General features: G+C 32.5%; 31 protein-coding genes, 11 long non-coding RNA genes and 3 pseudogenes across 166 annotated transcripts; 29 read left to right on the forward strand and 16 right to left on the reverse strand.

Annotated features, from left to right (window-relative positions):
- Positions 1-338: 338 nt before the first annotated feature.
- Positions 339-72,724, reverse strand: LOC148599617 (uncharacterized). Of its 5 annotated transcripts, none has more exons than XM_088557639.1 (16): positions 72,545-72,724; positions 60,385-60,608; positions 38,405-41,117; positions 37,117-37,246; positions 34,853-34,932; positions 34,083-34,322; positions 12,717-12,875; positions 12,069-12,221; positions 11,583-11,666; positions 10,489-10,634; positions 10,098-10,212; positions 6,123-6,218; positions 5,510-5,668; positions 4,650-4,769; positions 3,935-4,033; positions 339-3,387 (listed from the first exon to the last, which is right to left on the reverse strand). In XM_088557639.1, exons 3-16 carry the CDS (start codon positions 41,093-41,095, stop codon positions 3,265-3,267), a joined length of 4,395 nt encoding a protein of 1,464 aa, XP_088413765.1. In that variant the 5' UTR covers positions 41,096-41,117; positions 60,385-60,608; positions 72,545-72,724; the 3' UTR covers positions 339-3,264. The 5 variants fall into 5 exon arrangements, with proteins under 5 accessions (XP_088413765.1, XP_088413766.1, XP_088413764.1 ...); XM_088557640.1 differs by lacking the exon at positions 72,545-72,724 and adding an exon at positions 66,843-66,998; XM_088557638.1 differs by lacking the exon at positions 72,545-72,724 and adding an exon at positions 66,839-66,991.
- A 7,136-nt stretch (positions 72,725-79,860) lies between these two features.
- Positions 79,861-94,753, reverse strand: LOC148599618 (dnaJ homolog subfamily B member 11-like). The gene is made up of 10 exons (XM_088559645.1): positions 94,647-94,753; positions 93,163-93,319; positions 91,546-91,637; positions 90,857-90,992; positions 90,178-90,320; positions 89,537-89,619; positions 88,193-88,250; positions 87,547-87,658; positions 86,490-86,649; positions 79,861-85,488 (listed from the first exon to the last, which is right to left on the reverse strand). Exons 1-10 carry the CDS (start codon positions 94,724-94,726, stop codon positions 85,412-85,414), a joined length of 1,098 nt encoding a protein of 365 aa, XP_088415771.1. The 5' UTR covers positions 94,727-94,753; the 3' UTR covers positions 79,861-85,411.
- A 17-nt stretch (positions 94,754-94,770) lies between these two features.
- LOC148599619 (microspherule protein 1-like) lies at positions 94,771-120,147 on the forward strand. Its single transcript, XM_088559641.1, has 13 exons — positions 94,771-94,985; positions 99,191-99,492; positions 99,985-100,029; positions 100,495-100,575; positions 107,673-107,782; positions 109,377-109,485; positions 111,097-111,235; positions 111,664-111,739; positions 114,336-114,364; positions 114,792-114,884; positions 115,651-115,733; positions 117,763-117,978; positions 119,789-120,147. Exons 1-13 carry the CDS (start codon positions 94,880-94,882, stop codon positions 119,873-119,875), a joined length of 1,476 nt encoding a protein of 491 aa, XP_088415767.1. The 5' UTR covers positions 94,771-94,879; the 3' UTR covers positions 119,876-120,147.
- LOC148599620 (uncharacterized) lies at positions 100,613-105,402 on the forward strand. The gene is made up of 2 exons (XM_088559640.1): positions 100,613-101,561; positions 102,064-105,402. The coding sequence occupies exon 2, from the start codon at positions 102,081-102,083 to the stop codon at positions 105,027-105,029; it is 2,949 nt and encodes a 982-aa protein (XP_088415766.1). The 5' UTR covers positions 100,613-101,561; positions 102,064-102,080; the 3' UTR covers positions 105,030-105,402.
- Positions 120,148-121,544: 1,397 nt separating the features above from the next.
- LOC148599621 (uncharacterized) lies at positions 121,545-125,274 on the reverse strand. Of its 2 annotated transcripts, XM_088559643.1 has the most exons (3): positions 125,198-125,274; positions 123,766-123,827; positions 121,545-122,667 (listed from the first exon to the last, which is right to left on the reverse strand). In XM_088559643.1, exons 2-3 carry the CDS (start codon positions 123,818-123,820, stop codon positions 121,562-121,564), a joined length of 1,161 nt encoding a protein of 386 aa, XP_088415769.1. In that variant the 5' UTR covers positions 123,821-123,827; positions 125,198-125,274; the 3' UTR covers positions 121,545-121,561. The 2 variants fall into 2 exon arrangements, with proteins under 2 accessions (XP_088415769.1, XP_088415770.1); XM_088559644.1 differs by lacking the exons at positions 123,766-123,827; positions 125,198-125,274 and adding an exon at positions 123,609-123,731.
- Positions 125,275-130,444: 5,170 nt separating this feature from the next.
- On the forward strand, positions 130,445-160,518 carry LOC148599622 (uncharacterized). 2 transcript variants are annotated; one of them, XM_088557186.1, is made up of 22 exons: positions 130,445-130,462; positions 130,832-130,933; positions 135,275-135,483; positions 136,394-136,471; positions 136,838-136,985; positions 137,951-138,065; positions 140,162-140,255; positions 140,617-140,694; positions 141,727-141,881; positions 142,322-142,359; positions 142,961-143,066; positions 143,561-143,725; positions 144,910-145,054; positions 145,723-145,839; positions 149,022-149,073; positions 149,625-152,408; positions 154,171-154,274; positions 155,069-155,136; positions 155,902-156,080; positions 157,021-157,080; positions 158,159-158,292; positions 160,061-160,518. In XM_088557186.1, exons 1-22 carry the CDS (start codon positions 130,447-130,449, stop codon positions 160,223-160,225), a joined length of 5,112 nt encoding a protein of 1,703 aa, XP_088413312.1. In that variant the 5' UTR covers positions 130,445-130,446; the 3' UTR covers positions 160,226-160,518. The 2 variants fall into 2 exon arrangements, with proteins under 2 accessions (XP_088413312.1, XP_088413313.1); XM_088557187.1 differs by having other exon boundaries at positions 157,024-157,080.
- Positions 160,402-162,384, reverse strand: LOC148599623 (uncharacterized). The gene is made up of 3 exons (XR_015917656.1): positions 161,852-162,384; positions 160,910-161,241; positions 160,402-160,480 (listed from the first exon to the last, which is right to left on the reverse strand). It is a non-coding gene; the product is annotated as an uncharacterized LOC148599623 (long non-coding RNA).
- A 6,689-nt stretch (positions 162,385-169,073) lies between these two features.
- On the forward strand, positions 169,074-194,071 carry LOC148599624 (uncharacterized). Of its 7 annotated transcripts, XR_015917573.1 has the most exons (22): positions 169,075-169,451; positions 172,738-172,946; positions 173,736-173,813; positions 174,879-175,026; positions 176,468-176,582; positions 177,125-177,218; positions 178,088-178,165; positions 178,769-178,923; positions 179,573-179,610; positions 179,992-180,097; positions 180,835-180,999; positions 181,355-181,499; positions 181,768-181,884; positions 182,862-182,913; positions 184,341-185,942; positions 186,385-186,488; positions 187,075-187,142; positions 188,017-188,195; positions 189,090-189,149; positions 190,671-190,906; positions 191,718-192,579; positions 193,843-194,071. XR_015917573.1 is itself a non-coding variant. In XM_088556972.1 (21 exons), the coding sequence occupies exons 1-21, from the start codon at positions 169,355-169,357 to the stop codon at positions 194,005-194,007; spliced, it is 3,912 nt and encodes a 1,303-aa protein (XP_088413098.1). In that variant the 5' UTR covers positions 169,074-169,354; the 3' UTR covers positions 194,008-194,071. The 7 variants fall into 7 exon arrangements, 4 of the variants coding, with proteins under 4 accessions (XP_088413098.1, XP_088413099.1, XP_088413102.1 ...); XM_088556972.1 differs by lacking the exon at positions 191,718-192,579 and having other exon boundaries at positions 169,074-169,451; positions 190,671-190,807; XM_088556973.1 differs by lacking the exon at positions 191,718-192,579 and having other exon boundaries at positions 169,074-169,451; positions 189,093-189,149; positions 190,671-190,807.
- Positions 194,072-213,184: 19,113 nt separating this feature from the next.
- Positions 213,185-240,978, forward strand: LOC148599625 (uncharacterized). Of its 2 annotated transcripts, XM_088557995.1 has the most exons (12): positions 213,185-213,303; positions 214,457-214,571; positions 215,306-215,739; positions 225,084-225,255; positions 226,834-227,006; positions 227,634-227,682; positions 228,063-228,398; positions 230,884-231,195; positions 232,216-232,251; positions 233,375-233,425; positions 235,532-235,570; positions 236,546-240,978. In XM_088557995.1, exons 2-12 carry the CDS (start codon positions 214,490-214,492, stop codon positions 239,557-239,559), a joined length of 4,698 nt encoding a protein of 1,565 aa, XP_088414121.1. In that variant the 5' UTR covers positions 213,185-213,303; positions 214,457-214,489; the 3' UTR covers positions 239,560-240,978. The 2 variants fall into 2 exon arrangements, with proteins under 2 accessions (XP_088414121.1, XP_088414122.1); XM_088557996.1 differs by lacking the exon at positions 233,375-233,425.
- A 3,371-nt stretch (positions 240,979-244,349) lies between these two features.
- Positions 244,350-261,766, reverse strand: LOC148599626 (uncharacterized; annotated as a pseudogene).
- A 58,898-nt stretch (positions 261,767-320,664) lies between these two features.
- Positions 320,665-342,219, forward strand: LOC148599627 (A disintegrin and metalloproteinase with thrombospondin motifs 1-like). 7 transcript variants are annotated; one of them, XM_088557039.1, is made up of 19 exons: positions 320,667-320,848; positions 327,194-327,402; positions 327,764-327,841; positions 328,119-328,266; positions 328,654-328,762; positions 329,681-329,774; positions 330,011-330,088; positions 330,591-330,745; positions 331,233-331,270; positions 331,582-331,687; positions 332,778-332,942; positions 333,128-333,272; positions 334,089-334,205; positions 335,021-335,072; positions 335,769-337,400; positions 337,909-337,982; positions 339,424-339,456; positions 340,885-341,014; positions 341,926-342,219. In XM_088557039.1, the coding sequence occupies exons 1-15, from the start codon at positions 320,758-320,760 to the stop codon at positions 335,969-335,971; spliced, it is 1,788 nt and encodes a 595-aa protein (XP_088413165.1). In that variant the 5' UTR covers positions 320,667-320,757; the 3' UTR covers positions 335,972-337,400; positions 337,909-337,982; positions 339,424-339,456; positions 340,885-341,014; positions 341,926-342,219. The 7 variants fall into 7 exon arrangements, with proteins under 7 accessions (XP_088413166.1, XP_088413165.1, XP_088413163.1 ...); XM_088557037.1 differs by having other exon boundaries at positions 337,909-339,456; XM_088557035.1 differs by having other exon boundaries at positions 338,877-341,014.
- Positions 342,220-371,522: 29,303 nt separating this feature from the next.
- On the forward strand, positions 371,523-533,746 carry LOC148599628 (dipeptidyl peptidase 4-like). Of its 21 annotated transcripts, none has more exons than XM_088559853.1 (24): positions 371,523-371,630; positions 502,904-503,018; positions 508,720-508,815; positions 510,562-510,659; positions 511,237-511,314; positions 512,124-512,176; positions 515,806-515,884; positions 516,301-516,421; positions 517,706-517,866; positions 518,559-518,659; positions 518,946-519,069; positions 519,931-519,969; positions 520,388-520,513; positions 521,942-522,084; positions 523,784-523,965; positions 524,627-524,725; positions 525,188-525,263; positions 525,908-526,102; positions 526,553-526,607; positions 527,431-527,545; positions 528,022-528,080; positions 528,390-528,462; positions 529,232-529,305; positions 530,326-533,746. In XM_088559853.1, the coding sequence occupies exons 1-24, from the start codon at positions 371,538-371,540 to the stop codon at positions 530,491-530,493; spliced, it is 2,523 nt and encodes an 840-aa protein (XP_088415979.1). In that variant the 5' UTR covers positions 371,523-371,537; the 3' UTR covers positions 530,494-533,746. The 21 variants fall into 21 exon arrangements, with proteins under 21 accessions (XP_088415979.1, XP_088415978.1, XP_088415976.1 ...); XM_088559852.1 differs by lacking the exon at positions 371,523-371,630 and adding an exon at positions 411,217-411,377; XM_088559850.1 differs by lacking the exon at positions 371,523-371,630 and adding an exon at positions 424,014-425,269.
- A 4,792-nt stretch (positions 533,747-538,538) lies between these two features.
- Positions 538,539-551,615, forward strand: LOC148599629 (epidermal growth factor receptor-like). 2 transcript variants are annotated; one of them, XM_088558620.1, is made up of 6 exons: positions 538,539-538,583; positions 538,767-538,875; positions 548,509-548,617; positions 549,734-549,898; positions 550,551-550,753; positions 551,300-551,615. In XM_088558620.1, the coding sequence occupies exons 3-6, from the start codon at positions 548,520-548,522 to the stop codon at positions 551,434-551,436; spliced, it is 603 nt and encodes a 200-aa protein (XP_088414746.1). In that variant the 5' UTR covers positions 538,539-538,583; positions 538,767-538,875; positions 548,509-548,519; the 3' UTR covers positions 551,437-551,615. The 2 variants fall into 2 exon arrangements, with proteins under 2 accessions (XP_088414746.1, XP_088414745.1); XM_088558619.1 differs by lacking the exons at positions 538,539-538,583; positions 538,767-538,875 and adding an exon at positions 544,405-544,564.
- Positions 551,616-558,978: 7,363 nt separating this feature from the next.
- Positions 558,979-580,157, reverse strand: LOC148599630 (solute carrier family 35 member F5-like). 3 transcript variants are annotated; one of them, XM_088558621.1, is made up of 13 exons: positions 580,047-580,157; positions 576,940-577,246; positions 575,560-575,697; positions 574,949-575,011; positions 573,594-573,666; positions 572,182-572,241; positions 570,656-570,792; positions 569,313-569,482; positions 568,137-568,303; positions 566,601-566,760; positions 564,939-565,029; positions 563,996-564,156; positions 558,979-563,386 (listed from the first exon to the last, which is right to left on the reverse strand). In XM_088558621.1, exons 2-13 carry the CDS (start codon positions 577,042-577,044, stop codon positions 563,329-563,331), a joined length of 1,383 nt encoding a protein of 460 aa, XP_088414747.1. In that variant the 5' UTR covers positions 577,045-577,246; positions 580,047-580,157; the 3' UTR covers positions 558,979-563,328. The 3 variants fall into 3 exon arrangements, with proteins under 3 accessions (XP_088414747.1, XP_088414748.1, XP_088414749.1); XM_088558622.1 differs by having other exon boundaries at positions 580,020-580,151; XM_088558623.1 differs by lacking the exon at positions 580,047-580,157 and adding an exon at positions 577,651-578,097.
- A 146-nt stretch (positions 580,158-580,303) lies between these two features.
- On the forward strand, positions 580,304-595,825 carry LOC148599631 (tubulin polyglutamylase complex subunit 1-like). 4 transcript variants are annotated; one of them, XM_088558625.1, is made up of 11 exons: positions 580,309-580,470; positions 581,388-581,478; positions 582,934-583,064; positions 585,301-585,333; positions 586,077-586,140; positions 587,474-587,589; positions 589,147-589,282; positions 590,176-590,233; positions 590,625-590,708; positions 593,159-593,200; positions 595,689-595,825. In XM_088558625.1, the coding sequence occupies exons 1-11, from the start codon at positions 580,404-580,406 to the stop codon at positions 595,704-595,706; spliced, it is 840 nt and encodes a 279-aa protein (XP_088414751.1). In that variant the 5' UTR covers positions 580,309-580,403; the 3' UTR covers positions 595,707-595,825. The 4 variants fall into 4 exon arrangements, with proteins under 4 accessions (XP_088414752.1, XP_088414751.1, XP_088414754.1 ...); XM_088558626.1 differs by lacking the exons at positions 593,159-593,200; positions 595,689-595,825 and adding an exon at positions 593,874-595,682 and having other exon boundaries at positions 580,304-580,470; XM_088558628.1 differs by lacking the exon at positions 593,159-593,200 and having other exon boundaries at positions 580,316-580,470.
- A 1,073-nt stretch (positions 595,826-596,898) lies between these two features.
- LOC148599632 (uncharacterized) lies at positions 596,899-608,607 on the reverse strand. 3 transcript variants are annotated; one of them, XM_088558631.1, is made up of 6 exons: positions 608,491-608,607; positions 603,538-603,631; positions 598,305-598,537; positions 597,775-597,975; positions 597,507-597,576; positions 596,899-597,059 (listed from the first exon to the last, which is right to left on the reverse strand). In XM_088558631.1, the coding sequence occupies exons 3-5, from the start codon at positions 598,534-598,536 to the stop codon at positions 597,533-597,535; spliced, it is 477 nt and encodes a 158-aa protein (XP_088414757.1). In that variant the 5' UTR covers position 598,537; positions 603,538-603,631; positions 608,491-608,607; the 3' UTR covers positions 596,899-597,059; positions 597,507-597,532. The 3 variants fall into 3 exon arrangements, with proteins under 3 accessions (XP_088414757.1, XP_088414755.1, XP_088414756.1); XM_088558629.1 differs by lacking the exons at positions 603,538-603,631; positions 608,491-608,607 and adding an exon at positions 599,604-599,636; XM_088558630.1 differs by lacking the exons at positions 603,538-603,631; positions 608,491-608,607 and adding an exon at positions 599,533-599,612.
- Positions 603,627-607,381, forward strand: LOC148599633 (uncharacterized). The gene is made up of 3 exons (XR_015917997.1): positions 603,627-604,498; positions 605,037-605,135; positions 606,626-607,381. It is a non-coding gene; the product is annotated as an uncharacterized LOC148599633 (long non-coding RNA).
- Positions 608,608-609,542: 935 nt separating the features above from the next.
- Positions 609,543-615,534, forward strand: LOC148599634 (uncharacterized). Its single transcript, XR_015917996.1, has 4 exons — positions 609,543-609,669; positions 613,677-613,750; positions 614,172-614,291; positions 615,240-615,534. It is a non-coding gene; the product is annotated as an uncharacterized LOC148599634 (long non-coding RNA).
- Positions 615,535-617,861: 2,327 nt separating this feature from the next.
- LOC148599635 (uncharacterized) lies at positions 617,862-625,382 on the forward strand. 2 transcript variants are annotated; one of them, XM_088558639.1, is made up of 4 exons: positions 617,866-618,051; positions 618,722-618,802; positions 623,351-623,434; positions 624,593-625,382. In XM_088558639.1, exons 1-4 carry the CDS (start codon positions 617,988-617,990, stop codon positions 624,688-624,690), a joined length of 327 nt encoding a protein of 108 aa, XP_088414765.1. In that variant the 5' UTR covers positions 617,866-617,987; the 3' UTR covers positions 624,691-625,382. The 2 variants fall into 2 exon arrangements, with proteins under 2 accessions (XP_088414766.1, XP_088414765.1); XM_088558640.1 differs by lacking the exon at positions 618,722-618,802 and having other exon boundaries at positions 617,862-618,051.
- A 2,084-nt stretch (positions 625,383-627,466) lies between these two features.
- Positions 627,467-644,751, forward strand: LOC148599636 (uncharacterized). Of its 6 annotated transcripts, none has more exons than XM_088558635.1 (6): positions 630,688-630,832; positions 634,067-634,176; positions 636,337-636,429; positions 636,681-636,821; positions 640,052-640,144; positions 643,197-644,751. In XM_088558635.1, the coding sequence occupies exons 2-6, from the start codon at positions 634,089-634,091 to the stop codon at positions 643,322-643,324; spliced, it is 543 nt and encodes a 180-aa protein (XP_088414761.1). In that variant the 5' UTR covers positions 630,688-630,832; positions 634,067-634,088; the 3' UTR covers positions 643,325-644,751. The 6 variants fall into 6 exon arrangements, with proteins under 6 accessions (XP_088414764.1, XP_088414763.1, XP_088414761.1 ...); XM_088558633.1 differs by lacking the exon at positions 630,688-630,832 and adding an exon at positions 632,249-632,370; XM_088558634.1 differs by lacking the exon at positions 630,688-630,832 and adding an exon at positions 632,395-632,481.
- A 6,008-nt stretch (positions 644,752-650,759) lies between these two features.
- Positions 650,760-657,692, forward strand: LOC148599637 (uncharacterized). Of its 3 annotated transcripts, none has more exons than XM_088558442.1 (4): positions 650,760-650,956; positions 652,790-652,882; positions 656,721-656,801; positions 657,567-657,692. In XM_088558442.1, exons 1-4 carry the CDS (start codon positions 650,902-650,904, stop codon positions 657,644-657,646), a joined length of 309 nt encoding a protein of 102 aa, XP_088414568.1. In that variant the 5' UTR covers positions 650,760-650,901; the 3' UTR covers positions 657,647-657,692. The 3 variants fall into 3 exon arrangements, with proteins under 3 accessions (XP_088414568.1, XP_088414569.1, XP_088414570.1); XM_088558443.1 differs by having other exon boundaries at positions 650,764-650,956; positions 652,790-652,886; XM_088558444.1 differs by lacking the exon at positions 650,760-650,956 and adding an exon at positions 651,413-651,611 and having other exon boundaries at positions 652,790-652,886.
- A 10,518-nt stretch (positions 657,693-668,210) lies between these two features.
- Positions 668,211-709,585, forward strand: LOC148599638 (uncharacterized). Of its 42 annotated transcripts, none has more exons than XM_088557241.1 (13): positions 668,238-668,254; positions 685,250-685,395; positions 686,473-686,506; positions 686,755-686,877; positions 687,292-687,372; positions 692,016-692,081; positions 693,106-693,141; positions 694,768-694,848; positions 695,104-695,202; positions 699,213-699,287; positions 699,587-699,649; positions 700,230-700,265; positions 700,656-701,770. In XM_088557241.1, exons 2-11 carry the CDS (start codon positions 685,354-685,356, stop codon positions 699,634-699,636), a joined length of 687 nt encoding a protein of 228 aa, XP_088413367.1. In that variant the 5' UTR covers positions 668,238-668,254; positions 685,250-685,353; the 3' UTR covers positions 699,637-699,649; positions 700,230-700,265; positions 700,656-701,770. The 42 variants fall into 42 exon arrangements, 36 of the variants coding, with proteins under 36 accessions (XP_088413369.1, XP_088413370.1, XP_088413355.1 ...); XM_088557231.1 differs by lacking the exons at positions 668,238-668,254; positions 686,473-686,506 and adding exons at positions 677,932-678,350; positions 678,850-680,886; XM_088557250.1 differs by lacking the exons at positions 668,238-668,254; positions 686,473-686,506 and adding exons at positions 677,958-678,350; positions 678,850-680,886 and having other exon boundaries at positions 685,250-685,305; positions 686,758-686,877.
- A 10,495-nt stretch (positions 709,586-720,080) lies between these two features.
- On the forward strand, positions 720,081-723,720 carry LOC148599639 (uncharacterized). 2 transcript variants are annotated; one of them, XR_015917667.1, is made up of 4 exons: positions 720,081-720,386; positions 721,017-721,077; positions 721,626-721,770; positions 723,345-723,720. It is a non-coding gene; the product is annotated as an uncharacterized LOC148599639 (long non-coding RNA). The 2 variants fall into 2 exon arrangements; XR_015917666.1 differs by having other exon boundaries at positions 720,084-720,386; positions 721,675-721,770.
- A 1,183-nt stretch (positions 723,721-724,903) lies between these two features.
- LOC148599640 (2',5'-phosphodiesterase 12-like) lies at positions 724,904-735,626 on the reverse strand. Its single transcript, XM_088557223.1, has 8 exons — positions 735,387-735,626; positions 732,208-732,824; positions 730,695-730,834; positions 730,202-730,382; positions 726,804-726,939; positions 726,260-726,415; positions 725,747-725,861; positions 724,904-725,203 (listed from the first exon to the last, which is right to left on the reverse strand). The coding sequence occupies exons 1-8, from the start codon at positions 735,588-735,590 to the stop codon at positions 724,938-724,940; spliced, it is 1,815 nt and encodes a 604-aa protein (XP_088413349.1). The 5' UTR covers positions 735,591-735,626; the 3' UTR covers positions 724,904-724,937.
- Positions 735,627-739,939: 4,313 nt separating this feature from the next.
- LOC148599641 (uncharacterized) lies at positions 739,940-754,661 on the forward strand (annotated as a pseudogene). Its single transcript, XR_015917713.1, has 6 exons — positions 739,940-740,026; positions 741,376-741,539; positions 746,039-746,177; positions 747,393-747,597; positions 749,289-749,525; positions 751,572-754,661. The product of XR_015917713.1 is annotated as an uncharacterized LOC148599641 (transcript).
- Positions 754,662-763,683: 9,022 nt separating this feature from the next.
- LOC148599642 (uncharacterized) lies at positions 763,684-779,524 on the forward strand. Its single transcript, XM_088557264.1, has 8 exons — positions 763,684-763,766; positions 765,212-765,336; positions 766,598-766,762; positions 767,706-767,825; positions 771,551-771,689; positions 772,507-772,715; positions 773,112-773,210; positions 774,346-779,524. Exons 2-8 carry the CDS (start codon positions 765,226-765,228, stop codon positions 774,514-774,516), a joined length of 1,014 nt encoding a protein of 337 aa, XP_088413390.1. The 5' UTR covers positions 763,684-763,766; positions 765,212-765,225; the 3' UTR covers positions 774,517-779,524.
- Positions 779,525-780,536: 1,012 nt separating this feature from the next.
- LOC148599643 (NEDD8-conjugating enzyme UBE2F-like) lies at positions 780,537-792,362 on the reverse strand. 2 transcript variants are annotated; one of them, XM_088559288.1, is made up of 7 exons: positions 792,232-792,362; positions 789,072-789,176; positions 788,182-788,345; positions 787,262-787,364; positions 786,127-786,185; positions 785,206-785,268; positions 780,537-783,156 (listed from the first exon to the last, which is right to left on the reverse strand). In XM_088559288.1, the coding sequence occupies exons 2-7, from the start codon at positions 789,172-789,174 to the stop codon at positions 783,103-783,105; spliced, it is 546 nt and encodes a 181-aa protein (XP_088415414.1). In that variant the 5' UTR covers positions 789,175-789,176; positions 792,232-792,362; the 3' UTR covers positions 780,537-783,102. The 2 variants fall into 2 exon arrangements, with proteins under 2 accessions (XP_088415414.1, XP_088415413.1); XM_088559287.1 differs by lacking the exon at positions 792,232-792,362 and adding an exon at positions 791,142-792,087.
- Positions 792,363-792,421: 59 nt separating this feature from the next.
- Positions 792,422-801,744, forward strand: LOC148599644 (vacuolar protein-sorting-associated protein 25-like). Its single transcript, XM_088559289.1, has 6 exons — positions 792,422-792,574; positions 795,421-795,566; positions 796,583-796,636; positions 797,402-797,493; positions 798,373-798,448; positions 801,563-801,744. Exons 1-6 carry the CDS (start codon positions 792,534-792,536, stop codon positions 801,673-801,675), a joined length of 522 nt encoding a protein of 173 aa, XP_088415415.1. The 5' UTR covers positions 792,422-792,533; the 3' UTR covers positions 801,676-801,744.
- A 2,114-nt stretch (positions 801,745-803,858) lies between these two features.
- Positions 803,859-815,700, forward strand: LOC148599645 (uncharacterized). Of its 4 annotated transcripts, none has more exons than XM_088559286.1 (5): positions 803,859-804,029; positions 806,427-806,506; positions 808,553-809,646; positions 811,861-812,322; positions 814,049-814,440. In XM_088559286.1, exons 2-5 carry the CDS (start codon positions 806,484-806,486, stop codon positions 814,225-814,227), a joined length of 1,758 nt encoding a protein of 585 aa, XP_088415412.1. In that variant the 5' UTR covers positions 803,859-804,029; positions 806,427-806,483; the 3' UTR covers positions 814,228-814,440. The 4 variants fall into 4 exon arrangements, with proteins under 4 accessions (XP_088415412.1, XP_088415410.1, XP_088415409.1 ...); XM_088559284.1 differs by having other exon boundaries at positions 803,860-804,029; positions 808,564-809,646; XM_088559283.1 differs by lacking the exon at positions 803,859-804,029 and adding an exon at positions 804,038-804,185 and having other exon boundaries at positions 808,564-809,646; positions 814,049-815,700.
- Positions 815,701-818,954: 3,254 nt separating this feature from the next.
- Positions 818,955-826,602, forward strand: LOC148599646 (uncharacterized). Its single transcript, XM_088559291.1, has 6 exons — positions 818,955-819,105; positions 822,713-822,761; positions 823,111-823,196; positions 824,401-824,509; positions 825,427-825,500; positions 826,528-826,602. The coding sequence occupies exons 1-6, from the start codon at positions 819,039-819,041 to the stop codon at positions 826,539-826,541; spliced, it is 399 nt and encodes a 132-aa protein (XP_088415417.1). The 5' UTR covers positions 818,955-819,038; the 3' UTR covers positions 826,542-826,602.
- Positions 826,603-828,289: 1,687 nt separating this feature from the next.
- Positions 828,290-836,897, reverse strand: LOC148599647 (neuronal acetylcholine receptor subunit alpha-3-like). Its single transcript, XM_088559292.1, has 6 exons — positions 836,783-836,897; positions 836,022-836,155; positions 833,186-833,230; positions 832,125-832,237; positions 831,311-831,843; positions 828,290-830,517 (listed from the first exon to the last, which is right to left on the reverse strand). The coding sequence occupies exons 1-6, from the start codon at positions 836,832-836,834 to the stop codon at positions 830,150-830,152; spliced, it is 1,245 nt and encodes a 414-aa protein (XP_088415418.1). The 5' UTR covers positions 836,835-836,897; the 3' UTR covers positions 828,290-830,149.
- A 5,257-nt stretch (positions 836,898-842,154) lies between these two features.
- LOC148599648 (uncharacterized) lies at positions 842,155-848,372 on the forward strand. 2 transcript variants are annotated; one of them, XM_088557505.1, is made up of 2 exons: positions 842,155-842,291; positions 843,449-848,372. In XM_088557505.1, exon 2 carries the CDS (start codon positions 843,486-843,488, stop codon positions 844,023-844,025), a length of 540 nt encoding a protein of 179 aa, XP_088413631.1. In that variant the 5' UTR covers positions 842,155-842,291; positions 843,449-843,485; the 3' UTR covers positions 844,026-848,372. The 2 variants fall into 2 exon arrangements, with proteins under 2 accessions (XP_088413631.1, XP_088413632.1); XM_088557506.1 differs by lacking the exon at positions 842,155-842,291 and adding an exon at positions 842,422-842,544.
- Positions 848,373-849,127: 755 nt separating this feature from the next.
- On the reverse strand, positions 849,128-916,854 carry LOC148599649 (disco-interacting protein 2 homolog C-like). 6 transcript variants are annotated; one of them, XM_088557496.1, is made up of 39 exons: positions 916,665-916,854; positions 899,936-900,022; positions 892,130-892,213; positions 888,820-888,945; positions 886,271-886,483; positions 884,515-884,655; positions 882,489-882,547; positions 881,406-881,463; positions 880,994-881,067; positions 880,320-880,443; positions 878,624-878,718; positions 877,612-877,722; positions 877,058-877,087; positions 873,971-874,094; positions 873,381-873,484; positions 873,079-873,181; positions 872,457-872,521; positions 871,656-871,749; positions 870,464-870,583; positions 869,872-869,986; positions 869,374-869,513; positions 868,913-869,049; positions 868,244-868,324; positions 867,627-867,839; positions 866,836-867,067; positions 866,087-866,199; positions 865,358-865,438; positions 864,667-864,690; positions 863,044-863,167; positions 862,218-862,399; positions 861,672-861,833; positions 860,874-861,004; positions 859,960-860,051; positions 858,949-859,025; positions 857,977-858,147; positions 857,247-857,366; positions 856,187-856,261; positions 854,892-855,190; positions 849,128-854,529 (listed from the first exon to the last, which is right to left on the reverse strand). In XM_088557496.1, the coding sequence occupies exons 1-39, from the start codon at positions 916,747-916,749 to the stop codon at positions 854,277-854,279; spliced, it is 4,719 nt and encodes a 1,572-aa protein (XP_088413622.1). In that variant the 5' UTR covers positions 916,750-916,854; the 3' UTR covers positions 849,128-854,276. The 6 variants fall into 6 exon arrangements, with proteins under 6 accessions (XP_088413622.1, XP_088413624.1, XP_088413625.1 ...); XM_088557498.1 differs by lacking the exon at positions 916,665-916,854 and adding an exon at positions 913,215-913,790; XM_088557499.1 differs by lacking the exon at positions 877,058-877,087.
- LOC148599650 (uncharacterized) lies at positions 915,209-930,350 on the forward strand. 2 transcript variants are annotated; one of them, XM_088557503.1, is made up of 8 exons: positions 915,209-915,359; positions 919,602-919,689; positions 920,274-920,355; positions 921,568-921,688; positions 922,304-922,432; positions 923,148-923,209; positions 925,392-925,497; positions 926,507-930,350. In XM_088557503.1, the coding sequence occupies exons 3-8, from the start codon at positions 920,336-920,338 to the stop codon at positions 927,221-927,223; spliced, it is 1,155 nt and encodes a 384-aa protein (XP_088413629.1). In that variant the 5' UTR covers positions 915,209-915,359; positions 919,602-919,689; positions 920,274-920,335; the 3' UTR covers positions 927,224-930,350. The 2 variants fall into 2 exon arrangements, with proteins under 2 accessions (XP_088413629.1, XP_088413628.1); XM_088557502.1 differs by lacking the exon at positions 915,209-915,359 and adding an exon at positions 916,943-917,071.
- A 22,240-nt stretch (positions 930,351-952,590) lies between these two features.
- On the reverse strand, positions 952,591-963,953 carry LOC148599651 (uncharacterized). Of its 6 annotated transcripts, none has more exons than XM_088557922.1 (3): positions 963,884-963,953; positions 960,288-961,086; positions 952,591-955,770 (listed from the first exon to the last, which is right to left on the reverse strand). In XM_088557922.1, the coding sequence occupies exons 2-3, from the start codon at positions 960,946-960,948 to the stop codon at positions 954,242-954,244; spliced, it is 2,190 nt and encodes a 729-aa protein (XP_088414048.1). In that variant the 5' UTR covers positions 960,949-961,086; positions 963,884-963,953; the 3' UTR covers positions 952,591-954,241. The 6 variants fall into 6 exon arrangements, with proteins under 6 accessions (XP_088414048.1, XP_088414042.1, XP_088414047.1 ...); XM_088557916.1 differs by having other exon boundaries at positions 963,845-963,913; XM_088557921.1 differs by having other exon boundaries at positions 963,787-963,909.
- A 4,019-nt stretch (positions 963,954-967,972) lies between these two features.
- Positions 967,973-969,975, forward strand: LOC148599652 (uncharacterized). The gene is made up of 3 exons (XR_015918217.1): positions 967,973-968,120; positions 968,925-968,999; positions 969,747-969,975. It is a non-coding gene; the product is annotated as an uncharacterized LOC148599652 (long non-coding RNA).
- Positions 969,976-975,149: 5,174 nt separating this feature from the next.
- Positions 975,150-976,372, forward strand: LOC148599653 (uncharacterized). Its single transcript, XR_015917946.1, has 3 exons — positions 975,150-975,319; positions 975,701-975,817; positions 976,165-976,372. It is a non-coding gene; the product is annotated as an uncharacterized LOC148599653 (long non-coding RNA).
- A 2,540-nt stretch (positions 976,373-978,912) lies between these two features.
- LOC148599654 (uncharacterized) lies at positions 978,913-983,310 on the forward strand. Its single transcript, XM_088558510.1, has 4 exons — positions 978,913-978,989; positions 980,319-980,441; positions 980,700-980,822; positions 981,368-983,310. The coding sequence occupies exons 1-4, from the start codon at positions 978,959-978,961 to the stop codon at positions 981,463-981,465; spliced, it is 375 nt and encodes a 124-aa protein (XP_088414636.1). The 5' UTR covers positions 978,913-978,958; the 3' UTR covers positions 981,466-983,310.
- A 13,601-nt stretch (positions 983,311-996,911) lies between these two features.
- Positions 996,912-1,002,053, forward strand: LOC148599655 (uncharacterized). Of its 3 annotated transcripts, XR_015917799.1 has the most exons (4): positions 996,912-997,144; positions 997,502-998,894; positions 999,365-999,769; positions 1,001,646-1,002,053. It is a non-coding gene; the product is annotated as an uncharacterized LOC148599655 (long non-coding RNA). The 3 variants fall into 3 exon arrangements; XR_015917798.1 differs by lacking the exon at positions 999,365-999,769 and having other exon boundaries at positions 996,935-997,144; positions 997,505-997,624; positions 1,001,646-1,001,924; XR_015917797.1 differs by lacking the exon at positions 999,365-999,769 and having other exon boundaries at positions 996,944-997,144; positions 997,502-997,624; positions 1,001,646-1,001,924.
- LOC148599656 (uncharacterized) lies at positions 1,000,595-1,020,089 on the reverse strand. 2 transcript variants are annotated; one of them, XR_015917796.1, is made up of 3 exons: positions 1,019,932-1,020,089; positions 1,016,733-1,016,846; positions 1,000,595-1,000,723 (listed from the first exon to the last, which is right to left on the reverse strand). It is a non-coding gene; the product is annotated as an uncharacterized LOC148599656 (long non-coding RNA). The 2 variants fall into 2 exon arrangements; XR_015917795.1 differs by lacking the exon at positions 1,000,595-1,000,723 and adding an exon at positions 1,012,969-1,013,432.
- A 16,530-nt stretch (positions 1,020,090-1,036,619) lies between these two features.
- LOC148599657 (uncharacterized) lies at positions 1,036,620-1,040,481 on the reverse strand (annotated as a pseudogene).
- A 38,900-nt stretch (positions 1,040,482-1,079,381) lies between these two features.
- Positions 1,079,382-1,109,897, reverse strand: LOC148599658 (uncharacterized). 8 transcript variants are annotated; one of them, XM_088558536.1, is made up of 4 exons: positions 1,109,769-1,109,891; positions 1,108,254-1,108,394; positions 1,106,058-1,106,134; positions 1,079,382-1,081,672 (listed from the first exon to the last, which is right to left on the reverse strand). In XM_088558536.1, exon 4 carries the CDS (start codon positions 1,081,146-1,081,148, stop codon positions 1,080,153-1,080,155), a length of 996 nt encoding a protein of 331 aa, XP_088414662.1. In that variant the 5' UTR covers positions 1,081,149-1,081,672; positions 1,106,058-1,106,134; positions 1,108,254-1,108,394; positions 1,109,769-1,109,891; the 3' UTR covers positions 1,079,382-1,080,152. The 8 variants fall into 8 exon arrangements, 7 of the variants coding, with proteins under 7 accessions (XP_088414662.1, XP_088414660.1, XP_088414661.1 ...); XM_088558534.1 differs by having other exon boundaries at positions 1,108,254-1,108,398; positions 1,109,769-1,109,883; XM_088558535.1 differs by lacking the exon at positions 1,108,254-1,108,394 and adding an exon at positions 1,106,987-1,107,084 and having other exon boundaries at positions 1,109,769-1,109,870.
- Positions 1,109,898-1,116,922: 7,025 nt separating this feature from the next.
- On the reverse strand, positions 1,116,923-1,124,022 carry LOC148599659 (uncharacterized). Its single transcript, XR_015918009.1, has 2 exons — positions 1,123,593-1,124,022; positions 1,116,923-1,119,324 (listed from the first exon to the last, which is right to left on the reverse strand). It is a non-coding gene; the product is annotated as an uncharacterized LOC148599659 (long non-coding RNA).
- Positions 1,124,023-1,132,118: 8,096 nt separating this feature from the next.
- On the forward strand, positions 1,132,119-1,134,468 carry LOC148599660 (uncharacterized). The gene is made up of 3 exons (XR_015918157.1): positions 1,132,119-1,132,354; positions 1,133,802-1,133,909; positions 1,134,319-1,134,468. It is a non-coding gene; the product is annotated as an uncharacterized LOC148599660 (long non-coding RNA).
- A 14,047-nt stretch (positions 1,134,469-1,148,515) lies between these two features.
- On the forward strand, positions 1,148,516-1,152,345 carry LOC148599661 (uncharacterized). The gene is made up of 3 exons (XR_015917944.1): positions 1,148,516-1,148,675; positions 1,149,416-1,149,526; positions 1,151,815-1,152,345. It is a non-coding gene; the product is annotated as an uncharacterized LOC148599661 (long non-coding RNA).
- Positions 1,152,346-1,153,433: the final 1,088 nt, after the last annotated feature.

Here is a 1,153,433-nt window from a genome sequence, read left to right on the forward strand (position 1 = left end):
ATTTTTTAAAACCAGATCCTAATTTTACCTTAGCAACAAACAATTAGGCCACCACATTATCTTCAACAATGGGCAAAATCCATACCATAAAGCAAATTGTCTTTACTGTTAAGCAGTCTCTTGCTTTCCTTATCTTCAGTATTATTTTGTTTGTTTTTTTTCTTCTGTTGGCTACATTATGTATGTATATTGTTTCATGTTCAGGCCATATACATTGATTTTTGATGTATCTAAATCATCCTGTATTTGAGGCTTTGTATTTGTTTAATGATATTTACCAATATGTAAAAATTGAGTTAAAGAATTTGGTTTTACTTAGTTTATTCATTTTCAATTTTAACAAATAATTTAAAACAACTTTTATGTATAAAAATACAATTTGACAAATTACAATTACAATGTACAAATCACAATTACAATGTACAAAACAAATAACACTGTACAAAACAAATTACAATGTACAAAACAAATTACAATGTATTTATATTGTACAGAACAACTTTAAGCACTGAACCAAAAATTTACAATGTACAAACTTAAAATAAATTAAGTTATTTACAAAATTTTGCAATTATTACAATTTACAAAATAAATAAAAGACACTCATTACAGGGACTTGAGCAAAAAACTATCACAGATAATAACACAATAAAACAAGAAATATGTAAGCGATGGCTCACTAGTGATACCCCTGCTTTCAATCATGACGGAAGGAAAATAAAGTCCTTGGTAAACGGGAAGTTGTTGTAAAAAACAAAATTACGAAAATGGATCCTGTCATATGGCATACATACAGGAAGAATGTGTTTAAATTTTAAGCCACTTTGATGAGTGGTTGCTGAGAAAACAATGGCGGAAAATATTGTTACAGACAGAAACATACACGAGGGTAAATGGTTAACCCTCCCACTCCTTCGGAGGTATTAAAAAGGTGGAAGAAAAGTATTTCACATCAAGATGTAAAACTTTATAATGGAAATTCATGATACATAAGAAATTTCATTTCACAAGTTTTTGACTTGCTCAGTTTGAATGTGAATGAGAAAATTGTTGGATTATCTCCCTTTAAATGAATCCAACTACAGTACAGAAAACCAAGCTAGATTTCATGTTTTTGTATATATTTGTATTGATATCAATTTAACTTATCTATAAGGGAGGTAGACCTCGGGTAAGGGACATACTCTTGAAATCAGTGATATGTATGTATCATATTTAATTTCACCAAAGCCTATCAAGCTTTCATTTGAAACAGAATAAAATCAGTCCAAGTTACTTTGATGCGTACAAGAGATTGTGGTAAAATGCTGAATACAAACATTCAAATGATTTGTAAGAGTTATGTTCCTTATCCGAGGTCTACCTCTTTCAGGGGAGTTGTATTTCAAACAAATTGAAACTGATGCACAATAATAAAAAACTAAGTTGGTCTGCTAGTATATAATTAAGGCATCATAAACTTGCATGTATTAAAAATTAAAGAAAAAAAAGCAAAAAAGATTTTGTATTTTGTATGTTAAGACAATTATAATTTCAATATCAGGCATTGTACTGCTATGGATGGTAAAATTGTTGAAACTACATTTTAGTAAAAGTTTGGGCCATTAACTGGATCAAACTCATGACCTCAACTCCTGGATCTGCTAATGAAGACAATGTATTAAAGGAACTGTTATTTAATACTTACATTTTTAAATGCATCTATCATAAAAATAAGTTAGCCTAAATGCAGGATTTCATCTGATCATAAATTGTAAAAGTTCACGTTTTAAATGCATTTATATAAAAACATGTTTGCACATTTCTCATCTCTACTTTTTCTATGAATTTTAATTTATGAATAATTAATGTTAATGTATTGAAATACTTTTAAAATAAGTACAAAAAATAAATGCATGCTTGATTTGTACTATAAGCAAACCTAAATACAGATCTATTTTAAGGAATTTTAATGTATAATGTCAAATGAAATGCTGTTTATTACTGTACTGCACATTTCACAATCGTACCTGCATGCTAGACTCACTGAACTCATTTAAACTCAACATGATCACAGAATGGTGTACACAGTAATCTGACAATCACATCATCTTCTTAGGCAACATAACTGGCTTAAGACTCTTAGCTGAACAAATTTCCTAATCTCAGATATTATTGCCTGGCTTTTATGCACAATACGGTTTATAGACTATAGTTCTATTACCTATGTTTGTGCATCCAAAAATACTTTCCACATCAATATTTGCCCAAACACTTTCCTTTAGCAATAAATCAAACCAAAACACTGATTTTTTCTTCCACTATCATTCTAATATCTTGAGGCTCAGTCTTTTTGCGAATATCTTGTGTCATCTCTATTGTAAACATATTTATTTTCTCTGTTCTTAATTATCAATTTTGCTAAATGAATATATTTGCATGTTTCAATTATAGAGATTTTTGAAAAATTATTATCACTTCAAGGTGTAAAAATAAATTTCAAAAATATTGTTTTTGGTGCTTATCTGAACACCACAACATGACAAAAGTAAGTAGCACTCCAGCAAAGAATCATGCAAAATGTGATATATGGTTGGAAAGCCTACATATTTTTATTTTTGATATCTTGTTTAAAATGCTTTAGTAAACAGAAATTAACATTTGGTTTTTTATATAACGCATGCTCATAGGAGACAAAAATTGTATAGAATGCACTGTAGATTTCAAAAGTAAGGGAGATAACTCTGTAAATGCCACTCAAATACAATAGAATCTATTGGATTTTCAATGTTGATTATCTCCTAAGAGCAGACAGATTTGAATGAATAATTACACATTTCACAATACAGACCCATAAAACAACTTAATTACAAAAATAAAAATATGTAGCCTTTTTTGGGGCCGAGTGTATCACATTTTTCAGATTTTGCATGATTTTTTTTACTAAGACTGCTACTTAATATGTTTACAATACTTTATATCCGCTGATGTAATGACAACAAATGACTGCTATATGACCATAGCCACAATGACCTTAAAAATTATTTGTCTTCTTCACATGATTCACCATAATTGTCAATATTAGTGTGACTGGATAATGACAATATGACTTGATAGTCGATCCTTGATGAAAAAGTCTAGTATTTCCTCTCAATGCTTCATAAAGAACATGAAACTAGAGTTCGTCATTCTAAACCTCACCATATGTATGACCACGATTAAATATCAAACATCTTCTACTGACGTTCAGTAAACAAAATGAAATGGGAGTTCCATCATTTTGAATCAGACCATGTGTTTGATCATGATATTTGGTAAAGCGTTCCGTCTCTTCCTCCATGTTGCTAGATTTAATGTCTGCTGTTTTACATTTTGTAAGAAAGACTTCAGTTCCTTCAGATCATCACCCTACATAAAAAAACATTGAATTTATAAGTCAAGCAATCCCAAGTGGTGGATTCAGAGGTTACAAAAGGAATAGTTACGCTTAAAATTGAAAAGAAATTATATTTTTTGTTACAAATCTTGATTTTCCATAAATTTTACCCAAAATATTTTGCACCAGGCTCCCCTCCACATTTACTTTTCAACCAATCTTTTCCCCCATTTACAACATGTAGCCTAGCATGAATTCCAGAATCCACTTGCTCTCTTAATAAGATCACAGTTATTAATCTTTCAACAAATTTGTCTCCATATTTGCTCCATTTTAGTAAGTTAATGTTGTGACTTTTATAAAGAAAAGTTATAATAAGATTTAGTTGCCCTGTGTCACTTTCAAATTTGGCAGGCATGTGGGTAAACACTTATTTCTAATACCAGGCACATTTATTTCTTATCAAAATACATTTGTACATTAATGAGGTACATGTATTACAGTTAACCATTATTTTACAAGGTCTCTATGGCAATTGATACTCTCAGATTGTCTTGCAATTTTGAAATCGTAACTTACCTTAAATAAACAAGGCTCTTGACTTAGATCAGAGAGTTCAAAGGCTGACTCCATGTCTGGATCCACACTGACTACACATCTATTTAACATGAAAGGCTCCTGTAAATAAAGTAAAAAAAAACTCAATTAATACTTTTATATCTGCCACTTTTGAATTTTTTATTGAATTTATAAACTTTGTACAGAAAAATTTTCAAGTAACAATAATCATAGTTTCATCTCCACATTAATTTTGAAATGCATTAATTATTGTTCACAAATTAGCTAAAATTTACTACAATTAAATCCTTTTTTCCCCTGGAAAACCTATATCAAAATTGTTGGATATGTGATATACATACCCTAAATGTTTGGTATTTGGTAAACAGGCATACCCTAAATGTTTGGTATTTGGTAAACAGACATACCCTAAATATTTGGTATTTAGTAAACAGACATACCCTAAATATTTGGTATTTGGTAAACAGACATACCCTAAATGTTTGGTATTTGGTAAACAGACATACCCTAAATATTTGGTATTTGGTAAACAGACATACCCTAAATGTTTGGTAGTTGGTAAAACCTGACATACCCTGAATGCTTGGTATTTGGCTAAATCTGTCACACACCCTGAATGTTTGGTATTTGGATAAACTGACATACCCTGAATGTTTGGTATTTGGATAAAACTGACATAACCTGAATGTTTGGTATTTGGATAAAACTGACATACCCTGAATGTTTGGTATTTTCCATTCTTCTCCTTGATTAATACTACTGCAGCCTGAATAACTCTTGTCTTCTTGGCAAACAAAAGATTATCATCTTCTACCTCTGATAAATCTGTGTCACTCTGAAAACATGGAATGAAAAGAGTAGATTTAAATCATTTAAATGACCTTATATGGAAGAAGCATCTACAGTGATACCTGTTTAAACACAACTCCCTTTGGATCATTTTAGACAGGTGTTTTCTTAAATAGTGCAAAGGTTAAAATACATTTAAACTTAATTGAAGGGACTCAAACAAGTATACGGCTAAGAATGTTCACTGCTCTGTTTAAGAAAAATAAAGATTTCAAAGTGTTGTGAAATCTTTAAAGATCTTATAGTTATGTGCTAAACAATTGGATGGGTCAGTTTTTGAGATTAAAGCATTTGAAATTTTGGTGGGAAAAGGTTTTGTCTTAAAAGGTATTACCGATTAGAAATAACAAGGATTTTATAAAAACTCCCTAAATAACATTTTAAGGTGTTTTTAATGAAATTGTGAAAGTGACAGTGGGGGTCACAGGGCAAAAAATATCAATGCTATGAAATGGATAAAACCAGAGGAATCCGAAAATCTTACAAAAATGGCTGAACATGAGCAGTGAACATCCTTAAAACAGGTTTTCTGATCATTCAGGATTCATTTTAGACAGGGTTCACAGTGAAGCATTTATTTTTTTTTACCTTAACATACTTTATCATGAATGTGCTGAATCAAATTGTAGTTTGTAAGTTTGTATATAACAAGACAAAGTAGAATAAAATGTATGTTGAATAAGGGTTACAATCTACTCAATCAATCAACACTGAATGTTTATTTACCTGTCCTAAAGTCAGAAGAACACAATGAACAGTGGTAAACTTCAAAGATTTCAAACGTCTAGCAGCCCATGTTTGGTCTGAGAGTGCTGCTACCTGCAGACGACACATGACAACATCACAGACTTCCTTCCTGTTCCAGCCTAATACCTCTATGGCGACCTGGTAAAAAGAATTTAAAGTGAATTTAGGGTCACTTAAAACAGTATAATTTAATAAAATGAATATATTGTCACTGTAGCCCTTAAAATCAGTATCTACTGCTATATGAATATTTTTGATTTTTGATCAAGGCCGATCTTGAATTTTTGATACAGATAATTTGTAGCTTTTGTAGTTATTTTTTAAACTGAAAAATAAGTATCAATCCCTACATTTTGTCTACCTTTTTGAGCCTTTTTAGACTTTATTAACAGTGGCCATCTTGGATTTCTTAATGTGATGTTGCACATCTTAATCTGGCCCCTTGTCATGCATTGTAAATTTAAATGTCATTCCGTTATGGCTTTAATCCTGTGTTGACAATCTTATGTTACTCGAATAAAATTTGATTAAGTGGATAATAGATACTGATCAAAGTGGAATAGGGTGGTCAATTTCTTTCCTTTCTTCATACCTTATTGACCTCTATCTTTTCTGTTATTGATATTCTTTGATAAATGCTTTCTGAAATCTTTCTTTTCAACTTGACTGTTCCTCCGTGCTTTGTTTTCTGAAAAAAAGTCATTTTCATATTAAATCAATTGATTAAATTCCAGTTATGTTAACTATTGCACTAATTACAGAAAAAAATATATGAGATAAGAAACATGCCATATAACAAAAAAAAATACATGAAGTAACAAACAAGACCCATGAACAGACAGATACATCTTAATATAACCATGTCACTGTGTTACAATTATCATGGCTTTCCTTCTCTGAAATCTTTAGCACTACTAGTAAAAGCCAAAGAAATCAATATTCATAGCCAGTCAGACAGACAGACAGACATACAGACGAACAGATAATAAATGCTTTTCACTCTCTATTGTTTTAGTGGGTCAATTCAAAGTCTTATTTCAGGTACTGTTATTCAAAACAATATAAAAAAATGTCAAAGAAACAAATCTATTTTCCAATTACTAATGATTTGAAGATCATTGAACAAGATTTTATCACAGACAGACAGACAGACAGACAGATAACAGATAACAGATCATGGCTATACTACTTTAGAAGTTATTTTCTGAATTTAAATTGATGGCAGAAAGAAACTGACTTTATTTGACAGACAGACAGACAGTAAAGCTATTTGCTCCCTATTGCTGAAGTGGGTCTATGAAAAGTCTCATTCCAGGTTACAAAGCCAGACAGACAGACAGAAAAGCTATTTGCTCCCTATCGCTGAAGTGGGTCTATGAAAAGTCTCATTCCAGTTTACACAGCCAGACAGACAGACAGACAGAAAAGCTATTTGCTACCTATTTTCGAAGCGGGTCAATAAAAAGCCTCATTCCAGGTTACACAGCCAGACAGACAGACAGAAAAGCTATTTGCTACCAATTGTTGAATTGGGTCAATAAAAAGTCTCATTCCAGGTTACATACGTCATTAAAAAAATATCAAAATGTCAAAGGCATTACAAATCTATTTTTGATTTTTATGACTTGAACATCACAGAAGAAGACAGTACCAAGAAATAGATAAATATTGGGAATTGTATTTTAAATCTGTTTCAATGTTAGAAACTTTATCTTTATTGCAAGTCTGAAGGTTAATATCAGGTTTATGTCTAAAATAAGAATCTTTATTGAAAACTTCATAGAAATGAAATATTTTCTTTTTTTTAAATTGAAAAAAAAAAATAAGTTGTTCAATTAGTCATTGGATACTTTTATAGAAAGTATATCAAATGGAAAACAATAAGATTTGAATTTTTGAACTACTTGTAAATAAATGATTTGTCCTTCAACCAAAATTAAGAATGTTGTACTGGCAATTTTGGATGTACTAGCTTATACAAGCATGCACAAAAAATGTGCAAGCTGTATTAAAAGCAAATAGCATGAAGATTAATACTTTTAAAAAGTTTAAACATCAACTAAAAAAACTAACCAAACTAACCAGACTTATTTCAAACTAGAAAAAAGATTGGATTCTGTGAAACAGAACAAATATACAAAAGAGACCCACATACAAAATAGTAAATACTTTCAGAGATTATGCAAAAGGTCTTCAACAAGTGTAAAAAAAGTCTTTAAGTAGGCTTCAAAAAGCCTAAACAATAAAAAAAATTAAAGTCCACTGTGACAGGACAATGACATGTACTTCTCCAAAATAAACAAAAAAGTAAAGACTCATTAATGACTAACATCTGCTGTGAGGTTAGTTCTTTAGGGCCTTAACCATCCCCTTTAATGTAAGGTAAAAAAAAAATTGAAAGAACAAACATTCACATCATAAAATTCCCTCAATAATACATTCAAATCTCCCCATAATACCACAACATACACCATATATGAAAAAAGAGATATCCACTTAAAGGTCTTAGTGCTTGTAAACCATTAAGTTATCTCCCCTTGCAAGCATACCTGTATATATTATCAAACCTTTTAATGTTTTATCAAAGTTAATTTGAATGGTTTAGGATAATATGCCCAAGTTGAATTGATCAATTGATCCAGCTTTACGAAGTGGTTACAAGGGCAGACAGACAAACAGAAATGAAAAAATCTTTTGATCTTTGTTTTAATGGAGATATAAAAACAAAATTCTATCGGATCGAAGACTTGAGTCAGGACACTAATATGGCAAATGTGACTAAATCAAGTGATAATAAAAAGTTCAGACAAGAGGACAAATCAATGTGTAAATTACGATAATTAAGTACATCACTGAACATAGTGCTAATTCCTATTGTTCAGGGCTAATCTCAATCCTCAAAAGGAGAAGGAGAAGTATGTGCTAATCAGATAGATTACAAAAGTGCAATGACAATATAGCATCAAAGGTGAAAAGTGTTTGTTTATATATAGCATGTGTATGATTAAAGTATACTCAGGGCTGGTCTGGACATTTTGATAAGGAGTGGTACCAGCTGGTACCACCCCATAAAAAAAGGGGTGCTACGACATTATTTGCCATTATTTATCAATTTTACATGTGAAAATGACAAATTTTTCAATAAAAAGGGGGCAGTGTTCTAGGATTTTTCAGAAATTGAGGTTTCCCTGCAAAAAATCCATATAAAATCAACTTTTTTACTGTCAATGACTGCTTTACTAACAAAACAAATCCTTACAGCACATGAAGTTTTCAACTTTCCACAGGAAAGTGTAATTAAGTACCTAACTTTCCCTGACCCAAATTTCACTTGCCTTGGGTAACGGGAAATAGTAATCCTAGAACACTGGGGGTTGCCAACCCCCAACATCCCTCTTTTGGATCCCCCGCTGATACTTCTTTACTTGGATATATACACCATAACAAGAGGCTCCCAGGAGCCTGAATTGCTCACCTGGTTGAATTTTGTCTTTCAAGGGCAGTAAATTTAAGAAGAATTTCTATCATAGTTTTCAAGATATAAGCTGAAAACTGTAAAAAAAAAAAAAACCCAAAACCTGTCATTTTTCCCTTTTCAAGGGCAATAACTCTTACAAGGAATCGTCGGACAACTTTTATCCCTAAAGACTTTTGTAGTCCTAATAATATGGATCATTTCAGCTATTGAAAGAATTTGGCTAAAACTAACGGTTTTGGATATGTGCGAAAAACTACTGTCTGACCCCAATGTTCTATTTTTAGTAATGGCAGCCATGTTTTCAACATATCAAAAATCCCCACATCAGTCCTATGCAGGATACCCAAAGGAACATTCATATCAAGTTTGGTTCCAACTGGTCATGTAGTATCAGAGGAGAAGATTTTTGAAAGAAATAACATAAAAAATAGCAAAAAATGTTGAAAAAGGGTAATAACTCCAACATGGCTAAACGGATTAAATTGAAAATTTGACCACAGATAGATCTCATCATGCTGAATACTTTTACCCATGTCAGAATTTAGTTAAACCTAACAGTTTTGGAGATATATGTGAAAACCACTGTCTGCCTCCTATGTTCTATTTTTAGTAATGACGGTCATGTTTTTCGATGGATCAAAAATCCCCACATCAGTTCTATGCAGGATACCCCAAGAAATATTCATTCCAAGTTTAGTTCAAATTGGTCAAGTAGTGTCAGAGGAGAAGAGTTTTGAAAAATTATTTACGACGATGTGATATATTTTAGTCATCATTCATAGTTCATCAAAAAACGTTTTGAAACTGAATAAAATTTTATTGCCTAGGGGCTTCAAAAGTAAAACTTTGTGGGGTAAAAGTCCTCAAAAATTCATGATTTTATGCATAAAAATTATGTCTAAATTTATGCTATCTTTGAACCACAGGTGGGTATGGTAATAATATCAGTATTTTCTCTTATGGCCATTATGAGGACTGTAACAAGTCGAAGGATCATTAAAATGTTTTTACACTATAAAACATCTACCTCTGTGAAAATAGTAAAAATAACAATTTTAAAAGAGATGGAGTTTAAATACTTATACTTACAGAGTTGATATGATCCAGAATATCTTCAATTTTGAGCTTAGCTTCCATAAGGGCACTTTTATCAGTATGATCACCTGAAGTAAACTTGTATAATCGCTCCAATAAAAGAGGGTATCTAAAAAAAACAAAAAAACTATTAAGTTGCAGGAGTTTCTTTTCAAGGTATACCACTACTTATTCCATATAGTCAAAAATGGGAAAGTCCAACAAAACAGGCAGTAACCAATATTGCTTAAAAACTATGCAGAATTGTTCTTTGTACATGAGGAAAAATGTGGTAGGAATCCTCCTCAGCAGCATAAATACTAAACTAATCTAATTATTCTTTGTACGTGAACAATGAAGAAAGACTCAGAGGCATCTTCCTCAGCAGAATAAATATACAACTTACCTCATAATTCTTTGTACGGGAACCATGAGGAAAGATTTGAGAGGCATCCTCCTCAATAAAGGGTTTTCGTCCTGAGACACTTGTAAAAAGATTCTCAGTAGTTCCTTTTCTTTCTCTAGCTGCTCCAATAGCACCACTGCTTGACCCTACAATTAAAAGAATTAATCTATGCAATATTTTAGGAAGATCAAATCTTATACAAATATTACAGGAATGTATAAATCACCTTACAAAATGTTACCATATGCTACTATGGATTGAATCCTACCTTAACCAGAGGGTAACAGTGCAGTGGCTAACAAATTAATGCCTTTGCCATGTCAATTCAAAGTGCCACACAATGCCACACAAATATTAAATGACATACAACATATGGTAATCATATGAAACAAATGAAAAATCATAAACATATGTTTCTGTTTACATAAGATTATTGCATGATTATCATATGATAAATAATATCATGTTTTCCACAAACATAATTAATGACTATAATATGTTTCCTTGCCAAAATTAATATATGAGAATTTTATAATAATCATGTGACTAACGTATGTTTCCTTGCCAAAATTAATATATGAGAATTTTATGATAATCATGTGACTAACATATGTAAATTATCATATGAATCAATAACCATATGATTATGAAAGGTGGCACATTTGGAGGTGTAATATTTTCAAGAAGGTATGTAGGTTGTCCATACATCTACCCCCAAATCATCTTCTTTCCTTGAATGACTCTAACAAAAATAACTGATATAAGCTTTTATAAAACACAGTATTTCAGTTTACTACCAACGGTAAAGGTGAATTAGGTCATCTAGGCGCTCATTATTGCAGGTAGAATTTTTTTAGTTGTTTTACGTTTCAAACTTCAGAAGAAAACAATAAGTAGCCATACACGTTTTCAAGTTACAAAGAACTGCCTTGTATAATTTAAATGGTTTAGCATCTTTAAAACACAGTACCACTTTAATTCATATATGACATATGTGTTACGAAAGAAAACATTTAAAAAATTTTTTTTTCCAACCAGCCTCTATTATCTGGCCTGTATAAATATATGTCTAAACTCTCGTAAATACAACGTACCTGATTAACACAGTAATTTTCAAAGGCTAAGATCAGTGACGATGAGTCTAGAAACAGGTTTCCAATACTGACTGTTCTCAAGTTCTGTGAAGACAAAATAATAATAAGAATTAATTAGATGGTGTAAGTCATTTTTTGAAATTGTTCAAAACATAGTACTTTTTTCAACAACCAAAAGTTCCACAAAAATATTCGCAGCTTTCTAACATATTCTGTGCCACTTGCTTGGGTCAGGTTAAACTAACAATGAAATATCAGATCCCATGATTAAAAGTCTATCATTCAAACTATCATGACCACCAACTCGACTTACAGTAAATAATTCATATATGGTAAGCACTTTCATCATGACAATCAAGTCTTTAGCACTAGAAGATTTGAAAATATTAGTTGCAATCATGTGACTTCCTGAAAAGTATCGCAGATACTGCACAGTAAAGGAAACCAGAAGAAAGTCTAACTGGTTCCCATAATGATTTTACTTACCTCATCACCTTTCTTGGTTGCCATGTCAACAGCAGACTGGAGCTTCTTGACAAACTGTGTGTTGACATGAACCAGTTCATCTAGATTTAGAAAGATCCCTTCCAGGTGTTCCATAGACAAAAGTCCAGCCGACTTGATGGGCTTGTAAAAATGCTGAAAAGAAGCAAGCGTATGAGGCCACTAATAAAGTGTTCGTTTCCTCTAATCCTTGAAAATATGTTCAAAACTATTCTAATTTCCAGATATTTAGATTTTCTCTCTGAGTCATCTTTGTCAACCAATTGATAACATAAAGATGCACATGTTGTGCTATGTATACCCTACTTTTACAGGAATTTGATATTGGAGAGTAAATTGCAATATATGCAGTTTCTATATGAGCAAAAACCAAATTTGAAACCAATCCATTTATTGGGAGTTGAGATTTTTTGTGATAAAAATTCTTTCTATTATTCCATATAGTGGATAATGGTGAACTTGTACTGAAAGTTGATATTAGACAGCACTCGAAATCACATAAAATGTATTCCCTATCAATATGAAGCCAAACACCAAACTTGAAATCAATACATCAATTGTGAGTCAAGATCTGCAACAAATTTCAGACAGATGGACATTGAGTAAGAGTTTAATTATGCAAAAATATACCTCTTTTAAGATAGCTAAATCTCTTCCATAACTCTCTTCTGTTTCCTTTATCTCCAGAATGATTTCCTTCCTCTCAATACTTCTCTTTTCACATTTGGCACAAATATTTGTTCCATTGTTGTTGTCATAGCAACCACATTCTTTGCAGCCACTAGAAACCTGGAAAAAAGAGAGGCCACTTCAGAAGGAGATTGGTGTAAGAGGTCAAGTTACTTTATGAGCCAACTTGGCATTGCCTAATGAACCCTAAAAACAATTTAAGGTATTATCCAAATTTGGATTTACTTTGGTTCCTACCAATTAGGGGGGGGGGGGTAAGGAAATGACAATCACCTGATGTTTAATAAAAATTCAAATTTTCCTGTTTAACGGATTTAGACCTGGGGTAAGGTCTGAAATCAGTGATGTGTTTGCATCATATTTATTTTTATCAAAGCCTATAATTCTTTCATTGAAACAGAATGAAATAAATTCAAGTCACTTTGATGCTTAGATGAGATTGATGTAAAATGCTTTACACAAACACTCCTATGATTTGTAAGAGTTATGTCCTTTATCCTAGGTCTACCCCAGTAATTGAAAAGTTAATAATCTTAAGATTATCATTCGATCAAAGAACGACAAACTCCATCTCTCAATAATTGCCATTGTATGGGCTGTAAATTAATACCATTTGAATCTGATCCAAGCTTGAATACAATAGTCAATCGATAAGGAAAATGTCATTATTTATACTTTATGAGATAATCATGCCACTATAGGTATAGTATTCTCAATTATTACATTTATCCTTTAGCTTTTATAAATCCTCAAAGCAGTATTTGAAAATTTCTTTAAGCGTTGCAAAATTTTGAAGTACAAGTTATGGTAAAAATCAAGTCAAATGAAAATAATTAGTCATCAAAATGTGGAAAAGTTAAAGATTTTGACAGAGTTATCTGCCCCTAAAATGTTTACTTGTAGTCGTTTTTCAATGAAAATATAACTCATTTCACCACAACTCTATGGAAAATTGTTTCATTATTCTTTTATGCTGACAGTACAAATAGTTAAATTACTCTCAGAGTTTTAAGTTATTTCATATCATGTTTCACCCACTGCCTGAATTTTACAGAAGCTGATACCTGCTAAAAAGAACCAACATAATGTATCAAGGTAGTAATCAACTATAATTAATGCTTCATAATCATAAATTCTAGATTATTTTTAATAATAGTTTAAAGATTTGATTTTTTTTTCGAAATGAAGATCAATAATATCCTGCATGATGTCAATGGCACTCTATCACGTTAAAAATGTCACATGCATTCGATTATTTCTAAGGAATAATTTCCCGACTCACACTTCTGCTCTCAAAAAACATATCTTTAGTTACTATGATCAAAGAAGAAAAGAGACATCACACATTTGAAAAATTGTGCACATCTGAACCGGTTATAATGTTGTATAAATGGTTATGATGACTTTCTGTCACGATATTATTCCATTTTTTAATTGTATATATACCTCACACCAGACATGATGACAAAGATGAAATATCCTCTATTAATATTCAGACTTTATTATAATAACATCACAGTGTTTGGTTAACACCTTTCAGCTGTAATATAGCAGGTATATTTTCTTTTCATGATATTATATTTAATTTTGTTTATACAAGAAATACAATATCATAAAGCAGAAAACAAATAAGACATCTGAAACAATTATATGCAATGAATTAGGATGTAAGTCTTTTGGATAGCAGATCTCTTGAGCAGTATTTAAATGACTGACACTTAGTTGACCTTGAACTCAATGAGACCTTATGTGCTTAGTAGGGGAGCTAAACTGTAGTGAAACTGGACTTGGTAGAACAAAAGAATTTTCTTTGGGGTAGTGTATATTGAGTATGCTCCATGCATTGTAATACATTATCCCTCAGTTTTCATGAAAGGTTCTGTACACAGGTCTTATGTCTTTTTCATACCAAACGAATAAATTCAGTAGTTTGAGTGAAGTTGCTATAATGACAGTATGCTTCAGACATGCACTTTTGTAAACTAAGATCAAAGAGGCATAACTCTCATACAATTTCGGCAATCAACATTTTCTAGTACAATGTAATATGCACAACCAATACTTAACTTCTTTCTACATACCAATTTTCATGAAATTCTATTTTATGCATGGTTTGAGAGGAGTTGAGATGACAAAAACAAGACTAATGGATGGAAAAATGGAGAGATTGACATATTCACACTGGTTTTAACAATAACTTTCAAAGTAGCTGTAGAGCATCAAAAAAAAAGAAAAAAAAATAGATTAGAACTAGAAATTACTATTTCGAAAATTTTAAGTTAACAAAAAACATCAAGATATCGTTTATCAATATCTTCATAGGAAAAAACCTAAAACCACAGCAGACAGACAGGCAGATCAATGTAAGGAATGAAAGTGTAAAAGAAATAACATATACCCAGTAATAAAAATACTTGAATTAAGGAGTAGACCTAGGGTAAGGGACACAATTGTTAAAAACCATTGGAACATTTGTATTCAGCATTTTATATCAATCTTATGTAAGCATCTTATTAACTTGGATTCATTTTATTCTGCCTCAGACAAAAGCTTGAGAGGCTTTGGTGAAATTGAATATAATACAAACATATCACTGATTTCATGAGGTATGTCCCTTACCCTATGTATACCTCCTTAAGTGAACCATGTCTAGATCAATCACATATTCTAAAAGGAGGATTCATTCAGGTGATAAAAAAATATGTTGAAATATACTAAAAGGGACTTCCGACAATCATGTTTAGTGAAGAAAGGTTTCATCATAGACTTGTTCCCTCACTGCGTCATCTAAAATAAAAGTGTGGCAGTTAGGAGATCACGTCAAAATAAAACTGATGCCAAATTCTCACCAAATCAAATTTCAACAGAAATTTAACTGAACTACCCACACATGTACAGCTTGTGTTATTTTGCTGTTTTCAGTATTCATTGTGGAAAGGGCAAACATCCAGGGGAAAATCCAGAGATTTTGATCAGGTAGTCTAGAAAAAAAGGGGGATCCAGGCTATCATTTCCTCATTTATGTATGAATTTAGCAAAAAATGTGTAACAAAAAGAGAGGATTTCCAACTCCTAAATATATTGATATTTTTGGCAATGTTCATGTATTGTTTTTTATCCTGCAACTACATTTTTTAAATAAATTGAAATAAATTTGTCAAAATTTTTCTTTTTTCTTTAAGCAATTTTTGGGTGGTTGGCAAGGAAACCTTGAAACTAGTTACCTGTTTTTTGTTTTGTTTTTGATAATGCTCATAACTGAAAATTTATGAAGAGATGATATTATGCAGTGGAAGAGTAAAGCTTTGCTTTATTTGACCCCCTTATTTTGTATAGTATAAGGTTTATTGCAGAATAAACTAGAATGTGCCTGTTGTACAAAGACAAGAACAAATGTTTCCAAAACAAGAGGTCTTGCACTATAGATATTACATAATAATAAAATATACCAAGTAAGCTTCCATTTAATTATTAATTAACTATTTTTATTATGTAATTCATCCTATTAACAGATGGATTATGAAGATATTACCTATTAAATTTAAGATTTTGCCATAAGCAGTGTAGTAAAGTCACTCTTCTGGTAAAGAAATAAGGTTAATAAGTCTCCTAAGATTTCTGAAGTCATTCTGACATTTACAAAGGAGACTGATTTGGCTAATTAAATGTAATACAAATATCAGACCAACATCAATCACACATCAAAATATTCCCATTGGATAAAATTTATTCCAAGAGTCTCTTGATCTCACTTCAGTAGTTGTTCAAAATGCAAATATTGGAATTCCTTGAGGACAAACTACTCATTCTTTTGAACGAAACTTTAAAGAGAGAAAAAATGTATATGTAATTTTTACACAGAGTTTTTAGCATAAAAAAACATGATGTACTTTAATTAGCTATTGATAAAATACTTTACCAGAACTTTGTACCCTCTTTGGAAGTACTCAAGTTAAATCATAGATTGTGTTTTTTTTTCTGTATTTCCAGTTAAAAAAATGTACTTTATGAGTGCTTTGATATGAAAGCAATACATTGATAAGTTCACAGCCCCTAAAAAAACAATAACTGGAACAAAATCTTTAAAAAGATCTCTTACCTAACTATCATACATGTAAATAATAAGCTGCTTTGAAAACCTCAAATTTTCTAAGAAAAAAACACATTGAAGCACTGAACCATAATGCGGAACTAAAAAGCAAAATGATTTTACAAAGAAAACATTAAAAACAGCAAAACAAAAATGTTGAATAAGGGCAATAACTCCAACAAGGCTTCATAGATTAAAATGAAAATTTTACAACAGATAGATTTCATCATGATAAACACTTTTACTCTGTAAGAATTAAGCTAAAAACAATTTTTTTTAGATATATGCCAAAAACTTTTGTCTGACCCTATTTTCTATCCTTAGTAATGGCAGCCATGCTTTTAATGAATTAAATAATTGCCACGTCAGTTGTCTGCAGAAACATTCATACCAAGTTTTTCGCTAACTGGTCCAGTAGTTTCAGAGGAGAAGAGTATTGAAAAAATGTTAATAAATATGATAATGATAGACACCAAGTGATGGCAATAGCTCACATATTAATACCTAGATTATAAACTGTCACCAGGTCAGAAGTACTTTGATATAAAAAAAATGGGATTAATGTCCACAGAATTACCTAGACCATTAATTGTCTTATTTCTAGTTTAATCATCAAATCATTGTTCATGTAGAGTTCAGAGTTGTTAATGCCAGCTTACTTCAATTCTCATGTTTCACATGACAGGTGCCAATTTTTTTTATATTTAAGATAAACACTGTAAACATGTACAGTTTTATTTATTCCTATTTTATTTTTTGCTAAAATGAACCTAAGCATTCATTATATTAAGAACCAATTAATTAATCTGAATTAGACACAGTCCCAATGATAGAGGTGAATTGTCCTGCAGAAAAACCCACCATACAAAGTGTTTTCAGTCCTCATACTGTCTAGCCAATAATTTTTGCAGGGTGCTAATCTCTGTGTATTTTAGTGGTCTGTCTAAATATGCCAAGATAAATACATCAAAATATTTAATTATAGCTGAATTATTTAATGTTCATTATGAATCCACCAAAATTAGAATTGTCAAAATTGTATACTTCGATCTTTGCCTCAAAAACTAAATTTACACCCACCAAAATAATCTGCCATACAGTTTGCTCTATTTTTACATAACTCTAGTCAGTACTGTATAAAGACCTAGACCTAGCTGTATATCTTTACAATACCATAATTCATCTCCCATTTTAATCAACCAAATCAAGAAAGATAACTCTTGCAAAGTACCAATTTAGAAACACAATTAACAATAATAGTGCAACAAACATTACAACCCAACAACAACTTCAAAAGACTGATGATGTGGTTTGTAACTGAAATAAAGGTGATTTTGGTGGTTTTCTTACATTCACTGACTGCTTCAAGTCCTGTCTGATTTTTATAAAGACTGGTACTTAAATCAGTCTTGTTAAAAACATAATTAAATGATTGCTCAAATACAAATATCCTTAAAAACAGTCCATTTTTGAATATACTGTAAGTTTGAAATTTTTGCTTGTATTCATGAATGTGATTTAGTTATTTTAGGAAAATGTATTCTATTGGGTGTGATGATAAGAATCTACAATTAGTAATTGAATTAAGACCCAAAAACATTTTCTAATTTTTTACAGTCAGATATATCTAAAATATGACTTGAAAGAAAAACAGACATACACACAGACACCAGGGGAGCATCCAGAAATTTATAAAGGGAAGAGAGAAGGGTTTTAAGGCATTCATTTAATAATTTTTGACCACATTTTTGCACAAACATTACAATTTTTTTTTTAAATAAAAGGTTGTGTGGGGTACATCACTAGGAATCCCAGGCCTCTAGTGCATATGCTACAAGAAAAATGATAAAGACAAAGTCAAGGAGAAGGAAGTAAAAACATGGTTTACTTACAATGTACTCTTGTTGATGAAAAAAAACCATTTCAATGATTTAGTATGTATTGTCCTTATATACCAAGTCCAATTCATTCATTGCAAGTCTGCAGAGAAACATATATTTCCATACTATCTTTAAATTTATAATCACTATTGAACATTTTCAAATCAAAATTTGTGAAGATGTTTATGTTTGAAATGTCACAGTTACAATTAGCAGCCCCTGTTGTCAAAGTGTGAGCAACTGCACCTTATTCAGTTCGGCAAATTCCACTTGTGCTTCCACATGCAGTACTATCGAATGGGCAACTTATAGTGAGGAAATTAAATCAAGATATTTTTCAAAATGAAATGCATTAAATATACGATGTATTCATCCAGTTCTCCACTCAATAATTAAGTTCTAAAATTCTAGCTTTATAGTGACATCAAATATACATTTTGTATATAGTTTTAAAAGTTACTACATCCAATGATCAAAGTCCTCCGTTTAATTTGAATCAATGTATGCTTCTAGCTATACTCTTATAACCTCTTTTAAAAGAATCCTCCAATTTATACAAGTTCCTTGCTCAATTATAAATCAAGATATCATAATCAAGAAAATACGCTCTCGCAGATCAAAACAGCAAAATACACTATCCCTTTCCTTCCGCAATTCAAAACAGTATTTTTATAAACAACAAATTTCACACGTTTGTTCAGAATATAATCATCGACTGTCTACCTGTATTTTCATCAGCAATACGAGTTCAGCTACAAAATATCCAATCACGTAAGCATCTATTGAAGACAACAACAAAAGCTCATCTTCATAGAAAGCAATTATCATCTCCTAATGTCTTCATTTTATTGATAAATCAATACATGAATAAATATGGTACAAAATTACAAGGTGTTATTGAAGGTACATGTAGTATATATTTTATTTTATTTTGTAGGATATACATGTATAAATACAGTAACAGATCCAGAAAAAGCAAAAAAAAGGGGGTCCCACAAACTGGCCAAGGGACCAACAAACTGACCTAAGGGGGCCAATGAACTGGCCTAAGGGGACACAAACTGGCCAAAGGGGTCCAACAAACTGGCCTAAGGGGTAAAAAAATGGCCCAAGGGAGGCACTCAAGTGATTTCCAGTTTTTTCCTCATAATTAATCAAACTTTTCAAGCATAAGGGAGGGCCTGGTCCAAATCCCCCATCAGTTCCACCTATGACAGTAAATTCAGAAATCACAATATAAAATTTATTACCTGAATGTCTTAATCTTGTGTGGTAAATTCTGAAATTCCAGGAACTCATTGCAAGGATTCGAAAATTTTTTAATTTTGTGACTGGATTAATCAAAATAAAAATCAATGTAGAATTCGTCATTACTATTAATAGACAAGAATAAAAATACAAAAAAATTATTTAGATTTGGTACATATAATAACAGACAACATAAACAAGTTCCCAACACTCGTTAAATCTAGGCATTCTTCATTAAATCTAGCCATTCTTCGTAAAATCTAGGCATTCTTCGGCACTTGTGATAATATTCCTGTGGTCCTTTTCATAAAAAATCATAACAGTAAAATTAGTTGTAAGTTATGACGTCACAATACTTTGATTTACTATGACGTCATAACTTACGTCTAGTTTTACACTTCAGATATTTTGTGAAAAGGACCACAGGCTATTACTAATCATATTCTACATGAACAATGTAAAAAATTAATACCCTTCACACTCCCGCTTTCAATTATGATAAAAGGAAAATAAACAAAGTCTTCGGGGGAAAACTTGAAGTTGTATTTAAATTTATTCCAAAAATGAATCCAACCATATGGCATACCTATAGGAAGAATGAAAATTTCAAGCTGCTGTGATGAGAAAATGCTGAGAAAAGTGTGGCAGAAACAATTGTTACAGAAAAGTGGACAAGGATTAAACAGTATACTCCACTCTCCTTTGGAACAGGGGTATGAATATATGATGCATTATGTCTATATACAAATGGAGTGGTTGTTTGGTCTACTTTGTTCACTTAAAAGCCACAGGAACACAAGGAATGCTGTCTTATGAATGCTTTCCACTTGCCTATTATTTATGTATCCAATTCAATTTCCAGAAGAAATCAAAACTTCAGATTAGGGGAAAAGTAAACACATAAATTATAATAAATTGTTGAACAGAACAAGGCCAAAAATATTTTTTTAGGGGGGGGGTTCAAGAAAACCATGCAAAAACAGAGATTTTTCCAATGTTATAATTTTTTAGGAGGAAGTTTTGCATACATTCAAGCATTCCTACAAAAACATATTTTTTCTTCCTTTTTAGTGGATTTGACATCTCCCCTGCCTTGAGTTATAACACAAAAAAAATATCTAACATAATTTTTTTCCCCAAAATTTCATGTGATTTTCACATAAATTCAGCAAACAAAATCTGCAATAAAGTTCACATGAAATTCCAATAAATGAAGCCTTCACATGAAATTCATTTTAAATGAACTTCACATGAACATGGTCGTGCTAGGCATACCCCCATTTGTATATGATGTTGAAATGAAACAGAGACCATAATCATTTACAAAATATTTCCCATCAATATGCAGCAACACACCAAATTTGAAATCAATCCATATGTTGGGAGCCTACATTTTGGTGACGAAATATTTTTCTCTATCATTCCAAACAGTGAAAAATAGCAAAGTCCCATGAAACAGGAAGTTGATATCAGACAGCATCCAAAATCACTGACAATGTATGTCCAATCTCTATATTGCCACAACTAAATTTAAAATCAATCGATCCATTGGGAGCAAAGACAGTTGCCAAAAAATTTGAACAGGAATGCTTATTGACATTGTAATTTTGATATACCATCAAATCGTTGAAATATAAAATATATAAATCACATAAACTTCATGTGAAGTTCATGTGAATTTTAATAAGCTCAATTCATGAATTTCATGTGAACAATACTTGCCTGTGTATGCCATGAGTAATATAAAATTGAACTTCAAAGATAAAAGTAGTAGTAAATTCAGTTTTTACTTCAGTACAAACATTCTTTACTTAAATCAGATTTAAGAACTACTTCATTCAAAAAACTTCAAATGAAATTTAATATTAGAGAAGAAAAGCCAGATTGCGGGAAGGCAATCTAATTTGCTGGTGAGACAACTTGAGTTCAAGTTTACTATAACCATAGAAATGATTGCTAAACAAACTGTCGTTTTGTACTGAAGTAGTAGTCATTGTAAGAATTATGCAAAGAGTAATCAAGGGAACCAAGGTTATAGCGGTAATCAAAAGAATGTAATCCAGGGACAAAGACCAGACATGGAAAACAGACAATTACACAACAAAGAACATAAAATAACTAAAATCAAACTCTGTAATATGTGATACACTCCAAAAAAGGCTACTCATTTTTGTTTTTGTTATTTAACTGTGTTATAGGTCTTTATAATGAAATATATAATCATCCATTCAAATCTGCCTGCTCTTAGGACATAACCAACATGGAAAATCCAATAGTTGCTATTGTATTTAGTGTCATTTACATGGTTATCTCCCTTAATTTTGACTTCTACAATACATTCTATATAATTTTTATCTCCTTTGAACAAGGGTTACATGTATATGAAAGTTACTTTCTGTTTACTATGACATTTTATACAAAACATCAAAAATAAAAATAGGTAGGCTTTCAACCATGAATCACATTTTGCATGATTCTTATGTGGCATGCTACTCTATGATCAAGAACATTTGATATGACAAATTCTAAAGATTGGGCAAATTCAATATCAAATAAAAAGAAACCATTTATTTTGGCATTTCCTAATTTACCTCAAATTTACTGGAAACTGGTTGATATAATAAGCATGGAAATTGTGAATATGTTTAAGAGACAAAAAGCTCCACTGGGAAGAAAAATGTCAGCTCAAGCCCATTTATGGGTCTTCATTGATAGACGAGGAATCCACAGGGCAGGCTGCAGCTTTGCTTTATACTAAGTCTGAAGTATTTGTGAAATTCTGTTGATGTATGTTAGAACATAAAGACATTTCAGATGCTTCCCCATCACTGCCTCATTCTAAAATTTTCAGACAATATAAAAATGGAAGTTTCACCAGAAGAATGTACATGTGTAAGTAATTCATTTAGATCATGTGAAATCCAACAGATATTTCTACTTTATCTCTGATTGTGAAACTAACAGATATTTCCACTTTATCTCAGATTGTGAAACCCAACAGATATTTCTACTTTATCTCGGATTGTGAAACCAAACAGATATTTCTACTTTATCTCAGATTGTGAAATACGAAGATATTTCTACTTTATCTCAGATTAAGTTATAGCAGGAAAAATCTGATTGCATGTAAAATTTTGACTGCATCTCGCACAACTTTAATTTGTTTTCTTATAAGGATATCAAAATTTGTCAAAGCGGCTGCACAAATTAATTTATTTTTATTAATTTTTAATGTTTTTTTTATCCTTTTACAAGTCTTTCCAAATATTTAAGCTGCACTTTGATAACAAATCTTAATCAATGCAGTTTTTTTTTATTTCATGAATCTTTCCAGTCTATAGTGTAATCATTTCCAAGAAATCTTTAAATGACTTCTACACTGCCTGACTGTTATGAATAGTTGTACCTTAATACCATTTACTCCATCACATTTCAAACATTCTTTGATTGAATAACTTTTCATTTTAATTACAATATGTAAACACTGCAAATAACGTGATGGTGTGTCACATGTCGAAAACCTTACTGGCCGATAGCAAAGCTTATAAAGAAATGATGCACTTCCCTGCTAATTCTTAACATGTAATGATAATGGATTGCTTCTAAATGAATAAAGTGACGATTGTGTGACTAAAGACAATTTTTTCACGCCTTATTAAGTATTAAATCTGTGACATATTTATATGGAAATAGATACATAGATTCTCTATCAAAAATGACTCCATTTTTGGGGTGTTTAATATTAGTACTTTCAAGACAGGCGCTAAATATTCCAAAATTAAAACAGCTGCAAAATTTCCCAACTTACAGTACCAGATTCCTGACAGAAACGGAGCACAGTACCACTATTGCAAATTGTTTTGTGAAGTCAATGTTGAATGAGAACATTTTGAATTTCTACAATAGATTCCACATTAGCTAGACATATTAGTGATGCCCCCACACTGCAGGTCAATACGTCGGTTTAGCCATAATTCTCGAAGTAGGACTATACTAGAAACAACTATAGTGTTGGAAACACAGATGATGCCTTACCATATGAAAGATTTGTCTATTGACTATAATTGAAACAACTTTGTACTGAGCTGTTAAGCTGCTAAGTAGACTTTCTATCAATCTTTCATAAATATATTTATATGCAAGACGAAAATATTTTGGAAAGTCTTATACTTAAAACATAGAATTGGTTCACCTAATGCTGTTTTGAATCAAATATTACCATATCACATAATTTTGAGGTATCACACAAGTTGGTTCAAGTGTTTTAAAATGAAAAATTAGAATTTTTCAAAATATCAAAGGGAGTTAACCAACAATGTTGTATCTACACTTTTACAAAGTTACATTTAAATTCGTGGAAGCATTTTCCAGTTGCTGTACAAAAACTCAATCCCCCCTTTGATAACAATAAATTACTCTAACACAAATACAAAAAAGTGGAAATTTTTAAACAAAATTAAAGGGAGCTTACCAGAGCTTAAAGATGTCTATACTTTCCCATAGTTTCATTTTAATTGATAGAAGCATTTTCGAGTTACTGGGCAAAAACTGAATCTACCTCCTTTTGTGAATAAATTTCTGTAACTCATATAAGAAAAATTGGATTTTTTCAAAAAGAAAAAAAAATGATAAATTGATAAATACACTTTTCCAAAGTTTCATAATAATTGGTGAAGGAGTTTTGGGGTTATTGTGGGAAAACTAGAAGACACCACCTTCTTTACAAGCAGATTCCAATAACTCAAAAACAAAATATTGGATATAAAAAAAAAAAAAACAAAGGGAGCTTGCCACTATGGATAAATATACACTCTGATTAACAATATAAATATTAGCAATATAAATAGCTATGGTTATCTTGGTGACGTCAATAACAGAAGGAAGCAAAATAATGAAATCCGGAGCAGATCTTATCATAATGGTACATATAACACAGCTACCAGATGCGAAAACATGCAGCTAAGTATGATTCTTTGTAAGAATCAGGCAAAATGGTCAAAATCTGAAGCATGCATGTTAAAAATCCATTATCAACGCAGCTTTCTCTTTATTAAATGACTAACATTCTGAATCACTGCAAATGTTTAGAGCATTTTCATTACAATGTTAAAAAATTGAGGTTACTTTGGATTTCATTTCAATGAAATTATAAGTCATTTTTCAAAGTGATTTAATTAGAAAATCTGGCTTTTATTCCTTGATTCTGATAGTAAAATTATGCCATCAAAATGTACCCTTTTATTTTCTACAGTGTTTCATTCTCGGCATGATTTTTACTGAGACTAACACACAAATTTTACTGAGACTAACACACAAATCTAAAAGTGTGGAAATATCACACTATATTCCATAAAAGTCAAATATTAAATTTCCTTAACTGGTTCCCTAATGATAATAAACCAGTCTGGTTAGGAGATTATTTTTATATTCTGGTTAACTTAGTACTGCATCACGCCTCATATTTAAATAATTAAGACATGAAATCCTTCATCATGCTATTAGGGCATATGTTATAAAACACAAAAATTCTATGTCAACATTAATCAATGAAAAAATTGTTTAGATAAAATTTGTAAGGTTTAGTGTCAAACAAAAGGTTCCCTTAGTTCCCTGAAATGGAATTGCTCCTCTTATTCAAATTAGATCATAACTATTATATTTGAAGATTTGGAGGCAAGAATCCTGCTTATGGCATCAACAGTAAACTCAATTTTCCACCATCAAATCCAAGATTGACGCCTTGATCTTATTCTTGAAATACAATATGTTTATCTCCATTCGTTTATGCAACTGTTAAATAGATCTGTGAAAATAACAATTTAAAAAAAAATCTATGTAATTAAATCTGAAGATGTGTGAAAAAAATGGAAATCATGGAACTGATGCCCTGAAATTTACAGTGTTGCCCATTGAAAATAAAATGTAAAAGTCCATAGAACATGCACTTCGGTTTATCCTCAGCATGGAAAAATCAAGTTCAGAAATCACTTTAGCACAGCAAAGTACTGATTTATGGAGTGATTAACACATTATTTTTTTTATTTGTCATGACAAAACATACCATACTTAAAAGGGCTCTCAGCATTTTTCTTTGTTTTAAAACAAATAAATGCCTTTGAAGGCTTCTTAGGAATTCACAAAGAAAACAAAGAGAAAACTAGCAAAATTAAAAAAACAAGAAGATTATCACCAGGTGCATTGGAAGGGCCCCCTTTACAAAAATATTTTTTATAAATGTTATACAACTGATGGACAATACTCAGAAACCAATTCAGTTTCATAAACAATCAGGCAACTTTTCTATTTATCATTGTATTATAAACACATATAAGGAAAAATTTGGGGCTCCAGTATAGTAGAGTTCCTTTTCATAAATCTGCAGATTCCCCACTGGACTCAACAATAAGACCTTTTAAATTGTTCACAGGACTTGGAAACATCAATTATGTAGAGGCTGTTGCTGATATGTAATAAATGCTAAAAGTAGACAATCATGGGACATTTATCAACACACTGGATTGTTGTGGTCATTAAAGATTGAGGTAAAGGCCATAGCAATCAATCTGTCATTGACTTTTTTATATAACTGTTTGTTAAGGCCAAAAAAATATAATATGTCTGTTTCCTGTTACCCTACTTACCCTATTTTTGTGTGACATTTTGGCTCAAGCACAGTTCTCAACCTCATTAACTCAATTAAAAATGATTTTGAAAAGTAAAATAATTTCCCTACCTACCTACTCTACTTGATTCCTGCTGGTAGCAGGAATCAAGACTATTATATATTTGGCCTAAGAGTCACCTATCATGTGTCATGATGTAACTGTTATGAAATAGAAGTCTCCTGCCCATATGCGATTTGATATTGAAGTCTCGTGATTCAATACTGTGGCAAATTTCTGTGACACAATTTGATATGACCTAATCTCAATGGCTTTAAACTTAATAGCTCACCATTTTCAAAATGATTAATGCATTAGTTTTTTTTTAGGAGTAAATTTAGATTTGTAATTTGCTTCTGAAGCAATATATTTCATTTCAGGCCAAGAATAAGTAGTTCTTGGTTTACAATACCTCTCAACACATATACCAGTGACATCCTGTTGCCATTAGATTTATAATATTGGTACTGTGCTAAATAAACAGTACTGTCAAAGCAATTTTTGCTCTGTTGGTACAGTCTCTGAACTGATTTGGGCAATAATTTGACATATTGATGGCTAATGATTGACTGATTAATCAGTAGCTGATGGCTGATCTGATTGCAGTTTTCTGCTGTAACACTGCATTTTGATGGCAGACAGACAGGCAGACAGACACATAAATGCCTTGTACAATGTATTTCTATCTATTCCCTGACGCAGTTTACGGAGGACCAGACAAAAACAGAAAAAATGGTATTCAAAAACCATGCAAACAATATTACTTTTGTTTTGATATGGAGTTTGTAAGTTACATGAAGAAACAAAATAATTCATCTGCTTTTAGAAATCGCTGTACAGAAAAAAAATTCTGAAAACAATTCCTTTGGTTGGCCTAAAATTAGGATGTTAAGGCCATAACTTAATCTGAAAAGAAAATAATTGTGCCAATGTCATTTTTTGATGACATTAAATTCCAAATATAATTAAAGGCTTTCAACTCTGTGAGATTACTTGTCATGGAAAGGGGTAATGTCTATAAAAACATTGACATTGTATCTTTTTTTCAGGCAATGGAGTATTACTACATATAAAATAAAGTATGGGTAAATGAACACCTAAATGATTTAAGACAATGATAGTTTTTTTTTCAACATTAATATCTAAAAGGAGAAAGGATGAAAATTCCTTATACACTGGCAAAATCAAGGGTGATTATCCAGAAACTGTACGAATCAGGAAAAGGCCCCATGCTCTCATTTGCTCATTTCTGTCCAAATGTTGCAACAGAATGGGAGCCTCTAACCTCTGGAACCATTTTTCCTTAGATCCACCACTTGCAATACTTTCATTTTGAAATTGGATTTTTCTCTATACATTTTGAACTGCTAACTAACACTATACTGAAATAAGACCTAATTTTAAGTAGCACTCTAGCTAAGGATCATGCAAAATGTGATTCATGGCTAAAAAGCCTACATATTTTTAGTTTTGATATTTTGTTTAATATGTCATAGTAAACAGAAATTAACCTAAGGTTTTTCATAAAACCTGTGCTCTTAAGAGATAACAATTATATAGAATGCACTGTAGATTTCAAAATTACGGGAGATAACTCTGTAAATGACGCAGAAATACAATAGAATCTACTGGACTTTCAATGTTGATTATCTCCTAAGGCAGGCAGATTTGAATGAATAATCACACATTTCAGACCCATAAAACAACTTAATTACAAAAATAAAAATATGTAGCTTCTTTTGGGGTGTATCACATTTTTCAGATTTTGCATGATTCTTACAAAGACAGCTACTTAATAGTTCAATTAACATTGTAATTTCTCAATTAAAGTATTTTTTTTATGGCAAAAAAATATGTCTCCCCCGTTTGAAAATTCAAAGGGGTAGTTTAATACCCAACAAAAAAAATTCTGTTAATATGCTCAGCTATAAATCATGTCCTAACTGCATACAATATTTATGAAATATGGTGCAGTAGTTCCAAGGAATTGCTCTTACAAAATTGTGATGGACAGACAGACAGATGAAAAGAACAAAAACAATATGCCTTTACAGCAAAGTGGAGAGAGACATTATAAATAATATCGCTTTTGTTTAATAGGAAATATTTTACGCACTTAATAAAATCAGATCTCAAAAACTAATGCTATATTTCTATATCCCCTTCCTGTACTAATTGCAACTTAAAAGGCTGTTAGAATCTTAAAAATAAGAATTGATAAAGAAGATTAGTAAGAAACTGGGTAAAACTGGAGAGAAATGAGAAAATGTCATGTTTAAACACTTCAAAGATAATATCTTCGTCAATAACCATAGCAACTTGTCACGTTCACTTATTGCGTTTTCTATACAAGAAATAAATAAGAGGTCTCAGAATTGTGACAGAGCCTAATAAGGAAGATAAGTCATGTGCAAAGTTACCAGTACCAGTAATGATTTCAGTCCAAAATTTCAGAAAACTTTCTATGATCTTTCAATATTTTGGCAAATTTGACAATTTGCAGGCGTGGTCCAAGTGAGGGCGTAGTTGGCAAATGCCCCAAATGTAATAAATGTATCGTAATCTGCTGAATATAGTATTGAATATAGCAATTTGTTATATTCATTTATTAAACATGTTATAATTTGACTTCCTTTTATACTGATTCTCATAAATACGCCCCCTCCTTAAAATCCTTGCTCCAACCCTGTTTGACTACTCAAAACTAGACAAAAACAATTCGCCAGTTTCTTCATATTCAGGATTAATCCAGGATAACCAAGACTAGTGATCCAATTTCAAGTTTTTCCCCATTACAACTGCAATTTAATCTAACCATCACAAAACTGTAAATTCTCACAAATGTCATATTACTATACTCAAATGTCTTCATGTATGGCCTCTGTTTATAACAACAATAATCAGGCATCAGAGGATGGAAGACCAGTCCTTCAGAAGTGTAGAGAAGTCAAACAGAATTCATTTGCTCCAACTGAAACTTTCAGATATATGATTGGTTGGTTGTATATGAAATTTCTCATATGCACTGACAAGGTATGTCAAATGGTTTCAGTTTTCTTGACTGAGATTTTTTATTTGCTCTTGCATAGGTTTGTTAAATATAGGTTTTGAGTTAGATAGTCAACAAGAAAAGATATACATGTACTTATCTTATCAAAATAACATACATGTAACATTGCTTAATATATGCATACTTGTCTTTATCAAAAACAACAAAAAAATAAAAACAATGTTGTTAGGGACAAATTCAAAATGAGGCAAAAGTAAGTGACATGAGATAAAAGTGTTAACACAGTCATCTAATTCAGTCATAATTCAATCTTAAGGAGATAGACCTAAGGTAAGGTAAGGGACACAACTCTTAAAAATCATTGAAATGTTTGTATTCAGCATTTTACATCAATATCATGTAAGCATCAGACTAACTTAGATTTATTTCATTCTGTTTCAAGTGAAAGCTTGATAGGCTTTTGTGAAATTGAATATGATACAAACATATCCCTGATTTCAAGAGTTATGTCCCTTACCCCAGGTTTACCACCTTAATATGAAATCAGACTGCTCTGAGAAAGCTGAGTAAAATATTGTGAAAATTTGTGAAGGAATGGCCAAGTTACTTTGTATGTATGATTTTAGTTACCATATGTTCTTTCTTGTGTATTTTTGTTTTCCATGTCTGGTCTTAGTCCCTGGATTACATTCTTTTGATTACTGCTATAACCTTGGTTCACTTGACTATTCTCTCAAATCAATGAGTGAATACAATAGCTATATACAAGCAAGTTCAAGGAAAGATGTGCCAAGCAAAAAAAACCTTTCATAAAATGGGGAAAAAATTATTTTGCTTGAAACCTTGATTTTTCACAAATTCTACCCCCAATTTTTCTTGCATCACTTCAAGCAAACCTTAATTCTATTGATTACCCCCTAACTTGAAATCCTGGATCTGCCCAATATACAGGTATACAGAGCCCAATCACACACCAGCAAATATTACAATTCTTTTTCATGGCAGCACACAAAACCTTTTATTAGACTTCTGATTTCTATATTACCTAGTATTCAGCAATAGGCTGAAATATTAATAGTTTTTTTTAGATATGAATGGATGTTTATTTTAAGAGTAACCAAGATTTGAGCAGGAATCAAAAGAATATATTCCTAGAATAATTTAAAGGCTAGACAGAGAAATTAGACACATGATATAACCAAACTAACAGGTACAAAGAAACAAAAGTAAATGAGAAACCTGGACTCCACTTAAGACTGTGAGAATGGATCAGGTGCACTGATAGGGTTAGCAAACTCTAAAAAATGTACATGAAACCTTAACCACTAAATGTAACTTCCAGAAACAACATATAATAGAATGAGTCTTTGAATTATATAATTGTTTTAAACTAGAAGCCAAATCTGTCAAAAATCTTCAATTTAATATGTTGCCTTACAAGGGCAATGATCTCCTCTAAGGAATGGTTACAGAAGTTTGACCCCAAAAAGACCTTTATAGACTTTGTAACAGGGAAAATTCAATTTATCAAAAATGAATGTTTTCCTGTCTATTTCAGAAATCAAGATAGAAGCTAAAAACCTGTGAAATATGATTTTTCAATGGATAAATACTCCTATGAACAGTGTGAGACATTTGTACACTTAAGGCCAGTAGTCAGAATTAAAGATAAAATAGTGGGGGTGGGGGGGGGGGGTTCAGGGGTAAGTTTCACATAATTTCTGGACAACTTAAATAATGCTCAGTTAATTTTAAGCTGATTTTCATTACCTGTAGTAAGATGTTTTACACTCTTTACTTTCTAGAGAATGGGGGTCCTTATAATCCCAGAACTAACATTCACCAATTGAAAGTTTCTACCTTTCTTAACATATTTTTTTATTTGGAAGCAAAAGCAGTAAACATCCCCCATGTGTAAAACATACCAAAATTTGCTATTGGTATTTGATTAAGTCAAAAATAAATAATTTCAGCAGCTAAAATGGAAAGTAATCACAAAATTACTGAACTGATACAATCTAAGCAGTAGTCAAAGGGAATAGCCTAGAAGGGAAATAAATTGCAATATCAGGGTAAAAACAAAAAACTGGAAACAACCACATTGGTCCTGACATGGTACAGGCATTTCAAAATGAAATGTGGGTTGAACCAGGTTTTATAGCACCTTAAACCTCCTTGCTGTATTATCGTTAATTATTTCAATGCAAATGGTCAGCATCAAATTGCCATCAGTAAAAATCAGTAAAACTGACTGAGGATTAGTTCCTTTGACACCATTACTTGTTAACTCAGTGTTTACTTATGCACTAATCAAGTACATCACACTACATGCCATATAGTAGAGAATACCTAATGATCACCCATAAACATGTCATTGAGCTATCATGCTGTCATTCAGAAACCAGGCATGAACAAAGTTCAGAGAAAATGAATTTTTCTAAGACTTCCTTCAGTCTTTCCTTTTATACAACCAAACCAATTAGTGTTCTACCATATGGTTTCATGTGACATATAAAATCTTAATCATGATAATATATCCAGGGAACCCAAGCAGTAATTGGATAGACTAGGTTAAACTCGTGACAAGTTCAAAGTCATGTTTGGGAAATCTACATTAAATAAGAATTGTTTACCATTAACAGTAAAATTTAACTGCAAATTAGTTCTTGCTAATATAGTAAACATTGTAATATGCATGGATCCAGGCACATTTCGGCAAAACACAAGCAAGAAAAAAACATTTCATCTTATCTCCAGACCTTTGTATTCTGAATAAAACTTTCAAAAATTACTTGACTGCAATTTTAGCTTCTTTCATATCACCTTAAATTTAAATGAGTAAACATACAGTGAGCACATGATGATTTAAATGAGTAAAAATGCAGTGAGCATATTGTGATTTAAAAGAGTAACCATTCAGTGAGCACATGATATTTACATGAGTCAACATTCAATGAGCACATGATGGTTTAAATGAGTAAACGTACAGTGAGCACATCAATGATTTAATTGAATCTAATCATTGAGCACATCCATGATTTAAATGAGTATATTCAGTGAACACATTCATGGTTGGGAAGTGAAAATTTGGGAAAAGAAATACATTTGAAAATATTACAATTTGATATAATAAATGATAACATTATAAAATTTCATGTAAAAAAAAATGAAAAAAAATGAAGAACTTGCAGAAAACAGCTGCAGTATGAGTACCTGATAATAAATAGTAAAAACATTCAAGACAAGCCAGTTGTCTGCAGAATCATTTCGTTGTTGGATTTTGTGAAATATATTTTTAGCCCGTGTGTGACCATAGCTAAAGTCAAAGTTCTAAGAAAACTACAGTACTCTTTTCACAAGCCAGTCTTTTAAATATCTTGTACAATTACCAAACAAAATCCTTTTGTGAAGTTTCTTCTGCTAATGAGTTCTTCCAGGTACTAAATATTAAAAGGATTTACTGAGTATAACTAGATATAATGAGATATTGACAGTCAGCTGTGGAAAGTCTTGTGTCTTTACTGAACATGTGACATTGACACCACTGGTATGGTGAAAACAAAGCAAAAGATTTTACTGAATACTGTAAACCCCAAAATTTTTCTGCTGTCTTTTCGCAGTTTCTGTGATTTAACTACTTCAGTGCAGTTTTAAATTTGTGATTTTTTTCCATAATCATATCAAAATGTTCTTTAAAGTCAATATTCATTTCAGTTTAATTTTGGAGTAATAAAAATCTTACCACAAAAACAAAACTGTCACAAAGATTTCATTTTACAGTAAAAAATCTTGAATTTTCACTCACTTATAAGAATCAAAATATAAATTAATTAATGATTTAAAAATCTAAATTGATAAATCAGAATGATTAAGCCATCCTTGTTTTAACTATAAAAAAAAAATTGTATGCACTATGTTGATACCAGAACCCATCAGGACTTTTAGGTCCTACTTTGAATATACACGAGTGCTACCTGGTCAAAATTGTACACTTTTAGATACGACTGCATATAGATTTAATTATTTGACAGAGGATACATAAATGTACATGTCCATATACCCAAGTAAAAGTTTCATTGAAATGCATAAAGTGCCGTAATTACATGTAATAGAAACTTTTGGCAGTCTGTCCTTGACCGCCATCAAATGGTTTCCAAGGAGTTCCATCCACAATTAGTGTGACCAAACAGATGGACAGACACCAGTATTTCTATGTCCCCTTCCGAGTAGCAAAGGGGTACAACAAAAGTTGAACATATAAGTCAACCCTTTAAAACTAATTTCATAATTCAGAGGCCATTTTTAATTAAACCAGAAATGATGAGAGTATTTGTTTCACATTTTTCATAGATAGAAAAACAATAATGAGGGAGGTGGGTTTTTTACATTAATGACATGGCAGTAAAAAAGACTTACTTTAGAATAAGGAATTCTGGGACTTTTAGGCTCACACCTAATTCCACTTCCTCTGTCCTTATGCACAGAATCAGTGAGGACTTCCTCATGGCAGAAGATACTACTGCTGGTACTGAACAGGGTACTAGTAGGACTAGGAGGGTATTCATGGCCAGTAACTCCGCTGTCAGTGCTGATGTCACTCAGTCTGTGTTGTTTTTTGGTTTCTTTTTCCCAATCCTGTTCCGAAATCAAAGAGCTCTGAAACAATTTTAAAAGATACAATCACAAGCGGTAGAACCAAGGCAAGGGGAGGGTACACATTGATGGAAACTCTAATTTTCTAGGTCAAGACCAGAAAAAAAAAATAACAATCTTGTTTCCTGATACCAGCAAGAAAAATATAGTGTAGGTAGGTGGGTAGGAAAATTATTTTATTTTCCAGCAATATTTTACATTGCATTAATTGGGAAACAACCTAGACTTTAACTGTGTTTGAGATAAAATGACAATAAAATGTTTTAAGGGTTGACACAGGATAAGTTAGCAAGAAATAGACATGTTATTTGAGAATACACATGATCAAATCTAGACCCCTAACATTTTATGAAGTTCTCAATCCACCCCTAAACTACTGTAATCAAAGTCAATGTATAGTCATTTTTTACATTTATGTATAAAAATACAGTCAAATTAAAGTCTGAGAAATATTTATTTGTGTAATTATGTACAAATTTAATTTTAAGGGAAATGATTCGAAAGTTATCTACAAGTTTTAGGTCAATACAAACCTCCTCTTCCTCTACCTCTTCCAAGCTGATTTCATCTATTTCAAAAAATTCCTCTTTCGTTGCAGGACACCTGGGTTTAGCTGTTGATAAACAAACAATGTGTAGATAAAATCATTTGTTCTGTATAATACAGATTTGGCCGTGAAAACCTTTGACAAAATATTTATTTGGTTGAAGTATATTGGAATTGTGGGCATAGCATGAGTCTAATGTTAGCCCATTTTTTACTTATATTCTATTTTCTATAGTATTATATAGACCAAAACAAAAAACAAAGCCAGGAATATTTATGTTTCATATTTTTTTTTAATCAAATAACATGGCCTCTCTGAGGCCTCCTTCATTTTGTTTCTTAAGTAATATGCCAGAACGAACTTATTTTCAAACTAAATATCACAATATTTGCCTAGAAATTGAAATAAAAATTAAATTAAGGGTTATTTAATTTTTATATTTAATTATTTAATAAAGTCTTATTTAATTTTATTTAATAAAATTAAATAAGACTATTTTACTAATGAAATTTTCCCAATTTGTCAATAAGTAGCTAAAAAACTATCTATTTACTAAATAAGACAAATCAGCAGTTAGGGCTGAAAAAAAGTGTCTCAGATGGGAAAAGATTAATTAGCTATTCGTAATTGTTTGCAAAAATTGTAACTACACATTCAACATTCTTCATTTTATACATTAATTTTATTATTCCAAATTTTCCAATAAAAAATTATGCCTATTTTCTTTCTTGATAAACAAGGATGGAAAGTTTCCCAAAGGCCAATGTACAATAGCAATGCCTAGGGAAAAGGGAGATAATTCAAATTTCAGACATAACTGCCTTCTATGAAGTTTTTACTATAAGAAACTGATTTCTGAATACATATTCAGTGTCCATTGGATCAGATTGATACAGGGAAAATAACGTCAACTTATAGAAGGGTCTGAAAAATTCCCAAGTTCGAGTCCCGCGGAGGGAACAACAAAAAATTTGCTTCGCAAATTTGACAGTTCTAACATCGTTGGGAATTTTTCAGACCCTTCTATAAGTTTACGTTATTTTCCCTGTATCAATTTGATCCGATGGAGCAGTGTAGAGAATAGAGTCGTCACATTCTGAGACGTTGTATAATATTGATTTGTTGTGACATGCATCATTAATTTGATCCTCTATCCTACATAATAACACCTAGATGAACTGTCCTGTACTACCATACATCGTGTACTAAGTTACAGCCCTAGATTAATCCTACGAGGAGGAATCACCTGGCCAGCGAAAGCTATATTTTTATATAGCCTAGCTGGCCGAGTGGTCTAGGGCGCTGGACTTAGTGCAGGCGGTGTTGCCATAGATGTCACAGCGGTACGAGTTCGAGTCCCGCGGAGGGAACAACAAAAATTTGCTTCGCAAATTTGACAGTTCTAACATCGTTGGGAATTTTTCAGACCCTTCTATAAGTTTACGTTATTTTCCCTGTATCAATTTGATCAGATGGAGCAGTGTAGAGAATAGAGTCGTCACATTCTGAGACGTTGTATATATACAAAATAGTAAAATTGAAAAAGGTTACTGCAAAGAAACAGAATTTTATATGCTGACCATGAAAAATACTTAAAATGCCTTTTTATTTTTGTAGGATCAGAAATTCTTGCATTTATTTGAAAGCACATGTTATTAATTTTTAGTATTTTTGAAATGAAGTCAAATATGGTGTTACGAAATCATAACTGAAACAAATTCAAGAATAGGGAAATAAAAATGAAGAGGAGAATTCTTTAACAGTCATATGACAAATGAATAATTACTGTCCTATCATTATAATACTTTAATATCAATCTGTGCCATTTCTGATTGGACAGAGTACATGAATTAGAGCAAAAATATCAAAAGACAGCCTTTTTTATTTATTAGGCCGAGACCTAATATTTTCTTCAGTCTCTTTTAAAAAAATTTTGACATTTTCAGTGAAAATGTGGTCATCTGAAATGTCAGACATAACCGAAATGTATACTGTAAACATATTAATTTTTGCTATTTTTGCAGTGAATAGAAAACTGTGAAAAATAGTACACACGAAAATTGATTTTTAACTCTTTTTAACTCTAATCATTTATTTTGAAACCGCGAAAATTGATACCCGTGAATATGTTCCCTAGACGGAATCTGCGAAAATTATCAAGCATGAAAATGAATATGTTTACAGTATTGAAATTATGCATCAATTCTACCCTATTATTGCAGATTTAACCTGGTTTCTATAAACATGTACCTGAAGGAAGGTGCGGGGAACCAGTAAATGGATCACTCTTATATGGTCGCTCTTTTCTTTCCCGTCGTTTCTTCAGGGCATCTGATGTTGTACTATCGCAAACATCTGAAGTTGATCGAACCACAGAATTCTGGAAAAGAAAAAGAGAATATTTTCACTGCAGTGTGTACATGATGAAGTAATTAATGGAGATCAACAGAGTACCAGGCTGATTGAAAGCATGAAAACATACATTTTATACTGTAAAACAAATTTTCTGTATATACACACCAAATTTCAGACAGTGTTTTTCTAAAATACTAAAAATAATAAAATTCACAAAACACAGAAAAAAATATATATCCTTCCATATTTCATTGTTATGGAAATTTATATTTCAGATAATTCATGACCACAGTTTTTCTACAACAAAATTTTCAGTAATCCAACTTATATTCCAGAATTCTTATTTACATGTTGCAGGATATCAATTTAATTTTGCTTCTACTTATTTCAGGGCAAAAAACTCTGTAAACAGGCATTTTAGGGACATATTTACAGCCATTTATTACGGCAATATTTTGTTAATCACGAAAATAGCCATAGTCAAAGTTAGTTTTTTTGCTTACAAAAAATGTATGTCCCCAATTCCTAAATCCAAAGGGGAAAAAGTCTCAAATATTCAATGTATCATAAACTTCAGGTAATACACACAACAATATATCAAGTCCTAACAACCTACAAAGTTTCATGAAATTTTGTACAGTAGTTTCCAAAAAGTAGTGCTTACTAAAAATTGACAGACAAATAGGCTGGGCAAAAACAATATGTCTTCCAACCAAGTGGGAAGAGACATAATAAATCCCTGGTTAAAATATCTTTGTCTATAGTATATTTAAGTAGCACTCCAGATAAGAATCGGGCAAAATGTGATTCATGGTTGGAAAGCCTACATATTATTATTTTTAATATTTTGTTTAGAATGGTATAATTAACAGAAATTAACAAGTGGCTTTTCATAAAACTCCTGTTCATAGGAGATAGAAATTATAAAGAATGATAAAGGATTCAAAATTTAAGGAGACAAATCTGTAAATGACACTGAAATGAATTAGAAATAGTTGGATCTTTAAAGTGGATTATCTCCCAAGGGCAGGCAGATTGGAATGAATAATTATACATTACATTGTATAGATCTATAAAGCAACTTAATAACAAAAATAAAAAAATGTGTAGCCTTTTTTGGGGTGTATCACATTTTACAAAATTTGCATGATTCTTAGAGAGATTACTACTTAATCAGATATACCTTTGTATCTTCTTCTACCATTGAGTTCTGCTGAGTAAGATAAGTTTCCACTTTGGTCGAAACGAAATCAGTACTGCAAGAAACACACTGCTCTCTGCCAGAATCAGAATTGGCTGCATCCACCCCTGGACTAGAGCATGCACTTGTATGGCTGGTCTTAGAACTCTCATCAAGTTTATCTGAATTCTCATTCCAGAATTCTACATTTGAAATAGCACTGGGGTTAATTCCCTTAGAATCTAATTTGACAATGTTGTTGTCAGTGAACACTGACCTAGGTGAAATCCTTTTTACTGATGAAATTATATTTGAATTACTAAGCACTGATACTGTATCTACAGAAAAACTTTCTGGTATTTTATAAACTTTATCTTTTTCCATTTTTTCAGTTTCAGACTTGTTAACTTCAACAACACTAGAGTCATCAGAATTATTTAAACACTTTTCAACAGAATTCTTGTCCTGATCTAGAGTAAATTGAATAATATGACTGTTTGAAAAGTCAAAGGAAGTTAGGCTTACTGCTGATGAAGGATTACTACCAGAGTCAAAGGCTGAGGCACTTAGCAGAGGGCTATAACTTGATGTGAAATTCTCACAACTACGGACAGCTTTAATATCTAATGGAGGGGGTTTTGTTTTCAATTTTGATTTCTCCAACATTTTGTCAATATCAGCACTATCACTGTTTATTTTAAGCTGAGAGTCTGACTGACTCCGTACAAATGGTTTCTTCTGTCCAATTTTTCTCTTCCTTGAAGCACGTAAAATTGTTCTTTGTTTTGCTGGTTCTGAATCATGTTTAGGGGGTAAACTGGAATCAGAGATCTTTCTTGTGTTTGAGACAGGTTTTAGTGGTGGACTAGGTTCGGACCCTGACACAGATCTCACTGGTAGACTTTTACCTGCAGAATCTGGAATTTTGGGCAATATTCGAGGACGCTGCGGTTTATCAGTCTTACACTTTGGAAAATCTCCACCCTCAGCCTTTTGTTTATCTTTCAGCTGCTTATGTGAGTTTACAGGCTCAGCTGTGCTTAGAATTCTTTCTGGAATTTCATTGGGATGAAGTTTAGGTATAATTTGAATTACTTCCCTTTGACTATTTTCCAACATTTCATTTTGCTGACAAGTGTCTGCTGGTTGATTGTCATTGTTTATCAAATTGTCACGTCGTTTTAATGCTGCCATGATTCTTGTATTCGTAGATGAGTTTGTTAGATCTTCATGATTCTGTAGATATCGCTCTTTAATTCTCTGACAGCGAGAATGTGACCTACTTTTTCTCCTTTCATTTTCTAGTCTATTTTTATCACAGTTTTCACAATTACTTTCATTTTCTTCATTTTCAGCACTTTCCTCAGGAATTTCCATAAATTGTCTAGACATTTTGAACTCATGGAAGCTTGGAATTGAAAATTTTTGTCTACCGCTACTTCGGACTTTACCTAAACTGCTATCTAATGATAATCTACATATATTCTCACTGTGTTGGCTTTCAACATTATCAGCACTGTCCTGATCATTTGTATTTTCTGTTGAATAGTCTGTTTCACAAACAGTATTACGTCTTGACCTAAATAATCTTGAATTTTCCCATTCACCTTTGATTTTGTCATCATTAAAAGATAAAGATGCATTGAGATTTACATTATTTTCATTAAAATCATGATCATCAAAGTCTAGCTGAGAAAGATCTAAATTTGACAATGCCTTTTTCAGACCTGTGCCACGTCCCTGTCGCATTGAAATTTTATCAATCAAATTTTCATGCTTAGAAAGATATTTCTTGAACAAGTCACTGCTAAGCATAACTTCTACTCTTGAAGATATTGGAACTTTTGACACACTGTGTGGTCTACATGATTCTGGCCGAGGTGGTTTTCCAGAAAGAGTTGTCTTTCCATTGCATGCAACATTTTTCCTGCGTAACAAAACACGGCTTTTTGACCCATTCTTATTATCAGCCTCCCCTTTATTTTCCTTTTTTCCTGATGGTTGAGTTTCCTTTTCCAATTGTTTCATATCATTAGCTTCCAATTTGTGTTCATTGCCACTTTTAGGGGATGTATGTTTACAGTCATTTAATGAGTTTTCTGATTGTAAAATTTCAAGAGCCTTTTCTACCATGTCATCAAAGTCAATATTTTCGCTTTGCCTCTTTTCTTTTGTATTTTCAACAGGTGAATGCATGTGCTGCAGATTCAAGTCAACATTTTCAAATGATTTTGGACAGTTACGTATATTTTCCTCTGAAGACATCTCAATTTCCTTCATAGTTCGTACAGCATGCTGATTTTCAGATTGTATACTTTCTAAATCTTCAGGCTGAAGACCAGCGACATCATCAATATTAGCACTATTCGAGCTCTCTTCAAACATTGTCTCCTCCTCTAATTTATTCATATCAATTCTCTTCTTTCTTGCTTTTATGATCGGTGAACCACAATCTGGCTCTTCTAGACTACCAATACTAGAAACAGAGGTTGGATAGTCACTGCTACTTTCATATCTATCAATTAATCTGCTCGGTTCACAGTTTCTGAACTTATCTAAATGAGAGATTTCAAGTCCACTCTCACGCCCTGTGGATTTTGATGCAACTGCTGCAATAAATGCTACATCTAGGCCACTGTCACGTCGAGAACTTTTCTGCCCATGGCACATTCCCTCATAATCTTCATCTTCCATTTCTGATTTAGGGCCATTTCATCTGAAAAAAAAAGTATATCGATACAATAATAATGATAAAAGAGTTTAAAATCTGTCCTACATTTTTTTTAGTTTTATACAATCTAACTTAGTGACCTTTAATTCCAAATTGATAAATAGCATAGAAGATCAAGGGTTTAAAGTTTGTTTTAGGAACGAAAGGTCCTGGACTTTTTGCAACCTAAATGAAATGCCCATCAAAATAAAGGTCATAAATAAGAGTAAGTGTTAAGTAAGAGAGGTCCAGGATCTAGCTTGGTCCTGTATCAGAAATTGAGGATCGTGACTTGGATCAGTGTTCATTTGAATACATGAAGATATAGACAGCCTATAATTTTTGGGACAATATAAAATTATCGAGTATTGAGATGAGATTCTTGATCCCCAACCAGTGAAATGACTACCTGTATATGTAGAGATAAAACAGAATTAAAAAAATCTGATACCAATAATAAGTACCAAAAAACTACAGTTAAACCTGTCTAACAAATTACAGTCAATCCTGTCTAACAAACTACAGTCAAACTTGTCTCACAGACTACAGTCAAACCTGTCTAACAAACTACAGTCAAACCTGTCTTAAGTGAACTTTGGTCACATTAGACAGGTGGTCTTTATATACAAGTCAAAGTTACAAAAGAATACTACAATCATAGTCTTTAAGACAGTTTATTGCTGAATACAGATAACCACTTGGATGGGGTGGACTGTAGAAGTCTACCATCTGCACAAAATATGAAAATCTTCTGTCTGTCTGTCTGTTCACAAGTTGGATAACTTAAACACACTTTGAAGGTTCAGTTTTTTTGTCTTCGACTAAGACCGAGTAAATAATGAAGCTCCGTGTCTCTTTCTTTTATTATTTCTGGTTTTCTTCTTAAGAAGGGTCTAGCATATTATGTGTTCTAGCACAGCTCATTGTAAGGTTGCATAAGTATCTCACTGATGATCTTTGATGTTGTCTACTGACATTCCATGATGTTTCCTAATGAGTTCACAATTATTTTGCAATATCTAAACCTTTTTCCATTAATAATCTTAACAGAACACTTCCATGTTGCTTTTTTTTTATCCATTTTATACGTAAATTTGTTTTTTTTCTTTTCAAATGAATTATCATTTTTTGTCAATGAACATGTCATTCCCATAAAAGTACATATACATACTGCAACTTTAAATAAACATCAATTCAGTAACAACAAATCATGACCCTTAATCTCATATCCATTAACTAATCTTAAGATCTTGTTTCTTTTCATAACCAATTAAAGTATTACAGTGACTCTGATGCTTAAACACAATACTAGAATACTAACATCGATGAAGGATTTATTGGTATCAAATCTTTAAACTCAGAACAATAGCAAACATATTGATAAAGTCAAGATATAGGTTATCTATCAATGGCATGAGGAATTTGTTATATTGTTCCAGATATTGTGTTTAATTAGGCCGAAGATTGGTCAATTTACTGGTCCAGTTGTCTAAAAGTTTGAAAATGAGGCTTCAGTACTATATATAATACTCAGTTACATTTTAAAGTACATCAGTACATTGAGGAATTCATACTGTGATGGAAAATAGGACACTATTGCCCTACCCACTGGTACTTACCTAAAAAAATCACTAATATACCCTTTATAGTACATGGACAGAAGCGGATCCAGGATTTTTAATTAAGGGGGGTGGGGAGGGTGCACAGTTAAAATTTTTTGGGGGTTTAATTTTTTAAATATTTTTCTAGAGTGGGTGCAATGTAGATGTCTTTTGTGGTGAAATTAGCAAGAAATTAAAGTTTCAACCTAAAACCGCCTCAACCTACTCCTGACAACCCATGCTTTGCAAATTTTAGGGGGCCGCACGTCTGCCACGCCCCCACCTGAATTTGCCCCTGATGGATGATTTTTGTTTCAGATAAGTGCCTGTGTTCCTCTACTCCCTCCAGACTACAATAAATGTAATCTAGCTGTCACTCCTTGGAACAAGAAGTTTTACCCAGAAACAAGATGAACACCCATACAGTAAACATAAAATGCTAATAGTTTTATGGTTCAAGTCAAAAGCAGTCCATGCTTTTCTCATGCCTTAAAAGGGGACAAAAATTAATTCCATCATTTGTTCAGTTTAACTGCATGGTACTAAGAGTACTAATTTATTCTGGTACGTTAGAACTTTAATAATAATGAAAAGATACAAATGACCACCACTAAACATATTGGCTACAATAAAGTCATCTATCAAATTCAACATTACAATGGTATCAGTATAGAATAGCCTTTACCATACATGACAGCTAGACCCTATACAACATTGATAACCCTAATCATCCATGGAATAATATAATAGCATCCAGGAAAACAGGTTACTTATAATGTGTTTATAATTATCCCATTTCTGATGAAATAGAAGGGTGTTACTATATCATTGTAGAATAATCAAACCTCGTTATTTTCTTACAAGATTATGGAACAATTGAAATACAAATGAATACATTACTAAAATTCCATTAAAGTCTTAGTAGGTCATGCATCCAACACATGCACAACAACTATTCACCTATCTACTATTTTGGTTATTTTATGTTCTTTGTTGTGAGTGTCTGTTATCCATGTCTGGATTTTGTCCCTGGATTACATTACATGATTTCTGCTAGAATCTTGGTTCCCTTGATTACTCTTACAGCAATGGTAGGATTAAAGTTTGTATGGACAGGCAGACAGACACAATGTGGATGGACTGAGGGGCCAGTAGACAGACATGTAAACACTCTGACAGACAGACAGACAGACAGACAGACAGGCAGACAGACAATCACACTATTTTTTTGTTCTACTGTAAGGGAGATAACCTTTTTGTTACCAATCAGATTACTTGGTAAGTTTGGCACTGAACTATAAACGTATGACAAAAATCAGTGTTTGCAAAAGTAGAAGTCAAACATTTATTATATACAAAAGAGAATCAGATTAAAGTTGTACACAAGTCAACCCAAATATAGTCATAGTGTGTGTTTAATTCCCAGACTTATAAGCTTTAATAATGCTTATTTAATTTAAGTTCTGTTTTTAACATTAAGGTTACAGACCACCAATTCAACCAATGAGCATTTGGAATGTACGCAAAAATAGTCCTACGCAGAAATTACCCCTGTTCCTCATAGTGCTGTGAAAAAAGTTCTCATCTTATTTAAAAAATTTAAACAGTTTCTGAAAGGAAAAACATTTCTGTACATTTTATAGGTGCATTTTGCTTCTTGTGATGTGAAGCCTAATCTCCATAATGATTTTTAAATATACCCCTATCTTGTGAAAACACTGGGATTTCCCATGCTATTTATAGACACTTCACTTCCGGTGACCAGTACTGCACTGCAAGTCTGCTAACCCCACATGCCATTCTGAGGATTGTGAGCTGACATATGTAGAATCATGCTGATATATAGTCCTCTGCAGGTTAAAGTTAAGGTAAAGTCCAGAGAAGCCATTGAATATTGTGAAATTAGCATAGAAGCCTATGGAAAGTGGAATTAGTGGTTTTTAGCCTTAAGCTTAAGCCATGGCAAAATGAAAAGTTTCTTGAAATAGCTTTAAACTACTTGAAGATCTTGTTAACTTTGCCATGAGAGGAATACACTACAAAAATCCTTCAAAATATGCATTTTTTTAAGTTATAGGTCCAAATTATGGAAAATTGGTCTTTTTGGCTGATTTTTATGTCCTATCTTGTAAAAAGTGTAGAAAATTTAGTAAAAATATCAAATATTAAACTTTGAGGGCTATATTTACCTAAATATGGTGGTAATAAGCACTTGAAATCAAGTTTTGTGTAGATTTGAGCAAAAATTATGTTAGAAATGAGGAAAAACTCACTTTCATTACTGCGGTTAAGGCCATATCAGCATTCCCCTATGGCAACATGGAAAATCCATTATTGAGTACTTTTTTTGCTTTAGGTGCCCTTTACTGGTCATGTTTTAATGTGAAAACACTGTATTTACAAATTTAAAGCCAAATATATCACCTTTTGTGAAAATTTAAAGATTTAGGATTTTTGACATGTGATCAAGAAAAAGGGGGAGGCATGTCAGAAATAAATTTTTAAAAATAGACCAATTTCTCAGAAAATGATTACTTTTAAAACTATTTCTTCATTAATATTGTTAAAAAACAAGTTGTGATTGATATTTTTTATTTGAAAAGTCAGAAAAAGTTCTTTGCAAATATTTAATGCATTTAAGTATGGTAGAATACTGTCACTTTTTTGCTCGCACAACTTGGTTACCCTATATTTAAAAATCAAATATTTAAAAAAGTGCTTGTCACATTTCACTGAAACTTTGCAAATGCATTCAGTATGTGTGTAGGAAGATAGCTGTGTAGTTATTTATTTTTTCTAAGACAGAAAGTGACTCTTTAGGTTACAGACCACCAATTCAACCAATGAGCATTTGGAATGTACGCAAAAATAGTCCTACACAGAAATTACCCCTGTTCCTCATAGTGCTGTGAAAAAAGTTCTCATCTTATTTAAAAAATTTAAACAGTTTCTGAAAGGAAAAACATTTCTGTACATTTTATAGGTGCATTTTGCTTCTTGTGATGTGAAGCCTAATCTCCATAATGATTTTTAAATATACCCCTATCTTGTGAAAACACTGGGATTTCCCATGCTATTTATAGACACTTCACTTCCGGTGACCAGTACTGCACTGCAAGTCTGCTAACCCCACATGCCATTCTGAGGATTGTGAGCTGACATATGTAGAATCATGCTGATATATAGTCCTCTGCAGGTTAAAGTTAAGGTAAAGTCCAGAGAAGCCATTGAATATTGTGAAATTAGCATAGAAGCCTATGGAAAGTGGAATTAGTGGTTTTTAGCCTTAATACATTGAATTTATATAGATGTCGCCAGCAAGGCATTCAATTCTGCTAATTAAACTGTGACTCTAGGGACTTATGAATATGTAACCTTGAACAATTATAGTTTTGAAAAGACTCTTAATATTTAATCTGAGAAATGGTGAAGGTATGACACTGATCCTTGTTTTCCAATTACAATATTATAAAGTCAAGTAAAAAAATGGTTTTCTAGTTTCCTCCGTTTCAACAACGAAGGGCAATAACTCTACAAAAAATTATTTAATTCAAAACCTGGTCTAAATGTCAGCAAAATGCATCAACATCAGTTTGATATAATGAAAGTGTGTGAAAGTAAATCCAATATTGGACAGACACATGCACAACATAAACCACAGACACCAATAATTTCCATGTGCCTTTATTTTGTTGTGGGAAGAAACCAGAAGAGAAAATAAATTCCTGGTATATTCTCTGACGTATGGGATGTGATAATGTTCTAAAAACACAATCTCAACCTGAGATTGACAAATAGATTGATTTACAGATTACAAATCCATACACCCCCATTTCTAGACTTTGTTGGCAAGACATCACAAGAAGGGAGATAACTCTGTACCCTCTGTCAATTAAATTTAATTGTGAAGTTAAATCTTGAAACAGATCATTTATAGACTGCCAATTACCAATAATGGTAATAAGTATGACTCATGATAAAAATCACAGGATTAAATTAATAGTACATAAGATCCATGTGAGATGAATAAGTACATTGCATTGTTCTGGTATCATTCTACATGTACATGCAGTTCTTGGTTGACTGACTCTTCCTGGTGGATGCCTAAAAGCAGTTTGCATTTTAGGTTCGATCAATGTTAATGTTTCTGCTTCACAAGGTAGCAAGTACTATATAATACTTGGAGATTATTCAAAATTTTTACAATTCTGGCATATTGTCATCTCAATAGAGGATACAAGTCATACAGCAAAAAAACATTCGTAAAAATAACCTTTTTTTTATTTTTACAGCCCTTTGGTTTGGATAAATGATGGAAAAATGAATCAAGTCATATTTAAATTAAAACAACGGCCTTGTAAACATGAAGTTTCCTGTGTTGTCCTGCATATAGACATACTCCCACTGGTACAGGAAGTTGAAATCGCTGAGCAACCAAAATAACAATAAATGAACCATCTATATGAAGCAACATTCCAAATTTAAAAGACACAATTTTCTCTCTCATTCTCTATAGTGAGAAATGGTCAAGTTCCACAAAGCAGAAAATTTATATCAGATGGTGCCCAAAATTTCTTACATTTTGACACTTCATTAAGTCACACACCAAATTGAAATTGATCCATCCATAAGAAAGCAAGAAAATTGTGACAAAAATTTGGACAGTTGGACAGATGGACAAGGTGATTCAAATATACCACCAACTTGTTGAATAGGGATATAATTTCTTTAACAGTCCGTCTGCATACTTTAACCTTGATAGAGTCAATTTCATTTTCTATCAAAGGAGTTCGCTGTGTTGAAGCACCAGATCTGATATACAAAAGTAAAAGTACATTCCCAGTACATGTTTTAGAACTTTGTACCCACTTCTATCCTTGAACCCATACATATACCATTGACCTCAATCTAAGACATTCCAGATAATTTTAACCCCCTAATTTATCAGAGAAAGAATTCCTATCAAAAAGAATTCCTTTACAAAATCTTTCAATTTGTTTGTCATTTTACAGGAATATCATTATATTAGGCTAGTAACCCTAGTATTTAATTACAAAACTTGTGTCAAATTTACAACAAATTGCTAAAATCTTGAGAACAAATGTAATGTTTGACAACTGAAAAATAAATTGTTTGGTAGGATAAAGTCTTTTTACAGAGCAGTAAAACATTATTTTTTATAGATTTAAAATTGTACAAATTGTTACTATGTCATCTCATGCATTTTATTGTATTTTTCTTCCACTTATTTGGACCTTTGTAAGGTATTGATACTACTACCATGACCTTGGCAACAATATCAATATAGTGCACTGAGGCAAGTATTTTTTTAGCAAGGTTGACAACTACCATAAACTACATGTACCTACAAAAATCAAGAATTTAAAACACATTTTTATATAAAAAAATAGGGCATGTACAAATGACACCATGCCATATTGCCAAAACTTTGATTTATTTTTTTTTGTGGGGGAAGGTGTAAAGCAACTTAAAATGACTATCTTTTGTGAGAATAATCTGATCAAAATAAAATCTGAACTTGATCTGTATTTTTTGATAATCATTAAATATACTTAGTTTGAAAAAGATTCTTAAATTTCACTTGGAAACCAATTGGCTACAGACAAATGGAACTTTCAGCGGGTATCACATGATACCTCGCCATTATCTGTGTCAGCTAGGGTATAAAAAGGTAATATGTGTATCACATCATACCTTGCCACTGTGTCAGCTAGGGTATAAAAGGTAATATGTGTATCACATCATACCTCGCCACTATCTGTGTCAGCTAGGGTATGAAAAGGTAATATGTGTATCACATCATACCTCGCCACTATCTGTGTCAGCTAGGGTATGAAAAGGTAATATGTGTATCACATCATACCTCGCCACTATCTGTGTCAGCTAGGGTATGAAAAGGTAATATGTGTATCACATCATACCTCGCCACTATCTGTGTCAGCTAGGGTATGAAAAGGTAATATGTGTATCACATCATACCTCGCCACTATCTGTGTCAGCTAGGGTATAAAAAGGTAATATGTGTATCACATCATACCTGGCCACTATCTGTGTCAGCTAGGGTATAAAAAGGTAATATGTGTATCACATCATACCTGGCCACTATCTGTGTCAGCCAGGGTATAAAAAGGTAATATAGGCTATGGCTGCTTTAGTAGAATTATTGGCTTCATGGTTAAAATCTGAAATCCAAATCTTGTGGAAAAATCCATAAATAAAAAGACTGTCAGGCAATTCAATAATTCTATGAAAAACATCATATTCTATACACAAATATTTTTCCTGCAAATCAATAACCATTCTATTTTGAGTATTTTCACTTTCAGAGGAGAAAAAAATGTGAAATTATTTTGTATAGACAATTTTTAAATATTTTATAAATTCTTAATTATGTTAATGTAAATTAGGTATAATTCTATGGTCCATTTTTCAATTTTTTCTTAAATATTTCAATGCAATAATTACAATAAAAAAAATTCAACTCAAAATTCCTTTCTTAAAAGTTACTTTTAAAACTCTCCATAAACTCCCACTAAATTTCTCTAAGACAAAGTTCAAATTTAAAAGGAGTAAGAATTTTTTAAATTAAAAAAAATCCATCAACATTCGAGGTAGAAGTCCAAATTTTAGTCTCTTCTTAATTGACAAATCTTCTCTGCACACCCAAGCCACTAGTTTATCTATTGTTATTCTCACGAATTTAATTCCAATCCAAAGATATCGTGAGTTTTATATCTAAAGTTTGGTAAACGATTTGTAATAGCCCATTAAACATTTAAACTTCCGATTAAAGATTTGTCAGTCTACCTATTACTTTAAATTACTGTTCAGGCTGATAAAGAAAATGGAGATCAGCTGTGATTCAATATAATGTACATGCACTAGTATTCCCTTATATTTTTTAAGGCCTTGCCTGTGATGTTCTGTGCTATATTTGTACTCAAATTACATTTGATTTTTTTTTAATAATGCACTGCTATGTTGTCATCTTGACCAATTGGAATATGTGAGACTACCTATAACACATGCTGTGCCTGACAGTGCATCTGTGGTAAAAACTTCCTAAACTGGATATGTCATTTTTGAAATAGGTCACATCTTGACAGAAGGATTTTGAGCCATTAACATGCAAATCCTCCCTAATAGTATTTTCTATTATGGTAATAACTACAGACAAAAAAAAATGGTAAAAAAATATGCACTACAATTTTTTGTACAAGAATCGGTAAGAATCATAAAAAAAGGCAAAAACTGCAAATTAGTATTCCTATTTTTTTTTTAAGTCAAAACCCAGAAAATGTCATATGCTAACAGAACATATGAGATATTGGAATTCAAGTGGAACTTTGGACTTTCAAAGAAATCACATACAAAAATTATCTCAGGGCAGTATATCCATATAAATACATGTAAATACATGTCATTAAAAAAAAAAATTCTGTAACATTTTTTCATAAGAGTTTTTGTTGTAACTTTGCTAAAACAAAACTGGTTCACAAAAATAAGAAGAAGCAATAACAAAATAATACCAGGAACAACCAAGTTTTAACACAAAAATAACGAGTTATGCAACACCCAAGAAATTTTAAAATACACACAGAAAAATGAAAAGCACAAGCCCCCTTGATGTTGCATGCTACGTTGTGCTAAGAATACCCCAACTCAACCATTTCAGTCAAAGCTGGGAAAGGGAGACAAGTCATCATACAGCAGCAATATCTTAAGGAGGTAGACCTAAGGACATAACTCTTGAAATCAGTAATGTGTTTGTATCATATTTAATTTCACCAAAACCTTTCAAGCTTCCATTTGAAACAGAATTAAATCAGTCTAAGTTACTTTGATGCTTACATAAGATTAATGTAAAATTCTGAATACAATCATTCCAATGATTTATAAGAGTTGTTTCCTTACCCTAGGTCTACCTCCTTAATTATACCTTCAGTAGAAGCTGAGAAATCTGTTACAAAAATTTCCATTATGCAGCACCCTAAAAAAACCCAAAGTTGCTTGGTAAACAGGAAGTAGAGGAGCAATGAAATTGAAAAGAGGAAACAGGGTCAAGGCATCATGGGACAGCAATATACCAAATATCTAAGCTGTCCCTCATATAAAAAAAAACTGTAGCGAAAAAGTGTGACAGACTGATGGACAAGGTAATTGCAATATAGTCCCTACTCTACTAAGTTCTGGGTTATAAAATCTAAAAAATGGCACAGTAACCTGGACTAGTTTTAACAAAAAGAAAAAATAAAAGTTGTAAAATTTTAAAAGATCCCCTTACTATTCACACAAGTATAAATTACAATTGTGTAAGACAAGTGACAACAAACCATGAATGGTGTGTAAATATGGAACACAGCCTTTATAGGGCTGTATTGTCTTACAAGAACTTCATATTTCTAGAACACAATATCACAATGCCATAAGTATAAATAAGAATCTGGCAAATTCTTAAATCTTACTATATCTATCATAAAAGTCTAAGCAATCTGACTAACTATATTTAGGTTAATGGGATCCCCTGAACAAGGCATGCATAATCATTTGTATTTAAGAATTGGCAATAATAAAAATTTTGTCTATTGAAAAATAACATAAATTTTCCATGTGCATATTGTTTATTGAATGAAGTGCAATAAACAAAATACGCACATGGAAAATTTATGCTATTTTTCAATAGATAAAATTTTTATTATTGCCAATCCTAATAAATTAATTTTACAACATATTTTTATCTTTAAACATGAGAAAAGTAGCTCTGAATTTAACTGAATAGGGGCGTGTCAATATTTTTTTTATCGAGACATAACAAAATTATTTTAACCAATCAGATTACAGTATTTATCTCAAATTAATTTATTTCTTGATAGAAACTTGAAAAAAGAATCAACAAAATCAGAGAAAATCACAGATAATTTACATATCGGTACTTGATGATATCTGCCTTGAATTCTTCAAGAAACAAATTTAAAATGGCATTCAATTTGCCCAATCAAAAGTACAGTAATCAGCTCTTCTTGTCACACTTAAGAAAAAAAAAAGGATTTTTTAGAGTATTGGAAAGGGTAGAGCATTGCTGGTTTCCAATTTGTCCTAATTGTACACAGAATTCCTTATTTTCTTTGTTTTGATGATATGGAACTGGAGGGTTATCATATGCTGTAATTAACACACTGCCAGATTCTTAGGAGGACCTAACAATGATATTTTATAATAAGATTTGGGCTATTGGGGTTCAATTCTCTAAAAAACTCTAAAAAGTTCTCCTATGAATCTCCAATAATATTTGATCCCAACAACTGGTAATCCTATACTTCTGACATGTCAGACCGATTGTGTCTCCAATATGTCCTACCTCCACAATATAAATAGTAACTTTTATGTGTGAATTAGGCAAAATTTCCCTTACATTGTACAAAGTTTCATGCAAATTTTACCAGAACATTAAGTTGTGAAAGGCAAATTTTGGGAAACTTATAATTTTTTTTGCCAGTTTCTGTTTCAGCATTTAATGCCTTATGACTGGGATGTATTGAAAGATTGTAATACATGTATTTTCAATCAGATGATGCAAACCAAATAAATTTGTCTAGTGAGTTATTTACAAGCGTGCACAGTTGGCATTGACATCATTTCCAAAAGATGAAAAAACCTGAAGTTACAGGCATTACCGTGATACATTGTAGGTATACCCCTACTCAAACAGGAAATTGATATGGGACAACAGCAAAAATTGCCAACAATGTATGCCCTATCTGCAGAAAGCCACATATCAAATTTAAAATCAATCCATTAGGAGTCAAGATACTGTAAATGTATTAAATTCTCATGGATTCTGTCAAATCAATTCGCAGTTTTAAAAAACGCTTAACGTTTTAAAGTGCTAAAAATCAATTTCGCAGGTACTATTTTTCATGCTATTCTGTCCATCACGAAAACAGCAAAAATTTATACAGTTACAGTAACAGCGGCCAAAATGGAATGATGAATTGACTGAATGACAGATGGGTGGATGGACATGGTGATTCTGTTATACTATCTCTTGTTTATTTAGAGTATAACTATAAAAATATCCTCATACTTTAATTTCAGCATCCAAGATACATGTAATGAGTAAATTTTCAAAAACTGTTCATAAACATCACTGTCACATGGTCTAATTATGTTAACAATTATAAAAAAGACGGAAGACAAACATTTCATATCCAATTAAAAGAAAACTTCTGACTTAAATTACAAGGAGATGGAAAAAAAGGTACATTATAACTGAAGAACCCCTGCACCTAAAGGCATGTACAAACACCTGCGACCAATTCTGCTATAAGGTATTTCAAGACGTTACAAAAAGTACAAACTGCAAACTTAGTAATATAAAACCTGTGACTATTTAACTTAGTAAATCACATAATTGGCTTCCAGAGTGACAAATATGGAAGCTTATGTACGTCACTCTATCTACTTAACAGATAAATAAATAATATAGGGCAGATCTATAGCTATAATTGAGTGTAATGATACTCATGTATTTTTTTCTATCATTAGACGACTAAATTTAATAGTAATGTTCCTTAATTGTTATAGAGTTAGAAAATCAATGTTAAAATCAATAATAACCTATTAATATTTCTATTGAGAATGATTAAGTAGTAGTCTTTGTAAGAATCATGCAAAATCAGTAAAATGTGATATACCTCAAAAAAGGCTACATATTCTTTATTTTTTTATATTAAGCTGATTTATGGGTCTATATTATGAAATGTGTAATTATTTATTCCAATCTGCCTGCTCATAGGAGATAATCAACATTGAAAATCCAGTAGATTCTATTGTATTTGAGTGTCATTTACAGAGTTATCTCCCTTAATTTTGAAATATACAGTGCATTCTATATAATTGTTATCTCCTAAGAGCATGGGGTATATGAAAAACCGACTGTTAATTTCTGTTCACTATGGCATTTCAAACAAAATATCAAAAATAAAAAAATTTGTAGGCTTTTCACCCATGAATCAACTTTTGCATGATTCTTAGCAGGAGTGCTACATAAATCATACCAAAGAAATTATTTCATAACATGCAAACTCTTTACAATGCAGTTTTGTTTGCCCATTTGGCAAATTTAAAAAGGTCATGACCTATATTCACAGGTCTACTTTATGATGTAAGTTGAGAAAACTTAAATGCTTAAATGATGTTTATGTAATAATTTACAAAGATTATAAAAGAATCTCAATAAGCCCTTCGTGCATAGCTTAAGCTTGGATTCTCACTATTTTATTTTCTTTAGCATAAGTTTAATACATATATATATACACTGTAAACATGCAGTATTACCGTTGCATTGCTGCATGAAGTGAGCTAGCTGTACAGACTGGAAACAGACATCACACTTCACAATGAATGTAACCAACGAGGAAAAAAACATGTCCCAATGTAGTAAATTCCTGACATTTGATTGGGTAATAAATCTTTGATTGATATATTTTGTAATGTATATCTCATTTATTTGATCTTTGGAGGGATCTTTTCATCATGAGGTCTGATGTCTGTTTCCTGTCTAAGCAGCTCAATGCTACATTCACACTGTATTTCTACAGGTTGTAAGTCTTATGGTAAGTTGTCAGAGTAGAGAGGCAGAGAATTAAGGAAGAAATTTATGAGACATTATTTTCACAAATCTAGTTAGACATACAATAGGGCAGTACAGTTTAGTCACCAACACCTACTAGCACTTGTTAAGACAGATGAAAAATTGGAATTTACAAAAATTGTTGACTTAACCAACAAATATAAGTCAATAAAGAAAAAAAAACCATCAAAATGCAAAAAGAAACAAACAACAACCACAGAACACTAAAGTTAGGACACATACTATTCAGTTTTCAAACAAAGAACTTGCATGCACTGAGTAACATTCTCTTCTTGTTTCAAATAAAAAGTAGGTGTTAATGGAAAACAGACATATACAACAAAAAACATACAATACTAAAAATCATACATACAAAGTAACAAAAGTGAATGAGCAACTTGGACTCCACTAAAAACTGGGAGCATGAAAGTTTCATTAAATTCTATTCAGTGGTGTAGGAAGAGTAACATATATGAGACTGGTTCCCCATGTCCCCATATTCACAAATGACAAAGTCTATGTTTTGATATCAGTAAAACCCCAAAATTGGTACAGATCAAAACCTAAAATAGGAGGTGCACAATGGGAACATGTAATGATCCTGCGAAAGTTTCATTCAATTCCATTTAGTGATGTAAAAGGAGTAATGGATATGAGATGGGCTCCTATGTAACAGAAGGAAGGACAGAGGGATACCCTATCACTGTATATCCCCACTTTGCAAGCGGGGGTATAATAAGAACATAAAAGTTAAAGGAAACATTTAAGGATCAAGTTTATGACTTGGTACAGAAGTATAAAATGCAATGGTTTAAAGTGGCTGAGTTTAACCTTTGACCTGATTGATCATTTTAAATGATATAAAACAATGTTTTCTAAAGATTTGAATGAATTTTGAAAGCCTTAATTAAAATACAGACATAAAGCAGAAATCTTTATTAAGGTTTGTTTTACCTAATTTTTAAATTTGCTTCAATACAATGCAACATTGGAAGATTTTAACAAAATAAAGAGTTGTAGAAAAATCTGTTGGAAAAACAGACTTGTAATGAAACTGACATACAATTTAAAATAATAAATGTTGAACTGTATCCAATTACTTTACACAAAACCAGACAACTAAATAAATTTCCACAAAAATTTTGACCACTTAAGTAGCTGTCTTTAGAGTAGATTCATGAATGACAAAATCCCACTGAATTCATTTTTATTTCTAATTAAGAAACTGTTACAGACCATATAACCAGTCAGATCACATGACCAGTCAGATCACACAACCAGTCAGATCACATAACCAGTCTTAGTTTGTCATCCTGTTGTTACACATTTGAGATAAAAATTATATAGATAAGCCTTATATGCTTGACAATTTACAAGAGTTATCTACCTTGATTTGGTGGATTTTAGTGAGAGATAAATATATGGTTTTCTCAAAAATACCGATCTGAATACAGGAAGGCCTACTTTTACTGAAAATGTAGCATATCATCATTGGTTTGGTGTTTTTTTTAACACCTGAATTTTATATGGACTGGTACTTAAAAGCCAAAACGATCAGGGACCAGTGTGGTAATTAATGAATAGTCATGCAGATTATCTCTATAAATCCAACTACATGTACAATATTTCATTATTTAACAAGTAAAATAGATCAAAAGAATATTGGCTTAAATGAAAAAAAAGAATCATGTTAAAACAACTTAAATTTCAGGGGCCATTATTGATGTTGACAAAAATAATATAACTAAGTAAATATTTAATTAAATAGTTGCATGTATTATCTCCCTTCAAACCAACCATTATTATGGGCTTTGAGTGATAATGAAAAGTTAGTAGTATTTAATTTTAATCTTGTTAACTAACACTTGTAGAAAATTGATCTGTTTGAAAAAGCATCAGGCATTAAATTAAAAATATATACTGAGTCCAATTACATGTACTTTATACAAAATTATTAATTAAGATCAAAGGTGTATTTGTTAAAATGAAACAAAATCTCATTATAACCCTTTAAACAGCATACAAAATAGGGGCCACTACTTCTGTTAGAAAAATAAATAATAAATAATTGGATTATCTCCCTTCAAAGAAACCAAGATTAAGGGCTGTATGTGAAAATGTAAAGGTAGAAATTTATTCACAGGTATAAAATATTACTGATTAGACCATGGAACTTAACAATGACTTGATAATTAATGTATTCATTAATAATCTATAGATCACAGTATTAGCAAACTTCCATTTCTCTTCTAACATCTCAACCTTTACAGTTATGAATTTATTGCCAATGTGTCAGTTATGGGTAATAAAAAATGTAAATACAGAAAACTTTACATACATGTAATATGAATACTTGGATCATTAAAACATGTATATGAATACTTCGATGATTAAAACATGTAGAATTTTAAAGGTCTCCAGAAGTTTTCATTTATGTAAGATATTAGGTATTCTATCAGCATGTAGATAAATTTCAAGGATGGTGAAAATTTTCTTTGAGAGGACAGGATGGGTTTTAATTCATCCTAATTTTGTTACTTATTGAACCTGGAATCCATTTAACTAGAAATTCTACAAGTTTCAATGTAACCTTAACAACACTAAACCACAACTGTTTAAGACAACCTATTCAGATTGATTGATTGGTTATGGTTTAACATCCAATGGCTGAGCCAGATCTTTATTTTGCTAACTCACTAAAGCAACAGCCTACAGGTAGGCATGTCATGGCACTTGGACACATTATTATGACTCCAAGCCAACCAGTCATCACTCTACCTGTTATACCGTCTACTTTGTGGAGAAGCACTGACTACCAATTTTTAAGTCTTTGGTGTGACTCTTTCATCTGAAGCTTTTTATAATAGCTTGCTATACATTTTTTGTCCTAATTTGACCTTTGACTTTCATATATGCAATATACATCTGGTTCATGCATGCCTACCAGCATGTTGATACAGTGGAACCAGTCTAAACTGAACCCTGAATAAACTGATAACCAGAGTCTAAATCCTAAACTTAACAGTTCAAATATATTGTGAACCATTGTTAGAAGATTGTACAAGTCTGTCTCTTAAAATATATGAATAAATGAAAAAAGTTTGTTGATTGCATGTACATGTATCTCTCTAATAGCAAATCTACAAAGCGTTGAGAGAGAGCAGCAGTTATGAGTAAAGGCATTATCAGAGAGGTTTTCTGTGTCATTTATATTACAAACAGGGACTTGTCCTAGTGGTATTAGAGGAACACCTGTTTTAACTGTACAAATTCTACCTTCCAAGGAACACCTGTTTTAACTGTACAAATTCTACCTTTCAAGGATCACCTGTTTTAACTGTACAAATTCCACCTTCCAAGGAACACCTGTATTAACTGTACAAATTCTACCATCCACAAGGGACATCTGTTTTAACTGTACAAATTCTACCTTCCAAGGAACACCTGTTTTAACTGTACAAATTCTACCTTCCAAGGAACACCAGTTTTAACTGTACAAATTCTACCTTCCACAAGGAACACCTGTTTTAACTGTACAAATCTACCTTCCACATGTTTGACAGGTTTCACTGTAATTGATTCTTAAAATAATAATCACCAGCTGAGTTCAAATACTCTTAAAGTGTTCAAACAAGTCTTCATATATGAATGGACCAGTCAGAATACATGATGTGGACCCAAAGGTCTACCAAGTGAAAATCAAAAGTCCTTCATAATGCATTTGTTGAAATGATAGATATTTTTCAAGATGAAAGGTCTTTGACCACGGAATATCATAATCTCAAAAATGTACATTTCTTTCTAAGTGAGATTAAGTCATGGACCTTGGTCCTAATTCTCTTATCATAATCTCTGCCCTTTTCAAATACCTATCTTAATTTTGACACATATGTAATAAGGTGTATTTCTGTCTACCAATGGGGTTTGAAATAGAGGCAGTCCGAGCCTAGAACCATCAATTTCTGATTTACCTGAGTCCCAGACCTTCCATCCTTTAATTTACACTTCATTTTGATTTCTTCAAGTGGACCAATGAGTTATAAATTGGAAAAGTCCTAGACATTTCACTCCAGAAAAAAATCCCTGATTTGATCAATTTAACGACTATTTTTGTAAAATATTTTTAGCTATATTTATTATTAAGCTCTTTTAAAGTTTTTAAGTTAAAGGACTTTGAAAACACCAAAAAAGAGGGAGGGGCAAATTGTGAACATTTTTTTATTTCAGCACTATGAGCATGCAGTGTCATGCATTATTAAAGCATTACTTAGAATTTTGGCACAGGCAAAAAATCTGCTGAAGCAACAACTAAATGCTACATGTACTATTGAGCATTCTTACCAGTGTGAATTTCCTCTAATGTAAATGCTTGTTTCCTAAGCAAAAGAGATAGTAATTTTTCATGGTTAAACAAAATTTATTGCTTGAAAATGCTTCTGGTTTTTTTTCAACAAAAAGAGAAGTTTTAATTTGGAGTCAAATTTAATTTATTTTTTGATGGATTGATTGGTTATGGTCTTTCATCCTACAGCAGAAACTTTTGCTTATCAGGATGAGAAGGAATTACCAATCAAACAAACCCTTCTATGAACTAGTCCAACACACTGAACCTGATCTTTATTGTGCTAGCTCAGTACCTAGAAGCAACAGTCCACAGGAAGGCATGCCATCCCACTCAGACACATTATTCTGACTTCAAGCCAGTCAGTCTTGCCTCTATCCCCTCATGGAGGTTGACCTAGGGTAAGGGACATAACTCTTGAAATCAGTGATTTGTTTGTATCATATTCAATTTCAATGAAGCCTTTCGAGCTTTCATTTGAAACAGAATGAAATAAATCAAAGTCACTTTGATGCTTATATGAGATTGATGTAAAGAGCCTAAATACAAATGTTCCAATGATTTGTAAGAGTTGTGTCCCTTATCTTAGGTCTACCTCTTTAAATACCTTGTGCATGGTGGAGAAGCAGTGACTACCAATTTTACAGACTCTGGTGTGACAAGGACAGCGAGCAAACCCATAACCTCCCCCACTACAGGTGAGCATACTATTCCAGTGTTCTCCCCAGGCCATTATAGAGCTGTACTTCACAGCCCTATGATTTCTTAGCACTGTGCTATCAATTATTAATTTTAGTTAGAATGCACTATAGGCACTAGAATATAATTTTGGAGGAAGGCCAAAAGAGCTGTGCTATGCCAGTAAGCACTGTGCTATTTAAAAATTATGGGTAGAACACAGATCTTACCCGGAGACCATCGAACTGGTAACTTTAAATTTCCTGATTCTAAGCCAACAATCAAAGAATGAGGGAGAGTAATAATTGTCTTACTTTCTAACATCACTTGAATATACCAAGAAAAATGTGATGAGAGGTTTTTCAATTTTGTTTTATAGATACAGATGTAAGGCAGATAAAAATCCACAAAATGGCTGAGGCTTAATTTGAGAACCCACAGAAAAGTTTTGTTGGCCTTATCAAGACTAGATATGTTCAAAATTTATTATAATTTATATTACAACCAGGGTCATTTTCAGCAAAATTTTCAGGCAAATTAATTTATAAAAACCAGTCAGAATTTCACACCAAAGAGTTAAGTGTATTTTCAAGAAATCATAGACCACCTACATAAACAATAAAACTTCATTGTCACTTGTGATTTCATGCCACTATATTCAATTCTTTTTATACCATATCTTAATGGGGTGGTCTACCATCTTGAACTAACTTGTAAGTGATTCCCTGAGTCTAGTCTTGGACAAGCTATATGTACATGTATGGATAGGTAGATCGACAACCCCCCCCCCTCCCCAACTCAATTTTCAAAATTTATGAAAATACAATTTTTGTGTGTTAATGTATGCATTAAAATGTGTTTATCAACGACTTTTTGTGCTCCCCCTTAGTCAATTCTCTGGATCACCACATGTATGGGGGAAAAGTTCATAATTATGACTGATCATTACCCATGCTTCTAAAGGTAATTAAAGGAATGTATAGCTAAAAAGGTACCTACCTGCTATTGATTTGTTTCACTGTCATTTTTCTGATGATAATATAAAGTTTATCCAACACTAAATATCCATATGGAGTAGAGATTCTATCAACAATCCAAGAATTTTTTGTAATCTTGTCAACAAAATCCAAATGCAAATAAACTTTCACTCCATTTTCACTACTAATCCACACTTTTGATAAATACAGGTAAATTAACTAATCCAGGTAACTACAGGTGCAAATCTGCAAAAAATAAATAACAGTTGTATTCCAATGATGTAATCCATAGTTAGTTAATTAACAGATAATACTAAGGTCAGGCCTTAAGGTCATAGATGACCATTCACACTTAAACTTAAAATCTCATTTTTTTCAATAATCAATTTCTCCATAGGCAAGGACTGTACACTGAATTACTCCTCAATACTATTTCCACTGACTACTATGTTGAACATATTGTAACTTGCAAGTCAATATGGGTTTGTCACATACAGTCATTTAAACGATTATGATATAGCATTAAAGAACAAAATATGATCATGGGACAGAACAGATTAACATATCCTTAAACAAAGGAGTTTATTTTCACAGATCACTAATTTTTACACTGTTATCAGTGGCGATTTAAAAATTTTGACCAAAGGGAGATAATTTAGTCTTGAAATTTTAATTAAGATATCTTAAGGTGGACATTTGAACCTATTAACTTCCACAGAATGATGAACAGATTTATTCATGTATAAAATATTAGTGTACCATGACTTCAAATTATATTGCTATAATGAAACTTGGTTTTTCCATCCATAAAGACCTAGAAAAAAGTTAAAATTTATGTATGTTTTATTTCCATTCTAAAATTATATAGTTACATATTTTACTTCAATATGAATAAATTAAACCCATTTGGAAGTAAAAATAATAAGCTGAAAGTTGGTTATTTTTATAATTTGTAAACAGGCAATCATTTTTTTTTTAAATTAAAAAATTCAAGTTCATAGAAATTTGATGTAGAAGCCCAAACACACAGATCTCTTGTAATTTTCGTTTGTTTAATACAGTCAGTAAACTTGCAAAAGGTGGTACTGATACATATTATAAGTTAAATTGAATGGGGTGGTTCCATCGGGAGCAGAACCCATCCCCATTTTCCTGGAACATTTCAATTGATTAAACTGAAAATCTTTAGAAATCACTTGAAATTGTGTATACATTTTTTTTTGTTGGTTTTTATACCTACATGCATACAAACTTTCAACTTAAGAGCATTGAAATATTCTAATTTCATACCCAACAGGAATTAATTTTTAGAGTGTGCTTTTCTAAATAGCACTGGTAGTAAAATAAACATCAAAAATCGTTCTCAAATACGTTTTGTAACTGATATAAGAATTTCCATTATTTTTGTTGCTTTAATTAAAGATATAGAACCAACTTTAAAACTAGATTTTTAAAAAAACATGTTTGTCAAAACTTTCATTTCAATCGAGGGGGCGTTCCACTATATGTGGGTAACTTAAAAACATAATTAAAATTTCTCCGACACCTTTTAAGTCAAGTAATGAAAAAGCTAATATAAATATTTACTAAAAAATTTTTAAATGATAAATTTAAAGAGAAATATAACAATCTCATATTGAACAACTCAACTACAGCCAATACGTTTTGATTTGGTTTCGCTGAGTAGTAAATTATTTCAGGTTTATATTGAGATCAAAGACAGTACAGTATCCATTGGTATTATTTGCCTTAAATTACTTTGAAATATTAGGCTGCTTCCCCAAATGAAAGTTTCCTTTAGACCTTTTTCATATTTCAGACTTTTGACTTTGGTTTTTTTAAATTTTAAGCAAAGGGAAGTAACTCTCCCACCCAAAAGACAGGTTTACTGTCCGACTGAAACTATTGACAGCAGTACACATCAAATTCAAATATCTGACTTATTGGAGCTACAGGAAGTACTTGGATACTTTTAAATAACCATTCACCTACTTACATAGTTAATTGAAATGGAAATAGACTAAGTTTCAAAGAAAACTGTTTACCGCTCTAGCTTTCCCCTAAGAGACTGCCAACCTTAGGTTGTCATGTGTTGATGGGTTACGCCCCTTTAAAAAAACTTGCTAAAATGGCTTTCATTCCATAAATATGAAAAAGGACTATTTAAACAAGTACTTTCTTTAAAAAAGACAGCTTTTGTAATTTTCCAATGGTATTCACTATCACAGTAGCCAGATTTGACTATGAGTTTTATCATATATTATTTTTCAAAATGTGCAATGTTACAAACTCAAAATCCCTAAAACACTGAGGTTTCATTCCTAAGTTGTATTGCACATGGTCGAACATCTCAGTGATAAACTTGGCTGCTAATTTCTACATATAGTTTTGGTTTTAGGTACTTCTTGTATACAATTAATTTTTGGTTTTAAATTTGATTCTGATGCCGCTGATGAAAGATAACTCCTTGAATGAAGTGCACAGTACATCAAAATGTGCAGTACTAGTAATACAATCTAATATAATTGGTACTTTCTTATTTAGAATATAAAGCTGTATAATTTAATTTCAGAAGTAACATGCTTTCTGATTGGATACAAAACTGTGTCCATCATCTCATAGACCAAATTTTGTTGTGTATTGACTGTGACATCCTCAACCTCTTTTGATGATAAATTAGATATTAAAATTAAATGATAAGGAATGACTGTTATATTTTTGGTATATTAAAAATAACCTCAATGCACGTGGTGAACACTTGATAAATTATGATACTAAAATTAATTTATAAGGAATGACTGTTATATTTTTGGTCTATCAAAAATAACCTCAATGCATGTAATGCACACTTGATAAATTTTGATACTAAAATTATTTTATAAGGAATGACTGTTATATTTTGGGTCTATTCTATATATCCTGAATGCACATGATGCACACTTGATAAATTTTGATACTAAAATTAATTTATAAGGAATGACTGTTATATTTTTGGTATATTAAAAATAACCTCAATGCACGTAATGCACACTTAATAAATTTTGATACTAAAATTAATTTATAAGGAATGACTGTTATATTTTTGGTCTATCAAAAATAACCTGAATGCACAAGGTGCATACTTGATAAATTTTGATACTAAAATTAATTTATAACGAATGACTGTTATATTTTTGGTCTATTCTAAATAACCTGAATGCACGTGATGCACACTTCATAAATTTTGATACTAAAATTAATTTATAATGAATGACTGTTATATTTTTGGTCTATTCTAAATAACCTGAATGCATGTGATGCACACTTGATAAATTTTGATACTAAAATTAATCTATAAGGAGTGACTGTTATATTTTTGGTCTATTCTAAATAACCTTAATGCACATGGTGCACACTTGATAAATAACCTGCTAGTTAGTGTGCACACATGACTGAGCTTATATTTTCATAGACTGGAAAAATTCATCAGTCTTTCCTTAATTTATGAATGATTTTTTAACTTGATAAGTACAAAGATGTAAATCTAAAGTAGAAATTAATGTAGCTTGAACATATCTTGATTTTAGAATAGTAGCAATAAAAACAGTGTATTTCTGAAGGGGCAAAAAACTTTACATATTACAAAAAACTCAAACTCACTTGGCCAAGTTCCAAAATGGGCAGAATACAGATGACTAAAAAGTCTAACAGTCAGAGTGACTTACTTGGTCAGCATTTGTCTCATTCTATTAGCTCAATCCATCAAAATGCATCAATTTGATAATGCACAAGAAAAATATTTTTAATGTGTTACCAACTAAATGGCAAAAGTAAGATTTGACGACCTCGGAATTGTGTTAATTCATTACTGTTATCTTTATATCTATGAGAAAAATAGTTTTTACATAATTGTAAGGATGATCATTTAGGCACAAAATATTCCATTGAATCTACAAAGAATAAATATAAATAAAAAGTATCCAAATCAAATTTCAATAAGTAAAATATTTCTAAATTATCTAAAAAGATACTATCCCTTTAAACAGATAATAGACACTTCTGGTCCTTGAAATGTTTGAAATGGTTTTAAAGATTCAGTTTTAGTACTAAATCTTATTAGTAGCATTAATATTGTAGCAAATACTTTGATAATGTTTGTTATTTCTATATATAAGGACAGTATGGAACTCACGGTCGATATAGTACTATGGTACTAAAGTAGGAGAGTCCAAGATCTTATTTAGACATGATTAAATTGACTAAAGTGAATGATTAATTGTAGTTTTATAACTTACAGCAGATATTTTGTGCATTTTAAGATGTGCATTTCAAGATGAGAACAAATTCCATCAATTTAACATACACTGTTTACACCACCATGCCCCGTGCAGTCCGGGTGTCAAAAAATTAGGCCTGCAGCAGCGCTAAGCTTGTCATAAAAGGCAACTAAATAGTGCTCAGAAACCTAGCAAGGGGCTAGGTGCTCTGCCCACAGAGTAACTGGGTTGTGTGCCTCAGGTGGTGGAATGGGGTACCCCTGGCGTGTTACATGCTGGGGTTGTCAAGCTATAATACAGAAAACCTAACCGCAAACCATAGTGGCGCACCGTGTTGGGAAAGATACTACGTTCCTCGCATGTTAAAGAACCCTGCTGTGGTATTCGATGGGAATAGAAACCGCCACAGGAGGCTAAATTGCCCGACCTAACCCATCCCTCCATTTTTCTTGTGGCAATCAAAATTTGTCGACCCTGTTTTCCTTGTGTGCTATCCCATTTTCCATTTCATGTTCATTGTCTGAATATAGCTAAAATATTGCTGCTCGGACGTTAAACCCCAACAATCAATCAATCATGCACCACTGTAATCCTGCACAATGAGCCAATTTTTAATATGCTATTCATAGAAGCAACTGTCCAGAGCAAGCCATGTCACTCAACTCATGATATGCCCATACTCATAGAAGGGGCATGTCAACATGCCCTTACTTAAAACCTGGTTAAGGAACTCAAACCTTCTTTTATGCAAAGACACACCTTGTTCTAGATATTAAAAGGCAGGTTTCTATTTACATATCTGTCATAACTTAATGTGTTTGCTATTGTTTTAAATGATCAAAATGAAAATTTAGGTTACCTACTAATGTGGTATACCCTTAATCAAGTACCCATGTGATTAATCCAAAAACCAACACAGAGCTAATTTATCACAATAGCAACTGGTACAATAAAAAGTACCTAAATGCAGTTCAAATACCTACATATTTACACACAGATTATAACTGCATCGAAAACTCATAAATTCCGACCATTGTTGACAGTATCCAGGTTATTACAACACCAAGTGTTTGTATTCCAATGAAAAATTACGGCAATTTACTTTTTATTTCAATATTCATATAAGCACATAATATCTTGAACATGTAAAGCATACTTGATAAATACCTATAGTTATGTAAAAGGTAAATGGATCAAGTGGGAAACTTGTGGTTGATTTAATATACATTTGTACAACAAGGCCAATCTGAATTAATTGTTTGGTTTTTTTTTTAATATTTTTCTAGAAATATTTGTATTAATTATGTACTACTGGTTTCAACCATTTTCACAAACTAGCATACCAAATGAAATATGAGTGTACCAAGTTTTTTTTTTTTTTTGTCACTATTGTGAGATACTATACTCCCACATAAAATGGAGTTAAAGGTAAAATGTAAAACCCTTAAATTGGAATGTCTCCCTTTGGAAAAATCCCACAACAAATTTATTTCCTAGGGAACATGTATAATTATATACATTTGTTCCTACTAAATTTCATGAATATCCATTGAGCAGTTTCTATAACAGAGACAGACAGACAGAAAGACAGGCAAGGTGATTCTTATATGTCCCTAAACTTTGTAGGGTGGGATAAAAAGGGAAAATGTTCCATTGTGTCAGAAATTATTTTCCCAGAAATATGAATTTCCAACACTAATTGCTATTAAAAATTGGCATACTGCACAATTCAAATCCACAAGAAAGTGAGTACACTATAAAAAAAAATAAAACAACTGTGAATAAGCTCACTAGAGGACACACCTTCCCTCTTCAGTTCACACAGACCATATGGTCACAATACAAATAAAGACCATAAACAGGAAGTTTGCTGCCACAGGTCCGAAATTATACCAAAATATGAAATATGTCAAAATATCAAGTGGCTGTGATAAGTAGTTATAGAGAAGTTACTGCCCCCATGACTTTCCAAAGCACTGTTTTCATTAGATAGAAACACCCCTCTGTTCTTAATTTTTTTTCAAATACCAACTACATGTAGTTGTAGTTGTAAAAATAATCTAAACTTCACAACTGCATGTCTAATAACAAAAAGGAAGGAAAAGAAACAGAAAGTTTTTGACCTTGAGAAATCCAGTAATATGTTTCAAGGATGAAGTAAAAAAACTTAAAAATTGTTATGATTAATAAGCAAAACGCATAAAACGAATTAGTTCTTACCTACATGAATTTTCTTCTTATATCCAAAACAATTTTTTTTTTCAAATCTTGAACTGTACACATGTGCTAAAACTCCTTAAAACATCTAAAAAGCAGTACTAAAGTTACTACCACAATAACCCACTTTAGTTACTAGTATATGATTAATACTAAACTGCTCCAACACAGAAGATTAAAACAACTATTAAAATACTAATACTAATGCCTGACAAAAAGATCTATGGATTAACAAGAGATTAAAAGATTAGTGGATTTACACTCAAGCCAGTGGTAACATAAATAATTAACCACTTTAAACTGTTAAATCCTTTGTTGTATACAGTCTGAGTGCACAGATCAAATGTTGATAGGAAATTTAATATATGTACCAAATTAATCTTTTCTCTAGTAATTTACACGGCTTTTGATCTAAAGACTTACCTCCCCTTATTTGATGTAAATGTTTAATTAAATAATATATAAGAAACAATTTGCAATGAGACTTAATTTTTCTATACTATAGGTCAGGTGTATTTTGTCACCTTACTTCTACATATTGAATAAAATACTTGATGCCCATACAGTAGTAAATTACTGCATTGGGAGATTATTCAAATATTAAGGAAATTTTGAATTTTTAGAGGAACAATTATTCAGAAATCTTGTCCAGCATTTGTGCAAAACTCAGTATTAAGGAAATTCAGAAATTTTCAGAGGAATACTGATTTGCCATGGTAACTCACTCATTAAAGTTGGGTTAAAAACAAGTCTTTCCAATTTCTTTGGGCTTCCATACTATTGAAAAGTAGTAAAATTGTAAGAGAAGAAGCAAATGTCCAAATGACATTTAAAGTAGTCCAAAGAAAACAGAAATTCAACAAGAAGTATCAGAATAATAGCCATATTTTTTATGGGAAATCGGTGGGGGATATTTTGAAAAAAAAAGTTCCAACTTAAATAGCACTGAACACATTCTAAAATAAGTTTTAACAGGTTCAAATTATTTGTTTGCGTCCAAGATCCTTCTTCACCCCTCAACATCTGGCTATAGGCTTGCAGTCAATTTGATTCAAACTAAATGAAGAAGGTTTTCCAGATTTAAACTAACTGTTAACAAAGCTAACTTACTGACATTATAGTGGAAGGGATCAAAATTGTAAACAAACTTTAGAAAAAAACTACCAAAATGAAAATGGATTTACAAAAAAATAGGTCATTAATGGAACATTAAGTGATACCCTGCCATGTAATGGCTACAAAAATCAGGTGGATGGCAAAATGGCCGAACTCAAATATACAATTTGGATTTTGCTGGAAACAGAAGTTAACCTGTTGGAGGACAGACAGGTGGATAAATAAAGACAGAATGACGTACAGACAGAATAACAACTTTTCATGTGGAAGGGTATAAATGTTTTTAAAAAATCATCAATCTAATATCACTTCATGAACTATCATTTCATTCAATTAGAAATTCTTATTTGAATTAACATCCCAGATATCCTTACAGTTTGAGATTTATTTTTCAATAAAAGCAAGAAAACAAATACTGCCTCGATGAGTGCCATCCTAGTTAGCCTTACTGTGATGGCCTATCACCAGTACATTGATGGCAGTGTTGCCAAAGTATTTGCTACAGCATTGGCATTAATAGGCCAAACATGGTCCATCAGGAGACTGTTAACTGCCAGTTGAGTACTGCTGGGCCTTTATTTGTCTTGCTTATGTCTGCCATCAATTGTTTTGCCTATATATGGGCCATTACTGGACCACCATAGGATCATTGTTTATATAAAAAAATCAATAATTTAAGGTACAATTTTTTGGGTAAGTGTGAAAGAGAAACAGAAATTTATTATAATTTTGCCTCAGAGATCTATTTCAAGCTAAACCAATATAATCTAGATTTAATTAGATTTTAATTGCCACTGTACTGAACAGTTAAATGTATTTTTAATATATTTTGGAAATCAATTTTAAATTACTTACCAAACAGAACATATTTCAAAAATTCATCTTTTTTGTATTTTAGATTTAACTGATGATATCGTAATAATAGAATAATTTTACCCTTCACAAATGCTGTACTTACATTCTTATTTTTATCATGCCCTAGATCAAAGTGCAAAAAAGTCCTCTTGTTTTTCTAATCAGCCCAATAATCTGAACTTATTATTAATCCATGGAGTTACATTTAAAATACTATTACCACAATACTACAAAAAGATTATGAAAAATTTTTCAAACAGATCGCATTTGATGCTTATCATGATTTCTGTAGAAATATCATGTAATAATGGCCTAGAATTCACTTGATTGCTGGAGTCTGTAAGATTCAGGCAAAATTGAGAAAAAAAATAATCATGCTCCAAAAAACACATAAATTTGACAATGTGGGCAAATCGATTATGGTTTATTGAAAACAAACCGATAATTTGTTTGTCAAGGATGCACACAATAGAAACACAAGGGAAGAGTGAGTTACCTTCCTTTGATCATGAAGTGCAATGCTTTTCATATAATTTATACCTCAACAAGAAATGACTGCCATTTCTGCATTTCAGATAACATTTTGAATAAGATTTCATGGAATGACCATTGAGTGTTCCTTTTCCATCATGATCCAACCACTGCCTGATTCTGACAAATAATAGCATTTAAAGAGGTAGACCTGGGGTAAGGGAAATAAGTCTTGAAATCAACGATATGTATGTATCATGTATTCAATTTCACCAAAGTCTCTCATTAGCTTTTATGTGAAACTGAATGAAATCTGTCAAGTTACTTTGATGCTTACATGAGATTGATGTAAGATGCTGAATACAAACGTTCCAATGATTTGTTAGAGATATCAAGGTTTGAGACTAACTTCTCTTAGTAGGTAGCCTACAGGACTATTTGATAGATTTATTTGGTAGTCCTCAAAATAATTTTGTGGCCCTGTCCTTAGGACTAATACAAAAATTAAGAATAAATTTAAGTAGCCCAACTTCAAGGTAGTCTTCTCTCAAATTAGGTAGGCACAGGACTACCGGCCACTGTTAGTGTTGAACTCTGAATTATGTCCCTTACCATTAAGGTCTACCTCCTTAATATTGGCAAAATATACAGAAGCATCAAAACAGAGGAAAAATTTGAAAATCTACAGAGACAGTCAAAACGTGAAGACATGAAACAGAGACGACACGCACACAATAGGCAACACTACTTTTTCTACATATATTTTAACATGGTATTATAAGACACATTTATAACATTAGTTTTTCTAAATGTTTTAAGCCAATCGATGATTAACAATCCATTTTTTGTTTTACAACTGCATTGACAGCATGTTCAAGTTAACCAAGCTTTAAACAGAAATCAAAGAATAAGGACAAGACTGGGAAAACAGACACACAACAAAGAACATGAATTAACCAAAATTACATGTACAAAGAAGCAAAAGCCCAACTCCATTAAAAACTGGGATTGAACATACTACATTGTTCATTTAATTAATATCAAGCGTTTACAAAAATGTTAAAATATACAGGGCAAAGTGTTGCCTTTTGGATTATCAAAAAAAGATAATGTATTATACTATATCCTTTACAAATTGTAATCAATCTGACAGTTCATTCAGGAATATTATTTTTCTATGTTCAAAACTGTTGCATTGTATTACAAATAGTTTTTTTGTGGATAAAATATTTTGGCTCTATTGTCCACCATGTAAATATATGAACTAGCACTTCCAGGAAAATTTTACTTCAGACTTTCAAAAGCAGCTGATTTCTAAAATTACTATGAGACACATTTCATGAAAAAGTAATACACTCCTTTAGATGTTCAAGTTTCCTGCATGCATGATACCTAGAGTCTATGACACAAGCCTTAACACTCAGTAAAATGCATGCAAAATGGCTCACCAAACACATATTAATTATGTTTCTAGTGTGATAAACAAATGCATGAAAATTTGCCACTTTAATCATGCATTTAAAGGCTAGAATGCAAAACAATATTTGTGCAACACTGCAAGAACCCTTTAGTAGAAAATATAAAAACTTCATGGGGTGTACAATTGTATCAGTTTAAGTTGCAGTAAAAAGCATCTACACTTTTACTTTTTAACACTGAAGTCACCAGTTATAATTAAGTAGCAGTTTTGTAAAAATCATGCAAAATCTGAAAAATGTGATACACCCCAAAAAAGGCTACATATTTTTTTATTTTTGTAATTAAGTTGTTTTATAGGTCTATATTATGAAATGTGTAAATATTCATTCAAATCTTTCTGCTCTTAGGAGATAATCAACATTAAAAATCCAGTAGATTCTATTGTATTTCAGCATCATTTACAGAGTTATCTCCCTTAATTTTGAAATCTACAGTGCATTCTATGTAATTTTTATCTCCTAAGAGCACAGGTTACATGAAAAACCACATGTAACTTTAAATTTACTATGACATTTCAAACAAAATATCAAAAATAAAAATATGTAGGCTTTCCAACCATGAATCACATTTTGCATGATTCTTATGTAGAGTGCTACTTAAAAAAAACATTTCCAACAATACAGCACCATGTCAAAAGTGAGTCCCATTTTTAAAATTCCCCCAATGAATGTGCATAAAATAACATTTTTTTCCAAAAAAATATTATGAAGCTGTTCTAGCATTAATCTTGATGAAAGTTTCATCAACAGAGAAGTTAAAAATTAAAGTTTATATGTCTATTAGGGTCAAAGATTAAATAAGATAACCTTGAAATAATGGTCAGTTGCACTCAAAAGGAAAAAAATGTAAAAAATTAACTTGATTTTTAATGTAAATTCTGATGCCATTTATGTTCTTTCTATTTCGTTACCATCGTTTGAGAACTTAGCAATAAAAACTTAAAACCCTAATAATAGTTTCATCTCTAAATATTTCTTTCATATGATGAAAAGTTTACTTGTGAAAAAGCTTTACTCTTGTTTTTGTTTTTGAATAATTTTGTATAGATTCCTTGGAGATTAAAAATGGGACTCACTTTTGGAATGGTGCTGTTAATTAACTTCTTCATTGCCTCAATAGAATATTTAAAAAAAAATACAGTTTACTTATACAGTCCTTAAACTGATCTGCGCAATGGTTTGACTGATCAATGACCGTTGACTATTTGATCGCTGACGAATCGCTGACCAATGACCGGTGACCGATCTGATCGCAGTTTTGTTATGTAAAATCACAAATGATTTGTTAAAAAGAAAACAAATGTAAAAAAAAATATAAATTGATGTTAAATTTTTTTTGCATCAGGTAAATGTCTGTAAAATTGAGAAAGAAAACACCGGAAACCATAAAATATATTAACCACTCTGTGGTCACGTGATGCGATCACCGGTCTGTTAGATCGGTTTGATGGATCAATGAATGATCAGAAACTGATCGGTGATCGATCACAATTTTTGTTGCACTGATCGTTTCAGGTTCTGTATTTGTGTGTATGTCATGCAAAATATGATATTTACTGGAAGCAGTTCAAATCATCAAAACTATTTACTATAACTTTTCTGACATTGAATTGAAATCACCAGTAACACATGTACATGTAAATGAAATACCATTGCCAAACACAGAATTACTTATACATTATTTCCATAGATTCAGAAAATACAATTTACTTAAGCATGTATTATGCATCTTATACAAAATGTGCTTTTCACTAGTACCAGTATGCTACAAATCATATGCTATACCTACTTTTCTGACATGGAATTGAAGTCACTAAGGATAATTAAAATACCATTATAAACCGCAAGTCAACACCATTCTCCCATGTTGTTCCACTAATCCATAGAATCCAACAACAAAATAAGAAAACGAGATATTTAACTTTCGTACAAATATTTCTGACAAACATTACCACCTAATTCTTTCAATCCAATTGTCAAAAATCTACGATGACAACATGAAGAACAAAAGTTTAAATTTTCATAAAAATAAATATTTGGGTATTTATGACGATCAGGGATATTTAAACCTAGGACGTCCCTGTCACAGAACTTAGGTAATTGGAATAATAAGTGTACACTTAATTAGTTGTTTTCAATGTAAATTATTCCTAAGCAGTGATAATTTTGTATAATTATCATTTATGGTTACCGGCTTAACCTAAATAAAAAAATAATGGAGGAAAAACAGAGACTTTGAGGCATCCATAGTGTTCCTGTTAAAAAAATTGTATAGGGGATCACATTTGCTCTAAAGAGGTCACTAGAGCATGCTTTCTCCTTTGGACATATACTTCATGCATTTTTGGAAGAATAAAATATTGCTTAAATAAAAGGTAATAACATAATTACAATAAAAAAAAACATAGAACAAACAAAAAAAAAATAAACTGATAGGCAACATATAGGCCATTGTAAAAAGGAATGGCCAAAAGAGAGAAAGATGATATATTAGAATATATCAAGGCATTGGTACAGGCATTTCCAATGGAAATGGTGGGATGAAAACATATATACTACTTCAGTAATAAGTGTTTCAAATTATTTCTCCACAAGAGACCACTCACAGAATTTTAAATACCACCTGGTTAAAATTCAAAGTCATGTGCATTTTAAATCACTGCATGGCTTAGAATGAGAGAAACCAGGTTTTAAATGTGTTAACATCCTGCTTCCATTACAGATAATTGATTCCAGTACACTGTTATACAAACAGGCATGATAAAAATAGATCTGGATATTGGAAACAAAACTTGACAGGTCAATGTGTGACAGCCAAAAACCTCTCACACAGTAAAGCCCATATTACAATGGGTAGCTGCACACCGAACTTGATATTCATATGAAGTTGTAAAAAAATTTGCAAAAGCCATACAGTATTTCTAAGAGTAAACAACTAGTAACAAAAAGACATAGATATAAATAAAATGTATATGGGTAGCCTGCATGCTTTTTTTGGTTTTTTGTTTTTTGTTTTTTTTTGGGGGGGGTAGGGGGTGGTGTGAAGCATCTTCCTCTCCCTTGGATTAAAACAGTTGAAAACTTGTTTTATAGGATTAAAACCGAGGGTTGGAACACCCCTTCAGGCTGCAACAATTTAATTTTTATCGGTGGGCTAGGATAAAATTTTCTATCCTGCCCTTTTTTTTGAGAAAATTTAGGTCCTACCTGTTATTTTTCTTTGGTGCAAAGCACCGAAAATATTTTTTGATATATAAACAAAAAATATTAAGACAAAATAGAGCCAGCCTTATTATTTTCTCTTTAATGGCTTGTATCTTTCTTGAAAATTTCAATCCTGCCTTTTTATTTCAAATTTGATCCTCCAATAAAAATTAAATGATAGTTCCTATTGTCGGAAAACGTTAATTTTGTGCAAAAATTGAGTAAAATCTTCACTGAAGGCAGAGACAATTAGAATCAGAGAGGGCTGGGGTGAGGTTAGCCCTTTTCAAAAATAAATATTCAGACCCCACACATTGAAGAAGTTGAAAAATATACTGGCCTACACCTCCTAGATAATAAACTTTCTGACCACAGTTCATATACTACATACAGTGAAATGGAAATAAATAATCTTGCTCTAATGTAAAAGATATTCTGATCCCCACAATTTGTCAACAACACCCCCCCCCCCCACCCTGTAATAAAATGGTCGTTCCCTATTAGATTGGACACCCTTCTTTTCTCTGGACAACCTTTCATAATGTCTAGATGCTCTGCCTTCGTAGTCCACTGAGCCATTATTTTATCTGGCGTTCATAAATACCTCGACAGAATAATGCGACTGGGGAACGAAACAACAGGGGGCATTTACATTCTACATTAATATCCTTTAACATTATACACAATAATACAAAATAGAGACATAACATGTTATGTACATCCAGTGGGGGATCAAGATACTTTGAAAAGGAGGGGTGCTAGGACATTAATTGCTATTTCTTGTCAATTTTCCAAATGAAAATGACAAATTTTCCAATAAAAAAAGAGGATTGCCAATCCCTTACACCATCCGATGAATCCGCCACTGCATGCAACTTTTGTATATTAGTAGTCACCACGTGACTGAGGTTATTATTCTTCACAGACCGAAAAAATACACTCATTCCTAAACATGTCCACATTTGTGGATCCAAAATAAAACGCATGTAAAACACATGTTGAAAAAAGTTATTAAGTTATTTAAGTCAGCAATAATGAAAAGTTTCATCCGTCATATTTGTAACATCCCATTTAACTATGTAGGTCTAGTCTCATATTTCTCTTTCCAAATATTTATTAAAAATGAAACTTCTATATACATTGTTATTAAAATTTGAATACAAGTGTCAATTGTTTATTTAATTTGTATTTTGAACTATTTAGATAGGCTATACTCTTTTTAATTTCAAGTTTAATATGACTTTTATTTTGTCAAGGGAGGTAATACCCTTCAGCAAGTAAGAGGAAAAATATCCAAGAAAATAATTATCACTGAAGTAATCAAGCAGTCCCCCAGCAGTGGATGTATGGACTATTTTGAAGGGGTGAAGGTCAGGGTAGGGGGTTTAAATACCCCTTTTTCATAGTCAAGCAATAATCATAGCATCCGGTTGGAGTTTTCTTTAGCCCACCTACATACTAGTACGTGCTAAATTTCACACTAAATACTAATTTAATATTTTTCTGCATCAAGGCAGGGAACATGTGTTAATGCAAAAAATAGTGGAAGATCCAGGGGGATGCAGGGGGTTAGCACCCATCTTTTTTACTGGAAAATATATATAATGTGTAAAATTTACAAAGAATGTCCCAGCACCCCCTTTTACTTAGGAACCCCGGCTGGCACCCCTCATTTTCAAAGATATTCCTATACAATTTTCGATATTAATTTAGAAACTATTTCTATATACATATGTTGAACGTTTATTTCTGATACTAGCATTTCTAGAAAAGCAGAGGGCGCTTACCCTGCCGGTGCACCTGGTCCATGCTCCTAGTTCTTAGTGGAGTCCGAGTTGCTCATTTGCTGTTCTTACTTTGTATGTATGATTTTCGTTACTTCATATGTTCTTTGTTGTGTATGTCTGTTTTCCATGTCTGGTCTTAGTCCCTGGATTACATTTTTTTTATTAGCGATGACCTATGTTCCCTTGATTATTCTTACAATGCCTGGAATACTCATCGTTACACTTACTCAATGAAACAATCATATTAAACTTAGTAATGTTGTTCGTTCCATCAATTATAAATAGTCCACGTAAGTGGTTCCAAAGTTTATTTTGTTTTACAATATAGTAAACATATTTTTGTAAATTTTGACAAACGAATAAAGTAAGTTAAAATGTGATAGATTATGCTTCTGAGTTATACACATGGGTAATATCTTAATAATCACCTTACAAAAAATATGTTATAAAATAGTCAAATTAACTTTAAAACTTTTGATTTTTTTTCAACTTATTTTTGTTTGCTACTTTATTAATGTCTAGGCAAACTTATTTGTTTTAACTGAGGAAATAATGGATTATTTTGTATTTAGGGGAGATAATAAAATTTGCACGTACTCTCCAGATGATTACTTTAGAGGGGGGAGGGGGTTGACAGACTAATTGACAAGGTCATGGGCGTGCCCACCATCGCGCAGTAAGAATTTGTAGGTATAGGAGGAGGCTATTTAGAATTTTACGTGTTTTTTTGGCTACACCCATCTGACCCAAATTTGCACTAAGACGACGCATTGATCTTCATGAACATGCTAAATTGCTATCATTTGTTTATCTAAGGCAGTAATCATTTGGTTTTCTGAGGGGAAGGGCTGTGTTTTTTTTCTCTGAGATCAACTTTTTTTACCTTGAGCGAATTTAATCTTGTATTTTTTTTCAAGGCCAATCAAAAAACAAATAATTGTTTTCACCATGTATTGAAAACGAATTTCTTTTTGTGATCTCACTATTGTACGGCATCTTCCACATAGTCAGCATGATTTTCTTAAACATTTTTTTTCAACCCATGCAGTGATAAGTCAAATAGATTTTCCTCACATTTTCCAGTAACCAACTTTTTTTCAAAAAATTCATAGCCCCCACCCCCACGAAAATAACATCAAATGGTTGCTGCCTTATCGTATATTGATATTTTGCATTGGATAGCAACCCGAATAATGTCAGTGGTTGTATTCCGCCGATCTCCGATTGCCTTGAGAGGACATTGACTAATATCTATGGAGGGCGCTAAATTATTCGAGTTTTGAAATATTGTTAAGGACGACGATCATGACGACGGACGCCAAGTGATGGCAATAGCTCACCTGACCTTCGGCTAGGTGAGCTGAAAATGATATGCCATATATTATCTGGTTGTGTGTCCCAGGTGGTGGAATGGGGTACCCCTGGCGTGTTACATGCTGGGGTTGTCAGGCTATAATACGGAAAACTTGACCGCAAACCATAGTGGTGCACCAAGTTGGGAAAGATGCCACGTTCCTCACACGTTAATGAACCCTACTGTGGTATTCTCCCGGAGTATGAACCATAGGGCTCCGCCACATGAGGCTAAATTGCCCGACCCTACCCACCTCTCCCTATTTCCAGTGGCAATCAAAATTTGTCGTTCTGTCCTATCCCATTTTTCATTTCATCATCATTTCATGTTCATTTTATCATCCACGTCATGTTTCGCCTGAATATAGCTGAATTATTGTTGCTCGGGCGTTAAACGCCAACAAACAAACAAACAAACAAATATAATTTATTGTTGTGTGGGTCATTCAGTAAACCAACTGGGGTGAGATCTTTTTAAGAAATGCATACAATCCTACTCTACATTCATACATGTCCCAAACTAGGAACTTTTCCAATTCTTTCTTGTCCTTTTGTTATTTCATGTAAATAATTTCCAAATTAAATTATGCTAGCTATGATTGATTTTACCATTCGGTGAGAGCAAAAACTACACTAAGGTAAGATGATGCTAACTTGATGTTGTAATTGTATGAATACATAATAACTGTTTCGCTGGTTTTCCAGCAACCAACTTTTTTTTCAAAAAATTCATAGCCCCCCCCCCCCCCCCCACGAAAATAAGGTTGCTGCCTTATCGCACATTGATATTTTACATTGGACAGGAACCCGAATAATATCAGTCGTAATATTCCGCCGATCTCCGATTGCCTAGAGAGGAATTTGACTGATATTTATGGAGGGCGCTAAATTATTGAGTTTGAATAGGAGGATGAATGTAAGCTTCCTATTCGGGGCACCTGATGGCACTTTCCCGTTTTTTTTGTAGGAGTTCATACGTTTTCATATTTAATCTATCTTATTCGGGTCCGCTATGTACAATTATGTAGGTAGATCTCGTCTTTGTTTCCTGTTTCTCTCTCTCTCTCTCTCTCTTTCTCTGGTATTTTTGTTGGTATTTATCGCTATATGTACATAACCTTAAGCATCGTTCGTTGGTGTTCAGCAAGTCGCACTAGTGTCTGTTTATGATAGTTGCTAATATGTGCACTATACTTATTTTACTGTCTGATGTATATATAGTCATAATATTGTAACAGAAATAACATGCTAATTGACGAACATTGATGAATTAACCAGTTTTCCCGCATTAGTCTACACAAGAATATACATGCTAATTGTCAAAGCTCAAGATAACTGTAGTCTTTTTTTGTCAGTTTGTCTTGTATAATTATTCTGTTTTTTTTTTCACCCGAATCATGAATGCCACTACGGAACATCCAGTTTGTTATCGTATTAATACTATAAATTCACTAATATATTTAAATAACTTTATTATAGGTCTCTGATATTAGAATACTGAACTAAAGTCCAGTTTTCTTTGATACGAAGAAATAATCCTTACAATAGTTTACTAGTTTGTAATACTATTACAAGTATGCACCTAGAGAGTAAGTCCACTTTCGCGGATACAAAATTTATCTTTTTAAGATAATTCATTTAAAACGTTACATCATACGGAAACGAATTTATATACGGATTTGTTAAAAGTCTTGTACTTCGGTGAAATCTTATATGTCGCATAACAAAAATATGTTGAAAAATAATTACTGAAACTTATGAAATATACACGCAAGTTTTTGTGAGTTTTGTTCGCTTTTATTAAATCAATCGTAAAATAGACATGTTTTATATTTCAGAATAAAAATAATTTTTATTTTCAGGGGAGATAATCAAGTTGTGGAACAAAATCTCACCTATCAATGAGAGTAAAATGCTGCATTCTTCTCAATTGTCTCCTTGCCGAGTGTAACATGAAGGAATAAAAATGAACCCAACCTAGACCATCCAGGTGGTGTGTTTCGAAAACCTACACAAGGTTTCAAAGGAGTGTAGACAAGACAGCAGATGAAGGCAGAGACCTACAATTAATTAATACAAGTCTATGTTGACGGTCACCTAACAGAGGAATCAATTTTATACCAATTCTGAATTCGGACTGTCTGTCCCACTAAATGAAAGTGCAAGATTCTTTGCCTACTTACTAAAATTGATTTCAAAGCCCAAGCATGATCGTCTTTTCTGTCATAATGCTGCAATTTTTTCCGTAAGGTATTTAATTAGTACAATGTTTTTCAATGAGATGACATAATTAGGATTTAAATATATATACTTTGATTGGGAGATCACTTTAAATGTTACATGATGGTTGCCAATGCAGCCTGCCCTGTGGTGTGAGGGTTTCCTTGTTGTTCACTGAAGACCATTGGGTGGCCTTGGGCTGACATTTTAGTCCCGGTGGGTTGTCTCTTTGACATATTCACCTTTCCTATTCTTGTTACATTTAATTTTGCCTTTCATCAATCTATATTAGACCTACTAACTGTGCCATCAAGTCAATGCATGTAGGATCTAACTAACCATTCCATTATTTCTGTTAAGCAAACTTTTCTGATCAACCAATCATATTTAAGCTTTCATAATTCAAAGGGAAGAACTGAGGATTATAAAAAGGTCATCTGAACAGAAAGTAAAATTGAGAGATCCTATATGTGTAGACTGTAAGATTCAATTAGGAGGTCTGATTTCAATCAGACTGTACCTTTTCATAAAAAACAAATGATTTCTATGAATATTTTAATTTTCCAACAGTTGACATATTCTCACAATATTTGACAGGACAATATTTTACATAAAATTGTTGCAAAAACATTTATTTGTTAACAGATGATTTTTTCACAGGTTGCATTGTGTATAAAGATATCACTTACAAACTTTGGTACATCAGTACTTAGGTACATGTAACTGGTAAAATTACAGTTTCATGTACATATTACTGTAGGTACAAAAGGTACTGTGAAAGTACTTTAATTTGTGGATACCAATTCTCATGGATAAGGGAAGAAACACAAGTTTATAGATTCCTGAATACGTGGTTTTGATGTTTTCAGTATACACATCAATGGTATTCTCCTTTTTGATGGGAACCAAATTCTGTGGCTTTGCCTATCCACGAAAACCACAAAAAATTTGTACCCCACGAACAATAGTACTTTCACAGTAAATTTAATGGATTGTATAGAAGGTGAAATTCACCAAATGAGCTATGTTTGGACTATATTTCAGTGGTTGATATGAATATTAAAACTACAGAAAGCTATACTGGCTTTAAAGGCACCTTAAATTAAAGTTTATTTCAGACATCAGAAATGTCTCCACCCATACAAATGTTCAAAGGGATGTAACTCTCACAAAAATCAGCTGATCATTAATTCGGATAAAATCATGACCTAACTATCTACAAAGTTTCATGAAGTTTGGTGCAGTAGTTTCCAATATACTGTGCTTACAAAAGTGTTAGGTAAAGACAGACAGACAGACAGACATGGAAAAACAAAATCTCTCCCACCAAAGTTGAAGAGCCTTCATTTATATATTGATATATTTGAGATGCTTCCATTTGAAAAGAAATTGTGAAAATTTTTAGATAAAAATCAAGTTTTAAAAAACCACATCAATCTCTGGATGAAATAAACAAAGTTTCTCTGCACTACAAATTACTCATAAATTCAAAACATAAAACAGGGAAAATACACTAACAATGTAGCACAAATCATACCATTATGCATTCCTGGATTTTTACTAAATGTATAAAATAGGCATACAATATATACTGATAATTTATAAACATACCACCATAAGTCTCAGCAAATTTTTGACAGAAAAAAAAAGTGAATGAGTTTAAATAATATCAAACTTTCAGGAAAATGATACCTCCCATTTAAAAGTATCTCTTCTTTTGTTTTGCTCTTCATTAAAGGAAGGACAACTCTAACAAATCAGAATTATGCAAATTAGGAAATCATAATTTCTAACAAAACAACCATCAAAATCTATATATGTAACAGTTTCATGTACCAGTACATGTATAATGTATTATGAAACAACTGAACCAAGTTCACAAGGTACTGATGTTCATGATGCTTAGGTTAAAAATTCATAACAAATACCTATGTTGATAACAAACCTTTCATACACTTCGACTCTAACAAAATTGTTTAACGGAAAATTATATTGTACAAAAGACAACTTAAGATCATAATTGAAGACAAAACATTACTGTAATAGCTGTCTAAGATCAAGAACTTTAATCCTGCAATCTATTATGAATCTGGTCATATACTGGGGAGTCAACTCCATGAACCCATGTATAATATATAGTTACCTCCCTTTTTGAAGGTGTTACTATATCAGGTAATTTCTATGATTAAGACCTTCGAAATTTTAAAATTCAAAGCACTGGATACATGTTATCAAACCAGCTCAAAGCGCACCCCATTAAAAATATTATTTTTCCTTGTCAGAAAAACATAATTCCTTTGAATTGTAACATATTTCTAAGCATTTGATTCCCAAAAATGTGTGATTGCAGAATAAAAAATACATATACACATTTTTTTAAAGAAACAACTACAGAACATGATAAATAGTCAGCAATAAACTGAATTTCAATACAAAAACTTTCTCACACTGTCAGAGTACCACAAAATCTCATTCTTAGCATACAACAAAAATTTGTTAAAGTAAAAAAGCCTCGAACAAAATATGAATATTCTTGTAATAAACATAACAGTTTTAGTTACTTTACAAAAGAACATGTCTGTTAATGATATAATGTTATAAACATATTGAAAATAGACCCTTTGCTGCTAAGTCTATTAACACTCTAAATATACACTTCTTCAAGGTAGGGCTTTGGTAGAACAAACAAACTTTCCTAGCAGGAAGTAAATACGCTCCATGCATGCTCATCAACCATCATACAGATAGCACGAAAAGGTCAATTGTGCATAAAATACATGAACAAAAAGAGTTCACATGATTCTCGTGAGAACATTTCAGATGAATTTCATGTGAAGGTTAAATTTCACCTGAACTCTATCACAAAATATCTTTGTTCAATTCAGGCCAAAAACATGTGTATTTCATGAGACAATACCACTGATATATACTAGTAGTAGTGACCATCTTGTGCCAGGTTTCTTAAGTGTCAGTCCTTGTAAGAATCAGGCAGTAAGTGAAACATGGTATGAAAACCAATCATTTTGAACAGTGTAATTTGATATTTGCACCATCAGAAAAAAGAAAAAACAGACAAGATTTTCCATATCATGCTGGACAATTGAATTACAATTTCATTGAAATGCACTTAAAACGAACATTTCAAGGGCAGATAACTCTGTCAAAAACCTGTTTTCTAAGATTCTATTGAAAAATATCTGAGCAAATCCATTGATGCAGAGATCAAATAATGGTCTTTTCAAATAGAGAAAGCATCCTTGAGTGACATTTTATTGTCAGATTGGTGGGGTTTTGACATGCATGTTTCTGATTTTTCCCATTTTGCCTTATTCTTACAAATACTCACACTTAACAATCTCTCATTACAGTCATGATCTAAAAGTAGATCAAAATCATGGTTACATTAGACAGGTGGTCTCTATAAACAGGATGATTTACATAATGATATTTAAATAGGCAGGTTTGACTGTTTAGGTTTAATATCATTTCTGACTTTATTTGCAAAAATAAAAAATTAACATATTTCCTTTTATTATTATTATATTTCATGTCAATTTGTTGCATTTTGATTGATTCAATATTATGGTACTATACTGCTCTATCACGTCTCTGAGGGTGATACTTCATTTATCCATTACCCTCTCGTGAAAATGGAAAATTCACTATGATAAAGTAAATAACATATAGCTAAGAGGGTACCAGAACAATTTGTTACCTCTTGAAAGTACATTGTCACCCTTGGCTACACCTCGGGGTGACTGATTTTCTTGGGGCAACCAACTGCTCTTTCACACTTTTCAAAACTACATGTTTACCATATTTATATTAAATAAATAACCCCAGTACTATGCATGAATACCTGATATTAAATTCTTACACAGGCAAATATTTTTCACGTGAAATTCATGTTAATCGAGCTTCACATGAAATTTAGGTGAAATTCACGTAATATTAACATGAATTTCATGTGAATTTCATGTGAAGGCTCTTTTCACCCGAATTTCTCGTGAACTCCCTCATTTAATTTATTTGCTCAACTCAGATGAAAATCATGTGAAATAACTTGATGTTTAAGAATTCTACTAAAAACATATGGTCCCAAATCAACTAACATTCAAATACACCATGGGATGAAAAATAAGTAAATTTTCCCCTGAAAACTTAAAATGAAATGCAGTATCTTTATAAGGGAAATAAAAAAAAGTCATATGAATTTATACCAGAAAAAACATATACAAGAAATTGAATACATCAATAGACAGTAATGCAGGAGTTTTCTGTTTCTTAAGCAATACAAATTTTGGCCTTATCAACACAAAACTTGAGAAATTAATTATGTCTGGGAATATTTTTACTGACTAGTGGTCACAAAATTCCAAGACTTTAATTGGAGCTACCATGAAAGTTAAGAATATTGACAGACTTCATAATTTTTTTAAGTGGTGTGATGACAGGCATGGCTGAAACATATTGGGCATATGAAATAACTTACATATTGCAAGTCAGAGGAATTCTTATTGACTATAAAAAAAGACATGTACTAGAAAAAAATATATCTTCTAGAGCAAGAAAATATCATTTATAGTACATACAATGATGATGTTCAGGAGATAGAGACCTTGATTATCTTGTTTACATGATAATCACCTGATAAACTGCTTTTGGTGGTTCACAAGACAATTAACAAGGGGATTTAAAAATAATTTGATAAAATGAACATGAAATGTGTTGTACTTGAAGACTCATCAATTGTTAATTTGATAAAGGCAAACTGAGTTTACTGTTGAGGTAAATTGACTATGACAAATCTTCACAATGGTTATCTTCATTTTAATGCAACTGTTTAATTAGAATTTCTATTTGTTACAGATTTAAATACCCATGGAAAGACAGACAGTTTAAATTTCCTTATCAACTGACCAGTTAACTACCTATAGCATTAACTCTACTCCCTAAACATTTTCATTGCATGCACTGTAAAACACATGCATCAGCGTCAGTATGTTCAACAAATATTTTCGATGCTTTTATATTAGCAATATCAGCCACTATTGAAAGCTGATATGCCAAAAAGCAGTAATTCTACATGAGTGTAAAAATACTTAAGAAAAGGAAGAAAAAGAAAACTGAAAAATATATAAAATAAAAACCAGCATGTATACAGTGACACAATCACACATTTTTCAAAGTATTCAAACATTCATCTTATATACAGTAAAACCTGTCTAACTAAACCCTGAATAACCATCATGTATAGTAAGTAGGTTGGTGATCACAAATACCCCTGCATTCATATTATTTCAGATAAATAAAACAAACATACCAAAATTCTAAATTGTGAACTGTAAATGTAATATATATAATTCATAATTGAAAACCAAGTGTATCTTATGTGAATAACTTTAGACAGGGTAAGAAACTCACTCAAATTCTAGCCAGTCCTGAATACAATTTTTCAATATATTTACTATATGGCTATATAGATTTTTGCTAAAATTAGCCAGCTCTGCCAAAAAGTAGCCAGATTGTGACTGGTGGGCAGGCTACTATTCATAACTCTGGTTTAGAAAGATTGGGTTAAGCAACTTTAAATCTCTTTAATGGGACAGAAAGACAGATATGGGGATCACTATAATCAAAATATGACAATTGGGGTACAAAAAAATTCTATATCAATTAAGGAGTGACTGTTATATTTTTTTACAGTCTATGAAAAAAATATCCTTAATAATAGGCAGTGCATAGCAGGTTTTTTTTCAAGTGTGCATCACCACAGGGTTTGAGATTATTTCAAATACAGAAAAAAAAATATAAGTCATCCCTTATACTTTAATTTTAGTATCAAATTTTAAGGAGTAAATCATCAAAAAAGTGTTTATGACGTCACAGTCACATTACAAAATTTGATCTATGAAATGATAGACAAAATTTTTTATCCAATCAGAAAACGTGTTACAACTGACAATAAGTCAATTCATTCATATCACTCCCTATGACAATTATTTGGGGTTCAATTTATACATGTTTCACTGTACCGTACCAACACAAACACAGCCCAGAGACGATGTAACAATTCCTACAATGTCATTTCATCAAGATGAGAACAAATCCATCTGTAAACCATTGTAAACTGTTTTGTCTGACCCTTGGTCTAAAATCTTCCTGACACCTGCAAAGGAAGGTTCAACTTTTATGATACTAACATCATGAAGTCCGGGCATGATTTCAGAAATCCCTCAGAAATTACTAAATCGGAAGTAAATGCACAAATAAATCTGCACTGTGAATGTAAAATCTATGTTTTACATGTATATGTAAAGCAGAATAAAATCCTGAGCATTTTCTTAAGTGGAAAAGTAGAGTATTAATTATATATCTGACCAAAACCTGCTACTATTTAAAATTAGGTGTGTATCATGTGAATTATTATTTAAGCATTATATACTTTCATCAGGAATTATTTCCCAATTAAAAATCTTAGCATGAAGTTTTCTTGTTTGTTTTTCCATCAATTACACTTATGGCTAAAATATCTTTAACAGCTGCCCTTGAATTCATCATATGCCAATGTCCCTTTTATTAGAGTTGAAAATCCCTTACAGTGTTCTCATTAAGAACAGGCTAGAGGCCAATTTGCATGCTTCAAACACCTGTATGGCCGGTTCAAGTGAAAAAATTACATATATAAATCAATTAAGGATTAATATATTTGTCCTGTTCAAATTTTTTGTTTGACCTTTTAGAAGAAAAAATAGTGAAAACACTGCCATAACTCTTGACAAAAATACGGCAAAATCTTTACATGATGACATTGTACAATAATTATACATTGTTTATTTATCAAACTATATCCTAGAGGGAGAAATAGACAGTATACAATAAAATATCCCTAAAAAAACTAGCACATAAATACAATTGAATTGATGTATTCAGTCACGTCAGATATTCCCACACAACCAATGTAGAGCTGTTTGGGCAGACACAATGAACATGGCGCTATAGAGATAATGTTAATCTGGATACAAAAGACTGCAGAATTGGATATGCTCCCAGTCTTTTGTCTCTAGATAAATGTGGAGTCTATGGCACCTTGTTCATAGCGTCTCTCCATTTGTTATGTTAGGATACATGGCACGAGTGTAGCAGAGTTGTACCATCCATAGTACCTACCTTCTATTTGTTCTTCTGTGAGGGTCCCCTTGGGGAAATCAATATCAAAAGTTATAAATAAAGATCCTTTAACATTATTATTTTCATAATTTGGCATCCCTTCATGTGCCTTTCTCATCCTGGCTCCAGGCCAAGTTATTTTGTCTCTTTTTACATGGACCTGAAAAAATAAAGACCATGTTGAGGTAATTCCCTTGATCACAAAGCAAATTAAACCCAAAAGAGTGCAATGATGTATTTTGTTTGAGGCTCAAAATGCTTCAGTAGGTACAATTTTTTTTTATTTAAATTTTCTTTTTATTTTATTTTACTTAACTCAACAAATTTGTTGGTCATTATTTCATAAATTAATGACATCTTCATCCTCAAAATGAACTCAACCTCTGTGTTTTTAAACCATATCATCTATTACCATGACGACTGAACCAAGTAATGGTATAGGTAGCTCTGAGTGTTTAAAAAATATGAGGCAAGAAGAATTAATGTTGGTTGGTTGTTATTACCTGTTATTTACACCTATTACCATGACGACTGAACCAAGTAATGGTATAGATAGCTCTGAGTGTTAAAAAAAATTGAGGCAAGCAGAATTAAGGTTGGTTGGTTGTTATTTTATTCTATTTTTCATTTCATCAAAAAAGTCTAGGATCAGTGGAATAAATTAGAGTTGGTTGAGGGACCAGAACCATGCAAACGTTATTACTGTTAAAGTACTTTAATTCGTGGATACCAATTTTTGTGGATTCGGGAAGAAAACACGAACTCGTGGATTCTAAAATTTGTGGTTATGATGTTTTCAGTATACACATTAAAGGGAATCTCCTTTTTTTGGGAACCAAATTTCATGGATAGGCCAACCCACAAAAACCACAAAAATTGGTACCCTATGAATACATGTAATAGTTCTTCCACAGTATTTGGCCAAATGAAAATTGATGATAACTTTAAAGATAATGTGGATCGAACTTAATTTGTAAATATATAAAGGGAAAGTTGGAAAAACATGTGTCCTATCCCCATTTGTTCTTTGAGCAAATAAAAACTGTTAAAAACCTACCAAATGTCCATCTAAATGTTTTATATCCATTTCAAATCCAGTTAATGCATCGGTTAATGTGACTGTAACATTTGTATATAAATCATCACCTCTTCTCTCAAACTGTCTATGTCTGTAGTGAAAAATATCAGGAGTTATGAAATGTATTATACAGTGGTTCACTGGTATATAGAGGGAAGAAAAGGACATTTGATCCCCACCCTAAAACTGAGAAAAATACAGTTTGGTATAGAAATCGTGTTTGTCAACAAATTTATTCTAAATTAGTTTGTGTCTGTCTTCGATTGGCAAATATCTTAAATCTGCCCCTTTTTAAAGTACAAAAGAGCTTCTTTCAATATAAAAACTAGAATGATTTAATAAAGGGCTATTTTTGTGTATTTCATTATGTTAAGTTTTAGTATTGTTGTTTTGGCACTTTTGACTTGGTTATCTCAATACCTATGACATATATTACTCCTTCTTCACAACTATATGTCTAAGTGATAAAAATTACCTCACTGACTTTAAGCTACTCCTTAGTGGTAAAAGTTTTTTTTACTACCATAAGCCTAAGCGGCATGATGATGTTGCACAAAATAATGGTTTGCAGTTTTAAAAAGTAATCAGTTAAAACATTTTTGGCAGGTATGATACAGGTACTTACTTTATCTGTTTAACAACAAATCTAAGGTCACCTGGTTCTCCATCAATATGTGGTTCACCTGAAAATATAGATGTTTTATTGTGTACAATCATTAATGTGAAGAACCAAAATATGACTGATTGATAGTGGTAATACATTCTGTTGCATTTCAGGACAAGAACATTTGATTAATCTAACAGATCATGCTTTACCAGCAGGCCTGGGTCAATTACATTGTAATGTAATGCTTACAATCGCTAGTTTTATCAAGATGTACATTACCATTAAATTACCATTTTTCAACAAATAAGGCTCATTAAACTTAAACATAACGCTGAAATTTGCTACAACATAACATATCACATTACCATTACCCAAGGTCTGTATACTTGTACTACAAACTAAGCTATATTTCATTTGCTACAGTAGAAAAAGCCTGCAGGTAAGCATGCCACCCTACTCTGAGACGATATTGTGATTCCAACCAGTTTTATCTGGTGTTTTAGGGAGAAGTACCAAAGAATGCAAATATTAAGTGTGCAGAACTTGTTCCATTAAATACTGACATTAGAGGGGTAACGATTCATCAGTGAATTGATAATATCAATCATAAGCAAATATTGTCCATCCAGCATCTCTTATTATCTAATTCTGATCTGGATCTTCATTATAGTGGCACCAATATGGCAGAAGATGTTAAAATTTTACATAGAATGCAGTCAGACAGTGATTTCCTCTTTGCTTCCAACAAATTTCCATTCAACTAAATATATTTTTATAGTGTAAACCAAAATCTTGACCTTTGACCATTAAATCATTCATAAATTCTTTTTGACCCAAGCTTTCAGTTCCATGTATACATATTTCACCTGGTGAGTATGTGTGTACATATATGTATTAGGTATAAACCAATTTGGCAGAAGAAGGGCTAGCATTATCGATGGAGAACATAAAATTACATGTTGTCGTGCGAAGTGTACTCCCACTTGTACAGGAAGTTGACACTGGAAAGCAACCAAAATTGATTACAACATGCCCCATCTATACAAAGCCACATACCAAATTTTAGAATCCGACAGTGAGAGCACAGTTTCTTGCAATTAAAATTTTCTCTATCATTCCGTAAAGTAAAAAATGGGAAAGTTCCACAAAACAAGTAGTCGATATCAAGCAGCAACCAAAATCACTTACAACATATGTCCCATCTAAATAAAGTCACATATTGATGTGTTAAGACTGAGTTGATGGATTGACAGACAGATGGAGGAAAGGACAAAATTATTTCAAAATACCACTCATTGAGTGGGGGCTATCAATTAGTTTTAAGCATGATTGAATGCTCTCTGTTTCCACTCTTATTCCTACCTTCAGCGACAAAAGGATATTCCTGACCATCTCTCATTCCTGGTTCTATTTCTACTTCTAAAAGTTTTTCTTCTGGTACAAATCTACAAAGCACAATGCAAAGTTGTAAATTACTTTATGAGATTGATTTTTGAGATTGATAGTCAAAAACTGTTTTTATACTAGCCAAACATATGTGATGAGCACACAATAGTGAAGATCTTATTTCAATAAAACAAATTACATATCATTTGAAATTGAATTTGTTGTTAGCTGGTGGTTAGACAAATACACATACCCAACCACCATGAAAAAAAAAAAGAATAACAAATAATACTGTTCACATATTAATTTTTGCAGCATACATGTACTTATTTTTCGCTATTTTTGCAAAGGACTGAAAAGCACGGAAAATAGTACTCACAAAATTGTTTTTGAACACTATGTAACACTAATCTTTCTAAAACTGCAAAAATTAGCACCTGCGAAAATTAATATGTTTACAGTAATTAATGCACAGGCACAGTATTTGAAAAGTAACTGATACACCAGAACACTTGGCTTATGCTAAGCCCATTGTAAATGAAACAGTCCCATAATTATAGGTTAACAAAATAATCTAAAGTAATTCTTTTCAAATTATTGTTAATTTGATGCCTTACTTAACATTAGGACAATCATCACAGACTTGCTGTTGTGTCATCTGGAACCGTCCAGGACCGAGTGATTGGGTTACCATTTCTGTTCTACAGTTACACTTTCTGGTACCCTTTGCTGGCTTGGCTACAGGTTTGTATCTTATTATCTGAAAAAAAAGTTATAAGTTTTAACAAATATGGCATTAATGAAGCATTTAATGATACCCCACGACATAATAGTGTAAAAAAGGAGATGGCAAAATGTTCAAAATAGCCTTACTTGAAAACTACATCTTTGATTTTGCTGAAAAGTAAACTAAACACATACTTTAAGGTACTATGTAAAGTTTCACAAAAAATTCCTTTATCCATTCTCCAGTTATCATATGGAAACCATCAAGGGTGGACAGATGGATGGACAAACACAAATTTTTCTGATGATATCACACTATACCTTGCCACTGCTATAAAAGGCATAACTGAATGAAGAGTTAAGATGAGAGCTACTCTCCTAAACAAAGATACAGGACCATATCACAATTATCATTCAATGGTAAAGTTCAAATTCACCACAATAATGATAAATGCAGAAAATTTTAGTGCTCGTAAAATGTCAGGAGAGCTTGCTGAATTGAATCAAAAGACAACTTAGATTCTTGTGAAACCAAAGTCACTTTGCACCTACTTCAAAAGTTAGACTTACTTCAATAAAATTTCCATTGTAAAGTTCCTCTAGTGTTACATCAAGATTCATCACAACGTCACCACCTTTTGGAATCTCTCTATCTTTGCCATCATTGCCTCCAAACCCAAAGTCAAAACCAAAACCACCAAAGAAACTAAAGGGAGATAATTATTATTAAATATGGTTTATATAAACTAATAAAATCAAACCTTTAATGGAAACAAATATACATTTCATCAGTAATGCCTTTTAAGAGTCAATTTTTGAAGCTAGTATGGGGTCTAATTCTAGTATACATGTACAAACACCATTCACATCATAAGCTCCTAAATTTAATTTTCAACAATGGCACGTTTCTGGTTGATTCTTTTTGGTGTTGTACTTTCATATAAAAATAAATGAAAGTGGATACAGCTGCAGAATCATCCACCAACTAGCAAAGGAGAGGAATTATCAGTGGCCTTGTATGCTCCTCACAGGGATTCATACAAGGCTTAAGTATGAAAGTAAAATATTTTTTTTGTGTGTTTTACATGTATTTACTAAGTACATCTTTCAAGCTATTGTACAAGCCCATTTTGAGTATGTAGTGTTACCTGCAGAATGGATCACCATTCATACCGCCTAACTTATCTCGAGAATGGATCTCCACTCATATCACATTACTTACCTAGAGAATGGATCACCACTCATATCACATTACTTACCTAGAGAATGGATCACCACTCATATCACCTTTCTTCAGCCCTTCTTCACCATGCTTGTCATAAACTTTTCTTTTCTCTGCATCACTCAAGACCTTAAAAAGCCAGAAATCAAAATAGATGAGTATATTAGTTACAGAGTTATTTTTCATTAAACTTAGGTAAATAGGGGCAACTCATTTGCTGTACCTGTGTATACATTTTTGTAATGATTTTTTGGGGCCAGCTGCAGCCTGCCTTGTGATATGAGGGTTTCCTTGTCCTTCATTGAAGACCAGTGGGTGGCCTTGGGCTTACATTTTCATCCCAGTAGGGTTGTTGTCTCTTTGACATATACATCATACCCATTCTCGTTATATAGATGAAAGGGCAATTACTATCATGTTTTAATATATTTTGCATGTATAGAAGTTACTTTCCTTGACTTGTAGAAAATCATAACAATTTTCTGCAACAGACTGTAATTATTATGGAAAGATGGAAAAATGCTATAATAATACAATTCAGAATATTTTGCAACCATAATAATTTCTTTATTCAAAAGTAATACAGCTTATAGAAATCAAAGAATATCAAACAATACATATTTACATACACCATTGATCAACTGTCTTTAGCAGAACACATTATTGAATATATAGTGTAATAATATGCAGAGAATGATAATATTAAAAGAAATACAAATTTTATCAACAACATATAAATATTTTCATAAATTATTAAGTTCCTTGACATTATGTGTAGACAATAGTTGCACAAGTTTAAAACATGATGTTTTTTTTTCCAATAATAAACTTTTTTTCATAATATCCTTATATTTTCAGCATTTAATGCACATCTGACTTAATGGAACCTTGAATTTCAGTAAGTTACAGAGTGCTAGACTATACATATTAATTGTAATAAATTTTATACATTTAATTTGTATTTAATGTAAATGTAAATGTACTATTCTACTGGTACAATGTATTGGATAAATAGCTGATAAAAGCCCCTTAACATCTGTTCCATGTAACAGTTACATGTACATTTTGTAAGTCAGCCTGATCCCAAGACCTATGCTTGTAAATCTTAAATCTACAATGTGCATGTATATTGCAAAAACAAAAATCTGAGGTCAGCTGTATTTTCCTATACATTTCCAACTCTAGTCAGTTTTTCCTTAAATACCCTTCAGCAGTACATATACATATACATTTTCTATCAAAATCAAAGAAATGTGACATCTGAAAACACATTATAATTTAAAACAACTGGTCTCTTATTTTATAAATTGGAAAAGATCTGATGAAAAAGTTCCAATATCGTTGCAAATTTTGTTACAAAAAAAAAATACAGCCAGTAGGATGAACAATTACTGTCATCCATTTCAACTATGAACTTAATCCCAACAGCAGATACACAACATAACGGGATCTAGTGGTAGTTCATCATGTACAAGTGTGCCCTAAATTAAAAATCTACTTGCTTGTGTTTTTTTTATCTTATCTGTTGCCTTGCCTTCTCCTAAAAACAACCCCAACAGAATATTTACAGGAAAAAAGACAAAAACAAATCTGAGCCTATTGCATGCATGGAAAAAATATCTTGGTGTATTATATTACCAACATATACACGTACCTCATATGCAGCACCCAGATCCTGAAACCTTTCGTGAGCCTCTTCATCATCAGGGTTTTTATCAGGATGTAATTCCTTAGCTAACTTTCTATATGCTTTCTTAATTTGGTTTGTATTAGCACTTCTAGGCACTCCAAGAATCTTATAAAAATCTCTCCTACAATATATACCAAAATGTATGTGGTACTAATAGAGCACAGGTAATATTTGTCATTGCCATTTATTATACTTAAGTAATTATTTTCTATATAGTAAATCTAGCATAACATTTTTACTACTGGTGCCATATTTCCTCAATAAGCCATTGTACCCAGTCAACAGGTTTTTTTTACTATTTCCAATGCAATAGTGCAGCATTATGTTTAGTAGTTTTTCCCATTAATTCAGATTATTTAATTTAAATTAGATGTTTTCAAAGGTATATCACTGAACAACATTGAAATCAGATACAGCCTTATCAGACAACAGTTGGCAATCATGTTTAAGTGCTAATTTGCTTCTGGTTGCATCTCATTTGGTCTGGGAGATCAGAAATTGACAGATTTTAAGGGAAGTGCACAGCTATCCCATGTCCTGCATTAAGATTAAATAGTAACATGTATAGTAGACTCAATGAACTTTTAATCTTTAACCCAGATCATTTGAGTTCTCTGAAAAACAAAGTAACACAAGTGTTCATTGTTTTTGTTTGTGTGTGTGTGTGTGTGTGTGTGTGTGTGTGTGTGTGTGTGTGTATGGTTCCAACATATTTGCCATGTTTAGTTGAAATAGGATCAGCCTACAGGTTCACAAGTTCATTCTTCCCAAGCAGAAAGTGTTGTGAATACTGTGAAGAGCAGAGGTTTTACTGGTACACAGTATCAATTTGGAAGTTGCAACATCTATTTTGCTTGCAACAGCATAAGCCACTGCCTGAGCTTTAACAGAGAATGACTATAAGATTGAAAACTTAACTGAGTCAGTGACTGGAAATATCAAGTCTGTCTGAACAAATTAAGGACTTTGAACTAAGAGAATTAATGATTTCAAACTCAAAGGCAGGGTTCTGAAGCTGATCTAATGTTAAACAAACACAAAAAAATAGTTAGAGCTACATTTTGCAGCTAAAGCTGATGGTACATGTACTACAGTGCTGACAATACTGGTTCAGTTTTCAATCAGTACAACAGTAAACAGTAGTCAGTACTGAATTTGAAACTATGAAAGCTAATAAACAATAATTTGATTAAGTGTGGTATTGATAAGAAAACAGAATAGTTTCCACAAAATTAGTATTTAAACACAAAAAAATAGAACGGACAGATGACTTTTATGAAAAAATAAAATTGACCAATCACGACAGTCCACGCCAAAAGTTGTCTGCTACAAGGATGATAGGCCTGGAAACAATCATATTACGGTAAATTGAAGGCGTTTATTTACTACTGAATATATCTGTCTGTTCGAGTATGATATTTGGGAGTTACTGGTCTTGTTTTACCTACCCTCCTAATATTTCTAGAACACATAAGAACAAAATAGACAGTGTCAAAAGTTGTCGCACGCCAAAGTCAGCCATTTTCATTCTTTAAACTGGTTCCCGACTTCATCACACATGCTTTCCTATGGATTTTTAAATGGGACCAGGTTGAATGAAATGGTTGAAGAATAACTTCCGGTTATTTTATAGGAATAACGCTCTGAAATTATTTGTTATTCTAGCTACTTTTGTACGGCCATGGCTGATTTAGACCCAGGAAATTTGTCTACTGACGAAAGTATTACATCAGGAGATACTCAAGCTGAACAAATACGCCCAGAAACTGCTGTATCGTCTAGTTATAGTAAGACCACCAAAACAAAACAGTGAAACACTCAAACATTAATTATTATCCTCCCAAAATTAATATTAACCAATTTTACACTTCACAACTCACAAATAAGCGGATGTACTGAACATTAATATGACTTACCTCCTACACAGTTTAGTGGTGGTCAAAACCAAAAATATCTCCAGCACTGAATCCCAAAAGGGATTAGCCTGAACCATTTAACAATCAGTCTGCTAGTGGAATACATTGTGGACTTCACTGACCAGTGCTATAGTAGAGTTCGCCAATCTCATATTCACTGATTTGCATATCATTAAGTGTATAATTGGTTGACAAATAAACAACTAAATAAACAATTAGCACTTTCATGATTAGCATCCCAATTTTCAAAATTTTATAGCTTTGTTTTTTTTATATCCAATTTTGGTTCTGTAAAATATTTCATTTAGATAAAAATAATTCATATTTTGTATGTGAATTCTTTACTCTTTGACTTAAAAAATAAATTTGAAATATTTATATGTAAACCTCTATTTTCATTAAATTTTTATGCTGATATAGTCAAATTACAGAATATTTATTTGAAAATTCCATGGATAAAAAGAGTTTTATTGGCAATATAGAGAACCAAAGGAATTTTTCAATTATTGTAAAAAAACGAAAAAGTTATGATGATTTAAAGTTGATGCCCCATTCCACTCTATGGATTTTTTGCCAACCAAATCCAAATCACAAGTAAGTGATGACATCATGAAGAACTCTCCTATATAATACAGTTGTACATGTAAATACTTTGTTATTTATATAGTTCCTAAATAAAAGTGTAACTGTTGATATATGTTCATATTGTCTTTTCTACCATACTCCAATGAATGTATAAGTTCAATAGAGAAAATGATTGAGATTGTGCAGTGGGGCTCTATTCTCTTTTACGAACATCCAGGTACTTTGAATTCTAGGAGCTGTAGCCACATGAAGCTTCATAGTTCCTTTTGTTAATGTATGGAGAACCCTGCAAGCTAATTCAAAATATGTAGCAGCTATCAGTAGTTGATTTAAAGGGAAATACTTACTGAATGCAAGCTGGAATTAAACTTTGCCAGTATAAATTATTCCATTTGCTTTGATTTACTAGTGGAATTCTTTATGTCTAATAGATAAAGTCCAGAAATAACCCAAAAAACTCAAATTTAGCGAGTGCCAATTTTCAGTACTTGCTGAATTTATCAAAATTTTCTAAAATTTAATCATGGCTTACCATAATTTCAGTCAGGTCCTTCAAATTGGGTTGGTCGGTGAAGGCCAAACAAACATATTTTTAATTTAGGCCCTATCTTCTGTATTGGTTAAATTTCTTTTTTTAAAGATCTTTTGAACAGATAGTCCAAAGCATTTATTAATTTCTATATTTGAAGATGATTACGATTGAAAAATATGAAATTTTCCATCCCAGCAGATGGACTTTATAGTTCTGAATGACTTCCGTTCAATTTAGATTCCTTCAATTGACCAATCAAATTTAAGTGATGTTACACAAAAAATGAGAGTGGTAGACTATAATTTCGACAATAAAATACTGATATTTTCACATAGACTCAGGATAATGTTACTCATTGACAGATAGGTAAATTTGATGGAAATATTGTCTACTTAAAATTAAGGAAATGTTAGCAGTGAAATTAAAAACTTCATGATTCAAAAACATTACAAAAAATTATGAAGCAATGGTCAGGCGACCGACTACTCTAGTCCAGAATGTGTAACCCGTATCTGGACAAACTATTCTCCATATCCAAATAATGTTTTGCCAAATTATTTATTATGTTCTGAAAATTCCATGAGTTGGCAAAAGTCTGTTTAAATAGATGACTTTCACATTTACCATATTCATCACATCTGGTGGAAACTGGTTTATATTTTCATGTTAGACAAAGAATTTACATTTGATTTGAAGGCTACAAGAACAGGATGTTGTCTTGAAAAACATGTCTGAACATAAAAATAATTGAAGTGCTCCATTAAAATACATACATGTACATGTATCATATAAAAATTCATTGTAGTTATCAATTTAAGTTTCTGGTCCCTTGGTTCCCATTGCAATGTCTCTTAATATTATGCCAGTTGACCTCGATATAAAGAACTTGTTAGGTATCAAAGTAAATTTGAAAGTCATCTATTCATTCATAGTCATGTACATGTAGATAATGTACAACTGTATGTTATTCTAATATTTATTGTTTGATAGGTTTTCTGTTTCAAAAGGCCCAAAATGTGTAACCGGAATTGACCGCCCTAAACAAATATATTTAATAGACTATTTTCAATTTGCTGTCACATTGTATCTTCATTAGGGTTGTCTCAGAAAGTGCTATGGGTTTGGCTTTAGTAAAGTTTCTTGGTGTTTTCTCTGTAAAGCCCTTGCCTCTAATACTTTACTCGATCTTTTAAGCCTGCTGATTGAAGTTGCTTTATTCTAGAATTCATCGGAATTTGGATGGTATTGAGTACACTGGAATTTTGTTGCTTATATCAATGCTTTGCATTCACTTCTAATATGACGTCTTCATATTGTCAAACAGACATGTCGGTACAACCCCACCTTTTTTCTTTCACAGTTGCTTTCAGATAAAACACTCATTTAAAAATGTAATGTGATGATTTAATGGCTAAGAGGTTATCTAATTGAAACAATTATATAAAGACACACATTTAACACATACGATGACATACATGTAAATATACAAAAATAATCCAACTTCCATACAGGGGAGGTTAAACATAACAGCTGTTGTTTTTGCTATGCCTAGGGAAATTTTTGTCACAAAAATTACCAAATTTATCAAAATAAAATATTTATTAGAAAAGAAATAATTCTTGGAAGGGGTAGATTTGTACTGATTTTAACATGGGTATGGCATTTATATTCAATTATTTAACACTGAGTGACAGCTGCTAGCAAGGCATGCTTTAATATAGTTCTTTCAGTCATTACGAAAAATATTTCCAATTTGTCTGACCAAAACTCATACTTAACCTTATCTGCTTCTTAAGCAGTCTAAAACTTTCAAAATTTCTATCTGACCAACTGGATTTTTGTCTGACATGACTATCGTTCAGACGGTATTTCATTATGACTGTTCTTTGGTTAGATTTCTTGAATGCTTTACTCCACCACCACCTACCAGTGCCAGTAGCCGACTAACAGCTACTGTTACAGAATGCCTGTAAGGCTTGGTTGTCTAAGATCTCCAAGGATAGTCAAGACAACAAAAATAACTACACATCAGTTATTGGAATAAATAATCATACATGCATATTCTAAACCTTTTGTGATAGAATAGGTTATCTGCTTTTGAGTATGAATTGGATTACTTGCCAGTTTATTGACTTCGCTAAAGGTACAGGTTGTCATGGCACTGTCCTCAGGTGGAAGGGGTTTGGGGTTTAAATTATTCATAATTGCATGAATTATAGTAATGGGTTCCACACTTGACAATGACTGTGTGTATGTATTAAATAGTTTATCAGTCATCAAATTGAACAGGTCTGTGGTTAAAATTATCCTCAATTGGAGAAATTTTAGTAATGAGTTCCACATTTGAACATGTGTATGTATATATTGAATAGTTTAATAGTCTTCAAATTGAACAGGTCTGGTGTAAAAATTATCCTCTATTGCAGAAATTATAATAATGGGTTCCACAGTTGACAATGACTGTGTGTGTATATATATTGAGTAATTTAACAGTGTTCACGGTAAACCATTAGTCCAAAGTCTGAGGCTCATTAAAGTAATTGTAGCATAATTCATTAAGAAAGGCGAATTCTTTTGTTCTGACATCATAAAAAAATACACATACATGAACATGTATATGTACATGTATAATGAAATTTATAAGTAAATCTTGCATCACTTATACATGTCAAGATAAATACACAATATTTTGTATCACATATCTGTATATGTACTTGTAAGTTGAACTTATTTTGAATAATGAAGATGGGTATTTTACATATTTTAACAAAATGATATAAAAATTTATAATATTAGACATATTAATGTGACTTCTACAGTTGTTATGTCAAATTTTAGCATGACACGTATTGGACACGAAGCGCTCTTTATTTAAAATATGCTGTGGTCAGTGCTTTTCCAAGTTTATGAAATATTAAGAAATGAAACCTTAAATTCTAAATTAAATTTTGTTTTACAGAGCCTACCGCTGTAACAGAAACCAGTAAACCTGCAATTATAGAGGCTGTCACAACAAGACCTAGCCGTACATCATTTTCAAAAACAATATTACAGAATGCTGTTCCTGAAAGGAGAAGCTCTTCAAGATCAATTAAGCGTAAAAAGTTTGATGATGAGCTTGTTGAAAGTAGTTTATTTAAGACAGAAAGAACAACAAGAATGAAAGTTCCACAGCCATCATTGACAGAGAAAGAGAGAATTGAACCTATTATCAAAATCATTAAAGAAACACCAGTTACTATGACAACAGAGAAGAAAAAGGTATTTCCTCTTAAAATTTAAGCTGAAATTGTACATATTTGTATGTTTTGATATTTTATCTTGTACAATTTGATAGCTGTTGTGTTCTGCCTTGGGTATTATTGTGCTTTCAGAGGCGTAGTACCCAAATCTCAATTGGTATGGCTGGGATAACAAACACATTTCTTTTAACTTGTCTTAATTAGTTACTGAGTAAAATACCCTGTTTTTTTAGTTTTTTGACAAGAATTCTAGGTACTGTATGATGTACTGACAAATATTATTAGTACTGGCCTCTAGCGCTACGTTCTTCGCTTTAATTTCTTCCTCTTTGGTTTTTGGCACTGTACTTTCTTAATTTAGTATTAGGACTGTGCTATTACGTATCATTTGCTTAATTCTTTCAAAGACTTGTACTGAAGTAATGAAATAAAACTTCATGTAAAACCATCCAAATCAAATAGAATTTTTGTTATTTTACTGTTTCACGTTCACTTATCACTTATTTTGTAGACATCAAAAACTTCATCAGCAGCAAGAAGAGCCAAAAGACAGAAGGTAATGTGCATGCACACATGTTACATTTGAATGTACATGTATTTACCACTGGACTACATGTAGTAGAGAACTTCACTTAAAAGATAGTTCATGTATAATGGTTGTCATTTTCTTAAACTACAATGCCCAAGTTAATGGGAATCTAAACACATAATATATATATATATATATATATATATATATATATATATATATCACATTGACTAAAAAAATTGTAGGTGTGAATCTTTATAAATTTGAATATAGATGTATTTATGATTTAAGAAAGTGATCTGGTAAATAGTTTGGTTAAACTATCCCCTTTAGAGTGGGTTAGTCTCATGCTTTCATGATCAAGGGGTTAGGTTAGTAAGAAAACATCAGGCAAAACTATAATTAAATTAATGAAATTTTAAATATTCTGAAAAGTAAATCCTTAGTAATTATTTAAGATAGGTTTGATTTGTCTAATCTGTATTAATCCAGCCAACAACACCAGCTTCTACTAAAGATCTTGGAAGGTGGAAACCACAAGATGATCTAGCCCTCATTACAGCTGTACAACAGGTAGGCATCTTTTTTTTTTACTTTAGATACACCCCCCCCCCCCCCCAAAAAAAAAAAAAAAAAAAAGACTTTTGAATTTCTGCTTTCTGCCATTCAAATTTGTATTAAATCTCTTTTGTTTCTGTCTTGTCTTAACATACAGTGTTTGAGTGAATGTAGTATGTGCTTTACTTTTTATTGTTGACTATTACTGAATAATTTGAATTTTATAAAGTACTCTTTATAAAGTACTCTAGTATGTTTGCAATGATGAAAATTATTTATTTAACAAAATACATGCATATTTTCAACTTTGAGTTACACTGTAGCAATATATTCTGTATTGAAATGATTTATTTCTTCTGATTTAAAAAAAAATACCCTTAGTTCTTTTAACCATTATCATTTTGGCACATGTCTACATTAAAAAAATATGAGTAAATGCTATTTCTTTGTTAAATTAAGAAAAAACTGAAAAGATAATCTTTTACTGAACCGCAGTTTGCATTCTATACCATTGGTGTTGATCTATTGTGTCAGGTAAGCTTGGACTCTTTTATGTTGAACATGTGCATATTCTGATGAAATAATTAAATTAATTATATGGAATGATTAAATGGTGGATTGATTTATTTTGTAAATGATTAATTATTAGTATGCTTGATTTTAAGTAGATTTAGCATGGCTTGAGTAATTATGTGATCACAGGGTTTGTTTTAATAACCTGTAAATACTCCTGTACTAATTGTCACCTGTATATACTCAGGTGAGAATTATAAATGATAGGAGTTGATAAGATTGACATCAAAGGTAGTTTACCTGACAAAAATCAACTTAGAGAGATTATTATTGAATTAAAAAAAAAAAAATATTTTATGACTTCAAAAGAAGATTTATATAAATATATTTATGTATATGTGTACCATTGAGCTGGAATTTCGTCAGACTACTTCTTTACCATGATGGAACAATAGACCATCGGTAAACTTGGAATTTTATACAAAAAGGTAAGATATAGTACATGTATTTATTTTCTATGGTAAAAAATAATCATACTTGTATATTTAGGAAATTTGCCTGTATATTTCAAAAATATAAAACACAATAGTGATATCTATTTAGTTAACATTTTGATTATTTTTGTCAATCATGGCAATACGTAAAGTTGCTTAATGTTTAATGTTTGGGATGATTGGATGGTATACTTTAAACTGTACAATACATGTAATTTATGAAAAATGCAAAAATGGTATAGGATTCATGTATTTATTAGAATGATTAATTTTTTTGGAAAATGATTCAGTAGTAATTTCATTTGCATGTACAGGTACATTTACATTTACTAGCTTATTTAGTACCTATCATTAATATTTTGTTTCTAATCAATAAGTCGACACACCTTCAATAGTAAAGATTGTAATTTATTTTATTTCCTGAAGATACTATCAATAACCTATTAGTGCTTAATTCAAATAATTTTTTTTTCATTTTTGCTTTTTTCCTTCCTAGATCAAAGACAGCTGAAGATGGAAATGCAGTTTGACAAAGAACAAATTGTGTGCTCTACCCACAATGCACAGCTAAGTTGTCTCGAGACTGTTTTGAATGGGATCCATGTTGACCTAGTTTCTGTAGATAATGAAGTGAACAACTTGGTGATTCAAGGTTATGAAGCAATTGAATCTTGCCTGACACCACATTTCTTCACAAACCCAAAGAGAGATACAAAAAACTTTGCAAAACTTCTTGAAATTCTTGCACATGGACATGATGAAGAGCATGCTTGTAGTTCATGCCTGAAATTCTCTAGTTGCATTGTATTCTTACAGAGGGAAGTTGATTGTTATGTGCAATTTACTGATTTCATCATTGATAAATTCAGTGCTGTAAGCAAGACTTCATTAGGTTCAACCATAACACCTATTTCTAAGAGCTTGAAGTCCTCAGCTTCGATCAGACGGAGTATGATTCGTACAAATCCTAATGTACCTGTATTTTCTAACCAGTCTGAGTCTGCTGACAAAAAGCCAGAGTCGTTGAAAGTGAATAACAGTTCAGAATCAATAGCTGAAGGTGAAACTGACTATTTTCATAGTGAAATATTCTTTGCAGAAAACAAACAATTTGAAAATTGCAGTTGCTGTTTAAAATGTCGTAGCATTGTTGCAAAATTCAGAAAAACTTTTGATGGAAAGCTGAAATACATACAGCTTCAATGTAGTGAACTGCAGACAAAAATGGAGGCTAAATTGCAAGAAAAGAATAATGAATTGCAAAATCAGTTGGAGAAAGTTCAAAGGTCAAGACAGATTGTGATGGAAAAATTGAACAATTTAAAGGACAATGGAAAGCAATGTTATGATTTGATAAATGGTGTAGAGGGTTTAAAAAATGGAAACTCTCATCAAAGTCTTGATTCTAAATCTTCCTCTGTAGACTTTCAACATGTGCCCAATGAGAACTCAAACAAACATTCTGATGATTCTGATTATGGAAGTGGATCATGTGTCCAAGTAACTTCTAGACTCCCGTCTGCTTCTGATGATGATCGATCACATGAGCAGACTGCAACAAATCAAAGACTACCATCAGCTTCATCAAGTGAAGGATCTTACACCCTTCCCATTGTATCAGAACTGAGCAATCTCAGTTTATCACAGGGTGGAAGTCATGGTAATGAGAGCGACAAAAGTGACCTTGATACACCTGTGTTTGTTAGCCAAACAGATCTCCTTGACAACTGTGTAGACCAATCCATCAATGCCAATGTTAAACTCAACTGTACATTGCCTTCACATGTTGATTTTCAACTAAAGAGGAGTAGTTCGGTATTGCAAATCAATTCTACCTTCAACAGGGATACATTTCGTAGACGGTCACACACAGTCAGCAATCCACTGAGGAAATATGGTAATCAGCCTATGAATGATTCTGGTCCATATTCATCTATAGGAGAAACAACTGATAATATAGTAGTCAATGACAATTCTAAGGCAAAAAATAGTGTTAGCAAATGTAGTGAAGCCATAACTAACAATAAAGAAGGTAAAATTAAAAAGTCCAAGAGTTCAATATTACTGAGAGCTAATCGACTGAAAAATTACTTAACAAAGAAGTTTAAAAGGAAGAGTTGGGGTGGAGCTACACAAGGGAGACAAATATCACCAACCTCAATTCAGGCAAGCTCTACAGGAGTCCAGTTCTTTGAGTATGACTTCTCAGATGATGGTAGAGACAAATCACTTAACATGACTTCAGATAGACTTGGAGACTTGTCTGGCATGCTCGATATGTCAACATTCATGGACTCTTTCTCTGACCCAAAAGAAAATTCTCATGTTTTGAACAGTTCTGCTTATTCTAAGTATCAGTCCAATGGTGGGCATGACAGCTGGATCTTCAAGAGGATTGCTGAAATAGAAAAACACCTTAAGGAATCAGGAAAACCCAGATCTGCATCAAAGGACCCCAAACATGGCTGTGTTTTGAAGGGTGAATATGCATATCCTCATACAGAGAAAAGGAGTAAGAAGATGGTGCTGCCCTCTAGACCTGTTGCAGTTACAGATCGTTACTTTGGTGATATGTTCCTTGTACGATCTCCAATGGAAAGTCTATCAGAAATCTCTGACATTGAACCTGTGAATCAATATGACTATTCTAGCACAGAAGTTTTAGATGTGACAGGCATTCATAAAATGGACAAACAGTACCTTGATTCTGAGGACAAGTCTTTGCTGTTGAATAATAGCAAAGATACTCTGAAAAACTCATCAAGAAGGAGGTTATTATTCAGTGGTGATGGTGCTTCCATGTCTACAAACAGTAGTCATAGAAACTGTCGTAACCATAGCAACTCAAGTGAAGGCTACAGTGAAAATACATCTTACTCTTCTGTGTCTGATAGATCTACTCTTCATAGTCTTGTTAAGCAGAATGGTGTACCCTTTAGCCGTGAAGAGGCTGATGGACAAGAGTCTTTTAGTAATGTTTTACGATCATCAACAGTGGTTTTCCATGAACTGTACTTGAACAAGTTTTGGCATCTAAAACCTTATCTCCTTCTTGGAACACTGAGCAGCTCATATTTGATGTACCTCGTCGATAATTATCCACATAACATCAAAGAATTACCAGGATACTGTAACAAAACAAAGGAAATTTCTACTGTATTAGTTGCCCATGTTGCCAAGCAGGCAGGTAATCCACAGATATTTGCCAGAAACCTTGTCTGGCACTTGTTCACATTGTTAGAGTTGTATGGTGGGAAGACAGCTTCTGGTCAGAATACAGACAGTCTGGACATTGATATGATACTAGCAGTCAGGAATGCTACTACTCAACAGTATCACATCACTGGTGAGACATGGCTTCTGAAATGTGTTCCATTCATTCATCAGTCAATTAATGTCCTGTTCAATCAGAAACTCAGACTCCCTGTATTTCGTGCTTTGTTTCATCATAGTGACTGCTAAAGTGATTTGATGTGCTTGTACATGTTGTACCAGAGGAAAATTATTGTACTGTATATTTTTTTGATAATTATTCTTCTAAATATTAATCTTTGTTGCCCATTTCACTGTATATTACTATTTTGATCTATGCATCTACTTTATTTTCATGCTGTTTTTTTTTGCTATACAGTTTTTGGTAGAATTGGTATAATTTTTTGAGGTTTATATTTTACTTTATAGTTCTGTGAATGGAACAGTTTTTGTTGTATAAATGCATTGCTTATTATTATATTTATGTTCATAAAAAAAACTTATTTCATTCATAAATTACACTAATGTTTGAATTTGTATAGTTATACTTTTAATTGTGATTATTCAAATGTTTATGAAAAATGTTCTAGTAGAATGTATAATAAATTTTAATTCTTTTCAAGTGTGTTATTATAAGACCAATATACAAGTATGTTATAAGAATAGATATGGTTAATTGTCAAAGAGACAACAACCCCTACAGGTTGAAAATGTCAACCCAAGGCCACTCATAGGTCTTCAATGAACAACAGGCAAACCCTCACCATACAGGACAGGCTACAGCTGGCCTCAAAACAATAATATACACAGGTACAGCGAAAAAGTTGCTGCATACATTGTGCAAATGTATATACTCCAACAACGCAAACATAAGCTGATGTTTTTGTTCGAGAAGAATAGATCAAAACCATCATGACATTTGATATGAAAATAGCTAGGAATCAACATTAATACACCACTGTAGACTCAGGAATTATTGCAATGATTTTTTTGGGTGAAAAATGCAACAAAGTAACAAAACTTAAAAATTGCAAGATGTACATAGGACAATTTCTTATGTATGATTTTTACTCAAAATCACTGAAGTTAAAATGACATTTCACCATTTTTTTGGCTGTGATTCCAAAATTGCAACAATTTATGCATGCAATTACTTCTGAATTTGCAGTTTTTGTTTGTCACCACTTTTGTATGTATTTTTTGATTATTTTATGTTCTTTGTTGTGTGTGTCTCTGTTTTCCACGTCTGGTCTTTGTTCCTGGATTACATTCTAATTGATTTATGATGGAATCTTTGTTCCCTTGATTACTCTTGGTAATAGTGGGCAAACATTGTTTAACAGGTGAAAAACAATTAACCAAACAAAAAACAAAAAAAACAAAAAAAATGAAAAAGTAAATAAAAGATTCTGGATATTTTGCCATCTAAGATTCTTTAAATCACACTTTGCAAAAATGGGAAAAACAACATATTCATCTTGGAAATAAAAAAAAATGCATTGGTGAAATGATCTTTAGGTTACCCTCCCATTTTCATGTACAAAGAAAAATCAACCTGTAGCACTAAGTTTCGCATGCAATGAACTGCTCCACGTGACTTGTATTGGTTCCATATAAAAGTTTATTACAAGCTTATGCATAACTATACATTTATAAGTACTGATAACCCATGATTCTAATATGACATGCTTGAAGCCTTTTAGACCACAGCCATGGTAAAAAAGTGATAAACACATGTACATGACTAACATATCGAGCCACACATAGGCTGCTTCTTTTCAAAAATATGAAAACAGCTGGCTATTGCACAGAGTAAAACAATGCAACATAAATGGCCAGCCCAAGGTGAAACAATGATAGAATGGAGTTTCTTTGATTTCTTTCTTAATTAGATTAACAGATTCTGCAAGTCAATTCAATCTGGCCAGTGAATTTTGCCTAGAGTATGTCATCCTCCACTGTTATGATTGAAAAGATTAAGTCCACCTATGGTGTAGAGATAATCAGTTTACTGTGAAATTATTATTTTTGTGTGGTAATATTTGAATTTATCTTTAATTTGATCAATCAAACTTTAAAAGAATGTACAGTAAACTCCAAACTCTTACAAGGGATAGAATATTGGTAGGTTATATTACCAGTGATTGAAGTACTATTTTAGTAAGCTGTGTTCCATCTAGGTTGTTTTCACAGGATGGTCTGCCCTCCTTTTTCCAAGTGACACCCTGTGCCCTTTTCATGGCACCGTGAACCAAAGTCAAAGGTTTTTTTTTTAGGAAAATGAATCGTTTATTTTACTGTTTCGTAATGATCTGCCATTTTTGTAAACAATTCTTGTGCATCGTAAAAAACTTCCTATATACTTGTATGTGTAGCCTTATTTTCAAGTAGAAAAAAATAAAATGTTCCAAATGGTCAAATATTCATGGCCTGGAGTGAAATTTACTTGTCTTTATGATATGGTTAATAGAAAAAAAAAACATCCAAAATTGGATTGCCCAACGTGCAATCTCTGTTTAACTTTGATTTGCTAGGCCCATCGGAAATTCCACTTGAACAATATTTTGTCAGACATCTAAAACCTTTGACCAAAACTATAACTGTCAAACATTTCCTACTCATGCAAAGAGTCATGGCCTCAAATCTGCTGGACATCCTGTCACATTTCTTGGATATATTGTCTGACCAAACAGATTTTAGTCTGGCATATTCTGTTGGTCTGGATGCTTGTCATGAAATTTGCTTCCTATGGACTTATTTCAACTCCCGATTTGTATTGACTGTGCTCCCTACTGTATAAATCAAATATTACAAGTACATGTTTAATAGTTTAATTTTTTTATGTTATTACAGACTAGTGATCTAACAGCAGTACATCTGGGTGTAAAGTTTTCCTGTAGATTTACATTGAAGGAGATACAAGAGAGATGGTTCGCCCTTCTGTATGACCCTATTATATCAAAGTAAGTTTCTGTTGCTTTGCAAATCTAATGGAAGAGTAATCAAGGGAACCAAGGCCAGACAAGGAAAACAGACAAATCTAGTGGAAGAGTAATCAAGGGAACCAAGACCAGACAAGGAAAACAGACAAATCTAGTGGAAGAGTAATCAAGGGAATCAAGACCTCACTGCATAACTGTATATAGTGAACATGGTGTTTGTCTATCTGTCAATCGGTTTCTGGGCACTATACATTTTAGTTTTTTTTCTACTACATCACAGCCACTTTTTACAGGAGCTTTGTATAGGTATGCCATATTGTTGGATTCGATTTCAGTCTGACGTAACATCATCTTCTTGTTTGACAACTTGACCATATACTTACTGGATTGAGTAGTGGGGGCATCTTTTAGTGGATTGAGTAATGGGGGCATCTTTTAGTGGATTGAGTAATGGGGGCATCTTTTAGTGGATTAAGTAGTGGGGGCATCTTTTAGTGGATTGAGTAGTGGGGCATCTTTTAGTGGATTGAGTAGTGGGGGCATCTTTTAGTGGATTGAGTAGTGGGACATCTTTTAGTGGATTGAGTAGTGGGGCATCTTTTAGTGGATTGAGTAGTGGGGGAATCTTTTAGTGGATTGAGTAGTGGAGGCATCTTTTAGTGGATTGAGTAGTGGGGCATCTTTTAGTGGATTGAGTAATGGGGGCATCTTTTAGTGGATTGAGCAGTGGGGCATCTTTTAGTGGATTGAGTAGTGAGGGCATCTTTTAGTGGATTGAGTAGTGGGACATCTTTTAGTGGATTGAGTAGTGGGGCATCTTTTAGTGGATTGAGTAATGGGGGCATCTTTTAGTGGATTGAGTAGTGGGGGAATCTTTTAGTGGATTGAGTAGTGGGGGCATCTTTTAGTGGATTGAGTAGTGGGACATCTTTTAGTGGATTGAGTAGTGGGGGCATCTTTTAGTGGATTGAGTAGTGGGGGAATCTTTTAGTGGATTGAGTAGTGGGGGCATCTTTTAGTGGATTGAGTAGTGGGGCATCTTTTAGTGGATTGAGTAGAGGGAGCATCTTTTAGTGGATTGAGTAGTGGGGCATCTTTTAGTGGATTGAGTGGTGGGGGCATCTTTTAGTGGATTGAGTAGTTGGGCATCCTTTAGTGGATTCAGAATTTGGGGCATCTTTTAGTGAGCTTTGTTTTCCTAAATTTTATTACAAATATTTTATATATATGTCATAACCTAATGGATCTGACAATAGGAATTTCTTTTGAAACTGACCTTGAGTTTTTCAGTTACTTAATTTGGAATGGTTGCTTTAATGGATGCATTGATTGGTTTTTTAAATCCTTTTCAAATCCTGGTTATTCTGTTACATTTCAACTTTTTTAACTGTATACTATGCTATGATTTTGCCTGTTTTGGCTTCTCTGTTGTTGCTTATTAAATTAGATCTGTTGCACATTTAATTAACACAAAAACATTTTCTTCTTTCATTTTTCATTTAGTTTGCACTCTGCCATGTACTTTTTTTTGCAACAACTGGTGGGGCCGCACTATGCAGCTGCTTAACCATTATAAGATATATAAATGTAAATTATTTCTATATGTATTTTACAGATTAGCCATGCAAGCCATCAAACAACTTCATCCAGATATTATATCAAATGTACAGTCGAAAACATTATTCAGTAAACAAGAAGAAAATCTTCTGGGAACAGTTTTATCTGTAAGTACCAACAATATGATAGTGTACAGGCTCACTCATAGACAGAAGTTAGAGTTAATTATCTTTTTCCATGCAGAGGTGTTGACTTTTATGGATTTTCCATATTTTCTATGAATTTTGACCACAAATTAGGAATTATGCTCTATGGATTCCACATATTTTCTATGAATTTTGATTGCAAGTTAGACTCCACAGATTGTGAACCCACCATTATATCTTTATTAAATATTGGCAAAAAAATATATTTCGATGCATCAATAACTGGAAGATTCTTATGTAAAAAAAATCCAAGTACATGGCCTAAACATTAAAACAGGAAACAAAGATGATTTACATTACCATCATAATTTATAGAATGAAATCGTAGTTCAGGATTTTACGGATGTGGTAAAAATGTGGATCATCATCAAGTAGCATAAACATATATATTTATATAACATGATGAAATGGTCATTGTATAATGCAGTAGTCAACTCAAGAGAAGCCTTAAGTGTACAATTAATCATTATATACCGTGAAAGTACTATTGTTCGTGGGGTACAAATTTTCATGGTTTTTGTGGGTAGGCCAAACCACGCGGAACCAACGAAAAAGAGACTTCCATTGATGTGTACACTAAAAATCTCAAAACCACCAATTAAAAAATCCACAAACTTATGTTTCTCTTCCGTAATCCACGAAAATTGGTATACACGAATTAAAGTACTTTCACAGTAGTGTAGCAGTTGCTTTAATAAAAGTCTCCAGTGTACATTTAGTAGTAAGGCAATAGGCCATAATGAAAAATAGCATTGTGACATAATTCTTTACGACCTGTTTTACACTTTAAACTTTTTGTGAAATTGACTGTAGAGTCATGAGATTCATTTGATATCAGCACTTGTTGGAATTAAGAATAGTTTTCTTCCCCAAGCAATAAAAAATGCTTGGATGGATTAAAATGATATTTAAGTACAATGTTTGTCATCATAGAATGAATCTCTCTTTTGTAGTTAATTGTTTTTGCATTTTTTATTTCTAAGTCTATGACTTAACACTGAATGAAGGGGTTGAACATTGAATGTGCTTTAACATAACTGTTCATTAACAAAACAAGAATGTTATAAAATTTGCTTAAGAAATTTGTTTCATAACAACACCATGACTTTACAACCTACCTTCTCTAAATGTAACTGTAAAATAAATCTGGATAAAAAATAATTATTCTAAGATTGGCTTTGAAAAAAAAGTTAACTCTTGAATTTTTTTTAACCTGTATCATTATTGGTGAATGCAGGTTTAGTAGCTGCTCGACTCTGTGGATCTGACACACATAGGGATACCTATATTAAGGAGGTAGACCTAGGGTAAGGGACATGACTCTTAAAAAATCATTGGAATGTTTGTATTCAGCGTTTACATCAGTCTTGTATAAGGATCTAATTAACTTGGATTCATTTTATTCTGCTTCAAACGAAAGCTTGAGAAGCTTTGGTGAAATTGGATATGATGCAATCATATCACTGATTTAATGAGTTATGTCCCTTACCCTAGGTCTACCTCCATAAAGCTCATTGTCCATAGTTTTGTTATTTGTAGTGCAAGTTCTTTACATGTACAATCTTCTTTCAGACAAGTCAGCCTAATTTGGAAGTATTTGAGGAACTGATAGACAAGAATCCAGAATCATTTTTCCCTTCAAGGAACCCCAAATCTCTTCACAATCATTGGTTACTGATGAAACAGTATCATCTACTTCCTGACCAATCAGGTTTGTTGTAACAAACTCATCACAGTAAAGTTTTACGCCTGATTATCAAGATCTTGTTAGTACAAGAACCATGCAAACGAGGAAAAAAATCATCTTTTGTGAACAACCCAAAATATTTCAGACAGATATATCTGTAATAAAAAAAAACACTGGTACCAATAAGAGGTTGGGAAAAAATTTAATTAGTCACTGTCTAGCTTGAAGAATATTTCCATTCTTATGTAAGTCATGTAGCAGACTGAAATTTTTTCAACAGCATCAGGTATATCAAGTTTGATATTTCTATCATATTTGCCAGATTAACTTGCTTATAATATAAGTATGATATTTAGGAAATTAAGGCTTTGAAGATGGACATTACATGTTAGAAAACAACTTTGCCCTATACAGGAAACATAGACCTTATCTTAGCTATTGGTTTATTTCAGTACAACCAATGCCACGAGGAGACCATGTATTAAACTTCTCTGATGCTGAAGACATGTTGAATGATGATGATTTAAAGTGAGTATGAACATACTGTTAATTTTATATGCTATTAGCTCCTCGGCAACCATCTATGGTTATTTAGACAGTAGATTCTGTTGGAGGGTGAGGTGTTAGCCCAATCCCTCCAACAAATCTACTGGCTGTCTAAATACAGTGAAACTTCTCCAAACCAGCCACCACTGGGACAAGAGGAAATGGCCGGTTTATAGGGGTGACCGGTTTTGTGAAAAATATCAATGCATTCGAAGAGCTGTTTCCATTAATGTGTTCTACCACCCTTCACCTTGTGTGTTTGTTTTTCGAGACATGTTTAATTCCAATGCTAAGCTTTTTGCCTTTAATTACATTTCAAAGCTTGCATCATTTGTAAATGATTTGATTTTATTAATGGTACTGTTGACAAAAGTGTTCTTGGTTTTGAAAGAATGTGTATGAAAAATCAAAGGGCTATTGATGGTAATCAATCATTTGTATTGTTTTCATAAATCACCTATCAGCAAAGTCTAATTGATAATTTCACCCCTTTGTTGTTTTGACATGGATACTGGTCACATTAATTGACAGTTAAAAGATCGTAAAGATCGTACTATTAAATGACCCTGGTTGCCTGACGTGTGTACACACCAATTAACACCCAACCAGTGACAAAATGTAATGTCTGGATTAAATTTGTTGTTTAAACTACTGTCCCCTTCAATTACCATCTGTCCACTGATGAAAAGCAAGTCGGTCAGTGAATGAATTATTAATTACGTAATTTTACGTTATCATTTACAGTTTTGTTGACACACTTATTATTTTACTGGTGAACAATAAACAGGCGGCTGGAATTGAGAGGTTGTTTTTATTTGAAATAAGTAACTGAAACTATGAAAAACTGGTCTGTGTACGGTTTTAGGGGGTGGAAGGTCTATTGAAGACAAAACACTGGTTTTAAGGTATATCGGCCGGGACTTTTGAAAACAGCCGGTTTGAACGGAAGATGGGTTTTCTGAGGGTCCGGTTTGAAGAAGTTTCACTGTAATCATAGATGTTACGGTAGCTTATAACTTTTTTATACAATTTTACTTATCGAGATAGTATTATGGGAAAATAAATGAAATTTGTATCAAACTATATTATTTCTAAGTTTTTTTACTGTTACTATTTTTGTGTTGGCATCTAGGTCAAATTATTGAAATGTACACACTGGATGGTGGCGTGCTTTAAACTTTTCATGTAATGACATCCTGGTGAAACTGTTTGAAAGTGCACACTTAGCGTGCATCGTCTTCATTAGTTGAGCTTTATATTACTCTCATTGTCAAGGTCAATTATTGAATATTAGACTGATTCTGCAACTGTTGTTATCATTGGTGAATTGTTTTTTCATTTAAAGTCTTCATTTGCATATTGTTCATTAGTTTGATACAACAAATATTTTCATCCATGGCAAATTGATTTTCGATTTCATCATTTGCATACTGCTGCTTCGGTTATTTGAATGAATGGTTTTATCCAATCATGACTGGTCAATACGATGCAAATTGTTCAAATTAAGAGTGGACAAATTCTATTATTAAAGTGAACGTGCTGATGGGTAGAAATTGTTAATTTTGAAAAAAAATAATGATAAATTTTTGGTTGTTTAAAAAATACAGTTTCATGGAGAAATTTTCTCCAGTTAATTTTCTACCCCAACAAAAGTGAAGATTACTACTCATACCCATTGAAACATTGAAAGTTAAAAGTAGAACAATTTCAAATTCATGGTCATTGTGGTTTCGTAAGACAAAAGGTGACATTGGTTAATTGGTTGATTTGTTGTAATCATCATTGCACTACTTAAGTGTCAGTCCCTGGAAAAATCAGGCAGTGGATGGAGAATGGTATGAAAAAAACCCATCATTTTGATAGTGTAATTTGACTATTTGCACCATCACAATCAAGAATAACTGACAAGATTTTCCATATCATGTTGGACCATTGAGTTACAATTTTATTGAAATGCACTGAAAATGAACATTTTCAAGGGGAGATAACTGTCAAAATCTTCGTTTTTCTAAGATTTTATTGAAAAATTTCTACACAAAACCAGTGATGCAGAGATCAAATAAGGGTCTTTTCAAATAGAGAAAGTATTTTTGAGTGATATTACATTGTCAGATCGGTGGGGTTTTGACATGCATCTTTCTGATTTTTTTTCTATTTGCCTGATTCATACAAACACTTACACTGAAGCATTATCAGTAGTATTACACTTCATCTGTTTGTTCTATGTCACCCCCTCTCCTTTATGAACAGACTTAAGGGGGAAGTTCTGTCTTAACCGAACCTCTTTCTGACAAAAAAATGATATAGAATATAGATATAGAATGTTAGTTAATCAAGATTCAAATTACCTTGAAATTGATATAACAAGACTTAAAAGTGTCTGGTTTAGACAGGATTTTGGATTTTTTCAGTGTTTGGATTAGACAGGTTTTTAGATTTTTCATATTTTGGTTTAGAAAGATTTCACTGTAGATTAAATTACTGTTTTTAAGACATTTTTTGAATATTGATATTATTATACAGGTGTTAATATTTTTTGCAAGTAACATGTAGTAGATGTTCTTTTCATTTTTTCCAGAGATCAGTCTGATGAAATTTTAGAACATGGTATGTTTATGAAATGATTTTTAGTAACATAGTATAACCCATACTTTGCTGTCATAGTAATTTGATGTGGTATTTTTGTTCTGTTAGATTTTTAATTTGTTCAGTAGTTTTCATTTCAACTTTTGGGTTACCCCTTATCATTCATGGCAATGTATAGAAATCTGATTTATTATTAATAAAAACAAAGTAAATGTCCATATAAATCCAAAGTATAAGCGTGAAATAAATATTTTTTAACCAGTTCTGTAAATTGTGATGACCATATCTTATTTAGTTTGTAATGGACTATTATATTTTTTTATTACTTGCACACTAAACATGTTTTGAATTTTTTTATATATATGATGGTAAAGAAATTCAGGCCACATCTCTTTAGTTCTTTAGTTTTAACAAAATTAAGTTAATTTCCAATGTCTTTTCAATATAGAATTAGCAGTAGCAGATAGAAGAAACAAGAAAGAAATTAGACATTTAGAACAAGAATTACCCAAGTGGCAGGTGCTTGTTGACAGTGTTACAGGTATAGTGCTTTAAGTAGCACTCCAGCTAAGAATCGTGCAAAATATGATACATTTTTGAAAAGCCTACATATTTTTATTTTTGATATTTTGTTTCAATTGCCATAGTAAACAGAAATTAACCTTCAGTTTTTTATACCCTGTGTTCTTAGGAGATAAAATTATATAGAATGCACTGTAGATTTTAAAATTAAGGGAGATAACTCAACTCTGTAAGTAACACTCAAATACAATAGAATCTGTTGGATTTTCTATGTTAATTATCTCTCTCAGAGCATATAGATTGGAATGAATAATTACACATTTCGTAATATAGACCCATAAAACAACTAAATTTCAAAAATAAAAATATGTAGCCTTTTTTTTGGGGTGTATGACATTTTTCTGATTTTGCATGATTCTTACAAATACTACTACTTAAAATGTCAAGGTAATTGTATTAGATATAATGAAAATATTGGCACCCTTTAGTCAAAATTTGTGTAGGTTCTTGCCTAAAATATTATTATCCTATGTATCTTATCTTAATTTTTAGTCTTCAGGTTTTTCCTTGAATAAAAATGGTAAAATTATCATGAAACTGTGTACACTTGTTCAACTGATATGGACTTTAATATAATTCATGCAAAAGCAGGAATGTCATTCCTGTGTTATCAAAACCTTTTATATGATATTTGTATGAGGAAAACCAAAAAAATTGGTATTACTTTTAAAGCATGTGTTAACATTTACTGTATTTGATAAGCCATATTTTTATATTCTCCATAGGTATAAGTCCACCAGATTTTGATAATCAGACTTTAGCAGTATTAAGAGGAAGATTGGTACGGTATCTGATGAGGTCTAGAGAGGTATGTTAATCAGGGATGTAGAACAGGGTACTTTACACAGTAGTTTATTAACACAATTTTTTCAGATATATTTGTTTGTTACCCCTGCCTTACCAATTGAGATTTGGGTGCTACGCCTGGTGAATTATTTATCTTTAATCTAATGAGGTCTAGAGAGGAAGGTAAATTACTTGCCTTCAATTTAATGAGGTCTAGAGAGGTATGTAAATTACTTATCTTCAGTCTTTTGAGGTCTAGAGAGGTATGTAAATAACTTATATTTCACTGTTCTTATAAAATAGGTGATGAAAAAATCTTCTATTTAGCCCAAAAAATTGGAATTCTTACAAAACACAAAAAGTGCATAATTTGAGTAGGGAAAAAGTACAAGAATGTCAGTCATATATGTTACAAATTTCAATATGCTGTACACATAATTCTAGGAGTTACCTCTCATCAGAAGCATTAGGGTCAAATATAAAGGAAGATCTTAATCCAAACAATAATTGTACACAGGCAAAATTATTTCACGTGATTTTCACATGAATTTCACATGATTTTCACCTGAATTGAGCAAATAAACTAAGTGACGGAGTTCATGTGAAATTCGGGTGAAAGGAGCCTTCATGTGAAATTCACACAAAATGTTCACATGAAATTCGTGTTTAGTGAATTTCTCATGAAAATCATGTTAATTTCATATGAATTTCATGTGAAGCTTGATTAACATGAATTTCACGTGAAAAATATTTGCCTGTGTATGCATGAAGTACTAAAAACAAAAACTATTGAAATAGAAAGCCACACGAATTGTATGGTATTTATACCTGTCCTTACATTAGTTAAGAGTGTATTGAGGTTAAATGTGTCTACATATATCTAAACTATTCAGGGTATAAACCTGTTGTCATATCAAGCTGTGTCCTGTGAGGCATTTTATTCTTGTCTTTACCTACATTGCGTCTTGTAGAATAAATAAAAACAATAAGACAACACCACTTGTGACCTGATGGGTTCACTACAATCGGTGAAACGTGTTGATGGAAATAAAGAATTGACCTGTTAATATATGGATGTGGTTAATATTTAAAACAAATAAATTAGGCAATTTCACTCTTGGGCTTTCTCCTGCACAAACTTCAGAACATGATTATTATTATTATTCTGCCATTAACAAAATTAAAAATATATGTTGAAAAAAGTAATAAATTATGGAGAAAATCTTTATATTGAGTATTATGAATAACAAAAGTACAACCACTTGTGCCAATAATACATCAACAAGGTTCAACTTCTGCACACTCATTAAATCTAAGCGTTCTTCAACACTCTTGGTCATATTTTGGTGATTCATGTAATCTGTTCTGTATACTTAGGTATCTACCCTACAACTGTCCTATGATTCTTTCTCAACCTCAAGTGTTATTCAAGTACAGTTTATTGAAGAATAAGTTGGGGAAAAACCCTTTTTATCTTTATATACAGTCGAATCTGTCTAAACCAAACCCAGAAATCCTGTCTAAACCAAACCCTGAAACCTGTCTAAATCAAACTCTGAAACATGTCTAAACAAAACCCAGAAATCTTGTCTAAACCAAACTCTGAAACCCTGTCTACACCAAATGCTGAAACTCCGTCTAAACAAAACCTGAAACTCATTTAAACCAAACATTTTTTCACTATAAATGTATTTTGAACCTTCATGGTAAACCGAACACCTGTCTAAATTGAACTCATTCTGAAGTCCAAAAGAATTTGGTTTAGACAGGTTTGTATTAATAGATGATGGTGGTAATATAGGTCAAATGTATCTGAAACTGTTACTGTAAAAGTATGAATTTTCGCGGTGTACTAATTTTCATAGTGGACAGAAAAGAGCGAAAAATAGTATCCGCAAAATTGAGTTTCAGCACTATAGAACACTTATCATTTTTTGAAACCGTGAATATTGATACTTGTAACTATGTTCACTAGACAGAATCTGCGAAAATTAGCATCCGCAAAAATTAATACATTTAAGGTATCACTCTTTTTTTGGTTTTTGTTTTAGATAACTTTAGGACGAGCAACCAAAGACAATCAGGTAGATGTTGATCTAGCCTTAGAAGGACCAGCCTGGAAAATATCAAGACGACAGGGGATCGTAAAGTTACGGAATACAGGCGAATTCTTTATCTCAAACGAAGGAAAACGACCCATCTATGTTGATGGAAAACCAGTACTAGCAGGGAACAAGCAAAAACTTAATAATAATTCTGTTGTAGAGGTAAAATATTTTTTCTTTAATATTCTGGAGATTTCCCTTTTCCCCTCATTGTGTCCCTTTCTTCATCATACCTTGTTACATGCGATGAAATTTTGTTTTTCTCTAGATATTTTAGATAGCACTACCTTATTTAAAAAATAACACTTCATAATAATATGGAACAAAGATAGGTAGTTTAGACATCCGCTTAATGAGATGCAACTATTATTGGTTTTTCCCTGTAACCACATGCACCCTGTATTCTTCAGTCCTTTACAAAGTTTACCTTATTTTCTGTAGCTGTTTGATATTGCAATATTTTGTTCTATTGGCTTGTAAGTCTTTTCCTTCATGTGTATTTTTTTATAAGTGAAAGACCATTCAGCATTTTTTTTTGCTACTTCTGGGTTCACAATATGATGCATACCAGTGGATATTTGAATATTCCATTCTTTGTGGTACTTCACTAAATTTTTTATTGTGTATAAACAGTCCTGATTTTCTTCTGCTTTAAAGAGGAATTAAACATTATGTTCTTTTTTAGCTCACCTGGCCATAGGCCATGTGAGCTATTGCTATCACTTGGCCTCCGTCGTCGTCGTTAACAATTTCTTCAAACATCTTCTCTGAAACCACTGAATGGATTTGGATGAAACTTAAAATGGTTGTTCCTTAAAGTATCCTGGACAAAATGATTTTTGATCTGTTAGAAAACATGGCCGTTATTACTAGAAATAGAACATAGGGGTCAGACAGCAGATTTTTGCATATATCTCCAAAACGGTTAAGTTTAACCAAATTCTGAAATTGGGTAAAAGTATTCAGCATGATGAGATTTATCTGTGGCTAAATTTTGGAGAAAATCTGTTGATCCATGTTTGAGTTATTGCCCTTTTTGGAAGTTTTTTGATGTTATTACTTTAAAAAATCTTCTCCTCAGAAACTACTCTACAGAATTGAATGAAAGTTGGCAATTTCGTTTTATAGGGTATCTTTAACAAAATGATAGTTTGGATTTTTGATTGGTTAGAAAACATGGCTGCCATTACTAAAAATAGAACATTGGGGTCAGACATCATATGTTTGCATGTATCTCCCTAACGGTTAGGTTTAACCGAATTTTGACATGGGTTTAAGTATTCAGCATGAAGAGATCTATCTGTGGCCAAATTTTGGTGAAACTCTTTTGACCCATGTTGGAGTTATTCCCCTTTTTAGATGGTTTTTGCTGTTTTTGATATTACTTTAAAAAATCTACTCCTTAGAAACTATTGTGCAAAGTTCAATGAAAGTTGACATTTTTGTTTTATAGGGTATCCTTAACAAAATGACCATTTAGATTTTTGAAAAATAGAAAAATGGGGTCAGACAGCAGATTTTTGTGTACATCTCCAAATCAGTTAGGTTTAGCCAATAGCTTTCATTGCTGAAATGATCCTTATTATAAGGCTTACAAAAGTCTCCAATGAATCAAATTGAGTCAAAATTGTTTGACAACTCCTTATTAGAGTTATTGCCCTTGAAAGGCAAAATTTAACCAGGTGAGCGATTCAGGCTCCTGGGAGCCTCTTATTTATTGTAAGTTTACTTTTGCCATTGGCAATTTCTGCTTTTTTAGTTTGCTCTGTAAAACCAGGTATGTATAAAGATTTAAGTATATTTTTATCATCCCATTTACACATAAGGAATTTTTCTACATATAATTTTCTAGAAGTTTTCAACAACCACTTATTATTCTTTTTTAGTGGGAATTCAGAGCTCATTCTTATGAACTCTTTATGAGGTCCTATGGGGAGACTTACAATCCTTATTGTGTCATTTACCATTCCAGATATCCTGTTTGCGATTTATTTTTCTTGTCAACCAGGATTTGATTAACGTGATCAAAACAGAAACACAGAAGCAGACAAACACATGATGAGCTAATAGAGAGGGCAAAACTGAGTGACAAAAGTTGGGCCAAGTTGGTTGGTTCAGGGAGGAAAGTAAAGACATGACAATGTTCTGTTGTACATGTACATTCCTAAACAGGCCATTAAGATCAGGATGTGCATTGTATTAGCAAAACATTAGCTCTAATGACAATCTATGGAAGTCAAAGATTGAAATAAAGGCATGAAAGATTAATAGTTCGTACTTTTAAAAACAACACTTAATTTGCATTGAATAATATAATTTTTATAGTTCTGACTTTCCACAACTTTTTTCTAAGCAACTTGCAGCCTTGTTATGAAACTTTGTGGGATGTAATATAACATCATGAAGGTGTGCATACTGTCAGGAATTTAATCATGGTAGAAATCATGGCTGATGGACTTGGAATTTTTCAGCAATATTTGGTCTGATGCGTTGTCCACAACTTCTCCTCAACAACTTGCATGATTATTATGAAACTGGGTTGCATGTTAAATTACCATATTGGAATGTTCATAATGTCTGGAATTTTTATCTTAACAAAAATTGTAGAAATTATGGCTTTAAAATCCTAACATGTAACTTCTGGCCTATACGGCAGATCTGTTATTCATAGATTTGTTGACTACTTTTAACCAGTGATTATGCCATACCAATACTGAATGAAATATCATAACCTGGTGACCAGATTTTTCCAATACAGTTAACATTGCAATTTTTTTCAACAGACCATTGAAATTGTATATAGATATGCTACTATCAATTTAAATTTTAAATTCTCTGCTCTCCACACTGGAGTCCCTATTCACTTCCATATAGTTTTCATTAAAATAAAAATCTGAAATAAAATTGTTTCATTTCAATACTTTTCATTATTTTTTTCAGTACAAATGTACTAATTGTAATGATATTAAGTACTATTCCATATAAATTTCAGACACTGCCGAATATAGAGACGATTCATGGCGTAGAAAAATCTATCATACAAATTATGCTCTTTTCATCTACATATACTATACTTTAGAATAACAATAGTCCTTTCTGTATTTAGATCTGCACTTTTGAGAAAACCACTAAAATCATCCAAATCAAACTGAATCAAGAATGGTAACTCTTGCAAAGTGCCAATTTCATACACAATCTATATAATTTTTATCTCACAAGTGCAAGAACCAAATGACAAACTAAGGATGGTTTTGTAGTCTGTAACTGTAAACAAATAAGAAATATATGTGAATTTGGTACAAGTGGGTTTTGACATGCATGAATCACCTCCAGTCAGATTTTTATTAAGACTTCTACTTAAAAAGTTAGAATCATTAAATATTTATTGGTATGTAGACAGAAGAAGCATACTACAGACCTATAGCAGGTTGTTTTGGCAATTTTTAGGCTAAACAAGTAAAACAACAAAATTGGCATTTCTTATTTTGCCAATGCTTAGTGGTGCACAAAGTACTGAAGGCCAGAGTAAATATTTCACTGAATTTTTTGGGGTATTTTTAGGAAGACTGCTTAAATATGCCAAAATTAATATCCCATGAAAATTACCTGCTATACAGTATTAGTGACTCCACTTGAAAAAATTGAGAAGTAACTGTGACTCCACTATGGAGTATGAAGAAATTAAATTTAAATGTTGTCTTATGTGTACCTGTGCAATCTAAAAGATGTTTAAGAAAATAAAATTTTAATCATCGGAACTGTGTTGGACACATTGTTGAATTATATCCAAGTATCTATTCATCACTTTCATTTCCTCATCATGAAACTCTTTCATCATCCTCATTCGATCATCTTCCCGAGATTTCTGCTCCTCTCGGTACTTTTCAAAGCTCGCTAAAAGTGTTTGCAAGTCATTAGTTCTGCGTCTTTTTACTCGTTCTGCTCTTGATTCGTCCTCAGATGTTGACCGTTTCCTTTCATTACAAAGGTCAACAACTGCTGTTTTATGATGGCGACCATTTTCATGAGGGGAGATAACTTGAGGTGATACTGGTGGATTTCCTGATTTATAAATGTTCACTACTGGTAAAGGTTTTTCACCATGATTGTCTATGATTTTGGGTTGTCCATGATATTGTGGGGGTTGCTTTTCATTTGGTCCCTTCCTATGTGTAGAGGCTTCGAGGAACATGGAGGCTGCTAACTGGAATTGACTATTGGGGCTAGAATTTGGAAGAACAAGAGTTGGAACAGCAGATCTTTTCTCTTGTTCAGAACTTATATATGAAGATTGTGTAGGAGCACTAGGTTGTTGTGAGGTACTTGTGGCTCTAAAGGTAACATTTTCTGAGGATGGCGACATCACAGTGGGTCTGGTCTCTTTCCCTTCAGAAACAGGTACAACTTGGACATTGTTCGAATTAGGTACCAGTCTTACTGGTGAAGGTTGTAAGTTAATAGGACTCTTGTTCTCCTCCATACTTATCTGCATCTGGAAGATTTCATGTAAAACAGCAAAGAATGCACATGACCGTGACATATTCCCTGTCATGCAGTTGTGTTGAATTGTATTTCTGTAACTAGTTTTTAGATTAAGGAATTTCCTTTCACATCGATCAGCATCAAATGCATACCCATTCTGTTGCATTATTTCTGCTATTTCCCGCCAAATTACTTTCTTTTTGACATGTGGGTTATTGAACTTGACTTGTTTCTCCCTGTAGAGTTTTAACATTAAAGCTGTTGCTGCATCACACCATTTAAAATCTGACATAAGTACTGGACCTTCCTGTGCCACATTGTTAGATTGTTGGTCTAGCTCTGATGCAAGGGTACTTACTAATTTCTGATCTGAAATAAGCATTACAGAATGCATCAACAATTAGTAAATTAATAAAAAGCAGAGATAAAATAAGATGATGAAAATATATGTATCTATTGAACATACATGTACATGTAGTAATACTTAGTTTCCTACTGACTGCAAATGACTTACCCTCTTAAAAACTAGAAAAATTGTGCAATGCTCATTAACTTGATATACCCCACTCCCCCATTTGATAATGTGCACCTTTTAACCTTTATTTTGATTTGGATCAAAATGTAAATTAGAAGGTGCACAATGCAAACTATGAAAATATTATTTAATTCTATCCAGTGGTATAGGAGGAGATCCTAAGGTTGAGAGATCCCCTCCCACAGTCCCCATATGCACAAAAGACAAAGTCCATGCTTCACTATGTGAAACCCCCAAATTGATTAGGATCAAAATGTAAAGTGGAAGGTACAAAATGGGAACATATAATAAGGATTTTGTGAAAATTTTATTCAATTCCAGTTAGTGGTATAGGAGGAGAAACGGATAAGAGATGGGTCATCCCTTGTCTACATATTAAAAAATGACAAATTAATAGGTTTGGTATGTGTAACCCCTAAATGGATTCAGATCAGATTGTTAAGATGCATAATGGAAACATGTAATAAAGATTCTGTGAAAGTTTCATTCATTCAATTCCATTCAGTGGTGTGGGAGGAGTAACAGACGAGATACCCCTCACCCCCACCCCCCCACAACTTTGTGTCACGGAAGGAAGGAAGGACGGACAGACACCCCTACTTTGCAAATGGAGCCCGAGGTATAATAATCTGATCCAAACAGAATTTATAACTCCAACCAACTACTGAAGAGAAAACATCAAGATACAACCACATTCCAAGAATCATTTAGATATCAGTAAGTATTAGAAAAAGCATGGAAAATAATAATAAAATAAAAAACAAACAACACTTACGGACACCCCTAAATATTTCCCTGGGCGTGTTAGCTGCAATCGCTGCTAATTTCTATGTTACATACATGTATATGTCTCAATTAACCACTATTTCACTATCAAGAAGTGGTAGTGTGAATAATTGTGTCACGATAAAATTTTAATCAATTTTTCATACCTGTGTTTGTATGTGGTAATTTAAGAGATTCCAATCCATCGCTTTGTTGTTCCATCTTGTTCCTGGAGAAGATATGCAGAGATTGTGTAATAGATATGAAGTCTTAGCTAGGCGGTTATTATTTTTGAAAATAAATATTCCGTCCCTACCAGGATTTCATGCTCCCATCAGAATAGCGGGATAAAAGGTTGTCCACTTAGTACAACTTTCAATTACACGTATAGTAAATACATTTGTATTTTGCCACCGTCAGTTTAAAGGACATTTCCCTTCCCTTTCGTACTAGCCTTGCTATTTAACTAATGAAAACAAGTTGTAAAGACATTGGGATCAACCCTTGTGATAGGAACAATAATATCGTTTTACACATTGCATTAATCTGGTATAATCATTGCTGGGGTAAATCAAATTATGATCAGAAATTCGACGATATGAACGTAAAAATTTAATACCAATTTAACATGAAATAGAGGTTAATATATGCGCATATACATAATTTATAAATATAAATATCAAATTTATATTTCAAGCAACATAATTATAGATTCACAGACAAATATGAGTTGTTTTATTTGAATGAAACATTTTACAGAACCAAAATTGGATATAAAAAACTGAAATATTTTTTTTTAAATTTGGGATTATTACCATGAAAATGTCAATTGTTATTTAGTTGTTTATTTGCCAAGCAATTTTAATGAGATACAATTTTGTGAATATGACATCACTAATGAGATTGGTGCACGCGTACGGCAGCAGATAGAAGTAGAATGAAATTTGGAACTAAGGTAAACTAACGGAGAATGCATTTCGATTCGCAATTACGCCGGCGCATACACCCGAGAGTATATTTAAGAGCAAAGCCCTGCGTAGATCCCAGGTACGCCACTCCGCTTTCTACCCACTTCCTCAATGAAATAGACCTGTAATTACTATAAAAATCCAGGCCGAAACTAACATTTCGTAATTCTTAAAAGTCAACGGCAATATCGGATACAAAAAACTATTAATAAAATAAAACATTCGCGAAAATATTTATTAAAAACCCTTACGGAACCTCTCAACTTATCGATTCAATATTTACACTGGTGTTCAATGACCATGACAAATCAATACCAACACAATCATGTTCAATTCTATCCGGTGATTAGACATGAAACATGATTAATTACTGTAAAACGAGCGATGATTTCGGCAGGTGTTAAAATGCAAAAAATTACTGTGTCATAAAATGTGGTGAATAAATTACAAGTAGCAATGTCATTGTCATTTTGTACAAATAGAAAAATTTAGGTCAAACGAAAAAATATCTAACAACGGAATTTTTACATAAATTTCAAGCGAAGACAACTTAGAGTACAATGTTTTCGCAATAATTTTAAATAAATCGTAGCTTGTGGTGTGACTATTTTAAAAGGAAATAGATACATGCCTGTAAATATATGATCATACTCCTAAACACTAAAAACATGATCCGCCATCTTGGCGTAAACCGCAGTATCAATGATCATGATCATGATGGGGCTACACAAGGGTTTTGTTTTATCAGTTCACTATGACTTTTAGACACCAGTAAGAGCTATGTCACACTTAAACTGTAAATTGCATATATATAATTATGAATTATACATTTTTACTGAAATTTTCAGTAAATATGGATGTCTACTGAAGTGTCGCATATATCCCGAAAACGTGTACATGTACCATGTATATATATTACTTAAGGATGTAGTAGTAGATGTCGGGTTTATGATAATTAAAAAAAGAAAAAATGAACACAAAAAAAAATTACAAAAAAAAAGAAAAAAACAAAACAGGTAGACCCCCCTAAAAAACAAAACAAAATAATAATAATAATAAAAAACAAACAAACAAAAAACGAACCATAAAAACTAAAATACGAAAACAAACAAACAATCTTGAATAAACAGGCCGTCTTTAATAAGAAGTCGCACAAAGTGGTTCTAGACCTGTTTTGCATTATTTTTCATGAGGGGCTACAAGTGCATGAGATCGGCTTTCCGATTTTCGCAACATGTTTTTTTTGTCTACAAGCATTGATATCTCCAGAGAAATTATTTTCACGCGCAGGGCTATTCTGTCTGTCTGCTCGTAAAAGTGCATACTCCTCGAAAAATACTATTGTTGCATCCTAAGGACAATCTAAATGACAGTAGCGTTATGTATAGTTGTATGTATTGTTTTATTGGTCATTGATATTCATCAGCATTAAATGACTCCTTGCTGCATGGTCCGAACTTTTAGAAAATTATTGACAGATCCTTAGTATATACAAATGTAGCATATAGGTAAACGAGAGTGACAGAACAGATTGCTATTGCAAAAAATAAATATTGTCATCCCGATTCGTAGCAATAGGCAGATCCGGGAGGGGGTGGGGCGGCCCGGGCCCCCTTATGAAACTCGATTTTTTTTAACAATGTATTCAGTTAAAACATCGAACAATATTATACATCATATAATCCAATAAAGGATGACAGACGTTCGATATTAACAATGATACGATTCTTTGCAAAATTTCTTGAGAAAAAAATAATTGAGACCTCGGGACGTTAAGCCTCTTTTTTAAGTATCTGGACCCGCCAATGGTAGCCGAGGGTGTTAATGTATTTTCGAGACTCCATTTCACTCTCTAAGCTTAACCTGAATAATCAGGGATTATCTCTAAGCTATGAGTTAATTAATTTATTATATTGAATGATCACGTGACGGATCGACCCGTTAACAACTTCCACCCCATAAGACATATATGGTAGAGCTGAACGTTACCTTTATCTTTAATCAAATGAATTAATTCATGCACGTTCAACACAGACGTTGGGTCGGTAAGGGCAATTAAAATTTGGTCTCAAAAACAGTCTACATGAAGAAAATTTTATGATGTTTCTCCAACTCTTTATTGTGTTATATAGTTGATTTGATTGGTTTATGGTAATAATTTGAACATATACGGTCATATATGCCCTTCAAACTTAACTGAAATTGGAAAAAAAATCAGTTAAAAAGGCTGGAAGCCACCAGGTTTTGTGCAATTTTCACTCTTTTAAAAATGGCTACAAGCGTGTTCATCTCATCCTTCATATATTTTGTGTATAATTGTAAGTCACAACTCGTGTAAAATATCTTGAGGGAGCAAAAGTGTGGCTACTTCCTTCCCACACAAAAACCACCTTAAAATTACAGAAATGTTAAACGTTTAAGGTTTTTGTAAATTTTACATAAATGCAGATTGTTATTTATGGAATAACGCCATAAATCTCGTAAAACATCTTGTATTCAGTCTTTGCGCCCATTTTACTATACTACTACTACCTAGAAATCAGATTTAATCAACTTTTCATAAATGCACAAATTAAGAGACATAAAGGGGTCATTACCACACTTTCTCCTTTACACGAAGTACTGCTCATGTCTATAATCTTAGGTTACTTTTTCAGTTTGCGTTCTTCCAAAACGGTTATAGATTGGGTAAACGCTCCTAGCTATACATGTAGCACGTGGGTTCTGGCCTTGAAGTGGATGTATGTAGTCGATCTCTTGTTCTTCAGTTAGGTATCCAATAAAACTGGTTCTACCACCCACAATGCATTTTGGTTAACTTACCACATGGCGGATCCAAGGAGTGCATGGGGTTAGCACCCCTCCGTATTATTGGAAAATTTGTCAATTTCATTTGTAAAATTGACAAAAATGGTAAATAATGGCCTAGGACCCCCTTTTTTTGAGGAACACTCGCTGGCACCCCTCCTTTTCAAAGTTCAAAGTGAACCGGCTGACTTTAAGTGTAGCGATGTCATATTCAAAATTAGTATTTAAATTCTTAAATTTGTATTTCATGCTATACGAAATTTTGATTTTAGGTTACAGACCACCAATTCAACCAATGAGCATTTGGAACGTACGCAAAAATAGTCCTACGCAGAAATTACCCCTGTTCCTCATAGTGCTGTGAAAAATGTTCTCATCTTATTTAAAAAATTTAAACGGTTTCTGAAAGGAAAAACATTTCTGTACATTTTATAGGTGCATTTTGCTTCTTGTGATGTGAAGCCTAATCTCCATAATGATTTTTAAATATACCCCTATCTTGTGAAAACACTGGGATTTCCCATGCTATTTATAGACCCTTCACTTCCGGTGACTAGTACTGCACTGCAAGTCTGCTAACCCCACATGCCATTCTGAGGATTGTGAGCTGACATATGTAGAATCAAGCTGATATATAGTCCTCTGCAGGTTAAAGTTAAGGTAAAGTCCAGAGAAGCCATTGAATATAGTGAAATTAGCATAGAAGCCTATGGGAAGTGGAATTAGTGGTTTTTAGCCTTTAAAACAATTTTTTGTTCGGGAAATGATATGCCCTGACACTCTGTACTATTCCAACAATTTACGAAATTTCATTATAATGATTAGTAGTTTTCTGTTAAGTCACAACTGCCACTTTAAAACATTGAAATTTAACACCGATTTATTTTGTTTACCCGCATTACATTTAAAATTTAAGTACTTCTCTGTCTAAGAATCAGGCAAAATGTGTATAAGATGTGACATATGAAGAAGAAATACACATAGATTTTATTGCATTATCCAAGTATTTATGCCTCATAACCTAAACAAATAACTGTCAAAATGTTTGTAAAGTTTGCCTTTTTAAGACATTGATAGGTCAAATGTAGTTTAAATGCACTTTGGAAAAAATTTTCCGAACTTTTTCCTTATATAAGCAGTCAAAAATACGTTACCAATGCTTCAGGATTTAAATAGCTTTTCAGTTGTTTTCTAGATGTATTTGAATATGTTAGAAGAAAGAAAGACCAAATAGAGAAAGATGTGACACTCACTGCATGATTCTTACACAGAATGGTACTTAAATAGGCCCAGTTTGATCAAGAATAAAAAAAGATAGAATAATAAAAATAAACAAATAAATAAATAAAATGAAAAAGAAAAAAATGTTCAAGTACTTAGTACTTAAAGAGTAATCAAGGGAACCAAGGTTATAGCGGTTAACAAAAGAATATAATCCAGGGACAAAAACCAGACATGGAAAACAGACATACACAACAAAGAACATAAAGTAACTAAGGTGGTTTCAGGCAGTTTTTGATTGGTCATTTACCGAAAATAGTCACAATGTATAAAACTTTCAAACAAAAAGTAACGGAGTCTTCACCGCAGACATCATACTGTTAGATGTTCTTAAATAAAAATATTCACACCAAGAAATTAATACCTGAATCGAGAAAAAAAAACAAAAACTGTCTGATATCAATTTGGTGTGATGTAGGATGGGGAAGTGGTCTTTGACCAAAAACAGATATTAAATGTGAGTAACAAAATAATTATATATGATTATATGAAAATATGATTACTAGCGATAAAAGAAATTTTAGTAAACTGTCATAAAAAAAAACGCATTAAAATGACAGTCAGTAGGTCGGTTTATATACATTAATGCCAGGGTTTACAACACTTGTATTCAGCAAAATGCTGGCGAGACTATTTAGTGGATTATATGTAAAAATAAGTTGTTTAAAATGACCACCTGCCTTATATGTGACCATATTTTTGCTCTGCCTTTGAAGGTCATATAAGACATGTTTGACTGTATATGAGAAAACGACACCACTATGAATTGACACAATATTATATATGAGATAAGGTGACTTTAAGGGAGCATTATCACGTTCACATCTTTTTTAAAATTTCAAAGTATATAAACTTGATGTGATATGATACTACCTTGTTTAACTCGGTATGTCACTTAAGACCATGACTAATTACAATGTACATTTTCCTTTTTATTTCAAATAAAACTTTTTAAAAGAAAGTTTTGTAAAGGTTGTTCATACAAAGTATTTAAACAAATTAGATGTAATAGAAAAAAAGTATATGTATTGTTGCAGGAATTATGAAGATAAAACATAGAATCTCTGACGTTATTGACCATGTCACGATGTCGTTTTGAGGTCTATTAAAAACTGCGCAGGTATGACATCAAATTTCCCCCTCCCCCCAAAAAAGGAAAAGAAAAAGAAACAAAAATCGCAATAGGAAACTGTTGCCAACATAGACATTATGGATATGTAAAAGACCTAACTATGGAATATGCCATCTTAATTTCCAACGCTATGATGTCATTATTTGCAAAATTAAAATTTGTTTATAATTTTGTTCGCTAGTTTGGTTATTCGCATTTTTTTTAAGAAAAAAAATTACGGAAACTCCATTGTATCGAAATTGTTGAGTTGTAATAAACGTCTTTACTGTTGTTCCATAGATTACAAAAAATCTTTGACAGTTTTTATCATTCAACATATTGGTTTAGACTTGTAAAGTGTGGTATATCTCGTTGTTGTTAGATGTAATGAAATCAATGTATTCGAAATTAAAAGCAAAAGTATTTATAAGTGATCTTAAAAAAATATTGATGTTATTAACACTTGTACCTGCGAATATAACTTGAGTTTAAACCTAAACAAAACAATACAAAATCAAACAAAACAAAATCAAACAAAAAGTTTGTTATTTACGAAAAGAGGTTTTATAATGCAAGGTGAGAAATGTTTTATAGAAGGGAATCCAATAGAATTATGTGATAAGTTTCTACATCTAGGAGTAATGTTGAAGTACAATGGTAATTTTAATGAAAACCAGAGAATGTTGTCAAATCAAGGTAGGAAAGCTGGGTTTAGCCTATTTAACAATATACAAGATGACTGTTAGGTAATATCTTCAGGTTTAAGATTTTACCTTTAATGCTTTTTTTTTGTGACTTTAATGATTTCATATTCACAATAAGCATTTAAACTTTTAAATTTGTATTTTATACTACGAAATTGTGTTCTTAAAACATTTTTGTTTATAACTATTTAAAACATTGAAATTCAACACCGATATTTTGCACACCCGGATCACTGTGACACTTTAAATTTAAACTTTTTAACACAGTTTAACCCAGCATTTGCAAAAAAAAAAATCATGAAATAAAAGAAAAAAAATGATCAAGTACTTAAAGAGGCATTTATTTTTTCGGAATCTGAAGTGAACATGAGGATGTTATTTGTGACTCTAGGACTTGTGCTCTTAAGTGGAGAAATTTTGTGTTTTCTGAAACTCCCAAGGAACAGAGAGTTCCAATATAAAGGTATGTGAAATAAAACCCAAACAAAACAGAATGACGCTGTCAAAACATCTCAAGACTTGAATTAAGTAAACTGTTTACCAGTAGCTTTATATACTGAGCATGTTGACTGAAGATGACTTTCTCTATTTTTCTTTTTTATCTGTCGTGAAGAGTGAGGAAGTGTTTCGGAACAGGCGCGAATATGAAGATTTTGTTATGGTTTTTCTCCCGGTAAAAGGGGATGGTAACAGGCAGTTTCTAAATAGGTCCTATATAACAAACAGAAATACTTACGGAGATTCACATGGAGTTAATATTTCATTTTAAAATCAAATCATTGATATTGCCAAGCCTTTATGGGGAATGAGCGTAAACAGATATAAAAAAAACACAAAGTACAATGGGTGTCCATTTGGAAAAAAACATATAATGCTGTTTAATATTCAACGACTATATCATACCCCATTTTTTTCGTAGTATAAATTTTATACCTTGTAAATGAATAAATAATAGAAAACATCATAAAATTAGATATAAATAGCTTTATATATATTTACACGAAGAAATATCTTTATCGAGAGAAATATTTGATATCAATTTGGTGGAATGAGGGGGGGGGGTGGGTGATGAGGTGGTCTATGACAAAAACAGAAATAGATATGAGTGGCGATAAAATACTTCTGTTTTATCTATGCGTTCAGTGTTTAGAGATTTTCTTTTCTTTTCTTGTTGGTTAATAGGCACGCCGTATTCGATATCAAGGCAGGTAACATATTGTCTAAAAAATAGGTTGCAAAATAATTGATATGATTAATTTTACAATATTCAAGTTTATTTTCACTTTATTCTATTTATCTCAGTTAATTCTTTTGCTGGTTGAGCTGAAACAGCAATGATTTGCTAAATGACAACGACATAAGAGCTTTCACAGTGTTATTTTTTGTTACGGTTTATCAAGATATTTCACTATCGTTCACATAGCAATCTTAAAATAAAGTATATCGTTTTGTATAGTACTTTCTCTCTGTTTTACACCAGGCAACCGAAAAGCGCGCCATCAGTCAAACAAAAGGGAAAAGTTTCAAGACATCTCATTTAAGGCATGGTTTACGAACACGTGTATTCAGCAAAAACGCTTCTGAAGGGACTATGATAACAATATTCCTATCTAGTGCATTATTTATACACTAAAGCTGGCTTTACGGTCACTTGTATTCAGCAAAATGCTGACAAGACTTTTTAATGTATTCTTTGTAAAATTAACCTGTTTATAAAGACCACCTGCCATATGACCATATGACCATATTTTCACACTGCCTTTGAATGTCACGCAAGAGATTGGTTTGGTTGTATAAGAGACAATATTTGAAACACTATTAAATATGAGAAAAGATGACTTTATGGGAGCGACACATATCAAAATTATCACGTTTACATCCTTTTGAAATTTCAAATGTGAACTTTATGTGATATGATACTTTTTTGTTTAAACCGGTATGTCAAATTAGGCATAAATTGAAACCTTCACTACATGTACAGCAAATAAAATAATTACCCTGAATATTTTCCCTTTCAAATAACATTTATCAATTTTAAGAGGAGAGTTTTCTGAAGGTTGTTTAAACAATGCATTAAAGGGGAAAATGAGGTATAATAGAAAAAAGTATGTTGTATGAATTTGTGCATTAATGACTAGATTAACCATATCACGATATGGGCGTCTTTAAAAATGACCTATTTTTGACCACATTCAAAACAATTAAAATGTTTATAGGGTAATATGCTAACCAGAATATTTTGGTCATGTTCCTTGTTGTGTGTTACTGTTTTCCATGTCTGTCTTTTGTCCCTATATTACATTCTTTTGATTTCCGCTAGGCTCTTGGTTCCATTGATTACTCATTAACATCATGAACATGTAAGAGACCTAATTATGAAATATACTATCTTAATTTCCAATTCTATGTTATCATTTCCAAAATCAATTTTACTTTCATACGCCATTCCTAATGTACATAAATGGTACTTTGACCAGATTACAAAACATATTTCTAAAATTTGTTTGTTTGTCATTTCCTAGATATTTTGGGACAATCAGTTTTACATGTCACTAAACAGACAAGAAAACTCCACTCCATTAATTTCTTTCATTGTTTTTGACCCCGCATTTCCTTCTGTTTGAAACATGAAAGCACATCAGTTAAGAATTGTAATTTAAGTTTAGACGAAATTATATCAACCAGTTTTTGATAGTTTGCAAAATAGTAAAATTCCCCACAGAATCCATATGAAAGTTGCCTTTATTAAGGCACAATTATCTCGATGAAATAAATTTCGATGACCTATGTTTTTTTTTATCTTACAGTTCTAAGAAAACTAGTAAAAATTATCGATTAGAAATATTAAGTATGGACTACCTAAAATTCTGAGTTTGAGGTATAAAAAATATTATTGAAAAGAACAACAAAATTTACTCCAATAGAACAACAGCAATTCTCTCCGAGTCTTAACAACGTTATCGATCATAAGCATACATGATGTTATTATGATATTCTATGAATATGGCTGATACAATCATACATGGAGATTTACTAGAGAACCAAGCCATGATCTGTTTGAAGTCGAAAATTTCACAATTTAGTCTGGGATCGAGAAACTAAAGTATTAACTAAATCATATTTTTGCGGAAGCGCCGCTGCATTAATAATCAGAAGACACTTTTCTTGAGACAAGACATAGAATCTCTTGTGTAAATATAAATAAATCCTTTTGAAGTTTTGATATTAAAAGTTGATTTTCTATATAAAAACTTATTTTTCTTTTCAATTCTAGAAATAGTCATATTTCTAATACAAAATATTAATTTTATAAAAAGTAGAGAATTAATTTTTTTTATATTAGACAATAAATTTTTATTATAAAACAAAATTCTTCATTGGGCGGGCTCGATTCGACCGCAGAGGTCGAATCAAGAATAGTCGGGGCAAGAATGGATTCCCCATTCAAGCCTGATAGAGTTCTGAATTTTGATTTTGAATAAATATCTGATACAAGAAGCCCATTTTCCTCAATTAGCGCAACCGCAAAAATCCCCAACCTTCCTTTTGGGGTATGTCACCTTTGACATATTTCAAAGGACTCATTCACCTTCACCCAATTTGATATCTGTACAGGAAAATGCTTGTTTCTGTTCCCCCATTCCTTATCAGTTCAAGTCACGACCTCTAGATTCAATCTCAGCGATCCGTTTGTGGTATTGCACCTGGAATTACAATTGCAAAGGGTTCACTCACATATTGTCAAGTTATTGTTCCGACATCAAGAAAATACGTGTTTCTTGCCACGTTTTTGGTCTTTAATTCCTAAATGATTAAAGTAACAAAAAAAACTATGTTTTTTTTTGTGGGATAGCACCTTGTGATATAATTTAATAAAGATATACACTACTGTATGCAAGTCATTGTCCGGGCACGAAGTGTATGCAGACGACAGCAACGACAGCATGATATAATTATACGACCTATATTTTTGCAGTCGTTTAAAAAGTATGGCATTTTGTCCACTGAGGCTTGACAGTTCTGTATGGTTGGTCATTGGAATCGAGTGTTGAAATAGTCTGTTTATCGTAGACGTATTACATATTCGCTGCACCACTCCTTTCTATGCATACCGAGGTTTTTGTTAGGATATAATGTGACTTTCGACCTTGCCCGAAACGGGCCCATCGATATTAGGGAAACTCAAATAAAACAAAAATGAGCAAATGAATTCGAACCAGCAACAAACAATAACAAATTTATGTTTTTTTAAATAGGGTACTAGTTTTCAAGTTTCGCCACGTGGCCTGATATCCGTGATTTCCGTGGGTCCCCGTCTACCATTGAGACTCGACATCAACATAGCGTTGAAATCAGAATTAGCAAAACATACTATAAAAATAACAAATAATTAGTTTTACGTGATAAAAATGTTAAGAAAAGTATACAATAGAAAATTTTACATTGTAATGCAGCGTTTCGAGATCCCGGAAGCAAACAATAATATGCAGATTGTCTTCCGGTTTCAATACGTTCTATGTTAATTAAATGTTCTTTAAACATACACCGATTATTGCTTGCAGTTTTTTTACGTTTTGAAGATACCCATATTTTATACCTGGCTGTGACGATTGATAAGGCATAATCAGTAGAACATATCAAATTGAACTTGCAATTGGAAGACAAAATCGAAGCACGATATACCAGTTCTCTAACTCGGTGGATATTCTTAAGAGAACTATTAAATGTCTGAGATACCCCCTCTTGCACTCGTTCAGGTGAAAGATTCTTAATTTCTCATTTGATAATACAAAACATATTTCAGATTTCGTAGATGCCAGGCTTTCACAGGGAACAAGGACCCGGCGGTCTACCGGGGGTGGATCCCATCCAGAGTGGTACGATTTAGACCTGGATATTGAAGGGTACAAAATAAATCTTCACTTCACTAGGAATGATGCACTAAGCACAGATGTACCATCACTCACATTAAACCTAGGCGTACTTACTGAAATAAATCCCGAAGACCAAGAGGTACTGTATCTATACATCCAAATAACCACATGTAAATACGAACTGGCTGAGTCAACAAATACCAAGTGACTGGTTTGTCAAATACCCACTGCCTGATTAATAAAACTACCCGCTGCTGATAAATCAAAATACCCACTGCCAGAGGCTCATTGATAAAATACATATACTCATTCCCTGATTTATCACATTGTTAATACACCAAAGAACCCCCCCCCCAAAAAAAAAAAAAAAAAAAAGAAATATATAATAGTCGTAAAACGCAACCTACAATATTGTGCATACTTTATAAATTATATTATAAATTGTTTATAATGTTGATGCATGTACTATACAGGTTTGCCTCAAGGTATAAACATTGCTCCCTGTAAATAGTCATTGCAGCGAGAAAAGGAGCGAAAGAGAGAAGGAGTTCAAAAGTATAACATGAAAATATTGCATAGTTTGGTTCGTTATGGTGTATCCATCTGCACCATGAAAAATGATTTATTCAACGGTTCATAGTTTTCCTTTCCTCGTTTGTCTACCCCGGACTAGACTTTTTATGAGCAACTCAACTGGTGTTTCTAGAAAAGCAGAGGACACTTAACCTACCGGTGCACCTGGTCCATGCTCCCAGTTTTTAGTGGAGTCCGAGTTGCTCATTTGCTTTTGATATTTTGTATGTATGATTTCAGTTACTTTATGTTCTTTGTTGTGTATGTCTGTTTTCCATGTCTGGTTTTTGTCCCTTGATTACATTCATTTGATTGCCGCTATAACCTTGGCTCCCTTGATTATTCTTGCATCAATAGAGGCGAGCCACAGTGCACAACCAGGTTGTACCACTTTTTAAAATCACATTTCTAAGCATAAAGTTCATTAGAATTTCAGTGAATTTAAAAATGTATTATGAATTGCGTTTTTTTTTCAGGAGTCTATCTTCTACCAAGATGTTGCTAATGGTGCTTCGTTAGTTGTACAGTATAACAGAACTCAATCTCAACACGTGGTAAGAAATTCGTGCTTGATATCAATAAAAAAACAAACAAACATTTTTAAATTGATCATTATTCGTAAATACAAATTGCTTTCGAGTGTCTTTCTTAACGGAATTTAAAAACATTTGCTTGAAGAACATGACCACAGTGTAAAACAAAAAGAAATCATTGACATGGCTTTGATGACTCTGGGACGGGTAATGGCGTTTCTTGGTTTACTGGATTCCTTTTTTTCGAATTTAATAACGAAAACTTGCCTATGAACTACCAAATTTGATTTAGGAATAAGAGGAATGCAATGATGGAGCATAGTAGAAATGGGAGGTAGAATGTTTCAAAAACTGTAATTATTGGCTCAAGTATGATTATGATTTCAGTTTGGGACTTTCCATCTAAATGGGTACAGCTACATTCTACAGACATTTCAGCAGAATACAGAGTCGGTGTATTCTGGACTGAACAGGTTTGAGATCATTAAGGAAAGCAAAGATGATCTTGAACTAGATGACTTCCTTCAAGCCCCAGGTAGAGTATGTAACCCAAGGTTTTGCTTGAATCATTCCACTGAATTGATATCATATCATTGGCATAACATTTGCATGAGGAAATAAAGACATATAGATGTATAAATATTAACACAGCATATTGTATACGACAGATTGAGTTTGATTGGGTACGAAGCAGATACCTGCGTGGTAAGGTGTACTTTAACACTGATAATAGTGCAGTGTGTCCAATTCATTTAGTTGTTCTGATTCAATGCTACTTTGAATTTCTATATTCAATTTGGATGTTCTACGGACGGGCTAGTACGATCCTTCCAAGGTTACCTAATTAATAATCTCCAATACGAGTTCTTTTTCCATTGTTTTTGCATATAGAATTGATTAATTGATTGATGGATTTAAGGCCCGAGCAGCAATACTTCAGCTATAACTAGGCGATGAACATGAAATGAATGATAAACTGAACGAAATGTTGAAGAAATTAAAAAGAGATTGGACACAAGGATAACGGGGTCGACAAATTTTTATTCCCACTGAAATAGGGAGAAGAGGGTAGGATCGGGCAATTTAGCCTCTTGTGGCGAAGTCCAATGGTTTCTTCTCCCATAGAAAACACAGACGGGTTATTTAAAGTGAGAGAAACGTGGCATCTTTCCAAACACGTTGCACCACTATGGTTTGCGGTCGGGTTTTCCGTAATTAAATGTGAGGGGTACCCCATTCCACCAACTGGGGCACGCTGCTGCGGGCCTATTCGTTTGACACCTGGACCAGCACGGGGCGCTATACCAAATTGATATAACATTAACAAAATGTGTTTTTTGTAAGCCTTTAGTATACAGTATTGATTGCAATTAAATCTCTTTTTAATAGATTTCCAAATCCCCATTTAAAATTCCATTTTTTTATCTAACATATCAAACAATAGATTTTGTGACCCTTTTGTAAAAGAACTTTACATGTATTTTTGTTTTGATTAAACAGAAACGGAAACAGAAAAGGTGCACAAAACTTTGATGGGCCATCATCGACAAAAAAGAGCCTCTGGTTCAAACCAAGTAGAACTACTTATCGTATGTGACTATGCTGTGTATAAGTAGTGAGTAGATTTGAATGTAACCCTTGGTGGTATTGTGGTAAAACGCCCGCCTCAATGGTTGCCTCGCGTGTAGGAGGTCAACATTGTTGGTTTGACACCGATCGAATCAAACCATAGACTGAAGTTAATAACAATGCTTCTCCGCCATGCACACAACAAATGGGTGTAATGGTGACAAATGGTTGGCTTAGCATAATGTGTCTGAGTGGAGTGACACACATTCGTGTGATATATTGCTTCTGTGTGATAGCTTGTATTAAAACCCAACACACGACTGTCGGACTAATCAGAATTTGCCCGCTTCCTCACAAATTATTTTCATGAAATGTAGCAGGACATTAAGCTACAAATTGTATGTCAATGCATTGGTTCACTTCATTTGATCTACCCAACTGATACCTACCAGTGCTACAGAAAAGTACACTTTCTCAAGTTTGAGTTGGACACTTTTTGTCATTGTATTTATTCTAGTTGTTTGTTGTTGTTTCCACCTTTGGTATTTGAGAATGTTTTCCATATTTTGTAATCATATTTTGGAATATATATATAGAATCCACAAGAATAACGAGTTGATTATGTAATTTCTCACATCGAGTGAAAACATTTTAGTTCTGATCGCGAGGCTTGCCGAGCTATTCAAACTATAAAATTAATTTCACGAGATGTGAGAAATTCATAATCAACCAGCTTTGACTGTAGATTCTGTTTCTTTAATGCCCTTAAAACTTCAAAACTACCCACAAATGAAAACCGCGCGAAACTTTATGATTCCGATTCGTAGGAAACATGCTGACGTCACACAAACGGAAGCATTACAAACAAAAGAAACCAGACGATTTCAAAGGTTTTGTTCACTTCAAATCTTCTCGAGTCCCTTCATAATTCTTATTTAAGGGAAGAAAACACCAAAATTATCTCATTTAAATGAAATATAACTACAATAGCAATCGAGGCTATTCAAGATGGAGTCCAAGACAATCGATTTCTAAGCCAATCGAACTCTTGAGAACACAAAAGTCACTACTGATGAGAATATTTTTTCCACACCGGTCAAGCGGTATGAAAACTGAAGCAAAATTAGAGAAATATTTTTTTTTGCGTGCTCGTGCGAAATATAATACTAATTGGATATATATATACCCTGAAACACTCATGTATTATAACATTTCATTTGATCTTATTAGATGTAAAAGAAAAGGACAAAGATGAGGTAAAAAAGCAGATAAGGACACGTTTTGAAACGAAGAACAGTGCATGAAATGATTGTAAAGTTTTGTATATAATAAAATGCATAACTTTATGATTTAAAGCTGCATTAGCTTGCAAATTTGTCAGTTTTGATTCTACTGAACTTTGCTGATTCAATGAAATAAGTTTGTAGTAATGCAATTGAAGCAATAAATGTCGATAATACCTACATAATATTGTAAAAACAACGTTTTTTTTTATCAGAGAAGATCTAATTATTTTTCGCCATTACTCCCGAAGATTGTCGACAGGACATTCACCTGGGTTAAAAATACTTTATCCTTGGTAAAAAAAAAATAACAATAACGGATACACAGGTAAGCACGTGTCTTTTTTTCATTTCATTTCATGTATTTCTTGATTAGTTTTCAAATAAATAATGACCATATTTGAGCCACATTACATTACAATACGCAAATTTCAAAAGGTCCTGGCGTTATATTCGAATTTTTTTCTTTTACAGCTGGAGTCCGTCGGTCTTCCTTGCCGTTGAATAACTATTTTCGCTTTGCAATCAGATTTGTTATAAAAGAAGCGACCCTCACAGCATATACACGGATTAAGTTCACCAGAAGTCACATGCATACGAATTTATCTAGGTCGATTTTTTGTCTTGCAAGACAATAAATATATAGAAACCTGTTTCAAGTATTTAATGCCTTTTACTGGTGGATATCCAATGAAATTATACAGGAAAAGTACAATATAGTAGAAATAATTATACGTTAAGGTATATTTCAACAGAAACAAAATATTACGAAAATGACAGCTAATGCAGCTTTAATATTCATAACTGGCAACATGTAAATTTAATACCACTTTACGGTATTTTATCATTTCATTTTTAGTTGGTATGACCAAAGTGACAAAACGACAGTTTCAGAGAAAGATACAGAAGCACTGTCTTCAGTTCGGCAGTACTATGCCTTCGTCCTAAACGGAGTATGTATACAGTATAATTGGTTTAAAAACGAATAAAATCACCAAAGTGGTCGACCTATTGATTCCCGTGTGGAATATGGATTACTGAGGTTTTTATTTTTTAATTCATAATGCAATACCAAAATCTTACATACCTTTCCTTCTGATAGGTCAGTTTATTACACTAGACAGTCTAAAATATTTACAAAATTTGCAAGCACCCGGCTCTCGGGATACGAGAAACGTCCCCTCAATACTTTTGATATACAATTAATTTTGTTTAGATGACTTAAGGAAACAAACATATAATTGATTAAGATAGATTTTGAAAATATAAAATTCAACTGCTTTTTAATATATATTTTATTTGTATATATTTCAGATGGATGCGATGTATAAAAACATACAGACTACTTCGTATTCAATCAGTGTATTGTTTGCTGGCATTGTTATATCAAAGGTATTTTAATTCAGAGGAAGAGATAAATAATCGATCGAACTGATCATAAATTATTCATCGGTCGAATGCATGTTTTATAAATATTTTTGTAAAAGATAAATGAGATTTGTATATATAATTCATATATAAAACCACAAGTTAGATATTTTTTATATAAACATATATAAATAAAGCCTAAAGGAAGATGCCAACCAGCAAACTTAATGGATATCGGATCATGACGATACAGCATAAACAAAACAGTTATATGAATCTAGAGGATTGCACAACGGCACTGATAAAGATGTTAATGCACTATAAGAAAACATATTATTAGGAAACTTTTCGGTCAACTAATGACCTTCAGTACCATGAATAAACTGAGTGTGTAGGAAAGTAAATGATCTGTGAACACAACTCAATACCTAATCAGGTGACATGCATGTTTCTGATTTTTTCCATTTTGCCTGATTCTTAAAACACTTACACTTAAATGTTTAACAACCTTAAGGTAAACAATTGTTATAAACCATTAAAAATATTTATGACTGAAACAAACAACGCGTTCAAAATGGTTACACCATTTTGAATTGATATGAAATTTAAATTGAATGATAAGAACTGCTGAGCAAAATACGATGCAAATGTGTCAAAGTAGTAACATTCATGTTCTGAATGTATGCCGGACAAAGTGATATGCTGGACTCAGCTACATATTGCAAATAGGATGTTTCAAATCTCACAATGAATTTTCAATCCTATAAAGTTACAGGAACGGTTATTAGTTAGAGTGTAAGTACCTCAAGGCAGAAATCTTTTAATCAAAATATATCGTTTAAATGAATTTGGATATGCAATGGAAGGAGCCATTTCATGTATGTTATTCATGTTTTGCAAAGTAGCGATGTAAAGCTTGACAATTAGGGGTCGTATAAACGTCCATGTGATGGACAAACTTAAAGTATGGATAATTTTCCTTACCAAATTTCTACTATCTTAACTCCTTTTGATTCATTCATTTTCAAATTCTGCATCATGTTAATATTTGAACAGACCACGAGTGATTCGACTTGGACAGAAACCATAAAGAATACAGGTGTTACGCCCAATACAGTTGATTCAAGCCAGAGTCTTGGAAATTTTAAGTCATGGATTAATGAAAACTCTGGAAGTTTGCCAAATCATGACCATGCCATGCTGTTTACTAAGTAAGAAAGCAAATCTAAAAAAGTTAGAGTTTAGGAATATATAACATGGCATATGTAAGATCTTGATTTGTATTGCTAATAACTGTGTTATTTGACCATATCTATATATATTACGACTGTATAAAATCTTATTTGATGTAAAGCGGCGGTTAATATTTTTATTACTGAGTCTATATATTATGTAAATAGTCTTTGTATAGGTTTTTGCGCTTTTATTCTACTAAACTATTATGCCAAGATACACGTTTGCACCCAAATCAATACCACTGACATAGGAGGCAACATAATTTATTCGTTGAAGAATCGAATTTCGGATTATTTATTTCATTTCGTTTCAAACTTTGTACTTAAATCTGGAAATGTAAATCTAATCGAATCCATTTGAAAAATCTATTGTTGGGACATATTTTATGCTGTTTATTTATATATATATTTAACAGATACAATCTTGAATGGAATGGCTCCACTAGTAACTTAGGTAAATGCACGCACGCACGCACGCACGCACGCACACACACACACACACACACACACACACACACTCAAGCTTGTGCGGTATTGTTGATCATGTTTTTAGAAATACTTTGTACTCCAAATTATTTACACTTTCTTACATATATTATTTGGATCAACAAGCACCTTCAAATCCCTTTTCTTTCTCTTTTTGAATTAATGTGCAACTATTAATATGTTTTGATGGAATTATAATAATAATGATAGTAATAATGATAATAATAATATTAATAATAAGAGCTTAAAAAACAAAGAAAATAAGAAACAAAAATAAAAAAATACAGACAAACAACATTAGAAGTCTTTTCAAAATTACAAAACAAAACAAAACAGTATTTTGAAATTTGAACTTGTAGAATGCTGCAAACCTCCAATCACGATATGACCGGGCCCAAACGCCATTCAACTTGAAAAAATTACTATAGTCTGTGTTGATTCTAGACTGTGTGACGTTATCAATTTTAAAATACGTCGATTGGAGTTGTCATGGACATTAAGAATATTCTCCAACTTAAGTGATATTTAAATTCTGTTGCGCCAAGGCCTGATAATCTCATTATCCACAGGACTTGCCTATGTAGGGACAATATGTGGACCAAGTCGTCAGTCAATTGTGGAAGATAATTTCAATTTCATCATCATAACTGTGGCGGCCCATGAACTTGGACACGGGTAATTTGTCAATGAACGATTGTCTTCTTAGTTTGAAATATTATATCTCTCGATCGTTATTTATTGCGACTATGACAAATTTCACTATTATTCAAAACTTTACATACATGTGTTAAAATTTATGATCGTAGAAAAAATAAAGTAAGTTGTTAACATGTATTTCATACAAAATAAAGGTAACAACAAAATTACGGAACACTAATCCGGTCAAGTCTAAAATAAATCTGGCAAAATAAATATTACTGTAGAATTCAAAATTGATAGAGATAACTCTGTAAATGACATTAAAATACAATAGAAACTATTGGATTTTCCATATCGATTATCTCCTAAGAGCAGGCAAATTGGAATGAATAATTACACATTTCATAGTATAGACCCATAAAAGAACTTACTTAATGAAAATATGTTGACTTTTTGAGTTGTATCGCATATTACAGAATTGTATGATTCTTACAAAGACTGCTACTCAAATGATTAATTATTTTTGATAGTCTGAGTGCTAAACACGACGGAGACGGGAACAATTGTTTAGCAGGTGATGCATACATCATGGCTCCATCGACAAGTCCTCAAAAAGATGATACAGCCACACATCCATGGATATTCTCTAGTTGTTCTACTGACTACTTTACTACAAAAATCGACCTACTCGAATCGTAAGTACATATGTGGATTTAATTAGTTGAAATAATGTCTTGACAGAGACAAGTATATCAATATCGGTAAAAACCTTGAGCGTCTGCAGTGGGATAATTCAAATACCTCAAAATCCAAAAAACAAGTCTTAAACGTGAGTGCAGGAAACGAAAGGATCTATATAAGTAAAGTAGCAATCCGAATGAATAGATTACACGAAAACTGCAGTTAAGGATAACAAGACATCTCACCAAAAATCTAAATCACTGGCAATGTTAACTCCCACAAAGAACATCACGCATCAATATCACAAAAGTGGTAAATGTAAAGTTGGTCGTAAGTAATGACGTCACATCCTAAGATAGCATTGTGACGTCATAATTTACGATCAATGTCACACTTACGACTTTTTGAGAAATTGACGACAGGTGCTAGCGATACCTCGTCATATTGCAAGTGAGTATAAAACAACTGATTTTAATATTGACAGAATAATCAAGGGAACCAAGGTTATGGCGTCAATCAAAAGAATATAATCCAGGGACAAAGACCAGACATGGAAAACAGACATACCCAACAAAGAACATGAAGTAACTAAAATCATACATACAGAGTAACAAAAGCAAATGAGCAACTCGGACTCTACTAAAAAACTGGGAGCTTGGACCAGATGCACCGGTAGGTTAAGCGTCCTCTGCTTTTCTAGAAACGCCCGCCAAGTTGCCCATAGAAAGTCAAGTCGACAGAGGAACGGAAAACTATGACAGTTTTTTCATGGCACAGATGGATACACCATAACGATCCACGAGTTCATGATGATGACTATAACAATTCTGTTGTGATGACTTCAATCTTGTAGCAACATAACCTTGTTCCAGAAACCTATTTGTCATAATTCTTGCGCGATACAAAAACTCTACGTAGTTTCAGCAAGCTCTGGCATAACGTATGAGTTGTGATATGAACACTCCATACGCAGGTGCAGAAGGGATGATGCCACAGATGAAAGAAAAGTTGGCAATTCTGAATGAAAAGTCGTAAAGTTTGGTCAATAATTTTCATGTACCATCGATTTCTAAGTGTAGGCCATGATATGAAATTTTATTTCAATATAATGCACGCTAGTGGAAGCTACATCATCTCTGAATGTGTTCTCGTTCTTATCATCTATGCTTATTCCGTTTTAAGTGTAGTAATTTTGTAGGAATAATGAAAACTGTATGAAAACCTTAGGATCCAGTTTCGATCCGACTGCTCTGGCGCCATACGATCAAAACCTCCCTGGACTATTGTACGACGCTGATGCTCAGTGTGTGCAGATGTATGGGAATGAATCCTACTTTTGCAGGGTAACTACTATTATTGACATTGATTTTGCTCTTTAAGTGTTTTCATAACTTCGTTTATTTGTGCGTTTGTCTGTCGGACATATTTGTATCTTCAACTTATAAGTGACGCGTTTATTTCATGGAATATTACAAGCATATCACAAGTTGAATATACTCGCCCGTTTACTGTTTGATTTTTTTAAAAATGATTTGTAGATTTAACATTAAGATTTTCCATAATAAAGTATTTTTCTGTGTAAATATTTCCTACTAATCGACAATATCATATGTACTATTACTTTATTTTTGGAATCGAATGGAATTAAAAGTTTTTATTAGTAAAGTGAACGTAATCTTATTTGAGAAAAAAGAAAACTTTAATGAAATAAGAATAATGTGCACTACTCACTACAATTGAAATAATTATAATTTTAAATGAATTAACGTTGGATATTTAGACATTACGATAAATTTGGAGTTGTGGGATTATCCATTTGTAAACTGTGCTATCATGTATATGGTATATTTACTGAAGAAGTGAGATCTTGTCTGTAGGCAAGTTTTGTTATATTGCAATAAGGTTACTGTTTTGTCATCGATATTTGGGTTTTGAGGCTAAGCAGTTGCAAAACGATTCAATAAATTTATTCAATTGTTTATATTGAAATTTTCTTTGTCTTATCTTCCAGTCGTTTTATAATAACAATTACACCAGCATCTGTACTTTGATGTACTGTCGAAAACCGGGAAGCACTTCGTGTTATCGTACAATTGCAGGGGATGGTACTTCGTGCGGCAATGAAAAGGTAGGATTATTAACAAATGTCAAACACCATGACTTCCGATTTTGTAATTGTCAACCCTAATTTCATGTGTGGCAACATTCATTCAGCACCCGCGTATGGAGTTTTTCAAATCTCAAGTTATATGTTATAAAAGAGCTTGCCGAAACTATACGGACTTTTTGAACTGCGCTAGACTTCATACAATTAGGCATCTGGAACAGGGGTATGATACTACAAGATTAAAGTAATAATTATAAAAGTTTTATGGTCGTCAGCACGAACTCGGAGATCGTTATTGTGTATCCATATGTACAACGAGAACCCATTTGTTCACAATGTCAGAGTTTTTCCCCCTCCTCTTTCGTTTACCCGGACGTGCTATTTTATGAGAAATTCGGATAGTGTTTATACAGTAGCAGAGGACATTAACCCTACCTGTGCACATGGTTTACGGTTCAATATTTTAGTGGAGTCGGGGTTGTCCGTTTACTTTTGTTTCTTTGCATTTTTTGGGGTAATTTCATGTTCTTTTGTTGTGTGTATCTAAGTGCCCTGTTTAGTCTTTATCTTTTGAACATATTCTTTTGATTTCTAGTCGAATCCTTAGTCCCTTGATTACTTTTTTTTTATACAAAACGGTTACGTATATAGATTTAAAGATATTTCTTTTCATACACGTATAAAATAAAATTTAAGTGCAAATGATGGGGTGTTTTCTGTTAGACGTTTGAGCGATCATATAGCGAGGGTCTGATGGTATTAATAATCAATAACTTCACAAAATAAGGAAAGAACACAATTTATAACTGTTTCTAGCATTCCGAATTAGTAAGTATATTTCACGGTAGAGGTGAAATAAAAATGCGCCTTGTGATTGTTTTATTGGTGCATGTGGTGAAATTGATATATCATAGTATTTTATTGGAACAAGATAAACCTGAACATATACAAAGCTTCACGCCTATATCATTTCTGCGGATTGCAGTGGTATACTTTGTAATTTAATAATACATTTTGATTTATCTGTGCGACATTTTCGGCTGCACATTAAGGGGAATTAGTAGTAGGAACACATCTGACAGATTCGGTGAATACCTTCTCGGATAAAACACCGTTTGTAAGATCTTTTACTTCGCAAAATTTAGTGTGCTCATTTTTAAAACTTTATCCGTCATTGCGAGTACACTGTACGTATACATATCTTGAAAAACATATATGCATCTGATAGAAATAATGCGAATGCATGTACTCGTATGATAAATTGTAAGCTTTTCGGAACTGCTATTTACGTGCTTCGTATAATATCATATGAATGATTTTTATGTGTTAATATTCGCTACTTGTTTCCTGCTGCATGTATTTCGGTATTGTGTGAGCCCCTCCACTTCAATTAAAATATAAAAGCGCCTGTCTGTGCTGTGCTGTTCTCATATCAATAGAGAATCGGTTGACTTCTGTAATATAATCAAGTTACTATGCTGTTTTGAATACTTTTCGTCTACTTTATGATGTGTGAGCTAACTTTGAAGGATTTGATTTAAGTCTTTTCACAATTACTAAGTACTATAATTAATTTCTAATTGACTCTGATTCCAACACAATACCCTTTTTTAAAGTTCTCCGATAGTACCATTTAATTCGTGGCCTCCCTGGTCGGTCCCTTGTTTATGATATCAGTTAATTTCTACATGTAGATTGGTAAAATACATTACTTAAGCTATACATCGAATAGTACAAATGTACTTATTTTCAGTACATGAACATGTATATGTAGGTAGCATGTAGGTAATAACTTCAGTAATGACACAGAGTGTTTAACATGTAAATCCTACTCGAAGTCCAGAGACACAAACAACCTTCAAGAAACGGACATCATGCGTTTGTGCTTGTACATGTATTAGTCAGTAGAACTGATAGATTCTCAATTCATGAAGTACATATACATGCTATAAATACATTTGGATACTATGAATTTTTGAACACGGAACCACCGTCCTTTTTAGATTAGGGTACTTTTAAATTCATTACAAATAAGCATAACAAAATTTCGTTAAATAAGTTAAATCAATAAAGAATCAATAAAAACGCTTTGACAAAAATATATAAACCAACATTGATGAGTTTGAAATCAAGATAAAAACAAACAAATACACGTCTATTGTAAATCGGCCCATATAGGCCTCATTGGCCTTGTGGCAGTCAAAGACAACGTCAATCGGCCCGATCTGTCCTTTGGCAGTGAAAGGTAACGTAAATCGGACCACTGGCAGTATCAGGGTTAATTAATTGATTGAAAAATGTAAAAAAAATGACATTTTCTGTCTTGTTCACCTTAGGTTATATGTAGGGGCAACGTCTTCGCTGTACCGGTGTATACTGATGTTTTGGCGCTAGATACAACCTGCCTTGTGGTATGAGGACTTTCTCATCGTTCATTGGAGACCAATAGATGGCCTTTGGCTAATATTTTCATCCCGGTGCAGTAGTTGTCTCTTTGACATATACATCATACCTTTTGTCGTTATATTATCTAATATGTAGAATTTGGATCAAGTTGAATAAACTAGAAAAGAACATTTTCCGCATTACGATTATAGCTATCGCGTCAATGAAATAACTGTTTTGGTGTTGGCGGTGTAGCATACTCTCCTAGAGTGTGGGAGGTCGTGGGTTTGACCTACAGTCGAGACAAACCAAACACAAAAAAAAAAAAAAAAAAAAAAATAGTAGTCACTATTTCTTCGCCAAACGCGCAGTAATAATCAGATAGAGTGAGACTGGTTAAATCGGACTTGAACAAAATAGGGTATGTTCGATTGGCCAACTGTTTCCATCCAGAAATGAATGATATTTTGCAATAGGACGTTAAAGGATGTTAAACATAATCAAACAATCAAGTATTGAAATATGCCCATCAATGAAGTAGACAACATTTAAACAACAAACGAATCCCCTCTTAAAACGGTATTTTGAAGACTGATATATTTATTTACTTACTCGGTAACTTACAAAAATACAAATTATTTATTATTCATAAGCAAAATGTAAAGTGAGAGGGGGTCGGTCTGGATGGCTGAAACAAAGGATATAATGCAGTAACTTAAATAAAATCACGTAGGTGCGTTGTAAGGGTAACAGATCGTTTCTTTGAATTCATGTTATTATGCAATTGATATAAAGTTGTTATTTCATTATAATTACAGTACTGTATATCTGGTGTATGCACAGCTGATAGCAAAGCACCTCAAGGAAACGGTATGTCAACACGTCTGTCTTTTAAAAATGAAGGGTAATAATAAAATTACCGACCTTATAGTATCCTGGTAATAGTCAAAAGGAATAGTCAAAAAGAAAGTCAGTATAATAGAAATATCAGGTTATAACTGTTAAAGGTAAGAAGCCACCGCAATGGTCCTGACATATTACACGCATATCCGTTAAGAATTGTGAGGTAAAACAGAAAAGTGTTTACTGGTTTAAAAATTTTCTGTTATGATTTTCTTCATTACAATTCTAACAAAACAGAGCTTCTACTGGAACTTCAATTGATTTAAAAATGTCAAAATGATATATAGTAAAAAGGTTCAAAAGTTCGTACTGTGAACCAGTAGTTGTCAAACTAATTATTTAGGAACTGTCTAAAAATAGCTCTGCACAGGTTAATGTAACCGTTTCGTAAATTGCTTATAGTAGTGAATTGCAATTTGAAATTTCCACAGTGCTGTATTGTTAATTAAATGCAATATCAATGTCCTAATTACGTTAACGAATTTTATAAGCATTTAACTATATAATGATTTTTTTAGAGGGATGTTTATATGGTGATGATCGTGGTAGAATTTTTAGTAATGTCGATTGGACGTGTGCTCAAATGGTTCAAATAGCTCCCCGCAATTGTGACATAGTACCTCATAAATGTTGCGATTCCTGTGCGTATTACTTAAATCCCACTACAACAGAAATAACAACTATCAGTACACCATACCTTCTATCAACACAATCTAAAAAGGTACAAACCGACACAACAGTGGATTGGGTGACTTTAACACACATAACTCAGCAACAAGCAACTTCACATGGGAAAACAACGTCACCTGGGCAAACAACGTTACCTGGGCAAACAACGCTACCTTGGCAAACAACGTCACATAGGCAAACAACGTCACCTGGGCAAACAATTCAACAAGTGACTGATATACCAGAAACAACACAAAAGACTGAAAAACAAACATCATTTCAAATGACTATGATACAGACAACATCGAGATTCACTGAGAAGCAAACAGCACAAATAACTGAGGCAGTGACAACAAAGACTGATTCACCGAGAACACCAACAATTAAGGAACAAACATCAACACGAGCAACTGACAAGCAAACAACACTAATGACCGAGGCAACAATAACAACACTAAACACAGAAAATAAAACAACAATAATGGCTGAATTACCCTCATCAAGACAAATGGCCAAGTTTTCCATGGCAACACAAATTATCGAGGAAACGACAACACCAAACACTGAAAAGCAAACAACAACAAAAATGGCTGACTTGTCTTCGACAAGGAAAATGACTGAGGCTCCCACGACAACTCAAATTATCGAGGACACAACGCCAAAGACGGAAAAGGAAACAAGACAAGTAACTCACGTGCCCTCATCATCGCAAATGACGGAGGCATCGACGACAACACAAGAAAATGAGGCAAAAACAATACCACCGATTACCGAAAAGCTGACAACACAAATGATTGACACGACAACGCATATGCCTGAGGAACGGACGGCGACACAAATTTCCGAGGAAACGACAACAACACCAAAAACTGAAAGGGAAACAACAACACAAATGGCTGACTTGCCTTCGACAAGGAAAATGGCTGAAGCTCCCACAACAACACAAATTATCGAGGAAACAACATCAAAAACGGAAAAGGAAACAACAACACAAATGATTGAACTACCCTCGACAAAGCAAATGGCTAAGATTCCCACGACAACACAAATTATCGAGGAAACGACTACACCAAGTACTGAAACGCAAACAACACAAGTAGCTGAAGTGGCCTTAACATCGAAAATAACCGAGGCATCGACGACAACACAAGACAATGATGCGACAACAATAACACCGAAAACGGCAAAGCTGACAACAACACAAATGATTAATATACTCTCGACAACGCATATGACGGAGGCGCAGACGGCGGCACAAATTATTGAGGAAACGACAACACCAAAAACTAAAAGGGAAACATCACAAATGGCTTATTTTACTTCGACAGAGCAAATGACCGAGGCTCCCACGACTACACAAATGATCAAGGAAACGACAACACCAAATACTAAATGGAAAACATCACAAATGGCTGACATGACTTCGAAAAGACAAATCGCTTGGGCTTCCAAGACAACACAAATTATCAAGGAAACAACGCCAAAGACGGAAAAGGAAACAACACAAGTAGCTGACACATCTTCGACATCGCAAATAACCGAGTTACTGACGACAACACAAATTGTCGGAGAAACAACAACACCACATACTGAGGAGCTTACAAATCGAAAAACTGAAGAACCGACGATACAAAGGACTGAGACATCGACATCAGAAGTTACTGATAAAACACAAACAGTAAAAAATACTGAGACACCGAGAACAACACCACTGACTGAGGAAACGACCGATGCGTCAATCACGACAAAAATGACTGAGAAGCAAACCAAAACAAGCATGATTGAGGAACCGACGACAACAAAAATAGCTGAGACACTTACGACAACTCAAATGACTGAAATGCAAACAACTTCGCTAATGAGTGAGAAAGGGACGACAAAACCTATAACTGAGAAAGAAACAACTCCCTTAATGACATCACAAAAGACAAGGACACCAATGACAAAACAAATGACTGAACCAACGACCTTAACACTAATGACAGAGAAACCATCAAGCTCAATGCAGATGACTGAGACAAGAGAGACAAAAGAACCTACGTTCAGCTACAAGACAGCAGTATCTACCGAGAAGAAAGTAAATACAGTGACTGACACAACAATATCAGAGACTAAACCTTTAACATCTTACCTCAATGTTACAACATCTCAGCAAAGTTATGTACAAACTTCGACGAAAAGTTTTTTTTCAACAATTAAATCAACAGGGCCACATACGGAGACATCAACGCTTGAAAATGAGGAAACAACAGCTAAAACGACTGAACCTCCCGCCTTGCATGAGGGGAGATCTACAGGAGAAACAGAGTCAACAACAGTACTAATAAATGACGCAATGACGCAAGAAACCGACACTGTAGTGTTGTCGAATAAATCTACACTTCATGAAACAAAGACATCAATGCAACATACTAAAACAACACAACAGATCGCTTTACAGCAAGGGGACACAACTCAAGCGCAGATTGTAGAATCAAGTTCATGGGATCATGAAACAAATTTTGAATTAACAACAATAAGTACAGTAAATACAAAACGCGAGAACACAACATTGGTTACTCTGTCTGATGCGAGTACTTCGACCGGAAGTACATCTATACTGCTAGAAACAACAAGTGTTCTATTCCGAACAAGTAAGTTAATGGTAAATTCAAAACTAAAATCATATGAATATTGCAAATAACCGTATTCTATACGCGTGTTTCAATGAGTAAATTCTCATCAGCAGAAATATACACGTACGTAGGAAGTATGATATACACCAAGTACGTAGGAAGTATAATATACACAAAGTACGTAGGAAGTATAATATACACCAAGTACGTAGGAAGTATGATATACACCAAGTACGTAGGAAGTATAATATACACAAAGTACGTAGGAAGTATAATATACACCAAGTACGTAGGAAGTATGATATGCACCAAGTACGTAGGAAGTATAAAATACACCAAGTACGTAGGAAGTATGATATACACCAAGTACGTAGGAAGTATAATATACACAAAGTACGTAGGAAGTATAATATACACCAAGTACGTAGGAAGTATGATATACACCAAGTACGTAGGAAGTATAAAATACACCAAGTAAGTAGGAAGTATGATATACACCAAGTACGTAGGAAGTATAATATACACAAAGTACGTAGGAAGTATAATATACACCAAGTACGTAGGAAGTATGATATACACCAAGTACGTAGGAAGTATAAAATACACCAAGTAAGTAGGAAGTATGATATACACCAAGTACGTAGGAAGTATAATATACACAAAGTACGTAGGAAGTATAATATACACCAAGTACGTAGGAAGTATGATATACACCAAGTACGTAGGAAGTATAAAATACACCAAGTAAGTAGGAAGTATAAGTTACAAAAAGGTAAATTTTATACATGTAATCAAGATCAAAACAAATATAAAAATAAGAAGACAAATCAAGCACCGATAAATTCTACCAAAGTATATCAAAGTACCCACATATATGTTGTCCTTTTTTCAATAGTATGAATGAATTTAGCATTCACACTTGAACCCTAACATTGGTGATCCAAAAATATTTTTTTTTAAAAAAACATTTTGAGATAAGTTTGCAAGATATTTTTGTAAATTTGAATCTTCTTATGTATTTGGTTCAAATTCTGTTGGTGAGAAGCTACACTATTATATACATATATTTATGAGTATTTTAAGGAGTAATTAAAAAGGAAAGCATTCTGAAATTTGTTGTGGAATTAATAATTTATTTTAAGATTAATCTTGAACAATATACCGTATAGTGGGTAACTCCAAAATAAATTCCGTAAAATATTTACTCCGGGCTTCAGTATTCAGTGCACCAATTACTAATAGAATCCACCAAATAAGAAACGGCAACAAAAATTTAGTATGCCATTTCGCCTCAAAATGACAAAATTTTACAACCGCCAAAATACCTCCATGCAGTTTATTGTATGTATGATTCATCATAAAGATATTGTAATCATTCATTTTTCCATTACCATATATTCTTTATCGAAGCGAGTCATCGAAATTATACAAAAGCATCTTAGTAATCGGTGAATATATACATACATAGAAAATTGTGGAGGACTTTATTAATAATGTGGTGATTTCTGCAAAAGCTTGCAATAAAGCCCTCTTTACTCCGTGAAAGAGTAATCAAGGGAACCAAGGTTATAGCGGTAATCAAAAGAATGTAATCCAGGGACAAAGACTAGACATGGAAAACAGACATACACAACGAAGAACATAAAGTAACTAAAATCATACATACAAAGTAACAAAAACAAATGAGCAACTCGGACTCTGGGAGCATGGACCAGGTGCACCGGTAGGGTAAGCGTATGAAAATTCCAATATAATAACTGTATCAATGGTTGTTTAATAGGAAAGTTTCAGGGGGCTATGACTCTAGTAAAAGATTGGAAACCTACATACAGTAATGAAAATAGCACTGGATATCAAAGTCTACGGGCTAACTTTACTTACCAGGTATGATAGTATTTAAGTACTGGAATCTGTATGAAATAGGCAAGATTGTAAAAAAAGGATATATCGTGCTCAGAAAAAAAAACCCCGAATTTAAAAAAATGGGCACATAGGTTATGGTTAATTAAAGATATACCGACAGTTTAAAAAAAAGCAAGATAAATAAACATTAAAGTCCAGACAATTTTAAGATTTAAAAAAAAGTATTGTAGGTTCCGTTACGGATATCAGCGAGTATTTCTCTTTGCCTGTTCCCGATATCACGACGTATTTTTAACGGTCGTTTTCATGGGAAGACTTTTCCGTCATGATTTAGCAACTGACTGATTCTTACATAGAATAATATTTACCAATACCTAATTACTAATTATTTCCTCCCACATACTAATGTAAATATCATGCTCCATAAACTTGTAAGTTGGGAGGGTGTTAGCTATTTTACACTAAGACGGATTCTAGATTTGATTTTGGTTTTAAGAAAGAAAAGTTCGATGTTCTTTAATACTACCAATGCTATTGTGGTATATTTAACTTATTAACAGTAAAGGCCTTTATGAAAAGTGCCTATAGAGAAACAGCAATCAAAAGGGTCCTTTGATCTAGATCATTCTATTCCGTGGCTAACAAATAAGATAAACAGAATATAAGACGAATTTACGAATTACACTATATAGCGTGATATACCTATTTTATGCACATGACTCAATATTCTTTGTTACAATTTATGGACTAAATCCTTAATCAACATTTTTTTTTACAAATGAATATGCCTTATAGTCCCTTCTTTTCCATTCCAGTTAACTGAAATGTATAGTAACAGTTCGTTAAAGGATGACATTGTTAATATAACCATTACAGGTTTCAGGTTTGTTGTTCTTATTGGATAATAGGGGCTTTAATTATTATTACCGTATAAGTGTTTTTGTTTGTGGTGACTTATATTTCATGATGTTCGTCCAATTAGACGGGACCCAAAACAAATAAAAATTTAATAAATTAATAGATAAATAATAGTAATAAAAAAAAAATAAAAAAAATAAATAAAATAATAATAATGAAAAATAAAACGCCTAGTATTTCCTGAGGTTTTTATTCAAAGATCTATTTTTTGCTTTATTCCGGGAAAAGCGAAAACTACATAATCTAAAAATAAAACACCCCCCCCCAAAAAAAAAAAAAAAAAAAAAAAACAACAACAACAACAAGAAAAAACAAAAAACCCGCGAACTGTTTATCACAACCTATGTGGTAATACTGTTTGCAGTGGATTAAGAAGTTAGTTTCAGTGGTAATCCCAATCGTGTCAAAAGCTTAAAGGTATTTTCGTAGATGAATTTTGTGTCCGTTTTTTCCTGTGTGGTTTATGTCTCTGGAATATACTTACACCTTTTAATGATTTAATCAACGACTCAAATATAATGTTTCATTTACAAATTCAAAAAGAAAGATAAAAAAAGAAGGATAAAACAGCTTAGAAAAACAACCAAAATACATGTTATTTCAAATTGATACGAAAATATAAATAACATACACGAGAAATAAATGGCCCATGATCTCCATACACCAAAACACAAACAATTCTGATTATGACTGTAATGATATTAAATCAATGCCATTGAACTAATTGCAGAGAAGGCAGCGTTGTTGCTGATTTCATCCTGGAGCTTAGATTTGGTTCTCCACAGACGGAGAAAAATATAGTAACAATTACACAACAAGCTGTTAAAGATGTTAAATCTGACCCGTTTTCTAACCTTGATCTTGTATCACAGGTCAACCTTCAGCTTTTGAATATAACGGAAGTGATAGGTAGGTATGATACTGTGAGATTTCATGCATGATTTTTCATGTAATTAAATTACAAGCCCGTCTATTGAAATGATATTATATTATACCGGTGTACGTCCAACTTGTCAATCCGTTCACGCCTGAAACTAAAAAACGATATTAGGAACAATTTTTGTTTTTAGGGTAGGAAGCTGCTTCATGTTGGTTTTCAATGCTTTCAAATTTATCGTGTTATTAATTGCATTTACCAAGCGATAAAAAGGGATGTTCTATTATGTTCTTTTGTTCAGTTATTCATTATATTGTAAAGTTAGAAGTTTTTATTTTAAAGTAGCTGGAAATTATCGGAAAGCTTATTTTGGTTTTTAAGGATCATTATATGGATAATGGGCGATTGTACAGTATATGTCACAAAACAAGAAATATGTTATAAATGGATGAAGTTTTACGAAGAAACAGAACTAATATGAACAAGAATGATTTAATTGTGAATTGTCTTGTAAACTGGGACGCATTTGTTGTCCCCTAGAAAAAATATGCCGCTGATAATTTGATTATCATGATTTACGAAAGGCATATTGATTTGTCATATTGATTGAAACATTATAATAACTATGCATGAGAAATCCTTCTTGACGGACCGGTTGTTCATCATGTAAACAATTGATACCTGAAGTCCTTGGTGGAACAAGATATGGTACAAACATTATAATAACTATGCATGAGAAATCCTTCTTGACGGACCGGTTGTTCATCATGTAAACAATTGATACCTGAAGTCCTTGGTGGAACAAGATATGGTACAAACATTATAATAACTATGCATGAGAAATCCTTCTTGACGGACCGGTTGTTCATCATGTAAACAATTGATACCTGAAGTCCTTGGTGGAACAAGACATGGGTACAAACATGAAAACGTTCTTATATTGATTAATGACTTGTATTTTGTATTTTTCAGTAGATACGACAACAACTGGAACAACTACAGATTCAACCAAACAAAACTCTGGGGACATTGGTAGGCATTCTTACAAAGCATAATTTTACTCTTACTGAAAATCAGGAGTTATATTTTGATCATAGTGTCCGTCCGTTCGCCCGTTCGTCCGTTTGTTCGTCTGCTGCTCTACATGTTCTGAAACTCCTCTGAAACCGTGACTCGAATTTAATGAAACTTTCACAGATTGTTTATTACATTATGCCAATGTGCATCTCTTGTTTTGTTTTTAAACCTGAATAACTGTCTTGCTGCAAAATGTGAACTTGGCTATTCGTCGACTGAGGGGCCATCTTCTAATCTGCATCTCCTCTGAAACAGTTGGACCGAATTTGATTAAACTTTCACAGATTCGTTATTACATATTGCCACTGTGCACCTCCCTTTTTTCCATGGGAATGAGTTGTGCGGAGGTAAGTAAGCTTTGCTCTAAGTTTTTCTAGTTACACTCCTTTTTACGATCAAATAGTGAACAAACCCATGTTCCAAGCAGATATCTTTGCACTTTTATTGTGGTTTATTTGTAATTCATATTGATCATATTATTAAATTGGTTGTCTCCTTAGAATTCATCCTGTGAATATCGAGTTTTGGATTTTAAAGGGAGATCGGTATGAGCGCTTGATGAAATGATGAAAAGAAAAGATAAAAATAAACTGTACACATTGTTCATGCTTAAAATCGGCCATCTTTATTTCTTTATTTAGTTATTAAGTCGCTTTAGTCGGTCGTTTATTCTGTGTCTGAACTCATTGTTTGTTTAATCGTTTGACCATTGTTCTTTTTAATATCTCTCTTTCATGTGGTTGTCATCGCGTTTACTATAACTATAACAGGGCTTGTTAATGTTCTTGGTGCCCACATTTCATATGACATATGAATCCAGTTAATACCTAACTAGCAACAGCTTGCACATCAATCACAGTCACAATTCCAACTTTGAGTTAATTTCACATATTGCCTACCAATTCAGCTTTTGATGGAGTGACAACAAAAAACGATTTTGTAGTTTATTTCCATACCGAAGCACATACTTCATGCTCCTGGTTGATTCAAATCTGATTGGGTTGAAACTGCAGTTTATATTTGTTTTTTGCAGGAATTGGTTTTATAGCAGCTATAGTAGCGACTGCAAGTTTAGTTTTGATACTAATCGTATTGGTTGTTGTCCTAGTAATTAGAACAAAGTCGAAGGAAAAGATTACCAATGACAACTATTCTGCAAAAAGTCAGGTATGTAGAAAATGTTAACTATTTTAGTTATGTCATTGCAAGTATTTGTTTTCGATTTTCCCAACAATCACCGACAATCACCAACAATCACCGACAATCACCGACCGCTAGCTATAGCAGTGCACACTCTACGCATATCGAAGAGTATGTAGTCCATCAATTAAATACGAGCTGACATGTGCATTTACGTATTACTATCACTTCCAGTAACTGTCATTCTGTTCCGGTGTATGACACATTAACCTCTCTACTCATACACTATGCGATACCCCTGCCGATATAACAAAGGCACTATATGTATTTGTATCGTAAGAAACATGACATAGTTACGCATGAGAGCAGTTGTATCTTCCCGTCACAGTATGCCTGTGAAAGATGTCTGTGAGCAATTGTGTGTTCATTTGTCAAAGATATGACTGTCAGCAGGTGTATGCTCCCATCAAGGTAAACCGATATGGCTTCACAGATCTTTTAAAGAGTAACCAATGTTATAGCGGAAATAAAAAGAATGTAATCCAGGAACAAATACCAGACATGGAAAACAGACATACACAACAAAGAACATAAAATAACTAAAATTATACATACAAAGTAACAAAAGCAAATGAGCAACTCGGACTCCACTAAAAACTGGGAGCATGGACCAGGTGCACCTGTAGGGTAAGCGTCCTTTGCATTTCTAGAAACAACCGCCGAGTTGATATAAAAAGTCAAATCCAGGGTAGACAAAAGGGGAAAGGAAAACGATGACACGATGAACAAATCAGTTGTCATTGTGCAGATACATACATTGTAACTATCCACGAGTTCATGATGGCGACCATGCAACTTCTGTAGTGAAGACTTTAGTCTTGTAGCAACATATATTATATCACATTATATCTACGCTAATATGCTTAAGAGTAAGCTATCCTTTCTTTAGAATGATTAATTGAAATGAGTAAGCAAACAAAATATGATAGCAAAATAAATGTTCTTGGGACGAAAAGATGTATTTCGCCAATTAAATATCCTTTTTAATATAAAGATTTTCAATCTAAATTTTAAATGTATCGTCGCTTGTATCAAATCAAATTTTTTCTATGATTATGATTCATTGACATTTCATTGTGTGCGTATTTCATTTTGTTTAATGCTTTTTTTTGTTCTTTCTGCTTTTCATATATTTTGTATTGTGAGAGTCATATATCATGTAGAGATCACACCAATAGTTACTTGTTATCTAGACAAAATGTAGCTGTCTTTTAAAGCTTATGATATGTTTATATTTTTTAATTCCTGAATGTTGTATTGGATAGATATATGCGCTGTGTGCAACATGCGTTTATAATATTATGTTTATATTTATTCTATTTCAAGCATTCCGACAAATTTCAAAATAAAATTTTCAGAATTTGATTGAAATCTTTAATTCGATTATATCCCTGTATCGAAAAACTACTTTTAATTACAAATCTTGGACATTATCACTTGTTTCAGGCATATGAAAGGAGTATGTTAAAAAATGTTAAAATCAGCATTAATATAAAGTGCTTCAAAACACACATGAAACTTTGCTTTTAACGATGGTACACATTCAAATAGTGCAATATGCAAAATTTATTTGAAACACTAGTTTTGGGGGTTATTTTTAATATTTTCTGAACATAAGCATTTAAAGCCATGCAACAGTCTCATTATTCTCATACAAACCCATCACATGTGACTAAGACTTCTTATTTGAAAAAAAAAACTGAGCAATTAACATAAATATAATTACATATTTCAGACAATGAATCACAGATACAAGGGATACGACAACCATGGACTGGATCCAGATTATTCTGGTAAACATAATCCGTACACAGAGTATAATTTTACTAGAGAAATACCATTATACCAAGGTCATCAAAACTTTCAAGACAGTTTGACAAATAGTATATTATTCTATTAAGTGTTTTGATTAAAATGAAAAATAAATAATAAAAAAAAACTATACAATGATACGTTATGCATAGTGAAACCTTTGGGTTAGAATGTGTATGTCATTTATGTGTTCAATAGTTGTCTCTATATGTACTAATATAACCCTGTTTACAACATATCACTCTATTAGCCTGTAAGATCAACTATACAGGGTGTGGAAAAATAACACGCAATACATACATACTTACTTCTCTTTGCTGTTTACCGTCTGTTATTGAAATATCTAATGATATGAAGAATTGAATTTACATATTAATTTTTTTACGTGTTATATTTTTAGAAATAATCTGCATTTGAAAGTTAGAATTATTGTCTTTTATTAGTAAAGGCACTTGTAGCAATAACGCTTCCCCTTTAATTGACTCCTAGACTTAGAAAAGTTTGCATATTTCCATGGTGAACAAACAGCTAAACAAGGTTTATAGTTACTTTACACAACATGTTCAATCAAAAAATTGTAGAATATTCAACTAAACAGGATCAGAAGGGGCAAAGTTTAACATTTAGTACATGCATTATAGGTAGAGGCAAATAACTAATATTGGACAGATTATACTTTTAAATCTCTTGACTTCAAGTGTTCCTTAATTTATTTTTGTTATTATTTTGATGTCATGTATGACCTAAACATAACAGTTCAATGCCTGCTTACTTTGCTTATGTCTTTGGAATCGATGGGGTACATAGGCCACCAACAACACTCTTCCATCTAGTTCTGTTTTGTGCCAGCCTGTCCATGTCTTGCCACTCTGCGTCCATTTAAACTTCTTCATGTGTTTTTGTTTTTTTGCCTTCCAACATTTCTTTTTCCTTGAGGGTTACATTGCAACGTTAGCGCGTGTCTGGTGATGGAGTTTGCTGGTTTTTGTAAGTTGTGACCTCTCCAGTGCCATTTCCGCTCCTTCAGTGCTGACTCTATAGGGAGTTGTTTGGTCTTTTCCCATAGATCCACATTTGTAATTCCAGTTTGATACCCATGCCTGACTGAGAGATTGAACTGTATTTTTTTGTTGTTTCTTTCATCTTATCTTATGTTATGCTGATACAGAAAATAAAGTCATCACTACAAAAGTTTAATGGTTGTCATCATAAATTTGTGGATCGTTATGGTGTATCGAATTGCAGAAAAGCAGGAATACTTACCATACCAGTGCACTTGGCTTATGCTCCCAATTTTGAGTGTAGTGGAGTCCAGGTTCATTTACCTTTGTTCCTTTATAAGTGCTATTTTTCATGTTCTATGTGTGTGTCTAATTTCCTTGTCTAGTCAATTTCCTTGGATTATGTTTCTTTTGATTATCATTCTTATCATAATTCTCTTGATTTACCTATCTAACTAAAATAAAATATACTAAATTCTATCTACAAAAAAAAACAACTTTTGTTCTTATTCCTTTTGACGGAAGCCACATTTTCATAAATCTAAAATTTGTTTCAGGATCACACATTGTATTTCCCCTTAAATATGTGGAATTATCCTTCGATTCAGCCTAACAAATAAATATTAAAAAACTCAGTAGCTTAAGCTACCACTAGAATGATTTGACTTAAACCCATTTTCTAAGGTCCTGGACGAGCTTGTCAATCATCTTACCCCAAATTTTGGTATGTTGTTTTTCCTTCTGTTCTGTACCCAATATCTAGTTGAAAGCCAACAACAAAAAGAAAGGGTAAGAGTAAGCAACCCTGACGCACCCCTGTTAGTATGAATGTCAATTAAAATGGTGCATTTTTGTGAATGACAGGTGGTCTTGTGATATCTTGTGTTACTTCATGTATGCTTTTGTGTAGGAATTCACTTCTTTGAATTTCAACGCTGTTAAAGCTTTTACAGGAGTCTTTGAACATTTCACTGTTTCCATTCTTTGCTCCGAGGCCTTATCTCATTATCAACTCGTACCCGGTATTATCAGTTCCTGTTTTTGCTTTTAGATCTCCGATCATTATGAATATACTTTCTTTTATACTCGAATTCAGCTCAGCCTGTTTGCAGTTTCTTTAGATTAATTTTTTTATTACTCAAATGCTCCTTTAAAAAACTTGCCACTTTATTTATGTCGTTCTGTACTACCATTCTAAGTATTAGGTACCAGTTGTAGCATTTTCATTCGGAACTTCTGTTTTTTTCTTTTACTAAAGGTAAAGAGCATAAATATATTTAAAAATAAATTTTAAAAATCACCATCACAAAATGACAAGGTAAAATCACATAATGAAAAAAAGTATCATCACATTGTGACTATATAAAAAGTATCAACAATTGTAGAAATATATAGAAATATCCTCACATCGTGACAAAATAAAAAAATATTATCGCGTTGTGACATTATAAAGAAGTATCATCAAGTTGTGACAATATAAAAAAAAATATTATCACATTGGGACAATATAAAGAAATATCATCGTGTTGTGACAAAATAAAAAAAAAAATTATCATCACGTTGTGACATTATAGAGAAGTATCAAGAAGTTGTGACAATATAAAGAAATATCAGCACATTGTGACAATAAACAGAAATATCATTGCATTATGAAATGATAATATAATATCAATATAATGCAATATAAAGAAGTATCTTCACATTGTTACAATATAAAGGAGTATTATCACATTCTGAAGATATAATTAATATAATCACATTATGACAATATTATCATCTCATTATAACAATATAGAGAAGTATCATTGCATTGTAAGAATATAAAGATATATCATCACATTGTTATTATATTATCACATTGTGAAGATATAACAAATATCATCACATTATGACAATATAATCATCACATTATCACAGTATAACAATATAGAGAAGTATTATCGCATGGTGACAATGTAAATAAGTATTGTCACATTATGAGAATATAATAAAAATCATTACATTATGAAGATGTAATAAATATCATCTTATTATGAAGTATCATCACATTGTGAGAACATAAAGAAGTATCATCATATATTATGAATCATGCCACCAGAAGGCACCTATGGCATCAAATGTTGATAGAAAAGAGTGATAGATCCACAATTTCTTTTCAATTCAGTAATTTTTATTTTACATTCTCCCCTATCTCATTTACAAATTACATACTTGTTAGCAGGATAAACTGTTAGCGATTCACTTTATTGATGAACTCGCACCTGACTTATCGCAAGCATATTTAGACCGACTGACCTAAAGATTGATAGTGTTCTAGATTGGGTCTGCATACAATGCTAATCATAATAACATCCTGTCATTATTTTAAATTAGGTCTTCCAAACTACGTTCAATTGGGTCCCTCCCTCCATTTTCAGAGTTTGAAAACATTAGTATGACAGGTATTTTATCAAATAGAATTGATCCCTACTTTGTTTGACGTAGAATGTAGTGTAAGTTTTTTCAATACGGTGATACCTCATGACCCAGTGGCATTGTTTAAGGTAAGCCCTTAACAGTGAGTCAAACTGGCACTCCCTGTTCAACTGGCACATTACTAATTTGAATTTGAACAACAACTTGAACAACTTTATTCAGAAAAACACTCAGCCGTAGTTCATGCTACGGAACAGGAGCGAATATATATATACAGTTTACAATGGAAACGAAATGAGTAGACAACAGACAATATTTTTAAATACACAAAAACAAAATACACTAATTCATTGTCACACAAATGTATTGAAATTCAAAAGTACATTTAGCCTTATCATCACCGGAAATTATATCACGTGGTTTGTATTTTACAACACGTTTATAAAAGAAAGTCAGACTCTCATATAGGTTTAACGGATTAATGTGACAATATGTGTACTAGTATACAATTTAAAAAAAATATATGTATATATGGGATTACTGTGTGCCTACAAAAGTTTTGCAACTTTTGCGATGAAGATAGAAAGGTTAGTCAATACATGTGTGTTACAATACATTATCATTCCATACAATTTATTAACATTCGGATTGGCTGTATAGTAACCTGGAATATACTTATTTCTAAGTTCGGTTACAAGATCATGATTGCACAAAGCAACATAATGAAACTCATCCCCCAGACCTGTTCGACATAAAGTGCAGACCCGTTCATGTTGTGGTGTTCCGTACCATCTTCCTGTTTCCATAGGAAATTTTATATTGCATGTTCGAAGTTTACATATAACTGTTCTGTGATATTTTTTGAGTCTCAGTAAGTATGGCTCGAGACGAAACTCAATTTTAAACTTCGAATAAAAATTTCCTCTGGACGAAGCATCAATATCAGAATACCATTTCTGTATGAACTGGTCTTGTAAGATCTGTTTCACAAGAAGTTTAAGAAAATTGATATTAACATTCCCTTGTATATTCCAAATTTCACTACATCCAATATCATCAAAAACTGATTTTATGTAACATATCCATTTGAAAGATCGATCACCGTTTTCATACATATTGAACATAAGATTATACAATTTACCAGATAATTTATCTGTGTTATTTACAAGTTTAAACCAGAAACATATCATTTTAAGCTTGATGCTGATTTCAATAGGGTATCGTCCTAACTCTCCATACACCATAAAATTTGGAGTAGATGAACGCAGATTTAGGATTTTCTTGCAAAATTGAAGTTGAATTTTTTCTATATTTGACTTATTTTCAAAGCCCCATATTTCTGAAGAATAGGTTAAAATAGGGGCTACTAATGAGTCAAATAATTTCAATTGCAAATCTATGGGAATACTTATGTTATTTACCTTGTAATAAAGAGCATAAAGAGCTTTTTGTGCCTGCTCTACGAGTTTGTTTCTGGACTTATAAAAATTACCATTATAATTGAATATAAGACCCAGATATGTATACGAACCACATATTTCTATATTCTGCTCAAAAATATTAAAATGTACCCTTCTAGTAGATTTCCGCTTAGAAAAAATTATAATTTTTGTTTTTGAAACGTTCACAGTCAGCTTCCAAGTTGCACAATATTGTTCAAATACATCTAAAGCAGTTTGTAATTCCTCAGGTGTATCCGCAAAAATTACAGTGTCATCTGCATATAGAAGTATAAACAATTTAATATAAAATCCTATATTTTCTAAACTTTTTGTATCTAGATATTGTAAACTTGAAATAGAGTTTTCGGTAAAAAACTCTTCCAGATCGTTTAGATACAAGGCAAACAGAAAAGGAGAGAGTTTTTCCCCTTGACGGACCCCTATTTCACATGGGAAATATTCTGTTTTAAGTTCTCCCATTTTAACACATGATTTAATATTAGTGTACATGTTCAAAATAACATTAAACACTTTCCCACTAATATTATTTTTTAATAATTTTTGAAATAATCCAACTCTCCAAACTGTGTCAAAAGCTTTCCTGAAATCAATGAAAGCACAGTACAATTTTTTACCTGATGAAAGATATAGAGAAATGAGGGAGTGAAGAATAAATATATTGTCCTGTGCACTATAACCTTTCCTGAAACCACCTTGAGAGTCAGATATAAGTCGAAATTCATCAGACATCTTATTGAGTCTAGTGTTTATCACAGAGGTAAACACTTTACCCAAGTTGGATGTAAGACAAATTGCTCTATAATTATCTAAATCATCCCGATCACCTTTGTTTTTGTATATGGGTTTAATAATTCCAGACAACCAAGTATCAGGTATCAAGCCCGTATCTAAAACAATATTGAACAATTTTACATATATTGGCAACATATTGGCAATAGAACTTTTTATAAATTCATTGACAATTTCATCGTCACCTGACGCTTTACCATTTTTTAAAGATTTAATTGCCAACTTGATTTCATCTTCAGTAATAGGACAATCCAAAATGGCAATCACATCTTCATCAACATTAAAACTATCAGCATCAGGATCAAACTCCGTATCATCGTCATTTTTATTTAACGATTTAAAGTATTCGTACAATTGCTCAATAGTGATTTTATTATGAGCATTTGTTCCTCCTTTTCTTACTCGATTCAAAATTTTCCAAAGTTTTTTTGAATCTTTCTTGGAGGTTAGACGTAAATCTTGTTCGAATCTGTGCTGATAATTTTTGTAACTCGTATTCATTTGCGATTTGTACTGTTTACTCGCATTTTTAAGAGCCTCCCGGTTTTCTCTATTCTTAATAAAACTATACCGATTCCGTGCCTTATGAAATTTTGCACGTGATTCGGCACACTTTTTATCGAACCAAACTTTATGATTTTCTTTTTCGGTACTACGGCGCTTTGGTTTGCCAAATGAAGACAATGCCGATTTTTTAAACAAAGCAGCAATTTGACGGACAACTTCGTTTAAACTATCAACGGACACTTCACCTTGACCCTGTGACCGAATTTCTTCCAATTTTGTTTGTAACTCAGTTAGACATGTGACGTCATTATTAATCGATTCAATAAACCGGTTCTCCTTATAACTCACCCATCTAGGGACATGCGTAGGTGAGTTATAAGGTGGAGGCGTGGGATTTATAGTAACTGTGCTCACTGAAGCATTGAGACAAAACGTAATACAATTATGTACGTCAGAAAATAACGGATCAAAGTCATTCACATTAAAAAAACTAAACAATTCAAAACAATGCGAAGACAATAATACATAGTCAATTAATGAAACATTTTTACAAGTTTTAATACCGACTTGGTAGTCATTTCCTGGTAATCTACCATTACCTATATACAAATTATTTCTTTTACAAAACTCAATCAATTTATACCCAAAATTATTTGGAGCTGACTGATCTGTAGAATACCTTTGTAAAGGAATATTATTTTGTACTAACACCTGATAATCATATACATAAGACAATAGGGCATCATCATCTACAATTTCATCTAATATTTCAAAGAGAGAGTCTTCTGGTATAACCACATCATTCAGAAGCTTAGTTTTAGCATTAAAATCACCAACAAGACAGACATTACAATCTGTTTTACTGTTTAACACCAACATTTCATTTTCTATATCTGTAAATGCTTCATTAGAAGCATACTTAGTATTTTCAGGAGGTATAAAAATTCCACCCAATAATAAATTTTTGTCAGTACTCAAAATTTCTGATTGGATTTCCACCCACTGAACAAAATCACAATTTGTAATATGAAATTTTAAAAAATCTTTTAGCCCTTCTCGATAAACAATTACAATTCCACCTGATTTCTTTACAAATTTCGACCTATATTTTGAAAAACATAAATAACCATTTGGCAAATTGCCTTCAATATCATCATAACTATCAGTTTTTGTTTCTACAAAAATTAAAATGTCATTTGTCTTTATTAAATTACAAAATTCTGGACACAACAATTTGGACTTGAGCCCACAGACATTTAAACACGATACGTGTATGTTTTTTAACACATCACTACCAACGTTCACAGTTCGACTCCTGTTAGCGAGTTCCTAGCTGCCCCCAGCGGGAGGGGGGATGCAAAAGTCACCACGTTGGTTTCCGGGCTGACCAAAGAATTGCGGAGGAGGTTCCCTGGACACTTGAGTTGGAGGAGGTATAGTAGGTTGTCTACCAGTAGATGGACGTTGATTGTCCATAGGAAATGCCTGTTCATTAAGGGGGTTGTTGACTAACTGGTTCCCAACGTACAGTTTATCCAATACTAGTCGTACATTACGATTACCCTGCTGCTTAAGCTCAATCATTTTCGGGATAAGTTCTTTTCTCCTGTTGCTTATTTCAGTGGGGTATTGTTGGAAAACTGCAACGCCTCTTCTCCCTTTGAGTTTATCGATGGCAGCTGACCTTACCCGTTCATGGTCACTATACTTAGAAAACTTGGCAATAATGTTCCTGGGCTTTCTGTCAACCCTTTGTCTAAGCCTATGAACATTACAGAATTCAATATTTTGAGCATTGTCAATACCAAGTTCAGTATGTATAAAGTTTTTAACAACCTCTTCTGCATTTTCATTTTCAGGATCTCGAGACTCCTCAATGCCATTAAAAATGAGGTTATATTTCATTGAGTGAGCCTGCATTTCAAGAAGTTTTTCCTGTAGCATACCATTTTCAAACACAAGTTTATCTCTTTCAGTTTCTAAGCCAGACACCCTGTTTTCAACTAAATTATAATGGAATTCCTCATTAGTTAATCTATCTGATTGCTGTTTTAAATCATGCCTTATATCTTTTATTTCACAGTTCATTTTGGTAAAATGTGATTCCATAGCTGACACTCTGGCAATAAGTTCATCTAGCTTATCAAGTTTATTCAACCTTGTATTCATGAAGTTTATGGTTTCTAGAATTGTTTGTAGTGTGGAACTATCACATGTAGATATGGGTTGCTGATGAGTAGGTTGTGGAACTTGAAGAGAGTTATGTATAGGCAAATTTGGTACACTTGGGCCTGGCAGATGTTGAGTCATGTTGAACATGGGTGTAGTAGAAAAATTGCTTATAGGTGTGCTATGTTGCTGTTGTTGAATGGAGGGATGAAACATGGTTGGATTGGTACTTCTAACACCGTAAATAGACTCATTTGCATTCGCAATGACTTGAGATAGCTCGGGTGAACTAATGTTTACATTCGGTATGGGCGCCGCCATATTGCTATCGGGTGGGGTCTGAGTACTTTTTGATTTCCTTTTTCTCTTACGTGCCATAGAATAAATCCACAAAAATGTCTCATTTGATATTCATATTGATAACAAAAGCACATGATGTTATAAGATAATAGATATCTAACCAAAAAAGTCTGATATATAAAACATATTGACGGAGATCTAACTCGTCCGTCCACTCACTTCGCCTCCATTTCTCAAAACCCTTGTCAGTGATTGTTCCAGATGAATAATCTTTTCGTATTGATATAAAATATTTGTATCATCGGTTTAAAACAGAATTGATAGACCAGCAGGATTGATTTATTTTGATTTTTGGTTTTGGAGATATGATTATTTAATTATTCGCTAGATTCAGTATAGCCTTAGTCAGAGGTGTTTCAAAAATTTAAATTCAATACCATTTTACTGTCTACTCGTATCACGCATTGTCTGTTCTTTAAATGGCGGAAATTTAAATAGACGCAATTTGACCAAAATTTTAAAAATTTGGAATATATGACTTGAGATTGTTTTTTTTTTATATCTGAAGTGAATATGCGGAAGTTATTTATGATTCTAGGGCTTGTGCTCTTATGTGCAGAAATTTCGTGTTTTCTGAAACTCCCAAGGAACATAAAATTCCAATATAAAGGTATGTGGCGATGTTATGAAAATAAACACATTGTATGAAGAGAAAACTTTTAACAGTGGCTTTTTTTGGCAAACATTTTGACAGGAGATTTGCTTTCTCTATTTTTCAATCGTATTATTGTGATGGGTGGGAGGTAAAGGAAACGATGGACTTTCATTTATGTAGTTCATGCTGTGCCCAATTGTGTTTGATCAGAACTTTTTGAAAAGAAATTTACCTATATGCATACGAGCTATTTTAAACATATTTTGAAGAATTGTATTTTAGGGACTATACTTTCAAAGTAGGTTTTCTTGTTAGAAGTGTTTTCTCAGATCAAGCCAATAGATAAAAATTAAGCGTACCCCTCACCCCACCCCCTCCCTCTTAGACTTCAATCAATACAATCTGCATATCATCGAATATATGTTTTCCAATGAGAAAACTAAGCATTTCTAATGGCAAACAGTACAAGACACACCACCACATACAGTATTCTCCCATTTGGTACACTAGCAAAATGTGTTAGCCGTAAATAATTTGTTAAGAATTTAACAAACTATTTATCACAAACAAATCTTTCTGAAGTATGAATTAATCCCTTGTAAATTAATGATGCAAATCATCAAAGCCTACTAACATCACGCTTTACAATTTTAATTTAAACAAAATATATTTGATAACATAATTCGTACTAAAACTTTAAACGTAGTGCAATACAGATATAAACAAATGTTAAAGAAAATTTATAAATAGAGAGCAACCATTCATTTGTGTAACTAAAACAGGACTAGCAATAGAACAAATTGTGACTGGATGTAAATAGTGAGTCAGACAGTAAAATAAGGACGAAATATGAACTTCCTTGAGGCCTCTTGCGTGATTTTTAATCTAAGCATTTGTTTTTTTTCTTTTAAACGGGGAATATGTGTAGGGAACCAGGCACGATGATACTAGATTTGTATTTGTTTTTTTATATCTTATTTCATGATATATTCCTTCTCTTAAATCGCAATTGATAAAAAGAACACACACATGATAAGAGGGAAGCGAAGTCAGATCATATTAGACAACGCTCCACCTATAATCGTGATACCCAAATAAGAAGAGATGACCTTTTCAGGGCGTAACATATATCAGTTATCACGTTCATGTTCCCTTTAAATATGTTTTAACTTATAATTACACAAATGGTTAAGGTTATGGAACAATATATACTATAGTAAACCAATATGTCACGTAAGGCTAAAAAATGGAACATTTTGTAGTAGCAAATTACACAACGTCAATGAACTTTTTTCCCTTTAAAATCAATTTATCATTAAAAGGGAAGTATTGGTTATAATTTTCGTGAAATACCCGATATAGGTTACAGAAAAGGTAAAGGGTTTGTAAACTACAGTGAAACCAGCCTAGACCGAACATTTTTGGGACTAATATATTTATTTTGTTTATGATTAAGGTATTAAGTAATAAACTTGTTTAAAATGTAAATCAAAGTACTCATGTGAAATTGATGGGGACTTCAGACGTTATCTGCTTGTTGTGGTTTTCGGATTATTCAGGAGTCGGTTATCAAAAGTGTTACCGTATATGTTTTGCTATTTGTTGTATTCGTTTGTTAATTTGTCTACTACTAATACAAGCTCTATGCAGTGACAGATGTTCGTTTCCTCTCTTACTTACCGCTGCAGACAGGCCTATCGAAATTCACGGGTGTTATTCAAATCATACGTCGTTTGACAATTGGATAACGTCGGGTAAAATCACTCGCTTTTCCCGACTGCAAGATTCTTTTTTAGAGGGCTAGCTGCAGCGTCTAGAGTGAATTTCGAGCGTAAGACGTTGTTCGGAGTTTGCTACTTATACTGAATGAAACAATACTCAAATTATACGATATGAAAAATAAAAGATGTCTGTGCGTTGGTTTGTTCATAACAAATTTTCATTTAATTATATCCATGACACAGATTAAAAAAAAAACCAAACTTTGCAATCACGATAGTCTGATGACTTATGCAGTTGAAATCAACAGAAAGATTTTTGCTAATAGTTACTGAATATTTGATATATGCATGAATATATGGAAGCCATTTATCAGTTCAATTTCCTTAATAACGGTATAAATAAAAGTATTCATATTCTGTGTCAATATTTACTTAAACCTCAATATAGTAATAAAAATAGTATGAAAAAAAAAGAAATTGACCAACAATGACCATCATTTCTTTGCTTATGCAATCAGCTAGGTTACTACAATTCTTGCTTAGAGTTATACGCATATTTTGCATAATGGTACTGTGCCTCGCACAATTGTAAGATTGTACCGAACTTAACATATGTAACTTTTAAGAGGACGAAACTAGAAGCCAGAGAAGTCCAATTAAAAGTTATGAAACTACTTAAAAAATGACAAAAAGTAGTTAAAGTAATGTTCAAAATAATTTCCCTACCCAGACATCAAAATACGAAACAACTTTTGACTTACAATTTGACTTTAATATCGGTCATATGACTAGTGCAATGGTTACTGAAACTTCGTTTTCTACGTCTCTAGATAATAGCCATTACCATCTACTTAAACCTCAAAATAGCATAGTAATAAATAAGGTTTGAAAAAGGGTAATTTGGTACCAACAATGACTTGGACGAAGTGTGTTACAAAAGTTTTCCATTGCAGATTAATGGAGCATGCAAAACTTCCCTGAGGATTTCTACAATATTCATATAACTAATCAAACGTTGCAGACAACATGCCACTTTTGACAATTTGATAAATGCAGACACTTTAGTTACCTTAATTGAAATACCTTGATGCAAATATATTTAAATATATAGCATTTTGGCCTCTTTAGAAATGTGTTGTTAACGAAACTGCTCTAAAACAGGAAGTACATATAAATTGATTTTTTGTTTGAGATAAATAGGGATGGAGGTTGAAAAAATATATTTTGAAATTTGCGTACGAAATTAATTTGAAAATATTGATTTGTAGAACTATTTTTGCGAGGTGATATCAGGTCCGGAAAGATTCTGGTGACTGCCATGTCAATTCTAATCTTCGATCTTAATTGACGATATGTACGTACATCAGGTCCGAGAAACTAAAGTCATTAGAAAATCAGCGAAACCTCTGAACTGCTGCAAGTCTTCAAACTCTCTTTCGCTAGACAACACAATGAAATCAGACTTCATGATCTTATCCACTCATTCACAGTCCCACCTGAGATCAGAACAAAATAACCCCTATATACATTCGAATGTAATCAACATGTTTTTGTTTATTTTTAATATCTTGTTGATTTAGATGTCGTAGATGCTAAACTCTTACAAGGTTCAAGGACCAGGCGGTCCGTCGGGGGTACATCCCATCCTCAGTGGTACGATTTAGACCTGGATGTCGATGGGTCCAATATAAATCTTCACTTGACTAGAAATGATGATTTGAGCACGGATGTACCTACATTAACATTGAACCAAGGCGTACTTACTGAAATGTACCTCAAAGACCAAGAGGTATTATCATAATTTTACCTTAAGTTACTTAAAGGTAAACATCTTTATCTTAAGAAGTAGAATCCAAATTACAATAATTCCTATACCACACAAGCGCAATTAGTTTTGATAACTCAAGATAAATGCAAGATAAAACGAAATGCTCGTCCAAAAATATTTCTTTTTGCATATTTACCTTGGTCATCATGCCGTTGCTTATTCCTACAATTTTTGCTTTGAGTTATACGCATAGTTGGTATAATGTTAATGTGCCTTTCACAATTGCAAGATTGTACCGAACTTACCATGTGTAATTTTTAAGAGGACGAAAGTCGAAGCCAGAGAAGTCCAATTAAAATTTATGACACTACTTTGCAAATGACAAAAAAGTATTTAAATAATGATTAAAATAGTTCCTTTCCTCAGACATCAAAATACGAAACAACTTTTGACTTACAATTTGACTTTATTATCGGTCGTATGACTAGTGCAATGGTTACCAAAACTTCGTTTTCTACTTCTCTAGATGATAGCCATTTCCACAATGTTACCAACCCTTTTTGGTTTCATATTTCCGCGTGACCAGATGCGTCATTTCCGCATATGGGCAGGATAGTTCCTGTTTCTCCGAAATCAGACTCTCAGTGATTTTAAAGTCACACGTTAAGTACTTATTGATAATGAGAACGAAATATATAATACATTTGGTACATGTATAGGTAAAAGGCTGATCATATTCCAAATATGCTTCGAAGTTTCGTGATTATGAACATAAATCAAATGATAAAAAGGCATGTTTTCCCTTCACAGGAATCTGTTTTCTACCAAGATGTTGCCAATGCTGCTTCATTTGTTGTACAGTATAACAGATCTAAATCTCAACACGTGGTAAAAGTTAAAATAGATAATTATATAGAAATAGACAATGTATTACATTCCAAAAAAGTCGACTCATATTTTTGTTCGTATGCCGCTCACGCCAGAATATTGAATTACTAGTACTAATAAAATAAAGTTGTCTTCTTTAAGTTTTCAATATGGAAAATGGTATTGCCCATATTTTTCTTCTCGGGTCTTCAAATTTTGCACATGTTTGATAGATGTATTCGGATACTTGTTCCTCTCCACCATGTTGGCACATTGGTGCTGGTACTGCATTCAATTTTCTATGTGGGTGTTGATTAAGTATATTGTGTCCAGTTCTCTGTCTGGAGATGATGACTTTCTCGGATATTGTCAGCTGATGGTAACCGTCACATTGTTGAGATGCATGAAACATAGGATGTCGTGATCTTAGCTAGAGCAAAAGGGTAATTTTCATGCGCTTGTTTTACCTCTTCCTTTTCTAGTCTATCTGCTCTGGTTATCTTTGCCTTAAATTCCACATGAATTCCACAGTGAGATTGAATCCATTGCACAGCACTACTTTAGGGATGCTTAGAACGATCATTGGCAAGGTTTTGTTGCTGGCCTTTGTTTGGGGTACATTCCGATACAGATTTGTATCGTATCATATGTTTTTTTTGTATATCTTCCGCAAATAAATCTGTTCGGAACTGAACATGAATAAATGCAATCTCCTGCGCAAACCTAAAAAAAACCATTGAATTCCTGATTTGTACATGTGTTTCCTTTCGGTTTTAGCTCTGTTAAATCTCTGACAGAACCCTAACATTACAATATCATAATCATGCTTCTGAACGGAGGATAAAGAATGGTAGTGGACGTTGAGGAATTCTATAATGATATGACTATACAATGCCGTCTTTAAGGAAAGATCCTTAAAATATCGAAATTAGAGAATAAAGTTTTTTGGAAGATTAAATTTATCAATTAATTTTGAGGAAAAAATCATCGACTGTAGAATAATTGTGGTATTTGGTTTAGTGTACAAAGGAGATTTATGGTACACTATTTGAGCTCAGTTTTTATTTTGCTTTATTTTGATTACAGTTTGGAACATTTCATTTCAATGGAAATGATTACATCCTTCAGAAAGATCTGAGAAACACAGAGTCGTTGTTCTCTGGTGAAAACCGATTTGAAATCATCAAAGAAAATAAAGAGAATGTCAACTTAGACGATTTTCTTCAACCCACAGGTAGGTTCTAATAGGATAATTGATTAAAATTAGTAAATAACCAAAATATGATAACGAGTTACATCTACAAGCGTTCTAATCATAATTAATTATATTTTTGTTATTCACAATTACTATTTGATTGCTCCATTTAATACATATATTTCATAAAAAAATTCATTATTTTTAACATCAATTTTAGATTTTGTAATCGTTGCATGGACGTTTTATGCTTTTTTGTCATTTGTCCCATTGCATCGAAATATATATATGAACACTACCATTTATTTAAATTATGAACTTGATATAAGAGAAAACTGAATGGCGATACTGATTATGTAAAGAGTAGATGTTCAAACCAAGCGGCAACACTTTCAGAGTTTTACTTGTTGAAAGCAATGCGAATTATAACAAACCCAGTAGTAAAATTGACATAATCAGTTTTGGATCTGAAGACAAGAGAGGTAGATTATGTATACTTTCTCAGCTCAATATTGAAGGAGACCAAAATGTCAATTCATTTTTAGTTTGTAGGTGTTTGCTTTCAGTTAGGTCTTTTACTAATTTGTTTTTTTGTTATTGTTGGCGTCTTTTTTGTCTTGTCGTGTGTGCTGTACCATTGGCCTAATCTGCTTGTCATGTTTTCGAACACATTTTTTTTCAATTCCAATAATTCAAAAGCAGTCATGGATTTTTTCAGTGCTGAAATGGATGTCAACTGTTATGGCTGCAAGATGTTAAGCCAACACACAAATACCGAAAATTCATTTGTTGAAGTAAACATATGATAAATTCTCTTACAATTATGTCCCATACCGTCAAATATATTCCAACCACGACTGATACTTAATGGCTGTAAATTTCAGGCGCGTTTAACGCCGATGGAACAAGACTGCGACATTTAACGTTTGTCATAGTAACACTAATCATAGACAAGTTTGTTAAGTATTGCAACCAAATGGAAGAATTCAAATTTTATATAAATTGTAAGTCAAGTATTTCAGTTTCAGAGGATATATAGGTATGATCATGATAAATAATTTATCAGTCAGGGTTTAGTATCATCTGAAGTGCCACATATGAGATGAGAATAAAACTTGTACGGCTTCTTATTTATAGTTTATTTTCAAATTAACATAACTAAAACAACTGTATAATACTAATGGAAGGCGTATTCTTGTGTCAAGTTAGATCAGTTCGTGTGCATGGATGCATTACGCCTGTAAGCACACTTCCTCGTAAACCATAAAATGTTGCCAGATGTTTGCAAAAGGAAAATTATCAAACTTTAGGCGTTTTCGTTAAAGTGTTCCAAATAGGGGTTTTTGGTGGGTAGGACATAGTTTGGTGGTTGAATCATTAATTTATTAATTTTCTTCACAGCTACCAAAATCTTGAATTGACTTTTCACGTTAAATATGAACACATCTTTTCCCCATTTTCCATTGTTTTATTTATATAGATATTGAAAAAGAGAAGGTACACAAGCTATTAACAAGTCACCATAGACAGAAAAGAGCAACAGGTTCAAACCAAGTAGAACTTCTTATTGTGTGTGACTATGCTGTGTATAAATTGTGAGTAGACTATTGGTAAGGTGAACCATTACCTATTACAATGTACATTTTGTGCACCTTGAAAAGATAGTATCCAAACATGTTATTTCTGGAGTAAATCAAAAAGTAGAAAAAAGTTGTAAAAGGTTCCACATTTAATATAGAATAATTAACAAATCCAAAAATATCACTTGTCACCAAAGCCTTGAGTCTTTGTTTTGAAATTAATGGTGTAATTGACCTTTAAAAACAATGTTGAAATTATCTACTTCAAATGCAAGACAAATATATTTTAAGTGTTTCATTTAGTCGAACGCGGTACGGGAATGTACTGAAAATGCCTATTTATGTTTGACTATCTGTTCAAATCTTGTACTTCGTTTGTTATTTTTGTCTCTTTTCTTTTTCATTTGCTACGAATTACAGACTTTCGAATTTATGTCAATGCTGATTCATGTTTATTTAAACTTGTTGTCTATTGACTTTTGAACACTTCACCTTGGACGCTATTATTTGATTTGTCTTTCAACAAAAACATAATTTGATGACATGATATTTTATAGTTGGTATGATCAGAGTGACAAACCAACAACTACAGAAAAAGAAGCCGAAGCTGAATCTTCAGTTAAACAGTATTACGCATTTGTCTTAAACGGGGTTGGTAAACATGATTATCTAATATAAAATTTTTGGATATAAAACCATGCACCAATTACACCAGGATCTTTTTAAGCTCACTGAACTAGCGTCAGAGATCAGAGTAGTCCATGTTTGGAATTGTTCTGCAATAGATTTAGTCAATGAAGAACTGACAAAAAAACACTGTTCTTGAGAAACAGACTGACCATAATATTGGCAAAAAAAATTGAAGTGTCAGGAGAAATAAAATACGTCATAATCAAAAGATGAGACCTGAACGGTGAACACTGGAAACAAAGACGTACACAATAAAAACCGAATAAAATAAGTTACATATAAACATTGAATATAAGGAACATATGACGTTAAATGAAACACTAAAGCGCTAGCAATATGAATTCTTGAAGCGAATCTGGAATAACATCAAGAGTCCGAAAGCGTAAGCGTTTCCTAATTCACCAGAACGTTTATATTTCTTAATTTAAATATATCAAGAATTGTTAACTCATGACAGTTTTAACAAATTTCCCTTTCTAGAATTTTCTTAAAACACATATAAACATTGACAAAATAGTTATGAAGTTATCGTACGAAATTACAAACAAATAATGTTTTATTTTTCGTGAATTTTGAATTAAAGTTGTATGTAGTCTTTTAGAAGCGACACATGGAATAGCGATTGTATCAACAAAATTTTGTACGACGTCACAGTATAAAACTGTTGTCAAACTTTCATAAAAGTGAGGTTTATTTCAATATAGTTGATAAATAACCCTACGTTGATGCTGTAGTATGACATATACGAATCCAGGTAATGCAGTTAGGTCATACAACAACGCATTCTTCAAATTAATTTGTAATAACATTTTATCATTTTTTCAATTCAGATGGATGCAATGTACAAAAACATACAAACCACTTCATATTCTATTAGTATTTTGTTCGCTGGTATTGTCATATCAAAGGTATGGTATATGTACAAAATAATCGTTAAATTGGTGGAATCATAAATCGGTCAATTTTTGTTTAACCTCTATTAATCCATCGATGAATCTACCTTGTGAATTCAATCTACGGTAGTGTTATCGATAGTGACAAATATCATATGTTCAATAGTATATATCGGCTTTTTAAGAATGGATAGTAATATACATCAACCTCTGTATAGTAATTTTCATCTTACATAAAAAATCACAATTTCCTGATTTTTACAGCAATCACTTTCAATCTCGTTATAGAGCACTGTGTTTTTTTTTATTGAATACATTTCTTATATCTAAAAATCTACATTTACTTAAATTGATTATAGAAAAGGGTATTTTAATATTTTATAATGTAATTGTTAAAAATCCGATTACCAAATTTTCAGTTGGATTACTTTCCTAAAAAAGGACAGTCCACGCATGAGGAGAACGAAAATCAGAATCATGATGTACAGATACAACACATAAAAAACAGACAATATAAAGAATGCAATCACGTACACCAAACACGATTTTTACAAATTATTACAGTTCTACTTTTATCATAAGGACCAAAGAATGGTATAAAAACGTATCTTTTTGCAGACAGCAGGCGATTCAACATGGACTGAAAATATAAAGAATACAAGTGCAGTACCCAACACAGTAAATTCAAATCAAGGTCTTAATGATTTCTCTTCATGGACGAATGCAAACTCTGGAAGTTTACCAAACCATGACCATGCTATGTTGTTTACTAGGTATTACAGAGAATGTAGTCTACTGTAAACTAAAAAAAATAATGCGTGCATTAATTTTTGCGATTTTGCCATTCCCGATATAACTTATCGATCACTTATCGGGCAAAAATTTTACTCCCTAAGGAGTTTGATCGATAATTGTTAACAGAGATAATAAATTATCGATCAAACTCCATACAGATTTTTGACGATGATTTTGATAAGTAAAATGTGATTGATTTTTATTGATACGTGATCGGGCACCATTTTGGTCCTGTTTACTATTCATGAGGTATTTTAGATATCTGAAAAATAATTTTTTTGTCGTTTGTAATGCTATTTAATGCCATTTTGCAATTTTGAGAATAATCCTATGGTAGTTATCTTGACAATCCCGTTATGCATTTTTTTATTATTGCTGTTTTGAATAAGTCGTGTTAATCGCAATAATAAAAACACTGCAATAATTGCTGAACTAACAGTAGTCTGGTAATTCTTGTTAGATACTTGTCATACTTATATTTTGATGAATAAATTAGCAGTGGTTAAAACCATTACATTTTCAATTCAATTTTCAACCATTAAGGCTGGAAAAGAAATGCAACAAAAATGCTTGTTAAGAAACCTTCAATGTATTTTACACAAAATTTGACAATATATATATTCATAGGTACGAACTAGAATGGAACGGCTCAACTGGAAATGCAGGTAAATTTATTTTCTTGACGTGGTCAACCTACAACTAATTGATAAAACCCACATAAAGTTACATTACTCATAATTAAATACTTTCTTTGCATTTGTTACTTGTTTTTGTATGGTGTTATGGTAGGTTGACATATAAATCTTGAAGCTTTTTATTGATTTAATCCTAGTTTAAATGGACTATTATACATTATTTTTATTTTTCTAAAAAAAAAAATTTATTTAAAAAACACTATATATAGTCGTGTAGCACATCTTTTTGCCGTTGAATGTTCTTTATGCACTAAAATTGTTATAAATATTATCCCCTTTAAAGAGTAAAAAAGGATTGTATATATATATATATATATATATATATATATAATGAAAAATATAAATATTTAGGACTTGCATTCCTCGGAACAATTTGTGGCTCACAGCGCCAATCCATAGTGGAAGATAAATTTAATTTCATCATAATAACAGTAGCAGCTCATGAACTTGGACACGGGTAAATATGTGCTAAGGAACAATTTTCTTTATAGAATGACATGGGTAATATGCTTGTGATGGGGAATGGTTATATTGATGGGGAATAACATAATGTATGGAGGATGGGTATTTTTAATAGGAAGGATGGGGAAATTTGTACTTTTAAAGTATTCATTGTTATACAAAAATATTAGATTTTATTAGAAATACCAGTTGAAATATAAATAAATTAATGGAAATGAAATTTATTTCGATAATGTACACATTTTAAACCAAATATGCAATGGGGATTCTATGGGGGATGGGGATTTTCGTATGGAAAATGGGGAATTCTCAATTTTACACCATTTCAGAGCTGTAGTCTCCTACTATCTTCTGGGTTATTGGTTTACTGTTCAAAATCTTATGTAACATTGGTACGTTTGGTGGATGACAAAATGTACTAACTCGATCTTTTTAGTTCTTCGTCCAATAAGATACAAAAATTAAATGTGCTTCTGATCTAGGTGAAAACTTGACAATTCATTTCAAGTAAGCAATGAGCTGGCCAAATCTTTTTTTTTTCGACAAATGCGTTTATCAGGAGTGTCATAGCTCGTTCTAAACGAGGGGATATGATGACTTTTAGTCTTTGAACTAAAAACGAATTGAGTTATGAACAATGTTTAATTTAATTTCCAGAATACTTGTACAACTGTTAAAATACTAAGATAAAATATTTTACTAAGTCATCAAAAATGTAATGTACTTTTTAAGCCTTAGCGCCAGTCATGATGGAGATGGGAATAATTGTTTCGCAGATGATGCTTATATTATGGCACCATCATCAGGAGTACACACCGGACAAAAGGCCACACATCCTTGGATATTCTCAAATTGTTCTACTGACTACTTTACTGCAAAAATTAACCTTCTCGAATCGTAAGTTATGGGCATGTCATTATTTCATATAACCAGAAAAAGAAATACTAAACAACACTTTGGTACATTGCTTTCCAAACATATCATTATTATCAATTCAAACATTATGTATTACATAATTTACAACGTAAAATAGTTATGTTACGAACTAAGTGAATACAAAGTTGAAATAATAAGCTTCCTGTTCGGAGTTAAAAAAAATTACCCAAAAGTTTTATGATAGCTTGAAATGCTAGTACCAAAAAATAAAAAAAAGATAAAATTATATCGGTAGAATGTATTGATGATGTATAGAAAGTGAATAAGAACGATAATTAAGTACCATAAAAAAGTTCAAATAATCGGTTACTTACAGGAGCAATGAAAACTGCATGAAGATTTTAGGATCTGGCTTCGACCCAACAGCTTTAACTCCATACGATCAAAACCTTCCAGGATCAGTGTATAACGCTGATACACAGTGTATGAAGATGTACGGCAATGAATCGTATTTCTGTAGGGTATGCCATTTACATTTAGCAGCTGATATTCTTTTATAATGCTTTCTCTATTTTTCAAGACCGCTTATTGCTTACTTTTAAACATCTTAAAATAAAATATGGCGAGAAAGTAAAATTGAATCAAAGCGATTTATGACGACATATAAATATCATCGATCAATAGCGTTTATGAAAAAAAATAGAACTTTCGAGATTTAAGGATAAAAGAAACACTGGTATTTTTGCTTTGGCTAATTATTTATATTTATATAGGCTTTTGTTCATTCAGTACCCTTATGCCAACGACTACTCAACAATATGTAATATTTTGTATTGTCGAGTTCCAGACGAGGGCGTATGTCGTGGAATAGTCGCGGGAGATGGTACTCTCTGTGATAATAAAAAAGTAAGCTGAACTTTATGTATTTTCTGATTGAGAAATACGCTAAATTAATACGATGTAGTAGCAATGCGTCATTTGAGTAAAAACTATACAAATTTACACATAATTAAGTTACAAAACACAGATATTTCATTAATTGTAAATACGAATAAACATTCTGAAGTTGTATCTTCTTTATAGAAAGTTGATCTGGTACATGTGAAAAAAAAACATCGGATTTAATAGGGAGATGCAAACCAAACGTTTAAGTAATAATTTCAACCTTTTTAATTGTTCTTAATCTTTAAATTCTCATACAAGCTCACAGGCGATTTCCATTCACAATATAACCTTAAACCGACTCAATCGGAACTACTCGTTGTTCATAGAAAAAGTGGGTATATACTTGGAGTGTGGGGTCAGTTACAGATACAATTCTAAAATGCCATTGTTGTACTGGACTAGTTGAATATTTAGAAACAAAAAGTCCTTTTGGTCATCCATTCGTCCTTAATTTCTTGATTTGTTGTGATCTTTAAATTGGATTTAAACGATAACTATTTTGTTGTTAGGATTGTTCAATTTCTGGCACAAAATACGACAAGAATGTAGTCTCTTCTGCATGATAGTTTTTAGCACAATGACAGTGACCTCATAGATTAACATTATACTGTAAATTAAACTGGCTTTGACTGAAACTATTAGCAATTACACATTGTGTCCTTTCTGACCCGTTAAGATATCGATGATATTTTATATTTGACCGCATGGATATCAACATTAAGTCATATTTACAGTGACTTCAACGGTTAAAACTAGAAAATCCTGATTATAAATACTACACAAATGTTATGTCAAGATATTGACATACTGTTTCTATCTATAAGAATATTGGAGATATGAACATTTTACCAATAGTTTTAGCAAATTTGATTGGCTGCTGATCTACTTTCTGCTTCCATCATTAACCTTGCTGCCATCTTTTTTATCACTTTACACAGATCTGTATTTCTGGTATTTGTAAGGAACATAGCTCTGCATCACAGGGAAATGGTACGTACTACATGAAATTATAAAATCTGAAAAGGAAAAAAGCGAAAACAAAACAAAACAAAAACAAAAGTAATCTGCATTGAAACACAAATTCATTTTTATTACTACATTTATACACACAATAATCACTTAAATTACCTTATATGGCAATTTATTTAGACAAACGTATATTAATGGCAAATATACCTACTTTTCCGATACTCAAAACAATGCTTCCGAAAGTTACCTTTTGATATTCATAACGGTACACATTCCGCATTCATTAACTTGAACTTTTGATTCAGATTTGACTTACGAAATAAATCTGGGAAACTCAATTTTATCATTGTTTTACCACGGGCTGGACATTTATGTTGCATTGTTTTACCCCGAGTGAGAGCAAGGGGTTAAATAATGACACAAATGTCCAGCCCGTGGTAAAACAGTGATAAATGGATTTTCCGTGATTTCTTAAATGAATAGTTACTTCATATATTAAATGGACGCAACCTATGTGTTGCACGAAATGTTGGCCATGTGTTTATCACTTTTTTTTACCTTGGCTATGAGCTTTGAAACACATTATATTGGAATTTGTTATAATATTTGCCCCGTTACGTAACAAATAAAAACATTAATTTATTTAACTGCAGAAAATTACATTTCGTAATTTTTTCATTTAAATATGTATTTCTGGTACACCCATTTTATGTGATATTTCTCGCTTGACATTTTGATTACTAGAGATATTACACGGCTGATGTCAGCTGTTTATATTCACGATAAAACTGTTAAATCTATCAAAAGTATCAGATTTAATATTAATTGGTTAAATATCTAACAGGTATTTGACTAAAACTCACTCAGAGGAAATAAATTCTCTGTCTAAAAAACACTCATGTCAGCTTTGTGCATTTATCAATACCTCTTTTACATGTTGTATGTGTTCCATAAAGCATGATATCGCATGCACTGAACCGTCATAATTGTATAGTGTTGGGCTTAGATTGTTCCGGTTTTAAGGACTTAGGCTTGCATGTTGAATATTTTGTCTTTCGTCTAACTTGCATTTGACTTTTCATAAGCAACTCGGCGGATGTTTTGCAGAAAAGCAGAGGATGCTTACCCTACCGGTGCACCTGATCAATGCCCCAGTGTTCAGTGGAGTCCAAGTTGCTCATTTACTTTCGTTACTTTGTATGTATTATTTTGGTTATCTTTGGTTATGTTCTTTGTTGTATGTTTCTGTTTTCCACGTTTGGTCTTTGTCCCTGGATTACATTATTTTGATTTCCGCTAGAATCTTGTCCCTTTGATAACTCTTACTAAATCTTAACCACATAAACATTTTCTATTACTATTACCATATACATATTGAACAGTTAATTAAAATACAATCAGATATGGGTAACAAGAATGAAGTGATTAAAATAGTTTTTCTTTTTTAGCGAACTGTTTATATGGCGATAATAGGGGTAAAATTTTCAGTAACAACTGGACTTGTGCCGACATGGTTCAACTGGCTCCAAGTAATTGTGACTCAGTGCCCGAAAAATGTTGCGCTTCATGTGCGGATTATTTAAATCCAACAACAACAGATGCATCGGTTATTAGAACAACATACTATGAAACAACACAAACTGACATGACCACATTTAAGACCGACACAACCTTAACTCATGAGACTTCAACGCATAAATCTAATGAACTAAGCACAACACAGGCACAAATGAAAACACAGATTACTGAATCCCCGACTACTCTAAAAATAACTGAGGAACTGAGGTCAACACAAATGAATGAAGCACTGATTACTACACATATTACCCATACAACGGCGACAGCAAAAATCAATGAGAAACAGACGTCAACACAAAGTACCGAGACACCAACCTCACGACAAAAGACAGAGGGATCGACAATTACAAAAACTACCGAGGCATCGACTATAATACAAATGACTGAGTCTACGATATCGCAAAACATGACCAAGGTACCGACTTCAACACAAATTACTGAGGCTACGATGTCACCACAAATGACAGAGGGATCGACAGTTACAAGAACTGCCGAGGCATCGACTATCACACGAATTACTGAACTTACGACATCGCAAAACATGACCGAGGTACCGAATTCAACACAAATTACCGAGGCTACGACACCACCACAAATGACAGAGGAACCGACAGTTACAAAAACTGCCGAGGCAACAACTTCAAAACAAATGACTGAGGCTATGACGACATCAATATTAATTGAAAAACAGACAACACAAATGATCGCGAAACCAACGACAACGCATATAGATGAGACAACAATTATTACTGACACAATAACAACAGGAAAAGGTAACGAGTCATCGAAAACAGCCCAAGTTAGAGAAACGACGACAACGCAAATGACTGAAGAATCGGCGACATCACAAATTAGTGGGATAAAGACTACAACAAAAGTATCTGAAATATCGACCACAACACAGTCATCTCAGACAACAACAATTGAAGTTGCCAAGAAGACACCATCCGTATCGCGCTTTACTGAAATAGACACGACAACTCATAAGATTGATACACGTTCTCCAACATCAATAACCAATCTATCGACGACACCTCAAATAACTGAGACATGGAAAACATCACCAATCACTGAAATGCAGACAAAAGCACAGCCTAAAGCATCAACACTGCATGTCGAAACAACTAAACTGGAAAGTGAAACGGTAAAAACATCTACAGTGACAACGCAACAAACTGACAGAGTAACTATACGGGATATAACTACAAAACATGAAGATGAGGAAAGAACAACGCAAACATCAGTAAAGCTAACCGAGTTAATTAGTATCACACCGACTAAGCAGGACAAGACACCCACAATACAACATTTTACAAATCCATCTATAGATGTTGCGTATACTGAGTCGGAAACATCTCCCAAAGTGAGCACAAAGTTTGAACGAACAACAATGGCTTTCACGTCCGAGGCGATAGCAAATGCTGGCACTACGTCGACACTGATAAAAACAACGGTTATGGCTCAAACAACAAGTAAGGTATTGCGTAAGCTACTGAAAAATTTTATAATGATCATTTTACGTGCTACATAAATACATCTCACATCGTCATAAATTACATGAATATTTTTCATCCATCTGTCCGTCTTCTTGTGAGCACTAAATCCAAATTACTTCCGTTGATATCAACACAACTTCCAATATGATGAACATAACATGTAAATGTGTTTGCTGTAATGAAAATTTGATTTGATATCTTTAAAAGAGGGAGGGTTAGTCATGATTTCTTCTTAGCAACCCCCTTTAATGTTTGACCAAACTTGCTCCGTAAAAATTCTATAAATATGTACAGAATATTATTTTCTATTTAAGTTAACTATAAAAATTTGGGAAAGGCAATCTCTGCTACTGATTAAAACCATATTGATGACATCGAAACGACACTCTACGACAAAATGCTCATGGTTTTGTTATAGGACATTTTCAGGGAGCCATGACTCTGACAAAGGAATGGAGCCCTGCATATAGTAATGAAAGTAGCACAGAATATCAAAGTCTGAAGAAAATCTTTACTGAGCAGGTACATTGGTATAAAATAGCAATCAGAATAATTTATTAAACAAAGAGTCATCTACGGTTAACAAGTTTCTGTTTTTTCTGTTGGTCGGATATAAACTCCCATCATTGTATATTTAACTACAAAAAGCAACCAATGAAGTTCTAATAGAAATGCCATATTCAACACTTTGACTACCAAATGGTAAATTATTTTATACATGTATATACGGGATAATTAGGAGCGTTATTGATGAATTATTAGGGGTTCATCATCAAAGGAAGTCACTCAATTTTATGCAAGCAATTTCACTGTGATCGTGTATTGTTATAGATAATATCAAGATATGAATACAATAATTACCTTAAGAAATAATAAGATATACAAGTATCGAAATTAATAATTGACAAAGATATTTTTTTAACAAGCGGCCTCAAAGAAGCAACTAATTGTAACACGAAATTAAAATCTCTGACCTTTTTAAATTTCTTTGTCTGATGCCACTGTAAGTAAGATTTTTCGTTTTTGTATTTTGTTCATCGGCCAACGAACAAAATATACGAAATAAGATTATCTCAAGAAGTATATAACTTCATATTTTGCATTTCAGTTAACAGAAATGTATAGTAACAGTTCATTAAAGGAGGAATTTGTTGATATAACAATTACAGGATTCAGGTTTGTAATATTTTTGTTGTCTATTTCAATGAAGTGGAATTCATACCTCGTGTTAAAGAGTCGATTAACATATATGTACAATCCAACCATAAATGTTTTCAGACAAATTACACATGTATTACGATTCCCCGAACTTATAGTGATAAACAATCAAATTTAAGAAAACTGCTAAGAGGAACACCACACATACAAAGTATGACAAGCCAGAGCCATTTAATTATTGATTCCATAAGATTTCATATAGTTTGGTACTGACATATATGGCAGTAGCTTGGACCATGTCATAGATTTGGATATAAAGGACCGATCAAATACCTAAGACATCCTACTTGAAAGATCGGGGGAGGGGGTCATTCATGTTTTTTCCGCTAATCTCCAAACCCCGAGGTAATGACTAAATGTCCTCTGGACCACAAAAATAATCCTTGAAACTGGCACTTGGTTTGCATTTATAATTATTTTTGAAATATACTTTTTATTTTATTCATCTTTTTGGCAATCATTGGGAGAATTTTAAAGTCTCTAATACACTTCACTTAAAGTAATTAATATCAACAATATTCTTTTATGACACCAAAGTATCGGTGGAAATTCAGTGCCTGTCCAGTACTACTTTTTCGTCTGACGCGGGTCAAAATTCCTTAGAGGTATTAGGCTAATTAAAAAAAAACTTCCATGTTGATATACGTATTATAAGCAGCCTATTGTTCCAATAAAATTACCGTTAACAAGTAACACAAATAATTATTACCTTTTATGATATTATATTTACGACGTCTGAAATTCGGCATACTTATAGTCATGCTATAAAACTATATTTGATTCGACATTCATATGGTTATCATAAGGTTTTTATATCCATTCTAAATAACAGAGAAGGTAGTGTCGTTGCTGATTTCATCCTGGAGCTTAGTTCTGGGTCTTCACAGACGGAGCAAAATATAGTAACAATTACACAACAAGCCATTCAAAGCATCATATCAGATCCATCGTCTAAACTTGACCTTATTGCACAGGTCAACGCACAACTTCTCAATATTACGGAAGTGATAGGTACGTATAGTGGTTTTTTTTTTGTGTGCGAGCTACTGTAAGTCCATGTCTATTTTGACATCCATGATTCGTGAAGAGTGACATTATTCATAATAAAAAGGATGAGGGGTCTCGAATGCTGAAATTCAAGTGTTAAATATGTTGTAACCATTTTGATCTTGATGTAGATTGAAAAATGTAGAACATTTTCTTTAAGTGTAGAATAAATCGTACAATTTGACGTTTTACATAATTGGTTGCCGTTATACCAATTCTAAAAATGACACTAACGAGACATGACATGAAACAGCTTACACATTGAAAACAGATGAAGTCATATGAAGATATAAATTTACTTATTAAATGAATGTCTTCAATTTTTTAACAGAATGTACGAAATAACTCGGTTTGCTGCTGTTTACACGAATATAATGTGTAAACTGGGTCCAAAACCAGATTATTTCGTGAAATTCAATTACTGACAGGTGGAAGTCTAAATATTGATAATTAATTCGTAAATCACGGAGTACGGACAAATCGCCGTAAATATCGTCATACTACCAGGCTATGTTATACAAAATAACATGGTTTGTTCGAAAGAAACAACCAACCAGAAAGCTTGTAACAAATCAAATTTAACTAGATATAATGGTTAAAACAAAAGTATAAACAAATATGGGAAAGCTTAATCAAATATAAATGTACAATAATCTTTTTAATCTGAATGTCCCCTACAACTAGATTAAAATGATCTCCTCGTGAAATATACGTGTTTTGAGAATATCGTTGGGTTCATGAAAGTTGGTGATAGTCAGCATTGGTATGACAAAACCACACAAACTTTCCAAGACCTACACTTCAACTAGAGCACTTGAGTTGACTGGTTAATTTTGTTTTTTGTTCAATGATTTGCAGTAGATACGACAACAGCTGGAGCAGCTACAGATCCAACAAAACAAAACTCAGGGGACATTGGTAGGTACATATACAATTGCAATTATCAATACACATAAGTAGTTAAAGATTGTTTTTCAGATAACAGAGGACAAATTTATTTGAGTTCGTATTCGTATCGGACATGAAAATAACATTGTAATTGTTTAAAAAATAGTCGATAGTTACTCTATTAACATATTATTTTAGTTTAGAAAGTAATGCTTGAAATAAAAGATCTATTCTTTCAACGTTGTACATGACATGGTAAAGGAAATGTATCTTAGACAGTTCCTGGACAAAATACGGACACATTCGAATTTAATATACACGGATTTCAATTTACGGAATGAAATAGCGGAATTTTAGATGACTCGATTTTGTTTTGTTATGACGATTGGTTATTCCTCTGGTTGTACTTTCTACATTCGATGTACGGCTTCCTAGTCATGCCTTTTTGACATCTGAACCATTATTTGGTTAGCCATTTTGCGCCAAACGACTCACCAGTCATTTTTATCATATTAGAATGATTTACGACGTCGGTTCGTGTCATCCCACTTCGAACAACTTCCACTGTCAATTCATGCTTATTCGTGCCATTTAAATCATGGATATATTCCAATTTTCGAAGATGACAAATTGTTTATACGATAATATGAATTTGAAAATAAAAAAAAATAAATATTGGTCTTCTGTTGACTTGTAAATATAGGAGCACACACACACACACACACACACACACATATATAGAAGGGTCTGAAAAATTCCCAACGATGTTACAACTGTCAAATATGCCTAGCCTAGCCTAGCTGGCCGAGTGGTCTAAGGCGCTGGACTTTGGTCAGGCGGTGTTTCCATAGGTACAAGTTCGAGTTCCGGGGAGGCAACGACCAAAAATTTGCATCGCAAATTTTGACAGTTCTAACATCGTTGGGAATGGTTCAGACCCTTCTATACGTTTACATATCTTCCCTGTATAAATTTGATCCGATGGAGCAGTGTAGCGAAAAGAGTCGTCACATTCTGAGACGTTGTATATATATATATATATATTTGCCCTTTCGTTTGTTTTTCTGGTGTCATTTATGCACACCTGTTCAAAACGTTATCATGTTTATCGGTGACATTACAGTCGATTTGAAATAATTTTATTTTTATTTTTTTCTAAAGAAAAAAGGTAAATGATTTATGACTGGCATTCAAATATGTGATAAACGGATGAATACACGACCATTTTAATATTGTCACTCAGGCTAAAGCCCTTTAGGCAAATATCAAGACGTGGAGCTGATAACAATGACAATATTATAATAGGCTATGTATAAATATGTAAGTGTTTCACAATTATTTGCATAGAGACATATCGCTTGTAATCACGTGACTATATTTGAAAAATACAATGAATACATCAAATATGGTTACTACGACTGAAAGAAGAACATTTGTAATTTTAGATCAGTTTACAATGTTTGCGAGGTACATTCACAAGGACTATAGGTATTATAAAAATATTTGCTTCAATCCGGATATTTTCAAGATTAAAAGTAATTTATATTTCAGAAATCAGTCTGATAGCAGGTATAGTATCGGCTACAGTTTTGCTTTTGATAATAATCATATTGGCTCTTGTCATAGTAATAAGAAAGAGGTCGAAGGGAAAGAATATTACCAGTGAAAACGATTCTACAAACAGTCAGGTATGTGCTAAATGTCTATTTTTTTGATGATATCAGTATAATAATTTTGTTTCAATTCCCTGAAAAGTAATGCATCCTACCCTTACCCTTACCCTACAGGTGCTCCTGGTCCATGCTCCCGGGTTTTAGTGGATTCCGAGTTGTTCATTTGCTTTTTGCTATTTTGTATGTATGATTTTAGTTGCTTTATGGTCTTTGTTGTGTATGTCTGTTTTTCATGTCTTGTCTTTGTCCCTGGATTACATTCTTTTTATTACCCTATAACCTTGCTTCCCTTGACTACTCTATTCTTAAAACGTATCGATTGCGACACTGTAACATGATTGACATGTTGCACAGAAAGAAACAATGCACGTGGTAATAAGATGTGACAATTTAAATATAATCTTAAATTTTCTGATATTAAACGACTAAGTGGAAAAAATATGACGGAAAATAACATAACAGTTCTTTCATATGTATACGGGCAAAAAAACCGAAGCGTCAATAAAAGGAAATTTCAGATACCTCAAAATCCAAGTACATAACCTAAACGTAAAAACATGAAACAGAGACGGTCTGCATTTACAATGTAACGGTCTGAATAGAATACTATTGCATATTATGATAGACTATGAAGATCTTATCTGTAATCTTATAGTCTTTTAACAGAGAAAATATATTAATTTTATCCTAAAAAAAACAAACAGTTTTCTTTTCTTTTCAATGTATTTTGTCAGTGCTTAGTTTTGAAAGAGTAATCAAGGGAATCAAGGTTATAGCGGTAATCAAAAGAATGTAATCCAGGGACAACGACCAGACATGGAAAACAGACATACACAAAAAAGAATATAAAGTAACTAAAATCATACAAAGTAACAAAAGTAAATGAGCAACTCGGACTCCACTAAAAACTGGGAGCATGGACCAGGTGCACTGGTAGGGTAAGCGTCCTCTGCTTTCCTAGAAACACCCGCCGAGTTGTTCATAAAAAGTCAAGTCCGGGGTAGACAAACGAGGAAAGGAAAACTATGACCTGTCACAAAAAGACATTCGTCGCATAAATGATATATTTTTGTGACATTAAAACATCTTTATAATAAACAGTCTGAAAAGTTTTCGCGCTTGAAATTGCTATTTATGATTTTATGTAATTAATACATATACTGACAAGGATTAATCAATAGTCGGTATGTAAAAAAGCTCGTACGAAGCTTTAGTTTTTTATTTTGGAGATGAGCGAAATAGATGTTTCAAGTTATGTATTTTGGTTTAGAATGTTCAGCACGTACATGTATTACATAAACATGCACTTTGTCCATCAGTGAAAAATGAGTTGGGATATCCAAATCGCATTACTTTCATTTGTGTTAACATTTATAGTTTTCTTTATGAAACTGGTATCTCTCTACTGATGCGTTATCCATTATCTCGCATATCGAAACTTGTTACAGTTTTGCTTTTTAGATAGGACTATGTTTCCATAATAGTGAAATTATTCTATGATAATTCCTTTTTATCATTGTTATAGAATGTATTCAATATGATATTATACTATATTCAATTAGTTCAATTTGTTAGTTTTCTTTTACTGTTCCCCACACATGAAAACTTGAAACGAAGCGAGCGGATACTTTCCTTCACGGTGGACTTTACTGATGCTAAAATATAATAAATTTGGATACAGTTAACATTTCAAAAAGACAACAAGCCCACCAGGATAAAAAGTGAATGACGAGTAATCCCATACACCACTTAGGAAAAACTGGGTTGATCATCATTTAACTTTAATTGTTCGTATATTTTTCGGTTCCTGTTTAATATTATTGTTTTGTCGTTTTCTATGCTTAGTACTTGGCCCTTGCCTTTATGGTTACTGTTGATGTTATATTCATACCTGCCTTTCCGGAGAAGGGTATAAAAGCTCATACCAATTTATTATTGTGTTAATGCCTGAATACTGGGGAATATTATCCCTAATTGAATTCTTATATTTCACGAGTTTGCGAGTGCAATATGTATTCTACAAGAATATTGTCCTAGTAGAATCTTGTATTGAACAAGTTTACGAATGCAATATACGTTCTACGAGAGATAATATCCCCAGTATTCATGCAATTACTCTTTTATTGTATGGTTATTTAATTCAATCTTGTTTGAGACGAATTTGTTTCTCATATAACGTCACGAATTTTAACTATATATACACTACTGCAATATGGAAAATTATTAACCAACTACCCAAAATACGTTAAAATATATCAAAAACTGACCAATTGATATGAATCCAAACCGGGCATCTATACGGGGCCAATATAAAAAAAGAGGGCCTATATGGATCAAATCAGGGCCAATACGGCATCATAACTTACGGTCGTTTGACACCGCCATTTTGAGTTAGAATTAAATTTCATGAACTTTCATCACTAGGACTAAAAGCTGCAGAAACACAAAACAAAAAAATATTCCATTTCATACAAAAAGGATATTTAAGACTGATCAATGCAAATAAACCAACATGTCCTTGGTAAATAACGAAAACAACTGTTCTACAAATCATTTAGTCGAGTTGGTTAATAAAATTGTCAATAAATATGTAATTTCAACCTATAACAGGGCCAATATCAAATTACATATCTATCAAAATATATTATTGCATGCTGACGTTGCATTTTTTGCTATGGGGAAAGTACACTGCTATACAGCTGTATTCGTAGTGATATGAAATCTTTGACCTTGATATGTATTTTTGCTGGATCTGTACATCCACAGTATGTAACAGGCGATTATAATAATAACATTTTCATATATATTTACTACTCAATTACCATTTAAATTAGGTACAATCTTCATAAGTAAACAATTGAAAGAATTCTGTAATCTGGTTACGCCTCTGCATTTTTCCTTTAACCGAAAACGGGATTTGAATACTTAAAACTCACCTTGTACAGTTAACGTATGTAAACAGCTAAAGAACATTTTGGGGATTATTGCACTTGTATAGATGTTCATTTATATGCGATAAATTCATCACTGAATATATCTATCCTTTTCAGACAATGTATCACAGATACCGGGGATACGATAACCATGGACTGGTTCCCGATTATTCTGCTATATATAATTCGCACAGAGAGCATTACATTGATAGCGGAATGCCATTATACCAAGGTCATAAAAACTTTCAAGATAGTTTGCCCAGCAGTACACAATTCTATTAATTGTCTTGATATGAATAAAATATAGATGAGAAAAATATGCAAACAAATAAAACGTTATGCGTAATTGATTTATTAAACAATTTATGTCATTTTTGTGTGAAGTGTCAGTTTCTGTAAGAATTAGGCAGTGAAGTAGGTGAATTATTGAATGAAAAAAAAAAAAAAAAAAATTAAACAGCACCATTTTGAAAGTTCAATTTGACTATCTGCATCATCAGAAACATGGAAAAAAAGACAAAATTTCCCATATCACTATGATAAATTGAGTGAAATGCACTGAAAATGAACATTTCAAAGGCAGATAACTCTGTGAAAACCCCTTATTGTTCTAACAGTATATTGAAAAAAAATCTGAGCAAATCCAGTGATGCAGAGATCAAATAATATTTTTTGTATAGAGCATCCTTTAGTGAAATTATATTGTCAAAAAATGGGGTGTCGGCATAAATGTGTCTGATTTATCTCAAGTTGCCTGATTCGAAAAAAAAATCTTTAATAACTGTGAATCAACCGTCTCTACAGACTAGTACCCACTTCCTGACTTACTACGTATCAAGTTTCATCCTACTTGATGATAGCGATTCTTTAATGAAAGGAAGAAAAAAAACAAAAAAAACTCACGACATGAGCACTGCTCATTGAAAATCTTCGAAGCTGTTTACAATATTATTCTTGTTTGCGTAGAGAGGCGATGTTAAATATTGAGTGTAGCAGAGGTGGCAGAAGTGAACTAGCGAAAATATCCTCTGAAGGGGTGAATAACTACATATTTTTCATGTATGGCTTGATTAAGTTTGATTACCGTTTGTATTAGTTTATGCACTGATATGAAAATAAGTAAACTTTCCTTTCTATGGACTGCCAGACTGATGGAAGTGCTAGTTTACATAATTATCGTGGCGGACATAAGAGCTAAAACAAAACAAAATCTTTACTTTAAAATTTGCGATATTTGAAATTGTCATATAAAGAATGATTCAAAGTACACCACCTCTGAATGAGAAAGGAACATATGTTCCAAAATTGAAATAATAATGATAGGAAACAAAACAAAACACGCATACTTTCAAAATGTAAGGCCAAATATCTAAACAAGTCTGTACAGAAACTTGTGAAACATAGATGTTAAGAACAGGCAGACTAAGTGCAAATTCAGAAATTAATGTGTGCATTATTTGAGATTAGTCTATCAACTTTCAATTAAAACATTTGACTTCGTGGAAAGAGATCAACCAACTGCAAAGAGTCATTCTGCATTACCCATAATAATTCTGAATGTACAGTTACTAGAGCCGCACATCTAATCTACGACTCGTATTTGTTACAACTGATCAATACAGTTTAATAAGCAATTATGCTCCAGGGTTTAAAGTGAAATATAAATACATTTATTTTAAGTGAGTTTAATGCTAATCCTTACTTTCCAGATACGTTGATTTTTTCACTCAAATTCAGAAATTCATGCACATTCCAAATCCATAAAAAAAATCAGTTAGTTGATTTGTTCTAGGCCATGATACAGCTGACCCCTACCCACAAAGGCAATTTTGTAGACTTATATAGCATTCATTATTGATAATTTTGAAGCATATTTCTGCCTGTTTGCCAAAAACAAAAGTAAGTGCAGCTCTATCTCATGATATAAAAAAGCGAATGCCATGAAATGAATATGACAAAATGCGGTAAAAACTAAGTTGTCAAGTAAACCAAAAAAACAAAAAAATAAACCAAAAAAAAACCAAAAAAACACATATCCAAATAATTGTAAGTTACCATTAAACAGTTCACTTTACAAGCTTTAGATTTAGTATATGTTTGATAGTTTTTATGATAAAATAAAAGTCAAAAAATGACTTTTCATGGACAATTTTTCGATTTCAGAGATCATGTTGATCATTACAAAAATATTTAACTGATTTCAGAGGTACGTAAATGTTTAAAGCAGATTATGGTTTATGTGAATAAAAAGTTATGTTAGAAATTTATAAGATTCAAAACTGGACTCCTTCCATTTTTTGTCCATGTATTGGCTAAGGCGTTACAAATTTCTACACCTACACTTTAATCGCGAAATAATAAAGATAAACTAGTTATAAAAATTACAATTTGAAAGTGAACTAAAGCTAATATTTATATGGAATGAAAGCCATATTATGTCAAATGGGTAATTTCAGAATTGTTCTTTTTTTTTAAGAAAAGTTATGTTTTTATAGACAAGGTGAATCAGTAAATTTGTTCCGAAACATGTACAGTGTTGGTAGTTGTGAGACATTTTAAATCGTTGACTGATCATGGATACACACGACAAAAACGATACAAGTACAATTCTGTCCTTCATTTGAATTGTTAGATATTCCTGTACATTTAATTGGAGAAAGATCCATTATGACATGTTGTGATTTGTTAATACTCAATTTAATCTTATTTAATATTAAGGAGGATTTGATGTAGAAGAAATAAAGATTGAAAATTAAAGGAGTCTAGATAACATTAACAACTAAAACAAAAATCCCACATTAAGGCATTATTTCTTTATTTTACATTTTACAGTTCAATAATTATATTTGATCTCTTGGTTTTGTTTTGTTATGCTTGAACTTGAATGTACTTCAATGCCTACATTGCTTATGTATAAGCAAGTTATTCAACAAATAAGAATTGCTAAACAAATAAGGTGCTTAAGATATCTTGTTGTGCACATTTGTACAAATGAACTACACGATACTTTATATCAATGAAAGAGTAATCAAGTAAACCAAGATTCGACGAATGTAATCCTGATATGGAAAGATATGGAAAACAAAGAACATAAAGTAACTAAAATAATACATGCAAAGTAACAAAAGCAAATCAGCAACTCGGACTAAAAATTTGGAGCATGGACCAGATGCACCGGGAAGGTAAGCATCCTCTGTTGTTTGCTTGATGAACAGCTTATTTAGTAGTTTGTTTTATTACCACAATCACATGAAAATAATGTTTGGCATGATAATATATTCCTACGACCATTTGGCTTTCACTATTCATCTTCTGAACAATTTGTGATATGCATTGAGAATGAGGATCAAGGGAACCAAGATTCTAGCGGTAATCAAAAGAATGTAATCCAAGGACAAAGACCAGACATGGAAAACAGACATACACAACAAACAACATAGAATGTATTTAGATATCACGTTATTCTTACCTTAAAGCTTCTGTTCCATTTGCTAGAAAAAGGAAAATTACTTTTGTCAATTTGATAAGAATATTATCATTTTAGATTTCCTTGAACGCTATAAATATCTGCGTAACAAATTCCTGAATTAGGGAATGAGGAAATACGTCTTACCAAAGTCTTTTTTAGATGTCAGACCTTGGTTGAAAAATACACAGTTTCTTTTAAAATAATTAGTAATGATTGTTTTTTTCTAAATTGTTTTTGTGCTGATCTGACCGCTGATTTACCGATTATGACGTAATAGCATGCAAATGCTATTTAATCCACACTGGCATATTCACGCCGCAATGGAAGAGGGATGTTAAGCGCGCTGTAAAACCTAGATTTAACTCATCATTACGTTTGAAATACTTGTATCAAGTCTGGACTATTGCGGTACCAGCTGCTCCGTGTTGTCAGATCTATTTTGGACTTGACTTGATTATGGAATGAATTGAGGTTCAGTAATTTTGTTGTTGCCCTTTTTTATCACTTTTTGTTTCCATATAAGAAGCTTGATTGCTTGTTCCTAGACCCAAGTTTTATATGCATGTCAGAAGTCAGATTAATACTGTTTACTAGTATTTCTTGTTGACAGATTTATAGGTTTTCTTTTCTAATCCAATAATACATTTTTCTGTACATTTTTATCTGTACTGCTGTTTTTATGATTTGGTTACACAGAAGCGTAAAAAGAATGACTATATATTCTAATATGGAATATGCCTTGTGGGGAGAAATTAGCTTAATGCGATTTAGAAGTCTCAGGGCATGGCCACATAATTAGAGAATCAGTATAGCAGTAAATGTTTTGCGGTTATTTCTTGGGAAAGTAATCAGGGGAACCAATATTCTAGCGGAAATCAAAAGAATGCAATCCAGGGACAAAGACTTGACATGAAAAACAGACGTATTGTGATAATAACCTACAATAAATAAACATAATTTCTCATCTTTAAGGCTTCACAAATTATTCAGTATCCATTATAGAAGCTTTTGATTGGAACCTGGTGATTATAAAGCATGTTTTCGCAAACAATTAGTTGCTTTAAAATATGTTGACCAACGACGAAATTCTTATTTGAGGATTATTTTTATAATATATAGAAAATCCGAAATTGCCCATTTGATGTGGAATTCCATAAAAAAGCTAAAAAGTCATAATGATGTTAAAGAGAAATAACTCCAAGATAGGGTTCAACTTCTAAAACAAAGATGACAGCACAGTAACTTATCCCTTTTGAAGTATTGATTAATTATTTCAAATGGATGCGTTAAGCAATATATTGTTATAAGGTGGAAAAACCATTAAAATGATGCCTTCTACTGCAAACTTTTACATAAAGTATTTAAATTGAAATGTGAAAATAAACTCTGTCATGAGACAGTACGGCTAACCAATAACCTTGCCAGTTTTATAACTCCTTAATCTTTTAGAGATAAACATATCCTTTTTTTATAATTCCTTATAAGATTTCAAGCTTTCTGTTTCCATTGTGTTGTTATGGTCAGCATATTACACTATCCATCATTTAACTATGTTTAGCATGTAAGTTTGTCCATTTGTGCAGACGTATGGATATTTGTGTAATATCAATTTGCATCAGTAGTTGACTCAAGCTGTGTCCGGCAATGCTCTCTCATCAATATAAGTCATCATAATTTAATATTCGGTAACCTTATTGAATATTAACATGATTTAGCCACAATGATTAATTAATAGAAAAATATATTTCAATGCCTTATCCTACAATCATTAAAACTTTTACAAAAACTAAACAGTGAACTTTTCTGAAAATTCGTTTATTGATTTGTATATGTATAGTTAATATGACACAAGTTCTGTACGAAAATTAAATGATGGATGTTTTGCAAAATAGAGGTTTTTATATAAGGAAATAGCTTACAATTATCCCCCTTTTTTATCTTAGGGAATTAGAGGCGTAGTATCTCTTCTACAAAATGGAAAGAAAAATATTTCATGTTAAATCTGATATATTAATCTTTTTGAAGTGAATTTGACTTAATATTCATTTATTTATTTAAAACAATGTCAAAGAGTAATCAAGGGAACCAAGGTTATAGCGGAAATCAAAAGAATGTAATCCAGGGATAAAGACAAGACGTGGAAAACAGACATACACAATAAAGAACGAATACAAAAGAGGAAAGGCAAACTATGACACGTTGAACAAATCAGTTTCATGGCGCAAATGTATACACCGTAGCGATCCAAAATTCAATCCTATGTGTCAATATGAAGTATAATGTTACAGTATCAAAGCAATTAGACAATTGCATAAGACGGATACATTTACATGCCCATCTATAAACGCATCATATATTCTTTATATTCATCATTATAGCACTATTTTCAATAGATATATCAAAAGACATCAAAACAAAAAGAAAAAAAAACAGCAGGCAATAAAATAAAAAAATACAACAAATATTCGCAAAATAAAATAAAGCAACCCAATAAAGGAAAAGAGAAAAGTTTATCAAATGAATTGATGTATAACAATACATGAAATAGTAGCCTATGCATGTGTCGAACAATACCATAATGTTTACATGTTTATATTTAAGAATTTCGGATGATGACTGGCTTGAATCCTGCATTTCAACAACCCCTCCCGCTTTGATTTCTTGTGTTCTAGAATTTTCAGTTCGCAGTTAGGTACTGGGGATTAATCTCCTTGTAGATGGGGCAACTGCTGCTCCTTCAACGCCTTGTTACGGATGTTGTTTTATTGTTCATTGTAATCGTATCATGGAATGGAAGATGCGATAGTCTAGTACATATGATGGTTTTATTATCTTTCGGTTTTACAAATATCTTCCCTTCAAATGTCCATGTGTCCTCAGTATGACCATTATTCAGCCAACGAGCATTTTAAGCTAGTTCTGATCGCTTTCGTATTAGATCTTCATACATCAAGAATTGTGTGCCATTCTTTTGTTGTAATTATGCATTTGCTTTTTGCATTGTAAAATTTTTTGTCTGCTTTAATATGAAACATTTCACGTCGTTTTAAATTTGCTTCTTCATGTGGAGGGTCCGCTTCATAAGATCGACGTTGATAACATTTTTGCGAAGTTAATTATCTCGTCGTCGGTATTTCCCCCAGCATTTTACCGTATTTTAGATATTCCGATTGACTGCCGTAATGTGTATTGTTCAATATTATAATTTTTAAATTCTAGTTCATTGCACTTCGCCACAGATTCTAATATGTTTTACTCATGATTTTATCATTTTCCTTAAAAGGCTTAAGTATAGCTGATGTTTGATCGTCGAGGGAATAAATGTTCAGTAAGCCTTGAATTTATGTTTGGTACTTCACAGATGAAAGCTACACATTTATTCATGAGTTTTTGGTCACTGAGAATGCCAGTAAGAGTATCTAAAAGAGTATCAGGATCTCCAAGTTCGTTATCACCGCTCCCAGTACATAAGCTATTGTTAGTCTGATACTTGTTCTGTTGACCGCATCAGTATCTGAGTGAGATATTGCATTATACTTACTTTAATTCAAACGCCGAAAATGGTCGCACGAAAAAACGTCCGTTCTGCAATCAAATCGTAATCTCATTTTAAGTATTCAATTCTGACAACTCACTTAAATATTTGTTTAGCCTGGAATGATGTAGATGAACAGTTTCATTTTTTTGTGTATACGTTATTCAGATAGTTTTATCTTCATTGTCAAAAAAATAATAATTGCCATACGAGCGTTAATGTCCTATTTTAAGGAATTCCAAAATCAAAGGGAAATCAAGGGAATAAATAAAGGTAAAGAAACACACGTAGCAAAAACATAAAATAATATAAATAATACGCATAAAAGTTAAACGATGGATTCCACTTAAACTGGGAGTATAGACCAAATGCTCAGGAAGGTTGAGTATCCATCCCCTGCTCCTCTATAACTCCCGCCAAGTATGTTACCTATCAAACGCTATGTTTGGGGTAGAAGTAACTGGAAACTAAAACTATGACACAATAACCCAAGACAAACAAAGCATTTGCAACATTCTTTGTTATAACATTGCGGATCATAGATTAGAACAAAGGAGTTACACCTTGATCCTAAACTTATTCATGGTAAACTTTTTTTTATACTTGGATTCCCTGTTTATAATGTAAACAAGTTACAATTCTGTTTCGAATATGGTTTAATATTTATTCGAATAGGAGTGATAAAACTTAAAGATCTTAGATATAACCATTCAACATAGTTACCCGTTTTATCAGACAACACCTGTGTGCTTTGTGTATGAACTGTCGTATTTTAGTGGAGTCCGAGGTGCTCATTTACTTTTGTAACTTTGTATGTATGATTTTAATTACTCTATGTTCTTTGTTCTATATGTCTGTTTTCCATGTCTGGTTTTTGTCCCTGGATTGCATTTTTTTTTATTACCGCTATAACCTTAGTTCTCCTGATTACTCTTTCACGATGACGTTTAAAAAGAAAAAAAAAAAAGCAGTCAAACCTTTTTCTTAGTGACCACTTGCACTCCGCAATTACCTTTCTTAAAATGTCATGATTGAAAGTGAACTCTATGTTAAAGTAATATGAATTATTATCTGTAGCAGAATTTGTTTACCTGATTTTCTGATCAGAAATTACTGGTAAAATAAGGAGAAAATATTTTCTTAGATAAACTGCCTTAACTGACCTGGATAATACATCAAATGGTATGGAACATGCTGAAACCACATTACTTTTTACACTCAAAAAGTATTGTTTGAGACACCAATAACGGATGATTGAAACTTTTAGTATGATTACCTGCATTTCATCGAACCACTTTTAGTTGTAGCATTTTTAACAGTTCTGTTTTGTAGACATTAAAAAGGTTTATAAATCCAGTATTGTATGGGGAAAACTTCTCATTTTATGATATATGGGAAAATGTGGAATGGTGGGATTGGCATATTGTATGTATGGGTGTGGCAATTTTGACATGGGAGGTTGGGGGAATAATGTATATATCAATATAAACAAATATCAGAATAAACGAAATATATCAGTTTAAATTCTGTTTATATACATTAATGTAACCATTGGATCAGAAATATGAAATGGAGATTTGTGATCTTTAATGGAGAGTTAGAAATTTTCAATGGAAAATGAGAATGGGGACGATGGGAAATAGAGAATAGGGAACGGTAAATCGTGTAAGTGGGGGAAGTTTTTACCAATTCAAAACTGTGCATCTTGGAGGGAATATTTGTTTTAAAAATGTGTTTAAAAGTCAAACTGGATGTGTTGATGACCAGTTCATTGTTGGTGTGGATAGAATTAGATAATAGTGGTATAATTGCAGTTTATAATCATGAAGTTAATCCGACCATTTATAAAATACAGAACCTTACAAATTGCATCCTAGCTGAAATACACAGATTTGGCAATATAGATATCTCCTTTCCGGTTTAGCATTAACCAACCAATGTTAAAATGGCAGAAAGGGAACTGCTCAAAGAAGAATATAAATTGAAGTTTATCCCTCATGAATTCGTCACAATATTTTCCGATTCACAAAAAAGTATATCATGATAAAATTTGGCAGTCAACATTATTTAGAATGAGAAGAATAGCATCCCAAGTCTTTCGAAAACGATATGAAACGATCTTAAAAAATAAATAGAATGGATCAAATATTGAAATTTGTAGAAAGTGAGAGTAGACTGATGCTTTAAAAAATAATGCTCAAATAAATGAATAACGAAATGTTTAGTAGGTTTTTTTGTCATGCTTATTAAATTAGAAGAGTAAACATTCCTAATTATACATCACCGTTATCTCTAAAGTACTCTATTTTAACGAGTAATATACTGTCTCTAACTGTGCATTACTTTTTTGTAGTTGTGAAAATCGTGTGTACATTTTTTAGTTATTGCCAGGGTGCTGTCCTGTTCGGATCAAAATTGTTTGTAATGTAAAATATTATTGTTTTCTGTCGTTTGCTGTGTAAAAACTTTTAAATATACAAACTGAAGAGGAATAAGCGAAAATATACGTCGAAGTGTCGCATTTTTCCGGATGTATTTAAAGTCGGTTAACACCACAAGAACGTACAATTTAGCCATTTTGACAAAGCAATTGCCAATATCTGTACATCGATTCCTTTGAGCAACTCGGTGAGGGGTTTCTAGAGAAGCTGAGGACGCTTACCCTACCGGTGCACCTGGTCCATGCTCCAAATTTTTTGTGGAGTCTGAGGTTCTTATTTATTTTTGTTACTTTATTATGTATTATATTGGTTTTTAATGTTCTCTGTTGTGTGTGTCTGTTTTCCATCTTTGGTTTGACACTGGATTACATTCATTTGCCTTCCGCTATAATTTTGCTTCACTTTATTACGCTTTGGCCAAAACAGTTTTATCTTTGATCTCATCGACATTTCGCAAAGCATAATTTGGTCAAGGAAGATTAAATATGGACCGTTGAAATTCTATTCAATGTGCATAACTGGTGTAGTTTTAGTAGTTTTAAGTAAATTATCATCGAAATGTTTTGTATATTGGTGACAAGGCTGATTCAAATAGTGTACAACAATGCATAACAATATATATTGCTTTTCACGTAACGTGGCGAGATTGTAAACTTGTATTTATAAATTATAGTACCGGCAATGCGTTGAAATATGGTACTGCAAAGAATGTTGAAATCGTAACAGTGAATTATCAACATTTATACTTAAAACAATCTCAACCGCCTTTAAATCTCATTTCAAAACGTGTCATTGTCTTCTTTTTTTTGCGATATAAAATAGAACATATAAGTAAATATTTTAGAAGTCCTATTTTTACAAATGCTCAAGTAACAAAACCAAATATACAGTATTCTGGCATGCTGAAGTATTCGATAACACCATTGCTTTCGTTTGTTGAAATCACTGTTTTTTTTCTCTCAAAAAGTTGAAAGTTTTGAAATATAAACTATGTTGAAGAAGTACAGGAAACCGATAGATGATCAAACTAATAGTTATACCGAAAGCTCTGATTGACAAAGTGTCCCAAAATTGATATTACCTTGAATCTACGACCGTACTTGTCGACTCGGACCAGTTGTAACAAATATCAATACAACATTCAAATATCATACAGCTCTTAATTTGGATTGTGAAAAAATTGACAAGATTGACAGTAAAACTACAAAACAATAAGAAATGATCGTTTGTCAATGTTTGATCTCAAATTTCCTTAAGTGTAACAAAAGGATACAAATTCAAATATTTATACTGAAAACGTCTGATCTTGATATAAACATGTCTACTGAAACGTTACATGCAGTGGCCAAACGAAAATGAACACATCTTCTGCAAACAGGACAGATCAATTTTTGATATTAATTTTCATTATATTAATTGTGTCTTAACGTCTGATTTTGTTCTCGGAATTTGAAATGAATAATATAATTACTTATTGGAATGAAAGAATGCCATATTTTGGTTATTCACTATAACCAATTGATTATCCAGTTTTATTTATACAGATTACATAGATTTCCTTCAATATTCGTAGCTATTTTAAAGATACATTTTTATTTAGTATACGGCGGTTTGATAATCGTGATGTGTTATTTTGTGAGATTTGATGGGAGACATTCCGAGAGTGAATTTACATCATTTATTTCACAATGTGAATTATCGAAAGGAAACGTTCGGTATTTCATTGCTAACTATATAAATAAAAGTTATATGTTACTAAGACATTTCTGAGATCTTTTTGAAAGCTTCGTTAAGTACTTTTTAAAAAAGTCCCCTTCTTTTGTATAACTGAAGAAAAAATAATAAAAAAAATAACATTTAACACCTTCTTAAAAATCAGACAGAACTCGACGCTTTTGTTTATATCAAAAAGTTTTCGGAAGCCTCTATTGCCGATCTCTATCCTTTCTTTGCACATACATACCTTTATGAATAACCGGTTCTATAAATATCTTGAACGTATGTATATATTTTCACATTTAAGATGCCTGTCTAGACTTCAAGGATAAACTACATGACGGTTTCTGCCAAAACTCTCCATTCAAATACAATCCTTCTGGTCACGTCGTTACGGGAGATTTAACCATCATCGGAAACGAATCTCTGCGTAGTAATCTTTCTATAGGTCCCAAGTACCGTGAACCACGCTTCGTAAATTGGAACTTCAACTCTAAAGTTCTTATGGATGCCATGGAGGACTAAGCATGAAAATGGATAAAACGAGAACAAGAAGACATCGATTCTCTGTCAGAGTGGTAAAAGGTCGTGAGGTCTTTAATTTTGAAACGAATGAAAGTTTTACGTTAGTCAATGAGTGCCAAGGCTACATCAGTTTTCAAAGACCCCGATGTAGCAAAAAACATTGCCTACTATACATGACAAATATGTTGTCGTACCAGCAGACAAAGCCCAGAACAACAATGTTCTTGTCGCCAAAACGTTTTACATCCAAAGTTTTTTTTATCAGAGGTAGACGTAGAAAATAATATTAGTGATAAGACCTATACTGTTACAACACCCTCCATGCAAGAGATTGTGGAAAACCATAAATCTGTGCTATCCTTTTTTGGTCTCTCTGCCAAGGACGATAATTGTGATTTACCGTCTATGTACTGGGTTCCTAAATTCCACAAGAATCCATACAAACAGCGTTTCATAGCTGGATCGGCAAAATGTACCACCAAACTTTTTTCAAAACTTTTAACTTTTATACTCACAACTGCCAAAGGGGGTCTGCAGTCCTACCACAACATTTGTTACTCCTGTAGTGGTATTAATTCAATGTGGATCCTGAAAAATTCGAAAGATCTTTTGGAGACAATCAGTTCAAGGCTATTATCTGAATATAATAGCATTAAAACCTATAATTTTCAACACTGTATACTTCTCTTTCCCATACTCAGTTAAATTCCCGACTAAGAACATTATACATCGTTGTTTTTTTTTTCAAAAAAGATGGTACACCTAGATACAAATAAATAGTTCTTGGTAGAGAATTCTCATACTTTGTAAGAAATGATTCCAAATCATGTTCCAAATATACAGAGGAAGATGTTTACAAAATGCCGGAATTTTTAATCGACAACATATTTGTCCAGTGTTGTGGGTGCGTTTTTCAACAAACGGTCGGTATTCCAATGGGAACAAATTGTGTTCCTCTACTTACTGACCTATTTCTTTACTCTTATAAGGCTGAGTTTATAGCTGATCTGATCCAAAAGAAAGAATATCATTAAGCTAGATCCTTTAATCTCAGTTTCCGCTATATAAATGACGTATTATTTTTAAACAATACTAGTAACGGGGATTTGATGCATTGCATCTACACCAAAGAACTTGAAATAAAGGAAACAACAGACACTGTGAGGTCAATCTCATATCTTGACCTACACTGAGAAATCGATGGTTAAGGAAAATTATTGACCAAACTTTGCAACAAACGTGGTGAATTTTCATTCAGAATTGTCAATTTTCCTTTCATCTATTGGAACATCCCTTCAGCACCTGCGTATGAAGTGTCATATCACAACGTATGCGTTATGCCAGAGCTTGCCGAAACTACGCTGACCTCTTGTATCGCGCTAGAACTCTAACAAAAAGGCTTCTGGAACAGGGTAATGTTGCTACAAGATTGAAGTCATCACAACAGAAGTTTTATAGTCATCATTAACTCGTTGATCGTTATGGTGTATCCCTCTGCACCATGAAAACTGATTTATGGCTTTCCATTCCTCGTTTGTCTACCACGGACTTGACTTTTTATGAGCAACTCGGCGGGTGTTTCTAGAAAAACATAGGACACTTACCATATCGGTGCACCTAGTCCATGTTCCCACTTTTTAGTGGAGTCCGAGTTGCTCATTGGCTTTTGTTACTTTGTATGTGTGATTTTAGTTACTTCAAGTTCTTTGTGGTGTATGTCTGTTTTCCGCCGAGTTGCTCATAAAAAGTCAAGTCCGGGGTAGACAAATGAGGAAAAGAAAACTATGACCCATTGAATAAATAAGTTTTCATGGTGCAGATTGATACACTATAACGATCATTCTTGTTTCATGAAAAAGACTCACTTTAAGGTCGGGACAGTTCGATAAAAAAAGAACCCAGGAGAAATAGGTAATCGGGTCGTAATGTTGTGATATATCATTTAAAATAATAACACATTGCATGCTCAGTATAATGTTATAATTGTAAATTAGTATACACATAAATATGATATAATATGTAATTACATCATTGAAAAAATGTATTCGATCTGAGTGGAGCTGCCCCACGCACCACGGCAGAATCTAAAAAGGGAAACAAGGGTAATTCTTCCTAAATTGAGACACAAAGAAAGACACATTTAAAATTAGTCGTAGTGATAAACGCGCATATTTCCTATCTCTATTCTGATTTCGTCTATTATAATACCGATCATTTTTTTGTACTTTACGAACAAATTCGAGTGTTTTTTTTATCTTAAACAGGTAGTGGGATTATGGACTTTACAATGATATAATATGACTGAAATTGGACATTTAAATACCCAAATCTTATTCAGCTAATAGAACAGTGTCCATTTCCTGTCCTGGGTGGAATAGGTTTGTGTATTTTTCAGACGAATGGACAAATTTAAGCATACAGCATTATATACATACAGACTGGATGTAATTAAAAAAAACCTTAATTGGTAACTCAAAGCCATATGTCCCTGCAGCCACAAAAATGTTGAAGTGCAAAAACCCTATAACTCTTGTAAAACTTTTCGGATCAAAATTGAGGCTCATTTTTATCAATTACAAACGATAACTAACAATCCTACAAAATTTGAAAATCTCTCAGAGATAGAATTTTATACATTATGTTAACTCTTAATTTGAGAAGCTAAAATGTTTGGCAGTATACTACTAGCCACATGGTAACGATCACTGACAGTATACAGCACTTTGGTTTTGCTCATTTACCAACACTTGTATTCAGCATCTTTTTGTTTTAGCGTGACCCTTTGGTTTGAAAAAGATAATATACAAATCAAAAAATTATACTTAATGAAAAAAAAGGATTGCGGTATAAAGTCGATGACAGTTTATATACTAGAAAGAAATACGTAGTTTTGTTGTACAAAAGTTCGAAACGAAAAAATAATTGCGAATTTATCCCGATTCTAAGTCACATCTGCATATTGTCTCACTTCAGAGGCAGACCTCTAACCAGTACAATATTAACCTTTACAACTTTCAAAAGTATATGTTTGAATAACAAACATTTAACCAGTACAGTATTAACCTTTACAACTTTCAGAAGAATAATTTTGAATAACAAAATAATTTCTCATTTTCTTTCTAATTTTAGCCAACCTACAAGAAGATGACGAAAACATAAAGAGATGGATGTTAGTCGATGTCTGTCTACATACGTTTTTTGCCGATGAGTTAAGAATGTTTGGCGATATAAAACTGCAAACACTATATCAGTTTTTGAAGAAATTCCAAAAAAAAAAAAAAAAAAAAAAAAAAATAGATCAACAAGTTTTTGATAACCGACTAGAATGCTACAGAGGAGATGGGACACTTAAGCCAGTTTATCTGAATTATGATTTAATCAATGATAACCATGAGAAGTATGGGCAATCATTAATAAAATATGACTATTGCGTCCGAAATCCTGTGGACTTGGCAAAACTGTTCCTTCGTGCATCTTTAGTATTATTTTCAGCAAGAGATGATGGAAGTGATATATCAGCTCTGCTTGAAATTATAGCCAGTATTGACGTATTTTCTTCACAAATAAGAACAGATGCCGAAAAGGTATTTATGAACATATTGAAATGACTATTTTACACATTTGAAAAAATTTAGTAAACGTTTATTTTTTTTAAATTCTTGGGAATGGTGTACGAATGATGGCACTAGTCACGGCCATCACTCTAGACCGCTTTAATGACTTTCTATTGGGTTTTCTATTGTAAATGTGCACTCTAGCGGAAGATCTGTGAGGATCAATTTTCAACATAGCGGACACCTGGTTGTGCAATGAGATGACTAATGGTGTATTCTTGATTGTCTGTCGTACATTAACTTGTTTGACCTATTGATGACAGGTTGCCTAAGACTAAGTGACCAGGAGATGGAGGGGACCAACAGTGACCGGGGGATAGTTGGGGACCTGAAGTGACCGTTAGTGGAGAGGACCTTGGGAGAAACGGAAGTGGATACGATCTCCATAGGTATCCTCATTAAGTGCCCATATTAGTGTCATTATATAGTATGACGTTCCATAAACAGATAAGTTTAATAAAGGAGGAGGGGTATTATGACTTATCTTTCTTTGTGTATTTTTCTTTCTTTTATTTCTACATTTTCGTTATCTGTTATTGTTTAATGATATTGTTTTGTAAATTATTTGCATGTATGTTCCTTATCTTTGTGTAATAATGTTACATTGGTTGCTTAATTCACTTAGAATAAATGTTTACACGGTGTATATCATTTCGATAGCGCATGTATTGATTTTTAACCGCTTTTTATTGAGCCTTATGAATACTGGACAGTTGTAAGGAGATTATTGTCGAGTAATGTTTACAATCGGAAAAGCAAATTTGTCCTTGTTTAAAAGTTTGTTATTTAGTTATGTTTAAATATTTTTGTATAAATAATGTTGGTATTTTGACCTAAAAACCTCTAACGACTATACTGAAAATGGTTATACTAACTTCTTTTCGTACAACTGATGTTTAGAATCGGAAAGTTAAGAGCATTTGAATGGTGTATTGCCTTTCATTTCAGTTTTTAGATTTTTATTATCGACTATTTCATCACCTATTCAATGTTTACGGATGCACTCGACCTTTTCATTTTATATGGGGCTCTATCGGGTAAACCGATTTCCTTTTTCGTGTACTTAATCTGATCCGTGTTATGGGGGTCTATTGGGTAAACCATTGACTTACGGATTTTATTTTTCTCTTTTCTTTCGTCGCTTGTTTCCTCCGCCCCATTCTTTTGTTTAAATTTGAGCCAGCCTTGTATGACCGTTTAATGTTTGTCTTTTGTTTCTTTATAAGGATTTTGGACTTTTTACTGCTAAAATATTCTCCATGTTTACATATTACCTACACTCAAATTTCATTTGCCCAGTGTTATGAGGCTCTATCAGATTAACGTTTGTGAAAGTTTTCATTTTTTAATATGCCGTCAGTAACGGTTTTAATAGGTGTTATCGGTCGTAAGCTAGCTACATTTTTTTGTAAGGATGTCCTTTTTTTAGTATAGTTTTATTACAGAACAAGATTTTTTTTCTTGTACATTTTATTTACAATTCACATTGATTGTTCCTTTCGTCATTATGTCGTTTGTTTTTTTTCAAATCCAGGTCTTGCTCCATGGTCTGTTCCATAAACCGTTCTGTGTTTCTTTCCCATTAAGTAATTTCACTATCAAATGTCCTTTAGATTCCACTTTAATATGAGTCTTCCTGCCGTCCCAGTATCGTTGGCGTCAAGGCTGCTTTGTTCCATTAAGTGGTCTCAATTCAACCTTCACTTCCTGTTTTTTCTTGATTTACATCTCTTCTGGTCTTTGGACTTTCATTGTGCATTTATATCCCCTATAGCTCCTGCTATGTTTGATGAAACATTCGCTCACTTTATTAAATTATGGCATCGAAGATCAATATGATTCTAATGCTCCTAGTTGAACTTCGTAACTTTCTTGATTTATTAATGTCGTTAATGTTAATGCAAGGACTTCTACTGGATGCTTCGGTCTGGCTTCAACTAGTATTTAATATTCTGACGGCGTGTCGCTTTTTTAAGGTTTGCACTCTGTTTGTTCCGAAATTTTCCATTCCATTTATAGGCGCCACATCTGTTTTCTGGTCTGCTTCTTTCTTTCCCCCATCAGGACTACCACGAGTTCTTTTAGTGGCCACACTTTCTTTTGTCAGTTCATACCTTGGTTTACAGTTAGCATATTCTTTCATCCATTGCACGTGTATGGCATCACGACTGGTGACCTCTTCTTAATAAATTCCTCTACACTGAACTGCCTTGTAAATCTTTATTGCTTCAGGTGCATCCATCTCCTTTGTTCACGAAGTCAACCAATATTCTTTTCCATCTCTTTTTATAGTTATCTGCATTCAAGAACACATCCTCATTTTAGCCGGGGAAAATGTTGCTTCTCAATCTCAGTAAATATCCATGGAGTCCAATGGTGGTATATTTGTTAAATATCATAAAGTTGTTTGTCCTTTTGGGGAATTTATTTGGCCATGTTCGTGACCTGTGATTCGTCCCTGAGATTTTTAAAGATAGTTGCTTTTGTAGGACAGATTCTGGACCAACAACATGGCACTCATATATTGTTGAATTAGGATACATGCGTTTCGTGTATTTTTACGACACTGCGGAAAACCATCTTTTTTTCCCTTTGTGTCAGTGGGTACTGCTGGGACACTGGTTAAAAACCAACATCTTTAAATGGTCGTCTAAGTATCCCTTGACGTCACGTCGATATCAAAGCGGTCGTCTGTCGGGTATATAAAAAGTTTCCATCTGCTGGGTTTGGGATTTCAATTCTTGAATTCAATATGGATCAATCTTTTGTACTTGAGAAAACTTGGGAGTATTGATTTTATAGGGGTCTTATATGTAGCCAATTCATCAAAATATCTTGGTGCATTTCTTTCGTCAAAGCATCTTAATTTTGTAAAGTCATCAAAGTATCGTAGTCTGATCCCTGGAACCTGGAATTTTATTTCTGTATCTGCTGCTGCTTGTCTGTCCGAGTAATCTAACTGCTACTGCTGCTCGTACGTAGGTGCGTCTTTCCTCCCAGCTGCTTCTGCTGCTCCTCGTTCTTTTCATTGCTGCTGTTGCCGCTGTGATATGGGGTTGTTCCTTCATCTTTTAGCTGCTGCTCATATCTCAGTTGGTATGTCTACCTTCTGCTGGTTAAGTTGTATTTTAGAGCATTCTAGTTGTTTGCTGCATGTCGTATTGCGTGTCATTCATCCTATAGCTTTTATATACCGCTTGTGTGTTTGGTGTTTCAGTTTTTTGGTATGTTCGGATTCTTTAACGGTAATTACAAGTTTTGTTGTTCGGGTTTTTCTGCAAGTTTATTTCAGATTGTCTTCTCCTCGGTAACTTGGTTACTGGATTTTTAAGTGGGGTTTTATCAATCCCAAAACATGAATTGTGTTACTCTCAGTTATAGCTTGGTTTGATCGTCCCCTTATCACCAAGGTTGTAATTTCTTTCATAAATTAATAACTGTCTCTTATTGAATATTTTGTTCGTTTGTATGTTTGTTTTTTCATCTCCTTACAGCGTTGATCGAAGATGTTTGTATGATCTGATTTTTCTTCTACGTCAGAGCGTTAAATCAAACATCTCTATATTTTAATAACACGATACCACGTGCTACATCAAGCTTCCATTTCGGAACAAATTCGTACTGTTAAAGGTCATATTAAACTCAATCTTCTTTTATTATCATTTATGTCGTTGTCCGCTACCTGATCATTTCCATGCGTCTAACACTACTTATTGTTCGTTCCACAATTCACTATGTAGGCTAAGTTCAGATTAACCCTACCCCTAACTTTAATCTGACATCAACTGTAGCTCTACCTCCTTTTACAACTATTTTCGGTCTTTTCCAACGGTAAACCAAATTACTAATTCTAGATCTATATTTAACCAACCGGAAGCCTCACTCCTATAAAGTTACTACTGTGTATGAGTATAGTCTTGTCCCTGAACTTTATTCATACAAAGGATTAATTACTAGCGATGGGACGTAACATTACAAATCAAAATTAATGGAGTCCTTATCAGTTCAGACGAATACTCTAAATTACACTACAATGTACTGGAGAACGCATGTCCGGTTCCATAGAAGTATTATGATCAAATCTGATGATAAATCTGATATTTTCCCCTTTAAGTGCCTTCATAATAAATACTTCCCTATACAATAGTGAATACATATATTTATAAATACTAAGATAGTATACAAATCGACACTATCAACATATGTACAGTAACAATGTCGAGGTAGTTTTAATACATATTTCAAAATAATGAACACGTGGATGCAAATAAATATAGTGTAAGTATGATTCTACTGAATTATTGATTTTTTTTAATTTTCTGGATAAATATAGACAATCTAGTGAGTATACAAAATAAACAAATAATTAAAATAAAACAAATTCGATCGCTGTAAACTCTCGACAAATACAATAAGCAAAATTATGTAGCTTAAATTTACGGAGAAAAGTTCAAAATTCAAGGGTTAATCCCTTTGACGAATTTGTTCAAAGGTATAATATTATTGTTTTATATGGTTGAAAATGAAATAAGGATTTTTTTTAATTCAAAATAAGTTATTCTAAAACTTTACTAAGTCATGATGTATTGTTTAAAAAAACCTCATATATAATTATTTTTATACCTTTCTTATAATAACAAATTGAATTTGTGATCAAAGGAACCAAGGGTTATAGCGGTTATCAAATGAGTGTAATCGAGGGACAAAGACCAGACATGGAAAACAGACATACACAACAAAGGACATAAAGTAACTAAATCATACATACAAGGTTACAAAAGCAAATGAGCAACTCGGACTTCACTAAACACTGGAAGCATGGATCAGTTTCACCGATAGGGTAAGCGTCCTATGTTTTTTTCTGGAAACACCCACCGAGTTGCTCATAAAAGTCAAGTCCGGGGTAGACAAATGAGGAAAGGAAAACTATGATCCGTTGAATAAATCAGTTTTCATGGAGCAGATTGATACACCATAACGATCTATGACATTATGAAAACTTGTTTCATGAAAAAGACTCACTTTAAGGTCGGGGCAGTTCGATAAAAAGAAGCAACCAGGACAAATAGGTAATCGGGTCGTAATGTTGTGATATCTCATTTCAAATTATAACACATTACATGCTCAGTATAACGTTATCATTGTAAATTAGTATACACATAAACATGATATAAATTTTTATTACATTATTGAAAAAATGTATTTTATCTTACTGGAACTACACCACGCACCACGGCACAATCTAAAAAAGGGAAACAAGGGAAATTCTTCCTAAAAAAGGCACATTAAATGTTAGTCGTAGTGATAAACGTCTGCGTGTATTTCCTACCTCTATTAAACTGATTTCGTCTATAATAATACCAATCATTTTTTGTTGTTTTTTTTGTACTTTACGAACAAATTCGAGTGTTTTTTTTAATATTTCAAACAGGTAGTGGGATAATGGACTTAACAATGATATAATATGGCTGAAGTTGGATCCTTTACCTACCCAGATCTTATTCAGCTAATAGAACAGTGTCTAGCCCCTGTCCTGGGTGGAATAGGTTTGTTTATTTTTCAGATGAATGGACAAATTAAAGCATACGGCATTATATATGTACAGACTGGATGTAATTTTAAAAACCTTAATTGGTAACTCAAAGCCATATGTCCCCGCTGCCACAAAAATGTTGAAGTGCAAAAGCCCTATAACTCTTGTAAAATTTTTCGGGTCAAAATTGAGGCTAATTTTTACCAATTACAAACGATTACTAACAATCCTACAAAATTTGTAGATCTGTAAGAGGTGAAATTTTATACATAATTTTAACTCTTAATTTGAGAAACTTAAATATTTGACAGTAGACTACTAGTCACATGGTATACGATCACTGACAGTATACAGCACTTTGGTTTTGCTTATTTACCAATACTTGTATTTAGCATCTTTTTATTTTAGCGTCACCCTTTGGTTTGACAAAAGTAATATACAAATCAAAAAATTATACTTAATGAAAAAAAAATGATTGCGGTATAGAGTCGACAGCTTATATACTAGAACGAAATCTGTAGTTCTGTTGTACAAAAATTCGAAGCGAAAAAAAAATTGCGAATTACCCCATCTGTACATTGTCTCACTTCAGAGGCAGACCTCTAACCAGAACAATATTAACCTTTACAACTTTCAAAAGTATCTTTTTGAATAACAAAATTCTAACCAGTACAATATTAACCCTTACAACTTTCAAAAGTATATTTTTGAATAACAAAATAATTTCTCATTTTTTTCTAATTTTAGTCAACCTTAAAGAAGTTGACGAAAACATAAAAAGATGGATGTTAGTCGGTGTCTGTCTACATACATGTTTTGCCGATGTATTAAGAATGTTTGTCGAAATAAAACTACAAACATTATATGAGTTTTTGAAGAAATCCCAAAAAATAGATAAACAAGTTTTTGAAAACCGACTAGAATGCTATAGAGGAGATGGAACACTTAAGCCAGTTTATCTGAATTATGATTTAATCAATGATAACCATGAGAAGTATGGGCAATCATTAATAAAATATGACTATTGCGTCCGAAATCCTGTGGACTTGGCAAAACTGTTCCTTCGTGCATCTTTAGTATCATTTTCAGCAATCGATGATGCATGTGATATATCAGCTCTGCTTGAAATTATAATCAGTATTGACGTGTTTTCTTCACAAATAAGAACAGATGCTGAAAAGGTATTTATGAATAGAATGAAATGACTATTTTACACATTTGAAAAGTTTTTTCTTTCTTCAGGCCAATGGGGTATGAATGATAGCACTACTCAAGGACATCACTCTAGACCGCTTTAATGACCTTCTATTGGGTTTTCTATTGTAAATGTGCACTCTACCGGAAGATCTGTTAGGATCAATGTTCAACATATCAGACACCTGGTTGTGCAATGAGATGACTAATGGTGTATTCTTGATTGTCTGTCGTACATGAACTTGTTTCACCTATTGATGACAGGTTGTCTAAGACAAAATGAACGGGAGATGGAGGGGACCAAACGTGACCGGGGGATAGTTTGGGACCTGAAGGGACCGTTAGGGGGAGAGGACCTTGGGAGAAACGGAAGTGGACTTGGACGGAGGACCCTTGACCTAGGATGGGACGCTTAAGGGTTGGGAGGGAGGATACGATCTTCATAAGTATCATCATTAAGTGCCCATATTAGTGTCATTATATAGTATGACGTTCCATAAATAGATAAGTATAATGAAGGGTATAATTACTTATCTTTCTTTGTGTATTTTTGTTTGTTTTATTTCTACATTTTCGTTATCTGTAATTATTTAATTGATATTGATTTGTAAATCATTTGCTTGTATTTTCCGTATTTCCTTGTAACAATGTTAAATTGGTTGTTTAATTCACTTAGAAAGAGTAATCAAGGGAAGCAAGGTTATAGCGGTAATCAAACGAATGTAATCCAGGGACAAAGACCAGATATGGAATACAGACATACACAACAAAGAACATAAAGTAACTAAAATCATACATACAAAGTAACAAAAGTAAATGAGCTACTCGGACTCCACTAAAAACTGGGAGCATTGACCAGGGGCACCGGTAGGGTAAGCGTCCTCTGCTTTTCTAGAGACACCCGCCGAGTTGCTAATAAAAAGTCAAGTCCGGGGTAGACAAACGAGGAAAGGAAAACTATGACCCGTTGAATAAATCAGTTTTCATGGTGCTGATGGATACATCATAACGATCCACGAGGTCATGATGATGACCATAAAACTTCTGTAGTGATGACTTCAATCTTGTAGGAACATAACCCTGTTCCAAAAGCCTATTTGTTAGAGTTCCAGGGCGATACGTTAAGTATAAATTTTTACACGGTGTATATCATTTCGATAGCCCATGTATTGATTTTTAACCGCTTTTTATTGTGCCTTATGAATACTTGACAGTTGTAAGGAGATTATTGTCGGGGAATGTTAAAACCGGAAAATCAAATTTGTCATTGTTTTAAATTTTGTTATCTAATTATGTTTAACATTTTTGTATAATTCAGTTTAAATAAATAATGTTGGTATTTTAACCTAATAACGTCTAAAGACTATATTGAAAATGGTTATACTAACCTATTTTCGTACAACTGATGTTTACAATCGGAACGTTAAGAGCATTTGAATGGTGTATTGCCTTTCATTTTAGTTTTTAGATTTTTATTATCGACTATTTCATCACCTATTCAATGTTTACAGATGCCCTCGACCTTTTCATTTTATATGGGGCTCTATCGGGTAAACCGATTTCCTTTTTCGTGTACTTGATCTGATCCGTGTTATGGGGGTCTATTGGGTAAACCATTGACTTACGGATTTTATTTTTCTCTCCATATTTTCTTTCGTCGCTTGTTTCCTCCGCCCCTTCTTTTGTTTAAATTTGAGCCAGCCTTGTATGACCGTTTAATGTTTGTCTTTTGTTTCTTTATAAAAAATTTTGGACTTTCTACTGCCAAAGTATTCTCCATCTTTACATATTACCTACACTCAAATTTCATTTGCCCAGTGGTATAAGGCTCTATCAGAAAAATGCTTGTAAAAGTTTTCATTTTTTACAATGCTGTCACTAACGGTTTAAGTAGGTGTCATCGGTTTTGAGCTACACTTTTGTTTGTAAGGAGGTCTTTTTTTTAAGTATTTTATTACACAACAAGAGTTTTTCCTTCTACATTTTATTTACAATTCACATTCATTGCTCCTTTTGTCATTATGTCGTTTGTTTTTCAAATCCGGGTCTTGCTCCATGGTCTGTTCCATAAACCATTCTTTGTTTCTTTCCCATTAAATAGTTTCACGATCCAATGTCCTTTAGATTCCGCTTTAATATGAGTCTTCTTGCCGTCCCAGTATCGTTGGCGTCAAGGCTGTTTTTTTTTTTGCAATTAAGTGGTCTCAATTCAACCTTCACTTCCTGTTGTTCCTCGATTTATATCTCTTCTGGTCTTTGAACGTTCTTTGTGCATTTAAATCCGATATAGCTCCTGCTATGTTTGATGACATATCCTCTTATTATATTAGATTATGGTATCGAAGACCAATATGATGCACCTAGTTGAACTAGTATTTAATATTCTGACTGCGTGTCGCTTTTGTTCAGGTCGTAATGCATCTGCACTATCTTTGTTCCGAAATTTTCCATTCCATTTATAGGCGCCACATCTGTTCTCTGGTCTGCTTTTTTCTTTCCCCTAGCTGGACTACCACGAGTTCTTTTAGTGGCCTCACTTTATTTTGTCAGCTCATTCCTTGGTTTGCAGTTGGCACATTCTTTCATCCATTGCACTTGTATGGCATCACGACTGGTGACCTCTTCTTAATGAATTCTTCTACAGGGAACTACCTTGTAAATCTTTGTTGCTCCAGGTGCTTCCATCTCCTTTGGTCACAAAGTGAACCAATATTCTTTTCCATCTCTTTTTATAGTTATCTGCATTCAAGAACACATCCTCATTTTAGCCGGGGAAAGTGTTGCTTCTCAATCTGAGTAAATATCCATGGGGTCCAATGGTGGTATACTTGTTAAATATCATAAAGTTGTTTGTCCTTCTGGTGAACATTTATTTGGCCATGTTCATGACCTGTGATTCGTCCCTGAGATTTTTAATGATAATTGCTCTTGTTGTCCAGATTCTGGACCAACAACATAACACTAATATATTGTTAAATTAGGATACATGCGTTTCGTGTATTTTTGCGACACTTCGGAAAACCATCTTTTTCCCCTTTGTGTCAGTGGGTGCTACTGGGACACTGGTTAAAAACCAACATATTTGAATGGTCGTCCAAATATTCCTTGACGTCGATATCAAAGCGGTCGTCTGTCTGGTATATGAAAAAGTTTCCATCTGCTGGGTTCTTGGATTTCAATTCTTGAGTTTCATTATGGATGAATCTTTTGTACTTGCAAAAAACTTCTTGGGCGTATTCATTGTATAGGGGTCTTGTATGTAGCCAATTCATCAAAATATATTGGGGTATTTCTTTCTGCAAAGCATCATGATATTGCAAAGTCATCAAAGTTTCGTAGTATGATAAACCATGTTGTATGGGTCCTATCTACTGGTAGGGTCTGGAACTTTATTTCTGCAGCCTGTATTTGCTGTTGCTTGTCTGTCCGTGTAATCTACCTGCTGCTGCTGCTTGTACCTAGGTGATTTTTTCCTTCCAGGTACTGCTGCTGCTCCTCGTTCTTTTCTATTTCTGCTGTTGCTGCTGCGATATGGGGTTATTCCTTCATCTTTTAGCTGGTGCGCATATGTCAGTTGGTATGTCTACCTTCTGCTGCGGTTATTATAACTTTTATATACCGCTTGTATGTTTGGTGTTTTTCGGTATGTTCGGAATCTTTAACGGTAATTACAAGATTTGTTTGGTTTTTTTATTGTTTTGTTTTGTTTTGTTTTGTTTTGTTTTTTTTTTTGGGGGGGGGATTTTCTGTAAGTTAATTGCATGTTGTCTTCTCCTCAATAACTTGATTAGTGGAATATTTAAGTGGGGTTATATCAATTCCAAAGACATGAATTTGAGTTACTCTCAGTTATAGCTTGGTTATGACCGCTCCCTTATCACCAAGGTTGTGATTTCTTTCATAAATTAATAATTGTCTCTTATTGTAAGTATATTTTGTTCGTTTGTTTGTTTGCTTTTTTCATCTCCTTACAGCGTTGATCGAAGATGTTTGTTTGATCTGATTTTTCTTGTACGTCCCCAAGTCAGAGCGTTAAACCAAACTTCTCTATATTTTTATGACACGATATCACGTGCTACATCAAGCGTCCATTTCAGAACAAATTTGTACTGTTAAAGGTAACATTAAACTCAATATTTTTTTAATTATCATTCATGGCGTTGTCCGCTTCCTGATCATTTCCATGCGTCTAACACTACTTATTGTTCATTCCACAATTCACTATGTAGGCTAAGTTCAGATTAACCCTACCCCTAACTTTAATCTGACATCAACTGTAGCTCTACCTCCTTTTACAACTATTTTGATATCGATCTTTTCCAAAGGTAAACCAAATTACTAATTCTAGATCTACATTTAAGCTACCGGAAGCCTCAACCCTACCAAGTTACTATTTCTGAATATGAGTATAGACTTGTCCCTTAACTTTATTCATAAGCATGTATCTAACCGAGATGTGATTTGTACCTCATCCCTACTATAAATCTTCTTATAACAGCAGTCATTATCATTATGATATCTACGCCCTTCAGCAGAACGATAACATCATCTTAATAACACCAACTCTACCCTATTGCTGTGATTGCATTTAACTATATCCTTAAGTTTTAGCAATAACCATGTACCTATTTTTATAACTAAACCTTTAGTCTGATTTGAAATTTAACCCTGAAAAAGTTCTTTCAAAATTACAATCAAATTGCACTTTCAATCAGTTTAACTATTTTATTTTTAATGGATCAAAAGCACCACAATGTTGTCTCTTCTTAGTTGACAAATTGTTCTTCAACTTCAAATATCTATGTTGATACCTCTTGTTCCTTATAAAACAAATACTTACGAGAGTTTAAATTGTACATGTACACCCATGCAATGTCTTAAACAGTTCACATTTACACCAATTGCCAAGCCGGTACATACTTTAGCTATCTTAAAAAAAACTTTATTCACTTATGCAGATTTCGTGAAATGTCAAATGTCAAATGAAAATATGAATGAAAGGATATTTTGCCAAGACATTGTTGGATATGGAATATTTTCTACGATAATATACAAAAGGAGGGAGGTAACCATGTTTTGTTCAGCAGAAAAGGGAGACATCTTAAACGCAGGTTATCGATTTTTCTGCAAATTTTAATATAAATAACTACAATATTCAATAAAAAATGTTTTTATTCGTCAAAATATAAGAAACTCAAATCGTAGTCTGCTATCGCAACTAAATCGGTTATTCACACGTATCCGTCAGATGTCAACGTGTCTGAGGTCGTCGTTGCGCTTGTTTCAATGTCGCTGCTATGTGAAAAATTATATGGTTCAGAAAATGCAAATGTCGATCAACTTGATTTATACTTCATTTTAAAGAGCATATTTTATTTTAGATGAAAACTGCTTCGGGAAGTTATCTATCGGTAGTGTTTTGTTTTAATATTCATTGAAATACAAGAAAACGCAAATATATCTCATCACAAGCAATTTACGAGCCATTTTGTAACATCCATGTAGATTTTTTACACTTCCCGCAGCATTTTTTGGAAAATATATACATTCAATGACCTACTTTTAAAATTTGGATGTACAATTTTGTCATCTTCCCACTGCACTTTTGACATTTATGTGGTCCGATCAAGGCTTGATTAACCGATTACTCGGCTCATTTTTATTGCACATTTTGACATTTTATTGATCCTTTTGTGTTCGGGAGGTTTTATTTTATACTTGTATACATCGACGAAATTCCACATATATTGATGAGTTTAAAAGTAGTTCGTTTTCGTAGATGAAAATATGACAATTTATGACATTTCTCCTTAACACACCCGCGTTGAACAATAGCATGCATAACACAAAGCTCTAACGTCAATCTTAACCCTGAACCAAACCTGCGATAGACTCTTACCCAGGCGCTATTCTAAAGATCAACCATAACCATACCCTTAACCTTAGCCCTTTCAACTGACTGTAGTTCTTACTGAGAGCACACCTCCTTTTAGAATTATAACCTAATCTATAAGATATTTTCCACTATTGTTGGACATAGCCTTTACCCCAGACAAATACTAATACTTGAATTAAACTATATACATAACCTTAAGTGTAACCATACACTTTGCCTTAACCCTTACTTTAACCCCAACCCTAACCTTAAACTTACCCCATCCACTATCCCTAACCCCTAAACCTAGCTCTAAACACTAACATAACCCTAACCCTAACTTAACCATAACCCTAGACAAAACATCAATATCTGACCCCAACTTATAACATAACCCTAAACCTAATCTTACACTTAACCATAAACCTTCCTGAAACTTTAACCCTAACAATAGTTCTAATTCTAGTAGGACAGTTTCTTTCTGCCCTGCGGAAATGTCATAACTCTGTCCCTAACATTAACCGTAGACATAACCTTAAACATAAACAATCCCCTAGACCTTATCCTAGCCCTAACCGTAACCGTAACCGTAACCGTAACCCTAACCCTAACCCTAACCCTAACCCTAACCTTAACCCTAGCCCTAACCCTAACACTAACCCTAACCCTAACCCCATAACTAACTCTAGATCTGAAAAAAACACCATACATACACCTGACTCTAGACCTAACCCTAACCCTAGACATAACTACAACCCAGGGGATTATTCCGAGATAATCTAATTTTTGTATGTTTAAACTTTGGCTGCACAATTTCCCCAAAAACAAACATGGAATTTTGATGACATTTTATATGAAGGTTGAGTATCTTATGTACAGGTGATTGAAGGAATATATAAACTGTTTTACGATACTAAAATGAGATAATTCAACAAGATTTTTTTTACATTTAAGTCCATTTGAAGTTGGGGTATTTTCTTTGTGAGCTTAGAATATTTATTTTGTAAATTGTCCCAAATCTGACGCGTCGGTAATGATTGTCAATATTTATTTTATGCAATCATAAAGAACGCCAGCTTACCTATTCGAGATCACTTCATATATGTACTTCAACAAATGTTACAGTTATTCAAGTTTTCTAAGACGATTTTATTTTTCAAATCGTATTTTCATCTTATTGGTGAAATATTTTTGCTCCAAGTTTCAACTTCTTTATCACCAATATTTGATATAGATCAGGCAACGCAAGGCTCACAATTTCGCTTTTCCGCATTCCAGGACATCGCAAATCTACGTACTTCCTATAAATTACCGAATTTTCCATTCCTACTTTGGAGAAACAACCAATGATACCAGCAATGTTCTTCATATTCTGGATCAAGACAATAAAGATTTCTAACTATTCGCTATATATGTCACAACACTTATCCAAGAATCCCTCTTTAAATGTTAAACATGTTCTATTTGATCAAATGGGACAACCACATGAATTCAGATGCAGATGTGGGATTCATTTTTTGACAATTTTGTAGTTGTAATTTAATTCTAATTTGACCACTTTCACTTATCTATTATTCACAATTTAGGTTACCTCTTGTCGTTTGCATATGTATGTTGGTTTGACTTCTAGTGGATTTTTAAATTGTTTTTATTTGGTAAACAAACAAAATGTTTTGAAAATTGCACAGCAAAGTGTTATGTTTTTGTCAGTGTTGGTGTATTCATATAATTCAACAATATCAAAGACCTATTTAAACAATAGTTCATGGCAACCCATTCTGTTATGACTATTGAACTTAGATTACAAAACACAATTGAAAAACAGTATTTATTAGCCCATGTTAACACAGCAGAAGTCTTTCTAGGATTCAGGGTTTGAAAAAAAGCTTCTTGGTGAGGAATTTGTTGAACATAGTTTAAGTCATCGTACCTAAGTACTACAGTCGACACTATGACCTAACGACCGAATTGTCTGTTTCAATATGACATATATCTCAATATGTCGTATACTTTTCCTCCTTCAGCACGTTGGATGTCTTGACAAAACAGAAATAATACTTTTACTTAGAGCAGCCGGACGCTGTGTTGAGTTCACGACGCTTTCGCCTCTGTAATTTTATAAGCACACGTGTATTGTACAGCTTAATGTTCGTCTGTTTTACTTTGTGTATGTGTGTCCGAAATTGTATCGTCTATTGTACATGGTTTTACTATATAGTAAATAAATCTCTTCTGTCCGTCTATATGAAGAAGATAACAATTTCTTGATGATAATGGCCAGTCACATTTCATTTTGACAAACTTTGCTCAAATTGATCACATTTTATAAATGAGAGATTTAATTACTTACTTTTAAAGTGTAATTTCGTACCATCATTACGCGTATGAATTAGTGTAATTTCATATTTGAAACAAAGTAAGTTATTATGTCTCGTTAAACATATTTGTGTAGTATTCATGGTTGTCTATAAAAAATGTCAAAAGGGTACATAATAATTCCGGATCTTTACCACATGTTAATGCTTGGATCTGAATCTTCATTGAAATACACACAACAGCTGCTTATGTAGTGGACATTATTAATAGGGATTGTCCTAGGGCACGGTTTATTGCTGCAAACATTGACAAACCTTCGCTTGTTGCTACCTCTGTATATACATTGTGACATGAACATAAACAAAAGCTGTAGTTTTACGTAGTACTGATAAAGCCTCAGCAAAACATAGAAGTAACATTAGGTACATACTCTTTCGTGTATGAGTATAATTACAAGACAGGCAATGGGGTATGTTGAACATTTTGCGTGACGTAAGTAAATATAAAGACCTGATTATTGATTATGTGTAATGTTTGCACCATCTTTAGAACAAATACAGCGTTGGTTTTGATGAAAAGTTTTCTTTGATTTAAATCAAACCAGTACAACCGTATTTCTTTCAAAGCTACAATTTCTATTAAAAGAGAATTATTCAGTATATGTAATAAAACACTAAGTTGTGATTATAAAGCTGTGTTATATAGATCCGTTGTTGTCATTTTTATTAATGACCTCAACATTATCAGATAAGAAATAGTGTCTGTAATTTCATATTTATCCATATTCTTTTAACCAACTCAACAGTCATCCATGTCTGACCCGAACTCTATGTCATATATTATTTACCGAAATTTTCCGTTATACATTTTCGAAACCCTTTAAGCACCTTTGTTCCATTAATTACTTAAAATATGAGGCAACAATATCGTCGTAACTCCTTGAACATACATTTATAAAACTCTTCAGTGCTAGTTTTCCATTTAGATTATTCTTTTAATTCTTGTTTATGACGTATTGTTTGATTTTGTACTTCCTTCTTTTTGTGACGACTTTCTTTAATTCTGCTAATGAGAGGTCACTCCTTGTACAGCAGACTGACATTCTCAATATTTATTATTTGTTTTTATTTTTTCATTTAGGTTAAATTGATTTATCGGCATTCTTGGTATGAACAAAAGTTCACTAAATGGACTTATAGCAAGTATGAATCTTCGTTTCGAACGATGGAAAGTCTTATTAAAAACCTCTGTGGATTGTCTTTTTCGTTTCGAAAAGAGAAGATTCAAGAATTAAATAAATTGGAAATCAACGGTAAGCAACCACTTAAATCGAACCGAAATTTGATATAGATAATAATTATCTGACAAATCTGTATCTGACAATTGATTGTTTAATGACTGTCTACATAATAACAAATATCACACATCAGAATCATATGGTTCACAACATATGATTATCATAAGAATCAAGAGTAATAGGACAATCATATGTTTAATTTACATGGGATTATCGTACGATTATCATGTTTTCACAAACACAATATTATATAAAGTTTTCAAAGCAAAAAATTATATGTGAGAATTGTATGGTGATCTTGTGTCTATCATATGTAAATAATCATGTGATTATCATATCTTAATCGTGTGACTATCATATTTAAATCATATGATTATAAAATCTAAATCATGTGAATATTATATGGATACATATGAAAAGATCACTATATGATTATCAAATGCGGCACATTTGGCTGTTTGACTAACTAATGATGGCCTGACAAATGAATACCTGCATAATGATCGCATGACTAATGATTGCCTGGCTAATGATTGTTTGACTAATTTTTATTTGACATATAACTGTCTAACTATTTAATGTATGACTTATGGCTGTCGAGCAACAGGTATTATCTTTAAAAGGGACGGAGCGCCTGTGACGTCCGGTGTTTTAGATACTCTGACATGAATATTCCAGTTCCCGGGATAAGGTTCCAGGAATTAGTTACTAGCCGTACAATGTCACGCAACAGATCTGTATATGTGTTGTATCGTAAATATTGCAATCGGAAATCAGTCTATGACGCGAATACCTCAAAATGTTTTCTGTCGGAAATGATGTACTCAAGAAGTGAAGTCAGCAGTTAGGAAGTGATTTTTTGAACAGACGCACGGCGTGTATTATAGGAAGCATCACATGTACCGCATATGATAGTTATTAGCGTCATTTTCGGTAGCGGTGCATTAGTAACTATTTTTTTTAAAAGAAAATAACTCCATTTCTCATTGGCAAAACCGAAACTCATATTATTTAAAATGTGTTTGGAATTTACAATATATTGCAACCAGCCCGAGAAACGTTTTGAAAACATTAGTACGGAATTAAAAATATACATGTTGCTTTTAGTACCTTTCACATTCAAATATTCATTTAGGAAAGATATACCATCTAGTATTATTTACATCACGAAATCATAACGATCAAGTTCACGATGGCGTTCGTAAGACTTTTGAATTCTGATTTTAGTCATATGTAATAGCTAATATGTGAAAAAGTGAAACTCATAATGTATTCATCGAGAAAAGCAGAGGACGCTTACCCTACCGGTGCACCTGGTCCATGCTCTCAGTTTTTAGTCTAGTCCGAGTTGCTCATTTGCTTTTGTTACTTGGTTTGTATGACTTGGTTACTTTATGTTCTTTGTTGTATATGTCTGTTCTTGATGTGTGGTCACTGTTTCTGGGTTACATTCTTTTTATTACCACTATAACCTTGGTTCCCTTGATTACTCTTCCAATTGGTCAAACAAATATATATTATTGCGATTCTTTGTTAGTTAATGTAGACGAATAAGTAAGTTGGAGCTATATTTTCTCCCGTTATATTTTACAGCAATGAAGTTTTTCGAAGAGTCATGCAATACTGAGGACAATATAACAGAGTATGCCGATTACTTTTTACGGTTTCAGCGAATATCAAAGAATTTTGACAAATCAAATGTACAAACAATTTCGTCGACGCCCAAAATCATTAAAGAGAATGGAGATTATGTACTTTTTCAAAAGGTGAGGTTGTTATTGTTTATAACATTTCAATCGTCACTATTCGTCTCAATTTCAATCCGATCGGTTTGATATTGACAATGTGCACACATATGTAATTGATAAGACTTCAACTGCAATTTTAGGAAATTTGTCAACTATAATTAAGAAAACAGCATTATATTTTAAGATCCCTTGTCGGCAATCTTGTCTTGAATGTTATAAATAGAAATAACCGACATCTCTTCATCTATTAGGATCTAATAACCAAAAAAGTGAACACAAGTGAATGATTTTGTGACGAAATGTTTGCCATTAAATATAATATTTCGAATGATCTACTAAAAACCGTGATTTAAACAACCAAGTGTATACAAGATCGGATATTGTTCGGGCTTATATGATATGTCATTAAAAATAGAAAATTATTGCTTCCTTAGAATATTTCTTAGTGTAAAAAATTCCTCAATTCTTCTCTTATTCCCTTGTGGACTACCTTTGACATTAAATTAACAAAAAATAAGTAATATGGAAAAGTAAATTTTGATTTACTAAATAGGTTACTGTTTAACTAAAAAGTTAGTTATTTAACAGCCATGATAATTATGACGTTGTGTAAGCTTTTCTTTGCTGATTTTATAATATATTCAGGAAACTGAAGATCACACCTCTCACAGCGAGCTTTACGAGTTAACTAAAGGTATGAATTTTATACAGGATGTGTGACTTATCGAAATGTTTGTTCTCTTAGGTTAAGAATCATCTTTTCAATTATTTATAATAAAAAAAATTATTACAGACCATGTTACTGAAAAATTCGAAACAAGAATTTTACTAAAAAAAACACAAGATTTTATTTCATTGATTACGAGGTAAAATAAAGCTTTTCTTTTGTAGAAAAAAAACCGAATTGACACAAGCATTACCCAATATATGTTGATGCAAATAAAACGTCTCAAGGTATTACACTAACTAACGACAACTTGGTTGTTCATAAACAAACAACAAATGTGTAAAACATCAATATAAAAGATAAGCTCAGACCTTGTTTGTAAGGATTCAGCTGTATTTGTTTTTCAGAAACCTTCGATAAAGGTTGGAAGACACATCTTAATGAGTTGAAATTCCACACTGGTTTGGAACTAGACAAAATGGTTTTAGACATACTTATTTCATTATGTGTTGTTGTCATAGAAGATCGTGAAGAAATAGAACAGTCAGCAACCCAATTGCAGCGGAACAACACTCTAATCAATATTATTATGAACAGACCATATCCTACATTTGAAATATTTATAGATGCATTAGCTGAGTCTGAACCAAATAATTCTGATATTATGGATATAGTGAGAAAAATGAGGAAAGGTCAGAAGCAAAACACAGGAAGTAAAACAGTATCAGTTGTAGAACTGACAGGTGAGTAAATTACTTAGTAATTCACAACCATATAACAGTCAAACCGTCAAACACAATTTTCAAATTAGGAAATATGAGCTTTTTAAGCTCCCAAGGGGAGCGTAAAAGGCCGTATAATGAACTGGGTTCTACATACTAATGGGCAGAAAAAGCATCAATATCCGGTTGAGCATTTAAGATTGAGTGCTTTGAATCAGTATAATGGCAGCTTTATTTCCGTATAATTGGTAAATGCGATTGAGGACCACACAAGTCTAGGCAGCATAAGCTAGCTCTGATGAATAAATACAAATCAAATCTGAGCTATTTCTAAAAGTAATCAAGGAGGGAACCAAGGTTATAGCGATAATTAAAAGAATGTAATCCAGGAACATAGACCAGACATGGAAAACAGACATACACAACAACGAACATTAAGTAACTGAAATCATACATACCAAGTAACAAAAGCAAATGAGCAGCTTGGACTCGACTAAAAACTGGAAACATGGACACGGTGCACCGGTAGGGTAAGCGCCCTCTGCTTTTCTAGAAACACCCGCCGAGTTGCTCCTGAAAAGTCAAGTCCGTGGTAGACGAAAAAAGAAAGGAAAACTATGACCCGTTGAACAAATCAGTTTTCATTGCGAAGATGGATCCACCGTAACGATCCAGGAGTTCATGATGACGACCATAACACTTCTGAAGTGATGACTTCAATTTTGTAGCAACATAACTATGTTCCAGAATCCTATTTGTTAGTGTTTTATCGCGATACAGAAAGTCTGCTTAGACTCGCCAAGCTCTGGCATTACGTATGAGGTGTGATATGAACACTCCATACGCAGATGCTGAAGGGATGTTGCCACATATAAAAGGAAAGTTGACAATTCTGAATGAAAAGTCATCACGTTTGTCGTAAAGTGTGGTCAATAGTTTTCCTTTACCATCGATTTCTATGTGTAGGTCAAGAAATGAGGCCGACTTCACAGTGTCTGTAGTATCTATTATCTCAAGTTCTTTGGTGGTAGATGCGATGTATCAAATCCCCAAAATTAGGATTGTTTAAAGATAATTCGACATCTATATAGCGGAAACTGTAATTAAAGGATCTAGCTAAACGATATTTTTTCTTCCGGATCAGATCAGCTATAAAGTCAGCCTCATAAGAGTGATGGAATAGGTCAGGAAGTAGAGGAGCACAATTTGTTCCCATTAGAATGCCCACCGTTTGTTGATAAATGTGTCCACCACACTGGACAAATATGTTGTTCTAAGATAGGGGATTGTCAAACATGACACCCGAATGACGTAATCAGACTATAAATACCGGACATTGCGACACAAAGACATTTCGGACCATGGCAATCTACAGTGTCTAAGCAAAGCTGGACATTTTTGCTCATGCATATTTCAGACCATGACAATTGTAGAATGCATGCAGACAATAAAAAACATATATCATGACACATTTACCTATTTGGAAGTTAATGATAACAGGGCTGACAAAAATTGTGAAAGAATTTATGTGTTTGAATTCATATGTTTCTTCGGGGGCGTTTAAGGTTTCACCTTCCTCATATTATTCTTAGTACGTGTTACAAGTTATCTCTGAAAAGGGTCGTTTAAGGTATTTTTATCTATATCAATGAAATAATGCACTAGTGGTAATGTCTAGATACATAAGACACCTACCTTGATCAATGTTTATAGTGTGACTTCAATTGGTATAATGAAATAAAAATGAAAATACACGAAAATACTACTCATGAAGTGTCCCAAGAACATCAGAAAATTGCTAATCAAAACTTCGTAACATTGAAAGTTGTATCGTACAAATTTGGGAAAAATATATAAAATGTAAAACTATATGCTATCAATTTCCTGTAAAAACCTTCTCTTTTCTTACCCTTCTTTATAATTTTCCTTCCCTCGTTTGTCTACCCGGGCTTGAATTTTTATGATGAAATCGGCGGGTGTTTCTAGAAAAGCAGAGGACGCTTACCCTACCGGTGCACTTGGTCCATGCTCCCAGTTTTTAGTGGAGTCCGAGTTGCTCATTTACTTTTGTTACTTTGTATGTATGATTTTAGTTACTTTATGTTCTTTATTGTGTATGTCTGTTTTCCATGTCTGGTCTTTGTCAGTGGATTACATTCCTTTGAATACCGCTATAACCTTGGTTCCCTTGATTACTCTTTCACTAAAACCCGGGGCGGAACAGGAAATAGGAAAATCATTTCTGTTGCTCGTGGGGTACCAGTTTTCGTAGTTTTCGTGGGTAGGCCAATCCACATGAGTTGGCTCCAGATTTGGAGTGAAAACCTCAAAACCACGAATTCAAGAATCAATGAACTTGTATTTCCGTATCAACAAAAATTTGTATCCACAAATTAAAGTACTTTCTCAGTATTGATTAAACACTTTTAGAAAGAAAAATCAAGGAAACCAAGGTTATAGCGGTAATCAAAAGAATGCACTAAATGTCATATATTTTTATTTGTAGATGTGTCTAGTGAATCCGTTCAACTTCATAAAATGTTCAACAAATTTGTCCATGGAATAGACAGGATTACATCTGTAGCAATATTGGATTACTTAATTTCAAAGAATGTTATAAATATGGAAGAACAGGAAAATATAAGAGCATGCAAAACAACACATCAAATGAATAGGTGTCTTTTGTCCATTATAAACAGAAAAGGTGGCAATGCTTTCCAGCACTTGATGGAATATAATGAAGAAGATAGTGTTCTTTTAGACATAACGAGAGAAGGCATCAAAATAACAGATCAGGACAAAACACGGATCAAAATAGGTAATTCAATAAAACACTCATATATCATTTGTTATATCTTTTATTGAAAATAATATGATCAATAATATAATAAAGTAATCAAGAGAACCAAGGTTATAGCGGTAATCAAAAGAATGTAATCCATGGACAAAGACCAGACATGAAAATAGACATATTCAACAAAGAACATAAAGTAATTAAAATCATACATAAAAAGTAAGAAAAGCAAATGAGCAACTCGGACTCAACTAAAAACTATGAGCATGGACACGGTGCACCGGTAGGGTAAGCGTCCTTTGCTTGTCTAGAAACACCCGCCGAGTTGCTCATAAAAAGTCAAGTCCGGGGTAGACAAACGAGGAAAGGAAAACTATGACCCGTTGAATAAATCAGTTTTTATTGAGCATATGGATACATCATAGCGATCAACGAGTTCGTGATGACGACCATAACACTTCTGTAGTGACGAATTCTATCTTGTAGCAACATAACCCTGTTCCAGAAACTTATTTGTTAAAGTTCTATCGCGATACAAAAAGTCTGCGTAGTTTCGGCAAGCCCTGACATAACGTATGAGTTGTGATATGAACACTCCATACGCAGATACTAAAGGGATGTTGCTACAAATGAAAGGAAAGTTGACAATTCTGAATGAAAAGTCATCACGTTTGTCGTAAATTTTGATCAGTAGTTTTCATTTACCACTGATTTCAAAATGTAGGTCAAGATATGAGGCTGACTTCACAGTGTTTGTAGTATCCTTTATCTCAAGTTCTTTGGGGTAGATGCAATGTATCAAATCCCCAAAATTAGGATTGTTTAAAGATTATATGTCATCTATATAGCGGAAACTGAAATGAAAGGGTCTAGCCAAACGATATTTTTTCTTTTGGGTCAGATCAGCTATAAAGTCAGCCCCATAAGAGTGACGGAATTGGTCAGCAAGTAAATGATGTGTGCAATTACAAATCATGAACTTTCAATCATGATCAAAAATGATTTTAAAAAAAAGATTTTAGTTTGAATCGTTTCTTTTTAAAGGTAAAGAAGCATTTAAAGAACGTTTCGAAGGAAAGGGTAAGCCATTAATACTATATTTTAAATTTATCTGCACAGCATTTTGAGTTACTATAACTCGTTAAAACATAGCTTGTTAATACGATGTTTTTCATTCATCGGAAATGAATATACTCTACGTCCGAAATTATTAAGGGGTACTCTTGTCAAAGTTTCTTTGGATCCTCGTTTTCATTAAACTATTCCGCTTAGTCTAATGGTACACAATATTTGGCTAAAATACAATTATTAATGTAGTTACATACAAAATACTAAGTTCGAAGAATGGAACGATCATTAATTTATGCTTTTGTTTTTGCTGTTGGTCTGTATGTCTGTTCCCCGTCTGATCTTTGTCTCTGGATTACTTTCGTCTGATTTCCGCTATAATCTCGGTTCCATTGATTACATTTTAAACTAGTTTCTGTAGACATGCGTGTTGTTCTTACCATAAATTTCACGTAAAGTGGCGATGAAACATCACAGTAATATTCTACGAAAAGTAGGTCGTTTTATAAAACTACTATATAAAAATTTATTGGGATAAAGTAATACAATGCTCTCCAGAAAAAAAAGTATAAAGAACACTTTAACATATTATTGTTTTTTGCGTTATAGGAAAAATGACGTTTTGCCGTAAAACAGGTTTGAAGAAATAAATTTGAAATATATTACTACGTAATTTGTTTATCTTACTAAACTTGACGTCTCTTTACTGCCAAAGTTGATTTCCTGTCAATTTCTAATGTCAATCATTTATCACCGTCTGTTACAAGTGTAAAAGTAAAACTAATTGAAATATCCGGTTTTCATGCTGTTAAATACTAATTGACATGCATGCAAGTGTTAACTTTTTAGATTTAACACGAATATTTTCACAGAGCCTTAGTAAATATAAGCCGTCGGTCCGGTCAAGTACTTCTGACTACGTACAATATATTTCGTTTCATATGCATGTAGTGATGCCTAACATCATATCCATTGAAATATTTCCGAAGCAAATCTGTAAGTAGATAGAGTTATAACCAATATAATTAAAATTAAATCCATCAATTGTTCCGTTCGGCCAATAATGTAGGTCTAATTTCAATAATAACAATAGATAACAAAATTAAAATGGAATTTTTTTTCTTTTTCTTCTAAGATCAGAGACAGAAAGCAGAATTTGGATGTGAAAAAAAGGCCCAGAAAACAGGTGACTAAATTAAACTTATTTAAAACTATGTATATTATCACATTTGTAATTGCACTCCTTTTTATTCATTACTTGATTCATTCATGATTAGTTTGGTAGGGTTATAGTCATATAGTCGCTGTTTTTTTTAGAGAATGACGATTCACATAATTTTAACCTCAAAACTTTACAACATTATTATTCAATTACGGGACAAATGTAAAAATAAATGCTTTAGATTTTGTATTTGTTAAAAAAAAAAAATTAAAAAAAATATAAATAATTACCAAATACTACAATATATTCAAAATTATACTTATCGCCCGTGTTTTGAAAGGATGAGGTTTCCTCAAGTAAATGTGTTGCAACACAAAAATAAATAATAAGTCTCTGAAAGTGTTTGTGAAGATATTTGTATTTGTAATATTTATAAGTCTTCCTGTGATGCCGTTATTGTCATATAATTAGGGATGTCATCAGTATACACAGATGTATAACGAAGAATTCACATGAATTTGTAAAGCTTGACAAAATCCTTAATCAACATTTTCTTGTGGATACCACGTCCTAAATTAGCAAATTTTCCACCAGCTTTGGTAGAAATCAGTATGAATAATTCATAGCTTTGAAACTTTCAATCATCCCCGTTTTGATAGTTTTCTAAAGCCATGGTTTTACAATACCTGTTGATGTTTTTGACGGATTGAAAGAGTAATCAAGGGAACCAAGGCTATAGCGGTAATCAAAAGAATGTAATCCAGGGACAAATAACAGACATGGAAAATAGACATACACAACAAAGAAATTTGTCAATAATGTCTTCCCACGACAAGTATCTCGTTGTTGCTTACAGATTCGCATTTTCTCCTTTGAAATTGAATTTTGAAATTTTGACAGATATGTTCCTATTTAAGTAAAAAAAAACAACTTTAGTTTCCTTTCTTATTGGTAGGTCATACCCATATTATAACGGAGAACAATAACATTTGACTTTACCGGACGTACATAAATAGAATGATATTGTTTTTGTATTTAATTTTTTAAAGTACATAAGATATTTACAATTTTTGAATTCTGATATTATTTCAAGTGTTAAAAATCGCCTATGTGTGGTGTATTTTAAAAGTTTACACATGATATCTTTTTTTGATATGCGGTTTGCGCATGTATATGAAAATAATGCCAGATGTAATAGTTCTTTTTAAACAATATTGTGGCAAAAACATTATTTTTTTTTTATCATATTTTAATCGAATCTACCCACAGTAATCCCTTAACATTATTGCACTAGACGTAATGAAGCCAGAAAATTTTAGTTAATATTTGCATAACATTTGATATATGATTTCAAACAAAATTTACTACTAATTTCGGGATGACGTCCAACTCTGATTCGATGGGTAATTACGAAGAATTTAAAACTAACAGAAAGCTAATCCATCGGCCTTCATAACAATCAAAATTATCTCATGATCATTTAAGATTTTTCATATTATACATTAACGATAAAATATTGAGAAGGCGTCCATACAAAAAATAAATGTCGATTTAAAACGATCTTGATACTATTTGAAATACATATGGTATATACATTACATTGGAGGATAACATACAGTGGGATGAAATATACCATGTGCCATCCATATGATAGGAACTGGATGGTTCTAGATGGATAGTCCCTCAATAAAATATATTCAATAAAACCCAAAAACAACCCAAAAGCTGTTTTACCTTATCTTGACGCTTTTGTGATGAAGTTTGTTTTTTTCGGCTTACTTAGAAAGAAAATACCATCATTTTTCAACAGTGCATTTCAACCAAATCTGACTTATCAATATCTTAAATAGGCAAAATTTACAAACACATTGAAATTTTTTTTTCAAGAGGTTATAAGGTATAAGTACACGGGGACTGCAATAAAATTTCTGCGTACTTTTTTGTCTTCATGTGTCACAAACTATGCAGCCTTTGCCTAATTCTTAGACAGAAAAGTAGTTAAATTGATACTTTAGTTAGGAAATTTTATTTGTAATGATTCGTATGAATGCAATAATTCAATTTTATTTGTTTAAACAGACTAAAACGTCGTGTTTGCTGTTGATTGAATAAAATGTGTTTATTTTTCAGTTACAGATGTTTGTACATGCATTTCGACGCAAATGAGAGGTATTTTTTTGATAATATGTAGCAGTTGTTAATTATATAACCATATCTCTGTACGATAATTATACATTGTTATGATTTGTTATATTTGGACAACAATAAGAGCGTTTTTTTGGCAAATTTGTAGATCTTCATAGACTTACATTGACTTTAACAAATAACCCCTATGACATGGTGTTAATAATAATAATTTCTAATTTTGTATAGCTGGTACATGTAATGTAAAAGAGTGATCAAGGGAACCAAGGATAAAGAGGTAATCAAAATAATGTAATCCAGGGACAAAGACCAGATATGGAAAACAGACAAACACAACAAAGAATATAAAGTAACTAAAATCATACATACAAAGTAACAAAAGCAAATGAGCAACTCGGGCTGGGAGCATGGACCAGGTGAGCGGGTAGGGTAAGGGTCTTCTGCTTTTCTAGAAACACCGCCGAGTTGCTCATAAAAAGTCCGGGTAGACGAAAGAGGAAACTATGACACTTTGAACAGGATTATTTTGCTACAATTTATTTTTATGGTCGTCATCCTGAACTCGTGGATCATTATGGTGTATCCATCAGCACCAGGAAAACTGATTTATTCAACGGGTCATAGTTTTCCTTTCCTCGTTTGTCTACCCCGGACTTGACTTTTTATGAGCAACTCGGCGGGTGTTTCTAGAAAAGCAGAGGACGCTTACCCAACCGGTGCACCTGGTCCATGCTCCCAGTTTTTAGTGGAGTCCGAGTTGCTCATTTACTTTTGTTAATTTGTATGTATTATTTTAGTTACTTTATGTTCTTTGTTGTGTATGTCTGTTTTCCATGTCTGGTCTTTGTCCGTGGATTACATTCTTTTGATTACCGCTATAACCTTGGTTCCCTTGATTACTCTTTGAACAAATCAATTATCATGTTAAACCAAGTAAGCATTCCTTGTATGTTTTCCTCAATTCGAACTTTGTAAACATTGAGACTTTAATTTCAACAGAAAAACAGAGACTGTACATAGAGGAGTGGGAAAAAGATGAAGAAACATTTGTCATTACCAGGGGAACAAATTTCGTGATGAAATTAATAATGAACCAAGATATAGTAGTTGTAGTAGGGACTTCCGGAACTGGAAAGTCCTCAATAATACACCATGTTGCCTTAGAACTTAGAAAGGATGGATATGAAATAATTCCTTTTGTCACGTATCCAGAGGATATCCTGAAATACAGTGATTCCTCGAAAAACCAAGTTTTTGTGTTGGACGATATTTGTGGGAAACGTTACATGAATGAACGATCTATGCAGTCTTGGCTAGATCATTCAGAACGTATTGCAAAATCCTGTCAACAAATCAAGCCGTTCAAATACATGAAAAGGAAAATTGAATTAGTACATCAATCTTTGACAGACAAAAAAGAATTGAGAAACGAAATGACAATTGACGAGAAAGAGGTCAATACGAAAATTTTGGTGTCATGTCGTTTAGAAGTTTTTAAAGACCCAAGGTTCCAAAGCTTAGAGTTGTTTACCAGGCATGTGTGTAACTTGCAATCAGAAAAACACAAATTACTGCCTGGAGAAAGACGCCTTTTGCTAAAAAGATATCTTCCAAATGTTAACACTAAGTCACTCGAACCAATCTTAAATCAATATGAATGGTTTCCACTTCTTTGTAAAGTTGCGCAAGAAAAACAAAACGAAGAGAAAATAGTACAATTTTTTTCTAATCCAGTTGAAATTCTAGAACAAGATATCAAAAGGATTCTTCGTGACAAATCATACAAGTGTTTTGTTCTGGTCATATGTTCTCTTTTTAATGATGGGTTTGATGAAAAGTTAATTGATAGCGATTACATCGAGACAGATCCTTTTTTGAGGCAGAAAACTAAGTACGTTACTGAAAATATTGGTATCAATCTTGCGAAAGAATGCGATAGAAGGAATCTGAAAGACACATTTGCAATACTTGAGGATACCTACATAAAAAAGAAGGGTTCAAAGTTCTTTATAAGCCACGATAAATTGTACGACATGATTGCTTTACACTGTGCAAAAGAATATGATAATTTATTTATAAAATATGCACCAAGTAATTTTATCATAGAGGAGTTTAAATTTCAGAAAACACACGATTCATCTATTTGCATATCGCAAGATAAGGAGAGTAGTTATTTTGATAGACTTCTAGCGGATCTCAAATCAGGGGATGTCACTTCCTTTTTCAATGAGGATCAAATAAGAAATCCCGAATACAGAGACAAATTGCTGGTTTACCTAAAATCTAACATCGACAGTTGTAAGCCAATATTTCTTAATGTAGAAAGAAGGGGTATAGTACTAAATCAAACAGACGAACCAATGGACCATAGACCAGAAAGTACACTACTTATAGAAGCTTCAAAAGTTAATTTCTATGAACTTGTCAAGTATTTCATTGAGCTAGGATTTGATATTAACAAAACAGACAATAAAAATAAGTCTGCTTTGTTTATTAGTTGTGAAAATGGATTTTTAAAAATAGTAGATATACTAATTTCATCAGGAGCTGATGCAGCAGGATATGAAGGCAGTCAACATTATCCAATACATGCTGCATGTAGAGGAGAACATCTGGAAGTAGTATCATTACTTATTGATAACAAAGCAAAGTTGTCGCAATACGATGCAGACGCACAACTACCGCTTATAATTGCTTGTCAAAAAGGTAATTTAGATATAGTTAAACTGATTCTTAAAAACCAAGTTGATGTTACATTACGTGATAGAAATGGAAGATCAGCTCTATATTATGCCTGTATGGGTGGACATGAAGAAATAGTGGATTTGCTGTTAAAAGAAGATGGAGATGTTTTGATCAGTGATAGTTATGGTTTTTCACCATTGTACCCTGCGTGCAAAAGAGGTAATGTAGTAATAATAAAACAATTGCTACAAAGGAACGGTAATGTTTCTTTCATCGGTGGAATAATATCTCCTTTGTTTGTAGCATGTCGAGAAGGGCTCATAGATGTTGTCAAATTGCTTGTTAGAGATAAAACCTATGACCCTGCGCTTACTAAATCTGCATTATTTGCTGCATGTGTAAATGGTCATGTAGAAGTAGTTAAATTGTTGATTGAAAACAAGAGTGACGCGTCAACATATGACCACGGGGAACCGCCATTTTATGCTGCATGTGCGAATGGCAATGCAAATATAGTAAAACTCTTGTTGGAAAATAACTGTGATTGTACACAGTGTAATGGTTATGGACAATCCCCGTTTTATGCAGCCTGTGAAAACAATCGCACCGACGTAGTTCAATTGTTACTTGAAAAAAATGCTGCAAGTTTCAGTTCTGATTACATTGGACGTTCACCACTTTGTATTGCTTGCAAAAAAGGACATTTAACTGTTGTTCGAATATTAATGGAACACAATATCAACTTAGAGTATTGTGATATATACAAGCGAACCCCTTTGTTTTATGCGTGTGAAAGGGGTTATTGTGAAATTGTTAGACTATTGCTTGAAGTCAATGCTGATGTGTCGAATATGGATGATGACCGTGGATGCACGCCGCTATATGTTGCATGTAAAATGAATCATTCTGAAATAGTTCAGTTACTGCTTGAAAAAAAGGTTGATGCTTCAAAGCCTGATCATAAAGGGATGTCACCGCTTCATATTGCATGTCTTCATGGGTACGAGAACGTTGTTCGGCTTTTAATAAATCATCGGGTCAATTTATCACAACTTGATGTAGACAAAAACTCTCCTATGTATCTTGCGTGTAATATGGGTCATCAAAATATTGTGAATGTGTTACTGAAGTCAAACGCGAATTTTACAAAATGTAATAAATTCGGACAGTCACCTCTATGTGCTGCCTTAAGTGGAAATCATGAAACAACGGTGCAAATATTATTGACAAAGATCAATATCACTTCTTATTATTGTGAAACAAGCAATCATGATTGCAAACTGAATAATGCTAAAAGGTTTAAAAAACCACATTGCGTAATACAGTGAAAATAATAAGAAGCTTCCTAATGAAATTCAGCATGAAATGACGTTTCATATTAATGTATATATTTCAATGTGTATAAGTTTTTAGGTTATTCAAACTTAACATTCTATATCTTTATGTTAAGATAGTAGACCTGGGGTACCCCCCCCCCAAATTTTCCCATAATTCAATTTTCTTTAAATTTACACATGATATTACACTAATTGTGGTGCATCATTCATCAAATTTCTTAAAAATTCATCGTGCAGATTTTGAACAATGAAGGTTAAAATATTGCTATTTTATTTTAACTCTGAAACATTGGCCAAACTGAACCGTATCTGGTATTTTAGGGTAATTTTGACAATATATATATAATAAATAACTGAATATGAAGTCAAATGCACTTTCAAAGGATTAATATGTCAGGTTTAATATCGAATTTTTTTTATTATAATCATTTTGTAGAAGAGATACTAGTTTTTAATATACCAAAATAACAAAAAGGGGGGGGGGTTAGTTTTCAGCTATTTGCTTATATAAAACCTCTATTTTACAAAAAAAGAAAAAAAAATCATAATTAAATTTTCGTACAAAACTGATATTATGTAGACTATTTATATGCAAATGCAATATAAACAAATTTTCAGCAATGTTCACCGTGGAGTTTTTTTATATTTTAATTATAGTAGGGTAAGGCATTGGAATCTTTTTTTGTTAATTAATCATTTGGCTCAAATCATGTTAATAGTCAATAAGGTTACCAAGTATCAAATTATGATTACTTATATTGATAAAAGAGCATTGCCCGGCACAGTTTGAGTCAACCACTGTTGCAAATTAATGTCATACAAATATTTCTACTCTGCACAAAGGTCAAACTTATATTTTAAACGTAGTTCAATGCTGGATAGAGTCATATGCTGAACAAAACAACAAAATGAAAACAGAAAGCTTAAAGAAATTATAGAAAAGGTATATTTTTTTACTCTTAAAGGTTAAGGAGTTATAAAACTGGCAAGAATATTGGTTAGCCATATTATCTCATGACAGAGATCTTGGTTTGCAGTAAAAGGTATCATTGCAAACGTTTTTCCACCTTATAAAATATATTCCTCAATGTACCGATTTAAAACATTTAATCAATACCTCAAAAGACCAGAGTGACTGGAGCTTGCATCTTTGTTCTAGCAGTTGAACCCTTTCTTTGAGTTATATCCCTTTAACGTCAGTATCACTTTGAAGCTTCGATATTAGGAATCATTCAAACGCTCTAGTGACTAAAATCCTTTCAATTTGGATTATCTCCTTTACCTCGGGTCTACTACCTTAAAATACTTTTTATTAATGATTGGTACTGAAATATTATAGTAAATGAATAATATCAGTCGTGAAATACAGCTGGAAAACAATTATACAAAATAAACATTTTTTGACCTTGATTGTTTTTGTTCAGTTAAGTGTTAAATTTTGCAACGTGGACGCACATTTTCGCGAAAAGGGCCCATCTGACTCGGATGAAACTTCATAGGAAGTTAGAACTACTCTTCGAAGGATGCAGATTTCTAAAATTATTTTTCCAAATGCTGCCATTTATTTCAAAATGGTCGCTAGACTGAGCGTACCCATTTTTACACCGGAAATTTGAATTTCATATGTCTCAAAAACTGCTGACCAGAATTGAACTAAACTTGGTTTACATATAAATTCAATATTCCATATAAAATAACTACAAAAAAATCCCGTGCCTTTCGGCCGCCATTTTCAAAATGGCCTGCTACCCGGTCGAAAATTCATTTTTAGTCCGCTTTTGATGAAAATTGATATCTAAGTTCTTTAAGACGTCTCAATTAATAATCTGCCACTCAATTGGCAATTAGAACTTCTTTTCGAACGCTATTTCCCAAATGGCCGCCACCGCGGTCGAAAATCGAAATTTTTCCGATTTTGTTGAAAATTGATATCTGGTTTTTCAATAAAAATTAAAGGAACCAAGTTTATAGCAATATTCAAAAGAATGTAATTCAGGGACGAAGACTAGACATTGAAAACATACATACACAACAAAGAACATTAAGTAAATAAAATCATACAAAGTTACAAAAGAATGAATGTGCAACTCGGACTCAATTGAAAACTGGGAGCATGGACACGTAGGATAAGCATCCTCTGCTGTTCTAGAAACACCAGTGGAGTTGCTCATAAAAAGTCAAGTCCGGAGTAGACGAAAGAGGACAGGAAAACTATAACTCGTTGAACAAATCAGTTTTCATGGCGCAGATGGATACACCATAACGAGCCACGAGTTTATGATGGCGACCATAAAACTTCTGTAGTGATGACTTCAATCTTGTAGCAACATAACCCTGTTCCAAAAGCCTATTTGTTAGAATTCTAGCGGGATACAAAAAAGTCTGCGTAGTTACGGCAAGCTCTGGCATACCGTTTGAGCTGTGATATGAAAACTCCATACGCAATTGCTGAAGGGATGTTGCCACAGATGAAAGGAAAGTTGACAATTCTGAATGAAAAGTCCTCACATTTGTCGTAACTTGTATCTATAGTTTTCCTTCACTATCGATCTCTAAGTGTAGATCAAGATATGAGGCTGACCTAACAGTGTCTGTAGTATCCTTTATCTCAAGTTCTTTTGGGGTAGATGCGATTTATCAAATGCCCGAAATTAGGATTGTTTAAAGATAATACGTCATCTATATAGCGAAAAATGAGATTAAAGGATCTAGCTAAAGTGGGTTAAATATGGTCATTAATTATTTGAAAACTGATAAAAAATTAGATGAAATGAAATTAAATGAAATGAAGACACGTCTTTACCTGTGAAGACGTTACTGTTTTTTTTTACAATATTCTATAAGTATTATCGATATTTATTGCTTCAAATGCAGTACTTCAAACTTATTTCATTGAATCAGCAAAATTCAGTAGAATCAAACATGAACAAATTCGGCAGCTAATGCAACTTTAAGTTGGCCTAATTTCCCTTTAAATCATTATGCAATAATGGTTACGATTCATGCATATCTTTGGTTATCTACATATATCGTTCGTTTTCCTTTGTTTTTAAGTTTCATTGCACTGTTAAGGATGACCGTAAACGTTTTCCAAATAATTAATTTTACGCTTGATACACAGGAAAAATTGCAACATTTGTTTTCATATGTCCTAAAACATATTGAAGCATATGTTTAGGACCAGTGTGGTGAAAATACGTTTTTGTGGTTTCAAACATACTCTTTTTGTACATGAAATCATATTGAAAACATATAAATACCATATGACTTCATAGTTAGTCAGAAACATATGTTATCAACAACTTACATAGGCTGCAATTTGTGTACGTCATTTGGCAAAATTGGACAATAAAAAACACATGAAATATTCATATGTTAACTTTTGTTTTAAAAAAAATCATTTATCAATTATCATAAATCATAACGATTTGAAATACTAAGAATATATTGAACTACAAATCACATAGGCGGCAGGAAAAAAGTCATGCCTTCAATTATTTGTATGTAGTCTTTGCCTTCCAACGATCAATTAAATGTTATTATAACACGATTTAAAAAAAAAAAAACAACCAAATTTAATATAACAACAAACCTAATCATTCTTAAAAATGGGTTTTTATTAGTTCGTAATTTGTGTATTTTATCATGTTGCACAATATATCAGCTTGTATCAAGAAAGTTGAGATTCTTTAGAGTATTAATGCTCCACTATTAACGGCTTAGAAAGATATTTCTGTGATGTATCACACCTGATAAATTATTGTGTCTTTTGATTAATGAGTTATTGCAAATTGCGGTCAGAATTTATCAAAACAATTGTGTTGGATACATTATAGTAAGCATTTTAAGACCAGTTGAATAGAGGAAGGGTATTTTTGTAGTTTTTGTTTAAAATTCTTGCCTGTAAATTAGGTTTTTTCTTTGTTTCATCATTCCCAAAGGATTGATTGGAATACTACTTAACAAGAAACTTTCACAATCAGACATTGTTACTGAAACATAGTTACTGTAGAGTTTTTGAAGTGCAGTTTTTTGACGTCATCTATCAAAGCAATTAGTTTATTTGCAAGTTTATTTGTATAGAAATCTTTCCTTGAATTCGTTTAATTTTGGGTAAATATATGACGTCATAATTTGGCGATGTATTTGTACGTTCAATCACTCACAGGCTTATGCAATGCTATAAATGGAAAATAATTATGTTCTATAAGTTCATAAAGTTGACTAATAGTGTCTCAAGTGCAGTTATATATTCTTACTTTGAATATTGAACAATAAAACAGTCACTAAGATACGAGCAGTTTGTACTGCTTTTAGAGTAATCAAGGGAACCAGGGTTATAGCGGTTATCATAGAGTAATCTAATCAAGGGAACCAAGGTTATAGCGGTAATCAAAAGAATGTAATCCAGGGACAAAGACCAGACACGGAAAACAGACACACACAACAAAGAAAACAGATCAACCAAAACCACACACACTAAGCAACAAAAGCGGATAAGCAACTCGGACTAAAAACTGGGAGCATGGACCAGGTGCACAGGTAGGGTAAGCGTCCTCTGCTTTTCTAGAAACACCCGTCGAGTTGCTTATTTAACTTTTGAACTGTTTTTTTTATATGTACGGTTTATTTTTAGGATCTGTCGTTTAGACGATGATGTATTAGAGTCACCTAAATTCTTTATATAGTATATATATATATATATATATATATATATATATATATATAATAAAGAGGGACTTAAGTCAATAGTATTGCCACATCTTGATATTATACTTGTTATGACTGTTATACAAGTTAAGGTAAAAAGTTTGAAGTGAAATGTTGCAGGGACTCGTTTGTTCACAGAAAATATATATTCTGACGTTCAGGTTATTTATTCAGTGAAATGCAAAAAAAAAAATAAATAAATAAAAAAGTAATGATGCTAATCTTTGTGATTGAAAATATAATTTCTGACCAAAAAAATTTCTAAAATAAATATTCTCAGACTTCAAAGTCAAAGTGTGGTCCTGTAATGTACCGAATTTGAAATAATTGGAAGATGTTACATCTTTGACTTTACAGTAGAGGGTTAGATAAGTTTCTTTATTGGTACTAGTGTGGTGCAAAGTATTTGCTATTGCAGAGTAATGCTCCTGAAGTTCTACATTCTCAGATAACACTTCTATCAATGACCGAATTTTTGAACTTTCAGCTCTGCTTTTGCCATTTTTCTTTGATACAATTCTTCTTCTTCGTTGGTAATAAAAACTATATTACATGGTTGGTTTGGACTAATTCCGAGTATACTTGCAATTATTTTATCATGTCTTGTTTGTGTTGATTTTTCCAAAAATGTGATCAGAGAAGGGTGAAGCCTTCTACTATTTATTGCAACATGGTCTTTATCACTATCTCCAAGATGTTTTCTTAGCGTTGGACAAAAAATAATTCACAGCATTTGAAATATCTATAAATTTGTTTCATAGTTGTTTTGTTCAACTAGTCCCAACAGATCTACAAGCTTTTTCTGAAAACATTTATAGAATTTCAAATTACAGCAAATACATGTCCAAATTTCATCTGAAGGAAACTGGGTGCTTTGAACTAAGTTAGAGTTATGCCGTCGTATTCCCATTCTAAAATTAATAAGGCCTGGGAAAAGCGACATACCTGTAAATGCATACATATGAATGACTTTGATTGTGTGCCTGATACTTTTTGTAAATTTGAAATAGATACTAACTGAAGGTTCTTATTTAGTTTTCAAAGCGTAACGAACAAATGGAACCACCATTTCCCTCAAACATGATATGTGAAAAATTAAGAGTAGTTGCCAACCTGAAAGATGGTCTTTGCAGCTTTTTGCATTTTTTTTGCACTTTCTGAATTCAACCCCGTCATTTCACACATCTTCTCGAGATATGACATCCAATTCAATTAAAAAGAATATTTTAAAGCATTAATCAGATGATCTATTTTCCTAGTAAGAAATGCTTTATGACGGTAGTTGCATATCACAGCTTCTTCAAGAAGTTTGTGGTAAAGGCTATGGGGTCGGCCATCACCTAATACAAACACCCAACTTTCACGTCCATCATATCGCTTAATGCCGCAATTTAGATATATGCGTCGTAACCCTAACGAAACTGATTCATTGCTATTGGGGTTGCAAAAATAGGCATCCCTACTGTAAGGGGTGCTAGTTTCTTATAGTTTGATGCTACATGTTGGTACCCTGGCTTAGAATCAGAGACAATTTCATAAACAAAAGATATTTCTTGAGCAGATTGAACAAGAAGACTTTCAGTTGTGCTGTTATGTTTCTCACAAACCTTACAAAGAAGTGTTTTTCTTGCATTTTCCAAACCCCAAAGAGTGCAAACTATAACCTCCTTTTCCTTTTTCACTATTATGAATACATTTATCAATGTTATCTTGAAATTTTGTTTCAGTTTCCGTTGTACAAGTTTTATGATCCTCTAATTCAGTTTCTATTGCTTGCCTAATGTAAGGATGTAGTTATTCATAATGTAGTTTCTCAAGATCGTCGAATTCTTAACTGTTTTGATCTCTTACTTCTTCTATAGCTTGTAAAAAACATTTCTTGTTGTCTCTAATGATTTCCCCAGGCGTTCATTTTTGTGGAATATGTTCTGAGTGTTTCAATTTCTCATCAAAATGATTTAAATGAAACCAGTTTACTGGTTTAAGTGTGTAATTATTTAGAGATAGTCTTCAACACCATTTATAATAATTTCAGCATACAACAAAGTTGCTTAATACTTTATATCGACATCATTCTCATTTTTAAGTGTTTACTTTTTTTGTATTTACGCTATACGCTAGTGCATTTGTTGCATTTCACCATAACTGTGCTTTTTTTGGTATTAAAAAGAGTAATCAAGGGAACCAAGGTTATCGCGGTAATCAAAAGAATGTAATCCAGGGACAAAGACCAGACATGGAAAACAGACATACACAATAAAGAACATAAAGTAACTAAAATTATAGATACAAAGTAACAAAAGTAAATGAGCAACTCGTACTCCACTAAAAACTGGGAGCATGGACCAGGTGCACCGGTAGGGTAAGCGTCCTCTGCTTTTCTAGAAACACCCGCCGAGTTGCTCATAAAAAGTCAAGTCCGAGGTAGACAAACGAGGAAAGGAAAACTTTGACCCGTTGAATAAATCAGTTTTCATGGTGCTGATGGATACACCATAACTTACATAATGATGGGTAACGAACAAAATAACATACATCTATATGTGAACTCTCACAAGAAACGAGAAACAACATCACGAGCTCTGAAAAGGTAAACATGCCCTGATCCATAGTGGCACCTGACACCTGACACATTACAGAAGTAATCAAGGAAACTGAAATATATACGTTCAGAGAAGCAAAAGTAAATTCGCAAATACGTTCAAAATTATGAAAAAATAATTTAAGTGTCAAGTTCGGTTAGTTGTTAATCTGTGATATAGAAACGTCTTATCAGTCGCCAAAATTGTAATGACAACCGTAAATAATGAAATCAACAACAGTCAAACATACAGATGTAATAGAACGTACTTGGGAGAATTCTAACTCTTCCAAAAATGTACATGTAAAGATCACAGACACGGACACGACAGTTTTGGATCTTCAAATATAGATCTAATATGCTGGAGATGTTGGTATATTGCCAGTAAGAAAGGAGAAGTTTAGGAATGGAAAGCCAAAATAATCAAGTTTGACATAATTTCAAACGTCTTGTATTATCTATGCATAGGATAAGGTCTTCGAAAGATGCAGCGATACAATTGAGAGATCTTATTCTCGGAGCACTAACCAGGTGCATCGGTAAACCGGTAAGGTAAGCATTTCTGCTTTTTTAAAAAAACACCCGCGAAGTAACCATTAATCCAAAAGCCAGAGACAGCACAATACATTTGCATTTGGGCAGGTACATTGTTTCCTAACACAGAATTGACGAGGTCTTTAATCTAAAAGGTTTGGTGATTATATTGATTAAATGTAGTTAAGCATTTACACATCTAGTTTCTCACGATTTTTATGAACTTAAATTGCATAAAATTGAATGGAAAAGAATGTATTTTTTTTTTATCTATTTTCTATCTACGCCATGAATGTTGTTCTCATAGAGCTGTTTCTAAGTGCCTGACTTACTCTTAAAATTTCTTTTTGAAGATATCAAAACAACTTTATTCAAACAAAATGAGACATTTCTTAAAAAAAAAAACAAATCTAACTGTATAGTACTACCTAATTGTAAGTCAGAAATACCTGAATTAATATGTTGACTTGAAAAGACTTGACTTATCAGACGGATTTTTCGACATGCGTTGCCCTGTTAGGAGTTCGTGATTTAATATCTGTTCTAAATGATTACAATAAATGTCTGAGACTTTCGTCAGTTTCTTGACTCATATGAATACAAACGAATGAACAAGGCAAGAAAATTATACACTTTTGTGTACATGTATTTATGCAGAAGCAAAAAAGTGTGGTTTATTTGACCACATATATTCTGTCAGAATAACATTTGTCATATATTGTTTAAAAAAGTGTTAAAAATGATAAAGCGTGCAACTACATGTTTCTAAACCACATCTATACATAAGACATTTTTTGTCAAGAATATTCAACTTGTACATGCAATACAAAAGGTACATACATTTGCCGTCAAAGGCCATGTATCGGATAGAACGTTAAAAAGAATATTCATAATTATGACATATGGAACTATTAACATTTGGTTGATTAGATACGACTGGCGAATATAAACCAAAACCAAATTCACTTCCTGGGAAGTTTGATTACTGATATGGGTTAAGTTACAATTATTTTTGTCTTATTTGTCTATAATCGACTGTACAATACTGTAATAATAAACATTTGTTGAATTGTAAAGAGTAAATTACTAAAACAGTTAAAACAGTGAAATAGTAAACACCGAAGATAATAGTTGGTATCAAAGGGTAATTATTCAACTATTTCCCTAATTAGTCGACAAATGGTTTATTTTACTGAACCATTATCATAATAAAAAACAATAATGAATAGCCGACCATCAGGGATTGACACTTAAAATCTAAAAGGGCAGACCATCTAACTTTTAGGCAGGTGTGTAATCAAACAAGATACCGAGCATATTCAAACCAATGCAGAGTACACATAATATAGAAGTTTCAGGTGCCACATGATTGGCGAGAATGTTACATTGGAAACAATTGATAAAAACTACTGAAGCGACTATGTTTTAAAAATCATTATGTACGTAAAATTTTCGTTAATTCCTGAATTTATTTTCATTTCCAAGGGGTGACATATCCACAGCGTCATTAGGAGATTCAAAAATACCAATCACATATTAGAGAACAGAAACCCAAAGCTGGGCATAGCTGTAATAAACACGATTTTAAGATATAACACTAGAAGCACTGAAAGTCTGATTTCAGCCTAACAGGAAGTTACACCCAAGGAAACTTATATAGTGTAAGTTAAATGACCAAGTGGTCACGGATAAGAAAAACAAAATGAGTGTAGAGACGGACGTTTCGTATCTGAATATATCTGAACATACGTACCAGGGCCCCGTTTCATAAAACGATCGCAAATCAGACTATGATATTGTAAACTTATCAATAAATAGATGAATTATTAACGTGTTAATAAAGAGGGAACCACTATTGGTGGTATAATCGTGGTCTGAAAAGTTTTTTACAATAAAGAAAATTATTTTATTGGATATTGTCCGGCATGCATAATCCAGAATAAGATTTAATAACACCTTAATTAATATTTATGAACATGAAAATAAATTCATTCAATTTATTAATATCAATAAATAATCTATCAACATGTTACTAATTCATCTATGTATTGATATATATGACGTGTTGTTAAACCTGTATTAATATCAATAAACGGGGAATAAATTTATAAAAGGATTTCACTTATTTCATTTTGTCAAAATTCTGATAACAGTGCAAGTTTTTTTCTTTCTTAATCATTTCTTTCTTCCATCAATTGCAACTTCCTCTTCTTCATTTTTATATCTCTTCCTCCATATCTAATATCCTGTCAGTACTGGTGTCGCTTTCACTAAATAAAGTGAATGATAGTCATGAAGTTAACATAATCCTAAATTGGCATTAACGCGGAAAGAATCTAAAATTTATGAAGGAGATTTGTTTCAAGCACCTGTATGAACCTTGTCTTAGCCAATCGAATGCCAGGAACAAAAATCTCTCTCTAGAGAAAGAAAAATATGTGAGGAGTGGATTAAGATAATTCTCCCCTTATGATAGTTTAATGTCTGATTCCTACCAACATCTAAAATTTAACTATTGCGACATGACAAATATCACATTTCAATGGAATATGGAAGAATAATTTGTTTCTTCCATTATTTTACTGAAATAAATGGCCAATTTCAAAATCCTGTTTAAAAGTATATATCTCATTTGGGGCCGCTTTTCATGTTTTGCAATTTTAGGGCAATTACTCATTAAATATTTACATTTAGCGACTGCAAATTGAACAAAGAATTATTTTTAAATTAATGGGTATGTTACAAAATGTAAGTTTCGAAGGTTGTAATAGATGGGCTGTGTACAACATTTTAATATCCTATCACTTGGCGAGTATCAACTAAAATTTAATCACTTCCTTGTGTAATGTGGATAGTGCCAAAAAAATGCTGGAATGTTTTTTAATTAACAGGTCAAGAGGTATGAAAATAGGGGGGAAATGATTCCAGTGTCAGATGCCAATTACTCAATTTCCTTCCCGGTGAGCCAAAAATCTACATACCAGATTTACTCTTTCCGTGGAATCCTGCACTTGTATTTGGAACTGGTATGTCTTCAGCTGATGAAAAAAACAAATTAACTCATTTCATTTTATTACTTAAATCATAATTATGATTTTGGATATGATATTTTCCGGGTCTAACTTATTTTTTATAGGCTCCACAGAATGCAAACCTTTCCACCTGGTATTGGATAATGAAATTACATTATAGACTCATCATGTTGCATTTAAAATTCATAAATACATTTGCCATGGAAAATAAAGAATTTCCCTTAAGTGTAATATGGCAAAGTAGAATCCACATCTCTTTTTAAAGGTAAACAAAATCACCATGCTATGTTTCATTAATGCACTTCTGCTTGGTCCTAATGAAGCATATTTTTGCTAGGCTCCAATGATGCACTTGCACTGGGTTGAACATGTACACTTGGTATATCTTCAGCTGATGGAAAAAATAACACCATTAATTTTATTGTTCATATATCATAATGATGATTTAAGAAAGAAGGTGACTTTTCCATTCCAAATTATTTGGTTTCTCTTTTATTGCCATCAATAATTTTATATGGAAGCTATATTTCGTTCATGATTTTGAGTTCGCTCCAATTTTATAATGAGTTTGAATATTCATACCCTAAAGTGTGTGTATAAAATTTCGTGACAATAGCATACTTTCTATATGCCCCCCCCCCAATTTATTAAATAAGATTGTATCAAAGAAAAACAATTTTTGTACTACTTATGACCATAGGAACCTTCATTTTTATTGTAATTCATAATAAATTATATTGCATTATGAATCATTGATAGTAACTGTCAAGTTAACGTCCTAAAAACCGGACAGATAGAAAAAGAGTTCATCTCTTTCCTCTTCAGAAATTCCTTCTGTTGTGTCTACATATCAATTGAACATGCTATTTCCTAATTTAGGATGTAAAATTGAAGATTATAGTTTTGGAAATAATCTTGAATTTCTTCATGAATTCGAATAGCTTTCTGAAGTATGGAAATTTACTTAACCCTTATCTAAAATAATAAAAAAAAATAGAATTCTCTCAAATATGACCATTTTAACAGAATTCCGCCATAATATCCTGACACCAAACTATGGTAATTTAAGTTTTATAAATAAGTAAGTTCATATCCTAGAGAGGTTTATGGACAGTTCTTCTCAATACACGTAGTTTCAGAAGCTCTTAACTATGCACTCTTGTGAATTGTACTACTCACCAATTTTTGCCATGGAAACTGTAGTTGTAAAGTAACTAAAATCATACATACAAAGTAACAAAAACAAATGAGCAACTCGGTCTCCACTAAAAACTGGGAGCATGGACCAGGTGCACCTGTAGGTTAAGCATCCTCTGCTTTTCTAGAAACACCCACCGGGTTGCTCATAAAAAGTCAAGTGGAAGAAAAGAAAACTATGGCCCGTTGAATAAATCAGTTTTCATGGTGCAAATTGATACACCAAACGATCCACGAGTTCATGATGACGACTATAAAACTTCTGTAGTGATGACTTCAATCTTGTAGCAACATAACCCTGTTCCAGAAGCCTATTTGTTAGAGTTCTAGCGCGATACAAAATGTCTGCGTAGTTTCGGCAAGCTCTGGCATAACGTATGAGTTGTGATACGAACACTTCATACGCAGGTGCTAAAAGGATGTTGCCACTGATGAAGGAAAGTTGACAATTTTGAATGAAAAGTCATCACGTTTGTCGTGAAGTTTGGTCAATAGTTTTCCTTTAACATCGATGTCTAAGTAAAGGTCAAGATATGAGGCTGACTTCACAGTGTCTGTAGTATCCTTTATCTCAAGTTCTTTGGGGTAGATGCAATGTATCAAATCCCCGAAATTAGCATGGTTTAAAGATGATACATCATCTATATAGCGGAAACTGAGATTAAAGGATCTAGCCAAACGATATTCTTTCTTTCGGATCAGATCAGCTATAAAGTCAGCCTCATAAGAGTGAAGAAATAGGTAAGCAAGTTAAGGAGCACAATTTGTTCCCATTGGAATGGCGACCGTTTGTTGAAAAACACATCTACCACACTGGACAAATATGTTGTCGATTAAAAATTTCAGCATTTTGAAATTATCTTCCTCTGTATATTTGGAAGATGATTTGGAATTATTTCTTACAAAATATGAGGAATCTATACAAAGAACTATATATTTGTATCTAGGTGTACCCTCTTTTTTGGAAAAAAAACAACGACGTACAATGTTTTTTTAAGTCGGGATTTTAACTGAGTACGGGGAAAAGAAGTATACAGTGTTGAAATATCATAGGTTTTAACGCTATCATATTCAGATAATAGTCTTGAACTGATTGTCTCCAAAAGTTCCTTCGAATTTTTCAGGATCCACATTGAATTGAAAACCGATGTAGCCTTGGCACTCATCGACCTACTTAAAACTTTCATTCGTTTCAAAATTAAAGACCTCACGGCCTTTAACCACTATGACAGAGAATCAGTGTCTTCTTGTTCTCGTTTTATCTATTTTCTTGCATAGTCCTCGTCGGACTATAAGAACTTTAAAGTTATAATTCCAATTTATGGAGCGTGTTTCACGGTACTTGGGATTTTTAGAAAGGATATTATTCAGAGATTCGTTTTCAATGATGGTTAAATCTCCCGTAAAGACGTGACCATAAGGACCATATTTGAATGGAGAGTTTTCGCAAGAACAGTCAGTTTCTTCTCGGGGTTCTGGAAAAGAATAATCGTGTTCTTTTGGAGAAACTATTTGAAATATAACACCCGACATTAGTCCTTGGGGTAGCATGGTCCATGGTGCAACCCCATTTGTCAACATCATGATGTTTTTCAAATACCTTTATAGCTCCTATTTCCGAATCAATTTATGCTCGGGATCTTTTTTGTTATGAGCTTATATTTGTACCCCACTGCCAAGATTTGTGTGACTCAGTTGTTCGAGCGTCCTCCTTGGACATCACCAAATAAGTTGTGGTAACACTCGCGGTTTTGGAGTAAAATGCAGTATATTTATATGGTATCTTTCAAATGAGGTCGAGTCTATTAATATATATTTGAACTTTTTCAAGCCCAATGAGGTAAAAAATCGCCACGCCTACTCCTGAATAAAATTCCGAAAGCGATATAGAAGATAATCTGAAGTTCTGACATTCTTTTACGATTTTATAATAATTGCAACACAAAAAGGAAAATCATAGCACCTGAAGAGATCAGATGTGTTGAGTACATTATTATCTTAATTATGAATGCCTATTGTTTAACAGTGTTGGTAAGTTGTGACTGAGAATTGTGTTTGGTGCACTATGCTGAAACAATTCTTCTGGGTACAAAGGTAGTATTTCTTCATTTTTCGGGAAAATCTTCCATGAAATTTAGTTTTTCGGATTTTATTATATATAAATTTGAATCTATAGAGTGATACCAAAATTGAGACGTTTTAACAACGTTGAATCTAAGATATAACATCAAAAGCACTGAAATTCGGATTTCAGTATTGCAGTGAGTTACATCCAGTTAAAGATTAACCATGGGAACCAAGGTTATAGCGATTATCAAACGAATTTAATCCAGGGACAAAGACCAGACATAGAAAACAGACATACACAGCAAAGAACACAAAGTAACTAAAATCATAGATACAAAGTAACAAAAGCAAATGAGCAACTCGGAATCCACTAAAAACTGGGAGCATGGACAAGGTAGACCGGTAGGGTAAAATTGAGAGGATTTGTTGATTTAGTAGAAGTAAAATGACCGGATAGTTCCGAAAAAAGCAATTGAATGTAGGTAGCTAGTTTTTTGTCTGAATATATGGATCAACTCGGCTTAGAGACATGTGGCCGTGTCGATGCAACCGACGCCAAAATAATTTCCTCTTCCTTGTTAATTCTGCCTTAAATCATCAGCAATGTGACCGAGGAAATAACGTTCATAATGTAACAATTGAATTCAGGTTGCGGGTAACGACATCCAACGATTGCTGTACTTCTGGACATTTTTTCCGCCTCATGACTTTGTCTTTATCAAGAGATGTTTAGTAGAAATTTGAAATCTTAAAACATGCACCATGATGTTCTGTAAATTCAGAAATGTTTGCGATGTTTTTATTAATGCGAAAAATACACGCCGATTGCATTAATAAAAACTTATGCACTTTACATTCATGCTGCAAACATAAGACGTTTTGTTATTATCAGATTTTTGATTAGGTAGCTGTCTTTTAAGAATCAAGCAAAATCTGAAAAATGTGATATAACCCAAAACAAGGCTACATGTCATTATTTTTGTAATTATGTTGTTTTATGGCTCTTTACTATGAAATGTGTAATAATTATTTATTCAAATCCGTCTGCTCATAGGCGATAACCAACATTGAAAATCCAATAGATTCTATCGTATTTGGGTGTACTTTACGGAGTTAAATCCCCTAATTTTGAAATCTACAATGCATTATATATAATTTATATCTCTTTAGAACACGCATTATATGAAAAAAGTAAGTTGTAATTTCTGTTTGCTATGGCAGTTGAAACTAAATGTAAAAATTTAAAATATGTAGGCTTTTTACCCATGAATCACAATTTACGTGATTCTTAGCTGGAGTGGTACTTAATATGTTAATCTGATTGGATTGACTAAAACGACTGGATTTATTTACGGGTTTGTCCTGCTAGCAGTTCGTGATTAAATAGCTTAACCAATATGCATATAAGAGAATGAACTAGACGATAAATAGTTTTAATTCATATCTATGCAGACAAAAACATAGTCTTGTTGAATTTGACTTTATAAATTCTATCAAAATAACGTTTGTCACGTATGCTTCTTTCCAAACATGTTAAAAATGATAAATCGTGCAAATAGCTTCTAAATATAGACAATTTTTCAACAAAGTGTTTTTGCTTGCCGTTTAATTGATTGATTCATTGATTTTATACTACGGACGAAACGAAGACTTTTTGATGGAACGAAATTCCCTTCTTAGAAAGCTCGATTACAGATATTGATTAAGTAAAACCTATCCTTATTCGTTTGTCTATACCCGACTGTGCAAATAATAATAATAATAAACATTTGTTGCATTTTTATGAGGAGAACAGTAAATTTGTTACCCAAAGTACCACTTATTTCCTGAGGCAATGCCAGTTGTAATGGTTGGTATCAAGAGGTACTAAATTAACCGACAAGAGTTGTATTATAGTAATCAAAAGTATGTCTTCATATTCTGTAAGCAAATTGCATGACCTTGATTGTTTATTATTCAGAAATAGAATTATTTTTCGACTCCTCAAGACCTGAGTGTATTTTGTGTCACTTTTTGATTTGTGAGTTGTTTGTCTTGCTTCTTATTTTTTTGTACATTCATTTTACCAAAATATTTCTATTTGGCTTTCCTTAGATTATGTGCGTGTCCGAGATGAAAGTAACTTTACGGACTCATTATCCAACGACAAGTATTTTGTTTTAATTCAGTTTAAAATTTGCATCTCGACTTATATGTTAACTCGAAAGGATTTGACTTATCAGTCGGCTTTTTCATCATCCCTTTGCCTGAATAGGAGTTTGTGTTTTAATATATATTCTCAAAGTTCACAAATAGTAATCAAAGGAACCAGGATTCTTGCGGAAATCAAAAGAATGTGATCCAGGGACAAAGACCAGACATGCAAAACAGACAAACACAACAAAGTCACTAATATAATACATACAAAGTAACAAAAGTAAATAAGCAACTCGGACTTTCCTAAAAATAATTTTTTTAGATAATTTTTTTTACCCATATGCATAATAGAGAATGAATTAGACTTTTTACATTTTTTCAATTTGTATTAATGCATTCGCAAACAAAGACTGGTTCGTATAATCCCATGAAATTTGGTCAAAACACGTTTGCCTCAATTTCAAAAACACACAGAATGACAAATGTAGGTATATGTAAACACAATATACCTTTGGTAACCACATCGGTCTAAATATAGATTTTTTTTTTAAGATTTTCAACTTGTACATGTAATACAAAAAGTGTTTTTGCCGTAAAACGCCATGGAGTGGTTAAACTATTGAAAGGGGTGTCCATAGTTTTGAAATTGACAAATGTAAATATTATAAATTTGGCTGATTCAATACTGTCGATGAATAGAAGACATTTGGTGGCTGGATATGCACTTACTGGGAAGCTTGATTACTGCCATGGCCTTGGTGACAAATATCATCATTTTCTTGTTATATACACGACTGTGCAACAGCGTAATAGTACCATCTAAAACGAATCAGGACCAACCATCTAACAGATAATACGTATGCCATCAAACAAGAGTTCGAGTATGCCTTCAAATGCGATGCGCGGAATGTCATTCAAAACAATGCAGAGTAAACCTAATACATAGGGAGATCCAGATGCCACAGGTTTGACTAGATTGACCAGAATGATTCCATCTTTACATAGGCAACAACTGAAGAGAATAAAAGCACAATTCCAACAGGAATGTTCCCAATGCAAAATGTGTAATACACCAAAAGGGGCAAGAAACTTTCATCTATGTGAAAGCTTTATTTGCAAACACACCTCTGTTTCAACGAACAACAGTTGTAGTCAATGTAAATATTATCATCATTTCTTCTGATTTTTCAAATAGACATAAAAGTTTGTCAAAGTTGCTTAAAATGGGCATTGAACATCACATGGTGCTCGATTCACTGGAATTGTACATTAAGTTTATAAAATTGTCTGTGTACAACTTAAATCATATAATTTTTGCAGTTTTGTTTTACAAAGTAATGCGGTTTGAAATTTAAAAATAATCCAAAACTTATTATCAGAAATTGAAAATTAACCAATAAAAAAGGAAAATGTAAAGTAGTTGCAATATGAAAAATAAAATACAAAAAATAAAAACAAAAAACAAACAAAAAACAAAGACAAAAACAAAAACAAAAACAAAAAAACGAAACTAAGATGTTTTAAGGAGCTATCTGGTCATATTGATACACTATTATTTTGTCTTCTTCTCTTCATTTGCCTTCATGGTAAAGTCTTTTCAATCGACGATTGATATATATAGAATGTAACACCAGAACTACGTATGGCTAAAATATATTCTGACTGCAGTGGGAATTTGCAACCTGGTAATAGACGATTATACAAGTTTTTTGTCTTTTGATTCATCGATGGATATGATTTTATATTCATCTGTTTATTTGAATATAATTTGCAAGTAATTGGCTATGTAGAATTGAATTAAGTTTTCCCCAGAAGAAAGTCCGACATATTCTCCTCATCGAATAAGACTTTGCCCATAGCAACATGGTGATCGGCAGAGATATAACCAGAAAAGGTCAGAGGGCAAAAAGGGAAAAATGCACATTCAATGTCTGTATTTTACTTTATTCTATCTACCCTATTCCACAATAAGAATTTCTCTTTCCCAATTAAAATACCCCAATCCCCAAAAAAACTCCCATTGCATATTTCTTTTTGATTATTTCCATTATCAAATTGAATTTGATGTTTTTAAATTCTTCAACATTTAAGGTTTTATTTTAACTAAATCTAATACATATCTTCATATCAATAAATTGTTGAAAAATAATTTCCTCATTCTCCCTATTAAAAATCCCCTACCCCATACGTCACCCCCTTTCCTCATCTTCTATTCGTCTTCCTCCCTTTCCCAATATACATGTACCATAGAATTTGAAGCTTTCTCCGTACAAGTACTGTAAAACTAATAAAATAAATAAAAAAAACAAAAACGAAAAAAAAAAAATAATAATAATAATAATAAAAAATAAATGAATAAATAAAGAGCTCCATCTCTTATAGACATAGTCTAAATCGTACTAATATATATGCATACATGAAGTTGAACTTCCCGTCCACCATTTTATACTTACAGGTACGTTCAGACACATTTAAGAATCATTGATAGGCTGTGTGTTTTGTATGTCTAGTTAACTATCTCTAAAAACTTTAGTCAACTGACTGCCACAAGTTGAAAGTATAGTACTAATATCTGCACTGTTTTGTTATATTGTCATTACTGTGTACTACAAATGGACGTATAAATAATCAAGAGTTTAATTAAAAAAAAGAAACGTACACCTATCCAGCATTGATTTCTCTTACAATGTACCATTGTCATTATAACCTACATCCCATTGCTGCATTCCCTAATCTCTTCTGCTTCATACTACACTAAATAAATCTGTAAGAATCAGGCATAAATGAAAAAAATGAATCATGCTCAGAAAAAAATACACGAATTTAAAAAAGTGGGCTCACAGATAATTGTCTATTGCAAACAAAATGTCAGTTTGTTCGTCTTAGAAGTGTCGGAAAAGCGATAACAAGGTTACAATAGAATGATTGGGTGAATGTGAGTTATCTCCCATCGATGAAGAAATTTTATTGCATTATATAAATTATGCCTCCAACAAATGTCAGATAAAGCAGAAATAAATGTCATTACAGCATTTCCTATTACATTTTGATAAAATTTGAAAGACTTGTGTTTATTTTTCACAACGGTTCACCCACTACCTGATTCTAACAGAGAAAAGTACTCACATATAAGAATTACACTTTACGATTTTATGGTTTTTCTCCTGGTTCTTAAAAAGACCTACACTTAATGTGTACGTTGAATGTCCTGAAGCTTTTAATAAATGTCACGTAAAAATCTCGTATATCATTGACATGTGCGCAAAAATTGTTTGCATCAGGTAAAGTTATCAAAACTATATTAGGTTAATAATTGCATGTTAAAACTTACTGGGAACACGAGTAATAAAATTGAAACACAGGCAAGTGAATCTCTTGTAGATAGTACAAGCCCCGGCGGCGTAAAAGTAAAAGAGTTATAATTAAGTCCGAAAATGTTCTAAATTTCCATTGTAACTCTAAACAATGTCTTTGAAATTGATGACCTCACAAACAGTAAAGAATGTTCTTAAACTCAAATATTTTTTTCATGTTTCGAGACGTTTGGCCATAAAAGTACCAATGAATGTTAGTTTATGTTTCAATTAAAGTTTATGTATGGGCCTAAGTGTCTAGCATTCGTAAAGCATTATGGATTATCATGGTCCGAGATGACTTAGGGTCGAATTGCCATGTATTCATAAGTTGAGTACGTCATTTTCGTCAACATTCAGTTGCCCTTTTTAATTTTGTTAAAGTAACTAAAATCATACATACAAAGTAACAAAAACAAATGAGCAACTCGGACTCCACTAAAAACTGGGAGCATTGACCAGGTGCACCGGTAGGGTAAGCGTCATCTGCCTTTCTGGAAACACCCGCCGAGTTGCTCATAAAAAGTCAATTTAGGGTTAGACTGAACCCAGTATATACTAAAACAATAACGCTACCTTCGGGAGCGTATCAACTCATAAAATCTTTAGGAATTAAAAAATAGTCTGCATAATTGTTAGTCATGAAACATGGAGATACAGATACGTAGTATCCTTATATTTCTGACACAAATCCTCTTCCAAATAAACCGAAGATGTTTCCAAATGCTGGAATTTTAGAACGACAACACATTTGTCCAGTGTGGACGCGTTCTTCAACAAACGGCCGGCATTCCAAAGGAAACAAATTGCGCTTATATATTCACTGGCCTATTCTTTCACTCTTACGAGGCTGACTTAATAGCTGATCTTATCCAATGGAAAGAACATCGTTAAGCCAGAACCTTTGATATCAGTTTACACTATATAGATGACGTATTATTGTAAAACAATCTTAGTTTCGGGGATTTTATTCATTGTATCTACCCCTATGAACTTGAAATAAAGGATAATACAGGCGCTGTAAAGTCAGCCTCATATCTTTAAATACTCTTAGAGATCGATAGAAAAGGAAATTATTGACCAAACATGGGGCAAACACGATGACTTTTCTTTCCGTATTGTCTACTTTCCTTTTATTTTATGGCAGCATCCCATCACCTGCGTATGGAGTTTTCATATTACAACTCATACTCAGACCTTGCAATAACTACGCAGATTTTGTGTACCGCGCTTGATTTATGGAACAGAGTTATTTTGTTACAAGGTTGAAGATTTATGATCGTCATCATAAACTTGTGGATCGTTACGATGTTAACAACTGCACCATGAGAACCGATTTGTTCAGCGTGTCACTGTAGAAAGTCGTACATTTTTACACTTTTGGTATACCATCTTGACACGTTATACAACATTTTAAATCCGAACTATTTTCACCACATTAACTATATTGTAATATGCCAACTTTAATGTCTTATGCATATATCATTCTGTTTCAAGGCGTAGAACTTCAATGTAACCTTGTGAATTCAGTTGACTTGAGAACATCTGTCACAGTACAAAAGTACACTATTCCCAGTCATTACATATACAAAACTTTAAATTCTGAAGGTCAACTCCAACAAGATCATGTTTGCTTAAATCTTTTAACACACAAACCTTTAATTATACAACAAAGTTATAGTACACAAATACCTGTCTATGCCGGATAACCTTTGGACTGGAAAAAATATCCGGATTAGACAGATTGTCGGTTTATCAAAGTGAAAAAAAAAACACTTACACTGATATAAAATGGACGTCAAAAGTGAATGGTGAAGAAAACAATTGTTAAAGAGTAATCAAGGGAACCAAGATTATAGCGGTAATCAAAAGAATGTAATCCAGGGACAAAGACCAGATATGGAAAACAGACATACACAACAAAGAACATAAAGTAACTAAAATCATACATACAAAGTAACAAAAGCAAATTAGCAACTCGGACTCCACTAAAAACTGGGAGCATGGACCAGGTGCACCGGTAGGATAAGCGTCCAATTCAGGGTTCGGTTCAGACAGGTTTCACTGCGCAAGTCTTTGAAAATATTTTGACTAAATCGTTGAGAACAGAATATTTGTAAATCAAGTAAACTTGACATACTTAGGGAATTTTTTTTTGTGTGACAAAACATGTAAAAATTAACGAAGTCACAAGTACTACCTCGTTATATAATTGTAAAAAAATGTAAAATAATTCTCTGCCCTCAGTGCCAATGACTTTTTAATGAAGGAACCGAGCCTGTATACTTGTGACGGCGTTGGTGGATTTAATATAAAACTCATTCTTCTATCCTTATTGACATTACCCTAAATTCTTCGTGTTTTTTAAGTATTAAATTTAAAGATAAGATCATAATTTATTAGTTCACCCAAAGAATTCATTTTCTAACTTATTATTTATTACTCCTTTACACCACTTAGTCTATTCCGCTGCTGGATAGAACCAAACTCTACTCTATATCTCTCATTCTACTAAACTCCCTATACACAACAAGTCTTGACACTCCTGTTTCTGAACTTACCTCATCATTATACTGAGTTGTTGCCATTATTTTGGACATTGGTTTCCATAGACTCTATAAACGAGCTTGTGTGAAAAGTTAAGATGAAGAAAAATGATTATTTCTTCCACTACCGTTTGTCAACAAACGTATAGATGCAATCAATTTGGTTAACATCCTCCATCACAAAAACGTTACCAACAAAATTCCTCCATATTTCAAAGCCAAATCCATACCAATTATATCATATTCCTATACTTCACCCATTACATCCAAAATTTTCAATTGTAAAAGGCTATTGCAGAACCTCGAGATTGAGGCTAAACCACCAAAATATTCTCAATTAAAATATGGTCCTTCTGGTCACGTTGTTAATGGAGATTTAACCATCATCGAAAACGAATCTCTGCGTAATATCCTTTGTAAAAGGTCCCAAGTAACGGGAACCACGCTCCACAAATTGGAATTATAAATTTAAAGTTCTTACGGGTGCCAGTGTGGTAGACGCGTTTTTCAACAAACGGTCGGCATTCCAATGGGAACAAATTATGCTCCTCTACATGCTGACATATTCCTTCCTTCGTATGAGGCTGACTTTATAGCTGATCTGATCCGAAAGAAAGAATATTGTTTGGCTAAATCCTTTAATCTCAGTTTCCGCTATATAGATGACGCATTATCTTTAAACAATTCTAATTTTGGGGATTTACCAGGGTATCAGTCTCATTAACTTTCAAATGCTAAAGAAACATTAATGATTAGATGAAAAACATAAATATTCATACAACGTTGGTACAAGTATTGCACTGCCAACAAACTAGTACTTGCATTACCATTCAGGTAGGCATTATTTATCATTAGGTTATTATGGTCAATTATTGTCTGTCTGGTTTCTGATATTCGCAATAAAGAAGTAGCTTCGGTAAGGGCTAAATTTAGCCTAAAAACAAAGTCTACGCGTAAAAAAAAGTATATTATTTCTCCAGCTCTTTAATGTGTTTTATAGTTTGTTTGATTGGTTTATGTTAATAATTTGAACACATACTGTCAAATATGCCCTTCAGACTTGGTTGAGATTGGGAAAAACTGTTAAAACTCTGGAAAACACAAAATTTTGTACAGTTTTATACTCTTTTAACAATGACCACATGTGTGTTGACTCTCGTGCTTTATATATTTGGTGTATAATTGTCAGTTTCAACTCGTGTAAAAATATCTTGAGTCAACAAAAACCATCTTAAAATTTGCAGAAATGTTAAAAGTTTTACGTTTTTGTAATGGTTACATTAATGCAAACATTTTTCTGGAATAGAAACGTAAATCTTGTCAAAACGTCTTATATTCAGTGCTTTTGACCATTTTACCATACTACTACGACCTAGAAATCAGCGTTGATCAAATTTTCAGAAATGCCCAAATTATGAGGCCAAAAGGCTCCTTACCGAACTTTCTTCTTTATGAAGAAATATAGGCATAGATTTTTTTTAAAAAGAATAAATAAAAGATATCTAACTTATCCTTTTTGGTGAGTGATATAACAGCGAAGGTGTTTTGTATTATCATTATTTAGCATATTATGTAATAGTGATAAAATGCAACAGTCTTCTAAATTTTTGTCGTAAAAAATGCCAATTATAATCAGTGATGCAATTATAAAAAAGTCATTTCAAATAGGGTATGTAAGTCTCGTCATGTGACCCCGTGATTTCACGAGAATGGGTCCTAGTCTACCATTCAAAAGCATAGAGATTTGTCATTTAGAGAGCGTTGAGTTCAGTGTTAAGGGCAAAAATCTGTCTGTGTAAAAAATACCGATACAAATGACAAATAACTATTTCTACGTGAAAAATGTCGTAATAAAAAAACATAACCTAGAAGAATTGCATTGTTATACAGCATTTCGAGTACCTGGAAGTAAACAATAACATACAGATCGGTCTTCGGTTTTCAATACGTTCTTCATCTGAAATTCTGGTAAAGGAAATGAAACTAGAACGAGACTTACATACCCTATAGACATTTCTTTGAATGAAATAGTTTGTCAGATCGGCGTGTTTTGACTTGTATGTTTCAGACTTTTCACATTATGTCTGAATGTAATAAATACTTGTTCTTCATATATAACTCAATTTAGTATTTTTTGCACTTGAGTTTATTGTGACCATTTCACATGACATCATTATGGAATGTAAGGTTAGCCGACCGTTGTTCTTCAGGAACAGACGATTGCAGTCGTTTTTGGAAACGATTTACAAATAGCCTAAACGTTGTCTTGATAATAGAGAACTTCCATTCTCGTTTTCCCTTTTTCTTTTCAGCATTTGGATTTTAAACACCTAAAACAGGAGATATGGCATAGGCATTATCGTAGCTATTTAATTTCCGATTTTTGATGTATTTCAGGAAAAAGAAAATATTATTGTTTCTCTTGAAAAGGCATTAATAAAAAATATTAAATCTATCTTAAATCTTAGTATATCTACTAAGAAATTATATATTGTATTCGTTTATTTCTTCGAATTTCAGTCCAGTTAATCAGATTCTTCTCACCTGGTCTGTAAAAAAAAGTCTGGGTGCATGCAATAGACACAAAAGTTTACCAATTCTATCTAAACGGTTTCTTCCTACCAACAGTTGTAACTCACATACATGAAAAATTGATCTTTGAAGTCGTCGGAAGTCATTACTACGAAGCAGGCAGAGAGTACATTCAAGCGCCGGTTTGTGGAAAACTATTTGGTGCAGGGCCTACCGAAAACCCAACATAGATTTGCAGGACTCATTATCAATTAGTCAATGTCAATTAGTGGCACACTAATAAATAAAAAAAGGCTTACACTTTCGTAAAACTACTCAATGCGTTGTTTTTGAAATGTTTTGTCTATTTTCAGACCGTCGTTGTTTTGTAAGAAAGGATCAACCGTTTTAACAAAGGTGATGTCGCTACAATGGTTTACGTTTATGAAACAAATTGTAGTAAAAGAGTACTCAAGGGAACCAAGGTTATAGCGGTAATTAAAAGAATGTAATCCAAGGACAAAGACCAGACATGGAAAACAGACATACACAATAAAGAACATAAAGTAACTAAAATCTTACATACACAGTAACAAATGCAAATGAGCAACTCGGACTCCACTAAAAACAGGGAGCATGGACCAGGTGCACCGGTAGGGTAAGTGTCCTCTGATTTTCTATAAACACCCACCGAGTTGCTCATAAAAAATCAAATCCGGGATAGACAAAGGTAAAACTGTTATATATTTCATTCGTATTACAAATTATTTTTGAAGTTGCTTCTTCAACACATTAAGGAGGTAGACCTAGGGAAAGGGACACAACTCTTAAAAATCATTGGAACGTTTGTATTCAGCATTTTACATCAATCTTATGTAAGGATCTAATTAACTTGGATTCATTTTATTCTGCTTCAAAAAAAAACACGTTGCGCAGATTTTACTTTCCGATTTTACATTCGGATCCCATTATGTTCTGTCGTAGACTTACATTTAATGTTGGTTCATCAGAACTAGATGTTTAATGAAACATTCTATACTTTGTATCAAAACTAGCAATGTGTTATATACGTTCACAAGACACACATGTTTTCGACAAACTTGGCTTTTGTTTCGTTACCGGTCTACTTTGGATTGATTTTATTCGTTAATTAAGGGACAGAAACTTTAGATGTTTACGTGAAAAATGTGTACTTAGGCGAAACGGTAAGAAATTAACAAAAGCAATAAAAGACGACAAAGAAAAACATAAATGCATACAACTATTAAAAATATATGATCAAATTAAAGAAATCTGAAAAAAAAAAAAAAAAAACATGTCGTATTTTTTATTGACCAATTGAACAGATTATACCTTAAGCAAAGAAGTTTACACAATAATTACAATTGAGTTAACTATAGAATTTGTAGCAGAATTGTCATTCAAAGGTTTCAAAGATTAAGCAGATTCGTACATTCAATATTTTGTGCCATGAATTGTCATATTAAATGATTGTTCTTGTTAACATTGCTGGTCCATACGAAACCTTTGGATCAGGATTCTTTACCACTGGTTTCCTTTTCTTGTTGGTGCTTGATTAAACAAAGGCAGTAAGTAGCACAAACCTTTGCATGAGGTATTGCAGTGAGTGTAATCCTTACAACCACTACAAATGCCTTTCGACGACATGGCAGAATTTTTGCATATGAAACTTTCGCATGGATGCACTCCGCCAGGGTAGTTCCCGAAATCACAAAGTCGGCATCGATCGCATTGTTGTTGTAAATTTGTCAGCACCATTTGTTTGTAGTTTGCAGGAAGGGATGGTATTCTCGTCTTCCCGTGTGCTTCTAGTCTGTTTCCGATGAGGTTACAATTGCAAAGCGTAATAGCAATAGCAACAAACATGTAAGTAAAAGTACGAACCATATTGCTGACGAATTTGTGACAGGTATTTGCTTCTTGACTCCGAAGGTCTGGTGTCGGAAGTGAATTTCCTGTTGGAGTTTGAGAACATCGGTGTAAAATTTGGTTTAAATACACTGAGGACAATTCCATGCGCATGTCAAAAAAGTGAATAAAGAATGAATAAAAAAAGTGTGCAATAAAACAAAACTGTCCTGGAAAAGGAAAAAAAAAGAAATTAAGAAATATATATGAATTATAGTAACCATTAAAAATTTTTCTAGTTCAATAAAACATTATATAAACCTAAAACATGAAAGATGACAGCAATCACTAGCAAAATTTGATAAATGAAGACACATCGCAATGAATATTATCTGTTTAGCTCTGCAAAAATGTTTTAGTATCAAAATTTGGGGTTGCATGTTTGCGGCGTGCCGACTGACAAAAAACAGGGCGCGCACAATCACGCAACAGAGATTTTTGTCATTTTGGCCAATTTTATCTTCAGAAAAACAGGAGTGCGCGCCCTGTAAGAGACCTGTATCCGCCTTTTATTAGACAGTTTATACATGATTTTTACTTACTTATGTCGATACAATATACCAATCACATTTACATGTTAAGTGTGCGATTGTATCATTTTTGAAAAAAGTAATAAAAAAAAAATAGAATGCTAAAAGACGACGATGTTTTTCATTTGACTGTGGAAAATGCAGGATAATTGACACTAAGACATATTTAAATATTATCATTTTATAATACAAAACAAAGACATGCTGGGAACCCATGATTACGTTACCATTGTTGTGTCTCGCTTACTTGTTTTTTTTTAAGTAATTGCTAACATTTTATTTAAAAAAAGTAACCTGGTAATAATTGATTATGACAGAGAACGAGATCTGTGTATACCTTTCCATTGCACACTATAGCGCATTAGATTTTTTGTTTTATTTATTTAAAAAACACTGTAAAATTATTTTTATTTCACGAAGTTTGACAGATTTTTGTAAATTTCTTTCCTACTACTTGAAAAGTGGTGCAAATCTCGAATGATAAGTCTCTACAGTATAAACATTCATTCACAGTCAGTCGATCAGAAATTTTTGTCATACAAATGTCGGTATAAAATGATGATGTTATTTTTTAAGTAGAAGAAAATAAACTTTAAAAGATAGAAAATACAATTAAATTGAGCTAAACATTTGGATAATAAAAAAATAGAACTTTGCTCCCCGTTTGTATTCTTATATACCAGAAATAATTAACAGTGATGAAAAAGGTAGTAATATCGCGGTATGAAACCTAATTGAACCCACTGACCTACCTTTATATTTTACTGACATTTATTCATGGGATAATCAACAAGTTTTCCCGTCTATTACCTCCATAAAAAGAGGCTTTTTTCAATTAATGTCTGTAATTTTACCAAATAAACCGTTATGTCAAATTCCTTTGAAAAACAATTGTTCAGTCATAGTTTTACACCATTTTAAACACCGTAATATAATTAAAAAATATGTGTGTGTTTGATTTTGCATGATGTCAGAAAATAATGCTCCGTGTTGTATAAATAACCTAAACAATTAAAAACAGTGGACATAGTACATATTGATAATTTCGTGCAATATTTGGACATTAGGAACAAAGAAAAAAACTTGTTTTCTTCAATTTAAGAACCCCACGGGCCCCATTTTTAAGATTAAAAAAAATAAATAAATAAATAAAACGCGATAATTTCTAGATGGATATACACTATAACAACATTTTAAAAAATATCTTGATTCTTGAATTTCAAGTTTGTGTTCATACTTCTTTAAAAATTGAAATAAGCGATGTAATTAACAACTTTATCATAGAAATCAATAGGTAATGAAAAGGCAACGTCGTGAAGAACAATAATTAGATATCAAAATATAGCAAATAGTTAAAATGGATATGAGTGAACTCACAACAGGTAAAAAACAAGCAAGAAACAATGAACCTTCTCACGTAGTTTATTTCAAAGAGGACAGTTCAGTGCATTACGGTTATTACAGATAAAAGAAAATTGTGTTACGAAACATGCTTTAACATATGGTTATTCATTATGAAAAGGATTTAATCTAAATAATAGTCCATCTTATGATTTAAATTATATATGTTACCTAATTCCCGGGGCGGATGCAGATATTATGAAATGATGGTACCAGAGGGGCTGCAGGAAGAAAGGGATTGGGTGGGTTCAGACTATAAGCGGTCATTGTAGATTCGACACTGCTACATATGTTTCCTAAACGGTTCTAATGAAAAGATCCATAACTCCTTTTTTATTCATTAATTTTTTTTTAATTTGAATATTGCAGTAAAACAACTTCGTGCATTTACCATTGGAGCAAGTTGGTCAACTCAAAGTCCTTATTAAATAATAGACTGATAAACTAAACTTAACTTCCAAATGTTCCGGTCCCTCATATTCCCTTTTGAATAATAAAGACTGATAAATTTAAATAACTAAACTTCAAAATGTTAGAGTACCTCACAGTCTCTTGAATAAAAGACTGATTATCTAATGTTACAGTATTTTTAAGTCCATTTTATATAACAGACTAATTATCAAAACTTGACTTTTAAGTGCTATAGTACCTCTTAAATACAAAGTATTAGACTGCTAATTATACCAAGCTTTAAAATGTTAAAGTACCTGACAGTCCTTCTTCAATAATTGACTGAGAAACAAAACTAAACTATTTAAAATGTTAGCGTATCTCATAGTAACTTTTAAAAAATTTACTGATTAAATAAACATTATAAAGTAACAGTACCTAAAAGACCCTCTTAAATTATAGACGGATTAATTAAACTAAACTATTAAATGTTACAGTCCCTCACAGCTCTCTTACAAATAGACTGATAAACAATACTAAAATTCAAAATGTTACATTCTATCGCCGCCTATTTGAGAAAATAAAATTAAAAATAATTCATACCTCACACTCCCTTTAATAATAGACTGATTAACTAAAGTAAACTTTGAACGTTACAGTTCTTCACAGTGCCTCTTAAATATTAGACTGATTACCTATGATAAACTTAAAAATGTTACAGTACCTCACAGTCTGTTTTAAATATGAGACTGATTTCCCATACGAAACTTTACAATTTTATAGTCCCTCACAATCCCTCGTAAGTAATCAGCTGATTGAATAAATTATACTTTAAAATATTTCCCTGAAATAACAAACACATGTCTCAAACTTTCTGATGGATTTTAAACAGTAAGTTTTTTTTAATGCATACTCATACTCATATTATTTCTAATTTCTTTATTGATGTCAGGTTTTGGTCAAAATACTTTCAGTAGAGTGACATGGGACATCTGGAAAAATAAAGCTCCACCAATAAATAATATAACCTTGCATACGAAGTGGAAAACAATAAGTACGTAAAGGAGATTCCCAACAGAACAGTTCATTGGTGTTATCCTGTTTCTTGTTGGAGTAAATATTGCAAGTGCTTCACTTTAATGTCTGAATAATGTATTGTTTCCTTGTCTTTTTTTTTAAACGTACTTTTTTTGTATTCAGGTCGCTGTGTTCTGTAAGTAGATTGTCGTTGGATCTTGTGATCAGGTTCAGGCAATGTACTTGGAGTTTGGTGTATCAGACAGAACTGACCTATTTTTGACGCGTCAGTATGTTTGCCAATATTCAGTGTGTTATTATAAATCGTTGGTAGATGCAATAATAACTTGTTACACAACATGCTTTATCACATAGTGATGCATAGGTTATGTAAATCTCGTCATGTGACTCCGTGATTTCACGAGAATGGGTCCTAGCTCTACCATTCAAAAGGATAGTGATTTTTCATTTAGAAAGCGTTGAGTTTAGTGTTAAGGGCAAACAACTTTCTGTATAGAAATATCAATAAAGTGACAAATAACTATTTCTACATGATAAATGAAGTAAGAAAATACATAAACTAGAAGATTTTGCATTGTTTTACAGCGTTTTGAGTACCCGCAAGTAAACAATTAAATAAGATCGGTCTCCAATTTTCAGTACGTTCTACATCGGAAATTCCGGTAAAGAAAATGAAACTAGAACGAGACTTACATACCTATTGTTATTGATATTACACTGTTGTCAATCTAAATATGATAATATATATATATATGTAAAACAATTCACGGGTATCTGAATGGTTGGTTTGATTATCTATAGGCCATGCTTTCTTATTGAATGACTGCAGTTAACCGTCATTGCTTGAAACTTCACACACGTTTGAATGAAGCAAATTGGTCAATCTTTCACCCACTCGTAACTACAAAGCTTAATTTCTAAACTAGACTGTAAGTATGTATCCTTTTGGGCCATGAAAACACTACCCATCGAAGACATGCTTTACTGATGTAAAAAAGTCACTATTTACTACATGTTTTTATGTTGTAAATTTTTGTACGAATATTTATATCCATACAACCCTCATAATTATTTGGGTATATCAGGTAGGAGTCAAAAGAAGGTGTCATATGAAATCTTTTTATGATCACGCGAGGTCCATACTTCAAACACCTCTCACGACTTTCAAGTTGAAATCGTAGATATAACGTATCTTTTACTTGATTTATGATTCATTATTTGCCGTATGCCAGTACTATCCATACATTTCATACATAAATGTATTGTAATTACTGATTTTTTCAAATAATTTCTATTTGATGACCTTGTTGCTGACAATTTGAATGCAGAGGCTTAGAAAGAGCTTATTACTTTTTTCTTCTTATCATTAGACACGGTTTTATACTAGTGTTTTATATAATTGTGTATATTTCCGTGGAAAATTTCGGGTCTGGGACCATTCTTCTCCACGAGTATACATGGTAATCTACCTCTTGACGATTCATTCGAAATCGTCGTATTGACCAAATAAACTATTATCATAAGAATAGTATGTACATGCTTCTTCGATGGGAATAGTCTAATAATTGCATAACGTACTTCATTTCATTATTCAATGTTCCAAAAATTGTCTAATCGAAGTAAGACATTGATTCATCATTACCTTTAATTTTATAAGTAAAGTATTTCAAGGAAATATATCCATCATATAATGTTGTTGTCACTGGGTTATTCATGCTAACAACGAAACTAACACCAGTTTAACGCGAAATGTACAATAGGAAGTCACATTGTATGATGTTCTGGTACATTTAAGTGCTAGAATCTATGAAAGGTTGTTAAAATATTAAGTTAATTCAACCCTTCAACCAATTTCACTTTTCTGATGATGGCGAAGGTAATGTCAATTTGGTTTGATTATAATGTTAGTACATTAAAGGTTAAAAAAAATGTAAACACACGAAACACTACTATTTATGAATCAAACGAACGCAGCACACAACGAAAAAAAACCAAAGAAACGAAACAGGAAATACTTGCCTAAACACAATAATTTTAGCCCTGCCAATTAAAACAAACAAAAACAAAACAAAACATAAAATAAAAAACAAAAACAACAAAAACAAAAACAAAACCAAAAAAAGAACTGAACAGAACAGAAAATACCAACGATAAAACAATGAAATATATCAAATTTATTTAGAAATAACAGCTAAAATTTTGACGAATTTTGAAATATAAAATCCAATTTGATAATGTAAATATTTGATAAGAATATATGCAAAGGAGAGTGTTTGGGTGATAGGGATTTGTCTATGGGTAATGGGCAATTATCAGTGAAGAATAGGGATTGGGACAATATTAAAAGTGAGTTGGGTGGACATTGTTTAATTTGAAAATGGGAAGTTTATGCTATATAAGAGTTTATGAAATTGTTTAGCTTAAAAAAAAAGCATAATCAGCACTCTAAACTGACGAAAAAAGGCGGAGTATATATTTCACATAAATAACAAGACGTCATAGATAAATATATGTTATCCCACTTGAAGCGATATGGTTTCGGCCTTAGTAAGAATTTTTTAATAAAATAATTATTTTCCTTTCCATTGTGTAAACTATCATTTATATTGCTCTTTTTCTATTTAAAATGTCAGTTCTATTATAAACAATCAGGACAATTAGTTTATCAATTTTGCACTGTTTTGGCGAAAGACTTGTTGTGAGACTATTCAAATACAACTAATGGAAGTAGTCTAAACTGAGTAATTCAATCAGAAGCGAGCTGTAGAGTTTTGAATTTTAAAGATGTCATACTTTGCAAACGTAGACTGTGTTTCGATGACATTTTTGAATGGCGGGATTCTGACTTGACCACTATAGTCTGTAGTTGTTTTTATTGAATTTGTAATGTAATTGTCCCCACTGTTGTTTTGTTCTACTTGAATATTTACCAACATTTTGACAACAATGCGTTGAATGTATACTTATATTTTAGCTGATATAAGTTCATGGATTGCTTGTGTCAGGAAGTCTTATGAATGATATAAGTCAACTACATGCTTTAGTTTAGTATGATACACAAAAGTCCTACAATACGAAAAATGATTTGTGGCACCATTAAGGTCAAAACAGTAACGTGAATGCAAATGTATATGAATTAAAAATCGGAAGGTCCAAAATGTGGATTAAATTTGTAAAATATAATTTGTGAAGATACATCGTCGTATAAAAACGATTTTGTGAAACGATACACAATCTCATAAAAATTTCTCAGATGATGGTGGGTTTTTATCCTTTGAAACATTTATAGGCGTGCGAATGTATTCTAATGTCCAATGTGTGGATCGAAAAAAACATTCCTGAAAAGGTCATTTCCCAAACGTTTTCCTCAGTCTGATTTGTATTCGTTGCTTGCAATTTAATTATTTCTCGTAAAGCTCATGCAAGTTTTATTTTTTACATCTTTGCAGTTTTTGCACATAAAGACTATAATAATAACACTAATAATATGAATTCCAAATGAAAATAAAATTGAAATCAGGTATCCTGCCCCGTCATTGGCATCCGTATCATTTATTTACTAATACTATGGAAACATGAATGATTAGATGAAATGTGAATCCTCGAGACATGTAGTCATTGCAACTTTTACTTGCATGAACATACAGTAAGGGTCATAAGTTTGTTGCGGTCAATATTTGTATATCTGGCTAATGACTGGTGTAATATATCTTATTACATAATATTACGGTGATAGGTGCAAGCATTGACAGAAAAGATATCGGTATGACTTTGCTTAAAATTTATTGCAGTTTTTGAATTTATAGCCATTACGTGATGATTGATATAAGATAAATTTTTCATTGTATTAACATAAGGTAAGATTAGATGCATTAAACTGAAGTACAACCGGTGTATTTTCATTTGCTTTTTAAAAATAGTTTGGTGCCGCTTCCTCAACAAAGCAAAAAAAAAAATCATCCGGCGCAGAACAATATTTTCTGATTAAAAAACATTGCTCTCAAAAACAAGTTTATGTAATATCCAGCTTAACATCTAATTCTGGTACATAAATAAACCGGGATAGTTGTTTGAAAAAAATTTCATAACTTGATCCGAAAACTCATCTTCAGCTTTTACCTGCTTTATTGTTTGATCTTCGTTTATAAGAAATATAGATTTCAACAAACCAGACTTTCGTTTCAATTATCGAGCTACCTTGGAATGAACGGTAGGAACTTCAAGTGATTATTAATCAACTCTATAGTATTGTCTTTTGTACAACCTAAACTACCCTTACAATATAAAATCATCAACCCGGATTATATCAAAAACCTAAGCCAAGATCAGGAAAACAAGCCAATATAGATATGCGTTCAATATTAGTCGGGTTCCCGACTTTAATGTAACGTAATCATTCGGAATTTCGGGATTTGACTTGAAGCGAATTATTCATATTTACAGAGGACTTATAGAAATATAAACACGATGAAAATTACACGATTTTCAAGAAGAATTGTTTGATTGTGTTAGTTTAGAACGGTTGAAATTTGGTTCAGTCCAATGAAGTGGAAGAAAAGATCCACAAAATAAATGCTATTTTGCATGATTTTGCGACACATTTTGATGCAAATGATTTATGAGCTGCATATGATACAGTGTAATCTGTAGACCAAAAGGGTGGCTTTAGATGTTATCATATATCTTCGTGAAAACAGTGGAGCTTTACTTTCAAGACAAAAAGTCTCGGCGATTTAATTTAATTTTATTTTTATTCGACGTTTAGGCCATATGAACTATTAGTTACTTATACGACTCTTATTCAATAAAGAAAGATATGTACAGAATAGATAATGATTGTAAGGGCAATATCACACAATGCAGACAATTCAGTATATTTATATTGACCTCGAATATTGATGTTGCCCGAGCTCAAGGCAAAGAGCAATATCAGTTTTTTTTTTGTTCCATATCTCAACACACGGGTAGTTTAATTATACATTATTAGGGCTAACTCGCGCTCGATTACAGTGCTATTAACAGTGTCATATTTTCCTTGATTTCACATTTAAACTAAACACTATTTGGTAACATTTTTCTGTTTTGTTTCTGCATTTTACTGTGTTTTGTATTTTATTTGTGTTGTTCATTCATCCTTCAATTGTCCTCTTTTTTGTAGTATTTTCTTGTTTGGCAGATTTTTGTCGTTTGGTAATGAATATAATGGTATCGAAATTACTGCAGCCTTTTTTACTCGGTTTGTGGTATTAGCTTTCGGTATTGCTTCAGGCCAATATAAGCAGCCTTGGACTTATAACTAAGCCAATATGAAAATTATTACGCTATAAAACTATGATACTGCCTACCTGGATACAACGGTCAGAAAATTACAAAAGCAATAGAAGAATTACAACGAATAACAAAATTGCAAATATGTATTAAATATGTATGATCAAATTAAAGAAGTCTGTAAACAACACGTCATATTTTAAATTGGAATTTACATAAGGTGTAAAACAAATTATGAATTACGTAAGAAAATTTTAGTAACCATTAAACATGTGCCCGTTTTACAGATCAATAAAACATTATATAAACAAAAAATATATATGAAAGATATTAACAATCAATAGCAAAGTTTGATAGATGAAGACACAACGCCATCAATTATATATTTTTTTTACTGCAAACATGTTCTAGTATTAGAATTAATATTCAATTGGTTACAGGAATTGACGACGGCAACGTCCTGCTAACTGACCATAGAGGTGGCGCGTATTGTCCCATTACAATATTTTTTGTCATTTACAACATAATCTTTAAAATGTCAGAACAGTGTGGAGCTTGGAACTACCTTTGATTAGACTGTTTAACCATGCTTATTAACTACAATTGTTGGCACAAAATAGTAATGTGTAGTTGTGTAGATTTAAAACTTAAAACATTGAAAAATAGATAAACATAAAGAATTAAAAATTGAAATAAATAAAAAAATAAAAATGATTCCTTAAAGATGATTTTTTTGAGGTTAAGACGGAAACACTTGAAAAACTGGAACTGCGATGGGACGCGTAGGTACGATGGTCGTGTGGAAGTGTGATGTTTCAATGTAGTGTGCCGAAGTGCGTTTATGATCACTGCGATAGTTAGACATGATTGTTGATTGCAAAAAACAAGGCAGAAATGCGTTGATCACTTCAAGAAAATGCGTTCTTTTTGTACTTCGCTGTAAGTAAGTAAGTAAGACAAAACCCATTGTTTGGAGTGGAAAGTATTGTTGCGTCTTGCGTAGTTTATTCAAAAAAAGACATTACTAGTAAATAGATAGAAGAATTGACCTTGTTATAATTGAATAAATCAGAGCACCATTATGAAACAAACCTACGCCGATCTTCTATAATTTTCACTCTAGATCACAATTCGATGTAAAGTTTTTTTTTCTCCAATCTTTTTTAAGGAACAATTATTTTGTGATGTTATATTAGAGTCGAACTACTTTGTCAAGATTATAATTTGGAATAAAAAATCTATGCCAGTATTTCAGGTCAGGTAGACGACCATTAATCTTGAAATGTGAGACGTTTTGCATGTTATGATATTTCTTGTTTCATGCTATTTATCATGATTGTCACACTGATAAAAGACAATAAAAAAGATATTATAATTGTAAACAATACGACAGACGTGACATTGAAAACATAAATGCAAAAAAAAAATTATATACAAGATAACGCCTTACGATTTATCATCGGCCATCTACACACTACGACGGATCGACTGTTAATAAATAAATAAATAAGACTAAATAATATTCCTATAAACAAAGCATGTCGAGACGGAACCATGACTAATCCCAACATCTGTTTAAAGAAGACACTATTAAAAGACCTTTTACGTCAATTTAAATGTACATCGGTATAACAAATATTTGTCTCAACCCGTTTTAAAGTCCAAAAGAGATCCTGTTTAATTTTTAATAGGGTGCAATTTGTGTCACCAACAAAACCTCGACAATATAAGTTTTGATATGTATTTTGTTATTACTACTTAGTAATATATCTATTTACTGTGATTACCAACGAGACATAAAAAAAATAATGTTGTCATAAAAACGATAATATAAATGCAAATATGTTTTATTTGTATGCCCCACTGTTCAAAACCCAGTAACTTCTTCCGCATGCTGCTTTGCCATATTCCCCATTTCCCCATGCCTTATTATGGGAAGTTTTAGTCATACAGGTTATGCAATGTAATAAAAAAAAAAACTACATATAAGCACACCCCTACTGTATTGGAGTTATAATTAATATTTTAAAATGTCATCAGTAATACTTGTAGTTTATAGATTTTTCTATTGTTTTTAATTCTCAATGATTATCTTTATTTGAATTTAGGTTAAAATTTTAATATGAGAAACACATGTCACCGAACATAATTTCGAAATAATTGAGCAATAATGGCAATCATTTCAGCTGTTTATGTGATTTATGTAGGTAATTTTCTCTTTTTTATATATTGATATTGACTTTATAAAAAGTACACTTAAGGAGGTAGACCTAAGGTAAGGGACATTTCACCAAAAGCCTATCAAGGTTTCATTTGAAACAGAACGAAACAGTCCAAGTTACTTTGATGCTTACATGAGATTGATGTAAAAAGCTGAATACACACGTGCTAATGATTTCTATGAGTTTTGTCCCTTACCCTAGGTTTACCTCCTTAAATGACATTCTTTCATACTCACAAAGAAACATTGGGGGTCATTAAACTCCTTGTATTGTGATATTTTAATAAATAGAAATTCAATTTACGTTTCTATAGAACTTTTACACACGAAATACCTCCTGTTTGGAAAATTATTCCGCCAATTATCTCCCCTTAAAATCGATTTTTTTACAATTCATGTCTGTAATTTGACAAACAAACCGTTGTCAAATTTCTTAAAAAATATTAAGGCATATTTTATACACCATTTTCAACACAATTATTCAATTTAGAATATATATGTGTCTGTTTCTATTTTGCAAGATGAAAATGTTATAGGTTTAATATATATTAACAATAAAACACATTGGCAGATCCAGGAGATACAAGGTTTTGACCTCCCTTTAGTAAAACATATTGCTAATTTTGTGCGATATTTTGGCAAGAAAAAAAGAAACGATAGCAACCTTCCTTCTTTTAGAACACCAAAGGCCCCCATTTGAAAACTTCAGGAACTGCAACTAGTACCGCAGAAGGATATTCACTTTAATAGCTTCTTCATTATTTAGTATTTATAAAAAAATAATATTAAACGATGTAATTAACGATTCTTTTCATAGAAATTAATATGTAATAAAAGGGCAGCAAAATAGATATTAAAATATAACAAATGTTTAGAATTGTCATAAGCGAACTCACAACTGATAAAACATGCAAGAAACACCACACCTTCACATATGATTCATCACAGGCAGGACTATTTAATGCATTTTGGTAATTCGTTTACAAGTACAATAATGTTTAGTCACGGAACATGCTTTATCCTAAGATAATTCATTATTAAAAAGATTTAAAGAATAGTCCATTTAAAGATCATTTGAATTATATATGTTACACAACATTTGCAAACATGTCTTTGAAATTTTACAGAACGTGTTGCAACTAATAGTCCCTCTTAATTAAAGGACTGATTAACTAAATTAAACTTTAAAGAAAAGTTACAGTACCTCCATGTCCCTCTTAAATAATGGAATGATTTAATAAATTTAACTTTAAAATGATACAGTACCCAACAATCCCTCTTGAATAACAGACTGATTGGCTAAACTAAACTTTAGAATGTTCCCTTAAATACAGACAAAAGTAATGTCTTAGACTTTCTGATTGATTTAAAACAAATTATTCGCTGCAAACTCGGTTCATGCTATGTCCGAATTTTCCATCACTCTATATCGCTCTTACTTTTAATTCCAAGTTCTTTATAGTTGTCAAGTTTTGGTGAACAGGATTTTCTAACTGAAGCGACAGGGGGACATCTGAAAAATGAGACATCGACAATAAATAATATAAATAAACTTACACAAGTTAAACAGAATCGGAAAACAACAACTGTGAACACGAGATTCCCAACAGGACGGTTAAATGGAGTCATTCTATATTTTTTGCTGGAGTTAATAAAGTGCCTCATTGTTCAGTGTTTGTATGATGTAATTTTTCCCTTATTTAAATATTTTTTTAAACATTCTTGTTTTTATTCTGTTTGCTACGTTCCGTATGTAGATGGAACAGGCTGCGTCGTACTGTATGTACGATTTTGATAGCTCAGAACTGAACTATTTTGAACGCTTTACATTTTTCGCCGATATTCTATGAATTGTAACAAATCGATCGTAGATACAAAAAAACATTTTGTTACACAACACGCTTTGTCATATAATAGTCGTCTTATAGCAAGCTATCAACCTAAATAAAATATGCATGCTTCTTAAATTTGGCTATACTATTTTCATTTTACTGTCTAATGTTGTTTAAATGATTCATTAAAGTAAATTCTTAATTCATCATTACCTTTATTTTCACTGGGTGAAAGGGTTATGAAACGAGCTTAGTTGTCTGATGGTATTTACCTTGGTCGATTTCCCCTAGAAGCGCACACGGAACAATACTTCCCCGCCCTAGTTATGATTTAAGGCAACAAATCCATCATTTGCTATATATGTTGATTTCACTTATTTATACATGTTAACGACGAAACTAACATCAATTTAACACGAGATTTACGGTATATCTGGTGTAGGGTTGTGATATTGAGTTGTTCGTACAAACTGTTAACCCATTTAACTTTTCCTATGATGGCTATTTTAATTCAACTGATTATTATGTAAGAAATTTTAGGTGAACAGTAAATATTAAAAAACGAAAATAAATGTAAATCAAAAGAAACAAAGTAATCAAAAGGTGAAGAATTGAATAAATAAAAAAACAATAAAAATTCTAAAAAATAATAATACCAAATACAATGTACCCACCCCACTACCTAAAAAAAACAAAAAAACAAAAAACAAAAACAAACAACAAAAACAAACAAAAACAAAAAACTAAAAACAACAACAACAACAACAACAAAAAACAACAACAAAAAACAACAACAAAAAAACAAAACAAACAACCAAAACAAAACAAACAAATAAAATAAAAACAAAACAAAATCTTATAAACAGCAGGAGACCTGTACCTGGTGCATTAATTAGTTGCTTATTTATTTTTTGTTTTTGTTTGTACCTGTTATTTTGATTATTTTGTGTTCTTTTTTTTTGATTTGTCCTTGGTTGTCCTGTCTAGTCTTTATCTTTGGATTATATTCTTTTGATTTTCAATCGAATCTTGGTTCCCTTGATGTCTTTTCCTCGTTATCATTTTCTAAAGTACTTCAATGTTAAACTGAGGTTAATGAATTTTCAGAATTATCTTGTTTAACTACATTTCCTATGGGGTCGAGTCGTTTTAGACGGTGTTTAACGTATTTTGTTTCGATGTAATTGTCATTGCTGGCTATAGCTAATGTCGCCCTCGGCAACATTTTAAGTTCCCAATTCTAATATTGTATTGTTATGCCTACTCAACACTTTCGGCAGACCAACTTCAAATTTGTAGCCAATCATATTGTTTAGACAATGTAATGTCTTATATTATGACCTAAGGGCGACATTTTGAAAATGGCAACATTTCGTCAGAAATTTTGCTTGGCTGGACAACTTATTGATCATCATAATCTGCAGTTGCCCAAAAATTGTAATGTCATTGGTTTTTTTTTCACTATTAAGTTAGAATATTGCGTTTAACTTAACTCGACGTTTTCCGATATATACCAATCTTTTAAGAATAAACGGTCAGTCACGTGCGTCGGTTGATGAAACTAGGTAACAGGATAAGGTTGGCATGCCACAGGATTAATTTGTTAACATATATTGTGTATTGTTATCAGAATGTTGTTAATTTTATATAAATTAAATTCTACAACGGTAAGTTACGATTTTGCCAGTTCTCTTGTAAGAGCATCAAGGTTTTCCCATATTATTTTTCTTCAGCATGAGAGCGGACGATTTAAATGTACATGGTAAAAATAAGAATGCAGCAAATTTTCAGGAAAAGTATACCGTATTGATTTATTATACAATTTCAGGATAAATGTTAAAGCCATTTTGTGATATTGTTGTATATGTACCGTATATTCTTTTGTATTGTTTACATAATATTGTTTACAGAAACGGTTGCAAGTACAAATTTGTCGGTCGTTGCATCGTCATAGTAAAACGTAATTTCATTGGCTCCTTCAATAAGGGATCGCTACGAGGGTAATTGGCGCATACTTATTGCAAACTAACCTGATTTCAGTTACCGATCCAAGCATTATAAGCAAGTACTCATCAAATGATTTTTTTCTTACATTACAGATAATCTGTTTCATTGAGTTTTTTTGTAATACGTAAGGGAAAAAGAATAACAGATTTTCGATGAAGTAGGCTGTCGTTTTGTTTTTATTTTCAAGCTAATTTAGGATGATTTAATATACAAGTCAAACGGCACTGACTTCAGATGAATATTGCATACTAAAACACAATAGTCAGAAATTTACAAAAGCAAAACTAGAACAAATGAATATAACAAAAATAGATATGTATATGGTACATTATTCTCATTACCTAATTGAACAATTTATATTTCAAACAAAGAAATAACATTATAATTATATCGTATTCATCTGTAGAACTTGTAGAGCTGTCTTCCAAAAGTCGCAAATTTTTGCAGATATCAAATGTAATATATTTCGTCTCGTGATTTGTCATAATTAAGCATAGTGTAGATAAACAGCATGTAAATTTTCAATTTCTGTTAGTACATATGAGACATTAAGTAGATAACAACCACGTCCCAAATGTTAAGTCATATCAAAGCCTTTACCAGTGGTTTCCTCTCCTTGTTGAATTCAACAAAGGAAGCAAGTAGCACAAACCTTTGCAGGAGGTATTGCAATGAGTGTAATCCTTACAACCACTACAAATGCCTTTGGACGACATTGCAGAGTTCTTGCATATGAAATTTTCGCATGGATGTACTCCACCTGGGTAACTTCCAAAATCACAAAGTCGGCATCGATCGCATTGTTGTTGTAAATTTGACAGCACCATTTGTTTGTAGTTTGCAGGAAGGGATGGTATCCTCGTTTTCCCATGTGCTTCTAGTCTGTTTCCGGTGAGGTTACTTTTGCAAAGTGTAATAGCAGCAGCAACGAAAATGTAAGTAAAAGTACGAACCATATTGCCGACGAATTGGTGACAGGTATTCACTTCTTAATTTGGAAGACCTGGTATCAAAAGCGAATTTCTAGTTGGCGCTTGAAAACATCGGTATACAATTTTGTTTAAATACCCCATGTACAAAGCCATGCGCATGTCAAAATACACTAAAATGAGTGATGCAGTATTTCCACAAAATATTAAAAAAAGAAATTACGTAAGAAAATTGATAATGTTATACTAACCAAAATATATGAAAGATGACTTCAACAATCAATAACAAAGATTCAAGAACGCAAATTTTCTATTGGTTAAATATCAGCAAAAAGTACCATAGAGTTAGTAATGTGACAGATTAATACTTCAAATACTAGGTAGATGGTCTGAACGTGATAACAGGACATATGACAATCTACATTTACAATGAAAGTAGCGAAAAAAAAAATCTTATCAAAATTCAAAATAAATACGTAACACAATGCCGATCACATGTACTTATGCAAGTAAAAATGAAATAAATCGGTTGCATTTTGAGACTTTCTATAAATGCTACTATAATACGAAAGAGTAATCAAGGGAACCAAGGTTATAGCGGTAATCAAAAGAATGTAATCCAGGGAAAAAGACCAGACATGGAAAACATACATACACAACAAAGAACATAAAGTAACTAAAATCAAACATACAAAGTAACAAAAGCAAATGAGCAATTCGGACTCCACTAAATGGACCAGGTGCACCGGTAAGGTAAGTGTCCTCTGTTTTCCTAGAAACACCCGCCGAGTTGCTCATAAAAAGTAAAGTCCGGGGTAGGAAACGAGGAAAGGAAAACTATGACACGTTGAATAAATCAGTTAAAAAACTTTTTGCATGATTCTTAGCTTGACCTGCCCTTTTACATGAAATTGTACAACTCATTTGACTGCAATTTTCGTTGCGGTTAACATGGTTAAAAGCATATCCATCATTACCTTTAGTTTTTTTATGTAAAATGTTTCAAGGCAACTCGTCCTTGTTTATCGTAAAATACATGAACCAATTAATTTTCCCGATAACGGCAAGGTTTGAAATAGCTTTTGCTTTGTTCTGACAACAAAATATTTTTTTTGTTTACACAGCTAAGGGGGATTACGGATTACAAATTACAAATGTCTGACTGCTTTCATTGTGGTAAATGGGAATTTGGAATCTATATGAAGTGTTTTTTGTTAGTTGTATGAAAGTGTCTTTATAATTGGTAGTGTTCGTATGCTTAATTTGATGAATAACATTTGAGTTTTTTTCTGAATTATTCCGCATGGTTAAAAAGTATCAAACAATTAGAGCAGTCATGATGGCAGAAGCCTAAATATAACCAATTATATATTACTTATACATGTGTTTACCTTTTACACGTTTACTTTTGCTACAGCATATTTTGGAGGAGTTTCGCGTTTAAATATAACAGTTAATTATTACTGTACTGACTTGTCATAGTAGCAAAAAAAAAAAAAATAATAAAAAAAAAAATAAATAAACAAACAAAAAACAAACAATTAAAACAAACAAAAAACAATTAAAACAAACAAAGCATACCAAAAACAAACATAAAAATAAAACAGAAAAGAAAATATTTTTTGTATCACATGAAAAAACTTAAATAATTAATAAAATCTTACAATGCACTTAAACAAATAATAAAATCTTAAAATGGTTTTAATTACGCTTGTAATACAATGCAACAAAACATAATATTAAACGATATCAATAAAAACATATGGAATAATACTAATTTCTACACTTTCCTGAACTAACATGATAAAGTAACTGACCTTTGGGATGTGGTATTTCTCTGCATATGAAATTATTGAAAGGAAGAAATTGTACAAAGCATTGTACTATAAGGATATCATTTTTATTGCACACTGAAAAGATAAGGGTCCATAAGGCCTTAATCTGTGTATTGAAACAATGGAGAAAAACTATCATTAATAGAGAAGAAAACTTAAAAAAAACAGTGTAATTCATATTGAAAATTTATTTTCAATTTCATGTATACATTTTGCAATTTAGAAAGTGAATATTGAGAAAGCAGTGCATAATGATTGCCGAAGAATGATATTTTTATCAAATTAAGTCTACAATAATATATTCTTCGAACAAGTTTTGATATTGATATACCCACTGCTGTTAACAAGATTGCATGTACGTGAAAGCACTAACTTTGAACAACATCAGTGTCGTTAACTTAAGATTTTTTTATGAATCTTACATTTGAATCCGATAGTTTTTTTTCAAAATTAGTTTGTTTTAGTATCCATATAAATTACCACTGTGTTCTACATTATGGTTTTCTTTTGTGTAGACTGTATTAAGCATGAGTGTAGCCAGTGAAACCACTGTCATTTGTAATAAATTCTTTTCCCAAATGCGATGAAAATTTGGAAAAAAGTTTTAATATGATGATTTTAATCCTTTCTTAGTCTTATTGTAAATATTTTAAAATCAAAAGCCATTTGCTTTGTTTGCTTGTAAGAAAATCCAAGATCTGCATTTTAGCTAATGAAATGATAAAAAACAGTCCTATCGAACATAGTTCTTCTGATTTCAGTATTCGGAAAGACATATCTCCATTGCATGTACATGTACAAATTACATATAACAAGCATGTCCTCATATGTATTACATATTGCAAAGTTTAAATCAAAATTCAATATTTTTTTCTGCGTTTCTTGTATAAAATGTAAAATTTTCAACTTTTCTTTCGCGTACACCTTTTTGAACATACGTCTACAAAGTTGTAAATACTGACACATATTTATATCAAAACTGTTATCTTCTGAATTACTTCGCTGCATCGTTCATAAAGTGCATGTGCACGTAAAATATCGTGTAAATATCTCTGATCAATAGCCTACATGTAGTTTTACTATTTCTTATGACAGATCCTAACGTATATTGGTGCCATTGGGTTCTATTGTGATAGTGTCAGCAGTCAGCAAGTCAGCATTTGGTGGTCTTTCCGAATATTTTAATGCAAATTTTAGCTTTTATAATTTCCGTTTAACGAAGTTGTATGAGCAGATATGACATTTCCATTGGTGTTTATCTTTGGAAACTCATGAAATTTTCGACAGAAGGAGATTTGACGTTACGATAAAATCATTTACACGACATATTTAGCTTTTAACTTTCTTTTTATAAAACTATAATAGAATATGTAACAATTTATTTTCAAACATTACAACGAAAAGAATTTCAGAAAAATGTTATTTATTAATTCTGTGTAGTTTCAGCGAGCTCTTGCATAACGTATGAGTTGTGATATGAACATTCCATACGCAAGTGCTGAAAGGATGTTGCCACAGATGAAAGGAAAATTAATAATTCTGAATGAAAATCATCTGGTTTGTCGTAAAGTTTGGTCAATAGCTTTCCTTTTCTAAGTGTAGGTCAAGATATGAGGCTGACTTCACAGTGTCTGTATTATTCTTTATCTCAAGTTCTTTGGGGTAGATGTGATGTATCAAATCCCCGAAATTAGGATTGTTGAAAAGATAATACGCCATTTATATAGCGGAAATTGAAATTAAATGATCTTGCTAAACGATATTTTTTTTTCTCTCGGATCAGGTCAGCCATAAAGTCAGCCTCATAAGAGTGGAGGAACAGGTCAGCAAGTAGAGGAGCACAATTTGTTCCCATAGGAATGCCCACCATTTGTTGAAAGACGCTTCCATCACAGTGGACAAATATGTGGTTGAATAATTCCAGCATTTTGTAAGTTCACATGTTGTGCATAGAGCTACAAAATGAAAATCTTTCTTCCTCTCAGAAAAATTTATCATTACCATGTGATATGAAAACATTCATCAGAGTACAGATGCACATTATTCTCAATCACCCTACCTGTACATACGTCAAACTCCAAACGTAAACGACATCGTTATCATGTCTGCCTAATCCTTTTTACGCAAAAAATTAATGTGATGTAGTCTGGCGCACAAGGCACAATGAAATCTTTCTGCACCGGACGACTAATGGACTAAACAATTTGTCTAGTATAGACAGTTATCTGTTTTCCAAAGTTTAAAATATATCTTATACGATATGAGGAGGAAATCGAATGTGTGCACAAGTTTAAATCAATTACCCGACCTCACTAATAAGCGACACGAGGTGACAAGAAGCGTCAAGAAGTGTCTGGTGAATTCAAGGATTGATTATGACAGGTATCACTGCGTAATTTTTCCCGAGGTTAAACATAAACCAAGATTGTAAAAAAACAAGCACTTAAAGAAAGACAAAAATCAAAAGAAAAAGAAAAAAAAAGAAAAAAAAAGATAAAATAAGAAAAAAAAAAAACAACAACAACAAAATATGTTTTCATAACATTAACGCATTTGGGTATTAAATTTTCGAAAATTGAGCAAATATTGTTATACACGTATGATTACACTGTTATATACTGTTTGATTTGAAAGTTGACAATGGAATACTGAATCTTAATGACACAATGCATTATAATTTGTAGATGGCCATATAGTTTTCGGACCTTTTGATTTATTTATCGGTAGTCTTGTGATTTTAATTATTCTTCTTAGTTTATTTTGTCAGGGAATTGGCGTATTAGGATAATAACTTTGGTGAAATGGCAGGATCATTTTTTTTCTGAGATGAAAAGGCAGGACAGAACACTCGAGAATTTTGGAAAATTTTGGAAAGGTTGAATATCTGATTTGTACATTAAGCCGACAAAAATGCTGGACAAATGATATTAATGTTCATCTTAGTCAAAATGAAGCTTCTTAAGTCTAGGATTTTTTTTATTTTCGCCATTATGTAATAAACTTGTTTTCAGATTATTTGATATTTTTGAGTTCCAATATCAATGACACAGAAACTTACTTTTTAACAAAACTTTTTTTGGCGAACACTTGCCTTATAACATCTTTGTATCTAGACATCAATTTTGTCGTTAATGATCGTTTAATGCTTAACCAACAATCTGTCTGTTAAGCACCCAAATGTATAAATATCAGTCCACATAATATTCAGAAACTAACAATGTTAAAGGAAATTTATGGTAAGAAAAAAAAACCACCAAACAAACGAATCTTTTTCAGTTTATATGTGTAACGATAATTATTTCGGCATTCAGATCTGCACTTTTAACAAAGTCATTCATTTATCTCCCATTCAAATCATTCAAATGAAACCAACTAAAGAACGATAACTCTTGCAAAATGCAAATTTATATGTATATTTTTTTCCAAATGAAAAACTAAAACTGGTCATGTGATCGTTAACCGTTCCTGAATAGGAAATATAACTGAATTCGGTGGGTGTTTGACATCTGTGAATCGCCTTTTGTCTGATCATTATAAAGACTAATATTTATGTAATTTATTATGTTTTATTTTCATGTACCGTGAACCATGTCTCAACCGACTCCGTTTACGGCTTTTAAAATTGTTTGATTATACAGGGGTTTAGTTTACCAAGGTGGAAGATACATTTAAACTGAGATAAACGGTTTTTATATAGTATACATTTAAGACAAACGGATTTTCCACGTGTAACTGAGGCAACCATGATCATGGTTCCTGTGGTTATTCTTTCGAGTAATTTTCCATTGTGACTTCTCTTTTACTATCATTTTGAACAAATTATAATTCCAATCGCGCATGCAATGGACGAAGGCTATTACTTTTGGAATAAAACGGAAGAATATGATATTTATGTTGATATCTATGAGTAATTCTCCGATAGAAAAAGAAAGACAAAGTCAAAAACAAAAACAGAAACAAAAAGCAAGTCAAAACAAAACATAAGCAAAAACTAATATGAATGCATACTAAACTTGTTTCATTACTGAACATACTGAACAAAATTTTCCACAGACAAGTCGTTCAAAGTCTACCACAATTTTGGTCGTGGTCAATAATGCAACTTTAGTATACATCTTTGTCCTCTTACAGGTGTACTTGTCTAACCGTCTAGATCCATCATTCAGGTACATGAACTACAATGTAAAAACACTTTATACATATAATACAATGTATAGGTATAGGCATCTGTACAATAATGTATAAGTATGTTGATCAAATATCATGACAGAAAAAAAGTTCATAGCTATATAGCTATATAGAGATATTTTTATTCTGTCATGAACTGCCAGTCATACAAATTGATTATTCGTTTTTGTCTTGATGCATTAATTAATATTTACGTTACAAATTATATTCAGTTGGTAGTCGGTGTCTTTCCGCTTGACCAGTGATATTCATACCAGACAGAAGCAGCTCTTTCTTCGTTTTTTACCCACGCAGACTTTTTGCATCGCGCTAGACTTCCTACAGTAAGACTTTTGGAAAAGTGCTAAGTTGCTACAAGATTGAAAACATCACTACAGAAGTTTTATAGTCGGCATCAGGAACTCGTGGATCGTTACGATGTAACCCTCTGCACCATGAAAACTGATTTGTTCATCGTGTCATAGTTTTCCTTCCCTCTTTCGACTACCCCGGACTTGCCTTTTTGTAACGAAAACATGAAGAGATGAAAAATCCAAAGGTTGTGTTCTAATCTGAACCGAACTTAAAAAACATACATATCGTACAGACGAAAGACAAACACACATGCACACACAAAGAAACAAACAGAGAGAGATTTGAGAGAATGGCAGGTACCTGACCTTGTGGTTGTGAGATATATCTGTCACCATCAAGTGAATCGATTGCAAATAAATATTGTATAACATAGGGATTTTAATTCTTAATTATGAATATATCTAGTCCAGCTAGCTCCATCTGTCATCGTGCTCATCCGTCTTTCTATGACCTTACTAATGATTTGTTCAGTGGCTTTGGGGAACAAAAAATCTGTTTGTAAATCATTTGGATTATAATTTCTATAACATTATAGAACAGTGTATTTATGTAAGCACCGCTTCCCTATATAGAACAATATAATTCGGTCAGGTTTTCCGTATTATAGCCTGACAACCCCAGCATGTAATACACCAGGGGTACTCATTCAACAACCTGGGGCACACATCCCAATTGCTTTGTGGGCAGAGCGCCCTAGCCCCCGGCTAGGGTTCTGAGCACTATTTAGTCGCCTTTTACGACAAGCTTAGCGCTGCTGCAGGCCTATTCTTTTAACACCCGGACCTGCACGGGGCGAATGTGAATGTTAAAAGGACTTTATAAAACTAATTATGCAGTTTCAAATAATAATGTGTTCTCTTTTATACAGCTCCTTCTAATAATTTATTAAAGAAATAAGAAACATGTTGTTAAAAAAGTCACTTGCACTGGTATTAAAAACAGAATTTGAAAACATTTTGTGTCAACAAAAAGACAATTAATGAGTATTATGTATGGTAAGATTTACGATTTACTGTATAAACGAGATCTTTGGTGAAATGAGTGTTTAATCCGAAATAAAATGCGTTTATTGTAATTACATGAAAATATATAGTGAGTTTAAAACCTTTTTTAGTGGGGTATTGGGCTTGTGGGAAGTTTATCCTATGCAATGACTGTATGAAATCAATAGAGATATTTTCATTCTGACATGATCTGTTGCCCACACCCATGGTTAGTTTAAGTTTTTCTTGAAGCAGCCGATCCGTCAGGATGTCAAAAATTTGTGTGCTATGCCATACAACAATATGTTTGATTTCTCTTTTTTCCATACAATTTATATTTTGTCTGATAGAAATAAAGGCAGGTACCTTACCTTGTGGTAATGACTTGTTCGTGTGTTTTTAGAAACAAAATGTCAATTCGTAAATCTTTTGGATTTTGATTTACTTAACACTGTACAACAGTGCCTTTATGTACGCACCGTTTTCTTACATTTGTGGATTTCGGTATTCCGTTCGAGTTATGGTAATGATTTTTAACTATAAAAGTGAAAGCATGTTAATGAATGTATTTTAAATCAAATGATAAATGAAACGAATTCAATGAAATTATATATTATTTAACCACTGACTGGACAAAATTTCATTCTTAAATATGTATGTGTGTTAGAGAGAGAGAGAGAGATAGAGAAAGCAAACAGTTATAGTTTAATTTAATTTTATAACTTTTATTGTTTACAATGTATGTTTATCATTTTGTGTTTTAGATGAAGGATTTTAAAGAATATGCTTTGTCATATATAGGAAAAAATATATTCGTTTGAAACCCTGTTTGTACAACAATGTACACCTGGATACAGTCGGGTCTGTCTAATCTACCAGTAATACGTTATTTTAGTCCGTTTTTGTCAGTTTAATAATTATCTTTTCTTCAATTGCCTTTTTGTAGAACAAATTCAATGAAATGGTTTGTCATTTTACGTATGACTGATACTCCGATTTTAAATATGAATAATCAATAAATAGCTATAGGATTAAATCTGATGAAAAAAAAAATAACATCAAATGGTGTTTGTGAACTCATGCATATTTCTTATAGAAATAGGTACTTAAACCGTAAATTATCGAAAATGAAATAACGCTAGATCTTGAAAAATATTTAGACTAAGTAACAAACATAAATAAACTATACAAACACAAAATCGGAAGCCTATTATAAATCATCAAGATCTGCATTTCAATGTATTACGAAAATGTTTTAACAGAGAAGATCTATATACACGATCTAATCACCATATATAAATAATATTAAAAATTACCCATATGTTGAAGAAAACAGAGAGAGAGAGAGAGAGAGAGAGAGAGAGAGAGAGAGAGAGAGAGAGAGAGAGAGGGGGAGGGCAGAGGGTCATTATCATGTTTGAGATGAAAACATCATACCGGTCAATCCATTTGTGACTGACAACTAACAAAACCGTTCGTAGTACTGATATCAACAAAAAAAGGCTGAAAACTTCCAGTATCAACTCTATACTAAAGAAACTCAGTATAATAGTCCTAAACACAAGAGTATTAGACCAACGGTCAAATTGATGATTACACGTGCTGGACATAGTGTTATATTGTCGGTAAGAAAGTCACCATCACGACATTTTGTTTATATCGAAAACAAGCGTTCTGCATGAGCTAAGTATTTTGTCTCTGTTATAGAGCAGATGTACGAGTAATTTCTCTGATAATAACAAGCTCTTTTTATGTAGATAAGATGTATGTATATATCTCATTTATGTCATATAAATGGTGTTAATCATTGATAATTTCCAGATAATGTTAATAAACGATGAGTAAGATTCCCTTTTTCGTAGAATTATATATCCGCATATTGTTTTGTTCACAACGAAGGCAACAACGATAGCTTAACTAAAATGTGAATGTTACAAGGACTTTTCAGAACCAGTAGTACAGTTTTTATGAAAAAAAAAAAGAAGAAATATGTTGTTAAAAAGTCACTTAAGAACAAAATATCTGAATTGACATGTTTCTTTATCTATATAAAAACTTTAGAATTTTTAATAACATAGTGTCCATGCGTTATTTAAAATGTTAATGTAACTATGTACGTTCTGTACAACAAAATGTTACACCTTAAAACTTGACACGTAAGATTTCTTTTTATTTTAAAATGCATCACAAACATAATTTTAATCTTTTGTGTGAACTACAGAAATTCAGAATAGATTAACATGTTACTTATAGAATAATAAATTTAAAAGAGTGAATAATCAATTGATTATCATCTTCATATAAATATATATATTGCCTTAATTATTCGTTGAAATTTTCAACATAAATTTTCATGTAGGTGAACTGCAGATTGATATTCGTGTTGTGACAATTTGGCGAGAGAAATTCCGAGGGTGAAATAATTTACTTAACATTGTGAAATATCGATGTTTTTCTTTCACACAGGGAACACTGATGCTACACACTATATACAACACTCCTATTACTACATTTGAGAGAGAGAGAGAGAGAGAGAGGGAGAGAGAGGGAGAGATATCAAAACAAAATAAGCAAAATAAGATATCAATCTATGCTATTTTTAATTACGACAATGATTCTATTCACGATATAAAGTTCATTCAAGCTTTGAACAATATATGAAATTTACGACATTTAAACAGTTAAGAAGAAATTTATCATTGGCCAAACAACAAAAATGATAGCATATTCAACAGACAAAGTCCCGAAAACTCTAACAGAAATACATAGCAATTATGTTTTATCAAAATAATCATTATTTAAACAAATAATGTAAAATAAAATATGTTCTCCTTTTTGTAAGTACCCGCAACACAGTAGGAGGACAGATCAGTCTCTACCAGTAGTTTTTTTTCCTCGTTGGTACTTGATTTAACAGAGGCAGTAGAAAGCACTCACCCTTGCATGATGTATTGCAGTGAGTATAATCTTTACAACCGCTACAAATACTTGCCGACATCATGGAAGAGTTCTTGCATATGAAACTTTCGCATGGATGCACTCCGCTAAGGTAACTTCCGAAATCACAAAATCGGCAGCGATCGCATTGTTGCTGTAAATTTGCCATCACATTTTGCAGATAGTTTGCAGGTAAGGAAGGTCTTCGTGCTGTTTTCACTGACTTCAGGTTGACTTTGTTTTCAAAATGTTGACTATTGCAAATTGCAGTTAAAGCAACAACATAAATGTAAGCACAAGCATGAACCATTTTGTCGACGTTTTTGTAACAGGAATACGCTTCTAGTATTCAAGGGGTATTCTAGGTATCAGCTGTAAACTTCTGCTTTGCTATTGAGAACACAGGAATAATCTTTAAATACTATATGGACAAACCTTTGCGCATGTCCGTAGGTCAATTAAAAAAGAAAAATTAGCCTTTACAAACATTTCAATGAATTTAAAAAAATATATATAAATTCGTAATTTTTATTATTTGATATTAAGAGTATTTCTGTTTCAGTATTCAGCGCAAAAAAAAGAAATAAAATAATAATGTTGACAAAACTTTTTTATTATCCGGCAATAAAGTTTGGCTTTAGTAATAGTTTTACCGGAATACCGGCAATAAAGTTTGGCTTTAGTAATAGTTTTACCGGAATACCGGCAATAAAGTTTGGCTTTAGTAATAGTTTTACCGGAATAGAAGATTAATAACCAAACTGAAAAAAAAATATTTAATAATATATTGACCGACAGCTCACAAATTAAAGTACCCAAACAAAATGTTATTTCCTCTACATCCGAAAATTGGTACCACGAAATTAAATGAAACCACAGTACAATGCACCAATAAATTGTATAACACGAACTTAAAAAGTTTTTTTTTCATTTCCCAAGTACTATATATTTTTTAGGACAGACAGGTACTTAACCTTGTGTTTGTATATATATATACAACATGACAAAATGAATTGTGTAACACACAGCTTTCAAATAAATCCTATTGATGAATATATCAATCCATCTCAGGTAAAATGATATTGTACTTTTTGAGAAATATTACAAAAACACCACTTCAAACCTTTTACAAACCGAAACAGTTACGTCTGTCTAATACATCAACATTGCGTTTTGTTTTTAATTCCAGATTACAAATTGAATGTTCGAGAGGTTTACAATTATCTTATCATAAACGATCCATGTCAAGTGAATTCAATAAAACTAATGAGGTTAAAAAGTCGTAATTCTTAAATCTGATTGTAACAAAAAACATAAAAGCATGTTTTTTAAATCATGCTTGATTTTAAAAACATAAATTGAAACTTCATTAGTTATATTTTTCACGTAAATAAATGGGTTTTGAAATAATATCATGAAAATAAAATAAATTAATTATTTAATATAGAGAATAAAGTAAATAGAATATACAAACACACAAAATATAAAAGAAAACAAACGAAATACACAATAAATAAGAAACAAAATCCAAAACAAAAACAAAGTGAAAAAAAAAAACAACACAAAAGACAAATCGTCAAAATTTAAGGACAATTCAAAGTTATTTGAGTCGACATTTAATGTAGACATTACATTTTTCATGGGTAATTATTTTGTGTTATCTTCAAACTGATAAAGATATATCACTTTTTTTCAATTGAATTGCTGTTTTCAAAATGATTGAAAAGAAATATATTTAAAACTATTGAAGTGATTTTTTTGCTCATTTGCTTTTGTTACTTTGTATGTGCTATTTTAGTTACTTTATCCTTGTGTTGCGTGTGTCTGTTTTCCATGTCTGGTTTTTGTCCCTGAATTACATTATTTTGATTTCTGCTAGAACCTTGGCTCTCTTGATTACTCTCATATAAAAATGTGTATGGTAAAAAAAAACAAATATTTACTATAAAAAAGACTTCTTTTTCGGGTATTATTAGTGGGCAAATGTTTTATAGAAATAAACTGGGCTTTCGGAATAAAAAAGAAAAAAATCAATCTATAGGGAATTCAATATATTTTTTTTAAAATTTGCGAATTAGTGAAAATTCTGCACATATTAAGCATTTTAAGTTTGTCATTATTGTGTCTTTGTGTCGTTAGTTTATTTTAAAGAAGTGTCATTGTCCTGTTACCCCCACTGTTTTTTTTTTGGGGGGGGTGCGTTTCACCATATCCTTTCTATTATAATTACCTGATCCCTGCTATAGTATATATATATATATATATATATATATATATAAGGGTCTGAAAAATTCCCAACGATGTTAGAACTGTCCAATTTACAACGCAAATATTTGGTCGTTCCCTCCGCGGGACTCGAACTCGTACCGCTGTGACATTCATGGCAACACCGCCTGCGGTAAGTCCAGCGCCCTAAACCACTCGGCCAGCTAGGCTATATTCAAATATAGCTTTCGCTGGCCGGGTCATTCCTCCTTGTAGGATTAATCTAGGGTTGTAACTTAGTACACGATATATGGTAGTACGGGACAGTTCATCTAGGTGTTATTATATAGGGTAGAGGATCAAATTAAAAAAAACAAACACTTTATACATGTAATACAATGTATACGTATAGACATCTGTACAATAATGTATAAGTATGTTGATCAAATATCATGACAGAAAAAAAGTTCATAGCTATCACGTCAATAGAGATATTTTTATTATGTCATGAACTGCCAGTCATACAAATTTATTATTCGTTTTTGTCTTAAATGCATTCATTAATATTTACGTTACAAATTATATTCAAGTGGTAGTTGGCGCCTTTCCTCTTGACCAGTGATATTCATACCAGACAGAGGCAGCTAAAAAAACATCACTACAGAAGTTTTATAGTCGCCATCAGGAACTCGTGGATCGTTACGATGTATCCCTCTGCACCATGAAAACTGATTTGTTCATCGTGTCATAGTTTTCTTTTCTATTTCCGTCTACCCCGGACTTGACTTTTTATGAGCAACTCGACGGGTGTTTCTAAAAAGCAGAGGACGTTTACCCTACCGGTGCACCTGGTCTATGCTCACATATGTTTCTCATTTGTTTTTGTTACTTTGTATGCATTATTTTTGTTACTTAATGTTGTTTGATGTGTATGTCTGTTTTCCATGTTTGGTCTTTGTCCCTGGATTGCTTTCTGTTGATTTCCGAATAATCAAATTTACAAATTATTTTCTTAAGAAAGCTTCTTTTATTACCCAGGGTTCCGTGTAAACATTTTAACTGTATACGAATATTAGACTTAATCTTCATTTCAAAAGTCGATCCGACAAGATGTGTAGATGACCGATGATAAACTGTGAGCAAGTGTTTTGCATCTATCTTTTCAACGTCACGTTTGTCGTCATTTTCATAATATTCATATTCTAATATTATTGTCTGTAGTATGATAACCACCAACAAGCAGCATGAAATATGTTTACAATATAACAATATAATTCGTCTTGTAAATAAAAAGAACTGCGGTCGTTTACTTGACCTGATGTACTACATGATTTTGACTGATGGGTATGTCTTACATCACAAATTACGGTTTTTATGTGTATTTGCAAAATACAATAAAAGGGGTTCCACTGAAATGATAGTGGGATATATACCGACGTCGAGAGACAGAGAGAGAGAGAGAGAGAGAGAGAGAGAGAGAGAGAGAGAGAGAGAGAGAGAGAGAGATAATAACATAAGATACACACATATGACTAGTTTATAATGAATTTAAAGGGCGTTATTTACATCTTTTTTTCTAACATGTTGTTATAAGATTAAACAGCTATTTTCGGTCGTTCATGCATCTACCAAAGGATCTCGGAGCTCCCAAACTCAATGAACGACTGAAAATACGAAACTAGCTGTTTAATCTTTACAATTCTATCCGACATTCGGGAATCATTTTTTTCTGAAATGTGTTGAACCGGTAAATGTATTTATAGAATCCAGTTCTGGCACACTTTAATTTTGGAGCGAATTTATTTGTAGTTAGATTTATAAGTTTCTTTCCCCTAGCTGAAAATTACATTCTATTAGTATGAAATTTCTGGCAAAGACGTTCTCGACCAATCAAAAACGGCTTTAGCATTACGAATTTTTTGATTAGAATTATTGAACAATAATGAACGATATATGAACCTTGTTAACAGAAATAATAGCAGAATTATACACAAACGGTTTCCGCTATGCAATTGAATTATTTTGTAACGAAACAATCAGTGTATAACTTTTACACTATGTAAACTAATCCTCTCTATTCTTTGTTACATGCAAAGCAGTGAGATCACAGATCAGTCTCTACCAATAGTAATTAACATGTAGACAACAACACCAACAACTTTGTCGATGTTCTGGTGACAGAAAGTTGTTTCTTGATTTTAGAAGTCATTTTGCAGGTATAAAACATTTTTTTTGCTTTTCAGAACATTGCTATAAACTGTAATTAAAATACTCTATAGAAAAACACATAAGTATGTCTATGGGTCAATGAAAGAGAAAAATCAGCGGTTATCGAACGTACAAATGTTATCTTATGAAAACAGATGAAAGTAAATAATATCTTATGTGTTTTTTATTCAAGGCAAAGATAAAGGAAAACGATAACATGAAGAGATTAAAAATCCAAAGGTTGTGTTCTAATCTGATCCGAACTTAAAATACATACATATCGTACAGGCGAAATACACACACAAAGAAACAAACAGAGAGAGAGCGAGAGAGAGAGAGTCGAAACATCTCTGCATATATATATTTTGTCTGATTGAGAGAATGGCAGATACCTGACCTTGTGGTTGTGAGATATATCTATGTCACTATGAATTGATTGCATAAAGTATTGTATAACATAGGGATTTTAATTCTTAATTATGAATAAATCTAGTCCAGCTAACTCCATCTCTCATCGTGCTCATCCGTCTTTCTATGACCTTACTAATGATTTGTTCAGTGGTTTTGGGGAACAAAAAATCTATTTGTAAATGATTTGGATTATGATTTTTATAACATTATAGAACAGTGTATTTATGTAAGCACCGCTTCCCTATATTTGTGGATTTTGGTACTCCGAAGATTGAAGTCATCACTACAGAAGCTTTATGGTCGTCTTCATGAACTCGTGGATCGTTATGGTGTATCCATCAGCACCATGAAAACTGATTTATTCAACAGGTCATAGTTTTCCTTTCCTCGTTTGTCTACACCGGACTTGACTTTTTATGAGCAAATCGGCGGGTGTTTCTAGAAAAGCAGAAGACCTTACCCTACCGGTGCACCTGGTCCATGTTTCCAGTTTTTAGTGGCGTCCGTGTTCCTCATTTACTTTTGTTACTTTGTATGTATGCTTTTACCGTATGTTCTTTGTTGTGTATGTCTGTTTTCCATGTCTGGTCTTTGTCGCTGGATTACATTCTTTTGATTACCGCTATAACCTTGTTTCCCTTGATTATTCATTCATCTTTATCTTCCAATTGTCAAAAAAATGTGTGTTAGACCACAAAACAAGGTACCTGACCTTGTAGTTATGAGTTATAATAGTGTTTTTTTTTTATATAAAAGTGAAAGCATGCTAATGAATGCACTTTAAAAACAAACGAGGAATTGAACATATAAAATACAATTGTTTTATAGTAAGAAGAGTAAAGATAAAATATCAATGTGTTTTCCAATATCATTGAAATCAAAGCAATATTCTGCAGACCCAAACTTTGATCAATGACACAAAAAACGCAGTTTAAGCAAATATGTCAAATTGAAACTTTACTGTTCTATTCAATTGTAAAACTTAATTTTATAGCTTTTATCACATACGATGTATATTTATCATTTTGTGTTTAAAATGAAGAATGTTGAAGAATAGGCTTCGTCATATACAGAAAAAAAGACTTTGGTTTAAAACAAAATATTAACAAGATGCTATATCAGAAAAGGCACCTTTTTCGTTGAATTATCAACCTGCATATTGTTTTGTTCATAATGAAAGTTACAAGACAGCAAAACTAAATGTGAATGTTATTTGTTTGTTTGTTTGTTGGGGTTTAACGTCCGAGTAGCAATATTTTAGCTATATTCAGACGATGAACATGGAAATGATGATAAAATGAACATGAAATGAAGATGAAATGAAAAGGGGATGGACACAAGGACAATGGAGTCGACAAATTTTGATTGCCACTGGAAATAGGGAGAGATGGGTAGGGTCGGACAATTTAGCCTCCTGTAGCGGAGCCCTATGTTTCCTACTCCAGGAGAATACCACAGTAGGGTTCTTTAACTTGTGAGGAATGTGGCATCTTTCCCATTAGGGTGCACCACTATGGTTTGCAGTCAGGTTTTCCGTATTATTGCCTGACAACCCCAGCATGTAATACGCCAGGGGTACCCATTTAACCACCTGGGGTACACATCCCAATTGCTCTGTGCGCAGAGCGCCCTAGCCCCGGCTAGGTTCCTGAGCACTATATAGTCGCCTTTTACGACAAGCTTAGAGTTGCTGCAGGCATATCATTTTAACACCCGGACCTGCACGGGGCAAATGTGAATGTTAAAAGGACTTTATAAAACTAATTATGCAATTTCAGATAATAATGTGATCTCTTTAATACAGCTCCTTCTAATAATTTATGAAAGAAATAAGAAACATGTTGTTAAAATGTCACTTGCATTGGTATTAAAAACAGAATTTGAAAACATTTTGTGTCAACAAAAAGACAATTAATGAATACTATGTATGTTAAGATTTACGATTTACTGTATAAACGAGATCTTTGGTGAAATGAGTGTTTAATCCGAAATAAAATGCGTTTATTGTAATTACATGAAAATATATAGTGAGTTTGAAACCTTCTTAAATGGGGTATTGGGCAAGTGGGAAGTTTATCCCATGCAAGGACGGTATGAAATCAATAGAGATATTTTCATTCTGACATGATCTGTTGCCCACACCCATGGTTAGTTTAAGTTTTTCTTGAAGCAGCCGATCCGTCTGGATGTCAAAAATTTGTGTGTTATGCCATACAACAATATGTTTGATTTCTCTTTTTTCGATACAATTTATATTTTGTCTGATAGAAGTAAAGGTAGGTACCTTACCTTGTGGTTATGAGATATATTTATTTCACCTAGATGTGAAATTGATTGCACAAAAAGTTTTGTGTAACATCAGGCTTAGAAGTGTTAATTATGAATAAATTTAGTCCATGTAGCCCCATCCCTCACTGTTCTCATCTGTCTTTATATGACTAATGACTTGTTGGTGTGTTTTGGGAACAAAATATCAATTCGTAAATATTTTGGATTTTGATTTATTTAACACTGTACAACAGTGCCTTTATGTACTCACCGTTTTCTTACATTTGTGGATTTCAGTATTCCGTTCGAGTTATGATAGTGATTTTTAACTATAAAAGTGAAACCATGTTAATGAATGTATTTTAAATCAAATGATGAATGAAACAAATTCAATGAAATTATATGTTATTTAATCCAATGACTGGACAAAATTCTATTCTTAAATATATATGTGTGTTAGAGAGAGAGAGAGAGAGAGAGAGAGAGAGAGAGAGAGAGAGAGAGAGCAAATATTTATAGTTATGTTTTTTTTTCTATAAAAGTCAAAGTATGTTAACAAATGTACTTTTTTTTTGATGAACAAGCGTATTCGTGTTTTCAAAACGTCTACAAAATGAATGTATTACGGAAATGTTTTAACAGAGACGATCTAAGCACACGACCTAAACACCATATATAAATAATATTAAAAATTACCCATATGTAGAAAAAACACACACAAAGAGAGAGAGAGAGAGAGAGAGAGAGAGAGAGAGAGAGAGAGAGAGAGAGAGAGAGAGAGAGAGAGAGAGACGGCGGGGGTCATTATCCTGTGTGAGATGAAAACATCATACCGGCATTTGTGAGTGAAAATTAACAAAATCGTTCGTAGTACTGATATCTACTAAAAAGGCTGAAAACTTCCCTGTCTCAGAAGCGTTTTTGTTTTTGTTTTATTCAGTATCAACTCTATACTAAAGAAACTCAGTATGATAGTCCTAAACACAACAGTATCAGACCAACGTCAAATTGATGATTACACGTGCTGGGCATAGTGTTATGTTGTCGGTAAGAAAGTCACCATCACGACATTTTGTTTATATCGAAAACAAGCGTTCTGCATGAGCTAAGTATTTTGTCTCTGTCATAGAGCAGATGTATGAGTAATTTCTCTGATAATAACAAGCTATTTTTATGTAGATAAGATGTATGTATATATCTCATTTATGTCATATAAATGGTGTTAATCATTGCTAATTTTCAGATAATGTTAATAAACGATGAGTAAGATTCCCTTTTTCGTAGAATTATATATCCGCATATTGTTTTGTTCACAACGAAGGCTACAACGATAGCTTAACTTAAATGTTAATGTTACAAGGACTTTCCAGAACCAGTAGTACAGTTTTTATGAAAAAAAAAGAAGAAAGATGTTGTTAAAAAGTCACTTAAGAACAAAATATCTGAATTGACATGCTTCTTTATCTATATAAAAACTTTAGAATTTTTAATAACATAATGTCCATGCGTTATTTAAAATGTTAATGCAACTATGTACGTTCTGTACAACAAAATGTTACACCTTAAAACTTGACATGTAAGGTTTTTTTTTTTAATTTGAAAATGCATCACATACATAATTGTAATTTTTTGTGTAAACTACAGAAGTTCAGAATAGATTAATATGTTACTTATAGAATAATAAATTTAAAAGAGTGAATAATCAATTATATATATAAGTGTGTGTGTGTGTGTGTGTGTGTGTGTGTGTGAAATATTTGTTATTAATATATGTGTGTATGTATTGAATAATAAATTATTGAAGTGTTTCATGAGACATCATCAGAGTTTGAAACAAGATTTTTTTCTCTTTTTGTAAAGAACATGTTTTTTTACGGTTACTGTCAACCTTGTGCACAAAACGTTTAAAATCACAATTTTTCCAACTCTAAGTTATTATCGCCGTATCATTAACCATCTGTATTATGAAAAGACTGAAATAACTTGTTTTAAAATGCACAACAACATGTGTTTTGCTCTTACTGGTTCTATATCGGTGTTTTAATTTCTTGCCCCTTTTATACAGGGTTGTCAAAGGATGACTTTCACGAGTAGGTGAATGACCTACAAAAATGGGTGATTGTCCTTAATGATATTGACACTGCTGTTTCGAAATGATTCAATGTTTTATGTTATGTTTTATGTCATGAATTCGATGACCTACTTTCCCAAAGAATATTTATAAGTAGGTTGTAGTCAGTCATCCATTCATTCACTTTATGACCTTCAAAAGAGCGGTTTGTTTTTTAATGGTCACATAGCTATTTTGAGGGAATTACTCACTTTTAATGTCAATAGGTCGTAAATCTGTTCGTACTCAATGACTCTGTTTTCCTTGCAAATCTTTGGATTTTAGCTGCAGTAAGGTCATTTACACCTAAATGACATTTTAAAGAAGTGAAGGATGACCAGGTATGTCGGAATGACTCATGTTTCAATATTGTGAGGCAATGAAATCTTTAGTACTCATAACATGTAAAAATTATAAACCCCATATCATTTATTTGAGTTTGATATCATAATATTTATTGATAATGATCGCTTAATTTTTTCGGGTGTTGTTCTTCCGATCATCATTTATAAACCCCATTACACTTTGGAGCGGTTAAGAATTATGACCCCCATTCTCTGTATTGGGGTTTTGGGTTTAAAGCGATGCTATATTACTGACGATAATGAGTATGATGATATCAAAGATGATAATCTTGATGTTGCTAATGGTAGAGATAATGGTGATGATCACGTTACAAATGAACATGATGAGAACATAAATGATAATAAACATGATGATACACATAGATCTGGAGAAAATGGTGATGATAATGGACAATCTGAAGAGGAACTAAACCCGATGGCCTCTGGAACAATTAGATAACTCTCTTGTTGATTCATTAGTTAAAAAGTCATGAAAAATCAACTAGCCACTTCCCCCTCCCGTCTACATCACAGCCCCCTCCTCATCACACTAAGCCTGTCCCCTACGAATAAATAGTGATACTGAGATGACTGATGTGGAGATGGCTGTAAATATGGTGAAAATTCGCCGCAAAAGATTGGTAAATGGTCCAAAGTTTTCGAAAGATGAATTGAAAAAGATAAGATTGGATCCAAGAAACAAGTTAACACAATCAAATTCATACGATTAAATCTTTTTCAAATTATTATTATCTTTCAGATGATAAGTATTGTTTCTTATAATGTATATGATCTTCGAGAGTTGACAAAATTTCAGCAGTTATGTACTTACTGTTCTGAAAATTATTATAATGTCGTAGGAACACAGGAAACGTTTTGGTCAAAAGATTTAATTGAGAATTTGTCTAAGTTCTTGAATGGTAAAATATTTCATTCATGTAGTGATATTCACAGACAAGGTGTAGCCGTTTCAATAAACAACAAAATAGAAAATGAAGTAAAATATATACAGGGTTTCGATGGTAGGTGTATTTAAATACAACTTCACCAGGATGACAAAATTTTTGACATTGTTAATTTGTTAATTGTTATACTCCTAATTTAGCCCTTGAAAGGAGCAAGTTTTTTTTTGGTAGCATACTACATAAGTTATCTGACCCCAAAAATGTCATTCTGTTGAGGGATTTGAATACATCTATGTTAACACTTGATAGGTGTGGCAAATCACAACACACTGAAGACAAAGCTTATAAATCTATTAGTAAATTTTGTTTCAATCTTTATGATGTATGGCGCTAAAGGAATCCGAAAGCTCGAGTGTACTCTTGGCGCCGAGTGGTTCAAACTATTCTCACTCAGAGTATGATTGGCTTCATGTTTATTCCAAAATATTTTTTTCTGTTTTAGTCAAAAAATATGTACCATAAGCACAACACTTTCAGTGACCATTCTTTAGTAGTTTTAAATAGAGATTTTTGTGAAGTAGAGAGAGGTCCAGGATTATGGGTGTTTAATAACACACTGTTAAATGATGAAGAGTTTGTTTTAAAAATTGAGAAATTAATAGCAACTGAAAAACAGTGTAGACTATATGATGACAAACCACTGATTTGGTATAATAATTTAAAATTGGAGATTAAATAACTATGTAAAGTTGTTTCAAAAGTTAAATTGCGTGCCAAAAAATCGGAATATTTTAAAATTCAAGGAGAATTCGAAAAGTTCTCTCTTGCTGAGTCAAATGATGAAGGGTTTGATATAAAAAAAATTGAAGAAATTAAATTATAACTTAAAAAGACACGAAGACATAATCTGTAAAAGAGCTATATTACGCTCTAAAGCTCACTGGGTTATAGAAGGTGATAAAAATTCTAAGTATTTTTAGAGCTTCCAAAGTATAAGCAAAAAATTAATGCTATCAAAGAGTTGAAAACAAATGAAGGTATCATTGTAAATACAACTGAACAAATTTTAGAAGAAGTGAAGTCTTTTATAAGAAGTTGTATTACTGTACGCACATTACCAAGAATAGCGCACATGAGTTTTTAGATTTTATTACCTAAAAAATTCCGGAAAATGATATGGAAAATTTAGAAGCTGATTTTACTTGCGTCGAAATTAAAACGGCATTATTTAGTATGACAAAAAATAAATAGCCGGGTCAGGATGGTTTAACTGGGGGATTTTTTTGCAAGTTTATCATATGTTTGAAAATATTCTTATGAACATTTTTAGAATTATTCAAGAAGAGCAGATTATGACTAGATCAATGAGACATGGGGTTGTAACCTTAATCTATAAAAACATAGGTGATAAAAATTTATTAAAGAATGTCAGTCCGATTTCTTTGTTATGCGTTATTACAAATTAACTGCTCGCATCATGTCGAACAGACCAAAATTCGTTCTGCCGAAATTAATATCGAATAGCCAAATGTGTTGCATTTTAGGTCGTGACATTGCTGATACAGCTTCTAGTATTCGAGATCTGATAGAAATAATTGAAAACGATAATTTAGAATTATATCTGATGAAAGTCGACCAAGAGAAAGCATGAAGTTGACCATTATTACCTTTTTCTTGTTTTACAGAAATTTGGCTTTGGTCCAAAATTTATAGAGTCGATTAAAATATTTTACAAAAAAATGTTAACAGTAGTGTCAAATGCAATGGCTTCTTGACCAAGTGTGTCAAACTTTAAAATTCTATAAAACAAGAATGTCCACTTTCCGGCTTATTGTACCTTACGGTCGCAGAACCGATAGGACAAGCCATAGCAAAAAATCAAAGTATACGCGGGGTAATTATTCCGAAATCTGATAGAGAAGCGCGAATATGTCAACACGCATATGACACAAATATTTTCACAAGTGATCAAAAACTTGATAGATGAAGTTTTCAATGTTTTGAAACTTTATAGTGTAGCGTCTGTTGCGAAAATGAACAACATAAATCAGAAATAATGTGTCTCGGGTCCAGAACTTTATCTGATAATGAGCTAAATAAATTAGAAATACAGAGATCTGAAGATGTTACAAAAGTGCTAGACATTTACGTTGGTAAAAACTATGGAAGGGGACATCCGCCATAAATATGTTCACGCGTTTCTTTTAACTTTGTTACTGGCTCATTTGTTCTCTGTATTTTCTCTCTTTGTTAATTGAAGATTGTTTAAATGTTAATTCGTGAAATGTATTTTTAGCGCTGTAACTCGCAGTTTGTACGAATCTTTCTTTGCTTAATGTCGTGTCATTTTCTGTGACATCTTTCTTTTACATTTCTACAATTATTAATTTGTAAAATACTTCTAACCCTGAAAGTCGTAGTTTTCCAATATAGCTCCTTGTTGAAAGTCTTAAATTAGTGATTTATACTGGTTATGTACAAATTAAAACACGTTTCTTTTAAAATCGACACGACCGACACGGTTACAAAGAACGCACTAACATATGACGAATGGAGAATAAACATGTTACTCATGAGCGATTTTTCACCGGAAGATCGAGCGGTTGGAATAAAAACAGGACAGGCATTTTCCGATACATATTTGGCTATAACTTTTGTTTTATTTAAGGTTAAGCTATATAACCCTTCATGGTTACTTTCACTTTCAAGTCAGCATGGCAGAAGCCGTCATTTTCTAAATCTTGGTGGGCAAAGAGTGTAAAAACAATCTAAAATCTCGGGTGATACAGAACCGATCTTGTCAGTGCCGACAACATTTCACCCAAAACATGTTTGCATAACTGTAACTAAAAAGTATTTACGATGATAATCGTTTTCATTCGAAACTGCTGTTTGCATCCTGCACAACTAGATCTGTCCAAATCGAAAGTAGATTGATGTATTCCTACGCTCTAAAATGTATTAACTATTTCTAATTTTACAATGAAGTTAAGATTACCCTTCTAAATTTTGAACATGCTCTGAAATGGAAAAAAATATTCATCTTATTTACTGTCACGTGTATTTATAGTAAACTGTACAACGTTTCGTTGTCGGTTTATTTTACGACGTATGACATCCGGTTACATGTGAGCTGCTATTCGGTGACGCCAAAGATGTAAACACAGAGACAGAATGTTTGATAATTTAAAATTGGTGAGAATATGCGGGTATTCATCTACTTTTAATATACAATCGACTTTTATTTGAACTTTTCGTCAGGTTGTCAACGCAATCAGTTGCGAAAATTCAACAATTCTCGATCATTCAAATGTTCAAATGGTTTCATGCCCCATCATCGGCCATATTTACCACGCCTTTTGTGGCAACTTATTTACTTTAATTAAACATTTTTTTTTAACTGAACTGTTAAGGTTTCAGTCGTAAATATGTATAAAATTTTACTATTAAACGATTATAATGTATTTTTTTATGAATAACTTGATATTTGTCGTATGGACACATACTATATGGAGGGCATTTTCTTACATGCTGTCCTGTCTTTAGCAAAACACTACAAATTAGGCTGAAACTCCTGTTTAGGGGATCCCTTAAATAGTGCTTTCTTTTTCTATTCATTATAGAATAATATGGGGTAGGCATTGCCTAAATCAGTGAGCGCCCTAAACTTTACCATACATGTACTGTCTGTGCGAGTCTCATAGTCATAAAAATAATGGCATTACAAAGAGGGGTGTCAACCCAGATGAAATTTGTTGCTTCACAAATGCAATATTTTTGTTTATATTTAGGCAGCAAGCAAAATCATTTTTTATATGAAAATCTGTCTTTTTAATTAATGGGGAGTTTGTTTTTAATAAATGAATAACTTGGAACAATTTTTCCCCAAAATTCCAACCCCATGAGCATACCCCTTTCCCCTTGCTCTCAAAATGGTACATAACTTTATAGCACTTCGCAATAATTTACATGTTTTATCCCTTAAGGGCATCTCTAGCAACATCCATTTCAGTTTTGGCCTGTCAGATCAATCTGTACAGATACCGGAAATATTACAATTTTCTACGAAAACAAAATTCAGATGACAGCAATAAATTCCAAACAAGAAAATGATTGCCTTTCCTATCTTAGAAAAGCTATGCTTCAATCTTGATTATATAATATTAAATTATATTTTTTTTTCGGAGGCGGGTTAGGTTCTTGACAACAGCAACAGTGGAACAGTAAAGGAAGTATATTTTTATTTTCCTTCTTTTTTAGAAGAAATATTGGAAATCTTGTTCCATGGACAAACAGACTGTTGTTGAGACAACTCTTACTATGATAATGATAAAAAAGATATACATGTAAAAGAATTATACTTGATACTTCAAGAATTTTCAAAAGACCAACTGGGCCCATCCATAAAAATAAATGTAATAGCGACTCAAACCCATTATAATGGAGTAAATGTTATGAATAAATAAATAATATTTAAAACTAAAGTATGAATGTATGTTGATATCACTGATCCAAATTCTACCTTGAACCATCGAGTTTAAATGACAAACTGAAGAAATGGCATTGATTTTGAACAGAAGAAGGGATATGGACAAAGACAAAAAAGATGTTAAAATCCATTTAAAAGATGCAGGTTTGCAAAATTTAATGCACGGATAATTGGACAGATTAGGTTTCAAATTCCATACCAATATAAATGAATAATTATCCAATCGTTTGTTGTATTAAATTTTGTCACATTAAGATAATATTAAAAGGTTTTCTTTGGAAAAGAGCATGTAAAACTGAAATTTTGGTAGTGAGTAAAACTGATAGTTGGTAACTTTGGAAAAAAAGTCAGCAAAGCAGAACGGAATGTTAACTCGATTTTAAACTCATCAAGGTAGGCTCGCTTACCAAAAATCAGCTCAATATCTGCAAGCGTTTAAAAAAAGTGTCAAAAACTTAAATTTCGGTAAATTCAAGGGCAATAACTCTGACAAAAATAAGTGAAGCCAAACGAAAACCATACTTGATCTGCAACTCATCAGGGTAGACTCAAATACCAAAAATCAGCTCAATATCTGCAAGCATTTAATAAAACAAAACAGCGAAGAAAATTTAAATTTCAGTATTTTTTTCAATGTTCAAGGGCCATAACTCGGACAATAATCAGCCAAGGAAAAACGAAATGTTAATTAGATCTGTAACTAATCTAATCAAGGTTGACTCAGATACTAAACTCGGCTCAATATCTGCAAGTGTTTAGAAAAAGTGCGGAAAACTTTTCTTCTGGATGGACAGACAGATGGAGTGCAAATGTAAAGTCCCCTTCGGCTAAAACAAAATGGCAAACAAGAAGAAACTAGATGAACTAGTAGGGGGTCCATGGGAGGGTTCTGGTGGTGGAAACACATTTTCATAGGAAAATTTTGTTACATGTGTGCTTAATGTACTGTAAAATTATTAAATAACAGCCTAGAAACCACTTTTTTTATAATGACACTGTAACCCTATCTTTTCAAAATCTCTAGGTCTGCAACATTTGATAATTGTAATGTTTTTCCAGCTGTCCCTGGATTAAAAGACCCTTCTGACAAGTATATGTACATGTACATAGTCAGTTTTGAAAAAAATATGTATACTTTAGTGACAGATCCATACAAATACAACAAATTTAGTACCAAGATATGTAGACCTTATTTTAGGTATTTCATGTATACATTTTACAGTTACAGAGTGTAAGTTCAATTGACATATTGACCTCTGACTCATTGTTTTAAAATGATTTGTAAGTACCAATTAATCTTAAATAGGATGGATTTTCCTAGAAAATGGTCTAAGGGGTTAACTTTTTTAAGAGGGGACTTCAGTGTTAAATAATTAACAATTTAGGCTTGTCGTCTGGATGGGGCCTCTATATTTTGAATCGATTTCTTTAGTAAATGATAAGTAGCAAGAAAAGCTTGAATAAGATTAATTTAAAATTTCTCAAAGAAAAGTGAAGGCAGGGGGTGGGGGTGGGGTGGGGGGGGGGGCTACTTTTTATTTGCGGTCATGTATTGGTCTGTGGGTGTTGTCGTTATTTGTAGGCACTTGTTTTTTTTTTGTGCCATAATTGGAGTACTGGTTGGTATTTATTTATAAAATCTTATAATGTTACAAGGTTACAAACTCCAAAAGGAAGGTTGTATTGATTTTGGGGTTTATAGCCAAACCGTTTTAGAATAAAGGGCCTAAAAGGGGCATAGAAAAGCATTTGATAGAATTCAACTTCATAACTCCAGTACAAGCATAGGAATGTCTATGATATTGTTCCTTAATATTCTATAAAATGGTCAGACTTGGATTGATTTTGGGGGTAAAGATTTGAACTTTTCAGAAATTAGGGACCAGAAACATGTATTTTCTTGATGTCCAAACAATATCTTGACTATTAGGGAATGAATCTTTTTGAAATTGTATTTCATGGTAATATACATGTACAATGTACCACCAAAGGAAGAGTGGGATTAATTCTTGGGGTTGTGACTTGAGCCGAGTAAGAATAAGGAGTCACTATTGGGCCATGAAAAACAGTTTCTTTTATTATTTCTGGACAATAACTTGAGTGAAAAGAAATGGATCACTTTAAATTGTACCACAAGATGCCATTTTTCCACAGGAAATTTGGGATTGATTTTTACAGGTTTTTACTAGAACCATTATGGAAGAATGGCAAAAAAGTGACTAAATTGGTTCTGGTAAAATTTTTATCTTGTGTCAAATATCTAATCGTAATCAAATTTCGTAGCTGTGTCAGGTTTAAATGGTGTGTCCATACTGTTTTTCAGGGTGTTTTCCAAATGTTCAGGGTTCAATCTCTGCAGTCATATCAAGCTGCACCCTGCAAAGCATTTTATTCGAGTTTACCTTCAAATTTGTAGCTGGCAGCAATACAAATTTAATAGAATTGATTCTACAGTTGAGCATAAAAGGAGGGTTAATTCTATATAGGTATTGGAATTGAATATTTCTAAAGAGTAAAACTGTGTGCTCATGGGGTAAATGTTGCCATGCTCACCATGGTTGTTTGATTCAATCATCTCTCAGGGGCCAATTTTGAACTTAACTCCTTATTCTGCCCCCAAAATGGCATATTGAATGAAAAATCTTACAATATTAAACTGAAATCCCAATTCTTTATTTACCCTGAAAAGTTTGTTAATCAAATCAACAACATTGTCCTTATTTTAAGGGTTGCAAAAAGAAATTTGTTTAAGGTAATGTGTATATTTTTCACATACATGTATATACACATGTACATTATCATTTCAGCAAATTTTTTTTTAACTTGCAAAGCTCTATCGTTTTTTTTTTTTTTTTCTTAAACATCGTTGTAGTTGCTTTAATTGGTTATTTTTTATTTCCTTTATATAATCCTAATACATTGAATTAGATCCAAATGGCTTTCCATATTGTTCTCACTAAAGAGAAAGTGAAAGTAGCTATAAATAGAACTGAAAGTAGTCCCAATATAAATGGCTTCTATTTAAATTCATTTTGAGTAATTTACAATTAAGTATAGTTTTAAGATTTAGAATCGGTTAAAAAGGGTAATTTGCACTAGATACATGTTTGTTAAATATGTTTGTTTACATTTTATAGGTAAATATGGACTTACAAAAGATGTGTATTTAATGGCAGTCTGGCACATTTATATGCAAGATTCAAGAATTACAGTAATGGAAAAATGTTTTTAAATGGCTTAGAAAGCTTGTGCTAAATGGGAGGAACATTTTGGTATATGATATGATGTTATTATGGCATACACTAATAAAATATTGAACTTTCAGTTGTTGGTTTGTTTTCCTTTTGCGGAACCTTAATGACATTCAAAAAATTGAAAGGATTTCTAAAGAAGAGTAAATGTACTTTTAAATGATTAAAAGTATTTTTTAATATCGAATAATAAAGCGAAAATTTTGACAGGACGAACTTTTGCTGACAAAATAATTGCGATGAAAAGGGGACATGTTGATAAATAAAGTTCATTATTCATAAAATGTGTCATTTAAGTCAAATAATGTTTACTTATTTTTCAAGCTTATACTGATTTTGATGTAACAATTACTTCATTTGAGCCAGTTAAAGTGGTAAAATCTTGACAGGACGGACTTGTTCTGATACATGATTTGTGTCGTTTTTTTTACGGGGGTACGGTAAGAAAACATCAAATATTTGGATTTTAATTCATGTTTGTCACAAATCCTTAACATATTCTTAAAGCTTAAACTTTTTGGTATATTTTGTTGTACGGTGTATATGTTTTTGAACCATGTTCAGAAATCAATTCAAAATCTCACGGAACGAACTTTTTCTACAGGAAATTTTTAACTTGCTATCAGATGTGGGAACAAACAATGTTAAGTTTTCTCTAAGTGATAAATGTCTGTCAAAAAAGTTTTACATATTCGTAAAGCCTGTATTAAACGGTATATTTTGATATCAAAATTTTTAAATTTGACAAAGTTAAAGGGGAAATATCTTGACAGGACGAACTCTTTCTCTTACGTAATTTATGCAGTTTTAACGGGGATATGGAAACAAAACATAAAATATTTGAAATTTACTTAAGTCTGTCAAAAATATTTATCGGATTCTTAAAGCTTTTAACTGTTCTAGTCATTTTCATGTATAGATATTTGAAATTAATTTAGAGATAAATCCAAAATCTTGACAGGACGAATTTTCGGGGTGAAAGAGTAAGCAAGAGAATCAAGGTTATAGCGGTAATCAAAAGAATGTAATCCAGGGACAAAGACCAGACATGGAAAACAGACATACACAACAAAGAACATAAAGTAACTGAAATCATACATACAAAGTAACAAAAGTAAATGAGCAACTCGGACTCCACTAAAAACTGGGAGCATGGACCAGGTGCACCTCTGCTTTTCTGGAAACACCCGACGAGTTGCTCATAAAAAGTCAAGTCCGGGGTAGACAAACGAAGGAAGGAAAACTATGACCCGTTGAATAAATCAGTTTTCATGGTGCTGATGGATACACCATAACGATCCACGAGTTCATGATGACGACCATAAAACTTCTGTAGTGATGACTTCAATCTTGTAGCAACATAACCCTGTTCCAGAAGCCTATTTGTTAGAGTTCTAGCGCGATACAAAAAGTCTGCGTAGTTTCGGCAAGCTCTGGCATAACGTATGAGTTGTGATATGAACACTCCATACGACGGAGCCGAAGGGATGTTGCCACAGATGAAAGGGAAGTTGACAATTCTGAATGAAAAGTCATCATATTTAAAGTGAAACATATTTATTTATCGACATAATTGGACCTATTAAATTAATATACACACAACGGGCACACCACGTGGAGTAGTCCGAATTTCCTCTGACCCCGCAACTCTCCTCTTTTTTATTTGGATATTGATATGTCGAGTTGGGGTCAGAATGATGTGCCATACAAACAGTTTGTGATTCAGCGGTTCCGTGGAGTATCGCCCTTCACGCCCATCTTACGACTTACATTTTGAAATCGTGTAGGTGGTGCATATCTAGTTCGATTTGGGATTCATTTTTCTTTATGCTGATGTAACATTTATCGGCTATTTGTCATCATATCTCGGTAAAAAGAAGTTTGAAAGCCTTAACCCAGGGACAGCAGCCATTTACTTTCGATTTCCAACTTTGCGTGACGCAAGCGAGATTTGGTCGTATGCAAATAAGTTTCCGTCATACACAGATGGTCACGTGAGATCAACAAACACCGCCTTCTTTGTGTGTCTAAACAAGCGTGTGTATTGGAACATCATGGAGTCGATAATTCAAAAACTGTTGCCTTTGCAAAATTCTGGTTCAGGTCATAAAATGCTACTAACAGCATTTCTGCATTTGGCTATTCAGTTAATTTTAACAGCCTGTCTCATTGTCAATATTTTTCTAATAAGCAAATGGAAACAAAGTGAGCGATTCAGTCTCTCTTTGGCCTCTAGTTATCCATTTATAATATTTCTATAATATAGATATAAATATTGAATTTCAAATTGTTCTATCTAAATTTCTGCCATGTTGAATAAGTCACAGTATTGTGGCACTATGTTTAAACATCACAATTATAAAGCATTTTGAAATGTTCTATAAAAAAAATCTACATATTCATTTTTTTAAACAAGAATCAAGGGAACCAAAATTCTAGCGGAAATCAAAAGAATGTAATCTTGGGACATTTTGATAAGGAGATGTGCATTTTAGTAAAACACGAGTTCAAAAAATGGAAATGGGATATCATATTAAGAGAAGATCAACAAAAACAAGAAGTATTATTCTGGGGTCTAATTGAATTCTCTCAATATACAGAAATTTTTTTTAAAAAAATGTATCAGTCATGCGACATTCGTCCTCATTAACACCAAGTCAAAATTTGGTATGTTATTTGTCCATGCGATCAAAGGTCAAGTTCATATGTCAACCACTCTAGTACGTGACACCTCGCCTTAATGAAATATAGCCCCATACCAAATATCAGATATCTAAGTAATAAGACAAAATAATTATGGCCCATAATGCAACATTTTGTATGGTATTTGGCCAAACTTTTGTATGTCATTTAACCTTAGAGGTCAAGGTCAAAGGTCTTCCAATCTAGAACATTACACTCTACCTTAATGTCATTTACTTACATACTAAATATCATATATCTGGGTAAAAAGACAAAAAAAAAAAACGTTATGGCCAAGACAAAACTTTGTTTTCCATAATTTTTATTACTTGTTATTTGACCTTTGGGTCAGATGTCAAGGTCAAAGGTCATCTACCTAAAACTTTACTCTCTGCCTTGGTGTGATACACTTAAATGCCAAAGATCAGATATCAAAGTAAAAAGACCAAAAAGTATTGCCACAGGGAAAATTATGTATCGTATTATGCCAAAATTTGTATGTGATTTGACCTTGAGGTTAAAGATCAAGGTCAAAGGTCACTTACTCTGGTACGCAACACTCTGCCTTGAAAGGATATACCAACAGACCAAATATTAGAAGTCTAGGTCAAAAGACAAAAAAAGTTATAATAATATTTCCTTTCTAGTGCTGACAAACGGGTCTGAACAAAGTCTTTTTTCGTATATTTCAAAATGTCAAAAATTAGGAATTTTGGTTGCTATGGTAACAAGATCTACACCAATAAGTTTGCCTTGTACTTTATTGAAAATTCTTTTCTTTAAGACACACTTCATTAATATAATTATGTAGTTTGACAAAATTATACCATCAGAAACATAAAATAAGACTAAAATTGTGATGTCTTTGTGATAATTAGGCCCTTAATTGGTGGTTGCTAAGGAGTGGTCGTTGTTATTGTAACGGTTAAAATATGTTTTTCATTTTTTCATTTTATTTATTGAATTTTCCAATATATCCAATTGATTTAAAATCAATTTGGATAAAACATCTGACATCGATACATCACCCACTGCATGATTTTTAGGCAAACTGCTACTTAAGTAAGGCTGTCTTAAGTGCTATACCAGACAAGGAGAATACTTGTCACTTATACTCTTTTCAATATATGTCGATGATTTAGAAGACTTTTTTTTTCAAGAATCGTAACATTCATGAACTGAATCTTTTAAAAGAAGAAATTGAAACTGAACTCTCTCATTTTTAAAATCGTATTATATTCCAACGACATAGTGTTACTATCAAAATCAGAATCCGATCTACAAAAACAACTTGATGCACTTTATGACTACTGCACATTGTGGAAACAAAGTTAATGTTAGGAAAATAAAGTTGTTGTTTTTTTTCAAAAGGCAGGATGTCTAAAGTTTTAATGTTCAATGATACATCTCTTAAAACGGTTGATATTTTCAATTATTTAGAAATATTGTTGTCAAGAAGAGGTAGCTTTTCAAAAGCGAAAAAGGCAAACATAGAAAAGGCAAATCGAACCATATACTAGGCAGATATCCATTGGAAATAAAAATCAAACCAAGGGTCATTAACGTTTGACTTAAACTAGTCACTGGAAAATCTGAAAAGCTACCTGCAATTTTATTTAAGTTCGCTCTTAAAAATATGGCGATAGAATATTCCGGATAAAAAAGATTAAATCAATACTGGATTAGTGTGGTTTGTCTTTTATTTTGAACGAACAACACGAACATAATGCATCTTGGATATTTTTCACAATAAAGCAAAGCCTTTCAGACTAATTCCAACAGTCGTAGAGCCCAAAAGTGAAAAACACACCTGAATCTCTGAATTATAGATTGCACATAAAAGATTTGGGAATTGAAAATTATTTCAGAATTTTAGATGTCAAAAATATTATTACTCTTTGTAGATTTAGAACCTTCCCATTGAAAGTGGGCGTCGGCAAAATATTAGTAGAGAAAATAGAAAATATCATTTATGTAATTCAGGAGATATTTGGGGATCATTTCCATCATTTGTTTAAGTGCACATCGTTTGATAGTGACAGAAAAAAATCCTTCTCGCAGACTAATTTGTTAAAAACCAAATATGATTAAATCTAAAGCTTTGATGAATAGCTCATCACCTTCTGTTCTCAGCAATTTATATAAACTTATGCGACAAATTACAAAGATGTTGTCTCAATGGTAGTTCTCTAAAGGACTTTGTACGCTAAGGCCCGATTTTGGCCTCCCTATTTCAGAAAAAAATAATTTATGACGAACATACCGATTAAAAGAAGAAAACGATGGCTAAATATCTCAGTTTTGTCATATCACTTGTATTTTAAGTATTTTAATCGTAGAAACACCTAAGTCCATCTTAACAGACGTCAAAACACCATAGAAACGGAAAACGAGAATAAAAATGCGATTTTCGTCACAAACTTCTTCTTTTTTAAATGCCTCCGCCAACGTGACCCACAGAAAACAAAATTACTTTGGACACTTCTCGTAACGCAGAATCATATTCAAAAGACATTATCGTGGGTCACCTTGGCGGAGACCCTCAAAAATTGAAAAAAACATAGCTGAAAATGGACTTTGTTTACCATTATAATAATAATTCACCGCCAGAATTGATTAATATTTTATGGAGTCCATATTCAGGTATATTCAGGTTGCTGCCCTACATGCCAGTGGCGTAAAGGACAGTAAGTAAGTAAGTAATATTCAGGTAGTTTTTAGCATGTTATAATCAAACACGACATAGAAAATGGGGTGAAAGGATATTTTTATGGGGAATTAATGTGGGGACAAAAATACGGTTTTTCGTTTTTATCTTGCAAGATCTTTTATTATTTTCTGAAAAGATCCTGATCATGTATTACTCACTCAGCTTCTTTGAACATTTTGTTGAGATTATTTCAGCCGAAAAGACTTTTATTATGTTAGAGTGGGGGGGGGGGGTCTGTTTTGCAGGCGACAAATTTGCGACCGGAATCATGATTGCAAGTTGTTCGTCCCTTGGGTGTAGTGTGTCCGAGAGGTTCAGAATCGCTAAATTTTATTTCCTACAAGCGGCCGTAGTTTGATTATACATATAAAATACCGAACAAATGTTTATATTTACCGAAAGTATAAATAGTAGATATATCGCCGTAATTGCAAACAGGACGCAATGGCGTAATGGTTAGCGTGTCGGTCTATGAAGCAGACGATGCCGGTACGAATTTCAGTGCAGGTTTTTTTTTTCATTTTTTTACTACATATTTACTATTCATTTTTATATGATATAAAATAACATCTATCGACATTTTTCATGGAATTAAACAATGGCGCTTTTTAGACAAAAAAGTTGTATCGAACCATTTCGCCCCTCATATAGGAGACTTTGTAAGGATTTGTGCAGCTTTGATAAACTGTTTCCGTGCTCCTTTGATTAATGACCTCGGAAATGATGAACTGGGGCAAATAATGGTAGAAAGAGCACAACAACCATACCGTATACAACAAATTGTAGAAGAGAACAATCTTATCAGGAAAAAAGCTATCTATATAGAGGTTAACGGAACTGAATATCTGCTAGATTTTCCTAGGCCAAGCTTACAACTAATCAGAGACATAACTATGGGTGTATACCAACTCAAGCTAACGCCAAGGTATACGGAGAGTCATCTGTCTGATGATAACTATGTTCTCCAAACATGCAAGGATAGACCCAACTTGATTAGAGTTAAATTGTCATCAAGACATTCCTCGTCTAAGGTCTATAGTTTGTTGATCGAGTTCAGCGATGACGACATCACAGGCTGGTATTGTACCTGCAAAGTCAGTGCACGAGTTGTTGGGTGCTGTGCGCACATATCTTCCACTATTTGGTATCTAGGGTATAGTAGATGGCAACAACAACCTAAAAATAAAATACTTTGATACTCGGAATGATAATACAAAGTAAGACGTATATTGGAATTTCTTTGGTCTTTGATATATTCAAAACAAATCACTTTATTCTCGCAAACGAACGTTTGGAGGGTAATAGGTTTCACCCGATCTGTCCGTATTGTGCTGTTCACTTCTGCTACATGTAGACTACAATGCTATAAAGATATTGTGAGGAATTAATTTTCGGGCTAAAATGTTTTTTTCTGTTTGTCCGTCAATCTGATTACAAATCGATCTCGCAGCTCCCGGTTTTCTGTTCTGTCGCGTGTGAGCGACATAACAGAAATCGGGAGCTGCGAGATTGGTTTTTAACTAGATTGTCTGTCCGTCTGTTTGTTATGGGATTTCCATAGTACTCTATGCTGATGATCCTGAATTTCAGACATTCCATGATTATATCAAACTCTGAAAACATTCAGCATAAAATGAAAGAACACGGAAGCAAATCATATTTAATAACTCGGTATACAACAAGAGATTTGCAATGTCAGTCAGTATCGCAAGAAACGAAATATAGTAATGTATTAACGCAAAATCAATAAAAAACAAACAAACAAACAAAAACAAAAAAATAAACAAAAATTAAAAAAAAGCTAATAAACAAAACATAAACTAAGCTAAACAAATACATGTAAATATGACGTTCCTTGATATGTTGTATAATTCTCGAGTATCACTCTATCGTGTGAGTTGTTGTCACATGCACATTTACTCCATAACCTCCTTTTTCAAATAAGCAAAATACATAGTTACAAACGTCAAGGGGATATATAACTCAGCCATAAATATTGAGTCAATTTTAACATTTTTATGAACCATATACATTTAAGTGATTGACCAATACTTGTCATTATGAACATGATCAATGAGTTTTTAAAATGAAGCTGGTCATTAAATGAAACATATGCATTTTTCGGGAATCTACATATTATAAGATGCATATAATACATGTATTGTATGTCTCTGATAGCTCTACAAAACAATATTCAAGAATTTGCAATTTTTTTGTCCATGTGATATTATCTAATTCTAACCCAATAAAAGAGAATGTTGTCAGCATATAATTAAATATAACCATTATTGACAAAATATAATTGTGGTTGCTATGGAGATTTTTTTTCTGGTCACCATGGAAACCAATGTTGCCTGGTTTAGTTTTGAAAATAATAGAATTAAAACTTTAAAGAGTGATCTTATAAAAATACATCATAAAGCTTTATTCATTTTAGGACATGCGAGAATATATCACAATAATGGTTGTTGCTATGGTAATTAATGGTTGCTATGTAATCTTTTGGATAACCATGGAACACCTTGTTCCAAGGAATAGTTTTTTTACAGTATAAATAGGAGTTTATTATTATATTATTTTAGTATAACTGGTGTAATAAAAATACATTGTTTGACACGCAATAAAAATAGATAGGCAACATGACAGAAATGATAGTTGGTTGCCATTAAAATGAATAGTTGCTATGCAAAACAAATGGGTTTTCGAGGGAAAAAGTTGATTCTCTGTTTTAAATGTCGTTTACAAAATCCAATTAATTACTCCACATTAAAGTAGTTGCCATACATTCTCATAGCAGGACGTAATCCATTGATATTGGCCAATATCTGAAATTAAGAAGGGTTTCCCCAAGTGTCATGGTATACATTAAAATCCAACCAACGATTTTCATAAACAAGAAAAAAAATTGTCATTTTGCAGGGCTACTATACCCTGCCTTTTAATATAGAATATATGAAGTTATTTGAAGAGGGGCCCAAAAATGGCCCTTATTGCACCTAGTCCTTTATATATATATATATATATATATATATATATATATATATATATATATATATATATATATAATAGAACCTTTAACCTTTAGTACGAGTTGCTCATCTGCTTTCGTTACTTTGTATATATGATTTTGGTACCCAATGTCCTTTGCTGTGTATGTCTGTTTTCCATGTCTGATCATTCTCACTGGGTTACATTCTTTAATTACCGCCATAAACTTTGTTCCCGTGATTATTCTTTAAACATGCAGCCCTTTAGCTGTGCTCTAAAAGAAGATTATCGATGTCATATCAAATTATCAACAAACATGACAGTCTCTATATAATACGATCAATATATTGTTTATGCTTTTAGATGTACAATCAAAATTGAATTTTCTTAAAAGGGTTAAATATAATGTATACATCAGGATTATTTGTTCTTTGTTGTGTTTTTCTATTTTTCCTGTCTGGTTTTTGTTCCTGGATTACATTTCTATTGATTTCCGGTAGAAACTTTGTTCTAGATTTGTTGATTTCTCTTGTATAAAAAAAATGTTTTAGATGGGCGAAAATGGCTACGTCTATTCTTTTTTATAATTGTGTGTTTTATTGTGTTGATTTGTGATGTTTGTAGTTTATTTATGTCGTTAATACTTTAAGGAAAATAAAATACAAAATCAATACTAAATAATAGTTTGGAAGTAAACTCTAACTCAGTGACATCATTGTGAACAAAACAATTCAGAATAATTAACCATTGAATAAGTTTTATCTACAATTCAAACACATGGCCAATTTGTCATTTAAAGAGCATATATAAAAACATATTTCTGTTTAAAAATACCGATATCATGACAAATATATAACTTATCATGATAAATGTAAGAGACGTTTTTTCATTGAAATATAGCGTTACGAAGTCGCGGAAGTAAACAATAAAATGAAGATCGATCATCAATTTTTGATACGTTCTACATAATAACATTCGGTTAAGAACGAAACTTACAAACCCTATTTTTCCTGACAAGAGAAGTGTAGCACAACGTGAAGCCTGGACTTACGAAAGATCAAATATCGGCACACACACAAAAAAAAAATAAAAATAAAAATAAAACAACTTATAATCAGCGTTGGTAATTGATGAATAAAACATAGCATACATCAATGCTACTTATGCGAGAAATGCCTACCAAGTGTTTGAGTAGCTGTCTTTATTATTTTTTTCTCCTACAAACATGGGTAGTATGAAAAACAATGTTAATTTCTGTTTACTGTGACAATTCAAACAAAATATCAAAAATAAAAATATGTAGGCTTTTTATCCATGAATCACATTTTGCATGATTCTAATCTGGAGTGTTATTTAATAGTTGATGTTAATTGATAATGGTTATTTTTTTTGTTGAAGAACCGGTATACATTATTCAATAAGTGAAATGTAGCGGTTACGAATTATACTGTGTAATTTTCAGTTACTATTTCTATACATTACTTCGTAAAATATTCGAAGTCATGTATAGAAAGCTACAGAATCTAAAGACACAACGAATGCATAAAATATGAGCAACGAATAAATATGAGGTGAATCTCAAATTATGATGACTGAATTACCTTCTTTCAATATAAACATTTTTATGATATAGGAAAAGAAATATTAATGTAAATGATATGCATAACCGTACTTAAAAAAGAAAACACGTAAACATAAGGACAGACATAACACATAAAAAGATGCAAGAACAGGGAATAGAAAATTGCACTATATTAACCTATTTTTGTTTGTGATTTACACTAAGCATTAACCCATTAAATGGAGATGGTCCAAGAAATTGGGTTCCTAATGCTCCTTATAGGGAAACATATAGGGAAAAAATAGAAAAATAAATAAAATAACAACAGAAAATTCTACATAGATAATTTAATTAATCTATGATCAACGAACTATTTTTAAGCACACCGACCTGTAACGTTTGCAAATATGTATTACACCGATCATGCATTACTTATACCTTTTATCAAATAATCATTTAAATTGACGTAAATACGACCCAGCACATACTAATAGTGTATTAAAAATTCAGATAAAGGCATGTAAGGGTGGTTTGAAGCACAATTGAGGATGTTTAACTTAGTTTTTGGATTTTTGCTTTTATCAGGGGATATTTCTTGTTTTATTAGAATTCCAAAAAACGTTGAATTCCAGAACAAAGGTATGTGGAAAACGTTAGGTTTGTTTTGTCTTTTATGGTATAATGGATGAAAATAATTATTTTCAAAAGTTTCCCTTTTGAAAAGGACAAAAAGTATTAAATATCTCGTATACATACACAGGCAAACGTGCCACACACGAAAATCATATGGTTAGCATCATATGATTATCATATAGATCGAGCACCATATGATAATCATATGATGCGCTTTACATATGATAATCGCATGATTATCATATGATAATTATATATTTTCACAAACATATGACTGTCATATGTTTTCCAGCCAAAATTAACATATGAGAATTATGATAATCATATGACTATCACATGTTAGATATCATATGATTTTCATATGATTACCATATGATTATCATATGATTCGAGCACCATATGATTATTATATATGGTGCATTTGGCTGTGTACATGTATCATACATTGAATCAAATAGCTTTTTCATTACTTGAACTGCTAATAGGTGACAAAGAATGTAAATCTTTGCATCGTAGAGACTTGAAGACACCGTATATAATGTCTTCCTTCGAAAACATGCGAAAGTATCAATATTCATTTCGGACTTATATCTTGGATTTCAATTTCATTACTGATCAGAAGAAATATCAATTCGAAGTCAAACGTTATATTCAGTCCGTAATTCTTCTTTTGTACCGTATATTTTACTATATGAGTTATTAAGGGAACCATGATTATAGCGGAATCAAAAAAATGCAATAAAGAGATAAAGATAAGATAGAGACACACACAGCAAAGAACACGAAATTATCAGAATAACACGTACGAAATAAAAGTAAATGAGCAACACAGACTCCACTTATAACTAGAATCATGGAACAGGTTCACCTCCACTTTTCCTAGAAACACCAACCGGCATAAAATGTCAAGCCCGGGGAAAACAAAATAGGAAAGGAAATCTATGACGCAGTAAAAAAATCGGTTCTCATTGTGTAAATATAAATAAAATATTAATAATAAACTACTGCGTATATGCAATAGTTACATATGTAACGGGTATTCTTATAGAAAGAAAGTTCCCAAGAGACTATGGTACATGCAATGCCTGAAATGTTTACTATGAGTCGAGAAGCTAACGCCGGCAAATATAGATTTTGAAGGTTATATCAATCCCCGTGTTAAATCAATTTAATTTAGTGGTTTCTTGAAGAGGGTTGGCAAAGTCTTACCTAAATGGAGTACCTATATTTATCTTATTTATTAATTACTTGGGATAATTTGAAAGCTATCTAAAAGTCCTGTATCATATAAAAGCTTTATTGAACTATGGTATTTCAACAAATTGGCAAGGACAGGTGTAATATAATAACATCTGAGCAATTATGTTGTATAAATCGTAATTAAAATTAATGCCAACATTGTGAGTTTTACAGTATTGAATTGTTGTGAATAAGTACTTAATTACATACTGAATCCTGTTTTCTAGGGGAGGAGTAATATCTTTAATATGAGTTTTTCATGCTCTCGTGATATTGAAAAGTGAATGAGCTTCCGCCTGCTACCACATTTGAGACGTTTTCGAGTCTCATAGAACGTTTTTTATTGAAAATTTAATTTTTAGCAATTTTGGTAGACATACACTATGAAAATCGCCACAAGAGAATAAAAGAAGTATAAATTGTGATAGTGCAGTGCAAAGAAGAAAATATCGTATAAGCCATTATTTACTTACGCATCAAGACTCTAGGGGTTTTGACCTTGAATAATATGTCAATCTAAACATTTTATGTGGTTCTGTAGTGGTACACAGTTTGAATATAACTCAACAACCGAGTGTTTAGTCAGCACTTTTCTATTTGCTGAAAGCAGCGATTTGATGAAAAAAAATGTTTTTTTTTCCATCAAAAAGGTAACAAACACGGCCAAACAGTACAAATATGCATCAGTTTATTCCCTGGCGACCAATTGATTCTTAAATGAGGGGTCTGAAGGTACCTAGAATTGATATTTGAGTTGGTAAATGTTCGAGAATGCACCGGGAGGGGGAGTTCTCGACCTGCTTTCGTTTGCTCTCCGCTAATTTTGCCTAGCATCTTTAAAATTAGTACTTTAACGTGTAATGGTTCTGCTTAAGAAACAAGCAGGGTGGGGGAAAATGGGGGGGGGGTATCCACTATATCTTAAGATAATCAGTGAAACTGCAAAAATACATTTTTAGGTCCTTAAAACATCTTTTCCTTAAATCTGCTACTTATCATAAAATATTTTTCACTTGTTGTTGTGTATCAGATTTGGCTGGAAATTTTCCCGTACTTTTTTCTGCAGTAGAACATAATCAAGTTTCAATTTTTATACCTCCAGTGGACTACTTTTATTTGCATTTATATTTTATACTTATATGGAGGCCTATAGAAAGATTTTCAATATAAACATTTGGGATTGAGAAATGCATGAATCAGCCATTATAAGCTCCTTCCTGGTTTTTAGGCAGAACTCTTTTTAATAATTCAGCAATTGGTCATGCAGAACGAAATTTAACAAACTACTACAAGCAAACATGTCTCCTTATGATATCATTGTTTGAATTCAAAGCAGAAAGTTCGATTCTTTAAAAAAATTATGCAACACCGCGTCTTTAAAGTTGTAAACTAATTTAAACAGGTGATTCCTCTAAAGATTATGTAATATTATATTGTTGGAAACATATTTAGTATTTGTCGTTTTAAGAATAGAGTTAATGGTTATTTAGTTTAATGTTGATGAAGGTTGTAGTATTATTTTTATAGATCACTGAGCCCGTAAATTAAATTTATAAATTATACCTTTAGGCATTAAAGGATTGAGTACGCTAGGAGCCATTTTTGTCCCCTCTTTAAATGAGTTGATCATACATCATGTACATACAAAGCACATTTTTCAGGACAAAAACAATCATGTTCATGGTACCCTAGAAACGCTTTTAGTCCTGTATCCCAAAATAGCCGAGGGACTTAGATTAACAATAACAAGTCTCCTATGTTTTTTAGTCTGAATGGCCAGTACTTGTCATATTATGTAAACATTCTTCCATATTTTTATCACATGTGTATCTTATCACTACAGTAACCAAATAAATGCGTAGCAACCTACGTTTTCATAGCAATCGTACAGTCATAATGTGTTTTTATCCTATGGTTTACCAATAATATCAGTATTTAGTAAAATATGTTTATCGTAAATAATTTATTGAGTTCAATATATAACTTTATTTTAAAGACACAACGTTTGGTTTCATGTTGGGATTTTACTGAAGTTTATACCATATCGAATTTGACATAGCTTCTACAAAATAAAACCATTGGACATTGTGATGTTTGCCTTCAGACGATGCTAGTTGATCTTGTGCCATAAATAAAATACAATGTAAACACTTTCACGTTTGTGTGATTATTCAAGGTCAAAACCCCTAGAGTCTTGATGCGTAAGTAAATAATGGCTTATACGATATTTTCTTCTTTGCACTGCACTATCACAATTTATACTTCTTTTAATCTCTTGTGGCGATTTTCATAGTGAATATCTACCAAAATTGCTAAAAATTAAATTTTCAATAAAAAACGTTCTATGAGACTCGAAAACGTCTCAAATGTCGTAGCAGGCGGTAGCTAATCACTTTTCAATATCACGAAAGCATGAAAAACTCATTTTAAAGATATTACTCCTCCCCTAGAAAACAGGATTCAGTATGTAATTAAGTACTTATTCACAACAATTCAACACTGTAAAACTCACAATGTTGGCATTAATTTTAATTACGACTTAATCAACATAATTGCTCAGATGTTATTATATTACGCCTGTCCTTGCCAATTTGTTGAAATACCATAGTTCAATCAAGCTTTTATATGATACAGGAAGCATATATACCTTAAATAAGCGTCAAGGTTATTAATTACAGCGATTTTCAGTTTTAATACACTTATATTCGTGCATAAATATTACGCATGAACACATTCCTGTTACCACAAGAGGCCCATTGTAAACAAGTTTTCGACTGATCCTGGGAAACAATGAGGATAAATAGCATATGAAGTTTATCCATATGTGTTTATTTGTGTTCTCGGAAGGTTATAAAACACAGTAGATTCAATATGTTTATTGGGTAGTTCAATTTGAATTTTCACTCCCAACATGGTTATGGTTTATACGATGAACAATAATGTAAGATTAGCTCAGTGTTTAATTGTTGCTCAATGACATTTATTTACGGTGTATCAAGAAATAAAACTACATGTCAAATATCACGCAACGCCTCCGTGACATTGTGCCACGATAATATTTTGTCTGTGATATAGGAATCTAAATATATTTACTTTATATATTTTACAAACTATATTTGTTTTTCCTAATTCTAAAGTTGTGAGACTTTCCCTAACTTACTATGTTGAGTCATTAATATAGACATCATCATCTGAATGGAAGATGACATTATGAGTTGAAGGCATTTTATATTAACCACAAAGTGAGAACACATTTTTAAGTCATTACCAACGCATGTATTGGAACAAAATGTGGCATCACTGCCTACAAATGTCTAACAGTTATGTTAATCAATGTGATTAAGTTTTGCTAATTTCATTCCCCAATCGGACCATCACTATCAGTGTCCGTTTGGAAAAGTGTCTTATCCTTGGCATTAAAGATTGACTCGGTATATTATACGTTTCAATATATCTTGCTATCATCTACTGTAACCAAGATACCAAATAAAGTTTTGACCTATATGGAAACAACATCCGACAACTCTTGAAACAATCTTCAGGTACAATACCAGCCTCTAAATTCGTATTAACTGAATTTGATCTATAAGCTATAATCTGTAGAAGAAGAATGCCTACATAAAGTTTACTAAAATCATTACATATTGGAGCATATAGCAGTCAGAAATATGACTTTCTAGGTATCTCGAAAGCTGTATCTGACGAACATCTATTGTAACACCCCGAATTTTCGGATAGGATTATTGTCTTCCACACCCCGTGCAGGTCCAGGTGTCAAATGAACAGGCCTGCAGCAGCACTTAGCTTGTCGTAAAAGGCGACTAAATAGTGCTCAGAAACTTAGCTGGGGGCTAGGCGCTCTGCCCACAGAGCAAGTGGTATGTGTGCCCCAGGTGGTGGAATGGGGTACCCCTGGCATGTTACATGCTGGGATTGTCAGGCCATAATACGGAAAACCTGACCGCAAACCATACTGGTGCACCATGTTGGGAAAGATGCCACGTTGCTCGCACGTTAAAGAACCCTGCTGTGGTATTCCTTAGGAGTAGGAACCTTTGCGCTCCGCCACAGGAGGCTAAATTGCCCGACCCTACTCATCCCTCCCTTTTTCTTGTGGTAATCAAAATTTGTCAACTCATTTATCCTTGTGTCCCATCCCATTTTTCATTTCATCATCATTTCATGTTCATTTTGTTATCCACTTCATGTTCATTGCCTGAATATAGCTGAAATATTGCTGCTCGGGCGTTTAATCCCAACAATAAGAAAAATTATCTTCCACAATTGAATAACATGTTCATGGTGCCTTGCTTTTTGCAACATTTTTTACCTAATTTACCGAATTAAATTGATGAAGGTGCACGGATGCAATTGGTAAAAACAGCAACTTTTCTAACGAAATCCATGAAAAAAAGGTACAAAAGTTTGAAACCACTTTTTATAGAGAACCGTTTGATCCGATGAATAGCACTTTCTACTACCTACTTCAATTTTGTTATTGAATGGGAATAATTTGCAGTATGCTCAATTACCCATGAAGGAAGAGTATTGCCCGAGGCGAAGTCGAGGAGGGTGTGTTCTTTTCATTGTATGGTGATCTAGTATATCACCCTCAATTTCAGACAGTATGTGTTATTTTATACTGAATATCATAAGGTTCATGTTAGAAAAATGCTTGAAACGATATGATGCACCGTTCTTTAATAGAAGCATAAACAAACTCATACCTATTTGCACAAATTATGTATCTCCTCTATGACCATATTCACAAAATAACTGATAGTTTCTCATTTACAATAACTAATCGTCCTGAGTTTTTTTTTTTATTTCGGCGAAAGTATGAAAACAATCGACAACGGAACGGAAATGATAAAAACAATTTTCGGTTCGAGCTAATGGCATTCAAATCGGAAGTGTGGTATTCATAATCAGGGTGGTATATACAAGTATAACACTCTCCAAAACCTCTCAGGAAGGGTGGTATACTTCGAGTAAGGGTGGTATACCATAATAATTAATATTTGCGAACCAATGAACAAACCTCGGAATTGATGAAAGTATAATATATCGGATTAACCTACTTCCGTTCCCAAAAATACAGTTAAATTTCAGATGTTACAAATGTTAAGATCTCACAAGGATCAAGGACTAAGAGGTCCATCGGGAGACTATCACATCCTGATTGGTACAGTTTAGACCTTGATGTGGAAGGATCCAATGTACATCTTCACCTATTTAGGAATGATGATGTGATGACAGATATACCAATATTGAAATTAGAAGAGGATGGTATCACTGAAATATACTCGGAAGATCAAGAGGTAGTCTGAGATTTTTTTACTATATGTAATAAGATCTAATTTTAAAATAAAGCGAATATGGTTCAAACGACCGGTGATCTGAACTTTGTTTGACTTCATTCCGCAAAAATTAAGTTATCATTAGTAATGGTAGAAAGAATAACCAAGGGAACCGAGATTCTAGTGAAAATAAAAAAAATGCAATCCAAAGCCAAAAACCAGACATGGATAACAGACAAACACAACAGAGGACATAACATATCAAAGCTAATACATGCAAGGTAACAAAAGTAAATGAGCAACTCGGACTTTACTTAAACATGGGTGCATGAAAATAAAACAATATTTGGTGGAATGTTTATTATGCTGTTTCCCTATGTAGGAGTCTGTCTTTTATCAAGATGCGGTCAATGGTGCTTTTGTTGTTGTACAGTATAACAGAACTCAATCACAACATGTGGTAACTATCAGTACTATCAATTATTATTCGGTTAAAGCAAAGACGATGTGGTGTTTCCGCTAATCATTTAGGGATACGGTTTGAGGTAAATGTAGAATGGTGAAAAAAGTATAGGAATAAATCTGTTCGGAAAATGAAAATTGTCACAAATGTTTGTTAATCAAGATAGTTTTATAAACGACCCATTTTCAGTTTGCTATTGACTGATACAAGTATCTTTTTCAACTAAATGACAATATATCTTTGATGGCATGGCTTTCATTCTTCTTTGTTTCAGTTTGGGATTTTCCACCTGAATGAAAATAATTACATCCTTCAAAAAGATGCAAGGAACCCTATACCGATGTATAGTGGCGTGAATCAGTTTGAGGTTGTGAAAGAAAATCAAATTAACTTCAAACTGGCTGATTTTCTTCAAACTTCAGGTAAACTCTTGATCAATATTTTAAACTTTAAATTTTTTAATATTACAACAAAATGAAAGATGCAACAAATGATGAGGGGTACCATTTTTACGATATAAAGCAAAATAACATCCACGCACAAAAGGTGTGAACATTAATGAAGAACGCTACCATAGTTATATTAGACTCAAATTTGAAATGTTATGAAGTACTTTAGTTTTTCTAACCATGATGACCCGGGATAATTATCTATTTTTGTACAACTATTTTTTTCTATTCTTGCGCACAGTCTATTGGACTATTATATCAATTTTTCTTTTAAATGTTCACAAAAGTGTATATCATGTTTAAAAAAAATGATTGTATCTTAAAATTGTCGTTATGTTTGATATGTTTCTTTGTTAAAAGAAGAGACTATGATACACCAAACAAACCAAGGACACCATAGAGAAAAAAGAGCCATTGATTCAAATCAAGTAGAACTTTTTATTGTATGTGACTATTCGGTGTATAAATTGTAAGTATATCTTTAATTGAGGCTCACTTCCTGAATGGTACAAAGCTTCTCATTTACACTATGTGACACTCCTCTGTTTCCCACTGTCACTATTCCGTATTGTCCCCATCCCACATCCCATTAGAAAATCTCTTTACACCATAAAATCACAGTTGATTTTTACTTATATATTAAAAGATAATCAACTTATAAATTATATTGTTATTTTTTTTCTCAAATATTTGATCTATTGTCTTTGAGTTACGTGACCTAAACCCTGTCATCGATTCCTGGACAAAGGTCATCGAAGAAGGATATCCATTTTCTTCCGTCTTGGGCTAGGTTGTCAATCTGACGCCATGTCTTGCCCTGTTGTTTTCCTGTTGTTCTGCTGATCGTCTCCATGAGTTTTTAGAGAGTAATCAAGGGAACCAAGATTGTAGCGGTAATCAAAAGAATGCAATCCAGGAACAAAGACCAGACATGGAAAACAGACATACACAACAAAGAACATAAAGTAACTAAAATCCTACATACAATGTGACAAAAGCAAATGAGCAACTCGGACTCTACTAAAAACTGGGAGCATGGACCAGGTGCACCGGTAGGGTAAGTATATAAAGTGAGGACCATACAGGAATATAGATACTTCAATAATTCTTTTAAATCTGTTATTATACAGAAGTTCAAAGGGATAAAATTTGCGTGAATTCATATTATCCTTGAATCGTGTTTGTTCTATTTTGTCCGTATACGTTACACAGCTGCTCATAGTGAAACCTTTATTTACAATTATGAATTCGCATGTGTTTTTTCTTACGCTATTATTGAAACAGTTTTGTTACTTATTTGAGTTCTGCTGTTTCAAGCATACGTCCTATGTGTTTAATTCCATGTTTTTGTAACTTGTTACATTTGTGGTAATTGTATTTCCCATAGTTGGTATGACCAAAGTGACAAAACAACAGCTTCACAAAAAGATACAGACGCCGATTTGTCTGTCAGACAATACTACGCCTTTCTCGTTAACGGTGTAAGTATTTAAATTTATTTCAGAATATCAAACGATGATGCAAAGATCAAAACAAAGTTTAATAATACTGTTAAAATACTTTTATCAGTGTGTACCGATTTCTGTGGCTAAAGAAGGACACATCAATTCGTAGATTTTTTAATTTGTGCATCGACTTCCAAGACATTTAAATTAATGTAAAGTTTCCTTTTCACAGGAAAAAAATCGTTAACATCTTATTTAATTTTACTTTACAGATGGATGCAATGTATAAAAACATACAAACAACGTCATATTCTATCAGTATTTTGTTCGCTGGTATTTTAATAGTAAAGGTATAGTATGTATAACAAGGCTTCAAACCTTAGCGATGCACCTGGTCCACACTCCCATATTTTAGTTGAGGCCGAGTTGCTCATTTACATTTGTTTCTTGTATGTGTTGTTTTGGTTATATTATATTATTTGTTGTATATGTCTGTTTTCCGTGTCTAGACTTTATTCCTGGATGCATTCTTATGATTTCTTGGTTAACTCGATTACTCTTCCAAAGATATCTAAAGTATCTACAAGTCGTTAAACAATATATAGCGATTAATGTTTGCGCTTATGTCTTTCTGGTATTCAGCCACATAACGTTGAATGCAATCTAGTGCATATGAAATAATTTACAATAATGTGCTGTCAAATAAACAAACTTGTCGGCGATGGTTAGGATCAGCTATTCCTATCGGGACACTTAGATATACCGACAATCACTCTAAGATCGTTTGAAAGGGGCGTAATTATGGAAAACCTTTGAACTAACCTTTGAAAATATAAAAATACCTTTCATCAGCTTGTAGACAACTCAACATGGACTGAAAACACACGGAATACCAGTATTTCACCTCACACAGTGAATGCAGAGCTAGCTATCTCCCATTTTAATCTTTGGATAAATACGTACTCTGGAAGCTTACCAAATTTTGACCACGCCATGCTGTTCACAAGGTAACCTGATATGTATAGAAAAAAGTGTGGTCAATTCTGAAATGTTTATGCTACGTATGAAATGTGACTAGTAACATCCCCTTGATCCTATGGCAAATAATACAGATATAAAATCGTGTTCTTGGATGACTAGAGAATGTTCTCGATTGGATCTCTGCGGAGGTCGGTTTTGTAGCTTAATCAGTTCTTACATCGATGGGAAGCCTTTGAAGCTTTTCACTGTATTATGAATTAAAAACATAGAAAGATAGAAAAATGAAATCATTACAGTGTCTCATAATGCATTGGTGTCTCGTTAGAATATTATTTCAAAACTTTAATCGAAAAACATTTGGAACTGATACATTCGGGCAGAATTGTTATTGAAAAGGTATGACGAACGTGGATGTCGATTTTCATGTAATGGTAATTTTATGCACTTTAGATGTGATCTATTTTGACCAATTTAAAAATCTTTCGTGAATAACAAAGACATGTATATAAATAGGTATGATCTGGAATGGAAAGGTTCTACTGAACCCCAAGGTATGTATTTACGTAGTTGATGGGTCAAGTTTAAGCACAATTGATTCTTAAGTTTGATTTAGTGTATTAAAATGAAATCAAGAAAAAAGATATCCCAATATATAAACTTTATATATCCAATACTCTTTTTTAACATCATTTGAATTCCACATTTATAGCGTCATGTTCTTGAAGGGTGTTGCGTGTAAAAGAGGACAGATAGGTGAAAACGTTCGCTTTAAATCACAGAAACGGCTGGATACTGGTTGTCTTTTGTTATGCTTTGAACATACAAAAAATGTGCATGTTTTTTTTTTCTTGATAACTTACAGGACTTGTATTTACTAATTCAATATGTGGTACATCAAGCCAGTCAATCGTTGAAGATAAATTTAACTTTATCATCATAACAGTTGCATCCCATTTGCTCGGACACAGGTAAGTTACTACGTATTAATTAATGATGATTAACGTCAAAAGCGAGAATTAATAAAGAGTACAGAATAGAAACTTTACATTATATCGATTTAACAAATCTATGTTGTCGTCTGTTATGCTTGAGGCGTGTTGTCTGAACAATTTGTCTAATTCGATGCAAGGTACTTTTAATGATTTAAATGATACTAAATGCATCACTTGATTTCGTTCCCATTATAGTAAATGTAAATATTACTTACTACGAAAGCAATGCTTTACATAACTCCTGCTTAACAGTAATCGGAATATTCCGTTTTGTTTCCGCCCTTCCTTCTGCCTGTTAACCTGGCTTAAGATATCCCAAACCGTTGAATGGAAGCAATGTGTCAATCCACCCTTCCATCCAACCATCACCTGTCTTAAGTAATGGCAAAATAATATCGGAGTTAGTTTTGGGACAATTCAAACAATTCAAAATATGTCAAAATACAAATACAATGTAAAAAGCATGAATCTGAAAACATCCACATAGGTATTCCAATTTGTCTGCTGGAGCATGTCAACACGAAATTCTAACACTTCTTTACAACATCAAACGCGGAACTCATCAGTCTTAGGCAGCAGGTGGAAGAATTTGTCGGGAATTGACCGGTCAGATTCTAAACTTAGAGTTTCACAGAATGAACAAAATACCATTACTTTGTTTCGCTTCGCTCCAAAATTCTTGACAGCGCGTATGACTACAATATCAGCAAAAATTTCGAAAAGAAATTCTCCTTTCTGCATCGATTTATTTTTAGCGTGGTGGAAATGGTCGAGTATTTCTGATTGACTGCAGAGATTATCGGAAAAAAACAAAGCAGGGTCCGCTCAAATAGTCAAACCATCACGTCTTGAAATACATGTAGTATTTGCCACAGGATGTTAAACCACACATAAGTTCATTTTCTATTGTAAATAAGGTACATGTACTCGGATATCTTATATTGTGATAAAATAGTCTTAGCTTTTTCAAGACAGTATTATAATTTGAAGCACATGGACAATCTTATATCTCTATAAATTCAAAGTCATGTAACAAAACTTTAAATTAAGTTGATGTTTCTTAAAGTCTGAATGCCTTACATGACGGAGATGGAAATAACTGTTCAGCAAGTGATGCCTACATAATGGCACCATCATTCGAACCTCAAGAAGGGAAAACCGCTACTCATCCATGGATATTTTCCAATTGTTCTACGGACTACTTCACAACGAAAATTGATGAACTTGATGGGTAATATATATATAAATCAATTATCTACTTTTGGTAATATAAATTAACTACCTACGGGTTTTCGTTTCATCATTGTTTTACAACTTGCTAGCAATTTAATGTTCTACTATTTAACAACTCGCGTGCAAAAGCAACCATCGTTTTTATTGTGGCCTAAGTACACTTATTATGGAGCTTTTTTATAGGAGTAATACAAACTGCATGAAGACTTTGGGATCTGGTTTTGACCCAACAGCTCTGACGCCTTACGATCAAAATCTCCTCGGTCTGAAGTATGACGTCGACTCACAATGTAAGATGGTGTATGGAGAAGAATCCTACTTTTGCAGAGTATGTCTAAATTATTTTTCCTTGTTTCACGTCTATTTTTACGTAATTCATTATTTGAGGGTGTCAAATGTTCTTAAGATTCGACCAGCGGGAAATGGATATGCAATAAACCTTTTCTTTCAAAATAGTACTTTGCTCATGGTACATACATGATCAATTTGTTTGAATGAATACGTGCCATTCCTGGAATGTTAATTGGACAAATTCGAATAATTAGGATTAACGAAAGTAATTATTTGTACGCCAGGCTCGACAAATTTATTTTAAGAGACCTTTTATTTAGAAACCAGGCATTGCCTATGATATGGATGGCACACGGTAAATGTTATACCCCGAAATATTTTATTCTAATGTAATGTTTATATGACCAATGGTGCAAGTATTGTTTTAAAATCAACAATAAATGATTTTACAGTTTCATAAGAAAGCAACAAAATTTGAACAAAATGAAATAGTTTTTTACGTTTTTAAATGAATTTCAATGCTTTCAATGTAATTCATTTCTCTTTAACCATTGCGATTAATCATAAACCAACATTGATTTTAAGAAAGGATGCGATATGAAATTGATGAAAATAATTTGAAAAACAATTTGCCAATCACTGCCTAGTTTTTGAGTGGACGCCTTCTGAAAGGCATTGTGTTTCAAACACATTTGGAATTAAACTTTTTTTTCATTTCGTAAACCAAAGTGTTGATACTTGTACTTACGATAACATGAACGTAACAATAATGGACTAAGTAGAAATAAATATAGTAACTTATAAAGGAGACTGTTTGAGTTTTTGTGTTTTTAATCTTTTAAATTTTTCGTAGTCAATTTATGAAAACAATTACGCCAGCATATGTACTTTGATGTATTGTCGAAAACCTGGAGATACGTCATGTTATCCAACAATTGCAGGGGATGGGACTTTATGTGGTAATAGAAAGGTAAAGTGTTACTCATATTAAAAAGTACAACTATAAAAAAATCTCGTAATTATAATGACAATATGATATGCCTTGGATAAAATGTACTCGCAAAAAGGAAAATATCGTTGTAGAATATCAATGTTTATGTACAGAAATTTAGTTTATGCTTATGACTTTCGTTGTGAAGGGAAATTGACAACAACAAATAACTGCCTGAGTAAGCAATGGAACCAAGATGCTAGCAGAAATCAAATGAATGTAATCCAGAAACGACTAGACAGGGAACGCACACACACACACACACACACACACACACACAAACCAATGAACACTAAATAACCACAATAATACAAAAAAAAAACAAAAGTAAATCCGCAACTAGGACTCCACTAAAAACTACGAGCATGGACTAGCTGCACTCGTAGGATAAGCATCCTCTGCTCTTCTAGAAACACCAGCCGAGTCTCATATAAAATCACATCCGGGTAGATGAAAGTGGGAGGAAACTATGGCACATTGAACAAATCGGTTACGATGGTGCAGATGGATACACCCAAACAATCAACAATTGTCATGATTACAACCATATAACTTCAGTATTGATAACTTCGAACTTGCAGGAATATAACCCTATTCCCGACGCCTAATCGTAATAGTAATGTCCCTATCAACATTGTTGTGAAAATTGTTTTGGAAACATCTGTTTCATTACGGAAACAAATGTTACCGAAGCAAACTATAGTAAATGAAAACCAGACGAGTAGGATAACACATACCTTTTTTACTCCAATATTTTTTCTTATAAAATGACATTAAAAAAAATACACTTTCAGTACTGTGTGTCTGGTGTATGCACTCAGGATAACAATGCCACCGAAGCGAAGGGTATGTCAATTTTTATCTTGCAAAGTGATACAACTTATATCTATTTGAGGTATTTATCAAAGGCTCGACACGTATGACTAACAAGTCGTGATTTATTTTTATGCCCATCACTATTTCAAAACTCATGGTGACATTCAGAACAAAGAAACAATGACACAAAATCAAACTCATCTGAACAAATATTGATTTCATGCCACATTTTGGGGGACCTTATCATGTTGCTAAGATACAAGTATGTTTAACTACGGTAATATGCATGCTTGATGGGTGAACGGTCATAATACAAAACTGACTTGTCTTTGTTTACGACGAGTAATTGAGAGGGCCATTTATGGGTTTGTGTTGTTTTGCAAATATCTATATCTTACTCCAGAATACTCTGTGTCCTTAGATATCTTAGATCTTAATCAAATGATGTTGAGTCGACATAAAATAAAAATGGTGCATGCGCATCAGCCATTATATTTTCAAAATGGATTTAATGATGAGGTACAGTTGTAATTATTGTCTTTTTAGTTTTCTCAGCGTTCACTTTGTCCTATAATTCCAGACAAATTTCGATAAGTTCCCAATTTAAATTGTTAAACCATATATATCTAGTCTATCAATAAACTAACTAACATCTTAAATTTGGCGTGGAGTGCTTTTACAGCAGATAATTGCTCCATTAGTATATGACATTGTATTTAATTTTAGAAGAATGTTTATATGGTGATGATCGAGGCATAGTTCTAAATGAAGGTAACTGGACATGTGCTGAAATAGTTGAACGAGCTCCAAACAAGTGTGAGAGTGTTCACAACAAATGCTGTGCGTCATGTGCATATTACTTTAAAGCAACGACTGAATCACAATCAGAAAAGTTAAACGTATTTGGTAAGTTTTTGCTGTATTTATAAGAATCGTAAATTACCATGATCTTATATGTAAATTTAAATCAACTTTAAATAAGTAGTCTATTCAAAACTGTGTAATTTTATCGATCATATATTTAGAAATATAAATATTTTGAAACACTTCCGTTTCAAAATTGCAAAGAACAACGGAGTTCATCATTTTTGTCCTTTAATGTGTTACCATGAGGATATCTATACACATATAGAAAAGCATACTTCCAAATATTACATAAGACTGCTCTTGCATTAAAAAAATAATAACATTATTCCAAATTTGTTGAGTACAATTCTTGAATATTTCCTATAATGCTTCAATGTTCAATACGGAATTGTCATGTGATTTATAGTGATGTGGAAGAAGTATCATTTCATCATTGCTTAATGTAATATGTATGCTTATTTTATCATGTATTTGCTTATTTAATTAGCTTAGCTTATACGCATGAGTGCATGAGATGTTCTTGATCTTTCTATGATTTGGTTGCTTTATTGTTTTATTTGACTACTATATTTGCAATATCATATTATGGACAGTGTGATATGAACCAGTGATTTACAAAAAAACGCCGTTGAGCTTGGATGTTGTGTGATTTTGTATAATTTTCTGTAAGACCTGATTGGTCGAAAGCGAGGTTGTGACGTTTTTAACGTTGTTATCCCAGCACTTTTGGTGACGTCGAAGAAGGACGATAGTTCGAAGCTAGTATTTTTGCTTTGACAAATCCAATCCCAAGCGATCAAAATATTCTAAATGAATATACATTTAATAAGTCGCGAAGATTGAATATGGCTAAATCTCAGCTCCATTGGCGTCATAACAAGCTCACCGAGGTGCATGTCTTAAGATGTAGAAATTAAACTACTAGAATTGATATTTTGCGAAATTCTACTTTTCGGATAATATCGAATCGTCTTAAATTCTATCGAGAAAGGAATATTCGATTTGATGAGCTAATTCAAAAATAAAACAGCTTATCAAAAAGACATATTTGATAAAAATACTTTTATATAACTTCTTGTACAATGTGCATATTTTATCAGTTTAGGTTAGGTTTGACGAAATTCTGCGGAACACTTTGAAAAAGAAAATTCATTGAATTTATTTCATTTTTAATTTGTATTTTACCACAATCTTGACAACAATTTTGAATTTTTAAGCAACAGAAATGCTCCAAACAAATAATTCACTTAAAACATGCATTTAAATTAGAAATGATGCACATTTCCTTTTTATTTTGCAAATGAACATTTTATATGGGAGAAGAGAAAGCTGTCCCACACCAGACCACTGCTCTTTTCAAGCCATGGCTTTGACAAAGAAAGCCTTACAAAGGACAGGACCAATTCCTAACATTGATTAAAATCCTGCTTACAGTTACGAGAAACACATTGGATATTAAAGTGTGTAGACCACCAAAAACACACCTTAAAGGTAAATTAACAAAACCACCATAGCTAGGGAAGTCGAGTATATTTGAAGGGATATTATTTAATGAGAACAACGAGTTCGATTCGAGTTTGTTCTTTCGTAAATCAAAAAATTACATGATAAGCTAAAGTTAATGATGAAAAAAAAACCGATAGCAAAAGATGAATCAAATTGAAACATATATTGGTTTTCATGCTCTCAGTTTCTAGTGGATTCCGAGTTGCTCATTTGCTTTTGTTACTTTGTATGTATGGTTTTGGCGAATTGTGTTCTTTGTTGTGTGTGTCTGTTTTTCATGTCTGGTCTTTGTCCGTGGATTGCGTTCTTTTGATTGCCCTATAACCTTGGTTCCTTTGATTACTCTTTCATATGTTCAAATATTGAAATCGAAAAAGAATGAGTTCGTAGTCCTTACGAAATAAGAGAGTAACGACGATTGATGATGCATTAAAATATAATATTCACATTTCAATTCAAAACACAATTATATGGCTTCTACTTTCATTTACAGTTCACTGAAATCGACATCAAATGACGACCTTGTAAATATTTGCAAAACGCTTGTGATATTACAGACTTTCTAAGGTATTTTGAAAAAAAAATGTATATCTTGTTTTTAAGATATATGTATTTCGTTAGTTTCGACTTGACGTTAAGTATCTTTATAGATATAATAACACAGCGGAAGCAATTAGGGTGCTATTTGGGGTCCTTGTTCTTGATATTTCATATTGGCGTAACCTAATCAGAGTTGGCATTGATTCGGCCAAATTTCATTATTTTGATAATTTTTGTTAGACTTTAAGAATCAGTGTGTTCTATTTAACGAGAAAACAAGGCAACAACAATAAAACATAATCCAGGAACAATGACTAGGCAAAGGAACAGGGACCCCCCCCCTTTACACACACACATAAAATATATATTAACATAAATAAAATTTCATCTAACATTTAACTAAAAGAGATAGTATAGATCAGATACATCGGCTGGGTAGGTCTCCTCTACTTTTCGCGAAACACAACTGAACGAACCAAGGGTTGATGATGACGACCATGAAACTTTGAATATTGTGACAACATAGCCTTGTTCTAGAAATAAAATATTTAGAAGTCTAGCACGATATTGCCACATATCATATCAAGATAATACGCAGGGTTTATACTGTTGTTTTTAACAGAAGATACGATTCATACTTTGAAAAGACGTGTAGTAAAATGTCATGACTCGACATCCATTTTTTTGGCGATTTAAGATATTGTATAAGAAATAAATGTTTCTCCGTCATGCTTTGCAGTAAATTTAGATTGTAATTGAATTCACATGAATATATATGGTCTAGGACTTGTATCTATGCAAAAAATGTAGCAGTTCATGGGAGTGAAAACAATGCATGAAGCTTCAAAACACAACTTCGTCTATACAGCTGAAACACCGATCAAAGGGTCTTGCTTAAATATGTTCTTTTTATACAAACAGTTAATAAGTCTGTCCAATTAGGGTGCAGAAGTAGGCCAAGAAGTAGCAATTTTTCCTTATGTAAAAACGTGCACGATCACGAATATATATCTTCTTTGATATATTACGGAGATGACTTGGATTTATTAACAAAGTATGTAGAATTTCTGCGCAGTACTGAATACTTTTCTCCAGGTGCCCGTCATTCTTTGAGTGACAAAATATACAGTGCTTAGTAATATAATATAATAATTGAGTAGAGGTTCCAAATTGGCATGCGGAACATTTTGTATAAAGAATTGAAAAATGAAACGTCCTAAAGCTATATTTTTTTTTATAATAATCAATCTAGTATTTTGAAGGTTTTACTAATATTTTAATTTCAATTGAACAGATACGAGAGTAGCACATGTCCTGGTAAGACCGGCTACACTCTTTGACACCTCTGAGTATGGAAATTTCATAGGATGCTGTGGTAGTCCAGCCATAAAATAATGTTTATATGGAATATAACGTAGTTTAAGAATACAATACAAGGCCAGATTATAATAATCGTCTTCTTTTGTAGAGAGACCGAAAAAGCATAGAATATACTTATGAGGTAGCAGTAAAATGAAGCATCAGTATAGTTATTAATACGCCTAATATTTCCTACGTTTACCTCCGATTATCAGCATTAAATTACTACGCCCTGCGTTCTAAAACAATGTATTTTGATTTTTTATTGAAAGACTTACAACATACTTGACAATAAATTTCGACATTGCTACGCGGTATTTGAAAAGTGCTTCACCGTTAATGCTTATTGACATATTTAAAAATTCGTACATATCAAAATTGAAGATACGTGTTTTAAATATTTGTTATTCGATAAATCTTAAAACATTTGATGGTTACTTTTGTATATCATACAGTCTATTAATGAACGTTAGTTATATCCTTGTTTTTTTTATTAGTATCATTCTTTGAAATTGGTTCTTACGTATTTAGTGAAAAAAAAACTTGAAACATTCGTGCAGCATATCGAATAACCATTGTTTAAATGATTAGAATTTGTATTTGCAAACCACTTGCCATAAGTCACTGCAACTTCTGGTAGATAACAGGTCCCGAAATGCATTCATTTGCCCACTAATCGGACGTGCCTGATCCGAATGACACTACTCACCTTTTGAAATCGAAAATTGCAATGTAAAAATAATTCAAACCCTAAAGTGACTGTATTGTCATTCTTGGCATTGATCATATCAGAGTTGCAAACTTAGAATTGGTCTCCTATTTTGATACTTTTGTCCTTTTTTTGTTTTCGTTTTTTTTTTTGTTTGTTTGTTTGTTTTTTTTTTGTACTTCATCAAAATATTATTTTTGCATTTCGATTTTCTAACATTACCTAGTTAAAACATAAGTAGATATAAAAGAAAATCCTGTTAAAGAAAGGCGAAAAAGATTTAAAATGAAAATTATTTGAATCAGTGATATGAAAATCGTTTTCGTCTTTCTAAAATCTAAAATCAATTTCCAGATTTTGACACAAGTTGGAATCAATATAACTTCTTGGTACGCTAGAACATTGGCAGTTCTCTGAATTTGCCAGGTCATTAATGTTTGGAAATGTAGCAGCAATTGTGTTAAAGACTCGCATCTAACAAAGTCATACAATTCAAGCAGGAAATGATAATCGGTTTCGATAATATCGCTGTACACAAAGCAAGTCCTTTCATTCGGTTGTGATCGATCAAAAAGTTCTGTTTTTATCCGTTTTGGCGCAACCCCAGATATAAATAGTGCATATGCTTGATTCATATCATCTATCATTTATTCAAAAGTTTGTTTTCTAATACGGTAACAACCCTCAGATTATGAACGTCAGTGCTACCGTACGAATTGCCGATATTACATTTGTCACACTGCTAGAGAAGTCTATAATTTGCGTTATTGCCTGTCCTGTGACTCCTGAAGTTCGTGTTTGTCCAATTGTCGATTCTTAATACAAGCCACATATATATCTTATATTTTTATGCAATTTCAGGCAATTTAGATTTGTTACGTTTTTTTAAACAAATGCAGATGGATACACCATAACAACCCACGAGTTCATGATGACGACCATAAAACTTCTGTTGTGATATTTTCAATCCTGTAGCAACATAACCCTGAAGGTAGGAAATAAACACTGTGAATACAAACGCATTATGTTGATGTTGCAAATACCAGAATTGTCTTTCTTTTACCACAAAATGTCAATATTTAGAGTCTGTTCGGATGTTTTAGAAGTCTAAGTGAATGGACAAAAATAATTTAGTCGAACATTTTAATAAAATTATAAAAAGTTTATACATCATGCAAAAAGCATGACGCAAGAAACATTCAATGATAACTAATATGAAAATTGAGTCCGAGTTGTTCATTGAATGTTGTTTCTTTTTATCACGCCCTTTTCCGATAATTTTCGAAAAATACAAATATGTTTTCAAACCTAGTCGCAGTAGGCAAATAAAAGTGCGCTTCCAAAATTTATCGCATGCAGTTACGTCACTGATCGGAAAATTCAACACAGTTTACAAACATAGACACAAAGAAAGAAGGCAGAATTTTGGAGTTTATCACAAACAGATTATTACATAATATTAATCGCGTAATTTGTTTTATAATGCCTCGTTCATGCTATCAACATACTAAATTTCTTAGGACTGATTGAACTATGCTATAAAAAAAATTCTATGTGATAATTCTAATTTTAATCCATTTGCATCACGAACATCGTTCTATGACAATCAGTCAGTGACTGAAAGCACCAGTATATTTTCATGGAAAAAAAAATATAAAAATAAACAACTCGATGGACAGTTTAACATATTAAGTTCAAATTTATAATTATTACTTAAATACAATCATATCACAATTTGTTATAATTTGTAGCAATAATTAATGTGAGATTAGTGTGTATATATTATTTCAGTTGCCCTATGTTCTTTGTTGTGTTTGTCGGTTTTCCTTATCTGGTCTTTGTCACTGGATTACATTATTTTGAGTTCCGCTCAAATCTTGGTTCCTCTTTCTGTAATTATAGCAAACAGTGCTCTAAGACAAAAGATATAAAGACCATTACCTTTACTAGAAACGTGACTCAAGACCTCTGGAAAACTTCATTGTGGCAGTCAAACCATTTTGAATATGGAACATGAACACCACGATGTGTTTGGCAATCTATGTGATACCAATAGAACCCCGGGTCAATTTCCACTTATTATAAAGCTTCTCCAGTGTGGTGTGTGGTGTGAGGAAAAAAACACTCTTAGACATTAAAGATAGCGTTTGTAATTATAAGAAGTCTTATGAAAAATTAAAATAAGGAAAACATGTTCTTAATAGTAAAGTGTAACAAATGTTCACAATGAAACATCCAAGTCGCGCGGTAAGTGGTATCAAGAGACGTTTACTGTTCAGTTTAATCAAAAATATAACAAGCGTCCGTAAAATATCAATACCAGTATCATGTACACAATCAAACATATATAACTTACATAAAACATCGAATAATACCCCTCCATTACATCTGGATGGAAAATAACATTATCGAAAATACAAGTAACGTTTTCACAGAGTAAAAAATATCAAAGAGTAAACACATTTGGATATGCAAATATAGTCCTTTATGCTTGGAAGGCTAAACAAAAGAAAACCTAAGAAATATAATATTCCTTTCTCACTCAAGACACAAAACAATTCCTATATTTAGCTGTGCTGCATTTGCATTTCCTGATGTGACCCACGGGCAAAGAGAGAGAACACTTGCACTTTCCACAAACAATGACACAAAGAATGAATAAAGAATTATTGGACGATCATATCTGACCAATTTCGTATATGTGTTTTATCGAGAATAACTGGTGGTTGATTATATCTTGCAGTTTCTTCATACTGTTTTGAAGTGACCTACATTTTACACCTGGTCGTAACGTATCACTGGTCTGAAACGTCACAATCACTTGTTAAATACAGGTCACTTCAGTTAAAACATTTATCCGGAAAACTAATTCGAAGTGAGAAAAACATCTATTTTTGTCATGCAAGATTTTGAAATCTCAGACGCCCTTGGGGAAAATGTAACAGTTTCCTCGGGGGTCTTAGATATTCATATTTTGCACTTGTACAAGTGTTAGATTATCAAGTGCCAGTCCACATGAAATTCAGACACAACTAATAGTAAAGTAATTTATTGTCAAGTGAATGTTATCATCAAACAAACGATGCATTTTTAGTCTACGTATGCTATACTTTCACATAACAATCTTTTCTGCATTCAGATCTGCACTTTTAAGAAAATATACGTATGTCTTCCACTAAAACTAACCAAATGAAACCATATCAAGAACGAAAACTCTTGCAAAGTGCAAATTCAATGTACAATTTATATAATTTTTACCTTAAAAGCACAACATCCAAATGAAAAACTAAGACTGGTGATGTGGTCTGTATCTGATTCTGAATAAGAAATAAAGTAAATTTGGTGGGTTGATAACATGCATGAATCAAATCCTGTCTGATTTTTAGAAAGACTGTTACTTAAAATTTCATCTTATGTATTGGGTTGTAGACATTACTTTTAGTTAAAGTAGATAATTTGAAAAATACACGGGATGAAATAGCCTACTTTTGAAATTGTTCTGAATTGATTTTACAACAAAGAAATGCAAAATGGATTTTAACGACTGGTGCTGTTGTCATTCAAGGTATATTGATGATGATGGATTGATTGATTTATTGTTGGGGTTTAACGTGTCCGAGCAGCAATATTTCAACTATGTTCAGACGATGAATATGAAATGGATGATAAAATGAACATGAAATGATGATGAAATAAGAAAGGGATGAGACACAAGGACAACAGGGTCGACAAATTTAGATTGCCACTAGAAAAAGGAAGGGATGGGTAGGCTCGGGCAACTTAGCCTCCTGTGGTGGAGCGCAAAGGCTCCTACTCCAGTCGAATACCACAGCAGGGTTCATTAACGTGCAAGAAACGTGGCATTTTCCCAACACGGTGCACGTCTATTGTTCGCAGCCAGGTTACCCCAGGATGTAACACGCCAGGGATACCCCATTTCCCCACCTGGGGCACACAATCCAGTTACTCTGTGGGTAGAGCGCCTAGCCCCGGCTAGGTTTCTGAGCACTATTAAGTCGCCTTTTACGACAAGCTTAGCGCTATTGCAGGCATATTCTTTTGACCCCGGACCTGCACGGGGCCGAAAGTTGTCTTTTTTTGATGCAGTGATCTGATTGGCTACTCTATCAGATTGCTCATTTAATCCAGACAAGACGTTTGATGAGCACCTCGGCGGGAGTTTCTAGAAAAGCAGAGGAGTCTGACCCTACCTGTGCACCTTTTGCATGTTCCCAGTTTTCAGTCGAATCCGAGTTGCTCATGTGCTTTTGTAGCTTTGTGTGTATGATTTAAGCTACTTTGTGTTCTTTGTTGTGTATGTCTGTTTTTCATTTCTGGTCTTTGTCCCTTGATTGCATTCTTTTGATTACCGCTATAATCTTTGGTTCCCTTGATTTCTCTTAAACAAGGTACCGCTAGATCGTTAGAAGAATGATCCCATATTTTTTTTCAATCCATGCTGATAGTCACTTTTTTTCTAAGATCTATTTTTGTAATGAGAGGTTTCTGGAATGACATATCAGAAGGCCGAGTTCACATCATGATTATGTTGTGCTGTTATTTGATAAACATTTTCCTGAGGTTTTCTGCCAAATGTGCATGCATGTATCTATGAGGTGCTCTGTTTCGTTTCCATCTTAGCATGCATTATAAGCTTCGTCTTATATGTTTCTGTAAGATATTCATATAGGAGGAAAGTTTTATTCTGACTTTTTTGTACTCATGCATGGTTTTATTTGCACGAATCAGCACTGTCTACTCTTGAAGAAAACATACGTACAATAATCGTCCGGCTTTTATTTTATAATAGGTTTTCATTACACAGAGGTCCTGATCTATATGACCGGTCTTTTGTTCCATTTTCAAGTCAGTTTTCACAATTAAATACTCATTCAACAGTACTTTCACAGTCATCCTTGGTTTATATGAACGGAGTGACACCTGTTGTGTTGCTCAAATTTGTTGGGTTTTTTTTCAATTAAAAGTACTGACATTTAATTTTACATTTAATATTTTGAAGAAGAGGGTAAAGTAAAGATGCAACTTGCTGATAGTAGTGGGGAGAAGATGTTTTCCCAATATTTTTGTTTTATTTGTTGAATTTCACAAAGTGCAACTTTAATTTTGTCCATGATGCTTTACATCACTTAATTCCCTAGTAAGGAATCCCTAAGGATCTGATGGTCTTCATGTTTATTGCCGCTACTTTCAATGTTCAGTCTATTCATATCAGGTTTATTATGTGATCCCCTGTATAGGTACACATGTATAGCAATAAAATCTGATCCTTACAGAAACTGACACTTAAATAGAATGGTCATCAACAGTACAAACTATAAAACACAAGCTCAATTTGGTTTGGGGCTTTCATCAGTTGTATTTTTTTTGCATGTAATGAACATGTTCTTAAGGTAAGTGGTTACATAGTTTTCTTATGATGAATAGTGGATTTGTATTAACAAGATTTAATTCGAATTACTATTCTGTTCATGATTTCTATCATGTAAATTTGCCTTACATGATTTATACACAAGCCGTAATCAAACACAAGATCAATGTTTCAACATTCAAAAGTTAAATTGTTATATGCATTTGATTTTAGACATTTTTCTTATAGCTATCTGATCCGAAAGAAAGAATATCGTTTAGCGGATCCTTTAATCTCAGTTTTCCGCTATAAAGATGACGTATTATCTTTAAACAATCCTAATTTTTGGGATTTGATACATCGCATCTACAACAAAGAACTTGAGATAAAGGATACTACAGACACTGTCAAGTCAGCCTCATGTCTTGACCTACACTTAGAAATCGATGGAAAAGGAAAACCTTTGACTAAACTTTACGACAAACGTGATGACTTTTCATTTCATCTGTACCAAATAATATTTCATAAAAAGCAAAATGCAATTAATTATACACATAATAAATAGAAATTGGATGTATTATATAGACAATAACACTGCAATAAACGGCCGGTATTCAAATTGGAACAAATTGTGCCCCTCTACTCCCTAACACATTCTTTCACTCCTTTCAAGCTGACTATAGCTGATCTGATCCAAAGGAGGCAACATCTTTTAGCCGTATCCTATGATCTCAGTTTCCGCTAAATAGATGAGGTAGTATCATTAAACAATCGTAGTTTCGGGGATTTTATACATTGCATTTACCCCCAAAGAACTTGAACTAAAGGATACTACAGACAGTATCTTGACCTGCACTTATATATCGATGGTAAAAGGAAAACTATTGACAAAAGCTTTCCGTAACTTCGCAGAATTTTACCGCGCTAGACACCTTACAAATAGGCTTTTAAACCAACATTTTGTTGGTACAAGATTGAAGTTATCACTACAAAAGTCATGGTCATGGTTATGGTCGTCATCATAAATAAGTGTATCGTTACGGTGTATCCATCTGAACCATGGGAACATTTTTTGTTGGACGTGTCATAGTTTTTCTTTTCTCTGTCGTCTACCTGGTGCTCAGCAGGTGTTTCTTAAAAAGCAGATGACGCTTATCTTACCTGTGCAGTTGGTCCATGAACCCAGTGTTAGTGAGGCCCGAGTTGCTCATTCACTTTTTTGGCTTTGTACGTATTATTGTTTGTCATTTTATGTTATTTGTTGTGTGGCTGTTTTCCCAGTCCGGACAGTGTCCCTTGATTAAGTTCTGTTGATTTCTGCTAGAATCTTGGTCCTTTTGACTTCTCTTTTATTGTAGCGTTTTCGATGTCATAAAAGAAAATTATATTCAGTCAGTGACTAAATATTGACTGCCCAATAAGAACGGTTGCAGTCAAAATACATTTTTTCTATTTCTCTCTGTTCGATTATAGTTTTGAAAAAGTTCAAAATTTCAAGTACAACGATAATTTGCATGTAACACATCTGCATCAGCGGTCAACCTCTGTTATTGAGTATTACCTCCCCTATATGACTAGATTTATAGATAGATTAAATGATTGCTGTCTGTTTAACGTCCAGTATGTACAAGGACACATATTTGGCGTTTGTTTATGATATTTTGTTCACGCAATAAAAACTGGGAACATAGACCAGATGCACAGGTAGGGTAAGCGTCCTCTGCCTTTCTAGAAAAAGCCGCCGAATTTTAATATAGATAGGAAACCCTATCATTATACCTAGGTAGTAATATCTTCAGCAAAGAAAACAAAAACAAATTCTATGAGTTTAACGTTCATTTGGCATGTTTAATTTAAATAATACAACCATTCCTCTCATGCTACATCATAATACTTTAACTCACTAAAAGACTACAACATGCTGTTTAGGATGCAAATAAGTAAATGGTTAAAATGACGGAAAATGCATGTATAAACGAGACTATTGACACACAACTACTTACTAAGAACGAAGCAGTTAACATGGCGAAACTAATATGCACTCATAAAACGGACAGCACGGCCCTGACGAAATGACAGATCAACTAAGGGACTATAAAAGTGTGAGCACTTCCTGCATTCTGTAAGACCTACGCCGAGCTGCTCATTCAATTCTACTTAAAGTGAAAAGTTATATATGATAGATGTAGTCGTTAGAGTATAAACATACAGAGACGCCAAAGATTACTTTTTTTGTAATTCTCCCGAGATGTTACTTAAAACTTTAAATCAAACAAAAACATCATAGTCAAACATCTTATGATGTATGTATTTAAGTACCTGTTAACATCCAAATTCAGACACTACCATATGGTGAAATGATTTAAGGTGTAGAAAATGCCACCAAACAAACAATACTGTTTCTGTCTTCACGATACATTTATGTATTTACATAACGAAAAACATTTCTGCATTCAGATCTTTACTTCATACATTCAACTCCCAAATACCCTACTGGTATACTGATACACTATTACTTCATGTTCTGTAATTAATTCAATATCACATTACGTAATTAAATGTATGTAAACTAATGCTGTGATCTGTGGGAAACAATGCTATTCTTTAAACTCAAAATGTTTTAGATTGAAAAACAAATTATTTTCGCAAAAAAAAAAAATAATAATAAAAAAAAAAAATTAGGAAAATAAAATGAAATAAAAACGACATGGAGATGCATTGACGACAAACGTTCACATTGGGGCATTGTGTTATGAGTTTTGCCACAATAAATGAATTGTTGTTTCTACTATAGGAATTGTTCAAAAGAATAATTAGGGGAACCAAGATCATAGAGGTAATCAAAAGAATGTTACTCAGGGACAAAGACCAGACATGGAAAACAGACATACACAACAAAGAACATAAAGTAACTAAAATCATACATACAAAGTAACTGAGCAGTTAATACTTAGTACATATATTCGATAGTCCTTATAAGGTAAACCGAAATTATACGGTACGGTATTAAATTTCGTTTCGCTCTCCTACACCATTCTTCTGTTTATTTATTCATTATTTGTTTTTATGCATCAGAAAATTGTCTTGACTTTAGTCTAAATTTTAAATGTACGTAGATTCCGGTACGCATGTACATGAACAAACAGGTATATTTTAACATTTTGTTTTTAAATGCTACTTTGTTTAATAATTTTGAGAAGCGTGCGGCTTTCATCGAAGAACGTAAGAAGTTCAATGGGAAAGTTTTTGATCATAAAAAAAGATAAAGACATGTTACTGGAGAGTTTGTTTGCGTACTTGGTTGAATTTGTAATCATACCATCAATATATTTGATAACGGTTTAAAGTCGTTTTAAGACTGACCAACAAAAGGCAAAAGGATTTCAGAACACCAGATATAGCAAATTCAAGTTATCTTCCAATGTTTGTGGTGTATGCATAGACCATTCTCGTTTATTAATTGACTAAATTCGATCAATTTTTTATTATTTTTTAATTTAATGAATTTAATTAAGTAAATGTATGTGTTTTTCCATGTAGTATATACAATTTAAGCATTATTATAAACAAATTCCTGCCTATAAGTTTAAGCATGAAATATTTAACATATGTTCCACTGTGCTTTCAATGGCAATCGATTTTATGAAATTGTATTTGAAATTAGGGTTGCATCGTCCAAATGCAAACTTCTAAACGTCCTACTTATAAAAGTAAAGTTTGAAACAATATTTAAAAAAATGTACTAAATTTCTACAAAATATTACACAATAACTACTTCTATCTTGGGTAATAGTATTATTCAAGAACAATTCGGAAGTAATTCTTTTATATCATTTTATACATTACCATTTCGTTCATATAATGAAAGTTGCTTTATTTCAACTTTTTGTATACCTCAGGCTATACATGTCCTGTTTGAGAATGACGAGCTTGAATCTGAAAATTGCGAGTTACATCTGTATGAAATTCTGGTCAATCAGAACTACTCCCGGTTGAAACCAGAAAGGCCGAGTAGTTGCGGCACATTTCAATAATTTGATCCCCTATCCTACATAACAACACCTAGATGAGCTGTCTCGTATTACCATACATTTTGTACTAAGTTGCAACCCTAGATTAATCCTACTGTGAGGTTTGACCTGGACGGCAAAAGCTATTTTTTTATATAACCTACCTGGCCTAATTGCTTAGAGCTGTCAAATTTGCGAAGCAAATTTTTGGTCGTTCCCTCCAAGGAACTCAAATTCGTATCGCTGTGACATTTATGGCAACACCGCCTGCACAAAATCCAGCGCCCTAGACCGCTCGGCCAGCTAGGCTATATAAATCTTTTCTTTACTTTCTTCTCGTATTTGTGCGTGATGCATTATTGTTCTGTCTTCTGTTTATGGAATGCCTGTCGTTTTTATCAACTGATTACAATATAAAAGAACAGTTATCTTTCAGTAATGCATAATTCTATTAATCACTTAATTATATCTACAATTTGCAAAGAGAATGTTGTACTATATGTACTTATATAACGCAATTTTAATTTCCACGTAAGCTGCTTTCAAAGAAAGACAAACGTCATTCGACTTATTGATATTTAAAAAAAAGTTTATTCATAATGTATAAACCATTTATTTGTAAACCTGCTTTGATTATCACTCTTGGTAAGTGAAGTCCTATAAATCGTACAGTATTGGATATAAATTGTATTTGTGTTCGCTAGCTACCCTGTGTTTGAAGTTCGTCCCTCTTTCTTGATTTCACGTTGAGGTCTTTTAATTATTTTGATGTCCATAGATTGTCTTTCAAATTTGTTGGAATGCTATTTTAGTAATCGATTTAAGCGCTTGTCATCCATAATTAAGAAGACAATGATTAAATATTATTTATAACATAAACTGTACTGAATTGTTCGTCAGGAAAATTGACATACGTTAATTGAAATATTTTGGAGTCGCCGACCAGATGTATATAAAACGGGTTAACTGAAAGAGACTCACTTAACAGAAGTAATAAATTCTAAACAGTATTCACAAGAAATTTCCGTGTAGTAAATTACAATAGCAAATAAAAAAATGAAGTTAGAAACAACCCAGATGGTCCTGACTTAATGCAGATATTCTAATCAGAATGAAGGTTTAAACATATGACAATTTTGCAGAATCAAAATAACAGCTCGACCTTCTGGAATCCTTTAATGCTAGATAATTATTGGACCACAAAAGCACTAATACCTATGATTTTTTCAACCCTTTATACTACTATTCCATATATTCAGTGAACATCTAGACTCAGCAGTAGTATACATTGTTGCTGCTCCAAACAAAAGACAGTACACCTAGATACTAAAGCGTAGTACATGGTAGAGAATTTCCATATTTTGTGAAAAACGATTCCATATCATCTTCTAAACATACTTAAGAGAGTTTTATCAAAGTGCTGAAATTCATCAACTATTCATATTACAACGCATTCATTATGCCAGAGCTTGCCATAACTGCGCAGACCTTTTGTCTAGAGCTCAGATTATGAAAGTCTTTAAACAAGTCAAGTTTTTGAGATTTCATACATCGAATCTACCCCAAAGTTCTTTAGAAAAGGGACACTACATACCATCAAGTCAGCCTTTTATCTAGCTTGACTCGTACTAAGATATCATGGATCATGACCAAACTATACAACAAACACGATGACTTTTCATTCCGTATTGTCCAATTTCCTTTCTGCTGTGCCAACACCCCTTCAGCGGCGCCTGTTGATGGAGTTTTTTTTATGTCGATTACAACTCATGCATTATGCCAGTGCTTGCTATAACTATGCTGACTTATTGTACCCTGCTAGACGTTTTTACAGGGTTATGGTTGTGCAAAATTAAAAGTAGTTATAATTACAGAAATTCTATAGTAATCATCATGAACACATAGATTATTACGGTGTATATATCTGCAACATGCCGCCGGTTTTGTTCAGTGTGCCATATTAACCTTGGTCTTCTGCATCGAAGCTGGACGTGGCATAGCAAGTATTTATAGCGAAAAAAAAAAACAGAAAACGCTCCTGGTATTTACTTCCGTTTTTTTTTTTTTTTTTTGTGGATACTGGATGTTTATTTACTTTTGTTTCTTTGTAAGTGTTAGTTTGCTTTTATCACGTTCCTTGATGTTTTTTTTTAATTTCCCGTTTTGTCTTTATCCTTTTTATTCAGTATTTTGCAGGTACTTATTTGTCTGTATTTTCGATATATTTCGTTGATGTATTTTCTAAATCTAAATTTCAGTTATCTTTTCAATGTCAAATTAATTATGACTGTGTCCTCGAACAATGATTTTTGGAAAGCTATGCTAATTTACCAAGTGAGCTTTCAAAATTAAGACAATAGGAACCGTGTTAAGGCACCTTCTTTTCACCTACATCATAGCTCAACACTACCCACGCCATAAAGAAATAGATTAAAAGACTGTCGGACCAGATTATTACTTGCATGAAAATGACATAGGATGTGTCCATGTTATCTACCTCTGGAATGCCGAACATTATTTCAAGAATAAGAATATCATCAGGTGCACAAACAAATATTCAAATAATTTGTAAATTGATTCATTTCTAGTACATCTCCTTTATATCTTCTCTGATAAACTGTAAACGTATTGACTTTTGGGGAAAGAAAACCGCTAGTATACGTAAAAATATTTAAACGCTATATGACGCTAATTAATTTTTAAAACCGCAAACATAGATACCTGCGATTATGTTCAAAATGAGTAAAAACTTAGCATCCCCAAAAAAGTATACGTTTGAAGGGACCTTTTTTCACTTTTGCAAATTTAGTGATCAGTTATAAAAAATATACAAAAAATGTATTACATTTATGACAGAAATGAATAAAATCTGTGTCCTGTAAAAAGATAGAGTGTAATTAATAGTGTTGCTTGTATTGTTAGTGTGAAATGGACCAATTGGACATTGTTTCTGAGAAAAAAAATTGTGACATTGAAAATTAATGATAACGTGAAGTAGTTCTTGGTAAAATTGCTCCTGCCTTTTGTTGAATTGCTTACACGGATGTAGATTTCCATCATACCGGCAGTCAGTTGGTTTCTTGCAAACATCCTTTTTCTTCTCTTCTTCTTTCTGTGTACAGATTACTCGGACCTGTCTTGGACCAGTTCCAGGGTTACCACCTTCAAATAAATCGCAGTCACAATTTTCTATTAACATCTGCACAGGAATTTTTGCCGCGCTTATTACTCGCAATTGACGTTTTCGTCTTGATTGACAATCGCATTCGTTCGTCGGTTCATCCCAACAATAACCGCGTCGCGCCACACACTGTCGTTTACTATGAGTTTGCTGAGGTCTTCTTAATACTTCAAACGGACTTTGTCTGACACTAGTTTGGGTTCCTACTCTTTTACTGGTGCTTGTTGGTCGCCTCCCCCATGATTCGTCGTATGTTTTTTATATATAGTATACCCAGAAGGAATACTATCTTCATTCTGCAAATAAAACAAAAATTCTTAAAAATAGCAGTTAAAATTTTACAATTGATTCTATAAAACATATTTGATATATTTTCTATGTTTTCGAAAGACATTATATAATTACAGAAAAATATAAATTGTGTAGCTATTCCCATTATTTAGGCATTTCGTAAAATTCATTGATAGCCGATCTTGACAAACAATACACTATTGTATTATTCAACATTTGGTGAGTACGGTTCTTGAATATGTTTCAGAATGCTTCAATATTTTATGAACACGGAATTGTCACATGAGATATGGTGTTGTGGAAGAATCCATTATACGAAAGTATCATTTCATCGTTTGCTTAATTTCAACATCATGACAAGGTCGCCGAGGTGTATGTCTTAAGATGTTGAAATTAAACTACTAGAATTAATATTTTGCGATATTCTTCTTTTATTATAAAGCCTATTATCTCGGATCAAATCGAATCTTGATGAGCCAATTTAAGAATAAAACAGCTCTATAAATAGTCATATTTGATAAAAAATACTTTTATGTGACTTATTTTACAATTTGCCTGTTTTAGCAGTTTAAATTAGGTTTGACGAAATTGTACAAAACACTTTGAAAATAAATTCATTGAACCTGTAATTTACTGGAATCTTGAAAACGGGTTTGAATTTCTAACCAACAGAAATGCTTCTAACAAATGATTCAATTAATCGCTTAAAACGCATATCTAAATCGGAAATGATGCACATTTCCTTTTTATTTTGCAAATAACAAATTCAAAGGCAAGAAGGAAACGCTGTCCCACTCCATACCACTCCTCATTTTCAAGCCATGGCTTTGAAATAGAAAGCATTCAAAGGACAGAAAACGATTCATGAATTTGGTTAAAAACTTTCTTAAAGTTATGAGGAAACATTGGACATTAAAGTCTGTAGACCATCATAAATAGCTAACGTAGTACTAATCTACTTCGTACCTCCTATTAAAGGTAAATTAACAAACCACTATTTCTCCATTAGCTAGGGTAGTCGAATATATATGAACGGGTATTATGTCATGAGAGTAACGAGTTTCGATCGCAGTTTGTTCTTTCGTAAATCAAGAAATTACACGATAAACTAAAGTTAATGAGGAAACAGTACGAATATGAATGATACTGATAGCAAAAGATAAATCAAATTGAAACATATACTGCTTTTCATATGTTCAAAATTAATTCGAAAACAATGAGTTTGTAGTCCTTCCGAAATTGACGACAATTGATGAAAGAGTAAGCAAGGAAACCAAGGTTATACCAGTAATTTAAAGAATGTAATCCAGGAACAAAGACCAGACATGGAAAACAGACATAAACAACAAAGAACATAAAGTAATGAAATAATACATGCAAAGTAACAAAAGCAAATGAGCAACTCGGACTCCAATAAAAACTGGGAGAATAGACCAGGTGCACCGGTAGGGATAGCATCCCCTGCTTTTCTAGAAACATCAATCGAGTTGCTCATAAAAAAGTCAAGTCCGGGGTAGACGAAAGAGGAAAGAAAAACAATGACACATAGAACAAATCAGTTTTCATGGCGCAGATGGATACATGGTAACGATCCACGAGTTCATGATGACGACCATAAAATTTCTGTGTTGATGAATTCAATCTTGTAGCAACATGACCTTGTTCCAGCAGCCTATTTGTTAGAACTCTAGTGCTATACAAAAAGTCTGCTTAGTTTCGGAAACTCTGGCATAACGTATGAGTTGTAATATATGACCACTACATACGCAGGTACAAAAGGAATGTTGCCACAGATGAAAGGAAAGAATGAATGAAAAGTCATTACGTTTGTCGAAAAGTTTGGTCCATAGTTTTCCTTTACCATTGATTTCCGAGTGTAAGTCAAGATATGAGACTGATTTAACAGTGTCTGTAGTAACCTTTATCTCAAGTTATTTGGGATAGATGCGATGTATCAAATCCCCAAAATTAGGATTGTCCAAAGAAAATACATCTATATAGCGGAAAATCAGATTAAAGGATCTAGCTAAATATATTCTTTCTTCCGGATCAGACCAGCCATAACGCCAGCCTCATTAGAGTGAAGGAATAGGTCAGCAAGTAGAGAAGCACAATTTGTTCCCATTGGATTGTGGATGCATTAAAATCAAATATTTACATTTCAATTCAAACACAATTAAATGGCTTCTACTTTGATTTTCAGTTTAATGAAATCCACATCTAATAATGCCTTTGCTAATATTTGCAAAATTGTAGACTTTCTAAGGTATGTTTTAAAGTATATATTGCTTTTATGCAACTTCGTTAGTTGCGCCTTGACGTTAAGCATCTATGTAGATATAATAACACAGCGGAAGCAATTGGGACGCTATTTGGGATCCTTGTGCTACATATTCCATATTGGCGTAACCTAATCAGAGTTGGCATTGATTCGGCAATATTTCATTATTTTGGTATTTTGTTGTTAGACTTTAAGATGTGTGTTATTTAAGAAGAAAATAAGGCAACAACAATTAAACATAATCCACGGACAAAAACTAGACAAAAGCAAAAAGACCCACACAAAAAATGTAAAAAAAAAATGAAATGATAAGGCAGAACCTGAATTCTACCAAAAATGTAGTATAGACCAGAAAAAAGGTAGGCGTCCTCTGCTTTTCGAGAAACACAACAGAACGAACAAAGGGTTGATGGTGAAGACCATGATACATTGATTATAGTGGCAACATAGCCTTGTTCTAGAAACCATATAATTAGCACGATATTGTCAAAATCACAAACCATTCTTTGAAGGACTTAAAAATCGCAATCGTCGCCATAGATTAGATATGAGTCTCCCTTTCCATTGATCTCTAAGAAAAAGTCAAGATGATTCGCTGGCTTTATACTGTTGCATTTTCTTTAATGCAAGTTCATTGGAGAAAAACAATGCATGAATCCCCATAGTCAAGGATAATTTAAAAATACAACTTAATCTATGTAACGGAAACTGCGATCAATGGGTCTGGCTTAAAGATGTTCTTGTGTATACAATAAGTTAATAAATCGGCCCAATTAGGGTGTAGAAATAGATCACGAAGTAGTGGATTTAATAACGCATTTCTTTCAAAACACGTGCAAGAACATCATCTATTTTCGATTGAAACATTCAGCAATATTACAATATCTTTGTCGACATATTAAGGACTTAACTTAGATATTTTTTTACAAAGTATGTAGAATTTCTGCGCAGTACTAAGTATTTTTCACCAGGTGTCCATCATTCTTGGAGTGACAAAATTATACAGTGCTAAGTAATATAATATAATAATTGAGTTGGGGTTTCAACTTGGCATACGAAACATCAGTACATTTGGTATAAAGAGTTAAAAAATGAAAGGTCATAAAGCAGTTATTTTCCGATAATAATCAATCTAGCATTTTTTATTTACAGGATCCAAATGAATAGATACGAGATTAGCACATTTCCTGGTAAGACCGGGCATACTCTTTGACACCTTTGAGTATGGAAATTTTATAGGAGGCTGTGGAAGTACAGTTTACTTGTCCAGCCATAAAACAATTGTTTCTATGAAATATAGCGAAGTTTAAGAATAGAATACATGGTCAGATAATAATAATCATCTTCTTTTGTAGAGAGACAGAAAGAGCATAGAGTAGACTTATGAGGCAGCAGTAAAATGAAGCCTCAGTATAGTTATTCATAGGCCTAATATTTCCTACGTTACCCTGTAATTATCAGCATTGAATTACTACGCCCTGGATCGCACTTATAAGGTTGTAGTAATGAAGCCTCATTGTAGTTCTTAATACGGGTAATATTTCTTACGTTAACATCCGATTATCAGCATTGGATTACCACGTCTTGCGTCATAAAACAATGTTATTTTGAACTTTTATTGAAAGTCTTACAACATGCTTGACAACCAATTTCGACATTGCCTTGCTACGCGGTATTTGAAAAGTGCTGCACCATTTATGTAATTGGCATACTTGAACATGCGTACATTTCAAAATTGAAAACATTTGTTCTAAATAGTTGTTATTCGATAAATCTTTAAAACGTTTGATGGTTACCTTTGTATATCTTATAGTCTATTAATAAACGTTATATCCTTGTTTTTTTTATCAATATCATTATTTATATTTGATTCATACATATTAAGTGAAAAATAACATTTGTGCAGCATATCGAATAAGCATTGTTTATATGACTAGAATTTGTACTTGAAAACCATTTGTCATAGATCACTGCAACTCCTGGTAGATCACAGGTCCTGAAAGGCAGGCAACAGCCCACTAGTCGGACTTGTCTGATCCGAATAACACCACTCACGTTTTGAAATCGAAAATTGCATTAATAAAAACATTTTAAACCCTAAAATAACTGCATCGATTTCATTTGCTTTGATCACGGCGGAATGGTGAAAGCTTGGAAAGGGTCTCCTTTTTCGATATTTTTGGTTTTTTGTACTTCATAAAATAATATTTTTTTTCATTTCGATTTTCCTATATTTAGTTTTTTATGCTACTGATTACAGGTTGTCCACTGAAACTTGTTTACGAAATTCACAATATTTAAGATTGGTGTAATTTGTATTTATCCATAATTTATGACATTGCTCTTGTCATTTGACGTCCTTCCAATAGGTAGCATATCTCAGTGATGCAAGCATATGCAAATATGGTGTAAGATTGTATATTGTGCTGCTGATCTGTAAAGTGACCAAACGTACGATTCGAACCAAGATATGATAAAGAAAGAAGAAAGAAGAACTCACTACCATTCAATGAAAAAGGTTTCTTTAACTTCTACAAAATCCGGTCTCAGCATTTGGAGGAGGGCCTTTCTTCGTAGTGTTGTCTTTTACCTAATGGATCTACCACAGCTTGTACTCTAGCATAGTGCAAAAAATATAAAAATCTTACAAGAATTTCTTCGTCGTTGTTCGGAAGCTTTATCCCACTCTATTCCGGTCGTTTTCGAAAAATTCAAAATTGGTTACAAACATAGTCACTGCGGACAAATAAAAGTGCACTTCCAAAATTTATCGCATACCTCTTCGACATTGACTGAAAAATTCTAAATTATTTACAAACATAGACACAAATAAAGCAGCCTTCTTCTATGTTTTCCGATATATTTGACTTAATTTTGAATATATGACAAACAGATTGTTACATAGTATTCATCACGTGATTGCTCATTTGCTTCTTTTACTGTGTATGTATTATTTTAGTTATTTTATGTGTATGTCTGTTTTCCATGTCTGGTCAGTTTCCCTGGATTTCATTCTTTTGATTACCGCTGGAAACTTGGTTCCCTTGATAACTCTCAAGATCATCAAATATATGACAAATAATTCAAAGGATAGTTTAACAAATTAACGAATTATCATTTAAATGCAGTCATATCAAGATTTGTAATAATTTGTAGTAATAATTAAATGTGAGGAAGAACCATTACCAAAATTCATATTTTTTTCCGATTATCCGAGGCTCCAAGGCTAATTAGAAAAGCGGTAATACACAGTTGATTGTCATTGAATTTAACAGTTGACAGGATTAAAAACAAGTGACGAAAATTCCATTCCAAAAAAACATTTTTAAAAGTGTTTTTAAATAAAAACCTTTAAATAATAATCGGCAATTTAACAAACTTAAAAATTATCTAGTTAAAAAATAAGTAGATATTGAATCGATCCTGATAAAGAAAGGCGGAAAAGATTTAAAATAAAAATTATATGAATCAATAAAATCAGTGGTATAAAAAAAGTTTTCGTCTATCTAAAGTCAGTTTCCAGATTTTGGCACAAGTTTGAATCATTATTACTTCTTGGCAAGCTAGAAAATTTGACAGTTCTTAGAATTTGTCAGGTCATAAAGGTGTAGAAATTTCTCCGTAATTGTATGAAAAAAACTCGCATCTAATATCGTCATACAATGGACATTCGAGCAGGACGTAATCTCCGTTTTCAATATTATCGTTGCACACAAAGCAAGTACTTTCATTCGGTTGTAAACGTTCAAAACGTTCTTTTTCAATCCGCATTGGTGCAACCCTCATCTAAATTGTACATATGCTCTGCGTTGAGCAGGAGATGGTATAGCTTTGAGATAAATTTTGCATTCTATATCAGTTTTGAATGTTCTATATGTTTAAAGTTCAAAGTTCAAAGTTTATTACCACCAGTAACACCACGTACTGAATTATCACGATTCATATCATTTATCATTTGTTTAAAAGTTAATTCTCTATTACGGTAATAGCACTCAGATTATGAACATTAGTGCTATTGTACAAATTGCCGATGTTACATTGTCATACTTCTGGAGAAGTCTACAATTCGCGTTATTGCCTGTCTTGTGTCTCCTGAAGTTCGTGTTTGCCCAATCGTCGATTCTCAATACTATTTTTTTCAAAATAATATCTCTTGCAGAAATAAGACAAACCTATACGAGAACACTGAAGTGTAGAAAAATATTTGAATATGTTGTTAAAAAGCGGAAGAAAATACTGAGAAGTTCTACTTACTGAGGAACGTATGTAATAAACAAAGTGAACACAAACACATTATTTTGATGTTGAAAGCTACCATGATTGTCTTTCTTTGGTCACAAAAAGTAAATTTTGTTGGTAAAGTTTGTTGGTATGTTTTGGAATATTAGGTCAATGAAAAAATAATTTTGTCGACCATTTTAATAAAAGAACAGATCATTTGTTGGCAGCTAAATCTTTACACAGTACAAAATCATTAATAGTTTATGAAGCATGCAAAAGCATACCCCAACAAACATTAAATGAGAACTACTATGAAACAAAGAAAAACACATTTCGGACTGAACTCTTTTGTTATTATAATTTACAGTGCTGCAAGAAAACATTATAAAGATCATAACCCTTATTAGAAGCGTGAATCAAGACCCCAGGAAAACCTTATGCTGGCAGTCAAACCATTTTTAATATTGAACACGAATACTGTGATGCGTTGGCAATCTATGTGATACCAATGGAATCCCGCGGCCCATTTCCATTTATTCTAAAGCTTTTCAGTAATAATGTGAGAAAAATGCTTAGACGTAAAAGATTATACTTGTCACTAATAGAAGTCTTATGAAAAAGGAAAATAAGGAAAAGTAAGTGTTCTTCAGCGTAAACAGAAATGTTTACAGTGAGCCATCCAAGTCGCACGAAAAGTGTTATCAAAAGACGCCTACTATTCAGTTTAATCAAAAATAATTTTTAGTCAAACATAAAGATAAATTGATAAATTGCAACTTATAATAAGTGTCCGTAAAATATCAATAATTGTATCATATACACAATCAAAAAGATATAACCTACATGAAATTGATTAATTCCTGACAATAACATGTACATGAAAAATAAAATTATAGAAGATGCAAATGGGTGTTTTTCTCACTTTCCGATTGAATGAGATTCTATATCAACACAGAACAAAATTATCAAACACATTTGGATAGGTTTATATAGTTCCTTATGCATCGGATAGCTCAACAAAAGAAAACTCAAGAAATAAGGTATTGTTTTCTCACTAACGAAACAGAAAATCTTATATTTAACTGTGCGATGTTTCCTTATCTCACACACGGTCGTGACAAAACACTTGTACTTTCCAAAACAATGGCACAATTGAATAAAAGATTATTAAACGATCCTGTCTTACCATTACCGTATAGGTGTTTTATCGAGAATAACTGTTGATTGATTATTTCTAGCAGTTCGTTCATACTGTTTTGAAGTGATCTACATACACCTGGTCGTAAAGTATCACTGACTTGAAACGTTACAATCACCTGTTAAATGTAGGTCATTTCAGTTAAAACATTTAATCGGACATGTATGATTTGGAAATCTCGGGAAAACTGTAATGGTTTTCTCGGGCGTCTAAAATATACTTATCTTGCTCTTGTACCGATGTTAGATTCTCACCTAATGTATTGAGTTTTAGACATTAGTCAAAGTAGATGATTTCGAAAATACACGGGATGAAAGCGCATAGTGTTTGCATTGTTCTGAATTAATTTAACAATAAATGAATGCAAAATATTTATAAACGACTGGCGCTGTTGTCATTCAAGATATATTGTAGATGATGGAAGGTTGTCTTTGGTTGATGCAGTGACCCAAATGTCTACTCTATCACATCGCTCATTTAAACAAGGTATCGCTAAATTACATTTGTTTATTTCGGTTGATATTTAACCATTTCAACATTATTCACATAATTAGAAACTGTTTAGTTTTAATTAGAATTGAATATCGCTTAGTTAGGAATTGCATCTGGGGTTACTCCATTATAGTAAATGAGACCTCCTTTAGACTCATGAAGAGGAGCTTCGTTATTGCATCTTTACTATTATAAAAAAATGATACATTTGATTGTGACGAAGTCGTCCTCAATTTCAGACTTAGAGACGAGAAGGAAGTGTTTCAATTTTTCAATATATTTGCTTACATCTAACGGACTAATCTGTGAGTACTAATGGAAAATGAAAATGAATTGGAAGCATGTTTTTAACAGAAAATGCAATGTCTCTATATTTTTCTATATTAACATTTTTGTTGTTATATTAATGTTTAAGTTATCTTTCTTTGACGATTGAAACCGTTCGTTTGTCATATGATTGTAATTCAGATTTAAATTTTACTGTTTGTATCTGTTTATCATTGCATAAGGTACTATTACAGATTAGTTTATGAAAACCTAGAGATTGTTTTAATTGTAACTGATATCATTACTGATAAGTTTTCTAGTGATGAATGAAATTTGATTTCAGGTATGCCCTATTTTATTTCATATATGAGACAGTAATTATAGTAATGGTAAAATTATCCTTTTTGAAACAAAGTGTGATGACTTACCCATTTTGTATTCTATTCCCAAACTTCATAAGAATCCATACAAAGATAGGTATATAGCTTAATATTCCTCTTGCGTCTTGAAGAGGATGTCAATTCACCTTAGCAAGATATTGTCCGTAGTGGTCGATGGACAGCAATTTATTTGCAATACAACCTGTTCTCGTAGTATGTGAATATATATATATTAATCATAAGTGGATACTTAAAGTACTAAAGATTAACTTCAACACCTAAAATCCCGCAGTTTTCGGAAACTAGTTTTCTCCAAATTTTGATTTCTCAACTCTTTACATTAAAATGCAGAATGATATATTGAAACCTCGTTTGAAAAACGTTTTCTTAAATCTTTTGCTGATTCATAAAATTATGATGTTCTTGGTTACAAATCCACATATTTTTCTAAACATCACAGAAGGGGCCTACACTGAAAACAGGTTTGCGATATGCTATACAAGAAGCTATTTTCCATAAATGACCACTACATGATACTGTTCTCCTCTCCTAGCCGATTTGGCCGATATCATAAATTTTCTTTACCTGTGCAGCAATATACAGTCATCCCTTGTATATGGTGTTCACATTTCACAATTAATTCGCTACGCAAGTCTGACTTCCATGAATGCCATAAATATCTATCTGCGTGTCAGTCTCCTGACTCAGGGGTAAGAAAAAATGCGCCTCAAATGGTCTCTTACAAAATTTATTTTAGATATCAGTCCATGGTTGAAAATACCCAGTTTCTTATAACAGAAAGAGTAATGGTTGTTATTTCATATTTTTTTTAAACATTTCTTTGTAATGACGTGACCACTGATTAACCGTTTACGACGAAATATCATGCAAATATTATTGCTTCATCACTGGTATATTCACACTGCAATGGCAGAAGGAAGGTAAGTGCTCTAGAAATCCTAGATTTAAACCACCATTTTATTTGAAATGCCCGTACTTAGTCAGGACCATTGCGGAACTATATACTCCGGTGGTGTTATATCTATTTTACCATAATTATCTAGGACTTGACTTGATCATGGTTCGGATTATTGTTCGGTAATTTTGTTGTGACCCTTATTTTTCACATTTTTTGTTTTGTTTTGTGTTGTCAAATTTTTGTTTTAACGTTTGATACATCCTGATGCTTAATCTGTAGAGGGGAATACATTAGGTAATTGCAGTAAACCCACACCTACCGCCATAACCGCTTTTTGTGGTAATATAAACGATCTTAGTGACATGATACATAATCACAGACCAAGTGGTACGTAATAAAACTATTCTTGAGACATGGGCAAACCATTAGAACATACAGGTTTAGACTTAAAAAATGTCAATGAGCGTCTACAGGCGACAGTTTGATTAAAATAACTACATAATGTCTTAAGGTCTTTAAATGGTAGAGACATTTCAAGGATTGGCGATTCAACAACAAATTATCGTGAGATTTTCCTTTGATTTTACTTATTTTAACATAAAGGACTTGCACTATGCATTCTATTATAGGATATGACAATATATTACTGCATTGTTCCGACGATCAGATTTAACATAAACTACAATCGATGGTTACTGAATTCAAACGTAGAATATGACATACTTCGTGCTAATTTTGTAAGGGGAAAATATGTTCCTTTTAAAAATTTCTGTATGATATTTGTTGAGGGCATTTCAAAGAATCTGAAGTCCTTTAAATAGTATGATATACGAATTAAACCAATGAACTTAGAATTACTAATGTTCTGATTTGAGGCAGAGATCTGCATCTACTGTGCACGTACGGCAGTTTAATAGATTGGACAAGTTTTCTCATATCTAGTAGCAAATTATCTATGATAAGTGACATAACCATCGTAAAGAATTCGATACCAGATAGCGTTGTTCTTCCGCTAATAACTCCCGCTTTCTATCATTACTATCAAACGAACGTGTTAAAAAACAACATTAACATATAACTTAGAAATTTAACAACCAAAATACTATATCATTAAAGCTCAATTTCGTTAGAGTGATGATAAAATGTATTCATCTACACCATTAGAACAGATTTGTTCACAGTGTCATAGTTTTCGTAACTTCTTTCGTCTTACACGGAAATGACAGTTCATTGTGTTTTTTTAGAATAGCTTAGGACACTTACAATACCGGTGCGCCTTGTCAATGCTCCCAGCTAATGAATTGCCCGGGTGGCTCAATTAGTTATGATTTTTTGTGCATGCTATTTTAGTTATCAAATGTTCTTTTGATATATGTGTCTAGTTTTCCTACTATGATAATCTTGGTCCAATTCTACGAGGACAAGAACCGATACAAATTAGGAAGGAAAATGGCATGTTTGTTAACACTAAATTTATTGAAACTTTAGGTATTATACAGACAATAACACTACACTGATTTGACATACAACTGATATACAGATGAGGCTTAGAACTGCGAAAAATGGGAGGCTGTGTCGAACATTTTCACCAGTACAAGCCGAATTTGTATATAAAAAATATTTGTCAGTGCATTATCATTGTCATGATACTGCAATAGAAATCGAAGACAAATGCCGTATAAGCATTCTAAATGATCTTCCAAGTATTCCGGAAAAGAATTTTGATCGACCACATATGTGTCCAGTGTAGTCCACGCGTTTTCCAACAAACGGTCGGTATTCCGGAACAAATTGTGCCCCTCTATTCCATAACATATTCCTTCACTCTTATCAATCTGACCGATCTAATCCAAAAAAAGGAACATCGTTTAGCCATATCCTATGATCTCAGTTTCCGCTGAACAGATCAAGTACTATCATTTAACAATCATAGTTTCGGAGATTTTATACATTGCATCTACCCCTAAAGAATTTGAGAAAGTGGATACTACATACACCTGTTGACCTACACTTATATATTGATGGTAAAGGAAAACTATGTGCAAAACTATACGAAAAACCCGATAACTTTCCATTTCGTACTGTCGACTTTCCTGTCATCCTCGGAAACACCCCTTCATCATCTGCGTATAGAGTTTATATATCACAACTCATACGTTATGCCAAAGCTTTCCGTATCTACGCGGAATAGTACCAAGCTAGACATCTTACATTCAGGCTTTTAAACTAAGATTATGTTGGTACAAGTCATCACCACAGAAGATTTGTGGTCTTTATCATGAATACGTAGATCGTTACGGTGTATCCATCTGCACTGTGGGAACAGTTTTGTTCGACGTGCCATAGTTTTCCTATTCTCTTTCGTCTACCTGGGTGAGGACGCTTACCTTACCTGTGAATCTGGTCCATGCTCCCAGTTTTAGTAAGTTTCGAGTTGCTGATTTACTTTTGCTGCTTTGTACGTATTTTTTTTTGGTCATTTTATGTTATTTTATATGTGCGTCTGTTTTCACTTTCTGGACTTTGTCCCTTGATTACATTATCTTGATTTCCACTAGAATTTTGGTTCCTTTGATACCACTTTTATTACAAGCGGTTGACATCCTAGCATATTCTCAAAATTGTGGCGTTTTCGATGTCATAGCAGAGTAATATTCAGTCAGTGACCGAATATCACTTGTAAATATATGGTTAATTCATTTTGATTGCTCAAAAAGAACGGTTGCAGTAAAAACACATTTTTGTCTATTTCTCTCTTTTTGATTATAGTTTTGAAAAAGTTCAAAACTTCAAGTACGACGGTTAGATGAATATAATATAACTGCATCAGCGGTCTACATCTGTAATTATTGTCTCTTCTATATTTTTCGATTTATATATCGATTAAATAATTGTCTGTTTAACGTCCAGTATGAACAAGGAAATATATTTGGCGTTTGTTTATGCTGTTTTGTTCACACGAAATGACCAATACATGTAGAAACCACATTAAATGCACAACTAGAACTCCACTTAAAACTGGGAGCATGGACCAGATGCACCGGTAGGAAAGTGTCCTGTGCTTTTCTATAAACACACCGAGTTTCTTATAAAAAAAATTGAAACATTTCGAACTAAAGATGAAAAAAAAATAAGGAAACCCTATCATTTCACATGTAATAATATTTTCATCAAAAGAAAATTCATGTTTTTAACGTTTTTTGTTTTTTTTGGCATGTTCAATTTTGATAATACAACAATTCCTCACACACTTCATCACGATGCTTTAGCTTCCTAAAGACTACATCATGCAAGAAAGCAAAACGGTTAAAATTGCGGAAAATGTATGTACAAACGAGACTATTGACATAAAATACTACTTACTAAGAACGAAGCAGTTAACATGGCGAGACTTATATGTACACCTAATATAAAACGAACGGCACTGACCTAACAGATCAACTCAGGAACTATAAAAGGGTGAGCACTTCCCGCTCTCTGTAATACCAACACCGTGCTGCTCATTGCAATTCAACTGCAGTTAAAGTGAAAACTTATATATTACAGATGTAGTTTTTTTAAAGTTAGTATAAACATACAAAGAGGCGCCAAAGATTACTTTTTGTTAATTCTCCCGAAAGAGAAATGAATACAAACAATCAAAAGAATTAAAATCTACAGCTGAAATCATAAAACGTCAATCTATAAAAATACATCTATATGTCGTAGCTCGGCAACCAAATCATTTACCTCCATGATAGGAAGCAATTAGCTCAACCTGATTCCAAAGGGAGTTTAATGAAATCTCGGAGTAGACAGTTGTTAGTTGTTAGTAACAATAGTCTTAATCATTTGTTTAATTAAGAACAATAAAAAATGCTTAATTTACCTTTAATTAAATCAATGTATCAACCATTGATGTCTGGATCTTAATGAATTTACGTTCGTGCTTTACATACACATGTGATCGTCGTAAGTAAGAAAAATAAGAAAACATGATTAATTAGGTTGCGGTAGATCAATCATGGAATAAAAGCCTAAAAATGGTTGTATTGGATAGAAAATAATGGCATACAAATTTAAAGCTGAAATTCCAAAAAAAAAACTCAAAACATTAAACCAAAACATAACAGTCAAACATGCTATGATGTATGTATTAACGTACTAGTCAGCATTAAAATTTACTTTCTCAGATTACATGTGATACATGTATGCATCCACATTTACTTCATACATCCATCTGCCAGATACCTTACCGGTGCAACTCGTTCAACTCGTTTCCACTAGGTGTTTGATTTCCGTGACTACCCTTCCATTATAATCACCCACATGTAACTAAACCAAGAACGATAACTCATGCAAAGTGTTTATTGCATTTATATAATTTTTATCTCAAAAGTGCAATAACCAAACGAAGACTAGTTAAGTGATCAGAAGCTGTTTTTGAGCCAGAAATAAATTCTGAATTCGGTGGATTTCTGACAAGCATGAATCACCTTACCTTTTGTCAGATTTTTAGAAAGACTGCTACTTAAAATAAATTTAGCTACTTTACCATTTCAAAAAGGAAAATAATGATGTAAAAAGAAGGGAAACGCATTTGCACGAAAAAGAGTTGTTTTTGTTGCATCATTTTGTTTTTGTTTTCTTTTTTTCTGGAGTAAATGCTTTGTCATACACACAAAAACCACTCTTCAGTATTATAATTTGTATATTTTTGTAATTTACGCCTCATAACACTCGGGGCAACTTGTATTCTTGAAAAAGAAGTCAGACCTGATATCTCAGTATCTAAATGACATCAAAAGTAGTAACAACCAGTATCCTTTTAGAAAAAAAAATATTGCATGACTGAAAAATCAAAATTCTCTAGATCTGTTTAAAGGGTTTTTGGAAAACACTCTTTTAAATCGAAATTTAAATTTTCCTTTTTAACGTTAAAAGGAAAAAAGTTAATCAAACACCTGAACCTGATATATCGATTAAGGAGAGCATGGAGATTGAGTTGTTTGTTTTTCTTGCGAAATAAAGTCTGTTAGACTGAAATTGCGATCAAACAGATTTGAGAGTGGTGATTACTCTTCAAACGATTAGAAGTCATAAAATAGTAATTTTAAACAACAAATGGTATTTATACGACATTTTAAATGACATCGTTCTAGTCTGCATGAAATGAAATCCGAATGAGACCGTTATAAAAAATCGTTGAACTTGTTTTCTAACATTTTTGTAACTACTACATTACCAAACATAAAACATAAATATATATGTATGATCAGCGGCGGGTATCGTTAAAACGAAATTTTGCATTCGGACGACTGATGGAGACCAAACAATTCGGGGTTTAAAATCAAACACATAGAACACTAAATGGAAAGTAGTCATCTGACGACGACGACGACTGGTAATTAGAAATCATGTGCGTCTGTAGTGAAAACGTTTATTCTTTGCTAAAATGCCAACGTTGTAAGTAAGTACATAAGCCAATCATTAAAAAAATACAAAATCACGTACAGCGTACATTTCAGGGGGCGATTTCATAAAAAAATCTCAAATTGAATTTTTCCTCATATCCTCCATCAACTTGATTTTCAACCAGTCTGATTGTTTAAAATTGAAGTTTTGAGGAAAACTCAAGGATTTGTGGAAAATCTCAATTTGAGAAACCGGGACCTTCAAATTATCGAACTTTGTGTAAAACTAAATTATAACAAGATGTGAAAATTACACAAATGTATTACATTCCAGTAAAATGGCAATTTGTTGATAGGTTGAATATCAATAATTGTAAATTAAAAAAAATCCAAGCGCTGTTATAATGTCTTGGGTAGATACTGCGGTATTTTACAGGAATTGATAACAAAATATTTGGACATATACAAAATATATTCAACCTATTTCATATAACCAACTTCTGGCTTGTCGATCATAAACCCTGTTTAAAATTCCGACAGGATAGCGAAGATTATGTAGGATTCACATATTGTGTTTATACTACAAATATAGTATTGAATTTCTTCATCTGAAAGCACCGATCCTTATTTTAGTGTTGTTTTGAGTCCTTAGAGACACCAATGTGTCATTTACGCGTATCATTTAGTATTTTGGTTTTCTAGACAATAACAATTCGAACATAACCCAAGCGTTAAAAGGTTAAAATCATTATAGTTTGCTCAACAGGGAATTTTAGATAACTCACATATTGAAAAAGTGTACACGTAAAGTCAATTCATGATGTCAATGTCAACAGAGAAATATTTCAGCTAAAGTTATTGCATGTATTTTTGAGAAATTATCCATGTAGCCTATGCAGCTATAAATAGCATTTTGATGCTCGTGCAATTCAAATACTAGTAAACATTCATGGAGTTACGTTTCTTCAATGAACAAACATGCTCCATCATACTAGAAATTTGAAAATGACTATTTTGGTTCAATTCTTGCCTACTTGAGGTTAAATTTCACGTTTTAAATTCCAAATCAACTGAGGATTGACCTAAATCGAGATTAATAACTGATCAAAAGGCACAATTTTGCCGCTCTGCAAGATAGACCTAATTGAGGTGATTGTACCGTGTATATGGTTATTGAGCAATCAAGCGGAGCGCAATTCTGACTTAAATCCTGGAATAACAACTCGACATGTAAGCGGACATACAAAGCAAATATCATGAAATAACCTAAATACAACGTAGAAAGTAACAAATGGACATAAACAACTCGGTCTCCACTAAAAACTGGGAACATGGACTTGGTGCATCGGTACCTCTGCTTTTATATAAATTCCGGCGTAGTTAATCATTTAAAGTCAAGAGAGGGATAGATGAAAGAGGAAATATAAACTATGACACGGTGAACAAATCGGTTATCATAATGCAGATGGATACAACGTTACGATCCACGAATTCTTCATGATGACTATCAACATAATTTTGTTTCAAAAACCTATCTGTAAGACGTCTGGCGCGGTACAAACATTCGGCGTAGTTACGGCAAGTTCTAGCACATCTAGCGATAGTTTTTTCCTAAATATATTTACTCAATAAAACACCACTCTACGTAAAATTTCTTCTAAATCAACCTGATTCTTAGACAAAATGTATAAAAAGAACATGTTCATCAAAAACTGATCGCCTGCCGTGGCCTTTTGAGCCGTATCAACTTGCTGTAATGTCAGTAAATGTAATATGTTGTTATGTAACGTGTAATCACTTATAATTTCTTATCATTCATGCCATGACTTTAACAATCTGGGAAACATGTCAGGATTTTATTCCAATAAAGGCGCACTTATAATGCACTAGAATTGACAGTAATCGTAATTTATCAGTTCAAATAATACTCTTTTGGTAAATTACAGGTTTATTGCGTTCATGATTTAAACATGAATTGGAATGCTGTTGTAATATATCTTCGCGGTGTCGGAAAATTATTGGTAATTCTATAAAGTAATTATTTTAACCGTTTGCGTGCGTGGTTCGGTTTTGTAAATTGTTTTGTTCTGTAGTTTGTTTTCTGTTTGTTTGTGTGTGTGTGTTGCTTCTTTCTGTTAATTATACCGAGCATCGTAAAGAAGGGGAAGCTAATGATATACATCCTCCAGCCAACCGGAATAGGTATCAGATAGGTCCGCAGAAATGGTCAGGGTAGTGAATTCAAAGTGAAAGTAGCCTTTAAATTGATTTATTTATACACTTCGTCAACACAAGAAAACAAAATTAAAAATATTTTTACAGTGTCTTTATCTCGCATGCTTATTTTTATCTGGTACGCTTATATTTTTAATAGACAACCGTTTACCTATCATTTTTCTTAGAACTACTTAGTCTTGGGATATCATCCATTGGTGATCGTTCTAATTTCGATTCACTTTACCATTATAAGTTCATTTTGTACGTCCAATACACGGAATATTCAAAACAAAAGCAAAAGGTTTTTTAATGATAAAAAATGACGAAGAGAGTTAACATGTCGAAATACACACGCAAATGTAATTTCCAGTGATCGTCTTCACTTATCAACAGCATTTAATAAATAATTATACATTCTCCTTCAAGAGACCGACATAGTATTCTGGCAACCAGTTCGATAAAAGACAATGAGGAGACATATCATGTTTAATGCCTTCGTTTTTTTTCCCCTTTTTTGTCTTGTCTAACCCGGACTTGACTATTCACTGAGCACCTGGTACTTTGTATGTATTGTTTTCTTGTTTTTATGTTCTTTTTTTTGTGTTTCTATTTTCCATGTCTGGTTTTTGTCCCTGAATTACATTTATTTGATTTCCTCTAGAATCTTGGTTTCCTTGATTACTCTTTCTATTAAAATCCTACCTTAACCCTGCTCGACTAGCCTGTTCCAGACAATATTAAACATTTATCAGATCAGCATGACAATTAATCTTGCACAGTCCATCTGAATATTCCACGTACTTACTGGTATCAATACAGTTTTTCTATTGGAGCTGATGGTATGGTATTATTTATCTTCAGTAGACAGTAATTACAAGATAAACTGCACATAAAAGTTCCATTTGAGAATGTACAAAAATATCATCACGAAACCACGACTGACATGACCTGTTTTATGATACGGGCTAATAAGTCACGATCTATCAGCTCTTCTTTTGTATTGCAGAGATGACGGACGAATTATTTGGTATTATTACAATCAAATATAATCCAAAAACATGACACAAAAACCGTTATAGTATGGCCTAACATGGAACTCGATAATGGGATCAAGTTTACCTATATTACAATTGATGAAATACTACTAACCTTCCCTGTAATATAGGCATCATTGATTCCATTCAATTCTCAATAGGACAACTGTCAGTATGATCTCTACAAATAGGTGGTGAGTGAATGAGTGTGCTTTGTTTATAATTGCGATTGTGTGGTATTTAACTGGATTTTGATAAAAAAATGAATTCAGGTGGCGTCACTAGTGGTGGCGGGAACAGTTGGCGCGCACCTTCAGAAGAGGTGTTAGCTGTTGGACAAAACAAGAAAAATAAGGTAAGTTCTTTGTTTGTACACAATAATTGGACATGCATAATCGTTGTTTCCAAATACTATTTATATTCTGGAATAAATAACAAACAACATGTGGCCACAGGGGCGTAGCTAGGCCTGTTTTATTTGTATGCAAAATTACGGCGAAGGGTCGTAGGGGGGTCGCTCAAGGTCCCCCGTGAGTCATTGTATAAAACCTTTATTTCACCTTTAAAATGTGTGTTTTTAATATTGTTACTTTTTCCGAAAGTACGCAACGGCGTATTTGCGTATAGGCAACTACGCCCCTGGGCCATATGTAAAATAGAGGATGTTCATAGTAATCATTATATTCATTGCGAATCAATATTTGCTTTGATGTGAACAAAATGTAATACCAACATATACACTAAAATGATAAAAAAAAGAACACGACTTGCCTTCCCAATGACCAAAAATAGACGGGGAAAAACCTAATAATATAGAAAAGGGTCATAAAGTCGACATACCTTGAGTCCGATAGTTAAAAAGGAACATACCTTTGTATTACACTAATTTATAAAAAAATCTTTTTTTTTTAAACATAAAACGACCTAGATTACATTTTGTTGAATTCATTTTCCTATGATCATATACGAAATATGAAAAAAAAATATATTAAGTTGTTTTAAATGAGCATGCATTCACTAAAAAAGACGTGTTTGTTAGATTATGCAATCGATTCCCATCAGACCCATATGGGTTGTCTTAATTAAATTCTAAATACCTAAATATAAAACTTTTAGCCCTAAGTGGCCTTAAAGGAACAGACCAAGGAACTTATCAAACCTGTATGTACATAAGGTGTACAGTTACTTCAGATCACCATTGACATAGTCTACCTTAAGGTATAATATTTTAAGTACATTATACTTAGTATCTTGCAAACGCCTTAAGATTAATTAAATATTCACAGTGGTAAATACTTTCTGATGGCAGTTTCTTGTGCACTTGTATATAGTCGCAGTGGCACATAATTACTAATATTAGTATGTTGTACACATATATTGAACAGTGGCACATTGTTTACAACAGTCAGTTTCATGCGCACTTATAAATAAATGCAGTGACTCCTAGTTGTGCACATATTTGTGACACGTTTAGGTAAATATTTAAGGTGTCTAAGACTGGATTAACCTATATGGAGTTTCTATTTCCAATCTTGAAAATGAGATATTTCTTTCGCATAAGTTGTTCTTCTTTCATTTCACCTTACTTTCAACGAACAGTGTTTGCCTTCCATACAGATGTACCCGGTTCATGCTCCCAGTTTTTAGTGGCACCCTGGTTGCTTAATTATTTTTGTCTTTGTATGTTTCGGTTTCCTCTCATAGGAATATGTTCTTTTGATTTCCGCTCGAATCTTGATTACCTTGAATACTCTTACATCATTCCACTCATTTTCAGGCTTTGTTCTGCTGGTTTCGGTATGTAATTTATTTTTGTTCGTTGTCGTTTTGGTAAAATCGGCTATGCTTTGGTAACAGATTACTCTTCCTCCAAACTTTCAGTTTTACTACTTCGACCATATATGAAGGGCTATGTGATTTAACAATACCACATTAAGTATTCATATAGGATATTAGCACAAAATTGGACAGATTTCTGGAATATTCAATTTAAGTCAAATACAATTCTACTGTACTGTAATTTATTATCAAAGCTTTGAACGTCATTTCAATGCCCATCATTCTTCCTGTCAAGATTACGTAACTCACTTTCTGTAATTAGAAAAAGCAGCGGTTTATTTGGCATTTTGTGTATTGTGTCATTGGGAATTTTGACGCTAATCAGCTAAGTGTGATGAACAGACTGAAGTGTCTTCTAGTTCTGTCAAATTGTATGAGAGAAAATATTACTCAATCAGAATTACCAAATATAGAAAGTACAACAATGGTTTTATATTGTTTCCTGCAATCAAAGTAAATCGCCAACGAACATCAAATTAAATCAAATTAAATCAAATTAACAAAAGCATTAATTTAAGTCTATGTAATGGTTCAGGGTTCAATCACTGACTAAGATCTGCTTACTTCGTGAGTCAAATAATTAAATCAAGGGTAACCACAGTTAAACAGATCGAGGGTTTTATTTTATAAGGCATTCGATATATGTACAGGTACATGTATATGACCTTGAATGACCTACCAGATCTAGTCGATGAAGTATCCGAATACGTTGGTATTGCAAATTGTATGCACGTGTTTAGCAAAACGTATTATTTTATGACATTCTGATATCAAACCCAGAGCATCTTTATTTTTTCCTGATTCCTAACATTGTATATAGTCAATTAACACTTCAAAACAGTGGCTTATTTCATACTGTAATCAAGATTTTTGTTTATGAAGCTAGTATATGTTCTGGATTACATTATTTTGTTTCCTTTGATTACTTTTACTTATTGTCTTCTTTTTGGCAAACAATATTTAATGCATTGCACAAAGAAGCATTTATAAGAACCGATTGACCGGCAGTACATTATTTGGTTGATACTAAATCTTAGACGAAAACGTGTGCCTCAATGCTTAGTGTTATCATGTACGTATGTAAGTCAGAATTGCAAAGATTTGCTCTATTATCGCCCTACTTTAAAATGTAAGCGGGTATGGAATTCGGAGTATAAATATAATTTGTGACGTACCTTAGCTAACTGTAATTATAAATGATAAATATGCGAAAAAAAGAGAGGCCGACATTTTCTGGCTCATAGCATTCGTCATGGGCAAATACTACTACATAAGAATTTTACACCTGTAGGAGTACAAGATAGAGAAATCTCAGACAATCGGGAGTAAATTGTAATCGTTCTCTATCGAGGCTCCACCAAATATAATACCCAAGGGTGTCTGGTTTTTCCAAATTAGCGTTTGTTTGATTGTTTTCCAATAAGTTGACCTTCATGTAACCGCTGATTGTGACGTACCAAGCCATTACTACGTCACGACAAGGTGTAAAATTTAAGTCACTTCAAATCTGCATGAACAAGCTGTAAAAAAAAAATACCGGTTATTCACGATAAAATCATTGGAATATGCAGGGTATGATCGTTCATTAAGTCTTTATTCAATTGTGCCACTTTTTTTACTGGAAAGCGCACATGTTCTGTCTTAAGCAGTAGTTTAGATAGGGAAATCATGCACAACTAAAAAAAGGAATTTCCTTGTCTCTTTAGTCAGAAAGGTTTTTCCTTGGTCTTTTTTGGCAGTTTGTTTCTTCTGGTCACTGTGCCATTTGTAGCCAATTTATTTTTAAACCCAGTTTCCTATCTTTTTTTCTAGTTATCCTTGGTATAGTTATGAAGATGTATGCTTTCAAGTTTTACATTTTACTGCATTTCAAAATGAAAATCAAAGACTGCAAAATCTTGTTCCAAATAACAATAGCTCATTTTCAGAATCTTCATATTCTTAATCCGAACTTCGGTGGAGCATATTTTATAAAATACGCGGTCGACTGAGCAAAGTGTGGACACAGTTCTAATTTGACGGATCCAAACAATTGAATAATCGCTGTAAAGGATATACGATCATCTACCATACATCAATGGTGTGCACGTTTTGTTCAAATTGTTTAGTGAAAAATATTAAAAACGGGCAAACGGGGAAATGACATGTGTCAGACCTAAAATCCTATCCCAACGACATGGAACCCATACTAAATCTGCATACATAATTTCATATGATATGTAGTACCTGCGAAAATATTATAAAAATCTTCGTCATTTTACTATGTTGAAAATAAGTTGGCAAACGATAGATGTAAGTAGACATGCCGGACGTTGCCTTATGACCGGGGATTTTGGCATGACTGTCATTCTATGTTGGTTTGTTATCGTTGATTAAGTCTCTCTTTTTTTTTTTTTTTTTTTTTTTTGCTATTTATTGGGGAGGGGGTAGAGGATGAGGTTGGTAACGAATCTCCTTTTAATTTTCTGCTCCATCCAATAAAAAGGATGGAAAATAAAGTCGTTAATTTAAATAATTCAATATTTTTTCTCAAAACAATTGGTAGGGGTTTACATATGAAAAGAGAGAAGGTTTACTTCGACAGATACTAAATGTGGCCTTGTCTTTGGATGCAGGTGTTTTAACACATGAAAGGGGGAAGGTTTACCCCGGATTTGAGGTGCATGTGTTTTTATTACACATAAAAAGGGAAAAGTTTACCCTGAATTCACTATCAAGTATTTTTATAACACGTAAAAGGGGGAAACTTTACCTGCGGACTTCGGCTGCAAGTGTTTTTACACATTAAAAAAGGAAAGGTTTACTTCCACACATTCTAAATGTGTGAAAATGTCATTTCCTGTTTGTTTGTCATTTATGATATAGTCGGTTTTTTTTGGGGGGGGGGAGGGGTGGGGTGGGAGAGAGTAATCAAGGGAACCAAGGTTATAGAAGTAATCAAAAGAATGTAATCCAGGGAGGGGGGAGGAGGAACACCTTTAATTTTCTAAAAATTTTGCTCACCCAGTTAAAAGGTGCAAAATAAATTATTAAATTACTCAAAACAATAGGTAGGGAGTTTACCAGTCATGCCAGTGTACACATAAAAAGGGGGATGTTTACAAAAAGAAGGGGAAGGTTTATTTCAACACGTTCTACGCTTTAACTTGTCTGGACAGTTTTGCACCCCCCCCCCCGAAAAATGGCGGATGTCGTTTAAGTAAGCAAACTAATTAACTTACAATACTCGTGTAACACATGTATATATGATCCGGACAGTACGTCGACTGAGCATGTGCGAAAGCGTATTACAACAGACAGTCTTCGAATTGGGATATTTTTCCAAAAATTCGCGTTTCCCGTAGAAAAAAAAATGATTCTTTCAAAGACAAATTTAGGTAGTACAAAAAACTATATTTATCCCTCATATCACAAAAATATTCGACCTTGTATGGTTTCAGAGGAGTTGCGGCTCAAAGAAATCGGTCTCTTCCTTTAGTAGTATAGTATTCGACGGGTTTTCAGGTATTCAAGAAAAGTGTTTCATACTTTTAGTGATTGATATCATCAATAAATATACAGTTAATACACATTGGTTGCTGAAAAAGAGCGATTGCAGTATAAATTCTATTTCATTCATTCACAATATGAATAGACATATTTAATACTCTATCAAAACTTACAAAAACATCTGTGACGGTCAGATTTAGTTCGTCAATATTGTGCTGCGAATAACCTCTGTAGCAAATCGTATTAATAATAAATAACTAACAAGCCTTATTCCGATACTAACAAATCAATGTTAAGGTTAGTTATGTTATCTAATGTAAAATTTATTTATCAGGTGCGTTTGTTTAAATTTTCTGAATGAATTAGCTTCTTTAATTCTTGTACCAAGCTCCACGCAGCGGCAGAGGTTCGCTCCTCTCTTTCTAACCTCTGCAGACATGTCTTTCGAAATTCTCGGATATTATTCAGATCAAATGTTGTTTGACAATCGGATAAAATCGCGTAAAGTCATTGACTTTTTCCCAACTGTGCAAGTCTTGCATTTTGAGTGAAGGCTGGCTGCAGCGTCTAAAGTGAATTTCGAACGTGAGACGCTATTCGGAGCTCGATTTTTTACTTGTTGTTTGTTTTCCTTTAGTATTTGTCTATTTGGTTTTGTTTTAAAATTGTATTCAGTTTGAACGTATATTATGATCGATATTCTTGTTGATATTGCACTTGACAAAGGAAAATAAACAAACAATGGAAACGTTTGAAACTTTAAATTCATAACGAAATAGTCTAAAATATTGAAAAAAAAGATTTATTATTTTCAGGACACTTCAATGTCATTCGGAAGAGTAATTAAGGTAATCAAGATTCTGGTGAAAATTAAAAGAACGCAATCCAGGAAAAAAGGCCAGACAGGAGAAACAGACACAAATAACAAATAACATTATAACCAAAATAATATGTACAAAGAAACAAAAGTAACTGAGCAACTCGGACTCCCCGGAAGACTGGGAAAACTTTAGATGGACCAGGTGCACCTTTGAGGAAAACATCGTCTGCTTTCATAGAAATACCCGCCGAGTTTTTCTCAGAAAAAGGTCAAGCTTGGAATATGACACGTTGAACAAAGTGGTAATCATGGTGCAGATTAATACACCGCAACGATCCACAGTTTCACGATGACGACCATAAACATCATGTAGTATTGACTTCAATCTTGTTGCCACATATATGTAATGCTTTTCCAGAAGCCAAATTATACGAAAAGTCTAACGCGGTATAAAAAGTCTCCATAGTTATGCCAAGCTCTAGTATAAAGATTGACGATATTGATCCAATAGATTTGGAACATTTCTTGCAAAATTCGTCAATGTATCTAACATTAAGGAGAGTATTTCAAGCAGTTTGAGAAAAAAATATGTGTGTATGTATTATTTTGATTCCATATGTTGTTCGTTTCAAATCTTAACAGTTAAATGGAGCGTATGTTATTCCACTTGATTAATCTTTGACAATCGCTTTATCAGCAACTTTATACAAGCAGTGAGTAGTGTATATTATTTTCATAAGGTGGTAACAACAGTAAAGCGAATTATTCAAATCTTTAATCTGTAATCCAACAATAAATTCAAAAATGAAGATATGACGAGATGAATATTACATAAAATGTTTCCGCTGTATCTAAGGGTGTTCGCTGGAATATTTTAGAATAACAAGGATTTCAAAGGGTTGTGAAACAGAAAGATCTTCCATACAAAATTATAAGACAAAAATAGATTATCAGTGAGCTTGTCTTTAGATGTAAGCATTTAAAGTTTAGGCCGGAAAAGAGTTTCTCTAAATTTTCCTCAGGTTTTTTCTTAGTAAGTTTTATCGATTAAAGTACTGCAAAAATAACAAAGATTTCATAAAAAAAACTTCGAAAATGACAGTCGAATGTGTGTTTAACGAAATTATGAAAGGAAAAGTGGGGTTTCCTGGGCTTAAACATATCAATGATATAAATTGGATAAAACCAGAGGATTAAAAAATAGCTTAAACTGACAAGCGAAAATCCTTGAGCTAGGTCATGCTATTCACTACAATATTGTCTTAATCAAATACAAATCACACTACCGTTGTTTCAGAATGTTGACATTTCACGGTGATACATTTCTTTTTCTTTGAAAGCAAGTCAGCTTTTATTAGATAATTTATTTTACATGATTAATTGCTATTTCATATCAAATTCAAGATAAAATTCCGGCGCTTTTTAATAATAGTTTTTATTGTCTCAATGTTTATGATGATTTTTTATAAAATATCTTACTTCAATTTGCCTATTTGTATTTATTTCACGCCATTTCCTAAGTATTTACTTTATTAACAAAATGATACCGTGTTAAATGAGGCTGGTCGTGAATCGTTTAATGACGGGACTTCTTTATGACTAGTGTCGGGGAATTGCATTATTGTTGCTGATTTATTACCGGATTATATATTCTCGCAATATGACGGGTGCCACTTGCGGAGCAGGAACCGCTTATCCTTCAGGAGCTCCGATTTACATTTTATGTTGCTAGCATTTTACTTTTTTGTGTGCAGTCCTGGTCTCGATTTCATAAAAAGTCGTAAGTGTAAAGTTGGTCGTAAGTAATGACGTCATTAACTAAAATTACATTGTGACGTCATGATTTACGATCAATTTCACACTTACGACTTTTTTTTGTGAAACCGATGCCTGTTTCCTTATCTTCAGTTTTCAGTACGAAATTTCAGTTCGTTACATTGTATATGTAGATGTTTTCCTTGAATAGATGTTTGCAAAGTGCCCAATGTTATGTACAATCTATATAATTTTTATCTCAAATACAAACCAAATGAAAAAATAACTCTGGTTATATGATCACTAACTGTTTCTAAACAAGAAATAAAATTGAAATCAGAGGGTTTTTTGACATGCATAAATCACCTGCTGTCTGATTTTGATAGAGCTGGTTACTTATTAGAGAATGCCACGTTTACAAACAATCATGAATCGTAAAGTTTCTTTATGAGTATTTTTGTATCTGTCTTAGGTATTGAATGATTCTTCATTTATAAGTACATGAAGTAATAACTTTAGACTTCGCTTTCACTACGTTTTACTATGATTTTAAATTCATTGAAGTTATATGTGTGTTTGACATTCGCTCTGAACTGCAATCCTTTCATAATCCTCGAACAGAGAGCATGGACTTCATTACAGTAAATTAAGCTTTTTTCTCATTTCATTAAAATCTACACAGTACTATACAAATATGATGCAATATCAGTAAAGTTAACATGTATGTACTAGATAATATAAAAAAAATGTGCGCACAAACTAATTAAAATATGCGCACGAAATGTATAATGTGGTTTTTTTTTTTGGTGTACTGCTAACAAATGAAAGAACAAGGTTTTGTCAGAATGGATTTGTGCAAAAAATTATCCATTTACTGAAGTACATGGAGAGGTCATCATCATGGCTATATTATCCTATCTTAGTTATGAATACACATCAAAGTTCAGTCTAAAAATCGAAATTTGAAGGAAACAAAATCCTGTCATAAATCAACCAGATTTGAAGATGCATAAATTATCTTGATCCTGCATTGCTAAATTGAACAAGTGTAATCATTGTCATCTATCAGGAAAAAAAGACAAAACAAAAAAACAAAATAAAACAAAAACACAAATAAAAACAAAGCAAAAACAAAGCAAAAACAAAATAAAACAATAAAAACAATGCCATGAATGCGTCTAATATGACGCAATTAGTACACAAAGAAAGTTGATCTGGGAAAATTAAGTAGAAAGGTAAGTTACAATTGATGAGAAAGTTAAGTGCTCAAGTCTATCCAGCAACTCCTCTTACTCGGGATGAATTTATTTGAATGGGACATTCCCTGCTTATTGCAGATCATTTGAGGTGTTTTCCTAAAGGTTATCAGTGGTCGTACCTGGACTCTTCATGCTCCAGTTTCCTTTCATTGTTAAAATTCTATATTACTTTAGAAACAGTTAAGTCGATATTATTGAACTGTGAAATGGCATCGTGATGTCTTCCCCTAGCGGTTAAAAGAATATAAAGCAAAATGTGTCATGTTCTGTCAAGTGAACCGATTCTACGCATATGTGATTAAAGTAACCACTGTCTATGATTAAAAAAAATAAAATATTAATATGTCTAAAAATTGACAGTAAAAGGAAATGCGTTAGTTTTATTAAACTTGTGTTTGAGATATGATGGACGATGATTTAGTAACTGTATCGTTGTATACTCCTCAGGTAAGCCAAACACATACGTTTTCTTTCCAGAAAACAGAAGCCAATGTCGTATCTTCAAAATCGCTTTTTTAGTTTACATGTACACATCAATCAATAATTTCATAAAAACAGTATTTTTAGCAGTATAGCTGTTCAATAGGTTTGTACAACGAAATTTATTTAAGAATTGGCTATAATAAAAATTTTGTCTGTTGAAAAATAACATAAATTTTCCATGTGCATATTGTTTATTGAACGAAATTACTTTTAAACATAATTTTATATTTAAACATGAGAAAAGTAGCTCTGAATATAACTGAATAGGGGCGTGCCATTATTTTTTTATCCATTGAGATATTACAAAATCATTTTAACCAATCAGATTACAGTGCTTATCTCAAATTAATTTATAATTACTTGATATCTAATTCTAAAGCTTTTTTTTCAAAGTTGTTTAATTTTCTATTTATTATTATTTTTTGTGTATATAAAGTATATATATACATATTTAGACTTAAAGATAACGTTTTTAACCACACGGCCAGCTAGGCTATATAAAATATAGCTTTCGCCGGGTCATTCCTCCTCGTAGGATTAATCTAGGCCGACTGGTCTAGAGCGCTGGATTTTGTGCAGGCGGTGTTGCCATAGATGTCACAGCGGTACGAGTTCGAGTCCCGCGGAGGGAACGACCAAACAATTTGCATCGCAAATTTGACAGTTCTTACATCGTTGGGAATTTTTCAGAACCTTCTATACGTTTACATATCTCCCCTTTATCATTTTGACCCGATGGAGCAGTGTATTGAATAGAGTCGTCACATTCTGAGACGTTTGTATAATATTGATTTGTTGTGACATGCATCATTAATTTGATCCTCTATCCTACATAATAACATCTAAATGAACTGTCCCGTACTACCATACATCATGTACTAAGTTACAGCCCTAGATTAATCCTACGAGGAGGAATGATCCGGCTAGCGAAAGCTATATTTTATATGGCCGAGTGGTCTAAGGCGCTGGACTTTGTGCAGGCAGTGTTGGCACAGATGTCACAGCGGTACGAGTTCGAGTCCCGCGGAGGGAACGCCCAAAAATTTGCATCGCAAATTTGACAGTTGTAACATCGTTGGGAATTTTTCAGACCTTTCTATACTTTTACATATTTTCCATGTATTAATTTGATCCGATGGAGCAGTGTAGTGAATAGACTTTTTTGTGTGTGTGTGTGTGTGTGTGTGTGTGTGTGTATATATAATATATATATATATATATATACTTATTTACTTATCAATCTCAAACTTCGGAATTGTTCGATACAAATCTTTAAGATTTACGTATAACTTGTACATTTCATAAGTAATTTAATTACCAAGAACAGCAATTATCTTAGCAGATGTTTGACGTGTTAAAGTTGATTTACAGTTTTATTTATATAGAAAACAAATATAGTACATGCATCTTAGTACATCTGACATTAAGGGGGTAACCTAGGGTTAGGGAAAAAACTCCGAATAATCATCGGAACATTTTTATTCAGCATTTTGCATCAATCTCATATAAGTATCAAAGTTACTCTGATTGATTTCATACTGTTTCAAATGAAAGATTAATAGGCTTTGAAGAAATGAAATAAAATACAAACATATCACTGATTTCAAGAGTTATGTCCCTTACCCTATGTCAAAGAGGTATTTTAAATTATACTTTTATCTTAGTAGATGTGACATTACGCAAATAACCATTTGAAAAAAAAAAAAGATTTTTTTTCAAAACACGTATGCATCTTTCCTTACTTTAAATAAACTTAAGATCGTTTATTTAAAGTAAAGAAATTTCCAATTAATTTAGACAATGCCTACACAGACAAAATTATTTCACATGATTTTCACAAGATTTTGACATGGTTTTCACTTGAGTTGAGCAAATAAATTACGTAACAGAGTTCACGTGGAATTCGGGTGAATGGAGCCATCACGTGAAATTCACACGGAATATTCACACGAAATTTGTGTTTAGTGAATTTCACATGAAAATCATGTGAATGTCATGTGAATTTCACTTGAATTTCACGTGAAGCTCTAAATTCCTTCACCTATGTCTAATAATGCATTTTTTTTTGTTATTTGATTTTTGTTGTTTGTTCTGTTTTTTTATTTTGTTTTGTTTTTTGTTTGTCTAATTCAGGTAGTGATAAATATCTTCAATTTATTATGCATACGCATATATTTTTAGCCTTTTATGGCTATTCACCGTAAAAACTAATACCCAACACTATTAAGCCATTGGCATCAAGGAAACTGATGTTTCTACAGCGAAATCTGATCCGGAAAATCCAATCTATTTTGTTGTCATCGCCGTCATTGATCCGGTCATTATCTATTACGTAATTGTTGTTTATCGAGTATCCTGTTGCAAATGTAGATATCTCTGGTATAAAATTAGGTTTTATCGTCCTGTCTGGTGAGAAAAAATGGAATGTGTTAGTCTGTAAAATAGGCTTAATTCTCTCTGACAGTAATGTAGGCACGCTTATAATCTATTCCCTGAGCTGGAAATATTAATATAAGCGGTAGACAATGACCCGCTGCGATGAAAAGTAAATTTCTATGGAACAGAAATAGACATTAATAAGGATAAATAAATTCCTAACAAGGTTGTCATTGTCTTAAATGCATGTATCTCTCAAACGTGCTGGTATTTGGCGTTCAATGGCAATGTAAAATAAAACAAAAATAAGAATAATACATTTTTAAAATCTTTTTAAAGTTGAAGCTATTTTTTAAAATGTATAATAAACAGTCTAGGATCGCCTCTGGTGTCTCATGTACATATGTCCTTCGAGTGTTCTAGATTATTGGTTCGATCTCCGGCTGAGTCAAACCAAAGACTTCAATATTAAGTCACTGTTCCATCGCCAAGCTCGCGGCATATTAAATGTTTTACAACTGATCGGTTCACTTTCATCATAACTTGTCAAATTTGGGTTCAAAGAGCAAAGAGATCTAGACAAGTGCGCTGAATCAAACATTCTACTTTGCATGAACAATTTTATATAGAACGTAAAAGAAACGTTTATCAATCAATCTGTCAACCTATTTATAAACATTTCGGCATCATGTATATCTCAAAGGTACTTATACTCAAACGATTTGGTTTAAATAAAGAAAATTTTCCTTATCAGATTGTCGTGTCGTATTTGCGAAGCTTTAAAATAAATAAATGGGAAATATAAAAATGAAACATTTTTTATTAGAACCAATAATTACAAAGAATGCTAAATTAATGTTGGAAAGTTAGAAATAAATGCATCTATATAGGTTTTGGTTTAAATACAGAAGATTTTCCTTATCAGATTGTCGTGTCGTATCTGCAGTAAGGAGAAAGTAATGTATTTGACATTTGTAAAATGCACTTGCGTGTCGTTACAGAGGTTTTAAACTTAATTCTAATATTTCCTCCAATCTAATTAACTGACTTGGTGAAACATAACTTTTATTATTATATCATTTATTTTATTGATGTTAATGCAGTAATTCTCGCAATTCAGAAACTAATGCTTTACAAAATTCAACATTGGATACACTTTAACAACAACGAAAATGAAATACTCACAATATGTTCGTTCGAAAAATCTGCAAATAAAAGTAGCTGCGAAGAAAGCGCTCATAATGTTAAAAGAAATGCATTATTAATGGGCGAAAGTCTCATAAAATATAGAACATCTTCATGAAAACTTTACTAAGCATGTACCTTTTCTATTGCGTCATGCAGAAAAAAAGTGAAAATAAAATATTACTGGTAAAGCAGAAAGAAATATTTGAAGTTTTACAAAAAAATGTCATTTTTTCAAGTTTAAAACTCTGGAATCTTTGAGCGACCTCGACCACTCATTTATGGGAAGCTTCAAATGAAAAGAGATTTGTAGGCATTGTTTCAGTTTAGCATCTCTATAAGGATTCGTCTATTTACAAAATTTACAAATCAGATGTTAGTAAAATGATTATTTTTTGCAATAATACACGCATTCATATCAAAGTTAATATTGAGCGTCCAAAGCCTGATAAGGACCGATCTGAATGAATACTCTGAAATCTATGACTGTTGTCACGAAATTTTAAGTACTGAAAAAGAAATTTAGGGAACGAGAATTAAAATTCTAATCAAAAAAATATAATCCAATTATAACGACTAGAAAGGGTAAGCAGGCACACACAATAAAGAACATGAAATTACTGATATAACATGTACAAAGAAACAAAGATAAGAAATCACTTAATGCTTAGAACATGGAACAAACATGTTTGTACCTCCAGCTTTTTATTTGTTAAATGATGATGGGCTACTTGTACAGGCCCTCCAGTAACTACAGTTCAAATTATCGGATGTTTTTAAGAAAATCAAAGGACGTTTACCCTACCGTTACACCTAGTCAATGCTTCCATTTTAACTACAGTCTGGGTTCATGTTTATATTTGTATATTGTACGTGTTATCTAAGTTATTTCGTGATTTTTTTCTGCTATGGTTGTTTTTGTTTTTTGTTTTGTTTTGTTTTGTTTTGGTTTGTTTTGTTTTTTTGTTTGTTGTTTTTTTTTTTGCTGTCTGTTCTTATCTTTGAAATAAATTCTTTTGATTTTTACCTCTAAAATCTTGGTTTCTTTATTTACCGTTCTGCACCCGTAAAGTCAGGTATGAATCCAAAAATAAAAATGCTTGAACAGCTGATCTAGATCAGAATTTGATTTCCCAAAATTTAAAATAATGTTTGGTAAAATATGATAAAAAAAACAACTTTTCCTTATGTTTTACCTGTTTTTGTTCGTGTCTGTGTGTGTGGGGGGGAGGATGTTTTTATATATGCATGTATATTCTTATATCAATACAAATATTGATTTGATATATTTCGAAACAAACAAACAAAACAGAAATTATTATCATGATATGGATCTTATGGTTTGCGATAAATTAGAGAAAGTTTGTTTTTTTTATCAGTATATAATCATCGTGTTGATATGTTACAATTTCTGCACACAATTAACCTTTACCCGTACCAATAAATAGACAAATGGAAATAATAACTGCAAAATATCAACGTGTATTCTTAAACTTCAAATAAAATATTCAATGGACGGTAAAGCCACGTGGACGTTACTTACTTGCTAAGCACATTTCAAATGATTCTCAATCAAATGAAGTATCATTATTTTGTTCTTAATTGGTCAATCCTCCTCTATTCATTCCAGAAAGAATGTTGTAGTGTAACCAACCATTAGTGGGAGGAATACTTTTGAAGATATATTGATCTACCTTTATCACAAAAACCAATGGAGCCACAGAATCCTATTATTTCGTTCAATATAATTGCGACTTTGTAGATCTAATTAGTACTGAAGCATTGAGATCAAAGCGTGTGCATGCAATGCAGTGAAATGCTATTAATGTATATTATATAAATTTGCTTTCATTTGGTTTTAAGACGGATCGTTGAAATTCAGACAGTGTTTCAATAGTAAGACGATACTAATATTTCTGCATTCACTGATGAAAAGCATTTTTAGCAACATGTATGCAGCCAGTTCACCGTCATAAATTCCTTAACGCATAAGTAGCTTAAATATGTTTATAATCATTTAACAAATTAAAAAGTTGACTGGCTTCAAGGCCTTCTCTCACCATATCTGACGCAGGTAGACACGAACCAAAATTACGGCATTTGTTTAAGAATTAATTGTACTTCATAACAGTATATTCTATTTGCTATGATAATTTCTTACAAGGGCTGTCTAAAAATACTAATCTTTTTCATATTGACGGAACGCAAGTTTTTATAGCAAGTTTTTTTAGGGAAAGGAAGAATTGAAATTTAAACCTGTAATACTTCGGTAAGTAGATAAATGGTTTGAAATAAATTATCAAAATGTCTCTTAGTTTTTACCGCAGCTACAATAATACGTGATAAGCCAAATATTTGAAGTCAATTGCAGTGCATTGCTCAAATTGGACAGTAAGCTAGTCTGCCGAGTCAGAGAGTTACTTCCCTTTGCTAAATTAAAAAAAAAACCGAAGACAGAAATATGAAAAAAGTCTATTGTATGTATATGAAGCGTATTAAATTGTTTATATTAAGTAAACTGGGAAATGCATGTTTATGAACAAAGTATTAAAGTTCATCAACTTGGTGTAAGATTTATCTCTCAATTAAAAACAAGTTTATTTTTCGAGATACATTGTACATTAGTTTGGTACTGTGGCGTAATTATTGCAGAATTTGTTTAAGTAATCAGAATTCAAACTAAAGTTCATTAGAAATTAAACTATTGGTTATTTTTGTTTCTTTTTTTGTGTTTAAGTTTGTTTTTGTTTGTTTGTTTGTTTGTTTGTTTGTTTTTGTTTTTGTTTTTGTTTTTGTTTTTGTTTTTTTGTTTTTTTTTGTAGGTTTAATACGGCATAACCTAGTTTATGGGACAGTTAATACTTCTTATCAACTATCTCACATAACCTTTAAAAATATAAACAATCTTAATATAACACTGAAATATTGACTGTGGTTAACCAATTTTCGTGGTATCAGTAGGTTGTTAGTAGCCAATGTAATACATTTATACAATCAAAAGAAGAATGTCCATTGAAAACAAAAACTAGCACGCCTTAAGGAAATTAATTCAACCCAACGAAATGACAAACTTTTAACAAAAAACTGAAAATGTATACGTAAAAACACTGTATTATTACCTTCACATGTATACTTGCCTTTTCTATTTCTATATAACTCTATAGTTCTAATATAATTGTGTTTTGAATTTTAAATTAAGTTGTTTCCATATATTGCATGACCGATGAAACGGTAACTTTCTGCCTCCCTTTTCACAAAAAATCGTAAGAGTAAACTTAGTCGTAAGTAGTGACGTCACAATACTTAACTCTATTATGACATCATAACTTACGACTAATTTTACAGTTAAGATTTTTTGTGAAAAGGACCGCAGGTACCTTAACATTGTAAAATACACAAGTCCTTATTTAGTAGTTGGTTAATCGAAAAATTAAACAACGGACATTTATGTAATTAATGAATCTGTCCATAAATGGCTATCTTAAGGTATAATTGAAGGGTGCGTTATAAAAATGTCTACGTAACAGACTTAGCACGACACAATTTCCTTACTAGATTTTATTCTAGATATTCAAGTAAACACGCCTTTACGAGTTTCATGAAATATTTTAATGATTAAAATATCGGTTAAAGAGGACTTTAAACAACAAACAATGGGTTTACGTGAATTATGTTTATGTGATAAAAATAAAACTTGAGAGAATACTTAAATTGTGAGAATCATTTTGTGGTGAAAAGAAACGAAATAGTATTTTATGTGTAACATTTGGAAAAATTGGATACCAGGTTTAAATGAAAGTAGGATGTTAACAATTTTGATACTTTGATATTGTAATGATCTAAAGGGATTAAACAATAGAAAAAAAACATACTTAGTGTTCCTAGTTTACATTTTGACCTTTTATTTAATTCTCTTGGCTGACAGATTAACTCCGCTTCTCTAAATCAGGTGATATTGGATATATGAAAGGAACATGATCTTGGATCTCACAGTTAAACAATCTATAGCAAATGTTTTGTAATATTTAAAATGAATATAGTCTACAAAATGTCGACCATTAGGGTTAATACAAAACGATGGAGAGAACCGGACGACCCCGCCTCTCGGCTAAAATTGAAAGTACAAAACATGGTAAGTTGTACATGTACATTGTAGCTGTTATTAAATAAATAGAACATTTTAAAGACAAAATAAACGAGCGCATTTTTTACTAAGGCCTCCCGTTAAGGTTTTAATTGCACCTACCTAACATACGGCTAATTGTAGTGTAGATTGAAAAAAAACATAGAATTTGAGTGGAAGTTAAAGTTTTCTATGGTCACGTGGGATCAAAGACTTGTACAAAAGCTTGTTATTATACTGAAATTGTTAAAATTTGAATTTTCTTTATGCTAAATTATTCCTCTTCTTCATGGAAGGCTAAATCGTAGTTATTAAAAGGGAAAATCTTTCTAAAAACAATATTTAATGATAACTAATTAAAGGCAATGATATCATTGTCGACCCCCTTATAACAGCACAAAAACGTTCTATTGCTCAAAATTTCTTATCAAAATAATAAAACAACCTACTCGGTCTATCTGAACTCTCACAAATCCTTATTAAACGCAATGCAAATTCCTTGAAGGGATTGAGTGAAGATCAATGATGTATATTATGTGTACAAGCCTACAAATATTTGGCAGTCACGGAAGCTATCTTCCGGATTTTATTCGTTTTAATCCCAGTCGCGTTTTATTTATAGTATAAAGATAATATTTGCGTATCATGATTGCGTTTATATCCATGTTAAATGCATACCCCGCCCTCCAAACTCCGACGCAGAACCATAGATTGTCATCATTGTAGTATATGCCAAATTATCACATAGCAAAAACTGACCACAAAGAGTGTTAACATTTTTAATGCTTTCAGGCACAAAATATTTATATAGATTTTAACTTATCAAGACTGATGCATTCAATGATACTCCTTCAAACAATATCAGGTATCACAAAAGTTGTTTCATGACTCATACAAGTAAACAAAAAGTACAATCACAATCGAGTTTTTCATTTAGCAGTAAAAGTATAAAAAAAGAACATAGAACAGTTGCTTAGAACAGATGTGTGTGTTTGGGAATTGTGCAATACATGTAAAACAGCTCTCTGTCTAGTTTTAACAGATAAAAAAGTGTACAAAATATGAACTCAAGAAAAGCTACTTGCTTTGATAAAATTTAGCAAATTGACTATACCTAAAATAATGCACAATTGGTCGTCTTGTCTTGCATTTTTTTGTAAATCACAACCTTCAAAAAGATAGTAAAATTGGATTTGAAAATATTGTTTATCTTTTTGGGGAAACTGATTTGAAAGAAAAAATAATCAAATGTTCTTGTACTATATACGAAAATGCAAGCGTTACTTATTAAATCTATATATAAGTATAGTTATTCTTTCTGAAAATTGTCTTATTCTTATCATATATGCTGAAAATATACAAATTATTTATGCAAACAGACAAATCATTTAATTTCAAAAATAAAAAAAAAGGAATCTTTAGGAAACATGGTTGTTGACATGAATCCGTAGTTGGGGGGATCAAGCTGTATAAAATAAGTTTCTCGTGTTGTCTGAGGCAGTCGCAGCGATTAGTTTCTAAGCTAAAAATTAAATGTACAAAAACTAAGGATGTCTGCGTCAACTTCACAAGGGGATCACACTTACGAAACTCAAGCACTGTAGTATTAGGCGCTATATTTAAAATGCTGCTCTTCATTTGTCTCATTTGACTACAAGCTTTGGCATTGCTTCGTCATTGATATCGTTGGTCAAAAATTAACACTGAAACTTTACACACTCATAGAATTGTTGCAACAAATCTCTAGATTAGACAATCTTTGGTTAGTATCGTATTTCATGTTCTTGAGGAGCTTAGCTGCAATGAAAAATTAATATATTGAGCAAAGCCATCAAAGAGTCGATTAAAAACAAAGCAAATAGACGTGAAGGTTTCTTAGTTTACTACTGACATATGTACAACCAAAGCAAAGAGCGTAACCTATTCAAAACGACTATGATTCTTCTACACTAGTGTAATATTTCCTTTTCATGCCAAAACCTCTGATACCTAGGTACAGCTATGAAAATTCACCACGGGATCTATTGACCTAGCTAGAATGTAAGTTAGTGATAATTGACAGACAGCTCATTCCTTTATTGGCTGTTTTCTACAAGCATATATGCAACATGGGTATAACTTACCTCGGTGTAAGCTGTAAACAAACAAAGAGGTGTGATGATAAATGCGAGCAGATAAATCAACCATTTTCAGTGCATATGGCTCAACAAGTTAAATTGAATGGGCCGCATTCCGTGTTTCAGTCACACATTCTGCTTTAATCTCAGCAGCGTTTTATATTATCATTTTGAAAGACATGGGGTGATGTTAACATTTGATATCTGTAAGTAGATTTCATCTGTAGTCACTACCAAAAACATTTCCACTGGGCAGTAATAAGTAACTGAAAGTGTATTTAAATTGGTCAATCATAAGAATCTAAATCATCAAAAAATGCCAAAGAGAAAGTCGGGTAAAAAATAAAGGAATTTCAAGAATGGGGATTATCGTTTTGCCTCCAACTTCTTGAAGCATTAGAAGTTTTGCTAATCGATGACCAAAGAAAAAGTGAAAAGTAACTGCCCTTAGTCTCTACATTTGCATTCAGTATTCTCAATATTGACTTACTTCTTTGTTGCCAACAAAATAAATTTCCCTCTCCGATTATCCATTGTCGTCTTGCAAGGTTGGCTTTAATCTGTCCTTTGAGGTTAACAGAGACCCTACACCTTTTGCTCTAAATACCCAACGCGCAAACAAAATGCGAAATCCTTTAGCAGACAAATAATATTTGATTCATATACGTATATTTGCCGTGTATATTAGGCATCATAATAGAGACATGTTAAGGTAGTAAGTTATCAGGATCATATGACAAAAAGTAATAAATATAGTATAAGTTCAGAATCATATTATCAAAAGAACTGTTTTATGAAGCAACTAATCTAAGTACTTGTACATATTATGAGAGCAACATGACAAAACATACATGCCTTTTATGTAAAATAAAGGTCAGTTACTTGATTCATGTGATATCATCTGCAATATATGGAACATCCATGTGATTAACAATGATTGTATTAAAATCAATAGAATTACATAACATTTGATTTGTATCATCAATGTGTTCCTCATTTTGTTTATGTCATCAAAAATTGATCAAATTTCACCTGTTGATTGCCATACAATTATAGTGTTTCCGACCATCAGAATGAATGTTGCAGGCAGATTTATTTTTAGTCTTGTGTGAAGTATAATAATCAATTTTCTAGAAAAATTCCAACCCAATTCTGTTAGGAATTTTAGATAATCTGCCTATACAAGCAATTATCTATTTTTTTTTACCAAAAGGATTCCTAATATCATATTTTTACCTCTAAGCTTTGACGATGTTAAGATGCTGTTAATCTTAATACATGTCTACAATCTATTAACATTTGTTTTGAAGGAAGAAAGGACTCCAGTTATATACAATGGTTTTATTTTTGTTTGAAGCAAAGTTGTTAGGAAAGATTTAAACTGATCCACTCATTTAAAGTATATCAAATGCTATATCGAGAAAAATAGAGATGCAGTATCAAATTACAATGTATTGGAATAATCAACAATAAATTTGAATTCAATGTTCCCTCCTCTTTTCAAGTATGACTTTGGGTAACACTTATTGTGCATGAATTACCTACCATGTGGTCTATCACGCACACTTTATAAACTGAACTATAGTAAAGAACAAAACTCGACAATGATTAATTCGTTAAAAAAGTAAAAAAAATGATAAATTCATATATGATGTTATTATGATCCTTTTCTGAAACGTTTCTACTGTTGAATGTCAGTCGTAATCTATATCCCCTAGTACGGGGCATTACATTTACTTCAATAAATTGTTGTATTGACATAAAACAAAAAATCACGTAATTCGTTGTTTTAAACCACAAAGCAATGAATAATTCATTATCATAGTCGTAAAATATCAAATTATAGACATTTTTTTCTCTGGAATCCGTATCTGTATAGACAACACTGCTTATTTTGGCATATCAGTTCAATGAAAGATTAAAGAAGCACGAAATGTGTAGACTTTTTTGGAATTCTTCTCTGAACAGCAACGTTAATCTAAATCAATACCTTAAAGAATAGTTTTCGAATATTACTTTATGATTAATAGTAGGCAGCACATATTCTCAATACTATACATGTTTAATGAAATAGTTTTGTGAAGGATAGTGCTATCAAAACTTTTCTCGACCTTTGCGGCCATTACGTAATTAGGATTTCGATCGATACGTGTATTCAATATCTAAAATAAACTATTGCTTTGGACTGTAACCAATTCTAATAATAGGATTTGGACTTTTGACCGGATTGCGTATAGGCATGTATTTTGACAATGGCATACCTGCCTGTAAATAGACACGCCTGGAAGGAACCGGATGATCCAGCCTCCAAACTAAAAGTAGAGGTAATTATTCTCTATTGGATGTTGTTTATGTCACGTGATTTGTCCACAATAAAACTGATTTTTTTGTAAATGTTTACTGCTTATCAATTGAAAAACTTTTGTGAACTATTTTTGACCATTAATAAACAATTAAAATATTCATATTCCTATGCACTTAAATTCATCCACTTGACAGAAGACTTGAATTTCCCATTCCCATAGCTCGTTAACATTGCGTTCAATTCGAATTCGTTTGTCCAAAGCTAATATATTTGCTATTCACTGTGATCTATCTACATATGGATGATTTCACAAATTGAATTTTAAGGATGTAAATTCTGATTTTATATTCTTATGCAATATTAAAGTGTACCTGTGCTTGCGATGCACATTCTAAAGCAAGACCTTGCTGGTATTCTAAACAGTAGTTTATCATGCAAGAACGACTGGATCAAGCATTTAGTAACAAATGATCTTCTTCTTATGCAATATGCCATGGAAGCGTTTTTTTTAAGACAATACAAAGCAATATGTGTTGTTGTATTATCCGCACTTCGTACAATATCATGGAATTCCTTGGTAGCTCCTACTTGTACCAAATTTAATTTGAAGATAAGAATATTTTGAGATGAATACATTAAGAGTGTATCATTATAGATATATATGAAGCATAATCTTATTCTACACTCCCTTTGAATTTGGAATGTGCTAATGGTGTGTGTTTGTCTGTTTAAATTAGAAACTCAAACCTGAGTAATTCGAATGAAAAATCTTTTGAATCATGTATAAGTTGAATCGCAGGCAGTGTAATAGAAAATGAGTCGTATTTCACTCAATACCACACTGAAGCTGCACTCACTGTTTTATATCTGTCGCATTGACATTTATTAGAATAATGCAGAATGCTACATTGTCACATTTACGATCTTATATAAAACACTCTAAAACCATCTGTGTTTGAATAGAGTAACAAAATATCAGCAGCAGCTAACATAAATAAAAACCCATATAGTCAACATCTAGACTGCTTCCCGATCGCAATATTCAGTATGTTACACATATAAAAGATAGTGTATTGCTATCATAATACGAATTTGAAGTGCTTCTTGTTCAGTGCAGACTGTCCCGAAATTATCTATTTCAGCAATTTTTACGTAAAATTTTAATTTCAATTGTTACATGTATACATTCAAAATTTTCTTCTTTTTTTCACATCAAATTTACTGTCAACGTTAGATTAGTGTGTTGACTTCTTAGATTCTAGAGGTAAACAAGTAAATTACTTAAGTGTGTTTGTTTTGGGATATTACTTCACCGATATATAATATAACATAATTATTTGATTTTAAGATAAGTAATCATTATCATTTTTAACGGGAAGACAAATGATGTTTATTGGTGTTTTCACTATGGTGTACATGTTTTTCTATGTATGATAAACAATATAGTTCATTTAAAACAATGTTAGCGACTCAATGTCTAAATGATTTCTTTTGACGTTCAATTTATCAATGCTCTATATCATTTTTTATGGTCGATATGATTGGTCGAATTTTCGACGAAGTTAGTTTGTAATTTTGTTTAACCGTTTGAATATGAAAAATAACTTTCTTCAGAAATAGTAAGTGTACTTTAACTAAAGCGCTTTCGCTGGACTCTTTAAGAATAATATTGATTTCAAAGGGTTGTGCAATTTTATAAGGTCGTTTACGCTAGGACAATACAAGCGGATCAAGTCAATGGGTCGGTATGCTAGTCTTGGAGGTATAAGCATTTGCAATTTTAGCGGGAAAAGGATTTATTTTAATTTTAATATGCTTTGCCTCTATCTATTAAAATTCCCGTAGAAATAACAAGAAGTAATTACAAAATTCTCAATTATTCAAAATCAATTATTAAGAGATGATTAATGAAATCAGGAAAAAACGTTGGGGTCACTTGGTAAAAACTATTATTGATATGAAATGGATAAAGTCAGAGGATTTCGAAAATCCGACAATTGCTGAACACGAACAATGAACATCCTTAAGTAATGTAGAAAAGCTAGAGAAAAATGATTATTGTAATGATTATATAAAGAAGTTATGACATGAAAACAAAATACTATCGAAAATCACAATTGCTACATTTTATACACACAAAAAAAACATGAAAAAAGATAGCTTGCGATTCTGAATAAAACTAAGGAAAAGGAATACTAAAAATATATTTTGTCTAAAATTGTCTTTCTTTTCATAGATATTTATACGTTCTCTTGTTTGTTTTTATTACTTATGTTACATCATTTACCATTTAAAGGATCTACAATTAAATTCATTATAAACGTGTATATTTTGAATTGTCTTTTCTTTTATACAGAACAACATTTTTCATAGTCGTGATTCCGTATAATGGATATAGATGAAGCTTTAATTCTCAGCCAAATCAGTCGGTATAGTATCTTACCCTACCGGTGCACCTGGTCCATGCTCCCAGTTTTTAGTGGAGTTCAAGTTGCTCATTTGCTTTTGTGACTTTGTATGTATGATTTTAGTTACTCTATGTTCTTTGTCGTGTATGTCTGTTTTCCATGTCTGGTCTTTGTCCCTGGGTTGCATTCTTTTGATGACCGCTATAACCTTGGTTCCGTTGATTACTCTTGCAGTAGATTAAAATTCTTAAGTAGCACTCCAGCTAAGGATCAGGCAAAATGTGATTCATGGGTAAAAAGCCTACATATTTTTTAATTTTGATATTTTGTTTGAAATGCCATAGTAAACACAAATTAACATGTGGTTTTTCATATAACCCGTGACCTTAGGAGATAAAAATTGTATAGAATGCACTGTATATTTCAAAATTAGGGGAGATAACTCTGTAAATGACACTCAAATACAATAGAATCTACTGGATTTTCAATGTTTATTATCTTCTAAGAGCAGGCAGTTTTGAATGAATAATTACACATTTCATAGTATAGACCCATAAAACAACTTAATTACAAAAATAAAAATATGTAGCCTTTTTTCGGGTGTAACACATTTTTCAGATTTTGCATGATTCTTCAAAGACAGCTACTTAATTCTTAACTTATATGGCCGTGGATTGCTTATGTTGTGACATTTGTTCTAATGACTCTTTGATAAAAATGGTTTTGCATGCATAGAAAATATCTCACCATCATGATTGACAGTATTAATTCATTAAGTAAATCAATTTTGAACATTTTAGTTTATTTAAAATACTTCAAATACAATCAAATACAACGCCATTGCAGACATGAATATTTCCCACGATCTAGATTTAAAAAAATATTTGATGAGCCTCATCATGTTAACCACTCTACGGAGAAAGTTATTATTCATATAAATCATTTGTTTGAAGTAACAATCTTTATGTAAATCAGAGAATAAAAATGAAATGTAAAGAATATAAAGAATATTGGCCCAAATTTCTTGCCTTCTTTTCAATACTTTTTGCCTCTGACGGAGGCCGTAAGGTCGAATATTTTGGCCAATTTTCTTTAGATTTTCAATGTTTATTTTGTATATTACTTGTATGTTGTTTTTTCACCTTTTAAACGTGGCTTTTGTTAATTTATTCATATATTCTAATATGCGCTTAATCTGAGCAACGTCTCAACATGTATCTTTTTATTTAATGTAAATCAGACGATGTAACTTATGCATGTCAGAAACCCATCAAATTCACTTTTATTTCTTATCCAGAAACAATGAAAGACCATATAGCCTATGAAAGTTCAGGTTGTTGCACTTGTGAGATACATAAATTATGGATTATGTGTAAATTTGGCACTTTCCAAGAGTTATCTTTCTTGATTTGGTTAAGTGCAAGATTTGAATACAATGCGTAAATATACTGCATATAAATATTCATATTGATATTGCATTGTTTATTCGGTGGACCTTTTTATACTATGGATTTCTTCTACCAAAGGCAGTGTCTGAGTTTCATATGGATTGATTATTTAAGTACTTCTCTATCTAAGCATCAGGCATGAGATGTGGCCAATGAAGAAAAAAAACTGATTTAGATTTATTGTATAATCCAAATATTTAACCTCAATACCTCAAGAAATAACCTTAACAGTTTTTGTAAAGTTTCCTGTTTAATATATTGTTTGCTCAAATTTTGATAGAATGCAATTTTGATTTTTTTTCCCGCACTTATATATAAAATATCAACGGAAGCAATATATTTATGTCACAGATGCAAATTTAGATGTTTTTTAAGTTATTTCTAGATGTTTTGAATATATTTAAGGCAAAAATACTGAGTTAAAAAAATGATGTACTACCCAATATCTGATTCTTATGCACAATTGTACTAAATGCTCAAATGTTTTATCGATTCACTGTCTTTTTCATTTTTCATTTAGTCAAATGTTATTGACTGCTTAGATGTGGTCAACTTCATTCATTAAGACAGTCTCTCAACTAAACTATTTTTGGACTAAAAAAAAATTCTAGTTAGGGTAGGCGTTCTGTTTACTTAGAATATCACATAATTTGAGATTGATATATAAAGAATACTTACAATGTCATGTTATCGAACCACCCAAGGTTCAATTTATACATATTTTACTATACCAGATGTTGCTTCATGTGATTCGACAGGACTAAATGAGATAAAAAAAGTATCGTATGAGAACAGAAAAAAAGGGTCAAGATAGTCTTTAAAGTTATTAATAAGGAGTTATGTTCTATGTATTACAACATTTTTGTCCAATTTTCTGTCAAATAAACTATGCACTTTATATCCTTATGTACACGCTTTTATCTATTCGTTTAGTGAATTTATTAGAAACAAGTCACGAGGACGTATTTACTTCGTATCTTCTAAATACTTAATGCGTTTTAAAATTTCCCCAACGTCTTTCAAACAAAATAAAGTGCTTTATCCTTAAATGACGTACTGAAGTTTCCATTTCAGACGATGGAACAACGCCAGTACAAATACTGCAACAACAGGACTTTAAACAAATGTTGCATATAAAGCGTCTAAACGATATTGATTTAGTCAGCTTGAGTGCTCCAAAATCTATAAAGACATTATGATATCCAAATAAATTTGTCTAATTCTATTTACCGAGCGAGGGTGTACATCCCAATAGAGGCAGTTGTCAAAATATTACATAAAGCTTAAATGATTTCTAGACATGTTGATGTTTGTAGACGTATGGTTTGTTTTGCTGGGTTTTATTTATGACTAACTTCCATTTACACCAAAGTGGAAGCTTTAGTCGTTAAGTTATATACGAATAGACTATTTATAGAAATTGTCATTTTGGTCATGGATATTTTAAATTTCAATGTTTTTTCAGTGCAAACAGACAACAAAAGTGAAAATGAACTATTGTAAGAACACTTGGGCATATTCTGCTGAAATTATGCTGAATGTGAAACCTGTCTAAAACAAATCCCTTTCGAACTGTTGAATTCGGTTGGTAAAGACAGGTGTTTAGTTCATTCAGTTCCAAAATACATTTTGACTGACAAAATGGGACTTCAAATATGTATGTATAAAGCAGGTGTTCGGTTTATTCAAGGTTTGGTTTAGACAGAATTTCTATTTGGCTTAGATAAATTTCACTGTATTTTGAGTAAAAGAAACTTTTGAAAAAAACGAACTTTGCAGTAATGTGTGGTGACTTCTTTCAACTTTGAACCAAAATTTGTACAGGTAAAGTTAATAATTTCACCCTTTTATAATTTAAAAAAATATATGCTCTCTTACTTGTTAAGAAATGAAACAGAGACAAAAGAGGCTTTATCAACAAGGAACATCAAAGTTGATAAACAGGAAATATGCCAATAAAAAGTAGAGGTCGTTTGTCATATTGTAAAACCGCACTTTAAGTCTAAAGCGATTGCACAATTGTACATTTTTTAAAGTTTCTTACAAACGTGTAACATGTTGTCCCTGTAGATTATTTGGAGAATTGCTATGTCGTATCTTTATATCAAATGCATTTCAAAATCTGTAATTTAGCTATGGGAACAATTTAGAAGCAGGATGTTACTACATTTGAAAGTATACTTGATAGTGATGAGACGGATGATATTGGTTTCAATTAGCTGAGACAGTTGACGAAAATTTACCTTTATGACACTTTCATTATACAATTGCATTTTTTTTCTATGAAATTTGCTATAGAGTCTTTAATATCCTAATTATTGATCAATCCTTTATATTATTCTGAAATTCAATGTTTACGTTAATACATATATGTTCATCAGATAACTAACTGGATTTGGCAGGTTTTATTCAAACTCATTCTCAATATGCTACCATTCAATTTTGTGTCTATACAGTAAAAAAGAAAGTAATAAAATTAAGAATATATACATTGTACAGTGAGGCATGAACTATCCAAAACCTGTCTAAACAAGACACTTTTTGAAGTCCTTTCTCATTTTATCAATATTTTTTAAACCTGGATAAACCGAACACTTGTACAAACTGTACAGATTCTAAGCTTCAAAAAGTGTGCAAGTCTTCATGTTTCACTGAATACGCACATGTGTGCGCTTTTTCGCAGGTTTAAGGCATTGTCTAGAAATTCATGGTTTAACACTGTTTCTGAAAGGACAGTTATTAATTAGTGGGTTTTCTTTGGAGAACAAAATTCAAATTATGGTATTCAAAGCGCCAGAAAGTGATAGCTTTGAAAGTACTAAGATCATGAATTTAGTCTTACAGGAAATTATGTATTGTGGAAATTTTCATACAGGGCAAGAGTATTACGTACCTTCTATACGAATTCATTTATCATATGGTTATTAATAATTACTTAACTTTAAAATGTTTGTCTTTAAAATGTTTCAAATATGCCATTATAGTAGGTTTTCTGGGCATGGTTTAGCCAGAAAGTCCGATGTACGTACATTAAGAAATATTGGTCTCAAAAATTAGGGACAAGAAGTGTTAATTAGCGTCATGAAGTAACAAGAGCCGTCAAGATTCTAAACAAGCTACAAGAGGAGGAAAAGCTACAAGAAGATTTCAAATACATCTATATATCTAACGCCCTCTTACAGGTTATAACTCTCTTATATTACACCAACTGACAAATGAAAAAGGCACATTGATAATTGTATAAAGTTGGAACGCCCTGCATGTTTGAGATAAAACTGAAATGCTTATTTGTGCAATAGATGATTCCTGTACACAGTTAATCTAAAAAAAAATCAGGGACCTCTGTAAACCAACACTTTTAAAAATCCTTTATAGCCGTTCAAATATATCGTTAACCTTTGTCAATCAAATATCTCTCTAGACTGCACTTATTTAATAGTATTCAAGAGAACCAAGGTTCTAGCGGAAATCAAAAGATTGTAATCTAGGGACAAAGAACAAACATGGAAACATACATACGCAACAAAGAACATTAAGTAACTAAAATAATAATAAAAAGTAACAAAAGCCAATGAGCAACTCGGACTACACTAAAAACTGGGAGCATGAAGCAGGTAAGTAAGCGTCCTCTGCTTTTCTAGAAACACCCGTCGAGTTGCTCCGGGATAAATGAAAGAGGAAAGGAAAACTATGACACGATGAACAAATCAGTTTTCATAGTGCGGATGGATACACCGTAACGATCCACGTGTTCATGATGGCGACCATAAAACTTCTGTAATGATGACTTTAACCTTGTAGCAAAATACAAATGTTCCAGAAGCCAAACTGTAAGAAGTCTAGGGCGATACAAAAAGTCTGCGTAGTTACGGCAAGCTCTGGCATAACGTATAAGTTGTGATATGAAAACTCTATACGCAGGTGCTGAAGGGATGTTGCCAAGATGAAAGGAAAATTGACAATTCTGAATGAAGTGTCAACACGTGTATCGTAAAGTTTGGTCAATAGTGATCCTTTACCACCGATCACTAAATGTAGGTCAAGATATGAGGCTGACTTCACAGTGACTGTAGTATACCTTATCTCAAGTTCTTTGGGGTAGATGCGACGTATCAAGTCCCTGAAACTAGGATTGTTTAACGATAGTACGTCATCTATATAGCGGAAACTGAGATTAAAGGATTTAGCTAAATTATGTTCTTTCTTTCGGATTTGATCAGCTATAAAGTCAACTTTATAACATAAGAGTGCAGGAATAGGCCAGCAAGTAGAGGAGCACAATTTGTTCCCATTGGAATGCCGACCGTTTGTTGAATAATGCGTCCACCACACTGGAAAAATATGTTGTCGATTAAAACTGTTTTGAAAATATTTTCTTATGTATATTTGGAAGATGATTTGGAATTTATTTTTTTTTATTTTTTCTAAAATTCCACATGTTGTTTTGTTAAGTGAGATTTCACTATATAAACTCATTAGTAAAACATTCGGGTTTTATTATATATCTTATTATAGTAGCAATTGTCCATACGCCTCATAGTTTTGGTTTTATTTAAAGACTTGTTATTACTATGCAATGGACTTGTCTATAAAACTGCGAATTCAAAATGTTATTTGCTACCATTGTAGATGCGTTTCTATCCAACAGAACTTGAAAAAAATAAAAATGTATCTTTTTTGAATAATAGAAATTTATTTTGAAACGAGTTCGTTTTGAAATTTCAGACAATACAAACCAGGTCAAATCTTTGTTTTTTTATGTTTTTATTCTTGTGTTGTTTGCTTTGATTTTATTTTTGATTATTTTTGACTAATGAAGGACACATTTTTTAACGGATCATGTGACTTTTATTGCCTAGACGAAGAATCATTGTTCTAATCGAAATGTTCTTTGATTGCATTTTCATAAGCACAATCTTGTGAAATTAATCTCGAATTTCTAAATAAATTTACGACACTGTAACGACTTAATATAAATATGTGACTACCGTGGAGGTTATTTATCTCCCCTACATTTGCAATCAATTTCGCAGACGACTAAATTATCTTTTGTCTAGCATACTTATACATTCTGTAATTGAATACTTCTTTTTTTTTCTATTTCATCGATGAAAATAACATTCCATGCAGTGGAGGTCGCTTTGGAAAAAAATAAACTATTCCGTTGACATTTTTTTCTATTAACCTCTTGAGGAGTTGAAAGTATTCCTCATGTCATTTGTCCGTAAGTCAGACTTTTGTTTGCAAAATGATTATTACAGAACCAGTCAACAAGAAATTGAATGCACTGCATCGAACCATAAAATACTAGTCATGTTAAAGTTTAATGAAGTTTGAACTAAATTTGTGCAGTTTAGCCCCCTTTGATCTCCATATTTGGTTTCTCTAATCGGTTTATAAACTTGTTGGAATGTTTCATTATTTGCTTTGTTAGACCTAAACATTTGTTTTTCATGTTTATCATGGTGGTCCTAATAATGTGAAAAACATACGAGAAACATGTTTTCAGGGATTTTCAAAACAAATGTTGCAATTTTTCTGTGTAATAAGTGGAATGTATGTATGTATGTTTATTACCGCTGTTGGGATTTGAATGTAAATTATAGGATTATATCATAACAGTATTTTGCGACATTGTTTTTTTTTTCTTTTCTATATTTGTAATGAGCGATTGTCTCTGAAGAACACCGGAGTTTCATGGGGCAAAAACAATTATATTGATAGAACGAAGAACCCATTTGAGTAATCGGCAATCAATTTAAGGAGGTAGACCTAAGATAAGGGACAAACCTCTTAATATCAGTGATATGTGTGTATCATATTCAATTTCACCCAAGCTTATCAAACTTTCATTTCCAAAATGGCATCATTAATTGTTTTGGGTTAGACCGTAATGCCACGTCGTCAAACCAACTATTTTATGTCACAAAGATACAACACTTGTATCGGGAAAGTTCCCATTTCATGGTATATTGAAGTATGATGTTTTTGAATGGGACGGATGGTGAAAATATTTTTTTTTAAACTAATTACTGATATGATAAAAATGTATCAAATTTAACTAGACAAAATATTTAAATGTGGAAGAATTCAAAACATACAATTCAATTTGATAATGTTAATATTTCATAAAGAAGAATGAAATGGGAATTCAAAGGGGGATGGGGATTCTTCTATGGAGAGTGGGAAAATCTCAGTGGGGAATGGGGGTGTTGTAAATTGAACGTTAATTCTACTCAAGAGCTGATACACCTCCTACTTCTATTATTATCTTGAACAAATGTCTTATATCAATGACAATTGGTTGAATACAAAATGTACCAGTCTTATACATTGTAAATTTTGATATGCTGTACACGTGTTTCAAGGAATAACCTCTCACCAGCAGCATTAAAATCAAATATGCAGGAAGATCATTATCAAAATATTAGTTGTACACAAGCAGTCTTCAAAACCTAAATTATCGAAAGAGGAAGCCAAATCCACCACCGAGAGGTTCTATCATATGCAATGAAAGGAATGAAATCTCAGTGTTTTACGTAATGTTCAATTTGGAATACTGCAAGTTATCATAAATAGGGTACATAAATATGATATAATTCGGCGTCACACAAGTCTGACTACTTGAAATAATGTATTAGGGTATCATTTTCGTACACCACTTATGAACGATTCTGTTGCCTATTTTAAGATGCCATTTAGTTTAACAAGATATGCCGTCCTTTGCCAACTGTGTATATAGTTTATATATTTCATAAACTTGGTGTATTATACTGGTATTTTCAAAATATTTTTTTATGTTCTTAATTGTCAATTGAGTTCTTACCACCTGATCTAGCCACGAAAAACAAATTCTTTATACTTTCAGTGTTATTACGCATATTTATCCTGGAAAAGGAAAAGAATAATAATAAATTGGGTCCTTATCAATAGGTACACTACGTGTATGGGAAATACTTCACATTTTATGATATATCGGGGGTTGGGAATTCGGATGAGGATTTAAATTTAGAAAATTTGGATTAATTACTTTAGTATTTATCTATATGATAGAAATGAATTAAATCTAATAAAAAAAAACAGTTTAAATGTAAAAAAAAATAAAAATATTAAATATAATTTTATAATGTACATATCTGATACGAAATATTCAATGGGATTCTATGGAGATGGGGATTTTTATGGGGAATTGGGATGGGGACAATGGGTAATGGTGAGTGGAGGTGGTGTATGGTATAAATGGAAAGTTACACCATTCAAGAGCTGTATGTTACCTAAAATTCATCATGTATCTTGTGTCTTTCTTTTTCTTAGTTGACATCTTACGACTTGCCTGCTGACCAAGTTTCCTCATTTTTCCTCACAAGAAAAAGTGACACATATGTATTCATATGTTTTACAACTTATAAAAATATATGTTCAGGACCAATATTGACATTTGTTTTTTGTGCCTATGAATATACAAGGAAGCAATAGTTTTTTTTTCCAAATTACACGAAATCTATACCTTTTTCGTACATTTACCTATTTTTTTAGGAGTTAATCTGTTAGTCTTAAACATGTGTTTTTATACGTTTTTCTCGGTGGTCCTAATAATATGAAAAACATATGAGGAACATGTTTTGTTATAAAACATGTACAAAACATATCCTGCAGTTTTTTCCTGTGTAATAAGTTGAATGTTTGTTTGTAATCGTGACTTAAATGTTTATAGTAACATTATATCATAACAGTATTTTGCGGCCATTTTTCTTTTCTATATTAATAATTAGCATTTAAAAAACATTGGTGTTTCATGCGGCAAAAAATTTGTTGAGCACGATAGAGCAAAGAGCCCAGTTAAGTAATCGGCAATCAATTTAAGGAGGTAGACCTAGGGTAAGTCACATAACTCTTACAAATCATTTGAAAGTTTGTATTCAGCATTTTACATCAATCTCATTTAAATATCAAGGTAACTTGGATTGTTTTCATTCCATCTCAAATGAAAGCTTGATAGGCTTTGGTGAAATTATATATGATACAAACATGTCACTAATTTCAACAGTTATGTCCCTCACCCGAGGTCGATCTCCTTAAGTGAGTTTCCATTATCTACATTTTATTTCAACTTCAGAACATTCATGACCAAACAAATATGTTGTTCATTTATGTATTAAGTCGTCTTTGATATCTAAACATTTTTGGCGTAATCAAGTAAAATATATCATGTATTGCATTAATCATTATCGTGAAACTAAAATTGTTATTTGATGTTTTATATTTCGCTAATAGTCTCATCATAGTGTAGGTATACGATAGTCTGACACTATTGATTATGGTATGATTGGTCGTATCATTGCATGGCTGTCTGTCATACATTCTTGTAATACGCAAGATGAAAATACATAGTCTTATGCTTTATCCAATGAAAGGAATAAACAATTATAAAAAAATATCACAACTTTCACAAAGTTTAAATGTGTTTTACTGAGTTACCTAAAATAAATAAATAAGACGTTGACCGAATTTTATCTCAGTTATCATTAGGCGATACAAACACTCTTTTGTTCAAATGAATAACCTCGAGGATCCCTCCATTTATTCAGGAAACGCCAAAGATATAGGTTAGCAAAAACGTACTATTCTCAAAATTTATAAGTATTTTGTCATTCTGAACCATCTCAATGTACTTCATAGTCTTTCTCTCCATGACTGTTAATTTTTGACCGATTATTTTATATAGGATTTAACCTCTGTTCAGCGATTCTACCCGAGAACACATATTGTGTGATCAGCAAATAAGTATCGGAGAAGGAAAAACCTAAAAACGTTTTAAATCAAGATCTATCTACGTTTTAGACGTAATGCTGCTGATGACGGGTTACTCTTACATCATACTGTAATGAACAGTTTTATATGAGTGGTATTCTTTTATTTACTATGTATCTATTTACTATATTATCTATCCATCCAATTATGACTCTCTTTCCTAAATACGATTGCATATGAATTATTCAACAACAAATCAAAGGTATAAACAGATATTGATTTACAAAAATTCACAGTTCACAGTATTTCTAATGATAAACGATCACATATATGATAAAAAGTGGTCCATAGCATTCTTTATCATAAAAAATATAACTGTCTGCAAAGCATAAAGTGCCACATATTAGAATCATCTGGTTTACAACATATGATTTTAATGTAAATCGAGCATGATGTGATAATCACATATTTCAGTAAATTGATTATAATTAACATATGTCTCAAAGTATAATTAACATATGTCTCAAAGCTACGGTTAACATATGTCTCAAAGCTACAGTTAACGTATGTCTCAAAGCTACAGTTAACATATGTCTCAAAGCTATAATTAACATATGAGAATCAGACAATAATCAAAAGAGACTGTCATATAATCATAATAATTAAAGATATAGAATTCAATTTGTGTAATTGCACTTTTTCGTGTTTTATACCTTCTGTTTGTCTGTCCGTCTGTCTGTCTGCCCTTAACGTATTATAACTGCAAATCTTCTGTTTGAGGTGAATCAGATCGTGTGTGTACCTGGTAAATAAACGAATAAAAACCAAATATATGAATTATCGTACAATTTTCATTTGATTACTATATAATTTTATATAATTCGTCCACTTTCTGTCTATCATATGTGGCACTTTTGATTGTGTATAATGTATATTTCATTTGTAATTCAATGTGTTTTCCAATATCGTTCTTCCTTTAGTAAATTAATGACATAAAACAACCAATCAGTTTATAACATTCACATACAAAACATGATTGTGATTACAAGTATACAGTATAGTACGTTCTGCAACGTTTTTGTACTGTTCGTGGGGGGACATATATTAGCTCAAAAGAAATCACCTTTTCATTAGTAAATCAAACACAAAACGCCTTGTGTACATGTCTTACATCATGACGATTTCGTTGCAAGATTGCTTGATATTGTAGAAACAAAGAATCTTAGTACAAATATTGCGTAATCGTCCTTTAAATAACATGCCATCTGTTTTTCCTGCATCTGTTTTGTTTGATTGTATGTAGATCACGACAAGACCTATAGATAATAACAATTGTTAATTGATCGCCTCCACAATTATAATTTTAAGAACTTAGCTAATTAACTTTAATAATTATTGCCTTTCCCATATCATTTTTCAAGACTTTTGGCAATCTTAACAAAATTGTCTAATTTCTTATTTGTTTGTTTTACCCACAGCAGTGCATATGCTATTAATTTTTAAATACTCTATGTTAGTGCAAGTTTGTGTAAGAATCAGGCAAAATGAGACAAACAGATACATGGATGTCAAAACCCAAACGGTCTGAAAACATGATTTCATTCAAGGGAGCTCCCTTTATTTTTTTATGGATTTGCTCAGGACTTTTTTTTTCAACAAATGAGGTTTTTGACAGAGTTATCTTACCTTGAAATGTTCCTTTTTAGTGAAATTCATTGAAAATATAGTTCACTTTTTGTTTTTCCCCGATTCTGATTTTTTTAAAATATCATGTTTCACCAACTGCCTGAATCTTACAGATACTGACACATAAATATATATCGTGGTATCTTGAATTCGGGAAATAATATGGACACTATTTTTTTACTTATAAATTCAACTACTAAACACTGTTCATTTTGGAAGAAGTCTAAAATTCTTTATAAACATGAAAATAAAACTCCAGATTCAGAGTAAGTGTGTTTCTAATATAATTGATTCATATTTGGTTTAGAAAGTGATCATTTGTTATTTATTGGGATAAGATTGAATTCATGCCTTAAACCCCTTCAAAATTATTTGCACAATTTATATATGTATATATTTGAGAAGTCTATTGGGATGTGATCAAAACCATCTTACTAGTTAGTGCATTACTATATAAACATATTGCTTGCAAGACTTGGATCAACATAGCATGTTGATACAAGGATGTATTTCTATATATACCTAATATACACCCAAACTCTGAAATTGATGCGAGGGTGCAAATTTCCGATGCAAATTTGGTCGCTCCCTCAGCTTCATTTGAACCCGTTTTCTGCTCAATATATATATATATTTCTGAACAAAAAACAGAAGAAGTTAATGTATTTAATATCCTAAAAAAAGTTTGTCTAGCAAAATAATTATAGTTAAATATAAAATACTACAGAGAATAGATAACCGTTTAGCCTATGATACCATATAACTTGAATATATCATTCACATATCAGATTTTTTGTAAAGATTAAGATATATGTTTTATGCTTATAAGTTTCCCTATAACGTAGAAGCACTAATAACTATAGGGCTCATAGAGAACATACTGTAGCTATATGAAGATTGTAAACAGCAAAATGCAATACGGTGTTATGATGTGAACAAAAAGTCCAACGCTCTAGATCATTCGACCAACTAGGCTATAGACATCCAACGCTCTAGATCATTTGATCAACTAGGCTATAGACATCCAATGCTCTAGATCATTCGACCAACTAGGCTATAGACATCCAACGCTCTAGATCATTTGATCAACTAGGCTATAGACATCCAACGCTCTAGATCATTCGACCAACTAGGCTATAGACATCCAACGCTCTAGATCATTCGACCAACTAGGCTATAGACATCCAATGCTCTAGATCATTCGACCAACTAGGCTATAGACATCCAACGCTCTAGATCATTCGACCAACTAGGCTATAGACATCCAACGCTCTAGATCATTCGACCAACTAGGCTATAGACATCCAACGCTCTAGATCATTTGATCAACTAGGCTATAGACATCCAACGCTCTAGATCATTCGACCAACTAGGCTATAGACATCCAACGCTCTAGATCATTCGACCAACTAGGCTATAGACATCCAACGCTCTAGATCATTCGACCAACTAGGCTATAGACATCCAACGCTCTAGATCATTCGACCAACTAGGCTATAGACATCCAACGCTCTAGATCATTCGACCAACTAGGCTATAGACATCCAACGCTCTAGATCATTCGACCAACTAGGCTATAGACATCCAACGCTCTAGATCATTCGACCAACTAGGCTATAGACATCCAACGCTCTAGATCATTCGACCAACTAGGCTATAGACATCCAACGCTCTAGATCATTCGACCAACTAGGCTATAGACATCCAATGCTCTAGATCATTCGACCAACTAGGCTATAGACATCCAACGCTCTAGATCATTTGACCAACTAGGCTATAGACATCCAACGCTCTAGATCATTTGATCAACTAGGCTATAGACATCCAACGCTCTAGATCATTCGACCAACTAGGCTATAGACATCCAACGCTCTAGATCATTCGACCAACTAGGCTATAGACATCCAACGCTCTAGATCATTCGACCAACTAGGCTATAGACATCCAACGCTCTAGATCATTTGATCAACTAGGCTATAGACATCCAACGCTCTAGATCATTCGACCAACTAGGCTATAGACATCCAACGCTCTAGATCATTCGACCAACTAGGCTATAGACATCCAATGCTCTAGATCATTCGACCAACTAGGCTATAGACATCCAACGCTCTAGATCATTCGACCAACTAGGCTATAGACATCCAACGCTCTAGATCATTCGACCAACTAGGCTATAGACATCCAACGCTCTAGATCATTTGATCAACTAGGCTATAGACATCCAACGCTCTAGATCATTCGACCAACTAGGCTATAGACATCCAACGCTCTAGATCATTCGACCAACTAGGCTATAGACATCCAACGCTCTAGATCATTCGACCAACTAGGCTATAGACATCCAACGCTCTAGATCATTCGACCAACTAGGCTATAGACATCCAACGCTCTAGATCATTCGACCAACTAGGCTATAGACATCCAACGCTCTAGATCATTCGACCAACTAGGCTATAGACATCCAACGCTCTAGATCATTCGACCAACTAGGCTATAGACATCCAACGCTCTAGATCATTCGACCAACTAGGCTATAGACATCCAACGCTCTAGATCATTTGACCAACTAGGCTATAGACATCCAACGCTCTAGATCATTTGATCAACTAGGCTATAGACATCCAACGCTCTAGATCATTCGACCAACTAGGCTATAGACATCCAACGCTCTAGATCATTCGACCAACTAGGCTATAGACATCCAACGCTCTAGATCATTCGACCAACTAGGCTATAGACATCCAACGCTCTAGATCATTCGACCAACTAGGCTATAGACATCCAACGCTCTAGATCATTCGACCAACTAGGCTATAGACATCCAACGCTCTAGATCATTTGATCAACTAGGCTATATAAAATATAATGATAAACTAAACTAAGACTGTTAGTGTGGTTTCTCACAGATACTGATTTAGAAATAAAAAAAAAGATCGTTCGTTTTTTCTTACACGCATGAACCACTTCCTGTCTAATTTGTTTAATTTTGACTGTCATTAAAGACATTCTATTACGCAGAAAATAATACCATGATATTTTTCCATACTACTTTACAGATTTAAAGGGCACAAATATGTATCTCTTAAAAAAAACAACGTTGTCAATGAACTAGTCCATTACTTTTTTAAGTTACATTGAGTCTAGGAAACTTGTCTATACGTTTTTTTTTTTTATTATTTCCTGACACTTCTTACTATAATCACTATGCCATTGATTTGAATAACAGTATGATATTACATTCGCATGTACAATTATTTAACATGGCAGTACACCAAAACGTTAAGTAGATTAACAAAACAAGCATACACCTTGGTTTTACCATTTACTATCTAATACTATCAGGGTAAAATAAATATTCAATTTATAATTCCAGGAATAACGAGATGATTGTAGTAACAATATTACCGCCATTATACCTCTCGGTCATATTATAAATAATTTATACCTTAGCAGCTTTTAAATGGCCGAGTAAGAGTTTATGACGGCTTGCTCTGTTGATTATAGAATTCAAGGAAAAATTGACGATTGAATTTGTATTGAATATACTAGATGTTGCGTTCCGAACATTAATAGTTGGTTATGAATTTAGTATCGCGTTTCAATTTATCTGGGCTTTTTATATGTAGTATTGTATTGTTCTTTTTTCCGCAGTGAACTTGAATAGGATGCCTCAATAAATGCTGCGGTGATAAAGGTTTAATTGATGTTAGTGAAATACTTTAATTGATGAAATGCAATGTTAGGAGTGTGTTGATTGTTTTTCTAAGGAGTTGTTCAACAAGTTTTAAAAATATAAATAAACGATTAAGTGCTTTAAACTTTTTTTTGGTTTATTTAATGAAAAAAAAGTTTTTCGCTTTTTTGCGGTATTTGTGTAGACTAAATCCGGGATGTTAAAAAACGGGTAGACAAGTTCAGAAATTATATTCAACTTAAACATAGTAAGACAATAGTCCAAAAGTATGAATTCTGCATCTACTGTTACCGTTAAAAACAGTTCTTCGGAGAGGAAAACTAGCAAGCAACAGAAACCTGGACAACCAGTCGATCTAGAGGTAAGACAAATTTTAATTTTGAAAAAATACATCACAATGAATACCGCATCTGAATTTTTCAACAATATAAAGGTATTTAAAATCAAAGTTTTCACACTAAATTCTTTATAGTATGTGTGGTGTGTTTACTCTAGTATAAAAAAGGAGGCTGTTAATGTAAAAATCCGGTTGATCCTATGACATGGTTGGCACAGGGTAAATTTTATCCCGCTAAATGTGTTGTTCCAATATAATATTTATATCATATGAATATGTCAATAGAGTATATAAGTCTCGTTCTAGATTCATTTTTTACCGGAATTTCCGGGTACTCGAAACGCTGTATAACAATGCAAAATCTTCTAGTTCATGATTGTCATACTATATTTATTATGTAGAAATAGTTATTTGTCATTTTTATCGGTATTTTTTTACACAGAAAGATTTTTTCCCTTAACACTGAACTCAACGCTTTCTAAATGACAAATATCTATGTTTTTGAATCGTAGACTAGGACCAATTCTCGTGAAATCACGGGGTCACATGACGAGACTTACATGCCTTATAGTAAAAAGACTTTTTAAAGGACAATGGATGACTCGTAAAAAATTTTAAAGTTCCCTAACAATGCAACCAAATTTTGCTAAAAACAAATTAATGAGTTATCTCCCTTGTCAGTGGATTTCAATGGTTTCGGTGTATATTTTTTTCTCTTTAACCTTTGTATTTCATAAAACAAAACAAACAAAAAACTTTGAGAAAGGATGCATTTTAATCTGAAATGGATAAAAATACATAGAAAACAAAATTTGTTTTGTGCCTCCCACTGCCTGTGTTTTGTATGGACATCCTCTTAAATTGCAACCAATATTGTTTTGCTATTCATTGTCAATAAAAATTGTTGTACCACACTAATGTTTGCTTTTGTTCTGGATACATCCGGATACTCACAATATTAAATGATAAACCATGTGTGCCATTCAAATAAAAACACTTTATAAGTACATCGTAGGAACGATATGTTTTAATTAATATCTTACATTTTCTGTAATAAAATTTCAAGTCGAATATAGAGTTTAAAAAAGTCTTCCCGTGCGATCAAATTAATCTTTCTCTATGTAATAGCACTGATTCTTGCTCTTGTGCAAGAATTTGGCAACTAATACTTGACTTTTTTTACACTCGGCGGGTGTTTCTGTAAACGGAGAGGATGTTACCGGTGCAACTGGTCCATGCTCCCAATGTTTTAGGTGAACCAATGTGCAGGAAAACACACTAAACTAATATCGATGTTCGATTTATTAGCATGTACTTATTTAACGATAGTCATTTCTGTATTCGTCATCATGACCTCGTGGATTGTTAGTGTATATCCATCTGCTCCATGAAAACTGATTTGTTTAAATGGTCATAGTTTTCCTTTCCTCTTTCGTCTACCCTGAACTTGACTTTTATGAGCATCTCAGGGTACTTTTAGAAAAGCAGAGGACACTTACTTTACCGGTGCACCTGGTCCATACTCCCAGTTTTAGTGGCATCCGAGTTGCTGATTTACTTTTTGTTACTTTGTATGTATTATTTTGGCAATTTCATGTTCTTTGTTGTGTATGATAGTTTTTCCAAGTCTGGTATTTGTCTCAGGGTTGCATCCTTTTGATTCTTTCAGATCTGTATGTTTTAGTAAACCACATATTAATACCAATGAACTCAATCAAATCAAGAATTATAACTTTTTCAAAATACCACTTTTATTTGCAATCTGTACGTTCTTATCTCAAAAATGCAACAGCCAATGTTCAAGCTAACCCTGGTTATATTGTCTGTAACGGTTTCTCACTTAGAAAAAATGGAGGCGTATGGGCATTAAGATATGAATATTTCCTACAATATCAACTTCGTTGTAATAATATAAAATTTGTTCATAACATTATTACTCTTATTATAAGATTCTTCATGTTTATAGCCGTTTTTGATTGGTCTTTGCCAGAAAGTTCATACTTGAATGAACTTCGCGAGATCGCTCGTATATGCATGAATGCCAGTCAACTTGAAACCAATATGGCGGCCGTGTAGTTCAAAAGAGTGTGGTAACGACCCAAACGGCATAATTTAACCGTAAGAATAGTTTATTTAATCCACATTGATTTTACCAGCACAGTTTGTTTACAGAGAGTAATTTTCAGCTCGGGGAAAGAAACTTAAAAATACTTAAAATCTAACTACAAGTAAATTTGCCTCACAATTAAATTGTCCCTGAATTAGATTCTATAAATACATTTACCGGTTCAACACATTCAAACAAAAATTCCCAAAGGTCGGAATAGAGTTATAAGGATTAAACAGATATTTTTAGTTCTTTTATGAATGTATGAACGGATCTCTCCACACCTGCCGTTCATTGAGTTTCGGAGCTCCGAGATCCGTCCGTTCATACATGCATGAACGACCGAAAATAGCTATTTAATCCTATAGTAAAATATTTAAATGTGAGGAAAATGATACTAAATTGCATTATTTCATTGTATAGACCTCATAATGACGCTACAATTTTACACCATTTAAAAAAACTGCTGAGAATTGTAAATTTTGTCGTTTTGTTTTTCAGACATTATTACATCTAGAAAAAAAACATGTCCAAACTCAAGAAACAACTTCATATTTGGACATATATTAAACTATGTAATAATGAGTATATTTACTAAATATGTCATATTGAAGTTGTTTCTTTGTTGTGGACGACATTTCCTAGTCAAAAATATGACCCGATATTGACCAAAAAGTACGAAATTTTACAGAATATCTGAATGTTGGAATATTGGTAAACGTAAAGCTATCTTTCTGTCAATTCAATGCAAAAAATTATCAGTAATTTTTTATGTTGTTTCATTTCTGATGAATTCAAGTCTGCAATGTCACAATTAAATCATTCAACAATTTATGATTAATTTTCAGTTGTATTTTAGGGCTAATAAGACACGTTATCGTCAATTCTCTTTTGGTGGGTTTTTGACATGAATCAGCTCCTGTCTGATTGTTGTTAATACTGCCTCTTAAGCTTTCTTGAGCTTTTACAGTAGCACTCAAATTTGTAGTTTATAAATTGTCTTTGTACCATTAGCAAGTAATTAGTGCTATCAATAAAATGCGATAATCTAATTGGATGATCGGCTTTACACATGATGGTTCATGAGCCGATGAAACGCCTCATAATAATATGTATAGGTCACGCCCACAAGTACACATGAACAGAGTGGTCTACTTTAACAGATCACCTTGTATTGCCTTTTTTTCTTTGTATACTTTAAATAAAACGGATGTAGAATTTTAGAAACATGAAATTAATCAAAATAATTGAATATTTTGACCAATCGAAAAGAAAAAGTTTGTTTTCGTGTGCGAGCAGATTCTGCTGTAAATGAGTTAAAGCAAGAAAAGCGTAACCAAGGCAACCACAATTCTATCGGTAATAAGAAAAAAACGTAAACCAGGGACAAATACAAGGCATGGAAAACAGAAAAACACCTGAAAGAACATAACGAAATTAAAATAATACATCCAACGTAACAAAAATAAATGCGAAATTCGACTCCACTAAAAACTTAGAGCAGGTGCACCGGTAGGGTAAGCGTCCAAAAGCGCTTTGGGTCGACAGGAGATTTTCTTTTGCCATCCAAGAATTGTTAAATGACAGAGAATATTTTTACTGAAGAAGAGATTTTAATTGTTCCAAAATAAATGAATGATGTATTCGAAAATGTTGACACTGTATTGTTAGCAGATAGTAATTCATGTATGATTTCAGTTTTGTAGCTTTTTCAACTGAATATATATTGACTCTTCTTAATTAACATTGTGTCATCTACTCAGCAAGCCCTCTAGATTCCATTTTGATTAAATTGTTCTTTAAACCTTGTACTTATCGAACGTTAGAAGCATGACTACAATTATCAAAACACATTATTGAAAACCAATCAGAAGTAAAAGACATCAGTTCCTATGTTGACACTGTAAATATCGTTTTAATTAACCAAGTCTTGAATTACCTGCATGCAAATGAAACCCGGAAATTTCTTTCCGTATTTGTTTTTAATTGCTCAGAGTGTGATTGTTAGGTGGATTAGAAGGTTTGAATCTCTCCTTGTATGAAGTCTCGATTTCAAATAATTGTAGAATTCATAAAAGATTCATAACTGCTTCTGGTTGACAACATATCAATCTGATAACAAGTCAATCAAATGATACGTTTACTTTGTAATAGGAAAGCCGGCATTTGTTTTCAAATGAGGTTAAATCTTTTAATTTTTTGTCTACATGAACACTTGTTTTCTGAGGAAATATTTGGTTTTGACATATACTAATACTAAAGTTAGATATTGCGTTATTATACCAACCGCTCATTCTTCCGTCCCAAGTTGTAATCCACAATTACTCTCAAACCGCTGAGTGAAATTTGATAAATCTTTTACACATTCTCTTTCACATGATACCATTACCATTGTGCACTCCCATTTTATTTTCCCACCTGAATGACTGGGGTCTTTGGAGGTAAGCCTTGAGTATTAACAAGTGAGCTGTGCCAACATAAAATTTGATTGATACGAATGCATTTTAAAACATTCTACCGACCATTTGAGTTGGTTAGCGCCTACCTGATTCAAATGAGCATGTTCGTAAGACCAAACATGCAGTGCTTAGGCTAAATGTACCTCTACCTCTACTGTGAACAGCAGTATTTCCTTTTCTTTTCAAGTTTCTAGTGCCGTCTATGTAATTTATTTCGGATTTATCATTTCAGTAAATAACAAACCAAAATTCTTTTTTTTTTCAAAAATATGAGTTTGCGGCCATTTATGAATAGATTTTAATGACGTCTACACGCACTTCCTGCGTCTTCCATAGATACCTTCTTAGATATTTAGATACGTTAACTGCAATGTAGCATTCTAGCTTGAAGTTAAAGTGTGAAGAAGGCTTGTACTAATGCCTGATGGATGCGGAAATGGATAGTCGGTGCTTGTAAACAAATTGTCTTACTTCAAAAGACTTTGCCAAATACTTATACATGTATATAAATGTATGCTTCCTCGCGGTGGCCTGTTATGTAATACTATTTTTGTAGTGAGTGTTCGGTATTTACAATAAACATTAGATATGGGAAGACTTGTACATGTATAGAAATATCCTATCATCAAAAGTATGCAAATAATATGGTGAATTTGTACGACATGTTAAATAACAAAACTAATGATAATAGTAGCAGCTTTTATGTCATTGCAGATGTTTTATCATAATGTAAATAAAAACTCTAAAAAGGAACAAACCATTGCACAATACTTTATATTTGCCGAATATCCATTTCTACAGTTGCGGTTTGATCTTTTTATTGCGTCAAAGCCAATGTAAACTTTTATTTAATTGTTTGTACTCATATGTGTTTTTAATGTTTTATTTATTTATTTATTTATTTATTTATTATCATCTATATGTCAATTTTCAACGTTAGCAAAGGCAACCCATGTATAGGAAACATTAAATTTCTAGGTTACATATCACTAATTCAACTAATGAACTTTTGAAAATATGCAAAATAAGTCATTCACCAGCTTAAGTGCACTTGTGTTATGTAGCTGTGGAAAATACACACATCAAATCTGTACAAGCGGGCCAGTTTTTTTTTTGCAGAAAATAATATTTTCTTTAAATATTAGAACATCTTTAAACAATGAATCGTCCATGTGAACACCTTTTGTGAAATATAGAGTCTTTCCCATTCTATCGTCTAGGAGCCAGTGTCGCACTGCAAGGTAGTAAATCCTACGTGATATATTCAGGATTATTAATGTAAACATGCGGATTTTAGGTAATATTTAGTCTTCTCCAGGTTTAACTTACGGTAGAAGCTCCATAACACACTGAACTAGTTGAAATTAGCATTGCAGCCTTTGATAAGTAGTGTATTGCCCATATGAAAGGTTCAATACAATTAATGTTCATGACAGATCTTTTTCTTTTCAAAATGTATGGGAGGTTGACAATGAATGAAGAAATATACATTTAAACCTGTCATAACAAACCCTTTAAAATTCGAATCCCATCTAATCTAAACATGTTTTAGAGTCCAATTATATCAATTTAAAATATTTTGAACCTTGATTAACCACCGAACCATTTCTATAAAGTACAAAAGATGTTCGGTTCAGATATTTTTCACTGCTATATAATTCCTTGTTTAAGAGTAAATATGTTAGAATCAGGCAAAATGAGAAAAATCAGAAACAAGCAGATCAAAAAGCCACCAATCTGTCTATATAATTTCCCTCAACGATGCTTCGTCTATTTTAAAAGACCATTATTTGATCTCTGCATCACTGGATTTGCCAGAAATTTTTCAATAGAATGTTAGAAAATGAGGTTTTTGACAGAGCTATCTGCCTTTGAAATATTCATTTTTACCTCTATTTTAATGAAATAACAAAATGTGTTCATCATAATATGGAAAATCTTGTCTTTTTTCCTTGCCTGATGCTAATAGTCCAATTGAACTTTCAAAATGGTGGTTTTTTTCATACCATGTTTCGCCCACTGCCTAATTCTTACATATGATTACACACTTACAGTTGCGATCAATTCTAACCTCTCTTAAATTCTGTCAGAATTTGTCAGGATTTCTGTTCTACGAGAGCAGATAGAACAGAAATCCTGACAGATCCTGACAGGGTCTGACAGAGGCTGTCCTGTGTCAGGACACCTTTTACCATATTCCCTGACAGAAACTGCCTGGGTCGCGAAAAAGAGAATACGAAAAGCTGTTCTAAACTGTCATAACCCTGGACAGTTCCTGACACTAAATCTGTGTGACGTAATTTAGAACAGAAAGTCAGCGATTAATAAATGAAACTGTGTGATTAATTAATGTAAATTAGCTAACCCGATTAGGAAACAAATCTTGATCTAAAAATTTACATTGAATTTCCAATTATATCGAGAGAGCTCGTCGTGATCATCATCCCATAATCACTCGATCGTTGTTCATGTTCGCATTTTCGTCGATAATGGTCCAGTTACTCATCGTTCAAAAATTATCATTGTTTACCTGTATAACTTTTTTACATTCTGTCATACACCTGTGATAATAATTAAATCAAATTAATTTTAAAATTAAAGGTCTATGTTTCTGTTCTAAGTGTAAAAGTCGCACAAATAACTTTAAGATGTTTGGTAATTCTCACGAAGTTCAAAATTTACAAAGTACTTTTTGAGTGAAAGCTACTTTTAACAACATGAGGGTCACAAATCATTCTAAAAATGTTGAAATTGACAATTTTGCATTAAATGGGTGACTGATACGTATACCTAAATATTTCGGTCAAAATTCTTCAAAATGCCCCTTTTAGCAACGAATATGAGTGATAACACTTTCAATGTCCCTACATAGTCTAATATGTAGAAAATGTAGAAACTAAAAATGTTAGTTTCATATTAGTGACAGTGACACCATTATTTCAGTAAAAGTTCTGCAAAATGTATGAGTGCAGGTAGTTTTATTTTTCATGAAGGTCTAAAACTATTGACTAAAATGCTTATTTTTTCAATACAAGTATCATGTGGGTGACTGCGACTCATATATTTCTGTCAAAATTCATATTCATATTCCAGCATATGTATGAGTGTCCACACTTTTAATTTCTATAAGGGCCTACAATTAATGACTAAATGCTGAAATATAACTATAATATAGTGGCTTTGACACATTAATTTGAGTCAAACTTCTTTAAAAATGTCATATTCTTGCAAAATGTATGAGTGCGAGCACTTTCAATTTCAATGAGGGTAAAAAAATAATGACTGAAATGCTTAATTTTTCAATATAAATATCATGTGGTGGCTGCGACACATTTTTTTCGAGTCAAAATTCTTTAAAAATGTCATATTCTTGAAAAAATGTGCACATTTTTAATTGGTATGAAGGTATAAAATTATTGACTAAAATACTTAGTCTTTCAATATAACAATCATACACTGGCTGTGACATACAAATTTGCGTCAAAATTCTTCAAAAATGTCATATTCCTGCAAAATGTATGAGTGCGCACACTTTTAATTTGCTTGAGGGTCTAAAAAAAAATGACTGAAAATAGGTCTGTATAAACTGTTTAAAAATGTCAATATATCTGTATCATACCGGTGTCTAGATCTGCATCCAAATTCTATAAAGTCAGTGAGGTAACAAGTACGGCAGGCAATGATTTTTGCTGTTACTACACGCCATACATAAAAGTCGGGTAAAAAAATTGAAAAAGAGTTTAAACATAGCAAGGCTTCCTTCCCGTCGTACGAATCGGGATTCGGGTGCCTTTTTTTCGTAATCAGGTACATGTACTGTATGTAATTCAGACAGAGAAGTATTCTCGAGTTAAAGACTGTCAGAATCTGTCAGGAACTCTTCTAATCCTCGTATCTGTTCTACTCAGAACAGTTCCTGACAGGAGGGTGTCAATACCCATTACAAATTATGACAGAGCTTGTCCGAAGTCCTAACAAACCCTGGCAAGGTGTGTCGCGGGTCAGAACAGTTTCTGACAGTTTAAAACTGTTCTTTGACAGCGAATCCTGACAGGATCGAAGAGAGGTTAGAAGTGATCGCAACTGTAATTCTGAGCCCAATAGATAAGCAAAAGATTGAAACGTAAGATATGACGATTACTCAATCTTTTTTTTCAAAAGAGTATCATTTTTTATCTACGACCCATACATGACCTTTCTACTTCGTAAAATTGTACAAGTGTAAACGTACCTGACAATAATGTATTACTTTCACGTAACATTTTCCGATTTCCGACATTTTATCAAGGACCAGAGTAATTTGATTTCCCAACGGGAGACTCATTTCAAGGATTAAATAAGGTCGCGACTCAGTCATATACCATCTATAGAGAATTCCTCGTTAACATTGCAATAATAGCCAGTTATTGCGGGATCTTTGTTCTGTATACTGAATACAATATGTTTCATTTTCTACAATAATTTGTATCGTGTCTGCAATTTTCGTTTCTGGAATACAAAGAGTTTCATCATAAAGAGTTATAGGTGCCTTGCTCGGTAATTGATAAATGGTTCTATAGTCTTTTTTTGTTGTATTATCACAAGTTTTATTACCTAATCGAAGAGTCTATCTCTGAATATTCCACTCCATACAAACTCCGGTTGAAACTAGGTGAATTTAGATGCAAGTCGCGTTCGAATGAGTAATCTAGTCCTGCTAAGGGTAAAATGATACATTATTGTCTGAAACAGTATTTGCTAGCTATATGTACAACGCGAAGTTCGGTTAATAAAAAATGTATTGAGAGACGAACTCTGTTTTGTTTTGTTTGTTTTGTTTAATCTTTATCGATTAGAGGAAAATAACGGTTATTCATTGTTTTGACGTCAAGCGCGTACAGAGTCGTTTTGACGTCAAGCGCGTACAGAGTAAGGATGATAAATATTACGAACGGTGGTCTTTGAAATACTTTCGTCTTTAACTCTTGAAATCAGTGATATGTTTGTATCATATTCAATTTCAACAAAGCCTATCAAGCTTTCATTTGAAGCAGAATGAAAACAATTCAAGTTACTTTGATGCTTACATGAGATCCCTTACCCTAGGTCTGCCTTCCTAAAGTGCAACGGTTTGTTAGATACTACTTTTCTAGCCGTCCAATACATTCCAGGCATTAAACGCAACTTAATTAATTCATTGAAGGGCGATACATGTATGAGCTTTCTTTCTGAGTGTTGTTGGATTAACGATACCCTATTGATTTACAAGGAATAAAAATCCAGGGCCAGCGTCGTGATACAAGTATCTAATCCAACCAAAATTCTATATTCGACAAATCAAATTTCATAAGTTCTTATAGTTGCAGTGGGTGTTCATATCAAAATTTGATACCTGTTTCTTTGCTTGACAACCTTTTGCAGAAAAAGAGCGGAAAATCAATACATATCACAACAAAACGAATAAGGAAGTGAATAATTAATGCTAATTTCAATGTAATTGGATCGCATTGCTCGGAGTGGGTCAACACGATGAACTCTCAAAGAAAATAAGGTTAAACTAATAACAACTCAATTGCGACACTTTAAATTTGCTTTTAAATGTTTTAGAATTAACTAAGATAATGAATTGTATCGGGAAATTCACTAGAGGGGAAACAAACGAGAAATTTGATTTTAAAATGGCAAGAGTTTGATAACATACATGTATTGTCTAGATTGAATGTTTAAACGGGGTCGCCAATCCTTGAATAAAATAGCGCTTTCATCTGTTGCAACAAGCCGTAAGCACCTACGTATGGAGCTTTCATATCACAACTCGTGCGTCATGCCAGAGCTTGTCGTACTTCTGCATACCTTTTGTACCTCGCTACTCTTCTTACAGATATAGGCTTCTGAAACAAAGTATATTGCTACAAGGTTGAAGTCATCACTACAAAAGGTTTATGGTCGTCATAATGAACAAACGTACATCGTTACAATGTATTCATCTGCATCATGAGAACCGATTTGTTCATCGTGTCATACATTTCCTCTTTCGTTTACCCAGGACTTATTTTTATGAGCAACCCGGTGGGTGTTTCTAGAAAAGCAGAGGACGCTTACCCTACCGGTGCACCTGCTCCATGCTCCCAGTTTTTAGTGGAGTCTGGGTTGGCCATTTACTTTTCTTTCTTTGTACGTATTAGTTTGGTTACCTATGTTCGCTGTTGTGTGTGTCTGTTTTTTTTACTGTCTGGTCTTTGTCCCTGGGTTGTATTCTTCTGATTTCCGCTAGAATCTTGGTTCTTTGTTGTGTGTGTGTGTGTGTGTGTGTGTGTGTGTGTGTGTGTGTGTGTGTGTTTACTATCTGGTCTTTGTCCCTAGATTGCATTCTGTTGATTTGCGATAGAATCCTTGTTCCGTTGATAAATCTTCCGTAATAACATATAATTAGAAACATTATGAACGTCACTGGAAGTTCTGAGATGTTTTTTCTTTCTTTTTCAGTTACATGTAGCTAATGAGACGTACATATTGTTTATATGTTTATGTTATTGTTTTTTGCTTCATTTTATTTAGTTGTTTATTTGTTTTCAATGTACAAAATTTACCTATTGTTCCTAGGTACAGATTGTATGCGTTGACCTTTCTGATACAATGTTCTTTACAAAATATCTTCAGGTTTCATAATAACACTGATTCTCTATAATAGAATCAACATACCAGTATCATTTTTGCCTTTGAATAACTGGATTGATGACTTTACCATAGTCCACCACAGATATATTCGTAGGATAGACAAAATCACATGCAAACTAATTAAGATATTTTAAGATATATACACAAATGACATTGTAAGATTTGACAAGATATACAAGACTTAATTATCTCATTGGAATTAAGTTGAACTTTCAAAAATACTGCTTCTTTTTCACTAAAATTTTCACAACCATGATTATAATTAAAAATCCATACCCGATGTCAATAATTAGTACCAAGACAGTACGTCCTGCATATTTAAATTTTGGGAAGACTAATTATATTATTTCTTGATTTGAATCCGTATTTACATTAGGAAAAACATACAGATCTGTATTTCGTTTTTATTTGGCGATATTGCAATAACCTGCCTTGACATTTAAAATAATAATCAAGAGAATCAAGATTTGAGGAATAATCAAAATAATGTAATCCAAGGACAAAGATAACAAAGGAAAAATAGATACAAAATAAAGAAAATTAAAATTAAAAAAAAGGTACAGCGGTATGGTAAACCTCCTCTGGAACATGAGCCAGGGACAGCGGTATGGTAAACCTCCTCTGGAACATGGACCAGGGACAGCGGTATGGTAAACCTCCTCTGGTTTGATTAACTGTAGTAAATGCAGATTAATTGAATGTCATCATTAAGTATAAACTTGATGAATTAGAAACGTACCAATGCCTTTGTTTTATTATGTGCTTTAAAAATAAAAATACATTTATATTCATGTACAAATGAATAAATGTATTTCGGTGTAACAATCAATGATTTCATTTGTTTTTCATTGTAATGTTTTATCTTATTTTATTAATTCTTTTTTTTTCTAATTTGGTTTTCATCGTATTCATTTCTTATTAAATATTTCAAATTATGTCCTTCGTACTCGAGCTCAAGCGTATCAAATCTTAATATTGAAATGTTTGCTATCTTGGTGAGGCATTAGGAAGCACAGTATAGCTCGCATTATAGAAAATGTTTGTAATTTTACAACTTCACTGTCATATACCAGAAACAAAGATTGTTCCCTTCATTTTTGTTAGATTGTTCTTTTCATTTTTGTTTAAAAACCTTGCAATATAACCATGTTAACCGTGGCAAAAATTAGTCGTTGAAAGTTGATTTTTCTAAACGCTGTTCTTAGATTACCTCTATAACAGTCATCAAAGATAATCCAAACCATACATCTCTTTTCACAATTGATTTTGTACGATGTATTATGCTACCCCGTAATAATAATACGGGGTAATTGATAAATTGGTGTTTGTTTATAAGTCTGATCATAGCTGAATGTAAGCATAAACACCGCTTAGTCAACCTATTGTAATAGTATGAATAATGTGATACATCATTATCTCATGTTCATAAAGCATTCACAGTAAGTATCATTACGAACAACATTGATTGGCATCTTCCATGGGTTTTATTACGGTGTGAATTATGTGTCCTGTAGGATCATTATTCAAATAGATATATTTTGAGACAATGGAGGTGCAATGTTGGCTTGGCGCTTAAAGGGCAATGTTGATTAGAAAGTGGTTTTAAAAACATTTAGATGTGAAACAACATTTCAAACAAAACGGTTCCAAACTCTGTATTTTTTATGTGTGTGTGTGTGTTTATGGAAAATTACTTTTATTGCAAAAGACTGGGATTTACTTCACGTGATTCAGTAAAACTTGTGCGCATAGTGAATGAATAATATTTTAGAGGAGTAATATTTACAGTTTGTCTAATTCTGAAATACATTTTACACAGCTTGGATATTAAGTTGAAAAAAAAAACACTTTAGCTTCACTATCTAAGAGAGAGGCTTAAGCAAAAAAGACAAAAAGCACATCAAAGCATAAAAATATATAGCAGTGGAACGGAAAGTAAAGAAATGTGTTTCTTCTTCCAAGAACAATTATAGCTTTTTTTGTCAAACTAAAGTGGAAACAAGTAGTTTTATAGCACCTTTGCACAAATCCTGAACACTCGGTAATCTCATTCAGTATTAATCTATAGACGGGAAAACTCTTGTTATTTACAGCAGGTATGAAATGTTGTATCATCCTTTTTACGAGTTGTGTTGAAAATACAATAAAAGTCTGAGTGCCGATTCCATCTGGATTTTATAAGAATTGGATTTTGTTTGGTTTACCAATTGTCAGTGGAATTTTGTTTCTTTGTTTCGTTAGCCGTACAAACAAGAAATAATACAGTGGAAGATATATCTGATTTTGGGCGATATCGACCTGTTTTTCTTGATATTTATTAATGACTGTCATCTCGCGGGATTGGGATATATACGTTAAAGGCACTAAATAGGTATATGCACTGAAGGGCTGTTCAACAAATACATTGTATTCTGAAGATATACAAACAGTAAGGTCGGTGATCTGTGACGGTTTTGATTCAAAATATTAATATGATGATGAGAAGGCATGAAGTGGTAGTAAATAAAATAAAATTGATTTAACAAAGTGAAATTTTGAGTTCTTGAATATCCAAGTGATAGGTAGGATTTTAGAGAAGAGGGTGTCAAAATAGGAACATGAATTCGGCCTCAACTACTGTTTCCGTTAAAAACAGTGCTTCTGAAAGGAGCTTAAAAAGCAAACAGAAACCCGGACAACCTGTAGATCTAGAGGTAAGTACCTTTGTATGACTGCTGTTTTATTTTACCCGTCTGCGCGTTTGTGGTCACTTGTGGAGTTAGACTTAGGCATTGCGTAATTATTTCCTTGCATTGAAGACAGATATGATTGTTGATTAAATCCGTTCAAGGATTGTTTCTCATTTTTAAACAGATTATACGAAATAACCTGGTTTGTAGCAATTTACATATATATAACCATTCCTTATTTTTTTATTTCCCTTTCACATATTTATTTCTATGGATTCAAATCAGAATTGGTTTCATAATCATAACGTCACTTTGTTTGAGAAGCCAGCGAACTTTTCTCTTTGAAATTGATATGATTTTAGGCTGACGGGAATGTTTGCAGTTATATCCATGTAACTTTAGCCTTTGTTGATAATGCACTGCTTAAATGTTATATCGCCGATGTTTCGACTGAAGGGAAGATTCGAAACTTCCTATTATAACACACGCAGTGTGTCTGCATGGAAACTTCATACAGACGTTTTCTAACTGCATACGTTATTTCCGAAATAAGCGGTCGCACCATTACATGTTTATAGAACGTCATTTACGCTCCGTCCGTATTATGTCAAATACCAAATTTCCAATTTCTTTCACTGTTTCATTTTACTTGTGCAACATATATCATCGGTGTTTTTAGTGTTTTTTTAACAAAGAGGGGTAGCACTGGGAATTTCTCTTTGAATTGGAATTTGTTAGACGTTATGCTGAACACTAGTCATTTAAACCACGCTTCGTATCACATCTGTACTTTATTTAATCATTGAAAAGGAGAGTAAGTCGATGACTGATATAGAAATAGTCCTCGATCAAGATCCATTTATTTTGAATGGCACCTTGTTCCTACAGTATGGATTGACAGTCTTCTAGAAATTGTTGCCTTGACGACGGCCGTATTTTGAGTGTTTTATTTATAGTTTACGTGTATTTGTAATTCGTTCCCCTTTTCTTTTAAAATATAGCTACTGTTCACTCATTTATCATTCTTAAAATAAAAATATGTCTGTTTGTTATTCTCCAACTATGATGATTATAATAGTAATTGGTTTATCAAACCAATATATCTCTCCTCTGATTTGAATCTTTTGAATTATAAATGATTATAAATTGTGTTCAATATCAAGCCATTAAATACAATTTTGATCCTAAACTTACCAACCTACATGTGATAGGAAAAAAACCGATATGGGGAAATGTAACAAATGTACCAGCTTATAACTTAAATACAAAACAGAAAATATTTTCAGAAATTACAAAAAGGTCTTCAACAAGTGTAAGCACACCTTCAAGTATGCTCTGAAAGGCCCCGACAACAAAAGTTATAAACTCTACGATTATATTTTTTTTAAATCAACTTAAAAATATTATACGGAAGCGAAGACACAATAATGGCCAATATCTTCCGACTGTGGACAGGCGTATGAAATTTGCGGTTGAAATCAATAATCAGGCGCATGAAATGATGACCTGTACGTAAAGGAGTTAGACCTAGGGTAAGGGACATACACTTTTGAAATCAGTGATATATTTGCATCATATTCAATTTCGCAAAAGCCTATTAAGCTTTCATTTGATATAGAAAGAAATAAACCGAAGTTATTTTGATGCTTATATAAGACTGATGTAAAATGCTTTACACAAACGTTCTAATGATTTTTTAGAGTTATGTCCCTTACCCTAGGTATACCTCCTTAAGCCCTTGTAAGCATCAACCAAATTTGGTCTTTTTCTATATATATTTTTTTAATGTGGCAATATGATTAACAAATGTAAACAACTACTGATGTAATAAGGGGGATGCTCCCTGTGTGTGATACATATATTTGAGTCTTGTCTATACAGATTGGATTGGTATATCGTGAGCTTTACTTTTATGATATGTACGTGTACATGAAGCGTATCTCAACAGGCATCAACAAAATTGAATAACTGGAGTTTCTCTGATATCGATGGAAGGTGTCATTAATTTTCAAATATTCATGATACAATTACTTGAAATGGCAAAAGACATTATAGCAATTAATGATGCGTCAGGGATTTCCAAGTTTTCCTTGTATAGAGTACTTAGGATAAGTACATGTCGGCTATTTTTTTCCTAAAGAATATTATAACTTTGTTTATGAAAGAGATTAATCATTTCATGGGATATGAGGTGGGTATTTTACAAGGATAGCATAATCATCATTATTTGCACAAACGTTTTAAAAAATAGTATCCATAATACTTGCAAGCGCAGATTTTGAAATACAAACATGTATACATGGCCAGGAAAAAAGTTACAACAAAAACAAATGATAGTCCTAAGTTGGATGGAATCGTTGCGGGCCCCTTACCAATAAGCTTAAAACTGAATTTTCGGTATGAAAACGTTTTACTTTCAACGTCGAAGCACTTAGACTTTAAATTTACTTAAACCACTCAGACGGTCTGCAGTTTCATTCGCAATTAAGTGCAATTTACATTTGTATGATATAAGATTTTTCCATAATTTAGCGGAAACGAGCACTCACGCTTGCAATGTCCTGACAAGCTTTTAAGTGCTGAATTTTTATACTAAACACGTACTGTATATAGTCTACAAAAAATGTAGGGGTTCGTTAAATAGTTCAAACGTGTTTTGGTCACGTGGTTATGGTACAGTGTGCGAATGATAAAGCCTTTTGGGTTTTGGTAAATGTAGCAATGTAAATAATTCCAGGACAAAATGTATGTACGTCCGTGTTGTACATAGACGTCATTCCCAATAGAGTGTGTCCAAGCCAAGCGAAGAGACGCACTTTCTGCAAAATCGAGATTCCATGCAAACAATTCAATTTCTTTCCAATCATAAAGGAGGACGTACACCAAGTACGCCTTTACTTGGATCCTACCTACATACATGTAACTCTGAATTGCTTTTAGATAAATAAATGAAAACAACTAGTTGATTGTATCGAAATTCACTCACCAACATGTACAAGATGTATGAGACACATGTCAAAGAATTCAGAGAACGGAGTTGGCTGCAGTTGAAGGTCGATATCATTCATTCTACATCACATTTATGGCATTCTTTGTATGTCTTTGTGTATAAGCCATCAAATATTGCATGTTTGTACATAATTATCTCCCTTAATGAAATAATCATAAACGTCAACATCAATTAACCAGACGGTGCTAGGACACACACTCTACTAATCTCTTAATCATTGAGTTTCTCTGGCATATCAGTACATTGGGTGCAATGCAGTAATTATTAACCAACTCAATACAATATGTATGGAAATGCTAATTCTTCGTGAACCGAAAATTTCGACAACTGGTCATTATGAACCGGTAATTCCTACAGTCGGTCATTACGAAATCACAACCATGCACTACGAAGTTAAAAACGGGGCTCAATACAGGATCATTATGGAGTAAATCAAAAAGGCGTACATTTCTTACAATAAGTGACAACTTTTATTAAGTGTGACAGTACTGAGACTGAGTATATTTTTTGGTGTGTTTCATCTTCTTCTATAAATTTACGATTTGTTTTTCTTTTCTTTCTTTTTTTTTTTTTTTTTTTTTTTTTGATTATTGGAAAAGACATCAAAACCTTCATGATTAATTTTCATATATATTTGATTCATCGATATATGAACTTATCTTAAATGATGGTGAAATCATATGTTTTAATAATGGCCTCTGACTATGTCCTGAAAATAAAGTTGATTGATAAATAGTATCAATCTATGGCCTTTTCCATATTGGCCTTGTAACATGCCCTCGGTACTAATAATGGCTCGGATGGTTGTGTTATTACCTCGGGATGTAACAGGGCCAATATGGAAAATGCCATACATTAATACTCTAGTTATGGTCTGGCTGTATAAGAACCAGAGTGTCTTTGATACTTTCCGGATTTTATGTCACGCGCAATCCACATTGCTGCATTTTCAATATTTTTTTATCTCATTCGGAACGTTCTTGTACAGACAACATGTTATATGATGACTGTCCCCATCAATCCGTTAAGTAAAGATAATTGTTATTCGATTGGGGAATATTGAAATTCATCATCTCACTTGAAGTATTACATATCTTTCTTTTCTTATTTATAATATTTTTTTTATTTTAAAATCATTCCTGTCTTTTCTCACATTACGTATCTCTGTCATCAACATACAACGTATTTTCTAATGTTTTGTTACCTGATGCTTGCGTGTTTATAGAAATATGATCAAATGACACTGGTAGTTTACAAGTACGTTAATCACATTGATTGGCTGTTTTGCTAAAATTAACTAAATTATTTGCAAACATATTATCAACAAACACGTGTTGATACAATAAAATACATGTACAATGTATAACATACATGTATGTAAGAAAATGTCCTTAAACGAAGTGAAGATTCGGGAGGAAAACCCGCATACCCGCATCTATACTGAGTAATAAGCAGATCCCCGTTTTGCTTGAAACAAAAAATGGCTGATTGTTAAGAAAACCACTGGAGCCTGTCAGCAGCCCCTCCCTTGGTCGGAATAACTGGATCCTCCATTGCAAGTCCAAGAGCAACAAGTGCGCACGAGTGAAGAAATGACACCAGATTTTAATTCACGCGCAGATAACGTCTACGACTTGTTCTTTTACTTTTCTTAATTCTGTTTTAAACCCACAATGTGCATGTACAAAACACATGTTCAAGGTTCCGACTTTTTTTTTAATTTCTTGCGACTCTGGAGCAACATACCTTATGAGGGTATGATTTAAACAATGATGCAACCAGAGGTATACATGTAATTGTTCTCCAAAAATGGTCAGTTTTCATATCGTATGCTATCAATCAAAGCACAATAAAAATAATAGAAAATGTAAAAAAAAATATGATCTGCACATTCTCTTGCAAAGATGACACAATATATTTGTAGTGTCGATTCACTTTTTCTGTTTATTACTTCCCGTCAAAAAGTTGAAGCTTTTTTCATCCATTGTTTAGGCTGTATTGACCACGTGGTATTGACCGTCATGATTGATAGAGCTCGCATGCAGTTTCCCGCCAAATCAATCAATTCGGACACTTTATACCAACAAATAGATTGTATAGCTTTCCTTTGACGAGTGAACGTTAATTTTTAGTACTATCAATATTTCAATCTGAATTGCTATCATAGACAAAGAAGAAAACGAATTGATTTTCTATAAATTGCAAAATGTGTTATGAAAATAACTTTATGGTTGAATTTCTGTAATAATTTATTGATATCCAAAATGTCAGGAATATCGACACATTAGAAGTGGAAAGTTGGAAATGTTACATTTATAATGTGCATGTACTTAAGACTCCCAAAAACATTTCGATGAACAAGAATCAATTTCTGCACAGTATCGATAATACATACATATAGCTAAAGATACACGTCTAGGTGAAGTCAATATAATTTCAGATCTTTCCTCCCATTTCCACTTACTGTCCTTTCTAACGTATTAAATAAACTTGTCCCTTCATAATTTGGCGAAAAAAAGTCTAGAAATGTTACATTAACTCCCCACCCCCTAAAAATATCTTGTATTTGGCAAAAAATACTCATTTTCAAAATACCAAACCCTCGAATGCACAGATTTAAAACAATCTTCCGGAACATGCAATATCAATGTTACTTGCTGTATACAAGTTTTCTGTACTTTAGTTTCGTATCTAATTCATATGTATGTTTCATTTGCGGTCGTTACATGTTAGTAGACTGGAAAAAAACATGTACATGTATGAAGTTTGAAGTGCACACGACAGTGAATTATTGAATTATGAAAAATTAAGGAATATTATTCATAACGTGTAAGAAATTACTTTCAATTGGGAAACGAGACGGAAAAAACAATTTACGCACAATATCATATTTCGGGAAACAATGCCACTGTGAACAATTATATCTATACTCCCTTAGGATGTTATTTCAGTTATCACTATAAATTATACAAACGAGTAAATAAATTGACTTCTGAGCAGTACAACTTATTGACATTTACCATTGAATCCCTTGGGCCTCGTTTTGCTGTGTAAAATAATTATTTATTTTGTTTCTATATAAGTGGGTACGAACGATATTATTCAATGCTCGATTTACATTAGATACTCTGTCTGTGTTGTACAGATATAATTAAAACCATGGGTGTTGTTACAAATTCATGATCAGGGCAAAAACCTAGTGTTTGGAATAAATTACCAAACAAAACATGCAAATGTACACGTATACGTACATGTGATGTGTCCATGTACATGTACATGTACGTGTACGCATATGCATCTTTTAAGTACCAGTCAAAATAAAATTCAGACACTGCCAATGGTAAAGTGATTCATGGAGTAGACAAACACACAGAACAAACGATGGTTTTTCAGTCTATATATGCTATTTATTTACATAATAATCATCATTTCTGTATTCAGATCTGTACATCTGACAAAATCATACAATCAATTTACACTAAAATCAACCAAATGGAACCAGATCAAGAGCGATAACTTTTGCAAAGTGCCAATTTCATGTAAGTCTATATAAGTTTTATTTCAAAAGTGCCACAACCAAATGAAAAACTGAGACTGGTAATGTGATCAGTAACTGTTTCTGAACAAGAAATAAAACTGAATTTGATGGGTTTTGAGATGCATGAATCACTTTCTGTCTGATTTTTAGAGACTGCTACTTAATTCAACTGTGTTTCCAAATTAACTTTTAACCCCCTGTTTTAATATTCCACTTTAAGGTCCAGTGGTCCAAAATCAAAATTTATTACACCCCCCCCCCACACACACACACACTCAAACAAACAAAATTGGGGAATATATGAATCACCCTGTTTGTCTGTCTGTCCGTCCGTCCGTCTGTCAACGTTTCTTGAAGGCACAACTCCTTAACTACTCAAGAGATTTTGATGACGTTTCGTTTTATATGAAGGTTAGGTATCATATGTAGATGGGTATGAAGGAATATAATTTCTATCGGACAACTTCTAAGGAAGATAATCCAAATAAAGGGTATTACATATCAAAACTTTGTAAGCGCAACTCTTCCTAAACCACCCAAAGGATTTTGATATAACTTTAAAGGAAGGTTGGGTATCACTTTTTTTCAGAATTATTGGACTTTTATTTTGAACATTAAACGCAATTCTTAATATCATAAAATAAAAAAAAACGAGTTTGTGCTTGCTACAAGTCCCTCTTTATTATATACACATGTATATGACATAGAAAATCTATGTAATTATCCTCTCCGATAACACCACTACTAATCTCCCGAATTAATAAGAAGATTTGCCATCAGAGGGATACATGCAATCAGTAATATTTTGTTTATATATATTCTTTAGTGTAAAGTGAGGGACATGTAGCAAGTCTACGCTTCGCCTATTTTATGATATTCATAATATAGCGTTCTCGTATATAACTACATTGTAATACATGGAATTGATTTTTAATGTCCGTCACTATAAATACAATGTATATGCACTGTCTTTGTAGATTTCACCGACGGGTATAACGAAGATGTCCTTTATTGAATGGCGATATGTGCATGATTAGAGGGAGAGCTAACCTGCTATTTCAAAGTATCTTTGCCCTAATGTTTGAAGGTTACATGATACATTAAACACCTAAAATGCACACTACATGAAACTTCATAGGAAAAATTATAACATACATTTTCATGTGTTTCAAAACATATGGAAAAATATGTTTAGGACCGGTATGGAAATACATTTAGATGCATTTTTGCCCATTACAACTGAACTGAATATTTTGCCCCAACTCAAATAAAACATATATACCTTTAATGATTGAAATCATCGTGGAAACATTTGTTTACTTATCAATATATTAATAAGAGAGAATCATATATTTATGTCTTTTTTTAAACATATGCTTTTATGTGTTTTGATGGAGGTCATAAACATATGCAAAGGACATAAAAAAGATATGTTGCAATTGTTTCTGTGTACATTGAAACTGTTAAAGCATCCTTAGATTCATATACCGTGAGCAAAGGATGTTTTGATCAACATTCACGTACATGTTTCTACAATGACGACCTTTCTCTCTTGATATTATAGCCTTATTGAAATTCTAACTGTCATTTTAAGTCACTTTTGAATAGATGAAACGATCTTGATGGAAAATGAATGTTGTAGGCCATAACGAACGTTATCCAATCGATTGATGATGGATCTTTTATCAGCTTAAAACCAATAATTTTTCTAATAGCATCTCCAATAAAAATCGATTCCATCTGAATAAACAGAAATTAAATCGACAGGTACTCAATTAGTATAATATATGGGACGTGTGACATTTGCGCCAATCTGATAAATTTCCATGTTTTCACTTGTGCCGAATTTTTTATCTTTCATTAGCACCGATTTATAGGTTAAGCAAGTACAATGTAAGTACTGTCTTGTAAATAAAACAAATACATGTATTACATGTATACCAAGAATACATACAGGATAAATCAAGATATAACTGTGTGTGCCGTTGGTTATTTACAGTGTAGTTATTTAAATTTGTGTTCATATTAATCGGAAACTTCATTGTTGGAACATGGACAGATTTTAGTACTATGCTTAGAAATTATAGAGTATTTTAAACTGTTGAAATTGGCTTATCCTGTTTGAAATCCTGCTTCAACACCCTGGCGATGTAACTAGTAAAGGGAGCAGGTACATGTATATATTAATATTTATAATTAAAACAAATAAATAAAATATCTTGAAAATAAACCGCATTAAACTAATTTACCTGTAATGAAAAAAAAAATAATTGGAGCAATGAAGAAAAAAATTGGAGCAAGTGCAAAAGTGTATATATAGGATCGTCTTCATATATGGATCAAAGCAAGTTTATAACACCTCTTCTGCTTCAATTTATTGTCAATGTCGTGTTTTTGGCAAGTATTGACCCATAGTAACCTTAACATCTTTTTTTTCTTGACTCCGGGCCCCTATCTACAATCTCTGGATCTTCGCTTGGTGCAGGGAAATTTTTACATACATCGTCCGAGAGTTGTAATTCTTGTGTATTTGCATTCTTCACGATATACACATGTAATACTGATAGGAAGGGTGCTTGTGCTTTTGAAACATTTCTCATTTATTTCCACTTTTTATGTGTTTGTAAAGGAATGCAATGAGAAATGTAACTAATACCCGCAACATGTGCTTCATACTTCTAACTGCAGACACCGTACTAGAATACAAAACTCATATACAACCAGTCAGGTGCGTTGTAATACAAAACAGCCCCAAAACCAATGTTGTGTTTAATCATTCGAATATATCTACATTCGGACGACACATGGTAGGTTAAAGGAACGGATAAAGATAAACTCGGATGAGAATAAATTTCCCACGAGATCAATTATTATTGGATAAAAAACGTTTGCAATGTTTGCCACGGACGCTTTATTCTATTATGGGATTGAATGATTTGATTATGACAATACAGCCGTGCGTATCTGTTATAAATACAATGATTGGACTCCATTTTGGATTACCGAGTTCCGGTCCCAGGAGAAAATTGAATTTTTATTTAATAAATGATGTATATAACTTGTAACACTTCCATTTCATGGATTCTGATTTTGACAGTAATGCTTATTCATTGTATTATGATTTTAATGAAGGGCACACACGTATGACTATTTTATCTAAATTAATAGGTTTGAACTTTTAAATCACATTAATTCTGTCAGAATCGAAGACGTCTCTGTGTCACTTTTCTCTATGGGATATAAGTTATCATAATCTGCGAGTTCTGGAGTCATTGAAGTGTGCACAATAACTGATTAGACTGAGTATTCAAATATCAACATTTCCCCATCTTTAAATTGGAATTCCAATCATATAATTAAACATGGGTAAGCATTGGTGATAATATTTCAGAGGAGAGATTTAGAGTTACCTCTCTTAGAATATGAACAGATCCTGAAATACATGACAGAATACAGGTCTTAAACCTACATGTAATTTAACTATGTGATGCTTAAAATACTGTGACTGCTGACTATGTCATATGCATGCATGTATAAAGAAGTCAGTTTGATAATTTATTATCCTCGCTTGATATGAAATCCAACGCAGATGTAAAGTTAAAACATAAAAAGTTTACCAACTGAGTTCAACCTCACACATCTACTGACAATCCCGCGCTCAATGCAGTTAGAATGGCAAGTTCGTATCAAGTTTAAATAATTTGTATCTTTTTTTTGTGAAATGCAGCATTTATGTCTGTTGTTCAGTTTCTCGGAAAAAGTTTTGATCTGAACCCTGATGGAAACCAGCAACAACGCGGACGCATTCCAAAAGATATTCATCTTTCAGAAGCAAATATCAGTGTATCGTTAAAGTGCAATGTATATATTTTCATTTAATTCTGCAAGCTATTTCTACAAAGTGATAAAACAATTTACAAAAACATTTCCACCATTTTGCCAATGAGTTCACGCAGCGGACTCTCGTCAAATCACTTCGTCATTAAGACGTCATTTTGTATGTTCAAAGTCGTACATTGGCTTAAAGTGTTCATTTCTGCATGTTTGACATCTGAATCTATTTATTTTCTTTTTTCTGGTACATAACGACTATGTTAACAATATTAACTATCCAGTATAATTAATTATGATTCTGTGTCTTATTCCAAGTTATCCTATGTTGTCTAATTACTTTGACGTGTACAATATTAGCTAGTGCCATCTGATTGTTCTTCGCTATTTTCTTTATTATTCTAAGGAAACTTACATTTGTTACTTGTTTCTACTTACCGTAAGTATCAAGTGGTTATTCGAACCTCCTCGGAGATTTACTTGTATGGGTCATTTCAACCTATTCGAACATCCGAACGATATAGTATACTCTCTGCGGATCTGGTGACCATCAATTTCAATGTTATTCTTATTAGACAGTTCCAGTGTTCTTGTTTTTGGAAAGCTTGCAGGAAGTGAATTCTTTTTGTATGATTTTGATCTGTGATCTGGCCTCATTCTCGTCTAAATTATAGTTTTGGATATATAATCTTGCTGTGTGTTTGTTTTTTACAGTTGACGTTCTGTTGCGCAACGATTTAATGTTTTACGTCATTTGGGAGTTAAAATTTTGGACGTTGTCTTGTATTTAAGCGGTAAGAACAAAAAACACCCGACACTTTTTTGTCATTCGGAGATCCGCCTTGTAAACTATCTCATTGACTAAGAAATCATTTAGTATGGTTTCATATGGCAAAAGTTTCATCGAGGTATTACATCAAAATTCAGTAGATACACGTCATATCATCTAGTTTGAGATGACATCAGCGGCTGTAGCCTCGATTCCAACAACAAGTTACAGACGACAGACAATAAAACCTATTAAGTCCATGAAAACAATGGCTCAAATTAAGGTAACATATTTCAACTAGTATACGGACATGACCCGAAGAGCGGTTAAATTCAGTGTGAATGTGCTTACATACAAGTGTCAGTTTCTGTAAAAATCAGGATGTGTGTGAAATATGATATGAGAAAACCCACCATTTTTGATAGTATAATTTGACTATTTGCACCATCAAAATCAAATGAGACAAGATTTTCCATATAATGTTGGTAACTAGAGTTATAACTTCATTGAAATTCACTGAAAAGGAATATTTCAAGGGCAGATAACTCTGTCAAAAATCTCTTTTTTCTAACATTCTATGAAAAAAATTCTGAGCAAATCCATTAAAGAAGAGATCAAATAATAGTCTTTTCAAAGAAAGAAAGCATTTTTGAGTGAAATTATATTGTTAGATCGATGTGTTTTTGACATGCATATTTCTGATTTTTTCCATTTAGCCTGATTCTTGCAAAATCTTACAAAATGTACACTTAAATCAACACGTATGTTATAGCCGTTTCATTCAATTATTTTTTGTCATGTCTCCACGTATAAATCGTTGTTTTGAACGTTAGTATACATATCTGTATATATTCCAAGCAGTTACAAAGGTATAGATTAATGAGAACTGGAAAACATGTACATGTACAAACTTGTACTTGACATTTCTCATGTCAAGATAAAAATATAGAAGTATGATTATTAAGTTTGAAGATATATATATGTACAGCAGTGTACTTCGTATGTCTTTCACTTCCAGTTAACCTTTATGTTGCTGGAGTACAGTATATGGGGGAAGTATTACAATGTACCTGTGTATAATGTTGTTTTGGGGCCAGCTGTAGTGGTAAGATTTCCTCTTCATTCATTGAAGACCTATGGGTGGCTTTGTGCTGACATTTTCTTTCATTCCGATCCATTTTGATCCCGTTTGACTTCAACCATATTACATTAAAACATATTCAAATGAACTTTTGAGAAACTTCTTAATGCGAAAATGCGTCATGAATCATGAACAGAATGTAAGGTTAACATTTGCACGAACATAGGGAGCGGCAAGGACAATACTACTAATATTATCAATAAACTGTCACGTGTTAATGGTAATCATTATTTGTTTTTCCGTGGCCTCGGAATGCGTAGCATTAGTGGTTTACGAATAAAAATAGACACGTGGAGGAAAAAATATCTTATGATTTATATCAATTATGCCAATTGTACGCGGGAAGAAGTTCATCAATCTCATATAAGCATATCTTACTACCTTAGTAGTACATGTATGTTTCGCCATGCTTGTATTACACGTATTTGTATATCTATCTTGAAATGCGGATTTTCCAAGTCGACTAGTAGCAGAACTGCTCTAAATCTGTCATAGACCTGTTCTTCTGACAGTTCTAGGGTAGTTAGTGAGAGGTTAGAACTGATTTCATCTGTAGTAGACATGCTTTCTGTGCAAGATAAAAGACCCGTAGCCAGGGGTTGGGTTTTACAATGACGTCCCTTTTGAAACAAAGGTGCGAATAAAATTTAATTAATCTATCAATGAATAAATGTCAAAAACATATTACAATAGTATCTTCTGAGTTTAGAAAGCGAGTACTAAATTTGTATTAGTAGTACTTTAGAACCACCCGAAAACAAATATAAGAAACTAAATGAGGTTATTAAACTGTTAATTAAGTGAAGTATTCTTCAGGTATGTAGTATTTTTAATATGCATTGTATCAGATCGGCGAAGCGATACTATAATCATTAGGAAATACATGTACGCACCAAAAACGTTCAATGGGAAGTTTCTTTTAGTACTTTTGCATGTACACTGTGTCTGCATGTAAGATATCGTGTTTGAAAGAATCAGGCAAAATGGGAAAAAATTCAGAAACATGCATGTCAAAAACCCCACCCATCAGACAATAAAATATCTCTCAAAGATGCTTTCTGTATTTAGAAAGACCATAATTTTGTCTCTGCATCATTGGATTTGCTCAGAAATCTTCCAATAGAGTGTCAGAAAAATGAGGTTATTGACAGAGTTATCTGCCCTTAAAATGTTCATTTTTAGTGCATTTCAGTGAAATTGTAACTCAATGGCCTAGCATGATATGGAAAATCTTGTCTTATTTCTTTGCTTTTGATGGTGCGAATTGTCAAATAAAACTTTCAAAATGGTGGGTTTTTTTCCATGTCATCTTTCACCCGCTGTCTGATTTTTACAGGGACTGACACTTTAATGTCGAAGAGTATGCGTTGGGTAAATGCGCCGTCACTTACTGATGTTTCCATATATATTCTATTTCTGTTCGAAGTTGTTAAGCTAGCTTACGTTGGGAGGGAATACTATTTGTACGCTTAATGAACAAACTTACATGTATATTTCAAAGTTTCAATTTAGAAGATATATATGTACGGAGTACAAGTAGGTCACTGAACCTGATTTATTGTCCTCGTTTATGATATTAAAACACTCTGTTTGTGGCTAGTCTATTTCAGAACAAAATAGTCTGACATGATAACAATAGAATACCTATAAATTCAATCCACTTCTGTTATGAAGGAGGCCCTATTTGTTTCCATATAATTGAAGATCTATGCATCATATCCGCTTAGCAATAGAACCAATTAACGATAATATCCGGTACAAAGCGATCGCAATTATGAGATATTATATTGGCCTTTTTGGAGAGCAAAATCAATTAATTGATGAAACAAATTAATTTAAAGTTATTATTGTTTCTGAAACCAGGTATCTCTGTCAATGAAATTTTTCAATAATTTATAAAACACACGTGACTTTGTTTACATTTTTTAAAGTAGAAAATGGCGGCTTAATCTACAGTTCGAAATGAATCGTATTTCAAGATCGAATTCGACTTTAAATCAGGTTTTGGTTTGTTCGTACGTTTGCAAACAATGCTTTGTCATTTGCCCATGGTGTTGATGCGGTAATTATGGAATTTGTCGACAGAGAATACAGTATTCCCGGGCAATATTATTTCAGGAAAAAAATTGAAATTTTAAAAATAATATTTGACTTTTGAGAAGAACACATAGAACAGTAACACTACATTTTGTTTGTTTGTTTGTTTGTTTTTTGTTTTTGTTTTTTTTGTTTTTGTCACTTCAACGTGTGCTTTTAAATAGTGTCCGTTGATTTGATCGATTAGCGGATATCAATTAAAGTAGTTATCGTTTTAAGTGATAATGATTGTGTAAAAATGTTAATGTGGGAAAGTTATTAACTTCTTCATTGTGTATACAGTACATACATATAGTGGACATGAATATCATGCTTGGTTTCGAAGTGAAAGATTTCTTGTTTCTAGTTTAATATTGATCATTGCCTTAATTTAGACACTGTATTTGGACGCCGAATACGAAATTGGACTTAAAACCCAGAACTAGTTATACAGGAGATAAAATGATGAAGGTCCGATTAAAGTATGCTTGGTTGTTAGGATAAGTGGACATTATTCAAAACTGGATATTAACTAGAGCTGTTATATATATACCTTCTCCAATTATCTTTTACGATGTGGAGAGGCGAATCTGTAAAACAAATTAGACCAAAACGATGGGCAAGTGCTAAACAAAAACAAAATAAAGACATACGAAGAGCTACGAGTGTACTGGTAAGTGTATGCACACCCAACGCACAAAATGTAAAAAGAAGCATTATTATTAAATATAATGTTTGGTACGCATGTTCATAAACATGGTGTATTGTTTAGTGTGCAATATGTATTTATAAATGTATACATGAACACCTACATATACATGCAGTATCATATATAATGTCGTTCATATTAACAATTTAAAGATTTGCGTTTTGTACCTACATGTACATGTATTCCGGTGAGCTGAACTTGTTTTAAAGGTTAATGGAAATTTTGATAAACATTCCACATTCCACATAAGAATAAGTTATCAAACAATTAAATGCAAAATGAACGTAATACGAATCTTTAATGTTTGAAATTATTTGCGAAATTTATGCCATTGTTTTGGGTGGTTCAATTTACATTCGGTTGAGGATGACATTAATCGGAGTCCGTCATTAATTAATTATAGCTATGTGTTATACTGTGCGTCCTTCTCTATGACAATGAAATGAAAATTTCGTTCCATTGAAAATAACATCGGGTTAATGTATGCATGAATTATATCTGAAGTCTACCTGTACATGAAGTGAATAGTTTAGTTCTACATTATTATAATAGATCAAGTTTATATAATTTTTATTGTAAGAATTCAATTTATAACAAGTTGTCCATCCTCCCAAGTCAGAGGTTTGAGACAACCCTCGCCCCTCAAACCCCTGGCATCACTATTTCATATTTAGTGTTTTTTTAGTAAAAAAATAACAAAAATATTTGGCATGCAATCTTCACCGTTCACATATTATTTACCCCCGCACCCACCCTTTCATATTTAATTCTTGGGCCGCCTTTGACATGACATGCTATTGATAATTATTAATACGATTTTTCACCGTTACGGTAGTTATAGCTCATCACACGGATAGTTTGAGACACGTTCGAATTATTACGTCAATGGAAATAGGTCATGATAGATTTCTTTTCCGGTCAAACCGGAAGTAACCAATCCTCGATGATTTTAACTTAGAATCTGTTGTCTCAGTACAGAAATTATTGCCAATTTCATTAATTATACTGTTTAATAGTTAGAAGATATAATTATAATAGAACTTAATTGTCACATTTTAGTGACAACTATCGATTTCCAGCACGCAAGAACATGTAGATAAGCCTTCTTGTAGTTTTATCATAAGATGAAATCGCGCTTAAATTATCGATACTTTCGACCCCTTAATTGGGAGAAACTATTAATCGAATTTGATACAGGTGCACGCAACATGTTCATTTAAAGTTATGGCATTTGTTTAAAGAAGACTTTAGATATCACAACTAATTCTTATTTTCCTTTAAAGGAATGCATTTTTTTTCCATTTGCGTTGCATGCTTACGCATTCTGGTCAATAATATAACATTGGATGGTTGCAATGTCTTTAAAAGGAGATCAACGCAAATTGGTACTACAAGTATTTAGAAGTTGAAACTTTAGTGACGTTGAAATTGTTACAAGAGAATGGAAGATCATTAGTTTTTCGTAATTCTTGTCTCTTGTGAAGAATTTATTACAACTTTGGTCCATCATAGCACAAGTACTTATGAAATTGTGTATTTATAATCATGATGAAATGGAAAGGCGTAATGTGAAACACAATGTTTCTTTATCGATTCTGGTAAGTTGTTTTTTTTCCTGTCTTTTATTGTTTATCAGTCTTGATTTCACAAATGTATTGTACTCACCCAACATCATACCGTTTTGTTTGTACATACATGTATTCAACATAATATTGTTTGTACTACCAAATGTCATACATACATGTATGTGTGCACCACCTTATACTCACCATACACACCGCCCCGTTCACAGAAACTATTTAAGCACTTTGTATGTACTCGCTTATAACACTATGTACTCACCAAAACCATGTCTCTCTATAAGACTTCTTGTATTCGCACTCATTACACATCGGACCCTATGTACTCACCAAAACCATGTCTCTCTATAAGACTTCTTGTATTCGCACTTATTACACATCGGACCCTATGTACTCACCAGTAAACATGGCATCTTCTTTCACACATCGATCGTTAATTGAATCAAATCTCACATGAGATGATACTCGTATATATCTTCACTAATATTGTAAAAGTACTATTTTTTTTAGATGGTCTAAGTTTCACTACTTCCGCATTGAAGAATTTCAGTGCATGGGACTTCCATTCAAATAATAAATAAATATATCTCATAATATATGTATTGCAATGCAAAATCTTCTATTTTACACTTTTCTTAACACTATTATCATGTGTGGAAATAGATATTTGTCATTTTTATTTGTATTTTTGCACGAAAATATGTTCGGCTTTTATATACTGAATCCAATGCTCTGAAAATGACAAATTTCTATGCATTTGAATGGTGGACAAGGGCCCATTCTCGTGAAACCACGGAGTCACATGACCAGACTTACAAACCCTATACAATAATACCGATCATATTAGTATTGCAAATTTCGAAAAACTGCATCATTAGAATCAAATACATAAGAAGATATAAATTGTATACAAAGCATACTCAAAACAAAACTATGGAAACTGAGCATTTTATGTGGAAAACGTTTTACATTCGAACATTCCCTGATGTTATTTTATTCAACTTGGACATCAAGAAAGGTATGTAAGAAAAAACCTGTCTGGTAATAAGAATGAAAATCAATGGTAGTCAAAGTGTAGTTCCACAATCCTAGTCGGAGTGAAGCCAACCAGTCTATGTCGGATTCCAGCACGCCAATCCTTCTTGTAGCTCAGCATAACAACCCTGCATGCTGTCAAAAGTCGTTGTGTACACAAAGTTCATCGATCATAGTTGTAGCGCAGCCCACCACAATGTCATCCTCCATTTCTAGTGGTAGTGTAACCCTCCACTATTAAGTCATTGTGTATCCCTCCACTTCTAGTGGTAATGTAACCCACTACTTTAAGTAATTGTGTATCCCTCCACTTCTAGTGGTAATGTAACCCACTACTCTAAGTAATTGTGTATCCTCCACTTCTAGTCTGAGTGTAACCCACTATTCTAAGTCATTGTGTATCCCTCCACTTCTAGTCATAGTGTATCCTGGTATCATTCTTCGTCGTAGTGTAGCCCAAATTTAATGAACGCGCATATTGTCAAGACAGTGCATTCTCTCAACGTTTCGACAAGCACGTGAATAAATACCAATTCTACGAGAGCAAAACTGTAATATGTATCGTTACTATAATTTTTACTATCTATCTACTTGGCGCATCCAAACTTTATTCTGGAATGTATGATAGTGCCAGCTTACCACATGTGATCAGATTGTCGTTTTTATGCCATGCATTCACTTATGTTATAACTGCTGATATGCCCATTTGGTTTTTGCGTTTGACTTGCTTTTCTCTTGTTATTTTCGAATTTATCGACTGATTCTAGTTTCGTGTAAAAAAAACACTGAATTATTAAACTGATTAAGAGGACAGTACACTTTTTTCAGTGATATTTTCCTGTCTTACGACAACTGGTATAGTTTATAGACATAGTATTAAAGAAAATCAAAGCAAATATGTGATGGCCACGTCCAAACTGCATTTGAAATTGTAGATTCCATTATTAGATTTTCTACTGGCTGGTGATGAAATAAGATAAAAAACAAATGTTTTTGCTTGTGTTCATCACTAAGTCTTCATCAAACGAAAACAAAGGATTAAATAGTATTTCAATGATCATCTCTCACCTCACCCTTTTTTGCCAGACCCTCCCCCCCCCCAGTTTTAGTTTCATACCTATGCATGATTTTGTAATTATTGTTTATTGTCTGGCGTTAGTTTGCGTTAAAACATCCTTAGAAAAAATGTGTTTCAATTTTAAATGAAACTATGAATCCAATAAATAAATCGATTTTAAACGGCATTTCAAATATTTAACGTTCTGAGGTGAATGAACAATGGTTTAGAAATTTTAAATGAAGACATTATGATATATGTATACAGTGACCCAAAATGAACGACACGATGGAGCCTGCTAACAATGAGTTATGCTATTTTTTCAGTATGTTTACCGAGGTATTGATCTTATATGTATGATACATGCCTGCCATCGACGTTAAAGGGCGTGGTTTATAAAGATGTTCGACAAGCGTTTGCTTATTCGTCCCTCGTACACCATGTTTAACACGGCTTTAAATGACGTTTTCCAGAAATTAAGTGCATGATATTTATTGTCAGAAATGTATGTAACGCTAATTATCTGGGCCCCGTAAAGGTCCGGGTGTTAAAAGAATAGGCCTGCAGCAGCGCTAAGCTTGTCGTAAAAGGCGACTAAATAGTGCTCAAAACCCTAGCCGGGGGCTAGGGCGCTCTGCCCACAGAGCAACTGGGATGTGTGCCCCAGGTGGTGGAATGGGGTACCCCTAGCGTGTTACATGCTGGGGTTGTCAGGCTATAATACGGAAAACCTGACCGCATACCATAGTGGTGCACCGTGTTGGGAAAGATGCCACGTTCCTCACACGTTAAAGAACCCTACTGTGGTATTCTCCCGGAGTAGGAACCATAGGGCTCCGCCACAGGAGGCTAAATTGCCCGACCCTACCCATCTCTCCCTATTTCCAGTGGCAATCAAAATTTGTCGACCCCATAGTCCTTGTATCCCATCCCTTTTTCATTTCATCATCATTTCATGATCATTTTATCATCAATTTCATGTTCATCGTCTGAATATAGCTGAAATATTGCTGCTCGGACGTTAAACCCCAACAATTAAACTAATTATCTGGAACACCGAAGTCGCAGTGATACAATGTAATGTTTTAATATATAATTTATCTAAGTTCAATACTTTATTATGTCCTTTTCATGTCCCGGCTGTCAAATTTTACAACTAATAGAGTGAAACTTTTATTAAACCAAACTCCTTTCGCACTGAAGTACTTGTTTGGTTGAGGAAGTTCTTCGATTTAAACTCACTCCAAATGAATTAAAAGTTGATATAAACGGATATCAGAAATATGTAGGTTAGACTGGTCTTTGCTTTATTCAGGATTCGATTTATAAAGTTTTGACTGTATGATAATTGCTCTATGTCACATGTACTGTAATTTGAAATATAATAATTGACTTGTGTAATAAGCACTACTAATTAGCCGCGCGATACACGTATACAATAATAATTAGTTTTGCATCTTCATGCAATACACTTCTGAATATGACGCCTTCCCAGTCGTTTGAATCTCAGGTATGATTATAGTTATTTTGTAGTGCATTAACTTCGCTTAGTTTTTGTGTGCGTGTGTTTTACTGCGTTTTTTTAAAAACTATTATGGAATTAAAATCTTTTTTGTGTTGCTACAGATGAGAATGTACATTCTGTACATATAATATTATGGTACAAATGTAACTACTGTTCTTACGCATGTTTGATAATGATAGTTTTTACCCTTTGCAGAGTTCTTCCCTCCACAACAGTTTCTGTTAAAGGCTGATTTCGGTATAATTGTGCTATTTTAATAGTTTATTTTATTGATTCAAATGACATGTTTTTTTACGCTCTGCAGTCAACGGTCAAAATTTCAAAGTGATTATGTACAATGTATGTATGTTGCTGTAACTTTTCAAAGTCATGAAAGTACACAAACAATGGTTGGTAACTTTGACGACGAGCAAAGGCTTTTATACTTCAATAAGATTTGTAATTAGATCCTTCTTGGAGTACTTAACTTGACGTGTCCATTTTTTTAAGGTTAAACCCAAGACTTTCAATAAGAAAATAGAAATGGATATGCTTATTATATACATCATACATGTACATGTAATGTATGGTTCCGAAAAGAAGGGGTATTTGTGGTGCCTACATGTACGAGTTTATTTTACATTAGCGAGATCCACCAACCAGCAAGTAGTGGACTTTCCCACTTACATGTATGTATACAGAAATACATGTAATGTAAATTCCTATGTCGGCATCCAAACACCAAGTTACCATCTTGTAAACAAAAATTTGGGATTAATTCGGTTTCATCATTTTTCAATGGGCATAAAAGCATCAAAATTACTTGTGTTTCCAGTAAACATACCGACCCTATTTTTTATGTCTACCCTAAATTTGTTGGGACAATTTTGGCACGATATTACACTATACAGCATATCAGTTTCTAAGATTGGTAACTGGAGTCTCATTTCACATTTATTGATGAACAAAACCTGGTTTATAATTTTGGAAACCTTATGATGTCTTAAACCTCGATCATTCTTAAGTTTCTTAAAATACCGATTCAATTTCGTGAGCAGTAGTCATATCATGTCAAAGTTCTTTTCTTGGAAACACTTTGGAAACCTTAACCAAGTTTTTATTGAGTCTTCGGTCATAAAATGTAAAAAGTGAGTTTATGAGATTGGCGTAAAGCTATTTTCTGTCGCTTAATGATAATTATTCATTTAATCGCCTTTTCAATATCGAACATGGTAATTACAGTGCTCGTGTACTAAACCATTATGTTGCTAATTGTAATTTGTGTTTATTGCTTTAACTGAAAGGAAATTTTGGTTTGCAAAGAAAATTAGGTATTTAAAAATACAATTCATATTATGGTGTTAGTTCTAGCCTTTATAGCTACATTAGTGTCACCATAGTCAACCAGAATGATAAAAAACCTATAATTAACGTAATTAAGCTTTGGATGCTATGAAGGACTCTATTTTATACTACATAAAAATGTATCAGTCAAACTCTGTGCGTTTTTTCACCTCTAGCTAACTAGATTCACATGTACAATGTGCACATGTATTACTTTTACATGTGAAATGTACACACGTACAATGCACACATGTTTAATGTACATATTGGAGCTAAATCATACTAAACTCTGGATTGTGTTCTTGTAGCTGAACTATTTTTGGATGAAATTAACACTTTGAAACAGGATTATACTGGGCACTTGAAAAACTGATCATGAATAACTATAATAAAATGTATCGCCAATAAATAAGAAATTGTAAACGCTTTGTCGGAGTAAATTTACCAAAACAAACATAGAAATAAAACAATGTACACTATCTGCTGTACATCTAAACGAAACATGCAGAGACATTGCCGGGTCAAAATATTCTGAAATAGGGGCGGGGGTACTGCATGGAATACGAGGGGGTCTGTTCCAGTGGTTTCCTGTTGGTTTCAGCTATATCATCAACCATAGTTCTCAGGAATAGAGAATATGGACCTATCGCCCTTCTTTGGTTCTCCATATATGCATGTAAGATTGTGGCGCTACATCTGTGTTCTGACAGAGATATGAATGATAATTTAATACTTGTTATATCCAAGTACTTAAGATCTGCGCTGCCTTGTAATAACAAACAGTACCACATGCAACGCGTAGACCGGAAATACGTTTGTTGATTCTCACAAAAGAAGCATAATCTTCCAAACCACTTATCGATTCCGAATAAAGTCACAAAACCTGAAGTCTTATTGTTTGTCGTAAAACTCTTAAATTGGAGGAAGTCATATCCATAGATTCTCCACAATTTTCCAATGAATATCATGAAGTAAACCGATGCTTGTAAATATTGGACCGTTCTTTCAGGACACTTAACGCGCTGTTTAATGGTTATTAGATGTCTCAATAATTGTTGAATTAATGGCGTTCGTGACGGCACAAAGCATGTGACCAATTTCAATCCCGTTAAAAGCTGCACGTATGAGATTTATTTCAGACTAATATCGTTTCAATTTTGCTCAGAGATTTTCTGTGTTTTCCATGAAGGTTTTGCGACACTGAAATCGTTCACAGCAAATGACAATGAAGAATCGATGCCTCATTACCGTACAAACTAGCATTAAAGCATTGTTTCCCTGATTTGTGTTGTTGCGCTTTCTTTTCAATACCACCAATTGAATCAAGCAAATGTTACACAGTAGCAGCTTTCAAAGCTGTTCAGTGATTTTCTCTTTTCCCATGGTGCCTCAGACAGAAACAATGTCCAAAACCTATTCGCCAACTAAGTTCTGCTAAAATCATATACATCATATCATGACAAAGCGCAGGTCTACACGATTATTATTGCATTTTCAATAACAGTTATTAATCATGAAGCTTGTAGCAATTGTCTTATGTATAAAGATAACATTAAAGGCATTGTTGTTAAAAGTTATCTGCTTATGAAGCTAGCCAACCTGGCTGACGTTTGTCGAACTTTAAACGACACAGATATAAGGTTCATTCTGTTTTTATTTTGAGAAACTTAAATCAATGAAGTGTAAGTTGAATTATAAACCTTGTTCATGTTGTATCACCTGAATGAACTGAAAATCTGTCTATACCAGACACTGTAAACTGTAAATGTATTTTGAACTTGAATAAACCGGACATCTGTCTAAACTCAACAAATTCTACATCTCATATGAAATTTGGTTTAGACGGACTTCTACAATATAAAAATATAGGAAACAGCTTCTAGATGTAACATATGATTCGAAAAAATCCGTGTTTTGTCTGTAGGTTTACCAAAATATTACTCCAAGTTAAATTTTAAGTAACTTATTTAAAACGTACATGTACATTTACAAAATACGTGTATATGTATGTAAATCAAAACATTTGTGTACTATGGCTCACCCAAAATATATTATATTCTTTGTTTCATTAAGCTTCAGAATCTATTTATTGTTCTCGAACTTTGTGCAGATGAAGGACATCGGTTATCCGAAATATTTAATGTAAGTTTTACAATCATTTGGTGATGTTGAACATATTTTAGACATTTATCACCATTAATATATACTCAAAATAAACTACTTGTGCAAAGCATCCAAACCTATCTACTGAAAGTGATCATTATCTAGCGCAATCCCCAATTCAAAGGTAAAGGGGGCTTTTTCTATTATATCAATTAGTTTTATTATACGTAAGTATTTTTTTCTCTCCAGAACAATTCTCAACTTTTATTTCTACATCATCCATCAACGCTTGTGATGCACGTTGATTTTATGTCCGTACGTTCGTTCGACAGCCCTGTTGATTATTCTCTGGTTTAGTTATTGGTGGTGTTTAACGGGAAAATACCAGTAAGAAATATATTTGTTAAACACATGCAAGAACATTATGACAATATACATTGTATGTACACGATTATTTAAGTAAGGTTTACACCTTTTGATTTGAAATGGATTAGGGTGTATAATACTTTCTTATTCTGAATATCTCTTTCACTGCTATTTCTGTTTGAAGTCTTCTCTATTTTCTTCTAAGTAGGACCATGTCATCTTCCTGTGTGTATTTTCGTATCGTATATTTAAAATTTTGATTTACCCCTTTATCCGCTTGAAATCAAATACATTTGTATTCTACTCTGTTTAATCAGAAAGAACACGAACGGGATAAAATGTTGGGCTGACACAATATCTTGATTAGTTCCGTGATGGAAGCATAAAAAAATCTTGCCACGAAGTCGTGCTTATCATTTTTAAATCTTTTCATTATTAAGTCTGCTTTTGATAAAATTTCAATTACATTTGTACATGTCCATACCGAACTCCTCTCAGACAGAAGCATTTGTTCGATTTTGAAAAAAAATCGGTTTATACAGAAGCAAATGTTTTAAATGTTTTGAAATTGATATGAAGAAACTACAGAAGTAATCTTGTTCGAAGTGGTTTTCGCTTTATTCAGGGTTCGACTAAAACAGGTTTCACTATATAGCATACAATATTTTGAACCATCGAAAGATTGTCTCTTTGATGAGCGGAACCTCATTTCAAAGAGATACGACAGAGAAAAAAATTGTGTCTTCCTTTAATGGAATCTAACGACAAGATATTATTAATTGAACGCGATATCCTTTTTGGGTAAAATACAAGATTGAGATTGCTACCATTATTTGTCATAAATTACGTAACAATCACAAACATTTTTTGGATTACGACGGCGATTTTCTATTTTTTTCCAAAGACATTCTAATTATAGTTCTGCAGCCTTTTTCAGAAAAAAATCATAACTTGAGTAAAATTAGTCGTAGACTGGTTCCCCATCACTATATTCAGTATGTTACACATATACAAATACATTGTATAAATCATGAGAGTATATGGCTAGTACATGTAGCTATTCCCGATAAATTAGTCGTAAGTTATGCCTTCACGATACTTTGATCTATTATGACATCATAACTTACGACTGCATGTTTATTGTGGCTTCAAATAAGGCCAACACGACGTCGTCGTTAGTTATTTTCAAGGACATTTCAAAATAGGATAAGTAATTGGAAAGAGTGAATAACCTATACATGATCACGAGTGCCGAAGAACGCCTAAATTTAAGAGTGCGTGGAACTTGTGCGGACAGGGCCAGGCATTTACAGGTTCCAGGAAGGACAGTGTCAGATTTAGACACTGTGAGAGTCATGTGCAGACAGGGCAAGGTGTTGATAGGGTCCGGTCAAGTTAAGACAAGTTTTGTTACAAAGGATTATGTTTTGACTAATTTCAAACTCAATGGTACTTCAGTGAATTAGCCAATATTGTAAAAAAAACTTAATTTCTTTGCGACAAAAAAAATAAAAACGGTCAATATTTAATTCTGTTGGCCCAAGAAAATCAATTTATGAAGCTTAGTTACTACTATTCAATCTGAAATTATATCTCTCGTTGCTAAATTATAACGAAGACTGGTATCTTCTACTGATTAGAAGATAACCAGCATTCTTTGATTAATTCTGAACTATCGAACTGAGTAATAAAACGATTAGAACGGAATTTGCAAGGCACAAAAAGGTTAAGGAAACAATAAAAAGAAAAACAGATCTAATCTTATCAATTATTCAGAATTTTATTTAACTTCCAATCTTAACGTCTCGTCAGTTTCGTATTAATTTTTACTCCGACATTTTACATTAATGGAAAAATAATGTTTGCCTTTCGGAACACCTCTAACGGTGATATACCAGCTGCCATAGAAGTTTCAATTCACATTGTCAACATCATATAACCGTAGCATTACTGTGATAATAAGATTCTATCCAGTCTCATGAGTAAATCTATACAGATATTGGATGTAGAATGCTACAAATGAATTGTTCAAATATTATTATCAATATGCGACAATAGTTGTTCATTTTCACCTGTTTATTCATTAACTTGCATTATTGACTGACGCATATGTATAAGCGCAACACTTGGTTTAATTATTTTGCCGATTTAATTTTTCTGTTTAACAAATTATTGTTATGAATTACCAGAAATGCTTGGAAACACTAGTCAGTTGATTGTCACTGTAGAGCGCGTGCTTGAAATGTCGTCTGGAAGCAGCATGTAACAATGTCATCAAAACGTTTTAATTCACCTGTTACTTGGCTGTGACAAACGGCTTCCGTAATTAGATCTTTCAAGGAATAGCTTGCACTTATTGTGATTAAATCGAGTTGTTGAGTCTAGAAGGTTATTGTTGGTTAAGGATTTAAAGAAACTTAACATGATTTTTATTTCGAAACAGTCCTTGAAACTGCACAACGTGGATATAATGTGTTAAGTCTGTAAATTGGATATTTCTAGAGGTGTTTGGAAAGGATATTTATATCACGAATGGAATAATGTTTATTTCAAGCAAAATTGAAGACGTGAAGAGTAAAATATTAGAAGAAAAAACACACTAGTTTGTGACGGAACTCTGGCTTCATATTGCCCATCCAAGATTAATGCTGTTAAATCTTGTAAACGAAGTCTTTATAGGTATACAAATTACTTTAGACAGGAGTACGTGCTAGAATAGTGCATGCTACACGTTCAGATGTAAATTGTTCGCAAGTAACCGGAAGTAACCTATGTCTGCAGACAGAATGCATGATAGTGTTAAAGAATATGCAAAACGAACAGCAAAACCCATACGAATAAAACATAGAGATGTCGGAAGTGGTGGTAGTGTCGCGGATAGTTTCTTAAATTATGAGGTAAGAATGGAACTCAGGGAAAAATATGATTCGTTCATGAGGCAGCTTTAGATTTGGGAGGGGGCTATGTGAGCTTAAGCTGTAGCTATATTTCGGTGTGAAATGTTGAAAACTTTAAAGACCAAAATCACGGAAAGGCTTTGTTGCATGTATTTGTCCCATGCACAATACATGTATCAAACTTAATAGGGTGCATTCCGGATTTCAGGTTAAGGGAGTAAATAAAACTTAAAACTGGGTGAAGCGGTCAAGAACATTTTTGTGGTGAATTTGTGAAAAATCAAAATTTCATGCAAAAAAGGCTTTTTTCAATTTTAGGGAGAAGGGCTTTGCCCGGCAGGCCTTTCCTTGGACTTGCGCCTGCTTATCATCTAATCATGTTACAAGAATTGGTTTATATTTTATGACATATCTGCAAATTGTAATTGTATGAGGCTTCTTTTTCAGTTAATATATTTATCTCTACATGTATATATTCATGTAACAATTGTTTATTCTTTTATTTTTCTTTTGGGTCCCTTTTCCCCCTCCCTGAGTTACTGAAGAAATGAAGCATTAGATGAGATAAACAAATTAGCATGGCTGTTTATTACATGGAACTGTCTCACTATGTGTAAGTGGTACATTTACGTATACAAGAGTGTTAAATCTTGAACTATGACCAAATGGACACAGTGATATCTTCGTATAAAGAGAGTTAAGCTGTATAGGGTTAGTAAGTCTCGGTCTAGTTTCATTTTCCATACCGGAATTTCCGATGTTTAACGTATTGAAAACTGAAGACCGATCAGAATTTTATTGCTAACTTCCGGGGTCTTGAAAAGATGCATTAAAATGCAAAATCTTCTATTTCATTTTGCTTATCTTAACACTTTCATCATGTAGAAATGTATTTTTGTCATTTTTTTGGTATTTTTATACAGTAAGATGTTTTGCTTTAAATACTGAACTCAACGCCTAGTACATGACAATTTCCATGCATTTAAATGGAATATTGGGACCCATTTGCATGAGACCACAGAGTCACGTGACGGGACCTGCGTATCCTGTTACCTTTTAAACTATTTTTTTTTCACGGTCGTTTGCTTTTTGACTCAAAAACATGCTTTTTGAATTCCATATTGTTTCATTCGTTGACACATTTCTGTTAATACATTGTTTCTTATTTTCCATCTGTACATTTACATGTATGTCATATGAAAAGTACATGTAACTTACAGTAGTAAGTTCAAATGAAAATGATCATGTTAATATTATAATTTTTCTATGCATTAATGCTGTCATTCACTTTCTTGACTTATATTATGTGCATGTATGCATTTTCAATTTTCCTTATACATGTACATGTAGCTCGGGTTATTTCAGCTGCATGTAGTTGCAGCTATAGCAATCCATATATAAACAGTGATGGAATTTCTTTATTATGTACTTTATAATAGACTAATATGAAAATATAGGGAAAGAACATATTATGCTGTAGTATCATGTATCATGATCTTTGTAAATGAACTCGTATGCTGTCGACTCAGCTTGACAAAATCGCTTTTTATCTCTTCTCATAACTTTTTTTATTTGTAATTAATTCTTTAACAGATGTCGAGGTGTCGTGCTGAGATGCACAATCAAGTTTTCGTATTGTCAATAATATTAGATAAAAGTTGCACGTTGAATGTTGAACATTTGTATATGTGCCACTCACAAAACAAAAAGATGAAAACAGACGACAAAAGACCTGGTATGCTAGCTATGTGTGTGATGAATGAAAAATCATATCACGGGTGATGATATTTTTTTTTTACAATCAGAGTTGGAACAGATGCTGACAACAAAATACATACACACACAAAAATAAACAAAAACAAACAAAAATTATTTGCAGTAATTTTATTGTCACGCTATTTTTCTCTCCATTTAAAAGAAGGGGTTATATTGCTGCTACACCCCCTTGAATACACTACATTTGTATTCCTTACAAATGTCACTTATGGTGGGGACATCGCTCTACAATATAATACTTTAATTGAAATGCTTAGTGAAAGGCAAAACTATCTTTAGTTTAAACATATTCATTAAGCAAATTATAGCAAATTACATAATTATTTGTATATGACTAGGATTTGGTAACACGCTCGTTTGATCTTTTTTTTCAAAACCATCTAAGAATACAACAATAGTAAGAGTAATCAAGGGAACCAAGATTCTAGCAGAAGTTAAAAGAATGTAATCCAGGGCTAAAGACCAGACACGGAAAACAGACAAACAACACAAAGAACATAAAGTAACTAAGACAATACACACAAAATAACTAAAGCAAATGACCAACTCGGACTCCACTAAAAACTGGGAGCATGGACCAAGTGCACCGTCCTCTGCTTTTCAAGAAACACCCGCCGAGTTGTTCATTTAAAAGTCATAAAACAGTATAAATAAGTATAGTGCATAAAAGTGCAGCTAAAAATGTATAAACTACATGTAACCTTTATTGTACTGTACAGTTCAATTAGGAAAAGGGAAGAATATGAGGAATTCACCGTGTCTTCATAAAAAATGTTGGTAAAAAATAAATATAATTTGTCAATTTCTTAGACTAGTATACATGTACATAATGTATACAAGGAGTTGTTCTTGTTAAAATTCTTAGAGAAATTCTTTTCCTTAAAACATCATGAACGTCTTTATTGCTGAGTCTGTCCACTGTAAGTAAATATATTTAAAGTAAAACATATAAATTTCATACTTGTTAGGAAACTAGAGAAGACCAATTTTATTTTCCTTGAAATAATGATGGTTTATTGGCGCCACAGCTGTTTAATCCGGTTTAAAACCAATTATATAACAATAACTCGGTTTTGTATTTCACATAGACTTACTGTAAGACTTATAATCGTTTAAGGTACATTAGGGATTTAATTTATTTATACAATTTAGGGTTAAACCGAGGATATGGAGTATGTTGCTTAGTTCGTTTAAACTTAATGTATATTTAGGGAATAGCGTTTGCTAACTTCAGTCTCTCTGGATGAAGAATGGAATTTCAAGACACGTAATGTAAAGTTCTCGTGACTTCGATTTGCATGATTCAGTGAATAACAAGGAAGATAATCTAGTAACAATTAAATGAAATAACATGAAATACATGTCACATTCACAGCATGTTTTTGTTGCCATGTCTTTATCGCAAATGCCCGAAAAAAAGTACATAAACCAGATATGGAAATGTTTCCTGGTATGATGTTTTTTTTTCTTAAGATTTGCAACATGTCAGTTAGATTTCAGTTTAAAGTTTTGTTGTCAGTCTCCGAAATGTCTGAAAAAGAAGTATAGCAAATCAATTATAGCAGCTTTGTTTCCGGTCATCACATGGCCTACAAGCATTTGTATAAGTTACAATAACATATTAAGGACTGAATATCTCTAAAGACGACAAATTCCATTGAAAGCATTGGATGGTTACATTGTGTATTACACAGGATGTCAAAATAATATGTACATGTAAAATAATGGTACATATACATGTATTATGTTTATTCTTGATAAAGGTAAATTGTACATGTACATGTGAAAAGGAAGGCACTTTGATTACTCCATTTCGAAGTATGGAGATTATTCAATATCCTTGTGAAACTGTTCTATGCTAATTATCTGTATTAGTGAGACTTTCCAACTGAGAATCGTTCCATTAGTCTTCCTTTGTTTAAATGCTCGTTCTGGCTTTACGATCAATTTACTGTTCGGTTCCGCTCATTTTGCTCTTTGATTGACAAGTTCTCATACTTCAATGACCACAAATAAATCTCTTTAGAAAAGCACGCACTATCAAGTTAATTCAACTAGTTTTTTTTTATTGAGCTAACCATCTTTACCAGTCATTCCGCAATTTTCTCTGTGTGTCTGTCTGTCTGTGCGTTTGTCTGTCTGTCTGTCTGTCTGTCCGTCTGTCTGTTTTACATTTATGTTTGTATATATGTATCTGGCTATCCGTCATTTTGTCGGGTTACATAATAAATGGCCTGTACATGTAAATTGTATTCGGGTTTTTGGTGTATTATTGAACGACATGTACATGTAAAAAGGCATGGACATGTATGTGTTTAGTTATTAAGTATATTAATATGTGACTTTTATATTGCACCTTTACATATTTTATATGCTCCTACATGTATATAGCTGCTAGAAATCAGCAATAAAATTATGTTTTAGGCATGTATCTCTGTCGTCCGTTGGTAGATATATAAGGCAAAAATGTGTCTTTTGGTCGAATTCCACTATTTAAATGTACAACAAAATTTTCCCGTCAGAATTTGTTCACCATATTACTCTATACATGTACCAAGCCAAACACATCTCATACATACATGTTAATTATCCTGGGAATACAAACATAGCGGCATTTATACCTTGCATTTCAGCTACTTTGTAACAAAATATGATTTCTAACAAATACGTTATAAAAATATTCTTTGATTCATGTAAAGTCTTGATACTCGCCATGTGTTCTTTGAACTTCTTTCTCTGTGCAGAAATTTAAGAAAATTGTAGTAACATGCATATACAAAAATGTGGATCTACTATAAATTTAGAAATGATAAAGATGATTTTGATATTGCAAAATAATTTGACATAAATACTTCGCAATGATAGACTCGATCGCATTGTGGAATGTAGACATTATTGCTTGGTTAAACTTCAAATAATCGCAAAAAATCATATAGCAATTTCGGTTAAAAAGAAATCCAACAAAAACACTATCTTCCCTGTTGAAGTTACGTAAAGTCATTCTACTCGGAAAATTCGGATGACTATAAATGGCAGGAGAAATTTCTCCTCAAAATTAATGATAAGAATGTCGTGTTTTGGATCAGGTTAATATTATGATAAATAAACTAAAAGAATTCGATGAAATGCACATGTACCTGTAATAGGTATTTTGAGTTACAATGTATTCTTTATGTAATAATATTCATACAATGTTGTAACATATGTCTGATATCTAAACATTTTGCTAGAAATCAAAATATGCGTATACAATGTATCGACTTAAAAGTAACTTCTGTTTGGAGATAGTCATCCGTTCGGCTTTTTGGGGGCTGGTTATTCAATTTGCAGAAAAAAGAAAAGAAAAGTTTTTTTTTGAAAAGTGTAAGAGAAAGAAAATTTGAATATGTAGCCAGAAAGAGATAGCAAACTTCAAAGTTTACTAGTTCTGATAATTATACAGGCTTCAAGGTAAACGTCATGTACGTACATGTACTATGTAATCAGACGCGGATAATTTTTGCCTACCATAAAAAGGAGTGTTCCTACCACCGAAACACCCGTTGCTGGATAAGCCATTGGAAATGTGGTACTCAGTCTATAATCTAAATACGACAAAGTGATATATATCACTTACATTTTGTATAATACATTGCTTTGTCTCATTCATCTATGTCAGCTGGGAGACATTCACAATAAAATACGTAATAGAATATATTGTTTTGTTGTATTCACGTCAGCACTGTCTTTATGATAAATGGAAAGCGATCGAGTTATTTGAATAAGAAATTGCATTCAATATCGTAACACAAGACACATGTACAAGTTACAGACAAAAATGTACTAATTTGATAGCCAACAAAAGTGTGTCCGCTTTTAATACAGCTAGAATTTCGCAATTTGCAGGCATCCGAATTGTCAGGTTCGCTCCAAATGATACACGTATACAGTTGCATTCTTTTTATCTAAATGACTACATTCACTAATTGATAAACGCCCATGAATACAATGAATATTTGCTGTCCCTGTAAAGAAGACATTTAACGAAAGACTAAGGAGAGAGTGAAGAGTTGTTTATAGTTTCCTTTGATTGAACTAAGCAGAGACGAGTGGAAATTGTAAATGTTTAGTACATGTTTGTATTAACACTTAATGATTAATACTTATGGACGTCTGCTTGATTGAGTTAAGAAGGGATATACAAAGAAATTGTTGTCCTTAGTGTTATAGAGATATAAACTGACAAGCTACTTGCATACATAGGAAGCAACTGGGTGCGTATATAAAGGTCATTTGACTCGGTGGGAGCTAGGATAATCTTTAACGTACATGTTCAACAAAGAATCACACGGGGTTTGATAAATGGGTATTATTTTTCACGTATTTTTATTTTTGATATGCAATGAAGAATGGTTCAGAGCACACGCATTATTTTTCAACAACGGTATCATTTCTTATGAAGAAAGATAACTCTGATTTTGCACTTTCACTCAATGCATGAACCGAATGCTTAGAGAAGGCTTCATATGAACAATCATGGTCTATAAGCCGCCTTATATCAAAAATGAAGATAATATTTGACTTTTTTTGAATGAATAACTTAAGATCTATTTTGTAGGGGGGTGGGGAGAAGACGTCAATAAATAGGGAGTGGAACCGACGTACGCCCATCCGTTAGCATGTAATCGTGATTTCAAAATGTTCTTGCCTCTCTTCCCACGACCTTTAACTCTATTTACACCCCTAAACATGAAATCATGGCTCCTCCCCTGATGAGGTAGCAATTAAAGACAGTATGCTATTGATGGCTACAGCCGTACCATGCTTTTCATGGTTTGTTTCAATAAAAAAAAAAACAATGTTAAATGACATGACAACAAAAAAGAGAAATAAAACATGGAGTCCATCCCTTAACATTAATTCATTCTGTTTGACTTCTTTTTAACTACAGCAGTAAACGATCTTTGTTTATAAAAGTCAAGTGTCTTCACTTTGATGTTTGCAGAGCTTGACACCAATCGCCTTAAATTATCGATTTAATATCAAAACTCATTATTATGGAGAAAGTAAAAACAACTAGAGATAATCAATCGACAAATTATGCAATATAATACATAATATATGTGGGCCGAATCGGAGATTAGCTTTTATGCTTCTTTTTTTCAATATTTTTATAACGAGAATTGGTTCATGCATGCATGCCAAGAGCCCACGATAATTTTTTATCAGAAACAGTTAAAGACTATAGATATTGTCATTATTGGTTCTGTTGGTTGAAGAGAAAGGTTTTCTCAACATATAGATTCATGTACGACCCTAGTGATTTTTAAAGGGGTCTAGATTGATCCTTTTTTATTTGCTCATTTTTTGCAAAAAAATTGCACAAAAGTTAAAAATTTCCCACCAAAAGAGGGTTCCAACATCGAAACCCTATCATTGTATCCGCTACCGAGATCTTCACGCAAAAGGGACTTAAGTTAAATTTGTAGACCTAAAAAGCATCGTATGTTTGGTGGGTTTTTCTGCTCCATTCATTCCAATCTGTCTGCTCTTAGAAGAAAATCAACATTGAAAATCCAATATATTCTATAGTAATTGAGTGTCATTTACAGATTTATCTCCCTTAATTTTGACCTATATTTTTTTATCTCCTAAGAACACGGGTTATATGGAAAACCACTTGTTATTTATGTTTACTATGGCAATTCAAACAAAATATCAATAGAAATATGTAGGCTTTTTACCCATGAATCACATTTTGAATGATTCTTAGCTGAAGTGCTACTTAACAAGATGCATGTGATCTATGTGTTAAAAAAAACGATTATTGTTCATGCAATGTAATCCTGTTTTATGGTTCTCTGCATATTTCGCTTCTAATTACTACAGTTTTAACTATTAAAAATGAAATATAAACTAGCTTGCATTGAGTGAATAGATAAAATACTTCTCTCTTAATATAATAATTTTAACCCCCCCCCCATTTTTTCATTATCATGTCAAAGAAATAAATAATCAAGAAGTAAAAAACATGTTAAAAATGCTGACATGAAAATTAATACCGCACGCGCCAAAATGATTAGCGCGTTGTCTATCTGTCGTCTGCCCAGAGAGAAACACAATGGTTTTACTAATACTTCAAGTCAAGTATGAAGCGCAATATATGTTAATTACTTTACCAAACTAAAATCAAAACTTATCTGGCCTGATTGTATATCATGTAAAGTAGGGTTCCTATGTAGAGAGAATGTGCTAGTGAATTAGTTCAAACTGGTGAACTATATGATAGAGAACCGCCATGAAGAATGCGAAAGAGGTAGGGAATTTATATTTTCAAAAATGTATAACTTGATTAGAACATTTATATGTAAACAAACTTGGATTTTTTATTTCATTTTTTTCTTTTGATTGGTGGGAAGGTCTTGCCTCTAGGCTTTCTGAGATCCTTTCATCTGTGGCGACATTCCTTCTGCACCTGCGTTTGGAGTGTTTATATCACAACTCATAAGTTATGCCAGAGCTTGCCGAAACTACGTAGACTTTCTGTATCGCGCTAGAACTCTAACAAATAGGCTTCTGGAACAGGGTTATGTTGATACAAGATTGAACTCATCACTACAGAAGTTTTATGGTCGTCATCATGAACTCGTGGATCATTATGGTGTATCCATCTGCACCATGAAAACTGATTTATTCAACGGGTCATAGTTTTCCTTTCCTCGTTTGTCTACCCCGGACTTGACTTTTTATGAGCAACTCGGCGGGTGTTTCTAGAAAAGCAGTGGACGCTTACCTTACCGGTGCATTTGGTCCATGATCCCAGTTTTTAGTGGAGTCCGAGTTGCTCATTTGCTTTTGTTATTTTGTATGTATGATTTATGTTACTTTATGTTCTTTGTTGTGTATGTCTGTTTTCCATGTCTGGTCTTTGTCCCTGGACTACATTCTTTTGATTACCGCTATAACTTTTTTTCCCTTGATTACTCTTGTACGTGTAAGTACCAGTTGTCATGATATGTACAACATAGAGTTCTGATGAAAGTCAGACATGGAAGCATCTTAATAATTTTGTTCGATATTGCTTGGTACAATGAATGACACCCACTCCTTCCACAGAATTGCAACAATTACATGTCTTTGAGACTGCACCTTGCACATCAGGTGTCGATTTCACAAAAAGTCGTACGTGTGAAATTGATCGTAAATAATGACGTCATAATGCTATTTTAGCGCCGTAGCCAGCCAGGTTTTCTGAATGAGGTGCGAAATGAACACTGATAAGCAATTTTACTTGGATACAATATATTGGGTATGATTTCTCCTTAAGTAAATCAATGTTTTTTTTTTTTTTTTTGCTTTTTTTCAAGATGGGGGGATGTGAGTGCGGCCTTGCACGTGTCTCGCAACAACTATTGACATGGAACTTACTTGTAGATGATTAGTATGACTGTACAGCATAAGTGGAAATGAAACCTTTCCTTTGAAAAACAGTGTGATTAAATTTATTGAATTGTATAATCCTTACAGAGTCTGCTTCATGTACAAATTTATAAGTATGTTGATTCGTACATTCGTCTTCAAAGACCAGCTTGTTTTTTTTTTTTTTTTTTTTTTTTTTTTTTTGCATTTGGAATAGTACTCTGGTGTCTAACATTATTTATGATTGATTTAATGGGAGATAATGTCGTGTATTGTAAGAGAATGAACTTTGCGAATTGCTTTTTTTCAATGCAGTCAGTTTTATTGTATTTCTTTATTTCTTCTCAGTTCCATTAATTTGCACAGTATATATACATGGGACTCAACAATAAATACATGAATACACGATACGTGTTCCTAATGCAGTCTAGTATTTAATTGATAAACTGTGAAACCTGTCTTAACTGAATCCCTTCAGGCCTTTAAAGCATCATCGGTATACATGTAGAGGGGTGTTCGGTTTACCAAGGTTCAAAATACAATTAAATCAATTGAATGGAATATAAAATTGTCTGTTTACATAGGTTTCACATTATTGAGGGTTTGGTTAAAATATGATTAACTGTCTTTGTACAGTTCTTAAGCGATGACGATGTAATGATTTTAATCATTCTGAAGTATTACCTTCACCGAGTTCAACAAAATTCTAGTAAAGTCGTGTCACTATTTAAGTAGACACTGCTAAAATATTCATAGGTTTTATTTCAATTTACATTAGACACTGACAAACGTAATGTAAACAAAGATACGCGAAAAATGATTTAAATGTGCAGCGCTGCGATATATTGTATAAATTCTCCTTAAATCAGCCTCTTACACCTGTTCACACGTTCTATCTAGAAACTGAAACAAAGATTAAAATCTCGCAGGTTTCAGGAACATCAGTGAGAGTAATCAACGCTGCCTTAAAGCTACTTTATATAAAAGAGAAACTACATGATTACTTGTGTTTATGTGTCGCCAAGGGGACAGTTTTGATTTGAAATAACGTCACTGTAGTGTTTGTTTATGTTATCTAATTAATTAGTACATGTATTTGTGTGATTTTGAGCACTTGATTTTGACTGAAAAAAGATCACCTTGTAGTGGCTTTAAAAGTAATTGCATGTTCAAAGAAAGATAACTCTCGATTACTTCAGATAATTATTATTAATATACAAAGACGATTCGCACGGTAATAAAAGAGCATAAACCGGCGAACAAAAAAACAAAAAACAAAAAAAAAAAAAAAAAAAACATGGAATAACCAAAAAATAGCACATGAACGAAAATACGGTAAATGAGCAACTCGATATCCACTTTAACTTGGAGTATGGACCAGATGCAACGATAGGCTAAGCACCATCTGTTTTTTTCTAGGAAAGTCCACTGATTTCCTCATAAAATGGCCGGGGTAGACGTAAGAGAAAATGAAAAATATGACACGATGAACAAGTCATTTCTCATGGTGCAAGTGGATACACCATTACGATACACAATTATCAATAATTCTATTTTATAAACAAAGTCAATTGGTATTTGGAGTTTTACAGTTTTAAATCTTTTTTTTCTCACTTTTGATACATGTAAATAGTGTGCGTTTTTAGCTATATGTACATCATACCTGATGTTTATGGCTACATATTCAATTATTTTCGTGCAGGTACATCAAAATAATACATTTACAGAATTGTACACATGAAATAATTACAATATTTTTTTACGTTAGGTTCATATGAATCGAACTTCACATGAAATTCACGTGAACTGCACCTAAAATTATCGTAATTTTCACATGAAATTCACTTGAAATGAACTTAATGCGAAAAGTTCACATATTTCACATGATGGTTTGATTCACTCGAATATCATATGAACTATGTCACAAATTTCATTTGCCGAATGCACATGAACATCACGTGAAATTCACGTAAAATTCGTGTGTTAATCATGATGAATAATATTACCAGTGTATATTTTTGATATGAATGAACGCAATGAACGAAGATGTTGGTTGTACATTAAATCTGCAACTTGTACAGTTTGTTTGTGCAGGTGTTTGAACTGCATGTTTTATGAACCAGAAAAAGTATAATTTGAGCTGAAAAAAAAGTAAAACGAAAAAATCCTGTTTTTTTAATTGTTCATACCGACAATCATTTAAGGTTTATCGGATTAGACAAGTTCCACTGTATCTGTACATATCTACAAAAGTCAATTTACATACATTGATTGGTTGTCATTCCACTCATTTTATACTTTGAATTTCAATTAATATTAGTGATATACATGTACATGTAAGTACATTTATATGGGGGCATTTAATTCATTTATGTGAAGTATGTATATATGTGGACATTCACCTCATAGTGTTGTGAGTGACGGGTTTAAGGGCTGCGAGCAAAGTTTTAATTTCTTGTTAATGGGAAAAAATGAGCATAAAATGGTCTTGAACTCTTCTTTTTTTTTAAACACTTTTACAACCCCTCACCCCCTTTCCAACATCTTTTGATCCGCCCCTGAATATATATACATTAGTAAAGCAATGTTCAACTCACAGGCAAAGTAATGATATATTTACGTTGTACATATGTACATGAACATTCAGTTCAGCTAATATTAGTAATGTCTTCTGAAATGAAATTCCTCATCATTATTTATAGAAGATTATGGAATGTCTCGCTTTGTACTGGTTTTAAGACTTCTGGAATTATGGTTGACTTACAAAATTATATTGTGTCTATAGAAGAGAAACATTCTCCGATCTCAGAGTTGAAAATCAAATAATATTGTGCTTGGAATCTATAATTATTTGATGCAAATGACAAAGATATTTTAGTACTGACATTTATGAATATAATGCAGATTTTTTTAGCGAAGAGAAAATAGTTTCAAACAAATGATGATAACTGATAACACGTGACAGACTTAGTAAAATAACTTTACTTTATGGTAAATGGTAATACCTATTTTGCCAGATTTTTTTTTTTGACTGATGGATAATGGATCTGATTAGTGTTAAGTTATTTTGTTATTGCCCTTATTTCCACCATTTGAACGAGAAACAAAGAGAATGATTGACATCGTCTCCATCGTTTTTGATTGATTGATTGTTGGGGTTTAACGCCCCAGCAGCACTATTTCAGCTATATTCAGGCGACCATCTTTTTAGCTACTCGTGATTTTGAATAAGGTTTTTGTATTCCTATACACTGAACTAGTATTCTTTTTTAAAGACAAGTAGAATGCGGACTCTAGATGTGGGGAAATTCGCACCGTTGGTGGAATGGCCATAAAGTGTTTGTCTGTTTTGTTTTACGTTTCCATGAATTGATCTGTATACAGGCACATGCATGTATAAAAGAATAATAAACTATCATATGTCCTTCTTATTATCATTGATGGATCCAATATTTCATATTAGGGATTTTAAGCAATATTAAAAGATGAGCGCAAAAGGCACTAAGTATCATTCTGTGAAAATTCGTGATTTAATGCGAAAACATATATACATGTGCTTGTACATGTATGTTCCAAATTTATGTTGTGGAGAGTATGCCAAGCACGCATTTCGTCGACTAGACATGAAGAAACGATAGAAATTCACATATGTAATGTAATGTTATAAGTTCTTTCAACTTAGAAAATTCACACAGTGCATTAGACACTTTTTTCGAAGTGAAAAATTTGTTTTTGGAAAATAAAAAAAACATGGAATTTTCTTTTATTAGGCAACTCCGGGTTGTCTAGATCTGGGTAGAAGAATATTCGAGAAAGCAAAGCACATACAAAGTAAAGACAATGTAATAAAAATACTAGACGTTACTGAAAATCATTTTAACTGTTTTCTAAAATTTCATATAAATTTTTGGTCCATTTTTTGTATTACTACATGTAAATACCAGGAAATTAGATTGAGTTGTACTCACGAGATAATGGTCACAAATACGTTCTTTCTAGAAATCAGATTCCAATGCATAAGTTCCTATATGGGGCTTAGAAAAGAAATAAAACAGACAGATTGATGTTATGTCATTAATGTGTTGCCTGCATTTGACACTGAGGGATGAGATTCAGAGACAAAATACAAAATATTTACTGTATATTGAGAAGCTGAGATCCGAATCTATACAATTTCATGTGACACCGGTTGGTAAAGAGCCGTAGAGAGTAGTGATTAAAACTGGAACTAAGTGCTTAGCATTGGAACTTGTCTTGCAATGGGTTAAAATGTATCCTGTAGTTTGACAATTCATTTTACTGTGTGTTAAAAGCTTTGAACAATTTGTTAAAAATAGACCATTTTATTTTGCTGACAATTTGGAGATGTATTTTTGTTCATAACTTGTGCTGTTTTAATAGGAATAATGCTCACACTCGTTGAGCTATGTCTAATGGAGTGGGAGAAATAAAAACATTTCGTACATTTTTGCGGAAGTGTAAACTGTGTAATGTTGACGCATTTTCTATTTGACTAATTTCTTTATTCATGCTCGGAGTTTTATTTGGTCTATTGTACTATACCAACTAAAAGTTTAAATTCTTAGTGCACCATTTCACACGCACTTTAAATATTGACATTTAGATGCATTTGAGTTATACGCTTGTGCATTTCGTTATACATAAGTTAGTGCATTTTGATATACAGGAACTAATATTAATTCAGTTCGTTATATAAGTGTACATGTACATGTAGAATATAGATTAATAATACAGCCCTTGAATAGTTCATGTTTTTATTCATTGAATTGTTGATTTTATCATGCTTTAGTCAAGCATTTATCATACGTTTACATTCGAGAGCACATGCAATGTATAGTATAACATTGGAACACTGTAATAGATGCAATCCGGTTTTTAAACGGAACCGTTGACAGGTTTTATTACTGTGATGTTTCGGAACTCTTACTACTCGGCCATAAACACATGAGAAGTACAGATTTACAGTCAGACATGTTAGATTTTATGCTTCAAAAAGAAGAATTTGGATAAAGCTTTACATTGCATTTGTATTATTGCAAGCAACTGTGTTTTGAGATCATAAGTCGGATGCCATAAAATCTAATACCAATTTTAATTGGCACTCTAAAGAGGAAGAAAAATGGATGTTTTTTCTGTTACGTCATGATCACAATATGCAAGTACATTGATAGTAAAATTATCGTAATTAGCCCTCGAATTATACTTTGAACACAATTATTATGTATGTACATTTGCATTTCAATTGCATCAGCAACAGCATTCATGCCAATGTGTTTCATTCACTTTCTATGATTAAAATTACATATATTGTTTCGTGTAAGATGGGCGATGCCATCAGCTAAAAAAGTTGAAAAGAGTGAAGAGATATATTGCAGTTTATTAGGAAAATATAATCATGAAAACCCGGGAAGATAAAAATCAAAGTACGGAAAAAAGATGCGAATACCGTTTATTGAAAATGGATGAAAACGGCCGGAAACGGATAATGGACGAAGACGGGGTGAGTACGGATACACGTAAACATATTATCCAGTGCATATGCACCGAATAGTATAATCGCAACCGATATGTAATCATCAGTGATTTATGATTGAATTTCTTTCTTGAAATTTATGAACATGAGGTTAATTACAAGTACAGTCAAGTATTGACTTGTTTTTCTTTTTCAACGAAACTGGTAAAAACTTTAAACGCACCCTGTGTGTCACAAGTACGTGGGTATAAACGGAAACACGGGATAAGTACGAGAAGGAAGGAGGAGGGTTATCGGAGGTGAATTATAACAGTCACTTATAATTCGGAGATGCATGCATGTATAACTATCATCAAAATTTTATATTGTATATACATGTACTTTTAATGTCGACAGTTCAGTTGGTAGACGTTGCCTTTTGAAAAACCAGTATTCACATATCAAACTGATAATTTGATATAACTAATAGATTGTAATGCAATGTCGGGAATGGGTCTTTTTGGATATAGTGAAGTGTCGAAAATTTGTTTTGAATAATCAGTATCTGCTCTTCATACTGACGATTTTCTACTTAAAATTCTAGCAAACATTTATCTATCGTTTTCTTCTTTTTTTTGTTAAACCTTAAAATACATATATTTCTGAAAACGCATTCAGAAAGTTAGTGAAGATAAAACAGTCTGAGTTTCCTTTTAAATATACTTCGTGCCAATTTGCTGTTCTCTGATTGGTCCAATATGAGGCTAACATTCTGCTCTATCACATGTTTCACGGCCGGGGTGATAGACTTGTCTCCTGGTTCCGGTACATGTAGCATCAAGAACCAGTTTAACTTGAGTCAGTTTTGCGTTTACAGGAATGAATACATATTTATGAGCATTGTCCATTTCAATAACTGGATTACCAGCCATCAAGACAGCAGACACACAATTCATAAAATAAACAATCTAGTTAAAATAGATCTATCAGTTGTTCCATTCAGTCCCTACTGGCATGGAATACTTGATAGGTCTAATTTTAAATAGATTGATAAAATAAGAGTATTTGACGATATCAAATTTGAAAGTAAAATATTTTATTAATGAAGTAAATAAAACAGACAAATAATATAAAAAGTATACAAAACTGATTGTAATGATTTATTGTGAAACAAAAGCAAACGGAGTATTCAGTATAATAATGTAAATATTAACATAAAGCTAAGAGAGTGATAGAGAGTTGAACTTTGCTAACCATAAAAGAACATTGTCACTCGGCTACCCCTCGGTGGGACATTGCTTTGCTCGAGATAAACTGCCCTAACACTGTTAGCTACATTTGTATATGTATTTATATAAAAATACATAATCACAGAATCGAGATTCACTTCAAATTCACAAGTTTACGTGATTTCACGTGAAATTCGCTTGGCATGAACTTCATGTTAAAAGTTTACATGAAATTCACGAGAAAACTCGGTTCACGTGAATTTCGAGTTAAATCTGTTATGAATGTTATTTTGCTCAATTCGGTTGAAAATCATGTAAATAATTTTATATACTGTGAAAGTATTTTAATTCGTGGATATCAGTTTTCGTGGATCAGGAGAGAAACACAAGTTCGTGGATTTTTGAATTCGTGTTTTGAAGTTTTCAGTATACACATCAATGGGAATCTACTATTCGTTGGAAACCAAATTTCTTGGTTTGACCTACCCACGAAAACCGCGAAAATTGATGTCCCACTAACAATAGTACTTTCAAAGTAGCTGCACATTTCGTACAATATAAAGGCTCAGATTATGGATTGTATAGTAAAAGGTGTATACAGTGGACTATGGCATGTTGAAATGTACTAATTAAGTTCGTGGTAAGCGTACAAATATAGTACAGAAATTAATCATGGATAAGATTAAGTAGCTGTCTTTGTAAGAATCATGCAAAATCAAAAAAAAAATGTGATACACCCTAAAAAAGGCTACATATTTTTTATTTTTGTAATTTAGTTGTTTTATGGGTCTTTACTATGAAATGTGTAATTATTCATTCAAATCTGCCTGCTCTTGGGAGATAATAAACATTGAAAATCCAGTAGATTCTATTGTATTTGAGCGTCATTTACAGAGTTATCTCCCTTAATTTTGAAATCTACAGTGCATTCTATATAATTTATATCTCCTAAGAACACGGATTATATGAAAAACTGAATGTTAATTTCTATTTACTATGGCAATTCAAACAAAATATCAAAAATAAAAATATGTAGGCTTTTTACCCATGAATCACATTTTGTATGATTCTTAGCTGGAGTGCTACTTAAATACTAGTTATGGTAACGTAATTGATTTTGTTTCCTGTTGCTATTTTTTCCCCACAACACAGGAACCAAAGGTTCAGTAAACTTTAATTAACTAAGATGCATGTTCCAGTCACGAACATTTTTTGTGTGCAAAATTACATAACTATTTTGGACGTAAAATTCATAACTTGGGCGATTTGAATTTATAAACTACTATGGAGGACATCATCGTAGGTACACTATAAATGTACTTCACATGTACAATCACATACATATGTTTATCACTACAAAGTTATTATGATTTATTTTTCCTTTTTATCCCATACATTTTACTCATATGTCAAACAGACTACATATACTTGTATTGTGTAATTTTCTAGTGTGTCGAATTAAATAGGTTCCATTTTAAAAAATCTATTTTTGAAGCAGCGAATCTATTTCACATTTGTTATAAGCAGTCAAGATGGTCACACATATGCCGGAAGGGGGTATATGGGATTTGTACCCGACTTTGTTAGTACATGTACTTTTCCAATTTAAAGTTCGTGTAAATATTTTTGTTTTTGCTCCCGGGGGATGGGGTCGTCACCCCTCTGAACAACGTGTTAATTTTGCCCCCCTCTACCCCCGACGGCTGTACTGAGGAGTAACATGTCATTCCGAACGCCATACATAAGTAGTAAAAATTTATATATTTTTAAAAATAACCTATTGATTTCTGAATTAGTAATAGAGTAAGCCTTTTTTCACATGTGTCCTTCTTCAAATATACAATCTGTTTTATAAATAATTAATTAACTTAATTCCCCTTATTACGCTAAATGCCTAAAGAACAAAAAAAAATCATTATGAATTATTGATTACTACCAATTACAACGCTTACTTGATTCCACACTATAAATCCCAGGACTGCCAAAATTTGTAGTTTTTATGCTTGTTAAGGAACCCGTTAGTTTTAATTTAAAAAAAGGAAAGATTAAACGAAATGGATGATGATGGTGGAGTACAAGATTCGTTCGCGGAGGCAATTAACAAGATGAATCAAGCGCAGGACGATAAAAACGAATCAGTAAGTTTTTTTTTTAATTTTATTTCATTCATTTTTTTTCAGCATTTCGTAAAATTTTGTTAGTTTTGTTTTTACATGTAAATCAAACAGAGCAGAGGGGACATGATACAACCTGAACAAATTTAGGAATACCGTTATGGTATGACATATAAACCAGTTAGAAAAAAAGTATCTTTTTCTTGGTTTTGCGTACCAATATACTTTCAGTGTTTCAAACATTGATAACATAAATTTATACAAGCCAAATCTAGACTAACAGAAAACCGTAGAAAGAAAAAAAAGCTTAGTTATGTTTATCCAGAGAGTATTGTTTTACATGCTTTTCTATCATATTGTAAAACGTAAAACGTGAAGGCTTGAAATAGTGACTTCGGTCCAGAAATTTACAATTGGACATTTTTTGCTAAGGAAAATGAAAAAAAATGGAATCCAATTCAATTTATTTATTTATATACACATTGCAGATTTGCATGTTCATTTATTTTAACTAACTCATATTTGAGTGTTTCCATATCTCAACACATACAATGTACGCGTACTTAATACTAGTTATGACATTTTGCCATACCCCTGGTGGCTCGGCCTATCCAGGCCTCCCGTTCCGACTGCTTACAATAAGGGAAAATTCCGATTTCGATATCACAATTTAAGAAAAAAATCATACAAATTTAACAGAAAAAGTTAACTCTCTAAACGTTTCAACGCCTTTTATCGTACTTGTTGGAGGCGAGTCCACACGTTATCTGTACATCGTATATATTATAATTATTGTATTCGTATATTGTTATTTTATTTAAGTAACTGTCTTTGTAAGAATCATGCAAAATCTGACAAATGTGATACACCCTAAAAAGGCTACATATTTTTATTTTTGTAATTAAGTTGTTTCATGGGTCTATACTATAAAATATGTAATTATTCATTCCAATCTGCCTGCTCTTAGAAGATAATCAACATTGAAAATCCAGTAGATTCTATTGTATTTGAGCGTCAATTACAGAGTGATCTCCCTTAATTTTGAAATCTACAGTACATTCTATATAATTTTTATCTCTTAAGAGCACGGGTTATATGAAATACCACATGTTAATTTCTGTTTACTATGACATTTCAAACAAAATATCAAAAATAAAAATATGTAGGCTTTTTACCCGTGAATCACATTTTGCATGATCCTTAGCTGGAGTGCTACTTAATTACTACATGTATTACTTTGCTTTTTTTGCATGTAGTTACTGTATGTCACTGTAATATGCTCTGTGAAATATAGTAAAAAAATGAAATTGATTAGAAAAGACTTCACAAGTTTGACTAAAGTGTGTCCTTCCTCATTTGTTCTAGTTGAACAGAAAAAACTAGTTATAAACTAATCTCTCTAAACTACAATTGCACTGATTGAAACAAATATCAACTTCTGAAATTACCAGCATTACATTGAACTTCTTTCTCATACATGTACATACACAACTAAAGTACTTGTATAGCCCCAGTCGTTTTGGTTGTCGGCTCTTGGTACATTTGTACTTGTGTTGTCCAATGTGTTTAAGGGACCAGTCAAAATTCATAGTAGGACAGGCACTTTTTGTAGCATTTCTATTGTTTGAACACAATTTTTTAAGTAGAAAGTGGAATAACATATATACATATACATGTAAGTGTATATTATGCTCAAGTTAGTTAAAAGACACCAACTTTTGTATTACTAAGTTGGCATTTTTTTAATTCAGTTAAATAGCCATAGGGTTTTGACTTTTATTTAATCTCTTATTTGTTTTGCAACGTTTCTATGGTGATATATTATAACAAGTGTCTTACGAACTCAAAGTTAAGAGACTTTTCGAGCCAGCCTTATCCTGTAAAATCGGCTGTTTGTACCTGTGATTATCCAATATCTCATGTTGATGAAAGCCCTAGCTTTAAATTAATGTTTACGTTTTAAACGCAAATATTTGGTACATTTTCTCACATTAAACGTCTTTTGGAGTTCAGTTATTTGCCGATTAAAGGGAGATAACCTATGGACAGTAGACAAAATGAATTTACCTAGATTAATTTGCATTTTGTTACCTTTACTGTTAACGAGTCGGTCGACAAAGGGACTTTTGATGACACAAAATACTAATAATAACCTAAAGTTACATTTAATTATTTCAAAATAGTTGTCCATCTATTACACCACATTCCAGAAACGCGCCATAAATCACTTGCTTGCATGTACCAAATTGTGCGGTATCTAGACACTAACACATGTATAAATAAGAGCAATTTTAAAAGGATATTAGTTAAACTTGATGTAAAAGAGCGAAAATGGTGAAGGAAAAGTTTGAGGTTGAAGAGGCTATGAAAAATGTGGATACGACAAAAAATGAAACAGTAAGCATTTATTGGTTTTTGTGACAATATATACATGTACTTTTAAATTATTTTGCTTCAACATGTTCGATTTAGCAATCTGAATTTGTACAGGTACTTGCATTCGTGTGAATTGACTGTTCGTGGTTTGTCTAAATGTTTTTGACTCGTTAAATCATGGATTCTGTCAGTCAGTTTATCTTTAAGCTAGATCTCCACAAAAAATTTTGTAACTTAGTACTATGATGTATATGCTTTTTTTCTTAGTGTGGAGATGTACATGAACATGCATACGTAAACATTAAGTTATTACAACACGTATAAATGTATTTTCTCCAAACTTGACAACTTTGATATTGAACAATCGTGTACAATGAAAATAATACTAAACACGACTAATCTGGAGAACTTTGTTACTGAACATAATGAACAATTTAAATAATACAAAATACGATAAAGTTAATAACTAATATCATGTTTTGCTTAATACACACCTGCCTTCATGTAAGAACAAAAAGGGTTAAAACAGTTATACATTAACACAAGTCTTAAGGGAATTCTGATTAATCTGAAAACCTGTCTAAACCAGACACTTTTTACAGTCCCTTTGTATTAAATTAAATGAATTTTGAACCTTGGCAAACCAATCACCTGTCTTAACCAAACCCTGTCTAAACCGGACCAGTTTCAAAATTAAACAGTGGTTTGGTTAAGCCAATTTTCGATGCACTTCAAATCATCTTTATCATTTTAATTGAAATAACTTTTTTGAAAGAAAATTTACATTATTATATGTCAAGATATGTCAAGTACACTAGCATCTATGAATCATTGTATTATTTTTTTTTATTTTGAAGTGTTACTGTAGATTTAAAAAAAATGTTTTTCTATTTATATCTGTTTGTGTCGTAATAAAAAAAAACAAACTCTAGAGGTTGGGGTATTTTCAAATTAATCTTGCTCCTGAGTGTAAAACCTCTATGCAGCAGCTTGCCGTATATATTTTCTTGCCCCAGGTCATATTTTTATTTTGGTTAATGGTAAAAAGTTTTGAAGCTTGTCATCCTGTTATTTTTCTCACCTGAGAGAACGAGTTATTCGTTAAAACAATCATGTCATTAAATACATACATGTCATGTCATTTTAAAGGTTGTTAAAAGCTAGGTGCCTGCGCTTAACTGTGGAAGGGGCGATAACTCAAAGTTAAATACCACTTAAAAAATTTGGGAGAAAATACTGATTTCTTCGAAAAGATGAATTCGTATAGGCTAAAAACCACTAATTCCACTTTCCATAGGCTTCTATGCTAATTTCACAATATTCAATGGCTTCTATGGACTTTACCTTAACTTTAACCTGCAGAGGACTATATATCAGCATGATTCTACATATGTCAGCTCACAATCCTCAGAATGGCATGTGGGGTTAGCAGACTTGCAGTGCAGTACTGGTCACCGGAAGTGAAGGGTCTATAAATAGCATGGGAAATCCCAGTGTTTTCACAAGACAGGGGTATATTTAAAAATCATTATGGAGATTAGGCTTCACATCACAAGAAGCAAAATGCACCTATAAAATGTACAGAAATGTTTTTCCTTTCAGAAACTGTTTAAATTTTTTAAATAAGATGAGAACTTTTTTCACAGCACTATGAGGAACAGGGGTAATTTCTGCGTAGGACTATTTTTGCGTACGTTCCAAATGCTCATTGGTTGAATTGGTGGTCTGTAACCTATATACACAATTACCAATGACATTCCCCAAAACGTTTACCTGTGTGTAAATTTGATCATGGAGCTTTAGATATGAGCATTTGAAGAGAAAAAGGGTACTGTCCTTATCATGGCAATGTTGTAGACATTTTAAACTTACTCGTAGTATATGAAATGTAAAAACAAAATAAGGAATTGATAAAATCTAGGCATAGTTAAAAGGAAAGTCCCTGTAACAAATTTAAATGCATTGCAATATCAGGGTAAAAAACCGTCGTAATTGTCCAGACTTGGTACAGACATTTCAAAATGAAAGGTAGCTTTAACCAGATTTACGGTCTATTTTTTTCCAGTATATTTCAACACAACTGGGGAGCATAAATTGCCACTAATCAAAATTGGTACAATGTAAAACTTAGTTCACGACAAAAGATGTTCAATCGCGGAAGTCTTTATCAGTCCACAATATCCAGAAGAGGTGATTTATTCAATAAGATAGTAGACATTATCTTTATTGAATTTGTTCGCCTTTTGGTTACCCAGTGATATTATAAATCATCTACAGTTAGTGTCATCAGTTAGTTGATTTAAAGATTGAAGATACATGTATCTAAGGAACTGTCTATTCCTAACCAAATACGTATAGTAAAAAAAGATAACATAGTGGTATAAATTTTGATGTTTCTTTACGGGTACATTGTTAAATGTCGGTCAAGGGAAAACTGCACGTAGTAGTGTGTTTAGCTGAATAACTAAAATAAGACATAGTAAACATATTGAGCTATTAGGTATATTTTATGATATAAAAAGGCTATAGATTAAGATTCACAAATGTATAATGTAGATGCAAATTCAGGTTTTACGTTTTTCTGCTTTAATAACATTTTAGAGAAAAAAAAGCAACGGCTACTGTTTCCTATAATAGGAAATCATGTTATTTTTGCTTGTTTGAAAGAGATTGGGAAAATATAGAAAAAGAAATAGATGTGGTGAAACGCTACTAATGTACCATTTTGTAACCTATATAAAAAGTAAGTACAGCGATCACCAAAGGTCTTCTATAATTAGTGAAAATACACCTTTATAAGCTCTGAAAAAAATAAACTTTACGGTAACAGAACGATGATACATTTTGTACTTCTTCAAAGTAAAAGGTGAACTTTGTAAATTTTAAAATAAAGCTTGTATTTTGAAACGACCCCTCTTCTTGGATCCGCTAACTACTGTAACAATGTGGGTAGTTAAGTTTTTAGCCAAAAAAACATAATAGTCTTGTTTCTAGGGCATGTAGGTAGGATAGTTATTTTATTTTTCAAAACATTTTAAATTGAGTAAATAGGGAAACAATCTACACTTTAACCGCGCTTGAGCCAAAATGGCCATAAAATGTTTAGGGTAGCACAAAAAAGAACTGGTATAGGTAGGGTAGCATGAAACAACATTATTTTGTTTGGCCTTAGAACCAGTACAGATTTGATACTAACTTAGTTCTACATGTCACCCATGTATTTATTCATATCCTGAAATCCCAATAAATCATATAAGTACATTCAGTATATATATTTAATGTTTTATACTTCATGAACTCGTGGATCTTTATGGTGTATCCATCTACGCCATGAAAACTGATTTATACAACGTGTCATAGTTTTTCTTTCCTCTTTTGTCTACCCCGGACTTGACTTTTAATGAGCAACTCGGCGGGTGTTTCTAAAAAGCAGAGGACGCTTACCCTATCTGTGCACCTGGTCCATGCTTCCAATTTTTAGTCGAGTCCGAGTTGCTCATTTGCTTTTGTTAATTGTATGTATGATTTTAGTTACTTCATGTTCTTTGTTGTGTATGTCTGTTTTCTATGTCTGGCTTTTGTCCCTGGTTTACATTCTTTTAATTACCGTTATAACCTTGGTTCCCTTGATTATTCTTAATTAGACAGAATTAGATGGAAAAACAATATTTTGGGAATGTTCACAAAATGCTTCTGATACAAAGTTGCTAATTTCTTTTCTTTCAATTATATCATTTGCAAAATAAATAAATCCATTAAATAAATAAACAAAAACAAACGAACAAACGCATATTTTTTATAGTCATCTGTACTGTCGAGTATATTTTGTCTACTTCATTTCATTATTCAAAACTTTCATACATTATTTTGCGGAGTTGTTACTCAATATAGTTCATGTATAGTTTAAAGACCGGGCTCTTGCCCGACCCTATCCACCTCTCCCTATTTCCAGTGGCAATCAAAATTTATCGACCCCATTGTCCTTGTGTCCCATCCCTTTTTCATTTCATCATCATTCCATGTTCATTTTATCATCAATTTCATGTTCATCGTCTGAATATAGCTGAAATATTGCTGCTCGGACGTTAAACCCCAACAAACAAACAAACAAAAAAAGACCGGGCTCAGACGGTGCTGACTTAAAATACCGCGCTCCCTAGGAAGCTGTCGTTTGTTTTCACCAGTCTGTACAGACACTTCACACTTTCTCTTCTTTCAAGTTTTGAATCAACAAGTTAATTTGAAATTCCATTTTTGTAAACGTGTCTGTTCGATTAATGGTAACATCCCTAACCTTACTTGGTAGTGACATTTTTTCTAGTCAGACAGGCAAAGACAATGTCCGGTGAAATGCCATTGCTAGATGATAATAGAAAATTATGCAAATTGGAGGAAATATTTAGAAAAATCAATCGGAATATTTGACACAACCATGATGTCGTCTGCTTTCAATCGATTCTTGTGTCATTTTCACAATAATGTTCCAAGCAGCTGATCATTCGATGACATGTGTTTTTGTGATTTAATTAGAAATATCAAAAGTGTGATTTATTGTTGACAAATATCGAAATTAATTATGGATTTTATCTGTTGCTTTGTTAACAAGTGTTGATTTTAGCGCCAAAAATGAAAGACCCGGTAAGTACGTCATTTTCGGCAGACGAGAGTTTATAGGAATGACTTAAGTGTAAGTGTGTGTAAGAATCAGGCAAAATGCGAAAAGTCAGAAACATACATGTCAAAAACCCACCGACCTGACAAAATAGTTTCACTCAAAAATGCTTTCTCTATTTGAAAAGACCGTTATTTGATCTCTATCCCCCTTGATTTGCTCAGAAAGTTTTCAATAGAATACTATGAAAAATGATGTTTTATGACAGAGTTACCTGCCCTTGAATATTCATTTTCAGTGTATTTATAACTCAATAAACCAAAGTGAAATAGAAAACCTGGTCTTTTAATATGATTTTGATGGTGCAAATAATCAAATTAAACTTTCAAAATGGTGTTTTTTATATCTGATTCACTCACTGCCTGATTCTTACAGAGCTGACCCTTAAACTGAATGTAAATAGTGTTAAAGTACTTTGTTATTCAAAATGACTGGTATTATTAAACTTATTTTGGCTTTACATGTATATGTATTTGATAAATATTTATCGCAGAGAAGCAGGTCAATGACGAAAAAAAGGTCGTAAATGGCGTCTAACATGCAAAAGACGAGGTACATAATTGTGTATGAAAATGTACCGAAAAGCCACTCTTTCTTTCATTTATACATGTAAAAAAAGTTATGCAAACAACGCCTTTCTTTTCAAGAAACGCCAAGTAATCTCTACAATTATACCATTTCTTCTTGGAAAAAGGGTAGAATGGATACTGTGATATACATTTGAATTTATTTCTTTAAAATTATTTCAATCGACGTGATCTCTAAACGGATCGTGTAAGATTACGCATTAAATTTTGCACAATACAAATTGAATGTATCAATTTACTTGTAACAAGTGCGTAGCAAGAACCCACCATATGAAACGTTATGTTCCATGTGCTTCCATTGTAAGCCACAAAACACTTAATTTTACACTTTATTTTGAATTTAAAATTTCAACACCCGTTTGCCCTCGTTTTTGCCTCTGACGTCATAAAACGCGCTCTGTTGTTTGTGTATGGTACCGTTTATTGAGTTTTCTGTTGTCTTGTAACAAATATTTAAGTACATGTCATTTTTTCGGTTGCAATCTACTTTTTTAGAGAACAAATGAAACGAAAAATTAATGGTTTGTGTTGCCTCCCTTTTTTGTTTCTTCTGTTTTTTAAGGCCAATTAAATCGAAAAATGTGTAAACTACATTTTACAGTTTTATACCATTTAATGTCTATATACAAATATGGACAAAGTTATATATTAATAAATAAACATGTATTGATGAAGTAAGCTGCATGCAATGTGTAGATGATTTTATCAGATGAGCGGCCATTTGTTGCATGCATTTTTAATGTTACAATTACAGCTGTAACATCCTGTAGTTCCATAAAGTACAAATCTTTTTAAGAAACAGGCGAATTCTGAAACTCTGAATCATGCATCTCATCAAACCAAAATCTGATGTGTGAATTTATACACATTTGCTGATCTCTTGTACGGATATAAATCGCAATTTGACTTTTCGTGATAATTGCGGGATAGTCAATGCGCATGTGTGTGATATACGTCATGAAGGTACATTTGTAGGGCTTGGTGTAGACCAAAGGAATTTTCCTCCCGGAAGTGTATATTTAACATGCTCATCAACAACTCTGCAGTTTAATGTAACACGGAAAGATCAATTTGTTATTCCTTACAAATCCACAGAAATTTGAATGGTTTAAAATAGAAAGTTAGAACGTGTACATTTAGACAGAGTACAATTTCCCTGCATAGATTATTCATTATCAGAGCATTCGAGTGGCAATGAAAAGTCTTACATTTGTCGTAACTCAATTTACACATGTATCAAAAAGAAATTGCGAATCTTGGGTCTACGTGTATTTCGTAATTCCCATATTGCCTTGAGTTCGTCAGTTTTGTCATCTTGCTACTATCATTCATAATAAAATGACTCTGTCACAGGAGTATCTTTTCTGAACATGCTTTCTCCACTGCCTTGTTTGTATAGAGTAATCAAGGGAACCAAGATCCTAGCGGAAATCAAAATAATGTAATCCAGGGACAAAGATAGACACATACAACAAAAAAACATAAAATAACCAAAACAAAACGTACAAAGAAACAGAAGTAAATGAGCAACCCGAACACCAGTTTACTGGCACTTAACCTTCCCCATATATGAACATGTCATCCAAATATTGCTCAGCTATCCACAAAGTACTTCTTGTGTTTGTGTACTTCTTGTACGCTTGTGACTGACGAGTATTTGATCAGATGTTAAGAAGTGAACGCTTTCGACTTACGAATGTAAATACATTATACAGATCAGTCGGTATTGATAGTTAAGCTTGGCCACTCTGTAAATTAGCATTTACTTTGTTTTTGATAAGTACATGAATGCTTCGTATTTTACAGAGAGATTTGATTGCTGTTGTTCATATCAATGTACCTGAGTATCATTATTCCATGACAATTTAGCATGGTACACTTTTAAAACTATATATTTGACACTTCAGGGGATTCGTTCCGCTATTGGTATTAGCCTAATAGAGTTTAGAAAGAGTAATCAAGGGAACCAAGGTAATCAACAGAATATAATCCATGGACAAAGACCAGACATGGAAAACAGACTTACTCAACAAAGAACATAAAGTAACTAAAATCACACATACAAATTAAAAAAATAACAAAAGCAAATGAGCAACTCGGACCCCACTAAAAACTGGTAGCATGGACCAGGTGCACCGGTAGGGTAAGCGTCCTCTGCTTTTCTAGAAACACTCGCCGAGTTGCTCATAAAATGTCATGTCCGGGGTAGACGAAAGAGGAACGGAAAACTATGACACGTTGAACAAATCAGTTTTCATGGCGCAGATGGATACACCGTAGCGATTCACAAGTTCATGATGACAACTATAGAACTTCTTTAGTGATGACTTCAATCCTGTAGCAACATAACTCTGTTCCAGAAGCCCATTTGTTAGAAGTCTAGCGCGATACAAATAGTCTGCGTAGTTTCCGCAAGCTCTGGTAACTTTCCTTTACCCGCTCGCCGGCTCTCTATATTTCTAAATCGTGAACAAGTAGTAAACAATTCTTGTACATGTACATTGTACAAATCGGGTTATGGATATAGCTATTTTGATATCTGAAATTTGAGTTCAAAGTTTTAATCTATCCTTTTTTATCCTCTTTTGAATTCAGTACCTTCATCATTTTACTTATCATTCTATCTCCATGTAATGTTCTTCCATTTTTTGAATATATCTTCGTTTCTTTTTTTACCGAAAACAAAATTACTTTTGCTTACCCTTCACACCCCAGAAGCGGATCCAGAAATTTGATAAAAGTGGAGGCTGCGAACCAGAAATTTATGTAAAGGTCGGTTCAAGGGTGCAATTTGGAATTACGTCGGAATGTATCAAAGTCATGACGGTTTGGAGCGAAATTTCATCACAAATGGCATTTTGTTATAGCTTATACTTCCTGAAGCTCAGCTGTTCCAAGATAGACCAGTTCGATGAGCATGCTTGTCAATGAAACAAATTCATTAACAAGAAGCTTATCGCCTCTGTAATGTAAGGTTCTAAATGTCAAATACCATTGTATATGGATTTCAACCTCTTAATATGGAAGCAATTAAATTGCTGCGTTGGTAAGGCCATGCTAACGTTTTACAAGTTCTTTTACAGGAATATTACATGTACATGACTGTATACATTGACGAAATCTGGTGAAGTACAGTGCACTTGCACTTTTAACTGAGTTTGTCTTTATTGACGACAGAGCGGTATTGTCAAGCGCGGATCTACATATTTTGACGGTTCCATACAAAGGGAGGTTCAGGCTTTAGTTTGCTAATTTTTACCCAACTCATGTGCAAAATTAACATTGTCAAAAAAGTAGGTCCATTCCCTGCAACTTCCCCTCCAGGATCTGCCAATGGTGTTGTTCTATTTGATCTCACCTAAGTAGGCATCTTAATTCATTCAATATTAATTACACCATCTTCACCTGCTGGCAGTACATGTTGATGTTTAGGTCTTAACACCAAAGATTGAATTTTCCATGGCCTTATATTAAATTGAAGCACTTTTATTTCCGTTGCAAAACTGAAGCGTTTTAAATCGATGTATATTACAAAAGGAACATTACAGAAAACTAGAGATTTATTATATAAAGGATGTCAATTATTTCTGGCAAAGTTTAGAACGTGCTTCCTAGTTCCGTTCAGTGACAAATATAAAGTTTGCCCTGACCGGATTATATTGATGCCATGTTTGCATTGAATCAGGACTTTCACCGTTGCTTTATAGAGACCAAATGCGTTATACATGTCATGGACTTGCGGCATTGAATGTAAGCGACATCTATTTTATTATAGAAGTCTCCTAGCTTTATAGAGCTTACTAATCACATAAATGTCTGGTCCTAATTGAATTTATACAAGGGCTTCTGTGGTAACGTTAGATGTCACGCACATTAGAGCGGAATCTTTATTTTATTGGTTTTGTATAAGATCAACATATCCTACTCTACAAGCATTAGCACAGTAAAACCTGCTTTGGCTGCATACTGTATAAACCAGACACATGTCTAATCCAGCCACATATTGACAGAGAGTGGTTCTCGTCATTTGCATGAAATTCCTAATTGTAAATCCGAACAAACCAAACATAACCTAGGGATTGGATCAGCATTTCAAACAATTGTGGTTAACCATAAAAGGGAGTTCCATAGTGTGTTTATTTGTGCCCTACATGTAATTCTAAAGAAAATATTACCAAAACATTCAGAAAAAAGGACCCCGGAACTTTTCTCTAGATCCGCCTCTGTAACTTTTCAGTCCTTGAAGGAATGTGTTTCGCCTGTCATGAACATTACTATGGTGACCAAATTTCCATTATGTTACACTGTTACAACGTATAACCGTTTGTTTTACGGACTTTCCTTTTAGACTGTTCCTTTTGACTATTGCCTAAATTCTACCAGTTCGGTAATTGGCTTATTACCATTCTCTGTTTGTGATTCATCAATTTGCAAGTACATTGTTTCTACAATAAGAGGCTTGTACAGAGATCATATGTTCCATTATCGTTTTTGAGTTATCTCTCTTTAATGCTTTTATTTGCGTTTTTGTTTACACCCTGGAAGGTCGTTCTGTATTGATTTTCGAAGACCTTAAAACGTGTTTGTTTAATGACTTATCCCACAATCTTGATATTGCTCCACAAGAAAACTATTATAAATCGATTCTCTAATTACGACTGCATTCCACCACTCATGCATAGTGTGTTGGATCTCGGGGAAACTATTGTAAAAAATGGCGGATTATCAAAGGATCTGATGATAACATGGATATTTTGTTGCGCTGTTGTAAATTGATTATTGAAATTTTATTTGAAGCGAGCGCTTCTATCATCGATCTTTGCATTAAATTTGTTACTTTATGAGTTTTCCACTAGGCCAAGCTTGTATTGATGCCAGTACTGCTTTGACGTGTGCTGAAATATTTTATATGATCAGTTTGGATGAGTTAGGCTGTTAAGGGAATTATCAGATTCAGGAGTTTACTTTACTGTTGTGATAACACTTCTGGTTATCAAATTGAAGTTATAAAAACTTATTCATATTCCATTGTATGCACAGGGATACAGCATTCATTTCTCACCTTAGTCCTAGTGGTTGATCCAGGGGAGGGATTCCGAAAGATGGAACCCCTTAGGAAAATTCTTTACATTTCGGGCACAATGCAATCCTGTATTGGCAAAATTGCGTAAAAAACCCCAAACCTCCCTTTTAAAACCTCTGCATCTGCAATTGTAAGGTAAATACATAAACTGATCTGATACATGTAACATAGTTTGGTTGGTCTGTTTAATTACCCCCTTACCCCTACTTAGAAAAAAAAAACAAACGCAAACATTTGGCCTTTATAATTCATTTTCCTGATATATACTTCCACAAGAGTACATTCCTTACAATATTTGCTGCCTTTCCTCTAGGGAGAATAATTGATTTGGTAATGATCTTATTTATCACGGATGAAACTTTAGAACTGTGTTTTCTCCTATAAACGTTTATATTCATTCAGAACAAGACAGAATATCAATCACACCATACTGAATGAATCTTGCTTTTGGCATTACAAGAAATGTCTATCGATTAACATAAGGGGTCTCTTATTTCATAACTACAATACTGGTACACGTACTTCAATGAGCGTTGTATGTTGCATGGTACATGTATCAGTCGGAAACCAGTTGATAAAATTAAAGACCTACAATATATGTATTATTTGCATTGGTGATACTAATAAAGATGATCGACAGAACCAATTGATCAAATCCGGGAACCAATACCAATATGCTGTCAAATTTCTCAACTTATGTCTTAGTGATATTTCAGTCAGGGAATGGTTGCTTAGTAACTATTCGCTGTTGATTTGAAATATCTGTATGTGGTAGTATTTTGGAGGAATACTTCTGATATTAGCTTTTTGACCTGAAAGTGGAACATAATGTCAAGTCGTTGGACGTCGTTATACCGTACCGACGGTTATTTTAATTAAGTTCTAGTGAAACACAAACTTGTATTTTTCTATGTTCATTCGTAATTACAGCATATATATAGAGTAACTAGTATATCAGAGCTACATCGGGGAGTGATGTCAGAACATATAACTATATGCCTGGTCCTAATCCGGTTTGCCCGTCTCCTTCCCATCCAAACTCAGTGGCTGGACATTTGAAATTTCACAGATTGTAAGTTAAAAGTTGTGTTAACGCCATCCTCTCACGACGGTGGTGTTTCTAGAAAAAGGGGGACAAACAGGCCTAATAATTGGGAGGGGACAGTCACATAATTTCCAGTTTTACCAAATTGCTTTGCACGAGGGCTGGTCGTGGGGAGGAGCTAAGGTCCCCTTGGATCATCTTATGCACATTCGAGACTAAATTTCAACAATACACCGTGTTGTATGTGTAATTGAGTAATGGGATTGTAACTGAAGATACCTGTGAATATTGAAACCTACGCTACACGTGCAAAATCTTATTAAAAGCGACTGCTGTATCCAAGTAATAGACCACACAATATAAATTCTACTTCATCCTGCTTTTATCTCCACATTTACATCACCAAGGCTTATCTGATATTGTATATATTTCACCAGTTATACCAGACAATTTCTATTTATAACCCACTTATGTCCCTAATTACGTAACTGATAACCATAAACTTTGCTCTAATTTAGGTACTCGACTTTTTAAGAGTCATGCTTACTGATTTTTTTTGTCAATAAGTCCAACATATATTTAGTTTTCCTTTACTCCAGATACAATATGGTGATTGCAGCGGGAGGGTTGGTCTTAACTATCTTGGGGATCTCCCTTTAAAATGGGGATTATTTTAGTAGATGGTGGCGGAGCATATCCTTCGGGAAACCTGACCGGAGAACTTGCTTCTAGTATGGCGTTCTAGCGTCCAGAATGCTGTGTTGACGTTCTAGCTGACCTACTCCCAGATTCCACATCTTGGGGGTACACCAACTGAGGAGTGCTAACACAGAATATGATTTTCCCATTTTATGTATACATGTAACATTTAATTTCTGAAGTAACACGCTTTCTCATTGGATCCAAAATCATCAATCATCTTATACATGTATACCAAGATTTGCAGTGACATCATCTTCTTTTTTTCTTGAATGGCTCGTTAAATTTTGATACTAAAATTAACGTATTTTTTTAATAAAAATAAACAGATTCGCAGGTTAAGATTATCTAGATTGTGCCACGTATCTTAGATTATAAGTACATGTATAATTTAATTTCAGAAGAATTTCTGATTGGATGAAATAATAAAAAATATGAACCATGTGATACAGTACATGTGCTCGTCACTGTTCATCCGATTACGTACGGACTCGGGTGCATTAGCCTGAAACTACATGTAGAAATGTGACAGGTGCATGTATGTAAAAAAATTACGATATAGGTATTTAACAATCTAGATAACTATTGAAAGAAAGTATACCCCACAATAGGGTATGTAAGTCTGGTCATATGATTGCGATGTTTTTCGACAATGGGTCTTAGTCTACCATTCAAATGCATAAAGCTTTGTCACTTTCAGAGCGTTGGCTCCAGTATATTAAAGCAAAACATATTTTCGTGTAAAAATACCAATGAAATAGACAAATATCTTTTTCCACATCATAAACGTATTAAGAAAGAGCGTAAAATAGAAGATTTTGCATTGTAATACAGCGTTTTGAGAGCCCGGAAATAAACAATAAATTGCAGACCGGTCTTCAGATTTCCATACGTTCTACATCAGAAATTTCGGTAAGGAAAATGAAACTAGAACAAGACTTACACACCCTATAGCCTGCATAACCTTGTACCGAAATTATAATATCTCCAGCTAAGCCTTTGCTCTAGCTGTGGACACGTCGATCACTTTTCTGAAACATGCATATTGTATGTGTATCATTATTAAGCTTTTCGTCAATATACCGTCATTGTCCCTATGATTGCGTCACTTATAATTAACTAATTACCTTTTTGTTACCGTAATTCCCTGTTTCTAATTAGCGGAAACACTGGATGCAATTAGCTAGTCGAAATTGTGTAGTGCCTTCTACTATGACTTAAAAACGTTCGGCAAAGAGAAATTCATAAATACTCCGAAATGATACATGACAGAAGCTACATGTAAACAAAATACATGTATTTGAACATTGGAAGGTTACACTGCAATACTCAGTATATTTTAAAATATTGGGGGAATGAATGATTCTCATATCACATGTGGACAACCAATATAATCAATGTTGTTACAAGTGCATCTAAAATAACTGGCAAACCATGCATAGAAAAGAAATCATTGCATTCCCTTTTTATTGAATGAAAAGATTGCACTTTAAGGCCGGTCCTATTATGCTGAAGCCTGCGCGACTTAAAAGTTATCATAAGATGAAATACAGTTGATCGTATGTCGGCTTCAGCTTTGAAAAAGGTGCAAAATATTCCATTTAGACACAACATGTTGCTTTACATATATCCGGCCGTTACTCTTTATTATACATACATGTATTAATACGTTATTGTTTTGAGAAATATATAATAAATCATCCATTAATAGTTTCTCATTCATAAAGACCTTTGTAAAATTTACTGGTAGATGGACGGTTAAAGGGCTTTCCGCGAACGTTTTAACTATATCAGCCACCATCTGTGTATGATCCATTTGTTCGTCAGCTGCAAATAAATCTATGGATGAAATTCTTATGTGGAATGTCCTATATTTAAGGGTCGGTAGGGAAAGATAGGTTCAGTCCAATATCCGATCCCACGTTGTTAGCCTTCCTCATATCTCCTCTATTAAGGATATACCTGTACATATTCCTACACTTCGTGTGTTTGAATTGAAATAAGGACTTTCGATAGATTAAATTGTACTCAATTCGTTTTTCTTTGTAATTTTACATGTATCAGTGATGGGTCAAGAAAGAATGGCAATTTCGGAACCTAAAATTTTGTACCATATTTTCTTGTGTTACATTGTAATAATACGATGTTACATTTTTTTTAAAATTACGATTAATCGTGTAGCTTTCTGTGTATTTGTCGGTGGTTAAGCATATACAATAGAAAAATAAAAAAATCAATTGCGCAAGGTGGGACCAGTCCATCCTGTGCCCAGTTGAACCTACTTATGTTTATTTTATACCGTCTATCTATACCCTGTCCGTTGCATCAAACGGTTTCCTTTTACTTATCTCCAGTCTTTTTATCCCAAATCTGTTTTGGAATGCCTTTCCTCTCCACCGAAATCCCCAATCTTTATAACTTTACCGCGCTTTCTGTGTTCTACTTCTGTATCTAGTTATTTTAATACTTTTATAACACTTTGGTTATATCTCAGTTTGGTCCTCGTTATTTCATTTTCCACCCTTTATTCGTATTATCTTTTCTTGTTTGACCTTAAGCTTGTCCTCGTCATTAACTTATTGTTATTTATATACCTCCAGTTTTTTTACTGAGGTTCAAGTTTATTTCTGTTAACATTCTCTTATCTCTTACATCGTTTTCCGTCTTTGTCCGTCTTTGTCCGCTGTTTTCTCGATCTCTTCCTATAGCGTCATCAACCCGGATCATCAACTCCCCTCCCCCTTTTATTTGAGCTCTTTCTACGTCTATGTCACCACGTTCAACCCCTTATACATATAATGCAACAACAATAATCAAATCCCACTTTTAACAATTACAGAGTCGCATTTCACATATAGTGTTAAGTATGGTGGAAAGAAGCCTATAGAAAAAACATTTATAGATCGGTGTACTGCAGACATTGATCGTTGCAGAGCGAACAGATTGAAGCTTCACATTAATATATAATCAATTTACATAAAAATATTTATATTCTATTCATTTTTTGTAGCACGTGTGCATTAAATCTTCGAGTATTTATGTAAAACGCTAATTAATCAGCAATTTTGTGCGATTCCGGAGCTCGTTTTGAATGCAAGGATTTGGGGAATAATTATTTATTAGATTCCGGTGATGAATCTTACTACTGAGTGATTGATTTCCGAAAGTTTAGTCTCAGTTTGCATCATGTTAAGGAATCAGTAGAATTATTGTTGTAGGATATACGACATGGAGAAAAAGCTGAAGCCGGATTCTCCTGATGGTACCGGTGATCAGGTAAGGGGACGAAGTTTTTTTTCTTGAAACGAGGAGGTGCAGTGTTGTTGATATGATAAAGACTTTTAATGGAGTTTGTCCTGAACTGAAAGCTATGACCTATTTTGGGCGATTTATTTTTAATATCAGTCTGATAGTTACGTTAACATGTTAATTATATTAATTCGTTTGAAACTATTCTTTTGAAGTGAAACCATGTTCTAAAATATGTACATTTTAGCAGTTAATGACATATATAATTCTCATTAAACTTTTCAATTTTAGAACTGAATATATTAAATTTCTTCGAGACTAAAATATTGTGGTTGATCAATCATAAACAAAAATTCAGGACTATTTGAATACCCGAACCTTTTATTTTAATGTTCAGTGGCATATCTAGAAATTCCGAAAAGGGCGGTCCGTTGACTGACCATAAATAGGACCACTACAGTGTTATTATAGTAAATTTATATACATCGCTAACAACTAAAGTTTTCGAGCATAAAGGTAGAGGTAGTCAGCAACCTCCTTTGATCCGCCTAAATTTAATCCTCTCCTTTGCTTTACATACAAATGCATGGGACCATCACCCCCTTTTTTTAAATAAATGCACTGTATCAACAATAATCCTAAGAATAACTTACCAACAATGAAGCGTTAAAAAATCAGTAGAGAAAATAAACTTTAAGAATCGATGCAATTCATCTCAGGATTATGGCAAGAAGGAAGAATAAAAGACTTATTTGTTCCTCAAAACTTTAGTGTCGATATTCATAAATTTTATGATTTATTTGTCTTTTGTATGTCTTAAAATCGATCCTTTGGTTACTTTCTCATTCAAGCAAATTGAGCATACAACTGTAATGTATTGGTATATAAATATGTTATTGTATTTTACTTTGATAATTCGATCTTGAAAGTCCGTACTTTTTGTTAGTATTGAAATACTAAGGACAAACCAGTCTTAACCATGTTTTTTACTTGTGTGATATTATGCTATAACGAGAATGGATATGGTGCATCTGTCAAAAAAAAACCCCAAAAAACAAGAACCCCATCAAGATGAAAAATGTCATCTCAAGGCCACCCATGAGTCTTCAATGAATGAGGAGGAAACCCTCGTACCACAGGGCATGCTGCAGCTGGCCCTAAAATAACAGTATACACAGATACTGCGAAATAGTTGCCCCCATATACTCCAGCAACATGAAAGTTAACTGAAAATGAAAACGAAACAATACATACAGAGGCCAGAAATTCCTGTCTTGGGACAGGCGCAAAAAATGCGGCGGGGTTCAAATATGTATTTTGGTGTGACCACAACCTTTCCCCTTTTAAATTCTATCCATTAGTCTGTTCCATGTTTCCCGGTCGTTAAGGCGAAACTACCTTGCTATTGTTCCCAACAGTTGAGGTATGAAGAACTTTAGTTGTTTTCCATTTTGATCTGATTTAAGGTCCTCATAGAAAGTACATTTTTGTTTTATATCGAAAAAAAAATTAGTCCAATAGCATGAAAGCGGCGAATACGTAGAGTATTTTGGCCTTACATCCTACATGTACAATTTAACAACCTTTAAAATATATGTGATATATTTCTGCTTTACTAAAATGCCAAATATGACATCGAGGTTGACCTTTGTCCGTTCATTTTCATGTGTAACAACAAATCCGGAAGGAAACCTTCAACTCAGCTGATTCAAACCAAAGTTAAGAAGCAAGATTGTTTGTTTTAGAATACTATTTTTGTTATCATGCAGCCAAGGAAAAAATAATATGGTTATAGAAGAAATTAAAAAAAAATGCAAAGAATTTTGTAAAAGAAAAACATCATTAGTGGTTGTATCAGACTGCTTGCTGATTTAGAGATGGCATGTTTACTAGGTAAGGTTAAGAGAGGGGATGAGGATTTTCACATGAGATCCAGTATAATACCATTTAATTCTTTCAAGGTCACCAAAAAAAGTCGTAAGTGTATAGCTGATCATAAGTAATGACGTCATGACAGAAAGTTGCATTGCTACGTCATATCTTACGATCAATTTTACACTTGCGACTTTTTTTTTTTGGTGACCTTGAAAGACGTAAATGGTATTATAATGGATCTCATCGAAGGTGTGGGTAACAGGGTAGACCTCAGACATAGTCAAACACCTCGTGATTTTATTGGAACATTCGATTCGAATACTGTGTTAGGTCTAGGATTCAACCCCTAGACAAACGAATCACCTCATATCCGAAGGTCTACAGTATATTCCCCGGCTGAACAAAATAAAACTCAGTAATGTCAGTGTATTTGACTATGGCGTGGAAGTTGAAGTGTTCGATGCCTAACCAAACCGACCATATCCACCTTAAGTGGTATTGTATTCGAATCGAGTGCAGAGGGTCGTGTGTTCGAGTTTTCCCTCTCATTTGAGCCTTCAAATTTTCTTAGGTATGCACAGAGAATTTAAATGTTTAACATGTAAGATTTTTGATTGCTCTGTAACTCAATTTTCGACCATAAAACTCACGGCTGGGACCAAAAGGTTTCGAGTGTAAAAAGTCCGGTCAATTTTAATTTATTTCGGGAGTAAAGGGAAAGATACGCTAGTTGTTACATTAGAAGTACATGTATAACTGTCCCAGTAAGGCACATTAGTAGCAAGTCGAAAGCTGTGTGAGCTGCACATGTTGGTGTTCAGACTTGTAACGTGTCTTAAATTAATTTTCTTGTTTGTCGAAAAATGCATACAAAATTTTATGTTATTTTCTGTATCATAAAAAATATCGTCTTAATGCATATTTTTAAGTTATGTGAACATATAGGCAGCGTTTATATCTTTTATTGAATAGTGCATGTAGGAGTAGGATTTGATGAACTAGTTGATGGCATCTTTGATAACTTAGTGGCGAGTAAGTTTTAATCATTCTAGAAGGTAGGCATGGGCGCATTACATAACCGCTTTTGATTTAGAGTTGTTTTTTTGTTGTGTATTTTAAGTACACGTAACACAACCATTTGTTAAGAATTTTGTTCATTTTCCCCTTTGTTTCCGGTTTTTATTCATTATATATTTTTTTCTGCTATCCTGCCATCATGAATCTGGCTTATTTTGACTCGCGCTAGATAAAAGTTTTTATGGTGCCCCTTTTCTCCACAAAACCTTAAAACGAATTCTCTGCTACGTACATAAGTTTATGTCTATGACAGTCAACGACATTTACTAAATGGTTATTAAATATAAGAAGCAAATATACTGTATACTAAAATAACATTTTAACATTATAACTATACAAGATGTTTTACCCAGTAGAGATAAAACTCCAATAATACTGATTAATGATTGTATATTATCGTTACCACAATCAAATACAGCTGCCATTCTTCCCTCTAGAATAACATATATATGCATTTAAACACTGTGTTTAGTAACAGTTTGGATTAGCATTGAGTTTTATTGGGAAAAATGCTTTGTGTGACGTCAGTGGTTTCATCCCGATTTATATACTACAGGGATATTAGTGTGAAACTGATTCAAATTTACTCTTTAATTGTCATCGAAGTGAAAGTTTGGTATATCTACGTTGTTGAACATGCTGACTGTATCGTTGTTTAGTACATAGCAAGTAAAATATCGGTTATTCTAATTGATCACATGACCAAAAACGGGAAAAACGACACATTTAAATCTCTAGAAAACAACAATACTTATTTCATTAAGACTAAAGGAAAAGTACTTCATTAGACTTATAACTTTAAGTATAGATTATGTTGTGAAGTAGCAGTCTTTGTATGAATCATGCAAATTCTGTAATATGTGATAAACCCCGAAATAGGCTACACATTTTAGTTTTGTTATTTTTAAGTTGCTTTATAGGTCTATGTTGAAATGTATAGTTATTCATTTCAATGAGTCTGAATATCAGAGATATTTTTTCCACATTGAAAATCCAACAGTTTCTACTGTATTTTAGTGTCATTTACAAGTTGTCTCCTTTAACTTAGTGTCATTTACAAGTTGTCTCCTTTAACTTAGAATTCTACATGTACATTCTATATATCTCCTAAGAACAAGGGTTATATGAAAAGCCACGTTTTAAATTATGTATACTATAACATTTTAAACAAAATATCAAAAAAACAATATATGAATGGTTTCCAACCATGAATCACATTTTGCATGATTCTTAGCTGGAGTGCTACTTAAAATCATAAATTAACACACATATATATAAGTTCGAATAGCAGTCTTTTGAAGCCTTTTAAGAACAACTATATACATATCTAATGAAAATTCAATAGAAGTCTGTTTTTTGCAACTTCAGTAGCTTCTTTTAACATTTAAAATTTCGCAACAAAATTAATTTAGTACATCTCTTACTGTTTATATTATCATAAACTGTTTTGTTTCCTTCAAAATTGTTTAAAAGAAGCAAGTGTTTGTCTTGTAGAGATTGTTAGGCTCAAACTTGAATTTGAAAGGCAATACCGGCCATTAGCTTTAACAAATATAGAATAACCAAACTGCTCCAGCAATAAAGCTCGCTCCCACGAACTGGCTCCCATGAGCATGTCTAAAATATCGGCACCCTGTAATACATGAACTCGTATGTATGCTTATCTGCATGCTTATCCACATTTAAACATGTAGTTAAGCATGAAAAAAAATATACAGCAGTCATTTCATGTGGAGACGATTTTCATCGGCATATGTGCTTATTATATTAAATTATACAACGTTTGTATGTATAATGATTGTCTACAATAACCATTGAATTCAATTATAAACAATTACTATATAATAACTATTACCACAAGGAATGCACCACTTATTTCGACAATGTTCTCTTCACCGCCCGAATTGTGATGGTGACGTCACAGCGAAGTTAATAGCGGATGTGTTTATACAGGTGCTTTTTTATATGAAAAACCAAGCTCTGCTTACATATTTAATCTTTTAGTCAAGAACGTGAACTAGTATTGACATGGACTTGGCTTGACCATTTGGTATTAAAGATACAATCACGAACAAGTGGCAGGTTTCGATATATATATTTACAAATAAAAACACCATGGTATTATTCAATTATTAGTTAATGTTCATTATTTGACGTTTATTCATTTCAAAGTTTGTAAAAAAAAATATTTATGTAGGCGTCAGGTGCATATTGTTCGGAAGAACGCGCGAATGAATCTGCAGTATTTGTTCAATACCTAAATGATTGGTCTGATTTGTTTTGCACCGACTGAATGCGCAGTTGGTATGCGCAATGTAAGACCATTGACAACAATACGTACCTTTCAAAACAGAGCGAAAAAAAAAAAACAGTAAATCAATGTATTAATATGAACAATCGTCAGGTTGTGCACTCCGCTTGTACTTTGATGTTTAAATAAGGTAGACGACAGCAAAACACGATTCATGGTTCGACAAAACCGAGGTGCGACAATTTAATCAACAGAACAACGTGATTTTCTTCAAAATATCGTGTTACAAAGCTACAAATATATAGATATAATAACCTGGCGAAAAAGGACGCCATTATTCGTTAAGTACTATATTCATACTAGTCTCTAGACATCGAAATGATCAAATTTTTCTCAAAACGAGGAATTACCCAAATTGAAAATGTGGACGAAAATATGGTAAGAATTAGATTAAAACCTTTATTTCTTTGGCTTAAATGTATAAATAAGTGCATTGCAAGTAAAGAATTTAATGCTATCTTGTTATTTCGTAGTTGCTATGGACTTACATTGTCAATTTTGACTATTTAAACTATTGAAAGTTATTTATGTCTGTTATGTTTCACATTAAACAGTTTTCCGAAGTCTAGAATCATAAATTGCTGTTTGTCAATATTTTTCATTTTCCAAATGTATTGAAATACTTCATGATAACTTAGTGGTCTATGGGGGATAGCTCTTGTATTTAACCTACCATCACCTAAGAATAAAATATATAATGACAAACAAAAGTGTAATAACGTTCTTAGTATTGGCATAATTGAATTCATATTAAAATTCCAGGTAATATAATTAACTCGTAACTCGTTCAACAATGCTCCACTTCATACTTTTTACAATAACTAGCAACTATGTATTTATGCAAGCATTGCTACGCATGGGCAATGAAATTGGCGTTTTGATTGACCAAAGTAACATCTGCTCATTTCAAAGGACCATGAAAAACATTAATCATAATAATTAATAATCATCAATGATATACATATGAATGAAATAAAACATCTGATGGTCGGATGTAATGAGGTGTTATGGCTATTGACAGATGTCTTGTGGTTTCTTATTCTGAGGAATAATGATTAATGTGCTGTGGAATGCGAGATTAAAAAGATCCACAGTTAATATTGATAAATATGTTGCTATTATCTGAAAATAAAAAATCGGCTTGTTTTGTTTTTCCATTTTAGTAAGTCGACAAAAGGTGGGAACCCTTGCTCTTAGTACATGTAAAATGTCTTTATATTTAATGTATTTAAGTACCATTCTGTGTAAGAATCAGGCAATGATTGGCACATCATTTTTCTCAATTTATTTTTTTGTCGTTTTTGCCTCAAACATATTCAGATACACCTAGAAAACAATTGTAAAGCTATTTAAATCTATCCTGAAGCATTGGTGACGTCGATATTTTTTTGACTGGTTAAAAAATGAAACATTTTGGAAAAATTTTCCGGACATTTTTCTGTAGTGCATTTCAATTAAATTTGACCTATCTGTATCGTAAAAAGACAAACTTTACGAACGCTTTGACAGTAGTTTCTTGAGGTTATGAGATATAAATACTTGGATAATGCAATAAAATCTTTTTGTATTTTTTCATCATATGCCACACATAATACACAATTTGCCTGATTCTTAGAGGAAGAAGCACTTAAAATATTATTTTTTTATTAACGCCTAAGCCGAATATTTTCACTTGAAAGTATAGTTTTGATTTTACATATTGCCAATGGACCGATGATTTATTACTTAGTCAATATATAATAAAACGGAAATAACTCAAACTTCAAAAATCATAAAATAATTATCGAAAAGCAATAATAACATTCGGATTATCAATGAAAACGCATTATACTCTGACTTAGTTACACTTTATTGAGTTAGTTGATAAAGATAAAATATTGTTAATTATTTAAGAATTTAAAAAAAAATGCACTGCTTTGAAAAATCTTCTGCAAATAACACTGTAAATGACAGCATGATGGAAAGCTTGCGCAAATACTATGCGCAATGCAAAAGGTATGATATAACTTTTTATTTAACACTTTGGCGTGTTCACATCGTTTAACATACACGTTCAATATAAGTTCTAATTTCAAATAAATAATTTAAAATACTCGGATCTGCTACGTTGCCTACCGCTTTCAATATTAGGTTTCATTAATTCAGTAAACTTTGTATTCATAGAAATGTTCGATTTTTCTCTAAAACAAACGAACCTTGAAAGGAAACATAATCTATAAAGGTTTCATTTTTCTATATAGGTAATTAAACATTGATTCCATTACGAATTTTTGTAAACAAACAATACTAATTTGAGTATTCCAATGAAATGCTTTTATATTACTTAGATCGAATTTTCCTTTTCAAATTTGTCAGATGAAAACTTTTGCTTGTAAAAGATATAGCGGTTTATTGAAATGGACTTTTGAACTGCTTACATACGTTTTCACTCATTGTGACTGTGGAAATTTAGAAGCTTGGAGATGTCTTCCACTGGAGATTTATTTTTCTCTATATTGGAATTAGGCCTCTTTTATTACTTAGCTAATCACGTTTCGTGTGAATTATTAATTCGGAGTTAGATTAATTTTTCGCAAAAACTTCAGTTACTGTTTCCTTGAAAACCTGCAAACTTTGCCGTTTTTTCTCAATTATTTAATTTGCTTTCTAAAGAAGCTATGGGCTAAGCTTACCATTGTGCTTTATATGGACTTTCGAAACGGAGTTAAGTAATAGTACAATTGAATTGCAAGGAAAAGATAATCCGGAAGTTGGTTTTTGTAGCATAACTGTTGAATTCACAATAAAAAACATAGGGACTATTTCAATTGTTTTTGTACAATTTGTACATTGTAAAAAGAGGTTGGTTTGCAAGCTGAGTTTTCTTAAAAAGGATAGTATTAAAAAACTGAATCATATTTCAACGTATTCTAAAGGTCATCCCATGACTTTTAAAAAGATAATATGTTTTGAAGTCAATTCGCAACTTGGAACGATAAATATTTAAAAGCTTCAATAATGTTTGCTGCTACCACCAATGTTAATAATGATGAATCTGACGGAGAAAGTTATCATGTACCTAAGCGGCACCAAAGACCGCGAAGACCAAAACAGAGACTGTTGTCTGAAACTCTTCAGGATCAAATTGATGACGAGGTCAGTTAAAAATCGTGATAGAAATCAGACGTTTTTTGAAAGTAATATCGTGATATTATATTTTTATCAGTCAGAAACTCCTTCTACTTTAAAGCTGTGCTAAAAAGTATTGTAATTGCAATCAGCACTTTTCGCTGATACTATGAAATGAAACTATTCTGGTTTGCTAATTTTGATAATTGCTAAACTTAAAAAGAGTAATATACTGCAACAAATCAAGTTCGTTTGATCTCTTGGTAGCGCTAATTTGTCAATCAAGAAAAAGGCGAAAGTAATTACATCTTGAAAATGAATATGTTCATAAAATTGATTTTTTTTTTTAACTTTCTTTTTCAAGGGATTGTAGTGTTCTGATTCGAACTACCCCTCCGTGCCTTAACGTGGTTTTTCTTTCGGAACTTCAAAATAAGGATTCAATGCAAAGTGTGCAATATCAACTAAAACAGACAGTTGCCCTAAAAGTAATAGATAACATAATATATTTAGATATTTTTAGCATACAAAATTACAGTAAAAGAACAGATTTAACTCATATATTTTACAAGTAGAACCCGAAGACTGTTTACCTAAACTTGTTCGTGATTTAATGATAATTACGCCCGAATATGATAAATGACGTCATTTGTTCCGTTATGCTCTATTTCTTTTTTTTGAGTTTGCATTTTATGTTTAAACAAAATATAAATGAAATCCTAGACATACGTTTACATTGCCCCATTGTAAGAATTGAAAGCACAATAAATTCAGTGCTTATTTTACTTGAAATATTCGGTTTCTGGAAACATGGGCCAATATCGTTATTTAATGTATTGTCAATGGCATAATAGGAATTTATTACTTCATGTTCGAAAGTTATTGCGATGCTTTTTAATGATTGCATAAATACGAACATTTGTACAATGTAAGTTGCCTTGTTGGAAGAGTAATCAAGGGAACCAAGGTTATAGCGGTAATCAAAAGAATGTAATCCAGGGACAAAGACCAGATATGGAAAACAGACATACACAACAAAGAACATAAATTAAGTAAAATCATACATACAAAGTAACAAAAGCAAATGAGCAACTCGGACTCCACTAAAAACTGGGAGCAAGGACCAGGGGCACCGGTAGGGTAAGCGTCCTCTGCTTTTCTAGAAACACCCGCAGAGTTGCTCATAAAAAGTAAAGTCCGGGGTAGACAAACGAGGAAAGCAAAATTACGACCCGTTGAATAAATCAGACATGTTCAAGGTTGTATTTGCTTGACGCATTCACCTTATGTTCAATTTCTTATAGATATAGAAGTCTTATAAAAAGCAATGAAGAATTTGTTCAGTATAACGTATATTTATCCAAATGCATCGTTCAAATTTCAAGACATAAATTCAAATATACGGAAACAGCGTAACGTCGAATATTACGTTAAACTAAACAATAGAAAATAACGTTACTTATTTACCCAAACTTAATAGATAACAAATGTAAAGAAATAAATAGAAAACACAACAAAAGTAACATTTCTTAACGCTTACCCTACCGGTGCACCAGGTTCATGCTCCCAGCTTTTAGGGAAGTCCGAGTTGCTCATTTGTTTTGTTACTTTGTATGTATGATTTTAGTTACTCTATGTTCTTTGTTGTGTGTGTCTGTTTTCCATGTCTGGTCTTTGACCCTGGATTGCATTCTTTTGATTACCGCTATAACCTTGGTTCCCTTGATTACTCTTACAAATGTACCTGACAGTTAAGTAGTAGTCTATAAAAACAGACAGGAAAACACGTCAAACACCCACCAAGTAACATATTACAACCCAATCTTATTTGTCTTTGGTTGTTGCACTTTCTAGATAAGCATTATGCAGATTGTTTATGAAAATGACACTTTGCAAGAGTTATCGCTCTTACTTTGCTTGATCAATATGGGAGATGAATGGCAGATTTTTTTTCCAAAGTACAGATCTGTAGCGTAACATAGTTACATGAAAACAATGTGTGTAGTTCCCAAAACATCATTTGTCTAGTGGGGTTTCCTTCATTTAATTTCTTCATGGATGTGTCACTTTGCCATTGACAGTGTCTGAACTTTATATTTATTTGCACTTAAGTACTAGTTATGAATATTTAAAAGTACTCCCTATCTTCTGATGGAACCAGGAAGCCGTAATATCATATATTTATTGTGAATTATTTATTGAAATTCCAAATGTATTGGCATTAAAATATAAAATATTTGCACCTGAAATATGTACGTTCACTATTTACTATTCTAATTTCGTTCCTTTCATTTTAATTACATATTTCTTTAACTGAGTGATTAGTTTATAATACTTATTTTGAAAATTAGATAAACGCTAATTTACCGACAAAGTGATGATAAGGATGATATTGAGGAATTGTTTAATTTATGACAAAGAGGATAAGTCAATGTCACCGATACGTTTTCTAATAGGGGAATTTCTTACCAAAACGTAGCCGTCCGAAGTGTTGTTATTAATCGTCAAAACTAGATAATCTGACCCGTAATTGGCCGAAACTATGCAGACATTTTGTATCGCACTAGAACTCTTAACAAAGAGGCTTCTGGAACAGGGTATAGTGTTATTCCTCATTTACACATAATATATTGTTGAGTTTTAAATGAATGTTTTTCATTGTTTTAGCATTCTAGATTCCTAGGTCAAGATTTCTATCCCATATATGGTCATTACGATGTATCGGTGCAAACATTATCATACCTTATAGATTGATTTTCTTACGATTACAACTCTTACCTAGAATACATTTTAGTGAAACACTTTTACAAGTAAATCGATGTCAATATTTCTCTACAACAATTATAATATCAAACCCCAATGTATTTGATCAGTATCTACCGTTTACCTTTGTGAATATGGAAAAACAACCTGTAATCGATTCATTTGAATACAGTGATGTATATGCCAGTATTATTTAAATTAAAAATTCTTATGTTTGAACAGTTTTTATACTAAAATAAGTCAAGTTTTAAAAGCGATAATTTGAATGACTGATGTATACATAAAGCCTATGTTTCAATGTTATTACAATTTGTTTTGTTTTTTTTTTTTGTGTTTTTGTTTTTGTTTTTTTGTTTTTTGTTTTTGTTTTTTGTTTTTTGTTTTTTTTGTCATTGTCATTGTTTTGATAGCTTTAAAGTAAAACTGGTAATCTGCTAATACTATTTTGCATAAAACTTTTATTTTAAAACAATATAAATGCACCAAAATATGTTTGAGGTGATGTTACGATTTTTCTAATTTATGATATTTCGCTATATGTGAAACTATCAAATACGTTCTTATCAGCGGCAAAGACCTTAAAAATTAGGATAGCAATAGGGACATTTCCAACGGGCAAACGGATCATTAACTACGCCTTTTATGTATTATTCTTTCATAAGTCATCTAATATTCAAGAGTCGGCTGCCCTTTTCACAAAAAAAAATCGTAAGAGTAAAATTAGTCGTAAGTTGTGACGTCACAATACTTAACTCTATTATGACATCATAACTTATGACTAATTTTACACTTAAGATTTTTGGTGAAAAGGACCGCTGGTATATTACTTGTAACATTGTTATGCTTATTCTTTTTGTATTATATCAGCTACAATGAGTAATTCACTTAACCGAATTACACCATATGCATGTTTTTAGTGCTCGCCTTTAGTCACTAGCCAAAAGCATGTGGATAATAAAAATTTGATTCGGGCTAGTGAAATGATGTGTGTATTTCTTTTTTCGGGCAAGTTGAATCTTATACAGTCCCCTATTATACGGGCTAGTCATTTAGAATTTTTAAGGAAAAGACTGCGTTTTGTCACATGTAAATTTGTTTTTTCCTTGCTGCTATTTCTTGGCGGAATGACATGTACTTACATGTTTATGTATTTTATTTAGGTCTCCTCACATTGTTGGTTACTGCCTCCGTTTTTTTTTTTTGTGATTGATCTCCCTTGACTTTCGAATTGCCCACCTTCATAATTTCATCATTTGCTTTATCTTTATAATCTGTATCTAGCAACAAAGAACATTATTATATATAATGCTTATAATTGTGATGAACAATGAAGTGAACCTTCAGTGGTTTTAGCAAATGGCAAATATAATAATGCCATGGATTGCAAATGACACCCATGTTTTTTATCTCTTATCAGCATTTAATTTATTGCTGCATTTTATGAACATTGTTCTTGTCACGTCAATACCAACTGGTACATTTAACATAATTTGAACAATTCCGATCCGAAGGAAAGGTAATGCCATCGTCTTAAGGAGGTAGACCTTGGGTAAGGGACATAACTCTTGAAATCAGTGATATGTTTGTATTGTAGTCAACTTCACCGACGCTTTTCAAGCTTTGAAACAGAATGATTTCAGTTTAAGTTACTTTCATGCTTACACGAGATTGATGTAAAATTACAGGAGATTGATGTAAAATGGTGAATACAGACGTTCCAATGATTTGTAAGATTTGTGTCTCTTACCCTAGGTGTACCTCCTTAAAGTACACGTCTTTTATCCTTGGATCTCTTGCAAACAGCTTATTGTTAGTCGACTGTTACTTTAATGAGTAGTACTTCAGCTAAGAATCGTGCAAAATGTGATTCATGATTGGAAGAAAGACTACATATTTTTATTTTTGATATTTTGTTTAATGTGTAGTAGTAATCAGAAATTAACATGTGGCTTTCCATATAATCCGTGTTCATAGGGGATTTGAAATACAAAGAATGTACCATAGAATTCAGATTTGAGGGAGATATTTCTGTAAATGATACTGAAATACAATAGTTTCAGTGTTAATTAACAGTAGACAGATTGGAATGAATGATTACGCATTTCATCATATATACTTATAAAGCAACTTTATACATTGTATCATATATACCTATAAAGCAACTTAATATCAACGAAAATGTTAGCCTTTGTTGGTGTATATGACATATTGTAAAATTTGCATGATTCTTACAAAGACTGATACTTCAAGGCATAAAACAGACTGGATACTATGAAAAATAAAACAAAAATAATGGTGTCTTCTCAGTTTTGCCTCTTGCTAAATTATCACATTTATAATGATCCAAATTTACTTGGAAAAATAATAGGATCGAATTCTAAAGTGAATACACTGGTGTTCACATTTGATCAATTTTGTTTCTTTTTTTTAAATTTAGTTACTTTTTATATGACATTAATTTTGTCTGTTTGCCTATAAGGAATAAAGCTTTAAAACTCAAATAATGAGTTTTTGTTGATGCTTCAATGATTTCAATTTGTTATTTGTGATACCAAAAAAGGCAGGACTATGCACGACATACTTAACTACTCGATTTACGCCTGCGTTAAGCATTCAAACAATCACTTCCGAACTATGATCGTAATTTCCAGAAGAACGATTTTGAGCCAGTCATGCTTAAGACCCCCTATATACATGTATATAGGACATTGTTGATGCTCTGTTCTACCAATCGTAATTCAGTACCAGCCGCTATATTATCGCACCACCCTGACTATGCAGTTTCCTATTTACTGAAAGAACAAATAATTATATTTAACGGCTTGTGATGAATAGTATAAAATATGTATGAGTTCCCGAAGTCATTATGTCTATCTGTGTCTAAAGTTCCCGGAAAGTTTATTAGATAAAAGAAAACTTTATTATCTGTCATCTACGTTTTTGTAGCGGTGAAATATTGAACTTCTGCCATTGTTATATTCTCATTAATCAAAGACAAATTAGAATGAAGTAATGGGGCTTCCCCAAGCATAAAGTGGAATATTTTTTTTAAAGTCTCAATTATCACACCACATAAACAACTCCACACGAAAATCAATGTTTCATTGAGAGACAAGCAATTGGTTTAATGCTATCAGTATTGCTTTATGATTTTAATTTGGAAAAAAATAATGTTTTATGATATATTGACATGTTAAGTAAAATCAGGTTTCTGCATTTGAGTAATAGGGTAAACATTTGGCATTTACAAAAGCCTGGAGAAAATCTGCAATCAAACCAAAATGCTGCATGTCTTGTCATGATTGACGTTGAAATAAAAAATGTACTAATATTTGTAGATGTTAGAATATAATGAATGTGGATTTGTATTTCTCACTAAAGAGGCAAATATATCCTTATTCCTATTTCTAGCTAGCCATGTGAAATTTCCTTATCCTTTCTGTGGGTAATATAAACGTCAAAATAAAACGTTTGATGACCTCTTATAAATTCAAAGAAACTTGGACCGGAAGGGGATTCTGAATTAGCGCACAAATCACACAACTAATGGTAACAGTAAGGAAAAAAAACCGCTAGAAATTACAAGACTAGGAAATCGCATGGCAGAGACATGCAAGAAAAGCTGAAATTGTACTTTGGGTAGCTGCGATTTCTCTGTCCTGCACGCTCAGCGGAGTTAGATTCCTAATAGTTTATACATAGCTACCCTTTTTACAATATATCCACACTTTTGTGGTACTTTTCAGTGTTACCGAGAAAGAATACATGAGGCAGAAAAACTTTGGGTAAATGTTTCCATTTCTGATACATGTGAAAAGATTAGCCCAAAATGTACTGTAATTTTTTATTTTTTCTTCTTGTAGGAGCTGGTAGGCCACACTACAGAACAAAGAAACTGGAGAGGAATAGCTATTGCATTATTAGTTATCTTGATTGTATGTGCTCTTATAGTGACCGCCATAATTCTTGTCACACCAGGTACGTTTTCCCTTAAATAATGCATATCAAAGAAGCAGATGGAGAGTGTTTATACGCTTGCTCGATGAGTTCAATGTATTTGATCATTATGTTCGTCTTCAGCTTGTCGCGATTTAATGATCAAGTTATGGAATAGCGCTACAAAAACTTTAACATAATGAATACCATGAAGTGAAGGCGTTTGAATATGTAGTATATTGTTTGCATATACAATTTAAGAGTTATGGCCCTTTTCAATTTTCTGTTACACTAAATAAAACAAGTTAAAATAATGAATCTGCATATGTTGTCGGTTCTAAAAGTATACTAGCATTTGGTTGCTTTTCTGTGTGTTATGTGTTTTAATACCAAGACTTGATCCATAACGATTTTGAAAGAATGTGACTTTTCACTTTTATTAAGATAACAATGTCAATGACTTATTTTTCGTATGAATTATTTTGTAATAAGTTCTATATCTTTTGATTAAATATACGAAATAATATTTGTCTCATTTTCCATTCGTTTTGTTATTAGTTATGTACTTCCATTTTCAGTGAATGAGGATCATTCTCATTTGAGGTTTTCTGAAAATTTAATTGGCGTAAAATACATTTGAAAAGCATTTTCACTTGTTTTGATGTCTATGTTACTTAGAAGGATATTTGGAACTCTACAAGTCTTACTTCAGTTGTTGATATCGATAGCGAAACATTCATATGTAAAATATTTAACGCATTGAAGCTGTAAATCAATGACAATAAACTTGGGAATGTTAAAAATCCATAACTTCAAACGCTTTCATGTACTATTTAAAGATTGTACCAGGTTATTAATGCATTGGGCATTTGAACTTTCAGGTATAGAATCAATTAAAAGAGCATTATAGGGGTTCATTATTCTAATAGTTAGATCTATTACATTTAGCTCCATTTGTATATGCATATGAAGTTATAATTCAAATGAAAGAAAAATGAAACCACTGGCCAATTTTGTTTATGAATTTTGAATACCAATTAATGACGACAATGTGCTTGTTAATATGACGAGACGGCTCTTATGTACTGTAAATGTATTGATTTTGCGATGGACAGACAAGCGCGTTGAATGTTATCACTATATATAACGCTTGTCATTTTTAAAACTCGAAATCTAAACCTGTGAATATGTTCATGTGACAGAATCTGCGAAAATTTGCTATCGCGAAAGTAGATACATTTGCAGTATACTTAGTTTATAAAACTCTGATCAGCGCTTTTGATGTTTTTTTTTTCTCAATCTGTGCGCTGCAGACAGCCATGTCAGAAATTGTAAGTCTAAACATTTTGAAAAAGAATGAGTAAATTTGTTCGTTGTCAAACATCGTCTGATTCAAATACTGTCCAATAATTTCGAAAAGCCTGTCCACTGTGGTTTATAAGAAAGGAAACGAACGTTTGTCGCTGTATGAAGCTTGAGTTTTATGGGCTTAACCTAGGGGTATAGATAAAGCATTCAATTTAGAACCCATTGATTAGAATATACGTTTGCTACTTTTTTCTTTATTGGATTTATCCCTTGTTTTAGTTTCTTGCCTTTTTTTTATTTAACTTATGCCTTTTTATTCATTTCAGACCCAGGTGAATATTGTTGGTATTAGAAGCCGTGTATATATAGCTCTTTAATATATACCACTGCTTGTTGCTTGTTTATTATCAGAATAATCATTTACCGGACGTACTATGCATTTAAAGAACATTCATGATATATGGCATAAAGCCACGTCGCTGGAATGATTTACGTTTAAAAAAAAGCATGCTTGAGGATTCACCTATTGTCCTTGTGATATATTTGGTGACTAATAACATTTTATTTTCAACACAGCAAACCTTTGTTGTAAATTTTCAAAACAAACCTAAAAATTGATACAAACAACATCAAAGTACAGGAAATCTGAAATCTGCAAAGTTTATTATCAAAACATGTATGCTCTTTAAATTATATTAGTACATCGGTAATATACACCATGACGTTCAATAATAACAGCTTTAGACGACAAAATTAACTTTAAAAACTACAGATGTTTTATTTTCTTTAGTTTATAATTTGAAATTACGTTTTAAATTCGTTTAATTATTCATCGACTCTACAATTAATTGTAGAAATTTGGAGAACTAAGTATTTGTTCCCTTGTATTAGTGTTTTAGTTGTGTTACCAACAGTAGTCATAATACAACCCTACAACTTTCAACATACATTTTTACACGATGCACCGTATATACAAAATGTACGATACACAGTTATCCGAGAATGTTGAAAGTTAGAGGGACTATAGATTCATTTATATTGAAAGTAATTATTTGATTAAACTAAAACTGTGTTAAAGTAAATGTTATTTAGTTGCTCGATTCGTCTAGATGTATTTAATGATTTTGGCCTTCTAAAACTTTCATTCCAGTGTAAATACGTAACAAAAAATACTCCACTATTATTTAGTGTTTGTATTTAGTTGTATTGTAGTCTAGTTACATTTTAAAATTCTTGTAAAAATCATTTACTTTAATTCTTCCCCATATTATTTCCGGTCGATATGATACTAAATATATCTTTGACCCAGTATTAACAAAAATTAGAAAACGTAGAAACAAATTCACAACTTAATATCAAAGTGACACTGATAACGTCAAGAAATCATCTGCATAAGAAATAATTTCAGTTGCCAACAATAAATTTGTGTTTCCTTTAAAATTATCCGATTACTGTTAGTATTCTCCTATACTTATATATTGTAATTAGTAATTAGGCATACTGTATAGTATATCCTCCTGGTAATTCCAATTCTATATCGTCTAGTACATACATTTATATGTAGGTACAGTACTTGAATGGGGAAAACTTTCTATGATATATAAGGGGAGGGGTAATGGGGATGTTATATCGGAAGATTTGGAAATGGGGAATAGGGGTAAAGAGTTTGAAAGGGGATGGGAAATTAGTTTTTATAAAATGCGTTTTGATATGAAACATGTATTAATTTAAATAGAAATAACAGTTAATGTATTGAACAATTTTAAAATGTAGAATTCAATTAGACAATTAAAATGTTTGATAAATAAAACTACAATGGGAATTATATGGATGATGGGGGAATTATTTCTATTAGGAATAGGTAGTGGGGATGGTATATGGTGTGAGAGGGAAGTCTTAACCATTCAAGATCTGTAGTTATCCCACGTCTTGTCTTGTTATGTTTCGGAATTAATTGTATGCTTTTATACAAAAGACAAAACCCATTTCTTATCGGAATATAATACATAAATAACTAAATATCTTTTCAATTTTATATTTTGGTTGGTAGAAGAAGTAACAAAACATAAGCAATTAGTCATATAGACGACATTGAATGAAGGTCCCTTCAATCTGTGAGCATGACATATATAAAAAGTACACGTAATCAGATTTACATGCTCAAGACAAAGAAGTCGAATTTAGATGTTTAACATACATGTACATTTGTTTATTTACCTCTAATATGGAAAACAAACGAATGTTTTATTGAAAAAAAAATAAAACAAAATGTATTAAATTCGTACAGATATATAGAGTTTAAAACTTAGAATGTTAATTCGGAACCTCTAGTCATTTTCTCTCAGAATAAGCTTCAAATTACATTTTAAAATGCTGCTTTTGTAGGTAAAATCTCATGTTGGAACTTATTTATGTCCACCTGCTATTATTGTCCGACGTACTACCCAAACTCTAAAAAAAAACTATAAATATTCAATTCATAATTTGATTCTTAGTGCCAGCATTTTGGTCGGTATTCTGAAAAAGCAGTTTAACAACGCCGAAATTAAACGAGTCTTAAAATTCCTTCAAGTCTATCATTCCTAATTTTGTACAAAACTGTTGTAGACATATTAGAATAATAAAGAAAAAAAAATTCATTAAATCAATTCAGTTGTAATTACTTGTAGGGACTATATTTATTTTTTGATTAATTCAAAGTTTCTATAGATATCTTTATGTTATCGTAAACTTTGTTTAAATATCAAGATTATGCAATTCCATATAATGTTTTTTAAACTTCTGTACTGAACATCTTGAAAAACATATACTTTTAAACACATTTATATCAAACAATTTATTTACCAAGATGAACACAAAGAATGAATGCACTAGCTATTTCGCAGTCAACTTTTATTTACATTTTATATTGTATATTTTAGACTTGCTACTAGTTTCGTCACGAATTTCGATTCTTGAATGAACACTGCTACATGTTAAAATTGGCAAACGTATCTTTCTTATTTTGTCACATATTTGTCAGTCAAATGAAATTTAATGTGACCCCGATAAAGATACATTCTGATAAAATGAATGTAGGAATGATTTTTCAGTGAGCCAATTTCAAGTGATTAGATTGGTCAAAATTTGAGTTGAAGTAGATTTTAATATTTACTCCTTGAATGACACCCATCGTTTCCACATTCTAATATGTATAATTGCAATGAATATTCTTCAGGTTTTGTTCTGTCATTAAAGCAGTCAAGTGTAAGATAATTTTTGCATGCCGTTCATTGAGACATTTTGCCAGATTTGAAATATAAAAATAGTTAAGGAATGACTGAAATATTTTTTGGGTCTTTGAAGAAATAACCTCAATGCACAATAAATGGCCTACGTATGTGTGCACGACGGGCATTTGGGGTAATTTCAAGTAGACCGCAAAAATGTAGTCATTCCTTATAATTTAATTTAAGTATCAAAATTTACCAGCAAATCATTAAAAGGTTTGATGACACCACAATCATTACAAAATTTGATTTATGAGATGACTGACGAAATTTGTTTTCCAATCAGAATCCATGTTACTTCTGAAATTAAATTATTGTCGAAAAAATACATATTAAAAAGCTTTGTTTTTGAGTAATTAGTCTGTCTTTGCATGAACCTTAGACAAGTGCAAGCTTGCAATTTGTAAGATTAGAAATGTGCATGCTTTAATAAGCATAAGGTTTAACTAACTTTATAATAAGACACTTGTAGCAAGTCTAAATATATCAATTCTGCGTACTTTTAAGTTTAAACGCTTAACTTAATAGCATTTAAGACTGTTGCATGCAAAACCATTTCAGATTTATTTAGGCATGAAGGTCTTGCGTTTATCTGACAATTGTCATATGTGTTTGTCGGTTGTATTGAAATAAGACAATGAAATCAAATTTCAACATAGAAAAAAAAAGGATATTGTTTTATTTTGTTTTGTTTCTTTAAAAATGCTTATTTAATTAAGTAGCAGTCTTTCTAAGAATCATGCAAAATGTGATTCATGGATGAAAAGCCTACATATTTTTATTTTTTGATATTTTGTTTGAATTGCCATAGCAAACAAAAATTAACATTCGGTTTTTCGTATATCCCGTGTTCTTAAGAGATAAAAATTATAAAGAATGCACCGTAGATTTCAAAATTAAGGGCGATAACTCTGTAAATGACAACCAAATATAACAGAATCTATTTGGTTTTCAATGTTGATTATCTCCTAAGAGCAGACAGATGTGAACGAATAATTACACATTTAATAATATAGCCCCATAAAACAACTAAATTTCAAAAATTAAAATATGTAGCATTTCTGGGATATATCACATTTTTCAAATTTTGCATGATTCTTACAAAGGCAGCTACTTAATTTATATATCAAATAGCCATCTTTTAAATATAAGTTTTATTTTCGAAGGTGCCGAAGAAAAGGATAAAAGAATAAAACTTACGCTAGACGACATACTGTCTTACACATATACACCAAGAGAATTTGAGCCATCCTGGCTGGACGGTAAGGCTAAATATAGATTAAAATATATATACTTATCAAACTCACTCAGGGCATACATAAAGGTAGATAATGGCCTCCACCACCATCCCGTGTGTCATTTGGTCCTTCATAAAATTGATCGTTTAAAATTGTATATCAAAACATTAAAAAAACTCAAAGAGAAATATCAAATAATAAAATTATCAAACAAGCTCATCAAAACCATAGATTTATCAACACAAGTGAATACATTTATAATGCTTTCACATTTACTACAGGAGGAGGAATCATTTTGGGCCCAAGATTGGCATTTATAAATTGCTATACATACGTCGTTGCAGATTGTTTTTCATGTATCGAAATGCCTTATGTAGTTTTACTTTTGATATTTTGTTATTACTAGAGCATGGTTAAATAAGAAAAAAATGAACAAAAAAAAAAAATAAATTGAAATGTTTCAGGGGGAGATAATTATCCATCTGCCAGCACATCATACTGTAATTCACCTCAGATATCGTTAACCAAATTGTTTCTTATAATAGTTCATTACTGATATAAAATGCCTAAAGCTACATTTAGTGTCATTAAAAGTCTGTAAAACAATATCAGATGAATCGGTTCAATCAGATTTTGCAAAATTTATGGAAAACAACTTCTCAATAGTTAAGATTATGCATTTTTGAATTAGGGTGCGAGTCAGTATGATTTCAGTTATGTTTGCTTGTTGAAAAAAACCACCTTGAGCGTAGAAGGTCTTTAGCTTATACACAGGTGATAGTAGCTCTAGAAGCATTTTTTCAGAACATAATGAAACCATTGATATAAGACTACGTTGTTTGAATGCTAAATTTCGGTCTATGAATACATTGATAATTTGTGACCCATTACAAGAGAGTTTAACTGATTTATTCAACGGGTCATAGTTTTCCTTTCCTCGTTTGTCTACCCCGGACTTGACTTTTTACGAGCAACTCAGTGGGTGTTTCTAGAAAAGCAGAGGACGCTTAGCCTACCGGTGCACCTGGTCCATGCTCCAAGTTTTTAGTGGAGTCCGAGTTGCTCATTTACTCTTGTTACTTTATATGTATGATTTTAGTTACTTTATGTTCTTTGTTGTGTATGTCTGTTTTCCATGTCTGGTCTTTGTCCCTGGATTACATTCTTTTGATTACCGCTATAACCGTGGTTCCCTAGATTACTCTTTAATAAATATAATAAAAAGTGGTCCTAACGTCGATTAATAAATGAAGTAAAAAACGTAAATAAAAAACTTCATGTAACCAGACAATAAAAAAAAAAACACAAAGCATACTAGACCAATCACGGCCCAGTTTCTTTCAAAAGTTATCCTCTGATTGGTTCAAATATGATCCGTTAATTATAATGTATATATTGTACCAGACTTACTCTATACGATAATGTTGCTCAGAGTGTTAAACTTTTGAAAAAAAAACTTCACTAAGACCAATTTGTTCAAAATATATATCCATTGGATAGAAGCAATTTCGTAAAACTTTATGTAGTGAATGAATGTATACAAAGTTTGTGCGGATATGAACAAACGGCCTCTGGTTTCACTTTAGGAATCAAGGAAAAGGTATGGTAAGCTTTTTGACACCCAATGCCCGATAGTAAATAATGCGATGTAATTGTTATTGAAAACTTTAACGATTCAGAACTTCTATGCTTTACTGTGCTTACTTGTGCATTTTGAGAGTTTGTGCTACCTCGACTAAGACAAAAATGCTCACAACTTTTATATTTTAGGAGAAGAAGCATTTACATACAGAAATGAAGAAGGATCTGTCGTGGAATATAATTGTATAAATAATAATATCACTCTTCTTATACCGAATACCACGTTTGTAAGTATCGAAATGTTTTAGAATATTTGTATTGCCAGAACATGATCATTCCTTAAAATATTTCCTATTTCACTAGATTTAAATTAGTTCTGATATGCCAGTGTCTGCTAATGTATGTCTGACGGTACATGTATAGAGATCAAACAGTCAATAAAAATCATTGAAAATATTACGAAATGGTCTTACCAAAGGAAAATAATCATATCTGATAGCTCTGAACTGCCTCAGGGTAATATTATGAACATTTTGTTGTGAACTGGCATCTACACAAACTTTTAATTGCTTAAGTACGGCAGAATAATGCTTTATATTTTGAATATCATTAACTTTGCATTTAAAACACTACACTGCTCCATCCCAAAATCTTTTACAGTGTTTATTGGAAAAAATCAAATTGATATTTGAAGATATTTTGTTGCCTTAAGTCAACTTATGAAAATATGTGATTGTCAAACTCACTTCAACTCAAGCGTATGCAATTCATGTTGAATAGTAAAATTATTCTGTTCTCTTGTGAATGCAAAATATAAATGTGGGTGACATAGGTAATATAACTTTCAACTATATCATATTACAGCAAGAACTAGAAGCTACAGTGTTTAAGTTATCAGCTGATAGAAAGTATGCATTTTTGAACAAGGGTAGAATAGAACATGTGAGTACTCACTTACTTCGATGATGAATACAAATATCTCAAACAATTTTGTCGAAATATGTTCGCACAGCAACGATCGTCAATGATACCATTAACTATTATGCAATAGTAATAGTAGATTCAAACTGCAATGATGAGCAATAATATCTAAAATACGTCTGTCAAAGTAGGTTCATATTGGAGTAATGAACAATCATATTCAAAATAGTGTTGCAGAGATAGGGTTACACTCCAATGATCAGCAGTGATAATCCAAATTCTTGCCATAGTAGTTTTACATTTCGATGATAAACAGTATTATTCAAAATACGTCTGTTAATGTAGGTTGCAATGATGAACAATGCTATTCCAAACGATATTGCAATCGCTTTGCTTTATACTTGCAAAATCAACAAGTAAAACAATGCTTGTATAAAGAACTGAATGCTAAATGCTTATTCCATAACAATCAAAATATTATATATAGCAGCTAGAAGTCATTTTTGTAATACACTGCAGTCTTAAACACTGCAATATTTAGTATAAGTAGAATAAGTAACAATTTGCATCAGAATCAAAATATCTATCTTATTTGTTTCGTAAAACCATATTCGAGTAAATATTAAAGATATAAATTCATTTTTTTATCATTTACATTTTATACTAATAACAATCAAAATCTAACGGAACACAATCATTACTCTAGACAATTTTCCCCAGTTTTTTTGTAATAAACCATGTTGGTAAAAATGCATGACTAGATATATACATTGTACTTATATTCATATTGTACTTAATTTGATTAATGTTTTTATTATTATTATTAACAGGTGTACAGACATTCCTCCTTAGCACGATACTCTATACACAATGTTGAAGATATGTAAGTATACCAAAAAAACGCGTGTGCACAGTTTCTTCCAAAACATTTCAGCGACGCTCACTCGCTCAATATGTTCATGTAAATGTACTAACAAATACTGGATTTAATCATTTGTCAGAGGTCGAAAATATGTTAGATAATTTGGTTATTACCCTTCATCTTTATGGAAAAAGATGTTCTAAATAAGACAGATTTTTAAGTAACCAATTTGATTTTAGACAAATTTACAGCGAAAGTCCCGACAAACACCAGTAGTCATATGTTAAGATACGTATAAATTACAAAATAATACATGACCGTATATTTATCTGTGAACATATAATGTTTGAGCGTTGCTCTGTTTAGAGCTAACCACTGGTATCTTAAATCTACTACATATATTTCATTATATGTCAAACAAGGGTCCCCAATTTCTGATACCTTTAATATCTAGTTTTCCTTTAGTTAAGGAAGTAGACCTAGGGTAAGGGACACAACTCTTACAAATCATTGGAACGTTTGTATTCTGCATTTTATATTCATCTTACTTATGCATCAAATTAACTGATTTCATTCAGGTTCAAATAAAAGCTTGAGAGGCTTTGATGAAGTTGAATATGATACAAACATTTCACTGATTTCAAGAATGTCCCTTTCTCTAGGTCTACCTCATGAAACAAAGGGAAATTTACGAAGTCTCAAAAAATAGAAATTAATCGCGGTATTTCAAATTCCATTCGCTGATTTTTAAGGTGCGAAAAGTATACTGACCTATTCATGTTGTCGTTGAGAAATTAAAACTTGTAAGTCGGAAGAAACCAATATTCCTTTCTAGACAATGATTAAATCAATCAAAAGCTACATCGTCCAAGATTTGTCTCTTCCCTTGGTATTTGATTTATGGATCGCATTTCTATTCTTAGCGTCTCATGATTTTTGTTACATACAGTCCAGTGCCTGTTTATAACTTTCTGTGATTGAACATTAGCTCATTGTTTTTGGTGGTTAATTACATACCAATTTTAGAATTAGGAAGATAGTGATGCAGCTACTACGTATTGTTAAAGAGTAAACAAGGGAATCACGATTTTACCGGGAATAAAAAAAATGTAGTCCAGGGACATAGACTAGACATGAAAAACAGACACACACAATGAAGAACATAAAATAGCCAAAATGATACGTACAAAGCGACAAAAGTAAGCGAATTTTATAATGTTTTTGTCGGGCCCATCATTGTTTACATAAAGAATTGCTTACAATTATTCAAGACCTTTTGGTGATCTCTGACAGTATTGTCTATTTTTTTTTAGGTTAAACCATGATGCTTTTGTTACATTTCACCATATCCGTTCTTTTTCTAAAATGAAGTGTTGAAGAGACCAGATATTTGTTTTTCCTTGAAATAAAAATAGGGGAATTTTACGTGCATTTCGACTATTTTTTAAACTCTTTCTCACTTTCATAATATATAGGTATTATATTATGAAATATATATCTAATTTGTAAAATTTCGTATTGGTAACTAATATTTGTTACAATAGTCCGTGCATGGTTCTTAGAAGGATTTTTATTGACTTTCATCTCAAAGAGTAAGCGATACCCTAATCAATATATCAAGGCTATATGATAACATTTGCAGACTAATCAATACTTTCATCTGACGTCTGGTTCAGTATTTTATATATTCAACACTCACGGCATAGTTTTTGAAGAAGTTATTTGTATTAAGATGAAAGTGATTGGACATATGTACAATACAGTTGGTAAAATGGTTTGACAAAAGTACTGATGAAAGCATTCTGTAATTTTTCAAAGCTTACTCCTAATAATAATTATAAATTAAAAATGTTTTGTATAAGTTCATCATTGCAAATTAAAAATGATTTCAAATCTCATTTCATATTTGTAACCTGAAGGTGGACGCCTACACACTTTTATCTTCGATTTGAAAAAAGACGACTCTAAATTTCAGTCAAATGACAGGAAACAAAGGAGCGTTTTATTAAAGATCTATTTTTGAAACCAGGAGCGGGTTTGAGTTAGAAATATACACCAGTGTGTAACTAAATGTTGTCTCGCTTTAAAACAATAATAATTGTAACATGAATTGGCATATCTGTTTTGTGTTAGCTACATTTATTTTTTTTTCTGGGAAACGTCCCTTTAAACTTGAAGTACTTCATTTGGCAATTGATATATTGTTATTTGTGTTTACAGTGATAGGACTCTCCTTCTATTTTTGTATTGAGGAAAAGATAAAAATGTAATTTTCGGATTGAAATCTCATAGTGAAGACAATTGATTCATGTTTTCCCAAGCTTCCTTAAATAGAACTTTACCATCATTTTGTTTCATTTATCAGTTCTATGACTAGAACAGCTTAAGTAGCAGTGTTCATAAAAAAAACCAGACAGGAGGTGATTCATGTTTGTCACAAACCCACGGAATTAAGTTTTATTTCTTGTTCAGAAACCATTATATATCACACAACCAGTCTTAGCTTTTCTTTTGGGGTTGCGCTTTTGAGATCAAATTTATATAGATTGTACATAAAATTAGCACTTTGCAAGAGTTATCGTTCTTGATTTGTTTTGAATTGGTTGGTTTTAGTGACAGGTTAAAGTATAATTTTCTCAAAGGTACAGATCTAAATACAGAAAAGACTATTTCCACATGAAAATACAGCATATGTAGACCAAAAAAGCATTATCTGATTCATGGGTTTTTCTACACCATGAATCCCCTTACCATATCCAGTGTGTGAAATTTATATGGACTGGTACTTAACATGTAGCGGTTGATTTGAAGATTTATAGCACGTTTTGTAGTAAGACCTGAAATAAACCCTTTATTCAAAATAAATTTCCTTGTTTTTGCATTTTAGTCACAGGTTTTGGTATATAAATCCACATTAGGTAGATCTATTGGTTATGATTGTGAATATTAGGTGATAACCATAAAACAGTTCGGTTTTGACACTAATTGAACATCTAATATTACTTTGCAAATTTCTCTGTTTAATTTCTACACTATTAAATTTAATAAAAGAGAATCACTAAGTAAAGTTATTAATCTTATGGGAACAAAATCATTTAAATGATACGCATTTGTAACGTTACATCAATCACTTAGAAATACTCGTCTAGGCAATCAATGATATACGGTTAGCTATTATATATACATATGGTTAATCGATTAAGTTGTGTTTTATATTTTCTTGTAATTTAATGTGTATAAACAACGTCGTTTGTTCAGTAATCCGTAACATACAATTACAATACTGGGTTAAGTTGCAAAAAATGCATTTAGTTGTCGGTTTTTGATTGATAAAAATAGAATAAAATGCCAAGTAAATCGAGGCAAAACAGTTTGTGGGGAAGGCATTTTTGTTAATCAATATTTAATGCTGAAACAATATAATTTAGAATGAATTTTTTTTGGACCGAGGGGAGGGGTGGGGTGGTGGTGAACGTCCCCGTCGCCTCCTCTGGGTCCTATTTACTACATTTTTGTAGCTGAGTGATTGTCCAGCGTTTTAATTTTTCTTTGAGTTAAAAAATTGACCAAATGTTGAATTTAGGAACAGTATTTCTTTCAAAGAAATTCAGAATTTTGGTTTCCAATTAATTTTCATTTTCTTTTTTCAGGTTGTATTATGATTTTGTTGGTTACAATAAGTCAGAGATATTCCAGTATATAGGTTGGACACCAAAAGGTCATAATGTTGTAAGTTAAAGGTTTATGGCGTTTGTCATTTAAGGTTAAATTTCAAAATTTTACTTAAAAAGTAGAATTTTCTTTTCTTGTCTTTTACCCGTATAGAGTTTAAAGTATTTTCATAATTCTTGTATAGAACATAATTTGTAATGTTAATGTTAATTAGTGATAGTTGCGAAATGGAATAAACATGTACTCGGTTTTATTTTTAGAACAGATTACGGATTCAAGCAATTGACTTTGGCATTAAGGTATTTAGCATAAAATAATTGTGTGAACTTCAAAAGGAGAAGTCTACTCTCTTTGTTGAGATATCTGTTTGTTTTTAATCAAAAGCCATCACCTTAAGAACAATTTGCCTATTTTCTTATCATAAAACCTGTTTAGATCATACTAAGTATATCTGACTTTGCTCATGCTTGCAGGTGTTTGTCCAAAATAATGATATTTATTATAAACGACTTGAGGATGAAGATCCAGTGCAGTTGACATTTGATGGTGTTAAGGATGTTATCTTCAATGGTATTCCGGATTGGGTTTACGAAGGTATGTTCGACATACAGTGAATGTGCACATATTGGAACTCGTTACGTGGGCGAGATTTTCACTAAATTCTCTGTATCGAAATATCCATGAAAATAACCACAACCAAAAAATGTCTTGTGTATTTAATTGAGACGGCTGTCTACAAAACTTATACATACGACAAAATATTGGATCTACATTGAAGTAAGTCTCGAAAATAACCCGTAAAATTCTCCAACTTTGTAGAAAAGGCTGAATGTCGAACAGTTTAGAATGACACTGACAGTATATTATATAGAACATTAATCCCCAAAATGCAGTAAAGCATATTCAATTTTAATTTTGATAACCAACGAGGAAATTAAATATAGTTAAAAAAGGGTAGTTACATCTATTTTACCGTTGCTGCTTATTTGCATGTATGTAAACCAGCTTTCATTCAATTTGTAATTTCCTCTTTATCTCATACATATAAAATTCATTGCATTACTAGAATACAGATGCTCACTAAGTAGGTTTATGTCGCTTTTGATATACACTTCAGATCCTTAAGTGCTGGAATCTGTAAGAATTAGGAAAAATTGAAAAATAAAGAATCATGCTCAGAAAAAAAAAACACGAATTCGACAGTATGAGCACAACTTTGATATTTTACATTTGTATTGAAGACGCATTGACAGTTTGTTCGTCTTAAAAGTGCAAAATGTCGTAGAAAAGCGAATTCAAAAACACAACAGAATTTTTGGGGAAAAGTGATTTTGATGATGAAATTTCAATGTATTTCATATAATTTGTCTCGAATTACTCTCATTTATACATTTCAGATAACATTTTAAATCAGGTTTCAGGGGTGTAGCTGCCTATACGCAAACACGCAGTTGCGTACTTTCGGAAAAAGTAACAAAAATAAAAACACACATTTTAAAGATGAAATAAAGGTTATTTATCACATATGCATACCATGAACGTAGTATAGGCTCTGAAAAACTGGCTCCAAAATCGTTAAAATTCAGGAGTTTCCCTCAGGGCTTTGCCTTGCCGGACTCACTGGGGGCCTTTAGCGACCCTCCCCCCTAGACCCCTCGCCTTAATTTTGCGTACAACTAAAACAGGCCTAGCTACCGCCCTGGGTTTCATGTAAAGACTTGTGCGTGTTTTTCTCATAACTTACCCACTACACGATTCATGTAGAGAATAGTACTACATACTTGACCAGAAAAACTTTCCATCGTCTGTATGTATTGCTTCACATGTATTGATAATATATTTATCGGGTTCCTAAATACTTCAAATCATATCTTTCAGAGGAAATTCTTGGTATGGACAATGCACTCTGGTGGTCAAAAGAGGGTACATACCTTCTTTACGCTCAATTTAATGATACAGGTGTTAGGAAGTTTGGGTACCCCGTGTATGGTCATCCCGAGAATAAATATGGGGAAATCAGATACATAGCCTATCCTAAGGTAAGGTTTTATGTGTGTCATTACCTGAAATTCTATTATATTACTTTTTATGGTAGCCATATTTTGATAATGTATTTTGATCTTTCGCGATTGTCGGACTTATTTAATGTTTGTTTAGTTTAAAAGACGAGAATCAATGAAGGTACAGGTTATGAAAACTGTGAAAATAGAGCGAACAAAAATACACCGTATTGAATACTTATTTAGTTTATTTGAATCCGTTGGCGGGCGCAAATAAACAAAAACTAACATAATTGAAAGAAAACAATTGTTGAAAGAACAAATTTAGTACTATTATCGGTTAGGTCAGACAATCAAAACAGTTACACTGTACGGTAGGTATGCAATGTGGCGATTTTGAGGTGAATGGAAAACCAGAAATTTTAGCGAAGGTTAATTGGTAAACTGAGCACTGAAGCCCTCCGTTTATATTTTGCGGAATTATTTTGCATTTTTAGACAGACCGTTAAATTTTTCCGCTATACGGTATTTCATTCAACTGTGGCGTGTGCACTATGAGAAAATTTGCATTGCCTATTGAAAGCGGGATAACCCCGACATACTTGTTAAGTCTAATATCGAATAAATAACAATATAAAAACAATCTTAATGGTTGTTTAAACTGGACAGTCAAAAAATAAACAAAAAACATAATACGTAAGTTTAACATTGATTTTGTTTTATTTTTTCAGCCAGGGGAACATAACCCAACCTTCAAATTGAAGGTAATCAATCCTATCACAAAACAAACTGTTGACGTGAAACCTCCACAGGAAATAGTCTCTGCTGCTGGGTAAGTTTTCGAAAACGTGTTTAGATAAAGAATGTAGAAGTAAACTCCTCAACCAGTATTGTTATGTAGACGTTTTATTAATTGTTGAATTGTCAAGTAAGAAATATATATTTTAATCTTTCATCAGTTTCTAAATTTATTTAAAAAAATACCAATAGATTTTTTTCGCGTGTTATGTAGAATTTTGGGAATCATCATCGTCGTTTTTATAGTTAAACATAATTAACACTTTCAATTTTTGTTCTTAATTAATTCTATATAATTGATTCCAAACTATTATCTTTAGAGGGTATTATTTTACCACCGTATCATGGAGAGACGACAGATATTTCTTGGTCACTTGGTTGAACAGATATCAGAACATGTCCTTATTTACAGTTTGTACTGCTGTTTCAGGAGATTGTAGCATTGTAAGTCCTTATATTGTTAAGTTTATCAGTGATAAGTTGTTTATCATACAGTTTGACACTTTGCGACTTTTCTACAATGTCACCTACTTAAGCGCTTTTTTATCTATTTCAATTCTTCATAAGTTTTAGATGAGTAGAGATTAATACTATCCGAATAACTCTAATGCCTCTCAATTAAATTTTGAACACGTGTTAATAGTTTCGTTTTTTTGCAAATTCAATGCTTTGATGGTGAAACATTTGATATAAATTAATCATATACATATAAAGGATTCTCAAACCCATTTTCCTGTTCCTGATTGCTTAAATACCATTCTGTGTAAGAATCAGGCAATGGGTGGCAAAACAATTTCACATGTTTTTTTCCTCAAATATATTCCATACATCTATAAAAAACAACCAAAAAACTACTTCACGCAGAGTTACAAATAGTTGCCTGACCGCAAGGCCGAGACTGGGTATTTGTCACAGGGCGGGCTAATTTTAGCAAACATTTTTACAGACATGTAGTATATATATTGAAAAATTGTATTGACGGCTGACTAGAATTTGAGTGAGTTTCTTACCCTGCTTCAAGTTCTCCTTACGCTTATGTGACGTATATATTTTGACTGACTGTATAGGAATAAAGTGGAGGCATATTTTCTTGTCATTGTCCAACTAGGTTTGACAAATTTGACAATTTTACAAATACTTTGATGGTTATTTCTAGAAGTCATAATGTGTAAACACCTCGATATTGCAATAAATTCTCTGCGTTTATTTTTTTCTTCGTGTGTCATACCTTACACACCTTTGTCTGATTCGTACACAGATAAGTACTTTATTATATATTAATCAATTTCTTAATCTTGATTGTAGAACTATAGAGAAGAAGGCCATGGTGCTTGGGTTGATGTTGTGAGTAATAAAAATGCTGACTATATAAACTGCTTATTAATGTTAGGTGTAATGCAAGATTTATCTCTTTCGCCCATCTAGTAATAGCTGACTTATATTTAATCTTAGAACTAATACAAAATTTTTAAAAACCTCAATATAAGCTTTACGAACCTGTTCTGATAACGGGTCGTGTAGAATTTGAGAATAGGACATATTTCATTTTCACAATGGCTTGACATGTTAATCGAAAGTATTAAACCAGTAAAAAGATATAAAAAACATATTTTAAAAGGAATACACTCTATTTAAACCGTCAATCAGTTGCATGTTTACTTCTCGAATTAAATATCCTTTATCACAGAACACAATCTGAATAAATATTTGTAAGAAAAAATGGGCATGAAAATGCATCTAAATAATCAAGTTCTAATTTTAGTTCAAACCAGCCCTATTTACAGCCGATGGAAAGAACTATCTGATGACTTTACCAACACGTGTTGAACCATCCGGGTACTTTAAGCATGTTGCTATGGTGAAGTTACCCGTGAGTAATATCAACCAGGTTTGTTGTGTAGACACATTTTTAACATCTCCTTTGTTACTCTAACTCTGTTGTCTAACCACCCTTCTCTAGTCACGTGGTCTGATTGGGGTAATATATTTACTAAAGCACACAATAGGAAGCTATTTGTTCTGCCAATCAATATCATACATAATCGAAATTGAATGGGTGACAAAACACATACATTGGCTTAACTTTGATTTTCATGATTTTATCCTGTTTGGATTACGTGGTATGCCTTATCTATACCAATCACTCCATTACACTTGGACACATTCCATCTTTCCACATACACATCAATCACATTACCGTCACCCAACTGAAAAGGTTAGTGAATGCATCACTTCCCTGACCACATGCATTTAATTCCAAATTTTAATACTTGGATAAAAAGACAATCGTTCTCCATGTATTCCTAATTTTTCAAAGAGAATATGATGTATTTACTTAATTAATTTTCCAAGCCACGACCTCCAACATAATTTATTTATAAAGTTACTTTTTTTCCTGTTTTAACAGAATAAATCTCGTTTATATATAATGGTTAACTTTTCCTTTCATTGGTGTCTCAGTTATCCAGACAGTTTCATGCAAATCAGGCCCATCTACCACTTATGACTTCTGAAGGTTGCAGTTTTTATTAATGTATTTATAAATAAATACCATGTCTAAAAATATGACTCAATCGGATCACATGGCATATTTTTAGTATTATTTTGTTACAATAACCAGCACTTAATCAAACACACGCAACGCATGCAAACGCACTCTATATTTTTTACCTACGTCCTTCCAAGTGACCTCTTCATATTGACTGTTTTATGATGCACTTACTATTTACTTCTATATATTTCCTATTCATGACATACAGAGTAGTTTAGTGCTATCATTTGTGTTCTTTTTCATTTAGTAGTGGACTAATCTTGTAATTTGCTTTAGTTATTTCATTTCAAAATTTAAAAATGTGATGCCTATTTGAAAGAAGTAAATAAACTAGGAAATTTTAGCTTGGAAAAATTTAAAGCAATTAAAACGACGAACAAAAAACTCCTATTTCTTAAAGAAAATCAACTTGTTCATAAAGTGAATTTCTATATATAGATAATTTTATCAATTTAAAGTCGAATTGTTAAAAAAGGTTAAATAAGTTAAATTTTAAAAATTCTTGGGGCCTAAAGTTTCAGAGTCAAGATTATTTTCAAGTAAAGAGTTTTAATTGCAGAAAACGTAAACAACTATAAGTAATGTGAAAAATCGTCTTCTGACGTGGAAGATATTTTATTGTTGAACCTGAATTTCGATAGTCTTATTTTGAATAAGGGGTTTGGTAATGACAGATGTATATTTATTTAATTATTCAACATCAATTTTGTATTCGGTTTAATTTTGTATACCTCATCAAAAACTAATTGCTGTGCTTTCCTATAGCAGTTATCGACCAGCACTGGCTCTAAGAAGTTCCTTACCTTGGGACAGTTTGAGGTGACCGATATCGTTGGAATCAACGACAAAAATAAAGAAGTATATTACATTGCTACACCTGGTGATCCTAGAAAGAGACATCTATATAGGTATATGATATTTTGTAAACATCTTAAAGAGTAATCAAGGGAACCAAGGTTATAGCGGTAATCAAAAGAATGCAATCCAGGGACAAAGACCAGACATGGAAAACAGACATACACAACAAAGAACATAAAGTAACTAAAATCATACATACAAAGTAACAAAAGTAAATGAGCAACTCGCACTCCACTAAAAACTGAGCGTATGGACCAGGTGCAACGGTAGGGTAAAGGAAATATATATACACACAACAAAGAACACAAAGTAACTAAAATCTTACATACAAAGTAACAAAAGCAAATGAGCAACTAAACACTTGGAGCATAGACCAGGTGCACCGGTAGGGTAAGATAGTGTGCAGTCTGTTTTGCTCTTTTGTTGTAGTGTTTTGTTACTAATTTAATGAAGTAATTTGACTAGTTGTACGCGTTCTACATGTGAAGTAATTTGACTAGATGTAAGCGTTATACATGTTATAGAAGTACCTATTCGTTGCTGACTCTCCCCATTCCCCATCGCCACATACCGTATTCCCATTTGTCTTAATCGCCATATCCATGTCTCATTTCCCATTCATATTCAACACTGCACCATACGTAATATACACGGATAATAGATATTATAGAATTTATTACCATTCCTTTATGTCGAAGTCCACTCGTTGTAGCCTCATTGTGAAATTAGAAAACACACTACCATTTGAATGCAAAACCATAATGGGCTGTATTGAGGTTTTTGTTTCGACCTTTTTGCATTCCCATAAATCCAAATGATTTTTGGTTTTCAAAATCAAAAAGTAGTTTTATCTGAAAAGCACTCTTCACTCATTCAAAAGAACACGTTTCCACTCTAAGTCACGAGATGTGTTCAGCTATAAGTTTTGCAAATAAAATTTCTGCTACTATAAAGCGACGATTGTTCTGCATTGCTTTTTGAATGAAAAACTGGAGATGGTCAAATGGTCTTGTTTTAGGTGTTACCACTGCCGAAACTGACAAAGCACTCGAACTTCTTGAAATGAAATTATCCCTTTCTTGCTGTTTACAACAATCACTCTCTCTTTTTCGATGCTTTGTTGAAAATAAAATTTGTTGATGTTTAATATTCTATCCCGAAAGATGAAAAATACTTACCAAAATCCTTGATTAGCCTTGGTAGTTTAAGGTAGGGTCTTTTGGACAGTTGACTCTCAAATCCTTGTTTATAAAAACGATTGCAAATGGCGGGCCATTCTTGGGTCAAAACCTTGGATATGTGAGATGCTAATTACCCGAGTAGGTGACTGGTCGGATGGGAAAGATATTGGATTTTAGACTAATTATGCAAGTGTGACCCATACAATGCACATGACATGTATGGTAATACCGATTCCGAATTTCCCTATGCCCCTTGCCCCATTTACCGATAACCCAAATAAATAGGAAATTTACCCCATACAGGCACGTTTTTAGCCTTGTTGAATTTGTTGAATTTTAATACGTAACATACAAACATGTTGAAGGAGAAGACAATTTTGGTTTGTTTGTGTTGAGGTAAATACTACTAAAAGCAGTCAGTGATTGCATGTAATTCGTATAGTCTGGGCAGTTATGTAAATGATACCAGTATTCTGTATGAATTTTATATTATCGGAATTGAATAATCGTTTAAATTAATCGTATTAACAATATTCTCAGAAACAACATACTTTTGTATATGTTATAGTGTCTCCATGGAAATAACATCTTCAGCACTCCAACCAGTCAGAAAGTGTCTTTCATGCGACATTGATGAGAAATGTCAATATGTTAAAGCCTCCTTTAGTAGCTCAGGGAAATATTACGTCATTGGATGTATAGGTCCAGATGTACCTTATTTTATGCTCAAGTCGACAGAATCAAACAAAAGTATGTATTCAAGTTGAATGGGTATATGGTATACGCGTGTAATGTCGATACAGACTATTACTCTATTTTTGTTCGTGGGGTATCAATTTTCATGGTTTGCGAACAGTTTTTGTTCACATTGAAAAGGAAACTTTTTTTTCAGTTTTTTGATGGTTTTATCAAATCCACGAATTTAAGAATCTACGAACGACGTTTTTCCCTAAACCACAAAATTGGTACCCACATTTTAATGTACGTTCACGGAATATAAAAAATGACTTGATATTCACATGAACATCAATAAGAAAACTCAGAAATGACCACAGTATATTTTCACAGGGCACACTATTGTATTGTACCTTGCAATTTTGAAACCTAAAACAATAAAAGGATACTCATTTTTGTTCATTCTAACACCAAGAACCAAACTGGTGAAACTATCAGAACATAAACACACCAAGATGTTTGACTAAATTGTGCTTCTGAACTTGTTAGGTAGTCTTAATTGTACCAACTATTTAAATAAAAAAAAACATATGCTATCGTCCTTTTAAAAGGCACATTTTGGTGTATTCATGTATTGTATGCGTTAGCGCTCATGTTTATCATTTTGTTCAATGATTGAAAGCAGGGTATTTAATTTCTTTATTTGTTTAAACAGTTCTTATAATCGTCATTTTAGCAATTACATTAGAGGACAATAGTGGATTACGAGATCGATTGAAGAATAAAGCTTCACCAATTGAAAAGTATATGGATATAGATATCGGAAACGGTCAGAGTAAGTTCATACAAACTGTTTTTGAGGCGGATTTTTTTAATCCATCCGTTCTCTTTGAACAATTAATTACAGTCTTTGTAAGAATCATACAAATTCTGTAATATTGGATATACATAAATGAAGGCTACACATTTTTATTGTTGTTCTTAAGTTGTTTTGTGGGTTTATATGCTGAATGTATCATCTTTCATTGCACTATGTCTACTCATTGGACATCATTCACATTGAAAATCCAAGAGTTTTTATTGTATTTTAGTGTCATTTACATAGTTCCTTCATGTTGAATTCTACAGTACATTCTTCGTAATTTTTTATCTTCAAAAAGCAAGGGTGTTATAAAAACCACATGTTAACTTCTGTTAACTATAACTTTTTAAACAAAATATCAAAAAATAAATTGTAGTCTTTACCTAATTAAGGTTCTGAATATTTTATTTTGTTTTACATTTAAATTACTTACAGAAATGCATTCCAAAGTATTCCTACCACCAGCATTTAATGAAGAGGAAATCATTACCTATCCATTGCTGCTAACTGTGTAAGTTTGCCATTTTTAAATAGCAGTCCTAAGAAAAAGGTAAATTCTGTAATATGTGATACTCCCTGAAAAAAGGCTACACATTTTTACTTCTGCTATTAAGTTTTTTATAAGTCTATATGATGAAATGCATAATTATTCATTTTATTCTGTTTGCCTTTAGAAAATCATTTACATTGAAAATCCAATAGTTTATATTGTATTTTAGTGTCAATTACAGAGTTACCTCCCTATATTTGAATTCTACAGTACATTCTATATATTTATGATCTCCTGAGAACAAGGATTATTTGAATAGCCACATGTTAATTTCTGTTTACTATTACATTTTGAGCAATATATCAAAAATAAAAATATGTAGGATTTCCAATCATGAATCATACTTTGCATGATTCTTATCTGTGGGTAACATTCATTTTAGCTGTTGCATTATTTCAAATAGCATATACTATAAGCACCCATTTAACTTGCCTTAATACGCTAATTTTAAGTTGGTAACCAACATTTGTTGAGCGGAAGGTTTATTTTCGTTCATGTCATTTCTCATACAGTGCTAAAAACTATATGTTAAAAACGACGTCAATTGATTCTCTTTTCTTGTATATCCTACACTAGTTTTCATATATTTGATTGCATTTGTTTAGCTATGGAGGACCAGGTTCACAAGAGGTTACAGAGAAATTTGAAGTCAGATGGCCTAACTACCTTTCTAGTGCGAAAAATATAATTTGTGCCTTTGTTGATGTGAGAGGAACTGGTGCTAGGGGAGATAACTTCATGCATTCCGTTTATAAAAAGTTGGGCGACCTTGAAGTTCATGATACAATAACAGCTGCTAAGTATGTATCTACCATATGTTTTATCGGTGTTAATGTGATTGATTGGGCCACAACATAGTTTTTATATATTCAACACATTATATATTAGCAATTCAGTTGCTTCCTTTTGTTTATATTTTCAAATTTACTTTCAATTATATCCAGCGATCCATTGGTACGGAAATTTGAAAAATCAAATGAATATCTGAAAGGGCCAACAAAACTTCAATTAATATAATAAACTACTAAGAAATTGTGTAAGGAATCAAGTGTGTAACATGCACATATTAAGAATCGTAAGAAAATCTGTGATGCAGTAATTATCGGATAAGGTAATTTGATACGGACCATATTCCTCAGTTGTCAATTTCGATTGCAAATTGATTTCCTAGATATTGTGAATACTTGTGAAAACAGAATGTTTTTCACTCCATGTAAACATAAACACATATTCAAATGATCTTCTTTCAGGCATTTTGATTCTTTGTCATACGTCGAATCAAGCAAAATGGCAATTTGGGGATGGGTAAGTAAATTCTATTATTAAAACTGCATACATGAAATAATGTGTATATGCGATATCTTAGCAAATCAAGTTAAATGTTATCGACGTTATTTTAGTGCTTTGGTTGAACATGTGCTTACTTTTCATCCATGATAAATCATTTGAAATCATCATGATCATTTTCCTACTGCTGTTTTCAAAGAGTAATCGAGGGAACCAATGTTATAGCGGTAATCAAAAGAATGTAATCCAGGGACAAAGACCAGACATGGAAAACAGACATACACAACAAAGAACATAAAATAACTAAAATCATACATACAAAGTAACAAAAGTAAATGAGCAACTCGGACTCCACTAAAAACTGGGAGCATGGACCAGGTGCACCGGTAGGGTAAGCGTTCTCTGCTTTTCTAGAAACACCCGACGAGTTGCTCATAAAAAGTCAAGTCCGGGGTAGGCAAACGAGGAAAGGAAAACTATGACCCGTTGAATAAATCAGTTTTCAAAGATACATTTTGTACAGCATGTTGGTTTTGTTCTATTTTAAGGAGTGTATCAACTTAAAATCGTTGTAATTGTAATTTGATGCAAATATCATGCATAAAACCAACAGCATTGACACCTGCATATTTTGCGCGCAAAGCAATTCATACTGGAAATAGTTCATGGGTCTTTAAGGACAAATAAACAAAAGGTGATTGAATGGAACTAAGATGATTACATTTAAATTCTAGCACTGAAAATTTACATATATAGGAATACTATAAAAATGTTATTTCGAAGTACACTTTTATAGTCATGTATAATGTAAAATATCTGTTACTGTCATGGATATTCCCAGTCCTATGGTGGTTTCCTGACATCACATGTCCTCGGACAGCAACAGTCAGCAGGATCAAAGGACTTATTTGAGTGTGGGATTGCTGTTGCTCCGGTAACAGACTGGATGTACTATGGTTTGTTTCTTTTAAGTACCAGTATATGTAAGATTCAGTCACTGCGTACAGTTAATTGATTCATAGTGTAGAAAAACCCACCGAACAAACGTTGCATTTTTGTCTGATCAAGCCACATTCCTTACTTTATTTTATCTAAATAAAAAGTTCGCCATGACATTACGTTCTTTATAAACTGAGGAATTTACCATCAATAAAATAACATAGTTGCATGACCACGACTTTCTGCACATACATATATATACTTCTCTGTAAAGTATTCCCGCAGAAAGTTTGTTGTATAAGTAACCGCATTTACTTCATTATTGTTTTAACATATTAATTATTATTAACTACTAATTTTGTTTTCTTATTTGTCTTTTCGAATTCTGCCCAGCCGAAGAGTTTGTTATTTTGTACAGGTATTTTACTAAACCTATATTGAGTTCTCCTGAAATTTAGGAATGTTTAATGTCAAGAAACCTTTATTTTTTTAGATTCCGTTTACACCGAGAGATACATGAGCTTACCGAAGGACAACAGTAAAGGTTACACAGTAAGTTGGATAAACGTTGCATTCAATCTCTTACATAGAACATATCTAAATTATATTCCTTAAACAACTACAATGGTATAATTACAGCTGAGTTATTAAGTTCGGTCAAACCCAATAGTACGCTATATGAGGTCGTGTAATACTTGGAACACACATTTCAAACCAACAGAAAGAATTTTCAATTTAAATATTGCTGCGAAAAACATTAATGATTTGTTTTACCGGTTTGATAAAATATGTATTTTACAGTAACTAGTTCTGAGCTTTTAAGTAACTTATCTAAGGATAAAACTTTTTGATGTTTTACAGAAAGGTTCTGTACTTCAGTATGCCAAGAATTTTAAAGATTCGATGTTTATGTTGGTGCATGGAACTGGTGATGGTAGGTAAATTAATTTAACCTCACCCAAGTATCTCTGATGATATAGATGATGGTTCTTCTATGAGTGAGCCCAAAGCTTCGAGGGTTAACTTTTAAGGACTTGTGGGAATAAGAGTTCACCTTAATCGAGATATCCGAAAGCTACCGATTATTGAGTGATACCCCTGTTGTCTTTATATTGAATTATCCAATAGCAGATCGACTTTCTCATACTTTAGGGACGTCGAAATTCATTCGGAGTTGATATTGTGGTCAATAGGTATGAAACGTCTGGTGTGAATAAGAGAGATGACAATAAGAAATAACCTTTTTTCTTGCCATTTGTATTATACAGTTTAACCAGTTAACGTTCCTTTTGCTTAATTTAAGTTAAATATCATTTTATGACATGCATCTTTCTTTGTTGATTTTTATAAGTAATAATTTATGTCGATGTAACCAACATTAACATGTTAATAGAGGAAAGTACCTTAGTTATAATGGTATAACTAAATATCTTAATAAATTACGTTACTTACCTTCACAGTGAAAGTAAAAAAAGACCGGAGTTTCGTAAAATTTAGAGTAATTTAAGATTTATTCAAACGCATTCGTGATGTAGCAGTTATCAATGTAAATATGGCGATACGGCAATGATATAGCAGTGTTGAATTTTCCACTTTTGTTGAAATTAAAAATTTCTGAAATTAAAAGTCATAAAAGACATCAGATTCCTTAATTTTTTAATAGTTTTATATTGTCAAATGTTTAAATAATATTATATTTTCAGATAACGTTCATTTCCAAAATTCTGCACAGTTAATGAAAGCATTACAAGACGAAGATATCCATTTTACACAGCAAGTGAGTATCTTATATGAAGCAACTGTATTTTCTGATCATCTAAATAATTTGTTAATAAGTGTGGTATCTTAACTTACAAAAAACTGATGGCAATGCTCACTTTTAATGTCTAACTTCCCCATTTGATAACATGCACCTGTTGATATCCAATTGATTTGCAGCAAAATCCAAAAAGAGGATACACAATTGTTATATGTATTAATATTCCGTGATTTTATTTTATTACATTCCATTCAGTACTGTAGAATGAGTTACGGATAAGTGACGGGTACCCCACGTTCGAGGATAATAAAATCCATGTTTGCTGATGTGGGAGAAATTTCTTTTAGGGATAATGTCGGGAAAGACTGACACCCCTATCACCATATACCCTTTTGCAAAGTAGGAGTATTGAGAAGAGAGTTTTGTATTATAACTTCACAAGCTTCTGAACATGCAGTGGTTCAAAGTTGAATGAAAAAACGCCTTCTGCGATTAAAGAGATGGAAATAGTATTGATACAAAAAAAGGATTTCTTAATCATAAAAACATAATGAGAAAATGCGGATAAGAAAACTTCACGAGCAAGTTTTTTTGGTAAAATGCGACAAGAAGGGTATTGGCTAGCTAACAGTGAGGATAAATAACTACTGTAAACAACTAAACAAGGAGTAACAGTTCATAAAATGTCCAGTTGATAATTGATTATTAAAAAACTTTTGATATCAAAAAGAGAACAAACTGTCGATTATGTTAATGGTTGCTTTAATGTTTTAACCAATCTCTATTGCACACATCCTAGTTCTCCCTGGTTTAGTGTGTATTATTCAGTGATTGTTCTTAATTTCAAGAGGTAGGAACACTACTTGTTAGTATCCCACGAAGCTGTTTAAAATGAGTCGTATTAATTTTCAGAATAAGGTTGGGTTATGTTCGTTATATGGCAGGGGTAAACCATTAAATTGCGAATATTTCATCATAATTGGATATTGCTTTTGCACATTTCTCAACTTGGATTAGACTTTGTTCCCTTTGTTTCAGTTCTATGTGGACAAACAACATAGTTTATCAGGCATGAGACCTCATTTATATAAATCAATGGAAGATTTTCTAGAGGAATGTTTTAATGGTATATCTGCCAAATACGAAGAACGAGTGAAAGCTTTAGGACAAAAACCTGAAGAAAAAGACGAAGGTAGTGAACGATGAGATGGTCAGTAGCATTAGAACCCAAAAGCCAACGATAATCAAACTTGCAAGATGCCAACGTATTGCCCGGTAACGAAAGATGATAGGCAAGCCACTAGCGAGTAATTTTCTTGTATACGTCATAAGGAGATATTTCACGCCGGTTGGCAGGTGTCAGCGTTCGACAATGTTAATGAAAAATGTAATTAATTACCTGATTTTGTAAATATTATAAGTTAAATATCTTTGAATTTGAACTAGATATTGAAACAAAGTACATGTATCAGATTTCGTGATAAAGATTTTCCTAATTCCATGATTTTACGGAAAGAAGTTCCGTTGATTATTTCAGAATAAGTTTGTTTTATAATTTATTTGTTTTATCTTTAAGCCAGTACATTATGAAATATGTTCTTTCTTATGTAACAATATATGTGTTATATTGAAAATGCTAGTCATGGCTACAGCAAATCCAGTTGTCTATGGTAATGTATGAATGATTAAAGATTCTCTCATTTGCCAACAATTACGAGGTGCGCATCTTCGATAGAAGTAAAGCCCTTTTAAATTTAGCTTAAGAGACGAATATGTGAATATTACATGTGTTTTTGAATACTAGTGGGTATTTGGATGTTTACTTGGAGTGGTCAAGCTGCAAGTGTGAAAATGTTGATAGTGAATGTTATTATAATTACAGATAACCTATATAATGTTAGATTATTTTGAATGAGTTGTTTTCTATTTTATCTTAATGGCAGAGAAGTTTGTTTTGAATGTCTGCTTTTGCAAGTCGAACCCAATATTTGTGCGAATGTTATTTAATTACGTTTACTTATACCTTTTAAGATATTTATATACTTAACTTAGACGATATTTTACTATGATAAGTAAAAATGTTTGTTTATTTCATATATTGCTCTTAGCTCATACATGTTATTGGTCTAGTATTGTAGAACCTTAAATGAAACAGCAATTTAGATATATGAATAATAATGTAAAGCTATCCACCATTCTAATCTAAATTAGATTTGATTTTTTTAGCATGAGGACATTTATTTCTCATGATTTTGGTATCAAATAATGGCATTTGCTGTTGAAAATTCTTTAATTTGTTTCTAGAAAAGCAGAGGACGCTTACCCTACCGGTGCACCTGGTCCATGCTCCTAGTTTTAGTGGAGTCCGAGTTGCTCATTTACTTTTATTACTTTGTATGTATGATTTTAGTTACTTTATGTTCTTTGTTGTGTGTGTCTGTTTTCCATGTCTGGTCTTTGTCCCTGAAGTGCATTCTTTTGATTACCGCTATAACCTTGGTTCCCTTGATTACTCTTTAAGGGTTGCTGCACATTAAAGACACCTTAGATCCTTTAATCAAACATGCGTTTAAAAATTCATTTACATATACTAAAAAGGTGCAATCTCATCAGTAGCAATGGTTTTATAAATATCATATTTAACTTGTTTTATTAAGTATCAGCGTGTTTTGGTCAAATTTTACACATCTGAATGTATTTTAACTAGTTTGTTTCTTTCTTCAGATTTCAATGTTTTAATTATTTAAACTTATCCAGAGTTATATAAGTGTTGAGGATTTTGATAGTAGTTTGAATTGTCATCAACATATGTCAACATTTATTGTGCGTAAATTGGTATTTATTGAAATGTATTGATTTCTTAAATAGTTACATACAAAGAAATCATGTTTTTATCATTGTTAAAGATATATAATATTGGTTTAGTGTTTTTTATCATTTTTTTAATAAACAGATATTAAAAAAATGCTGCCTCAAACAATCCATTCACGTTCAAAAATTGACATAAACTTTCAGTCACGTGAAAATATACCTGACTAATGGAATCTAATTAGATTTATGGTGTTTACTTAAGTGAATCTGGTACTTAATTTCATTTAATTTGTGCACTAATTCGTGAGAATAACGATAAAGTATTTGTTGTGTAAAATCAAGGGAGAGATAAAACGATCTGATGATGAAAGAGTACAGAGATGACTGTCTGAACCGAATGTTGAATTATCCACAAGACTTCTCTTAATCAGACATTTTTGAAGTCCTTTTTATCAGTGAAAAGAAACCCCTTCCTATGTTTATGTTCAAGAGGTTTTTTTAGAAAGGTTTCACTGTGTCCATTCTATTTTTGCCAGAACATGACAGATGAAGTATCTTTTATGACATTTTGCTTAGTTATTTGGTTTTTTTACAATTTTACAAAGTCCTGGCGTCGGTTTCACAAAAAGTCGTTAGTGTGAAATTGATCGTAAATCATGACGTCACAATGCTATTTTAGTATATGACGTCATTACCTACGATAAACTTTATATTTACGACTTTTTGTGAAATCGAGACCAGCGGTCGACCATTTTGCATCACACGCTTGCGAAATTGAACAATACTTAATGTAAACAAATACTTATTGTTGTTTTTGACTTTTCAGTGTCAGTCTCCGTAAGAATCAGGTCTCGATTTCACAAAAAGTCGTAAGTGTAAGTTGATCGTAAGTAATGACATCATTAACTAAAATAGCATTGTGACGTCTTGATTTACGATCAATTTCACATTTACGACTTTTTGTGAAACCGACGCCATGAGTGGATGTGACATCGTATGAAAAGTCCACCATTTTGAAATTTGAATTTAATTACTTGCACCATCAGAATAAAGGCAAAAAATACTAGATTTCCCATATCATTCTGGTAAATTGAATTATATTAATCAAAATACAATGAACATGAACATTTCAAGGGTCATTTACAACTCTATCAAAAACCTCATTTTTCTAACATAATATCGATTTTTTTTTTTTGGGGGGGGGGAATCCAATAAAGCAGGGATCAAATAATGGTCTTATTCAGGTAGAGAAAGCATCCTTAAGTGAATTTATATCATTACATCGGTAGGTTTTTTACATGCCCGTTTCTTAATCATTTTGCATGATGCTGACAACAACTTACACTTCAATTAATTCATTATAGATGTGCAGGTTTTATTTATGGTAGAACATGCCTATGTCCAATTCAATGATCCAACACAAATTTCACTATGTGATGTATTATATTGTATTGTAATTACACCCAGGCGTATAATTTCTGAATTGCAATATTCTGTACTATTTACTTCCTTTAATTTAATCACTATAGATATCATTGTTATTTGTTCATGTTTCTGCATATTCAAGCAGTATCATTTTTGTTTATTGTTTTCTAATTATGATGAGAAAAAAATCAACGAATATGTTGAATAAAATATTCTAAATACTTGTACGACTTTGTTATCACATATGTTCTACTATCAAAACAAAGTGAACAAATCAAGCTATTTTCCTCATGTATATGCGAAAAAATCTTGTTTTCGTTAAAGCATCGACTTTAGAGCGAAATACTATTGTTCTTGGCATTTTTGGAACACGAAATGATCAATATGAAAATACGCATTGCAGCATTTACCTCTCAGATACCCGTAATTTTGTTGGACATCTTCTATGTGTTTATTGCAATCGAAGTATTGTTAAAAGTTTGTGCTCACTATCATTTTCATCTATTCTCAATCCTTTCTAGCGCTTGACAGTGTTATTTTATTCATTCGTTTTTCGGCTACTGCAGACGTAACATCAGAGGTAACTTTTGTTACAGAATAACTTATTGGGCAAAGTCGAATGAGAAAGAACACATAAAGAAAATTAAACGGGTAACCCGGACTTTAATCAAGTTAGGATAGGTTGCACCAGCAGTTTGATCGTTAGAGAAAATATATTCTAATATTGTAATTTTATTGGTCAGTATTGCATTACTATGATCATAATCAACTTACCATCAGAAAATCACCAAGCATAAATACCAGCAAATAACTATGCAAAATACTTTTTATACGCCTGAATTAAAGACACTATCGTGGTCCATAGACACTTAGGTTCCATGCTATAACATGCATATCGTTTGCAGGCCTCGATAAAAGTCTACAAGATTGCATACCACAAAAGAATTTGGGGTTTAACAGAGATCCATAAAGTTATACCTCAGTTTCTTCTTTCGTCTACTTCGGCCTTGAATGCTATGATAAACTCGGCGGGTGTTTCTAGAAAAAGCAGAGGACACTGACTCTGCTAGTGCACCTGGTAGGTCCAAGCTCCTAATTTTTGTTGGAATCCGAGTTTCTCATTTGCTTTTGTTTCTTTGTAGATGCTATTTTGGTTATTGCATGTTCTCTTTTGTGTGTCTTCTTCCCCTCTCTGGTCGTTATCCTTCGATTTGATTTTTACTAGAATCTTGGTTCCCTCTTCCATACACTATGGATCAGACAACGACTGACTTTAGTTTATATGATCAATACCTATCTAATTTAAATTGTACTTAAAGATTTCATACCACAAAATAAGGCTTTTGTTGGTGTTCGGGGATAATGAACCTTTGTATTTAGTATTCAAAGGCCAACATGGAGCCAAAATAAGCTAGCTAGTATAAAATGTAACTACAGCATAAATGAAGAAGTATCTATAAAATTGTACCACAAGATTTTATACCACCAAAAGTCAGGCTAAGATTGATGTTTGGGGATATGACTTCAGCTTTGATCGATCAAGATGGACCGGAAAAAGCATTGATCAGGCTTCCGGGATGCTTGTGTAAAGTAAGTATCTGTGGGAAAACGTGCTACAAGTTCGTGGTTGCAAAGTCCTGGTTTATATAAGAGGGTTAAGACACTTATTCTTATAGAAAAAGGGACAAAACGGGTAAAAATTGCGTCTTATTTTTTATATTGAAGTAGCTATTGTCTATTTCATTTGACCTATTTTATATTAAATAGTTCTTCGATCATTTTTATTCCAGTCAAAAACTCATGGTGTATTAAACATTAAATCACAATCCAAATTTAGTTCATTATTTAGTACATTTGTCATACAAAAAGTTACGTAAATATGTAGGAGTTATTCAATACAAAGACAGTTTCTGTCGCCGGAAGGTTGTAAAAAGGCAAACGATAATTTGACACATTTTAAAATAACTGCATAATAACTCATTATTGGTCATTATATGACAAATGTACTGATCAATGAACTTTAAATTGCATTCCTTCACAATTTACATTTGCAGCATATCTGTATGAAATTAAAAGGACGTTTGAAATAATATGTCGGCTGTTTTAAAAGATCTATAACATTTTGAGTATATATATTTTTTTATTTTTTTATTTTGGTAGAGTATGCCTATGCCCATTTCAATGATCCAACACAAATTTCACTATGTGATGTTTTATATTGTATTGTAATTACACCCAGGCGTATAATTTCTGAATTGCAATATTCCGTACTATTTACTTCCTTTAATTTAATCATATAGATATCATTGTTATTTGTTCATGTTTCTGCATATTCAAGCAGTATCATTTTGTTTATTGTTTTCTAATTATGATGAGAAAAAAATCAACGAATATGTTGAATAAAATATTCTAAATACTTGTACGACTTTGTTATCACATATGTTCTACTATCAAAACAAAGTGAACAAATCAAGCTATTTTCCTCATGTATATGCGAAAAAATCTTGTTTTCGTTAAAGCATCGACTTTAGAGCGAAATACTATTGTTCTTGGCATTTTTGGAACATGAAATGATCAATATGAAAATACGCATTGCAGCATTTACCTCTCAGATACCCGTAATTTTGTTGGACATCTTCTATGTGTTTATTGAAATCGAAGTATTGTTAAAAGTTTGTGTTCACTATCCTTTTTATCTATTCTCAATCCTTTCTAGCGTTTGACAGTGTTATTTTATTCATTCGTTTTTCGGCTACTGCAGACGTAACATCAGAGGTAACTTTTGTTACAAAATAACTTATTGGGCAAAGTCGAATGAGAAAGAACACATAAAGAAAATTAAACGGGTAACCCGGACTTTAATCAAGTTAGGATAGGTTGCACCAGCAGTTTGATCGTTAGAGAAAATATATTCTAATATTGTAGTTTTATTGGTCAGTATTGCATTACTATGATCATAATCAACTTACCATCAGAAAATCACCAAGCATAAATACCAGCAAATAACTATGCAAAATACTTTTTTATACGCCTGAATTAAAGACACCATCGTGGTCCATAGACACTTAGGTTCCATGCTATAACATGCATATCGTTTGCAGGCCTCGATAAAAGTCTACAAGATTGCATACCACAAAAGAATTTGGGGTTTAACAGAGATCCATAAAGTTATACCTCAGTTTCTTCTTTCGTCTACTTCGGCTTTGAATGCTATGATAAACTCGGCGGGTGTTTCTAGAAAAAGCAGAGGACACTGACTCTGCTAGTGCACCTGGTAGGTCCAAGCTCCTAATTTTTGTTGGAATCCGAGTTTCTCATTTGCTTTTGTTTCTTTGTAGATGCTATTTGGTTATTTTATGTTCTCTTTTGTGTGTCTTCTTCCCCTCTCTGGTCGTTATCCTTCGATTTGTTTTTTTTTTCATTTTGATTTTTACTAGAATCTTGGTTCCCTCTTCCATACATTATGGATCAGACAACGACTGACTTTAGTTGATATGATCAATACCTATCTAATTTAAATTGTACTTAAAGATTTCATACCACAAAATAAGGCTTTTGTTGGTGTTCGGGGATAATGAACCTTTGTATTTAGTATTCAAAGGCCAACATGGAGCCAAAATAAGCTAGCTAGTGTAAAATGTAACTACAGCATAATTGAAAAAGTATCTATGAAATTGTACCACAAGATTTTATACCACCAAAAGTCAGGCTAAGATTGATGTTTGGGGATATGACTTCAGCTTTTGATCGATCAAGATGGACCGGAAAAAAGCATTGATCAGGCTTCCGAGTGTCTGTGGGAAAACGTGCTACAAGTTCGTGGTTGCAAAGTCCTGGTTTATATAAGAGGGTTAAGACACTTATTCTCATAGAAAAAGGGACAAAACGGGTAAAAATTGCGTCTTATTTTTTTTATATTGAAGTAGCTATTGTCTATTTCATTTGACCTATTTTATATTAAATAGTTCTTCGACCATTTTTATTCTAGTCAGAAACTCATGGTGTATTTAACATTTCATGTATTAAACATTTAATCACAATCCAACTTTAGTTCATTATTTAGTACATCTGTCATAAAAAGAGTTACGTTAACATGTAAGAGGTATTCAATACAAAGACAGTTTCTGTTATCGGAAGGTTGTAAAAAGGCAAACGATAATTTGACACATTTTAAAATAACTGCATAATAACTCATTATTGGTTATTATATGACAGATGTAATGATCAATGAACTTTAAATTGCATTCCTTCACAATTTACATTTGCAGCATATCTATATGAAATTAAAAGGACGTTTGAAATAATATGTCGGCTGTTTTAAAAGATCTATAACATTTTGAGTATATATATTTTTTTTATTTTTTTATTTTCTACATGTATCCACGCACAAAGTCACAAAAACAAATATTGATACTATTGTAGAATTATGTCATATCAATCGGACTTTGTATGCTGTTTATAAAATAATATCTGTCAAAACCTAACCTTTGATGAGGGTAACTTGTGCCAAACACCATCTTAAGCCCTCAATTTCAATTTCAATATTTAAAAAAAAATGTTAACATCCAACATCTGCCTTTACCCCCAACGATTATACAAAGAATGAAGTTCGTTTAAAATTGGTTTTAGTGTATCATTGGATATAATGGAAACTCACAGTTAGAATAATGTCACACCCTTTCGACTCACATTTGCTAATAGTTATGAAATAGTGTCAGGATACATTTTTAACACTTTAATTATCCTAATACGCTATGTATATTGAGTACAAATATTCTCAGACGCCAAAAATGATTTTTTTTTCACTTTTTTGGCAGCTCAATAGTCGCTTAATTTACCAGTCTCGACGTGTTGAGTTGGAGTCAGATTTCTTTGTGAATGTCCATAACCACATTTTATCATTTCATACCCAATTAAATTCTCCAGAAAATATATAAATTTTTGTAAAATGTGTTTGGTTACAGCTTATCCATTAAATAACACAATGATCAGTTATACCTTGGCTATTGTGTTGGTTTATGGTTCTGCCAGAGGGAATGCCAGAGTTAACTGCGGGAGAGGTAAGGAAAATAGCGCAACTATTATCTAAAATTTTGTTATTATAGCTAGAAGATCCTCTTATATCTGCAACTAGATTTATAGTATTTACACTACAAAAACATTCCATCATATAAATTTGAAATTTAGAACAGAAAAAAGGAATCTTTCTGCCGACAAAGTCATTCAACAGACAATCATTTTAGTTTGCAGGACCAATAATATAGATTTTATCCATGCTGATAACATCGACAGTTTAAATCATTGTACTGAAATCTTTGGGAAAATAATAATTAAAGACTGGAAGTTTCACGGGTAAGTTTCGTATCATATTTTTGTGATTGGTCTCTTTGCTTTTCCTTGGACTTTTTATAGACAGTTTAATATCTTATTAGTATTCATGATATTAGATTAAAGTCCCTTCATCAAAGCCTTTTTTTATTTCGGAATTATCTGAATTGCAAACTGCGGACCGATCGACGTTAATGACGTCGCAGTTAGTAAAATAGTTAGAAAATAACCTTATCTTGCCCAGTTTAGGAGTAAACAATCAAATTAAATTATTCTTCCTTAAGGGTAATATGTAGTTGTTATCTACAGTCCTCCAAAAGTCAATGGTCAGTCAGCAGGAACATGACTATCAAAATATGGTTTTACATGACCATCCAAGATGTCATCACAGTATTTCAGACTACTGAATGTACTGTAAGTGATCTGAAAAGGAGTCTTAAAATCATTTGAAAAGCACCCCATACGGTAACACCAGGGTTTTTGTTTCAAAAACATGGTTTTCATTCAACGCTGTAAAACACATATCCGACCGTCAATAGGCTTAAACAGAAACCGGCTCTCATCTGACCAATAAATGCGCCTCCAGCTCCTTAAATTCCAGTGACGATAAGGTCCTGCCGGTGGCAAACGTGTTTGGCGGCGCCTCCTTGTCAGTTCTGGTCATTTCAATGGTCTTCGAGAACTGTAAAGCCTACGAATTACTGTCCTGTAACTAATGCAACCACAAGTAGGTCACATTCCTCATAACTGTCCTGATGTTGAAATGGGATGTAAACTTGTTTGACGGGCAAGGAAACGGTCTTCTCTAGGGATCGGTTTTCGGGGTCTTCTAGTTCTTGGAATTTATTTGAGAAAATATTTAGGTAATGTGCTATTTTTGGTGGAGTGTATATAATATCGTTTGTAAAAAAAAAACGTAATATGCATGTGAACAAACAAATTAACATTATAAGTGAAATATAAAGAGTTCACAAACCTGCTGCATGATTCTGAACGTTTGGCGAATTTTAGCTTTTCGCATTTTTGCTAGGTATGTTGGAAACGACAGCCCGATATATGTAACCTTGAAACCATTACAATATGCCTTCTGAATATTCCTCATTTCCATTATTTCTCTATAGATTTGTATTGCGAATTGTCTTTTGTTCTATATTTTCTTGATCTGAATTTGATATGGCTTAACTATATCATACATTCCCGTTAAAAAACGGTATAAGATATTTTAAAACCTATTCAATTGACATACTGTGAACGTATTACTTTTGAGGGTCATCAATTTTATTGCTTTACAAGGGTTTTGAAAACCAAGAAAAGGTTTCCAACGAAAAATAAATTGTAAAATGGAGTTGATTGTCAAATTCACAAATTCTAGGTTTTAGGAATTAACATTTTTCCCCAAACCATGAAAATCGGTGCCAAAAAATCAAAATACTTTCACAGTAAACTTATTATCAATTGTAGGAACAAATTCAACAACATCATAGGAATACATCCTTCTTGACTTCACATTTTAAACAATCCTAATTTTGGGGATTTGATACATCGCATCTACCCAAAAGAACTTGAGATAAAGGATATTACAGACACTGTGAAATCAGCCTCATATCTTGACCTACACTTGGAAATCGATGGTAAAGGAAAACTATTGACCAAACTTTACGACAAACGTGATGACTTTTCATTCAGAATTGTCAATTTTCCTTTCATCTGTGGCAACATCCCTCCGGCTCCTGTGTATGGAGTGTTCATATCACAACTCATACGTTATGCCAGAGCTTGCCAAACTAAGAAGACTTTTTGTATCGCGCTAGAACTTTAACAAATAGGCTTCTGCAACAGGGTTATGTTGCTACAAGAACTCGTGGATCATTATGGTGTACCCATCAGCACCATGAAAACTGATTTATTCAATGGGTCATAGTTTGCCTTTCCTCGTTTGTCTACCCCGGACTTGACTTTTTATGAGCAACTCGGCGGGTGTTTCTAGAAATGCAGAGGACGCTTACCCTACCGGTACACCTGGTCTATGCTCCCAGTTTTTAGTGGAGTCCGAGTTGCTCATTTACTTTTGTTACTTTGTATGTATGATTTTAGTTACTTTATGTTCTTTGTTGTGTATGTCTGTTTTCCATGTCTGGTCTGTCCCTGGATTACATTCTTTTGATTACCGCTATAACATTGGTTCCCTTGATTACTCTTTCACAGTATTCATGGTCAGAAACATATTCGGTTGTTAATTCTCACATGCATCAAACATTAAAGGATTTCAACGAATTCTTTTCGTACACAAAATAATTCTTAGGATTGCGTTAATTTAGGACAGTTGGTTAAATGCTTTGTTGTTTCGGAAGTTCTACCGTCGTCACCATGACCTTGTTGATCTGTGTCATACCCTGTCATACATTTTTTTTCCATTTTACCATACAGTACTTTCAAGGTGGTTTTTATGCCAGGAGAAGAAACTGATCTCCATTCCGGAGTGCTTGTACTTACCACACGTTTCAGGGGATATATTTCTCGCCACTGTAACAGTTTGCTTTCTCTTTCTGAGCATTTCTCGAAATCTTCCACTGTTCATATTACACAAGTAGATTATCTGTCACTACAACGTCTCCTTTTCTAATTGTCCCAAGGGAACTCAATTCTGATGTTTCCAGAGAGGTGTAGATAATGTCTAGTGATACTCTTCCGTTTCTGCAAATTAAAAAAAGGGAAATCATAACTACACACTATCTCAAACAAGATGCTAATTTCAATTCCTAAGTCATAAGGGCAGAGTGGTGACGATTCCCTGCATATTTAGATTCTCTGAAACATAAATAACTGAAGTGATTGTGTGAATTTTTAACTCATACGCACAACGTGTGTTATAAAACTCTTGCATATTTTCGACATAAATACAACCTAAAATCATACGAAAAATTTCCATATCTAACATTTGCAAGATCATTTGTTAAGATTTTTGTAATGTTCTACTTAATGCCATACTTTCTTGTTTATTCCATTCAACGGACTTTTTAACCGTGCAATACTTCCTTTTAAAGAGCAGCTTTATAAACTGTTTCTGCAAAATGCTCCCTCATTTTTTGCTGTCTATCGTAGGACAATTTGGAGAGACATTATCTGTATGAGTTAGGTAATTAGTATAACAAGTACACTTCAACAATGTTTTTTTTTTCATTATTATTTTTACCACTAGAACTTGTGTATAAAAGACAGATTCCAAATCTTCCTAGTCAAATGAGCTAAGCCTCATTAAAATGCATTGCAATTGTACAGTTCAAAGTTCATAACTTTCGTTCATTCTATGAATATGTAGAGACAAAATGACAGTCAATGTATGTTACTACAAATGCAACTTTGGGTTAAGATTTGTGATAAGTATTAATATTTCATGTATTTTTTCAAGTTTTTAACGAAGACTTGAGAAGCCCAAAGCATTTATTAATTAACTTCCAATTTAAGTGCATTTTTTTCGTAACTAACTGGCCAGTACGCACACTAAAACGTAAAGGCATATTTGTCAAACATATCAAATGTAACAAATGTGTATGCTTTGTAAACATTAACCGCGTCAAAAAGTAACACAATATATTTTCATTGTATTAAAATGCATGCAATATTCGTTAGAGAGACTTTGGCTCCAGTTAAAATGACCTCTTGTGTCCCTTACCCAAGGTCTACCTCCTTAAGTTTACTTTTATCTATTTAATTTAGTTGAAACTGTAGAAGATTGTAAATGTGTTTCCTTTATAAAAAAAATTAAGCTATTATATTAAATCATACTAACCGACCACTTCGGTTGCCTTTGATAGTGGTAAGATTTCCAACAATTTCCAAGTAAATTCGTCGTGTATTCCCTGGATGATTACAATACTGTGTTCAAAGAGTAATCAAGGGAACCAAGGTTATAGTGGTAATCAAAAGAATGTAATCCAGGGAAAAAGACCAGACATGTAAAACAGACACACACAACAAAGAACATAAAGTAACTAAAATCATACATACAAAGTAAAAAGTTCTTCGCTTCCTAAGGTCGTTTTTGGGGCTTGTTATGGGATAAGTAATGAAAAGTTCAATACGATATCTCGGTAAATTGCATTAATGTGATCAGTATAACGTCGATAGTGTTCGTGTTTAGTTTTAATAGCTGTATTTAATTGTTTACGTAACGTAGGTTTGTTCTAAAGAAATTTTTCGAACACTACTGTCGCAGTTTAGTGTTTTCCTAGTTGTTAAAAAATAACAACAACAACAACAAACAAATAAACTGAAAAAAAAATCAAAATACAATATACTTGTACAACAAGACTAATTTAAACTGGAGAAAATTGCATTATGATTTATTTTAATTACAAAATATACCAGTTTTATATATTGTAAATTTCGATATGCTTTACACGTTTTTCAAGGAGTAACCTCTCATCAGCAGTATTAAAATCAAATATATAGGAAGGTCATAATCAAAATATTATTTATATACAAGAAGTAATCAAAACCAACACTATCAAAAGAGGAAGCCAAATCCATCACCGGGAGGTTCTACCATATGCAATGCAAGGAATAAAGCCTAGGTGTTTTACCTATTTTTAAATTTGGGATACTGCGTTATTTCGTAAATGGGATAGATAAAATAACACCAATGCGGCAAATACGGATGAAATAATAAATTGTTCAAAATGAATGGACGCATACGTTTCTGAATGTACAACGTTTTGTTATTCGTATTTATCATTAAGTATCAGTATCTGTAAGAATCTGGCAGAAGGTGAAACGTGGTATGAAAATAAAACCATCATTTGATAGTTTAATTTGATTATTTTCAACATCAGAACCAGGAAACAGACGAGATTTTACATATCATGCTGGACAATCTAGTTACAAATTCATTAGTACAATGAAAATGTGAATTTCAAGAGCAGATAACTCTGTCAAGAACCTCATTTTTCTAAGATTCTATTGAAAAATTTCTGAGCAACGCCAGTAATGCATAGATCGGTCTTTTCAGATACAGAAAGTATCCTTGAGTTATATCACATTGTCAGATCAGCGGGTTTTTGACATGCATGTTTCTGATTTTTCACATTTTGCCTGATACTTATAAACACTTTCACCTGAAATGTTAAAACAGTATTCATGAATTCCCATAGGTTATTACATCTGTTTCATCAAGGTACTTATACTTATTTACTTATTAATTTTCGCAGTGTACTAATTTTCTCTATTCCCGTGGTGCACAGAAAAATTAATTCGTTTAAAAGCATTGGTTGTGTGTAGTATGCCACATCATCACGATTTTTTTCTTTGATATTACAACTTCGTCATATACCAGACAGATATAAATACTAAAATACAATAATTTAACCCAAGACGTTCAAACGTCAGACAAAATGATGTAAGCATACAATTTTACCCTAGGTAACCGATACTTGTGGTGGCGGAGATTATATTACTTAGACCGTATGATATGATGCTATTTCAGACATATAATGGCAATGGTATCAAAGAACATTATCAAACTCACTGGGCGTAAAATAATTGCGAAATGTTACAGCCATTAAATTTCAAATTGTCAATGATTTAGTATAAAGCGTAGCATCTAATCGGAATTTAGATACTTTGAATTACCTAAATTAGTGTAAAATGAATGATTTTCTTGGTATCGGTATTTTGTATTTGTTGGGATTTTTTGCACTTTCAGGGTCAGAAAAAGGTAGGATTTGTGGATCATATGTTACATAATTCGTTTCATTTATTAAATTAAAATCTCACGTCAGACTTGTCTGACACAGAATGATATCAGATTGTATTTCTCATATTTAGCAAATTTTGAATTATTACAAATTTCAAAATACTTAAAACACTGGGGATTCATTCCTTGTATTGCACATGGTAGAACATCTCGATGATGGATTTGATTTTCTAGTTCGATATTTATGGTTTTGAGTACTGCTTGTATATAACTTTTTTTATATGCTCTCCTTGTGTATTTTATTATAATGCTGTTGTTGAGAGGTTAAACATTGAAGTAGGTGTACAGCATATTATAATTTACAATATATATGATTGTTATTTTTTGATATTCTATCACTGATAAGCCATTGTTCGTGTTATGTGTGTAGCATTTGTCGGGAGTTTTTGTGCTTTAAGGGTCACAAAAATTAGGATATCGCGATCATAAAAGACTTGATTTTTAAGGAGGTAGACCTGGGGTAAGGGGCTTGACTCTTGAAATCATTGATATGTTTACGTCATATTCAATTTCAGCAAGGCCTATCAAGCTTTTATTTGAAATAGAATGCAATCAACCCAAGTTACTTTGAAGCTTAGAAGATATTGATATAAAATGCTGTACACAAACTTTCCAATGATTTGTAAGAGTTATGTCCCTTACCCTAGATCTACCTCCTTGATATCTTTTGATAAAAACAACACTTCTTACGTTTAAACCTCCGGTTCTGAGTATTAGAATCCTTCATTTCTTGGCAATATTTGCCCTTTATTAAAGGCAGAATTGATTGGTTATTAGTAACATTGTCCAGTACACTTTAAATAAAAACGCGTCAAATAGTTGCTATAACCTTGGTTCCCTTGATTACTCTTGCATAAATATGATATTTTACTAATAATTTCGTAATTACTTAGTTTCTCTCTCTTTTTTAATATCAAACATAATCTTCAAAACATAGGAACAGTGTTATTTTTGCCTTGATATTATCATATGATATCTTTTTTTTTACCATTCCTTTTTACAATTGCCGATAGTTCATCAGTTCTGTAATTTTGCTATTACCATTTATACAATGACATTAAAAAAATAAAAACAGCAAGTTCCACGAAGCGGCAAATGTTCGTTTGTTTTTCTCCAACTAACCGCTGCAGACACAGGCCTCTCAAAATTCCCGGGCGTTATTCAAATTATACATAGTTTGACCATCGGATTACGTTTAAAATCTTTCACTTTTCCCGATTTTTCAAGATTCTTGTATTTTCTGAGAGAGCTGGCTGTATCGTCTAGAGTTTTCGAACGTCAAACTCTGTTCGGAACTTGTAAGACCTAACCAAAATATGATGTCAAAGATTATGTTTCTTTGTCAGTTCTCTAGCAATAGAATTGTTTTTGCTGTTTTTTTTTATTGGTCCTTATGTTGTTTGTTACATTTCATGTAAAAACACCGGTAGGGTAAGGACGCTTACCGTTACCGGTACACCTTGTCCATAACCCCAGTTCTAAGTGGAGTCCGAGCTACTCATTTACTTTTGTTACTTTATATGTATTATTTTAGGTGTTTTGTATACTTTGTTCTGTTTATCTGTTTTCAAAGTCTGGCCTTTGTCACTGGGTTACATTATTTTGATTTCCGCTAGCATATTGGTTCCTTTGATTACTCTTTACAATCCTTTGTCACTAAATCCTTTCTATTTATAGTTGCGTCATACTCTTTTTGAGAGTAAATTACTTTATTCTCAGTTTAGAATTGTTGGACACGTCCAAATGCAAAATTAGTTTAGATAATACTGTAGGGAAAGTCATTAAAATTTAAATGTCAGATATAAATGTTTCTATAAATTTTCAGACTATATCTGAATTCATTAAATATTCTTATTTCGAAGCAGATTACTAGTATCATACGCAAATAAAACCAAATGACATTTATCGGAGCAATTTCTCCTTCATGCAGATAATAAAAAGTATAATGTTCATTAGGTATTTTGTAATTATCGACCAAAATGGGATTTATATCTTTGCTACATGTATGTGTAGACTGTTGCGCTACCTTCATGTATACATATCAAAAATAGAAGTTAAAGAGTAACCAAGGGAACCAATGTTATAGCGGTAATCAAAAGAATGTAATTCAGGGACAAAAAACAGACATGGAAATAGACATACACAACAAAGAACATAAAGTAACTAAAATCATACATACAAAGTAACAAAAGCAAATGAGCAACCCGGACTCCACTAAAAACTGGGAGCATGGACCAGGTGCACCGGTAGGGTAAGTGTCCTCTGCTTTTCTCGAAGCACCCGCCGAGATGCTCATAAAAAGTCAAGTTCGGGGTAGACAAACGAGGAAAGGAAAACTATGACCCATTGAATAAATCAGTTTTCATGGTGCTGATGGATACATCAAAACGATCCACGAGTTCATGAGTTCATGTTAAAGATATATTTTCTTTTTGTATGCATTGCTATGGTAAAAATATGATATGAAACATAATATTTGGATCTACATTAATAAAAATATCTCGTGTACAGCCATGATACTGTCAGGTACATTTTGAATATATTAGAATTTGAACAGATTTACTATATGCTGGATAACACGTGAATTTTTTATGGAAGCAAACATTTGATGTTGATTGGTGGCTGGTTGAAATTTGAAATATTCAAAGCAGGATCTCAATTGCATTGAGATTAAAATACTTGACAAACCACAGAAAAAGACAATCCCCGGACAGCGTCTGACGTTCGAAATTCACTCTAGACGCTGCAGCCGGCTGCTCTCTCAGAAACAGCAAGAATCTTGCAAAGTTTGGAAAAGGTAACTGATTTAACGCGACGTATTCCGATTGTCAACGAACGTTTGATTTGAATAATGCCCGAGATTTCCGAAAGACTTCTCTGCAGCGGTAACTAAGAGAGGAATGGAATGTCTGCCGCTGCGTGGAGCTTGAGGAAAAGAATGGATAAACAATATCTCTTGACCTAATATTTAATTTTTGTGATTGAAGAAAAGAAAGATAATAGGGCATGACTCATATATGAATGATAGTTCCCTGAAACAAAATTAAAAAACAAACAAAAAAAAAAGTGTTGTCTAAGCACAAACTGTATCAGGAATATAAAGCTTATGATTTTCCTAGTCTCAATTGTATTTCATGCAAATTGAGTCCCTTTAATCTCTTTGATATAATTTAATGCAGCTTGATTGACTTCACAACTTTACAGACAATCCATTCAAAACAATATGATTTCGTGTCGTGTTGAAAGAAGACATGGCAATACTGCAAAACCCGATAGAATTATTGGACAACACACATTGTGAACTACAACAAGAGGCTCTAGAGAGCCTGATTCGCTCACCTTGGGAATTTATAGAGTGTGCGTGAACAAATAAACTAAGGTTTGAGAGTTTTCTATACTCAAATCATGCCTTAAGGATCAGAGAGCTAAAAAGGGAACATAAAATAACAAAGTGAACAAGACGATCTAACCAAACGGTGTAACAAAGAAAAACGAAAAGAACACGACAGAAACCAGAATAAATTCGGATAATTCGAAAAAGAGAGCAGTTTTTTCCTTCTAGTAGACACCTGTCACAATGCTCGTTGAAGGTGAAGTCAGGTGACATTGGAATAATATTTATATATGACAGACGGATTTCATTTGTTATGTTGGTAATGAACAATATATAAGTCAATCCGATCAAAGTGACGACAGTATATACTCTTTAAAATAACGACACAAATTCCAACTTGAATTGCGATAAGGCATATATTGAAATGATATAATGACATAAACAATTAAAGCTATATATATAACACATGTGCAAACATAAAAAACTCTCATTTTCAAGGGGAATAATACTACAGCATTATAATGAAGTTTAGGGTATTTTAAATGAACTCATTATGTTATTTATTTTTCAGTTTGTAGGACAATGGATTACGATTATATCAATTACTCCAATGTCGAGAAACTCGTTGGTTGTACAAAGATTCTGGGAAATATTGAAATTGTTCAAGCAACATTTGACGGGTAAAAGTAGTTTATAGCATGTATTAACATTTTTTACCATTTCCATTATAACTTGTCATAATTTGTTATGCTAATTCCCGAAGCAACATAATCAATGATAGATATTGTAAATTACAAGTGTATATGTTTGACTTTTGCATATATTTAGCAGAACTCTATTATTTTTATTCATTTTTCTTATGCTCTCACGTATAAATACTTTACGAAATATTTTAAGATAGTGTACCTATTTCATCGTGCGCTAAGACTTTTTTCTCTTATTTGGGTATTCTATGCGATGGATAATTCCATCTTACGAATGTATTAACCCTACAAATGGCACAATATTTGACGTATATAATTCCATGCATTATTAATTAATTTCCATACTCATTTACTTTTGAATTGATAAACACAACCTAACATTAAAAAAATCATGGTTTCAAAATAGCCCTCCTTCTGTCGTAGCAAAAGGAACTGAGGACTAATAAACAAAACAAATAGCATAAATATAGTATCAAAGGAGAGCAGTATAAAAATTGAACTGTAAACAATTCTGTAAATTTGTCAAACGCACTTGAAACTGTCACTTTATGTCAATTGGACTATATATGTATTTAAACCCGGATAAACCGAAGACATGCCTTAAATTTACCAATATTCAATAGGGGTTGGGTTGGTTTAGATAAGTTTCACTCTATCAGGTTTTTATTATATAAAATTATGGCTTTCGATATCAATCACATGTATGGTAGTTTTATCTTTTGCTATTATTTTTGTTTAAACAACCAATTAAAGATCTGACAATCATCCACAAAAGGTTATAATGGAATCTTAAGCGAAGATAAATCATATATTTTAGCATTTTGAAAGTTAATAACTGCAGGGCTGAAACAATTATGAAAGGACTTAGGGTTTTGAATTCATATGTTTTTTTCGGGAGCGTTTAAGGTTTCACCTTTCTCATATGACAATGTATGAATAATAATCTTCACAATCTTCACGTAAAAAATCATTTCCGTCACTTCTTCTAAGCTGTACAATTTGAATAAGTTTTGCATCATACAAAATATTATATGTTACTTGTAACAAGGACTTTAATTTTACTGATAATCAAATTGTGCTTTATACTTGTAGTGATTACTTCCTTAATGTTCCGGGGTTACATCCGGGACAATTGAATAGTTTACAATCAATCAGTGAGGTATCTGGTGTAATAATTATCCAAGGAATTCACAAGGATTTTAAATCATTGTATTTTCTTCGGAATCTCACCACTATTTATGGGAGAGCAGCGCAAAAGTAAGAATTTTAAAATTGAAATTTTGAGTGTTATTCATATAAATGCTAAGTTTCAGTTTATCATTGCTTTCTTTCTGCTGGAGCATAAAGGAAAAAAATAAAAAAGGATGATGCAAACCAGATTGTCGTAAAAAGGGTTCAATGCTATCATTTCTTCGTTTTCTCACACATTTTTGACATAATATTAGCATTTCCAACAAAAGGATATGAAGATATATAATTGCCGTTTTATTACTAAACAATATATTCACATGTTCAAAATTATTTAGTAGTTATAAATTATGTTGAAGTAGAAGTACATTTATACTATTTTATTAGGGAAGATGCATTATCTACCCTGGACTTGACTTTTTATGATCAACTCGGCGGGTTTTTTTTTTCGGAAAAGCACCTCGAATTGTTCATTTGTTACTTTGTATGTATTATTTTGATTATTTTATGTTCCTTGCAGTCTAGGCTTTGTACCTGCATTACATTCTTTTGATTTCTGCCAGAATCTTGGTTCCCATGATTACTCTTTCAAAAGGGAGCTGACAGTTGCTACTTGGGAAGCGATATAATATATAAATGGAAATATTGACACAAATTACAAGATACGCCAAGTAAGATTCATTCGTTTTTGTGATATTAAATCTTTAGAAAAACATTGTAGGTTCCAAGGAATGTCATTCTCTGTAGCATTCACATCGTTGGAATCATTGAATCTTTCTGCGCTGCGAAGTATTAGAAATGGTAATGTTGCGGTTGTAAAAAACGAAAATCTGTGTTATACAGATGAAGCCAATTTTAAAGGAATTCTTAGACAGAAATCGCAGAGAATTGTGGTAAAAAAGAATAAACCAACATTGGAATGTAGTAAGTAGATTATATAGGTTATTTTATTTTACAAAACACAAAACGAAAAAGTCCTCATTGTATTGAAATCATGTATTTGCGTCACGCGACAAGTTCTAAACTAATTTTACTTGCAACATGGAGAGGAAAAATGGTTTCTGCATTGCCAAATAAATATGTCATTGATTACATACATATATATATTATATAATTATACAGCTACCAGAAAAAAATTAAATAAATCAATTGGCCTTTCATATGTTTGTGAGTGGTATGTTACGTCGACATGTCGTCTTGTATGACCTACTTTATGAGCGTCTTATGTTGTAAGGTATAATCATGTGACGTTAATTAACTTCGGACTTTGTCGACAAATATATATGTTTGAAATACCTGATAATTTATACATTGTATATAGACAGCTGGTGCATTGTAGTGACAATTCTTTTACGTTAAGGTACAATTCAAATGTTTTAAGCACCACGATTTCACGAAAATATAAATTACGAATTTGTTTAGTTTTCAGCGAAATAAAATGTCTACTTTAATGCTAAATACATTTTTCAGAAATATTGGGTAATGTGTGCTCATCTGTGTGTTCAAGTAGTGGATGTTGGGGCCCAAGTAGGGATAACTGTGTTGGAAGCATAACAGAAAATAACCTTGTTGATGATACTGTTAAAAATGGAACATATTTGATTTAAATTAGGTGTAAAAACAAAATCCATTCCAAATTAGGAGTATCTCTGAGAGGGAGGGGCCTACAACTCAGGCACTTGTTTCATTAAAAAATAATAAGCCGTTTTTCATTTATTTGGTGAGTCTTAAGTGTCATGCCGATGAGGCTTATGAGAAAAATAAGAATAAATTAACTCTTTCTCTGTTTTGTTTTCTGCCTGAAAACATAATAAAATGAACACGTGCCCAGACCTGTCAATACTGAAGTACATTGCAGTTTTTTGGTGGTATAATTTAGCTTATATTAACAAGTAACTATGGACGACGGTTCTATAATGTTCAAAAACAATCCTTTGAAATATGAACATTAAGAACTACTGCTATATATTAATAAAGTGGTAATCAAATGAATGTAATCCAGGGACAAAGACGACCAGACATGAAAAAACAGACATACACAACAAAGAACATAAAGTAACTAAAATCATACATACAAAGTAAAAAAAGCAAATCAGCAATTCGGATTCCACTAAAAACTGGGAGCATGAACCAGGTGCACCGGCAGGGTAAGTTTCTTCTGCTTTTCTAGAAACACCTGCCGAGTTGCACATCGATCAATAAAGCGATTCAACATGTTAAACAAGCCTTAGGTACAACTACTTCAGAATTAGATAAAAGAAACTTTAAAGCTATTTTTTTTTTCAGTTTAAAATTGAATCAGATATTTCGTGCAGAAAGGATATGTTTTGTTTTTCTAATACCTTGCACTGCAGGTTAGCTTTCTTATTATTATAGGAAGTTTTTGATATTCAAACCGATAGCTTGCCCTGTAGAGTTTTGTATACAGTATGCATGTATCCTTTATAAAATAAATCCATTCCAGAGAACTAGGAAACTTTTAATGATTAATAGATTAGAACAAAAACAAGCAAACAAACAAACAAAACAAGCACGGAGTATACAAAAAAAAAAAAAAAAAAACAAAAATATACAAAAACCAGATAGAGAATAGTTCTACTTGTTCTAAACATTTAATTCGTAGAAATGTAAAAAGTTCTTTCCCTATGCTTATGTTAGTTAGTAAGACCTTTAATTTTCATTATACATGATATACATGTATACATTCTTAGATATAAATGCATACATTCTTGGATATACATGTATGTAATGAAAAAAGTTGAAATATTTAATGCAAGTACAACACACAGTTCTAAGTCTACTGTGTTTCATTGTCTACATAAACTTGTGTCAAAATTATTTTTACTTTGGAGGAGCACAAGCCATTTCAAAGAATTCAAATGCGTCAATTCCGGTTAAGTATTCATATACACGGGAACCAAAATGTTGACAGTTGTCTTTCAAAACGTTGTATTTTCTGTCTAATTCTTTTTTATCGTACAACCAAGTAATCAACTCCCGAATGCTGTGTTGGCCTCTGCCTTTCTTCAGTTGTTCGATTGGGTCCGGTTTTCGCTCATCTCCCCCGCGTTTCTTTCGCACATCAAATTCATTCTTTCTACATTGCAGTATGAGGCCTTTTCCATTTTTTTCAATTGACCACCAACTTTTCGTAGTCTTAATGACAAGAAACATGTGATAGATGAGGGAATCCGTTTTTTGGAAAGGGAATAACGGATTCTTGTACGCCAAAACGTCTTGTATATTACCATCCTCAATATACTCTTTAAATTTTGTCAGATCATCTTGTTTGTTTTCTTTGGGGAATGAAGGGTTTTTTTCATCATAAAAATAGAGAGTGTATTGCCAATCTGCACCAAAGGGACTTCCTTCAACGTCTGCCATCTATAACAAAAAGGTTAAAACTACTAGTATGTGGACACAATTTTAGCGCTCGGCGGGTGTTTCTAGAAAAGCAGAGGACGCTTACCCTACCAGTGCACCTGGTCCATGCTCCCAGTTTTTAGTGGAGTCCGAGTTGCTCATTTACTTTTGTTACTTTGTATGTATGATTTTAGTTACTTTATGTTCTTTGTTGTGTATGTCTGTTTTACATTGTCTGGATTACATTCTTTTGATTACCGCTATAACCTCGGTTACCTTGATTACTCTTTAGCTAGAGTCACAGTAACATTGAGTGCCTGACGACATTCCTACATTTTATTTCAACATGAAAATCAATTGCAGTTAATCATGGGAAAATATCACAGAAAAACATATTTTTCCTATGGCCCATGTTTGTATTGGAAAAAATGTACTTAATCAATAAATGTTTATGTTTTTTTAAGATAACTTCAAAAGTCAAACATAGGGAATTTTAATAAGAAAAATAACAGTGAGTAGTAACTAACAATAAAAAAAGTGTAGACAGATGAATTCAGGTTTAAATCAATCAAAGGATAACCCGAATTGTACAGTGGAAGCTAGTAAAAGGATTTAGAAAAGATCACAACTGGTAATATGTCTATAGTAACATGGATGTTGTCTATGATACCAAAAAAATGATACTGCGAAATTTTCATTGTTTATGGGGGTACTTATTTTCATGGGTTTCGTGGGAGTGTCAAACAAAAAAATTTGGTTCCAAAACAAAACAAAATTTTCACATTTGTTTGAATGATGAAATTTTCTATCCACATATTCAAGAACATGTGAACTGGAGTTTTTTTTCCAAAACCACAAGAAATTATAACCCAGGAGAACCGCAAGCACCTGCGTAGGAATATATCTATCTAATCACAGATGGCTGCTAAGGAAACCAAAATCAGTAAGAAAAATAATTGCCCTATTACCAATATTTCTAAAGTATAAGTTTTTGTGGTGTACTAATTTTCGCTCTTTTCGTGCTGGAGAAAAAGGCTCGAAAAATAGTACCCACCAAATAGAATTTTGTCACTGCATTATCATTTATGAAACCGGCAAAAAAATGATACCAAGGAATATGTTCACTTGACCAAATCCCCCCCAAAAAATTGGCGCCCATAATAATTAATTACATTTTCGCTATTTTCATGGTATCAACAAAACTTCAGTCAGAATTTTAAACAGTTGTAGCTTTCTATGTGAATGGTAGTTCTTTTTGTTATATTTTAACACACTTAAGCAAAATCAACCTTACCTTGTATCGCTCGAGTTTAGATTAAAACCCATCTCCAAAAAACTGACGCTTTATACGTTATAGCTAGTGCATTTTTCCAAGTAAATCTCACTCAATATGTCACGTAGGATTCTTTGAAAAAAAAACTCAGTCGAAGATATGGTAAATTTTGGTACACATATGGGGTAAAAACTTCCCATTTTATCAGATATATATTTGATTGGATGGAAAATTAAAAAAAGGGACAATACTTTAGGTAAGGAAAAAGAGGATTATGTATTTATTTCCCATTTGGAATGGGGACAATCAATAATGAAAACTTGGATGGCATGTGGTGTAAATGGAAAGTTAATACAATTAAGTTGCAGTCTTTGTACGAATCATGCAAATTCTGTATTTTGCATTTTCTCAAATATAATATCTGAAATATGATTAAAATCAACGACATATCTCTCATTATAATTTGAAAATGTTTATCATTTTGACAGACTTCCTTGATTATGGTTCAGTTTGGTACGTGATTTAGTGTCTGAGATTGATATGGTTTTATAGTATAGATATTTTGCCTAATCCTTGATGCATCGACAAAGATGTGATGAATCTCTTCGGAAATACAAACAGACATACATGTAATAGAAACTATACAGTCGCCATATTAAGCAAATTGGTCTGTATCTTATTTTGAATTAGAATATATGAAACAGTTACTTTCTTTAATTGTTGATTCCACTTGATATTCAACTGGCAATAGGCATCATGTAAGGCACTTCTTTTTGATGATTTCTTTCTCTCATATTGAGACAAGTTCATCAAAAATAAAAACTCCGTAAAAAAGGAAACCAAAGTAGTATAGTCCATTAATATAATTTTCATTACATCGCTATTATTAATGTGATCATTTACATTCATCTATCCTCAATAGTCTGGCATGAAGAAAACTAAAAAACATACAGAACTCTGCCTTTTATCCTGACCTTTTTCCCAAAAGAAAACCATATAAAACTCTTTTTACCATTTTACATTACCAAGCACCGAAACTGCGTCTGACGTTCGAAATTCACTCTAGACGCTGCAGCAAGCCCTGTACGAAAATGCAAGATTCTTGCAAAGTTGGGAAAGCGTGAATGAATTTACTCGATGATAGCAGATTGTCATACGACGTTTTATTTTAAAAGCGAGAATTTCGAAAGGCCTGTCTGCAGCAGTTAGTAAGAGACGAAACAAACGTCTGGCTTTGCGTGGAGCTTGCTACATTACATTATATTTGGTAGAGCTCAAACGTCACAAAAGATGTTTATATGGACAAATTTATGTAGTCAATAGGTTAACCTCGTCGATTAGTAATTTCGTCTGTCGTCAACATAACCTGACTGACCCTTGTGGAGTGTAAGTTTACAATATGACTGATGGTCTCTGTCTATCCTTTTTTCGCTGGATCTTTCTCCAATGATCATCATTATATGGCTTGTTTTGTTTGTAGTCTTTTTTCCCAGCTGTATCTCGTCCATTGATTTTACCTCGTTATCCCGTTTGATAATATTGATTTTAAACATTTTGTTTACCATTCAACACTATCTAATTTCTTAAAAATTGACCTTTATTACGTCATGTTGATCATGAGGTCCATGAATAACAAGGGAAATCATAGGAAAAAAGTGGTCCTAAACACTAATTACAATTTTTCGATTTTTTTTCGTTCTTACTGACCTAAAATATCCCTTCATAGTGCAATACAGAGAAAAAAATATCACATGTAATTACGTTACATTATTACGCTTAATTTAATTCAAGACAAATCGAGTTCGTATTAGCAGGAAGTTTAACATTAAATATTACAGATATATTAAATTATCGAAGAAATTTTCTCAACTGATAAACAGATTATCAATGATTTTTATTTAATTCGACCAAATGTTTTGTTATATTCCTTGCCCCACACGGGATAAAGCATAAAACAATCGCTCGTTAGAAATCAGTTTTAAGTTTTATTTGTTCTGTACTTGAACTATCAACAAATCCATTTTCCTAGTTTGTTTGGTCTGTTTATGTGGCATCTTTTCCGATTTTGTCTTCTTGTTTTAGACCTTTTCGTAATTAATACTTTATTAGACTGCGATAGACATATCTTGATATTTTGTACACATCTGTTCCGGACGCAGATAAATTTCTAAGCAAATAACATTGTACGTGCAATTTTAAATGAAGATATGCTATCGCAGTGTTATATCAATAACCGATTTTATCAACATGCTTCAGCTGAACAAGAATCTGTCTAATGCATTACGTAATAATCAAAAACAATGTTGGAAGTTACATGTATTTTTATAAATGTTGTAGCATATTGTTATATAAAGAAGTTAAGTAAATAGAGAAGATAACCAATTTAAATTTCTAAGAATTTGTTGAATCTCAAAGTGACATAATACACACTTTGTACATTGTAATATATTTGTTTAAATCTTCAATACATTTGAGATAATAATTCAGCACGATGCGTTTTTAGACACTATTTTTGTTTACTTCTCAACAAGTCCTATACTGTAGAAGTATATATATCGACTATATATATCCCGCAAATCAGACAAATAGGTTCAGGTTGTCGCTATCTCAGTTTTCATTTCTCCTTTACTTTCAATATCTTTGGAGTTACCAGAAGACGAAACGAATTCTGAAATAGCCATACATTTTTACCTGTAGCTCCTAAATATTTGCACTAAAATACAAAATTCCTCTCACCTTGTAAGTGCTAAAATGTCAATAATTCTGAAGAAAAAAATACAAAACATAAAAATAATGAAGCCGCCGAAACTTCTATGAAGACACTCATTGTACCATAAAGTTATTACAATTCCTCGTGGTGTTTTAGAATGATTGCACGACGTGATTGAACAAAAGGTCAGAGGGCGCACAGTGAAGCAGTGGTTTACCAGATTATCTCCGTCAAAGACGCGTGTATAAAGGTCTAATATGAGCAAATATGCTCCACAAAATGGTTATGGAAGTATTACCAGATCATTGCTATTAAAACATAAATCATTATTCATGCTTGGTTATAAACCAAGTAATTAGTGCAAGCTTTTGGCTTGTTAGCCTCAAAACTTCAATACTTCAGCCTGGGAATATTCTTAACTGTTAGTGATATCAATATATATCACAAGACTTACCAGTTTTCACTGTGTTTTTTATTTCTGTGGTGGAAAGGCGGGCGTGCTTGTCTAGTAATTTTAAACTTCTCATATATATAACTTCTGAAGTCTTCGGATTTCATGATGTTACTAAGACTAGTGAATTATTTCTCTTTTACATGATTTAAGTCATTACTACAGAAGTTTTATGGTCGTCATCATGAACTCGTGGATCGTTATGGTGTATCAATCAGCACCACGAAAACTGATTTATTCAACGGGTCATAGTTTTCCTTTCCTCGTTTGTCTACCCCGGACTTGACTTTTTATGAGCAACTCGGCGGGTGTTTCTAGAAAAGCAGAGGCTTACCCTACCAGTGCACCTGGTTCATGCTCCCAGTTTTTAGTGGAGTCCGAGTTGCTCATTTGCTTTTGTTACTTAGTATGTATGATTTTAGTTACTTTATGTTCTTTGTTGTGTGTGTCTGTTTTCCATGTCTGGTCTTTGTCCCTGGATTACATTCTTTTGATTACCGCTATAACCTTGGTTCCCTTGATTACTCTTACACTTATACAAACAACAACTTAAGTAAGAATCTTCAAGTAAAAAACTATGCATACTTTATACTGAAATTAATCTCACTACTTTGGCTATGAAATAATCACGAATCTCTACTTACAAGTTATTTATCATCATATAACATCACAAATCCTTACATTCACACCTCTAGCATATATATTTTATTGAATCTCGACACGTATAAATTCCATCAAAGCTCTCTTCAAAAGACATTGAAAAATGCATTTGGAATACTTCAAAAGTTGACAAGATTCTCCGCGATCTAAATCCAGTCAAAGATGTGAGTATTTAACATGTTTTAAAAAAAGTAATGCTAATGAATTCAAAAATAAACTACGGTAAACCAAAACAATTTCATGCCACCTTTATTTTTTTTTTTTTACATTTTTTGGTTGTTTTTCTAATGATCCCACTTTCGTGCAGATTCAAATTAATTATTACTTCTCTTATGAGTTATTTTTTCGGTGAAATATACATAATATTTTAATTCGCTTAAAAGAAAAAGTGGCAAATTCATTGTTAGCTTGTTCAGAAAGGAAATTTCAATCAACACTGTATTTTTAATAGCTTTATGTTTTAACTACAATTCAATTAACTCCATGCAAAACTCTTTCTTTCTTCCGTGATTCCTTTAATACGTCTTAAATTTGATAAAGATAAGATTTTCTTTTTCTTCATCAGTACTGGTGCAAACGGGAAAAAAACCCTATAGTACTTCAAATGTACTATATCGCGGTTTTTGTCACATGAAAAAAAAAATCGGGGACCAATGTTTTGTTATTAGGGAAAAATAAATGCTTAAATGTGATGAAAATAAATTGGTGAATTTTATTTTGCGCAATTTTGTGAGTAACAATGAGTTAATATAAGTACTCTGCTGAACCATCAAGTTTCCTGTATATAACATTAAGATAAAACCAAATTCTCAGCATAACTGGTATTGAAATGGCACAAATAGATTATTTGAATAAAGATACTATTTCAGATTGTTTTGTTTCATAAATAACAAATTACAAATCGTTAAATAGCATATAAATAAAAATATACATCATAAGCATACCTCTTACTTGCACTAAACAAAGCTTCAGAAGTAGAGGACGCTTAACTCGCCGGTGCACCAAGTCCGCGCTATCAGTTTTTATTGGCGTCCGAGTTGCTCATTTACTTTGTATTTTTTTGGTTATTTTATGTTATTTTGATTTTCGCTAGAATCTTGGTTCCCTTTCAGAACTGCCATAAATAAAAATGCTACACAGGCAAATGTTTCACATGAAATGTATTTGTCTTTAATTTAGTATGAATCAAAGTGCTGTTAGTACTGGGGGTTTTTAATTCTAGTGAAAATTGAATCATGAAAAATTTCAAAAAATACACGTTAAAAAATAGTAAGTACCCAGGGAAGGCACTTTTTACCTAAGGGAGCCACCGATAAAAGTTCTATTGGTGTTTTGCATCAAACTTTATATTTTGTCTAGAGAACTGAACACTCACCTATATACAAAGAATGAAAGTGCCCCTCTTCCCAAATGCCATTTCTCAAGTATAAACTATAAACAATAAACAGTATCCAACTTTTTTACAAATTTTGTTCAGTTTCACCTTTAACAAATTTTAACGCTGTCCACAAGTTTATTTACATTTACTTTCAAATCCTATCTTAACTGAATATTTATCCTACGCTGTAATTATATGCAAATAAAACAAATTCTGCTTAACGTGATTACTTTGATGAAAATAAGGTTTTCCAAAACCAGACACTTTTATCAATTTGAATTTTCACAGTAATTTTTCTTGGTTTTAAGAGTAATCAAGGGCCAATATTCTAGCGGAAATCAAAATCACTCCTCTTTCTTTTCTGTTCATTAATAATAAAATATCAATGACACGATTAAGACATTGACTGATAAGCGTGCTAAAAGAACACGAAAGACGAATTTAATGTTTCATGACACATAACTGCAAAAACTAAATTCTCTAATAAATTTGATTACCGAACATCTTTCAAGGCCAAAAAACGAGTCCCTAAAATCTTCAACTGATTTGAAGACTAACCCTTATTTTTATTTTGTAGAAATAAAAGAATATTATTGCGCTGAATAATTGCAAGAAACATATTTACTGGTCTTAAATGAGGCATGAACGATATCAAAGGAATTACATCTGGAATATATTTTTGTGTAGTGTTCATAAATAGTAAGGACGTTCCTGATATGGAATGGTGACATAAAGTATTTTCATCCAGAAGGATCAAAAACCCCAAACAATTCACTTGAATTTCATGAGATGGCTTGATTCATGTGAATTTCAAGCGAACTCTGTCATGAATTTTATTTGCTCAATTCAGAAGGAAATCATGTGAAATTATTTTTGCGTGTGTATTTCAATTTAACATTTAGTCCATTAACAATGAATAATAACAATTCTGGCTGGCATTTTTTGTACACTATGAAACATGGACTGGACCTACAAGTTAAAATTGAATCATCATAGGTATGTAGGAATATAAAGGTCAAGCCCATGTATAAATGATTACATCTTTATGACAATGAAGAATTCATTCAATTTTGACAGGACACAAGCAGTAATTTTAGCACATTGTATATCATAAATCCGTCCAAGCATGATAATTCGACAGTAAAAATACATCCGACATTTTTAAATAATAACTGGCATGAAATGTTTTCTCAAAATATTTTTTAATTGTCTTCAAGTAAACCAAAAGAAATCATCAAAATTTTGACTTCAATTAATTCAAATAGATTATCAAAATTAAATAACATGAATAATACTCATTGTTGGAGTGTAACAAATAAAAATAGTACACTGCTGGGCATCTATTTTAGGAGAAATATAATTGGATAAAAAGTTGTTAGTGATAATTGTGGTGTTATATCAAAATATCTAGTATATCAATTGAAGTCCTTCAAAAACCTTTCGAAAAATGTCAATAAAATCTGCACAAACATCAAACATGGATGTTTGAAATAATTGACAACAGAGTCAAAAATGTGACTTGCTTGAAATTATGTATTAATAAAATGTACAGTATTCAAAAAACTAACCCAGTACATACTTTTGTAATATAAATTCCTACCAACATAAGAGTATTGAAACATTATAAATAATTATAAATAATGAATTGTTTTACATGTGATAACTGTACACCAAAAGCGTGCATAATACACAGTGATTACATCCTTTTATTTACGGATTGTCTGTGTTTTGCTTGTTTCATCTACTTCTTGGATGGCTAAATATTTTGAGATATCACATCATAAGATGTGATACATGCTCCCTCGTTATTGGTTCTTGTGAGATTGCGACACATAAAATAAAAAAAAAAACTGATTGTTCAAATGGGCCATTGTGACGTTTTTTTTTTAATTGTTCTCATGCTACAACTGGTGGCATCCAAGAACAACAATTGCTAAAGTTGTCGAATGTCAAGCAACCAATATTCCAGGGCAATTACAGAGTCAAATTTCATAACTCGCGAAATTTGAATATTGCAAAAATTCAATTCTTACCGATGATCTTTTGTTATGATGTTGGTTCTTAATACAAGGTAACTTGAGTCTACATTTTGTGACATTCAACTTTCACTCATTATGGAACCTAGAATTGTTTTTTATTTTTGATCAGTGTATGGGAAATAACCAACCTTGGGACAGTTTACACATCATAAAGTTGGTAATGAAAGCATTACCTGGTTAAAAATTATAAACAATCCCTATCATCTAATTTCTAAATCATTCAAGTCAAAATTATTATTTACTTCCTCATCAAAGCCTTGTTTATAGGTTGGAATTATCTGAATAGCAGACTGTGGGCCAATTGACATTAATGAAGTCACAGTACTCAGTTTGTTATGGAAAATAACTTATCTGGCCTATGAGAAATTACAAATGAAAAGGCTTATAACAAATCAATTTAAATTTTTTATGAAATACATGCTTGAGAGAGTATTACTTGGGAAGTTAAATAGCCAAAAAATGAAATTGACATCAACAAATGTGAAAACAACTTTCTGCCAAAATAAATTGCATCACCATAATTTAAAAGAAAGTACATTGTAAGTGAAATTACATTTAAATAAATTCACATGACACAAAGAATTAACTGACAAATGTATGATAAAATATGCAATTTGCACCTCAGTATTTGCAAAGCCAGTAATCTATCTTAAAAAATTGATAAGTCTGTTATTTTTATATTCATCACTTTATTAAGATTTAATTCAGAAATAACTTGTCTGAATGAAAGGGTTTCATCTACTATCTCTTAGAAGTAATTTAAATTAGGGGTATGATGTTTCTCAATTGAATAAAAATGGTTTCATCAAAAAGATGAATTATTATTAAGTGGGGTTACCAATAGCTTTGATGATTAAGTCGATAAATTCTGATGCTCATGTTACATTGAAATAGAATGACTGTATTGTTTTTCTGGCTACTAGAAATATCTCCCTAGCAGGTTATTTGTATGTATGCAACATGAGTATTGAGGTCATTCCTTAGATAAACAAAATTAATTTGTCAAGAATATAAACAAACTTACACTTAAATTACAGCAAAAAATCTTGCTTAAAAGAAATGCCCAATGAATAATTTAAGGAGGTAGACCTACGGGAAATAACTCTTGAAATCAGTGATATGTTTGTATTATATTCAATTTTACCAAAGCCTTTCAAACTTTCATTTGAAACAGAATGAAATCAATCTGAGTTACTTTGATGCTTATATAAGATTGATGTCAAATGCTGAATACAAGCATTCCAATAATCTGTAAGAGTTGTGTCCCTTACCTTAGTTCTACCTCCTTAAGCTATGACACACAATAATTCAGTCCTCAGAGAACAACTGAAGAGATAACAAATTGACACAATGCTCAGCAGCCACAACTTAACTGCTTTACATAAAAACAAAGTAGAACCTATTTAACCAGGCACTAAAGTGTTTCATGTCAGAAATGTTTGCAGGACTGGTTTAAATAAAGTAAAAGTTACTTATCTACATAGATAAAAATACATCAAATTTGAATTCAGGGGTAGTTATATTTGTTGTTATATGTTGATTTACAAATATTTTCTTGTCAAAGTTGTGTAAGATCAGAAAGGCTTCATTAATTGTCTATTGTTTACATTAAAAAAATATAAACATCACTGAATATTGTCATTAATCAAACTTTCTGATTGCTCTCTGTCTACTTCTCTGTACCTACAATGACAAATCAAACATGTTATCAGGCCCAGTGCCAAAAAAGTAGAAAAATTACTCAAGTTTTAAACTATTAGTGATGTCATATCAAGATTTTGATTAGAATAAAGAAAATTTTTACACTTAAATATTCTTTATCACAAGGCTATCTAGTAATATCAATTAATTCAGAGCTTATAACGAGAATGGATTTGGTAAATATGTCAAAGGGGCAATAAGGGTTTGCATTAGTGTCTCACAGAAAGATAAATTAATGCTCTACATTTGTTAATTTCTGTGGCAAAAAAAAGTGAAGCTGTTATTTGAAAAAAAAAAAATAAAAAAAGCTTTAAAGTTTACAGTAAAATGGAAACACTACTTTTTTTAGAAATAAGACAATAAAAAACATTAAAGTGTTAGTTAAGATCAATAAGTCAGGTTGATGCCCAATTTTCATGAAGTTATGATTCTGGCTGTATTTGCAAGCAAAAAAGAATAAAGCACATTTTTTAACAGAAGAGCATACATTTATCCTAACTAAGTTTCAAGGTAAAAAAAATCAGTGACAGCTTAAATAAACGAAACCTTAATGGAAAGAACAGATAAAGATCTTGGTGAAGATGTACTAACCTCAATAATGTTCTGGAACTCCTTCTGCACACTAGATGCATAAATTTTTTACACCCTATCAGAACAGGGTCCCAGTTCTCGTAATGTGTAAGAAAACTAACAGCAAAAAATGCAACAAAAACAGGTAATGTACCAACATAGAATATCCACGTGTATGGAATCTGCAATAGAAATATAGCAGGGTTGTGAACAATACACATATAAAAAAATAAAAAAAAGCTCAGACAGCAAGCTATAAAATATCTAAGTCCAAAGCTACATCATATATAAAACTTGTTGATTGAATGTAAATTTACATCCTATGGTAGATGTTTCATACATTCCAAGATGGGAACAGTTGAACACACTATGCTTTGAAGATTCCCGAAGTCGAATTCATAATAATTTGGCCTGGGACCTCCCACACTCTAGGCAAGCACACAACAGGAAACTTAAACTCGTCAAAGACAACCTGCACATTTCACTTTCTTGATCTTTTATTTTTAAAAAGACAAAAAATAATAGCTTGAGGTATGTAGCATTATATGAGGCAGGTGAAACCTGAACCATTTTTGAAGAAACATAATTTTTGCCACCTAAGCGGCTTATATTAGAAACACTTCTCTTTTTCTTTAATTGGTCTCTTTGAAAACATATTAGTTTAAAGTCAACAAATTATCATATGGTTCGGGATGCTTACCCTACCAGTGCACCTGGTCCATGCTCCCAGTTTTTTAGTGGAGTCCGAGTTACTCATTTGCTTTTGTTACTTTGTATGTATGATTTTAGTTACTTTATGTCCTTTGTTGTGTATGTCTGATTTCCATGTCTGGTCTTTGTCCCTGGATTACATTCTTTTGATTACCGCTATAACCATGGTTCCCTTGATTACTGCTTTAACAATGGCATACACTGTCATCTTACCAGAATTCAAGAGGTCAAACTAAGAACATATGGTACTTACTCCTTTAAAAACAACATCAGCTAACATAGAAAGCGGTATGGTAAGACTTAACGAAAGAGTTGCTATAAGAGATGATGTCAAAAAACAGCCCCTGAAAAGAACAAGTAGTCCATGTAAAACAAGTTTAGATATACAAGTATCATAGTACATATTCAGGAGAATATGTTATGATACTTATTAAAGAATACAAGTATAGACATTGCAAAATATTTCAAGTGCAATTGAAAAACATCAAGCATGAAATAAAAAGTACAACATGGACAAGAAAGCCAATGATACTGAAAATTAAGTTGAGCAATTAAAAGGGTGTCCATGCAAAAAAACAGGCAGTGGTTGGCACATGACAAATTTTGTTTGAAAAACAAATTCAATACATTCATATCACAAATGCATCCTTTCTGAAAGTTGAATGTTGGTTTTTGACTAACTGCAATGATTAAAGAGAAAAAAATATATAGAAAACATTGGAAATCATTAAAAAAGGGGAAACAACTCTTTATTCTAGTGAAAACTTTGTTTTGTTAGGAACTTTAAAATCATTTTCCGAGCCATCCACTATCAGTTTAAAAAAATCTTTTTACTATTTGACATACATATGATATAAATATTACAATGGAACAAAAAAATCAGTGAAATAAAATTTACCCTGTGCCAACCATAGCATAGGATCTGCCTGATTTTTACATGGACAGCCTCTTAATTTATAAAATGTTTTCCATATTGATCATTTTAAGTATGGTCAATACATGTACATTTACAAATCTTCACTTTCTACGTTTCATGCCTTTAAGAGAAAACGTAAAACCTTTCCATCAACTTAATAAATCTTATGTATGGTTTGAACTGAGTTCACCATTGGTTTAAGTGGGTTCAATTAGTTTTTCTTATTGGTGTACTTCTGGGTTATTTCACATAGTATGATTTGTTCGCCAACAGTAATGTTTTTGGAAATCCTTTTTTTAAACATTTATTATATAGATATCAATGATTTACTGAATGTTACCAGTGTAATACAGTTTGATAATTCACACTGTGAAATGAATTCAGTAATTTCACTCTCGGACTTTCTCCCGCCAAAAAATTACAACTTTGATAACAATACGCCAATCACTGAATTTAAAATTCATATTGACAATATCGATACATTATGAAGATAATCTATATAATAAATAGGATAATCAATTGGTTATCGTGAATAATTAAAATATTATCACTAGTGCCGAGAAAGCAATCGTGATCATATTTTGGTTATTCACTCTTTCAAAATTAATTATCCTATTATTCTCCTTGTTTAAACTTTCACTGTTACTATTTTGTTCTGTCACATGGGTTTTGTTCTATCACATGGGTTTTGTTTTATACTGATAAACAACAATAATAACAACACTGACAATTTTGTCTATGTAGTCTATTACAAAAACTTCTCCCTGTAAAAATGTTTGGCCATTTCTCCCTCTAGATTAGACCCCAGATGAGGGAGGTGTTCTCTTCTTTCAGTTATAATCATTCCAATAAATAAATGAATAATAAAGCATTTTAAGGTACCTTCAAACAAGACAAGATAGAACCTGTAAACCCCATAAATTTGTTTAGTTGGCCTTTTCACTATTTTGGCTTTTATACATTTTTTGTAACACTAGCATTTTTTATCACTGAACTTACCACAACCATAAAAATTCTGACAAAACAGTTCCAATCAGCCCATTTATACAGATAAATAACCACTGTTTACCATTAGGCCACTGGAATGTCTCTATCTTACTATAGTGAAGTATAAAAAATCCAGGCCAGAGGAGTATTACACAGAGAAATCCTACAAAACCTACAATAAAACAAGACATGATGAGATTTACAGAAGAAATACAGATAAACGGCAGTTTTGAAGTTGAGACAGAAAATATCATAGTGTGTCTGATAGGGCCATATGTGATGTTCTGTCGAGAAGGTAAAATCTTCATTATTCTGTTTAATGGCAACCTCACCATGCTCACAGTCAATATTCATAACTGTCATTCGTAATTGCAAATAATTTTTAGTATTACAGCAGTAGTCTGAGATAAGATATTATCAGTCAGTAGGAAAAATGGAAACTTGATAAAATTGCTGATAATACCAAATAATAGGTACATATTAATGGAAAGGAATTTTGCTACATTTTTTTTAAAGTGTATTTCATTTTTGTAGAATCTAATTTTGTTTTACTAATAGGGTCACTTGGGGTTAATCTTGATATAAAAATAAGATTTTAAGTTATGCCTTCTCATGTTAGCTCTAAATCATAAAATTGGGCAAAAATGTTCTGTTATACAGCAGTCATTATGTATATAAAGTGCTGGTGGTAAATAAGGTATGTTTAAAATAAACAGATCTAATGAACATGTAACATAGATAATCTTGAAATGTAACAGGAAAAGGACTTTATATATTTTCATATAAATCATAAAGATAATAATGTTGCCATGTTTTCTGTGTAGTGGTTGCACAGTTTTTACAGTAGAAATAATAATTAAAGTGTTTCTAAAATTTCCATTTTTAAGATATTGATACAGTCCTTGAACCGATCCGTGAAACGATTTGACAAATCGATGACCGTTGATTGGTTGATCGCTGACAGATCAAAAACCTGTGACTGATTTGATCGCAGTTTTGTTATGCAAAATGATGTAAGATCTTTTTTAGATAAAAGAAATGTAAAATAAAAGTATAAACTGATGTTTAAATCTATTACATTATGTAAATATTTGTGTTAAATTGACAACAAAGACAGCAAAAACTGTAAAATACATCGACTGCTCTATGGTCACGTAATGCAATCACCAGTTAAGTGGATTGGTTTGACGGATCGATGACTGACCAGAAAATGATCGGTGATCGATGACCGATCACAATTTTTGTTGCACTGATCGGTTCAGGTACTGTAGGTCAAATTTAGTTGAAATGCAGTTGCGAAAAAGGCAAGAAACATTTCCTGCACTTTTTCCACATATAAAGAACAAAAAAATATATATGTCATAGATGCTTCAGGATAAATCTAAATAGCTTTTCAGTTGTTTTATAGATTATCGAATATATTTGAGTTAAAACAAAATGAATTGAGAATAATGATATGCCATCCATTGCCTAATTCTCACACAGAATGGTAGTTAATTCATCCATTGCCCGATTCTTACACAAAATGGTACTTAATTTCTGACTTACCAAAGAACATAGGGATATCTAATTTATCCTCATGATCAACATTTCTCCTCAAGGAGACAAGATAAAATGCATATAACATGGATCCCAGAACAGCCCACAGGGCACCAGCTGGTACTCCCTTCTCCAAACTGACATCAGAGTAACTCACCATGACTATACCACCTAAGCTGAAAATGCAAATCAATAACTATAACCAACTAGTATCATGAAATTTAAGTATAAATCATCAGATTCATGGTTTGCATTATAGTAATTGTAATTTTTTTACTATAGTGTAGGAATAATTTGTATCATCCCTTTACAACTGTACACATCTAACTCAACATGATACAAGTATTTGTACCTACATGAATACAATGTGTACAACATACATGTAGTGTGCATTTATATCTCTTTCAATCAGCACATTTTAATTTGCACTCAATGATGTTTGTTGCGCACTCAAATACTACAAACTTATCTTTAAAATGCACTTATTTACTTTCTACATAAATATATATCTAAGTACCAGTCCAGGTAAAATTTAGACACTGTCAATGGTAAAGTGATTCATGGTGTAGAAAAACCCACCAAACAAACAATGCATTTTTCATTCTACGTACATGTATGCTATATTTTACATAACGATTATAATACCTGTATTCACATCTGTATTTTTGTGAAAATCATTCATTTATATCATACTAAATCAGCCAAATCAAACCAAATCAAGAATGATAACTCTTACAAAGTGAATCAAGAACGATAACTCTTACAAAGTGCTAATTTCATGTACAATCTATATAATTTTTATCTCAAAAGTGCAACAAAAAACTATGACTGGTTATGTGATCAATAACTGTTTCTGAACAAGAAATAAAATGAATTCAGCTTGTTTTTGACAAACATGTCTGTTTTATATAAAGACTGCTATTTAACTTTTGGTCATAGTGATACATGCTGCATGGTGAATTTATACATCCAATGTATTGAAATCAATAAGATGACCTCTGAAGAACTTGATGTAGTATAGAGGAGAGAGGATTTTGAACAAATCTTAATTTTTTTTCATGAACAGATCCTAAGACCTGGTTTTAGGTTGAAATTGAGTATTTGCTAAAATTAGGGAAAATTGGAGCATATTTATATTTAGGAATGAGGCCGTAATTCAAACACAGCATGTCAACCCATGCATACCTGATTAAAACTGTAAAAAGTTTTGACAGAGTAAATCTATCAGCCCCAGAACTTGGGAATATTGCTGCACATATCAGAGTAAAAAGTCCTGAGGTTGATGATAGTACATTAACAACACCAGCCTGGGTGTCAAGTAAAGCTTCTTGGTAGGATAAATTAGCAACAAACCACTGTAAAAAAACAATAATATAATAATGTACCATTGTCATAGGCGATGTTTGTACAATAATACATGATAATAATGTGCCATCGTAATAGGTGCAATATCTAATGATTGTACAATAATACATATCCATCAATTATTTGGAATACTCAGCATTTCATTTCTTATTCGCACAAAAGAAAAATCCTTCAATGAATTTGGTGAAACAATCTGTCTTGACTTATTTGTCAAATTCTAACTGGACTACAGCTTGATGAATTTCTTTACCATTTCATTTTTCTTTGCCCATTTAAATTTCTTTTGCAAAATTACTGTTCTTGATTAGTAGTGATATCTAGCTAAAATATGTCTACAGTGCCACTTAGAGGAAAGAACTACTTTGGCCTTTCTATAAAATTTCATCAAAATCCCTTAAGTGTTTAAAGAAAGTTGCACTTACAGTTTGTTTAATATTCATATATTAGCAGAATTTTTGTTTCATGGACTTTAATACAGAATCTCATTTTTTTACATATTTTTTTTTTTTTTATAGAGAACACATGGTAAGTAATATGAATTTAACCTATGACCTTAGAAACGCTGACAGCCTGATTTCAGTCTGACAAGAAGTTAATCAGTAATACCAAGAATCTGTACTAGTTTTGTATCTTTAACAAGAAACAAAATATCCATAGCCCACATCTAAAGATATTGTTACATTATGATGAAAAATAAATCAAAGTTAATGTAATTGAATACCAGTCAAACCTGATACTTTTTAAAAAAAGTCTCTTTATATCAGTTTAAATTATTTTCAACCTTTGTAAAATGAACAACTGCTTGAATCAAATCAAAAGGGGTTTAATTTAGGTTACTCTGTATATCAAGATCAAATTGATCATTTCAAGGGCAAATAACTGTCAAAAAACCTCATTTTTTTATCATTCTATTGAAAAATTTCTAAGCAAATCCAGTGATGCAGAGATCAAATAATGGTATTTTCAAATAGATAAAAAACTTCCTTGAGTAAAAGATTTTGTCAGATCGGTGGGGTTTTGACATGCATGTTTCTAATTTCCCCATTTTGCATGATTCTTACAAAACCTTAGACTTAAATAACACTGAATAAATTTCACAAATAGAAATGTTTCTTTATATCAATTTCAGATTTCTCCTAAAGAAAACTATTCAATCTACTCACCAAAATACAGAAAACAAAAGCTAACTTCATCACTTGCTTTATAGACAACTTGCTCATTGCACGTAACCTTGCCTCTTCAGCCAGCAGAGAGGCAGAATAAGATAGACGAGCAAGATTTGCTGCCTCTGCATGAGAATCTGAAATCAAATTTATTTACATTGATTTTGATAGTTAAGGTTTATCAGCACAGTGTAGTATCCTAGGATAACAATCAATCAATCAATCATAGTATCCTAGGCCATTTAAGATTAATTTTGTGGTTCTCAAGCCCTCATTCTTCTTTTGTATGGTGCTTGAAAACCTGTTTTTATCATTATATCAATAATATAAAAACAAAAGTGCACTCCTCTCATCAATTTTACTGGCTACTAACTTTTTAATAAACACCCTTTTTGTTTTTTGTGGTAGTCAAAAATAAAAAGAAATGTATCCCTTCCTCACTGGATTTCATGGGGAACTGACTACATTTTATATGGTACCTAAGAAATACTCCTATAAATTCAAACACAGATTCTCACAATAAAGAAAGAAAATGCAAAATTAAATGCATTAAAGGAACTAAATATCTGAATTTGGAGGAATGGAATTAAAAAAAAAGAATCATTATAAAGTTCATGATAATACTTTTCTTAATATGAGGAATATGTAGGTGAGAATTATATCAATGAAATTACTTTTTACAATGTAAACTTCATAATGTGTTCTTTTTATATCCATCGACATTTTTAATTTATTAATTTACAATAGAAGAAGAAGGCTATGCCTTTATTTTGCAAATTTGTATTAATATTAAGAAATATACAATACAAATGTACACTCATATTGCTAGAAAATATAACATTTCTATGTACAAGCTTTAGAAAAAGTCAAATTTGGGAGTTTTTCCTGAGTAAATCTGACTGTTTCACAGCTAGTACAAAAGGTCTGGATACTTTCAAGCATGTACTGTTTTAAACTTGCACATGAATAAAAATTGAAAAATCTGAAATATCCAGGGGATAAAAATTAGTAAATTGTATTGTTTTATCATGTATATATCATCTCTTGAAAGCAGGTGTACTTGGAAGCACCCTAAAATTGGTTACCTGTTTTCTGCTTTAGGCGTTGCTCAAAATGAAAAAAGTAATCAGATCAATGGTTTGTTCCACATTCTGTACTTGTGTAATAGAAAGCCTAGTTGAAGGGAAATGGTTGTATATATCAAAATGATTGATTGATTATGGTTAAACATCCTTGGCAGATATATTATGCATTTCAGGACGAGATCAATTGTGCAATTGAACAGACTCTGCTTTTTCCAACATGCTGAGCAAGATTTTTATTTTCAGGTTTACAGAAGCAACACATTATTCTGACTCTGAGCCAACCAATCATTACTGTATTTCCTTAAATACACCAGCAGTGACAACAAATTTTAAAGTATTTGCTTTATGGTTGAATCCATAGCCTGTGGTGCTCTCGGCAATTACACTACCCTGAGACCTTCTTTTGTTGTAATTGTATACATGTACAAGTATATATCTTACCAGAAAGATGTCTGACCTCTGACACTTTGCTGAATCTGACAGACTTTACTGATGATGATACTGAAAAAAATCAAATGAAAATATTATAGGCAAATAACAATGGACTTAAGGAGGTAGACCTAGGGTATGGGACACAACTCTTACAAATTATTTGAACACTTGTATTCAGCATTTGACATCACTCTCATGTAAGCATCAAAGTAACTGGGAATGATTTCCTTCTGTTTCAAAAGATAGCTTGAAAGGTTTTGCTGATATTGAATATGGTACAAACATATCACTGACTTCAAGAGTTATTTCCCTTACTCTAGGTCTACCTCTTTAAATAATTCAATGTTTAAAAGTATTATTGTAGTTTTCATTCAAATAACCGGCAAAAGACTTAATGATATCATATAATAGATGAATAATACAGGTGATTTTTGTCAAGGGTAAAAGCAAATTTTAAATTCTACAAAGTGCTATTCTTCAACATGTTATACATTACTGTAAACATATAAATTTTCTCAGTCGCTAATTTTCACAGATTCTGTCAAATGAACATTTTTGTGGGTATCAATTTTAGTGGTTACAAAAAAAAAAAATGATTAGCATTGTATATTATTAACAATCAAAATTAAAACGTTTACAGTAAATTGGGGACAATGAGAAGGGGCAGGTCTTTTCAATTATTTAAGTGTAAGCGTTTGTAAGAATCAGGCAAAATGGGAAAAATCAGAAACTTGCATGTCAAAACCCCACTGATCTGACAATGTAATATCACTCAAGGATACTTTCTCTATCTGAAAACATGATATAGAAAATATCATCTTTTTTCCTTAATTCTGATTGTGCAAATAGTCAAATTACACTATCAAAATGATGGGTTTTTTCATACCATGTTTCATCCACTGCCTGATTCTTACAGAGACTGACACTTAATGCATTGTACATATATTAGCATCAATAATAGGATAAAACAGAAACATCAAAACCTAAGCACATGGCCTGAACATAAAAACTGGAACAGAGACAATCTAGCAAGAAACCTAAGCACAAGGCCTGAAGATAAAAACTGGAACAGAGACAATCTAACAAGAAAACTAAGCACGTGGCCTGAACATAAAAACTGGAACAGAGACAAGACAGATTTTTTTTGCTAATTTTTCAAGAAAAGAAAGTGAAAATAAGTCCGCTAATTATGAAACAGACCTTAGACAAAGTGTACCGGTAAGTCATGAAAACACAAAGCAGTGAAACTGAATTGATAGCCTGAAAAATATTCGCAAAGAAAAGCTGATTAATAGTACTATCATCTCCCCATTTGTTGATTAATGAAAATATTTTTCTTTCATTAATTTTATCAATTTTGACAGTAGAGACAACAATATCATTAATGCAAAAGCAAAGTGTGAACAGACTATTTGACATACAACTACTGTCATCGGATTCTGTTCCACTTGTTTTATCTTCACTTCTTCTTATTGGGACATACACTGGATCACTCTGAAATAGAAAGTTTACTATCAGAAAATCAGTCAAGAAGGTCTTCAAGTGGGTTTTGACAAAAAAAAAGGCTTTTAATAAAGCTTAAAAATTAGGGCAATTACAGTCTTTGAATATAGCCAGGGGCCCGGTAGCCCACGCCCCTAAAATCTGCCTTGGGCCCCTAAAATTATTTTCTTAGGAAGCCCGACAGACTTCCAAACATTTTGGGGTGTTGTAATGTTCTATTCATTTTTGAGTTCTAAGACATTGGAATTAAATGAGCGTTTGTTGTTATATAATTTCATTATAACAGATAATCTTATTTACAGACATAGATTTAGATGATTTCGAACTTTAAAAAAACTGTTTTCATAAAATTTAAAATTTTTTTGGGCCATTAAACAATCATTCAGACTTCCAATTTTTGTAACTTTGGAAGTCCAAATGGCTTCTGTCTGAAAAACTAAACACTAAGATACATGTATTATGTGAAATACATTCCTATTTTGACAAGAATCAAATCATTGCTAACCAAGTAAAAACATGAATTTTGTACATGAAATGATAAAAAGAAGAAAATAATGCAGTGGTTACTATGAGAAGATGGAAAACAGAAACTAAATTGACATGGTTCTGATTTAGCACATCAATAAAAAATATGAAAATAAATATTCAATAAATTTATTGGAATTTATAGGGCTAATATAGGGAAAATGGCATTTTCAGGAAAACATTTTGCGATAAATGGGGTATTTTCAGAGATTGTATAGGAGGTATGGGAAATACAGGGATGCTTTAAAGCCTAATTAGGACAAAAATGAAGCCAAATTCAGTACTTTTTCTTTTGTGATGAATAAAATGGGCATTAGAAATGGATAGAAAACTGAATGGACTTTTTAAAACACACACTAAAATTCTATTAATCTGTCAGATTATTTGGTGAGACAATAAACATGATAGAAATTAAAGAGTGGGGGTAGCTTGTACAATAAAAATGTGTTCAAATCAGTATTACCTGAATGATTTTAATTTGTATTTCAATATAAACTGACAAAGATAAATGTTATTAAAAAAAATATTGATAATACCTGATCATGATTTTTCTTTACTTCAAAGCACTTACAAAATAAATTAATATGTACAATTCAAATCTAAATGATTGTCTTAGAAACAAATTCCAAATATCATAGATCTAACCAAAAAAATACACAAGAAATATTTGAGGCTGGTCAGAAACTTCAAAATTTAGGTGTTGCCATGGAGAAAATTCTAAAACACTGGAACTGTGAGAATCACATACCATAGGACAGCTGTCCTCAGCAGTAGTTAACGCTTCTTCTTCATCGTCACAAGTCTCTACTTTCTACAAGTAAGCATTTAATATCCAATTTATAACCTCACTATTGCAATCATTATAAACAATAATTGTGAAAAAAAAAATTACTTTGCATAAAAGCAACAATGGAGCTTGTAATGATTTTCAAAATAAATTTTAATATAGCATATAAAAGTATTGCTCACCAAAATATTTTTAACTAAATTAGTGCCATAACACAAGGTGCAATTTTAGCCTAAGGAAGAAAATGTTTCTTTACAATTAGGAAAAATATTGCTATTAAACATTCATACACGAATAGAAACGTACAAACTTCTAGAACTTTTAATATTCCAAAGAAATGATTGGGAGGAACTTAATACAACAATGTCTGAGTACATGTATGTACCGTATTTTGGTGTGTATAATATGTATTTTGTATTGTATGCTGTGCAATTTTGAAGGTCAACAGTGTGAAAAAAAATTTTTTTTACTTGAGATTGCAGAATTTTTTTTACAATTTTGACAAAAGATCGGTATTCTGCACTTGATTGGTCAATTTAAAATACATGATCACAGCAGTAATGAGTGCTTACTGGTGGTATTCCACCATTCCTACACTGTCTTCGCCAGGGATCCCAAAACAGGAAACCAGTCAGGTATATAATAAACATGCTAGTCTTGGAATAGGTGGTAAAGAATGGCTTGTTATAAGCTTCTTCTTTGAATAAATACTGAAATACAAAAAGTATATTTAAAAATAAAAAAGCAGTATTTTTGCATTGTATCAAACATTTTAACATTGTGTGTCTTGAACATGGAATAAATACATGTATGGTTACAAGTAGCCCCTAAATTTCAAATATTAAAATTTCATAAACATTTCACATTGTTGGTTTATATCAAATTCACTAAATGAGCATCTCAAAAAAGACAAATGAAATATATGTTTATTTTTTATTTTTAATTTTTAGAGGCCACTTACTCTACCGGTGCACCTGGTCCATGCTTCCAGTAACTTAGTTGCTTTGAACGTATTATTTGGGTTATTTTATATTCTTTGTTGTATATGTCTGTTTTCCATGTCTGGTATTTGTCTCTGGATTACATTCTTTTGATTTCTGCAAGAATCTTGGTTCCTTTGATTACTCTAAATAATCTGACTTAACTTTCATTAATGTTGCAGTACATTTATGTGATAAATTTTATTGAAAAAAAAAAATTATCACATCAAATATATAAGTTTAGAAGTTAATGAGTGGATATAGATTCTAAAAAAAAAAAACAGTAATTAATCCTATAGAATATTCTGTTATTAACAATCTGTGAATAAGGCCAAGGAAAGAATGTGTAAGTTTCCAATTACAAAATATAACCGGTTTGTATTACTGGTACCTTGTATATTCAGTTAATAAAGAGACAAGTATAGACTATAGTAACCTAATAGAAGTCATTAAAGTTCATGATGTTTCACATTTTGCTCACTAAATCTATTTCTCAGCTTCCCTATTTATCCTGCAACTAAACTTTCTACTAAACAAATAAAAGGTGTCAAATAACACAAAGCTTTATTCCTCCATTGCATAATATCGTCTTCTGGTTACCTTTTCAGTTATGAGCGATGTCAAGACAGGAAACAGGTAACATGTTTTAAATTGCCCTTGCTGACAGCTATGCTCAAAAGATTGCTAAAAAAAATTAACTACTTTTGACAAATTTTGCACCATTTAAAAAATGTGGTTGCAGGATAAAAAACAACACATGAACATTGCTGAAAATATCAATATGAATTCATTTGTACTTGCTTCAAAACAGTCAGATTAGCTAAGAGAACCCTTGAGACCTAATTGTTCCTAAAGCTCATCAAACAAATTAGATAATTTCCAGCAATATACGCATATTGTATATTTATTCTCTAATGTAAACAGAACCACATACAATGTATATGTACAATTGGATTGGCTTTATAATCATACCTCTGTCAGTTCAGACGATCCGACCCAGATGAAGTCCACCACTAGTAGAACAACTATACCAAGAACCAACCTCTGCACTTTTGTCAGTTTGTTCGTGCCTAACATAATTGTTGATGCTGGATATTCATCTATCTACTTGGTTGTCAATGTTATAAACATGATTTTATGAAGAATGTTTTTATGACATCAAAGTTTAGTAATTCTTAAGTCAACCCTCTAGCCCATGTTTAATGTAATATCTCTTGGCTGGACAAAGTTCCCTTGCTCAAATATGTCTGCAAGAGCCTTCAATATGTGGTTTCTTTCTCTAAAAAGAAGAAAATAACTTATATGCATGGTAATGCATGTAAATATTGAAATGTCAAAAATCAAAACATCAGCATCTGATTTAACAACCACAATAATAAATTCAACAATTCTTCAAGAAGAAATTATTTATCATTTTCTTATGAAATATGAAGAAATGGGTTGTCAACAGCAATCAGTTGAAAGTGTCTGAATATGTAAGTGCTGCTATCAGGCAAAATTGGACCAAATGATGTTAACTGGTACTACATATATATTGCAAAGTTAGCAATATAATGAATGTATGTGTATTACATCATAAATGTAGATTTTTGCATTTTCTGGCACCTTTTTAGAAAGTAAACTTCTAAAAAAATACTTTCTTGTATATGTAATTCCAATGGGATATTCTTATTAAACATTTACCTCACAATTAATGCACTTAAAGTTCCTGAACTTCATATTTAATTTGGAAATTGTGATGAATTGGCATGGGTATTGTTTCACCTATCTCATACTATTATCCTACTGTTGAGTTGGAATCTGGATGTGATCCCTCTAAAATAATTTCACACCAGAGTGGTTTCGCTCATTTCCATGTTCATACTAGGTGTTTTTTTCTGTATAATTATCATTGATGTATTTCAAAAGGAAGATAAAACTGTAACATGTATATTTTGTCACTTAAAGCTTCCATCATGTTCAACTTTTTGGACTGGTCTTTGTTGCAGATCAATCACAAATTACCTAATGATTTCATGTGGCATTATTTATCATCAAATTACTGAATTGAAGTAAAATATTTTTTCTACCAATTTCTTATGCTCATATGTAAAACAATAATAATATATTAAATAAAAACCAAGTTTAAGATAAAGTTTCTTCTTCTAATCATTGGGTCCTAGCTTTGAAAAAAAATTGTATTCTTTTATATAAGTAAGGACTTCATTATTTTTTTTAAATTGAATTAGTTTATTTAATAACTGTTAATTTGATTTCTATTATTTTAATCACCACAGATTAACAACAATAACTTTCTTGATCTTATCAAAACATGATACCCACAGTAATTAAGTTCTTTATTAACATTTAAAGTACCTCATGCTCATCAGTACATAGCAATACAAAATGGAACATCAATACTATGTCAACACAGTTTTTCATGATAACATCAGAGAAGCATATCATAAAACTAAGTTCTATTAACATAAAGTTCTATCCTAAGTTTTTAGGCATACATCAAGTATCTACATACATGTAGATTATGCGTAGCTTCTATGTTTTCCTTACAAAGTAGCTAAATCAGCTTATATGAAGAAGGATGACGGTCATAATAAGGTTTAACGTGACACCTTCCTAATGCTGAATAACAGCTGCATTGTAATACAAATAGAAACCCATCTTCGACAATAAAGCTATGCTTGTCAATTCAATTAATTTACATGTAATTGCAAAAGTGATTAACTGCATGCAGGAACTTAGTTATTTTGCATTTTGATTTTTGCAAATCATACATGTATCTTTTTTCTTATTCTGAATTCATACAAATTACCATTGTCTTTAGTTATCAATGAATTTACTTTAAGGAGAAAATAGATAGATACTGAAACATTTTATTCTGAATACTATCAGCATATCTTTAATCAATCTATTCCAGCTGTTTTTCCTATATTATTTTGATTGTTACCCTACTATTACAGAAATCTTTAATGTTTAACACATATCTCTTGTTGAGGTGAAAAGACTCACCTTAGTAGGCAAAATGACCAGAGGTGAAGGGGAAATGTAGTCATTTCAAATTAATGATGTCTTCCAATGTATTTATGACATAACATAATATAACATGCTTGATATACATTACTTATACGAAAAGCCAAACCACTGATGAAAAACAACCCAGTGTGAACAAGTATGTTCTCCTTCTTCGGTGTGACTTCACACTTTAATTTGATTGGTCAATTGAAGGAATTTGAATTGAACAGAAGCCATTCAGAACTACCAAGTTCAACTGCCAAGATGGAAACATCCTCATTTATCAATCGTAAATATCTTCCTACATGTATATAGACATCAATATTTAAAATGCTCTGGATTATCTACCCAAAAGAAGACATTAAAAAGAAGAGTTTTTTTATGGATAAAGAATTTTGCTGCTACAGATTTAGTCTGAAATTCCTCTGACCCTGCAACCCTCCTCTTTTTTATTTGAATAATGATACTGTACATGTATGTCGGGTTACTATTCTGTATTACGATTCAAATGTCAACAAAACAGGGTTCCTCATGGAAAATGATCCAAACTTCAATAAAAAATGTAATTTTTGTAGCATATATGGTATCAGCATACAGGAAAATGATTCTGGAATTGAACTAGGCAGGTGTGACATGCACAATTTCAACTTGAAAGTCGTTACAAGCAGCTGAAGGGCGGTACTGCTGAATCTCTAACTTTTTGTACGGCACACCATTCTGATTCCAATCCGACATATCAATATCCAAATAAAAAAAGAGGAGAGTTGTAGGGTCAGACTCAGAGGAAATTCGGACTACTACAGATTTCGAAATAGCTTTCGAGGTTCTATATATGTGACATCTAGCAAAGGTACCAATGTAGCGTCACCTCACTTGACCTCCTAAATCGTGAAGTGCTTGAATGTTCATAAAAGAGAATAGAGTGAAACCTCATGATACCAATGAGTTGTAAATATGCTAAACTTTAGTCTGAAGGTTTGTTTTCGGTATGAAATTAAAACAACAAAGGGAAGATTGAGCAATATTCTAGTTAATGGGATTACTTTGTAGCCTTCAATAAAATATCATACTGTAAAATATTTGTCTTTAAAGTCAAAGTAAGCCTAAAAAAACACCAAATGCAGCCTGTATCGAAATTCGCAATCTGTCAAAGTAAACAGGAAGCTGGTGTCAATGTAAAAATATCCGTAACAAACACGGATGACCTTTTAAATCCGGAATTTATTTTAAATAGCAAATGCTATCATTTATGCATTATATGCTTTCAATAATTGGAAGAATAAATATAATTAATAACTTTATATAATGAAAATATATGAAGTGCGTTGATTCATATTTAAATCTGCATTTGCTGGAAGAAAAACAGGAGATGTGATTTCCCGAATATTGTGCAAGCATACCACTGAATCGGATCAGTTTGTTTACAAATGGCTGACAAGAGGAAACCGAATTCTGCAGATGACAGACCACAAGAATCGGACAGACAGTTTCTTGGTAAACCAATTACCAATTAGAAAGCAACAACCAAATTCGATCATTGTATATTGCGAGTTATGGGCCTCTGAATTGCATGTTACAAAATAGTCAGTTCTACAACAGTACTATAGCTCTTGATCTTTTTTTATTGATTTTGCGATCTAACGTTAAGAAAATACAAAAAAAAAAGTTAGAGCTACGTTTTGCAGATACAACAGTACCAACTGGCACTGTCAGAGCTAAAGAATTATTTTGTTTTTGTGCAGCCAAACAGAATTGGCTACATGTGTTTATCTTGCCCTCCATTTTCTTTTGTGTCACTGGGAAATCAGAGCACATGTTATCTACTGTGACAGCCAACCATTGGCAAATCCCAAGACGATCACAAATTTCCTCCACTTAACTTAGTCTTAAAACTTTTCAGGCTAGATCCTTACTTGTGACCACCTTCTACACAAGTCAATGTCTCACACACCAAAAGTATGGTACCCTGTGCAACTTGGTCTCCATGATCTCTATCAAACCCCTGATACATACATGTTATCCTGTTACTGTAGAGTTGCTTGCAGTGCCATTAATTTATTGTGAAAAGTCATTCTGAGCTACATGTACACATGTAACCAACATGTAGCTGATAAAAGCATATAAACAGTTCACATATTTTGTACCAATATTTTGTGTACTTATTTTAAATGCTACATGTATATATATTGCAATTTAACTGTGATTATAACTAATTCTTGTTAGATAATAAAGACAGTTGTACATGTAAAATAGTGCTCTGGAAACCTTTCTCAGAAATTTATTTTTTGACTGTTAGATGAAAGTCACATACCTTTTATATCACTGCCTTAGGGTTGGAGAAAATTATACAATGGTAAATACATTGTAGCACATCTTCTTAATTTTGTTATTGTTTTCATGTTAAATTTTAGACAGAAGTAATGTGGGTAACATGATGAGAGATGTCCTTGGGAAAATAATAGCCAACAGACCAGAAGATCCTATAGCATTTCTTGCAGAATAGTAAGTTAAATATTTAGTAGTGCATAACAATGTACATGTATATTGTAATTAAAAAATATCATGATGCAAACATGAACCACAGATAACAGAATTGTGATTTGATGTATTAAGTACATGTATATCGATATGAGACAAGTGAAACCTAAGGTACTTCTGAAGAACCATAAGTCTATAGGTACCCCAACCCCAATCACAAAGCGTGTAGTCTGTTCAAACTTTAGTCCAGCATTTCACTTGTGACCTCACAAGTGATGTAAATTCACCTGTTGGAAACCTTATTTCTCGCACACACGATACCTAAACTCTCACCAAACACACGATAAACGGTTCTAATGTGCGTTTAAATGAATGATCCTATCGTGAGTTTAAATGAACACTCCTATCATGCGTTTAAACGCAAGATAAACGAACACTCTCAGAGTTGACAGTTGAATCGAGGAAATACAAATGTAATCAAAGTACAAAAATGATAAACGAACACTGGTATCGTGTATTTATACAAATGCTCCCAGCATACGTTTAAGATAGTAGACCTGGGATGCCCCCAAAATTTTCCCATAATTCAATTTTCTTTAAATTTGTACATGATATTACACTAACTGTGGTGCATCATTTGTCAATTTTTTGAGAAAATTCACCATGAAGATTTTGAACAGTGAAGACTAAAATATTGCTATTTTTTACTACTGAATCTGATATTTTAGGATCATTTTGACAATATGTTTAAATAAATAACTGAATATTAAGTCAATGACACATTAAAAGGATGAATATATCTGATTTAATATCGAATTTCATTCTTTCCATTTTGTAGAAGAGATACTAGGCTCTTAATTTACCAAAATAAGAAAAAAGGGGGGTAATTTTCGGCTATTGGCTTATATAAAAACCTCTATTTCGCAAAATATTTAAAATTCAATTTTCATACAAAACTGATATTATATGGACTATTCATATGCAAATCAATTGACAAATTTTCAAAAAAGTTCACCATGTAGTTTTTTTTTTTATGTTTTAATGTTAGTATTGATAATTAATCATTATGGCAACAATCATGATAATAATAAGGTTATCAAGTATCAAATTATCCGATACTTACCCTACCGGTGCACCTGGTCCATGCTCCCAGTTTTTAGTGGAGTACGAGTTGCTCATTTGTTTTTTTTACTTACTATGTATTATTTTAGTCACTTTAAATGTTCTTTTTTGTGTATGTCTGTTTTCCATGTTTGGTCTTTGTCCCTGGATTGCTTTAGTTTGATTTCCACTAGAACCTTGGTGCCCTTGATTACTCTTGCAAAACATGCCTGTATAGAAGAAAATGGAAATAAGGAATTAGTTAAATAGCCAGCAACTTTACTGTAAAAAAATAATGTATGTATCACTTATTGTAAATACTTATGTTTTTTTTTTATGGAGATACAATGATGCTTAGACTTTTTTTTGTGTTTCTAGCTTTGATTCTTTAGAAGAACAGACTAGTTTAGTTGCCAGAGCTCGCCAATTAATCATTATGACACACCATAGTAGACCTGTGTTTGAGATCAATGTTCGAATGGCATATGAAACCTTACAAAAATCAAAATGTAAGTTTATTTCAAGATGTATTTGTTAAACATCATTTTGATGAAACATACCCCTATCCTCTCTCAAAAAATCTGAAAACTTAAAATTGTAATAGGCCTTCAGTAACATGTCCTCAATCTTAATAATTATTAAAACAAGATTAAACTGAAACTTTAGGGTCTAGGACATAAGCCCCCGCCCCCTTCCAAACTAAAGCCCCCAGACAAAAGCCCTCTGGATAAAAGCCCCCCCCCCCCAGACGAAAGCCCCCCATCTTATTACAAGCTTAATGTTAATGTAAAACAATACATTAATTTTTGTTCTTTTCACTTCTATCAAAAATGAGAACAAAAAAATTAAATAGTTTCAATTAATTACTTCCTGATTGACTTCAATTTCAAACTAATTGAAATTTGTTATCATAGTTGAATAAACAATTATGAACATCATGAAAAGGTCAAAGGCCAAAATACATTATAACTAATCCATTATACCATTCATCTAAACTTTAAAACTTGATTAAAATCAAATTTCAAAACAAAATAAATATTTAAATTTTACAGTTACAGTATTTATATATTTTTATATCCGTCCATGTAGTATAAGTTGTAAAGAAATTAAATTTCAGATTTTACACTTTCTGTATTAATAGAAATATTATTCATAATTGATAAAATAATTTCTGATGGGGGGCTTTTGGCCTGGGGGGAGGGGCTTTTATCCAGGGGGTGGGTTGGGGGCTTTTGTCTGGGGAGCTTTTCTCCTGATCCCGAAACTTTTGTACCAGTAAGTAATTATTAGTGAATTGTGTCTTTGGCTAAATATGCCTTCTTCCTGTTCAATTCCTAATGTGCAATGTCTAATTAATAAGTAAACTTAAAATTCGTTATTCCTTTGTATGAATATTTTGTTTTAGGGTTATTGCCGTTGATGATATTCAGTGATAGTATAATACATGTATATTTACATTTAAAAGTATACTAACAATGACATGTTGATATTTTGACATTTCTATCCATTGCTATGTCATATTACATGTAATTGTGTTTGATAATTTTTTGTTCAGGGTTTTATGAAAGCTTGAGTAATTTCAAGACTTTTGTATTTAAGTTCATGACATTTGTATTTTATTTAAGTTATCTGTTCCCCATTTTATGAAGTTGATGTTTTGGGTTTTTTGTTTCAAATATATATATTTAATCATTTATTGATTTGTGATTTATATGTTCAGTACTTGGTAGCATATGTTTAAGCCATTCAATGAAATGTTATTGTAATTTGAGACAAGAAAAATACAGGTAAGACAAATGCCAAAATTGAATGTTGAGGGAAAGAATATCATGAGTAAAACAGATTAAAAAAGAAGTAATTATTAAAGATTATCTCCTTTTTTTAGCTAAAATTGCTTTACTTTCAATTCTCTTACAATTATAAATTTGTAAGTTTTAGAAATTATGTACTAATGCCTGGAGCATTCTTTTCCCCATGACAAAAAGGGCAATGCTTGTTCCCATTTTAATACTATTTTAAAATAAAAAAATGTCATTTTCTGCTGGTACATGTAAAGCATTGTTGGGTATTTGCTCTAGTTCTTTGGTTTCAATGCTAAATTTGTATTTATAAGTTTTGATGAAATCTTAAGTAGCACTCCAGCTAAGAATCATACAAAATGTGATTCTTGGGTAAAAAGCCTACATATTTTAATTTTTGATATTTTGTTTGAATCGACATAGTAAACAGAAATTAACATTCAGTTTTTCATATGACCCGTGTTCTTAGGAGATAAAAATTAAATATAATGCACTTTAAATTTCAAAATTAAGGGAGATAACTCTGTAAATGACACCCAAATACAATAGAATCTTGGATTTCAATGTTGATTATCTCCTAAGAGCAGGCAGATTTGAATGAATAATCAAACATTTCATAGTATAAACCCATAAAACAAATTAATTTCAAAAATATGTAGCCTTTTTTGGTGTGTATCACATTTTTCAGATTTTGCATGATCCTTACAAAGACAGTTACTTAAAATATGGTTTTCTGTTACATTAGTTTGGTAGGTTTCTAGGGTTTGAAGCTAAAAAAGTATGAATTTACCCATAAGCAAGAGATTAAAAGCTCTCAGTAAGCACTGCAGTATTTTATGAAAATATAAAGTCATGTGGATTGGCTTAAGGTAGCATTTGACGACAGGATGACCCTGAATTTTGAACCCTGCCCCTGGTATTGATATTATTGATTGTTTCATTTGAGGTCCTACAAAACCATCAGAACTACTTTCTGGTTGTAAGTTATATGTACATGTATATTGTATACACAATATATTTATAAATATAAAATATATGTACATGTATGCATGTGTTTCACAGTTCAATGTCAGTCCTGCTTAACTAACTATTAAACAAATAAAAAAGCATTGTCACTATGGCACATTGCTTCAGACTTATAGTAAATGTGTTGTAAGAGAAGTTATATCACTCTTTTAATATTGTGGACCTCACTTACTGTAGAAGCAGAAGAAAATGTTAACTTGAATAGCTTATACATTGTATTTTATGAAATTCATTCAAGTCCACATTGTATACAGATAATTGCTAAACATGACACTTACATGTACCTAGCTTTTGAGATTGTATCTTAACATCTGTATTCAAGGTCAGCTACATGTGATTTTTCATTTTTATTCTCTCCCTAGCACTTCATGCACTTTTAGTGCTTTTATCGTTTTCAAATGCCATTTTATTGCCTAACCAATTAAACGAAAAACAATAAATCTCCTTCCTCCACCCAAATTCTTCTTGGATTTTTAATTAAAAAGCCCAGAGAATTAACAAATTACCATTGATTGTCCAAATAGTTATTTTACAGTCTTTGTTAATTTTGCTCATGGATTACACAAATAATGTTGAAATAAGTTTTTTTATCTTTTAATTCACAGATACATGTAGCACTAAGGATTAATAAAAATGCACATTGAAATTATCTTATATACTTGTAGAATAATTTGTATGAATGTTTATTATAATTAGGTGCAAAGAAGTTGTATGGTGTCAATGGCTCTGTATACAATGAACTAATGAGAGCCTTGTGTAGGTAAGATACATGTACATGTAGTTAAAATATAGCTTAATAAATCTTTTTTTTTTTCATATTTATACCTCCTGCTTTGTGGGAGATACATAGTGATCATTGTGTCTGTCCATACATTTGTCAGTCAGTCTGTCCCCTGTCCTAATTCTCAACTCCTCTGAAACAGCTGAATGGAATTTGATGAAACTTTTTACAGATTCTCTACTAAATAATGCCATTGTGCATCTCCTTTTTTTGTTTTTCCGTCTGAATGTTTAACTTTTGGGGTATCCTATATGGTTTCTGAGAGGAAAGTGGGGGGTATCAACAAGTGAGCTTTGCTAGTTGTTCTAGTTATCTCATGTAAGCACAAATATAACAATATCTTATCAGAATTGTGAACTTTAAAAAAAAGCAAGAAAGCTAACAGTGTTTTAGACATATTACATCTAAGTCAGAATCATGAAATATTAATTTTCATGTATATATTTTTAGTTTCATTCGAAATATCTAAAGCACAATTATGAGGTTGGTTTAAGCAATATTACAATGTATATAGCTGAGTAACCACCATGACTTCAACACATAAAGTTAACAAAAATTACCAGTTCACCGATGTTTTTCAGTCATTTTGATTTTCTATGCCATTATATTGACTGTGTTAAAACTCTCAATATTCAAGCTTAACTGTCATAAGGTATTATGCTTATTAAATGTGAAATAAGTATTAAGATAATAAGAGTAAAAAGGGAACTAAGACTCTAGTGGAAACCAAAAGAATGTTATCCAGGGACAAAGATTAGACATGGAAAACAGACAAACACAATTAAGAACATAAAACAACCAAAACAATACGTACTTAGCAGCAGAAGTAAATGGGCAATGTTGACTCCACTAACAACTGGGCGAATGCATCATCATCAGAATTGCTTAAAATTTAGTCTTGGGTTAAAACAAAAGAGGAAAAGAAAACTATTCTAAATTAACTAAAAGAATAACCCTTTCTCTTTAACTTCAGTTTTAAAGACTGTGTCAGCTTGGTATTTAGTTAAAGATGATAGCAATGGGATGTATCGTAAAGTTTTCATTAGGAAGGACATTATCAAAATTAATTGTTAAGTAGATAGGTGCAAAATATTTTTATCCAACTTTACAAATAAATTGATTCCACTCACACTATGCACAACAAATCTATGCTAGTTTTATGGATAGGATTTAAGACCATTATCTTAGGTAGTAACAAACATGACAAAATTCATAAAACATGGTAAAAAAATTATGGTTTACAATGTATCATGACATGGAGATTGCAGGTATTTAAGACACTATTAAACTTGTTCTATATTATGTATTTCAGAGATTTCCCAACAATAGTAATGACCAAACTTCTGAGGAAGATAGAATGTTTAGATCATGAAGCCATACCTTATGATGTATTTAAATCTGGTGTATTCACATGTTGTGTTCTTGAAGGTATGTATGTATGTAGTCCTCTTAAATACTGAACTTTCCACTCTCCATTTTGACCCATGATTTTTTTTAGGGATGAACAATGTGTACAAATATGAGCAGTGAGTGACTACACAGTAAGAAAAGGCAATTTCACTTTTAAGGAATAAAAAAGAAACTGTAAAATACTAGAGTGACTTACCCACCATCAAGGCCAGTCAATAGGTCCAGATTTCAGAGTTTCTGGATCTGCTCTTGCATCATTTTCAACAAACTGATTTCAACTGTTTAGCCTACAATGTATTTTACTACACTGGTAGTGATCTAGACCCCCCCTTTTTGATGGGAAGATTCATTAATTTTGTGCAAATGTGGGTAAAAATGAGCATATGATAGCCTGAAACCTGTTCCCACTTTTATGAATTATTGGATTGAAAACCTCCCCCTTTCAAAAAATTCCTGTTTGTGTCCCTGTTACAGTATACATTTATTCATTTAGTCACTGACCATAATGGCATTGCTAGTATATTGGTATTGTTTTTTAGAGGTATTAAGTTAACCTACAAACCCTCTGTAAGCTGACCTTCCAGGTACTAGTTAGAGTACATATGTACTTGTTACACTCATTAAACTATGACAATATGGCTGAAAAAGACAATGTAACCTTTAAGGCAGTTCAGTTGTTTTCAACCGTTAAAATAGCAGTATGAGATTTATGTGTTTTGTCATTGATAGAACCTGTACATGTATTACTATTAACATATTTGAACTGTTATGTACATGTACCCTAATTTACACCACCATTGTAATCAATTTTCTTTACATGCTACCTGAAACCTGCAGAGTACTGGTCAAGGAGTAGTTCTCACCCAGTACCAAGTAATTCTCACCAATTGATTTTTCTTACATTCCTGTGAAACAATGACATACCTAAAATTTAAGTAGCACTCCAGCCAAGAATCATGCAAAATGTGATTCATGGTTGGAAATTCTATATATTTTTATTTTTGATATTTTGTTTAAAATGTCATAGTAAAGAGAAAGTAATATGTGGCTTTTGATATAACCCTTCTGAGGTAAAAAATATATGGAATGCACTGTAGAATTCAATATTAAGGGATGTAACTCTGTAAATCACACTACAAAACAGTAGAAACTGTTGGATTTTCTTCATGGATTGTCTTCTAAGATCAGACAGATTGAAATGAATAACTAAACAGACTTAATAACAAAATAACTAAACTAAACATTTCATCATATAGACTTATGAAATGACTTAAAGACAAAAATTAAAAATATGTAGCCTTTTTTTGAGGTGCATCACATTTAAAAGAATTTGCATGATTCTTACAAAGACTGCTACTTAAGAAAACAATGTTTAACAGGCTGCTGAATTTTGCTCTCAAAAATGTGCTGTTATACAATCATTTTCATTGAGGAATAAAATTCTGGTGAGCAGATTGGCAAGAATTGTTTCTGCCTTGAAAACAGTGAGATCTACTCTCGGATCAGTACGTGTAAAGTAACTCTTTAGCAAGTCTGGGAAGTTTGATAAAACTTACTGTTATCTTCTCTTTACAGACTACCTGAAACTTGTAGAATATTTGTTCAATTCGTTAGACTTTACAAAGTCTGGGAAATGTGACAAAGCTCTATGTGAAGCTGTGATAGAACAACTCAAGTCATCCTTAGCCAGTAATAAAACAGATGCACGCAAGTAAGTCAATATTGCTAAGGATCTTAGAATTAGGCAGGCAAGTAAGTTAAATATATACAGTGGTTAGGACCTGAATTTTAGGCAGGCAAAGTATAACTAGCCATATTAAAAAAATTCATTGAAGAATTGAATATTTCATTTTTGATGTTTCATTGGGGTGTAAAAGTGTTGACCAATAGCACAGTTTCAATGAAGCACGCTATCATAAAAAATGAAACATTCAATTCTTAATCACACTTCATATGTTTCTCTTATTTTATCTCAATAATATATTAGACATGCATAGAAAATAGGCACAGTGATCAATAAGTAGCTTGTTTAGTTGTGGGGGTGTCCTGTAAAAATATTTTGAAGATGGGTTTCTTCTACTCATGAAATATCAAGTATAAAGATGATTATCCAATGAAATTAGCATATTTTAGTGATAAGTACATAGAGATGATAAGAAACTGCAGTATGTATGTAGATACAAGTAACAATAAAATAACAAAACACTAACTAATCCAAGCATTTCATCATATCCCAGATTCAGGAGTCTGTTACACAGATAAATATGGCCTTCAAGGAAATCAGAGTAGTTAGTGATTACACTAGCGTAAATGAAATTATTAGGATTAAAATCTTAAAATTAATATTTCTTTTAATAAATGTGTTGAAAAAGAAATCAGAAACCAATTCTGTATGTCCCAGTAGTGATTGAAGAAGCAAAAAAAATGAGGTATACCTTGCCACAATGGAGGACCAAATTATTCAATAAATTGAAAATCAATGTCTTATTAAAATGATACATATCTGAACTTCTAGAAAATAATATATTTATGAGACTTACCCCATTTCTGCTTTTTACTTGTTTGCATCCCCTACTAAAATAACTTTTGTTTTCCTCTTCATAGGATTGTTGAAGCAGGTTACAATTTAGGACCAGATGGACTGTTTTATGCATTAGATAAGGTAATCAGATCTTTGAAGTTTAATTCCATACCCTGCCACATGAAGTGGTGAAGTGTTTTGTGATACCATCGAAAAAGTTGGGTGTCTGTCCTTCCCCCTACGGATTCCCGATGTTAACTTGAGAATGGATTAATGAATTTTTTTTTAGCTTTGCCGAGTGTTTTGTACTATAAAATATAGGTGAAGGAACTCTTTGCATTTATTTTTAGAATTTTTATTCATATATTCTGGTTTTCTTAAATTTATTTTCAATGTATTTCTATCCTCTGTGAAGGAAAACTTTTTTCAAGTTGTTAATTGATTGTCAAATTGTACATGAAAACTAGCTTGCTTTGCAGGTAGCATTTTGAACTTTTGCACTGGTAGATAAAGAATAATTTTGATTTTTCAGGCCATGAAGAAAGACACTCACATTTCCACAGCATTAACATTAGATATGTTTACAGCAGAATGCTGTGAAGCTTTTATTGTAAAGGTAATTTTGTTTCCAATTTTTTCATGATATCTGCATGGTGTGTGCTATTATTGACTCATTGATATATAATAGTGACATTTTGTCTTGGTTTTGGTAAAAAAATATGGAAATTCAGGGGAGATAATTGTAATATTTTCTGATTAGAATTTCTGCTTGTAGACTATGAAGAATTTTTATGTATCAGTAGAGAGTTGAAATTCCAATTTAGTTTCTTAACATTTTGTTTTTTTTGATATTTCTCAGGGTTTTTTTTATTTTGTTCAATTTAGGGATGCCAATTTCTAGCATGTTATAAGATTTGATTTATCAATTAGGCCAAATATAGTGATTTCTTATTTCTCATTATATTTCCTTGTCCTTTTTTAATAGCCTTAAAATCAAAATGAAAAGCAAAAAAGCACCTCTTTTAATCATTATGTCTTGTCGTGAACAATGTAAAAAGATTCTTCACAATCAAGTACTTCTCTGTTTAAGAATAAGGCAACATGTGTATAAGGTGTGGCACATGAAAAAAAATGCAGAGATTTCATGACATCATCCAAGCATTTATACCTCATGACCTCCTGAAACAACCATCAAAGTGTGTGTAAAATTTGCTGTTTTAAGAAATTGATTAGTCAAATTTAGTTTAAATGCACTATGGAAAAATGGCAGGAAAATTTTCCAGCACTTTTTCCTTATGTAAGCAGTCAAAAAATGTCTATGTCATAGATGCTTCAGGGCAAATTTAAACAGCTTTTTGGTTGGTTTCTAGATGTATTGAATATATTTTAGGCAATGAAGACCAAACTGAGATTGTGATGTGCCACCTTTTGCCCGATTCTTACACAGAATTGTACTTATTTCTTTGTACTGGTTCTATTTGTTACAAAATAAGACCTACGTTTTTTTTTTGAAAGGGAGGGGATTATATGTGTTATGTTTTTGGAAGGAAGTATATGGGTTATGTTTTTGGAGGGGAAGGGAGTATATGGGTTATGTTTTTTGGGAGGGAGGGGAGTATATGGGTTATGTTTTTTGGAAGGAAGGGGAGTATATGAGTTATGTTCTTTGCAGGGGAAGGGAGTATATGGGTTATGTTTTTGGGTTATGTTATTGGAGGGGAGGGGAGTATATGGGTTATGTTTTTTGGGAGAGGAGGGAAGTATATGGTTTTTGTTTTTACACATTTTAAGTAATCCAACAACAGAATGAAAAGTGAATGAGATAATGATATAAAATGGAACAAAAGTTTATTATAGGATTGCACAGCTATTTTCGGTCAGTCATGCTTGTATGAACGGATCTCTCCACTCCCAAACCATACATGAAAGGCCGAAGGTAATGTTTGGGAGTGGAGAGATCCATTCATACATGCATGAGTGACCGAAAATATCTGTTCAATCCTTTTAATTCTATCTGACAGTCAAAGTTACCCTCTGAGAGCCTCAGCCGGTTATACTGATACACTGTGTTTATGTTAACGCTTCAATACACATGCATTCCCTTGCACACATATTTACACATAATGGTCTTCACGAGAGTGAAGGCGGCATTGACGAAGTGATAGTTGGCATTGAAAAGTACGAGATGTAAACAATTCAACAGGAAAATGATTATTAAGGAAATAGAATAAGAAAGAACAACACGGTTTTTTCAAGGGTTCAGTCAGACTCCATTATAAGTTTCTTTTCCTAAGCTGAAAATTACTCTCTGTCAACAAACTTGACCAGTAAACTAATGTGCATGTAATAAACTATTCTTACTGCTATATTATGCTGTTTAGTTCGTTGCCACCCTCTTTCAAACTACACAGCCGCCATATTGGTTTCCAGTTGACTGGCTTTCATGCATGCACATGTATGAACGATCTGTCTAAGTTCATGCATGTATGAACTTTGTAGAAATGACGTTCTCGACCAATCAAAAACGGCTATATGCATGAAGAATCTTATGATTAGAATTGTTAAATAGATAGCAGTGTTTTATTAAATGTTCCCAGTGTGATAAATTTCAATAATTCACACTGTAAAATAAATTTGGTAATTTCACTCTCAGATTTTTTCCTGCCAAAACCTCACAACTTTAATATCAATCGGTGATTCACAAGAGTTGAAACTTATGTTGAAAATAGCAACGAATAATGGAGGAAATCTATATAATAAATAGGATAGTCAATTGGTTATCGTGAATAACCAAAATATGACCACACATGCCACGAACAAGTTCTGAACACTCATTAAATCTAGCGTCCTTTGGCACTCATGATAATATTTTGTATATTCACTCCTTCCAATAAATTATCCTATTAATCTTTACTTTAGACAAAGTCAGGATTATTCAGATAAATAAGGACTTATATTTGCATAATGTAATTGAAAGGGGATGTTTAAGTCCAGATTCTTCAGAGGTAAGACAGGTGTTACTTTCAATAAATACTGATATTTGCATAAAACATGTATAATTGAAAGGTGAAGAACTTAAAGAAACAAAGGTCAACACTGCCCTTTCAGGTATCTGAGAATATCCAAATATTGTATATTTGTATTTTTATTATAATTTGGTATTTAGATGTGTACACTGAAAAAAAGTGCAACATATGTGTTTTAATTGTCTAAATAATACGTTAACTCAGTACTGCTTTCAGTATTTCTTTCTTTTAAGACATTGATAAGCAATGTATTTGGACTTACCAAACTAATAGAATTTAGGTTTGGAGAGTGGCATTACTTTTACCCAATTTATGAAAAAAAAATGTGTAAATGCGTTGTTCCAAAAGTTGTGCAAATGGAAGACATAATTATGTCAGGCAAAATGTGCATAAAAAAATTGTTATTCACACCCCCTCTCTCTCAACCACTGTAATTAGCAGGATGGTATGAAGTTTCAGAGTTATTGACATAAACACTTCTGTTTCATTTCTTAATATGACTAACAATTCTAGATTTGTGAAATATTATCTAGAAACATTATTTTTTAATAAAATTTTTCCATTTGTTACTTTGTGTTTGTAAAGGTTTGATAAAAATATGTTGCATTTTTTCTGTGAAGAAAAACTAACATTTTTTTCATTATTATTATATAATTTGTTAGAATGATAATTTATTGTGCTTTTTAACAGCTTTTAGAATATTCTTTTATTCATACTTTAAACTTGTAACTTTCTCATATTTATTTTATGAATAGATGAAGCAATATATCAGGCTGCCTAATGTCCAGCATAGGTTTCCTTAGCATCAGTCTTTATAAAAATCAGACAGGAAGTGATTCATGCATGTCAAAAACCCATTAAATTTACTTAAACATGTATTTGTTGTTCAGAAACAGTTATAAATCACATAATCAGTTATAGTTTTTCATTTGGATGTTGCGCTTTTGAGATAAAATTTATATCGATTGTACGTGGAACTAGCACTTGGCAGGAGTTATCTTTCTTGATTTGGTTTGATTTGGTTGATTTTATTGGGAGATTAAAGTTTAGTTTTCTCAAAAGTACCCAAAAAAAAATCTAAATACAAAAAGGGCTGTTGTCACATGGAAATATAGCATATGTAGACCAAAAAGGCATGGTTTGTTCCATGGTTTTTCTACACCATGAATCACCTCTACCATAGGCAGTGCCTGAATTTTATATGGACTAGTACTTAAAGGTTCTTTGTTATACTTCAATGGACAATAATTTAGAGAATATGTAGAGGATCATATCAATATACCGGTATATTCTAATGGAGTGAAATTTACTAGGTAAGGATGACAGGGGATATGATTAGGAATTTTTATTTATTTTTTTATTTTATGAAAATGGAGTTAAAATGACAAATTATAACTATGTTTGTTTTCAACATCTTTTTGATTAAAAATGTGTGAAATTTAAGGAAAAGAGTGTTGTTTTTTCAAATGTTTTAGGTCATAAACGACTTTTGTAATAGATGTTACTGATGTGATTCATATAGGAAATTCAAAAGATACATGTACTCCATTAAAATATAATTGTTATAAAGGATACTCAAAGGGAATGTGGTCTCATAATCCCCATCATTGTTCTATATACTCTTTGTCTATAACTTAGAGATAATAGAACACTTACAGGGAGTATGAGCCCAAATGTAAAGATCCTGCATTACATATAATGTATACATTTTCTAAATCATATGCTAAAAAACTTTTCTGAACATGAATACAATTGTTTTATACATATACCATAAAATACAGAAACAGGTCAAAGTTTATTATGGTGTAGATCTAATCATGAGTTAGGCCTTTTTTTAAATATAGGAACTTAAATTTCAAATACAAGTTACACTGGTTGTGAATGGAGATACTAAGAAGACAGAAAGAATACAGATTGCTTTTGAAGTGAAGTTAATGGGATTTTGTTTTTAATTTTGATTTCTATTTGGTAATGGGCGTAACGATGTGTGCATGAAGTGTTTTTTTTTTAAATTAATTTTTTTTTTTAAATCATGAGCCAAAAAAAAATATTCAGTTCTTACAGATATTGGATTTGGTAGTCAAAGTGGTAACTGGCATACATGTGTGTTTGATATGCCTGCCTTTTGAAAATAACTATTCATAAGTCGATTGGATATTTCAGCATCTTAAAATCATAATAATTTATAAATTTAGATTACTTTATGATGGTACACCTTTGTAGTAGGGTTAATCACTATACATGAGAAAGAAAATTCTCTTGCTCAAATTTGGAATAATTTTATCTCGCCCCCCCCCCCCCCCAGTATAAAAATGGCTGGTGCATAACTTTGGCGATTTTAATTTTGATTTTTTATTAGGTTATGATTATAAATGTTCAAAATATTTTGCCAATTTTAAAAAGTGTAACAATTTACAATTGGCTAAGAACTACTTTGTGAATTTTTTAGGCCATACCATATTATACTTTATTTCATAATTGTGGTTCTGTAAACCATGAAATCCTAGAAAGGTTATGACTAACTAATGGACATTTTGATTGGTATCTGATTCTTTCCATTGTATTTTCAGGTGAAGAAGGTTCGATGACCATTCCAACTGTGATACATATAGCCATCATCATTTATTTATTGTCTCCAAAGCTATTCAGACTTTCATTGTATTGTTTTGTTCTGATTTTGTATGTGAAATACATCACTTTTCATGTATATGTGGTAGTTGTTCATTGAATCCATTGCGCTACAGAAATTGAAGGTTTATAGGACATGTTTGTTTTTGCTTAAGTTGTGAGAAACGGTGTTATATGCCTTTAAGAATTGGGGGCTAATTTTGAAGGTTTACTCCCTTCACTCCCTTCCCCTAAACCACCCCCTCCTACCCTCCTGGCCAACGTTTCCCAACACCTTTCATTTTACTCCGTTATATATATTGTTCCCAACCATAATCCCTGTTTCCCTGTATTTTTCTCCTCCAGTTCCCCCCACCATCGTTCCCCGCCTCTTCACCCACGTTCCCCACCCCTTCACCCATAGATTTCCACCCCTGAACCCCTCTGTGACCGTCCCCTGTCCACCCTTCCTATACAGGACACAAGACAAAGAGTTTTTAAGACTGGTCAATAGGTCCATTTAAACTGTGTTGTGGTATTTCTCTACCTTAAAGCCTATGTGGGTTACTGAGAAGGATGCAGACCCCAAGTCCCCATTTCTGCCACAGTGACTGTATAATAACCATAACATTGCACTTGGAATCCAATTTAAGGAGGTAGACCTAGGGTAAGGGACACAACTCTTAAAAATCATTGGAACATTTGTACTCAGCATTTACATCAATCTTATGTAAGCATCTAATTAACTTGGATTCATTTTATTCTTCTTCCAATGAAAGCTGGAGAGGCTTTGGTGAAATTGAATATGATACAAACATATCACTGATTCCATGAGTTATGTCCCTTACCCTAGGTTTACCTCCTTAAACCACAAGGTAATATCATGAAAATTCACTTGTGACTGAGAGCACAGAGCTGTCTATATGTCATTTTTACAGCAATAAGTCATGTATTTGCATTTGTGACAAATGACAAATTATTGACAACCCCATATAATACAAACTTAAAATTGGACCCTCATTTATCGCAAATGAAAATAGATGACTTACAACCGTATGGATGACTTTAGACGATTTCCGGTGTAAGAGAGCTTAGCCTCTTTCTTCCAGAAATAACGACCCCTAAAGTATTTGGCATTCTTCCTGGTCAAACATTTTAATAAAAACTCCGTAATCATGTTTGATTTAAAGTAAAATGTACCTTTAATTTTAAGAATTTAAAGATTTTCGGGGAAAAAATCTAATCTGTAATACAATGATAGCTTTATTCTATATTAAAGTGCATGTATGGTATAAGCTGGATACGGAAGTTCCGGGAATTAAACGTGCAGTTCTCTGAAATAAACAACATAGAATAAGTGGAATAGTTGCATTGAGTATTAATCAATTAAATTTTTTTTTTTGGTATTTTTGTAGTGTATTAAGTACAAGTATAAAGTATTTTGACCTATTTGCCTATTCCTCATACATATTTAACAAAGTAGCAGTTTTTGTATGAATCATGCAAATTCTGTAATATGTGATTCACCTTTTCTTAAAACCTGTCATTTATATCTATGTCAAAGTCTGACTATAGTACTCAAAGATCAGTAATTGATAAAAATTCTTATTATTTTTTTCCCTGAATGTTTGACTTTCTCTAAAGACCAGACAGGATACTCTATCCCTGTTCCAATCCTTGCACGGTATTAAAATGGTTGGTGCCTACAGTCGTGGAAAGTCCAACGATTACAGTTCTATCTGTTCTAACCTCCCTGGATAATGTTTGAACGTTATACTCACCATTTAGAGAAGTAAGTAACAGCACTTTAGTTGTTGTTCAATAAGACCAGACCCAGGAATACTAGTACAACTGTAAACCAAACAAATGTAAAAGTTAAACATGTCTTCATTGAACCATGTGTAAACAACAACAGAAAAGAAAATAGAAACTGACATCTTTTAAAAAATCTTCTTACATTACAAAAGATTTGAATAATTTAAACTTGTAAACCAAATAACTGTCCAACCCGAACAAAAAGCTACCAAGCGGTTAAAAGTTTATACTTACATAGTCCTAGAGGTCCATTTGCAGCAAAAATTCCACTTCCCAGTCCAGAGCCGACGCCAGCACCTACACCGGCAACTCCAGCGCCGTACCCTGCTGGTAATGGGATTGGTCCCCCGGGAAGGATGATTGTTTCATCGATAAATCCTCCTTTCTTTCCATAACCACTGTATCCTTTCTTCAGACTTCCGTAACCACTTAAACCTAAATGATATTCAAAATTATTAATTGGAAATAAATGATTATAAATTTCCCAGAAAATATAACAATGTACATGACATGAAAGTTAAAAAAGTGATTGAGATTAGTCAATTATACATGTACTATTAGTAAATTCGTTTTTGTCTTCGCTTTCATCAAGATATTGTAGAGAGATACTGCTGCACGCTCTCGTCAGCTGACAATGCCTGAGGACACACGTAAATATCGTAATGGGGATTTTTTAAAAAATTATCTACATTTATCTAACATTGGTACAATGTGTTTATTTTATGATCTATATTCACCATGAACAATTTATTTAAATCTGTTACTTTTTCCATATCCAGAATATCCTGTTCCATAGCTTGAAAATCCCGCTCCACTGAAACCACCCTTCATGCCCCAGTTTCCGCCAAGTCCTCCTAGATATCCACCTTTGTTCCAGTTTCCGTAGCCAATAGAATACCCAACATTTCCAACACCGCCATAGTATCCTTGGGCAGAGATTACTTGAGCGCCTAAAAGGCTAATGAGGACTGCTGCAGTGACCGCAACCAACTTCATTCTAAATTTTCAAGTGACAAAAATCTTATTATAAATGATATCTGTTTTATTTTTGTGTGGCAAGGTACTTTTATCTTAATCTTCACGATGTCCGTAGTTTCATTACCTTGTTTCCGTCATCAAATGCAATATTTCATATATGTTATTTTGTCACCACAATTTATTTCGTTTCGAATTTGCAACGGTAGTTGGACTGAATCATCAAAAAATTGACATACAGCGAAACGTTTTTTTTTGTTAAGTCTAAATTACAAACTACACTGATGTATCTAAAACAAAGCATAATTTCGAAATAGTTTAAATGAAAAGTATGTGTTAAATAAATAACAAAACTGTTTGTACTGCTTCTAGTGATCTTTTTTTTACCAAAGTGTAAAAAGAAATACCAAAATATGCGCTATCGACCAATGAATGGTGCGCATGTGTCCATCTGCGTGTTTAATGGGTTTATAACCTATCGTCAATCTAAGTAAACACAATTGCTAATGACAAGTTTTGTATTGAAGCTGAGAGAAAAGGGAACAGAAAGCTCTAAAACGTATAATAGTTTAATTATCGTTATACCAATTGATGACCCGAATTGTTTTTCTTTATTTTTTCCTGTGATATCACGATTTGGTTTAAAAGATACACACGACTACTTTTTTTTTATTTTGAGTGAGTGCTTAAGCTGACCCCCAAAATACGAAAACAAAATATCAAGAGCATATTTCAAACGAACCATCTAGATCTGTGGCATATTTCAAACGAATCATCTATATTTGTTTATTAAACGTGCATTAAACAGTAGTTATAGAAAAAGAATTAAATTGGTATAATGTCACAATTTTTATACAACTACTAGTACGATTTGAAATAACGGACACACCATATAACTATAAAATTAAATTTATCATTTTATTTATTTTAATTTTTAATCCTAAATTTAAACTCAATCAAGTATTCTTAATCATTTTTTTTAAACTGAATAACTCCTTAATTAAATCAGTACCCTACCTGGCAAACGTGTGTATGAATTGACCGAAATGTACAAAATAACCAAAAATAAAATTTTACTGAACACGTACTTCCCTGTTACTTCCATTCAGTTTCGATATGTTATGCATATTTACACATGTTATAACATACGTGTTTAAATTACAGTGATTCCAGACTAATTTTAAGGGAATCCGCTCCCCGGGGCAAATTGTCATGTTAATATTATGATAAACTATACTCGACAAAAAAGTTAAGAATCACTTTTAAAAGAATCACTTTTTTTCAAAATGAATACATACTAGAATTATTGAAATTCAAAGCAAAATGTATTAGATTTGAGTTTTATAATGTTAATGTGTAAAAAATATATATATGTTTTTTTTTCTCTTCTATGTATCTAACTAGCAGTCTTTATAAACAAAATATAACATGAGGCGATTCATGCATGTCAAAAACCCACCAAGTTCAGTTTTATGTTCAGAAACAGTTACAGACCACATAATATAACTAGCCTTAGTGTTTCATTTGGTTACATAAAAATGATATAGATTGTGTATGAATCGGTACTTTGCAGGTGTTATCGTTCTTGATTTCGTTAATTTTGGTGGGTTATGAATGTGCGGTTCTCTCAAAAGTGCAGATCAAAATACAAAAAGACTATTGTTGCATACAAATATAGCATATGTAGACCGAAAAACATAACTTGTTTCGTGGGGTTTTCTACACCATCAATCACCTCTACAATAGGAAATGTTTGAATTTTATGTGGACTGATACTTAAAGAAGTATTCATTTCGAAAAAAAAACTTTAAAAAGTGACCCTTTACCTTTTTCATTCTGTGTATATAATGCAAATTTGGGAAAGTTTATTATCAAGTACATTATTTTTAAAAGTCATCGTTCTAAATGTACTCGATCAGATCTCTACAGTCAGTGTTATGTTACACCTACAATTGAAAGCTACGTGTTTATAGAATTCTTAAATTGCACGTTATATTTGTAATCCTTGTCTGATCAACTTGCTATGAGAAATACACGTGTCATTTATAATAACAATTTTCAAAGTTTATATATTTTTCCGCTATATAAAAGGAGACTTTGAAAGCAATCTCAAATATAATTTTCGGGGTTAGGTCTTAAAAACGAACGTATATTAGTAGGATGTAAAATACATCATCACATTTCCTACATATTCTCTATGGGCGACCATAAATAGATCTGATGCATTAGTTGCACAAGAAATCGAGATATAGATAAGATATTTTTAGCAAAACTTCGTATCTGATTAAGATAAGAGTAATCAAAGAAACCAAGATTCAAGCCGAAATCAAAAGAATGGAATCCAGGGATAAAGACCAGATATGGAAAAAACACAACAAAGAATATAAAATAACCAAAATAAAACGTACAAAGGAACAAAAGTAAATAAGCAACTCGGAAAAAAAGAGTAAATATAATTACGCATTTTTTCTAGACGACTTGACCGGTATTTATTTTTAAGGACGTCAGGGCAAATCGAGTAATGCAGCACTTGCAATTAAAAAAAAAAAATTTCTGGTTTATCATGCATCATTCAATTTTACAGCATAACTAATTTGCCTTGTATTCCATGAAGACTGAATATAGCATTACTACTATAAATATCTGACATTAACCTACTGTTCGTCAGCTATTCGATGCCAGAAATAATAAGCATATTTTTTTTCAAGGGAAAGAGTAGTCAAGGGAACCGAGATTCTAGCGAAAATCAAAGGAATGTGACCCATAGACAAAGATCAGACATGGAAAACAGATACGCACAACATAGAACATAAAATTACCAAAATAATATGTACAAAGAAACAAATGAGCCGAAATTAGTACGTATTATTCCGTGTAAAGGCGACTGGGCTTCAATGAAAACACTTTGGTCATGGAATATTACAACAAAGGTTTTAGTGTGCGGTTATACAAAATTTATCTCCCATTTTTAAAATGAATTTCAATGCTTACTACATACTTTATTTCTCCCTAATCATTGAAGTAAATAAAAAATCAACTTTCAGTTTCAGAAAGGATGCATTTATGATATGAAATGAGGATTTTTTTAAAACAAAATTTGTCATGGGCCACCCACTGCCTGGTTTTTGCATGGACTCCCGCTTAAACGAAAATACATTCGGCACAGAAATACATTTTTAGAGTTCCATTACACTAAAACAAAAAAATACAAAGTTTCCACCTTTTGTACAGTGACCATAAGTAGCTTAAATTACGACCGGAAGTCAATCTCATGATTTTTAGTACGAAAGCGGTCGAGATAATGGCCAAAGTAAAACACTGTCAAACATTTACTGTAGAACATTGTAATCCCATGGCCCTATCATGACCCTTACTTCACAAATTTGGCAACATTGTGAACACAGAGTTAGTTTCGATTCTTGGAAGTATTTAACGCACAATTCTTCCTGTTTATTCGAACTACGATTTAATTTCCAGTAAAATCAATTTGATTTGGAAATTTTACTTACAGGTGGACGAAGTCTTTAATCAACAGGTAAAATTATTTGATTTATAGTAATAATTTAAGTGATTCATTAATATTTTACAAACTAAAAGGTAGTTATGATAAACCGGCAAATAATGATATCAAATCCTTGCCATAACAGTAACTCAATCTTTGCTATTCCTAGTTCGCTTTAAATAGAAAAATACCAATCATATATATATATCATGTATATTGTAAACTTTGATACACTGTACACGTGTTCAAGGTGTAACTTCTACTCAGCAGCGTTAGAATCAAAAATATAGGAAGATCTTCATAGATAAATAAATGTATACAAGAAGGGCTCAAAACACAAAATAACAAAATAGAAGGCCAAATCCATCATCAGTTATGAATTGATCAATGATGAGATTAGAAAACGCGTTCTGTGTATTGTTCAGTGCTGGATTTGGCTTTCTTTTTTACTTGTATTTTATGAGTATTTGTTCTTGACTATTTGTATTAATCCTATGTACTTGGTTCAAATCCTTTTGATACGAGGTTAGTCTTTGAAACACATATACAACATACCGAAATTTAATTATATTTTTTTCATATTAGATTGGTGTTTTCAAATATTTAAATTGTAATACTTTTATTTAATTTAAACACTTTTGGCAAGTTATATTAAAATATTTTCTATAAATCTTATTTTTTTGTATTGAATTGGTATTTTCATGTTTTTCATTCATTTTGTCAAAAAATATCAATAGTAATTAACACTTTTACTTTTGTTACTTTGTATGTATTATTTTACTTATTTATGTACCTTGTGTATGTCTGTTTTCCATGTCTTGTCTTTGTCCCTGGATTACTTTATTTTTATTTCCGCTAGAATCTTGAATCCTTTGATTACTCTTTCTTTCTTCAACACACATGTAAGATGCTTTTTGTGCAAATGGTGCTGATGGGAGTTGGGGTATACGTACACGTTTTTCGGTTGCTGTCAAGGGAACATATTTGTGGATATTAATTTTCATGATCTGAAAATACGATTAACGTTATATATAGTATTAAATACAAATTTCAAGGGGTACTATTTTTTGCGCTTTCTGTCTATGGCGAATGTAAAAATAAGTACTTCAGGAAAAATTACCTCTTTGAAACACGTGTACAACATACCAAAATTTTCAATATTTTTAGTTGCTTTTTTGCCTGTTTTTCTCTTTGAATAATGGGTTATGCTAACAAAAGACAATTTACTTTGAATATTTTGATTTTGAACCTGTTTGTTTAGGTTACTTAGACAAAAATGTATAAAGAAAATTATCACAAAGTTTGTTTGATTGTAGCACAATCGTCTTCTTTAAATCAAGAAACTTGATTTCTTCTTCTTCCTCTTCTCCTTCTTCTTCTTCTTGTATCTTTTGTTCCTTGGCTGTCGAAGGTGATACGCCAATAAAGCGTCTAATGTGAATTCACAAAATGACGATGATGATGCATTCAAACAAGTTAATGATGGAAACCAAACATATATACATTTTAGAACTATTTACATTTGATAACTATTGGTGTAGGTTTTGGATAGAACATGGGGTTTATGTTCTGTGTCCAACGCCTTGATCCCTCTCCTGCATTGGCTGGAGTGTACTACAAGAAATATCATAAATGCAATTAAAATTAAAATTTAAACATTAAAATTGTACCATGTATTTGGTCTGTCCCTGCTGCTTAATGGATGTTTATCTTTTTTAGCAATTTGTCAATGCCTGTTTTTGTTATATTTATGTCTGGCATTTGTGGATAGTTTTTGTGGAATTGGATCGTCTGTGTAAATGCGTTGTTGAGTTAGTCATTCAAGATGTTTACTTAGATTTTGAGTCAGATGTTAGAATACCATTTGCATTTACGATATTTCTTGTTAAATATTTTCATGTCTCTTTTTAAGCTGTTTTGGTACGCATGGAAGATATCTACTGTTCTTTAGCATTTTCTTTGGTATGTTATCAGGGTTGATTTTTTTTTTGTTATTTGTGTTTGAATGTTAATCATACTTCATCGATGTTCATTTTTCCTTTCTTTTCAGTTAACTGCTGATGGACTTTGTTAATATCCTGTTCAATTTATGACCAGTTTGCTTAGTTATAACTAAATATTTTCATAGGTGATGTTTGCATCTTTTCAGTGATAATACACATTCTAATTTAACAATGTTATGGTCAGCTTCACCTAAGGGAGGTATAAGTTCAATTTTATTAATAACCGTTTGATAGTTTGTGATTATTAAATCTAGAATTTTGTCATATCTAGTAGGTTTATTAACAATTTGTTTTAAACTATGGTCATTATTAATATCCATTAATTGCTGGTTTTATGTTTTCATGCAACGGCACTTTGAGACTCCTAATTCATGTGGCCTAAATTGAAATCGGCATCAATCATAACAGCTGATTTGGAATTAATTCTACCAAATGACTCATTGAGTAGGTCAAGAGAGACGTAATCGTCTGGTTGAAGGTACTATTAAGAACATATGTAACATTTGCGAGCATTTATTTGAAATAAATAAGCAAAAGCTCAATGCACATCGATCTCAAATAATAGTGTAGCAAAAGCACAGTTTCAAGGTACAAATTAACTAACAAATTATGTGGACTAAACTAAAAAAAAAGACAGAAACTCATATGAATATAACTTGAAAATATGTATGTAGAATAAACTACAGATAAACACACACAGAAACCACGGATATGTCAAACGATGAAAAAAAAGCAAGAGATAAAAAAAAAAGATGACGGTTTTGGGGTTGCCGGGGCAACAGGTAAGTTCACGTGACATTGAAATTACCCATTCCCTCTTTCTACCCTTTTTGCATTCGCATACCATCGTCTTATTTGCCTTTGATCCTGAGTTTTGTTGGTCTACATTTTCATGCAATAAATAAATTACTTATTTAATTTTAAGTACTTCATTGTTTTTATCCTTTGTTTAATGATGTGTTTGTTAAACATTTACAATAACAGAAGTGTATGTCAAACATGCTCTCTCTTTTTAGGAAAAGGTGCACTCGATATTGCTGAAAATGTGGCGGCCGATTTTGATGGCGATGTTGAAAGCGTATCAACAGGCATTCTTCTTAAGATTTTGTGCTGTTGTAAGTGTGCTTTCCCTTTTCAAAAGAGATGAATTAAATATTATTGTATACTTGACCTATGAAATTTTAACGAATAATTCAATCGCTATTTAAAAAGGTCCTTTTTTAATATTTATCATAGCCTATTTCTGTAATGGACTCTTTGACAAACGAATTACTTTTTATACTTGGAATGTACATGTGATGAATCACTAACTATATGTCTTTCTGTAATTGTGTAATACTTTACACTTTACTCAAATAATGCATCATACTCTATTGTGTTATAGAACAGCCAGTCTCTCATTGAATGATGAATCATTCTCTACTTGAGTAATGTATCACTCTCTTATTGAGTAATGTATCGCGACTCTACTTGAGTAATGTATCACTCTCTTCTTGAGTAATGTATCGCGACTCTACTTGAGAAATGTATCAATCTCTACTTGACTAATGTATCGCGACTCTATTTTAGTAATTTATCACTCTCTTCTTATGTAATGTATCACTCTCTACTTAAGTAATGTACCCCTCACTACTTGAGAAATAAATCATTCTCTGCCTGAGTATTGTATCATTCTCTGCTTTGTTAATATATCACTCTGTTCAAGACTTATGTAACACTCTCTATTTGACTTATGTATCAGTTATTACTTGAATAATGTATTATTCTCTGCTTGGCTAATGAATCATTCTCTTCTTGACTAATAATCACTTAGTACCTTTGAAGTAATATATACTCAACGTTTTGCTAATGAATAACTCTGTACAATGTATATTCTACTTCCTTGATTACCGCTATAACCTTGGTTCCCTTGATTACTCTGTACAATGTATCAGTTTCTACTTCAATAGTTTATCACACTCTATTGAGTGATATATCAGTCTCTATTTGACTACTCTATCACATTCTACCTGATAAATATTTTATTCAACTTCTGGCATTTAGGCCGTTTTTTTCCTTATAATAAAACACACCCTATTATAGAAATTTCTAATAATCACGGTCGTATTTTTCAATTTAGTTTGATTTTTATACGATATAATTAGTATAATTCATGTATACTAGTGACCCAATAGTGACGCTACGATAATCAAGTAGTTTAGTAAGTTAAGTTTATACACACCATTTTAGCTTTATTTTTAACATTATAATTTTGCAGAGATCTATTATTTTTGTTTTGTCAGAAGGATCAATGTACTGTAACGATTCAGTTAGGTAGTAAACATAGTCGGTAAAAGAAGCATTTCAAATCGATAGTATGATTTTGCTATATCTAGTATATCTATAATTAATATTTGACCTATTTATTTTGCAATAATGGATGGATATTTGTAACCGAGATGAAAAGCATGGTAAATATCAGGGACAGAAAACAGCAACACCTTTCAATATTCTAACGTTCTGTACTATATTATATAAATGGATCGCATACAATGTTATTTTTAGCTGAAGTATTTTTCGATTGTATCACTTTTGTTCAATTATCACAACATCTTTATTCTTGTAGGCTGTAAAAAGTTATTAAAATTGGTGCGCACAAGGCTGCAAATTAAAATGATGAAACAAATGAAATAACATTTGGAACAAAAGACGTGCCCATTGAGGCCTAGATAATCTGGATTTAAATGTAAACGTCAATATAAGACAATGCTCTCATAACCACTCCCCATTAACAATCTAGATTTTCACATACTAGTATAAAGTAACAAAAAATATAAGAATATTGTATCCTACAGTCAACATCTTCAACCAACAAATATATAATGTCAAATACAGTTGTGTTGTTTTTATTGCACACGTATAGTTTTGTTTTCATATTTCTAATATTATTAAATTTACTTTGAAGCAATGAAATCGGTTCTGCTGTGAACAATTGGGACACATTGCATGTTCTTTGTTGTGTATGTCTGTTTTCCATGTCTGGTCATTGTCCCTGGATTGCATTCTTTTGATTACCGCTATAACCTTGGTTCCCTTGATTACTCTTGCAAATAAACAAATTCCCTTTAATGTGCATTCGGTGTCGGATACCGAAAAGGGAAAAACCTCGCATCCCCTCTCTTTGATTCATGTGCATACAAGCTGTATTGTCGACAATACCCTAATATTTTATATGTTTATTGTAAATCATAATTTTTATTGCAGACAAGCATTCACAATGAATTATGTTAAATATTACTACATGTATTGTAATTACACTATTTGTTGTTAATGCATACTTGACTGTATATTGCTCAAGTGTCAATAATAAAGATGATTAGTTTTATAAAGTAATTTAACTTTGATCATTCATTTTATTATAGGGTAGTAGTATCAAGCGACAAAAATCAGTGTCATAAGAGTGTCATAATTATAAACATATCAATTATTTTTGAGTCTGTTTAAAGTGTGTTCAAATCAACAAGTAATTGTGTCCATAAAACACGATAAACAATATATTTAACACAACCTAGTATACTACATCGTGTCCACAATCAATCACCTTTCTATACCTGTAATTGGTGTTCTTCATTCACATGTATAAATAAATTCAGTATGATAAAACATGGATGAGAGGTTTCAATGACAAAATAACACATTTAGAAAGCATATAAACTACGACTGAGTCACGTTAATATTTTTACTGTAAAACGGGAATTTTTTTCGCCGTCTCTTTTTCGAGATTTATGAAAACAATCTACTTTCGCACTGTTTCGAATTCGAGATGTTTCCTCGAATTATGGTAAAATGTTCTCGAAAGTAATATTCATTTCAGTTTTTGTTTTGCGTTGCAGCTCTTACCGCAAAAAAAACTGCAAAAATGTTCCCGGTTTACTTACTTTTTGTACTTATATTCCAATGCTCCACGCAGCGGCAGACTTTCGTTTTCTCTCTTACTACTGCAGACAGGCCTTTTGAAATTCTCGGGCGTAATTTAAATCATACGTCGCTAGACAATCGGATAACGTCGCGTAAAATCATTCAGTTATCCCGACTTTGCAATATTCTTACATTTTTTGAGAGGGCTGGCTGCAGCGTCTTGAGTGAAATTCGAACGTCAGACGCTATTTGGAGCTTGTCGTAATGTGTATAACAAAATCCGACATTACCGAATTTACATGTGAAAAAGAAAAAAATAAATGTGACGAAAGAAAATGTATAAGTAATGTATTGACACACATTTCGAAATATGATGTATCTATTGTAGCATCATCAATCTTCTTCCTAAAATATGTTGGGGATATCATAGTGTTAACATCTAGTGGCAGATACAGGGGCGGCGGATGCGCTCCCCCCTTAGAAAAAAACTTGTTGAAATATTGTGTGTTTTAAATCATTAAAATCATTAAATCCTCCCCAGTGATCCTGTCAAAACAATGTTTTACCCCTAACCTTAAACTCTGGATCCGCCACTGACATCCATGGTCAAAAACTGGTTCCAGGATATATACACCGTCACAATAAGAATCAAAAAGAAAGACAAATTTTAATTTAAACACTCAATCGAGTATGTCGATTTACAACCTGACATAGGTACCTATTAACTAAAAAAACATTTTTAAGTCAAATATAGTGTGAATAGAACAACACCTTCCGATTTGAACAAAGAAGTAGCAGAATTTTAAAGAAGGTAACTAAGCATAGCCATTATTAGGATACCTAAACAGTAATTATCTTATATCTCAGATTCATATGTATTTCATTGTTCGAAGAATTCAAATACAAACATGTCATTAGTTTAATAAGAGTTTAAATAACACGTAATACGTTTGAATGAGTAGTAACGCATTCGTAATGTTGTAGAAATGGACTAAAAATAAAATTTCGTATTGCAATAGATTTCGAGAATTTATTTAGTGAAAAAAAAAAACAGCAAACATATACTCTCGCATGATCTATTCTCGAACAACTTTGATCCGTATCAAACATTGTATATCCTATGTTATTAACAATAATGTCTTAAGTGAAATCCGGAATCACATGAATAGTCCTTTTTTAAAATATTTCCGAATTTGACTTTTTTTTCAAAGATTCTAAGGAAAAGGAAATAATTCAATACATTCATGTTATTCGACACACGGTTTTACTGTCAAATTGAAGCAATGAACACCAAGAGACTTCAAATTCAAATATTCAATTCATTAGATCTGCGGATACTTTTAAATAGCCTATTTCAAACCATTCAGGTACTTATCGAAGTGAAATTAGTATAAGTTTCCAAGAAGAATCATTACTGTTCTCAATGTCCCCAATGACACCGCCAACTATAGGTTTTCTTGTGTTAGTGAGTTTCGTCCTATTGCAAAACTTGCTAAAATGGCATGCTTTCTGCAAATATGAAAAAGGACTATTTGCAAATGAGATAAAGGTAAAAGAAACATTGGTCCCTTGTATCCAACACTAACGCCCTGATATTTTAACCCGACTTTTAAATACTAACGGACATTTAGAAGTATTGCGCAAATTCTTTTTCGACTGCCTTTTTGAGCTCTTTGTTGAATGGTAAGCACCAACTTCCTGGTATAACCAAATTTCAATCAGGATCATTAGACTCGGAAACTGTCGGAACAGGTAGGTGACTTTTTTGGTGAGAAGAAATATCCTAAATTAATAGATGCAGGAATAGAAATTAAATGTATGCCTTGAAACCTATCATCTTTATAATCTTTTAAAAAGTAAGTGTCTACTTTTTCATATGAAAATGATGCTAGTTATCTTGTCCTCAAATTTAGTTTTAGTACGATTTGGTAGTTATGTTGTTGCGTGTTTTGTAATTGTCTTATGTTTGGCAATGCATGTTTGTTTTTAATGAGTAATCCAAATATCTGGATTTCCGTGTTATATCTACATACTAAGGTTTTTATTTCTTCTTCACTTTTAAATGTCGAACACAGGGTTAAATTCACATTTAGTCTTTAGAAATCTATTCATAATGAATCCGATAAATACCTACTCATATGCAAGTATCGCGAGTTTTTGTGAGTATAACTTTGGCCACAATTGAACTATTTTCTGAATTTGTTCATCAACAAGTATTATACATTACAAAGAGTAATCAAGGGAACCAAGGTTATAGCGGTAATCAAAAGAATGTAATCCAGGGACAAAGACCAGACATGGAAAACAGACATACACAACAAAGAACATAAAGTAACTAAAATCATACATACAAAGTAACAAAAGTAAATGAGCAACTCGGATTCCACTAAAAACTGGGAGCATGGACCAGGTGCACCGGTAGGGTAAGCGTCCTCTGTTTTTCTAGAAACACCCGCCGAGTTGCTCATAAAAAGTCAAGTCCGGGGTAGACAAACGAGGAAAGGTAAACTATGACCTGTTGAATAAATCAGTTTTCATGGTGCAGATGGATACACCATAACGTTAAAAAAAGTCAAGTCCGGGGTAGACAAAAAATACCAATCATATATATATTGCAAATTTGGATTAACTCTACGCTTTTGTCAAGGAGTAACCATTAATCAGAATCATTAACATCAAATTCATATATAGCCTAGCTGGCCGAGTGGTCTAGGGCGCTGGACTTAGTGCAGGCGGTGTTGCCATAGATGTCACAGCGGTACGAGTTCGAGTCCCGCGGAGGGAACGACCAAAAATTTGCTTTGCAAATTTGACAGTTCTAACATCGTTGGGAATTTTTCAGACCCTTCTATATATATAAGAAGATCTCAATCCAAAACTTAATTGTAAAACAGATGTACCAAAAACCAAAATTATCGAAATAGGATTCCAAAACTCATCACAAAGAGCTTCTACCATGTGTAATACAAGGGAAAAAATCACGGAAGGAAAATAATTCGCAACTTGATCATACCACCCATGCAATGATTCGTCATTTAAACTTTTCCTTTAATCTGTGCTAAAGTGCATGTACTCCCTGCGTAAAAAGAATTAATAACACAGCCTCTGTGTTATGCCAGAGATTGCTGAAGTTACAAGAATTATTTTGTTCCATGCAAAACTTCATACAATACATATAAGCTATTAGAACAAACAAGACTAAGGTCATCACATCAAATGTTTTAAATTCGATGTCATTAGCTCTTTGATAGTGACGGTGTCGACCATGATAATTGTAAACCATTTTATATTAATCTGAATTTAACTTTTAATGAGCATCTTGGTGGTTGTTTCTAGAAAAGCTGGGTATACTATCCCTACCCTAGCACTCCCTCCATACGCTTAATATTTGTTGACTCCGGATTACTGCATGGTTAATTCATGGTAATTTTCATAATCTTTCTGTTTTCTTGATTAAGTGTAAGTATTTTAAGAATCAGGCGAAATAAGAAAAAAATAAGAAACATGAATGTCAAAACCCCACCGATCCGGCAGTATAATTTCACTCAAGGGTGCTTTCTCTATTTGAAAAGACCATTATGTGATCTTTACATCATTGGATATACTCGAAGAATGTTAGAAAAACAATGTTTATGACAGAGTTATTTGCCATTAAAAAGTACTTTACAGTGCATTTCAATTAAATTATATCTCAATGAACCAATTTAAAATAGAAAATCTTTTTTTTCCCCTTGATTCTGATCGTGTAAGTAGTCAAATAACACATCCAAAATGATGGTTTTCTTCATACCATGTTTCACCCACTGCCTGATTCTTACAAAGACTGACACATCTGTATTTATTCCTTGATTATACATATTCTAGTCCTTGTCGTGGTTTACTTTTTGCCTTTGCTTGCGGATTTACTTGAGCCATACATCTTATATGAAATATACTCATTTTATATGTTGCAATTAACAATTTGTTAAAGTATATTAAAACATTCATTTATCTGTGTATAAACGTAGATATAATAATGTCACCTCTTTATTAGGGGAAAGCGCTCTCGCTCTAGAAGTTGCCGAAAATATACCAGAAGCTGAGTTCGACGTTGATATTAAAGGAGTTCCAACGGGCATTATTTTTAAAATATATTCTGTTGCTCTAAGTATATGGTTATATGGATAAAATTTACAATTACGTGTAACTAAACTATCTATTCACGGCTAAAAAATATATTTAAGGGGAAAGAAATTCTCTTAATAGAAATAAAAGACACACATCACTAATCTATCGACACATCATGAGGGTATGTGATTGAGTTGTGCGATTAAATACGTAAAAAACTTGCATTGATAAGATCATTTATCTAAAAACTGAAGACGTTCTATGCCACATAACCATTCTATAGATACGAATCAGTAATAAAACTGTGTCATAACAATTTCTGGTACAATTCATCTTGTATATTAAACATAAACATTTCGATGATTGCGAATAAATACTTATACTTATTTGCCTGATATCTTTGTTATCAGATAATCTTTGCTGTCATTCTAATTACAAGCAATGTCCTTAAAAGAAATTACATCACAGTGACTTTTGTTACCACTTAAACAATGCCAATTTTGAAGGTCTAACATAGGGTAACACCAGTATCTCGACCTTCAAAGTTTAAATGTATCGTCCAACCGGTGCACAAGATCCATGCTTCCAGTTTTAAGTGGCGTCCGAGTTGCTCATTTACTTTTGCTTTTGTTACTGTGTATGTATTTTGGTCATTTTATGTGTGTATATGTCTGTTTTCCATGTCTGGTCTTTGTCCCTGGATAATATTTTTTTGATATCCGCTAGATTCTTGGTTCCAATAATTACTCTTCCAACGTAAAGAGTTTACAGTTTTTCTGTATATATTGCAATCCTTAAGTAAGTTGCATCGCTGCTTTCGCGCATTTTGCTGTTTATATATGATCACGTCCTTGATATACAATTCTGAAGGCGATAATCAACATGATATATACTTAAAACAGAAACTGATCTTCCATTACAGTGTTTGTTTGTGTTTGCTTTCTTAATTATCAGTCCATATGAAATTCATAAAGTGCCAATAGTAGAGATAATTCATATATGTATAGGAATACAGACGGAATAAACGAACCTCTTTTGTTCTACATATGTTATTTGTTCACCCGAAAACGTTCTTTCTGTATTCAGATCTGTTTCAGGTTGTAAAAGTGTCACATAGTCCGCCAGCAAAAAGAGCAAGAAGAAGGATAAAAAGTCTTTATTTGCTACTCTTGACAAGTTACACTTTACTTTTAAGTGCATTATAATATCTTACCTGTTAACCCTGACATATTGGGAGAGACTCCCACAAAATTACTGAAAAATTACGAAAATATCCCCTATAAGAATGTAAGGTACATTTGTATGAGGGAGGTTTTTGGTTTTAAGTATTACATTTTCTGTGAAATGTACAAAAAAATTTGAATTCTTACATAAAAAAAAATTGCTTTTACATAAATGTCTCCCACATGAAACAGTGTAAATTGTGGAATCTCCCACATGAACTGTTCAAAATGTAATATGTAAATAATTAACATTTTTATTATTTACAATTACATTCCTTGCATTAATACGCAATATTAAACGAACATCGTCAAATACATTGATTCATATAAATTTACTATACACTTTGCAATAACATCTGTTTGGAATAATTAATATTAAACTGTTCTATTAAAACATTCCATGAACATGACAGTTTATACTTTTTGCAGAAACAGCAAAATGTCAGGAGATAAAGAAAGGAATAAGAAGATTGACAAAACCTTTGATGCAGCAGAAGAGATAGGTAAGGTCATATGTTAGGCTATAAAAGCTTTACTAAACCAAGGTAATGTCGAAAATAAAGCCGTAAATACAAAACAAATAAATTGTAATATATACATTTTGGGGTAGGTCAAACCAACTTGACACCCACATTAAAGAAATGATTCCCCAAATTAGACCATAATCAGAAGCAGTTGCAAGTAAACTGATGAGGAAATTTTGTCCTCTGTGTCTGAATTGAAACTTTATACTTACATAAACATACGGTTTATATTTTTCAAATCAATAAAGATGTTAAATTACAACTTTTCCCGACATGTTTTGTCTCGAACTTAATACCTTGAAGGTATAATAGTCCAATACATGTTTTTTTTCACAATGCAATTGTAATATAATTTTAATTTTGTATCATTGTTGTTAGCATCAGTTTTTCTCTTACAAAGGCGGCGAAGCTCTTGACCTTGTTAACACTGACGCTGTTCCCGGAGATATACCAGATACGGATATCGGCGGCGGTATTGAATTCGATTTCACAGGATGTCTTTTAAAAGTATTCTGCTGCTGTAAGTTAAAGACTATACAGTGACAAATAACAATTAAATTTAAGCAGACACGGAAAACAGACAAACACAATAAAGAAAATAACATAATCAAAATAACTCATACAAAGTAACAAAAGTAAATGAACAACTCGGACTCACTAAAAATTGGGAGCATGGATCAGGTGCTCTAGAAGAGTAAGCGTCCATTGAGATGTTGACATAGTGAACTGAGGAGATGAAGAAATAAGTTATATATGAAAAAAATCAAATCCCTTCTTCTGGTTTGCGTCTTAGTACATGTACATTGCAAACTTATTGTGTATATGTGTCTAGAACATAAAAAGATGGTTCCGCGATTTTAATCTTCTCTGCCTCATCAAATTGGGTTGACATTAAAAGGGTAATCAACGGTATTATGATCCAGCCTAAATCATAAGAATGTAATCCAGGGAAAGAGACCAGACAAGGAAAATAGACACACACAGCAAAGAACATAAAATAACCAAAACAATACATACACAGTACCGAAAGCACATAAGGAAAACGGACTCCACTAAAAAACTGGGAGCATGGATCAGGTGTACTGGTAAGACAAGCACCCTTTGCTTTTCTAGAAACACTCACCGAGCTGCTCATAAAAGATCAAGTCGGAGATGGGAGAAAGAGAAAAGGAAAACTGAGGCACGTTGAACTAATCGGTTCATATGGTGCAGATGAATACATCGTAACGATCAATGAATTCATGATGACGACCATAAAACGTCTGTACCGATCACTTCAATCTAGTATTTACAAAACCATGTTTCAGTTCAAACAGTCATTTAGTCACACGAACAGTGATTATCGGAAACAATTTAAGTTAGGAAATGAAGGCGAAAATATATTGTTGATAAGATTTATTTTGTACTGAATTCATTTTAAGCATTGGTTGAAAACAAGATTAACATTTGTAAAATATCTTTGTTTCAGGTTGTAAATTTGCGACTAAAAAAGCTGCGAAAAAAATTACACACAAAGATGACAAAACGAAAGGTGGAAAGAAAGAGACTAAATAAAAGACCAAAAAGAAATGAAGAATATGGAACATAAGATTTATCTCCAGTGAACTGTCAATCAATAATTTTTCAAAAACAACAGTGAAAATATATTTCAATATATTGTGCTTGGTGTATCAGTTAAAGTAATCGTTGTTTTTGGATTTGTGAATCGAGACCGTTGACCTTTGTTTAAATTGCATAATAAAAGTGGTGAATATAAGAAAAAATTTAGATTCTTAATCATTTTTGTTCTAAAACAAAATAAGACGAACTCAATCGATTAATCTTCACGAAAACGCAAATTAAAAGGTTATGACTTCTTTGAAAAAATCGAATTTAATACAAAAATTTGGTTATCTTTATTTCGACACTCGTTTCAATTATCTTTACCATAAGCATTTATTTGAAAACAATCAAAACTTACTTGACGAATCACCATTTTAACCTTATTCTTGACAAACCATGATTTAGGATTTAATTTTATCCGATCAATGAACAGCGATTTGTTAGAAAAACGAAGTATTTCAAGTTGAATAAATAGTTGCTGTTGATGTTCATCCAATGAAGTTTGTTAATTCAAATATATTTAAAACTTTATCTTTATCATATCCCACTTTTTGGTTGCTCTCAACATCAACACATTCCAAATCACAATGAAAACATTAACGAAACATGCACATCGATCAATAAAACGATTCAATATGTTGAACAAGCCTCATGTGCAACTGCTGGAGTTACCATTTCCTTGGAAATATGGATTTGTATGCATATACATTAATTTGAGATAAATACTGTAATCTGATTGGTTAAAATAATTTTGTTATATCTCAATAAATAAAATAAAATATTGACACGCCCCTTTTCTGTCAAATTCAGAACTTCGCGCAATAAACAATATGCATATGGTACATTTATTTTATTTTTCAATAGACGAAATATTTATTATTGCCAATTCTTAAATAAATACAGTAAAGTCCATAAATGTTATATTATATCCATTGCAATTTAAAATACTTTTCCAATAATATTGTTATATGGTATAAAAACGCAAATTTTCATTTGCACGTTAAAATCTACAAAGTTTGTACATTTATATATTCATTTACATGTCATATCGTATGGTGGGTTATTTTAGCGGTAGTAAAATTGTACGATGTCGAGGTAAAAATTAATACAAATACTTTTGCTGTTTCTAATTATGGCAAATGCTAATTAAGCACTCAGTATTTAAGCTCAGAGTGAGTATTTTGTGGAATTTTATTTTATTTTATATTTTTGGGGGGATTTTAAAGCAGACCGGTACATGTAAATCACTCATAATTAATAATAATAATAAGTAGATGTCTTTGTAGGAATCATGGACAATCTTGAAAATGGGATTACCCCCCCCCCAAAAAAAAAAAAAAAAGGGGGGGCTACATTTTTTTTATTTTTGTAATTAAGTTGTTTAATAGGTCTTCATAATGAAGTGTGTATATATCATTAAAGTTGAGACCCCAAAGTGAATACGAATTACTAGTGACCAGGGTAAATTTCGTACCCGGTCATTAAATGACTATGTAACGGGTTTACCCCATCGATGACCTACTTTAAAGTACTTGAAATAACTGTATGAAAAATTTTAAGTTTGGTCGGCATTTACGGTAAGAACTCCCTCAATAACCGGGTATCGCTAAATTAGCCACCGGATATGTGTAATATATACGGTCTTCATGTTGATGCCTAAGACGCGCGTGGATTAGTTGATTTTTTTTTCAGAGATGGGGTAAAAGGAAGTTAAAAACCTTAATTATCAACAATCAACTAAACGTAACTTGATTTGCATCTTTTTATAGCACGGGATTCACATGTGTACTGAATACACATGTGTACTGAATTACATATGCACTAGACAGTAAATCCAAATATGTATATTTGTTCAATAACAAATAAGCAACTGTCAGCTCAAATACAGAATGAATTCTTTCAAGTGTTAATTTTCAGCTCGTTTGTGAACAAATATATAATAAGTGACCGTAAGAAATGCGTAAGTTATTGAATTTAATCGGCCAATCAGATCATGGTCAAAAATGGATGTGGAGGACAAATAAATAGCAATGGACGCCATTTGAAATTCATCTCAAGCAGTCAACCAGATGCCGTGAAATGTTAAACTTATAGACAGATGAAGAAGGTACAAAGAGTAATCAACGGAACCAAGGTTATAGAGGTAATCAAAAGAATGTAATCCAGGGACAAAGACCAGATATGGAAAACAGACATACACAACACAGAACATGAAGTAACTAAAATCATACATACAAAGTAACAAAAGTAAATGAGCAACTCGGTTTCCACTAAAATCTGGGAGCATAGACCAGGTGCACCGGTAGGGTAAGCGTCCACTGCTTTTCTAGAAATACCTGCGGAGTTGCTCATAAAAGTCAAGTCCGGGGTATGCATCACATTCAAAAGGTTGTCTTTGTTTTAGAATCAAAAATATTTTTTTAAATTTTAGTTTTAATTAAGGAACTATTGTGTGCATAAATTATATCGATAAGTATATAACATGTGTAATATGACAGGATACAACAACTTTCAAGTAAATTGACTTCATTGGTGTTGAGTGTGACAAATTGAAATTTCCGATTCATTGGATGTAAAATATTGCAGAAAAAAATTAAACATTGTAACTAAACAAATGGACAACAAAAAAGAACGGAACAAAATAATTGATGCGACTTTTGATGTTGCTGAAAATAAAGGTAAGATAAAAGATGACTATATTGCGTTTATTTTGCTTGATTTATTCTTAAAATTCGACTTGTTAGAATGAATCTTACGTAATTCACATGAGTCCTGCCCATTAGCATATATATTTCTATTGTCCTGTTTTCCTAATCTTTAATTGTATCTTATTTGTCCGACATATTGTGTATGTTTACGTTTTTTTTTTCGGTTGACCGTGCATATCATGTACTTGGAGGATGTTGTACCTGAACTGTGTCATTTTTGTAGCTTTGGTATTTTTTTAACCTGATATTTGACGTTAATCATGACGTCATTGCATAATTCCAAATCCCGTCATGATGTCAGCATATATTCCCTTCAGCAACTAAAATTCATTAGTACGTTTGCAATATTTTGTCAAGAAAAAGACAGGCAGTCAATTTGTTCTAGTTGTGTGATTGATAAATCTGTATTCACTTTGCTGTCTTTTTTGCGTGAAGGTTAAAATTTGCTTGCTGTATATGTAAATGTATGAAGTCTATTTCGCTTGCTATTTATAAAGGTTCTAAAGAACAAATCATAAAGAAAATGGATTTTACGTTATAAGTGATCCCCCCAAAAAAATCTTGTTATTTATTTTTTCTTAAACAAAGTTACTATCATGAAAGTTGACATTTTTAACTATATGATATTACCTTTTGTCAGGAGAAGAACCAATTGTAAATGAAGTAGGAGAGGAAGTATGTGGCATACAAACTCAAAGTCTTTGGAAAATATTTTGCTGTTGTATGTACAGATATTACGTAGCACTCCAGCTAAGGATCATGCAAAATGTGATTCATGGGTAAAAAGCCTACATATTTTTATTGTTGATATTTTGTTTGAAAGTCATAGTAAACAGAAATTAACATGTGGTTTTTCATATAACCCGTGCTTTTAGGAGATAAAAATTGTATAAAATGCACTGTAGATTTCAAAATTAAAGGAGACAACTCTGTAAATGACGCTCAAATACAATAGAATCTATTGGATTTTCAATGTTGATTATCTCCTAAGAGCAGGCAGATTTGAATGAATAATTACACATTTCATAGTATAGACCCATAAAACAACTTAATTACAAAAAAATAAAAATATGTAGCAATTTTTTGGGGTGTATCACATTTTTCAGATTTTGCATGATTCTTATAAAGACAGCTAATTAAGTCTCCATAACATTTATCAATACAAGCGCATTTCCTAGAATGAAATGTCAAAACGTATGTAAGTTAAATACCATGGGCAATTGTGAAATATAAAATAGAATATATTCGGGATACCAACATAAGCCATTGTTTTTCTTCGGTTTTTTATCTTAAGAAAATTATCTGCAATACTGTATGATATGCTGACCGTTTATATCAAAGGGAAAAAAGATACATGATTTGTTCATATTCACACATATCATCTATATAAGTCAATATCGATGAAAGTTTAATATTTAAAGGATGTTTTAAATATTTGAACAGGTTATTCGAAATTATTTGGTTTGCGGCAGTTTATAAAAAAGTTGAAACTTGTCCAAATCCTGTTTTCGAGTATAATCTGATCAGAAATTAGAATCATTTCTTATCATTTCATTCATAAAGTCTAAATGTAGGTAATAATTTTTTTATTTAATTTGGTTTTTTTTTTTTATTTTTATTTGTTATTTTTTATTTTTATTATTATTATTTTTTTTTTTTGGTTTTTGTTTTTTTTTTTTTTGTTTTTTGTTTTGTTTTGTTTGTTTTGTTTTTTTGTTTGTTTTGGTCATCAATATGCAATGAATTATGGGTATAACTGATTAAGACGCAATGAGTAATGGGTATTAATGATTTAGTCATTTTCATAAACATATGGGTGCCATCCCAGATAGCAAACAGATGTTGGGCCAACGTTGGCATTATGTTGGCATCCTCGTTGGGCCAACTATGGCTAATGATGTTGGCCCAATGACATTTTGCTCATCGGGCCAATGTCATTCCCAACAGCTGGCGCGACATTGGCCCAACGGCTATCAACCAACATGTACGACACATTGCCAACACCTTGCCAACATCTTTTTCCTATATTCCACCAACTTGCCAAAGTACGACCAACGGTTGTTAGAGGGAATAGTGATTACTAAAATGTGCTTTTTAATTTTCGTTTTTTTCTCTGGTTGGAAACAAAAACAAATTTTCCCGGTAATGTTTGTTTATCGCGTATAGCAAACATTTGATAAGAATAAACACACAATGTGACATTACCTAGAATATATTTCAATAAATGAAAAGTCAATAATTAAAACACGGACATTCTTTTTTTCTATCTTTTATTATCATTAGTGAAATATTTTAATCAACAAAAACTCAGTTGAAATTTATATCTTCTAAAGTGCATATGATAGACAGCAGACATTCAACAGTTTCGAAGTTGGTTAAAAAATATAATAATATTGATTCATATTTTGTCATACTGTTTTCGCAATAGGAATGAGTAAAAAAAAGTTGCAATATATATAATTTTTAAAAACAGGTTCATAAATGTACAATGTATCATGTAAACAATACAATTATATACAATTTATCCATCCAAATTCCTAGAATTCACAATGGTTGATTTGTAAATCGAATCAAAGTCTGTTTTTGCTGTGTTTCCCTCACTTTCTTTTTTCTTCTGAACACTTTGCTTTCGCCCACCTTTTCGAGCAGGCACCAAGATTTCGACCTTTCATAGTCAGTCAATCAGCTCGTTAACAAGCACCAAGATTTCGACGTTTCAAAGCCATTCACTCATTCTGTTAACAAGCACCAAGATTTGACCTTTTAAAAGCAGCCACTCATCTCGTTGACAGGCACCAATATTTCGAACTTTTAGATTCGCTAAACACACCATAGCCTGACCATTTAATGTCAGTCACTCAGCCACGAAGTTAGTCTCTTTATACCATACTATAAATGTAAGATTTGTTTTATGCAAAAATAGGTCAAATCATTTTTTTTGCAAAGCTCATAAGTACAAAAATGTTTACTGAATTTAAATTAACAGCAGGCCAATCTACAAAGTGCTAGAATATTTTACATTTATTATTTTATAATGCTAACCTCGTCTTCTATTGGCGCTCCATTGTGCCTGCCTTCCTTTTCCGTTGAGACCGGAAAATATTTCCCCTTCCCCTGCTTTACCATCAGGAGGGCTGGATTATACAATGAACATAATAAGCAATCATGATGTGAATAAACCACGCAGTACATTATTAATTTAACATTTAGTTCATTGAAATTACAAGACAGAATGTGAAAATGCCATGCTAAAATGCTTCTTTTTGGTAGGTGTGTCTATAGCCTCTGTCATGGGGTCGAAGTCGTCTAGTTAAATGGGTCACCGTTCGAATCTTAGTAGAAGTGGTAATTAAACACGTTTTACTATTACTCTTTGAAATTGGAATACGTAAAAAAATATGTCAAGATTTATATAGCTATTTTCGAATAGAACATTGGCATGATATTGTCTGTCCAACATCATACAACCATTGACATATATATATCGGCCCACCATCGGACCAACATAGACAATTTAACTTGTTGGGCAGGTGTCGATGGGCCAACGCTGGCCCTACATTATACAGACAACAGTCGATGAACACGTGGGCCCAATGTTGGACCGATGGTGGCATGCCAACGCCAAAAAGTTGCTAACCGTGCCAACAATTCGCCAACGTTGGCCCGACGTGTGCATGATTTCTGAGATGTTCTTGATTGTTTTTTTTTTTTTTTTTGTTTATTTATTTGTTTGTTTGTTTGTTTGTTTTTGTTTCTGTTTTTGTTTTTTGTTGTTGTTGTTGTTGTTTGTTTGTTTGTTTGGTTTTTTTTGCTTTCTCTGTCTTGGAAAAGTGCTATGATTCGATTTGTAGTTAATCGCCGAAGCTGGCGAGTACTTTTTTTATTAGTTTGGTTTGCAATCGCATTTACAAAGAAAAGGCAAATCTGCAATGTTGCAGTAACAGTTAAATACCATTTGATCTTGAAAGTTAATTTTGATTCTGGATTTATGGTTTTATTTATTTTATTTATTGATTTATTGAAACAAGCATATTTTGGAGACCATAACACAAAGGAAAAATTAAGGAAACGAAGTAGTCAACAATGAAAAAGACAAAAAAGAACTTCACATTCAGATATTAAAAAGTAAATTAGAAATCCAACATATCAATATTACGGTTCCATGTACCTTTAAGGATTAACTTATGGTTCCATGCAGTCCCTGTATGGAATAAACTTCCCATAATTAAATGAGCGCGAACACCTTAATGGTCTTAAATAATTGTTTAAAATGTTAAAATTGTTAAAATAAGCATCATATGTGTGGCTTTGACACATTAATTTCAATCAAATTTCTCAAAAATGACATATTTCTGCAGATTGTAAGGGTACGAATAATTTAATTTCAATAATGATCCAAAATTATTGTTAAAAATATTTAAAATGGCAATATTAGTATCCAGTTGGTTGTTGTGACACTCATATTTCAGTCAAACATCTTTAAAATGACATATTTTTTGCAAAGTGTATGTGTGATAACAATTTTAATATACCTATTAGTCTAAAATTATTGTAAAAAATGTTAAATTGTCTATATCATTATTATGTTGATGGCTGTAATACATATTTTTCAAACCAAATGTGTATGTTTACGTTTGCATTTTCCGGTTGATGTACTTGGAGGATGTTGTACCTGAACTGTGTCATTTTTGTAGCTTTGGTATTTTTTTAACCTGATATTTGACGTTAGTCATGACGTCATTGCATAATTCCAAATCCCGTCATGACGTCAGCATATATTCCCTTAAGCAACTTAAATTCATTAGTACGTTTGCAATATTTTGTCAAGAAAAAGACAGGCAGTCAATTTGTTCTAGTTGTGTGATTGATAAATCTGTATTCACTTTGCTGTCTTTTTTGCGTGAAGGTTAAAATTGTTTTTTGGTTTTTTTGTTTGTTTGTTTTTTTGTTTGTTTGTTTGTTTTTGTTTTTGTTTTTGTTTGTTTGTTTTGTTTTTTTTTGCATTCTCTGTCTTGGAAAAGTGCTATGATTCGATTTGTAGTTAATCGCCGAAGCTGGCGAGTACTTTTGAAAAAGGCAGAACAATTTGTTTGATCGACCAATCAAAATTATTCCCGCTCCCCATTCCCATTGCCCTTTTCATTAACCACATTCCTAATGCCACAGTCCCCATTGCCCCATACCCCTGTGAGGGTAAATATGTCAAATTATAATGAAGAAAAACATATATGACTATTATCATTTTTCATTAACAAAAACTGTTTTTAAGGTTGTCGATTCGTTACTAAATATAGTACAAATAAGGCTCTTGAAATGAGGAATAGAAAGAAGAAGGAAGAAAACGAATCTGACGGTAAGAAACACAATAGAATATTTTCCTGTTGTGAGTATACAATAGCATGTGGTGTCAAGAAACTTGTCAAAATAAGCATATTTCCTAAACGTATTTTAGGAAATTATCACGGGCAATTGTGGAGTATCATAAAAGTACAGTGCTAACATTAGCATTTTTTCTACGAGTTTTTAACTTTTCCAAAATTACCTGCCATCCAGTAGGTTTTGTTAACCTTTTTTCACACGGAAAAAGATCTATATGAGTATAGGTAGATGAAAGTTTAATATTTTTAGTGGAGTCCGAGTTGCTAATTTACTTTTGTTACTTTGTATGTATTATTTTGGTTATTTTATGTTATTTGTTGTGCAAATCTGTTTTCCATGTCTGTTCTTTGTCCCTGAATTACATTCTTTTGATTTTTGTTAGTATCTTGGTTCTCTTGATTACTCTTTTTACTTTTTGAAAAGTGTAAACTTGCCGAAATCAGGTTATTGGGTACAACCTTTAAAAAAACATTCCATATTATTTGTTCTCTGAATGTAAAAAATAGATTCGTGTTGTTTCGTCTTCGTTTCGAAATGAATATGTATCTATGAATTATGGGTTAAGCTGATTAAGTTATTTTCGTAAACACATGAGGCCAATCTGTTGTGACTGTTTTGACAATCTCGATCTTGGAAAATGCTATGATTTTATAAGTGACAATCATCGCAAGTAGGGAGTACTCTCAACGACTGGTTTGGTTGATCTCAATCCTATTTTCAAAGTGTATGCAAATAAAGCTGTCATGATGCTATTTTAAATCCCTGCATCTGAAGTTGCAAAGTGGATATTGATGCCTTTTCAGGCCATAAGTATACTGAATTCATTTGATAATACGATCATTGACGCTCGATTCGGTAGCTTAATAACATTTAGATATCATTTTGATCTTGAAGGTTAATTTTTATTTTGGAGTTATTGTTTTATTCAAACAAACTGATTAAGGTCCAACGATTTAAATGCTAAATGAATTATTTCAATTGTTGATGAAAACATTTATGTGATGTACGCCAGAAAACTATCCTTTATTGTCATAACTACTTTTTATATTATAGGACAAAGTTAAACACACACACGTGTTCGGATTTGATTGAGTCCTTTTTAATACTTTTTTTTAAATAACTGATTTTATAGGTTGTCGAGGAGGTTCTAAACGTGCTGCAGATGAACCAAATGATGCAGAGGAGAAAGAGTATAATGCAGCTGACACTAAGGAGGACAATACACTTTAATATCTTCAGACATTTTTTTCTTGTCATCAGGAAGATATTTAGAGATAAATTTGAGTTGCTTTCTAGTATATAGGGACCAATTTGACTAACTCATAAATTTTGTTTAATAATGAAATAATACATTTGTAGACACCAGGCCAAATTGTATTAAAAAAGTTTGTATGTAATCCCGAAATGTATCCCCCAAAAAAATAAACTGTGAAATTACTTTAAAGTCATGGATAACAATTTTCTTGTATTCGAAAAGAAACACAGTTTCGTGGATTCTTGAATTCGTGATTTAGAGGTTTTCAGTACACACATCGATGGAATTTTTTTTTTGTTGGGAACAAACCGAAAACAACGAAAATTGCAACATTAGCAACAGTACTTCCACAATAGTGAAATTTGTTTGGTTGCCAATTATTTACTGGTGTTCTTCTTGTCTTACCTCTTGGACAAACCCATATATTGTTAAAAAAGTTGAACAACAAAATATATTTGTTATCATTTTAACAGTGTTCTTTGAATCTAATCGTAAATTTAACCATTCAATGAAATAAGTCCCACACATAGGCCAAGGATTAGTAAAATATAGAAAAAGTCCAGAACATTTGCCATTGATGAAGCGATAAAAGAAGTCCAGAGCATAGGCCAAGCCAATGATAAAGCGATGAAAGAAGTCCACGACGTAGGCAAAGGGATCTATGAAGCAACAAAAGAAGTTCAATACATATATAAGAAAGTAAAAATAATGTTTTAACATTTATTAGAAAAAACTTTCCTTTACACAAATGTATTCATGGGAAGATTTCATTATAGTGTGACGGATATATCTTGGATTTAAAATACAGAATTATTTCACAAAGAGGAGTTAAAATCGTACTAATATAAATACATTAAAATTATTAAGATGCAGTCCAGTTAAAAATCAGGCAGGTCCTATGATATGGTTGGCATAGGGTAAATATTAAATTCCATCCGATGATGATTATTATTATTATTATTATTATTATTATTTTTGTTTGTTTCAATTCATGAAATGCTTATATCATATGTATGTAATAAAGATTTACTTTAAAGCGACAATGGATGACTCGGAGAACGATCTAAAAGCAACTCATTTTTGCACAAAAATAATGAGTTTTTAATCTCTATTTTTAATGACTTTCAATGCTTTCTATGTATTTTACTACTTTAACCTTTGCAGTGAATCAAAGACTAACAATCAACTTATGATATGAAATAAATTACAATATTTTTTTAAATAATTGCCATGTGCAACTCACTACCTAGTGTTTTCATGGACCCCCTCTTTATATCTAGGAGGGAAAAAGCTTGACACAAAATTGTTGTTGATTGAGGAGAAAAGGAAGGATATAATGAAGGATAAATAGCAAAACAATCATCAATACGATTGGCTTATCTTAAACATCAAAAGCATTATCGATCAAATTTAAATGATTCGGAAGAGGACAATTTGAGGTCTAGTATTATCGGAACCGATGATTAATCCAGTGTTGTGTTATGACTAAATGTCCTTCAGTTCTATTGTTTTCTGAATGTTTTCCAAAAAGGCGCGATAAGTGTTATGTTATTGATGTACAGTTCTACCTAAGAATTGTGCAAATTAATAAAAAAAAATTAGGTCAGCCCGGATTTCAGTGAACTTTCTGAATAATCTGAAATTTATCGGATATCACATTGAATGATTGAAATACCAATAAAAACTGTATGTTGAATATGCAAATTAAGGAAAATTATAAGGTTTAGTTGACAATTTTTTTGCCCTACCAAATGTGAACTTTTATTAAGATATTTTCAAATAAAACATAACATACCAGTTTTGATATATTGTAAATTTCGATATGCTGTACACGTGTTTCACTGAGTAACCTCTTATAAGCAGCCTTAAAATCAAATATGTAGGAAGATCATAATCAGAATATTAGATGTATCCAAGAAATACTCAATACCAAAACTATCGAGAGAGGAAGCCAAATCCGTCACCGAGTGGTTCTACCATATGCACACTTTTTTTTACTCTTACTTATGCTCTTATTTGTAACGAACGACTACAAATTGAACACAATCAATAATAATCCGTAACATATAAAGTATACCTTTGCCACAATTATGATTACATTTTAACAGATTCATATAACAAAAGTTATTCAAATACTGATGACAAGGCGAATACTGTTAATACAAGTTTGCAAAACAAATCAGTCATTTAAGAAAGAAATCACGAAAACTCCATTTTATCATTGTTTAACCACGGGTTGGCCGGTTACGTCGCATTATTTTATTATTATTATTATTAATTATTTTATTTTATTCTATTTTTTTTTTTTGGGGGGGGGGGGCGGGGGGGTAATTTTTAAAATATTAAAGTAAACACGAATTAACATGTGGCTTTTCATAAAACTCCTATTCATAGGATATATAAATCAAAAAGTCTGTATTATAGCATTCAAAACTGAGGAATATAACTCTGTAAATGACACCAAACTTTTGAATATTCGATGTGAATTACAAAAATAAGAATGTATAACCTTTTTTTAGGTTATCAAATATTACGGAATCTGCATGATTCTTAAAACGTCTGCTACTTAATCATTTTGGAAAAAAGAACCAAAACCCTTCAATGAACACACACTCAGTTGTTCCTCTAATGTAAAATTCAGGTTGAAACGATAGTAGAAAACATCGACATTGTGATTATAGTTGTTTGCATGGTAGTTTGGTAAAACTAGCAAATGATTCATGATGTCGGCCCCACATTGTCTGAGATGATGAGTGGGGTCTTTCTGGCAAGGTAATATTTTCCCGTTGCTTATATATAGTTAAGTAAATTAATTCATAATATTAAATAATTTAGAAGTTTAGAACAGTGTAAAAATGCATGCAGGTATGAACGTCTCTGGCGTAAATTATTACATTAAAACTCAGTACATAGGAGGTAAAGAATTTAAAAGTTACAAAGGATTCATAACATGCATCTTTCAGTTCACTGATTAATCGATCTTTGATATCAGGACAAGAGATAAGGCAGATTTGAAATTGTAAAATTGTTATGGATCATTTTACAAAGATCTAATTACAGATGCCGAATTTAATTATGTTGGTGCAAACCATCATTATGAATTTGTAATTCGGTCAATGATTATTTAAACCCGGAACAACATACATATACAGGAAAGATCAAATGATTGGTTAAGAGAATATAATAGGTATATAATGTCTCACAACAATCAGTTTCCGATTGCAATTGATAGTTGATATGAATCTTTTTGTATAACCCCGGCTTAGAATTATGCAGTAACAAGGAATAGCTAAAAAATCACTGATTCTTTCACAATGTTATTAACGCAAACTCTTAACTTATTTGAAATCTCAAAGCTTTTGTATTAGTTTAGTTACGTAGTTGAAGAATTTGAGATAGATTTTGAGATACATGGAAATGTTGGGGATATATCCTGCAAAAAATAGATACAGCATAAGCTAAATATATATGATTTGATTATGAATACTTTCGTCATACAGACATAACAATTGCAGGGATCATTTTAATGAACAATTCAATGCATTCTTGGTTGCATACTTTGGATAACACAAATGAGGTGTCAAACCACGCATATTTTAGACGGGATGACATTTTATGCATTAGTAGATGTTCAAATAGACATTTAAATAAAAGCTATAAATGTGTCTATGGTAAGGTCGTGAACTAAGATATTTACTGAAATAACCTTACATTTAAACAGATCTGTTCGAATAATTTAAACAGTTATGATAGACCGATGATCAATGGTAAATTCATCTTCAAAATTTCTAGTTAAAACTGTATGTGGGCATAATTCATAGTCAATGTGGCATTTAGTTTTTTAAAACAATTTTTTGCGTCCTGAATCACAAATTGTAGGAAATACATGTACTGCGAACGTTGAAAACAAATATCTGATCCCATGACTCTTTAAGAGAAAAATAACATCAATATTATCCATAGAAATTCAATTAAATGCATTATTATAGCACTAAAAACAAAAGACTTTCATGATTTTAACATTATATGTTAACTCTGACTTGAGGGATATTAAGGTGAATGTCATGTATTTCAGCAATACACATTTTGCATTTGTAGATGTATCAGTGTATTCATTGTGCCCGCCTGATTATTGCATGGATATATGCTAAATTAAAATTATTACATTGCTGAATAAAACATAACACTGGAAACAAACATATGAAAGTCAGAGAGTGCATTGAATATAATGTATGTGAGTCTCGTTCTAGTTTCATTTTCTTTACCGGAATTTCCGATGTAGAACGTATTGAAAACCGGAGACTGATCTGTATTTTATTGTTTACTTCCGGGTACTCAAAATGCTGTATAACAATGCAAAATGTTCTAGTTTATGTATTTTCGTACTTCATTTATCATGTAGAAACAGTTATTTGTCATTTGTATTGGTGTTTTTACACAGAAATTTTTTTGCCCTTAACAATGAACTCAACGCTCTCTAAATGAAAAATCTCTATGCTTTTGAATGGTAGACTAGGACCCATTCTCTTGAAATCACGAGGTTACATGACGAGACTTACACACTATATTGCCACAAAATAATTGTATTTCAGTGCTTTATGTTTTTAATGTCCCATTTTTAAATATGTACGTAAGAATGTAATATAGTATGAAGGAGTACAATATAAGAGAACTCAAAGGAACCATGATTCTATGGGAAATTATGATCATTAAGACGAAACAGGGACAAAGACCAGACAGGGAATACAGACACACACATCAAAGAACATGAAATAACCAAAATAATTCGTACAAAAAAATAAAACAAAACAAAAAACAAAAATTAATGAGAAACTCGGAATCCACTAACACCTGGAGCATGGACCTGGTTCACCGATAGAGTAAGCGTAAAACAATTACTGCAGAAATGATTAAAAGTGTAAAGTGGTACAACTACAAAACGTAATTGGCAAAACATTGTCGATAAGATTAGACAAAAAAACTAAAATGAGTTACAGGGTGTTCAGAAAATCATGTTCTTATTAAAATGCTTGGTCAATTCGTAGAAATAAATGTACACCAAACCCAATGATAAGTAATATAGATTGTGATTAGTACATATACGGAGAAAACAAGTTTATTCGTGCAGATATTTAACTTTGCCCATCATTCATCCTTCCACAAATGAATTTAAATACCTAAGAAAAACAGAATGTGTATAAGTTGTGGTACATGGAGAAATAAAGAAAACAAGCACAGAGATTTAATTGCACAAATCAAGTATTTATATCTCATAACCTCAAGACATAACCATCAAAATATTTGTAAAGATTGCCTTTGTAAGATATTAAAACGTTAAAGTGGCCTATGGAAAAATGGTTGGGAAAATGTCCTACTCTTTTCTCATATATAGGCAGTTAAAAATATCGACGTCACATATGCTTCAGGATAAATTTAAATAACTTTTCTGTTGTTTTGAATATATCTGATGGGAAAAGGTCCAAATTTAGAAAAAAATATTATGATACCCATTGCCTGATTCTTATACAGAATGGTTCTTAAAAAAATATCAGAAGAGATAGACAAGTATATTCGTTTAATGATTGTAGCAATAGTACTTATAATGACATCTGATATTTTTTATTTATTATCGCTAAAATAAATACTTACTGGGATAGTGAATATTTGCGTTTCTTAGATTCAAACAACTAGGATACACACATTATTATCTTGTTACATGTAGTTATGAAGTCAACATTGATCAATCATAGAATTTATAGTGAAAGTAGTACATCTTTTTTCGTCTTTATGATGTTAAGTAGCAGTCTTCATAAAAATCAGACGGGAGACTTTGTGCATGTTAAAAGCCGATCAAATCACTTCAATTTCTACTGAATTGGGGAACAGCGGCAGTCCACATATTCAGTCAAAGTTTCTCAATCTGTTGTTGCATTTTCTGGATAAAAATGTCATAGATTTTGTATGAAATTGGCAATTTTCAAGTTATCATTCATGATTTGGTTTGATTTTGGTTGCTTTTTGTTGGATATGAAGGATTGTTCTCTAAAGATTACAGAGAAAAGACAATTGTTATATAAAACAATAGCAAATGTAGACCGAAAAAGCATCGTGTGTTCGGTAAGTTTTTCCCCACCATCAACCACCTTCATTATAAACTGTCTGATTTTAAAAAGACTGGCACTTAAATTATAAAATTAATTTCAGTAGTGATAACGCCAAGGGAATGTGAAGTCATTACTCTATAAAATTCAATCAAGTTGGCTTTACCTTGACTAAGTATGAGCAGACGAAACAGTGGAAAAACCGGAGGTACATACGAAAGTTCATCCTTTGACAACACTGAAAGGACGACATAAACCCGTGTATCACAAAGTATACATTGCACAATCACATAACATTAGATGGTAAACTTGTTTGATACAGACTAATATCTACTTCTGAATTGCTCGTTGCAATTTAAACATATAAGCATATATATCTGACATATGGCTTTATAATAACAATGAACATTAAAAAAATGGGTAATCGGGCCAGATCACTAGGCACTTAAATAAGCCCTATTATGGTGTCTTCTTCGGGTTTCAATAGCAATATTTAGTGTTTGGTGCCTCAATATGAGTTTCCTTAGCTGCAAAAAGACAAAAGGTTTCATATTGGGTATATTAGTATATAAAAATCCTTAAACCCCTTTCGCCGCCATCTCATTTTATTAAATTATTGAATATTTTAAGACGTTAACCATTTGTAGGAGATCATATATCATTCCTACTTATTTTATTCCAAACACCAAATATCGTCTAAACACTGCGTTAAATGAAATCGTTCTTGTCTCACAGTTTAAAGCATCGCCCAATTTTACAACTTTTACCAAATGAATGTTATTCTTAAGACAAAAACAAAATTAAAGAAAAAAATTATGTTCTCATTTTGTTTTTTTATTTCCCAAATATTTTATTGTATAACAAAAAGTGTAAAAAAATGTTTTCTTCAACTTATTGATATGCATTTTTGAAAATATGATTTTTGGTGTCGAACTCTCTTATATTTTAAATTTGTGCAAGATGACATTTAATAATGTGTTTAAATATTTACAATGCCATACGATTTGTTACAACCGATCGGTGTTATGTTTAATCTATCGTCATATGCATCAAGTACATTTATTCTTGTGGGGGACTTTCTTTTAACAGTTAAGGAATGTTTCAATTATTTTATGGCCATTTAATTGTTGTACTGACTATTGTGGAAGTTTGTAAACATATAAAATAAAGCATGATTCAGGTACCTCCTGCAATAAAATAAGTTTAACGGTTAAATATTCAATTGCGACGTATGAAAATAAGTAATATGATCGAAATATTGCAACTCTGAGGTACACAGTGTATCAATTACATCAAATTGTAGTTGTTAGAACATGTGTAATTACACGATGAATGCAATATATCACAATTTCGTTTTTTAACGAATGGTAGAACAAGTAAACAAAATAACTAACTTACAAATACCAATTCCAAATACCATTGCTGCATGTTTATTGTGGAATGTTGTAAACATATCAAATAATACCTAAAGCATGATTCAGGTTCTCAGTTAGCTGTGCACTGGGAAGTAAATTATATTATACCATAATAGTGAATACCCAAAGTTTCATTCAGGTGGGGACTACCCTATATCATTAAAGTTAATTACACACTTTTATGTTAAAAAAAAGTTTAAAAAAAGCAACCAAACAAAACTGAAAATGGCTTGATTTACTATCATGAAATGTAAGTTCTTTTCATTCAGATCACAATTTAATAACTGAGATATTTTATTGCTTGAACTATAATATAAACCATTGTCAGTTAACAGTCAATATACGAAATCATTCTTTTCATTCACATAACACATATAAAATCGAAGGGTTTTTATGTAAGATATGTTAGTGATTTGAATATTCCATTTTTAAATGTAGACTTACCATACATAAAAAGCAAGAAAATATGATTATTTCTTCTCTTTTAGTTACAACCTCTTTTGGCAAACAGTGATTAAACGTAATCATCGCAGGTTTTATTTTGAAAGTTTACAACTGAACAAAAATATGCACACTTTTTAAGTGGAATTAATTTGACAAAATACTGGTAAAACTACCAACTGCAAATATTGACAATATAGTGGCGATCAAAAAACTGTATCAAAAATAAAAATTGAGTACCATGTGTTATTTCCGGAATGAAATGTAGAAAATCATAAGTAATAAGGAACAAATTTTACTGCGTCGGTTATCTTTTTGAAAGATATCATTACGTGGTGATTTTAATATTGACGGAGCCTTCATATTGACGGAACCCTTCATATTGACGGAACCCTTCATATTTGCCTTTGGCGTTGAGCCTGGCCAATAAGACCAGCCTTGTACTTATTACTAATTCAAAATGAATATCACTACGTCACAATAACAGATTATTGACTAACATTCTGATATTACCCTAAATATGTACAATACAAAATACAAAGGTGCACTAATACGGGATTTACCCGTCCAATACGTCATATTAGCCTGGTTAAAATCCATATTGACCTAGGCCAATAAGACGTATTGGACAAGTAAGTCAATTCTGATGAAGCTGTGTAAGTTTTTCCATATTGTTTTAATTAGTGTACTAGTCCTCAGCTAGCCATATTGGACCAATCACTAATCCAATATGGAGAACCTTATGCAATAATATCATAATATTGAGTGTTTATTTTGTATCATGAGTTTGTGAAAAAATAAATATTTTTAGAAAACAATGTTTTAAAAGGCAATAAACCATTTATTATTAAATGCAATACTATATCCTTTTGTTAACGATGGGTGCTTTTAAAATTAACGAAAGTAAAAGTAAATGTATATATTAATTTTTGAAAGTTTATATTTTAAACTTCTGATGGATTAAAAATGCTTCTTCCATATGTAATCCAAATTGCACAATAATATACACATGCTGCCTGTAGTAGAGCGTGTTCCGCTGTAGTATCGCACGAGGTTAATATATAACTCGAGACGATGTCGCGGGTAATATATTTACAGAGTGTGATACGATGTGTAACAATCTCTACTACAGGCAGTATTTGTTATATTATACTGAATACGAGAGTGTGATATATCATGACGTCAAGGGTGATATATCCTAGAGGTTGTTGAGATATCGTGTGATATATCGCTGCCGTCGGGGTGATATATCGATCCATCAATCGCTGTTCAGTGGGGCGGGACAAAGAAGGATGTACAGGGGATAGATTAAAATAACCCATCACCCATTACCCAATCAGAATTCAGGATTTTTGTATGAAGTATAATATAGTAAAATGTAACATCCTTTGCAGAAATTGCTAGAGCAATAAACAAATGATGTCGTCTAATACTAAAACGAACGAGGAAAATAAGAATATTGACAAAAAGATAGACAAAGGGTTCGATGTAGCGGAAAAAGTGGGTAAGTTCTGATTAATATACTGTGAACATGTATCGTTGTGAATAGGTCAATTTTGTTATCATTTTTACGTAAGGCTTATAGCATGCTCTCTGTACCTCAACCTTTTCTGTGTTTGAAGATTAAAGAAATGGTGTATCCGTATAAAAAGTTAAAATGCACTATGTCGACATTCATTTTTTGTCAACATCTTGCATTTAAGCTGGTTTTTTTTTGTAGTTTTACATTTATATATTACATGTATGCATATCTTGAGTCAGAAATTACTTTGTTATCAGTTGGTAACATTAAAACAGGATTTTCTTTAAATAATATTGTCGTCGTTCGGTACGACATTCAAATCAATTTACAGATACATTTAGCGAATATACGATAAAGTTGCTTCAAGATTTCTATACATATAATGAGAATGGTTATGGTGAATGTGTCCAAGAGACAACAACCCGAACCGGGATGAAAAATGTCTGCTCAAGGCTACCCATCGGACTATCTAATGAAACCAGTGATCAATCGTCAAAACATTTATAACAAGTTATATCACAGACGTATATGTAAATTGTGTATAAAGTAATTTTATATCTTTGAACCTTTCATGAAGTCACTGTTGACAGAAAGAAAGCTTACCCGGATATTGTGGGATTCACATACATGTAGCAAATGTATACATCTTTTATTGTGTGAAGTTTTGTTTTTGTTTTTGTTTTCTTTTCTTTGTTTTTCGTATTTTGTTTTGTGCATGTGGTTAGATTCTGATGTTTCTTAAATGTCATTTGATTTAAAGCTTTGTTGTGTTTTACCGTTTGCCGAAACATGTACAAATTTTTGAACATCTTTAAAATTTTTCGTGTATATTGATTCTCAAGTACGTTTCATAATAAGGTCTCACTAACCATTTCTAACGTTTCCATTACTTTACATGTTAAAAAACTAATTTTCAAAGTCTCACTGTGAATTCCCAGGACAAATGACATCTTAAAGTTGCATACCGTTGCGAAGCTTGGAAAATAAGGCTTCCAAAATCATTATGCTAATGGTACGATGATAGTAGAAATTCTTCACAAAATTTACTTGAATAAATAATACTGAAAATCCACATTTATACCTGTTCTGCTAACTGATAGCATGGAGGCAAATTACTCACACATGTAAACAATATTCATACACTTTTGTAGTTAATTACATATATGATTTTAAAGTACACATTCTCAGCTTCAATTTGACTATTTTTAATCATAATTCTCACAAATAATGCACTTACAATGCATATGTCTAGGTTCAGTGTGTTTTTGGTACTACATAGGGGGGTGGCCATTTGACCCAGAAGTGGTTAGTGAGACCTAAGTCTACTTTCGTACTATTTACATTGTTGTCGTTTTTACGTTTCCTTTAATAGGTATTAATTTTGATCTGTTGCTTATAAAAATGTAGATTAAAACACCAATTTGAAAATTATACTTTTACCATGCGTTTTTTTAGCCGCGTAAGTAAATTAAATCCATAAACAAGAAGTCTAGGAATTAATTTCGGCAACAAAAATTGACAAACATGACAGAATGGATCTACTTTTCAGCTCGGACTCGTAAAAATACCTCTGTGAGATATGATTGTCTTCCATGTGCATTTGCTAGAAAAAAGAATAAAGTTGTGCAGGAAATGCCTCCCTTGTATAAAACAGCGTGTGTACACGCTCATATAAAAATGTATAGGACTATTCCAAATTTAACCTCTTAGTCCAATTGATGGTCATTCTATGTATCATTTACCAACTTATAATCACTTCTGAAGAAACGTTGCCAATGACTCCCAGACAAATAAACCTATTTAGTCAAGTATTATTTCTCCTCCACCGAATTGATGTTCATTGAGCAACAGGTCGGGTATTTGAATATAGCACGAAATGCTCACCTTCCAGAGCACGTGTGTGTTCATCCCCGGTTGCAACGGGGAGAAAAGTAATGTCGTTTATTTTCCTGTTTGTAACTTTTTGGTTCTTTTTTGTTGAACGATTTGTTTGTCGGTTGTTTTCATTTAGGTTTTCCAGGTTTGCAAACTGACTTATCTTTCTGAGTTTTTAATATCAATTGATCAAACTAGATTTACATATGTAGAAAAAGGACAATACGGGCACCACCAAGTCCATTTAACAAAACTATTTATTTGTAGGCGGAGAAGTTGCTGAACAAGTTGTTGACCAAGTAGCAGACCAAGCTTTGGATCAGGTTCCTTTTGGAGGAATTATAAAACTCTTCTTTTGTTGTATTTATTTGTTTGTTTTGGTGTCTGACTGAAATAAAATGGTTACAATTTAGACATTGTTATACATATAGCTATTCTATTTGGTTTTATTTCCTGTATTGCCGTATCGTAAACGATGTATATTCTAAATTATGCATAAAGGTACCGGGAAATACATTATGTAAGTTATTAGCGTGCAAAATATTCAAGCCAGAAATGCTTACAAATCTGTTATTATTGTAAAACATTAACTTTTAAATTATGTTTTCAAGGTGCTAAAAAGGGGGCTAAAGTTGCGGCTGCAAAAGCATCCAAGAAAAATGAAGACGGGACAGAGTCTGGACAGGAAGACGATAGCAAGTCTAAAAGGGATAAAAAGATTGACGCAGGGTTTGGGCCAGCTGAAGATATGGGTATGTGCTCTACGAAAACCGATAAGAGCAGTTATTTTGTTTAATTAATACTAATCTGAAATCTGACAAATGTTATATACCATACTGGTCAGTTCATAGTACGTAAAATGCCTACTCTTTTCTCTGTATTTAAGAAATGTTTCAATGGTTTCATTTATTTTCAAAACATAGAATGATATATAGTGCTCCAAAGAGATATTAGTTCCAGTCAGCTCTAAATATTGTAGCCCTGTGCAGGTCCGGGGGTTAAATGAATAGGCCTGCAGCAGCGCTAAGCTTGTCGTAAAGGCGACTAAATAGTGTTCAGAACCGTAGCTGGGGGCTAGGGCGCTCTGCCCACAGAGCAACTGGGATGTGTGCCTCAGGTGGTGGAATGGGGTACCATTGACGTGTTACAAGCTGGAGTTGTCCGGCTATAATACGGAAAACCTGACCGCAAACCATAGTGGTGCACCGTGTTGGGAAAGATGCCACGTTCCTCGCACGTTAAAGAACCCTACTGTGGTATTCTCCCGTAGTAGGAACCTTAGGGCTCCGCCACAGGAGGCTAAATTGCCCGACCCTACCCACCTCTCCATATATCCAGTGGCAATCAAACTTTGTCGATCCCATTGTCCTTGTGTCCCATCCTTTTTCATTTCATCATCATTTCATGTTCATTTTATCATCAATTTCATGTTCATGTTTCATGAAATATTGCTGCTCGGACGTTAAACCCCAACAAACAACAAACAAACAATCTAAATATTGTACACCCCCTTTTTCAGGTTGAAGAAAGTGCTTTCTGTTTTATATGCAATCCGCTTTTAATGACGTCAGAAATTCAATAATTTTGTAGCAAACATTTTACATTAACGAAAGATTTATTAATAAATACATGAATTTTACTCTCATTTTGGCGAAATTATAGGTCGACCAGAAAATGGTTTTTCTTACATATATAGAAGTAAAAATAAACTGTGACAATAACACAAAACCCATTCTTTGCCTGCAATGTCAAATATCAATTCGAATAATTCACACAAATTTCTAATTTAAGGTAAACTTGGTTTGTCTAATAATGTTTTTCAATTATGAGACAAGTACGAATATATATATCGCCATTATGTAATTTATTTTGTCAAAGATAGAATAATCAATTGTTAGTCTTGAACAACCAAAACATTATAACAAATGCCGAGATAGACATCGATTAAATGAGTGTGCAAAGCATGGACTGCACAGGATGAAAATTGTCTTGTGTTCCTAGAAGTTGTGATCATATTTAATTATTCAAGACTACCAAATAATTATCCGTTGTATATATATTTAAACTTTTGGTTATTGCGTACAAATAATCAGGTTGATGTTTATGATAACTGTTCAATATTTTGTACTATCACTGACGTCAATGGATTTGCACGTCAAAATAAGCATATTTTTTAGCGTTTTAAAGCGACGAAGTCCAAGAGTAAAACACGTTATTTGCTATTTGAAACATGATAATTTATTATACGGACAACGTTTGATAAACCACGACAATCCTTATTTTCATTTGTAATGTACGCAACAGTAATAGTTGAATTTACCTCTTATGTATTTTTATGTGCTATTCTGCAATGGATTCCCGTTTGCCCCTAATATATATTCAATACATCTATAGAGTAACCGAAAATATTCAAACTTATGATGAAGGACCTACGACGTAAATATTTTGGACTGCTTAAATAGATAAATAATACGGAACATGTTTTCTACCATTGTCCCATGATGCGTTTCAACTTAAATATAGCATATCAATATCACGAAATGCGAAGATTACAAACTCTTTGATGATTATTTCTGTGTCATAAGGTATAAATAGTTGGATAAGGCAATAAAATTTCTGCCTTATTGTTTTCATATCCAAAACCTTATGCGTATTCAACACACACAGATAATAACCTCATTACTATAATATATGAAAGAAATTATTTCTGTTGTGGCATTTAATAAATTTAAACTTCATCCCAACCGTCGATTATCGTAAAACGGGTTGTTATAGAATTTCACTTTCATGATAATAACCTCATTTTTAAACTTTATTGACATCAAAAATGATATCACACACATATGTTTAGACAATTTATAGCGGAACACTATTATCACTGAATTAAGAACTTACGAGCGTATCCATGCAAAGACTAGAAAGCTGGTGGCACCCGACAATTTGTTTTTCAATTCAACTATTTCTATCATCTAACTATCACAAATATACTTTTTGGCAAGGTTGGTTTTCAATTTACTGCAACTGTTTAAGTGAAATAAATTTCATGAAAAGTCTTAAAATTCATTGATAAAGGGGTATAACTCTTTTCTTTCTGCAAACACGGAAAACAGACACACACAACAAAGAAGACAAAGCGACCAAAATCATACATACAAAGTAACAAAAACAAATGAGCAACTCGGCCTCCACTAAAAACTGGAAGCATAGACCAGGTGCACCGGTAGGGTAAGAATCTTTTGTTTTTCTAGAAACACCCGCCGAGTTGCTCATAAAAAGTCAAGTCCGGGGTAGACAAACGAGGAAAGGAAAACCATGACAAAAATATTCTGACATATCTTCATTTATGAGATTAACATTGCATTGGATTCAGTAGGGGAAAAAACATTGTGGCTTCCATATAATTGAATTTGCCTAATTTTTACACGAACAGTGCCTCTGCATTCTGAAATATATTTAACATAGAATGATCATTTACAAAGATGTTTTTATAGATGGTTCTTATGAAAACGTTTAATGAAAATAACGGTACTTAGCTTATCAAAATATTTGTTCTTAAATATTGATCTAACAATATGTGTACATATTTACTTGAATTTTTATTTATAGCCAAAGGTTACGTTTGCTTTTCACAATTATCCATTGGAAATTGTCCCCATATATCTGAATCCATTGTCATTCAATACTCATACTTGATTTTGTCTTATTCTTTCTTTAAAAGCAAATCAAGACAAAATTCATTTCGAAAAATTTTTCCAAGATCTTTTAAGAAAATTATAGTATTTTTCCAACTTTTGGACAAGATGTTCGAGATCCAAAATTTTGACCAGTTGACACTATTTATAAAAGCCTTTTTGTTTTGTTTATGTTTTTGTTTTTTGTTTTTGTTTTGATTTTTTTCAAAACCTTTCGCAAACTTGATGATTATTCCGTATAATTTATTCAACCATAAAAAACTTTTCTTAACTACTGTTAAAATTTTCAGGTGGAGAGGTGGCTGAACAAGTTGCAGAGCAGGCTTTAGAAGGTGCATTGGATCAGGTTCCCTTCGGAGGAATCCTAAAGATTTTCTGCTGTTGTATGTATATCTTTGTGGTTGGCAACGTAAAAAACCGAAATACCTCTATTCGTTTAGCTGTGTATTACTAGTACTAAAAGTTAGAAAATAAACCAAACTATTAAAACATATATTTTCAGGAAATAACAGTGGATTTTTTTTTTCCGAATTGGCATTTACCGATGTTATTTTAGCACTTTGACATATAGATAATAAATATTAACACGTGTCGCAGAATTGCATTATTGTTGGGAGATTATTACCGGATGTTACTCATTTGCAATATGGCGGGTGCAGCTGGCAAAGCAGGACATGCAATCCTTCCGGAACACCTGCTAGCATTCCCGAGGGGTACATTTTCGTGCATTTATTATTTAGCAGAACTAATCAATACGAGTATTCTCTCAATTACAAATTAATTAAACACGTAGACTGTCGCTCCGATGAAATAATTTCGTCATATTGCAAAGAAAAAAACCGTGGTTTTGGTATCTATCTTTGCATTTGTATGAATAGTTAGACAGAAGCGCCGAAAAAAGTTAAGATTTCTTCCAATTAACTCAAGGTAAAAAATAGAGTAAAAAATTAATCACTTCCTACCTAAAATATGTTTCGTAGGTATATAGCCCTAAACAGAGCCTTAGGACTGTTGATTAAACACTAACCCAAGAAGTAAAAAAATGTGTAACCATCTACTTGAGATTCCTTTAATTCGAATGCCTGAATGGGCAACACCTCTAATTCAAAGACATAAGAGCACTTTTGTTTCAGCAAATACTATTCCAACTTCCTCTTATATTAGTTGTATTGTAAGTAGTTCATGGTCGACGAAGGAGAACAACAAAGGTCATTTTTGCAGTATATGTAATCCACATTATGTAATCATTTAAATGTCATCGTGAGTGTCATATTGTCTGTTTGTACAATACCTTAACAACTTCATTTTATCTCTCCTGCATAGTATATAGAGGAAAAAGTGTATTGTATAAGAAGATAAAAAAAAAATTATCAATCATTTCTTAACGTGCTCAAAACTAATGTCAATAAATTTGTATGTACTACCCGACTATTTGGATTAAGGTTATAGGATTGTGCCTTTGTTGTGTTTCATTATATCCATTTTTTCCATTGAATGTGATCAAAAGATGGACGATGTTTAAAAACTAATTTTGTAGCAACATAAACCTGTTCCAGTAGCCTAATTACACCTCCTGAAACGTGTAACGTTCCCAATCCCACGCACATGAAGCACACGATACACGAAAACCACACACAACACGTTGCATGAAGCACGATAAACGAATGATCTTATACGCCGGAGGTATTCTTCTCAGTAATTACTATCTTTCGAAATCTAACTTGCAAAACGAAATAATAATAATTCATGATATACAGTTTACTTGTTCATTGTATTTTGTTGATTGCTGACATCTTACATGTAATTTTACATTAATGTGTATTATGCTTAAATAAACACATTCGATATGCACAATTTCTAAATGTCTATAAATGTTTTAATATAAAATCACGTTAATTTTTGTTATACATCGTATATTGCGAAAACATTGTCACTGGTCTGGAAGTATGAAAATGTTTTTTTAAGTGTTTTTACCGTGCAATCATTTTGCTTTGAATATGAAATAAATAGAACTATTTTAACTAATGCGATACCATTTTATTGGTCTAAAAAAGAAAATATTGCATTGTTGGTTGATATGAAAAATACCCATTTTATTGTACATGGTACATTGCAAAAACATTTTCATTAGTCTCTGAATATAAAAATATTGAAAATTAGGATAAGATATGTTCAATTTTTGACAGATGCGATACCATCTAAGTACTCTAAATATGAAAATAAAGTAATTTTTATATGACAAATGTCCATATTGGTTGTACATTTTTCTTGTTCCAGAGGAATAAAAATACCAAAATGTCATAAAGTATTGGTAAAAAGTAATCGTAATCTTTATTAAATATTTTAGCTATTTTAGCTAATGCAATACCATCTTATTTATCCAAAGAAGAAAACACTGCATTGTTGAAAAGAGAAGTGTCTATTTCGATTATACACGGTACATTGCGAAAACATTTTGACTGTTCCAGGAGTATGAAAATATTGAAATTTCATAAAATTGGGGTAATATACACTCATTTTTATTCTCAAGAGACATACTATTACTACCTGGGAATGATCACCATGAAATCACAAACAGTTATAGTTCAGGAAATTTTTCCCCGATCATTCCGGAAGGCCATTCAAATATTGATAGTATTTTATTATATGTACAAATAATGTTCGAATGTTTGAAACCAAATAATTCATACAAGTATTGAATCCTGACAAAATATTGACTTTCAATGTAAAAAGAATATTGATTTTGGCATAGAAACGAAATTTACAACGGTATTCCGTAAAATTAAGCTATTTTTACCATCCAATCAGAATACGGAAAAGCACTATACCCGAAGAACGAAGCACGTATTGTGCACATGAAATGCACACGTACACGAAGCCCACGCTGTACAATACACGATCCCACAAAACACGCACACGAAACACACGATACACGCAAACAAAGCAGGCTAAAATGGGAATGTTACACGTTTCAGGAGGTGTATAAGAGGTCTAGCGGCACAAAAAAAAAAAAAAAAAAAAACGCGTATTCACGCCAAGCTCTGGCAAACTATCATATGATATATCATGATCAAATCGGTTATAGTCACTATAAAACTATTATATGATTTTCATAAAAAAATATCAAATGTTTATCATATAACTATCATATGATAACCATATAATAATCATATGAAACGAGCACCATATGATTAACATATGTGGCACACTTAGCTGGGTATGGAGATCGTCTTAGTTTCCTCGTTCTGTCCATCTCTCTTTTGACCATTCGAATGCTTTGGCTCTACCTTTCTTGAAGTTGTTGTAGCACTACTCAAACATTGAGGATGAAAAAATTGACATATTTTTTTTTTAAATTTACTCCTTGTTTGAGCTTTGAAAAGTCGACACCGACCATCTTAATTATAAGTATGAAACTACATTTCGTATTTATAGGTTGTAAAAAGGGTGTTAAAGTCGCTGCAGCAAAAATGGCTAAAGAGAAAGACGAAAAAGCATCTGAGAAAGATGGTGATGATGAAAAAGAAGAAAATAATGAAAAGGAATTCGACACAAAAAAATAATTTACAACATACATTCACACGCAGTTTTATAATCCCATCGGATGAAGTTGTGTAACACCTCCCATATCGAAAATGTCTCAATGAAGTTGGAACTATAACCAACAATTATAAGAAATGGTTTATTAGAATTTTTATTATATTAAATATTAGCCCATTTTCAGAATCTAAATTCTAAATTCTGATTACTGCTTGGATATGAAAATTAGCATGGATTATTTTGTTTGCTTTATTATGTGTAAGTTTTATTAAGTTTAAACAGAAATTTAGTATTTATCGCAATGTGATTTCTTACATTAACCATATCAAAATATAACTAGCTATGACGAAAATAACATGGTTCTCCTTTGTTCTCTTTCTCTGCCTAAGGTTGGGCAAACTTCGATCATTGATTTAATGTAGTCAAATTAAATACTAAACAAGTTAATCTTATATTTTTTAAAGAGAAAACTTGTAGAGTAAATAATGTTGTTTTTGTTTGATGGGTGCATTTGATATGATATTATGCTTTTCTTCTGCAACTATGATCTCTCCTATGTCATTCAGGTAAATAATAAACTATTTCCGTCCATTGTGATTACGAATTGCTTATGTTGTTTTGTTATTATTTTATAATATGCTTATATGAGTTTTATTTCAATGTTTTGTAATAACGTTTGTATTATTGTAGTTAGATTGCGTTATGGATCGTGGATCGTTATGGTGTATCCATCAGCACCATGAAAACTGATTTATTCAACGGGTCATAGTTTTCCTTCCCTCGTTTGTCTACCCCTGACTTGACTTTTTATGGGCAACTCGGCGGGTGTTTCTAGAAAAGCAGAGGATGCTTACCCGACCGGTGCACCTGGTCCATGCTCCCAGTTTTTAGTGGAGTCCGAGTTGCTCATTTACTTTTGTTACTTTGTATGTATGATTTTAGTTACTTTATGTTCTTTGTTGTGTATGTCTGTTTTCCATTTCTGGTCTTTGTCCCTGGATTACATTCTTTTGATTACCGCTATGGCCTTGGTTCCCTTGATTACTCTGTTACAACCATAAGGACTCCGTTTTTCTAATCGCCAGTTTTCCCTTCATCGGTCATTATACCAAGTGTTTAAAAACATGTTGTAAGAAACACTTTAAATTGTTATCTTCCTTAGACCTCAGTCAATGACTGTATAAATTGTTCCATAAAACATGATATTCCTTGCACTGAGTTGCTTTAATTGTATTTACTGCATTAGTCTTTTTTTTTTTTGTTATCTTTATTTGAATCTGTTTTAAGTTTTTGCTTTGCTTTGTACTGAATTAGTTCTTTGTTTTGTTTTGTTTTGTTGTTTGTTCCATTCGCTGTTATTTGGTTGATTGTTTGTTTGTTTTTGTTTTTGTTTGTTTTTTGTTGTTTACGAAAATTACAACATGCAAATCATTACAGTTTCTGATGGGTATATTGTTTATTGTCTTTATTCAGAAATTTCTAGATTTACACTAACACAAAATAACTCATGATCACAGTAAAATGAAAATAAAGACATAACTTTAACCTGTGAGACAGAAATCATTTTTTACGGTTTTCCATTTGCGTTTTTCTAGTCTAGTGTTTGCAACTCCATCCATCAATTGTCAATGTAATGTTATTTGTTTGTATATACAATACAAAAAGAAATTCCAGTGAATGTATTTAAAATTAGACTTACCACATAAAAACATAACTAAATACACATCTATAATCCGAGGAGACTAATTGGAATCTAGTTTAAACTGCAACGCAATTCATTGCCATTATAAATATTTGAGCATATATTTCCGTGTAAAAGCAATTAGACAGTATTAGAAAGACATTTTTTTAAAAGAAGGGAGATTTTCAGAAACTTTTGATAAATATTGATACTTTGGAGTGTTTTGAACAGCATTTTAATATTTAAAAAGTGTTCCGTGCCCTCAGTTGAACTTGTCCAAGACATTCATTATTGTCATTTTGGTATAAAATGTGTCCAAAATCATGAAATAAATTCAAACTATTTCAAAAGAGTTTTATTCCAAGGAAGACAACTCTCACAGGGTTAGCTGGTTATTGTTGATTTTAAAGCTTGTTATAAGATTTTAACCTTTCCCCTTTATGCCAGGTACCTTTGGTTCAAATAGTGTACAAATATGTAGAATATCATTCTACTCATAATGATCCCTACCTGATTCTTTGGTAGACTACTACTTAAATATTTTCTAAACAGGAAGGAGAGGCACATTTAAATAAGTCAGCTATTGTTTTGTCTGAGATTTAATCAAACATTAACTTTAATCCAGAATGTCGACCTGTTAAAACAATAGTGCTATTTAATTAGCGAGACAAATTTAATTGTTTATGATAATAATGAGTGTTTTATTGGCATTATCTACATTCTTTACAGAAAATCATCGTATAAAAAAGATGCATTGCAATAATATTTCATATGTACCATTATTGCAGATTCTATAACGTAATTTTATAGTCTGACCCTTAAGTTCTATTTTTAGTAAAGGTGGCCATGATTTTTGATGGATCAAAAATCTAAACATAATGTTTGTGGAAGATACCCCAAAGACATTCATACAAAGTCTGGTTCCAGTTGGTCAAATGGTATCAGAGAAGATTTTTGAAAGAAATAACATTAAAAATAGCAAAAAAGGTCGAAAAAGGGCAATAACTCCTAAATGGCTTAACAGATTGAAATGAAAATTTGAACACAGATAGCTCTTATCATGCCACACACTTTAACTGTTTAATTTGGCTACCTAACGGTTTTGGAGACATATGCAAAAAGTACAGTCTGACCCTTATGTTCTATTTTTAGTAACGGCAGCCAAGTCTTTTTGACGGATCAAAAATCTAAACATATTTTTTGGGCAAGCTTCCTCAAGAAACATTCATACTTAGTTTGATTCCAATTTGTCAAGTATGGTCAGATGACAAGATTTTTGGTAGAAATAACATTAAAAATAGCAAGAGAAAAAACGTCGAAAAAGGGCAGCAACTCCTAAATGGCTAGACAGATTAAAATGGAAATTTGACCACAAATATATCTCATCATGTTGAACACGTTTACCCAGTAAGAATTCGGCTTAACCTAACGCTTCTGGAGATATATTAAAAAAAACTAAAGTCTGACTCCTATCTTCAATTTTTAGTAACGGAAGCCATATTTTTTGACAAAACAAGAATCTAAACACAACTTTTGTGCAAGATACCCTAAGGAACAGCTGTTCAAAGTTTAATTAAAATCCTCTCAGTAGTTAAAGATGAGAAGAATTTTGCAAAATAGTTAACGGACGACGATGTCGACGACGATGGACGCCAAGTGATGGCAATAGCTATCAGTATAGTAACATCACATCTATCACAGTCTATGAATCTTTCATTTTATAGCTCATACGTTATCTAAAAGTGTTTAAAAGAAACCGTTATTTATACATGTAAGCGATAAGCAGTTCGCCGGAGAACTCATTGAACCAGGATATAGTATCCAAAGACTGGTGACATCGTTTCGTTACCTAGTTGATCGTTTTGTTGTATCCGTTTTCAGAATATTTGATGAACTACATTTGGGGTGCAGTTTCTCCTACATGTTTATAGAACATACAGTTCACCGGGCAGAACGGCAGATGGCTAGCAAGAAGTTTGTTTCTCCGTTTTTGTGTTTGTTTGTTTTGTTTTGTTTTTGTTTTGAGGGTATGGAGCTTGCTGATTTTTTCTGATTTAGGGGGCTAAATTGCTGCTTTTTAACTTGTCAGTTTATGTGTTCTTGAATGTGTATTTCTCTTGGGTTTTGCTTTTTTATTTCCTCACTGAACTGACAATTCGGTAATGTGGTTATACTCCATTTACTTTCACGAGCAATATGGACTATCTGACATTTGTTGATAAGAATTCAAAGAAGACAAATATTCACCTGAATCAATGAAAGCAGTTTATTGAAAATCAAATTATGATAATGAAATAAAAAAGTTGTGAATTAATAAAAATCTAGCTGATCTTAACAGTTGTTGATCCTAACTTGATAACCATAAATAGATATTTTTATGATAAACTTTTTCTATGTAAATATTGGGTTGCTGTCATGTGTGATTAAAATCTGTTTGAAAAAACACAGTTTTATGATTATCATACAACTACGATATAATTCCAGTATTTTGTATATCCTAATATACGTTCTTTCCGTTAGTCTGTATCACAATCCGTATCATTACTCTATATCGCATACCATGTACTGCACCCTTCCGGAACTACTCTTTCTTTATTATCGGACATCTCATTTCCTGCGATGAATTTATAGATAATTGTGAACTTTAAAGCGAAGGCATCAGAAAATATAGTTAATTAATGTCAAGAGACAGAAATACAACCAAAACTGTTCAAGAATAAATATGTAGTATAGCCAATTCGTATTTGCACTGCATCGATCTCACAAGCAGAAATGTTTGATTTGACAAAATATCAACAAATTAAACCATAACCTTCAAACAGTTAGGTAGACATAGATAAGTGTACATGTAAGTTTTCTTTTTTGCAAGATAGATGTCTCGAAAATCATTGTCACGTTGCTTTTTTTTACCTTCTTGATTAAAGAAATGCAATTGTAAAAATTTTGAAAGCTATACTTGTTTGTCAATTCTTTCCCAGAACCTGAAGTTTGAAATTAATAGTATCAAATGAAAAGTATCTGTGACATTAAAACTAAGAAAACATATCTACTATATATATTTTATTAACCACTTTTTTAGGAACCGACAGAAAACACTGTTCATGTCTTGATTCAGAAAACCTCTGCATAATATAACATATACCCTTTAAACATTGCAATTAATATATAATAAAAAGAAATAAATACTAAAATGACGTAGTATATACATTAACAGAAAATGAGATGTAAAATGAAAAAGTACCAACCATATAATACTTCACATTTCGGTATGTTGTACACGTTTTCCAAGGAGTAATCTACTATATCAAAATGTGGAATTAAAAATTGCAAAACATGCAACATTCTAATATCCGACTCTTTCTTCATTAGTATCCTTACGAACAAAACCTTTTTCAAACAAGTCAGGATGACTTAAATTGCAAATCGACAAACTTAATCTACGAATTAGAATAAACTTGTACGATCTAGTATATGTCGATGAAACACACGAATGCGCCGGAATTAATACCACCAAATTCCCGACAGTTAATCAAAATTATAATCAACAGGATCATTCAATCCTCTCTATGAAAGTGCGTATTTTTCAATGCTATATATGTTATACCTGATCTGATGCAAAAGAATGAATAGTTTAGCTAGATCCTTTACTGTCAGTCTATATAAATGGCATACTATCGTTAAAGAAACCTAGTTACGGGGATTTGATACATTGCATCTACTCCGAAGAGGATAAAGGATACTTCAGACACTGTGAAGTCAGTCTCATGCCTTGACCTTTTCGTAGATATCGATGGTAAAAAAAATATTGACCAAATTATACGACAAAGGTGATGACTTTTAATTCCGTGTTATCAAAAGTCCATTCATATGTGCATATATCCCTTCAGCACCTATGTATGGAGTTTTCATATCACAACTCATGCATTATGCCAGAGCTTTCCGGGCCTGCGCAGACGTTTTGTATCGCACAAGACTTCTTACAATTAGGCTAATGGAACAGTGTTATGTTGCTACAAGATTAAAATCATCACTACAGAAGTTGTATGGTCGTCATCGTAAACTCTTGCATCGGTACGGTGTATCCAACTGCACCACAAAAACTTACGCGTTATAGTTTTCATATCCTCTTTTGTCTACCCCGGACTTGAATTTTATGTGCAACTCGGCGGATGTTTCTAGAAAGGCCACTTACCTTACCGTTGCACCTGGCCCATGCTCTCAGTTTATAGTGGAGTCCGAGTGGCTTATTTACTTTTGGCAATTTTATGTTCTTTGTTGTGTTTGTATGTTTTCTATGTATAGTTGTTGTCCCTGGATTACATTCTTTCGATTTTCCGCTAGAATCTTTGTTCCCTTGTTTACTCTTTTATAAGCAGTATTATTATCAAATCCAAAGATCATCATCCTAAAAATTGTATTCAAGAAATTCTCAAATCCACAAGTATCGAAATGGAAAGCCAAAATTCCATAATGTACAAAACAAGGAATGAAGCTTTGGTATTTTATAATTTTTTGAATTTGTTATACTACAAAGTTCGATAAATGATATATGAAATGATCGTGGTAATACAAGTCTGACTACTGGTTTTGTCCACCAAAGTTCAAAGTTCATTAAGTTATTAAGTTCAAAATTACCAATCATATTATATTGCAAACTTCGACATGCTGTACACGTGATTCAAGCAGTTACCTCACATAAGCAGGATTAAATTCAAATAGAAAGGAAGATGTAAAAGTGCCAAGGTATGATTCCACATAAAATTCAAACAGATGATGTTCCATTTGTAATTTAATTTGCGTGCTTAAAATGTTGAATTATTTGATTTTAAATAATAGATAACATCAATAGTATAATATAATATAATATAATATAATATAATATAATATAATATATATATATATATCTTTGATATATTGGTTTTTATAATACTGATTTCGTCGTAAACCAATATCTTAAAAGTGCAGAAAAATATAATTGTAAAGAGAATAACATCTAGTAAAACAAGTAAAACTAATTAAAACAAATCCACAGTTATTTATTTGCTATATTTTTAAATTATTTTACATTGCCACCAATACTATTTGTGGAATGTTCACATGTTAACTTATATGAGTATCGCCACTACCTATAGAGAGTTCTAAGTTAAAACATATCTCAGATGGAAAATTACCAAAAAAAAAACAGAAAAAACTTCCGACAAAAAATTTAGAAGTTTATATTGAAAAGTACAGTACTTAAATCCATGTAGCAGGAGTTATTTTGTAATTGTAAATACTAACATAAAAACAAACAGATCTCTTGTTAGTTGAATGTCGAAGTGAAAACTACGACACGAAACCGCACAAAATTAGTTCGCAACCAACAGTTATATCTTCATTTATAATACATAGATTACTGTGGAAACAGTATAAGATATCAGGTAATATGCCTTCCTTTGGTGTCTATTCAAAGGTTGTCAAATACAACATATGCACCTGTAAAATGTTGAAAAAGATGAACTACTTGCAAATGGGTTTTATCTTTCCACCAGTCTATCATTTAGAATCTAGAAACTAGATACTGCATATAATACATGCTATTTGTTTTAAGAAAATATGTGAAAATATGAATGATGCAAATTGAAGAGTATCTAAACATCTAGCGGTTACGTTACAGACGTTAAAAGTCCGTGGTTATAAGCTCCCCATTGAACACACAAAATAATAAGACATTTCTTTTGAAGAAAGATGGTGGAGATTGTGATTTTATCAGCTTGTCTATCTTTGTTTAAGTAGATGCAAGCAGTGAAAATTGTCCGCATCGTGTCAAAACTGTCGAACTGCACAGACATTAGCCATAGATATCCGTCTCTGGGGCTCTGGAAAAAAAATAACCGTTTGATTGTTCTCTTTGTTTATTGCGAGGCTTCATGCTTTCTTATGTTTGAAAGAAGGCTAAGAGGAATTTATAATAAAGGAAACATATTAAAGGAAGGTAAGAATTCATTTTTAAGTGCACACAAAATATACGGAATAATTTGGTTTAACCATCGTTTAAAAGAATCCATCAAAATAAAATGGAGATACAAAATTAGAAACATGAATACTAAATAAGTGCAAGATAGCCATAATAAAATAAAAAGGAACTAAATGCAAAGTAAAACGAAGAAAAAAAAGGGGGTCCAAATTTTCGAGCGAACAGCCCTTGTCGGGGTCTAATAGCACTAGCCGTAAGGAATAAAAGAAAACGTTTCCATCAACAAAGCAAAATCGTAAGAATCCTTTGACCATGGTCAGCATGTTTCTAAATGTCAAATCATTTTCCTCTTTATTACATTTACCATCTGTTCGCACTGTAACTTTTTTGTTTGTTCCGTACATACGTTTAAGTGAAAAGATTTGTTTGAATTAGCCAAAATGTTGAAAAAAAAATGAAATATAGTATTTATTTCGGTATGCTGGTTACGTGTTTCAATGAAAGAGCAATCAAGGGAACCAAGGTTATAGTGGTAATCAAAAGAATGACAAAGACCAGACATGGAAAACAGACACACACAACAAAGAACAAAAGCCTTTCATCAGCAACAGCATCTTAAGGACCAAAACCATAAGAAAATTGAAATATACAACAAAACAAAGTTTTACTAAAGGTACTTATAATCGATCAAATTAAAAACAAGGCTAGACTCCAGTACCAACAACATCTACCCTGTGCAAGAGTAATCAAAGGAACCAAGGTTATAGCGGTAATCAAAAGAATTCAATCCAGGGACAAATACCAGATATGGAAAACAGACACACACAACAAAGAACATAAAGTAACTAAAATCATACATACAAAGTAAAAAAAAGCAAATAAGCAACTTGGACTCCACTAAAAACTGGGAGCATGAACCAGGTGCACCGGTAGGGTAAGCATCCTCTGCTGTTCTAGAAACACCCGCCGAGTTGCCCATAAAAAGTCAAGTACGGAGTAGACAAACGAGGAAAGGAAAACAATAACCCGTTCAATAAATCAGTTTTCATGGTGCAGATGGATACACTATAACGATCCACGATCCATGATGACGTGCATACAACTTCTGTAGAGATGACTTTCATCTTGTAGCAACATAACCCTGTTCCAGAAGCCTATTTGTTAGATTTCTAGCGCGATACAAAAAGTTTGCGTAGTTTCGGCAAGCTCTGGTATAACGTATGAGTTGTGATATGAATACTCCATACGCAGGTACTGAAGAGATCTTGCCACAGATGAAAGAAAAGTTGACAATTCTGAATGAAAAGTCATCACGTTTGTCGTAAAATGTGGTCAATAGTTTTCCTTTAGCATCGATTTCTAAGTGTAGGTCAAGATATGAGGCTGACCTTACAGTGTCTGTAGTATCCTTTATCTCAAGTTCTTTTGGGTAGATGTGATGTATCAAATCCCCGAAATTAGGATTGTTTAAAAATAATACGTCATTTATATAGCGGAAACTGAGATTAAAGGATCTAGCCAAACGATATTCTTTCTTTCTGATCAAATCAGCTATAAAGTCAGCCTCATAAGAGTGAAGGAATAGGTCAGCAAGTAAAGGAACACAATTTGTTTCCATTATAATGCCGACCGTTTGTTGAAAAATACGTCCACCACACTGGACAAATATGTCGATTAAAACATTTTCCTCTGTGTATTTGGTAGATTATTTGGAATTATCTCTTACAAAGTATGAGGAATCTCTACCAAGAACTATATGGAATGAATCCTCAGTGTTTAAGGAAATATGAAGATACCGTACAAAACGAAACAGAAAACTATAAACAGATATGATGAAATTTATAATTTTAGGTACTGTAGTTAACCCTTATCGCACAAACAATGTCTGTAGCAAAGGAAAAAAGAGACAAGAAGATCGACAAAGCTACGAATCGCGCCGAAGACGTGGGTAATGTTTGACTTTTAACATACCAAACATCTATATTAATAGTTGTTTTTATTGCTCCTGTTTGATCTCGGTCATGCTAATTACTAAATCCTGCTTATGTCTTGTGAAAAGTGTTAAAACTTTTACACCAGCGCTAAAAATGTAACGAATTAGTAAAACGATACAGGGAGTGGTTCTTTATAGAAAACCTTTTAGATTTATGTATATGTAAACGCAGTAAGAATCCTTGAAAAATATACCATACGAATGGTCTACTTTAAGTACTCCATACCGTTTACAGAGAAAATGTCCCTAGATTCCAGGCCTTGGGCTGCAAAATCATACATCTGCAACAATGATATAAAAAATGTAGGCATTTTTTCCAATCCCTGCTGTAGTTCCGTGATTGAGGTGAATATTATCAATAAAGGTCAACGTCGCCAACGTAGTTATGAACATATACATTATACTAGTCACCATCCATCTTTGTACAACATCGTCTACGGTCGTACATGAATCAAGGCTAGATATTCGTCACTATACTATGCACGAAACTACAGGCCTTACCTCTTTTAAGATTATGCTCATTTAATAAGAAATCTTTGGCCATATCTGCATCTGAACAATATTCGCTTTGATACAAATTGATTGCCAATATTGCCAATTACAGACTATAGAGACCTGTTGGTGTAACAAAAATGAATAAGTGAGACATTCATTCTTAAAAGTAAGCTTTGCTAACAAAGGTCTAGGTGCCAAAAATTTCGGTAATAACACAATAAAAAATCACGGGATTCTCGACCTCCGTATTTAAGGATCAGTCGGTTCCACTCATATCCTACACCTACATTAAACCAGTTGCATCCACAATTTTTAATCTTAAAAAGAAAATGCCGACTTTAAATCCAGACTACCTGACTGTGTCCTTTAATTATATTCCAGCTAGACATGTCATCACTGGCGACCTATTTAATTAGCATCTTTAATAATGTTGCTTTTAAAGACATCCTTACAAATTTTCTTAAATACCATGAACACCAGCACATCAACTGAAAACATGATATTAAAATTTTGATGGATGCCGTTGGGACGTACATAAAGAAATAGATTAGAAAAAGAAGAAGACGAGACACTTTGAAATTGGACAACTTTTATAAAGTCTTTGATACTTTTCCGAATTCGGCGACTAAGAATGTCAATGAGTTTCCAAAACCAACTCTAATTTTAATAATCAAGAAAATTTTGTAGGATCTTTATGATTATTTCGTCGTCGTTTCAGCAAGCAAAGCTCCTAACAACATAGTATTTGTGTAGAAATGACACTATATTGCCTTAAGGAAATGGGTATTGACAGTTCTTCGCAACTCAACATACTCACAAGTAGTATACCCAAGTAAGACACAATGAACAATCACATGTCTATATTTCACGTTCTTTGGTGTTACTATAAATAATGATGATATATCTATCCCTATTTTTTATTCGATACCAAAGCTTGAGTGGCGTCACTCAGAATGCGGATTCTCAAGAATTCAAAAACCTTACGAACATATTCGCATTTTTCCTCCACTAGCCTTAATTTTGAAGCTGTGCACAAAATTTTGGTTTGTATACAATGTATACCACAAAGCCACATAACAAGCTCAAGTCAGTTCCATGTGATCTTATTTACCAAGGTTTTTATACAAGGCAGGGGACTAATATATGTGCCTATTTAGTATAAGCAGAGAAAATGCTTATTTCATGAGTGAAATAAACACTGATTCTGACAATAAGTACTCCAAGTATGATGTTGTTAAAACTTTAGAATTTCAGTCTTTTTTTACGTGTATTCACCTGCGTATGGAGTTTTCATATCACAACTCATACGTTATGTTAGAGCTTGCCGTAATTAAAACTTTTGTATCGCGCTAGACGTCTTACAACTAGACTAGCGGAACATGGTTATGTTGCTACAAATTTTAAGTCATCATGAACTCGTTCGTTGATTGTTACGATGCATTCATCTGCACCATGAAAACTGATTGGTTCAGCATATCATAGTTTTCCATTTCTCTTTCGTCTACCCTGGATTTAACTTTTTATGAGCATCTTGGCGAGTGTTCCTAGAAAAGCAAAGGACGCTTACTCCAACGGTTAACCTGGTCAATGCTCCCAGTTTGAGTCCGCATTGTTCATTTATTTCGTTATTTTGTATGTATTATTTTGGTTATTTCATGTTCTTTATGGTATGTGCGGATTTTCCATGTCTGGCCTTTTCCCTGGATTACTTTCATTTGATTTTAACTTGAATCCTGGTTCCTTTGGTTACTCTTCCAGCGAACAATCGGGAAAAAAATTGAATGAATTGTGCACCACTCTTGACAGATATGTTTCTGCACTCCTACGAAACCTGTATTTTACAAAGGCTTCTGCAAAAAAAAAAGAAGCGAATGGTCAAGTCCTTTTATTCATGTTTCCTGTGTTTATATTGTCTTTGTATAATCCTAGTACCAGGATTTTTTTACATTTGTTCTACCCAAATGAACTTGAAATTATTCAAATTTGACACATCTTCGTCTGTCTCATACGTAGACCTTGCCTTGCTCATAGATAATACAGGTAGTTTTAATTCGAAATTCATGACCAAAGTGATGATTTAGACTTCCCAATAGTCACCTTACCTTTCTTCGTGGCAATATACCAACATCTCCAGTACATATTTCACAGTTGAAACAATTCTGTCGAGTCTGTGAATCTGTACACGGACAGTTCTTAAATTTTGTGGTCGACATCACAATTTGTTGGAAGTTTCACATATTAGACAAGATATATTCAATTAGATTCATCGTCTTACTGGATAGGCCTAACTAACTAACTTGAAACATATTTCCTGCAGTAATAAAGCTCCTTTGACACAATTCAAAGAAGCGAGATCATAGGAGTCACTACGGTTCTTTATTAAAATAATGTATTAATATTATTGTGCGACTGCATTGAAATTACTCTGAGGAATGTTTGTCGAGTTTTAGAATGGCGTATGTGTAAATTTACTTTATCCTTTACCGGAAGTTGATATTTTATATTGATTATTTTGAAATCATAGGACACTTCAATTTGATAATGGATGTGCTTTTGTTTCAATGCATTGGCTTATCATTTTCAATACGATTTTACTTTGAGTTTTAGTCTATACAGAATTAAATATTATATTGTGAAAATAAGTTCTTTATTTGATGTACACGAATATCCATAACGCAGTACATCCATCGATAATTTATAATTATGAAATTAAATAAAACAAGAAATACATGTTCAGGCAATAAATTCTGAATTTCTACAATAAGAATAGTTTAAAGATGTTGGGAGTCTTTTTGATGAACCTTGTTACTTTAAGAAGCTTTTGATCTTGCATTCTTAGGTTTATTCAATATGAACTATTGACAATTAGTCGAAAAGAACAATTTAATTAGAGTTCTCACTGTACGTTCTACCCATAACCATGAACAACTAGAAAGCTTCTATTTTTGGAAGAAAGTTTTTTTTATATACAAGATCACTCACCCTTTGTCTCATATTATCATACCAATATTTCTATAATTGAGCAAAATAGAAATCTAAGGGCTATCATAGTTTAAGAAGGTAGAGCTACGGTAATGGACATAAGTCTTGAAATCAGCGACATGTTTGTATCATATTCAATTTCACCAAGGTCTACCGAGCTTTCATTTGAAATAGAATAAAACCAGTCCAAGTTACTTTGATGCTTACACGATATTGATGTAAAATGTTGAATACAAACGTCCCAATGATTTGTAAGAGCTATGTCCCTTAACCTAGGACTACCTCCTTAGTATACTGATATATCTTTGATAGGAGAAGAAAATCTTCAAAATGCAATAGGGGAGGATAGTGGAGGCATTCCAACAGATGTTTTATGGAAGATATTTTGCTGCTGTGAGTTCAGTTTTACGAAAAAGAGACATGTGTTGTATATTGCTGTTGGAAAGTTAAAATCATGCAAACCAAAAATAATAGGAAACATATTAATAATACATCAAAAGACAAAATAAAACCAAAGTAAAACCATAATCATCATATGACGCGAATTTCAAATCAGATGAATTTCAAATAGACTTATTTTGCTTTATGTTGCAATATGTTTCAAGTTGGAATGCTGCTATGTAGCATTAAATTTATCACATCAAAATTACATGTTGAATGGTAGTTATATTTATGACCGATGTTTAATACAAGATAATATAACTTCGTTCTGTGAACAGATAATCGAAGACATCGTTAATACTCTGTTGTGAACAAAAACATTTATACACTCTTGATTTTTTTCTACGGTACTTCAAAAGTTTTAAAGAATGACAAAACACTGTTATAAGTAATCATTCTGGATAACAAAGACTCAAGCTATGTCAAAGGTAGCACAGAGATATAATGAAATATGGATTAGAAAAAAAGATTCATTTGAATAGATAGAATACGTGCACTGGGAAAAATACAAAACAGCATTGTAAATTTCAGAAATAATTTTGTATTTGTAGTTCAGACACACATATGTCGTTTCTGACATTAAAACATACCAATAATCTTATACTATGTGTTGTGCAGACCTGCTATCAATGTAAACGAACAATATCTCAATGCTCTTAATCCGTAAAAGTAAGATTTTTTTAAGGTATACAATATACAACTCTCTGTGTTTTTCAGGTTGTAAAGAGTCTACTAAAGTTGCCGTTGATAAGGCTGTCGATAAAGTAGATGAAAAGAAAAAAACATCAAAATTTTAAGAAATATGACACTGTGAATACAAACAATTAAATATTGAACCTATTATTTCTGTAATTAATTATTTTACTGAAATTGTTAAATCCTAAATCAAATAACCTGAATTTTGAAATTTTCACAAGTTACTTACTTTAAGGAGGTAGACCTAGGATAAGGGAAATAACTCATGAAGTAAGTAATATGTTTGTATCATATTCAATTTCACCATAGCCTGCCAAGCTTTCATTTGAAACCGAATGAAATCAGTCCAGGTTACTATGATGCGTACATAATATTGATGTAGAATGCCGAATACAAACGTTCCAATGATCTTTATGAGTTGTGTCCCATACCCTAGGTCTACCTCCTTAAGACATACCTGACTTAACAAATCAGAAATCATTTATTTCACTTAACATTGTCGCTGGGAATATCCATCTGCCTCATGAAAACTGATTTGTTCTACGTGTCAAAGTTTTCCTTTCCTCCTTCGTCTCCCGACTTGACCTTTTAGAGAAACTCGTTGGGTATCTCTAGAAAAGTAGAGGACGCTTACCCTACCAGTGCACCTTATCCATGTTCCCAGTTTTTAGTGGAGTCCGAGTTGCTCATTTGCTATTGTTGCTTTGTGTGTATGAGTTTAGTTACTTTGTGTTCTTTGTTGTGTATGCCTGTTTTCCATGTCTGGTATTTGGCCCTAGATTGCATTCTTTTGATTACCGCTATAACCTCCCTGAAATGATCAAATTTATAAATAATATTGCCTGTACACATTTTAATTGGAATGCTTGAAGAAATAACTTATTGCTCGAAAGTACTACTATAAGAGCTAGTGTTTCTCGTTAAAATTATAATCTTGTAATGAACCTGTTGATTACCTCAGCACCACCTAAGGGGTATGTTTAATATATGTACAGTTCTGCCTAAAAAAAAACTTAGTTAAATCAGTATGGATAATGCACAACATTAAACACTTAAGATTTCATTCGTTTACTTTTATATATATCTACCGGTCCATATATGTTATATGGACAGGGAGGAAATTATATGGTCCGCCTAAATTTCCAATTAAAAAAGTGATTTCATAACTCAAGAACTCGTTTTCTTTATTTTCCTTTCATAGAAATAAATGAGTCAGAGTAAATTCTATGTATGGAGTATAATAAAACAAACATGATACCTTGGGTCTAATTGCAGTATAGACCTGTTGGTGGCCATGATACCTTGGGTCTAATTGCAGTATAGACCTGTTGGTGGCCAAAAAAAATCACACTTCGGTCCATTTACATTTTGTTTAGGCGACCGACCGATCCATATAATGCCATATGACTCTCGGTACCATGAACTATTTACTGCATATTAAATAACATTTGTATAACTATGATTAATTACAAAACCTTTACGCAGTTCTTTCGATCATATCTATAGCATTTAGACAATAATAGAGCCAAATGTGTACATTCCGCTTAATTGGCGAAAAACACCTGATTTCTTCAAATTGTTCTATGTAAGAAATCTTCGCAACATACGTCAACAAATAAAATATTTCAATCCTAAAAGCCTATTGATTTTGGACAATTTTTTTTTACAAAATTTGTTTTAAAGAATATTGCTCATATGAAGGGTAATAACAAAACTAACTCACAGTCAAAATCTAGGTAATAGTCAATTTGAATAGTCATAAAAAAAGTCCGTATAAGAGATGATATTATCAGGATAAAAACCCTGACATGTTCGTATCGAAAATTCACCGGCAAACCTCCAAATTTTGAAAGACATCAATGCAATTTGCATGGCAACGATACTTTTTGACGTCACTTTGATACGTAAATGTCGTAACAGCTCGTAAATATGTTGTTTGTGCATTTGTCTTCTTTTTCACACAAACAAATGTCAATAGGTCTTTTAGCGGGTAAGCAACATTTTTTGTCAATTTATAAATTCTCATGTATATGTCTAAATACCTAATTATTACTTTTTTTTTGGTCCAATTAATGGATCGGTACACAAAATCATTTACTGACATTTTCACTCCGGTGGAATTGTTGTCTCTTTGACACAGACATTATACCTATTCTTGTTATACTAAATGTTGATTCAACTACTTTACACACTGACATTTTCGGGGCTGCTTTATTGTTTTGCTATTTTTGAGGTAGTCGTGACTACATTTTTGTTCATCGAAGAAGAGGAACGATATCAAATTTAAATTGATGGTATTAATGATTGATCGCAAATGAATAAAGCTGGTGCAAAATTTTCGATTTGTTATATGGAAAGTACTGTACTAAATGTGATATGTTTATTTTAATCGTGTTTTAATTTTGTGCCAACTGTATCGTGGATATTTGTTATAGATGTGAAAGAAATGATGATTGTTTTACTCTTTTGCTCAGATTCTGTGCATGAACCTTACAACTTTGAAGATTCTTTTGAGTTTCTTTAGAGTATCATACCGAAGGTTCAAACTTTCTTTTGTCTACTGGTACAACGTACAAGTCGCAAAATAGAACTACTTTCAAAGACATAGCGTATCCTTTCTTTAACTTTATTTAGATCAAAATATACGTATGCGTTCATACAAAAAACAATTGCTTCCTTGTGATACGTATATATTTAAAAGTTCATTTATGTAAATAATACCCAATTGTACCTGTAAATCCTTTTTGATTATCCGAAACGGATACGAAACAAAAACGAGTTTGACGAGAATCAATAACTTATTAAAATCGTCAATACTTTGACTGCCGATATAAATAACAATTTGTTAAAAGTGGAAAACAAACCCTGATTTGGAAGCCAAAATAAGTATGAACAGACAGAAAGAATGTGGCTTGGTCTGATGACGCGCACCAGTGTTGCAAATCATTTCCAAATGGTAAGAGTTACAATCTCAAGATTAGTGACTATTCCGGGACAAACTGGCCTAACAAATGAAGGCCAAAAGGTTAGAACATCAGAGCAAGCAAAGTTTCTCTCGTGTGTGCGCAACCAAATATTGAATGTGTGAATAAATACCTGCCGTCGATTTCACAAAAAGTCGAAAATGTAAAGTTGATCGTAAGTAATGAGTCACAACCTAAAATAGCATTGTGACGTCATAATTTACGATCAATTTTACACTTACGACTTTTTGTGAAATCGACACTTGAGTAATATATAATCATCTTGACAACATTATTTTGGTAAAAGTAATCCTGCGGTTTTATTTCGGAAATTGATTCTAATGTATTTTTTTAATTATCATATTAAGTCTATATATAAATGATCAAGTTAAAAGTTCTATCTAGAGCCATTGACGTGTTTATTCAAGGCATTTGAATTTACAAAAACAAATTTAGTCGACGTTTCTGCTCTGCTATGTATGACATCATCACCTGAATTATGTCAAACGCGCTAGACCACGTCATCAATAGATGATACATGTACTTCCTCAGAAGTAAATTTAGAATGTAAACATATGCACGACAAGTATACATAAATATATATAAGAAAGGACAAGCTCTGGCTGTATTAGGTAAGAGAGTGACGGGTCTGAAATGGTATGTTGGATTGTCTAATTCATTTCTAAATTTAGGCGGTGAATTGGAAGAACAATTGCTGAACAATTATTCATTTTGGGATAATTCTTTAGATATTATGTTGTTTATAAAAGAAGTCTGGAGGGAAATTAAATCAACACATTTACCTTAAAAACCTAAAACCCATTTGCAATTTTTTTTTTCTTTTCCTTTTTTTTTTTTTTTTTTTTTTGGTTTAGATGAATTCGATGAATCGCCACAGAGATTAAACTTAAACATGTAAACAAAAGAAACGGTACACATTAATTAAATCAATATTTTATCGTTTAGTGAAAAATAAAAACAAACCGTTAAAATATGTATTTTAAAGTATTCTACGTAACAGAGTTACAAAAGATAACGTGTCATGCTTGACGAAATACGGATAGTAAAAATGTATTTATACATATTTCCATAGTATCCGTTTCGGATTTGTTTTCCTTTTTTAGAAAAGTGGATGAATAGATACCTTTTGATTTTGAATAAAGATATTTTATCTATTGAATCTTTATTTTGATAAAAATAAAAATTTATGAAAAAGAAAATTGCATTTTAAATTTCTATTCCTTTCTTCACTTTAATGCATTGTTTAAAACTATTCTTTTTTTATGTTTTCGTTTAATTACTATTGAACTATGTTTTCATTTTCAATGGGAACCGAATTGTCATCATTTACATCAGCGATGTCATAGCCCAAAACAAAATAAATAGGTATCGCCTAGACCATGATTCACCTGTATTTTTTTTTTGTATACCTTTTTCTCATGGTGCTGGACATATTTCGAAAAATCGGCGATAAGAAATGTTCACGGTCTTGGGATGCTTCCTTTATCTTGCGTAGATTATTACTATCTATCAAATAAACTCGTTTACTAAATGAAATAAAATACATCACGAATATGCAGCTTAAAGCAAAGAGGTTGAAGGATTTGAATACACCCTTATTTTGAGATTAAATTTGGTAATGTTCAGCTATGAAATGTTAAAATTTTAAAACCTAACTGAAATGCTCCCAATAACCAAGAATTGCATACAAGCTCACTACTTAAAAAACCACCGGTAGTGATTTTGGCAATAGTCCCTAGTCTAGTTTCAAATTTATCGTCAACTCAATTTTTAACCAATAAGATCATTTGAAATTGAAGATTTTAAGAGAAAAAAGGATTTGAAGAAATGTTCAACTTGATGATTTTTCCCTTGAAACCCAGATCAGAACTAGATACATTCTTTACAAAAAGTAATCAAGGGAACCAAGGTTATAGCGGTAATCAAAAGAATGTAATTCAGGGACAAAGACCCGACATGGAAAACTGACTTACACAACAAAGAACATACAGTAACTAAAATCATACATACAAAGTAAGAAAAGCAAATGAGCAACTCGGACTTCACTAAAAACTGGTAGCATGGACCAGGTGCACCTGTTCAAAAAGCCAATTTGTTAGAGTTCTAGTGCGATACAAAACGTCTGCGTAGTTTCGGCAAGCTCTGGCATAACGTATGAGTTGTGATATGAACACGCCATACGCAGAAGCCGAAAGGATGTTGCCACAGATGAAAGGAAAGTTGACAATTCTGAATGAAAAGTCATCACCTTTGTCGTAAAGTTTGGTCAATAGTTTTCTTTTACCATCGATTTCTAAGTGTAGGTCAAGATATGCGGCTGACTTCACAGTGCCTGTAGTATCATTTATCTCAAGTTCTTTTGGGTAGATACGATGTATCAAATCCCCGAAATTAGGATTTTTTAAAGATAATACGTCATCTATTTAGCGGAAACTGAGATTGAAAGATCTAGCCAAACGATATTCTTTCTTTCTGATCAAATCAGCTATAAATTCAGCCTCATAAGAGTGAAGGAATAGGTCAGTAAGTAAAGAAAACAATTTGTTCCCATTGGAATGCCGACCGTTTGTTGAAAAACACGTCCACCACACTGGACAAACATGTTGTCGATTGAAAATATACGATATTATCTCATCTGAACAAAAATACTATTTTGTTTGTTTAATTTCTAAATGTTTGTACATGGGGTCAATGTGGATGTTGCAATGGCTATCGGGAAAAGTGAAGACGGAGATGCATAGGCAGCAAGCTAAAGAGGAATGAAAAGATCGACAAAGGCTGGGAAAGTTGAAAGTGCCAAATCAACTAAATGTATTAAAAGCCAGAGACATTTTGATATCGAGACGAAAAAGCTGCAATATGTTGATTGCTTGAATGTCATGAGTTCATTAATGACCATCTGTTTTACTAAGTAATTACGATAACATGCAAGAATCATAGTTGAGGTATGTTTTAATTTTTTCCCACAATTAACGCATCCGGAACGTATGATACATATACGAACTACTTTGACACTTGTAAATGAGATATAGGACTCATATATTCCTTGAATATTATTTTTCTCACTGATATTGAAAGAGTAATCAAGTGAACCAAGGCCATAGCGGTAATCAAAAGAATGTAATCCAGGGACAAAAACCAGATATGGAAAACAGACATATACCACAAAGAACATAAAGTAACTAAAATCATACATACAAAGTAACAAAAGAAAATGAGCAACTCTGACGCCACTAAAAACTGGGAGCATGGACCAGGTGCACCGGTAGGGTAAGCGTCCTCTGCTTTTCTAGAAACACCCGCCGAGTTGCTCATAAAAAGTCAAGTCCGGGGTAGACAAACGAGGAAAGGAAAACATTAGATAGATACATTTTCATTAAATAATGTCTAGATAGATAGCAAGAAATACCAAGTTTTTAAGTATTTGGATAAGTCTTCTTTCATTGAAAGACAGTTTATTTCTTTTAATTTGATTTCGTTAATAGGAATTAAATGATTTTTATCTATTAATCGAGTGATTTTTTTTTCCGACGCAGTCGGTAAAGTTTTGCTTTATACCCTATTAAAACGCAAGTCAACTGATGGCAATTCCGATTGGCCAAATACTGATAACTTAGTGGCGTTCGAAACAAAACTGTACAGAAAATTTGAGATTACGTGTCATGTGTTATTTTCTTGAAAGAAATGTGGAAACTTAGAATTTAACAGAACAAAATTTTACTGCGGCGGCCTTCTTTTTAAAAAAAGATAGTACTTGTTTTACTGTACCGTTCAGAATTTGGAATTGGTAATAAGAGATTTGAAGAAAAAAATATTATAAAATTATAACAGAAATGTGGAATGGGGTATGCGTGAATAAAAAAATGGTAGTCAGTCTAACCGAAATTGCGAATAAAAAAACTTCTTAGTTGCACTTTTTTCATAAGTTTATATTCAATTATAATGCAGTTGTGACATATACCAGATGACATCATTGTAAACTTAAACAATTCAGTTTTGAACATTCTTGAATTTATATTTGAATCAATTTCTACCAGAATACTAAAAAGAAATTCAACTGAACTACCATTTTAAGTAGGGAAATTCGCTTGTGATATCGGTGCTTGTGTGAGACATATCTGTTAAAGCTGCATTAGCTTCCAACTTTGTTCCGTTTTTATTCTACTGAATTTTGCTGATTCAGTTAAATAACTTTGTAGTAATGCAAGTAAAGCAATAAATGTCGATAATACCTACAGCGTATTCTGAAAACAACGGGTTTTTTTTTCCAGAGAAGATCGATAGCTCTTATCTTATTATTTTTCGCCATTACTTCAGAAGATTGTCGACAGGATATACAACTGGGTTAAATACTTTAAACTTGGGAAAAAATAACAATAACGAACACACAGGTAAGCACGTGGCCTTTTTTTTTTCAATTCATTACTCTATTTCTCGATATTGTTTTCAAATAAATAATGACCATATTTGTGCCACATTATATCACAATACGTATAAAGGATTCCTACGTTATTTTCGAACTTTTTTTACAGCTTGAGATCTTCGTTCTTCCTTGACGTTGAATAACCACTTCCACTTTACAATCAGTTCTGTTATTAAAGAAGCGACCCTTACAGCATATGCGAGGATTAAGGTCACCAGAAGTCACATTATCTAGGTCGATTTCTTGTCTTGCAAGCCAATATATATATATTTTACTATATATATATATGATGAAATATGTTGATAGTAAAATGAAAATGCTTATATTTTGGTAAATAAAGTCATACAAACATAGGGGTATATTTGGTCTTTGTAACTCACCAAACAAAATCAGTCGGTGTATAAGTTTGTTTTATTTTATCAATCATATACTTTTATCATTTTGTATAAAATACTTCATTACCAATTTGTGAAGTGTTAAATATAGCTAAAAAATATATTCACTTGCAGGTATTAATCGGTAGTCGATTTCTTCCAGTATTTCCTTTTTTCATTGTTTTTGTATCTTTTCTTAGAGGTAATTAATATAACTACAGTATGTCTTTTTATTTGTTTCAATATGAAGTACGTTTACAAAAAGACGAACAGGTCGACTACATCACCAGAAGAAACTGTAATTGGTTTGACAGGCTAATTGGTCACAACGTATTTATATAAAAATATGACACTGATAAACTGCAAACGTTAGAGTTGTAAGACTGAATTTAGAAGTTTATAACGACGGAAAATTCTGTCAAAATGGTAGTGTGAAAACATAAAATAATTTGAATTGTTGTCAAGATACACATGTAACGATTTGTTTAAAAAAAGAAAACATTTAGGGGATATGATACTTTATACAAATATAGACATTGACTTTCATCGAACCAAAATTCTTTTTACATAAGGCTTTTTATTTATTCTCCGCGGTGTATATATTACTCACATGTACGAAATGTGTCGCAAATAAAATTGCTGTATATATTTGTAGAGATATAAATTTAAAGCAAATGTATTTTAACCAACGAAGAAACATAATGATCGATTAGAAATAGGATGCATGTTAGGAAACATGATATTCGATGCCATTTAAGCCTGGTAATAATTTACACATAAATTTCTGCAACCGTTCTATCTTAAAGTCAGAGTTGTCTGTTCTTTATTTGTTGGTGTTTCCCTGTTTACAAAAACTAAAATATGTTATGGTTCACATACCTAATTGAAAAGAATGTTCTAATTCTACTGTTGATGCTAACGATATCAAATTAAATGTTGATAAAAAAATTAAATTTTATAAACAAACATTTTGAGGAAACGATAGATAACCTTCGACGAATTTTAGACACGAAATGTAGCGGTAAGTTATGGTTGGTTTGGTCAAATTATCCACAACTGAAAATCATCTGATGTGCATTTCAATTCAATTTCACTTGAAAGAAAAACACTTATAAGAGAGCACAGTTAGTTCAATTATTAGTTAGATTTAATTTTCTTTTCCATCGTTGTATTTTTTATTCTTAATTGTAGTTTATTGTCCTGGGGGTGTTTTTTTTAATACTAGAAAGCACATTCGTTCCATCTGAATATTTTTTTTCAAAAATAACCAAAAAAGATAACTGGAACAGTTATTCTCCTCCCAAATCACACTAATTCCTATTGCGAATGGACGAACTGGACAGTTCGAGTGTTCAAGAAATCGAAGTTCCAGAAATCCAAGGTTATTTATATTGATTATATAGGAGACAAAATTGGTACTTCAAATTGTGTTTGAGAAATCTAAGGTGTTCAAGTCATCCGAGTTCGAGCGAGTTTTTTTACCTATGATAACTTATTTTTTTAAATATTTTAGCACATTTTCTGCGTACTATAAATAATGACTAAACTTTGACCATTAACCTTTTTAGTGTAATATGTTGATTAGAAAACAATTACTCAACTGATAAGTCTCTTATTATTTCTAACTGTTTTAGGTTAATTATACTTTCCGTAATACGATCCGAAAAAAATATTAATAGATTATAAATTTGTTATATCAGCCTTTCAGTTTAGGGGACACCTAAGTCGGTGAGAGGTGTAGGCTGCTCTACATGACTCTCATATACAATGTACATAATTATGAAATATTACTTAGTTTTTGGATTGCAAAATATGCTTGCACTGTATTGGTAACTTGGCTATGCTATTCATTTTACTGACAAAAGTGAGGTATTGAAAATAAAGTTTTTTTTCAAAATAACTAAGGTGATAAAGCACAATCTCTAAGACGGGATCAAGATACATGAAGATTCTACATTTCATATAAAATTTGTGAGAATCAAGCTGTATGTAATAATTTTTATCACGTGAAATTAACTTGACTGAAACTATACGCGAAAGTTTACAAGGCATTCACGTGATCGCTAGATTTACATGAATTTTACATGACTTCTGTCACAAATGTTATTTACGCGATTCAAATGAAAGTCATTTGATACATTTTTTTCTGGGTACAATTCAGTCCGAACATTAAAATTCTTTAACTAGGCTTTATGATGTTTTCCATAACACACCAACTCAGATTGAATCCCTAACAATGTCATCTTGACAATTTTGATCTATAACAATTTCTGGCGATTCTACCAATCATCACATAACATAAGTATGATTCCCAACAATGGTTACCCCTACAAAGTGCTGACGAGGACTGTTCTAATTTTCTTGCAATTCTACGCTTAATACTGAATGAACCGTGTTGAACAATTTCTGTCAAACCATAAATATTGGCTTGTGTTATCACATATTCGCAAATATGCATTTTTATACAATTGAATGTAACATCAAAGTTTTGTACCAATTCCTTATACTATTTTACGTGTTTGTACTTCTACCTCTTACCGTGCTTATTAGAATCGGACAAAAATTTGTAAGAGTAAAGTTGATAGATCGTACCTTATGATTTCAAAATAGAAAATAGCAGTTACTGTCACACTTTCAATATTTTGTGGAAAGACCAACAGCGCTTTGCCCTCGTTATAAGTAATGTTCATACCTTGTAAAATATCTGAAATCCTACATAGCAGAGCAATTTGCAAGCCGAGTGATATTAAATAAATCAGAAAATTATTTAGGGCTGATACTCACACTAATCTTAAACTTATACTGAACTTTTCATAGATCGAGTTGAAACTATTTTAGGTGGAGAGGTTGCAGAGCAAGTTGCAGGGCAAGTTGCAGAAGTTCTGGGTCAGGTCCCCTTTGTAGGAACAATAAAACTCTTATGTTGCTGTATGTATAGATTGATGCAAAGTGTGCAAGGGTCATCAAGGGAACCTAGATAACTTTCGTAGAGATGATTTTAATCTTGAAGCAACATTAATTCTGTTCAAGAGGTCAATTGTAGGAACTCTATTGCAAAAAAATCTGCGTAGCTACGGCGAGCTCTGGCGTAACGTATGAGTTGTGAAATGAAAATTTCATATGCAGGTGATGAAGTGATGTTGCCGCAGATGAAAGGAAAGTTGACAATGCGAAATGAAAAATCGTTGCGTTTGTCGTATAGTTCGGTGAATAGTTTTCCTTTAAGTGTAGGTCAAAATATGAGGCTGACTTCACAGTGTAAGTAGTATCATGTATCTCAAGTTCTTTGAAATGTCGGAATATCGGTTGTATTACCTATTTCTAAATAACATTTAATTAAGCTACTATACTTTAGTCTTAAATGTTAACTAAATCATGTAAACGTTAGAATTCTTAGATACAATACAATGTGAACTTTATTTGAAATAGGTAATTTTCCATGATGAAAGGGGGGAAATGACGTATAGTATATATTGTCTGACTGAAGATAGCAATAGGTTATACTGTCATATAATTATATATTTATAATTATAAAAAACGTAAATATTTTGTTTACAAACAATGTAATACAACGGTTTTGACGATAGAATTATTTCTAACAAAAGAAAGCATAGCAAAACTCAGTTTATAACTTTAATTGAAATTTACAGAATAGCCATTATCTTTTGTTGTCAATCACACACATATGAGGAACTTAGATATATGCATGATATAGTTCCAAAGAAAAAAGGATTGAAAACAATTTATTGTTGTTTTAACACGTTTATACAAATCCCTTTTTTAGGACACATGCAGTGTTTTTATAAGATTGAAAACAATTCAACACAGTTCATCATTAGAAATGTTTATTAATAATTTGATGCACATATTCTTGTAGGGATTTGGTTAATCATTTTTGAACACAAGCAACGAAAGATTGATCATTGAACATTGTCATGAACTCTATTTTATGCCATTTTTTTAATCGACAACATATTTGTCCACTGTGGTGGACGTGTTCTTCAACAAACGATCGGCATTCAAATGGGAACAAATTGTGCTTCTTTACTTGCTGACCTAATCCTTTACTGTTATGAGGCTTACTTTATAGCTTATTTGATCAAAAAGAAAGAATATCGTTTGGCTACATCCTTCAATTTCATTTTCCGCTATATAGATGACCTGTTATCTTTAAACAATCCTAATTTCAGGGATTTGATACATCGCATCTACCCAAAAGAACTTGAGATAAAGGATAGTACAGGCACTGTGAAGTCAGCAGCATATCTTGACCTACACTTAGAAATCGATGGTAAAGGAAAACTATTGACCAAACTTTACGACAAAGGTGATGACTTTTCATTCAGAATTGTCAACTTTCCTTTCATCTGTGGCAACATCCCTTCGGCTTCTGCGTATGGCGTGTTCATATCACAACTCATACGTTATGCCAGAGCTTGCCAAAACTCCACAGACTTTTTGTATCGCGCTAGAACTCTAACAAATCGGCTTCTGGAACAGGGTTATGTTGCTACAAGATTGAAGTCATCACTACAGAGGTTTTATGGTCGTAATCATGAACTCGTGGATCGTTATGATGTACCCATCTGCACCATGAAAACTGATTTATTCAACGGGTCATAGTTAACCTTTCCTCGTTTGTCTACTCCGGACTTGACTTTTTATGAGCAACTCGGGGGTGTTTCTAGAAAAGCAGAGGACGCTGCTTACTCAACCGGTGCACCTGGTCCATGCTCCCAATTTTTAGTGGAGTCCGAGTTGCTCATTTACTTTTGTTACTTTGTATGTTTGATTTTAGTTACTTCATGTTCTTTGCTGTGTATGTCTGTTTTTCATGTTTGGTCTTTGTCCCTGGATTACATTCTTTTGATTACCGCTATAACCTTGGTTCCCTTGATTACTCCTTAATATATGAAACCTATTTAAAATCACTAGAAATCCTTTTTCCTGCCAAAACTTCAAATGCTTATATCTCAAAAAAGAAGACACTGACCCACCATTTTGTCCTCTTATATTGTTATATTTGTAGCATAAAAGGTCTTGGAAGATTTCACAGCCCAAATACAAAAACATAGCTATGTTTACAATTCACAAAGGCTGTCTTTCCCGTAAGAATAATTACAGTTATGGATTTTTAAACAAACAAACAAAATTAGTTGAAATTCGTGGGTTAATCATCCACACAGAAAAATACTTAAAAAGAATACAACAGGGTGATTTGTCGACTGTTTTACACAGGCAAATTGATTTCACATGATTTTCACACGAATTTCACATGATTTTCTCCTGAATTGAGCAAATAAACTAAGTGACAGAGTTCAAGTGCAATTCGGGTGAATGGAGCCTTCACGTGAAATTCACCCGAAATGTTCACATGAAATTCGTGTTTAGTGAATTTCACATGAATTTCATGTGAAGCTGGATTAACATGAATTTCACGTGAAGAATATTTGCCTGTGTAATATCACACTTTATAAGAATTAGGCAGATGGTTTATGGTGAACCTATATTATATACAAAACTATTTTCACTTGATTTAACCGTCAAAACAGATTCCATACAAATAAGATTACAAAATTATCAAGTGCTTTGTCAGCTTTATAGACAACGATAAAGTCTTTTAGCATTTCATTTCGTTCTAAGTATGAATGTGAGTTTTATTGTTGTTCCGGTCTGGTAATACGCACAGGCAATAGGCACAAAACAAACACTTTTTTATAGTATAGATATTCGTTTATAAAATCATTGATTTAAGATTGTTGGTCAGTACATCGTGAATACACATTATGATTATGAAGCCCCGAGTATCATATAGCTTATTTACCCGCTAATGGTGTGTTTTGGTTAATATAAATCCGCTTAAAACCGCTTTACTGAATAGGACATAATGGTTTTAACGATTGGAGAAAGAAAGGCTTCGTTTGCTGCCCATTGTGTCATAACACAAAAACGATCGCACCTCGATCTACTTGACCAATGTGCCCGTTTCCAGTATACGTATTCAAGCATTGCACTGCATTAGTTTTCTGCGCGGGTAATTTGGAATAATGAAGAATGGAATAAAAAGGTAATACCATTGTCATGTCATGTATTGCGTTTGTATGTTACACATTTGTGGGGGTTCAGATCTAAACTGATGAAAATTCATAGTGACATTGTAAACTTAAATCGCAAATGTAAACCATGGGTCCGGTAGATATTGAATATAATGCTACTAACAACACAAGCTCTGCACGACGCTTTTAAATATTGAATGCTTGTTTAAAAAACCTTGATCTTATTTGTTTTTGGAATTGACTCAAATTAAGATTTTGCATCCAATAATCATCAAGGTAAGAATGTTTCAACTAAAACTATTCCCCATATTGTAGGGAAAACCGGGAAGATAAATAAGAGTAAATGTAAAAGCAGGCTGGAGTAACCTGTAAGAGGACAAAATTGAATATACTGACATTTTTAAATATATTCATTCCTTATACAGTTAATTTTTCGAATTTAACATAATTTAAAGTTGTGAGCTATATACAAACAAATCAGACTTAAATCGGGCTCTCAGTGTTTCTAAGGTCAAAGGTTAAATTGAAAACATTTGAATGAACCGTAATGGAAGCGGGATGTTTAGCGCGTCATAAAACCTGGTTTAACCCACCTTTCATTTTAAAATGCTTATACATGTGCCATGTCCGGATCATTGCAATGGTTTCCAACTCTCCTATTTTAACTTCGATATTATCATTTGTTATACGGACTTCTTTTTTGACTACTCCTTCTGTTTCGTGAGGTCAAAGTAACTCCACAATCGCTTAAGTCCAAAAGCAATACGTAAAATGATAAATAATAACATAATTCATGTATGAATTGGTTTACTTCATATGCAATTATAGATGAGCGAATCTTTGCATTAAGATATTAGTTTATAAGTTTATTTGTTTAAACATGTTTTATATCTCAAATTATCAAACAACTTTCAATTCAACTATGTCAACATAAGCTATGTTTTAACAGATAATATCGCTTTTGATTAGCTCTATTCGTTTAATTTTAAATTTTGCTTTTCTCAGAAAAACGTCATCTCGATTAATTTATACCTATAAAATTACAATTTTAAAATCTGTCCATCGCTTAAAATGTTTATATCCATCTGAACAACAACAACAAAACAAACAATACAATTTAAACACTATACTATTCATTATTATTCAACCAAATACATCCCAACCCGGAAGACATAATACATTGAATGACAAAGTCAACCATTGGCTGCCCTAGATATTTAAAAAAAACAATAACATTTGGTTATTAGTTGTGGAATCTTACACATTGCTACACACATTAATGATTAATGATTTACTAATTCTATACATAAACATGTTTTTCACTGACCGACATAGTACAATTTAAACTCATATTGACAAAACATAAGGCTCAACCTTGCGGTGAAAATCGGATGAGTTTAGACTAGGGTGAAATTAAATATTTTTGATTTATGTCTTGGTGCACTTGTGTTTAGTGTTGTGTTTATTGTTTTTTTTTCTTTGTTTTTATTTTTTGTTTTTGTTTTTTGTTTTTTTTTGTTTTTTGTTTTTTTTTTTGTTTTGTTTTGTTTTGTTGTTTTTTTTTAGTTTGTTTGCTTGTTTGTTTCTTTTGTTTGTTTTTTTTTGTTTTTTTTGGGTTTTTTTTTTTACTTTGTTCTTATTTTTTTATCAACGAACGTTCATAACACAAACCCAGATATTTTGTGGTTTTTAGCACACTAATACACCAAAATAACTAAGTTGCATACTTTGAGAAACCAACAACAAATTGTGTTACTAATCATTGCCATCTCTTTCGTAGGTACAATTACAGTTATGTCATTTTAACAATTGTCAGGCTGTCAAGATATTTAATTCAATGGGTTTTGAATTGTATTTACATTTTAATCCAACGTATTTTAATAATTCAAATTAAAACAATGCTACTCACTTAAATTTTGTGGGTCAATCAATTTGAACCAGGAAAACATTACACTTTGAAGTTCGTGTAGTACTGATCTATGTAAGAATAAGACAGGTGTATTCGATGGACCTCATTTACATGCAAATAAGCTATTACTATATCGAACAGTTAAAATATATCTTATACAAATACAATAAAAGTTTTCCTAATAGGATAATTAGCTGATACACTATTTAATCAGTACAATCATTATTCGATGTTAATTGGCATACGTTTGTTTTAATACTAGATAAATCAGACATGATTCAGGGTAAAATACAAAAATAATACACACTATTTATAGGAATTAGGACGGTATATAAGTAATACTGATGTCATAACATTTTTGTTTCGATAAGATTGGCAAATAATCCATCAAATTCGAAAGAAAGAAAAATTTCTATATCCTTTGCAATATAATTAAAACACTTAGCTTAGCTCATGATTTGATTATTTACTTTACCTGTCCTGTGTACTTCTTATGAATTTGTACTCTGTTGAATGTTTGCATTAATATCTTAGCTAAGAACGTGGTTTTGTCCTCGGAAATTGAAATATGGAGGAACTTTTTGTAATTAACTGAAATAAGGTTATATGTTGCCGCCATACTAGAGTCGAAACACATAGGTCATTGTTTTGCAGCCATTACTACCATTACTACAGGTATGTTTACAATGTCGCAGTTTTCTTTCTTGGATCATTGGATAGGACTAAACCTCATATGAGTGATTCGGCTGTGTACATAGGAGAGCAGAGAGTGCTTATCCTACTGGCATGATGTTGTACTGGTCCGTACTACAAGTTTTTTTGTACAGTCTAATTATGTGAGCTTTCTTTAAGTAAACTTGTATTATATAATTTTTTGTCATTTTTTTTCGTTGTTTTTGTTGTTGTTGTTGTTTGGTTTTTTTATGTTCGTTTGGTTCATTTGTTTATTTTTTTTTGTTCTTTGTTCTTTGTTTTTGGTTTTTTTTTTGTTCTTGTTTTTGTTCTTGTGTTTGTTCTTGTTTTTGGTTTTTTTTTGTGTTTTTTTGTTTTTTTTATGTTTTTTTTTTGTGTTTTTTGTGTTTTTTTGTTTTTTTGGGTTTTTTTTGTCTAGTTATTGTCCCTGATTACCTCTCTCCTTGTTTTAATCACGCTTCCAATGATTTAACAAACAAACGTTTAGTTTCATTTGATTATTGATTTTAGCCAAATAACATTTTAAGTCATTTTATCCTGTAGCGTTACTTCGTAAACAGGAAACAATCTAAATTCAACAATATTGTGAAAGTGTACTTTTCATTATGTGTTTATTACTTTTATTATTTTTGACAAATTGCAGGTCTGTTCTTATTTGATTCGAAAGTTCGTATGATTAAATCAAAGTATAATTGTCATTTAATATATGTTATGAACTACACCGATCCTGCATAACGCTTTTGAAATAGTGTATTCTAATTAAAATAACTTGATTATATTTGTTTTTTGGAACTTAACCAAACTGAACATCTAGTATTCAATATTCACCAAGGTAGGACGTTTTATATTTTTTAAAGTATGAATCAAATTAACGTGAATCACAGGAAAAGAGGATAAGATATATGTTTCGCCTTTTGTTTGTATCTTTTAAATTGTAGGTAATTAAAACATTCTAATGAACGGGAAACAAATAACGTTAGAATTAAAAGCAAGCGACTCTATCTTCTGTTTTATATTTTTATTTTGGCTGTGAAAAAGATTTGAAAAAAAAGAAATAGCATTTTTAAAGTGGATAACTTTCTAACTGCCAGTGTTTTCTGAAAGTGCTCCATTACAATGACTTATTTTCACTTTACTTGAAAATCGCACATTGACGAATGTAATCCAGGGACAAATACAATATATGGATAACGGACAACCACAGCAAAGAACATAAAACGAACATAATTATACATAGAATGCAACAAAAGTAAATCTACAACTCTGACTTAAAAACTTGAACCATGGACCAGGTGCACCGGTAGGGTAGGCATCCTCTGCATTTTTAATAACATTCGCCGAATAGTTGATAAAAAGTCAAGTCCGTGTAGACTAAAGAGGAAAGGTAAACTATGACACGTTGAAAAAATCGGTTCTCATAATGCAGATGGATACACCGTTACGATTCACAGTTTCATGATGACGACCATAAAACTTCCGTAGTGATGTCTTCAATCTTGTATCAGTATAACCCTATTCCAGAAGCCTAAGTGTCAAAAGTCAGTTACGGCAAGTTCTGGCATAACGTATGATTTGTGAAATGAAAACTCCGTACGCAGGGATGCCGACCGTTTGGTGAAATTCGCGTCCACTTAACTGGACAAATATGTTGTTAAAAAAAATTCGTTACTTTTAACTCGTCAACTATGTTATACGATTTCCAAATATGAAAATCATTATAGTAACACTATATATATGTCATAACTCTTCTCTCGTTTATATTTGTCATGACGTGGACAGTGGTTTAAGGGGAACAGGATCCCTTTACTTTTTTGTTTGTCTTTTTGTTTTTTCGTTGATTTTATAATACTGATTTTTATTTGTTTTTCTTTTCTTCTTCTTCATCTTATTATTTTTTTAAGGAGGAAGAGGGTTTAATACTGTGATTCTCCTTGATATTTTATGTATATAGTGTCTTATTAAACTGATTCATTGACATAATAAAACGAAGGTTCCTAATCACTTAATTTAACAACTCAGTCACTCAATTCCATGAATGTTATTGACGAAATTAACCGCAAAAGACTTCCGTCTCTTTGTAGAAAGTTAAAGATGACTTAATAATTCAATTAATTAGATTAGGAGATTTAAAGTTGCTGCATGTATTGAATTATTTGGTATGTTTTATCTTGTAGTTTAAATTTACAATTTTTAATGGGGATGATTATTAGAAAACACAACAAAATCTTCGTGATTTATTTTCATAAATATTTGATTCATCGAGATACAGACTTATTTTAAATTAAGGCGAAATTATGTTTTATTATTAACCAACTAACCAAGATACGTTAAAATATGTCAAAACTGACCAATTAATATGAAACCGGGCATCTATACGGGGCCAATATGGATCAAATCAGGGTCAATATGGCATCATAACTTCCGGTCGTTTGACACCGCCATTTTGGGTTATTATTCGATTTCCTGAACTCTGATCAAAAAACTATTTAAAAGCTGCAGAAACACTATCAAAAAGGATATTTAAGACTGATTAATGCAAATAAACCTACATGTCCTTGGTAAAACACGAAAACAACTGTTCTACAAATCATCTAGTTTATTGTCAATAAATATGTAATTTCATGTTGGTCCGGTTGTAGGTTTCGGTCCATCATATTGGCCTCGACAGCCGTATTGGCCCTTGACAATGCCTCAGGACCTATACGACCGCTTCGACCAATATGACAGACCTCAAACCTATAACAGGGCCAATATGAAGTCACATATTTATTAACATATAATAATAGAAAAAAAAGTATCAATGCAATGCCTTCTCCATATTGGCCCTGTAATACATGGTATTAATAATGGTCTCGGATGGCTGTAATAGCCATTATTAATACCTTGAGCATGTAGCAGGGCCAATACAGAAAAGGCCATACATTAATACTGTGTTAATATGATGCCCTTATTGTTTGCTTTGTGCAGTCAAATATGATAGATAGCTGTAGATATGTGAAATTGACTATCTGAAATCTACACACTTCATCTTCAATGCCCTTAGTAATAACACAAATTGTTTCATCTTCAATGCCCTTAGTAATAACACAAATTGTGTGTCTATAAATGACATGAAATGAAAATACTTAATATGAGTTTGATCACCAGAATTTGAAGGCTTTATGCACAGTTCAAATGTACATATAGCATAATAAATGTACATACAGTATCAACAATCTGTGCATAAACATGAACACGTAGATACCCTATTAAAGCACCAAATGTAAATGTACGTGTACATTGTAACAAAACATGCATGAGCAATTTTACATGAGCATATACGCATTTTTCTTTGGTCCTTCATTATTGTACATTTTTTGTACATTTGTAAACATCTAGTGCAGCACTGCTTCAGAGTATGAAGAATAAAAATCACAGGAAAAGGGATGTTGCCACAGATGAAAGGAAAATTGACAATTCTGAATGAAAACTCATCACGTTTGTCGTAAGGTTTGGTCAATAGTTTTCCTTTACCATCGATTTCTAAGTGTAGGTCAAGATATGAGGCTGACTTCACAGTGTCTTTAGTATCCTTTATCTCGAGTTCTTTTGGGTAGATGCGATGTATAAAATCCCGGGAATTAGGATTGTTTAAAGATAATACGTCATCTATATAGCGGAAACTGAGATTGAAAGATCTAGTCAAACGATATTCTTTCTTTCTGATCAAATCAGCTATAAAGTCAGCCTCATAAGAGTGAAAGAGTAATCAAGGGAACCAAGGTTATAGCGGTAATCTAAAGAATGTAATCCAGGGACAAAGACCAGACATGGAAAACAGACACACTTAACAAAGAACATAAAGTAACTAAAATCATACATACAAAAGTAACAAAAGTAAATGAGCAACTCGGCCTCCACTAAAACCTGGGAGCATGGGCCAGGTGCACCGGTAGGGTAAGCGTCCTATAAGCGGAAAATACGAAATGTCATCAAGTAGTATCAACAGATCTGGAGTTATTGCCCTTGAAGGACGAAAAATATTTCCATGTGATCGATTCAGGCCCCAATGAACCTCTTGTTGATGATTCTTAAAGGCTGGATAGTTTCTTTTTTAATCAAACCTCTGGTACATGAATACTATTTTGATTTTCCGGTATACATGCATGCATGCAAGATAGTGAAAAAAAATAATGTGCTTTATTTATATGCAATGCGCATTTAAATTTTATTTAATGTATTTACACAGTGCTGTAAATAACAGACAATACTGAAATATGTTATTTCAGAGGCAAATTTTACTTTAACTGCAACTAATTTACATAGCCTGCGAAAGTACTAGTCCCATGGCATCTCCAATGGAAAATTCTGCAATTAGCAAAAAATTGTAAATTTTGGTCTATTAGATTTGCAGTTTATTAGAGAGAAAGAGGCTTCACTAGAGGCCCTAAATATGGTCGTTTGAATGTTAAATGGCCTGGTGGCGGGGGCAAATATCATTTAGCTCGCATATTGATGTATATGCTTGTGCATGATCAAATTAACTGCAGGAAATTGATAAAAGCAGACAATTTGTAAAACATTTGGATCCCCTATCATGCCAGCATCATTCAAGTTACCCAGATTGTGTTTTGTAGTTGCAGAATGTAAGCTTTACAAAGTCTCATTTTCCTTTTAAAAATCCATGTTCATCACGTGTATTCTTTTGTGTTTTCATTTGCATCACTTTGCAAGAGTCAGCTAGTCCTTTCTATATGTTTCAGGCTCATTTGGTATTGAGTCATAAGTCATAAAATTCCTGATTGCAGAAAAAACTCTAGCCTTTTTCTCTTTTGATGTATTTTTTCTCAGTCTATCATATTAAATTTTTCATTTTGTCTTATCAGCTTGATGACCGGACGTGAGTTTGATGGAAGTGGTACATCAAGACCCTCACACTTCAGAAGTGCAGATTCCCCTGGTCCATGAGTAATCCTGTTTGCACTTGAATGACTACAAGCAGAATAGCTTCTTAGATGAGTGGATTCTTCTGGATCTGACTTTCAATAGCCTCGGATTACAGCAACCCACTTTTGTGTCATTGTCCCAAAACGAGTCTTAAGTAACCAAGTTTGTCCGACCAAATCAAATCTTGATTATGTTACGCACATTATCTTTCATTATCCTCTGTCATGTACAAGCATTTTGCTTCTTCATCAGGCATAAAGTTTTTGCCCCAGTGATCTTACTCAGTACCTTTACATATATAGGAATATGGTTTGTACTTTGCTCCACAATGTCCTGTATTTACACGCAATGATACTGTCTGCTAGATAACTAAGTATGTTAACATGTTTGTTCATACCTCCCGCACACTTTCTAAGAGCAAAGTTCAACTCTCTTGTGCATCTGTTGCTTAAGTCAATATGAAATTGTCTATGGAGCATAGTGTGGTCTGCTTTAGTTACAAAAAGTGTAGCATCATATCACTGAATGTGGCATTGTCACAGGCTCGCACTTGTGATTTGTCTAATTAGGTCTCTGGCGTCACGAAGGTTCTCCGGTATGAAATTTAAATTTTCTTCTTGTTTCTAGCTAAATCCTCTGAATGCATGACTGTCACCATCTGTTGTTAATTGTCGAATTATAAGTTGTTCTTCATCTTTATTTAGCATATCAGCCAGTATTTCACCATACTTCTCTTCATTGCCTATTGTAGCACTCCATTTTATGTTAGCCGAACCAGGATGGCCTGGACACTCTGGATCTCCTCCAAGTGATCTTAAATAGCTTACTGTCTTGCAATCATTGTTTGTATCATGAAGTCCAATAAGTTTCTTGTGTACTGTCACATTTTCTGCTAGTGAGCTTGTAGCCTGGGTAGCAGGCTGAAACTGTGTTGTACTGTGACCTAACAAGGATTTGTTGTATTGTGTGTCAGTTTCAGTTGGTATAGGTGTGTTTTCTGGGAATCTATGTCTAAGAAGTGCCCTTTTACAGTTTTCTTTGTTCCCTTCATATCTTTTTTGTTCATTCTAACAAGTTTTTCTCCAGTGGTGTTTGCTTGTCTCTGTATGTTTGTACAAAATGGTGCTGGATGGCTGATACATGTAGTACTCATAATCTGGCACTATGCTTTATTTGAAATGCTACTGTCTGCTAGTGTAATATGCAATCTGATATTTGGTGCACCTGTCTTTCTTCCTCTTTTGCCTGAGTCTACTCAGGGACGAGGAACCATTTCAGTTTTGTACCCACAAAATATACATACCACACTTTCTCTCCAGCACATGGTGCCCGTGCAGGTCCGGGTGTCAAAAGAATAGGCCTGCAGCAGCGCTAAGCTTGTCGTAAAATGTGACTAAATAGTGCTCAGATTCTTAGCCGGGGGCTAGGGCGCTCTGCCCACAGAGCAAATGGGATGTGTGCCCCAGGTGATGGAATGGGGTACCCCTGGTGTGTTACATGCTGGGGTTGTCAGGCTTTAATACGGAAAACCTGACCACACACCATGGTGGTGCACCGTGTTGGGAAAGATGCCACGTTCCTTGCACGTTAAAGAACCCTACTGTGGTATTCTCCCGGAGTAGGAACCATAGGGCTCCGCCACAGGAGGCTAAATTGCCCGACCTTACCCATCTCTCCCTATTTCCAGTGGCAATTAAAATTTGTCGACCCCATTGTCCTTGTGTCCCATCCCTTTTTCATTTCATAATCATTTCATGTTCATTTTATCATCAATTTCATGTACATCGTCTGAATATAGCTGAAATATTGCTGCTCGGACGTTAAACCCCAAAAAACAAACTCCAGCACATGGTATGCTGTTGCTCGTTTGAGTAGTCAAACTGGATATTGCCTAAACAGTCTGAAAATTGGTTTTCGTATCCATGAAATGTTTCAGTGAAAAGCTTACAACAAGTCTTATCTGCATGTAAAAATATGTAAGTGTCCTTATAGGCTTCTATATTATGTTGCATGTACTTGTCAAATATGTTCTGCTCCCCAGGATTTTTCCCTATGTAAAATGTGATTTTTGGCGGGTTTTCCATTTTTTTTTTCATATTTTCATTCAAAATAGGTAAAATGTTTCCTCTGCTCTAGTATTTTCATCTGGTTCATGAAAAACAGTCTGTTGAGGCTCAGTTTTCCATTTTATGGTAAGTCTTCTTTTATCATGTCCATGCTTGAAATAGCAAGTTTTTTATTTGCGCACTTTTGGCATTTTTGCACTTTGAATGTGGATTGTTTGGAATTCTGTATATATATATATACTTTTCAAGAAATATTTGAATTATACTTGCGAAGTGCCAAGAGGTAGCATTATATAAAAATTTGCATTAATGTGACAACTGTCATTTTTTACTGGTATGATTATTAGACCGCTGATGACCTAGAGCTCTAACACCTAAGCAGTTTAAGTTGCTATTCTTGCCTTGGTGTGAAGTTTAATAAAAAAAAACCTTCACAATTAATCAGCATTAATTGTTCTTTTAAATGTTCAGTAATATATCTGGCTCAAAGAAAACAAAAAGAAAACAGTACAACTTTTATTTTGAAAAAAGGCAAATATCCATACATGATAATAATAAAAATTCATATAAATTACATGATAAAGAATAAGTTAACATTTTTCATAAATTTCAAATATTTAGAACATCTATTACAAATTTATTACAAATCTTCAAAATTGTGTTTGAAATTTGAAAATTAAAAAAAAATAAAAATTTCACTTTTTCCATGGAAATTCCCACTTTTTCAGATGTATAGTATAAATTCACTAAATATTCATGAGGTCAATAATTGCCGCCGATTTCGGGGTAAACAATCTGTCATAATTCAGTCCTAGTTTCTTAATCTGTCGTTGCAATTTCTGGATAAAAATGTCATAGATTGTGTATAAAATTGGCAATTTTCAAGTTATCATTCATGATTTGGTTTGATTTGGTTGCTTTTTGTTGGAGATGAACAATTAGTTCTCTAAAGATTACAGAGAAAAGACAATCGTTATATAAAACAATAGCATATGTAGACCGAAAAAGCATCGTGTGTTTGGTAAGTTTTTCCCCACCATCAATCACTTCTATCATAAACCGTGTCTGAATTTCAAATAGACTGGCACTTAAATTGTAAAGTTAATTTCAATAGTGATAACGCCAAGGAAATGTGAAGTCATTAATTTACAAAATTCAAACAAATTGGCATGACCTTGACTAAATATGAGCAGATGAAACAGTGGAAAAACCGGAGGTACATACGAAAGTTGACAACACTAAAAGGATAACATAAACCCGCATATCACAAACGTATACATTGCACAATCACATAACATTAGATGGTAAACCTATTTGATACAGACTGGGGACCAGTATCTACTTCAGAATTGCGCGTTGCAAGCCAAGTATGCTAAGCATATATTTCTGACATATGGCGTCATTAGCCAATAACAGTGAACATTAAAAAAATAGGTAATCGGACAAGATCACGAGGCACTTAAATAAGCCCTATTATGGTGTCTTCTTCGGGTTTCAATAGCAACATTTAGTGTTTGGTGCCTCAATATGAGTTTCCTTAGCTGCAAAAAAACAAAAGGTTTCATATTGGGTATATTAGTATATTAATAAAAACCCTTCAACCCCTTTCACCGCCATCTCATTTTATTAAATTATTGAATAGATTAAGACGTTAACCGTTGTAGGAGATCATACATCATTCCTACTTATTTTATTCTAAACACCAAATATTGTCTAAACACAGTGTTAAGTGAAATCGTTCTTATCCCACAGTTTAAGTATCGCCCATTTTAACAACTTTACCAAACGAATGTTTTTCTTAAGACAAAAACAAAATTAAAGAAAAAAAGTATGTTCTCATTTTGCTTATTTTAGTTCCCGAATTATTTATTGTATAACAACAAGTGTAAAAAAATGTTTTCTTCAACTTATTGATATGCATTTTTGAAAATATGATTGTTGATGTCGAACTCTGTTATATTTTCAATTTGTGCATGATCTTATTTTAAGATAAAATTTAATAATGTGTTTAGATATATACACTGCCATATTATTTGTGACAACCGATCGGTGTTATCTTTAATTTATCATCAGGTGCATCAAGTACTTCTATTCTTGTGGGGGACTTTCTTTTTACAGTTAAGGAATGTTTCAATTATTTTAAGACCATCAGACATTTAATACGAAGATCTTTTTTTTTTTTTTTTTTTTTTTTTATCAAACAGTTACCTCCTGCAATAAAATAAGTTTAACGGTTAAATATTCAATTGCGACGTATGACAATAAGTAATATGATCGAAATATTGCAACTCTGAGGTACACAGTGTGTCAATTATATGAAATTGTAGTTGTTAGAACATGTGTAATTACACGATGAATGCAATATATCACAATTTCGTTTTTTAACGAATGGTAGAACAAGTAAACAAAATAACTAACTTACAAATACCAATTCCAAATACCATTGCTGCATGTTTATTGTGGAATGTTGTAAACACATCAAATAATACCTAAAGTATGATTCAGGTTCTCAGTTAGATGTGCATTAGGAAGTAAATTATATTATTACATAATAGTAAATACCCAAAGTTTCATTCAGGTAGGAACTTTCTTATATAATTAAAATTAATTACATTCTTTTATGCTTAGAAACGTTAAAAATACAAAAACAAAAAAACAACCAAACAAAACTGAAAATGACTTGATTACATTTTTTAGTCTTCTTGTAGCCTTATTTCGTAAACAAGACTACAATCTAAATTCAATAATGTTGTGAATGTGTACTTTTCATTATGTGTTTTTTATTGTATTTTATTTTTGACAAATTGCAGATCTGTTCTAACTTGATTCGAAAGTTCGTATGATTACATCAAAGCGTAATTGTCAATTAATATATATTGTGAACTACATCGGTCCTGTATAACGCTTTTGAAATAGTGTATTCTAATTAAAATAACTTGATTATATTTGTTTTTTGGCACTTAAAACTGAACATCTAGTATTCAATATTCACCAAGGTAGGACGTTTTATATTTTTTTAAGTATGAATCATATCATCGTGAATCACAGGAAAAGAGGATAAGATATATGTTTCGCCTCTTGTTTGTACCTTTATAATTGTAGGTAATTAAAACGTTCTAATGAATGGGGAAAAATAACGTAATAATTAAAAACAAGCGACTTTATCTTCTGTTTCATATTTTTATTTCGGCTTTGAAAAAGATTTTGAAAAGGGCATAATTGTCTAGGATTAAAACAAAATATCTTACTGCCAATGTTTTCTGAAATTACTCGATTGAAATGACTTTTTTTTCATTTACTTGAAAGAGTAATCAATGGAAATTAGATTCTATTGCACATCAAAGAATGTAATCCAGGGACAAATACAAGACATGGATAAAGGACAACCACAGCAAAGAACATAAAACAAACAAAATTTTACATAGAATGCAACAAAATAAATCTACAACTCGGGCTTAAAAAACTTGAAGCATGGACCAGGTGCACCGATAGGGTAAGCATCCTCTGCTTTTCTAATATCATTCGCCGAATCGTTGATAAAAGGTCAAGTCCGGGGTTGACTGAAGAGGAAAGGTAAACTATGCCACGTTGAAAAAATCGGTTCTCATAATGCAGATGGATACACCGTTACGATTCACAGGTTCATGATGACTACCATAAAACTTCTGTAGTGATGACTTCAATCTTGTATCAGTATAACCCTATTCCAGAAGCCTAATTGTCAAATATCAGTTACGGCAAGTTCTGGCATAACGTATGATTTGTGAAATGAAAACTCCATACGCAGGGATGCCGACCGTTTGGAGAAAACCGCGTCCACTTCAGTGAACAAATATGTTGTTAATAAACATTTCGTTACTTTAACTGTATTCAACTATGTTATACAATTTCCAAATATGAAAATCATTACAGTAACACTATATATATATGTCATAACTCTTCTCTCGTTTATATTTGTCATGTAGTGGTCAGTGGTTTAAGCGGAACAGGATCCTTTACTTTTTTGTTTGTCTTTTTTTTTCGTTGGTTTTATAATACTGATTTTTATTTGTTTTTCTTTTCTTCTTCTTATTGTTATTATTATTTTTTTAAGGAGTAGGAGGGTTTAATATTGTGATTCTCCTTGATATCTTATGTATATAGTGTCTTATTAAACTGATTCATTGACATAATGAAAAGAAGGTTCCTAATCACTTAATTTAACAACTCAGTCACTCAATTCCATGAATGTTATTGACGAAATTAACCGCAAAAGACTTCCGTCTCTTTGTAGAAAGTTAAAGATGCAGCAAATGACAAGGACCAATCCAGATGAAAATGTAGAAAACGGTAAAGATGAAAAATCAATCATAAAGTCGACACAAATAACATTAAAATATGCTTTTGTTTTATCGTTTATCTGTGTGGTCGTTTACTATGGTATGTATTCTTTCAATTTTTGCTTCTTGTTTTCCTTGATAACACTTTTTTTTTTAGAAATTTATAAGAGCGTCTGATGTGTATTATGTTGACCTTGGACAATTGTTGCAAGAACCCGTCGTTTTTATTGCTCACAATTGATGGCTATTTTGAAAAATTCGTCCCATTGTAGTAAGTACATTGACATTTTTTATTCATTGAATTTATAATGTTATTTTGGAGTTAAAGGTGTAGAAGGTGCGTGAGTTAAACAATGCAATAGAATTTTCTCTTGATGTTGATCAAGACAGAACAAACACCTTCCCCAAATGAATTTTGAATGCATATTGACATTGTCTGGTCACGATACGAATTATGTATCATTAATTTAGTTTTGAACCCATCTCTTAACGACACCAACGTGTGTTGGATTTTTTAAAGTTTAATTAATTGATATTTTTGTCATTTGAATTGCATTCTTAGCAATTTCTATTCACTAAAGAGTTTGAAATTGGTCAGTCTTAGCAGTTAGTAAGTACTTCTATTCTTTAAATGATTGATATTCTTTTCTTTACTTGGTAGTTTTAATTTTAGTCAAACATGTTCAACGATGTTTAAGGTAGATCATACATATTACATATTACATATTATTCAGAAGCCATATTCATTTTGTTTATAAGTTGCCTACATTATACACAACAATATTAGATATGAACCACCTAAAATCGGTTATCAACAGGCGATCGTCGAGGAAATTTACAATTTGTATTAATTCCGTCTTGTGGTTTTTTACGCCTTCTGACAAAGATGCATTTGAATGGGGGCCTTATGTGCCTGAAATAAATGTCTTGTTCATGACTGTTCGGCCGTTGACATTGGAATATAATTCTGTCTGTTTACTTATTGTTGACTTGTGTACTGTATAGTCGATAAAAGAACACTATATGCATTACTTAAGGGCTTATCTCGTCGAACCAAAACAAAAAGTGTTTTGGATCAGCTTCACGTGTGTTTCGTGTATTTATTCGCTTTAAATATGGTTCTTCTTGCTTCTTGCTTTTTCCCCTTTAAAAAATTTTCCATTCTTGTTTTATATAGAAATATCTATTGAACCCCACCATGGAAAAGAAACGTAAGTTCTGGTAGTCCCTACCATAGAAGCATGTTTTCAAACCAATAAAGAGGATCAGTTGGCATATTTCTGAAGTAAACTTTAATTGTTTTAGACGGTATATATTTCTAACTTTAGCTGTTCCTCTCATAAAACATTGTACGCATCTTTTCTTAATTTTGCTAAAAGTTCCTTTCCATGAATGAAATTAAACTATGTATATGTGGGTTCTATGATAAGTCATGATATAGCGTTCATTTTATACATAGCAGCAACAAACCAGCCAACAGAACAATCTACCGATCAGACCACAGGGCAAGTGACTGATGGAAACCAAGCAAATGTTTTCGATGTTTTTCCATTCGGAAAACTCATAAAACTTGCATGCTGTTGTATGTATCACTGTGCTGTGTCGGCTTTACTCATAAAAACACGAATGTTTATAAGAAAACATTAACTATAAAAGGTAACAAAGCATATTAAAAGATTTTCATAAAAGTGCAATAAGACTGGGTCGATAAATTTATTCATTAACCGTTCCATTTAAATTATCGGGACATTGTTCGGAATTGTACACTGCACAGTGTACAAGTGAAGCAAATTTCAATTAGAATGGATTCCGAACAATATAAATGAAGTCACTTTGCATTATAATGATTTGAAATTCGTTCTCAGAAGGTTGGTTTATACATGCTCTCGCTTAAACCGGAAGTCCCTTAAAAAGCTGCAGTGTGATCTTGCAAACATTTATGTAGAAAATTGATTTGTCACATACAAATGTTTATTTAAATCTTATTATTTTTCAGGTTACAAAATTGATCAACAGGAAACGCTGAATGACGGCACATCTGGGCAGCCCCAACAAAGTGAGCCTCAACCTGGTCCAAGTAAGATCAATGGCTACAAAGATGGAAGGAACATGACTTAACAATTATTGAGACATAAATGCCAACAAATCTCTATAACTTTGCACATATCACATTTAGTCATCTTATCTTCTGTTATTACTAGAATCTTCCTTTAACATTTCTCTTTTGCTTACAAAATTGTTGAATGCAGAACGGAAAACATTGTTGAGATCATTTAAAACTAGAAAAGAACTATTTAGAACTTCTTCTTGTCGCTCGCCATTACACTTGAATGCCAGTCTCCTCAACAAATCTGACCGTCTCCTGTAGGTCTTCCACAGGTCCATACAGTTTCTCTGTAATGGGGGGTTGGTTTATCCCATATCTTCCCTCTCTGTGCCTGGTGTCTGCAGAACGTGTTCTGTATTCTGCTCTGCTTCTCCACAGGGACACATAGGTGATGGTATGACCTTCAAAACTCTGTACAGAGTCTGTTGTGTCCTGTCCTGAGCCTGAAGATTGTAGTTTGCTGAAATCTTTTTAGTTGATGTTAGCTATCTTGCTTCTGAGGGGTATAGTGCAGAGATTTTCATCTTGCTGTTGTTGAGCGCCTTCCTTTGCTAGCTTATCTGATTTTCAATTTCCATTGATTCCACAATGTGAAGGTATCCACTGTATGGCGGTTTTAAGGCACTTGATGAAATGAATAGCTCTTTCAAGTTGTGGTAGTTTGTTGTTGGTCAGTGCTTGTATTACGAAGAGGGCATCTGTTAGGAATACTACTTCCATATTTTCTGCACTTTCCATGATGTAATTTGCCGCATGCATGAGTGCTTCTTCTTCAGCCTTGTAGTTGGAGCAATGTAATCCTGTTGGTATTGCCATTGGCTGTTGTACTCCATTTGGGTATTCTATGTAGATACCCGCCCCTCCTTTTGTTGTCGAATTTGTGGTTGAACCGTCTGTGTAAACTCGTGCCCACAATTCTGATGGATACTCTTCTTCCAGCATGCTCATTGTTACGCTTTTTCTGACGATGTTTGATTGTTCATCTTTGGCACTGAGAACTGTTGTCTGAATGGTTACATTGTCCTCTTTCTCTGCATATAGTTTGTCATTCATTTTAAAATCTATAGGTTAAACATGCTTAGGTAGATGTTCTTGGTGTTTTCTTTGCAATGCTCGTGTTTCTAGAGTAAAGCTGGATCTTTTGAGTCTGCCTGAGGATAGTTGTTTCAGTCTTTCATTCACTGGGTGGTTTGGTAAGCATTGATATTTGGTGGCCTGTATCATAGATTTACATTCTCTTCTCTTACTTAATGGTTGTATGTTTGTAATTTCCTCCATACTAGCAATAGATGTTGATTTCATGGCCCCTGTGATGATGCGGAGTGCCTGATTCTGGACTTTATCTAGAGTGTGATGGTGAGACTTAGCTGCTATCATCCAAGCACTACAGCCATATTCTAGATGTGGGCGTACATTTCCTTCGTAGACAGATTTCAAAACTTTCTCATTAGCACCCTAGTTTGTACCAGCAAGTTTTCTCTTGATGTTTAGTTTTCGTCTGGCTTTGGCTTGTGTTGTTATTATATGCTATTTCCATGTAAGTTTTTTATCGAAGGTTACACCAAGGTATGTTTGCTGATCTTCCATTATGATATAAATGTCATCAATAGTCAGTTTGACAGATTGGGGTTTAGGTGAGAGTGCAAAGAGGTTTGCTGTTGTTTTCTCTCTATTGATGGTAACATACCACCCATTGGCCCATTTGACTACCATATCTAATGCTGTTTGTATCCTGTACCTTGCAGTAGTTGCATACTCTTCAGAGCACCAGAGGACAAGATCGTCTGCGTAGAGTGCTGATTTTCACCATTTGGTAGCTCTGGAACTAGGTCATTCATATAGAGTATGAAGAAAGTTGATGGCAATTCTCCTCCTTGTGGTGCACCCTGTTTTAGAGGTATTTGTCTGTCGGCCATGCTTCCCATCTACGAACACTCTTGCCCTTCTATTGTACAGATATGAGTTGGTCCATTTATACATCCTTCCACTTACTCCAAATCTAAGGAGTTTCACAAGAAGCCATCTTTCCAAACTTTGTCAAATGCTCTCTTAAGATCTACAAAGACACCTAGCGTTACTTTCTTTGATTGAAATGCATCCTCGACTACTTGAGATAGATGTATTGTCTGATCTTCTGTGCTCTTGTACTGTCTAAAACCAACTTGTACATGACCAAGAATATTCTCCGATTCCAAGTATGTCTGTATTCGCTTGTTGATTATACGCTCCATAAATTTGCAGCAACTGCTTTCGACTTGTTCTTTCCCCTTCTCAGTATTGGCATTATTATGGTTTCCTTCCATCATTGAGGGATTTGACCTTGTCTCCAGCTCAGGTTAAGAATTTCTAGCAAAGTTGTTAATGCTAAGGTGTCAAGGTGTTGAAGCCTTTCATTGATGATGTTATCTGGACCTGGTGCCTTTTTCATTTTCATTTTTCTGATGGCTGCCTTCATCTCAAACATTGTGATATATCTCTGCATAACTTCATGTGTTGGCACCTTTGATTTATCTCTCAATTCAGTTCTTACTTCTTTGTTCTGTGATGGTGGTATATCAGTGTTGCTTTCTTTCTCATAGCCTTTAGCCAACTCATTTGTTGCCGCTTTCGCTATGGTTGTTTTTCCTTCAACTTCTAGCTTAATCTTTTCACCTTTGCTGCCCTCATCATTCAGTGCTTTTGTCAAGTTCGAAAGCTTTCTTCCATATCCATAGATAATGGTTTTTCTCTCCACCCTTCCCTTTGACATTCAATTTTTGTTCCTAGATGTTTGGCCTTGCACTTTTGGAGTTTGATTTTATTTTCCTGACTGGGATTTAATTCTGCATCATCCCTTGCCCTTGTGAGTGCCTCGTGTGTTGCATGTATCTCACTGGACCAGTATGGCTTGTAAACCTTTCTTACACCTCTTGGTATACTTTCCTGTGCTGCCTTTAATACAACAGTGTTGAATATTTTCAGCACATAGTTAATATTCTTTCCCTCTACTTCTATGTCCCTTGTAACTTGAAACATACTCCAACTTGCCTTCTTGTAATTCCATCTTGGTAGCTGAGCATACTCAGATGTTGTTGTTTCTGCAATGGATATCATGACAGGTCGATGATCACTGCCTCCCAGCTGGTCACATACTTTTCTACTGATTTTTTGGTGCATAACGTCAGTACAGAAAGGTAGATCTGGTGTGGTGGTTGTATGCCATCGACGAGAATAAAGAGTAGGCGCGTCAGTGGCGTCATTGACAAGGTTAAGGTGGTTTTCATCCTGCCAGTCTTCTATGGTCTCCCCTCTTTTGTCCATGGTATTATATCCCCAACTTTGTGATTGGCTGTTGAAATCACCTACTATGAGGAATGAACTGTCTGGTATTTGTATCGTGTCTAGTGACAGTTTTTTATCATTGGGACAGTAGAAGTTAACGATGTTATACGAGCTTTTCCCAATAGTTGCTTTGATTTCAATATATTCTGCTTCCTTCATAAACATTTTTGTCTCTAAGGCATTAATGTTGTTTCTTACAAGAGTCATTACACCACCTATCTTTCTTTCCTTTCTATCACTCTTGAGGACTTGGTATCCTCTGATCTTAAAAGGTTTGTTCTCTTGGAAATGTGTTTCTTACAGCATACAGCATTTCTTCAATACAGCAGATGTTCACATTGTTTTCATGAAGAACGTGTTGAAGTTCTCTCTTGTTTGATACCCCTTCTGCATTCCACTGCACGATGTTAATATGTGGTTGCTCTTTTCTTTTGGGTTTGATCTTTTTATGGTCAGTAGCTCTCCTTGTCTGTCCCCGGACTCCTCAAGACGAAACTAAGGTGCCTCCAGTAGCATTGGTTGGGCTCCTGCGAGACAGAGAGCCCGGCACTGCACCTGCCTGGTGGGTGCTCACAGGGCGAGCACCAAATCGTTTGTTTATTGTTTCAAGTGTCATTTTGGCTGTTTTTGCGTGGTGTTGTGGTCTGTTCGAGTGCGCTATATCGCCCAACACCTCCGTCTTCAGCACTTTAGGTTTTCTGTCGGGGTTACCTCACCCTTAGGTTCTGAACAGAAGTTCTGATCCTGGAAGTATAGGAAGGAAGTTACATACTCCTAGTTCTGGATTTTCCTCGAGGTTGTCTCCTGAAGCCTTTCCCTGTCAAAGGGTGTAGCCGCAAGGCAGCGGAGGTTTTAGATCAGAGTTTTCCTTCTCCTAGATGGGCTACCCTCCAAGGTTTACGAGTCCCATCTATCCGAGGCTATCTGGTTTTAAGGCGCCAGTGACTCGCCTTCGCCCCTTCTTCGGTCAGTCGAAACGGCCGGACCATGTCCACCAGTTGGTAAACCCCTCGTGAGGGTTGGACTTGGAGTTGTCAGAGGCTGTTTGAGACGCAAGCCGAAAGGAGCATTTATAATGATATTGAGAGCCAATTCCCAACAATACCTCTTGGCTTTGACAACCTTCCACGGCCATTTAGAACTCAAGAGCACGATTAATTTAAGTCAAAATATGTCGAATGGCAATGAAAAGTCACTACTTCAAGGCTTTTTTTCTTATCTTATATTTTCTTGTTTTTTCCCGTTTAGTATCAATTTTCTTCAATAACGGGGCCTTATTTTTTTCCAATCAGGTACACAGAAAGAAGACAGTGGAGTTGAACCACCACATGCGGTTGAAAACAAAAGTTGTTGCTGTTGTATGTATGACTTTTTAATCATTCGTTTTTGAATTCAAAGTCATAATCTGACAGTCTCTTGTAATAATGTTACGGTCGCAAATGATTTAAAAAAAACTTAAACAGGTCAATATGATTCACCACCAAGTTATATATCAATGTAGAGATATGTGATTATTTGATACTATTATTTATGCACTGTGTAAAACAAATTAATTATACCATTATACTAGTTAGTACAAAACCTAAAGCGTTGTTTTTTTCTTTAAATATGTAAAAGTTTGCTCTTTCCCTACTTGTATACTCATACACAAATCAGTGTATGCTCAATGCTATCTCCGAATAAACATTTTTTTTTCTTCCCCGCAATGTAAATTTAAAAATATATGAAAACTAATATTTTTCATATTAAAATACATACGAAGATAAAATTCCAAACATAGATATACAAAAGAAACATGATCTTTCCAAATACTAAGTCCAATTGGAAACAAAAAACATCATACACGTGATATAGATTTTATATGCTAGTTTTTCATGAAATAATTAACTTAACATATGTTTTCGTTTATTTTTATTGCGATCTGAAACATGTGAAAAAATGTATGGCAAATATATTTTAGATGTTTTTTTTTTAATTTTTCCTGCGATGTATATACCTGTTATTTACCCAAAAGTGACCATATAACGGATCACCATATCGTAAAAAACGACATCTAATTCTTTAACTCCAATGTCTTTGTGCATTCTATTTGATACAATACATGTAACTAATAAATCAATATATTTTAAGTTCATAAAAATGAAAACTGTAAAATAAAAGAAAGGCCGTGAAGAAAAGTCGCATATAATTCAGTATCAAAGAAAAATTACATCGAGAGATTTTTAAAGCTGCCTTACTTTGTGAATTGGTCTGTTCTGTTTGGACGAATGAATATATTAAGTTTTCTGTTTTTTGTTTTTTGTTTTTTTGTTGTTTTTTTGTCTTTGTTTTTTGTTTTTGTTTTTGTTTTTTTTTTGTTTTTGTTTTTGTTTTGTCTTTCAGGTTGCAGAAAACAGGTACATGTTCCGTCTGATATAGGTAAGTTAAATGGTTAAAGCAAATACAATTTTAAAGTCTATTACCAAAAAGATATTATGCAAATATCTATATAACTGAAACAAAATTTGAACTAAAGCAGAAATATAATCCAGGCCAGATAAAACAAAAGTATAACTAAAACAAAGAGTTTGTATATACAATTGACAGCGATATTTAGATAATGACGCTTTTACACCGAAATCGGTTATTGTATATGATGTTTGTAAACTTAAACCTGCCAAAACCAGACCCTGAAAAATCCGATGACCTCTCTACACCATACAGTTTTTCCAAGTCCTTTTATATCTTTTTGAAAATATCTTGAACCTTGGTAACATTTGTCGAAACCGAACCTATTTAAAAGACCGAAAAGGATTCGGTTTAAACAGGTGTCATTGTTATAAACAGTACTGATCCAATATGCAAAATCAATTGGACTCATTTTCTCAAATCTGTTTCTATAACAACACTATCAGTGGGATTTTTGTCGAAAACCAACCTTGGCAAGTTGCAGTCTACGGCAAATGACGAAGCTAATGTCATGATGGTATAATGTTGTTAAAGACGGACTTTTTGTTTTTTTGCTTAAAAACGCCTTCAATTTGAATATAACGTTTCGAAATTTAGATATTTATATTTATTAGTCTTTAAGCTGAAATATGCGATGCAAAGTCCTTCATTGTAAAACATGCTAAAAGTCAGAGAATGTTTCCCTTGTGACTGATGGATAGGGTAACTTTGATTAAAATATTCATCTTCAGAAGATAAACACATCTATCCTATGTATATGTAATGTTTTTATGTTTAGTGTAAGAATTTGTCATTTTTGTCATGTCATCATTCAATCAGTTCGTATATGATTCTCCCTGACATTGATTTTTTTCTATTTTTGACCATTAATACTACCATTTGGTTTTGAAATAAAAAGCCAGGGAGGGTATTAAGAAAAAAAACATAAGAGGGTAGGATTTATTATTGCTATAATATTTATTGTATAAATTAGAAAAAAAAGTAGAAAAAAGGCAGAACCTATTTTTTTTTTCACAAACGTCAGGATAGAAAAAAATATCTTTGCCAGACCTCCCCCCTGAAAAATAGGACTTGGTTGATTTTTCATCAATTGCAGTCAAATATTTTACTTGTTCCTTCATCAAAATCTTACTTAGCTTGAAATTATTTCAATCAAAGTTAATGACGTCAATGTACATATACTTAGTTGTTCTATGTAAAATAAGATATAAAGGAGAAATACACAATTCGATTAAATTGTAAGGTTGTAATTACCAACTACTCGGGTAACAGTCATGTAGTACAGAAAACATTTTCTTTGTGCAACAAAACAACTACAATAGATAAGTATTTATCAATTTCGAATTATTATACATTTTGTGGATTTGTTTTTAATTCATTTTCTTTTTTATCACCCTTAACAATCTGCCTTATACTTCTGTTTTAAGATCAAGATGAAAACGAGGAGATAAAACGACAGATTATTGTTAAGCATAATTACTACATTCAGTTTTGCTATGACGTTGGTCACATTTTCTTTATAAATTGAGGTCTTTCTCATTTTCTATTCATTAAATTGTTTGCAATTTTTGTAAACAATATGATTTATGTTTAAAGATCCAGACAAAATTAAGAAGATTGTACTTCGGCCAGAAGATGACCCTTTGATAGTTAAAGCTTGCATGATGATTTGTCCGTGTATGTATTAGCTCCATGATAATGATTACTAACAATACGAAATAGTGAACGTCAAGCTCATCTCTACGTACATCTTTATAAGAGATAAGAAACTGAAAAATCCACCATATAGGTTCAAACATACAATATAAGTACCTTTTGTTAATGTTAATAATTAATACGAATATGTATCAATACGAAACAAATTATAATTGTCTTTCATTTTTATTCATTAGTTGAATAACATGATATCGTTTAAGTAACCATCATTTTAAGGTGTGCCAAGAGAATATTTCATCGTAGCTCCTATTCCAATGATAGCGACTCCAGACAACACTCAAACTCGTAATGAGGGTCAAGAACATGCAGTACAAGGTAGTGTTAATGGTGCTGCGGACAGGTATCAAAAAGTGCTTTAGTTTTCGAGTTTATTTGGCCAAGATGGTATAAGGCTATATCATATGTCAATGGAAAGATAAATCAATGTAGGTTTTGGATATGTTACTTATCAATGTTTTGTTTATATGCAAATAAAATATGTTTAAACTAAAAATCAATGTTTTCTGCATTAATTAGAGGAGTGGTCAAAGATCAATCGACCCCTATTCAATTTAATAAATAATTTAAGTAAAATGGTTTATTGTAGATATTGGGAAACAAGTAACATGTAAAGATCACATGTACGGAATTTAATAAAAAAGATGCAGAAACTTTTTACGACAAACGTTGACTTTATAATGACAGAACAAAAATGCCCCTAAAATGATTAAAATTTAGTGCATTTTCAAATATTAAGAGATAATAAGACACCGTAGAATATTACTATGTATATCTAAATATTCATTACTGAATAATAAATATAATAGATACAACGTTCTTGAATCGATCTGCAACATGAGCTCCTCAAAATTAATGCAAAGTAACAGAAAACTTTATTAGTTAGAATCACAAGATTTTTTCTCAGTTAGAAAAGAATGATATTCAAAAACTACATAAATTTATCTTTCCGTTGACATATGATATAGCCGTATAACTTACAGGCCCATTAAAGTTCGAAAAACCCTTAGCCATCCGCTGCACTAAAAGGTTGATTTTGTGTACAGGAAAGAACAAATGATTGCTTATTCACTTTTATAGTACAAATAAATTTGTTTTCCACAATGGACCAGTTTAATATCCAAGGTCTCTTATAATCGCCAAAGGAAGACTGTACTCTTACGAGGAAACGCCGATGATTATTACAATGGTCAAATTACTAAACGGGGACATATATCTATTATGGAAAAAAAAACGCTTTTATCAAAACATTTATTAACCAGTATTAATAATAAATGCTTGCCTTAGAGTTCAACGAGTTCATGGAGTTTTCGTTACAATACATTTTCTAGATACTCAATTCAATTTAGAAAGGCAAAGTAATTTTAGCTTTTTTCTGTGTCATGTATAAACTAATATCGATATCGGTACATTTTCCCCTGTGTTCCTTACCCAAGGATCTAACACAAGTTTCCTAGTTTTAACATACGTGACCATGTTTTTGCAACTAAGTGTAAAATTCAATTGAAGAATGATTTTTCTCTCTTGATTGTTATTCAAATTTGGCAAAGAGGAATACAATTAGGAATATTTTAGTATGAATCACTTAAATTCATCTACCAACCCAATTTAAGACACAAGTCTTTGTGGTCCATTTGACGTCATCGAAAGAATTTTGCACACAATTAAGGATGTACAAAATCTTACCCTCTTATATATATTTGCATGATTTTAAGAAGGAATCTATACTTAAGTCCAAACCAATAAGACACTGTGAATGGTAGGGTCGGTACGAAGTGATAAATACAAAAGGAACAAACTGAACATAATCAAAGACTTTTCTCTGACAGATTTGTACTGAAGAATTTCTTCTCTCTCTCTTAAGAAAGAACAATCTTGAAAAAAGTAAATTTAAATAATGTTTATTACCTCAACTGGAAGTAGTCCATGTTAGCTTTTTCCATCACTTGGCGTCCGTCGTCGTTGTTGTTAACAATTTTCCAAAACATCTTCTCCTCTGAAACTGCTAAATTAATTTGGATTAAACTTAGTATGATTGTTCCTTAGGGTATCCTGCACAAAATGACCATCAATATCCTGTCCTCCGTCACTAAATATAGACCATAGATGTCAAACATTTTTTTTTCATATTTCTCCTAAACCGATAAGTTTTAACAAATTCTGACAAGATAAAAGAGTAATCAAGGGAACCAAGGTTATAGCAGTAATCAAAAAAATGTAATCCAGGGACAAAGACCAGACATTGAAAACAGACATACACAACAAATAACATGAAGAAACTAATATCATACGTACAAAGTAACAAAAGCAAATGAGCAACTCGGACTCCACTAAAAACTGGGAGCATGGACCAGGTGCACCGGTAGGGTAAGCGTCCGCTGCTTTTCTAGAAACACCCGCCGAATTGCTCAAAAAAAGTCAAGTGTTCAACATGATGAGATATGTCGTTGGGCAAAATTTGTTGCAAATATGTTGTAGTCATTGCACTTTTTGGATTTTTTTCTGTTCTTCTTTTCTATTTTTGATGTTATAACATTCAAAAAATTTCTTCCCGCCGGAAACTATTGTAAACCTTCAATGAAAAATGATATGATTGTTTTTCGCGGTATTGGGCACAAAACGACAGTTTCGATTTTCTATCCCTCGAAAAACATGACTGCTGGTACTAAAAACAGGGGTCAAAATTGGGGGGAGGTTGGAAACAAAACTCATAACACTGTTAAATTTAGCAAAATTCTGATGGAGCAAAAATTGTTTACCATCAGAAGACGGATATATGCCTGTATTTCCAAATGTTTCGTCGCCCAATATAGGAGTAGTGATTCCTAAAACATATTTTTTGTCGTTTATCGAGTCAACGAACTTTGAAAATCTTCATCTTTTAAAACATGCGGCATAATTTAATGATAGTTGGCAAAGTTGTTTAAGGGTATCCTAAATGATTATTTAAAAACAATTTAAGTAAAAAACATGGCGATGCTTACTAAAAACAGACCATAGTGTACAAAATGTTTTTTGTTTTGCTATTTTTTTTTCATATATATAGAAAATAATGAAGGTGAAAGATACTTATAAGATAAGCCTAATATTTTGATATTTTCAAAATGGCTACCATTTTGTGACCATTATACCTGTTGCTCGGATTCAAATGATTTTTGGTTTCTTAATGAAACATGAATTTCTGAGTTGAATTGTGATGACGAAACTTTGTTTTGGGTAGCCATTTCCCCGCATATTCTTATACTTGCTTTGATTTCAACGGTATTATTTATTTTACATAGTAAACTTGGTCTCTTGAGATAAATGGTGATAATGACAATGTTGTATAGCCGGGGTTTTATTTATTTATTTTTTTTTTATTTCAAGATGTTCTAAAACAATTTGAAGTATTTCCAACATTTTACATTGTCTTAGGTACTAACAGCATTTATCAATATATGCTCTTTTTCAGAAATGTTTTGACTAATATGGTATCAAAACATGATAAATTTACTAACTAAGTTAATAGGGCATGGTTCGCAAGATGAGCGATTCAGGCTCTTCGAGAGGTTCTTGTTTGCGTTTTTATATCGTATGCATTTTTTTTACTCCCGCTGCAAAACAGAGGCATATAGTGACAGGGGAGTTCCTATTGTCTGTACTTCATTCCGTTTATTACACATAGTGTACCAATCTTTGACTTGTTACTTTAACAACACTTAATAATATATTCCAATTGTACATCTTACATCTTCCTATTTGAGATTTTGGTCCAAACCAACTTTGATGTTTCACATAGCAAAAAAACTATGTCATGCATGAATAAGATTCATGTTTCTTATCCTATACTTCTTTTACACGACTGAATGGAATTTAATAATGGGTCGATAAATTTATTCATTAACCGTTTCTTTACCAGATCTATTCATCATAGCTACGATTCTTGCATTTAAAGTGACGACTAAAGTTATGGAAAACATTTCTCTTTGATAAGGCTTTGATCTACAAATTCAATTTTCATAAAAATACAATAAGACTGGGTCGATAAATTTATTCATTAACCGTTCCAATCAAATAACCGAGACATAGTCCGGAATGATACGCAGTACAGTGTATAATTGAGGTAAATTTTATTTATAATGGATCATAGACAATACAAATGATGTCAGTATGCAGTAAAGTGATTTGAAAATCGTTATGAAAAGGTCGGTTTTATGCATGCTCTCGCCTGGGAAACCGAAAGTCCTGTAAAAAGTGAGGGTGCTTTAGAGTACCCTTATAACATTTGTGTAGTCAATTGATTTGTCACATGAAAATGTTTATTTTATCCTATTTATTTTTGGGTGAAGAAATTGATCGCCAGGAGACGCAGAATGACGGCACACCTGGGCAGAACCAACAAAGCAAGCCTCAACCTGGTCAAAGTAAGATCAAGGGTTACAAAGATGGAGGGACCATAACAAAGCAATAAACAATTATTTAGACAGACACTTCTGTTATTACCAGAAATTTCCTTTCAAATTTCTTTTTTTTAATACAATATTGTTATATGGAGAACTGAAGCAGAGTTGAGTTTATTATTTAAAAATAGAAGAGGACTACTTAGATCTAAAGAGCAAAATTATTTCAAGACGAATTATGTCGAATGTCAATGAAAAATTACCACTTCAAGGCAATTATTTCCTTTGTCATTACCCGTGTTGTATCAACTTTCTTGAATCAGGTACACATGTGGAAGACAGTGGTGTTGCAGAACATGCGGATGAAAACTAATGTTTTTGCTGCTGTATGTATGACCTTTTAATCATATTTTACTTGAATTAAAAGCCATAATGTGACAGGTCACAAATGATTTAAAAAAAAAATTAAAACGGGTCGATATGACTCACCACCAAGTTATATATATATAGCCATAATGTGACAGGTTCTTGTAACAATGTTACGGTCGCAAATGATTAAAAAAAATAAAACGGGTCGATATGACTCACCACCAAGTTATATATCAATATAAATTGGTGTGATCATTTGATATCATTATTTTATGCATTGTGTAAATGTTATTATATCATTATACTGGTTGGTACAAAACCCAAAGCTTTGTTTTCTACATATGTAAAATTACATTGTATATGTCTTCATTAATTTTATATGATACAAGTACATTATAAGCCAATATATTGTTAAGTTCATAACATGGACTGAAAGTGTTATAAAATCAACAGCCATTGAGAAAAGCCGAATTTAAATTCAATATCAAAGGAAAGTAACATCGACATATTTTTTTAAACTGCTTGACTATGTGAATAGGTCTGTTTTGCGCTAAGACTACTTAATATAACCGATTTCTTGTTTTCTTTGTCTCACAGGTTACAGAAAGCATGAACATGTTCAGCCTGATATAGGTAAGATGAATGATTAAAGAAAAGGTAATCGAGGAAAGCAATGTTATAGTGGAAATCAGAAGAATGTAATCCAGGGACAAAGACCAGAGTTGGGAAACAGACAAACACAATAAACAACATAAAGTAACTAAAATAGTACATACAAAGTAACAAAAGTAAGTGAACAACTCTAAAAACACTAAAAACTGGGAGTATAAGTTGCTCATAAAACGTCAAGTCCAATATAGAGCAGGGGTAATCGTTTTTTATTACTTAGAATTGCTCACAGTTTTTTCTTGTTGTTGCAGTTGTTATTTGTCAAGTATTTCTTTATATATATATATACATTTTTTTTTGGTATTTTTTTTTTTTATTTTTTTTTTTTTTGTTTTTTATATTTTTTGCTTACAGGAGATACAACATGAATAAAATTGATTACCAAGCAATGGAAATTTCGAACACATATACCATGAATGATTCAAATCATGCCGGATTCAAGACAAATACATCGCAAAAAAAATGTTCATTTGACGTTTGATACGTATCAATATCAATTGATTCATATACTTTTTGGATTACTTTTACTTATTTAGACACACAAAACGATGTTCGTTGGAAAGTTCAATACCACACAGGCATATCCACACGCACATTCATACAGTCAAACTAACTGCAAATAGTTTGTTTAATCATTGCTATCAAACATCAATTTATAAACAAAAAATAAATATTAAGCCAGTCCCTCAAAACAAAACGTCTTGCAATTTTCTTCGGTGAAACTTACTTAATCATAGTTTATTATTGGCGCTTATTAGTATCAAACTAATATAAGTAATCTTGAGTCAATTAGTAGCCCGACTGTGTCAGATAGTATAGCACAAAATATATAACTATACTAATATTTAGTCATTATAGATACATTTTGATTTAAGTGTGTGATATAGCAACTAAGAAATTTGTTTGGTCTGATATATTTTAAACAAAATTTAATACAGTTGTGAAAATCGTTCCACACTTGCTAAGATTTAAAACACAAGAGTAAATAAGATAAGTGAAAATAGCCATGAACATACATTTTAATATACAACGTAAGAAAACATTGGAGCGTCACGACACAATAAACTAAAAATATAATGAAAAAAAGAACAGGATATCCATATTGTATCCAGTATATTGGTTATAGCGAGTATGCGCCAAACTAAGGGACGCATTTTGTATAAATATTATTTTTGTAAGGATTATATTTCTTGCTTACTAAATATACATATTACATTTACAGTAGAGTGCAAAATATGGTAATAATATTGATATACAGTGAATTCACTACAATATTTTATCATGTTTGTTATTGTAGTATAACAGTTCAGAGTTCGACGTTAAACAACCAATTCCCTAAATAGATGTTATTAAATTTAAAATAGTATTGTTCTTACTTCGGAATTTAGCACAAGTTTTGTTTTATTTTTAATTGTTTTATTTTTATTGTTTTGCCTTTGGTTTTGTTTGATTCTTTCTTTGTTTACTAAGTGCCGTAGTAAATAAAAACTTCCCTAAAATTTAAATTCAGTTTTTCATATAACCTGTGTTTTTAGGAGATCTAAATTGTATAGAATGCACTGTAGATTTCAAAATTAAGGGAGATGACTCTGTTAATAACACTCAAATACAATAGAATCGATTGGATTTCCAATATTGATTATCTCCTATCAGCAGGAAGATTTTATTGAATAATTACACTTTTCATAATATAGGCCCATAAAACAACTTAATTAAAACAACATGCAGCCATTTGTGGGGATTACCACATTTTCAGATTTTGCATGATTTTTATAAAGACAGCCGCTTAAACATCCTCTGAAAATTATGCTTTTTTAAAGAATGTAACTTGATGTTTATTTACGATGATATATGAATTATACTTATGTTCAGAATTCTTAACCATGGTTGTGAGAATGTATGCTTTGTTTATATGTGTGATTAAACTTCAGTGACCAAATGAAATAATAAATTCTGATTCCAATATCTGAATCAAATATGACTCTTGTGTTCTTAGGAGATAAAAAATATATATATATTTTATAACTTTGTAAATAATACTCCAATACAATAGAATCTATTGGATTTTCGATGTTGATTATCTTCTGATGTTCTGGGAGCAGGCAGATTGGAATGAATAATTACACATTTCATAAAATATAGACCCATAAAACAAATTGATTTAAAAAAAAATGTAGCCTTTTTTTTGGTGTATCATATTTTCAAGATTTTTCATAATTCTTATAAAGATATATCATTTTCAGAGGACATTAAAATTGAATGCCAGATGATCAAGATCAAAACAAATAACAAACAAAATATTAAATCAAACTTCTTGTCTGAAAATATGCATAATCATTTCTTATGAATTATTTTTTTAGATTATCAGTTCAAATCAGACCACCGCCCTTTTTCACAAAAAAACACAAACAAACAAAAAATAAAATGTATCAAACACGCAGTAATGCCGTGTGAATAGTATCGTAATAAATTAAAGCATTGCCTGAGGAAGTAAATAAAATTTATTCCTTTAAAGCTGTATTACAAATCATGAGTTAGAACTTAAATGATTTATACTGCAAGCGATTATTTTGTGTGCAGGCAAAACGCATTTACTGCATATTTACAACAGATATAAGGTCACTGACGGAATATTACTTTCTGTTGTGATGTCACAAACCGTGCAATGTAACAAGAATGTCGCCCGCTTAAAAAACATTGTTTGTTATGCTTGTTATTTTGTTGCGGCGAGAAGCGAAGCTTTTCTCTTGCAAGATGCTGGAACTGCTTCTCCTTCCTGAACACCTGAGTTCAGTCCTGATCTTTGATGCGGTTTGTGCTCGTCTCGGTTTGCATTTAATTTTTTGTCTCTTGTTTCGTTCGTTTGTCAGTTTTATGCATTTTTGAACATTCTTCCCTATTGGTTTCCTATTTTTGTTCCCCCCTCCTTTATTTGCATTTCGGTAGTTTTGCTTTGCTTTAAGAAATCTTGCATCACAAAATTAAACAGTTTCTTGATTTGGAAAAACTATTAACATATACATAGACCAGTGACGATTCATATCTCTTTCTATTTTGAGTTACATTTCAGTAAGCTATCGAAACAATGTTAGGTTGCAGCCCGACTAAAGTCATCATTCCAAAATTGTAACGGTCGGCATTCATTGATCGTTAACGCGTAGGCGTTTTTTCCATTAAAATAGGTTTGGTGTAGTTTTATACTAGGGATATAACCCAAATTTCAGATCGTATTGGCAAATTCGGCGCCCCGTGCAGGTCCGGGTGTTAAAAGAATAGGCCTGCAGCAGCGCTAAGCTTGTCGTAAAAGGCGACTAAATAGTGCTCAGGACCTTAGCCGGGGGCTAGGGCGCTCTGTCCACAGAGCAACTGGGATGTGTGCCCCAGGTGGTGGAATGGATTAACCCTACTGTGGTATTCTCTCGGAGTAGGAACCATAGGGCTCCGCCACAGGAGGCTAAATTGCCCGACCCGTCCCACCTCTCCCTATTTCCAGTGGCAATCAAAATTTGTCGACCCCATTGTCCTTGTGTCCCATCCCTTTTTCATTTCATAATCATTTCATGTTCATTTTATCATCAATTTCATGTTCATCGTCTGAATATAGCTGAGATATTGCTGCTCGGACGTTAATCCCCAACAAACAAAAAAAAGCAAATTCGGCGGTATATTAAGAAATCAGAGGATGCTTATTCTACTGGTCTTACCAATGCAACAAATTCTTACTACCAGTTTTTAGTTGACTCCCAGTTTCTCATTAGCGTTATATCTTTAAATTTTTGTGTGTGTCATCTAGGGTATTTTTTTATGTTTTCATGGTCTAGTTATCGTCCAATGATTTGATCTTCTTCCTTGTTCTAGTCACGATCACCTTGGTTGAAATAATGCATTTAAGTTTGATCTGATTTAATATTTTTGGCATTTAATTTTAGGACTTGTAAAGTGACGTCGTAATATAAATGCAATTTAAATTCATAAATATTGTAACGCATAACTTATAGATATGTTACATTAAGTTTTCCAAATGTATACCCAGATTTTACTCCGGCTGAAAAATTGGAACACATGTGCCTATTATGTTGGTTAAACCGAGACCTGTTCATGACCCTAAAATTTGAAAAATCACACCTTGTCATATACATTCAACGATAAAATGTTATATTACTGTTTATTATTTTACTTTTGTAATCTCATCATTAATAAGTTATTATGAGTTTGTTATACATGTGTTAAAACAGAGGGTGATTTGTAACAGACCCTGTACAAGGCAATTGTTTTATACATTCCATAGTTACAAAATTATGAAAAGTTATCACTCTATTGAAAAGAGTAAAACTTGCAACACTTATCATGACAGGTTAATGGTGAAGAATGGGTCATGTTCTGCGGCTCATACATACTACTATTTCTAATGGAAGAAACCCATAACATAGATTGGTTCAAAATGCAATCAAACGTTCTTATGAGCAAGTGAGAACTGCGAGTTTATAACTTATGACAGCAAGCTGAAACAAACCCATATTAGATATCAAATACATAACAACGCAAATCCTGCATAAAACCTTTAAATAGTGTACTCCTATTAAAACAACGTTGGTAAAATCTGTTTTTGGAATTGAACCAATCTATACATCGTACAGCCAATATTTATAAAGGTAAGAAATTATTTTTTGAAGATTATTACACATATAAATTTGAACCTAACAGCCAATATTTATCAAGGTAGGAAATTGTTATTTTGTAGATTTTTAGACAAATAAACGTGAACCACCGACAAGAAGGGGAGAAAGTAGAAGTTTACAAAAACATTACATTTGTTCGTAACTATCCATAGTTGATTATATCATATGCTTAGATTAAAATATAACTTTTTTGTATAACTTTTTTTATATTATAAGTGTTTGTTTCAACTCTATATCGTCTACTCTACACCGCATACCCTATATCACACCCCTAGACCTATATCGCATACCCTATATCACACCCCTAGACCTATATCGCATACCCTATATCACATCCCTAGACCTATATCGTATACCCTATATCACACCCCTAGACCTACACCGCATACCCTATATCACACTCCTAGTCTGTATCACAGTCTTAGACTTATATTGCATGCCCTATATCGCATACCTCCACAGAACAATACTTGGACTATGGTTAAAATATATGATAATATGAGCATGACACGTTAAAATCTGTATCACATGCTGTATCAACCCTGGACCTAGTTGCCCATTTATTTTTGTTACTTTGTAACTTTGTATGATTTTAGTTACTTTATGTTCTTTGTTATGTGTGTCTGTTTTCCATGTCTGGTCTTTGTCCCTGGATTATATTCTTTTGATTACCGCTATAACCTTGGTTCCCTTGATTAATATATATCACCCCGCGGTGGCCCCTAGGGTGATATATGAGTCTCGGGTTGATACAGCATGAGATACAGATTTTAACATGTAATATTCATATATATTGATAAACCAGCGCGTTGCAGGGAATAAAATGTATATAGTTCAACTGAAAACAATGAAGTACAGTTTCCTCAATTTCGGAGCTTTATCCATAAAATAATGCTGAATAGTACAAACAAATTATATAACCTTTCTTGTCTGGAATATGAACTAATAAGAAAAGAAAATATATACTAGTACATAAAAAACTGAAGTTACTATGAAATAAGTAATATCTTAAATTGGAATCAATTCAAAAACACAATGTAACGAATGAGTTGGCACATTTCTCCAATTGTGATAGTAAACTGACGATATTTCATGCTATAAAAAATACCGGCATTTGATTATCGAGATTGTTGAAATCTGATACATGTAATATACAATTTATATTCAAGACACTTTTTTTCTTTTATTTTCATATCCTTAAAACGACATAAGTTATCTGTTGAGAACAAAAGCCTCACTTGTGAGATCATCAACATTTAGTTACGAATCGAGAAATGGTAAAATTTGAAGAGTATGAGAATTTCTGGATTTTTTTATCATTGACAGATGTAATTACATAAGAAATAGCATATGTTTCAGTACAACATAAACTTAAAAGATGACTAAAGCAGATCAGGAAAAAGACAAGACTGATCCAGACCACATTGAGAAAAACAGTAAAACTAAAGACGTACAAGGAGGAATAAGTATCTAATTTCATTAAATCTAAACCTGTGACTCTATAAGCATACGATACATATCTTACTACTAAGTACATATAACTACAGGTTGCATCAGGGATTCAGTGTATTTGTAAATTTACTTGTCATACAGTTACACCAAAGCTATAACCCCATTATTATTTTGTTTTTGTATTTTGTCTCGGGAAACGATGAAGTCATCAACATAATAAAATCCAAAGTTAATTATGTAAACTGTTGACAGATTTTGCAATTTACAGTCTTGCCATTAAAATAGTGGAGAGTGGTAAATTTATACAAAAGGCTTCTATTGTAAGTAATAGTACAAGGATTAAAGTAGAAGTTTTTAAGGGAAATGTAAATACACGACATTCCTTAAATAAAGATCCATTTGAGAATAGACATTAGTTGACCCAGCACTGCCAAAATATTAATGCCAGGTTGTGTAGGATAAGGTGATTTCTATTTTAAAGTCTTGTACATGTACCTAAGTCATTATAACGAGGAAACGTGACAAGGTTGCAACGATACTTTCAGCTCATATTTTCCTATGAATTGCAATGTATTTGTTAGCAGAAATGTATCATCAATGTTGTGTTTATTTCTCGTAATATCATGTGAAAAAGTTTTCAATATGGAAAGTTACAAAAGTTGAATTTTTTGGAATGTCTTATTAACAATCAAATTAATTTCATAGAGTTCCATAACATATTAGGAAAACAATTCATTGGGTAGGGGCATGGAGTTTTACCCATTTCAACGTGAGCTGGATCATCATATTCGGCTATTTTATACCGATCGTTTATAATACGAACATTAAAGACTTACACATGTAAATGAGTACAACACTATACCGAAGATGAGTTATCTATATGCTGTTAGTATAAAAAAAAAACTACAATGAGATATCTTTCACTCGAGGACAACAATGTGCATGGTTATGGGAAGAGTCAGTTCGTAAATTCTTGAATACGTTGATAGAGCACCTTCATCCTACAAATAAATGGTAAATTTCTCTTTTCGTTTGGAACCAAATTTCGTGGGTTGTCAAACATGAAATACACGAAAAATGGTATTCCATGATAAATTTAAAGCAACAGTATTTTGTATCTATATCTCGACCCAAGAGTAAATATATTGGGTAACTTATCGTTTGACCTTTCAAAATATGACGTATAAAAACGGCCAACAATAATGAGATAGAATAAGGTTCATTTACACCCGATGCAGTAAACAAAACATTGGAACTATCCATTATCGTTAACATTCAGTAAATGGTTTACTTGCTAACATAAGAAATGTCTGTTTGAATTGAGGTCCAAAAAGCAACAGTTCAACCTAAAGAACAATCTACTAAGCAATCTGAAAGCAAAAGCTCAGACAAAAAAGAAGAGGACTGTTTAGATGTGGTTCCCTTTGGAGTACTCATAAAACTAATATGTTGTTGTATGTATTTTAATCAGATGCCAGTCTTTCTTGTGGCTAATTGGTTAAAAATATGGTTTTAGGCTTTACTAATGGGGATGGATCTATTTGTACTCAAATTATATTTAATTTGGTGATAATGCATCGCTTTGTTGTTATATTGCTGATATGTCGACCATCTGGGATATGTAAGACTTCCTATATTACAAGCTGTGCGTCTGTGTTAAACGTTCAGACCATTACTTCTTAACTGCATTCGTCATTTCCGAAAAACAGCACTTCCGTCAGAACTATTATGAGCTATATGTTTTAGAACAATTAAATACAAAGGACGTCCTTATAAACGAGTAACACTTTTTGACTATTTACACACTTCCGGTTTTTACATGTATCTTAGATATCAAAACAGTTGTTCTTTATATTGAGTTAATGATACATAATATTTTTTGTACCTTCTCGTCTGTGGGTACAATGTTCTTGTTAGTAAAAAAATAGCTCGGTAGAGTAAGGAGACCTTTAGAGATATAGACAGTAGTTCTGTATGATCATATTATGAAATGTGCTTCATATAATACAACAAAACAACTGATTATGAATTGTAGGTGCACATCAATAGAGTTCAAGAAAATGACGTTATACTTTTTGCAGCCACCTAAAGTCACTGTATTGTTTCTTCTTCCGTGACATGTTAAGTTGTTTAAACATGTTTTATAGGCTTATCAAAACTCTAGAACCAATGCGTCCCTCAAATTGATTTCCAATGCAAAACGTTTTGTGGAACAATTCCCAATCTGTTAATCGTGATTTGATACTTTTCTCTGCTTGATATTAATGGTCACGCTGTACCAATTAGGGTATGCAAAAGATGAAGCACTCAATAAGCGATAAGTTCTTCCTCGTAAATAAATCCAGAGTGTAAACATTAGCAAGTGGTTATAGAATAAGCGTATGACGGAGGACAAATTCTCTATTTAACTTGTATAATTTCATTATTCTCCAGGTTACAAAATTGATACAAAGGAGACAAAAGACAGTAACACAAATGACGAGAACCTAGAAAGTATGAAATATTGAAGTCATGTGACAAGCAGAAAGGAAGGAAAGAGTAATCAAGGGAACCAAGGTTATAGCGGTAATCAAAAAAATGTAATCCAGGGACAAAGACCAGACATGGAAAACAGACATACACAACAAAGAACGCAAAGCAACTAAACTCATACATACAAAGTAACAAAAGCAAATGAGCAACTCGGACTCTACTAAAAACAGGGAGCATGCACCAGGTGCACCGGTAGGGTAAGCGTCTTCTGCTTTTCTAGAAACACCCGCCGAGTTGCTCCTAAAAAGTCAAGTCCGGGTAGACAAACGAGGAAAGGAAAACTATGACCCGTTGAATAAATCAGTTTTCATGGTGCTGATGGAAATTGTGCAAAAGCAGACTTAACACAGCACTGGGTTAATCAAATGTGAGAGAGTTGTATCCAACATAGTTAATTCGATTTTCGTTTGGAAAATCTCAATAATGATCTTTTCAAAGTGTCATATAGACCGAGTATCATGAACAAGATTACGACTGTTCCCTCTGCACATTAAATATTTTCGATTTCTATTTTTATTTTTCTTTCGGGGTTTTTCTCACTGTTTAGAAATATCAGTTTGCTCTAATAATAACTGTGCATGTAACTACTCATGTCACCACGACTAAAATACAAAAACAAAATAGGCAGAAAAAACTATTTTCCTTAAATAAGATAACAGCCTCGTAGAGGAGTACGATTTCTTCATTTTAACGAATTTTCTAGTTTGATTCTCATTAACATACTTGCAGATGGAAATGGTAAAAAACAGGAAAAAGATAAGATTCAGTCACGCAGCTGTTTTTGCTGCTGTACGTATGTGAACTATTGATAGACTAATTAATGCAATAGGTACATAAAGCGTTTGCGATAGATGTCTGAGCGCCATAGGCTTTTAAACTATAATGAATTTAAAAATTAAACTATTAAGTTATATTTCAACATACAATTTAATATCAATTTTATATGACAATGTAACAAAAGAATTAGGTTTATGATTGTTTATATAGCCATTAACAGTTTATTCTGACCCCTTTTAGTATCAATAACCCCCACAATTGTTCTAGCAAAAACAATTTCAGTACATTTTGTTTAAAACGTCGTTATTTGCCCATTTAGATCAACAATTGCCATATTTGTAAATTAGATCTCAAAATATTTTCGCTTAATGCTTTTTTAATTTTTTTTTTAAATTATCTATTCATTTTCCAGGTTGCAAAAAGGATGCAAAAGTTACACCTGCAAAACCAAGTAAAGTTATTCAATATCAGAAAATAAAAAAATAAAAACAAGGACTTACTAAATAATAAAACAACAATAAAAGAAGGGATAAAAAGCATATCGAAAGGGTATGCATGTCAACCACGATTCTAGCCGAAATCAAACGAATGCAATTCAAAGACAAAGACCAGACAGGAAAAACAGACACACGCAACAAAGAACATCAGATAACAAAACAATACGTATAGAAAAAAAGTAAATTAGCAACTCCTACTCTTGGATAATAATGGACAGGAGGATAAGCGTCATCTGCTTTTCTAGAAACACCCGTCGAGTTGATCATAAAAGTCAGCAATAATTCAGCATTTAAATATGAATAAAAATAAAAACATGCAGCAAAAATAATAACCAAAGGTTTTCCAGAACAACACATTAGAATAAGAAATATGTTCATCATTCTAGACAGCCAACTGCTAAGAATTCAGTGCCTGAATATAATAAGGAATATTTGTTCCTGTACAATGGAACTTGCCCCAGTCTACGAATTTACATTACGCTTTTTGGTTTTCATACGTTTTGGTCGTCTCTGAAAGATATGAGCTAAAACACAACCCATTCGTTATGCCAAAGCTTGACACAGACTTTCTTTATCGTGCTACACGTCTTACAATAAGGGTTCTGCAACAGGGTTATGTTTCTACAAGATTGAAGTCATCACTACAAAAATTTTATAATCGTCATCATGAACCGTTGATCGTTATGGTGTATCCATCTGCACCATGAAAACTGATTCGTTCAATGTGTCATAATTTTCCTTTCCTCTTTCGTCTACCCGGGGGTTGACTTTTTATGAGCAACTCGGCGGTGTTTCTATAAAAGCAGAGGAATCTAACTCTACCGGTACACCTGGTCCTTGCTCCCAGTTTTAGTGGGGTCCGAAATGTTCATTTACTTTTGTTACTTTGTATGTATTATTTTAGTTAGATTTCTTTGTTTTGTTTGTCTGTTTTTAATTTTGGTCTTTGTCCCTGGATGACATTCTTTTTATTTCCGCTAGAACCTTGGTTCCCTGGATTACTCTTAAAATATATGGTTGTTTATTTTGCATGGTTTTGTCGAAACAACTTACATGAAATATATTTTTGTACCCGTTTGTTTAATATTCATATCTACTTTACCTTGTATATATTAATTCATATCGCTATTTATTAGATTATCTTATATCTGTTGAAATAGATTAACCTATGCCGAAAGTTATCCCAGTACGACAAAAATTTGTTAAGCCGATATATATAGGAATGCTTGAGAAGTTTTGCTGTATGTATAATCTCTTAAACAATTATTACTGGTAGTAAAAACAAAAGAAAAATGTACTTACAATTAATTGTTTGACAAACTTAACTATTCTTCTGGACCAATTAAATGACACTATTTTAATTGAGAAAAGTTCCACTTAAAAATCATGCAAAGTAGTGTGAAAATGATTTATTCATTTCTTATACAGACACAATAAGTAAACTCTGCTAAAGGAATTTTACTTTAACTTTACCATCACTGCAACGCTTAAGACTATGATGGATGTGTGACCACATACCTTAGTGAATATTGCGTATAGATGCGGTTCAATATCCATTGGAAATTAAATGTTTTAATGTCAATTCCTAACTCACTTCCTGCCAGTAAATATTCAATATTATTCTCATCTAGGTTAGGTTCAAGTCAAAATCTTGGACATACCAAGAATTTATAGTTTAATATAGGAGTTGATTAAAACCTTGAGAATTTTCCATTTCTTTAATGAAGATTAATAACAAAATTACCGATCTTTTAATATCTGGGCAATAGTCAAAATGGATTTTCAAAAGGAAGGTCCGAATATCAAATGGTATTATCAAGTTAAAAAGCAGATAATTGGTAACAACTGCGGTACTACTTGACATGACTTGGTACAGGCATTTTTGACGGGTGGGACATGATATTTTTCATATCAACATGGGTCGTGATAATGTTAATAAAATTTTCATTTTCCAAACAATATAAATGTTAACAACGAATTCTAAAAACACATACTGTGAAAGTACTATTGTTTGTGCGGTACCAATGTTCGTGGATTACGTGGGTAAGGTAAACCACAAATTTCAATCTCCGACAAGTAGGATTATTTACTTTAAAATGTATGACAGATCATCAAAACCACAAATTCAGGAATCCATGAACTTGTGCTTTTCCCCTAAACCACGAAAATTGATACCCACGAATATAAGTACTTTCACAGTAATTGATTTTCTTATATTGCACTTGATGTGATTGCTTTAAAAACCAGTTCTAGTAGGATGTTCTTAAATACCTGCATATACTGTTGTTGTTTGAAAAGTTTTTATTTACATATTCTAACTGATATCAAGAGATGCACATAGCAGATTTGCAGATTTTGATTTAAATAATACAATCTGACTAAAATATTTTAATAAATAATACTCTAGAAATCTAATATAGCGGAACCTTACCAAAGGCAAGTATTGAAATAATATGGCGCCTATCAAATACTAATATTCCGTGCAGCATTTAGTAGAAAAATTGTTCCTATAGTTAGCAGTGCGCGTAAATATAAGCATCTTTTTAAAAGAAATTTAATGTATCTCTGCACAAGAAAATATCTTCCTGAAAGACTGCTGTGAATAACTTTTATTCTTGAATGACTTCTGTGACTTTTTATTGGTGTATATATCATCATATAAAATGTTTAATTCCAGTGTTTTAAAACACAAAAAATAGTTTGTTTCTTTTTCGTTGTTTTTCTGGAGGGAGTGGGGCGCGGTGGTAATATTTCGTTGTTGTTGATGAAGTTGTGGGTTTTTTTAGTACCGCGCGAGACTTCTTACAACAAGGCTTCTAGAACAGGGTTATGTTGGTACAAGTTTGAAGTCATCACTTCAGAAGTTTTATTGTTCTCATCATGAACTCGTTGATTGTACGGTGCATTCATCTGAACCATGAAAACTGATTTTTTCAACGTGTCATAGTTTTCCTTTCCTCTTTCATCTGCCCTGGACTTGACTTTTTATGAGCAACTCGGCGAGTGTTTCTATAGAATAACAGGAGATTCTTGCCAGTGCACCTGGTCCATGCTCCCAGTTTTAGTGAGGTCTTAGTTAGTCGTTTACTTTTGTTACTTCGTTTGTATTATTTTGGTTACTTTATGTTCTTTGTTGTGGATGTTTGTGGTCTATGTCTTTTGTCTGTGTCTATGTCTTTTGTCTGTGTCTATGTCTTTTGTCTGTGTCTATGTCATTCTTTTGATTTCTGTCAGACGCATAGCTCCATTGATTACTGTTTCATGTAGCTTAGTTATTAATTAATTTGATTTACAGTTTATATAAATGCATTCGCAGGTTGTGGCGATTGTATTGTTCCACCGAGGACGCCTTCAGAACTGGAAAAACCTAAATCAGCTGATAAAAGTTGTGCAAGTTGTGCAATGGAGTCAGTTCAGGTAAGGGTTTTACATCCTAAAACGGTCTTATATCTTGAAATTCTCAGGAAGATCATTAACACTAATTTCAATCGTTGTCCTTGGAAAAATTGGAGCCTGATCTTAGTCTGATAGGAAGTTACATGCTGCAAAATTGTTCGGGCTTTTGGGGCTAGGTGAAGCCGAAATCGCAGAGTCATTCCGTCTGAACACACAACATGGTAACCTAGACGCTTATAACATATATTCTATATGGTTCCAAATATAACAACGAAAGAAATAGAATTTCGCAGAAGTAACAAAATGTGACTGGCTGTTTGGGATAAATTTTACATTTTCTTAAAACAAGAAATAGAAAATAATAGTTAAAGATTTCATTTCGGTTGGTACATATAACTTCACCATTCCTGATACTGTTGAGCCTTTTGTATTTTTGTCAGATGAAAGAAAAGAATATGACCTGTTCTAAAGTTCGGGAAAAAGTATGAACGTCCTAGCGAATTGAAAATTATCCCCGCAAGATAGCATAATTATTTTGAGTAGATGAACATACGAATCTTTCTCCACTGTTTACACTGGCTGTTAAAAAACCTTACTCAATAAAGGAAATAGATAACTATTGTTTTTATCCAAATCAAGGCATCTTTTATCACTTGATACCATGCCACGGTGCATCTCCTATTTTGCTTTTGAATGACTTTTAAGCTTTCATAAAATCAGAAAATATACAAATAAGACTTGAAGAAATTTGTTCGTGTATTTCATTCTATAAGCAAATACAATAGCGAGCACTTGCACATTATATTTTGATTGTTTGATTGTGGAAAGCATCGTGATACTTGTTAAATCCATCGCGATGGAAAAATTATCATGATGGAAGTACCAACGGCTACTCATATTTCCGTCTCTATAAACTGTTTTTACTACAGCAATCACTCACGCAACCCAATTAAGCCACAAATCTAACATTGTTTTGTTTGGATTTTTGTTTTGTTTCTGTTTGTTTGTTTGTTTGTTTTTGTTTTTGTTTTTGTTTTGTTTTGTTTTGTTCTGTTTTTTGTTCTTGTTTTGTTTTGTTTTGTTTTGAATGTGACTATTTTTTTCTTATGCTGTATGAAAATTGACAACATTTTTAATCTTTTATATTATTATTTGTGACATTCATTGGTGAACATGATCTTAACCTTAATGAGGTAGACCTAGGGTATGGGACACAACTCATAAAACTCATTGGAACATTTGTATTCAGCATTTTACATAAATATCATGTAAGCATCAAAGTAACCTTGACTGATTTCATTCGGTTTCAAATGAAAGCTTGACGGGCTATGGTAAAATTGAATATGATACAAACATATCACTGACTTATGTCCCTTACCCTAGGTCTACCTCCTTAAATCAAAATGTAATCTTTGTTTTTTTCTTCTTTTTTTCTTTTTTTTTTTTTTTTGTTTTTGTTTTTGTTTTTGTTTTTTTTTTTGTTTTTTGGTTTGGTTGTACTGTTTTTTCTTAATACAATCTTAGTTTAAATAAAGCACTTGTGAAAGTGCAAGTAAAACAAATCCTCTGTCAATAAGCCTATCTTCTGATTTGATCAATTGTATTTTTAACCCTACTAACTGATACAAGCACATCGATTTATCCATATAAGGTAAATGATATACGGCTTAAATTTAGTTAAGATGATCTTTCAAAGTAATATTATTCCATAGTTTTCCTTTTCTTTCTCGATTACAGGAACAAAACATGGATCGGAAGTAATGTGAAATCGAAATCTACACCAAATACCTTGCAACAACAATATCATTACGAACGTACGAACACCGTCAACGGTTTTCTAGGATAAAAAACATCATTCACCCAGGAACCGTAACTTTTCTGGAAATGTTGTTCATAATGTTTAAGACGAGTATAGTATTTATAGTATTTAAAAATAAGAAATAATCTGGACATGATGCATTCAATATGTATGTATTGACAGTTATCAATCGTAAATATCAATTCTTTAGAATCAATAATTCATCACCGTTTTTTGCAAAAACAAATCAGCATAGTTATTAATAACAGATAACATTATTCATATACACTTTTATAAAAACATAGTAATCTCAGCACATACGTGTCAATCTGCGAAATAAATAATCATTCAATAGCAAATAAGAAAATGTGAACTAAGAAATATCCATTCTTAATAATAATAGAATTTCGGGTAAGTTGGAAGTGGCTGCCATGATGCTTTATTAATCTTGCAACAGAGAAAACAGACACACAACAACAACAAAAAATGAAATAACCAAAATAACACGAACAGAGGAATAAATGTAAATGAGCAACAGGGATTCTACTAAACACTAGGAGCATGGACCGATTGCATCGGTAGGGTTAGGGTCCTCTGCTTTTCTATAAACCTCTGCAGTAATGACAATATAATTCTGTACTATACTATGGTAAAAAAAAGTCCACGTAGTTACGGCAAACTCTGGCATAAAACATAAGTATATGTTGCCGCATATGAAAGGAAAGTTGACAATATGGAAAGTGCAGTCATCGCGTTAACTTCATCGTATAGTTTGCATGGTCATCAGTCTCTAAGTGTGACAAGATATGTGAGGCTGGTTTCACGGTGTCTGCAGTGTCCTTTATCTCAAGTTTTATGGAAAAGATACCATGTATAAAATCCCCGAAACTAGGATTGAGTAATGATGATACATAAACTAAGATCAAAGGATCTAGTCGAACAATATTCCTTCTCTTTTGGATCAGATCGGCTATAAAGTCAGCCTCATATAAGTGAAGGAATAGATCAGCGGGTAGGTCAGTGAAGATTTGCCTGTATAAAATACCGTCTTGTTTTGTTTGTTTGTTTTGTGGGTTTCTGTGTCGAATACCCTTTAAATTGAAAAACGATATATTCGCAAAACTGTCAAATATGTCCGAGTTACCAAATTTTATGTACATTTACCGGAAGAGTAATCAAGGGAACCAAGGTTATAGCTGTAATAAAAAGAATGTAATCCAGGGACAAAGACATGGAAAACAGACACACACAACAAAGAACATAAAGTAACTAAAATCATATATACAAGGTAACAAAAGTAAATGAGCAACTCGGACTCCAACAAAAACTGGGAGCATGGACCAGGTGCACCGGTAAGGTAAGGGTCCTCTGCTTGTCTAGAAACACCCGCAGAGTTGCTCATCAAAAGTCAAGTCCGGGGTAGACAAACGAGGAAAGGAAAACTATGACCTGTTGAATAAATCAGTTTTCATGGTGCTGATGGATACACCATAACGATCCACGAGTTCATGATGACGACCATAAAACTTCTGTAGAGATGACTTCAATTTTGTAGCAACATAACCCTGTTCCAGAAGCTTATTAGTTAAGAGTTCTAGCGCGTTACAAACGTATGGCATAACGTATGAGTTGTGATATGAACACTCCATACGCAGGTGCTGAAGGGATGTTGCCACAGATGAAAGGAAATTTGACAATTCTGAATGAAAAGTTTTCACGTTTGTCGTAAGGTTTGGTCAATAGTTTTCCTTTACCATCCATTTCTAAGTGTAGGTTAAGATATGAGGCTGACTTCACAGTGTCTGTAGTATCCTTTATCTGAAGTTCTTTTGGGTAGATGCGATGTATGAAATCCCCGAAATTAGGATTGTTTAAAGATAATACGTCATCTATATGGCGGAAACTGAAATTGAAGGATCTAGCCAAATGATCTTCTTTCTTTCTGATCAGATCAGCTATAAATTCAGCCTCATAAGAGTGAATGAATAGGTCAGCAAGTAAAGGAGCACAATTTGTTCCCTTTGGGATGCCGACCGTTTGTTGAAAAACACGTCCACCACACTGGACAAATATGTTGTCGATTAAAAATTCAAGCATTTTGTAAACATCTTCCTCTGTATATTTGGAAGATGATTTGAAATTATTTCTTACAAAGTATGAGGAATGTATATCAAGAACTATATATTTGTATCTAGGTGTACCATCTTTTTTGGTAAAACACCGATATATAATGTTTTTAAGTCGGGGTTTTAACTGAGTATGGGGAATAGAAGTATACAGTGTTGAAAAATCATAGGTCTTAATGCTATTATATTCAGATAATAGTCTTGAAGTGATTGTCTCCAAAAGATCTTTCGAATTTTTCAGGATCCACATTGAATTAATACCACTACGGAAGGAACACATATTGTGGTAGGATTGTAGACCCTCTTTGACAGTTGTGAGTATAGATGTTAAACGTTTTGAAAGAGGTTTGGTGGTACATTTAGCAGATCCAGCTATGAAACGTTGTTTGTATGGATTCTTGTGGAGTTTAGGAATCCAGTACATAGACGGTATATCACAATCATCGTCATTGGTAGAGAGACCAAAAGAGGATAGCACAGATTTATGGTTTTCCACAATCTCTTCTTTTGAGATAGTGGTAGCAGTATAGGTCTTATCACTGCTAATATTTTCTACGTCTACTTCTGGAAATAAACATTGGATGTAAAACGTTTTGCAGACAAAAACAATGTTGTACAACATATTTGTCATGTATAATAGACAATGTTTTTGCTACTCCGGTGTCTTTGAAAACTGATGTAGCCTTGGCACTCAATGACCTACTTAAAACTTTCATTCGTTTCAAAATTAAAGACCTCACGGCCTTTAACCACTCTGACAGGGAATCAATGTCTTCCTGTTCTCGCTTTATCCATTTTCTTGCATAGTCCTCGACGGCATCCATAATAACTTTAAAGTTATAATTCCAATTTATGGAGCGTGGTTCACGGTATTTGGGACCTTTAGAAAGGATATTACGCAGAGATTCGTTTTCGATAATGGTTAAATCTCCCGTAACGACGTGACCACAAGGACAATATTTGAATTGAGAGGTTTTGCAAGAACAGTCAGGTGGTTTAGCCTTGAAGTCTTTAATCTTGAGGTTCTGCAATAGTCTTTTATAATTGAAAATTTTGGATGCAATGGGTGAAGTACAGGAATATGAATATGGCATGGATTTGTCTTCGAAATATGGGGGAATTTTGTTGGTAACGTTTTTATGATGGAGGATTTTAGCCAAATTAATTGCATCTATACCTTTGTTGACAAATGGTAGTGGAAGAAATGATCGTTTTTCTTCATCTTGACTTTTCACACATACTGGTTTAAAGAGTCCGTGGAAACCAATATCCAAAATGATGGCAACAAGTCTGAATAATGATGAGGTGGGGTCAGAAACAGGAGTGTCAAGACTTATTTTGTAAAGGGAGTGTAGTAGAGAGAGAAATATAGCATAAAGTTTGGTTCTAAGGTGATGAAGACCATTTATGGAGACATCATGTAACTCAGGTGACGTATAGTGGCAATGGCCATGACTCCTTTCCCGTCTTGGATTTTTGTCAAATAAATTCATCACATTTATGCTGTTGTTATACTGGCTTGAAAGGTTTCCTATACTTTTGATGTTGCCATTGCATCCGTAAGGTATTGCAGTACCTAGTCTGCGTATCCAGTACTCCTCTCTTTCCCTACGATAGCTTTTATTTAGAACGGGACTGTTCGTAGGATGGTAATTTTTGTTTCCAAAATACGAACTTTCATGGAGAGGATTGAATTATCTTGTTGATTAACTGTCGGGATGTTAACTGGTGGTGTTAATTCCCGAACGATGACGGCACATTCTTTTATTTAATCGTTCTTGTGTTTCTCCGACATATATTAAACCACATAAGTCGCATTCTAATTCATATATTAAGTTTGTTAATTTGCAACTTAAGTCATCGTGACTTCTTGTATGGAAGGTTTTGTTTGTAAGGGAACTGGAGAAGTAAGGGTCGGTTATAACGGAAGCTGCTAAATAAATTCTGTCTGAGATTGACGTACTGTAAGAATGGGAAAACAAAGAAATCCTCACTGGTGACAAGTTAAAAATATGACAACTGGCCATATTTCTATTTCGGGAGAAGGCATGGGTAGATAAATACTTCGCTGGCATTTAAAGTGAGTCTGTAATAATGATAACTTTATACTCACTATAATTGCAAGAAGAGAACATGGTAGCAAAAAATATGTTGACGATTAGTGGTAAAAAGAGACAATTTTTATGCTAAACATATGTAACAAATACGCACACATACAAAGTTTTGTTCGTTAATTAAAGAATGCGTTACAAAAATTAAAAATCTAAGTGTTGAATAGGACAGTGTGGTAAAATATACTGATTATAAAATAGTAAAAATAACAAAAGAAATGCTGTTTAACATATTCACCAAATACTAAGCTAATTCAAGCACATTTTTGTTCGTAAATTTGTTTTGTTCTTCATTCAGTGCGATATGTAACGCACCTTACGTGAGGTACATTTAAAGTTTTATACAGTTCTGTACATCAAGAATTAGATATAATGTTGTTTTGTCTTCTTTCAAAATGAAGACTTATCAAATGATAAAATATGTTAATTAAGTACTGTGACATATATTAAAAAAATCTAACAACGATTGTGACAATCTTCAGTATATATTGTTCAAGATCACATTTTTTGTCTATACGTGAAATATTTGTATGTGATCAAACCTCAATAATAAAAATGACTTGAACAATTAAAGGACTCGATACTTTAACTATAAAACAATTTGAACAATATTGGTGCCATATAGATTTTTTTCATGTTGTATGCTAGGATTACTGTGGTAATATGTGTTGTTGGAACTGAACCAAACTAAACATCGAACACTTTACATTCAACAAGGTAGGAACCTATTAAAGAAGTTAAGAACCATGGGAAAAGAGAGTTGTTTGCATTATACCATTTTCGTCTTTTTGTTTTCATTATTCAAAACAAGATTTTACTGGAAGTTACAACATGTAAACAGTTACATGCTTACATTAACTGTCTTAAAAGTATAGACCATATGTAATGTTCTATTATTTATTGACAGACAAAATAATAATACCGAACTGTTAAACATGGGAATTTCCTGGGAACAACAGAGTCAATCAAAACAAATAACTAACAAGAAAAAAACAAATCTAACACAATACAAAATAATTTAATAATTATCAGAGTAGTCCCAATCTTGGGTTGAATTTGTATGTTGTAGAATGATGCTTTCAAGCTAAGACACCACGATATGAAGAGCCTTTTATTACGATTATATAAGGATTTCAATTACATACTTTGATTATGAATTAAAAATGCGTTCTGTTCCAAAATGTCGTTAGATTAAAAAGTTTTCCATGAATCATTCATCATTTCTAAAAGAAATAGCATCACCATTGTATGTTGTAGACAGATGTATTGCCTGTATTAGAAGTATTGTACATACCTTAATCCGATCATTGAGTTACGTAGCATATTCTAATATTGTTTTCTTTGCAGCATGTACAAAACCAGACAAAATAAGGAATGAAAATATCAGATGAAAAATCGAAGAAAAACGGTATGAGCAGGAGAGTTGGCACATCAATTAAACTTATAATTCGATATGATCATGCATGTGCGACTGCACGTAGAAGCTTATCAAATAAGATTCTTTATTGAAGGTTTACACACTAAAAACTAAAATACTCTCATAGAATTGATAGAAAATCAGGCGTAAAGTCATAAACAACACAGCGTATTATCAGAAATGTTGAGTTTTACTATTATTGTTTTTATTTTCTTCTTTTTTTGTTTTGTATGTCGTTTTTCGTTGTTGTCAATTTCAGAGTTGTTAATTTCGTTGATATTTTTTTTTGGGGGGGTGGCGGAGGGGGGGGGGGGCTTTTTTAAAAGAGCATTATTTGAGCATCACACTATTTGGAATATTTTTTGTTCAGTTTATTTAGTATATCTAATTTAATATAGAATAATCTATACATGTTATATGTAAAGTTACAACCTAACATTGTTGCCCATGACTTTCATAAATAGTAAATAAGCTGTAATATTAAGCCATATTATGTATGAAGATTTTTCTTAAATTATTTGTAAGAATTACTTATGCAGTTTACCAAAAACTAACTGTACTGTTATGAAATGCATGTGTATCTTTTAGATGGGAAAGCAGAAGATAAAGATGAAAAACAAGTTGCAGATGAAATGCTTGCGCAAGTTCCTTTTGGAGTGATCTTCAAATTACTCTTATGTTGTAGTATGTATTAACTGTGGATTGTATTCGTTTTTTTTTTTGGGGGGGGGGGGATTATTACATGTTTATTGTTTGCTTATATTTTTTTATATCATTTTTTGCAATTGTTTTTTTGTTTTTATTCTTTTTTAATAAAAAAAAATGTATATTTTTCACAAACCTCTTCTTAGAAAATTAAGTTTTTACATGGTTTTGTGTTAAATGTCTTATTTGGAATTTAGCATTGCTACCTTAGAAGATATCTGTAAAAGCACCGGGATAAGCAAAAGAAAAGTTTTTTTCTGAATCTGAATTACCTTCGGACAACCTGATAAGCCTTACTAGAAAAAAATCAGAATCTTGTCTATGGTAAGAAGTTCATTTGAGAAATATATGTATTTTTTTAATATGAGGTGAGTTCTGCCTGCCTTGAGTCAATTCTGTAACATACTTTTATCTGTTTTGTCTCGCACTTGCATAACTTATCATAGAACGGGTGCATATCTGAGGTATAACAAGATCTCGAGTGTTCCTATAGTAATTATTGTGACCGTCCTTCCGTTCGTCCATCAAATTTTGTATGCTCCATACTTCCCTTTTTTCTGCACATTGGGTTCTTTGTGATCTGTTTACAAGATGTGCATGATGCTAATGTGGTCTTCAAGTGAATTATATTTGAAACAGTTTCTACTCTTTCTAAAATGATTAACTATTACTTTTATATTAGCAGGTTTTTTTAAACGGTGGAAGTAATGGTTTGGTCATTGAAAAAACATTTCTTTCCCCTTCACCTACTTTCTTGTCTAAAATATGCAGTTATCTGTTGTAGACATCGTTTATTTATTATATTACCCCCATTGTAATGCCCTTTCGCGAAGTGGGGATATATAGGAATATCTGTATTTTCATTCTTTCTTCCTTCAATCCACTTTTCCTTCCTCCCTCCCTCCTGTACATTTTATTTTATGTTTTCATGATTTTGCCTTCACATCGCAAATAAATGACTTTGTCAAAGAGGGAGACCTATCTCTGGTCCGTTACTACTCCTATTACACTGAATGGAATTGCATGAAGCTTTCACAAATTCTTGATTACATATTCCCAGTATGCAACTCCTAATTTTAGATTCTGATCCGAATCAATTTGGAAATTTCACCGTTCAAAACATAGACTTGTCAATTGTGAATATGGGGACATGGAGGGCCTTTCTTATCCGTAATTCCTCCTATACCACTGAATATATACTATTCAATAGAATGGAATGAAACTTTTGCTGAATCTTTATACGTTCCCATTGTGCACTTCATGTTTTAGATTTTGATACGAATCGGTTTGGGGGATTCACATAGAAAAACGTGAACTTTGCGAGTTGTGAATATGGGGACATGTGGGGCCTTTCTTATCTGTTACTCCTCCTATACCACTAAATAGAATTGAATGGAACTTTCACAAAATCTTTATGACACGTTTTCATTGTGCATCTTCTTTTTAGGTTTTGATCAAAATCAATTTGGCGGTAAAAAGATGCTGGTTATCAAATAGATGAAAAGAGGTATCAACTTAGTGAGCATTGCTCATAGTTTTTTTCTACTTTCTAGGTTGTGGTGACAGTGTGGTTGCAGTCCCTGCAAAAAAAGCTAGAAAGGTAGACCCGAACAAAAACAAAAATGGCGAAGAAAAAGATGAGAAAAGCACCATGAAAGTAGACGATAAAGATAAGAAAGCAGAAATGGACCTTGATGAAAAAAATGATGATAACGGATGATAAAAGAGTTCAGAAAAAAGACTTCAAACTGATTTAACCAAAATTACACATATGGCATATTTACTTTTTCACAGATATGTTAGTCAATATGAATGAGAGGAAAAAACATCAATACCGTGAATTAAGAGTTTTTGAGTGGAACTTCAGGACGCATGTGAATTTGGTTGTAGTATGAAAAGTTAAATTACGAGATAAAGAATGGAACTGTTTGAATGTGTATATTTCGAGCAAAAAAAGTTCAAGAACCTCGAGCACTTGAACATGAGCATGTATTTTGCAAAGAAAAAAAAAAACAGAAAAAGTACATCTTTATCAAAATTGTTCAAGCCAAAAATATTTCGTCATTTCCTTTCTTTGTAACAGCAGCCAAATTGTTTTCAATCGTCAGTTTTATTTTATATACTGATAAATAAGGAATTCTATACATATATATATTCTTGTATTGTTAAGAACCGATCTACTATTGTGAAATACTTTAATTCGTTGATAACAATTTTCGTGGATTTGGGAAGAAACAAAAGTTCGTGAATTCTTGAATTCGTGGTTCTGAGATTTCAATATACATGTCAATGGTAATCTTCATTTTTATGGTAACCAAATTTCTTGCTTTGGTATGACCATGAAAATCACAAAAATTGGAAACCAATGAACAAAAGTTCTTTCACGGTATAGACTGATTAAATTCACAGTTGCTAATTTTCACGGATTCTGTCAAGAACATATTAGCAGGTATCAATTATATGCCGTCTTAAAGAATGATAAGCGTTCTACAGTGTTAAAAATCAATTTTGTAGATGCTACTTTCCTCGCTTATCAGTCCATCAAAAAAAAGAAGAAAAATTAGTACATTCCAAAAATTAGTATGTTTACTGCATCGACTGGGATGTTCATTGTAATCAATATATGGTATGTATCAATAAAATCAACAGGTCCACAGACCTATAAATTTCACTCCTCCAATCTAGACTAATGAACTACATTTATTGTTGAGTTTCTTCCAGTTTACCAAGCATGTATTTCATTGGGCAGCAATCAGAAATAATGCAAAAAGCAGGTATTGGTCATCCTCTCAGAGACCCTGAATTAACTACGGTTTTTGGTGGCACAGCTTGTCTCTCTGTGTTTTTTAAATTGTTTTCTATCTTTTTGTTTTACATTGTCAGTTTATATGTTCTTGAGCATGTTTTGCCCACAGATTATCCCAATTTGATGTTCCCTCATTATTGACATTTGAAATTTTTTTGCCTTTCTCTGAAAACATTACATTAGGAAAGATATGAACCTATGAAATTACTGGAGATTCTTATCACTTTTTTGACCTAATCTTAATTTTGAATGACCCAGTATGTAATGCCCCAATAAAAAAACTTAATTACAAACAATAGCTAAAAATCCATTTCATTTGATTTAATAATTTGAACCATTATTAGCCTAAAGATTTCCATCTAATATCACAGATCTGAGCAATATGGTCTGATGGAAATACCACACTAGGTAATGCTATATGCTGTGACACCTCCTTGTGTTCTGGCATTGGTACAACCTGCTCAACCTCAAAGGAAGAGTCCAAAAATATATAGTCTAACTGTTCATGAAAATGTTTGGCATAATTTGTGTAGGGGAGTTCCCCACAACCACTTCTTAAATTCAGACTGTGAAAGAAAGTGGCACCTTCCAATTTAAAATCAGTATCTGAAAATAGAAGGGAACTTAGTTAAATGTTATACATTGTAATGGATTTACTTACCAAATCTCCCATGTAGAGAGTGTACTTACTATTTTTAAATCATTAAAGCAAATTAGTATTCTATACCCTTTAATTTTTTAGCAGAGCCTATAAACTAGCAGAGTGGTATATGGTAAATAAGAAAGTCATCATAAGTCTGTGGATGGGATGGTGACATCCAGCTCAAAAATAACTTCATGATTCATATATATATATATATATTGTATATTGTTAAAAATATTGACAAAACACATATCTTTATATCCTTTTTGCAATGGGTTATGCACAATCATGCTATATAATATCTCCCATGGTACAATTCTACACATGGTCTGGAATAAATGTCAAGAATAAATGTGAGGTATCACTCAGTGTTATATTGGGAGTAATCACAATCCTGCTTAGTGGGAAAATTCAAAAGTGAAGTGCACAAAAAAAATGAAAATTGATAAATTAGTGCCTTAATACTTTCATAGTAACAATTCTTCATTCTCTTGTTTGTTACTCACTATTACTCCAGCTATAGTTATCCTCCCCAATACATTTCTTTGTGATGAATTCATAGGCTCCCCCTTTTGGACTGCAGTTGAAGTCACCACAGAAAATTAATGATACATCATATCCCTGAAAAATATTGAAGCAATTAATATATTATTTGTGAATTTATAACTTATCTAAAACTGCCATTTCTTGAAGTCATCCTCTGGGATTTTTAAAAATGTCCAATACTAAAACCAACTATGCTCTTTGTTTCTGTAAAGTGTACTCAGTTTAATACATCTTCACATGCATATTTTGTAAAATTTTCTAGCTATTTTATATTTTTCAAGCACTCAATGCTAACCCAATTATATACATGTGGGATACCAAAATACATTTTTTTCTAATAATATATCTCTAAGTTTATCATTTCTACTTATATATTGTAGATTCTTAACACATCAATTGTGTAACAAAATATGTGTATTTCATGTTCTAATCTTAGTAACAAAATGGAATTTTTTTTATCTATAAATTGCTACCTGATCCCTCTGTTTCTGCAGTACGTATTCCAGGTGTCTAATTATAGTAACAGTCTGTAGAGATCTCACACAGCAAGCTTTTGGATGGAAAAATAAATGTGTATTGGCAACACAAAGTCTACACTTTGGGTTAATCACAGACTCTAGTATCAAAACCTGCAATAATAACAAACAATCTGTAAGGGATGACTTACTAGTGATACCCCCACTTTCAATCATGAGGAACATACATGTAATTGTTATAGTCATAAGAAAAAGCAAGTCATGACAGAACCAAGCAGGCCATTTGAACTCAGTTGCTTGTTATTTTTGCCAATTTAAATGTACAACTATGAAAAATATATACCCCAAATGACAATAATGCTTTCTAAATTAATATTGTTAACAACAAGAGAGAAAAAAAAAATCTGGGTATTGATCTTTTGTTTTTGATTTAAAGGAACTTTTAAGATAAGAGATTGGTATGCTTAGAATAAGAGAGCCTAAAAGCAAATAAATTATTATTAGCTGGCCTCACAATTAATATTCATTTATGATGAAATACCTGAGCAATAGTGCCTCTGTCTGTAATTTCAGTCTTGAGTGTGTCATTTGTTGCTACAATAGTTTTTATATCTGCATATTTCTCATTTCCATCATTAAATATTTGTCTAATAGCAATGCTATCATCTTCAATTTGTCTGCAAAAAGAACATTATAGGCTTAGAGAGCCCAATAGGGTGGGCTGTGACATGACATGCTTTATCATTGTTTTGCTGATGATTCGCAGATATATTTAGTTATTGAGCCAACTGACAACTGGTCCCAAATATCCACACGACTTGAAGCTTGTGTTGGCGACATCAGCTCATGGATGAAGAGCAATCTGTTAAAGCTCAAGCAAGATAAGACTAAATTAATTATTTTAGCTCCTAAACATTGACTCGAGGAATTTGAAAAGTGTCAACTAGCTCTAGATGGTACGATAGTGTCAGATGCAACTTGTGTAATGAACCTTGGTGTACACTTAGACAAGCCATTAAGCATGGAACAACAAATTTCCGCTGTAGCTGTAGACAAGTCATGTTTCCTTCAAATCAGAAAGATTGACCAAATTTGTTGTTACATTATGGACAGTGCTTGTAAAACTCTTGTGTGTACTCTCGTAACATCGTGATTGGATTATGGCAATTCCCTTTTATATGGCGTGAAATCTAGTGCCTTAAACAAGCTTCAAAGAGTTCAGAATGCTGCCGCCAGATTGATATCATGGCAAAGGAAATATGACTGCATAACACCTGTGTTAATTGACCTACACTGGTTACCTGTTCAATTCCAGTGTCAATACAAACTCATCTTATGCGTTTTTAAAGCACTGCATGGTATAGCTCCAGCATATCTCCAAGAGCTTCTGACTTTATACAACCCATCAAGATCATTAGGCTCCCGGAACTTTGTGACACTTGAAAAGCCAAGAGAAAACGAAATCGTAAGTTGATTGTAGGTTCGACAAGGCAGCTGCCACTTTATGGAACAATCTTCCTGGTGAACTACGAGTTTTAGACAATATCAACATTTTTAAATTCAGACTGAAAACTCATCTTTTTAGGACAGCTTATGGTGATCTTTCATTAATGTTGACGTTATTACATTTTATTGATATTCTATTCAGTGGTATTTTTAACACAGTAATGTTATGTTTTGGATTTCTAATTTTTAAATGGTAACATTTTTTGTTTTTAATTCTTATTTCATTTAAATGATAAAATATTAATATATAATCTATTTTCCAGATAATTTTACTTTTGCCATTTTTTTTTAATTAATTTTATATTCAGTAATTATCTTATATTTTTTATACTATTTAAAAAATGTTTTGATACTTAACTATGCTTTAATTACATAGTTTGTAATTTTTTATTTTTTTTTTGTTCGTCTTTTCTTTTTTTTTGGTTTTACAAATTTCTATATCTAAGATACAAAATGATGGTTCTGAATAATATTTTTATTTTCAATTTCTATTGTATAATTTTAGGTGTTGATTACTAAGTACTTTGTATTGTTTATCATTTATATGCTGTAAAGCGCTTAGAGTAAATGTAGTTTAGATTAGCGCCATACAAATACTGTAAATAATAATAATAATATATGAAGTGGGTTATGTTAAGAATGTATGACAAAACTGTTTATTTCAAGAAAAAAAATATGAATAAAAAATACAATCATAGTTTAGAAATTTTGAATACAAGATTTTTTCATGTTTAATATTGCTTTTTAAAATAAAATAAAGGGAGTGACATCATAACAACAAAGAAATTCTGCTTATTGAAAATAACACCAATAATTTCATCCAATTAAAACATTTCTTACAAACCAAATTGAATCATACTACATCATTAATGGATCAGGAAATTGTTAATGTTTCATAAAGTTTTGTAGCGGCCTGATGATAAAAATGAACAGTGAATAGATTTACAGTGTAGATTAAAACCATTCCAAAAGTATGTACACTAGTTTAATCATGCTGGGAGATTTTAAACAATTACATATAAGTGTAAGAATATTAGAATTAAGCAGGGGTTCAAATTAGTGTTGTTCCTATGTCCAGGACTCTAAATTTCTTAACTTGGACCTTTGAATATTCATTTACATTGGTCCTGGAACTTCAGCCTTTTGACTGACTCTTTATTATGGATTTTTGATTTTACTCAAGTGGACCTTTCATTTGAAACTTGTATATGTCAAGGATATCCCACTCTTAAAAGTAAACTTGAATCCCTGATTCAGTTTTTTTTCAGAAAACCAGAGGACACTCGCTTTACTAAGAACTCACTATGAGCCACACAGAAAATTGTTACAGTGACCACTATCATACATTTAAATATATCAATATTTGTTTTAATTATAGATTATATAAACAGATTACTGGAGTTGTGTGCTGCTATTATACCTGATTACATGTATATTAAAATATATATTTGTTCTATGTGCATTATAAGTGTTTGTTTAAACCCTATATCATCTACCCTATATCACATGCCCTATATCATACCTCTAGACCAATATCACATACCTTATATCATACCTCTAGACCAATATCACATACCTTATATCATACCTCTAGACCAATATCCCATACCTTATATCATACCTCTAGACCAATATCATATACCTTATATCATACCCCTAGACCAATACCACATACCTTATATCATACCCCTAGACCTGTATCACATACCCTATATCATTAGACCTATATCACATACCAAATATCGCACCCCTAAACAGACCATACTTGAGGTACAGTGTATGCTTAAAATATATGATATAATGGACATGACTTGTTAAAATCTGTATCACATGCTGTATCAACCCTTGACCTTTATCATCCCATTGGCTGGTGGCCCCTGGAGTGATATAGGAGTCTCAGGTTGATACATCATATGATACAGATTTTGACAAGTAATATTCAGTAGTTAAAATGTTGGAAATAAAAAAAACTTTTATGTGTTTTAAACAAAGTTATTTTCACATTGAAAAACAATAAACAATCAATTTAATAATCTCAACAATTTGCAAAACCATTCAAAGTTTAATACGACAACCAGTATATGAGAATAATTCAATTTCAGAAGTAAAATGGATTCTGATTTGATAAAAAATTTCGTTTATCATCTCATAGACCAAATTTAGTAATGACTGTGATGTCACCAAACTTTTTCGATGATTTACTCGTCGGATTTCGGTTCTTTTATTAAATTATAAGGAATGACTGTTAAATTTATTTTTTGGTCTATTTAAAATGACCTCAAACCCTGTGGTGCACAATTTAAAATAACTCTTATGCAGGTTATTCAGTGTGCACCACGTGATTGAGGTTATTACATCACAGACGAAAACAAAACCTAACAGTCATTCCTTAAATAAACTATAAATAATCTACAGCAGAAATAACCAATTCACCTAAACTTTGACCTCCTGAAGAAGATAGCCTCACCCTCCGGTGAATCAGGTCCTTCCTCCTGAGACCCTGCTTTCACTTGTAGAGACCCATTATACCCAAGAACATCAAATGCTGATATTAATTCATGGTTAAACACTTTTCTATCCACTTCTTGGAGGCAGATTATGTCACTGTTATACCCTGTGATATTGGAAAAAATAATAGTAACAAATTTAACCCAAATTTTTGTGTGATCTATTTTCATATATTGCTTTTTTCTTCAATGAGAAAATAAAATGACAAAAAAAAAAGAAATCACGGCAAATGCTTAAATTGTGTTCAATGTACATTGTATGTGCATATACATATAGTTACATCTTGCTTTGTATTATTTGCATAGAAACAAAATTAAGCAAGAATTCAAATAAACATTTTTTCAATCTTTGAACAAAACCAATTTCACTATTGATCTTATTTTTTAACAAAAACCTACAGATTATACTTTTACACTACCTGCAATTTCCTTCAGTAAAAGCTGTATTCTATAGTCTATAGCCAGAGCATATGGAGGACAGTAGGGGAATAGTTCTGTTCTCGTGAAGTCAGAATCAGCATAAATATCTGCTAAAATGTTATAGCTGACAACTCTTATCCTAGAATATATATGAATATAAAACTCATACTGTGAAAGTACTATTGTTTGTGGGGTACCAATTTTCATGGTTTTCATGGGAAGGCCAAACCACGAAATTTGGGTTTGAACCAAATGGATATTTCCATTGACGTGTATACTGAAAACCTCAAAACCATAAACTCAAGAATCCACAAACTTGTTTTTCTTCCCCCATCCACGAAAACTGGTATCCACGAATTAAAGTACTTTCACAGCAATTATTTTACATATGCAATGTACGCTGTTAGTGTATCACTGGTAATCTGCCTAGCATGCTGTATGTAAAGAGATAGAGTGACGACTTGTTGGCTCAAAGTCAGAATATCGTGTCTGTGTGGGATGGCTTGCCTACTTCTGTGAACTACATGTAGCACAATAAAAGTGAGTCAGACTAGTACAATGTAGGGTCTGTTTGATTGGTCAAGTCAGACTAGTACAAAGCAGGGTCTATTCAATTGGTCAATCCTTCTCGTCCACAAATGAATGAAATATCTGCCATAGAATGTTAAACAATATTTATTCAATCAATCAATCAATGTAAGTGTAAACAGATGTACATTGAATAATACAAATACAGTGAAACTTAGTCTAAACTGACCCCTGAATAAACCAAAAACCTGTTTAAACAAGACACTTTTGTAAAGTTCCTAATATCAGGCAAAAAAAGTCTTGTTTCATGGTACCAAAAAGAATAAAAAGGGAAATTAGGTAGGGAAATTATCTTATTTTTCAAAAACATTTTATATTGAGTTAATGGGGAAACAATCTAGCCTTTAATGGTGCTTGAACCAAAATGGCTATAAAATGTTAAGGGTAGGCACAAAAAACTAATGTAGGTAGGGTAGTAGGAACCAGATATACTGTTTTAATTTTACCTCAATTTAAACGTTAGTAAACAGAGCACCGAACAAATTTTAAAAATCTGAATGGGATTTGGTTAATTTAGACAAGCTCCAGTGTAATTCACCATGGACAATGTTCTTTTCAGTGATACTAGATACATGTAAAATTAACTGTACATGTATTTGTACACTGTATTTTAGGCCTAAACATACAGGTATGTAAAATTACAGTAAATAGATGGGGTTTTTTTTAAAGATCGCTAACTGCCTTACATTCTGTTAAAAAAAACTCATTTGCAGTTCTAAAAAATTATTGTTTTGGTGTTTAAATACATTTTAGATCATTTTTTGTGCTTATCTGTTCTCCATAAAAATAGGGAAAATAAGTACACTAGAACAATACATTTATATTACATGTATGTTCACAGAGGTATAAAAAGTAAAGATAACTGACTATCTTAAGAAAAAAAGATTATGTCAATGGCCATAACTCAAAGTTTTCAGAACTTACTTTTTATCATCTGTGATACTCTGTGTAAAGCTGTGTCTGTTTTCAAAGGGACATAATCCAGGGCCAGCATCTACTTCACACTTTGATAAAATGCTGAACTCTGCTCCAACTCTGCCAGCAAGTTGTGGAACACAAGAAAGCTTTAATTTATATCCGATATCATCGGCTGTTGGCATACAAGAAAACGTCTCAGCTATTTTTTCACAAACTTCAACAGTTTTCTTTTTTCCTTTAGCAGTTTCTTCTTCAACAGTTTTATAACGATACCATGTAAATTTGGCATTTTCGAGATCACAAAATTCAACCTGCACCTTAGGATAGATTGGAAAACCAACCATAATATTCTGTGGAAGGACAAGGGCAATAACTTTAGGTAAATTTATTTCTACTGGCAGCATTTTGTCCTCAAGGTGCAAAACAGCACCCTCCACAAAAGTCTGATTTATGGGAGTGGATTCATTATCTACAATTAAATCATTGATGGTCATCCATATTTTCAATACAGGATCTTCTGGAATTTGTTCCCCTAACTCTGACTTTTTCTTTTTTTCCCTTCTTTTTTTAGAACTAATTTTTTTCAGTATATTAGCTTTGAGTCTTTCCATAGTCTTCCCAAGCTGAAAGAGATGAAGAAAAATAAATATGTATCAGTAGCAGTTTTGTAAAGATCAGGCATTAGAGGTGATTCATACATGTCAACAACCCACCAAATTAATCTTCATTTCCAAATTGAAGTTCAGAAACAGTTACAGACTTCATAACTAACCATTGACAGAAAAACTTTCACATTCACCATTTGTCAAATCCAGTGGAAACTGGATTATACATGTAGTTCTATACTAGATAAAGAAAGGATATCAGATTTGAAGGCTGCAAGAACAGTTTTACTTATGTGAAAATATGTCTCAAAACATCAAACCATCTGAAATGATTTTATAATATACATTTGTATGTATCAGTTAAAAATACCTTGCAGTAATCAAATCAAGATTCTGTTCCCTTGGCTCCCATTGCAATGTCACTCGATCTTAGCATACATGTACCTGCCCACTTTTGAAAATCCCAATGGGAGATTTTAGGCGAGTGAATGTATGAACGGACATTTTCTGGACATATTTTGCTAACTGCATGGATTTTATTGTAGTAATGTACAACCACTATAGTATTAAAGGGCCTTTTTCAGTTGAACATTATGTGCATGCGCTGCAATAAATTGAAGTTAGTAAGCCCATTTTTTTGTGGTTGAAAATCTGAAATTTTAGTTCAACAAAATAAATCAGAAAACTGTATTTATATGTTTTACATTCAAAGTATTTCTACTGTTTTAAATTACATAGAGAACATCTTTTATGTCAACTGAAGAGGAATCAGTGTCAGTTTTGAACTTAAAGGGGTTTAGTCCAAACAAGTTCTCTTGCCAAACCACCCTAGTCTTGGTCTATGTAACAGAAAGATGCACAATGATATGATGGGAATTTGAGCAGCTCTTTCTTTTCATTAAATGAATATCATGAGGTTCAGTATATGAGGGAATGTAACATATATTCAAGAATGTTGCTATCAAATTTCCAAAATCATCACTATATAAAAGGAATAGTATTTCTTTTAACTATTGCAAACAAACTTTTGGGAAATACAATGTATACTGCACTGTTAAAATTACAGGAAATGTCAAAAAAAGATAAATGAAGACAGCAGGGGTATTAACTCATTTTGTATAAACAATGGTAATTTTATAATTTGTTTACAAACGTGGTTCTTCAAATTTTAGACCAGTTAAACTGACAGTATTTGTCAAATAAATTGTGGAGTAGAAAATAGTCTTTAAAAAATTACTGGCTGTTCATAAAATAGTGGTAGATCCGATCAGTATTCATTTTCTGATTGTCAATTATCATCGATAACCCTGATCAGCCGATTGCTCATTGGAGATTACTTACATGGTACCTGACATAAAATGTACCTGTACCTGTTCAGACAGCAATTAACACCTTTTGACAAATTTATGACTCCTCTAATCAAAGAAATGAGATTGAAACGTGAATTTAGGGGTTTGAATTCAGATTTTTATAGGTTGTTTTAACAAAATCGGAAAATTTGGAACTGAGATGAATCTGAAAGTCATCTATTGTCATTCAGTATTTCGTACTATTGCAATTTGTATACTTATGTTTGATTTAGTAACCAAAATTATTGAGTAATTAATTCTATACGAGTGTTGGTAATAGACCTTTTTGTGGTAATTAGTGAGCATGCTCAATATACACTTCAGCATGGAAGGGCTTGGGTAGAACAAAAGGATTTTCCTCACGGAAGTGTATATTGAGCATGCTCATGGACTTAACCCCAACGTTAGCACAAAAGGGTCTACTACTACAACGTAAGAGGTTGGAATTCCGTTCCTCCATATCCCAACCTCTTACAAATGTTCTTCCGAGTGCCATATTGCATAATGCTCGTTCCACCATTCTTTGAAATCGGCAGAATTATTTGCCATTTAAAACGGTTTATATAGTTTCTTTATCATAACACAGCAGAAGGTGACTAAACTGAAGAAAAACAAATGACCTACCTGATAAGAAAATCCTACAAACCTGGAAATCCTTTGTAAAAGCAGTTAAAATGAACTTCTTATTGGTTGTTAGTTTTTTGAGTGAGTAATTCCGGTTGATAAAATTATGGATTTTAAAATTTGTGAAACAAACATTTCAAATTAACCAAAGAAATGCCTTTACCAACTTTAAGTTCATTTTGTCAAATACATATTGCATTTCGTAAAAAATAAGTGACCTAATTCAAAATGGCTGGTCATTTCGACAACTGTCTTCGATACAAATGTTTTCTAGGTATTTAACAAATATTTAGGATTTTAATCACTCGATTTCCGGTAAGTTAAACTTCTTTTATGTAAATAAAAGACTTAAAATATTTTAAAACACATGTACAGCTAATTCACATTGGCGGTGGCTTTCAACATATCAGATGCTAGAGGTTAATGGCACCAAGTCAGAAAATAGATTACCAGACAACCTCTAGCATTGCTGGAGTAAAAAGGGTCAACATTTTGGAATATTGAACCTTCAGACATCTGAATCTTTGGATTATCAGATCTTCAGACTAATGGGTGGACACTCAATAAACTCAGACTAGAAACACTGCCACACCAATTCTCAACTCACTTCTTCAGTTTGAAACCTATTCATGTTAATTGTTTTTATATTTCCCGTGTCAGTTGGAAAATTAATCGTGATCTGCATTATCTCTTCGTCTGGGATACAGCGAACGAACACTCCTTCAACATTCTCCATTGCTTTTTTGGTTGATTTGGATCTGAATAGTTTCGTGAGTTTTATTGCACAAGAACTTCTCAATCGACAGAGCATTGCACCATCTACGACTGGTCAACGAAGAGGAGATATGATATTTTAAAACGTAAACCAGTTTGTGTATGTATTTTTCTTGACTTCAATAAGAAGAGCTTTTGTACTTTTTCGTGTGCTTTTTCCAAGATTAGGAAGCGGTAATTGACAGTATTTGTCCAAATTTGATGTTAGATAAAACTTTTTCAATAATTTATAAGATACTGCAAAATGCGTTTAGCTGATATACCAAAATTGAAATGTTTCGAGTTTACTCTTTGCGAAATCCTATGAGTATGAAAAAGGGTTGTTATGTAAAATATTAACTCATTTTATCATTTAAAACCAACCATTAAGATGCATATTTTATATTTTTAAATACTTCTCCGTCTAAGAATCGGGCAAAATGTTCATAAAATGTATATTACTATTTTTTTTTTTGGTTTGTATTTTCTTAACGTTAGACTAGATCGCAAAATCAAAGAAAAAAAGATCAAGAGCTACGATTTCGCAGCTAATGAAGGAAAAGACACGGAGATTTTATTGCTTTTACCAAATTTGAGGTTATTGTGGCAGTTATTTGATGATTTCAACCTCGAGAGACCGACATATACCAATGCCAATGGGTCCTTTCAGTATTTGAGTAGCAAAAATTATTGGAAAGTCAAATCGGTGTTTTTAAAAAATGAATCCGGGTCAGTTCACCCTGTATCTTGTTCGTCCTACACTTGTTCGACCTATTACTTTTTGGCAGTGGCTCCTCATTCACGCAATCATGGATTGGTAGCCTCTTCAGGCTAATCATCCACACATCTAGGTTGCGCCAAAACACCTGATTCATTACGGCTATGAGATTGATTCTTTAGCTGAATCAGTTTATTGCTAGCTTGTCACTGTGCAGTCTAGGGTTCAATCCCTGATGGCCGTGTTATAATTTTTGTGTTTCAGATCATGCTATCCTATTACACTTGGCATCCAACTTCAAAACCTATGGGGTTTGTGTAGCTACAAAAATGTAGTTGCTAAGAGTTGTTCATGCTACGAAGACTCTTGAGGTGAGGGAACTGTGGCAGGATGGCCTACTTGCATTTTAGTTGGTAGTGAGAGTTAAATAGTCAGTTAAATGACTTGACTGTTTATAACCATGGCATCAAGAAAGAGTTTTACATGTATACAAAATGTATTTTTGTTGTTGCTGTTGAAAGCATATTGTGCAACCATTTTCAATATTGTCTAAAAATTTTTTCAGGTTTACCTAGTGAAGCAAAAACTTAAAAAATATATATACAGAAAGTGAACAGGCTCAGGCCGAACATGCTACTAGGGAATGCAGACTGATACATAAAAAATTGGTCAATGAACTTGTCTAATACTTGCTAGGTGTGATGCACTTTGTTACTATAGTATTTATGTCTGAATTTTCATGAGTGAATTCAAAGATTGATTTAGTTAGATATGTCTATATTTACAGTTCTTACACGTCAAATACACCATAAAAAGTGTAATGTGTATTTCCCCAGTGGTGGATCTCAAATCGGTTTATATCAGTTTTCCCAAGTTTGTCATTTAAGCTGTGTATAAATTCAATGTATTATTTTGATAGATTTCTTTAGTTGTGTTTCGTTTACTAGACCCATTTTTAGCTCACCTGGCCGAAGGCTATGTGAGCTATTGCCATCACTTGGCGTCCGTTATCGTCCATCCGTTGTGTTATTAACAGTTTTTCAAACCTCTTCTCCTCTGACACTGCTTGACCAATTGGAACCAAACTTGGTATGAAGGTTCCTTGGAGTATCCTGCATGGAACTGATTTTTGATCCATCGAAAAGCATGGCCGCCATTACTAAAAATAGTACATAGGGGTAATACAGTAGTTTTTTGCATATATCTCCAAAAACATTAGGTTTAGCCAAATTCTGACTATGGTAGAAGTGTTAAGCATGATGAAATCTATCTGTGGTCAAATTTTCATTTTAATCTGTTAAGCCATGTTGGAGTTATTGCCCTTTTTCTACAATTGTAATTTTTAATGTTATTTGTTTCAAAATCTTCCTCCTCTGACACTACTTGACCAATTGGAATCAAACTTAATGTGAATGTTCCTTGGGGTATCCTGCATAGAACTGATGTGGGGATTTTTGATCCATCGAAAAACATGGCCCCCATTACTAAAAATATAACAAAGGGGTCAGACAGTAGTTTTTTGCATTTATCTCCAAAACCGTTAGGTTTAGCAAAATTAGTTCTATAAATAAAATGACCCTTATTACATTTATAAGGCCTTCAAAAGTCTTCAGGGAACAAAGTTGTTAGGTGACGCCTTGTAAGAGTTATTGCCCTTGAAAGGGGAAAATGCCTTTTTTGTTTTTTGGTTTTTTTTTTATACAGTTTTCAGCCACTATCTGGAAAACTATGATAGATAGAAAGAAACTTCTGAAATGATCCTTATGATGAGTCCTACCAACGTCTTCTTGGGTCAAAATTGTTTGACAACTTCTTCTTCGTCAAAATTCTTCAACATGCTTCCGCTTTGTCTCAAACATGGTTTCATCATGAGCTTAATCTCCTCTCTGAATTGGATGCTTACCATGTTTCAGAGTGTGATCAAAACCTACTATCCAATCCCATTAATCACCTAATGACCTATCAGCCAGTACATTCTCAGATGACAATCCTTCGAAGCCACTTTTAAATACAAGTGAAATGCATATCATTACGTTGTGCTCTCTACATGTATCTAATTTTCACAAAATTTCAGTTTTAAATATTTTTTTAAGAATCCCATTCTTCATAACCCAAACCATGCCTAATTATATAGACATGTTCTAAACAACAGGCTACCAAAGTAATCCTCAGATACTTAATTATTATAATTTTAAATGAACTCTATACTTGAACTTACGGGGCAGATACATGTACAATGTAACTCTGTTGAATCTGATATGAGACTACATATAAATAATAGTCACATATTATACGTTTATTATTGCTGTAGAACTGAACAGGAAAGAGGTTATTTTACTTGTTTTCGTTCATTTTCTTTAAAGTGCATTTACAGGTGTGAAATTACTGATAATATCATTACATGTATGTATTTGCAATGAGAATATTCATATGTTATTCTTAAGCATTCAGAAAAAAAAATCAGTTACATGTTACAGACTTGGTAAAAATTAAGATTCTAATGGGACATTTTAGCTTAAAAAGGGTTAATAGTGTATGACTCCTTCTAAACATATTTACTGCATGTCATTCTGGTTCTCATTGCAGGGGTTATAAAACCACTTTCCCAGAGCTTTTCAGTTGTGAAATGTTACTAGCCCTGCAGGTTCATCCACCGAAGCCCAGGACATTTTGCATGGATATTTGCAATAACCTAATGTGTGTAACAGTATAACTATTTGATATTGTTTTATATGTGTACATACATCAGTGTTGGAAACTAAATTTATTTCATCATTGAATGTATATGAAACTTCTGAAAATTTGCGTAGACCCGAATAATTACGATTTAATTAGCATATACCTTTTTTGTGCATGATTGTGTTCATCTTTTATGACCGTAGCAACGACAGTTTTTACAATTGTGTAAATTTCATATACAAATCGTAAGCAGACATTGCTACCATCACTTCTACAAAAGATAGAGCTGTTTAGAGGCTTAAAACAGTGTTATCTGTTTTATTCCATTCATTTTTGCATTGTATATTTGAAAGAATATTGTAATCAGTTGCCTATAAATACTTTGAATATTGAAACTGACAACCATATCACGTTGTTCGTTGAATGCTGCCATTTACAATGTCGATTTTGGTTGTCAATTTTACTGGATGAGAGTCTACAAGAGAAAAAAAGACTATTAATATATTTCAGATAGTGAGGGATTGGAATTATAAGGATTTCAGTTGTCAATTTCACTGAATGAGAATCCTTTGAACCTTTATTTGTTTTGTGAGTGAATGGTCCAATTTTACACATCCATAAATTCTGGAATACAGTGTTTAATTCTTACAATTCCAATCCCTATCTGAAATATAACAATAGATTTTTTTCTTATAGAGACTCATTCAGTGAAATTTTACACATCAATGAATTCTGGAAAAACAGTGTTTAATCCAGTAATGCTTTTTCATAGACAATGTCTATCAATATACCACTAATTTCAAACACTGGTACATGTAAATCATATATATTATTTGTTTGTTTGAAATTTTACACAAAACAGTATACACCTGCTGAATGAAATATATTGTAATCTTACTATTTTAATGGATAGATGTATCTCTTAAACTTAACTATTTAGATTGAACTGTTACATTTACTTTTTTGTAGGATTTATAAAAAATGTGATGGGTAATGATTGACCATGGTGTTTAATTATTGGTGGAGGTTTAGTCATAAGTCTTGGATTAGTAGCCATCCTGATATCAACAAGTTTAAGTAGCCCGGACTATTATGAGGTAAGGAAAAGATTTTGCATATCTAAAGGTAACTTTTGGCCAATCGATTCTTCAGTTGATGATTATTGATAATTTACCAGTATGTAAAGTTGATTTTTGTTCATTCTAAGTGCAGTGCAAATTCAAAATCATAGTGAAAATGTGTCATCACAAACAGTACAATGTAGTACATGTATGTACATGCACTTGTACTTTAAAATAAGGGGAGTGTGAACACCTACTTTCTGTCAATTTCCATCTTTGCTCGCCAAGTGCTACAGTCCTGTCTCCTCCCAGAAGGGACGGGGGGACGTGACCCTTGGCTAGGAAAGATGGTCAATTCCTGGCACCTACATGTAATTATACCCCACGCAACAAAGTTGCGAAGGGTATAATGTTTTTGACCAGTCCGTCAGTCCATCTTCAGTTTTCCAGACTTTATTTTTAAACATTTGCGGATATTGACGTGATATTTATTATATAAGTTCACTATGATAAGTTAAAGGTCAAGTTCGAATTTCGTTTTGCTCCATTGATTTTTTACCAAAATTACAGCCTTGAACTTAGCAAAATTCAGTAAAATATCAGTTTTCCAGACTTTTTGTCTAAATCCTTGCAGATATTGGTATGATTCTTTATATTTAAGTTCACCATGATGAGTTACAGGTCAAGTTTAGGTTTTGTTCCTCTCTGATGATTTTTACTAAATTACGGGCCTTGAACTTAGCAAAATTCACGGAAATATCATTTTACCGGACTTTTTTTCTAAACGCTTGCAGATATTGACATGATTTTTGGTATATATGTTCACCATGATAAGTTACAGGTCAAGTTTATGCTTCGTTCCGCTACAATAATATTTACTCTGGATTAACTTTTGTGTCACAGTCTAAAGCCTGCAAAAACGCTCTTATTCCTTTTTTTATTGGGGTCCTTCTGCATATATTTCTCTTACAAACAAATTTACTTGAGTGTCCAACATTGGGATGCATGGGGTATGTGAGTGGCTCACTAAGGTTCTTTAATTCTACGATGGATTGTATTAATTATCAGAAGGGATCATTGTAATGAATTTTTTGTTTTTTTTCTACTAAATGGTCTATGATTTTTATAAAAATATATCATTTACCCCTTGTCAGTGAGCATGGTGATTTAGTTTGAAATCTGAGGGCTGGCAAGGGGCAATTTTTTTAAAAAGACCTTAAAAATTTAAATGGAAGATATTTTTTTTTTTTTTTTTAAACTTAGTTCTAATCAAATGTAACATATTTACCACTGCAGTGGGATTTATGGGGTTTGCATCAATTTTATCTCAATCACTGTCTTTCACTGTATCACTGAACTTACAAAGAAACCTTTTTATTCATTAGATGGGTTTTATAAAACAGAAAAGTACAGGGACTGTAAACTTAGATGAAGTGTACCAGAGTGGACTTCATCTGATTGGTCCAGACTATGAATTCAAGGTCTTTCCTTCTGACAGCCATTCCATCAGATTGTATGAAATCAAAGTTTTACGTCGGATAAACTAGAGGTAAGCGGTCATTAAAGGTCAAAAGTTGAAGAATCTGTTTGACACCAAAGCTTTCACTGCAAATGAAAAGAGTCTGAACATTATCATCTGTTAAGTATGGGTCTGCATAAAAATCAGGCAGGGGTGATTCATCGTATCTTAAAGAGGTAGACCTAGGATAAGGGAAACAACTCTTGAAATCAGTGATATGTTTGTATCATATTCAATTTCACCAAAGCCTATCAAGCTTTCATTTGAAACAGAATGAAATCAATCCAAGTTGCTTTGATGCTTACATGAGATTGATGTAAAATGCTAAATACAAACGTTCAATGACTTTTTAAGAGTCGTGTGCCTTAGCCTAGGTCTACCTTCTTAAGATAATCAATGAAAATGTTCAAACACATGTTAAGTCCTAAAAACAACTCTTCCTGCATTCATTTGCTTGGATCTACTATATATCATGAAATATTTTTTGACTGGTCATAGTGTAAAAACTCTTGACGGGAAACTTTCCTGTATTTTTCTGTATTAGAATGTAACCAACTTTAAGCATTGAAATCTCCAGTGACCAGGTTTCATTTGTGGTCTTATTGTCAAATACAGTTTCTATGAGTTTCAATGGAAAGATTTTGGGATTAAGATATGCATGAATTACTGACCAGAAGCTTCTGCCTGGTTTTAAGGTAGAGCTGTACTTAAAATACCTGAAGTAAGAGGTCATCAGGATGGTCTGGTAGTCCTGTGCCTATCTAACTTGAGAGAGGATTACCTTAATATTTTAAATGATAGTCTTTTACACTACCTAAACTAATTTATTAATCCAAAGGACAGGACCACAAAATAATTTTGAAGACTACCTAATTTATCTATCAAATTGTCATGTAGGCTACCTAGAGAGAAAAGTCAAACCCTGGTCTTAAGGTATAGAAACAAAACATTTCATTTTTGATAAACTTGAGAAAAGATGTCATTAGTGGTCACAAACAATTAGAAAACCATGTGCCAATAGCTTTAAGGTTTCATTTCAAATATGCTACATTTGTATACAAGCCAAAAGCTGATACAATCAGAACAAATATATTGTCCTGAATTAATCTACTGAATAATAAAAAGCCTTGCAGAGTGCAGCATGATACGGCCTCAGTCAGTTAAACTCTGTTCACTTGGAGCAAGTGTGGACATAATATTAGTTTTTGACACACATAACATAGGGACTTACAGTTTATTATGGACACAATAACTCATTTGGATACAATATTGCACAATATTTTGAAACTTAATTAAAGTACCAAGTTCTGCTACAGGGTTCATTCATGGATCACTTTGAACCTCATTTTCTCAAAACAGTAATTGATAGGGTAAATTGGCTAAGCATACTTCATAAAGTGCTTGTACTTAGGCTTTGATTTTCATAATGAATCTAATAAAAAATACAGATTTTTAAAATTGCGCTACAAATAAAAGAGACGATTTTTGGGGTGTGGCCTCCTCACTTTGGCCCTTTATAACTTGAAAACCATAAGAGATACCTGAAATCTGATAGGAAAATGCAAGCAAGGGTTTTCATGAGAAATCTTCAAAATATTTTCATAATCAGATCAAAAATAAAAGAGATGATTTCTTGGGTGATGGCCCCTTTTTGCCCCTTATAACTAGAAAACTGTAAGAGATTTTGAAATTAATTGAAAAATGCATGCAGGAATATTCATGAGGAATATAATTTAAAAAAAATAAAGGCCACTTTTGCCACCATAGACTGACAATGCTAAATGTTGTTTGAAATCTGTTAATTATTCTTAAAACAGAATTTAATTTTGCAAGTAAAATGTGGGTAGAACAGATAATTCTTCAAGCATTTCAAAAGGCCATGAATGGTTTGATGAGTACTTTTAACAAAGATTTAAAACAAAATTATATATTAATGCATATCTAAAAGGTTCATTAAGCAACTTGACATTGCCCCTAATGAGCTGGGACTAATAGTCCCCGTAGCCTGTTGAATCCTGTACATTTTGGGTCCAGTGCGGACTTAAATTAACAACATGATTAATATTAAACACAATTTTTATGTTGGATAGACTGAGCACTTTTGACACACAATTTGCTGCCATTTCTTAAACACCCAACAGCAATCTGTTCTATTATTTGATGACAACACAGAATATGACTAATTCCTGATAATATGCACCTCTCTATATGATAATCTAACACTCCATTGAGTTTCATCTTAATTCAGTTTAAAGGAGGAGTTGTGGACAACACATCAGACCAAGTTTCGCTGAAAGAAATGCCTGAGTTCTAACAGCCGTCATTTCTACAACTTTGTCCAAACATAAATTTCTGATAATATGCACATCTCCATGTGGTAATCTAAAATTCCATCAAGTTTCTTAACAATTCTGCAGGTTGTTGAGGAGGAGTTGCCTGCAATATATCATACCAAGTTTTGCTGAAAAATGCTTAAGTCCAACAGCCATCATTTCTACAATTTTAGTCCAAAAATAAATTCTTGACAATATGCATATCTACATATTTACCTAAAAGTAGCATCCCATTTAGTTTCATAACAATCCTGCAAGTGTTAAAGAAGAGTTGTGGACAATGCATCAGACCAAGTTTGCTGAAAAATGCCATCATTACTACAATTTTTGTTCAAACTTATATTCCTGGCAGTATGCACATCTCCATGTGATTTTATTTCATACCAGAAAGTTCCATAAAAATGCAGCACGCTGCTTAGATTAACCAGGCAGGCAAACAGACAGACAGACAGACAGGGTCAAACCTATATAACCCTAAAATCAACAAAGGTGGATGGTAGAACAACACTGGAAGAAAGTATCATTTTCTTGTGAAAGTAAAAATGTGTAAAGATGTTTATTAAACATTTCTGTGTATATGTAAAACCTGATGAGGACACTATGACCTAATGAAATATATTGTAGAAAAATTTAATTTAAGAAGAAACACACTTTTTGTTTGGATTAAAAATTTTGTAATGTGACTGTGACATCATCAACTTTCTTAAATGATTTACTCATTGAATTTTGATTCAAAAATTAAATAATAAGTAATAATTGTTATAGTTTTTTGGTCTATTTTTTTTTTAAATAACCTCAATACCCGTTGTGCACACTTGAAGATATTCTGATAAGCAGGTTATTTAGTGTGCACCATGTGATTGAGGTTATTTCTTCATAGACCGAAAAAATATAACAGACATTCGTTAATTATTATTTTTCTTTAAAAAATCCTTACATAAGTTGAAGTGGACAATAAGTGAGGCATACAACTGGCTGAAAAAATTATTGACTTATAGTCTGAAATATATGGTAGGTATATTCTCATAGTTGGATCCAAGGGAAATTGTTGGGTCTTTAGCCTACCTTTATGAAATTTAAGAAATTTCAAAGTGTTTATATTTATGTCAACACCTTGAAAATACTCTGAAAGGAAATATATAGTTCAATGAATTCGATATTTAATTCTATTATTAACACTGTAACGAAGATATTATTTTATCAAAGATTCGTCCTGCATACTGGTATTTTTACATTTATGAAAGTACTTGTATTCTTTGACTTATTATATTTAAATTTATGGATATCAGGTTAAATCAAAGAATTTTTTAAATGGAAATTAAAGTTCTTTGAGCAGTTTCATTCTGTGTCAAGCATTTGATCACAATCCAAACTCTGAATTGTAATAAAATTGGCAGGAATATTCAAATTGATTTGTGTCTTTTTTGGGGGGAAAATCGAATGTTAATTTTGGAAATTACGATACATTTTTACATGTACTGTCTTATGCTGAAATGGGTTTTATTTGTGCATGGAAGTTTGGGATTGATTTTGGAGGTTTTGACGGAAACCATTTAGAAATAAGGGACCAAAGGGTCACCACATTAATTCCAGTCGAATTCATATTTTGTTTCAAATATTTATTAATCATAATCAAAATTCAAATCTGTATCAAGTTTGAATGTTGCGTCCATATTTGCCACAACTGTTCAGGGTTCGACCACTGCAGTTGTATCAAGCTTTGCCCTGTGAACCATTTTACTGACAGATATTTTAGTTTGGTAACTTTAAATTTTACCCATAGGTGTGTAGTTATCTGAAACTAAACTTTCATTTAAGAAAACATGAAGGAAATACATGTAATTAAACAAAATTGACTAGGTTGTTACTTTGAAGTTAGTGCCTTGTACATATTGTGAAAGTACATTAAATCGTTGATACCAATTTTCATGGATCAGGGGAAAAACAACAAATTCTTGAAAATCTACTATTTGTTGGGAACCAAATTTGTTGGTTTGACCTACCCATGAAAACCATGAAAATTGGTGTCCCACAAACAATAATAGTACTTTCACAGTAATTTGAACAATAAGTGAATTCCTGTAACTTGCCCTTTTCCTATCTTCTACTAGGAAGTCATCATAAATTTTTATCTGTCAATCTGTTTGTTTGTCTGTCTACAATGTAAATATAGCAGCTTCAATTTGAATTTTTCAGGGTGCAATACCAGTCTACAATACTCGTGACATTGTCAGTAAAAGGAGAGAAATAGAAGAAATTGTGTATAAAGCTGTGAGACAAAGACTCGGTGGTATTTGTTGTGTTCCACAAGAGTACTGTAAAACATGGAAATTTGGTGAGTTTTTTAATAACCATGTGTAAAAAAATCTATGATTAAGACTTATGTCCAGTATAGAGCATCCATTTTTTTACAGATTTCATTCAAGCTTTGGTAAATGGTTAGTACCAAAAAATCTTGGAAGGGATTGATTTTTACAGAAATCAATCAAGGGGGACCACTTCTTTGTAGAATTCCAATGCTTGTTGTGAGGATATCACCTCCATATTTAAATACTGATGAATTTCCTTCAATCTTTGGCAAATGGTTACATGTAGTACAATAAAATCTATTAAAGGATTGATTTTCACAAAAGTCTGCCAAGGGAAGCACTTTTTTTTGGAGGGTAACTTATTTATTTAGATACTTTTTGTGAAGAGATGCTTCTGCAGTAAAACCCTAGTTTCTATGCTCCGTAAAATTTTATACAGTGATTCTTATTATTGGTACAAGTAATGTTCATTCTAATGGCTTTGGTGCATATTTGCACCATGTGCTTTTATTATGCTGTGTTTGCAGTGTTGCAGATAACATGCCATCTAAATAAAGTCAGTGATAAATTAACCAAACTCCAAAATGCACCATAAAGAAATAAGTCAAAGTGAAACAATTTGTGATGAGTATTTGACCTAAAATCAAAAACTTTTAAGTGAAAATTAATCAGGACAAAAGTAATTATATTTAAAAAAAAAAATATTTGGCTTCTGATACGACGTAACAGGCAAAGAACAAACATTTCAAAGTGGAGTAATGTGTAATTCAAATGTGTCTTTGTGCAGGCAAAGCTCTTATATTTCTATATAACTAAAACTATGGCATACAAAAGTTACTTCAGTTAATTCTGCTAAATAGCTTATATATATAGTGAAAGTATTGCTTTGGAAATCCATGAATTCAAGAATTTAGGAACTGACCATTTCCCCCTAAACCATGAAAATTGGTACCAACGAATAAAAATACTTTCACAGTATTGGAAAGTTTCACTTTCTGTAGAAAGTAGAACATTGTTAAAATTCCAAGAAATTCTAAAAAAAACTTACTTTCAAGCTGTCACGATAGAAATGGCAGGCAAATCTGTTTCATAGAACTCTTAGCTTCCTTTTTCCCATTAGATTTTATTCCAGTCTATTGCTAAAAAAAATTCTTATTGGGCATTATTACCTGTGGCTGTGTATTTACTATACTTTAACATATGTTCAGTGAAATTTTACCTGGATATTTTATGGTTTTTAGCATGTCCCAAAAATTGTAAAAGGAGGAGTGAATGTCAGGATGGTGACAAGGGGGTGTATGCCGATGTCAAGTATTTCCAGCTTGGAAGGGTAAAAATCCCCTCCTTGAAAAGCGGTTTCTAGGACAACTCACTTTACAGGAGGAATCTGAGAGAGAGAAACTCTACCAGGATGCACAGGTTGCTAGGAAAGAGGCTGATTCAAAGGTGAGTTCTTTGAAAAAAAAATTTGCATAGAAAAAAACAAAAACAAAAACCATCAATACTTGTTTGACTAAAACCCATAGTAATTCTGCCATCTTGGCATTGACAAAGAAACATCATAAAATTTCTTTGTTGAGAAAGAAATGATTTCCTGTGAATTTGAAAATAAGCAAACAATTTGTTGCAACAATAACCTCTAAAAAGGTTTTCAAACTAAAAGTATGGCAGAAATATAGGACTAAAATCCAACAACCTCTAAGGTTACAGAATCATCACACTTTTACAATGTTTAAAATGACAGTATTGGGATTTTAAATCATCTGGACCAAAGGTCCACATAAGATTATGCCATCACTTTATGCCCATTGTCAGTTGTCTGTAAACTTTTCACATTTTGCTGAACTACATTAAAAACCCTAAACCAATTTTAACTAAACTTAGCAGAAATGATGCATGGAAAATATCTGATTTTGGTTTCATTTGAGGAGGTAGACCTAGGATAGGGAGATAACTCTTTAAGTCAGTGATATGTTTGTATCATATTCATGTTCACCAAAGCCTTTCAAGCTTTCCTTGAAACATAATGAAATCAGTCCAGGTTGTTTTGATGCTTACATGGAATGGTTGTAAAATGGTAAATACAAACGGCCCAGTGATTTGTAAGACTTGTGTCCCTTACCCTAGGTCTACCTCCTTAATTAAATAAGATGGCTGCCAAAAGTTATTTTAGTTTCTGATTGGCCAATATTGAAACTTGATACAATAGGGTTGAAGATTTCAATGCTCTCTTCAAATGATCCACTTTTTGTTTGGCTCAGGTGGCTCGGTGAAAGACTTCAGCAGCTCAAAATTGCCAGTAAACCCCAATGGAAAAACACATTTTGGCCTGTATCTCTGCATTTTATTATGCCAATGGTGACCAAATTTGGCAGAACCACTAACAGAGACAACTTATACATGTTAAATTATTTTGGTTATGCTTGATTGAACAAGATGGCTGCCAGAACCTATTGGCCAATTTTCAAAGACCTAGTTCTCTAAAACATAGTTGCAAATGTTTTGAAACTTATTAGGGTCGATGACCTCAATGCCCTCTTCAAATGATCCACTTTTTGTGTGGCTCAGCAGGTGGCTTTGGCCACTCAAAGTTGCCACTGGAACCCTGTTGGAAAACAAATTTTGACCTTTATCTCTGTTTTCACTTGGCAAAGATACTTGAAATTTAAAGGACAACTTTTACACTTGATAAAATTTTGGTTCCCTTTATGTTTTAGCAAAATTGCTGCCATAGTCTTTTTTAACTTCTGACTGTTCAATTATCAAAGATCAACTACTCTGAAACCATAGATGCCTATGTTTTGAAACTTGATGGGTAGATGACCTCAATGCCCTCTGCTCTTTGAATGATAATTTTTTTGTTGTAATGATCAAATTATATGACCACATGATTTCAAATTCTCCAGGTGAGTGATTCAGGCTTTTCAGAAATTTTAACAACTCAACAGTTTTGTGCAAAGGTATATAAAGCACAGGTTAGAGACCACAATCTTGTATAAATTTGTTTTTCCTTTGGGTTGGTGGTGAAGAAGGGGAGTTTATGCAAGTGACATCAAGGTTTTGTTTTTTTTTTCCATAGATATGCTTTTAATAAGTTTAAAAGTCATCATATGAGAATCTTTGTTGATACGTTTCAGGTTCAGAATATCAAGAACAGAGCTTCAGAGATTAGAGAGGAAGGTCAGGCAACATCTAGATTTATCTATGTCACCTCAACTGCTAATTATACCTCTGAGATAAGTCTTCTTGAAGGATCTAAGTGGATGATCTCCCTCTTTGAAACTTTTCCAAGAGGGAGACATTGCATGATTGAACTCCTTAAAGCAATGTCTAGACTCATCTACATCACCTCCACTGCTAATTATACCTCTGAGGTAAGTCTTCCCTTAATCCTTTTGAAGGCTCTAAGTGGATGATCTCCCTCATTGAAACTTCCTCAAAAGGGAGATTTGCATGATTGAACTTCTTTGATTAAATTTACTATTATGCTAAAACAGCATAATTGATTGGATATTGGAATATCCTAATGTTAATATGAATATTTTTACAAATAATTGCATTTAATTATGTGTAACATACAGTTGAGCCTTGATGTGTCAAAATCTTGGATAACTCGAACTAATTACAAAGTCCCAGCAAAAAAACCCTTACTCCAATACAATTTTACCTCGGATGAATCAAAACCTTGGATAACTCGAGGTAATCAATCAGTCCCCTCCATAGGACTTCGAGGTTAATTAACCCTGATGTCTCGAAGTCGACTAATTAGTCAGAAAACTGATTGCTTTATTACAAACCATGATCGAAGTGTGTTTTAACAACAGTTACCGTGGCTTTTAAAATTATTTTGTTGACACTATTTATGGTTTGATTTGTTTATGTAATTAATTTAAAATTGCATGTGTTGTTAAAAGAAACAAATTTTATTAATAACACGTCGGAATTTACACTAACAGTGATATCAGTTATTTTTTTTTAAAATACATATGAATTGTAATGGTATCTGATTATTTAATGAAACATCAAACAGACGATAGTAAGGGTATTTCAATGACTACATTTGTTTCGCTAGTGAATTTGAAATTTATCGTAATATTGTAGAGCACATGGTTTGATGATACTCCTGATTGTGAATCAAATAAAGCAGCATGTTATGAACTATGACGTTTTTTGACATAGAAAAAATAAAAAAGGAAATTTCACTAAAACTTGGTGATGTTCAGTATTTTATACATGATATACAACATACAAAAAAAACATCTTCCAATATGAAATGCATGACATTATGAAGTACTGTGTAAAGTGAAGTACATGTACAAGCACAACAAATGATGTAAATACAGAAACAATGATGGACCAAACTACTAGTATTTCCGGTTTATCCGCGACCTCGGATTACTCGAACCTTGGATAACTTGAACATTTTTGCATGGTTCCTTCAACTTCGACTTAACGAGGTTCGACTGTATTTTCTTCAGTATCTAATCATGAAAAAAAATACAAAGAATTTCTTCCCAGTTTTTCAATTTTTAAGACAGATATTTGGTTAAAATTAGAGAGTTTTACTCTAAAAGAGGGAGGATTAGCAGGCATGTAATAATGTGTTTGTTATTTCATGTGAGAACAAAGCAGATTCATTTTATATGGTGGCACATGCATCAGTGCAAAAAAATCTTAAAAGATGGATACAGGGCTTGAAACTGGCATTAGTGTGGAATATACAGGTTGATACATGTGATAAGAATCAGTTTATCATTTATGTGTTTCTTGATTTAAATGGAGAAAAAAAATCCTGTCATTTGATTGACATGTATTTCATTTTGTAAACTCCCTATTATTACTACTAATTCTGCAGACCTTTTCATGAAAAATAGTAAGTGTAAAATTAGTCGTAAGTTATGACATCATAATAGATCAAAGAAATATTACATCATAACTTATAGGGGGATAATGATCCACCTCAATCTTTTTATTTACGATCCAGAAAAACATACTGGGCTGTTTTTGCAATCCAATTTGATTCCTCATTTAGCTTAACCAGAAGTCAAAAAACAAAGTTATGACCACTAACAATTTTGTTTCTCAGTCACAAACCGATTTACTTGCTGTTTTGAACACTTTGGATTTGCTTAAAGTGTAGTGAATATTGGTTTTTCAGTACCTACGTATGTGACTTTGTGTCATTTTTTTCATTATTTTTTAAAATGTTCATGAAATAATACAAACAAAACTTGTCTTTAATAGTCATAATGAGAATCAGATCTTCAACCAAGAATCATAATATGTATCAGATCATGGCAGAGTGGAATCGATACACCCTTTAATTGACTTACAGTGTAAGACTAATTTTATACTGGTACTGTAGAGTTTTTTGTGAAATTGACGACTGGTTAGTATCAGTTATTTTGTTTTCCTCACAGGTTGAGGGTGCAAGAAGTATTGGACTTAGTAAGCTTTACAATGGCCTTGGCATCACGAAGCAGGAACATAAGAATAGCTTTGATTATCTCCGAACTCTTCATGGAATGGACAACATATGGCTTACTGTAGACTATCAACAGAAGATTGTTGGAAACCTAGGACCAAAATAGAATGGTTCTTTTTTTTTCAAATGCATTTACATTGAAAGTAATCATGAAGCAACCATTAGACTAGACCACTTCTTTGAGTTCTTCTGCACCAGTGAAGTTTTACTGTGAAAGTATTGTTGCTCATTGTACCAATTTGCATGGTTTTTATGAAATTTGGTTCCCAACAAAAAAGAAATTTCCCATTCCTTTGTAAAATAGAGTAGTCTAATCCACAAATCAAGAATCCACTGACTTTTTTCCCCAAACCATGAAAATTGGTACCTACCAATAAAAATACTTTCACAATAATACTATTATTTACCTGTTAAAAATGTCTTTTTCTCTCAGGAAAATTACTTCATAATCATGCACAAATGATAAAGTTACCGTTTATTCCAGGCACTTTTGAACATTGGTATGGTCTCTAAAAGTAACATATAGAGTTCAGATATTTAACTATAGTTTAATTACTCAATAGATCAATTGAACATGGATGTATGGAATTACCATTACCCCAATTCATACTGTGGAAGTACTATTATTCGTGGGGTACCAATTTTTTTGTGGTTTTTATCGGTAGACAAAACTAAGAAATTTGGTTCCCAACGAAAAGGAGAATTCCATTGATGTGTATACTAGAAACTTCATAACCATGAATTCAAAAATCCATGAACTTGTGTTTCTTCCCTAATTCACAAAAATTGGTTTCCACAAATTAAAGTACTTTCACAGTACAATGTTTAGATATTTTAGTTTAATTACTCAGTATATCAATTGAACAAGGATGTGTGGAATTACAATTTCCCCAATTTATTTTAGGGGTATAAGTTATGGTACCATCCCTATACAGTCCCTTAATCAAATCAATACCATCATCATCCGTGAATATCAATCTACAAAATTCTTAAGTAGTAGTCTTTGTAAGAATCACACAAATTTTGTAAAATGTATTACACCTCAAAAAAGGTATATATTTTTTTTGTTATTTAGCTGTTTTACAGGTCTATATGATGATATGTGTTATTATCTATTCCAATCTGTCTGCTCTTAGGAGATAATTCACAATGAAAATCCAATAGATTCTATTGTATTCTACTGTCATTTACAGAGTTATCTCCTTTAATTTTGAATTCTACAGTGCATTCTGTATAATTTTTATCTCCTATGAACAATGGCTATATGAAAAGCCGCATGTTACTTTGTTTTCTGTGACATTTTAAACAAAATATCAAAAAAATAAATACGCTTTCCAACCATGAATCACATTTTGCATGATATTTAGCTGGAGTACTACTTAATAAACTACAACAACTCTCTGGTCTAAAGCAAAATGTTTTATCTCTAAAGAGAATTTTCATTAAATTCTGGCCAAGCTGTGGCCAACTTTCTTTACAATGCTTAATACTTCTCTTGTTTTCTGTTTATAAAAGTACTTGAGTGAATTTATAATCAATTTACATGAAAACAAGGGAGATAATTGTTATTATTCTGGTTTTGGTAGAATTTTTCAAATACTATAAACTGTGAAATTTTTTTTGACAGATTTAATTCCACTATTTAAGTTTTTAGAACTGTAACATGAAAATAAAATGTTGTGAATATTTTCTTTGAAGAACTTTTTAATACAATTTGAAGAGTAATACCAATTAAAGATTTATCACAACAGCAAAGAAAAAATAGACAGCTGACAAATTTTTCAGTTTACAGTAGACTTGCTTCATGAACTTTATTGGTCACTCATCCTACAATCCTCAGGCATTTTTCCTAATGGTATGTGATATTTTTATACAACATATAGACATATTTTTCCATATTTATTTAATCAAGGCAGTTTTTGTTCCCTTGTACTTTTATTTATTGCTTATTTTTTTCCAGGGACAGGCATGCTGGGCATACCCCTTAAAATTGAGGAACTTTTTTTTCTGCATGAAATCTTGACTTCTCACAAATTATACTCCCCCCTCCCCCCCAAAAAAAAATATGTATTGCCTTGCTTTGCTTGGCATTTTATTTTATTTTTTCACCCCTTAACCTGAAATCCTGGATCTGTCCCTTATATAAGATAAAGATGAGTACTGTTGTGTTAGAAGATTATTTTAATTGTGTATTTACTGTTAAATTTTATACATTATTAGATTGTTCTTAAATTTAATTTGTACATATTTACAGTTGTGTTTGTATGGAGTTTTTCATGTTATTGGATTCAAGCTTAGATTATTATAGTATAATTGAGCCAATATGGGAAACCTTACACATTTAAACCTTTATTGACAAGCTAGTCCAATACACCAATGGATTATAACCGAGCCAATTTGAGGTCTAGGACAGTAAAAGCCATATTTGCGCACTTTCGTATTTTGTATTGTATTTACAGTTTTATCATATTAAGGCTAATATTGGAACATTAGTCAATAATATAGTATTATTGCTTAAGATTTTCCATATTGGCTAGCCATATTGGACTGAGGTGTAGCCGAAGTGTAATATGACAAGTGGAGGACCAACAATTCAGCCAATGTAGAAAACCTTATGCAATTATACCTTTATTGACTAATGTTCCAATATGTCACATTGGCCAAGGCCAATATTGATCTTAACCAGGCCAATATGTCATATTGGACGGTTAAAAGCCGTATTGGATGGCTAAATCCTGTATCGGCGCACTGTTGTATTTTGTATTGTATTGGCAGTTTTGACTTTATTTAGGCCAATATTTAATATAAGGTTGTACAAACTGGGGAATATATACTTTGGATATATTGATATGTGTTTTATTTTTTTAATAGCAACTTTACAATGTTTGTGTACATTATTTTATTGCTAGTTATAAAATATACACCTGTGTTATCTACAAATATTGTATGATTATTTTAGCCATTGGAGTCATTAATATTTTTATAATTTTGTATTTTACTTAAAAAATAAAATTTTTAAAATTTTGATTTGATTTGATATGATTGGTTAAATCAGTATTTAATAGAAGTATTTAACTATTACATTTTCATTTTTATTATAATTACAACAATCAAATTAAGAATTGTTATGGAAAACACTTGGTAGCCCTGAAAAGGGCTGTGGCTATAATTTTAAAAGGGGTTTTGTTGAATATAAATAAAACACATTAGACATCAAGAAACCAAGCCAACACAATTTTAATTTGATATGTGGGAATCATTGTACCGCAGAAGTAGGGAGAAATTAATCCTTTTCAATATGGACTGAATAGCTTGTTGTTTTGAGACAAATCAGCTAAAATCAAATGGTCATTTTATTTTTAACTTTAGAACTCCTATGTACTACATGTGTATATGTGTTTTCACAACATTCTGACTCAAGATTTAAAATACCACAAATTATTGAAATTTGAATATGATAACATGATCTACAGACTCAAATTAAGTGACATTTTTAGATTGAATTTATAGATTGAAATTCTAAAAGTTCATCAACAAATTGTGAACATTTTTGATTACAGTTAAACATTATTCGTGGGGTACCAATTTTCGTGGTTTTCATGGGTAGGCCAAACCACAAAATTTGGTTGCCAACAAAAAGGAGATTTACAAACCGACTAAAAACCTCAAAACCACAAATTCAAGAATTCTCGAACTAATGTGCTTCTCCCCTGAAATACGAAAATTGGTACCCACGAATTAAAATACTTTTACAGTATTTCAAACACAATTCACCTACAATCAAAGCAATGTTTTCACCCAATTCTGGAGAAAAAAGTGATGTGCTTTCCAACAATTTTATCGTTTTTGTGAAGATATAGTGAAAATATTTCTTTATTTTTTCTATTTATTGGCTTTAATATAAACAGAAAACCAAATTATGATAATCAATAAATATTCCATCTTTATATATTCTAACAAAATATTGCACATTTTGGTTTCCAAGGTAACAAAATATAGGAAAAACCCACATTTTTTATTTCGGTTTTTTATTATTGAAGGTATGAAGTTTAGCATGCTACCATATTTTTGTAAAAAAAGATATCTACTGCTCATTGTCTAATGTACTTGAAAGAAAATCTCATTTATTAGCAAAATGTGTATAACAACACAAGCATTCAAATATCACCTATATACATTGTATTTACACCTGAAGACCATTTTCCAGAAATTTGTAATCAATCATCAACAGAAGAAAAGATCTGATGCGTGTAGTGACTAAATAAGAAGAATTGTACAACATGAAAATTAGAATTATTATTATTCGAATTCCAATCAGTTCACTTACTTCCAAATCTACTTGGAACACGAGCGTGAATAACTCATCTATTATCATCTGTATGACATACTGTAAGCTTAAGTTGCAAATAACAACACTGCTGTACCATTAGTGTCACTATGCAACACCCTGCTTTGCATCGGAAGAATTCTACAAAGCCTGTGCATTTCAAAAGTGCCTGCAATAATTGGTTCAGCAATGAAAAGATGCTTAAAGTACATTAAAATATACTGGGATACACCCAATGATGGATTTTAAACATGTATAGAGTAATTTAGCTAACAACAGATCTTAACCAAAGACAACGACACATTACGAGGATATTGCTATTTTTTTTTCAGTTTTTTTTTTTATTTTATTTCAAAATGCATTGCAAAAAAACAACTTAAAAACATTTAGCTTGAACGTTAAATGGGGCTTTGTGCTACATGTAAAAATAAATCATTTTGTACTTATAATAATTAACAAACCTCTTTAGTGCTGTGCAATCTATTGCTTTAAATCGTGGTCATCTTTGCTTAATCTATATACATGTATGCATTTGCATAGCAATATCCACACCATTTCAACTAAAAATAGATAGTTTTTGGATGTCTAAGGGTTTTGAAATCTAATTCTTCAATTAATAAATAAAACTCGCCTCAATATAGCTGAAATATTTCTGCTCTGGCGTTAAACCCCAATAATCAATCAATCAATTAATAAATCAGACCCAAAGTTGTATAAATCCTCAAAGTTAGACTTTCCTCCACATTCTTCGGCTGGTCTCCGTTTTACTTCTATCTTTTAAAAGGATGTAGACCTAAGGTAAGGGACATAACTCATACAAATCATTGGAACGTTTGTATTCAGCTTTTTACATCAATCCCATGTAAAACTGATTTCATTCTGTTTTAAATAAAAGCTTGATAGGCTTTGGTGAAATTGATTATGATACAAACATATCACTGATTTCAAGAGTTTTGTCCCTTACCCTAGGTTTGTATACCTCCTTAATATTCATTCTATTTACATTTCCCTGGGCAACGTTTTAGGACTTCGTGCCAAGCAATTCAGTAATTTCCTTCTGCAATATCTTTGTTGCAGTTGCTGTAAGGGCTAAGATTTTTGCTTTTAAAAGGAAAAATAGATCTTAGGTTCACAATGTCTAAAAACTGCTCTCAAAAACCTTCACTCCATTGAGAAACACAGTGTTCCTCATCAATGACAATGTTTGAAACTCTACTAATATCCTTTCTAAAGGTCCCAAGTACCGTGAACCACGCTCCATAAATTGGAATTATAACTTTAAAGTTCTTATGGGTGCCGTGGAGGAATATGCAAGAAAACTGATAAAACGAGAATAAGAAAACATTGATTCTCTGTCAGAGTTGTTAAAGGCCGTGAGGTCTTTAATTTTGAAACGAATGAAAGTTTTTAAGTAGGTCAATGAGTGCCAAGGCTACATCTGGTTTCAAAGACCCCGATGTAGCGAAAACATTGTCTATTATACATGACAAATATATTGTCGTACTAGCAGACAAAGCCAAAAACAACATTGTTTTTGTCTGCAAAACGTTTTACATCCAATGTTTATTATCAGAGGTAGACGTAGAAAATAATAGCAGAGATAAGACCTCTACTGCTACCACACTCTCCAAAGAAGAGATTGTGATAAACCATAACTTTAAACAATCCTAATTTCCCGGACTTGATACATCGCATCTACCCAAAAGAACTTGAGATAAAGGATTCTACAGACACTGTGAAGTCAGCCTCATATCTTGACCTACACTTAGAAATCGAAGGAAAAGGAAAAGTATTGACCAAACTTTACGACAAACGTGATGACTTTCCATTCAGAATTGTCAACTTTTCTTTCATCTGTGGCAACATCCCGCCTTCCCTTTGGCACCTGCGTATGGAGTGTTCATATCACAACTCATCCGTTACGCTCTAGAACTCTAACAAATAGACTTCTTCTGGAACAGGGTTATGTTGCTACAAGATTGAATTCATTACTACAGAAGTCGTCATCATGAACTCGTGAATCGTTATAGTGTACACATCTGCACCATGAAAACTGATTTATTCCACGGATCATAGTTTTCCTTTCCTCGTTTGTCTACCCCAGACTTGACTTTTAATGAGCATCTCGGCGGGTGTTTCTAGAAAAGCAGAGGACGCTTACCCTATCGGTGCACCTGGTCCATGCTCATAGTTTTTTATGGAGTCCGAGTTGCTCATTTGCTTTTGTTACTTTGTATGTATGATTTTAGTTACTTTATGTTCTTTGTTGTTTATGTCTGTTTTCCTTGTCTGGTCTTTGTCCCTGGATTACATTCTTCTGATTACTGTTGGAACCTTGGTTCCATTGATTACTCTTTCCAATAGCTTCTCCTCAATAAATGAAAATACTTTTTTCTGATGAAGTTTTCTGGGTGTCCTATAATGTATTTCTTGCTATCACATATATTGAGGCTTTTTGTCATCTATAATTACAGAATCATCTCTACACCATTGAAATTATTCTGTTATCAATCATGCATCTGGAACTGAACTGTGATATAACTATCAGTGTATTTGACTGTAAAATGGGAGGTACACATGCTTCAAATCTTAAGCTTTGGTCTAAGATGTGTAACCTGTACCTATACCCATACCCAAATAACATTTTGCCAAATTATTTATTGTTACGGAATGTGAAGTTCTGAAAATTGCATGCAACATGAAAAAAGTCTGTTTCCATTTATTTATACTTGTATTTATCATTTGTCGGGTTTTTTTTTCAGAGGGCCTTATATGTGTAACCGAAAATTATAGTACCAAATTAATAATTAACTATTTTTCTCTTTCCTGTCCGAAATTCATGTTTTATAAGGCCGGAGCGTTAGCGACTTCCTCAAATGTATATATGTAGAATGTAAGACCAGAACTACATGTATGAATGGCTAAATAATATTCTGACATAAGTGACGAAATTTGTCGACAGCGACACGGAAGGAGGTGATTAGGCAAGTGCATACATCTTGTACTTCTATAGTCACACTAATTCTGCATGAACTTACTTCTTCAGTTTGAGACCTGTTCATGTTAACTGTTTTTTTTTTCAATTTAGATCGAAGATCAGAATTGATAAACCAGTCGCAAGAGCCTTTAGGTTTGTGAAGCCCGATAGCATCTGCAATTATCTAACACTACCGCAGTAAAATAGCCCCTTTGGCACACACCCCATTAATGGTCAAATGCAGATAACTAGGTTTCCCTTTATGGGTTTTTCTAATATATCAAATTTAATTCTACAATAATCACATATTACTGCGAACTAAATATGCTGATTAATTTTGTTTGTATTAACAACGATCCAGTCAAAAATAGTTGACCTATAACCTTTTATCGGTACCTGTTTACCCAAATAAAGTTGCCTATACATTTTTAAACGCATAACAAATAATCTATTCGATTTTTACCTGGAAAATAAAACATTGCGAGTTTATAAATAGCCACCAATAACAGAAATTAAATATGAATAGGAATGCTTAGTACTCTAATGGAAGTGACCTAAATCTGTTTGCATGTACACATAATTTTGCTATTATCACGCGTACTTGATTATCATATGATTTTGTTACAGATATAGAGCTCAGAGTTTTACGTTTAACTGTTAAGTCTTTGTATTTTACATATGCTTACTGTATTTAAGAACGAGTTTGAGTTCGTAACATGTGAGTAACAATCGTCGCTTTGATTCAGTCGGCATTTAGTATTTAAGCGAGTTCATCGGCGCGGTTTAGAACCGTCCGTGCGATTCCCAAGAGGGTATTCAAGGACATTAAACAGCCCCTGAGTAGTAGCGGTTTAGATAACCGATCATGTGTGTAGCACTCCGTTTCTACATTTTGATTCTAACTTATCTAAGGTTATGCCGTTTTCTCTCAGGAATACATCATTGCGGGACAATGCTTTGCTTTAGATTTAATCGAACCTTTAGGCTTCTTTATACGCTAAATTATCACGAGTATTATTTAAAATTCTGGTTTTCTGTCGAGCTACAAATATGGTGCGGTAAACAAACGTTTGGGGTGTTAACCCAGTCATTTCCAGTTGCACTGTTCTACCTTGTAAATGAAATTATTAAGCGTTATGCATTTATAAGCGATATGCACCATTGTTTTATATCAAAGGCGTTGTACTTGGTCAAATAAAACTATGTGTTTCTTATGAAGTTTACATTCAGACAGTGTCATAGTTAAAGAACCTAGTGCACGAACGTACCACAAAACAGGGTGTCCTGTATGAGGTTACTAAGTCAGAAGATAAGTATTTGATATTGACTCATAAATCTGGAAAAGCCAACACAGGTGTATAATACAGAGAGCATTCAATGATCAGTACGCTAACACACACTAAACACTATACTATGAGAAACTTGCACACACAGACGACTCCCGTTACAGTACCGATTGGAAGATATTTCCTGCAGGCCCTGGCTGATTCAATATTTACAAACAAGAGGGAGGGGTTCCGATCGAGCGCCTTGTATAAATAAAGTGGTTCCAGGCTATTCTTTGTCGCTCATTCTTTGCCAATTTTTTTTTTAAAAAAAAGGTTGCATAATCCCGGAAATCATCCCGCTGTAGGTTACAGACCACCAATTCAACCAATGAGCATTTGGAACGTACGCAAAAATAGTCCTACGCAGAAATTACCCCTGTTCCTCATAGTGCTGTGAAAAAAGTTCTCATCTTATTTAAAAAATTTAAACAGTTTCTGAAAGGAAAAACATTTCTGTACATTTTGTAGGTGCATTTTGCTTCTTGTGATGTGAAGCCTAATCTCCATAATGATTTTTAAATATACCCCTATCTTGTGAAAACACTGGGATTTCCCATGCTATTTATAGACCCTTCACTTCCGGTGACCAGTACTGCACTGCAAGTCTGCTAACCCCACATGCCATTCTGAGGATTGTGAGCTGACATATGTAGAATCATGCTGATATATAGTCATCTGCAGGTTAAAGTTAAGGTAAAGTCCAGAGAAGCCATTGAATATTGTGAAATTAGCATAGAAGCCTATGGGAAGTGGAATTAGTGGTTTTTAGCCTTAAGCTGAAGCCATGGCAAAATGAAAAGTTTCTTGAAATAGCTTTAAACTACTCGAAGATCTTGTTAACTTTGCCATGAGAGGAATACACTACAAAAATCCTTCAAAATATGCATTTTTTTAAGTTATAGGTCCAAATTATGGAAAATTGGTCTTTTTGGCTGATTTTTATGTCCTATCTTGTAAAAAGTGTAGAAAATTTAGTAAAAATATCAAATATTAAACTTTGAGGGCTATATTTACCTACATATGGTAGTAATAAGCACTTGAAATCAAGTTTTGTGTAGATTTGAGCAAAAATTAGGTTAGAAATGAGGAAAAACTCACTTTCATTACTGCGGTTAAGGCCATATAAGCATTCCCCTATGGCAACATGGAAAATCCATTATTGAGCACTTTTTTTGCTTTAGGTGCCCTTTACTGGTCATGTTCTAATGTGAAAACACTGTATTTACAAATTTAAAGCCAAATATATCACCTTTTGTGAAAATTTAAAGATTTAGGATTTTTGACATGTGATCAAGAAAAAGGGGGAGGCATGTCAGAAATAAATTTTTAAAAATAGACCAATTTCTCAGAAAATGATTACTTTTAAAACTATTTCTTCATTAATATTGTTAAAAAACAAGTTGTGATTGATATTTTTTATTTGAAAAGTCAGAAAAAGTTCTTTGCAAATATTTCATGCATTTCAGTATGGTAGAATATTTTCACTTTTTTGCTCGCACAACTTGGTTACCCTATATTTAAAAATCAAATATTTAAAAAAGTGCTTGTCACATTTCACTGAAACTTTGCAAATGCATTCAGTATGTGTGTAGGAAGATACCTGTATAGTTATTTATTTTTTCTAAGACAAAAAGTGACTCTTTAGGTTACAGACCACCAATTCAACCAATGAGCATTTGGAACGTACGCAAAAATAGTCCTACGCAGAAATTACCCCTGTTCCTCATAGTGCTGTGAAAAAAGTTCTCATCTTATTTAAAAAATTTAAACAGTTTCTGAAAGGAAAAACATTTCTGTACATTTTGTAGGTGCATTTTGCTTCTTGTGATGTGAAGCCTAATCTCCATAATGATTTTTAAATATACCCCTATCTTGTGAAAACACTGGGATTTCCCATGCTATTTATAGACCCTTCACTTCCGGTGACCAGTACTGCACTGCAAGTCTGCTAACCCCACATGCCATTCTGAGGATTGTGAGCTGACATATGTAGAATCATGCTGATATATAGTCATCTGCAGGTTAAAGTTAAGGTAAAGTCCAGAGAAGCCATTGAATATTGTGAAATTAGCATAGAAGCCTATGGGAAGTGGAATTAGTGGTTTTTAGCCTGTATCACCCACTGTATCGTGTATTTTATTATAAGTACCTTTTCATGACATCGGAAGCCCGGAGATGGCAAACGAAAATTGAATTTAGCAAAGACAGTGGCAAATAAATTTCGATAATGCATTTCTCGGGATTGATGTAATTCTGTGGTCAGGTGAAAATGCTTTTTTGTAATAATAATTCTTTTTGTCTATTTGGCCATAAAAGACCTCTTGGGCCTTGAAAGTGTATGGCTAGTGTTTCCTGCACCAGGCATAATAGTTGAAATTATATCTTTATTATAACGACATTGGCGTTTATGCTTATGTGCATGTGTCTCTGGGACTAGGTGCCCTGAAACTAGAACCGCCATTACATGACATATAGGCGTGCATGTCTATGCGATTAGTTGTAGCATTTGAGCTGTAAAGCACAGCAACTGAGAAATGCAGCTAGTTGAGAGAGGAGTGTATCTAGGGACATGATATATTCCAATGGGTGTTGTCGGAGTAATTTTTTGTTCATTCATTTAGGCAGTTCTTTATGTAAACCGACATCGAATCTGAATATTGCGGAAAACTGGCGCACTGCTAAGAAATATCATGAATTTTGGTGTGTGTGTGTGGGGGGGGGGTGTGGGTGTGTGGGTGTGTGTGTGTGTTTTAAATGTCCTTCATAATTAGAAAGGGGTATTTAAAAATAAATCAGATTTCAATATTAATTGATTACAAAAATACCGAATTCCATACCCATACTTTCCATTTATACCATATTTTTGCAATGTTACGATTATTTAAGGCGTACAAATTCAAACGATCGACATAAATTGATGCAGTACATCAGTACTTTGACTGTCAGTTGCATTACTTCGAATGATCAAACATTAACGAAGCCGAAGGGGAGATATGATATTTTGGAAACCAGTTTGTTTATGTAATTTTCTTAACTTCACTAAGAAGAGCCTTTGTACATGTTATTTGAGCTTTTTCCAAGAATAACAAGCGATAATTCGACACAAATTGTCAAAATTTTATGTTAAATAATTTTTTGTAATAATTTGTAAGATATTGCAAAATGCATTTAGCTGAAATATCAAAATTGAAATATTTTGATAATGTTTCGAAATCTGTCGAAAAATTTGTTCTGTAAAATATGGATTTCCCATTATTTTTTTTACATATCATTTAATACCATTGCAATTGTTTTCGTTTACAAATTTATTTCATAATTGTTCAAGCCAATTAAATATTTTCATTTTGTATTCAAACAGTTGGACTATCTAAAACTAAGTCCGAAAAAAGGAAACGTAAAATTTTGGCAGTATGCCAGTTAAGCCCCACACTCAAGGGCAGATAAATCAGGAAAACCGGTGGTAGAAAAGCTGCTGAAGTTGACAGAACCAGTTTTGAGGTAATTGTAGCAATCATTTGATGATTTCAGTAACAAGAGGCCAACATATTCCTTCAGTTTTCGAGTAAGTCAAAATATGTGTGTTTAAAAAAAAAAACAGTCAAGCCAATGGACTGTAGACAGAGTGTAGTATTTGCGATACTGCCGACAGGTCAATGAACTTGTCTAAATTGCTTGCAAGGTGTGGTGATAACCATGAAAGGAATTCTGTCGTGCTATGTTACTATAGTATTATGTCTAGATTTTCATGAGTAAGTTTGGTCCTATCTGGGTGATATAAACTTCTTTTTTGTGCTTTGTAGACCAGACCAATTTTTTCAGATTAGTGTTTGACAAAGGGATGGTTTACCAGAACGATACATTTGTACAATGTAATGATGCCACAAACTCTGTGCCAACACCGTCTGCACAAGACTGGGAAGAACGTCTTCCAGCCTTAAAAGTGTACAAGACAATGTTTACCAAAGTTCTTCAACCAGTTTCCATTTGAGTTCAATCAGGCTGAAAAGGGATAAATGGTGTATGACTCCTTCTAAACATATTAAGTGCATTTCAATATAATTCTCATAGCAGGAGTTTAACCATATAGCCCAGATCTTTTTAGATATGAAATGTTACTATTCCTGCAGGAACATCCATCTAAGCCCGGGGCTGTTGCATGGATATTTGCAGTAGCCCAATGTATATACAAGTATAACCAGTTGATAATGTTTATTCTCTATGATTTGTTCGTCTTTTTTCTACTTCTTGGACAGTTACATGTTTGTGATGTTAAACAAATGTATCATGGATGATGTGATACGATCTAGTGATATATGAATAATTTGCTTTTGGGGTTGGTTGTTTTGTGATTGTGTATCATTTTCTATAAAACCTGTGTGGTTGAAAGTGAGGTTTTGATATTTCTGTTAGTATCGCAACACATTGGATGACATCATAGATGGACTATTGCTAGAATTTTCACCATGACAGTTGTGGTACAAATGTTCGTCAAGCGGCCCAATTACATTGTACATGTATTCCAAAAGAATCATAGACATGATAGAGAAAAAAAGTTTCATTACTCATGAAAGTTGAATATCACCAAATATTTAGCTTAAGGCTTGTTTGTTATGATGTTGAAATTAAATACATGTAACTTGATTTGATATTTTGAGATATACAACTTTACTCATTATGAAATCTATAAATATGTGTACATACATTTATAAATTCTAATCATAAGATTCTTCATGTTTATAGCAGTTTTTGATTGGTCAAGAATGTCTTTGCCAGAAAGTTCATACTTAACATGAACTTTGCTAGATCGTTCATACATGCATGAACGCCAGTCAACTCAAAACCAATACACCTGTTATAATCTTCCTATTTTGATAGTTACAATGTATCTTTAAAACATTATTATTTTAGATTAAATTATCATACATGTATATACTTTTTTGCAGGATTGAATATAGTGATGGGTAGCGATCAAGCATGCTTTGTAATTATTGGTGGAGGTTTAGTTCTTGGCCTCGGATTATTAGCCATCCTGTTACCAATCAGTTTTAGTAGCCTTCATTATTATGAGGTAAGGAATAGATTTCGCATATAAATATCTTTGGCCAAACAGTGTCCCTACCTACCAGTTTTTATGGGGGCTAAATCCTGAGCCTAGCATTTTTCCAGATTTTGAGGAAACAACATAACGTCCAGAAAAGTACTTTAACAAATGCCAACATATGGTGTTAAGAAGGGAAATAATGGCTGTGGAGAGGAGAACTTTGAAAGAAATCAAAGTTAGATTTTAATCATCATATTATTATCTCTTTTTAATTCCTTTTATATCAAATGACACTCAATATCTCTTCCAAAATCAGTAAATATGTTTTAGGCAACTATTTAGTTAAATAAAATTCTACCATCACTGCAAATGAAATCAAGATCTAGTGTTCAAATCAGCTGAAAATTTGAAGAACTTCCTTTTTTGACCATGAAAGATGTTAAGCAAAAACTTCACATTAAGGAAATAAGCTTTTACAGAATGTATCAAGGAACATTTAATGTGTTATTCATGTTTCATTTAATAAGTTCATTACTGGAATTCTTCATTTCATTGATATTTAATGATTGATTAACCGGAAATAAAATTGGCGGGAATATTCAAATTGATTTGTGTCTTTTTTTGGGGAAAAATCGAATGTTAATTTTGGAAATTGCGATACATTTTTACATGTACTGTCTTATGCTGAAATGGGTTTTATTTGTGAATGGAAGTTTGGGATTGATTTTGGAGGTTTTGACGGGAACCATTTAGAAATAAGGGACCAAAGGGTCACCACATTAATTCCAGTCAAATTCATATTTTGTTTCAAATATTTATTAATCATAATCAAAATTCAAATCTGTATCAAGTTTGAATGGTGTGTCCATACTTGCCCCAACTGTTCAGGGTTCGACCTCGGTGGTTGAATCAAGTTGAGCCCTGCCAGGCATATCTGATTTTAAAAATATCACTTACATGTACATTGTATATTTTGTGTATCTTTTAAAATACATAAAATGTACAAGTTAACCAGACTTAAGACCCCTTGTCGGTGAGATAGTTTGAAATCTGATATAAACCAACTGGCCATTTTTGAAATGACCTTCTGAAGTTCAGAATTTCAATGGGCCATTCCATTTTTTTGTTTTGGTAAAAAGTTCTAATATAATGTAACATACATGTGCTTGTACAACAATATATTCCACTGGAGTGGGATACATAGGTGTGCATCCTTTTTATCCCAATCACTGTCTCACCAGTATCATTGGACTTTTGAAATTAAAATAAACTTCCACTTTTTTGTTAGATGGGTTTTAGAAAACAGAAAAGTACTGGGACTGTAAAATTGGATGAAGTATACCAGAGTGGACTGCATCTGATTGGTCCAGACTTTGAGTTTAAGGTCTTCCCTGCTGACAGCCATTTTGTCAGTTTGTATGACATCAAAGCTTTTACATCAGATAAACTAGAGGTAAGTAGTCATTAAAGGTCAAAATGTTAGGTTTCTGTATGACACCAAAGCTTTCACTGAGAGGGTAACGAGACTGAAAATCCTTCAAAATTATCATCTATTTAAAGTAGGCATGGGTCTGTGTAGAAATTAGGCAGGGGATTGATTTACATGTATCATATCTTGAGATAATATGTGAAACTGTTCAAACATGATTTACATCCTGAAGGCTACTCTTCAGGCTTTCATTTCTTTGGTTCTGCTATATACAATGTATTGTGAAATATTTTATGACTGGTTACACTATAGTGTAAAAATTCTGGTGGGAAATTTTCCCATACTTTTTTATTTTGGAATGCAACCAAATTTTAAGCTTTAATTTCTCCAGTGACCAACTTTCATTTGTCATCTACTGTAAAAGTACTACTTTTCGTGGGGTACCAAGATTCATGGTTTTCATAGGTAAGCCAAACCATGAAATTTGGTTTCCCATCGATAGGAAATTTCCATTGATGTATATGTCTATAACCTCAAAACCACAAATTCAAGAATCCATGAACTTGTGTATCTTACCTAATCCACAAACATTGGTAACCATGAATTAAAGAACTTTCACAGAAATTATCAAATACAGTCTGAAAAATTTCTGATGGAAAGATTTTTGGGATTAAGATATGGACGAATCACTTGTGAACTAATGTAAAAAAAAAGCAAAATATTTCATCCCATTAGGTTTTCTCAAGTTTCGTATCTGTGTAATGTTTTTGTAAGCATGTGATACTAAAACATGGTATCCCTGGGGCAAATTAAAAAAAATGGCAGCAGTCCATGAAAATTTGGATACGCTTTGTACCGGTATTTTATTTCACAAACAGCTTTATGGTGAAAGTTTCACCAAACCGATCATTCTACTGTTATATTTCTGAATTTGTAAGTGCGTATACATTGTGTTGTGTGCTTTTAGGTGAAGCTGTCAGCAACTTTGCAGTATTTTCTACGTCCCTATGAACTGAGAACACTTCATGACAAGTTTAACCTGGATTATGAAGAGATCATGAAGTCAAAAGCTATCGATGCAATAAAAGTGAGTAGATTGTTTTTGTTGGTAGCTTATTTGATATTTGTTTTAAAATATTCCTCATCTAAAATATTGACCAATCAGATAACATGTTATCAATGAAATGAGGAGAATTTAGTGATTTTTGGAACATTACTCAAGTGCTTTTGCAAGTACGATATAGGTTGAGCAGGTAAATTTTCAGGCTTTTCAAAAAGCCACGAATTGTTCAAAGAGTACTTTTAACAAAGGGTGCTTTTACTTTTTAAAACAAAATTACAAATTCAAGCATTTCTTAAAGGTTCATCAAACAACTTTGAAATGATACCGCTATTGTCTCAAAATATAAGCTGCCTATTGCACCTCAGCGGAATACTCCACCCCATGGTTACCACATAGCAATCTATATACTCTGTGCTTTTATTCACAGAGTAGCTTAGTTAATATAAGTGTAAGTTTGCCTTGTGATAATTTATATCCACCAAGTACTTGACTTGTATGAAATGTAATTGATAGGTTAGACAGGGGCAAGTAACAAAACAAAATTTGTTCACATTGAATTTTGATGCAACATTAATTTCTACATCAAAAGTCATATGATAATATAAATTTCAATGCATCATTGTCTCAACTTTTCTTTTAACATAAGTCCCAAAGCTATTTTAAAGATTTTATGACTGACTAATTTGACTATTGTATAAGAAGGGAGATAATTATATTGAATTTATTGCATTAGAAGGGAGATAAATATATTGTATTTACGGATTTGTAGTATGTTTTTGTGCAAAGAACTGTTTACATTGACTCCACTGAAGGAACCCAGAAAACTTAAGACTGCCAAATCTCATGATCTGCTTTCAAATTTTGAAAAGATACAATAATATTTGTCTTTTGAGAAGAGGATCTTTTGTTAGAGGGTTTAAAAAAAGGGGTTAATAAGGACTCATATTTTTGAACATTTTTTAAGCAGTCTGAGTTAAAACATGATCACTTCCCTTAAAACAAGGTACTCTTCATGTACACAATGAAAATAAAAGTACAATTGCATGTACTTGTAAAGTATGGAATACATATGTTTGTTTACATTTTTTTTAATAATCTTTGCCCCTGTCTTTCTTGTACATATTTCAGACAACACCAAATCAGTGTTTAAATCTCGTGATTCAACACCACAGAAAAAATAATGAAACAGTTAAAATTTCATTAAGTGTACATTGCATTGAATATGTGTGTACTTAATAATCAACCTAATTAAATTTAGACCTTCTGATTGTTCCATTCAGTCTCTGCATGTAGGATCTAACAACATTCCATTCTACTTTCTGTTCAAGTGACCTTTTAGAACACGTAGGTTTTCCCTTCAAAGTCATTTAATTACAACTGAATTTTGTTGGCCAGTCAGAAAGGTCATATGAACATAAATTAGAATGAAGTGTTTTAGATCCTACATGCAGTGAGTGAGATAATTGTATCTTTTAAGAATTACAATGGAGCTACTGATAGGTCTAATTTTAATCTGATTGACAAAATAATGGAACAGTTATAAAGTCAAAATAGTTTATGGTACATTTTATTTGTGTGTACATGTACAACTTCAGTTGTACTCTTGTATCACATGATTTTTTTTAAAAGCCTTTTTAAGTGTTCTGTCTATGCTGATATTACATGTTCATATATTATTAAAGTCTGTTCTTAAAAAGCATACCTTTCCAGTCCTTAAATTGATTTGGTGGTGTTAACTGAGAATAATACACCTTCCTCTTGACTCATTATTACTAACGTTTTAAGTAGCTGTCTTTGTAAGAGTCATGCAAAATCTGAAAAAATGTGATACACCCCAAAAAAGGCTACATATTTTTATTTTTGTAGTTACATGTAAGTTGTTTTATGGGTCTATACTATGAAATGTGTAATTATTCATTCAAATCTGCCTGCACTGAGGAGATAATCGATATTGAAAATACAGTAGATTCTATTGTATTTGAGCGCCATTTACAGAGTTATCTCCCTTAATTTTGAAATCTACAGTGCATTCTATACAATTTTTTTCTCCTAAGAGCACGGGTTATATGAAAAACCACGTGTTTATTTCTGTTTACTATGACATTTCAAACAAAATATCGAAAGTAAAAATATTTAGGCTTTTTACCCATGAATCACATTTTGCATGATTCTTAGCTGGAATGTTACTTAAATCCTGCATTTCATTGCCTGTCTGACAGATGAATATTATGGCATACAAATGATTGTCCATCCATTGTCAAAAATATCTTGTTGGAACTTGGGCATGCCTTTCTCAGTATGCATCAAACTTAACACAACAGTTTTTAGAGATGGTCTAATAAAAAAGGGAAAGGGGGAGATTTCAAATGTCAAGCCACATCTTATAAAACACTTAAAATTTCGTGTACTTCAGTTAACACAATTGTTTGAATTGTTTCAACTTCTGTATACTTTTTTGTAAAAATTAGATTTTTCTTTCTGGAGTTTTTGAAAGTACATCTGAAAAATGGTGGATTTTGACTTGTTGCACCATATGGTTAGAATACATTATTTTAATTGCTTCATTGTTAGTTATGATGTTCTCAAGGTGTGTATGTTATGCGCTCTTGGTGCAGCAGTTTTGTTATGCATGTATGTATCTTGCAATTTCTAGGGCCTATAGGAATTCTGTTGTTGGTCATTTTCTGTGCATGGTTTATAATTTGATTGCGCTGTCCTCGAATTCTGTACACTTCCAATCAACACAAAAAAAGTACATGTAAGTTCAACTCCTCCTGAACTCCTCTTTGGGTAGGTTGGTAGTTAAGAGTCATTTTAGGAGGGAATCATAAAAAAATCCTTGATTTTCATCAAAAAATTTTCAGAATAAGGGGTGGAAGGGCAAATTTTATGTATTTATCAATTTAAGTGAAAAATGCTGTCAATTTGAAAGAAATTAACCTAAATTGGGAAAAAATTCAAAATAAAACTTTTCAACAAGTGTGAAAAAATTGGGTTTGGAGGGTATGGGAGTCACAGATATTTTTCATTTTGGCCGTTTATGAAGATTTGAATGGACAAAAGATAACATGTATTTCAATAAATGGTTTTATTTTGTGCAGACCACAAAGTTTTCCAAAAAAGATAGACATAATCAGTACATGTATATGTGCATGTATGAAGGAAGTTAGTGATGGATACCTGCCAGAAAAGAATTTAAAAAAATCACCAGAAAAAATGAGTATTTGCAGATGTTGACAGAATTATGTTCCTTTCATTATCAGTTTGCATCATTTAGGATACTATGCAATTCTGCATGAAACACTATCTAAATCTCATTTAATAAATGTATTAGAATCCTTCATACATGTACTTGCATGAACTAGAAAGCACTACTTCAGTCAATTTAATTTATCAATACATACAAATGTATGCCATAAATCCATATAAATAATCCAGATTTTTTACAGATATTTTAGTTTGATAAATATAATTTTTGCCCATAGTGGTGTAGTCACCTTAAATTTAACTTTCATTTCAAACAACCTCTCAAGAAGTAACCAAACAATATTGATTGACTATGCGTTATTTTCAGGTTAGTGCCCACTATCTTACATGTAATATGTAAAATTAGAAAATTCCTGTTACTTGCCCTTTTTCTTTTCCCCTACTAGCAACACCAAATAGGGACTTCTCAGTAGTTATCATAAATTTTTATCTGTCAATCTGTCTACAATGTAAATAGAGCAGCTTCAATTTGAATATTGCAGGGTGCAATACCAGTCTACAATACTCGTGACATTGTCAGTAAAAGGAAAGAAATAGAAGAGGTTGTGTATAAAGCTGTGAGACAAAGACTCGGTGGTATTTGTTGTGCTCCACAAGAGTATTGTAAAACATGGAAATTTGGTGAGTTTGTAAAACCATGTGTATAAAATAAATTGTTTAGACTTAAAGCCAGGATAGAGCCTCCATTTTTTATCTATTTCCTTTAAACTTTAGTAAATGGTTAGTAGCAATAAAATCTTGAATTGGATTTATTTTCACAGAAATCTGGTCGTAGGGGATTTTTTTTGGGATGGGGACTTATTAAAAATAAAATCAATTATTTAGGATTGTAGCCTGAATAGAGCCTTCATTTTTTGACTGATTTCTTTCAAACCTTATGAATGATTATTGGCAAGAAAATCTTGTATTGGATTGATTTGAACAAAAATCAGTCGAGGGAGACAACTTTTTGTTTATTTATTTAGGCTTTTTTCCTAGATATTGAGTCTTTTTCTAACCAATATTAGTCAGACTTTGTTGAATGGTAAGTCCTGGCTGGAATTGACTATAACAAAAATCTGTCGAGGGGGACATCATTTTTTATGGAGGAAGTTAACAATCTAAGCTTGTCATTTGGATAACACTATTTTGTTCAAACTTTGGTGAATAATTAGTAACAATAAAAACTTGGATGGGATTGACATTTACCAAAAGGGAAACCACTTTATATTTTAATACTTTGTATAGGGACTGAAGTTTTTCTATAGAGTGCTAATGTGTGTGTGTGTGTGTGAAGCTGTCCTGATAGAAATGAGAGGCAAACCAGTTTTATAGAACACTAAGCCTTTTTTTTCCATTAGATTCTGTCCCAATCTATTGTTTAGAAATTTTCATCTTAGGCATTACATGTATTACAATACTTTAATTAAATTTGGCCTTGATATTTTGTTATTTTTAGCATGTCCCAAAAATTGTAAAAGGAGGAGTGAATGTCAGGATGGTGACAAGGGAGTGTATGCCGATGTCAAGTATTTTCAGCTTGGGAGGGTAAAAATCCCCTCCTCTGTTGAAGAGCGGTTTCTACGACAACTCACTTTACAGGAGGAATCTGAGAGAGAGAAACTCTACCAGGATGCACAGGTTGCTAGGAAAGAGACTGATTCAAAGGTGAGTTCTTTAAAAAAAAAAAGTGCTGCATCGGAAAAAACCAAACCATCAATACTGTGGTTGCCTTTTACTTAGTAAAATTTTCATGAAAGTGACATAATATTTCTGTTATTTTGCTACAGATCTGTATTAAAGAGGTAGACCCAGGGTAAGGGACATAACTCTTGAAATCAGTGATATGATTGCATCATTTTCAATTTCACCAAAGCCTTTCAAGCTTTCCTTTGAAACAGAATGAAATCAGTCCAAGTTACTTTGATACTTACATGAGATTGATATAAAATGCTGAATACTAACATTCCATTGATTTGTAAGAGTTGTGTCCCTTACCCTAGGTCTACTTCCTTAAATAACTTTGTAAGTCATCATATGAGAATTTTTGTTGATACCTTTCAGGTTCAGAATATCAAGAACAGAGCTTCAGAGATTAGAGAGGAAGCTCAGGCAACATCTAGACTCATTTACGTCACCTCCAGTGCTAATTATACCTCTGAAGTAAGTCTTTGCTAGCTCTTTTTGCAGTGGGTGATATTTTTCTGGCAATTTTTTTTTATGTGAGGGAGATATTGCATGATTTAAGTTCTTAAGGCAGTGGAATACATGTGTAAATTTACAATTAAGCTAAGACATCGTAATTGATTGACTATTTGTATATTCAAATGTTACGTTCCCTGAGCTGATCCATGCAACTGTTTGATATACCGATGACCGATGATTGAATGGTCTCTGACTGATTGAAAACCAATGACTGGTGACCGATCTAATCATGGTTTTGTAATGTAAAATTATGGATGATCTGTTCATGAAAATTTCAGAATTTTGATTGGAACAAATTAAATAAAGTGACAAATTAAATTTACATTCAGCTTAAAACGATAAATCACCATTTTGTACTTCATTAAAGATACTAAAGTTAATAGGCAAAGTAATTAATTAATGTCTGAATTTATATTATTTAGTAAATGTGTGTAAAAATGGAAAACCAAAACAAACCGATTTGTAACATAAATAAACCGATCATGGATCATGTGATGTAAAAACGAAATAATCACTGGTTTAACAGATCGGTTTGACAGATCGATATCTGATCAGAAACTGATTAGTTATGGATAAACGATCGCTACTATATTCCAAGTACTGAAAAATTAATATTTTTTTTTACATGTAATTGCTCTTTACTATGTTTAACTTAATACCTTCAAAATCATGAATTCAAAAATCTCCTTTCAAGAATTCAATTTTTAAGAAGGATATTTGGTAAAATTAAGAGAAAGACTACCTCAGTAAATGGGAGGGTTAGCAAGCATGAACTTCTTTGTGTGTTATTCCATGTAAAAACAAAGCAGATTCTTTTTATGTGGTGGCACATGCATACATGCCAAAAATGTTTTAAGATGGAAAGCTGAATACAGGTCTTGAAACTGGCATCATTGGATATTCCTCTCTATTAATGTTGAATTTTTAAAAGGAAGCAAGTTATAATTTTTAGGTTTCTTGATTAAAATGAAGGGAAAAAAATGTCGTGTCTTTTCAATGACATGTACATGTATTACATTTTGTAAACTCACTTTTTGTAGGAATAGTTTTATCAAATATCTGTGTACATGTATCAGTTTTTTGTTTAACACAGGTTGAGGGTGCAAGAAGTATTGGACTTAGCAAGCTCTACAACGGCCTCGGCATCACGAAGCAGGAACACAAGAATAGCTTTGATTATCTCCGAACTCTTCGTGGAATGGACAACATATGGCTTACTGTAGACTATCAACAGAAGATTGTTGGAAACCTAGGACCAAAATAGAATGGTCCTTTTTCACAAATGCAATGGCATCAAAAGTGATCATGAAGCAAGTATAAAACTACACTACTTCTTTGAGTTCTTCTCCAGTGTATTTATGATCTATTATTTAACTTTTAAAATTGTATTTTTCTCTCTGGAAAATTACTTCATAATCATGCACAAATAAAAAAAGTTGCCGTTTATTCCAGGCACTTTTGAACATTGGTATAGTCTATAAAGTAGCGTACAAAGTTAGGTATTTAACTATAGTTTAATTACTCAGTAGATCAATTAAATAAGAATATATGGAATTACAATTACCCAAATTTTTTTTTTAGGGGTATAAGCATATTAGCCCTATACACAGTAGTCAACTACATCAACTCTTTTATCTAAAGCAAAATCTTTTATATCTGAAGAGTAATTTCATTGAATTCTGATCAAACTAGGGCCAACTTTCTTTTCAGTGCTTATTACTTCTCCATTTCTTTTGTTAATAAAAGTAGTCAATGAATTTGTAATCAAGTTACATGAACACAAGGGAGATAACTGTAATTGGTCTGAACTCTGATGTTAATTTTATTATTCAGATACTATAAACTTTGAAATTTTTGGACAGTTTTAATTCCATTATTTAATAGCAAGCGCTGCGAAGCAATGTGAGCTCTACCGTTATTACGTGTACTGTCTAAATTTCACTTAAGGTTCCCCAATATACTAAGGAAAAAAAAGTCATGTCCCGTAAGTAACAAAAAGTGACTGTCCTTACGGAGAAAATTCATCATTTCCTTCAGTCAAACTAATAAAAAATATAGGTTAAGATTACATTTCAGTAAAAATAAATTCACCTTTTCTGATAGTTTTCAAGTCTTTTACTAATTTGTTTTACTTATTTAAAGAAGTTAATGTTATGTTTATAAAAACTTAAGAAAACAGGTGGATGTACGTACGTGTATCTCCGATGTTAAACTGTTGTTGTTGTCAAGAACCTAACCCACCTCGGAAAATAAAACATGACTCCAATTATAATATCAAAATCGAAGTGTAGTTTTTCTAAGATAGGAAAGGCAATCATTTTCTTGTTTGGAATTTGAAGCTGTTGTCTGAATTTTGTTTACGTCACATGATATGTGTAAAATATTCCTACCATCTGTGGAGAACTGTAATATTTCAGGTATCTTGTACATACTGATCTGACAGTCTGACAGGCCAAAACTGAAATGGATGTTGCTAGAGATGCCCTTAAGGATAAAAAATGAAAAGTTTTGCTATAAAATTATTGACAATTTTGATAGTGTGGGGAAAGTGGGGTATGGGGTTGGAATTTTGGGGAAAAAATTGTTCAAGTTATTCATTTATTGAAAAAAAACTTCCCCATTAATTAACAAGATAGATTTTCAAATAGAAATATTGATCTTGCTTGTTGGTTAAATATAAATTAAAAATATTGCACTTGCGAAGCAAAAATTTTCATCTGGGTCGATCCCACTCTTTGTAATGTCCATTATTATTTTTACGAGTCTCGCACAGATGGTATACATGTATGGTAAAGCTTACAGTGCTCACTGATTTAGGCAATGCCTACACCATATTAAGTAAGGACTGTAACATAAAAATAAACTGTTGCTGTTATGAATATTTTCTTCGAAGAACATTTTTATAGGATTTGAAGAACCAAATTCAGTATCACACGGATGTAGACAAGAAAAATATACTGTGTGAAATTTACAAATTTACCATAGTCTTGCTTCATGATTACTATTGGTTACTCATTTTACAATCCTCAGGCATTTACACTGTAGTATATTTTGTTGAACATGAGTGATATTTTTATATGACACATAGACACATTTTCCTGTACTTTTTTTAACTCAAGTCTGTTTTTGTTTTCTTGTACTCTTATTTATTTTTATTTTGGTTGATATTTTCTCCAGGTGTGGATCCAGGGACAGGCATGCTGGGCCACCCCCAGCCCCGCTTAGACTGGGGAATTATTTTGGGCATGAAATCTTGACTTTTCACAAATAATTATGCTCCCCTAAAAATTAATTTCCTTTGTTTGCTTGGCAATTTATTTTATTTTTTTTTACACCCCCTTGACCTGAAATCTTGGATCCACCCCTGTACTTTTATATATTGATGGGTACTGTTGTTTGAAGTTAGGTGATCTTTTAATTGCGTATTTACTGTTAATTTTTAAACAGTTTTGAGTGTTTTTAAATTAAGGTTGTTCATATTTACAAGTGTGTTTTTACGGAATTAGATTGTATTGTTGTAATTAAGTTTAGAATATTTATATGTGCACCAGTAAAATTATGAAGATTATGTGCAATAGGTGATACTAATATTTTTTGTTTATTAATCAATTGGGTCATTTCTTCTAAGGCAAGAATTGCTTTTATCTTGAAGATGGTAGTTTTCACAGGCAAAATTTCACCAGAATTGAATAAATAAAATTTGTAACAGTGTTTACATGAAACAAGCTTTCCAAAGATTTAAATTTTCAATCATTTTCAAGGCATTTTTTAATTTTGATAGTATATATTTAAATCTCTTCACTAATGTCTAGTTGACTACTTATTAAGGAGGTAGACAAAGGGTAAGGGACATAACTCTTGAAATCAGTGATATGTTTGTATTGTATCAACTTCACGAAAGTCTATCAAGCTTTCATTTGAAACAGAATGAAATCCATTCCAGTTACTTTGATGCTTACATGAGATTGATGTAAAATAATGAATACAAATGTTTTAATGATTTGTAAGAGTTGAGTCCCTTACCTTAGGACCACCTCCTTAAGAAATGTCATCATGTGAAGGACATTCAGTCATACCATGAGCAATTCATTTCCCTGAAGTTAACTATATTACTCACTATTAATGGTTCTCGTACAGTTGGAAGCTTTCTTTATCTGTGACAATTTAAAATGCTTTGATATGAAATTTTAGGCTTAAAAATGTATTTCATTAAATTGTCAACTACATTATTCCCTCTTTTATGAGATTCTGTAATTGGTTTGTAATTGATTAGTAGCATTAACAATCACTGATAACATTAAATCTGTTATAAAAATACTGTCAATCTGACACACAGACACTACTATACATTGAAAAAGCCATGCACATGTACACAATATTTTTTGCAATTCAGTGTACAGGGTTTTTTTTAATCCAAGGTGCTAATAAATGCTGCCTTTAGTTATTTTTTTTTTAATATTTTGGATAACTATTGCCTGTGAGTTTTGTAATGAGTATGCGCTTATGCAAAATAACATAATCCATAATAATTGGTTGTCCTCAAAAGTAGAAGACTGTAGATGATATAAGAATGTATCATGCTTCTGATTTGCATACTGTGAAAGTACTTTTTGTCGTGGTTATCAATTTTTGTGGATTGCAGACAAATTGTTGTTTCGTGGATTCTTAAATTCGTGGTTTGACATTTCACACAGTACAAATAAACGGAAAATATGTAATTCATCAGGAATTGAATTTCGTGGTTTGAGTCAACCATGAAATCCACGAAAATTGGTGCCCCATGAATATAAGTACTTTTGCAGCATTTTATGTTGAAGATTTTATTAATCATAATGATCACCTTGTTTTAATAGTATATGAAATTATTCACAATATGATTTCCACTCAAGTTTTAATTATATACTGTGAAAGTACTATTGTTCATGGGGTACAAATTTCGTGGTTTACCTGGGTAGGCGAAACCACGAATTAAGGTTCCCAATGAATAGAGGATTCCCATTGATGTGTATAGTGAAAACTTCAAAACCACAAAGTCCAAAATCCACAAGCTTTTGTTCCTTCCCAGATCCACGAATTAAAAGTACCATCACAGTATATTTTGCATAGGTGTCCTGTTATTATTGAGAATAGTTGTTTTGAAACACGTATACTGTTTTGTTAGTTAGTTTTTTTTGTTTGTTTTTGCACACCATCTTAATACATTCTTTTGATTTCTTTTTGTAATAAAGCATTTAGCTTGGATCAATCTAGAATGGACAAAATTGTATTTGCTATGCAATCACAAGGCCTAAAGCTGTGTACAATCATACTATACCTTGATACTTCAACACCTAATAACAAGTGAAACGTGTTGATAATGTACCCCAAATATACAAGAAACTGGTCTAAGTTTTGCTATGTCAATTTTTAGTTCATTTTAAACCTTTGTCAAAAAATCACCTGCTTAAACTAAAACAAAGCCAATGTCAAAAAATACCTTAAGCCAGATTTTATTGTATTTTTTATTAAACCATACTTTATGTTTGTATTTATTGCACTTTTCTTATATTATTTGTATGTCTTCCCAACTTGCTACTTCAATTGGTACTACTAGGCCATTTCTGCTGCACTAAATAAGAACCTCAGATGCAGAAAGGCGAATTTCTTCTTGAATTATTTGCCAGAATAGTAAAGATACTCTTATCAAAATTGTTCCATCCACCAGGCGGTGCTAAAAATGTTGGGGATGACAGTACTAGAAATAAAGAACAGTAACTTCAGATCTGACAAATCCAGCCTAGTGCATCTGTAAAGCAAGAAAGACTGAGTTGATCAGATTGTTTGCAGTTTAATTCTCAGCATACCACAATTTTTTTTTTTAAGAATTTGCTCAATTTTTTAGTACCATAAAATACAGGTTAAGTTCATTTCTCAGCGAAGTCCAGTTTAAAAGTCTGGTCATTTTGAACATTTTGTCATCCCCATTTTGTGATAGAGTATCACTTAATATTCCATTTATGCTTATTTCTTTTGTATTTTGTTAAAGTTGATAGCTTTTTAAGGTTTTTTTTCTCACACAAGTTTGTTTTTATGTTCATACGAAAACCTTTTTCAAGAGAGAATATTTACCTTCGTTGGTTTTAAGGCTGTATTGTATTATTACTTTTTTTACCATTTCCAATTTAATTGTGTAATTTATTTTTAACTTAATGTACATGTATGTAAATAATTTAAAATTCTGTTTTATACCTATATATGAGAAGTAGATATTTCTAGTAAATTTTTATCCTTTTTGTCATGTATTTGAATCAGAGAGTGAGACTTATAGCCATAAAGAACAAGCAACTTGTAGCCATGTCTTCTACCACTGCAAAAGAAGGTGGAAGTGCAAAAGTCCCATAACTCCTATAAGCTTTTTGGAATTAATTGGAGATACAATTTTATCAGCTACATATGGTAACTAACAATCCTAAACAAAATATGTCGAGTGATATCTGAGGAGTAGTGTCCACAAAGTGTTACTATAGCGTTGCATTTACAAATACAACATAAGCCCATAACTCCTCTCAAAATGGTGACACATATTAATATCAACTACATATGGTGGCTTACAATCCTATGAATTTGAACAAAATCCATTGAGTGGTATCCAAAAAGTTGTATCAACAAAGTGTTCCTATAGTTAAGAATGTAACAAATTCAACAGTCTCATAACTCCTGTAAAATTTTGTTGAATCCGTTGGTGACACAAGTATTATTAACTACATATGGTGACTTACAAAGTTACAATTATGCAAAATATGAACAAAATCCATCAAGTGGTGTCTGAGGAGTTGCATCTACAAGTGTGTCCAGACGAATGGCCAGACACTGATATTTCTATGTCCCCTTCTATGTAACAGCTGGGGACAATAAATAAATCTGCAGTCAATTCCAGTAGACTTAACATGATGTTTAACCCTAAGGTCTGATTGTCGAGCCCTGCTTTGATCTCACATTAGCTATTATACACCATGCACATCTACTTGTGATGTCCAACCTTCCTACGAAATCCATTTAAGGAGAAATTGTGCCTTTGAGGTCTTTAAAACATGCAGCACTCAGAAGTTGAGTTGTTTCCTTTTGCAGATACTGGACAACTATTAACTTCCTTCAAACACATTAACATAATCTTCCGATCAAATTTCATCAAAGATATGTGGATAGACCAACAGTTGGACAGTATGATTCCTATTTACACCAAATCCATGTGCAAGCAGTATAAAAATTCCAAGACAGATGTCATGAATAATAATAAGAAAAATAAACAGTTCGTGTGCCTTTACTGTGTAATCAAGCAATTTTCTCATTTATACATTATACACATTCAAATTTGAACTTTCCAAATCAAAATGATGACAACAAATCCTTCAAACTTAAGTTTTATGACTAAAATAATACATTGTACATGTATTTTATGTAGCAGTCTTGTAAAAAATCAGAAGATGATTCATGCATGTCAAAAACCCACAGAATTCACTTTTATTTCATATTCAGAATAAGTTACAAACTGCATAACCAGTCATAGTTTTTCATTTGGAGATAAAAGTTATATATATTGTACATGAAATTAGCACTTTGCAAGAGTTATCGTTCTTGATTTTGTTTGATTTTAGTAGGAGATAAATGAATAATTATCTCAAAATTACAGATCTGAAAAGGGCCAACTGTAAGAATATAGCATATGTAGATCGAAAAAGCAATATTTGTTTGGTGGGTTTTTCTTCATCATGAATCACTTTAAATATGGACAGTATCTGAATTTTACATGTATATGTATCAAAGTGTTCAATATCAGAGATTCAGAAATTCATTCATTCACCATAGCTCTTTTTTATTTTGATTATCTTAAATTTAATTTGGTTAAAATGCAATATTGGCACTGTATTATGATTTAGGGGAAAAGTTTAATTACTAACAAGTAAGCTAGCATTACCTAATATATAAATATGGATCATCTCATATCAAAGAACTGCAGTGAAACCTCTCTAAACCAAATCTCTTTGCACTTTGATAATGGTTTAGAGATGTTTTCAGATTTTACAGGGTTCAGTTTAGGCAGGTTTTAATGTATCTAAATGCTTAAGTCTTTTTGACCCAAATTTAAACAAGCTAAAGTGAGTTTATCGCCATATTTAATTTTGATTATCTTTAAATCAACAAAACCAAGTTAATGTATATAAAAATCCTGGCGTCAGTTTCACAAAAAGTCGTAAGTGTGAAATTGATCATAAATCATGACGTCACAATGCTATTTTAATTTATGACGTCATTACTTACAATCAACTTGACACTTATGACTTTTTGTGAAATTGAGACCAGAGATTAAATAATTGTTATATACCATAATGTTATTTTGTTTGGCAAGACATACTTCAATTTCTATCTTCAATTTCAAGTTTCATACAGTATTAAGAAATTATAAATGATACATACTGGCAATAATAGCAAACAAATGACACCAGAAGACTTACATTTTATTTTATTAAGAGGACTCTTTACAATGGTGGTATAGAAACAATCTCAATGTTCAATTATCATCAACTGTTGTGTATTGTAATAAAAAGACACAATCAGTTTCTGATCAAAACTATGAAAAAGAGATAAACACCTGCATCACATACCTTAAGTGTAAGTGTTTGTAAGAATCAGGCAAAATGGGAAAAATCAGAAACATGCATGTCAAAACCCCACCGATCTCATAATAAAATATCACTCAAGGATACCTTCTCTATTTGAAAAGACCATTATTTTATCTCTGCATCATTGGCTTTGCTCAGAAATTTCTCAATAGAATGTTAGAATATGAGTTATCTGCCCTTGAAATGGTCATTTTTAGTATATTTCAATGAAATTGTAACTCAATGGGCCAGCATGATATGTAAAATCTTGTCTATTTTCCTTGATTCTGATGGTGAAAATAGTCAAATTAATTTTTGTCATATCATGTTTCACCCACTGCCTGATTCTTACAGATACTGACACTTAAATATTGTAACTAGAAATATAAATTGTGATTTACATGTGGCTAAAGTTAGATTATCCTCCTCCACTTTGGCTGATCATATTAAAATCATGATTAAGATTATCTCCCTTGTCAGTACCGGTATTTAACAGTAATGTAAAAAAAAAAGTATCTTCATACGATTGTTCAACATGAATCTTACATGTATATTAAGTTTCAACCAAAGAAATATATAGATCATGAATAGTTCACAAGATAGAGTGAAAAATGTCTAAAGGAAACCCATTTTGGATTTTAAAATTTGTTTGGTTTAGACAGGTGTTTGGTTTGTCAAGGTGCAAAAAAAGGGACTCTACAAAGTGTATGGTTTAGACAGATTTTCAGTTCAGTTGAGGCAAGTTTCACTGTATATAGACAAATAGACGGGATGATTTCTATAACTTAAGCTTGCAGAGGTATAAACATGTAGACAAAACAGATATATCAATTGACAAACAATATCATACTATTTTCTGTCCTGGACAGAAAAATTAAAAATATACACACAGAGGTTCATTAAGTAACCATTATGTTCACAAATACACTGAGCAAGCATTTTCAGAAGCCTTCCTTAAAATGGTGGTGGTATGTCTAGCAAAAATATCACATCAAATCAACCATGGCAGCGGCATCCTTAACTGGTTACTTCTCTTATACCTTCTTTCACATGGATGAAAACTAAACGGGATACCAGTATCCTCAACAAGGAATCAGAACTCAAGAGGTGAAATTATCTCCTTGACACCTTGAAGGAACTCCACAAATTAGGTCATGAGAACTGAACACATGGTTTTTCCATGAATGAATCTAAGTTAAATGCATCTATTACTATCTGGTTGCATACATTGTTATATATTCCTTCACTTTGGTCTTGAATGATTCCTGGAAAAAGAGTGACCAGTTAGATCTTATAAATGCTATTTCAGTAAAAAAAAAAAAGGACAAATGCGGAGAAAATGTCAATGACAGGTAGTTTTGATGGTATTATCATTCTTTAATATGTTCTGAGCTAGCTTTAAGTAACTGCTAGCATTCTCTTAGTGGATATCTCATTTTGACTATATGGTGTATGTTGAGGTATTTTCAAGACAGTATTAGATGTATTATTGAGGGAATTTTATGGTGTGTGTGTTTGTTCACTTCACTTCATTTTTAAATCTTAAGGGACTGATAAAGGCCTTATAAAACTACATGTAGTTTAACCCAACTACAGATGTCAAAAGTCCGAACATATTGGTCATTAATGTTCCTTTGTGTAGATATATTACTTTAAGTTTGAATTTGAACAAATTTCATCGTTCTATTACTATGGATTTTATTACTTTGTTGACAGGGCCTTTCAGAGCTTACTTAAAGGTGAGTTTACAATTGTTGAAGACCTTTAGGTGATCTCTGAAAATATTTACAATATTGTATTAAGATTATATTTTGGTGCATATGTTGGGTTTCACCATATCCATTATTTTTTCCCGTGAGAAAACTACCAAGGAAGTAATATATAAATGAAACAAACAACAATCAACAAGAAGGCACTGTCTAGTCCTCCGTAATTTGAATAGAAATGTTCTGAAAGGATGAAACTATGGTCAACCAGCTTTGCCCAGATGACCATTTGGTTAGTTTAATTGGACTTAGGTTGCACATATGGCTTGTCTTACACCCAATAACTATCTCAATAAGGAAAACCCAATGCACAACACCATAGCATGTACTTAATCATGTTTATAATGAAATGTTCACCAGGATTTTCAGGAATGTTAAGTTGTCCCTTGGACCTTGACATCTGTTTATGGAAAACATTAGGATTCAAAATTTTTCCACAATTTATGTACAATGCATGTACAGTTGAACCTCGTTAAGTCATGTTGAAGGAACCATGCAAAAATGTCCGAGTTATCCGAGTTTCAAGTAATCCGAGGTCGAGGATAAACCGGAAATACTAGTAGTTTGGTCAATGATTGTTTCTGTATTTACATCATTTTTTGTGCTTGTATATATACATGTACTTCAATTTACATGGTACTTCGTAATGTCTTGTGTTTCATATCTGAAGATATTTTTTTTTGTATATTGTATATCATGTTTGAAATACTTAACAGCACCAAGTGTTTTAGTGAAATTTCTTTTTTATTTTTTCTACATCAAAAACGTAATAGTTCATAACATGCTGCTTTGTTTGATCCACAATCAGGAGTATTGTCAAACCATGTGCTCTAAATAATTATGATAAAATTTCAAATTTACTAGCAAAACAAATGTAGTCGTTGAAATACCCTTACTGTCATCTGTTTGATGTTTCATTAAGTAGTCAGATACCATTACAATTCATGTTTTTTTTTATTAAATTTTTTATCAAAATATCCAATATCACTGTTAGTATAAATTCTGACGTGTTATTTATACAATTCGTTTCTTTCAACAACAAGCGCAATTTTTAATTAATTAAATAAACAAATCAAACCATAAAGAGTGTCAACAAATTCATTTTAAAAGCCACGCTAATTGATGTTAAAACACACTTCGATCATGGTTTGTAATAAAGATATCAGTTTTCCAACTAATTAGTTGACTTCGAGACATCAGGGTTAATTAACCTTGAAGTCCTATTGAGGGGACTGATTGATTACCTCGAGTTATCCAAGGTTTCGATTCATCAAAGTTCAAGTGATCCGAGGTAAAATTGTATTAGAGTAAGGGGAGTTTTGCTTGGACTTTGTAATCAGTTCGAGTTATCCGAGATTTCGACTAATCCGAGTTCGACACATTGAAGTTCGACTGTATCAAGTTTGATAAAAAATAATTGATGGATGTCAATTTTAGAGTATTCACAAGGAAGTCATGCACTGACAGAACTAGCAGTTGACAGTACAAAAAATAACAAATTGTATTTGGGCAGTATGTCAGTGAAGATCTCTTCCATGAAAGCCTTACCTTATTCCTGCTATAGTGGTCTGCTGCATCCACATTTAAAGGGTCATCAAAGTTTAATAGATCCTACAAAGAGAAGACATATAGATACATGATATCTGTGATCAAATTTAGGGAGGTAGACTTAGGGTAATGGACTTAACTCCTGAAATTAATGATATATGGTATCATATTCAAGTTCACCAGAGCCTATCAAGCTTCCAATTGAAACAGAATGAAAGCAGTCTCAGTTACTTAGATGCTTACATGAGATTGATGTAAAATTGTGAATACAAACATTCCAATGATTTGAAAGAGTTGTGTCCCTTACCCAAGGTCTACCTCCTTAGGGGGAAATACTTTCTAAATGCAAGTTGAAATTTGAAACTGCTAGTAGAAATTATGTCCACTTGCTAAATTTTGCTAGTAGAATTCTGTATCACATATAGGTAAAGTCCAGAAATAACCCAAAAAACTTACATATAGCAAGTGTCAATTTTCAGGACTTGCTGAATTAAGTTAATGAAAAAATTCTGAATTTTGATCCCTGGATATATCATCCTAAAGAATCAAAAGTTTGTTATTGCCTTCAAAAACATATGTCTCCCAATCCAATTTCCAAAGTTAAAAGGGGTATAAATCCCACAAAATTAAGAGAACCATAAATTCCTGGTAATATGCACAACTTCATATTATGTCAAAACTACCCACAAAGTTTCATGAAATTAGGTGCAGAAGTTTGTGAGGAATTGAACCATGATTTTGAAGTACATGTATTGCTAACCCTTATTTTTCTAGTATTCCTTTTTACAATAAATAGGTTTAAAGACAGCTTTAACAGGATACTGAAAAAATTTAAAATATTGAAGATATGTGTACAAGTACATAAAATTGATGAATGAATACAGATGAAGAAAAACTTAAAAGGAAGAGCCTATTACTTACTGAAAATAATGAATTTAATCCCCATATAACATCTTTTAATCTCCTAGTGGGTGCCCAACCTGAAAAATAAAGATAAACTGTGTTCTAAAAAACTGGCCAATAGTCCAGTTGTAAAAAAATAAACTTAAGTCCATCCTGATCACTTAACTTTTCGTGAAACATCACATTTTTCTGAGGTTAGTAAATTTGTTGTTTCTCAAGTAAGTCAGGTGACTGAAGTTGAAAACATGAAAACACACGACTAGTATTTTTGTTTTCTGTATGACAAAATCTTTTAAGGTCACAGTCCAAATGTGGGGTAATGTGTCAACAAGTCTGAGATGTCTGCACTTTTTAAGAATCAGAAAGACATTACCTTTTACTTCAGATTCATACAACGTTTCAGTACAAGCAGCTTTTTTCATAAAGATATTTTATAGTGTTCAATTTTCAGCTATTTAGGAAGTCTTGACAAATATTGTTTACGTCAACAGTGTCACCTCCAATGTCCTCCATATTCATAATATCATCTGCGAGTCAATCCAGTGTGAGTTCGTGTAAACACATTAATTTTCACAGTGGCTTATATTACACGGATTCTGTCAATTGAACATATCTGTGGGTATCAATTTTCACTGATTCAAAAAATGTTGGGTATTTGTACATTGTTAAATACCAATTTCTTGGGTACTATTTTTGAATTTTTTTTTCCACTGCCAAAATGGTGAAAATTTAATACTTTTGCAGTTCATGTCTTCATATCTATTTGTGAATTACTAATCCTCATGTCTTCAAATATGTCATCTTAGGCCAAATATAATTATACCTCTGTTTCCTGTTACCCAATGGACTCATGCCTGGACCCTCAACTGACTAATTTTCAAATAACAAACAACAAAAAGTACCACCAAAAGACCTGACAATTTACAGAAGATAGTCAATTTTCAATTTCCACAAAGTCCAGATGGTTAATAAAATGTTTTTGAAGATGTTTTGTATAAAATTTAGAAAAAAATAAGTAAATAAAATAAAATAAAATAAAATTTTTTTCTGACATGTAACAGGAAACAGATGTATAATTGTATTTGGCCTTATATAACTAATGATCTATAAGGCTCATTTCAAAAGGTATTGTTGCATGTTTTGTAGAACATACCTAAACTGTCATATGAACTTGGCCGTAATAGACTAAGGCAGACTTCTCCCTCTTCATCTATATTTGGGTGCCATATTCTGGTTTGACATGTGACTACAGGTGGCTAGAAAGATTAGCAAAGTTGTAAAAAGAAAATGTCAATGAGACAAAGGTGAAAAAAATATATACAATGTATATAATACCATGTGCACATGTCAACCTTCAACAAGGAGACTAACACAAAATGGCTAGCTTAAAGCTGGACATAAATCTGTTGGTTCATAAAGTTAACACGGATTACATGTATGTCTATGCTCCATGAGGCACCTACGTTTAAGTTTTCAGAATGTTTGCTTTCTGTTTCAATTCCTAAATATTGTTTGTTGTGTCTTTTTTATTGTCTTTTGTTGTAGTGGTTTTTTTTAATTTTTCTCTGAATTTGAAATTTGAGATTTCAATATTAAAAATCAAGATTTTAAAATTGAGATAAGCACAGGACAATCAATGATTAAGACCATGTGCCATTTACCACATCCAGCTGGTATTGTCCCATTATAAACAGAAATTTGTTTTAGAATTGCAAATAATTTTACTGCATTAGAAAACCGGCTGTTTTAAAAATATGAATCCCAATCACTGTAATGTTTACTCTCAACAACTGAAATACATCAGGTTTTAATGTTGCCTTTCAAGAGTAGACAGTTCATGACTTTCTCAAGTTTCAAAAGTTTAAGGAAAACTGTTAGTCCACAATTACATAAGTGTCAATTAAAATGGGTCAAAGGTCAGGACTTACATGAAGGTCGCAACTCCGTAATTTAGAATCTTGAACTTTGGACTAACATTTACATGTACCTGAACCCCTGAACTGAGTGAATGATATAATTTTTTTTTTTTACAATGGAATTTATCCTCCATAACTTTTTTTACTTCATACCTACCAGTATATTATATTCATCAGGTATATTTATTGTGAATTTAAATTTTCCTCCATGCCAGAAACCCTCATCAGGTGTAATAATCAACGAAAATTTATGAAGTGTGTTGGGATCTTCAAAGTTCACTTTACAAGTTTTTGGCATATTTTCTTCCATTTCTTGCACTTCTGTAACAGTATAAAGAAAATACTTAATCCATATTTCAAGCCACACCAAAACACCCCCTTTCCCCTGATTTTCCTTGTTCCAATTATTTAAGATGGATAACATTGACAATACATATATAATTAAATGCTATGTCCATACTTGTTCTACGCATGTAATGATGTATGAACATAAGGCTATATCTTTCATGCATCAATGATGTTTTTTCCACATTTGAAAAAAGAGTAAGTAAATAAAACTCAAAATATAAGTTTTTTTATTTTATATGTTGTTTTAAAAAGTACCAGTATTATTAGAGTAAATATTGCTACATGTTATGAATGTGTAAATCTTTAATTAAGAACAAAAAACTTTTGTTCATATTCTATAAGTCATAAAGTATAATATTCGTATGAATACAATGTTCTTTTCCTAACAGATATGAATTATATCATTTCTAATACATGTAACATAGATGGTAATTGTAAGATTTTGTAATCATATAAGCCTATAGAAGGGGACGGTTTGACAGCCATTTTGTTAATTTATCATCATGTTAACGTTTTTTTTTTTTTTTTTTCAAACGCACATAGTGATGCCGCTGGGTTAAGCTTATCAGCTTACAATTGGTTGTGATATCAGCGTAAGTTTTATTGGAAATTTTTGCATGGTTTGTAACCATAGTTTACTTTAATCTTTGCCGACCTACATGTACCATATTACTCAGCTTGAATGGAATTATATCTCACCTTTGACCAGTAATTTATCTCTAATTGAAATTCTTTTGTTTTCTTCATTTTCTTTTTTACCAGTTGTACTCTGCTGTTTAAGTTTCTTTGACAGTGTAATCATGCCTGCGAAGAAAAAAAAACAAAACTACATGTATGTGGTACATGTACATGTATCTTACAACATGAACAAGTGACATAATAAAAGAAATATGTGCAGTTAATAAACCTAAAAGTTTTACACAGGGTCTTATCTAGAGGGAGAAAAGAGCAAAATCTCACTTCTCTGATTCGTCCTTGACAGGAAAAAGTTTTTGTTATAGATTGCTAATATTGTTATTTTTCAAACAGAATTTACTCAAACTTCTCCCTATCGAAGTCTAGAATAAGGTTTCTGCCCAGGATGTGGTTGCAAGGACTTTAACATAGTTCTGTGTCAAACAAAATTTATTCAGTTACATGTAGAATGTAGTTACTAATGATACTGAGCTTTAAGTATTAACAATTATAATATTTTTTATGATACCTGTTAATCACTTTTGTTACACTTACATTAAACTTGTGCTACAATTCTTCAAAATTTAATGATGGAGAAACCAGTGGAAACTCCCTATATGTACAGGACTGAGGTAATTGTAAAAAAAACACATTAGTAAATACATGCACACATACAGTGTATATACTCAGGGTAACCTTCAATTAGATTGATTTCAGCCACATACACATCTAAGATGTCTTGGAATCCAAATTAAAAAAAAAAACTACTGGAGTCAAATTATCATCTTGATTTATGTACATGTTAATAAGGATATCCATAAAAAAAATCATACATGTAGATGCCTCAACTAATCTTGACAACCTCAAAAAAAAAAGTTCAACAAATTAGAAATTTCAGGAGAATTTAAATAAATGCAAAAATGGAAGACACATTGACCTGGCAAGACCTCATACAGTCCTGTGCCTACCTAATTTGATGGAGGATTACCTCAAATTTTTCATTTGTAGAGCTTTGATCTACTTAAATTTATTTGTAAAATTGTATTAGTCCCAAAGACAGGTCTGTATAATAATTCAGAGGACTACCAAATTAATCTATAGGCTTCCTAGTTAGAACAGTAAGTGTCAAACCCTGTCCTGCATGGCAATCAGTTCACTTACATGTAGTAGAGACAAATTTCCTTGAACCAGAATTTTCCATGGTTGGACTCTTAAATATTAGAATCAAGATCAAAAGTTCATACAATGTACATGTACATTGTATATGTAACTTGACAAATTAGTAAAATAAAAATGTTCTGACATTTTTCATCCTGGTGGGGTTGTTGTCTCTTTGACATATACACCATATCCATTCTCCTTATACTTTCTTTTATTCCAAAAGTGTCATTTCTTACAATCAAGCATAATCTAGTTCATGACTTTGTAGTTTATCCCCTAATACATTGTAGGTTACACTTGCCTCATATTATTTGAATTGAGGAAAATACATGTACATGTAAATTGAGAAACTACACAAACAAATTCAACTTGATAGCTGGTTAGGGTACCATGATGATAAATCACATACAAAGTGGGAATTGTTTGAAGTGTATTACATTATTATATACAAAATGTATATGGTTGTATTAACAACTGTGTCCACTATAATTATGGGCAGAAAAAGCATCAATCTCCACCTTGTACCTTCATTCGGTACCTTAAAGAACATCAGAGCAGCTCGATTTTCATATACTTTGTAAATGCAATTGAGAACCAAACTAGTCTTGGAAAACTTCTGCTAGCTTTTTAGATTAGATACAAATCGAATCATATCTTTTCTAAGATAGGGATGGCCAAACAGTCAAACGTAGGATGTCATTCAAGTGTTTTACTAAATGACAGCCACAATAAAGTAACTCCTTTAACACTAGTCAAAGTGGCTAAGTCTGGAAGAATTCACTACATTTCTCTATTATTATTTTTAATCACATCACTATCCTGACAGTGTGCTTGAATAACTAAAGTTTTAATCAAAGTTTAGATGCTAATTTCTTTTTTTTTTTCATTTTTTATACACTACCAGATAATGTTTGATAATGATTTTTCTCTTACCATAGCACACTTCAATATTTAATGACTTTGCTCTTGCAGCTATTCCATGGCATGACTTTTCAAAACACATTTTATTTTGGGTTTTAGTCTATACTTAACCAAATAAAATTCTCTTCAAATATGTTCTATATTCGAGGTACAATGTACACATACGTTCTTATACAGGTCTGGGCTATGATATCACGTATCACATCCATTAAAAAAGCGCCAAATTAACCATGATTAAAGTTTGTTTATTTGTACTGCTGATAACGACAAAAAAAAATGAACTTATCAAGGTAACTAATCTGCATTACGATAAACACCACGACCGAAAGGTTTCTGACCAAATTTTTAATGTATGAAACGTGAAATAACCACTCATTTTTTTTCAATTGAATTTTTTTAGCAACAAAATAGCCGGCGCCAATGTCAAAGTAAGCGCGAAATCGCCGGCACTTATTAAGAACACTGCATACCTTTTAACCTTTTGAATGAGAAAAAAAGGATAATTTGGCCAGTAATCCCAGTACAAAGATATAAAATCTATGATAATCTCATACGTTCTAAGGGTTTCTAATCAAAATCAGAGTAATTAGTTCAACAAAAGGCTTAATTATTTGTTGATTCTTTCTCAATGATTATTATGTTAAATAAACGTTGTGTTTATGTCAATTTAATGCGCCTTTTAGAACATAATTTGTGCAATACTCCTGCTAAGAGGGAGATTAAGTAAGGAGAAATTTGTCTCCCATATGGGCAACTTTTCCAAAGAGGGAGGTATGGAATCATAATACAAAATCAAAATTGGAAAATATGTTAAGAAATTCATTTCATCATTTTTTAGGCAAATAAAATATGTTTTATGAAATTAATGATAAACCCTGAGTGAAGAAAAAATTATTTAAATATTCCCCATTCCTGAGTGATCTCACGAGCCCTTGGCCTTGTCGTGACCAACTTGTGACGTTGTGTTGAAGCAGAGTCAAGGTGACAATTAAACAGTGGTCAGTTAGCGTTGTTATTCAGAATAAGATCATACTGTTAATGAGAATCAATGTATAACTGAGTTGGGGTACTGAAAAGAACCTTTTTTATCTACGAAACACACCTATATATTTTTCTTCTCAAGAAAATTTGAACCGGAAGTTTATATGTCAGAAACCTGGGTGTCGGTTTATTGGGGTTAAATTCCCTTTATGTACACTACGAAGAAAACCAGTCGGTAATCTTGCCGCTTACAACATAAAAAATGAAGATTAAAATGTTTCAACATTTTTAATGGAATTTCAGTAAAATCATTGATAATATTACTAAGCTTAATGAGTATGGAAATTCTTGTAAAACTTGACTTCAGACTATTTTATAGCATTTGTGATTTTTTATGAGACATAAGGAACACTTTTAGAAAAGATGGAATGGCCCTGGCAGTATAATTTTCCTCCTTTCTTCACGTAATTAGTCAATTACTTACTTCATTTTAATTTGCTGTTCATGTGACACCTTTCCTATTCAATTAATTCTGTCATTAAAATCACCAATATATCTGTATTATTTTACAGTTACCCGAGTTATCTTCAATTTCAAAGTAACTGAATTTATGAACAATATAAACATTCCTATAGCCAGTATAGGTGCCCATTGTGCACCTCTTTTTTATGAACTCCTCCAATGCACTCAGTGAGACAGGCTTCATCAAAAATGTACTGCAAAATTAGGAATGTAATTTGCAGTGTTCCTCTTCAGGTTTATAAATGACGTTTTAGCACAAAATCAACAAAGATCTAGTGACTATTTTCATCCTATTCAGCCCTAGTCTAGATAGTCACGATGTTTACTGAAGCATTTATTTTAAATTATTTTTTATGTCTCTCTGAGACAACCAAGCGAAGTATAAATTAGCCTTCCAAGATGGAACTCATCTATCCCATCAAGCCTTTTACATTGTACGAATGACACTACAGGTATACAGAAATATGCCTTAGATCATGACCTTGATGTAAATAGTAACAGGCCGTACTAAAAAAAAAATTTCATTTCGGGAATCCCCTTACCCAATCCTAGCTCCTTGCTTTCAGTAGGTAGCAGGGTTGGGGTAATTGTATTCAGTAATTGTAATCAATTGTTTTCCATTACAACATAGTAAGTTATCGAAAGTAGTCTGTAGTCCACATTGATTTCAATTACTTGTAATTTAATTATAAATTGATTACATGAATACAACCAATGTAATCGATTAATAATCTATTACCATTGAACGTTATTGTGCCCATCCCTGGTAGATATGTATGAAAAATACTTTTTTTTCTAAGTATATACATGTACAATTCTGTAAAAAAAAACATGATCAAATAAGTAAAAAATGTTGCTTTGAATTTTTTTTTAAATCTTGTCAGAGAATGGTAATAAAGTTATTTGGCTAATTTTTATCAGCAGGCAGTGTAAAGGAATCAAACTTAATAATTTCACGCAAATTTAATTATATTTTATCAACTTCATGTGAAAATTCAAACTCATACACTAACTTTCTAGTTATGACTCTTCAACTTTTGCTTAATTAAAAAAAAGATGGTGCCCGTACATTGAATTCATTGTTTTTTTTAGGTTCTTTGATATACATGTATATTTAGTCACCATCACCTGATAAATCAATATCAAATTTCATTTTCTTAAATGACCAACCATCTCCATCAGTCATAAGTGATCTTCCTGTTACACCCAACTTGACCTCATTGTTTAGAGCACATGAATTCATCAAGGTTTTCCTTCAATGGAGTTTCTTCTGCTAATTTTTTACTGTGTGTATGTTACTTTTGAGTTCTTTTGTGTAGCACACAATTGCTCATTGTATGTTATCCAGAATTGATGTTTCCTGCATTATGTTGTCCAAAGATTTCTCTTTGTTAGTATATGCACCCAGTGCTCGCCTTAAGCCACTAACGTGAAGCCCAGGGCTAGTAAAAATTGATTCAGGCTAGTGAAATGATGTGAACTTTTCTTGTTTCTGGCTAGTTAAATCCTATACAGTCCTTTATTATTCAGGCTAGTGGTTGAGAATTTTGAAGGAAAGGATTGTGCACCTATTATTTTATTACTTCTTCTCTTCATATAAATCTGTCTAACACTGTCAATCATTAGTTATCACAAACTTTTCAACAGATGACAAATGAAGCCCCAAGTTATTCTTGTTTTGAGGTTGAAGAAAACAATTGCTTGGTTCAAGTAGTTTAAGGAGGTAGACCTAGGGTAAGGGACACAACTCTTACAAATCAGTGGAACGTTTGTATTCACCATTTTACATCAATCCTAGGTAAGCTGCAAAGTAACTCGGACTGATACTGTTTCAAAGGAAATCTTGAAAAGCTTTGATGAAATTGAATATAATACAAACATATAACTGATTTCAAGAGTTATTTCCCTTACACTAGGTCTACCTCCGTTACTGAACTGCATGTTGTTTATTTTATAATTATTACTTATAATTTTGCTAATACCAATACAATGTACTATGTACATGTGCAAACAATATGATAATCATGAAATGTTGGTAGAGCATCCTTTACATCATGACCAAAAAAAATGGAGTTTAAAAATAGAAATATCAAAAACTTTAATACTAACAGTTCATCCAATGTCAATTACATGTAATGTAATGTGAAAGTATTATTTTTTCAATTGGCTATCAATTTTCATGGGTTTTGTAAACCATGAAAATAGGTTCCCAATGAAAAGGTAACTTCCCATAAAATTGTGAGATGGAGTTGTGAAATTAAAAATCAGTGAACTAATGGTATCATTTTTTTCCTCTACCGCGAAAATTGGTATCTATGAATAAAAGTACTTTCACTTGATTTGTGTGCTGTAATAGTATTAATTTTTGCTATTTTTGCAGTGGACAAAACAATGCAAAAAATAGAACCATGGAATTTGATTTTACTCACTATACAATGCTTATCATTTTTTGAAACTGCAAAAATGATACCAGCAAGTATGTTCATTTGACAGAATCTGCGAAAATAGGCATCCACGAAAATTTATACATTTATAGAATATGAGAATGTTTTAAATGATAGCTCAGACGCTAAACTTCACTAATTTCCTTGTGTGATCAAACGTTGGAATGTTCATCTAGCAATAGTGTTCATAGATGTATACTCATACATTTGTATGTTGTACCAGTAAGTGTTTGTACAGTTTTAACATGCAGTTAATGCGTTGATACATGTATGCTGTAGCATATTTAATATCTACAAATGTACTTGAAGGTAAAAATTTCAAGTATAGTCTTCAAACATTTCAGGATACAGCCTAACTCTGATACAAGAAAGAAACAGATTGACGCATGGTGTTCATTGATACTCAACTACCATAAACAGAATAAAGCTTACAGCATTGATGTTACAGAAATATTGAATTCTCCACTCTGTTTTAATAAGGAAATTGATAGTATCCTTTCAATATTTAATCAATAGTATATTTGATACTCAACTACCATAAACAGAACAAAGCTTACATCATTGATGTTACAGAAATATTGAATTCTCCACTTTGTTTTAATAAGAAATTGATAGTATCCTTTCAATATTTGATCAATAGTGTATTTGCATATGTATGCTCCTGGTAACTTTTGCGAGTTTCATACCTACATGGATGCAAGTATCTAATGAATAAATCAGTCCTCATGTTGTGTCATTTCATCACATCTGGGGTAAAGTTTGTTTTATTTTCTCTGGATCAAGTCAATTAAAATTTGTTCTCTCTGCCAAGTTTTCACATCTTGTAGGATAAAATGTCTGATTGAAAATGTGGTCTGGTAGAAATCTTTTGACTCCATATTTTTTAAGCCTGTCAGACCAAATTAATTGGTTTTTTTTAGGTAAAAGTCCTGAATAGTTTCTGAAATTAGAGTTTGAAATCTCCCACTATGGGGACTGACTGATAGTTCACAATTTTCAGGAAGTCTAGCCTGTAAAGTGTTGAAAATGTCCTGAGACTCCTGACATTCTAGATTTTTTAAAGATACACACATATGAAGTCCTTAGTTTTCAACATTTTTATTTGGTTACTTCACAAAAGGGATATGATACTTTTACCAACTGAAGAAATCTTCTGATAGTAATATACAGAACATTAAGAGCATGCATTAAATCATTATAAACATTAATACAATTTTTAATTGGACTTAACAGAACAAAGAGAAAGTAAAAAAACAAAAGAACAGTACAGTTAAAACAAAAATTTAAGAAGTTTGATAAGAAATCTTTTGATCTTTTAAGGCCAAGAAAAAATATGTCTGTTTAAGGTTACATTGGATTAAAAAAAAAAACAATGAAATGTGCTAGGGTAGGCAGAAAAATAATGTAGGTTGGGTAACCTTAAACAGATGTAGTTTTTTTCTTGGCCTAATGAATAAATGAATGGACATTATCAAATATAAGTTTATAACCCTTAACAAAGTACAGGAAAATTATCTGCAGATGGTCTTTACACAATTTTAGATGAACTATGCAAAAGAGGTACATGTATTTATTATGTTGCATTCGTAATATGATGTATTTAGATAATCTTAACTCACATTCTGTGAAAATGCTTGTGTACTGTGTCAATGAATATCTAATGAGAAACTATAGTTTGTTGCGTTTACATCTAGGTTATGATATGATTCCCTTATATGGAAATTACCAGGGCAATTCATTATACAAAAAAGTTCCTCATTTGGAAGTCAGAATTAAAAAAAACCTAGATCAGGAAATGAATTAATTCACACACATACTGTGAAAGTACTATTTTAAGTTTTCGTGGTCTTCATGGGTAGGCCTAACCACAAAATTTAGTTCCCATGATTTGTATACTCAAAACATCAAAACCACAAATTCAAGAATCCACGAACTTGTGTTTCTTTAATCCACAAAAATTGGTATCCACAAAATGAAGTACTTTCACAGTATATGTACATGTTGGTATTAAAGTATTGTAAGTCTCCTAATATGAATCTTCCAATTTGAACTCTTGTTTGAAAGATATGAAAATGTACAAAAAATCCAGTGTACATCGAGAACTCAAACTTATGAACATGGATAGAACTATTTTCTGTGAAAATGCTTACAGGTTTCATAAATGTCCTAGCTTCAGCCACTTCTATGTCAACTGTGAAGTCCAATCTGCAATCTTAATTGAGAAATAATGCTATTTGACCCATAACAAAATCAACAATAATATGGAAGATAAAACAAATGTCATTTTGAGTTAACACTGATTAATACATGCCTTTATTTTTCCAGGTCATGTTGAATGGAAAGACCCTAAGACAAAGAAGCAGTGCTTACTGATGTGGAGGACACCTGAAGAATGGGGAAATATTATTTATTCATGGGTAGGTTGATAAAAAAAATTAACAGTTCAAGCTATTAAAGAATTCCCATTTTTATTGATCTTGCTTAATCATATGATCAAGGGAAATGTATAGAGATTATTATCAACATTCCAAAAGGGAAGTCTAGCCATCTTCATTAAACTGAATTAAATTTGTTTTTTTTAATTTTGTATGTGAAAAAATTGACAAACACACAAGAAGGAATATAATTCACCTTTTTTTTTTTTTTGAAAAAGGAGCTTCCTTTTTATTTTCTGGACTGTGTAGTGGCCACTCAGGAAGTTATAGAACTTTAAAACAAGAGAAAGTCCCTGTTGATATATGGTATGAATGGCAATGAGCAATTTCCAGTTTTTTTAATGAAAATGAAATGAAATGAAATGAAATGAAAGTTGTGGCATGCTTGTATCATATGCTTTTAGCTCCATTGTGTTGTTGATTTAAGAGACTGTCAATGTAGAAACCAGGCAGGTGCTATGATGGGTGGTACAGAGTAAAATTTATCCGACTTTTTTTGTTTGTTTATTTTTAATGTAATTTTTAACTTATTATAATGTAAAAGAAAGCATATCTTTTTCTGTATCTAAAGTGGATGACTTTGAATTAATGTTCAAAGTCCCATAACAAATTAACTAAATTATTAACAGATCAAAGAGTTATTTTCATTTGTTTAAAAGTTTCTAGTGCTTCGATGTAATTAATTTTATTCTTAATAATAAACCACATTCATTTCTTTGAAGGCATGAGTTTGTGGTCTCTAATGCATGTTTAAAACAAATTTGGCATGTGCCACCACTGCCCTAGTCTTCCATAGACACACCTACTTAATCCCTTCCTGAATTACTCCAAATGCTGAACATCGATTGTATTTTATTTCAGGTATCATCTAAAGCTATGAACAATACAGTGTGTACATTATATGAATTGAATAATGGAGAAGACTCAGAAGGCACTGGTAAGATAAATGTAGTAACTGCAGCCATGTCCTTGCTACATAATAGTAGAGAGGTGCCACACCAGGCCTTCAAAGACTCAGCTCCCCCCTCTACTTTCAAAGTGCTCAGATAAAATTTGTAGTGACAAACCATCTCTGTAATAATAATCATTGCAAATAAATTCCTTTTTCCTTCAAGTTTCAAATGTACTACGTGTATTAAAAACAATTTGCAAATCTAAGGGTTTGTGAAGGATAATAACAAAGTAACTGAACTGATAAACTATTGGCAATATATTGTCAAAAGGGAAGTCCATATAACACATGGCAATAATAAGGGAAAAACTGGGAAGTTGAAATGGTACTGGTTTGATATAGACATTTATGATAGTTACATGATGATGGGTTGAAGCAGATTGTATAGTGCTCTAAACTTTTCGCTTACTGTTCATGGATTCATTTTCGCAGTTGCTAATTTTCGTGGATTATGTCATGTGAACATAATTTTTGCAAGGATAAATTTTTGCAGCTTCAAAAAATGATTAGCATTGGATAGTGTAAAAATAAAATCCATTTCACAGGAAGTATTTTTTGTCCTGTTCTGTTGACTGCGAAATTAGCAAAAATTAGTAAAACGTGAAAATTAATATGTTTACAGTAATTATTTACAGTATATTACAATATACTGTGAAAGTACTATTGTTTGTAGGATGCCAATTTTCATGGTTTTCGTGGGTAGGCCAAACCACGAAATATGGTTCCCAACGAATAGTAGATTCCCATTTAATGTAAATACTGAAACTTTAAAACAACAAATTCAAGAATCCACGAACTTCTGTTTCTTCCCTGATCCATAAAAATTGGCATTCACAAATAAAAGTACTTCCACAGTAAGTATGCAGCACAAAATTGCCTCCTGTCAAAATTGGTAAAATCTGCACAGAAGATGGCATGTGTAATACATGAATTCACACTTGTCATTTTCCTCTGAATGACCCCAGATATATCTCCAATTAACCTTTTGACATCATTGAAGTAATGTGATTTGAAATTGTGATGTCATTGATCTTTAAGTTGAAGGACAATTTAGTAAGAAAACAATGGGAAATATATTATTTTCGTCAATGGCGTCCACAAGTGTAAATACATCTATTTACTCCTCCTCTTCTTCTCTATTTTTAAATTCTAGCTGAAACAGTGTGCAGTATAGTTGCAACCTGAATAGCATGTGTTTAGTTTGAAATAAGAACAAGAACTTACAAAGACATTCACTATCAATAAGTGAAGATATATCAAATGAAAATTTATTAACAGCTCCACAGGGAATTCACTTAAAAAAAGACTTGGGTTAAAAATTAATTTTTTACAATTAAATCTCCCACAAGCTTATAAAAAATATTTATAGAAAATAAATATCTAATAAATCTCCATAGAGCTAATAAAAAGAACAATTCTGACATAGAAAATGAACTTCTAGTAAACTTCCCACAAGCTAACAAAAAAAAATAATAATCCTGACGTAGAAAACGAATTTCTAATAAACAAACCACAAGCTTATAAAAAAAAACAATAACTCTGACAGAATAAAAACAAGAAATCTGTAACATGCTGACAAAAGATAATTCTGACTTAAAAAATGAATTTATAATAAACCACCTGCAAGCTAATAATAAAAAAAATTACAAATCATAATAACTCGATAGCTTTTGTCAAGTAAAAACATTTAACTTATCCTTGGTGGGCTCTTACGCTTTTTGGTATTTTGTTTGTTGGAACTAGATTGTATAGCACCTTATTTCATGTAGAAGGAAGTTAAGAACACAAGTTTATATAATGTAATTATTTTTTTTTAATTACTACAGAGGTGCTCTCCTTTACAAATTTTCCATAGTTTCTATCAGTATTGACTGCACACCAATACAATTCAATTTAAACCTATCAATTTTTGTACTCAGTCACTGCTTGTACGGCTAGAATTTTACAAAAAAAAACAGTCTGCTTTCTGTTTAGATGACCTTTTCTGATGAGCCCATCATATTTCTTCTGTCATGAATTTGAAAGCTTTATTCAAAGGCAAAAACCTGAGGTTTCTGAGAAGGTAGTCTGAATAGAAAGTAGAATGTTGTTAGACCCTACGTGCAGTGACTGGATGGAACAATTGATAGGTCTAATTTTAATTAGATTGGACTGCAAATTACACTTCATGTATTGTGAATCTATACATAATACCAATGTTTAAAAAAAAAAAATCACAAAGTTTTGGATTGTATTGATTACTTTCATGAATTGGGACCAAATATATGGATTGTCATAAAGTAGAATTAACAAGATGTAGTGCCAAGTAGTACATCATAAACATGCCAAGATATTTTAGTGATTAAGTAGCAGTCTTAGTAAAAGAGTAATCTAGGGAACCAAGGTTATAGCGGTAATCAGAAGAATGTAACCCAGGGACAAAGACCAGACATGGAAAACAGACATACACAACAAAAGAACATAGAGTAACTAAAATCATACATACAAAGTAACAAAAGCAAAGGAGCAACTCGGACTCCACTAAAACCTGGGAGCATGGACGAGGTGCACCGGTAGGGTAAGTGTCCTCTGCTTTTCTAGAAATACCCGCCGAGTTGCTCATAAAAAGTCAAATCCGGGGTAGACAGAGGAGGAAAGGAAAATTATGAGTTGAATAAATCAGTTTTCATGGTGCAGATGTAAGAATCCTGTAAATTCTGTACGTGATACACCTCCAAAATGGCTACATATTTTTATTTTTGTTAATATGTTGCCTTATAGGGCTATATGATGAAATGTATAATTGCTCATTCCAATCTGTCTGCTGCTACACTGTTAGGAGATAATTCACATTGAAAATCCAACAGTTTCTATTGAATTTTAATCTTATTTACAGAGTTGTCTCCTGTAAATTTGAATTCTATTGTACATTCTATGTAATTCATATTTCTTATGAACCAGGATTATATGAAAAGCCACATGTTATTGTCTTTTTACTTCAGCATTTTCAACAAAATATCAAAAATAAAAATATATAGTCTTTCCAACCATGAAATGCATTTTGCAGGATTCTTAGATGGAGTGCTACTTACTGAGTCGACTTTCTTATTTTCTTTTCAGAATTTCATGGATTAGATAAGTGGTTATTATTACGAGCTATTAAGACATTAGAACTACAAGGAAAGGCTGAACTAATGATGTTCGATGATAGTGAGGGGGTCAAATTTTTCTAGTGCAATCTGTGATATATCTTATTTTATATTGTATAAATCATGTTGTAATAAAAATACATTAATTTAGAATGACTTCATATTTGATTTACAGCACATACAATGGTAATGTTCAGAGGTTAGATTTTTCACCATATCCACTTCTTTTTCAAATAAGTTGTTAGCATAGAGGTGCATATCATTTTTTAGAGTGTGTCCATGAAAAAACCAGGCAGTGGGTTGCACATGACAAATTTTGTTTTTCAAAATAATTTCATCCATTTCATATCACATGTGTAACCAACATTCTTAAAGTTGAATGTTGGTTTTTGATTATCAGCATTGGTAAAAGGGAAAAAAATTACATAGGAGTCATTGAAGAAGGGAGATAACTCTTTATTTTTTTCAAAATTTGGATGCTTTGTTAGGGAACTTTAAAATTGTTTCCGAGCCACCCATTGTCATTTTGTCACTTTGAATTTTTTTTATTGTTTGACATACATGTGATATAAACATTACATTGAAACAAAAAAAAAAAAATTAGTGGGATAAACTTTACCCTGTACCAACCATATCATAGGATCTGCCTGACTTTTACAATGACAGCCTCTCAATCTTTGGGCAATTTCAGGTCAATAGGGTACTTCTACTTATGTTCCAAGTTTTGTTCATGAAACGAAAGAATGATAGGTTGTGCTGCCAGTTTTGAATTTGCAGACCATAAGTGCCAACATTTTACATTGGAGAATTTTTTCAATAGGTGTAAAGCCTGATAAAATACGGATATGTTTAATCCAAAGTGATGTATAGAAGAGTTTCAGTTCGGAATTCCTTGGTTGGATTCATCCCATTGAAAAGAAATAAAGTAGATACATGTATATTCTATTTCTGTAAAGAAGAAGGATTTTATAGAATACAATGTCTGTTTTAAGAGTAATCAATGGAACCAAGGTTCCAACAGTAATCAAAAGAATGTAATCCCGGGACAAAGACCAGACATGGAAAACAGACATACACAACAAAGAACATAAAGTTACTAAAATTATACATACAAAGTAACAAAAGCAAATGAGCAACTCGGACTCCACTAAAAACTGGGAGCATGGACCAGGTGCACCGGTAGGGCAAGCGCCTTCTGCTTTTCTAGAAATACCCACCGAGTTGCTCATAAAAAGTCAAGTGTTGGGTAGACAAAAGAGGAAAGGAAAACTATGACAAACTATTAAAAGTATATGAAAGCAAACGAATAGGATTTTGTTAAATTAAATCAGAGCTTTAAATTCCTTCCTGCTAATAAAAAAGTCCTTTAAGGTATTAATTGCCACACTTTACTGTTCCGTTGTGATCTCCGAATTCGAGATATTTCATCGGAGCAATTTAGAGGGGGGATTATCACTTTTGTTAGCTATGAACCATACACTCATTCAAATACTTAAAAACTGACCTTTTGAATGGTCTCCAATAATTTTTTTGTAACTGTGCTTTTCTCAGTTTTCACAATATTTCCGTCATTTTCACGGTATGTCTATTTTATTTTATTTTATTTCATTATATATTTGTTTATTTAATTTTTTTTTTTTTTTTTTTTTTTTTGGGGGGGGGGGGTGGCAATCAGGCAGAAATTTGTTTAAAATACATGAATTAATAACTTCAAAAAGTTGTCCAGGGAGGAATGCCTACGGTCTATTATATTCTTATATATACGTATATCATACATTGTTTGCGAAAAAAAAGATAGATAACTCAAAATCAGTCTTCATACCTAATTATAAGGTCTCAGTATCGTATTAATTTTCCCATAGACTTCTATAGTGAAGTGCATATTTTTAGGATTTTTTAAAAAATATGTAAATTGATTCAATAAAACTTTCACTTATGTAGCATTTCTAAGGACATGTGAAAAAATAATTTCCCGCAAAGAAAATAGGGTGAGTCCACGAAGATTGGACAGAAAAGTAGTCTTGAACTATAAATAGCCATTTTCCCTACTTTCACTTTCGTTTTGCACTCACCAAACCAACCTTTTCAGTGAAACATTTTTATGATATTATGTTAGATTTTCTTTTAAAAAAGTTCTTCATCTTACAGTGTGATGTTTGCTCTATTTTTTAAGTCATTGTTCATGTCTTTTGACAAAACATTAGTTTGTAGAGAGGCAAAAAGAAAATGCACTATATTTTTATGGCATCCATGTTTTGACGTACACCCGCTCAGGGATATGCAATACGATACTGGTACCATAACTTATTGTGTCTTTCAAGAAAACCAGCCTGCTGAATCACTGAACAATTGAACAATTTATTTATCCCTTTTATTGCACAGTCTCAATTCATTTTAAGAAAAATCCAGTTGGAAAAAAAAAACTTTATATCGCAGAGGTTAGAGGATTCTTTAACATGTTTCGAGTTTGAAGGTTATTCTTCCGGGTTACGAGTTTGACGGGCATCTCATACCGGATATATTTGATGCAATCTGATATGCATTTTCGTTTTAAGTGATTTTAGGGAAGTTCTTTGATTTCTACCATACAAAATGTGAGTAAAAAATGCAAAGTTTACATAATATTCATATTATTACTCGATCGCAACGAATATTGATCGTATTTCAAACCGTTGCGTATCATATTTTGGAAAACAATTTATTGAACGTATCAAAAAGATCATATCACATGCATTCATTATTAATTAAAGCGTTCCCGGAAGAAATATACCTTTGTTATTACATAATTTATTTTTAAGAATGTTTACATGCAGAATAGGTATCTATGTACAACATATCTTAAAACGAACTTAAACCAACGAGTAATTAAGTAGCACTCCAGATAAGAATCATACAAAATGTGATTCATGGTTGGAAAGCCTATATATTTTTGTTTTTGATATTTTGTTTAAAATATTATAATAAACAAACCGAAACGTGTGGCTTCATATAATTCGTGCTCTTAGCAGATAAATATTATATAGAATGTATTGTAGAATTCAAAATTAAGGAAGATAACTCTGTATATGACACAAAAATACAAAAGAAACCATTGAATTTTCAATGCGGATTATCTCCTATGAGAATGCAGATTGAAATGAATGACAATACATTTCATCATGCATATAGACCCACAAAAAAAATTAATAACAAAAATAAAAACGTTTAGCCCTTTTTTTAAGGTGTATTTCATATTTCAGAATTTGCATAATTCTTACAAAGACTGCTACTTAATTAAAATGTAGCAACGCGGCCCTTCATCGGCATATTACTACCAACAAGATTTTTTTTTTTAAATTTTTTATCTTAACTTGTCTCTTTAAATGTTTTTTCACCATTTCAATTTCATTTATACCATAAAGCTTTTTGAATTCATGTTATATCGCCCAGGTGCAAATACTAAATTTAGTTCTTTCGATTTGTTTGGAAGGACTCTGCCTTGAATGAGTGTATCAGATGGCTACATTTTGTAGCCTTCCAAGGTTTTGGGTGACTCTGGCGGAACAGGACAATTTTATCGATCCGGAGCTCTTGATGTTACTCTGGGTTATGATTATTATTTTTTTATTGTTTTGTTGTTGTTGGAGTTAATATAGCAAGTAATTTAGTTTTTTTTGCGTTATGTCTTGTTTTTCCTATCATCATTCTGTTCGCTACATTGTGTATTTAGATGATATCCGTTTCATGTTTTCACTTCAGATCTTGTTCTTGGATCTTAATGTCTCTGAATTGTCCAATTTTCCTATTTGTTCAGCATATCATATTAGTTTCTTTTCCTCTTTCGTCTACTTTGGATGTGATATTTTATAAGCAACGCGGAGGGTATAACTAGAAATGCATACATAACAGTGCATCGGGTCCATGCTCCCAGTTTTAAATGGAGTCTGGATTGTTCATTTTTGTTTATTTGTACGTGTTTTATTATTATTATTATTATTATTATTTATTTATTTATTTATTTATTTATTTATTTATTTATTTATTTTATTTTCTGTAATTTCATGTTCTTTGATTCCCTGTCTAGTCTTTATCCTTGGTATATATTGGTTTCCGTTCCAATCGTGGTTCCCTTAATTACTCTTACGGTTCGATATTTTATGCAGATAAAAACGTACACTGAAAAATAAGGGTAACACAGAAATTGTTGCAATTGGTAGCAACGATTTTACCTGCGTGGACAAACTTTCACCTGTTCTTAAATGTAACAATTTCTGTTGTTATAGTAACACGTGCACTGTGCGAATGCTTCTGCTTTTGATATAAAATTCCTCTCATTAGGTGAGGTAGACAAATATAGAAATGTAGAAAATATATTTCCTGGCTCTCTGATAGGGGAATTAAACTACCCAAATCTTAATAATCTAAATAAAATTGACGCTATTATAGTAACAAAGGTTATTTTCAAGGAGTTTATTGATGTATAAACGCGACCGAATCACTCACGATCATTATTCAAATTCCTAATGAAATTCTGTATGTAATGTTTGTTAGTGATTTGGTCGCGTTTACAAATCAATAAAGTCTGTCAAAATAATTTTTATTACTATAATTCCAATTTTATGCAACGAACACTACGTATTCGCCTTCTTTGTATAAATGTTAAAAACACTATATTGTTTCTGAACTACACCATATGCATTTGTACAAAAAAAAAAAAAAATAAATAAACGTTTTGTTTTCAGGAAGTTAACACTACATAAACCACTTGAATTATACATTTATGTTTCCTTCATCAGTTTTACAATCTTTTGTTTGAATATATACGTTTACATTTATATATGATATATATGTTTTAGCATGTCTGGTTCTATTGACTCGGAAAGTGATGCATGTGGCAATGACTGGGATGAATCATGGAAACCTCCATCATCTTCGGGTAATTTGTATAGTCTAATTTTTTATATGTATGTTAATAATTCAATATCTAGGCCACTATCTGAAGGAGCCGCTTTCTCTTTGGACAAGGAAATATCGTGCATTTATCTTGACGAGAAGCACACATATTGTCAGCTTTTAATTCTCTTTTGTTTCATGGTAAATCTTATTTTCTCTTAAAAGTTCCCGAAAGAACTTGAGAAAAAGGATACTACAGACACTGTGAAGTCAGCCTCATATCTTGACCTACACTTAGAAATCGATAGTAAAGGAAAACTATTGACCACACTTTACGACAAACGTGATGACTTTTCATTCAGAATTGTCAAATTTCCTTTCATCTGTGGCAACATCCCTTCGGCTCCTTCGTATGGAGTGTTCATATCACAACTCATACGTTATGCCAGAGCTTGCTGAAACTACGTAGACTTTGTGTATCGCGCTAGAATTCTAACAAATAGGCTTCTGGAACAGGGTTATGTTGCTACAAGATTGAAGTCATCACTACAGAAGTTTTATGGTCGTCATCATGAACTCGTGGATCGTTATGGTGTATCCATCAGCACCATGAAAACGGATTTATTCAATGGGTCATAGTTTTCCTTTCCTCGTTTGTCTACCTCGGACTTGACTTTTTATGAGCATCTCGGCGGGTGTTTCTAGAAAAGCAGAGGACGCTTACCCTACCGGTGCACCTGGTCCATGCTCCCAGTTTTTAGTGGAGTCCGAGTTGCTCCTTTGCTTTTGTTACTTTGTATGTATGATTTTACTAACTTTATGTTCTTTATTGTGTATGTCTGTTTTCCATGTCTGGTCTTTGTCCCTGGAATACATTCTTTTAATCACCGCTATAACCTTGGTTCCCTTGATTACTCTTTCTCTCTCTGACAAGAATCCTTTAAATAATTACAATACTTTTATTTGTCAATATTAAGAAAAATTACTTCACAACTTTTCAGAATGGGAAATGATTTCATCCATTACATTTCTATAAAGTCCAGTGGTTAAAAGCAGTTTGCACTTCAGCAATTCCTCTAGTTCTTGGTGGTACCATGGTTATCTTTTTTTCAGGTTTATACTTTTGTTGTTTGTTGCTTTGTCTTCGCTTTTGTGCTTTATGTTGTCGCTCGACTTTAAAATATCTGATATCGCCTTCATTCTGGTTGCCATTGCTATGCCCTCCATAATACTAGTTCTATTTATTTTATAGCAGATGACGAAGTATTTATTTTCTACATATACTTAAGAAACTCAGTTTTGAAAGAACTGGCCGTAATGAATTCACAGTTCACAAATTTAAAAGTGGAACTGTTTGATAATTCTTAGAGGAAACAAATGTTTATACCACTTGTGTTCGACATGTAACATGCTAATTTTGTAAATGAAAGAGTCATCAAAGGAGCCAAGATTCGATCAGATATCAAAAGAATATATTCTAAGTATAAGGACTAGACCCGGAAAGCAGACATGCCTAACAAAAGAAAATATGCAATAATCAAAATAACACACACAAAGTGATAAAAGCAAATGAGCAACCCGGGCTTCACTAAAAAATGGGAGCATGGACAAGGTGTTCCGGTACGGTCAGGGTCCTCTGCTTTTCTAGAAACACTCACCAGGTTGTTCATAAAATATCAAGTTCGGGGTAGAATATAGAAGAAAGTGAAATTATTACAGTGAACAAATCGGTTCTTATGGTGCAGATGGGTACACCATAACGATCCATATTTTATGATGACGACCATAAAACTTTCAATCTTGTATGAACATGATCCTGCTCCAGAAACAAGTTATAAAAATCTTGCACGGTACAAAAAGTCTGTATGGGAGGCAATCATCATTTTTTTTTTCATTTGTTTTCATTTTGTATGGTTTCATAACACGTATGTTATATTAGTACATATAATTATACATGGCATATATTCCATAATCATCACATAGTTTGAATAGGTTCGTCTTTATACTTAAAAAAAAATCAACAATAGAAAATTTCAGACTTTCAGTAAAATAAAGGTTTGTCTAACAATGCCAAGTTCTCTTTATTAAGTATAATTACAGGGGATGGAGCAACTGCCAAGGGTATACTGTTTACATGGAAATGTCCATGGAAGAAAGTAGACGTCTTTCTAATCGATTCACAAGGACAAAAGAATGTAATATCTAACGACGCTGCATTTTCACAACCAATTAAATTACAGTTTCTTCTTTCAAATCGGCTGGACAATCTTGATACCATCATCCGTAATATTCCAACACTTGATATTAAGAGTCTGAAGTCAGGCATTGAATTGTTAGAGATAGCTGCCAAATCTGATGTCCACCTTGGAAACTTAACAGAAATAGGAACCGTCTTGTCCAACGAAATGGAAGATGTTTTTCTCAAGATGATACCACGACTGCCGTTTACTTGTAAGGTTGCAGAAGATTTATTTTTTGGATATATAAAGGAAGATAAAATGACAATGTACAGAGATGATACTAGGGTGTATATCGTTGGGCCGTCTAGTTGGAAGGAACTTATCTGCAATACAATAGATCAATTAAATAGTCTTGTATCAACGGACACAGTTTTGTTCAAGCAAAAATGGAAGAGTCTCGCTTTGGATAATTTCAAAGTGGTTTCTACTGTGTCTCAAATGTTTCCAGATGTGTCTATCACAACGAATACTGATTTAAGTAAGGCTGTTTTTCGGGGAAGAAAAGATGACGTTCAGAAAGCAACCACAGAACTTGACAGACAAATTTCAGGTTTATGTGTCGAAAACCTCATTGTTGACCCCATAATTTTGCGATTGCTCCAATGCGAAGAAGCATCCAAACTGCTAAGTACTATTCTAAAAAAGAAAGGGCTTGGTGTTACATGGACTGTTGAAGATTTTCATCTCTGTGTTGTTGATCAACAGAAAATAGACCGATCTGAGCTACGATTTATATTGTCAGAACATTTTATCTACGCTGGTTTATCAAATGTTTTTACTAAGAGCAAACTATTTCTAGATTCAATTAAAGATCATAGAGATAAACTGCTTGTTATGGACTGTGGAAACACCTCCTGCACCGTGGCATCCACAAAGAAGATCATTCGACGGCTTCTTCATCAGGAATATTACTACAGCGAAACAGAATCGAAAGAAATCCAAGGTAACGTATTGTATTGTTATGTTGTCGAATTACTTTGAGCTCTTTATCAGAATCATTTAAAAGCTCTATATAGATAATAAGGACATTTTTATATCAACGGTTTGTATTTGGCTAGATCTACGTCGCATAAATTTCGTCTCAATGATTAGAATATTCTTAAACACGAATTGGTTTTATGTAGATATTTTAAGTAGCTAAGAATCATCCAGCTAAGAATCGTGCAAAATGTGATACATGGTTGGAAAGCCTACATATTTTTTTTTGATATATTGTTTAAATTGCTTTAGTAAACTGAAATTAACATTTGGTTTTTCATATAACCCGTGCTCATAGGAGATAAAAATTGTATAGTTTACACTGTAGAATGTCAATTAACTGCTAGTAATCTTTTGTTTGTTCATTTGTGTAACGTATGAACAGTGTTTTTTTTTCTTCTGTTTTACCAAGGGATGCAGACTGTTTTAACTCACTTTTATGCGGCTTGCCATGTGGTGTAAGGGTTTCATTATAAATCATTGAAGACTCATGGGTGGCATTCATCTGATATTTTTCATCCGGGTCGTTGTCTTTTTTTACATATTCACCATTTCCATTTTTGTTATATAAACGAATTGACTTGAAAGCATTTTCCTCATTTTGATTAATCAGAATATTTAAGGAATTCTTTTTAAAATATTCTGCGCCAACTATACGTAAAACACAAATTTGACATGATAAAAATTGCGTGCAGTGCATAAACATTCTAAACTAAAGATTTTTCTCAGATAAGCTAATATTATTTCGAATCATTGGGTTAAATCATTGATCGTATTTTAAATTACGGAAGGACTCGGGGAAAACTCAATTCGGAAGTTCATCATAAAACTGGATCATTTAAATGGTGTCTTTTTTTTCACTGTATCTCTGTTTACTGTTTTGACAACATAATTCGGTTATTTTCTCTTTATATGTAAAAACTATGAAATGTAGAGTGATGCATTTTCAATAGTATCATTCGTTTGTTTTTAGTCCTGAATTTATTTGATTGAAATTGCTTTATTTCTGCGCAAAATGTATCTTAATTTGCATCCTGAAAAATTCAAAGGATCTCATGGAAACCCTTAATTCAATATCATTATCAGAATACAATATCATTAAAACCTATTATTATTGTTGAACAATCCTAGTTTCGGGGATTTTATACATCGCATATATCCCCCCCCCAAAAAAAAAAATGAGATAAAGGATACTACAGACACTGTGAATTCAGTCTCGTATCTTGACCTACAATGAAACAATAATGGTAAAAGAAAACTATTGACCAAATTATACGACAAACGCCATGACTTTTCATTCGGTATGGTCAACTTTCCTTCATCTGTGGTAACATCCCTTCATCATCTGCGTATGAACTTTTCATATCACAAGTCATTCGTTATGCCATAGCTTTCCGTAACTACGCAGACTTTTTGTATCGCACTAGACTTCGTACAATAAAACTTCTGGAACAGGATTACTACAGAAATTTTATGGCCGTCATCATGAACTCGTGGATCGTTACGGCGTATCCATTTGCACCATGAAAACTGATTTGTTTAACTTATACTTTCCTCTTACATCTACCCTGGACTTGGCTGTTTATAAGCAAATCGACGGGTTTTTTTTAAAGCAGAGGACACTTGTCTTGCCGTAGCGCCTGGTCCATGCTTCCAGGTTTTTAATAGAGTCGGAGTTGCTCCTATACTTTTGTTACTTTGTATATATCATTTTGGTTATTTAATGTTCTTTGTTATGAGTGTCTGTTTTCCATGTCTGATCTTTGTCTCTGGATTACATTTTTTGATTTCTGCTAGAGTCCTGGTTCCCTGGATTACTCTTTCGTATTTTAACCAAGAAATTAATTCAATGTAGAAAAAGAGTACGGACAGAATAAGCGAAAAAAGCATTCCACTTAGTTAATGATACAAAGAAATAAATAAGGTCACGAAATTTGATTTCTAGAGGAAAAGAAGACATTTTTAGATTCTAGCCAGTACTGAACTGAAAAAAAAAATATTGTCATGGAAAATATCAATATACACACATATTTATTGTCATGGAAAACAACAATATACACAAAATGTTAATATACTCAAGCTACCACGACAAAGATGCCAAGCTGAGAATCGATTATTACATCCTTATGTAAATAGTAATTTTTAAAATAACAGTTGTGGTCTATTGTGTCGTTTGTAGTTGCCTTGACAGTTCCATCTTTACCGGGAAATATTAGACGTACCGATGTAAAGTCCTTGGAACATGGACAGGAATTTATTACCCAAGAAGGTTTAGCTGTATTTGTGTATGTTGGACATATTCTGAAGCTGAATGTTGATTACATTGTAAGTGCTTCCAATGAGCGTTTACTGCATGATGGTGGATTAGCTTGTGTAATTTCAACAGCTGCTGGTATTACTTTTCAGCAAGAAAGTGCAGATTATGTCAAGCGATATGGATGCCTCGCGGTTACTGAATGCTGTACAACATCTGCTGGGACATTACCATACAAGGGTGTAATTCATGCTGTTGGCCCGAAATGGAACGACTATCGAGATAAAAATCAGTGTGAAAAAAGCTTATTTCAAACCATACTAAACTGTTTACACGAGGCTGAGAAGAAGAACGTCAAAGCTATCGCCATTCCAGCAATAAGCTCAGGTACCTTTAGTTCAAGTCAGTGAAACGTATCTAAACGGAACCTCTTTGAGACTGAAGTATTTGTTATTTGAACCTCTTTGAGACTGAGGTATTTGCTATTTGAACGTCTTTGAGACTGAGGTATTTGTTGTTTGGTCAAAGCAAATGTTCGGTTCAAATAGGTTCAAAACATATTGAAACTTATATGTCAAGGCGCATGTTTTGATATATACATTGTTCGGTTTAGTCAGGTTTAACTGTTTATTTTACAAGCATTTTAAAGACACAATATAAAAGTTATAACTGTGACATTAAAATATTTAGGCTAGAAACCACAAAATTCTAATTCCCATAAACTTCAATGCTAATTTCACAACATTCAGTGGCTTCTCTGGACTTTACCTTAACTTTAACCTGCACAGGACTATATATCAGCATGATTCGACATAGGTCAGCTCACAATCCCCAGAATGGCATGCAGTACTGGTCACCGGAAGTGAAGAATCTATAAATAGCATAGGAAATCTCAGTATTTTCACAAGATAGGGGTATATTTAGAAATCATTGTGGAGATTAGGCTTTAAGAAGAAAAATGTACAGAATTGTTTCTCCTTACAGAAACACTTTTAATTTTTTAAATAAAATGATAACTTTTTTTCACAGCGCTATGAGGAACTGGAGGTAATTTCTGAGTATAGGACTATTTTTGCGTACGCACCATTGGTTGAATTGGTGGTCTGTAACCTAAACGGTTTTTTTAGTCTTTGAAAAAATAAATAACTATACAAGTACCATAAGTTCCGATATACATATTGAATGAATTTACGAAGTTTCTTTAATATTTTTAATATTTGATTTTCAAATATAGGTTTACCAAGTTGGGCGAGCAAAACAGTGACAATATTTTACCATACTTAAATGCCTTAAGTATTTGCAAAGAATTTTTTTTTGACTTTTCAAATAAAAAAAATCAGTCACTACTTGTTTTTTAACGATATTAATAAGAGATAGTCTTTAAAAGTAACCATCAAATATAAAAAAAATAGTGCGTACGCAAAAATAGTCCTATACTCAGAAATTACCTCCAGTTCCTCATAGCGCTGTGAAAAAACGTTCTCATTTTATTTCAAAAAATAAAAGTGTTTATGAAAGAAAAAACATTTTTGTACATTTCATAAATACTTTGTTCTTCTTATGCCGTAAAGCCTAATCTCTATAATGATTTCCAAAAATACCCCTATCTTGTGAAAATACTGGGATTTCCCATTTTATTTATAAACCCTTCACTTCCGGTGACCAGTACTGCCCTGCAAGTGTGCTAACCCCACATGCCATTCTGAAGATTGTGAGTCAGCACAAATTTGGTAATATTTATGGAACATTTACAATTTACAGATTCTTTAATAGCTTATAACTGTAAATTAGTCCGAAAGTCGTCTGTTAATACTTTTTACTCCAAAATAAGCATGAACTGACTTTAGGAATGTTCTTAGATTGGTGACTCGGCTTACGTAAACTAGTCCCCCTTAAATGATTGCCCAGGCGTCGTATCGTCATGACCATGCGATACATCTTTTACACTGGAGTAACTTCACCTGTGGAAAGTAGGACGGATCCAAAATAAGTGATCGTCATAATAACAGAATTTTGGAAAAGATGCAAGACTATCTAACTCCGCATACAGAAATTCCGCAAAATTATTTTTATCCGTGAGCATTATAATATAATATAACTATTTTACTTTCAGGTATTTTTGGAGTACCGAAGAATATTTGCTGCACTGAATATGCTAATGCTGTAAAAGATTTCAGTAGAAGAAATAGGCAAACGTCATGTATCAAAGAGATTCATTTTATTGACAAAGATTTAAGCATGGTTACTTTAATACAGACAGAATTCAGACAAAAATTCAATATTTCTATGTAATCTCCTTTGAATTAAGTGCAAAAGTACTAAGCGGATGTTAGTGGAAGAAATAGTCGATGACACAAGCCAAATTCTGCTTTCCAAAATATTCACCTATAAGATATCACAAACTCATGTTTTCTAAGAAATGAATGCTGATTTGTAAATCACTGCAATAGTAAAATCGAGATGGAGCTCTCGAAACTTAAAAATAAAGGGGAATATTTTTTTTTATCTCTTCATAATTTCGTTGATTTGTTAGTGAACTTGAATATATTCATCCACCTTTGTTACAGAAAAAGAATTCCTGTTCTCTGTGACATCATAATGAGTTTAGCATTACTTTTGATAAAAGCAATTGGTGGGATTATTGAGGACAAAGTCCTCATAACGGTATTTAATGAGAAATAAAAATAATAGCTTGATTTCAGTCTGAAAGGAAGTCATGTCTTTCGGAGCTTCCCATACAAAGTTCGACATTTTCGTATCTTTTTCACTAAAAAACCTTTATTATATGGTCTTTAATAATAAGCTAGAAAGTCCAAAGTGCGACCACTAAGAAATATTGGTCTCACTAATTATCGAGAAAAAATATCAAAAAGTATCTAGAGACGGCGACAAGAAGATTTTTAAAAATACTTATTATATCCTACAGGTATCACGTGCATCATTTTTCATTTTGACTGTATTGCATATTTCATAGGATCTGTCTGGCTTCTACATTTGACCACAATATGATATTGACTCTTCTTCCTCTTGCAAGGTTGTAGTTTACAATTCACTAATTACCAATCGGAACTCCTGAGCCTTGCTAGTTGCACAGAAGAATAACATCGGAGGCAATAGGCGATAGAATCTGTCCGGATTTGACCGATCCGATTCTAGAATTCTAGTTTTATTGGTTGAAATGTTTCTCAATACTTTTTTTCCTAGACCTCTCTTCGCGCCAAAAGTCTTGACTGATTTATCGTTATTTTTTTCTAGTGATGTCTAACAACATTTTTTGGCCACCTGGAGGATAGAACTACTTTGAGTCGCTTATGACTACAATTCAGGAATTTTTTCAAGATGAAATTCTCCTTTCAAGATGAAATTCTCCTTTCAAGATGAAATTCTCCTTTCAAGATGAAATTCTCCTTTCAAGATGAAAATGTCCGAATAATCCAGATTGTTTAATTGCATGATTTCTTAGACAATCTAAATATGAAGTTATTATATGTGTCTTGCTATCTGTATATAGTTTTATCTGTCTTATGTATCATGTTGATATGAACCTTTACATTGGCTATATTAGCAATATTTAGGATGTCAAGATGTGTGTGCTTCGGGTATACTCATGCTGCGTGCGCCGATTCGGTAAGCACTGTATATATTTGTTTTATATATTAGAATTATTATGCTTTCCCACAACGTTTTAAAGATAACATACAAGACATTAATAACATTCAATTGTTAATGCGCCCATTTTCTATACAATAAAATAATGTATGGGTATTTTGTTTTATTTTATTTAAACTTTCCAATATTTTCCAATAATCAAACCCACAACTACAGCAAGTTCAACTTGTGAAGTACAAGCTTCATCTTTTTTTTTTATTTTGTTTCTTTGTTTTTTTTATTCTTGTTCGTGTTGTATTTTTTTTTAATTTGTTTTTGTTTTTGTTTTCTTATTTTTTTCACACAAATATTTCATTACATATATTATTAACGACAATCTGATACTTTCGGAAGAAGTGTACTAATATCATACGTTTCAACTTCATAAATTTCGTATTCCTAACAAATTATTTAAATACATTGAACTTTATACCAAAACAAAAATTCATCTGATAGAAATATTGATAATTTCGGTATGCTGTACATGTATGTCACGCAATAACTTCTCATCAGCAGAATTAGAATCATGTACATAGGAGATAGAGATACAAAAAGAAATTATCTATAAAAAGTACTCAAATCAAAAATAAAAAATGTCAAACCCAGCATCGAGATGTTCTATCATGTGCAATACAACGGGTATATCCTCAGTGTTTTAGTGGATTTTGAATTTTTTTCCATGTTTTTCAATCATTCGATCACCGTAACCGTCGTTACGTTTACCTAAAGATGACGTAAGAAAATATGGACAATAATCTTTTTTTTTTATAAAGTTGTTCATTCAAGATACTGAACAAAATACATATGATAAATAGTTGGCAATTCGTCCTAGCTTGCAATTTGAAGCTGTTAACATATGTGAAAATGGTATAGGTAGTGAAAATTCGCAAGTAAAACCATCAATGTTGAATCGTTTGTTTTTTTTTAAGGATGACTGTAAGATGCAACAAGAGGTGTCGGTAATTTACAGAAACAAAAGATACTTGTTGAAAACTGTTTGTTTTGTTTTGTTTTTTTTTTTTTATATTTTGTATTCATTCATTTATTGATTTTGCTTTTATTTTTGTTTTTGTTTGTTTGTTTTTGTTGCTTGTTTTTTTTTTACATATATTTGTTTAATATTTGTTTGCAAAATAAAGCTGTTACTTTTATCACTATCATTGGATTTTAAAATTCATATCTATACCGTAATTTAAGATTGGAGATCATGGAACTGGTTGGTTCCCTTAAACACAAATCCGCTGGTGACAAAATTGCAAAATATTTCGGCAAAATTGTCCTCACAAATGGTTCCAGAAACCTTTTAGGTAATATACAATAACAATTTAACAAGGAACATGTAAACAAGGAAAGAGGGAATCTCTTTAGCAACTGTGGAAGTTGGCAAACACTAAAGTATTCCCTTCTAGGAATGTAGAAATAGATCGACCAAGAGTGGTGCACAATTTAATCCCATAGGTACACCAATGGTATATTGTTCTGTTGGAATACATCTCCCTAAAACTTGACAATAATGTAAAAAAAAAAATAAACTAGCATGTTGTTTAACCACAGATTACAGATTTTTCAATTGGTGTATCTATGCATAGACTGGATTTAAAATAATACGAGTTGATCACATTATTTGGTACTTTGTGATACAGGTCCATACTCCCAAAACCCGTTAAGGAAATCCCGTTCGTCTTTTGTACAAATATGGTCATCCCACGTGATCTCGTAGAAAAATTTACATTTCACACATACGTTTACAGCTGCTTCAAATTTCATGCTAGGAAGAATAGACAGTTATTTCTCATATTTTTTTGGTTCAAAATATTGAATGAACAACTTTGTGGGAAAAAATATAATAACGTATTCCTCCGCCATCTTGACATGACTGTAATTAACGTTACAGTTATCAGATTTACCCCAGTGTTCATTACATTTATTTGTTCTCAAATCCCTTTTCTTTTTTTTTAAAGTTGACAAAAATATTGTCTAGATAAACCTGTACCTAATCAACATCATGAAATGACAGATTTTTAATTAAAGAAGAAATTGTGCACACGAACAACCAAGAAGTCTAATAAGGTAAAAAGAAATCTCTCTTTAGCAGTTCAAAACCACTCATCAACCTTAGAAGCCCGATTAAAAGCAATTAGTCCATGGGTTTCGAGTGTCCACCGTTATCCCAATCATCAAATTAATGAAGATTTTTGGTTACCTTTATATCTTTTTCAGTATAAGCCTATATTTGTTCTCCATATAAAACATGTTTCAGTATTAAACAAAAGCAATATACAGTTTGTGCATATCACTAAACAAGTACTATTTTTTATAAAAAGATAGCCGACGAGGTAAAATTTTATACTTTTCTACATTTCATTCAGGAAATAATACATGGCACGCAATTTCGCAAAAGTTATCAGTATTTGGCCAATGGGGAGACAGAATTGCGATCAGATGACTTGCGTTTCCATCGAAGAGCGTCTTTAGGATGAAAGGGTAAATAGCGAAAACATACCGACTACGTCGGAAAAACTAGATGTTACTGCATCAGCTGATACATTAGATTCCTAATAATACCAATATTTGTCAATTTACTTCTTCCTGTATAACGTAGCAGTTCGAGGAATAAATACCCCCCAAAAATCGATTTTGCCTCATTGAGGTATAAAAAGGGCAAAATATTCAAAGCAATGCTTCAGTTACCTATTTTTTGCGACAAACTAATTCGTAAATGTTAGGTATATGGATACCTGAAAATCATATTGGAGTTGACAAATAATGGTGTACGTGGTTATCTAAGCCCACACATTAAATAACATTGTATTTTTAAATGAAAATAGTAGCTCCAATTACATATTGTTTGTGCCTTCTCTCAGGAAACTTATGTCTTGAATCAAACATTCTATTGACGTAATTGACGGAATTTCGTTATTTTGTGTACAAAGTGAACAATTTAGTCCCGGCGGGTTTCAAATTACTGCATGACCAGTCACATACGAGATTAATGTCCTGTCAGAATAAACTCATGCTCTCTTTCTAGTTATACCAAAGAATGTAGCGGAAATGGTCGAGTAGATCCGATTGCCTAATGAGGACTTCGTCTTCTATTGTGGTCACTCAGAAGAAACAGCTGTACATTCATCGCCGATGAAGTAAAGGTGTGTACAGATCGCATATATTAAATATAAATTATGCAGAAAACAAAATTTGATATGAAATAGTTTACATGCTGTCACCAACAATACTAAAATAATTTGGTGTAATTAAAACAAAATTCTAGATTTTGTCTTTTCTTTGAGTTTTTTTGTAATCTATTAACAACTGCAAATAAAATATCATGCATAACTCGATTACAATACAACACGAAATGCGAAAGTAAAATCCGCAGATGTTTCACCAACAATAATAATTTCATAAGATATCAAACCCTCACATTTGTGAATAAGAGACAGCATAAGACCTAGAAGATGTTTCGGAGGATGTTTGGTGTACTTATAGCATTGTATCTATTTCAGACTGCAGCCTGTCAAACTGGTAAGACTGAAATATTGTTTATATGACTTTGAATGTTGACTGTAAAGTTATTTTGTTGCTATGTCCACACAACATTTTTTATAGAATGATATGCACACTCTGGGTATATGGATGTGCGTGTTTAAAGAGTAATCAAGGGAACCAAGGTTATAGCGGTAATCAAACGAATGTAATTCAGGGACAAAGACCAGACATGGAAAACAGACATACACAACAAAGAACATAAAGTAACTAAAATCATACATACAAAGTAACAAAAGTAAATGAGCGTCTTCTGCTTTTAGTGTTGTGAGTTGAATCAAAGAAAACCATGCTCAATGCGAAACAAAACATCGGTTTACTGTACGAATGTTTCGAAGCACATCTTATCCTCAACTTTAAAACGAAATACATAGAAATATCGAAATCCAAAATAAAGAGTTAGAGACAATTACAAGCTAGTAAAAACATCAACCGGAGATATAACCCACGTGAGACTTAAGGGACATGACAAAATATGGCACTAATGGAACATTTAGTGATTTCCCGCCACGTTATGGTGATTGAAGGGGGATGGATTTTGCTGAAATTGAACGTAACATTTATTTAATGGCATTAAACGACAGTACATAGTTTAAAAAAAAAAATTTATTGATCCGTTCACAAGAAATTATCTGGAAACTGTCGGAGACGGACACACGGACGAACAGATATGCAACTTTTCGGAGGGTGTCATAAAATACCTCGCCACGTACAGTGGTGGGGTATACAAACTGTTTTACACTTACCATTAAAACAAAATATCAAACAACTTTATGTGTTTTTTAAGAACGCATTTTATAACCTGCAATACAAATAATTTTCTAAACATAAAAATCATATCACAAAAGAAACAGAATTTAACATACAGTTGACAAAAGTTGTGCTTGTTTAAAATGCATGGAAACTTATTTAATTACACTTTAAAAACATTTGGAATCTAGTTTCCACATTTCCTGAAAATAATATACAGCAAAACCTGACTAAACCGAATCCTGGATATACCGAAAACCTGTCCAAACCACATCATGAATATAACAAACACCTGTCTAAACCGAATCCTGGATGTACCGAAAGCCTGTCTAAACAGAATCCTCGATGTACCGAAAACTTCTCTAAACCGAATCATGGATATATCGAAAACCTGTCTTAACCGAATTCTGGATGTACACAAAACCTATTTAAACCGAATCCTGGACGTACCGAAAACCTGTCAAACTGAATTCTGGATGTACCGAAAACTTGTCTAAACCGAATCCTGGATGTACTGATAACCTGTCTAAACCGAATCCTGGATGTACCGAAAACCTGTCCAAACCGAGTCATGGATATACCGAAAACCTGTCAAACCGAATCATGGATGTACCGAAAACCTGTCCCCATCGATTCATGGATATACCGAAAACCTGTCAAAACTGAATTCTTGATATACCGAAAACCTGTCAAAACGAATCCTGGATGTACCGAATACCTGTCAAACCGAATCCTGGATGTACCGAAAACCAGTCCAAACTGAATCATGGAAATACCGAAAACCTCTCCAAAACAAATCCTGGATATACCAAAAACATGTCTATACCAAAATCCAGGATATAAAGAAGACCTGTCTAAACTGAGATCAATGTCTATTTTTGGTGTTTCATAGAACATGTCATTATCTTTGATATTTCATAGTTTCCATTTTAACGATGTATTTCTAACACACGCATATTTGTGGTATTGAACGGTTGGCGTTTTGATTACAGGTGATATTACATGGCTGACGTCGGCTGTTCCTATTCACTGTAAAATGGTTCAGAATCAGTGTCAATATCAATTGGTCAAAGGTCTATTTAAAAGTATTAACTTTTAAAAAGACATCAAAAAATAAATATATATTACAAAAGCTTGTTATACTTACTTGACTGGACCACATTAAATATGAAGATGAAAAGTAGCTCACTAACTGAGTGGGAAATTCTTAGACTTTAATAAAGAGAAATGTGCCTCGGTCTATATCTCTTTGTATTCAAAAAATGAATTTCCAACTCCGTGAATTACTCTTCATCTTGCTAAGGATTTTGTTTTTGTTTTTTGTTTTTGTTTTGTTTTGTTTTGTTTTGTTTTGTTTTTGTTTTTGTTTTTGTTTTTGTTTTTGTTTTTGTTTTGTTTTGTTTTGTTTTGTTTTGTGTTTTTTTCAATTTTTGACCTGGTTATCTCTCTAAAAAAGTAAAAGAGTTTTTTTCTAATAAGCTACACAGGGATTCTCCCTAGTAAGCTATTAAGATAGAACAAATTATTCCCAATAAGCTAAAATAGTGTTCTCTCTTACAAGCTTGACGCAGATTCTCCCCTATAATATAGTGACATCAAATAGATTAGTTTTAATGGGCTAAATTAAAGCGTTATCTCAGATAATCTTTGAAGCTAAATAAAAATTATTTCTGATAATGCATTAACTAAATGGACTTGAGTTAGGTTTGATATCTCTTTGGCATATTATCCATATCCATTCTCGTTGTATTATCTGTAATAAGTTAATACAGAATTTTTTCTATTATGCTAATGAGCTTTAAAAAGGCATTATTTCCACGAATTTAAATTTGCCTATATTCATATGTAAACTGGAAAGAATTATGTCAAACAAACCTAAATACTGTTCTCGCTATTTAGCATGCAGTCTATTATTTGTTGATAAGTTTCTCTTCGTAAATGATAAACAAAAAAAAAGCAGTATTTCTAATGAGCTAAAAGGGATTTCACTAACAACCTAAAATAACAAGCTAAATCTAATTCTCTCTTACAAGCAAGCAGATTTTTCTCATACGTTCAGTAATGATTATTTCTGTATAGCTTAAACGGTTGTCATTAAAAAGCAATATATTTTATTTTGAACGTATTCAATTTTGTTGAATGTTTTTACAGGTGGTTCATTTTACTTGATATTTCATAATAACTATCTATATGGATGTGCTATGTAATGTTTATCACAAAATAATCATACATATCTCTTTGTATTAAAAAAATGAATTTCCAACTCCGTGAATTACTCTTCATCTTGCTAAGGATTTTGTTTTTGTTTTTTGTTTTTGTTTTGTTTTGTTTTGTTTTGTTTTGTTTTTTTTTTTCAATTTTTGACTTGGTTATCTCTCTAAAAAAGTAAAAGAGTTTTTTTTTTCTAATAAGCTACACAGGGATTCTCCCTAATAAGCTATTTAGATAGAACAAATTATTCCCAATAAGCTAAAATAGTGTTCTATTTAAACGAGCTTGACTTATAGGACACTGAAGTATGCCTTATAACTTAAGTGAAGTAAGCAGTTAGGATATGATTGTTCGAACTTACAACGCAGACGCTAATCATGCATTATATGAAGTCTATCATACTCCTGCTGGTCGAGACATCATTTCTATTACAACATAATATTGCATTATCAATGAAGTTAAAAGTAATTTGAGTACAAATAGCTCCGACCCTCATAGACAAAACCTATCTTGTATCTTTCCGAAAATATGGAAGTGCTAGAGGAGGAATTGGTGGATAGACTAGTTTTTACCCGTCTTGACGTTTTGATGTTATTGCCAATTCACAATATGATTTTTTTTGTAGATCCTTGTTCATTAATGACGTGTCCTACCTTTCCAAATGCTACTGCCAGGTAAACACATACACAATGAACCATCGTTCTAGCATGATTAGAGGGTTTTACTTCATGTTGTATTTTCTTGGAATATAATTGATTGTTTCATTATTACTTTTATGTTGTCAATGCATATGGTAGATATTTCCTGCAAAAAGTATTTATTAAATGCATGCATGATATCGGGAAAAATTAGCAAAGTAAGCATGTATTTTAACAAAATATACGCAATATTCATATTTATTTGGCAAAGTATATAGGGTTCACTGCGATATAATCGGTCTCGATTTCAAAACAGCAAGTAGTCTGTGTTCCCTGAAAATGCAATTGTTGATACTTAATGCATACATCAAAATATGTGTTTTAGAATGATAAGTTTTCACTTCGGCAGTGTTCATATTGATGAATGTATATTTGAAGACGAAGGTAGAAATGTCACAGATAACAGACTTTGTAAGTAAACCATAATATAACGTGTAACAAGTGACAAGGTAAAAAATGATATCAAAGGTAATAAGAAAATGCAATGAAAATAACGATTGATAACACAGGTAAAATAATGAAACTTAAGAATAAAATCACAGGCAACAAGTAATGGAAGACAAAACTGAAAGTAGACAATATCACAGGTAACAGTTAATTAAGTCAATAATCATATTACAGGTAATAAGTGATTAAGTTAATAATCATATCACAGGTAATTAAGTGAAGAATAATACTACAGGTAGCAAATTATAAAATCACAGGTAAAACAGTGATGAAAGTAAAGACTAATATCACAAAAAACAAGTAATTTGATAAAAAATGATATGACAGGAAGCCAGAAAGTAGGAAAGAAATAATATCACGAGGGACAAGTGATGAAATACAAATATACTAATCATATATATTGCAAATTTCGATATGTTGTACACTCGTTTTAAGGAGTAACATCTCATCAGCAGCATTAGAAGCAATTTTATTGGAAGATTTTAATCCAAAAAGTAATTGTATACAGAGTACTCGAAACCCAAATTGTCGTAATGGGAAGCCAAATCAATAACCCAGAGGTTCTTCCCTGTGCAAAAAAGGAATGAAGCCTTAAAGATTTAGGTATTTTAAATTAATAATACTTCAACTTTTGATAAATATGATAAATGGAATCTGATCGAATTCGTGGTCAGACAAGTCTGACTGTCGGATTTGTTAATACCCTCGGGAACCTTTTGTACGCCGGCTGTGGCATCGACGCAGCCATTAGGAATTACAATTTACCAATCATATACATTGCGAATGTCGATATGCTGTACACGCGTTTCAAGAAGTAACCTTTCATCTTCAGCATTAAAATAAAACAATTGGGAAGATCTTACAGTAAAGAATAGTATCAATATAAAGACAATGTATGTCATTACCAAAGATGTTAAAGTTACTGGCCCACTGCTACATTCATTCTTTTTTAAAGATATTTTTCTTCCGTAAAATGTCAGTGCATGTTCCTAAAGTTCGTTTTACACAGATGGGTTACGGATATTTTATATCCACAATTACGTCTGTATACGAATATTCACTTTTCCCGACTTCACTTGAAAGTTCTGAGAGGGTTGTATGCAGTGCCTAGCGTGAGTTTTGAAGTTAATCACTGTTCGGATTTTTAGGTAATTGGTATATTTTTCAGGTGGTTCCGAATTCCAAAATCTATGCGATGAGAACAACCCTATCCAGTTATGTGATGGTTGGCCATGTGAAGGCGCTTCATGCACTGCCTATCCAAATGCTCAGTGCAGGTGCGATGACTCAGCTTTCATTAATTACACACTACTCCATTAATTAAATTTAACATTCACGGTCTTTCTCGATTTTTCATTTTTATTTTTTTTTAATTTACTTTTTATTATTGTAACGGATATGGCCGAGTGGTTACAATTACTCCAGAAATAACATCAATGCTATTTTAAGTCTAGTCGAATATGTCAAAGGAACACGGTTAAAGCATAATCTTACTTCATTTTAAACAAACATGAATTATAGGAATAAACGCTGTTTTGAAAAAGTTCATCGATGTTTGGAGGCAGGCAATTCACTCACCCCTAAAAATGGTAACATATTTTTTATTTTTGTAATTAAGTTGTTTTATGGGTTTATATTGTGTAATTATTCATTCATATCCGCCTGCTCTTAGAAGATAATCAACTTTGAAAATCCAATAGATTATAATGCATTCGAGTGTCATTTACATGTACATAGTTATCTCCCTTAATTTTTAAATCTACAGTGCATTCTGTATAAATTGTTTATATGAAAAACCACATGTTACTTTCAGTTTACTATGACATTTTAAACAAAACTTCAAAAATAAAAATATGTGGGCTTTTCAACCACGAATCACATTTTGCATGATTTTTATGTGGAGTGCTACTTAAATTCAAGTTGCGGTAAAATAAATGAAATAAATCTCTTCAAAGTTAAAAATCATTTAAATCGGGTTTCTTTAATGTTTGGAATTACGAGAAATATAAGCTGGTTGAAGAAATTTGTCGATATATGAACTGACCAAACCACTAATAAACGTTTCATTGAGACCTTCCGGTTTCACTTTGTTCGGGAGTGGGTTAGATTCGTTCATTCACTGACGAACTCTTACAGTTGTATTCCTATCATCACCATAAGTGTAGCGCTCACGATTTTTCCCCTTTTAATTCAGGAATATGATATGCGGTGATTGTGTAGCGAATTTCTTCATGAAGAATGCAAACGATGAATTTCAGCGAGTAAATTGTAAGTAAAAGCAATAGGCCAGAAAAAAAAACATAGGCAGATGTACGAGCATTTTTCGTGTAGTCTTGACTGAAAGAAAAACGGAAGTACTAGTACATAGCGAGACAATAACACAAAATAGTCAGGACCGAAAATACATCGAATTCAATGCAAATACATGTATATGCGAGGTTTGAGCAGCCTAGGATGTGTATAAAGGGTAGTCCTTGGTTTTCCTCCAAGCGCACAACATTAAGACAAATTACTGCAATTTGTGTAAAACAATTATATCAGTGTTATTTTATCATCAGTCAAATCGAAATTTAAGAATGTTAAAATGTTCATGTTCGCTTCGTTGTATACTTATGCCTACACAGTTCAAAACAGGTTTCCCTGGATCGCTATTTTAATCAAAATACAAATAAATGGTAAGTTTTCTTGGACCGGAGAAACGTTTGATACATCATCACCATGTGGAAATAGATCAGAGAATATTTATTTGGACATTTTTATGTTATGATTATTCCTTATCTTATTAATTGCATTTACATATTTACTATTTAGTTTCACTTTGTTGTAAAATTGTTATTACTCATTACAACCTGCCATAACCTGTCACAGACATAATAATTACTCAATTCATTTGTCATTTGTTTGATCTGTGTTAATCCTTTAATTGTCTCTACTATTCATATGTCTTGTCGATTTGTGTTTTAGTTAGTTTTAAAGTTTTAGTTTATGACTTTAGTTTGGATTCTTTGGAGTGCGGAAAATAAAAGTTTAAGATCGGAACTCTTGTCCGTCTTGTTCGTTGACTAGAAACCACATACACCGGTCACAATATCACCGATGTACTTCTGTCTTCATTAATATTTTTCGTTAGGGAACTTTTGTTTTGTCTATACAAGCACCTATTACTTTACCTGTCATCATCATCAATATTAAAATTTTACAAAACAAATCTGCCTAATCAAATGGTGCCCTTTACAGTTACATTCCCTCCCCCTATTTCTCTAACATTATGACAACAAGTTTTGCTCTATTTCAGGTGCTCCTCCTTAACCGCAGAAACGAAAAGAGACCTCATTTATTTGTATCCTGAATAAATATTTTGACGTTTTTATCATTTTTTGAAGATGTTTGGTATCCATGTTTTGGTATCCGTAAACATACAGGAACTAATTGTTTCAAATCGACAATTTTCGATACACTTACCAATATGGAGAAAGACTGAGTAGTTCCGATTGACGTAATACCCTGCCAGGATACATGTACAGGGTAGTCGTATACCATGTATCTTTCAAATGCTCTAATTATGTATTTTTAAAGCTTGGTCTGACTGAATTATTTAACACCAACTAAAGAGGTTGATTGTATTTTAAAACTCTGAGAAATGTTCACCGTCATGACAAGGATACAATTGAATCCTTTGCCAACGTATTAGTTCAGTTTGGTAGATTCGTGTTTCAAAAAATAAAATAGACAAACCATTTTACTTGCTGTTCAGATGATCTTTTCAGCATCCTTGGGTTTTTCAGTTGGCATAAGAATTTTGAAGGCAATAAACAAAGAAAACCCATTAGGATTATATTATGAACAATTAGTAAGTCTATTTTTAAATTTTCTAATTTGACAAAATATAATTTCAACTACGCAACAAGTGTTTTGTAAGTCGCAGAAAATACTCGCACTTTGGGCCACTGGAGTTAACCCGTATTTATAGTTGGGTCAGTGCCCTTAATTTTTTCTGCTGTATATATTGTTGGCTACTTTAACTCGTAACACGTTTTATCATATACATGATATATTTACTTCTCGATAAAAAAGCCAGCGGACCGATAAAGATCAATTAACTTCCGGAATTTATCGTATACCTTTTCGTCATTGTTCGGAAGCATGATCACATACTTTTCCTGTCATTTCCGGTAAATTAAAATTGTTTCTATATGAATTGCCATAGCGGGTGGATAAACGTGCACTTCCGGAATTTATTGCATGCCTCTTCGTCATCGGAAGCATTACAATACATCTTTCCGGTCATTTCCGGATTTCTTTTTAAATATACAATGTAAGAAGCCCTCGTTAATGTTTTCTAAGACATTTGACTTACTAGCGTAGTATTGAAGTACGATATGGTTAACAGGTTATTACATAGAATTCATCACATAGCATGCTTTATCAGCCCTCGTTTATGTTATCATCACTCCAGCGGGACTGATAAAATTACCTCTGCCTGATAAAGCACGTGATATGAAAAATGCTAAGTAATAATATATAGTTATCTCCCTTAATTTTTAAATCTATATATAATTTATCATAATTATACTAAGTCTTATTATAAATAAAAGTAAAATTTTACTCCTCGATAAATTTTAAAACGAAAATTGTTTCCCAAAGAATAGTCACAGCGAGCCGATAAAGATGCATTTCCGGAAATTATCGCATGCCTGGAAGCTTCATCATACCAATTTCCGGTCATTTCTGATTTTTTTTTTAGAACAAAATATGGACAAGATGGAGGTAGCCCTCGTTCATGTTTTCCTAGTATATAATAAACGGATTATTACTTATATTATACGTGTCGTTAATAAAGGCAAAATGTTACCCTTCGAAAAATCTTTAAACGAAAGTGTTTTCCTAACATTTAGAGGGCTGGTAAAGGCGCACTTCCGGAATGTATCCCTTGCCTCTTCGTCAATGTTCCGAAGCTTTACCAATTCCTTTTCCGGTCATTTCCGGGAATTGTTTACAAACATGGAACAAGGAAGACAACCCTCGTTTCCATAACTTAGGTTTTGGAGTATATTATAAACAGATTATCTGATAGCGTGCATCACATCATATGCTTTATCAACCCTCGTTCATCTTATCATTCTCTTTTGGCAATGTAGTTAATTGTTTCTCTTCCGGTTTTAACGGCCTTGTATCTTGACTGGAGTGTCATATCTCGCTTCAATCTCGTGTGCCTATTAAAAAAGGTGCCGGTACTGACTTTCCTAGGCAACAACCATATTATACTCAAGGAGGTGGAGGGGCTTGGATTATTTTGAAAAACAAAATGAAATTATACCAAATTTGAGCAAAAATCTTTTTACTCAGCAATGGATAGAATAAAATACGATTCAATATTTCCCCATCACTTAACACTGTCGATTTTCAAATAACTTTTTTAACTCCGATTGCTTGCGCGAAAACAAAAATGTCTATCTCAAAATGAATAGTTTCACATCATCTATTTTGGGGTCTGCTTCATTGTATGGGCTTAATTGAAGTTTAATTGTTCGTTGCATGGCATTTGGTGGGTGACTATCTCACAGACAATCATACAACATCTCTTTGTTTTCATATAAAATCCCATACCCCATTCGAGAAGAAAATGATCAGTGCCTCACCAAATATAACGACTTCATGGACTTGGTAACATAATTAATTCGTTTGTTACTAATTAGTTAATCTTTTGTTCATTATAACAACTAATTAAGTAGCACTTCATATAAGAATCATGCAAAATTTGATTCATGGCTGGAGAGCCTACATATTTTTATTTTTGATATTTTGTTTGAAATGTTATAGTAAATTACAAAAATTAATACGTGGCTTTTCATACAACCCCTGTTCATTAGAGATATAAATATATAGAATGTACTGTTGAATTCAAATTAATGGAGATAACTGTGTTAATGACACTAAAATACAGTAGAAACCATTGGATTTTCAGTGTGAATTGTCTCCGAAGACCAGACAGATTAAACTGAATGATTATTTCATCATATAGACATATAAAGCGACTTAAAACATAAAAATAAATGAATATGTAGCTTTCTGGGGTGTATCACATATTACAGATTTTGCAAGATTCTTACAACTTCTTAATCGTTAAAACGACTTCCGTTCGACTGAAAAGAATTATTTACATGACACTAACTGGCTTACCAACGTTCACGAATGCGTCTTTACATGAAAATAACCAGCGTCAAAACATTAGGAACAGATATTGTGAAACAAAGCAAATGCAACATCATATATCATATAGTACATTATAAGCTCTGAAAGGTCTTGACAACAAAAGTAATAAAATTCATGCATGGTAACAGTACGATGACAACAACCTCTGTTACTTATGTATGATTTTAGTTACTTTATGTTCTTTGTTGTGTATGTCTGTTTTCCATGTCTGGTCTTTGTCCCTGGATTAAATTCTGTTGATTACCGCTATAACCTTGGTTCCCTTGATTATTCCTTCAAAATAAACTAAATGTCAAATAATGACATGAAAACACAATAATTTCCAAAATCTCCTGTATGTGGACAGGTGCATGTCTGCGATTGGGTCAAACTAGTTATATAACCATCCCCTTTAATGTAAGGTTAAAAATGTACTGAAACAAAAAATGAATTCAGTCCCCATAAAATTTACTCAGTAACAAATCCAAATTCTTCTTTATGGAATACCTCAACATACAACATATAGACAAAATATGATTAAAGAATGCTCACAGTTACTGAAAGCTATCTCAGAACATATTAAAAAATGAAAAGAACTTTCCAGACACTTACATTTTTTGTTCATTCTTGTTCCTTAAAGATTGAGAAATTTACATGTATGTCCAACGCCAGAGAGACCACATGCTCTGTGCGCCGGTCCTGTGTTCTCAAAATTGGTTAGGTAACTACTTATTGTAGCCATGGAATAGAACAAGCAGCAGAGCAACTGTTACCAAGGTAACGAGTGCGAGGTAGAATCGTAAAAAGAAAGAGTCCCAAACTCTGCTTACATCACTCCATTCTAGTTCAGTTTCACATTCATCATCGGACAAGTTTTCTTTCGCGTTTTTCGAAATTATGTTTTGGACTTTAGTCCGAGACTTCGAGCAACAGCATGATTTTCCCTCGCAAAGTAGCACGCGGAAACAGGAAGTGATGCCTCTGGTCCATCTTGGGATAGGTTTTTCCGAACTTTGATTATGGCACTTGATGATAAACAGAGTTGTTGGGACCGATAAAATGTCAAGAGCTAAACCAAACACCAAATAGATACCTGAAAACGAAAGTATTTAAACATATTAAAAATTAATGGCACGAACAAAAAAAAACATACATACAAACAAACAAACAAAAAACACTGAAAGCTTAGTTTTTATGATATAAAATAGCAAAAGTTAAAAGACAATGTAACATGTACTTAGTACTTAAAGCGCGAAATTTGGCGCTACAATACTTGGTTTAACACACCATTAACGTCGGAAATGCTTGTACCAAGGCAAGTTCCACGCAGCGGCAGACGTTCATTTCCTGTCTTACTAAGCGCTGCAGGCCTTTCTAAAATATCGAGTGTTATTCAAATCATTATGTCGTTTGACAATCGGATAACGTCGCGTAAAATCTTTCCCTTGAATTTTGTGAGAGACCGGCTGTCGTCAGACACTGTTCGGAGCTTGGTACAAATGGAGGGTCGTTGCAGTTGTTACAACGTTTTGGTCTTGCCCTGATTTTCTACGTGGCCTTTATACTATTCCTTTTGATTATTGCCTGAAGTGTTTCTCAATTAACTTGATAATTTTGTTACTAGCCTTTATATGCACTTCCATAAGTCAACAATGACATTAAATGGTTAATTAATTTACCTCTGTTTCTACAAAATATAAGAGCATATTTTCATTTTATGCTCGGACTTTTGAATGACAATAAAACGCCAATAATTAAAGTACAAATATACGAACATGAAGACAATATTACACAAAACTATCGTAATTAAACAGTTACTTGCAAGAAATATATGTATATGGAGATAGAAAAAAAAATGTTAAGAGTGGAAAATATAGCGAACTTACTCAGAATTGAGGTGTTGACGGAAGTCGTCGGCATGGTATCGGAAACAATGGTGAGATATACGGCATAAGCCAGCATGACAGTCAAGCAATATCCAATCTTCTCTCCGGCATCTATGGACACATAGAAGGTAAGACAGCTAAGAAAAGACAGAAAGATCATTGGGACAATGGTGTTGAGCACGATAAACTGGGGTCGTCGTCGGAAGGTGAAGAATACGTTACTCATGACATAGCCACGTGCATCGCGGTCCTCTTCTGTGATGGAAGTATCAAAAGATATATATTGCCATTCTCCACTTTCTCGGTAGAATTCGTCCAAGACTCTCTTTCGGTGGAACTGCATGTCAACCTCACTCCGGGAGTATGACCACGTGCTCAAAGTAATGGCGCATGTCTGAGTATCAAACGGATAATATGTTATGTCACATGAGCAGTAGGTTTTCAAGACAAATGGCTGTGTCCACCATACTTTTCCCGTGTTTTGTATCCTCATCAAGTTGGTTTCGTCATCAATTATGCTTGCGCCGCTCACCCTAACAATGGAAGAAAGTAATGCATGTTAAATTATATTTGAATTGCCATCGTGTCAAAACGGCTGCAGCTATTTCATTTTCGGAGGTTGTGGTGGACGGTTCATCAACAGTAAATCAAAATGCTTGATATGGAAACCTTGATAAGGTTACTTTGTACAAGCAGTAAGCTAATTTGTTGACATAAATCAGGAGTTCTTGGACAAAATCATGAGATTTTTAACATAGATTTTACGTCAGCTTATTGGAGAGTTTAAAGCATAACTGTCATCGACTATACTTACGAGTTATGTACAATAAGCAGAGGTCTCCAAGTTTCAGTGGATGTGGAATATATATCGGTCATAGATGCATAAGTAAAATCTGAGCTCCAGTCAAGTCTAGGGTCGTCCCAAACCTAAAGAGAAAATGTCTTTGAACGCATCGCACGAAAGCTCTATCTTCATGAGGACGTAAATGAGTGTCTTTGTAATTTAAAATTGGATATTCTGTATGGATGTCGAAGTTTTGTCCCAACTTCTACACTGTTTGCATTTTATTCTTGTTTATCGCAGTTTTTGTATGTCGAGTTGGTCGTCCCCTTACGCAACATCAGTCTCTTTTGTCAGTTGAGATCGAAGATCGGGAACTACTCGCGATCACAATTGAATTGAAATAAATCTTAATCATATTTTTTTCGATATGGAGACAATTCATAAAAAAACAATTTTCTTTGAAGCTATAGGAACGATCTCGACACGTCTTCATAGATTTGACTTCATTGTGGATCACGTACAAAAAATATAGGTGCTTACTTCTACTACTGTTTACGACAATAACACTTTCAATGCTAAAGTTTAATTCGTATTTTGATTTTATCCAAATTCAGTCTTTTAAATGGTCTAAAAAATAATATTGACATTGAAACAAGTAAACATGTAAAAACGTAGTAGATGTATGAGTAATTTGTTGTGAAACATCGTGTATTGAATGTTGGTCAGAAAGAAAATCGTAATGGTCTTAACTGACGGAAAAGAGACAATACCCTTTTAAACATGTTTAATCATTCTCTTGGAATAACAGAATTTTTTTTTCAAACATCCTTATTCTTAAAAAAAACCACTCTCTCTCAATATATAAATATATATTTATGAAATTTACCATTAATTAAGTATTCATTTTCTGGCCCTGTATGTAGTGTTTCGTTTTCAGTTTCACTTTACTTATATGCTGCCGGAGTATATATGTGTAACATTTTCGTTGTACTTGTGCATAATGTTTTGGGCCATTTAGTAGTAATTTTTATGATAGAGTAGGGAACTTCATGTTTTTTCCAGACATAAAAAATATATAACATTTTACTTACCGCGGAGTAATATCCGGTCATGGTCATAGTTTCATCTTTGATATTCTGGATAAAAATAGTTCGTACATTATATAAATATAAATATAAACTGCAGCATTCTTGCTTTTGCTGCCTTAGTTCGTCCTTAGTGTGCCATAGAAATGATGAACAATATCTTATAAGTACATTAGTACTTTATGAATAGAATTGAGACGAAATGCTGTGGTGTAGACTTTTTATACCCCTCCCCCGCAAAGCGAAGGGTATATAGTTAACATGTTGTCCGTCCGTTCTAATCTTGAACTTTTTCTAAAGACCACAGAATGGAATTTGACGAAACTTTCACAATTTTTCTATCCTATGATGCAGTGGAGTGTATTTTTTTTCTTTATCTGAATCAGTTATTGGGGTACCTCAATGGTTTCTGGGGAAGGAGCGGAGCTTTGTTCACACTTTATCTTATTATGTTCAAATAGCTTCACGGGATTTTTATGAAAACATGACAGATTTCCCATGAAAACAAGGATTCTTAAAATTTGTATTTTTTGACGGAAACCTTTTATAAAACAAATTTTGTAAACCTTATAACTTGCGGACCCAGTTATTTCTTTTCTCTTTAATATATTATGCATTTTGTTATATTAACAAGACACCCCACAAGCATGTTACAATGTTACATGAAAAAACTATTTCTATCAAAAATACTCTACTCTATTTATCAAATAATGCCAATTTAATTTTTGTATCCTAGCAAAACCCCAATGCATTTTCCTCTCCATATTTTGTTATTGTAAAGAAGAGGGGTGCATTAAAAGGTAAGTTTAAACCACTAACAAGAGGTTCTTGGGAGCCTGAATCGCTCACCTGATTGAATTTTGCCTTTCAAAGGCAATAAATTTAATGAGAATTTGTCCAACAATTTTGACTTAAGAATACTTTGGTAGGATTTCTCATAAGGATCATTTCAGCAATTGAAAGTTTCTTTCTATCTACCATAGTTTTCAATATAGTGCCTGAAAACTGTAAAAAAAAAAAAAAAAAAAAAAAAAAAAAAAAAAAGGCACTTTCCCCTTTCAAGGGAAATAACTCTAACAAAGAGTCTTCTAACAACTTTTATCCCTGGAGACTTTTGTAGTCCTAATAATAAGGATCATTTTAGCAATGAAAGAATTTAGCTTAAATCTAACGGTTTTGGGCATAAATGCGAAAAACTACTGTCTGACCCCTATGTTCTATTTTTAGTAACGACGGTCATGTTTTTCGACGAATCAAAAATCTAAACTCCAGTTCTATGCAGGATACCTAAAAAAAAACATTCATACCAAGTTTGGTTCTAAGTGGTCGAGTAGTGTCAGAGGAGAAGATTTTTGAATGAAATATCATTAAAATAGAAAAAAAAAACGTGGAAAAGGGACAATAACTCCAAAATGGCTGAACAGATTAAAATAAAAATTTTACCACAGATAGATCTCATCATGTGAACACTTTTGTCCCATGTCAGAATTTGACTAAACCTATTGTCAGAGTTTTGAAAAAAAAATGTTAACGAGGGACGACGACAACGACGACGGACGCCAAATGATGGCAATAGCTCACCTTACAAAAAAAAATGGTCAAAGGGAAATAACTCCAAATAAGGTATCTTGAAAAAATGATAGTTTTCAATTTCAAGACCATAGATACCAGCTTCTTTTAGTTTTGCCAACTGAAAACTAAGAATGTAGAAAATCTATTGATATGTTTCAAGTGGTTTTGTAGAGAATAGGTAGAGAAAAGATTGAAATTTGCATTGAATTGCACATTATCTAATGCAGTGCAAGAATTTGAAATTCTGCGAACTAACGAACCTTACAAAACCATGGAAACTGATACCCACGAATGAAAGTACTGTCAATGCGAAAAAAAAAAGCGGAGGACGTTTACCCTACCGGTGCACCTGGTCCATAACCAGTTTTTAGTGGACTCCGAGTTGCTCATTTACTTTAATTTGTTTCTTTGCATGTATTATTTTAGTTACGTTATTTTCTTTGTTGTGCTTGTCTGTTTTCCATGTCTGGTCTTTGTCCCTGCATTGATTACATTCTTTTGATTTCCGCTTGAATCTTAGTTCCTTCGGTTACTCTTTAACGGGATTATATGAGCCTTCACAACAGCATTCGTAAGGTAAAAAAGTAGTGTTTCTTTTTCGTAAACTAATCTTTATTATGACTTTTTAACGCGTTGAGTTTTAGCAAGTAAGGAATTATTAAAGTAGAATTCTATTTATGGCTTGTTAAAGGTGTTTAATAAATTCTGGCGTTGTATAAATTCAAATTTTTTTTATTCAAATTTTGTTAAAATTATCAACAAACATTTTGTCGGATACCTTTTATTACGGTTCCATCTGTCAATATGTTTGTGAAATTTTCTGATGCAACGTTGCATTAGAATCCAAACAACAACTTCGATAGGTATTTATACTTAACGGAGTTAATCTATGTTTAAAGCCAAAGTTAAAGCGGTAGCGGATCCAGAGGGGGTGCATAGGGTTGGCAAACTTTTTTATTGGAAAATTTGTCTTTTTAATGCGTAAAATTGACCAAAAATTGCAAATAGTGCCCTAGCACCCCTCTTTTTCTGAGGAGCCAAGGCTGGCATCCCTCCTTTTTAAAGTGTCTGGATCCGCCCCTGAAAATATTACGGGTGCTTCCAAGGTGTGAACATCTTCAACATCTATCAGTAACCACAAAACACTAGAGGCGAACACCCAACAAAGAAAACATCATCATATCAGTACCTGAATACTGAATGTATTTCATGTAAACAATTTTGTCGGGTAAAATGTGTCTACAGTTTCATTAACTATTATTTTACATACCAGCTCGTTCAAAGTGATTGGCATGAAAGTGACGATTAATTTGACTTGGGTCGTTGGTCGAGTCTTAACTTCGTAACTGGAATACAACGAATTCCGTAAACCGGCTTCCAAAGTGGTAGAAAAACACAGAACACCTGGAAATAAGAATTGGTGTGTTATAAGTATAACTATAATGATGTAAATAAGGATTTAATAAAGTCGCTTTGTAAGAAAATGATAACAAATCCAAAAAAGTTTGTAACTTATTTGATACAAAGACATATTAATTAATGAACATTTATGAAGAAGGCTTTAAAAAATTGTGTATCACATATATAAATAGTTTGTTGTCTTTGTGTCCACTAATCTCGCTGCCTATTCCATGCAATTCTGGAGCGGGTCCAAGAACGGGAGTTCCTTGCGTACGCTTACCCTTAAATTGGGAAATTTCTGTTTTTTGCATGAAATTCTGATTTTTCACAAATTTTACCACCAAGAATGCCCTTGCCTCGGTTCGTTCGGCATTTAGTTCTATGTACGCCCCTATACCCAAGATCCTGGATCTGCCCCCGAATGTTAACATAAATGTAAACAGATTAAAATGTAATCGTTGGTTATATGTAGTTTTATGTACTTTTAAATATTTTTTGTCAATAAATATGCAAAATATAATTTTCCTTTAAACTTCACCGCAAAAATTATGCCATGCCTTAATTCAAGTAATTTGTAAAGTAAAGTTATCTTGAAAAAGTTTAACGGTGATGCTTAAAGATATAACTTACTAGAAAAGATACTAAAAGCATAAAAAAATCTAAAATAACTTCCAACGTCCATATTTAGAGATGGATGTCCTTTAATTACACAGTAATCGGAAACTTTTCGGAAGTTTTTTTACATTTAAAAGGCAGTAGTCAATCACAGTTGAAAGCGTTCCCGTTTTTATGTCAACAAAAACGTTTTAAATGTAATAATATTTTAATATCTTAATAACTTTAACTTAGTGTTGTAACGACCTTCCGTATTTTCGGAGTGTCTTTCATAAAATGTTTTGGTGTCGTTAAGTCAATTTTGTATATATTACATTCTTTATAAGGGTCATGCAAGGGGAAAGCAATGGTTGACCCAGGGGTGGGTCCCAAGGGTCGGAGTCTTCAACAAGTTTTGGAGCAAATTTTAGCAATAATGAACAAAAAAGTCCTGACAGTAACATTAAGAAGATGTCCATAAAAGTCTGCAGGTTTAGTTATATATATACATCACAGAAGCAAGCAAGTCAGGCGTACATCATCAAATTAAAAACCAATGTTTCCTCCGATTAAAACACATGAACTGCTTCTGAAGGAAATCTTTAAAATGTACCGCAAGTAATACGTATACCCTATAAAGCATGAAGTTGCACGCGCTGTCGTGCTAGCGAAACCCCCACTAGTACAGGAAGATGATATCGGACAGCAGCAAAAATTGCTTATGTGCATCGTGTGGCCTTTCTATTCAAAGCAACATACCAAATGAAACTAATTCATGCACTGGGAGGCGAAATAATAGCGACGAAATTTAGACGGACGGACAAAGTGATTCCAATGTACCACCCACTCGTGAGTGGGAGTATAGTAATTAGGTACTAGTGATGATAACTAAAATAAGTCCACGTAGATTTCCTAGCCTCATGTTTGGTTATATTTATGTTTCTATGAATTGAACAAAAGGGGCATGTCGAATGTGTATAAGATATTTTTATTCTCGCTTTTTTGATCTGTATGATTGTTTTCTCATCTTCTGTGAAGAGATAACAAAAATTATACAAAACGTGCACCAGCTAATGGGAAAAATCAGAAACATACATGTCAAAAACCCACCGATTTGACAATATAATTTCATTCAAAGATGCTTTCTCTATTTGAAAACACCATTATTTGATCTCTGCATCACTAGATTTGCTCAGAAATTTTTCAAAAAAGTTAGAAAATAAGGTATTTGACAGAGTTATCTACCCTTGAAATATTCATTTTCAGTACATTTCAATGAAGTTATAACTCAATTTACCAACAAGATACGGAAAATCTTGTATGTTTTCCTTGAATCTGATGGTGCAATTAGTCAAACTTTCAAAATAGTGGGTTTTTTCATACCATATTCACCCACTGCCTGATTCTAACAGAGACTCATACTTAACTACTTTTTTAGACGTGAACAACATCTCTTCATACTTTTTGCCTGTTCTTTTCACAGATTAGTACTTGCAGTTTGTCCGAAAACCAGGCTATCAAATTTGTTTCATTTTCCATCTATTGAAAGTACATGTGTGTTGCTTTTATCCTTAGGCGATAATTACACTTTCGTAAGTCAATAATGAAATAACTTAAGTACAAGTAGCTATAGGATAGTCCTTTTAACACTACTTAAAATCATATAAGTTGGGGTTCATTATTCTAAATGTAATATAAAATATCAAAAATCAAATTTTCCGTTTGCTTAGTTAATAATGTGATAATTCTGTTATGGTGACGGGAACAAAGTTTGGACAATATCTTTGTTGTTTAATGCCATTACAATGTCATTTAAGTAATATTCAAAGTCTTGTCCCCAATGTCGGAAAATTTTAAAAAGGGCATCATTAAAAATCAATGTTTATTAAGGAAGGTAAAAACAAATGTTAATCCCGGAATTGAAATTATATTATTTATTTAAATACTTTCAGCAACAAAGTACTGCCGCATTCCCGCATGAGACTATTTAGCACTCTTAGAAAAGATAATTCACCGAAAATCAAACATAATTAAGCTGGAACTATAGTGTAAAGAAGGAACCTTTTAAGAAATTAAAAGCTGTGCTAAATTGCACTTGAGATACCGCAGACAAAAATACAAACAAACAAAAACAAAATGAAATGAAATGAAACAAAAGAAAAGAAATAAAGAATAACAATAAACAAACAAACAAACAACAAAATTAAAAGGAAAGGAATCGAGCATCCGTCCGTTCAGACAAACAAAAAGTAGATGTTAAATAATAAATAACTGGCAAAGTAGTTGGACGGACAGTTGTGGATCACAATGATTTACAATTCAGCGTCAAGTAAGTGAGGAGATAAATATAAGTATTCATGGAAACATATTTAGGACAAATAAGTGTGATGAGGAAGAACAGTTCCCGGCGTGTGTTTTACTTACATTATAAGGCTGGTTCAAAAATGTAGGTCAACCAGCGGTAGGAAATGTTAGCATTTATGAATTTCTGCCATTGACCTTCTTTTAACTCAAGATTAATTTCTGGATCCCCCCTTTCGAACTTGTGCCTACCTCTGATCACATCGCAAACATCGTTGTCTCATCGACTATAAGTGAAAATATCAATGAATTTCTTTCAATATTACCATGTGTTTTAAGTGTAATAATGTTTAAGTATAAATTATGACCCGCATTCTAAAAAAAGCAAGAAAACACGGCATTTTCTTTTACTGTACAAGGAAAAGAACATCTAGTATAAAAGATTAATCAAGGAAACCAAGATTCTATTGGAAATCAAAAGAATGTGATCCTGGGACAAAGACCAGACATGGAAAACAGACACCCATAACAACTAACATACAATTACCGAAATAATACATACAAGGTAACAAAGGTGACTGGAGAGAGAGCGATTTTTTTTATTATATTTTTTTTTTTTTATCATGAAAAATGGTTCGTATTATATATATATATATATATATATAGAAGGGTCTGAAAAATTCCCAACGATGTTAGAACTGTCAAATTTGCGAAGCAAATATATATATATATGAATAAATACATGTGAAAATTAAAACATTTTGATTTACAGTTAAATTTTCATCACCAGCTAAAATCAATTCAATCCAAATGTCATATTGATCAATCTGTGACTGTGCTAACAATGTTCCGTCTATGAATTGTGTGATTTTCGCATTCCAAAAAGAAATGAACAGCATCTTCAACAGGGTGGCCACAGCTACAGGACGGATCGTTAATTATATTGACTCGATGGAGATCAGTATTTAATGAACTACATATATTTCTAAGACTCGTATGAATTATATTTATCTTTCTCATCCCATAATTATAATAAATGAGAGTTTTGAAATAGGTTGTTTGATTCGCTCTTTGAAAATGCCTAAACTCCTGGAATGTCTTACGTTAGAATTGAGTTAATTACAATCCTTTATTGTGTTAAAAAAGAATGATTTATTAGTGCTAGCCAAACGGTGCTGTTGTACAACGTAGTCATCATTGTTTCGCAGGTTACATTGTGTTACTTCACTTACTAATGGGGGTAATAGAGTAGAAAAGATTGAGGCGTCGATGTTTTCGCCTATCAACTAACTGTTCCCAACCGGTTTCAAAGTAAAGAGATTCCTTGCTGGCAAACAGGGGTAAACCTGTTACTATCCTGTCAGCTTCTAGTTGTATTTTTTTTTCTAAAATATCAGATTCTAGCTCTGTACAACAATCCCACACGCATACTCCATTACATGTAGGGTAAGCGTCCTCTGCTTTTCTTGAAACATCCACCGTGTTGCCTATGAGAAGTCAAGTCCAGGGTAGACGAAAGAGGAAAGGAAATGCATGACACGTTGAACAAATCTGTTCTCATGGTGCAGATGGATACATCGTAACGATCCACGATTTCATGATGACGACCATGGAACATCAGTAGTGATGATTTCAATCTTGTAACAAGGAAACCCTATTCCAGAAGCCTAATTCAAGAAGTCTATTGTGGTACAAAAAAATGCGTAGTTATGGCATACTCTGGCATAACGTGTGCGTTGTGATATGAAAACTCCACTTGCAGATGCGGAAGGGATGTTGCCAAAGAGATGGAAAGGAAAGTTGAAATGAAAAGTCATCGTGATAGCCGTGTAGTTTGGTCAACAGTTTTCCTTTACTATAGGTCCCTAAGTGTAGGTCAAGATATAAGTGTTTGTAAATTCCTTTATCTCAAGTTTTTTTTGGCTAGATGTGATGTATAAAATCCCCGAAATTAGGATTGTTTAATGATAATACGTCATCATTATAGTGGAAATTGAGATTAAAGGATCTGGCTAAACGATGTTCCTTCCTTTGGATCAGATCAACTACAAAATCAGCCTCATAAGAGTGAAAGAATAGGTCAAAAAGTAGAGGAGCACAATTTGTTCCCATTATAATGCAGACCGTTTGTTGAAAACAAAACGCGTCTTCGTGAACAAATATGTTGTCGATCGAAAATTCCAGCATTTTGAAAACATCTTCTTCGGTATATTTCGACCAAGAACTACATAATTGTATCTAGGTGTACCATCTTTTTTGGAGTAACAACGTTAACGATGTATATTGTTTTTGAGTCGGGATTTTAACCCAGCATAGGGAATAGAAGTATAAAGTGTTGAAAAATCCTAGGTTTTCTACTATTGTATTCTGATAACTATTTTAATTGAGGGTTTCCAGAAGATCTCTCCAATTTTTCAGGATCCACATTGAATTAATACCACTACGGGAGTAACAAGTGTCATGGTAGGCCTGGAGACCCTCTTTGACAGTTGTGAGTTCTTTGACAGCAGTGAGTATAGAAGTTAAAAGTTTTGAAAGAGGTTTGGTAGTACATTTTGCAGATACAGCTATGTAGGATTCTTCGTAAAATGGCAAATCTATGCATCAGTCTTGTATTACATATTCCTGAGCGGGTATACTCAAGACATGGAGGCTAAAAAATATAGTGCCCTTTCTTTTAGCCTATTCCTGTTTTTGTTTCATGGCAAATGACTATCATTCTTCATCAAAAGTACAGGGTAAATTTATATCAAGCTATGACACAAAAAAGCTTGTTTTTGAGGAAAAACAGTATCTTCATGAAAAATTATGCTTCAGAAAATGGGTCTATTTTATGAACTCAAAATAAAAGTGAAAGTAGAAAAAGTCTATTTTTAGTTCGACCTGTCCTCCTGTACCAAAGTTCGTGCCTTTTTTCTAAAATGGACCAAACATTATTTTTGACATTTTTTTAATGGAAAAAAAAAACGTGGTCAAAAAGTTGGATTGAAACTCCTTATCTCTTTTTTTAATCATGAAAATTTATGGTATACTATAGAAGACTGAGACCTCTAACAAATCCTTGGTTTGGCATTACAGCCTATCTGCAATATGCAAAATTGAGTTATCTCGCTTTGAAGAAACAAAATATTTTTAATAGTTTCCGATTTGTGGTGATTTTCCATGATGTCAAAATCATGACAAAAAAGAAAATGAACATTGGCGGTGATCATGTCTAACAGCTGATTCGGAGATGATTTCTACGGTAAGTAGAAACACGGATGTATATATGTAAATCTTAAAAATAAGCCCGCTTTGTTTGTAAACAAGCACATGCATAATTAATCATAATGTAAATGACCTACAAATGGCCGATGTTTACACATACATGTAGTTATGCATGTATAGTGTAGTATGGGCTAGTAATGATAAACGTATTTTCAGCGAGTCCAAACATGTAATTGAACGAAGAAATGGTATAAATTGCCGATGTGAAATTTATTAATTTTTTAAAGCACGTAAGGTTTTTTGTTTTGTTTTTGTGAAACGAAGATTTTTGAATAATTATACCATTTCTATGATTTTATTTGGTGGAAATTTTAGTTTCTATGACATTGTCTGTAAAGAAATTAGTGAAATTAATATGTCTTTTCGGCCTTCGAACATTTATACATGTATTTTCATTCTGATTAGCAAGGCCATGACCAAATAATTTTGCGTGTTTCTATCAGAAATTTAGGATTTTATGATAAACCATCAATACAAAGGGTGTAAATTTTCTTTCATTGTCAATCTATGTCGCCTGTATTTTGCACTTAAGCATCATTCTGTCAGGTCACATTCTTTATCATTTCATTTCGATCATTTCATCATCATGGGAATTTCAAGAAATTTAACATCTTTTTAATTATTGCAGGGTACATACTCCTATATACAGTATATACACACGTGCCGCTGGAATTAGTCTGTTTTTCTCGAGTTTAAATTTGTGATTGGATTATAAATTTTCTACTTTCCTATGTCAATGGATTTTCATTTCTGAGTCATACTATATCAATAGGGCATATTTCTACACTTTAAATGTATAATTTATTGCGAAGACAAACTTTCCTATTATCACCAATTAATTTTCAATTAGTGTCTGCTGATAACCATGGGTAAAATGTTTGTTTAATCTTAATTGATAAAGGGGTGATTTGATGTATTACAGATGTAAGGGATTCGATCAAAAGGTTAAGCAGTTGTGGTTTTCTGCCACCTGCGGGGTGCCTGCGCCCAGCACCCAATTTTTAACGAAAGTGAACACCCCCCCCCCCCCCGCTTCCCTGGTGGTACCAAACAGGGTCTATCCGATTGATGAACTATATCAGTCAGGAGTTATTATGATGTGTCTCTTTTATAACGATCTTTTGTCTGTTGTAGGTCCTGTGACATCTTTGATAAAGAAAAGGAGAAGAAAATGGAATCTCTCGGGCTCATTCTTATGATACCATTTTGTGTTTGTTTTATTCTTTTGTTTGTGGTATGTTGTTTCGCAGAAGAACTTAAGCGCATGTGCAGAATGCCCAGTCAGTTGCCTCGAGGTCAACTGGAAAGCGGTCGGCGACGTAGCCGACAACGAAGCAGACGGCTTTATGACCTTTCGGGCCCTATCGAGGAAGGACGATCGCCAAATGGCGAGGATGTTCAGGCTCTTTTGAGGGGCCGTAGTCGTAACGAGTCGGGAGACTCCACCGATACGCAATCTTGCCCTTGTAACGTTGTGATCATTACAAACGAGAGTGGCATGACGTCATACGTCGAGTCTCAAAGTTTTCTCAATTTAGCAGGACTATCTGCGTCTCAGACATTGCAGTTATCAGGCCCTCTCAGTATTTCACAGACAGTTATCACGCATAATTTGCCAGGAGAATCTTATGATTCGACCAGATCTCTTGGCCAATCAAATTTATCGTTTTCTGATGGACAAAATCGACAGCCTAGTCAGGAACAGAGCTGACCAATGGCGTGCTCTATATTCTAGTTGTTTGTTTGTACCGTTGAAATTTGTACTGTAGACCTTTCCAAAATTTTGATCATGCCGACAGTAGAAGTGCATATGTTTGTCTCGAGTGATACTTACTCATGCTTAGATTAGCGATATTGTACATTTCATCTGCAGGTACATGATCAAGTTGATTGAAATTTTAAACTTTCCAATAGGGACAAGGAGAGTTGGAGGTTTGCACATAGTCGACGTGCCCTCTTTGCTTCCTGCAATGAGAAATGAAAATCATTTAGACTTACATACTAAGCGCCACATTCAATGTATCTGCTTTTTCACAGTTGAAGACATTTTTCCTTGATATAGGTACTGCAGGTTTGTAACAATCGGAACTTCTTGACCATTTTTTATTTGTAACTTGAAAGTCTGAGGAGTTCCGTTGTATGATCAAAAATGTGCCATAAGAAATGAATACGGCTATTTTTAGTCAGTGAAGTGTTGGTCATCTACAAAGACCATTGTATGACATAAGTTTCCAGTCTAATTTTGACTGGATTGAATTCGAGGTGCAATTGCATAATTTTTAGTCCCATTTATTTACATGTGTAATTGTTGTTTTAAGGACTAACCCCTTTGTCAGTCACAGGGAGCATGTAACAATGGTTTGTGGTTTTACTTAATGTACTATAGTGAAACCTGTGTATAACCCCTTTTTGGTTTTAAAAACGATCCTGTTTAGACAGGTGTCCAGTTTACCGAGGTTCAAAATATATATTGAAATGATATATTGAAAGGAAGGGGATGTTGGGTATAGCTTATCCAGGTTTAAGGATTATTCAGGGTTCGGGTAAGGCAGGTTTCGCTGTATTTAATTTTGTTTTTTTTCTTTTTTAATACCGAGAGATATGGTCTATTTTATTATGGTTTTATAGTGTAATTTAAAATTGTAAGTTGGCGAATGTCCAGAAGCCATTTCCACAACGCAAGAAGTTGTATGTCCGCTCCTTCATACCGTTATTTTGGCACCTTGTCGGATAATATGTGACAGGCCAACTTTCTAGCAGTGCTAGGATAGTCCAGAAGTGTCCTGATCCATTGGCATTCGTCATAGACAAACAAAAAGTGTCAATTTTACACGTTTGATCAGGGTATTTTATTATTTCATGGGCATAACTTCTTAAACTGAGAATCTCGTATTTTGATGACTGTGATAACTTATTTCAAATTATATGAACAAGAACCTTTCTGATTTATGACTACATGTATACATTAACTACTGTTTTCCCAGAGTGAATTGTTCACTATGTAGACCATGATGAAATTACATGTGATTCCTTGGAGGATTTTTAATGAATTTTTACGCAGCTGATCCCTTATAAACGTTATTGTGGCAGTTAATTTACTGTTGTATGTCTGTCATCCGTACAACACATTTGCGCAGTGGCGGATCCAGGGGGTGCAGGGGCTGACACTCCCCTTTTTATTGGAAAATTTGTCATTGTCGTGTGTAAAATTGTCAAAAATGGCAAAAAATGTCTTGGCAGCCCCTTTTTTTCAAATTGTCTGGATCCGGCCCTGGTTGTGGGTTCTGGTGGGTGGGGTGGACCCCTTTAATTTTATTGAAAAATGTTGTGTAGAAGTTCGCCAAAATGATGCCCCCTTTGGTATTATTTATTGTATTCCGCTTGATGTGAACTTTGAATAAGGATATGCTTTACAACAGCTATTTATAGGAGCAAGACTTGTAGTTTATAAATATAAGCCAGGACTTTTAAGTTATTTATGTGGAGAGTTTTGACCGACTTTTATAGAAGGCGTGGCGTGGCTCATTTAGAATTTTTATCTTTTAAAAGATTTTTAGATTAGCATTATGAAGTTTCTTATTTCTTGATTAAAAGCTAAAACAAAGCATATAGGGTATCAAAAAAAGTTCCATTCGAGTTTATTTTTTATAGTTAGTAATACTCAATTTATTTTTTTTAGCATTTTTTTACTTTTCTAATTAATCACTGAAAACAACTCATGCGCTTGGCTTTGGGTTAATGTTCCGTTTCATGTAATTACGCTTACATTCGTTAGGCTAGATGACGAAACACCCCGGCCCATCAACTCCCGAAAAATAGGTATTGTGACATGGCCTGACGGGTTCATCCATTCAAACTTACATGAATTTCTGCAGTTCTTTTTTTTTCGGAAACTGGCCTAATTACATTCCATTCTTACCAGTTTTTTTAATTTTTTAATTTATACATTTTCCGCTAAAAATTCTTTTTTAACAGGTAGATACTGGCTCATGGACTATTTTAATTCAAATTTTGGGAATGTTATATATTTTGGTCTATAAATCAAATACATAAATAAAACATCTCTCTCGATTAGAACTGCACGGCATCGACTATTGTTTTCTTCAGTACTGAAATAGCCTTTTGGCAAACAGACAGAAATGTGTTTCATATTCATCAATTATTATCATATTATTTGTCTACAAAATTCGTGTTGGAAGCAGGGGTATTCTGGTCCTAATTTAGAATGTAAGCACACGTGTGTTAGCCGATTGTGGCTTTTCTAAAACACATGTACGGCACTGCGCAGTATTATCTATCCGGACTAGCAGTGTCTTTCTCAACATGTTAGTAAATATTTAATGGCATTGGTCACTCTTTATGTTGTTTTCAACTTTTTATTTTAAATTTTGTACAAATATTACGCATGCACATCACAAGGCTTAAAGGTATGTCTGTGCATGCTCTAGGTGTTTAAACATGGATTTTTTTTCTATCTCTTTATTCTTATATTTCATAAAATTCGAATTTGAATGCTTTAGAACGAAAGAATAATGCATATGTCTCTATCGCTGGCAGAAAAAAAAACAGTTATATTGAAGTAATTAAACGAACTTGTGTTAAGTTCAGCATGAAACTCGTTTCGATATTAAGTGTTAGTTTTTGTAAGAATCGGACAAAATGGGATAAATCAGAAACATGCACCTCAAAAACCCACCGATGGGATTATATAATTTAACACTACGATGCTTTCTCTGTTTGGAAAGATTATTATTTGATCTCTCAGACTGCATCACTGGATTTGCTTTCAATGTTAGAAAATTGAGGATTTTGACAGTTATTCGCCCTTGAAAGGTTCATATATTTAGTGCAGATCAATGAAATTATAACTCATTTTACCAAAATGATATGGAAAATCATTTTTTTCTTCTCCATTCTGAGGGTGCAAATATTCAAACTTTCAAAATGGAGTTTTTTCAACTCATGTTTCACCCCGTCTGATTCTTACAGAGACTACCCCTTAACAAAATTAATTTCTCGATTGATTTGAAAATTTAGTGAAAGTTACGTGAATATTATGTGAAAATATCACACCTGTTACTACTATGGGGTGTTTAACGTCATTGACTGCCCTGCCGGGTCTCGCACGAACGGATCACACCTGTTGGGTGTTTGTGATTATATATATATATATATATATATATATATATATATATATATATATATATACTATGATTTTTTTAATCTCCAACCTTTTACTATGTATGAAGTAGCCGTCCAACTAAGAAGCATGGATCACCACATCATGATGCTTAACTAATTTATGGAATGTACCTTTCAAATTTAGTTGAGAACACATTTTTTTTCGAATGAAATACTCATTTCTAATTATGCATGATTCTTAGTTGACTGACTGCTTTAAAAGTTATATTCTCTGTAAGAATTAAGCAGTGGAGGAATCATGCAGGCCTTTCCATTGAATTCTTCTTAAGTGTCAGTAATTCGGGAACTTGTAAGACGAACATATTGTCAATTTGTCTTCAATAGACCATCAAATATGTGCCAGCATTGTCAAATTCAGGAGCACATCCAGGATCTGAGTTTAGGGGGACGTTAATTGAATTAAATGCCGTGCAAAGCAATGCAAAAAATATTGTGGGGTGAAACTTGTGATTTTTTTTCTTACCGATTTAGGGGGCGTACGCCCGGGACGCCAGTCCTTGGATCTGCGCCTGAAATTAGTTTGTATTTTCTGAGCACGATTCATTATATTTTTTTTCAATTTGCCTGATTCTTACAGATTCTAGCACCTAAAAAGTATTCATGTACTTGCATCTATAAATATTTTAGAACTTTTCATAATTGTTACATTGACAATTTGTTGTTTTAGTCACTGTTTTCATTTAATAGAAACATTTTATTATATTTCAAGCAACTAGTTCTTATATGTAGAACATGTTGCCTTTGAGGGATGACTCTCTTTTCTTTAAAATAATTAGAAATTTTATTTTACAAAAATGTACATGCTGAAGACGGTGCTTTTAGAAATCTTCATACAATAAAATAAACTATTTCATTGTTCTCCGTTTTCTTATTTTTTATACTGGTGAAATAACAATACACCAGAAATGGACTAAGTTTGCTGTATCTCCTTTAATATCCAGTAAGAAGCAAATGAGATCTTTGGAAAAAGATAGTTAATATGTCCTGGGTCATCCATCAGTCTCTCTTCATTAATCTTCTTTACTTATATTTTGTGTGGAAGCTGTGTAATGAATGTTTCGATAGAGTCCAGTGCACAGTGCAAAAATATTGTTCTTTTCATCAGGGACGTATTATATAGTCCCCGTCTTCATATTGCACTTCATATTATTACAAGATTAAAGTCATCACTAGAGAAAATATATTGTCGTCGTAATGAACTTTTGGAACATTATGGTGTATCCATATGCATCACATGAAACCATATCTATTCACCATGCCATAGTTTTCTTTTGCTCTCGTGACATTTTATGAGCAACTTCGCGGTTGGTTGCTTACACTACCAGTGCACCTGGTCCATGTTCCCAGTTTTTAGTGGGGTCCAGGTTGCTTATCTACTTGTGATTTTTTGTGTCATTTTGTTTTTTTTTTTCATGTTCTTCTTTACGATTGTCCATTTTCTTTGTCTAGTGGGTTATATCCTTTATTTCCATGTATCACGGTTCCTTCGATTTCCATGGACTAACTGCATGTGTTATATAAAATTATAATTCTGCGATCAACGCTCTTAAAGATTGTATACATTGGAAAACCTGCTGCAAGTAAGATATTCAGAAAAAAACAGAGACTAAGTATGGTTTTAAATAGCTTCATTTTATTTTTAGCTTCAGGGAAATCCCATCATTTTCGACATACAAAAACTCATAATAAAACAGTACAAATTTTCACAAGAAATAATTTATGTATGCTACTCTGACAAGCAAAAAAAAAAAAACTCCTCACATATTTCCTTTCATAAAATCTTAGTGAATAAATAACAATTAAAAAGGTTAGAGGTTATATCTATAAATAGCTTCCTGGTTTTCTTGATAAACAACAAATTAAGCAGGTTTCACATAAAATTAACATACACACTAATAAAGGTCTTTCACTAAGGCCATCATTAAAAAAATTCTCAGATTCTCATCCAACATTGTTAAAAAATTACGGGCGGATGTCAACTTCTGTCAACTTGAAGGAAATTGACCTAAATTGGGGAAAAATTGGATCAGGAGGGGATGAGATTCTAGAATATTTTTTTATTAAGACCTAACTTGTAAGCATTTATGCCATCTACATATAGTGTCAATAAGTTGATGTCTCTTTAAACTACAGTATTATCATTCACAAAGCAGAAAGACAGGTATATATCTCAATAATAAATCTAAATCAAGATAGTTTAAACAATTTCTGAATAAATGCTAGAATAAGTGCTTTCACTAAAAGCCATTAGGTGTTTACATCAGCAGATCCTGAAATTAAATTAAAACAAATAAATTTTCACAATCCAATTTAGAAATTTAAAACAGGGGAGTATCTGGCTGTAATTTGCTAATTTAGGCACAAAATCACCATAGTTTTTCAACAAAATGGGGGGGTGTTTCCTACTGCATAGAATTCTCCCCAGGATCCGTCACTGCTACCTCACACTGTATTAATTGGATCATTAAAGGGGGCACATATACTGGTACTTCACCAAAAATTAGTTTTGACTAAATATGATGATATATGAATGCAGAACTATGTTTTATAATGTGTTATGTTGTGACTGATCAAGTCTGATTAAAGGCTGATGTACACATACTGATTTGATCATACATCATACCCAAATAAAAAAAAAAAATTCCTTTTTTCTAGATCCTTTATCCAAAGTAGATATTGGATACAAATCACAAATCATTTCTGCTTATATACAAATAATAAGGTTACATGCCTGTGTTTCATACAAATATCAATTGGATAATTTTCCCCCAATCTTCAATTTCAAGCAATCTGAATGGTCGAAACTTGAGGAGAAGGATTTGAGATTTTTAATGAAACAAGTCTTTTTCAGGGTTTCATAACAAAAATCTCAAATTGAGGATTACTTCAATTTTAAATAACCTCAAATATTTCATAAACTGAAATTTCAACCAAGTAGACTGCTGGATCTAAGGAAAATCTCAATTGTAGATTTTTGATGAATCTGTGCCTAGAGCTTACACATAAGATTCAATCATAATGTATTGATAGTAAAGATGAATATTGACCTTATATGAAATATCAAGTTCGGGTTGTCAGACCTGTCTCCTTTCACAGCTTTCCAAATGAAATTGAACAAAATATCAAAACAAGTCATACATGGTCACAAATCACAGGCATCATTACAGCTAATTCAGAACTTAGTGCATACAATAATATTTGCTATGACTGCATGAAATGTGTATAACTTTTTTGCAATATTTGAAACAAACTCAGCTTGTAGTATCAATACTAGTAATTCTAGAATGGAAGCAATCATTACAGTAACAAACAAGGCAAAATTTTGTCAATAATATGCATTTATATAAAATTTCATCAATCCAATAATTACTGACTTTGCAGTATTACCATGCAACTGGAGCATTGGTTTAAATTACGACTTTATCAACAGAATAGTCAAAAATTCCAAACTGGCCTTTTTCTGTTCTGTGTTGACTACACAGTTTGAGGCAATGTAACTGCAAATTTTTCAGAATTACTGAAGTAGCCTAACACTGAAAAAAATCTGACGGCAAGAATGATGGAAATAAATTTCCAATAACAACCTAGAGCTCAATTTATAAACCTGAAGAATATCACTATTCATGAATACATTCCTTTCTATAAACATGATATCTGACCTAAAGTCTACAGATTTTCATGATAAAAGATGACAGTACTCAGATATGAGAGAGACAGATTGCATTAAGTAAGCATGGTAGTAAAAGACTAAAGATTAAATATTGCACATAAATGGTTTACAATAAATCTAGTAAACACACATTTTAGCATAGCATTGCCTCATCTTTCAAAGTCTATATTTTAGAACTCATCTGTTGGGAATTCTTTTACATAAAAGTGTCTACCTTAAACAGGTAAAATACATCACACAGATCAGTTAGTTTATCTGTCTAAATGGGGATAATTCATGGCTAAACTTTTTTTGTCCCCACAATAAATTCTAATCCTGCCCAACTGTTTCCAATTCATCCTAGCCACCTAAAAATTGAATGGTTGCTTATTTCAGCTGAAATCTGTAAATTCCGATCATATTGCCACAACTGGCTATTATAAAGCATTATAACATAACTACTTCATTTTATGCATTTAAGGTCTATATTCAATGAAAAATGAAGCAATACCACCAGAAATACAAATGCACTAACATACTCTTACACTGAAGTAAGAAATCTTTATTTACAATGCACAGCAATTAAAAAGAAATAGCTTGGCTACAATCTATGTAAATTATGTACAATAGTTTTTTTGCATTCTACAACATTTTTTCTGCATGTTAGGTTTTGGGGACAAATGCTTTCTAGCAAAAGGGGCAATATACAAAATGAATGACAGAAAATTGGGGTCATCTTGTGGTCATAAAAAATTAAAATTGAGTCAGAACTTTTATGAGACTTTTGAAACTTGATTAAATTTCATTTTAGCAATCTTATATTTTGGAAGGGTTCTTACCTCACAGACTGAAAATGTGAACAAAAATAATTTTAATAAACATTTTGAGAACATTTTGCAGAAAAAACCTATAGTTCTAACAGACCATCAACTGTAACAATTAATATCAATGTACCTGGTGTTGGTCCGGGGAAATTTTTCTAAAAATTAGATTTAAGGAAGTCATGTCAGATGCTCATCAAGGAATGAAATTACTACACCATACTGGCCGGAATAAAAATTCATAAGCAGAGAAATTCTTAATATGTCTCAAACGTGTGAAGAATCAACAAAAATGTTACATAGTTCCTTCCTGCAGAAACTTTAGAAAAAAAAAACAAAAAAAAACACCCGATTTTATGTACCCAACAAACAAGTCATAATTGGCAAAATGGGAAGTTAATATACAGGAAAAATAGTCCTAACACAAAAAATTAGAATATGAACAGTGGAATTCCACTTTAAACTCACAAACATTAAGTCTGTATTCACCTATATTGAAATGGGGAAAATACCCTTATGTCTCTAGAATCATATGTGTATACTCTAACAACTATGATATTATGGCTCACAGGCTACAAGCTTCATTATATGCAATCACACATTCAAACCATTTTTACTTGTACAATTTTTAGGTACACAAAGACAACATTGTCAATTTAAGTAGTCAACTTTGTACATATATATTTACAATTGGAAATAACTGTGTCTAGCACTATGTTTTGTGATGGTTTTCATATTTGCATTTCAATAATTTACTCAACAATATATGAATACAAGAATTACATTCTGTACTATAACTATCAAATGGTCTTTGATCTTTTAATGGACTTTTGTTCCTAAGCATTTTATCAGAACAGTAATTTTTACTTAAATATTGACTTTCAATATTTATAATTGTAAGATAACATTTTTTTGCAGTTCTAGTAGTACAGTCAAATTACTAATACTCAAGAAAATAAAATCTAAAAAAAAAAAAAAAAAGTAAAAAATAACTTTGAAACTTTAGTTGCTCATCAATATCTATAAATTAACAACTCCACTAATAAAAAGAAATTTTAAGAAAAAGTTAATATCCACATGAAGGACATGTACTTTTACAGTTCAACAGAGAAAAATCCAACTCCAAAATTTTCATGAAAACGTTATTACTGAATACATCGAAAGTATGAAAACTTTATGGGATTTCTTTAGTAAGATTAGGTAAGCATCTGGGGAATGGTTAGAGTTATTCTTTACCTAAGCTAAACAACCAACGGGTTAACAGACTTACAAGTACTATCATAGCTCTATTAATTACATGAGCAATGTGTGGGTTATAACACAGTATCTGGTGGGATTTGAAATGATGACGTGTCAAAAGCTATCAGCTAAGTGGTGCAAGAAACAGGATTTCCTTTACTATCACAGTGCATCCTACTAACCTTCTACAACTCTCCAACAGTTCTTACACAAAGATGATTTTTTTTTTTTAGAGAAAAGGTCATTTAGAAGCTATTAATCCATAAACTGAAAAGGAATGGCCTCCTAAAGAATGTACATGGAAGCAATATTTCTTTACCAGATTAACTATTTGATTTTAAAGGTTCTGATACTGTGGACCCCTTCTCATTTACAGTCTTGCACCAATACATGCATTTGCATATTTTCTTGAAATATATAGCTGTCAATCTGCACCATATACATGTACCTACCATATAAATAAACTCAAATCTTGACAACAATAACTTGCTATAGAGTGTCCATCCAAGCAACTTATGATAATAGTAGTATGTGAATATCTAACTACAAAATAACTGAAAAATAGATACAGCTGCTGAGGACAAGGCATAACCCAGATATCCTAGTCTCCGGTCTCTTCTTCTTCTGCGAGTCTAACTCAACTGTAGCAAATGGTAGAGTGTAATGACGAAGTATGGCAGAACAGATGATATGCTATCATGGATGTTAGATTATTTTACAGATAGGAACAGTATCTTTTATATAATCTGAATGGATTATAATTCTGTCTAAGCCCCGACTTCTGTATAACTATCAACATAAGATTAATAAGCTTGGTGATCTAGATGTACAATTACGTATGGTGTCTTCCTTCAAAAAGCTCAGCTTACAGTCTAATCACTTCCACACTGAAGTTCAGTAATTAAGGTCAGAGTTCAGAGGTCAGCTTATAAGTTAGTGAATTGATGACCTTTAAATTTAAAGACTCTCCATAGTGACCTGAAGTTGATGGGACCTTCAGTACGGAGGTTGTCTACTTTTGAATCTTTTTCCTAAAATTGTGAATAAGTCACTACATGTTATAAGCCACGTATATTGGATCCAATTGATCAGCCAGAAACCCATCTCGTAGATGCATCCTCTGTTTCTCCCCTCGTGAATTGATTGGAATTACTCCGGGATCCACAACAACTACAACGCCCACAATCAAGTAATGTTCTTCCAAGGTCACATTGGTTACCAAGGGAACAAGGTCAAGGGCCTCATTTTCATGTCCTTCTAACTCAACAACGACCACTAGTAAATTAGTCCATGTAAATACAGCACTGTTAAAAAGAAAATATGCAAAATTTAGAAGTATGATAAAAATTAATTTAAAAGATAATGCTTTCCATTCACAGATCTTCCTATGAGATCTTTGAAAATAGGTTACCATAGTTACTCATACCATTTACAGATTTTTTTACCTTCAAAAATCTTCCTGTGTCATTGTTGAATACTGGTTACCATAATAACCCTTACCATTCTAAGACCTTCCTATGTGACCTTTGAACATTGGTTAGTATAAACTTAGCATTCTCAGATCTTGTTGTGTGACCTTTGAACATCTGGTTACCATAGCAACAATAACCATTCACAAATCTTACTGTATAACTGTTGAATAATGGTTGACCATAGTAACACTTACCATTCACAGATCTTCCTATGCGATCTTTGAACACTAGTTTCTATATCAATTGGGTGGTACCTCATTCCTCTTAACATTACTGTCTCATCCAGTGAGCCAACAACAAAAATAGCGTCATGACGACCACCATCACTCTGAGTCAGGTCTGTTCTACGAACAAATCCAAGATATCCAGTTCTTGCGTAAGAGGTTTGGGTGTCTCCTGTTGCAAGGCGAGAGTCAAAATGGTCTGCATGCAGAGATTCATCCCCATAAATACTGAAATAACCTGTGGCATTGTGTGGACTATGTACCCAGATCTGAAATGGTAGAAGTAAAATCCAAAATAAACCATGACTGTGTATATGTACCTAGCAATAATAAAAACAAAATTTGAAGAAGTATTTAAATCAATATAAAAGTGCTTCCTTGAAAAAAATATGGATCTTCATCAATTTTCATTCCTTAATCACAAAGAGTATACCTGTTTGTTTTAATAACTTCAATAAATGTTGAAATCAATAATTACATGCCAGAATTGTTTCTAAAGTAAGAGGTCATTAAATTCTTGACAAGCCATGTGAATAGTTTTAATATGGCAATTTTTGTCATTTATTCTAATTTTGGTACAACCAATAACCCAAATTAAAATCAAATATAGGGACCAAAAAGAATAAAATGGAAAGTTTATGACACTGTAGAAACTAATTTATGAAGATATATCAGTAAGTTAAGAGCTGATTTCACGAGTTATTTCCCTTACCCTAGGTCTACCTCAATCACGATAAAAAAGAAATTCATAAAAAGAATTGTCATAACCAACTAAAATACTGATTACATTTGTCACGAATTATTGTAGACTATTGGGTCATGTTTCTATAACATCTTTGGGTTTTTGGATATATGAGTATACACAGGTAAAAATCAATACACAAAAAGGATGTGAGGGAAATATGAATAAAATCATAAAAGGTCAGTATTGTGGCAAAATAAGACTAAACAGTCAATATTCTTTTACTGCAACATATTTTAGCTGTAAAAGGTAGAAGAAAACAATCTTTCTAAAACTGACGTTTACAATTCAAAAATTGGGGTAAACAGCACCAGTACAGCTGTTCAATGTTAAGTGTCATGCTCATGTCAATTATGAAGCTTTTTGACATTTTTAAGTTGAAAGTTTTAGTTCATAAGCTAAATCTCATCTATAAATCTAAACCCTTCCCAGCAGTTAAAAATTTAGTCCCAAAAATCTGACATATAAACGACTAACTACCGTAATACAGAAACTCAAGTAACTTATTATCTGCTTAAGTTACCTCTCCTAAATGTGAGTCAGCACATTGGCCTTTAGTGTCAGGGTTTGCTATCACAACTTTTACACCTGGTAACAACTGAAAAGATATATCAAACATTTTCTTCACAATAAGGAAAAGATAAAACAATTAACTGAATATCAGGTCTTTAATTTCAATTAAAATTCCAAATTTTTAATAAGAAAAAGGGGCATAACCCCTAAAAGATAAATACAACTAACATTAAAATCACACTTGACCAGCTTTTTTTCATGACAAAAAAACATAATTTAAAACAAGAGGCTCCCAGGAGCCTGAATCGCTCACCTGGTTGAATTTTGCTTTTCAAAGGCAATAAATTTAACGAGAAGTTGTCCAACAATTTTGACTCGAGAATTCTTTGGTAAGACTTATCATAAGAACTTCTCAACAATTGAAAGTTTAATTTAATCTATCATAGTTTTCAAGATACTGACTGAAAACTATTAAAAAAAGGAGTCATTTTTCCCCTTTCAAGGGTAATAACTCTTACAAGGAGTCATCTGACAACATTTATCCCTGAAGACTTTTGTAGTCCTAATAATATGGATCATTTCAGCTATTGAAATAATTATGCTAAACCTAATGGTTCTGGAGATATATGTGAAAAACTACTGTGTGACCCCCTATATTCTATTTTTAGTAACAGTGGTCATGTTTTTTGACGAATCAGAAATTCCCACACCAGTTCCATGCAGGACACCCCAAGGAACATTCATACCATATTTGGTTTCAATTGGTCAAGTAGTTTCAGAGGAGAAGAGTTTTGTATAATTGTTAACCACGACAACGACAGACGCCAAGTGATGGCAATAGCTCACTTGGCCTTTGGCCAGGTGAGCTAAAAAATTGAATGTATCTGTAATCATAATCTGGAAACCATGGAAACCATAAGTGTGAATGACAAAGACATACATTAGAACCTTTTGTGTCAAACTGATAAAAAAAAATATCATGAAATATGCAGACATAGTGATAAGATCAGAAATCAAAACTGTCAAGGTTTTTATATGTAAAACTGTCTTTTTCTACTTCACGCACTAACCTTGCCAGACTCCATGACAGAAAGACTATGAGGACTTCCCTTCTCTACCAATGTTACTCTATCATTCCTTAAAGCTCTCATATCTACATAGACTGTTGTAGGGTTTGGACATGATGCTCCCTGAACAAACAAGTAAAGATAATGTAAAATTCGAACATATTTTCCTCTAAATGATAAGGTTATTCCAGTAAAATTTTCCTGGTAGAACATCACTTAAATATTTAAACTTACGTATGGGGTATTTCTGATATTTTAAGCAATTTAATGCATTGCAAAATGAAATTAATTCTCTTATAGGTACCCCTTTTGAGTTGTGGCATTCCACCCCCTTCAAGGAGATTTTACTGGAAAAGCCCTCAGGTAACAAAAATAAAATTAGACAATTCTTGATTGGGAAAACAATCCAAAATCCTTTTTCTTCTAAACAGCTCCTATACTTAATTTGTTTTTGAAAATAATTTACTAAGCGAACGGCTAGACATGAAAGCTTAGAGAGAAAAATTCTTGGAATTTCAAAAAGATATGCTGCAGAAATCCAGAGCTTGCTGAATATCACAGATTTTAATCGAAAGTAAACACCATTTAACATGCTACTGACAAATTGTTTTTTTTATAACTGATAGAATGGACAATCTGCTTATTGGTATACATGGAAAAAGACATTTTTTGTACACTCCAAAGATTTTCCATTCATAATTTCTAAAGCCTGTACCTACAACCCATTACATACCTGTAAGCACATTCCAAGGTTGACCCTACAACCAAAACTTGTACTGACTGCTCTGAGAGATAGATTCAGGTTGGCAAACAACTTAGTAAAAGATGTGGTCAGCTGTATTCTTGGTCGTTCTTCTGATATCACACAACATGTACGAACACAGGAAAGATTGACACCTCGGGCCTGAAACAAAGAAGAACAAGAAATCTGTGAAAAACAGCTCACTAGTGATATCCCACTTTAAGGAGGTTGACTAGGATAAGGGACACAACTCTTAAAAAATCATTGGAATGTTTGTATTCATCATTTAACATCAATCTTATGTAAGCATCTAATTAACTTGAATTCATTTTTTTCTGCTTCAAATGAAAGCTTGAGATGCTTTAGTAATAATAAATGTGATACAAACATATCATTGATTTCATGAGTTATTTCCCTTACCCTAGGTCTACCTCAATCACGATAAAAGGGAAATTCATTTTTTTCAGCAAACAGAAAGTAGACATCATATGAGTATGAAAATGCATTTAAGGATACAGAGAGGAAGTACAATATATCAGCAACCTGTGATTAATAAGAGCGGAGAAAAATGTGATGAAAATTTTCTATATTACAACTTTGTATGGAAAATTCAAGTTTTTTGGCAAACAAGAAATAGATGTCAAATGGGAATAAAAATGCATTCCAGGATTCAATTGATTTTTGAAGCTTGTAAAAATTTCATTATTTTGTGGGTTTTTGAATTCCTGGATTTCCTTAGAACTTTAATTGAAAATACAATTTCTTATGAAATTTGTCTTTTTTTATTCTTAACCGCCAAAACAACAAAACTGATAACAAGCTAACTAAAATCCTCTTAAAGTATATCCGAATTTTTTTATCTAAATATAATTAAAGACTTCCACATTCCCTTTTATCAAAGTAAAATTCAAATCTACCATTATTTTTATGCTGATTTCTGATGTAATTTTTGAAATACTGTACCTTTAATGTGGCAGTTGATGTTCCCAAACCGCGAGTACAGAGCTCCATAACACCATAGGAACAGAATGTATCACGAACTGAAATCAGACAAGTCACGTGATTTTAAATGGAACTCATAGATTAACATTTGCACACAACACACATTTTCGAAAATAAATTCCTTTTTTTACATACAAGCAAAATGACTCAAACCTAAATGACAACTATGGACACAGTATTCTCATTTCCCTTCTAACACCTGATAAATAAATTCGTATATAAATAAAATACAGTCAAACCTCGGTAGCTCGAACTCCAAGGGACCATTGAAATGTGTTCGAGTTATCGCTCTGAGTTCAACTTTATCGTTAGAAACTGCCTACTTCCTACGAAGTTGTGTTAGTTCATGGATCTTTTTCATTCGCTTTCGGAAGAATATGCTGATTTGTGGACATTAAAAATGGTGTGTTCACTTTTAAAAACGTTCAGAGTTTTTCTTTCATGCTTTTATCATATCGACTTCGGAACACTCTCGTACTTCAATCAGTGTTATGTTAGAGATCAAAACTACCTAATTAGTGATGACTTAAATTTTACTTGTAATTAACTAAAATGACACTGATTAATTATAGGGTTTCAGTTTTTCACACCTTTTATTACCCAAGCTGACAAAATTGCTGACGAGTTCGAGTTAGTGAGGGTTATTCTCTAAGATTTATTACCGAATGGACCGACTAGTCAGTTCAAGTGTTTGAGAAATCGAAGTTCGAGAAATCCAAGGTTATTTCTATTGATTTTACAGGAGAAAATTTTGGTACTTTGAATTGTGTTCAAGAAATCCCAGGTGTTCGAGCCCTCCGAGTACGAGCGAGTGGATACGACTGTATGATAAAGAGTATCATTTAAATTGTTCATGTGGCTGTGGAAGTAATTTTTTGGGGACAAAACTTCTAAATCCTTTGAGAAAACCTTAATTTCAGCAAAAAATCATTGTTAATAGTTATTTACAGTTAAATGACAAAATAAATTTACCTTTATAATTACTAACAGCTGTGAGCCATACAGCAGGATTGGTTTCAACCTCAGCCGGGGCTATCAATATGGAATGATGACCAGAGTATATACTACAATGGAAAACACAATAATATATTTTGCATTTTTCTTAATATATGTACTCCCACTTTAGTGCAAGTGAAGTTTGATGAAGGAAAGTTATTCATTATGCACCACTTTCAAAGCTGCCAACCCAAAGGTATGAAAAATAGTAAGACAGTGGGTAAGCTAGAGATTTTTTGTGAGGAGCAGAAATTTTTGTTTTATATAGCTTTTACATGAGCTTGAGTATAAGCCATGAGATTCATGGCAATATCAATCGATGATTAGACTAAGAAGCAGATTTTACTTATTTTAAAACTGGAAACAGTCATGCCAATGAAAAAAATCTGAATCTTTATATATTTTTTGCAAAAAAATCAGAAATCATAAGATTTTCTTCCTATTTCGTATGGCATATTTCAATGGCCAAAACTAAAAGACTTACACTACAGTAGTAAGGGTTGGCAGCTCTGCACTTTACCTTGGCCAAGTAGAAAACGCGATTTTCTGAAAGCATTTGTTAACTTTAGAAAGTAGACCTTGTCTGCGGGAAAGTAAGTTTAATTTGGAACTTATGGGGAAAGCATCAAACAACATCTGGAAATGCAAATTTTGATAATGGTGTACTTTTATTCCTTTGCAACTTCACTGCGGCACACTATATGTCAGAATAATATATTAAAAATCAAACAATTTTGAAATCAACAAATACATGTACCACAACAGGTAAGGCAAATGCACATTTTCAGTTTATATTGAATCAAGCTGTTTAAATTTCCTTTCTATTAATTTGCTACCAAAATAAGGATTAGTAACTTTCTTTTTATTCCCCTCCCCCTAAAAAAACATACCTTGTAAGACACCACAGTACAAATCCTAGTCCACAGTAAGGATCTAAACATAGAGTTACGTCCCTTGAAGGGTAAAATTCACACTGTAATTTGATGGCTCTACATAAGGCAGTGGCTGCTGCATGAGACATCTACAATAGGAAAAACAAAATTTCTGTGACTGACACCTTACTAATGATACCCCGCTTTTTCAGCAAACGGGAAGAAGTTGTCGTACAAGTAAGATATTTCATCTAATGATTCAGAATACCCTTCTGAGAAGTTTTGCATAAAATATCAATAGCCTGTGATTTACAGAAGTTGATACTTTTGTTATGAAAAACATGCTTTGGGGAATAATGGATACAGGTAAAACAGTATAGGATGGGGTGTATAGCAAATGTAAAGTGAAACCGGTCCAAACAGAAAACTGACTTAATCGAAAATCTGCCTAAACCAGACAAGTTTGAAAGTTCCATTGTGTCAGTTTAAATGTATTTTGAACCTGGATAAATTGATCACCTGCCCAAATGTCTGTATTCTACAGTCTGAAAGGAGTTTGGTTTAGAGAGGTTTTACTTTGTATATCATATGAACAGGAATGTGACTTTTACTATGAATCATGAGCTAGTATATGTCTTTTTTTATTTGGCTTAATGAATAGCTATTCAAACTTGAATGATTGTTTAGTGAAGGAGATTTCTACCTTGAGGGCTACTTACATCACCCAGATGTTTTGAAAGAGTAAACACTCTATTTCAAATATGAATAGTATTTAGAAGGATCCCTTTCATTATAGACTAATGTTATTCAACAAACCTTGACCCCAGCCAGCATTCCCGTTGTTGAGACACTAAAGTCTAAGTAACACACCATCTCGGGTGTAGGAGCTCTATATACTGCTGTTATCTTCTTCTTGGTCAAGTCATCTGTGTCTATAAAAGGTGGCCAGGTCTTTGGTTCTACTATTGACGTGGCTTCCTAAAAATGGATTCAAGTATCTAATATAAAAAAACCCAACTTTTTAAATGATAGACGATATTGAAGACAGGTACACGACTTCTGTTTTCTCAATGAGAGAAATAAGTTATTGTTATCCCTATTTTTCATTTTGAAGTTGTGAAGGTCAACGTCCATGTAATCAAAAGACGAGTGTTTCAACCCTTATACAGAGGCAGGATCAAAACCATATAAGTTGTTTTGCATCTTGATAAATTAGAAAACAAAATGTATGCGAATTTTTTTTTTCATTTCAAAACTACCATATCTATTGATCAAGCCTGTCTCCTCTTTGGTTTGTGACATCATCCTCTTTCAGGTTACACCTTACTTTGATTACATCTAATTATAAGGAAAGCCACTAACTTTTGATTTCATTAACTTCAACACTAGGGATGTCGACAAAATGGCCGCTGCTTTACTAACTTCTACAATCATTTTGACAGTGGGTAATGTTGTTGATATATTCTGAGGATGTGGCGGTCGTATCGTCACTGGTACACAACCAACATATAAACAACCATAGAAAGCAGCTATCAACTCAATACCTGAAGAAAAATGGGAATTTTTTTTATTGTTCTTGGATTGTTTTTATTTTATAATACACTGTATTATGACAACAGAAATCTGTAATTTTTTTTCTTTGATCTTCTTGACAGATATTTCCAATTTCTCCTACATAAAAAGATATTCAAAAATAGCTGCCAAAATATTGGGAGTGATTTAACGTCATCAGACCTTCTCTGGAGTTTTGAATGAAAATGATGTCATGCACAATCACTTTGTGGTTGCCCTACTAGATTTGTTGCTATAAGTACATTAAAATGACAAAAAATGCAAAAAAATTAATATAATACTTACTAAAGATTCTGATACTGACAATATCATGTGGACCATCTAAACTCACACTCGCAAACTTGTTGAGATATTCTACATGATATGGCCAGTATCAAAATCGAAAGTAACTTTTAATCTATATATAAAAGCAAGTACTACAAGCTGCCAAACTTTAGACCCGTATATTTTTTTGAAAATCGTAAAGAGATAAAAAGAAAATCACACCTGAATTAGAGAGATAAAGTATGGACTATTTTCCAACTTCTACATGAAACTTGAATAGTATCAAACTAAAACAATCAAGATTTGAACATATACTAGTATTAACTGTAATCTGGGCCTAAGGAGACTTTACCTGGTGGGTAGATCAGAGCCACATGGTCTCCTGTGTTTAATCTCCCTTTCTCCATCAACATGAATCCAATCTTCTCTGCCCGCTTATGTAACTGTGAACATGTAATTGCCAATTGTGCCTGGATCTACGAAAGAAGTTAAATCAACATTTTTATTACAAGTAACTGAGATTTCAAATACATTTTTTATACCAAGATATTAATATACGGAAGATGGAATGATGTACTTAATTAAAAAGTATATAATGCCAAACCAAACCCAAAATTCAATGTTAATTTAAAAAAAAAAAGGTTATGTAGGTGTTTTTTTTTAATATTGTGATGTGAAAAATGGTATGTAAGTCTGATCAGCTGACTCTGTGGTATCATGAGAATGGGTTCCAATCTACCATTCAAATGCATGGAAATTTGTCATTTAAAGAGTATTGAGTTCAGTATTAAAACATCTTTCTGTGTACAAACAAACAATTTAAATTTTGAATAGTGACAGTGTGTTGCATTCAACAAAATAAAAAATATCATACATGTATGTGAAAGACAAAAGCAAAATATTTCAATACAATTATATTTCCTATATCAGGCCCCATCACCACAAAATATGAAAAAAAAATTACTTCAGTCTGTGAAAATTCTTAACAGATTGTGATGTCATCAATTTCAAAGACTTTGAAGTTACTATGGAAGTGAAGAATATTTTCAGACTTAAGTATTTTTTTAAAGTTTTGTGGAGCAGGGACCAAATCAGCTAATAAAAAATCTTGTCATCTCAACTAGAGGACCTTCAAGCACAGGCACAATAGGGGTTTCCTTTGGTTAACAGAGCATATATGTTCACATTACCAACATGCATACATAATTATATTAACATTGAACCAAGGGCAACTTTTCCAACATATACTGAGAAAACTTTGAACTATATACATGCTAATTACAGACTTAAGCCACATTTTACAGCAAGTAAAATAGTGATCTTTAGATGATAGAGTTTTTCTTCATTCAATTAAATGACCATCACCTGATGAACTTCCCCAGGTAGTTAAGTGGACAACTGAGAAGCAGATTTTAACATTCTGTTATACCATAGGTATATGAACCTTTGTCAGATAGAATGTTCATATCTCCTACCCAATTGTCCAGAAAACTACCTAACACAGGACAGATCAACTCTATCCCCTGAAGATAACTGTTTTACTCACTATAACACAGAAATATACAATATTTATTTAAACCATATAAAGTGTGACAGTTATAAATACAGAACAAGGGGTCATTATTTCATACATTTCAGTATTTATTTACATGTAGCAACTGTATATATTTTACCATCATGCTTTTATCATGTGTGTTAGTAAATCAACAATATTGAGAACTCTTCTATGTAGATAAACACCCACTTGAGCTGTACAGCATTTTAGCACAAGTAGAAATAATTAATGTCCCGTATCAAAAACCTCATTGAAACAAACTGTTAAACAAGGCAGCATAAACCTTGAAATTTTATCAAGTTAAATTTGACCTTGAAATAGTCCTACAATTACGTTGACCTTCAAGTCACATACAGTTACAAGGAAGAGTCCTCAAACCATATTTTACATCATATTTCCATTTGGTTAATATCTAGTTACCTGGTAAGGCCATTTTCCTTGAATCTGAGGGAATATGTATCATATAAAATGGGAGCTTCTTAGACTTGATAAAGGTTATATGAAAAACTGTAGGGATAAATATCAATCAAGGTAAATTCTTATTAATTCATGATATTTGAAGTAAATTACTGTTAATTCTATTAAGTGAAGATCAAAACATCAGGGATCATTCTCATCAGCCAATTATACACTCAACAAATCCAGTCTTCTCAAATATTTCTACAGTAATATTTATATGGGGAGTAAAACAAAAATATTACAGTTAGAATCCTAAAAAAAAAACCAAAAAATTATCACTTCCATTACAAAATTATAACAGGCCTAGATAAAGGATGAGATCCGCGAAATGATAGGGAAGCGAAAATTGGCAAAATTGAGGTACATGTTAATATACGGTAAAATAATGAATCATAACGGCTGTTAAGGGGGAGCATAATATCCCTGCAGGATATCAAATTTCTTTTCAATGTGAATCAACAAAAAAAAAACCAATCAATTACTTCATTAAGAAACCTTTTGTTGTTTTTTAAACAAATAAATTCAATTGCATTTGAGAAGTCTGGATAACAAAAGCAGCATAGGGTAGTAAGCAACAATAATTAAAGCCACAAAATGAAAATCAAACAAAAACATCAAAATGTAAAATTTGAACCAAGGGAAGATAACCTACCTTGGAATTGAGCATAGTAAATAAAACATGGTCAGGTGTTGTCTGTGACCTCCATCGTAAAATCTCTGTTAAGAACTGGTGCTGAAATAAACAAGTTTGATTAAGAAGATGAAAACAATCTGAATGTACATGTATCAAGGCACTAATGATTTCGACAGTTTTCATACTAAGTGCCAAGACACCCTATTAAAAGTAAAGGCTAAGGGCTGTTCCCCTACATGGGAAGGGGGGGGTTGCTGATTTTTTTATTTTTCTCTTGGTGAGGGGTAAAAATATTTCTTATATGTTGGTAGTGTATGTTTGATAAATTGAATTATGTTGGTAGGGGTGAAATTTCATTTCTAAAATTCAATACACCTGAAGGTTGGGAGATTTTGGTGCTCTGATTTCCCAAAATGTAGTACTACATATGTGTTTTTCAACAGATAAATAATTATTTTTAATGTTTTACCTCTTTCTGGTGGTGGGGGGTATCTTAAGAATCTATAATATGTTGGAGTGGGGGTTGGCAATTTTTTTTTATATATTGGTTAGTGGGGGGGGGGGGGTCTTTTGCAAGTTGCGTCCCACCTCCCCATGTAAATTTAAATGGAAACAGCCCTAAATTTTACTGAATTTATTTAAGGACTTTTGGTCTTTCACAAATCTCTACCGCATATTACATGAAATGCAACTTCAAAATTTGAAAACTCATTTACATTCATTAGAACTTTAACTAATTTTCTCTACCTTTTTGGCATTGTCTGATTCCTCTTCAGCTGAAGTGAGTTCCCTCCCTTGAGCCCAAGCCATTCTGGCTCCCTGTACAATGTTCCCTACATGTACTGCTGATGGAGTTACATCTGAAAAGGGCCAATCAATGATTTTAGCAAGTTCTTATGTATGGTGTACTGTAAAGTTTCTGCATTTTTCAATAATACTTTACAGAAGATCCTGAGAATTGGAAAAGAAGGGTTCCAGACTATTGTTGGTTAGTTTTTGCCCATACAATGCACATCCAACATTAAGTTGTTACTGGAAAATGCTAATATCTATTAGGATAAAAAAGTAACTTGAGACAGAAAATATCAGGCAATAAGAACAGCAGAATAAGTGATAAATATGCTGATAAATAAATTTATTCTGTGTTTTGGTAAAAATATTTAAAATACAGTTATCTTATCAACTGTGCAAATTTGTTTTCATAAAATGGTATCTTCATTGATAGAAACATATTGTAAGAAAACTCTAATTAAATAAATGCCCTATGTTAAACATTCAAATGTTGTGCAGAGCTGGTTATACACATGCTTATACAGAAAGTTGATATTAAAATCACTTACAACATGTGACAAAATCTATATTCATATACCAAATTTGAAATAATCCACCCATTTGGAGTTGAGAAAAATGAGATAATCTTTGGACAGATGGACAAGATAATTCAAACATACCACCCACTCATTGAGTTGGGGTATAATACATGTAAATAACCATACCTGGTTTGTGTTCTCTTGGTTTTGGTAAGTTTGTGACACATGTATGTGGGCACATAAGTACATTGGCAGGATGTAAACTCCCTTCTAAAAATCTCTTCTTGGTTTCATGAAGATGTATTCCACCAAGGGGGGTCTTTGGAAGGTAATTATGAGGGACTAGAGACAAACAATAGACACCCACTTGATGTATACTGTCTACAGCTTGTAACACACGACTCATCCACTGGAAGCTCTATAAATAGAAAGTGAAAGTCAGTCTATAAATAGAAACTATGACTTCATAAGAGAAACTGAAAGTAATAATACACTCTATAAATAGTGCTTGCTGTTGAAAGAAACATTCTTCGAATGAGTAAATTGATGCAGACACTGATTAACAGATCTTGGAACATTCAACTAAAATTAGGCACGGCAGGAGTTTTCTTCTAATGACTTCACAGTAACAGCTGATGTATATTGATAACCAGACTTTTTAATGGAATTTCACCACTAATCATCAATAGTGACTATAAAGATCAACAACTTCACAGTAACAAATCAAACTTGAAAAGACTGGTTTAACCAGTCTTTTACATGTTAATCAAATTTTAGGACCGCCCAATCTTCTTATGTAATTATAGTATTTCAAGTTGAAAACTAATCTTTGTTTTCGAAATTTCAATATCAGACCAAAGTTGATTGTAGATGTGAAATATTCAGATGTCATTAAAAAAAAAAAAAGAATGGGCTGAACAAAACATTGCAACAGACATACAGACAGACTGGAAATGGGGCAAAACATAGTCACTAACCTCTTCTTCAGTGCAATCAGGTCGTTGTTCAGCTACTATCACAATACGCTCATCTTTAAGTACATTTATAGAAAATACGGCAATTCTTCCACGGTAGATAAATTTCATTGGTTCAACAGCTAACACAGTGGCAATGATGTCATCAGTGTTGTGTCGCCGACCTGACACCTGCATCAGGCCTTCTTTACTACCACAAACAAACACTAAACCACCCTGTAATTAAATAATAATTCAATATAATGATAATTCTAATGGTTTTGCATTTATGGTAACTGCTTCAGGTATCAGCTCATAAGACATTTTCACTGACTGATTTTGAAGAATAAACTACATGTACTTTTGAAGGTCGCGACCAAGAATCCTTAGTATCCCATTTGGTCTTATTGCTTAAGGCTGCAATACCAGTATAAAGTTTCTACTTAAGCTTTCTATAACATCATTATCATTACATGTGAACGTGTTTGCAAATTTGAATTTGTATCTGATAGACACTGAATATGCATTAATAATACTTGTGAATGAGGCATAAATTTTAATATGTTCACTTATTTCTGAAGACATGGTAAACACTGAAAGAATATGAAAATGACTACATGTACTTGTTCTTAACTACTTACTGGACCTAAGAATCCCAGTAAACCAGTCCGTACATACAACTTATCTCCTATAGGTCGTCCATCACTGTTAAGTGGCTGGATCTGCAAAGTTAATTAAGATCAACATCAGATATCAAATATCAAATTGCTGCCTTTATCTAACAAATTCAAACTTTACACTCATCACTCAACGTTCAATGACTAATTAATCAACCATTATATGGTTCAGTATCCATAGTTCATCATTCACTCAATGCTTATCACTCAAACTGCATCAAATATACGTTGATTCATTCATTATTTAATCAAATTTGGAGGAATATCTGGTATATATCTTCAACATATAATCAATTTATTCTGGTTAGTTTTTCCATATATAGTTGATGAAACTGTATATTCTTACCGCTTAATATAACACCTTCAATCCCTCAATTAACAAAACAAATAGCTCATTCATCAACCACCTTTCATTTCATGACTCAAGCAAGAAAGTAAATATGATACCATGATTAAATTTTGATTACTTGCAGAGCAACCTTGATAATAAATACAGTTTCCTTTAGAACTATGGACATTTTGTATGTATAGTCATTTAAAAGATGTTGACTCCAATGTTCAAAAGATGTTAAAAGAATTTTACAGCCTCTATGTGACCTTGACATATGATCTCTAACCTTATAATTAACTGACCTGGAAAGTATTACTGGTAACTCCTTGTAACCCCCAGTAATTGCTGCCTGTGTACCCTGCACATACACAGAGTTCTCCTACTTCATCTGTTTTACAGAGGTAGGGGGCACCATCAACTTTTATCACAATCATAACAGCTGCAATATAACAGTTTTAACTTTCAGTAGGTGTGATTTGAAATTTATCTGATGTAAAGGCATGAAGAATCTATAATCATTTTGTCTATCCAAAATATACATAAATGGATAAGAAATGTAAAAAAAAAAAAAATTATGATCAATCTTTTTTTTTAAGTCACGGAAGAATATAGTATTAAAAACACCACATCCCTGATATAAACAGTTGTGTGTCAAAGATAGCATTACTTGAAACTTGCATATTACATTTATTTACAAACTTTGTGTGGTTTTAATATGATAACTGGTAGTCATTCTACATATACAACAATTTAACAAACTTACCACCTGGCATTACTTGACCACAATCTTGTAAAGTGAGAGATGTAAGGCTGTTTTCACTATCTACTCTCACAACACCATGACTGAGGCCTAACATGGAAAGGATACCTCGACCAGTAGCACTCGCACTAGATCTACCAGGCCTACAAAATTCATACATACAGGTATTAATTTGTGAAAAAAAAACAAAACAAAAAACATGGCCTTACATGGAGAGAATATCTCGACCAGTAACACTTACACAAGATCTACCAGGCCTACAAAATTACCAACATTACACATTCAAGTGTGTAAGTTTTTTTGGGGGGCAAAAAGGTAATCCAAAGACCAAATTTCAAGAAAATGAAATATTCATGTAGATGACAGAAAATGAAATTTTTCAGTCTGAAGGGCAAGTTTTAGTCTCCAAGCCCAATTGGCAAATGGCCTTAATATTACCAAATAAGTTTAAGTCCACATTTAAACTAAGTTAATTCATCAACATGTATCAGTAGTCCTTACCTCCTGAGTGAGACTGTGAGACCTTCCACAGAACCAGCACAAGGACAAATTGAATCAGATTTTAGACCTTTACTTTGGAATGCATTGTAAAATGCATCACAGGATGTCAAAGACCCTAGAAAAATAAATTAAAAATACTAATTTCACTATTTTCGCGGTGGACAGAAAAGCATGAAAAATAGTACACGTGAAAATGATTTTTAACACTATATAATACTAATCCTTTTTTAATCTGCGAAAATTGATACCCGCGAATCTGCTTACTTGACAGAATGTGTGAAAATTAACAACCACAAAATTAGTATGTTTACAGTAACCCCCTCTTTTTGGAGCGGGTGTATAATTATGTATATTTATATTGACAAGCACATCATGCACATTAAGTGTAAGGAGGGTTTGGAAAAGAAAAAGTTGTGTAGATCATTTTTATCATCTTTTTTATTGGTCATTTTGTACCAGTAGGAAGGCTTCATCAAAGGATGTATTGTTCTATCAAAATAACCCCTTTTGAGATCTTTTTGTGCAAGATTGAATTTTGATAATTAGAATATTAGTATACTATTGGACACTAACTCTGTCCATGCATACTTACAAGGGTTAGCCCCATCTGCTACAAATAGGAGACGTAAGGTTGAAAAGTTGATATCTTTGTGGTCTTTCTGGGCTAACAGACCCCAATGCATATCCCTGGATTTCACTATTGCTACTGATGCTACAAAGATAAACCGATTTAATATGTTTTTCATCTTATATTTCTACACACACTTGGTCACTATACAAGTACATTAAGAGTAAGATTCGATATGTACTATAACTTTTCATAGCAACAAAAATATGTAATTACAATTATTTGTCGTATTACTTAGTACATACAATATAACAATAATTTAGTAATTGAAGTAACGTTTTTGCTAACGATTCTACTTTCATAAGAACAATGCAAATTCTACGCCGTCCGATTTCTGCAAAAGATTGTTTCAACTCCTGATTTGTTTAGAACATACAGCACTGACAGAATAGCTGAGAGGTATGAATACATCCTGCTCATTGTGTTCATTTATGACTAGCTTGATAAATACCTGAACTAAATATCATTTTAATGGTAGATCTAAATTTGAAGAGCATTATAGAAATTATTCATTTACATCCATAAAAACTACAAAAGTGACAACTTCTTTGGAAAGCATGGACATTATGGCAGTTTTGCTTAATAAATCATTTCATTTTAATGTAAATTTCCCTGTCAGAGATCTCAAAATTTCAAACAAAGTCAACAATCAATTATGGTCATAATGTAACCCATAATTAACAGCTATTCAAACTTGAAAGACCATGTTCAAAAGATCATACAGGTGATCTGGTATAATTAAGTAAGACACTTTGGTATAACGTGGGGCAATTTTCTACCTAGAGAGCTACTTAAAATAGAATTACTGTGAGCAAACTCACAAAGAGTATACCACCTATTTGAAATGGAGTAAATGTAGAAACTTCTTGGATTATCTCCCTTTGTAGTCATCCACGAGTAATTATATTCCTTCATGCATACCTACATATGATGCTCAATCTTCTAAAACTTCATCAGAATCCCTTGAATCGTTTAGAAGGAGTTGCCCTCACAAGAATTGTTGACAATCAGAAGGACAGACAGATGACAGACAACAGAGAGACAGATAGCCTCCAAATTTTGTTTGTGGGGGTATAATTACTCAGAAGTCTAGCTAGATTTGAATTAAAATCAGTATTTCAATTTGCTATAATTTTCCATGCACATAACTCATTACCTTTATGTTTTGTTGTCATTTTCATCCACGAAGCAGGATCAACTTTCATTAAGGAATAAGGAACAAATATCACATGCATACCATTAAATACACTCTGAAATAAAAGGAAAAAAAATACAATTGTAAATGGTACATTATAAAGCATATAAAAATTCACTTTAAAGGGATATATTTGCTTTTAGCAGTGATCAAATTTAAGGGGAAATACCTGCTAAATGCCAGTTAAAATACAAATTTTTCAAGTAGAAATCATTTCCACTTCCTAAAATTTGCTTGTAGGATTCTGCAAACTTTACAAGTGTAGTACAGAATTAACAGAAGGAACTGAGATTTAGTGAGTGGAATATTTCGGTATTTGTAAAAATTAGCTAGTTGAAATATTTATTAAATTAAACCCCTGTTGAGCAGTTAACAGCCCTGTTTTTTTGTGTGTTTTTTTTTGTGTGAAAGTTTTAGCTTCGCCGCAGTCCCTAAACAGACTTATTAAAATTTGTTTTATTCACAAGATGACTTTACCCAGACAATATACCTTGAATAAGCTACTACATATTTACCTTGACAAAATGATGTAACAAATAATCACTGTAATGTAATTTTTATTTCTTTTTAGAATTGAAGATTTAGGGGTGGATTATCAATCCAGATATATTAGTAACATATTTTAGCAATTTAGATATATTTGGTTTCATGGTTAAGATATTGCTGGTGAATATGGCAAATACTTCCTGTTTTGAATCAGCACCTGGTGACACTGAATGTAGTACTTTATGAATTATAAAATGTTATATAGATAAAACTTACACATAAAATACCATGCCAGAGGCCAACATCACGTTTAAAATCTAATACACACACCATCACTTCACCTGGAAATAAATGATGAAATTATAAATAGTTAAAATAAGTAAATCATTAAAGAGATAATATTGACTGGACAGTACCTCACTATATCATGGTTCATTTTTAAGTTTATTTTTTTAAGGTTCTTTTTTTTTTTTTTTTTTAATCAATGTGTTGGATTCGGATTGATAATGAAAATCCAATGTTTCTTCTGAGAATTTCATGTTTTTGCTCAATATTGGCATGATACCTTGATTTTGTGACTTACAGTGCGTAATTTGTTAATTTTTTTTAAAAAAAGGTTACGAATTTACCAGTTTGACTTAATCAAGAAAAAATGCCATTTCATCATTTTTGACCGAATGTGCTTACACAATTAGTAATCCTGAATAAGACCTTCTTACAAAAAAAAAAAAACAAACAAACAAACAAACAGAGTAAACAAAGCAGTTGTAGTTTTAATAATCATAAGAAAATTGTTGCAGTAAATTTTGGAAATTTCAAAGGGACATAACTCCAACAAAATTTAAATGTTTAAAAATTTTCTGTTCACTCCTGCAACAACATAATACATTAAACCTACCTTCTGTATAGTTAGCTGCCACTGTGAGCGTCCGAGCGTGACATAACATACTATTTCTAGTTATGGTAACCCCCATTGTGCTACCATCTTTTCCTTGTGTGTACTGCAAAGAGTATTAAATTGATCATTGGTATTTTTTTTGCAGAATCAAATACATAAATTCTTCAAAAGCAATTCTTCAGGGGATAGTTCAGGTTTGAGTAACAAAATGTTTTGTGTTTGTGGAATAGTGTATGGTTTCCATTCATAGTTTATATACTAGCAAACTCTGAAAATTTGTTAAGGGAACGACTGTGATTTACCTCTACATAGGCAGGAATATCTTCTGAGACTTTAGGTGGTGGCTGCCAATCTTTGCTTGGTTTGTTTAAATTGTCTGTTAAAAACCAATGGAGTTTAGGCCAACCTAAAATGACAAATATCAAAAACAAATGTACACAGAACATTATTGTTAGGAATTAATAAACATAATAGTCAATAAACACACTGTGTATACTGGGAATCTCTTCTCAATACCATGCATTGGTCTACAAGGTTTAAAATTAATGAATTTCACATAAAAAAGGAATATACATGAGCCATTTCATGGAGAATTCAACCCTTTGAAAGAAACATTGGTGCAGTTAAATCATTTTTTTAATTGTAATTTACATCAAAGACTCCTAAACATCATTATTTTCCCCCAGTCATTTCTGTGTTTCTTAGATCAGAAGAATAAATAATCCTTAAATGTATAAGGCAAAATGTGACAAGCATTTGTTTTTGTTTTCCTTCTGTAGACAGTATCAGTGGCTCCAATAGATTGCTGTCTGAAATCATCAAATCAAGACTGTTCATTAAAAATCCTCAAAATCTGCTATGGAGGCCTTCTTAATTCTTTTGATCCACTTACCTTTAAAAGATGCAACATCTCCATTGGCTGATTTTGATAGACCTTTATAACAGGCTTCTGAGGTAAGGGCCCACTGAACATTCAGACTCCCTAACATAAAACCTATTCCTTCGCTACCCGCATCCTGCAAGAAAAATATACATCAGGAATTAGACTCTTCATTTTGACTTTAAACAGACAAATATGCACCATCTGATTTTCTATGTATTAAGCCAATAGGATTCTAATTATAACAAGTTATAGAAGACGTCAGGTGAAAACTGCGGGACTTCATATCACATGAAATGAACTTGCCTGCCTTTGTTGGGCAAAAAACTGAATTTTGAAAACTGCAGGTGAAGAAATAAAACATTTAAGACTACATTTCTAAAAAGGCTCCAATCAAGCAAAGTGGAAACATTTAGCCAATTTCTGTGAATAAACTCCTTTTACTTTTCTGAAGCAAAGCATATATGTATGATGTAGATTTTTAAAAAGAAATTATTGATGCAATAAACACAGTTTTGCTTTAATCACTTCGACCTAGACTTTGACATTCTTCTCTGGAAACACAAGTCCCCTGATTGCAATTCAATTCCTGATTCTTATTGGCAAAATTTTAATATCTCAGTGGCATTAAAACACTGTATCCAAAATTGAAATAATGTCTCATGTGTTATCATTTTGTAGTGAAGTGTAGATAATTATAAATTTATAAGTTAAATAGTTGTAATTATATAAGTACAAGAAACACAATTTTACTGTGTTGGCTATCTATTTTAAAAATAGTACTTGTTTCACAATGCCATTCTTGCATTTTGAAAACAGGCAGAACAAAAAGCTGGAATAACGAGAATGCAAATTTAAAATTTATATCAAACTGACAAAATTGTATACATGTACATGTACTTCTCTTTGTTGAAATATTGCTGCTCGGATGTTAAACCCCAACAAACAAACGAAACAAACAAACTTCTCTTTGTTGGTACCAATGTTTAAGGTTAGGTGAAAACAGAAATGGGTTGATCTCTTGAGGTTTGAAATCAGTGGATTTCCTATAAAAATATCATTTATCAAAGGGGATACACATGAGCAATTTCATTGAGAATTGAATTTGAAGTTTGAAAAAAAAAAAAAAAAACACGAGGCATTGTAAACATCAATACATTTGTACTTCTTAGTTCACCTATTAATTATTTATTCAAATTTAAGCATTAGAAAGATATGAAAAATATTTCACGAACAATAATACTACTATAAAATGACTAAAATGCAGAAAAGTTGAACCAGAAAATAGAAGAAACAGCTTTGAATGTGACTACTTAAAATTTAGTTCAGTGAATTTACCATCTACTGTGAGGTGTACTGCTAAACATTGGAAAATAAACCAGAACTTCTATGCACTTACACCAAATAGAGTTTACAACAAATAAATGTGAATGAAATTGATGTTTACAGCTAGTTGAAATAGACCAGTATCAATTTCAATACAAATTTAGGTAGGCTAGTGAGTAATTTAAATAGCTCTCTAGATAGAAATCTGTCCTATATTATTCCAATGTGTCCTACTTAACTACCACAGAACACCTGTGTGATCTTTTGGACACTGTCTTTTACTTTTGAATAGCTGTCAATTACGATGACCTTAACATTTAAATTTGCCTTAAGTTAAGTAAGTCACATTGGAATAATGTCGGCCAGATTTCTATCTAGAGAGCTAGTTAAATTAGTCACTAACCTACCTAAATTTGTATGGAAACTGGAACTGGTCTATTTCAACTAGCTGTAATACTACTAAGATATCAACCCTATGTAATAGTCCTTTACCTTTATAAGTAATGAATAGGGAAGACCAAAATCTGAGGAACCAATAAATAGCAAAACCTACCAGTAAATGCCACCCAATTTTTTTCAGGTTATGATTCACACACATTATACAATTCCAGTAAACACAAAGTATTGTTGTTTAAGTTGGTGGCTAGCAATTGTAGATATCACTTCTGAATTTGCCACAGAAATGTCATACACAGCCAAATGTGTAACATATTTGTGAAAATCAACACATGATATGTAATTATCATAGGATTCTCATATGTTGATTTTGGCTTGATAATCATGTGACAATATGTAAACTGGAACATATGGTCAAATCATCCTCAGTTCATACGATAATCATATGATGCAAACCATACATATATGATTCTCATGTGTGGCACATTTGGCTGTGTATATTATCTTTATAACAATTCTAGAATTAACTTGCTGACAACTGTAAGAGTTATCACCACAAAAAATAACCCACCATGTGACTTACCACTGAAACAATGAATATTGTTGCTGAGTGGATTGAAGTTTCATGCAGATTGAAATATGAGCCTTTCATTATTCCTAATCATGTCAATCCGAGATGAATTCAATTTAATGTCCAAAAGTGTCGTAAATGTTTTTTTATTTTTTTATTTTGTGAGTGAAGCCTTCAAACAAACAAAAAATCACCTTCACATTTTCATGCTGAAATTTGATGTAACTCAGTATAATTTCTCCTGAAGTTTAAATCAAACAATTCTATGGGAAATTAGTTTCTTAAATCTTGGTCTCCCCTTGGACCCTATGTAATAGTCCTTTACCTTTATAAGTAATAAATGGGGCAGACCAAAATCTGAGGAACGAATTAATAACATACCGAGAACAATGTAAACCTAAATATCCCCAAATTTTTTTGAACTCATCATACAGTTGAACCCAAAGCGATGTCATTTATGTTGGTGGCTAGCGATCGTAAATATCACTTCTGAATTTGGTATAGAAATGTCATACACAGCCAAATGTGTCACACATATGATTACCCATATGATTCTCATATGTTAATTTTGGCTTGAAAACATACGATAATCATGTGATAATGGTTAGTTCCTTAAATATTGGTCACCCTTTCAATAAAACCTTTCCAAACCAATTCAAAACATGGTAAAAACTAACAGGCATTCAAACTCCAATGGGATAAATATATCTTCATGACCATTTAGTCACACAAAATGTTTCAATGAAGTTTAATGAATAGATGGAATGTGCAAAGCATTAAACCCACACATAACTTGATCATCTTACCCAAATATCTACATTGACTGAATTCTGGGGCTGAAATTGTCACAAAATGTAATAATACTATCTTAACAATCTTAAATGCTAAAGGAAGTTGCACAAGAGAACTTGTATTTTTAAAGTACATGTTAATCTGCTTTTAGCAATAAATAACAAAGAATCTAGTTGACAAATCTTAACTTACGACCAAATAACCTTACTCATCTCCTTCAACATTTAAAAGTTTCTAAAAATTATCCATTTTATATCATTGTAATATTTAAATCATTGACAGTTGTTACATTTAAATATACAAGAAGCTGAGGTTGTGTTTTTTGTGAAGAAACCTGCCCATAGACCCAATTTTATTCTAAGTCTGCACATTTCACTCAATTTGTCAAAAAATGTTGCCAACCATCTGTATAAATTCAAAACATGTCTTCCCCATTCCTCATTACTGTAATGAAACAGTCCTTACACTGTAAGACCAAAGGCAGTAATTTTTCTCAATGGGATATGCATGTAACTTAAGAAATAAATTAACCCCATGCAAGTCCTTATTTGGTTTGGTAGTTACTCACCCTACGTGACGACGGAACCTCAACTGGTACGGGTACAACACCTGCTACAAGACAACCATAGAAAGCACAGCTAAATGATATAGGGTCATTGTTAGGGTAAACCAAAGCTACCTGTAAAATACATGAAAAATGGGTGTAAGACAGAAATGGCAAAATTTTGTTAAACAGATCGTCGGTGTACTGACAGGCCTGATTTGGATCCCATTATATGGGACCTGTACCTGATACTGGATACCAAATATCAAGAGGCTGCATCGGCAACTCTTGAGAAAAGTTTAATGTAAAATAATCTGCCACCCGCCCATTAATCAAATTACTATATGTATATGTATAAGCCAATTTTCACATGTGAAATTTGGCCAAATATCAATATGTTTAGAAAAGGAAGTGGAAGCTGAGAATATGTCAATGTATATTTTTATCTATGATTTTTACTTCAACATAAATAGATTTGCCCATAATTTCATGATCACTATTTTTTTGTCAATTCTTGAATTACTTTCTTATATTAAGACCCATTGTGAAATCACATGAAAAGTTTTTTGGTCTTTCATTCAGAATGAAGGCAGTTTTGAAGTCAACAAAAAAATGTCACAGCAGGTTCAGATGTGATGCTATGTAGAGTTGTCTAAATTAGGGGCTGTTTAGTTTTTTTTAGTGACGTCACAGTTACTCTGACATAATGTTGTCATTAGAATTGTTCATATTTCTTTGTACCACACCAGCAGTTTAAGGCATCAAAATTCAAGCAGTAAAAATAATGAAAAAATAACTAAGTTGCTGAAATCTACTGTGAAAGTATTTTAATACATGGATACAAATTTTTGTGGATTACTGAAGAAACACAAGTTTATGGATTCTTGAATTCGATATTTTGAGGTTTTCAGTCTACACATTATTGGAAACTCCTTTTCATTGAGAACCCAATTTCATGGTTTGCCCTACTCATGAACACCACGAAAATTGGTACCCCATGAGCAATAGTACTTTCACAGTATTCCTATTCTCATACCCTATCCCCTGGTTTGATTGCACCATCTCCTCCTTTTTGTCCTGTTTTATGTAACAAGTTATAAGCTATCTTCTGGGTTCTGTTTAATAATTTTCCTGTAAAAAATATTTGTCAAAATGAATGAATTAATCAACAATATGAACTGAATCATTGTGGTTAAACATCATAGGACAATATACAAGAGGCTACTGGGAGCCTGAATTGCTCACTTGTTAAATTTTGCCTTTAAAGGGCAATAACACTTACAAGGAGTTGTCTGACAATTTTGACTCCATTTGACTCATTGTAGACTTTTGTAAGCCTTATAATAAGGATCATTTCAGGAAATGAAAGCTATTGGCTAAATCTAATAGATTTGGAGATATATGCAAAAATCTGCTGTCTGACCCCATTGTTCTATTTTTAGAAACGGCGGCCATATCCTTTAACGGTCAAAAATCCAAATGGTCATTTTGTTACGGATACCCTATTAAAAAAAATTTCAAATTTCACTGAATTTTGTAGAATAGTTTCTGAGGAGAATATTTTTTGAAGTAATAACATCAAAAACAGCAAAATACATCCAAAAAGGGCAATAACTCCAACATGGGTCAACAGATTTTCACCAACATTTAACCACAGATAGATCTCATCATGCTAAATACTTTTATCCATGTCAGAATTTGGTTAAACGTAACCATTTTGGAGATATATGCAAAAACCTGCTGTCTGACCCCAATGTTCTATTTTTAGTAATGGTGGCCATGTTTTTTTTAAGAGATCAAAAACCCAAACAGTCATTTTGTTAAGGATACCCTATAAAATAAAAATGCCAACTTTCATTGAACTGCGTAGAGCAGTTTCTGAGGAGAAGATTTTTGAAAGTAATAACACCAAAAACAGTAAAAAAACATCCAAAAAGGGCAATAACTCCAACATGGTTAAACAGGTTTTCACCAAATTTTGACCACAGACAGACCTCATCATGCTGAATACTTTTACCCATGTCAGAATTTGTTTAGCTTAACCATTTTGGAGATATATGCAGAAATCTGCAGTCTGATCCCCATGTTCTATTTTTTGTAATGACTGCCATGTTTTTTAACAGATCAAAAATCTAAAAGGTCATTTTGTGCAGGATACTCTAAGAAACAACCACCCTTATCCAAATCCATTAAGCAGTTTAAGAGGAGCAGATGTTTGAAGAAATTGTTAACAACAATGATGACAGATGACGTACACCAAGTGATGGCAATAGCTCACATGGCCTACAGCCAGGTGAGCTAACAATTCATGAATTTCACGACAAGAACATATGACCACTGAAACAACCTGCTTTGTACCTCATGCTACCCTATATGGACTCTGAGCCATCAATTCATCCCTATATCCCTTAATTTTCATGTCTTGTAATAAAAGTCGTAACTTTTTGATGCACCCCAGAAACCACCATGGCAGTTAGCAGCACTGTGAGAGCAAAAAAATCCTATTTTTTCTATCATAAAAACTTATGTTGTATGTCCCATGCACAAACTAACAATTTCCATAGGAGATAACTCTATATATTCTTCAACACCTCCTGCTAAGGTATAACAAGCATTCTGAGAATATTGCATGGCAATACAAAGCCCCCTACCAACAGACAGATCAGTTGATGAAAACAGAAAGTAAACTTCAAGCATATTTTGTTAATGAAAAACTTTCCATAATAACCTACCATATGTTAGTGTTAATGAAGGCTTTCCATTTTGATCTAGGACTGTGACAGCACTAGCTTTATATGTGGAGGAACCATATCTTTGTAATGCTGCCTCTAAATTTCTAGGTAACCCAGATGGAGTCTACAAGGATAGAAGCCAGTATAATCATATATATATTATACACTTCTATTTAAGAGTTAAACCTGCTTTAAACATTTCAGTGTAATTAAAATTTAAATCATTCAAACAAAAAATATAAGCATTATTGCAACATCCTAATTTTAGAACTTTAAAAATAAATAAGTAGAAAAGGCTATGTGTCATGAGTGATTTATGCTTAGGATTATTCCAGGAAAAAATGTATAAGGCGGAAGTGGGGTGGGGGTGAGCGGTAAGGGGTTGGACAGCGAAATTGAAAAATTGTATGGATGGGGGTAATTTTAGGCATATACAGTAATACTTTGTTATGAACATTTAAATATAATTTCATGGGTGATGGGGAATAAAAAAAATTGGCTGTCCAACCCTCCCAAACATTTTTTCCTGGAATAGCTCTTACAAGGAATGTGAACAGACTAACAGAGAGATAGGGGTTATTCCTCCATAACCCCTCTCTGGACAGGACATAAAATTAAATGATTATGATCATTTTTCAGGGGAAGGAAGGAAGACTTAAAAACTTTATTCTTACATTTAATTGTTCACCAGCTACTGGCGTCAGAACATTTCCCTCTGGTTTAGGTGCATTGGGGTCAGGAACTGGGGCTAAAAATAGAAATAAAAAAGATGTAATGACAAAAAATACAAATACATGTATGGGTTATTTATTTAAAAGATAATTAATGGGGTTTCTCTGCTTATAGAAAGAACAACTAAAAGAAGGCAATGCAAAGTAGGACATTCACTTGCCATGTAAGCGTAATTAGTTCATCTGTGATCATCATCTTTGATTTTCAAGAGCAAACCCCTCAACCTTAAAGTAATCAGTTTACAGTTCTCTGGGTGTTTAGGCTTTAAAGTAAGAATTAACTCGGAAGTCATAGAGATTCATAATAATTTTAGGTATTTTCAACCTTAAAACATATAATATTTATTTCCCATACCTTCTAAGGCTTCATCATCTTCCACAAAATACTCTTTTAATGGTTTTCTCTTGGGTCTCTACAAAGTATAATAAACCATGATCTATATACTGTAATGTTGTTTTGATTAACCACAATGCAAAAGACATAAGTTTACCATTCACCATTTACCAGAGGTAAATTTACTTCAAGAATTTTTAAAATTATGTAGCACTCCAGATAAGAATCATGCAAAATGTGATTCATGGTTGAAAATCCTACATATTTTTAATTTTGAAATTTTGTTTAAAATTCTATAGTAAACAGAAATTAATATTTGGTTTTTCATATAATCCCTGTTTTTAAGAGATAAACAAATACATAGAATGTACTGTAATATTCAAAATTAAGGGAGATAACTCTGTAAATGACACTAAAATACAATAGAAATTGTTGGATTTTAAATGGATTATCTCCTAAGACCAGATAGACTGGAATGAACAATTATACATTTCATCATATAGACCTATAAAGCAACTTAATGAAAAATAATAACAATGTGTAACCTTTTTTTGGGGGGTGTATCACATATTACAGAATTTGCATGACTTCTACTTAACTTGTTGATCACACATAACAGAATTTCGTGCAAGAAATCTTTGATCTAAAAGTTAGAAACTCAAATTTCATACCAAAAACAACTTTCTGAGTTAATGAACTGCATTATTTCATAAATCAAACCGTTTGAAATACATGAGATTCTTAATAGCCTACTAACTGTGTTTCCCTCCAAGTGCAATTATCCAACTAAATTGATTTTTTTAGTATGCCTGGTCACAGCATCAAGAGATTATGCCATATATTCTAAGAGTGCATTTACAGCTAATTGAAAAAGACCAAAAACATATCTAAATTCATTTTGAAATTGGAACCTGTCTGTTTCAACTAGCTGTAAATATTTTTTTTACATTCTAATAAAACATTTAAAAATTTTTATCAACAATAGGATATTAAGTGTATGAAGAGAGTCTTTTAATTTGTATTAATCAATAAACCAGTACGAAGCAAGTATACGTAATCTGATACAAATAGATTTTTTTAAACTTTAAGTATGGATATACTCACTTTTAAGGTATTGAGCAACTGTTGAATTTTGGCAGAAACTTTCCCTTGATGTCTTGGACCTGAAATGTTAACCAGTTGTGTTAATAGGCAGTACAGGTCTCTTAGTGTTCTGCTACGTATATACCATTGAAAGTACATATATATTATTGTGGAAGTGGTGAAAACAAAGTCTTTTGTTTTTGCTTTTTTACTTACATGTCTGTAAAACCGAAATAAAAATTCCACAAAAGACATAAATGTTCAATTTAAATAAATAAAGAGAAATTCATACCAATTTTTTCCAGTGTTACACAGTCCAATAGATTCCGTGAGGGTGGTCAGTGTTTCCCATGTTACATATTACCATAGATTCCGCGAGGGTGGTCAGTGTTTCCCATGTTACACAGTCCCATAGATTCCGCGAGGGTGGTCAGTGTTTCCCATGTTACGTATTACTATAGATTCCGCGAGGGTGGTCAGTGTTTCCCATGTTACATATTACTATAGATTCCGCAAGGGTGGTCAGTGTTTCTCATGTTACATATTACCATAACTCACAGATGAAAAATCTAATAAACAATGACAAATTATCAAGGGAACTAATCCATGAAGACAAATATAAAATAAATTACACAATTAACTTGTAGCCTTATTTTCCCTGCTGCTGCAAAAGAAGTTGAAGCGCCAAGTCCTATAACTCCAGTAAAATTTGTCAAATCAAAATGGTGGTGCAATATTATCAACTAAAAGTGGTGACTAACAATTCATTAAAATATGACCAAAGTCTATCAAAACCTTGAGTTATCCTTCTATATGTGGACTGAAGTCCTGACCAACAAATGTATGGTCGAAAGGCACACATTTAGAAAGAGTCTATAAAAACCATAACACAATGTACAGGGATCAATTCAACTGAACAATGACACCAAGGAATAAAATTTTTCATGTAACGAATGTTTTATTCAGCTGGTGGTGTTCACTTCAACATTTTTTAATTTAGGCCATTATTTAGTTTTAAAAAAAATTTTGATCTCAGGCTACTTCTCATGAAAACTAATGAGGAATGAAAACAATTCTTCTGACTCCCCTAAAAAATTCATGATGGTGCTTTTGACATTGTTCAAACACTAAAAAAAAATGCAAGTGGTGCAATTAGGTTTTTATTTTAATATGGTGATAAAATGGTTAATGTGCAACCCACAAAAGAGACAAAAGAGAGGAAGCTTGAGAACCAGTAGATTATTTTTTCAGTGGTTTCAAATATTAAGTATTTACAAAAAGTATAAATTTAACAACACTCAGTGGTTTTCTAATGTACAAGAACCTTATAACTCTTGTAGAAACAAGAGATAAAAACTTTTATGGTGATAAATAGGAAGGAAAAGTTCTGGGGAATTTTTTTGAAGTGCAGTATCACATTCTAATATCTAAGTGCTAAGGGTTTTTTTCAAGATATATACCACATCCAAAAAGTGGTTGAATCTGAGCATCCCTTACACCTTGATGTGCTCAGACAATCCAATACATTTCTGTGTATATGCAATTAGTACCTCTGAATATTAGTGTTCTAGGATTTTTTTTTCAATTTCTATGGAAAGTGAAAATAAGAGTTTTAGCATACCTAATGATAATTCCTGGTTTTCTAGTAATAGAGATACATGTGTCTCATAACTTTTGTACAACTTCTTTTCAACAGAAATTCATACCACTAAACTATTACATTTATACATTTACTTTAATAAACAGATTTCATAGTGACTCATTATGGAAACAAAAACACAGATAAAGAACTCTTCAAGAAGTCTGGCATTTCAGTTAAGACCTCAAAAATCTTTAAAGACATAGGAATCTGTAAAGATTTTCCAGTTTTTTATTTTTCCATTTTTTTAGGTGATGAAAAAGGGATCTTAACAGAGCCCAATTTTTCTTAGTAAGGACCTTACTACAACACATGACACACAGTTGAAAATAATTCATTTTAATAAATTAGATTAAATAAAGTTTTAATTACAACCTTTAATTTCTGGAAATATGAGTTTAAGCTTACCATCGTCAATCCCTGTGACATTTCCCGTGCTGGTCATCCGTACGGAGGATATGTGGGATGAGGCATAAGGTCCAACACGATCGGCTTGTCTCATTATTTTTGCATTGTTAGTGACATCTGGTGGTTGTGATATTGGTTGTGCTGAAAAAAAGATAAAGTCTTGTCAGAAAATCTTACTACAAAAAAATTTACTCTACTTAAGTAGCACTCTAGCTAAGAATCATGCAAAATGTGATACATGGTTGGAAACCCTACAGATTTTTATTTTTGATATTTTGTTTAAAATGCTTTAGTAAACAGAAATTAACATTTGGTTTTTCATATAACCTGTGCTCATAGGAGATAAAAATTGTATAGAATGCACTGTAGAATTTGAAAGTAAGGGAGATAACTCTGTAAATGACACTCAAATGCAATAGAATCTATTGGATTTTCAATGTTGATTATCTCCTAAGAGCAGGCAGATTTAAATGAATAATTACACATTTCATAATATAGACCCAAAACAACTTAATTACAGAAATAAAAATATGTAGCCTTTTTTCGGGTGTATCACATTTTTCAGATTTTGCATGATTCTTACAAAGACAGCTACTTAAATAAAGTGAAGTCATGAGATAGCCAGCACAAGATCTATAAATAGATTCAAACCATAAAAGGCTGAGCACCAAAAAATTCTATTTATAATTCAAACCCAGGAAGTTGATAACCATCAAAGTTCTATAAATAAATCATATTTATAACTAAAAGTTTTATGAATTTTTTAAACAAAAAAGTGAATCAAAATTACCCACCTGAATACTATAAAAAAATTGATAAGCAACTCATGAGAGAGTATGGGTATCATTGTTCTATAAATAAATAAACCTAACAGGGCAGAGCTCACATAAATTCTATAAAAAAAAACAGTCATGAGGCAGCAAGCCTAAAAGTTCCATAATGAATACAAGAATGCTCAATAGTCATTAACACTATAAGAAAATGAGCAGGACACTCTCAAAATTCCTATCATATCAGTACATAAAGTTACTTTTTCATGAGGAAAGTAAGTCTAGGTAAATATAAGGCATGAAAAGTATAACTAAGTTTTTAAATATGAATCACACTTATAGATCAGGCATGTAAGTTCTTAAAATAACTCAATCAGGTTTTACTTAAAAAGTGTTCAATAACCTGTACATTTTCATTAGTTCTATGGACATGATTTTATTCAGTTGACAAAAAACCAAAAATTAGAAGTTTTGAGTACACTTTAAAACAAGAGTCAAAACAGTAATATTCTGATTGAAAAAAGGCAAAATTCTGTTTTTCAAAACCAAAAACAAAAAAGACTTCTTTCTGTTTTACTCATGAAGTTCATGACAGCCAAACGTACTACAGTTAAATCTGTCTACACAGTAACCTGATCGTATGAATATAGCTGAAATATTGCTGCTTGGACGTTTAAACCCCAACAAACAGTAACCCGAACAATCCTAAATTCTGTCTAAACCAAACAATTTATAAAGTCTTTTTGTATCAATTTAAATCTAATTGACCCTTGTCACACACCTGTCTAAACCAAACTAATTTTAAAGTCCAAAAGGTGTTCTGTTTAGACAGGTTTCACTGTCCAAAAGGTGTCTGTTTAGACAGGTTTCACTGTCCAAAAGGTGTTTTGTTTGGACAGGCTTCACTGTCCAAAAGGTGTCTGTTTAGACAGGTTTCACTGTATTAATATATATATATATACCAAACTTGAGTGTCATTAACTTACAATGGCGTGAATGATGAACTTCTGAAACAGCCTGTCTGGACGTATTTCCAGGAACAAAAAACACAGCACTTTGTGGTCTTTGGTCACGCTGGTGGTGAGGTGAATGGTCAGAATAGGAAGAAGAACTAGCACCACTATCACGTAATCTTCCGCCCCGCAGAAAATCTCGATTCTGTTCTTCTCCCATAATACTGTCATCATCTGATGAAGAATCTGAAAAGGTGTTGTTTTTTTACTTAAAACAAATGTCTTAAACAAACAGAAACTATAATTTCCTTAAAAGGGAAATAACCACACATAAATCACAAGCATTCCCTAATTTTGAAAGTGATGCAGTTTTTTTGCCCACAGCTTGAGCTTCAAAACTTTTTAATAACTTTATGTATGGAGCTAACTGTCCAGGACCTATTTTGATGAAGTTTGAATAATTCTGAGTTAAAAAGGGAAGGTTTCCGACCTCAGACCTACACTGATTAGAACTTCTGAGAGCCTAAATTAGACATAGGTATATGGATTAATGTGTTTGATTAAAATTTTTTAATTAATTAAAGTGGTAAGAATTTTATACAAAGCTCATTTTAGCCAGACAACTAATATATACATAAATTGAATAGGAAGAAACTCTTGATTATAATTTTTATTGTGAGGACAGACTTCCTGAAATATGTCAGACAAACCTGATAATAATCAAACAGAACCGATGATTAATAATTATTTGCCATTAGTCTACATGTACGGTGATTCATGAAACATTTGAAACAATAGTGAATACAGCTACCAGTACATCCTATTTTTTGTTTTTGAGGATGTTTTGAGCAGATGTTCAATTTAGGAAGCACAAAATATGAGAATGGAAAGGCTGCATGTTATAATTATAAGATATGATCAGTAAAAATGCTAACTTTAAAACAATGGATCTTTGTTTATTCATAACAATGATTCTTGCGACTCAGAAAAATAAACTTCAACCCAGTTCAATTTAGAAATTAAACCCAGACTGAATGCTTAGTTTCGATTAAATTCATTTGACAGGTGACCAGTTAGGGAATTCTAAGAATATCCAATTTTGTCACCTTGTAAATGAATAGCTTTGGAAACAGAAAATGTAAAAGACTATTTTTGTAGTATTTCCTAAGCTTTGATTTTTTCTTGACATCTTGGATTTAAGAGCAAGTGTTTAAAACTGATGATCTGTTTCTACAGAAAGTCATCTTGTTCCAGAAGATATAGTTAGTCCAGAAAGTAGTAAGTACTAGACTGAATGACTTCTCACAATGTCAAGTAAAGTCACTGAATGTTTTCTGTCTGAATGCATGTCAAGTTATTGTGGTCAGTGACCACAGTATATGCACATAGGGGATAATTAGTCAAAAAGAGCTGATAACCAAAATTTTATTATGAATGCTAAAGAACAACAGGATTGAATAAGTTTGTGGAACTTGTTCAGTACACAAATTAAATCTCTAAGAGGTCTTGCACAAGTGATTTGATTTTGATAATATTGGATTGATTTTCCTATTTATATAATATATTTTCTCATAACATAATGCTATTTTTATACATATACTGATATAGAATAGACAGAATTTTCCACACATTAAATGGACTGTTATGTCCAACCTTTGTTGGAGTATCTCCCTTTGGAGTCGTCCAATGATATTAATATTAATTCATGCACAAACATATGATGCCCAACCTTGCTATAAAATTTCATTATAATCCCTTGAGCAGACTAGGATTTGCTCCTACAAGGTTTTACTATGTTAAACACTTAAATTGGATAATCTCCCAATGGAGATCTACGATAGTAACTATATTCCTTCATGTGCATCTACATATCATCATACCCAACCTTCATAAAATTTAATCAAAATCCCTTGAACAGTTTAGGAGGAGTTGCGCTTACAGGTTTTACAAGTAAAAATCCATCATATGGATTATCTCCCTTTGGGGTCCTCGGACAGTAATTTTATACCTTCATGCTCATCTACATATAATACCAAACCTTTCTATGAAATTTCATAAAAATCCCTTGAGCACTTTAGGAGGAGTTGCACTTACACTAAATATGGAGAGATGGATGGGCGGACGAACTGACAAACATATGGGGTGATTCTTATATACCCCCGAACTCTGTTCGCGGGGGTATAATCATGTGATCCATTGAAAGAAATTTAAATTCAAGAATGACACCAAATAAAGTTAATGTCATTACTGAAAAGGGCTGTAAATTTTTGGCAGGAGGAAAATGAAAAGAAAAATTACAAGATTTATATTTCATTTGAATAGATCGAAATTTATAGCAGAATGAGCACACCTGTTAATCTTGGCACACTGTTTTAAGTGGGCAGTTCTTATGTAAAATTTCAATTATTTAGTTTTCACAAAATATATAGTAATTTCCCATATATCTTGTCTTTTATGTGAGAAATTCTCAATTTTTTGATGATTTTGTGGGAGTCTCCCCCTAAAATGGAAAAGTTAATTAACAGGTACGAGGTAACATTACTTAGTTTACTGTTATCTATATATATATATATATATATTACCATGTCTTTCCCTCTGTCTCTCTTGACCTTTATAGTTTACAGAGGTTCTTTTAGATGGTAATGGCATAACTGGTATCTTCTTGCTGTGTTGAGCCAAGGCCTGCATGACTGCCTCAGTTCGTACCTCTGAAAAGATGAAGAACATTTTCAAATCAACATCTATTTTAAAGCACATGATATGCCTGTCCTACAAATTCAGAGTAGGAAAATAACACAAATACAAATACAAAATAAATATCTTCCACTTTTCCAAAATTTAAAACCTTAAGACAAAAGTATAAGATAGGTCAAAGGTTACTAGATAAAACCAAGATTCTTTAAGAACATATCATTGTCTTTATAACTCTAGTCATACTTCAAAAATCTACTTTTTCATGCAAAAAAGTATGGATAAAAATGTTTCCTCAAATACACTACATAAATAAATCATTGACAAATCTAATCCCTTTTTACATTGCTCATAAAAAAATTGTGATATGTAAAATAAAAAATGTACATGAAACTCACTCATGGTAAAAGACAACACTCCTTAAATACATATTTTTGCCTGTCGGCCAAATATAAAATGTTATTACACATACACATCAATTATTGAAATATATCCCAAACCACTAAACCTCTCTTCTATTGACTTTTAAACATAAATCCACTGCTATGCATGTGTCCAAAGAGACATTACTTACAGGGCAATGTAGAAAAATTACATAATATTCCAAAATGATTATGTTCTAAAAGGATCTTGATGTTATCTAGCAAACTTTGACCCAATCTAATAATTTTGTCTTTTCAGCAAAAAGGATGTGTTGAAAGAAGGCTATAATTACATAGAATTAACGTGTCATTGAACTTGTATAGAAGTCTATGTATCATTTGTATGAAACCCAAAAGGGGTAATTAATTTATATTGATAATTTTAATTTACAGTAAAGGGAGTGCCTGACCTAGTTCACACAGAACAGACACAGACAGACATTGCTGTTCAGGTAAGGATTTTATTCATATCCTCAAGGCACTGTGGCAATCAAAGTTGTTCAGGGTAATGTGCTTTTGTTTTCGATTGTTTTGGATAGGTATTTCTGTCTATTTTCCTCTTTCCCCCAAAAAGCCAGCCATTTAACACATTGATATTTTAATGCAACTTTAGCAATTATTTCTTGTTGAAACTACTACTGGCTAGAAAAAAACTAGAAAATCACTCCAAATTACCGGAGAGAGCCTCTGTTTAAGCCAGTTAGCACTACCCCAACCCTTAGGAAGTATCTGGATCTGCCATTGATTGTAAATAATGAAATTAGTGCAAAAGAATTTCCTTACAATTCTGATGGTAACACTTATAAGTTGATAAAAAAGCAGGTGTGAATATTAAAACTCAAGAAGATTATGAGTTGACTTGGCACGGAATGCTTAAATGTACATTGTTTGAAAATTCAATAACCTAAAAATGTAGGCAAAAGTTACAATATCTCAAAAACAGACTGACAGAGAGTCAAATGGCTACTAGACCTACTTTCATATTTGGTGGCACAGGCAAAAAGAGAATACAAGAAAATGTCCAGGTATGAAATGTTAGGTTCTGAAAGTTAATAATAACTGAAATGTTTTAACTGAAATAAAAATGCATTTTTTAAAACTGGGAAAGCACAATACTGATAAAATTAACACATCTCTAAAAGTTTATTTGGCTTCATCAAATTTCTTGAAATTGTACTCAGTGCTTTAGGAAGCAAAATATATAAATTTCAAGAAATTTTAACCACATGTTTCATGGGGATAATTTCAATGAAAATATAGTAGCTTAATCAACAAAAATTTTGATCACTAAGATGCTTAAGAGTTTAATATCAGATATATTATATAAAACATTTTGCTGATTTTTTACTTCCCTTAGGTGTTGTGTACTCCCTTAAATACCATTTGAAATCAGAAGTTGTTTAAAGTGACTGCTCATATAAGAAAAAAGACAAATTTTCACATAGCCTGAACAAGAAAACAGGTAACCAAGCTACTAGAAAAATTTAAATTTCACCAGAACAAAAGAAAGTCTAATTCCAGTCAAAGGTCAGACGTACTTTTGTCAATCAGGACCATTATAACAAATAAGATTAAACCCCAGTCATGGATGGTACACCTAATTCTTTATTTAACCCGTAAGTGGGTGCAATTACATGGGGACTACTAGACATGTGACATTCTAAGCACGCTAACAGAGTCAGCAATATCTGCGTTTCACCTGGGGCTTATTAGGCCAAACATTGTGTTTGTTTCCTCTTCTCTGTACCTACCCAAATTACCTTACCAAACATTTTAAGTTAACATTTTTTTAATTAGTTCTTTTTTTTTTAATTCGAACAATTTGTATTCATTGAAATGGAAGTTCTGGCAGAAAATATATTTCCAGTAAGATGAGAACTTACAGGAACTTAAGGCTTGTAAAGTAGAGATGAAAAAGGGAACCAAATAATTTTTTAAGACTGGCCTATGTAAAACTTAATATATACATGTATCTATAACTCAATATACATGCAAGTCTATCAAATAACTGTAGAATTTTATTTGATACTTAAATGTTGAATTAAATGTGTAAATGTGATACTTGGAAGGTCTTAACTCATTGATTTGGGTTATCTTTGCACATGATCATGATGCAAGAAACTGGTACATGAAAATCTTATTTGGCATGAAAAGGAAAACTAATCTACTTTAGTTTGCATCATACTTCAACACCTCAGGATTTGAAATTTTTGTTTGATAAAGCAGATAAATGAAATGAAGGTATCACTTTTTAAGTCCAACAATAAATGTCACGATTAATACACAAGGTGTTGGAATATTTGGGTACTGAATAACACAAGCTTTTGTCACATTTAGGAGCCTGGAATACACAATGTCACAAGTGAATAAATTGAAAGTATTAATTTTAGACCAAACAATCTGTGTCAGATTAAACATTAAATGTACAGGTTGTTGAATAATACATGTTCATGTCAATTTACTGAAGAAGCCTGGAATACACAGGTTAATTAAATGAAAGCATCAATTTTGGACTAAACAAGGAGTGTCAGATTATACAGGGACCTGGAATACTCAGATGTTGAGAATTCCATAGTAGCACATATAGGCGGTGTAGAGAGTGTACAATGCTTTATTGTAACCATGTAACATCATAAGTGCTTGATGGAACTAAGTGAAGTTAACATTTTTTCAAATATGAATGTTGATCTGAACAGACATCTCATACATGTACATGTTACACATTCTTGCCTATAACCTCTACCACTATAGTATAAACAGGTTTCACTTCATTCCATACCTGAATGGTATCTATTATCTTCTCTGGTGACTCTTCTGTTTTCTTTCCTGTTGGCAGCTGTTTTAGGACTTGGTGCATTATGGCCTGAAAATACACGACAACTGGTTTATATACATAATGTACATGCTTTCAGATGTACCATGATGCGAATGACCTATAAGGAAAATAGCAAATTTATACAAAGACTATCATGGTATGCAACCCACTGTCTTGTTGAAAACAAACTGCAAATAAATATTTATGACTTCAGTTGCAGGAACATCAGAAAACAGGCAGACAGACTAATCAAATCAGAGTACTTCCCACATAGTGGCAGAGCCATTACTACAACAAAATAATGTGATAAATACATTAAAAATTGGTTATGTATTCTTTATGGTTAAGTTGAACTTATTTAACTACTTAAACTTAGATATTCAAATAAGTGATGGTCTTAGGTCCGCATCCCTCAATTTCTAACCAAGGACCTTTGAAATTTCATTGCCCTAGGACCTTGACCTATTCATTGACATTTTAATGGGGACTTTTGGTGTTTCTCAAGTGGACCATTGATTTCAAACTTTAAAACAGTTCAGGACCTCCTATTCTTGAAAGTAAATTAAAACCCCTAAAACTAGAAAAAAAATATAATTTTAATTTGAAAAATTATTTATTTCCTCTACTTTATTTACTGGAGTTTAATTATTTTATGGATCCCATAGTTTCTATAAAATGACAGGTTGGCCATCAGCATGTGACCACACATGTGTAAGGTGTTATAAAATATTCTTAAGTGTCTAGAAGTACTTTGAGCCTTTGACACTATTGTTGGTCATCTCATACAAAGATATTTCAAGCTGTAAAATGTAAACAGTAAAGGAAATAAATTCATCAACCATCACTATGAACAAAAAAAAGTACCTCTGTCCCAGGGACAGTGATTTTCACTGTCTTGAACTGTGAATTCCTGTCAAATTACTGCACAAGAACTGTAAAATACTATTATTATTTGGTACAGGTCATGACAGTATACAACAGTCCTTACCCTCCGAATATCATGAACCACTTATTACTTAATGATACATGCATGTAATGCTAAACAACTCGAACCTGAATAAAAGATTTGAAAAAAAAAGTCTATTGAAAAGAATTTTTAAATAAAACATGAAAGAGACAAGACCTATGAACTTTTTCCACCATCTCGCATGTCTTAGGTTATCAATACAAAAACTACAAAAAAGCCAAATATTGACAGAGTTGAATCATACAAGTGTCAATCTCAGTATGAATCAGGCAGTGGATGTAACATGGCATTAACCCACTTCATTGATGGTGTAAATTTACTATTTGTACCGTATGAATCAAGGAATAAAGATACAATTTCTAATGCAATGTTCATTGTAATATGAAATATCAAAAGCTATCACCGAAATTTCAGAAATCAATTCTGCAATGGACTGTAAAATATTTTAGGCATGCCCTAAGTAATTCTTAAAATACTTTTGTTACTTTCACTGATACATGTATATACATGTATGTGACAGTTGCATTAGAAGGGAAATAAATGTATTGTATTTGTTGATCTAGAACACATGTTTAACAGGTCCCTGGGTTGGTGGAATATAGCCACACTATAGGTCTCACTAACCACTTCTAACGTTTCCATTACTTTACATGTTAAAAAGTAATTTTCAAAGTCTCACTGTGAATTCCCAGGACAAATGACATCTTAAAGTTGCATACCGTTGCGAAGTTTGGAAAATAAGGCTTCCAAAATCATTATGCTAATGGTACGATGATAGTAGAAATTCTTCACAAAATTTACTTGAATAAATAATACTGAAAATCCACATTTTTACCTGTTCTGCTAACTGACAGCATGGAGGCAAAGTACTCGCACATGTAAACAATATTCATACACTTTAGTAGTTAATTACATATATGATTTTAAAGTACACATTCTCAGCTTCATTTTGACTACTTTTAATCATAATACACATAAATAATGCACTTACAATGCATATGTCTAGGTTCAGTGTGTTTTTGGTACTACATAGGGGGGTGGACATTTGACCCGGAAGTGGTTAGTGAGACCTTAAAAACATTTTATGAGTTTTTATGTTTTTTCTTTTTTTACATTTTATGAAAGCTTGTGGTATTGTGAGTCTAATAAGACCAAAACTATCAAAATCAGACATAGGACTACAAAGAAATGGTCATTTTTATATCATGCCCCATAGTGATAATTTCCCTAAATTACTAAAAAATTACAATTTTAACTAACTTGTCACACCAAAGTGATACCTATGATAATTCAAGAAGTTGTAATAGCAAATATCATTTATCATTATGAAAAAAGAACAGATTTCAACAATTTATATCATACCTATTTTATTACTGTGTGATTCTAAGTCTGTGCTGTGTGACTATTTCAGTACTTTGAATATCCCAAGCAGTGACGTTGTGTATTTCATGGATGACGTCAAGTTATGAGTCACTGTTACTGATAAAAATCTTGTTGCTATGTTGTTTTTCAAAATACCTTGCACAATGCACCTCTTAAAATATAGCCAGATTACCAATATCACTATACTGATTTTATGGGAAAATGGAAATAATGACCAGGAAAGGCAATTTTCCTCAACTTATGCATTTCTCTGAAATATGCCATAATTTAATTTATGGTCTCACTAACCACTTCTAACGTTTCCATTACTTTACATGTTAAAAAAGTAATTTTCAAAGTCTCACTGTGAATTCCCAGGACAAATGACATCTTAAAGTTGCATACCGTTGCGAAGCTTGGAAAATAAGGCTTCCAAATTCATTATGCTAATGGTACGATGATAGTAGAAATTCTTCACAAAATTTACTTGAATAAATAATACTGACAATCCACATTTTTACCTGTTCTGCTAACTGACAGCATGGAGGCAAAGTACTTGCACATGTAAACAGTATTCATACACTTTAGTAGTTAATTACATATATGATTTTAAAGTACACATTCTCAGCTTCATTTTGACTACTTTTAATCATAATACACACAAATAATGCACTTACAATGCATATGTCTAGGTTCAGTGTGTTTTTGGTACTACATAGGGGGGTGGAAGTGGTTAGTGGTTAGTGAGACAATAACAGAAATAAAGGCAATGACAAATCCGTGGCTAATGTCCAATGTATTTGAATAGGCCATTCTCGAAATTTAATTAGCCACATTTAAGCTCACCCAGCATTTGGCTATGTGGCTATCTTCTACCGCTAACACAGACAGCTCCTCTTGCACATTGCCAGTAAAATTTAATTTGCCATCATCTAATCAACAAATGAGGTCTCTAAATCTCAGAATATGATACAGTTAAATCCTAATTTCTATATCCTTTTGGTAAAATGAGTTCTTATACAGGGAATTTTACCAAAATTTTTATTACTTTTCCCATTTTGCCCGATTCTTACAAAGACTGACATTTAAAAGTCATAACCTGCCATTGCCCTTGAGGTTTCATTTCTGAGCCATGTTCTACAATGTAATCTAAGGCATGTCCATCCTCTATTACACAGAACCAGAAATTTGCAACAGAGGGCAGAACAAATAACATAACTACCTCCACGAAAGATAAACTGATTAGAATTATCCCGATGAATTGTACAGTGCCAAATATTTAATCAACTACAAAAAAGAAAATCCTGCAAGTACTTCAGCAGAGTACTTCTTGTATTGCAATTGCAGTGTTAAATTACTCCAGCATTAACAAAAATCACAGGGGAAAGAAAATAAATTAAAATGTTCCTCATCAATTGCTGTGGTATTTACATTTGTATCTCTACAATGTTTACTGGGAAATTATTTTCATCAATGAACAAATTTTACTTTGTTATCATCTTCTAAAAGAATTTTTTAATTTGTTTCAAGAATTTCAATACTTGAGTTTAATTTCTCTCTTTCTTTAGAACTTTATGTATAGAATTCCCCAAAACAGTCTGTCTGTTATTCTTGACTTTTCAGCTAAACTGACATCTTAAAGGCTCAGTCTGAATCAAGTGATTGTCCAGTACCCAATACATTTTGGTGATGTCCAAAAGGTGAAAAGTCTCTTGAATGATAGACAGCAATCTTTCAGTCAGAAAGAACTTGTATGTTTGTTGATCTAAATGATACATACATGTCAGGGGTCGAAATAAGCACTCTTCCACTGTCATGTAGCAAACATATTTCATGACAGGCAAAATTCTAGCTCAAACAGGGCTTATCCCCTGGGGCACCAAAAATGTTTTTTTTTTCTGTTCAGCATGTCACACTTCTGTTCAACATGTCACTTGGGCAAGTAAACTTCAGTGACTCGGCCCAGTTTAGTTAAGACAACACTTGCCTGCTTAAACAATTGGACAAATTTCTACCCTTTTAGGTAACTTGTCAGCAAAGTTTTTTGAATACTATATGTACATGTAAATTGTGCCTGACGCATATAGACACCTTAATTAGTGATACAGATGCACTGGTTTATAAATGAAAGTTGTCCACAGGCAGGGTTCGACGTTAACTTTTATATTCACTTGTCCAGTCGGGCAAGTGACATATGTGATTCACTTGCCCGAAATATTGAAATACTTGCCCATAGTTTTTATTTCACATCTTTAGTTTAACAAATGGACAACAATAACTATCTTCAATAGAATTTTATTTCTCTTTTTCTCTCATATTTTCGAAGTTTTCGATACAGATTTCTTACAGTTTTCCAAAGTAAGAAATTCCATAAATAAATCGCAATGTTCAATTGGATAACGAAAATAGATGTACAATTGGACGCATCCAATTGGTCGACATTAATATCATACGATCTATTTTTGGCAAAGGGAAAATCAGAAAACTATCCAATGATAATCTAGGTCAGCAAGGTCGGGAAGAACGGCGAACTATACAGAAGTAATTTTCGATGTTTTAGAGCTGCGATGATCAGAAATAATGTAATTTGGGCACATATTTTTTTCACTTGCCCAGTCGGGCAACTTTGATGTCGTTTTTACTTGCCCAGACCGGCGATTTACTTGCCCCGGGCAATCGGGCAACCGTTAATGTTGAACCCTGACAGGCCATTCTTCAGAGAATGATAAAAATGAAAACATACATTGTGTACTTAATATACTATTGAGTAATGATTGCTTAGTCTTTTTCTGCATCCATTATTAAATAAGCTATCAGGGAGATAAATTAGCTTAAAGAAGAGACTTTAATCGGTATGCAAATGTAAATTATGAAATTTGCTGTTAATGCTTTACCAGCCTGAAACAGTAATGGAAAAGTTTTTCAACTATAGGAAATGTCATTATGTCATTTTCATCAATAACCCTCAGGACTCAGGGTGGTAAAAGTTACAACCCACTGTGGCCAAACTCGGACATACACCACCTCATTATCACTAATAAGCTTTCCATAATAAACCTAATGATATTGTTCTGTTGTACCCTAGGGACTCAAATTTGTCAAAAAAAAAAACCAACCACAGTTACATGTTAATAGACTACATGTAAAGTATTATCAACATCGTAGGATGATGAAAACACACTCCCCCTTTTTTGTTGTTGTTAAATAATAATCCTTGAGAATTTTTTCTCTACTTCCTCTTAACAGGGAAGTTAGTGGCCTCTAATTGTATGCTCTCAATATGTAAGTGTTAACTTAAAGTACACTGTCACTGACTATATCAAAAAGTACAGCAACAATTTTAAACATCTTTGATTTTATGTTCATTTTTAAATACCCCTAAAAAGGATGTTTTAAAAAATAAGATAAAGCATTTTTTTACGTTATAATATTGGTCATTACAAGTTTCCTACAATTTTTTGTCAGTTTATATATTCAGTTTAGAATAATTATCTTGTCACTGCCTCATTTGTCCATTTGAAATATGTTTATATGTTCAAAGGTTACTTTTCTAATTTTACAAGTACAGGAACAATTCAATTTTAATTAATTGAAGCAGAGGGCAAATGTACATACCAAACTTCACATTAAAATGGCACTTAATTATTTGCTACAGTCTGTAAAGGTCAGCAGTGGCAGATCCAGAAATTACAACAGGGTCCCCACCCTCTATTAGTGGTATCTAGTTTTCACTACATAACCAAACTTTTTGAGCATAAATGGCAAAGGAGGGGCTGAGGCCCCTTTGGACAGGGTAAGACTGACATTATATATTATTATAAAAATTGACCAATCTGGCCCTTCAAACTACATATAGGTATATTAATTACATAATCATCTAACTTGACACCCCCCTTTTTTAGCTAAATGTCAACACTCTATTAACATGACAACAGACCTGGCCCTATTATCCCAGTTATCAACTTGCTAGGTCATTAAACCAATTTTTATCCCTATATAAATGATCTACTATTATTTAGCTTTAGGGGTCAATGCATACAATCTGATTTAATAAATGATTCAGAATGGAAGTGAATCATACCCAATGTCAATAAATAAACAGGTACAGGTGTTATTAAGAGGGATACTGTATACAACTTCATTGTACTTTGTACTAGGTTTCTCACTTTATAATGTATTTGTGTTGTTTAAGACCTGAAGCTAAATAAATTGATGTGACGGAAACTTTGTTAAAGTTACAGCTGGTTAAACATGTTAATATCTGGGGCCAGTTGTTCAAGAGAACTATCGGCTGAATGACAGTTGTCCACTGGATAAGTCAGTGATTGAATTTAAAACAAGGCATTATTTGAATTTGGAATTATTTTGGATTTATGAAAATAAGTGAAAAAATATTGGTAAAACTTACCCCTACTAAGAGGGGTTAGTCATGATGTCATGAGTAAGGGGGGTTAGTTTTCCTTGACGTTTGTTATCCTACAAACCTTAACCTTAGACATGCCAGCATGACTAACTCCTTTAGTGAGGGATAGTTTTACCAATTTTATTTTTGGACCTTTTCTTAATTCCAAAATCATTCCAAATTCCAAACAATACCTTGTTGTAAGGGAAAATAATTGCTAAATGCCAGTTCAAAATCAATTTTGCTAGTTGATTTTGTTTCCCCTTGTTAAAATTTGCTTGTAGAAATCTATGTATAAGTTCAGTTCAGAAATAACCAAAGAAATTTAGACTTAGCGAGTGTAAAGTTTCAGTCATTCATGAAATACATACAGTATATTTACCCTGTGCCTAAAGTTTTGAACAATTGGCTCTTGTTGTTCCTGATATAAGAAGAGAAATTACATGTAAGTGGTAAAAGCAGGACTTATGGCCAACTACTTTTTATAGTATTTTTAAGAGTCTTGTTGTCTATACTGTACTATACAGAGGTACTGATACTTCTTATAAGTACTAAGTCCTCTTGACCCAACTTTTACTATATATCTTCACTCTTTCCTAAATAGTTATAAAGAAGTGTCTAAATGATTTGGTGAAAAATTGAATTCCATGCATACTCAGATTTCTTAGTACATGTACTTGATCCATATTGTACAAAAAGTTTTAACCATCAGTGGGCTAGCTATTTCCATATATGACTGACAACTGACTTACATGACCATAAACCTCTCTAATCCATAGCCTGCTGCAGAAATCATTTCATTCAAACACTTGAATGGATTTCTGTGTGTCAGACAGATATTTTATATACACTCTACACCCAATTATATCTGCTGTGAACTAAATGCAGAATAAAGCAAGTTCCTTGTAATAGTTGTAAAAGAGCCTTTGCAAAATTACTGATATATTACCATGGGAAACTTTACTTAGGCCAATGTTACAGGGCTAGTTAATGTTTTTTGATAGAAGTTATAATATGGTTTGTTCATTAATATACCAACCAGAATTCTGCTGAGGTGGACTTGGTTTGGAATAAGGCGCCAGCAGACGGGATCTTTTCTTGTCATAACCTTTTCTTGTGATATCTCCTGAAACAGAAAAAACTCATTTATAATACTCCTGATGAAAGCAGAATATTCAAACAATTCCCAGCGTTCTCCTGGTAAAGTAGAAACTGCACAGTGCATGCAACTACTGTATCATACAAAACAGCACAGTTTTAATGAAACCTATTCATTAACCCCAATCTTTGTTTGCAGGGGGTATAATAAAAGACTGTCCCCCAAAGTTAAAGCTCAGTAAACATATGACAGGCCATTTGTTAAGAAACCATTTAATTTAAAAAAAGATGATTTGTTCAGAAAAGGCAAATGGTCCCTTGCCTTCAAAACTCCTGGTACAAGTCATGTGCAAATTATTAGAATGTACATTGCCACAGAGAATCTGTCAATTTGTTTCACAGAATACAAACATCATAATAATTTCTAAATTTACAGTGATTATCAGGTACAAGTTCAACAAATCTCCCAATTAACCCAGATCATATATGCATTTTCTCGGCTATTTTCCAATGCAGAGCACTTATCAAATATTTCTCCAAGCCTTCAAGCAGTTCAGATGTCGACTATGTTCTAACATTAAACCTATAGTAATAACTTCAGGAAAATATACATAAGTTGATCATATACATTTAAAAACACTTAAAAATGAATATATTGTTACCGATACAGGGATGAATACATTAAATAACTGACAAAGCATACAACATTCTGTTAGATTTGAGACAGATAAAACATTATCTATCCTCCAATCTGATAATTCACAGGCTGATAAAACAAAACTAGTGTTTTAAAAACACCATTACTTTATAATTTGTAGGAGTACATCACAATCCTGTTAAGTCATACATGTAACTATGAGAGTGTTCAACCAATTCTTTCTTTATAAGGGGGGATGATTCAACTGGATTTTTTTTTAAACACCATTATTTTGAATTTTGTAGACATACTATTATATGTTTATCACATGTTAAGCTGTAATATAGTAAAACAGTCTGGCAACCTTGTGACATTTTCTATTCTTATTTTTGTTCTTCTTTTATTGAAATCTTTAAATACATTCACTTAGCAAATAAAACCAATGTTATACATGTACATGTACTTCAAAGGAATATGATTATGACATCACTCAGTTGGATAAGAGGCTGTATACATTTATGACACAGTCATAATTAAAAAAAATTAATACCATGTTTCACCTATTGCCTGATTCTTACATTTCTCCCTAATGTCAATAGCGTTTGATAATGTCGGTCATCAATGCATATCTGTGTTGTTATTTGACATTTTACTTTATTTTGGAGAAGTGTCATCATTCTGTTATGGTAGATTTTATTACTTTACTTAAGGAGGTAGACCTAGGATACCGGACACAACTCTTACAAATCATTGGAACATTTCTATACAGTATTTTATATTAATCTCATGTAAGCATCAAAGTAACTTGGACTGATTTCATTCTGTTTCAAATGAAAGCTTAAAAGACTTTGGTGAAATTGAATATGATACAAACATATCACTGATTTAAAGAGTTACGTCCCTTACCCTAGGTCTACCTTCTTCAAGGTATGTTTACACATGTTGAAGACCTTTTGATGATCTCTGTAAGTATCATTTACTATTGTTTATTAAGGTTATAGGATGGTGCACATATTGCATTTCATCATATCTGTTCCTTTTTCTAAAAACCAATGCTTTGTTGTATACATCATAAAAATGTAATTATGATTCTTTCAACCCATACATTTAACCACACTACCATCCCCTGTCCACTTCACTCATGAAATCCATAAATTATTACCATGTAAATGGTCCATTGTAATTAGAAAACTGTCTCCTTTAATGGCAACAAAACAACATTGTGATGAATGGACATACTGTTCATCTTTTAAATAAAACAAGGATGTGGAAAAAAAACTTATTTTTTATTGTTTTAAGTGCCATTTTGTGTAAAAATCAGGCAAAGGGCGGCACATCTTATTTCTCAATTTGGTCTTTTTTGCCTCAAATATATTCAATGAATCTAGAAAACAACTGAAAAGCTGTTTAAATATATCCTGAATCATTTGTGATGCAGATATTTTTTGACTGCATATATAAGTAAAAAGTGCTGGAAAATTTTCCCACCAATTTTTCATAATGCATTTCAACTGAATTTGACCTATCAACATCTTAAAAGGCAAATTTTACAAACACTCTGATGGTTACTTCTAAAGATTATCAGGTATAAACTTGGATAATGCAAAAAAACCTCGTGTTTATTTTTCTCCATGTGCCACATCTTACACACATTTTGCCTGATTCTTAGACAAAGTAGTACTGAAAGGTATTGTATTTGATTTTCTACTGCGTCCTAAAAAATCTACAAAAAGCTACACAATGTAGGTGGTAAATGAATGGGTTTTACTCATTTAATGATGAGGAGATTAGCAGCATGCAGCATGATATGACTGTAGCATGATGAACTATGTTTACTTTGGGCAAGTGTGGACACAATATCAATTTTTGACAAACTTTAGCATAGGGACATACAATTCATCATGGACAGTTAACTGGTTTACACACAATATAGCACAAAATCTGAAATCCAATTAAAAGTGAAACAGTTCTGCTTTAACGTAACTTGTCTTTTTGATCCCTCAAACTCAAAAACATGAGATATAAATCTGATAGAAAATTACAGGCAGGGATTTTCATAAGCAATCAAGTTTAAAAAAATAAAATCATAAGTTCCCATTTTTTAGGAAATTTGCTTAAATGAATATAATTATAACTCCATGTTCATTTACACTAGTGAATGTAGGCCATTTTTTTTATAATTGCAGTCATTAACAAGGGAAAAAAATATCAATGAAAATTGGACCATTTTATCACTTGACTCATAGGGGTTGCCTTCACAAAATATTTGGAAGCACAGACTGACAGAAGGACTTACATTCTCAGTCTCTGCATCATATTGTGGCAAGGGACAGATACAGTCATTATACTGTACATGTAGCTGATACTCCTAGTCAATACCTAACCATAAACAAATGACTAAGAAAGTAAGCATACTTAATGATTAGCTACCAAGATAAACATTAAAAGCAGATTTTTTACCATGCTGGCCACTTTAGATCTACTTCCAGATAGGGATCTAACAGCCTAAGTTAATGTCTTGTCTGATCTTGGATGGGAACAGGGTCACCATAACCCAGTTACAATGCAATAAACCTGATGTACTTGGAAAAATATTATTGAAGATATATAAATATGTTCAATGGCTGGTCAGATTGCTAACAGCTAAATCTTAATAAAAAAACAAGTCAGACTAATGACCAATAATTACTCACTGGTTCAGATGTTGATGAATTTAGAAGACTGTTTCTAACCTTGTTAAAATAAGGAGTCTAGTGAAAAGTAAAATATACTATGTTTATATAATATGTTACATTGTTGGCCAGATAATGCTAAAGGCTAAATCTTAAAAAATACTGGGTCAACTAATGCCCACTGATTCCATTGTTGATGAAGTTACAAGACTATTCAAATAAAAAGTACAGTAAAAAATGGTGAAACTGGGATTGTAACTTGCAGTGATATTCCTGCTTGGGAATTAGGTAAAAGAGTCAAGAAATTTTTACTACAGGATATAAGGTACATGAAGGCAAGGATTTTTATGCAGTACTGGTATTTTAAAAATAATTTCTAATTAAATGCTTGGTGAGGACCATTACAGTTACCCTTGTATCGAAATCCATGAAGTGACCACTTGATGAAAAATATGTTACAGCAGATTGGAGAGGGGACTGTGAACAATATATCTTACCAATAGCCATTTTAATCATGTACAAATGTGTGTTTCAAGTCATACTTGGGAATTTTAGGAAATCTGGAGCACATTTCTCTTTGAAAATGGGGCCTAAATTTGGACCACAAACAAAGGTTGGAAAATTGATGACTTGACTGAATGTTCTGAATAATTTTTGTGAAGTCAGCACTTGAAAAATTTTGCCACTGGCAGAGCAAAATGCCAAACTAAATTTGATAACATGAATAAGCAGGTATCAACAGAGTCATGTAGACATATCTATTGTTGTATCACTGCTAAATATTCTGCTAAAAGCAGAATCCCTATGGATGATATAAAAGTATAAATTGATTACAACAGCACAGTTTTCTCACAACTACATGTACATCAGTGATTCATGAATGGTAAAAAAGCTAATCAAGCAAAAGGATAAAATAGCATTATCTCAAAATGTAGAGCTGTCTTTCATCAATTGACTGCTATTTCCTCTAATTCTATTTAATTTAGCCAGCTGTAATCTGTCAATTAACCTTGCCAGTGTTTGTAAACAATTAACTTAACACCTCAAGCTGATTCATAAAAGCCTTTCTATAATGACACTTCAAACATAGTAGCTACCAAGCAATTATGATATATTGTAGAGCCATTATTCTGTAACATTCAAACCAATGAGGCTTGAAATGAGAGCCTTGATTGTATTAATAATTTACCAGGATATGAGTTTGCCAAAAATAAATTAAGGCATTCAGAGTGCATGCAGAAAGAATAGAAACAAGAGAGTAAACAAGAAATCTGTGATAAACGGCTCACAAATGATACCCCTTCTTTTTTCGGCAAACAGAAAGATGTCATACAAGATGAAAATGCATTCCAAATTCAGTACACCCATATGAAGTTTTGTATAAAATATGAACAGCCTGTGATTTACAGCAGCTGAGAATTTGTTAAAAAAAAATGTATTACAGAATGACCGATACAGGTATAGTACACGAACCGATCCGTGCAAAAATTGTGATCGGTCATCGATCATTTTCCAATCAGTCATCAATCTGTCAAATCAGTGATCTCATCACCTGACCACAGTGCGGTCAATATATTTTACTGTTTCAAGTGATTGGGATTACTGTGCTCCATGCACCATAGTCACATTTCCGCTTAGAATGGCGCATTGAGTGAATAATGTGTCACGTCATGTGCACACATTGTGTTTCCATCATTGATGGTGGAGTGTTGTCCACTACTTGTGACAGTGAAAAAGGCATGAACGTGTCTTTTAACAATGTTTTTATTAGCTGCAGGCAGATATTTTGATCGCCACGTTTTCAACGGGATTTGAAGACCGGGGAATGAAATGGTACTTAGTCGATTTTTTAGATTACATATTCTTGATCACTTACGCATTTGAAAGAACAATAAACATTGTTTTAAAGAATATAATTATTTGATAATATCAGAAAAGCGTGGACTGGCCGTCCCATTTGAAACTGAAAATGCCACCAAAGACATTTTTAAGCTAGACCCAAAACAGAAGAAATTATCTTTTTCAACGCCTATAAAAATATTAATGATGGTAATTCTTAACTCTTATATACTCGGCGTCACATAAATAACATACTGTTGAAATTTGAATAAAAATATTTTCTGCGACTTTATTGACACCTACCGTCGTTTAAATTGTCTTAAATGACTTGCTCATTCGTTTAGCCAAACGGCTTCTCCCTAAACATTGAATCGTTAAATTCCTGTCAGATTTTAATTCTCGGTGCCAATATTTACATTGTAAAAAGTCGGCCATGTTTACAGTGATTGGGTTGCTAGGAGATGTTGTTTACGTTTAAATGGTTTGTCCAAAAACCGAAGAACCCAGAATGCATTTCGGCATTATTTCGAATATCTCAGATTTATTTTACGCGAACAATGTACAATACCGAGAAGTTGATCAAGCAGACGATTGTCAACGGAGTTCGACGAGAACTTACGAACTTCGTTTGTAAACAAATCGTCCCGTAAAAACCAACATGGCGGATATTAGTATGGGATTTTCCCGTAAGGAATTGTTACGCATGATATAAGCTAATAAGCGACTTGTTTAGGGAGAAGCCGTTTGGCTTAACGAATGAGCAAGTCATTTAAGACAATTTAAACGAGGTAGGTGTCAATAAAGTCGTAGAAAATATTTTTATTCAAATTTTAACAGTATGTTATTTATGTGACGCCGAGTATAATAAACATTTGATCTGTAGTGTAAATTAAAGTTTGTTTATGCTACATTTGGTCTTCAATATCTATGTCTAGCCGGCCTTAGCTGCTATTCCAAATTTTGTCCCATATTTTTTTTTAGAATGGCTCAAATTTAAAATGTCCCATTGAATTGAAGGGTAAGGGGGCCGTGGTCCCATTGGCAAAATTTTGATCCCAATCACTGTGTTTCTGGTGTTTTCTTTGTCAATTTTACGCATATTTACATAATGTAATAGATTTAAACATCTGTTTTTGATTCACCAAATCAATCAATCAGTGGTCATTGATCCATCAAACTGTTGTACGGATCAGTTCAAAGACTGTAATATAATGCACCTAACACTCCTACTGAAGGTGGGGGGATATGAAAATACATGTACATTGTACCTGTATATTTCCAAGTACATATGCATTTTGCAGTGGACTTAAAAAGGAAGACATGAAATTAAAGAACTGTTGTAGAATGCAAGCTCAAAGTCCACTTTTTTGTTTATAATTACAACATCCATGTACATGAGCACACAGTATGTCAATGGCAACAATGACTCCTTACCAGTATCACATTACCTTGTCCAATACCAACCAATATCCCCAATTAGCTACAGGAAACAAAAGCAGAATTTTTCAAGTCTATAAAAATATGTCTTAAGATGTTAATAAAAACAATTCTTTTCTTACAAAATAACCTGATAATAATGTTAAATCTGATCAACATACATGTAGTTGCTTTGCAGCATACACAGTTTGTGATTAGACTTACACATATACGTGTAGCTGCTACAGGTAAAAAACATCTAAGATTGAAAACACAAGCTTTGTTTCTATAACCTGTTTAAGACACAACTCTTAAGCAATCAGACATATAACTAAGCACATCAGTTAAGCATGACCGACTCTAAAGCAACTAAAACATGGGAAGATGAATGAAAAATGTGTAGGAGTGTAACATTAAAGCAAACTAAACCAACAAAATGTTCAGCTTACGTTAAAACAATATAAAGAATATAAAGGTTTTTACGGGGATTCTATTCTAGAACTTTACAGTATATAGATACGGTGCAAAGTTTGAATAATTTTGGCTCAATACTTTTGAGTTGCAGATTACACAGATTAGGTACCCATTAAGCGTGACATACAAATGGATGAACAGACAGACAGAACTGAGCTGCTGCTTGAAATATGGTGCTTTCAGCTTCATCCTTTGTGAAAGAAGCGAAAATTAAAGATGTTCAACTTAAGAGATAAGTAAATAGGTTGATAAACAACACACCAACATTTTTTATGGGTGGGGTTTAACTCCAGTTATTAAAGAAAATTTGACTGAATACAATTTGTTTCACAAAATGAAAACCTAGATTGTCCCCTAAAACAATTACAACAATACAAGAACTAAAACACAATGCATGCTCCTTTAAAGTGTAACAATGAGACAGCTTAAAACATAACCAATAACGGAAATTGACAATTCAGTAAATATCCTTTAGGTTAATAACAGGGTCAAAACTGACACTTCAGTGTTACATGTCCTCCTGCAGGGGTGTTGCATGTATCAGTACAAAAACTAAGTTAATTAATTCAATTATTGGGGTAAGTTCCTCCAGGGGAGTGGAACACTTGACCATGACTCATAATCATAAGTACATGTAGAGCTACAGTATACAAGGTCAAAAAAAGTGACAAAAACTATGATAGTTAATGTCATTTATACAAGTCAACAGCATATATCTAGCTTAAATGAAAAAGCTCTAGTAAATTATAACCATATACTCTTATAAAGACTCTAAAATAAGTTACGTAATCAGTTAATTTTATTTCAGGCGTAAAAGTAGTAGAAAAATATTATACAATTTTTTTCCTTCTTATTCCGCTTTAACAGTTAACTGATATACATGTTTTAAGAGTACATGAAAACCTGTCCGATCAAAGTCAAGTTTCATGAAAAAAAAAATAACATCCAATTTAAACCCTTACAAGTTGCTAGAAGAAAATTTTAATTAGAGGTTTTTAATGAATTTGAGGCCAGACCTCTTTTTAAGACCTTTGAACAAGTAGTTTCAACAGATTTTGATCATGTCACATCTAACATGACCACTTGACCAGCTCAACTAAACCAAACTAATCTTTAACATTGTACTTTGTAATGCTCCTGATAATCAAGGGAACCAAGGTTATAGCGGCAATCAAAAGAATGCAATCCAGGGACAAAGACCAGACATGGAAAATAGACATACACAACAAAGAACATAAAGTAACTAAAATCATACATACAAAGTAACAAAAGCAAATGAGCAACTCGGACTCCACTAAAAACTGGGAGCATGGACCAGGTGCACCAGTATGGTAAGCGTCCTCTGCTTTTCTAGAAACACTCCCAGAGTTGCTCATAAAAAAGTCAAGTCCAGGGTAGACAAACGAGGAAAGGAAAACTATGACTCGTTGAATAAATCAGTTTTCATTGTGCAGATGCACAGGAAGTGGTCAATATAATTTTTGTACATTAATACTACAATGGGACAATTCAACTGAGGAAAGGGGAGAAAGCTTCGCCAAAACTGAGACTTTTATACTGTACTGCCTTGTCAATGTTAGCAAGTACATGTTAAATAAATACAAAATGTACACATGACAGGAATGTATGCATGCATATCCATGAACTTTTTTTGGTATGTGCTAAGACATACAATCTATGGGGTCTGTAAGTCGTTCTAGTTTCCCTTCCGGAATTTCCGACGTAGAATGTATTGAAATTTGAAGACTGATCTGCATTTCATTGTTTACTTCCGGGAAATCAATCACAATGCATAATCCTCTATTTTATACTTTTCTTAACATTTTTATCATGTAGAACTAGATATTTGTCATTTTTTATCATTATTTTTACACAAAATTTTTTTTTTAATATTGAACCCATTGATGTGTTAATGACGAATCTCCATGCATCTGAATGGTAGACCATGACCCATTCTCACAAAATCTCTGAGTCACGTGACCAGACTTACATACCCTATTGACTTAATGGGTCAGGACCTAATCTAGAAGGAATAATGAGCAAAAACTTCTCCTTGTTTGTCTTTGACAGGGAGAAGTTTTAATAATGGATTACATGGACAAAAATGTCAATATTGTAATTTTTCAAACAGAACTTACTTAAACTTCTCCTTGTCTTTGATGTCTAGATTAGGCCCTGGTGGGTAAAAAAAATGAAAGGTGCAGGCCTTTCATTAAGAGGCGGTACCAAGTACTTTTACCCTTCTAAACTACTGAAAAATACCTCCAGAATTTTAAAATTTCATACATTTTTATTAAACAAAATGATGAAAAGTACCTCCTACAAAACCAAAGGTACCTGCATTGGAAAAAAAATGAAACCCCTGAGGTGTAGACCATATATTGACCTTGCAGCCTTCACAAATAATCAGCTCATTAAGAAATACCATAGGAATACCGTACTGATACTGTGATTACTGCAATGCACATTATCACAGGAGGGGGTTGACATTCCAAAACCATTTTCTATAAATGTGATTTCAACGAGTTGTAATTTCTTTACAAAGACTCCTGCTGTTATTTTAATGAACTGTTGCCTATTTCCCATAACCTTTCCATTTGTTCTGGCTCTTGAAAGAAATATGATGTAATTATGCTGAAGTCCTGTTAAAAAAATCAACCTTTCTTTGCTATAGATACATTTCAATGAAACATGATGTAATTATATGCAAAAATAGACATTCCCTGCAGTAGATTTGCATGTTCTCCAATTCACAATAACAGGTACTGGTACATGTATTGCACATATCTACTGCTTCCTGATTCTTAGGCCAAAAAAAAATGTTAGTTTCTTGCTACTGCACCTACCCTGGTTTTTGTGCCTACTCTAAATATTTTATGACCGTTTCGGCTCAAGCAATGCTAAAGTATAGATTGTTTCCCCTTTAACTCAATGTAAAATGTTTAAAAAAAAAAATAAAATAATTTCCCTACCTACCTACCCAATTTTTTCTTGCTGGCAGCAGGAAACAAGACTATTTCTTTTTTTGCCTTAATTTTCTTAGCCTTCTGTTCTACATGTATGATTTGTTTTTTTTTACGATTTATAATAATCATGTGAGGATCTACATGGAATGCTTAGTCATGAAGATGCATGAAAATATTTAGCCTGACCCCATTTTGGGAGAAAGATCTTGAGATTCATCTGGTGCTACTTACTTTTTGAAAACTAAAATGAGTGCATAAAACTTGAAGCTTTTAGAAGTTGTCAAGAATTAAAAGAATATAAAAACTGCTTTCATTTTCATAAAATCTAATTTGTCACATGTTTTAAATATATGTTGGGTACATGTAATAGACTCCTAGTCTATTACAAAATAACTGAGAAGGCTTAAGAAAGTTATTCCTTTATATATGTACATGTAGGGCCAAAATTAAAAACTTGCATGTATTTGTTTTCCCTCTCCATACCTTCTCACTGAAAATGATCCCTACCTTAAAGTTTTTATTGCCTTATCTTTTTTTCCTTTTTTTCCCCTTTATTTCTCCACATAGATCAAACATACCATGTACTTGTATTCTGTATAAAAATATCCAGTAATTAAGTAAGCAGATATCATCACTGATATTCACTTGTCACTTTAATGTCACACATGTGTTCAATGCATGTGACATGTGTTAAGCTTTTGTTTGTTTTGTTTGTTTGTTGGGGTTTAACGTCCGAGCAGCAATACTTCAGCTATATTCAGACCATGAACATGAAATTGACAATAAAACGAACATGAAATGATGATGATATGAAAGAGGGATGGGACACAAGGACAATGGGGTCGACAAATTTTGATTGCCACTGGAAATAGGGAGAAGTGGGTAGGGTCGGGCAATTTAGCCTCCTGTGGCGGAGCCCTATGGTTCCTACTCCGGGAGAATACTACAGTAGGGTTCTTAAACGTGCAAGGAACGTGGCATCTTTCCCAACACGGTGCACCACTATGGTTTGTAGTCAGGTTTTCCGTATTATAGCCTGACAACCTCAGCAGACAGGTGTTAAGCACATGTGTCCAGATGTACTTTTGTATGACATGCATTTTGGATCTATCTCATCAGAAAATGATTTAGCAGAAAATTATCAGACATGGATCTTCACTTAGGAAAATAAACAGTGCAGACTTTATTCATTATTTCCAGATTACTGGTGATTGGATTACAGATCTATCAGCTTACAAAACAGGAGAACATCCATTCCCATGGAAATAGCTTGTGGATTAATTGCTTTCGGTCCACAAAGGCAAAAAAGTCATGTGTGTGATTATATTGTAGATATAATTTCCTTGCTACTATTTAGAAATGCTGTTTGCCTAAATTTACAATGTACAAAAATGTACAATGCCATATAAGGCTGTTTCCCCTGATAAAAGTTTGTCAATTTGTCAAAAACATAATCCCAAATAAAAATAACTATTTCCCAATTGTCAGTCAAATGGTAGGATATGGTGTTCCTGTTGAAATTTACAAATACTAATTGTTTATGACTTATCTTTTTCTGGACATCCACTATGAAATTAATTCTTTAAACTACATGTACATTTGTACAAAGTCAAGGTTATTTTATGGTTATCCAAATTTTTTTTTTTAAAAAGTGCCCAATGTTTTATTCCAGATTTCCCAATTAAAAAAATTGACCCATATTTTCCCAATAAAAAAGGGATGAGGTAGTTATGGGCCAAACACTACAATTGGTTAATCCATGCTTTCTACAGGCTTATCCCATAATATACATGTACATATACAGTTGTACATGCATTAATCATCCATACACCAATTGGTGCTCTGACCATCTTTCAGAATTTCTGAACATGTCACTGATCAAATTAATTTGATAGGTACATGTATATTGGGTTACTGTGAAAGTTCTATTGTTTGTGGGGTACCAATTATCGATGTTTTCGTGGTTAGGCCAAACCACAAATTTTAGTTCCCGACAAAAAGGAGATTTCCATTGATCTGTATACCGAAAACCTCAAAACCACGAATTCAAGAATCCACGAACTTGTGTTTCTTCTGTTATCCACGAAAAATTGGTATCTACAAATTAAAGTACTTTCACGGTATTTTGGAGGCAGAATCCCATTTACCACATCTCATATTTTTTTATATTTGTGAATAAATCTTTATTTCTTACTCATCCCTTCTGATGTATTATCCCCAGTATGTATCCCACTTTTTATATCATTTTTTTTTAAAATACAATTGCATGTACATGTACATTGTAGGTGTGTACAAGTACATGTATGTTTACACATACCTAAAAAATGCAAGTCAATACCACAAAAAATTAGGGCTTACACATACATGTACATGTTATTAAGGATAGCTTTAGATGCAAATGTGTACATAAAAGACAAAATATATACACTGTTTGAAGCAGGAATTAAAATCTGCTGCATATATGTAGTTATTAAAAAGTTTTTTTTCTATACTTTATAGTCACACATGCATGACTAAAATATTTCCTCATGTACATAACATGTTACCAGTATTTTACATATGTTACTGTGTGACATCAGAACCTAAATATAATGACAAAAACAAAACACATGCCACAAATCATCCACCCAAATATGACATCACATGACATCAGTTACCAAATAGGGTTAAAAGCCAGACATCAATATTGCAAAAAGGGATTAAACCCATACTTCATAAATTATTAAAATCATTAAAAAATTGTATATATTGAGCACACTTTTTTTTTCTCAACATGCAAACTTTGGAGTTTTTATTCTTAGTGATTTCGGCTATGTATCAAATTTAAATGTACAAATGCATTTAATTGATTGTTTTTTTTCATACTTTCAATAGGCTTATAAAAGCACTATTATACTAATTAGTTGACACTTGTACTAACTTCAGATTCACTGGTTCAAATTACAACCCTCAATTTCTAACTTTGGACCTTTGAAATTTCATTTACATGGGTCCTGAACCTTCAACCCTTTTAATTGACAGTTTACTGTGGACTTTTGATTGTCCTAATGCTGACCTTTGATTTGAACTTGCAAATGTCAAGGAACCAATCCTCTCTTTAAAGTAAACTTGAACATCTGATATGGAACTGCATAGTAAAACAAGTCCATTATTCCCATCTTTGATTCATTATTTAAACATTATGATTAAACATTTTAAAAAAGGAAATGAACTCACCATCATCAGAATCATCTTCGAAATCTAATTCCTCTAGAATATCATTTATATTGTACATACTTTCTAGTCTATAATGTAAATGATACAGACACAAAAACTTAAAAAGTAAACCACTCAAGTACTGTACATATACAATAGCTGGAAATGACGTAAAATCAGATCAAACTGTGTACTATAACTGTATATGAATGTACAATGGCGTAAATCAATTGAGTGACTAAGTGAACTCAATATTGACGACAAATTTTCACAATATAATAATAAAAATGTTACCATGTAAAATTGCACAAAACACAAGTACTAAATCAAATGTACTTTAAATCAACAAGAATATGCCTTTCCTACATGTACATGTATATGTATGTACCCAACATTGTAAATTATGTAGACATCAACCACTGATTTCCATTGAAAAGAAATTGTCGCCAAGTGAAACGCAAGGTGTCCTATCCACTTAAAATAAAGTTTACATCACTGACAAACTTTTTCAAAATTTATGAACACTGAACAATATTTTTCAGCTGAAAAAATTCAAATACATGCATGCACACTAAGTTTACTGACTTCAAATGAGAAACGGAAGGCAGCCAACATACAGGAAAATATGTGGTATCCCTGAGGTCACAGACAAACAAAAAATGTGTCACCTAAGTGCTTTCAGCTTCTGTGCATTAAAATATTTACATGTTTCAAATTATGAACTGGGGCTCTACAGGGAATCAGGGAAGTAAACCATAAAGTACATCTAACACCTAACTTCTCCTGAAAATCAATTCAAACAGAATACATACATGTACATGAAGGTACAAGTATCAAGGTACAAAAAATGTAACATGACAAGAGAGCAAACAAGGATTTACATTTACAGTGTTTGAAACTAAATTTAATTAATCTTAAACCTACATGTACATGTACTGTAACTTTTCATGAAATTTTCTGTTGAATGTGTATAAAATTAGTGGAATTCAGTGTAGACCTGCATGATTTAATTTTAAACATCTGTCTACTACTAGTTTAAAACACTGACCAATACATGTATATTTTGGTTATTTTTTCTTCTACATTTTGTACATGTATATCTTTTCTTTCGAAAGTTCTTATGCCAATGTAAATGGATGAAAATAGCCTGCTTTACGAAGTTATGGACCTGTTTCAGTATTACCAATTCAGAAACAAGTCTATAACCTGCTATTCTATGTTTGTAAAGCAGGATATTTTCATCCATATACATAAAAAAGTGACAATTTTCTTGTATTTAAAAAAACAATGAAATTAACACCAACTAATGGGCCTAAATTCTGTATGTAAACATTTTTTGTCTCCACTTGTCAACAATTCTTCATATACGTGTACATGTACTTTAATGTCAAAAACTACTTTAATTCCTCAAAGCTATTTAATCGGGAATGTTTTAAATTGTACAATCATGCACACGAAAAATTAAACTGAAGCACACAGCAACATATTATAAGTCTATGCATTAAAAAGTTTAAGATTCAGGATTCAAGATTACCATTTAACAAATCCTTTCAAAATTTCAAGTTTTCTACTTGCCCAGGGAAAAGTAGAGCATAATAAACAACATTCTCTCACCAAAATTTCACTTGCCCAGGGTGACCAAGTATAGAATCCGAGATAGGATTAGAACACTGAAATTTACTATCATTTCAGTGATAGACATGTTATTCCCATTAGTTTTTACTTTTTGGTTAAATTTTGGAAATCTATGTGTATGTATCCTTCCTACATGTACTACAAAATAATTAGGTTGAAAGAAGTTCCCAATTCAACATCCCTCTGCCCTGAATTTACTTGGGTGACATGACACACCACAGGTCTAAATAAAAAGAAGGGGGTAGAAAAACAAACTTCATTCTTATAGTTGGTTATTGTTTTTCCATCATATCTTCTGTTTAAAAAGGAAAGACTTCTTCAACTATATTGTTTCTGCAAATATTCAAATATTTCTTTCAGGAATCGGGGATGATTTTACGAGGTCTACCAACAAAGCCGAAGCTGGCAAAATTGGATGTAAATATATAGTAAAAAAAGAATCCTAACGGTAAAATACAGATCTGAAATAGCGGAATTCTGCTAAAAAGCCGAAAACAATCATGTCTGAGGAATATCACTCTGAATCCTTTGGTACATAGATTTTAATATTACATATATTATACAGCTCAGTGCATGTAGTGTACCTACAGTATTAATTTATAATTTTTTATCATACAATAAATCTTCTGTAAAAGGAAAGATTTTTCCTTCTTCAAAAATTTAATTTCAGCATATATTCAATATTTCTAAAATGCTACGGTGCACTGACTTATTACATGTACATTTGTATGCTCTGAGAACCAAACCTGAATTGGAAAATATTTGCTAGTTTCGATGATTAAATACAAATAGAATCATAGCGTTTCTGAGATAGGGTTGGCCATAAAAGTCTACAGTATGGCACCCAGATGTTTATAAAAATGATGAATGATGAATTACCCATACTACTTGGGTACTTAAAAATTGTGAAACAATAACAAAACAAAAATGAAACGAAAAGTATCAACAGAAAGAGAATCGAATGAAACAATTCGAAACAAAATTAATACATAATTAAAATCAAAATAAAATGATAAAAATTGAGAAAGAATGAAATGAAATTTAATAAAATACAAGAAATCTTTAACAATTTTTCAGTTTATAAGAACCATAATCTTTACTTATGCCTTTAAAGACTTCACAGTTTATAAGAACCATATCTTTACTTATGCCAGACAATTTGACCCAAAGATATTTTGGAACTCATAATTCCTTAGGAATGCCGGACATTTAGGCTCATATTGGCCATAGGGCATTTCAGACCATGACCATTAGGATAATGCATTAGGTCTGGACAATAAAAACTGTATATCAGTACAAAATACACCATATTGGAAAATTATATAATAAAATATGTCAAATCAGAGCTAACAAAAGTTATCGAAGATGTTTTGAATTAATGTTTCTTCTGGAGTGTTAAAAGGTTTTACCTTCCTCATATTATTCTTATTTTGCATGTACTAATGTAGATGTACCTACAGTACTTATCTAGTGCATCATGTTAAGCCTGGAGTTTTATTGTCTTGTGCTATTCTTTAAAGTTTAGATATGATGACCCTCAATTGTGTAAATCTGTTAGATTTCTGACTTCCACTAGGTATGACTCACGGTGCTTGTCATCCTTTTAAAATCTCAAGTTTGTGGTTCAGATGCTGACTATCAAGACTTTCGTATTCCAAATGGCATCAAGGTTGTGTCAGGCAAAAAAACACCCTGACATCATAAAGTAATTCTAAAAGGAAATACCTTTATTTCTTTTCGAGACAACAGTTCTCATGAAATGATGTTCCATTGATTTTGAGCTCATTATTTTGGCATCACTTTCTGACAATGGAAAAAATGTTTTAGAGTTCTTACCCTCTGATAATTCCAATTCTAACTCATGCAATTGTTCTTTAACATCTTGCGGTATCCTGGATATATCCACCTCAACGTCTGCCATTGCGAACTTCAAAAAATATGTCAATTAGATTCGTCTGTCAATCTTGCTTTTGAAAATCAATCTTCGCCATTTTGTGTAGTGCTTCACACCACACCTAAGTCTCGCGTGAGTTCGAATGTTCGAAAATTTCGGACTTTCAGATCATTTTTTACGGGAAGTCTAGATATCTAGACATTCCGAATGAACCGTCCTTGACCTGACGAGCTGGTGGACTGACTGGCAATACACAAACCAACACAGAATTGTGTAAACACACAAAATGCCTTATTTTCGCTTCCCCTTTCCATTAGGGGATTCGGAAATGTTCGAATATGACAAAGATGTAAGTATGTTGTCCAGATATAGGCACCTCAAACATAGTTTTAATGAAAAGAATAAGGTGAAATGTTTTATTTGTTTTAGAAAAGTAGAGGGGGAATTGTTTGATTTTGTTTTCTTGTTATAATATGAGGAAGGTTAATAGCTCCTGAAGAAACCTAAATCCTTTAACAATTTTCATCAGTCCTGTTGTAAATATGAGGAGGGTGAATCTTTTTAACGCTCTGAAGAAACATTAATTAAAAACGTTTTATTATTTTTGTCAGCTCAGAGTAGATATTATTATCATAATAACTTTCAAGTACAGGAAAATTTTGTAATTATATACAGAACTAATTATCCTAGAGCATTGTCCTAATTGTCACGGTCTAAAATATCTGTGGGCCAAAGTGTCTGCTGGCATTTGTTAGGAATTATGGGTTGTCATGGTTTTAAATATTTTTGGGTCGGATTGTCCGGCATGGGTAAACATTATGGTCCTTATCAACTGGGAAATGTCTTAATTTATTTTATTTAGTTAGTTTTTATTTGGTTTTGATTCATTTTTTTTTCGATGCTGCCCCGTGCGAGTGTCAAAAGAATAGGCCCACAGCAGCGCTAAGCTTGTCGTAAAAGGCGACTAAAAAGTGCTCAGAACTCTTGCCAGGGGCTAGGGCACTCTGCCCACAGAGCAACTGGGTTGTGTGCCCCAGGTGGTGGAATGGGGTACCCCTGGCATGTTGCATGCCATAATATTGAAAAACTGACATCAAACCATAGTGGTGTAATATTTTGGGACAGATGCCACATTCCTCACATGTTAAAGAACCTGTCTGTGGTATTCTCTCGGATTGGGAACCATAGGGCTCTGCCACAGAAGACTAAATTGCCCAACCCTACCCACTTCTCCCTATTTCCGGTGGCAGTCAAAATTTGTTGACCCTATTATCCTTGTGTCCCAGTCCATTTTTCAATTCAACATCATTTCATGTTCATTTCATTACCCATTTCGTGTTCATCGCCTGAATATAGCTGAAACATTGCTGCTCGGGTGTTAAACCCCAGCAATCAATCAATCAATCATTTTGATTCTTTTTTTTATCATTTTGTTTTGTTTCATTATTGTTTCGCAATTTTTTGGTTTCTGTCCTTCATCTCAGTTTCTATGGTTCTCCTCTAGTTGTTTTAGGTCTCCCTCTTTTTCTTTTGCCGTCTGGTGTCCAGTGTAAAGATGCACTATACAGTTATATTAAGGCGCACTGTTTCGCACACCAAGTTACACCCGTCAAATTTTGTAAAACTTAAAATTCAAAGTTAAAATTTGGTGGATATATTGTTTAAATGTAGTTTAGCATTTGTACATAGACAGATTTAATATATGTAATGGTAAACAAATATAATTTAAATGAAGAATGGTATCTGGAATGTTTCAGTCCCCTGCCGTATTAGGTTCTCTCCTCACCATCCAATGGCTGATTTTCAAAATGCCTTATTTCGCATGAACTTTTGGAACTAAAATTGTGAGAGAATGAATTGAAAAAGGGTCTTATTATTTTTACCCTTTTTCCACGTACTCCATGCATGCTTTCATCTTGTGGTAATGTCTAAGTGCCTGATATTGTATAAAACGTAGTATTTGGCTGTTAGTTTTGGAAAGGCACCCCTGATTTGTACTAAAACCCCTGAGGGGCTAGTGAAGACATCAAAAATAGGATTGGAAAGGCTTTACTGAATCCTCTGTTGCTGTTTTCGTAACATAACTTTTTACAAGATTGGGTTGTTGGCCTTATGCTAAATCCCCAACCTGGAAAACCAGGGATTTTGTGATCAAGGTTTCCATCCTTTAGATTGGTTGCCGATTCAAGGCTGACTAGTCAAATCTATCAGAGTGTATTTTCTCCTAGACGAGTTGCCATTCAAGGCTGTGACCCTCATCTGGCCGGCTATTTACCCATAGCTGGGGGCTAGGTGCAGGCATCAGGGCATATCCACATGCCATTGGGCCTAGCATGTCATGCATCTAGGGGCCTAGTCTCCTCCGAGACCCTGTGGTTCGGCCTGGCACCGTGAGGAACCACATTGGTCTTATTGTATGAGAGGCTATAATTGGCAGGGATTAGACTGATGCTATCAGCTCCCTTTACACAGCAAGCTGCTATCCAGTGGTGTAGCTGAAAGCAAAGTGACAAGCACAAGCACTACAACACACACACTGTACACATCACACAGTCATTATGACTGACAAAATAGATATAAGATTTTTGAAAAAAAAAAGTCTTTTAACTTGATACTTTGAAAAAAAAAACTTTATTAGTTGCAGTATGTAAGAGTAATCAAGGGAACCAAGGTTATAGCGGTAATCAAAAGAATGCAATCCAGGGACAAAGACCAGACATGGAAAACGGACATACACAATAAAGAACATAAAGTAACTAAAATCATACATACAAAGTAACAAAAGCAAATGAGCAACTCGGCCTCCACTAAAAACTGGGAGCATGGACCAGGTGCACCAGTAGGGTAAAACTATAAATCCATTTTTATTATTCATATAGGATCATGATGCTTTGTCGGAGAGATTTAGAAAAACATTGTACTATGGGAAGCTGCCAAACACAGAAAGACCGTCACTACCACTTACAGGTTAGTCACGACTAACAAAATGACAGAACAATTAACTAACTTTCCATGATATCGGCAAACATCAAAACTTTTCTGAGCATGATAAGTACATAGTTCCAATATCACAATTTATATACATGTATGCAATAGCTTGAAAGAATTTTTTTTCAAATGGGCCATTTTCAGATTTTCTTGCAAGTATTCAAGATTTTAATGGGTTATTTTTTTTTAAAACATTCTAGATAAATCTGTAATTTATCATTTTAATGTTAGATTTAGGTGTAAGGACACTAAAAAAAATTATGTCTGTTTAAGATTACATTGGATGAAAAAAAATAGGGTAGAAACATTTTTTTGTAGGTACATGTAGAGAGTTAAAATTGTTTTATATTTTTAAATCATTGTATATAGACACTTACAATGTACATGTATAGGAGGATTTTTAGACTTGACCTTAATAGTGCTCAACTAAAAAATGATAGCTTAGTGGCATTTCTGTGAATTATGTTAGGGTAGGCAGAAAAAAATAGGGTAGGTAAGGTACCCTTCAATAGACCAGTTTTGTTTTTCTGGCCTAACTACATGTAATTTTTCACTTATCTTAGACATTGCAGTTGAATTTCTACATGAGTCAACTCCACGTAAACTGGGAAATATAGATCACTACATGATGTCCTCTACAACCAGGTAATTTAATGACACTTGTGCAGTAATAAATATATGTAAACCATGATAGGTAAGTTGCACACACAACTGAATAAAATTTCCATTTGTTATGATTTTTTTCCTTTGAGTACCTAATGATTGTTCCTGTAATGTGCTTTCTTCTCTCTCTATTTTAGTTTTTTTTAGGGGGGATGCCAAATAAATCATGTCATGGAATGATTATGGAATAGATGTTAGAGTTTAAGTCTCAAAAATACAAATGTAAATAGTAGCATTTTATTATATGTGGAATCTTGTGAGTTGAAATGGTTGTCATACTTACGGAAGTTTCCCTGGAAAAATTTAGCATAGTACTGCACCATGCCTTAATTTTCTAGCACCATCCTGCCCTCATCATGAATTTTACAGTTCCTCCATTTGGCCAAACCTTTAAGAATTTGAATTTATAATTGTTTAACTGATTTCCATACAAACATATACACCTTTTGCATTTGGTACACATTTATGACATTTTTACAACATAACACAAGGGTAATTCTTTATTGCAAGCTGAAGAAAATAAACCACCCCATGTCAAGGTGCGCTGCCCCAAATATGACCTTTTGTATCAGTTGAGTACCCTCAAAATACTTTGATTACCATACCTTCATCAATTTCTGGGGAAAACTTTAATATAAATTTATCTAAGGATTTATTACAAAAAAAACACACAAAACATGTTAAAATAAGAATAAAGAAATTTCCGTGGTTCTATACATTTTTGTTTGTTAATGATAGCTGAAGAACTGCTTCACCAGATATTTTCAAACAGAGATGCAATGATATGAATATATACGTGTTACACATACCAACATTTACATCAGTGGAAAATGCACATGAATACTAAGATCATTCTAGAGTTACAGTCCTTTTTATACCCCGCCACATGAAGTTGCAAGATAATATGTGATACCCCTCTGCAAAGTTGTGTGTCTAGCCATCCTGAGAGTTTCCAGATGATAATTTGAGAAAGAATAAATGATTTTTTGAAACTCTGTAAAGTCGTTAAGTACCATAAAATACAGGGTAAGTTCAATTTTCTGCAAAATCCAATATGTAGTTTTCAAATTACCCCATTTTGAACATTTTTCCACCATTGCATGGCAGGGTATCACTTAATGGTCCATTAATGCCTTATTTTTCACTTGTATGATTATTTGATATCAGTGATCACTAGAGCTTGTTTTTTTCCAGGGAAAACTGTATATCACCATGCACTATGATGATGGGTATGATTTACGTTAACAGATTGCGAACCAAGAATCCAGAGTATCTCAAACAGATTTCATCCTCGGACCTTTTCCTTATATCAATGGTATATTAATATGAGTATATAGGTGAAAGAGTAATCAAGGGAACCAAGATTCTAGTGGAAATAAAAGAAAGCAATCCAGGGACCAAACATAGAAAACAGACATACACAACAAAGAACATTAAGTAACTAAGATAATACATACAAAGTAACAAAAGCAAATGAGCAACTCACACTCCACTAAAAACTGGGAGCATGGACCATGGAACATAAAAAATTATATTTGATACATTTTAAACATTATCATAATGATGAAGGTGTGATACAAATTTAAAGGTAATATGTACTCCAAAACTGAAATGAGGTTTTTGTAAATCCATTGATAAAGTATTGAACCAATATTATTCACATATAAATATTTACTCAAATTTGGCATTAGGCCAAACTAAAAAAAAGCCTTGATTCTCATCCTCTTCTGACTTGATTTTTTCAACCCCCTCAAATATTTTTGTCCAATTTAGGTCAATTTCTTTAAAATTGTCAGCATTTCACTATAACTTGCAAAAACAAATTGTAGAAATAGTCCACCTACCTGCCCCAAATTTTGAACAGTTGGATGTGAATCCAGGAATTTTTTTTATTGTAATTAAGACACATTTTATTTTTTTTCTCTTTTAGATGATGGCTTCCAAGTTTATGTATGATGAAGGAGTGGATGAAGAGGTTTTTAACGATGAATGGGCCGACTCTGTTGACATGGAAACAGAAGAAATCAACCAATTAGAAAGGGACTTCTTAAAGGCTATTGTAAGTAATTATAAAGAACTACATCAACTATATTGTTATTTGCAGGTTTTGTTTGTTTTTATAAATTGTAATGAATGGCCATATGACCAAAATAAAAAAAAATATCCTAGATTATCAACCCCTCCCAACCCATTTTCACCCTCCCCGAAACATTTTATTTTGATTTTTTTCCCAATTTAGGTCAATTTCTATAAAACTGACAGCATTTTTCACTTCATTGATAAAATATTAAAGATAAAATTTGCCTGCTTGCCCTTAATTTTGAAAAATGTTGAATGATCAGTGTTCTAGAATTCAACACATCAAAGTTTTACTGTATTTTTATATTACCTTTAAATTATTATAAGATACTAATCCCATCTTATTCTAATAAAGCAAAAAACCCTACCTACCCTAGTTTTTTTGTACCTACCAAAAACATTTATGGCCATTTTGGTTCAAGCACTGTTTAAGTCTAGAATGTTGCCCCTTTAACTTAAACATTAATTTAATGTGTAAAATGTTTTTGAAAAATAAACGATTTCCCTACCTACCTACCCTATTTTTCTTGCTGGTAGCAGGAAACCAGACTACTATTTTTGTTTGCCTATTAAAGCTGAAATGAATATTTAAAGTATTTATCTTTTACTACGCAAGTATTTTTATTTATCAGGACTGGAACCTACAAGTTAGTAGGCTTTAATATACAAGCTTTTTTTTTTAAATATTTTTTCAGGACTGGAACCTATTTGTCAAAGATAAAGAGTTCAGTAAAGTGTTACATAATCTTGAATCAAGGTTAGTCCTGATTTCTATTGAATTTGTGTGTATGGTGGATCCAGGGACCTAGGGAGAGGAGGTTGTGGTGATTGGAACCCCTTTTTGTTCGAAATTTTATTTTATTTTTTTTGTTTGTTTTGAGGCGAAAATTGATTACTATAAATCTATAAATATGGAACTTTCTCTCTATGTAAATATTTGGAACAACATCTAATATCATTTTACTCTACCTGTGTCTTCATGTCAAACAATGTATGATAATATTTACATTGTATCTTCATTGAATTATGATCCTTTTGATTTTTTATTGTTTTCAGATTTTAATTTCAATTAAGGGACTTATTCCCAAAATGTCAGAGGGTGTAGATAATCACATACTTATGTCACCCTGCTTAATTTGCCTACCTTGAAATGGGCCAATTGTTTCTTATTAGATGTCATGACATAGTGAAATTTAATGGCAGGCTTGCTTGTCATCATCCAGAAATAAGGAGTAATACAGTGTTCTAGGATTCCTATTTCCCGTTACTAGGGGTAAGTGAAATTTGGGTCACGGAAAGTTAGGTGCTTAGTTACACTTTCCATGGCAAGTTGAAAACTTCATATGCTGTAAGGATTTGTTTTGTTAGGAAAGCAGTCATTGACTGTGGGAAAGTTGATTTTATATGGATTTTTCCCAAGGAAACCTTAATTTCTGAAAAATCCTAGAACACTGTAATAAATCCTGAATTTTATTTTGTTTATAAAGTGAGCTATTGCCATCACCTAGCGTAGTCGTCATCGTCTTCCGTTATCGTCGTTAACAATTATACAAAAATCTTGTCCTCTGAAACTACTTGACTAATTAGAACCAAACTTAGTATGAATGTTCCTTGGGGTATCTTGCATAGAACTAATGTGGGGATTTTTGAATTGTCAAAAAACATGCCCCGCGCAGGTCCGGGTGTTAAAAGAATAGGCCTGCAGCAGCGCTAAGCTTGTCGTAAAAGGCGACTAAATAGTGCTCAGAACCCTAGCCTGGGGCTAGGGCGCTTTGCCCACAGAGCAACTGGGATGTGTGCCCCAGGTGGTGGAATGGGGTACCCCTGGCGTGTTACATGCTGGGGTTGTCAGGCTATAACACGGAAAACCTGACCGCAAACCATAGTGGTGCACTGTGTTGGGAAAGATGCCACGTCCCTCGCACGTTAAAGACCCCTACTGTGGTATTTTCCCGGAGTAGGAACCATAGGGCTCCGCCACAGGAGGCTAAATTGCCCGACCGTACCCACCTCTCCCTATTTCCAGTGGCAATCAAAATTTGTCGACCCCATTGTCCTTGTGTCCCATCCCTTTTTCATTTCATCATCATTTCATGTTCATTTTATCATCAATTTCATGTTTATCGTCTGAATATAGCTGAAATATTGCTGCTCGGACGTTAAACCCCAACAAACAAACAAACAAAAAATCAAAAAACATGGCTGTTACTAAAAATAGAACATAGAGGCCAGACAGTAGTTTTTTCACATATATCTCCTAAACAGTTAGGTTTAGCTGAATACTGACGTGGGTAAAAGTGTTCAGCATGATGAGATCTATCTCTGGTCAAATTTTGGTTTTAATCCATTAAGCCATGTTGGAGTTACTGCCCTTTTTCAACGATTTTTGCTATTTTTAATGTTAATTTTTTCAAACATTTTCTCCTCTGACACTACTTGCCAATTGAAACCGAACTTGGTATAAATATTCCTTGGGGTATCCTGCATAGAATTGATGTGGGGATTTTTGATTCGTCAAAAGACATGGCCACAGTAGTTTTTCACATATATCTCTAAAACTGTTTATCCAAATTCTTTCAATAGTTAAAATGATCCATATTATTAGGACTACAAAAGTCTTCAGACTCCTTGTAAGAGTTATTGCCCTTGAAAGGGGAAAAATGACTTTTTTTTTTAAATAGTTTTCAGTCAATATCTTGAAAACTATGATAGATTAAAAGAAACTTTCAATTGTTGAAAAGATCTTGTGATAAGTCCTACCAGAGACTTCTTGAGTCAAAATTGTTGGACAACTTCTCATTTGATTTATTGCTTTTGAAAGGCAAAATTCAACAAGGTGAGCGATTCTGGCTCCTGGGAGCCTCTTGTTATAAAGACTGCTGCTTAAATTGATTCACCTGTTGAGATGACAATAAAATATTTAAAATTTTACATTGCAGTATAGCCTTACGACAAGGAATAGATCGTGGTTGGTTTACATACACAGATTTATGGGTGCTATCACAGAATGCCAAAATACTGGATATCAGTCAAGAACTTACTAAGGTACATCATAGCAGGGTTTGAAATTAGAAGGGATACACTTATAAATGGCCCATAAAATTCGTAGTTGACTTAGACAATTATTATTATTTTTTATACAACATGTATATTGGCCACCAAAATGAGAGCTGTGGGCTAACATCCTGAATTTTATGTTCAATCCTCTATGTAGTTCACTGTTACTTTACTATGGGGTTGACATTCATATAGGTGACATAGTCAAACGGATAAATGATGAACTTATGTAAGTGATTGAAACTGACCCACAGGTCACAATAGCTGTACAAATTTAACAGACAGTATGTCAATTAAAATGTTAACAACTTTTTATCCTCTTCATTTACAACATAAAAAGGTGAATAATGGCTGTTAATATTCCTTATAATGAAAACTCCTAACACTGACTACGTTGGAAGGCATTTTGTGTCAACAGACAGTATGGGCAAATGTGAATTAATCAGTTGTACTTTTGCTTGCAACTATGAACAGGAACTGTAATGGCATGTGAGTTGCAGGTATTTGCCTCTCTTTACAAATGTCTTCCTATGACATATCAAATATTCTCTTAAAAAACCATGAATATTTTTGCTGAATGTCATCCTTGATTGCAAGAGGTCCTGGGTTCAATCCCCAGCCAAGTCACATGCTTGCTGAATTGATGGCGGTTATAACTATAAGGTCTTAGTTTTTGAGATAAAAATTGTACAGATTGTACATGACTTCAAATTAGTAGTTACTGCTTCTCTGCCATATAGTATTTAAGGCGACAAAATGACGACTAATTAGTTCAGAGTCAGAATAATTTGTCAGAGTGAGATGGCATGCCTACTTATGGCCTAATTCTTCTTTGAGCTAGCACAATAAAGGTCGAGCTCAGCATGTCTTTCTAGTACAAAGCTAGGTCTGTCCGATTCGTCAATTGCTCTCATCCTGAAATGCATGAGATATTTGCCTTAGAAAGTTAAACCAGGTTTGAGTCAATCAATAAATACTGAATGTCTTTTTATTACAGGTGGTGCTTGTTTCTTCTTTGACCTACTTAACTGGTATCCTGACCATGATTGGCTCAACTGTACTGGTAACTGCTGCAACTACAAGTCTAGGACCCCTAATCCTTCACTCACACGGGAGATTACTACCACCACTTCCTGTTGTTGATGTCTTACCTATCGCAGATGGAAATACTCAGGAAAATGTCACTCAGGAGATACCAGTCCAGAAATCTGAGGAACAACCTAGTCTTGCCAAGGAATCATTTGATTATATGCTTGCTGAATTGATGGCGGTTATATCATTGCCTGCAAATCTTGTGAAATTTTGGTACTCGGCTATGGATCAGTTGAATTCTGGGAAATTGCCTTCTAGGACTAATAACAAACAGGACCAATCTTTGTTGTGCTCAAATGGACCGTGCTTACCAACTGCTAACTCAAACTGCCAAAATGTCACAAATTCCAAAGGCCTTGAATCATGGGAAATGTGTTCCGAATGCCAAAGCTGTCAAGACCAATGGAATAGGAAGTTGCATCATGGACTTCATTACAATATGGACTCGCCAATGTCTAGGAGATATGATGTGTGTCAGAATAGGGTTCCAGATTGTGCTGTGAAATGCTGCTGTAGTTCTGGAACCAGTTGGACGTTGACTGATACTTTGTCTGTGAATGTTATTCCTGATGTACCAGTAGGGTTTAATACTGGACATCAGATACCTATATTTGTAACCTAACATTTATGAATGGCAGTTAAATTTGGTCCAAGCAGAGTTTAGGGCTTATAAAAACAAAAGCAAACTTCACAACTCCATACATAATTGCAGTCACGTTGAAAGGGGGGCAGAGGTGAAATGTTCTAAAAGTATTGAAAAACCTTTTCATATTTCTAAGCAACTGTTTTCCCAGAATGTTTTTTAACCTTTTTCAACTCAACTTTCCATTACTCAATGAAGATGCAATAATGCTGATATTTCCTATTGGATATTTCAACTTTCAGGCTGTCATGGTTATTCTTGAAAAAAAAAAATGTCTTCATAGAGGAGAAGGGCATATACATGAAATAATAGGATAATAAATTGAAAACAGGGAATAACCAAAATGTGATCAAGGGTGCCAAAGAATGCTTAGATAATTATTCATTCAAATCTGTCTGCTCTTAGGAGGTAATTCACATTGAAAATCCAACAGTTTCTATTGATTTTAGTGTCATTTACTGAGTTATCTCCCTTAATTTGGAATTCTGCAGTACATTCTGTATAATTCATATCTCCTATGAACAAGGGTTATATGAAAAGCCACATGTTACTGTCTGTTTACTGGAGCATTTTAAACAAAATATCAAAAGTAAAAATATGTAGGCTTTCCAACCATGAATCACATTTGCATGAATCTTGGATGGAGTGCTACTTAAATCTTCAAGCATTCTTGGCACGAGCAGTAATATTTTGGTTTTTTATGATATCCTATTTATTACATGTATATGGACTTTTCCCATAATTTATTGCTATTTTCAACATTTTAATTTTAAATTTTTACTTCACAGTGTGAATTATCAATTTTTTTTTACACAGGGAACATTCGATAAATCACTGCTATCTATATAGTAAATATGAATAAAGAATACTCATAAATGTAGATACAAATGTATTACAGCAATGCTGCATACGTTATACCTGCTTTGGTACAAATTTAGCTGTCTACGTCGTGGGCCTAATTAAGTAAGTATCAACAAATAAACACATATTTAAATTGATACAATACTTGAAGTTTTACAATGTAAACACATTGCAATTAATAATGTTTAGAATTTAAGGGAAACCAAGTGTAGATTAATAGGATAATTAATTAGAAAGAGTGAATAACCAAAATATTGTCATGTGTGCAAAAGAATGCAAAGGTTTATCAAGTGCATGGAACTTGATCTGTGCACGAGTTTAATCTTCTAGCTTCTTGGCACAAGTTATTACATATTGTTATTCATGATTACAAATCCTTTTTATTATATATGCAGTAAGGTTTTCTAATACTTTATTGCTGTTTTCAAAATGAATTTATTTCACAGGGTGTCAGGGAGCATTCAGTAAATCACTGCTATCAACATTATTAATTATAATAAATACTGTAATCTTCTGATGAATTGTAAAATAAAATCCCAGATTTTTTTAATTAGGACTCGATTCCACATCACATTTTTCAATAGAAATTTAGAATTTTACATTTGAATTTGTGGTTTTACAGAACAATGAAAGCCATGAAAATTGGTTCCTCACGAAAATGATTAGTCTTTATTTAATGTGCTCTGATGCTTGTACAGTACCTGAACCGATCCAGGCAACAAAAATTGTGATAGGTCATCAATCACCAGTCAGTTTCCGAACAGTCATCGATCTGTCAAATCCATTTATTTCACCAATGGTTGCATCATGTGACCACAGAGCGATCAATGTATTTTATGCTTTTCGTTGTTTCCTTTGTCAATTTTACACATATTAAACATCAATTCATACTTTTATTTCATATTTCTGTTATTTTGAACAAATCATACGTCATTTTACATAACAAAACTGTGCTCAGATCAGTCACCGGTGATCGGTTATGGATCTGTCAGCGATCAATCAGTCAGTGGTCATTAATCCATCAAATGGATCGGTTCAAGGACTGTACATGTAACTATCTGACTTAATAATGTCAATTTATACTGAAACCTGTCTAAAATAAACCCTGAATAATATGAAACCTGTCTAAAATGAACCTTGAATAATCTAAAATCCTGTCCAAACCAGACTCTTTTTGAAGTCCCTGCATATTAGTTGGGACATTGTTTCTTCCTATTGATGTGAGCTCCCTTTCAGATTTTATAAATTTCTTCTTTTTTTTTTTTTTTGAGTTATGGGACTATATGCATACTGTAATGGGATGATTTTCTGTTTATGGACTACAACTTTAAAACCATTGCTGCAGTGTCAACAAAACTTTAGTAAACTGTTTATTTACAAATGTATGTTATGAAGGTTCCTTTCAATTATTATGGTTCACTGCATATCAGTGATTTAAATTGTGGTGAGTCTAGATCTGTGACTGTCCATTTCTGACTTTAAACCTTTTGAAATTTGGTACCTTCAACCATTTCATTGACGTTTTATGGTTTTCTTAAAATGGAACAATTATTCCAAACTTCAAAAAGTCCTGAACCCTCTATTCTTGGAAGTGGATTTGAACCCCTGCATATGCAAATATATGTTGATATAGTTCTAACTTTATAGTGTGAAAATACTATTAATTCGCGGGGTACCAATTTTCATGGTTTTCGTGGGTATGCCAAACCACGAAATCTGGTTCCCCATGTAAAAGGAGATTTCCATTGATGTGAATACTAAAAACCTCATAACCACAATTCAAGAATTCACAAAATTGAGTTTCTTCCTTAATTGGCAAAAATGGTTATCCACTAATTAAAGTACTTTCACAGTATATGATAAACATTTTTAATGGCAATGTTACATGTATGAGTATATAAAGTGCAATACTGTATAGTAGGTAGTTTTGATGTGGTCCTAATTTTGAAGCATTTACATTTTGGTGTACCTTTTTTCCTCAAAATTGCCAAAAATTTACACAGGTCTGTCAACAAAATAACCCACTATACAGTATATATATATATACCTTTACATGTGATATTGGTGCATTTTTTCCTTGACTCATGAAACAAATATTTATTTTCATACAGATCAAAATTTTATAGAATACCAAAGATGCTTGATTTATTTTTGAATATTTTATCATCTGTGAAATTATTAATCTCAATAATTTATACTGGTTATTAAACTGTAATATTCTGAACAATAAACTGCTGAAATCCTCTTTAAAGTTTGTTTTTTGTCAGAGATACATTAAAATATGTAATGAACTAATGTTCCGAATGTAAACAACAGATTTTCCCGTTTTTTTTTTCCCAAAACTGTTACATTTCAGAGCTATGGTTAAGTTTATGAGTGAAACATTATACATTTAATGAATGATCATGAGAGGAACAGTAAATCTATATATTACCTAGGTACCTAGTATAACCTGAGGCAAAGCCAAGGTTTTGATATTCTGAACCAAATAGTCTTCAAAATTGTGTTACCATGGTTGTGGTTGTTTCATCTGGTGATATTTGATTTTTGCACTGTTCAAAGATTAAGGGTGAGATGTTGAAATGTGTTTTTGTTCCATACAGTGTATAACAGAAGTTCTTACATGTATATATTATTTTATAATGAAAATTCCCATTTGTTTATTTTATTTATATTTGGTTTATTCTGTTGGAAACAAATATTACAGTAAAATTTCCAAGGGAGCTTATATTCTGTAGTATTTCTTCTTTTAAAACTTGTGTCACAGAGGAACTTCTGTATTGTGACATTGCAAATGTACTTCTCTTTTTAATATCACAACTCATACTTTCATTGTATATCAAATACACAGACTTTCTGTCTTACAAATAGTCCAGATAACCATGACATTCGCTGGGGCATTTTTTTTTTAATCTGACGTTAATGCCTCCCACAACCCCATAATTATTTGGACTATCTATGGAAAGCCAAAGTGGACAAAAATGAGCATTTTTTTAATATTAGAAAATGGATTTATCGTATTCAATGACCATTTTCTAATATCAAAAATTCATTTTCTAATATTACAAATTAGATTTCTAATATCACAAAACACTTTTTTAATATTAAAAATTCAGTTGAATTTCTAACATTAAAAAACAATTTTTTAATATAAGAAATTAATTTTCTAATATTAGAAAATGAATTTGTCATACTCAGTTGCGATTTTTTTAAAATTAGAAAATCATTTTGTTATATTTAAAACTGTGACTGATTTTGCAATATTGCAAAGGGATTTTTTAATATTACAAATTCATTTTCTAATATTACAAAATGTGTGATATTTTATAATATTACTAAATCAGGAATTTGTAATATTAGAAAATGAATTTCTAATATTAAAAAATCTTTTCTAATATTAAAAATGATTTTGTAATATTAAAAATTCATTTTCTAATATTACAAAATATTGAGTTTTGTCCACTTTGGCTTGCCATCTCAGTTACTCTGGGTGCTTTTAAATTGTTGAAATAACTGTTACAGTGAAATGGCTTCATTTCAAACAAAAAAGATTAATTGTTAGTTTATTTATCATGTTTTTATTGTCTTCAAATAATCAATTTATTGAGGGATTACAATAATCCAAAGCATATACAAACAAACCCACACAGATACAATACATATGATATGATTATATGAGTTTGACAATTAATAATAAAAGTTGACAGTTAACATATTTCTTTCCAATTAAATAAAGTATCTTGAAAAGGTATACCCATGAAAAAAAGGTAACAAATATGCCATAGATTTAATAAAATTATAAATAGAAGTATTAAGATGATAATTCAGATTTGAATATAATACTTCTTTTCATGTATTGTGACTTTTTATCCGTGACTGTTTTTTCCTGTGACTTTTTCCCCCCGACATTTTTTTCTGTGACTTTTTTTCCTACATTCAGCCAGCCCTGTGGTCTGGTAGATATTTTCTACGTGTTTCCTACCCTGATATGTGTCAGACAGTAGTTTTTCGCATATATCTCCAAAACCGTTAGGTTTAGCCAAATCGTGACATCGGGTAAAAGTTTTCAGCAGGATGAGATCTATCTGTGGTCATTTTTTTGGTTTGAATCTGATGAGCCATGTTGGAGTTATTCGATATTATATTAGCCCGATTTTCAAGGTGTGGGTAGTTATTTTGTTTCATGTATTGTACACAGAATAAATAGTGGTTTAATTAATTTACTACCATTTTATTTTTTATCTCGACATTTTCAAAAGTTCAATTTAAACCAAAATCATAATGTAATCGCAAACTTACACAATGCAATGCTACTTTCCAATCCCTCGGATTTTTTTTAATTATGTACATTACACATGGAATATTCTGTTTCAAGTACTAACAGACGTAACTTTTTAGAGAAAAGTATTACTCCATTTAAATCAAACCAACGTCATGAGAACTTGAAAAAATACACAAATTATCGAAACAAGTAGTAAAAGTTTTTCAATGAACATAGGTTAAATTCATGTTGATAACTGTTATGAATTACTTTGCTCGTATACTGCAAAAAGTGAGGAAGTAGGAGATACTACGGGGCACCGAATGTGACTCTTGTGGTTTTGTACTCAAAATTCAGTTTTGTACAGACAAAAGTGAGTTTTATTCAACAAAAATGTGTTCAGATTAACAAAATTTAAAACATACTACTACTTTAAATTTTGTTAAACAAAGTAATCTTTCAGTGGACATAAGTTACTTTTCAAAATTCATTTTTGTATCATAGACTTCACTTTTTTTCCTAATTTGAATACTGGGTAACAAAAATCAATTTTGTATTTAAATTAGTTTAGTTTGGATAGTTGGCATACAAAACTGAAAAATATTATGACAAAATTAAAATTTGTGTTTACAAAATTGAGTTCTGTCGTAACAAAATCACTTTTGCATGCACTTTAAACGCAAAATTCACTTTTGAGTCATAAATGTCAATTTGTGTCATAACTGTCAATTTTGTATGCAAATTAGTTCACAGAATCATTTGTTTATGCATATGAATTCTCTCATCACGATTTTGTAAGGTCTGTCATTTGATGTAGTAACCGCGGGCCTCGCAGACGCAGGTTTCCGATTATTTCGAGCAAGGACATATCATGAGGATGATGAGCTATTCTGCAAAAGTAAGTAATACCTGATAAAGTATTACTTACTTTTGCAGAATAGCGCATTAACCATATGATATGCACTTGCTCGAAGTAATCGGAAACCTGCGATTGTTATTTTATTTCCATATTAATCGGTAACAAAAGTCACTTTTCTATGCATACAAGTCAATATTTGCATACCTATTTGACAAAATTGAATTTTGTCATGACAAAAATAAGTTTTGTCTACAAAAATAAATTTTGTCATTATACAAAATTGAAGTGATCATAACAAGTCTGTATGACATAGCTTTGTACGACAAAAATGATTTTGATACGACAGAATTCAATTATGTGTACACAAAGTTGATTTCGATTACAGAAAGATCAAGTCCCATTCGGTACCCCGTAGAAATCATGCCACTTATGTAAATTGGAGGAGACCGTTAACGGATATTCTGTATTTGATCTCCCAAACCTTCAAATTTGACCAGTCTTATCAGTCATTCACAATTTGTCATTCATATTTAATTTGTGTTCAATGTTTCCAATTAGGTTTTCCCGTTAGGTTCTTTGTTGTATATGTTTGTTTTCCCTGTCTTTATACTTTTAGTATATTGTTTTGATTTCTTCTCGAAAATTTGTCCCCTAAACATTACTCTATGAAAGGGATGATTTGATGACAGCTTAGGGAGCAACCATTTGATTTAATGGGGTGGGGGCTAGGATCAAATTTTGTGTCCTGGATTAATTTTCAGCATAATTGCAAGCAAATATGCGAAGGAAACCGGCAGAAGCAATAACGAAAGGCTGAGTTTAATTTTAGTTCTTAAAAGGAATTAGTAACGATATAATATCATTTTTGGCCAAAATTGTTCGCATTTAACCCGATACAAGTATTGCTTTTATACATGTCTACAGACAAAATGTAATTGTTTATAAATGAAAACGTTTTTGATATGATATTCAAAATAGCATCTACCTAATCGTTGTCTGTCATTCATCATGCTTATTCCAGTAACAATATTTCCGATGGCTCCTTTCGTCATCTAACATAGATTATGCTCATCCATCGGTTGCCAATGGCAATTAATGTTTATATGAATTCGCCAGTCAATTTATCAGGTTAAAAATGCATCGTATACGATCACTGGTCACGGTCTGTTGAACTAAGAAAGCACCATCATCTACAATATATCAATGTGCCCAATTTAATGACAGACATAGACCATTACTTTATATATATATAATCAGATATGAAACAAACGTTCCCACGGCAATATAGCGAAGAAAATAAGTCTAAGATGTTTAATATGACAATATTTGCTATTATGTACTCTTATTTTAAAGTGCAACGTGTTTAGTATCGCATAAAACTTGTGGATTTAATAATTAATCATTAAAACCATAGGAATATAGTGAAATCTATTTTAAGGGGAACCTTGAATAACCGATAACCCCATCTAAAACAGACTCATTACGTAATCCCATCATATTATTTTCAATATATTACATGTATGAACCTAGTTTCAACGGATACCTGTCTAAACCATATCTACAGTCATAAAGGGGTTTGGTTAAGACTGGTTTAAATGTAACTGATGTTTGATTTAGAAGATAACATTTGTGACAACTTCACAATTTTTTCTATATTCCGATTCGTTCACCAACGATATAAGTAATCTTTGTATACATCAATTTCCGATAAAACTACTCCAAGTTCAGTAGTGCCGTCTACAAAAGTTTATATCCTTTAACTATTATAATAACCTACAGTCTCCCCAAAATGGAAGTCTGATGATGCACAACCGCATGGCCACAATTTTGTTTTTGTCATTGTAAGTATTTCGGGGGTTAGTTTTTAGCTCACCTGGCCATAGGCCATGTGAGTATTGCCATCACTTGGCGTCCGTCGTCGTAAACAAATTTTCAACTCTTCTCCTTTGAAACGACATGACCAATAAGAACTAAATTTGGTGTGAATGTAACTTAGGGTATTCTGCATTGAACTGATGTGGGAATGTTTAGTCTATCGACCATGAAAAACATGGCCGCCGTTACTAAAATAGATTATAGAAGTCAGACAGAAGTTTTTCGCATATATCTCCAAAACCGTTAGGTTAGCCGAATTCTATCAATTGTCGAAATGGTCCTCATTATAAGACCTACAAAAGTCTGCATTCGGTCGAAGTTGACAGATGATTCCTTGTTAGAGTTATTGCGCTTGTAAGGTGAATAATTGTTTTTTTTTTTACAGTTTTCAGCCGATATCTTGAAAACTATGATGGATAGACAGAAACTTTGCTGAAATGATCCTTATGATAAGTCATACCAATTTCTTCTTTGAATCGTCACAATTGTCGGAAAACTCCTTATTAGAGTTATTGCCCTTGAAAGGCAAAAATATATATATATATATAGCAGGTGAGCAATTCTGGCTCCTTATATACATGATGGTAACAAAGACCAGTCAGGGAATACAGATACACACAACAAAGACAATAAAATAACCAAAATAATTCGCGCTAAGCAACAAAAGTAAATGAACTATTTGGACTCAAATAAACCCTGTGAATTTGGATCAGGTGCACCGGTAAGGTCAGTGTTCTCTACTTTTCTAGAAACACCCGCCGAGTTGCTCATAAAAAGTAAAGCCCGGGTTGACTAAAGTGGAAAGGAAAACTATGACACTTTTAACAAATCGGTTCTCATGGTGCAGGTGGATACACCGTAACGGTTCAAGATGACGACTATATATTAATTATGTAGTGATGACTCCAATCCTGTTCCAAAAAGCCTACTTCTAAGACGTCTAGCGCGGTACAAAAACTTTGCGTAGATAGGTCAAGCTGTAGAATAATTATGAGTTGTGATATGAAAACTCCATACGCAGCTGCTGAAGGGATGTTGTCACAGATAAAAAATAACTTGCCATTACGGAATGAAAAGTCTTTGTGTTTGTCGAATATTTTGGTCAATAGTTTTCCTTTCCCGTCGACCTGTAAGAGTGAGTCAAGATATGAGTATGACACCGCAGTATCTGTAGTATCCTTTATCCCATGTTCTTTGAGGTGGATGCGATACAAACCCCGAAACAAGGATTGTTTAATGATAATACACCATCTATATAGCGGAAACTATAAATATACTGAAAAAGCATCGTTTGTTTGATGGGTTTTTCTTGACAGTGAATCAGTTTACCATTGACAATGTCTGAATTGTACGTGGTCTGGTACTTAAAAAAAGATTTTTACACAATTAAATTTATGTCTAATACAAAACAATAGGTGAAGGCGTTTGTTTTGAACTTGCTGACCTATTCCGTCACTCCTATGAGGCTGACTTTATAGCTGATCTGATCCGAAAGAAAGAATATCGTTTGGCTAGATCTTTTGATCTCAGTTTCCGCTATATAGATGACGTATTATCTTTAAACAATCCTAATTTCAGGGATTTGATACATCGCATCTACCCCAAAGAACGAACTTGAGATAAAGGATACTACAGACTCTGTGAAGTCAGCCTCATATCTTGACCTACACTTAGAAATGGATGGTAAAGGAAAACTATTGACCAAACTTTACGACAAACGTGATGACTTTTCATTCGTAATTGTCAACTTTCCTTTCATCTGTGGCAACATCCCTTCAGGACCTGCGTATGGAGTGTTCATATCACAACTCATACGTCACGCCAGAGCTTGCCAAAACTACGCAGACTTTTTGTATCGCGCTAGAACTCTAATAGGCTTATGGACAGGGTTATGTTGCTACAAAATTGGAGTCATCACTACAGAAGTTTTATGGTCGTCATCATGAACTCGTGGATCGTTATAGTGTATACATCTGCACCATGAAAACTGATTTATTCAACGGGTTATAATTTTCCTTTCCTCGTTTGGAAAGAGGACTTTACTTTTTATGAGCAACTCGGCGGGTATTTCTAGAAAAGCAGAGGACACTTACCCTACCGGTGCACCTGGTCCATGCTCCCAGTTTTTAGTGGAGTCCGAGTTGCTTTTGTTATTTTGTATGTATGGTTACTGTATGTCCTTTGTTGTGTATGTCTGTTTTCCATGTCTGGTCTTCGTTCCTGGATTACATTCTTTTGATTACCGCTATAACCTTGGTTCCCTTGATTATTCTTTATCCTATATTTTTATAGTTGACGCAATACAAAACACCAGGTAAGCAACTCAAACCATTTACAGAACATATTTATATGTTTAAGTGCGGCCTAAAAAACAGTTGTTATTAATGCTGCATTCGGAAGAACTGCTTATAGCATCTATATAGGCATTTAATGCTCAATATTTATTGCCACTTGAGAGCGTTACCTATTCATATGAACTAGTTGTATCTAAACCAATTATGACATAAATAATAATTTTGTCTAGTCCAACTAAACGTCTATTTTAACCACATACATGTATTAAACAGCATTATGAATTCGGCATAATCAATATTAAACCAGGATTAGACTTTTCTTAACTCATTTTTTTATGAATTGCTTTATTTGTTACCCTACCAGTGCTCCTGGTCCATGCTCCCAGTTTGTAGCGGAGCCGAGGTGCTGATTTGCTTTTGTTACTTTGTATGCATTATTTTGGTTATTTTATGTTCTTTGTTGTGTTTGTTTCCCATGTCTGGTCTTTGTCCTTGTATTCTTTTTATTTCCTCTAGAATATATTGGTTCCCTTGATTACTGTTTGTCCTGAACATAAAACATATGAAAAACAAAGAGTGACGTATACCGAAAATCTTATTAATGAAAAAATTGAATAAATTGGTTCACCTTTATCAGTAAGTCGAAGGAGTTATTGCAAACTACAATTTTTAAACTTTTTTTCATCGAATAATTTGCAAATAAAACGTTCTTATGATAATAGTGCAATTAATTTGTAGATTTGTTTCTCTATATGTTATCCCCGCTTTGAAAGGGAACTATACAGTGACCATGGTGTCTGTCCGTCCTTTCTTCCGTTAACCTATCTGTATTATCTTCATAAACAAATTCTTTGCAAACACTTTTGAGAGAAAAAAAAACGTATTCTGAGAGAGGTGTGTTGCATCGTTGGATCTTGTTTCAAGGTTCGATGATCAACTTTTGACCACACGGTTTAAAACAAAATTTTCGTCACAGTTTTTTCTGCAACTATACCAATCAAAGCTACTTTCATATGTTGATACTCTAAGTATAAATATAATAACATGCAAGTACAAATGTATCCGTCTATGGCGACATCAACTTCTGGCGAAACACATTAGTTTGTAGTTTGACCATTTATGGTTTTCATAAAATGTATTCCAGGGGAGGGGATTTGGATGTACTTAAAGGAACATTGCTTCCAGTATTTCGTGTCACCAATACGTTCGTCTTGTCATAGGTCATGTCGTGGACTACGTTGCTTGGCACAAGTTTCCTTTCACATCAAAAATGAATCGAAGAACCAAACACTTTACGCATACATGTAGCTCGCCAGGGAAGTGTATTATATATATATATAATATTCAGTATTAACTTTGAAAAGCAATCCGGTCGTACCTACTAACTTTTTCCGACTGATTTCCATTTTCTATGATAAACTAACAACATTATCACGAAACAGTTTTCAACGGTTAAATTTGACTGCAAGTGGAATTAACAGAAATTAATTGTTGTTATCCTATCATTTTATGAATCTCAATGGAGCCAGTAATAAGAAATTTTCATCACGACATTTTCTAAGCAGGATATTAAAGCCTAAGTGTCATATCCCATTCCATCAAATTTCGTTGATGTCAAATGGCTCTCTTCATTTTTATATCAGTCCATTGAGAATGACGCTAACGACACAATATAACACTATTAAGACTATGATTGGTTGAATAGAACAAGTTGGAATTACAGAGTTTCTTTTTGTATGTAAAACTTATACATGGCCATTACTTAGATGTAAAAGGTGAAAAAGGTGAAGCTGTATGATTTCCATTTGCAGCAATTGGAATCTGGCTTTGTTGTGAATCTTCCGTGCTGAATATCGCATTTTAGTATTAATGTGGTTCTTCAGGACTGTTGTGTAATTCTTCACTGCCGAAAGGTCATTTAGTCTAATCAGTGCATCTTTAAAAGTGGAAAATAATCTGAATGCAATGGAATCTAATGCAAACAAACCTAATGGTGAAATGAGGGACATATATCAAATGTGAATGTGATGGATTCTTGACCATGCAAAATGCAAAGGAACTTTAATGTTATAATTCAATCTGACTGGATGAAATGATAGGAAAAATTCCCTCATGAGGATTCCAGTCCAATTCTACTAATGGCATCGGAGTTTCTTGCGAATATTATCATTTTAAGCGTTTATCTAGTGATAGGGTGTGTTGGAAATGCCATGGTTCTGTACATATACCGTGTCAGGATGAAAAACACCCTTGACAACAGAATCTACATCCCTTGTTTAGCTGTCGCAGACATGATTGCGGCATTCATGTGTTCGCTGTTTGCAATATATGCTTTAATATTTCCGGTGTCATATACAAACGTTACACTCTGTAAGATATCATGGTACACCATGACATGGAGCACTTCTGTTGCGGTGTCTATTCTTGCAATGATAGCTGAACAAAGGTACATGAAAATATGCCGGCCGTTGGAAAAATCGGTGTTCACAGGACGCGAGCTGAAAATCGTGGTTTCATTTTACGTTATTGTTGTTTTGATAGATTCGCCAATTTTAGCAATTGCGGGAATTTCTAGAGTAAGTAATGGTAACACAACAAATGAGTACTGTGACCGTGTAGGTGATGATTTCAGACATGGTCTGAAACACGATTTTGCAATTGTCTGTACTGTTATTGAAATGTTAACTTTTCCTCTGCTAGTGTTTTGCATATCATTTTTTTACTTTAAGGTAAGCTCAACTCTATATAACCGCATGAAGGTAAAAAACAACAGGGTAAAACGCTTTGCTGAATGTTCTTTAGCTAGAACAAATGTTGGATACACAGAACAGAACACTGTATATGAATTGGACGCTGATGAAAGAACAAAAAGAAAGAAAAAGAAGCCAAAAGTTTTCGAAAGAAATTATGAAATGGCAAAGGAACGAGAAGACTCGAATACTGCAGAGAGTATCGTCGAAATAACAGAACAAAATATGACTGATACGATTAAAACTATGAAAAAGGGGACAGAAATTGAAACTGAATTAAAAAAGAAGCAAACGACAGCGGATAAACAAGACCTTACAAATAAAATGCCATCCTTTCAGAAAAGAAAAGCTACAAGCAACATATATGAAGATACGGATAGAAAGCAGTCTTTGGGAGGCCAATCAGGCAGCCCTCAAAAGTCCATGACGTCACCAAAAGCTGAGCTAAAAAACGAGCCAACAATTAACCTCTTTTTTAGGCAACATCGATACACTGTGCTATTCATCACAATAACAATAGTATTTTTTGTGACCTTTTTACCACGTGCGATACTATTGCTATTAGAGACCATTCATGAAGATTTTTGGACAAAATATAATGGTAAAATATTGCAACTTTTGATTTTCCTGAATCGTCTGCACATCGTAAATAGTGTAGTTAACCCATTACTGTATGGCATATTTGATGAGAAGTTCAAATCTGAATTTATGAAAATAGTAAGATGTGGAATGAAGTGGCGGAATAACAGTATTTCACCAAATACTTGAGTAGATGATTGTTCGTGTTATTCAAGGCAAGGTGTTGGCAAATGATTATATTCCACAATTTAAAGCAGGTGGTATATAATGATCAGGATTTATAATAGAGCTATCTTTCCTCCTTCTGTCCGTTCATCCATCACACATTTGTTTACTGGTCGCAGTCTTGTATTCTTTGCCCCATCGGCTTCTATAGTATACCTTAAATTTTTCATGGTTAAAAAAAAAATAGACAAAGAGTTTCAATCTAACTTTTGACCATGTTTTTCCATTAAGGAAATGTCAAAAATAATTTTAGGTCCATTTTAGAAAAAAGGCACGATCTTTGGTACACCAGGACAGGTTGAACTAAAAATAGACCTTTTCTATTTTCACTTTTATTTTGAGGTCTTGAAATAGACCCCTTTTCTGAAGCATTGTTATTCATGAAAGTAATGTTTTTCCTCAAAAACAAGTCTTTTGTGTCATAGCTTGATATTTACTCTGTACTTTTGATGAAAAATGATAGTCATTTGCCAAGATTCAAAAACGGAAGAAGGCTAAAAGAAAGCGCACTATATTTTTAGCCTTCATGTTTTGACGTACACCCGATCAGGAATATGTAGTACAAGACTGATACCTACCCAGCCATTCATATTGAGTTTAATGAAACTTATAGGACACGATTAAGTGTCAGTCTCTATAAGAATCAGGCAATGGGTGAAACGTAGTATAAAAATTTTGAAAGTTTAATTTGACTATTTGCATCATCAGAATCAAGGAAAAAACCAGACTTTCCATATCACTTTGGTAAATTGAGTTATAATTTCTTTGAAATGCACTGAAAATGAACATTTCAAGGGTAGATAACTCTGTCAAAAACATTATGTTTTTTTCTAACATTCTATTAAAAAATTTCTGAGCAGAGATCAAATATTGCTCTTTTCAAATAGAGAAGGCATCATTGAGTGAAATTATACTGTCAGATAGGTAGGCTTTTGACATGCATGTTTCTGATTTTCCCATTTTGTCTGATTCTTACAAATGCTTACACTAAATATGCAGTGAGTCTGCTATCCCAACCTTTGATCTAAATCGGAAAACATTTGATTTATTTCATTAATATTTTCAGGGAATGAAAATTATGTTTTTGAAATATGCAGTTACTATTTTGATTTCTGATCTGGTTTGTTTCCATTAATACAACATAAACATTGCACTTAATGTCGGTGTCGATCAGACGGGGATACACATATGGATGTGGCAAAAACAACACCCCTTAAACGTCGAAATGAATTTTTACGAATTTTGAAATGGTTATAATAACCATATGTTCGTTATATGATTTCATTTTATTTTTAATTAGAATAGACCTTGTGTTTCTTTGTAGTTTTACATTCCAAGTGCCATTTATTTAGGGAGTCTTAACATTCATATGATGCATATGTGCATCACATTTGAAAAGCTGATTTTAATAAGTTTTTAGTTTACTAGTATATCAATTTTGTGGATAAAATGGAAAAAAATAGACTTTATATTTGTGCATATATATCACTGGGTGCGGTTATTTATTCATTAAATGTTTACAGTGAGTAATATAATTAAAATCATGGAATAGAGATGTTCTCCCCTGTTTTAAATACCATTTTCTAGTGAAATATCATAGGTAGTTCAAGGAGACTAAAGCGTTTTATCATTTCACAGGTATGATAGAAAGTTCAAATATATTTGTCAATTGTCCAGTATGATATTCTCCTTTTTTTGTCGTGTTATTTATACTTAGAGTATCAACATATGAAAGTAGCTTTGATTGTTATAGTTGCAGAAAAAAACTGTGACGAAAATTTTGTTTTAAACCGTGTGGTCAAAAGTTGATCATCGAACCTTGAAACAATAGTTTATTTCTTTGCAATTTAGGACTTTGTTTTTGAACCAAGTATTAGAATATAAATGAAATATATACATAAACAATTACTCACTATTGCAAGACTAATCAGGGGAGCCAAGATTCAAACGAAATCAATAGAAAAAATTCCAAGGATAAAGAATAGACAGCGAAAACAGACACACACAAACACAAATAAGACATGAAATACCCAAGATAACACGTATAACAAAGTAAAAGAGCAACCCGGACTGCACTTAAAACTGGGAGCATGGACAAGGTGCACAAGTAGGGTAAACGTCCTTTGCTTTTCTGGAAACACTCGCCGAGTGCAAATGACCGACATCCAAGTACATCTTAACTGTTCATCGTCAACAGGGGGTGTAGCTAAACTTCATGATGCCAGCTGAGATTTATTTTTGGTAAAATCAAATCAGAAACGAAAGGAGAAAAGAAAACAAGGTAACCACATATCAAAGTAACATAAATATCGCAGGGCGTATATCTCCATTACCAGGACAAGTTTCAACAACCATTAAGAGCCAAAATCTTTATAAAGTGTAAATATATTTATTAACAAACTGTACATATTTATTCATCTTTCGGAAAACATTCAATTACTCAATTATACACGACCCGAAAACACAATAAAACAACACTACGGCTGACAAACTTGCTAAGCACTTTTGCAATTTATATATATATATATATCTATATATATAATATCGCAAAATAAAATGATTAACTAATCCTAAACAAAAAGCTAAATTATAAATGAAACTTTCAGTAAACTTTACAAAAAAATGCAAATTCACTATACCTTCAGATATATTGCTTCGGCATTATAGTCAGCTAAGCTAGGCTATCTGGCAGATAATGAAATATAGAATGCCCAGTCGAGCTATGCCTGGGTGCGCATAATTCATTTCGCGCAAAAGCGTGCAATGTTAGTAAGTGATAAGCATACGTCAATACAAGAAGTCGGTGATGCGTCATGATGGGTATGATGTATATGATATTAATACTTTATGGAAAATAATCATACGGTGGCGTAAAGATGAAAGACAGAAAATAAATGAAGTACATGATAAGCACACGAAATCTAAGCTAAATGAGAGACGATGCACCATGTTTATAATAAATGTCTCATTTAACAGGTAAAAAGGAACTGAAAAACAAGATATAAATGAAACGCGATAAAACGAAGAAAATTTACGTTCGTTTTATGTTTTATTCGTATTTTATTTATATTTAGTTCTTTTTACCTTATAAAGATGGCTACTTTTCACTTTTTTTTCTTCATACGGTTTACTAAATCATGTCACGACTTGTAAATCTGACTGCTTTTCGCTTAAATTAGTATTCATCATAACTAACCGACGTCACAACGTGTGTTGTTACTATTGATGTAGTAAGCGTCCTCTCCCTTGCAGGAACAGCTGCATGAACAAACGTTTGAATTTCTTGGGAAAACGCTATTTCACTTAACAGATACGAATCATAGTGGAGCTTATGCTTGATAAGCTTCACTATAATATTAAATCATCTATCAAATTGAAACGGGATGTTTGATAATATTTAATTTCAAGCCTTTTGAATTTTATTTTCATCATTTTTATTATTTTTTATCGTTCATATGTATGTATGTTGAATCTTAAACGATTACTTAAGTGGTATACATGTAGTTCATATTTATTACGAGAAAAAAATCACTCTAAATTATGTTCCATAGCAAATATTGATAACACTGTGCGTGTAAATAAAATCTAAGACGCATCTAAACACGAGAATTTAATCATGCTATTTTATTAAAATTCTGAAGTGGGAGTTGAAACAGAATAACTAATGAATTATGCGTTGTCAATATTTATAACAAACAAATGACGATTGAAGTAAACAAATTTCCAATTAGGATATGTTACACATCAGTCCTTATCTTCAGTAAAAAGTTTAACATCAATTACATATTATAACTTTGATTCAGAGGATATGTATGGCTGATTTTACTCTCTGGTTGTTAAATAGCTGTCTTGGCAAGAATCATGCACAATCTGGAAAATGTGTTACACCCCCAAAAAGGCTACATATTTTTATTTTTGTAATGAAGTTGTTTTAAGAGTCTATATTATGAGATTTGTAATTATTCATTCAAATCTGCCAGCTCATAGAGGATAATCAACACCGAAAATCCAATAAATTCTATTGTATTTGAGTGTCATTTTCAGAGTTACCTCCCTTAATTTTGAAATCTATAGTGCATTCTATATATTTTTCCCTATATATTATTCTCCTAAGAACAACGGTTATATGAAAAACCAAATGTTGATTTCTGTTTACTTTGGCAATTAAAACAAATTAAAATATCAAAAATAAAAACGTGTAGGCTTTTCACACACGAATCGCATTTTGCATGATTCACAGCTTGAGTGCTACTGAATAATTTAACGCAAAGTTGTATGATGTTCTGTAGTAAAAAGTATATAAATAGTATATGTGAAATAAGTTTCATGTGAAATTTGTTTTCTAGTCTTTCATATCATGCATTTTTTTTCCAAATCTATGATCCCACATACGATTTTCACACACACACGCATACACATATACACACAATGCACACTTATGGACAATCCTCTTTTTATTAGTATTTTGAATTTACATTGTGTAAAAATGTTTGAACATGTATGTATAGGAGATTTGCCAATTGCTAATAAGAGCAGTATGAATTCGCTATAGCATTCAAAATACTAATAAATCCTCAACTTCTACAGAAATAGACCAGCCAATGGCAATCCCCGAAACAGACGTCCTTGTATCTCCTGTAAATCAAAAATAGACCAAGGAGCTACACAGGACAGGGGCGTAGCTGCCTATACGCAAATACGCAGTTGCGAACTTTCGGAAAAAGTAACAAAAATAAAAACACACATTTTAAAGATGAAATAAAGGTTATTCATCACATATGCATACCATGAACGTAGTATAGGCTCTGAAAAACTGGCTCCAAAATCGTTAAAATTCAGGAGTTTCTCTCAGGGCTTTGCCTTGCCGGACTCACTGGGGGGGCCTTGAGCGACCCCCCCCCCCCCCACCACAAGACCCCACGCCGTAATTTTCCGTACAACTGAAACGGGCCTAGCTACGCCCCTGAAAAATTAGTCTAATGACGGAGATTTTCCTTCAATTACTTCCGGATGTTCATTAATCTTTCAATTTCCTTAATATTGATTTCAAGTCAAATTGTTAGAATAGTAGCTTTCATTTTTTAATTTGATATAAAAACCAGATTTTATTAGCCCGTTCTGTCATTTTTAATAAATAAATACAATGTAAATATTAATGTATAGGGTATCAATGAAAAGAGTTTGTTTTAAAAGTTTTCTAAAAGATATTTTGTTCATAGCAGAAAGTGACATCCTTCATGCTCATGTACAGTACTAGATAAAACGATTGATAGCTTCTACGTCTTTGAACTACAGATCAATCTTGTATGGACTCATCACAATACCAGAACTTACGAAATTGAATTAAATGAGATTTTTTTACTAAACGGGGAAAAAGACTCGTATATTTGAAGCTGGCTACTGGTAATGGCGACCGAATCATTAGTGAATGTCATAATTCTCAGTTTATACTTGATTGTAGGATGTGGCGGAAATGCGTTGGTTTTTTACATCTACAGAATAAGAATGAAGAGAACTCTTGACAATCGCATCTATATTCCGTGTCTGGCTATAGCAGACATGATTTCAGCGTTTCTGTGTTCGCTGTTTGCCATATATGCTTTACTTTTACCTGGATCCTATAAGAACGTTCCACTCTGCAAAATTTCATGGTATACCATTACTTGGAGTTCTTTTGTTGCTGTATCTATTCTTGCCATGATAGCTGGGCAAAGATATATGAAAATATGTCGACCGTTGGCCAGATCATTCTTTACTGGACGAGAGGTAAGGATTGTGATTTCCTTCTACATAATGGCTTTTATCATTGATTCCCCTATTTTAGTAATGGCAGGAATTTCAAAATATGGTCATGGTAATGCGACAAATATTCACTGTGACAGAGTAGGTGAGAATTTCAAAAATGGGCCAAACCACAATTTTGCAGTTGCCTACACTGTCATCGAAATGTTGAGCTTGCCTCTTATTTTGTTTTGTATATCATATTTTTACTTCAAAGTTAATTTAACCCTATACGATCGTATGAGGTTAAAGAGCAAAAGAAATAAAAGTCTAGCAGAGGTTTCTGTAGCTCAAACGGATATAGGATTTACGGAGCAAAGGACTGCATATCAGATAGAAGAACAAAACGGAAAGAAGAAGACTCGGACATCTTTTATACAAAATATTGGTTGTGTAAAAGAGCAGGACGATTCGGGTATTGGCGCAAGTTCCTCTGAGATGATCGGAAAAGTTGACTGTGTTTCAAACAATGCACCTTCTGGGTCCAGATTGGGGCCAGTAAAACAATATCACACTCAAGTAATAGGTCAGACAAATAATGTGGAACTTGAAATAAAAGATGAAACAATAGATAAAGTTACAAACGTAGATATCGAAAGGAGGACATCCAACATTGTCTTTACTGGCAGCTTGAGGCAATCAGTCAACCCGCGAATGATTATGACGTCATCGAAAACTGAACCCGAGAAACCTTCAACAACCCGTCTATTTTTCAGGCAAAATCGTTACACAGTGTTATTTATCTCAATAACAATTGTATTTTTCGTGACGTATACACCTCGTGCAATTTTGCTACTATTAGAGACCATTTATGAGGATTTCTGGATGAAATTTCATGGTAATTTGTTGCAACTTTTGATTTTCCTAAATCGGTTCCACATCGTTAATAGTGTCGTGAACCCGTTGCTCTATGGCGTGTTCGATGAAAAGTTTAAATCGGAGTTTTTGAAAATATTCAGATGCAGTATGGCGTGCCGGAAAAACAACATTTCACCAAACTAGGTTTTTGTGGTTTAATCTTAAATGGGAGGACTGCAGGTATACTTATTTGTAAACGTTGAACATTCATTTGTTAGTTCTACTTACGGCATTATGCAGATACAAGAAAAGCATCTTTAAGGGCAATCTCCGAGACAGAGGTCCTTGTATCTCCTACGTCAAACAAACACGGAAGGAGCTACCAATCTCTGTTTCGGAGATTGCTTTAAGGGATTTGAAATTAATTTCTTTTTTAAACGTTGTGGTGATTGCTTTTTCCGTTATGTTAAAGAAGTATTTTTAACTTTGCATAAGACGTTGAGACTTTTGCTCATTTTTCGTAATACCGAGCACGAATAAAATACTTTACAGGGCACAGCTTGATACAACCGCAGATGTCGAACCCTGAGTATGGAAACATTATTTAAAAGCTTTAAAATTTGATTGCGATTAGACTTTTGAGTCCGGGTTACTCATACTTTTGTTTTTGCACGTGCTATTTTTGGTTAAGTAATGCTCTTTGTTGTGTTTGTCTATTTCCATGGCTTGTCTTTATCTTTGAAATATATTCTTTTGATTTCCGCGCTAATCTTGGTTTCTTTTATTTTTCTTTGATACAGGATAAGAATGGTTCTTTAATGGTTACAGTCGCAACATCCAAAACCAATCCCAGCCTTTATTTTGGGCTATGTTACTTTGTGGTACAATTTCAAAGAGATATATTCCCCTTTACCGAGCGTGTATGTCCAGAAATTTGGAAAAATGTTTGTTTCTGGCCCCTAATTCTTAATTGGCTTAAGACACAAAACCCATATTAATCCTAGACTCCTTGTGTGGTATGGCACCATGTAGTACAATTCAAAATCTGAAATTATTAGATTTACTTACTCACAATTAAGTTATTGTTCAGATTTCAGGTAAACGCCTGTTTGTGGCTCCTTTTTCTGCTTCGTTTCTAAACGGTTCAAATTTTTACCACGAACACGGGCACTCGTTCTATCAATTACCAATTTCTCTATACTCATAGATGTACTTGATACTAAACAGCCATTGGTAGAAACAAGTGCCTGTGTCCAAAAAGCATTCCACTATAACGAGAATGGATAATTTGAATATGTTAAAGAGACAACCCCACAGGGGTGAAAAATGTAAGGTTCTCAGTAGCTTTTAAATTATATAAATCATATACCAGCAACGCTAAAATAACGTCTAGTATACAAACACCACTATTCCAATGTATATTGTTATATCTTGAAAAATTCCCTAAATGAGGCTGAAGCGCAGGTTGTCATTCTATGTAGATTCCGGAAAAGCTTTATAGATTTCTTTGTAAATTTTAATTGTATTACATCATTAAGATATCTTTTGGTTTACTCTCTATGCTTCTATTAATTCCTTTTTTTAATTGAAAAAAGGACGGCGATATGCATATGTCGTTATTATAAGAAACCACACTTATTTCGACAAGAAAAAAAGTACATGATTTATTCTTTCAAAATACTTATGCCTTTTCAGTATGGTCCTCTCTTAAAGAAAAAAAAATCAACATAGTCAAAAAGAGCAACCAGCCATCCCAGTTTCAAATCGGTTCGATCCAACGCCCACCGTAAAAATGCAATAGTGACCAAAAACCTCAATACTTCATTGATAATGATACCGCTAGGATACTGTAACCATATTCATATATTTTGCTTTTTAAAAAAATGCAGACCTTTTCATATATTTTGTTAGAAAAAAAATAGACCTAATCCTGAATATGCAAGGAGTGTTCCATTGATTGTGATACACTAGAACATTTGACAACAATATTCTTCGTGTATTTGTTTTACAAATACGAAAATAATTACAACAGATGTTGGAACAAGAACATTTTTAACTTTCCATTTAGTAAGTAATATAAACTTTATTGACTTGTCATATAAGTATTCGTTTTCCCCACCTATTCAAGCTGAAAATGGTATCTTTTCCAGAGGCATGTCCTATCACCTTGTTTCATATATTTAGATTAAAATATAACTTTTTGTATGTGTATTATCAGTCTTTGTTTAAACCCCATATCGTCTACCATACATCACACCCCTAGACCTATATCGTCGACCATACATCACACCCCTAGACCTATATCGTCTACCATACATCCACCCCTAGACCTATATCGTCTACCATACATCACACCCCTAGACCTATATCGCATATCCTATATCACCCCTAGATATATATCGCATATCCTACATCACCCTAGATATATATCGCATACCCTTTATCTCACCCCTAGACCTATATCACACCCTTAGACCTATATCATACCCCTAGATCTATATCGCACACCACATGTCACATCCCTAGACGTATATTGCATACATTATATCACACCCCTAGACCTATATCGCATAACCTATCCCACCCCTAAACCTATATCGCATACCTTATATCACACCCCTAGATCTATATCGCATAACCACATGTCACACCCCTAGACCTATATCGCATAACCTCTCCCACCCCTAGACCTATATCGCATACCCTATCTCACCCCTAGACCTATATCACATACCCTATATATCGCAACCCTTCACAGACCATACTTGAAGTACGGTTAAAATATATGATATTGAAATGACATGTTAAAATCTGTATCACATTCTGTATCAACCCTCGACCTATATCACCCCACGGACCGGTGCCCCTTGGGATGATGGAGTTTCTGTTGATACAGCGCGTGATACAGGTTTTAACATGTAATATTCAGTATAAAGGAAGTAGGCCACTAGTGTAAACAAGATTTGTGAGAGTTTTCGGTTCAAAACATCATTGATTTACTTACTGATTTTGTTCAGAAAAGAGCTTACATGTAACTTTTGGAGGACTGTATATATATTTTTGTTTGCTTAGTTTTGAAAAAACATTGTGGATGCTTACCCATCTAGTGCACCTGGTTTTAGAATTTAGATTGGCCATTTATTTTAAGAGTCTTTGTGTGTAGATTATTTGTGTTATTAAATAAAAGTAGATTACGGTGTTGTGACTTCATTTGGTGATATGGAATTTGTGGTACTAAAGCGCTCCATTCACTTATATTATAGTTATTGCCCAGAAAAACTGGCGTCGGTTTCACAAAAAGTCGTAAGTGTGAAATCATGACATCACAATGCTATTTTAGTTTATGACGTCATTACTTACGAGTTTTTGTGAAATCGAGACGAGAAGAATATTTGTCTTTGGTCCCGAATTCTTTCATAGATATGATAACAACTCCAATTATCATTCCTAGCCTAACGTTATATTTCGTAGATGGTACTGTAGTAAGACTGGGGCACTAGGCCAAACTAAAAAAATCAATAACTACATTTATTGGTTCAAGCTCTTTCCGTCAACTTCGGACATACAGGAAAGAAAAAAAAACACCCTTGTAAGTTTGTACAAAGGCTTTTTGTACGTCTGGAATAAACAGGTATCAAACAGTCATACCTAGGAATAAATGTTGAATGAGTATGCAAAATTCTACATTTCTCCCTGTAACATTAGCACATCTGATCAGCTCGACTATTGAATTCCCTCTGACAAGATTCCCGCTGAATAATTTAAATCTGAAGCCAAACCAGTAAAATTCAATACCTAAAACACCTGACCAAACCTGAAAAACCTGAAGTACCTGAAGTACCTGAATCTACTCCCAGTACAAATAGACCTTGAATAGGACACTACAATACAAATATAATCTGTACTGAAATATAATATAATTAACACAATGCAAATGCACAAGTAAACATATAAATATACATACATACCAAAAATACCACCTTACCACAGTACCGTGAGATACAATATCATAGTGATCTATACATATGTATTTTTGTATACTTATTTATAAAATTATTTACTTCTGGTCCCTTTTCCTGAACAACAAGGGGTAATTATGTAACTCAAAAACTCAACAAAACCTTACTTTTGTTTTATGGAAGCATATGATACAAATTTCCCCTGACAGATCCTTAGAACCTCCTTATTTATTGTCCCGATTCCCTAAGGGGTTAAAGTCATACCTCACAAAATCATCTCCAGCTTTCATTATGTGATTTAACAACATGTGATACAATATCTTAGAGACCCATGAAGTGAATACCCAAGCTGTATAGTTACTTTCATGAAATGCTTGCTTTTTTGCCCCAAATTCCAAAACTGTTGGGCCATAACCCCAAAAATCAATAGCAATTTTTTTTGTGGTTTGGAAAATTTTATTAAGATTCGCTAACTAATATTTAAAAGATATAGAACGAAACCTATGGACAGGTTTGTCTGATGACAAGGACGCCAACAGCACCTTACCACTATAAATGGCTACTATTTTTGCACTCCTATAAAACAGTGTGAATAATAAATGTACTAATGTGCAAGTGGCATATACACTGCTGAAAAATTTGGTAAGTTCAACATACTAAAAATGTAGAAAAAAGATCAAATTTCTCCAGAGTAGGAAGTGCACATCTTCAAAATGTACATTGAAACAGTGCAAAGTTTGAATAATATTGGTTCCATACTTTCTGAGTTACAGATTACACAAAGTAGGTACCCTTAAGCATGATAGACGGGTGGAGCAAGAGTGACTACTAAACGTTGGCGACACAGGTAATCCTCCCATTTGACCATCTGGAGAATAAAATGTCTCACATGAATTATATTACTACGTTCTCAGGAAATTCTGTAGATAGGAAAACTAAATTCCTCCATTGCTAGGACAATTAATTAAATCTAGACTTAAAATCATTGATATTCAATGTCAAATCCCATACTTTTTAATCAGGAGTAAATGTATTTAAAATGAGACTTATAAAGAACTTGAGAATGCAATACGTTCATTTTTTAATTTAAAAAAAATTCTGAAATGCTTAAAGAATATGTTTATTGAAACTGAACAACATAAACATGTCACAAAAATAAATATACCATGTGATCAAGATATTCAATTTTCATGTAATAAATAATTAAAATCATGATAATTCTCCATTGTGAACTGTTCTAGGCTACCTCATTTCAATATGCAATTTGGATAAGTAGACAACAAAATAGAATTAGCTTCCTGAGCAGATACAAGATTCCTTTTTGGTTTCAAAAGTACAGATCACTACAAAGATCAGGCAGAACACTGAGTAACAATAAAACATTACACAAATTTTACAATATTTTTTTTAATATTGAAATTCATTTAATGTACATAAAAAATAGTTCCTGTACACAATATGACATACATGTATTCTAGATTCCTGATTTGATCATCTGAAAATTGGTTGACATTTGACATGAATTAATTTTTTTTTTGCATTTTCTCCCAGTTTTTAATGTAGTCCGAGTTGCTCATTTACTTTTGTTACCTTGTATGTATTATTTTAGTTATTTTATGTTCTTTGTTGTGTTTGTCTGTTTTCCATGTCTGGTCTTTGTCCTGGGATTACATTCTTTTGATTTCTGCTAGAATCTTGGTTCCTTTGATTACTCTTTCAATCAAGCTTATTCTTCCTACAAAATAAGTCAAAGTTTCCATACATTGAAACCACATTTAGCACTGTCATGCAAGTTTTATAGATATCCTGAATGCATTTCAGGAACACAATTAGTGATAGGGATTAAAATTTTGAGAACTGGTCATTCTTTATGATTTTCATACTTTAAATGGGCTATTTATTAAAACTTTCTACGTAAATACTACAGATTTTAATTGGACATTTTAAGTCTGAAGTTTTAAATAACGCATGGCTCTAAAGACTGTAAAATACATGTCCAGTTATGCAAAAATTCGACGTGTATCACAATCTGCCAGATTCTCATACACAGGTTTGTCTGTAGTCTGCGATAATTTGTGGTGAAATTGAGCCCATATTTGTCTAAAGGAGTTGATTAACCTGAAGACTTTGTTTTTGGGCTGTATACTTAAATAGTATAAAATATCAAAATAAATGATTTTGTAAATTTAAAGAAGTGGAAATATCATTTTTACAAAATATCAAAATAAATGAAGAGGTTGTCTCGACCTGCTTTACCACAACTCTGAAAGCTAGAGAAACTTAATCTGACACCCCGATTCGATGCATTAAAAATTTTAAAACTGATAATATGGCATACCTCTGGAGTTTTTATACACAATAATTATATTCTAAAAATATCTTCTGAATACTGAAAGTGTGGTGCATGGAAGGAACAAATAAAGACATAATTTTATCTCTGACTTATGCAGAACAGGGATTAAGTAGTGCAGACCCAGAGATGAAAAGGGGGTTCCCAGCTAATACTGATAAATTTTTATCAACAAAAAAAGCATAAGCTGTTAAAAATAATTCCAATAAAAGCTATGATCCAAATCTTAACACCCATCCCCCCTTAGGTCTGCCACTCTGTAAAGTTACAAGATAATGAAATCTATTCACCATCAGACAGTACTTCAGTCTTAATTGATACAGAAAAAACCTTCTGATCTTCCAAAATACTGGCATGTACCAGACCTTCAGGTTCCTCACCAACACCAACCGGACGTTTGACAGACTACATGGAATTTTCCTCAATAGACAGGTCATTATTTAGGCCATTAATAGTTTTGTTGTTCTCTGGAATATCCAAAGTTTTGTTGTTACTGGTAGACAGACTGACTGGTAATGCCCCTTCATCTTTACTATTGTCATTCCAATGTAAGTCTGCATTTTGTCTCCGCCTTCTTGAACCTATTTTCATTACAACTTCTTCCTCACTGAGTTTTCTTTTTGTATCCTTCTTTGGTCTTCCCAGTTTTGTTTTAGATGTTAAGTTTTTCAGATTTTGCTCCTCTTGACAAGAATGACTATTCAGATCCTTAAGTCTTATAAACTTTTCTGAGCATACATTACAACTGTATGGAAATTGATCTCCAGTATGAATTCTTTTATGACTTTTCATATTACCTTTCTGACTGAAATAGCGACCACAAATATCACACTGAAATGGCTTCCTGTCTTGGTGGTTATTCATATGATCCTTAAGTGTAGTTTCATACGTGAAACATTTACCACAAACTTTGCAAGAAAACGGTAGATCATTGTTGTGTTTTCTCATATGCTCCTCTAAGCTATGCCCTCGGGCAAATGTTTTTCCACAATCCAAACAAGCGAAAGGTTTTTGATCCGTGTGTTTTTTTTCATGTTCTTTCTTTTTTCTAAGTGACAGAAATACCTTGTCACATTGGTCACATGGAAATTCTTCAAACACTGCCAGAGGCTGATAAGCTGAATTGTTCCTGAGCAAGTTGGTGAGTGATTTTAGATTGTCAATTTTCCCACTCTTTCCTAAAATATTTACTTTTATGGTAGAGCCCTTTCCTAAGTCGTTGATATTGCCAGTCCTGTTTTCACTTTCAAACTTGCTGGATTCAACTACACCAGTAGTTACAGTATTCAAGTCACTGGCATTTCCACTGCTACCACTGTTAGAAATTAATGTCTTCCCTTTCATAATGTTTTCCATCTCACTTTCAGCAGCTGCAGCTAAAGATTCAGAATTTTCATCTATTTCCTCTTTGTCCATACTCAGTCCAAGCTCCTCAGACTGTAAAGTCAAGGTAGCATCATTTTTACCATCTGTAAATTGGACTGCAAAATTTTCTGCCACAGTCTTGTTCATTTTACCTAAGCATGCATGTGACTTGACTTGTACAATTCTTTCAAACCGTATACCACATTTTTCACACTTGTATGGATCCTTCTCACCTGTATGGATTCTCAAGTGTGACTTTAGGTTAGCATTCTGCGTAAATCCACGATTACATATTGGACATACATATGACTTTTCACCATTGTGTATTGACATGTGCTTTTTAAGGTTACTGCTAACGTTGAAATTTTTCCCACAGATGGAACATGAATAAGGTTGTTCTCCTGTATGTGTCCTCATGTGACGTTTGAGTTTGCCACTCTCTGCAAAACCTTTCCCACAAACTTGGCATGTAAAAGGACGTTCCCCAGTATGAGTTCTCATATGGTTTTTCAGTTTTGATGCAACTTGGAAGGATTTCCCACATATGTCACATGAATGGGGTTTTTCTCCTGAAAAATACATACATGATCACTGCATTTGTGAATACATTTGAAAAATGTTAATGTACCTTAAAAATTTCTATATTTAAAATCTAAGGAGCTCTTTACGAAATTTATTTTGGTGTTTACAGACAGACTACAGAAATTACAAACCACAATAATATACCAATGATGAATCTTAAACTAGCCTGAAAATCAAGCTTTTATTGAAATTTTTTTAAGTTTCCATGGATAAAATGTATCTGAAGGGACTTTCAATAGTATTTATGGCAAGACTCTTAATTTTAGTACAAGTTATAGAAAGAATTAGGCAAGATTAAAAAACCAGTACTATCTTTAAAAAAGATAGCTGATGCAAATTCTCCCTTTGTTAATACCAAAACTAATTATGATTTTATTTGGTAAACTGTGTGATCACTGTCGGTACTATGATTCGTTTTTCAATTACTTTATTGGTTCAACAAGTTAACTATTTTCAATTATATAATGTGTAAAAGATTATTCAATATATAATTGGAAGTGATAAAAAATATTCCAGACACCAATGCCCCCAATGGAGCCTAAAATTTCACGGTTGCTACCACAGTTGTCCAATGAAATGCGAGATTGTAAGCTACATCAGTTAGGTTGCCATAGTTAAGCATCGAAAATGTCACATGATGTCAAAGTGAACAATACCGACTGCATTGGAAAAACTGAAAAACAAAAACCCACAAATGATGGTATACATGTATTTATAATATTTCCCTGTAGTGCTGTACTACATGTACATGTAATGAGTATACATGTATTTATGGTCATAATATTTCCCTGTCGTGCAGTACTACATGTACATGTAATACTGGCCACCATGTTGTCCCTTCCTGTCTGAAGAAATTACAAATTTTTCATTAGATTTTTGTCTAAAAAATTTCACAATACAACAGTTATTTCCTCTGAATCATTGTAGTACATTTCATTGAGACTATAACCCATTTATAGGCAACTTAATGTACCATAGTTCTGATGCTACAAGTACATACAGAATATACATGTAGATTATATATATACAGTGAAATCACACAGTCAAAGAGACAGGTTTTTTCTGACCATGTTTTACCTACTGCCTGATTCTTACAACAACTTGTACTTAAGTAGCACTCTAGCTAAGAATCATGCAATATGTGATTTATGGTTGGAAAACCTACATGTCATTATTTTTTATATTTTGCTTAAAATGTTCAGAGTAAACAGAAATTAACAAGTGGCTTTGAATATAACCCTTGTTCTTAGCAGATAGAACTAGAATGTACTGTAGAATTTAAAATTAAAGGAGGTAAATGAAAATAAAATACAATAGAAACTGTTGGATTTTCAATCTGGATTATCTTCTAAGCGCAGACAGATTGGAATGAATAATTACATATTTCATCATATAGACCTATAAAGCAACTTAGTAACAAAAATAAAAATGTGTAGCCTTTTTTTAGGTGTATCACATATTACATAATTTGCATGATTCTTATCTGGAGTGCAAGTTAATTAAAATGTATTTGTATGCTATGTGATTAAATAACTCCATCAATACTACTTACATTAGGATTTTAGACAGTTTTTTTTTTTAAATTGGATTTAGGCCACACAAAATTATTTCATTGGACAAAAATCAAGGGTTCTTTAATGACATATTTTTTTAAAGTTAAGATTAGAAAATAATACATGTAAGTATTCTTACTTTTTAATTAATATACTCTGGAAATTACTTCTCAAAAGTCCATCAGTAAAGAGAAGTTGACAATATTCAGAAATTGGAATTACAAGTAAATGTACCACATAGATAAAGAGTTAATTTAAGAGTATTTGTCCATAGGAAGGAAAAAAATATTCCTATTATGTCAGAAACTGCATTGAATTGCATAGTTCAAAGAATGAAAAATCAATTTGGCGTGGCATTAACTAAAGTGCATCAATTAACCTCAGCAGACCACAAACATGACAAATGCATTTGGCTAAATCACTTTTTATTGAAAAATTTCACTATCATTATATGTCATCAAGACTAGATAATAACCCCAATAATTAAATCCCCAAGCCATATAGTAGAAGAGAAGCTGACTATTTACCTGGTGAACATACCTGCATGATTAAGGTCAGGCCAAAAAAAAAATAATATGTTGGTTTCCAGCCATCCTATCTACCCTAGTTTTTTTGTGCCTACTCTTAACATTTTATGGTAATTTGGCTCAAGCACTGTTAATATCTAGAATGTTTCCCCATTAACTCAATGTAAAATATTTTTTGAAAAATAAAAAAAAAACATGTTCCTACTTACCGGTTATTTTTTCCTAGGTAGTAGTAGAAATCAAGATTATTATTTCTTTTGGCCTCAATTAATTTAAACATTTTCCTGTTTCAAGTATCAACCTTTTCCATTTAATTTACTTAAATATATATAACTATTCATGAAGTTTTTCGATGGAAGATTTTGTATTATGGGTGATATCAATTGCCTTAAATCACCTTCAATATTAGGCTGGTGAAAGTTTTCCAGTAAACAAATTTAAATGGCTCAAAATTTAAATAACCCCAAATATTTCTAAATCAGTGGCCAAAAAGCTAAAAAAAGTCTTTCTATTCAAAACTTCACTGTTTTTGTTGTTATTTGTTATAAATGTAGTATTAAGTGCTGTGATCTGTAAGAATCAAGCAAAGTTGAAAAAAAACTCATGCTCAGAAAAAAACACACAAATTTGAAAATATGGGCAAATAGTTTATGGTTTATTGAAAACTAATTGACAGTTTGTTCATCATTGAAATGTCAGAGGATGCAGAAAACTGAGTTAAAGATATCAGTCTTGTATTACATATTGCTGAGTTGGTGTGCATCAAAACATGGAGGCTAAAAAATATAGTGCGCTTTCTTTTTGCCTTTCCAGTTTTGGTTTCTTGGCAAATGACTATCAAGCTATGACACAAAAAACTTGTTTTTGAGGAAAACCAATATTTTCACAAAAAATAATGCATCAGAAAAGGGGTTTACTTTATCAGTTCAAAATAAAAATGAAAGTAGAAAAAGTTTATTTTCAGTTCAACCTATCCCGGTGTACCAAAGTTTGTGCCTTTTTTCTTTAAATGAACCTAAAACTTTTTTTTTGTCATTTCCTTACTGGAAAAACATGGTCAAAAGTTAGATTGAAATTCCTTTCTATGGGACAAAGACTACAACACTGAGACCTAAAGTTACAATAGAATAATGGGGTAGAATGAGTTGTCACCCTTTGAAGTTGAAATTGTAATGCATTTTATACAATTAATACCTGAAATTACTGACACTTGAAAATAATGAATGCCATTTCTGCATTTTAGATAACATTTTAAATAAGATTTCATGGAAAGACTTGTGTTTTTCCCCCACCATGGTTAATCTACTGCCTGATACAGGGAATAGCACTTAAGATAGGAATGTAATTCTGAGGTCAATATTTCTTAAATGATTATGGTATACTAATTACTAAAGGAAAGTCATACACCCATAAATAATTTAATTTCAGAAGGAACACACTTTCTGATTTAATAAAAAAAAAAATGTCAATTACCTCATAAACCAAGTTTTGTACATGTCTGTGACTATTTATATTGAAACAACCTCAATGTCAATGGTGCACACGTGAAAAAATCCTTCTATATAAGTTATTTAGTGAGCACCATGTGATTGATTTTACTTCTGCACATACCGAAAAAATATAACAGACATTCCTTAAATATATCTTGCACATTTGCAAAGTATTCAGTGTGGACAAATTTGTCTCAAGTTTATGCTGGGGTATTCAAATTGAAATATCTTGATAAAATAAAGAAATGTAATGTTTTACCCAATCATTCAATAAAAGATACAAGGTTAAAAGAAATACAAATGTTACCGATCTTGTGCATAGGAGGTTATTTTCTTTATGAATTTGCCAATTACTGCATTTTTTTATATACAAATGACAGCCCTGTTGTTTTGTTTTGTATTCATCTTTTGAACCTGTTATGTAATCAACTGCTTGCCCCTTAGTTCCCCACGAGTTTGACCCTACATGTGTCTTTTTGTTTTGTTTTCAAAACTTACCCAAGCAATGACTGCCCTATAACTAATTTGCTGCTCCTTAATATTTTATACAGTACTATACTTTTATTTGTGGATATCATTTTTTAAGTTAGGAAGTGAATTTAGATATTATGGAATTTCGGTACAGCCTAGAAGTTTTAAATTTCCTTTCAAATTTGAAATTCGTAGTTTGACAGAACCTAATGAAGAAGCACATGTACACCACAAACAATTGCACAAAAAAGCAGACGACGCTAACTCTACCAGATCCATACTTGTTAATGGAATCCAGGTTGCTCATTTATTCCTTGCTTTTTGTGTTTTCTTTTAGTTAATTTGTGTTATTCATATTGTTTTGTTTCCTTTTTTTGGTCATTGACTCTGAATAAGGAGTATCTTTTCTTCATTCTATTCAGGATTTCTCTACTTCTACTCTTCTGCATTATAAATTTCATACCTGTGTGTATTTTGAGATGGTCCCTGAGACCACCACTGTAAGTAAAAGTCATGTCACACAATCCACATGTGTAAGGGCGTATTCCTTGATGAATATTCAAATGAGTTCTCAATTTTGCAGCAGAATAAAATGTTGCCTCGCATACAGTACATTTGAAAAGTTTTAAAGACTTAACTAAAGATGCCATGTGATGACCAAAATGCTTTTTCATTACTGTTCTATCATGGTAACGAAGCCCACAATCTGGGCATGTGTACAACTGCTCAGGATCATGTGTTTGCATGTGAGTCATGTGTTTCCATGGTGATTTGCAGATTTTGCCACAAACTTTACACTCTTGAGGTGTCCTAATTTTGAGAACAGCTTTTTTAATTTCAGATTTTAGGAAGTCCATTGACTCATTGTCGTCTTCTGAAGAAGATTCACTTTCACTTTGCTCAATCATAAGTTGTTGAGCATCATTAGCATTCTGTAAGTACATCATAGAATCATTTTGATCTAACTCATTTGTCTCATCTTTCAGGAGAGTGTTGTTCTGTTGAACTTGAAAGTTTTCAAACTCTAGATTATCATCCAAAGATTCAATTTTGATAAACTTTGTTGAGAAATTGTCACCTGAATTTTGGTCAGAGGGGTCAACACTGTAATTGTCCTCCTCCATGGCTGATAAATGACTAAAACGTAAGTCGGTCTGCAGGTAACCACAGTTACACCATATGTATCGGTAGATTCACTCAACACTTGCATGTGCACGAAATCTAGGAAATTGTGCAACCTGTGAACTGTTTAACACAACTTTCTGAAAGCAGAAGGCAAGTGTTAATTAGAAACTATGGAACCATAAAACAATCAGAGGTATAATTGTACAAGGTACTGCACTGTTGTTAAATATTAAGGTAGGTATAGTTATCTCCCTTACAGCCTTTAATTGCTAACCAGAGTAACATACATTTGTACCTGCTAAAGTGTCACTATTTGTGGCAGGGGGGGGGGTTTCACCAAAATCTTAACTTTAAAAGAGCAATATTTACTACAATTTACAACCATAGATTCAAATAAGTGGTGCATCAGATTTGTTTTATTAAAAAAAGTTAGAAAACAACACGACTGAAAATCCCTGTTATGGTTTTCTTGGTGGCTGGAACTATTTCACACATAAGGACCCCATGGTCATTTAAAATGTTCATGTAGTTTGTTACAGTACCATGTATGTTGTAAGAAATAATAGTTGCACCCTAACATGTATATATTCAAAACATTCAATATTCATAATATTGGACATTAAATCATGGTTTCAATGAAACTTTTATTTTTACTGGTCTATATACCCTTTTTGGAAGTTCATCTACTATAAACTATGGAAACAACAAGTCTGGACATTCAGCTGCAATAGTCACAATTTCTGTACCGAAATATTTTCTGCTAGAAAAAAACAGTCTTTAGAGTTAATTCACATAGACTGCAATAATTTTTCTCATACATGTATGAATCTATCAGGTAGGAAATAAAGATTTTAATTTTTAGATGAATTTCTTAGAAAAAATGTTAAGTTAAAAAAATTCAGATCTGAATCTACAACAGATTTTGAATCTGGATAAGTTAACTGTTCAGGCTTTATCCCTCCCATGAAATCAATGAATAATTAAGAATCTCCAAAATAGAAATGTATGATTTGTGGAACGTTTTTGGTGAAGTTTACTAAATAATTAAATTTTTAGAATACCAGACATTTGGCACCCACAAATATCATATTGTGACCACTCGGCCCATGGTCCAAACTACTTTTCCCATAAATAAAATTTTCTGGAACTTGTTTTAGGAATTCAATAATAAAATTGTGATCTTAATAAATTTTATAAATAGTGTCTGAAACATATTCGTAAATACATGTAACTCCGCTGTTAGTTTAGTGATGAAATGGGAATCTTAGGATGTAACAGTCACTTGGGTATTTTGAACAAGCCATGAATGCATCATAGACAAAATAAAATGCAAAAAGTACAATCTCAATATTAAACTTCACAGAAAATGTATACTCTAATTACATAATTCTTAAGCAAAATTGTTAAAAATTGTATAAAATCGGACATTCTCATAACGGACCAAGTGGTCACATTCCAAAAAATTTTCTTCTAGGCCAAAAAAATGAAATATATAATGAGAAAGAACCTGGTATGAAAAGGTCATCTCAAGGCCATCAATGCGTCGTCAATGAACAACAAGGAAACTCTTACACCACAGGACAGGCTGCAACAGGCCCCAAAACCTATACACAGGTACAGTGAAAGAGTTGGTTTCCTGCTACCCTACTTACCCTATATAAATATATTTTTTTTTGTGACTACCCTAAAAATTGTAAAGCTAATGTTAAAATCTAGATTGTTTCCCCATTTACTAAATGTAAAATGTTTTTGATAAAATAAAATAAATTCCCTACCTACCTATTTTTTTCTTCTTGGCAGCACAAAACAAAACAATTATTATTATAATTTTTTTTGCCTTAAGTAAAAATCTTCCACACAAGATAGTGACAACTGGGGAGAATCTCCAACATAAACTGTTCCAAAGGTTAACAGGTGTGGGCATACTTTATAAAAAGTTACCTGACTATACCTCCTAGAAATAAATGAATGTCCTGATGATCAGAAAAGACACAATCAAATAAAATGCAATAACATGCATTGAGGGATGAAGCTACTTGCAAACAATATTTGACTTTGTTGTTACACTACTACAGAGGATCAATGCAAACGGAAGACACCCATCCTATAATACAGGTACGCGAGGACAGGACCCTGTATGGCACCCCCATAACCTGCCCCCTCTCATTATCATACAACCATATTTATAAAAAAATCACTATTTATTATTTACATCATGTATGCGCTCTTACAGTCGAACTGGACATTGATAGAAAACCACATATAAGCGACAACATTAAGATATGTTGGTACATATATGATACAAATAAACATGAATAGTAATTTAAAAAAAAAATATGATAATGTGGGGGGGGGGAGGTTATGTGGGTGCCATACAGGGTCCTGTCCTCACATACCTGGCGTCCTACATGTATAACACAAGCTAAGAGTTCAAGCAATATCACTTACTTACTGTATACCTCACTCCTGACAGAGACATCCATTTATATATAAAAGGATGCTGATGTTCTGCCTTTATAGATGTTACAGCAGTAGAAATTCATTCCAGTACAATTATATGTAATATCTAATAAAAACTGATTCCAAATGCTTTCTGTTGTTCAATTTTGCAAGAAATTGCATTCTCGCAAAAGATTTTTTTAAATTTGTTTCAAAAATCAAACAATAAATGCAACTTTACATTCTAAATTAAACAAATGTACACAAATGCATCAAGATGGCAGTCAGAGTACCATGTTTACATCGGCCGCCATCTTGAATCATAAAATAAATCTATTTTTCTTAAACTACCTATGAATCTGCACTTAATTCATTGAATTAAAACCAACTATTCGTACAAATGTGACCAACGTGTACATGTGAACCTATTTCTTGTATGAACTACATCGATTTTACCATAAACAATGGAAGTAGGCAAGCGTCTTTTCAACAAACCCGTAATCTTTAGTAATCCGACACTGTTTTATTATTACTATTATTTTTTTGTTTAGGTAAACAAGTTATTTTCCTCCACATATCGGATCACCTCCGACGAAGGTTATGTGATATAGCATGTACGTAAAACGGGGATGTATGTAGAGTAAAATGAGCGGTTACACACGCTTGGTTAAAATGTACAAAATTTCACTCGTCTGATTATGGACATTATCTTTAACAGAGGGCAATTACTTTATGACATGACAATAGATTGTTATGGTAGATTCACAGTTGAAAATCATTGAATATTTTGTTGCGACAAAGATGTCGTATATTCACTGTTTTTAATCCCGTTATTTAAAACGACGTTTTATTTTATGCTATTTGAAATTATCTGAAGCCGGGGGTTGGGGAAGGGGGGTGGGTGGTAATTTAAAGTGGTAGAGCTGCAAATAAGTTAATACATTTATTTGAAAGACAATCCGTTGTTGTAATTATTTTTTCATTTTCCTAATGTCTTAAATCTTTACATTATAAAGCTTCAAAATTTCAAATGAATTTAGATTAATAAAAGTTTTTTTTTTAAATTTGCAATTGTTTTCATTGAAACCTTCCCTTTCGGCTAGCTATTATACAAACCACAAAGCGGAATGTATTGATCATACTGTCCGCCTATTCGTCTGTCTGTTCGTCCGGCTGCAAAGTAAAACTGATAGAACCACATTACTCGGAAGTCAAAGTAAAGGTCAAACCCAGGAGCATTTTCAGTTAAACGCATATAAAAAACATAAGAAATAGTGATGTCTTAAGTTTAATGCTTGTTCCTAAAGCTATGATCCGTGTGACTTATATTCTTATATATGATGGGTGAACATAGGGTATTGTTTCTCTTTTTTACCATCCTTTCTTTCTCTTGCCCTTCCTCTTGACTTCCACCATTTGTAACTATTTTAACATGAAAAAATTAAGAAAAATCAAAACCTCAGTTTGATGAAAATTGTACTTTTGTCATGACAAAATTCATTTTTGTATCACAAACTTTACTTTTGTTACCTGATTAGAATATTGTCAATAATTTGAATATAAGTCAATTTTGTATGGATTTAGTTTAATTTGCATTCCGTGAACTAATTTGGATAAAAGAAACAGAAATATTATGACAAAATTAAATGTTGTCACAAAATTCAACTTTGTGTTTACAAAATTGAATTCTGTCATAACAAAATCCCTTTTGCGTGCAATTTAACACAAAATTCAATTTTGTGTCACAAAAGTCAATTTTGTATGCAAATTAGTTTACAGAATCATTTGGATATGCAAATAAATTCTCTCATCACGATTTTGTAAGGTTTCTCATTGGATATAGTAACCACTAGTCTCGCAGACGCTGGTTTCCGATTACTTCGAGCAAGGGAATATCATATGGTTGATGCGCTATTCTGCAAAAAGTAATACTTTATTAGGTATTACTTACTTTTTGCAGAATAGCTCATCACCCATATCGGAAACCTGCGAGACCCGCGGCTACTACACCCAATGAGAGGCCGTCTTACAAAAATCGTAATGAGAGATAGAGAATTTATTTGCATATCCAAAGGATTCTGTAAACTACTTTGCATACAAAATTGACTTTTATGTCACAAAATTCAATTTTGTGAGACAAAAGTCTATTTTGTGCAACAAAATTGACCGTAGCGGCACAAAATTGAATTTTGTCTCACAAAATTGAAGTGATCATAAAACAAGCCTGTATAACATAATTTTGTACGACAAAAATGATTTTGTCATGACGGAATTCAATATCGTGTACAAAAAATCCCCATTCGGCGCCCCGTAAAAAACACATCCGGAAAAAAATAACTTAAGGTCAATTACTACTTTCTCCGGCTTTAAAATGACCACCCTCTTCATTCTAAATTGTTTTTTTTTCTCAGGATGCAATTATGAGGTACTGCACTGTACTTTTGTCACCGGGTATTTGGTCTATATAGTTATTTTATGTGTTGTATGTATCTGGTTTGTGGAGTCATGTTCACAGAGTTTGTTTAACCATTTCATTCATGCATATTGTTCATATAATCATTCATGGTCGTAAATCATATATATCTGGACAAGACTATCGTACTGGAGACCTTTTCATTCATGGACAGATATACGGAACGGACTATACTATACTACATATGACAGTTATTTAGTACGTTTACGCTTCGCGCGTTTAACTTGTTGCATTATCACGTGCACTGCATGCTTGCACTAGTATATGTACTATTTAAAGAAATATTACTACTAAATTATGTTTAGTCCAGATTCAGTATCACAAATATGTAGTTTTGTTAATGCCGCTACTTTGCAGGTATCGTTAAAGTATTTTCAAAAGCATTTATTTATTCTCAGTTAAAGATAAATTACTAGCTATGTAGAAATTATTATTCTAATTCATGATATTTTATAGTAATTCGAGTAAAGTTTTATCAGTAACATTTTAGATAAATTTACGGATAATTTCACACGAAGTAAAGTTAGATAAAGATTTTACATTTTATAATAGAAAGTTTAGTAAAGTATATTTATACTTTTGAATCGAATATTTTGAGCATAGATTTCAGGTTTTGTTCCTGGAGAAAATATAGTATTTTCTACTTAGATCTATGTGTTATTAATGAATTGTATTTAGTTACAATTGATGATTATTGTTTTTCAGAATTTAATAAAATATTAAAAGTTGGACAGCTCATTTTCTTATAGCAGTGGCCATATTTTTCTAGATTAGTTTGTGGGGTGAATTACACTGCGACACCTCTATCTTGTACACGTATTTCCTTATGTTTATAAAATCTATGAAGGAAATGTTACGAGGGACTTCTTAGGGGACAGATTCGCATATCTATGTATATGAATAAAATCTACAATCGCAATATTCAATTACACATTACCCCAGCAAGTCATTTATGTACATGTATTTAACATTGCCACTGGAGACTATAAGGGTGTTGTATAAAACTTTGTGGAGTATTCAAACGTGTATATTTTTCTAATTTATGAAAGTATGGCGAGCGTAGCGACCCAAAGTTTTTAAAAAGGTTTTGCATTGGTCAGAATATTTATTTTTAATTTCCTTGCCAAGATCGAAATAATTATTTTCAAGCCAAGGTCAAAATATTTATTTTCTAGCAATTTGCAAAGTCAGACTACTACAGGCTACTATTTAGTAGCAATTACATTACATTTTCCTATGAATAGTTTTCTTTCCATTTCCCTTAAATTAATAATTTAGTATTATTTGACCATGTATGATTGTAAACAGACCATGAGAGATTTCAAACATTCCACATCTTTGGTGGAATCCATTGTTTATTTTCAAATTTTTTATTAACTATAAGTTCATAAAACAATTGATTTTTGGCTAACTTTTATTTTTTCTTTACCTTTTAGTCTCATTTCACTTTTCTTCCACCGGGCCTTCATCTCCTTTCTCCCCCTTCCCCGCCTTTCTCTCACTGTTTCCATTTACCCTGTCCACTGTCCCAGATATTGCTCGCGACAGTAACAATTTTAAATAATTGAAATCAACTTAAAGTTTATTGGGCGAAAACTATTATAGATAACGACCGATAATAATCTGTTTATCGCTGTTTTGCTGATGAGTAACGTATTAGTTTATCTTATTTTCTGTTTTCCTCACCTAAATATGCAACTTTTATAAGCGCTACAAAGTTTCCGTTCGGAACTATTTTTCCTCAGAGTGTTACGTGACGTCACGTATGTTGTGCAGCTATACGACTGGCGTGAGATTGAAAATTATAGTATGGCAAGATCAAAGGGGTTTTAAACAGAATAGCGATAAATTTAAATTACTGAATGCGTTTTAATTATATAAAATTATAACCAAAAAATAATGCCACTATCAGCAATATACAAAGCATCCGATAATAAATACATTTTCGGGTGTAAATCGTAACAGTTTGCATTTGATATATTTAGTTTTTTTGGCCGTTTATTTAATAGCACGAATAACCCAGCTTACAGAATTGTGTTACTGCTGCATGCTATAGCCAGACATTTACGCAGATTTAAAGATATTATTACGCAATAAAAATCATCTTACATTATAATCATATCTGAGAAAACCGGACTTTGGTTCTGACTATTACGATATATAAATGTCTGAAGTGTTTCAGGTCGTAAGATTTCAGAGAAGTCATTGAACAAGATATGAAAGTGACTTTTGTTTTCCTAATAGCATTCGCAGCTTCATGTAAGTAACTTTTTATATATTAAATGGTTATTATAATTAAGTAAATGTCATTGTATATATACATGTAGATGTTACCATTTATTCATTCAACATTAATTTAAAATACTTAAGTGCATCATCAACATTTATCTATACATACCCCGCTTTGAAAGCGGGAGGTATAAAGTGATATTATTGCCCTATCGTCTGCTCGTTCGTCCGCCCACATTCTTTTGCGGTACAATTTTCCTGCAAATACTTATCACAGAAACGTATAATTTTGACAGAAACTTTATAAAGGAATACCATATTTCAACTTCCTGTTTGATAAATCAGTTTTTTATATTTTGACCATATGGTTTCTGGGGTGAGAAAGGGGGCACCCTTTAGTGTTTTTCTTATATTTGTATAGTATACCCTAAATTCAGTTTCTATAAGTTGAGAAAATTGTCCTGGTCACATTGAAAATTATTTCAATAAAATTAGTTTTTCTTTGTGTCCTTGTCCTTTTGAGTCATTTTGTCTTTCTTGGCAGGACTTTCCATTCTCTGTACTTACTTCGGTATTGCTACTTCTTAAATGTTAGAAGCTATGACTGCAAATCACCTGTTGACCATTTCGTTTAACTGTTGGATATCCGACGCGCATGCTCAATGTACACTTTCACGAGGAAAATTCTTTTGTTCTACGGAAACCATGCCTCGTTGATCTATTTGTCACCAATGCTCAACACAAAAATGTCTATAGAGTCTATTTATAATTTTTTTTAAAAATTAAATAATGTGGGCATTTCTGTTGCTTTTTTTTGCTGATTTATATTTATAGTTGCTTGGACCGAAGGACGACCCCGTCGTGATTGCATTGATCGATTGTGTAAAGAGACACTACTTGGAATAAGTGGTGAGAAATTTGAATAAAAACATTACAGTATTACTCATAATGTAGGGTAATGAATTAACGGTATATGATCAGTTGATGGTGACTTCATGCAACAGACGCTTCACAGTTGACGTGATTTAATAGACATTTTCAATAATCAATTCATTGATTTGGGTGTATCTATATTGCAATTGAAGTTCTTTCCGATAGTTAAATGGCTGTTTTTAACAAATTATAAAATCAGTTTCTTCCACTTTATATGCCAATAAGTACGGAGGAAAATTCGAATTTCATATGTTTTAAACGGATATGGAAACGTTGTGCATACAACGTGATTTCCAAAAACGGTACAATAAATGCTTATTCACATTCTAGCAAATATAACTCAACAATAAAAGTGTTCCGTCTGCATACCTTTTCCATTTTTTTGTTCTAGTAAATGCTTGCATATGATGAGCATTAAGCTGCCTAAAATAATTTCTTGGTTCTCAGGCCTCCTCTGGGTCTTCGGGTGTCTCACTTCCCATTTGTCTTCACCATATCAATGAAATAGTATTAATTACACACCGTCAATATTTATGACCGTGATTGTTTTTTTAGCCTAATATAACGGTGAAAAGTAACGTCTCCTTCTCCCACCGATTTCCATGAAGAATACTTCATCAAGAACCAATAAATTAACATCAAATGGCCTTATTCCTCCATATATTTCATCATAGCATGAACATAACATAAGTTAGCCTTTAAATGTTATTTTGTACTTTCCAGATTGTTCAAACCCATTTGGATGCAGTTCTATGCATTGCGTAATTGGGGATGTACAATGTATTGATGGTAGTTGTAGGTGCTCGAGTTTTGCTCCACCAAAAGCACTTACTGGAGTCGGAAGATAATCAGTAGGAGGACACAATCTCTTCCGGAGAACTATACAACAGGTTCCCGATCAACTGCGTAAGAAGTTTGGACAGACATTAGAAATAAAACATTATTTTATCTGCGTTTTTCTTGTTTATGCATGCTAATTCATGGAACAAAAATCTGTTCCACTGTATTTCTATTGATAGCAAAAGGAAGCGACCAGGATAAGAACAAGACAAATTATGCTCATGCCATTATCCGAGACAAAGACTTTACCATGAGAACATAAAATATTTACAAACAATATCATCCCGGGTTGCATCACTTGAACATGCGCTAATATTTCCTGAAGGCAAGATTAAAAAATTCAAAAGCAGTTATAATATGACGGTCGCGATTTGTTTTTTTGTTTTTTTGTTTTTTTTGCAAACAAAACACAACTCCGGACTTTGTGTTTAGTGTTAAAAAACTAAGATTCTAACGGAAATCAAAAGAATGCAATCCTGGGACAAAAACCAGACACAGAAAACAGACACACATAACAAATGACATTAAACAACAAAAACAATAGAAGCCTTATTTTCCAAGCTTCGCAACGGTATGCAACTTTAAGATGTCATTTGTCATTCACAGTGAGACTTTGAAAATTACTTTTTTAACATGTAAAGTAATGGAAACGTTAGAAGTGGTTAGTGAGACCTTAATTTAAGTTGATTATCTAATCTTGATGATTGGATGTTTTGCATATCTGATTATACCGGGTGTAAAGGAAAGGTTTCAGTCCAAGGCAAAAACTATTCTTCGGGGACAACAGCTGGAACTGTTAACTGTTTTTAAGTTCCGATTATATCAGAGGCATACTCAAAATTGTACGGTTTGAAAATGAGTTTGCTATTGATGAGGTTAAAGATAATACAATAATATGTATGGAACTTGCAAAAGTTATCAGTGAAAGGAATGAAATAGAAAAAAAAAAAAAAAAAAAAAAATACAAATTTTGACATAAATATAAATGCTAAAAATTTATCTGGGCCCTAATGTTCAATTATTCCAGGTGCTTCCACAGGTAATCATGGGAAATGAAAAAAAAATATTTATAGTCGTGATAAGTGACAATTCTAAAATATATAAAATTATTCTCATATCTACTCGAATAAAGTTGTAGTTCTTTCGTGATTTGTTTATATGAACATTTTTGGTTTATCAAGTTTTTTTTCATTTTATTATTTAGTATTTTTAAGCATGCTTATATGTGATAGATAAGTTACTACATGGCATTTCCAGCCGAAGACTCTCATATCACGCCCAAGACGTAATCGAGGACTGATATGGGTTGACAACTGGTAATAAAATAATATACGATTTCGCACCTGACCATGGTGTTGTAGAAGCTTTCTAGGAAACTCATTCTTCTGTTTGTATGATCGTTCTGTGTGGCGACATTGAATAGATTCATAAAACATATTATTATATAGATAGCAGTGATTTACCGAATGTTCCCAGTGTAATAAATTTTGATAATTCACTCTGTGAAATAAATTCGGTACTTTCATTCTCAAACTCTCTCCCGCCAAAACATCACAACAACTTTGATATCAATCCGCCAATCACAGAATTCAAAATTTATGTTAAACATATCGATAAATTATGGAGACAATCTATATAATAAATAGGATAATCATATGGTTATCGTGAATAACCAACATATGATCACTCGTGCCAAGAACGCTTGAGGATTTAACCCGTGCGCGAAACAAGTTCCGCACATTCGTTAAATGTAGGCGTTTTTCGGCACTCTTGATTATATTTCGGTTACTTATTCTTTCCAATTTATTATCCTATTATTATACTTGACCTTTTATGAGCAACTCGGCGGGTGTTTCTAGAAAAGCAGAGGACGCTTACCCTACCGGTGCACCTGGTTCATGCTCCCAGTTTTTGGTGGAGTCCGAGTTGCTCATTTACTTTGGTACTTTGTATGTATGATTTTAGTTACTTTATGTTCTTTGTTGTGTATGTCTGTTTTCCATGTCTGGTCTTTGTCCCTGGATTACATTCTTTTGATTACCGCTATAACCTTGGTTCCCTTGATTACTCTTATACAATGTATGCATTACACAGTTCACAGGTTTCACTAAATTAACTTAACGCTGTACTTGATACAGCTTTTATTTCAAGATCAAAATGAAATACCCACAAGTCTTGAACAGAAACCAACAAACACATGAAGTAAAAAAACCTTGTAAATCATCCGCTTCCCACCCGGCGTTACTTTAGATTTAATTGGAGGCGGGGATGTGAAGGAAACTGTGGTCATCCCAACGTGTTAGTCATTTGCACCGGAAATCATTACAGACAGAAATGTTAACAAAATAATAATAATAAAAAAAACAACTATAACTCAAGCACTTAATTAGGGAGAATACCTAAAACAGCAGGAAGTACCCAACATTGTGGCTCAAATTTAGTACAAGTGCACATACCCCAAAGATACCAGAACGCTTAGAACGCTTATCTTTTTATCTGCAAGGTAAAGGAAAAATCTTATGGATGAAATATCTATTGGTTTTTCTTTAGATTTTCAGGGATCTCGTTAAATACAGGATTGTCCAAATTTGAATAATTCACTCTCAGACAATGGTTCGTCGCAAGACCGTCTAATTTTAGTTGGGATGCGGACCGGAGTCGGACGTTATCAATCGAAAGAAAGTAAGATTTTTTTAAATATATAGTCTTTATGTAAATATTTGGAAATAAAGCTAACCATAAACAGTTCTGGTGTTGGCTTGTTGACTTCCTTCTTTTTCATGTTAATCCAGAAACAATTATTACATTGTATATGCAAATATACCCATGTCAAAAACGGCGGTGGTCTCACCTGTACAAGATTAATTTTCATAAACCAACATGGGACTGAGATAATAATCAAGGAAGCCAAGATTTTAACGGAAACCAAAATAATGTATTCAAAGGACAAAGACCAGACAGGAAAAAAAGACACACACACAACAAAGAAAATTGAATAACCAAAATAATACTTACACAACATCAAAAGTAAACCGGAATTTCACTGAAAAGTTTATTAACGTCGGTCGGTCCGTAGCCAGCAACTCAAATAAATCCAAAATAAATAACACTTAGATGATGGGGCAAATCTTAACTTTGATTTAAATCAATTAGAAGTTAAATTATACGAGTTTTTTCTATTCTGATAAAGTTTTGTCCGCATAGCCTGGTCAAAAATTGAAAGCAATCCTTAAGTATACAACTTTTGCAATACAGTTATCATAATAGTATCAACTTATTAAATTGATCCTGAAGATTATGAATACGATTTCAGGCCTTGGCTATGACGGAGCCTCCGTTTAGCGAGTAATTTAGCGTATTTCCAAATTTTACGATTTGCTCCATTAATAGGCATTAAAAAATTGCAGTCTTTAACTTCAGCGGAATAAACTCGGTCAACGCAAGATTACTGTACTAAATCTTGATTAAAATTTGGAGACCTTTATTTTCGCGATTTCTCGAATCTCGCGAATAAGACGAAAATTAGAAACAATCATCCTATCCATTCTCGTTATATGTACATCATTTCAGATATTTATACATGTAACTGCCGAAAAAAAATATTTTGATCTTTTTAGGACGCTGAAAAAAAAATTCTGAAGACATGAGCACTACTTAGGACAAATTGCAACATATGTTTAAATATGTTTTGAAACATATGGATAGATATGTTTAGGAGAGTTTTAGTGAAAAAATATGTTTGTGGTATTAAAAATATATGAACTTATATGTTTTTAGAAATCATATGAAAACCACACTTTTTTCATACGTAAAATTCTTTTGAAAACATATCAACATTCTATGAGTTTTATTTAATTACTTTCCATGAATTAATTCGTTAGTCAGAAACATGTTTTCATCTGTTTCTTCATGACGGTCTTAAACATATGGAAACTATTTGACAAACATGTGTTTTAAGGTGTTTTCAAACATATACATAAGGGTAACAACCAAATTACCGAACACTTATCTGTTTCATAATTAAGTCAATACAAAACAAATCTGGCATGATAGATATTACACCAACGGAGCAATTGTACTGCAATGGTCCTGACTTGGTACATATGTTGCAATATTTCATGTGTACTCATGACAATCCACAAAACTATTTCCGTTGTTCTGTATATATTCGCACAAATATATAAATTCGCGGGGTTATGTATTTAGTGTGTTTTGAAATATCGAATATACGCAGAAGATTGCATTGTTAGATTTAGTTAACATTTAAGTTGATTATCTTATACTGAATCAAGAAAAAATTACAAACCAATTATATACAATAAGTGCTTAAAATAACTTAAGTGTGGTAATCTCATATATATATATATATATATATATATATATATATATATATATATATATATATATATATATATATATATTTCTAAATTTATGATATGGAACATTCGGAACATATTTAATTTAAGAAAGAACAAACCACCCTGCCTACTGTTCATAGCAATTGGAAATAATATACGAAAACGGAATTTTATATTTTGCTTCAAACAAAGTTTCTTTGAAAATGAATATGTTTTTTGCCGTACAAAGTGTTCAAATTCTGTAAATTTAGATACGCAAATTCCAAACTTATTACTACATGTATTGTTACATGCAATTGACTCGATGGAGCTTTTCCAGAGTCTCGTTGACTTGTCTCAGAACACTTCATCGCATCAGGTACAACCTGCCCTTTCTGATTTTGACAATTAAGTTTCAAACCTATGTTGTACGTAGTTTTACATACATGTACATGTATATATAGTATAACGACATAATCGAGAAATACAAACTTTATATGCAGAAGACGTCTGGATAGGGCCTCACCGAGCAGATTCATTTTTCCGCCCGAGTTCATGAACACATCGATGTTTAAGACAATATAGAGTATCGCATAATTATGGCAATGGCTTAAAAATATTTACATGTACGCAACATATATATGAATTCAATTAAATGTATGACATCCAAATATATTCTCTGATAGAAGTACTAAATGCATGTATCTCTATCTTAGAAAAAAGAATGTGCATACAAGCATTGATTTTTTTAAGAATTTCAAAAAGTTAGTACGGCCATTGAAACACAACAATCATGTATTAAGGCAAACTATTGTAAAATATAACTATGACAAATCTTCTGAACGCGTACATTACATAAATTTTATGCTTCTTAAATTGTCTTGCTGGACTTGTCACATAATAATTACATTACTAAATGAACAGGATATTGTAATTGTTCTGCGTAGAATATCCCGGGAAACTTTCCTAAATGTCGTTTAATTTATTGCAGTTACCGTGAATTGATGCACCGGGAAGACATATTTCAGTACTAAAGATCCGCTTCATAATTCATTGTGTACTTGTCGTAACTACACATAAGTATGAAGATTTTTCTAGGTTTTCTTGTTTTCGTATTAGGTAAGTCGTTGTATTTTTGTGTAAAAAGTGATTGGTGTAAAATCTTGTCAATAGGTTTGGACTGTAAAAAAATAAACGTGACTTCATGTGGTGACACTTTAAAGACTGGTACTTCGTCATTGACTTTATATAACTCGTTTGTGTATACATTGTGTTTATAAAGTTTAGTTAAGTTGGTTACAAGAAACATATAATTCCCACTATAAAACAAACCTACAAAATATGCTCAAGACAGCTCAAGAACTCGGATGGATATCGTAAGAAGTTGTTACAATTTAACTTTTTTCGATCCAAAACCTTTTGACAATATGCGATCTTTGCTATATATTTAGCTTTACTTTCACTTCTATACACTATTATTTGTTTTTGTTTTAATTAAAGTGGAATGCGATAACATCTGCAGATATGACTGGGACTGTCGAAAACTATACCCGTGCCAGTGCCCTGAACATCCAGTCCGGTGTTTGAATAAACATTGTGTTTGTTCTACAAACATACGTATGTACACATGTATATGAGTTAGAATTATCACTTTGTTCTGAGGTGTCTTATTAGGGGGTTTGCGAAGTATTGACAAAGTTCCATATTACACTCAGTCGGGCACGCAACCCTTCTTATATCGTTTAAGCTAAACTTGTATTAGTATTCAATGTTAAGACACGAACATGAGGACAATATACTATAGATCAGAACATAAACATTTACTAGCTTCCTGGAAAAGATTTTTACATTGGGATTATATGATCCTTGGACTAAATGTGTGATTTCCAGATTACTACATGAGTTGCATTAGAATAACAGATTTACTACTAATTATTTAATTGATATTAACACTTTCATTGCAGATTGTACTCAAAATGCCGAGTGCCCTGAATGCCAGATCGGTGAAAATAAGGTGTGCAGAAATGGAATATGTAATTGTCAACCAGCCGTTTGTCGCTGATAATTTGAGATATTGCGAAATGTATAAAAGATGTGAAACATGAATTAATTCAGAGTTTAATTTTGAATAAATATCAGTGATAAGTAATTAAAAGCTGAAAATACCCATTAGTAGATTTGTACGCATTATTAAAAAAGTCCGGATACACAATGATAAATGATATGATGAGTCAAAGCCTCTGACTTTCTACATGCTGTTAAATATGAATGACTAATCCATGTGTGTAAATGAAAATAGTACGTGATTGTAACATCTATAAACTGTCTGCTAAAAAAATAATTTCAAACAAATAAAAAATGTTTTTTAAATCCGTGCCGGCTGTTCTTTTCCTCTTTTTCTCTTTTTCTTTATTTGCATTTTTAGACATTAGTAAGTTATCAACAGTTTTATTGTTATATTTTTTTTCATCAAGCCATTTTGAAGTCACTGCCGTAGCACACGGTACGAATGGTGCGGATCCGACCGTACCACTTTCTATCGATGATACAGTACACCGTGCCAAAAATATCTTATTTTATATTTTTGATGCAAAAATATAGTCCTCCTTAATTTCCTATCTTTGCAAACTCAAAACATATTACATCTAATTATTGATTATACATAGTATGGTCAAGAAAGTTGAATAACATAAAGGGAACAGGTGTTACTATCAGAGGTACTTACCATTTGAAAACTGGCTTTTGTATTACCAGCAACTATTGCCGCTAGTGAGCGTTCATTCAATACACTTTGCAGAATTAAAACATACTTCAGATCAACCATGAAGTAGGACAGATTGAATAAACAGATGGTCCTCATTCCCACAAAACAAGAATCGAGAGTTTAGGTTTTTGGGCTATAGTCAAGGAATTTGCATTTAAATAAAAGACGAAACATCGTTGGACAATTTTAGTGACTCGACTGTGTATCAGGACACACAAACTGTATGAATTTGTTTTTCAAAGTTATTTCAATTTTAATTGACTAAATGAGTAGACGACAATATTAAATACCTTTGCAGGACAAGTGACAATACATTGTACATCAAAACAGTAGCAGTTACAACCGATCAGAATAATGAAAACATTTTAATGATCGAACAAATGAACAGTCCAAAGAGAGAAATAAAGTATTGTTAACTTCAGCGATAAAACATATTTTATTTTTTGAACTTTGAACTTTGCTGTATTTATGGTCGTTTGAACTTTGTATTTCTCTTAAGACTAGAGGACGGGATATTGTATCCCCCAAACGTCTAAAACGACTAGACCGATTATCATGAAATTTGGTATATCCATAGAATGTCATTTATATTTTAGCATGTTACAAGATTGCTCAACATCCCTAATTTGCTACGCGCTTTGTGGAGCGGGAGGTAGACATTCGTTTATCTGGAATTTCAATCTAAATTTTCATTTTTTTTCCAAAAATATCAGGAAACAAATAATGTTTTGACAAAGTGGTTTCATATGTAAGGACATGCCTAGAATTCAGGATTTTGCATCATTTACACTGACCCCCTGTCGTAAAGCCAACTCGCGAAGTCCTAGGAACCCGGCTATTTATTATTACCATGCTGCGACTGTAAAGTACACTTAAAATAACATAACAGCATAGACTTTGTTTTTGTTTTAATTAACGACGACATTTTGAATGCTGTAATAGCTCAAACATTGTATTCGTGTGAATTAGGTCACCCTTTTAACACAATACATGTACCGGTAATTGGTTCACTAACTAGCAGGACCAGAAACTTGTATATGCAAATATACCCATGTCAAAAACTGCATCGATCAGAAACATGCATGTCAAAAACTCCACCGATCAGAAACATGCATGTCAAAACTCCACCGATCTAAAACGTGCATGTCAAAACTCCACCGATCTGAAACATGCATGTCAAAACTCCACCGATCTAAAACATGCATGTCAAAACTCCACCGATCTGAAACATGCATGTCAAAACTCCACCGATTAGAAACATCCATGTCAAAACTCCACCGATTAGAAATACCCATGTCACCGATTAGGCAATATAATACACAGGCAAATATATTTCACATGAAATTAATGTTAATCAAGCTTCACGTGAAATTCATGTGAAATTCACATGAAATTAAGATGATTTTCATACGACATTCACTAAATACAAATTTCATGTGAACATTTCGTGTGAATTTTACGTGAAGGCTCCATTCACCCAAATTTCACGTGAACTCTGTTAATTAGTTTATTTGCTCAATTCAGGTGAAAATCATGTGAAATTCATGTGAAAATCATGTGAAATAAAAGATTATTATTTGATCTTTGCATCATTGGATTTGCTCAGAAATGTTACAATAAAATTTTAGAAAAATAAGATTTTTGAGAGGGTTATCTGCTTTGAAATTTTCCTTTTCAGTGCATTTAGTAAATACTGGTGCAACGACGAAACGAAATCTTAGAAAAGAACATTGTGTACCAATTTGATTGTAAAATGCTGCACATTCGATATTTATGTAGCAGACAATATTCGTGAATATTTTACGACGGTAGACTAGTATTGAACTAATAAAAAACTCAGATTTTAAGATTGTCGACTATTTTGTTTTTATACTACGAACAAAATATGTAAACGTGACTTGGTTTATCGGAAGGACATATCCTAATATAAAACATCTTTTCATAATGCATAGTTTAACAGATAACGTTCTGTTGTGACGTATACCAGAACGAAAATGTTATTAGTTTTTCTTGCATTCGTCATGGGTAAGTATACAACTGTTGGTAGTTTTTTAACATGTTGGTAACATCATACTCTATAATTTGCTAAGGAGTAATCAAGAGAACCAAGGTTATAGCGGTAATCAAAAGAATGTAATGCGGGGACAAAGGCCAAACATGAAAAACAGACATACACAAAAAAGAACATAAAGTAACTAAAATCATACAAAGTAACAAAGGCAAATGAGCAACTCGGACTCCACTAAAAACTGGGAGCATGGATCAGGTGCACCGGTAGGCGTCCTCTGCTTTTCTAGTAACACCCGCCGAGTTGCTCATAAAAAGTCAAGTCCGGGGTAGACAAACGAAGAAAGGAAAACTATAACTTAAGACATTTAGATAAAAAAAGAATCCTGTTTTATCTTTCTACTCTTTGCTTCCAGTTGACGATTCTTGATAGTCAGTTGTTTTTCATTTGATGTTCATTTTTAATGAGAAAAAAAAAGAAATATTTTATCGGGGATAATATTTACTATATCATTTATCAAAATGTGTAGTGTTACAAATTTCAAAATACCTATAACAATGAGGGTTCATATCTCGTGTTGTAAATGGTAGAATCTCCTTGTGATTAGTTTCCAATTTCGATAGTATTAGCTTTTTTGAGTACGTCTCATTTACAACTATTTTTTTGGATTGAGATCTTCCTATGCATTTGATTCTGATGCTGCTGACGAGAGATAACTTCTTGAAACATGTGTACAGCATTTCGGAATTTTCAATTTTTACATGATAAGCTTTTGATTGTGTTCTATAACTAGGTACCCGTCGTCGTCTGTCAACATTAAAAAAAAATTAAAACTACTTGACGGTTTGTAATAAACTATCATTGATAAACGATTCTAAAAATAGTTCATACAATAGTCTACAGTGGGTGGAATTTATATGAACTCTTTTTTCAATAGATTTATCGCTTTTAAAATGTAAAAAAAAAATAGCAAATACCTTGATATAATTAAATATAGTGAGAACCTTGGATTGATGAAATGATACTTATGACCATTCGCACAAAATACATTCAACTAAATGGTCGTCATAAAAGAATGTATTTGTTGATGTTATTTTAATTGGACGATACAAAATAGCTACATGTGTTTCTTGCAGTTCTGGATATTAAAAGAATCGCCGCAGATATGAAATATGTTTGGAAAGCTTAAATTTGTTTGTTTGTTTGTTTGTTTTTTGTTCATGGCCTCAAACAAAATTATAAATGAAAGTCATGAGTTAAGGTTTACGATTTGGGCCTTGTAGGGCCTCTTGTTTAAAGTCTTGTATGTAATTTTTATTAATAATAATATATGTTGATTTTCAAAGCTACAACAAGTTATGCTGATTATTGTAACACTGACCAAGATTGCTATGACCTCTATCCTAATCAGTGCCCGGGACATCCACTAAAGTGTGTTAATCATCATTGTGTATGTCCAATTTTACACAGTAAGTATTGAATTTGGATAATTATATATATAACATGCAAAATAGCTACATGCATTCATTGCAGGTCTGAATATTTAAAGAATCGCAACAGATATGAAATATGTTTTGAAAGCTTGAATTTGTTTTTTGTTCATAGCACCAAACAAAATCATAAGAGAAAGTCATGAGTATAGGTTAGCGATTCGGCCCTTTTAAGGCCTCTTGTTTATAGTCGTGTATTTAACTGTAACTAATAAAAGCGTATTTTGATGTTCAAAGGAACAACAGTGTCTGCTGATTATTGTAACACTGACCAAGATTGCTATGACCTCTATCCTAATCAGTGCCCGGGACATCCACTAAAGTGTGTTAATCATCACTGTGTATGCCCAATTCTACACAGTAAGTATGTAATTTGGATATATGTAACATGTACTGAAAGTACTGAAAGGCTTGCACAGGAAAGCAGAATAGTAAATGGAGAAATATGATGTATAAAAACCTTTTTAGTGATAGAGTAACGATCAAAGGGAAGTCAAGAGTACTAGGATACGTATGGTAATCGATCGAAAGTAGTATAATTCTGTCAAAGAGAAAGAAAATGCACACACACACAACAAATAACATGAAAGAAACAAATTAACACGCACATAAAAATATAATAAAAAAAGAGTAACAAGGACTCCACGAAGAATACACTTAATGTCCTTTTTACACAGTAAACCATTATATTTTCGTCGCAATTTTTTCATGGTCTTTGTGGTAAGACTGGAAAAGTTAAAATAAGACTGTCTAAAATATCTTCTTCACAAACAATACAATGATAATGCTTTGCAAGGTTAAATCAATTCCACAAAAGTATATTAGTAGCACGAACCGTGAAAAAAATTGATCGACTGTAACTTAGTGTAAATAGATTGTACTTAATGTACGTACGACTTTTTCAGAATCTACACACAGTCCTGATTGTTTAAGTGGAACCAGAAAACATTGCGTAGGTGGTCGATGTCGATGCATTCGCATATTCCGTCGCCGTCGATTATAAATTACAAAAAGAGTGATAATGCAACAATATTTTTTTTAATTAATTTTTAAAGGAAATATTTGATTTCGTAAACATGTAAGAAGCTCAAGTTATGACATAGCTGTCCCAGATTAGGGGGAGAGTTGAGCGCTCCTCTATCACATACTTCATTTGCCTGTCCAAGGCCAGAAACCTGTAGTCCAGTGATTGTCGTTGTATTTTTTATGCTCATTATTATTCGCATTATTTTTTTTCTACAGATTTGGTCGATTTTCGTCTTTAATGAATAGTTTCACTCATTCATTTTTGTGCTTTTTACATCTTTTTTTGCGAAATTGGTTTTGCCCACGTTTGAAGACTGTGTGGTGACTTTTGAAAGTGTAAATGATCGTTGCTTGGCTTTTGGTTGACGGTTGTCTCAGTGGCAACCATACCACAACTCCCATTATTTTATAGATTGACAAACTGAGATTCAAAGCTTTTGCTTCAGATATGTATAAAAAATATCGAATTTTAACATTTACTAGTACATGTATAAAACCCATACAATATTAGAATATCTTGGTTAAACAAATCATTTCTGATAAAACGTTAGGTTTTTATGTCATTAAGTCCGTGTTATCGTCATAAACCGTAATCGTAATATGATTTCATACAATGACGCTCTAACTTCAAAACATTTGGCATCAATTATTAAGTTGCACTCCAGCTAAGAATCGTGCAAAGTGTGCTTCATGGCTGAAAAGCGTACATATTTTTTTTGGGGATATTTTGTTGAAATTGCCATAATTAACATAAATTAACATTCGGTTTCTCATATAACCCGTATTCTTGATGGATAAAAATATATAGAATGCACTGTAGATTTCAAAATTAAGGGAGATAACTCTGTAAATTACCCTTAAATACAACAGCATCTAATAAATTTTCAATGTTGATTATCTCTTAAGAGCAGACAGATTGTAATGATTAATTACTTAATTCATGATATAGACCCATAAACAACAAAAATAAAAAAAAATATGTAGCCTTTTTTGAGGTGTATCACATTTTTCAGATTTTGCATGATTCTTACAAAGACAGCTACTTAAGATAAAACATAGATCGTACATAACTGCAAAATATAATATTGTACAATATAAGTTTTTTTTATTCAATAAATGTTCAAGACAAAGAAAGTTTAATAGCATAATTAATCGACTTGGTTAATATCGATATGAGTTAAATGTTAAAGACAATCAAATATTGAACAATCAGTTCAGTTCCAATTTGTGTAACCCTGTCTCTTTTTTAATGATTTATTAATGTCGTTTTTACCACATATAATGAATTTGAATGAAAAAAATATTTTTGCAGACTGCAATTTCACCCATCCCCATAAAAAAACAATACCACTTTTATAGAACCCACATAGCAAAATATGCTTTTTCAAAACAATTATTACATCTGGGTTATTACTATATTATGTATAGTTTCCTTCCCATATAGCATATATAGTAATTATGCTACCAAAATATGATGAATTTGAAACTACACAAAGATACATTTAATTTCCCCTGAAATCTTTTATTGAATTTTAGACACGATGTTATTTTTCTAATGATTTATTTTTTAAATTTATTTCTTTTTGAGTATAGTCAGGGTTTTACAAAGACTCATACATCACCTCCTAACTAAGGTGTAACAGAGTCTTTACAAGAGATCAAATTTAATACAGAAATAGACTATACAATATATTATAAATACTCACCATCACTTTCACACACTATCACTTTCATCTTTCATTCAGTTCAAGAACTTTGTGAATGATCCACTGCACTGTACACATTTAAATTCAAATCAATGAATAAACTATTACAATATGTTCATTTGGCTTGTTCATATATAAATATAACGGGAAAAGATAAAGGTTAAAAAAATAATAAATAACGTTATAACAGGGAAAATGATATTAATAGGGGCCCACAATTGTTTGACTTTATCTTCCTTGAAATTTGTCTGGCCTATATATAATTTAATATCATATAAGCTTCTAATTATATGTTTTAACCCTAGTAAGTTTGGCAGTCTCTCCTCAAGTTTGCATTCAAATATGTAGTTCTTTGTGACAGTCAATAGAAGATTCAATAAAAGTCCTTCTTGGGCATCACCCAAAATGAAAACATTTTTTTTTTTCAAAACCAAGCCTGTAAAAAATCTTTGCACACAGTAGTGATAAACATTTTGCAAAAAAGTAAAGGTGATTGGACAATCAAAAAATAAGTGTTCAACTGTTTCCTTTTCATTGTTACAAAAAGAACATACATCACCTTTTTTTTAATATGAATTTTGTACAAAAATACATTAGTAGGAATAACTCTGTTAAAAAAAAATTGGAAATTATTCAGATAAACATTACTACAACACTTCTTATTGAGTACAAATAGTTTGTTCCATTCTGGGATTTCAACATTGAGTTAATTTTCCCACTTATAAAACTTTTCATTTGGGAGATAAATTTGCTGTTTAATAAGTTGTGCAAAACAAATTTTACCTTCATGCAATGAACAACTTTATCTATAAGTTTTCTAGATCGATATTTTTAACATCTTTAGTACATTTGTAAACACTAGAAAGTATAGAGATAATCAAAGGAAAATATTTAACAAAGTTCCGGCTATTTGTCGTTTCTTTGATGTCTTGGAAAGAAAGAAAATTGTTTCTTGATGCATTCATAATGTTATAAATGCATTTAATATTGGCATTCTCCCATCTCATGTAGTAAGATATATCTTCTACTGATACATACATGTAGTAAGGTATATCCTCTACTGATACATACATGTAGTAAGGTGTATCTTCTACTGATACATACATGTAGTAAGGTGTATCTTCTACTGATACATACATGTAGTAAGGTATATCTTCTATTGATACATAGTTCAAAATATCAATTGATAAACATTGTTTAATATTATGATATTTAAGAATTGGTTTGACTGGATGTCACCCTCTAACGTACTGAAAGGTTATTTCTAGGTTATCTTTTTGCACAATTTTGCTTATGACATTGTCTACATCTGTTTTTTTTTTTCACAACTTGCTGAAGGCTACATTTAATTCTTTCAAGGTCATGTTGTAAGTTTGTGAATTCTACTAAAATGTCAGTGCTAATGTCCATTGACACTTCTTCAATTGATCTTATGTTAGGCAAATCACATACCTTCTCTTACAATGTGTTATTTTTAGCTGCCAGCAAAGATTGAACAGTTTTCTTTTCACTAAAATTTCCACCTTTTTGGTTACCACTGTTAGTACTATTAGGTGCTGTATGCATTTTCCTGACTTGCAAAATCGAAATACACAATATTTAAAGTTCTTATAATGCTTGTATTTGAATGTGATCACTGTTCACTGTACAAATAAGTCCAAGATATATAATATAGATATATTGTAATTTTCCAAGTTCATAAAAGATCCTGATATAAAACATATCACTGTGTTAAGGAAACTAATCCGGATTCTTTAGTTGCAGTTTCAGAGAAGAAAGTCTAACAATAACAACAAAAAAGCAAACAAAGCTGTTTGCTCAGGTGACTACTCTGTCGGCCATCTTATTTAACTTTTCGAATGATTTATTGCTACGTTTTATCAAGTTCAAGATAAAATGATGTTTTGGCATTTTCACTTACATAAAGTTGATATTGTTTCATGTTTTATTGTGATTTTCCACATCTTTTATTGTCTATAGGGTTTGTTTGTCTCGTTGAAGTTTCAGGTCCCCTTCCGGAATTTTCTATGTATAGAACGTATTTAAATCCAATGACCGATCTGCATTTTATTGTTTACTTCCTTGAAATCGGAACGCTGTGCCATGCATCACAATGCAAAATATTCTGTGTTATGTTTTTCTTTTTTTTAACCTGTAGAACTAGATATTTGTCATTTTTGAAATCAGTATTTTTACACAAAAACGATATTTTACTTTTAATATTAAACTCAATGTTATGTTAAAGACGAACCTTCATGCATTTGAATGGCAAAGAGTTCCCATTGTCATAAAACCACGGAGTCACATGACGAGACTTACATTACCTAATTTGAATGATTTTACACTATATTCATTACGTCATGATAATTTGCTGACTTGAATGATATCAACAAAATGTAAATTGTTTTGACGGGAACTCATGTTATTGAGCAGAGTAATTTTTGCACTTTCTAGCAATATGAGGGGTGATGCTGGCTCGAGCAGGACAGTCTTCTGGGGTACCTTATGTAACTGCAGGATTTTGTTGCAATTCATATTGCTAGTGCTTTAGTTTTTGTATTTAAACTTATGATATTTTTATTCCGTTTAGAACATTCTGTATTTAGTTTCCTATTTTCTAGGTCCGGCCATTTATTTAAATTTGACGCAGGGAAAAGGTTTGGCTACACCAATGTAGTTCCTTTAATACATTCTGTCAAACACAAATGTAATCCACCAAAAGCAAAGAAGAAACCCACGATGTAATTCATAACTGTGCAATGTCGTTTCGATTTTGTCAAAACAAATTCATAAATCATGCTGCTGACAAAGGAGAAGTATCAACTATTTATATGCTAAAGTTAACGTATAAAGTCAAAGAAGATTAATCAGTTGTCTATTTAATATTAAGTTCATTTAGGTTGATCATGATGTAAGAAGTGTAATTAACCAAAATTCTATCGAAAATCAAAAGAATGTAATCAAGTGATAAAGACCAGGGAAAACAGACACACACACAAAATAACCAAAATAATACTTCAAAGCATCAAAAGTAAATAAGCAACTTTGATTTCATTAAAAGCCGGGAGCATAGACCAATTGCAACGGTAGAATAAGAATAATACGTCAAAGCATCAAAAGTAAATAAGCAACTTTGATTTCATTAAAAGCCGGGAGCATAGACCAATTGCAACGGTAGGATAAGTGTCCTCTACTTTTCTAGAACCTTTCTAGAAACACCCATTGAGTTTCTCATACAAAGTCAAGTCCAGGGTAGAGAAAAGAGGAAAGAAAATCTATGACAATTTGAAGAAATCGATTCTCATAGTGCAGATGGATACATCATAAGGAACCAAAAGTTCATGACGATGACAATAAACTAAAATAGTGGCAACTTCAATCGTGTAGCAACATAACCTTGTCCGAGAAGCCTAATTGCAAAAAGTCTTTTAGTTTTAGCACACTCTGGCATAAAGTATGAGTTGTGATATGGAAACTACATACACAGGTGCTGAAGTGATGTTGCCACAGATGAAAGGAAATGTGAAAATGTGGAAACAATGTCATTGTGTTTGTCGAATAGTTTGGTCAATTCTTGAAACTAGAAATAATACATCATCTCTATAACGGAAACTAAAAGGCAATCACTGCTCAGTTATTAGTGTAAAATAATCCACACTGTGAAATAAATTCGGTAATTTCACTCCAACACTTTCTCAAGTCAAAACGTTACAACACGAATATCAATCCGCCGTTTACAAAATTTTAATGGAAGAAATCTATATAAAATAGGATAATCAATTAATTATCGTAAATAACCAAAATATGATCGCTAGTGCCAAGAACGCATTAAGACTTAACTCGTTCCACCCACTCGTTAAAACTAAGTTCTTCGGCACTTTTGGCTATGCACCCTTTTCATTTAGTTAATGTTACTTTTCACCGTTTTAGTTTTCAATTTTGGTTTTTTGTTTACCTAATTTGATATCAGTCTAAACAATCAAAATTCTTTCTCAGACAATTAAAATCAATTAAAATTTAACATCATCTGTCAATGAGAAAAGTTTTTTTTTTTGTGATTTATACATAGAAAGCATTCACTAGCTAACCTACCGGTGCAGCTGGTCCATGCTCCAAGTTTTTAGTGGAGTCTGAGTTGCTTATTTGTTTTTGTTACTTTGTATGTATGATTTTAGTTACTTATGTTCTTTGTTGTGTTCTCCTCTGTTTTCCATGTCTGGTCTTTGTCACTGGATTACATTCTTTTGATTACCGCTATAACCTTGGTTCTCTTGATTACTCTTCCAGTTTAGTACATGTGTATCTCATTTGTTCCGTCGTTTCAATAAATTATTGACTTTTGCTATATTGTTGTCGGCACGACAATCATTAAACTCGATGCAGTCCTTGTCACAGTGACAATACCACATTGCTTTACCCTTCGCAACAACAAACGAGGGGAATTATAGACACGTATCGTCAGTAACGTGTGTGAATTCTGTCCTCTGTTTCCAAAGGGTGTTGATTTAATTACAGTTCCCAGTAATGAAGAACTGTAATGCATAGAAAAAGAGAAATTGATGTCGCATGGTTACGTTTTAAATATTCTGACCATGTAGTCATCGTTAACAAATTCAAGTCGTAGGCTTCTTTAATTATATGTATATGATTCTTGAAAATTATAGTAATTTTATGCATTTAAGCTGAGTTACATAAAAGAGGAACATACTGGTTATCTTTCATACTATTATACGAAAAAAATAATTCATAAATGTTTTTTAATTTAGAAAGGCAGATTTGTTTTCCATTTTATTGGGTTAATGAGCGTTCATAAAACCTGTCAGTAAATTTTGTGAAATCTGAAACTGTCTTCTGCATTTAATTCTTAAAGTTGTTAATATTAATGTAAGATTCATGCATCTTTTTTTTATCATAAATGTTATGTACTTTCTTGAAGATTTGAAGGAAATTTAAATTGTGTAATTTAACACTCTGCTTTCTTTCTATTTCTAATTATTTTGCAGATGTCTTACAAATGGAGTGAACGTAAAATCCTTAAATATTGTAAACTTAACATTTTATGGTATGTTGTGTTGGGGAATTGGAACTTGGTTTGGGGAATCATTTAAAAAACGTTAATAAATTGATAATGTAATAATAAGCAACAACAAAAAAAAAAATGAAATTGGGATTTTATCAGGAATTAGGGGTTTTCTATGGGAAACTGGATATTAAAAATTTCGATGTATCTTTTTGGCGAGTAAGTGACATGGGAAGATAAGACAAGCCTTGGTTTTTATAGTCTCTCGGATTATATTAACAGAACATTTACAGTACGGGTTTATTTGTATTTATGCTATTTAAAATTACCAACATTATGTCAAAGGGGATAATATATAATTATATTGTCGAAAATTATGACTTTTGACAAATTTATTTCGGTGTATGGAGTAACTGTCTCTCAACGTATATGTTTGCCTGATATTGAACAGGGCTCAGTGGCTTACCTAAGGTAGTAGACCTGGGGTAAGGGAGATAATCCAAATTGAAAGGATTTAAGTCACTTGATACTGATGTTAAAGGGAAATAACTCCAAGAAAGGGTTCGACTTCTAGAACAGAGATGCCAGCCCCAGTAACTCTGCTCTTTTGAAGTATTGATTAAATGTTTCAAATGGGTACATTGAGGAATATATTTTGTAAGGTGGGAAAACGTCTGAAATGATACCTTTTACGACAAACCAAGATTCCCTTTGATATAATATTAAAATTGAAATATGAAATGATCTCTAATATGAGACAGTACGGCTAACCAATAACATTGCCAGTTTTTATAACTCCTTAACCTTTTAGAGTTAAACAAAATATACATTTTCTTTCATTCCTTATAAGACTTCGAACTTTCTGTTTTCATTTTGTTGCTTTGTTCAGCATATGACTGTATCTAGTATTGAACTAGATTTAGCATACAGGTTTGTCCCTTCGCGCAGAAGTATAGATATTTGTGTGACATTAATTTACAACAGTAGTTGACTCAAGCTGTGCCTGGCAATGCTCTTTCATCAATATCAGTCATCATAATTTGATACTTGGTAACCTTATTGAATATTATTATGATTTTTATCCATAATGATTAATTAACAAAAAAAATATTTCAATGCCTTACCTTACTATCATTAAAACATTAAAAAATAACTACACGATGAATTCTTCTGAAAAAATGTTTATGGATTCACATATGCATAGTCCATATAATATCCGTTTTGTACGAAAATTGAATTAGAGGTTTTTATATAAGCCAATCGCTGAAACTTACCACCCTTTTTGTTATTTTGGTAAATTAAAAGCCTAGAATCTCTTCTACAAAATGGAAAGAATAGAATTGGATATCAAATCTGATATATTAAATCTTTTAAAGTGTATATGACTTTATATTCAGTTATTTATTTAAATATATTGTCAAAATGACCCTAAAATACCAGATACGGTTCATTGTGGCCAATGATTCAGATTAAAAAAAAATACCAATATTTTAGTCTTCATTGCTCGAAATCTGCATGGTGAATTCTTAAAAAAATGGACAAATGATGCACCACAGTTAGTGTAGTATCATGTACAAATTTGAAGAAAATAGAATTATGGGAAAATTATGGGGGTACCCCAGGACTACTACCTTAAACGCAAAATATACGGCATTCTCTTCCAATATTTCACAGTTGATATCGTGGCATGGCTGACGAATTGACTGGTCTTTGTTCCTAGATTACATTCTTTTGATTACCGCTATACCTTTGGTTCCTTTGATTATTCTTCTATTTCCTCTCATTTCAATGAGATATTTAAGCGCTCTGTTTTGTACTTCCATTTTAGCTCACCTAGTCGAAGGCCATGTGAGCTATTGCCATTACTTGGCGTCCGTCGTCGTCTGTCGTCGTTAACAATTTTTCAAAACTCTTCTCCTCTGAAACTACTTCACCATTGGAACCAAACTTGGTATGAATGTTTCTCGGGTTATCGTGCATAGAACTGATGTTGAGATTTTTGATCAGTTGAAAAACATTACCTCTGTTACTAAAAATAGAACATAGGGTCAGACAGTAGTTTTTCGCATATATCTCCAAAACCGCTAGGTTTAGACAATTCTGACATGTTGTAAAAGTGTTCAGCATGATGAGATCTATCTGTGGTCAATTTTCATTTTAATCTGTTAACCCATGTTGGAGTTACTGCCCTTTTTCGACGTGTTTGGCTATTTTTAATGTTATTTCTTTCAAAAATCTTCTCAGACACTACTTGATCAATAGGAACCAAATTGGTATGAATATTCCTCGGGGTATCCTGCATAGAACTGATGTGGGGATGTGTTTGATCCGTAGAAAAACATGGCCGTTGTTACTAAACATAGAACACAGGGATCAGTCAGCAGTATTTTGGATATATCTCCTAAACCGTTAGGTTTAGCCAAATTCTTTTAATAGCTGAAACGATCCTTATTCCTAGGACTACCAAAGTCCTCAGGCATAAAGGTTGTCAGACGTCTCCTGATGTGAGTTATTGATCTAGACAGGGGAAGTGACATGTTTTTATTACAGTTTTCATCCAATGTCTTCAAAACTATGATTATAAACTTCATTTGCTGAAATGACCTAGAAATTTCGGAAAGGTATAAAAGCGTATTCATTTCTGGAATTATGTTTTCCTGCACTAAAAAATACTTAGATTACTAATGAAAAAACTAAAAATAACACAACTACACACAGTGACATATGAAATAGAAACAAACAATTTTATATCTTTCCCGTCTTCCTAAAAAAAGTAAACAAAAACAAATGAAGGCAAAACACACACAACAACACAAAACCAAAACAAAACACAAACAAACAAAAACAAACAAACAAGCAAACAAACGAAAACCAAAGCAAGAAAAAAAGCAATTAGGCACACTCACAACAAATATCTATCGGTGGTTGAAATATATGAGCTTAATGAATAAATTGTACAAATCAATCTTAAAATACTATATTTGTATAACCCTATTATGATTTAACATGGCGACTGAAATAAATATCTATTCTCTTCAATTTCAACAACAATTAAATAAATAGATAAATAAAATAAAGTCAAATAAAATGGCGGCTGAAGAGTACGAAAATGTCAAAGTTTCTTTCCAGATGAAATTGCAGTTATTAGTTACCTAATATCACAATTCTTACGCTTTAAAAATATAAACTAAACAATTACTGTGAACACAAAGTATGAATTTATAGAAAACTGTAACCGATCAATATATTATATAGTATATGTACGTATGCGCATGACTACGACAAAATATATCAACAGTATAAAAAAATGAAAGAAATGAGCAGATGAAAAAATATGTGCAAGTCAATGTGACATTGTTTTTTGACACTGACAAAAGTAATAAGAAGCTAATTTTGGTATCAACTGCGACCAATATGCATCTCTTTAAAAACAGTTAATTTTTTTCCGAATCGTTACATGCATATATTAAAAAAAAATCAGCACTATACCAAATCAAACATCAGGGATACATGTATCTGGACTTATTTTAAAGTACATTTAGTTTTAAGGTATGACAAATTTAATAGGGATGGTTTTCAACACATTGAGAGTGAATTTTAAAGTAGTAAGGTTTTATTTGATAGTTGCAACGTCACTTCTGTAAAGTCTACTTTAACCTTGCAATCCCTTGTTAACATGAATATTCAGATTTGATTACGGGGATCAGAATATCTGTGTTCTTATTGTGCTACAGGGTTAAATAAGACAAAATAAAATTGTAACATTTTGATCATTTAAATGTATAAAAAGGGTATGAATTTAATTTATTACTATGTAAATAAGATGAAATATTCCAAGCCATCCATCTATAAATGCTTTTATTTACCAATGTTATGATTACTTTCACGAAGAGTTATCAGCAAGATTTTAATACAGATTCAAAAATCATTTTATCAATGTCTAATCATAAGTACCAGAAGTAAATTATAAAGGTTTCATTGAAATTTTCTATTAAATCAAATTTAATTCGATCCTTTCAAACGGTGTCATTGCATTTAATAAATATTACCAATACATTATGGTATCTGAATAAAAAACATATCCAAACATAAAAAAAATCATAAACTTATGTCATTAAAGTCCGCATCTCCATTTAAATTTCCAAAATTACTACAGATATACTTCATAATAAAAATGTACAACGAGAAGGGCAGGCAACCCCGTTTACATTGATCAAGATATAAGTTTCGACGATCAAACATAAACACGTATTTACATTAAAGGTTAATCTAAATAGCAAAGAAATTACTTTTACCTTTAAATATTAAATCATTTAACATGTAAATTATCTATTGTAGTAAGCTGGGTGAACCAATAACACAACCCTGGAACTGTTCTAGTTCACCTAATATTTCTCTGTAAAGATGGCAATGATTAGGGTGGCCCGATGGTATGCACCATATTTCATTAATATCTCAGGCGATTGTAGTTCCCCTCTCAATGAATTCCCTTGTTTGCACGTTTTGTCAAGTATTTACACTAAGAAATGTCCCTAGCGATATAAGTTTATTCTCTTTTTGTTAAAAAACAAGATAATTATGTTGACATTTATAACCCATTTGAGGCAATTAGGTACGCTAACTTAGTGTTATTGGGCAACAACTATCTTATGACAAATTTGTTTGTGAAACGAAACTATTTGAATGCTCTATGAATATTCTTGTTATCTCCCCGTTAAACTTGTACATGTAGAGTCGGTTACAGTCCTCGAACCGATCCGCCCTGACGGATCGATGACCGATGACCGGTGACCGGTCTGAACGCAGTTTTGTTATGTAAAATGGCGTAACATCTGTTTGAAATTAATGAAATGTAAAATAATAGTATAAAGTGATGTTTAAATCTGTAACATTATGTAAATGTTTGTAAAGTTGAGAAAGAAAACAATGATAACCGTGAAATACTGCGACGCTCTGCGGTCACGTGATGCGATTACCGGTTTAATGGATCGGTTTGACAGATCGATGTCGGACCGGAAACTGATCGGTGACTGACCGATGACCGATCGCAATTTTTGTTGCACGGATCGGTTCAGGTACCGTATTATGATAAACAGTGTGTTTTTTATTGTTTGTTTTTTTTTAATGCTATGATTAAGGGTATATTTTTAAAATATATTTGTAGGGTTCGTTTTCATTGTATTTATTATATTCTGACCAATTTCCACAGATATTCTGTAATTTCATGGATTTCCAAAATTAACGTATTACATGTGTATAGTGTGCTTCCTGTGTGTATAAACAAGTATTGCTTTCCTCTGAAACAATTTAAGTATGACGCAATTGTTGTGATTATATCGTTGAACTTAAAGCATTTGTTCATTTGCACCTATATTGTGATTTGTCGTGCATTTTCCATCAAGCTGCTTTGTTATATATTCAAAATGTCTTCAGTAGATATTCGTCGATTATTATCATCTGAAAAGGTGGTGTTGTTGTATGATTATGTTTTATGCTGATAGAATACTATTTGTACTCAAATTTTTGAGAAGCTGTGGTATTTAGTAGGCAAATAAAAATGTGAAAGGAAAGATAATTCGTAATTCTTTTTTTTTGCATTTGTGGCTTTCAGTTTTGTAGCAACATTTATGGATCAAATAGTCTGGAGGTAAATGCATTTTTCGTTTTGAGATTCTGAATAACCTTTCAAACGTTTTTTTTTCTAATATTAAAAGTGCAGTAAGTCATTTTGCAATACAGAAGTATACCCACTTAAAATGCATTTGTTGTCTCCTTGGTGTTTGTATGTTTTATTGTTTTGTATATGATTCCTTTTTCTTAAATAGTGACTAATCACATTTGCTTAAAAAATTATTTTTCATGTACATTTTGTTGATTAATTGCAGCCACATGACTATATTCATAATCTTTATAATACAGATTGTCATGAATTATGGAATGTTCCCCGTGTAATATATTTCGACACTTTCCCGTGTGACGTAAACCTTATTTATTATGTCACTGATAAAGCATTCATCCGCCGATCACAGAAATTGAAGTTTATGCAAATAACAATACATTATTTATAAACAGCTATGATAAATATGATAGCCAATTAGTTATTACGGATAATTGAAAAAAAAAAAACTGGTGCTGTAAACGCTTTAACTTGTGCAAGGAACAAGAGCCGCTCACTCGTGTTTTAGTCAGTTGTGATAAGATTTTTGTTATTCACTTTTTTCTTTAAGTTATGCCATGATTATTTGTAGAATTGGTTTATTTTTTTATTTGATATTGTAATTCCTGAATTGTAATCATGTAAGTGTTATCATTTAAGTACTTTGTTTATACTATTATTGACGTATGTTCATTGCCATTCTTAGATGCATCATTATGATGTATCCATCTGCACCATGAAAACTGATTTATTCAACGGGTCATAGTTTTCCTTTCCTCGTTTGTCTACTCTGGACTTGACTTTTTATGAGCAACTCGGCGGGTGTTTCTAGAAAAGCAGAGGACGCTTACCCTACCGGTGCACCTGGTCCATGCTCCTAGTTTTTAGTGGAGTCTGAGTTGCTCATTTACTTTTGTTACTTTGTATGTATGATTTTAGTTACTTTACGTTCTTTGTTTTGTATGTCTGTTTTCCATGTCTGTTCTTTGTCCCTGGATTAAATTCGTTTGATTACCGCTATAACCTTGGTTCCCTTGATTACTCTTTCCCAATTTTTCAACAATTGATTTCTCTAATCAATTGTTGATCTTCTTATTTGCCATGGATTGAATGCAATGTTATTACTCGTATCGATACACAAACATCAGTATTTAAATTTCATATTGCTTAAGAAAACACGATTTTTATATCTTTACGAGAAAATCCCACTGTACAGATCTACTGTAAAGTACATAATTCCATAATTCTTAGTCAAATCACGTATAACACAATATCACCTTAGTAACGGCATAACACCCTATCAAACTGATAAATAGTGGAATGATTTTAGAGAGATTTTTTGTGATATGATCGTGACATTCAATTTATTTTACAATAGGTGGAAATAATAACTTAAAAAAATAATCAAATTTAAATGTCTTGTTAATGTGACGACGAGTATAGTGTAATCAACTGTAAGTTGTGTTGATGTTTAACAAAGCGGTCATTTTGAAATGGTGTCTAAAATGGGGAAAGTCCAAATGTAGGACATTACGACACAGGGAAAACTTAGTAAAATATTATTTTTGGGAAAAAAGTGCTTGTTTATGTAACATGGCATTGGAAAAATAAATCTACATTCTAAAGAAATGTATTAAAATAGACGATTAAATATACTAATGAATAGTTGAGCGGAGAGTACAAACATACAAAAAAAAAGACTTTTCATTGACACACTATTATACAAAATAATAAAAACAGGTAATCATTTAAAATATATAAAATCACTAAAATAAAAAATGCCTTTAAACAAGTTTTTATTTACTTGGAAAGATTCAAAGTAATATATCTACTGTATATGAATTGATAAAGCAAACTAATTCTTTCATGTCTGTTGACATTCAAGATAAAAAGAAAAATAAACGGATGAAAAAAATGAATTATTACAAAAGTACTTTATCCTTTAAAACTGCGATCAAATTATTTGGCTTGTTAAGATATCATTTTATGCACTTGTTAAATGATTCCAAACAATAAAAAAGTATGAAAACAATGTTACAATGTTACAAAGTATGTGCTTCGCTACCTGCTTGGGTTTTATTGTTTTATTTATAGATGCTGGACCCGGTTTCATATTGATTCTCAAAGTGAAACATACCTAAATTTCAATTTCAAGTGATTCCGTTGGTCGAAATTAAAGTTCAGGAAAGATATGAGGAAAACCTTAATTTGAGATTATTCATGAAACAGGATAGAGTCCAATGCAAGTGACATTTCGAAAATGGACACTCCATATCGTTCAATCTGGTCATGGTAGAAGTAAGAAATAAATCACGGAAACTTCGATGCATTTTATCATTATTTTATTTTTATTTAATTAATTTAATTTTATTTTATTTAATTATTATTATTTTCGTATACTTAGTAAAAGTGATTGAGGACAACACCAAATGTAACATAAAGTCAACCAATCAAACCTTATTTCCTTGCATACAGCAATTCAATTGAAGAGTAATAACAAAATTACTGATTCCGGAACTGATTAATTCTAGGCAATAGCAAAATGGAAGACTTGCATAACTTATTTTTATGAAGGGTAAGAACAAAGTTACCGAACTGATAAAACCAGGCAATAGTAAAATGAAAGGTGTGTAGAACCGCGAAGTTGGAAACCATCGCAATGGACCTGACTTGGTACATGTATAGGCATTTTCGATAAGAAAGGTGGGTTATACAAGGTTTAACATGCGAACTACGACGCATTATTTCCGGTTTAAATCTACAAAAACGGGAAGCATAAAATTGTCATTGGTTAAAGTCAGTAGTCAAACCAGCACAGAAAATGTGTATAAATAAAACAATTATGATATTATTTAAAATGTCTTACAATAAAGCTAGGCTAATTGAAGTAAAATATTAAATAGTTGATGAACTACACTCAGCATGACCCTCAACTGTATTTAAATTAATTAACATTGTTACGAATACTTGTAGTATTTATATCATACTAAAGGTAAAGTTATAACAAACAATACCAATTTGTTAATACACATATACTTGTAGTTTATTGTCAGGATTCTTCAACTCACAAATACATCATCAGCTGAACCAGGATTTTATTAATTTTCTACACACAGAGATCCGGGAAAAACTAAATTTAAACATTATTTTTAACATTAATAACGTGACTTGTTTTTAAAGACGAATTCTAGTTATAAAGACAAGTTAACAGTTACTTGTGTGATAACTGCTACAAGAATGGAAATACTACTAGTCTTTATTGCAATGGTCACAGGTAAACCTATGATCTTTTTGTTTGTGTTTTTTTCCTTTATCTATATATAAGATATGCTTTAGTTTATTAGAATCACGCGTATGCTAATTGATTTATCTCTTTAAAAAAGTTTTGTTGTTTTCGAAATCTTTTGGAGTTTCCACAATAACATATTTCAACCGTGTTCTTACATTGAGTATCTAATTTTAAGGTAATACAAGTGAATGGTGGTTTACAATTGACTTTGACTTTGATAATGCATTTGTTTAAATTTTTTGAGATTAATAAACCCCAGAATAATTGGTTAAGCTAAGTAGTCAATAGCTAATGTTTAATTGGCTTATTCACTCTTTGTTTCCTTCTGCTTTTAATTTGTAGTAGTATTTGCTAACACTTGCTCTACGGACAAAGAGTGCGTACATGTTGACCCCTACACATGGTGCCCTAATTACCCACGACGGTGTTCAAAGTATGGCCATTGTATATGCTCAAAGAATGAGAGTAAGTGCTTAATTCCTATCCCTTTATGTATTTATTTTTAGGAGGAGGTTAGAGTTTTTAAGTCGACAATGGCAGTAGATGTATTAATTAATACTGAAAGTCTGTGGAGAGGATGAAAGGAAAATCAAGAGGCCAAACATAATAAAAAAAATAATTTTGAATTGTATTAAATTCTTCTCACTTTTAAATAGTTGATAATAATGTTGTGCAGTTGACTCAAATTTATAAATTTGAAACAGAAAAACAGAGTACTAATCTGATCCATAACCAAATCATGTCTAAAATTAATCGGACAAAAATAGATATTACAACACCGGCTGAGCTGGTGCCAGTAACGAAGTTTTACAACGCGCAAAACCTTCATCTTCAATGCGGAGTGACTATACCGGTGGTGTTCAAATAACGTTTTCATGCTATAATGTCATAATCGGTAATTCCGTGGTCATATTAGTACAAAGAATAATTGGAATAATTGATTAATTTACAGATTAAATAAAAAACAAACCCTCATTACTCATTGTTTTAGCATAAACAGAGTATTTTTCAATATAGGACTGATATCTGAAAAAAATGATTTGGGTTAGATACCTTATCAGATGCATTCCCACATACCCTGTTTCAGAAATATGTTACGTAGATATTTACGGCATTCAAGGAAATCAGAGAAGGTCGTATTTGCTCTTTAAATTTAAACACCATATGCACGAATGAATAACAATGAATATAGGGCAACAAAGTTTGTCTACCGTTTTGAATTTCGTTTTTAGTTTTTGAACACCTGTATTAGTATAAGTCTAAAGTCGAAAAGTTTCGGGGCAATTAATGTCAATTATGATTTGACGCCATCTTTCAGTGAATAAAATGTTGTTTTTTTTACGCGGGTATGTTAAGGAGTTTTCTTAAACATCTGGTTGACGTCTGATCCTGCGCACAAAATGTGACGTTTTAAGTTGGGAGAATTTTTTCCGGAAGTAGCCAAAATCTTTGTAAATAACACATACGAATATTTTAGTATTAAATGTAGTCCTTAGTTCTTTTAATCTATCAAATTAACGATTGAATAAACCCTCATCTTTATGAAGAAACACATCATAACAAAACTGACCGCATTTTTGTATCGATTTTAACGTCACAGAGGAGCTTGAAACGTCAGAGCTTCTGTAGTAAACAAATAAGACGTCATGTTTGCATTTACCGAGACATTACACTTCGATCATCGACGAATTCTGAAGTCATACATGTTACCAGTACAACAATTCTCAAATTTTAGGTAAGTGGTATCTTAAAATCTTTCTGCATGGGTAAGCCGGTTGTAATTATGTGCGGGATCGCCTGGCCGGGGTTCATTCATCACTGACCTACTAACATACATCGAGCAACTGTCATCAGTTTCAAACACGAAAAATCTTCATCTGCCGAAATGTGTATTGAAATGATAAATATATTAACCATATCGCAAATTTGTACGTTGATACTAGTAACTGTCTGTTTAAATTATCTTCTTTTAACAGTTTTAATCAATTTGTAAAGTACTTTTTTTAAACAAACACTATCTAATCAGGAATGCAAATTATTGTTTTCCTTTCAATAATATATTCAATGACTTGTCAAATTGTTGTATTATGTGTGAAGAATTTTTTAATTTATTTCTACCCGTGTGGCCGTATGTATGGCTTTTTAAATGACGTTTTAATTGCATGAAAGAAATGCCAATTTGAATTTTACTGTCTTTGTTTACAGAGATATTTCCCAACTCCAAGCTGTTTCAAAACCATGGACAGCAGGGTTAACTTTACTTATGGTTGATAGTTCTATAACTTTGGTAATGGAATATCGAGTATAGAATATTACCGAACTTCAACAGTTTTCGACTGAGGCTGACAAGAATCAATTGTGAATAAATATTCCCTGGAACTTAGATGCAGGATTCAATTTTGATTTCAAGAACTGTTTGCAAAGTTAACAGAAGAAAGTATTTACTTGCCCTAATTCATGTGTACATTGAAATTGGATGTATAAGTGAAATATAAGTAGTAATGTGTTCAATGAAAAGTGCATTTGAAAAAAGTTTCGTGCAAAATTGTGTTTTAACTGCATTCCAATGATTAGATGGAGGTGTTAATGGAATCATATCCTATAGGACAGGTACAGTGATCAATGTGATTAACATAACTTTCTATAATTGTGCTAACAGTTAATAGTATTGTGTATGTATACATAATTATTTTGAAAATAAAGTGTTAAAAAGAACATAATTCATATCAAAAATATGTTGCAGGGAATTTTGCAGTACATGTTCAAAATGTGTTCATTCATTAAAACAGATCATACCTTTTCTTTTTGCAATCGTAATCTTAACAAAAGTCGAAAACTCAGAAAATTTGAAGTAGCATGACCCTTCCTGTTAATCATACATGTATGTGTCAACTATGAACTATAAAACAGACCTTTAAGTATGTTCATAGCCATATCATGTAAGAGAAAAACATTGAATTATTGCATGAATATACATGTACATGTATCAACACTTATCCCTAGCATATTTAAACAAAAATACATGTAGTGATGTACAGACAAATATAAAGCTAAATAAAGCTAATTATGTACACCCTTAAAATAACTGTTGAATACATGTATTCCTTGAATGATGATACTTCATTTGCTACTATGGTGAAGTGTATTTGTGTATGTGTTGGGGGGGGGAGGGGGGAGGGGGGCTATGTCAAAATCACTATCATTGAACTTTCTGTATACACTTATGTAGATTTTGGAGATTGACAAGTCGTAACAAATTTCTAATGTAAGGAAATATTGCCACGAAATTATTGGATATGGATTATTGCCACCAAATCATACAAAAAAGGGGGGTTACCATGTTTTGTTCAGCAGAAAAAGGAGACATCTTTAACACAATTAGTAACTTTTCTGAAAGTTATATTTTAAATAACTACAATATTCAATGAAAAATGTTTTAATTTTTTTTTCAAAAAATACGAAACTTAAAGTGTAGTCTGCTATCGCAACTAAATCGGTTGTTCACACGTATCCGTCACATTTCAACTATCTGAGGTTGCCAGGGCGTCTGTTTCCATATCGCCGCTATGTGAGAAAGTATATGGTTTAGAAAATGCAAAAGTGCAGTGGCATGCGCTATGTCGATTTACCTGATTTAAAAGGGCATATTTCATTTTACCAGAAAACTGCTGTGGGAAGTTATCTATCGGTAGCGTTTTGTTTTAATATTCGTTAAAATACAAGGAAACGCCAAAATATCCCATCTCATGCAAGTTACGGGCCATTTTGTACCTTCCATGTAGATATTTTAGACTTCCTGCAGCACTTTGTCAAAAAATATGCATATTCATTGACCTACCATTAAAATTTGGATCTACAAATTTGTCATCTTCCCACTGCACTTTTGACATTTATGTGGTCCAATCAAGGCTTGATTAACCGATCACGTGACTCATTTTTACAGCACATTTTGACATTTTGTTGATCTTTTTGTGTTTGGGAAGTTTCATTTTATGCCCTTGTATACTTAAAATATGAACATCGACGAAATTTCACGTATTAAGATGAGTTTAAAAGTAGCTTGTTTTCGTTGATGAAAATATGACAATTTATGACATTTCTCCTTAACACACCCGCGTAATATTTAGACATAACTATCATTCAATAGCTTTGCACGAAATGATACTGATAATAAATAATTATTAATAGTGGTAAACAAAATGTTGAACCGAAATATAATGAAGCAAAGAAATGATCCATAGAAGCAGATTAACCAAAAAGATGAAAGATGTAGTGATAAACCATTAACTCATTTATGTATTGGACAAAGAAGTATGCATATGTCATTTATATTATCGAAATGTGTAAAACAAATGGTTTCCTTCGATTTGCATGTAAGATTTATCCGGCATTTCAATTCCTCACTGATCTCCATGGAATTACGTGTTGATCTTTTTTATCATATATAACAGTTATATTTGTAATTGTAGTAATATTATTGTTTCAGGTTGTAAGCAAACTGCTGACTGTCCTGATTGTCATGAAAGAAAAGACTGTGAAAATGGAAAATGTAAATGCAAGTTTTGGCTTTGACGCTCATGAAGGAAAACTAAAAAGAAAAATTACCAAACAAGTCAAACAATGTATATGGTCAATAAAATATTCATTGAAACATTCGTGAAAATATGCTTAAAATATTATATTCCTTCTGTATTGTATGTTTTTATTAATTTGTACAACAGCAAAAGCTGCTAGTTATAATAATTCAGAGACCAAAGATACTCACTATGACGCTTTTTTCCTTCTTCATTGATCACAATTGATTGAAGTTTTTTTTTTGCATACTTAATTTGAATTTTATAATATAGATAAGGTTTGATTTCCATCATCAACTGTATTTTGTTCTCCAGTAATACTCCCTTGTTTTATTCATTAGTCAGAAGTATGTTTTTCACCACATGCATTATTTTGTACAGTTCCTGGCATACTTAATCTGACTTCTTCAAGGGGTATCGTTGCCATTGAGAGGGTTATAAAGAAGTATTGTACTATTCCGAAAAAAGTTAACCGATTGAAAGAGTAATCAAGGGAACCAAGGTTATAGCGGTAATCAAAAGAATGTAATCCAGGGACAAAGACCAGACATGGAAAACAGACAACAAAGAACATAAAGTAACTAAAATCATACATACAAAGCAACAAAACCAAATGATCAACTCGGACCCCACTAAAAACAGGGAGCTTGGACCAAGTGCACCGGTACGGTAAGCGGCCTCTGCTTTTCTACAAACACACGCCGAGCAACATAACCCTGATCCAGAAGCATATTTGTTAGAGTTCTAGCGTGATACAAAAACTTTGCGTAGTTTCGGCAAGCTCTGGCATAACGTATGAGTTGTGATATAAACACTCCTTACGCAGGTGCTGAAGGTATGTTGCCACAGATGAAAGGAAAGTTGACAAATTTGAATGAAAAGTCATCACGTTTGTCGTAAAGTTTGGTCAATAGTTTTCCTTTACCATCGATTTCTAAGTGCAGGTCAAGATATGAGGCTGACTTCACAGTGTCTGTAGTATCCTTAATCTCAAGGTCTTTGGAGTAGATGCAATGTATCAAATCCCCGAAATTAGGATTGTTTAAAGATAATACATCATCTATGTAGCGGAAACTGAGATTGAAGGATCTAGCCAAACGATATTCTTTCTTTCTGATCAGATCAGCTATAAAGTCAGTCTCATAAGAGTGAAGGAATAGGTCAGCAAGTAAAGGAGCACAATTTGTTTTCATTGGAATGCCGACCGTTTGTTGAAAAACACTGGAGAAATATGTTGTCGATTAAAAATTCCAGTATTTTGTAAACATCTTCCTCTGTATATTTGGAAGATGATTTGGAATTATTTCTTACAAAGTATGAGGAATCTCTACCCAGAACTATATATTTGTATCTAGGTGTACCATCTTTTTTGGAAAAAACAACGATGTGTAATGTTTTTAATTCGGGATTTTAACTGAGTATGGGGAATAGAAGTATACAGTGTTGAGAAATCATATGTTTTAATGCTATTATATTCAGTTCATAGTCTTGAACTGATTGTCTCCAAAAGATCTTTCGAATTTTTCAGGATCCACATTGAATAAATACCACTACGGGAGTAACAAGTATTGTGGTAGTACTGTAGACCCTCTTTGACAGTTGCGAGTATAGAAGTTAAATGTTTTGAAAGAGGTTTGGTGGTACATTTTGCAGATCCAGCTATGAAACGTTATTTGTATGGATTCTTGTGGAGTTTAGGAATAGACGGTAAATCTCAATTATCGTCCTTGGTAGAGAGACCAAAAGAGGATAGCACAGATTTATGGTTTTCTACAATCTCTTCTTTGGAGAGTGTGGTACCAGTATAGGTCTTATCACTTCTATTATTTTCTACGTCTACATCTGATAATAAACATTGGATGTAAAACGTTTTGCAGACAAAACAATGTTGTTTTGTGCTTTGTCTGCTGGTACGACAACATACTTATCATGAATAGTAGACAATGTTTTTGCTACACCGGGGTTTTGAAAACCGATGTAGCCTTGGCACTCGTCGACCTACTTAAAACTTTCATTCGTTTCAAAATTAAAGACCTCACGGCCTTTAACCACTCTGACAGAGAATCTATGTCTTCTTGTTCTCGATTTATCCATTTTCTTGCATAGCCTTCGACGGCATCCATAAGAACTTTAAAGTAATAAATCCAATTTATGGAGCGTGGTTCACGGTACTTGGGACCATTAGAAAGGATATTACGCAGAGATTCGTTTTCGATGATGATTAAATCTCCCGTAATGAGGTGACCATATGGATCATATTTGAATGGAGAGTTTTTGCAAGAACAGTCAGGTGGTTTAGCCTTGAAGTCCTCAATCTCGAGGTTCTGCAATAGCCTTTTATAATTGAAAATTTTGGATGCAATGGGCGAAGTATAGGAATATGAAATAATTGGTATGGATTTGTCTTTGAAATAAAGGGGAATTTTGTTGGTAGCGTGTTTGTGATGGAGGATGTTAGCCAAATTAATTGTATCTATACCTTTGTTAACAACCGGTAAGTGAAGATATGATCGTTTGTCTTCATCTTGACTTTTCACACAAACTGGTTTAAAGAGTCTGTGGAAACCAATATCCAAAATGATGGCAACAAGTCTGTATAATGATGAGGTGGGGTCAGAAACAGGAGTGTCAAAACTTTTTTTGTAAAGGGAGTGTTGTAGAGCGAGAGGTATAGAATAAAATTCGGTCCTAATGTAAGTCCAAGAGGTTTTTTTGATGAAAGGAAGGAGACCATCTATGGAGACATCATGTATCTTAGGTGACGTATAATGGCGATGGCCATGACTCCTTTCCCGTCTTGGATTTTTGTCAAATTAATTCATCACATTTATGCTATTGTTATATTGGCTTGAAAGTTTTCGTTTACTTTTGATGTTGTCATTGCATCCGGGAGGTATTGCAGTACCTAGTCTGCGTATCCAATACTCCTCTCTTTCCCTACGATAGTTTTTACTTAGAAAGGGACTGTTCGTAGGATGGTAATTTTTGTTTCTAAAATACGAACTGTCATAGAGAGGATTGAATGATCTTGTTGATTAAAGTGTTGATAAAATGTCGGGAATTTGGTGGTGTTAATTCCCGAAAAATGATCGCACATTCTTTTGTTTAATCGTTCTTGCGTTTCTCCGACATATACTAAACCACATAAGTTGCATTCTTATCCATATAAAATACCACTTTGGTACATCAACGTCTCCGTGAGCTCAGTGTCAGACATCCAGATCATAGTAAGTTCTTCAATTGAATTGGTTAGCAACGGTTCACCTTTACGTCTGCCCGTCTTGAAAATCTTTAATAAAATCAAATTAGTTTTGTATCTTTATCGTCGAGAGAAATGTTTCTAGTATGATTTACAACTCAAAATAATAACCATTAAGCATTGTCAAACAAATTAATTACCCACCACACCTTTATTTAACATTAACCTCCTTAGTTACCGTAGAATGAAACCTATTTAAACCCTACCTTTTTCGGATTAAACTTCTGAAGATTTTCAGTTTACTCAGTTTAGCCAATGTTTACTACAGACAGGTTTCCTTATACAATTCTGTCTATATACCGCTCATTTCTGCCAGTTTTTTAGTCCGAGTTGCTCATTTGCTTTTGATAATTTGTATGTATTTTGTTAGTTACCTAATGTTCTTTGTTTTGTATGTCTATTTGCTGTGTTAAGTCTTTGTCCCTGATTACTTTCTTTTGATTTCCGCTAGAACCTTGGTTCCATTGATTACTCTTCCATTATAAGGTATTGTGAATCAAACAATTGTGTCCTTAATTGTTGACGAGAGGGAAACAAGGGTGTACAAATTTAACAAAACCCTTGAATTAGCATAATTATGAGTTTATAACAAACTGTGCTATTAAGTGTAAGTTTTTGTAAAATAGGAAAATCAGAAACAAACATGCATGTAAAAAATCCACAGATATTTGAAAAAAAATTATTATCTGATCTCTGCATAACTAGGTTCGCTCAGAATTTTCAATATAAATAGAAAAAAATGAGCATTTTGAAGAGTTTTCTGCCCTAGAAATGTTTACTTGCAGTGCATTTTAATGAAATCAACACTCAATTTAACAAAATAATATGGAAAATCCCCGTTAGATGTTACATGTATCTTTCTATGTACTTTTAGAATTTCTTTCTGAATCTAGACATACTTGGCAATGGCTTATCATAACGTTTTGTTTTGTACATATATATACGATTCTGTTGTTTCAAAGTTACAATTAAGGAGATACTTCACATGTAAGTATTATTAAGTATTTTGATAGAGTTTCTTTGCTCGTTTGTTTTATCAATAAATATTTATGATATTTATCCATAAGTTTGTTTTAGTTACAATCATAAATGAAAGAATTAAATTATACCTTACTTTTTAGATATACCGGAGATTTTCACTTTCACTTTTCTTTTGTGAATGTGAGGAATTTTTTAAACCGACCAAACCTTAAGTTACTCACTTCACGAAAGAATTATTCGTATTCAGTGACATTGTTACAGAGAGCACAATATTTGTTTTTATACACTAGAGATTTGTTAGAAGAACGACAAAATTCGTTTCAAAGTTATCCCCTTGATGCAAAGCCATATTATTGTGTTGTTGGTATAAGATGGTGGACAAGAATCAATTGAGAAAAACCCCAAAACATTAGCAGAATATGATGATCCCAGTTTATTACAGGTATATCTTTTTCGTTCCGTTGTTTCAATATATTCATTGACTTTCGATTGATTGTTGTCATAACAGCAGTCGTCAAAATAGATGCAGTCTTCGTCACAGTGGCAGTACCACATTGCTTTACTCTTCGCAACAGCACAAGAAGATAATGCTAGACATATATCATCACTAATGTTGACGCTTCAATCGCCAATTGCTACCATGTTTTTTGGTTATGTATGCCATTTGTGGAAAGTTCTGTCCTCTGTTTCAAAAGTGTGTTGATCTTGTTACCAGTAGTAAAGGACAAAACAATCATTACATTGAAAAATAAAAATAAATATGGTTACAGTTGAAAAGTTCTTACAATCTAGTTATTCTATTCATTCTATTCCATGTTTAGGCTTCTTCGTAATTATATCTATATGCCTCTGGAAGGTTATAGCAATTTTATGCATTTTAGCCGAGCCACATTTAAGAGAATCGAATCTGGTATTTTCCATATTTTTGCACGAATGAAATAATTTATAAGCTTTTTTGATTTAGAAATGCAGATTTATTGGTTTTATCTTCATTTTATTAATGGGCGTCGATATAACTTACCAGTAATTTTTGTGAAAGATGACACTGTCTTTTGCATTTAATTCTTAAAGTCGCAAATATCGATGCAAGTTCCAGGGCATATTTCGATCATAAAAGTCGTTTGCTTTCTTCAAGTACTAAAGGGGAGTAAAATTATGTAATATAAAACCTCGCTTTATTTCTTAATGCAACTGTTTAATGGAGATAGCACGAATTTACTTTACATTCAGAGATTGTATAGATGTGAAAATGTAATAATACAATAACTACACCAAATGGGAATGCAATTGATATTTTCTATGGAGAAAAAAGATGGGAACATCGGAAAAGGATGTATGGTTTAAATGGGAAATTGATACCATTTAAGGGTGGTAATAACGACACAATATTTCATTATGAATCTTAAACCTGGTACTCTTTAGAACAGTTATGACATAGCATAAGGACGTAGACCTAGCGAAAAGGAAATAACTCTTGAAGTCAGTGATATGTTTGTGTCATATTCAATTTCACCAAAGTCCATCAAGCTTTCCTATGAAAGCAGTCCAAGTTACGTTGATGCTTACATGAGATTGATGCAAATGCTAAATACAAACGTTCCAATGATTTGTATGAGTTTTGTTCCTTACCCTTGGTCTACATCCTTAATAAATTTATTCACGGATGAATCAAATACTAAATAATGTGACTTATGAACAATTGTTATAGGTTTTATTTGTTAAAAAAGTCTGGATAAAAATTAAATTTAACTATTTTTAAATACTATATTTTTATTTTTTTTTTTTTTTTTTTTTTTTTTTTTTTTTTTTTTTTTTTTTTTGATTTTTATTATTATATTATTATATTTTTAAATCAAGTTGGCGGTATCAAAACTGCTTCAATGGAAAACAAAATATCTTTGAAAGGGGTAATTATGAGCTTTTTAAGAATGAAGTTTTCGTGTATTTTATTTTATATTTATATGATTTTTGTACAAATGTATTTTTTTTTTTTTGTTAAGAGAAATTGAACACTTATTGCATTCATTTTCAAAATATGTATATGTAATAAAATATTTTACAGCCATCCTACTTTACTACAGAATTTTACAGTCAAATAAACACATTAAGAAGAACATTTTTCTTGAATCATTATTCAACGCTAGCATTGCACAGTTGGGTGACCAATTGTTATCTCCCCTAATTTTAATGTTTCCGATGTAACCTTTTTTGCTCTTACTATTTTCTATTTTGGTAAATAAAAAAACCTACTTTCATTTTTTTTAGGAATTTGACGTTTCTGTTTGTGCCACACACTGCCTAGATCTTCCGTATCATGAGGGGAATAATAATCAAGGAAACCAATGTTATAGCGGTGATCAAAAGAATGTAATCCAGGGACAAAAACCAGACATGGAAAATAGGCATACACAACAAAGAACATGAAGTAACTAAAATCATGCATACAAAGTAACAAAAGCAAATGAGCAACTCGGACTCGACTAAAAACTGGGAGCATGGACTTTCGTTTAAAAATCTTTTTTTGACCTTCAACCCAACTAGTTTAGCATAGTCAATTACGCCGAATCCATATATGGATTCCAAAGGCATTAATAAAATATAGTTCAAATTCTTTGATGTATTTGATTTTTTCCTTGACATTCAATTATGTTTTTTTTTCAATCGTATACTGTAAAAACGTGCAGTGTATTTAAACTAAATAATCAATAGGATACATTTTAATATCCATCCGCTAGATCTCTTTCGCGGTGGAAGTACTTATAAGGAGGTAATAAAACGGGTGTCTTCTAGCTATTCCAACATTTTGAAATTACATATTCTACCTATTCCAACATGCAGAGAACAATAGATGTTGTTATAGCCTAATGTTCAAATCATTTATTCCATGAAGATACCAGGAGGCATGATTCAGACAAAGTCTTCACAAATATAACAGAATAGAACAATACAATATCAGACAAAATCAGTTTTTATAGCACAGTTTCCCAATAAACATTAAAAAAATCAAAAGTAACTGTACTAAAGTAAGCAAAGGATACATTTACAAAACATATTAATTCCAACATTTTTACAAAAAAATCACCTTTTTACCTGTAATTAACATCACCAATTAAATAATGTTTTTACAAGCTAATCCGATTGTTTGTCCAATGTTTACACAATAATTCCACCTATTCCAACATGAAATTTTTGTTTTTTTAACTTAAATTTCAAAATGTTGGAATAGGTTGAATGAACCAATAAAACGGACGTCCTTTTGATCGACATCAGGTGGTTATAAGACTCAGAAATTACATGAATTCCGAGTAAAATATGTTTACTAATCTCTGTGACTACTGCTTTACTGACAGTTATCACAAAACATGGCAATTCAACCAACATTTTCATGGATGTGCATTTTATGCATGTATTATGATCTAAACAGAAATTGAAATCATGACAAGTTTCCACATTCATCATCCATATTGTAAGCTAAGCGTGTTCAATTGAATTTCGCACTTTTGTACATATAATTGTTTCGGAACAGCACCGAGCATTGACATTTTGTAAATTGAATTGCTATATATTTTTTCAACTATTATTTGGCATGAAATATGTGGCCTTAGACGGATAAAAAACAGAAGTACCAGACATGCATATCCTCTTCCGTTTTAAAACAATCAAGAGCTTAGTGGCCCTTAAACGTAAACCCAACCTTTATTGACGTATCCATCTGATATGATCTCCTAAGGTTTAGTACATTCTTTGCTTGTAATAGATATTTGTTATAACAATTAAAAAAATGAGATGAGGCGACTCTTTGTCTGGCTTTCTTTAGTGTCCGTTATGTTAAAGTACCATTAAACAGCACCAATTTAGCAAAGTCGTTTTATTTTTGATGGAACTACGACGCTGCTTGTTTAATGATGTTATGTAAACGTCTAATAAATACGGACACCGTATAAATATAACTGTTCTGTGTTTCAACATACACATGTATAGTATAACTATAATGCTAGTTCACTTGCATCATGACTTACAGGTAGCAATGTACATTTGTATAGACAACAAAGGCTTCCGATATTCTAAGTATAAAATTATTATAAATTTTGTCCCCATTAATTGGTTTCTTGACCCCACCCAAAGAAAAAAACAAAAACAAAAAAAAAAAACAAAAAATTACGAATCTCAAATAGGAATAATGAGTTTGTGAACGATAGCCACATTTAAAAGGTAACATGAAACTAAATACAAATATAATATGAATAAAACGTAAAAACAAATTGATAAATGTGAGCCCAAATTCTTGGCGTTACGGCCGTCGTCGGGGCAACAAATATTGAAGATAAAACTGTGGCTGTCATTCACAAATTCATTATTCGTATTGACGTTTAATTTGAGCCACTTTCGACATATATTATTTTTAATATCTCATATAGTTATAGTAACTGTCCTTGTACTTCAGTTACCATATATATCTTATCCAGTTTATCATTCTGATTGGTTGAATTCAATTGGTCGTACCGATCCTTCATTATTCCGGTGATTTATATGGTAACAATTGGTCCAAACCTAACGGAAACACGTATTTCTCCGTAAATACCCGGTGACGTATGCTGAGCATAAAAGTGAATATCTAAATTTGATTAAAATTTGTTATTTCCTTGGATATGGTAAGACGTTTTTAATGACTGAATGTGAAATAAAAATTGATTGCGTAATTAATTTCAAGCGACAAATTACGTTCGACATTGAAATCCAAGTTCCAAGTCGAATGAAGTGACGTCGCCCATTAAACAATGATGTCGCGCTATTTTCATATGCTTCATGTTAACTTGTCTATAGTAAATAAACGAGCCTGGTGATCCACAAATTTTATTTGCTAAAAAGTTACGTATACAATAAGGAATATAATAATGTGAAGAAATTCTATGAACCAACCAAATTTTGTACTCTGTAGAAACACATTATATGGTATATAATTATTAGATTTCCAGTGATTTCTATATATTTTGATGTTACTTATTCCCGGAAATGAAAGTCGTATTTCTCCGTTAAAATCCTGTTAACCTATGCTGAAAATTTCGAGTGTTGTGTAGAATTTCAAGCTACAGACATTTTTTGTTATAAATATATTTATTAACGCCGTACTGAAGATTGACTTTAATCGTTTCTCTCACGTGATTTATTTGAAGATTTGGATTAGAAATTTGCCGCGGTATAAATTGGATAAATATGTTTTTTTTTTGTGAAATGTTGATTATTATCAAATTTAACACTATGAAATTTTGCGATGACCGATTCTCTCCCATGGTCATGTTTATGCACTCCTCAACCTGAATTGTCACAAACAGCATAAAAAGCAAATATCAGAGTTTTATTATCAGTTACATGGACGCTGCTATATGACTAATCGATTGTTGTTTTTATGCGGTTTTCTCGAGGTTATATCACGACAAGAGCGCTGTTAGCACCGCTTAAATTTTGTCCTATGCTTTGAATTCATTGAATACTTTTCGAAATATATGTTTTCTGTTCATTGTTTTCGATGTACATAAATTATTGTCCAAAATGAAATTCATAATGATGCATATAATTGCTGAGATTGTTTGAATGGAAAAAAATTAATGTTTCATGCTAATATGAAAAAATAATATATTGTCTTTCAACACCATATTTATAACCATGAGCGTCAATATTTTTTTGCGTCTGCAAATGTCTGGCTATTCCATGCTTTTCTGTCGAACTCAAATTCTTAGCATCACACAAAAGAAAAATCATTTATGAATATTTTAATTTTGACAGTTAATCCCTTACAGTTTACTTTGTTTAGTGTAAATCTCTATAAGAGTCAGGCAGTGGGTGAAACATGGTATGAAAACTCCCATTTTTAAAGTTCAATTTGACTATTTTTACCATCAGAATCAAGAAAAAAAGACTATACATATTCCGTATAACTTTGGTTAATTGAGTTATAATTTCATTATAAAATGCATTGAAAATTACCATTTCAAAGGCAGATAACTCTTTCAAAAACCGCATTTTTCTAACGTTCTATTGAAAAATATTTTAGAAATCCAATGAGGCAGATTCCAATTAATGTTCTTTTCAAAAAGAGAAACTCATCCTCGAGTGAAATTATATTTGACTGTTCCCATTTGGCCGGATTCTTACAAAACCTGAAACTTGATAATCTTTAAATAAAAAAAAATGTTCATATTTTTTGTGAAAACTGAAACTTTATGATTCATGTTATGCTCAAATATTTTGCTTTTATTTTCAAGACCATGCAAATTTTGATTATTAACAATACTAAACCTTTCAAAAGCAAGGTGTAAATGTACAAGTATGGCATTTAAGATACAGGTTTATTTCTATTACAACCTGTTTAAAGTTATATCGTCAAAATATCAGTTACGTGATGAAATATCAACAACGTCGTTCCTCATTGGCAAAGCATACACTCGTGCCATTGAATTAACAACACAGACTAAACTACATCAGTATTTGAGGGCAGAATAAAAGCAAGCTTTGTATTAAAAAGGAAAAAAAGTATTTCATTGAAAACCATTCGTCGAAATATTGTTCGATATTATTAATTGAATTCCATTTTGTTTCCTGACTAATTGTTTTGCTTTGCATTTGTCTTTTTTCCATTAACTTCGCACTTGATTTGATTTTTCTTTAATAATACACATCTAGAATTGAAAAACAATAAATTTGTCACATTCCTATTCCTCGCTACCTTACTATTTTATTATTTTTTCTAGAGTTCCAAATTATTTGCATCAAGAAACTTTTTAATGAAATGTTATAGCCCGCATGTGAATCGTACATGGAGTACATTGCTATTAATGGGATCTCTCTTGTTGATAGAGTATGTCGAACAATGATGTCACTTCCGGTTAATTCATTGGAGTTCATGTTGCGAGTACTTTTTGTGTTTATGTGCGAGTGTGAATAATATTTTCCATATTTTCAGTTTTTATATGTACGTGTTTTATTTAAGATATAAGTTAAATCATAGACACATCTTTAATTGTCGTAATTCTAATATATTGGTACAACAGCCTGCGAAATGCACTTGAAAAAGACATTATTTCGTAGTTACGACATCTTATGTCAAAATTATGACTACAAATGACGGACAATAACTATATCGTAATTTATATAAAGGATTTTTACACCTCTATCATGATAATGCCTTAAATACAAGTTTACAAGACTTTGAAATTTGAAATGCTTCATAGTTTAAATAACCAAGATATTTCAAGCAAGAATTGTTCTACTTTCATGTCTAAATAGTAAACATGCATATATCAAAGCACTGTACACAACGAGTTCTAGATTATACATCATCCTTAAATCGAATGTAGACCCGCTTCATCAAATTTGGGATAGCACCTACATCTTGAACGATGACACACTCCTGTGAATCCATCGTAACACCCATTTTCACATTCTTGATTCTTAATACACCCTTTAACGAAAAACATACAATTTCAATGCGATGTATGTTGTGATGGATAAATAATTAGATGAATAGAAAGCGTGTAAACAACGTTTTCATGGTTGAACCTCATGAACGGTATATCACCATATATAATATTTAATGTTGCAGTTATTTAACCTAATATTGACTTTTGGTGTAATAGAAGGTTCAATACATTATTTTTCTATAAAAAAAAATAAAAACGTTTTTCCAAGAGTTCTTTTGGCGAATCTGCAGTGACAGTAGATTTAGAATTGAATGTCATGTTTTTCCTGCGATCTATATGTATACTTTCTCTCGGTATAAATCGACGTAATGTATTTATGTTTTCAATTCCAAAATCAACATTTTCGCGACTTTTGTTGGTACTTCAGGGTTCTACAAAAGGTCATATTCAGATCGCGTTTGAAACAAAAAATTCAGTTTCAAGAACGCCGAAAAGTAGTGCAATTTTTTTAATAGTTTTTTTTTTAATTAACTATGTAAGAGGTGAAATGTATATGAAATTAACGAACTTAATATATTGATTAGAATGAATGCAATTTATGTGGTTTAGTATATGTCGTAGAAACGCAAGAACGATTAAACAAAAGAATGTAGGGTCATCGTTCGGGAATTAACACCACCAAATTTATTAAATTAAACAGTTTATTAACACTTTAATCAACAACATCCTTCAATCCTCTCTATAAAAGTTCGTATTTTAGAAAAAAATACCATCCTACGAACAGTCCCGTTCTAAGTAAAAACTATCGTAGGAAAAGAGAGGAGTATTGGATACGCAGACTCGGTACTGCAATACCTTACGGATGCAATGACAACATCAAAAGTAAACGAAAACTTTCAAGCCAATATAACAATAGCATAAATGTGATGAATTTATTTGACAAAATCCAAGACGGGAAAGGAGTCATGGCCATCGCCACTATACGTCACCTAAGTTACATGATGTCCCATTTATGGTCTCCTTCCTTTCCTACAAAAACCTCTTGGACTTCATCACGTTAGAACAAAACGTTATTCTATACCTCTCACTTTACTACACTCTCTTTCAAAACAAGTCTTGACACTCCTGGTTCTGATTCCACCTCATCATTATACAGACTTGTTGCCATTATTTTGGATATTGGTTTCCACAGACTCTTTAAACCAGTTTGTGTGAAAAGTCAAGATGACTACCGTTTGTCAACAAAGGTATAGATGCAATTAATTTGGCTAACATCCTTCATCACAAAAACGTTACCAACAAAATTCCCTCATATTTCAATGACAAATCCATACCAATTATTTCATATTCCTATACTTCACAAATTGCATCCAAAATTTTCAATTATAAAAGGCTTCTGCAGAACCTCGAGATTGAGGACTTCAAGGCTAAACCACCTGACTGTTCTTGCAAAAACTCTCCATTCAAATATGGTCCATCTGGTCACCTCATTACGGGAGATTTAACCATCATCGAAAACGAATCTCTGCTTAATATCCTTTCTAAAGGTCCCAAGTACCGTGAACCACGCTCCATAAATTGGAATTATAACTTTAAAGTTCTTATGGATGCCGTCGAAGGCTATGCAAGAAAATGGATAAATCGAGAACAAGAAGACATAGATTCTCTGTCAGAGTGGTTAAAGGCCGTGAGGTCTTCAATTTTGAAACGAATGAAAGTTTTAAGTAGGTCGACGAGTGCCAAGGCTACATCGTTTTTCAAAACCCCGGTGTAGCAAAAACATTGTCCATTATACATGATAAGTATGTTGTCGTACCAGCAGACAAAGGCAAAACAACATTGTTTTTGTCTGCAAAAAGTTTTACATCCAATGTTTATTATCAGAGGTAGACGTAGAAAATAATAGCAATGATAAGACCTAGACTGCAATCTCCAAAGAAGAGATTGTGGAAAACAATAAATCTGTGCTATCCTCTTTTGGTCTGTCTACCAAGGACGATGATTGTGATTTACCGTCTAAATATCTGTAAATATCTTCCCGAATACACAGAGGAAGATGTTTACAAAATGCTGGAATTTTTAATCTACAACACATTTGTCCGTGTGCTGGATGTGTTTTTCAACAAACCGTCGGTTTTCCAATGGGAACAAATTGTGTTCCTTTACTGCTGACCTATTCCTTCACTCACTCTTATGAGGCTAACTTTATATCTGATCTGATCAGAAAGAAAGAATGTCGTTTAGCTAGATCCTTTAATCTCAGTGTCCGCTATATAGATGACGAATTATCTTTAAACAATCCTAATTTCGGGGATTTGATACATCGTATCTACTCCAAAGAACTTGAGATAAAGGATACTACAGACACTGTGAAGTCAGCCTCATATCTTGACCTACACTTAGAAATCGATGGTAAAGGAAAACTATTGACCAACCTTTACGACAAACGTGATGACTTTTCATTCAAAATTGTCAACTTTCCTTTCATCTGTGGCAACATCCCTTCAGCATCTGCGTATGGACTCATACTTTATGGTCGTCATCATGAACTTGGATCGTTATCATGTATCCATCTGCACCATGCAAACTGATTTTTTCAACGGGTAATGGTTTTCCTTTCCTTGTTTCTCCACCCAGGACTTGACTTTTTATGAGCAATTCGGCGGGTGTTTCTAGAAAAGCAGGGGACGCTTACCCTACTGGTGCACCTGGTCGATGCTCCAAGTTTTTAGTGAAGTCCGAGTTGCTCATTTGCTTTTATTACTTTGTATGTATGATTTTAGTTACTTCATGTTCTTTGTTGTGTATGTCTGTTTTCCATGCCTGGTCTTTGTCCCTGGATTACATTCTTTTGGTTTCCTTGATTACTCTTTTATATTTCTTACATTTTCAGTTGCGACATGCACTAAAATTATCAATGCAGAATTCAGTTATCCCTGATACCAGACTATATAACCTGATCACAGTGCAAGATTGGCACACAGTAAAATGGCTTACTGTTCATTCAAAGGTTCAACATGTTTTTGACATATCCATACACTTTTAATGTAAAAGTAAATGGATTGTAAATTACGAAAACATTTGATTTCAAAATGCATGAGACGTTTGGTGCGTGCTTCCAATCTGTCTATCTAGACGGTTGACTTTTTTGATGAGACAAAAACGAATGTAATGTTTCATATGCATTTGTTTATCCATATTAATAACTTTAAAAGTGATTAAATTGGAATCATTACATAAGGCGGAATCTATCAAAGTGTGATTTAGAATATCCTAATGTTCCTTTTTTATATTCTGTATATGTAATTATAAGGAATGTCATAACATTCAACTTCAAGTACCTTTGGATGCGAAGGGACAGTCACAGTTTCCTTCCCTACAGGTAAGTGAGTAGTTGCTTGGACATCGTGTCTTAATACAGTCACGGATATCTGTACATAATTCTCCAAAAACAACTGAAAATTAAATCGTGGAACATCAATATTAAACACGCGGGCACTGGTGGAACTGAAGGATCCGGATAATAGATACTCCTTTTGGGGAAAGTTTTTGTTTGTTTTCGGCAAAATTTGAGTTGAATTTGGCGAAAGTAAATCTTCTTAATACCCCTCCCCCCTTTCCCTCCTTAATGATTATTTTTACGTCTACTCAATAGCGTTTTAAATCGCTTCACTTCTAACATACTAGTACCTACATGTTTACACAAATAGTAGACATGTTTTCTTCATACCGTTTTTATAATAAGCTTTTGTTTGATACAGTACAATTAATCAGTATCTAAGCTTTCAAGTGATCACAAGTAATAGATATTTGAAGTCATTCAAGTCTTATTAGAAGAAAAAATTGGTACCCCCGAAAAAACAATAACTTAGGATAAAACAATATTATGTATAAAAACTAGGTTGAAAAGACAAGTTTGGAACTATTTTTTTAAATATCGATGTATTCGATATATCTTCTCATTCCAAGCGGTTATTTCTCAGATTTAACGTGACAATAATAACTGTTTCATAAAAATGGGATTTTTTTGGAAATTCAAATTCCCCCATTTGTTGACCTGTAATTGGCATTCTTGTCAAACACCAATGCAAAACAAGCTTTTAAATGTTCAAATACATTCATATGGAGTCTTAGTTTTGTAATGAGTGGAAGTAAAGCATTATTAAACCTATTTATGACCATTTAGGTAACAGAATGTTACCCCTTTACCCACTTAAACCTGCCCCAAAATGAACGAAAATGGTTGTTTAAAGCATACACAAATTGTACATAATTCCAATATACCCATTGTGCATTTATGATGAAGATACATTGAACATTTTTACAGGACAGGAATTAGAATCCCCGCATTCTGGTCGCAGTGATTATAAAATGATATAAAGGGGAGTTTTCATGAATACAAAATGAATGATTTACACACATATATGTCACATAGGTTAAATAATGCTACTATATCCCTTTAGAACGATGATTTGTCATGAAAAAGTATATTTTGTAAATTCAGACTATCAAAACAGAAATATTTCAGGGAATAACTATTGCATTTGGGTAAGATCTCTATGTTGTTGTTTAAAATGTCAGTGGAAAATTTGGTTACATGAAAGAATGATAGTTTCGGAAATCTCAAATTCCTAAAAAAAAAAACAATAAAAAATATGATTCAATTATTTTTAAGTTAAACACAAATCTTATGGTTATAAAAAAAACTATTATTAAAAGACCGGTACAACTGAAGGTTTTCTATCACCCAAAACAGACATACTTGTTGTGAATGACCGAATGAGGAAATAGTTTTCCTTGAAAACCCATAGTTCCTTTGTGTAAGGTTGGCATTTTTGAAGCGGTGTGGGGGTTTAGGGGTGTTAATCAGTCATCGTAGGTGAATTGTTTAATCCTTATATGTGTCCTAATACCTCTTATTAACTGTGATCAGAGCCAGACGAAAAAAAATTACTGGACAGACACTAAATTCCCACCGATACTTGGTTTTTGTGCAAGAATATCAGTTACATTAATTACTCAGAGTGAAGTTTATTAGAGACTTCAAAATCTTTTGAATGTTTGATGGATAGATTAAAATGTATACTAAAAAGAATTATATTAGATACAAACCAAGTCCCAGTTTCAAGGATTATAGGAAAAATGAATCACACTTCGTCCCATGATACTTTTAGTGGAGTGTCCTAGGTGTATACCGGTCGATTTGGGTGGTCCTTTAAATTATAATGTATGATATGGTCCAAGCTACAGCCAAAAATGTCAGCGCAAAAATATATGGAGCCCTATGATAAATAATTAAAGGGGTGTGGCCATGTATCAAAAATCATGTAAAAAATACGTAACTTGAAACAAAAAATAAAATCTACTGGTAAAATGAGTGATAAGCTGTAATTCTGAAATTTCCTCTTTTTAATTTGTTGTCGTCTTTGCTAGACAATATGTTAAACATAAAGAACTTCATAATAACTGCCAAAAAGACATCGTGTATAATAATATCAGCCTCCAATGGGAAATGTAAGCGTCTAAATTGATCAGATATGTTGGATACATCATTATCTTAATTATGAACGCCTCAGATTATAGTTTTACGCTGTCGTTTGCAATGAATGAGGATTTTGTTTGAAACGGAGACCATTTTTCCTAGGGGTAGAGGTAATATGTTTCACTATTTGTGACAACTCTTTAATAAAAATAAGTTTGACATGACTTAATGATGTAGAAAATTGAATTATCAACTGAATGATATCCATTATGAGACGTTTTTGTTTAGCAATAACTTCAACAGTCGAATTTATACAACTTTGTATTGGAAAATCGAAAATCGCCACAAGTCATCGAAAAAAAACCCCAAAAGTATCATTTATGATACTAATAACCAGGAAATACCATATAAGCCATTTTAACTGAAGCTTTGATACTCTTTAGGTTTTAACATTGAAAATTCTGTGAATTTACTCGATTTTTTCGGTGGGAAAGGAAAACATATTTCATTTTACTGCAAAATCCTCAGTGTTACCGCAACTTCACGGTACCACTGGACAGCTGAGATGTTTAGCTGTCTGATGATCTTTAAACATTTCAATTTACTTCGTCGTGTAGAAAAGAGAAGTCAGACGAAATCCCAAAATAATAGATTTTTTTATTTTATTTTTTGGCGACAAAATGATTCATAAATGGGAGGTAAAAGGGTACCTGAAAATCATATTTTAGTTGATGAGGTAAGGGGGAGGGGTGCACACAGGGTTGTCCCAAATCACGTATTAAAACTGAAATATTAACAGAAACTATACATTTAGAACGTTCTAAAAATACAACGGCGTTACTTTACATAATACGACTCAAGAGGTTGCTATTTGTTTCAAATCTTTAATTATGATTTTTATTCTGTTCATCGAAGATCATGAAAAAAAACAGAAGTAAATAGCTTACTAGTGATATAATTTATTATGAATATTGTAATAATTGAAATTATAACAAGCAACCTCGTTCTAATATGGTTCATTGAGTGAAATATTATCTATCTATTGTAAAATAACTTACCAACAGCTAACGTAATGAAGAAATATGCACTTTTCATTTTAAAACTTTCCTTCTAACAAAACTTTTGAAATGTAAACAGCGGCATTTAGAAACCACATTTTATACTAAGACTTTCATGTTGAACTTGGGCTTACGATAATGATACTTAGGTTGTATGATTGCACGAAGTTTCTATTAACATAGGTTTGACACTATTATTAGATAATGATAAAAATTTGGTTGTCCTGACACCATAAGTCTTAGCGACCACCTACATGTATATTCAGTAATAACATGTCGACAAATACTTTTGGGGGAACTGTACTCTTATACCCACAGAAAATACTAGAAGAGGAAAATAAGAAAGAGCAATTAAGGGAACCATGATTCTACCATAATCCATATTGAAATAATGCTATTATGGGAGTCACAAGTGACTTGATGGGACTGGTGACACTCTTAAATAGCTGTGAGTACAGAAGTTAAAAGACTTGAAAGAGGTTTGGTGGTATATTTTGCAGAGGATAGCACAGATATAGGTTTTCCACAATCTCCTATCTACTCTGTGGTAGCGTGTTGAAGCAGTATAGGTCTTATTACTGTTATTTTTTTTTACGGCTACCTTTGATAATAAACATTGTATGTAAAGTGTTTTGCAGACAAAAACAATGCTGTTTTGGTCTTTGTCTGCAGGTACGACAACAGATTTGTCATGAAATGTTGACAATGCTTTTACTACATCCGGGTCTGATGCAGTTTTGACACTCCTTGACTACTTTAAAATTTCATACCTTTATGAATTAAAGACCCCACATTCCTTCCTCTGACAGTGAATCAATGTCTTCTTGTTCTCGTTTTCTATGATGTTTAAATTATCCGTAATGAGGTGAGCAGAAGGACCATATTTAAATGAAGAGTTTTTGCAAGACCAGTCAGTTGGTTTAGCCATAAAGTCCTCAACTTTGAGGTCCTGTAATAGCCTTTTATAATTAAAAAAATTGGTTACAATAGGTAAAATATAGGTATATGAAATAATCGTTATTTGTTTGTCATTGAAGTACGGAGGAATTTTGTTCGTGGCGTTTTTATGATGGAGGAAGTAAATCAAGTTATTAGCATCGATACCTTGGTTAACAAACGTTTGTTGAAGAAATGATTGCTTTTTCATCCTGAACTTTGACATAAACTTGTTTGAAGTTTTTGTGAATATCCAAATGACTGTGATTAGTCTGTATGTTGATGTAAGTTCAGAAATAGGAGTGTCAAGACTTGTTTTGTAAAGGGAGTGTAGTAAAGTGAGATGTAAAGAATAGAGTTTAGTTTGAATGTGATGAAGTCCAAGAAGTTTTTATATGAAAGGACGAAGACCATCTACGGAGACATCTTGCGTCTTACGTGATGTATAATGGCAATGGCTATGGCTCCTTATCTGTCTTGGATTTTTGACAGAAAAGTCATCACATTTACGTTTTTGTAAAAAACTTGGAATATGAAATGATGAACTAACACATGGATTTTTACTTACTTTTGACATGAGTTTCACATGATTTCCATCTGAATTGCTAGGAAAAATTAATCATTATAGAAGCGGAATCATCTCCGCCAGCCAAGGGTGCCGGTCCTGTCCAGATCCCTTCACCCGTGGGTGATTGCAAATGTATTTTGGATCTTCGCAGTACGACATCTAGCGGATAATTAAGGCTTCGCCCACTATCATTACATCATCACTGACCAATCAGAAATGATGTTACTTAGGTAGTTTGGAGAAGTTAAAATGGCAGCGCCTCGCGTTTTTAAGGAAATATGCAATACATTTCAGAAAGCGTCCTTGTCTGACCATCAGGAGAAAACAAGGGAGGGGGACAGGGCCGGAATTTAACCATTGTCTAGCGAAGATAAAGCGGAATGTTTAGCGTTTAATCCACAATTTTATTCGAAAATGCCATAACTAAATCAGGACAATTCCAGTTGTTTCTAACTTTCCAGTTTTACCAGTATATATTGCGATTTGTGAAATGGACTTTCAATTGTTTTTAATATTCTTTTTGACTATTGCCTGGATTTGTTTTTATTTTGTCATTGTTTTCCTTTTGATCAAATAAAAGTTGTGGTAGAGTTTATGTGAGATCCTTTCGAATCAAAACTTCATCTGAATTCACATATTAAGTGAATTTTACGTACACACCACATATATTTCATGATAAGTTAACATGAATTATACGTATGCAATACCAAGCTCCAAAACAGCGTCTGACTTTCGAAACCCAATCTAGACGCTGCTGCAAGTCCTCTCAGAAATTTCAAGAATCTTGAAAAGTTGGGAAAAGATAATGATTTTACGCGACGTTATTCGATTGTCAAACGATGTTTGATTAGAAAGAGTAATCAAGGGAACAAGGTTATAGCGGTAATCAAAAGAATGTAATCCAGGGACAAAGACCAGACATAAAAAAACAGACCAAAAAGTAACTAAAATCATACATACAAAGTAACAAAAGCAAACGAGCAACTCGGACTCACTAAAGACTGGAAGCATGGACCAGGTGCACCAGTAGGGTAAGCGTCCTCTGCTTTTCTAGAAACACCCGCCGAATTGCCCATAAAAAGTCAAGTCCGGGGTAGACAAACGATGAAAGGAAAACTATGACCCGTTGAATAAATTAGTTTTTATGGTGCAGATGGATACACCATAACGATCCACGAGTTCATGATGACGACCATAAAACTTCTGTAGTGATGACTCAATCTTGTAGCAACATAACCCTGTTCCAGAAGCCTATTTGTTAGAGTTCTATCGCGATACAAAATGTCTGCGTAATTTCGGCAAGCTCTGGCATAACGTTTGAGTTGTGATATGAACTCTCCATACATAATGTCCAAGAATTTTGAAAGGCCTGTCTGCAGCGGTTAGTTCGAGTCGAAGCGAACGTCTCCCGCTGCGTGGAGCTTAAGGCAATGTTTACCTGTGCATATTTTTCACATTATTTCTAAATCAATATTCTTTATTCGATTTCAAGTTTTGAAGTGTTATGCACATTTACATTTAACGCTGTGGAAGAAAAAAACTGTGAAACTACAAAGTAACCTATCTTAGATTTGTATACCGAAAAGCGGATAATGTTTGCAAATGCCAAATTTCGCGATTTACACTAATAAAAGGTACATTCAATTTTTACAGTCTTTATTTCTAGCGTTCTAAGAAAACGTTTGAACACCTTGACTTAAATTGTACGAGCTTTAGTGTCTGTGTTTCCGAGTTCCCGCAAATACGGCGAAAATTTAAATTTTAAATTTTAATAATTCCGCGTGATGGTATCAATTTCTCTCAAAATTGGTTACTTTTTCAATTATCTTTACAACGAAACTAACTAAGTGGAAAACAAACTTAATTTTTGGCATTCAATGATATACTGGATATTAATTAAATCCAAACATTACAAAAGTGTTCATATGTTGATAAACCAGGGAAACAAAATTTGAAGATGCCATATTACAAATTCTGCAAAATTTAAGAATAAAAATGGCTGACACAAATCCAATTCTAGAAACATTACTATAAAAGTCCTTAAATAACCTTGTATGTGTCGTATTTCACCGCAATGTACTTCATTGCATCAGAATAGGTAACCCACGCAATTACGATAAACGCGACGTGTTTATCATTCAGATTACAACAGCACACATTAAACATAACAAGTCCAATTACAATTCATCAGTTGGAAAGTTGTGTACTGAATATACAAAAAAGCAATAATACACTTTTCATGTATAGTTTGTTTGTTTGTTTGTTTGTTTGTTGGGGTTTAACGTCCAAACAAACAAACAAACTATACATGATTAACTCCGGTAGTAATCTGTCTCAATTTATATAACCAATAGTCATTTGTTTGATTGTCACTTATCAAATTGGAAATCATATATAGAGTATAGATAACCTGTAGATTGTTTACAGGATAGTTAGATCTTTGGACTATATGTATGGACATGCAGAGAGCTACAAATAGATTACATGTTTTGGATGCTATGTATTCTATGGACTGTGCAATGATTGCCTGGCGACCACCAATCAACCACTGCCCTGCTCAAAATAAGCGCATGTTGTGAACCGGCTCTTATTCTTATTTTGTTAACATTAATGTATCAAATCTATAAAGCGATACATGTAAATTTCAAACTTGTTTTAGAAAGGTTTGAATATTCAAACTTAATTAAAACAAATCATAGATTATTTTAATCAAACCCGTAAGGATATCAAAATTAAAGTTAATTTCTTATATCGATTCAAGGATTCTTTACTAATCAAGTTCTTTTTAATGTATTAAACTGCAGTATAAGACCTATCAAAGCGGTAAAATGCAACCACTTGTAAAATTATCTTGTCAAATCATTTAATAATAAAAACCGAAAACATGCAATATGTCAATTAGCTTAAAAATATGTTTACCAATACAAACTAAAAGTTAGAGTTTTTGAATTTGTTTGTTTTTTTCTGTTTTCTCTTTTATTTAGTTATAATGTTAGATTACTTCATAATTCTGATTCGGTTGTTTTTGTATACACTACATGGACCAGGTGCACCGGTAGGGTAAGCATCCTCTGCTTTTCTAGAAATACCCGCCGAGTTGATCATAAAAAGTCAAGTCCGGGGTAGTCAAAAGAGGAAAGGAAAACTATGACACGTTGAACAAATCAGTTTTCATTGCGCAGATGGATACACCATAACGATCCACGAGTTCAAGATGACAACCATAGAACTTATGTAGTGATGTCTTCAATCTTGTAGAAACATAACCCTGTTTCAGAAACCTACTTGTTAGACGTCTAGCGCGATGCAAAAAGTCTGCGTAGTTTCGTTTTTTGTTTGTGTTTTATCTTACATATATACAGGATATGACTTAGTTTATTAGAATCGCTCATTGATTTTTCAATTAAAAAAAAATTGTATTGTTTTCTGAGTTTTTGGAATTTCTCCAATAAAATATTTAAATTGCGTTGCGTATCATTGAGTATCTACTTTCAAAATAACACAAGTAAATGGCGGTTTGTTTCAATTGGCTATGATTTTGTTTATGCATTTGTTTTTAATTGCGAGATTGATAAACATCAGAATAATTGGTTAATATAAGTAGTCAAACATACACAATTCTGTAAAATCTATCATATTTTATTAACTCTTTGTACGTTTTCAATTTTTTTGATTTGTAGTAGAATTTGCTAATACTAGCTCTACAGACAAGGAATACGTACATGTTAAACCCTACACATGATGCCTTTATTACCCTCGTCGGTGTTTAAAGAATGGCCATTGTATGTGCTCAAAGAATGAGAGTGAATGTTTAATTCCCATTCCTTTATGTATTTATTTTATGAGGAGGTTAGAGTTTTTAAGTAGATAATGGCAGCATATTTATAATAAGTACTGACAGTCTGTACGAGAGGATGAAAGGAAAATCAAGAGCCAACTATAATAAAAAAAACAATTTTACATCGTATAAAACTCTAAAAATCCTAGTTTTACATATATCTTCATTGCGGAGGGAACATACCGGCGTTGTTCAAATAACATTTGCATGCCATAATGTCATAATCGGCAATTCAGTGGTCATATCAATAACAATAAATAAAGGGCACCGAAGTTTGTGAATTTCGTTTTTAGTTTTTTAACACTCATTTTTTTTTATATCAGTCTAAAAGTCGAAACGTTTCGGTACAATTAATGTCAATTAAGATTTGACGCCATCTTTCAATGAATAAAATGTTTTTTTTAAATATCTAGACATACCTATCATTCAATAGCTTTGCACGAATTGATACTGATGATAAAAATGTCTAAACAGCTGTTAAAACAAAACTGTGAACCGAAATAATAATTAATCAATGAAATGATCCCTAGAAGCAGATTAATCAGTAAGATGAAAGATGCAGTGATAAATAATTAACTCATTTATGTATTGGACAAAGAAGTATGCATATGTCATCTATATCATCGAAATGTGCAAAACAAATGGTTTCCTTCGATTTGCATATACGTTCTATCATAATTTCGAATTCTCATTGATCACCATAGAATTTCACGCGTTGATATTTTTATCATATATAACAGTTATATTTGTAATTGTAGTAAAGTCATTGTTACAGGTTGTAGGCAAACTGCTGAATGTCCTGATTGTTATGAAAGAAAATAGTGTGAAAAAGGAAAATGTAAATGCAAGTTTTGGCTTTGACGCTCATGAACGACGCAAATAAGAAAGAAAAGTTAACAATCATGTCAAACAATGTATATGATCAATAAAATATTCATTGAAACATTCGTGAAAATATGCTTAAAATTCATTTTTGAATCTATGCCCTTCAGTACAAAATGTTATTACTAAATTCGGCTAGAAGTAAGATCTATTAAGTGAAATTTAAAAAAAAGCAGAGGATGCTTACAACACTGCAAAACTTGGACCAAACGCCTCAATTTTTAAAATGGTCAGTCAAGTACAACGTTAGAATTGAGTCACGGTTGTTTTAAGCCTTATGAGAAGATGATGTTTAGTATATAATTATTACAATTAAAAGTTTTTATTATTTCTGATTTTACAAATGAAATGAAACATGTTTTATCTTGAAAATATTTTACTGTGTAAAACCATGCTTACTGTCAATTGGTTTATGAAAACTGTTTATTATTACCGAGAACCAAAACGTTTAGATTTCATCATAATAAGTATATCTTTTCCAAGATTACCTACAAAACACTTCTTAATAAGAAAATTACAATTACACTTATATAGTTAAAGCTGTCAGTTACAGCTGTATTAACATTAATCTTCCATCCGAGAAGAAAACTGATTGATATATATCCTGTGATTAGTAAGCCGTTCATTCTTTATAGTCAGGATGACAGAGCAATCAATATTTATGCCTTATACTTTGTAACGGAAAACCCAGATATTAGGTCTATGGTAGAGATTGATATCATATGTAAATTCTACTTCTGTTATGGTGATCACAGAAAACAAACACACATATATATATATCTGCCCTTTGTTAATAAGGCTTGTACCTTGAGTATATATATGAACAGTGCCTTAGTTGCCCTTTTGACCCCATGAACTCAGTGCAAAATGTTCCATACATGTAATAAATAATCACAGATGTACTCATTACAACAACAATCGGTTCTTTCCGAGATCGATAGTTCTTTGCAATGGAAATAGAAAAAAGTCGTTTCCAGTAACATTTTGATGGTAATTGTCGACTTTAGTCTTCTTCCTCCCATCTTAAGTGCAATCTGCCACAGCACTCCAAACCTCTGTCAAATAGTTTTCTATTCGTTTAAAACAATTGCCATTATATAGCATATTTACATAACATATCTTGAGCTACACTTAGAAATCGATGGTAAAGGAAAACTATTGACCAAACTTTACGACAAACGTGATGACTTTTCATTCAGAATTGTCAACTTTTCTTTCATCTGTGGCAACATCCCTTCGGCTCCTACGTATGGAGTGTTCATATCACAACTCATACGTTATGACAGAGCTTGCCGAAACTACGCAGACTTTTTGTATCGCGCTAGAACTCTAACAAATAGGCTCCTGGAACAGGGTTATGTTGCTACAAGATAGAAGTCATCACTACAGAAGTTTTATGGTCGTCATCATGAACTCGTGGATCGTTATGGTGTATCCATCAGCACTATGAAAACTGATTTATTCAACGGGTCATAGTTTTCCTTTCCTCGTTTGTCTACCCCGGACTTGACTTTTTATGAGCAACTCGGCGGGTGTTTTTAGAAAAGCAGAGGACGCTTACCCTACCGGTGCACCTGGTCCATGCTGCCAGTTTTTAGTGGAGTCCGAGTTGCTCATTTACTTTTGTTACTTTGTATGTATGATTTTACTTTATGTTCTTTGTTGTGTATGTCTGTTTTCCATGTCTGGTCTTTGTCCCTGGATTACATTCTTTTGATTACCGCTATAACCTTGGTTCCCTTGATTACTCTTTTACGTTCACAAAATATTACTGGTGTTACCTGAGACGCACCAATATTTGCATTTACAAAACTAAGAAGTTATATTTTCGGTATAAAATATTCCGATTCGGAACCGGTAATTCGGACCATCTCAGAATTGTTAAAGTATTGTTAACTCGGACGCTTCGCCAGTTCATGTTCTATTTTTCTCATTTGCCGATTTATAGTTATGAGTTCGGTTATCACGGTTAATATATTATATATGTCCTTCGTCAAAAAGCTAGTACATTTCAATACTGAAGACGTATTAATTTTCGCCGTTGCTAATTTTGCGGATTCTTTGAAGTGAATATATTCGTGTGTATCAATTTTGCGGTTTAAAATATAGTTTTATAGAGTGCTGTAAATTGATTTCGTAGGTAATAATTCTTGCGCTTTTCTATCCATTTAAAAAACAATACACCGCTTAAATTAATATTTTTACAGCAGTGACTTAGTTCAATCACAATATTAGTGCAATATATTCCGTATAAAATAAATACAGGCGTACTCTTTGTACTAACTACTGCTGTACTGATTTTGACTATTGTTTCAGCAACGCTTACTTACATTCGAATTCTTATGGCAAGTCATAAAACTTGGTTTAATACACCATTCCATTTTGAGATGTCTATAACAAGTCACGAACGTACTGATTAATTCAATGTTTCTGGTTTATCTTTCAGTTTGCCATTTCATTACCTATCCACCTTTTTTCCTGATATATGGTTGTAAGTTCGTTAACTTGATTATAATCTTCATAGTTTAGTTCAATGACCAAAGAGCTTAATTTTAAAATGTATTGCTTCTTCAGTATCATAATTTATTTCCGTGCATTTGTCCGTCCGTCCAAATTTCGTTGTAATTATCACGGCTCTCAGTGAATGAACTGATTATAAAACTGATGAGAGGCTTTATTTTCATAAGATCTACATTGTAAGCTATTTTGTGTGCTATACAATATAAACGTCCTGTTTTTTTCGCTACTTTGTGTTTATTCATTTAATGGAATGATAGAAAAAAGCTTCGTCGTAAGATATCGGCTTCATATGAATAGATGGGTTTCAATTTTGCTTATATAAATCGGGCATATGTTATAAGTGATTTTAGGTTCTGTCCGATATCAACCTCCTGTACGAGTGGGCGTATCTCTAGCACAACATCACATGCAACTTCACGTTTTTTTGAATAATTTAAACGAAAACTTCAGATAAAAACTAATCAAGTTAACAGACGATAAAAATGCCTAAAAACCTTCTCAGTATATCCAGTTTAATACTTCAAGCAATTTTTCAAGTGACTGTTAGAAATAAAGAGGAGACCAAGTCCTTTAAAATGAACATCATTATGAGCGTGTTAAATTAAATTCGTTTTAGTATCACAATAAATGCAGTGTTTGTTTAATTTCTGTGTTTGCTTGTGTATTTGTGTGAGTGTGTGTGTTTCCGTCAGATATGTAATTATACAATTTTTGTATGCTTTTATTTTTCAATATGCTCAGTATAAAAGACAAGAACTGCAAAATGCACAAATTTTGTCACATTTCCATGACAGAAGCAAAATTAAAAACAATTGTAATGCGCTCATTAAGTAATTCGGTCTTTATTTTAGTTTGTTATGGTTGAACTTTTTTTACATCCAAGTTTAAATCTAACTTTACTCGAAGTAAGTGTTCCAATGGAGAGGAAAAATCCTTGCAGTCCACAGAGTAAAGTAAAAAGATAATTGATCCATTCTTTATCGTGAAAAGCAGCAATTATTCCAGTAAACCACATCACACCAGAAATGGCAACAATCCGGAGGTAAACGAGCGCATCTTTGTATGGGATTAACTTACGGATATTAGCAGCTTCTAGACGTACAGCACAGACTCTCCCGATGATGTAGATAAGACTGAATACATTCACGGTCAGGGAGATGATGATAGGTCCAGTGAAGAAGACAAGATTAGCAGGGTAACGGTTAGGGAAGCAGACCTTATGATTGTAACCAGAAGACCAAAACGAAGGACCATAGACGTCGACTGCAATAGCTGAACCAACAAACACAAGAGGTATTACCAGTCCTATTAGTGTCAGTACCTTTCGACGATTAGATATCCTAGAATTTGTAGTTTTTCTTGCTCTGATTCTGGTCAAGGTTGTACTTATCCAGACCACAGATAATGTCATGTATGTAAAAACTGTCAGCCAGAGGTAATGAAGTGTTATTCCAATAATATAGCACAATTTTGTTATTTCGAGTGCACTGCTTCCAATTATAAAAAGACCGTTCGATAGAACAAGGGATATAGATATATTTTCAATATTCGAAGAAGGTATGTTATCGATAAGACCATGTCTTCTTTGTATAACAATCAGAACAAGCAGCGCAGCAATTGACAAGACAAAGCATCCGTTTGTAATGACTGTTGGTAGTGATAAATTAGAAACATATTCATTTGTGTCTCCCTTGACATCTTTAATAACTAAGCGTCCTTTAAAATCAATCGCTCGAATAAAAAGCGATTTGGAATAAACGTTGATACGAAAACCATTCACCGATACATTTGCTGAAAGTAGTTTTTGCTGATAATTTTCTGACGATAGATCGATGGCACCAAAAGTGTCACACTGAAGAAAACTGCAGTTGTTGAGATTGTTATGAGTAAAGTTTAATTTTATTTGACTGGCATTTTCTTCGGTATTTATGAAAACTTTGACATTTCTAGATCGCAAATCTGATATAAACTGTAAGTACTCATTGATAAATGCCGATTTTCTGTAAACAATTACGATTCCAATGAAAACTGTTAAACGATTTCCATCGGTTCTTATAACGAATCTCCCGATTGTTTCGGTAACATTTGTGGTTAAGAATAACCATGGTGTCAAAATACCGATTTGGTACATCATCGTCTCCGTGAGCTCAGTGTCAGACATCCAGGTCATAGTTAGTTCTTCAATTGAATTGGTAAGCAATGGTTCACCTTTACATCTGCCCGCCTTGAAAATCTTTAATAAAATTAAATTAGTTTTGTATCTTTATCGTTGAGAGAAAAGTTTCTGGTATGACTTACAACTAAACAAAAATAACCATTAACCATTGTCAAACAAATTAATTACTCACCACACCTTTATTCAACATTAACCTCCTTAGTTACCGTAGAATGAAACCTATTCAAACCATACTTTTTTTCGGATTAAACTTCTGAAGATTTTAAGTTTACTCAGTTTACCGTTTAAGCCAATGTCTACTATAGACAGGTTTCCTAATACAATACTGTCTATATACCGCTCATTTGTTCCAGTCTTTCGTGGAATCCGAGTTGCTCATATGCTTTTGATACTTTGTATATATTTTGTTAGTTACCTAATGTTCTTTGTTGTGTATGTCTGTTTTCTGTGTTAAGTCTTTGTCCCCTATTACTTTCTTTTGATTTCCGCTATAACCTTGGTTCCCTTGATTACTCTTCCATTATAAGGTTTTGTGAATCAAACAATCATGTCCCTAATTGTTGACGAAAGGGAAGCAGGTGTGTATAGTTTTATGAAAACCCTTGAATTGACATAATTAAGAGTTTATAACAAACTGTGCCATTAAGTGTAAGTTTTTGTAAGAATCAGGCAAAATAGAAAAATCAGAAACAAACATGCATGTAAAAAATCCACAGATATGGCAAAATAAACTCACTAAATGATGCTTTCCCTATTTGAAAAGATCATTATCTGATCTCTGCATGCCTATGTTTGCTCAGAAATTTTCAAGAGAAGAAAATGAGCATTTCGAAGAGTTTTCTGCCCAATTTTTTTTTGTTTTCAGTGCATTTTAATTAAATCAAAACTCAATTTACCAAATTAATATGGACAACCCTCGTTAGATGTTGCATATATCTTCCTATGTACTTCTAGAATTTTTTTCTGTACCAGACATATTTGGCAATGACTTATCATAACGTTTTGGGTTTTACACGTATATACGATTCTGTTGTTTCAAAGTTACATTTAAGAAGATACTTCACATGTAAGTATTACAAAGTATTTTCATAGAGTTTCTTTGCTCATTTGTTTAATTAATCAATATCTATGATATTTATCAATAAGTTCGTTTTAGTCAAAATCATAAATGAAATAATTTAATTATTCATTACTTTTTAGATATACCGGTGATTAAAAAGTGTGAAATTAAAGCAGAATCATTGTCTCCCTTGTAAATACAAATCATACACCAATGATGTACGTACCCAGCTAAATTATCAATTATCATTTAATACTGACCTCTTCTGTCCATACATCACATCCCTGTTCCAACTTCTCTGGATGAACTGAAAACATGATTCTGGTCAAAAAGTCTGGGTTTCGACTCCAATACTCAAACATGGACTCCTGCAGACATTCAATGCTTTTGATATCTGCTGTGGTAGGTATACAATTAGCGTTCTTATAGATACGACCGAAGTTATTGGTGTCTTTTACTAACACTGGACTAATGTAGGACCTACATAGGCTGTTGTTGGTAGTATAAACGTTCGTCAAACAGAAACGTAATCTTGCGTCGGGTGGTGGAATATTGTCAGTGTTTAAAAGCATTGTTTCGAGTTTCTCCCTTCTCTTTTCTTTTGTGAATGTGAGGAATTTTTTAAACCGACCAAACCTTAAGTTACTCACTTCACGAAAGAAGTATTCGTATTCAATGACATTGTTACAGAGAGCACAATACTTGTTTTTATACACTAGAGATTTGTTATGAAGAACGAAAAAATTCATTTCAAAGTTATCTCCTTTGATGCAACGCCATATTATTGTTTTGTTGGTATAGGATGGTGGACAAGAATCAATTGAGAAAAACCCCAAAACATTAGCAGAGTATGGTGATCCAAGTTTATTACAGGTATATCTTCGTTCCGATGTTTCAGTATATTCATTGACTTTCGATTGATTGTTGTCATAACAGCAGTCGTCAAAATAGATGCAGTCATCGTCACAGTGGCAATACCACATTACTTTACTCTTCGCAACAGCACAAGAGGATAATTCTAGACATGTATCGTCACTAATGTTGACGCTGCTATAAGTTGATCGCTTCAATCTCCACTTGCTACCATGTTTTTGGTTATGTATGCCATTTGTGGAAAGTTCTATCCTCTGTTTCAGAAGTGCGTTGATCTTGTTACCAGTAGATACAAGTAGGTACAAGGACAAAACAACAATTACATTGAAAAATAAAAATAAATATCGCATTGTTACAGTTGAAACGTTCTTACAATCTAGTTATTCTATACATTCTATTCAATGTTTAGGCTTCTTGGTGATTATATTTATATGCCTCTGGAAAGTTATAAAAATTTTATGCATTGGAGCTGAGCTAACATTAAGAGAATCGAATCTGGTATTTTCCATCTTATTGCACGAAAGAAATACTTTATAAGCATTTTTAATTCAGAAATGCAGATTTATTGCATTTAACTTCATTTTGTAAATTAGCGTCAACATAACATGCCAGCAATTTTTAAGAAAGCTGAAACAGTCTCCTGCATTTAATTCTTTAAGTCGTTAATATTAATGTAAATTTCATGCATATTTCGATAATAAAAGTTGTTTGCTTTCTTCAAGCATTGAAGGGGAGTAAAATTATGTAATATTAAACCTTACTTTATTTTTTTTATCCAACTGTTTAATGGAGATAGCACGAGTGCACTGTACGTACAATGCTTGTGTAGATGAGGGATGGTGAATTGAAATGGAGAGAGGGATATCAGTTACAAATTATAATAATATTATAAATGCACCAATTGGGAATGTATTGGAAATTTTCCATGGGGAAAATGATGGGTACAATGGAAAATGGTGTATGGTCGGAATTGGAAATTTATGCCATTTAAGGGTGGTAATTCAGACACAAATGAATCAGGTATGACCTACCTTAATGAAATTATTCACATATTAATCAAATACTATAAAATTTGACCCATGAAACGACCGTTATAGATTTTACTTATCTCCTAAGAACAGACAGATTGGAATGAATAATGATACGTTTAATAATACATACCCATGCAACAACTTAATTACAAAAATGAAAATATGTTTTTTAGGTGTATCACATTTTGCAGAATTTTCATGATTCTTTCAAAGACTGCTATTTAACATTGTACATTTTTCATCACGGTAGGGTTGTTATCTCTTTGACATATTCACAATATTCATCCTTGTTATATTTAAATCGTGTCAATGTACATGTTCTAAAGTGACTTCTTCAGAGGGTTGGTTTAAACATTCATCTCGGTTGAATTAGACAACAGTGTAATTTTCATTACATCTTATTTTTTTATTAAATTTAACACCATAAAATATCCCAGTACCCGATCCGCTCGCATAGGTCATGCCGCTTTCCTCAACCTGAAATGTCATAAACAACATTACAGGCAAATTTCAGAGATTAACTGTGAGTTACATGGACCCTGCTATATGACTGATTGGTTGTTGTTTTAATGTCGTTTCGTCGACTAAGGTTATATCTCGGCGAGAGCGCTGATTGCTTCAATCTACATTTTCTACTATGGCTTGAGTTCTGTACATCATATTCTGACTATGTGTGTACTGTTCTTTGTTTTCATGGCGTATAAATACTCGACCAAACTTAAATCCATAATGATTATTGATGAGAACTTTTACAGGGAAAATAAATTAATGTTGCATGCTAATCTGAAAACAAATCACCTTTGTTATTTCATCTCTGTATCAATGTGGTTTGCCTAGAAATAGAATCTTAGAAAAATGAGGTTTTTAACAGTTATTTGCCCTTGAAATGTTCATTTTCGTTGCATTTCAATGAAATTGTAACTCGATGGTCCAGCATGATATGAAAACTTTTGTCTGTTTTCCTTGATTCTGATGGTGCAAATAGTCAAATTATATAAATCCCCACGTGAGTTCTATCAAAATGATGGTGTTTTTTTTACTATCTTTCACATACTGCATGCTTTTTACAGGGCCTGACACTTAACATTTTACTTTTTTTTATTATCTTCGATTAAAGAACGATAATAATGTATGTGAAAGCTGACACTTTTTTATTCATTTTATGCTATTTTTTTGCTATTGTTGCAAGAACCAAATCTTTTTGATTATTAAGGTATCCGACCCATAAATGGCCCAAAAACAACCAGCAAAATAATTTGGTTTTTTTTCTTTAGTTATTAGCAGAGGTGTCAAGTGGTTCTTACTATAAAATAAAAATCCGTAAAATATTCAAGGTATTAGCACAGGGCTTGGTTATTTCACCCCCCTTTTTTGCAATATTTTGGGGGTTAGGGGGTGCAAGAAATATTCAAATGACAGTAACAACTTTAATACAATATACTACTATATACCTCAAGAGGAACCATAAAGATGTTCTTATCAATTGAAACTAATAAAATTCTCACAGCTATAGGTTGTTCTAGTTTTAGACATGTATGGTTGTTACTAAAAATAGAAATAGAAGAAAAGGCTAAATAGGCACTACCTCAGAAATTAAGGAGTCCAGAAATACAACTTTTTTTGAGGCACTCAACATTTGCATTAAAAATAACTTTAGTTATTGTTTATGTTGTAAAAACAAATTCGGAGACTTTTACCGTGCCAATTTCTATGAATTAAGATTCGTAATGTCAAGGTCATTGTCGTGAGATGTAGACTGGCAATCAATTATATATTTTTTTGGTGTCTCGTTTCAGTTTATCTTTTTTGTTTTTCACAATACTTTAAGTATGCAAGCAAACAACTTTGATAGTGTGTCATAATAAGGACATTTAACAACCAAAAGGTTAAAGGTTAAGGTCACCTTAAAGGCTAAAATCTGATAACAATTTCCTTTTAATGCTCAATCCTCAAAAGCGTGTATTTTTGTTAATAATTTGATCAACTGATCCTTGCTATTGACAGTTTTACACCTGAGAAATATCATTAGATGTATATGGTCAAGTCCAACCTCCAACACAAGGTATTTTGGAATTCATATTCTTGCAAATATGCATTTACATGTATCACTATTCCAAACTATAGATATAGAAATGTGCGACTATGGTGCACGAGAGCATTACACTATTACACAAAGTGAAGTTGGAATTAGAAACCCAATTATTAGGAATGACGATTTCTTCCCTGTCGATTCAAAATGATTTCTTGAGGTCATTAGTTTGTAGAAAAGTTTAAAAGACTCTTTTTCATAAATTTTTCTCGGGATCCTAACTGCATACATATAATGACCAAAAACTGCACAAACATAAAATAATTTATATAAAAGTAATCTATACTCTGAATTCTAAATTCATATAATTCTTTTCATCACATAAAAGCACGAGTTGCAAATGTTTACAGTCATGTAATGTCTTGCGATACATATTTATTCTATTTGATATGAATCAAGAGATGGTTCTTGACAATTAATAATCTTCAGTAAAAAATATGTTTTTATGAAAAATACTTATCAGAAGATTAAAGAAAGAAAAGGGCCAACAAAAAAACAAGAACCCCATCAACGCAGAAGGCTAGTTACATGCATTTATAATACCAACATTATTTATCAAGCATAAATAAAAATAACAAAATAAGTTATCAGCTAGAGTATTTTAGTAAACCTAATTGCTCAATTACAATAAATGATTTAATCAACATGCTTAGATAATTCAAGACCTTCAAAACACTTATAGCTATAGCTGATCACGTCTTATGAAATAAGAATACAAAGCTTCACAGAGTGCAGCATGATACAACTGCAGTGGTCAAATCCTGAACACTTGAGAGTGCAAACACAATATTAGTTTTTTGCACACTTAAGCATAGGGACTTACAATTCATTATGGACAGAACAGGTTTGGACACTTTATGCACAAAATTTTAAATTCAATCAAAATATTTCAAAATCAGACCAAAAATAAGAGGCAATTTTTTGAGATGGGGCCTCTTTTACCCTTTATAACTCAAAAACTGAATGGGATATCTGAAATCTGATATAAAAAAAAAACACCAGCAGGACTTTTTATAAGGAATCTGTTAAAACAAATGTTGAAAATAGACCAAACATTTAACAAAGTAGTAGGAACATTCCTTTAGTCAATAGTCAAATAATATCCAAATTTCATAACAATGGGTCAACCACACGCAAAGTAATTGCATGGAAAAAAAGGTGACCGTTTTCACTATACACACACTGCTTCAAAGCATGGGACACATAAGTCCTAAATGACACATACAGAACTATGGTTCAAATGAGCTAATGAACACTTTAACACAATTCTGCAAAAAAACTTGCATAATTTTTGTACCACAGACATTAATGTTTTATCATTTGAAACCCTTGTTTTTTCCAAAATTTTCTTTGACATAAGAAAATCAAGAAGACCATCTTCTCCTTTACGAACATATAAAAGTTTTAAATGTACGCAGCTTAAACCTGACCCAGCCATGTTTTCTGCTGTTGTCATTTTCATTACACCACTAGCAATAAGGGGATGAAAACTTGGCAAGTTCTTAGATTTTGCCTTGATGAAGTTTTCCTGTATCAGATGATTATTTGTTTGATATGAGTAATTAAACAGTTGTTCAGAGGTTACATTTGCTGCAATAAGTATTTTGTCAAGCATCTTTACATCATCTTCAGCATTATGTGCATTATAGATTTCCTTACAAAAAATGTTGTGCTAGATAAGGTTGACTGTATTTTCCTATTTTTTGAAATTGTAATCTAAATAAAGCTAATGAGTCTACAGGTCCTACTACAGTTTCTGTAAAATTATCAATTATTCTACAGTTATAAACAGCTGCTGACAAAACTCGAAAATCAAAACTTTTCCCATTATGTGCTACAAGTAGAACATTATTTAACCAAAGAAGACAATCTGACATGGCAGCCCTAATATTATCAAAATCAAGTTCTACCCCTTTTAAAAAAAAGTTTTTGTCCATTCCAAACAATCCCAGTTACTTGTTCAGCTTCATCGGACATTGGCATTTCAGGAGACACATATCGACTGAAATTAATCTGTGGTCTATGTTCGTTTGCTGCTATCTGCACAATGTGTGGAAATATATTTCTTCTGACTGTCAGAAAAGAAATTGGAATAAATTTTGAATAATTTCATGCATATCCTCCTTGCCCAGTCTTGCATAGATATAAATGACCTTTATTGATTGTTCTTTAGCAGATCTGTTAAGAATATATGTTTGAACAAACAGACTATACTTTGAAGTAGTCTAACATGCCGAATCAGATCTTTATTGTGCTAGCTTTGACTTATAGCCAACAAATATTCATTCTTTCTCCTACATGCATTGTTTTTGACTAACATGTAGATAGCAGTATCTACTAACTTTAAAGTCTTTAGTGTGATAAATCTCACAAATTGTTACACTTATGGTGAGCATGCTACCACAGAAGCGGTCCCATATGCATGGTATGAATGGTTTAGATATTTGGTATATCAATGTATAACCATGTCTGTTTGAGTCTATGCAGTTGATGAAGAGAGTTTAATTTTATGTTAAAATGTTGATAGTAATTCACAAAATTCAAGAAATCTGGTTATATTCACAATTAACTTATTTCGACCCTTATTTGAGTATATAGGCAATTCATCCTCGACAACAGCAAGTGAAACTTTAATTGTCCTCAAATATCAATTTTCACAAAAAAGGGCAAATTTCACCCATAAATGTACTTCAGCCTTTTTACATGAATATACCAATGGGTTTTCCATTGTAGATAATTTTAACTTGCTACAAAAGGTATACAAATTTAATAAGTGACAAGAATCTAAACAGATCATAAACCTTCATCTTAGGATTGGTCTAACTCTGTTGTACATACCGGACTCATAGCTTGCACCCTCTGACGCCCCACAGGCTCCTTTGGAAGTTGATCTTCCTTTAATTTTAGGCGGCGTAATTTCTGTTCTGGTAATATGGACTTTCCTTGACTCTTTTCTCTTTCAATATCTTTCTTTAAGTTATATGAAACTGTATAGCTGCCTGGGGAAAGCCCATTCTTTTGGAATGTCTGTGAACAGAAGATATATATTGTATTATTAAATGATGCTTGATTGAGTGTAGTCAATCTGGGGATTGAATACATTTGCCGTACCTCATCTTTGCATACTTATATAGCTGATATGTTGATATTAGATCATATTTACTATATCTGAAATTGTCCTTTGATAAGTATCGGGTACATGACAGTGAAATTGCAACAAAGCACAAAACAAAATTTTGGCAAAGGACCAGTGATTTAAATGCTTTCCGATTTAAAAGTTATGGTGTGACTTAAATTTTAAATAATTAATTTTTACATATAATTTGAAATACATGTAATAGAAATTGTTCAAAAAGATGTCTTTCATTAGGTCTACATTTGTACAAAAATTATGCAGAATTATAGTTTGAACTGGGACATACATATAAATCAATTTAACAATATTTTTTTGTCTTTTAATCATGCTCTCAATTGAAATCATGCAAGGTAATAACATGCTTGAAAAAAAAAACTAGCATAGATTCATATCTTCTTAACCTCAGACAAGTACTTTCTCCCTTCATTAATGCAAGCAGCTGAGGCTTTGACACAGAAATCCAAGCTTTCACTCTCATGTACATGTATTTACACTTGCAGACTGTATGGCCAATATGTAACTTTTTCAAACTATTTTTGTTGCATTGTAAAAGCAATGACTGCTTTATTTTACATAGAATATAATCAATAATAATACCTATCATTTAAAAGTTCCTGTTGAAAAATCCCAATAGAAAATTGTTATACAATGGGAGATAATACATAAACAATGGACCTTTTTACTTATTATTGTTTTATCTATTCAATTTTGAAATTACACACATACACTCAATTGATATGTGCAATAAATGCACTTTAATATTACTTTTTTTTCAGGGAATTTTACCTCAAAGCCATTTTTCAACATGAATGAACCATTGTTCTGTAAATTTCAGTACTTGAGACTATTTTTACAAGCCTTGAAATGGCCATATTTTGCTGTTTACTATTGTCTTTTTCTTTTAATGTTTGTGTGTAATGGTAGTCATTTTAATGATTTTGCCCTTTTTTTTACATTGACTGATAATAAAATGGCATTTGTTTATTTTTAAGTTCATCTGGTGTGCATGCTTTGACAAAGGAGAGATTTGAAAATGACAGTGTGGGTATTCGACTAGAATTACATTAACAGGTTGAGAACAAGTCCAGAAATCAGGTTATCCCCACCTGACCCCACCCCCATTTCAGATATAACTTTCCCCCACCCTAAGAAATACCATACTAGATTCAGTCAGAGTATTGCTCCCTATACTTAGTCAAGCAGTAAGGTTCTGTCTGAAATGGGGACCTACAAATGTATATATGTAAGATGACGTTGTACTGATCAAACTGATAAGCAAGACACATTGTTTCTTACCTGCTCCAAGCTTTGTGTTTATACTGAAACTTGGCATCCCTTTGCAGCTTTTGTTGTCTTTGTGCGTTGTACCATATGCAACTCGGTTTAACTCGTTACAAGCCATATATGGCACATACAGGTAGCCAACGAGTCCACATTTCATTTCTGTCTTCACTGTTTTGTGGCTAAGAATAAGCGGGCCAAGCAAACACTGTTTACAAGACTGCAGGTTGTCTAGATGTGTGCCCCACTCAACCAATCTTCTGCCCGAATGCCAGGACGTAATCTTTATCAAGTGTTTATCTTGGAACTTCGCAGAAGTTTGTCAATTCCGGCTTAGAAAAACGCCCACGTCTATCCCGGCAGACGACCGAGTAAGCCATGTTGTTGTGTTGTTGTTATGCAATGAACTGCAATTTTTATTTCCGATTCGTAAAATAATATGCAATATTTTTAAAGAAAAAGCGATTATACTATATTTTTATTGAAAATATACAATTTCAAAGTATTTTATTTCATTTTTACAAAATGAATAAAAATTAAGTGTTCTTTCGTTTACTTTACGAAAATTACCGAGGTTAAAAGAAATAAGACACCTCGGTAAACTTCGGAAATTGACCGGAAGTTTTTATTAGGGTTGGATACCTTAACGAACATAAAAGCGAAGACATTTAAGATGCTGCTTTGTTTCTATGGCAAACTGTTAAAGGTTTATCGTGCGCTATGACAGCTTCAGTTACCAGAAATCTCTTTAATGCAGTGAAACCTGTGTAAACTTAACTCGGATGCATCATAAAACAGTCTTCTTTTAAAGTCCTTACCATTGGTTTCAAAATGTTTTGAACCTATTTAAACTGAACATTCTGCTTTAACCTAACATATGTTTCTGTCAGAAAGTGGTTTGGTTTAAAGGTTTTACTATATCAATACAAAGAAAGTAACATTGCACTGACTTGTCCATAAAACTGATATACGCACGAGGCATAAAACCGTGGGAAAATGACTATGACGAGCATTTTCTATGATTTAAACCGAATTCGTATATCAAAGTTTTGTCAGAAAACAACAGAGAAGTTTTATTCGGTCAGTTTCTACAAATCATTACTAAATATACGGCCAATGCATTTTGACAGCTCAAAAAGAACGATTGTAGTAAAAAAACATGAATGTTATATGATTTTTTGTATTATGTTTAACATAGTACGAATGCTAATCGGTGTTAAAACTGGCCAAAATGGCCTTTCAAAGAATAATATGTTATCATAATCTAAATTAAGCCATGACAAAATGTAAAAACAGCGAACGTAACGATTCTATACTGTGCAATACATGAAGATTTGAATGTTGCATGACTTCCAATATCTGACGACAATCTATGACTTATTAAATAGAAACAATTTTTTTTTATTTTTTATTCTTTTTTTAAAATTCTCTTTTCCAAACTAAAACATAACGATCATAGGTCAACGACGAAAGCAAACATACTAAAAAGTATGGGAAAATCATGGTTATTTGCAAATGAAGTGAAAGTCAAAATATGAAAACAATAAAGAAGCAGGGATAGACAAATGAATACGGGTAGCAGTGCTTCAGCGAAGCCATTTATTTATATATCAATGGTCTAAACACAGTAGGACAACTGGAATCGCCTGCGTAGGAAAATATATAATCACAGGTGGTTGCTGAGGAAGCCAATATGGCGGCGTTTTGGAAAAAAAACTGTATGGTACATTTTTGCCGAATTTGCAGTCTGATACTGCTAAGAGGCTCCCATAAGCCCGGATCACTCACATAATTCAATTTTTTGCCTTTGAATGGCAATAACTCTAGCAAGGTATTGTCCAACAATTTTGACTCAAAGAAGACTTTGGCAGGACTTATCATAAAGATCATTTCATCAATCGAAAGTTACTTTTTATCTATTATAGTTTTCAAGGTATTGGCTGAAAAGTGCGTTTCAATGGCAATGATTCCAACAAATGCATGCCAACAACTTTGATCTCCACACTTTTGTTGGCCTTATCATAAGTATTATTTCAGTAATTGAAAGTTTCTTTCTGTCTATCATAGGTTTCAATATATTGAGTGAAAGCTATAAAAAACAAAAGCAAAAATAAAGAACAACACTATTTTCACCCTTCAAGCGCAATAACTTTATCAAGGAGTCATCTGGCAACTTTGACCTAATGCAGGCTTTTGTAGGTCTTATAATGATGATCATTTCGACAATTCATAGAATTCGGCTTAACCTAAGGTTTTTGAGAAGTATGCAAAACACTTCTGTCTGACCCCTATGTGCTATTTTAAGTAATGGCGGTCATGTTTTCGACGATAAAAATCTCAACGTCAGTTCTATGCAGAACACCCAAAGAAACATTAATGTCAAGTTTCGTTTTGATTGGTTTAGTAGTTTCAGTGAAGAACCAGAGATAGATCGTTTCACGTTGAACACTTTAAGTAACGACAGCTATGTTTTTTGGCGAATCAAAACTCCCCACGTCAGTTCTATGCAGAATACTCAAAGAAATATCATACCATGTCTTGCTTCTTTTGATTGGTCATGTAGTTCTACAGAGGAAGAGTTAAAAAAAAAGGGTTAACGACGACGACGACGGCGGCGGCGGCGGATGCCAAGTGAAGGCAATAGCTCACCTGACCTATGGCCAGGTGAGCTACAAATCTGATTTGTCTCCTGCGAGATCACATCGTGGGATATCGGAGAACTACAATAAGGTTAGTATAAACTTTGCAGTTTAAGAATCATTTCTGGCTAAAATTCCGTGCCCAAAATTAGTAGTTTTTTAGGACACATTTTTGTGGACCTAATTTAAAATCGCATTTTTTTTGTGGAAAATATACGAGATATGGACCTGTCGTGTAAGTAACATTTATTTTCACCATGGTTACATCTAGCTCACACAGGAAGGCAATTAACCAATTTAACAATTACTGTTGTGCGGATCAGCAAACTTGCCCTTTTAGATAGTCTCATTTTCAACAGAAAGTACATATGTAGTATACATCCCACAAATAAGTCAAGATAACCATGACATTCACTGAGGCATTTTTATTTGACGTTTATTCGGAGGCGATCAGGCAAAATTATTTTGACTACCTACAAATATACTCTTGTAGGCAATGAAAAAAGTAAAAGTTCACCAGATTAGGGAAAATTTAGATTAGTTGCCTAGCAAATGCTAATGCATTGAGAAAAATATAACAATAGTATAATGTACTTGTTGGCTTTCTTTAGTATACCTTCATTGTAAGACTTAAATATTTGATTTTTGATTTTTAAAAATTTTAAATCATTTATCTTTTTTAGGTAGAAGAGTACAGTTTTAAGAATACCAGTTATCATGCCTGGATAGTCAAACCTTAATTTGAACAGTATAGATTCTGTTTTAAGTCTAAAATTCACAGCATATGTAACCGATTACAAATTTTGTTTGTTTCTTTTGTTTAATGTCTATTTGTGCATGTAATGTTAATGTTATGAGGTGTTACAGTGGAAAATTAAAAACAAAATCGAACAAAAACGAATATAGTAAAACTACGAATTGCCTGATTTTACAATATATTTTCAAAATCACTGTTTTGGTTTGAATTGACAATACACTTACCTAAAATATTAGTTTTGTTCAATCTCAATTGCTAGCTCAACCATAAAATCATAATGATGCTCGGTAAAATATGATTTTATAAATTAATCTTATTTTTGTTAGATATTATTTATATGGTTTACAAATCAGAAATGTAGAAGAAAAAGAAAGGAAGTATATGAGCGGTCTTGCTAGCAAGTTACAGTGATCATTACAGATAAAAAATCATGGGTAGGGCTAATCAATTTATGCTCCATAATCATAGTCTTTAAAATCTAAAGTTTTTTTCATATATTTTAGAGGTTCTGCAAATCTGATTTGCGGTCTTACATTTTGCATTACAGCAAAGAAAATGTCCTATTCAATGTTTACATGTATTTGGTTATAAATGTGGTTTTGTTATCAATTTTATAATATCTAAGGGCGGAGCTCAACGTTCAATGGTTTGATGGTTTGTGGAGGGCCGATTATTAAGCAGCCTGTAGTAAAACACTGAATTACATATATAAGGCAAGTTATTTTCCTTGTTGGATACAAGGTCTTGAAGAACAGCTATAATAAAAAAAAAACATTTTCCCATTTCCCATTTTCAACTACCATACATTTTTATTGTTTTTTATGATTTTGTTGCGTTAATCTTTTGACAATCATTATACAGTTCATAAAATTCACAGATCTCAATGAATGATTTATCTTATTGTTCTCAAAGATTCTCTTCTCTTATGTGATCAATCACAAATACAAATGTATGAAAACATCCATGTAACCCTCATTTCACAGCACAAAATGAGTACTGAATTTGCAATGCATTATTAATTTATTTCATAAAATGAAATAAACATCTTGGTTTAATTCGATTGTTAAGACTTTGTTTCAAGAATTTTCCTAGCAAAAATGAGAATTCACATTTTGTATTGAACTGAATGAAATATTTCAAAATCAAGACAAATCTATGCAAATTGTTACATTTAATAGCTTAATTCAGCATCTTTGTATTAAAATTACTTATATTATTATTTGTTATAATACCTAAATACAGGCTTTCTCTCATACATACAAAGTAAAAGTCAACTAGAAACCTTAGCTGGCTTAGTTTATGTTTGACCTTATATGCAAATATAAATAGCATTGTGTTACTTCATTGTTAAAATGTGTGACATTCTGTACGGTAAGCCAATTAAGTATGGCATTTAGCAAGATCATGTTCTTAAATTGGTATATCATATTGCGAAATGAAGACAAAATTGGTAGAAATGAAGTCCAAAGAAGACAAAACCTAAACTTAGCTATAAATATACGTTTTTTAACTTTCTGTATAAAATATCAATAATTTGATGCATTTAAGTTGTTTCCATATCATATATTTCGTGTTGGGGGTTTCTATGGCTGAAAACATCATATTGCGAAATGAAGACCAACATGGAAGAAATGAAGACCAACGAAGACAAACCTACATTTTGCTTTAAATAAATATTTGTATTACTTATTTGTGTAAAATATTAGTAATATGATGCATTTAAGTTGTTTCGAAGACATAAATTCCGGGTTTTGGATATCTATGGCTGAAAATATCGTATCGCGAAATGAATGAAGACCAAACCTACGATAAGGTATAAATATATATTTATTTTACTTTTTTGTACAGAATATCAATAATATGATGCGTTTAAGCTGCTTCCATAACATATTTCTTTGTTTTTTATGTATGTTTTAACTTTATTTATACATCCAAGGGCTTTCAATAACATGTTTTGGTTGTCACATGAGAAGAGTTGCGAAAATTGATCAATAAGATCGACTGCCTTATCGTATATATAAATTGTATTTTAAAGGACAAGGGAGACATTTCATGCCTTTCGCCGATAACATAAATTCATCAATTGAGTAGCCTGGCACTTCGATATGGTTTAGCACACAAAAGCAGCAGTATATTATGACACACACTGAGTATCTTAAACACATTATTCTGAATCCGAAATGCATTTAAATGCTATATGTGCTTAATGTACGAACAGATACAATCACTGGCATGCTTGCAGCTTTATAGACTCTATATATAAATATAAATAATTGTCACGTGCAGGATTGCTTTGCAGTTGTTTTTTTTTGCATACACAAAAAAGATATATTTTAATCTACATATGACATATGCGTGAATAGAAGACTCCTAAACTTCATAAAATTATAAAACTTGAAATTTAGCCTTCAATTAATTCTTTTAAAATGATTCTGAGCCATTCACCATGTAGAAATTTGTTTCTCCAAAATCACCTATTTATTATTTCTTTTGTTTTTGAGGGATGAATTACGAGATAACACTAAGTAATACATGCATCACCTAATTAACAAGTGACAGAGGATTTTAATTGCTTAAAGTGACACCCTTCATTAATAGCCTGATGGGCGTTTAATGACGAACGACTACCACTTAGCCATGAGCTTCTGGACATAGACTCTAAATTTACCTGGGTATATCGTGCATAAACTTTACTGTGTATAGGAATTTGCTTTTTGCTTTTTTGTTTTTTTCTTATATTCGTACCAATTATCATTGAAAGTATGAGAAATAAAGAAATGTATAACAACTGATACTGTGGGGACAACACAAATATTTTAAATGCTATTTTTAATGTAATAAGACAATAATATAAATCCCGAACATTGTAAATGCACAGAAAATACGCGATATATCGTAGATAAAATAGAGCTACAAATATCTATAATTGAACCACGGCTAAAGCTCGAAAAGTTTGGTGGGAAAAAATCATTAAATTTATTATTTATTTCATACGACAATTATGCGCCAATTAAAATGATTAAAATACATAAGATATCAAGAGACTAATTAAAATGCAAACATCGTGGATTTTGGGGTTCTCGTGCCGGAGGATATAGGGTTAGTCAATGACAGTGTATAGGTACATGTGTGTGTGTGTGTGTGTGTGCATGAGTGAAAGAGTAATCAAGGGAACCAAGGTTATAGCGGTAATCAAAAGAATGTAATCCAGGGACAAAGACCAGACATGGAAAACAGACATACACAACAAAGAACATAAAGTAAATAAAATCATACATACAAAGTCAGAATTACTCTAGAAAAGCTTGGATTGAGTCTGGAGAATTGGCTAGGAGAGCTATTTTGATAACTTTCAAGCTTTGGAGTTAGTGTGAGAGTTAGATACACATGTATGTATAGTTTAATTGTAAATTTATATAATTCTCTGTGTATACTGGTGTTTTGTATATACAGGGTATATGACCGCATAAAAAATACAACACATGCGAACATACTCTTAGTCTCTTTTCACTCATTATTATATACAAGGATGAAAGCAAAGAAGATATATCTTGGAATACTAGTTACATTTGACTGAGGGGGCTAGTTGGGTCAAGTCCCAGTCTTATAATTATTATTGCATGATCTGTGAGAGAAAAAAAGGAGAAAAAAGAGGTTTTCATGGACAATAATTTTAATATCTTTATGCCGAAATTATTTCAGAATTAGCACAGACAGTTTACAAAAGTTTAAGTTTTTGAATTTTTATGTTACATTCGCCAAGTTCAAGATCAATTGGGATTTTATAGTCTACCGGAACCTTGTTTTATAAATTTATAAATAATTATAAATAGTTGTAAATCTATTATAAATATTTATAAAACAATTAATGATATTCAAAATTCAATTGTAAATTTTTATAAATCAATTAATGATATTTATAATTCAAATAATAAGTATTAATAATTTATATATTAATATTCATGAATATGACAGTTATTAACAATAATAAATCAATTATAAATATTTAAAATTCAAGCCAAAGTGGATTAAAATGCTTATTAATAAATGTTTTTTTTTAGATAAGTATTAATATTTATAATTAATTTATAAATATTTATAAATACACTTTGCTGCTATTGTTTATACTGCATATAGCTATTACGTGTAATTAACATATTCTCTGCTGCTAAATCAGGGGGGGGATCCAGGAATTCAGGTAGGGGGTGTAAAGTATGGCAAGTCGATTTCATATTTATTCCATATTTTAGATACCTCATACATGTATAATAAATCAGGTATATTATAAATGTATAACATATCATATGTCTCATATACTATATAAGACATAATAATATTCTAAAATATGGAATAAATATGGAAACGGCTTGCTTGCCATACATTGTTCACAAATTATATAAGATGTACTATGTATAAGATATCTCATATATGTTAATAGATATAAGATATGATATACAACATCTACGATATCTCAAATATTGAATAAATATGACGACAACTTGCTATAGCAAAGATAATTAAAAGCTTGGCAAAACAGGCAAGACATATATTGGCAGTAGAATATGTGAAAAATCAAGATTTTATACAAATAAAAAAAATCCAAATTTATTGGGGGCTGTCTGCCTCTGATGAAACTACACCTGAGAATACTATCACCTATGCAAACTATCTTATATTTTGCCTTTGCGAAAAATGATGGAAATTGTCTTTCTTGGTTTTCTGATTTTATTGACTGCTTATTGCTATATTAACTTATGTAAATACTTAAACTTATAGATGTTATTTAGTACTTTTTACTCTCCCACAGTTTCAAGATATTTAGCATTTTCTAGACAATAAGGATTAGGATTTAGACTTATTAATTGCTAGATATATTTTATACATTTTTGTCCAGGAAAGTGATAATTGAGGCTACTCATAATCTCCTTTGAGCAAAGTGTTTGATGCCAAAGGCCAATTAACTGGTTTTAATAGATTTTTACTTAGGTGTCAAGATTATAATTAAATTACATAAAGCTGATAATTTTCTAAATAGTAACATAATTATCTTATTAAAATTTATGGGTATTTAGTTGATACCAGTTGTCAGGGACAAAAAAAAAAGAGTTCCGTTTAGCCTTCGTAGAGGCAACATGTATTTTGCAAATTATTGTCATATATCAAGATAAACATGTAGTTACAGTTTTTTTCATATTACATATGGATATTTGTAAATTAATTTGTACATAGTATTAAACTATCATTAACTATTACTGTTTATGTGTCTGATCAAAGAAACTCACTACATCAAACCAGTCACTATGTTTTATCATAGTTTAATCTTACATATAACATAACTATTCTGACCTATTTGTTTCGGAGTGAAAGAGAACAAAACATCTTGGCTTTGGCCTGCTTCTACCTTGCCACTAATGGGATGGGCACTGAAATGGGCCATCTTCCTGAACTGATACAGTGCAGGTAATTCATCAGATTTATTGTTAATGGTGGCTAAGATATCTACATGTTCACCAACTGGGAATTCACCAAAGTCAAATTTAAGAGATGGTTCTATATCAACAAGCACAGGTAAGGCTGTACCAGCTGTTTATGTGTCTGATTTGTAGTACAGAAATATTACCACAAACTTAACATAAAGCTAACTAAATTACATGCATACAAAGACAAGAAGATTGAGTTTTTAAAGATGAGATTGAGGACTTGTTTGCATCAATCTAGAAACACAACAGCAGTCTCACATGATTTGTTCTTCAGAAGATGGATTGATACATTTTATGTGTTGTTTTCAATAAATAGAACTTGCTCTTTTTTTATTTGTTGGGCTGAAAAACATTTTTTTCAAAGCTTATTTAAGGCACAAAAACAATTAACAATTTTGTGTTCTGCTACCATCAAATGCAACTAGGTAGTTAAGTTAGAAAAAGAGGGCAAGGTAATCAAGGGAACAAAGATTTGAGCAGAAATTAGAAGAATATAGTGCTTGGATGTTTTAAAAGTAAAAGTGCTGATACAATATAATTTGTGACGGACGGACCGACGGACTGAAAACTTATTATTTCGGTTTTCCCGCCAACAGTCAACATATTTGAAGCTACTGAAGTTTTTGACTACTTAATCTAAATTTACAAAAATAAATATGCAACTGTTTAATCAGAGGGTAATGTTGTTAGTTATTTTAGAAACCAAATACACGTAGTATTATACATTCATTTCGTTTGTAGGATCTTGATGGTCACTTAAAAGAATACTATTTTTTTATTTCTATGGGTAGTCAATTCAATTTATAAATAAGGTCGTTTCAGATATCATTGTAGAAAGGACAGACAAAGAAGAAATGATTTACATCCTCATTTTTGCACCACATTTACACGCTAGGCTAGACACTATGTTAGTTTTAGCAAGATCTTCATTTTGAAACGAAGCCGAACAACGTAGTTGCGAGTGTATTATGTTACGTTTTCGTGGGCCATAAGAATTATATGAAGGCCTAGTTATTTTTGAGGATTTATCTTTTAGTGCTGCCTTGAATTTTGAAGGAGAGCCTAGATGGAGAACGGGTGGGTCGAGTTTATTGCATGCTTCAATAACAGATGGAATGAACGATTCAGATGTTAATGACAAAATAGTAGTTAATTCCTTGCCGTTTCCCAAGGGACACGAAGTTACACTTCAGTGGGTACAAAGTTATTGAGATAGTTAGGTGCTTTATTATTGACAATGTAAAATAAATGCAGTTTTCTACGCTTTTTTCTTTCCGAGAGTGGCTCCCAGCCTGTTACAGAGTACAAAAATTGTTTTTGTAAATATCGTTAACCCTGTAACGATTCTAGCACCATCAAGTTTAAGTTCGATATATCAGTACACATCGTCGATGATACGCTGCATGTATCTGGATGTCGGTATCATTTAGTTATCTAGGTACTTTCAACAAGATGCTTTTTTTCAAATTTCTTCATCAGTCTGAGGAAAAAAAAACATCTGAAAAGTTTTAAAAGTTTAAAGGTGAAAACTAAAAGGATAAAGATCATAGGGTTTCCAGTTTTCGTCTTAATAATTTCAGATTTTATCTAAGTACCCTCAACTTTCATCTAAATATTTTCAGTTTTCATCTTAATACCCGAAATCCGATCTATAGATGATTTTAAAAAAAAACTACATTTGTCTATAAATAAATTTGTATAACTGTCCTCTGAAGCAGATCAGTCCAACAATCATATAATGTACATGTTGGACCGACAACTTGTCTACACCTATATCAATCACAACTGTCCCGTTTGTATAACTGTCCTCTGTAACAGTTCAGTACAACAATCATATAATGTACATTTTAGACTGATGACTGGTCTACACCTATATCATAACTGTCCCGTTTGTATAACTGTCATCTGTAACAGTTCAGTTCAACACTCATATAATGTACATGTTGGACTGACGACTGGTCTAAACCTATATCATAACTGTCCCGTTTGTATAACTGTCCTCTGTAACAGTTCAGTCCAACAATCATATAATGTTCCTTTTGGACCGGTGGTAGGTCCACACCAATGTCATATCTGTTCCATTGAAATAATGGCCCTTTGTGACAGATCATGCAATGTACCTCTCGGACTAGTGATTTGTCTACACTTACATTATATCTATCCCACTGATATTACTATTCTCTGTGTGTCCTAAAGTAGAAAAGAAGGAAAACTAAACAGCATTTTGTTTTGAAATATCTAATCCCACACAAAAGCCTTTTCACATTCAAAATCTACATTGTGTGCTAACCAACTTACCCTATTTTTGTATACCCTCAACATTTTGACTCAGACACTATTTTAGTGCAAACTAACTTGTTGAATGTAAAATATTTTCGAAAATAAAATGGCAGTTGTTTCTAGTAAAGCAGAGGATGCTTACCCTACCGATGTACCTAGTCGATGCTTCCAGTTTTTGGTGAAGTCTAAGTTGACTAAAAAAAATGTAATTTGTTATTTCATGTTCTTTGTATTGTGTGTCTGTTCCCATATTTTAGTCTTCATCCCTGCATTTTATTCTTCTGATGTCTGCTCATTGATTACCTTGGCCCTCTTACTAACTTGAATACATAGTTTGTTTAGTGGTAGCAGAAAACAACAAATATTAATTGTTTTTGTGGCTTGAAAAGGCTTTGAAAAAATGTTTTCAGTCCAAGAAATTAAAACAAAAAAAAGCAAATTCTATTATTGAAAACAACAAATAAAAAGTATCAATCCGTCTTCTGAAGAACAAAGCATGTTAGTATGCTGATGTATCTCTTAAATGATGCAAAAAAATCCTCAATCTCATTTTTAAAATCTAATTCTTCTTGTCTTTGTATGCATGTAATTTAGTTTGCATAATGTTAGGTCTGTAGTAATGTTTGTGTACTGCACATAATCAGAGTCAAAATTTAACCCCTGTTATTGTCCATCTGTAACATTCCTGTTGCATTTTCTAATTTGGCAGGTTTGAAGTGTGTTATAATACAGAATTCCTCAGTATATGTCCGCTGACAGAACAAAAGTTAACCTAAAAAACAGAGACAAAATATCATAGAAAGCCAATATAAGATATACTATGAATATAAAAATGAGCTACAACTACATTTTAATTTACAAATTCACTCATAATTATCAGTTAATACAGCTTAACAGTCCTAAAATCATGGAAAGGAAATCAAAATCTACATTAGGGATTCATGTCTCTAACCTCTACATAATATTAACCTTAGGGTACAAATATCTACTGATATATTGATAGAATTCAGGTGTAGTTTCAAGTTCCTTTCATATTTATTCCATATTTTATACATCAGAGATCTTTATATTATATAATATACCAGATTTTTTATTTTATAAATTAACATATACGAGATATAAATTATATAAGAAATCTGACATAATTTGTGAACGATGTACAGCAAGCCGTTTTCATATCAATTTCATATTTTAGAATATTTAATTACAATAAATATTATAAGAGATATCTTATATAGTATATAAGATATAAGTTATACATGTAAAAATATCTGATTTATTCTACATGTATGATGTCTCTAAAATATGGAATAAATACGAACGTTGCTTACCATACTTTACACCCCAACCTGAAATCCTGGATCAACCCAGGATTTCAATTATAATTGAATTGTAAATATTCATAATTGATCTATTATTATTCATAATTGAATTATTATTATTATCATAGGAAAACTTATTTCTTCCAATACAAGAAATTATCATTTGAAACATTGGTCGTTGAAATCTGACGTCGCAGTCCAACAGCTAAGTCCAACTACAATTTATGTATATCTTAATAATTCCACTCTACTACACTCCTTTTACAAAACAAGTCTTGACACTCCTGTTTCTGACCCTACCTCATCATTATACAGACTTGTTGCCATCATTTTGGATATTGGTTTCCACAGACTCTTTAAACCAGATTGTGTGAGAAGTCCAGATGACGAAAAACGATCATTTCTTCCACTACCGTTTGTCAACAAAGGTATAAATGCAATTAATTTGGCTAACATCCTCCATCACAAAATTGTTACTGACAAAATTCCCCCATATTTCAATGACAAATCCATACCAATTATTTCAGATTCCTATACTTCACCCATAGCATCCAAAATTTTCAATTATAAAAGGCTATTGCAGAACATCTGTGAAGATTGAGGACTTCAAGGCTAAACCACCAGACTGTTCTTGCAAAACCTCTCTATTCAAATATGGTCCTTCTGGTCCCGTCGTCACGGGAGATTTAACTATCATCGAAAACGAAACTCTGCGTAATATCCTTTCTAAAGGTCCCAAGTACCGTGAACCAAGCTCCATAAATTGGAATTATGACTTTAAAGTTCTCATGGATGCCGTCGAGGACTATGGAAGAAAATGGATAAAACAAGAACAAGAAGACATTGATTCTCTGTCAGCGTGGTTAACGGCCGTGAGGTCTTTAAGTTTGAAACGAATGAAAGTTTTAAGTAGGTCAATGAGTGCCAAGGCTACATCAGTTTTCAAAGACCCCGATGTAACAAAAACATTGTCTACAATACATGACACATATGTTGTCGTACCAGCAGACAAAGCCCAAAACAACATTGTTTTTGTCTGCAAAACGTTTTACATCAAATGTTTACTATCATAGGTATATGTAGAAAATAATTGCAGTGATAAGACCTATACTGCTACCACACTTCCAAAGAAGAGATTGTGGAAAACCATAAATCTGTGCTATCCTCTTTTGGTCCCTCTACTAAGGACGATGATTGTGATTTACCGTCTATGTACTGGATTTCTAAACTCCACAAGAATCCATACAAACCACGTTTCATAGATGGATCAGCAAATCTACCACCAAACATCTCTTTCCAAACTGTTAACTCCTATACTCACAACTGTCACAGAGGGTCTGCAGTCTTACCACAACACTTGTTACTCCCGTAGTGGTATTAACTCAATGTGGATCCTGATAAAATCGAAAGCTCTTTTGGAGACAATTAGTTCAAGAGTATTATCTGAATATAATAGCATTAAAACCTATGATTTTTCACACTGTATATTTCCATTCCCCATAATCAGTTAAAATCCCGACTTAAAAACATTATACATCGTTTTTCCAAAAAAAGATGGTACACCTAGATACAAATATATAGTTCTTGGTAGAGATTCCTCATACTTTGTGAGAAATAATTCCAAATCATCTTCCAAATATACAGAGGAAGATGTTTACGAAATGCTGAATTATTTAATCGACAACATATTTGTCCAGTGTGGTGGACGTGTATTTCAACAAACGGTCGGCATTCCAATGGGAACAAATTGTGCTCCTTTACTTGCTGACCAATTCATTCACTCTTATGAGGCTGACTTTATAGCTGATCTGATCAGAAAGAAAGAATATCGTTTGGCTAGATCCTCCAATCTCAGTTTCCGCTATAAAGATGACGTATTATCTTTAAACAATCCTAATTTGATACATCTCATCTACCCAACAGAACTTGAGATAAAGGATACTACAGACACTGTGAAGTCAGTCTCATATCTTGACCTACACTTAGAAATCGATGGTAAAGGAAAACTATTGACCAAACTTTAGGACAAACGTGATGACTTTTCATTCAGAATTGTCAACTTTCTTTCATCTGTGGCAACATCCCTTCAGCACCTGCGTATGGAGTGTTAATATTACAACTCATACGCTATGCCAGATCTTGCCGAAACTACGCAGACTTTTTGTATCGCGCCAGAACTCTAGAAAATAGGCTTCTGGAGCAGTGTTATGTTGCTACAAGATTGAAGTCATCACTACAGAAGTTTTATGGTCGTCATCATGAACTCGTGGATCGTTTTGGTGTATCCATCTGCTCCATGAAAACTGATTTATTCAACGGGCCATAGTTTTCCGTTCCTCGTTTGTCTACCCCGGACTTAACTTTTTTATGAGCAACTCGGCGGATGTTTCTAGAAAAGCAGAGGACACTTACCTTACCGGTGCACCTGGTCCATGCTCCAGTTTTTAGTGGAGTCCGAGTTGCTCATTTGCTTTTGTTACTTTGTATGTATGATTTTAGTTACTTTATGTTCTGTGTTGTGTATGTCTGTTTTCCATGTCTGGTCTTTGTCCCTGGATTACATTCTTTTGATTGCTACTATAACCTTGGTTCCCTTGATTACTCTTTGTAACACTAACACTTGATACTTGGTATCCAGCATCAGGTATAGGATCTGATTTCAGGCCTGTGGGACACCCACTTCCTGTTTAACCTGTGGGACACCCACTTATTGTTGAAAGAAATTTGGAAATTTCTATCTTGATCTATTTTTGTTTTAAAATCCCAAAATGTAAAAGACATCTTTTACATCTATATATATTTTTTAATCCTTGCAACAATAGAAAAAAATATTTATAGACTATATTGAAAAGAACATACAGTACAGGAAGTAATAAACAATGATTGAATTCTAAAATTTGAAATGTGAACGTTTCTAGGAGTATAACATATAGTGTATAATTTTCTGAACAGAGCTCATCTTAGTTAACCGTATTAACTATATTATATTTTAAGTGACATTGCGAGAGGAAGAAGAAGTAACCTGACTTGCTTATTTGAACGGTTTTAGTGACCTGGGTAGCTTATTTGAACGGTTTAAGTGACCAGGCTAGCTTATTTGAACTGTTTAAGTGACCTGTCTAGTTTATTTGAACGGTTTAAGTGACCAGGCTAGCTTATTTGAACGGTTTAAGTGACCGGGCTAGCTTATTTGAACAGTTTAAGTGACTTGGTTAGCTTATTTGAACAGTTTAAGTGACCGGGCTAGTTTTTGTAACAGTTTAAGTGACCTGGTTAGCCTATTTGAACTGTTTAAGTGACCTGGCTAGTGTATTTGAACGGTTTAAGTGACCGGGCTAGTTTTTGTAACAGTTTAAGTGACCTGGTTAGCCTATTTGAACTGTTTATGTGACCTGGCTAGCTTATTTGAACGGTTTAAGTGACCGGGCTAGTTTTATTCACAGTTTAAGTGACCTGGTTAGCTTATTTGAACGGTTTAAGTGACCTGGCTAGCTTATTTGAACGGTTTAGTTATCCGACTAGGTTGTTAAAACAGTGCAAATGAAATGTCTTATTTGTCAGAATGTTATAAATGACCTTGCTTAAGCTCGTTAGAACTATGTAAATGACCTGGCTAGCTTTTTGGGATGATAAAAATGACTTGGCTATCTTTATTGAATGGTGTAGAAGACCTTGTTAGCTTGTTGGAACAGTAAGGATGACCTGTATAGCTTGTATTAACAATGTTAATGATTTTGCTAGCTTGTTAGAATGTGTAGAAGATCTTGCTAGCTACACAAATGTATTTAGGCCTGGTAGAATAGTGAAGAGGTTCTGGCTATCTTGTTGGAATGGTGCGAGTCTTACACCAGAATAAGGTCTGCTGCTGTACAGTAAATGCCTTCTCTGGGTTTTTCTAGCCTTGTGGAAGGTTTATTTTAACTATTCTTTCCCTTCTTGCCTCCTTTTTCTCCCACCCTTCAGTCTGCTTTTATATAGACAAACACAATATGGAGAGACTTGTATAGGCAGAGTACTCAAGGAATATGAATTTGCTTACAAAATGTCCACTCAAGCCAATTTCTTAAGTAAAATTCAACTCCTGCCTCTTTGGAGCTGTTGTGGGAAATGCCACATGCATTAAAATACATGTACCATCACAACGTGACTCTTCATCTTAAGCTCCCTAAATGCACAATTCAACATGATTGTTTTCTGTTTTGTTAAGGTACATGACCCTGCTATCACTTTGATTAATGTCCTGTAATGAAAAGTGGTGGTCGACATGTACTGATCATTCTGTCGGTCTGTCTGTGCCTGCATCTATTTGTTACAAACTCGTATTCGGGTTGTAACTATTTTGTGGCATCCTATGGATAGTCGCCTTCGAACTTGAACTTTGACCTCAAGGTCATATTCCTTTTTTTGGTGACAAACTCATTTCCAGGCTGTAACTTTTGTATTTCAATGTGGGCTTTTGATATTAGGTATTAAGATAGATCAACTAAAATTGATGTGTTGTGTGAAATGGATAGTGGCCTATGATGTGAAATTTGACCTCAAGGTCAAATTCCTAAATTTAGGTGACAACCTTGGGTCAGAGCTATAACTTTTTTCCTTTTTTGATATTGACTTTTTGTATTTAGTGTGTGAGTAGATCACTTTATTACAATTTGTCTCGCACTATGGACAGTTGCCTGTTTTGTTTTCTGTTTTTTTTTTAACTGTCATTCTATGATAGACCCAGGCAGAGGTCAATACATCAAGGTATACAGAATTTCACCACATTTATACCAATAGTACCTAAATGAAGCAAAGCTTGGGTAACATTTCATTTTTTATTTTTCTCAATAATAAAAGGCTAAATAAGGACCATCTCTATGTCCCCATTTTTGGCCTCTAGAATTCATGAACATTCCTAAAAATCACCTAATTTAAACACCATACTGAAATACTCCTGATGAAAAACAAGTCAATCAAATGTTATAACTATATAAATGTGTCAAATATATTTATGCCTGAACAAAAATATAACAAATTTTAAGTTAAACTTTTAAGGAAATAACTCTTGACGTAGGATGAATTTTCCAAATTGAAAAACTACCAAATAGGGCCAATCTTCATACAAAAATAATAAATAAAAAACAAAACAGAATGGACGCCTCGTTTTCATTCTCAATAGTTTCTAATAAAAGATTTAACTTACTTTTCAAATTATATCGAGGTTTTATTCCGGTTCCTAGGATTAAGTACTTTTTCGTAAATTTTAAAATTGCATATTTTAAAAATAACAATAAAAAATACTGAACACAGTTATCTCACTTGAAAAGCATATCTTATGTAAAATGCAGTTTTTTTTTTCATTATTATTATATTAGTGCTCATTTACAGTTTTTTTTCATTTACTTTTATTCAATACCACAATTCAAATACAGTGTAAGTTAGCTTACTTAAAATGTTAAAATTAAAAGAAAAAAGGGGGAGGGGTTGTTACATGTACTCCCATATACATGGATGAATTTCAACTTCTGCTAAATGCAAAACAAGAACATTTGGGTTGAAAATTGCATCTTATGAAAATAAAACCACAAGATTTTATTTCTGTTTTGTTGATAACTCCTCTAAACTTCAGTGAAGTTAGGTCTTCTCTCTTTCAAAGGGGAGACAATTTGAATAAAAATAAGGTATTATTTGAATTCGGAATTATTTTGGATTTTGTAACATAAGTGAAAAAAATATTGATAAAACTTACCCCTACTTAGGAGGTTAGTCATCCGGTTATGATTAAGTGGGGTTATTAAGTTTCCTTGACTTTGGTTATCTTACTAACCATACCCTTTAAACATGCCGGCATGACTTAACCCCTAAGTAACGGTTACATGTAGTTTTACAAATTTTATTTTTGGTCATTTTCTTAATTCCAAAATAATTCCAAATTCAAACAATACCTTGTTCAAAATGTATTGTAAACATACGTTTTCACTTACATTTTGTATATCTTAATTTAAGACTACTTTTCAAGAAATTAGCAAATCTTTCAGCTTAAAACACAACAAACAGTAAAATTTAATAACTTACATTAATGTGACTGAAATTGTTCTGTATGTACGCTTGTGTTTTTTCTTCAAGAACCTCATACGTGTTCATGTTCACTTTGTACATGCATTATATATGGTCTGCATCGATAAAAAAAGTTTTCAGGGTTGAAACAATGTTTTTGTTCCATTTATAGTAGAGAAACCCTTTTTATGAACATTATTTAGTTTTATGAGTTGATGTAAAATCATACTCTTATTACATGTATTACAGACCATACTACAGACTAGTAATACTTTGAGAAAAGCTCACTTATTGGTGAAAATGCGAAATGAAACATTCGAATATAATGAAGAATTTGTTGAAACCTCATTTATTCCATTTATTAGTTTTCTTAGGAGTAGCAAATGGACGGACACACAGAATGATCAATATACATGTATACTCATGCTTTTCAAAAGGGGAGATAATAAAACAGACCTACACTGTCTGTAAAACTGCCTGTTGTGGTCGTATTATTTACATCTAAATTTCCATTTTTTCAAGCTGGTTTTGCAAATTTAGATAAATACACAAATATCAATTTTTAAAACTGTTTACATTTTGATTTTTTAGTTTCTTTCAGGTCACTCATACAAATTCATAGTTAACATATGTTTAGTTACATTATATACAGTTTAGTGTGCTAGTTTACAAATCTCACTCAGTTCTTTATTTTTCGTGATTTTTATAGACAATTCCACTCTGTCTGTTTGGGACTCTACTGGAAGTCTCCATCTTTTTTAAAGGACAATAAGCTAAGAGACTCTTCACTTTCTGGACAAAAATCTAATCATTTGGGCAAAATGATCACAGCCATTGATAATATATAATAAATAACTTCACAGAATTTGCTTACTACCAGAGGTTTCTCTTTCCTCAAATACATGTTCATGTATATCACATACTGTTTAACATCTTTGTCTGATAAGGGCTCATCCAGTTATGTTTTTGTTTCCTGTGAATTGTAATTATTCTCATTAGACTGACTGTCCAATATATTTGACTGGTTATAGGTTATTGAGTCTGCACATGGTACTTGCCAACAACTACATATGTACATTGCAATATTGGTAATACTAGTTTCTCCATGGTGAAAAAAGTTTTTGACCACCACTGTGTTTTTCAAGAGGAAACTATTTTGTGAATGACTTTTCACAGCTAGATTCTGAGCAACTAAACTTCTATTTTCAGTTAAACATTTCTCTTGAGATGTGCATTTAATGCATGTAGCTGCATTTCACATGGTTCTTTTAAAACCTAAAATGTAGAGACAAAATTATAATCTATGCAAAATTATTTCACTTGTAAGCAACCATACTGAGAAAAAAAACACATTGCTCTTTTAATGAATACTGCTATTTAGTTTATAATGTAGAAAATACTGTTTTAATACATCTGGTACTGATGAGCGGTCTTGGACACAAAGTTCCAGGATTTTCAGTACGATATGGACCATTTGTTCTGTGTTTTGTACACTTAACTGCATCACATTGATATACATGTTTACTATTAATATACCTACAAAATGTACTTGTACATTATGTCGACATTCAGTAAAATACCACTTCTACTACATTGTATGATGCCTTAAAATAAGGAGGCTAATTCTTATTTAAATGTCTTCTTAATTTATTGACAGATTCAAAATTCAAAGGATTTTAATTTGATTAAATGCTAACTACATGTATTGTTAACACTGAGATACAATTTCTATATGCATGCATGAGAAGGGTGTTGCATAATGCCCAGTTTGCTGTATACTTGCATTTGTATTTTTTGAGGCAAGTCCAAGGCATACTGTTGTTGTGGGCATTCTTGCACCATTCAATGAAGACCCATATTAACATTTTTATAGTAAAGAGTTTAATGCAGTGTAGCTTATCATAACAGCTAATTATAATCATATTGTATAATTAGAACCGAAAAAGATATAAATTTATGGTTTATGTCCTGAAAGTAAAATAAATCAAGGGGATATCGACTTATCTTGAACTATTGTGGAATTTTAAATCAGGGGCGGATTTAGGCTGGGGCGTGACAGGCGTTCATCCCCCTAGAATATGCAATTGGTCGTTAGGGGTAGATTTAGGCGGATTTAGGTTGAAACTTTAATTTTTCGCTAATTTTACCACAAAAGATACCTACATTGCACCCAGTCTAGAAGAATATTTCAAAAATTTAACCTAAAAAGTTTTTATTTCCGAGCCCCCTCCTAATGAAAAATCCTGGATCCGCCGTTGTAAATCATTATAAAACATGCAAGGATTTCATTAAATAATTCTCACTTGAACTAATCTAGGTGTTATATTCCCTGGAATATGATATTACCCATTTAATGTCTCCTCAATTTAGTACAGGGTAGCTTTTTGAAAAACTAAATAACTGAAGAAATTATGTGAAAGTGCAATTGAGAACAAAGGTGCCAGTGACATATCTTTCATAACCTATATTTGTACATGTAAATAAACAACTCATCGTGCTTACACGAATGTTGCAGTTCATGGCTTTGATCCCTGGCTGAGAGACACTATAATATGGAATCGGTAGTCATACACTGTTTCTCAGCAGAGCCTGCGCAATATGAGACGTTCAATTATGAATGGTTGGCAGGGAAACAAAATAATGAGTCTGAATGCCTACCTGCAGGCTGTGACTACTGTCAGGTCAAGTACAAGGCCAGGTAAACTTGATTGGTCAAACATTCTCTTCCTGAAAAGCATGAAAAAATGGAGAATAATAAATCACAATCAACAAAATTTAGATAGAAATGGACATTGTTCATGTGACTGGTGAATATAAAAAGCTAGCTATCAATTTCAAAAAGACTTGAAAACACAGGCCCCCATTTCAGACAGAGCCTTGCTCTCTAAGTACTACCACTATTGTGCTTTAATATTATACGTTGTAGCCCACCATGGCATGACCATGTTGAATATAATTTGCTACATTATACCTAAGACTTTGAAAATCATATCTTTTCAAACTGTAATTTATAGAGGATGAAGTCCTCATAATGGTACTCAATATCAATAGAATCAGATACCAAATACAATATCCAGTGGATATTATGTCATTGACTTTTGTACCTGGCTATTTGAGTGTGGTTCTCTGAATAGCTGCAAAATCATGGCTATTGCCATATTTTTATATTGAGTAATTTGAACGGTCATAACTAGTAAGTATAAAAAAAATAATAAATGAGCAACCTCAATGGCTGCATGATTGCAGCTAGGGACTGATACAATTTCAACTGACAAAGTTTTACTAAATTGTGTAATTTGTGAAGAAAAATAAACAGTCCATTCTTGTCTTGTTGTCTTCTTTTTTTTCTGGTTTGTAGCCTCATATTATGCAAGTTTTTTTTTAAATTTCATAAATTTAGGGTCATATTTCAAATTTTGCAGTATTTTTCTCAAGTTTAGGTTTTAATGTGTCATTTTCTGCCTAAAATCACTTTGCAAGCTTAGAATATGTAGATTTATTAGTCATTGTGTATTCTAAGTCTTTTTATTTAACTGCTGGTAAGCTAAACAACTTTGTTCGCATAATGTTTTAGATTGCAATTTGACACCCAGTACCCTCTTATATGAAATTGAAGTTTTAAGTCGTAATTCTTGATAGTCAGGACTCAACTTTGTAATAGTATAATTTTACTTAAAATGCAGTTCTAGGAAGGCCTGTTTGTAATAAAATGTCAAATTTTCAGTTTTAGTTACTGTGTAGGTCAATTTTTCAAATTTTACCTTTAATTATTGTTTCATGGCAGGTATAAATTTCTTTTTTTTTCATTTATTCAGGCTACCTCTTAGCAAATAGTGCTGTAAAGTACATGGTGAGTGTTTATGTTAACCAAAATGACCATTTTGATGGAGAGACTGCTTAAAATGTTGAAAATTTGCTGTCGTGGAAAGAATGCAGTGAAAGTCTGTATACTGTAAAAACTGTAAAATTTGACATTTTTGTCAGATTTCTAATCTAAAACACTATTAAAGCATCCTTATATATCATTTTATTTAAATATTTCATGCCATATAAGCCAAATACCAAAAGATTTACCCTCCAGTACCCATAATTCTGATTTTTGTATTTTGGTAAAAAAAAAAATGGGGAGGGCACGCTAATTTTGAGACAGATTTCTTAGTTTTTACACTTATCTGGTATTGATTTTGCTATCTTTGCATATATTTTTGATGCTTTTAAGTTGCTTTTTTAAGAGCTGAACCTGTATTTAAAAGTTAAACACAATATATTTGCCTATTAGAGATAAAAAATTGATATGAAGTTTCAGTTTCAATTTCCCAATGAGTTTATATATTAGGTATGGGCGCATTGTTTGTTTCCGCAGAATGACACAGTACACCAAAACATTCACTTTTTATATACCATTGTGATTACAATACTCTATTCTAACAGATATGACAAGAAAAACAGAAGACTTGAACATTTCTTTCTGTAATAGTGTAATGGGGGGCTGCCATTTTGCAACTATTTTACTTCACAATTTAAGAGTGGTATATAAGTTTTAATTGCATTTCAATGAATGTTAGTTATTTCTGCTATCAAATGCAATTAAGAATTATCTCCCCTAAAATTTGACAGATTTTTTGTTAATTGGATATCTATACATGTATATTGTTCTGATATGTTCCCATTATACTTTGTAACTAATATAAAGTGTAAATACCAAATCAAGTGCATAATTTCTGTTCTTGGAAATAACTTAATTGACATATTTTAGGGAAAGTACTCAAAATGATATGAAAATTGTGCACATACGTATGTGCAAATACATTTTTAATCCACTCTAATACTTTAATGAATTGTTTAATTTAATGCAATTATGTTTTAAGACATGTCCTTCCTTTTTAAGCTTCTTTGTTGGATTTCTTAGCAACGGGAAAAAAATTAGACTTGTGTTGCAGTTACTTGGCTGCTAAGCCCTTTCCTCTGGATCAGTACTAGTGAACGGATCATTTACAACCTGCTGAATGATTCTCTTTGTAAAATCTAATATATTTAGGCGTTCAATTTCTAGCCAAAGAAGGATAGTTATTTTTTACCAATCAGATTTTATTGACAATGTCAACAACTAATTACAATAACAAATCATATCACTAGTTCATATCACAAAGTGGACCAAACGGTCAAATCATAGAGAAAAATATATGTATAATGTTAGAAACATTAAATAATATTTTTGAAATATCTATATAAAGTACAATTTCTCCATTCTTGATCATATTTTTTAGAGTAATTAAGTTTCTTGGTCATTATAGAAAAGCTTTAAATTGACACTAATGAGTGATAAAAATCTGTTGATATGTCAATGGTTATATGCCTGACATGACTATGGTCCTGTCATGTTACTGCTTCAGTGTTGTTTTAAACAAGAAATATGATGTGTACCTTAACACTGTTACCTATGTTGGTCTTGTATTATCTTTACTATTATCCAAAGACTCATGTGTTTTAAAGACTTAAGTTTCTCTTGAGTTACATGTTTTAAGAGAAATTTGCCAAAGTAGTTAGTATATGAATACGTAGGATTGTATATGTATTGTATATGTGTTCAAATAAGCACTATTTTTATATATCCCCCTAGGATGAACATGTTTTACCTTACAAATTTGTATTATATAAAAAAGAGTAGAAAGGAAGATGCCAGGTAATGATTTCCAAATTCTAGAAATACTTTGGTTTAAGGAGGTAGACCTAGAGTAAGGGACACAACTCTTAAAAATCATTGGAATGTTTGTATTCAGCATTTTACACCAATCTTATGTAAGCATCTAATTGACTTGGATTCATTTTATTCTGCTTCAAATAAAGGCTTGAGAGGCTTTGGTGAAATTGAATATGATACAAACATATCACTGATTTCATGAGATGTCCCTTACCCTAGATCTACTTCCTTTATTTATAAACATTTTGCAAAGACAGGTGTTCATTTATTTGTTAACTTTATATTTCTGTCATTTTTTATTTCTGCCATCAAACATTTACATTAGCAGAGTTGGTACAGGATCTAGTTGTCCCCTAATATGTAGTCCAGTCTCTTTTTGTGATGATCTTTGTGAACCAGATGTTTCTTGCTGCCTGATATTACAGTTCCTCTCATACCTTCTGTTCTGAGTATACTTTCTGTCCACTTTAGTAGATTTATTTGTAACGCAGGTAAAGGATCGAGTTGTCCCTATATATGAAATCTGGTCTTTTTTTGTGATGATCTTTGTAAACTAGATGTTTCTTGCTGCCTCATATAACTGTTCCTATCATACCTCCTGTTGTAAGTGAACTCCCTCTTGATCACTTTGTAGATTCTGAATCATTTATTTGCAGCACACTCGTGTCTTACTTGAACCGGTCAGCATTTCGAACATTGCAGCTTCCTGTCAGATCAGTTATGTTGTTGTTGTGGAGGGTATTACCATCAACTCAAATCTTTTTGTTGTATGGTTTCTAAACAAAACATATTTTTAGCTTACCTGGATCATGTGAGCTTATGTCATCACATGGCGTTTGTCATCATTTGTCTTCCTCCTCTGCTACCTGTTAGTCTTGTTTTTTAATCTTTTCCTTTGAGACCAAGATTCTGATGTCATTCAGGTTTAGGTCAAATCTGTTGGTGTAGTTCAGCATGATAAATTTGACATATGCAGAAATTTTCAGAGATCTGTTATTTTTGGAGGTCCATGTAGTTTTTTATACCTCTATAGCTCTTGTTAATTTGTCAAGTGTGTATAGTGATCTCGTGTCTGTCTATCTGTCGCACGTTAGGTTACTATACCTCTATTGCTCTTGTTAATTTGTCAAGTATGTATAGTGATCTCGTGTCTGTCTGTCTGTCTGTCTGTCGCACGTTAGGTTATTATACCTCTATGGCTCTTGTTAATTTGTCAAGTATATATAGTGATTTCGTGTCTGTCTTTCTGTCTGTCTGTCACACTTTATGTTATTATACCTCTATGGCTCTTGTTAATTTGTCAAGTATGTATAGTGATTTCGTGTCTCTCTCTCTGTCTGTCTGTCACACTTTATGTTATTATATCTCTATGACTCTTGTTAATTGGTCAAGTGTATGTATAGTGATCTCGTGTCTGTCAGTCAGTGATTTTATGTCAGTTTGGTTGTATGTATGTTGCATGTTAGGTTTGGAGGTATTTTGATGCCTCGGATTTAAAGTTAAGTGTAAATAGTGATATCATTTCAGTCTGCCTCAGGGCTCATGCTACTGGGCGATTCGGGAAAAATAGTCGCCTTGACGTCGCTCACTTCTCCTCAGACGACACCAAAAGCGAAGTGGAGTCGCCCTCTCATTTTCAGACATCACCAATGATCGGGATTGTACTCCCTCATTTAGTGGTATTTTAACCAGAGTTATCTCTCTTCCGATAGGTATGATATAAAATGTGTACCCTGTACCCGTACAACTTTTCCCCATACCCAAATATTATTGTGTCAATTTCTTCATTATTACATGATATTTCCAACTAAATGTTGGTACGTATTTTCAAAATGATGTGATGGTTAGTCTAGATTAATAATTTTAAAAATGTTTGCGACTTCAACTTTTTGCAGATTGGGTGAAGAAGTGTCCTCTAAATAGCCTCAATTAAATTATTTGACTGATTTTCTCCTTTTTTTTTCTTTATTTCCATTGCATTGACTGTTTCCGAAGTAGAAAACACCTGCTATGCAGCTTTCCATCTGATTTAAGACAGAAATATGTGTTTTCATACATGACACTGCAGTATTAGAGCATTTTCACATAGTACAGGAGTACTTATAATATAAAAACTCATTTTAGAAGCTAAAAAAGAATGAATCAACCCAAACTTACTTCCAAAGTGCTATAGACACATTAAATGTACTTTAAAAAACAACCAGAGGCAGTCTTTTAGAGTAAACTATCAGATGGGGTAATTAAAATCAAGCCAGGACCAGGGTTGTAAAACTGTGGGTTTTGGTAAATATGCTGTTTATACTAAGATTTTACCCCTACAGCCACAAAATAGTGAAAAGATATTTTAAAATGCATGTTTTGATGCTTATGTGGTACATATGAACTCATCTGGATGTTTCTTTTTCATATCAAGTCAGGTTTTCTTCTGCTTTAAGGCTTTTTAGTGTATGACCGGCTCCGAAATAAGTGTTTTTTGTCAACTCAGTAGGGGTTTAAGTGGCACATTTATTCAATATATATGTAAAAGAATGAGAAATCATGGTTGTTTTTACATTTTTAAAACATTTCCCTCCCATAATGCAGAATTTCATACCAATGCAGTGCAAGGGAGTATTCCAAGAGGTTGAGACAATTGCCTAACACTGTAATTTTGCCAAATGACCTTTGCCGCAGGTTAAATACAAACTCTAATTTTTTTACCTTTACCCTGTCTACTGCTTCTGAATAGTGTTTATTTGCTGTTATTATGACACTGTGTGTGCAAAAACTCAAAATGAGAAAATGATTAATTCATTTGCCCAATTTTACCCTGATACCATAAGCAATTATGAGTTTTACATTGAAAATCCCATAGAAACCCATTTTTGGACTAAAATGCAAAAAAATGAGAAAAGAAATATGTTTTTTTGCCACATTTCATGTTTATTCCAAGAATTCTGAGAAATAAAACCCAAAAACATATAAAAATAGCATGTTTTACAAAAATGTGACCTCTCTTATAGGTACAAGGACACAATTAATTTCGTAGTGCATTTCAACAGACCCATCTTGACATATAAAAAAATTCCACTGCTTCAAACTCATTCAAACTTCACCAATATGGAAACATGTATAAAAGCAGATTTCTATAAGAGTGCCAGAAAAATTCACCATCATTTTTTATTTTAAGCAACTTTGCTTTGGAGACCTTGTAGACATGAAAAGTGACCACTGCCAAATGTCCTAAATTTTGACCTTCTTTCATAGGACCAAATCACAACTTCCACATAAAATTACAGAATGAAAAAAAAATCCCTCGTAAATTTGATCCTTGCCCTACATTTCTGCAGTTAATACTGAGCAATTAAGGTTTATGACAGCAAAGAAAAAAATCAGAAAGAAACACACTAAAAAAAGGAATTATATTCGTCAAGGGGAATTAATTGTGATCTCGTACCTTAAGCTGATTTTTGGTCTGTGAAACTACTATCTTGATAAGCAAATCTGTTTACGTTTTGTTCTGCTGATTTTTACCGAAATTACTCGCCTTGGAATGAGCAAATTTTCAAAAATAGAAGTTTTTTGGACTTTTTTTCTAAACGCTTACAGATATCGAGTTGATATTTGGTATGTAACTCTACCATGATGAGTGTCTATAGGTTTTGTTCTGCTCCGCTGACTTTTACCAAAATTACAGGCCTTCGAATTAACAATTTCTTTTAAATCAACAGTTTTCAGGACTTTTTTTTCAACATATTGAGCTGATGTTTGGTATGTGAGTTTACAATGTATCATGATCAATTACAGATCAAGTTTATATTATGTTGAGATTTTCTATAAGGCCCCTGAACTTTCTTTTTTTCAAAAAATACTTTTAATTTGAGAGTCACATTTGTGGATGTGCAGGGTATATTAGTGCACTCACTAAGGTTCTTTATATTAAAAAGTGTCTGTTATAGACAGGTATTCAGGTTCAGTTAAGACAGGTTTGAGTGTTCTGTTTTAGATATAAGAATAAAAATTTCACTGTAACTTATTAGTGTTCTGTGTTAAATACTAAGGTCATTAGTTCACTGATAACAGATTAGTGTTTAGTATTAGATATTAAGGTCATTCGTTCACTTGTTACAGTTTTTTTATGCATGGAAGTACAGCATTCTTATTCTTGTTCTTCTTTTTCAGGACATTTGTATCTCTAGTGGCTTTGAAGAATTTGTCAGATGGAATCAAAGTCTGCTGTCATCTCAATTGTTCCATGTTCATCTTGACTGTGTATATATCATCTTTCAGTACTATGTGCATGGGGCTGTTTGAGATTATGGCATTTCATCATCATCCGTAGATTCAGCAACTGGGGACCTACCATAGAATTTCTACTCTTCAATCTTCCAGAATGGATTTCGACTCTCCCTTCCTGAAGATAAATGTAAGACTAGCTTGACCTCTTGAGTATTCTAAAATATATTTAGACCTTCCTTCTATAAGACCGGCCTAACCCTCTTTTTTTAAGACCAGCCTAACTTTTTTTCAGACTACCCTAATCCTCTTTTTTTAAGACCAGCCTAAACCTCTTTTCTAAAGACCAGCCTAACCCTTTTTTTTAAGACCAGCCTGACTCTCTTTTTTGTTTCTTTTTTCTTTTTTTTTTTTTTGGGGGGGGGGGGGGTTTAAGTATAACCAGTGAGGATAATCTTGTTACATTTCTGATGTATTTTTTCAGTGTTATAAACTCAGAAGCGTTTTAGGCTTTCCAAAATATGTAGGATTTAGGCCATTTGATATGACAATTTACATTACAATTCACGTATTACACAAACAAACAGTGCAACTAACTAACAATCTGTGCCATTAACTCAAATACAATTAGCTACTAAATGAACAGTCAATTTCAGTAATTTTTTTCTTGAGAACACAACTGAAACTCTCACATGTTTCACTAACCTGAGTCAGTTTTTACTAGTTTCAGGTTTCGGGCAAGCTGTTTAAAGCACAAAATGAACTGACGAAGGAATGTCACAATATTTATTTATCTATGAGCATTATTTTATTAAAACTACATAGTGAGAAATCTATCTAAACCTATATATTTCAAATTTAAAACTGGCTCGGTTCAGACTTGTATAGGTGGTTGGTTTTCTAAGGTTCCAAAATGAACATTTGCACTGATATAAAGACCTTTAAAAAAGTGTTTGGTATAGACAGGTTTCACCGTATATGAAACCATCTTAGTTTTGTGTCAAACTTTGTTTTTAATGTGAAGTGAAAACTTTCTTGAATTACTTTCCTTAGACCATTTTTAGCTTCTCTCAAATTCACTTAATATTTATAGTCGTAATATTTGAAAAACTTCTTTTACAACCCAAGCAAAACTTAAGACTAACACTATATCCATCTTAGGCACTGAATCTTTTTAATACTGAAGGGAAAGGGGTTGGGGTCGGATAATTTGGAGAGAAGTAATTTTCCAAATTTAAGCCATTTCTAGCTCACCTCGCCAAAGGCCATGTGAGCTATTGCCATCACTTTGCGTCCGTTGTCGTCGTTAACAATTATACACAACTCTTTTCCTCTGAAACTACTTGACCAATTAAAACCAAACTTGGTATGAATATTTCTTGGGGTATCTTGCATAGAACTAATGTAGGGATTTTTTTATTCTTCCAAAAATATTGCCGCTGTTACTAAAACTAGAACATAGGGGTCAGACAGTAGTTTTTCACATATATCTCCTAAACCGTTAGGTTTAGCTAAATTCTGACATGGGGTAAAAGTTCTCAGTATGATGAGATCTATCTAAGGTCAATTTTGGTTTAAATCCCTAAAGCCATGTTGGAGTTATTGCCCTTTTTCAATGATTTTTTGTCATTTTTAATGTTATTTCTTTCAAAAAATCTTCTCTTCTGACACTACTTAACTAATTGAAACCAAACTTGGTATGAATGTTCCTTAGGATATCCTGCATAGAAATGATGTGTGGATTTTTGATTCGGCGAAAAACATGGCCGCTATTACTAAAAACAGGACATAGGGGTCAGACAGTAGTTGTTCACATATATCTCCTAAACCGTTAGGTTAAACCAAATTCTGACATGGGTAAAAGTGTTCAGCATGACGAGATCTATCTCTGGTCAAATTTTGGTTTTAATCCATTAGGTCTCACTAACCACTTCCGGGTCAAATGGCCACCCCCTATGTAGTACCAAAAACACACTAAACCTAGACATATGCATTATAAGTGCATTATTTGTGTGTATTATGATTAAAAGTAGTCAAAATGAAGCTGAGAATGGAATGTGTACTTTAAAATCATATATGTAATTAACTACAAAAGTGTATGAATATTGTTTACATGTGTGAGTAATTTGTCTTCATGGTGTCAGTTAGCAGAACAGGTAAAAATGTGGATTTTCAGTATTATTTATTCAAGTAAATTTTTGTGAAGAATTTCTACTATCATCATACCATTAGCATAATGATTTTGGAAGCCTTATTTTCCAAGCTGTGTAACGGTATGCAACTTTAAGATGTCATTTGTCCTGGGAATTCACGGTGAGACTTTGAAAATTACTTTTTTAACATGTAAAGTAATGGAAACGTTAAAAGTGGTTAGTGAGACCATTAAGCCATGTTGGAGTTATTGCCTTTTTTCAATGATTTTTGTCATTTTTAATGTTATTTCTTTCAAAAATCTTCTCCTCTGACACTACTTGACTAATTAAAACCAAACTTGGTATGAATGTTCCTTGGGGTATCCTGCATAGAACTGATATGGGGATTTTTGTTTCGTCAAAAACATTGCCGCCGTTACTAAAAAAAAGAACAAAGGGGTCAGACAGTAGTTTTTTTTTTCACATAGATCTCCAAAACCGTTAGGTTTAGCACAATTATTTCGATAGCTGAAATGATCAATATTATTAGGACTACAAAAATCTTCAGGGATAAAAGTTGTCAGATGAGTTATTGCCCTTGAAAGGGGGAAAATGACTCCTTTTTTAACAGTTTTCAGTCAATATCTTGAGAACTATGATAGATTTAAAGAAACTTTAAATTGTTGAGAAGATCTTATGATAAGTCCTACCAAAGAATTCTTGAGTCAAAATTGTTGGACAACTTCTCGTTAAAATTTATTGCCTTTGAAAGGCAGTATTTAACCAGGTGAGCGATTCAGGCTTCTGGGAGCTTCTTGTTTCTTTTCTTTTTTCTTAGGCATCGACCAAAAAAAATATGAATCAATATTTTCCTATTACTTAACAATGAAAATTTACAAATATTAAAGTGTGGCCTTGTTAATTGCCCTTTTTTTCAACCCGAGATCTTGATATCGGCGGGTCAAAGACAATATCAATCAAGGGCTAGTAACAAGGGCAATATTAAAATGGCTGTACATATTCTGTTTATCACATACATGTTTATAACAGTAATGGATTATTTATCTTTTTTTTTCTTTTTTTGGACAGAAAATAATAAAAGACTAGCAGATAAATGATGTGGTGTTTTCTATTTTTACTGCATTTGACTTTTCTATGTGTTTATAGCAAAATCAATCTTCATTATGACAGGTGATTATTGTTTATCAGCTATTCAGCATTAAAAGAAGACATGGAAGAAGAAAGAAGAATTGAGTAGAAAAAAAAACTTTTAAAAACATGATTTTTGCCTGAACGAGGTGTAAAAAGTTCCTAAAAAAATACCAAAATGTTTCAGTTTATCTCTTGGCGTCAAAAATATTCGGAAATGGGAGGTATAAGGGTACCTGAAAGTCATAGTTTAGTTGATTAGGGTGTTATCTCAGCTCACATGCTATAGTTCCATGTGGGGTATAAGGGTTAGAACTCCACCCTTTTGATAATTTTGTCTTCTTAGTCTAATAGATTTCCCTTTAATCTGTTCATTGTACCAATTGTTAAGCACATAACATTTTTTGTACTGAAGGGGAGGCTTGGTTTGTTATGGAAGAAATAAGATTACTCAAAATTTTAGCCATAAGTATTTTACTCAGTCATTGATTGAAAAAAAATGTTATATTGTTTAATATTTCCACCATCCCTTAACAATATAGATATTCAAATACAATTTTTAACTACGACTGCTGCTGAAAAAAAGAAATACTTTTCGTGTGTGGGCAAAAATTCAACATTAAATCCGAGCCCCCTTAAAAAAAATGGTCTGTGTCTTACTTTCATATTAAGCAAAAGGAATGCTTCGCAGGGCAATGCTTGATTAGAATGCAGATGTCTAATCATGAACAGTTGGGCCAAAATTGTACACGCTTTCCAAGCTTGATACAGATCTCAATTTTAATAGCAATTAGCCAGGAAAAGAACTTGACCCCAAAGTCCTTGTTTTGCCCTTTATTGCTCAATAAGCACAACCCCCACAAGCAATCAAAGCCTTTCTTTTAAGGATAGGTATGTCACCTTGAGGTTTATTTGTAAGATCCATTCATCTTTACTCAAGCTATTATCTCCAAAACAGGAAAATGTTTGTTTCTGATCCCTCATTCGTAATTAGTTCAAGTTGAAACCCCTAAAATCAATCCCAGGCTTTCTTTAGTGGTTTAATTTCATGTAAATCGATACACTCAATGTATACTAACATGAAAAATCTACAGGCGACAACTGACAACAGCATGATACCATTATTCCACTGCAGTCAACAATGATGAAACTGACTATAGCATAATATCATTATTCCACCGCAGTCAACAATGAGGATAGCATGATGTCATTATTCCACCGCAGACAACAATGACGAACTGACGACAAATTGATACCATAATTCAACCGCAGACAACAATAACAACACTGATGAGAGTGTAGTAACATTATTCCACCACAGACAACAATGACAAAAATGACTATAGCAGGATACCATTATTCCACCGGAGACAACAATGAAAAAACTGATGAGAGAATGATACCATTACTCCACTGCAGATGTTTGTTTGTTTGTTTGTTGGGGTTTAACGTCCGAGCAGCAATATTTCAGCTATATTCAGACAATGAACATGAAATGGATGATAAAATGAACATGAAATGAAAAAAAGAAAGGATGGGTCACAAGGATAATAGGGTCGACAAATTTTGATTACCACTGGAAAAAGGGGGAGATGGGTAAGGTCGGGCAATTTAGCCTCCTGTGGCGGAGCGCAAAGGTTCCTACTCCTATCGAATACCACAGCAGGGTTCTTTAACGTGCGAGGAACGTGGCTTCTTTCCCAACACGGTGCACCACTATGGTTTGCGGTCAGGTTTTCCGTATTATAGCCTGACAACCCCAGCATGTAACACGCCAGGGGTACCCCATTCCACCACCTGGGGCACACATCCCAGTTGCTCTGTGGGCAGAGCGCCTAGCCCCCGGCTAGGTTTCTGAGCACTATTTAGTCGCCTTATACGACAAGCTTAGCGCTGCTGCAGGCCTATTCTTTTAACACCCGGACCTGCACGGGGCCCACTGCAGATGACAATGACGACACTGATGAGAGCGTAGTACCATAACTCCATCATAGATAACAATGACGAAACTGACCATAGCTTAAACCATTATTTCACCACAGACACCAATGATGAAACTGACGACATCATGATACCATTATTCCACCACAGATGACAAAGAGATACTGACGACAACATCGTACAATTATCCCACCACAGACAACAATGATGAAACTGACTAAAGCATGATACAATTCCACCGCAGTCAACAATGACAAAACTGACTATAGCAGGATACCATTATTCAACCGCAGGCGACAATGACGAAACTGACGACAGCATGATACCATTATTCCACTGCAGTCAACAATGTCGATACCATGATACCATTATTCCACCTCCCACAACAATGACGAAGCTGAAGACAGCATGATACCATTATTCCACTACAGACGACAATGATTAACTGACGACAGAATGATACCATAATTCAACTGCAGACGACACTGATGACACTGATGAGAGCGTAATAACATTATTCCACCGGAGACAACAATGACGAAACTGAAGAGAGCATGATACCATTATGCCACTGCAGGCGACAATGAAGACAGCATGATACCATTAGTCCACCGCAGTCAACAAGGACGAAACTGATGACAGCATAATACAATTATTCTACCGCAGACGACAATGACGAAACTGACGACATAATAATACCATTACTCCACCAGACGACAAAGAGGAACTGACGACAGCGTGATACTGTTATTTCAACGCAGATGACAATGACAAAACTGACTATAGCATGATATCATTTCACAGTAGACGACAATGATGAAACTGACGACAGCATGATACCATTATTCCACCGCAGTCAACAATGCCGATAACATGATACCATTATTCCACTGGAACAGGGTTATGTTGCTACAAGATTGAAGTCATCACTACAGAAGTTTTATGGTCCTCATCATGAACTCGTGGATCGTTATGGTGTATCCATCAGCACCATGAAAACTGATTTATTCAACGGGTCATAGTTTTCCTTTCCTCGTTTGTCTACCCCGGACTTGACTTTTTATGAGCAATTCAGCGGGTGTTTCTAGAAAAACAGAAGACGCTTACCCTATCGATGCACCTGGTCCATGCTTCCAGTTTTCAGTGGAGTCCGAGTTGCTCATTTACTTTTGTTACTTTGTATGTATGATTTTAGTTACTTTATGTTCTTTGTTGTGTATGTCTGTTTTCCATGTCTGGTCTTTGTCCCTGGATTACATTCTTTTGATTACCACTATAACCTTGGTTCCCTTGATTACTCTTTCAAACTTTTCTTGTGTAAAATGTTGTTATACTAGTGAAATTGAAAGGAACCCTCTTTAATAAGGCCTCTAACATGGATCTCCTTAGTAGATACAATCAGGAAAACTTGACCTCTTTAGTAGATACAACCAGGAAGGCATAAAACATATCATCATTAGATGGTAGTGATAAATTGGACACATCTTGACAAAACATCAACAAGACCACATCAACAGCCCTTCTATTGACACTAGAGTTAAAGCCAAGCAGAGATAACATGGTGTCATACCATTGTGTTGGAAATGCGCAAAATTAACCCCTCATGGGAACATCTTCAGAAAATGGCCAGAGACAGGCCAGGACATTAAAACTAGCCCTTAAGGGCAAACAAAAAGAGATTTTTGTAAAATATGTTTTTTTTTTTTACATCAGCAGTCTGAATACTATTACATGACAATTTACACAAAAAATATCAAATTTGCTTGGATTAAAAGTAAAATTCTGGATACTTCAAAAAATTCAAGAACAATAACTCTTCTCTTCTAAAGTTGAATAAAATCTGACTAATAATGGAGGACTGCAATGGCTTGATAATGTTTCACAGTATTTTTGAATTGAAAGCATATTTAATTTACACATGATCAAAATTGACATACATGTATTATTAAAGTATTGCAATAGTAACTTTAGACCTTTAACTTCTATAGCATTAAAAAAATTAAAAAAATAAGCGGTAAATGTTGATAAAATATTGTAATAAAGTGTACAAAAAAGAACAAAGAAAAAAAAAACAACAAAAAAAACAAAACAACAAAAAAAAAAAAAAAAACAACAAAAAAGTCTCCACTATGAAAAAAATCTTGATGATTCAAACTCTTGTTTGTTCACAAAATTTTACTACTGATGAATGATGGACAGCATTGACATGGAAGCAAAATGGATTATCTCCCTTAGAACTACCTGTACAATGTAATACAATGTACATGTATTTTATAAGTGTTATTAACTTCACTCTTCAACATGCTGAAGTGCAAGTTCAAACAAATAATCAAGACACAATGTATAATACATGAAAAACCTTTGATAGCTTAGTTCTACATAAACGAAAGTTCTCACTAGAGAAAATAATTCCATCTTAAAAAAAGAATCCAAATAGTCTGCCTTTCAAGCGATAATCCATATTGGCAGAGCACATAATTGAAGACTCCGTGAATCAGCAAAGTCTCTTGAACTATACGCAATCTTTAAATAGTCTATGTTGACTGTATCCTGAAGATGAATACATATTCCACAGACTCTATTGGAATGTGTCACATTTTTGATGGACATTAAATATTAGGTTTGTCATTAATATCCATATTGATCATGATGAAATATGTTGGATTCGCCCATTATCGGAAAATCTAAATTCACTAAGTGTTTAAAACCAACTTCAACAATGCCTTGGCCACCTACGTGTAGATACTAGAATATTGTTCTCAGTGTATCAGAAGATAAATTCCAAATCATTCTACTGTTCAATGTACATGTACATGTAATTCCATATGGCTAGGCCTCATTAGTTCTAAAATAAAAACTGGATTTATTCATCTCAGAAAAAAGCCTTGTTAACAAGTCACTTGAGATTTCCTATTAAATTCTCAGACTTAGGTGGAATTGAACTATAAATGATTGATGTAAACATATTTACAGTGGGTATCCAGGGGGTTTATGGGGTGATGGAAAATTTGTGTTACATGTATCTTCATTCAAAATATCCAATGAGCAAATAATGACCTGAGTGCTCTTGGGGGACCCCCCTTTTTTAAAATTTTTCAATCCAACTCTGCAAGTACATTGTACATACACACGAAAACGAAACATATATATTTACAAAAAAAAATAAAAAAAAAATTTACAAATATTGTAAATAAATAAACGTGCATTCTACTCATGCCATGTACATTTATATACTGATAAAAATTACATTTAAACGTAGATGATGTAGACTCTACTGTACACATGGTAAGTATTGAAGAAATCTCCATGTATTTACAATTAGTGAAAATAATTTTTTAGTTTATTTACTTAAAGTCAACAATTTCAAATTTCAAGAAAAAAAAATGAATATACATATAACTTCAGAAGGATTTATAAATGTACATTACATGAAGAAATGTATTTAAATTTAAAAAATAAAATTGACTTGCATGTACATGTACAAGGATATCACAAGTTGTCAAAGTTGAAGGTGAAATGTCTTGTAAAACAATTCTAATCCTGGACAAAAATAAAAATAAAGTATAGTACATGTTTTTACATAACTACTTCTTTTACAGTTTCATTTTAATTTTTTGAAAGTTTTGTTTTTATAAATAGTCAGTAAAAGGATACATACATGTACATGTACATTCATAATATTTATAACTACAATAAGTTATAACTATTTGTTTTCAGTGCCTAAAATGTTCATTGTTTTAAAGTCTTTTCAAAGAATATACATGTACATGTATATATGATATTCATGACAAATAACACATAAATATTTCTTAAATCATTTGAGTATGACTAAATCAAAGATAGAAACATGAAAATGATAAACACAACTAAATACATGTACAACAACAATGAAGTGAACAGATTTTCACTGATGACACATCTAGATACATGTATTTGAAAAACTTGATGAAGACCAAGACTTATTAATAAAGAAATATGAAATAATTTCCAAAAAAAAAAATCAATCATTTTACTATATAAACTAATTTTGTATTATTTCTTTTACAGATTTTTAATTAAGTTAATTGCAAAATGTATTACATTTATGTAAATAAAAAAGTAAAAAGATAATTAAGTCAATAAATTAAAACATGTTTCTGAAAAACATTTCTTAGAAAAAAAAAAGATAATTTATGATATTGTTATAAAGATTTCTGATATATTAAATCATTATAGATTAAACATATTTTATTTATCTTTATATCTGAATTTGTTCAATAAATTAATATTGTCTAAGTCCATCAAGAGAAAAAAAACACCAAATCATTCTAGATGCACCATTCAAAGTACATATACATTTTATAATCTTATTACTCATAAAAATATGAACTGGCATTGTTCCTCACATGAATCATTCATTAGATTTGAACTAATTATAAAATACAGGTATAGGTGTTAACATATTTACAGAGGCAGATGCAGGGGTTCAAGGTGTAACCCCCCCCCCCACACACACACACAAAATAATTATTAATTTTTGTAATCTATGGACCCTAATGAGCAGATAATAACCTGGCACCCCTCCCCTTTTTCATAATTTCTCCATCCGCCCCTGTTAGTGCTAAATATATAAAATCAAATACACATACATGTACATATATATTTACAACAACTGACTTAAAAATCAACATTTATACATGTAGATGTACATGTACCGACATGTGAATCAATAAATTGGAGATACATGTATTTCTTTTAATTATTGAAGTTGCAAGTACATGTAATCACTGTTGTGGGTAATTTAATGTCCTTAGTAGTATCTTTCAATAATATACATGTAATTGATATTTTAAGAAAAAAAAACAATAAAAGTTCTGAAATAAATCAACCATTTCAAAAAAATATGTTCATTTTAGTTGAAGCAATGAAGACTTATAAGGATATCACATGTTGCCCAAAAACATTCTATTAAATTAATTCAAACCATGACTAAAAAAAATGCTACATGTATATTACATGACTGTACTTTTTTAATTATTGTTTTAAAGAAAGTTATTTTTAAAGGCCTACATCTAAATACTGGGTATGAATAAATCACTAATACAGTACATGTACATGTACTTAATTTTTACCACATTCATATTTTGATGTTGTAACTTGTAATGGTGTTAGATATTTACACAAAGTAATACTAGTATTAAAATTTTTAATTTTAATTATTTTCAGTTTTCATTTATTTAGAAACATGAAAATGCAAATATATACAACAAAAGGCAAAAATTATTTTCAATGATGACACATCTACATGTAGATACATGTCCATGTATTTGACAATCTTGATGAAGACCAACACTGATTGATAGAAAAATATAAATTAAATTTATTTTACACTGTACCCAATAAGAAATTTCTGATTTTTTAATACGTTAATAATTATCATATTCCTGTAATCTTATGCCAAGATAAAAGTAGAAAGTTCTGTCAAATATTGTGAAGATTTTTGAAAATAAAGTCCAAAAAATAAATCATGTTTCTTTTCTTTTAATCAAGTTTATTAACATATGAACAAATGTATGTTTATTTATGTCTGACAATTCAAAAAAAAGGTGGAAATGTCTGATATTATTAAAATTACTTTAGAAAAACAAACCTTATATACTCGAATTCACCTCAGCCTGTTTTTATTTTTTAAATTATCTTATATCATATTTCTGCTATTTACATTTAATGAAAGAAAAACCCGAAGTTCCAAATGAAAATGTTACAACTGGTACCTAACATATAACTTACCACATTATAGTATCCAATTGGCAGGGAACCAGACATGTGGCGGGAAATCATGGTATTTCAACTCTTCAATTGTGAGATAATATGGAACATTTCAAAATATCCACAGAAACAAGATGGCGGATAAACAATACGCTCAATGCAAAATTCTCATAAAAAATAAATATGGAAATATTTCGATCTCGGAGGTAAGAACGAAAAATAATTGTATGAAAGTTGTAGTACAGAACGACATGAATAAAATGGCAATTTTTTAAAAAGAACTTATGAGTTATTTAAAAGATAATTTAAAAAAAACTGCAAACAGGTGAATTCGAGTATACATATAAAAAATAAAACATGTTTTCTTACCTTGAAATCGAATTAATCTCAATAATTTGTTTATCTCAGTGTTGGTTCTCCATCAAAAGTCAATATACAGTAAATATCCTGACCACATTATTGTCATCAACAACAGTGGGATGATGGTTCACTTTATCATAATGTACACAACACGGATGATACAACCTATCATCTCCACCGACTACAACTTCATGTTTATCTCCATCCCTTGAAATTAGTAATAAATTATCTTTGACATAATTACACACAAAAATATTCTTACTGTCATCCATTGATATTCCATGAGGCCATGACATTGCATTGTGATCCTTGAATGTAAAGATAACTCTGAACTTAGAATCTAAGACAGTAATTGTGTCCTTGTTGTCGTCAGGACATGTATAACATATTCTGTTGCCATCTGTATCTATATATGATAAACCAGTAACATTCTGGTCATCATGGAGTTTGTCTATTTTTTCTGTATCTATATTAATTTTTCGGATTCCTACCTGAGGTACACAGAAGTATAAATGTCCATCACTATGTGTAATTCCACTGACTTCACTCTTTATCTGAAGTGTTTTAATGATTTTACTCCTGTCTACATCTATGATGGAGATTGTTTTATGGTCAGGATTAGAAACAGCAACATGGTTCTCATTGATGACTGTTACATCGTATACTGCTCCTTGTCCTCCATTAAATCTGACTGATGATTTGTGTTGACCATCACTGTGTAGTATGTTTACTACACCATTGGACCGATCAGTCAACACCAGGAGTCCATTAGGCAGCCTACAACAACCATAACACCAACCTTGATCTACTGTAAACTGTTGTTTAATTGTCAGTTGTCTGGGGAATCTTGTCTTCACCTCTGCCTGACCCATGTTTGGTTTGTTTATGTCTATGGATGTTGTTTGTTTTTCTCTTGATACTTTAATGTCACACAGAGTTTTTATTCCTAAAATTGTGTGGTCTGCTGTGATGTTTTCATTCATTTCTATGTCTGTATTATCCATGGCTCCTTTTTTATATAATTTGTGTAAGATTTCTTCTGATTCTTCAACTTCTCTCTCCATTTGTTTTGTTGCAATGAATGTTTGGAAATTTGATGCCTGTTTCTTAATGAGTTCCTCCCGTTCCAATAATTCACCAAGTTTTCTTTTATTTGATTCCAGATTTTTTGTGGTGGCTTTGATTTTTTTTTAAATTTTTATTTACAACTGACTCTAACTCTGATAGCGTTTTGTTTTCTAGTTTCTTAATTTGATCAATAAGATTTTGTGTTCTTTTTTTCACCTCTGTTGATAGTTTTTCCTTTTTTTCCTGTAGGTTTTTCATATTTTCTTCCCTATCAATGATTGCATTCAAGACAGCTTGATGATTTGTTTTTATATTGGTCCACAAATCCTCGAAAACTGCAGATGATTTTACGTTACGGATGACATCATCTATATCTAAAGCGTCTTTACACTTTTTATGGGACACCAGTCGACATTTTTGACAAATAACACAATCATGTGATCTACAATAATATTGATATCTTTGCTTGTGTTCTTCACAGTCGAGTTGAATTTTTTTGTCGATGAATGATGCCATTTTTCTGCAATGTAAAGAGAAAACTATGAATTTTAATTTTAGTCCAGGACACATTTCTCTTAGAATCAATTATATATAGCTTAGTATAATCTCTTTTTGGGATTTGGCATTGGTTATATTTTTTTGTTTTGACGGTGGTGATCAAAGCAAAAAAAATTCTCCAGCGTCGAGTCCAAAAACAGATAAAGCTTGTTACAAAATGTATTTTTTATCGACTTTAGAATGAGTTTAAATAAACCTTTCATCTTTCAACTACCCTGGACTTTTTATGAGCAATTCTGCCGGTGTTTCTAGAAAAGCTGAGGACACTTAACCTACTTTGTATGTATTATTTTAGTTATATGTACTTCATGTTCTTTTTTTTTGGTATATGTCTGTTTTCCATGTATTGTCTTTGTCACTGTATTACTTTCTTTTGATTTCTGCTAGAACCTTGGTTCCTTTGATTACTATTCATACAGTAGGTTAACCCCCATGGAGCGGAGTGGTCAAAATACTAAGCCTCTTGACCAGACTTTGCAGATACGTAAATCAGTCGTTTGAATTTTAGCCACAAATAGCAATCTTGACTCTCTCTTGCTATCTGTCACTAATATTCAAACGACTGTGCGTACATGTATATCAAGCCCTTGTTTTCAGTTAAAAAAATCCAAAGTTGTGATTACACAAGTTTTTAAACCTTCTCCAGCAATAGCTGCGAAATCGTAGCTTTTGCTCTTTTTTTTTTTTTTTTGATTTTGCGATCTAACGTTAAGAACATACACAAAATAGTTAGAGCTACGTTTCGGAGCTACTCCGGCAATGGCAGAGGCTATTTGTCAAGATATTTTCTGACTTGGTGTCATCCTAGGAGTTGGGGTATGGGGGGAACGGAATTGCAACTTCTTACGTTGTAGGAGTAAGGTTAAACCTCTCAGGAATCTCAAATTTAATCATTGGCATGTCTAATACCTTTCGGGATTGGTGGTGGTCAAAACAAAAATATATCTCCTGCACCGAATCCCAAAAGGTTACTGTCATGTCTTAATTAGGCAAAACCGTATATTTCAAGTTTGAAAATCAACGCAGTTATTGCGGGACAATATGTTTGTATGACTTACAGACATGCAACACAGTCAGGGTTTTAAATTAGCGGTGGTCCTGCACCTTTCAGACAGACGCGGAGTTTCTGTTTCAATGATGACGTATGTCAGCGGGTCTCACTAATTGGCGACAAGAAGTGACAAAAGGCGACAAGAAACAATAAGTCGAATAGCGCAAAGAAATTTTTGTTTTTATTTAAACAGAGACATACAATTGTTTATTTATGTATTTGATTTAAAGCACAAAAATAAGAATAGGAAAATATTGTTTTGAAAAACCAGGAAAAGAATATTTTTCATGTAAAAATGTGAAGATAAAAGGTGGTTTGGAATATTTCCAAAATGATAGTAGCATCAGGAAGATTTTTTTTCGTTAAAGTAAAATAATAAAAAAGAAAGATATAAATCAATAAATTACAGGAAAACTGACTTCAAAATATGTTATAAAGATTCAATTCTCTCATTTTTTAAAAATAAGGCATATTGCTCAACTTGGTATTATTTTTGCAGTTTTCATATCTCTCTAGATAATAACACATTTTATCATATATTTTGAACTAATTTCTTCTATAACAATGCATTTTGCCATATTTTTTTCCATTAAAGAATATATATAAACAGCTGCGCTCTAAAGCGCATGATACGCCCGTTGCCCTTTTAACTTGTCCTTATGTTTTTAATGAATTTATATGATCAACTAGAAATAATGTGAATAACCCCCCTTCCCAGAAAAGTAAATAAAAAAATGCTCAAAAAAATTTGCACTATCAAGGCTACCTCAATATTAACTAAGTTTGTTGTCTTGAAATTAGTAATAAATTATGTTTGTAATGATCACACAAAAATATTCCGCTGTTAATCCATTGATATTCCAAAAGGCTGTGACAACTGACTTCGAAATATGTCATCAAAATTCATTGAATATAAAAAGACATAATGAAGATAACAGTGAGAGGGAATTATTTGTGTAAATTTAAATGCTAACATGTAAACAAAAAAATATTTAAAAAAACAAGGTTGTCAGAAATTTAACACTATGTCAAGTTACCTGTAATACTAATTACAACTATGGGCCTTGTATCGGTGGCTTGGGAAAAAACAAAATACACAAAAAAAAATAAAAAAATAAAACAAAAACAAACAAAAAAAAACAAAACTCAAAAACACCAAGGTTACGTATATATACTGTGATGCAGTTAAATTCTTTATGATTCAGCAAAAAATCAAAAATAAATTAAATTGCATTTTAGCTTAAGTAAATTGATAATGTCTGGACATATTTGTAAATTTAGCCGAAAGAAAGAAATATTTGTCATATTGAATAATACATAATCTGTGACAGGAGACTAAATAAGTTTGAATTCTTTGGTACTTGCTTAATTGTCTTGCTAATAATTTATGTAAACAACTGACACTTTATAGAGATTGGTAAAATGTATTTAATTGCTTTAGGTAATAGTTTCCATTGTTTAAGGGTAAATAAATTAAAACAGTATTAGACATGAAAGATAAAATAAGTTTGAGTAAAGGTAATCTTACAAAACCAAACGTCTCAAATACTCAGGCGTTATGAATATTCATATTTGGTCACTAAATAAAATTAAGAGATTGCATTGGTAAATAAAGACAGGTCCGACAGCACGTGATACTGGATTTTTAAGGGAATTCAACCCAGCCCGGGTATCACAGTGTACGTTTAGGACAATAAAGAGTAAAACGTTGATATCTTTATTTACCAGGTACGTGAACAATTTATATTTGATATTTTATTTCTAACTTTTATAATTAGAATTTTAGAAGTAAAGTTTTTAGTTGAAGTTCCATTTAAAGCAACTAAGTAAATGTAAATAATTAAATTATTATTTGTGTCGGAGGGGGAAGCAGTCGACATCTCGCGGAACCGTGCCATACCCTCGACCCCTCAGCTTCCGTTTTTTTTCTAAATTTTCCTTAAAATAATTTTTCAATAATTATCTCATTTTTTCCTATGTCACTTTATTTTGCCTATAAATGAAAAAAAAAATTGTCGCTTTAATTTCTCGAATTCTTGATCTTTCTTGTCCCCACTTGACACCTCTTCTCACTAATTAACTATAAATTTCTATAGGCAACATTTTGTTATAGTTTGCCAAACAATGTGACATTGAGTCACGGTAAGATAGCTACTTGTTGCAGTTTGTGTTAAAGCTTCCTGGTTCAATCATAATACAGAGTATCAGAAGTACCTGTAAAGTCCGAAACGAACTCAATATAACATCAAACGAAACGAAGAACGAAATCGAAAGACATGAAATATAACAGAACCAATCAAACCAGATCCATTATTTTAATATAGAAATTGAAACATGTCCCAATAATCATTATAATTAATAGGATTTTAGGTTATGCCAATGATGAACGGAGCACTTGTGCAATCGTCTACTTCCGTCAGAATATTTTCGCCATTCATAGTTCTGGTCTAACCTACTACATACATGTATATAGGTCGCTGACGCTCCGTTTAAACAATTAATTGTGTTTGAGTAAGAATATAAGAATAATGAATAAGTTAACAATAGCCACATTTAAAGGTAAAAAGGGAACTATATACGAATATATTCAAGTTACCTATTCATTTTTAAACGCATAATAAACCATTTGAATTTAACTAGAAATAAAACCCCAGCGAGATTGTTAATAGTCTTCAATCATAGAAAAGGAATAAGAAAAGGAATGCCGAGTACTTATTGGGAAAACTGTCTTATGCAGGCCTTGTGGCAGTGGTTCCAGTCAAGAAACATTATAAAGAAAAGGATGCCATGCTTTCATTTGCCGCTCATCGTTTGCCCATTTTTGTTATAAAAAGGTAGCATATCCCCCAAAACCATCCTGACGTAGCATCCACTGTATCATAAATATATTTTTATTACGCTTACCGCCTCATGACAACGGAAGCTACGAGATGGCAAATACAAATGAAACTTTGCATAGACGATGGCATAGGAATTTCGATAATGCATTTCTTGGGAATTGTGCCATTTTTTGATCTAGTATTATTGCTTTTTGCAATATTAATCATTCTATTTTGCTATTTTGACCATGATTGGTGGAATTATATCACAGGGCTTGCTCCCACTATCAAATATGCAGCCCGACTCTATATATTAAGAAGTATTTGGTGGTGATACCTGTGTTTATTTATTAGGCTGTTGGCAGGGCAGTAATAAGTAATAATTATATTTGATTTTATTCGGGGGCGGAGGGGGGGGTGGTTGAGTTGAAGCGAGTTACCCCAAAATCTGGGATTCCTGTTTTGTTGTTATATACTATTCGGACTGCATATTTGGGAGTGGGAGCAATCCCCTGTGATAGTATTATAATACTTTATCGTTTATGTTAATGTACGTGTCTCTGGACTAGGTGCCCAGAAACTAAGCGCTTTCACATGACACATAGGTGTCTATGAAACAACTTGTAGCACTTGAGCTATGAACCTTATCAACTGAGAAATGAAGATAGTTGAGTGTAACACGTTTCTAAGGATATGATTTATTTCAATGATTTGTGGCTTAAGGAGGTAGAGCTGGGGTAAGGGACGCCTCTTGCAATCAGTGATATGGTTGCATCATATTCGATTTCACCAAAGCATATAACGCTTTCATCTGGAACATAATGAAATCAGTCCAAGTTACTTGATGCTTACATGAGATTGATGTCAAATGCTGAATACAAACGTTATGATGATTTGTAAGAGTTATGACCTTTACCCTACATCTACCTCCTTAAATGTGAATTATTTAAAAGACAGTTTCGACCTGAAGGTCGATAAACTGAATTTCGACCTTAAAATTTTAAAACTGGGAAAGGTCAACTAGTAGTTTGTAGTTCAATTATGGGCTATATCGGAGTGTTCCATGTAAACTGATATCGAATCTGAACATTAGGCAAACTGGCACGCTACTATGATGCTTTATAATGCATTTTGGTGTGTGTGTTTTTAAATGTCCTTCATAATCAGAATGGTGAATTTAAGAATAATAAAACGATGAGTTTAATATTAACCATTTATAACAATAACCTTATGTTAAGAAACGTTTGAATTCGATTCCCGTACTTTCCTTTTATTCCATATTTTTTGCAATACGACGAATATTTGGATTGGTACTTGAATATACATGTATTAATGCTTGTTATATATGGATTTAACGTGTGTACACTGTCTGTGGCAGACCTCATTCTGTTTTGATATTTCAAAAAAAAAACAAACAAACAAACAAACTAGTCTTAGTCTTAAAGTTTGACCCTTGACATATTTATTAACAATTATGAAATAATAAAGTACGGACAATATAAAAAGATGGTACAATGAACTGAAGTAAATGCTGAATGGAAAAGTAAATCTTACTCTTTACTTTAAGTGAACTTATTTGAACATTAGCGTGGAAAACGCCCTGTTTGTTTAGTATGGAATGTTATCTTTTTACTTCCTGGTATAACTTCACAGATTACACACGATTAGTTATGGAAGCTCATAGGGTACACCCGATTCCTAGTCAAAATAATTGGTTAAAACTCGTCTTGTCGACATTTCAAAGATCAGAATGTTGTTTTATAAACAAACATGTCGATTTTTATCATCAATTATTTCTCGGTTTTTTTTTCCTAGTTCAAATGATCGAAGTGGGTGCATTATACATGTATCATGGCGGCTTGTTTTTGTCAACTTTGTAAACCACAAGTCCACATGTTTTATCTCAATACACAATTACGCATGCGCAATAACGAATGTCGAACGCCTCTCAGATCGTTATTTACATCGGCTAGTTCTACTTCCCATCAACAAATAATTTGCTGAAAGATAATTTACTTGAACAAAATACATCTTACTGAGCTAATATAATATTATTTCCACTGAAAACACAATATTAATGCTACAGGCGTATGCTTTTCTCCCTCAGGCGTATTTTAACTTGGCAGGTGTATGCAGTCGTATTTAAGTAGGACCAGATATATCTGCCAATCAAAATCGAGCTACGTAAAGGACTTCGTCGACATTAAAATGATATGTTTTCAATGATACTTCACTTGAGAAATAATTTCTTAAAATCACGTTTTTTAATTAAATCATTCAAACAAATACTCATTTTAAACTATTTAAATACAGTTTCATTTTAAATTTACGATTTTCGTCGTATTTCGAAAATGCCCGTATGTATATACGATCAACGGCGGAATGCTTGAAATCGAAGTGCAACGAGAAAACAATGATATCTTGGTAGGTATCTATCGAAGAAGAAGCGAAGTTTTATACCAAGAAGAGAAATATACAACGACAATATTACCATGATGCTTGAAGCGGACTTTTGACGGAGGTGTCAACAAATTAAAACCACACACGGTTACTGTACACATGTTAATTTATAGCACGCCCGAACTTCGTCAAGTTCTTGAAGTTTTTCACAAAATCAAATTCAGATTATAATACTGGGTAGGCATTGCCTAAACCAGCGAACACTCGTAAAATATTAAAGGACATTACAATGATTGGGGGGCGGGGGGTCGACCCAGATGAAAATTTTTGCTTCGCAAGTTCAATATTTTTATTAACATTTAAGCAGCAAGCAAAATCAATATTTCTATTATAAAAAAAAACTGTCTTGTTAAAATATGGGGGAATTTTTTTCAATAAATGAACCACTTGAACATTCCCCCCCCCCCAAAAAAAAAAAATCCAACCCTATACCCCCCTTTCCCCTCACTCTCAAAATGGTCAATAACTTTACAGCACTTTGCAATACTTTACATTTTTCATCCCTTTAGGGCATCTCTAGCAACATCAATTTTAGTTTCAAACTGTACAAATACTGGAAATATTACAGTTCTCCACGGATGGTGGGAATATTTTACATTTGACATAAACAAAGTTCAGATGACAGCTGTAAATTCCAAACAAGAAAATTATTGCCTTTCCTATCTTAGAAAAGCTATGCTGCGATTTTGATAACATAATCGGAGTTAATTTTTTTCCGAGGCGGGTAAGGTTCTTGACAACAACAACAGCGGAACAGCGGAGATACACGTACGTACATCCACGTCTTTCCCGAAGTTTTTATAATTATAGCAGTCACTTCTTTAAATAATTAAAACAAATTAGAAACAGAATTGAAAATTATCAGAAAAGATGAATTTATTTTTACTGAAACGTAATCTTAGCCCATATTTTTTATTTGTTTGATTCAAGGAAATGATAATTTTTTTCCGTAAGGACAGTCTCTTTTTGTTACTTCCGGGACATGACTTTTTTTCGTTAGTGTATTGGTTAACCTTAAGGGAAGTTTAGAAAGTACACGTAATAACCGTAGAGCTTGCGCCGCTCGCTAATAATTGATTATTATGGGCAAATGAATTTTTGCTTCAGAAATATTAAATTGGTGATTTGTAATTTAAGCAATCTAAATTTCTCGACAACTTCTCCATGACAATCAAACTGAATAGCAGTTTCTCAGTAATTCATTATATAGCGAAACGCAACAATTTAATTTCATACATTCATTCTTTTTAAGGTATGGATTGCAGTATACAGAAATGGTGATTTTTTTAATTGTATACGTTGAGGTTTTGAGAGTACAATTGTACCAACAATGATAATCAATGGTGAGTTGCAGACTGTTATGGTCCAGGTTGCAAAATTAATTAGATTAATTAAATAGTACCGGTCATTATCAATTAATTAAATAATTATGGAGGTGGTAACACACATATATGTGGTATATATCATGCATTCTTGAAAGATGCTGGCATTTTCTGATGTAAATTCTGGATTGTGATGGGTATACAATACTCAATATTTCTTTAATTACCCTTAAGGTAAAGTGTGCAAATTTAAATAAAATGGTAGTAATTCAGGAATGCCTGTCTATGCAGTAATATCCTCAATTATGTGATGCACACAACATGTTTTGAGGTTGTGTAAACTAAAAGATCATTTCATCCTTGTAACATCAAAATTCGATAAGTTAGCATTTAAAAAGTTTGTGATGTCACTGTCATACACATGTAGCAAAAAAATAGATGAAAAATAACTTTCTTTATGTAATCAGTCAATATATTAAACTTAAAATTATTTTTATAATACTACCTATGTACATGTACATTATCATTCATGTATCACTGAGCAATCAGGACCCAAACAAGGGTACATTGTATTTCTAGTCTAACTTTGGATTTCAGCTCGTTTGCAGTCGTCAGAAGAATTGAAACCAAATTAACGTCTTTGTATAATGTGGATGCTACTCCATGTTTTTTTAAGCTTAATACTGTGATCTAAAACACAAATACAGATACATGTACTGTAGTATAGTGCTTTGATTTAGAACCTTTGAAATTAGTTCAGACCCTCGAGCATAAATGTAGAATTTTTTTCAAACCATTATACATGTTATGTTTCTATTGCAATAAACTTTTCAAATTATACTGTACAATTTGATATATGGAGTCTTGTTTAAACCATTTTAGAGGAAATATTCTAAATCCAGCTATTCTATCATACTTAAATTGGTAAACAAAATTCGTAACTTTTCGAATATTTTCCGTGTGAAAAAATTTCTAAGTTCATCTTTTTGAATGTTTTCCGTGTGAAAACATTTCTAAGTTCCTACTTTCCGAACATTTTCCGAGTGCAAAAATGCATAAGTCCTCACTTTCCAAACTATTTCCGAAATTAAGTACAGATTTCCGAATAATACATTCAGAATTCCAAACTTGAAGCTGGGAATTCTGAGTAAAGTCCGGAATCTCCTGCTACGGCTTAACAAAGTAACAAAACCAAATGAGCAACTCTGACTCCACTAAAAACTTGGAGCATGGACCTGGTGCACCGGTACTGTAAGCGTCCTCTGCTTTTCTAGAAACACCCATCGAGTTGCTCATAAAATGCTAAGTCCGGGGTAGACGAAACAGGAAAGGATGACTTTCTTTTCTGAATTGCAATACTTATTTTCATTGAAAAAAAAAAGATCGGTTATCCATTTTATTTATCATAAGCTAAAGAAGTAACATTTTTTACTTAAAAGAGGTTAGAATAGCACATATCACAAGAAGATACAAGAATATATTCTAAGACGTTGCATTTGAAATGATGAAACTTCAGAAAAATTGGTTGCTAAGGACTTATGTGCACTAAACAATTAAATGTCTTGACGCCAACTACATTTTCTTACTCAACGAACCTTAACCTACACAAAAAAATTTGGTTACTATGGTGAAACTCCTACTTTTTCAAATGTAGGGTTCCCAAAACCTTGCCAAAATAATAAAGGAGAAGGGGACTTTCAAATGGTGTTTGTCTTGTAATTTTTCGAAAGCTTTATTTGTGTGGCGGCATTAAACAATACAAGATTTATTAAAATTGAACACGGGATATTGATTGTAAAGTAAATCTAACACTTGGTTTGCTCCCCAAGATTGGGGATAATTCTGCCTTGTGTTCTACTACATGCATTCATATAATGAAAAAGGCTGTATACATGGCAAAAATGAGAAAACACATTAAAACACAGATTCTATTTCACACTCTGGGCACGGAAAACAGTATGTATTTGATGTTTTTTATCTCATCATTGGTTTTAATACCCAAAATAGCATATGAGGATGAAGGTATAGAAAATTATGGAGTTTGTTTCCAAACTTTAAGACTGGGTACTAATAGACTTGTTTTCACTTTCTTTTCTACAGTGCAATACTTATTTGCACAGAAAAAGTTTGTTCGGTTATCCATTTGTGTTATTATAAGCTAAAGAAGTAACGTTTGTTTTGCTTAAAAGTGGTTAGAATAGCACACATCACAAGAAGATACAAGAATATCTTCCATGACGTCGCATTTGAAATAATGAAACTTCAGAAAATTTGTAGGCACTTGCACATGACCTTAATTGTGTTTACTTTTGACCACATGAGAGTTTTAATTGGCTCAATGATATACATTTGATTGACACCTCCCATTAGGATATATTGTTTACATGAAAAATAGACAAAAAGTGGCGAAAGTTCAATCTGGTGGTATATTGTTTGGATATAAGATAGAATATAATGATTGTATTGAATGCTTTGAGACTGATTGTAAATATGTTTTATGGTTTAGAGTAAATGAAAAACTCATAAATAAAGATAGTGAGGCGGTTTTTGTGATCGTTTATACTTCCATTGATGCAATTTGTCAAATAGAAAATGAATTTTTGACCCTCTCTTCCAGGTATAAGTATATTTCTTTATTATTTCAATGCAAGAACCTCAGATAAATTAGACTATTTCAAATTTAATGATAAGAATCCGTTGAAAGATTTTTCAGAACACGTGGATGATAACTTTCTTCTTCTAGACGAGCTTGGTATCCCAAGAGATAGGATTAACAGTGATAAAGGCAAAAAGAGATTTGGTACACAGTTACTTGATTTTTGTAAATCTAACATGTTTATATTTAACGGAAGGGTGAATGGTGAACAACAGGATAAATTTACTTGTAAAACGCGAGCGTTGTTGACTATTGCATCAGTTCTGTTGATTTATTGAGGAGTTTTTTTAGTTTCAAAGTTCTAGAGTTTTTGAAACTATATTCAGATGTGCATTGTCCTTTGAGTATTTCCATGAGTACAAATGTATGTATAATAGTATGAAAGACAAGGTAGTGAAAGTTACAAATGTACAAGATGTGCCCCACGAAAGAGAGAAAGCTAAGAAATGGAATGAAAAGAAAGAAAATTATTTGATATCTAATATAGATCAGGCTAAGCTGAATGAAATTTTAGAATTACCAAGAGAGAATATTAACTCGAATATTTTAAACGATCTTGTAGGAAAGATATGTGATGTATTCATTAGTAGTGCGAAGCACACTTTTGGAACTTATTTACCTCGGCACTCTAACACGGCAAATCATAGATTTACCGTGAATGATAAGCCTTGGTTTAATAAAGACTGCAAATTTTGCAAGAACAAATTATAGAAAATTTTGACGTAGATTTAGAAAGTCATGATCACTGGCAAACAAGGAACAGTCAAGAAATGCCGAACAGTTATATAAGAAGACTCTTGATACCTGTCAGAAGCAATATAGAGCTGATATTGCCAGAAAACTTAAGCGAATGAGATCACAAATGCTAAGGAATATCGGAAAGGACTTAATCAGGGAAGGCGAAAGAGACAACCAAATATCAGTATTGAGTCCCTATATGAATATTTCAAAAATTTAAATAGTGATTCCTCTGAAAATAATGAGGATTCCACTCCCTCGTTTGCAAATAATCAGAATGATGAATTAATTCAGATTAGTTACGATTTAAATCAATATATAGAAAAGGGGGAAATTATGAAATGTATTAAAAAGCTAAAAAATAACAAAGCTTGTGGTGAAGATGGTATTGTTAATGAAAGCACTTCATTGAAATTTGTAGATATTTATGAAAAGTTATTTAACCTGATTTTTGATACAGGTACTATGCCAGAGACCTGGTTAACTGGTAAGATTATTCCAATATATAAGAATAAGGGAGATGGCAATGACTCTAATTTTTTCAGACCCATTACGATTGTAAGCTGCTTGGGTACAATGTTTACAGCTATACTAAGCGAACGCCTAAACACTTTTTTCAGATATTGAACGAGAGCCAGACAGGCTTTAGAAAAAATATTCTATCAATGATAACATAATTACTTGATGTTCATTTTTCGAAATTCTGAAGACAAAAATTATATTGCGGATTTATTGATTTTGAGAAGGCGTTCAATAAAGTTTGGGGAAACGGTCTAGTATAAATGTATTCTTAATAGTATAAATGGTAAAATGTTAGATGTTATTCAAAATATGTATAAGAATACTAAGTCCAATATTATTTATAACAAAGGTGCATCTGAATATTCCCAACGTGAAATGGGAGTCAGACATTGTTTGTTCTTTTTCTTAATGATGTAGAAGATTTTATTGGTAGACATGATGCACCAGGGTTGTCAACAATATATGATGAGATAGAAAATTAGCTAAATTTATATATGAGAATGTTTATTTTATTATATGCAGATGACTCAACTCTGATGACTGAAACGCCAGAGGACCTACAGAATCAATTAGGTATTTTTCCTCAGTACTTTGAAACTTGGAGACTTAATGTTAACAAGACTAAGATTCTTTGTTATTGTAATGGTAGATTGCCCAACAATCTAACATTTAATTTCAATAACCAAAATATCGATATTATCAAAGATTTCAATTATTTAGGTGTTCTCCTTTCAAAGAGTGGAAAATTTGCGAAAGCAATACAATCACAGGCAGAAAATGGAATGAAGGCTATGTATGAGATACTGAAGAGAGGTAGACACAATATCCTATCGATTTCTTGTCAACTAGATCTGTCTGATAAGGTTGTAAAACCTATATTGCTATATGGTTCAGAAGTTTGGGGCTTCGGAAATACTGAACTAATAGAAAAGGTTCATCTAAAATTTTGCAAATGTTTGCTACGTTTAAAGTCTTCAACTCCAGATGTTGTGGTTTATGGTGAATTGGGTCGCCATCCATTACTTTTAGATGTAAAACATAGAATGGTAACATACTGGACTAAACTTGTTTCTGGAAAGGAAACGAAATATTCGTATGTAATGTTTATTTTATTGTACAAGATACAATCAAACCGTGATATTTCATTTCCATGGCTTCTTTATGTTAAAAAGGTACTCGATGAGTGTGGTCTTTCTTATGTATGGATTACTCAGACTTTTGGTAGTTATACTTGGTTAAAGGCGGTGGTTAAAACATGTTTATTAGATTATTTCATCAAGAGTGGAATGATATGGTTCATAAAAGTGCTAAATATGTAAATTATAGAAAAGAGAGATCTTGTATTTGAGAAATACTTTGATATTTTGGAAGATAAAGATAATTTTTTATTTTGCAAATTTCGGACCACTAATCACAGACAGCCTATAAAACAAGGTCGATGGAACAACATTTTAAGAGAAAACAGATTATGTACACTATGTGAAGTTAAAGATGTAGGTGATGAATGTCATGGTATGATGACATGTTTCTTTTTTTTCTAGAGCATCGAAAAAAGTTTATCCATAGAAAATTTTCTACTAGGCCAAATGTTTTATTGTTTAATTAATTGATGTCTACACATAACAAAAATCAATTGGTCCAAATATGTAAGTTAATACGTGTTATTATTTAAAATGTGTGCCCTCCTGGCTACACACATACACTATGTTGTAAATATTGTATATATTGTACATATTATGCATACTATATCTGTACTTATGCTACTTATGCAATATGGTGATGAGTATAAATAAAGAAAGGAATAAATTGTCAGTCACGGTCACCTGGTCTAATTACCTTTAATTGTCTTCAGTCGTAAATTGGTCACGATAACACGGTAAATTAACTCTGACCAGGTGTCAACACAATTGTTTACTTAGAGAAAGTACCTGTTGATGATAAACTTCCTGTCCATTTTAATACACAAACCTTAAATAAAATAAAAAATCGCAAATTGCGACATTGGCGAAGCCCAGCGCTACCCCTGAATCAGTATTATCCATGTTGCAACAAGATAGTGCGTTTTGTTTGTTTGTTTGTTTGTTTGTTCGTTTTTTTGTTTTGTTTTTTTTTTGTGGGGGGGAGCCTGTTTGCGTCAATGTGAATTCTTTTTGTACACTTAAAAAGTTTTGTCGTCAAATCACGTAAGAGGAGGGTGTACTGTTTTACCCTTGTCCACGTTACCATAACAATTTTTCCTCCATAGTTTTCTCAGCTACTAGATCATCACAGTGGCTTGAAATTTAACACATTCTTCCTGTAGGTACAGTAATATGTATGTTGTATGGATGGATATATTTTGGAAATAAATCAGCAATAACTTACTGCTTACCAAGGACTTTGTTTATTTTCCTCATATCCTGATTGAAATGGGGGTATCACTAATGTGTAATCACTCATAAATTTTCTTGTTTTTTAACGATATTTTTGTGGATATAGTGAAAAATGGCTAAGTCATTTGAAACAGAAAATAGACATTGGACATGCCCAAAATCACTTACCATGTATGTTTCATCGATACAAAGCACATATGGCAACAATAACACAGTCCGTACATGTAGTTGACATTTAAAAGGGAAACTTAAAGCTGTATTAACTGTGATTTTTGTAACTTTTTGTTTCTGTCGAAATATGCCTAAACTTTGAATTATTTCTTATCAATTGTACTTTTCCTGTATAATTTTATTTGATATCCACAAATAAAATGCTTTAATTACATAAAATAGCTGTCTATATATTTATTGTCTTGCAAGACAAAAAATCGACCTAGATAAACTCGTATTCATTTAACTTCTCGTGACCTTAATCCGCGCATGTGCTGTAATGGTCGCTTTTTTAGTAACAAATCTGATTCCAAAGCCAAAGTGGTTATTCAACGGCAAGAACAACCGACAGACTCAAGCCGTAAAAGAAAAAAACATCGAATATAACGCAAAGATTCTTTTGAAATTTACGTTAATGTGATATAATGTGGCCCAAATATGGTCATCATTTCTTTGAAAACTGATCAAGAAAAAGATGAAATGAATAGAAAACAAACACGTGCTTACCTCTCTATCAGTTATTGTTATTTTTTTGCAAAGGTTAAAGTATTTTTAACCCAGGTGTATGTCCTGTCGGCAATCTCCGGAAGTAATGTCGAAAAATAATTAGACCAGAGCTATCGATCTTCTCTGATTAACAAAACGGTGTTTTCATACTATTCTGTAGGTATTATCGACATTTATTGCTTCAGTTGGATTACTACAAATTTATTTTATTGAATCAGCAACATTCAGTAGAATCAAATCTAAACGAATTTGGCAGTTAATGCAGCTTTAATCGTCTTAGAATAGGATAACATGAATCTTTGAGATACCCTTGATCTGCAAAATAATTCGATAACTCTTGCTTTAGGCACAGTTTTTTACTGCAGAACGGTTTTGCCAATGCAATTGAATTCTTATCTTGTTATGTTCTTACCATACACATAACAGATAGCTACATGTATTTCAAAGTTAGGTTGTAAAGGAAACTCGATATGCAATATATGCAGGGAGAAACCTACCGCGACGAGAACAATAGAAGTCGCGCTCTTGTTTAGCTGAGGAGGAAAAGTGAATCATGTTGTTTATTGTCGTTACTAATGATCTTAAAAGTTAATTTTAGACAAAAAAGTCATCATTTTCAATTTAGATTATGAATATAATTATTAGACTAGAGGAATATCAGTATGGTTATTGTTAATTCGCTTTTGTATTAATTCAAATCTCCATCATTTCTGATGTCAATATAAAGAAATGAGAAAACAGTGTTATACTCATTTATGATGGAGATATCTTACTACCACGCTTACTTACTTACAGAACACTTTCAACTATAAACATGCCTGTAGTTCAGTGCCCGGTATCAGATTGCTAGTATGAGATAGCCGATCTCGATGCCGTTGTAATTGCAGCTTTACTCAAAGCTCACGCAACAGTACACAACATATCAGCAAAAGTTGAAAAGTTCAGAAGACCAACTGTTTCTGCAGCGGGTTCTAGTGAAGATTGAACTTATTTCCTTTCTCGTCATTCAGCTTCTTGAATGTTGTGATGAATCGTTGCGTCGAGACCTCACAAGATCTACTGGTGGTTCACTTGTCGATAAACCTGAACAAGACTCCTTACAGCCACGCCTACACTAGCTGTGAGAGAAGAAAATACGATGGTTGCACGTGTAGCTCTCCATGACATGACTCAGGATTGCAATGAGACAGTTTGATAATTTGGTGCAATACTTCGAGGTCAGGCAGGGATATATATAAATTCACAATGCCATGCCCAGATGTGATCTTGATGTTGACTACACTGAAGCCATTTTACGAGACGTACTAACTCATGGACTAAGTGACCTAGACATACAATTAGAGCTCTTGGGGGATAAAAACCAGGATATGACGCTTGAACAAGTCTTCAATTTTGTCCAAGCAAAGGAATCTGGCAAACGCTCAGCATCATGTCTTCTTAAAACTCAGGGAGCAGGAGCCACTCGAGCACATATCGCAGGAGGAAAATTGGTAATATGACCAAGGATACCAAAACAAAGCTGAAAATAAGTTCGACTTATGTGGCTGCTGTGGGGAAAAAAGACATGGCAAGAATGCCTCACCTAAGATCAGGAAAAAAGAGTGTTCAGCATACGGACACCGTTGCAACAATTGTGACCGCGACAACCACTTTGAATTTGTTTGTCGTCAAAAAGTTAAGACAAAACATAGTGAGGAAAGTGAAAGTGTAGTATTTGAATTATTACTGTGTGCCGCAACTGTTTCACAACAAGGAAAGAAGATAATACACCTTGACCATCATCTATATTCTCAAATGTCAAATACATGGGAAAAACGTCCTTCACAACCACAGCCATTCATTTATATTACTGTTAAAGTCGTTGAGGATGATTATAACCAGCTAGGATTTAACTTCGTAACCTCTCAACAGAGACACGTCGTCATCCCTGCAATGGCAGACACGGGCTGTCAGAGTTGGCTCGCTGGAATCAAAGTGCTTCACAAAATTGGACTGAAACAAACCGACCTCATTCCGGTAAATGTAAAAATGCACGCAGCTTATTATACAGGGATTATGATTCTAGGAGCGATTATAGTGCGATTATCCGAAATGGACCGTGAAAATCTAGTACATGAAACTCGACAAATCGTATACATTACTGACAGCTCCTTATGATTAGTTCAGTTTACAAGACTGAATATGTGGATCAGAATGAATTTATTAAAATATTTCAAAACTTAAACTCTCTTAACATAAATGCCTGATACAGGTAAATGAACTATGTTTGGGCTTATGATATAATTACAGAAATTGGAGCACGGAATTTACAATGAACACTGTACATTGACTTGACATGGTACATGGAATAGACAAGGTACGTGGATTGGACATAATACACAGTATGAACATAAAACATGGTACAATGTACATTGAAATTGGTACTAGGTACACAGACCGTTCGAAATACTATACTCGGCGTTACATAAATAAGATACTGTTAAAATTTGAATTTGCGACTTTATTGACACCTACCGTCGTTTAAATTGTCTAAATGACTTGCTCATTCGTTTAGCCAAATAGCCTCTCCCTAAACATTGAATCGTTCAATTCCGGTGAGATTTTAATTTTCGGTCCCAATATTTACATTGTCAAGAGTCGGCCATGTTTACAGTGATCGGGTTGCTAGGAGATGTTGTTTACGTTTAAATGGTTTGTCCAAAAACCAAAGAACCCAGAATGCATTTTGGCGATCAACTCACGCAAAAGAGAAGCTCCTGCAAACATCATTTTGTGTGATATAGTTGGCACATTCATTAGAAGGGATTTATTAATCCTCATTTAAGCTTGCCTTTTGAGAAAATTTTAATGGCTAACTACATGGAGCTTCATGATGTCATTTAAAGCCGGAAGTAAATATGCTTTATGACATTTATAATTTGCAGTGATGGCACACGTCAATAATAACAGGAAGACGCTGGCCTTGGTTTAGAGAAATATGCAGACTATACTAGAATTCAAAAACGTTCACGTTAGCTTGAATTAGTCTTGTGTCCAGAACTTGCAATCAAAGACCTCGTTTGTTACAAAAAATAAACAAAAAAAAACAGCTTCAGTCCTGCGAACAAAAAGGAGATAAATGCACCAGGTATGTTTCAATCAACAGTAGTGACAACTTGTTTCGTCTGATTTTGTTGTTATTACGTTTCACTTTTTACACCGCTTTACTCAAAGTTATTTTAGAATACAAATATATAATGCACTCATATTAATATTGTAAACGTCGGTATGATGTACACATGTTTCAAAGAGTAACGACTCGTTAGTAGCATTGTAATCAAAAGAGCTAGAATCTATAACAAAATCATTTGTCGACCCTCTATGTTGTATTGAACTATAAACAATATGAAAAAGGTATTTGCCTTAAAATTAAGCGAAGCCTTTTTTAGGTTCCCTTTGAATATATAATGTCCGAGCAGTTCCGATCATTAAATAACATGTAGGTCTTTGAAAAGTTTTGTTAAGCATGTGTTTTACTACATGTCAAAGATTCAATAATACATAGAGATGTAGTGTTTTTGCCTTGTCAAACGTTTCTCAAGTGGTCAGTATGGAAACAAAATAGACCGAATTTCTATTCATTATAAAGCGAGCTTAGCACGCGTATTATCTTGTTTTTTTAATTTGAAAACACTTTTAAGAACCCTTTTTATGCTCTTTAGTTATGTGCGCTAGTCCATTAAGTTGACCACTGCCATCTCCACCTTTAATAAAGATGGGTAAGTTACTTAATGATGATTGTATAATGTTGCAAAAGTACCAATTTTCTCAACAATATCGTTTGCAACATGATTATGTACGTGAGTGAGTAAAATCCGGAAAGCGTGAAGTTCGACAGGTTGTCAATTAGGTGAAACGTTAAATCTAAGTGAAAATATCATGTATTATCTTTGAAATATGCATTTTGTCTATCTACATGTCTTTTGGCTTCAATCAGGATAGAAATATTGAAATTTAATAAGTAGTGTTTCATCTTGCATTTAAATTGATTAAAAAATGAATGTACGGTGTGATAAGACAATATAAAAAACTACATCTAGACTGAAGGTTAGATCTTTGTAGTTATACCACCGTGGACAAATGTGTAGCATTAATCTGATGTCTATCGTTATCTCTTTTATTCTTCTCCTTTTCCAAAACAGATGTTTATCATACTATGAACCAAAAGGTAAAAATAGACGCCTTTCATTAAATATCAATTGCCCTAACCCAAGGGGAAATTTAATGCTTTTGCATGTAGTACGAACTCATGCTTGTATGTATATCCACATTTGGGGCAGTATTGCACTTTTTACAGTGGGCTATTTGTCAATGTAATACGTGTGGTTATAAGTCTCCTTATTAGATATAATATATAGTCGACTTATATTAATCGCCAGACGCTTTTAAAAAGGTAATTAAAGAGATAAATGATCCGTTTTGACATCTTCAATTGTGAATATTTAAATGTATTGAAATACAAATTAAAGTCGAACTCTTTGATTGGATATTAATTGATTTGTTATGTAGCCAAAAAAAAAATATTGCTTATACCTGCATTTTTAAACATGGCCGTTTTTAAAAAAGGGTACAGGAAACAAAAGACATTGGCTTTATTTCAGATAGAAATCATGACGCAGTTTTTATCAATTTATTCAACTAATTCATTGCAAATGGCGATATATGTAAACCTTGAACGTCAGATATGTTTACCATAATGAAAATATCGTGTTGTTATAAAAAAAAAAGTCAAACATATATTTTTCCGGTAGAGGTTCTCTTTTAGGCAAAATATATGATGGACTCAATTATATGCTTGATAGAGAAATATGCAGAATATATATACATAATGAAAGCAGAAAGCTTATAGATATTTATGTGACATTATTTTGAATATTTCTGTGTTCGGCAAATTTCTTTCTTTTATATAAGGCATCAAACAATTGTCTCCCTAAATCCCATATAAACATTTGAATCTCAAAATATAGCCATAGTACACAAACGCACACACAAACACAAAAACAAATAAACAAAAACAAATACAAAAGCAAACACAAAAAAAAACAAACAAACAAAACAAACAAAAAAAACAAAAAGCAAAGACAAAAAAAAACAAATGGGAATAACAGAATAAGATATAATGCTACGGTAATGTCAGCATGTCTAGCTCCGCCAGATGTAACCGTCACATATTGCAAGTGATATTTATCAAGCAGTGGTGTTGCAAATGTAGTTTCCCGACTTTAGTTACAGACGGTCCCTTTTAAAACAGTGGAGCAATAAAATTGTTGACGATTACACTGTATCATGATGTAAATACAGAAACAAATAGAAATGATGAAACATTATCCTAAATAGATCAAGCAAGTTCACCAAAAGTTAAGAGCAGTACTTTCCAAAGGACAAAAAGAGCGTTTCCTGCATTCCCTTTCAGTAAACTTTTGTAACTCTAGATATCTGTACTAATAAAGAATCAACATAGTATAATATTACTTCATTTGATGGTGTTCTTATAATCATTATCATAAATATTCTTTGTCATCACGCAATCACATAAGAATTCATTGCTTTACCAAAGCGTGAATATATTGCGGATCAAATACCAGGTTATTGTAATAATGTCTTTTTTCGGTAGATCGAGCATTAGTACCAATATGAATTATTTCTCTAGATTATAGAATAATCAAAGTTATGCTTACAAGATAGAGTGACAAAACAACTCGGTGTTGTAATAATTTGTCCGATTTTGGGTGGCGTGCCTACGTGGGAATGAAGATCTGGCTCAACTTGTATAATTGATACAAAGGCTGGTGTCCGCGATTGTTTATAGTGAATTAATATCTGCAATAGGATGTTACACAATAAGAAACCAATCAAATAAAACCTGTAGATAAGAAACCAGTACAGTAAATACAAAATCCGAAAATGACAGAGTACATCGAATATTAAAAAATATCCGGGCCAATTATATGAACACATCATACGAAGGTGCTGAAGAAATGTTGCTACAGATGAAAGGAAAATTGACATTCTAAATAAAAGTCATCACGTTTGTCGTAAAGTTTGATCAGTAGTTTACCTTTTCCATCGATTTCTAAGTGTTAGTCAAGATAAGAAGCTGATTTCACAGTGTCTGTAGTATCCTTTATCTCAAGTTCTTTGGGATAGATGCGATGTATCAAATCCCCAAAATTAGGATTGTTTAAAGATAATACGTCATCTTTATAGCGGAAACTGAGATTAAATGATCTAGCTAAACGATATTCCGTCTTTCGGATCAAATCAGCTATAAAGTCAGCCTCATAAGAGTAAAGGAAGGTGTAGATATAGGTGTAGACGGTGGTACAGAAAACGACATACAAACAGAACATTAGACTTTTATGACATTTGTCTCGAACTTCTTTCGGCAAAAATTCCGAAGCTTTAATAATAGGACAATTCAGTACAACCGATAAATCTACATATAAAGCGAACCAAATAAAGTAGAAAACAAGTAAAATTTCAAGACAATGAAATACAAGACGAAACTGGTATAGTATAGTATAGTAGTATAAATCCACAAGTTCACGCATAAACGTGTAAGCATTTCTTGTTCTGCCATTGAAACCTTTCATTCAGCTAGTGATTAAAATCCGACAAATGTCTAATAAAAACAGTGAAACTGTCCGACTCAATCACAAATGTGTATCAGCAATTAAAAAAAAAAACCGAAGAGATTTAAACTATTGTAATATCATGTAATTCAAAAAAAATCTATCATTATGTAAATAAAGCAACCATTAATAAAATTGGTGAAACATAATTCGAAAAATGAAAATTTGATAATCAATAATTCAAGTAAACAAAAAAGGGGGATTTTGGATTGAATGAAATCACGTGTTCATAAATGAAATAAAGTGGTCGTTGCATAAAATTAGATAATATTTTAAGTAAAGTGTAAAGTAAATTTATTCTCCTACTGTTTTAGTACATAATTGTGGATCAGACTTTTCAGTGTCCAAGAATGGAGCTAAATCAAACAACAAGATTCATTGCACTATTAAGATCATCTCTTTATGTTTTCTTCTTTCGTTCTGTCTGTGTTTGCTTTGTTGTACATTTACATATCAATAGTGTAAGGGTTTTGGCCAATTGTTAAATCATATTATAGGTTACATGAGCAATGTAAACAAATAAAACAAAACTTACTGGTAGAATCGAAGACCTGTCGTGTCTGTTATGAATTCATGTTCATGTGGTATTTTCCAATTACAACATTTAAATTATCACATAACTCATTGTTAGTTTAAACGTAAGAAAATTTACAATGTCAAATGGAATAGATAAAACGTCTTTTAACGTTACCCTTATATTGAATAGTTTAATCTATTGAGATCAATTGTCTATATATCCCATTGTTTGGACTTTAAGCAGACTTTAGATTAATTTGTTATAGGAAAACTATTAGTACATGGGCTGAGATACCCCCGTGCACCCTTTCTACTCATCAATAAAAATATGATTTTCATGTGCCTTTATATCTCCTATGTACGAATCTTTTTGTCGACACAAAATAAACTGAATCATGTTTGTATTTTTGGCTACTGTTTATATCTCAATGAGACAAAAATTAATTTGAACAGTATTATCATGTAGCCCAATGTTCCAGTTTTACGATTTCCGTAGTCAGAATATATCAAGAAATGCAAAAAAAGATATTTCCAATTTTTAGGTCAAAAGACATAAAATGCGACTCTACGAGTTATTACTTTACTAAAACGTCTCAAATTTGGTATCATTCGATAGTTAATTCAATTTCCTACATGAATGAACCACGAAAAACTAATTTTCAAAAGTGACGTTTCAAAAATATATCCCCTACCCCAAGAAACTAGTCTCTGTCAAACATGTTTCTCATTCATAGCGTAGGGACATTGAAGAACTCATATTTTAGGCATTCATACTTGAATTTTCTTGTTCCACAATTATTGGAATGCTATCACAAATAACCGTGTCCTCACTAACTGGAATGATATTTTACAGATTGCTATGTTCCACACTCACTTGAATGCTTTCTCACAGATTGCTTTGATCCACAAATATTTGAATAAAGTATCACACATTGCCGTGTTCTTTGTCACAGATTGCCTTATATTGCACTCACTAGAATGCTTTGTCACAAATTACCGTGCTCCACACTCACTGGAATTATGTGTTACAAATTCCCATGTTTCACAATCAGTTGACTGCTATGTCACAGATTGCCTTAAATGACACTCACTAGAATGCTGTCACAAATTACCGTGTTCCACACCCACTGAAATGCTGTGTTACAGATTGATGTATTCCACACTCACTTGAATGCTGTGTCACAGATTGCCTTGATTCACAATTATTGAAATGATGTGCCACAGATTGCCGCGTTCCAAACTCACTTGAATGCTTTGTCAGAGATTGATTTGTTCCACAATTTTTTTTAATGCAATGTCACACATTGTAGGGTATAAGGGTTAGAACTTCTCCCCTTTTTTTCAAATTTTGATAATTGTGTCTTCATAATTTAATAGGTTTCCCTTTATTCTGTTCCTTGTACCAATTGTTAGGTACAGACCATTTTGTACTGATGGGGGAAGGCTTCCTTTGTTATAAAAATAATAGGATTACTCTAAATTTTAGCCATCATCGATTGATAAAAAAATATTAATATTGTTTAATATTTCCACCATCCCTTAACAAAAACAAAAAAAAAATACTTCGGTTAAAAACATTAATATACGATACACTCATAAATAAACAATATAAATTATGACCAAATGACAGAACCAGGTTGTTGTACATTATTATCAGGATTATTTTAAGGATTATATAATATCATAAAGGAGAGTTTCTATTTTGCAAGTTCCCCTGAAAATAATGTCACTCCCGTGTATGCTGCTTGCTTAAAGTTAAAGGACGAAAAACATAGTTTCCTGGTTATCATCCATGTGATATGCTTTATTTCAAAATAGAACTTTATAGTAGCTAGTTTACAAGACAAGATTAACATCAGCTACGTACGCATACTCATAAGATGGTGTTGGTTCAATAAACCAAGCATAGACAATTTTATTTGGCACTGTTTAAAACCAATAGAATGTAATTATTGGTATAGAACAATGGAAAAATACGTAATATTCTTTATACACTTAAAAGGTAGAACAATACTATCATAAACCTGTCTTTTAATGCTAATAATGTCGGAATGTAAACAGATTTTTTTCAAAAGAATTAAATATAACTGTCATCCTTTCCACATAATTAAACAGATATACCATCCAGTTCTATTAAACAAACATATAGCTAGAAAACTAAACAATCATTTATCTTTATAATAATCTAATTATACCTTACAATTTAAGACAGATGACATGATTTAACAGAATTTGAATTATCTGAAGTCACGTAAAAACCAGTTGTATATATACGACTCGATTGGCTAATTCGCCATCCGGTCATGTTTGAAGATATATATATTAGATTTGGTCTTCATTTCGCGATATGATGTTTTCAGTCATAGAAACCTTAAATCCGAAATGTATATTATGGAAACAATTTAAATGCATCAAATTATTAACATTTTACACAGAACTGTATGTTAATAGGTTATTTTAGGTTTGGAATTATTTGGTCTTCTTTATTCTTAATTCTACTCACCTCTTTAAATGGGGCATAGCTAATGGTTATCGGTGTTTCTGGTGGGTGTGGCATTTAACATGCTCAGCTGGTAGATACTTGAATAATACAAGAGAGGAAATCGTATTAATATAATGGCCAGGGACCAGGATGCACATTATTGTAATAGTAATGTGATATGTTTAAGTGTTAATTACAATAAACCATACTTACATGTACTTGCAAGTTTTGTAATTCTACTCCACTCTACCCAAGGAAAAATCAACGGTGGATTACTCGCTTAAGACTAATACACAAACCAAAAATACTCGAAAAACAGCGAAGAAATATTTGGAGAATTTTGCACATGTACATATAAAGGTGTCTTTTGAACTGTAAAAAAACTGAGTGGTTAAAGAAAATGGAACATTTTCATTTTTTTTTTTATCCAAAGAAAAAATAAATACAAAATTGACTACGAAACAGGTGGCAAAACATGAAAACAATAATACTGCATGAGACGTATAGCGAGAACAGGTATTGTGTGTATTTTAAAGAGACATTAACCCAAACGGGATAAAAATAGTAATGTGGAAAAATATTACACAATTAAAAAAAACGTGAAAGAATGTTCTAAAAGGTCCTATGTTGCATTGGAACCAAAGAAACTAAAAATAAATTAAACAAATGTACAAACTGAGGACTAGCAGCAGTTAGCTGACATGCCATATCCAGATCAGTTTAAACCCATAAAAAGTTATGTCTCCATCGTATGTAAAATCAATCCCATTTCTTCCAGTGCGAGGTTGAAAATCACGGTACATTATATGTCATTCAATGATAACACAACCCATGTCATGCCAAGAACTGCTTTAAATAAAGTGTTTTAATATATATGTAAAACACCTATGAGCGAATCAATGTTAATACGAGAAAATGCTATCCTTATCAATTTGACAACAATGTCATACCTATATCCCTTAGGAATGAGCCTATTCAACGGTTCCGTTTTCTTATCGAGTGAGTTTCGACCACATGTATGGACTGATCAGTTGATTAGACTTCATACCTGTTGGAACATTTTTGTCAGATTTTAAACAGTAGAAACCACGCATATTATGTCCTTTAGCAAGCTAGGCCCATATGATGGACAGACACAACCATACTTGTTAAACTGCAAAGTCACATGATTTATCAACATTCGGGTTAACATCCAACAGTGTAACGTACATATTACATTGTTTCCGTGGCGCATCAATAAAGAGTTGACCAAGTTTGCAGCCATCAAAAAGAACTTTCAGTTCTTTTTAAAGAGTAATTAAGGGAACCAAGGTTATAGCGGTAATCAAAAGAACGCAAGACAGGGACAAAGACCAGACATGGAAAACAGATGTATACAACAAAAAACACAAGTAACTAAGATCATACATACAAAGTAACAAAAGCAAAAGATATTTTTAATGATATATTTGTAGATTTTTTTTAAGTTTGAAATAATCACATAGTGTGCCATCGAGAAGCAACAAAGTAATATGTAAAAACACAGGAATGTCTACCAAAACATATCCTCAATTATGTACGCTTTTATGTTCATTCGTGACATTCAATTGGACCATTTATAAAAATGTAGCCAAAAATTTCAATTTTTATATTGCTAACTTTCATGAAAATCTGTGAGCTAACAGAATATATTAAGCTATATATATATAAACTATTTATTTGCCTTATGTTGGTTCACTTCTATTGAAGATGTTTACAAAACTTAATATGCCAAGTGGATGACTAGAAATAGATCGTTATTTTAGATAGTTTTATTCGATTCGGTAATAATATATACAAACAATTCAATTTGCATATTATAAGCATAAATTAGTAACTAATTAAATCAATGATCATTAAAAAGCTTCAACTATATATAATTATCCAGTACACATAGCCAATAACGTCATGATATGTCACATAAGTCAAAATACAATGAGAAATACTTGACTAAACCTAATATGTTGATATCAAGTCGGGATAATGCATGAAAACCATATGGTTAATCTTCAAAGGTGTCCCATTTGGTCATTCATAATTAAATCGAGTTTATATTACAATCAGCAATATCATTATCTTGTTTGGAAACTATCATATAAGTATTCATTGATTCCACTTTAGAAACATCGATTTGTTAAATCATTTCGCAATATATTTCAATTTCTAATAGCATTATAATGAAATGCAAGTTTTGCTTACTTTTGAATGGGGTATCCAAAAATTGAATTCTCTAGGTCTTGGTAAAAGTTAATTCCTGACTGTTGTAAAATGTCCCCTCATTCACGGTGGAATTTTATTATAAAATATATCATCATATGGTTCAACCTGGGTTGTGTCTGTCTATCTTTTACATTTAAAATAAATAAAATGTCAAAAATATCTCAATCTATGCCGGTTTTTGGACCTATACTCTTTATAAATCTAATACATTTGTTTTTTGTTTGTTTGTTTGGTTTTTTTTTAAATTTTAAGTTTATGCTGTAATTTTTCACATGCAGAACCATACCAAGAAGAGCAAGCACAATCGAATGGCATTGTGTTAGAGCTGACACGGATGCTACTTTTTTCTAAAATTTTCTGACATCCATCGACCCCGTCTAAATAAGAACGTCTGCCATGCATTGATTTGTTTCATAATATTATTGACAATTCCCTCCACGAAAAAATTTATCAACATTAGGTCTCAAATATTTCACGCATTTTTTTTTTTTTTTTTTTTTTTGTAAAGAAATAATAAGTGTTTCATAGAACTTTAAGTGTGTCTATTTTGGAAGTTTGCGTTTTGAACCAGAGAAAAAACAAGGTTTTTCTCACATTTCCTAATACGTGAGTTAAAAAATGATTACTTACATTACCCTACCGGTGCACCTGGTCCATGCTCCCAGTTTTTAGTGGAGTCCGAGGTGCTCATTTGCTTTTATTACTTTGTATGTCTGATTTTAGTTACTTTATGTTCTTTGTTGTGTATGTCTGTTTTACATGTCTGGTCTCTGTCCCTGGATTACATTCTTTTGATTACCGCTATTACCTTGGTTCCCTTGATTAGTCTTTTAAACAGTTTATAGTGCATTTGATGTAACTTGGAATGAAAACTGTTCTACAAATTATTGTTGAGGTATGATCATAACGGCATAATGTTTCTGTTTTTAAATCTGACTTCGAAAAGATATATCCTTGAAGAAAACAAATTACATTTTTGACTCATTTTTAAATACAATGATAATAATTATAATAACTAATAGTCTTATATTATTCAGGGTTCTCCTTGAACTGTTTTACAACTGAGGGCTTTCATTTTTTAAATATTGTCTGCCACAACTAAAAATCATTGCTTTGGTCAAATTGTTGCCGGCCTTGGTGAACTTTTTTTCAACCATTTTAAGGAGGTAGACCTAAGGCAAGAAACATACTCCTGAAATCTGTAATATGTTTGTATCACAATCCATTTCATTAAAGCCTTTCAAACTTCCATTTGAAACAAATTGAAATCAATCCAAGTTTCTTTGATGCTTACATGATATTGATGTAAAATGCTGAATATATTTGAATACATCTGAATAATTTACAAGAGTTGTGTCCCTTACCCTAGGTCTACCTCCTTGAGTTAAACATTAATTACGGGCTGAGAACACGAATGTGTGTAAACAAATTAACAACATTAGTTATGTTGTTTATTGAGTGAAATATGATACTTCTATGATGAAAAAGACTTACCAACAGCTAAAGTAATGACGAAATATGCTATTTTCATATCGTCACTGTCCCTCCATTGAAATAGTGTAAATTGAAACAATGGCATTCAGAACTACATTTTATAAGATGACCTGCATGTTGAACCGTGGCCTACGATAAAGATATGTTGGTTGTTCAATTGCACGAAGTTTACAAGTTCGACACTATTAATAGATGGACGTAAAAACATGGGTTTCCCTAACGCCTCTACAAATTTCGATTTCATTTATTGACTTAATTTCTGTAAAATTGTGAAATTGAAGTTTGAAAAGTACAAGATTTAGAGACTTCCTTTATTCAGTAATTACCTGCTTTTTTCTGCCAAAGAGCCATACAAATGGCCATCTGTAATTTGCCAAAAGGGTCAATATAGAGGAAAACAGTATGACTCTGCAGGGCATCACCAAGGAAGAGATGTCGTACATAATCTTTTGGCAGATTCCTCACTTGAACATAAAAACTTTCATGTATACTGTGATAGTATTTTTTTTTGTCCCTAAATCTGGAGAGACATCTATTGTCCGTTCGCACCTAACTGACAGGCACACTGCGGAAAAACAGACCAATGCCCGGTATGATAAAAAAAAGATCCGATTCTCAACGCTGACGAATCGGTATTCGCCAGAAGTGGCAAAACTCTTATTGTGGCATACAAAGAAGGTATAAAAAACCCGTGAGACTGATAAGCACATTCCATTCGGCTAAAATAAAAAAATGGCAAACCAAAACTCATAACTGAGTACAACAAATACATGGGAGGAGTTGACTTGAACGATATGGTGACCAGTTTTGATGGAAATAATAGAAGGAGTGTAAAGATGTGGTAAAAAAGTAGTTTTTAATCTATTGCAACGATTTCTTATAAACTCGTATATTCTTTATACCAAAAACACAACCGATACCCCTGTGATGTCAGGACTTCGATTCACCGAAGGTGTGATAGAAAGTTTATTGGAGGAACAGCATCGAGGGAAAGTCGATCGAAATGTTCGTAGATTAAAACCAAATTTAGCCAGAGTAACGAAATCAAAGGAATGTATTGTATGTTCAGACAGGAGACGAGGTACACGCAAGATAACAATTTACATTTGCTCACAATGTAGACTGAAGTGCACCCTTTATGTGCCAAAACAATACCATGGTTCCGAGCAATAAACAATCACTTGTAAAAATATTATGTTTTGAAACTTGTTGTAACTTGTAGTTGAATTAATTTGAAATTTATGTTCCAAACGCTTTGTTTTAGGTATCTGTGTAAGCGGAAACCAGCAAATTACCCAAGTTTACATGAAAGCGTGTTGTCGCTAACATGTTTTTAAAAACTAGGGTTTTTGTAGGTAGACATTTCTTTTTATTTTTTCGAAAGTGTTTGACGAAAAATGACCAAAAAAGCTTTAGGGTAAATGCAAAAATGATCGGTAGAAACAATGGTATTCTTTTAGGCCTCATGTACAGTCTACGATATACATAGCAAGTGAACTGAAAAAATAAAAACGTTACAATTAAAAGTGAACTAGTTTTGACGTAAGTAAATACTTACAAAATAAAGCTGGGTACAGTATTAGCGAAACCGGATCATACTGTCTACAGAGCAATATCATCTTACGTGGAAAAGCAGACAAAACTTAATACAAGCATTTTTAAATGTTCCCTTTCATACATCTATTCATCTTTCATAAATGTACCTTTCCTAAACAAATCGATTTTTTTTCTGAAGTAGCATTCATTTGATCTCGACGTTTTCGTTAATTTTTCGCTAAAAAGCGAGGATCGAATGAGGAGTAAATTTCCAGTAACAAAAGTATTTATTGAAAGCATGCATTAGTGTCGTACATTTTTTTAGACATTCTATTGAATTCAAGATAAATCTAACCTTTTGCTCTTAAGAATGCTTACAGCAAACTGCCAGTAACCGAATTTAAATTAGACGATCGAGTGAATACCCAATTTTGCCAGATTTGTGGAAACATGGTAGGATGGTAGGTGTATACAAGTTGAAACAAGTACTATCTTTAAAAAAAAGATAGCCGATGCAATAAAATTTTATTCTTTTTACTTCTAAGTCTCTACATTTCTTTCAAAAAAATACCACATAGCATGCAATTTCAAATTTTCGATACAGTTTTTTTTCGAACGCCGCCAAGTTAGCAGTATTTGGCCAATCGGGAAACAGAATTGCGATTAGGTTACTTGCGTTTCCATAGACGAGCGTCCTTTAAGGTCAAGGGGTAAAAAGGGAAACACTGACTACATATACGAACTCGGCGACGTAATGTGACGTAAGTTTCTTTGTTAGCGTCATAAAATAACCAAGTGAAAACGTCTTCAAAACTCGGCCAGGCCCTGACAGGTAGTGTATACCAAAATATGCCATGGCAGTTGATAGAATAATTCTACGTACCGAAAGCTACAGAAAAGGAAAGAGATAATTAGAAACTTATTCATCTAGATTGCCAGAGAGACATAATCATAATGGACGCATACGGTGAAATCTGCAATTTTTCATTGCAAATACCACAATAAAAACAGGACCATTGCGGTTGTTTCTAATTTTACATTTGTTTTTGTTTTTGTTTTTGTTTCTTGTGTTTTGTTTTTTGTTTTGTTTTGTTTTGTTTTTTTTTTTTTGTTTTGTTTTGTTTTGTTTTGTTTTTTGTTTGTTTGGGGGTTTTTTTTGTCAATAAAATCGGCATTTTAAATGGATTTTCCGTTTACTGACTTTTTTGGTTTTGCTTATTTCATCAATTTTATTTTCTTATGTCATAGATTGAAGTTGTGACAGAGTTTACGTGCACTTCAATACAATATATTTTTCATCATATTTTACATACAGTACATATTTAATGACATTCACGTCAAAATCACATAATTTCATGATACGTTTACGCGAATTTTACGTAAGTAATACTTGCCTGTTCATAGTTTTCATTTCTAAACTGATATATGTTATTTTGTTATTTTTCTTTTTTTCTTTTTTTTTCTTTTTTTTTTGTCGATGATGCGTGATACAATAACAGAATGATGGGACCGTCATTGTTTTTATTTGCATTGGGTCATTTACGAGGCCGCTGGTTTGGTAAAAAATGCAACACTGCAAACTAAGTCAGTCTTAACTTTGTATTTCAGTGTAACTCAACAAACTATTTCAATAATTTTAAAAACAATACTTCAGAAGTGAAATATAAGCCAGAATCAATCTTCATCACACAATTAGACACTGGACAATCATTAAATCCGAATATTATGATAGCAAATATATGTACACAAAGCCAGGGAAATAAGTTTGTTGATTACATTTTACAAAAAACTTCAACATTTGAAATATTGTTGTTACAAAATTCCAATCCTCGTACATTTCTATTTAAGTCCTCAATTAACCTTGCATCTGACGTATTTCAGTACATTATACTTCATTACATCAGATAAGGTAGGCATTTAACAAACGCAATCACGAATAATGTGAAGGGTTTATCGGTCCGATTACATTAGTACAAACTACACATTACAATATAAGTTACAATTACATCAGTTGTGTATTGACTTTTTGTATTACAATTAAAGAAGATAGATTTTTCGTAAGTCACAAAAATGAATTAAATATCCTTGTCAATAATGGACTAGTTGAACTGCATGATGTATACAAATCCTTTTATTCGTTCCTGGGGTAGCGTTGGAAAACAGATGACTATACGACAGTAAAGAATTTCATAATGAACCAATGTATGATCTTCACAAGTTGACGCAGCTTCGAAAGTGAAAATTTACCTTTCTTAGAAGTGTTCAACTGCAAGAAAGTGACAGACGAGTGTTTACAATTGTAATTTTAAATCTTCAGTGTATTTGTGTTAATTTTTCCTTGAATTCGTGACGGTTGAATGTTAAACTACTGACAGCATTTGGAACATAAATGAGTTTAGATTACGTGTTTATAAATTAAAAAAAAAATCTGAAATAAAAACAGTCAAATGCAGCCTTTGTTTCAGTCCATGGGTTAAATAAGTTCAAATATTTCTTGTGCTCATTACAAAGCTAAAACCCTATATAATTGTAGTTGTATATACAAAAGCTTATTTGAAGTACGGTATTTGAAAAAAAATGCTAATTTTAGGTGAAATGGACGGAAATGAATGTCTAAAAATTCCCCTTTTTATGAAAAACTCATTAGTGTCACAATAAAACTGACAAATTCGCGCCTGATATGAGAAGATATGTTGAATACATCGATAATTAAAACAACAGTACCCAACATATCTATTGTACACCGTTTATATGTAAGAAAACAAATACATTTTAGTTCATGTTTAGGGAGTAAACAAGGGAACCAAGGCTATGGCGGTAATCAAAAGAATGTAATCCTTACATACACAACGAAGACCATAAAGTAACTAAAATCATACATACGAAATAACAAAAGCAAATGAGCAACTCGGACTCCACTAAAACTGGGAGCATGGACCTGGGGCACCGGTAGGGTAAGCGTTCTCTGCTTTTCTAGAAATACCCGCCGAGTTGCTCATAAAAAGTCAAGTCCGGGGTAGACGAAAGAGGAAAGAAAAACTATGACACGTTGAACAAATCAGTTTTCATGGCTCAGATGGATACACCTTAACGATCAACGAGTTCATGATGACGACCATAGAACTTTTGTAGTGATAACTTCAAGCTTGTAGCAACATAACCCTGCTCCAGATGCCCATTTGTTAGAATTCTAGTGCGATACAAAAAGTCTGCGTAGTCTCAGCAAGCTCTGGCATACCTTATGAGTTGTGATATGAACACTCCATACGTAGGTGCTGAAGGGATGTTGCCACTGATGAAAGGAAAGTTGACAATTTTGAATGAAAAGTCATCATGTTTGTCGTACAGTTTGGTCAATAGTTTTCCTTTACCATCGATGTCTTAGTATAGGTCAAGATATGAGGCATTTGTTATGGGTAGGGGTGGTAATTGCTACCTAACTTGACTTGGAGTGTTTAAAGTTTTATTACATAGCCTTATTTTGAAGCTAAGACAATATATTAATATACCGTATCACACAAAAGTTTGTTTAAATTACGGTAATCTTATAAAAAAAAAAACAATATCGGTTGATATGAAAGAAATTCTGAAATTCTTAAAATTCCCCTTTTTACGATTTATGGAACTATTTACCCGAAAGGAAAACCTAAACGCCTTAATTAATCAGATATATTTGGAACATCATTATCTTAATTATGAATGCCTAAAACATGAGTTTTACGGTGTTTGTGTGCTGAGAATGAGAATTCTGTTTGATAATGAGACCAGTTTCAAGGGGTAGGGGTAATAGTTTTAACATTTTATGAAAATACTTTCTTGCAAATTAGTTTTTTGTGGTTTATTTATGTCGAAAATTAAATTATCTATCGAATGATGCCAAATTTGAGACGTTTTAGTTGCTCAATAATTTGTAGAGTCGCATTTATATGACTTTTGATCGAAATATCGAAAATCCCATTTCTTGCATTTTCATAAATTCTGACTACGAAAATCGCCAAAATTCACCAAAAAGAACCCCAGAAGTATAAATTGTAATAATAATAAACGGAAAATACCAAATAAATTATTTTTGACTGAAGTATTAATACTCTAGACTCTAGGGTTTTTGACATGGAAAAGTATGTCAAATTAAGCAATTTTTCTGCGGGGTAGAGGTACGTTTTTTCATTTACCGCAAAACCCGAGTTGTTACAGCAACTTTCTTGGTACCATTGTAAACCTGAGACATTTTGTCTTCTTTGGATGATGTGATGTCATTTTTTGGTATTGTTACTGCTATTACATGTATAGTAGACAATGTAAGAAGATGTTAACAAAATGCTTGAAATTTTAATCGACATATTTGTCCAGTGCGGTAGACGTGTTTTTCAACAAACGGTCGGCATTCCAAAGGGAACAATCGCTAACCTATTCCTTCACTCTTAAGAAGCTGACTTTATACGTTGGAACAAAAGACTCAGGCCTTTTTAAACTGATTATTTTGGTTTTTTGAATTGTGTACTATTTTCCCACGGTGACCAGATTTTTAAGGGATTGTAAAATACTCCGCCGCTATTTTGCGCCTGTCTAAGTCGGGAGTTTCTGGCCTCTTTATATCTCGTTACTTTATTTCCTTTAGTTTATTTTTTAACGTTTCTTGAGTATATAGGGGCTACTCTTCCGCCGTACATGTGTGTTTTGTGGCCAGCTTCAGTCTGTCCAATGGTATAAGGATTTCCTAATGCTAACGTTCATGAAAATCTCTGAGGTAACATTTTTTGTATACCTAAGTTACGTAGATCATTTTCTGATTCGATGGGAAGTTGTCGGTTATTTCTTGCACGAAAACAGGTTAAATTGACCAAATATTTATCAAAATCTATAAAAGAAATGTAGAACATCTACATTCAAAGGATCTAAATTTTCCTTGTCGAAAAAATCCGTCAACTGGATGTGACACGGTAGTCGTTTTAACATAGATCTGCGTCATTTTTCGAAGCGGGAAGACAAACGAAATATTCCAAATGTCGCGGAAGGTCACTGATTGCAGATTTTGGGTCTAATATGCACTTCCGGTTGTCCTACTGTAGATGCATGGCTCTAAAATATTGGAATTGATTGTTTAACTTTTAACACACACGAAGGACGTTTAGGAATTCTCGGATATTCCTACCTGTCGTGACTTCAGCGATATCACAGGACAGTAGTGCAATGTCAAGAAAATCGTCGTTCATGTAAAAGTGTCATCGTCCTTAGTAGACAATGCCAAAACCGTACCATCAAGTGAACAATATAAGAATTTTTTTACTAGACTGAATAAATTTATTTATTTGCCTGCTTTTTTTGTTTTGTTTTGTTTGTTTGTTTTTTGTTTTGTTTTGTTTTGTTTTGTTTTGTTTGTTTTTTTTTGTTGTTGTTGTTTTGTATTTTGTCTGTTTTTGTTTTTGCTTTTGAACGGCAAGGAGAAAGATAAACCCGTAGCAGAGAGAGGAAACAACACACGATTTGTAATTCAAAGAATATATCCAGACATAAATACACAAGTTATTTATTTGCTTGTTGTTGGCCTCTGTATATTGGTTCTATTGAAGATGTTTACAAAACTGAAATGCCATTTATTGTAGATAACCAGAAATATATTGTTATTTTAGATAGTTTTATTTGATTCGGTAACAATATGTACAAACAATACAATTTGCATATTATAAACATAAATTAGTGACAGATTAAATCAATGATCACTAAAAAAAGCTTCAACTTTATGTGATTATATAGTACATATGGCATATAGCATGATGATATGTTACTCAGCGTATAGTAGAAAGTGTAATCAAGGGAACCAAGGTTATAGCGGTAATCAAAAGAATGTAATCCAGGGACAAAGACCAGACATACACAACAAAGAACATAAAGTAACTAAAATCATACATACAAAGTAACAAAAGTAAATGAGCAACTCGGACTCCACTAAAAACTGGGAGCATGGACCAGGTGCACCGGTAGGGTAAGCGTCCTCTGCTTTTCTAGAAACACTCACCGAGTTGCTCATAAAAAGTCAAGTCAAGTCAAAATTTACCTGACTAAATAAATAAGTTGATATCCAATTTTGTCATTTATGATGAAATCGAGTTTGTTTTACAATCAACAATATTATTATCTTGTTTGGAAATTATTAGATAAGTATTCCTTGATCCCACTTTAGAAACATCGATTTGTTAAATTATTTTGCAATATTTTCTCTATTAGGTAAAGTATGTCGTTTTTGCTGACTTTTGAATGGGGGTAACCAAAAATTGAATTCACTAGGTCTTGAAAAATGTGGATGACAATTTATGACTCTTGTAAAATGTCCCCTCATACATCTAAAACACTTGCTTTTTTTACATTTGTAATTTATTTATATTTTTTTACATGCAGAACCATACCAAGAAGAGCAAAAACAATCAAATGACATTGTGTTGGAACTGAAACGAATCAACATTATGTCCTACATATTTCACGCTATTTTGTGAAGAAATAGTAATTGTTTCAAACAATTTTAACTGTCTTAATTTTGAAAGTGTGCGTTTTGAACCAGAGAAAATACTCTCCATTTCACCCAAATGCGGCAACAGTTTATAATTCAAAGCCGCTAGCTACATAATTGCAGATTTTGTCAAGCCGGTTAGAGAAAAGATCGGGATTCCTAATGTTGAATGTGAATTTTTGAACCTGTGGTATATAAGAACTAGATTCGTTTTCTAATTGAAAATAAACACAACTTTCCAAAAATTTCAAACATCAAGTATGTTTTCTTTTGATTTTGTTTGTTTGTTCGTTTGTTTTTGTTTTGTTTTGGTTTTTTAAATGGGTAAACCCAATGAATTTTCAGCGTAACAATACACTGGTTATCGACAGATTTACCCTGTATGTGACAGGCTTTGTTATAATACTAGCTATATCTTTTATGAATCTTGATGTAATGCAATCTATACCCGTGCTCTTACTCGGGTTGAGACTTTACTGTTTCTCGGCGCGTTTCTAGAAAAGCATACCCTGCCGGTGCAGTTGGTCCATGCTCACAGTTTTTGCGTCATTTACTTTTGTTATTGTGTATGTATTATGTTCTTTGTTGTGTTTATCTGTTTTCCGTGCCTGGTCCTTGTCCCTGGATTACATTCTCTGGATTTCCGCTACAATCTTGGCGCACTTGATTACTCTTAGTACACAGTGTTCACTGATAGTCGACAAATTATTTTGACTTATTTTGACCCTTATATAAAATGTTATAGAAATGTTTGAAGTAAAGACAAGAAAATGCACCGCTTTTGGCTGCTTTTCAACACGTTAAACAGCTATATTGGTAAAGGAAGTATTGATATAGTTACATTAGTTTTGGACTATTTTTTCTGTTCTTCAATCTTAATATAAAAAGTCTGCCTTTTGCTTCTTTAACTTCCCTTTTGAAATTTATTTTTTACGTTAATTAGCGTATACACCACTGTTTTCAGTTTTAATACAAGACTTAATCTCTCTGTTTAATATAATTTAAGATTTCTCCTATACTCTTTGTTCTTTTATAGTCTCTACCTTCACCTCGTTACTTGGTGTTACACAATTTAAGACAGACATTAAAGTTTCACTTAAAAAATCCATGGTAACCAATTGGATTTACTCAGCTTTTCAATAATTTTATCCTTACTGTACCACTGGTCCAGTTTTGAAAATATTCTCACTTTTGTATTCACTTTCAAGGTTTTTCTCTCATTTCCTGGTAAATGATCACTTACGCTACAGTTAGCATACCTGATTTAAATAAATATTCCACACAATTAATAATATTCCATACAATCATATACAATTCAAACAAACATTTTAAAATGGACGATTCATATTACTGTACACAACTGATATCAGTTTATACATCATTCCATTAGATTTGTTCCGTCTCTTTCGTTCGGGTGAAAACACCTACATTCTGATACTTCACTTCTTCCTTTATAACATTGTGCTATGAATCCTGTATAACAACCACCTTCACAGTCATGAATAAACTGACACACTGAAATCAAACATTTACCTTTGAAGTGATGTACATATTGTTTAGAGATTTTTCTGTAATCTGTTACCCCATACATGTATTTATAAATTAGTTCGTTGTTAGTCGAAAACACTTGATTGAATTATTATTAGAAACAAGAAACAAGACAAGATAATCAATGCTGTATATGGTTCTCTATTGTATTGAAATTAATTGATAATGTGCTTACAGTGCTAGATGGACAATAATTTTGATTTTTTTTAATCGACAATGACTGTTAATGGATCAGTACTTACGGTACCGTTCAGAATTATTACAAATCCATTATTTAGGAAGATCTTGTTGAAATAAAATACCCAAAGCCAATTTTTTTCAAAAAGGAAGCCATATCTACCATCTCTGACCATGTGCAATATAAGGAATGAAACCTATGTGTTTTAGGTATTTTGAAGTTTGGTATACTGCAAATTTTGATAAGTATGACAAATAAAATATGATATAATTCGGGTCAGACATGTCTGACTACTGGGTTAGTGAATACTCCCGTTGCCTTTGGTTAACCATCAATGGCATCGACCATGCGTTAATAAATACAAAACAGACCTATCACATATATTGCAAGTTTTGATATTCTGACGAGTTGCAAGGAGTAGCAACATATCAGCAGCATTAAAATCAAATACAGAGGAAACAGTGGTAAAGCAATGAATAAATTGAGTTCCCTTGATTTATTTCAATTTGTATAGGACTAGTTTCTTCATATTCATTTTAAAAGATGCATCCACCTTGTCACACGAAATGTTTACCCGTAAGAGGCTTATATTACATAAATGTAAGATCATATCGAGACCCTCAAACAATCAAATCTCTCTGGTTTTTTTTTTTTCAGTAAAAATTATATGTTTTTCAACAACTGACATATATACATTATGGAGATTCATGACATGAAAATTATATAATATTCGTTTATATTTTGTAATGAAAAAAGTATATGACGTCAGAAATATACGACTATGTTCATATGTTCATTGAATTTTCATCACGATTGAATAACCTTTCAGCACATCCTATTAGAAAATGATTTAATCGATATCATGTTGGAATCATTTAATGTAGCAAATCTATAAGAATGAATGATTGTGCATACCTATTTTTTTTCTATTCCTGCAAGGAACACCATTAACTTGTATTTAGATGTTAACAATTACCTTTGTGCGCAAAGTTGCAGACACATAGTCCATCCCTGCAGACTAGTTCGTAATTGCTTGGACATTGTTTCGTTCTACAGTCATGAATATCTGTACAGAATTCCCCAAAAGCAGCATTAAACACATGATCACTTGCTGGGTGATCGGGGGTTCCAGAGTATGAAACTTTATGAGAAACCTTTGAGAGAGAGAGAGAGAGAGCCGTATGGAAGAAATAAAATAGAATAGAGGGAAATTATTTTCGTCTGCTTTGGTAAACTGTTTTCAACCATTTAAAGGAGGTAGATGTAGGGCAAGGAAAATAACTTTTGAAATCAGTAATATGTTTGTATCACGTTTAATTTTACCAGAGCATTTCAAGCTTTAATTTGAAACAAAATGAAATAAATCCAAGTTTTTTTTTAATCCTTATATGATATTGATGTAAAATGCTGAATACAAACGTTCCAATGAGTTGAAAGAGTTATGTCCCTTGATCTAGGTCTATCTCCTTAAGGTGACAATAATTACTGGCTGACAATATGGATGTGTGTTAAACAACTAACCATGTTATTCATTGAGTGCAATATTATACCAATAATAGGGATTTCCACCAATTTTACGGAACTCGCTGTATACGAACGTAACTCAACAAAACTTGTCCTAATTGAGCCTCATACGACAGACCGTGCAGGACGGGAGAAATTATTTATAGATCGTGCAGATTTTAATCGTAGAACCATTCATATCCATTTCATGGTTCATGTATTTACTAGAGATGAACAATATAAACAGTATTTGTAACCTATGTTCGAATCTCATAGTCTGTGCAGTACTTCCGATAAGCAGACAAATACGACAGAAGGGGCGAATCCAAAGATTAAATAAAAGCTAGAGGTTGGACCTGAGTAGAAGCTGGATGCAAAGCTAGTCATAGGTCGTCGGTTATTCGTGCTAATTTTGCATAAAAAGGAAAATCGTTTTAAACAAAAAGGGGTATCCAAACCCAGGACCCACCTTTCAGGATCCACAACTGCAATAGTAAGTGTAAAATGCATATTTTGAGTCTCAGCTATTTAGTTATAGTGCAGAGCGCTTGTATCATTTACCCGAATGTCGATCGAATGCATACATGTACAGGCGTGAGTGCGTATTATATACATATAAAATTTTTGACACTTAAGTTTTGGATAAGTGTAATACCTGTAAGATTTTTGTAGTTGGTAGGGTATGTTAACTAAATTATGGCATAAAGTACATGCTTATGAAGCATGCAATATTTTCCCCTTCAATGACCATGTGAAGAATCTAAAATGCTACTGAAAATCAATTGACTTGGTATGTCACTTTACAAATGTCCAATGGCAAGGTAATCGATTTACATCATATCTCGAGACTTGAGATATTGTACTGAAAATAAATAGGTGTCTAAAGTATACATTTCAACAATAAGCTTGGGATTGAAATACGGTATTGATATTGTTCCTGTATGTAAGAACAACACAAAATTTGAAGTACGACAAAGTAAACGCGCAACTAGCTAGATCTCCCTAAAATCAAATAAATGTTCAATGTCATTTTCAAAAGTAAAAACTATTTTATATTTTGTCATTCGATTTGACGACGCATTTTGTTACAATATATTTTCTTTAGTATAGTCTCGTTTCGTTTCGTAACTACATGTAAACGTTCGTTAGTCTAAACTCCCAGCTGCCTAGACTACATGTTTGCCCAAAAGTAATTCAAAATTCTTGTTTTCAAACTTTCTGAATGTTAATTGTCTGCATACGATTTACTACAGTAAATTGAGCTTAATTTTAAACAGTGGTCTCCTTTTCCATACTAGTACTTAAGTACAAATAAAGTTATGAGTATTATACATGTATCTGAATATACATACTCATACAGAATATTGAGTCTAAACACACTACTTTAAAGTATTGCATTCATACGCAGATCATAGTAGGACGGGCGTGCCGGGTGAAAGCTCCATTCCCTAAAATTTGGAAGAATAACTTTTTTTTGCATGAAATTTTAATTTTTCACGAATTCTACATCCAAAATATTTTGCATCGTTTCGCTCGGTATTTAACCCTAACCTGCAATCCTTGTTCCGCCTACCGCGTTAATGGCTTTCTAAAAATGGTTTAAGTAAAGAAGTGTTCATGGAAGTTACATGTGCATACAAAAACAAAACAAAACAGAAAAAAACTATGCAGCGAGATAGTGTGCGAATTCGGGCCGACATTTTCATCCCAGTGTTTTGTTTTTTTTTCATATGCACTATAACAATTCTCAACCAAAACTACAACTGAAATTGATGGTATTTTACACGAGGATGGTATACATGCACCACATCACCATACTCCGACTTTGTCTCGGGTGAAATCATAGAAAGGTCACAGCAAATAATATATGTACAAGATCTATATCATGAGTGCACAAGGCCGCAGACAGGGGTACGGCGGGTTCGATCGCACCCTCCTGTAACAAAAAACAAACAAAAGCATCGTAGCCTGTAATTATCGAGAAATCATACCAAATAACCAAGTAAAACTGCATAACAGTGATCAATTCGCACCCCCATTGAAAGAAGGCTATTATTATTTACTACTTTTAAATATGGCTCCACCCATTACCTTTTGTAATGTTTAAATGATGTGTAGCTTTTACAAATAGTTTACAAAGAAATTACAATTCACATTTTCGAAATTCAAAATACATGAAGTTTATTTTTCATTCTTGATATATATGTTAGAAATGTCTAAAAAAAGTATAAGAAAAAAGTTTAAGCTGCGGAACAATGGGGGACAATTAACAATTAAAAGTTTCCTCCCTTTCATAGTAATACGTATTCCTCCGTAAGAGAACGAACGATACGTACGCAATTATAACTCGATTTTCAATTTAATAAATAAAAGATCCAGTTTTAAAGGCATTACATTTATTTTGATCATAGTTCGAAATCGAAGTGAGTTAAACCTTAGTCTCAGTATTATTTCAGTCGTAATTGTAGTCATTACCACATCACAAAACAGACCATATCAGTACGTCCGTTCGTTCGTCAATTTAGTGGAAACCTCTTGTATGAAAAAGACTTACCAACAGCTAAAGTAATGACGAAATATGCTCCTTTCATATTGTTACTGTCCATCTATTGAAATAGTGTAAATTGAAACAATGGCATTCAGAACTACATTTTATAAGATGACCTGCATGTTGAACCGTGGCCTACGATAAAGATATGTTGGTTGTTCAATTGCACGAAGTTTACAAGTTCGACACTATTAATAGATGGACGTAAAAACATGTGTTTCCCTAACGCCTCTACACATTTCGATTTCATTGATTGTCTGTGTATCAGATTAATTTCGGAATTAATGTTGTAGTTGAAGTTTGAAAAAGTACTTTTTTCAAAATTTAAAAAGAATATTTTTATTCCATTGTCGGTTTATTTGAATTTTCACTCATTTTAAATGCAATGTTTGGCCTTTTTAAATGTTTTTTTTTATATATATGAGCGTATAGAGTCAACCATGTCTTAGAAAATTGGAGTATGAAATAATGAATTATTTTACCCAAATATCACAAAATTGTTCATTAGGATTGCCAGAAAGACACATAGTGGAAGCATAACATATAACCTACAATTTTCATTGCAAATGCCAAAATGAAATCAGGACCATTGCAGTAGTTTTGAACTTTACGTTTTTATTATTTTTTTTTTTTGTTTTGTTTTGTTTTGTTTTGTTTGTTCTTTTTTTTTTTTTTTTTTTTTTTTGGTTATTAATTGCTTGGCATGAAATTGGCATTTGTTAAATGGATTTCTCGATTTCAACTTTGTTCGACTATTGCCACGATGTTTCATCAATTTTATTTTCCTTTACTGAACAAAACAAATTGTGACAGAGTTTACATGCCTTTCATTACAATACATTTTTATTTGATTTTTAAATATAGATCATGTTAACTGGTCTTCACGTCAAAATGATACGTTTACGCGAATTTGACGTAAGTAATATTTGCCTGTGCATAGTTTCTATTTTCTAAACTGACATTTGTTTCTTTTCTTTTTTTCTCTTTCAAAACTTTTAACTTCTATACTCATAACAGTCAAAGAGGATCTGCAGTCTTACCACAACACTTGTTACTCCTGTAGTGGTGTTAAATCAATGTGGATCCTGAAAAATTGGAAAGATGTTTTGAATACAATCAGTTCAAGACTATTATCTGAATAAAATAGCATTAAAACTCATGATTTTTTAACACTGTACTTCTATTCCCCATACTCAGTTAAAATCCCGACTTAAACATTATACATCTTTGTTTTTCTAAAGAAAAAGATGATATACCTAAATACAAATATATAGTTCTTGATTCCTCATACTTTGTAAGAAATTGTTCCAAATCATCTTCCAAATATACAAAGGGAGATGTTTACAAAATGCTGGAATTTTCAATCGACAACATATTTGTCCAGTGTGGTGGACGTGTTTTTCAACAAACAGTCGGAATTCCAATGGGAACAAATTGTGCTCCTTTACTTGCTGTCCTTCACTCTTATGAGGCTGACTTTATAGCTGATCTGATCCGAAAGATAGAATACCGTTTGGCTAGATCAGTTAATCTCAGTTCCCGCTATACAGATGACGTATTATCTTTAAACAATCCTAATTTCAGGAATTTGATACATCGCATCTATCCCAAAGAACTTGAGATAAAGGATACTATAGACACTGTGTAGTCAGCCTCATATCTTGGCCTACACTTAGAAATCGATGGTAAGGGAAAACTATTGACCAAGCATTACGAAAAACGTGATGACTTTTCATTCAAAATTGTCAACTTTCCTTTCATCTGTGGCAACATCCCTTCAGCACCTGCTTCTGGAGTGTTCATATCACAACTCATACGTTATGACAGAACTTGCCAGAACTTACGGGGTCATAGTTTTCCTTTCTTCGTTTATCTACCCCGGACTTGACTTTTTATGAGCAACTCGGCGGGTGTTTCTAGAAAAACAGAGGACGCTTACCCTACCGGTGAACCTGGTCCATGCTCCCAGTTTTTAGTGGAGTCCGAGTTGCTCATTTACTTTTGTTATTTTGTATGTATGATTTTAGTTACTTTATGTTCTTTTTTGTGTACGTCTGTTTTCCATGTCTGGTCTTTGTCCCTGGATTACATTCTTTTGATTACCGCTATAACCTTGGGTCCCTTGATTACTCTTACTAAAATAAATTAAATATTATATTTTTGCGGTTTGTTTTGTTTTATTTTGGTTTCTATTGTATTTAGTTGTGATGTTAAGGAAGTAGATTTGGGGTCAAGACAGTGCATTTTTCTTTTCTTTGTATCTTGCAAACATTTCTTAATATTTTTTACAATACTCATATCCGATATACTTTACTTGGATACCATTTTTATTCTTTTGAACGTGTGCTGGCACCTACATGTATTCATTTTCGCGGTCAAGACACCTGTCAAGAATGTCGTTAAAATAAAAAATTAGGTAAAATAGGCAATAACATTAATGATTTCTTTTTACTATTCACTTGTATCTTGTAATATATACTAGCAACAACAGATATGATCATATGATTTTGTGGTTTCCCCTTTTACAATTAAAAGTACGATAGCTGATATACGGACGCTGACTAAACAAAACTTTCTGTTGTGACGTCACAAACGTCCCGCGGTTTTGAAATTGACAGGATGTCATCCGCTTTTGAACAAAAACAATGTTTCTTGATGTGTATCACAGCTGCACAACATACATGACGTCACGTAGCACGTCGCCGAAAAAAACAGTCCCGAAAGGAAATTTCGCAGCGCTTATAAAACTTACATGTTTATGTCAGGGCTGCTGAAAATAAAAGAAAACTAATCCTTCACAATTCAGTGGGAGTTTTCTATGCTCATTTTGTCTCGCGGCAAAGCCGCTCGACGAGATAAGCATGAGAAACTCCCTCTCGTTGAAAAAAATATTAAATAATCTAATAATTCGAACCAAATCAAGAACAATTAGTGGCAAATCTTACCAATAATCATGAAGAGGTGATGATTATCTCTCAATTCGCTGTTTACCACAGTACAGTGAATTGAAAACATTGATATGCGTACGTAACACAATTTAATCTCAGTAGACAACAAAACCCAATAAGGATTACCTTAAGATCAATCTGCACTTAAATTATGTAAGATTAAACTATAATTGAATAGTACAAGATTCGTCTTCCTATACGAATTTTCGTACCATACTAAGAAACTTTCTAGATTTATAAAGAGAATCAAGGTTTTTAAGGGTAAATCAAATAATATATTCCAAGGATTAAGAATAAACTGGAAAAATAGACAAACGCACCAAAGAATATGCAATAAGCAAAATAACATGTACAAAGAAACAACAGTAAATAACAAACACGGAGTGCACGTGAGAGCATTGCCCAGGTGCACAAGTAGGGTAAGCAACCTCTGTTTTTTTTTCTAGACGAGTTGTTCTTAAAATGTCAGATCCGAGGTAAACAAATAAAAAAAACTATGACACGGTAAACAAATTGTCATAGTACAGATATTTACACTATTACAATCTACGAGTTTATGATGACGATCATAGTACATTTGCAATGATGATTCTTATCTTGTATCAACATGCATTAAACCCTTATTATATGAATTCTAGCACAGTGCAAAATGTGTGCGAAGTTTCGGCAAGCTCTGGCATACCGTATTAAAACTCCATACGCAACTGCTGATGGGATGTTGCCACAGATAAAAAAAGAATTAACAATATGGAATGAGAAGTCATCATGTGTTTTAGTAAAAATATGGTCCTGAGTTATTGCTTTCCATTGTTTAAGATTAAGATATAAAGCTCACTTCATAGTGAATGTAGTGTCTTTTATCTCAAGTATTTGGATTGATGCGATGTTTAAGATCCCTAAAACTAGTATAGTCAAATGACGTCATTTATAAAGCGAAAACCGCGGTCAAAGGATATATTAAAAGATATACCTTCTTTCTTATCAGATCAACTATAAACTCGTCCTCATAAACGTGATGGTACAGGTCAGCGAGTAAAGGAAAACAATTTGTTATCTTGGAAACGCCGACTGTCTGTTGAAAAACACGTCATTCACAATTGACAATTATTTTGCCGATTAAAGATCGAGCTTTTTTACTTCAGTTTAACTGTGTCGGTATACTGTTAATGAGAATTTTGTTTGATACTAATATGATACTTTTCAAGGGACAGGGGTAATATCTTTTTAACTTGTCTTAGAACTTCTCAGTATGACATCACTTTGTGTACATCTAGTGTCAGTTCTTCCCATGATTCAACACTTTATAGTTTATGTCATTATAGAATTTCCTACTTCATCAAATAAACCTGTATTTTGTTTTTGGTTTTGTTTTTGGGATTTTCGATTTTTGTCTGTGTTTTTTTACACGTTTGTATTTGTTTTGTTTTAGTTTCTGTAAATGTATCGTACACGTGCGCATTTGAAAGTCTTTAGGGTAAAATATAGCTTGTTTTTCGTTTTGTTTACTGTATTAAAAATTATTTTTTTATCATTATATAAGCACTTCATCTTAGTCTAAACACTGACTTTTTTTATTGATAATAGTTAGTCATGATTATGTAAAACAAGTTTCAACGTTTTCATTATGTTATTAAGTATTTCTGTTCCGTCTTAAAACAAGACAGGGATAATTCTTCATATTTTATGATAATCAATGAATCTGATTAAATACATTTGTTACGTCCTCTAATACAACTATTCCTACCTTCATTTCCTTGGATCTGCTATATATTGTAAACTATATTTTTATTGGTTAAAGAGTAAGAATTCTGCTTGGAGGCAGTTTTCCTTAGCGTCTCTGTATAAGAACGTACCCATTTTTTAGTTCTAATATCTACGGCGGGAAACTTTCATTTGCGCTTTTATTTTTAATACAGTTTCTATGATGCCTACTGAAGAATTTTCAATAACGATTTATTTGGGATAAATAAATGCATTAATCACAAATCATAAGCTTATGTCTAGTTTAACGAAAAACTGCCATAAATTATAAGCTAATTTAACAATGCAGTTTCAATTAACTTTGTTATTTTTCAATTATTTGTTGACATAATTGTCATGTTGGTCATATTGACCGTCACCGATATTAATGTTTATTTAAAGTAGAAATTGTATAACAATGTTGTTATAGATATGACATTTACCGTGTGATCTTGTAGTATGGACTTCTTTGACCGTTTTATCGTAAATAGCAAATTTGTAAGTACCTATTGATTTAAAATTCCAACAGTTCAAATGTTGAACTTATTCAAGTAACATTAACTGCAGTTACATATATACTGTATGGCACTTATAGTATAAAATTGTATTACCATTTTATCGTATTGTTCAAGTTCAAACAATATAAAATTCAAACTGTGCACTTTTTGAGGTGATTTAAGTATCACCCACATTTCATTCGATTCTTTATTGATACGCCATATAAAACATCACACTGCAAAAATCCTTCCTGCGTACAGATCTGTATTTTGAAGAAAACAATAGATTCATTTTTGACACGCACTTATTACCTGCTGTCTGATTTTTATAAAGGATGGGTTTAAGATATAGTCTTACAAAACGCGAACAACAGTCCAACAATGCTCTTAGTGTCGTTGATTGCTGCTTTCAGTAAGATGTTGTTTAATAAACAGGTCGAAATTTTGTTTCATTTATCGTTCCAACGGTCTGGGCCTCTGTCAACCCACTGTTCTGTCACGTAGTCGTTATAGCTGGTCACTGAGTTCAGCATCTCGTCCCTGTTCTCTGGTCCTCATCATGATGTATCTGTATCCAGCAACTGATAGGAAGTGAGCACAAGTATGTGGCATGAGTTGTGTTCTAAATCTTTCACACGCAATCTTAATTACCAATGACGTTATTTGAGTTTTTTTTTCAATATATGCAGCTATATTCGTTTCACATATTTCATGTGAAGGTAACCATTGTTAGAATGGAACTGATTAAACGATTTGTTTTTAATGAAGATGTTAATGCAATTCGGAAAGATAATATTACGTAATGAAATTAATTTGAATTTGTTTACATGAAATAGAATCTGATGTGGGCAACAGTGTACTTTTGTAGCTATAACGAACATAAATATTTTCAATCTGTGAGTGTCGAGAAAAATATACTACAACAAATCGAGATGCACTTTACATTTTTGTAATTTTACCATTTATCTATATCATCAAGAAATTGTGGAAATCACTGCTTGCCTTTGAATTGTATTTGCATTTATTTAAGGTTATATAATTTAACGTAACGGTTACCAATTTCAATTCTTATTTTGTTTTTTTGTTTTTTTTTTTTTTTTTTGTTTTTTTTTGGGGGGGGGAGGGGTGTTTTTTGTTTATTTTGTTTGTTTGTTTTTGTTTTGTTTGTTTGGTTTGGTTTTGTTTGTTTGGTTTGGTTTGGTTTTTTGTTTGTTTGCTTTCGTTTGATTTTAATTTGTCTGATGATTTCCAGTGTGTCATTTATCGTATATGAATAAAATTCAAATTAATATTTTAGGAGGGTATGTTAAGTCAGTTACCAATATGAAACAGCATAGCTAAGTATATTAATTACGTAATTACAATTAAAATCAAGCAAGCATATATCAATTTTGTTGATTCTAAACAATTGGGAATTTAATGCGATGTATACAAGGTACCAAAGAAAAGTCAAGGTCAAGGTTACATACACATTTAAATATTACGTACATGTTTTCTTTAAATAAAAACCTTCATCATTTTATTCATCACAGAAGCTAATATTTTGATAGTGACTTGGTGTTGTTAGAAAGGATATAAATGATAGTCAAGCTTCTATTCAAATTAAAGCATCGTACACTACCAACAATCTACTAACTTCATACATTTCTATTTTGTTACTGAAACTATACTGTTGTATTGACTGTTGTTACAGAACTGTTTATTGCAGTATTATTACAATACTGTTATTAACAGTACGGTTTCAGTACCGAAATTTACAATATGTTTCAGTACTGAAATTTACAGCACATTTCCAATCCTGAAATTCACAGTACTATTACTGTACTGAAAGTCCCAGTACAGTTTCAGTACTGAAATTCACAGTACATTTACAGTGCTGAAATTTACTGCACTGTAACAGTACTGAAATTTACAGTATTGCTGATGTTGATAGATTTTATATATGAAAGGTCTTATAAACTGCACCTATTTAAGTTTCCTGCCCCACAAACGTTTGGGAAAGATGTTAGTTTTTGTAAGTAGCAATAATTGTATTCCAAATTATGCTTCCAAATAGGCAAAATTATCAATTACTTATACACTGTGCTGATGTAGATTTACTAATGGTGTAACAATACATTATTTGGATCTTGTTAATAAAAGGAAATCTAAATTTTTTCTCATGGTAATTTCTATTTAGTTTAATATGCATGGTTTTTTTTTCATTCTGAAATCTGAAAAATATCCATTCTTCTTTCATAGAATGAAAATTGTCTGAAGAGAAATATTGTTATAACTTCAGGTTGAACAAATTAAAAAAATCAAATGAGCAACTCAGACTCTTGACCTTCATTTAGAAATCAATGGTTAAGTAAAACTATTGAACAAACTTTACGAAAAAACGTGATGACTTTTTATTCAGAATTGTCAACTTTCCTTTCATCTGTGTCAACATCCCTTCACCACTTACGTATGAAGTGTTTATAACACAACTCATACTTTATACCAGGGCTTGCCAAAACTACGCAGACTATTTGTATCGTGCTAGAGTTCTAACAAATAGGTATCTGGATCAGGGTTATGTTGCTACACGATTGAAGTCATCATAACAGAGGTTTTATGGTCATCATAAACACGTGGGTCGCTACGGTGTATGCATCTGCGCCATGAAAACTGATTTTTCAACGTATCATAGTTTTTCTTTCCTCTTTTGTCAATCCCGGACTTGACCTTTTATGAGCAGTGCACCCAATCGTTGCTCACAATTTTAAATGGAGTTCGACTTGCTCATTTGCTTTTGTTACTTTGTATGTATTATTTTAGTTACTTTATGTTCTTTGTTGTGTATGTCTGTTTCCCATATCGGGTCTTTGTCCTTGGATAACATTCTTTTGATTACCGCTATAATCTTGGTTCCATTGATTACTCTAATGGAAGCCCGAACAAAATTTTAACCACGATCATTATGTCTCGATTGCTGTTTTCATAAAGATGTTGTTTGGTAAACAGGTTGTTATTTTTTTAACATCTATACATATTTCATACAAAATATGAATAGCCAATAAACAATTTTAACAATTTCCCATAAATGCAACTACATTCTTATCACACATGTCTTGTGTAGGTAAACATGGTTAGAATGTAACTGCGTAAAATCGTTTTTGTTTCAAAAGCCAGATATTTATGCTATTTCGTAAGATAAGATTACGTAATGAAATTTACTTTGAACTTGTTTACATAAAAAGAGTCTGATGAAGTTCACTTTTGTAACCATAATAAACATAACTAGTTTCACTCCGTGAGTGTCAAGGATAAAACACAAAAACAAGCTGAGATGCACTTAATATTTTTTTTTTTGTACTTTTACCATTTAATTCTTGTTTGTCTGAACAGTTTGAGAAAATGTATGCAATTTATAGAATGTCATCAAGGGAAGTTCAAGGATGCATACATATATTTGAATATGCTTACGCAGATGGTTTTTTAAAATTCTTTTAATATTCTAATCGTAAATTGGTGCGGTAGAAAGGATACATATAATAGCGGAAGAGGGATAAATCAATAATGAAATATTTGCTCCTTTTCTATGTTGCTTTTGCTTTAGGTGAGTCACATTTACTTTTTGTACTTTTCTTGTCTCTAAAGTTACATCCTTTATTATTTAATTTCCTTCTTTTAATATGAGTAAAGTAAAATAGACCGTACATTCCCTCGTTCGCACAATGTTTGTCCAGGTTATGCGAAATAACCAGCTTTGGGGCAGTTTACGCTGTCCGAAGTGCGGAGCGGTAAATGTTCAAGCATAGACTGTCCCAAAATGAATAATGAAAGCATGAGTTGATCAATTAATAAAACGAATTCTTATTTTTTTAATTTCTAAATGATTGAAATCAAAGTTAATATTTGTCACTTCAGCCCTATTCAGCTGAAATTGATTGTTTGAATTGTGAAATGCAGACCGATCGATCTTAATGACATCACAGTACCACGATAGTTTATGGAAAATAACCTTTCTTATCCAGATGAGTACTGAACAATCAAGTTAATTTATATGTATAAAATGATGCAAAAATTTAGATACGTTTTAAACAATTCTTTATTGAGGAAAATCAATACAAACACCTACCAAGTATTATATCTTTGTTAAAACGATTGTTGTCTATTAGTAGACATCAGCTGTAATATTTAATTGTAGTCATTTGTTTTTAATAGAACATCTATTAAATGTATTCTTTGAACCCTTTTACCCATGACGTTACATATATGATTTAATTTTTTTTTCGCTTATCCTCATTATTATTTCTTTGGAACGACATTACATAAATCTTATGCGGTACTCATAAAAGTACTTCGTGCTTAATATGAACCATTTGTATAGCCGTAATATATTCAAATAGAATCCTTCAAACATATCAACGTAAACAGTAATCTGTTATAAATTTCTGATATTTTTCACTGTTCAATTCTTCAAAAGAAAATCGTCTACAATGATACAAAAGTTATTTAGTTATTCATTTACATGTCTACATTGCTAAGTTTGACCTATAAAGTGTGTTATGAAAGTCAGTAGTAGTTAAATAATGCTCCTTGATATTCAATCACTTAAATATAAATTTCCATTGCAATTCTTTTAAAAAAAAACGAGTTTGCATATCCCATAATACCTTTTCCCGACTCCTCTTGCGTTGAGGTATTATAATGTTTTTCTCCATTCACGAAAATTGTAACCAGTCACACAATTCATAATTACGATGGCTGCATTATTGTGTAGAATCTTCGAACGATGGTATGAAAAGAGATTGTAAATAATGACGACAAAGGTAATTCATCACTGACGTGCTTGTAAAGAGTTCTTGATTTGTATACACGTAATATGTAAGGTTTACAGATATGAAATCTTAGGTTTTTCTAAGCTTTGTTTTATAATTCAAATCATAAAAAATAAATTTTAAATCAAACGACAAATTGTCGAGGAGACAAAACTATAACACAATTTTGTACAATATGTTCGATATATTTTAGATATGGTTTGTTATTTCTTTTTTTTTCAGCTGAATTTGCTGCAGGCTGTTCTGATGACATTGAATGCTACCATCTTTCTTCTGTGTTTAACTGCCAACTCAAATGTTTAGGCTCATATTGTTACTGTGTCTATGATGGTAGGTTATTCTGATTTGAAACAAAATATTACTATTTCTCTTCAAAGAGTCACCAATCGCAAAAAAACAATACAAGGATTAGAAAAAAGTTTGCTTAAGCACACAGAAATCACTTGATTAGAAATGGGAAAACATTTATGATACGGGCTGATTGAATTTTTCGATAGATGATGTTTCTTAGATCTTATCATTTGAGGATGACACTAGGATTTTCCAAACTAAAAAAGCGTCTATCACAAATTGATGTGCGAAACAAATCTGTGTAATTTTTCACAAAAAAAACAGCCTTTCCTTTGACGTCTTCTTCAGTATGTTTCAGAAAAAAACAGAAAAGGGAAGTGAATGTAATTTTTATATATAATTTGAAACGTTTGATTGAAAATGATTGAATTATTATTATTATTTTCAGGCTTTCCCGATTTTGAAGGATTTGGTCGATAGGATTTCGTGTAATTCTATGGAACGATAATATAGTCAGAATAGTTACACTTTTGTAACAAACATACATTCGGATAATGAAAATTACAATTCAACAATAAAATATAATCTTTCACATCGATCAGTTATTTTTGTCTTTATTTCAAATGTTCATTTAAATAATGTACTTACAATAACCTCCCTTACTACCAAATTATTAGGAAGTTAATTAATAACTCATTTAATCAAAGAATTATATATTTATTTAAAAAGCGGAAGGGAAAAACCTGCAAATTCAATGTAAAATCGCAATATTAACTGAAAATAAACTCATTAATTCAGTCCCGTTTTTTGATAATTACAATGCTTTGTACAGAAACAAATAAAATTCGTTTTGGTATTTAAAACCAATTCTGGAAGTCCGATTCGACGGCAAACATGTTGATAGTGTGAACATTTCAACCTTTTGATTCCCAGATATTTTGTGTCCCTACCTCCTTTCAGTACCAGGTAGTGGTAATTTTCCATTCAAACCATACACGTCACGATATGACCATCTGAATTGTCCCTTAACTGATGACGTCATTGTTTTGTTTACAGTCCGCTTTGCTGTCCGTTCAGTTGTTGCTTTTTTGTTTTTTGTATGTCATTTTTTTTCACATATATCTGTTACTATTTTAACGATATTTATTGTAGACGGAAAGGGATCACTATTATATATTAAGTAATACGAGTTTATTATTTTCTTTTGTTTTTTGTTTTTTGTTTTTTTGTTTTTTTTTGTTTTTGTTTTTTTTTTTTTTGTTTTTTTTTTTTTTTGTTTTGTTTTGTTTTGTTTTTTTGTTTCTTCAGTTGTTAAAATATAATTGTAAAAGCCGAAAGTAATGTGATTAAACATTTAACCTACAATACAGACGTCATAACTTTTCCATATAAATATTTATTGAAAGAGATTACACTTTTAACTAAATCATCAATGATCACTATTAAATTTTAACATTTACGTTTTTTTTTTCCAAATTTCACAACTTAAACGATGATCATTATATGACGCCATCATTTGATCTGAAAGGTCATCTCCACCTATATTGTATGCAATAATGACTTTTGGTTTATTGTTCAATGATTTACATGCAACATAGTATGAAGGCATAACTCTGACTGGTTTACGTCAGGGAGTTTCTTTATATGCAAAAAGAAGAAAACCTCTTTGACAAGCATAAAGTTCTTCTCCAAGGTTCGGATTAGCATCTTTGATCATTTTTGGCATTGATTTGTTTGATGGTATTGTTCCGAGAAAGGTACACTGCTGCCAAAGAGTTCAGGTTAATGCAAGCAACGACGAAAAAGATTGTCTGCAAAAATAAAATTAAACCATTTCATAAGTAGTCCTGCCCTCTAAGTAATTTTAGAATAACATCGGTGCCCTACGGGAAGTGCTAGTTCGTTTTTACCACGGTAAACGATCATCTGTGGGACATTACTAGTTACAGATTCCCATAACATCCAGACCTTATTCCGAACCTCGATCCCTTGCTTGGGATGTATTGCAACATTGATGTCCGACCCTTTGTTCCCATTAAAAATGCATCAACTTAAAATTCTCGTCTCAGCTTACTATAATAAATAAATTTCCTTTTTGCGAAGTCAGTAAGTGACTGTATTCTAGATGCAGGGTTATATTTGGGATTTTTCCTGCTGTTCGCTAAATGTAAAATTTAAAAATATTCTGAAACCGTTTTCTTGACATTACATGTCTAAACCAAGGTGTCAATTGCAATATATGTTATGTGTTGTAGTATTCTCCTATACATGCCTTTTTGTTCAAGCCTATATTGAATATTATTGCCAGGAACGCTTTAAATTCGACAAGTCCAAGTTCTCTATCAGTTTTCCACAAATTCTTTCTAGAAAAAATCTAGCAACATCTACTGTTCTTTTGCATAAATTTTAAGCATACCTATGGAATTGAGAAAACATAAGGTATTTAAGTAACATTTCAAACGACTATATCAATATTGTATCATTTATTCGCAAAAGTTGTACTTAAATAGATTTGTTTGGTCGTTTTATTTCGGGTTGCTGATATTTGGAAGTGAACAAAAGAATAAAATGATTGTTTGACCGACGGACGGATGGACGAACGGACGAAAAAACTTCATGTCACCATACGCTCACTGAAATTTATACAACACTTCGCAGCTTACATGTATGAATCGGGGGAAATTTAAGTGCATTGTAATCATTACCTACTGTGTCATAGATATGATGTTACAAAAAAAGTTTCGGCAATTGCCAAAATTCGGCAAAATGTAGTTTTGAAAAGGGGCCCAAAGTGGCCTTATGGTACATAGGAGGTTAACACCGTACATATCAAACATGTGTATAATTACAAACTCTATCACAGCGTGTATATAGCTATCTAAAAAGCTGTTGTAATTTCAATATATAGTTATTTTGATTACTGCACCTTTAATTTGGTCAAATACTGTAAATAAGTAGAAATCGTTACAACTTGTCTATATGAATTGTTTAGTTTTCACCTTTAGTTTACTTTTATGTTACTTCAGTACATTGAGGCAAATCTTTCGCTGTACATATGTATAATGATGATATGGGGCCAGCTGCACCCTGCTCTGTGAAGTGAGGGTTTCCTCACTCATTGAAGACCAATGAGTAACATTGAGCTGACATTTTTATCCAGGTTGGGTCTCTTTGATATATTTACCATACCTATTCTCGTTATATTGTTGTTTTTATTATTTATTCTATACAATATGTACTCTGTTTAGATAAAAAAAAAAACGAAGTTCGGAAAAGGTATCAAGCTTTGGTTGAAGTAATATTGATTTTGTATATCTTTAAAATACAAAGATTCTGACCTTGAAAATATATATTATGCTGTGCATCATTGGAAGTAAATTGTCCATAAAAATTGCTGGAAAGTTGCAACTTCATAAAAAAGGTCAACCACTTACATTTATTCTCCAAATTTAGTACAATAAGAATACAAATTCCAACAGAGTTAAAAATAATTCTATTTGTCTTTTTTTTTTTTTTTTTTTTTTTTTTTTTTTCAAAATTGATTATTATTCAATAATGAAATACTGGAAACTGGGCGTATGCAATGCTTTGGACGAAGAGTGGAGATTGCAGTTAATGTTAGGATGTTCTCAAATACATGATGACATAAGTATACTGTACATTTCTCAAACTATATAATAAAAACATGTTTGACTTGGTATCACAAAACTAAGTTTCTGCACGGGTATCTGGACAAAACCAGTGCAAAATCGATGGGTGCAACTGTAAAGTAACAAAAAAAAACGAACATTTACAATAAAAAGTCAATTACGAGTGCAATTTGCTTCTAAAAAAATTGTCGAAACGGGGTCAACTCTGCAGAAATGTAATTTTTGGAAACGATTTACATTACACAATCATAAAGGTCATATTTAAACAAATCGTGACCGCAGGGAGTAAGAGGTTTGGTAGTTATACATTTTACATGTAATAGTAAATGGAAGGACATTTTATTCGGACATTTCAGTATTTCTATCTGTACAGGAAAAGAGTTGTGACCAAATATAAAGGAAAAAATGTAATCCATCCTTTTTTTGATAGAAAAACTTTTCATTTTACTTTATTTAGCTGATTAAGGTTTAATGAGATCACACATAATGATATCAATGCTTCTCTGCATACCAAAAGAAAGTCCATACAATGATTTTAAAAATAGTACGATGAAAGACCAGTAGTTATTTTAAGCTCAATATGTCTTAATTTCCGGTTTCATTTTATATCATTTTTAAATGTCTAACATAATTGTGAAAAAAGGCTGAAATAAGTCAGAAATGCGACATTATCTTTTTGCAATCGTCAGTGGAAATCAACGTATAGGCCAATATAAACATAATAGTCACAGGTTTAAATTATAACAAAACAAAAAACGTACATGCAGATGGTTCTATTGTAATTATTTGACAGAACCCGATAACTTGAGAACCGTCTAAAAAAACAACGTTCGCTCGAAAAGAGAAACAATGGACAAATCCGTCACTTGTGTTTGTCATGGTAACCCCGAAGTCATCCTAATTGTGCACGGACTAATCCCATTCGTTTGTCTCACAAAACTTGTGGATTTAGATCACGTACATCATGAGATATTATTCTAGAATGATTACATGTCATGTAGAAGGGAAAAGTAGAATTGTATGTCACATGATCTTAGCGAATAAATACTTTATTTTATATGAATATGTTCATGTTATGTTAAAAAAAGCAAAGTATGTGTTGACAGCATCAGATGTCATAGTGAACAATTGACTTTGAAAACTGTTAAGTTTTTCTATGTTAAATCAGAGGATTGGAATAATCATTTGAGTACTTCTCCGTCTAAAAATGTGTATAAGGTGCGGCACATAAAGAAAACAATACACAGAGATTTTATTATATTATCCAAGTATTTATACCTCATAACCTCGAGAAATTACTGTCAAAGTTTTGTAAAGTTTGCCTTTTTAAGATATTGATAAGTCAAATTTAGTTTAAAAGAACTATGAATAAATGGTGGGAAACCTTTCCCCAACCTTTTACTTAGATAAGCTGTCAAACAATATCTATGTCACCAATGCTTAAACTTAAATAGCTTTTCAGTTACTTTCTAGATGTAATTGAATATGTTTGAGACAAAAAAGACAAAATTGAGAAAAATAATGTGCTTCTAATTACCTGAGTATTACACAGAATGGGACTTAATAGTAAGAAATAGAATAAGTGATGTTGAGAAAGTGAAAAAAAAAGATTTACGGGAACGGACATAATGACCCCTTTAAAAGTAACTGCCAAATATAATGTTCATTTTCGAAATTATGTTCTATAGTTGTTTTTTGTTTTTTGTTTTGTTTCGTTTCGTTTTGTTTTGTTTTGTTTTGTTTTGATTTGTTTGTTTGTTTGTTTGTTTGGTTTTTGTTTGTTTGTTTGTTTGTTTTTGTTTTTTTTTTTTTTGGGGGGGGGGGGGTTGTTTGGGGGTTGGTACCGTAATTGACTTTTCACGAATTATCAAACTACCAAACGTAACAAATATATACACAATAGATTTAGGAAAGAAAAATATGCCTAATACGATTTAGAAATAATATAAATTCAATAATTAAAGCGATCCTATCGGATTAATGTATGTTTTCTATTTATGTTCCAGTCTAATTATTTTACATCATAAATAAATATATTTTATCATAGTTCGTCATTCAGTTTGGCAAATTATCATTTTTTTAAATTTTAGCTTGATTGTCAAAACTTTTTTCCCGTTTCTTGTAAGTTATGTAGAAATTAGTAAGGTCGTTATTTCACACGTGTTTTGATTACTTCAGATGCAATTCCAATCCTTTACAGTATAATTGTACTTTTCTTAGTCTGTGATGCATAATGGAAAATAATATTTGGTATGTGTCACACACTCCCTGGGACGTCCATGAATACTCTCTGTATACTACAGATATGAGCTTAAAAATAATACCTCAGTTTTTTTTAAAGGAATGAAAAAGATGTTTTGTTTGTATGATTTCTGTTTGTTTCTTGTATTGGATCTTTGTATGTACACCTTGTTTCTCGTTTTTTTTCTTTTTATCTTTTATGGCTATCAATGTTTACAAACCCATCTCTTATGAAGGACGTATAAAATAAAATTTTACAAAAGTTTGACCTGTCAACTATTTTATAATGTAAATAACAAAAAAATACATTTACCTACATTTGTATTCATTAAACATATACATCTCATCATTATTTTATTGTAACAAACTGATCATAATTTATACATTCGTTTATTTTGAAAGATCTAGACACCTACAACGTGAATGAATGCATATTTCTGCATATCCAAAGTAACGTCATGTATAATATACTTTTTAAGTCTCATCTTTCATATACATATATACAATAAATATAGAACACAAATTAAAATTAAAAGTAATAAAATTACTATCATTCGAGAGCCACCCTTAAAAGAAATGCTAGAGACTATAATATATACATAACAAATTGAAATAGTTCGCTATTTATATAAAACATTCGTAGAGAATCCTCATACTTTGTAAGAAATAATTCCAAATAATCTTCCAAATACACAAAAGCAGATGTTCACAAAATGCTGGAATTTTTCAGCGACAACATATTTGTTCATTGTGGTAGACGTGTTTTTCAACAAACGGTCGGCATTCCAATGGAAACAAATTGTGCTCCTTTACTTGTTGACCTATTACTTCACTCTTATGAGGCTGACTTTAAAGCTGATCTGATCCGAAAGTAAGAATATCGTTTGGCTAGATCCTTTAATATCAGGTTCTGCTATATAGATGACGTATTATCTTTAAACAATCCTAATTTCGGGAATTTGATACATCGCATCTACCCCCAAAGAACTTGAGATAAAGGATACTACAGACATTGTGAAGTCTGCCTCATATCTTGACTTACACTTAGAAATCGATGGTAATGGAAAACTATTGACCAAACTTTACGACAAACGTGATGACTTTTCATTCAGAATTGTCAACGTTCCTTTCATCTGTGGCAACATCCCTTCAGCACCTACGTATGGAGTGTCAATATCACAACTCATACGTTATGCCAGAGCTGCCGAAACTACGCAGACTTTTTGTATTGCGCTAGAACTCTAACAAATAGACATCTGGAACAAGGTTATGTTGCCACAAGATTAAAGGCATCACTACAGAAGTTTTATGGTCGTCATCATGAACTCGTGGATCGTTATGGTGTATCCATCTGCACCATGAAAACTGATTTATTCAACGTGTCATAGTTTTCCTTTCCTCGTTTTGTCTACCCCGTACTTGACTTTTTATGAGCAGCTCGGCGGGTGTTTCTGGAAAAGCAGAGGACGCTTACCATATCGGTGCACCCAGTTTTTAGTGGAGTCCGAGTTGCTCATTTGCTTTGTTATTTTGTATGTATGATTTTAGTTACTATATATTCTTTGTTGTGTATGTCTGTTTTCCGTGTCTGTTCTTTGTCCCTGGATTACATTCTTTTGATTACTGCTATAACCTTGGTTCCCTTGATTACTCTTTTTATGAATTAAAATATCATTGCAGATTTTGGCAGTGTAAAAACATAATTATATCTTCTTTCCTGAATAAAAACAAAACTTGTTCATCCGATGACATATTAATAAAATTATCATTTATATCACACGCTCTTTCAAATAACTCATTGCGTAATTCGTTATATAAATGGCATACAAGTAAAACATGTTTTTCGTTTTCTATAAAATTGTTTATAACACATTTATTATAAAAACGTATTCTATTTTCGATTGATAAACCTTCGTATCTGCCAGTTTCATTCTTAATGGGTGCCACACTACATCTGAATTTGGCGTATGCACTTCGATATCTACCTGGCATATTTATGCCTACATATTTCTCTTAACCATATTCATTTTTAAATAATCTATAAGTTCTAAATTTACTATAGTCATTTGCCATTATTTCGTTACACCAGTGTTGTTTATATATAATATATGATTCGTTTTCAATATGTTTTACAACATTTTTTTAGAAATATTTTCTGTATATGACATTTTTATAGATAGAATAGTGCTGGTACCAATAAATTCAATCTTTGAGAACAACATGTTTCTATTACCCCAGTCATAAGCTTTCCTATAGTCAATAAGAGCAACATATGTTGAAAGCTTCTTTAACTTTCTTGTCTCTATAATAGAAGTAAAAGTTAACACATAGTTTATGGTATCGCGCTTTTATCTAAAGCGATTCTGTTCATCTTTTATAAAGTCACTCTCTTCAAGTTTATCAGTTAATCTAGTGTTCAACACACCACCTACAGTTTATAAGACGTAGCGGCCAATGTTATTCCACGATACGACAATGGATCTCTAGGATCAGATCTAGAAGTAGATGATTTTGGTGTTAGCGTGATTACCCCTTTGTTCTACATAACTGGACATTTACCACTATCATAACATATATTGAAATACGAGTCAAAGCGTCAAGTGAAATGGGATTTTTGTATAATTCAACTTAAATATCGTCTATACCGGAAGATTTACCGTTCTTAGAATTCTTTAGTACATTTAAAATATCTCCTCTGGTGTTATTTTACAGTCTAGAAACTCATCGTAAACTCTATTATTACAATTTACATTAATATAACTATGATTTTGGTTTAATATGTTGCAAAAATCATTTTAAATTTACTTAAAACACTATTCTTATCACTTGATATTGACCCATCACTCAATTTAACTGCCATTGGAATTTTATTTCGACGTTCACTGCCTACACCTATCTTTCCTATTTTCCGCCAAAATTTTCGTTTCGGACAAGAACACCAATGACTCCTGATCCACATTTCGCTGGTACGTGAATATGTTTTTTATTATGCCCGTCCATTAATATCTACTAACATCCGTAATATCCAGTGCGTTTCCACTATGCCCAATATATACAAGTTGCTTTGATTAATACAAGAAACTAACAGGTTAAATTTATCACTTTTTACCTCAATATTCCAGTCATTTATATTCCAAAATCCGCATCGAATCTAATTGCGGCCTCGACCTCGATTATTGCCACGGAATCCACCTCTACGATAACCTTTCCCTCGATTGCCATACCTACGATTTCCCCAGCCTGTATTTCGATACGACCTCTGTCGCTCCCAACCATCACTTGATGTTTCGTTGTTTACTGGATTGGGTTGTATTTCAGGCTCATTAGGTGATTTGTCAGTATTATTATTTCTGTTTTTCATAGAAATCAGCTGTACACGGTTTTCTTTAAATTCTAGTTTGTCAATTCCTTATATCCTTAAAGTTTCTAGAGTCTTTTAGATTTCTTTTTCCGTCTAGCACTTAACGTTTATCGCCCTAAGTTGATATCGACGCGATAATAACGCCACTTTTCCCCTCCTTGAAACTTGATTTACGTTCCTCCGAAATAACATGAATATCTTTCAGATGTAAACCGGATCAGGCTATGAACTTTGTTCAGTACATTTTCATTTTGACTTTCAGGAATATTTCGTATAAAGATTCGTGGCTGTTTCTTGTTTACCATATCTGAATGTGATTTTTCTATGTTTTCAACTCGTTTCACAACACATTGCAAATCATCCTGAAATTGTTTTGTAATTTTTCTCATTTCTGTTGAAAGTCTCGTATCAATAATAGATGTTATCTGACCCGTTATGTTTTCGTTAAGTCAACCACTTATATTTTCATTTCTCCGATCTCGCCTTGACCGCTATTATTGCTGATCACTTGATCCACACCTTGTTTTGATGGATTTATTTGTGAACTCTCTTTAATAGTATCATTGTCAATAGACTTGCTGTTTACTGGAGCGTGACAAATTTTATCGAATATACCAGTGTTACTTTTTAACTTTTTAATACCATCTCTATTATTATAATCAGATCTTGTGCGTTTTATGCCAGTTGTAGGTGTAAAACTATTAAAGTTACTCACTGGTCTTCCCGAGTGCATTTCTGCATGAACCTCGACTGGAACACTCACTGAATTATTTGCCATAAATTCTTGTACATAGATGTCTTCGGATTGTTTACTCATAGGATCCGATGCAGAATCGATCATTCTGGGTTGATTTTCCACAAAAAAATTACGTATTATGGATTGTTCACAATAAGCCAATATATTGCACCAATATGATATTTATAATCCGGAGAATATCAGAAATTTCAATTATTCCAAGAGCACAAATTTACGTTCGTTTACCACATATCATACATCCGGGTACAAGTATAAATGCAGATCTTTATCCTGTGTCATTAATTTGTCATTTGATTGCATAGAATCAGTACAAGTCTTAATAACTAATTAACCGGCATATTACTAGACCATGGACTCAAGTGTAACTAATCATTTCCCCTAAACTATAAATGTCTTTTACTACATAACATCAATTGACTCTTCGTTTTAAAGTTTTTCAAGAAGACCCATATCTAAAATGTTTATGCTATATTTTATAAATCTTTTAATTTATTTTCTAGCAACAGCAGAATAGTAAAAAAAAACCAAAACAAATGACTTTTCTTGAATAATTCATCATTATACGTATGTATATTTGATTGATTGTTTGTTTGTTTGTTTGTTTTTTGTTTGTTTGTTTTTGTTTTTGTTTTGTTTTGTCATCTTGTTTTGTTTTGTTTTGTTTTTTGTTTTGTTTTGTTTTGGTTTTTGTCAGTTCACTAAACATAACGAAAATAGGCATGGTGTATATGTCAAAGAAACATCACCCCTAACGAGTTTTCTATTTATAGATTTGATGCTTGTGGATTTCTTTAAGGGTAATAAATAACAATCTGTAGTTTCTTATGTGTCGTATTTAATTCATATTCACAAGAAAATCCTATAAACAGTGTGTGGATTTTTAATTTTATTTTTATTTATTTATTCGCAAATTACATTTAGTTAAAATATATAATGAACATTACCTTTAAGTGCTAAGGGACATGTACATTGGCCTCTGTAACAAACGAGTGAGTAACTGGATGGACATCTTGTGTTTATACAATCATGGTTAACTGTACATTGTTCCCCAAGGACAACTTAAAAGTTAATGTAAAAAAACAAGAGTAAATTCATGAGCACTAGTTGAGATTTGGTTGTTAGATACCTGTTGATTTTTTTTAAATTATCTGAAAACCAACTTTACGCATTTTTTTAATTTCAAGATCCATCCACTTTCATAAAACTATGGAATCGCTCATGATAAGTTCAGATATTTTCTTAAAATTGATTAAACATTACATGAAATCACAATTGACATATGATACGAGAGAGCAATTAAATTATTCTCTTTCACAACATTATATCTGTGATATAAAATTGATATAAAATGTTTCTTATGTCAATTGAATGTTATTTGAATTCAAAACGGCTGAAATAACATCATAATTTTGAAAAATAAGTGACAAAGAGGAAGACAAAACAAATGAACAAAGTTGGTGTCTATATCAGATCTGTACCGCTCGCCTGAAATTCAATTTTCTCGCTTTACTAATATTTGATGTTGGGAAATAAAATATTCCGTCGATTGAAACCTTTTCATTTTCTTTTAAGATTTAGAAATTTTAGCCGTTACTGCAAAAATATCGTTATTTTGTACTTTTTAATGACAGTAACCCTTAATACCTTCTCTTGTTACAACTCAGTTGAATCTGTTGTAGTACTTAATATAAAGATGTGTTTGCTATAGAATTTTTTTTTTATATCTAAATTTTCTATTATTGTTTATAAAGCAGAACAAAGTCATCTTTCTACGTCAGTATCATTTATAAACAGACATCCTGTAACTAGCTGTGTATGCATCAATTAAATAATCATATTTTCAATTGACAGTTTCTTACTATTGTATCTATAATGGTTTACAAGGTATTGGCTAAAGCTGAAGATAAAAAAACCCATAATTTTACGTCTTTGAAGGGTTATAACCCAGGAACTGTCCTACAACTTTAACCCAAAAGAGACTTTTTTTATGCATAATCATAATTCAACAATGAACTTATTGTAATGATCACTTCATAAATGGAAATTCTTCTTCTGTCTGTTTTTTTTAAATAGCTCAAACTGCAAAAAACGTAATTATTTTCTTTCAAACAATAACATTGATACATACAAACATGTACTACAGCTTAAACAAATGGAGACATTTCAAGGACTAATTGTCAATATAACTACAGCAATTTAATAAAGCTATACGCTTATTACCACACATCGACAAATTTTTATCAGATACTCCAAGGCTATATATATATATGACAAAATTTGGTAACAATCAATCCAGCGCTTTCAGCGGAGAATTTCGTTTACTAGAGATGACGACGACAGACGACAACGGTTGCAAGTGATTTCGTGAAAGAGTAATCAAAAGAGAACCAAGGTTATAGCATGTACAAAATCGTATGAAACACATAGGATGCGTTTTAAAAAAAAAACAATAAGTCCTTAAAACTCAAAAAAAAATCACGGAAACTCCATTTTAACATTGTTTTACCACAAATTGACCACTTATTTCGTTATTTATTTCTTAAGCAGACTCATCATGATCTGGATGCATGAAGTGTAATATTTTACCTCTATTTAAAAAAAATAACTTACCAACAGCTAATGTAATGAAGAAATAAACTGTTTTCATTCTGTGTCTTTACTTTTACTACGAAATTGTACATGCATACAAAGACGTGTAAAATGGCATTTTATACTTGGACTAGCGTGTTGTACCGAAGCCTACACTGATTATATTTAGGTTGTGAAATTACACGAAGTTTCCATTTCCATAGATTCGATACTATTGTTAGATACAAATCTAAAAATATGGGTTTCCCTGACACTTTCACAATCTTCATAGGTTGTATAAGCTTACTGTCAATTGTGTTTCTGTCAATTGGTGGAATTGCGTTTCGAAAATATATTTCAAGATTTATCTTTAAAGTAGTCGTGATTGGGTCTGTTTTGCAAATTTCAGCACTATTGTTTTTTTGTTGTTTTTTTTTTGTATGTGTGTTAAATATAAATTGCATCCATTCTCACCGTCTTTGTATATTTGATTCAGCGAGAATGAAAGTTTCTCTCCAGATGTATTAGAGTAATCAGCATGACTTCAATTACCGATATGATTTGCCAGTTTCTAATACTAAAGGAACTACAATTTGTTATAGACAATATTTATCTTTCAACGGACATTGATAAAACATGTACTATCTATAAAAAAAGATAGCCGAGATGATGAAAAATTTTGTTATCCTAGCAAAAAAACAGCGTCTTCTGAAATTGAATTATTCATAGGCATCATAAGTATAAGTATTAAGTATCCTCGTTCATGTCGTATTTCACTATTATATACTTAATTGCATCAGATCAGGTAAGCACTTAAACAACCCAAGTAGGTACTATCATTAATGAGAGCAGTTTACCAGTCAGATCACACGTAAGTTCAGACTTAACATTATTGTTTTAATCATAGACAAGCTTTAAAATTTGTGAACTAATTAAAAGGTTAGAACACATTTTTTGTAGGTCGATGCAAAATCTCATTCTTAAGATTGAACCAGATAAACTGCATGTTGCACACCAATCTTGTATATGATAATATCAAGAGTAACACTATAAAACCGATGGATATTTGACAATTATTTGTTTCATTAAAAACGATTTTTTCACGTAATTAATTTTATTTTGTAATTTACATTGTATTTATGGATTGTCAATGTTACCTTTTGCGCATGACAAGTAGTTTGAATCTACTTGACGTAAGATTTCAATTCGGTATTTGTTCATATTCTGTTTTTTTTTTTTTTTTAAATCATTAAGATAGTTTAGTTTTTGTCGAGAACAGTAAGACGTAGCGAAATTAAACTTTTCAAATGTATCTAAAGTTTATATGATATATTATTCACAGCCATGGTTAAATATCTCGGAGTGCTAAGGAATTACTATTTAAATTTTAAGCTTAAATATTGAGACATTGATAAGAAAATAAGCCAAAATGCAACGTATGAAATGAGCTGTACAGTTTTAAGCTTAAAACAGGTCGACAATGTCACAGACTTGGAAAATTGTATAATCAATTATAATTATCCATACCTGTGCTAAAATATCTAGAAGCTCCTATGAGTAACGATTTCATATAACAAAGTGCAAAAAAGTACAGCATTTGATACACTTCGTTGCTTTATGTTAACTAATCATGCTTTGTTCGAGAATGACCGGGGGTGTAGTGGACGAGCGAGGAATGAGTTCGTATCTCATAAATATTACACACCAGTATTTCCACTGTAAATTTGAAAAGATGTTGTCCATGTAAACCAATAATAAATAAATTAAACCAGAAATTATTTGTTAACTTCATAAATAGTACCAACTGAACCTTTAAACATGCTGATGCATGTATGTACAATAAAAATCCAGCTTTCATATTTGCTATATTTCTACGGTACTTTTATTTGCAAATGAACTATGCCAAACTAAGAATATTTACTATGTATCTAGTTGGCCATTTTTTTTATCGATACAAGTACAGGTATTTAATGTATCAGTACTTTTTTCTAAGATAAAACAAGATAAAATGAGGCAATGTAGTAGATTTAGTGATACAAGTATTTACGCAGAGAAAAACAAGGTTGGACCTTCACATTTATCTCCATGAAAATAATGTTATCGTAAGGTATGGCATATAAAAATAAGAGATTTCTGAATTCCAAACCATTGCACTAATAATTTGGGAAGAATGAAGATAACATCAAGGATAACTCTTGTTCTTCTTTTTCTTTTCGTATTCATTTTGGGTAAGTCGTATTGTACATATTTAAAAGTTGATAAAGTATCGGTAATTATGCAGTAATACACTCGTTTGATTAGCATTTGTCAAATGTTTTCTTTGTTAAGATAAACAAAAACATTTTGAAAATGAAATTTACGTAAGGATTAATTTGTTCTTGTTTGTTTACTTTGGAATGAGCAACACTATGCTGTTTCTAGAATACTTAAGGACGCTTACCCTTTCGGTGCAAAATATGTCTATTGATCTTGTCTAGTTGTTATTCTTAGATTGTGTTCTTTTATTTATTAGTCCGTAACTTGGTTCTCTTGATTTCCCTTGCACTAAAAGTATGAATCTTGAAAATAATTTGGAAATAGTGCTGTTTGTGTTTTGTTTTGTTTTGTTGTTTGTTTGTTTGTTTGTTTGTTTTTTTGTTTTTGTTTATTTGTTTGGGTTTTTGTTGTTGTTTTTTTTTGTTGTTTTATTTTGTTTTGTTTTGTTTTGTTTTGTTTTTTTTTTTTTTTTTGGTTTGCTTGTTTTGTTTTTAAATGGATGGCTTGACTGTTGTTTTTGTTGTTGTTTTTTTTTTTTTGTTGTTTTATTTTGTTTTGTTTTGTTTTGTTTTGTTTTTTTTTTTTTGGTTTGCTTGTTTTGTTTTTAAATGGATGGCTTGATTTAATTCGTTGTTAACTATAACGTGAAGCATTCTTGCTTTGATGTCGTTTTTTGTACCTGTAACATTAATTGATGCTTTTTAATATATAGTTGAATGTGCAGGACATTGTTTTGATGATGTTGATTGCTACAGACGGTTTCCTCCATCAATTCATTGCGACTTAAGATGTGTCAGCTCATACTGTGCATGCGTCCCTCCTGGTATGTTAGTAAAGTTTGCAGTTTACATACGTATGACTTTGTTTCCTATGTGTCATGGCAAAATCGTATATCATACCTATTGAGAGGTAAAAAAGTAGTTTATAAGAATTATGAAAGCAAACATATTCCTGAATAAATGGTCAAATTTAAAACCAAGCTTTCCAGAAATAGAAAGTTATTTCGAAATTGACGATCGATGAACAATGACATCTTCCAGGGCACGTTAAGGTGACATCTTACTTAATCAATCGATTTCAATTCAATGAACGTCATAACGTTATGCTTAGCAGACCATCGTTCCTTGCTTCATAAATGGAAAGACACAGGGGACGAATAAAATACCCAAAAGTTTATGTTTAACAACGATTTCCACAAAGATATTTATAAAAAAAATCAATATATTCAATTGTTAGCGAATTTCATGTCTTTTGTTTTTATGCCTTATTAAGAGTAATCAACGGAACTAAGGTTATGGCTATTAGATATTATAATTATTATCATTGTATTTAAAAATGAGTATTATTGCAATGAGTCAAAAAAGTACTTTGTTTTCTTCAAGGATATATCTTTTCGAAGAAGTCAGAATTAAAAACAGAAAAAAATATGCCGTTATGATCATACCTCAACAATAATTTGTAGAACAGTTTTCATTCCAAGTTACATCAAATGCATCCTAAAATGTTTAAAAGAGAAATCAAGGGGACTAAGGTTATAGCGGTAATCAAAAGAATGTAATCCAGGGATAAAGACCAGACATGGAAAACAGACATATGCAATAAAGAACATAAAGTAACTAAAATCATACATACAAAGTAACAAAAGCAAATGAACAACTCGGACTAAAACCTGGGAGCATGCACCAAGTGCACAGGTAGGGTAAGCGTCCTCTGCTTTTCTAGAAACACCCGCCGGTAGACGAAGGAGCAAAGACAAACTATGACACGTTGAATAAATCAGTTTTCATGGCGCAAATGGATACACAGTAGCGATTCACAGGTTTATGATGACGACCATAAAACATTTGTAGTGATGACTTCAATCTTGAAGCAACATAACACAGAAGCCTATTTGTTAGAGTTCTAGCGCGATAGAAAAAGTTTACGTAGTTTCAGCAAGCTCTGGCATAACGTATGAGTTGTGATATTGACACTTCATACGCAGGTGCCAAAGGGATGTTGTCATAGATGAAAGGAAAGTTGACATTTCTGAATGAAAAGTCATCACGTTTGTCGTAAAGTTTGGTCAGTAGTTTTCCATTACCATCGACATCTATGTGTAGGTCAAGATATATGGCAGACTTCACAGACTTCACAATAGTATTCTTTATCTTATAGTAGTTATTTGGGGTAGATACAATGTATCCAATCCCCGAAATTAGGAATGTTTAAAGATAATACGTCATCTATATAGCGAAAACTGAGAATAAAGGATCTAGCCAAACGATGTTCTTTCTTTTGGATAAGATCAGCTATAAAGTCAGCACCATAAGAATGCCGATCGTTTATTGAAAAACACGTCCACCGCACGGGACAAATATGTTGTCGATTAAAATTTCCAGCATTTTGTTAACATCTTCCTCTGTATATTCGGAAGATGATTTGGAATTATTTCTTACTAAGTAAGAGGAATATCTACCAAGGACTATATATTTGAATCTAGGTGTACCATCTTTTTTGGAAAACCAACGATGCATAATGTTCTTAAGTCGGGATTTTAACTTAGTGTGGGAAATAGAAGTATACAGTTTTGAAAACAACCGCGGAAACATCTATATATTAGACACACAAGAAAAATACCTGATACTCAAATATATACCATAGAAATATTTCGTGCAATAGCTTATTACTAGTACTCTCCTTATATTAATTGCAAAAAAAACTTTGATCAATACAAAAGATAATACTGATATATTTCGATTGTAATGTTCATATAATTATTGAAATGCTATTGTGAATCAAGGAATTTTGATCGTTTGGGCAGTATCAACGATTTGGGCAATATTACACTGTCCATTGGGCAGTTCATTGATTTAAATCATCTTTACACAATGATTAAACAATGATTGATGTTGATAGATGAATTATACAAATGGTATGATATATTTGAAACCAGAGATTGGAAGCTAAAATATATATTTGGAACGGCACAATAACGCAACATAAAATTGAAATCAAAAGTTGTTAAAAAGAAAATCAAAACAGTGATCTATATAGGTAAACAATGGAGAAAGAAATTATTTTTTTTATTTTATTTGACATGATTAAATTTGGCTCTGTTATTGTTTGCAGGAGATGCCCGTTCTAAAGGAGCCGGCTTGTGAGTCTCCGTTATCTCAGCGAAGAGAAACGAAAGGAAAGACAATCGTAAAGATGAGAAATATTGTAGTTCAAATATAACAATAATGAAATAGCACTTTTCCTTGATTGATTATGTATATCACAATATTCAACTCCTAAGTTGAAAGGCAAAATTTAACCAGGTGAACGGTGCCTCTTTTTCTTTTCAAATTGTTTAGGGAGTATCTGATGGAATAAATAATATTTTGGAATATGACAATATTAAGCAGAAAGGATAATTGTCGGTATAATGTGGTCTTACGTTTCACTCTATTTGTGTCTTTTCCAGTGTATTGTATTGAACCTTTTAGGAAATGCAACAATAGTTGTCTTAGTTATAAGAAACAGATGTATTTGTTTTCATGTCATATACAAAATCGATTCAGATTGCTTAAACACAGCAAAACAATTGGTATAAAGGGGTCAAATTGTGCATAGGTGCTTTTGTAAATGTTAGAATTAAAATCTGCAATGAATCAAAAATGTTATATTTTTTCCTCTAAGACTAATGCAAATGAAGATAAAAATGGCCTATATGGAATATTTTAAAATGAGCTTACAATTCTATACAAGCGATTACAGTCGCAGCTTCAAATACTTATCGATGTGATCGATTGACAGATATTGAAGTATCACATACAAAATGTAGACATCAAAATTAAATACTAGTTCCTATGAACACTGATGATAAGGGAGAAAGAAACGAGAGCACACAAAATTAAGGAGGTAGACCTAAAATAAGGGACACAACTCTTACAAATCATTTGAACGTTTGTATTCAGCATTTTACATTAGTCTCTTGTAAGCATCAAAGCTTGGATTGATTTCATTCTGTTTCAAATGAAATCTTGATATACTGTTGTGAAATTGAATATGATACAAACATATCACTGATTTCAAGTGTTATGTTCCTTACTCTATGTCTACCTCCGTAAGTTGATTTTCATATGGTCTCCCACAAGTAAACCACAAGTGACATCATGTGCTTTGAAAACATGTCCTGTTCCTCACATTACCCGTCACATTACACGTGCTGCTAGGTTGGACGTCAACAAATTTGATTTAAAGGATTTAAACATTGTATTCCTTGTCTTCAACCAGCAGTTCATGTTAAAGCCACTTGGTTTTACTGAACGATAATTGAAATAGATAGATTTTCCATATACAACAATCAATATTTTTACATTTTGACGAGAAAATTAAAATTGATAGAAAACAACACGAAGAAAAAATACATGTTAACCCAACATAACTTATTCCGACTTATTTTGGTTTCTGTTTAAATTGTACCCAGAAAAAGAGGATAGCTACTGATTTTACAAAATGAAACTGTTACACCCAAATTAACTTGCAGTCTAATTGAATACTATCAGCTATATAAGTAACACTTGATGAGAACTAAATGTGATTAGATATTACAGATGTTTCAGTCTTTAATCCAATGATATTGATTCGGTGTCTGTAATAGCCTGTGTGATTTAAGTATCAACATTTGTTGTTCTTTGCATGCTGAACATTCGTATTGAAATTGTAGTTATACCCTATAATACACAATTACTTTTCTTTCCATT

Source organism: Perna viridis, chromosome 13 (assembly GCF_037379345.1).
Source record: "Perna viridis isolate PV_CMFRI_1.1 ecotype Kerala chromosome 13, ASM3737934v1, whole genome shotgun sequence".
Classification (NCBI taxonomy): Eukaryota; Metazoa; Mollusca; class Bivalvia; order Mytilida; family Mytilidae; genus Perna; species Perna viridis.

Coding starts and splice junctions, on each gene's coding strand:
- LOC148599617 (XM_088557639.1), bottom strand. CDS start 41,095: ATGGAAGATGAAGATTATGAGGGAATGTGCCATGGGCAGAAAAGTTCT. Junction 11,667..12,068: donor CAACCAAGAAAGGTGATGAG/GTAAGTAAAATC, acceptor TTGTCTTCACAG/AACTTGAGAACAGTCAGTAT. Junction 10,635..11,582: donor AAAATTACTGTGTTAATCAG/GTACGTTGTATT, acceptor TTTTAATTGTAG/GGTCAAGCAGTGGTGCTATT.
- LOC148599618 (XM_088559645.1), bottom strand. CDS start 94,726: ATGAAAATGGCTGACTTTGGCGTGCGACAACTTTTGACACTGTCTATT. Junction 90,321..90,856: donor ACAATGGAAATTTTATTGAA/GTAAGTCTAACT, acceptor CTTTTTTTTCAG/ATAATAAGATACAAACCTGT. Junction 85,489..86,489: donor CACAGAAGAACAAATAGAAG/GTAGGTACTATG, acceptor CTTCCTTTGCAG/GTGTCAGGAAGATTTTAGAC.
- LOC148599619 (XM_088559641.1), top strand. CDS start 94,880: ATGGCTGATTTAGACCCAGGAAATTTGTCTACTGACGAAAGTATTACA. Junction 99,493..99,984: donor TGACAACAGAGAAGAAAAAG/GTATTTCCTCTT, acceptor CTTATTTTGTAG/ACATCAAAAACTTCATCAGC. Junction 114,885..115,650: donor GCTTGTTGACAGTGTTACAG/GTATAGTGCTTT, acceptor TATTCTCCATAG/GTATAAGTCCACCAGATTTT.
- LOC148599620 (XM_088559640.1), top strand. CDS start 102,081: ATGGAAATGCAGTTTGACAAAGAACAAATTGTGTGCTCTACCCACAAT.
- LOC148599621 (XM_088559643.1), bottom strand. CDS start 123,820: ATGGAACAACAAAGCGATGGATTGGAATCTCTTAAATTACCACATACA. Junction 122,668..123,765: donor ATTACCACATACAAACACAG/GTATGAAAAATT, acceptor TGCTTATTTCAG/ATCAGAAATTAGTAAGTACC.
- LOC148599622 (XM_088557186.1), top strand. Junction 136,472..136,837: donor GAACTCAATCTCAACACGTG/GTAAGAAATTCG, acceptor TTATGATTTCAG/TTTGGGACTTTCCATCTAAA. Junction 158,293..160,060: donor ACTATTCTGCAAAAAGTCAG/GTATGTAGAAAA, acceptor TACATATTTCAG/ACAATGAATCACAGATACAA.
- LOC148599624 (XM_088556972.1), top strand. CDS start 169,355: ATGCGGAAGTTATTTATGATTCTAGGGCTTGTGCTCTTATGTGCAGAA. Junction 178,924..179,572: donor CATGCTATGTTGTTTACTAG/GTATTACAGAGA, acceptor ATATATTCATAG/GTACGAACTAGAATGGAACG. Junction 187,143..188,016: donor ATAACAATTACAGGATTCAG/GTTTGTAATATT, acceptor TCTAAATAACAG/AGAAGGTAGTGTCGTTGCTG.
- LOC148599625 (XM_088557995.1), top strand. CDS start 214,490: ATGGCTGAAGTTGGATCCTTTACCTACCCAGATCTTATTCAGCTAATA. Junction 225,256..226,833: donor AAATAAATTGGAAATCAACG/GTAAGCAACCAC, acceptor TATATTTTACAG/CAATGAAGTTTTTCGAAGAG. Junction 227,683..228,062: donor GCTTTACGAGTTAACTAAAG/GTATGAATTTTA, acceptor TTTGTTTTTCAG/AAACCTTCGATAAAGGTTGG.
- LOC148599627 (XM_088557034.1), top strand. CDS start 320,758: ATGTTTAACTTAGTTTTTGGATTTTTGCTTTTATCAGGGGATATTTCT. Junction 333,273..334,088: donor AAGAATCCTACTTTTGCAGA/GTATGTCTAAAT, acceptor AATTTTTCGTAG/TCAATTTATGAAAACAATTA. Junction 335,073..335,768: donor CAATGCCACCGAAGCGAAGG/GTATGTCAATTT, acceptor ATTTAATTTTAG/AAGAATGTTTATATGGTGAT.
- LOC148599628 (XM_088559841.1), top strand. CDS start 496,167: ATGTTTGCTGCTACCACCAATGTTAATAATGATGAATCTGACGGAGAA. Junction 511,315..512,123: donor ACAAGGGTAGAATAGAACAT/GTGAGTACTCAC, acceptor TATTATTAACAG/GTGTACAGACATTCCTCCTT. Junction 512,177..515,805: donor ATACACAATGTTGAAGATAT/GTAAGTATACCA, acceptor TTCTTTTTTCAG/GTTGTATTATGATTTTGTTG.
- LOC148599629 (XM_088558619.1), top strand. CDS start 544,495: ATGAATGATTTTCTTGGTATCGGTATTTTGTATTTGTTGGGATTTTTT. Junction 548,618..549,733: donor GTTCAAGCAACATTTGACGG/GTAAAAGTAGTT, acceptor TTATACTTGTAG/TGATTACTTCCTTAATGTTC. Junction 549,899..550,550: donor TATGGGAGAGCAGCGCAAAA/GTAAGAATTTTA, acceptor AAAACATTGTAG/GTTCCAAGGAATGTCATTCT.
- LOC148599630 (XM_088558621.1), bottom strand. CDS start 577,044: ATGTTAGGCACGAACAAACTGACAAAAGTGCAGAGGTTGGTTCTTGGT. Junction 575,698..576,939: donor GATCGTCTGAACTGACAGAG/GTATGATTATAA, acceptor TTTGTATTTCAG/TATTTATTCAAAGAAGAAGC. Junction 563,387..563,995: donor AGTTCCAGAACATTATTGAG/GTTAGTACATCT, acceptor TTGTCATTGTAG/GTACAGAGAAGTAGACAGAG.
- LOC148599631 (XM_088558625.1), top strand. CDS start 580,404: ATGGCTGACAAGAGGAAACCGAATTCTGCAGATGACAGACCACAAGAA. Junction 585,334..586,076: donor ATCAGAACTACTTTCTGGTT/GTAAGTTATATG, acceptor TATTATAATTAG/GTGCAAAGAAGTTGTATGGT. Junction 590,709..593,158: donor GTGAAGCTTTTATTGTAAAG/GTAATTTTGTTT, acceptor TATAATTGAAAG/GTGAAGAACTTAAAGAAACA.
- LOC148599632 (XM_088558629.1), bottom strand. Junction 597,976..598,304: donor ATATTCTGGATATGGAAAAA/GTAACAGATTTA, acceptor AATATCATTTAG/GTTTAAGTGGTTACGGAAGT. Junction 597,577..597,774: donor AAATGGACCTCTAGGACTAT/GTAAGTATAAAC, acceptor TTTGGTTTACAG/TTGTACTAGTATTCCTGGGT.
- LOC148599635 (XM_088558639.1), top strand. CDS start 617,988: ATGGACAACAAAAAAGAACGGAACAAAATAATTGATGCGACTTTTGAT. Junction 618,052..618,721: donor TGATGTTGCTGAAAATAAAG/GTAAGATAAAAG, acceptor ACCTTTTGTCAG/GAGAAGAACCAATTGTAAAT. Junction 618,803..623,350: donor TTGGAAAATATTTTGCTGTT/GTATGTACAGAT, acceptor ACTGTTTTTAAG/GTTGTCGATTCGTTACTAAA.
- LOC148599636 (XM_088558635.1), top strand. CDS start 634,089: ATGATGTCGTCTAATACTAAAACGAACGAGGAAAATAAGAATATTGAC. Junction 636,822..640,051: donor TGGGCCAGCTGAAGATATGG/GTATGTGCTCTA, acceptor TAAAATTTTCAG/GTGGAGAGGTGGCTGAACAA. Junction 640,145..643,196: donor CCTAAAGATTTTCTGCTGTT/GTATGTATATCT, acceptor TCGTATTTATAG/GTTGTAAAAAGGGTGTTAAA.
- LOC148599637 (XM_088558442.1), top strand. CDS start 650,902: ATGTTTGAAAGAAGGCTAAGAGGAATTTATAATAAAGGAAACATATTA. Junction 650,957..652,789: donor AGGAAACATATTAAAGGAAG/GTAAGAATTCAT, acceptor TTATAATTTTAG/GTACTGTAGTTAACCCTTAT. Junction 656,802..657,566: donor ATGGAAGATATTTTGCTGCT/GTGAGTTCAGTT, acceptor TGTGTTTTTCAG/GTTGTAAAGAGTCTACTAAA.
- LOC148599638 (XM_088557224.1), top strand. CDS start 685,200: ATGAATGTTATTGACGAAATTAACCGCAAAAGACTTCCGTCTCTTTGT. Junction 686,878..687,291: donor CATAAAACTTGCATGCTGTT/GTATGTATCACT, acceptor ATTATTTTTCAG/GTTACAAAATTGATCAACAG. Junction 695,203..699,212: donor TCAAGAACATGCAGTACAAG/GTAGTGTTAATG, acceptor TTTTGGGTGAAG/AAATTGATCGCCAGGAGACG.
- LOC148599640 (XM_088557223.1), bottom strand. CDS start 735,590: ATGCTCTGTCGATTGAGAAGTTCTTGTGCAATAAAACTCACGAAACTA. Junction 726,416..726,803: donor ACAGAGGCACTATTGCTCAG/GTATTTCATCAT, acceptor TTATTATTGCAG/GTTTTGATACTAGAGTCTGT. Junction 725,862..726,259: donor TGCAGAAACAGAGGGATCAG/GTAGCAATTTAT, acceptor AATATTTTTCAG/GGATATGATGTATCATTAAT.
- LOC148599642 (XM_088557264.1), top strand. CDS start 765,226: ATGGGTAGCGATCAAGCATGCTTTGTAATTATTGGTGGAGGTTTAGTT. Junction 772,716..773,111: donor GGAAAGAGACTGATTCAAAG/GTGAGTTCTTTA, acceptor GATACCTTTCAG/GTTCAGAATATCAAGAACAG. Junction 773,211..774,345: donor GTGCTAATTATACCTCTGAA/GTAAGTCTTTGC, acceptor TGTTTAACACAG/GTTGAGGGTGCAAGAAGTAT.
- LOC148599643 (XM_088559287.1), bottom strand. CDS start 791,211: ATGTGTTTTGAAAAGTCATGCCATGGAATAGCTGCAAGAGCAAAGTCA. Junction 788,346..789,071: donor AGATAAATTACTGGTCAAAG/GTGAGATATAAT, acceptor ATACTGTTACAG/AAGTGCAAGAAATGGAAGAA. Junction 783,157..785,205: donor ACCACTATAGCAGGAATAAG/GTAAGGCTTTCA, acceptor CTCTTTTTCCAG/GAATCATTCAAGACCAAAGT.
- LOC148599644 (XM_088559289.1), top strand. CDS start 792,534: ATGGAATGGCCCTGGCAGTATAATTTTCCTCCTTTCTTCAC. Junction 796,637..797,401: donor AGATGAACTATGCAAAAGAG/GTACATGTATTT, acceptor TTATTTTTCCAG/GTCATGTTGAATGGAAAGAC. Junction 797,494..798,372: donor GAAATATTATTTATTCATGG/GTAGGTTGATAA, acceptor ATTTTATTTCAG/GTATCATCTAAAGCTATGAA.
- LOC148599645 (XM_088559284.1), top strand. CDS start 806,428: ATGTCTGGTTCTATTGACTCGGAAAGTGATGCATGTGGCAATGACTGG. Junction 806,507..808,563: donor GAAACCTCCATCATCTTCGG/GTAATTTGTATA, acceptor GTATAATTACAG/GGGATGGAGCAACTGCCAAG. Junction 809,647..811,860: donor AGAATCGAAAGAAATCCAAG/GTAACGTATTGT, acceptor TGTCGTTTGTAG/TTGCCTTGACAGTTCCATCT.
- LOC148599646 (XM_088559291.1), top strand. CDS start 819,039: ATGTTTCGGAGGATGTTTGGTGTACTTATAGCATTGTATCTATTTCAG. Junction 822,762..823,110: donor TTTCCAAATGCTACTGCCAG/GTAAACACATAC, acceptor TATGTGTTTTAG/AATGATAAGTTTTCACTTCG. Junction 824,510..825,426: donor TATCCAAATGCTCAGTGCAG/GTGCGATGACTC, acceptor CTTTTAATTCAG/GAATATGATATGCGGTGATT.
- LOC148599647 (XM_088559292.1), bottom strand. CDS start 836,834: ATGGACGTTGGAAGTTATTTTAGATTTTTTTATGCTTTTAGTATCTTT. Junction 836,156..836,782: donor TGCTTTTAGTATCTTTTCTA/GTAAGTTATATC, acceptor TCTTATTTCCAG/GTGTTCTGTGTTTTTCTACC. Junction 833,231..836,021: donor CAATCACTTTGAACGAGCTG/GTATGTAAAATA, acceptor ATTTTTATCCAG/AATATCAAAGATGAAACTAT.
- LOC148599648 (XM_088557505.1), top strand. CDS start 843,486: ATGGAATCTCTCGGGCTCATTCTTATGATACCATTTTGTGTTTGTTTT.
- LOC148599649 (XM_088557496.1), bottom strand. CDS start 916,749: ATGGCAGACGTTGAGGTGGATATATCCAGGATACCGCAAGATGTTAAA. Junction 881,464..882,488: donor AGTTGCTCAATACCTTAAAA/GTGAGTATATCC, acceptor TATACTTTGTAG/AGACCCAAGAGAAAACCATT. Junction 861,834..862,217: donor TGAAGTTAATGAAATCAAAA/GTTAGTGGCTTT, acceptor ATCCATTTTTAG/GAAGCCACGTCAATAGTAGA.
- LOC148599650 (XM_088557502.1), top strand. CDS start 917,009: ATGCCTTATTTTCGCTTCCCCTTTCCATTAGGGGATTCGGAAATGTTC. Junction 919,690..920,273: donor ACCGTCACTACCACTTACAG/GTTAGTCACGAC, acceptor CACTTATCTTAG/ACATTGCAGTTGAATTTCTA. Junction 920,356..921,567: donor ATGATGTCCTCTACAACCAG/GTAATTTAATGA, acceptor GTTTTTTTCCAG/GGAAAACTGTATATCACCAT.
- LOC148599651 (XM_088557922.1), bottom strand. CDS start 960,948: ATGGAGGAGGACAATTACAGTGTTGACCCCTCTGACCAAAATTCAGGT. Junction 955,771..960,287: donor CCATCTCAAAATACACACAG/GTATGAAATTTA, acceptor TGTATTTTTCAG/GAGAAAAACCCCATTCATGT.
- LOC148599654 (XM_088558510.1), top strand. CDS start 978,959: ATGTTATTAGTTTTTCTTGCATTCGTCATGG. Junction 978,990..980,318: donor TTTTCTTGCATTCGTCATGG/GTAAGTATACAA, acceptor TGATTTTCAAAG/CTACAACAAGTTATGCTGAT. Junction 980,823..981,367: donor TGTATGCCCAATTCTACACA/GTAAGTATGTAA, acceptor CGACTTTTTCAG/AATCTACACACAGTCCTGAT.
- LOC148599658 (XM_088558532.1), bottom strand. CDS start 1,081,148: ATGGAGAGAGAAGTTGAAGAATCAGAAGAAATCTTACACAAATTATAT.